Source organism: Ambystoma mexicanum, chromosome 3q, assembly GCF_040938575.1.
Source record: "Ambystoma mexicanum isolate Mex_15411 chromosome 3q, UKY_AmexF1_1, whole genome shotgun sequence".
Classification (NCBI taxonomy): Eukaryota; Metazoa; Chordata; class Amphibia; order Caudata; family Ambystomatidae; genus Ambystoma; species Ambystoma mexicanum.
This window is the reverse complement of record NC_090926.1, coordinates 679,782,250-680,935,682: the sequence shown is the minus strand read 5'-3', so window position 1 is coordinate 680,935,682 and position 1,153,433 is coordinate 679,782,250. Positions and strand designations below refer to the sequence as shown.

Sequence of the window (1,153,433 nt, the reverse complement as noted above, 5' to 3'; positions counted from 1 at the left end):
TGATAATAATCCACATGATGGATTGAACATTTTCAGAAAGGTACATCTAACAAGTGTTGGAAATGACCATTTTCTTTCCAAGATTCGGAATGCATTGAAACAGTCTTTGCGAAAAAAATGAAATTGGAAGAAGAGAAGTATCATATATATATATGCATGTACATATAAAGATCACAATCTTACAAGAATAAAAAGGCTCTTTTGAGAGCCTACATTAAAGAGTACAATAAGGAGTAAAGTTCATACAGCTTCCATTCTCCGTTTTTTGGTCATCTAGTCTGCAGACATATTCTCCCATCTGCGGACATCAAGAGTGAAGAAACACAGCATGTGAGCTCATGGTGTTTGGGGGTGTAATGTGAATGGAAGGTGTAAAAGCCTTGAGTGCGGCTTTAGAAGCCTTGTATTCACGTTCCACTGCATTTTGAATTCTTTGTTTAACAGAAAAGAGAGGTGGAACAGAACATTACTTCTGTCACAATTTTTCCTCTGTTCTATACAAATTCTCCAGTTTTTGAACTGGCATGGATTTTAACAAAGATGGAAATGCTGGAGATTCTTATGGAGTCCACCTTCATTATACATCAATAGAAAGTAGATGGAGGCTATAAGAATGCACATTTATTTTAATATTCTATTTTTAGACTTTGAAAGGTGGTAACAACCACTATAAGGGAGGGACAGGTGGACAAGGGAAGATGTTGAGCACTGTGTATAGAAACTAAGGTAAGGGGAAATTCTTCTCATGGGCCTTAACAGCAGCTTCCAAGGCACTCCAGAATTACTCCCCCTACAGATGAGTGAGTCACAGTACACACACAAGACAGTTGTCCATTGAAGGTAAGGGTCAACTGCCTCCTGTATGGCCTGTGAGGCAGCAGGAGGAATCCTGTGCCCCACTGAGGTGGAATGAGTGGTGGCAGGAGTGGAAGATGTGGATGCAGAAGTTGAGGTACCTCTACACCCTGTGAAAGGAACTGCCTTTCTAAGGGCAGTTGGCTGGAAGGTCCGGTTGTAGCAGTGCATGTTGGTGGGGCTGAAGGAGTATTGTACCTTCTTACTGTGACTGAGTGTGGCTCCACACCCCCACTATGGTGGTAAAAAACCTCCACACTAAAGACTCTCTCTGACCACCTGACATAGTAGGTACCTCCTCCACTGCATCCTCATCCTCCATCTACACCTGCAGCTTACCTTTTGAAGTGCCCCTGTTCCGTTGTCCAAGTCCTCCGGTGGTGGTGGTGGCCCCATAGGTGGAGGGATGGTCATGACTGATGCCATCTTCAATGTCAAACACCAAACTTCAGTTCTCCAAAAATAATCTGCTTTCTCTTGGTCTGCCGGATTGTGATTGACTAAAGGAAATCAGTGCGTTCCCTTGGAGGAACTGTCTGTGGTCCTTCCTCCTATTCACTGACTTTGGAGTCCAAAAAAGGCTTTCAAAAGCTTTAAAAAGTTCAAAGAACAACTAAGAATGCTAGTAGCAGTTGTGGAAGAGTAAAGTTTCAAATTGAGAGTTGGTAGTGTCGGTACAAATTTGATTTTATGATGTCCGCGTGTCACAAGGGCCCAGTCATATCATGATGTTTGCAGCTGTCCGCAACCACGTCGCAGTGTTTGCAAATGTTAGAGCACCCAGTTGATGTCATTCAGAGGCACTGCGATGACCGTGGCAAACGTTGATGTTCGCAAACTAATTAAAAGTAGGTCACGCAGTTGCATACATGTAGGTTGATTGCGACCACCGGCGCAAGTGGTGATGTCACTCGGGCATGCTATCAAGGCTCCAACCGTGCTGTAACATTCGCAAACCAATTGAAAGTGTCTCACTTACACCGCAGACGTGGTGGTCTGATTTCGGGGGTCAGCACTCTGCGTGACTTCATTGTATGTGATGGTGCAGACATGAACAGTTATATATTCCACAGACTACAAATTGACATTTAAAAGAAATATACCAATTAACACATATTTACATTTGTATACTTTGATAGGGGGGCAGAATCAGTGTAGGAAACAAAAATACAGGAATTTGGGGGTTGTCTTTGTCCATGATTGGGTGAATTAGGGATAGAAATCTCATCAAAACATTGATCACTAATATTTTCTACAAATGATTGGGATGATTGATGGGGGAAAAGGTCACGGGTACAGGAAGGGAAATTAAAATCTATATTTTCTTTGACATTTAACATGTGTGGATAGTTGTGTAATTTGATTTGTCAATTGAGTCATCTGTAAACATAATTTCTTTATTTGATTTTCAATGTGATCTAATGTTTTAGCATTGTTTTACTTTGTTGTTCTTCTTCTACATTGTGAAGTAAGAGATATGTAATAGATGGTGTTTAATAGTTTATGTATACGTAACAGATTGTATTGTTTTGTAAAATGTATGAAATAATTTATTATTAGTAAGTTGTTGCTCAGTTGTGTCTTCTTTTAGGAAATATAGCTCTACCCATTCCAGAGTGCCTGCCATTTCTATTAAAATATATAAAGTTGATATTTAGTTATATGATATTTTCACACACTTATAATAATTGCATACTGCATGTTTATACATCAAATGCAAAGGTACTGTTTACTTACTGAAGTTTTGAAATTATGTTTGCCACTGTAAAGAATGTTGCGCTTCAGCGCCTGTCAGGTGGTAAAGTAAATCTTCAATATTTGGTACAACACATAAAATTGGGTTATCATTTTAAAAACAGTATTCAATTTTCCAAAATTATAGTGGATGTAAAACATGTGTATTGATTGTTTGGATTGTTTGTCTATGTCAAATTATTGTGCTTAAAAAAAGAAATTGGCCCCATGTGGTTTTGGGTAATATTGAGGCCCCCTCTGACCAGGTACGTCCATGAATTGAAGCTACTGTTTGCGGATGTCATAGATGTTATGTGGCAGGGGAGAATGGTTCTGCAAAGGTTGTAAAGAAGTTGTGGGTAAATTATGTTGCACTTGTAAAAAAAGTAAGAATTCAGTGAAATATCTTTAGATAAAGGGACATTAGGGTTGCAAGATAAAATTGAAAAAACAAAGAAATTCACTAGTTATGCTAAATTGTGCATCCATAACAATGGCCACTGCCAGACACTGCTAAGACTAACGCCCAGGACATCAAAGATGATGTCAACAATGACATCACATAGAAAACCACTCCTCTGTAATAATCCTGATGGAAAGTGTGTATCACGAGTTCTGGTCATGACTGACCCTGAAGACACAGAAGAGTGGGTAGTGCAGCCAGATCCACCCAAGAGATACCACCGTAGGAGCTTCACACCTTCCCTGTGCTAGCAGTACATTAAGGTGCCAAAAGAAACTCCACTATCGGATGTCGATAAGGGTCAGTGTACATTTTGCGGCACGTTTTGAAGGAGAGAATCTTGCATGGTTCCTGTACAAAGCCTGGGCACCAGGCATTTGTCAACCCCCTGATCCGTTACCATTGGTGGCAAATGGATTAATGTTTTAGGACCAGATTCCGCAACAAGCAATCTGCGTTGGTTGCAATGCCCTCAAACCTGCCGCCGGAACTGCAACGCTACAGGAGGAAGCAGGACCATACTCACCAACCATCATCACCAGCCATGTCATCTGCTGGATCTCTAACATCAACTTCATCTGGTGCATATGATGGGGGTGTCACCTCTGCTGCCAGAGTATAGGACCTTCCATGCCAACACAGTTTTCCAGTAGGGGGTGTTTTCACATGCAGGAAATGCTATATGACAATAGCATTACATGCAACAACTTCAATTGAGGATGCCTGGGTGGAGTTTGGGTTACTTTTCCAGTAGTCATGTTTTGTTTTTTACTCCCTGTTTTAGGTTTGTTTTTAACTGACTGTTAATTTAAAACAAATATATAAATCTTGTTAGAAAAGTTGTCTACTTCCCACCTATCTTTTCTACATCTACTCCCTCGCCCTACTATATCCTCCCAAACCATCAGCAGTTCTTTTCAGAGCCACCATGAAAGTTCAAAAAAATATATAAGCTTGTAGGAAGTGTGTTAAATATTAAGCACCACAGCAATGAGCTAACCCTATTAGTGCCCATCTACCACCCAAGTTAAACACCCTAATGAAACAAGGGTCTCTTAACGCAGGCAGCAGTACTGTTACCGACAGTCTCAGTTCCCCGCCGCAGATTATATTGTAAGGTCAGTCATATATATATATATATATATCAGAAAAGGAGGAAAAAGCGAATCACACTCCCGCAGGCACAGAGAAACAAATGCCAGGTTCAGTAGGGGGTCGGAAGAAACACTGCAGACACAGTGAAACAATTACTGATGTCTTTTAATGTAAATACAGAATAAAAAAAACAGATGCATCGTGCAAAAACAAATGCACGACACAAAGCAGCACACAGAGGACAAAACAGCAGGGCGCCTAAGATAAGCAGCCTGCAAACAACGCGTTTCGCGCTATAATGAACGCTTGATCACGTGTGGGGGAAAGGGTTGGGCAGTGATAAATGCACCACCAACAACAGTCCCTTAACTATGTCAATGGCAACAGCTGCTACAAACACAAGAGGGAACAGGGGCGGCCATGTTGGAAAGGAGTGTGTAAACATGCTGAAACAGAAAAATGAAAGCACAGTGCTTTAGCAAAAGCTTCTGTCAATGATCAGTGGATGTAAAGTAAAACTGACCAAGGTGTAAACATAGTGTGAAACACCACAGTCTCCATATTAGGGAAAAACCCTTATACATATATCAATACCTATATGAGGACCTTGCTAGACATCAATGCACAGTGCATAAAATAGCAGTATGATGACCACATAGCATAGAAGATGTAATAAGCCACACTCAAAATAAATAAACCAACATTGAAAATCACCCCATGTAAATGCACGTTCAACCTCATGAACTAACATGTCATTCCCGACACTTAAGTAGAAAATACAATACGATAACAATAAAACTGGTCAACCAAGATTAGATGTAAAATCAGGTTAACAACAGTAGGACTGGACCTAAATGTTAAAAAATGTCCGCAAGGTAATACAGCCAGCAAGATAATTTGTGCAAACAGCAAAAATAGCAGCTAGATTGTCGGATGTCAATTATACAGTGCAAATAAGCAAATAGAGCAGCAAGGCAACAGTGTGCCTACCCAACCTCAAAAGTAGAGGATGTTATAAAGTGCAAGTGCATCGACCTGATAGACTGTGCAAAAATTGCAGAAAATGGCAGCTAGTTCATCAAAGTGCAAGTGCAAACCATGATGTCAGAGTACCCAAAGCCAAAGGCAAAAAAACAGCATGACAGATCCAGAGCACACAGTCGACTAGACCAGTAAATTCAAAACATTGAGGAATAATAGAACAATGTCAGAAAATGAAGGGAATAACACAAATATATAGAACAAGAAGCTGCATGTAGGCCCCTCAAAAAAACAAGACATAGTTAAGAGAGCTCTCCCCTATTGCAAAATAATCAGCTAAGACAGGTAGGTAATAAAAGAAAAAAGAACAATAATAGTAAGTGTGAGACCAAAATTGGATCAATAAATACCTGCAACAAACCAATGAAAGTGAGGCAGGAATACAGAAAGACAAAAGTGTCGAACCAGAAAAACAAGATAACCCCAACAAAGGAAAAAAGAGCATAAATGGCAGGAGAAAGCAATAATAATAAATACATTTGGGCACAAAATTAGGTACCCAAAAAAGTATACAACTCCTCGTCTACATTATGACCCCTGGGGAATTTTGTGTCAAGATCCAAAATGAATCTGGTTTCAAGTTGTCTCAACCTCAGAATACGATCACCACCCCTCGGATGAGGGGGTACATGTGCCACAGCAAAAAATGTTAGCATATTAGCATCATTGTTATGTTCAGATTTAAAATGTTTAGCCATGGGATATTTTGGATCAGAATTCTTAATGGCTCTCAGATGTATGCCGACATACCAACGCCCACAAGGGCATGAAAGTACATAAACAACGAAGGTGGTGTCACAGTTAATAGAACGACGTATCATCTGCTTGGTTTGTGTGATAGGATGCAGAAAGGATTTCTTGGCAGTGGCATGGGCAAATGCTTTACATTTCATGCACTTAGTGAATCCCGTATGAGAAGCTGGAAGCCATGTATTAGAATGCTGGATCTTGCCCATGGGGGGTAAAAAACTAGACACAAGTTTGTCCCTTAGAGAGGGAGCACTTTTATAAGTCATAGTTGGACGGTTGCCCAAAATGGGCTTCAAGTCATCATCAAGGGTAAGAACATGCCAATGCCTTGCCACAATTTTACGAATGTCATTGGACGAGGTATCAAATGTAATGATGAGTCTAGGATCATCATTTGACACAATTTTGGGACCAGTATCATAAAGCAAGGCATCTCTGGACACGCCACGAGCTCGAAGATATGCCGTTTCAATCGTTCTTTTTTGGTAACCTTGCTTCAAGAAATCCATGGCTGCCTGTGCACAATAATAGTCAAAACAGGGGATGTTGGAGCAATTACGGCGATATCGAATGAATTCCCCATAAGGGATGGATTTTTTACAAGGTGTAGGATGACAACTATTGGCATGGAGTGGTAAGCCAGTATTGGTAGATTTCTTATGTAATGCAGTACTGATACCTGAGTCATCCATCATAACGGTCACATCCAGATAAACAATTTTGGAGCGGCTGTGGCATTCAGTAAAACTGAGATTGACCTAGTTATTGTTGATACTTTTAACAAATGATAGCCAATCTCTTTCGGTGCCCTTCCAAATGATAAAAACATCGTCAATATACCGCCACCAAGAAATAATCTGTGTCGGAAAGCAAGATAGTAATATGTCAGAAAGGAAAGTAGCCACCCACCACCCCATTGTGAGATTAGCATAGGGTGGTGCAAAGGTGTTCCCCATCGCGGTCCCCCTTACATGCCGATAGAAATGGCCTTCAAAAAGAAAAACATTGTTGTGTAGACAGAATGAGAGCATATCCAAAATCATAGTACTGTGTCCAAGGTAGTTTAAGGAGCGAGTGTCCAAAAAGTATTTACATGCAGATATACCAATGGTGTGACTAATAGATGTGCATAAAGAAACTACATCTAAAGTGGCCAAAAGTAAACCTTCCTCCCAGGGTGTGTTGGTAACGTGTTGTAAAAAATCTTTGGTATCCCTCAGGTAGGAAGGTAACACTGTGACAAATTTGACCAGTGTTTCATCAATAAATTGGGCTAGATGTTCCAATAATGAGCCACATAGAGTAACAATGGGCCTTCCTGGGGGATTAATAAGGCATTTGTGCGTTTTAGGGAGGAAATAAATAGTAGGTATAGTATAGCATGTAGGAGTAAGAAATTTAACCAGATCATCCTCCAATAGACCTTCATTCGTCCACCTGGTACACAAAGCAATCAAATCTGTCCTGATTTCTTCAGATGGGTCCTTCAACATTTTGGTGTAACATTGGCGGTCATGTAATTGTCGATTGGCCTCAATGACATATTTAGTTCTATCCTGGATAACAACATTGGAGCCCTTGTCGGCTGGTTTGATGACAATATTAGATAGCAGCTGGAGTTCATTCATGGCCTGGCGTTGAGCAATAGTGAGATTCTGTTTGGTGGTACCAGCCTTATGACGAAGTTTTCTGAGATCATCAATGCAAAAATCATGGAAAGCTTCAATACAGCCGCCGACAGGAAATTGAGGGTTGAATCTGGATTTACTTTTGAGCTTGGTCCGTATATCCCAATTGGGATTGATGTCAAAATCAGAAAAGTCAATATTTAATGGATCATATTTATCATCATCAAGGCATGCCAGATCCATGAGTGATGGAATGTCCGAAATTAAAAGATCGGTGCCACCCATACGAGGTATAGAGTGTTTTATAGGGGCATCAGTGTTGGCAAAGAATTTGTTTAGCTTGATTTTACGCATAAACTTGTCAAAGTCTATGCGTACTTATATATTCACTGAAAAAACTTTATTAAAAGGACGTTATGGTTAAGTTGGACTAATAAAAACCTATGAAATTCAATGAAAAACCTTTGTTAAAGGGACGTAATGGTTACAAGTAAAACCGAAAACCCCCAGAAATTCACCAGTTATGGTAAGCTAGGCAACCATAACTCGCACCACCACCGTACACAGCTAAGACTAACATCCAGGACATCAAAGATGACATCACACATGTGATTGATGACATCACTGATGACATCACATATCGGGCCACTTATTTTTGTTCACTGACATATATAGGCCAGGTGGTTTTGTTCACTGACAGTCAGAATATTAAAATTGAAAAAGGTGCTATATATCTAGACGTTAACCTTGTCATATGTTCTTTAAGTACTTTCCTTAGGGTTTGGTCTCAGCTCATGCTGCACATACATGGGGAAATGAGCAGTCCTAAAACAAATAATTCATTTGTATACTTGAAGATAAACTTTAATGTCTTTAACATTTTCTGATGATGCTGATTCTTTCTTCCTTAGTTTAGTTTCCCTGTATGTGCCTCTGATTTATATGCATTGTGGTTCTTCATATGTATTCTTTGTGCCAGCACAAGTGTTGTAAGTCTTGAATTGTTAGTTAGTTATTACATGTTTAACATTACTGAAAACTCTGGTAAGGTAGCATTTATTATTTTACTATCCAAAATTACAAGATTATAAATAGTATACTTCTATGGTGCATGCTGCAGTCATTGCCTATGTTTATATATGATTAGGTTTCTGTATTAACACCAACACTCCAATGCAATGGTTTTAGATGAGTACATTATTTAATAGATTAAGTAGTTCATGATAGGTTTCCCGATCACCCCTGACATCTCGTTACCAACAATATAAACACAACTCCTTGAAGGGACTTTTCATCAAACTGTATTTTGCATGTGATGTCATCAGTGATGTCATCAATGACATGTGTGATGTCATCTTTGATGTCCTGGGTGTTAGTCTTAGCAGTGCACCGTCGTGGCGTGAGTTATGGTTGCTTAGATTACCATAACTGGCGAATTTCTGGGGGGTTTTGGTTACCATAACGTCCCTTTAACAAAGGTTTTTCATTGAATTTCATAGGTTTTTATTAGTCCAACTTAACCATAACGTCCCTTTAACAAAGTTTTTCAGTGAATTTCATAGGTTTGTATTAGTGCAACTTAACCTTAACGTCCCTTTAACAAAGTTTTTTCATTGAATTTCATAGGTTTTTATTAGTCCAACTTAACCAGAGGCGCAGCTTCACCTCACTGATGATGCCCAACAAAGCTGAAACATGTGTATGGGGTTGCTGTTGGTACTCTTGTTCAGAGGAGAATTGCCTTGCATTTCGGTGCTGGAATGCCCCTGGGCAGGACAAAGACTAATATGCAGGGAAATGTCTTCTCTGTGAAAGGGACAGTGAGCTATAGACTTGGTAGAGTCTCTCCCAAGGGTTACTCATCCAAGAACAGGTCATTGGGCTGTGTTCATGCTGGTAGAGACATTCCCAGACCCCCCACTTGTGTTGCATAAATTAACTTTGGGTCTCACCCTAAGTTAAAAGGGCAATCCAGACCTGGACCCCTTGCTCACTGTTCTTAGAGAGGCACAGCTTCACCTCACTGATGATGCCCAACAAGGCTGAAACACGTGTATGGGGTTGCTGTTGTTACTCTTGTTCAGGGGAGAATTGCCTAGTATTTCAGTGCTGGACTGCACCTGGGCAGGACAAAGACTGATATGCAGGGACATTTCTTCTCTGTGAAAGGGACATTGAGCTAAAAACTTGGTAGAGTCTCTCCCAGGGGTTACTCACCCAAGAACAGGTCATTGGGCTGTGTTCGTGCTGGTAGAGAGATTCCCAGACCCCCCTTGTTTTGCAACTTAACCATAACGTCCCTTTAACAAAGTTTTTCAGTGAATTTCATGGGGTTTTACCAGTGCATACTATTTTCCTACAGCTTACTAATATCATACTTACCCAATATAGCAATATTTGTGTCCAATTTAGAAAGTGTCATCTTAAACCTCTGCCATTTCCCTTCTTCTAGAATCATTTTTAACACTTCTGTAGACCTTTTGCAACTATTTCAACTAGTTTTGCATCCCTAGACGTCTACAATCATCTGACTTCATTGTGGACCTTCCAGACAGTACCACTTGACCACACGCTGGCAGGTGGCATGATGACATGTCTGAGAACCCATCCACACTTCACAATAAGTGCCATGCTTCGCGGGCAGTTCTGAACTGCATTTTCTACTGATCTAGGAACTTTCAACTTCAAAGTTTCCATTGCACAGCTCCAACACCTATTCCTACTCATTATACATTAACAATCTAGTACATAGTACAACCTTTTAGCAAAACTGCTATTTATCTTAAATGTCATCAGCTAATGCCATCCCTCTTCCCCAAGAGCCACCACTACTGCTGTAATCAATGAGCATGAGAAACATTGCCCCCTACCTTAGAAATAACACACGCGCAACATTTTCCCCTGTCCACCTACCCCTCCATATTAGTGTTTGGTGCCTCTTCCCTCATTTTCCTCCCCACCTTTTCGTTCTTAGCGCTCCTGCCAAAAAATAAAATGCATCCAAAAACAATAAAAGAAATGTTCCTTTAGGAAACTCCTTTCACAGTTAAAAAATAAAACTAAAAAAAACATATAGACTCCATCTACTTTATATTTCTCAGTAAAGTACATAGACTCAATAAGATTTTCCAACATTTCCATGTGCATTTTGTGTTATGCTAATGGGAATATTGGGGCGTTCATCCCCCGTTCCAGGGACTGGAACGGTGGATACCGTCCTGGCAGCCCAAGTTATCAGCCCAAGCAAAGCGAGGGTGGATAATGAGGTCTCTGGACCATTATCCCCCCATTCCAACCCCTGTAATGCAGGATGAAGGCCTTTACCACCCTAGGTTCCCAAAACAGTAATCCGGGGTGCTAATAAAAAGGATTTTTCTTCCTACACCGGGAGAGGCGTCCCGTTGTAGGAAGGAAAATCCTTTTCCAAGATGGCCACTATGGAAAGGGAAGGGGGGGCTCCATACAGGGCCCCTCTTCACTTTCCATGGCAGCCTGCAGAAGGCAAAAAGAGAACTCTATGACCATATTACCACAAGCACATTTTTCTTACTTTTCAAATCTATCCCAATTTCGAATACCTTTACCACAAAGCCAGTCCCAGGTGGACATGGCCAATTTAAGCCCATGTTTTGTCCCTCGTGGTCATGGCCAGTAGCCAGATTGTCCGGATCATGACCTTATTCCATGACCCGCACAATCTGGCCACTGCCCATGGCCACAGGCTACACCTCAGTCACCAAAGGTATATCACTATGTTTTTAAACTACATTATGACACTTGTCAAAGAATAAAACACAGGCACATTTGCAAAACCATGCTTTCAGGTCCTTCTCAATGCTCCTTAAACAAGTTTGCTGGAAATCCACCCATGTTTTATTTTTTCAAAAGTGTCAAATGTATGCACATACAATCGTCATATAACCTAGCCCCCACTTGACAAAATCCATTCAGTCTTTACGAAAACATTTGTATCTAGATCTATAATCTTTTTGCAAACCTTTGTGTAGATTTGTCAAATGGCACCACATTTATAAGCCTTTACAATATTTTGGGACCCCCCTCTAATTTTGCCCCTTCTTGACAAAATCCCACCAAACTTCGCAAAAACATTTATATCTAGATCTATTAACAGTTTGCCAAATTAAGTGTAGATTTATCAAATTGCACCTTATTTATAAGCATTTACATTATTTTGGGAGCCCCCCGCTAATTTTGCCCCCTCTTGACAGAATCCCACCAAACTTTGCAAACACTTTTGGGAGCAGGTCAGGAATATAATTGCAAAATTTCACTTGCACTTTCATTAAGTGGTGCCAAAGTTATAAGCCATCCAAAAACTGAATTTCACCAACCCTGTAATGCAGAGGTGTCCCTGAACTTCACAACACTGTTCACGAACATCCGGACTGTGCGTGGACTTTTGCAGCAAAAAAAAACTGTTTCTTTGCTTCTTGCAGCCATATTCCATTCCATCCTCATCACCCCCCACTTCCCCAGAGATTATTTGATAAGTTTGACAAGAGCAATGTTGTGTTTTTTTATATGTTTGTACCGCAATGTCCATGGACACCGGTCGCTGGCCGTGAATCCAAGATGGCGGGCGTTGCCAAAAATCTGACGCACCTCACGCTTCACTCCAACCACTCAGTGAACACGTTGTGTGTCCGCGGACATGACGCAAGCCGATTATCCAATCAGTGTCCTGTCCGCGGAGCGAACACAGAAGTGTGTCCGCGGAGCAGACATAGATATCACAAATGTTTTAGACCTACTTTTTGGTATTTTTAAAAAAAAATACAGGACGGATTTTCACCAAAAGCACGCTTTCGGGACCAATCTGTTGCTCTTACCGCAAATTTGGTGAAACTCCATCCAGCAGGTTTGGGCTGTAGGTGTGACAGAAATTGTTTCTCCATTCAGTCTATGGGAAAAAAAGAAATTTGGTACCCCCCTATAGTTTTGCCCCCCCTTGACCAAACCTCACCAAACTTTGCAAAATAAATTCAGAGTGGCCCATATAATTTTTATACTTTTTTTGCAAAGTTTGGTGAGGATTAGTCCAGGGGGAGCGAAGTTATAAGCCACCCAAAAAGTGCTCTTCCTATGAGATGAGCAACTGAACCATAACTACATGGTTGCCCCTGTTTGTTTTGCTGTTTCCCCAGCCTTTTGCTCTGCACATTATGTGCAGTTTTTCATTATTAAAATAACTTCCTATTCTACCGTGTGAGCTCTATATTTTGGTTCTCTTCCCTTTTCGGATTGTAGGATTTCACTGGGTCCACGGAGATGCGGTCCATCCCCTCTCCTCTGGTTTCTTTATATATATATATATATATATATATATATATATATATATATTCAGTGAAAAAAACTTTGTTAAAGGGACGTTATGGTTAAGTTGCGCTACTAAAAACCTATGAAATTCAGTGAAAAAACTTTGGTAAAGGGACGTTATGGTTCCAAGTAAAACCGAAAAACCCTTGAAATTCGCCAGTTATGGTAAGCTAAGCAACCATAACTCGCACCACCACCGTGCACTGCTAGGACTAACACCCAGGACATCAAAGAAGACATCACAAATGTCATTGATGACATCAAAAAAACCTTTATATTATTTACTTTCTTTATACACACACACTCAAATCATGTTAAACTAACATTTTTTAAATGAAATATATAGACTACATATATTCAAACAAAATTGCATGCAAACACAATCTATGTTTAAACCTTTATAAAAATACTTATACAATTTCATATTTTTTGTTTTTATTTATTTATTTACTTAATTACTTTAAATTAGACATGACATTGAGGCGCTATTACTTAGAACAGTTTACATGCTAAGAACATGCCAATGCCTTGCCACAATTTTACGAATGTCATTGGACGAGGTATTAAATGTAATGATGAGTATAGGATCATCATTTGACACAATTTTGGGACCAGTATCATAAAGCAAGGCATCTCTGGACATGCCAGGAGCTCGAAGATATGCCGTTTCAATCATTCTTTTTTGGTAACCTTGCTTCAAGAAATCCATGGCTGCCTGTGCACAATAATAGTCAAAACAGGGGATGTTGGAGCAATTACGGCGATATCGAATGAATTCCCCATAAGGGATGGATTTTTTACAAGGTGTAGGATGACAACTATTGGCATGGAGTGGTAAGCCAGTATTGGTAGATTTCTTATGTAATGCAGTACTGATACCTGAGTCATCCATCATAACGGTCACATCCAGATAAACAATTTTGGAGCGGCTGTGGCACTCAGTAAAACTGAGATTGACCTAGTTATTGTTGATACTTTTAACAAATGATAGCCAATCCCTTTCGGTGCCCTTCCAAATGATAAAAACATTGTCAATATACCGCCACCAAGAAATAATCTGTGTCGGAAAGCAAGATAGTAATAGGTCAGAAAGGAAAGTAGCCTCCCACCACCCCATTGTGAGATTAGCATAGGGTGGTGCAAAGGTGTTCCCCATCGCGGTCCCCCTTACATGCCGATAGAAATGGCCTTCAAAAAGAAAAACATTGTTGTGTAGACAGAATGAGAGCATATCCAAAATCATAGTACTGTGTCCAAGGTAGTTTAAGGAGCGAGTGTCCAAAAAGTATTTACATGCAGATATACCAATGGTGTGACTAATAGATGTGTATAAAGAAACTACATCTAAAGTGGCCAAAAGTAAACCTTCCTCCCAGGGTGTGTTGGTAACGTGTTGTAAAAAATCTTTAGTATCCCTCAGGTAGGAAGGTAACACTGTGACAAATTTGACCAGTGTTTCATCAATAAATTGGCCTAGATGTTCCAATAATGAGCCACATAGAGTAACAATGGGCCTACCTGGGGGATTAATAAGGCATTTGTGCGTTTTAGGGAGGAAATAAATAGTAGGTATAGTATAGCATGTAGGAGTAAGAAATTTAACCAGATCATCCTCCAATAGACCTTCATTCGTCCACCTGGTACACAAAGCAATCAAATCTGTCCTGATTTCTTCAGATGGGTCCTTCAACATTTTGGTGTAACATTGGCGGTCATGTAATTGTCGATTGGCCTCAATGACATATTTAGTTCTATCCTGGATAACAACATTGGAGCCCTTGTCGGCTGGTTTGATGACAATATTAGATAGCAGCTGGAGTTCATTCATGGCCTGGTGTTGAGCAATAGTGAGATTCTGTTTGGTGGTACCAGCCTTATGACGAAGTTTTCTGAGATCATCAATGCATAAATCATGGAAAGCTTCAATACAGCCGCCGACAGGAAATTGAGGGTTAAATCTGGATTTACTTTTGAGCTTGGTCGGTATATCCCAATTGGGATTGATGTCAAAATCAGAAAAGTCAATATTTAATGGATCATATTTATCGTCATCAAGGCATGCCAGATCCATGAGTGATGGAATGTCCGAAATTAAAAGATTGGTGCCACCCATACGAGGTATAGAGCGTTTTATAGGGGCATCAGTGTTGGCAAATAATTTGTTTAGCTTGATTTTACGCATAAACTTGTCAAAGTCTATGCATACTTATATATTCACTGAAAAAACTTTATTAAAAGGACGTTATGGTTAAGTTGGACTAATAAAAACCTATAAAATTCAATGAAAAACCTTTGTTAAAGGGACGTAATGGTTACAAGTAAAACCGAAAACCCCCAGAAATTCACCAGTTATGGTAAGCTAGGCAACCATAACTCGCACCACCACCGTACACAGCTAAGACTAACATCCAGGACATCAAAGATGACATCACACATGTGATTGATGACATCACTGATGACATCACATATCGGGCCACTTATTTTTGTTCACTGACATATATAGGCCAGGTGGTTTTGTTCACTGACAGTCAGAATATTAAAATTGAAAAAGGTGCTATATATCTAGACGTTAACCTTGTCATATGTTCTTTAAGTACTTTCCTTAGGGTTTGGTCTCAGCTCATGCTGCACATACATGGGGAAATGAGCAGTCCTAAAACACATAATTCATTTGTATACATGAAGATAAACTTTAATGTCTTTAACATTTTCTGATGATGCTGATTCTTTCCTCCTTAGTTTAGTTTCCCTGTATGTGCCTCTGATTTATATGCATTGTGGTTCTTCATATGTATTCTTTGTGCCAGCACAAGTGTTGTAAGTCTTGAATTGTTAGTTAGTTATTACATGTTTAACATTACTGAAAACTCTGGTAAGGTAGCATTTATTATTTTACTATCCAAAATTACAAGATTATAAATAGTATACTTCTATGGTGCATGCTGCAGTCATTGCCTATGTTTATATATGATTAGGTTTCAGTATTAACACCAACACTCCAATGCAATGGTTTTAGATGAGTACATTATTTAATAGATTAAGTAGTTCATGATAGGTTTCCCGATCACCCCTGACATCTCGTTACCAACAATATAAACACAACTCCTTGAAGGGACTTTTCATCAAACTGTATTTTGCATGTGATGTCATCAGTGATGTCATCAATGACATGTGTGATGTCATCTTTGATGTCCTGGGTGTTGGTCTTAGCAGTGCACCGTCGTGGCGTGAGTTATGGTTGCTTAGATTATCATAACTGGCGAATTTCTGGGGGGTTTTGGTTACCATAACGTCCCTTTAACAAAGGTTTTTCATTGAATTTCATAGGTTTTTATTAGTCCAACTTAACCATAACGTCCCTTTAACCAAGTTGTTCAGTTAATTTCATAGGTTTGTATTAGTGCAACTTAACCATAACGTCCCTTTAACAAAGTTTTTTTATTGAATTTCATAGGTTTTTATTAGTCCAACTTAACCAGAGGCGCAGCTTCACCTCACTGATGATGCCCAACAAGGCTGAAACATGTGAATGGGGTTGCTGTTGGTACTCTTGTTCAGAGGAGAATTGCCTTGCATTTCGGTGCTGGAATGCCCCTGGGCAGGACAAAGACTAATATGCAGGGAAATGTCTTCTCTGTGAAAGGGACAGTGAGCTATAGACTTGGTAGAGTCTCTCCCAAGGGTTACTCACCCAAGAACAGGTCATTGGGCTGTGTTCGTGCTGGTAGAGACATTCCCAGACCCCCCACTTGTGTTGCATAAATTAACTTTGGGTCTCACCCTAAGTTAAAAGGGCAATCCAGACCTGGACCCCTTGCTCACTGTTCTGAGAGAGGCACAGCTTCACCTCACTGATGATGCCCAACAAGGCTGAAACATGTGTATGGGGTTGCTGTTGTTACTCTTGTTCAGGGGAGAATTGCCTAGTATTTCAGTGCTGGACTGCACCTGGGCAGGACAAAGACTGATATGCAGGGACATTTCTTCTCTGTGAAAGGGACATTGAGCTAAAAACTTGGTAGAGTCTCTCCCAGGGGTTACTCACCCAAGAACAGGTCATTGGGCTGTATTCGTGCTGGTAGAGAGATTCCCAGACCCCCCTTGTTTTGCAACTTAACCATAACGTCCCTTTAACAAAGTTTTTCAATGAATTTCATGGGGTTTTACCAGTGCATACTATTTTCCTACAGCTTATTAATATCATACTTACCCAATATAGCAATATTTGTGTCCAATTTAGAAAGTGTCACCTTAAACCTCTGCCATTTCCCTTCTTCTAGAATCATTTTTAACACTTCTGTAGACCTTTTGCAACTATTTCAACTAGTTTTGCATCCCTAGACGTCTACAATCATCTGACTTCATTGTGGACCTTCCAGACAGTGCCACTTGACCATACGCTGGCAGGTGGCATGATGACATGTCTGAGAACCCATCCACACTTCACAATAAGTGCCGTGCTTCGCGGGCAGTTCTGAACTGCATTTTCTACTGATCTAGGAACTTTCAACTTCAAAGTTTCCATTGCACAGCTCCAACACCTATTCCTACTCATTATACATTAACAATCTAGTGCACAGTACAACCTTTTAGCAAAACTGCTATTTATCTTAAATGTCATCAGCTAATGCCATCCCTCTTCCCCAAGAGCCACCACTACTGCTGTAATCAATGAGCATGAGAAACATTGCCCCCTACCTTAGAAATAACACACGCGCAACATTTTCCCCTGTCCACCTACCCCTCCATATTAGTGTTTGGTGCCTCTTCCCTCATTTTCCTCCCCACCTTTTCGTTCTTAGCGCTCCTGCCAAAAAATAAAATGCATCCAAAAACAATAAAAGAAATGTTCCTTTAGGAAACACCTTTCACAGTTAAAAAATAAAACTAAAAAAAACATATAGACTCCATCTACTTTATATTTCTCAGTAAAGTACATAGACTCAATAAGATTTTCCAACATTTCCATGTGCATTTTGTGTTATGCTAATGGGAATATTGGGGCGTTCATCCCCCGTTCCAGGGACTGGAACGGTGGATACCGTCCTGGCAGCCCAAGTTATCAGCCCAAGCAAAGCGAGGGTGGATAATGAGGTCTCTGGACCATTATTCCCCCATTCCAACCCCTGTAATGCAGGATGAAGGCCTTTACCACCCTAGGTTCCCAAAACGGTAATCCGGGGTGCTAATAAAAAGGATTTTTCTTCCTACACCGGGAGAGGCGTCCCGTTGTAGGAAGGAAAATCCTTTTCCAAGGTGGCCACCATGGAAAGGGAAGGGAGGGCTCCATACAGGGCCCCTCTTCACTTTCCATGGCAGCCTGCAGAAGGCAAAAAGAGAACTCTATGACCATATTACCACAAGCACACTTTTCTTACTTTTCAAATCTATCCCAATTTCGAATACCTTTACCACAAAGCCAGTCCCAGGTGGACATGGCCAATTTAAGCCCATGTTTTGTCCCTCGTGGTCATGGCCAGTAGCCAGATTGTCCGGATCATGACCTTATTCCATGACCCGCACAATCTGGCCACTGCCCATGGCCACAGGCTACACCTCAGTCACCAAAGGTATATCACTATTTTTTTAAACTACATTATGACACTTGTCAAAGAATAAAACACAGGCACATTTGCAAAACCATGCTTTCAGGTCCTTCTCAATGCTCCTTACACAAGTTTGCTGGAAATCCACCCATGTTTTATTTTTTCAAAAGTTTCAAATGTATGCACATACAATCGTCATATAACCTAGCCCCCACTTGACAAAATCCATTCAGACTTTACAAAAACATTTGTATCTAGATCTATAATCTTTTTGCAAACCTTTGTGTAGATTTGTCAAATGGCACCACATTTATAAGCCTTTACAATATTTTGGGACCCCCCTCTAATTTTGCCCCTTCTTGACAAAATCCCACCAAACTTTGCAAAAACATTTATATCTAGATCTATTAACAGTTTGCCAAATTAAGTGTAGATTTATCAAATTGCACCTTATTTATAAGCATATACATTATTTTGGGAGCCCCCCTCTAATTTCGCCCCCTCTTGACAGAATCCCACCAAACTTTGCAAACACTTTTGGGAGCAGGTCAGGAATATAATTGCAAAATTTCACTTGCACTTTCATTAAGTGGTGCCAAAGTTATAAGCCATCCAAAAACTGCCTTTCACCAACCCTGTAATGCAGAGGTGTCCCTGAACTTCACAACACTGTTCACGAACATCCGGACTGTGCGTGGACTTTTGCAGCAAAAAAAACCTGTTTCATTGCTTCTTGCAGCCATATTCCATTCCATCCTCATCACCCCCCACTTCCCCAGAGATTATTTGATAAGTTTGACAAGAGCAATGTTGTGTTTTTTTATATGTTTTTACCGCAATGTCCATGGACACCGGCCGCTGGCCGTGAATCCAAGATGGCGGGCGTTGCCAAAAATCTGACGCACCTCACGCTTCACTCCAACCACTCAGTGAACACGTTGTGTGTCCGCGGACATGACGCAAGACGATTATCCAATCAGTGTCCCGTCCGCGGAGCGAACACAGAAGTGTGTCCGTGGAGCGGACATAGATATCACAAATGTTTTAGACCTACTTTTTGGTAGTTTTAAAAAAAAATACAGGACGGATTTTCACCAAAAGCACGCTTTCGGGACCAATCTGTTGCTCTTACCGCAAATTTGGTGAAACTCCATCCAGCGGTTTGGGCTGTAGGTGTGACAGAAATTGTTTCTCCATTCAGTCTATGGGAAAAAAAGAAATTTGGTACCCCCCTATAGTTTTGACCCCCCTTGACCAAACCTCACCAAACTTTGCAAAATAAATTCAGAGTGGCCCATATAATTTTTATACTTTTTTTACAAAGTTTGGTGAGGATTAGTCCAGGGGGAGCGAAGTTATAAGCCACCCAAAAAGTGCTCTTCCTATGAGATGAGCAACTGAACCATAACTACATGGTTGCCCATGTTTGTTTTGCTGTTTCCCCACCCTTTTGCTCTGCACATTATGTGCAGTTTTTCAATATTAAAATAACTTCCTATTCTACCGTGTGAGCTCTATATTTTGGTTCTCTTCCCTTTTCGGATTGTAGGATTTCACTGGGTCCACGGAGCGTGCGGTCCATCCCCTCTCCTCTGGTTTCTTTATATATATATATATATATATATATATATATATATTCAGTGAAAAAAACTTTGTTAAAGGGACGTTATATTTAAGTTGCGCTACTAAAAACCTATGAAATTCAGTGAAAAAACTTTGTTAAAGGGACGTTATGGTTCCAAGTAAAACCGAAAAACCCTTGAAATTCGCCAGTTATGGTAAGCTAAGCAACCATAACTCGCGCCACCACCGTGCACTGCTAGGACTAACACCCAGGACATCAAAGATGACATCACAAATGTCATTAATGACATCAAAAAAACCTTTATACTATTTACTTCCTTTATACACACACACTCAAATCATGTTAAACTAACATTTTTTAAATGAAATATATAGACTACATATATTCAAACAAAATTGCATGCAAACACAATCTATGTTTAAACCTTTATAAAAATACTTATACAATTTCATATTTTTTGTTTTTATTTATTTATTTACTTAATTACTTTAAATTAGACATGACATTGAGGCGCTATTACCTAGAACAGTTTACTTACAGAAATAGTGGTATTCACTAATATATTATAAATTTCACAAGACATAGTAAAGATATTTTTTTTTTGCTAAAGTTAGTCATTCAATACAATTTGTTCATTAAGAACACATCATATGTACTGAACTGATGCAATGTATCTTATGTAAATAAATTAGTTCAATGGTTTTACAGAAGGCACTGAGGATTTGAATTAAAAAAATCAATATCTAAATTAAAAACAGTGCTATATACAAACAAAGTTACTAATTTGAAGCTTTTACAATTGCAGTGAAGACCAGTTTCCTGAAAAGAAGCAGCCGAATTCGAAGAAAGAAAAACTAAGAAGTTACCTGTTAATTTAAAAAAAAAGTAAGTAACATATCACCATAATATTTGTATTATTAATCAAATATACTATAACGTTAATATGCGCTATTTCGGTTTCTAAAAATAGAGATTTTGTACCATTTTGTCCAAAAAATTCCATGTCTTAAACAGTGATTTACAGCCAGAATGGCCCACAAATTTCTATTTTTGGACACACAAATTACCCAACTGAACCACTACAATTTTCATATTATAGAACAAACAACTGTTTTAATTGTATACATTAGATTTACTATTTGTACTTTTCCACACCACTAGCTTACTTTTTTTGTCATCTGAACCCCAGTTTAGTAACACATAAATTCAAGAATACCTATCCCTACTAGTTTTGGTTCCCAATGCACAATCACACACCATTACATACATCTTTATCATCTTACTCAAACACTCATGCACACAGCACACATACATTCCAGAACACCCCAACCCATATCTTCTTTATTTTTTTCAACAGACCCCAAAGAATGCCTACCAAAAGGCAAGTCCGTAGAAAGCAACGCAAAAGTAGAGCAAATGAAAATAAAGGTGTCCAACATAAGCATCCATCTCTAGCAGAATTTGTAAAAAAATTGAAACAAAACAGCTAATACAATCATTTAGTGAAACACAAGAAGTTTCAAGTACAACAACTTCGCTTCCTCTATCAAAATGTAAAACAAACCAAAAAACAATTAACAGAAAATCAGCTATCAGTACAGATAAAACTACTTCTTCAAATTTTAATATAGTGCAAAGTAAGCATACCAAGAAAAGTATTTTAGCCAAAATATACCGTCACAAAGTCCTTCAAAATCTTATAAAAACAGGATAGAAATCAGGTTCAAAGCTTAAAACCTATCGTAGGAAATTAATCTTAGAAGCATTGATGGACAGTGCAATTCTTCTCAAAAGAAATGTATTTATTTTACTGTTAAACAAAATGAAACCACTAACAAAACTAATAACTAAATTACAAAAAAGACTTCTCAATAAGCGAAATATCAACAGAAAGAACTTCTTAAGTAGCAGCGGAGGTGAATGGAATCACACTACAAGCACAGAACCATATTTTAATGAAGAAGCGTACAAACAAAAGCAAACGAATACAATTGCCATACATAGCAGTGGTCGAGGTTATGAAAAAGTGAATAATACCATAATGGAACAAGAAGTACTTCTTACAAAAATATGCCCTGAAAACTTAGAATTACCCCTCCATTCAACTGAATCAGAACCTCTAGTGTACAAATGGCCATGCACGTCAATTTGTAACATTCCCAAACAATGTTTCAAATCTTTACGCCAATTCCTCAATAAATATGTAAAAAGCAAAGACAAAATCAAAATTAAATTACTGCAAAATATAGATACCTGTCCAGTGCGCAAGTACACAGGACTACAAGGACATTTATTGGCCTGCATTACAGGACCTACTTGTAAAACCACTTTCCATGATATCAAAAGGATATCAACACATCATTCAATTATAAGAAATCTAGTCTATGAACTGTACTATGCTAAAATTCCTGCTTTAGCACTAGCAAAGTTAAATAACATCCTTCTACATGGTACAGCAAAAGATCTACGTGAAGAAATTCACTATATCCAGAAAAAATATTTTGGAAGTGAAAGCCATTTACAGAATGAAATAGCTTTAAACCAATTAAGCAACAATTCTACACATGGCAACCTTTTGCTAAACACATACAAAAAAGAAATACTAAAATTTAAAAGTACATCAGCTGAAGTACCAAACCATGTATGTGTATGTTGCCGTAGCATTTTTTATAAAAGTAACACAAAAACTGTGGACCTATCATACAAAATAGAAGACAATGAAGATTCTAAATGGTTTGAATTAGCTCTCTACCTTGTAGCAGAAAACAAATATGAAATAACTGAGCCCTTAATACTTTGCAGTTATTGCACTACAAAACTTGACAACAACCAAACTCCTTCACGTTCTATCACAAATAATTTGGAATTATACCCAGTACCAAAACCTCTACAACAACTTAATTTATATGAGAGCATCATCATTCAAACAGTACACCCATTTCAAGCAATAATACGCCTTCAACCAAAAACAACAAAATTACCTCCCTCTGAATTGGTAAAAGGCATTCGTGGAAAAGTAGGTTATTTACCATTAAATCTAAAAGAAAATGTGCATACTCTAGGAGTGCAACGTCCAATGCAGCAATCTTTAATTATATTAGTAAATGGAGTACCTACAAAAGACAAAAAAATATGGCAACAGCTGGTAGATTTATATAAAGTTAAACAAACCTTCCAATATCTTAATGAGAATAATGAATATTACAAAGAAATTAATATTGAAGAAAACTTGAAAGATACAACTGAAATAATTCAAGAAACACAAGAAGCTGGTCAATTTAAGCTACTAGATCCTGCTACAACATCAAATACTTTAGACCATTATACAATTCATCCTTTGCACTGTAATGACACCGTACAAGATGTACTGGAAACTTACCAAATGCGTCAAACAAAAGGATCGCCAATCAGTATATGGGAAAAAAGTATAGAAGCACGTGCTTTTCCTCTACTCTTTCCTACTGGCAAAGAAGGAAGGTATTATGATAGACCTATTCAAATATCAGCTTCAGAATACCGCTCATTACGGATGTATTCTGAAGATCCCAGATTTAGACAAAATGTGGAATACATATTCCACCTACTCTTTGAAAGTGAGCTCGCAACTTTATGTTACAGAGTTGCACACATATTAAAATCAGGATCACACTTTCAAAATATGACAGCTACACAATTAGTAGAGAAAGTGCAACAAAAGGATGAGGTTTTACAATCAAATATTACAAATCTATTAGCAAATATGCGTGGTACTAAAGAGTACTGGTTTCGACGTCATGGAGATGTACGTTGTATGATCAGAAACCTTGGCCCACCCACTTGGTTTGTTACATTAAGTTGTGCAGAATATGCATGGGAAGATTTACATGATTTCCTACGCATATCAAATAAAAACAAAACAAACATAGATATTCTAACACCTGGAGAACTTTGTTCTTTGGATCCTGTTAATGTTTCAAGATATTTTCACCATTGCTTCATAGCTATGCTACATTTTATTTGTAATAAAACTGTTCCTCCCCTTGGAGAAGTGCAACACTTCTTTTAGAGAAAAGAATACCAAGCCAGAGGAGCACCACATATCCACATGCTTTTATGGATTAAAGATGCTCCTAAATTTGGTCAAGACAGTGATGCCACTGTTTTACAGTTTATTGAAAAATATGTCACTTGTGAAATTCCATCAGAAGCCACAAATAGTGATCTTCATGCACAAATTTTACAATTTCAAAGACACAAATGTGTAAAATATTGTCGTCGCAAATACAAAAACAAAGGCAAATACTACACCAAATGCCGATTTGGTTTCCCTAGACCAGTCACAAATACAGGTCAAGTAAACAACCTCATGTCTTCAGTTAGACATAGTGTTAAAGGTAAGTCACCTAAAAATACATATCACATAAAAAGAAAAGAAGAAGAAAAATATATCAATGATTATAATGCAATCATCGCCCACTTATGGAATGCAAACATAGATGTGCAGCACATTGCAGACAATTCTACTGCAGTTGCACGATATATCACATCATACTTAACTAAAGCAGAAAAGACAGAGCTCCAAGACCTCTGGAATGACCTGTCATCAGATAAAACAGTATCTCAGAAATTATACAGCTTGGGCATAAAAATGCTCACCCATAGAGAATGTGGATCTTATGAAGCAGCTGATCGTTTATCTGGTACTAAATTGTATGGTAAATCTGAAAATATAGTATGGCTAAGTCTTGGTCCAGCTTAATCTAGAAAAAGAGTTCTAAAATCAAATGAAGATATAGAAACAATAGCCAAACATGATCCCAACAGCCAAGACATTTATTTATTGGACACATACTACCCAAACAGAAGTAATACTTTGGAAAACATGTGTCTATACCAAATAGCCCAAAACTACACATACAAAAATAATATGAAACCTGATGAAAAAAAAGGTAAATATAGAGTGACAGACTGTGAAGGCAGCTTAGTTAAACTCACTAAACGAAATTTAATTAATCATATCAAATTGTCATTGAAGACTCCTCAACATAAAGAAGTATATTACATGTCCCTGCATGTCCCTGCAACAACTCTTCAAACCATGGAGAAAAGAAGAACAATTACTAGATAACTATGACTCATTTGAGGATGCTTTCAAAGCAAATGAAAGCACTATAACTGATGTAAACTTTACACAGTACAAAACAATGTTGCACAATGAACAGCAACATGAAGAAGAACTCCAAGCCCAACTAGATAAGGATACTCCTGACAGTAGTCAACCTTCTGTAACAGGAAGCCAAGAACCACTGGGAGAACCACTAATAACAAATGAGGCAGAATTAGCTATGATAGAAGTAGAAAACACCATGTGTCAGTATGAAGATAAGGAAGACTTAACTATGCTACAATCAAAACTAAACAATGAGCAAAGTAGCATTTTTCAAGAAGTAACTAAACAAATTGCACATGGTGTAAAACATGAAAATAAAGAATGTTCCTGCCATAATTATAAACCTATAGTACTGTACGTCAGTGGTGAAGCTGGTTCTGGCAAAACATTCCTAATCAAAATCATTAGTAAGTTCCTTCAACAATTGACAAACAACAAACTGTCAGCTGTTGTCACTGCCCCCACAGGCTTAGCTGCCTACAACATAGGTGGTGTTACATTACACCGATTACTACTATTACCAGTAGAACACCAGAACAAATTAGACTATTACAAACTTTCTACAGAAGCGGCAATGGAATTACGCAGAGTATTGAAACAAATGAAAATGCTACTAATAGATGAAGTGAACATGGTCTCCAACCTGATGTTAGCTTTGATTCACCTCAGATTACAAGAAGTAGTCAAAACAGACTATGAAGAGCTCTTTGCAGGAAAACACATTATTGTTTTTGGAGATCTGCTTCAATTAACACCAGTAACAGGTGAGCCTATTTTTAAAACATTAGGGCACAAACTCTGCGTTAAAACTGTTGGCAGCATTGGAAATGTCAACCTTTGGCAACATTTCCAATACAGAGAATTAACAGAAAACATGTGCCAATCTGCAGATCTAACTTATGCCAACATTTTAAAAAGTTTGAGAGTTGGTATACTTTCTAAAGAAGCAGAAGCAACATTGAAAACCCGGCACATTAATGCACTTTATGGCGATAATGCATGTGCTACAGATGTTATGGAACAATTAGCCCACAAAAATGTCAATTGTATGGCCTTAATGCCAACTCTTGCAAGCTGTCTCAAATTCAATGAAATAATGTTAAGTAAAGAAATGCAACCAATAATGGAAATTAGCGCCACAGACAAACTAGATGTACATGGTATGACACTACCCATGTGTGACCAAGCCACAACAAGACTAAATATTTTAGAAAAATCAATCTCAAACACAGCAGGCTTAGAAAATATGTTAAAATTATCCTTAAATTGCAGAGTAATGCTTAAACGTAACCTTGACGTGGACCAAGGACTAGTTAATGGAGCACTGGGTACAGTTGTTGGCTTTCAAACACACCCACGTGACAACAAAATTCAGTTTGTCAATATACTCTTTGACAAACTTTCAGAAGTAAAACGGATAGGACGCTCAACAGCTAGATTCCTTCTCTTCAAAGATATGTATGTACGCAGAGAAAAATTTTCTCTAACTCTTGCATACGCAGTCACAAATTCATAAATCACAAGGTCTTACCCTAGACAAAGCAATGATAGATATTGGTAACACAGTCTTTAAAGAAGGCATGAGCTACGTAGCACTATCACGCTTACGTACACTTGACGGTCTATTTCTAATCAACTTTGATTCAAGTAAAGTAAACGCTGATATTCCTTGCATTTTAGAATATAATAGACTTCGCTCACTATACACTCCCCATCTAAACACATATTCTGTTCCACAAAAACTAAAACGTTGTAAAAGAAAACTAAATCAACCAGAAATGCAACAGGACGTCACTGCAAATCCTCCAAAGAGAGTAAAAGAAACTAATACTTCATCAAGTACCACAAACAAAAAAGTATCAAATAGAGAAAGTAAACCAGGTACTTCTTTAAAGAAGGAAGACAAACTCCAAAAAAAGCAGTTAGATACAGAACTACCTGGACCATTTAAATTCTCAAATATAGTTGGTGTAAGTTGCTATGCAAATGTAGCAATGAATATTCTATTTCAATTACCACCAATTGTTGACAACATTTACTTACACAGTACAGACCCTTTGTGTTTGCAAATGTTAGTACTTGACAGAAATGCAGCAAACAATCCTGACAACACATATAGTGTTTTTGGAATAAGACGACAATTGGACTACTGTGCTGGAATGGTGAAATTCACTATAAACTCACAGGAAGATCCACAAGAATTTCTAATGTACTTACTATTAGTACTGGAAAACAAAAACATACCTATAAATGAAATCTTCCAGATTTCATACATGTGGAAACATACATGCACTCTGTGCAACAATGTGACACAAGAAGAAATTCCCAATGAACGCTTCATATATATATATATACCAAATTGTGAATCTATTCCATTTCAGCAACTTGTACAAAATGCAAACCATGGTAGATTATGCTCTACCTGCAATTCAGATAATCGCTCCACGTTAGTAATACAAACACATAGTAAATACGTAATACTAATGCTTCTACGTTACAATGCAGATGGTACCAAAAACAACTGCAAGCTGACTGGATTCACACATATCACTTGGTAAGAAAACCTTCACAAAAATAAGTATAATCTACCACGCAGGAGCCACAACCAATTCAGGGCACTACACAGCATATATAAAAAAGTAATGTGGATGGTTTGAATGTAATGATAGTACCATTACTCTAAAGCAGAGATTACCAGCAAATCTTACAAACGCTTATTTGATGTTCTTAAAACCAAAATTTGATAAATAAACTGTATTTAAACCTTTAAGTAAATTTGTGTTAAAAAAAATATAAACTGTTAGAATACTCCAAAAGCTATCTAACTGCTCAAAGATTCTACAACAACTAATCAGATAAATGAATACCACTAAATTAGGCCAACACAGTTAGAATACGCCAATTGGTATCTAACTGTCCCAAAATTTAACAATATCCAAATAGATAAATCAAAACCACTAAAATATATTAAAAAAAATAGACAGTTAGAATACGCCAATTGGTATCTAACTGCTCCAAAATTTTATAATATCAAAACAAATGAAGAATCTGTTACTGCTCCAAATAAAATACAACAAGGCAAAGTATAAAGTATTAGCCAGAAACAACAAGTGAACACTGAAAACAAACAAACAAATAAACTGTAACATAACAGAAAAAGGGTTTTTTTTTTTATCCAACATGGATTTTTTTTTCTCCCACAGACCCAATGATTTTAGCAACAAATACAGAAACTGAGCAAATTGCACAGTACTCTGATCTGTACTCTACTAAATATGAGGGTCGAAAAAAAAATAAAAGTATATTGCTTCTAGTATGTAATACTCTATGCCCTGGCAACAACCACCGCAGCATATCACATCAATAGAGTCAAACATTTCAACTATGATCTATGGGAAACTTTTAATGTCCGCGAACAATGTGAGTGTTCTTAGAACACTTTGAACTTGCCAGCGAACAATACAGACACTGTTTTCAGGACACCCCTACGAACATTTCAGAACAGCGTGATAGTTCTTAGAACACTTTCAACTTAACAACGAACAATACGGACAGCGTCCTAAGGACACCCCCTACGAACATTCCAAGACACCGGGAGTGTTCTCAAAAACGTCTTCGGAACACCCCCATTTTGTTTATTTGCGAACATTTCAGGACACCGTGGGTGTTCTTAGAACACATTTAACTTCACAGAGAACAATACGGACAGCGTCCCCAGGACACCCCCTACGAACACTCCCTGGACACCGCGAGTGTTCTTAGAAGCGTCTTCAGAACACCACCATCTTGTTTATTTGCGAACATTTCAGGATACCGCGAGTGTTCTTAGGACACATTCAACTTGACAGAGAACAATATGGACAGCGTCCTCAGGACACCCTCTACGAACATTCCAGGACACCAGGAGTGTTCTTAGGAGCGTCTTCAGAACACCACCATCTTGTTTATTTGCGAACATTTCAGGACACTGCAAGTGTTCTTAGGACACATTCAACTTGACAGAGAACAATACGGACAGCGTCCTCAGGACACCCCCTACGAACACTCCCCAGACACCGCGAGTGTTCTTAGAAGCGTCTTCAGAACACCACCATCTTGTTTATTTGCGAACATTTCAGGACACTGCGAGTGTTCTTAGGACACATTCAACTTGACAGAGAACAATACGGACAGCGTCCTCAGGACACCCCCTACGAACACTCCCCGGACACCGCGAGTGTTCTTAGAAGCGTCTTCAGAACACCCCCATTTTGTTTATTTGGAAACATTTCAGGACACCGCGGGTGTTCTTAGAACACATTCAACTTGACAGAGAACAATACGGACAGCGTCCTCAGGACACCCCCTACGAACACTCCCCAGACACCGCGAGTGTTCTTAGAAGCGTCTTCAGAACACCCCCATTTTGTTTATTTGCGAACATTTCAGGACACCGCGGGTGTTCTTAGAACACATTCAACTTGACAGAGAACAATACGGACAGCGTCCTCAGGACACCCCCTACGAACATTTCAGGACACCGGGAGTGTTCTCAAAAACATCTTCAGAATACCCCCATTTTGTTTATTTGCGAACATTTCAGGACACCGCGGGTGTTCTTAGAACACATTCAACTTGATAGAGAACAATACAGACAGCGTCCTCAGGACACCCCCTACGAACACTCCCCGGACACCGCAAGTGTTCTTAGAACAGTTTCACTTTGCTTGCGAACAAAACGAACACATATTGAGTCCTTAGAACACCCCCCAGTCAGTTTATTTAGAACATTTCAGAACACCCGTGATGTCCGCAAACAAATCGAACACAAAAAGAAAGTCTAACACATAAAAAACACAACTTTCATCCTATCTCATACACTCCCACCCTCCCCAAACACTCCTACACACCAACACACTCTACAAAATACACATTTTGAACAAAGTTTCACCGCGCTGTCCGCGGACGTCCACTAATCCAAGATAGCGGGCGCTACCGAAAAATCTGACGCGCTTCACACTCCACGCCGTCCAATCAGCGAACACGTTGCATGTCCGCGAACATCACGCAAGACGATTGGCCAATCAGGACATTGTCCGCGGAGCGAACAGGGAAGTGTGTCCGCGAACCGAACACAGATATCACTAATTTTTTTGACCTACTTTTTGGTCATTTTAAAAAAAACTACTGGACGGATTGTCACCAAATTTGCAAAAGCACGCTTTCGGGACCAAGCCGCTGCTCCTGGTCCAAATTTGGTGGAAATCCGTCCAGCGGTTTGGGCTGTAGGCGCGAGCAAAACATTTTTCCCATTCAGTCTATGGGAAAAAAAAGTTTTGGGACCCCCCTATAACTTTGCCCCCCCTGGACGAATCCTCACCATACATTGCAAAGAAATTCAGAGTGACCCAAATACTTTTTTTGCAAAGTTTGGTGAGGATCCGTCCGGGGAGAGCAAAGTTATAAGCCACCCAAAAAGTGCTCTTCCTATGGAAACAGCAACTTAACCATAACCATAACTATATATTTATATTAATATATATTTATATTTAATTGTATAACCTTGGCACAATGCATTTGCTAAAGGTATTTAATTTGAAAAAACACACTTACCTTGAGGCGCACTTCGGCAAAACACCCATTGAACTATGCAAGTAGCGACGGTGTTTACTTGAAAAAAATAACCTTTTCCTTGCAGCACACCCTGAAATGCCTTTTCTCTGTTGATGACAGTGACAACATCAACAGATAAACAGACTTCAGTAAATACGACACAGCACAGCGCCACACTGCAAAGTCATATTTTTTTAAATGTTGTTTTACTAAACAACCTCGGCACCATCCAGGTTCTAAAGAAGGTTACTTAGCAAAAAACATAATTACCTTGTGGCACACTTCAGCGCCACGCCATACTTCATCAAACCCAATTTCTCAGTTAATGACATCATCAACAAAGAAACGGACTTCATAGAGTATGGAATGGCAGAAGACCAAACCATAATATCAACAAAACAAATGTTTTTTACGAAACAGTCTTTGCACCATGCTAAGGGTGTTTAATTGAGAAGAAAACACACTTATCTTGTGACACACTCAGCACAATGCCCTAGTTCCTGAAATCCGTTTACTCTGTTAATGACAGTGACATCATAAACAGATTAACGGACTTCAGAAAATACAGCACAGCAGAACACCACATCGCAAGGCCATAATTCTTTTTTTATCGAACTATACACCCTTTAGACCATGCAGATAATTCAGCCCATGTTTCAAGCATCCTGATTAGCTTGCTGCTCCTTCAACAAACGTAATTAAATGCAGTTGCTACACTACTGCCCAATCCTTATCAACAATTGTTCATGTAGATAGAAACATAATAAATGTATTCCACACCATCCTCCTAATATACAAATATACAATCTGACTCAAGAATCACACTTCTCGACACAATACTCATACATCTTTTACTTTCATAAAATAAACATCACCTTTTTGACATTGTAAGCTTTTCCTTAGTCATGTCTTACGAATTGAAAAATCATGCAAAACTGTGAATATTTATCTCTGTGCCCACGGCCACTCTCTGCAAACTAACAACACTACAGTACCTCCTTCATACGACTTACATCCACTCCTGAAACAAATCAAACATTTAACAATCCTAAAAGCAACTTTTCAAACTTATGTACAGCTCACAACTTCGCGAACCGCTCCATAGAAAACACACGATTGAGTAGCAATGCTTTAACATTTTATCCTCTCCGTTAGTTACATCTAACAAATTGTGTAAAATAGTGTGCATTAATCCTGTGCTCATGGCCTTTTTCTCAAAACTGACAACACTAATCTGCCTCCTTTATAGCCCTCACATCCTACCTCAAACAAATCAAACGTTAAGCAAACCTAAAATCCACTTTTACAACTTCTGTACAAATCCCAACTTCAAAAACAGCTACAAAGAGAACACTGAATCGAGAAGTGTTCTTTCACATCACGTGATCACCTTAACCAATCAATACAAAAAGCAATGTAACCATGCCTCTGCCATGAACATGTCTCGCACTTTATATTCCCACACCAAAATTAAATAAAACAGTTCCAGATCTCAATACACAAACACAAAAACCTCAAATCACCTTAATACAACCCCCAACCATTTTTATTAATTTAGAAAGGATTTTTTACGTATTTTATTTTTAATCCTAAATTGACTTGAAATTCTCATCTTCCTCTAACTAACAACCACACTGATTACGGCATCTCAATATATCATAGTTTTTGAGTATTTACTAGTTCTGTTCTTTCCCCCCTGCTTGTGCCAGTTCATGAGCTCGGCAAAACACTTGAAAAAAAGAAAAAAAACTATGCAAGCCCCAAACCTTCACTAATAATCCTTCCTCACTCTGCCCACCTGGTCCCTGGCCTCAAAACTGCCCATTGTACACCCTTTATATCATTTTAGGGAAGTTTTCAATGTCGATTCAGAACTTGATTCTCAACTCCAGTAATGGCCACCTTTCAAAACTGAAAAAGCTTGACAGCACCAATGCATCATGGGAGATATAACTAACCTTTTGGCAACAGGGGCACCCAGCGCTATGCCAAATAAGAAAAGTAAACTGGATGGATTTGTGGCAAAACAAGAAAGAATTTCCTTCGAGTGCTTCATGCCCGACTTCGTTCTTATTTGACGCAAATCTGTCCAGCATTTTGGGCTGTGCATTTAAGCAAAAACTGGAAATTTTCCTTGTGGGAAAATTAATGGAAAAGTGAAAAACCCAGCCTTTTATTGGCCCTTTATATCTTTTAAACAGTAACTTGCGTTTGCACGAAACTTTTCATTCCTTGGGGGCCTGGGGCTAATATAAGAATATCAAATGCTGTGCTGATCTATGTTATGGCTCAAAAGTTATTAACCATAGAATCTTTGCTTTTCCTATCGATGATAGGTTACACCTTAACTAAAGGGTGGCTATTGTCGCCCTATAACATATATATATATTTAGTCAAGGAAAAACGTTATTTGCAGGGACGCTAAAGTGAGAACTTAATGCAACAAAACGCCTGAAATTCAGCTAAAGCCACCTTAACGTCGTGCTATCTGTTGCGCAGCCTATGACTAGAATGATGACATCATTGGTGACATCACTAATGACAGAACTGATGGCATCACTGCAACACTACCAAACCACTAGCCTTTGGCCATGGCTGGTGGGCACGGCCACTCTACATGTTAAAGCACTTGATCCCATTGCTTCATCAATCACAAACTGATTTTGTCCTGTTTTGACAGTGGTACTGTTATATATAAAAGGTTGCAGGCTTTGGTAACTCACAATGTTTTTAGGCAATATGCAGTGAGATTAAATTATTTGCAATTGATCACACACTTTGGTTAAGCAGCGTGCTATAAGCCCCTTGTTTTATGGCCGCTCTCTTGGTGACTGTTGTGATACATCAGACAACCCCAACTAACTGCATTTAAGCAACATGGTAAAGGTAAAAAAATGACCGGTTGCAAGAATAACATACGCCAAGGTACTTTTGCCCCCAATAGCAAAAATCAAAAGCTGGCACCCGTAAATGTACGCACAGTAAGTGAACATACATCCTAAAGTGAAATATACAAATGTAGTTCATATGACCTTCCCCTTAGAAGAAACTGCGCAATACAAAATAGCATTGGACTTAAAAAATAAGTAATGAACATATAATAACCTGAGAGAGGAAATGTTCAAATAAATAGGCTGGCAAAGTATGAAAGTTGCTCAGATTAAACCCAGCAATCTGTCATGAAATATTATCTGGTGAACAAAATCCCAATACGAAACAAGTGTTTGCGGCCTTGTGGGTAAGCACCTGCATTGGGAACATGACAACCTTAGTTAAATCATGGTAGCCAAATACTTGAGCAAGCTTGCCAACCTCAAAAAAATCAAAGGGGTTGCTTCCGCCCTCTGATAAAAAGTTCTGCTGTCCACCCACATGTGTCCTTTACTTGTACCCTGAAAATCAGCAACAATCAAGGGCAAATAAAAGCACCAGTGTCCAGAATTGCAAACTCTATTGCCACATTGTGGACAAATACTCATGACTTACTTGCCCTCTCATTTCCCCTCCTCACCCACATGTCTGGCTTTCAACAATACTCTGCTTTATAAAGATAACTTGAAACGTAGACATACCATATTGTCACTCAAATATATTAATCAGGATCTAATTATGTTAGGCAAAAAGTGGACATTTGGGCATTTTTCTTCAAATCTTGACATGGAAACTACAAACAACAGAATGCAATTCAAAAGCCAAAGAATTGTCTCTAAGTGCAATACTTTCAAGGACTGACATTAGCACACAGCATCTGGAACTGTGGATTGTCTCCTATCCATGCACTAACCGCGACTGACCCTGCTTAGCTTCAAAGCGAGGAAGAGGCCTGTCCCCTCAGGCCATGTTGCTCTAAGTGGTCTTTCAAATTGAGCTCATTTGTTGGGCAACATGGCCTGAGGGTGCCAGTCGCTACCTTGCTTAGAAGCTAAGCAGGGTCAGTCCTGGTTACTCACTGGATTGGAGTCCCAGATGCCTCTTGTCCCGAAGGCCTTGGCCAGTGACTTTTTCACCTCCCCAACGTCACTGTCCCAAAAGTATGCTTTTGCAAATTTGGTGTAAATTCAACCAATAGTTGTTTTTTTAAAATGGCCTAAGAGTAGGTCCAAAGAAATTGGTGATATCGGCGTCCAGTCCGTGGATTCATTTCTTGGTTTGGTGTCCGCAGATACCTCTGGACCAATCAGAGGGCTGCGTGATGTTCGCAGACATCATACATGCCCCTGATTGGTCAATTTAAAATGTGAGGTGCGTGGAAACTTTTCAAATGGACGCCATGTTGAATTCCCAGACTGCGCCCATCATCCGCAAATGAAGCAGTAAAAACATATTAAAAGACACAACATTACACTTGTGAAACTAATGAAACAATCGCTGGGGAAGTGAGGGGTGATGAGGATGGGATGGCATATGGCCATAAAAAGCAAAAAATCAGGTGTTTTTTCTTCTCTGAAGTCCGCAAACATCTCTAATGTTCGGGGACATTGACGGGATGTTCGCGACCTTGACAAAAGGAGATTCATGCATATTTGTGCATTAAAGGGTCAGTGAAAAGCAGTTTTTGGATGGCTTATAACTTTAGCGCCATTCAATGAAACTGCATGATATTTTGCAATATCATTTTAGACCGAAGGTCCAATGCTTCTGCATAGTTTGGTGCTGATTCGCTAACAGGGGGCAAAATTAGAGGGGAGTTCCCAAAATGTTTGAATGGCTTATAAATTAGGTGCCGTTTGATGAATCTGCCTATACGATTGTTAGACCCAACTTTGAATGTGTTTGCAAAGTTTGTTGGGATTCTGTCAAGATTGGCCAGAATCAGAGGGGGGTTCTCAACACTTTTAGATGGCTTATAACTTAGTAGCCATTTGCCAAGACTGCCCATCAGTTTGCAAAATGATTATAGACCCAACTTTCAATGATTTTGCAAAGTTTGAATAGATTTTGTCAAGTGGGGGTAAGTAATCTCAATTATATCACTATTGTTTGTACGCACATTTTGACACTTTTCAAAAAATGAAACATGGCCGGATTTGCAGCAAACTTGTGCGAGGAGCATTGTAAGGATCCAAAAGCATGTTTTTGAGAATGTGTCCATGTTTATTTTTTGAAAAGTTGCATTATATAGGTACACAAAATAGTGATATAACTTTGGTGACTCGGTCCATCTGGCCACTGACCATGGCCTTGAGGGACTGGTAATGTGGTTAAAGTGGGCATGACCACAAGCGTCAGGGATATGTGGTAAGGTTTTTTGGGATCATTTTGAATGGGGAAATAATGTCTACTTGTGGTTACAGCCCGAAGTGCTGAATGCGATTACAGCAAACCTGCGCGATAACCATCAGCAAGGACCGGAAAGCATGGTTTTTCCATAGTGTCAAAATATAAGTACAAAAAATTGTAATATAACTTTGGTGTCTGGGCAGTGGGCCTGGCCCTTGGCAAGTTGAAATGTCTACTCTGATTTGCTTATTGGGACATGGCCAAAGCCCAAGGTTTGAATGGGAGAAAAAGAATCTGCTTGTGGCTATATCCTGAAGTGCTGGACTGGATTGCAGCAAACTTGCATGAGGAGCATCAGCAAGGACATGAAAGTATGATTTTACAAATGTGCCCTGTGTTCTATTTTTTTAAAAGTGTCAAAATGTAAGTACAAAAAAATAGCGATATAATTTTGGTGCATGGGCAGTGGGCCTGGCCCTCGGCAAGGACAAATGTCTACTCTGATTTGCTTATTGGGGCGTGCAGCATGGCCAAAGCCCAAACCCCATGGATTTTGGAGACTGGCCATGGCTGCAAGCCATGAACATGGACCATTGGTCATATTATGAGGATATAGTGGACAGTGTACTAGAATACAGGGTAAGTGTGGTGGATAACAGGGGTGGTTTGGTGGGGCTAGGGTCACGATCGAGCCTCATGCCCCAGACAATTCAACCATGTGTTGCATGGGCTGCTGATAATGACACACATCAGTATGCGTTGCAAATAAATATGTTTTCACTGACTATATATAATGACAGCATCTCACAAAGTCTAAATGGGCAACAAATTATTAACCTAGCAGACCATGTCTTAACATCAGAAGAAATTAAAGTTTTCAACTTAGGTTTAAATTTTTGTCCTCTGGAGGGATATGACTATGTGCAGACAAGACTAGACTTGGATAGTTTTGTACGCAAGTTGCGTTTAAAAATGTTTTTTGTAACTAACACATATCAGAAAAACCCTAAACCAGCATTGGAGGGACAAACAAACATTATCATTGCAGATATGGACACTTTGACCACATTGGCCACTTTACAACTAGAAGTTGTTTCGACCTTGGAAGCAGAGTCTGTAAATTCAGAAATATCTGACTTAGAGACATAGAGGCATTTTCACTAATTGGCCATCAAAAAGCAAATTGAAATGCAAATCCAAGTTCAACCCACTAAGCGCCCAAAACGTCCATATTGAAGCATTCTCCAGTGTGGTCACTGACGATCTCAAACAAGAAAGAAGGAGAAGAAAGAAATATACCAAAAATAACCTATCTTGGAAACAACAGCAGGCACTTTCAAACATATGTAAAATGGATAGATACATAATAAAACCTGCGGACAAAGGTTGTAACATAGTCCTAATGAATAAATCTGACTATGTTAAAGAAGCATATCGCCAGCTTAACAATGTGAGGTGCTATGAAAAACTCACAAAAAATCCCATTAAACAAAATGGAGAGTAAAATTTGGGATTTTCTAACCAAGTGGCAAAGCGCAGGTATCTTGGAGGAAGAAATGGTGAAATTCTTATTCACCAAAAACTCAGTTATTCCCACAGTATACTTCCTCCCGAAAGTCCACAAGAATCCCACTAAACCAACAGGGAGACATATTCTTACATTGTGTGGCTCATTACTTGAAAATATGTCCAGATTTGTGGACGAAATACTTTGCACTTTCGTCACCACGCTACCGTCCTATATAAGAGACACTACAGACTTTTTATGTAAAGTTGATGAATTGCCATGGGAACCGACATATTTATTGGCTACCATGGATGTGGGGTCACTCTACACGTGAATTCAACACGAGGATGGGATAAAGGCTTGTGAAACCTTCCTAAAAACTTGATCTTCAAATTACCTTGAACATTCAGCCATGATTCTTGAGATGGTGAGACTCTGTTTAGAAAACAATGTTTTTCTCTTTAATGATGAGATCTTTCGTCAAACCCAAGGCACCGCAATGGGTACCACGTTTGCGCCATCTTATCCTAATCTCATGATGGGCAGCTGGGAAAAGACAGTGGTATGGGCAGAGAAAAATGATACTCTTACAGAAAAAATAGTACTATGGGTACGCTACATAGACAATCTATTTATCACCTGGAATGGTACAGCACAATCTTGGTGTGAATTTGTGAAACTTCTCAATGTCAACAACTTACGATTCACAGAACAACACAGTGCGAACTCGATTGTATTTCTAGATGTAAACATCAACATTGTGGGACAAAAGATTGGATGTGAACTTCACAGGAAAATTTATGGGTGCTAATATCCCTCTACATGCAAACCGTGCCCATCCAAAAAGTCTCCTGTGGAGTACCCAATATGGCGAGTTTATGCGCATTAGGCGAAATTGGAGTGACATCAATGATTTCGACCTAGCATGCCAAACTACAGCCCATAACTTTTTACAACAACGGTACCCGAAAAAAGTTATCAAGAGATCTTATCTTAAAGTTTGTGATATGAACAGACAAGACCTGCTGACAATGTCAAAATCGAATGCCAACAACAGAGCAGAAGAAAATACTACCAGACTGATGTTAACCTTTGGAAGCCATGCACCCAATGTAAAGAATATTATCAACAAATATTGGAAAGTCTTAAAGGTGGACAAAGATCTGGGCAAATTATTGCCAGAGCGCCCAGATATAACTTTTCATAAGGGCGTGTCCATCAAAGACTTAGTAGTGCAAAGCTATATGGCTTCACATAATATCCACAAAGGCAGAAACTGGCTCTCTGGGGGATCGGATGGTTTTTATAAGTGCAGTAAATGCAAAATTTGTAAATATGCTTTTAATTTTAGTAGTTAAATCCATCCCATCCTCAAGACATCGATGCAAATTAAGGGCAAACTCTCGTGTGAGTCTGAGCTGGTTGTTCATGTCCTGATGTGCACATGCCTCAAATGGTATGTGGGCAGCACAAAATGTAAACTGAAAGTGCGTATTTTGCAACACATAAGGGCCATTGTTAATAAGGACTATTCATATCCCGTGGCAAAACACTTTTCAGAGTTTCACAATGGCAACCCTAAGAGCCTCACATTCTTTGGTGTTTACAAAGTTGGAACTGGCCCAAGAGGGGGCAACAGTGAAAAAATGTTATGACAAGAAGAAACAAAATGTATAATTGATTTTGAAAGTAAATACCCAATGGGTCACAATACTGACGAAGAATTGTACACATTTCTGGGGGTCTAGATGGTCTTGAAAATGCGCATTCCCTCTTTCTTTCTTTCTTTCTTCTTTTGTGCTTGTCTTTGCGTTCCGCCTTTCCTTCCCTGATTTTTTTTATTTTGTTATTTCTTGCTTTTCCCTTTCTTTCCATTCACTCTTCGTTTGATATATTCTGCTGGTAGTTCTTGGCTATCTTTTCATTCTTATTTTTGATTACACACACTGAGATGGAGAACGTTTAGCGACTTATGGCAAAATATGTAATTTAATATGATGTGGTCTATACAATTTGAGATGGAAGAAGAACTGTAAATGTTGTAAGGCCCCCCATAGGACTTCATAATTATGTCAAGAAATGAGCACTTTGTCACTTTCTCATCAATGTGGAAATCTGGACCACACATGGAGAGTGGGTACCATCATGGTAATGACATGTTTTTTAGACTGCACTAGCACTTTATTATTGAATGTGTATACATTGTAGAACTTGTGTTTTTATCTTGGCTATATGATGCACTTGCACTTTATTACATGATGGAGATACACAGGTATATACATAAATAGATGAAAAAATTGCTTACTCTTACATGATACATGATACACTGGTACCAGAACTCTATCGTATTTACTTAACATCTTGATATAAGATAAATGACTAAAGTTTTAATGTAATGTCTTTATATCTATGAACAAAAAGAAAAGCATTATGACATTACTCTATGAGAACTTGGCTTAGACTTGCACTATGTACTAGCACTTTAGTAGGATATGTATAGATAATTGATTTGTATATGTTATTCCCACTTTGGATTAATTAAATACCATTCTGACCTGCTGTTGATGTTAAAATGTCCAAATGCAAAGCACTAAGCTAGCACTAGCATATGGATGTTGTTCCACCAATCTATGGGCGCCGATGAATAATTTAGAGATAAATTAAAAATCAATCATGAAGCCTTACGAAATGTTGCCCCTCAAACATCTTAGAGCAACGTAATAATACAAGTTTGGGGCAAACATTCAATACTATGTGGATATACTTTACAAGATACATGAGTCCTCTCAAAAATGGGCGACAGAATTTTAAACATCAAGCCTAAATTGCCTTTTCACTTTTTACTGTTTGCTAAGTGCATGCATGTGTGTAAATAGGCTCCCAACACAGGGAGGAGTTACTGTGAGCAAGCCACAGGAGTGTGGCGAAACGCGTCAGTCAGCCTCTCTGGCATGAAAATATTTGGGAAACTGTTTTTAAAACTGCATTGTAAAAATAAAGCTTTTTTTACTCTTGAAAGCCTCTTTCAGCAGTTTTTGTTCTGAGTGCTCCACATTCGGTTTTATTTTTCAGAAATTTTTGCCGTGTATTGATGAATCCAATCTCTGTGATGGGAGTGCAGCTCTACAAAAAACAAAGGTCTTGTGCCTCTGTAGTTGGGAAATATATATACATATATATATATATACATACTTATACTTATATATATATATGTATATATATATCCAGTAGTGGCCATGTAGTTATGGTTAAGTTGCTGTTTCCATAGGAAGAGCACTTTTTGGGCGGCTTATAACTTTGCTACCCCTGGACGAATCCTCACCAAATTTGCAAAAAAAAGTATATTGGCCACTCTGAATTTTTTTGCAAAGTTTGGTGAGGATTCGTCTCGGGGGGGCAAAGTTATAGGGGGGTCCCAAAACTTTTTTTTTCCCATAGACTGAATGGGAAAAAAAATGTGCTCGCACCTACAGCCCAAACCACTGGACGGATTTTCACCAAATTTGGACCAGAAGCAGTGGAGTGGTCCCGAAAGCGTGCTTTTGCAAATTTGGTGAAAATCCGTCCAGTAGTTTCTTTTTTAAAAATGACCAAAAAGTAGGTTAAAAAAAATTAGTTATATCTGTGTTCGGTCCGCGGACACACTTCCCTGTTCGCTCCGCAGACAGTGTCCTGATTGGCCAATCGGCTTGCGTGATGTCCGCAGACATGCGACGTGTTCGCTGATTGGACATTGTTAAGCGTGAAGCGTGTCAGATATTCGTTAGCGCCCGCCATCTTGCATTCGCGGACGTCTGCGGACACTGTGGTGAAAGTTTGTTCTAAATGTGTATTTAGTAGAGTGTGCTGGTGTGTAGGAGTGTTTGGGGAGGATGGAAGGGTATGAGATAGGTTAAATGTTGTGCTTTTTTATGTGGTAGACGTTCTTTTTGTGTTTCATTTGTCTGCGGACATCACGGGTGTTCTGAAATGTTCTAAATAAACTGAATGGGGGGATGTTCTGAGGACTCAATATGTGTCCGTTTTGTTCGCAAGTAAGCTGAAACTGTTCTAAGAACACTCGCGGTGTCCTGAAATGTTCACAAATAAACAAAATGAGGGTGTTTTGGGGACGCTGTCCGTATTGTTGTGTGGCAAGTTGAATGTGTTCTAAGAACACTCAGGGAGTCCTGAAATGTTCGCAAATAAACAAAATGGGGCTGTTCTGAGGACGCTGTCCATATTGTTCGTTGTTAAGTTGAAAGTGTTCTAGGAACTCTTGCGTTGTCCTGAAATGTTCGTACATAAATAAAATGGGGGTGTGTTCTAAGAACACATGTGTTGTCTTGAAGTGTTCTAAGAACTCTCGCGGTGTCCTGAAATGTTCGTAGGGGGTGTCCTGAAGACGCTCTAAGAACACTCGGGGTGTCCTGAAATGTTTGCAAATAAACAAAATGGGGGTGTTCTGGGAACGCTGTCCGTATTGTTCTGTGGCAAGTTGAATGTGTTCTAAGAACACTCGGGGTGTCCAGAAATGTTCGCAAATAAACAAAATGGGGGTGTTCTGATGACGCTGTCTGTATTGTTCGTTGTCAAGTTGAAAGTGTTCTAAGAACTCTCGCGTTGTCCTGAAATGTTCGTAGGGGGTGTCCTGAAGACGCTGTCCGTATTGTTCGATGGCAAGTTGAAAGTGTTCTAAGAACTGTCTCGTTGTCCTGAAATGTTCACAGGGGGTGTCCTGAAGATGCTGTCCGTATTGTTCGATGGCAAGTTGAAAGTGTTCTAAGAACACTCGGGGTGTCCTGAAATGTTCGCAAATAAACAAAATGGGGGTGTTCTGAGGACGCTGTCCATATTGTTCGTTGTCAAGTTGAAAGTGTTCTAAGAACTCTCACGTTGTCCTGAAATGTTCGTACATAAACAAAATGGGGGTTTGTTCTACGAACACGCGCGTTGTCCTGAAGTGTTCTAAGAACTCTCGCAGTGTCCTGAAATGTTCGTAGGGGGTGTTCTGAAGATGCTCTAAGAACACTCGCGGTGTCCTGAAATGTTCGCAAATAAACAAAATGGGGGTGTTCTCAGGACACTGTCCGTATTGTTCGTTGTCAAGTTGAAAGTGTTCTAAGAACTCTTGCGTTGTCCTGAAATGTTTGCACATAAATAAAATGGGGGGGTGTTCTAAGAACACACGCATTGTCCTGAAGTGTTCTACGAACTCTCGCGGTGTCCTGAAATGTTCGTAGGGGGTGTCCTGAGGACGCTGTCCGTATTGTTCAATGGCAAGTTGAAAGTCTTCTAAGAACTGTCTCGGTGTCCTGAAATGTTTGTAAATAAACAAAATGGGGGTGTATTCTAAGAACTCTCGTGGTGTCCTGAAATGTTCGCAGGGGGTGTACTGAAGATGCTGCCCGTATTGTTCGATGGCAAGTTGAAAGTGTTCTACGAACACTCGGGGTGTCCTGAAATGTTTGCAAATAAACAAAATGGGGGTGTTCTGAGGACGCTGTCTGTATTGTTCGTTGTCAAGTTGAAAGTTTTCGAAGAACTCTTGCGTTGTCCTGAAATGTTCACACATAAACAAAATGGGGGTGTGTTCTAAGAACACACACGTTGTCCTGAAATGTTCATAGGGGGTGTCCTGAGGACGTTGTTCGTATTGTTCGTTGTCGAGTTGAAAGTGTTCTAAGAACTTTCGCGTTGTCCTGAAATGTTCATAGGGGGTGTTCTGAAGACCCTGTCCGTATTGTTCGCTGGCAAATTGAAAGTGTTCTAAGAACACTGGTAATGTCCGCAGACATTAAAAGTTTCCATAGGCCATAGTTGAAATGTTTTACTCTATGCCCTGGCCACAACCACCGCAGTATATCACATTTATAGTTGCTTATAACTTTGGGTCAAAAACAAATTTATAAGGAACAAAGTTATAAGATACTATGGGTGTCATATGATGTGATGGTTGTGGCCAGGGCATAGAGTGTATAATATACTTACTGTTTGGTTTAGTAACTGAAGTACATGTATTTCTTGTTAATTTCTGTGATAAAAGAAAATAGCATGTTAGTATTAGTATTTTGTAATGACTTTTTACATTGAATAATCAACATTTTTTTTTTGGACCCTCATATTTAGTAGATTACAAACCAGAGTACTGTGCCATTTGCTCAGTTTCTGTGTTCGTTGCTAAAATCAATGGGTCTGTGGGAGAAAAAAAATACATGTTGGATTAAAAAAAAACCTTTTTCTGTTATGCTACAGTTTGTTTGTTTGTTTTCAGTGTTCATTTGTTGTTTTTGGCTAATGCTTTATACATTGGGTTGTTGCATTTTTTTCTGGAGCAGTAACATATTATTTATTTGTTTGGATATTATGAAATTTTGGAGCAGTTAGATACCAGTAGGCGTATTCTAACTGTCTATTTTTGATATATTTTAGTAGTATTGATTTAACTGTTTGGATAGTGTTACATTTTGGGACAAATAGATACCAATTGGCGTATTCTAATTGTCTATTTTGTGCTCTAATGTAGTGGTATTCATTTATGTGATTAATTGTTGTAGAATCTTTGGGAAGTTAGATAGCTTTTGGAATATTCAAACAGTTTATATTTTTTACCACAAGTTTACTTGGGGTTTAAGTACAGTTTAGTTATCAAATTTTGGTTTTAAGAACATTAAATAAGCGTTTGTAAGATTTGCTTTTAATCTCTGCTTTAGAGTAATGGTACTATCATTACATTGAAACCATACACATTTGCAGGGTAATTCATAGAATTTCGCAGAAAAGTGTCGCAAGCGGCTGGCGCAGAGTGTCCGCGTGCGATTGACTGCGCCAGGCACGTGCGCTAAAACCGATTTCCGCGCACAGCGTATTCATGGATTTCATGCTCCCAAACCAGCCGTGGCGCAGAGTATCGCAGCGACCCTGCAGCAGCGCCAGTAACGCCCCCAAGAACGCCCTCGCGCAAGGAAAAGCCATCAAAATCGCTAAATCATCGCAAAGGGCTGCGCTAACCCTGGACCAGTTTACAGGGCAGCCAAACAAGGAACGCAAAGCGGGTAACGTGCATATCAGGGGTACACGTGAAGTCATACACGCGATTAGCCAGGGTACGTGTATAACAGGGGTACGCGGGAAGTTTAACACGCGATTGGCCAGGGTACGTGTATTACAGGGGTACGCGGGAAGTTTAACACGCGATTAGCCAGGGTAAGTGTATTACAGGGGTACGCGGGAAGTTTAACACGCGATTGGCCAGGGTACGTGTATTACAGGGGTACGCGGGAAGTTTAACACGCGATTGGCCAGGGTACGTGTATTACAGGGGTACGCGGGAAGTTTAACACGCGATTGGCCAGGGTACGTGTATTACAGGGGTACGCGTGAAGTTATACACGCGATTGGCCAGGGTACGTGTATTACAGGGGTACGCGGGAAGTTTAACACGCGATTGGCTAGGGTACGTGTATTACAGGGGTACGCGGGAAGTTCAACACGCGATTGGCCAGGGTACGTGTATTACAGGGGTACGCGGGAAGTTTAACACGCGATTAGCCAGGGTAAGTGTATTACAGGGGTACGCGGGAAGTTTAAGGTACGTGTATTACAGGGGTACGCGGGAAGTTCAACACGCGATTGGCCAGGGTACGTGTATTACAGGGGTACGCGGGAAGTTTAACACGCGATTAGCCAGGGTAAGTGTATTACAGGGGTACGCGGGAAGTTTAACACGCGATTGGCCAGGGTACGTGTATTACAGGGGTACGCGGGAAGTTCAACACGCGATTGGCCAGGGTACGTGTATTACAGGGGTACGCGGGAAGTTTAACACGCGATTAGCCAGGGTAAGTGTATTACAGGGGTACGCGGGAAGTTTAACACGCGATTAGCCAGGGTAAGTGTATTACAGGGGTACGCGGGAAGTTTAACACGCGATTAGCCAGGGTACGTGTATTACAGGGGTACGCGGGAAGTTTAACACGCGATTGGCCAGGGTACGTGTATTCCAGGGGTGCGTGGGAATCATCACACGCGATTAGGCTGGGTGGGTCCTCACAGGTGTTCCCTGTACACCCTCCACGGCCCCTGCAGGCAGCCTACAAAACAGGGGACTACCCTGCACACCTGCTCATGTCCCCCTGCACCCCCACCCCCCAGCAGTGCAGGGGCAGCCTCCACCAGGCCCCCACTCATGTCTCCCACCACCCCCACCCTCCCGCCACCAGGGGCAGCCTCCACCAGGCCCCCACCCATGTCTCCCACCACCCCCACCCCCCCCGCCACCAGGGGCACTCTCCACCAAGCCCCCACCCATGTCTCCCACCACCCCCACCAGTGCAGGGGCACCCTCCACCAGGCCCCCACCCATGTCTCCCAACACCCCCACCCACCAGCACTGTGGGGCACGTGGCCAGCAGGCAGTCAGGCAGCAGCAGATGGCAGGTGGGAGCGTGCTCAGGGCTCTGGGGGGCAGTAATTTCGCCTCCTGCCCAGGAGCGTGGTCTCTCGTGTGTGAACACGTGGACAGCCTGATAGGTAGTGAAATCCCACACGTCAGCAAAGGCCCTTAGCGCGTAAACCCGTCAACAGCATATGCGCGCCTATAGTCACCTGCACGTGCAGGAAATTGTTGCGTGACACGTCCCAGTGTCAAAGCGTGTGATTGGTGAAAATGGATGTACACGTAGAAGTGACAAAGCGTGTGATTGGTGAAAATGGATCTACACGCAGAAGTGACAAAGCATGTGAATGGTGAAAATGGATCTACACGCAGAAGTGACAAAGCGTGTGATTGGTGAAAATGGATCTACACGCAGGAGTGACAAAGCGTGTGATTGGTGAACGTACACGCCGCATAAGCGACGCTGTACGTGTGGGCCTGTATATAAGGTACATGTAGAACACCATTTCCTTGTACGTGCTTTTCGTGGAGAGCGAGTGGGTGAAATCTGTACTTCTTGTCGTTTCACACGCGATTTACTTCACGGCGTTTCCAGTTCGTATTCCCTGTTACCTCTGACAGCTTTTTCTCTTTTTTCTCTTTTACTGGTTTACCTGGGCCTGTTCCCTCAAACAGTGTCCCCTTCTACTGTTGTCCAGTCTTCTCAGACAGCGTACACATCTTCTTTTGGCGGGGGTTTAGCCAGCCAAACGCGCTCATTCTTCACGCTCTTTTACCTGGCAGACGGTGAGTCACGCACGTATCCAACTTCTGTGCTTGCCCCGTGTGTAGCCTACCCCTTCAGAGGTCATTCTAGGCTGCGTGTGACACGCATACGTTCATTCTTTTGTTACTGGGTGCCACAGCGTAGTGCAGGTTTTTCTTTCTGCACACGTGGTCTAGGAGGGGTTGCGTGCACGTCATCTCCCTTTTTTGGGCCTCCTGTGCGTTGCGTGACCCGTCATCTTTCCCCAGGGGTTACAATCAGCCGTGCTAGAGCACTAGGGTACAATTACCATCTGGTACCCAACCCCTTTGACCCCCAATTGCCCAGGACAATTGTCTACAGCCACTCCCATATGCACATTAATATCAGTGCCATGGCTGGGAGGCGAGGATTCCGTAAGGGTGGCAAAGGTGGAAGAGCCACAAGTGGTGGCCGTGGTGGATCCGGTAGGGGATGTGGTCGTAACTTGCAGGGTGAGCCTGTCCCCCCATGTGTGGAGGACCAGTCAAGGGCACCCATCATCCCCCCCCCTCCCCCCCTCCCCCCCTCCCGTTGAGGCTGAAGTGGCTGACACCATCCATGCTCAGCCCTTGTTGGACCAGCCCATTGTGGCACCAGACCTGGCTGACTCCATGCCTGACTTCCAGGTCAGCAGGGCTATGACACGTGCGCTGGTGCACGTTGATGCCATCATGCCACGTGGATCTGGGGCAGCAAGGTCATCTGCTGCACCAAGGAGGCAGGGCGGAGTGGCTGCAGGGGCAGCTGCGGCTCCATCCACCCCAGCCCTCACACACCCAGCCAGGACAGTGTCGGTCCTAGTCCATGCTGCTGACATTCCCCCTGACACCATCACACTAGAGCCAATGCCTGCACCAACTCCCATGCTGAGTGTGCAATCCCACACTCCTGATACAGAGTCCACCAGGGCTCCTGCCCCTAGTGTCCAGAGCGGCGCAGGACACTCAGGATCACCACCACCTTCCAAGCGGAAGAGGAAGAGTGCTCGTCCGGCACAGGCTGATGCCCCAGATACGGCTACACAGTCCGGCCCGTCCAGGAAGCCCAGCTTCACGGATGACGAACTGAATGCACTTGTCGAGTATGTGTCCGGACATGACAACGAGATGGTCATTGTTGCAGGATCCAAGACCACACCTGCACAACGCCAGGCACACTGGCAGACCGTTGCGGACATCGTAAGTGCCCTTGGAATCGTGAGGCGCACAGCCAATGATTGCTATAAGCGCTGGAATGACCTAAAGTGCAGGGCAAAGAGTAAGCTGGCCTCAAGTCATGCCGCAACTCTAGTGACTGGAGGTGGGTCTCCAGTAGTAGACATGGAACTCACTCCACATGAGTCAGTCGCTGGGACCTACGTCACGGAGGAACAGATCCAAGGCGTGGGAGATCTGGCTGATTACGAGGCATTGTCCGGTGAGTGCACATGCATGTGTGTGTCATACATGTGCATGGTGTGTGTGTGAGGGCTTCTGTTTGGGTGCCAGGTGAGAGTGTGTGCGCCTCAGTCATATGGGTCAGCCATGTGCTTCATGCAATACTTCCTGCGCAGCTGCATTTGGCCATAGCAGTATCCCTTCTGCCAACAGTAGACATCTAGCACGCCAGTTGCCCTTGAAGTGTCACCTTGACACAACATATTTGCTTATTTTTCACTGTTCATTCAGTCAGTTTGTTTGCATTCCACCACTTTCACTAGGCATGTCGCTGTCCACTAGTCACATGTCTGACATGGGTATGGTAAAGTGGAGTGACTTTGTTACCTGGATATCATTTGTACACACATGTCCCTGTGCTATTTGACCATTTCAGACTGGCAGCTCCAGGTGAAAAATCTGACCTGTTAGAATCAGAAAAGCTATTACATGCGGGAACTGGACTGAATGAATAGGTGCTGCCCTCCTCTCCATCTTCACTCAATAGCAATGGTACATGCCATCTGTGTGATGGCATGTGTGTTTCACCTGCCAATCACAGGCCAATGTGTGATGCCACTGCCAGGCAGCATGCAGAAAATTTGTTCATCTTCCATCTTGGTGTCATCAGTGTGTGCCATTTGCCTGCACTTCATACGCAGTGAGGGTGCATGCATGGGAGGGTTTTAGTCATGTGGGACATGTGTCAATCAAGTACTGGTTCTCTTGCTTCTCAGCCCTCAATGTGTGCCATGGTGCTAATGCCTGTTTCCATTACTTTGTTTTCATGTCTTTGCAGGGGAAGACGCACCTGATACTGCTGGGGTTGTGGAGATGGTGCAGACCCAGGAGGTGTCCCAGGGCCGACCAACCACCAGTGAGGGACGTGGTGTGGTGGTGGGGGAGAACCCACAAGTGCTGCAGGTCGTGCTCTCAAGGGGTGTCTCTGGCTGCACCTCCCCCGAGCTGTACTCAGGTGTTGATTCGGATGAGACCTACGTGCCGTCGCTGGTGAGTGTTCCAGGGAGGGATTCTGTTCTGTCTCACCCACCTGCACCAGGGTCAGTACCCTCCATGGGGATGTCAGTGTTGGCAGCTACGCCTTCGGTGGTTACGGATGCAGGGTCACACTCCGCGACATCTGATCCTGTTCCTGGGCCAGCAGATCAGAGGGGGAATGCAGTCCTGCAGCCTCAGGCAGTGCCGGCACAGCAAGGCGCAGTTCGCCTTGCCCCAGACAGGTGTGGTGCCCGCCGACGTGGTGGCCGTACGCCACCCGGCAATACCGCATGGGAGCAATCCATTTACGGTATGGCTACCCAACAGGCTGCATCATCCGAGATGATGGCTCAGGCCATGGATAGGGTGGCCACTTCCATTGTCCCCCCAGAAAGGCTGATGGAGCGACTAGAGCAGGCAACCGACTCCATCTGCCAGTCACACAGGGAGGACATGTTGGGGTCCAACAGGGACAGGCGGGCGGCACTGGCGACTCTGCAGGAGGCCATCTCCATTGAGTCCCAGGGCCACAGGGAAGCCCTGAGGCAGGAGCTCCTACACCTCAGGACGACTCTTGTTGAGCTTGAGGCTTCAACACACCAAAGGACAGAACAGCAGCTGGAGCGTCTCACCCGTACGCTCTCAGCTGAGATGCAGGCAACGAGGGCGGAGGTCCGGGCATCCCGTGAGTTGTTGCATGGGGACCTCCGCACACTCATCCTCCAGAACCAGACCTACCACACCCGCATGCTTGCAGCCATGGAGGAGCAGACTAGGGCCTTGCGTGGGCTGCCTCCCATAGTGCAACCACCTCCGGATGCAGCTGCACAGGGTGATAATAGCGACAGCAGTGACACTCCCACAATAGGGTAGCCGTGTGGGCCATGAGCCCATGGAGGTGTTTTATCTTCCCAGGATCCACGCAGGTGGGTTCTGGTGTGCATCCTGTCCTCGGACCTCCTGGGTGGCCTCCCCAACCCCCCCGGGCCCATCAATGGCCATTTTTGATTGTTTCTTATTTTTATTTTTATTTTGATTTCTTTTATTCCCAATTTTTTTGGGACGATCTGTTGGCTCCGATCTGTTGGCTCCGATCTGTTGGCTCCGATCTGTTGGCTCCGATCTGTTGGCTCCGATCTGTTGGCTTCCGTGGTTCCTGTGGGCATACGCTGCATTGTGGCTGGGCACATGCAGGCTTGTAATGTATTTGGTTCAGATGCTTGGGTTTGAGTCACACACACCCCTCCTGCTTCCCGTTTCCATGGGCTTGCAAAGGGTGTGCCCAAGTGACAGTGAATTACACAGTGACGTTGGACTCCCATGAGCTGTGTGGCCAGTCTGTAGTCAATACTGTGTATACATTCATAGTGCATATTGCTGTTGTGTTGTACACTGCATGTTGCATTGATGTGTAACTCTTCTTCTGTGTCTACCTCCCAATTTGCAGGTCCCTTCCTCAAGTCCACACAAGGACCTCTAGTCTGGCGATGGGGACCATGTTGGCAGCAGTGCACCTACAACTCTACATGGCGCCAACACTGCACAGTTGGTAGTGGTGGGAGTGCAGGCATTTCCAGGTGGTGAGACTACTAATATGTAAAATTTTTGATGTCATGTTAATGGTACTACGTGCTCAAGTATGTTGTTGGTCCGGCATTGCTGTGAGCATTTCAGGTGTTGCAGGTTTCTAATAGTGCCACTGTACATAGTGAGAGTGATGTCATGTTGTGGGGATTACTTTGTTTACCTGCAATTAGCATGACATGGCACGGTGTGTCGTGTGGCAGTGCTGGGGTTGGGTTGGCTGACATGGCACTGTCCTCTTGTTGCATTTTGCAAGTGGGTATTCATTTTAGCTGCTTCAATGTGTAACTTCACAAAACTGCATTGGTGGTGTCTGTGTGGGTAGGGATGCACACATTGTGACACTTCCAGGTGAACAATCTCAGGCTGACATGGAATTCCCGGTTCATTCTCCACACATTCAGGATCAGTGTCAGGTTGAGTCATCATTGATTGTCAGATGGAATGTGCCAGGGCAGTGTGCACTCCACAGGGGTGTGATTTCTATGTGAAGTAATTAGCCACTAGCTGTGTACGGGCTGCCTCCCCCCGTGCCCTTTCCCCTCCCATGCGCAGCGGCTGTGCATGTGGTTGGGGATGTGGGGCCACCACCATGTCCACGGCCAGGCCCCGGCGTGTTGCAACGTTGTGCAGGACACATGCTGCCACTATGATCCTGCACACTACTGGGGGAGCGTATAACAGCTGCCCGCCAGAACGGTCAAGGGAGCGAAAGCGTGACTTCAGCACTCCGAATGTGCGCTCCACTATGCCCCTGGTTGTAATGTGGGCTGTGTTAAATCTTACCTGGGGTGGCGTGGTGGGGTTCCGAATTGGCGTCATCATGTGGGGGCTGAGAGGGTAGGCACTGTCCCCTGTGGAGGTGGGGATTGGTATCATTGGTGAGGTTGTGACCTTGCTCAGTATCCAACATGCATGCATGTGCAGTGGCATACATACTCACCAAGCAGCCATGTATCGCCATGCCGCCCAGCTTCTAGGTCCCGGCTTAGGGTGGACATTCGGTAAATGAAGCTGTCGTGGGTGGAGCCGGGATAGTTGGCATATACTGAGGTGATGATTCCCTTGGCATTACATGCTACCTGCACGTTGATGGAATGCCAGTGCTTGCGGTTCCTATAGATGTGCTCAGATGCCCTGGGGGGACGTAGAGCCACATGGGTGCAGTCGATGGCACCTAGCACTTTGGGGAATCGTGCCACTGCGTAAAAATCCAGGGCGGCAGCATGCCTTTCTGCAGGTGTTCTGGGCAGGTATATGTGCCTGCGGACTGATGGGCGTGCAGTCATGATGTTCAAGACCTGGTGTAGGCAGCGTGACTGGGTGGCCTGTGACACCCCACCCACTATGGCACTTGTCCGCTGAAATGATCCAGTGGCTAAGAAGTGCAGTACATTGAGGACCTTCTCCAGGGGGCTGAGTGCTTGGGAGCACAGGGTGGGTGATGTGAGGTCATCCTCCCACTCACTCACCAGGTCCAGTATGATGTGTGGTGGAAACCTGTACCTCCCATACACCTGGTCATCAGGCATCCCGAAAAGGCTGGTTCTGGGTGTGAATATTCTGGCCCTGACTATCCTCCTCCTCCTCCTTTGGTAGCCCACTGCCACTGCTGCTAGGAACGGTATGTTCATCCTGGCGTCTGAGCTTGTTATTGTTAAAGTCCGCAATTTATGCTTAGCGCGTGTTCTAGGCGAGCGTGTGACCCGCGCACCCCTGGAATCCTGTTCCCAGTCCAATAGCGTGTGGAAATTCACACGCACCACAGGATACAGCGTGTGACCCGCGCACCCCTGGAATCCAGTTCCCAGTCCAATAGCGTGTGGAAATTCACACGCACCACGGGATACAGCGTGTGACCCGCGCAGCCCTGGAATCCAGTTCCCAGTCCAATAGCGTGTGGAAATTCACACGCACCACGGGATACAGCGTGTGACCCGCGCAGCCCTGGAATCCAGTTCCCAGTCCAATAGCGTGTGGAAATTCACACGCACCATGGGATACAGCGTGTGACCCGCGCACCCCTGGAATCCAGTTCCCAGTCCAATAGCGTGCGGAAATTCACATGCACCACGTGATACAGGTTTGCTGACGTACTTGCGTGTTTAAGTGGCCGCGCACCCATTAAATACACGTACATAGGCCAATCGCGTGTACGCGCACTTTTGTCCAATTACACGCGATGACACTCTGACGTGCAGTATCTCCACGTGTGCCCCGTCATCACGTGCTGAGTGGGGAACACCCGTGCGGGTCACGTCACAGACGCGCTTACGCGCTGAGGGACTCTGGTCCAATAGAATCGCGTATGCGTGCTGACGCGCTTACGCGCTAAGGGCCTTTCCTCGGATTTCACGCTGACGTGCAGGATTTTCACGTGCCAAATCACTCCGTATCAAGCTGGCCACGCGAAAACACACGGAAGCCCACGCTCCTGCCCAGAAGGCCGAGTTACTGCCCCCCAGTGCCCCGAGCAGCCTCCCACGTGCCATCTGCTGCTGCCTGCCTGCCTGCCTGCCTGCTGCCACCGTGCCCTGCCATTTGGTGCCTGCACATCAGCCATCTGCAGGGGTCCAGTTGCTGTGTCCACCCCTGCTGGAACTGAAGACTCCCGACTGGTATTACATCGCTCCACAGCCCAGCCCCAGGACCCAGTTGCCCACCCACACCTGCCTCTGGGGTTGCCATGTCGGGCACTTCCACATCTGGCACCAGTGGCAACCCCAGGCCAGAGGGGCAGAGGGGCACCAGCTTCACTGTCACCGAAGTTGGTGTCCTGGTGGAGCATGTCCTGGGGCAGTATGATGCCCTCTTTGGATCATCCCGCGCCAGCAAGGAAGGACGGCAGAGGATCTGGGCCGACTGTGTGGTTGCCATCAACGCGGAGGGGGTGGCAACCCGCGACGTCCTGAAGATCAAGAAGCGCTGGGAGGACTTGAGGTCCAGGACCCTTGTGAAGGCCCGGCGCCTCGTGGAGGGGGGCCGGGGCCGCATGAGTACCATCCAGATGAGGGTCCTGGAACGCGTACGCCCAGCGCTCCACGCCCAGATCCTTGAGAGGGAGGCCCGTCTGGAGTTGAGCGGTAAGTGTCCATGCATTACTGTGTGAGACAGGGCATGTTGCGGTGTGCTGGTTCTATGATACTTGCCTGTATGTGTGCCATAGGCCATTTATGCATGTATGTGTGCAGGGACATCATGGTAATGCATGTGCGACCAGTGATGTGTGATGCACATGGTTGTTGCATGTGTTGAAATGCCGCATGGGGAGCCCTAATCAGATTATGAACATGAGAGCATGCCAGTCTCTGTACCTGAACATGGGTGGGGGTGAGGGATGGGTGCTGATGCCAGGTACATATATGGTAGCCATGTCTGTGTGCCTGACCTGCGTGTCTGTGACTTGTGCATGCCATGGATGCATGACACATGTGTGTGACAATGCAGAGATTCAGTAAAGCAGCAAAATTACCCTTGTATCCGCTGTGTTTGGTGTGTTTGGGGCCAGATGGATGTGACTGAGGTGAAGTGTGTGCATGTGATGGGCATGAGGCATGATGCATGTGAGTTACATATCATTGAATGTTTCAAGAGTCCATTGGACATGCATGGAAATGTCCATGGCATGCACCATGCCTGTTACTGTGTGTGTTTTGCCTGGACTGACCCATGTGTTGTGGAGGGACATGATGGAAGTGTACTTTGACAGTGGTGCTCATCTGCTATTGCTTCCTGTCTAGGGGACCATTGTACAGTGCCCTGATGCTTGTGTTCTTTGTCTCCCTCTACGCAGCGGCTAGTGAAGAAGAGGGCGGAGACGGCGCTGTGGAGCAAGGCGGCGGGGATGCCCCCACGGCTGCAGCAGAAGGGGTGGGTGAGCCCCCACAGGGGCCTGCTACGGTGGGAGACGGTGAGGAGCCATCCAGGTTGGTGGTTTGCACAGAGGAGGAGGAGGCCGCCACTGGGGCACACATGGGGCCTGGTGGGGGCATCCCTGCTGGTGCAAGTGGTGCAGTCCAGGGCCAGGGGCAGGAGGCAGCACAGGTCACCGTGGAGGGGCCTGTGCATGTCGCTGTCCCTGACCCTGTGAGTGCACCACCATGCACCAGCAGGGATGCCCCGTCCCAGGCCTGTCCGCAGGTAGAGGGGATGTCCATGTCACCTGACTCCCCTCCACCTGCGGACGTGGGAACCCCTGGCCGTGCGGAGAAGGTCCTGATTGGGGTCGCGTTGCGCACGGCTGTGATTCGTGATGCCATGCGTGCTTCCCGGGAGGAGCACGCACGTCATCACGAAGTGCACCGTGCCGACGTGGCCCAATTGGGATCGGCCATGTTCGGGGGTTTCCTGCATGTGTTGGCCAATGTGGCGGCCCTCTCCTCCTCTGTGCAGGCTATCCACCAGTCGTTCTCCTTGCCGTCTTCCAGCCCAGATGCCACCAGGGCCCCCTGTGGACCTGCCCCGACCAATGCAGCCAGCTCGGTGGGGATCCCATCCCTGCCACAGTCGGGAGTCAGAGATCCAGCAGGGGTGGACACCAGAGCAACTGGACCCCAGCAGATGGAGGATGTGACGGCATCATCGGGCAGGGCACGTGCACGACGGCGTCGGTGGTTTCCATCAGCCTGGATGCCGTCGTGCTGGCACAGGCAGTTGCGTCGGAGGCAGCAGCAGGCTCAACGTGGGAGGCATCATGGCTCGGGGCCATCAACATCAGGGGTGCAGGCATCGGCCGGAGGGCAGGAGAACCCTGGAATGGGAGTGGCTTCCGTGTGGGAGAGGTTGTGCCAGCGGATAGGTGCGGAGCGGCAGCGGGCAGAGGAGGAACGGCTCACGATGGTCAGGGCGGAGGACTCCATGCGGAGGGCGCTGAGGCGGGCTGAGTGCCTCGAGGGTCTTCGCAGGGAGTTTGAGCTTGACACTGCGTTATCCCTGCGGGACCTCGGGGCCAGGGAACATGCCCGCCTCCAAGCCATTGACCAGGAGTTCGATGATGCCCTGGCCCATAACAACAACCAGTGAGCCGTCCGAATAGCCCGCTGCCTTTGTATATAGTTGTATAGTTAGGGTTAGGTTTCCTTTGTTTTTTTGATTTTTTTTTGGTTGCGATTGGACAATGCACCACTTTTTTGTATATAGTTCCCTTTTTAGTTAGTAGTCAGTTAGGTTTAATTTGGTAGGGCTCATGGACCCAGGATGATCTTCTTAATTGGCTTATTTTAATTTTTCATAATTTTTTCTTGGACATTCATCTTGTTTTGTTTGATTTGCTTTGTGTTTTTTCTTATTTGCTGTTCAATACATATTATTTTTTTAATCTTCAATGTGTCGTATCATCTCATTGCTTTCAGGCATGTCATGTTGGGTGTTTTGTCATTCACTTGCAGCCATTGTGTGTGACAGACATGTGTTAAATTGCATTATTTACATTGGGGGTGTAACATGTAATTGCCTTTGATATGTGGGTGGGTGTGATAGTTGGTTGGGCCTTTTGGCAGGGGAGGATGGGCATTACGGACATGATTGGGGAATGTTGGGACCCAGGTGCAGGGGGGCATGGATTGGACATGGGTGGGGGCCTGCTGGCAGGTGCCCCACAGTGCTGGGAGGTGGGGGTGGTGGGAGACATGAGTGGGGCCCTGGTGGAGGGTGACCCTGGTGGCTGGGGGGTGGGGGTGGTGGGAGACATGAGTTGGACATGGGTGGGGGCCTACTGGCAGGTGCCCCACAGTGCTGGGGGCTGGGGGTGGTGGGAGACATGAGTGGGGCCCTGGTGGAGGGTGACCCTGGTGGCTGGGGGTGGTGGGAGACATGAGTTGGACATGGGTGGGGGCCTGCTGGCAGGTGCCCCACAGTGCTGGGGGGTGGGGGTGGTGGGAGACATGAGTGGGGCCCTGGTGGAGGGTGACCCTGCACTGCTGGGGTGTGGGGGTGGTGGGAGACATGAGTGGGGCCCTGGTGGAGGGTGACCCTGCACTGCTGGGGTGTGGGGGTGGTGGGTGACATGAGTGGGGGCCTGGTGGAGGGTGCCCCTGGTGGCTGGGGTTTGGGGGTGGTGGGAGACATGAGTTGGACATGGGTGGGGGCCTGCTGGCAGGTGCCCCACAGTGCTGGGGGGTGGGGGTGGTGGGAGACATGAGTTGGACATGGGTGGGGGCCTGCTGGCAGGTGCCCCACAGTGCTGGGGGTGGGGGTGGTGGGAGACATGAGTGGGGCCCTGGTGGAGGGTGACCCTGGTGGCTGGGGGTGGTGGGAGACATGAGTTGGACATGGGTGGGGGCCTACTGGCAGGTGCCCCACAGTGCTGGGGGGTGGGGGTGGTGGGGGACATGAGTTGGACATGGGTGGGGGACTGCTGGCAGGTGCCCCACAGTGCTGGGGGGTGGGGGTGGTGGGAGACATGAGTTGGACATGGGTGGGGGCCTGCTGGCAGGTGCCCCACAGTGCTGGGGGGTGGGGGTGGTGGGAGACATGAGTGGGGCCCTGGTGGAGGGTGACGCTGGTGGCTGGGGGGTGGGGGTGGTGGGAGACATGAGTTGGACATGGGTGGGGGCCTACTGGCAGGTGCCCCACAGTGCTGGGGGGTGGGGGTGGTGGGGGACATGAGTTGGACATGGGTGGGGGACTGCTGGCATGTGCCCCACAGTGCTGGGGGGTGGGGGTGCAAGGGGACATGTGTTGGTGTTCATTAGTTCAAGGAGACATGTGCCTTTGCTGGGGGGCATGCCCATGTTGGGTGGGCTGCCTGCGGGACATGACCAGGGATGCAGGGTAGTCCCCTGTGGTGTGGGCTGCCTGCAGGGGCCGTGGAGGGTGTACAGGTCAAATCACATGTGGGACTCCCCGGCACCCCTGAAATACACGTACCATGCAGAAATCGCGTGTAAAACTTCCCGCGCACCCCTGAAATACACGCGCCCAGGCTATTCGCGTGTGGAACTTCCCGCGCACCCCTGAAATACACGCGCCCAGGCTATTCGCGTGTGGAACTTCCCGCGAACCCCTGAAATACACGCGCCCAGGCTATTCGCGTGTGGAACTTCCCGCGAACCCCTGAAATACACGCGCCCAGGCTATTCGCGTGTGGAACTCCCCGCGCACCCCTGAAATACACGCGCCCAGGCTATTCGCGTGTGGAACTTCCCGCGCACCCCTGAAATACACGCGCCCAGGCTATTCGCGTGTGGAACTTCCCGCGCACCCCTGAAATACACGCGCCCAGGCTATTCGCGTGTGGAACTTCCCGCGAACCCCTGAAATACACGCGCCCAGGCTATTCGCGTGTGGAACTTCCCGCGAACCCCTGAAATACACGCGCCCAGGCTATTTGCGTGTGGAACTTCCCGCGCACCCCTGAAATACACGCGCCCAGGCTATTCGCGTGTGAAACTTCACGCGAACCCCTGAAATACACGTAGCACGCTCCCCCAGGCCCGATCGCGTGAGGAACTTCACGCGAACCCCTGTAATACACGTAGCCCGCTCCCCCAGGCCCGATCGCGTGTGGAACTTCACGCGAACCCCTGTAATACACGTAGCCCGCTCCCCCAGGCCCGATCGCGTGTGGAACTTCACGCGAACCCCTGTAATACACGTAGCCCGCTCCCCCAGGCCCGATCGCGTGTGGAACTTCACGCGAACCCCTGTAATACACGTAGCCCGCTCCCCCAGGCCCGATCGCGTGTGGAACTTCACGCGAACCCCTGAAATACACGTAGCCCGCTCCCCCAGGCCCGATCGCGTGAGGAACTTCCCGCGCACCCCTCAAATTCACGCGCCCAGGCTATTCGCGTGTGAAACTTCACGCGAACCCCTGAAATACACGTAGCACGCTCCCCCAGGCCCGATCGCGTGAGGAACTTCACGCGAACCCCTGTAATACACGTAGCCCGCTCCCCCAGGCCCGATCGCGTGTGGAACTTCACGCGAACCCCTGAAATACACGTAGCCCGCTCCCCCAGGCCCGATCGCGTGTGGAACTTCACGCGAACCCCTGTAATACACGTAGCCCGCTCCCCCAGGCCCGATCGCGTGTGGAACTTCACGCGAACCCCTGTAATACACGTAGCCCGCTCCCCCAGGCCCGATCGCGTGTGGAACTTCACGCGAACCCCTGTAATACACGTAGCCCGCTCCCCCAGGCCCGATCGCGTGTGGAACTTCACGCGAACCCCTGAAATACACGTAGCCCGCTCCCCCAGGCCCGATCGCGTGAGGAACTTCACGCGAACCCCTGAAATACACGTAGCCCGCTCCCCCAGGCCCGATCGCGTGAGGAACTTCACGCGAACCCCTGTGATGCACGTACCCTGCTAATCGCGTGTGACACTTCCCGCGCACCCCGGTATACATGCACACGTATTTTTTGTCAGCGGGTGTCCGTGTTTGTGGGTACCCCTTTGCACGTCATTTTTCCTGGAGGGCCACAGTATGGGACATTCATCATGGCAGTATATAGGTGCTATTTGTTGGCGCACCTTTTGGCGCACATTTCTTACAGCCGCAGAGACGCTACCGCCTCCTTTCTTGTGGCGGTCGTGTTTGTGCCTGTGCGCTGGTTTGAGCGTGCGCTTTTTTCCCCTATTCTATTCCATGAATACGTGTTGTAGGCGAGCGTGTGGGCGTTCCGCGCACTTGTGCCCTGTACTTCCCCCGTGACGCCCACGTTTTGGCAAGTTGTTCCCCATTCCGAGTGTTACGCCCGTGTTCCGCCTACTTTTATTGCGTGCGCCGCGCTATGTGCGAATTTCGCTGTGGCCTGTGCGATTTTTGCTGTGACCTGGCGCACGCTGTTAGATGGCCTGTGCGCCAACGTGCGCCAACGTGCGCCGCGCACTTTTTTATCGCACATCCGCTGGTTTTCTCGCGCACGGCCTTCCATGAATCGACGTGCGCTGCTTTTCGTGCGATTTTCGCACTTGCACTGCGATTTTCGCTATTCCTCTGCGATTCGCACGTTTTTGCCCACTTGCGCCGCGCTAATTATTCCATGAATCGGCCTCTTAGTTTTTATATATGCAGTGTAGTGCCCTGAATTGGTTGTGGCTCCTGCGTGGTAGATTATTCCTATTGTTGTGAAGGTTTTCTTACCAAGTGATATTTGACCATGTGGGAATCCAGTCAGCTTGCAGTTGTTTTTGGTACCATCTGCATTGTAACGTAGAAGCATTAGTATTACATATTTACTATGTGTTTGTATTACTAACGTGGAACGATTATCTGAATTGCAGGTAGAACATAATCTACCATGGTTTGCATTGTGTACAAGTTGCTGAAATGGAATGGATTCACAATTAGGTATTGATATATATACGAAGCGTTCATTGGGGATTTCTTCTTGTGTCACATTGTTGCAGAGAGTGCATGTATGTTTCCACATGTATGAAATCTGGAAGATTTCATTTATAGGTATGTTTTTGTTTTCCAGTACTTGTAGTAAGTAAATTAAAAATTCTTGTGGATCTTGCTGTGAGTTTATAGTGAATTTCACCATTCCAGCACAGTAGTCCAATTGTTGTCTTATTCCATAAACACTATACGTGTCGTCAGGATTGTTTGCTGCATTTCTGTGAAGTACTAACATTTGAAAACACAATGGGTCTGTACTGTGTAAGTACATGTTTTCAACAATTGGTGGTAATTGAAATAGAATATTCATTGCTACATTTGCGTAGCAACTTACACCAACTATATTTGAGAGCTTAAATGGACCAGGTAGTTCTGTATCTGACTGCTTTTTTTGGAGTTTGTCTTCCTTCTTTGAAGAAGTACCTGGTTTACTTTCCCTAATTGATTCTCTTTTGCTTGAGGTACTTGATGAAGTATTACTTTCTTTTACTTTCTTTGGAGGATTTGCAGTGACATCCTGTTGCTTTTCTGTTTGATTTTTTTTTCTTTTATAATGTTTTACTTTTTGTTGAACAGAATATGTGTTTAGATGGGGAGTGTATGGTGAGCGAACTCTATTGTATTCTAAAATGCAAGGAACATCAGCGTTTATTTTACTTGCATCAAAGTTGATTAGAAATAGACCGTCAAGTGTACGTAAGCGTTATAGTGTTACGTAGCTCATGCCTTCTTTAAAGACTGTTACCAATATCTATCATTGCTTTGTCTAGGGTAAGACCTTCTGATTTATGAATCATGACTGCGTATGCAAGAGTTAGAGAAAATTGTTCTCTGCGTACATACATGTCTTTGAAGAGAAGGAATCGAGCAGTTGAGCGTCCTATCCTTTTAACTTCTGAAAGTTTGTCAAAGAGTATATTGACAAACTGAATTTTGTTGTCATGTGGGTATGTTTGAAAGCCAACAACTGTATCCAGTGCTCCATTTACTAGTCATTGGTCCACATCAAGGTTACGTTTAAGCATTACTCTGCAATTTAAGGATAATTTTAATATCTTTTCTAAACCTGCTGTGTTTGAGATTGATTTTTCTAAACTATTTAGTCTTGTTGTGGCTTGATCACACATAGGTAGTGTCATACCATATAAATCTAGTTTGTCTGTGGCGCTAATTTCCATTATTGGTTTCATTTCTTTACTTAACATTATTTCATTGAATTTGAAACAGCTTGCAAGAGTTGGCATTAAGGCCATACAATTGACATTTTTGTGGGCTAATTGTTCCATAACATCTGTAGCACATGCATTATCGCCATAAAATGCATTAATTTGCCGGGCTTTCAGTATTGTTTCTGCTTCTTTAGAGAGTATACCAACTATTTTTTAAGATGTTGGCATAAGTGAGATCTGCAGATTGCCATATGTTTTCTGTTAATTCTCTGTATTGGAAACGTTGCCAAAGGTTGACATTTCCAATGCTGCCAACAGTTTTACGGCAGAGTTTGTGTCCTAATGTTTTAAAAATAGGCTCACCTTTTACTGGTGTCAATTGAAGAAGATCTCCGAAAACAGTAATGTGTTTTCCTGCAAAGAGCTCTTCATAGTTTGTTTTCAGTACTTCTTGTAATCTGAGGTGAATCAAAGCCAACATTAGGTTGGAGACCATGCTCACTTCATCTATTAGTAGCATTTTCATTCGTTTCAATACTCTACGTAGTTCCATTGCAGCTTCTGCAGAAAGTTTGTAATAGTCTAATTTGTTCTGGTGTTCTACTGGCAATAGTAGTAATCGGTGTAAAGTGACACCACCTATGTTGTAGGCAGCTAAATCTGTGGGGCAGTGACAACAGCTGACAGTTTGTTGTTTGTCAATTGTTGAAGGAATTTACTGATGATTTTGATTAGGAATGTTTTGCTAGAACCAGCTTCACCACTGATGTACAGTAGTATAGGTTTATAATTATGGCAGGAACATTCTTTATTTTCATGTTATACACCATATGCAAATTTGTTTTGTTACTTCTTCAAAAATGCTACGTTGTTTGTTGTTTAGTTTTGATTGTAGTATAGTGAAGTCTTCTTTATCTTTATACTGACACATGGTGTTTTCTACTTCTATCATAGCTAATTCTGCCTCATTTATTATTAGTGGTTCTCCCAGTGGTTCTTGGCTTCCTGTTACAGAAGGTTGACTACTGTCAGGAGTGTCTTTATCTAGTTGGGCCTGGAGTTCTTCTTCGTGTTGCTGTTCATTGTGCAACATTGTTTTGCATTGTGTAAAGTTTACATCAGTTATAGTGCTTTCATTTGCTTTGAAAGCATCTTCATATGAGTCATAGTTTTCTAGTATTTCTTCTTCTTTTCTCCATGGTTTAAAGAGTTGTAGCAGGGACATGTAATACATTTCTTTATGTTGAGGAGTCTTCAATGACAATTTGATATGATTAATTAAATTTGGTTTAATGAGTTTAACTAAGCTGCCTTCACAGTTTGTCACTCTGTATTTACCTTTTTTCATCAGGTTTTATATTATTTTTGTATGTGTAGTTTTGGGCTATGTGGTATAGACACATGGTTTCCAAAGTATTACTTCTGTTTGGGTAGTATGTGTCCAATACATTGTTTTTTAAAAATGGCTTGGCTGTTGGGATCATGTTTGGCTTCTGTTTCTATATCTTCGTATGTTTCTAGATTTAGCTGGACCAAGACTTAGCCATACTATATTTTCAGATTTACCATACAATGCAGTACCAGTTAAACGATCAGCTGCTTCATATGATCCACATTCTCTATGGGAGAGCATTTTTATGCACAAGCTGTATAATTTCTTAGACACTGTTTTATCTGATGACAGGTCATTCCAGAGGTCTTGGAGCTCTGTCTTTCCTGCTTTGGTTAAGTAAGCTGTGACATATCGTGCAACTGCAGTAGAATTGTCTGGAATGTACTGCACATCTTTGTTTGCATTCCATAAGTGGGCAATGATTGCATTATAATCATTGATATTTTTTTCTTCTTTTCTTTTTATGTAATATGTATTTTTAGATGACTTACATTTAACACTATGTCTAACTGAAGACATGAGGTTGTTCACTTGACTTGTATTTGTAACTGGTCTAGGGAAACCAAATCGGCATTTGGTGTAGCATTTCCCTTTGTTTTTGTATTTGCGACGACAATATTTGCCACATTTATGTCTTTGAAATTGTAAAATTTGTGCATGAAGATCACTATTTGTGGATTCTGATGGAATTTCACAAGTGACATATTTTTCAATAAACTGTAAAACAGTGGCATCACTGTCTTGACCAAATTTAGGAGCATCTTTAATCCATAAAGGCATGTGGATATGTGGTGCTCCTCTGGCTTGGTATTCTTTTCTCCAAAAGAAGTGTTGCACTTCTCCAAGGGGAGGAACAGTTTTATTACAAATAAAATGTAGCATAGCAATGAAGCGATGGTGAAAATATCTTGAAACATTAACAGGATCCAAAGAACAAAGATCTCCTGGTGTTAGTATATCTATGTTTGTTTTGTTTTTATTTGATATGCGTAGGAAATCATGTAAATCTTCCCATGCATATTCTGCACAACTTAATGTAACAAACCAAGTGGGTGGGTCAAGGTTTCTGATCATACAATGTACATCTCCGTGATGTCGAAACCAGTACTCTTTAGTACCACGCATATTTGCTAATAGATTTGTAATATTTGATTGTAAAACCTCATCCTTTTGTTGCACTTTTTGTAATAATTGTGTAGCTGTCATATTTTGAAAGTGGGATCCTGATTTTAATATGTGTGCAACCCAGTAACATAAAGTTGCTAGTTCACTTTCAAAGAGTAGGTGGAATATGTATTCCACATTTTGTCTAAATCTGGGATCTTCAGAATACATCCGTAATGAGCGGTATTCTGAAGCTGATATTTGAATAGGTCTATCATCATACCTTCCTCCTTTGCCACTAGGAAAGAGTAAAGGAAAAGCATGTGCTTCTATACTTTTTTCCCATATGCTGATTGGTGATCCTTTTCTTTGACGCATTTGGTATGTTTCCAGTGCATCTTCTATGGTGTCATTAGAGTGCAAACGATGAATTGTATAATGGTCTAAAGTATTTGATATTGTAGCAGGATCTAGTAGCTCAAATTGACCAGCTTCTTGTGTTTCTTGAATTATTTCAGTTGTATCTTTCAAGTTTTCTTCTATATTAATTTTTTTGTAATATTCATTTTTCTCTTTAAGATACAGTAAGGCTTGTCTAACTTTATGTAAATCTACCAGCTGTTGTCATATGTTTTTGTTTTTTGTAGGTACTCCATTTACTAAGATAATTAAAGATTGCTGCATTGGACGTTGCACTCCTAGAGCATGCACATTTTCTTTTAGATCTAATGGTAAATAAACTACTTTTCCACGAATGCCTTTTACCAATTCAGAGGGAGGTAATTTTACTGTTTTTGGTTTAAGGCGTATTATTGCTTGAAATGGGTGTACTGTTTGAATTATGATGCTCTCATATAAATTAAGTTGTTGTAGGGGTTTTGGTAGTGGGTATAATTCCCCATTATTTGTGATAGCACGTGAAGGAGTTTGGTTGTTGTCAAGTTTTTTACTGCAGTAACTGCAAAGTATTAAGGGGTCACTTATTTCGTATTTGTTTTCTGCTACACGGTAGAGAGCTAATTCAAACCATTTAGAATCTTCATTGTCTTCTATTTCATATGATAGGTCTACAGTTTTCGTGTTACATTTATAAAAAGTTCTGCGGCAACAGACACATGCATGGTTTGGTACTTTAGCTGATGTACTTTTAAATGTTAGTATTTCTTTTTTGTATGTGTTTAGCAAAAGGTTGCCATGTGTAGAATTGTTGCTAATTTCATTTAAAGCTATTTCATTCTGTAAATGGCTTTCACTTCCAAAATATTTTTTTCTGGATATAGTCAATTTCTTGAAGTAGGTCTTTTGCTGTACCATGTAGAAGAATGTTATTTCAATTTGCTAGTGCTAAAGCAGGACGTTTAGCATAGTACAGTTTATAGACTAGATTTCTTATAGTTGAATGATGTGTTGATATTTTTTTGATATCATGGAAGGTGGTTTTACAAGTAGGTCCTGTAATGCAGGGCAATGAATGTCCTTGTAGTCCTGTGTATTTGCACACTGGACAGGTATCCATATTTTGCAGTAGTTTAATTTTGATTTTGTCTTTGCTTTTTACATATTGATTGAGGAATTGGCGTAAAGACTTGAAAAATTGTTTAGGAATGTTACATATTGACTTGCATGGCCATTTGTACACTAGACGTTCTGATTCAGTTGAATGGAGGGGTAATTCTAAGTTTTCAGGGCATATTTTTGTAAGGAGTACTTCTTGTTCCATAATGGTATTATTAACTTTTTCATAACCTCGACCACTGCTATGTATGGCAATTGTATTTGTTTGTTTTTGTTTGTACGCTTCTTCATTAAAGTATGGTTCTGTGCTTGTAGTGTGACTCCATTCACCTCCGCAGATACTTTTCGTTTATTGAGAAGTCTTTTTTGTAATTTAGTTATTAGTTTTGTTAGTGGTTTCATTTTGTTTAACACTAAAATAAATATCTTTATTTTGAGAAGAATTGCACTATCTATCAACGCTTCTAAAATTAATTTCCTATGATAGGTTTTAAGCATTGAACCTGATTTCTCTCCTGTTTTTATAAGATTTTGAAGGACTTTGTGATGGAACATTTTGGCTAAAATACTTTTCTTGGTATGCTTACTTTGCACTATATTAAAATTTAAAGAAGTCGTTTTATCTGTAGTGATAGCTGATTTTCTGTTAATTGTTTTTTGGTTTTTTGGTTTGTTTTACATTTTGATAGAGAAGGCAACGTTTTTGTACTTGAAACTTCTTGTGTTTCACTAAATGATTGTATTAGCTGTTTTGTTTGAACTTTTTTTACAAATTCTGCTAAAGATGGATGCTTATGTTGGACACTTTTATTTTCCTTTGCTCTACTTCTGCGTTGCTTTCTACGGACTTGACTTTTGGTAGGCATTCTTTAGGGTCTGTTGATAAAAATAAAGAAGGTATGGTTTGGAGTGTTCTGCAATGTATGTGTGCTGTGTGCATCAGTGTTTGAGTAAGATGAAGTATGTAATGGTGTCTGATTGTGCATTGGGGACTACAACTAGTAGGGATGTGTATTCTTCAATTAATATGTTACTAAACTCAGTTTCAGATGACAGAACAAAATAAGCTAGTGGTGTGGAGAAGTACAAATAGTAAATCTAATGTATACAATAAAAACAGTTGTTTGTTCTATAATATGAAAATTCTAGCGATTGAATTGGGTAATTTGTGTGTCCAAAAGTAGGAATTTGTGTGCCATTCTGGCTGTAAATTGCTGTTTAAGACATGGGGATTTTTGGACAGAATGGTGCACAATCTCTATTTTAGGCACAGAAATAGCATGAATTAACTTTACAGTATGTTTGAGTAATAATACAAATATTACGGTGATATTCTACTTACTTTTTTCTAAAATGAGCAGCTTAATTCTTAGTTCTTCTTTGTTCTTGAAATTCGGCTGCTTCTTTTCAGGAGAATGGTCTTCACTGCAATTGTAAAAGGAACAAATTAGTAATTTTGTTTGTATATTGCATTGTTTTTAATTTAGATATTGATTTTTTTAATTGAAATCCTCAGCGCCTTCCTTAAAACCATTAAAACTATCTCAATCACATAAGATACGTCGCACCAGTTCAATACATGATATGTTCTTAATGAACAAATTGTATTGCAATGACTAACTGTAACAAAAGACATATCTTTAGTATGTCTTGTGAAATTCAAAATGTACCACTGAATACCACCATTTCTGTAACTAAGCTGTTCTAGGTAATAGTGCCTTAATGTCATGCTTTAATCAAAGTAATCAAATAAATAAATAAATAAATGTAATTGTATAAGTATTATTTTTTGAGATTGGAACATAGAGTGTGCATGCATGTAATTTTGTTTCAATATATGTAGTCTATACATTTCATTTAAAAAATGTTAGTTTAACATGATTTGATAGTGTGTGTATTAAGAAAGTAAATAGTATAAAGGTTTATAAGTGATAGTTGATTTTAGAAATTTGGAAAAAAGACAGTAGATTAATTTTACAGATTACACAAGCTAAAAGTCAGTTTGAAAATGTGTTCATGTACTGTACAGAAAATATGCATACCTGTAGTTTGTGTTCATGCATATGGATATGCATGGAGCTGTAAGTAGAAATCTTGTCGACTTGTACAGTATTTCTTGTAGATGGTGCTTGCCAATGATATGACACTTGTACTCGAAGAGATTCACAGTACATTTGCAGTGCTGATCTATGATGATGCAGTTAGATGTAGAGGTCTTGAATGTGATTGGCGCATGGTCATGTGATTTCTTAGCTACATCCAATGAGGGAATGGCACAGAGAGTGAAGTGGAAATGGTAGAAGGGCTGTTCATGTTACGATATGTTCGCGGACATGGCGGTAGTTCGGGACATCGGGAGTTACATCCGGGGATTCTTGGGTTCAGAAGTCATGCAAATGAGAATGAGCAGTGAAAGGGATTGGTCAGGAAAGTTTAGTGGGTGTGTTGTGCCAGGAGAGAGTTTCTCAGATACTCTTTTTGCTGAGAGAACAACAGATAGCTATGGCTGTGTGTTTCAGAAAACAGATTGTTTGGATTTTGGGAGATTCGTGGATACATTGGTTGAAGGTGCATGCACAAAGCGGTGGAGTCGCTGTAGATCTTGGATTTCCACATGTGGAAGTACACTGGCCTGGAGTACGTGGAATGAAGTGGTTGGACTTGCTACCTCTCTGTGCTACTTTGGAAACAAAGCAACATCCAGACATAATTTTAATTCATTGTGGAGGGAACAGTTTAGGACATGTGTCTGGAATTTCTTTGCAATTTGCTATGAAAGAAGGATTTGGGAAAGTCATCGACATGTTTCTAATTCTCAAGTAATATTTTCATGGATTGCGCAGAGACAAATGTGGCTTCGTTCTTCTTCATTTGGTCCACAAATGGAAAAAGCAAGTTGCAATGTTAATAAGGATGTTTGTGCATTTCTAAGAGATTTTGGCATGCCCTCTTTTCATAATGAAAATATTATGTTTCGTAGTACATACATTTTTCGCAGAGATGGAGTCCATCTTACTTATGCTGGCAATCAGATTTTTCTGAGAAAGGTACAAAATGCACTACAACCTTTTTTAGACATACAGCATCCAATTTGAAGTAGGTGTTAAGTATTTATAATTTTGACATACAAACACCTCCCAAAGGCTCTTTTCAGAGCCACCACTTCCTCCCAGAGAAAAATGCAATGGTAACAATAGGGTAGCACCCCAATTTTTTTAATGTTTGCAAACTGTCCGCAAACTTTTAAGAAATACAAAGGGCCCTGCTTTATTTATCTTCACTTCTATTTTTTAACTGTGAAAGGCGGCTCTGAAAAGACCCTTATTTTTTTTTGATTTTTGTAATATTATATTTTTTGTTTTTTTTTTAGACATGACAAACTAGGAGAGGAGGGGAAAGGAGGGTAAAGGGGGGGACACCAACCACAAGGATAAGAAAGGGTGAGCTGAGAGAGGGAGATCCAGAGTGGGTTTTATTTGGGTAGTGAGCAGGACTTCTCGTTCTCTGAGACGATACTCTCAAAAGCACTCCGAAGTCGCTCCCCCCTGCAGAGTACTGTGTCACAGTACATACATACAACTGTGACCCTCGAAAGGTAAGGGTCATCAGAATTCTGTATGGCCTATGAGGCAGCTTGAGGAAGACGCTGTCCCACAGAGGTGGTCCTTGTGGTGACAGGATCAGAAACAGAGGATGAAGTAGAGGAAATCAACCTACTACGTTCTTCGCAAGGTACAACCTTGCGAATAGCCCCAGAGTGAAATGACCTCAGGTGTCGCTTCATGGTCGTGGTCCCAAAGCTGTACGAACCGTGCTTCCCGCAACTGAGTATCATTTTGCATTCATTGCAGATAACACGGTTCGCACGAGCCTTAGGACCATTCCCATAAAAGGAAAATAACCGCCACACCCAAGACTCACGTCTAGTGCGGGTAGTAGGGATTTCCTCTACTTCATTCTCGTCATCCTCTTCTTCCTCCTCTGCATTCTCACTCCTGTTCCCCTCTTCAGGCCCTTGGGAAGGTGGTGGTGGTGGAGGGGGTAGTGGTGGTGCTGAAGCAGGTGCGGCACCAGGTGGCAGTTCTGCAGCCATGGATGCCATCTTGATGGTGGAATCAGCAAGTTGCTCGAGAAATAGCTGTGCTCTGAAGAATAGCCAGACACACAATGAGAATAAGCTCTAGGGCGTGGTCTTTTATAGGGGTGCTTGTACGCGGTTCGCGGATATGAGCGCTGTCCGCGGACAGATCGAACACAAAAAAGGGTTCAAAAAGTTTCAAAAGATATGTAGAAACTCAGGATTACTATGTGGGACTTGTGCCATGATGTATTTTTATGGAAAAATATTGTGGATTACTCGAAAATGTACTTTTAAATTGTTCGAGAACATGAACAGTGCCCCGCATTCAGAACACGCGATCAGCATGGGCGCAGTCACATGATCCCTACGCGAACAGGTCCGCGAAGGAAGCTCCTGTCCGCAGGACACCAAATGCACGGACATTGGTTTGCGCATGTGCGTTGCTGTTCTACGGACAGTGTTCGGGTCCTGAATTAATTAAAAGTGCATCACACATCAAACGAACATTTCTGGACATCGCGTATGTTCTAGAACAGTTTAAACTTGCTAGCGAACACTACAGACAGATATAGTGTTCTTTAGGACACTTCCATTTTCGTTTGATTACGAAATTTTCAGGACATCAATTGGGTTCTTAGAACAGTTTGAACTTGCTAGCAAACAGTACGGACAGGTATAGTGTTCTATAGGACACCACCATTTTCTTTTAATTACGAACATTTCAGGACACCGCTTGTGTTCTTAGAACAGTTTCAACTTGCTAGCGAACAGTACGGACAGGTATAGTGTTCTTTAGGACACCTCCATTTTCGTTTAATTACGAACATGTCAGGACACCTCTTGTGTTCTTTGAACAGTTTCAACTTGCTAGCCAACAGTACGGACAGGTATAGTGTTCTTTAGAACACTTCCATTTTCGTTTATTTACGAACATTTCAGGACACCGCTTGTGTTTCTAGCGAACAATACGGACAGGTATAGTGTTCTTCAGGACACCTCCATTTTCGTTTATTTACGAACATTTCAGGACACCAATTAGGTTCTTAGAACAGTTTCAACTTGCTAGCGAACAATACGGACAACTATATTGTTCTTCAGGACACCTCCATTTTCGTTTATTTACAAACATTTCAGAACACCTGCGCTGTCCGCGGACATCTACATTGTTTTAAAAAAAATAAAAAATGGGAAGTAATTACAACACAATATAAAAATGTAACTTTATTTCACATATATTAACAATTTATGACAGAGAAAGTGAGGCAGAAACAGAAACTAAAACAGGAGAATTAGGGGTTTCAACATGATTGATATCAGGTGAAGAAGGGATGGAAGTCTCATCAAAACGTTTTGGATTATGGAGAGGGTTTGGGGATAATTGACTGGGATATGTTGAGGGGGGACAAGTACATGTGGGACAATGGTATGAGGTTTTTGTTTTAAAATGATCCTCAACAAAGGTTTTCAAATTATTAAAATTGCTCAATAATAAATCCATTTTTTCTTTTAAGCTGTCAAGCGTGTTTTCCATAACAGTTTCTTCAGACATATTTTCTATTTTGGTATGCTCTGTACAAAAGGAAATATATATGTTAAATATATATAAAATAATAACACTTAAATGGTTTACATTGTAAAGTGTGTACCATTAGCTTCACTATTTTCTGACATTTCGTCATGTGGGAAGTGCTCCTCTAGCCATTCCAGAGTACTAGACATTTCTGTGAGAAAAAAAAATATATAATATTTTTTTTTTAATCTAATACAGAAAGTTTATAAATATATGAATTGATGTACACTTACTATTTCAGGTAAGATATGTTCTGAGTAGTCTGTAGGTCTGGTCTTGGTCTTAGTTGAGGAGTGTCTGTCAGGTAATTATGTTGGAAGCCTATTTATCTTCTCTTGGTATATTGCATTTTAGAATATATTGTATTTAAATGAATGGTTAGTGTGGTACATATATGGGTTACATGTCTTATGTATTACTACATATAATATGTATGTGTACTACTTTGTGAATTTTTTAAATGTTATCATGTTGTAATATAACAATGAAACATGCCCCCCCACAGACTTTTTAGGTAGTGGTACTGTTGTCCGAATATGTCTGCGCACATCAAAAATGTTTGCGGACATTACATTCAGTAGAAGTGGTTCAGTATGTTCCATATTACATGTACATAAAGTCAAAGTTACTATTTTTTTGTTAAAGGGACATAATGGTTAAGTTGTGCTACTAAAAACCTATGAAATTCAGTGAAAAAAACTTTGTTAAAGGGACATTATGGTTAAGTTGTGCTACTAAAAACCTATGAAATTCGGTGAAAAAAACTTTAATAAAGGGACATTATGGTTAAATTGCACTACTAAAAACCTATGAAATTCAGTTAAAAAACTTTGTTAAAAGGACGTTATGGTTAAGTTGTGCTACTAAAAACCTATGAAATTCAGTGAAAAAAACTTTGTTAAAGGGACATTGTGGTTAAGTTGCGCTACTAAAAACCTATGAAATTCAGTGAAAAAAACGTTGTTAAAGGGACGTTGTGGTTAAGTTGCGCTACTAAAAACCTATGAAATTCAGGGAAAAAACATTGTTAAAGGGACGTTATGGTTAAGTTGCGCTACTAAAAAGCTATGAAATTCAGTGAAAAAACTTTGTTAAAGGGACATTATGGTTCCAAGTAAAACCAAAAAACCCTTGAAATTCACCAGTTATGGTAAGCTAAGCAACCATAACTCGCGCCACCACCGTGCACTGCTAAGACTAACATCCAGGACATCAAAGATGACATCACAAATGTCATTGATGACTTCCTTTTTTATGAAAATATGCCATTCTTTCTGCACGCTACACTTGTTCCTCCCCAGAACACCTCCTGATGCACACTAAAGAGATCACACATGTAAATAATACTGCTTCAAAAATGAAGTCGAGTGTTATGAGAATGTGAAGTTCCTTGAAGGCATTGCATTACAGGAAGTTTAATTGTGTTGGTCTGTGAGCATGCAACCTACTCATTAATGTCAACCCATTTCCATCAAAACAGGGTACAAAGCCCAACCTTTACCGTGAATTTGCATTTAATTTCCTTAAATTTGAAGATGACATGCATGCTGAATTACATTCCTGGTAACCCTGAATTCTGATGACATATATGGCAGGGGCCTGAAATATGAGTAATTTTAGAGGCATGGCGCTGGTGCAAACCAAGTGTCCTGCAAATGGGATTGCTTAAAACGGTATCTAAAAATATGTATTTCAGACTCCAGTGTAATATTACCACACCCTTTACACAGTATCCTCCTGCACCTGCCCCTCTCTTGCAAGCGCACGAGCGATAGGGAGCACAACTCAACAGAGAAGAGTGCGGAAAAGTGAAGTGCTAAGGGGTCATACATTGCTGACCAGAAGAAAACATGTCCACTCTTTCAAGTACTTTTGAATAAATAGGCAGCTCCTGGTGTGAGAGCTTACTTCCCATTCCCCGAGAAATATAGATAGCCTGCTCAGTAATGGGAATCCACCTGGAGATCATTGTGAGCCTGCAATGTTTTCTGTTCCAGGACCAGTGACTCCCTCTGGAAGGACCGAAACTGCCCGATCAGCTTTGCAAAGGTACTGCACTACAATCTAAGATGGCCCACCCATCCCTCACTTAGAGTTGACTGCACAGTGGCAATGAATCGGGCACTGCACTTATTTAAAGTTGCATCGTGAATGCTGTTCCTTCCAGCAGATCACCATACAGGCAATGGACAGTGCAGGTTGGCTGCTTCCTGGCAACTGATATTCAACCATGCAATATCAAATTTAACAATAAAAATAAAAATGAAACTCATTTTTTTATTGAGGTCTGTTTTATGTTCACTCTGCAGATAATCACCCCAAATAAAGTGAAATTGTGGGTACCTCCGCAGCGCTTGCAATGAGTAAGAGGGTCACTTTTCTGATGCTTCTTTCTTCCTCGTTGTTTGCACTGGTTCAAGCTCAACCCCAATTGGAAATTAGGTGGTGCAGAGGGAGACCGCACACTTGCTGTGGCAATACAACAGACTGCACGCGACTGCGCCCAACTCTAACTGTAACAATTATTATGTGTTTTGTACTATGGTTGTGAAGTGGAGGGAGAAAACTAACGATACATTCTCAACAATTGCTTTAAATAGAGTATGTTTTTAAGACAAATAAGAAAATATATTTTTGGATAAATACAAAGATATTGTTGTTGGTTTATTGAAGATAGATAGAAATATAATATACAATTCTAACAGTCATACGGTGGATATCTGATAAGACAAGGACCGTCTAAACAGATTGGATGTACCAAATCTGAAAGTTCTGAGGAGGGATGGTTTGGACAGGCCCAGCGAGCCACATGAGCAGAGTGAGATGAGATATTAATGTATTTATTCATTAAACCCCGAGTTTAGCTAGTAGACCTTGAGTTTAGCTAACCAATTGAAAATGCCCCCAATGGAACTGAACATTTATAATCCAGAGACATATGGTTTCAACCTCTGAGTGGGGGCCTATCAACTTCAAAATTTATATAGTGTTGACTATTCTGAGAAAAAGTTTTTTCAAATGTTTTTTTCTAATGTGTGTATATAACTGTCTTTTGCATTGTATGAAATACTGTGTACATGAACATGGATATTTATTGGTTCTTTTTTGTACATATTGTGCTTGATTTGGAATTTATGTTGAGTTAATAGTGCTTGGTAATTGACAGACCTTGCTTATGAGTAATAATTGAAATAATAAAAAGTCACTTCTGTATAATGCTTAAACAGAAGTACAAAATGGTGATTTTTGTAAAATGTATCCTTATGAAAACTTAGGTGGACACAGAAAACTAGATAGCTTGTGCCATATTTCTGGTATTGAGAAGTTTATTATAAATTAAATTTATATATATGTTTAGTGAACCTGTCAGGACACTTTTTTGTTTTGTGGTTGAGGGTGAGACTGAGACATTAATAGAGCTGGGAGCTCTCTGTAGCCTCCTTCTTTACTGGTTTTCCTAATATTTTCTTGTTCCGAGCAGCGATGACACACTACACATACGTCTTCCTTGAATTGTGCTTAATTGGCCTCTTTCATGCAGCGTATATGTAAAGAGAAAGAGTCTTTCTTGTTATTGCGCCGTGGGCCAGCATGCGATCACGATTCATCCATAGCTCTTCATTTTGGCACTGTAACAGTGCTCTATTAGCTCTACTAGCTGGCTACCAATTACTGATCAGCTAAATTTAAGAATGCACAGGTGCTTCCTGGTTAACTTCTTGAATGCATTTCTGAGGCAAACTCATCGTGGATAGATTCAGAAGGCGATTGCAGCCTGTCTAGTATAAAACGTCTGACCTTCTAGAACAATGCTAAGCACCTCAGAAAACCTGCTTGGCAGGCAAGATTTTAGCTCCAAGAACGTGCTGGTGATGGTGGAAGCAGAGCCACTAGGTTTTTTGCAGCAGCAGTAAGTGCAAATAGCGACCGAGGCACACAGCCCGTAGCAACGCTACAGTTGTGGCACATGAAATCGGAAACCTAATTAAATTGTGGTCTAACTCAAAATATTAGCGGAGGTGAGTTGGGCTAAACAAGAATGGAAGATATTCTATGAAATTGAGGGGCTTGGCAGAGAACTCTACCCATTTGGTCTGTTCTGTGTCTTATTCTTACAATAGTTCATTTAGAATATTTCTTGTGGGAGATTAAAGAGCTTGAAGGAACGCCGCAATTTTGTTGTAAGAAATTGGTAAGTCGTAAAAAACATTGGCCTGACTCCTAATACTGGTTACAGGTGAGCCCTGTAAAACAAGAGTGAAAGGTATTCGATAAAATAGAAAGGTTTGGCAGAAAGCAATGCAAATTTGGGTTGTTTTGTATCTCATCCTTATAACAGAGGAGGTACAATATCTAAGAAGAATCAAGTTACCGCTATATTTTGAACAACAGACCTTGTAACCTACTGACTCAGTACCTCGTGCAGTACAGCACCATGACAGATGGTGAGTTACTCCGCTGAGTAATGACATAAGCTATATTTGGTGGCCATCGTCTTCAATTTTTTTTTAAAAAATTGAGTATAGAAGGAACATGATTTATCTCCAATAGCAGTGTGTGTGTGTAGGGAATAGGAATCTATATGTAGCACTACACACAAATAATTGGAAAGAGAGTTGGAACACCCAAATGAAGACCAGTGTCATGTCAGAAAGGTGAGCACTGAGAGAATCAAGATGTAAAAGAAATTAAGGGAATTAATCTCCTGTGCTGTTTTCAATTAAAATAATTGAAAATACAATTAAGTTGTGACAAGCATGGTTAACATTAATCCAAGCTCAATGTTTTGTCTGTTTCAGGGAGAGACCGTTATTGTTGTGAATAATTAAGGATAGCAAGGAATTGAACCACACTGCCCAGAGTTTTGCTAAGATAATGGCAGAGAGAAAGAAGTTCTTTGATCAATATTGAATTGTATCCCCCTGAAACATTTCCGGCATAGCGAATGCAAACGAGTGAATGAAGTGGAATTAAACATGTTGGGATGAATGGTTTGAAAGTAAAAAGGTTGAGTGAGTGAAAATATTAAAACCTACACAATTGTTCATTTTAGAATTGTTGTCAATGCTGCAGGTTCTCTCCAAGAACAAAAAATTATATGTTTTGTACTATAGTTGTGAAGTGGAGAGAGATAACTAATGATACATTCTCAACAATTGATCAATCAAATTAATTAAATATGTCTGTTTTAAATGGAGTATGTTTTTAAGACAAATAAAACATGTATTTTAGTGGATAAATACAAAGAACTAGTTGTTGGTTTATTGAAGATAGATAGAAATATAATAAAAAATTCTATCCAACAGTCAAACGGTGGATATCTGATAAGAAAAAGGACCGTCCAAACAGATTGGATGTACCAAGGCAGTGGTTCACCATCATGAAGTCCAGGCTGCCTCATCACCCGGGGCCAGAAGATAAGATGCAGGCAACTGTCATGTATGTGTAACATGCAGAGTGTTCTCAAAGATACCACGCCAGTACTTGTGGACTGGCATTCCTTGGCTAGGAGTACCACTTGGATCCCGAAAGGAAAAGCACATGCAGAGGTGGATCAAGGCAAGTGTATGTTCTACGCTGTGCTGGTGACCCTCCAGAGTCAGAGCTCCTTTGTCTACATCACCTGCATCTGCTGTTCCATTTGTTTTCAGATCATTACCTGCACCTGTGATTAATGACACATTCACCAGCTAATGATGGGGCCTGAGGTTCTGCCCGACCAGTTGTGGTTCATGTCTGCTGATGCAAGGGTTCTAGAAGGTATATGTATGATGTGTACCAACTGCTACTAATGCTACTGTGTTTAGTTGTCTTCCTTTGGGGCCTAGAATGATGCCTGCATGCAACATGGTGGCCAATGACCTTATTTCCTTTTTATTTTAGTTTTTGTTGATTTTTTGGCAGTGTCTAATGGTTGAAGGTATTGTTTTTACAATTGAAAATAAATTGAAACAATTAATTTTGTGTTTACTTCTCTTATTATTTTCTCCTTCCTGGTTCCCTCAATCCTTACAGTCCACCCACCACAACCCTCAAACCAAGTGTCATTTTCAGATCCTCATTTGCAGTTTAAATCAGATGAGGCATGGAAATGTAAGTAACTATTTGATTTTTTGTATATAAATGTATTTTTACTTATTTTTTTACTAAATTCCAAGAAAGATCATTTATATTCAAAGAAAATTGGAAAGATAATACTAATGCATTACTGTTAATGTGTTGATCCATTTTGCGGTGTGTGAATCCGTTCAGTGTTTCATTACTGGAGTAGCATTATGAGCTTCACGTGGTCACAATGCACAGAAAAAGCTTTAAAAAAAATCCCTACAAAAACATCAAAATTCCAGAAAAGGTAAACAGAAGTAGGAGGGAAAGATATGAATTATGAAGGGGTTCTGTATTTAGTCTATTTTCCATAACATCTCGGTATACTGTGAAGTACCACGCCACCAAACATGGGGGCTGATTCATGGAATTATTTGCCCCAAAAACGGGGATTTGTGCGCCACTCTGCCTGCAAATCCCTGTTTAACAAATGGGGATTTGCAGGCAGAATGGCGCACAAATCCCCATTTTTGGCGCAAATAATTCCATGAATCAGCCCTATAATCTTTTAAACAAGATCGGCACTTCAATATTCACACTGTATTTAATATAGATAGTTTGTCAAGGGTAGGCAAACATTGTGATTGTAGATGCCATTTCTGTTTGCAGGATTGCCGTGTTCACTTCCTGTCTATGGATTTTAAGAGATATAGAAAAAAATAGAACAATTTCAAAACTCCAAAGGAGGAACAGTGAAAGAGGTAAAGATGTGAACAATTTAGGTGTGCTGTATATATTAACTTTGTTTATAGAAACCTAGAAACTATTTATCATAATATCTAACTACATTTTCCAAATTTACCGTCTTACGACACACACACACACCTTTGGGGAAAATAAAGGTTGGCAATGGTCACCATTTATTATGGATAGTTAGCTTGTTATGAGGCATGCCGCAAGCACAAGTCTAAGAGCAATTTATGTTGCAGAATTGCAGTGTTCACTTGTTTTCAATAGACTGCAAGAGTTAAAAAATGAGTCCCAAAAAACATATTCCAAAAGGGGGAAAGAGTGTGGCAGGTGAAGCCATGAACAGTAAAGATGTGGTGCCTGCAATCTTTTCTAATAAGAAAACATGACTATTTTTCTTATTCCATATTACAATCGTTGAACAGGATAAGCATTTGAATCTAGAGTTCAGATACAATCAAGATATCCCACATGGGGTGGAATTCCAAGAGGTTGCACGTGCATCTAGCAAAGTTGCGGAGCTGATTATGCATATGAAACGTCCGCTCGGGGGCTACAATGTTGGGGAAACTGGCCATCAACTACATAAGTGGATGAATCTACACAGACAAAATATTAGGTGACGAAATAAAGACACGCCCATCAGTGAGCAATTTTTTGAACCAAACTACCCCCTTGATGACTATAAAATAGAAGTGCTAAAAGGTAACTGTAGGATAGAAAATGCTAGAAAAATAAATGAATACAAATGCTTGCAGATTTTCAATACACTTGGAACTGGTTTGAACAGACAACACGGCTTCATGATTCACTTTCACAGATAACAAATTCCCATTATTTGCTCCCATGCAGAACCAGTGGTCAAACCAGATAGATCTGTTTTTACATATAACATTTTTCCATGGCTATTTACAGACCCTTTTGTGACACATTCCCACCTCCAGCTGCTTCTCTGAGGCAACGTTCTGCTGCTGTACTCACTCCTGCCCAAGCCCTCCCAGCTCTTTAAAAGCCCTGCCCCACAAGCTTCCTGGAGGCTAGTGAGTGTTCCTGTTACATGCCAGGCCGTTTTTCTTTTCTTTTCCCACACAGACGTAGTGAAGCACACACTCAATTTGGCAGTATCCTTTTCTCAGCAGCCTTCACAAAGTAAGGATGCGCGAGACAAATGGTTTGCTCTATTTCAGTCTGGCCAGCCTTTTAGAGGTAATACTGAAAAGGCAGGCAACAGCCTGAATGATTCACTAAATACAATTAAGCGACTGGCTGCGTTTCTTATCCCAAGCTTGAACGTAGGTGGGCATGGTGAGCAACAGGCTTAGTCGAGATGGACCTGCAATTTACGATATCTAAAATAGAATGGACTTCAGTAGGTTTACACATGCCATTACTGACACTACCCCACTCCTTCATGCTCTTTGAAAGCAGCCTTTCCGTGTTTCTTTCTATTGCCTGTTTACATGTCATTTTCAGCACCCCACTTAAATCTTTGTGACTGGTGGAATGCTTGTGGGAGCGTCTGAAGTGTAAGGCGCTTTGTGAAGGAAACACACCAGAAGCGGATACAAACAGATACGAAATTCCAGAGGCGAATCCTTGAGGTTTCCTGCTATTCCAAGAGCCTCATTCTTCCTAAGCCTGATGAAGTAATACGAAGATTATGAAAGCCTGCAAATGCATGACTTTGTTAGCCTAACTAAGGTATCATCTTGGAGCATTGCTCATATATAAAATAAATAATAACATATGTATAGACTCCCTCATCACTGTCCTACTTCCATGTCTTTGTCCCTCTTCCTCGTCAGAGTCTCTCCTAGTCATCACAGTCCCTTTTCCTCTTTCTCGGTCCAGTACCTCTTACTTATCCCACTCCCTCTTCCTTGTAACAGTCTGTCATCCTCTTTCTAATTAGTCTCTCTCATTCTTCCTCATCGTAATCCCTCTTCCTCTTTGCACCCCTCTTCCTTGTTACAGCCACTCTTCCTCATCACATTTATCCCAGTCCCTCCTTCTCATCCCAGTCCCTGTTTCCTGTCACAGTCCCCTTGCCTCTTCCTTGTCCCAGTTCTTTCTCATCCCAGTCCCGCTTCCTCATTGCTTTACATCTTCGTTTCTGTGCCTCTTCCTTGTTGCAGTGCCCCTTCCCCTTCCTCATCCCAGTCATGTTTGCTCTTCCTAGACTCTCTTAATCTTTCTTTTTTGGTGAAAATGTAGGATGAGTGGTATGGCTTCCAGTCATGCCTCGGTCAAAATGGCCATGATCATGGCTGCAGGCCACGGATAGTGACCCATGGACCCACAAGGGAAAAGAAAACCATGTCGTAACAACACACGTTGATAACCATTATGATATTAGTTATCAGTTACAATATAAGTTATGATATCAGATGAAAAAAAAGGATTGCATGTGGTTGGCGATATAACCTAACAAAACCATTTAAATTTAGTAAATAGTTTTTCGTTCAAGTGATGTTAGAATTTCAGTTTAACGCAATAAACCTCCTGAAATTTAGCAGAAGTTGAAAGTTAAATCACCATCCCTATAACCTCCCCATTGATATTATGACGGGTAACATCATATATTCACTTATAATATCCCTTATGACTTCATATGTGACCTCACTGGAGTCTAGGGCACACTGATGACATCATAGATGATATTACTGAAAACCTCACATAGGACATCATGTTTGACATCAATCATGACCTCACTGGTACAGCAGATGTCACCTAAAAGCAAGAGAGATGCCAGATGTAAAAAGTATTTTTGCATCTAGACTAGGGTGCATGTGGACAAATGCAAAGTTTACGTGGAGGTCACGTAAAAAAATGCTGTCAATTTAGAACCATGGTATTCTAATACACCTTAGCCAGACAGCATTGAATGCGTGTTTACAATGAAAAGGGACTCTAGTGCCTTTATCACTCTGTCCTTAAATTAGCACCATTTGCTTGGCCCCCAGTCAAGAAGGTTGTACCCTCAAAGTATTCATTCCAGCTTACAAGGTATGCAGAAAGGTGGTCAGTATGGAAGTCGTCACATGTAAAAAAAAAAGACAACCTTGTAGTCTTTCAGAGCATGGTGAAGAACTGAGTAGGAATTGTGGGTAGTATAACTATGACTTTGCAGCAGTCCAGAAAAGGTTAGTACCTTAAATATGAAGGAACAGTTTCCCAAAACGCTTTATTTTTCATCTCACAACAAACTGTCTCTATAATCATGCAATGAGTAGACCCGAATTACGTCAAAAGGTCAAGGTTAAGGCAGGTGGCCTGTAGAGGTCAGACTTGAGGAAATACTGTTACATGTTTCCATGACACACGGTTATCGGGACCAAAGTAGAGAGTGCCCAACGTCGTACTCTTTTTATCTAGTGTATATGATGCTATTGATTCTCAGGAGCATGATCTATTTTCTAATCTCGTTCTGTCTTTATTTACAAAGCCGTGAAAATATTTTTGGGCATTCAAATGAGTTTGCATGAAAAAACGGGAGGGTATGTTACGTCTGTGTTAATGCTGATTTTCCTTTTTTTTGGTTTGGTGTAAATCCGTCCAGTCATTTTTTAAGAGCATTTTGTTTTTGGAGAAGTGGGTGTCGGCAGTCCAAAAAAGTTCATGTATCTCCCATGGTGCAATGAAGAAGTAAGGTTTTTCAGTAGTGAAAAGCAGCCATTTTACTTGGCTCAATGCACGCAATTACTGCGGAAATGCTGCAGGAAGCCAAACAAGCCAAGTGCTCAAAACGGGATTTGAAGGAGTGGTTTCAAATAAGGACAGAGCTGGGGAGAGGGAAGGAGGAGGAACGCAAGTGTAGTTACAGAGTTTGGGGTGAGCTGGAGGGCTCATTTTTTGACAGAATATTTTTTTCCAGTTGCATTAATGCAGCAGAGTTCCCGTGCGACTCCCTTGGTAACGTTGCAAGATGCGATCGTAAACACATGCGTTACGGGAACTTGTGAGTGAAAAGAGGATAGAAGGAGATGGTTAGGGAGGATTTACACAGAGTGATGGAGGCGGGGAGACATAGAAAGAGGAGGGACACATGGAGGGTGGCAATGGGGATGGGGAAGACTTTTAAATTGTATAACATTTTACCATTACTGATGCAATCGGCAATCAGTGCAAATCAATGGAAATATTAGCTTGGTAAAAGAAGGCGACATTGGCCCATTACGAGTATGGCAGTGCGGGAAATGATTGGCTCTCCGCCATACTACAACTATGACCCTGAAGCAGGGGGGTTTACCTCCAGGAACATGCTGGAGGTAAATTCTGCCACAAATCAGCAGAATTACCACAGCAGTAATTCCACCAAAAATGCCCCAATGAACGCTCATAAAATGGGGATGAACGCTACTACTGCACCTTGTAATCTGGCAGTGATTCCTCCCGACCAGGTGACGGTAACAGTAATTCCACTGGGTGGTATTCCTGTGGATTTACCACTGGGATACCGCCCAACTCGTAATGAGCCCCAATTGATTTTACTGTGGTTTGTTAAGGCAGGAATTTTCTGGGGGAAACTACTGCAGAATAAAAGGAGGAGCGGAAATGGGCATGGTCCAATGTTTAGTTGCCCATTCATGTTCAGTTGTGCTGGTGCGAAAGTGCCCACGGCCAATGCGATCTGATGATTTGATAGTGAGGGGAATCTGGGCCTTGGCCAGAGGCCCAGTCGACTACCCAAGAACTACCCTTTCACATCAATTAGGCAAAAAATACCTGTGGCCACTGGCCATGGACTTTGGCCAATGGTATTTTGTGCTTTATTCTTGCAACATGGTCTGTAGAAACAGCTGCAGATGATGGCCACTGAGCATGGGTGAAGGCCAATGTTGGGGGAACTTGTTAACTTTTCATCAGAGGGATATGGGCTGTGGCGTAGACCCTTGGCCCTGGTCTATTTTCCTTATTGATGCAACTGGCCTAAGGTTGTGGCCGGTGGGATCTGGTTAATTATTAGATGGGGAATTAAGGCCACAATCATAGGCCAGGGCCTGTGGGTCTCTGCCTTTTATAATAGTTGATGCAACATGACTGTCCCTGGAGAAGATATAGCATAAAATAAACCTTCAAATTCAGTGAAAAGACCTTAGTTAAGTGAGTTAAGATGATCCAATTTATCGCAACAAAACCCTGGAAATTTGGCAGGTCTGGAAGGTGACGACCATCTTCACTCAGAGCCCCCAACTCCTGTTGCTTGGCCCATGAGCAAATACATGAGATCACAGCTGGGACCAACAATGACCAATAATGTCATCAAAAATGACATCATGGGGAATATCTAGTAGGGGCACTCAAAGTGAAGATTATCGTCACTTACCACAACCTCTGAGTTTCCATGGTTTTGTTGGGATGATTCTGATCGTCATCACTCTGGCTTAAATAAAGATTTTCACTGAACATATATAAATATTTATAAAAAATTTGAAATCTTCCATGGAAAATTTGGAATAACCACAGTAAATTTAGGAGACATTTACCTCGACATGGACAATCTCAGAATCCTTCATGAAGGGCTTCATACTTTTAACATTTATTGCTTTAAATGTATTTTGAATACTTTTTAACCTGGAGTTTTCCCCAAAGGAAAAAAGTATGTTTTTCGGTCCTAATACCTCATAACCATCAGCTTACATTTTTGTGATAATTTTGTTTTTGCATACACATAGATCTCATCAGGGTGGAATCTCATCAGGTTGGATCTGGTGTACTAAACAAATGTGAAGAAAATAGAACTATCGGCAGATCACGCATTTGAAGAATGAATGTACATCCTCTATATAAACTGTCTACACAGTTATATATTTTATGATTTACATGTCATGACAGAGTTCGATGTGAGTTTTTTATGTATAGGAGATGTACATACCACAGATGTACACAACTGACTTTAATGTGAGTGTTCATATGTTCATGAGACATGTAGAAGATGTAAATAGCATACATGTGAGAAATGTAAAACTCCTATACACCTCCTATTCCCAGAAAAACTCACATAAAAGCCAGACCTCAATTTAATGTGAGTTTTTTTTTCATGTATCAGAGGTGTATAGGGCATGTGAATTTTATGTGACTTTAAACCAAATCTTCATACACTACTTATATGACTTACACCAACATGCCAAACATTTCCACACTAATCACTCACACGCCTTACACAGTGCATTCCCTGCCATACTATCTTATGCTGCACACACTTACACCATACATTCTTATGCCTCATGCTCTTATATCACATTCTCTTACGCCATGTGCTCCAACAGCAGATACTCATATGCTACACACTCTTACTGTGCATGGCTCAGCACACACACCCTTATACAACACACTCATGCCATGCGCTCATATGCGATGTGTCTTATGATAAGGGTTTGTACAGCATGTGCCCTTATGCCACATGCTCTTACTCTACACACACCACACACTTTTTTGGCACACACTATTATGCCACATAATCTTAGGGTGCATGCTCTTATGCCATGCACACTCATGCCATACACTCATACAGCATGTGCTTCTACACCAGACACTCTTATGCCATGTGCTCTTACACCTCAAACCCGCTTGTGGCACCCAGTCTTATGGCACCCACTTGCATAGCACCCACTCATATGCCACACTCTTGTGCGATACACTTTTACAGCAAATGCTCTCATGCCAATGGTCATACACCATACACTCATATGTCACACAGTCTTATGTAATGCACTCTTATGACACATGCTTTTATGCCATATGCTCTTACATCACGCACGCACCACCAAACACTCTGAAACCCCACGGTCTTACTTTGAATGCACTTATCCACTTACTCCCATAGTCGTAAAACATCTTACATCTGGTTGCACACATCCACATAGACCTTGCAGCCAAAACACATTCATACACCACTCACACATCACACAGGCCCCTTGTATCGCCCTCACCAGATGCACATGCTGGCACTCAGATACCGATCCCCCTGACAAGCACCTCTTCTGTTGTCACTGCCGTGCTCGCACATGGCCAAAGTTATGTCAGTGTCAAGCACCTCCACCACCAGCAAAGGACCAGCCGCACGCATCAATGATACATACAGCCACTCGTCCCATCCACCACGGGCCACCCTGCAAATTTCTCACCAATGCAGTAAGTGCTATAGGCAGAAGTCCCATGGTAACACATCCATGTCACAACCAGCCACAACACCATATCATACAGCTTGTGTAGCACACCCATAACACCCAAACTGGGAAACACCAGTACACCACGCAACAGCCACTGCACACTCCATGTTGCCACACCACACACCATGTCCATGACACAGAATTGTAACCTGAAAGTACTAGCACTTATGTCTGTCTCATGAATTCACACCCATCACTGATGCCCTGCCTTTCTGAACCCCACAGGCACATCATCCGCAAATGTGGCGGAACAGCTGAGCACATCCACACAGGACTCGACTGCATCCTCCGGCAGATGTCAGAGGCCAAAAACTCCTGCATCCCACCAGCCACCTACCATCCTGGAGACACACGCACCCATGCCACCACCCATCTCAGAGGCACACGCACCCCTGCCACCACCCATCCCAGAGGCACACAAACCCCTGCCACCACCCATCCTAGAGGCACCTGCACCCTAGCCACCACCCGACCAGGAGGCATCTGCACCCCAGCCACCACTCGACCAGGGGGCACCTGCACCCCTTCCTCAAGGGGATCCGCAAGGGGGTCCAGATGACAACAGGCCACAGCTATGAGGAGGCTGAGGGCTTCAGTACTGTGGGCCTAATGAGCCCACAACCCCCACAACCCCCACCTCTAGGCAATGTCAGGGATATTGAGGGGTGCTTGTCCGGAATGGAGGCACGTAAGGAAACCCTGGCTTCAATGGTCCACAACACCTGCATGAGGCCCAGCTCATGCAGGGGGTTCTTCAGGCCAGCTCCAAGAGGTCTGCACGGTCACAGGGTAGATCCACAGGTGCCATTTTGCATTTGGCATGGCGTGTGAGGGAGGGGAACAGTGTGACATCCTCTCTGGTTGAGACAATTTCCATGTTGGTGCAGGCCCTCGTGGACCAAAGGCACATGCCCATGCCACTGGCTCCCTCCATATGTTCCACTGCAGGAAGTTCCTTTCAGAGCATCCCAAGGCGTCGCTCTGAGCGGCTGTCTCGGCCATCAGCAGGCCGCATCCCCGAGCCTAAAAGGGGACAAAAATAGGACACTGATTGGGTTTTCGGAGGGGCAGATCGGGTGGGCTGTGGGGATAGTTTGGGAGGGGGTGTGGGCATAGTTGGGGAGGGAGGTAGGGATAGTTGGGGAGGGGGTGTGGGGATAGTTGGGGTGGGGTTGTGGAAAGGGATAGTTGGGTGGGATTGTAGAGGGAGGTACTGCTTTTTACTAATATAAATAATTGTTTTTGTCACAATATATTTGGTGTTGAAAAAGAAATCATGACTGTACATTGATCTTTCAGTGTGAGTGAATTTATTCATGTACAGTGCTCAGGGCCCAGTGTGCTAGATGCCCTGTGCCTTGTGTGTAATAGGTGCTCAGAAGTAGTGGTGTATGAGGTCTTCACGTGTGACACGTCCATCCATGCCATTGCGGCGCGGTGCAATAGCCAGCTCATCTTCACTGTCGTCCTTAGCCTCTGGTGGGTGCGTGTCCATGTCGGGGGGCAGTGGGACATTGCACATGATGCACATGTTGTGCAACATGGCACAGGTAAGCACAATTTTCCCATCCTTTTCAGGGCTGTACATGAGTGCTCCCCCTGTTCTGCTGAGGCAGTGAAACCGGGCCTCAACAAGCCAAAAGTCTGTTCAATGGTGCAGCGAGTACACACATGGGCACGGTTGTATGCCTGCTCGTGGATGTTGTGGGGTTGCCTGACGGGGGTCATCATCCATGGCATCAGGGGATACCCAGCATCACCTGCACAGGATCAACAGTAAGTGAACATGTAAATTTACTGGTCATATCATGTTAGCATAGGCTGTATAGTGTTCATTTTAGAAGTCAAACATGCACAAGAATAAATGAGATTAGCTAGCATATGTCAATTTTCGGGTACCAGAACGGCACTTTGTCAGAATGCGTGGTGGGTGGTGTTGTGCAGTGGCATTTACATGGGCCATTTACAGACAACATGACCTCTGACCCTTTTTGTGCAACTCACACACATGGAATGGATGGAAATGTCATCAATGTAATTCCAACTATATATCCATGTACGACGGTACATTTTCCATTACTGTGAAATGCATGTGTGATTGCGTGGTTGTGACAGGCAGTGTACCTGTCCAATTTGTGTGCAGCAAGATTTTTTTTTGTAGGTGGGTGCTTCAGTATTCTCTGGCTGTGCATCATGAGTTGTGTTTATGCTTCACTATGTTTGTGCCTGTCATTGTACTATGGTGTAGTGCATTCTGGTACATGTAGTTCTTTAGTTTTTCACTGTACAGGATATATGTGGTTATGTTTGCACTGGGTATTTTTCATACATGGATACACGCCTGTCAAGGACTTGCACTCTGCCATACTACTATTGTTTTGCACCTTGAGTAACACCTACACACTTGCACATTTCATGCACTTCCATTGCTGAGTGGGGTCATCTCCACTTCAATTTTTGAGGTGTACTTGTTTTACAGTTGTTTGTAATAATGTTCATTTCTTTTGTTCTTGTTCTGCCTTCCCCTTTTGCTTCCTTATCCGGCAGCTGTGCGGTTACATGGAAGTTTTGTAATAGTTTCAGGTAATTGCTGTGGGAGTATTGATGGATTCATGCATCCACTGGTCATGGATGGCATACTGGGCCATAATACGACACTGCACATGGCCTAGTAGTTAAACTCACCCAGCAGCCAGGTATGCTGTCAAGCGTGTCGTGCCATGTACCGAGGCAGCGTGGAGTTGCGCAGCACCATGGAGTCGTGTTTTGACCCAGGATATCTTGCACATCAATGGGTGATGAGGTGGCAGGCATCACACACCATCTGCACATTCAGCGAATGAAAGAGCTTCCTGTTGCGGTAAACTGCCTTCACAGCATGCCTGGCCAACAGCTCCACATGTGTCCAGTCCACCGCATCAACGATGTTAGGCATGCCTACAAGGATATGGAAGACATTTTTTGTGGCATTTACCTGTCAGCAGTCCTGGGCTGGCTGATGTGGTCTCGTACATGATACAGCAGTGCATCAATCACCTGGAATAGCACACGGGAGAAACAGGTTTGCAAAATGCAATGCAGCTAACCAACAGTGTGCTGGTATGTTCCTGTGGCCAGAAAGTGTAGCACAGGCCTACCTTCAGCAAGGAGGAGGGTGGTGGCTGTGTGGATATTGATGATGCTGACCAGCTCATCATTGATCAGGTCCACTATTGAGGTGATGGTATCCCTGTCTAGTCGGTAAAGGGTGTGGATCTGACCTGGGTTGAGGTTGAATGGTGTGGCCCTTAAATGAGGGATCGCTGCCTGCTTGCGGGCTGCAACCGGCTGGACATTGGGTTTTGCTGGGCCATGATGGCCCTCCTTCTCCACAAGCGCCTCCACTGCATCCTCCGCCTCACTGCCTCTTCAATTAATAGCTCTGCACGCATGCCCTCCAGCTCCAGTACTGCTACAGCTAATGCTAGCATTGTGCTGTTGGAAGGGGTGTAGGGTGCGGGATTGGTCCTTTTGTGCTGGGTCCCATTGGGTCCAGCTCTGCTGTTTTTGAGCACCTGTGGCATGTTTCCACATGCCAGAATCCATGTGACGCCTGGTATGCAATGCCAGTGTTTCCGGCATCGTTTTCACGTTGTTACGGGCATTTCCATGCCAGTGATTGCGTGCCCATGCACCTCGGAATGTGCACTTAATTACACCATGCCGGTATCTCAGGTACGGCTGCCGCGTGTCTGCACAGATACCGGCAACAGTGTTGCATCGCGACTCGAACTATGCTGGTCCCATAAAAGGTGCTGGTACAGATAAACCGGCACTGCTATTTTCGGACTGGCATATTTGTAATGAGGCCCATTGAGCAAAAGAAAAAACATAAACATCATAAATCTTGCAATTTACTGTAATAATAAATGACAAACAAACTTGTGAAGTGAAGAAAAGTAAAACCAAATTGTCTTTTGTCCAAGAAAAGTGAAATACAATTGTCTTTTGTAAAACAAAGTTAATAATACAATAAAAGAAAAAAAGCATTGTCCTTTCTAAAACCAAATTGACCCTTGTTATTTAGGAACGCGCGATTCAAACAAAAGTAAAACAATATTATCCTTTGTCCCAAAAAGCGAAAACATTGTCCTTTGCTGAACAAAATTGGCCTTTGTTAAAACGCAAGCATGAAAAATGCTGAAAAACAAAAAATAAAATCATAAGAAAAAACACCACAAGCTTTCCTCCAAAAAGGAAAAGAAAAAGGAAAAGAAAAGCGGTCATGATTAGCGAAGAAAACATTTCTTTGCAATACACCGATATTATTGCAGTTGTACAAATTATTGGTAATGTGACTAGAAACTGGTAGAAGATATATTTCATGAACATCAAGTCAATAGGTTAACAACACGTTTTGTCTTGAAAAAGAATTACATCAGTGTATGTTAAAATATTAGACCAAAGGTAAAATGGGTTAGTACTTGCAATTAGAAACGTGTTAGTTCAGAATAAAAAAGCAAATATTAAAAGCCTGCAAGTATTCTAACTTTAAAATTGACTAAGAAAACAATGAACCAAGTTAGTAACTATTTAGCATAACAAACAACTGTTTATACTTTGGGGCTAATTCAGAGTTGGGCGGTCTGGTAAAAAAGTGATGGTATTCGAGGATACCTGCACTTTACCAGACTGCCCGATTACGGGAGTGCCGGTGGGGCACCTGGGTCACTTCCAGCTAAATGCTCTAGGTAAGCCAGGCGCCCTACAAGCCAAAAATGCCCTTTTTACTGCCACTGGCATTGACAGTGGCAGTAATGACGGCAAATCCCCTCATGGAGTCTATGGGACTCTATGGATGGGGATTTACACTGCTTTGCTGGCACCCGTAATCCACCGGACTGGGTGCCGGAAACTGTAACAGCCTTTAACCGTTTCCTGGTGGCTCTAATGCCAGGATACTGGCAAGGTTGTAACAGATTTAACACAAACAACTGGAAATAATAATATACTTCTAATACTCTCAATGTTACTTCTGAGGCTACCTGTTCAGCACCTCATCAATTTAATTCAACATGCCAAACTAAACGTTTTAAATGTATATTAATGTATTAATAACACATAAGTATACTTTTACATACTTCCCATTTTTAGCTATTTGCATAATGATACCCAGAAAAAGTTTGAACACGTACTTATAAGTATTCATATTATAACGTATATATATAAATAACCTTTTATTGGTATTTTACAAAAAGCTATCATACATAAATCAAATACAGTTGGAATTTTTTAAATGTACGTTTAAAAAAAAGTGACTCTTTTTAATGGGTTCCTGTTTGTTAACATTGGAGGTAAGGGATGACTGTAAGGGGCAATGTGGAGACCGTCATAAATATTAAATAACATTTTTCTAAAAGATTAATCATTTATATTTTACAAGACTAAATAAATAAAGCTGGTCCAATTACATCCGAATTAATATATTTATATCAATACATTATTATACATGTACCAAATGTAATAGTATTTTAAAGCATTTCATAAACTTATATAATCATATAAAAGTTGATATTTAATTTTGATATATTTTTATAAATGTATGGATATTTTTCATGTTGTTACCTTAACATTTTCATTTCCAATGTTTGTAGACTTTAGGTTTTTATTGGTTTAACCTTAACTCTTATGTAAACTCCAGTTCTGACAGAGATAAGAAGATGCAAGTTATAGCAACAAAGCCCATGATATTCGGTGGATGACAATCTTAACTCTGATTCCTCCTGTATACATCACCTATAATGTAATATTTGATCTCATTGTTGATCCCTGCTGTGGGATGAGCACCAGGACTCCATGTTAATATTGTCATCACCACCCACATCCACCAAATCACATAGGTTTTGTTGCAATGAATTTGATCATTTTAATCCTGTCTTAACTAATGTTTTTCACTGACGTTCAAGGGCTCAATGGCCATGGCCTTTGGCAATGGGCATTGCCCCCTCGCCAACAGTTAGGATAACATATTGTGGCCCAGTGTCTGTGGCTTTCGGCTGTGCCTCTCTCCAGGTCATGAGATCACCACAACAGCGCCACAGGGATTGCCGCAATGATTATACCCACAGTAATTCAACATTTTCCGAATACAGCAGCAATGTGCAGGCAATCGAAAATGAAAAAGTGTTATCCATCCTGACTGCCTCTCACAATATGCACCCCTCCTCCTTCTCAGCTGTTTGACCGGGCCCTCCTGACCCTCTCCTATTTCTGACTACTTCTTCTATGTTCCTGCGGGAATCCCACCTGAATTCCATGGGGTTCCTGCAGTAAGATGAAAAGGAACTGAGTGAAAACAGGCTTTCGAGTCCTCTCCTTTGTAGCCATCTACATTTGTGGTCCTCTTTCCTTCCCAGCCCTACTGTGATGGACAACCACAACTTTCCATCCGCCAAACATCATTTTGGGAGCTGTTCTTTTTTTGGCTTTCCAAAGGGTTACTGGGGTAATTGACTGCATCAAAGAAAAAATAAATGGCGGTTTCACATTTCTGAAAACTCTCAGTGCTGCAATGCAGTATGGGAGATATATAAAAGATTTTGGGTCAGGTGGCAATCAAAAAAATGAATATCTGTGACGATTTGTGCCCAACTTGTTTTTTATTTGGCGCACATTGGTCCAGTGATTTCAGTGGTATACATCCTCAATGGAAGCACCTTTTTAGTCATGGGAAAGTGAATGGGAGTAGGCATAAAACAGTTTCTTTTACAGAATATATTTTTAACTGTGAGACAAGGCCAGTTGTCTGCCCTTCTCAAGCGGGGATTGTAACCCTTTCGGTAGACAGTGGCCGTTTAGATTAACCCAATTCATGTACCTCTTGTGCGAGCATGCTTTTATACAGACCATTGTTATCTCTTGCCTCTGTTTCAAGATATTTTTGTTTTTCTATTAATTTCAGAGCTCCCACATCAGAAGGAAAGAAAAACCCTCTAGCAGAAGAAAGATCAGAAACATGCCTGGCTGCTAAAGGTATCGGCTGCAGAGAGATAGAAAACTACAGACTGAAATAGAAGCATAAACTCTGCCTCCGAAACACACCAGAGACGTCAGTACGACGCGACGATGGGAGCAAGAAGATGCTTTCATACGCAACAGCACGGAGGCCTCACAGAGCTTTAGAACAGAGCAGGGAAAACTGCACAACAACCCAAAGGACCCGTAGGTCCCTGGGTACCGAGAGTGGAGAACCACCCATTCTACTCTTACTGACTGACTTACCTGAGTACCCCATGGAACGGGGTCCCAAAACATGAACATGGACACAGGCCTTCCTGGGATACCATCTCCGGTATGCAGCGAGCCTGCGCGAAAGATATGGATGGGGCCTACCCCAACTCCTATGACTTTCCACATCACACACACTTCCTGGGTGGGGAAGACAGGGCCAGATTGGCCAGGGAAAGAGAGCAAATCCTGACCAGCAAAGGGGAATGTAAATCGAGGACAGGAAGCAAGATGCATGGGGGTTTTCGGGTGAGGTCAGAGGTGGAGGTGGAAGATGGCCAAGAGACCAGCAGGAGGAAGGAAGGAGTGGTGGGTTGTGGAGGAGATTTGTGGAGCATGCAGACGTTAACTTGGGGAGGCTAACCCTTCAAATGTAGGAGGAGGGGCTAACTTCAGAGACTGTGGGGGAGGGAGCACATACTTGTGTGGGGCATCTAACTTCTTTACATATTCTAATGAGAGTATACTAGTGCAGCTTCAATGTTACAAGCAGTTAACTCTTTCCTTCATGCCTGAAACCACACACTTAAGAACTGCTGTGAAAATGAGCTGTCTCCTCCCCCCACACTTCCAATCGCTCCCTTGACATGCAAGTACTAACTCCCCATCACGATTTCAATTGCATAACAATGTATGCATATGAATGCATGTGCAAACAATCAAATGCTCTACATTAGTCATTTCCAGGCCTTTGTTAAAAGCGCTGCCCAAGCACTGTTTAACGTCTGTGTCCTGTTCTGTCCGACCACCGCTCTGTATGTCAGCCAGGTCCAATCAGGATAGTCCAAAATTTCAGGAGGTCTAAAGCCTGATCTGGCCAATCGTCACTGCCCCACTGGGAGCAGGTGAGATATTGGCTAGGGAGTTAAAGTGGTGCTGTGGTGTGAGCATGCATGTTTTGTGTGCCGAGTGTAAATTAACGTAAGGAGTGATTGTGAAATGGATGAATACTATATGAAAGAAATGTGTTTGAGTAGTATAGTGGGGTGGAAGGAGTAGTGTGGAGGAGGGAGTAGTGGTGTGTAGGAGAGAGAAGTGGTGTGGAGGAGGTAGTAGTAGCATGGAGCAGGGAGTAGTGGTGTCGAGGTGGGAGTAGTAGTGTGTGAGAAGGGAAGGTAACATCAAAGGGTGGAGGTGAGAGACAGGAGGAGTTTGAACATCAACAGGGGTTAGAAGAAACCATATTTGCGAGGCCCTATCCCATCCCCAGTAGAAAACAAACCATTGGAGAGTGTAGGGAGAGTTAGGAAGTCCTGGAGCAAGATTAGAGAGATACAGCATTGAGCCTTTAGGTCATCACCACCAGCTGAAGACAGAATTAAACAGTAAGGATCAACCATCTCTAGCTACCAACCTGGGATTAGGGGCGGGTGGGTTAAGGTGGAGGTTCTACACTGGACGAGAGAGAAAGAGAGAGAGAGAGAGAGAGAGAGAGAGAGAGAGAGAGGGGGGGACGGTCATAGCTACCACAAAACATTCTATGTCCTCAACTCCTCTGGCAGGGTGCTCCGCCAGCAATCGGTTGTTGGGTGAATCTGTGTGTCGCTAAACCCTCAGCTGTCTCTATTTATGCATGGAATAAATGGGTGGGTGTGCTGAATTATTCAAAGTGCACCCCCTAGGTAGGCTATTGGCTAGAATCCGCCTTGATTGGAGGAGAAAACGGTATGTCACCATAATGATGTGGTTTCATGAGGCCAAATCTCCTCCCGTTTGCCTTTTGAACATGAAATATACTTTTCATATAATACATCTTTACATGTGTACAATCTTTACACCAATAACATACATAGATCACATATTTTGTGGAGCAAATATCTTTCCAACCCCAGTAGCGGTAGGATCTTGGATCTGGATTTGACAGACTTTCACACTTTCTGTCCTGGACACAATATCGAATTTGTCCAAAAATTGGTACATATGTGCGCATTGTCTATGGGCATAAGTATGTGAAGTTTCATGCTACTGGCATAAATACATTTCCTGCAAAACCAGAATTTTCACTGTGCCTTCTCTGAACATCGCACAGAGTTCTGGAATCTTTTAAAATGTGCACCCAAAAATCACATTAACAATGCTATTAATTCTATAATTTTGACAAATTTGCACAGTCCTTTAATCAGTCTTTTTAAAAATATGCTTGCTGTGCTTGTGAATCCACAAGTAACTGTCTGTCCCCGCCTCCATTTCCTCCTGGCAGGTCTGAAGCAATCCGCCCCCTTTCTTCTGGGAGAGGCCACTGTTGACACTTCACAATCTGCATATCCTTTCAGCCAAGGGAGGTCCATTGTCTCCTTCTGGTGCAGCAGCCCAAATCTCCTCCTTTGAAATACTCCTCACAGAGGTGTGAGTTCCTGGCCTTGGTGGGAAGCAGGAGGGAGATGCTTTGTGTTGGAGGGAAAGCTGTGGTACTGGTTTGGGTGGCTTTGAGTTCAGCTTAAATTCACTGTCATTTTATCATATTTCTCTTGGTTTAAAACAAAACTTGAAATTTTCACACAAGCAGCTAAAACTCTTATTCCAGCTTCTAAACCATGGAAATTAAATAGTTATAACCTAGGTTCCTCTTAATAACACTCAGTTAATTTCCAGACATTTGATTTCAATTGCACAAGTTTAAACTTCTGATGCAACTATTGAAAGCTGTCATACAGGCAGCCGCTGGTACTGCGTCCATATTTTGACAGATTTTCACAGGCAGGCACACTTTTTACTGTGGATATTTTGATGACAGATTCTGCCTTTCATGACATTGTAGGTTCATAATAATTTCTTAAAGGAGGTGACGGGTAACACACAGCAAGGATATTGGATGTTTTGTGGTGTTTTAGACCGGTATTTTGTATTTTCAGCAACCAAGAAAAAGGGATTTAAGAACAATTTCTGGGTTTTCTTCAGTAAAGCACTGCCTTTCATGCAGTTTCCATTTTTACTTGGTGGGCAGCCCAGTGGCATGTTTCAGCAGTGAGGTCTCCGTTCCACCACTGACATCTTTTTGTGCTTGGTAGAGCTTTGGCGAGCATGGGGTTTTCGCGGCCATTTTGCTGATTCTGGTGCCACCAGCACACAGTGATGCCGCAGGGCAGAGCAGAGTGGGTTAAAACATCCCACAAAGCCCCCCCTCGTGATTGGACTTTTGACCGCCCGTCAAGGGGAAGTCGGGAGATTGAGATGTTCAGTTTTCTTTTCGGTCCAAGTGGAAAACAAATGTCTGCTTCTCCCATCAGTGGTGGATCGACAGGTTCTCCTTGCCGGTTCCAGATGGAAGTGTATGGAGCGATACCCCGGGTCTTTCCTCCTGGTCCCCGAGTGGTCCTCCTTGGGTTTAGGATCCATGGTTTCAGTCTACATAGGTTGACAAAACAGAGCATATTTGTAGACATTTCCCCACCACTATTTATGTAGTGGGGCAGACGCATACATTTGATAGATACCTGATGATCCTAACTGCTTATACTTATTACTAATTATAGTAGATGGAATGGTTTTTACAATCGGAATTTTCTAGGGAGCCGGAATGTCCCCCTCTGGGTTTCCAGATGAATCCTCTAGTTGCTGCAGAGTGTGCCGAGGATGGCAAGACTTCAGCTGGTTGATGTGGACCTCCTTATCTCCCCCTTCTGCCAAACTGCCTTTGGGGATACGGATTTTGTGGGCGACTGGTGAGATTCTGTCTACAATTTCAAAAGGTCCCCGCCATCTAGGAAGAAATTTGCGCTGTTTGGCCTGGATCCTTTGGAAATTGTACAAGTAGACCTGGTCTCTATTTTGTATTCTTTTCTAGTTGTCTTAAGGTCATAGTGGGTCTTCATACTGTCTGCAGATCTTTCTAGATTTCGCTGAGCATAGGCAAAAGCATGTTGAAGGTGTTTTCTCAGATTTCAACATACTCATGAGTTGTGGAGGTGTTTATCAAGGTTTGCTCTTGGGTTCTGTAGAGCAGATGCTGGGGAAGCACCATCCTTTGTCCAGTCATCAGCTCAAACAGTGACATTTTTGTTGCAGAAGAAGGGGTAGATCTGATGGCCATCAGGACAAGAGGTAATCGAATGTCCCAACTTGGCCCAGAATCTGCTATAAACTTTTTTAATATGCTCACAATTGTCTTGTTGTATCTCTCAACTCCACCACTAGAGGCTAGCCGGTAGGCAATGTGTAGTTTCCTTTTGACCCCATGTATCTCCCACATCTTTGTCATCACTTCGCAAGTGAAGTGGCTACCTCGGTCTGACTAAATCCTTTGGGGTAGTCCAAAACGCGAGAATATGTGGTTGATCATCAGGGCAGCTGCTGTTTCTGCTTTGCAGTTTGAGGCCGGGAGACATTCCACCCATTTAGTGAACAAGCATGTCACGGTCAACATGTACTTGTTCCCCCTAGAGGAGCGAATCATGGGCCCGATAAAATCGACTTGTACATCTGACCAAGGCAGTGTCATTGGCCTCTCACTTCATCTCTAAAACTCAGGACATCCTGTCCTCGCTCTCCTCCTTTCACCTCCCTCCCTTCCCGGCTCTTCCTCTGGCCCTTCTGCAGTCACCCCTCCTCCCTCTTTCTCTGCCTTTCCACTTTTCTCTGCTGACGAGGTTTCCAGACAAGTCCGATCTATGAAAGTCTCGTCTAAACAGGTTCACCCCTGTTCCTCCAAAACTATCAAGGACCACATCGACTCCCTAGCTCCTGCCCTGGCTGACTTTTGCAACCACTCCTTCGCCTCTCGAGTCTTCCCTTCCCCCCTCAAGCACTCCCTTGTGCACCCTCTTCTCAAGAAACCCTCTTCCGACCCCTCCTGCCCGGCTAACTATCGCCCTATCTCCATCACTCCCTTCCTGGGCAAGCTCCTGGAGAAACTGGCCATCTCCCAGCTTAACCTCCATGCTGAATCTGTTGGTAGTATTCATGACCATCAATCTGGTTTCAGAGCTGCCAGAAGCACGGAAACTGCTCTCCTGAACATCCGTGAAGACCTGCTCTTGAACCTCGATTCCAACACTCCGTGTGTTCTCATTCTGCTCGATCTCTCCTCTGCCTTTGACACTGTCAACCTTGCCATCCTGCTCAACCGTCTCCGTGAAAACCTGGGTATCACTGGTCAGGCTCTGGCGTGGCTGACCTCTTTCCTTTCAAATCGACCCTCCCAGGTCCAACTGGGGTCCTTCCTCTCCGACATCTTTTTCTCCACCTGTGGTGTCCCCCAGGGATCTAATCTCTCTCCCTGGCTGTTCAACCAGTATCTGGCACTCCTTGCCCACCCCATCGCCGCTCTCTGCCCTAATTTCCAGTGCTATGCGGACGATACCCAGCTCATTTTCAGGCTACCCTCAGCCTCCCCCTCTCCTTCCCTCATCTCTGACTGTCTGTCTGCTATCCAGGAATGGTGTGCCGCCAATGACCTCTGCCTTAATGCCAGTAAGACTGAGATTCTACTCATCGGTACACTCACTCCCTCCTTCCCTGCAGCTCTCTGGCCTGCCTCCCTTGGCCCCCTCCCTGCTCCTACCTGCAATGCAAAAAACCTTGGGGTCATCTTCGACTCCACACTCTCCTTCTCTCCTCATATTTCTGACGTCGCTAAGAAGTCACACTACCAGCTGCACCTCCTCAGAGGTATTCTTCCCTTCCTCTCCTTCCCCCAGAAGCTCACTGTCTCCCGAGCCCTGGTTCTCTCAAAGCTGGATTACTGTAACAGCCTCTATCTTAATCTGCCTGCCTCCACTCTCCGCCCTGTGCAACTCATCCAGAACAGAACTGCGAGACTTGTCCTTGGCCTCAAGCCCAGGGACTGTATCTCTCCAGGACTGAAATCTCTACACTGGCTCCCAGTGGCTGCGAGGATAAAGCTCAAAACCCTCTGCATTGTCCACAAGGCCTTCTGGGGCCTTGGTCCTAAATACCTTCAACTCTCTCTTCCCAAATATCTTCCTTCCCGAGCCCTTCGCTCATCCGCCTCCAACTCCCTCAGGGTCAGCCGCTTCTCGAAGCAACGAGCTGGGGGTAGATCTCTCTCTGCGGCAGGGGCCTCCCTCTGGAACAGCCTTCCTGCCTCCCTGAAACTTGAGGAGAACCATCTCCGGTTCCGGAAGCACCTCAAAACCTTCCTCTTTGCTTCTGCTTTCTCTCTCCCTCTCCCCTGCTGAACAGCTAATATTCTTCACTGAAACTGCACTGATTCTGCAACTGGACCACTCTTAACGGCCTCGGTCCTGGGCCCAGCCACTCTCCACTTGCACTGATGCCCTAGAATCCCCTCTGCACTGCGGGACTGTCTCTGTATCCCTACAGCCCCCCCCCCTTTTCCAGCACTTGTTCTGCACTTACCTTGCACTTGCCACCAGCTGGCCCTATTTATTTATTACTTTACGCCACTTACCTTGTACTGCACTTCCCCCCCTCCCCTTCCCCCTGCACTTTTCCCCCTCCCCCACCCCTGCACTTGCGCGATCTGAATGACACCTGGCCTAGTAGGATCTTTGTTTGTCTCCCCTTGTTTCCTCCCCTCCCTGCCTCGTTGCGCCTTGAAACACCTGTGTATAGGCGCGTTACAAATGCCATATCATATCATATCATATCATCCCCCTCTTTTGGAGACGTGCACCGTGTGTGAGGGATGTTGGCTGAAATTGTGCACACACAAGACACCGCTTCAAGTATTGGTCGAGGTCCTGCCCCATGTGTGGCCAGTATGCTACCTCTCTTAAGATTTCAAGTGTTGTATGAAACCCCCGATGACCGGCTGTGGCCGCATCCTGGGTGTGACTTAGCATCAGGCTTCGGAATGAGGTGGGGACCACCCACTGTTCATGGCCAGCTAGGGATCTCCTTACCAACAAACCATCTTGGATTCAGAGCATTTTGGACATTTCATCAACACTCTGAGGTTCTCTTTCCCTATGTAATTGGTATCCATCAGGGGAAAGTTCTCAGGGTCCTCAATGTGTTGATAAAACTTACCAGTTATTGGATCCTCTTTTTGAGCCGTAATCAAATCAGCATCTCGGGTCTCCTTATTCCATTGTGCAGTTGAGAGTTCATTGTGAGCATTTGTCTGTGACCTAGTGATAGCAGTGACCTGAATTTCCCCCAGCAGAGACTCAATCTCAAGTAGATCCCCTTGGATGACTCCGGCTTTGGCCAGCTGATCAGCTAGGTCATTTCCAGTTTTGTCTGGTCCCTCTACTTTAGAATGACCCTTGATCTTTTTCCAGTAGATGGTCATACCATTCGAGGTGACCAGATCATCAATATTTTGGATTAATTGTCCATGTTTCAATGGTTTGTTATTAGCACATAGCATACCTCTGGTTTTCCAGTTAACCAGGTGCTCCACTAACCCGTTCCATTCATAATCCGAATCTGTGATTATGACCAGTTTGTGGAGTTGGTGTTGGACAGCAGTGAGGATGGCTTGATGCACAGCCATCAACTCTGCCACTTGACTACTTTGGGGACTGATTTTGTACCCAGCGGAGGGTTCTGGGGCCTCATTCACCCATGCATTCCGTACGCCAACCACAAGTTCTTTTTCCCCATTGTTGTCAACATGGTAGGAGCACCCATCCACATAGACAGTGGACATTCCCTCACACTTGTCTTCTTCAAGGACTTTGTGTGGGGAGTTAAGGTATGCCTCCATGTTGTCCTTGATTTTAAGACTTTTGTCCTCGAGACAGTTTTCTCAGGCACAATCATGCAAGTCAGCCAGCCGTTGCGCGAGGGGACTCTTCTTGTTTTGACCATATCTGACCTCTACAGGAAAGCCTTGCATTGACAGAATCCAGGAAGTAATTTGGGAATTACTCACATTTCCGGCCCGGATTATGTCACTTTGGAGATATTGCAGAGGCTGGTGTGGAGTCTCCACTATGATGTGTTCCCCCTGGATAAATAGGTGGTAATTCTTCAATGCCCACACCATTGCCAGGAGTGCCTTCTCACAATCGTTGAATTTTTCCTCCACAGAGGATAAGGTTTCACTCACATAGGAGATTACTTTATTGACCTTTTCATGCTTTTGATATAATACTGCAGTCAAGCATGTATTTGAGAACCCTGTCTCCAAGAAGAACTCCTTGTTTTTGATAGGGTAAGCTAGGCAAGGCGCTTGTGAGAGGCTTCTTTTGAGTTGTCTTACTGCCTCAGCTTGTTCTGGACCCCACTCCCACTTGACCCCCCCTTCAAAAGATGGATCAGGGGTCTTGTGATCTCTGCGTAGTACTCAATGAACTTTCTGCTGTAATTAGTCAGTCCAAGGAGGCTCCTTAGTTCCCACAAAGTTGTAGGGTCTTTTAATTTCTGGAGTGCTTCCACTTTCTTTTCCTGGGGACAAAGACCCTGAGGAGTAATCTCATGCCCCAAGAAATTGACACAGGTTCTACACCACTGTGCCTTTTGAAATGAGAGTTTTGCTCCGGCAGCCCTCAACTGTGTCAGAACATAACGGATCCCTGCTATGTGTTCCTCTCACCCAGGTCGGGCATTGCCTTGTGTAGAAAAATGTTGAATTCATTGCCGGAGTTGATGTATCCGATGGGAGTCCAGGTCCACGTGTACTGCTGCCCCCCGAAGGTAAAGGACAGCTTGTATTGGTCCTCCCTACTGACAGGTACAGTCCAGTACCCATTGGTCAGGTCTATTGCAGTGAATACCTGTGACCCCTGGATCTGGGCCAGACCTTGGTCAATATAGGGAAGAGGCCACCCGGAAGTATGGACCCAGTTGTTGAGCTCCCTTAGGTCGACGCAGAGTTTCCACTGACCGTTTGGCTTCAAAATCCCCATCACCGGATTATTGAAGGTGCTGTGGACTGGAAGAAGTATCCCACGGGACTCAAGGTTCTTAATTATTTCAGTAAGGGACTCTATTGATGCAAGAAACAAGCGATATTGCTTCACAAACACTGGAGCCATGCCAGGGTCCGTGGGAATTGTTGTGTGGATGTCGGTGCGACCACAGTCATATGAGTCCACCGCAAAGAGATCTTGAAAATCTAAGAAAACTTGTTTCAATTTTTGCTTTTACTTCAGAGTCTCACAGGCATCAGCTAGGTTGACTCTCTCTTCAACCATCTGCCTAAAGCCTGGGAAGGCTTCCGGTTTTGCTATCTCAGCGGCCTCCTCCAGCTGGCTGGTGAAGTCCCTGGTCAAAGTGCTGATTTGGACTGGTGGCTTCAGGTGGGGAAGGCAGTCCTCGCGGACCTGGAATATCACCTCATCCCTCCTGAAGTCACATGTCACATCTTCCTTACCATAAGGGAAGGAAGTGTACACCAGGAAACTCCCCCCATGCCGGGTGAAGATCCTGTCTGGTGTTGTGTCATCGTCACTATCACTGTCAAAACAGTCCTTGGGGATTGGTACTAATAGTTAATTACCTAAATCTATGGAAAAATGTTGGTCATCAACCGCCATTCCAATAATGGTGCCTGCAGCCAGAGTGATACTCTTTAAGTCACTGTTATCCACCTCTATTGGAATGGTGTCATGTTCTATGTTGACTAGTGGTGTTGGGTTTACCCCCAACCCTTGATGTTGGAAATGAGCATTGAGATGAATATAGGCGTCAGGGTTTTTCAGTTTCTGTCTTCTTTTAACTTTCACTTCCAGTAAGAATTGTCGGGTCCATTCTGGGATGGTGACTTCCTCTCCAATCTGAAATTCAACTGCATAAGGCAGCAGTTGAGATGACCTAAATGCTTTCTCTGGGTCATCAAAGTCCATGGCATCACCCGCTAATCGGGACCAAGCTTTGAAATTTATTAGGTCCAAACTAATCGCAAAGCGGTTGAGAATGTCACTGCTTAAGTAAAATATGGCAGGGACATCTCGACTGACCCAACAATTATGGACTATGCTCTTGTTGCCTATGGAAATTTTGAGCATACACATGCTAGGCAGGATATGTTTGGAATTGGATATTTCCAGGACCATTTCTCATTTGTCTATTAGTTTAAATGTGGGAATGGCTGAATCTTTTGGGAGTTTGCGGAACATGGCTTCACTGATGAAGCTCTTACCATTGTTCACATACACTCGGGCGAGAACAGAGTCCTTACCTTCATTTAACTGAATAGGGATGAACAATTGCTCTCCAATTTTCTGAATATCAGCCAGGCTTTGAGCTGATTTTTCATCTTTCTGGACTATAGGAGTGGGATTTTCTGATTGTGAATTTGAAAAGACTTTCAGAGTGTTGTTTCCTTCCAGTGTGAAATGCCACCTTAGACTGGAAGGAAGGTTGATTTTCAGAAATAGAGAGGACCCCCCCATCACCAGTTTTTTGTCCTACTGCAATTACTGTCACGTCTGGGATTTGATTGTTCTGGAAGTGAAATTCTACTTGGTCAGATTTTTGTTCAACCATGTGGCATGTGCTATTTAAACTAACATGGTTGACACTATGTTTCAATTTTATTGGTCGGCTAGTCTGTGTCCAGAGGACCTTGTTTACACAATCTATGAGGGGTGAGAGTCTTCGCAGGATGTCATTCCCTAGTAAACAAGGTGTGCCCTCTGGAGTCACAACTATGACCGGGTGCTTCACCTTGTGTCGCCCAATTTTAATGTCCAAATCCGCAGTCCCCTCGATGGGAATTTCCTTCCCGTCAAAGTTCTGAAGTTGTCCAGGAAGAGGGGTGAGAGGAATTTGGTATTTCTCCCCCCTTCCCGAATTCAGTTGGTCAAAGGCCCTTTTTGACAGAAGGGTAGCTTGGGATCCAGTGTCCACCAGTGCCAAAATTGTACATTGCCCCTGTATTTGCACCGGGGCATAAAATCTTCCCTCCTTTTCCTCAAGTGGGCAAAGATATAATGTACATTTTTGGATAACTGGTGGGTTAGTTTCTTGGTTTTGGACACTGACAGGAAGGTGATTTGGGCAGGATTCTGTTTGGAGTCTTGGGAATCTGAAAGAAAAAGGTGACAGCTAGATATGGGGGAGGTTTTGGGTTCCCCTGGTTCTGGGCCAACCCCCCCTTTTTTGGAGGCTGTCACCAAGATGGGTTTGAACCAGGGGATTTTCATGCTGGTGATTCTGGAGTTTGATGATGGGCGGTGCTAACTCAGTCCCCTCATCTACCCAGTCTGGATTTGGATCCTTTGGGACCCATTTTTCTTTCTCTGAAGGAGAAAGAAGATCCTTTTCACAGGATCCTCTGAGGTTCCCTCTCCTTCAAACTGGAAGATTTGTTCCTCCTCCTCAAAATGGGTCTTTTTCGGCTCTTTATTTCTCCTACACCCTCTATGCTCCTTGGGTTGCAGGCTTTCAGGGGCAGGAGATTTTGGTTTCTGTTCCTGGGTTTCCGGGGGCTTTCTACAAGTGGGGAAGGAAGCTTCCTCCAAGGCCTTCCCCTTGTGCCTCCTCCCTGGGAACTGGTGGATTATCGGGGTTCTTCCCCCGTCATTGCTCTGGACAACCAGGTCCTGGATTTGAGGCATTCTGTGCCGTCATGCTCATCTGAGGGTTCTGTTGAGCCCTCAGCATCTGACCCAGATCCTGTGCCATGTTTTGGACCTGGCGCTCTAGTTGGGACACCCGCTCTGGCTGGTATGGGGTCCTCATGTCTCCCCTGGGCTGATCCCAGGAAGGTTAGCTATCCCTTCTCCCAAATTACCCTGGGTTAGGAAAGTTGGGGTACCCCTCCACCCTTGGCATCCCCTCTCCTGGATTGGGCTGTCTGGGCTCAGGAAAGTGGGGAAAGAAGGATGGATTGTTTTGGGGGTTAAAGTTTTGCGGGTACCTTGGGAAGAAATTCTGTCTGGTATTTGGGGGATTACTGCCCTCCTGGGGGAGGTGAGGAGGGAAGTTCCCTGGATTAGCTGCTGTCTGGTTGGATCCCCCCTCCCTTGGGCCAGAGGAGTCCACACATAACCCAGGATGGGTCTATTACCCTTGTAGCGTGGGCTGATGTAGCCAGGAGAGTTAGGGATCCCATTTGTGGGATTACCTCCCTGGCTCCTGTTTGTGATTGGGCCAAGGGCCTTCTGGGTTTGGGGTTGTTTTGATTCTGTGTGGGCAGGTTTTTAGGCCCCCCATCTCTAAATCTAAAATGGGGGCAAACTTCACCTTCGCTACTTTAGCAGCAGCAGGGGTGTTGGTTGTCTTGGGGCTTTGGGATTATTTTTGTTTTCCTCTGGCTTTTGCACCTTATAAATGCATGTGGCTTGTTCAATGACCCAGTCTAGTGATATTTTCTCATGAAAGTCTCTCACTAGCTGGGTCATGATATACGTGGGGAGAGCATAGAAGAAAGTGTTTACAAAATCTTTGCTGTCAGTGCCCACCCTTCTAGTGGTCTGCACAAAGGCACGTTTTAACTCTTGAACAAATTCTTGTGGGGCCTGATCTTCCCCACATTGCAAGTTGTAGGCTGCCTTGCGAGCCTCCTGAGGATTCCTGTGAATAGGAAAGTGTTTCAAGATGGCCGCCCTATAGGTGGACCATCTGGAATGATTCTGATCCTCCAGTCCTGCATAGAAGCTGGAACACTCGGGAGAAAAGGTCCACTTTACATATTGAATACAGCTTTGGCTGTCCTTCAAATGGAAAGTTTCCATCATTTGTTCAAATAGCTCAAGGTGCTCCCAAACCGAATACTTTGCATTCTTATGATAGGGTGTGATGACGCTCCTAATGGCTTTGATTTGTTTTAGGGGATCCTGGAGCAAGGCCCTCTTGACCTTGTTGGCTTTTTTGGTTCGGGTGACCCTGGTCCACTCTTCCTCTGACTGAGAGGCACTGCTACCAGAGGTGCCTGTCTGGTCTTCTAGGCTCTTCCGGATTCTGCGAGCTTGGGAATGGCTGGCAGAATGTGGGGGCCTAGTTTCTTGAGTCCTGTGGCTCTCAGAAGAGTCTTCTGATTCTTCCTTGCTCCCAGGATTGGCTGAGTACCCCCCCCTACTGTCCTAGCTGGGAAGAGGTTTTCAGGATGCCCTTAGTGGGCAACTCTCATGGAGTTCCCCACCAACTTTTACCATCTGGTCTCTGGGATTATATTTTTGAGGATCCATTTCTCTGACCCTCCCCTCATTGGAGTCTCCCTGATCAGAGAAGATGGCCCTAGCACTTGGGAACCCATACACAGATGCCCGCCCATCCATTCCTGGGAGGTGCTGATCTATGCGCCCCATATTCCTCATTGGATTGAAGTCTGCTATCCCCGTGGCCCTTGGCTCATGTGCACCAGTGGACATGGGGGTGACAGAGTCCATGGAGTTGAAGAGATGAAAGTATTTGGTACCAGGGTTCCTGAGGTTATGCTCATGTGTTTCCCTCTCCCAGCGGACCTCATCTCTCTCAGGCCCTACCCCCTGTTGCCATGCATTAACCTGAGCCTTTTGCTCTTCCATCAATGCGTTGCTAGTCTCTATTAGTTGTTCCTGCATAGCTACCTGTCTGTAGAGCCTGTCATTTTTCTGACAGAGCCTCATTGTCTCTCTGTGATTCCTAGGTAATTTTAGAATAGTGGGCCAATCTTTGCTGCTGGAGGGTTACCTCCTGAGCCCTGTCCTTACTGTCCTGATCCTTCTTTGCTAGAGAATCTTCCACCCTCCTGGTGTGCTCGAACAGTTTTCCGTGGTCTTTTTGGAGTTCACCCAGTCCCTGAAGGGCCAGGTGATTTTCTTCCATTTTGGCTTTTAAATAACTGTCCTCCTGGCCTAAGGTGTCCCTTTCCTGAATGAGAGTAGCCCTCTGTGCAGCCAGGTCGTCCCTTTGTCTTTGAAGTGCACCAGCCTTCTGGCGCTCTTCATCAAATTCTGTCTGGGTGTCAAGGTCTTTGAGAATTAATTAATGATTTTCTTCTTTTTCTTGGTCTAGGCGGTTTTGCTCTGCGCAGGACCTATTAAAATGTATTTGCTGTTCCAGCTTTTGTTGGCTCTGTAGTAGAGAGTCCAGACTTTCTCTGCACTCTTTCTGCAGCGCCAGTACTTTGGTATCCTGCTCTACCTTCTCCTGCTGCAGGATATCCATATCTCCTTTTATTTTTATCAGGTACTGCCTGGTTTCATTTTCTGATTCATGGCTCTTTTGTAGCCCTTGCTCTGCAGAGTCCAAATCAGTGTGGGCTTTTTCTAGTGATGGTAGTTGCCTGTTTGCCAGATCTAGGTTTTCGGCATATTTCTCCTGTGTTGCTCCAATATGGAGGTACAGATGTGCCGCTATTTTGGCAATTTTACTTTGCTCTTCTTTTACCTTAGGGGCCATGTACAATTCACTAAGTGCCATGTGTAATGGACCCTGATCCTTTCATATGTCTAAACCTGTGGCAGTGGCCTGTTCTTTAATTTCCTGAAACCACACATTCTGATCCTGTTCTGTCCATTCAACCCTGACAAATAATGTCTGCAGTAGGCGTTCCTTTGCCATATTAATTTCCACTAGGGTTGCCATTCCGGAAATATTAATTTCCTTTCTGACTTACAGAAGTTATTCTATTTTTGCAAACAGACCAAATTCCTTAGAGTGTTCCTATTGAAGGGTGTTTTTCACAGTGTAGCACAGTGTGGTAGCCCAACAGGGTTTATGTACCCCGTCAGTTAGCACACTGTATTAAGCTGTCACAAGTGGCATGTATAATTCAGAAATACCGGCACAAGCCCCCAATCATGTAAGTGATTTCAATCTGGCACTTCACCTAAGTCAACGCCTAGAGTGCTATGTACAACTGAAACCCTTAATTATTTATTTGTGTCTATAAGTTCTTTTATTCTGAAGGATGTACCACTTATATCACACCCCTCTCTTTGAATCCCCCCCGGTCACACTGAACCAGGAATCAGGCTGGTTTGCAAAGTTAAAATATTTATTTAGATATTTCACAATATAATCACACTATTTTTAATGGTTATACAATGTTCACCAATGGGGTGATGTCACACTAAGCAATCTCTTTAATCATAAGGAGTAATAATGAATAAAGATAATGCAGCACAGAAATAATATTTTTGTGGGTTTGTTCAAATCAAATAGCGGTGTGGTTACTATTTCCCCCTGCACATCTCTCAACCCCCCAATATGCAATGTAGAGATATAGGAGGAGAGAAAACAGGTTTCAGGAATGCAGAATTCAAGCAAATATATCAGTCCCAATTTGCTGCCAGCAAAATCAAGAGAGAAACAGAACTAATTGGCAAAGTGTCAAAAATGGTTTTAAAGTTGGCTTCGAATGGAATGGGGAAAACACTGAAAATGGTTTAAATCACAGACATTTTTGAAATACTTGTCAAACTAGAAATTATATCGTGCCTCCTATTGCTATAAATAAATGTATATTGGACTACGCCAAGCTGCTAACAAGCTGCTTATAAACTACATGTGAATAAACTCGCATTGCAAGGTCCTGACCTTAGAAACCATGTAAACTGTCATTTTGGGTCAAGCCGCCATTTTAGGTTTTCTTGCTCTATAAAGTCACCATGTGAGCTAAAATGGTAGCCTATGTTATTCAGAACAGAACTCGATTGTCATGACCTCTGTACAGCTAATGTATAACTTGCCTGCAGGCCACTTGTTAGGGTCATGAGCTGAGACCTTGTCCTTCTGCTGACCTGTGTGCAATGGATTACCTGTATCACCGAAACTGATCTATAATTGAATGAGAACACCTGCTTAACTATATTGTATAAATTAAGTCCTGCATTGTAATGTTAGGCCTAGAGCATACATTATTACCATTTCTTCTTGTTAATGTATAAACCTAAGATGAACTAGATTTGACCTGGCAAGGGACCCTAGAGAAGTAACTTATTTATGGAATGGTTAACCCAAAGGAGGGCTGAACAGCAGGCTTGAAATGTATAAAATCCTGACTGTTTCAATGAATATTTGCACTCACTGAGCACACCGAACCACGCCGGAGTTTGCTGTGTTGTACTGAGGGTCAATAGCTATCTGAATTTTGTTCTGATCTTTTGTAACTGGATTCAGTATAAAATAAAGTACTTTGTATGTTCCTTTGTAACCTGTGTTTGGTGTGTTTCCTTTTTGGTTACCCTGCCTCATATTATTTCCTTGTTTTCACAGTTGGCGCCCAGAATAGGGACCCTCAAGATTGATGCCGGATTATTGAAGGTTGACGCACGCTATCGGACCGGGATCGGACGGTGTGACATAACGGGCCCGACTGAACGAGATGCGACACTTCAACAGCGCTGCACGATCCGTTCCCTGGACGATAGCCGTGTGGTCTGAGACGGCATCTTGACGAGGGTCAATTTTTTGAGGCGGGCAGATTTGCTGAAATCACCATACACAAGGTAAAATTTGTTAGATAAGTCCTTTGTAAACCGATCGGTCCTCCTTAGGTTTGGTCAGGTGAGTCGTTACCCGACTCTTAATTCAACCCTGACAATTTGAATTTGGCGCATTGTATCTGCAGACACAATTATTGACCAGGTAACACCGAGTATTTGAGAAATGCCTGGGAAATTGTCTAGCTGCTTTAGGGCATTATTCTGCAGCGATAGACAATCTTTGGAATTTAGCCGTCCGGCACCACAGGAGGGGTCGCCGGCATGTACTATGTACTGTAAGCATGGCATTGGAAGTGTAGTATTTAATAAAATTTGGCACAGACAAACCAGACATGCCTCCGAACTTCAGTGGCCAGTCAATGGTAGTTTTGAGATCCCTCGTATTGAATATTTAGAGTCAGTCTTGTTAAAAAAGAAGGCCATACTTGCAGCATTTGATATTTTGCAAAATTGGAAAAGAGAAGCGTTGCAGCAGCTTAAAAGTAGGGAAAAACATGTGCGCCGTCATAAAACAAATGCTGAAAAGGCGTTGTTATATGATCAGGACAAACAGTCTGAGTCGGTTAGGAATATGGACAGGGCTTTCTCACTCGGTATTCAGAAAATCTATCCTTCTAAAGATCTTCATGGTTCTGATGAGTTTATTGACACATTGTTAAATGAACGAAGGCCTGGTGCCTCTGCACCACCTCGGTATGTTCCTCTTCCTCCTGCTGTACCTCTTCCTGCTGTTATTCCTGCTCTTCCTGCTCAACCTGTTGTTCCTATTCCTCCGGTTGTTGTTCCTCCACCTGCTCCTCTGCCTCTTCGCATTGCACCAGTAATAGTACCTCCATTGAATTTGCCTGCACCCTCACTCCCAAGTAGTTCTGTACCGCTTGTAGTTGATCAGGGTGCGGGGTCGAGGATTGTTACTCATAATACTGTTCCTACAGAAAAGAAACAGGATTTGTTTGCATGGGCTAAGCATTGTATGGAGAGAGATGATCGAGCTAATGTTCTTGCCACACTTTCTAATATGGATAATTTTCCTGAGAAAAATGTTTTCATTGAAGGTTTAGGGATTCATTTATGTGTAATGTGGGGTAAATTAAATAATGCAGACCTCCCACAAGGGTTGAGGGACCTGAATACTTTAGCGTTTTCAAGAGACACTGTGGAGAAGGTACATGAGCATGTTGAGAGGATATTTGAGTATAGAAAGGAGTTGGAAAGGTTACGGAATGAGGATGACGAAGAAGAAAGTATTTATGTACAGAAACGATTTCTTCCGTGTCGTAAATCGACATCTGAGGAGGCGCGAATTTGTACAAAAGATGCGATTAGATGGATTTCAGACATATCGATAACTCCAGTTGAGGTATATGACACATACAGTCAATATACGCTAGAAATGCAGAGGAAAGTGATACAGGTAATGGTAGAGTACCTGCAGGATGAATGTTTAAAGAGAAAGGTTAGTTGTCCCACAGAGTTATTGAGCATTTATAAGAGAGCTTTTTCACTTGACACTTCTTCAACTGCTTTAGCGCTCGACTTAGCTCTGTTGCTTAGTATGCGTTCGGAGTTGCCTACATCTCAGTTGCCTATGAGAGAGGTTCCTCCGACATTTGTCCCAAAGGTTGAGATTCCTGCTAATGCTGCAGCAGGTACACCTGCTGTGGACATTCCTGCACATTATGTATCGCAGTTTGTTCACGTCCCGTTTTCACGACAGGAAGTGAATACTATTAGACAAACTATTCCTGACATTAGGAAAAATCCGACAGGGTTCTATAAAGAGATAGAGTCCGTTTTACAGTCCTCAGTGTTTACCCTAGGCGATGTTGATTTGCTATTCCCTGTACTCCTGCCTGTAGATTTGTGGAAACAAGTTAGAACTATAGACGATGTACCAGGGTTGGGAGATACATGGGCTAACATAGTTAGGCTTGATGGGGAAAGGCCAGCTGGTGAGAGACCACCTCAGGTGATACTAACTTTGCCTGACAGAATCATTGCAAAACTGAAAACTATAATCCCCGAAAAGAGAATTATTTGGGACAAGCTTACAGCCTGTGTCCAAGGAAAATCTGAGGGTGCTACCGAGTTCTTTAATCGGTTCGAACAGGTATTCTCGGATTTCAGTGGACAAGACTTAGGCACAGAGTCTGTGAAAAGATTATTTGTGGACAAATTTGTACGTGGATTGCTGCCTGACATCCAGTCACAAATTATGTCTTCTGAGAGCGCTTGGCAGGCGAAATCCCAATCAGAAGTACTGCACATGGCTCAGTACTATGAGAACCGTGTCAATAATGAAAAAGATAGAGTCGAGAAGAGAAAAGGTGATTTGAAGACTAAAGTATTGTTACAGCAAATTGTTAGAGGCCCTAGAGGGGGTAGTTCGCAGATTAGAGGTCAGTATGTTCCACAAGGGAATGTGCCCTTGGGTCCTGTGAATATTAACCAGTGTGCCTATTGTCGCCAGGAGGGTCATTGGCGTGCACAATGCCCCGTCCTTCGACAGAGGTCGAATAACACATTTGGAAATATGGGTAGACGATCCAGAGGTCGCCCGGGTGTAGGGGGCCCTGGTAGAGGCCAGTTTTCGCAGGATCCCCAACAACCTTTTTCACAGGATAATCAGACTTCGAGTGTGGATTCTAGAAACATATTTGATCATCCTTCTGCTGCATATCTATCTGAAGAGCTTCCTTTTGATGATATTTTGTTTCATTAGGATTGCCCGAAGCAGGGTTTGGAACCTACACCTATTCCCGTTAATCAGAAAGGTCCCTACGTTGAAATGATAGTGGGAAATAGGAAACATCAATTTTTGATAGACACTGGAGCACAGAAGTGCTCCATTGATCATTCTCAGGTTCCAAACACTCCACTGTCAGGGCAAACCAATGTTTCTGTAGGGTTTTCTGGCACACCAGTTGTTTGTCCGGTTTCTTCACCGGTACCTATTTCTTTGGGTCCCTTTACGGACCACTGTCCATTTCTCTTGACTTCGAATTGTGGAGAGAATTTGCTGGGGTTGAATCTGTTGAAGAAATTAAATGCGGTAATTCATTGTTCTTCTGATGGAGTACATTTGACGATTTCACCACAGCAATGTTCTGTTTCGCAATTCTTGACTAGACCTTTGCCGCCAGAATTCAGTAATGTACCAGAGTGTTTGTGGGCAGTTGATGACAATGATGTCAGTGTTTTGCAGATTGAGCCTGTTAAAATAGTTTTGAAACATGGAATTAAGCTGCCCCGTATTCCACAGTATAAGATCTCAGTTGAAGGCGAGCGAGCTTTGAAGAGCATTGTTTCCGATTTTGTGCATCGTGGGGTGATTGAAGAGATTGCAGGAAGTTTGTGCAATAGTCCGATTTTACCCGTGTACAAAAAAGGTGATAATGCAATTCCATTTCGTTTTATAATTGATTTACGTGCCATTAATAAAGTCGTCGCTCCGCAATTTCCAATTGTGCCTGATGTGACAACAATATTAACCATGATTCCAGCTACGGCTACTCACTTCAGTGTTGTGGACCTAAAGAATGCTTTCTTCAGTATTCCTATACATGAGGATAGTAGATCCTTGTTCGCATTCACCTTAGGGGTACCCTCATTCACGTTTACTCGTGCACCTCAAGGTTATACTGAGAGTCCTAGTATTTATAGTAGGGCTTTGAAAGAGCAGCTTAATACCCTTGGATTGCCCCCTACTTGTACGTTGCTTCAATATGTTGATGATTTGCTTTTAGCCGCTGACTCTGAGAGCTCTTGTAAAGAGGGCACTGTGTTGTTGCTCATCCATCTAGCTAAGCATGGTCACAAAGCTTCGCTCAAAAAGTTTCAATATTGTTGCCAGGAGGTCGCCTATTTAGGCTATCTCCTGTAAAAGGAGGGAAGAAGATTGACACCTGAAAGAATAAAACACATTTCTGGCATGTCTGTCCCAAATACACAAAAGGAAGTTAGAGCCTTGATAGGTATGGCTTCTTACTGTAGGTTATGGATCCCAAACTTCTCACTAGTGATAAAACCGATGTTGGCCTTTAGGAAGAAGGGTATTTGTTCGCCATTGCCATGGAATACGGAGCATCAACATTCATTCGAGTTGCTCAAGACTGCATTATGTTCGCCGCCAGTTTTGGGCACACCGAACTATGAGAAGGCCTTTGTGTTGTTTGTGCATGAATGTGATGGATGTGCTTTGGCTGTATTAACGCAGGAAGATGGAGGGAAGAATAGGCCATGCGGTTACTACTCTTCCGCCCTTGATCCTGTTGCATGCGCTTTGCCAAGATGTTTGCACGCTGTCGCTGCTGCTGCTGCGTCTGTAAAACAGAGTGAGGGAATGGTCCTAGGCCATGATTTAACCCTGATGGTGCCTCACTCTGTAGATATTCTATTGAACAAAACCCAAACGCAACACCTCACTTCCGCACGACTGACAAGATATGAATTAATCTTGTTTGCTCCCCACATTCAAATTAGGAGGTGCTGCGTTCTTAATCCGGCTGAACTCCTACCTTTCCCGCAAAATACTGTTTGCGGTGATGAAGAGTCACATGACGGCCTGTATACTACTGAACAAGATACAAAAGGCAGAGTTGATTTGAGGGACACTCCTTTGGATAACACACAAGGGGAGCTGTTTTGTGATGGCTCCTGCTTCAAACTACTGGATGGTACATCCACAGCTGCTTATGCAGTCACTACATTGAGTACGGTTGTGGAGACCAAGAGAATTACGCATAACTCTGCGCAGGCCGCAGAGATTATAGCATTGACTCGAGCTTGTGAGCTTTCCGAAGTGCTAACAGTAAACATATATACTGATAGCCAGTATGCTTTTGGGGTGGCTCACAACTTTGGGAGACTTTGGTCAGAGAGAGGGTTTTTAACTTCGCATGGCACCCAGATCCAACATGGCTCCCTGATAGTACAATTGCTTTCGGCGCTTGCGCTCCCTAGTCAGTTAGCAATCGTTAAGTGCGCAGCACATCGCAAGATTATAGATGATGTAGGGAAAGGGAATGCTTTCGCTGATCAAATAGCTAGACAAACTGCCTCTGATCTCTTCACGGAGATGTTTCAAGGGAGACTGTAGATGCCTATGCAATGGATGAGGGTGTCGGGTCTGTACGGGATATCCAAACCGATGCCACATTAGAAGAATCCAAGAGGTGGGCTGAGGGCTTGGGGAAACTCGATGATGATGGGTGTTGGGTGGACATGGTTGAAGGGAAATGGTTGCTTCCTAATGCCTATATAGTAATGATGGTTACCATGGCACACGGTCCCACACATGTGTGCGCTCTACAGATCACAAGAATGTTAGAGAAAGTCTGGGTAAATGATAAGATTTCAAAAATTGCCCAGCATTATGTCCAAAATTGCATGATTTGCCCACAACACAATGTGGGAAAGGGGACAGCAACTCCAAGAGGTAGCTTTGGGCCTCCTTCTGTCCCGTTTGAAGTGATTCACTTTGACTTTATTGAAATGGAGCGATGTAACAATCTAAAATATGTCCTTGTGGTCATTTGCGCCTTTAGTAAGTGGGTCGAGGCTTTCCCTGTTAAAGACGCTACAGCCATGACCACTGCAAAGACCATGTTAAAGGAATTCTTCCCACGGTTCGGTTTGCCGAGAGTTATCTGGTCGGATAATGGTCCGCATTTTATCGCTGCTGTAATTCGACAGACATGTACGGCATTGCAAATTGACAAACGATTCCATTCGGCCAGACATGCTCAGAGCGCCGGATTAGTGGAAAGACACAATGGTATCATAAAAAACAAGCTCGCTAAGACGTGTGCCGGCACCAAACTAAAATGGCCGGACGCCTTACCGATCGTGTTACTTTCAATGCGGACAACCCCTCAAACTAAGACTGGGCTCTCTCCCTTTGAGGTGGTAACGGGGAGACCTGCTAATATTTGGGGTTTGCCTAAAAGCTGCGCATTGCGCAATGTAGAAAATGTACTTCTCTCCGACTATTGTAACCAATTGACTAAAAACCTGTTTTCAATTTATCACCAGGTGCGAGAGGCATTGCCGGTGAGGTACGAGGGCCCCGGTCACAGTCTACGAACAGGGGATTGGATCCTCGTTAAATCCTTCGATAGAGCGTCTTGCCTCGCACCACGTTAGAGGGGCCCCTACCAGGTGCTACTGGTCACTCAGACTGTGATGCGGGTAGGAGGACGTCGCCACTGGATCCACGACAGCCACACCAAACGGATCCCACACCCAGTGCCATACGATACAGAAGACGCAGAAACCCCTTTCCGAACCCCTTTCCGACATTGAAACCAACGTACCCGAAATGGCAGACGGTGGAGAGAGAGTATCGGAGGCCGTTCCGGAAGTTGTAAGGCCCGACAAAACGGCCATCTTGCCTCCTTGCTCTCCCACTGCATCGTTTGTGGATCATCCATCTTCTGATCCAACTTCCGTTCACTCGCCACCTCCTGTGGGAAGTGACGACATCCTGTCTGCTGATTCTTTTGCACCGGAAACTGTGAAGTATAATCTCCGCCCAAGGAGATAGGTTTGCAATACGGCTCTTGCTGTACAATTGAAAGAATTTGAGGGCTTGCCTTTTTTTGGCCCAATTGCATAAAGGGTTCTGCTGGCTAAGGGTTGTGGGAAAAGACATTAAGAAGACGCGCGACCGGAGTCGCCAGCAAACAAACAATTGGTGTTTCTCGATTGAAGACGACAATGCCCGCATCCGCTACCGTTCGTACTGAACTTTTGGACAAAAATGTGACTAGGAGACACAATGAGCAGATATGTATGGGGGCCCCGAAAACGTTTTGTTGTCTACTGGTGATAATCACGGGACTTTTAGTAACTGTTGGTTGTGGGTTTTGGTATTTGGAGAGACTGTACCCTTTGAATGATTTCCTACCTGTTGAAAATATAACTGTTGTTCCCACTCCTTCTGTGCAACTACATACCTTGTCACCTAGAGATCTTCTGCATAGACGGAATTATCAAAATAACACTCTACTTCTAATTATGAATGCTACCCCTGCAATCTTTAACAGAACCAATTGTTGGATCTGCTCGCATTTACCGCAACATGGGGATAAGGGGCTAGGTTGGTATATTCACCCTTTACCTTTGACAACTGCTTGTTATGCTTCACTTAGAGCACTGTTCTTTGGCCGATGGAACGATAGCATCTCGGGGAACTTTGATGGCACTAATTTGAATAGTTTTGAGAAACGTGTTCTGACTCCCCTGGGATGCTTGCTTTTCGCAAATAGGAGTAAGCTCAATATTGCTTCTATTAGGCCTTCTGATAGACTGTCTCGTCCTTTCCAATCTTTGATTTCCTTTAAAATGGCTCCGATAGGCAATAAGGATGCCGTGCCTCCTTCTTATATTGTTAACCATAGCCCCGATTCAGTTTCTTTCTGCATACAGAGGAATGGCACCCGGTCAATGGGAGATTTTAAAGGTTGTGCCAACGTTGCAAATTTGACTGTTAAGACAGACCTTTGTATGTAGGCGAACCTATCTATTTTGTTTGCGGTAATGTGGCATTTCCATGGTTGCCTAGGGATTGGCAGGGAACTTGTTATCTAGGAATCCTGTTACCTGGGGTGTTTATAGCAAGTACTGTAGAGGTTTCGAAGGCTCGTCCACGGCGGGACGAGAATGGCGACACTCCAGCACAGGTTTTAGGAGATGTAGCAAAATCATTCCTTCCATTCTTTGGGCAGATAGCGAATTCCGAGGATATCAGGAAACTAGCGAGAGTACTGGAGAGAACCATCAACCGGACCACAGATATACTCTATAATATGACTTTAGAGCAGAAAGCGATCAGATTGGTAGCGCTTCAGAACCGGATGGCATTAGATGTCATTCTGGCTGAACGTGGTGGAGTATGTAAACTAGTGGGGTCCGCTTGCTGTGTTTTCGTACCGGATTCCTCCCCAACTATTTTTAAGGCAATACAGAATCTGCACATTCTTCGTTCAGAAGTGCATGTTCCCGAGGGAAATTGGGATCTTAGCGCTTGGTTCTGAGACTTCTTGCGGTCTTGGGGTTGGAAAGTGCTTTCAGTCTTGTTGATTATTTTGGGAATTCTGCTATTTCTTTGTTGTTGTATCCATTGTCTACCAAGTATATGTTCAATGCTAGGGGGATGTTGCGTTCAGGCGATAGGTACAATAGGACATAAAGTGTATGCCCCGGATAAAACCTCTAAGGAGTATGTACTGAAAGAGATCTTAGTAAAAGATCTAATGGCGATAGATATTTCTGACAGCTATTCAGGGTGTATGGACGATGACACATGAAGTTATTTGCAGGGAGATCAGAAGTAGGTTAGCACTTGGCATAGGCCAAAAGGCGGGTTTGTCAAACTAGAAATTATATCGTGCCTCCTATTGCTATGAATATATGTATATTGGCCTACGCCAAGCTGCTAACAAGCTGCTTATAAACTACATGTGAATAAACTCGCATTGCAAGGTCCTGACCTTAGAAACCATGTAAACTGTCATTTTGGGTCAAGCCGCCATTTTAGGTTTTCTTGCTCTATAAAGTCACCATGTGAGCTAAAATGGTAGCCTATGTTATTCAGAACAGAACTCGATTGTCATGACCTCTGTACAGCTAATGTATAACTTGCCTGCAGGCCACTTGTTAGGGTCATGAGCTGAGACCTTGTCCTTCTGCTGACCTGTGTGCAATGGATTACCTGTATCACCGAAACTGATCTATAATTGAATGAGAAAACCTGCTTAACTATATTGTATAAATTAAGTCCTGCATTGTAATGTTAGGCCTAGAGCATACATTATTACCCTTTCTTCTTGTTAATGTATAAACCTAAGATGAACTAGATTTGACCTGGCAAGGGACCCTAGAGCAGTAACTTATTTATGGAATGGTTAACCCAAAGGAGGGCTGAACAGCAGGCTTGAAATGTATAAAAGCCTGACTGTTTCAATGAATATTTGCACTCACTGAGCACACCAAACCACGCCGGAGTTCGCTGTGTTGTACTGAGGGTCGATAGCTATCTGAATTTTGTTCTGTTCTTTTGTAACTGGATTCAGTATAAAATAAAGTACTTTGTATGTTCCTTTGTAACCTGTGTTTGGTGTGTTTCCTTTTTGGTTACCCTGCCTCATATTATTTCCTTGTTTTCACATACTAATAGGAGCCGCTTTATCTGGTTGTAGAAAAAAACTAGCAATGATTTGAGAGTAATAAGCAATAAGAAAACTTAATTTTGAGGTCGGGTGCAATGAAAAGCTATTTTACACGTTATAGATTTTGCCAAAACAAGAAATTCATGGCAAAATTTTCCATGCATGGTAATCGCGGGAGAACTAAAAGGATTTGGGTTCTTCTGAAAGCTTAGGATGTTAGCTACAAGCATACACTTAAATTACGTTTCTAGCAGGAATATTAAAGAAGTTATGGGCGTTTTTGTCAAGGTTGTTTTTTCAGATAGAGGCAAATTGTAAAACAAAGATGCGCTTTTAAAAGACAACAGGATTTCTTACACTAGGGATCGACTATGAGGAAGTAAACTACACGACAGCACAGCCACCAGCTCAGGACGTCTCTGGATGGTTTTTGCCTGCCGAGACGCTCGCCTTCTTCAGATGAAATATATATCAGCGCAAAGATCGGTTTAACACTACTAGTACAGAAGATAATAGGGATGAGATAGAGAGTTCAGGCAGTTCAAAAATATTCTAACAATGTAGTCTGTATATAAGAGAGGATGGGTTTGGATAGGGATGACTATGGACAGTACATATGCTAGTGACAGTCCTATACTAAGGATATTCACTATATAGGTTTGAACAGAACCGTCAGGGATTCAGGTCATTCAAGATTTCTGGACAGGAATTCTGCTGAGCACACCGGACTGGACAGCAAGGCGCTCTGGTCTGCAATCAGCAAGGCGCTCTGGTCCCCGCATGGTAGGACTGGGCTGGATCTTCAATGGCTCTGGTTCACAGCTATCGGGTCACAGCTATCTGGTCACAGCACGGCTCTATTGGGTTGGGTCTTTGGATTCTGGCAATAATTATTAGCAGAAAAGCAGTTACAGCACAGCCAGGCTGTTCTTTGGTTCCCCTTAGATGTCTGGGTAAATTCTGGTTTCTGGAATTTTAAAGGCCAAGCTGAGAATGGTTCAGCTCTGGAAATGGGCCTTTCTGCTTGCCAAGTTTCTGGAGTCTGGAGCAAGGGAGATGTCAAGTCCTCTGGCAGGGTGCTCTGCCAGCAATCGGTTGGTGGGTGAAGAATCTGTGTGTGTCTAAGCCCTCAGCTGTCTCTATTTATGCATGTAATAAAGGGGTGGGTATGCTGAATTATCCTAAGCGCACCCCCTAGGTAGGCTATTGGCTGGAATCCACCCTCTCCCTTGATTGGAGGAGAAAACAGTGTGTCACCATGATGATGTGGTTTTATGAGGCCAAACCTCCTCCCCTTGCCTTTTGAACATGAAATCTACTTTTGGTATAATACATCTTTACATGTGTACAATCTTTATACCAATAACATACATAGATCACATATTTTGTGAAGCAAATATTCTTCGAAGCCCCGTAGCGGTAGGATCTTGGATCTGGATTTGGCAGACTTTTGCACTTTTTGTCCGGGACACAATATCTAATTTGTCCAAAAATTGGTACATATGTGCGCATTGTCTATGGGCAATAAGAGTGTGAAGTTTCATGCTTCTGACATAAATGCATTTGCTGCAAAACCAGAATTTTCACTGTGCCTTCTCTGAACATCGCACAGAGTTCTGGCATCTTTTAAAATGTGCACTCAAAAATCACATTAACAATGCTATTAATTCTATAATTTTGACAAATTTGCACAGTCCTTTAATCAGTCTTTTTAAAAATATGTTTTCTGTGCTTGTGAATCCACAAGTGACTGACTGTCCCCGCCTCCATTTCCTCCTGGCAGGTCTGAAGCAATCCGCCCCCTTCCTTCTGGAAGAGGCCACTGTTGACACTTCACAATCTGCATATCCTTTCAGCCAAGGAAGGTACATTGCCTCTTTCTGGTGCAGCAGCCCAAATCTCCTCCTTTGATCTACTCCTCATAGAGGTGTGAGTTCCTGGACTTGGTGGGAAACAGGAGGGAGATGCCTTTTGTTGGGGGAAAGCTGTGGAACTGGTTTGGGTGGCGTTGAGTTCAGCTTAAATTCTCTGTCATTTTGTTACATTTCTCTTGGTTTAAAGCAAAACTTGCAATTTTCACACAAGCAGCTAGAACTCTTATTCCAGCTTCTAAACCATGGAAATTAAGTAGTTACAACCTAGGTTCCTCTTAATAACAGGTCACTTAATTTCCAGACATTTGATTTCAATTGCACAAGTTTAAACTTCTGATGCAACTAATGAGAGCTGTCATACAGGCGGCCGCTGGTACTGCGCCCATATTTTGACAGATTTTCACAGGCAGGCACACTTTTTACTGTGGATATTTTGATGACAGATTCCGCTTTCCATGACATTGTAGGTTCATAATGATTTCTTAAAGGAGGTGACGGGTAACACCCAGCAAGGATATTGGATGTTTTGTGGTGTTTTGGACCAGTATTTTGTACTTTCAGCAACCCAGAAAAAGGGATTTAAGAACAATTTCTGGGTTTTCTTCAGTAAAGCACTGCCTTTCATGCAGTTTCCATTTTTACTTGGTGGGTAGCCCAGTGGCATGTTTCAGCAGTGAGGTCTCCGTTCCACCACTTGCACAGGCAAGGTAGATTTGGCAGCCATCTTTTTGTGCTCGGTAGAGCGCAATTTTCTTTTTTGGCGCACATGGGGTTTTCGCTGCCATTTTGCTGATTCTGGTGCCACCAGCACACAGTGATGCCGCAGGGCAGAGCAGAGTGGGTTAAAACATCCCACAGTAGTTGGAGGAGGGGTAGGGACTGAGTTTTGAACACAAAGCTTTTCTGTAACCTCGGCTATCGGGCAGAATAGCCGCGGCTACAGATATCTCAACTGAAACTGCATCACAGAAACAACATGTGTTATAGGGGGAATGGGAGAGGGCCTTTGTGGTGAGTATGCGATCAGGGAGGAGGGGGAGCTGGCAAAGATATGGGAGTCACTTGGTGAGGGACCTGGGAGAGCAGGAAAGTATATTATTTTATGCAGTTTTTCCCGATAGCCGCGGCTATGACAAACAGAAACAAGCAGTATCATTGGTTGTAGCATACGTGTGGGTATAGAGTATCACGTTGGTTATAACCTGGGTTATACTCGTAGCAACAACAATAGGGACATATTAGTGGAGTGCACTCCTGATTGGGTAATTGACATTAATTGAAATTAGTATGTAGTATGAAGGAGGTTCAGAGGTGCAGAGGAGAAAAAGCGACTCTGGCACAAAATGTCACAAGCATGAGCACAGAAAAACAGTGTCCTGGACTAGTGGACACTTGCGTCTCCTGCACACTATATATACACTGATGAGTATCAGTCAAGACTAATTATTATGTAGTTAAGTCAAAAGTTCATTAGATTAATTATTCTTGGTGGTTAGTTTTTAGAACAGATCATTGATCACACTTTGTAGAAAAACAATTTCAAATGTAATATTAGTGTATATGAAGTATTAGATTCATACATTATACATAATGACATCTAAATAACATACAAATTGAGCTTGACGCGTTCGGGATAGAATTCTCTTTATGAGGAGTGGGAAAATTCATCAATTGCATAAACTTCATGTAATGTTAGCTCCACTTCTAATCTACAATACAAGAACAAAAAGGATTTATGAGTGATACGTTTCCATTACCAGTAATATCTTATGCAAGATAGATAGTTGAATAGATTAAATAGTATAACCTTCTAGGAGGCACATTTCTCAAATATTGGTCGATTTTGAAAGCAAGGTCATGTGCGGTATCTGTACGTCACGTCGTTGCTAGATGTTGCAGGGAAGTACTAAAGATTACTTTGCAAGTAATTTGGGCTCCTTTTCTCTCCACAAGGTAATATCACAAATAAGTCAAGATCCCACTTAATAGACAATACTTCAAGTTCAATTGTGGTGTAGTTCCTCTCCCTAGGAAAGAATTTACAACAGACGTACAGAATCGTGTGTTCAATACCATCATATTCCTGGGAGAGGAATTCTCACATTCCAACTTGAGGTGCATCCATATTCAGGATGAATTGTTGCTAAAATTAGCTACTTTCAAGATTGTTTCAGTACAAAACATCTGTTTGAGGGTGGAAAAACAAGCCTGATCCTCTTGGGTCCATTTGAACTTTTGGGACTGAGCATTCTTAAGTTTGTCAGTAAGACAAGTTGTTATAGAGGAATCATTAGGTGTAAACCTTCTATAATAACCTACCAAGCCAAGAAATGCCCTTAAATCTCTTTTCGTTTCAGGTGTCGGTGTTTCTTGTACATATTTGACATTTTCTTTTTGGGGTTGTACAAGACCATTTCCCACAAAAATCCCTAGGTATTTCACTGCTGATCGGGCAAGGTGACACTTCTCAATGTAGTCCCCACAAAATGCCAAAAAACGAATGGAGTACCCGATTCATCTCTCTTTAGAATGTGGCAGGTGCCCCATGGAGACCAAAGGGGAGTACTTGAAATTAGTATAATCCTACTGGAGAGGAGAAAGCATGTTTTTCTTAATCCTATGGGTTCACTGGCACTTGCCAATAGTCTTTTAAATCGATTGTGGAAAGGTAAACAGCAGAACCCAATCGGTCGATTAAGTCATTAATCCGTGGCATGGGATAATTCTCTAATTGTGAAATGGTGTTTACCTTTCAGAAATATATGCAAAATCTCCAAGTGTTATCAGTTTTTGCAACAAGAACTATTGGGGAGACTAGGGACTTTGAGAATGTAAGTACAAGGAAATGTGAGGTATCTAGTTTTTCGTTGAGCTGAGACTCCAATCAGGTATAATGATCGCCTAAGTTAGACAGCGAAAATGGAGTAGAGATAGAGTGTTTGCTGCGGTGTGGGTGGAAAAGAAGGGCTACCCCTGCCCAACCTATGGTAGAACAATACCGATTGGGCATTTAAAATCACTTGGATATGCCTAACTAACATCAGACTATTGTCAACATATGTTTATTTGAAAATTATCGCGGGCCGATTCGGGCTAAAAAGGAATGAAAACTGAATTGGATGCCGAATTGGAGGCGAGATCATGTGATAGATCACATGATGCAAACATGTGAGAAATGTATAAAAACTATGTTCTCAGCAAACACCGGCCTTTGCTGGAGCATTATGGTGGCACCCGCAATAAGCGGAGGACTTTTTCAGGTATAAAAGAGGTAAGCCTTAATAGAACAGGGCGTATGGTTGAATAGGAATTTAACGTGAAGACCAGTAGCAGATTGTGTTGTATTGTTAACACACACCATGTGCATGTATTTTGAGCAGCTTTTCAAGACGTAAAGTGCAAGGAACCTTAGAACTGCAAGGGACGTGGCGGCTAAACGCACTGCATGTACAACCCGCAATAAAATGGTAAGCCTTAATTGAACAGGGCATCTTGTTGGACAGCAATGTATGTGAAGACCAGTAGCAGATTGGGCTGTATTGATAAAACGCATCATGCGCATGTTTTTTTTTAGCAGCTTTTTAAGACAAAAGTATAAGGAAACTTAGAACTGCAAGAGACGCGGCATTCTAACGCGCAGAACGCAGCTACAGGAGTAATCAGCAGAGCAACTTGCTTTCATGAGAACAGTCACAGACTGTTTTACAGTTTGGTAAGCCATGGTCTTTACTAATAGTTGTCTAGTGATGCTATGCAATTAAAGAAAATAGTGCCACACAATTAATTTAACGTATTATTATACAGACAAGCGGACTAGCACTCTGAAAAACTAAGATGTACAGGATCTACTTATAGAAATGTAGTGGATCAGTCAATCAAGCAAACATATAATCAGCACCTTGTTCGATATGATGCACATAGGGCAAGAAGAGAAAGGAACTTGCATATTCTCTTATCGGAATCCTAAAATATTGTGCAAGCAACAACCTTAATAACGTCACATATCGCAATGAATCCCATTTGTAGGCAAACACAATAATGAGGGCTAATTCCTAGGGCTGTCGCAGGCTCCCCTGTATGCTCCACTTCAGATATGTTAAATGCATTTTTTGGAGATAGACATGCAATACCAATAGTAATATTGAATACACAGGAATTTATAGGAACAGAATAAATATTATATACATGTGTATTGATCTCATTCAGGAACTGATATGTTACTAATATCTGTTTTCTTTTGTGTCTTTTTCCTTCTCCCCCTGCCCCCTCTCCCTCTCTCTTAATGATATTGGTGTGTGGGACATATGGTGTATAAATTCTAGAGATGTCTAGATCAGGATTCTTTGGCATATGATTTATGATACAAGGATTTTGGAGCTATATCTATCAGTCACAAGTACTGTGTGGTCACATATATATACTTTTTCTTGCCCTGACGAGGGCCCAGAGGGTCGAAACACGTGTTGGCAAATTGATGAGTGTACACCTTGTTGATATTCATTTGGGAAATTATTTGTTTGTGTACACATCATATGCATTTATTTTTGCTTGATCAATTGGTCTAGTTACGTAGTGATTCCCTTTATGTGGGACTCATAAGGCAAACAATTGTCAATTTGGTTTGTGTAAAAAAACTACCAGAAATCGTTTTGAATGGATATTTGACTGTGTATTGAACAAACTCATGCCAATAACCACTTCTGTGTGTGGTACTTATTCGCAATCTTATCTGCTTCAGTATGGACACATATTTTTCACATATGATTTATGCAAATAAATATAAACTGCTCCAAGGCAAACTAGTGCAAGCGATTTTTGATTTCCAGATCAGGGATGATCTGTATACTTCAGTAGAGTTTCGTGCGGAGTAGGGGAAAGACCAACCTACTTTGGGAATGTATGTCAGATGCTAACATTTTCTCCAACTCCTACATAATGACATGTCTTCTGGCCTCCGCGATCCCATAAGGCTTTAAGTTGACCACCTTCCCGGGGGGATTATGAATGTAATGGAAAATCTCTTTAACTCTTACTGGCTAGTTACCAAATGTATCTGAAAACTGTTCTAGCAGGTCATGAAGATCCTGTTTTTGATTGTGTAACAGATCCAAGGGAATTGGGTTGTTCTTGCTTGGATCTTCCATTAATAGACTGGCCATTACCATTGACTTAGATTGTACTGGGCCTTCTATCCACTCTTTCAAAATATTTATATGATATATTTGTGTTTTTATTCGCCTGGCCAGTTGAGAGACCAAGTAATTACAGGGACCTGTTTGTTCCAATATATTACATGGCCCATGCCATTTAGATAGCATTTTAGGGGTCGATTCATGGAAACAACGTGCGCCGAAAAAAGTAGCGCAAGCAAGCGCAAGCGTGAAAAAACAGGCGCATGTGCACGCGTGTGATTCATGGAAGTCCCTCCGCGTGTTTTCCTCGGGATGTGCGCCAAACCCGTGCATGGCGCACACGTCACTGCAACATCCCAAACGGCGTGCGCGACGCGCATAGTGAAAGCGCACAACCTCGGCGCACACACCAAAAAGGGGACGGAACACGGGGCGTAACGCGCGGAATGGGGAACAACGCGTGAAAATAAGGGCTGAAGTGGGAGAATGGAAGAACAGGCTCCCGCCCTTCCCCTCTCGCGCTTGGCCTAGAGGATCACGGCCTAGACACCCGCCACGAGAGGAGTTTGCCTATCTACCAGACGACCAAATACCCTGGTACAGGAACATACGGATGTGCCCACCTACCTGCCCAGCAGCCCGCCCTGCCCATGCCGACACCTGCGGCATGGATCAACTCGACTAAACCTACACGTCGTTAGAGATGCCATGACGACCTAGCTAACGGTCAGCACACCTGTGCAAACATGCACACCGGACACTCCCACACCAATCCACACGAAGAACATACTCAGTGCTATGACGTAGGCGACAGACATACCCACGGACGTGCATCTTTATTATTTTCCACATAGGCTCTCAAAATGCAGAAACGCAAGACGCATAATGAACTTATCTAAAAAGGCTTGCTCACGCTTCTTCTAAGAACCATGTACCATAATGAAGAAAATAACGGAGACACGATACTGAGGATAGAGCAATATGATACCGTAACCTAAAGCGCTCTGCATCAAATGGTTCCACCTATGCACCAGGCCCAAGTAGGCCGCAAGCAAAAGCTTCCATGAACATTGAATGAGCAAGAGCTCGGTTGCTGACCCTGCAGAATGAGCCCGGCGAAAGCACACCGCCAAGCGCACGATGTTGCAATCTCGCACGCCGCAAGCCGACGCCAAGGTCGCACCTGCAAGATAAACCAGGCACACAGTGGGAAAAACAATATTAATTGTGCTGAATTCTGCCTCAAACACGGTCCCACCTCACTTGACAAAGCCAAACCTGACAGGATGCCAAGCCCAGGAGGAAGGAGACGCCTGAATCCCACGTTTCAAGACACAAGCAGATACAATTAAAAGACTCATTGGACATCTGCAGCAGTGGGAGTAGTCGACCTCCCAACATATGAATAAATCCTCACATTGTTTACACCTACCCATAGTAAAAACATTGTTGCAAATGACAGGTGCACCGCGAGCTGGTAACAGCGATAGTCCCAGACTGGGAGGCTCGCGAGCGGACCAATCAGAACATGGGGCTCTTATCACTGACGCCATTACCATTGACCAATCCTCAGAGGTCTTCATGTAACAATTTTCATGTATCAAATTGAAGGGACAGCCCAAGTATATCACCTGACTAACCCTCAACCACTAACACCGTTCTCTATATGTATGCTATACTAACCCTACCACTCGAGTAACCAATCCAGAGTGGAAATAGGTTTTTTGCTAAACTTTCTAAGGTGACGCAAGTAGCGCGTCATACTAAGGTAAAAAGGGCCTGCGAGCCCCACGATTGTGTGTGTGTCAGGACTGACGCGTACGATCCTTGACCCATCCCTGCCGTTTTGTCTAATAAACAGCAGAGTCACCTTGCTTCTTGCGTGTGTCTCATACTCTATCTCTTTTGGGATATACGGGAGGAGTTGGGGCCTCCCTGCCCGGAGGTCTACGGACGGCTCAGCCGACCCCGGCAGAATTTCCCCCTGACAGGGCGTAACTGGGATGTACTGCTGGGAAGCAGACGGAAAGCCCACACGCACGCGAACCACACGTATTCATGGAATCGAATAGGGCAAAGCCGCGCACGGCCAAAGACACGCACAGGCCTAAACACGTCCGCCACACAAAGGCAGGCGGTAGCGTCCCTGCGCATCACAAAAGCGCCAATATACAGCAAAGATGAATGTCCCATTCTGCTATTGTGCCTGTGCGAGCGGGCTACGTGTATTTCAGGGGTTCGCGTGAAGTTTTTCACGCGATTGGGCCTGTGCGAGTGGGCTATGTGTATTTCAGGGGTTCGCGTGAAGTTTTACACGCGATCGGGCCCGGGGGAGCGGGCTATGTGTATTTCAGGGGTTCGCGTGAAGTTTTTCACGCGATCGGGCCTGGGGGAGCGGGCTATGTGTATTTCAGGGGTTCGTGTGATGTTTTACACGCGATCGGGCCTGGGGGAGCGGGCTACGTGTATTTCAGGGGTTCGCGTGAAGTTTTTCACGCGATCGGGCCTGGGGGAGCGGGCTAACACTCACCGTCTGCCTTGCGTGTAGAAGAACGCGTAGCCAACACCCGCTGTGAAGTAATAGCATGTGAACCCCAACGGCTGGAAAACACACGCACCGCACCCCACGAAAAGCACATACAGAGTAATGTAAAGGCACGTGGGATCTACAAGCCCTGCCAGGGAAACGCCCGTGCGCGAAACGTCACAGACGTGCTTACGCGCTAAGGGCCTTTGGTCCAATGAAATCGCGTATGCGTGCTGACGCGATTACGCGCTAAGGGCCTTTCCTCGAATTACACGCAGACGTGCAAGATTTTCACGTGCCAAATCACTCCGTATCAAGCTGGCCACGCGTAAGCACACGGAAGACCACACTTCTACCCAAAAGGCCGAATTACTGCCCCCCAGAGCCCCGAGCAGCCTCCCACGAGCCATCTGCTGCTGCCTGCCTGCCTGCTGCCACCGTGCCCTGCCATTTGGTGCCTGCACATCAGCCATCTGCAGGGGTCCATTTGCTGTGTCCACCCCTGCTGGAACAGAAGACTCCCGACTGGGATACCATCGCTCCACAGCCCAGCCCCAGGACCCAGTTGCCCACCCACTCCTGTCTCTGGGGTTGCCATGTCGGGCACTGCAACATCTGGCACCACTGGCAACTCCCGGCCAGAGAGGCAGAGGGGCACCAGCTTCACTGCCACCGAAGTTGGTGTCCTGGTGGAGCAAGTCCTGGGGCAGTATGATGCCCTCTTCGGAGGTACGTGCCCCAACAAGGAAGGACGGACTCGGATCTGGACGGACATTGTGACTGCCATCAACACGGAGGGGGTGGCAGTCCGCGACTACCAACATGTCAAGAAGCGCTGGGATGACTGCAGGTCCAGGACCCTCTTGAAGGCCCGGCGCCTCGTGGAGGGGGGCCGGGGCCGCATGAGTACCATCCAGATGAGGGTCCTGGAACGCGTACGCCCAGCGCTCCACGCCCAGATCCTTGAGAGGCAGACCCGTCTGGAGTTGAGCGGTAAGTGGCCAAGCATTGCTGTGTGAGACAGGGCATGTCGCAGTGTGCTGGTTGTCTGATACTTGCCTGTATGTGTGACATAGGCCATGTATGCATGTGTGTGTGCAGGGACGTCATGCATGTGAGACCAGTAATGTGTGAACCACACGGTTGGTGCATGTGTTCAAATGCAACATGGGGTGCCCTATGCGGAATGGCCACATGAGAGCATGCCAGTCTCTGTTCATGGACATGGGTAGGGGTGAGGGATGGGTGCTGATCCCATGTACATGTATGCTGTCCATGTCTGTGTGTCTGACCTGCGTGTCTGTGACTTGTGAATGCCAGGGATGCATGACACATGTCTGTCGCAATGTTCAGGTTTACTGATGCAGCCTAGTCATCCTTGTATCCACTGTGTCTGTGGTGTACGAGGCCAGATGGATGAGACTAGGGTGAAGTGTGTGCATGTGATGGGCATGGCCCATGATGCATGTGAGTTCCAAAACAACATTGTATGTTTCAAGAATCCCTTGGACATGTATGCAAATGTCCATAGCATGCGCCATGCCCGTTACTGCATGTGTTTTACCTGCACTGACCCATGTGTTGCGGAGGGACATGATGGAAGTGATCTTTGACAGTGCCACTCATCTGCTATTGCTTCCTGTCCAGGGGACCATTGTACAGTACCCTGATGCTTGTGTTCTGTGTCTCCCTCTACACAGCGCCAAGTGAGGAAGAGGGCGGAGACGGCGATGTGGAGCAAAGAGGCGGGGATGCCCCCAAGGCTGCAGCGGGTGGGGTGGGTGAGCCCCCACAGGGGCTTGCAACGGCGGAAGACGGTGTGGAGCCATCCAGGTTGGTGGTTTCCACAGAGGAGGAGGAGGCCGCTACTGAGGCGCACATGGGGCCTGGTGGGGGCATCACTGCTGGTGCAAGTGTTGCAGTCCAGGGGAAGCGGCAGGAGGCAGCACAGGTCGCCGTGGAGGGGCCTGTGAATGTCACTGTCCCTGACACTGTGACTGTACCACCATGCACCAGCAGGGATGCCCCATCCCAGGCCCGTCTGCAGGTAGGGGGGATGTCCATGTCATCTGACTCCCCTCCACCTGCGGACGAGGGGACCCCTGGCCGTATGGAGAAGATCCTGATTGGTGTCGCGTTGCGCACAGGTGCAATTCGTGATGAGGTGCGTGCTTCCCAGGAGGAGCATTCACGTCATCACGGAGAGCACCGTGCCGACGTGGCCCAGTTGGGATCGGCCATAGTCGGGGGTTTCCTACATGTGTCGGCCAATCTGGCGACCCTCTCCTCCTCTGTGGAGACTATACACCAGTCGTACTCCATGCCGTCTTCCGGCCCAGATGCCACTAGGGCCCCCTGTGGACCTGCCCCGACCAATGCAGCCAGCTCGGTGGGGATCCCATCCCTGCCACAGTCGGGAGTCGGAGGTCCAGCAGGGGTGGACACACCAGCAACTGGACCCCAGCAGATGGAGGATGTGACGGCATCATCGGGCAGGGCACGTGCACGACGGCGTTGGTGGATTCCATCAGCCTGGATGCCGTCGTGCTGGCACAGGCAGTTGCGTTGGAGGCAGCGGCAGGCTCGACGTGGGAGGCATCATGGCTCGGGCCATCAACATCAGGGGTGCAGGCATCGGCCGGAGGGCAGGAGAACCCTGGAATGGGAGTGGCTTCCGTGTGGGAGCGGTTGGGCCAGCAGATAGGTGCGGAGCGGCAGCGGGCAGAGGAGGAACGGCTCACAATGGTCAGGGTGGAGAACTCCATGCGGAGGGCGCTGAGGTGGGCTGAGTGCCTCGAGGGTCTTCGCAGGGAGTTGGAGCTGGACACTGCTTTATCCCTGCGAGACCTCGGGGCCAGGGAACATGCCCGCCTCCAAGCCATTGAACAGGAGTTTGATGATGCCCTGGCCCATGACAACATCCAGTGAGCCGTTGGACTAGCCCGCTGCCCTTGTAAATAGTTATGTAGTTAGTGTCAGGTTTCCTTTGCTTTTTTCTTGATTTTGGACCTTTTGGACAATGGCCAACATTTTTGTATATAGTTTTTTTATTACGTAGTATTTTTAGATAGGTTTCATTTCTTCAGTTGGGATCATGGACCCTGGATTGTTTATCTGTATATAGTTGACTGTTGGATTATGGTTTTTTTTTTATTTACCCATGGAGCAATGGTTTTTGGTTTTGTTTTTCCCTTGGATGTACTTTTTTGAACTGTGACTTTGGACACCTTTCCTTTGGATTATGATTTGTGGTTTTTCATTATTTTACGGACATGCTGCTTTTTTGTTTTTAATTCCCATTGTCGTTTGTTTATTTTTAATCCCATTTATGTTGCTTTTAATACATTTTTTTCATCAAACTTCAATGTGTAGTATCATATCATTGGTTTCATGCATGTCATGATATGGGTTTTGACATTCACTTACACCCATTGTGTGTATGTGAGGGACATGTGTTAATTTACATACTTGCCATTGGGGTTGTATCATGTAATTGGCAATTCTGCGTGGGTGGATGCAATACTTGGGTGGGTGTTTGGCATGTGGAGGCTGCCCATAAGGGCCAGGGATCTAGATTGTGATGACGTGTTGGCTGGGGGACATGTGTCAGGGCCTGCTGGCAGGTGCCTCGCAATGCTGGGGGGTGGGGGTGCAGGGGGACATGAGTGGGGGCCTGCTGGCAGGTGCCTCGCAATGCTGGGGGGTGGGGGTGCAGGGGGACATGAGTGGGACATGAGTGGGGGCCTGCTGGCAGGTGCCTCGCAATGCTGGGGGGTGGGGGTGCAGGGGGACATGAGTGGGACCTGAGTGGGGGCCTGCTGGCAGGTGCCTCACAATGCTGGGGGTGAGGGTGCAGGGGGACATGCGTGGGACATGTGTGGGGGCCTGGTCGAGGGTGCCCCTGACTGGTGGGGGGTGGGGGTGCTGGGAGACATGTGTGGGGGCCTAGTGGAGGGTGCCCCTGACTGGTGGGGGTGGGGGTGCAGGGAGACAGGAGTGGGGGCCTGATGGAGGGTGCCCCACAGTGCAGGGGGGTGGGGGTGCTGGGAGACATGTGTGGGGACCTGGTGGAGGGTGCCCCTGACTGGTGGGGGTGGGGGTGCAGGGAGACAGGAGTGGGGGCCTGGTGGAGGGTGCCCCTGACTGGTGGGGGTGGGGTGCAGGGAGACAGGATTGGGGGCCTGGAGGAGGGTGCCCTGCACTGCTGATGGGTGGGGGTGCTGGGAGACATGCATTGTTGATCAGTAGTGCAAGGTGGCATGTGGCTTGGCTGGGGGGCATGCCCATGGTGGATGGGCTGCCTGCGGGACATGTGCAGGGGTGCAGGGTAGTCCCCCGTGGTGTGGGCTGCCTGCAGGGGCCATGGAGGTTGTAGAGCGAACACCTGGGAGGACCCACACGGCCAATTCACGTGTAGTACTCCCCGGAACCCCTGAAATACACGTACCCTGCTGAAATTGCGTGTGAAACTTCCCGCGCACCCCTGCAATACACGTACCCTGCTGAATTTGCGTGTGAAACTTCCCGCGCACCCCTGGAATACATGTACCCTGCTGAATTCGCGTGTGAAACTTCCCGCGCACCCCTGAAATACATGTACCCTGCTGGATTTGCGTGTGAAACTTCCCGCGCACCCCAGTAATACACGTACCCCGCTCGCACAGGGCCAATCGCGTGTGAAACTTCCCGCGCACCCCTGAAATACACGTACCCTGCTGAATTCGTGTGTGAAACTTCCCGCGCACCCCAGTAATACACGTACCCCGCTCGCACAGGGCCAATCGCGTGTGAAACTTCCCGCGCACCCCTGAAATACACGTACCCTGCTGAATTTGCGTGTGAAACTTCCCGCGCACCCCAGTGATACACGTACCCCGCTTGCTGTGCTGGTACAGGGTTAGCGCAGCCCTTTGCGCTCGATTGGGGATTTTGATGGCTTTTCCCAGCGCAAGGGGCGTTCTTGGGGGTCTAACTGGCGCTCCTGCAGGGTCGCTGCGCCACTGTGCGCCACGGCTGGTTTTGGTGGCTGGAATCCATGAATACGCTGTGCGCGGAAATGTATTTTAGCACACGCGGCTGGCGCAGGGATTCGCACGCGCACACTGTGCACCAGCCGCGTGCGCCACTTGTGCGCTGAATTCTATGAATTACCCCCTGTTTCTCAGAGCTGGGTAACAAAACAAGAACTTTTTGCCCAATGGAGAATGATCTGGAGGGTTTTCTGTTGTTTTTGAGTTCTTATGAGCTGGTAATGAATTATAGGCTGAATTGTGGTCATTCGCTTTTTCAGACATTGGCCGATCTGTGATAGGGGCGAGAAAGCTTCTTCCCTTTCTTCCCATGTCTCCCTCAACATGACCATCCCGGGGTTCCCAGCCATATAAGAGTTTGAAGGGTGAAAACCCTAGGGAGTATTCGTTTTTTTTCGGATGACGAGAAGGGTCTCAGGGTATCATTACCTCCCAATTCCCCTCATCCACTTCTATCAACTTCCTAAGGACACTTTTTAAGGTTTTATTAAAATGCTTGACCAGACATCAGTCTGAGGGTGATATACTGAGGTTCGGTGTAGTTAATTTGGAGTATCTGCTTTGTTTCAGCCACTACCTTACTCACAAAGGTAGTTCCTTGATCAGTAAGGATCTCCTTAGGGAATCCAACTCGAGAAAAAAAGGTATCCAATGTTTTAATATCTGTTGCAATGTATTAAGGGAAACACCTCTGGCTATCTTGTAGCATACTCCAAAATGACCAGGATATACCAGTTCCATAATTTAGAAGGTTCAAGTGGCCCCACAATATCCATAAGAATGTGTGAAAAGGGAATGTCAATAATGGGTAAAGTTTGGAGTGCGGCTGGAGCTGGTGTTTGGGCACTGGGTTTCTGATGCAGGGTACAGATAAAAACAACGTTTTTCACGTGTGCATATACACCAGGCTCATAAAATCTGTTCACTACCTGTCCCTGTCTATTAGCTGCTCCTAAATGTCTGCCTGCTAGATGTGAATGGGCGCTCTCCAATACCATTCTTTGGTGAGTTTTGGGGACCACAATCTGTGACCTGGGTGAGTCTTCTGAACTAGTATCACCTCTATACAGGAGCCCCTGTTTATTAAAGAATAATGGTCCCTCTTTGTTCCTCCCCTCCTCCGAGACAGTGTGTAGGAAAGCCTCAAGCTGTATGGGGTTATTGTGTTGGGGGAATGCTAGGTCTGGAATAATCTCAGGTTCATTACCCCTGGGTTGGGCTTTAACAACTCAGATGACGTTGTAGGTTCTTCCTCTGCCCCCCCAAATTCCTTCTCACTTTTTCCAGTTTCTTTGGCTCAAGAGTTTCCTCTAATCCTAGGGAACAAGGCTTGCGCCAAGATTTCCTGTGCTATATTTTCTCCCAATTTGACAGGGTAGGTTTTTTTCCCGTTGTTCTGCATTAGAATTTTAACATCACCCCATCAGCAGGTGTGATACACCTGAGGCAGAACACCACTCCTGCAGACAATTAAGAAATCACTAGAGTGGGAGTTGAAGGAACCAAAGAGAGTCGTGCTTCCTACGTTTTTGGCAAAAAGGTATAGAGTTCAGGGAGCACAGGCTAAGCTATCAGTGGCAGCCCATATAGATTCCCTGATGATGCTTAGGAAACAGGAAGCAAGTGGAGGAATGGGATCAACTCTCTGGCTATCCTCACATGTGAGTACTTGTGTGTGCGCTTTGAACAATCCTCCATATGAAATGAACGAGGGGAACACAGTAGCAGGCGAGAGAGTGAAACAGAGAGTCACAAAGCTTCCCTAACCTGTCCACCGCTGCCTCTGCTTCATTGTCCCCAGGCTCTCATCTTCCAGTAATGTTTCCTGAAGAGGGCAGTAAGGACAAGGACCCAGCTTCTACTGGCCCCATGGCCCTGCCCTTATCAAATCTAGAGCTGCATTCTTCCACAGCGGCACCAGGCCCCACCCACCACAAATGGAACTCCTTCCCACAGGCTGCCATTTGCTACGCTGAACACTCTTCAGCCATGAAAGGTCCCCCGGCATGACGTGCCCTTTCTAGGTTAATAGATGAACCATAACTGACAGATCGGCTCCTATAACCCTGTATTCGGTAAAAGAGGGAGTAGACCCAGAGTGCTGCGGTCATGGTACCTGAGGGCAGTAGTAGAAGAAAGACTCTGTATCTTCTGGAACAAGTCAGAGAACCTTATATTTGAGGACTGGGATGAGGGTCTTCAGACGATGTGTTAATGGGCTGGTAGGTCTAGGGCAGAGAAGAGTAAGGTGAGTGGCTCTCCCACAGCCCACCAGTCTTTCCGAGGCTCTTGCCTTTTCCAGAAAATTCATGTGACCTTTGACTTGCAAGAAGATGTGGTCTAGTGGCTAAATTGTGAACTTTGGAACAGGAGACCAGAGTTCTGATCGTGGCTTTCCATGTGATTTATTGATGTCATCTTGAGAAAAACCTTTCATTTTCTTGTCCCTTCCTTCCCGTATCTACCAACATTGTGAGCCTTGAGGGAGTAACAAATAATTTGAACATGTAAAGTGGTCCACATTGCTCCCTTTCAAGGCACAGCTACTTTCAGGAAGGTTTTACTTTGATTGACAGGTCTACCCCTCTAATCCCCCTTGTCCTTTTCCTAATCGGTATCCCCCTCCACCGCCCATCCACCCCCTCCTTTTCCGACCCCTGAAAAAGACACCCCCTGAAAGGCGCTGATGCATTTGCCGGTCTCCCCAGCTTCTCAGCGGACATGGTGTAAATATTCAAACCTTCTGTGGGAAGCCCAGCCCCAGACACCAACAGGGCCCCTGGAGAACAAGCGCCCTGATTCAGCAGAGCTGTGAATATATCCAAAAACAATTATTTGTCTTGTGTTTTGTATTTATGGTGCCAGGACTACTAGAGGGTGAAAGGAGCAGGTTGTTAGGATCTGAGGGTGGGTGCGGGGCTCTCCCTAGCCCACACACTGACATTTCTTTTCACGAACTGGAAAACATGGGGGGTGTTCTTGGCATGTTTCTGGTCTGCTCTCGCTTTCCTTTGATTGGCATCTGCCATTCTGAGAAACTGAGATCCTGCTGCATGGAATGCAAAGAACGTCCCCTTTCTGTCACGGTGGCTGTCAGCAGGTGTTCCAGGGAAACAGCCATGCGACCATCTGTAAAAAGGCAAACTGTAGGCGAGAAATCACAGCCATTAATAATGATAATGTTGTGATATTTAAAAGCGCTTGCATGGAACATATTTACGTACAATGTCACACCTGAAATTGGTACTCTTTAATCCACCTCAGAACGATGAAAGACTGAGTTGGTTTTGCTAGAATTCGAACCTGCGACCTGCAGATCATGCACAGATCGCAGCAGCAAGCGCTCAACCCGTTGAGCTATCTTACCCGCTACCTTCATGTTTTGCGAATGCATCCCGGTTTTGAGTGGATCATCCTGTTTTTGACACCATGTCCCCATGTTCCAAAATGCTTCTTCAAAATAGTCAAGTGTCCCACCTTTTAGAATAGGGTTTGAAGTATGTCCCTAATCTGAGTCCTTCTCTGGAAAAGGGCAAGTGCAGGCCTGGCCACAGCTGCAGGGAAAGCCTAGAGTAAAAAAAGATAAAGTGTAAACATAAGCATCTCTTGTTGGTGGCCGAAGATCCAGTGGCTTTGAAAATCGAGAGAGAGAAACAGACGAGAGTGTGGAGAAAGGATGAGGTGGAATAAAAGGGAGGGCACTCGATAGAAGCATTGAGGTGGCAACAGAAGGGGAGTAAATATATGGGTGCAAAGGCGAAGAAGGTAAAGAAGATGGAGAAAATGCAAGCACCTTCTGTGCCCCAATATTGCTCCAAGTTTGCCGCTATCCGAACACTTCATGAGTATACCCCAAAAGTCCACAGAAAATTACCATGAATCTCCCTATATTAGCCATTGAAGACTAGGTTTCGAAATTGCTGGGAGCTGGGAGTTATTTAGCTTCTGCTTCTACTGTAGGAGAGCCTGGGTAGCTTCAAACTAACAGTTACCGGGACCCACGTTTGGCTTCGCAGGCCCACTGCTGCCTTATAAGCCTGCTTCTGGGACTTCAATCACGAGTGAGAGTGTTAATAAAGAAGAGTTAGGACACATTTCATACATAGGCCCTGATTCATGGAATTATTTGCGTGTAAAACAGGGATTTTCAGGCAGAATGGCACACAAATCCCTGTTTTACACGCAAAGAATTCCATGAATCAGGGCCATAATGATCAAAATGTTAGTGTTTGCACCACATGTGGAAGTTAGATTTGTGTGGGCTGTGCCCTCACTCCTGGTTCCCCAGTGGTAGATCCTGCTTACTGGGTGATGCCTGACACCCAGCTGCTGGTTATAGCTCATGCTCCTTGAACCTTAGTTTCAAACCACTCCCTTCATTCTGGTTTTTCATATATATTTTTCAGTGATGTGCTATAGATGTCCGTTTTCTATGTCTAATGTAGTGACGTTACTAAATTGCTGCGTTTTATGGACCAGAAAATCCGATCATCCTAATGTTTGCTTAGTCGTCTAAATGATTTCTTAAACAGGGGGCCCTTTGGATGCCAACATGTTAGTTTTGTAACACTTTCCAACTCACTTGCTAAATTGCGCACTTGCAAACAGCAATGTCCCTTGTTTAAGAAGTGGCAGGACTGACACTCGCCTCTATGCAGTACACCCATCAAGTAAAAACAGGTGTACTAAATGACAATTATTTTGCCCAGGGAAATGTGACATATTTGGGTCCCCAATACAGAGCACAGCCATATATTATATTTAACATAAACATGCAAAATGTACATGCTGGTCATAGGAAAAGGTGCAGTTTTCATCTGGCATGAATCACAAGTGACTTGTTCTGCATGGTTACATGTGATTTAATCGAATCCAACAACAACGAATGACATTTCAACGAACATAAAACAACTAATACCAAAATAACGAATTTCCCCACCCAAATCCCTCCCTTTTTTAACTTATACTTTTCCCCACGCCCGAAACTACTATTCCCACTCCCAACCGCATTTTTTGTTTTTTCCCAAATTCCGTATATTTGTTGTTTTTGTATTCGTTGGAATGTCATTCTTTGTAATCACTGCATACCATTCTAAATGTATGCAAATGTGGTCAGTGCATATGTAGCAGCTCACCCCTGATTCGCAAAGGCATAGACTCACATGAGCTGTGTTGAAGGTGATGGAGAGATCCAGTAGGAGTAACAAGTATGCTTGCCCATGACTTGGATGCCAACTTTTGATTTTCACTACGGGGCAGAAGCAAAATGTGTTTTTCAGTTAGGGGGCAACAATTCCCTCACCAAGTAAAGTGAGAGAACTGCATCTATCCCCAGGTTGAAACACAATTTACAGCATATTTAATGGCACAAATTGGAAAAATCCAGAGTTTTTACAGGTACACCGAAACATTTAAAAACTCAGCAACAGTCGCCTAATCTGCTAAGCTGTCTTTGCAGCATTCTGCTTTAAGATTCCCTGCATCTCCCACGCCTGTGAACAGCTTTGGCCTGTCCTTCACCTATCCCCAGAGAATGTCAAACTAGAAATTATATCGTGCCTCCTATTGCTATGAATATATGTATATTGGCCTACGCCAAGTTGCTAACAAGCTGCTTATAAACTACATGTGAATAAACTTGCATTGCAAGGTCCTAACCTTAGAAGCCATGTAAACTGTCATTTTGGGTCAAGTCGCCATTTTAGGTTTTCTTGCTCTATAAAGTCACCATGTGAGCTAAAATGGTAGCCTCTGTTATTCAGAACAGAACTCGATTGTCATGACCTCTGTACAGCTAATGTATAACTTGCCTGCAGGCCACTTGTTAGGGTCATGAGCTGAGACCTTGTCCTTCTGCTGACCTGTGTGCAATGGATTACATGTATCACCGAAACTGATCTATAATTGAATGAGAACACCTGCTTAACTATATTGTATAAATTAAGTCCCGCATTGTAATGTTAGTCCTAGAGCATACATTATTACCATTTCTTCTTGTTAATGTATAAACCTAAAATGAACTAGATTTGACCTGGCAAGGGACCCTAGAGCAGTAACCTATTTATGGAATGGTTAACCTGCAGAAAGGCTGGACAACTGTATAAAAGCCTGACTGTTTCAATGAATATTTGCACTCACTGAGCACACCGAACCACGCCGGAGTTCGCTGTGTTGTACTGAGGGTCGATAGCTATCTGAATTTTGTTCTGTTCTTTTGTAACTGGATTCAGTATAAAATAAAGTACTTTGTATGTTCCTTTGTAACCTGTGTTTGGTGTGTTTCCTTTTTGGTTACCTTGCCTCATATTATTTCCTTGTTTTCACAGTTGGCGCCCGGAATAGGGACCCTCAAGATTGATGCCGGATTATTGAAGGTTGACGCACGCTATCGGACCGGGATCGGACGGTGTGACATAACGGGCCCGACTGAACGAGACGCGACACCTCAACAGCGCTGCACGATCCGTTCCCTGGACGATAGCCGTGTGGTCTGAGACGGCATCTTGACGAGGGTCAATTTTTTGAGGCGGGCAGATTTGCCGAAATCACCATACACAAGGTAAAATTCGTTAGGTAAGTCCTTTGTAAACCGATCGGTCCTCTTTAGGTTTGGTCAGGTGAGTCGTTACCCGACTCTTAATTTAACCCTGACAATTTGAATTTGGCGCATTGTATCTGCAGACACAATTATTGACCAGGTAACACCGAGTATTTGAGAAATGCCTTGGAAATTGTCTAGCTGCTTTAGGGCATTATTCCGCAGCCATAGACAATCTTTGGAATTTAGCCGTCCGGCACCACTGGAGGGGTCACCGGCATGTACTATGTACTGTAAGCTTGGCATTGGAAGTGTAGTATTTAATAAAATTTGGCACAGACAAACCAGACATGCCTCCGAACTTCAGTGGCCCTTCAATGGTAGTTTTGAGATCCCTCGTATTGAATATTTAGAGTCAGTCTTGTTAAAAAAGAAGGCCAGACCTGCAGCATTTGATGTTTTGCAAAATTGGAAAAGAGAAGCGTTGCAGCAGCTTAAAAGTAGGGAAAAACATGCGCGCCGTCATAAAACAAATGCTGAAAAGGCGTTGTTATATGATCAGGACAAACAGTCTGAGTCGGTTAGGAATATGGACAGGGCTTTCTCACTCGGTATTCAGAAAATCTATCCTTCTAAAGATCTTCATGTTTCTGATGAGTTTATCGACAAATTGTTAAATGAACGAAGGCCTGGTGCCTCTGCACCACCTCCGTATGTTCCTCTTCCTCCTGCTGTACCTCTTCCTGCTGTTATTCCTGCTCTTCCTGCTCAACCTGTTGTTCCTATTCCTCCGGTTGTTGTTCCTCCACCTGCTCCTCTGCCTCTTCCCATTGCACCAGTAATAGTACCGCCATTGAATTTGCCTGCACCCTCACTCCCAAGTAGTTCTGTACCGCTTGTAGTTGATCAGGGTGCGGGGTCGAGGATTGTTACTCGTAATACTGTTCCTACAGAAAAGAAACAGGATTTGTTTGCATGGGCTAAGCATTGTATGGAGAGAGATGATCGAGCTAATGTTCTTGCCACACTTTCTAATATGGATAATTTTCCTGAGAAAAATGTTTTCATTGAAGGTTTAGGGATTCATTTAAGTGTAATGTGGGGTAAATTAAATAATGCAGACCTCCCACAAGGGTTGAGATACCTGAATACTTTAGCGTTTTCAAGAGACACTGTGGAGAAGGTACATGAGCATGTTGAGATGATATTTGAGTATAGGAAGGAGTTGGAAAGGTTACGGAATGAGGATGAAGAAGAAGAAAGTATGTATGTACAGAAACGATTTCTTCCGTGTCGTAAATCGACATCTGAGGAAGCGCGAATTTGTACAAAAGATGCGATTAGATGGATTTCAGACATATCGATAACTCCAGTTGAGGTATATGACACATACAGTCAATATACACTAGAAATGCAGAGGAAAGTGATACAGGTAATGGTAGAGTACCTGCAGGATGAATGTTTAAAGAGAAAGGTTAGTTGTCCCACAGAGTTATTGAGCATTTATAAGAGAGCTTTTTCACTTGACACTTCTTCAACTGCTTTAGCGCTCGACTTAGCTCTGTTGCTTAGTAAGCGTTCCGAGTTGCCTACATCTCAGTTGCCTATGAGAGAGGTTCCTCCGACATTTGTCCCAAAGGTTGAGATTCCTGCTAATGCTGCAGCAGGTACACCTGCTATGGACATTCCTGCACATTATGTATCGCAGTTTGTTCACGTCCCGTTTTCACGACAGGAAGTGAATACTATTAGACAAACTATTCCTGACATTAGGAAGAATCCGACAGGGTTATATAAAGAGATAGAGTCCGTTTTGCAGTCCTCAGTGTTTACCCTAGGCGACATTGATTTGCTATTCCCTGTACTCCTGCCTGTAGATTTGTGGAAACAAGTTAGAACTATAGACGATGTACCAGGGTTGGGAGATACATGGGCTAACATAGTTAGGCTTGATGGGGAAAGGCCAGCTGGTGAGATACCACCTCAGGTGATACTAACTTTGCCTGACAGAATAATTGCAAAACTGAAAACTATAATCCCCGAAAAGAGAATTATTTGGGACAAGCTTACGGCCTGTGTCCAAGGAAAATCTGAGGGTGCTACCGAGTTCTTTAATCGGTTCGAACAGGTATTCTCGGATTTCAGTGGACAAGACTTAGGCACAGAGTCTGGGAAAAGATTATTTGTGGACAAATTTGTACGTGGATTGCTGCCTGACATCCAGTCACAAATTATGTCTTCTGAGAGCGCTTGGCAGGCGAAATCCCAATCAGAAGTACTGCACATGGCTCAGTACTACGAGAACCGTGTCAATAATGAAAAAGATAGAGTCGAGAAGAGAAAAGGTGATTTGAAGACTAAAGTATTGTTACAGCAAATTGTTAGAGGCCCCAGAGGGGGTAGTTCGCAGATTAGAGGTCAGTATGTTCCACAAGGGAATGTGCCGTTGGGTCCTGTGAATATTAACAAGTGTGCCTATTGTCGCCAGGAGGGTCATTGGCGTGCACAATGCCAACGTCCTTCGACAGAGGTCGAATAACACATTTGGAAATATGGGTAGACGATCCAGAGGTCGCCTGGGTGTAGGGGGCCCTGGTAGAGGCCAGTTTTCGCAGGATCCCCAACAACCTTTTTCACAGGATAATCAGACTTCGAGTGTGGATACTAGAAACATATTTGATCATCCTTCTGCTGCATATCTATCTGAAGAGCTTCCTTTTGATGATATTTTGTTTCGTTAGGATTGCCCGAAGCAGGATTTGGAACCTACACCTATTCCCGTTAATCAGAAAGGTCCCTACGTTGAAATGGTAGTGGGAAATAGGAAACATCAATTTTTGATAAACACTGGAGCACAGAAGTGCTCCATTGATCATTCTCGGGTTCCAAACATTCCACTGTCAGGGCAAACCAATGTTCCTGTAGGGTTTTCTGGCACACCAGTTGTTTGTCCGGTTTCTTCACCGGTACCTATTTCTTTGGGTCCCGTTACGGACCACTGTCCATTTCTCTTGACTTCGAATTGTGGAGAGAATTTGCTGGGGTTGAATCTGTTGAAGGAATTAAATGCGGTAATTCATTGTTCTTCTGATGGAGTGCGTTTGACGATTTCATCACAGCAATGTTCTGTTTCTCAATTCTTGACTAGATCTTTGCCGCCAGAATTCAGTAATGTACCAGAGTGTTTGTGGGCAGTTGATGACAATGATGTCGGTGTTTTGCAGATTTAGCCTGTTAAAATAGTTGTGAAACATGGAATTAAGCTGCCCCGTATTCCACAGTATAAGATCTCAGTTGAAGGCGAGCGAGCTTTGAAGAGCATTGTTTCCGATTTTTTGCATCGTGGGGTGATTGAGGAGATTGCAGGAAGTTTGTGCAATAGTCTGATTTTACCCGTGTACAAAAAAGGTGATAATGCAATTCCATTTCGTTTTATAATTGATTTACGTGCCATTGATAAAGTCGTCGCTCCGCAATTTCCAATTGTGCCTGATGTGACGACAATATTAACCATGATTCCAGCTACGGCTACTCACTTCAGTGTTGTGGACCTAAATAATGCTTTCTTCAGTATTCCTATACATGAGGATAGTAGATACTTGTTCACGTTCACCTTAGGGGGACGCTCATGCACATTTACTCGTGCACCTCAAGGGTATACGGAGAGTCCTAGTATTTATAGTAGGGCTTTGAAAAAGCAGCTTGATACCCTTGGATTGCCCCCTACTTGTACGTTGCTTCAATATGTTGATGATTTGCTTTTAGCCGCAGACTCTGAGAGCTCTTGTAAAGATGGCACTGTGTTGTTGCTCATCCATCTAGCTAAGCATGGTCACAAAGCTTTGCTTAAAAAGTTTCAATATTGTTGCCAGGAGGTCGCCTATTTAGGCTATCTCCTGTCAAAGGAGGGAAGAAGATTGACACCTGAAAGAATAAAACACATTTCTGGCATGTCTGTCCCAAATACACAAAAGGAAGTTAGAGCCTTGATAGATATGGCTTCTTACTGTAGGTTATGGATCCCAAACTTCTCACTAGTGATAAAACCGATGTTGGCCTTGACGAAGAAGGGTATTTCTTCGCCATTGCCATGGAATACGGAGCATCAACATTCATTCGAGTTGCTCAAGACTGCATTATGTTCGGTGCCAGTTTTGGGCACACCGAACTATGAGAAGGCCTTTGTGTTGTTTGTACATGAATGTGATGGATGTGCTTTGGCTGTATTAACGCAGGAACATGGAGGGAAGAATAGGCCATGCGGTTACTACTCTTCCGCCCTTGATCCTGTTGCATGCGCTTTGCCAAGATGTTTGCGCGCTGTCGCTGCTGCTGCGGCGTCTGTAAAACAGAGTGAGGGAATGGTCCTAGGCCATGATTTAACCCTGATGGTGCCTCACTCTGTAGATAGTCTATTGAACAAAACCCAAACGCAACACCTCACTTCCGCACGACTGACAAGATATGAATTCATCTTGTTTGCTCCCCACATTCAAATTAGGAGGTGCTGCGTTCTTAATCCGGCTGAACTCCTCCCTTTCCCGCAAAATACTGTTTGCGGTGACGAAGAGTCACATGACTGCCTGTATACTACTGAACAAGATACAAAAGGCAGAGTTGATTTGAGGGACACTCCTTTGGATAACCCACAAGGGGAGCTGTTTTGTGATGGCTCCTGCATCAAACTACAGGATGGTACATCCACAGCTGCCTATGCAGTCACTACATTGAGTACGGTTGTGGAGACCAAGAGAATTACGCATAACTCTGCGCAGGCCGCAGAGATTATAGCATTGACTCAAGCTTGTGAGCTTTCCGAAGGGCTAACAGTAAATATATATACTGATAGCCAGTATGCCTTTGGGGCGGCTCACAACTTTGGGAGACTTTGGTCAGAGAGAGGGTTTTTAACTTCGCATGGCACCAAGATCCAACATGGCTCCCTGATTGTACAATTGCTTTCAGCGCTTGCGCTCCCTAGTCAGTTAGCAATCATTAAGTGCGCAGCACATCGCAAGATTATAGATGATGTAGGGAAAGAGAATGCTTTCGCTGATCAAATAGCTAGACAAACTGCCTCTGATCTCTTCACAGAGATGTATGTTTCAAGGGAGACTGTAGATGCCTATGCAATGGATGAGGGTGTCGGGTCTGTACGGGATATCCAAGCCGATACCAGATTAGAAGAATCCAAGAGGTGGGCTGAGGGCTTGGGGAAACTCGATGATGATGGGTGTTGGGTGGACATGGTTGAAGGGAAATGGTTGCTTCCTAATGCTTATATAGTAATGATGGTTACCATGGCACACGGTCCTACACATGTGTGCACTCAACAGATCACGAAAATGTTAGAGAAAGTCTGGGTAAATGATAAGATTTCAAAAATTGCCCAGCATTATGTCCAAAATTGCATGATTTGCCTACAACACAATGTGGGAAAGGGGACATCAACTCCAAGAGGTAGCTTTGGGCCTCCTTCTGTCCCGTTTGAAGTGATTCACTTTGACTTTATTGAAATGGAGCGATGTAACAATCTAAAATATGTCCTTGTGGTCATTTGCGCCTTTAGTAAGTTGGTCGAGGCTTTCCCTGTTAAAGACGCTACAGCCATGACCACTGCGAAGACCATGTTAAAGGAATTCTTCCCACGGTTCGGTTTGCCGAGAGTTATCTGGTCGGATAATGGTCCGCATTTTATCGCTGCTGTAATTCTACAGATATGTACGGCATTGCAAATTGACAAACAATTCCATTCGGCCAGACATGCTCAGAGCGCCGGATTAGTGGAAAGACACAATGGTATCCTAAAAAACAAGCTCGCTAAGACGTGTGCTGGCACCAAACTAAAATGGCCGGACGCCTTACCGATCGTGTTACTAGCCATGCGTACAACCCCTCAAACTAAGACTGGGCTCTCTCCATTTGAGGTGGTAATGGGGAGACCTGCCAATATCTGGGGTCTTTCGAAGCCTAGGGCATTGAGGAATGTAGAAAATGTATTGCTTTCAGACTATTGTAGCCAGTTGACTAAAAACCTGTATTTCATTTATCACCAGATACGAAACGCTTTACCCGCGCGATACGAGGGCCCAGGCCACAGTAACAACCTGGAAGTTGGGTTTTGGTCAAATCCTTTGACCGATCTTCCTGCCTTGCACCTCGGTGGCGGGGCCCGTTCCAGGTCCTGCTGGTCACCCAAACAGCGGTGCGTGTCGCAGGCCGGAAGCATTGGATCCACGCGACGCATGTCAAGAAACTTCCTCACCCAGTGCCACACGTTACAGAAGAAACAGAACCCCTCGCTAACGCTGCAACCAATGAGTAGCACTGAGAGTGCTTGAGCCCGTGAGGCTTGGGGAAGCTGCCATTTTGTCTCCGCACTCTCCGAAAATTTTGCTCCCGAAAATTGCTGTTCCAACTTCACTTGCCTCTGATACGTTGCTTCCAACGGGAAGTGACGACATCTTGTTCTCGGATCAAACAATACCAGGCACAGCAAGATACAACTTCCGCCACGAAGATAGACATACGGCACGGTTTTGCTGTGCATCTGATAGACAGACGGAACGGTTCGGCTGTGCATTCAAGGAAGGAAAGGATCATCAAGGGCTTGCTTTTGCCCAAAAAGTTGAGGAAGGGGATTCTGTTGGCTAGGGGTTGTGGAAGGACTAAGAAGCCGCGCGACCGTAGTGTCGCCAGCAACAAACATTGGGGTCGTCGATTGAAAATCTACAATGCCTGCTACCACCACCGCTGCTGCTCGTATTGGACTTATAAATAAGGGAGTGACCAACTCGGACAATGAACAATGTGCCTGGGCCCCGAAAACGTATTGCTGTGTTTTTATGATAATATTTGGTTTTATAATAGTCACTGTCTTAGGCCTTTGGTATTTTGAAGAAACTCATCCTTTAGAGTCTTTGCTGCCGACTGAAATTGTACCCACTGTTCCTACAGCTTTTGTACATTTGCATACTCTGTCACCTAGGGACTCACAGCATAGACAGAAGTATCACAATAATACCTTGTTGCTTATAATGAATGCAACACATGCCATTTTTAATAAGACTAATTGTTGGGTCTGCTGACATTTACCGCAACATGGGGATAAGGGGCTAGGTTGGTATATTCACCCTTTACCTTTGACAACTGCTTGTTATGCTTCACTTAGAGCACTGTTCTTTGGCCGATGGAACGATAGCATCTCGGGGAACTTTGATGGCACTAATTTGAATAGTTTTGAGAAACGTGTTCTGACTCCCCTGGGATGCTCGCTTTTCGCAAATTGGAGTAAGCTCAATATTGCTTCTATTAGGCCTTCTGATAGACTGTCTCGTCCTTTCCAAACTTTGATTACCTTTAAAAAGGCTCCGATAGGCAATAAGGATGCCGTGCCTCCTTCTTATACTGTTAACCATAGCCCCGATTCAGTTTCTTTCTGCATACAGAGGAATGGCACCCGGTCAATGGGAGATTTTAAAGGTTGTGCCAACGTTGCAAATTTGACTGGGGAAGACAGACCTTTGTATGTAGGCGAACCTATCTATTTTGTTTGCGGTAATGTAGCATTTCCATGGTTGCCCAGGGATAGGTAGGGAACTTGTTATCTAGGAATCCTGTTACCTGGGGTGTTTATAGCAAGTACTGTAGAGGTTTCGAAGGCTCGTCCACGGCGGGACGAGAATGGCGACACTCCAGCACAGGTTTTAGGAGATGTAGCAAAATCATTCCTTCCATTCTTTGGGCAGATAGCGAATTCCGAGGATATCAGGAAACTAGCGAGAGTACTGGAGAGAACCATCAACCGGACCACAGATATACTCTATAATATGACTTTAGAGCAGAAAGTGATCAGATTGGTAGCGCTTCAGAACCGGATGGCATTAGATGTCATTCTGGCTGAACGTGGTGGAGTATGTAAACTAGTGGGGTCCACTTGCTGTGTTTTCGTATCGGATTCCTCCCCAACTATTTTTAAGGCAATACAGAATCTGCACATTCTTAGTTCAGAAGTGCATGTTCCCGAGGGAAATTGGGATCTTAGCGCTTGGTTCTGGGACTTCTTGCGGTCTTGGGGTTGGAAAGTGCTTTCAGTCTTGCTGATTATTTTGGGAATTCTGCTATTTCTTTGTGTTGTATCCAATGTCTACCAAGTATATGTTCAATGTTAGGGGGATGTTGCGCTCAGGCGATAGGTACAATAGGACATAAAGTGTATGCCCCGGATAAAACCTCTAAGGAGTATGTACTGAAAGAGATCTTAGTAAAAGATGTAATGGCGATAGATATTTCTGACAGCTATTCAGGGTGTATGGACGATGACACATGGAGTTATTTGCAGGGAGATCAGAAGTAGTTTAGCACTTGGCATAGGCCAAAAGGAGGGTTTGTCAAACTAGAAATTATATTGTGCCTCCTATTGCTATGAATATATGTATATTGGCCTACGCCAAGCTGCTAACAAGCTGCTTATAAACTACATGTGAATAAACTCGCATTGCAAGGTCCTGACCTTAGAAACCATGTAAACTGTCATTTTGGGTCAAGCCGCCATTTTAGGTTTTCTTGCTCTATAAAGTCACCATGTGAGCTAAAATGGTAGCCTATGTTATTCAGAACAGAACTCGATTGTCATGACCTCTGTGCAGCTAATGTATAACTTGCCTGCAGGCCACTTGTTAGGGTCATGAGCTGAGACCTTGTCCTTCTGCTGACCTGTGTGCAATGGATTACCTGTATCACCGAAACTGATCTATAATTCAATGAGAACACCTGCTTAATTATATTGTATAAATTAAGTCCCGCATTGTAATGTTAGGCTTAGAGCATACATTATTACCATTTCTTCTTGTTAATGTATAAACCTAAGATGAACTAGATTTGACCTGGCAAGGGACCGTAGAGCAGTAACTTATTTATGGAATGGTTAACCTGCAGAAAGGCTGGACAACAGGCTGGAGAAATGTATAAAAGCCTGACTGTTTCAATTAATATTTGCACTCACTGAGCACACCGAACCACGCCGGAGTTCGCTGTGTTGTACTGAGGGTCGAAAGCTATCTGAATTTTGTTCTGTTCTTTTGTAACTGGATTCAGTATAAAATAAAGTACTTTGTATGTTCCTTTGTAACCCGTGTTTGGTGTGTTTCCTTTTTGGTTACCCTGCCTCATATTATTTCCTTGTTTTCACAAGAAGGCGTTGGCGACCATGAGTCAGCCTTCCCAATTTGCACTGAGTAGAGCTTGCTAAGTTTTCACGATGCATGCTAACACTACACTAAGCCTGAGCCCAGCAGTTGAGGAGCCAGGAGCCCTGTGCGTCGAGTCATTAGAAGAGCATGCCACCGAATACAGATTGTTTTTTTAATTGGTTTTTGGTTGCAGAATCTCCACAGGGGCAAAATCACACTCCTGCCCTGTTGCTAAAGGAGAACGGGGGCAAGTGCTCCCTCTGCCCCCGTGTATTCAGCAACTATGACTTGGATGAGGCAGTTTTGAGGCTCCATAAACGCTCGGGAGCCAGACTGGCAAGTGTGAATGAGGTTGTATTGTTTAATCTGTGTTGTAGGGCGACTGCTTTCTTGATTTTTCCGATGAGAGGTATGTGGATGATAGAATTGCAATTGAGTAAGTTGCCTGGATCAAGTGTGGGTATCTTCAGTACAGCGAAGATACGCCAGGGTTATGTCTTGGGTGAGAGAGTTGTTGATTATGTGAAGGTGGAGTGATCACTTTCATGATGGAGAAAGGGGGAATGTTGTTCTCATTGGAGAGTGTCCTTGGGGGTTGCAGGTGTGCTGGTTAGATCATCCACCCTAAGTGCCATGAAGGAGGTCCAGCCTGCAACAGCTGGTGTGGGTGTTCTTACTTTGCTGAACCTGCTGCTCTGGACTCTCATCTTGTATATATTCTATGAGTAACGTGTTGATGTCATTCTAATTGTCAGTGAACCGAGACATGTGGGGGTTCTGCCAGTTGGTTGATGTATGAACTGCCTGCTTTGAACAGGGTTTTAATTATGATGTCTCTGCTTGGCTTGAATATTAATGATGGGTTTAGAGGTGCAAAGCAGAGGGGTGCTGGAATGAGGAGTTCTTCCTTTCCTGATATCACCTCTTGTGGAGGTTGGTGTAGTGTGTGTGTTCTTGCATGTTCCATGGTGCAGCGCATGTCTTGATTTGAGGTTTCAGTGCTGCAAGGGTGATGATGTGGCCACTCAGAGTGTGGTTAAGGGCACTAAACCTGGTGTTGGCACAAGTGGTGTGGCAGGAAGTAGATGCCAAAGGAATAAGATATTTCATCAATGCTTCTCATGAGGATATTCCTGAGAGAATGTCATAGTGTTAACCTACGCTGTTGCTGCCTTTGAGGGTTACTTGGGAGGAATATTATGTAATTGCATGGGGATTGTGCCATGGTCAGTCCAGTTCAAATGGAATGGCGGAAGACATTAAATGGCTGACCAGGCTGTCAATGCCACTTGAATGGCGTTACCGATGATTTGTGTTGGCATGATGATGAGCCTTTTGATGATGTCCAGGGAGTTAAAGAGGTCAATAAGCTCTTCTCTGATTGCCTTATTTAAGGTGGTGCTTCAGAGATTGGAGTCACAGTACAAGATGGAGTTGCAGAGGTTGGCAGCTGAAGTTGTCTTGAGATTGTCAACTCGGGTTATCAGGAAGTGACAGGTGAGGAGTTGCATAGAGCAAGTTGAAGAGTTTTCTTTTAGGATGGTTGGTCATGTGATCTGTGGCTGACTGTGAAAACTCTTCCAGACCCAATGGTGGAATAAGACAATGGTATTGGTGGGGATGAGTACATATAGGGTGCTGCATACATTTTCCTTCCCATATCTTTGATTGGGTTAGAAATGTCAAAAACCATTCCAGAGATTGCAGTCTTTAAGCACCAGCCTCTGCAATGCCCTCTCCACATGCATGTCAGTAGTAAATATATAATTATGTATCATGTGCCAGATACATAGTTATGAAGATTGACTTGTTGGGGCAGCACCTGAATTGCCCACTTAGCCCAACAACATGGTGGCCCCCTTTCTGGAATGAGGGACCTGTGTGCTGTGCTAAAAGGTCCCAAATGCGCACAGTGTGCATTCCAAATTTGTGGCCAGCCTTCATGAACCAGTATCTTAGACTTTACCAATTAGTTGTAAATATACATGACTATGACCATTTCCCCAGTGGGAAATGAATAGTGGTGCATTTTAGGCCCAGATTGTACACCAGCTGCTAAACGCAGAGCCCACCAGATGTTGCACAGTATAACAAACTACCAACACTCCCTCTGCAAGGTCACCTTGCAGCGTTTCAATGGTTCTGTATCTGGGCATGCATGAATAGTGCAATCTCTCTTTAGGACTCATTCGAGATGTATCCCTTTCTGATGAAGATGCAAAACCCTTGTTCGCAATGGGAGCAAACATCATGCTTAATGTTCTTACCTGATCCCCACAAAGTAAATTGTATAAAAGCGTGCGAACCCACGAATGGGACCTTTCATATCGGTAACACATCATACAAGGATGGTGATGCAGAATAAGGTTTACACCAAATAATAAGACTAACTGAGGAAGTTTGGCAAAATGTCTCCTCCGACTGTTTTATTATCAATTGTCTAAAACAGGGAGTTACAACAGACATCAACGGACGCTCAACCGTGCTCTCAATCATTTTGCATAAAAAACACACAAGTGCTAAACATTCATCATAAGTTACATCATACTATGTGGCAAACTAAGAAAACCTACATGGGATTGTGATAGGCTCATGTGGAACATCTAAGTATACTTTCTTTAAGGGATCGAGTTGGGATGGGGTCTGTACAGTCATGTGGACAACTTATGCCCACCCCTAGTGCAAGTCATCCTCATCAGTTATTAGATACACGGTACACCATTGGCTCTGAAACTATAAGGCCCTTCATTATATGGCATTCTAAAATTGGTTGGCATGCTCATGCCCTTCTGGAACATGCAGCTCGCTAGCAGCACATAAACTGGTACCCCAGGTGCTAGTTGGAGGACTTAACCGTGTCTCCCTACCCAATTAGCCCTACATCACTCATGCCTTCTGCCATTCAGATTGTCTTGAACCTGGCTTTGCAAAATATAATTGCTCCCGAGAATAAAAGGGAGTATAGTCACATCCTTATCGAAGCTCAGGTCTGAACATCCACTCCTATTTCCATCCTCGACTCACGTGACAGGAGACCGTTTTGCATTTAATTGTCTTGAATTAATAAATTTGGCACTCATGGTGTCCTTTCCTTGCACCTTAACAAGGGCTGATTCAGCTGCTCAAGGATAAATAAGCAGTTCTTGGCTGCTCCATCCTTTCACACCAGGTCAGACCAGTATTCCAGGCCTTTCCTTGATCTTTAGCTGTTTTCTTGCTGCGACACAGCCCTCTAATCCTTCTTTCTTAATGGGTCTGAGCTTACTAAATATGTGACGCCGATGTTCAGAATTCTACATAATGGCGGCAGTGCATGCAGTCGATTCAATACGTATAGCCAGCCTTTATAATTACTTAATCTACTTGCGTTACAGCATCTGTACAGTTATAAAATGGCTTGCATTTTCTGCAGTGTTCTTCACACATGCAATCTTCCGTCCGCATATGAAAGTCTTCCTGATTCTTTACTTCTTCATTGGATTCTATAAGGTCTATGCATCTGCTTCTTCGACCATTCTTCTCAGTGAGTCACGCTCATTTCCTGTGAAGTCACCAGCCTTTTTTCTTCTCATCTTCATATTCCTTTGAGGATCTCCTCCAAGATATTGTCATCTCTGCGAGGGTACATCATATAGGGTCTTCTCAACGGATACCTTGTCTCACAGACTCTTCGTGGAATAGGCACCATCACCGGCATTGTACATGTTGCAATGTCCAGCTTGCACCATATAGGCAGAATGGGGGCGGGACTTCCTGCAGAGACATTCATCTGCTCCTATACACTCCCCCCTCTGGTTGCTCCACTGACAACTCTTTCATCAGTCTCCACATCTTGGTATCCTCTCTTGAAGAAGTGCTTCTTTGGAGTCCAGATCTTCACTACTCCCTTCAGGGATCCCTCTGATTTTACATGCTCATCCAGGTCATGTGACTTCACTGTCCATTCGGGCTACAGTATATCCATCGCTCTCACATACTTCCTGTGATTCCTTGGATACAGAAACTTTGTTCCCTCAGGCGCTAAGATGCTGGCCTCTATATATTTTATGATCTCTTCATCACAACGATCATGATCTTCATTCCTACTGCATCCTTTGCTGTCTTCTTACACTGTGTGATAATTATCCTGATCACACAGAATCCAAACATTATCATCACCAATATTGCTCCCAGGAGTTTGAAGATATTCGCCATCCATTGTGGAACCCTTGAGAAGATAGATGGGAACCAGCTGTCATCTGCAATATCTTCTGTCTCATCTTACATCTTGTCATTCAGCTTCATCAGCAACATTATGGCCTCTGTCAAGGTCCCATGAGAAGGTATGAGCGTGCAACAGGATTCTCCAATTTTGGCACAAACTCCTCCATCCATTGCTGTGATCATATCAAGGACATATCTGTTCTGGAGGATCATCAATCTTATTGCCCTCAGTTCTTCCCTGATAGCATTGAATCCCTGTATGGTGGTGTTGATTGTCTGCAGGAGCTCCCAGCGTGTGCTCTGTAACCACTTCGCATTTGCCATTGTCTGGATTCCTGGCATAAAGATAGTCATTTAAAATGGAAGCAGTGTTGCTGGGCGACAGGAAAAAGTGCAGTGAAGTATGCTGTTTAGCCTGATCACTGTGCATCATTGAGAATTGGGCACTATGAGTGTCTGAGCATGTGCTAACTTGCACAAGATGGTCCACTGATACACAGAGCACCTAGTTAATGCAAGTAATTCTAGGCACTATTTCACTTGAACGCATATCTTTTATAAACCTTTTGGTTAATCTTGTTTTGCTCTGCAGCTCTTAAGCTTCATGCAGCCCCAGCATGACACCATTCCGGGGTTTGCTGCAACTTTTATGTATGTCAATGTGGAATTTGTGAACCTAGCTAGGAAGCAGTGTTAGGAGCAGGTTTGTGCATTTTGGCTGCTCTGGAAATGGCACCCTGGTACTGTTTTTATACATGTTATGTTACTGGGATTTATACCACAGACCTTTGCCATTTTCATTGTGTTTAGGTGCACTGACAGATCTGAAACCGAGGGGGCTGGGTTAGGTTATAGGGAGGAGAAGGTAATGCGAGTTAGCTTTCATCGTGTTTTGGTGGTTCGATGCGTTAATATCCCTGCAGAAATATCGCCATACAAGAATGGTGCCGTATTTTTGTGGTGATATTAACCCATTGAACCTGCGGGGGACTCCCTTGCAACCCCCGTATTATTTTAAAGGGAGCAGGGGACACCCCCGCAACTCCCACTCCCATCTACCCCAAAAATTATCCCCACTAAAAATGTCACGTATGGCCGTTCCCGACAAACATATACATGGCGGTATTATTGGTGGGGATAATATTACCTGATACCGTTTTGGTGCATGCAAAAATAAAGTATCCCGAGTTCTGCATGCAGGTCTCTTTCTAGGTGTTATTTACACGAATCACTAAGGCATTTGACTTCGAAGATGAGCTTCATGTACGCATTAAGGTAGGATGCATTGTCATTATATGTAAGTTGGTTGTTCAGGTGTTGTGCAGTTTAATGTGTGATGAGAGGGTTCTTTAGATTTGTGTGTGCAGTTAGCATAGTTGGTCTGCGTATAGTACGTTTGAGTGTAGGAGTAGAGAATGCTAGTAAGGCAGGTTTCATATCTAGTTGTGCATAGAGCAAATGAGCAGAAATCACACATTAATAGCATTGATTCTTGCCTCTGAGCAATTGCCATCTGGCAAGGGTGTAGGAGCCTTAGCTTTTTTGATTTCTATTAAATAATACAATGATGGATATAATTCTATCTCTGAAAGGGAAATCTGCTAATCAGATTTCTCTTTCATAAACTCCATGCCAAAAGCAGAGTGTGTACTTGTGCCTTTCTGCATCAGTATCATGTTTCACAGCACCTGTGCTACCAGTGGTACAGAGCAAGTTCAGAGGTCACAGGTGCCCTCTGACAGCTTAGTGACATCCAAGTCTCTGCAGCGCATGGGCTGTATTTAAAATATGCGCCCCTGTTCCAAAAACTGCATAACCCTGAAGATCCTGTCCTGGTGGCCGGTTAACTGTAAAACATAGCCATACTGGATTTAGGGTATTGTGGCCAGCACCTTTGAGTTATCCCAGCCACATTAAATTGATATTGCACATGTGTCAGACCCATGGGCCCAGTTCAGCTGTGGGAGGAGTATGTGTATTCCTCCCAGACAAGGACCACCATGCCCACTGACAGGACTGTAGCCTTGGGGATTGATTGTCTTTGTTCCTTAGTAAGGTCAGGTAACACCATTTCCCCAGGGACAGCCACTCCACAGGAAGCTGACCTGGAAACAGAAACCAAGGGGCATACCCATTCACAGAGAGCCAGACCTCACACCAGGGTGCTACATTTCTAACGGCACATGTTCTTAAAAAGAAGGTAAGGGGTGAGGATTAGAGTTGTCAAGGGAGCATCTTTTCAAGGGAAGGATTCTTCCACCATCTTGAATCTCTCTGCCGCTTCTTCTCTTTCCTGTCCCCTCAACTTGCTTTGGAGCAAAGCACTTTTGGTGTGACATCAGAAGGGCAAAGTCCACACATTTCAAGAGCAGGAATTGGTTCCTTATAGCCGGCTAGCTTTAGTCCAATTACCTGGGGACTTTTGCCTATAAAAGAATGGGTCTCCCAGCACTTTTTTGAACCCTCCTTGTTACTTCCCTCCTAAAGAATATTTCCTTGGACCCTGCTGGGAGACCAGTCCTTTCTAAAGTCCTCCAGTTGTGAGGTGAAGGCAGGTGGTCCAAGGTGTCTCAAACATCCTCAGGGACCAATGTGGATGAACTCTGCTGCTGGACCATAAACCTGCCTCTCTGCCAGCCACCCTGTTGCCTAGGATCTCAACATGTTGCAGGTTCCCTAAAGGATGTAACAGCCTCCATCATGTTTGGGAGTCCAAGAAGATGACTGACATTGGCCCTTGAGACCCTGGAGTCAGACTTGCAGCACCTGGAAGCCAGAACAGCCAAGGCACCTGTTGTCGACGATGACCTGCTTTGAGCTGTGATTCTAGTATGCTTGACGCCAATCTATCTGGCAGGACGCTTCAACACTGCCCTTTGGTGCCCATTGTTACACGAACCACCGCCTGCTGTGCAACCCCATTTGCCACCGCACCAACTGAAGCGCTTCATTGCCTCGAATCATGAAGTACAGCTGCCTTGCCTCACTCGAGCCACCATTTGAAACATCTTCTTCATCATCTCTCCTGCGGGTCAATTGACCTGACCCTGGTGTTCCATGAACAGCAACCTCTGAGCCTCCACATCAGATTGACTCGCTTGCACCTCTTGGTACCAGCTCATCCGCGGTTGATCCTTGACTGTAGAACCGACTTTGGTAACCACCTGATCCGCACAGTTTGAGTAGATGCTTTCAGACCGTAGATCCCTTCCATTCGACCCCGACTCAACCTCACCTTGATGCTGGACCATCGCGACTGACGCATCCATGTCTCGAGCTGAAACTGCAGTCGATGCAGAGAAACCTGGTTTGTTGCGCCCCAGAAACACTTGTGTACAGGCACATTATAAATGCCATATCATATCATAAGGCCTTTGCAAAGGTATTATTGACTTGCATCTGCAGCTTTGGGTCCTGGAGAATGGGTTAAGCCATTTTAATCCCTTTTTACAAGCTCAGGACATATCCTTTATAACATTGCGTTCTTTTTTACTGCCTTTTCTCCCCTGTCTCATTTCCCGGATTGCTGCATTTTTCTATGTTTGCATACTCTGTGTTCTTTCCACAGGGGTGGTTTTTAACAGTGTTTTCTAGTTGGCTATTATTATACATGGTGTGTTTTGATTGAAGTATATACTTTTATAGAGCCTTGATTGGACATTCCTTTATTTTGAACTGCTATACTTCACTGGTTGGGTTGCTACTGTACCACATTCACACTCCTCTTGAGAGTCTAGTCTTCCCTCGGCTCACGTGGCCACAAAAGGTAATGGAGGTTTGTTTCTTAACTGTGCCTGTTTTATATTTATGATTGTGTTGGCTCTTGGTTTGTTGATGTGTGAGGGCTGAGTGGGTGTTTTAGCCTCCACTTACCCTTGACCTCCTGCAGGGCAGAAGTCAACTTGTCACATGGTGGTAGCAGTGGGATTTGGAACAGACTGTGCCTACAGCCGCCTCAGCCAAAATAAGACTACACATTTACCGGTAGTTTCACTGCCCAGGCATATTTTTTAAGTGCACAATGGCACTTAATATGAGCTCTGCACACCTTATCAGTAGGTTAACTGCAAGAGGTTTGTCAAGCTATTGGTCTCCTCTGTGACAGTAAGGTGAAGTACACTGACCTACGTAAGAGTAGTTTCCAAGCTTTTGGATGAAGTTAGGGGGCTTGAAGATTCTTTGGAGGCCAGCAGCAGTGTTGAGCCTCTAGCTCAAGATCGCTTTGCTCTGGGGGGCATGGAAGTGTATGGGGAGGGTGACAGTGATGTTGCCTCTTCTTCCTCCCAGAGAGCAGGTAACATAGTCTACCAGAGGCCCCACAGGTACCAGGCCTCAGCTAGGTCTGAAAATTCTGCAAGGTCAAGGGTTTCAATTAAGTCCAGCTTTCACCAACCTGGAGCAGATTTAACCAATAGGGAACTCTTTCTTGAGGAAAAGAGGTGGGCCTTAGAGGTACGGAAGCAGAGGGATGCTGCTGCTCTGGAGAGACAGAAACAGAGGGCTGCTGCTCAAGAGGAACAAAAGCATAGAGCTGATGTGGCGATAGATGAGCAGAACCAGGTGTTCTTTGTGCTCCTGCGCAAGATGGAGCTGGAGCAGCAAAGAGAAGAAAGGAGTTCTTCCAATGGGAAAGGGAGGACCTCCAGTGGTGGCACCTGAGGGAAACCTAGGCGCCATATCCCCAAGGACATAATCCCTCTGTATGAGATGGAGAAGGGCATCATTGATTTGTTTGGGGGACTGGAGTTCACCTTCTGCATGCAGAATGTGGAAGAAGAGTTGTGGGGTGCAGCACTTATGATTCGTCTATCGATGGCTGGTACTGATGTATTAATTCAGTTGGTTCCTCAGGAGAGGCCCATATATAAGAAAATGAAGGCTGCCAACCTCAGAAAGTTCTGCAAGACCTCCGAACAGTACCACAAGAGGTTTAGAGAGCACACCAAGAAAGGAGAATAAACTTTTGAGGCGTTTGCACATCAAACTTTGAAAAATCTGAATGGATGGGTTGTAGGTAAACAAGTTGAAACCATTGAGGACATGTTCAATCTAATTACATGTGAGAACATACTAAAGAATTGTGAAATAGAGTTAAACCAGCATCTAGTGGACAAGAGTATCACAAACCCAAGAGAGCTAGCAGAGGCTGCTGACAGGTATGCCAGCACTTGAGTCCAGAAGAAGATTCAGGCAACTACATCTAAACCAGGCTACAAGGCAATTGATAAAAGTAAACAAAAGGAAGGCACGAGCACAGGCTCCCATCCCCCAGCCAAGAAAGGTGTACAAGTGAATGAAGGGAAATCCATGACACGTGGTTGGTCAGCACCGATGGAAAGAAGGAGTGGGGACACCCCTGACACTGGGGCACACACCTCCACAGCCCCAAGAGGCTGTGTTCTATGTGGTGCCATAGCACATAGGAGAGGAGATCCAGGTTGCAAGGATAGACCCAAGCAGGCTGTAGTTAGGCTACCCTCTCGGGAGGATAGCTCAGGTGCAACATGCTCGACTTGGAAGCAAGACGACACAGAGCCCCACAGGTTCGATCCCTGGGTCCGTGCTTAGAAACCTCTGGGTATTAAGTGTGTTATGAATAACCTATCATATCATATCATATCATACCCTCGTAGAGGAAGAGACAATAGTCAGGGTGGGCATCATAGATGATTAATTCCCACTAGGCCAGGAGTTGACTGAATACACCCTAATATCTCTATGTGGAAAGGTACTGGGTGTGCCTGAGAGGCAATGAACAAAGCAATATTGTTTTATCCGTGTGTTCATAAAAGCCCTAGCACTTTGTGATACTGATGTGAATATCACCGCTGTCTGACGACAGTGGGTGCGCAAGTGCCTGATTCTTCCTGGTCCTTTCAGTAAGTCAGGGGATTTGACGCCCTCACCAGATGCCAACTGGCTATTGTAGAGTTTAGCTGGAGTTGGGTAACCTCTCAGCTGTATGCCGCTGTCAAGGACTCTGTCATCAGGGAATGACAAGTCCAATGCTGAAATAATTGCAACAATCTCTTGATTAATCTCCAGGTAGTAGGTTTTAAAATGTCCTTCCCATTATTACTCATTTCATCAGGGAGTCCAAAGACTGGGTATGCCCTGCCAGTAGTCAAACCAGTGATTTGGTGTTCTCCTGGAAGGCACTTCACTCACATGGCTATTCAGACTTGCCATTGGTCCAATGGACCTGAGAACGTTCATTGGCTTGGATTACAAGGCAAAGTATGGTGGTGATTTGATAGTTGTGGCAAATCTTCCAATCGCTTTTTTGGTATTTTGTTTGGAGTTATTGCTATATACCTCTGTCTTAACACCTTCCTTAATGATCTGTGGGACTTGCAAAATTACTCCGCCCCCCAGTTATTAATTTTGGTATTTCGAGTTTATTTGTTAGTTTCATTATCATCAAATTATGTCATGATTGTCTAGTGAATGATCTAATATAGATATTCAAACAATGTAGACTCTCTACACATAGTGCCCTTTAAGCCTTTGATGTCATCATCTTCAAGACCCATTAATACAGCATAGGAAGCAGTTGAGAAATTTAGCAATATACCTACACCCCTTGATCTTGACGGATAGCTCACTACAAAGTGCTGGAGCAACAACAGGCAGATTAACTGAAATACATTGCAGCAGCAGATGGGAGGTAGACTCAAGAGTGCTGAAGAGATGCACATGTGTTGGCTCATGAGTGCTGCTGCGACACAGAGGCATGGTGAACTCATAAGTGCTGAAACAAAATGGATGTATGATTGATTCAAAAAGGTTGCTGCAACAGAGATGAATATTTGACTCAGTGTTGTGCAAATGATTGGCGGTTGAAGCAGATGTGCTATAGCTCTTAGGTGATTGGTTGACTCAGAAGGGCTACAGTGACCTTTGATGTATGGTTGACACAGGCATGCTATAATTCTTAGGTTGAAGGTTTACTAAGAAGAACTACAGCTAGTTAGATGAATCGTTGACTCAGAAATTGCATAACTTTGAGACGGATGGTTGACTCAGCAGTGCTAAAGCTCTTTGATGCATGGTTGACTCAGATGTATTATAGTGCTTAGGTGTATAGATGACTCAGAAGTGCTGCAGTGACTTAGAGGGATGGTTGACACATACGTGCTATAGCTCTTAGGTAAATGGTCAACTCAGAAGTGCTATAGCAGATGGGTGAAACAAAAGAGATGTGTCTCTTGGATGATGGTTGACTCTGAAGTGATATAGTTCTTGGGTGATTGACTTAGAAGTGTAACACATCTTAAATACATAGTTGACACAGACATGTCAGAGTTACTTAAATGGGTGGTTAACTCAGAAGTGCTACGCAGGGGTTTTCCAACTCTGGCCTCGAGGGCCGGAATACTGACGGGTTTTCAGGATATCCTTCATTAATACTCACAAGGAAAAATGTGCATAGTTTTAGAATCATTTCATGTAAATGTATCTCCTGAATATTAATGAGGAGCATCCTGAAAACCCAGCATGGATCTGGCCGTCGAGGCCTGGAGATGACTCACTGACTTAGATGGATGGTTGATGCAGAGGTGCTATAGGTCTGAGGCGGATAGTATACTCAGAAGGGCTACGTTGACTTAGATAGATGGCTGATGCAGTGGTACTATAACTCTGAGGCAGATGGTATACTCAGAAGTGCTACGGTGACTTAGATGGATGGCTGATGCAGTAGTGCTATAGCTCTGAGGCGGATGGCATATTCAAAAGGGCTACGGTGACTCAGATGGATGGCTGATGCAGTTGTGCTATGGGTATGAGGCAGATGGTATACTCAGAAGGGCAACGGTGACTCAGATGGAAGGCTGATGCAGTGGTGCTATGGGTATGAGGCAGATGGTATACTCAGAAGCACTATGGTGACTTAGATGGATGGCTGATTCAGTGGTGCTATAGCTCTGAGGTGGATGGTTTACTCAGGAGTGCTACGGTGACTTAGATGGATGGCTGATGCAGTGGTGCTATGGGTCTGAGGCGGATGGCATACTCAGAAGGGCTACGGTGACTTAAATGGATGGCTGATGCAGTGGTGCTATGGGTCTGAGGCGGATGGCATACTCAGAAGGGCTACGGTGACTCAGATGGATGGCTGATGCAGTGGTGCTATCGGTCTGAGGCAGATGGTATACTCAGAAGGGCTACGGTGAATTAGATGGATGGCTAATACAGTGGTGCTATAGCTCTGAGGCTGTTGGTTTACTCAGGAGTGCTATAGTGACTTAGATGGATGGCTGATGCAGTGGTGCCATGGGTCTGAGGCGGATGGTATACTCAGAAGGGCTACAGTGACTTAGATGGATGGCTGATGCAGTGGTGCTATGGGTCTGAGGTGGATGGTATACTCAGAAGGGCTACGGTGACTTAGATGGATGGCTGATGCAGTGGTGTTATGGGTCTGAGGTGGATGGTATACTCAGAAGGGCTACGGTGACTTAGATGGATGGCTGATGCAGTGGTGGTATGGGTCTGAGGCAGATGTCATACTCAGAAGAGCTACGGTGACTTAGATGGATGGCTGATGCAGTGGTGCTATGGGTCTGAGGTGGATGGCATACTCAGAAGGGCCAGGATGACTAAGATGGATGGCTGATGCAGTGGTGCTATGGGTCTGAGGCAGATGGCATACTCAGAAGGGCTATGGTGACTTAGAGGGATGGCTGATGCAGTGGTGCTATGGGTCTGAGGCGGATGGTATACCCAGAAGGGCTACAGTGACTTAGATGGATGGCTGATTCAGTGGTGCTATAGCTCTGAGGCGGATGGTATATTAAGAAGGGCTACGGTGACTTAGATGGATGGCTGATGCAGTGGTGCTATAGCTCTGAGGCGGATGGTATACTCAGAAGGGCTACAGTGTCTTAGATGGATGGCTGATGCAGTGGTGCTATAGCTCTGAGGCAGATGGTATATTCAGAAGGGCTATGGTGACTCAGATGGATGGCTGATGCAGTGGTGCTATGGGTCTGAGACGGATGGTATACTCAGAAGGGCTACGGTGTCTTAGATGGATTGCTGATGCAGTGGTGCTATAGCTCTGAGGCGGATGGTTTTCTCAGGAGTGCTACGGTGACTTAGATGGATGGCTGATGCAGTGGTGCTATGGGTCTGAGGCGGATGGCATACTCAGAAGGGCTACGGTGACTTAAATGGATGGCTGATGCAGTGGTGCTATGGGTCTGAGGCGGATGGCATACTCAGAAGGGCTAGGGTGACTCAGATGGATGGCTGATGCAGTGGTGCTATAGCTCTGAGGCAGATGGTATATTCAGAAGGGCTATGGTGACTCAGATGGATGGCTGATGCAGTGGTGCTATGGGTCTGAGACGGATGGTATACTCAGAAGGGCTACGGTGTCTTAGATGGATTGCTGATGCAGTGGTGCTATAGCTCTGAGGTGGATGGTTTACTCAGGAGTGCTACGGTGACTTAGATGGATGGCTGATGCAGTGGTGCTATGGGTCTGAGGCGGATGGCATACTCAGAAGGGCTACGGTGACTTAAATGGATGGCTGATGCAGTGGTGCTATGGGTCTGAGGCGGATGGCATACTCAGAAGGGCTACGGTGACTCAGATGGATGGCTGATGCAGTGGTGCTATCGGTCTGAGGCAGATGGTATACTCAGAAGGGCTACGGTGAATTAGATGGATGGCTAATACAGTGGTGCTATAGCTCTGAGGCTGTTGGTTTACTCAGGAGTGCTATAGTGACTTAGATGGATGGCTGATGCAGTGGTGCCATGGGTCTGAGGCGGATGGTATACTCAGAAGGGCTACAGTGACTTAGGTGGATGGATGATGCAGTGGTGCTATGGGTCTGAGGCAGATGGTATACTCAGAAGGACTACGGTGACTTAGATGGATGGCTGATGCAGTGGTGCTATGGGTCTGAGGTGGATGGTATACTCAGAAGGGCTACGGTGACTTAGATGGATGGCTGATGCAGTGGTGTTATGGGTCTGAGGTGGATGGTATACTCAGAAGGGCTACGGTGACTTAGATGGATGGCTGATGCAGTGGTGGTATGGGTCTGAGGCAGATGTCATACTCAGAAGAGCTACGGTGACTTAGATGGATGGCTGATGCAGTGGTGCTATGGGTCTGAGGTGGATGGCATACTCAGAAGGGCCAGGATGACTAAGATGGATGGCTGATGCAGTGGTGCTATGGGTCTGAGGCAGATGGCATACTCAGAAGGGCTATGGTGACTTAGAGGGATGGCTGATGCAGTGGTGCTATGGGTCTGAGGCGGATGGTATACCCAGAAGGGCTACAGTGACTTAGATGGATGGCTGATTCAGTGGTGCTATAGCTCTGAGGCGGATGGTATATTAAGAAGGGCTACGGTGACTTAGATGGATGGCTGATGCAGTGGTGCTATAGCTCTGAGGCGGATGGTATACTCAGAAGGGCTACAGTGTCTTAGATGGATGGCTGATGCAGTGGTGCTATAGCTCTGAGGCAGATGGTATATTCAGAAGGGCTATGGTGACTCAGATGGATGGCTGATGCAGTGGTGCTATGGGTCTGAGACGGATGGTATACTCAGAAGGGCTACGGTGTCTTAGATGGATTGCTGATGCAGTGGTGCTATAGCTCTGAGGCGGATGGTTTTCTCAGGAGTGCTACGGTGACTTAGATGGATGGCTGATGCAGTGGTGCTATGGGTCTGAGGTGGATGGTATACTCAGAAGGGCTACGGTGACTTAGATGGATGGCTGATGCAGTGGTGCTATGGGTCTGAGGCGGATGGTCTACTCATAAGGGCTACGGTGACTTGGATGGCTGATGCAGTGGTGCCATGGGTCTGAGGTGGATGGTATACTCAGAAGGGCTACGGTGACTTAGATGGATGGCTGATGCAGTGGTGCTATTGGACTGAGGCGGCTGGTATACTCAGAAGGGCTACGGTGACTTAGATGGATTACTGATGCAGTGATTCTATGGGTCTGAGGCGGATGGTATACTCAGAAGGACTACTGTGACTTAGATGGATGGCTGATGCAGTGGTGCTATGGGTCTGGGGGGATGGCATACTCAGAAGGGCTACGGTGACTTAGATGGATGGCTGATGCAGTGGTGCTGTGGATCTAAGGAGGATGGTATATTCAGAAGGGCTACGGTGACTTAGATGGATGGCTGATGCAGTGGTGCTATGGGTGTGAGGCGGATGACATACTCAGAAGGGCTACTGTGACTTAGATGGATGACTGATGCAGTGGAGCTATGGGTCTGAGGCAGATGGCATATTCAGAAGGACTACGGTGACTTAGATGGATGGCTGATGCAGTGGTGCTATGGGTCTGAGGTGGATGGTATACTCAGAAGGGATACAGTGACTTAGATGGATGGCTGATGCATTGGTGCTATAGCTCTGAGGCGGATGGTTTACTCAGGAGTGCTACGGTGACTTAGATGGATGACTGATGCAGTGGTGCTATGGGTCTGAGGCAGATGACATATTCAGAAGGACTACCGTGACTTAGATGGATGGCTGATGCAGTGGTGCTATGTTTCTCAGGCGGATGGTATACTCAGAAGGACTACGGTGACTTAGATAGATGGCTGATGCAGTGGTGCTATGGGTCTGAGGCGGATGGTATACTCAAAAGGGCTACGGTGACTTAGATGGATGGCTGATGCAGTGGTGCTATGGGTCTGAGGCAGATGGTATACTCAGAAGGGCTACGTTGACTTAGATGGATGGCTGATGCAGTGGTGCTATAACTCTGAGGCGGATGGTATACTCAGAAGTGCTATGGTGACTTAGATGGATGGCTGATGCAGTAGTGCTATAGCTCTGAGGCGGATGGCATACTCAGAAGGGCTACAGTGACTCAGATGGATGGCTGATACAGTGGTGCTATGGGTATGAGGCAGATGATATACTCAGAAGGGCTACGGTGACTTAGATGGATGGCTGATTCAGTGGTGCTATAGCTCTGAGGTGGATGGTTAACATTCACAAGGAAAAATGTGCATAGTTTTAGAATCATTTTATGTAAATGTATCTCCTGAATATTAATGAGGAGTATCCTGAAAACCCAGCATGGATCTGGCCGTCGAGGCCTGGAGTTGACTCACTGACGTAGATGGGCTATGGTGACTTAGATGGATGGCTGATGCAGTGGTGCTATGGGTCTGAGGCGGATGGCATACTCAGAAGGGCTACGGTGACTCAGATGGATGGATGATGCAGTGGTGCTATGGGTCTGAGGTGGATGGTTTACTCAGGAGTGCTACGGTGACCTAGATGGATGGCTGATGCAGTGGTGCTGAGGGCTATGGGTCTGAGGCGGATGGTATACTCAGTAGGGCTATAGTGACTTAAATGGATGGCTGATGCAGTGGTGCTATGGGTCTGAGGCGGATGGCATACTCAGAAGGGCTACTGGGACTCAGATGGATGGCTGATGCAGTGGTGCTATCGGTCCGAGGCAGATGGTATACTCATTAGGGCTACATTGAATTAGATGGATGGCTAATGCAGTGGTGCTATGGGTCTGAGGCGGATGGTATACTCAGAAGGGCTACTTTGACTTAGATGGATGGCTGATGCAGTGGTGTTATGGTCTGAGGCGGATGGTATACTCAGAAGGGCTACGGTGACTTAGATGGATGGCTGATGCAGTGGTGCTATGGGTCTGAGGCAGATGGCATACTCAGAAGAGCTATGTTGACTTAGATGGATGGCTGATGCAGTGGTGCTATGGGTCTGAGGCGGATGGCATACTCAGAAGGGCTACATTGAATTAGATGGATGGCTAATGCAGTGGTGCTATGGGTCTGAGGCGAATGGTATACTCAGAAGGGCTACGGTGACTTAGATGGATGGCTGATGCAGTGGTGCTATGGGTCTGAGGCAGATGGCATACTCAGAAGAGCTATGTTGACTTAGATGGATGGCTGATGCAGTGGTGCTATGGGTCTGAGGCGGATGGCATACTCAGAAGGGCCAGGATGACTAAGATGGATGGCTGATGCAGTGGTGCTATGGGTCTGAGGCGGATGGCATACTCAGAAGGGCTATGATGGCTTAGAGGGATGGCTGATACAGTGGTGCTTTGGGTCTGAGGCGGATGGTATACCCGGAAGGGCTACAGTGACTTAGATGGATGGCTGATGCAGTGGTGCTATAGCTCTGAGGCGGATGGTTTGCTCAGGAGTGCTGCAGTGACTTAGATGGATGGCTGATGCATTTGTGCTATGGGTCTGAGGTGGATGGCATACTCAGAAGCGCTACGGTGACTCAGATGGATGGCTGATGCAGTGGTGCTATGGGTCTGAGATGGATGGTATACTCAGAAGGGCTACGGTGACCTGGATGGCTGATGCAGTGGTGCTATGGGTCTGAGATGGATGGTATACTCAGAAGTGCTACGGTGACTTAGATGGATGGCTGATGCAGAGGTGCTATGGCTCTGAGATGGATAGTATACTCAGAAGTGCTACTGTGACTTAGATGGATGGCTGATGCAGTGGTGCTATGGGACTTTAGTGGCTGGTATACTCAGAAGGGCTACGGTGACTTAGATGGATGGCTGATGCAGTGATGCTATGGGTCTGAGGCGGATGGTATACTCAGAAGGTCTACGGTGACTTAGATGGATGACTGATGCAGTGGAGCTATGGGTCTGAGGCGGATGGCATATTCAGAAGGACTACAGTGGCTTAGATGGATGGCTGATGCAGTGGTGCTATGGGTCTGAGGCGGATGGTATACTCAGAAGGGATACGGTGACTTAGATGGATGACTGATGCAGTGGTGCTATGGGTCTGAGGCAGATGACATATTCAGAAGGACTACGGTGACTTAGATGGATGGCTGATGCAGTGGTGCTATGTTTCTCAGGCGGATGGTATACTCAGAAGGGCTACGGTGACTTAGATGGATGGCTGATGCAGTGGTGCTATGGGTCTGAGGTGGATGGTATACTCAGAAGGGCTACGGTGACTTAGATGGATGGCTGATGCAGTGGTGCTATGGTTCTGAGGCGGATGGTATACTCAAAAGGGCAACGGTGACTTAGATGGATGGCTGATGCAGTGGTGCTATGGGTCTGAGGCAGATGGTATACTCAGAAGGGCTACGTTGACTTAGATGGATGGCTGATGCAGTGGTGCTATAACTCTGAGGCGGATGGCATACTCAGAAGGGCTACAGTGACTCAGATGGATGGCTGATGCAGTGGTGCTATGGGTATGAGGCAGATGGTATACTCAGAAGGGCTATGGTGACTTATATGGATGGCTCATTCAGTGGTGCTATAGCTCTAAGGTGGATGGTTAATATTCACAAGGAAAAATGTGCATAGTTTTAGAATCATTTTAGGTAAATGTATCTCCTGAATATTAATGAGGAGTATCCTGAAAACCCAGCATGGATCTGGCCGTCGAGGCCTGGAGTTGACTCACTGACGTAGATGGGCTATGGTGACTTAGATGGATGGCTGATGCAGTGGTGCTATGGGTCTGAGGCGGATAGCATACTCAGAAGGGCTACGGTGACTCAGATGGATGGATGATGCAGTGGTGCTATGGGTTTGAGGTGGATGGTTTACTCAGGAGTGCTACGGTGACTTAGATGGATGGCTGATGCAGTGGTGCTATGGGTCTGAGGCGGATGGTATACTCAGTAGGGCTATAGTGACTTAAATGGATGGCTGATGCAGTGGTGCTATGGGTCTGAGGCGGATGGCATACTCAGAAGGGCTACGGGGACTCAGATGGATGGCTGATGCAGTGGTGCTATCGGTCCGAGGCAGATGGTATACTCATTAGGGCTACATTGAATTAGATGGATGGCTAATGCAGTGGTGCTATGGGTCTGAGGCGGATGGTATACTCAGAAGGGCTACGGTGACTTAGATGGATGGCTGATGCAGTGGTGTGATGGTCTGAGGCGGATGGTATACTCAGAAGGGCTACGGTGACTTAGATGGATGGCTGATGCAGTGGTGCTATGGGTCTGAGGCAGATGGCATACTCAGAAGAGCTATGTTGACCTAGATGGGTGGCTGATGCAGTGGTGCTATGGGTCTGAGGCGGATGGCATACTCAGAAGGACCAGGATGACTTAGATGGATTACTGATGCAGTGGTGCTATGGGTCTGAGGCAGATGGTATACTCAGAAGGGCTACGGTGACTTAGATGGATGGCTGATGCAGAGGTGCTATGGCTCTGAGATGGATGGTATACTCAGAAGGGCTACGGTGACTTAGATGGATGGCTGATGCAGTGGTGCTATGGGACTGAGGTGGCTGGTATACTCAGAAGGGCTACGGTGACTTAGATGGATGGCTGATGCAGTGATGCTATGGGTCTGAGGTGGATGGTATACTCAGAAGGTCTACGGTGACTTAGATGGATGGCTGATGCAGTGGTGCTATGGGTCTGAGGCGGATGGTTTACTCAGGAGTGCTACGGTGACTTAGATGGATGGCTGATGCAGTGGTGCTATGATTCTCAGGCGGATGCTATACTCAGAAGGGCTACGGTGACTTAGATGGATGGCTGATGCTGTGGTGCTATGGGCCTGAGGCGGATGGTATACTCAGAAGGGCTACGGTGACTTAGATAGATGGCTGATGCAGTGGTGCTATTGGTCTGAGGCGGATGGCATACTCACAAGGGCTACGGTGACTCAGATGGATTACTGATGCAGTGATGCTATGGGTCTGAGGCGGATGGTATACTCAGAAGGGCTACGGTGACTTAGATGGAATACTGATGCAGTGGTCCTATGGGTCTGAGGCAGATGGTATACTCAGAAGGACTACTGTGACTTAGATGGATGGCTGATGCAGTGGTGCTATGGGTCTGAGGCGGACAGCATACTCAAAAGGGCTATGGTTACTTAGAGGGATGGCTGATGCAGTGGTGCTATGGGTCTGAGGCGGATGGCATACTCAGAAGGGCTACGGTGACTTAGATGGATGGCTGATGCAGTGGTGCTATGGATCTGAGGAGGATGGTATATTCAGAAGGGCTACGGGGACTTAGACGGATGGCTGATGCAGTGGTGCTATGGGCCTGAGGCGGATGGTATACTCAGAAGGGCTACGGTGACTTAGATGGATGGCTGATGCAGTGGTGCTATGGGTCTGAGGTGGATGGTATACTCAGAAGGGCTACAGTGACTTAGATGGATGGCTGATGCAGAGGTGCTATGGGTCTGAGGCCTATGGTATACTCAGAAGGGCTACGGTGACTTAGATGGATTACTGATGCAGTGGTTCTATGGGTTTGAGGCGGATGGTATACTCAGAAGGGCTACGGTGACTTAGATGGAATACTGATGCAGTGGTGCTATGGGTCTGAGGCAGATGGTATACTCAGAAGGACTACTGTGACTTAGATGGATGGCTGATGCAGTGGTGCTATGGGTCTGAGGCGGATAGCATACTCAGAAGGGCTATGGTTACTTAGAGGGATGGCTGATGCAGTGGTGCTATGGGTCTGAGGCGGATGGCATACTCAGAAGGGCTATGGTGACTTAGATGGATGGCTGATTCAGTGGTGCTATAGCTCTAAGGTGGATGGTTAATATTCACAAGGAAAAATGTGCATAGTTTTAGAATCATTTTAGGTAAATGTATCTCCTGAATATTAATGAGGAGTATCCTGAAAACCCAGCATGGATCTGGCCGTCGAGGCCTGGAGTTGACTCACTGACGTAGATGGGCTATGGTGACTTAGATGGATGGCTGATGCAGTGGTGCTATGGGTCTGAGGCGGATGGCATACTCAGAAGGGCTACGGTGACTCAGATGGATGGATGATGCAGTGGTGCTATGGGTCTGAGGTGGATGGTTTACTCAGGAGTGCTACGGTGACTTAGATGGATGGCTGATGCAGTGGTGCTATGGGTCTGAGGCGGATGGTATACTCAGTAGGGCTATAGTGACTTAAATGGATGGCTGATGCAGTGGTGCTATGGGTCTGAGGCGGATGGCATACTCAGAAGGGCTACGGGGACTCAGATGGATGGCTGATGCAGTGGTGCTATCGGTCCGAGGCAGATGGTATACTCTTTAGGGCTACATTGAATTAGATGGATGGCTAATGCAGTGGTGCTATGGGTCTGAGGCGGATGGTATACTCAGAAGGGCTACGGTGACTTAGATGGATGGCTGATGCAGTGGTGTGATGGTCTGAGGCGGATGGTATACTCAGAAGGGCTACGGTGACTTAGATGGATGGCTGATGCAGTGGTGCTATGGGTCTGAGGCAGATGGCATACTCAGAAGAGCTATGTTGACCTAGATGGATGGCTGATGCAGTGGTGCTATGGGTCTGAGGCGGATGGCATACTCAGAAGGACCAGGATGACTTAGATGGATTACTGATGCAGTGGTGCTATGGGTCTGAGGCGGATGGTTTACTCAGAAGGGCTACGGTGACTTAGATGGATGGCTGATGCAGAGGTGCTATGGCTCTGAGATGGATGGTATACTCAGAAGTGCTACGGTGACTTAGATGGATGGCTGATGCAGTGGTGCTATGGGACTGAGGTGGCTGGTATACTCAGAAGGGCTACGGTGACTTAGATGGATGGCTGATGCAGTGATGCTATGGGTCTGAGGTGGATGGTATACTCAGAAGGTCTACGGTGACTTAGATGGATGGCTGATGCAGTGGTGCTATGGGTCTGAGGCGGATGGTTTACTCAGGAGTGCTACGGTGACTTAGATGGATGGCTGATGCAGTGGTGCTATGATTCTCACGCGGATGCTATACTCAGAAGGGCTACGGTGACTTAGATGGATGGCTGATGCTGTGGTGCTATGGGCCTGAGGCGTATGGCATACTCAGAAGGGCTACGGTGACTTAGATAGATGGCTGATGCAGTGGTGCTATTGGTCTGAGGCGGATGGTATACTCACAAGGGCTACGGTGACTCAGATGGATTACTGATGCAGTGATGCTATGGGTCTGAGGCGGATGGTATACTCAGAAGGGCTACGGTGACTTAGATGGAATACTGATGCAGTGGTCCTATGGGTCTGAGGCAGATGGTATACTCAGAAGGATTACTGTGACTTAGATGGATGGCTGATGCAGGTGTGCTATGGGTCTGAGGCGGACAGCATACTCAAAAGGGCTATGGTTACTTAGAGGGATGGCTGATGCAGTGGTGCTATGGGTCTGAGGCGGATGGCATACTCAGAAGGGCTACGGTGACTTAGATGGATGGCTGATGCAGTGGTGCTATGGATCTGAGGAGGATGGTATATTCAGAAGGGCTACGGTGACTTAGACGGATGGCTGATGCAGTGGTGCTATGGGCCTGAGGCGGATGGTATACTCAGAAGGGCTACGGTGACTTAGATGGATGGCTGATGCAGTGGTGCTATGGGTCTGAGGTGGATGGTATACTCAGAAGGGCTACAGTGACTTAGATGGATGGCTGATGCAGAGGTGCTATGGGTCTGAGGCCTATGGTATACTCAGAAGGGCTACGGTGACTTAGATGGATTACTGATGCAGTGGTTCTATGGGTTTGAGGCGGATAGTATACTCAGAAGGGCTACGGTGACTTAGATGGAATACTGATGCAGTGGTGCTATGGGTCTGAGGCAGATGGTATACTCAGAAGGACTACTGTGACTTAGATGGATGGCTGATGCAGTGGTGCTATGGGTCTGAGGCGGATAGCATACTCAGAAGGGCTATGGTTACTTAGAGGGATGGCTGATGCAGTGGTGCTATGGGTCTGAGGCGGATGGCATACTCAGAAGGGCTACGGTGACTTAGATGGATGACTGATGCAGTGGTACTATGGGTCTGAGGCGGATGGCAGACTCAGAAGGGCTACGGTGACTCAGATGGCTGGCTGATGCAGTGGTGCTATCGGTCCGAGGCAGATGGTATACTCATTAGGGCTACATTGAATTAGATGGATGGCTAATGCAGTGGTGCTATGGGTCTGAGGCGGATGGTATACTCAGAAGGGCTACCGTGACATAGATGGATGACTGATGCAGTGGTGCTATGGGTCTGAGGCGGATGGCATATTCAGAAGGGCTACGGTGAATTAGATGGATGGCTGATGCAGTGGTGCTATGGGTCTGAGGCGGATTATATACTCAGAAGGGCTACGGTGACTTAGATGGATGGCTGATGCATTGGTGCTATAGCTCTGAGGCTGATGGTTTACACAGGAGTGCTACGGTGACTTAGATGGATGGCTGATGCAGTGGGGCTATGATTCTCAGGCGGATGGTATACTCAGAAGGGCTATGGTGACTTAGATGGATGGCTGATGCAGTGGTGCTATGGGTCTGAGGCGGATGGCATACTCAGAAGGGCTACAGTGACTTAGATGGATGGCTGATGCAGTGGTGCTATGGGTCTGAGGTGGATGGTATACTCAGAAGGGCTACGTTGACTTAGATGGATGGCTGATGCAGAGGTGCTATAACTCTGAGGCAGATGATTTACTCAGAAGTGCTACGGTGACTTAAATGGATGGCTGATGCATTAGTGCTATAGCTCTGAGGCGGATGGCATACTCAGAAGGGCTACGGTGACTCAGATGGATGGCTGATGCAGTGGTGCTATGGATCTGAGGAGGATGGTATATTCAGAAGGGCTACGGTGACTTAGACGGATGGCTGATGCAGTGGTTCTATGGGCCTGAGGCGGATGGTATACTCAGAAGGGCTACGGTGACTTAGATGGATGGCTGATGCAGTGGTGCTATGGGTCTGAGGTGGATGGTATACTCAGAAGGGCTACAGTGACTTAGATGGATGGCTGATGCAGAGGTGCTATGGGTCTGAGGCCTATGGTATACTCAGAAGGGCTACGGTGACTTAGATGGATTACTGATGCAGTGGTTCTATGGGTTTGAGGCGGATGGTATACTCAGAAGGGCTACGGTGACTTAGATGGAATACTGATGCAGTGGTACTATGGGTCTGAGGCAGATGGTATAATCAGAAGGACTACTGTGACTTAGATGGATGGCTGATGCAGTGGTGCTATGGGTCTGAGGCGGATAGCATACTCAGAAGGGCTATGGTTACTTAGAGGGATGACTGATGCAGTGGTGCTATGGGTCTGAGGCGGATGGCATACTCAGAAGGGCTACGGTGACTTAGATGGATGACTGATGCAGTGGTACTATGGGTCTGAGGCAGATGGCAGACTCAGAAGGGCTATGGTGACTCAGATGGCTGGCTGATGCAGTGGTGCTATTGGTCCGAGGCAGATGGTATACTCATTAGGGCTACATTGAATTAGATGGATGGCTAATGCAGTGGTGCTATGGGTCTGAGGCGGATGGTATACTCAGAAGGGCTACCGTGACATAGATGGATGACTGATGCAGTGGTGCTATGGGTCTGAGGCGGATGGCATATTCAGAAGGGCTACGGTGAATTAGATGGATGGCTGATGCAGTGGTGCTATGGGTCTGAGGCGGATTATATACTCAGAAGGGCTACGGTGACTTAGATGGATGGCTGATGCATTGGTGCTATAGCTCTGAGGCGGATGGTTTACACAGGAGTGCTACGGTGACTTAGATGGATGGCTGATGCAGTGGGGCTATGATTCTCAGGCGGATGGTATACTCAGAAGGGCTATGGTGACTTAGATGGATGGCTGATGCAGTGGTGCTATGGGTCTGAGGCGGATGGCATACTCAGAAGGGCTACAGTGACTTAGATGGATGGCTGATGCAGTGGTGCTATGGGTCTGAGGTGGATGGTATACTCAGAAGGGCTACGTTGACTTAGATGGATGGCTGATGCAGAGGTGCTATAACTCTGAGGCAGATGATTTACTCAGAAGTGCTACGGTGACTTAAATGGATGGCTGATGCATTAGTGCTATAGCTCTGAGGCGGATGGCATACTCAGAAGGGCTACGGTGACTCAGATGGATGGCTGATGCAGTGGTGCTATGGGTATGAGGCAGATGGTATACTCAGAAGGGCTACAGTGACTTAGATGGATGGCTGATGCAGTGGTGCTATGGGTCTGAGGCGGATGGTATACTCAGAAGGGCTACGGTGACTTAGATGGATGGCTGATGCAGTGGTGCTATGGATCTGAGGAGGATGGCATATTCAGAAGGGCTACGGTGACTTAGACGGATGGCTGATGCAGTGGTTCTATGGGCCTGAGGCGGATGGTATACTCAGAAGGGCTACGGTGACTTAGATGGATGGCTGATGCAGTGGTGCTATGGGTCTGAGGTGGATGGTATACTCAGAAGGGCTACAGTGACTTAGATGGATGGCTGATGCAGAGGTGCTATGGGTCTGAGGCCTATGGTATACTCAGAAGGGCTACGGTGACTTAGATGGATTACTGATGCAGTGGTTCTATGGGTTTGAGGCGGATGGTATACTCAGAAGGGCTACGGTGACTTAGATGGAATACTGATGCAGTGGTACTATGGGTCTGAGGCAGATGGTATAATCAGAAGGACTACTGTGACTTAGATGGATGGCTGATGCAGTGGTGCTATGGGTCTGAGGCGGATAGCATACTCAGAAGGGCTATGGTTACTTAGAGGGATGACTGATGCAGTGGTGCTATGGGTCTGAGGCGGATGGCATACTCAGAAGGGCTACGGTGACTTAGATGGATGACTGATGCAGTGGTACTATGGGTCTGAGGCAGATGGCAGACTCAGAAGGGCTACGGTGACTCAGATGGCTGGCTGATGCAGTGGTGCTATTGGTCCGAGGCAGATGGTATACTCATTAGGGCTACATTGAATTAGATGGATGGCTAATGCAGTGGTGCTATGGGTCTGAGGCGGATGGTATACTCAGAAGGGCTACCGTGACATAGATGGATGACTGATGCAGTGGTGCTATGGGTCTGAGGCGGATGGCATATTCAGAAGGGCTACGGTGAATTAGATGGATGGCTGATGCAGTGGTGCTATGGGTCTGAGGCGGATTATATACTCAGAAGGGCTACGGTGACTTAGATGGATGGCTGATGCATTGGTGCTATAGCTCTGAGGCGGATGGCTTACACAGGAGTGCTACAGTGACTTAGATGGATGGCTGATGCAGTGGGGCTATGATTCTCAGGCGGATGGTATACTCAGAAGGGCTACGGTGACTTAGATGGATGGCTGATGCAGTGGTGCTATGGGCCTGAGGCGGATGGTATACTCAGAGGGCAACAGTGACTTAGATGGATGGCTGATGCAGTGGTGCTATGGGTCTGAGGCGGATGGCATACTCAGAAGGGCTACAGTGACTTAGATGGATGGCTGATGCAGTGGTGCTATGGGTCTGAGGTGGATGGTATACTCAGAAGGGCTACGTTGACTTAGATGGATGGCTGATGCAGAGGTGCTATAACTCTGAGGCAGATGATTTACTCAGAAGTGCTACGGTGACTTAAATGGATGGCTGATGCATTAGTGCTATAGCTCTGAGGCGGATGGCATACTCAGAAGGGCTACGGTGACTCAGATGGATGGCTGATGCAGTGGTGCTATGGGTATGAGGCAGATGGTATTCTCAGAAGGGCTACAGTGACTTAGATGGATGGCTGATGCAGTGGTGCTATGGGTCTGAGGCGGATGGTATACACACAAGGGCTAAGTTGACTTAGATGGATGGCTGATGCAGTGGTGCTATAACTCTGAGGCGGATAGTATATTCAGAAGTGCTATGGTGACTTAGATGGATGGCTGATGCAGTAGTGCTATAGCTCTGAGGCGGATGGCATACTCAGAAGGGCTACAGTGACTCAGATGGATGGCTGATGCAGTGGTTCTATGGGTATGAGGCAGATGGTATACTCAGAAGGGCTACGGTGACTTAGATGGATTGCTGATTCAGTGGTGCTATAGCTCTGAGGTGGTTGGTTAATATTCATAAGGAAAAATTTGCATAGTTTTAGAATCATTTTATGTAAATGTATCTCCTGAATATTAATAAGGAGTATCCTGAAAACCCAGCATGGATCTGGCCGTCGAGGCCTGGAGTTGACTCACTGATTTGGATGGGCTATGGTGACTTAGATGGATGGCTGATGCAGTGGTGCTATGGGTCTGAGGCGGATGGCATACTCAGAAGGGCTACGGTGACTCAGATGGATGGATGATGCAGTGGTGCTATGGGTCTGAGGTGGATGGTTTACTCAGGAGTGCTACGTTGACTTAGATGGATGGCTGATGCAGTGATGCTATGGGTCTGAGGCGGATGGTATACTCAGAAGTGATACGGTGACTAAGATGGATGGCTGATGCATTGGTGCTATAGCTCTGAGGCGGATGGTTTACTCAGGAGTGCTACGGTGACTTAGATGGATGACTGATGCAGTGGTGCTATGGGTCTGAGGCAGATGACATATTCAGAAGGACTACGGTGACTTAGATGGATGGCTGATGCAGTGGTGCTATGTTTCTCAAGCGGATGGTATACTCAGAAGAGCTACGGTGACTTAGATGGATGGCTGATGCAGTGGTGCTATGGGTCTGAGGTGGATGGTATACTCAGAAGGGCTACGGTGACTTAGATGGATGGCTGATGCAGTGGTGCTATGTTTCTCAGGCGGATGGTATACTCAGAAGAGCTACGGTGACTTAGATGGATGGCTGATGCAGTGGTGCTATGGGTCTGAGGTGGATGGTATACTCAGAAGGGCTACGGTGACTTAGATGGATGGCTGATGCAGTGGTGCTATGGGTCTGAGGCGGATGGAATACTCAGAAGGGCTACGGTGACTTAGATGGATGGCTGATGCAGTGGTGCTATGGGTCTGAGGCAGATGGTATACTCAGAAGGGCTACGTTGACTTAGATGGATGGCTGATGCAGTGGTGCTATAACTCTGAGGCGGATGGTATACTCAGAAGTGCTATGGTGACTTAGATGGATGGCTGATGCAGTAGTGCTATAGCTCTGAGGCGGATGGCATACTCAGAAGGGCTATGGTGACTTAGATGGATGGCTGATTCAGTGGTGCTATAGCTCTGAGGTGGATGGTTAATATTCACAAGGAAAAATGTGCATAGTTTTAGAATCATTTTATGTAAATGTATCTCCTGAATATTAATGAGGAGTATCCTGAAAACCCTGCATGGATCTGTCCGTCGAGTCCTGGAGTTGACTCACTGACGTAGATGGGCTATGGTGACTTAGATGGATGGCTGATGCACTGGTGCTATGGGTCTGAGGCGGATGGCATACTCAGAAGCGCTACGGTGACTCAGATGGATGGATGATGCAGTGGTGCTATGGGTCTGAGGTGGATGGTTTACTCAGGAGTGCTACGGTGACTTAGATGGATGGCTGATGCAGTGGTGCTATGGGTCTGAGGCGGATGGTATACTCATTAGTGCTATAGTGACTTAAATGGATGGCTGATGCAGTGGTGCTATGGGTCTGAGGCGGATGGCATACTCAGAAGGGCTACGGGGACTCAGATGGATGGCTGATGCAGTGGTGCTATCGGTCCGTGGCAGATGGTATACTCATTAGGGCTACATTGAATTAGATGGATGGCTAATGCAGTGGTGCTATGGGTCTGAGGCGGATGGTATACTCAGAAGGGCTACGGTGACTTAGATGGATGGCTGATGCAGTGGTGTTATGGTCTGAGGCGGATGGTATACTCAGAAGGGCTATGTTGACTTAGATGGATGGCTGATGCAGTGGTGCTATGGGTCTGAGGCAGATGGCATACTCAGAAGAGCTATGTTGACTTAGATGGATGGCTGATGCAGTGGTGCTATGGGTCTGAGGCGGATGGCATACTCAGAAGGGCCAGGATGACTAAGATGGATGGCTGATGCAGTGGTGCTATGGGTCTGAGGCGGATGGCATACTCAGAAGGGCTATGATGACTTAGAGGGATGGCTGATACAGTGGTGCTTTGGGTCTGAGGCGGATGGTATACCCGGAAGGTCTACAGTGACTTAGATGGATGGCTGATTCAGTGGTGCTATAGCTCTGAGGTGGATGGTATATTCAGAAGGGCTACGGTGACTTTGATGGATGGCTGATGCAGTGGTGCTATAGCTCTGAGGCGGATGGTTTGCTCAGGAGTGCTGCGGTGACTTAGATGGATGGCTGATGCATTTGTGCTATGGGTCTGAGGCGGATGGCATACTCAGAAGCGCTACGGTGACTCAGATGGATGGCTGATGCAGTGGTGCTATGGGTCTGAGATGGATGGTATACTCAGAAGGGCTACGGTGACTTGGATGGCTGATGCAGTGGTGCTGTAGGTCTGCGATGAATGGTATACTCAGAAGTGCTACGGTGACTTAGATGGATGGCTGATGCAGAGGTGCTATGGCTCTGAGATGGATAGTATACTCAGAAGTGCTACGGTGACTTAGATGGATGGCTGATGCAGTGGTGCTATGGGACTGAGGTGGCTGGTATACTCAGAAGGGCTACGGTGACTTCGATGGATGGCTGATGCAGTAATGCTATGGGTCTGAGGCGGATGGTATACTCAGAAGGTCTACGGTGACTTAGATGGATGGCTGATGCAGTGGTGCTATGGGTCTGAGGCGGATAGCATACTCAGAAGGGCTATGGTTACTTAGAGGGATGGCTGATGCAGTGGTGCAATGGGTCTGAGGCGGATGTCATACTAAGAAGGGATACGGTGACTTAGATAGATGGCTGATGCAGTGGTGCTATGGATCTGAGGAGGAGGGTATATTCAGAAGGGCTACGGTGACTTAGATGGATGGCTGATGCAGTGGTGCTATGGGTCTGAGGCGGATGGCATACTCAGAAGGGCTACATTGAATTAGATGGATGGCTAATGCAGTGGTGCTATGGGTCTGAGGCGAATGGTATACTCAGAAGGGCTACGGTGACTTAGATGGATGGCTGATGCAGTGGTGCTATGGGTCTGAGGCAGATGGCATACTTAGAAGAGCTATGTTGACTTAGATGGATGGCTGATGCAGTGGTGCTATGGGTCTGAGGCGGATGGCATACTCAGAAGGGCCAGGATGACTAAGATGGATGGCTGATGCAGTGGTGCTATGGGTCTGAGGCGGATGGCATACTCAGAAGGGCTATGATGACTTAGAGCATGGGTGCACAACATACGGCCCGCGGGCCAGTTGCGGCCCGCCATGCCCTTTTGACCGGCACGCGAGGCACAAAGACTTTCCTAATGGAGGGCGGCCCTCCATTAGGAAAGTCTTTGTTGTCTTCCGGGCCGGTGAAAACACTGGCCCTCATTGGCTCAGCACACACACGCATCACGTCGCTCCTACGAGCCACGTAATGCGTGTGTGCTGCACCAATGGAGGGCCAGCACTACGACTGGCGTGGCCCATAAGGCTTGATGCCGGAAGGCATTTCAGCCCTGGACCACGCCAGCCGTAGTATGATTCCAGCGACTTCCAGCTTACCTGCCTGCCTTCCAGCACGTCTCCGGTAAGTGGTCTGTTTGTGTTTGTGTGTCGGGTTTGTTTTGCTTTATGTTTGTGTGTATGAATGTTTGTGTTTGAATGTATTTTGTGTATATGTTGAGATGCAGGGGTGGGGGGGTGTGTCGGATGTGTATGAATGTTTGTGTTTGAATGTATTTTGAGTGTATGTTGAGATGCGGGGGTGGGGGGTGTGTCGGATGTGTATGAATGTTTGTGTTTGAATGTATTTGAGTGTATGTTGAGATGCGGGGGTGAGGGGGTGTTTCGGATGTGTATGAATGTTTGTGTTTGAATGTATTTTGAGTGTATGTTGAGATGCGGGGGTGGGCGGGTGTGTCGGATGTGTATGAATGTTTTGTTTGAATGTATTTTGAGTGTATGTTGAGATGCGGGGGTGGGGTGGTGTGTCGGATGTGTATGAATGTTTGTGTTTGAATGTATTTTGAGTATGTTGAGATGCGGGGGTGGGGGGTTGTGTCGGATGTGTATGAATGTTTGTATTTGAATGTATTTTGAGTATGTTGAGATGCGGGGGTGGGGGGGTGTGTCGGATGTGTATGAATGTTTGTATTTGAATGTATTTTGTGTGTATGTTGAGATGTGGGGGGGTGTGAATGTTTGTATTTGAATGTATTTTGTGTGTATGTTGAGATGCGGGGGTCGGGGGTTGTCGGATGTGTATGAATGTTTTGATTTGAATGTTTTTTGTGTGCTGAGTTGGGGGGTGGGGTTCGGGTCTGTATGGGTGCTTGTTTGAGAGTTTGCTGATTTGGGGGGGTGGGGGGTTCGGGTCTGTATGGGTGCATGTTTGTGTGTGTGTGCTGAGTTGGGGGGCTGGGGGCTGGGGGCTTCGGGTCTGTATGGGTGCATGCTTGAGTGTGTGTGTGCTGAGTTGGGGGTGGGGGTTTGGAGTTGGGGGGGTTCGGGTCTGTATGGGTGCATGTTTGTGTGTGTGCTGAGTTGGAGGGTGGGGGTTCGGGTCTGTATGGGTGCATGTTTGTGTGTGTGCTGAGTTGGGGGGGTGGGGGGTTCGGGTCTGTATGGGTGCATGCTTGAGTATGTGTGTGTGCTGAGTTGGGGGTGGGGGGTTGGGGTCTGTATGGGTGCATGTTTGTGTGTGTGCTGAGTTGGGGGGTGGGGGTTTGGGTCTGTATGGGTGCTTGTTTGAGAGTTTGCTGAGTTGCGGGGGTGGGGGGTTCGGGTCTGTATGGGTGCAGCATGCTTGAGTGTGTGTGTGTGCTGAGTTGGGGGTGGGGGTTTCGGGTCTGTATGGGTGCATGTTTGTGTGTGTGTTGATTTGGGGGGTGGGGGGTTCGGGTCTGTATGGGTGCATGTTTGTGTGTGTGTTGATTTGGGGGTGGGGGGTTCAGGTCTGTATGGGTGCATGCTTGAGTGTGTGTGTGTGCTGAGTTGGGGGTGGGGGGTTCGGGTCTGTATGGGTGCATGTTTGTGTGTGTGTTGATTTGGGAGGTGGGGGGTTTGGGTCTGTATGGGTGCATGTTTGTGTGTGTGTTGATTTGGGGGGTGGGGGGTTCGGGTCTGTATGGGTGCATGTTTGTGTGTGTGTTGATTTGGGGGGTGGGGGTTCAGGTCTGTATGGGTGCATGCTTGAGTTTGTGTGTGTGCTGAGTTGGGGGTGGGGGGTTCGGGGCTGTATGGGTGCATGTTTGTGTGTGTGTTGATTTGGGGGTTGGGGGGTTCAGGTCTGTATGGGTGCATGCTTGAGTGTGTGTGTGTGCTGAGTTGGGGGTGGGGGTTCAGGTCTGTATGGGTGCATGTTTCTGTGTGTGTTGATTTGGGGGGTGGGGGGTTCGGGTCTGTATAAGTGCATGTTTGTGTGTTGATTTGGGGGGTGGGGGGTTCAGGTCTGTATGGGTGCATGCTTGAGTGTGTTTGGGGCATAGTGTTTGGTTGGGGGTGAGGGGGCCATGGGGCATAGTGTTTGGTTGGGGGTTAGGGGGGTGAGGGGGCCATGGGGCATAGTGTTTGGTTGGGGGTGAGGGGGCCATGGGGCACAGTGTTTGGTTGGCGGTGAGGGACAGGGGGCATAGTGTTTGGTTGGGGGTGAGGGGGCCATGGGGCATAGTGTTTGGTTGGGGGTGAGGGACAGGGGGCATAGTGTTTGCTTGGGGGTGAGGGACAGGGGGCATAGTGTTTGCTTGGGAGGTGAGAGACAGGGGGCATAGTGTTTGCTTGGGGGTGAGGGACAGGGGGCATAGTGTTTGGTTGGAGGTGGGAGCCATGGGGCATAGTGTTTGGTTGGGAGTTAGGGGGGTGAAGGGGCCATGGGGCATAGTGTTTGTTTGGGGTTGGGAGCCATGGGGCATAGTGTTTGGTTGGCGGTGAGGGACAGGGGGCATAGTGTTTGGTTGGGGGTGGGGGCCATGGGGAATAGTGTTTGGTTGGGGGTGAGGGGGCCATGGGGCATAGTGTTTGGTTGGCGGTGAGAGACAGGGTGCATAGTGTTTGCTTGAGGGGTGAGGGACAGGGGGCATAGTGTTTGTTTGGGGTTGGGAGCCATGGGGCATAGTGTTTGGTTGGCGGTGAGGGACAGGGGGCATAGTGTTTGGTTGGGGGTGGGGGCCATGGGGCATAGTGTTTGGTTGGCGGTGAGAGACAGGGGGCATAGTGTTTGCTTGGGGGGTGAGGGACAGGGGGCATAGTGTTTGTTTGGGGTTGGGAGCCATGGGGCATAGTGTTTGGTTGGCGGTGAGGGACAGGGGGCATATTGTTTGGTTGGCGGTGAGAGACAGGGGGCATAGTGTTTGCTTGGGGGTGAGGGGGCCATGGGGCATAGTGTTTGGTTGGCGGTGAGGGACAGGGGGCATAGTGTTTGGTTGGGGGTGGGGGCCATGGGGCATAGTGTTTGGTTGGCGGTGAGAGACAGGGGGCATAGTGTTTGCTTGGGGGTGAGGGGGCCATGGGGCATAGTGTTTGGTTGGCGGTGAGGGACAGGGGGCATAGTGTTTGGTTGGGGGTGAGGGGGCCATGGGGCATAGTGTTTGGTTGGGGGTGAGGGGGCCATGGGGCATAGTGTTTGGTTGGGGGTGAGGGGGCCATGGGGCATAGTGTTTGGTTGGGGGTGAGGGACAGGGGGCATAGTGTTTGCTTGGGGGGTGAGGGACAGGGGGCATAGTGTTTGGTTGGGGGTGGGGGCCATGGGGCATAGTGTTTGGTTGGGGTGGGAGCCATGGGGCATAGTGTTTGGTTGGGGGTGAGGGGCCCATGGGGCATAGTGTTTGGTTGGGGGTGAAGGGGCCATGGGGCATAGTGTTTGGTTGGGGGAGAGGGGGCCATGGGGCATAGTGTTTGGTTGGGGATGGGAGCCATGGGGCATAGTGTTTGGTTGGGGATGGGAGCCATGGGGCATAGTGTTGCACTCCAAGAGTGAACTCAATATTAAAGCTAAAACAGGCACAGTTAGGAGATGTACATCCTTTGCTTTTTTGAGGAAACCTGACTCAACGAAGGCCATACTCCTCTTGGATAACCCAAACAGCAAACTATAGCAGTCCAAAATAACGGAATGTCCAATCAAGGGTCAATAAAATATATATAATTTAATTAAACAGACGATATACAATAACTAAATCGAAATAAATGATAGCAATGGAAAATGTGTAGTACAAAATGTAAGTTTGAAATGCAATAAAAATCGTTACCCCTCAAAAACATATCTTTTTCCATGTGTTTAATACAAATTGGGGGTTGAAAAAGCCTCCTGACATGTCCCGCCTACCGCCCCGTCCACTTTTATTTTTCGGCCCACTATAGCCCTCATGTAAGGTACTTTCAGCCCTCTGTCAAAATCAGTTGTACACCCCTGACTTAGAGGGATGGCTGATACAGTGGTGCTTTGGGTCTGAGGCGGATGGTATACCCGGAAGGGCTACAGTGACTTAGATGGATGGCTGATGCAGTGGTGCTATAGCTCTGAGGTGGATGGTATATTCAGAAGGGCTACGGTGACTTAGATGGATGGCTGATGCAGTGGTGCTATGAGTCTGAGGTGGATGGCATACTCAGAAGCGCTACGGTGACTCAGATGGATGGCTGATGCAGTGGTGCTATGGGTCTGAGATGGATGGTATACTCAGAAGGGCTACGGTGACTTAGATGGATGGCTGATGCAGTGGTGCTATGGGTCTGAGGCGGATGGTATACTCAGAAGGGCTACGGTGACTTAGATGGATTACTGATGCAGTGGTGCTATGGGTCTGAGGCGGATGGTATACTAAGAAGGGCTACGGTGACTTAGATGGAATACTGATGCAGTGGTGCTATGGGTCTGAGGCAGATGGTATACTCAGAAGGACTACTGTGACTTAGATGGATGGCTGATGCAGTGGTGCTATGGGTCTGAGGCGGATAGCATACTCAGAAGGGCTATGGTTACTTAGAGGGATGGCTGATGCAGTGGTGTTATGGGTCTGAGGCGGATGGCATACTCAGAAGGGCTACGGTGACTTAGATAGATGGCTGATGCAGTGGTGCTGTGGATCTGAGGAGGATGGTATATTCAGAAGGGCTACGGTGACTTAGATGGAAGACTGATGCAGTGGTGCTATGGGTCTGAGGCGGATGGCATACTCAGAAGGGCTACCGTGACTTTGATGGATGACTGATGCAGTGGTGCTATGGATCTGAGGCGGATGGCATATTGAGAAGGGCTACGGTGTCTTAGATGGATGGCTGATGCAGTGGTGCTATAGCTCTGAGGCGGATGGTTTTCTCAGGAGTGCTACGGTGACTTAGATGGATGGCTGATGCAGTGGTGCTATGGGTCTGAGGTGGATGGTATACTCAGAAGGGCTACGGTGACTTAGATGGATGGCTGATGCAGTGGTGCTATGGGTCTGAGGCGGATGGTATACTCATAAGGGCTACGGTGACTTGGATGGCTGATGCAAAGGTGCCATGGGTCTGAGGTGGATGGTATACTCAGAAGGGCTACGGTGACTTAGATGGATGGCTGATGCAGTGGTGCTATGGGACTGAGGCGGTTGGTATACTCAGAAGGGCTACGGTGACTTAGATGGATTACTGATGCAGTGATTCTATGGGTCTGAGGCGGATGGTATACTCAGAAGGGCTACGGTGACTTAGATGGAATACTGATGCAGTGGTGCTATGGGTCTGAGGCAGATGGTATACTCAGAAGGACTACTGTGACTTAGATGGATGGCTGATGCAGTGGTGCTATGGGTCTGGGGGATGGTATACTCAGAAGGTCTATGGTTACTTAGAGGGATGGCTGATGCAGTGGTGCTATGAGTCTGAGGCGGATGGCATACTCAGAAGGGCTACGGTGACTTAGATGGATGGCTGATGCAGTGGTGCTGTGGATCTAAGGAGGATGGTATATTCAGAAGGGCTACGGTGACTTAGATGGATGGCTGATGCAGTGGTGCTATGGGTGTGAGGCGGATGACATACTCAGAAGGGCTACTGTGACTTAGATGGATGACTGATGCAGTGGAGCTATGGGTCTGAGGCGGATGGCTTATTCAGAAGGACTACGATGACTTAGATGGATGGCTGATGCAGTGGTGCTATGGGTCTGAGGCGGATGGTATACTCAGAAGGGATACGGTGACTAAGATGGATGGCTGATGCATTGGTGCTATAGCTCTGAGGCGGATGGTTTACTCAGGAGTGCTACAGTGACTTAGATGGATGACTGATGCAGTGGTGCTATGGGTCTGAGGCAGATGACATATTCAGAAGGACTACGGTGACTTAGATGGATGGCTGATGCAGTGGTGCTATGTTTCTCAGGCAGATGGTATACTCAGAAGAGCTACTGTGACTTAGATGGATGGCTGATGCAGTGGTGCTATGGGTCTGAGGTGGATGGTATACTCAGAAGGGCTACGGTGACTTAGATGGATGGCTGATGCAGTGGTGCTATGGGTCTGAGGCGGATGGAATACTCAGAAGGGCTACGGTGACTTAGATGGATGGCTGATGCAGTGGTGCTATGGGTCTGAGGCAGATGGTATACTCAGAAGGGCTATGTTGACTTAGATGGATGGCTGATTCAGTGGTGCTATAACTCTGAGGCGGATGGTATACTCAGAAGTGCTATGGTGACTTAGACGGATGGCTGATGCAGTAGTGCTATAGCTCTGAGGCGGATGGCATATTCAGAAGGGCTACGGTGACTTAGATGGATGGCTGATTCAGTGGTGCTATAGCTCTGAGGTGGATGGTTAATATTCACAAGGAAAAATGTGCATAGTTTTAGAATCATTTTATGTAAATGTATCTCCTGAATATTAATGAGGAGTATCCTGAAAACCCAGCATGGATCTGGCCGTCGAGGCCTGGAGTTGACTCACTGACGTAGATGGGCTATGGTGACTTAGATGGATGGCTGATGCAGTGGTGCTATGGATCTGAGGCGGATGGCATACTCAGAAGGGCTACGGTGACTCAGATGGATGGATGATGCAGTGGTGCTATGGGTCTGAGGTGGATGGTTTACTCAGGAGTGCTACGGTGACTTAGATGGATGGCTGATGCAGTGGTGCTATGGGTCTGAAGCGGATGGTATACTCAGTAGGGCTATAGTGACTTAAATGGATGGCTGATGCAGTGGTGCTATGGGTCTGAGGCGGATGGCATACTCAGAAGGGCTACGGGGACTCAGAGGTGCTATCGGTCCGAGGCAGATGGTATACTCATTAGGGCTACATTGAATTAGATGGATGGCTAATGCAGTGGTGCTATGGGTCTGAGGTGGATGGTTTACTCAGGAGTGCTACGGTGACTTAGATGGATGGCTGATGCAGTGGTGCTATGGGTCTGAGGCGGATGGTATACTCAGAAGGGCTACGGTGACTTAGATGGATGGCTGATGCAGTGGTGTTATGGTCTGAGGCGGATGGTATACTCAGAAGGGCTACGGTGACTTAGATGGATGGCTGATGCAGTGGTGCTATGGGTCTGAGGCAGATGGCATACTCAGAAGAGCTATGTTGACTTAGATGGATGGCTGATGCAGTGGTACTATGGATCTGAGGCGGATGGCATACTCAGAAGGGCCAGGATGACTAAGATGGATGGCTGATGCAGTGGTGCTTTGGGTCTGAGGCGGATGGTATACCCGGAAGGGCTACAGTGACTTAGATGGATGGCTGATGTAGTGGTGCTATAGCTCTGAGGCGGATGGTATATTCAGAAGGGCTACGGTGAGTTTGATGGATGGCTGATGCAGTGGTGCTATAGCTCTGAGGCGGATGGTTTGCTCAGGAGTGCTGCGGTGACTTAGATGGATGGCTGATGCATTTGTGCTATGGGTCTGAGGCGGATGGCATACTCAGAAGCGCTACGGTGACTCAGATGGATGGCTGATGCAGTGGTGCTATGGGTCTGAGATGGATGGTATACTCAGAAGGGCTACGGTGACTTGGATGGCTGATGCAGTGGTGCTATGGGTCTTCGATGGATGGTATACTCAGAAGTGCTACGGTGACTTAGATGGAAGGCTGATGCAGAGGTGCTATGGCTCTGAGATGGATAGTATACTCAGAAGTGCTACGGTGACTTAGATGGATGGCTGATGCAGTGGTGCTATGGGACTGAGGTGACTGGTATACTCAGAAGGGCTACGATGACTTCGATGGATGGCTGATGCAGTGATGCTATGGGTCTGAGGAGGATGGTATACTCAGAAGGGCTATGGTTACTTAGAGGGATGGCTGATGCAGTGGTGCAATGGGTCTGAGGCGGATGGCATACTAAGAAGGGCTACGGTGACTTAGATAGATGGCTGATGCAGTGGTGCTATGGATCTGAGGAGGAGGGTATATTCAGAAGGGCTACGGTGACTTAGATGGATGGCTGATGCAGTGGTGCTATGGGTCTGAGGCGGATGGCATACTCAGAAGGGCTACATTGAATTAGATGGATGGCTAATGCAGTGGTGCTATGGGTCTGAGGCGAATGGTATACTCGGAAGGGCTACGGTGACTTAGATGGATGGCTGATGCAGTGGTGCTATGGGTCTGAGGCAGATGGCATACTCAGAAGAGCTATGTTGACTTAGATGGATGGCTGATGCAGTGGTGCTATGGGTCTGAGGCGGATGGCATACTCAGAAGGGCCAGGATGACTAAGATGGATGGCTGATGCAGTGGTGCTATTTGTCTGAGGCGGATGGCATACTCAGAAGGGCTATGATGACTTAGAGGGATGGCTGATACAGTGGTGCTTTGGGTCTGAGGCGGATGGTATACCCGGAAGGGCTACAGTGACTTAGATGGATGGCTGATGCAGTGGTGCTATAGCTCTGAGGCGGATGGTATATTCAGAAGGGCTACGGTGACTTAGATGGATGGCTGATGCAGTGGTGCTATAGCTCTGAGGGGGATGGTTTTCTCAGGAGTGCTGTGGTGACTTAGATGGATGGCTGATGCATTTGTGCTATGGGTCTGAGGTGGATGGCATACTCAGAAGCGCTACGGTGACTCAGATGGATGGCTGATGCAGTGGTGCTATGGGTCTGAGATGGATGGTATACTCATAAGGGAAACGGTGACCTGGATGGCTGATGCAGTGGTGCTATGGGTCTGAGATGGATGGTATACTCAGAAGTGCTACGGTGACTTAGATGGATGGCTGATGCAGAGGTGCTATGGCTCTGAGATGGATAGTATACTCAGAAGTGCTACGGTGACTTAAATGGATGGCTGATGCAGTGGTGCTATGGGACTGAGGTGGCTGGTATACTCAGAAGGGCTACGGTGACTTAGATGGATGGCTGATGCAGTGATGCTATGGGTCTGAGGCGGATGGTATACTCAGAAGGTCTACGGTGACTTAGATGGATGGCTGATGCAGTGGTGCTATGGGTCTGAGGCGGATAGCATACTCAGAAGGGCTATGGTTACTTAGAGGGATGGCTGATGCAGTGGTGCAATGGGTCTGAGGCGGATGGCATACTAAGAAGGGCTACGGTGACTTAGATGGATGGCTGATGCAGTGGTGCTATGGATCTGAGGAGGAGGGTATATTCAGAAGGGCTACGGTGACTTAGATGGATGGCTGATGCAGTGGTGCTATGGGTCTGAGGCGGATGGTATACTCAGAAGGGCTACGGTGACTTAGATGGATGACAGATGCAGTGGTGCTATGGGTATGAGGCGGATGGCATACTCAGAAGGGCTACGGTGACTTAGATGGATGGCTGATGCAGTGGTGCTATGGGTCTGAGGCGGATGGTATACTCAGAAGGGCTACGGTGACTTAGATGGATGGCTGATGCATTGGTTCTATAGCTCTGAGGCGGATGGTTTACTCAGGAGTGGTACAGTGACTTAGATGGATGGCTGATGCAGTGGTGCTATGATTCTCAGGCGGATGGTATACTCAGAAGGGCTACGGTGACTTAGATGGATGGCTGATGCTGTGGTGCTGTGGGCCTGAGGCGGATGGTATACTCAGAAGGGCTACGGTGACTTAGATGGATGGCTGATGCAGTGGTGCTATGGGTCTGAGGCGGATGGCATACTCAGAAGGGCTACGGTGACTTAGATGGATGACAGATGCAGTGGTGCTATGGGTATGAGGCGGATGGCATACTCAGAAGGGCTACGGTGACTTAGATGGATGGCTGATGCAGTGGTGCTATGGGTCTGAGGCGGATGGTATACTCAGAAGGGCTACGGTGACTTAGATGGATGGCTGATGCATTGGTTCTATAGCTCTGAGGCGGATGGTTTACTCAGGAGTGGTACAGTGACTTAGATGGATGGCTGATGCAGTGGTGCTATGATTCTCAGGCGGATGGTATACTCAGAAGGGCTACGGTGACTTAGATGGATGGCTGATGCAGTGGCGCTATGGACCTGAGGCGGATGGTATACTCAGAAGGGCTAGGGTGACTTAGATGGATGGCTGATGCAGTGGTGCTATCGGTCTAAGGCGGATGGTATACTCAGAAGGGCTACGGTGACTTAGATGGATGGCTGATGCAGAGGTGCTATGGGTCTGAGGCGGATGGTATACTCAGAAGGGCTACGGTGACTTAGATGGATTACTGATGCAGTGGTGCTATGGGTCTGAGGCGGATGGTATACTCAGAAGGGCTACGGTGACTTAGATGGATGGCTACGGTGACTTAGATGGATGGCTGATGCAGAGGTGCTATGGCTCTGAGATGGATGGTATACTCAGAAGTGCTACGGTGACTTAGATGGATGGCTGATGCAGTGGTGCTATGGGACTGAGGTGGCTGGTATACTCAGAAGGGCTACGGTGACTTAGATGGATGGCTGATGCAGTGATGCTATGGGTCTGAGGTGGATGGTATACTCAGAAGGTCTACGGTGACTTAGATGGATGGCTGATGCAGTGGTGCTATGGGTCTGAGGCGGATGGTTTACTCAGGAGTGCTACGGTGACTTAGATGGATGGCTGATGCAGTGGTGCTATGATTCTCAGGCGGATGCTATACTCAGAAGGGCTACGGTGACTTAGATGGATGGCTGATGCTGTGGTGCTGTGGGCCTGAGGCGGATGGTATACTCAGAAGGGCTACGGTGACTTAGATGGATGGCTGATGCAGTGGTGCTATTGGTCTGAGGCAGATGGTATACTCAGAAGGGCTACGGTGACTTAGATGAATTACTGATGCAGTGATGCTATGTGTCTGAGGCGGATGGTATACTCAGAAGGGCTATGGTTACTTAGAGGGATGGCTGATGCAGTGGTGCTATCGGTCTGAGACGGATGGTATACTCAGAAGGGCTACGGTGACTTAGATGGATGGCTGATGCAGAGGTGCTATGGGTCTGAGGCGGATGGTATACTCAGAAGGGCTACGGTGACTTAGATGGATTACTGATGCAGTGGTGCTATGGGTCTGAGGCGGATGGTATACTCAGAAGGGCTACGGTGACTTAGATGGATGGCTGATGCAGTGGTGCTATGTGACTGAGGTGGCTGGTATACTCAGAAGGGCTACGGTGACTTAGATGGATGGCTGATGCAGTGATGCTATGGGTCTGAGGTGGATGGTATACTCAGAAGGTCTACGGTGACTTAGATGGATGGCTGATGCAGTGGTGCTATGGGTCTGAGGCGGATGGTTTACTCAGGAGTGCTACGGTGACTTAGATGGATGGCTGATGCAGTGGTGCTATGGGCCTGAGGCGGATGGTATACTCAGAAGGGCTACGGTGACTTAGATGGATGGCTGATGCAGTGGTGCTATGGGTCTGAGGCGGATGGTGTACTCAGAAGGGCTACGGTGACTTAGATGGATTACTGATGCAGTGGTGCTATGGATCTGAGGAGGAGGGTATATTCAGAAGGGCTACGGTGACTTAGATGGATGGCTGATGCAGTGGTGCTATGGGTCTGAGGCGGATGGCATACTCAGAAGGGCTACGGTGACTTAGATGGATGACAGATGCGGTGGTGCTATGGGTATGAGGCGGATGGCATACTCAGAAGGGCTACGGTGACTTAGATGGATGGCTGATGCAGTGGTGCTATGGGTCTGAGGCGGATGGTATACTCAGAAGGGCTACAGTGACTTAGATGGATGGCTGATGCATTGGTTCTATAGCTCTGAGGCGGATGGTTTACTCAGGAGTGGTACGGTGACTTAGATGGATGGCTGATGCAGTGGTGCTATGATTCTCAGGCGGATGGTATACTCAGAAGGGCTACGGTGACTTAGATGGATGGCTGATGCAGTGGCGCTATGGGGCTGAGGCGGATGGTATACTCAGAAGGGCTAGGGTGACTTAGATGGGTGGCTGATGCAGTGGTGCTATCGGTCTGAGGCGGATGGTATACTCAGAAGGGCTACGGTGACTTAGATGGATGGCTGATGCAGAGGTGCTATGGGTCTGAGGCGGATGGTATACTCAGAAGGGCTACGGTGACTTAGATGGATGACTGATGCAGTGGTGCTATGGGTTTGAGGCGGATGGTATACTCAGAAGGGCTACGGTGACTTAGATGGATGGCTGATGCAGTGGTGCTATGGGACTGAGGTGGCTGGTATACTCAGAAGGGCTACGGTGACTTAGATGGATGGCTGATGCAGTGATGCTATGGGTCTGAGGTGGATGGTATACTCAGAAGGTCTACGGTGACTTAGATGGATGGCTGATGCAGTGGTGCTATGGGTCTGAGGCGGATGGTTTACTCAGGAGTGCTACGGTGACTTAGATGGATGGCTGATGCAGTGGTGCTATGATTCTCAGGCGGATGCTATACTCAGAAGGGCTACGGTGACTTAGATGGATGGCTGATGCTGTGGTGCTATGGGCCTGAGGCGGATAGTATACTCAGAAGGGCTACGGTGACTTAGATGGATGGCTGATGCAGTGATGCTATGGGTCTGAGGTGGATGGTATACTCAGAAGGTCTACGGTGACTTAGATGGATGGCTGATGCAGTGGTGCTATGGGTCTGAGGCGGATGGTTTACTCAGGAGTGCTACGGTGACTTAGATGGATGGCTGATGCAGTGGTGCTATGATTCTCAGGCGGATGCTATACTCAGAAGGGCTACAGTGACTTAGATGGATGGCTGATGTTGTGGTGCTGTGGGCCTGAGGCGGATGGTATACTCAGAAGGGCTACGGTGACTTAGATGGATGGCTGATGCAGTGGTGCTATGGGTCTGAGGCAGATGGTATACTCAGAAGGGCTACGGTGACTTAGATGGATTACTGATGCAGTGATGCTATGTGTCTGAGGCGGATGGTATACTCAGAAGGGGTATGGTTACTTAGAGGGATGGCTGATGCAGTGGTGCTATCGGTCTGAGGCGGATGGTATACTCAGAAGGGCTACGGTGACTTAGATGGATGGCTGATGCAGAGGTGCTATGGGTCTGAGGCGGATGGTATACTCAGAAGGGCTACGGTGACTTAGATGGATTACTGATGCAGTGGTGCTATGGGTCTGAGGCGGATGGTATACTCAGAAGGGCTACGGTGACTTAGATGGATGGCTGATGCAGTGGTGCTATGTGACTGAGGTGGCTGGTATACTCAGAAGGGCTACGGTGACTTAGATGGATGGCTGATGCAGTGATGCTATGGGTCTGAGGTGGATGGTATACTCAGAAGGTCTACGGTGACTTAGATGGATGGCTGATGTTGTGGTGCTGTGGGCCTGAGGCGGATGGTATACTCAGAAGGGCTACGGTGACTTAGATGGATGGCTGATGCAGTGGTGCTATGGGTCTGAGGCAGATGGTATACTCAGAAGGGCTACAGTGACTTAGATGGATGGCTGATGTTGTGGTGCTGTGGGCCTGAGGCGGATGGTATACTCAGAAGGGCTACGGTGACTTAGATGGATGGCTGATGCAGTGGTGCTATGGGTCTGAGGCAGATGGTATACTCAGAAGGGCTACGGTGACTTAGATGGATTACTGATGCAGTGATGCTATGTGTCTGAGGCGGATGGTATACTCAGAAGGGGTATGGTTACTTAGAGGGATGGCTGATGCAGTGGTGCTATCGGTCTGAGGCGGATGGTATACTCAGAAGGGCTACGGTGACTTAGATGGATGGCTGATGCAGAGGTGCTATGGGTCTGAGGCGGATGGTATACTCAGAAGGGCTACGGTGACTTAGATGGATTACTGATGCAGTGGTGCTATGGGTCTGAGGCGGATGGTATACTCAGAAGGGCTACGGTGACTTAGATGGATGGCTGATGCAGTGGTGCTATGTGACTGAGGTGGCTGGTATACTCAGAAGGGCTACGGTGACTTAGATGGATGGCTGATGCAGTGATGCTATGGGTCTGAGGTGGATGGTATACTCAGAAGGTCTACGGTGACTTAGATGGATGGCTGATGCAGTGGTGCTATGGGTCTGAGGCGGATGGTTTACTCAGGAGTGCTACGGTGACTTAGATGGATGGCTGATGCAGTGGTGCTATGATTCTCAGGCGGATGCTATACTCAGAAGGGCTACGGTGACTTAGATGGATGGCTGATGCTGTGGTGCTATGGGCCTAAGGCGGATGGTATACTCAGAAGGGCTACGGTGACTTAGATGGATGGCTGATGCAGTGGTGCTATGGGTCTGAGGCGGATGGTATACTCAGAAGGGCTACGGTGACTTAGATGGATTACTGATGCAGTGGTGCTATGGATCTGAGGAGGAGGGTATATTCAGAAGGGCTACGGTGACTTAGATGGATGGCTGATGCAGTGGTGCTATGGGTCTGAGGCGGATGGCATACTCAGAAGGGCTACGGTGACTTAGATGGATGACAGATGCGGTGGTGCTATGGGTATGAGGCAGATGGTATACTCAGAAGGGCTACGGTGACTTAGATGGATGGCTGATGCAGTGGTGCTATGGGTCTGAGGCGGATGGTATACTCAGAAGGGCTACAGTGACTTAGATGGATGGCTGATGCATTGGTTCTATAGCTCTGAGGCGGATGGTTTACTCAGGAGTGGTACGGTGACTTAGATGGATGGCTGATGCAGTGGTGCTATGATTCTCAGGCGGATGCTATACTCAGAAGGGCTACGGTGACTTAGATGGATGGCTGATGCAGTGGCGCTATGGGGCTGAGGCGGATGGTATACTCAGAAGGGCTAGGGTGACTTAGATGGGTGGCTGATGCAGTGGTGCTATCGGTCTGAGGCGGATGGTATACTCAGAAGGGCTACGGTGACTTAGATGGATGGCTGATGCAGAGGTGCTATGGGTCTGAGGCGGATGGTATACTCAGAAGCGCTACGGTGACTTAGATGGATGACTGATGCAGTGGTGCTATGGGTTTGAGGCGGATGGTATACTCAGAAGGGCTACGGTGACTTAGATGGATGGCTGATGCAGTGGTGCTATGGGACTGAGGTGGCTGGTATACTCAGAAGGGCTACGGTGACTTAGATGGATGGCTGATGCAGTGATGCTATGGGTCTGAGGTGGATGGTATACTCAGAAGTTCTACGGTGACTTAGATGGATGGCTGATGCAGTGGTGCTATGGGTCTGAGGCGGATGGTTTACTCAGGAGTGCTACGGTGACTTAGATGGATGACTGATGCAGTGGTGCTATGATTCTCAGGCGGATGCTATACTCAGAAGGGCTACGGTGACTTAGATGGATGGCTGATTCTGTGGTGCTATGGGCCTGAGGCGGATGGTATACTCAGAAGGGCTACGGTGACTTAGATGGATGGCTGATGCAGTGGTGCTATGGGTCTGAGGCGGATGGTATACTCAGAAGGGCTATGGTGACTTAGATGGATTACTGATGCAGTGATGCTATGTGTCTGAGGCGGATGGTATACTCAGAAGGGCTACGGTGACTTAGATGGAATACTGATGCAGTGGTCCTATGGGTCTGAGGCAGATGGTATACTCAGAAGGACTACTGTGACTTAGATGGATGGCTGATCCAGTGGTGCTATGGGTCTGAGGCGGATAGCATACTCAAAAGGGCTATGGTTACTTAGAGGGATGGCTGATGCAGTGGTGCTATGGGTCTGAGGCGGATGGCATACTCAGAAGGGCTACAGTGACTTAGATGGATGGCTGATGCAGTGGTGCTATGGATCTGAGGAGGATGGTATATTCAGAAGGGCTACGGTGACTTAGATGGATGGCTGATGCAGTGGTGCTATGGGCCTGAGGCGGATGGTATACTCAGAAGGGCTACGGTGACTTAGATGGATGGCTGATGCAGTGGTGCTATGGGCCTGAGGCGGATGGTATACTCAGAAGGGCTACAGTGACTTAGATGGATGGCTGATGCAGAGGGGCTATGGGTCTGAGGCCTATGGTATACTCAGAAGGGCTACGGTGACTTAGATGGATTACTGATGCAGTGGTTCTATGGGTCTGAGGCGGATGGTATACTCAGAAGGGCTACGTTGACTTAGATAGAATACTGATGCAGTGGTGCTATGGGTCTGAGGCAGATGGTATACTCAGAAGGACTACTGTGACTTAGATGGATGGCTGATGCAGTGGTGCTATGGGTCTGAGGTGGATAGCATACTCAGAAGGGCTATGGTTACTTAGAGGGATGGCTGATGCAGTGGTGCTATGGGTCTGAGGCGGATGGCATACTCCGAAGGGCTACGTTGACTTAGATGGATGACTGATGCAGTGGTGCTATGGGTCTGAGGCGGATGGCAGACTCAGAAGGGCTACGGTGACTCAGATGGCTGGCTGATGCAGTGGTGCTATCGGTCTGAGGCAGATGGTATACTCATTAGGGCTACATTGAATTAGATGGATGGCTGATGCAGTGGTGCTATGATTCTCAGGCGGATGCTATACTCAGAAGGGCTACGGTGACTTAGATGGATGGCTGATGCAGTGGCGCTATGGGGCTGAGGCGGATGGTATATTCAGAAGGGCTAGGGTGACTTAGATGGGTGGCTGATGCAGTGGTGCTATCGGTCTGAGGCGGATGGTATACTCAGAAGGGCTACAGTGACTTAGATGGATGGCTGATGCAGAGGGGCTATGGGTCTGAGGCCTATGGTATACTCAGAAGGGCTACGGTGACTTAGATGGATTACTGATGCAGTGGTTCTATGGGTCTGAGGCGGATGGTATACTCAGAAGGGCTACGGTGACTTAGATAGAATACTGATGCAGTGGTGCTATGGGTCTGAGGCAGATGGTATACTCAGAAGGACTACTGTGACTTAGATGGATGGCTGATGCAGTGGTGCTATGGGTCTGAGGCGGATGGCAGACTCAGAAGGGCTACCGTGACTCAGATGGCTGGCTGATGCAGTGGTGCTATCGGTCTGAGGCAGATGGTATACTCATTAGGGCTACATTGAATTAGATGGATGGCTAATGCAGTGGTGCTATGGGTCTGAGGCGGATGGTATACTCAGAAGGGCTACCGTGACTTAGATGGATGACTGATGCAGTGGTGCTATGGGTCTGAGGCGGATGGCATATTCAGAAGGGCTACGGTGAATTAGATGGATGGCTGATGCAGTGGTGCTATGGGTCTGAGGCGGATTGTATACTCAGAAGGACTACGGTGACTTAGATGGATGGCTGATGCATTGGTGCTATAGCTCTGAGGCGGATGGTTTACACAGGAGTGCTACGGTGACTTAGATGGATGGCTGATGCCGTGGGGCTATGATTCTCAGGTGGATGGTATACTCAGAAGGGCTACGGTGACTTAGATGGATGGCTGATGCAGTGGTGCTATGGGTGTGAGGCGGATGACATACTCAGAAGGGCTACTGTGACTTAGATGGATGACTGATGCAGTGGAGCTATGGGTCTGAGGCGGATGGCTTATTCAGAAGGACTACGATGACTTAGATGGATGGCTGATGCAGTGGTGCTATGGGTCTGAGGCGGATGGTATACTCAGAAGGGATACGGTGACTAAGATGGATGGCTGATGCATTGGTGCTATAGCTCTGAGGCGGATGGTTTACTCAGGAGTGCTACAGTGACTTAGATGGATGACTGATGCAGTGGTGCTATGGGTCTGAGGCAGATGACATATTCAGAAGGACTACGGTGACTTAGATGGATGGCTGATGCAGTGGTGCTATGTTTCTCAGGCAGATGGTATACTCAGAAGAGCTACTGTGACTTAGATGGATGGCTGATGCAGTGGTGCTATGGGTCTGAGGTGGATGGTATACTCAGAAGGGCTACGGTGACTTAGATGGATGGCTGATGCAGTGGTGCTATGGGTCTGAGGCGGATGGAATACTCAGAAGGGCTACGGTGACTTAGATGGATGGCTGATGCAGTGGTGCTATGGGTCTGAGGCAGATGGTATACTCAGAAGGGCTATGTTGACTTAGATGGATGGCTGATTCAGTGGTGCTATAACTCTGAGGCGGATGGTATACTCAGAAGTGCTATGGTGACTTAGACGGATGGCTGATGCAGTAGTGCTATAGCTCTGAGGCGGATGGCATATTCAGAAGGGCTACGGTGACTTAGATGGATGGCTGATTCAGTGGTGCTATAGCTCTGAGGTGGATGGTTAATATTCACAAGGAAAAATGTGCATAGTTTTAGAATCATTTTATGTAAATGTATCTCCTGAATATTAATGAGGAGTATCCTGAAAACCCAGCATGGATCTGGCCGTCGAGGCCTGGAGTTGACTCACTGACGTAGATGGGCTATGGTGACTTAGATGGATGGCTGATGCAGTGGTGCTATGGATCTGAGGCGGATGGCATACTCAGAAGGGCTACGGTGACTCAGATGGATGGATGATGCAGTGGTGCTATGGGTCTGAGGTGGATGGTTTACTCAGGAGTGCTACGGTGACTTAGATGGATGGCTGATGCAGTGGTGCTATGGGTCTGAAGCGGATGGTATACTCAGTAGGGCTATAGTGACTTAAATGGATGGCTGATGCAGTGGTGCTATGGGTCTGAGGCGGATGGCATACTCAGAAGGGCTACGGGGACTCAGAGGTGCTATCGGTCCGAGGCAGATGGTATACTCATTAGGGCTACATTGAATTAGATGGATGGCTAATGCAGTGGTGCTATGGGTCTGAGGTGGATGGTTTACTCAGGAGTGCTACGGTGACTTAGATGGATGGCTGATGCAGTGGTGCTATGGGTCTGAGGCGGATGGTATACTCAGAAGGGCTACGGTGACTTAGATGGATGGCTGATGCAGTGGTGTTATGGTCTGAGGCGGATGGTATACTCAGAAGGGCTACGGTGACTTAGATGGATGGCTGATGCAGTGGTGCTATGGGTCTGAGGCAGATGGCATACTCAGAAGAGCTATGTTGACTTAGATGGATGGCTGATGCAGTGGTACTATGGATCTGAGGCGGATGGCATACTCAGAAGGGCCAGGATGACTAAGATGGATGGCTGATGCAGTGGTGCTTTGGGTCTGAGGCGGATGGTATACCCGGAAGGGCTACAGTGACTTAGATGGATGGCTGATGTAGTGGTGCTATAGCTCTGAGGCGGATGGTATATTCAGAAGGGCTACGGTGAGTTTGATGGATGGCTGATGCAGTGGTGCTATAGCTCTGAGGCGGATGGTTTGCTCAGGAGTGCTGCGGTGACTTAGATGGATGGCTGATGCATTTGTGCTATGGGTCTGAGGCGGATGGCATACTCAGAAGCGCTACGGTGACTCAGATGGATGGCTGATGCAGTGGTGCTATGGGTCTGAGATGGATGGTATACTCAGAAGGGCTACGGTGACTTGGATGGCTGATGCAGTGGTGCTATGGGTCTTCGATGGATGGTATACTCAGAAGTGCTACGGTGACTTAGATGGAAGGCTGATGCAGAGGTGCTATGGCTCTGAGATGGATAGTATACTCAGAAGTGCTACGGTGACTTAGATGGATGGCTGATGCAGTGGTGCTATGGGACTGAGGTGACTGGTATACTCAGAAGGGCTACGATGACTTCGATGGATGGCTGATGCAGTGATGCTATGGGTCTGAGGAGGATGGTATACTCAGAAGGGCTATGGTTACTTAGAGGGATGGCTGATGCAGTGGTGCAATGGGTCTGAGGCGGATGGCATACTAAGAAGGGCTACGGTGACTTAGATAGATGGCTGATGCAGTGGTGCTATGGATCTGAGGAGGAGGGTATATTCAGAAGGGCTACGGTGACTTAGATGGATGGCTGATGCAGTGGTGCTATGGGTCTGAGGCGGATGGCATACTCAGAAGGGCTACATTGAATTAGATGGATGGCTAATGCAGTGGTGCTATGGGTCTGAGGCGAATGGTATACTCGGAAGGGCTACGGTGACTTAGATGGATGGCTGATGCAGTGGTGCTATGGGTCTGAGGCAGATGGCATACTCAGAAGAGCTATGTTGACTTAGATGGATGGCTGATGCAGTGGTGCTATGGGTCTGAGGCGGATGGCATACTCAGAAGGGCCAGGATGACTAAGATGGATGGCTGATGCAGTGGTGCTATTTGTCTGAGGCGGATGGCATACTCAGAAGGGCTATGATGACTTAGAGGGATGGCTGATACAGTGGTGCTTTGGGTCTGAGGCGGATGGTATACCCGGAAGGGCTACAGTGACTTAGATGGATGGCTGATGCAGTGGTGCTATAGCTCTGAGGCGGATGGTATATTCAGAAGGGCTACGGTGACTTAGATGGATGGCTGATGCAGTGGTGCTATAGCTCTGAGGGGGATGGTTTTCTCAGGAGTGCTGTGGTGACTTAGATGGATGGCTGATGCATTTGTGCTATGGGTCTGAGGTGGATGGCATACTCAGAAGCGCTACGGTGACTCAGATGGATGGCTGATGCAGTGGTGCTATGGGTCTGAGATGGATGGTATACTCATAAGGGAAACGGTGACCTGGATGGCTGATGCAGTGGTGCTATGGGTCTGAGATGGATGGTATACTCAGAAGTGCTACGGTGACTTAGATGGATGGCTGATGCAGAGGTGCTATGGCTCTGAGATGGATAGTATACTCAGAAGTGCTACGGTGACTTAAATGGATGGCTGATGCAGTGGTGCTATGGGACTGAGGTGGCTGGTATACTCAGAAGGGCTACGGTGACTTAGATGGATGGCTGATGCAGTGATGCTATGGGTCTGAGGCGGATGGTATACTCAGAAGGTCTACGGTGACTTAGATGGATGGCTGATGCAGTGGTGCTATGGGTCTGAGGCGGATAGCATACTCAGAAGGGCTATGGTTACTTAGAGGGATGGCTGATGCAGTGGTGCAATGGGTCTGAGGCGGATGGCATACTAAGAAGGGCTACGGTGACTTAGATGGATGGCTGATGCAGTGGTGCTATGGATCTGAGGAGGAGGGTATATTCAGAAGGGCTACGGTGACTTAGATGGATGGCTGATGCAGTGGTGCTATGGGTCTGAGGCGGATGGTATACTCAGAAGGGCTACGGTGACTTAGATGGATGACAGATGCAGTGGTGCTATGGGTATGAGGCGGATGGCATACTCAGAAGGGCTACGGTGACTTAGATGGATGGCTGATGCAGTGGTGCTATGGGTCTGAGGCGGATGGTATACTCAGAAGGGCTACGGTGACTTAGATGGATGGCTGATGCATTGGTTCTATAGCTCTGAGGCGGATGGTTTACTCAGGAGTGGTACAGTGACTTAGATGGATGGCTGATGCAGTGGTGCTATGATTCTCAGGCGGATGGTATACTCAGAAGGGCTACGGTGACTTAGATGGATGGCTGATGCTGTGGTGCTGTGGGCCTGAGGCGGATGGTATACTCAGAAGGGCTACGGTGACTTAGATGGATGGCTGATGCAGTGGTGCTATGGGTCTGAGGCGGATGGCATACTCAGAAGGGCTACGGTGACTTAGATGGATGACAGATGCAGTGGTGCTATGGGTATGAGGCGGATGGCATACTCAGAAGGGCTACGGTGACTTAGATGGATGGCTGATGCAGTGGTGCTATGGGTCTGAGGCGGATGGTATACTCAGAAGGGCTACGGTGACTTAGATGGATGGCTGATGCATTGGTTCTATAGCTCTGAGGCGGATGGTTTACTCAGGAGTGGTACAGTGACTTAGATGGATGGCTGATGCAGTGGTGCTATGATTCTCAGGCGGATGGTATACTCAGAAGGGCTACGGTGACTTAGATGGATGGCTGATGCAGTGGCGCTATGGACCTGAGGCGGATGGTATACTCAGAAGGGCTAGGGTGACTTAGATGGATGGCTGATGCAGTGGTGCTATCGGTCTAAGGCGGATGGTATACTCAGAAGGGCTACGGTGACTTAGATGGATGGCTGATGCAGAGGTGCTATGGGTCTGAGGCGGATGGTATACTCAGAAGGGCTACGGTGACTTAGATGGATTACTGATGCAGTGGTGCTATGGGTCTGAGGCGGATGGTATACTCAGAAGGGCTACGGTGACTTAGATGGATGGCTACGGTGACTTAGATGGATGGCTGATGCAGAGGTGCTATGGCTCTGAGATGGATGGTATACTCAGAAGTGCTACGGTGACTTAGATGGATGGCTGATGCAGTGGTGCTATGGGACTGAGGTGGCTGGTATACTCAGAAGGGCTACGGTGACTTAGATGGATGGCTGATGCAGTGATGCTATGGGTCTGAGGTGGATGGTATACTCAGAAGGTCTACGGTGACTTAGATGGATGGCTGATGCAGTGGTGCTATGGGTCTGAGGCGGATGGTTTACTCAGGAGTGCTACGGTGACTTAGATGGATGGCTGATGCAGTGGTGCTATGATTCTCAGGCGGATGCTATACTCAGAAGGGCTACGGTGACTTAGATGGATGGCTGATGCTGTGGTGCTGTGGGCCTGAGGCGGATGGTATACTCAGAAGGGCTACGGTGACTTAGATGGATGGCTGATGCAGTGGTGCTATTGGTCTGAGGCAGATGGTATACTCAGAAGGGCTACGGTGACTTAGATGAATTACTGATGCAGTGATGCTATGTGTCTGAGGCGGATGGTATACTCAGAAGGGCTATGGTTACTTAGAGGGATGGCTGATGCAGTGGTGCTATCGGTCTGAGACGGATGGTATACTCAGAAGGGCTACGGTGACTTAGATGGATGGCTGATGCAGAGGTGCTATGGGTCTGAGGCGGATGGTATACTCAGAAGGGCTACGGTGACTTAGATGGATTACTGATGCAGTGGTGCTATGGGTCTGAGGCGGATGGTATACTCAGAAGGGCTACGGTGACTTAGATGGATGGCTGATGCAGTGGTGCTATGTGACTGAGGTGGCTGGTATACTCAGAAGGGCTACGGTGACTTAGATGGATGGCTGATGCAGTGATGCTATGGGTCTGAGGTGGATGGTATACTCAGAAGGTCTACGGTGACTTAGATGGATGGCTGATGCAGTGGTGCTATGGGTCTGAGGCGGATGGTTTACTCAGGAGTGCTACGGTGACTTAGATGGATGGCTGATGCAGTGGTGCTATGGGCCTGAGGCGGATGGTATACTCAGAAGGGCTACGGTGACTTAGATGGATGGCTGATGCAGTGGTGCTATGGGTCTGAGGCGGATGGTGTACTCAGAAGGGCTACGGTGACTTAGATGGATTACTGATGCAGTGGTGCTATGGATCTGAGGAGGAGGGTATATTCAGAAGGGCTACGGTGACTTAGATGGATGGCTGATGCAGTGGTGCTATGGGTCTGAGGCGGATGGCATACTCAGAAGGGCTACGGTGACTTAGATGGATGACAGATGCGGTGGTGCTATGGGTATGAGGCGGATGGCATACTCAGAAGGGCTACGGTGACTTAGATGGATGGCTGATGCAGTGGTGCTATGGGTCTGAGGCGGATGGTATACTCAGAAGGGCTACAGTGACTTAGATGGATGGCTGATGCATTGGTTCTATAGCTCTGAGGCGGATGGTTTACTCAGGAGTGGTACGGTGACTTAGATGGATGGCTGATGCAGTGGTGCTATGATTCTCAGGCGGATGGTATACTCAGAAGGGCTACGGTGACTTAGATGGATGGCTGATGCAGTGGCGCTATGGGGCTGAGGCGGATGGTATACTCAGAAGGGCTAGGGTGACTTAGATGGGTGGCTGATGCAGTGGTGCTATCGGTCTGAGGCGGATGGTATACTCAGAAGGGCTACGGTGACTTAGATGGATGGCTGATGCAGAGGTGCTATGGGTCTGAGGCGGATGGTATACTCAGAAGGGCTACGGTGACTTAGATGGATGACTGATGCAGTGGTGCTATGGGTTTGAGGCGGATGGTATACTCAGAAGGGCTACGGTGACTTAGATGGATGGCTGATGCAGTGGTGCTATGGGACTGAGGTGGCTGGTATACTCAGAAGGGCTACGGTGACTTAGATGGATGGCTGATGCAGTGATGCTATGGGTCTGAGGTGGATGGTATACTCAGAAGGTCTACGGTGACTTAGATGGATGGCTGATGCAGTGGTGCTATGGGTCTGAGGCGGATGGTTTACTCAGGAGTGCTACGGTGACTTAGATGGATGGCTGATGCAGTGGTGCTATGATTCTCAGGCGGATGCTATACTCAGAAGGGCTACGGTGACTTAGATGGATGGCTGATGCTGTGGTGCTATGGGCCTGAGGCGGATAGTATACTCAGAAGGGCTACGGTGACTTAGATGGATGGCTGATGCAGTGATGCTATGGGTCTGAGGTGGATGGTATACTCAGAAGGTCTACGGTGACTTAGATGGATGGCTGATGCAGTGGTGCTATGGGTCTGAGGCGGATGGTTTACTCAGGAGTGCTACGGTGACTTAGATGGATGGCTGATGCAGTGGTGCTATGATTCTCAGGCGGATGCTATACTCAGAAGGGCTACAGTGACTTAGATGGATGGCTGATGTTGTGGTGCTGTGGGCCTGAGGCGGATGGTATACTCAGAAGGGCTACGGTGACTTAGATGGATGGCTGATGCAGTGGTGCTATGGGTCTGAGGCAGATGGTATACTCAGAAGGGCTACGGTGACTTAGATGGATTACTGATGCAGTGATGCTATGTGTCTGAGGCGGATGGTATACTCAGAAGGGGTATGGTTACTTAGAGGGATGGCTGATGCAGTGGTGCTATCGGTCTGAGGCGGATGGTATACTCAGAAGGGCTACGGTGACTTAGATGGATGGCTGATGCAGAGGTGCTATGGGTCTGAGGCGGATGGTATACTCAGAAGGGCTACGGTGACTTAGATGGATTACTGATGCAGTGGTGCTATGGGTCTGAGGCGGATGGTATACTCAGAAGGGCTACGGTGACTTAGATGGATGGCTGATGCAGTGGTGCTATGTGACTGAGGTGGCTGGTATACTCAGAAGGGCTACGGTGACTTAGATGGATGGCTGATGCAGTGATGCTATGGGTCTGAGGTGGATGGTATACTCAGAAGGTCTACGGTGACTTAGATGGATGGCTGATGTTGTGGTGCTGTGGGCCTGAGGCGGATGGTATACTCAGAAGGGCTACGGTGACTTAGATGGATGGCTGATGCAGTGGTGCTATGGGTCTGAGGCAGATGGTATACTCAGAAGGGCTACAGTGACTTAGATGGATGGCTGATGTTGTGGTGCTGTGGGCCTGAGGCGGATGGTATACTCAGAAGGGCTACGGTGACTTAGATGGATGGCTGATGCAGTGGTGCTATGGGTCTGAGGCAGATGGTATACTCAGAAGGGCTACGGTGACTTAGATGGATTACTGATGCAGTGATGCTATGTGTCTGAGGCGGATGGTATACTCAGAAGGGGTATGGTTACTTAGAGGGATGGCTGATGCAGTGGTGCTATCGGTCTGAGGCGGATGGTATACTCAGAAGGGCTACGGTGACTTAGATGGATGGCTGATGCAGAGGTGCTATGGGTCTGAGGCGGATGGTATACTCAGAAGGGCTACGGTGACTTAGATGGATTACTGATGCAGTGGTGCTATGGGTCTGAGGCGGATGGTATACTCAGAAGGGCTACGGTGACTTAGATGGATGGCTGATGCAGTGGTGCTATGTGACTGAGGTGGCTGGTATACTCAGAAGGGCTACGGTGACTTAGATGGATGGCTGATGCAGTGATGCTATGGGTCTGAGGTGGATGGTATACTCAGAAGGTCTACGGTGACTTAGATGGATGGCTGATGCAGTGGTGCTATGGGTCTGAGGCGGATGGTTTACTCAGGAGTGCTACGGTGACTTAGATGGATGGCTGATGCAGTGGTGCTATGATTCTCAGGCGGATGCTATACTCAGAAGGGCTACGGTGACTTAGATGGATGGCTGATGCTGTGGTGCTATGGGCCTAAGGCGGATGGTATACTCAGAAGGGCTACGGTGACTTAGATGGATGGCTGATGCAGTGGTGCTATGGGTCTGAGGCGGATGGTATACTCAGAAGGGCTACGGTGACTTAGATGGATTACTGATGCAGTGGTGCTATGGATCTGAGGAGGAGGGTATATTCAGAAGGGCTACGGTGACTTAGATGGATGGCTGATGCAGTGGTGCTATGGGTCTGAGGCGGATGGCATACTCAGAAGGGCTACGGTGACTTAGATGGATGACAGATGCGGTGGTGCTATGGGTATGAGGCAGATGGTATACTCAGAAGGGCTACGGTGACTTAGATGGATGGCTGATGCAGTGGTGCTATGGGTCTGAGGCGGATGGTATACTCAGAAGGGCTACAGTGACTTAGATGGATGGCTGATGCATTGGTTCTATAGCTCTGAGGCGGATGGTTTACTCAGGAGTGGTACGGTGACTTAGATGGATGGCTGATGCAGTGGTGCTATGATTCTCAGGCGGATGCTATACTCAGAAGGGCTACGGTGACTTAGATGGATGGCTGATGCAGTGGCGCTATGGGGCTGAGGCGGATGGTATACTCAGAAGGGCTAGGGTGACTTAGATGGGTGGCTGATGCAGTGGTGCTATCGGTCTGAGGCGGATGGTATACTCAGAAGGGCTACGGTGACTTAGATGGATGGCTGATGCAGAGGTGCTATGGGTCTGAGGCGGATGGTATACTCAGAAGCGCTACGGTGACTTAGATGGATGACTGATGCAGTGGTGCTATGGGTTTGAGGCGGATGGTATACTCAGAAGGGCTACGGTGACTTAGATGGATGGCTGATGCAGTGGTGCTATGGGACTGAGGTGGCTGGTATACTCAGAAGGGCTACGGTGACTTAGATGGATGGCTGATGCAGTGATGCTATGGGTCTGAGGTGGATGGTATACTCAGAAGTTCTACGGTGACTTAGATGGATGGCTGATGCAGTGGTGCTATGGGTCTGAGGCGGATGGTTTACTCAGGAGTGCTACGGTGACTTAGATGGATGACTGATGCAGTGGTGCTATGATTCTCAGGCGGATGCTATACTCAGAAGGGCTACGGTGACTTAGATGGATGGCTGATTCTGTGGTGCTATGGGCCTGAGGCGGATGGTATACTCAGAAGGGCTACGGTGACTTAGATGGATGGCTGATGCAGTGGTGCTATGGGTCTGAGGCGGATGGTATACTCAGAAGGGCTATGGTGACTTAGATGGATTACTGATGCAGTGATGCTATGTGTCTGAGGCGGATGGTATACTCAGAAGGGCTACGGTGACTTAGATGGAATACTGATGCAGTGGTCCTATGGGTCTGAGGCAGATGGTATACTCAGAAGGACTACTGTGACTTAGATGGATGGCTGATCCAGTGGTGCTATGGGTCTGAGGCGGATAGCATACTCAAAAGGGCTATGGTTACTTAGAGGGATGGCTGATGCAGTGGTGCTATGGGTCTGAGGCGGATGGCATACTCAGAAGGGCTACAGTGACTTAGATGGATGGCTGATGCAGTGGTGCTATGGATCTGAGGAGGATGGTATATTCAGAAGGGCTACGGTGACTTAGATGGATGGCTGATGCAGTGGTGCTATGGGCCTGAGGCGGATGGTATACTCAGAAGGGCTACGGTGACTTAGATGGATGGCTGATGCAGTGGTGCTATGGGCCTGAGGCGGATGGTATACTCAGAAGGGCTACAGTGACTTAGATGGATGGCTGATGCAGAGGGGCTATGGGTCTGAGGCCTATGGTATACTCAGAAGGGCTACGGTGACTTAGATGGATTACTGATGCAGTGGTTCTATGGGTCTGAGGCGGATGGTATACTCAGAAGGGCTACGTTGACTTAGATAGAATACTGATGCAGTGGTGCTATGGGTCTGAGGCAGATGGTATACTCAGAAGGACTACTGTGACTTAGATGGATGGCTGATGCAGTGGTGCTATGGGTCTGAGGTGGATAGCATACTCAGAAGGGCTATGGTTACTTAGAGGGATGGCTGATGCAGTGGTGCTATGGGTCTGAGGCGGATGGCATACTCCGAAGGGCTACGTTGACTTAGATGGATGACTGATGCAGTGGTGCTATGGGTCTGAGGCGGATGGCAGACTCAGAAGGGCTACGGTGACTCAGATGGCTGGCTGATGCAGTGGTGCTATCGGTCTGAGGCAGATGGTATACTCATTAGGGCTACATTGAATTAGATGGATGGCTGATGCAGTGGTGCTATGATTCTCAGGCGGATGCTATACTCAGAAGGGCTACGGTGACTTAGATGGATGGCTGATGCAGTGGCGCTATGGGGCTGAGGCGGATGGTATATTCAGAAGGGCTAGGGTGACTTAGATGGGTGGCTGATGCAGTGGTGCTATCGGTCTGAGGCGGATGGTATACTCAGAAGGGCTACAGTGACTTAGATGGATGGCTGATGCAGAGGGGCTATGGGTCTGAGGCCTATGGTATACTCAGAAGGGCTACGGTGACTTAGATGGATTACTGATGCAGTGGTTCTATGGGTCTGAGGCGGATGGTATACTCAGAAGGGCTACGGTGACTTAGATAGAATACTGATGCAGTGGTGCTATGGGTCTGAGGCAGATGGTATACTCAGAAGGACTACTGTGACTTAGATGGATGGCTGATGCAGTGGTGCTATGGGTCTGAGGCGGATGGCAGACTCAGAAGGGCTACCGTGACTCAGATGGCTGGCTGATGCAGTGGTGCTATCGGTCTGAGGCAGATGGTATACTCATTAGGGCTACATTGAATTAGATGGATGGCTAATGCAGTGGTGCTATGGGTCTGAGGCGGATGGTATACTCAGAAGGGCTACCGTGACTTAGATGGATGACTGATGCAGTGGTGCTATGGGTCTGAGGCGGATGGCATATTCAGAAGGGCTACGGTGAATTAGATGGATGGCTGATGCAGTGGTGCTATGGGTCTGAGGCGGATTGTATACTCAGAAGGACTACGGTGACTTAGATGGATGGCTGATGCATTGGTGCTATAGCTCTGAGGCGGATGGTTTACACAGGAGTGCTACGGTGACTTAGATGGATGGCTGATGCCGTGGGGCTATGATTCTCAGGTGGATGGTATACTCAGAAGGTCTACGGTGACTTAGATGGATGGCTGATGCAGTGGTGCTATGGGTCTGAGGCGGATGGTTTACTCAGGAGTGCTACGGTGACTTAGATGGATGGCTGATGCAGTGGTGCTATGATTCTCAGGCGGATGCTATACTCAGAAGGGCTACGGTGACTTAGATGGATGGCTGATGTTGTGGTGCTGTGGGCCTGAGGCGGATGGTATACTCAGAAGGGCTACGGTGAATTAGATGGATGGCTGATGCAGTGGTGCTATGGGTCTGAGGCAGATGGTATACTCAGAAGGGCTACGGTGACTTAGATGGATTACTGATGCAGTGATGCTATGTGTCTGAGGCGGATGGTATACTCAGAAGGGCTATGGTTACTTAGAGGGATGGCTGATGCAGTGGTGCTATCGGTCTGAGGCGGATGGTATACTCAGAAGGGCTACGGTGACTTAGATGGATGGCTGATGCAGAGGTGCTATGGGTCTGAGGCGGATGGTATACTCAGAAGGGCTACGGTGACTTAGATGGATTACTGATGCAGTGGTGCTATGGGTCTGAGGCGGATGGTATACTCAGAAGGGCTACGGTGACTTAGATGGATGGCTGATGCAGTGGTGCTATGTGACTGAGGTGGCTGGTATACTCAGAAGGGCTACGGTGACTTAGATGGATGGCTGATGCAGTGATGCTATGGGTCTGAGGTGGATGGTATACTCAGAAGGTCTACGGTGACTTAGATGGATGGCTGATGCAGTGGTGCTATGGGTCTGAGGCGGATGGTTTACTCAGGAGTGCTACGGTGACTTAGATGGATGGCTGATGCAGTGGTGCTATGATTCTCAGGCGGATGCTATACTCAGAAGGGCTACGGTGACTTAGATGGATGGCTGATGTTGTGGTGCTATGGGCCTGAGGCGGATGGTATACTCAGAAGGGCTACGGTGACTTAGATGGATGGCTGATGCAGTGGTGCTATGGGTCTGAGGCGGATGGTATACTCAGAAGGGCTACGGTGACTTAGATGGATTACTGATGCAGTGGTGCTATGGATCTGAGGAGGAGGGTATATTCAGAAGGGCTACGGTGACTTAGATGGATGGCTGATGCAGTGGTGCTATGGGTCTGAGGCGGATGGCATACTCAGAAGGGCTACAGTGACTTAGATGGATGACAGATGCGGTGGTGCTATGGGTATGAGGCGGATGGCATACTCAGAAGGGCTACGGTGACTTAGATGGATGGCTGATGCAGTGGTGCTATGGGTCTGAGGCGGATGGTATACTCAGAAGGGCTACAGTGACTTAGATGGATGGCTGATGCATTGGTTCTATAGCTCTGAGGCGGATGGTTTACTCAGGAGTGGTACGGTGACTTAGATGGATGGCTGATGCAGTGGTGCTATGATTCTCAGGCGGATGCTATACTCAGAAGGGCTACGGTGACTTAGATGGATGGCTGATGCAGTGGCGCTATGGGGCTGAGGCGGATGGTATATTCAGAAGGGCTAGGGTGACTTAGATGGGTGGCTGATGCAGTGGTGCTATCGGTCTGAGGCGGATGGTATACTCAGAAGGGCTACAGTGACTTAGATGGATGGCTGATGCAGAGGTGCTATGGGTCTGAGGCGGATGGTATACTCAGAACGGCTACGGTGACTTAGATGGATGACTGATGCAGTGGTGCTATGGGTTTGAGGCGGATGGTATACTCAGAAGGGCTACGGTGACTTAGATGGATGGCTGATGCAGTGGTGCTATGGGACTGAGGTGGCTGGTATACTCAGAAGGGCTACGGTGACTTAGATGGATGGCTGATGCAGTGATGCTATGGGTCTGAGGTGGATGGTATACTCAGAAGGTCTACGGTGACTTAAATGGATGGCTGATGCAGTGGTGCTATGGGTCTGAGGCGGATGGTTTACTCAGGAGTGCTACGGTGACTTAGATGGATGGCTGATGCAGTGGTGCTATGATTCTCAGGCGGATGCTATACTCAGAAGGGCTACGGTGACTTAGATGGATGGCTGATTCTGTGGTGCTATGGGCCTGAGGCGGATGGTATACTCAGAAGGGCTACGGTGACTTAGATGGATGGCTGATGCAGTGGTGCTATGGGTCTGAGGCGGATGGTATACTCAGAAGGGCTACGGTGACTTAGATGGATTACAGATGCAGTGATGCTATGTGTCTGAGGCGGATGGTATACTCAGAAGGGCTACGGTGACTTAGATGGAATACTGATGCAGTGGTCCTATGGGTCTGAGGCAGATGTTATACTCAGAAGGACTACTGTGACTTAGATGGATGGCTGATCCAGTGGTGCTATGGGTCTGAGGCGGATAGCATACTCAAAAGGGCTATGGTTACTTAGAGGGATGGCTGATGCAGTGGTGCTATGGGTCTGAGGCGGATGGCATACTAAGAAGGGCTACAGTGACTTAGATGGATGGCTGATGCAGTGGTGCTATGGATCTGAGGAGGATGGTATATTCAGAAGGGCTACGGTGACTTAGATGGATGGCTGATGCAGTGGTGCTATGAGCCTGAGGCGGATGGTATACTCAGAAGGGCTACGGTGACTTAGATGGATGGCTGATGCAGTGGTGCTATGGGCCTGAGGCGGATGGTATACTCAGAAGGGCTACAGTGACTTAGATGGATGGCTGATGCAGAGGGGCTATGGGTCTGAGGCCTATGGTATACTCAGAAGGGCTACGGTGACTTAGATGGATTACTGATGCAGTGGTTCTATGGGTCTGAGGCGGATGGTATACTCAGAAGGGCTACGGTGACTTAGATAGAATACTGATGCAGTGGTGCTATGGGTCTGAGGCAGATGGTATACTCAGAAGGACTACTGTGACTTAGATGGATGGCTGATGCAGTGGTGCTATGGGTCTGAGGTGGATAGCATACTCAGAAGGGCTATGGTTACTTAGAGGGATGGCTGATGCAGTGGTGCTATGGGTCTGAGGCGGATGGCATACTCCGAAGGGCTACGTTGACTTAGATGGATGACTGATGCAGTGGTGCTATGGGTCTGAGGCGGATGGCAGACTCAGAAGGGCTACGCTGACTCAGATGGCTGGCTGATGCAGTGGTGCTATCGGTCTGAGGCAGATGGTATACTCATTAGGGCTACATTGAATTAGATGGATGGCTAATGCAGTGGTGCTATGGGTCTGAGGCGGATGGTATACTCAGAAGGGCTACCGTGACTTAGATGGATGACTGATGCAGTGGTGCTATGGGTCTGAGGCGGATGGCATATTCAGAAGGGCTACCGTGAATTAGATGGATGGCTGATGCAGTGGTGCTATGGGTCTGAGGCGGATTGTATACTCAGAAGGACTACGGTGACTTAGATGGATGGCTGATGCATTGGTGCTATAGATCTGAGGCGGATGGTTTACACAGGAGTGCTACGGTGACTTAGATGGATGGCTGATGCCGTGGGGCTATGATTCTCAGGCGGATGGTATACTCAGAAGGGCTACGGTGACTTAGATGGATGGCTGATGCAGTGGTGCTATGGGCCTGAGGCGGATGGTGTACTCAGAGGGCTACGGTGACTTAGATGGATGGCTGATGCAGTGGTGCTATGGGTCTGAGGCGGATGGCATACTCAGAAGGGCTACAGTGATTTAGATGGATGGCTGATGCAGTGGTGCTATGGGTCTGAGGCGGATGGTATACTCAGAAGGGCTACGTTGTCTTAGATGGATGGCTGATGCAGTGGTGCTATAACTCTGAGGCAGATGATTTACTCAGAAGTGCTACGGTGACTTAAATGGATGGCTGATGCATTAGTGCTATAGCTCTGAGGCGGATGGCATACTCTGAAGGGCAACGGTGACTCAGATGAATGGCTGATGCAGTGGTGCTATGGGTATGAGGCAGATGGTATACTCAGAAGGGCTACAGTGACTTAGATGGATGGCTGATGCAGTGGTGCTATGGGTCTGAGGCGGATGGTATACTCAGAAGGGCTACGGTGACTTAGATGGATGGCTGATGCAGTGGTGCTATGGGTCTGAGGCAGATGGTATACTCAGAAGGGCTACGTTGACTTAGATAGATGGCTGATGCAGTGGTGCTATAACTCTGAGGCGGATGGTATACTCAGAAGTGCTATGGTGACTTAGATGGATGGCTGATGCAGTAGTGCTATAGCTCTGAGGCGGGTGGCATACTCAGAAGGGCTACAGTGACTCAGATGGATGGCTGATGCAGTGGTTCTATGGGTATTAGGCAGATGGTATACTCAGACGGGCTACGGTGACTTAGATGGATGGCTGATTCAGTGGTGCTATAGCTCTGAGGTGGATGGTTAATATTCACAAGAAAAAATGAGCATAGTTTTAGAATCATTTTATGTAAATGTATCTCCTGAATATTAATGAGGAGTATCCTGAAAACCCAGCATGGATCTGGCCGTCGAGGCCTGGAGTTGACTCACTGACTTAGATGGGCTATGGTGACTTAGATGGATGGCTGATCCAGTGGTGCTATGGGTCTGAGGCGGATGGCATACTCAGAAGGGCTACGGTGACTCAGATGGATGGATGATGCAGTGGTGCTATGGGTCTGAGGTGGATGGTTTACTCAGGTGTGCTACGGTGACTTAGATGGATGGCTGATGCAGTGGTGCTATGGGTCTGTGGCAGATGGTATACTCAGAAGGACTACTGTGACTTAGATGGATGGCTGATCCAGTGGTGCTATGGGTCTGAGGCGGATAGCATACTCAAAAGGGCTATGGTTACTTAGAGGGATGGCTGATGCAGTGGTGCTATGGGTCTGAGGCGGATGGCATACTCAGAAGGGCTACAGTGACTTAGATGGATGGCTGATGCAGTGGTGCTATGGATCTGAGGAGGATGGTATATTCAGAAGGGCTACGGTGACTTAGATGGATGGCTGATGCAGTGGTGCTATGGGCCTGAGGCGGATGGTATACTCAGAAGGGCTACGGTGACTTAGATGGATGGCTGATGCAGTGGTGCTATGGGCCTGAGGCGGATGGTATACTCAGAAGGGCTACAGTGACTTAGATGGATGGCTGATGCAGAGGGGCTATGGGTCTGAGGCCTATGGTATACTCAGAAGGGCTACGGTGACTTAGATGGATTACTGATGCAGTTGTTCTATGGGTCTGAGGCGGATGGTATACTCAGAAGGGCTACGGTGACTTAGATAGAATACTGATGCAGTGGTGCTATGGGTCTGAGGCAGATGGTATACTCAGAAGGACTACTGTGACTTAGATGGATGGCTGATGCAGTGGTGCTATGGGTCTGAGGTGGATAGCATACTCAGAAGGGCTATGGTTACTTAGAGGGATGGCTGATGCAGTGGTGCTATGGGTCTGAGGCGGATGGCATACTCCGAAGGGCTACGTTGACTTAGATGGATGACTGATGCAGTGGTGCTATGGGTCTGAGGCGGATGGCAGACTCAGAAGGGCTACGGTGACTCAGATGGCTGGCTGATGCAGTGGTGCTATCGGTCTGAGGCAGATGGTATACTCATTAGGGCTACATTGAATTAGATGGATGGCTAATGCAGTGGTGCTATGGGTCTGAGGCGGATGGTATACTCAGAAGGGCTACCGTGACTTAGATGGATGACTGATGCAATGGTGCTATGGGTCTGAGGCGGATGGCATATTCAGAAGGGCTACGGTGAATTAGATGGATGGCTGATGCAGTGGTGCTATGGGTCTGAGGCGGATTGTATACTCAGAAGGACTACGGTGACTTAGATGGATGGCTGATGCATTGGTGCTATAGCTCTGAGGCGGATGGTTTACACAGGAGTGCTACGGTGACTTAGATGGATGGCTGATGCCGTGGGGCTATGATTCTCAGGTGGATGGTATACTCAGAAGGTCTACGGTGACTTAGATGGATGGCTGATGCAGTGGTGCTATGGGTCTGAGGCGGATGGTTTACTCAGGAGTGCTACGGTGACTTAGATGGATGGCTGATGCAGTGGTGCTATGATTCTCAGGCGGATGCTATACTCAGAAGGGCTACGGTGACTTAGATGGATGGCTGATGTTGTGGTGCTGTGGGCCTGAGGCGGATGGTATACTCAGAAGGGCTACGGTGACTTAGATGGATGGCTGATGCAGTGGTGCTATGGGTCTGAGGCAGAGGGTATACTCAGAAGGGCTACGGTCACTTAGATGGATTACTGATGCAGTGATGCTATGCGTCTGAGGCGGATGGTATACTCAGAAGGGCTATGGTTACTTAGAGGGATGGCTGATGCAGTGGTGCTATCGGTCTGATGCGGATGGTATACTCAGAAGGGCTACGGTGACTTAGATGGATGGCTGATGCAGAGGTGCTATGGGTCTAAGGCGGATGGTATACTCAAAAGGGCTACGGTGACTTAGATGGATTACTGATGCAGTGGTGCTATGGGTCTGAGGAGGATGGTATACTCAGAAGGGCTACGGTGACTTAGATGGATGGCTGATGCAGTGGTGCTATGTGACTGAGGTGGCTGGTATACTCAGAAGGGCTACGGTGACTTAGATGGATTGCTGATGCAGTGATGCTATGGGTCTGAGGTGGATGGTATACTCAGAAGGTCTACGGTGACTTAGATGGATGGCTGATGCAGTGGTGCTATGGGTCTGAGGCGGATGGTTTACTCAGGAGTGCTACGGTGACTTAGATGGATGGCTGATGCAGTGGTGCTATGATTCTCAGGCGGATGCTATACTCAGAAGGGCTACGGTGACTTAGATGGATGGCTGATGCTGTGGTGCTATGGGCCTGAGGCGGATGGTATACTCAGAAGGGCTACAGTGACTTAGATGGATGGCTGATGCAGTGGTGCTATGGGTCTGAGGCGGATGGTATACTCAGAAGGGCTACGGTGACTTAGATGGATTACTGATGCAGTGGTGCTATGGATCTGAGGAGGAGGGTATATTCAGAAGGGCTACGGTGACTTAGATGGATGGCTGATGCAGTGGTGCTATGGGTCTGAGGCGGATGGCATACTCAGAAGGGCTACGGTGACTTAGATGGATGACAGATGCGGTGGTGCTATGGGTATGAGGCGGATGGCATACTCAGAAGGGCTACGGTGACTTAGATGGATGGCTGATGCAGTGGTGCTATGGGTCTGAGGCGGATGGTATACTCAGAAGGGCTACAGTGACTTAGATGGATGGCTGATGCATTGGTTCTATAGCTCTGAGGCGGATGGTTTACTCAGGAGTGGTACGGTGACTTAGATGGATGGCTGATGCAGTGGTGCTATGATTCTCAGGCGGATGCTATACTCAGAAGGGCTACGGTGACTTAGATGGATGGCTGATGCAGTGGCGCTATGGGGCTGAGGCGGATGGTATACTCAGAAGGGCTAGGGTGACTTAGATGGGTGGCTGATGCAGTGGTGCTATCGGTCTGAGGCGGATGGTATACTCAGAAGGGCTACGGTGACTTAGATGGATGGCTGATGCAGAGGTGCTATGGGTCTGAGGCGGATGGTATACTCAGAAGGGCTACGGTGACTTAGATGGATGACTGATGCAGTGGTGCTATGGGTTTGAGGCGGATGGTATACTCAGAAGGGCTACGGTGACTTAGATGGATGGCTGATGCAGTGGTGCTATGGGACTGAGGTGGCTGGTATACTCAGAAGGGCTACGGTGACTTAGATGGATGGCTGATGCAGTGATGCTATGGGTCTGAGGTGGATGGTATACTCAGAAGGTCTACGGTGACTTAAATGGATGGCTGATGCAGTGGTGCTATGGGTCTGAGGCGGATGGTTTACTCAGGAGTGCTACGGTGACTTAGATGGATGGCTGATGCAGTGGTGCTATGATTCTCAGGCGGATGCTATACTCAGAAGGGCTACGGTGACTTAGATGGATGGCTGATTCTGTGGTGCTATGGGCCTGAGGCGGATGGTATACTCAGAAGGGCTACGGTGACTTAGATGGATGGCTGATGCAGTGGTGCTATGGGTCTGAGGCGGATGGTATACTCAGAAGGGCTACGGTGACTTAGATGGATTACTGATGCAGTGATGCTATGTGTCTGAGGCGGATGGTATACTCAGAAGGGCTACGGTGACTTAGATGGAATACTGATGCAGTGGTCCTATGGGTCTGAGGCAGATGGTATACTCAGAAGGACTACTGTGACTTAGATGGATGGCTGATCCAGTGGTGCTATGGGTCTGAGGCGGATAGCATACTCAAAAGGGCTATGGTTACTTAGAGGGATGGCTGATGCAGTGGTGCTATGGGTCTGAGGCGGATGGCATACTCAGAAGGGCTACAGTGACTTAGATGGATGGCTGATGCAGTGGTGCTATGGATCTGAGGAGGATGGTATATTCAGAAGGGCTACGGTGACTTAGATGGATGGCTGATGCAGTGGTGCTATGGGCCTGAGGCGGATGGTATACTCAGAAGGGCTACGGTGACTTAGATGGATGGCTGATGCAGTGGTGCTATGGGCCTGAGGCGGATGGTATACTCAGAAGGGCCACAGTGACTTAGATGGATGGCTGATGCAGAGGGGCTATGGGTCTGAGGCCTATGGTATACTCAGAAGGGCTACGGTGACTTAGATGGATTACTGATGCAGTGGTTCTATGGGTCTGAGGTGGATGGTATACTCAGAAGGGCTACGGTGACTTAGATAGAATACTGATGCAGTGGTGCTATGGGTCTGAGGCAGATGGTATACTCAGAAGGACTACTGTGACTTAGATGGATGGCTGATGCAGTGGTGCTATGGGTCTGAGGTGGATAGCATACTCAGAAGGGCTATGGTTACTTAGAGGGATGGCTGATGCAGTGGTGCTATGGGTCTGAGGCGGATGGCATACTCCGAAGGGCTACGTTGACTTAGATGGATGACTGATGCAGTGGTGCTATGGGTCTGAGGCGGATGGCAGACTCAGAAGGGCTACGGTGACTCAGATGGCTGGCTAATGCAGTGGTGCTATGGGTCTGAGGCGGATGGTATACTCAGAAGGGCTACCGTGACTTAGATGGATGACTGATGCAGTGGTGCTATGGGTCTGAGGCGGATGGCATATTCAGAAGGGCTACGGTGAATTAGATGGATGGCTGATGCAGTGGTGCTATGGGTCTGAGGCGGATTGTATACTCAGAAGGACTACGGTGACTTAGATGGATGGCTGATGCATTGGTGCTATAGCTCTGAGGCGGATGGTTTACACAGGAGTGCTACGGTGACTTAGATGGATGGCTGATGCCGTGGGGCTATGATTCTCAGGCGGATGGTATACTCAGAAGGGCTACGGTGACTTAGATGGATGGCTGATGCAGTGGTGCTATGGGCCTGAGGCGGATGGTGTACTCAGAGGGCTACGGTGACTTAGATGGATGGCTGATGCAGTGGTGCTATGGGTCTGAGGCGGATGGCATACTCAGAAGGGCTACAGTGACTTAGATGGATGGCTGATGCAGTGGTGCTATGGGTCTGAGGCGGATGGTATACTCAGAAGGGCTACGTTGTCTTAGATGGATGGCTGATGCAGTGGTGCTATAACTCTGAGGCAGATGATTTACTCAGAAGTGCTACGGTGACTTAAATGGATGGCTGATGCATTAGTGCTATAGCTCTGAGGCGGATGGCATACTCTGAAGGGCAACGGTGACTCAGATGGATGGCTGATGCAGTGGTGCTATGGGTATGAGGCAGATGGTATACTCAGAAGGGCTACAGTGACTTAGATGGATGGCTGATGCAGTGGTGCTATGGGTCTGAGGCGGATGGTATACTCAGAAGGGCTACAGTGACTTAGATGGATGGCTGATGCAGTGGTGCTATGGGTCTGAGGCAGATGGTATACTCAGAAGGGCTACGTTGACTTAGATAGATGGCTGATGCAGTGGTGCTATAACTCTGAGGCGGATGGTATACTCAGAAGTGCTATGGTGACTTAGATGGATGGCTGATGCAGTAGTGCTATAGCTCTGAGGCGGGTGGCATACTCAGAAGGGCTACAGTGACTCAGATGGATGGCTGATGCAGTGGTTCTATGGGTATTAGGCAGATGGTATACTCAGAAGGGCTACGGTGACTTAGATGGATGGCTGATTCAGTGGTGCTATAGCTCTGAGGTGGATGGTTAATATTCACAAGAAAAAATTAGCATAGTTTTAGAATCATTTTATGTAAATGTATCTCCTGAATATTAATGAGGAGTATCCTGAAAACCCAGCATGGATCTGGCCGTCGAGGCCTGGAGTTGACTCACTGACTTAGATGGGCTATGGTGACTTAGATGGATGGCTGATCCAGTGGTGCTATGGGTCTGAGGCGGATGGCATGCTCAGAAGGGCTACGGTGACTCAGATGGATGGATGATGCAGTGGTGCTATGGGTCTGAGGTGGATGGTTTACTCAGGTGTGCTACGGTGACTTAGATGGATGGCTGATGCAGTGGTGCTATGGGTCTGAGGCGGATGGTATACTCAGAAGGGCTACGGTGACTCAGATGGATGGCTGATGCAGTGGTGATATCGGTCCGAGGCAGATAGTATACTCATTAGGGCTACAGTGAATTAGATGGATGGCTGATGCAGTGGTGCTATGGGTCTGAGGCGGATGGTGTACTCAGAAGGGCTACGGTAACTTAGATGAATGGCTGATACAGTGGTGCTATGGGTCTGAGGCAGATGGCATACTCAGAAGAGCTATGTTGACTTAGATGGATGGCTGATGCAGTGGTGCTATGGGTCTGAGGCGGATGGCATACTCAGAAGGGCAAGGATGACTAAGATGGATGGCTGATGCAGTGGTGCTATGGGTCTGAGGCGGATGGCATACTCAGAAGGGCTATGATGCCTTAGAGGGATGGCTGATACAGTGGTGCTATGGGTCTGAGGCGGATGGTATACCCAGAAGGGCTACAGTGACTTAGATGGATGGCTGATGCAGTGGTGCTATAGCTCTGAGGCCGATGGTATATTCAGAAGGGCTACGGTGACTTAGATGGATGGCTGATGCAGTTGTGCTATAGCTCTGAGGCGGATGGTTTGCTCAGGAGTGCTGCGGTGACTTAGATGAATGGCTGATGCATTTGTGCTATGGGTCTGAGGCGGATGGCATACTCAGAAGCGCTACGGTGACTCAGATGGATGGCTGATGCAGTGGTGCTATGGGTCTGAGACGGATGGTATACTCAGAAGGGCTACGGTAACTTGGATGGCTGATGACGTGGTGCTATGGGTCTGAGGCGGATGGTATACTCGGAAGGGCCATGGTGACTTAGATGGATGGCTGATGCAGAGGTGCTATGGCTCTGAGATGGATGGTATACTCAGAAGTGCTACGGTGACTTAGATGGATGGCTGATGCAGTGGTGCTATGGGACTGAGGTGGCTGGTATACTCAGAAGGTCTACGGTGACTTAGATGGATGGCTGATGCATTTGTGCTATGGGTCTGAGGCGGATGGCATACTCAGAAGCGCAACGGTGACTCAGATGGATGGCTGATGCAGTGGTGCTATGGGTCTGAGGCAGATGGTATACTCAGAAGGGCTACGTTGACTTAGATGGATGGCTGATGCAGTGGTGCTATAACTCTGAGGCGGATGGTATACTCAGAAGTGCTATGGTGACTTAGATGGATGGCTGATGCAGTAGTGCTATAGCTCTGAGGCGGGTGGCATACTCAGAAGGGCTACAGTGACTCAGATGGATGGCTGATGCAGTGGTTCTATGGGTATTAGGCAGATGGTATACTCACACGGGCTACGGTGACTTAGATGGATGGCTGATTCAGTGGTGCTATAGCTCTGAGGTGGATGGTTAATATTCACAAGAAAAAATGAGCATAGTTTTAGAATCATTTTATGTAAATGTATCTCCTGAATATTAATGAGGAGTATCCTGAAAACCCAGCATGGATCTGGCCGTCGAGGCCTGGAGTTGACTCACTGACTTAGATGGGCTATGGTGACTTAGATGGATGGCTGATCCAGTGGTGCTATGGGTCTGAGGCGGATGGCATACTAAGAAGGGCTACAGTGACTTAGATGGATGGCTGATGCAGTGGTGCTATGGATCTGAGGAGGATGGTATATTCAGAAGGGCTACGGTGACTTAGATGGATGGCTGATGCAGTGGTGCTATGGGCCTGAGGCGGATGGTATACTCAGAAGGGCTACGGTGACTTAGATGGATGGCTGATGCAGTGGTGCTATGGGCCTGAGGCGGATGGTATACTCAGAAGGGCTACAGTGACTTAGATGGATGGCTGATGCAGAGGGGCTATGGGTCTGAGGCCTATGGTATACTCAGAAGGGCTACGGTGACTTAGATGGATTACTGATGCAGTGGTTCTATGGGTCTGAGGCGGATGGTATACTCAGAAGGGCTACGGTGACTTAGATAGAATACTGATGCAGTGGTGCTATGGGTCTGAGGCAGATGGTATACTCAGAAGGACTACTGTGACTTAGATGGATGGCTGATGCAGTGGTGCTATGGGTCTGAGGTGGATAGCATACTCAGAAGGGCTATGGTTACTTAGAGGGATGGCTGATGCAGTGGTGCTATGGGTCTGAGGCGGATGGCATACTCCGAAGGGCTACGTTGACTTAGATGGATGACTGATGCAGTGGTGCTATGGGTCTGAGGCGGATGGCAGACTCAGAAGGGCTACGGTGACTCAGATGGCTGGCTGATGCAGTGGTGCTATCGGTCTGAGGCAGATGGTATACTCATTAGGGCTACATTGAATTAGATGGATGGCTAATGCAGTGGTGCTATGGGTCTGAGGCGGATGGTATACTCAGAAGGGCTACCGTGACTTAGATGGATGACTGATGCAGTGGTGCTATGGGTCTGAGGCGGATGGCATATTCAGAAGGGCTACGGTGAATTAGATGGATGGCTGATGCAGTGGTGCTATGGGTCTGAGGCGGATTGTATACTCAGAAGGACTACGGTGACTTAGATGGATGGCTGATGCATTGGTGCTATAGATCTGAGGCGGATGGTTTACACAGGAGTGCTACGGTGACTTAGATGGATGGCTGATGCCGTGGGGCTATGATTCTCAGGCGGATGGTATACTCAGAAGGGCTACGGTGACTTAGATGGATGGCTGATGCAGTGGTGCTATGGGCCTGAGGCGGATGGTGTACTCAGAGGGCTACGGTGACTTAGATGGATGGCTGATGCAGTGGTGCTATGGGTCTGAGGCGGATGGCATACTCAGAAGGGCTACAGTGACTTAGATGGATGGCTGATGCAGTGGTGCTATGGGTCTGAGGCGGATGGTATACTCAGAAGGGCTACGTTGTCTTAGATGGATGGCTGATGCAGTGGTGCTATAACTCTGAGGCAGATGATTTACTCAGAAGTGCTACGGTGACTTAAATGGATGGCTGATGCATTAGTGCTATAGCTCTGAGGCGGATGGCATACTCTGAAGGGCAACGGTGACTCAGATGAATGGCTGATGCAGTGGTGCTATGGGTATGAGGCAGATGGTATACTCAGAAGGGCTACAGTGACTTAGATGGATGGCTGATGCAGTGGTGCTATGGGTCTGAGGCGGATGGTATACTCAGAAGGGCTACGGTGACTTAGATGGATGGCTGATGCAGTGGTGCTATGGGTCTGAGGCAGATGGTATACTCAGAAGGGCTACGTTGACTTAGATAGATGGCTGATGCAGTGGTGCTATAACTCTGAGGCGGATGGTATACTCAGAAGTGCTATGGTGACTTAGATGGATGGCTGATGCAGTAGTGCTATAGCTCTGAGGCGGGTGGCATACTCAGAAGGGCTACAGTGACTCAGATGGATGGCTGATGCAGTGGTTCTATGGGTATTAGGCAGATGGTATACTCAGACGGGCTACGGTGACTTAGATGGATGGCTGATTCAGTGGTGCTATAGCTCTGAGGTGGATGGTTAATATTCACAAGAAAAAATGAGCATAGTTTTAGAATCATTTTATGTAAATGTATCTCCTGAATATTAATGAGGAGTATCCTGAAAACCCAGCATGGATCTGGCCGTCGAGGCCTGGAGTTGACTCACTGACTTAGATGGGCTATGGTGACTTAGATGGATGGCTGATCCAGTGGTGCTATGGGTCTGAGGCGGATGGCATACTCAGAAGGGCTACGGTGACTCAGATGGATGGATGATGCAGTGGTGCTATGGGTCTGAGGTGGATGGTTTACTCAGGTGTGCTACGGTGACTTAGATGGATGGCTGATGCAGTGGTGCTATGGGTCTGTGGCAGATGGTATACTCAGAAGGACTACTGTGACTTAGATGGATGGCTGATCCAGTGGTGCTATGGGTCTGAGGCGGATAGCATACTCAAAAGGGCTATGGTTACTTAGAGGGATGGCTGATGCAGTGGTGCTATGGGTCTGAGGCGGATGGCATACTCAGAAGGGCTACAGTGACTTAGATGGATGGCTGATGCAGTGGTGCTATGGATCTGAGGAGGATGGTATATTCAGAAGGACTACGGTGACTTAGATGGATGGCTGATGCAGTGGTGCTATGGGCCTGAGGCGGATGGTATACTCAGAAGGGCTACGGTGACTTAGATGGATGGCTGATGCAGTGGTGCTATGGGCCTGAGGCGGATGGTATACTCAGAAGGGCTACAGTGACTTAGATGGATGGCTGATGCAGAGGGGCTATGGGTCTGAGGCCTATGGTATACTCAGAAGGGCTACGGTGACTTAGATGGATTACTGATGCAGTTGTTCTATGGGTCTGAGGCGGATGGTATACTCAGAAGGGCTACGGTGACTTAGATAGAATACTGATGCAGTGGTGCTATGGGTCTGAGGCAGATGGTATACTCAGAAGGACTACTGTGACTTAGATGGATGGCTGATGCAGTGGTGCTATGGGTCTGAGGTGGATAGCATACTCAGAAGGGCTATGGTTACTTAGAGGGATGGCTGATGCAGTGGTGCTATGGGTCTGAGGCGGATGGCATACTCCGAAGGGCTACGTTGACTTAGATGGATGACTGATGCAGTGGTGCTATGGGTCTGAGGCGGATGGCAGACTCAGAAGGGCTACGGTGACTCAGATGGCTGGCTGATGCAGTGGTGCTATCGGTCTGAGGCAGATGGTATACTCATTAGGGCTACATTGAATTAGATGAATGGCTAATGCAGTGGTGCTATGGGTCTGAGGCGGATGGTATACTCAGAAGGGCTACCGTGACTTAGATGGATGACTGATGCAGTGGTGCTATGGGTCTGAGGCGGATGGCATATTCAGAAGGGCTACGGTGAATTAGATGGATGGCTGATGCAGTGGTGCTATGGGTCTGAGGCGGATTGTATACTCAAAAGGACTACGGTGACTTAGATGGATGGCTGATGCATTGGTGCTATAGCTCTGAGGCGGATGGTTTACACAGGAGTGCTACGGTGACTTAGATGGATGGCTGATGCCGTGGGGCTATGATTCTCAGGTGGATGGTATACTCAGAAGGTCTACGGTGACTTAGATGGATGGCTGATGCAGTGGTGCTATGGGTCTGAGGCGGATGGTTTACTCAGGAGTGCTACGGTGACTTAGATGGATGGCTGATGCAGTGGTGCTATGATTCTCAGGCGGATGCTATACTCAGAAGGGCTACGGTGACTTAGATGGATGGCTGATGTTGTGGTGCTGTGGGCCTGAGGCGGATGGTATACTCAGAAGGGCTACGGTGACTTAGATGGATGGCTGATGCAGTGGTGCTATGGGTCTGAGGCAGAGGGTATACTCAGAAGGGCTACGGTCACTTAGATGGATTACTGATGCAGTGATGCTATGTGTCTGAGGCGGATGGTATACTCAGAAGGGCTATGGTTACTTAGAGGGATGGCTGATGCAGTGGTGCTATCGGTCTGATGCGGATGGTATACTCAGAAGGGCTACGGTGACTTAGATGGATGGCTGATGCAGAGGTGCTATGGGTCTAAGGCGGATGGTATACTCAGAAGGGCTACGGTGACTTAGATGGATTACTGATGCAGTGGTGCTATGGGTCTGAGGCGGATGGTATACTCAGAAGGGCTACGGTGACTTAGATGGATGGCTGATGCAGTGGTGCTATGTGACTGAGGTGGCTGGTATACTCAGAAGGGCTACGGTGACTTAGATGGATTGCTGATGCAGTGATGCTATGGGTCTGAGGTGGATGGTATACTCAGAAGTTCTACGGTGACTTAGATGGATGGCTGATGCAGTGGTGCTATGGGTCTGAGGCGGATGGTTTACTCAGGAGTGCTACGGTGACTTAGATGGATGGCTGATGCAGTGGTGCTATGATTCTCAGGCGGATGCTATACTCAGAAGGGCTACGGTGACTTAGATGGATGGCTGATGCTGTGGTGCTATGGGCCTGAGGCGGATGGTATACTCAGAAGGGCTACGGTGACTTAGATGGATGGCTGATGCAGTGGTGCTATGGGTCTGAGGCGGATGGTATACTCAGAAGGGCTACAGTGACTTAGATGGATTACTGATGCAGTGGTGCTATGGATCTGAGGAGGAGGGTATATTCAGAAGGGCTACGGTGACTTAGATGGATGGCTGATGCAGTGGTGCTATGGGTCTGAGGCGGATGGCATACTCAGAAGGGCTACGGTGACTTAGATGGATGACAGATGCGGTGGTGCTATGGGTATGAGGCGGATGGCATACTCAGAAGGGCTACGGTGACTTAGATGGATGGCTGATGCAGTGGTGCTATGGGTCTGAGGCGGATGGTATACTCAGAAGGGCTACAGTGACTTAGATGGATGGCTGATGCATTGGTTCTATAGCTCTGAGGCGGATGGTTTACTCAGGAGTGGTACGGTGACTTAGATGGATGGCTGATGCAGTGGTGCTATGATTCTCAGGCGGATGCTATACTCAGAAGGGCTACGGTGACTTAGATGGATGGCTGATGCAGTGGCGCTATGGGGCTGAGGCGGATGGTATACTCAGAAGGGCTAGGGTGACTTAGATGGGTGGCTGATGCAGTGGTGCTATCGGTCTGAGGCGGATGGTATACTCAGAAGGGCTACGGTGACTTAGATGGATGGCTGATGCAGAGGTGCTATGGGTCTGAGGCGGATGGTATACTCAGAAGGGCTACGGTGACTTAGATGGATGACTGATGCAGTGGTGCTATGGGTTTGAGGCGGATGGTATACTCAGAAGGGCTACGGTGACTTAGATGGATGGCTGATGCAGTGGTGCTATGGGACTGAGGTGGCTGGTATACTCAGAAGGGCTACGGTGACTTAGATGGATGGCTGATGCAGTGATGCTATGGGTCTGAGGTGGATGGTATACTCAGAAGGTCTACGGTGACTTAAATGGATGGCTGATGCAGTGGTGCTATGGGTCTGAGGCGGATGGTTTACTCAGGAGTGCTACGGTGACTTAGATGGATGGCTGATGCAGTGGTGCTATGATTCTCAGGCGGATGCTATACTCAGAAGGGCTACGGTGACTTAGATGGATGGCTGATTCTGTGGTGCTATGGGCCTGAGGCGGATGGTATACTCAGAAGGGCTACGGTGACTTAGATGGATGGCTGATGCAGTGGTGCTATGGGTCTGAGGCGGTTGGTATACTCAGAAGGGCTACGGTGACTTAGATGGATTACTGATGCAGTGATGCTATGTGTCTGAGGCGGATGGTATACTCAGAAGGGCTACGGTGACTTAGATGGAATACTGATGCAGTGGTCCTATGGGTCTGAGGCAGATGGTATACTCAGAAGGACTACTGTGACTTAGATGGATGGCTGATCCAGTGGTGCTATGGGTCTGAGGCGGATAGCATACTCAAAAGGGCTATGGTTACTTAGAGGGATGGCTGATGCAGTGGTGCTATGGGTCTGAGGCGGATGGCATACTCAGAAGGGCTACAGTGACTTAGATGGATGGCTGATGCAGTGGTGCTATGGATCTGAGGAGGATGGTATATTCAGAAGGGCTACGGTGACTTAGATGGATGGCTGATGCAGTGGTGCTATGGGCCTGAGGCGGATGGTATACTCAGAAGGGCTACGGTGACTTAGATGGATGGCTGATGCAGTGGTGCTATGGGCCTGAGGCGGATGGTATACTCAGAAGGGCCACAGTGACTTAGATGGATGGCTGATGCAGAGGGGCTATGGGTCTGAGGCCTATGGTATACTCAGAAGGGCTACGGTGACTTAGATGGATTACTGATGCAGTGGTTCTATGGGTCTGAGGTGGATGGTATACTCAGAAGGGCTACGGTGACTTAGATAGAATACTGATGCAGTGGTGCTATGGGTCTGAGGCAGATGGTATACTCAGAAGGACTACTGTGACTTAGATGGATGGCTGATGCAGTGGTGCTATGGGTCTGAGGTGGATAGCATACTCAGAAGGGCTATGGTTACTTAGAGGGATGGCTGATGCAGTGGTGCTATGGGTCTGAGGCGGATGGCATACTCCGAAGGGCTACGTTGACTTAGATGGATGACTGATGCAGTGGTGCTATGGGTCTGAGGCGGATGGCAGACTCAGAAGGGCTACGGTGACTCAGATGGCTGGCTAATGCAGTGGTGCTATGGGTCTGAGGCGGATGGTATACTCAGAAGGGCTACCGTGACTTAGATGGATGACTGATGCAGGGGTGCTATGGGTCTGAGGCGGATGGCATATTCAGAAGGGCTACGGTGAATTAGATGGATGGCTGATGCAGTGGTGCTATGGGTCTGAGGCGGATTGTATACTCAGAAGGACTACGGTGACTTAGATGGATGGCTGATGCATTGGTGCTATAGCTCTGAGGCGGATGGTTTACACAGGAGTGCTACGGTGACTTAGATGGATGGCTGATGCCGTGGGGCTATGATTCTCAGGCGGATGGTATACTCAGAAGGGCTACGGTGACTTAGATGGATGGCTGATGCAGTGGTGCTATGGGCCTGAGGCGGATGGTGTACTCAGAGGGCTACGGTGACTTAGATGGATGGCTGATGCAGTGGTGCTATGGGTCTGAGGCGGATGGCATACTCAGAAGGGCTACAGTGACTTAGATGGATGGCTGGTGCAGTGGTGCTATGGGTCTGAGGCGGATGGTATACTCAGAAGGGCTACGTTGTCTTAGATGGATGGCTGATGCAGTGGTGCTATAACTCTGAGGCAGATGATTTACTCAGAAGTGCTACGGTGACTTAAATGGATGGCTGATGCATTAGTGCTATAGCTCTGAGGTGGATGGCATACTCTGAAGGGCAACGGTGACTCAGATGGATGGCTGATGCAGTGGTGCTATGGGTATGAGGCAGATGGTATACTCAGAAGGGCTACAGTGACTTAGATGGATGGCTGATGCAGTGGTGCTATGGGTCTGAGGCGGATGGTATACTCAGAAGGGCTACAGTGACTTAGATGGATGGCTGATGCAGTGGTGCTATGGGTCTGAGGCAGATGGTATACTCAGAAGGGCTACGTTGACTTAGATAGATGGCTGATGCAGTGGTGCTATAACTCTGAGGCGGATGGTATACTCAGAAGTGCTATGGTGACTTAGATGGATGGCTGATGCAGTAGTGCTATAGCTCTGAGGCGGGTGGCATACTCAGAAGGGCTACAGTGACTCAGATGGATGGCTGATGCAGTGGTTCTATGGGTATTAGGCAGATGGTATACTCAGAAGGGCTACGGTGACTTAGATGGATGGCTGATTCAGTGGTGCTATAGCTCTGAGGTGGATGGTTAATATTCACAAGAAAAAATTAGCATAGTTTTAGAATCATTTTATGTAAATGTATCTCCTGAATATTAATGAGGAGTATCCTGAAAACCCAGCATGGATCTGGCCGTCGAGGCCTGGAGTTGACTCACTGACTTAGATGGGCTATGGTGACTTAGATGGATGGCTGATCCAGTGGTGCTATGGGTCTGAGGCGGATGGCATACTCAGAAGGGCTACGGTGACTCAGATGGATGGAAGATGCAGTGGTGCTATGGGTCTGAGGTGGATGGTTTACTCAGGTGTGCTACGGTGACTTAGATGGATGGCTGATGCAGTGGTGCTATGGGTCTGAGGCGGATGGTATACTCAGAAGGGCTACGGTGACTCAGATGGATGGCTGATGCAGTGGTGATATCGGTCCGAGGCAGATAGTATACTCATTAGGGCTACAGTGAATTAGATGGATGGCTGATGCAGTGGTGCTATGGGTCTGAGGCGGATGGTGTACTCAGAAGGGCTATGGTAACTTAGATGAATGGCTGATACAGTGGTGCTATGGGTCTGAGGCAGATGGCATACTCAGAAGAGCTATGTTGACTTAGATGGATGGCTGATGCAGTGGTGCTATGGGTCTGAGGCGGATGGCATACTCAGAAGGGCAAGGATGACTAAGATGGATGGCTGATGCAGTGGTGCTATGGGTCTGAGGCGGATGGCATACTCAGAAGGGCTATGATGCCTTAGAGGGATGGCTGATACAGTGGTGCTATGGGTCTGAGGCGGATGGTATACCCAGAAGGGCTACAGTGACTTAGATGGATGGCTGATGCAGTGGTGCTATAGCTCTGAGGCGGATGGTATATTCAGAAGGGCTACGGTGACTTAGATGGATGGCTGATGCAGTTGTGCTATAGCTCTGAGGCGGATGGTTTGCTCAGGAGTGCTGCGGTGACTTAGATGAATGGCTGATGCATTTGTGCTATGGGTCTGAGGCGGATGGCATACTCAGAAGCGCTACGGTGACTCAGATGGATGGCTGATGCAGTGGTGCTATGGGTCTGAGACGGATGGTATACTCAGAAGGGCTACGGTAACTTGGATGGCTGATGACGTGGTGCTATGGGTCTGAGGCGGGTGGTATACTCGGAAGGGCCATGGTGACTTAGATGGATGGCTGATGCAGAGGTGCTATGGCTCTGAGATGGATGGTATACTCAGAAGTGCTACGGTGACTTAGATGGATGGCTGATGCAGTGGTGCTATGGGACTGAGGTGGCTGGTATACTCAGAAGGGCTACGGTGACTTAGATGGATGGTTGATGCAGTGATGCTATGGGTCTGAGGCGGATGGTATACTCAGAAGGTCTACGGTGACTTAGATGGATGGCTGATGCATTTGTGCTATGGGTCTGAGGCGGATGGCATACTCAGAAGCGCAACGGTGACTCAGATGGATGGCTGATGCAGTGGTGCTATGGGTCTGAGGCAGATGGTATACTCAGAAGGGCTACGTTGACTTAGATGGATGGCTGATGCAGTGGTGCTATAACTCTGAGGCGGATGGTATACTCAGAAGTGCTATGGTGACTTAGATGGGTGGCTGATGCAGTAGTGCTATAGCTCTGAGGCGGGTGGCATACTCAGAAGGGCTACAGTGACTCAGATGGATGGCTGATGCAGTGGTTCTATGGGTATTAGGCAGATGGTATACTCACACGGGCTACGGTGACTTAGATGGATGGCTGATTCAGTGGTGCTATAGCTCTGAGGTGGATGGTTAATATTCACAAGAAAAAATGAGCATAGTTTTAGAATCATTTTATGTAAATGTATCTCCTGAATATTAATGAGGAGTATCCTGAAAACCCAGCATGGATCTGGCCGTCGAGGCCTGGAGTTGACTCACTGACTTAGATGGGCTATGGTGACTTAGATGGATGGCTGATCCAGTGGTGCTATGGGTCTGAGGCGGATGGCATACTCAGAAGGGCTACGGTGACTCAGATGGATGGATGATGCAGTGGTGCTATGGGTCTGAGGTGGATGGTTTACTCAGGTGTGCTACGGTGACTTAGATGGATGGCTGATGCAGTGGTGCTATGGGTCTGAGGCAGATGGTATACTCAGAAGGACTACTGTGACTTAGATGGATGGCTGATCCAGCGGTGCTATGGGTCTGAGGCGGATAGCATACTCAAAAGGGCTATGGTTACTTAGAGGGATGGCTGATGCAGTGGTGCTATGGGTCTGAGGCGGATGGCATACTCAGAAGGGCTACAGTGACTTAGATGGATGGCTGATGCAGTGGTGCTATGGATCTGAGGAGGATGGTATATTCAGAAGGGCTACGGTGACTTAGATGGATGGCTGATGCAGTGGTGCTATGGGCCTGAGGCGGATGGTATACTCAGAAGGGCTACGGTGACTTAGATGGATGGCTGATGCAGTGGTGCTATGGGCCTGAGGCGGATGGTATACTCAGAAGGGCTACAGTGACTTAGATGGATGGCTGATGCAGAGGGGCTATGGGTCTGAGGCCTATGGTATACTCAGAAGGGCTACGGTGACTTAGATGGATTACTGATGCAGTTGTTCTATGGGTCTGAGGCGGATGGTATACTCAGAAGGGCTACGGTGACTTAGATAGAATACTGATGCAGTGGTGCTATGGGTCTGAGGCAGATGGTATACTCAGAAGGACTACTGTGACTTAGATGGATGGCTGATGCAGTGGTGCTATGGGTCTGAGGTGGATAGCATACTCAGAAGGGCTATGGTTACTTAGAGGGATGGCTGATGCAGTGGTGCTATGGGTCTGAGGCGGATGGCATACTCCGAAGGGCTACGTTGACTTAGATGGATGACTGATGCAGTGGTGCTATGGGTCTGAGGCGGATGGCAGACTCAGAAGGGCTACGGTGACTCAGATGGCTGGCTGATGCAGTGGTGCTATCGGTCTGAGGCAGATGGTATACTCATTAGGGCTACATTGAATTAGATGGATGGCTAATGCAGTGGTGCTATGGGTCTGAGGCGGATGGTATACTCAGAAGGGCTACCGTGACTTAGATGGATGACTGATGCAGTGGTGCTATGGGTCTGAGGCGGATGGCATATTCAGAAGGGCTACGGTGAATTAGATGGATGGCTGATGCAGTGGTGCTATGGGTCTGAGGCGGATTGTATACTCAGAAGGACTACGGTGACTTAGATGGATGGCTGATGCATTGGTGCTATAGCTCTGAGGCGGATGGTTTACACAGGAGTGCTACGGTGACTTAGATGGATGGCTGATGCCGTGGGGCTATGATTCTCAGGTGGATGGTATACTCAGAAGGTCTACGGTGACTTAGATGGATGGCTGATGCAGTGGTGCTATGGGTCTGAGGCGGATGGTTTACTCAGGAGTGCTACGGTGACTTAGATGGATGGCTGATGCAGTGGTGCTATGATTCTCAGGCGGATGCTATACTCAGAAGGGCTACGGTGACTTAGATGGATGGCTGATGTTGTGGTGCTGTGGGCCTGAGGCGGATGGTATACTCAGAAGGGCTACGGTGACTTAGATGGATGGCTGATGCAGTGGTGCTATGGGTCTGAGGCAGATGGTATACTCAGAAGGGCTACGGTCACTTAGATGGATTACTGATGCAGTGATGCTATGTGTCTGAGGCGGATGGTATACTCAGAAGGGCTATGGTTACTTAGAGGGATGGCTGATGCAGTGCTGCTATCGGTCTGATGCGGATGGTATACTCAGAAGGGCTACGGTGACTTAGATGGATGGCTGATGCAGAGGTGCTATGGGTCTGAGGCGGATGGTATACTCAGAAGGGCTACGGTGACTTAGATGGATTGCTGATGCAGTGGTGCTATGGGTCTGAGGCGGATGGTATACTCAGAAGGGCTACGGTGACTTAGATGGATGGCTGATGCAGTGGTGCTATGTGACTGAGGTGGCTGGTATACTCAGAAGGGCTACGGTGACTTAGATGGATGGCTGATGCAGTGATGCTATGGGTCTGAGGTGGATGGTATACTCAGAAGGTCTACGGTGACTTAGATGGATGGCTGATGCAGTGGTGCTATGGGTCTGAGGCGGATGGTTTACTCAGGAGTGCTACGGTGACTTAGATGGATGTCTGATGCAGTGGTGCTATGATTCTCAGGCGGATGCTATACTCAGAAGGGCTACGGTGACTTAGATGGATGGCTGATGCTGTGGTGCTATGGGCCTGAGGCGGATGGTATACTCAGAAGGGCTACGGTGACTTAGATGGATGGCTGATGCAGTGGTGCTATGGGTCTGAGGCGGATGGTATACTCAGAAGGGCTACGGTGACTTAGATGGATTACTGATGCAGTGGTGCTATGGATCTGAGGAGGAGGGTATATTCAGAAGGGCTACGGTGACTTAGATGGATGGCTGATGCAGTGGTGCTATGGGTCTGAGGCGGATGGCATACTCAGAAGGGCTACGGTGACTTAGATGGATGACAGATGCGGTGGTGCTATGGGTATGAGGCGGATGGCATACTCAGAAGGGCTACGGTGACTTAGATGGATGGCTGATGCAGTGGTGCTATGGGTCTGAGGCGGATGGTATACTCAGAAGGGCTACGTTGACTTAGATGGATGACTGATGCAGTGGTGCTATGGGTCTGAGGCGGATGGCAGACTCAGAAGGGCTACGGTGACTCAGATGGCTGGCTGATGCAGTGGTGCTATCGGTCTGAGGCAGATGGTATACTCATTAGGGCTACATTGAATTAGATGGATGGCTAATGCAGTGGTGCTATGGGTCTGAGGCGGATGGTATACTCAGAAGGGCTACCGTGACTTAGATGGATGACTGATGCAGTGGTGCTATGGGTCTGAGGCAGATGGCATATTCAGAAGGGCTACGGTGAATTAGATGGATGGCTGATGCAGTGGTGCTATGGGTCTGAGGCGGATTGTATACTCAGAAGGACTGCGGTGACTTAGATGGATGGCTGATGCATTGGTGCTATAGCTCTGAGGCGGATGGTTTACACAGGAGTGCTACGGTGACTTAGATGGATGGCTGATGCCGTGGGGCTATGATTCTCAGGTGGATGGTATACTCAGAAGGTCTACGGTGACTTAGATGGATGGCTGATGCAGTGGTGCTATGGGTCTGAGGCGGATGGTTTACTCAGGAGTGCTACGGTGACTTAGATGGATGGCTGATGCAGTGGTGCTATGATTCTCAGGCGGATGCTATACTCAGAAGGGCTACGGTGACTTAGATGGATGGCTGATGTTGTGGTGCTGTGGGCCTGAGGATGATGGTATACTCAGGAGTGCTACGGTGACTTAGATGGATGGCTGATGCAGTGGTGCTATGGGTCTGAGGCGGATGGTTTACTCAGGAGTGCTACGGTGACTTAGATGGATGGCTGATGCAGTGGTGCTATGGGTCTGAGGCAGATGGTATACTCAGAAGGGCTACGGTCACTTAGATGGATTACTGATGCAGTGATGCTATGTGTCTGAGGCGGATGGTATACTCAGAAGGGCTATGGTTACTTAGAGGGATGGCTGATGCAGTGCTGCTATCGGTCTGATGCGGATGGTATACTCAGAAGGGCTACGGTGACTTAGATGGATGGCTGATGCAGAGGTGCTATGGGTCTGAGGCGGATGGTATACTCAGAAGGGCTACGGTGACTTAGATGGATTACTGATGCAGTGGTGCTATGGGTCTGAGGCGGATGGTATACTCAGAAGGGCTACGGTGACTTAGATGGATGGCTGATGCAGTGGTGCTATGTGACTGAGGTGGCTGGTATACTCAGAAGGGCTACGGTGACTTAGATGGATGGCTGATGCAGTGATGCTATGGGTCTGAGGTGGATGGTATACTCAGAAGGTCTACGGTGACTTAGATGGATGGCTGATGCAGTGGTGCTATGGGTCTGAGGCGGATGGTTTACTCAGGAGTGCTACGGTGACTTAGATGGATGGCTGATGCAGTGGTGCTATGATTCTCAGGCGGATGCTATACTCAGAAGGGCTACGGTGACTTAGATGGATGGCTGATGCTGTGGTGCTATGGGCCTGAGGCGGATGGTATACTCAGAAGGGCTACGGTGACTTAGATGGATGGCTGATGCAGTGGTGCTATGGGTCTGAGGCGGATGGTATACTCAGAAGGGCTACGGTGACTTAGATGGATTACTGATGCAGTGGTGCTATGGATCTGAGGAGGAGGGTATATTCAGAAGGGCTACGGTGACTTAGATGGATGGCTGATGCAGTGGTGCTATGGGTCTGAGGCGGATGGCATACTCAGAAGGGCTACGGTGACTTAGATGGATGACAGATGCGGTGGTGCTATGGGTATGAGGCGGATGGCATACTCAGAAGGGCTACGGTGACTTAGATGGATGGCTGATGCAGTGGTGCTATGGGTCTGAGGCGGATGGTATACTCAGAAGGGCTACAGTGACTTAGATGGATGGCTGATGCATTGGTTCTATAGCTCTGAGGCGGATGGTTTACTCAGGAGTGGTACGGTGACTTAGATGGATGGCTGATGCAGTGGTGCTATGATTCTCAGGCGGATGCTATACTCAGAAGGGCTACGGTGACTTAGATGGATGGCTGATGCAGTGGCGCTATGGGGCTGAGGCGGATGGTATACTCAGAAGGGCTAGTGTGACTTAGATGGGTGGCTGATGCAGTGGTGCTATCGGTCTGAGGCGGATGGTATACTCAGAAGGGCTACGGTGACTTAGATGGATGGCTGATGCAGAGGTGCTATGGGTCTGAGGCGGATGGTATACTCAGAAGGGCTACGGTGACTTAGATGGATGACTGTTGCAGTGGTGCTATGGGTTTGAGGCGGATGGTATACTCAGAAGGGCTACGGTGACTTAGATGGATGGCTGATGCAGTGGTGCTATGGGACTGAGGTGGCTGGTATACTCAGAAGGGCTACGGTGACTTAGATGGATGGCTGATGCAGTGATGCTATGGGTCTGAGGTGGATGGTATACTCAGAAGGTCTACGGTGACTTAAATGGATGGCTGATGCAGTGGTGCTATGGGTCTGAGGCGGATGGTTTACTCAGGAGTGCTACGGTGACTTAGATGGATGGCTGATGCAGTGGTGCTATGATTCTCAGGCGGATGCTATACTCAGAAGGGCTACGGTGACTTAGATGGATGGCTGATTCTGTGGTGCTATGGGCCTGAGGCGGATGGTATACTCAGAAGGGCTACGGTGACTTAGATGGATGGCTGATGCAGTGGTGCTATGGGTCTGAGGCGGATGGTATACTCAGAAGGGCTACGGTGACTTAGATGGATTACTGATGCAGTGATGCTATGTGTCTGAGGCGGATGGTATACTCAGAAGGGCTACGGTGACTTAGATGGAATACTGATGCAGTGGTCCTATGGGTCTGAGGCAGATGGTATACTCAGAAGGACTACTGTGACTTAGATGGATGGCTGATCCAGTGGTGCTATGGGTCTGAGGCGGATAGCATACTCAAAAGGGCTATGGTTACTTAGAGGGATGGCTGATGCAGTGGTGCTATGGGTCTGAGGCGGATGGCATACTCAGAAGGGCTACAGTGACTTAGATGGATGGCTGATGCAGTGGTGCTATGGATCTGAGGAGGATGGTATATTCAGAAGGGCTACGGTGACTTAGATGGATGGCTGATGCAGTGGTGCTATGGGCCTGAGGCGGATGGTATACTCAGAAGGGCTACGGTGACTTAGATGGATGGCTGATGCAGTGGTGCTATGGGCCTGAGGCGGATGGTATACTCAGAAGGGCTACAGTGACTTAGATGGATGGCTGATGCAGAGGGGCTATGGGTCTGAGGCCTATGGTATACTCAAAAGGGCTACGGTGACTTAGATGGATTACTGATGCAGTGGTTCTATGGGTCTGAGGCGGATGGTATACTCAGAAGGGCTACGGTGACTTAGATAGAATACTGATGCAGTGGTGCTATGGGTCTGAGGCAGATGGTATACTCAGAAGGACTACTGTGACTTAGATGGATGGCTGATGCAGTGGTGCTATGGGTCTGAGGTGGATAGCATACTCAGAAGGGCTATGGTTACTTAGAGGGATGGCTGATGCAGTGGTGCTATGGGTCTGAGGCGGATGGCATACTCCGAAGGGCTACGTTGACTTAGATGGATGACTGATGCAGTGGTGCTATGGGTCTGAGGCGGATGGCAGACTCAGAAGGGCTACGGTGACTCAGATGGCTGGCTGATGCAGTGGTGCTATCGGTCTGAGGCAGATGGTATACTCATTAGGGCTACATTGAATTAGATGGATGGCTAATGCAGTGGTGCTATGGGTCTGAGGCGGATGGTATACTCAGAAGGGCTACCGTGACTTAGATGGATGACTGATGCAGTGGTGCTATGGGTCTGAGGCGGATGGCATATTCAGAAGGGCTACGGTGAATTAGATGGATGGCTGATGCAGTGGTGCTATGGGTCTGAGGCGGATTGTATACTCAGAAGGACTACGGTGACTTAGATGGATGGCTGATGCATTGGTGCTATAGCTCTGAGGCGGATGGTTTACACAGGAGTGCTACGGTGACTTAGATGGATGGCTGATGCCGTGGGGCTATGATTCTCAGGCGGATGGTATACTCAGAAGGGTTACGGTGACTTAGATGGATGGCTGATGCAGTGGTGCTATGGGCCTGAGGCAGATGGTGTACTCAGAGGGCTACGGTGACTTAGATGGATGGCTGATGCAGTGGTGCTATGGGTCTGAGGCGGATGGCATACTCAGAAGGGCTACAGTGACTTAGATGGATGGCTGATGCAGTGGTGCTATGGGTCTGAGGCGGATGGTATACTCAGAAGGGCTACGTTGTCTTAGATGGATGGCTGATGCAGTGGTGCTATAACTCTGAGGCAGATGATTTACTCAGAAGTGCTACGGTGACTTAAATGGATGGCTGATGCATTAGTGCTATAGCTCTGAGGCGGATGGCATACTCTGAAGGGCAACGGTGACTCAGATGGATGGCTGATGCAGTGGTGCTATGGGTATGAGGCAGATGGTATACTCAGAAGGGCTACAGTGACTTAGATGGATGGCTGATGCAGTGGTGCTATGGGTCTGAGGCGGATGGTATACTCAGAAGGGCTACGGTGACTTAGATGGATGGCTGATGCAGTGGTGCTATGGGTCTGAGGCAGATGGTATACTCAGAAGGGCTACGTTGACTTAGATAGATGGCTGATGCAGTGGTGCTATAACTCTGAGGCGGATGGTATACTCAGAAGTGCTATGGTGACTTAGATGGATGGCTGATCCAGTGGTGCTATGGGTCTGAGGCGGATGGCATACTCAGAAGGGCTACGGTGACTCAGATGGATGGATGATGCAGTGGTGCTATGGGTCTGAGGTGGATGGTTTACTCAGGTGTGCTACGGTGACTTAGATGGATGGCTGATGCAGTGGTGCTATGGGTCTGAGGCGGATGGTATACTCAGAAGGGCTACGGTGACTCAGATGGATGGCTGATGCAGTGGTGATATCGGTCCGAGGCAGATAGTATACTCATTAGGGCTACAGTGAATTAGATGGATGGCTGATGCAGTGGTGCTATGGGTCTGAGGCGGATGGTGTACTCAGAAGGGCTACGGTAACTTAGATGAATGGCTGATACAGTGGTGCTATGGGTCTGAGGCAGATGGCATACTCAGAAGAGCTATGTTGACTTAGATGGATGGCTGATGCAGTGGTGCTATGGGTCTGAGGCGGATGGCATACTCAGAAGGGCAAGGATGACTAAGATGGATGGCTGATACAGTGGTGCTATGGGTCTGAGGCGGATGGTATACCCAGAAGGGCTACAGTGACTTATATGGATGGCTGATGCAGTGGTGCTATAGCTCTGAGGCGGATGGTATATTCAGAAGGGCTACGGTGACTTAGATGGATGGCTGATGCAGTTGTGCTATAGCTCTGAGGCGGATGGTTTGCTCAGGAGTGCTGCGGTGACTTAGATGAATGGCTGATGCATTTGTGCTATGGGTCTGAGGCGGATGGCATACTCAGAAGCGCTACGGTGACTCAGATGGATGGCTGATGCAGTGGTGCTATGGGTCTGAGACGGATGGTATACTCAGAAGGGCTACGGTAACTTGGATGGCTGATGACGTGGTGCTATGGGTCTGAGGCGGATGGTATACTCGGAAGGGCCATGGTGACTTAGATGGATGGCTGATGCAGAGGTGCTATGGCTCTGAGATGGATGGTATACTCAGAAGTGCTACGGTGACTTAGATGGATGGCTGATGCAGTGGTGCTATGGGACTGAGGTGGCTGGTATACTCAGAAGGGCTACGGTGACTTAGATGGATGGTTGATGCAGTGATGCTATGGGTCTGAGGCGGATGGTATACTCAGAAGGTCTACGGTGACTTAGATGGATGGCTGATGCATTTGTGCTATGGGTCTGAGGCGGATGGCATACTCAGAAGCGCTACGGTGACTCAGATGGATGGCTGATGCAGTGGTGCTATGGGTCTGAGGCAGATGGTATACTCAGAAGGGCTACGTTGACTTAGATGGATGGCTGATGCAGTGGTGCTATAACTCTGAGGCGGATGGTATACTCAGAAGTGCTATGGTGACTTACATGGATGGCTGATGCAGTAGTGCTATAGCTCTGAGACGGATGGCATACTCAGAAGGGCTACAGTGACTCAGATGGATGGCTGATGCAGTGGTGGTATGGGTATGAGGCAGATGGTATACTCAGTAGAGATACGGTGACTTAGATGGATGGTTGATTCAGTGGTGCTATAGCTCTGAGGTGGATGGTTAATATTCACAAGGAAAAATGTTCATAGTTTAAGAACCATTTTATGTAAATGTATCTCCTGAATATTAATGAGGAGTATCCTGAAAACCCAGCATGGATCTGGCCGTCGAGGCCTGGAGTTGACTCACTGACTTAGATGGGCCATGGTGACTTAGATGGATGGCTGATGCAGTGGTGCCATGGGTCTGAGGCGGATGGCATACTCAGAAGGGCTACAGTGACTCAGATGGATGGATGATGCAGTGGTGCTATGGGTCTGAGGTGGATGGTTTACTCAGGAGTGCTACGGTGACTTAGATGGATAGCTGATGCAGTGGTGCTATGGGTCTGAGGCGGATTGTATACTCAGTAGGGCTATGGTGACTTAAATGGATGGCTGATGCAGTGGTGCTATGGGTCTGAGGCGGATGGCATACTCAGAAGGGCTACGGTGACTCAGATGGATGGCTGATGCAGTGGTGCTATCGGTCCGAGGCAGATGGTATACTCATTAGGGCTACATTGAATTAGATGGATGGCTAATGCAGTGGTGCTATGGGTCTGAGGCGGATGGTATACTCAGAAGGGCTACGGTGACTTAGATGGATGGCTGATGCAGTGGTGTTATGGTCTGAGGCGGATGATATACTCAGAAGGGCTACGGTGACTTAGATGGATGGCTGATGTAGTGGTGCTATGGGTCTGAGGCAGATGGCATACTCAGAAGAGCTATGTTGACTTAGATGGATGGCTGATGCAGTGGTGCTATGGGTCTGAGGCGGATGGCATACTCAGAAGGGCCAGGATGACTAAGATGGATGGCTGATGCAGTGGTGCTATGGGTCTGAGGCGGATGGCATACTCAGAAGGGCTATGAAGACTTAGATGGATGGCTGATACAGTGGTGCTTTGGGTCTGAGACAGATGGTATACCCGGAAGGGCTACAGGAACTTAGATGGATGGCTGATGCATTGGTGCAATAGCTCTGAGGCGGATGGTATATTCAGAACGGCTACGGTGACTTAGATGGATGGCTGATGCAGTGGTGCTATAGCTCTGAGGCAGATGGTTTGCTCAGGAGTGCTGCAGTGACTTAGATGGATGGCTGATGCATTTGTGCTATGGGTCTGAGGCGGATGGCATACTCAGAAGCGCTAAGGTGACTCAGATGGATGGCTGATGCAGTGGTGCTATGGGTCTGAGATGGATGGTATACTCAGAAGGGCTACGGTGACTTGGATGGCTGATGCAGTGGTGCTATGGGTCTGAGATGGATGGTATACTCAGAAGTGCTATGGTGACTTAGATGGATGGCTGATGCAGAGGTGCTATGGCTCTGAGATGGATAGTATACTCAGAAGTGCTACGGTGACTTAGATGGATGGCTGATGCAGTGGTGCTATGGGACTGAGGTGGCTGGTATACTCAGAAGGGCTATGGTGACTTAGATGGATGGCTGATGCAGTGGTGCTATGGGTCTGAGGCGGATAGCATACTCAGAAGGGCTATGGTTACTTAGAGGGATGGCTGATGCAGTGGTGCAATGGGTCTGAGGCGGATGGCATACTAAGAAGGGCTACAGTGACTTAGATTAATGGCTGATGCAGTGGTGCTATGATTCTCAGGCGGATGCTATACTCAGAAGGGCTACAGTGACTTAGATGGATGGCTGATGCAGTGGTGCTATGGGCCTGAGGCGATTGGTATACTCGGAAGGGCTACGGTGACTTAGATGGATGGCTGATGCAGTGGTGCTATGGATCTGAGGAGGATGGTATATTCAGAAGGGCTACAGTGACTTAGATGGATGGCTGATGCAGTGGTGCTATGGGCCTGAGGCGGATGGTATACTCAGAAGGGCTACGGTGACTTAGATGGATGGCTGATGCAGTGGTGCTATGGGTCTGAGGCGGATGGTATACTCAGAAGGGCTACGGTGACTTAGATGGATGGCTGATGCAGTGGTGCTATGGGTCTGAGGCAGATGGCATACTCAGAAGAGCTATGTTGACTTAGATGGATGGCTGATGCAGTGGTGCTATGGGTCTGAGGCGGATAGCATACTCAGAAGGGCTATGGTTACTTAGATGGATGGCTGATGCAGTGGTGCTATGGGTCTGAGGCAGATGGCATACTCAGAAGAGCTATGTTGACTTAGATGGATGGCTGATGCAGTGGTGCTATGGGTCTGAGGCGGATAGCATACTCAGAAGGGCTATGGTTACTTAGAGGGATGGCTGATGCAGTGGTGCAAAGGGTCTGAGGCGGATGGCATACTAAGAAGGGCTACGGTGACTTAGATGGATGGCTGATGCAGTGGTGCTATGGATCTGAGGAGGAGGGTATATTCAGAAGGGCTACGGTGACTTAGATGGATGGCTGATGCAGTGGTGCTATGGATCTGAGGAGGATGGTATATTCAGAAGGGCTACAGTGACTTAGATGGATGGCTGATGCAGTGGTGCTATGGGCCTGAGGCGGATGGTATACTCAGAAGGGCTACGGTGACTTAGATGGATGGCTGATGCAGTGGTGCTATGGATCTGAGGCGGATGGTATACTCAGAAGGGCTGCGGTGACTTAGATGGATGGCTGATGCAGAGGTGCTATGGGTCTGAGGCGGATGGTATACTCAGAAGGGCTACGGTGACTTAGATGGATTACTGATGCAGTGGTGCTATGGGTCTGAGGCCGATGGTATACTAAGAAGGGCTATGGTGACTTAGATGGAATACTGATGCAGTGGTGCTATTGGTCTGAGGCAGATGGTATACTCAGAAGGACTACTGTGACTTAGATGGATGGCTGATGCAGTGGTGCTATGGGTCTGAGGCGGATAGCATACTCAGAAGGGCTATGGTTACTTAGAGGGATGGCTGATGCAGTGGTGCTATGGGTCTGAGGCGGATGGCATACTCAGAAGGGCTACGGTGACTTAGATGGAAGGCTGATGCAGTGGTGCTATGGGTCTGAGGCGGATGGCATACTCAGAAGGGCTACCGTGACTTAGATGGATGGCTGATGCAGTGGTGCTATGGGTCTGAGGCGGATGGTATACTCAGAAGGGCTACGGTGACTTAGATGGATGGCTGATGCATTGGTGCTATAGCTCTGAGGCGGATGGTTTACTCAGGAGTGCTATGGTGACTTAGATGGATGGCTGATGCAGTGGTGCTATGATTCTCAGGCGGATGGTATACTCAGAAGGGCTACGGTGACTTAGATGGATGGCTGATGCAGTGGTGCTATGGGCCTGAGGCGGATGGTATACTCAGAGGGCTAGGGTGACTTAGAGGGATGGCTGATGCAGTGGTGCTATGGGTCTGAGGCGGATGGCATACTCAGAAGGGCTACAGTGACTTAGATGGATGGCTGATGTAGTGGTGCTATGGGTCTGAGGCGGATGGTATACTCAGAAGGGCTATGTTGACTTAGATGGATGGCTGATGCAGTGGTGCTATAACTCTGAGGAAGATGATATACTCAGAAGTGCTACGGTGACTTAAATGGATGGCTGATGCATTAGTGCTATAGCTCTGAGGCGGATGGCAAACTCTGAAGGGCTACGGTGACTCAGATGTATGGCTGATGCAGTGGTGCTATGGGTATGAGGCAGATGGTATACTCAGAAGGGCTACAGTGACTTAGATGGATGGCTGATGCAGTGGTGCTATGGGTCTGAGGCGGATGGTATACTCAGAAGGGCTACGGTGACTTAGATGGATGGCTGATGCAGTGGTGCAATGGGTCTGAGGCAGATGGTATACTCAGAAGGGCTACGTTGACTTAGATGGATGGCCGATGCAGTGGTGCTATAACTCTGAGGCGGATGGTATACTCAGAAGTGCTATGGTGACTTAGATGGATGGCTGATGCAGTAGTGCTATAGCTCTGAGGCGGATGGCATACTCAGAAGGGCTACAGTGACTCAGATGGATGGCTGATGCAGTGGTTCTATGGGTATGAGGCAGATGGTATACTCAGAAGGGCTACGGTGACTTAGATGCATGGCTGATTCAGTGGTGCTATAGCTCTGAGGTGGATGGTTAATATTCACAAGGAAAAATGTGCATAGTTTTAGAATCATTTTATGTAAATGTATCTCCTGAATATTAATGAGGAGTATCCTGAAAACCCAGCATGGATCTGGCCATCGAGGCCTGGAGTTGACTCACTGACTAAGATGGGCTATGGTAACTTAGATGGATGGCTGATGCAGTGGAGCTATGGGTCTGAGGCGGATGGCATACTCAGAAGGGCTACGGTGACTCAGATGGATGGATGATGCAGTGGTGCTATGGGTCTGAGGTGGATGGTTTACTCGGGAGTGCTACGGTGACTTAGATGGATGGCTGATGCAGTGGTGCTATGGGTCTGAGGCGGATGGTATACTCAGTAGGGCTACAGTGACTTAAATGGATGGCTGATGCAGTGGTGCTATGGGTCTGAGGCGGATGGCATACTCAGAAGGGCTACGGTGACTCAGATGGATGGCTGATGCAGTGGTGCTATCGGTCCGAGGCAGATGGTATACTCATTAGGGCTACAGTGAATTAGATGGATGGCTGATGAAGTGGTGCTATGGGTCTGAGGCGGATGGTATACTCAGAAGGGCTACGGTGACTTAGATGAATGGCTGATGCAGTGGTGCTATGGGTCTGAGGCAGATGGCATACTCAGAAGAGCTATGTTGACTTAGATGGATGGCTGATGCAGTGGTGCTATGGGTCTGAGACGGATGGCATACTCAGAAGGGCAAGGATGACTGATGCAGTGGTGCTATGGGTCTGAGGCGGATGGCATACTCAGAAGGGCTATGATGACTTAGAGGGATGGCTGATACAGTGGTGCTATGGGTCTGTGGCGGATGGTATACCCGGAAGGGCTACAGTGACTTAGATGGATGGCTGATGTAGAGGTGCTATAGATCTGAGGCGGATGGTATATTCAGAAGGGCTATAGTGACTTAGATGGATGGCTGATGCAGTTGTGCTATGGGTCTGAGGCGGATGGTTTGCTCAGGAGTGCTGCGGTGACTTAGATGGATGGCTGATGCATTTGTGCTATGGGTCTGAGGCGGATGGCATACTCAGAAGCGCTACGGTGACTCAGATGGATGACTGATGCAGTGGTGCTATAGGTCTGAGACGGCTGGTATACTCAGAAGGGCTACGGTAACTTGGATGGCTGATGCAGTGGTGCTATGGGTCTGAGGCGGATGGTATACTCAGAAGGGCTATGGTGACTTAGATGGATGGCTGATGCAAAGGTGCTATGGCTCTGAGATGGATGGTATACTCAGAAGTGCTACGGTGACTTAGATGGATGGCTGATGCAGTGGTGCTATGGGACTGAGGTGGCTGGTATACTCAGAAGGGCTACAGTGACTCAGATGGATGGCTGATGCAGTGGTGCTATATGTCTGAGGCAGATGGTATACTCAGAAGGGCTACGTTGACTTAGATGGATGGCTGAAGCAGTGGTGCTATAACTCTGAGGCGGATGGTATACTCAGAAGTGCTATGGTGACTTAGATGGATGGCTGATGCAGTAGTGCTATAGCTCTGATGCGGATGGCATACTCAGAAGGGCTACAGTGACTCAGATGGATGGCTGATGCAGTGGTGCTATGGGTCTGAGGCGGATGGCATATTCAGAAGGGCTACGGTGAATTAGATGGATGGCTGATGCAGTGGTGCTATGGGTCTGAGGCGGATTGTATACTCAGAAGGACTACGGTGACTTAGATGGATGGCTGATGCATTGGTGCTATAGCTCTGAGGCGGATGGTTTACACAGGAGTGCTACGGTGACTTAGATGGATGGCTGATGCCGTGGGGCTATGATTCTCAGGTGGATGGTATACTCAGAAGGTCTACGGTGACTTAGATGGATGGCTGATGCAGTGGTGCTATGGGTCTGAGGCGGATGGTTTACTCAGGAGTGCTACGGTGACTTAGATGGATGGCTGATGCAGTGGTGCTATGATTCTCAGGCGGATGCTATACTCAGAAGGGCTACGGTGACTTAGATGGATGGCTGATGTTGTGGTGCTGTGGGCCTGAGGCGGATGGTATACTCAGAAGGGCTACGGTGACTTAGATGGATGGCTGATGCAGTGGTGCTATGGGTCTGAGGCAGATGGTATACTCAGAAGGGCTACGGTCACTTAGATGGATTACTGATGCAGTGATGCTATGTGTCTGAGGCGGATGGTATACTCAGAAGGGCTATGGTTACTTAGAGGGATGGCTGATGCAGTGCTGCTATCGGTCTGATGCGGATGGTATACTCAGAAGGGCTACGGTGACTTAGATGGATGGCTGATGCAGAGGTGCTATGGGTCTGAGGCGGATGGTATACTCAGAAGGGCTACGGTGACTTAGATGGATTGCTGATGCAGTGGTGCTATGGGTCTGAGGCGGATGGTATACTCAGAAGGGCTACGGTGACTTAGATGGATGGCTGATGCAGTGGTGCTATGTGACTGAGGTGGCTGGTATACTCAGAAGGGCTACGGTGACTTAGATGGATGGCTGATGCAGTGATGCTATGGGTCTGAGGTGGATGGTATACTCAGAAGGTCTACGGTGACTTAGATGGATGGCTGATGCAGTGGTGCTATGGGTCTGAGGCGGATGGTTTACTCAGGAGTGCTACGGTGACTTAGATGGATGTCTGATGCAGTGGTGCTATGATTCTCAGGCGGATGCTATACTCAGAAGGGCTACGGTGACTTAGATGGATGGCTGATGCTGTGGTGCTATGGGCCTGAGGCGGATGGTATACTCAGAAGGGCTACGGTGACTTAGATGGATGGCTGATGCAGTGGTGCTATGGGTCTGAGGCGGATGGTATACTCAGAAGGGCTACGGTGACTTAGATGGATTACTGATGCAGTGGTGCTATGGATCTGAGGAGGAGGGTATATTCAGAAGGGCTACGGTGACTTAGATGGATGGCTGATGCAGTGGTGCTATGGGTCTGAGGCGGATGGCATACTCAGAAGGGCTACGGTGACTTAGATGGATGACAGATGCGGTGGTGCTATGGGTATGAGGCGGATGGCATACTCAGAAGGGCTACGGTGACTTAGATGGATGGCTGATGCAGTGGTGCTATGGGTCTGAGGCGGATGGTATACTCAGAAGGGCTACGTTGACTTAGATGGATGACTGATGCAGTGGTGCTATGGGTCTGAGGCGGATGGCAGACTCAGAAGGGCTACGGTGACTCAGATGGCTGGCTGATGCAGTGGTGCTATCGGTCTGAGGCAGATGGTATACTCATTAGGGCTACATTGAATTAGATGGATGGCTAATGCAGTGGTGCTATGGGTCTGAGGCGGATGGTATACTCAGAAGGGCTACCGTGACTTAGATGGATGACTGATGCAGTGGTGCTATGGGTCTGAGGCGGATGGCATATTCAGAAGGGCTACGGTGAATTAGATGGATGGCTGATGCAGTGGTGCTATGGGTCTGAGGCGGATTGTATACTCAGAAGGACTACGGTGACTTAGATGGATGGCTGATGCATTGGTGCTATAGCTCTGAGGCGGATGGTTTACACAGGAGTGCTACGGTGACTTAGATGGATGGCTGATGCCGTGGGGCTATGATTCTCAGGTGGATGGTATACTCAGAAGGTCTACGGTGACTTAGATGGATGGCTGATGCAGTGGTGCTATGGGTCTGAGGCGGATGGTTTACTCAGGAGTGCTACGGTGACTTAGATGGATGGCTGATGCAGTGGTGCTATGATTCTCAGGCGGATGCTATACTCAGAAGGGCTACAGTGACTTAGATGGATGGCTGATGTTGTGGTGCTGTGGGCCTGAGGATGATGGTATACTCAGGAGTGCTACGGTGACTTAGATGGATGGCTGATGCAGTGGTGCTATGGGTCTGAGGCGGATGGTTTACTCAGGAGTGCTACGGTGACTTAGATGGATGGCTGATGCAGTGGTGCTATGGGTCTGAGGCAGATGGTATACTCAGAAGGGCTACGGTCACTTAGATGGATTACTGATGCAGTGATGCTATGTGTCTGAGGCGGATGGTATACTCAGAAGGGCTATGGTTACTTAGAGGGATGGCTGATGCAGTGCTGCTATCGGTCTGATGCGGATGGTATACTCAGAAGGGCTACGGTGACTTAGATGGATGGCTGATGCAGAGGTGCTATGGGTCTGAGGCGGATGGTATACTCAGAAGGGCTACGGTGACTTAGATGGATTACTGATGCAGTGGTGCTATGGGTCTGAGGCGGATGGTATACTCAGAAGGGCTACGGTGACTTAGATGGATGGCTGATGCAGTGGTGCTATGTGACTGAGGTGGCTGGTATACTCAGAAGGGCTACGGTGACTTAGATGGATGGCTGATGCAGTGATGCTATGGGTCTGAGGTGGATGGTATACTCAGAAGGTCTACGGTGACTTAGATGGATGGCTGATGCAGTGGTGCTATGGGTCTGAGGCGGATGGTTTACTCAGGAGTGCTACGGTGACTTAGATGGATGGCTGATGCAGTGGTGCTATGATTCTCAGGCGGATGCCATACTCAGAAGGGCTACGGTGACTTAGATGGATGGCTGATGCTGTGGTGCTATGGGCCTGAGGCGGATGGTATACTCAGAAGGGCTACGGTGACTTAGATGGATGGCTGATGCAGTGGTGCTATGGGTCTGAGGCGGATGGTATACTCAGAAGGGCTACGGTGACTTAGATGGATTACTGATGCAGTGGTGCTATGGATCTGAGGAGGAGGGTATATTCAGAAGGGCTACGGTGACTTAGATGGATGGCTGATGCAGTGGTGCTATGGGTCTGAGGCGGATGGCATACTCAGAAGGGCTACGGTGACTTAGATGGATGACAGATGCGGTGGTGCTATGGGTATGAGGCGGATGGCATACTCAGAAGGGCTACGGTGACTTAGATGGATGGCTGATGCAGTGGTGCTATGGGTCTGAGGCGGATGGTATACTCAGAAGGGCTACAGTGACTTAGATGGATGGCTGATGCATTGGTTCTATAGCTCTGAGGCGGATGGTTTACTCAGGAGTGGTACGGTGACTTAGATGGATGGCTGATGCAGTGGTGCTATGATTCTCAGGCGGATGCTATACTCAGAAGGGCTACGGTGACTTAGATGGATGGCTGATGCAGTGGCGCTATGGGGCTGAGGCGGATGGTATACTCAGAAGGGCTAGTGTGACTTAGATGGGTGGCTGATGCAGTGGTGCTATCGGTCTGAGGCGGATGGTATACTCAGAAGGGCTACGGTGACTTAGATGGATGGCTGATGCAGAGGTGCTATGGGTCTGAGGCGGATGGTATACTCAGAAGGGCTACGGTGACTTAGATGGATGACTGTTGCAGTGGTGCTATGGGTTTGAGGCGGATGGTATACTCAGAAGGGCTACGGTGACTTAGATGGATGGCTGATGCAGTGGTGCTATGGGACTGAGGTGGCTGGTATACTCAGAAGGGCTACGGTGACTTAGATGGATGGCTGATGCAGTGATGCTATGGGTCTGAGGTGGATGGTATACTCAGAAGGTCTACGGTGACTTAAATGGATGGCTGATGCAGTGGTGCTATGGGTCTGAGGCGGATGGTTTACTCAGGAGTGCTACGGTGACTTAGATGGATGGCTGATGCAGTGGTGCTATGATTCTCAGGCGGATGCTATACTCAGAAGGGCTACGGTGACTTAGATGGATGGCTGATTCTGTGGTGCTATGGGCCTGAGGCGGATGGTATACTCAGAAGGGCTACGGTGACTTAGATGGATGGCTGATGCAGTGGTGCTATGGGTCTGAGGCGGATGGTATACTCAGAAGGGCTACGGTGACTTAGATGGATTACTGATGCAGTGATGCTATGTGTCTGAGGCGGATGGTATACTCAGAAGGGCTACGGTGACTTAGATGGAATACTGATGCAGTGGTCCTATGGGTCTGAGGCAGATGGTATACTCAGAAGGACTACTGTGACTTAGATGGATGGCTGATCCAGTGGTGCTATGGGTCTGAGGCGGATAGCATACTCAAAAGGGCTATGGTTACTTAGAGGGATGGCTGATGCAGTGGTGCTATGGGTCTGAGGCGGATGGCATACTCAGAAGGGCTACAGTGACTTAGATGGATGGCTGATGCAGTGGTGCTATGGATCTGAGGAGGATGGTATATTCAGAAGGGCTACGGTGACTTAGATGGATGGCTGATGCAGTGGTGCTATGGGCCTGAGGCGGATGGTATACTCAGAAGGGCTACGGTGACTTAGATGGATGGCTGATGCAGTGGTGCTATGGGCCTGAGGCGGATGGTATACTCAGAAGGGCTACAGTGACTTAGATGGATGGCTGATGCAGAGGGGCTATGGGTCTGAGGCCTATGGTATACTCAGAAGGGCTACGGTGACTTAGATGGATTACTGATGCAGTGGTTCTATGGGTCTGAGGCGGATGGTATACTCAGAAGGGCTACGGTGACTTAGATAGAATACTGATGCAGTGGTGCTATGGGTCTGAGGCAGATGGTATACTCAGAAGGACTACTGTGACTTAGATGGATGGCTGATGCAGTGGTGCTATGGGTCTGAGGTGGATAGCATACTCAGAAGGGCTATGGTTACTTAGAGGGATGGCTGATGCAGTGGTGCTATGGGTCTGAGGCGGATGGCATACTCCGAAGGGCTACGTTGACTTAGATGGATGACTGATGCAGTGGTGCTATGGGTCTGAGGCGGATGGCAGACTCAGAAGGGCTACGGTGACTCAGATGGCTGGCTGATGCAGTGGTGCTATCGGTCTGAGGCAGATGGTATACTCATTAGGGCTACATTGAATTAGATGGATGGCTAATGCAGTGGTGCTATGGGTCTGAGGCGGATGGTATACTCAGAAGGGCTACCGTGACTTAGATGGATGACTGATGCAGTGGTGCTATGGGTCTGAGGCGGATGGCATATTCAGAAGGGCTACGGTGAATTAGATGGATGGCTGATGCAGTGGTGCTATGGGTCTGAGGCGGATTGTATACTCAGAAGGACTACGGTGACTTAGATGGATGGCTGATGCATTGGTGCTATAGCTCTGAGGCGGATGGTTTACACAGGAGTGCTACGGTGACTTAGATGGATGGCTGATGCCGTGGGGCTATGATTCTCAGGCGGATGGTATACTCAGAAGGGTTACGGTGACTTAGATGGATGGCTGATGCAGTGGTGCTATGGGCCTGAGGCAGATGGTGTACTCAGAGGGCTACGGTGACTTAGATGGATGGCTGATGCAGTGGTGCTATGGGTCTGAGGCGGATGGCATACTCAGAAGGGCTACAGTGACTTAGATGGATGGCTGATGCAGTGGTGCTATGGGTCTGAGGCGGATGGTATACTCAGAAGGGCTACGTTGTCTTAGATGGATGGCTGATGCAGTGGTGCTATAACTCTGAGGCAGATGATTTACTCAGAAGTGCTACGGTGACTTAAATGGATGGCTGATGCATTAGTGCTATAGCTCTGAGGCGGATGGCATACTCTGAAGGGCAACGGTGACTCAGATGGATGGCTGATGCAGTGGTGCTATGGGTATGAGGCAGATGGTATACTCAGAAGGGCTACAGTGACTTAGATGGATGACTGATGCAGTGGTGCTATGGGTCTGAGGCGGATGGTATACTCAGAAGGGCTACGGTGACTTAGATGGATGGCTGATGCAGTGGTGCTATGGGTCTGAGGCAGATGGTATACTCAGAAGGGCTACGTTGACTTAGATAGATGGCTGATGCAGTGGTGCTATAACTCTGAGGCGGATGGTATACTCAGAAGTGCTATGGTGACTTAGATGGATGGCTGATGCAGTAGTGCTATAGCTCTGAGGCGGGTGGCATACTCAGAAGGGCTACAGTGACTCAGATGGATGGCTGATGCAGTGGTTCTATGGGTATTAGGCAGATGGTATACTCAGAAGGGCTACGGTGACTTAGATGGATGGCTGATTCAGTGGTGCTATAGCTCTGAGGTGGATGGTTAATATTCACAAGAAAAAATTAGCATAGTTTTAGAATCATTTTATGTAAATGTATCTCCTGAATATTAATGAGGAGTATCCTGAAAACCCAGCATGGATCTGGCCGTCGAGGCCTGGAGTTGACTCACTGACTTAGATGGGCTATGGTGACTTAGATGGATGGCTGATCCAGTGGTGCTATGGGTCTGAGGCGGATGGCATACTCAGAAGGGCTACGGTGACTCAGATGGATGGATGATGCAGTGGTGCTATGGGTCTGAGGTGGATGGTTTACTCAGGTGTGCTACGGTGACTTAGATGGATGGCTGATGCAGTGGTGCTATGGGTCTGAGGCGGATGGTATACTCAGAAGGGCTACGGTGACTCAGATGGATGGCTGATGCAGTGGTGATATCGGTCCGAGGCAGATAGTATACTCATTAGGGCTACAGTGAATTAGATGGATGGCTGATGCAGTGGTGCTATGGGTCTGAGGCGGATGGTGTACTCAGAAGGGCTACGGTAACTTAGATGAATGGCTGATACAGTGGTGCTATGGGTCTGAGGCAGATGGCATACTCAGAAGAGCTATGTTGACTTAGATGGATGGCTGATGCAGTGGTGCTATGGGTCTGAGGCGGATGGCATACTCAGAAGGGCAAGGATGACTAAGATGGATGGCTGATACAGTGGTGCTATGGGTCTGAGGCGGATGGTATACCCAGAAGGGCTACAGTGACTTATATGGATGGCTGATGCAGTGGTGCTATAGCTCTGAGGCGGATGGTATATTCAGAAGGGCTACGGTGACTTAGATGGATGGCTGATGCAGTTGTGCTATAGCTCTGAGGCGGATGGTTTGCTCAGGAGTGCTGCGGTGACTTAGATGAATGGCTGATGCATTTGTGCTATGGGTCTGAGGCGGATGGCATACTCAGAAGCGCTACGGTGACTCAGATGGATGGCTGATGCAGTGGTGCTATGGGTCTGAGACGGATGGTATACTCAGAAGGGCTACGGTAACTTGGATGGCTGATGACGTGGTGCTATGGGTCTGAGGCGGATGGTATACTCGGAAGGGCCATGGTGACTTAGATGGATGGCTGATGCAGAGGTGCTATGGCTCTGAGATGGATGGTATACTCAGAAGTGCTACGGTGACTTAGATGGATGGCTGATGCAGTGGTGCTATGGGACTGAGGTGGCTGGTATACTCAGAAGGGCTACGGTGACTTAGATGGATGGTTGATGCAGTGATGCTATGGGTCTGAGGCGGATGGTATACTCAGAAGGTCTACGGTGACTTAGATGGATGGCTGATGCATTTGTGCTATGGGTCTGAGGCGGATGGCATACTCAGAAGCGCTACGGTGACTCAGATGGATGGCTGATGCAGTGGTGCTATGGGTCTGAGGCAGATGGTATACTCAGAAGGGCTACGTTGACTTAGATGGATGGCTGATGCAGTGGTGCTATAACTCTGAGGCGGATGGTATACTCAGAAGTGCTATGGTGACTTACATGGATGGCTGATGCAGTAGTGCTATAGCTCTGAGACGGATGGCATACTCAGAAGGGCTACAGTGACTCAGATGGATGGCTGATGCAGTGGTGGTATGGGTATGAGGCAGATGGTATACTCAGTAGAGATACGGTGACTTAGATGGATGGTTGATTCAGTGGTGCTATAGCTCTGAGGTGGATGGTTAATATTCACAAGGAAAAATGTTCATAGTTTAAGAACCATTTTATGTAAATGTATCTCCTGAATATTAATGAGGAGTATCCTGAAAACCCAGCATGGATCTGGCCGTCGAGGCCTGGAGTTGACTCACTGACTTAGATGGGCCATGGTGACTTAGATGGATGGCTGATGCAGTGGTGCCATGGGTCTGAGGCGGATGGCATACTCAGAAGGGCTACAGTGACTCAGATGGATGGATGATGCAGTGGTGCTATGGGTCTGAGGTGGATGGTTTACTCAGGAGTGCTACGGTGACTTAGATGGATAGCTGATGCAGTGGTGCTATGGGTCTGAGGCGGATTGTATACTCAGTAGGGCTATGGTGACTTAAATGGATGGCTGATGCAGTGGTGCTATGGGTCTGAGGCGGATGGCATACTCAGAAGGGCTACGGTGACTCAGATGGATGGCTGATGCAGTGGTGCTATCGGTCCGAGGCAGATGGTATACTCATTAGGGCTACATTGAATTAGATGGATGGCTAATGCAGTGGTGCTATGGGTCTGAGGCGGATGGTATACTCAGAAGGGCTACGGTGACTTAGATGGATGGCTGATGCAGTGGTGTTATGGTCTGAGGCGGATGATATACTCAGAAGGGCTACGGTGACTTAGATGGATGGCTGATGTAGTGGTGCTATGGGTCTGAGGCAGATGGCATACTCAGAAGAGCTATGTTGACTTAGATGGATGGCTGATGCAGTGGTGCTATGGGTCTGAGGCGGATGGCATACTCAGAAGGGCCAGGATGACTAAGATGGATGGCTGATGCAGTGGTGCTATGGGTCTGAGGCGGATGGCATACTCAGAAGGGCTATGAAGACTTAGATGGATGGCTGATACAGTGGTGCTTTGGGTCTGAGACAGATGGTATACCCGGAAGGGCTACAGGAACTTAGATGGATGGCTGATGCATTGGTGCAATAGCTCTGAGGCGGATGGTATATTCAGAACGGCTACGGTGACTTAGATGGATGGCTGATGCAGTGGTGCTATAGCTCTGAGGCAGATGGTTTGCTCAGGAGTGCTGCAGTGACTTAGATGGATGGCTGATGCATTTGTGCTATGGGTCTGAGGCGGATGGCATACTCAGAAGCGCTAAGGTGACTCAGATCGATGGCTGATGCAGTGGTGCTATGGGTCTGAGATGGATGGTATACTCAGAAGGGCTACGGTGACTTGGATGGCTGATGCAGTGGTGCTATGGGTCTGAGATGGATGGTATACTCAGAAGTGCTATGGTGACTTAGATGGATGGCTGATGCAGAGGTGCTATGGCTCTGAGATGGATAGTATACTCAGAAGTGCTACGGTGACTTAGATGGATGGCTGATGCAGTGGTGCTATGGGACTGAGGTGGCTGGTATACTCAGAAGGGCTATGGTGACTTAGATGGATGGCTGATGCAGTGGTGCTATGGGTCTGAGGCGGATAGCATACTCAGAAGGGCTATGGTTACTTAGAGGGATGGCTGATGCAGTGGTGCAATGGGTCTGAGGCGGATGGCATACTAAGAAGGGCTACAGTGACTTAGATTAATGGCTGATGCAGTGGTGCTATGATTCTCAGGCGGATGCTATACTCAGAAGGGCTACAGTGACTTAGATGGATGGCTGATGCAGTGGTGCTATGGGCCTGAGGCGATTGGTATACTCGGAAGGGCTACGGTGACTTAGATGGATGGCTGATGCAGTGGTGCTATGGATCTGAGGAGGATGGTATATTCAGAAGGGCTACAGTGACTTAGATGGATGGCTGATGCAGTGGTGCTATGGGCCTGAGGCGGATGGTATACTCAGAAGGGCTACGGTGACTTAGATGGATGGCTGATGCAGTGGTGCTATGGGTCTGAGGCGGATGGTATACTCAGAAGGGCTACGGTGACTTAGATGGATGGCTGATGCAGTGGTGCTATGGGTCTGAGGCAGATGGCATACTCAGAAGAGCTATGTTGACTTAGATGGATGGCTGATGCAGTGGTGCTATGGGTCTGAGGCGGATAGCATACTCAGAAGGGCTATGGTTACTTAGAGGGATGGCTGATGCAGTGGTGCAAAGGGTCTGAGGCGGATGGCATACTAAGAAGGGCTACGGTGACTTAGATGGATGGCTGATGCAGTGGTGCTATGGATCTGAGGAGGAGGGTATATTCAGAAGGGCTACGGTGACTTAGATGGATGGCTGATGCAGTGGTGCTATGGATCTGAGGAGGATGGTATATTCAGAAGGGCTACAGTGACTTAGATGGATGGCTGATGCAGTGGTGCTATGGGCCTGAGGCGGATGGTATACTCAGAAGGGCTACGGTGACTTAGATGGATGGCTGATGCAGTGGTGCTATGGATCTGAGGCGGATGGTATACTCAGAAGGGCTGCGGTGACTTAGATGGATGGCTGATGCAGAGGTGCTATGGGTCTGAGGCGGATGGTATACTCAGAAGGGCTACGGTGACTTAGATGGATTACTGATGCAGTGGTGCTATGGGTCTGAGGCCGATGGTATACTAAGAAGGGCTATGGTGACTTAGATGGAATACTGATGCAGTGGTGCTATTGGTCTGAGGCAGATGGTATACTCAGAAGGACTACTGTGACTTAGATGGATGGCTGATGCAGTGGTGCTATGGGTCTGAGGCGGATAGCATACTCAGAAGGGCTATGGTTACTTAGAGGGATGGCTGATGCAGTGGTGCTATGGGTCTGAGGCGGATGGCATACTCAGAAGGGCTACGGTGACTTAGATGGAAGGCTGATGCAGTGGTGCTATGGGTCTGAGGCGGATGGCATACTCAGAAGGGCTACCGTGACTTAGATGGATGGCTGATGCAGTGGTGCTATGGGTCTGAGGCGGATGGTATACTCAGAAGGGCTACGGTGACTTAGATGGATGGCTGATGCATTGGTGCTATAGCTCTGAGGCGGATGGTTTACTCAGGAGTGCTATGGTGACTTAGATGGATGGCTGATGCAGTGGTGCTATGATTCTCAGGCGGATGGTATATTCAGAAGGGCTACGGTGACTTAGATGGATGGCTGATGCAGTGGTGCTATGGGCCTGAGGCGGATGGTATACTCAGAGGGCTAGGGTGACTTAGAGGGATGGCTGATGCAGTGGTGCTATGGGTCTGAGGCGGATGGCATACTCAGAAGGGCTACAGTGACTTAGATGGATGGCTGATGTAGTGGTGCTATGGGTCTGAGGCGGATGGTATACTCAGAAGGGCTATGTTGACTTAGATGGATGGCTGATGCAGTGGTGCTATAACTCTGAGGAAGATGATATACTCAGAAGTGCTACGGTGACTTAAATGGATGGCTGATGCATTAGTGCTATAGCTCTGAGGCGGATGGCAAACTCTGAAGGGCTACGGTGACTCAGATGTATGGCTGATGCAGTGGTGCTATGGGTATGAGGCAGATGGTATACTCAGAAGGGCTACAGTGACTTAGATGGATGGCTGATGCAGTGGTGCTATGGGTCTGAGGCGGATGGTATACTCAGAAGGGCTACGGTGACTTAGATGGATGGCTGATGCAGTGGTGCAATGGGTCTGAGGCAGATGGTATACTCAGAAGGGCTACGTTGACTTAGATGGATGGCCGATGCAGTGGTGCTATAACTCTGAGGCGGATGGTATACTCAGAAGTGCTATGGTGACTTAGATGGATGGCTGATGCAGTAGTGCTATAGCTCTGAGGCGGATGGCATACTCAGAAGGGCTACAGTGACTCAGATGGATGGCTGATGCAGTGGTTCTATGGGTATGAGGCAGATGGTATACTCAGAAGGGCTACGGTGACTTAGATGCATGGCTGATTCAGTGGTGCTATAGCTCTGAGGTGGATGGTTAATATTCACAAGGAAAAATGTGCATAGTTTTAGAATCATTTTATGTAAATGTATCTCCTGAATATTAATGAGGAGTATCCTGAAAACCCAGCATGGATCTGGCCATCGAGGCCTGGAGTTGACTCACTGACTAAGATGGGCTATGGTAACTTAGATGGATGGCTGATGCAGTGGAGCTATGGGTCTGAGGCGGATGGCATACTCAGAAGGGCTACGGTGACTCAGATGGATGGATGATGCAGTGGTGCTATGGGTCTGAGGTGGATGGTTTACTCGGGAGTGCTACGGTGACTTAGATGGATGGCTGATGCAGTGGTGCTATGGGTCTGAGGCGGATGGTATACTCAGTAGGGCTACAGTGACTTAAATGGATGGCTGATGCAGTGGTGCTATGGGTCTGAGGCGGATGGCATACTCAGAAGGGCTACGGTGACTCAGATGGATGGCTGATGCAGTGGTGCTATCGGTCCGAGGCAGATGGTATACTCATTAGGGCTACAGTGAATTAGATGGATGGCTGATGAAGTGGTGCTATGGGTCTGAGGCGGATGGTATACTCAGAAGGGCTACGGTGACTTAGATGAATGGCTGATGCAGTGGTGCTATGGGTCTGAGGCAGATGGCATACTCAGAAGAGCTATGTTGACTTAGATGGATGGCTGATGCAGTGGTGCTATGGGTCTGAGACGGATGGCATACTCAGAAGGGCAAGGATGACTGATGCAGTGGTGCTATGGGTCTGAGGCGGATGGCATACTCAGAAGGGCTATGATGACTTAGAGGGATGGCTGATACAGTGGTGCTATGGGTCTGTGGCGGATGGTATACCCGGAAGGGCTACAGTGACTTAGATGGATGGCTGATGTAGAGGTGCTATAGATCTGAGGCGGATGGTATATTCAGAAGGGCTATAGTGACTTAGATGGATGGCTGATGCAGTTGTGCTATGGGTCTGAGGCGGATGGTTTGCTCAGGAGTGCTGCGGTGACTTAGATGGATGGCTGATGCATTTGTGCTATGGGTCTGAGGCGGATGGCATACTCAGAAGCGCTACGGTGACTCAGATGGATGACTGATGCAGTGGTGCTATAGGTCTGAGACGGCTGGTATACTCAGAAGGGCTACGGTAACTTGGATGGCTGATGCAGTGGTGCTATGGGTCTGAGGCGGATGGTATACTCAGAAGGGCTATGGTGACTTAGATGGATGGCTGATGCAAAGGTGCTATGGCTCTGAGATGGATGGTATACTCAGAAGTGCTACGGTGACTTAGATGGATGGCTGATGCAGTGGTGCTATGGGACTGAGGTGGCTGGTATACTCAGAAGGGCTACAGTGACTCAGATGGATGGCTGATGCAGTGGTGCTATATGTCTGAGGCAGATGGTATACTCAGAAGGGCTACGTTGACTTAGATGGATGGCTGAAGCAGTGGTGCTATAACTCTGAGGCGGATGGTATACTCAGAAGTGCTATGGTGACTTAGATGGATGGCTGATGCAGTAGTGCTATAGCTCTGATGCGGATGGCATACTCAGAAGGGCTACAGTGACTCAGATGGATGGCTGATGCAGTGGTGCTATGGGTATGAGGCAGATGGTATACTCAGAAGGGCTACGGTGACTTAGATGGATGGCTGATTCAGTGGTGCTATAGCTCTGAGGTGGATGGTTAATATTCACAAGGAAAAATGTGCATAGTTTTAGAATCATTTTATGTAAATGTATCTCCTGTATATTAATGAGTAGTATCCTGAAAACCCAGCATGGATCTGGCCGTCAAGGCCTGGAGTTGACTCACTGACTTAGATGGGCTATGGTGACTTAGATGGATGGCTGATGCAGTGGTTCTATGGGTCTGAGGCGGATGGCATACTCAGAAGGGCTACGGTGACTCAGATGGATGGATGATGCAGTGGTGCTATGGGTCTGAGGTGGATGGTTTACTCAGGAGTGCTACGGTGACTTACATGGATGGCTGATGCAGTGGTGCTATGGGTCTGAGGTGGATGGTATACTCAGTAGGGCTATGGTGACTTAAATGGATGGCTGATGCAGTGGTGCTATGGGTCTGAGGCGGATGGCATACTCAGAAGGGCTACGGTGACACAGATGGATGGCTGATGCAGTGGTGCTATCGGTCCGAGGCAGATGGTATACTTATTAGGGCTACATTGAATTAGATGGATGGCTAATGCAGTGGTCCTATGGGTCTGAGGCAGATGGTATACTCAGAAGGACTACTGTGACTTAGATGGATGGCTGATGCAGTGGTGCTATGGGTCTGAGGCGGATAGCATACTCAAACGGGCTATGGTTACTTAGAGGGATGGCTGATGCAGTGGTGCTATAACTATGAGGCGGATGGCTTACTCAGAAGGGCTACGGTGACTTAGATGGATGGCTGATGCAGTGGTGCTATGGATCTGAGGAGGATGGTATATTCAGAAGGGCTACGGTGACTTAGATGGATGGCTGATGCCGTGGTGCTATGGGCCTGAGGCGGATGGTATACTCAGAAGGGCTACGGTGACTCAGATGGATGGCTGATGCATTTGTGCTATGGGTCTGAGGCGGATGGCATACTCAGAAGCGCTACGGTGACTCAGATGGATGGCTGATGCAGTGGAGCTATGAGTCTGAGGCAGATGGTATACTGATGCAGTGGTGCTATCGGTCCGAGGCAGATGGTATACTCATTAGGGATACAGTGAATTAGATGGATGGCTGATGAAGTGGTGCTATGGGTCTGAGGCGGATGGTATACTCAGAAGGGCTACGGTGACTTAGATGAATGACTGATGCAGTGGTGCTATGGGTCTGAGGCAGATGGCATACTCAGAAGAGCTATGTTGACTTAGATGGATGGCTGATGCAGTGGTGCTATGGGTCTGAGGCGGATGGCATACTCAGAAGGGCAAGGATGACTAAGATGGATGGATGATGCAGTGGTGCTATGGGTCTGAGGCGGATGGCATACTCAGAAGGGCTACGTTGACTTAGATGGATGACTGATGCAGTGGTGCTATGGGTCTGAGGCGGATGGCAGACTCAGAAGGGCTACGGTGACTCAGATGGCTGGCTGATGCAGTGGTGCTATCGGTCTGAGGCAGATGGTATACTCATTAGGGCTACATTGAATTAGATGGATGGCTAATGCAGTGGTGCTATGGGTCTGAGGCGGATGGTATACTCAGAAGGGCTACCGTGACTTAGATGGATGACTGATGCAGTGGTGCTATGGGTCTGAGGCGGATGGCATATTCAGAAGGGCTACGGTGAATTAGATGGATGGCTGATGCAGTGGTGCTATGGGTCTGAGGCGGATTGTATACTCAGAAGGACTACGGTGACTTAGATGGATGGCTGATGCATTGGTGCTATAGCTCTGAGGCGGATGGTTTACACAGGAGTGCTACGGTGACTTAGATGGATGGCTGATGCCGTGGGGCTATGATTCTCAGGTGGATGGTATACTCAGAAGGTCTACGGTGACTTAGATGGATGGCTGATGCAGTGGTGCTATGGGTCTGAGGCGGATGGTTTACTCAGGAGTGCTACGGTGACTTAGATGGATGGCTGATGCAGTGGTGCTATGATTCTCAGGCGGATGCTATACTCAGAAGGGCTACGGTGACTTAGATGGATGGCTGATGTTGTGGTGCTGTGGGCCTGAGGCGGATGGTATACTCAGAAGGGCTACGGTGACTTAGATGGATGGCTGATGCAGTGGTGCTATGGGTCTGAGGCAGATGGTATACTCAGAAGGGCTACGGTCACTTAGATGGATTACTGATGCAGTGATGCTATGTGTCTGAGGCGGATGGTATACTCAGAAGGGCTATGGTTACTTAGAGGGATGGCTGATGCAGTGCTGCTATCGGTCTGATGCGGATGGTATACTCAGAAGGGCTACGGTGACCTAGATGGATGGCTGATGCAGAGGTGCTATGGGTCTGAGGCGGATGGTATACTCAGAAGGGCTACGGTGACTTAGATGGATTACTGATGCAGTGGTGCTATGGGTCTGAGGCGGATGGTATACTCAGAAGGGCTACGGTGACTTAGATGGATGGCTGATGCAGTGGTGCTATGTGACTGAGGTGGCTGGTATACTCAGAAGGGCTACGGTGACTTAGATGGATGGCTGATGCAGTGATGCTATGGGTCTGAGGTGGATGGTATACTCAGAAGGTCTACGGTGACTTAGATGGATGGCTGATGCAGTGGTGCTATGGGTCTGAGGCGGATGGTTTACTCAGGAGTGCTACGGTGACTTAGATGGATGTCTGATGCAGTGGTGCTATGATTCTCAGGCGGATGCTATACTCAGAAGGGCTACGGTGACTTAGATGGATGGCTGATGCTGTGGTGCTATGGGCCTGAGGCGGATGGTATACTCAGAAGGGCTACGGTGACTTAGATGGATGGCTGATGCAGTGGTGCTATGGGTCTGAGGCGGATGGTATACTCAGAAGGGCTACGGTGACTTAGATGGATTACTGATGCAGTGGTGCTATGGATCTGAGGAGGAGGGTATATTCAGAAGGGCTACGGTGACTTAGATGGATGGCTGATGCAGTGGTGCTATGGGTCTGAGGCGGATGGCATACTCAGAAGGGCTACGGTGACTTAGATGGATGACAGATGCGGTGGTGCTATGGGTATGAGGCGGATGGCATACTCAGAAGGGCTACGGTGACTTAGATGGATGGCTGATGCAGTGGTGCTATGGGTCTGAGGCGGATGGTATACTCAGAAGGGCTACGTTGACTTAGATGGATGACTGATGCAGTGGTGCTATGGGTCTGAGGCGGATGGCAGACTCAGAAGGGCTACGGTGACTCAGATGGCTGGCTGATGCAGTGGTGCTATCGGTCTGAGGCAGATGGTATACTCATTAGGGCTACATTGAATTAGATGGATGGCTAATGCAGTGGTGCTATGGGTCTGAGGCGGATGGTATACTCAGAAGGGCTACCGTGACTTAGATGGATGACTGATGCAGTGGTGCTATGGGTCTGAGGCGGATGGCATATTCAGAAGGGCTACGGTGAATTAGATGGATGGCTGATGCAGTGGTGCTATGGGTCTGAGGCGGATTGTATACTCAGAAGGACTACGGTGACTTAGATGGATGGCTGATGCATTGGTGCTATAGCTCTGAGGCGGATGGTTTACACAGGAGTGCTACGGTGACTTAGATGGATGGCTGATGCCGTGGGGCTATGATTCTCAGGTGGATGGTATACTCAGAAGGTCTACGGTGACTTAGATGGATGGCTGATGCAGTGGTGCTATGGGTCTGAGGCGGATGGTTTACTCAGGAGTGCTACGGTGACTTAGATGGATGGCTGATGCAGTGGTGCTATGATTCTCAGGCGGATGCTATACTCAGAAGGGCTACGGTGACTTAGATGGATGGCTGATGTTGTGGTGCTGTGGGCCTGAGGATGATGGTATACTCAGAAGGGCTACGGTGACTTAGATGGATGGCTGATGCAGTGGTGCTATGGGTCTGAGGCAGATGGTATACTCAGAAGGGCTATGGTTACTTAGAGGGATGGCTGATGCAGTGCTGCTATCGGTCTGATGCGGATGGTATACTCAGAAGGGCTACGGTGACTTAGATGGATGGCTGATGCAGAGGTGCTATGGGTCTGAGGCGGATGGTATACTCAGAAGGGCTACGGTGACTTAGATGGATTACTGATGCAGTGGTGCTATGGGTCTGAGGCGGATGGTATACTCAGAAGGGCTACGGTGACTTAGATGGATGGCTGATGCAGTGGTGCTATGTGACTGAGGTGGCTGGTATACTCAGAAGGGCTACGGTGACTTAGATGGATGGCTGATGCAGTGATGCTATGGGTCTGAGGTGGATGGTATACTCAGAAGGTCTACGGTGACTTAGATGGATGGCTGATGCAGTGGTGCTATGGGTCTGAGGCGGATGGTTTACTCAGGAGTGCTACGGTGACTTAGATGGATGGCTGATGCAGTGGTGCTATGATTCTCAGGCGGATGCTATACTCAGAAGGGCTACGGTGACTTAGATGGATGGCTGATGTTGTGGTGCTGTGGGCCTGAGGATGATGGTATACTCAGAAGGGCTACGGTGACTTAGATGGATGGCTGATGCAGTGGTGCTATGGGTCTGAGGCAGATGGTATACTCAGAAGGGCTATGGTTACTTAGAGGGATGGCTGATGCAGTGCTGCTATCGGTCTGATGCGGATGGTATACTCAGAAGGGCTACGGTGACTTAGATGGATGGCTGATGCAGAGGTGCTATGGGTCTGAGGCGGATGGTATACTCAGAAGGGCTACGGTGACTTAGATGGATTACTGATGCAGTGGTGCTATGGGTCTGAGGCGGATGGTATACTCAGAAGGGCTACGGTGACTTAGATGGATGGCTGATGCAGTGGTGCTATGTGACTGAGGTGGCTGGTATACTCAGAAGGGCTACGGTGACTTAGATGGATGGCTGATGCAGTGATGCTATGGGTCTGAGGTGGATGGTATACTCAGAAGGTCTACGGTGACTTAGATGGATGGCTGATGCAGTGGTGCTATGGGTCTGAGGCGGATGGTTTACTCAGGAGTGCTACAGTGACTTAGATGGATGGCTGATGCAGTGGTGCTATGATTCTCAGGCGGATGCTATACTCAGAAGGGCTACGGTGACTTAGATGGATGGCTGATGCTGTGGTGCTATGGGCCTGAGGCGGATGGTATACTCAGAAGGGCTACGGTGACTTAGATGGATGGCTGATGCAGTGGTGCTATGGGTCTGAGGCGGATGGTATACTCAGAAGGGCTACGGTGACTTAGATGGATTACTGATGCAGTGGTGCTATGGATCTGAGGAGGAGGGTATATTCAGAAGGGCTACGGTGACTTAGATGGATGGCTGATGCAGTGGTGCTATGGGTCTGAGGCGGATGGCATACTCAGAAGGGCTACGGTGACTTAGATGGATGACAGATGCGGTGGTGCTATGGGTATGAGGCGGATGGCATACTCAGAAGGGCTACGGTGACTTAGATGGATGGCTGATGCAGTGGTGCTATGGGTCTGAGGCGGATGGTATACTCAGAAGGGCTACAGTGACTTAGATGGATGGCTGATGCATTGGTTCTATAGCTCTGAGGCGGATGGTTTACTCAGGAGTGGTACGGTGACTTAGATGGATGGCTGATGCAGTGGTGCTATGATTCTCAGGCGGATGCTATACTCAGAAGGGCTACGGTGACTTAGATGGATGGCTGATGCAGTGGCGCTATGGGGCTGAGGCGGATGGTATACTCAGAAGGGCTAGTGTGACTTAGATGGGTGGCTGATGCAGTGGTGCTATCGGTCTGAGGCGGATGGTATACTCAGAAGGGCTACGGTGACTTAGATGGATGGCTGATGCAGAGGTGCTATGGGTCTGAGGCGGATGGTATACTCAGAAGGGCTACGGTGACTTAGATGGATGACTGTTGCAGTGGTGCTATGGGTTTGAGGCGGATGGTATACTCAGAAGGGCTACGGTGACTTAGATGGATGGCTGATGCAGTGGTGCTATGGGACTGAGGTGGCTGGTATACTCAGAAGGGCTACGGTGACTTAGATGGATGGCTGATGCAGTGATGCTATGGGTCTGAGGTGGATGGTATACTCAGAAGGTCTACGGTGACTTAAATGGATGGCTGATGCAGTGGTGCTATGGGTCTGAGGCGGATGGTTTACTCAGGAGTGCTACGGTGACTTAGATGGATGGCTGATGCAGTGGTGCTATGATTCTCAGGCGGATGCTATACTCAGAAGGGCTACAGTGACTTAGATGGATGGCTGATTCTGTGGTGCTATGGGCCTGAGGCGGATGGTATACTCAGAAGGGCTACGGTGACTTAGATGGATGGCTGATGCAGTGGTGCTATGGGTCTGAGGCGGATGGTATACTCAGAAGGGCTACGGTGACTTAGATGGATTACTGATGCAGTGATGCTATGTGTCTGAGGCGGATGGTATACTCAGAAGGGCTACGGTGACTTAGATGGAATACTGATGCAGTGGTCCTATGGGTCTGAGGCAGATGGTATACTCAGAAGGACTACTGTGACTTAGATGGATGGCTGATCCAGTGGTGCTATGGGTCTGAGGCGGATAGCATACTCAAAAGGGCTATGGTTACTTAGAGGGATGGCTGATGCAGTGGTGCTATGGGTCTGAGGCGGATGGCATACTCAGAAGGGCTACAGTGACTTAGATGGATGGCTGATGCAGTGGTGCTATGGATCTGAGGAGGATGGTATATTCAGAAGGGCTACGGTGACTTAGATGGATGGCTGATGCAGTGGTGCTATGGGCCTGAGGCGGATGGTATACTCAGAAGGGCTACGGTGACTTAGATGGATGGCTGATGCAGTGGTGCTATGGGCCTGAGGCGGATGGTATACTCAGAAGGGCTACAGTGACTTAGATGGATGGCTGATGCAGAGGGGCTATGGGTCTGAGGCCTATGGTATACTCAGAAGGGCTACGGTGACTTAGATGGATTACTGATGCAGTGGTTCTATGGGTCTGAGGCGGATGGTATACTCAGAAGGGCTACGGTGACTTAGATAGAATACTGATGCAGTGGTGCTATGGGTCTGAGGCAGATGGTATACTCAGAAGGACTACTGTGACTTAGATGGATGGCTGATGCAGTGGTGCTATGGGTCTGAGGTGGATAGCATACTCAGAAGGGCTATGGTTACTTAGAGGGATGGCTGATGCAGTGGTGCTATGGGTCTGAGGCGGATGGCATACTCCGAAGGGCTACGTTGACTTAGATGGATGACTGATGCAGTGGTGCTATGGGTGTGAGGCGGATGGCAGACTCAGAAGGGCTACGGTGACTCAGGTGGCTGGCTGATGCAGTGGTGCTATCGGTCTGAGGCAGATGGTATACTCATTAGGGCTACATTGAATTAGATGGATGGCTAATGCAGTGGTGCTATGGGTCTGAGGCGGATGGTATACTCAGAAGGGCTACCGTGACTTAGATGGATGACTGATGCAGTGGTGCTATGGGTCTGAGGCGGATGGCATATTCAGAAGGGCTACGGTGAATTAGATGGATGGCTGATGCAGTGGTGCTATGGGTCTGAGGCAGATTGTATACTCAGAAGGACTACGGTGACTTAGATGGATGGCTGATGCATTGGTGCTATAGCTCTGAGGCGGATGGTTTACACAGGAGTGCTACGGTGACTTGGATGGATGGCTGATGCCGTGGGGCTATGATTCTCAGGCGGATGGTATACTCAGAAGGGCTACGGTGACTTAGATGGATGGCTGATGCAGTGGTGCTATGGGCCTGAGGCAGATGGTGTACTCAGAGGGCTACGGTGACTTAGATGGATGGCTGATGCAGTGGTGCTATGGGTCTGAGGCGGATGGCATACTCAGAAGGGCTACAGTGACTTAGATGGATGGCTGATGCAGTGGTGCTATGGGTCTGAGGCGGATGGTATACTCAGAAGGGCTACGTTGTCTTAGATGGATGGCTGATGCAGTGGTGCTATAACTCTGAGGCAGATGATTTACTCAGAAGTGCTACGGTGACTTAAATGGATGGCTGATGCATTAGTGCTATAGCTCTGAGGCGGATGGCATACTCTGAAGGGCAACGGTGACTCAGATGGATGGCTGATGCAGTGGTGCTATGGGTATGAGGCAGATGGTATACTCAGAAGGGCTACAGTGACTTAGATGGATGGCTGATGCAGTGGTGCTATGGGTCTGAGGCGGATGGTATACTCAGAAGGGCTACGGTGACTTAGATGGATGGCTGATGCAGTGGTGCTATGGGTCTGAGGCAGATGGTATACTCAGAAGGGCTACGTTGACTTAGATAGATGGCTGATGCAGTGGTGCTATAACTCTGAGGCGGATGGTATACTCAGAAGTGCTATGGTGACTTAGATGGATGGCTGATGCAGTAGTGCTATAGCTCTGAGGCGGGTGGCATACTCAGAAGGGCTACAGTGACTCAGATGGATGGCTGATGCAGTGGTTCTATGGGTATTAGGCAGATGGTATACTCAGAAGGGCTACGGTGACTTAGATGGATGGCTGATTCAGTGGTGCTATAGCTCTGAGGTGGATGGTTAATATTCACAAGAAAAAATTAGCATAGTTTTAGAATCATTTTATGTAAATGTATCTCCTGAATATTAATGAGGAGTATCCTGAAAACCCAGCATGGATCTGGCCGTCGAGGCCTGGAGTTGACTCACTGACTTAGATGGGCTATGGTGACTTAGATGGATGGCTGATCCAGTGGTGCTATGGGTCTGAGGCGGATGGCATACTCAGAAGGGCTACGGTGACTCAGATGGATGGATGATGCAGTGGTGCTATGGGTCTGAGGTGGATGGTTTACTCAGGTGTGCTACGGTGACTTAGATGGATGGCTGATGAAGTGGTGCTATGGGTCTGAGGCGGATGGTATACTCAGAAGGGCTACGGTGACTCAGATGGATGGCTGATGCAGTGGTGATATCGGTCCGAGGCAGATAGTATACTCATTAGGGCTACAGTGAATTAGATGGATGGCTGATGCAGTGGTGCTATGGGTCTGAGGCGGATGGTGTACTCAGAAGGGCTACGGTAACTTAGATGAATGGCTGATACAGTGGTGCTATGGGTCTGAGGCAGATGGCATACTCAGAAGAGCTATGTTGACTTAGATGGATGGCTGATGCAGTGGTGCTATGGGTCTGAGGCGGATGGCATACTCAGAAGGGCAAGGATGACTAAGATGGATGGCTGATACAGTGGTGCTATGGGTCTGAGGCGGATGGTATACCCAGAAGGGCTACAGTGACTTATATGGATGGCTGATGCAGTGGTGCTATAGCTCTGAGGCGGATGGTATATTCAGAAGGGCTACGGTGACTTAGATGGATGGCTGATGCAGTTGTGCTATAGCTCTGAGGCGGATGGTTTGCTCAGGAGTGCTGCGGTGACTTAGATGAATGGCTGATGCATTTGTGCTATGGGTCTGAGGCGGATGGCATACTCAGAAGCGCTACGGTGACTCAGATGGATGGCTGATGCAGTGGTGCTATGGGTCTGAGACGGATGGTATACTCAGAAGGGCTACGGTAACTTGGATGGCTGATGACGTGGTGCTATGGGTCTGAGGCGGATGGTATACTCGGAAGGGCCATGGTGACTTAGATGGATGGCTGATGCAGAGGTGCTATGGCTCTGAGATGGATGGTATACTCAGAAGTGCTACGGTGAGTTAGATGGATGGCTGATGCAGTGGTGCTATGGGACTGAGGTGGCTGGTATACTCAGAAGGGCTACGGTGACTTAGATGGATGGTTGATGCAGTGATGCTATGGGTCTGAGGCGGATGGTATACTCAGAAGGTCTACGGTGACTTAGATGGATGGCTGATGCATTTGTGCTATGGGTCTGAGGCGGATGGCATACTCAGAAGCGCTACGGTGACTCAGATGGATGGCTGATGCAGTGGTGCTATGGGTCTGAGGCAGATGGTATACTCAGAAGGGCTACGTTGACTTAGATGGATGGCTGATGCAGTGGTGCTATAACTCTGAGGCGGATGGTATACTCAGAAGTGCTATGGTGACTTACATGGATGGCTGATGCAGTAGTGCTATAGCTCTGAGACGGATGGCATACTCAGAAGGGCTACAGTGACTCAGATGGATGGCTGATGCAGTGGTGGTATGGGTATGAGGCAGATGGTATACTCAGTAGAGATACGGTGACTTAGATGGATGGTTGATTCAGTGGTGCTATAGCTCTGAGGTGGATGGTTAATATTCACAAGGAAAAATGTTCATAGTTTAAGAATCATTTTATGTAAATGTATCTCCTGAATATTAATGAGGAGTATCCTGAAAACCCAGCATGGATCTGGCCGTCGAGGCCTGGAGTTGACTCACTGACTTAGATGGGCCATGGTGACTTAGATGGATGGCTGATGCAGTGGTGCCATGGGTCTGAGGCGGATGGCATACTCAGAAGGGCTACAGTGACTCAGATGGATGGATGATGCAGTGGTGCTATGGGTCTGAGGTGGATGGTTTACTCAGGAGTGCTACGGTGACTTAGATGGATAGCTGATGCAGTGGTGCTATGGGTCTGAGGCGGATTGTATACTCAGTAGGGCTATGGTGACTTAAATGGATGGCTGATGCAGTGGTGCTATGGGTCTGAGGCGGATGGCATACTCAGAAGGGCTACGGTGACTCAGATGGATGGCTGATGCAGTGGTGCTATCGGTCCGAGGCAGATGGTATACTCATTAGGGCTACATTGAATTAGATGGATGGCTAATGCAGTGGTGCTATGGGTCTGAGGCGGATGGTATACTCAGAAGGGCTACGGTGACTTAGATGGATGGCTGATGCAGTGGTGTTATGGTCTGAGGCGGATGATATACTCAGAAGGGCTACGGTGACTTAGATGGATGGCTGATGTAGTGGTGCTATGGGTCTGAGGCAGATGGCATACTCAGAAGAGCTATGTTGACTTAGATGGATGGCTGATGCAGTGGTGCTATGGGTCTGAGGCGGATGGCATACTCAGAAGGGCCAGGATGACTAAGATGGATGGCTGATGCAGTGGTGCTATGGGTCTGAGGCGGATGGCATACTCAGAAGGGCTATGAAGACTTAGATGGATGGCTGATACAGTGGTGCTTTGGGTCTGAGACAGATGGTATACCCGGAAGGGCTACAGGAACTTAGATGGATGGCTGATGCATTGGTGCAATAGCTCTGAGGCGGATGGTATATTCAGAACGGCTACGGTGACTTAGATGGATGGCTGATGCAGTGGTGCTATAGCTCTGAGGCAGATGGTTTGCTCAGGAGTGCTGCAGTGACTTAGATGGATGGCTGATGCATTTGTGCTATGGGTCTGAGGCGGATGGCATACTCAGAAGCGCTAAGGTGACTCAGATGGATGGCTGATGCAGTGGTGCTATGGGTCTGAGATGGATGGTATACTCAGAAGGGCTACGGTGACTTGGATGGCTGATGCAGTGGTGCTATGGGTCTGAGATGGATGGTATACTCAGAAGTGCTATGGTGACTTAGATGGATGGCTGATGCAGAGGTGCTATGGCTCTGAGATGGATAGTATACTCAGAAGTGCTACGGTGACTTAGATGGATGGCTGATGCAGTGGTGCTATGGGACTGAGGTGGCTGGTATACTCAGAAGGGCTATGGTGACTTAGATGGATGGCTGATGCAGTGGTGCTATGGGTCTGAGGCGGATAGCATACTCAGAAGGGCTATGGTTACTTAGAGGGGTGGCTGATGCAGTGGTGCAATGGGTCTGAGGCGGATGGCATACTAAGAAGGGCTACAGTGACTTAGATTAATGGCTGATGCAGTGGTGCTATGATTCTCAGGCGGATGCTATACTCAGAAGGGCTACAGTGACTTAGATGGATGGCTGATGCAGTGGTGCTATGGGCCTGAGGCGATTGGTATACTCGGAAGGGCTACGGTGACTTAGATGGATGGCTGATGCAGTGGTGCTATGGATCTGAGGAGGATGGTATATTCAGAAGGGCTACAGTGACTTAGATGGATGGCTGATGCAGTGGTGCTATGGGCCTGAGGCGGATGGTATACTCAGAAGGGCTACGGTGACTTAGATGGATGGCTGATGCAGTGGTGCTATGGGTCTGAGGCGGATGGTATACTCAGAAGGGCTACGGTGACTTAGATGGATGGCTGATGCAGTGGTGCTATGGGTCTGAGGCAGATGGCATACTCAGAAGAGCTATGTTGACTTAGATGGATGGCTGATGCAGTGGTGCTATGGGTCTGAGGCGGATAGCATACTCAGAAGGGCTATGGTTACTTAGAGGGATGGCTGATGCAGTGGTGCAAAGGGTCTGAGGCGGATGGCATACTAAGAAGGGCTACGGTGACTTAGATGGATGGCTGATGCAGTGGTGCTATGGATCTGAGGAGGAGGGTATATTCAGAAGGGCTACGGTGACTTAGATGGATGGCTGATGCAGTGGTGCTATGGATCTGAGGAGGATGGTATATTCAGAAGGGCTACAGTGACTTAGATGGATGGCTGATGCAGTGGTGCTATGGGCCTGAGGCGGATGGTATACTCAGAAGGGCTACGGTGACTTAGATGGATGGCTGATGCAGTGGTGCTATGGATCTGAGGCGGATGGTATACTCAGAAGGGCTGCGGTGACTTAGATGGATGGCTGATGCAGAGGTGCTATGGGTCTGAGGCGGATGGTATACTCAGAAGGGCTACGGTGACTTAGATGGATTACTGATGCAGTGGTGCTATGGGTCTGAGGCCGATGGTATACTAAGAAGGGCTATGGTGACTTAGATGGAATACTGATGCAGTGGTGCTATTGGTCTGAGGCAGATGGTATACTCAGAAGGACTACTGTGACTTAGATGGATGGCTGATGCAGTGGTGCTATGGGTCTGAGGCGGATAGCATACTCAGAAGGGCTATGGTTACTTAGAGGGATGGCTGATGCAGTGGTGCTATGGGTCTGAGGCGGATGGCATACTCAGAAGGGCTACGGTGACTTAGATGGAAGGCTGATGCAGTGGTGCTATGGGTCTGAGGCGGATGGCATACTCAGAAGGGCTACCGTGACTTAGATGGATGGCTGATGCAGTGGTGCTATGGGTCTGAGGCGGATGGTATCCTCAGAAGGGCTACGGTGACTTAGATGGATGGCTGATGCATTGGTGCTATAGCTCTGAGGCGGATGGTTTACTCAGGAGTGCTATGGTGACTTAGATGGATGGCTGATGCAGTGGTGCTATGATTCTCAGGCGGATGGTATACTCAGAAGGGCTACGGTGACTTAGATGGATGGCTGATGCAGTGGTGCTATGGGCCTGAGGCGGATGGTATACTCAGAGGGCTAGGGTGACTTAGAGGGATGGCTGATGCAGTGGTGCTATGGGTCTGAGGCGGATGGCATACTCAGAAGGGCTACAGTGACTTAGATGGATGGCTGATGTAGTGGTGCTATGGGTCTGAGGCGGATGGTATACTCAGAAGGGCTATGTTGACTTAGATGGATGGCTGATGCAGTGGTGCTATAACTCTGAGGCAGATGATATACTCAGAAGTGCTACGGTGACTTAAATGGATGGCTGATGCATTAGTGCTATAGCTCTGAGGCGGATGGCAAACTCTGAAGGGCTACGGTGACTCAGATGTATGGCTGATGCAGTGGTGCTATGGGTATGAGGCAGATGGTATACTCAGAAGGGCTACAGTGACTTAGATGGATGGCTGATGCAGTGGTGCTATGGGTCTGAGGCGGATGGTATACTCAGAAGGGCTACGGTGACTTAGATGGATGGCTGATGCAGTGGTGCAATGGGTCTGAGGCAGATGGTATACTCAGAAGGGCTACGTTGACTTAGATGGATGGCCGATGCAGTGGTGCTATAACTCTGAGGCGGATGGTATACTCAGAAGTGCTATGGTGACTTAGATGGATGGCTGATGCAGTAGTGCTATAGCTCTGAGGCGGATGGCATACTCAGAAGGGCTACAGTGACTCAGATGGATGGCTGATGCAGTGGTTCTATGGGTATGAGGCAGATGGTATACTCAGAAGGGCTACGGTGACATAGATGCATGGCTGATTCAGTGGTGCTATAGCTCTGAGGTGGATGGTTAATATTCACAAGGAAAAATGTGCATAGTTTTAGAATCATTTTATGTAAATGTATCTCCTGAATATTAATGAGGAGTATCCTGAAAACCCAGCATGGATCTGGCCATCGAGGCCTGGAGTTGACTCACTGACTAAGATGGGCTATGGTAACTTAGATGGATGGCTGATGCAGTGGAGCTATGGGTCTGAGGCGGATGGCATACTCAGAAGGGCTACGGTGACTCAGATGGATGGATGATGCAGTGGTGCTATGGGTCTGAGGTGGATGGTTTACTCGGGAGTGCTACGGTGACTTAGATGGATGGCTGATGCAGTGGTGCTATGGGTCTGAGGCGGATGGTATACTCAGTAGGGCTACAGTGACTTAAATGGATGGCTGATGCAGTGGTGCTATGGGTCTGAGGCGGATGGCATACTCAGAAGGGCTACGGTGACTCAGATGGATGGCTGATGCAGTGGTGCTATCGGTCCGAGGCAGATGGTATACTCATTAGGGCTACAGTGAATTAGATGGATGGCTGATGAAGTGGTGCTATGGGTCTGAGGCGGATGGTATACTCAGAAGGGCTACGGTGACTTAGATGAATGGCTGATGCAGTGGTGCTATGGGTCTGAGGCAGATGGCATACTCAGAAGAGCTATGTTGACTTAGATGGATGGCTGATGCAGTGGTGCTATGGGTCTGAGACGGATGGCATACTCAGAAGGGCAAGGATGACTGATGCAGTGGTGCTATGGGTCTGAGGCGGATGGCATACTCAGAAGGGCTATGATGACTTAGAGGGATGGCTGATACAGTGGTGCTATGGGTCTGTGGCGGATGGTATACCCGGAAGGGCTACAGTGACTTAGATGGATGGCTGATGTAGTGGTGCTATAGATCTGAGGCGGATGGTATATTCAGAAGGGCTATAGTGACTTAGATGGATGGCTGATGCAGTTGTGCTATGGGTCTGAGGCGGATGGTTTGCTCAGGAGTGCTGCGGTGACTTAGATGGATGGCTGATGCATTTGTGCTATGGGTCTGAGGCGGATGGCATACTCAGAAGCGCTACGGTGACTCAGATGGATGACTGATGCAGTGGTGCTATAGGTCTGAGACGGCTGGTATACTCAGAAGGGCTACGGTAACTTGGATGGCTGATGCAGTGGTGCTATGGGTCTGAGGCGGATGGTATACTCAGAAGGGCTATGGTGACTTAGATGGATGGCTGATGCAAAGGTGCTATGGCTCTGAGATGGATGGTATACTCAGAAGTGCTACGGTGACTTAGATGGATGGCTGATGCAGTGGTGCTATGGGACTGAGGTGGCTGGTATACTCAGAAGGGCTACAGTGACTCAGATGGATGGCTGATGCAGTGGTGCTATATGTCTGAGGCAGATGGTATACTCAGAAGGGCTACGTTGACTTAGATGGATGGCTGATGCAGTGGTGCTATAACTCTGAGGCGGATGGTATACTCAGAAGTGCTATGGTGACTTAGATGGATGGCTGATGCAGTAGTGCTATAGCTCTGATGCGGATGGCATACTCAGAAGGGCTACAGTGACTCAGATGGATGGCTGATGCAGTGGTGCTATGGGTATGAGGCAGATGGTATACTCAGAAGGGCTACGGTGACTTAGATGGATGGCTGATTCAGTGGTGCTATAGCTCTGAGGTGGATGGTTAATATTCACAAGGAAAAATGTGAATAGTTTTAGAATCATTTTATGTAAATGTATCTCCTGTATATTAATGAGTAGTATCCTGAAAACCCAGCATGGATCTGGCCGTCAAGGCCTGGAGTTGACTCACTGACTTAGATGGGCTATGGTGACTTAGATGGATGGCTGATGCAGTGGTTCTATGGGTCTGAGGCGGATGGCATACTCAGAAGGGCTACGGTGACTCAGATGGATGGATGATGCAGTGGTGCTATGGGTCTGAGGTGGATGGTTTACTCAGGAGTGCTACGGTGACTTACATGGATGGCTGATGCAGTGGTGCTATGGGTCTGAGGTGGATGGTATACTCAGTAGGGCTATGGTGACTTAAATGGATGGCTGATGCAGTGGTGCTATGGGTCTGAGGCGGATGGCATACTCAGAAGGGCTACGGTGACACAGATGGATGGCTGATGCAGTGGTGCTATCGGTCCGAGGCAGATGGTATACTCATTAGGGCTACATTGAATTAGATGGATGGCTAATGCAGTGGTCCTATGGGTCTGAGGCAGATGGTATACTCAGAAGGACTACTGTGACTTAGATGGATGGCTGATGCAGTGGTGCTATGGGTCTGAGGCGGATAGCATACTCAAACGGGCTATGGTTACTTAGAGGGATGGCTGATGCAGTGGTGCTATAACTATGAGGCGGATGGCTTACTCAGAAGGTCTACGGTGACTTAGATGGATGGCTGATGCAGTGGTGCTATGGATCTGAGGAGGATGGTATATTCAGAAGGGCTACGGTGACTTAGATGGATGGCTGATGCCGTGGTGCTATGGGCCTGAGGCGGATGGTATACTCAGAAGGGCTACGGTGACTCAGATGGATGGCTGATGCATTTGTGCTATGGGTCTGAGGCGGATGGCATACTCAGAAGCGCTACGGTGACTCAGATGGATGGCTGATGCAGTGGAGCTATGAGTCTGAGGCAGATGGTATACTGATGCAGTGGTGCTATCGGTCCGAGGCAGATGGTATACTCATTAGGGCTACAGTGAATTAGATGGATGGCTGATGAGGTGGTGCTATGGGTCTGAGGCGGATGGTATACTCAGAAGGGCTACGGTGACTTAGATGAATGGCTGATGCAGTGGTGCTATGGGTCTGAGGCAGATGGCATACTCAGAAGAGCTATGTTGACTTAGATGGATGGCTGATGCAGTGGTGCTATGGGTCTGAGGCGGATGGCATACTCAGAAGGGCAAGGATGACTAAGATGGATGGATGATGCAGTGGTGCTATGGGTCTGAGGCGGATGGCATACTCAGAAGGGCTACGATGACTTAGATGGATGGCTGATGCAGTGGTGCTATGGGCCTGAGGCGGAGGGTATACTCAGAAGGGCTATGGTGACTTAGATGGATGTCTGATGCAGTGGTGCTATGGGTCTGAGGCGGATGGTATACTCAGAAGGGCTATGGTGACTTAGATGGATGGCTGATGCAGAGGTGCTATGGGTCTGAGGCCTATGGTATACTCAGAAGGGCTACGGTGACTTAGATGGAATACTGATGCAGTGGTGCTATGGGTCTGAGGCAGATGGTATACTCAGAAGGACTACTGTGACTTAGATGGATGGCTGATGCAGTGGTGCTATGGGACTGAGGTGGCTGGTATACTCAGAAGGGCTACGGTGACTTAGATGGATGGCTGATGCAGTGATGCTATGGGTCTGAGGCGGATGGTATACTCAGAAGGTCTACGGTGACTTAGATGGATGGCTGATGCATTTGTGCTATGGGTCTGAGGCGGATGGCATACTCAGAAGGGCTACGGTGACTCAGATGGATGGATGATGCAGTGGTGCTATGGGTCTGAGGTGGATGGTTTACTCGGGAGTGCTACGGTGACTTAGATGGATGGCTGATGCAGTGGTGCTATGGGTCTGAGGCGGATGGTATACTCAGTAGGGCTACAGTGACTTAAATGGATGGCTGATGCAGTGGTGCTATGGGTCTGAGGCGGATGGCATACTCAGAAGGGCTACGGTGACTCAGATGGATGGCTGATGCAGTGGTGCTATCGGTCCGAGGCAGATGGTATACTCATTAGGGCTACAGTGAATTAGATGGATTTCTGATGAAGTGGTGCTATGGGTCTGAGGCGGATGGTATACTCAGAAGGGCTACGGTGACTTAGATGAATGGCTGATGCAGTGGTGCTATGGGTCTGAGGCAGATGGCATACTCAGAAGAGCTATGTTGACTTAGATGGATGGCTGATGCAGTGGTGCTATGGGTCTGAGACGGATGGCATACTCAGAAGGGCAAGGATGACTGATGCAGTGGTGCTATGGGTCTGAGGCGGATGGCATACTCAGAAGGGCTATGATGACTTAGAGGGATGGCTGATACAGTGGTGCTATGGGTCTGTGGCGGATGGTATACCCGGAAGGGCTACAGTGACTTAGATGGATGGCTGATGTAGTGGTGCTATAGATCTGAGACGGATGGTATATTCAGAAGGGCTATAGTGACTTAGATGGATGGCTGATGCAGTTGTGCTATGGGTCTGAGGCGGATGGTTTGCTCAGGAGTGCTGCGGTGACTTAGATGGATGGCTGATGCATTTGTGCTATGGGTCTGAGGCGGATGGCATACTCAGAAGCGCTACGGTGACTCAGATGGATGACTGATGCAGTGGTGCTATAGGTCTGAGACGGCTGGTATACTCAGAAGGGCCACGGTAACTTGGATGGCTGATGCAGTGGTGCTATGGGTCTGAGGCGGATGGTATACTCAGAAGGGCTATGGTGACTCAGATGGATGGCTGATGCAGTGGTGCTATATGTCTGAGGCAGATGGTATACTCAGAAGGGCTACGTTGACTTAGATGGATGGCTGATGCAGTGGTGCTATAACTCTGAGGCGGATGGTATACTCAGAAGTGCTATGGTGACTTAGATGGATGGCTGATGCAGTAGTGCTATAGCTCTGAGGCGGATGGCATACTCAGAAGGGCTACAGTGACTCAGATGGATGGCTGATGCAGTGGTGCTATGGGTATGAGGCAGATGGTATACTCAGAAGGGCTACGGTGACTTAGATGGATGGCTGATTCAGTGGTGCTATAGCTCTGAGGTGGATGGTTAATATTCACAAGGAAAAATGTGCATAGTTTTAGAATCATTTTATGTAAATGTATCTCCTGTATATTAATGAGGAGTATCCTGAAAACCCAGCATGGATCTGGCCGTCGAGGCCTGGAGTTGACTCACTGACTTAGATGGGCTATGGTGACTTAGATGGATGGCTGATGCAGTGGTTCTATGGGTCTGAGGCGGATGGCATACTCAGAAGGGCTACGGTGACTCAGATGGATGGATGATGCAGTGGTGCTATGGGTCTGAGGTGGATGGTTTACTCAGGAGTGCTACGGTGACTTACATGGATGACTGATGCAGTGGTGCTATGGGTCTGAGGTGGATGGTATACTCAGTAGGGCTATGGTGACTTAAATGGATGGCTGATGCAGTGGTGCTATGGGTCTGAGGCGGATGGCATACTCAGAAGGGCTACGGTGACACAGATGGATGGCTGATGCAGTGGTGCTATCGGTCCGAGGCAGATGGTATACTCATTAGGGCTACATTGAATTAGATGGATGGCTAATGCAGTGGTCCTATGGGTCTGAGGCAGATGGTATACTCAGAAGGACTACTGTGACTTAGATGGATGGCTGATGCAGTGGTGCTATGGATCTGAGGAGGATGGTATATTCAGAAGGGCTACGGTGACTTAGATGGATGGCTGATGCAGTGGTGCTATGGGCCTGAGGCGGATGGTATACTCAGAAGGGCTACGGTGACTCAGATGGATGGCTGATGCATTTGTGCTATGGGTCTGAGGCGGATGGCATACTCAGAAGCGCTACGGTGACTCAGATGGATGGCTGATGCAGTGGAGCTATGAGTCTGAGGCAGATGGTATACTGATGCAGTGGTGCTATCGGTCCGAGGCAGATGGTATACTCATTAGGGCTACAGTGAATTAGATGGATGGCTGATGAAGTGGTGCTATGGGTCTGAGGCGGATGGTATACTCAGAAGGGCTACGGTGACTTAGATGAATGGCTGATGCAGTGGTGCTATGGGTCTGAGGCAGATGGCATACTCAGAAGAGCTATGTTGACTTAGATGGATGGCTGATGCAGTGGTGCTATGGGTCTGAGGCGGATGGCATACTCAGAAGGGCAAGGATGACTAAGATGGATGGATGATGCAGTGGTGCTATGGGTCTGAGGCGGATGGCATACTCAGAAGGGCTACGATGACTTAGATGGATGGCTGATGCAGTGGTGCTATGGGCCTGAGGCGGAGGGTATACTCAGAAGGGCTATGGTGACTTAGATGGATGGCTGATGCAGTGGTGCTATGGGTCTGAGGCGGATGGTATACTCAGAAGGGCTATGGTGACTTAGATGGATGGCTGATGCAGAGGTGCTATGGGTCTGAGGCCTATGGTATACTCAGAAGGGCTACGGTGACTTAGATGGAATACTGATGCAGTGGTGCTATGGGTCTGAGGCAGATGGTATACTCAGAAGGACTACTGTGACTTAGATGGATGGCTGATGCAGTGGTGCTATGGGACTGAGGTGGCTGGTATACTCAGAAGGGCTACGGTGACTTAGATGGATGGCTGATGCAGTGATGCTATGGGTCTGAGGCGGATGGTATACTCAGAAGGTCTACGGTGACTTAGATGGATGGCTGATGCATTTGTGCTATGGGTCTGAGGCGGATGGCATACTCAGAAGCGCTACGGTGACTCAGATGGATGGCTGATGCAGTGGTGCTATGGGTCTGAGGCAGATGGTATACTCAGAAGGGCTACGTTGACTTAGATGGATGGCTGATGCAGTGGTGCTATAACTCTGAGGCGGATGGTATACTCATTAGGGCTACATTGAATTAGATGGATGGCTAATGCAGTGGTGCTATGGGTCTGAGGCGGATGGTATACTCAGAAGGGCTACGGTGACTTAGATGGATGGCTGATGCAGTGGTGTTATGGTCTGAGGCGGATGGTATACTCAGAAGGGCTACGGTGACTTAGATGGATGGCTGATGCAGTGGTGCTATGGGTCTGAGGCAGATGGCATACTCAGAAGAGCTATGTTGACTTAGATGGATGGCTGATGCAGTGGTGCTATGGGTCTGAGGCGGATGGCATACTCAGAAGGGCCAGGATGACTAAGATGGATGGCTGATGAAGTGGTGCTATGGGTCCGAGGCAGATGGTATACTCATTAGGGCTACATTGAATTAGATGGATGGCTAATGCAGTGGTGCTATGGGTCTGAGGCGGATGGTATACTCAGAAGGGCTACGGTGACTTAGATGGATGGCTGATGCAGTGGTGTTATGGTCTGAGGCGGATGGTATACTCAGAAGGGCTACGGTGACTTAGATGGATGGCTGATGCAGTGGTGCTATGGGTCTGAGGCAGATGGCATACTCAGAAGAGCTATGTTGACTTAGATGGATGGCTGATGCAGTGGTGCTATGGGTCTGAGGCGGATGGCATACTCAGAAGGGCCAGGATGACTAAGATGGATGGCTGATGAAGTGGTGCTATGGGTCTGAGGCGGATGGCATACTCAGAAGGGCTATGATGACTTAGATGGATGGCTGATACAGTGGTGCTTTGGGTCTGAGGCAGATGGTATACCCGGAAGGGCTACAGTGACTTAGATGGATGGCTGATGCATTGGTGCTATAGCTCTGAGGCGGATGGTATATTCAGAACGGCTACGGTGACTTAGATGGATGGCTGATGCATTTGTGCTATGGGTTTGAGGCGGATGGCATACTCAGAAGCGCTACGGTGACTCAGATGGATGGCTGATGCAGTGGTGCTATGGGTCTGAGATGGATGGTATACTCAGAAGGGCTACGGTGACTTAGATGGATGGTTGATGCAGTGATGCTAAGGGTCTGAGGTGGATGGTATACTCAGAAGGTCTACGGTGACTTAGATGGATGGCTGATGCAGTGGTGCTATGGGTCTGAGGCGGATAGCATACTCAGAAGGGCTATGGTTACTTAGAGGGATGGCTGATGCAGTGGTGCAATGGGTCTGAGGCAGATGGCATACTAAGAAGGGCTACGGTGACTTAGATGGATGGCTGATGCAGTGGTGCTATGATTCTCAGGCGGATGCTATACTCAGAAGGGCCACGGTGACTTAGATGGATGGCTGATGCAGTGGTGCTATGGGCCTGAGGCGATTGGTATACTCGGAAGGGCTACGGTGGCTTAGATGGATGGCTGATGCAGTGGTGCTATGGATCTGAGGAGGATGGTATATTCAGAAGGGCTACAGTGACTTAGATGGATGGCTGATGCAGTGGTGCTATGGGCCTGAGGCGGATGGTATACTCAGAAGGGCTACGGTGACTTAGATGGATGGCTGATGCAGTGGTGCTATGGGTCTGAGGCGGATGGCATACTCAGAAGGACTACGGTGACTCAGATGGATGGATGATGCAGTGGTGCTATGGGTCTGAGGTGAATGGTTTACTCAGGAGTGCTACGGTGACTTAGATGGATGGCTGATGCAGTGGTGCTATGGGTCTGAGGCGGATGGTATACTCAGTAGGGCTACGGTGACTTAAATGGATGGCTGATGCAGTGGTGCTATGGGTCTGAGGCGGATGGCATACTCAGAAGGTCTACGGTGACTTAAATGAATGGCTGATGCAGTGGTGCTATGGGTCTGAGGCGGATGGCATACTCAGAAGGGCTACGGTGACTCAGATGGATGGCTGATGCAGTGGTGCTATGGGTCTGAGGCGGATGGTATACTCAGAAGGGCTACGGTGACTTAGATGAATGGCTGATGCAGTGGTGCTATGGGTCTGAGGCAGATGGCATACTCAGAAGAGCTATGTTGACTTAGATGGATGGCTGATGCAGTGGTGCTATGGGTCTGAGGCGGATGGCATACTCAGAAGGGCAAGGATGACTAAGATGGATGGCTGATGCAGTGGTGCTATGGGTCTGAGGCGGATGGCATACTCAGAAGGGCTATGATGACTTAGAGGGATGGCTGATAGAGTGGTGCTATGGGTCTGAGGCGGATGGTATACCCGGAAGGGCTACAGTGACTTAGATGGATGGCTGATGCAGTGGTGCTATAGCTCTGAGGCGGATGGTATATTCAGAAGGGCTACGGTGACTTAGATGGATGGCTGATGCAGTTGTGCTATGGGTCTGAGGCGGATGGTTTGCTCAGGAGTGCTGCGGTGACTTAGATGGATGGCTGATGCATTTGTGCTATGGGTCTGAGGCGGATGGCATACTCAGAAGCGCTACGGTGACTCAGATGGATGGCTGATGCAGTGGTGCTATGGGTATGAGACGGATGGTATACTCAGAAGGGCTACGGTAACTTGGATGGCTGATGCAGTGGTGCTATGGGTCTGAGGCGGATGGTATACTCAGAAGGGCTATGGTGACTTAGATGGATGGCTGATGCAAAGGTGCTATGGCTCTGAGATGGATGGTATACTCAGAAGTGCTACGGTGACTTAGATGGATGGCTGATGCAGTGGTGCTATAGCTCTGAGGCGGATGGTATATTCAGAAGGGCTACGGTGACTTAGATGGATGGCTGATGCAGTGGTGCTATGGGTCTGAGGCAGATGGTATACTCAGAAGGGCTACGTTGACTTAGATGGATGGCTGATGCAGTGGTGCTATAACTCTGAGGCAGATGATATACTCAGAAGTGCTACGGTAACTTAAATGGATGGCTGATGCATTAGTGCTATAGCTCTGAGGCGGATGGCATACTCTGAAGGGCTACGGTGACTCAGATGGATGGCTAATGCAGTGGTGCTATGGGTCTGAGGCGGATGGCATACTCAGAAGGGCCAGGATGACTAAGATGGATGGCTGATGCAGTGGTGCTATGGGTCTGAGATACTCAGAAGGGCTATGATGACTTAGAGGGATGGCTGATACAGTGGTGCTTTGGGTCTGAGGCGGATGGTATACCCGGAAGGGCTACAGTGACTTAGATGGATGGCTGATGCAGTGGTGCTATAGCTCTGAGGCGGATGGTATATTCAGAAGGGCTACGGTGACTTAGATGGATGGCTGAAGCAGTGGTGCTATGGGTCTGAGGCGGATGGTATACTCAGAAGGGCTACGTTGACTTAGATGGATGGCTGATGCAGTGGTGCTATAACTCTGAGGCAGATGATATACTCAGAAGTGCTACGGTAACTTAAATGGATGGCTGATGCATTAGTGCTATAGCTCTGAGGCGGATGGCATACTCAGAAGCGCTACGGTGACTCAGATGGATGGCTGATGCAGTGGTGCTATGGGTCTGAGATGGATGGTATACTCAGAAGGGCTACGGTGACTTAGATGGATGGCTGATGCAGAGGTGCTATGGCTCTGAGATGGATAGTATACTCAGAAGTGCTCCGGTGACTTAGATGGATGGCTGATGCAGTGGTGCTATGGGACTGAGGTGGCTGGTATACTCAGAAGGGCTACGGTGACTTAGATGGATGGTTGATGCAGTGATGCTATGGGTCTGAGGCGGATGGTATACTCAGAAGGTCTACGGTGACTTAAATGGATGGCTGATGCAGTGGTGCTATGGGTCTGAGGCGGATAGCATACTCAGAAGGGCTATGGTTACTTAGAGGGATGGCTGATGCAGTGGTGCAATGGGTCTGAGGCAGATGGCATACTAAGAAGGGCTACGGTGACTTAGATGGATGGCTGATGCAGTGGTGCTATGATTCTCAGGCGGATGCTATACTCAGAAGGGCTACGGTGACTTAGATGGATGGCTGATGCAGTTGTGCTATTGCTCTGAGGCGGATGGTTTGCTCAGGAGTGCTGCGGTGACTTAGATGGATGGCTGATGCATTTGTGCTATGGGGCTGAGGCGGATGGCATACTCAGAAGCGCTACGGTAACTCAGATGGATGGCTGATGCAGTGATGATATGGGTCTGAGACGGATGGTATACTCAGAAGGGCTACGGTAACTTGGATGGCTGAGGCAGTGGTGCTATGGGTCTGAGGCTGATGGTATACTCAGAAGGGCTATGGTGACTTAGATGGATGGCTGATGCACAGGTGCTATGGCTCTGAGATGGATGGTATACTCAGAAGTGCTACGGTGACTTAGATGGATGGCTGATGCATTTGTGCTATGGGTCTGAGGCGGATGGCATACTCAGAAGCGCTACGGTGATTCAGATGGATGTCTGATGCAGTGGTTCTATGGGTATGAGGCAGATGGTATACTCAGAAGGGCTACGGTGACTTAGATGGATGGCTGATTCAGTGGTGCTATAGCTCTGAGGTGGATGGTTAATATTCACAAGGAAAAATGTGCATAGTTTTAGAATCATTTTATGTAAATGTATCTCCTGAATATTAATGAGGAGTATCCTGAAAACCCAGCATGGATCTGGCCATCGAGGCCTGGAGTTGACTCACTGACTTAGATGGGCTATGGTGACTTAGATGGATGGCTGATGCAGTGGTGGTATGGGTCTGAGGCGGATGGCATACTCAGAAGGACTACGGTGACTCAGATGGATGGATGATGCAGTGGTGCTATGGGTCTGAGGTGAATGGTTTACTCAGGAGTGCTACGGTGACTTAGATGGATGGCTGATGCAGTGGTGCTATGGGTCTGAGGCGGATGGTATACTCAGTAGGGCTACGGTGACTTAAATGGATGGCTGATGCAGTGGTGCTATGGGTCTGAGGCGGATGGCATACTCAGAAGGTCTACAGTGACTTAAATGAATGGCTGATGCAGTGGTGCTATGGGTCTGAGGCGGATGGCATACTCAGAAGGGCTACGGTGACTCAGATGGATGGCTGATGCAGTGGTGCTATCGGTCCGAGGCAGATGGTATACTCATTAGGGCTACAGTGAATTAGATGGATGGCTGATGCAGTGGTGCTATGGGTCTGAGGCAGATGGCATACTCAGAAGAGCTATGTTGACTTAGATGGATGGCTGATGCAGTGGTGCTATGGGTCTGAGGCGGATGGCATACTCAGAAGGGCAAGGATGACTAAGATGGATGGCTGATGCAGTGGTGCTATGGGTCTGAGGCGGATGGCATACTCAGAAGGGCTATGATGACTTAGAGGAATGGCTGATAGAGTGGTGCTATGGGTCTGAGGCGGATGGTATACCCGGAAGGGCTACAGTGACTTAGATGGATGGCTGATGCAGTGGTGCTATAGCTCTGAGGCGGATGGTATATTCAGAAGGGCTACGGTGACTTAGATGGATGGCTGATGCAGTTGTGCTATGGCTCTGAGGCGGATGGTTTGCTCAGGAGTGCTGCGGTGACTTAGATGGATGGCTGATGCATTTGTGCTATGGGTCTGAGGCGGATGGCATACTCAGAAGCGCTACGGTGACTCAGATGGATGGCTGATGCAGTGGTGCTATGGGTATGAGACGGATGGTATAATCAGAAGGGCTACGGTAACTTGGATGGCTGATGCAGTGGTGCTATGGGTCTGAGGCGGATGGTATACTCAGAAGGGCTATGGTGACTTAGATGGATGGCTGATGCAAAGGTGCTATGGCTCTGAGATGGATGGTATACTCAGAAGTGCTACGGTGACTTAGATGGATGGCTGATGCAGTGGTGCTATGGGTCTGAGGTGGATGGTATACTCAGTAGGGCTATGGTGACTTAAATAGATGGCTGATGCAGTGGTGCTATGGGTCTGAGGCGAATGGCATACTCAGAAGGGCTACGGTGACACAGATGGATGGCTGATGCAGTGGTGCTATCGGTCCGAGGCAGATGGTATACTCATTAGGGCTACATTGAATTAGATGGATGGCTAATGCAGTGGTGCTATGGGTCTGAGGCGGGTGGTATACTCAGAAGAGCTATGTTGACTTAGATGGATGGCTGATGCAGTGGTGCTATGGGTCTGAGGCGGATGGCATACTCAGAAGGGCCAGGATGACTAAGATGGATGGCTGATGCAGTGGTGCTATGGGTCTGAGGCGGATGGCATACTCAGAAGGGCTATGATGACTTAGAGGGATGGCTGATACAGTGGTGCTTTGGGTCTGAGGCGGATGGTATACCCGGAAGGGCTACAGTGACTTAGATGGATGGCTGATGCAGTGGTGCTATAGCTCTGAGGCGGATGGTATATTCAGAAGGGCTACGGTGACTTAGATGGATGGCTGAAGCAGTGGTGCTATGGGTCTGAGGCGGATGGTATACTCAGAAGGGCTACGTTGACTTAGATGGATGGCTGATGCAGTGGTGCTATAACTCTGAGGCAGATGATATACTCAGAAGTGCTACGGTAACTTAAATGGATGGCTGATGCATTAGTGCTATAGCTCTGAGGCGGATGGCATACTCTGAAGGGCTACGGTGACTCAGATGGATGGCTAATGCAGTGGTTCTATGGGTATGAGGCAGATGGTATACTCAGAAGGGCTACAGTGACTTAGATGGATGGCTGATGCAGTGGTGCTATGGGTCTGAGGCGGATGGTATACTCAGAAGGGCTACGGTGACTTAGATGGATGGCTGATGCAGTGGTGCTATGGGTCTGAGGCAGATGGTATACTCAGAAGGGCTATGTTGACTTAGATGGATGGCTGATGCAGTAGTGCTATAGCTCTGAGGCGGATGGCATACTCAGAAGGGCTACAGTGACTCAGATGGATGGCTGATGCAGTGGTTCTATGGGTATGAGGCAGATGGTATACTCAGAAGGGCTACGGTGACTTAGATGGATGGTGCTATAGCTCTGAGGTGGATGGTTAATATTCACAAGGAAAAATGTGCATAGTTTTAGAATCATTTTATGTAAATGTATCTCCTGAATATTAATGAGGAGTATCCTGAAAACCCAGCATGGATCTGGCCGTCGAGGCCTGGAGTTGACTCACTGACTTAGATGGGCTATGGTGACTTAGATGGATGGCTGATACAGTGGTGCTTTGGGTCTGAGGCAGATGGTATACCCGGAAGGGCTACAGTGACTTAGATGGATGGCTGATGCATTGGTGCTATAGCTCTGAGGCGGATGGTGTATTCAGAACGGCTACGGTGACTTAGATGGATGGCTGATGCATTTGTGCTATGGGTCTGAGGCGGATGGCATACTCAGAAGCGCTACGGTGACTCAGATGGATGGCTGATGCAGTGGTGCTATGGGTCTGAGATGGATGGTATACTCAGAAGGGCTACGGTGACTTGGATGGCTGATGCAGTGGTGCTATGGGTCTGAGATGGATGGTATACTCAGAAGTGCTACGGTGACTTAGATGGATGGCTGATGCAGAGGTGCTATGGCTCTGAGATGGATAGTATACTCAGAAGTGCTCCGGTGACTTAGATGGATGGCTGATGGAGTGGTGCTATGGGACTGAGGTGGCTGGTATACTCAGAAGGGCTACGGTGACTTAGATGGATGGTTGATGCAGTGATGCTATGGGTCTGAGGCGGATGGTATACTCAGAAGGTCTACGGTGACTTAAATGGATGGCTGATGCAGTGGTGCTATGGGTCTGAGGCGGATAGCATACTCAGAAGGGCTATGGTTACTTAGAGGGATGGCTGATGCAGTGGTGCAATGGGTCTGAGGCGGATGGCATACTAAGAAGGGCTACGGTGACTTAGATGGATGGCTGATGCAGTGGTGCTATGATTCTCAGGCGGATGCTATACTCAGAAGGGCTACGGTGACTTAGATGGATGGCTGATGCAGTTGTGCTATGGGGCTGAGGCAGATGGCATACTCAAAAGCGCTACGGTAACTCAGATGGATGGCTGATGCAGTGGTGATATGGGTCTGAGACGGATGGTATAATCAGAAGGGCTACGGTAACTTGGATGGCTGATGCAGTGGTGCTATGGGTCTGAGATGGATGGTTTACTCAGAAGTGCTACGGTGACTTAGATGGATGGCTGATGCATTTGTGCTATGGGTCTGAGGCGGATGGCATACTCAGAAGCGCTACGGAGATTCAGATGGATGGCTGATGCAGTGGTGCTATGGGTCTGAGATGGATGGTATACTCAGAAGGGCTACGGTGACTTGGATGGCTGATGCAGTGGTGCTATGGGTCTGAGATGGATGGTATACTCAGAAGTGCTACGGTGACTTAGATGGATGGCTGATGCAGAGGTGCTATGGCTCTGTGATGGATAGTATACTCAGAAGTGCTACGGTGACTTAGATGGATGGCTGATGCAGTGGTGCTATGGGACTGAGGTGGCTGGTATACTCAGAAGGGCTATGGTGACTTAGATGGATGGTTGATGCAGTGATGCTATGGGTCTGAGGCGGATGGTATACTCAGAAGGTCTACGGTGACTTAAATGGATGGCTGATGCAGTGGTGCTATGGGTCTGAGGCGGATAGCATACTCAGAAGGGCTATGGTTACTTAGATGGATGGCTGATGCAGTGGTGCTATGATTCTCAGGCGGATGCTATACTCAGAAGGGCTACGGTGACTTAGATGGATGGCTGATGCAGTTGTGCTATGGGGCTGAGGCGGATGGCATACTCAGAAGCGCTACGGTAACTCAGATGGATGGCTGATGCAGTGGTGCTATGGGTCTGAGACGGATGGTATACTCAGAAGGGCTACGGTAACTTGGATGGCTGATGCAGTGGTGCTATGGGTCTGAGGCTGATGTATACTCAGAAGGGCTATGGTGACTTAGATGGATGGCTGATGCAAAGGTGCTATGGCTCTGAGATGGATGGTATACTCAGAAGTGCTACGGACTTAGATGGATGGCTGATGCATTTGTGCTATGGGTCTGAGGCGGATGGCATACTCAGAAGCGCTACGGTGACTCAGATGGATGGCTGATGCAGTGGTGCTATGGGTCTGAGATGGATGGTATACTCAGAAGGGCTACGGTGACTTGGATGGCTGATGCAGTGGTGCTATGGGTCTGAGATGGATGGTATACTCAGAAGTGCTACGGTGACTTAGATGGATGGCTGATGCAGAGGTGCTATGGCTCTGAGATGGATAGTATACTCAGAAGTGCTACGGTGACTTAGAGGGATGGCTGATGCAGTGGTGCTATGGGACTGAGGTGGCTGGTATACTCAGAAGGGCTACGGTGACTTAGATGGATGGGTGATGCAGTGATGCTATGGGTCTGAGGCGGATGGTATACTCAGAAGGTCTACGGTGACTTAAATGGATGGCTGATGCAGTGGTGCTATGGGTCTGAGGCGGATAGCATACTCAGAAGGGCTATGGTTACTTAGAGGGATGGCTGATGCAGTGGTGCAATGGGTCTGAGGCGGATGGCATACTAAGAAGGGCTACGGTGACTTAGATGGATGGCTGATGCAGTGGTGCTATGATTCTCAGGCGGATGCTATACTCAGAAGGGCTACGGTGACTTAGATGGATGGCTGATGCAGTGGTGCTATGGCCTGAGGCGGATGGTATACTCAGAAGGGCTACGGTGACTTAGATGGATGGCTGATGAAGTGGTGCTATGGGCCTGAGACGGATGGCATACTCAGAAGGGCTACAGTGACTTAGGTGGATGGCTGATGCAGTGGTGCTATGGGTCTGAGGCGGATGGTATACTCAGAAGGGCTATGTTGACTTAGATGGATGGCTGATGCAGTGGTGCTATAACTCTGAGGCAGATGATATACTCAGAAGTGCTACGGTGACTTAAATGGATGGCTGATGCATTAGTGCTATAGCTCTGAGGCGGATGGCATACTTTGAAGGGCTACGGTGACTCAGATGGATGGCTGATGCAGTGGTGCTATGGGTATGAGTCAGATGGTATACTCAGAAGGGCTACAGTGACTTATATGGATGGCTGATGCAGTGGTGCTATGGGTCTGAGGCGGATGGTATACTCAGAAGGGCTACGGCGACTTAAATGGATGGCTGATGCAGTGGTGCTATGGGTCTGAGGCAGATGGTATACTCAGAAGGGCTACGTTGACTTAGATGGATGGCCGATGCAGTGGTGCTATAACTCTGAGACGGATGGTATACTCAGAAGGGCTATGGTGACTTAGATGGATGGTTGATGCAGTGATGCTATGGGTCTGAGGCGGATGGTATACTCAGAAGGTCTACGGTGACTTAAATGGATGGCTGATGCAGTAGTGCTATAGCTCTGAGGCGGATGGCATACTCAGAAGGGCTACAGTGACTCAGATGGATAGCTGATGCAGTGGTTCTATGGGTATGAGGCAGATGGTATACCCAGAAGGGCTACGGTGACTTAGATGGATGGCTGATTCAGTGGTGCTTTAGCTCTGAGGTGGATGGTTAATATTCACAAGGAAAAATGTGCATAGTTTTAGAATCATTTTATGTAAATGTATCTCCTGAATATTAATGAGGAGTATCCTGAAAACCCAGCATGGGTCTGGCCATCGAGGCCTGGAGTTGACTCACTGACTTAGATGGGCTATGGTGACTTAGATGGATGGCTGATGCAGTGGTGCTATGTGTCTGAGGCGGATGGCATACTCAAAAGGGCTACGGTGACTCAGATGGATGGATGATGCAGTGGTGCTATGGGTCTGAGGTGGATGGTTTACTCAGGAGTGCTACGGTGACTTAGATGGATGGCTGATGCAGTGGTGCTATGGGTCTGAGGCGGATGATATACTCAGTAGGGCTACGGTGACTTAAATGGATGGCTGATGCAGTGGTGCTATGGGTCTGAGGAGGATGGCATACTCAGAAGGGCTACGGTGACTCAGATGGATGGCTGATGCTGTGGTGCTATCGGTCCGAGGCAGATGGTATACTCATTAGGGCTACAGTGAATTAGATGGATGGCTGATGCAGTGGTGCTATGGGTCTGAGGCGGATGGTATACTCAGAAGGGCTACGGTGACTTAGATGAATGGCTGATGCAGTGGTGCTATGGGTCTGAGGCAGATGGCATACTCAGAAGAGCTATGTTGACTTAGATGGATGGCTGATGCAGTGGTGCTATGGGTCTGAGGCGGATGGCATACTCAGAAGGGCAAGGATGACTAAGATGGATGGCTGATGCAGTGGTGCTATGGGTCTGAGGCGGATGGTATACCCGGAAGGGCTACAGTGACTTAGATGGATGGCTGATGCAGTGGTGCTATAGCTCTGAGGCGGATGGTATATTCAGAAGGGCTACAGTGACTTAGATGGATGGCTGATGCAGTGGTGCTATGGGTCTGAGGTGGATGGTATACTCAGTAGGGCTATGGTGACTTAAATAGATGGCTGATGCAGTGGTGCTATGGGTCTGAGGCGAATGGCATACTCAGAAGGGCTACGGTGACACAGATGGATGGCTGATGCAGTGGTGCTATCGGTCCGAGGCAGATGGTATACTCATTAGGGCTACATTGAATTAGATGGATGGCTAATGCAGTGGTGCTATGGGTCTGAGGCGGGTGGTATACTCAGAAGGGCTACGGTGACTTAGATGGATGGCTGATGCAGTGGTGCTATGGGTCTGAGGCAGATGGCATACTCAGAAGAGCTATGTTGACTTAGATGGATGGCTGATGCAGTGGTGCTATGGGTCTGAGGCGGATGGCATACTCAGAAGGGCCAGGATGACTAAGATGGATGGCTGATGCAGTGGTGCTATGGGTCTGAGGCGGATGGCATACTCAGAAGGGCTATGATGACTTAGAGGGATGGCTGATACAGTGGTGCTTTGGGTCTGAGGCGGATGGTATACCCGGAAGGGCTACAGTGACTAAGATGGATGGCTGATGCAGTTGTGCTATGGGGCTGAGGTGGATGGCATACTCAGAAGGGCTATGATGACTTAGCGGGATGGCTGATACAGTGGTGCTTTGGGTCTGAGGCGGATGGTATACCCGGACGGGCTACAGTGACTTAGATGGATGGCTGATGCAGTGGTGCTATGGGTCTGAGGCTGATGTATACTCAGAAGGGCTATGGTGACTTAGATGGATGGCTGATGCAAAGGTGCTATGGCTCTGAGATGGATGGTATACTCAGAAGTGCTACGGTGACTTAGATGGATGGCTGATGCATTTGTGCTATGGGTCTGAGGCGGATGGCATACTCAGAAGCGCTACGGTGACTCAGATGGATGGCTGATGCAGTGGTGCTATGGGTCTGAGATGGATGGTATACTCAGAAGGGCTACGGTGACTTGGATGGCTGATGCAGTGGTGCTATGGGTCTGAGATGGATGGTATACTCAGAAGTGCTACGGTGACTTAGATGGATGGCTGATGCAGAGGTGCTATGGCTCTGAGATGGATAGTATACTCAGAAGTGCTACAGTGACTTAGATGGATGGCTGATGCAGTGGTGCTATGGGACTGAGGTGGCTGGTATACTCAGAAGGGCTACGGTGACTTAGATGGATGGTTGATGCAGTGATGCTATGGGTCTGAGGCTGATGGTATACTCAGAAGGTCTACGGTGACTTAAATGGATGGCTGATGCAGTGGTGCTATGGGTCTGAGGCGGATAGCATACTCAGAAGGGCTATGGTTACTTAGAGGGATGGCTGATGCAGTGGTGCAATGGGTCTGAGGCGGATGGCATACTAAGAAGGGCTACGGTGACTTAGATGGATGGCTGATGCAGTGGTGCTATGATTCTCAGGCGGATGCTATACTCAGAAGGGCTACGGTGACTTAGATGGATGGCTGATGCAGTGGTGCTATAGGCCTGAGGCGGATGGTATACTCAGAAGGGCTACGGTGACTTAGATGGATGGCTGATGAAGTGGTGCTATGGGCCTGAGGCGGATGGTATACTCAGAGGGCTACGGTGACTTAGATGGATGGCTAATGCAGTGGTGCTATGGGTCTGAGGCGGATGGCATACTCAGAAGGGCTACAGTGACTTAGGTGGATGGCTGATGCAGTGGTGCTATGGGTCTGAGGCGGATGGTATACTCAGAAGGGCTATGTTGACTTAGATGGATGGCTGATGCAGTGGTGCTATAACTCTGAGGCAGATGATATACTCAGAAGTGCTACGGTGACTTAAATGGATGGCTGATGCATTAGTGCTATAGCTCTGAGGCGGATGGCATACTCTGAAGGGCTACGGTGACTCAGATGGATGGCTGATGCAGTGGTGCTATGGGTATGAGTCAGATGGTATACTCAGAAGGGCTACAGTGACTTATATGGATGGCTGATGCAGTGGTGCTATGGGTCTGAGGCGGATGGTATACTCAGAAGGGCTACGGCGACTTAAATGGATGGCTGATGCAGTGGTGCTATGGGTCTGAGGCAGATGGTATACTCTGAAGGGCTACGTTGACTTAGATGGATGGCCGATGCAGTGGTGCTATAACTCTGAGGCGGATGGTATACTCAGAAGGGCTATGGTGACTTAGATGGATGGCTGATGCAGTAGTGCTATAGCTCTGATGCGGATGGCATACTCAGAAGGGCTACAGTGACTCAGATGGATGGCTGATGCAGTGGTTCTATGGGTATGAGGCAGATGGTATACCCAGAAGGGCTACGGTGACTTAGATGGATGGCTGATTCAGTGGTGCTTTAGCTCTGAGGTGGATGGTTAATATTCACAAGGAAAAATGTGCATAGTTTTAGAATCATTTTATGTAAATGTATCTCCTGAATATTAATGAGGAGTATCCTGAAAACCCAGCATGGATCTGGCCATCGAGGCCTGGAGTTGACTCACTGACTTAGATGGGCTATGGTGACTTAGATGGATGGCTGATGCAGTGGTGCTATGTGTCTGAGGCGGATGGCATACTCAGAAGTGCTACGGTGACTCAGATGGATGGATGATGCAGTGGTGCTATGGGTCTGAGGTGGATGGTTTACTCAGGAGTGCTACGGTGACTTAGATGGATGGCTGATGCAGTGGTGCTATGGGTCTGAGGCGGATGATATACTCAGTAGGGCTACGGTGACTTAAATGGATGGCTGATGCAGTGGTGCTATGGGTCTGAGGAGGATGGCATACTCAGAAGGGCTACGGTGACTCAGATGGATGGCTGATGCAGTGGTGCTATCGGTCCGAGGCAGATGGTATACTCATTAGGGCTACAGTGAATTAGATGGATGGCTGATGCAGTGGTGCTATGGGTCTGAGGCGGATGGTATACTCAGAAGGGCTACGGTGACTTAGATGAATGGCTGATGCAGTGGTGCTATGGGTCTGAGGCAGATGGCATACTCAGAAGAGCTATGTTGACTTAGATGGATGGCTGATGCAGTGGTGCTATGGGTCTGAGGCGGATGGCATACTCAGAAGGGCAAGGATGACTAAGATGGATGGCTGATGCAGTTGTGCTATGGGTCTGAGGCGGATGGTATACCCGGAAGGGCTACAGTGACTTAGATGGATGGCTGATGCAGTGGTGCTATAGCTCTGAGGCGGATGGTATATTCAGAAGGGCTACAGTGACTTAGATGGATGGCTGATGCAGTTGTGCTATGGCTCTGAGGCGGATGGTTTGCTCAGGAGTGCTGCGGTGACTTAGATGGATGGCTGATGCATTTGTGCTATGGGTCTGAGGCGGATGGCATACTCAGAAGCGCTACGGTGACTCAGATGGATGGCTGATGCAGTGGTGCTATGGGTATGAGACGGATGGTATACTCAGAAGGGCTACGGTAACTTGGATGGCTGATGCAGTGGTGCTATGGGTCTGAGGCGGATGGTATACTCAGAAGGGCTATGGTGACTTAGATGGATGGCTGATGCAAAGGTGCTATGGCTCTGAGATGGATGGTATACTCAGAAGTGCTACGGTGACTTAGATGGATGGCTGATGCAGTGGTGCTATGGGTCTGAGGTGGATGGTATACTCAGTAGGGCTATGGTGACTTAAATAGATGGCTGATGCAGTGGTGCTATGGGTCTGAGGCGAATGGCATACTCAGAAGGGCTACGGTGACACAGATGGATGGGTGATGCAGTGGTGCTATCGGTCCGAGGCAGATGGTATACTCATTAGGGCTACATTGAATTAGATGGATGGCTAATGCAGTGGTGCTATGGGTCTGAGGCGGGTGGTATACTCAGAAGGGCTACGGTGACTTAGATGGATGGCTGATGCAGTGGTGCTATGGGTCTGAGGCAGATGGCATACTCAGAAGAGCTATGTTGACTTAGATGGATGGCTGATGCAGTGGTGCTATGGGTCTGAGGCGGATGGCATACTCAGAAGGGCCAGGATGACTAAGATGGATGGCTGATGCAGTGGTGCTATGGGTCTGAGGCGGATGGCATACTCAGAAGGGCTATGATGACTTAGAGGGATGGCTGATACAGTGGTGCTTTGGGTCTGAGGCGGATGGTATACCCGGAAGGGCTACAGTGACTTAGATGGATGGCTGATGCAGTGGTGCTATAGCTCTGAGGCGGATGGTATATTCAGAAGGGCTCTGGTGACTTAGATGGATGGCTGAAGCAGTGGTGCTATGGGTCTGAGGCGGATGGTATACTCAGAAGGGCTACGTTGACTTAGATGGATGGCTGATGCAGTGGTGCTATAACTCTGAGGCAGATGATATACTCAGAAGTGCTACGGTAACTTAAATGGATGGCTGATGCATTAGTGCTATAGCTCTGAGGCGGATGGCATACTCTGAAGGGCTACGGTGACTCAGATGGATGGCTAATGCAGTGGTGCTATGGGTATGAGGCAGATGGTATACTCAGAAGGGCTACAGTGACTTAGATGGATGGCTGATGCAGTGGTGCTATGGGTCTGAGGCGGATGGTATACTCAGAAGGGCTACGGTGACTTAGATGGATGGCTGATGCAGTGGTGCTATGGGTCTGAGGCAGATGGTATACTCAGAAGGGCTACGTTGACTTAGATGGATGGCTGATGCAGTAGTGCTATAGCTCTGAGGCGGATGGCATACTCAGAAGGGCTACAGTGACTCAGATGGATGGCTGATGCAGTGGTTCTATGGATATGAGGCAGATGGTATACTCAGAAGGGCTACAGTGACTTAGATGGATGGTGCTATAGCTCTGAGGTGGATGGTTAATATTCACAAGGAAAAATGTGCATAGTTTTAGAATCATTTTATGTAAATGTATCTCCTGAATATTAATGAGGAGTATCCTGAAAACCCAGCATGGATCTGGCCGTCGCGGCCTGGAGTTGACTCACTGACTTAGATGGGCTATGGTGACTTAGATGGATGGCTGATACAGTGGTGCTTTGGGTCTGAGGCAGATGGTATACCCGGAAGGGCTACAGTGACTTAGATGGATGGCTGATGCATTGGTGCTATAGCTCTGAGGCGGATGGTGTATTCAGAACGGCTACGGTGACTTAGATGGATGGCTGATGCATTTGTGCTATGGGTCTGAGGCGGATGGCATACTCAGAAGCGCTACGGTGACTCAGATGGATGGCTGATGCAGTGGTGCTATGCGTCTGAGATGGATGGTATACTCAGAAGGGCTACGGTGACTTGGATGGCTGATGCAGTGGTGCTATGGGTCTGAGATGGATGGTATACTCAGAAGTGCTACGGTGACTTAGATGGATGGCTGATGCAGAGGTGCTATTGCTCTGAGATGGATAGTATACTCAGAAGTGCTCCGGTGACTTAGATGGATGGCTGATGCAGTGGTGCTATCGGACTGAGGTGGCTGGTATACTCAGAAGGGCTACGGTGACTTAGATGGATGGTTGATGCAGTGATGCTATGGGTCTGAGGCGGATGGTATACTCAGAAGGTCTACGGTGACTTAAATGGATGGCTGATGCAGTGGTGCTATGGGTCTGAGGCGGATAGCATACTCAGAAGGGCTATGGTTACTTAGAGGGATGGCTGATGCAGTGGTGCAATGGGTCTGAGGCGGATGGCATACTAAGAAGGGCTACGGTGACTTAGATGGATGGCTGATGCATTGGTGCTATGATTCTCAGGCGGATGCTATACTCAGAAGGGCTACGGTGACTTAGATGGATGGCTGATGCAGTTGTGCTATGGCTCTGAGGCGGATGGTTTGCTCAGGAGTGCTGCGGTGACTTAGATGGATGGCTGATGCATTTGTGCTATGGGGCTGAGGCGGATGGCATACTCAAAAGCGCTACGGTAACTCAGATGGATGGCTGATGCAGTGGTGATATGGGTCTGAGACGGATGGTATACTCAGAAGGGCTACGGTAACTTGGATGGCTGATGCAGTGGTGCTATGGGTCTGAGATGGATGGTATACTCAGAAGTGCTACGGTGACTTAGATGGATGGCTGATGCATTTGTGCTATGGGTCTGAGGCGGATGGCATACTCAGAAGCGCTACGGAGATTCAGATGGATGGCTGATGCAGTGGTGCTATGGGTCTGAGATGGATGGTATACTCAGAAGGGCTACGGTGACTTGGATGGCTGATGCAGTGGTGCTATGGGTCTGACATGGATGGTATACTCAGAAGTGCTACGGTGACTTAGATGGATGGCTGATGCAGAGGTGCTATGGCTCTGAGATGGATAGTATACTCAGAAGTGCTACGGTGACTTAGATGGATGGCTGATGCAGTGGTGCTATGGGACTGAGGTGGCTGGTATACTCAGAAGGGCTATGGTGACTTAGATGGATGGTTGATGCAGTGATGCTATGGGTCTGAGGCGGATGGTATACTCAGAAGGTCTACGGTGACTTAAATGGATGGCTGATGCAGTGGTGCTATGGGTCTGAGGCGGATAGCATACTCAGAAGGGCTATGGTTACTTAGATGGATGGCTGATGCAGTGGTGCTATGATTCTCAGGCGGATGATATACTCAGAAGGGCTACGGTGACTTAGATGGATGGCTGATGCAGTTGTGCTATGGGGCTGAGGCGGATGGCATACTCAGAAGCGCTGCGGTAACTCAGATGGATGGCTGATGCAGTGGTGCTATGGGTCTGAGACGGATGGTATACTCAGAAGGGCTACGGTAACTTGGATGGCTGATGCAGTGGTGCTATGGGTCTGAGGCTGATGTATACTCAGAAGGGCTATGGTGACTTAGATGGATGGCTGATGCAAAGGTGCTATGGCTCTGAGATGGATGGTATACTCAGAAGTGCTACGGTGACTTAGATGGATGGCTGATGCATTTGTGCTATGGGTCTGAGGCGGATGGCATACTCAGAAGCGCTGCGGTGACTCAGATGGATGGCTGATGCAGTGGTGCTATGGGTCTGAGATGGATGGTATACTCAGAAGGGCTACGGTGACTTGGATGGCTGATGCAGTGGTGCTATGGGTCTGAGATGGATGGTATACTCAGAAGTGCTACGGTGACTTAGATGGATGGCTGATGCAGAGGTGCTATGGCTCTGAGATGGATAGTATACTCAGAAGTGCTACGCTGACTTAGATGGATGGCTGATGCAGTGGTGCTATGGGACTGAGGTGGCTGGTATACTCAGAAGGGCTACGGTGACTTAGATGGATGGTTGATGCAGTGATGCTATGGGTCTGAGGCGGATGGTATACTCAGAAGTGCTACGGTGACTTAGATGGATGGCTGATGCAGAGGTGCTATGGCTCTGAGATGGATAGTATACTCAGAAGTGCTCCGGTGACTTAGATGGATGGCTGATGTAGTGGTGCTATGGGACTGAGGTGGCTGGTATACTCAGAAGGGCTACGGTGACTTAGATGGATGGTTGATGCAGTGATGCTATGGGTCTGAGGCGGATGGTATACTCAGAAGGTCTACGGTGACTTAAATGGATGGCTGATGCAGTGGTGCTATGGGTCTGAGGCGGATAGCATACTCAGAAGGGCTATGGTTACTTAGAGGGATGGCTGATGCAGTGGTGCAATGGGTCTGAGGCGGATGGCATACTAAGAAGGGCTACGGTGACTTAGATGGATGGCTGATGCAGTGGTGCTATGATTCTCAGGCGGATGCTATACTCAGAAGGGCTACGGTGACTTAGATGGATGGCTGATGCAGTTGTGCTATGGCTCTGAGGCGGATGGTTTGCTCAGGAGTGCTGCGGTGACTTAGATGGATGGCTGATGCATTTGTGCTATGGGGCTGAGGCGGATGGCATACTCAAAAGCGCTACGGTAACTCAGATGGATGGCTGATGCAGTGGTGATATGGGTCTGAGACGGATGGTATACTCAGAAGGGCTACGGTAACTTGGATGGCTGATGCAGTGGTGCTATGGGTCTGAGATGGATGGTATACTCAGAAGTGCTACGGTGACTTAGATGGATGGCTGATGCATTTGTGCTATGGGTCTGAGGCGGATGGCATACTCAGAAGCGCTACGGAGATTCAGATGGATGGCTGATGCAGTGGTGCTATGGGTCTGAGATGGATGGTATACTCAGAAGGGCTACGGTGACTTGGATGGCTGATGCAGTGGTGCTATGGGTCTGAGATGGATGGTATACTCAGAAGTGCTACGGTGACTTAGATGGATGGCTGATGCAGAGGTGCTATGGCTCTGAGATGGATAGTATACTCAGAAGTGCTACGGTGACTTAGATGGATGGCTGATGCAGTGGTGCTATGGGACTGAGGTGGCTGGTATACTCAGAAGGGCTATGGTGACTTAGATGGATGGTTGATGCAGTGATGCTATGGGTCTGAGGCGGATGGTATACTCAGAAGGTCTACGGTGACTTAAATGGATGGCTGATGCAGTGGTGGTATGGGTCTGAGGCGGATAGCATACTCAGAAGGGCTATGGTTACTTAGATGGATGGCTGATGCAGTGGTGCTATAATTCTCAGGCGGATGCTATACTCAGAAGGGCTACGGTGACTTAGATGGATGGCTGATGCAGTTGTGCTATGGGGCTGAGGCGGATGGCATACTCAGAAGCGCTACGGTAACTCAGATGGATGGCTGATGCAGTGGTGCTATGGGTCTGAGACGGATGGTATACTCAGAAGGGCTACGGTAACTTGGATGGCTGATGCAGTGGTGCTATGGGTCTGAGGCTGATGTATACTCAGAAGGGCTATGGTGACTTAGATGGATGGCTGATGCAAAGGTGCTATGGCTCTGAGATGGATGGTATACTCAGAAGTGCTACGGTGACTTAGATGGATGGCTGATGCATTTGTGCTATGGGTCTGAGGCGGATGGCATACTCAGAAGCGCTGCGGTGACTCAGATGGATGGCTGATGCAGTGGTGCTATGGGTCTGAGATGGATGGTATACTCAGAAGTGCTACGGTGACTTAGATGGATGGCTGATGCAGAGGTGCTATGGCTCTGAGATGGATAGTATACTCAGAAGTGCTACGCTGACTTAGATGGATGGCTGATGCAGTGGTGGTATGGGACTGAGGTGGCTGGTATACTCAGAAGGGCTACGGTGACTTAGATGGATGGTTGATGCAGTGATGCTATGGGTCTGAGGCGGATGGTATACTCAGAAGGTCTACGGTGACTTAAATGGATGGCTGATGCAGTGGTGCTATGGGTCTGAGGCGGATAGCATACTCAGAAGGGCTATGGTTACTTAGAGGGATGGCTGATGCAGTGGTGCAATGGGTCTGAGGCGGATGGCATACTAAGAAGGGCTACGGTGACTTAGATGGATGGATGATGCAGTGGTGCTATGATTCTCAGGCGGATGCTATACTCAGAAGGGCTACGGTGACTTAGATGGATGGCTGGTGCAGTGGTGCTATAGGCCTGAGGCGGATGGTATACTCAGAAGGGCTACGGTGACTTAGATGGATGGCTGATGCAGTGGTGCTATGGGCCTGAGGCGGATGGTATACTTAGATGGCTACGGTGACTTAGATGGATGGCTGATGCAGTGGTGCTATGGGTCTGAGGCGGATGGCATACTCAGAAGGGCTACAGTGACTTAGGTGGATGGCTGATGCAGTGGTGCTATGGGTCTGAGGCGGATGGTATACTCAGAAGGGCTATGTTGACTTAGATGGATGGCTGATGCAGTGGTGCTATAACTCTGAGGCAGATGATATACTCAGAAGTGCTACGGTGACTTAAATGGATGGCTGATGCATTAGTGCTATAGCTCTGAGGCGGATGGCATACTCTGAAGGGCTACGGTGACTCAGATGGATGGCTGATGCAGTGGTGCTATGGGTATGAGTCAGATGGTATACTCAGAAGGGCTACAGTGACTTATATGGATGGCTGATGCAGTGGTGCTATGGGTCTGAGGCGGATGGTATACTCAGAAGGGCTACGGCGACTTAAATGGATGGCTGATGCAGTAGTGCTATGGGTCTGAGGCAGATGGTATACTCAGAAGGGCTACGTTGACTTAGATGGATGGCCGATGCAGTGGTGCTATAACTCTGAGGCGGATGGTATACTCAGAAGGGCTATGGTGACTTAGATGGATGGCTGATGCAGTAGTGCTATAGCTCTGAGGCGGATGGCATACTCAGAAGGGCTACAGTGACTCAGATGGATGGCTGATGCAGTGGTTCTATGGGTATGAGGCAGATGGTATACCCAGAAGGGCTACGGTGACTTAGATGGATGGCTGATTCAGTGGTGCTTTAGCTCTGAGGTGGATGGTTAATATTCACAAGGAAAAATGTGCATAGTTTTAGAATCATTTTATGTAAATGTATCTCCTGAATATTAATGAGGAGTATCCTGAAAACCCAGCATGGATCTGGCCATCGAGGCCTGGAGTTGACTCACTGACTTAGATGGGCTATGGTGACTTAGATGGATGGCTGATGCAGTGGTGCTATGTGTCTGAGGCGGATGGCATACTCAGAAGGGCTACGGTGACTCAGATGGATGGATGATGCAGTGGTGCTATGGGTCTGAGGTGGATGGTTTACTCAGGAGTGCTACGGTGACTTAGATGGATGGCTGATGCAGTGGTGCTATGGGTCTGAGGCGGATGATATACTCAGTAGGGCTACGGTGACTTAAATGGATGGCTGATGCAGTGGTGCTATGGGTCTGAGGAGGATGGCATACTCAGAAGGGCTACGGTGACTCAGATGGATGGCTGATGCAGTGGTGCTATCGGTCCGAGGCAGATGGTATACTCATTAGGGCTACAGTGAATTAGATGGATGGCTGATGCAGTGGTGCTATGGGTCTGAGGCGGATGGTATACTCAGAAGGGCTACGGTGACTTAGATGTATGGCTGATGCAGTGGTGCTATGGGTCTGAGGCAGATGGCATACTCAGAAGAGCTATGTTGACTTAGATGGATGGCTGATGCAGTGGTGCTATGGGTCTGAGGCGGATGGCATACTCAGAAGGGCAAGGATGACTAAGATGGATGGCTGATGCAGTGGTGCTATGGGTCTGAGGCGGATGGTATACCCGGAAGGGCTACAGTGACTTAGATGGATGGCTGATGCAGTGGTGCTATAGCTCTGAGGCGGATGGTATATTCAGAAGGGCTACAGTGACTTAGATGGATGGCTGATGCAGTTGTGCTATGGCTCTGAGGCGGATGGTTTGCTCAGGAGTGCTGCGGTGACTTAGATGGATGGCTGATGCATTTGTGCTATGGGTCTGAGGCGGATGGCATACTCAGAAGCGCTACGGTGACTCAGATGGATGGCTGATGCAGTGGTGCTATGGGTATGAGACGGATGGTATACTCAGAAGGGCTACGGTAACTTGGATGGCTGATGCAGTGGTGCTATGGGTCTGAGGCGGATGGTATACTCAGAAGGGCTATGGTGACTTAGATGGATGGCTGATGCAAAGGTGCTATGGCTCTGAGATGGATGGTATAGTCAGAAGTGCTACGGTGACTTAGATGGATGGCTGATGCAGTGGTGCTATGGGTCTGAGGTGGATGGTATACTCAGTAGGGCTATGGTGACTTAAATAGATGGCTGATGCAGTGGTGCTATGGGTCTGAGGCGAATGGCATACTCAGAAGGGCTACGGTGACACAGATGGATGGCTGATGCAGTGGTGCTATCGGTCCGAGGCAGATGGTATACTCATTAGGGCTACATTGAATTAGATGGATGGCTAATTCAGTGGTGCTATGGGTCTGAGGCGGGTGGTATACTCAGAAGGGCTACGGTGACTTAGATGGATGGCTGATGCAGTGGTGCTATGGGTCTGAGGCAGATGGCATACTCAAAAGAGCTATGTTGACTTAGATGGATGGCTGATGCAGTGGTGCTATGGGTCTGAGGCGGATGGCATACTCAGAAGGGCCAGGATGACTAAGATGGATGGCTGATGCAGTGGTGCTATGGGTCTGAGGCGGATGGCATACTCAGAAGGGCTATGATGACTTAGATGGATGGCTGAAGCAGTGGTGCTATGGGTCTGAGGCGGATGGTATACTCAGAAGGGCTACGTTGACTTAGATGGATGGCTGATACAGTGGTGCTTTGGGTCTGAGGCGGATGGTATACCCGGAAGGGCTACAGTGACTTAGATGGATGGCTGATGCAGTGGTGCTATAGCTCTGAGGTGGATGGTATATTCAGAAGGGCTACGGTGACTTAGATGGATGGCTGAAGCAGTGGTGCTATGGGTCTGAGGCGGATGGTATACTCAGAAGGGCTACGTTGACTTAGATGGATGGCTGATGCAGTGGTGCTATAACTCTGAGGCAGATGATATACTCAGAAGTGCTACGGTAACTTAAATGGATGGCTGATGCATTAGTGCTATAGCTCTGAGGCGGATGGCATACTCTGAAGGGCTACGGTGACTCAGATGGATGGCTAATGCAGTGGTGCTATGGGTATGAGGCAGATGGTATACTCAGAAGGGCTACAGTGACTTAGATGGATGGCTGATGCAGTAGTGCTATAGCTCTGAGGCGGATGGCATACTCAGAAGGGCTACAGTGACTCAGATGGATGGCTGATGCAGTGGTTCTATGGGTATGAGGCAGATGGTATACTCAGAAGGGCTACGGTGACTTAGATGGATGGTGGTATAGCTCTGAGGTGGATGGTTAATATTCACAAGGAAACATGTGCATAGTTTTAGAATCATTTTATGTAAATGTATCTCCTGAATATTAATGAGGAGTATCCTGAAAACCCAGCATGGATCTGGCCGTCGAGGCCTGGAGTTGACTCACTGACTTAGATGGGCTATGGTGACTTAGATGGATGGCTGATACAGTGGTGCTTTGGGTCTGAGGCAGATGGTATACCCGGAAGGGCTACAGTGACTTAGATGGATGGCTGATGCATTGGTGCTATAGCTCTGAGGCGGATGGTGTATTCAGAACGGCTACGGTGACTTAGATGGATGGCTGATGCATTTGTGCTATGGGTCTGAGGCGGATGGCATACTCAGAAGCGCTACGGTGACTCAGATGGATGGCTGATGCAGTGGTGCTATGGGTCTGAGATGGATGGTATACTCAGAAGGGCTACGGTGACATGGATTGCTGATGCAGTGGTGCTATGGGTCTGAGATGGATGGTATACTCAGAAGTGCTACGGTGACTTAGATGGATGGCTGATGCAGAGGTGCTATGGCTCTGAGATGGATAGTATACTCAGAAGTGCTCCGGTGACTTAGATGGATGGCTGATGCAGTGGTGCTATGGGACTGAGGTGGCTGGTATACTCAGAAGGGCTACGGTGACTTAGATGGATGGTTGATGCAGTGATGCTATGGGTCTGAGGCGGATGGTATACTCAGAAGGTCTATGGTGACTTAAATGGATGGCTGATGCAGTGGTGCTATGGGTCTGAGGCGGATAGCATACTCAGAAGGGCTATGGTTACTTAGAGGGGTGGCTGATGCAGTGGTGCAATGGGTCTGAGGCGGATGGCATACTAAGAAGGGCTACAGTGACTTAGATGGATGGCTGATGCAGTGGTGCTATGATTCTCAGGCGGATGCTATACTCAGAAGGGCTACGGTGACTTAGATGGACGGCTGATGCAGTTGTGCTATGGCTCTGAGGCGGATGGTTTGCTCAGGAGTGCTGCGGTGACTTAGATGGATGGCTGATGCATTTGTGCTATGGGGCTGAGGCGGATGGCATACTCAAAAGCGCTACGGTAACTCAGATGGATGGCTGATGCAGTGGTGATATGGGTCTGAGACGGATGGTATACTCAGAAGGGCTACGGTAACTTGGATGGCTGATGCAGTGGTGCTATGGGTCTGAGATGGATGGTATACTCAGAAGTGCTACGGTGACTTAGATGGATGGCTGATGCATTTGTGCTATGGGTCTGAGGCGGATGGCATACTCAGAAGCGTTACGGAGATTCAGATGGATGGCTGATGCAGTGGTGCTATGGGTCTGAGATGGATGGTATACTCAGAAGGGCTACGGTGACTTGGATGGCTGATGCAGTGGTGCTATGGGTCTGAGATGGATGGTATACTCAGAAGTGCTACGGTGACTTAGATGGATGACTGATGCAGAGGTGCTATGGCTCTGAGATGGATAGTATACTCAGAAGTGCTACGGTGACTTAGATGGATGGCTGATGCAGTGGTGCTATGGGACTGAGGTGGCTGGTATACTCAGAAGGGCTACGGTGACTTAGATGGATGGTTGATGCAGTGATGCTATGGGTCTGAGGCGGATGGTATACTCAGAAGGTCTACGGTGACTTAAATGGATGGCTGATGCAGTGGTGCTATGGGTCTGAGGCGGATAGCATACTCAGAAGGGCTATGGTTACTTAGAGGGATGGCTGATGCAGTGGTGCAATGGGTCTGAGGCGGATGGCATACTAAGAAGGGCTACGGTGACTTACATGGATGGCTGATGCAGTGGTGCTATGATTCTCAGGCGGATGCTATACTCAGAAGGGCTACGGTGACTTAGATGGATGGCTGATGCAGTTGTGCTATGGCTCTGAGGCGGATGGTTTGCTCAGGAGTGCTGCGGTGACTTAGATGGATGGCTGATGCATTTGTGCTATGGGGCTGAGGCGGATGGCATACTCAAAAGCGCTACGGTAACTCAGATGGATGGCTGATGCAGTAGTGATATGGGTCTGAGACGGATGGTATACTCAGAAGGGCTACGGTAACTTGGATGGCTGATGCAGTGGTGCTATGGGTCTGAGATGGATGGTATACTCAGAAGTGCTACGGTGACTTAGATGGATGGCTGATGCATTTGTGCTATGGGTCTGAGGCGGATGGCATACTCAGAAGCGTTACGGAGATTCAGATGGATGGCTGATGCAGTGGTGCTATGGGTCTGAGATGGATGGTATACTCAGCAGGGCTACGGTGACTTGGATGGCTGATGCAGTGGTGCTATGGGTCTGAGATGGATGGTATACTCAGAAGTGCTACGGTGACTTAGATGGATGGCTGATGCAGAGGTGCTATGGCTCTGAGATGGATAGTATACTCAGAAGTGCTACGGTGACTTAGATGGATGGCTGATGCAGTGGTGCTATGGGACTGAGGTGGCTGGTATACTCAGAAGGGCTATGGTGACTTAGATGGATGGTTGATGCAGTGATGCTATGGGTCTGAGGCGGATGGTATACTCAGAAGGTCTACGGTGACTTAAATGGATGGCTGATGCAGTGGTGCTATGGGTCTGAGGCGGATAGCATACTCAGAAGGGCTATGGTTACTTAGATGGATGGCTGATGCAGTGGTGCTATGATTCTCAGGCGGATGCTATACTCAGAAGGGCTACGGTGACTTAGATGGATGGCTGATGCAGTTGTGCTATGGGGCTGAGGCGGATGGCATACTCAGAAGCGCTACGGTAACTCAGATGGATGGCTGATGCAGTGGTGCTATGGGTCTGAGACGGATGGTATACTCAGAAGGGCTACGGTAACTTGGATGGCTGATGCAGTGGTGCTATGGGTCTGAGGCTGATGTATACTCAGAAGGGCTATGGTGACTTAGATGGATGGCTGATGCAAAGGTGCTATGGCTCTGAGATGGATGGTATACTCAGAAGTGCTACAGTGACTTAGATGGATGGCTGATGCATTTGTGCTATGGTTCTGAGGCGGATGGCATACTCAGAAGCGCTACGGTGACTCAGATGGATGGCTGATGCAGTGGTGCTATGGGTCTGAGATGGATGGTATACTCAGAAGGGCTACGGTGACTTGGATGGCTGATGCAGTGGTGCTATGGGTCTGAGATGGATGGTATACTCAGAAGTGCTACGGTGACTTAGATGGATGGCTGATGCAGAGGTGCTATGGCTCTGAGATGGATAGTATACTCAGAAGTGCTACGGTGACTTAGATGGATGGCTGATGCAGTGGTGCTATGGGACTGAGGTGGCTGGTATACTCAGAAGGGCTACGGTGACTTAGATGGATGGTTGATGCAGTGATGCTATGGGTCTGAGGCGGATGGTATACTCAGAAGGTCTACGGTGACTTAAATGGATGGCTGATGCAGTGGTGCTATGGGTCTGAGGCGGATAGCATACTCAGAAGGGCTATGGTTACTTAGAGGGATGGCTGATGCAGTGGTGCAATGGGTCTGAGGCGGATGGCATACTAAGAAGGGCTACGGTGACTTAGATGGATGGCTGATGCAGTGGTGCTATGATTCTCAGGCGGATGCTATACTCAGAAGGGCTACGGTGACTTAGATGGATGGCTGATGCAGTGGTGCTATAGGCCTGAGGCGGATGGTATACTCAGAAGGGCTACGGTGACTTAGATGGATGGCTGATGCAGTGGTGCTATGGGTCTGAGGCAGATGGTATACTCAGAAGGGCTACGTTGACTTAGATGGATGGCTGATGCAGTAGTGCTATAGCTCTGAGGCGGATGGCATACTCAGAAGGGCTACAGTGACTCAGATGGATGGCTGATGCAGTGGTTCTATGGGTATGAGGCAGATGGTATACTCAGAAGGGCTACGGTGACTTAGATGGATGGTGCTATAGCTCTGAGGTGGATGGTTAATATTCACAAGGAAAAATGTGCATAGTTTTAGAATCATTTTATGTAAATGTATCTCCTGAATATTAATGAGGAGTATCCTGAAAACCCAGCATGGATCTGGCCGTCGAGGCCTGGAGTTGACTCACTGACGTAGATGGCTATGGTGACTTAGATGGATGGCTGATACAGTGGTGCTTTGGGTCTGAGGCAGATGGTATACCCGGAAGGGCTACAGTGACTTAGATGGATGGCTGATGCATTGGTGCTATAGCTCTGAGGCGGATGGTGTATTCAGAACGGCTACGGTGACTTAGATGGATGGCTGATGCATTTGTGCTATGGGTCTGAGGCGGATGGCATACTCAGAAGCGCTACGGTGACTCAGATGGATGGCTGATGCAGTGGTGCTATGGGTCTGAGATGGATGGTATACTCAGAAGGGCTACGGTGACTTGGATGGCTGATGCAGTGGTGCTATGGGTCTGAGATGGATGGTATACTCAGAAGTGCTACGGTGACTTAGATGGATGGCTGATGCAGAGGTGCTATGGCTCTGAGATGGATAGTATACTCAGAAGTGCTCCGGTGACTTAGATGGATGGCTGATGCAGTGGTGCTATGGGACTGAGGTGGCTGGTATACTCAGAAGGGCTACGGTGACTTAGATGGATGGTTGATGCAGTGATGCTATGGGTCTGAGGCGGATGGTATACTCAGAAGGTCTACGGTGACTTAAATGGATGGCTGATGCAGTGGTGCTATGGGTCTGAGGCGGATAGCATACTCAGAAGGGCTATGGTTACTTAGAGGGATGGCTGATGCAGTGGTGCAATGGGTCTGAGGTGGATGGCATACTAAGAAGGGCTACGGTGACTTAGATGGATGGCTGATGCAGTGGTGCTATGATTCTCAGGCGGATGCTATACTCAGAAGGGCTACGGTGACTTAGATGGATGGCTGATGCAGTTGTGCTATGGCTCTGAGGCGGATGGTTTGCTCAGGAGTGCTGCGGTGACTTAGATGGATGGCTGATGCATTTGTGCTATGGGGCTGAGGCGGATGGCATACTCAAAAGCGCTACGGTAACTCAGATGGATGGCTGATGCAGTGGTGATATGGGTCTGAGACGGATGGTATACTCAGAAGGGCTACGGTAACTTGGATGGCTGATGCAGTGGTGCTATGGGTCTGAGATGGATGGTATACTCAGAAGTGCTACGGTGACTTAGATGGATGGCTGATGCATTTGTGCTATGGGTCTGAGGCGGATGGCATACTCAGAAGCGTTACGGAGATTCAGATGGATGGCTGATGCAGTGGTGCTATGGGTCTGAGATGGATGGTATACTCAGAAGGGCTACGGTGACTTGGATGGCTGATGCAGTGGTGCTATGGGTCTGAGATGGATGGTATACTCAGAAGTGCTACGGTGACTTAGATGGATGGCTGATGCAGAGGTGCTATGGCTCTGAGATGGATAGTATACTCAGAAGTGCTACGGTGACTTAGATGGATGGCTGATGCAGTGGTGCTATGGGACTGAGGTGGCTGGTATACTCAGAAGGGCTATGGTGACTTAGATGGATGGTTGATGCAGTGATGCTATGGGTCTGAGGCGGATGGTATACTCAGAAGGTCTACGGTGACTTAAATGGATGGCTGATGCAGTGGTGCTATGGGTCTGAGGCGGATAGCATACTCAGAAGGGCTATGGTTACTTAGATGGATGGCTGATGCAGTGGTGCTATGATTCTCAGGCGGATGCTATACTCAGAAGGGCTACGGTGACTTAGATGGATGGCTGATGCAGTTGTGCTATGGGGCTGAGGCGGATGGCATACTCAGAAGCGCTACGGTAACTCAGATGGATGGCTGATGCAGTGGTGCTATGGGTCTGAGACGGATGGTATACTCAGAAGGGCTACGGTAACTTGGATGGCTGATGCAGTGGTGCTATGGGTCTGAGGCTGATGTATACTCAGAAGGGCTATGGTGACTTAGATGGATGGCTGATGCAAAGGTGCTATGGCTCTGAGATGGATGGTATACTCAGAAGTGCTACAGTGACTTAGATGGATGGCTGATGCATTTGTGCTATGGGTCTGAGGCGGATGGCAAACTCAGAAGCGCTACGGTGACTCAGATGGATGGCTGATGCAGTGGTGCTATGGGTCTGAGATGGATGGTATACTCAGAAGGGCTACGGTGACTTGGATGGCTGATGCAGTGGTGCTATGGGTCTGAGATGGATGGTATACTCAGAAGTGCTACGGTGACTTAGATGGATGGCTGATGCAGAGGTGCTATGGCTCTGAGATGGATAGTATACTCAGAAGTGCTACGGTGACTTAGATGGATGGCTGATGCAGTGGTGCTATGGGACTGAGGTGGCTGGTATACTCAGAAGGGCTACGGTGACTTAGATGGATGGTTGATGCAGTGATGCTATGGGTCTGAGGCGGATGGTATACTCAGAAGGTCTACGGTGACTTAAATGGATGGCTGATGCAGTGGTGCTATGGGTCTGAGGCGGATAGCATACTCAGAAGGGCTATGGTTACTTAGAGGGATGGCTGATGCAGTGGTGCAATGGGTCTGAGGCGGATGGCATACTAAGAAGGGCTACGGTGACTTAGATGGATGGCTGATGCAGTGGTGCTATGATTCTCAGGCGGATGCTATACTCAGAAGGGCTACGGTGACTTAGATGGATGGCTGATGCAGTGGTGCTATAGGCCGAAGGCGGATGGTATACTCAGAAGGGCTACGGTGACTTAGTTGGATGGCTGATGCAGTGGTGCTATGGGCCTGAGGCGGATGGTATACTCAGAGGGCTACGGTGACTTAGATGGATGGCTGATGCAGTGGTGCTATGGGTCTGAGGCGGATGGCATACTCAGAAGGGCTACAGTGACTTAGGTGGATGGCTGATGCAGTGGTGCTATGGGTCTGAGGCGGATGGTATACTCAGAAGGGCTATGTTGACTTAGATGGATGGCTGATGGAGTGGTGCTATAACTCTGAGGCAGATGATATACTCAGAAGTGCTACGGTGACTTAAATGGATGGCTGATGCATTAGTGCTATAGCTCTGAGGCGGATGGCATACTCTGAAGGGCTACGGTGACTCAGATGGATGGCTGATGCAGTGGTGCTATGGGTATGAGTCAGATGGTATACTCAGAAGGGCTACAGTGACTTATATGGATGGCTGATGCAGTGGTGCTATGGGTCTGAGGCGGATGGTATACTCAGAAGGGCTACGGCGACTTAAATGGATGGCTGATGCAGTGGTGCTATGGGTCTGAGGCAGATGGTATACTCAGAAGGGCTACGTTGACTTAGATGGATGGCCGATGCAGTGGTGCTATAACTCTGAGGCGGATGGTATACTCAGAAGAGCTATGGTGACTTAGATGGATGGCTGATGCAGTAGTGCTATAGCTCTGAGGCGGATGGCATACTCAGAAGGGCTACAGTGACTCAGATGGATGGCTGATGCAGTGGTTCTATGGGTATGAGGCAGATGGTATACCCAGAAGGGCTACGGTGACTTAGATGGATGGCTGATTCAGTGGTGCTTTAGCTCTGAGGTGGATGGTTAATATTCACAAGGAAAAATGTGCATAGTTTTAGAATCATTTTATGTAAATGTATCTCCTGAATATTAATGAGGAGTATCCTGAAAACCCAGCATGGATCTGGCCATCGAGGCCTGGAGTTGACTCACTGACTTAGATGGGCTATGGTGACTTAGATGGATGGCTGATGCAGTGGTGAGGCTATGTGTCTGAGGCGGATGGCATACTCAGAAGGGCTACGGTGACTCAGATGGATGGATGATGCAGTGGTGCTATGGGTCTGAGGTGGATGGTTACTCAGGAGTGCTACGGTGACTTAGATGGATGGCTGATGCAGTGGTGCTATGGGTCTGAGGCGGATGATATACTCAGTAGGGCTACGGTGACTTAAATGGATGGCTGATGCAGTGGTGCTATAGGTCTGAGGAGGATGGCATACTCAGAAGGGCTACGGTGACTCAGATGGATGGCTGATGCAGTGGTGCTATCGGTCCGAGGCAGATGGTATACTCATTAGGGCTATAGTGAATTAGATGGATGGCTGATGCAGTGGTGCTATGGGTCTGAGGCGGATGGAATACTCAGAAGGGCTACGGTGACTTAGATGAATGGCTGATGCAGTGGTGCTATGGGTCTGAGGCAGATGGCATACTCAGAAGAGCTATGTTGACTTAGATGGATGGCTGATGCAGTGGTGCTATGGGTCTGAGGCGGATGGCATACTCAGAAGGGCAAGGATGACTAAGATGGATGGCTGATGCAGTGGTGCTATGGGTCTGAGGCGGATGGTATACCCGGAAGGGCTACAGTGACTTAGATGGATGGCTGATGCAGTGGTGCTATAGCTCTGAGGCGGATGGTATATTCAGAAGGGCTACAGTGATTAGATGGATGGCTGATGCAGTTGTGCTATGGCTCTGAGGCGGATGGTTTGCTCAGGAGTGCTGCGGTGACTTAGATGGATGGCTGATGCATTTGTGCTATGGGTCTGAGGCGGATGGCATACTCAGAAGCGCTACGGTGACTCAGATGGATGGCTGATGCAGTGGTGCTATGGGTATGAGACGGATGGTATACTCAGAAGGGCTACGGTAACTTGGATGGCTGATGCAGTGGTGCTATGGGTCTGAGGCGGATGGTATACTCCGAAGGGCTATGGTGACTTAGATGGATGGCTGATGCAAAGGTGCTATGGCTCTGAGATGGATGGTATACTCAGAAGTGCTACGGTGACTTAGATGGATGGCTGATGCAGTGGTGCTATGGGTCTGAGGTGGATGGTATACTCAGTAGGGCTATGGTGACTTAAATAGATGGCTGATGCAGTGGTGCTATGGGTCTGAGGCGAATGGCATACTCAGAAGGGCTACGGTGACACAGATGGATGGCTGATGCAGTGGTGCTATCGGTCCGAGGCAGACGGTATACTCATTAGGGCTACATTGAATTAGATGGATGGCTAATGCAGTGGTGCTATGGGTCTGAGGCGGGTGGTATACTCAGAAGGGCTACGGTGACTTAGATGGATGGCTGATGCAGTGGTGCTATCGGTCTGAGGCAGATGGCATACTCAGAAGAGCTATGTTGACTTAGATGGATGGCTGATGCAGTGGTGCTATGGGTCTGAGGCGGATGGCATACTCAGAAGGGTCAGGATGACTAAGATGGATGGCTGATGCAGTGGTGCTATGGGTCTGAGGCGGATGGCATACTCAGAAGGGCTATGATGACTTAGAGGGATGGCTGATACAGTGGTGCTTTGGGTCTGAGGCGGATGGTATACCCGGAAGGGCTACAGTGACTTAGATGGATGGCTGATGCAGTGGTGCTATAGCTCTGAGGCGGATGGTATATTCAGAAGGGCTACGGTGACTTAGATGGATGGCTGAAGCAGTGGTGCTATGGGTCTGAGGCGGATGGTATACTCAGAAGGGCTACGTTGACTTAGATGGATGGCTGATGCAGTGGTGCTATAACTCTGAGGCAGATGATATACTCAGAAGTGCTACGGTAACTTAAATGGATGGCTGATGCATTAGTGCTATAGCTCTGAGGCGGATGGCATACTCTGAAGGGCTACGGTGACTCAGATGGATGGCTAATGCAGTGGTGCTATGGGTATGAGGCAGATGGTATACTCAGAAGGGCTACGGTAACTTGGATGGCTGATGCAGTGGTGCTATGGGTCTGAGGCTGATGTATACTCAGAAGGGCTATGGTGACTTAGATGGATGGCTGATGCAAAGGTGCTATGGCTCTGAGATGGATGGTATACTCAGAAGTGCTACAGTGACTTAGATGGATGGCTGATGCATTTGTGCTATGGGTCTGAGGCGGATGGCATACTCAGAAGCGCTACGGTGACTCAGATGGATGGCTGATGCAGTGGTGCTATGGGTCTGAGATGGATGGTATACTCAGAAGGGCTACGGTGACTTGGATGGCTGATGCAGTGGTGCTATGGGTCTGAGATGGATGGTATACTCAGAAGTGCTACGGTGACTTAGATGGATGGCTGATGCAGAGGTGCTATGGCTCTGAGATGGATAGTATACTCAGAAGTGCTACGGTGACTTAGATGGATGGCTGATGCAGTGGTGCTATGGGACTGAGGTGGCTGGTATACTCAGAAGGGCTACGGTGACTTAGATGGATGGTTGATGCAGTGATGCTATGGGTCTGAGGCGGATGGTATACTCAGAAGGTCTACGGTGACTTAAATGGATGGCTGATGCAGTGGTGCTATGGGTCTGAGGCGGATAGCATACTCAGAAGGGCTATGGTTACTTAGAGGGATGGCTGATGCAGTGGTGCAATGGGTCTGAGGCGGATGGCATACTAAGAAGGGCTACGGTGACTTAGATGGATGGCTGATGCAGTGGTGCTATGATTCTCAGGCGGATGCTATACTCAGAAGGGCTACAGTGACTTAGATGGATGGCTGATGCAGTGGTGCTATAGGCCTGAGGCGGATGGTATACTCAGAAGGGCTACGGTGACTTAGATGGATGGCTGATGCAGTGGTGCTATGGGTCTGAGGCAGATGGTATACTCAAAAGGGCTACGTTGACTTAGATGGATGGCTGATGCAGTAGTGCTATAGCTCTGAGGCGGATGGCATACTCAGAAGGGCTACAGTGACTCAGATGGATGGCTGATGCAGTGGTTCTATGGGTATGAGGCAGATGGTATACTCAGAAGGGCTACGGTGACTTAGATGGATGGTGCTATAGCTCTGAGGTGGATGGTTAATATTCACAAGGAAAAATGTGCATAGTTTTAGAATCATTTTATGTAAATGTTTCTCCTGAATATTAATGAGGAGTATCCTGAAAACCCAGCATGGATCTGGCCGTCGAGGCCTGGAGTTGACTCACTGACGTAGATGGGCTATGGTGACTTAGATGGATGGCTGATACAGTGGTGCTTTGGGTCTGAGGCAGATGGTATACCCGGAAGGGCTACAGTGACTTAGATGGATGGCTGATGCATTGGTGCTATAGCTCTGAGGCGGATGGTGTATTCAGAACGGCTACGGTGACTTAGATGGATGGCTGATGCATTTGTGCTATGGGTCTGAGGCGGATGGCATACTCAGAAGCGCTACGGTGACTCAGATGGATGGCTGATGCAGTGGTGCTATGGGTCTGAGATGGATGGTATACTCAGAAGGGCTACGGTGACTTGGATGGCTGATGCAGTGGTGCTATGGGTCTGAGATGGATGGTATACTCAGAAGTGCTACGGTGACTTAGATGGATGGCTGATGCAGAGGTGCTATGGCTCTGAGATGGATAGTATACTCAGAAGTGCTCCGGTGACTTAGATGGATGGCTGATGCAGTGGTGCTATGGGACTGAGGTGGCTGGTATACTCAGAAGGGCTACGGTGACTTAGATGGATGGTTGATGCAGTGATGCTATGGGTCTGAGGCGGATGGTATACTCAGAAGGTCTACGGTGACTTAAATGGATGGCTGATGCAGTGGTGCTATGGGTCTGAGGCGGATAGCATACTCAGAAGGGCTATGGTTACTTAGAGGGATGGCTGATGCAGTGGTGCAATGGGTCTGAGGCGGATGGCATACTAAGAAGGGCTACGGTGACTTAGATGGATGGCTGATGCAGTGGTGCTATGATTCTCAGGCGGATGCTATACTCAGAAGGGCTACGGTGACTTAGATGGATGGCTGATGCAGTTGTGCTATGGCTCTGAGGCGGATGGTTTGCTCAGGAGTGCTGCGGTGACTTAGATGGATGGCTGATGCATTTGTGCTATGGGGCTGAGGCGGATGGCATACTCAAAAGCGCTACGGTAACTCAGATGGATGGCTGATGCAGTGGTGATATGGGTCTGAGACGGATGGTATACTCAGAAGGGCTACGGTAACTTGGATGGCTGATGCAGTGGTGCTATGGGTCTGAGATGGATGGTATACTCAGAAGTGCTACGGTGACTTAGATGGATGGCTGATGCATTTGTGCTATGGGTCTGAGGCGGATGGCATACTCAGAAGCGTTACGGAGATTCAGATGGATGGCTGATGCAGTGGTGCTATGGGTCTGAGATGGATGGTATACTCAGAAGGGCTACGGTGACTTGGATGGCTGATGCAGTGGTGCTATGGGTCTGAGATGGATGGTATACTCAGAAGTGCTACGGTGACTTAGATGGATGGCTGATGCAGAGGTGCTATGGCTCTGAGATGGATAGTATACTCAGAAGTGCTACGGTGACTTAGATGGATGGCTGATGCAGTGGTGCTATGGGACTGAGGTGGCTGGTATACTCAGAAGGGCTATGGTGACTTAGATGGATGGTTGATGCAGTGATGCTATGGGTCTGAGGCGGATGGTATACTCAGAAGGTCTACGGTGACTTAAATGGATGGCTGATGCAGTGGTGCTATGGGTCTGAGGCGGATAGCATACTCAGAAGGGCTATGGTTACTTAGATGGATGGCTGATGCAGTGGTGCTATGATTCTCAGGCGGATGCTATACTCAGAAGGGCTACGGTGACTTAGATGGATGGCTGATGCAGTTGTGCTATGGGGCTGAGGCGGATGGCATACTCAGAAGCGCTACGGTAACTCAGCTGGATGGCTGATGCAGTGGTGCTATGGGTCTGAGACGGATGGTATACTCAGAAGGGCTACGGTAACTTGGATGGCTGATGCAGTGGTGCTATGGGTCTGAGGCTGATGTATACTCAGAAGGGCTATGGTGACTTAGATGGATGGCTGATGCAAAGGTGCTATGGCTCTGAGATGGATGGTATACTCAGAAGTGCTACAGTGACTTAGATGGATGGCTGATGCATTTGTGCTATGGGTCTGAGGGGGATGGCAAACTCAGAAGCGCTACGGTGACTCAGATGGATGGCTGATGCAGTGGTGCTATGGGTCTGAGATGGATGGTATACTCAGAAGGGCTACGGTGACTTGGATGGCTGATGCAGTGGTGCTATGGGTCTGAGATGGATGGTATACTCAGAAGTGCTACGGTGACTTAGATGGATGGCTGATGCAGAGGTGCTATGGCTCTGAGATGGATAGTATACTCAGAAGTGCTACGGTGACTTAGATGGATGGCTGATGCAGTGGTGCTATGGGACTGAGGTGGCTGGTATACTCAGAAGGGCTACGGTGACTTAGATGGATGGTTGATGCAGTGATGCTATGGGTCTGAGGCGGATGGTATACTCAGAAGGTCTACGGTGACTTAAATGGATGGCTGATGCAGTGGTGCTATGGGTCTGAGGCGGATAGCATACTCAGAAGGGCTATGGTTACTTAGAGGGATGGCTGATGCAGTGGTGCAATGGGTCTGAGGCGGATGGCATACTAAGAAGGGCTACGGTGACTTAGATGGATGGCTGATGCAGTGGTGCTATGATTCTCAGGCGGATGCTATACTCAGAAGGGCTACGGTGACTTAGATGGATGGCTGATGCAGTGGTGCTATAGGCCGAAGGCGGATGGTATACTCAGAAGGGCTACGGTGACTTAGATGGATGGCTGATGCAGTGGTGCTATGGGCCTGAGGCGGATGGTATACTCAGAGGGCTACGGTGACTTAGATGGATGGCTGATGCAGTGGTGCTATGGGTCTGAGGCGGATGGCATACTCAGAAGGGCTACAGTGACTTAGGTGGATGGCTGATGCAGTGGTGCTATGGGTCTGAGGCGGATGGTATACTCAGAAGGGCTATGTTGACTTAGATGGATGGCTGATGGAGTGGTGCTATAACTCTGAGGCAGATGATATACTCAGAAGTGCTACGGTGACTTAAATGGATGGCTGATGCATTAGTGCTATAGCTCTGAGGCGGATGGCATACTCTGAAGGGCTACGGTGACTCAGATGGATGGATGATTCAGTGGTGCTATGGGTATGAGTCAGATGGTATACTCAGAAGGGCTACAGTGACTTATATGGATGGCTGATGCAGTGGTGCTATGGGTCTGAGGCGGATGGTATACTCAGAAGGGCTACGGCGACTTAAATGGATGGCTGATGCAGTGGTGCTATGGGTCTGAGGCAGATGGTATACTCAGAAGGGCTACGTTGACTTAGATGGATGGCCGATGCAGTGGTGCTATAACTCTGAGGCGGATGGTATACTCAGAAGAGCTATGGTGACTTAGATGGATGGCTGATGCAGTAGTGCTATAGCTCTGAGGCGGATGGCATACTCAGAAGGGCTACAGTGACTCAGATGGATGGCTGATGCAGTGGTTCTATGGGTATGAGGCAGATGGTGTACCCAGAAGGGCTACGGTGACTTAGATGGATGGCTGATTCAGTGGTGCTTTAGCTCTGAGGTGGATGGTTAATATTCACAAGGAAAAATGTGCATAGTTTTAGAATCATTTTATGTAAATGTATCTCCTGAATATTAATGAGGAGTATCCTAAAAACCCAGCATGGATCTGGCCATCGAGGCCTGGAGTTGACTCACTGACTTAGATGGGCTATGGTGACTTAGATGGATGGCTGATGCAGTGGTGAGGCTATGTGTCTGAGGCGGATGGCATACTCAGAAGGGCTACGGTGACTCAGATGGATGGATGATGCAGTGGTGCTATGGGTCTGAGGTGGATGGTTTACTCAGGAGTGCTACGGTGACTTAGATGGATGGCTGATGCAGTGGTGCTATGGGTCTGAGGCGGATGATATACTCAGTAGGGCTACGGTGACTTAAATGGATGGCTGATGCAGTGGTGCTATAGGTCTGAGGAGGATGGCATACTCAGAAGGGCTACGGTGACTCAGATGGATGGCTGATGCAGTGGTGCTATCGGTCCGAGGCAGATGGTATACTCATTAGGGCTACAGTGAATTAGATGGATGGCTGATGCAGTGGTGCTATGGGTCTGAGGCGGATGGAATACTCAGAAGGGCTACGGTGACTTAGATGAATGGCTGATGCAGTGGTGCTATGGGTCTGAGGCAGATGGCATACTAGGAAGAGCTATGTTGACTTAGATGGATGGCTGATGCAGTGGTGCTATGGGTCTGAGGCGGATGGTATACCCGGAAGGGCTACAGTGACTTAGATGGATGGCTGATGCAGTGGTGCTATAGCTCTGAGGCGGATGGTATATTCAGAAGGGCTACAGTGACTTAGATGGATGGCTGATGCAGTTGTGCTATGGCTCTGAGGCGGATGGTTTGCTCAGGAGTGCTGCGGTGACTTAGATGGATGGCTGATGCATTTGTGCTATGGGTCTGAGGCGGATGGCATACTCAGAAGCGCTACGGTGACTCAGATGGATGGCTGATGCAGTGGTGCTATGGGTATGAGACGGATGGTATACTCAGAAGGGCTACGGTAACTTGGATGGCTGATGCAGTGGTGCTATGGGTCTGAGGCGGATGGTATACTCCGAAGGGCTATGGTGACTTAGATGGATGGCTGATGCAAAGGTGCTATGGCTCTGAGATGGATGGTATACTCAGAAGTGCTACGGTGACTTAGATGGATGGCTGATGCAGTGGTGCTATGGGTCTGAGGTGGATGGTATACTCAGTAGGGCTATGGTGACTTAAATAGATGGCTGATGCAGTGGTGCTATGGGTCTGAGGCGAATGGCATACTCAGAAGGGCTATGGTGACACAGATGGATGGCTGATGCAGTGGTGCTATCGGTCCGAGGCAGATGGTATACTCATTAGGGCTACATTGAATTAGATGGATGGCTAATGCAGTGGTGCTATGGGTCTGAGGCGGGTGGTATACTCAGAAGGGCTACGGTGACTTAGATGGATGGCTGATGCAGTGGTGCTATCGGTCTGAGGCAGATGGCATACTCAGAAGAGCTATGTTGACTTAGATGGATGGCTGATGCAGTGGTGCTATGGGTCTGAGGCGGATGGCATACTCAGAAGGGTCAGGATGACTAAGATGGATGGCTGATGCAGTGGTGCTATGGGTCTGAGGCGGATGGCATACTCAGAAGGGCTATGATGACTTAGAGGGATGGCTGATACAGTGGTGCTTTGGGTCTGAGGCGGATGGTATACCCGGAAGGGCTACAGTGACTTAGATGGATGGCTGATGCAGTGGTGCTATAGCTCTGAGGCGGATGGTATATTCAGAAGGGCTACGGTGACTTAGATGGATGGCTGAAGCAGTGGTGCTATGGGTCTGAGGCGGATGGTATACTCAGAAGGGCTACGTTGACTTAGATGGATGGCTGATGCAGTGGTGCTATAACTCTGAGGCAGATGATATACTCAGAAGTGCTACGGTAACTTAAATGGATGGCTGATGCATTAGTGCTATAGCTCTGAGGCGGATGGCATACTCTGAAGGGCTACGGTGACTCAGATGGATGGCTAATGCAGTGGTGCTATGGGTATGAGGCAAATGGTATACTCAGAAGGGCTACAGTGACTTAGATGGATGGCTGATGCAGTGGTGCTATGGGTCTGAGGCGGATGGTATACTCAGAAGGGCTACGGTGACTTAGATGGATGGCTGATGCAGTGGTGCTATGGGTCTGAGGCAGATGGTATACTCAGAAGGGCTACGTTGACTTAGATGGATGGCTGATGCAGTAGTGCTATAGCTCTGAGGCGGATGGCATACTCAGAAGGGCTACAGTGACTCAGATGGATGGCTGATGCAGTGGTTCTATGGGTATGAGGCAGATGGTATACTCAGAAGGGCTACGGTGACTTAGATGGATGGTGCTATAGCTCTGAGGTGGATGGTTAATATTAACAAGGAAAAATGTGCATAGTTTTAGAATCATTTTATGTAAATGTATCTCCTGAATATTAATGAGGAGTATCCTGAAAACCCAGCATGGATCTGGCCGTCGAGGCCTGGAGTTGACTCACTGACTTAGATGGGCTATGGTGACTTAGATGGATGGCTGATACAGTGGTGCTTTGGGTCTGAGGCAGATGGTATACCCGGAAGGGCTACAGTGACTTAGATCGATGGCTGATGCATTGGTGCTATAGCTCTGAGGCGGATGGTGTATTCAGAACGGCTACGGTGACTTAGATGGATGGCTGATGCATTTGTGCTATGGGTCTGAGGCGGATGGCATACTCAGAAGCGCTACGGTGACTCAGATGGATGGCTGATGCAGTGGTGCTATGGGTCTGAGATGGATGGTATACTCAGAAGGGCTACGGTGACTTGGATGGCTGATGCAGTGGTGCTATGGGTCTGAGATGGATGGTATACTCAGAAGTGCTACGGTGACTTAGATGGATGGCTGATGCAGAGGTGCTATGGCTCTGAGATGGATAGTATACTCAGAAGTGCTACGGTGACTTAGATGGATGGCTGATGCAGTGGTGCTATGGGACTGAGGTGGCTGGTATACTCAGAAGGGCTACGGTGACTTAGATGGATGGTTGATGCAGTGATGCTATGGGTCTGAGGCGGATGGTATACTCAGAAGGTCTACGGTGACTTAAATGGATGGCTGATGCAGTGGTGCTATGGGTCTGAGGCGGATAGCATACTCAGAAGGGCTATGGTTACTTAGAGGGATGGCTGATGCAGTGGTGCAATGGGTCTGAGGCGGATGGCATACTAAGAAGGGCTACGGTGACTTAGATGGATGGCTGATGCAGTGGTGCTATGATTCTCAGGCGGATGCTATACTCAGAAGGGCTACGGTGACTTAGATGGATGGCTGATGCAGTTGTGCTATGGCTCTGAGGCGGATGGTTTGCTCAGGAGTGCTGCGGTGACTTAGATGGATGGCTGATGCAGTGGTGATATGGGTCTGAGACGGATGGTATACTCAGAAGGGCTACGGTAACTTGGATGGCTGATGCAGTGGTGCTATGGGTCTGAGATGGATGGTATACTCAGAAGTGCTACGGTGACTTAGATGGATGGCTGATGCATTTGTGCTATGGGTCTGAGGCGGATGGCATACTCAGAAGCGCTACGGAGATTCAGATGGATGGCTGATGCAGTGGTGCTATGGGTCTGAGATGGATGGTATACTCAGAAGGGCTACGGTGACTTGGATGGCTGATGCAGTGGTGCTATGGGTCTGAGATGGATGGTATACTCAGAAGTGCTACGGTGACTTAGATGGATGGCTGATGCAGAGGTGCTATGGCTCTGAGATGGATAGTATACTCAGAAGTGCTACGGTGACTTAGATGGATGGCTGATGCAGTGGTGCTATGGGACTGAGGTGGCTGGTATACTCAGAAGGGCTATGGTGACTTAGATGGATGGTTGATGCAGTGATGCTATGGGTCTGAGGCGGATGGTATACTCAGAAGGTCTACGGTGACTTAAATGGATGGCTGATGCAGTGGTGCTATGGGTCTGAGGCGGATAGCATACTCAGAAGGGCTATGGTTACTTAGATGGATGGCTGATGCAGTGGTGCTATGATTCTCAGGCGGATGCTATACTCAGAAGGGCTACGGTGACTTAGATGGATGGCTGATGCAGTTGTGCTATGGGGCTGAGGCGGATGGCATACTCAGAAGCGCTACGGTAACTCAGATGGATGGCTGATGCAGTGGTGCTATGGGTCTGAGACGGATGGTATACTCAGAAGGGCTACGGTAACTTGGATGGCTGATGCAGTGGTGCTATGGGTCTGAGGCTGATGTATACTCAGAGGGGCTATGGTGACTTAGATGGATGGCTGATGCAAAGGTGCTATGGCTCTGAGATGGATGGTATACTCAGAAGTGCTACGGTGACTTAGATGGATGGCTGATGCATTTGTGCTATGGGTCTGAGGCGGATGGCATACTCAGAAGCGCTACGGTGACTCAGATGGATGGCTGATGCCGTGGTGCTATGGGTCTGAGATGGATGGTATACTCAGAAGGGCTACGGTGACTTGGATGGCTGATGCAGTGGTGCTATGGGTCTGAGATGGATGGTATACTCAGAAGTGCTACGGTGACTTAGATGGATGGCTGATGCAGAGGTGCTATGGCTCTGAGATGGATAGTATACTCAGAAGTGCTACGGTGACTTAGATGGATGGCTGATGCAGTGGTGCTATGGGACTGAGGTGGCTGGTATACTCAGAAGGGCTACGGTGACTTAGATGGATGGTTGATGCAGTGATGCTATGGGTCTGAGGCGGATGGTATACTCAGAAGGTCTACGGTGACTTAAATGGATGGCTGATGCAGTGGTGCTATGGGTCTGAGGCGGACAGCATACTCAGAAGGGCTATGGTTACTTAGAGGGATGGCTGATGCAGTGGTGCAATGGGTCTGAGGCGGATGGCATACTAAGAAGGGCTACGGTGACTTAGATGGATGGCTGATGCAGTGGTGCTATGATTCTCAGGCGGATGCTATACTCAGAAGGGCTACGGTGACTTAGATGGATGGCTGATGCAGTGGTGCTATAGGCCTGAGGCGGATGGTATACTCAGAAGGGCTACGGTGACTTAGATGGATGGCTGATGCAGTGGTGCTATGGGCCTGAGGCGGATGGTATACTCAGAGGGCTACGGTGACTTAGATGGATGGCTGATGCAGTGGTGCTATGGGTCTGAGGCGGATGGCATACTCAGAAGGGCTACAGTGACTTAGGTGGATGGCTGATGCAGTGGTGCTATGGGTCTCAGGCGGATGGTATACTCAGAAGGGCTATGTTGACTTAGATGGATGGCTGATGCAGTGGTGCTATAACTCTGAGGCAGATGATATACTCAGAAGTGCTACGGTGACTTAAATGGATGGCTGATGCATTAGTGCTATAGCTCTGAGGCGGATGGCATACTCTGAAGGGCTACGGTGACTCAGATGGATGGCTGATGCAGTGGTGCTATGGGTATGAGTCAGATGGTATACTCAGAAGGGCTACAGTGACTTATATGGATGGCTGATGCAGTGGTGCTATGGGTCTGAGGCGGATGGTATACTCAGAAGGGCTACGGCGACTTAAATGGATGGCTGATGCAGTGGTGCTATGGGTCTGAGGCAGATGGTATACTCAGAAGGGCTACGTTGACTTAGATGGATGGCCGATGCAGTGGTGCTATAACTCTGAGGTGGATGGTATACTCAGAAGGGCTATGGTGACTTAGATGGATGGCTGATGCAGTAGTGCTATAGCTCTGAGGTGGATGGCATACTCAGAAGGGCTACAGTGACTCAGATGGATGGCTGATGCAGTGGTTCTATGGGTATGAGGCAGATGGTATACCCAGAAGGGCTACGGTGACTTAGATGGATGGCTGATTCAGTGGTGCTTTAGCTCTGAGGTGGATGGTTAATATTCACAAGGAAAAATGTGCATAGTTTTAGTATCATTTTATGTAAATGTATCTCCTGAATATTAATGAGGAGTATCCTGAAAACCCAGCATGGATCTGGCCATCGAGGCCTGGAGTTGACTCACTGACTTAGATGGGCTATGGTGACTTAGATGGATGGCTGATGCAGTGGTGCTATGATTCTCAGGCGGATGCTATACTCAGAAGGGCTACGGTGACTTAGATGGATGGCTGATGCAGTTGTGCTATGGGGCTGAGGCGGATGGCATACTCAGAAGCGCTACGGTAACTCAGATGGATGGCTGATGCAGTGGTGCTATGGGTCTGAGACGGATGGTATACTCAGAAGGGCTACGGTGACTTAAATGGATGGCTGATGCAGTGGTGCTATGGGTCTGAGGAGGATGGCATACTCAGAAGGGCTACGGTGACTCAGATGGATGGCTGATGCAGTGGTGCTATCGGTCCGAGGCAGATGGTATACTCATTAGGGCTACAGTGAATTAGATGGATGGCTGATGCAGTGGTGCTATTGGTCTGAGGCGGATGGTATACTCAGAAGGGCTACGGTGACTTAGATGAATGGCTGATGCAGTGGTGCTATGGGTCTGAGGCAGATGGCATACTCAGAAGAGCTATGTTGACTTAGATGGATGGCTGATGCAGTGGTGCTATGGGTCTGAGGCGGATGGCATACTCAGAAGGGCAAGGATGACTAAGATGGATGGCTGATGCAGTGGTGCTATGGGTCTGAGGCGGATGGTATACCCGGAAGGGCTACAGTGACTTAGATGGATGGCTGATGCAGTGGTGCTATAGCTCTGAGGCGGATGGTATATTCAGAAGGGCTACAGTGACTTAGATGGATGGCTGATGCAGTTGTGCTATGGCTCTGAGGCGGATGGTTTGCTCAGGAGTGCTGCGGTGACTTAGATGGATGGCTGATGCATTTGTGCTATGGGTCTGAGGCGGATGGCATACTCAGAAGCGCTACGGTGAATCAGATGGATGGCTGATGCAGTGGTGCTATGGATCGGAGACGGATGATATACTCAGAAGGGCTACGGTAACTTGGATGGCTGATGCAGTGGTGCTATGGGTCTGAGGCTGATGGTATACTCAGAAGGGCTATGGTGACTTAGATGGATGGCTGATGCAAAGGTGCTATGGCTCTGAGATGGATGGTATACTCAGAAGTGCTACGGTGACTTAGATGGATGGCTGATGCAGTGGTGCTATGGGACTGAGGTGGCTGGTATACTCAGAAGGGCTACGGTGACTTAGATGGATGGCTGATGCAGTGATGCTATGGGTCTGAGGCGGATGGTATACTCAGAAGGTCTACGGTGACTTAGATGCATGGCTGATGCATTTGTGCTATGGGTCTGAGGCGGATGGCATACTCAGAAGTGCTACGGTGACTCAGATGGATGGCTGATGCAGTGGTGCTATGGGTCTGAGGCAGATGGTATACTCAGAAGGGCTGCGTTGACTTAGATGGATGGCTGATGCAGTGGTGCTATAACTCTGAGGCGGATGGTATACTCAGAAGTGCTATGGTGACTTAGATGGATGGCTGACGCAGTAGTGCTATAGCTCTGAGGCGGATGGCATACTCAGAAGGGCTACAGTGACTCAGATGGATGGCTGATGCAGTGGTGCTATAGGTATGAGGCAGATGGTATACTCAGAAGGGCTACGGTGACTTAGATGGATGGCTGATTCAGTGGTGCTATAGCTCTGAGGTGGATGGTTAATATTCACAAGGAAAAATGTGCATAGTTTTAGAATCATTTTATGTAAATGTATCTCCTGAATATTAATGAGGAGTATCCTGAAAACCCAGCATGGATCTGGCCGTCGAGGCCTGGAGTTGACTCACTGACTTAGATGGGCTATGGTGACTTAGATGGATGGCTGATGCAGTGGTGCTATGGGTCTGAGGCGGATGGCATACTCAGAAGGGCTACGGTGACTCAGATGGATGGATGATGCAGTGGTGCTATGGGTTTGAGGTGGATGGTTTACTCAGGAGTGCTACGGTGACTTACATGGATGGCTGATGCATTGGTGCTATGGGTCTGAGGTGGATGGTATACTCAGTAGGGCTATGGTGACTCAAATGGATGGCTGATGCAGTGGTGCTATGGGTCTGAGGCGGATGGCATACTCAGAAGGGCTACGGTGACACAGATGGATGGCTGATGCAGTGGTGCTATCGGTCCGAGGCAGATGGTATACTCATTAGGGCTACATTGAATTAGATAGATGGCTAATGCAGTGGTGCTATGGGTCTGAGGCGGATGGTATACTCAGAAGGGCTACGGTGACTTAGATGGATGGCTGATGCAGTGGTGTTATGGTCTGAGGCGGATGGTATACTCAGAAGGGCTACGGTGATTTAGATGGATGGCTGATGCAGTGGTGCTATGGGTCTGAGGCAGATGGCATACTCAGAAGAGCTATGTTGACTTAGATGGATGGCTGATGCAGTGGTACTATGGGTCTGAGGCGGATGGCATACTCAGAAGGGCCAGGATGACTAAGATGGATGGCTGATGCAGTGGTGCTATGGGTCTGAGGCGGATGGCATACTCAGAAGGGCTATGATGACTTAGAAGGATGGCTGATACAGTGGTGCTTTGGGTCTGAGGCGAATGGTATACCCGGAAGGGCTACAGTGACTTAGATGGATGGCTGATGCAGTGGTGCTATAGCTGTGAGGTGGATGGTATATTCAGAAGGGCTACGGTGACTTAGATGGATGGCTGATGCAGTGGTGCTATAGCTCTGAGGCGGATGGCATACTCTGAAGGGCTACGGTGACTCAGATGGATGGCTGATGCAGTGGTGCTATGGGTATGAGGCAGATGCTATACTCAGAAGGGCTACAGTGACTTAGATGGATGGCTGATGCAGTGGTGCTATGGGTCTGAGGCGGATGGTATACTCAGAAGGGCTACAGTGACTTAGATGGATGGCTGATGCAGTGGTGCTATGGGTCTGAGGCAGATGGTATACTCAGAAGGGCTACGTTGCCTTAGATGGATGGCTGATGCAGTGGTGCTATAACTCTGAGGCGGATGGTATACTCAGAAGTGCTATGGTGACTTAGATGGATGGCTGATGCAGTAGTGCTATAGCTCTGAGGCGGATGGCATACTCAGAAGGGCTACAGTGACTCAGATGGATGGCTGATGCAGTGGTTCTATGGGTATGAGGCAGATGGTATACTCAGAAGGGCTACGGTGACTTAGATGGATGGCTGATTCAGTGGTGCTATAGCTCTGAGGTGGATGGTTAATATTCACATGGAAAAATGAGCATAGTTTTAGAATCATTTTATGTAAATGTATCTCCTGAATATTAATGAGGAGTATCCTGAAAATCCAGCATGGATCTGGCCGTCGAGGCCTGGAGTTGACTCACTGACTTAGATGGGCTATGGTGACTTAGATGGATGGCTGATGCAGTGGTGCTATGGGTCTGAGGCGGATGGCATACTCAGAAGGGCTACGGTGACTCAGATGGATGGATGATGCAGTGGTGCTATGGGTCTGAGGTGGATGGTTTACTCAGGAGTGCTACGGTGACTTAGATGGATGGCTGATGCAGTGGTGCTATGGATCTGAGGAGGAGGGTATATTCAGAAGGGCTACGGTGACTTAGATGGATGGCTGCTGCAGTGGTGCTATGGGTCTGAGGCGGATGGCATATTCAGAAGGGCTACGGTGACTTAGGTGGGTGACAGATGCAGTGGTGCTATGGGTATGAGGCGGATGGCATACTCAGAAGGGCTACAGTGACTTAGATGGATGGCTGATGCAGTGGTGCTATGGGTCTGAGGCGGATGGTATACTCAGAAGGGCTACGGTGACTTAGATGGATGGCTGATGCATTGGTTCTATAGCTCTGAGGCGGATGGTTTACTCAGGAGTGGTACGGTGACTTAGATGGATGGCTGATGCAGTGGTGCTATGATTCTCAGGCTGATGGTATACTCAGAAGGGCTACGGTGACTTAGATGGATGGCTGATGCAGTGGTGCTATGGGCCTGAGGCAGATGGTATACTCAGAAGGGCTAGGGTGACTTAGATGGATGGCTGATGCAGTGGTGCTATCGGTCTGAGGCGGATGGTATACTCAGAAGGGCTACGGTGACTTAGATGGATGGCTGATGCAGAGGTGCTATGGGTCTGAGGCGGATGGTATACTCAGAAGGGCTACGGTGACTTAGATGGATTACTGATGCAGTGGTGCTATGGGTCTGAGACGGATGGTATACTCGGAAGTGCTACGGTGACTTAGATGGATGGCTGATGCAGTGGTGCTATGGGACTGAGGTGGCTGGTATACTCAGAAGGGCTACGGTGACTTAGATGGATGGCTGATGCAGTGATGCTATGGGTCTGAGGTGGATGGTATACTCAGAAGGTCTACGGTGACTTAGATGGATGGCTGATGCAGAGGTGCTATGGCTCTGAGATGGATGGTATACTCAGAAGTGCTACGGTGACTTAGATGGATGGCTGATGCAGTGGTGCTATGGGACTGAGGTGGCTGGTATACTCAGAAGGGCTACGGTGACTTAGATGGATGGCTGATGCAGTGATGCTATGGGTCTGAGGTGGATGGTATACTCAGAAGGTCTACGGTGACTTAGATGGATGGCTGATGCAGTGGTGCTATGGGTCTGAGGCGGATGGTTTACTCAGGAGTGCTACGGTGACTTAGATGGATGGCTGATGCAGTGGTGCTATGATTCTCAGGCGGATGCTATACTCAGAAGGGCTACGGTGACTTAGATGGATGGCTGATGCTGTGGTGCTATGGGCCTGAGGCGGATGGTATACTCAGAAGGGCTACGGTGACTTAGATGGATGGCTGATGCAGTGGTGCTATGGGTCTGAGGCGGATGGTATACTCAGAAGGGCTACGGTGACTTAGATGGATTACTGATGCAGTGATGCTATGGGTATGAGGCGGATGGCATACTCAGAAGGGCTACGGTGACTTAGATGGATGGCTGATGCAGTGGTGCTATGGGTCTGAGGCGGATGGTATACTCAGGAGGGCTACGGTGACTTAGATGGATGGCTGATGCATTGGTTCTATAGCTCTGAGGCGGATGGTTTACTCAGGAGTGGTACAGTGACTTAGATGGATGGCTGATGCAGTGGTGCTATGATTCTCAGGCTGATGGTATACTCAGAAGGGCTACGGTGACTTAGATGGATGGCTGATGCAGTGGTGCTATGGGCCTGAGGCAGATGGTATACTCAGAAGGGCTAGGGTGACTTAGATGGATGGCTGATGCAGTGGTGCTATCGGTCTGAGGCGGATGGTATACTCAGAAGGGCTACGGTGACTTAGATGGATGGCTGATGCAGAGGTGCTATGGGTCTTAGGCGGATGGTATACTCAGAAGGGCTACGGTGACTTAGATGGATTACTGATGCAGTGGTGCTATGGGTCTGAGACGGATGGTATACTCGGAAGTGCTACGGTGACTTAGATGGATGGCTGATGCAGTGGTGCTATGGGACTGAGGTGGCTGGTATACTCAGAAGGGCTACGGTGACTTAGATGGATGGCTGATGCAGTGATGCTATGGGTCTGAGGTGGATGGTATACTCAGAAGGTCTACGGTGACTTAGATGGATGGCTGATGCAGAGGTGCTATGGCTCTGAGATGGATGGTATACTCAGAAGTGCTACGGTGACTTAGATGGATGGCTGATGCAGTGGTGTTATGGGACTGAGGTGGCTGGTATACTCAGAAGGGCTACGGTGACTTAGATGGATGGCTGATGCAGTGATGCTATGGGTCTGAGGTGGATGGTATACTCAGAAGGTCTACGGTGACTTAGATGGATGGCTGATGCAGTGGTGCTATGGGTCTGAGGCGGATGGTTTACTCAGGAGTGCTACGGTGACTTAGATGGATGGCTGATGCAGTGGTGCTATGATTCTCAGGCGGATGCTATACTCAGAAGGGCTACGGTGACTTAGATGGATGGCTGATGCTGTGGTGCTATGGGCCTGAGGCGGATGGTATACTCAGAAGGGCTACGGTGACTTAGATGGATGGCTGATGCAGTGGTGCTATGGGTCTGAGGCGGATGGTATACTCAGAAGGGCTACGGTGACTTAGATGGATTACTGATGCAGTGATGCTATGGGTCTGAGGCGGATGGTATACTCAGAAGGGCTACGGTGACTTAGATGGAATACTGATGCAGTGGTCCTATGGGTCTGAGGCAGATGGTATACTCAGAAGGACTACTGTGACTTTGATGGATGGCTGATGCAGTGGTGCTATGGGTCTGAGGCGGATAGCATACTCAAAAGGGCTATGGTTACTTAGAGGGATGGCTGATGCAGTGGTGCTATGGGTCTGAGGCGGATGGCATACTCAGAAGGGCTACAGTGACTTAGATGGATGGCTGATGCAGTGGTGCTATGGATCTGAGGAGGATGGTAAATTCAGAAGGGCTACGGTGACTTAGATGGATGGCTGATGCAGTGGTGCTATGGGCCTGAGGCGGATGGTATACTCAGAAGGGCTACGGTGACTTAGATGGATGGCTGATGCAGTGGTGCTATGGGTCTGAGGCAGATGGTATACTCAGAAGTGCTATGGTGACTTAGATGGATGGCTGATGCAGAGGTGCTATGGGTCTGAGGCCTATGGTATACTCAGAAGGGCTACGGTGACTTAGATGGATGGCTGATGCAGTGGTGCTATCGGTCTGAGGCGGATGGTATACTCAGAAGGGCTACGGTGACTTAGATGGATGGCTGATGCAGTGGTGCTATGGGTCTGAGGCAGATGGTATACTCAGAAGTGCTATGGTGACTTAGATGGATGGCTGATGCAGAGGTGCTATGGGTCTGAGGCCTATGTATACTCAGAAGGGCTACGGTGACTTAGATGGATTACTGATGCAGTGGTTCTATGGGTTTGAGGCGGATGGTATACTCAGAAGGGCTACGGTGACTTAGATGGATGGCTGATGCAGTGGTGCTATGGGCCTGAGGCGGATGGTATACTCAGAAGGGCTAGGGTGACTTAGATGGATGGCTGATGCAGAGGTGCTATGGGTCTGAGGCGGATGGTATACTCAGAAGGGCTACGGTGACTTAGATGGATTACTGATGCAGTGGTGCTATGGGTCTGAGGCGGATGGTATACTCAGAAGGGCTACGGTGACTTAGATGGATGGCTGATGCAGAGGTGCTATGGCTCTGAGATGGATGGTATACTCAGAAGTGCTACGGTGACTTAGATGGATGGCTGATGCAGTGGTGCTATGGGACTGAGGTGGCTGCTATACTCAGAAGGGCTACGGTGACTTAGATGGATGGCTGATGCTGTGGTGCTATGGGCCTGAGGCGGATGGTATACTCAGAAGGGCTACGGTGACTTAGATGGATGGCTGATGCATTGGTGCTATGGGTCTGAGGCGGATGGTATACTCAGAAGGGCTACGGTGACTTAGATGGATTACTGATGCAGTGATGCTATGGGTCTGAGGCGGATGGTATACTCAGAAGGGCTACGGTGACTTAGATGGAATACTGATGCAGTGGTCCTATGGGTCTGAGGCAGATGGTATACTCAGAAGGACTACTGTGACTTTGATGGATGGCTGATGCAGTGGTGCTATGGGTCTGAGGCGGATAGCATACTCAAAAGGGCTATGGTTACTTAGAGGGATGGCTGATGCAGTGGTGCTATGGGTCTGAGGCGGATGGCATACTCAGAAGGGCTACAGTGACTTAGATGGATGGCTGATGCAGTGGTGCTATGGATCTGAGGAGGATGGTAAATTCAGAAGGGCTACGGTGACTTAGATGGATGGCTGATGCAGTGGTGCTATGGGCCTGAGGCGGATGGTATACTCAGAAGGGCTACGGTGACTTAGATGGATGGCTGATGCAGTGGTGCTATGGGTCTGAGGCGGATGGTATACTCAGAAGGGCTATGGTGACTTAGATGGATGGCTGATGCAGGGGTGCTATGGGTCTGAGGCCTATGGTATACTCAGAAGGGCTACGGTGACTTAGATGGATTACTGATGCAGTGGTTCTATGGGTTTGAGGCGGATGGTATACTCAGAAGGGCTACGGTGACTTAGATGGAATACTGATGCAGTGGTGCTATGGGTCTGAGGCAGATGGTATACTCAGAAGGACTACTGTGACTTAGATGGATGGCTGATGCAGTGGTGCTATGGGTCAGAGGCGGATAGCATACTCAGAAGGGCTATGGTTACTTAGAGGCATGGCTGATGCAGTGGTGCTATGGGTCTGAGGCGGATGGCATACTCAGAAGGGCTACGGTGACTTAGATGGATGACTGATGCAGTGGTGCTATGGGTCTGAGGTGGATGGCAGACTCAGAAGGGCTACGGTGACTCAGATGGCTGGCTGATGCAGTGGTGCTATCGGTCCGAGGCAGATGGTATACTCATTAGGGCTACATTGAATTAGATGGATGGCTAATGCAGTGGTGCTATGGGTCTGAGGCGGATGGTATACTCAGAAGGGCTACCGTGACTTAGATGGATGACTGATGCAGTGGTGCTATGGGTCAGAGGCGGATGGTTTACACAGGAGTGCTACGGTGACTTAGATGGATGGCTGATGCAGTGGTGCTATGATTCTCAGGCGGATGGTATACTCAGAAGGGCTACGGTGACTTAGATGGATGGCTGATGCAGTGGTGCTATGGGCCTGAGGCGGATGGTATACTGAGAGGGCTACGGTGACTTAGATGGATGGCTGATGCAGTGGTGCTATGGGTCTGAGGCGGATGGCATACTCAGGAGGGCTACAGTGACTTAGATGGATGGCTGATGCAGTGGTGCTATGGGTCTGAGGCGGATGGTATACTCAGAAGGGCTACGTTGACTTAGATGGATGGCTGATGCAGTGGTGCTATAACTCTGAGGCAGATGATTTACTCAGAAGTGCTACAGTGACTTAAATGGATGGCTGATGCATTAGTGCTATAGCTCTGAGGCGGATGGCATACTCTGAAGGGCTACGGAGACTCAGATGGATGGCTGATGCAGTGGTTCTATGGGTATGAGGCAGATGGTATACTCAGAAGGGCTACAGTGATTTAGATGGATGGCTGATGCAGTGGTGCTATGGGTCTGAGGCGGATGGTATACTCAGAAAGGCTACAGTGACTTAGATGGATGGCTGATGCAGTGGTGCTATGGGTCTGAGGCAGATGGTATATTCAGAAGGGCTATGTTGACTTAGATGGATGGCTGATGCAGTAGTGCTATAGCTCTGAGGCGGATGGCATACTCAGAAGGGCTACAGTGACTCAGATGGATGGCTGATGCAGTGGTTCTATGGGTAGGAAGGCAGATGGTATACTCAGAAGGGCTACGGTGACTAAGATGGATGGCTGATTCAGTGGTGCTATAGCTCTGAGGTGGATGGTTAATATTCACAAGGAAAAATGAGCATAGTTTTAGAATCATTTTATGTAAATGTATCTCCTGAATATTAATGAGGAGTATCCTGAAAACCCAGCATGGATCTGGCCGTCGAGGCCTGGAGTTGACTCACTGACTTAGATGGGCTATGGTGACTTAGATGGATGGCTGATACAGTGGTGCTATGGGTCTGAGGCGGATGGCATACTCAGAAGGGCTACGGTGACTCAGATGGATGGATGATGCAGTGGTGCTATGGGTCTGAGGTGGATGGTTTACTCAGGAGTGCTACGGTGACTTAGATGGATGGCTGATGCAGTGGTGCTATGGGTCTGAGGCGGATGGTATACTCAGAAGGGCTACGGTGACTCAGATGGATGGCTGATGCAGTGGTGCTATCGGTCCGAGGCAGATAGTATACTCATTAGGGCTACAGTGAATTAGATGGATGGCTGATGCAGTGGTGCTATGGGTCTGAGGCGGATGGTATACTCAGAAGGGCTACGGTGACTTAGATGAATGGCTGATGCAGTGGTGCTATGGGTCTGAGGCAGATGTCATACTCAGAAGAGCTATGTTGACTTAGATGGATGGCTGATGCAGTGGTGCTATGGCTCTGAGGCGGATGGCATACTCAGAAGGGCAAGGATGACTAAGATGGATGGCTGATGCAGTGGTGCTATGGGTCTGAGGCGGATGGTATACCCGGAAGGGCTACAGTGACTTAGATGGATGGCTGATGCAGTGGTGCTATAGCTCTGAGGCGGATGGTATATTCAGAAGGGCTACGGTGACTTAGATGGATGGCTGATGCAGTTGTGCTATAGCTCTGAGGCGGATGGTTTGCTCAGGAGTGCTGCGGTGACTTAGATGGATGGCTGATGCATTTGTGCTATGGGTCTGAGGCGGATGGCATACTCAGAAGCGCTACGGTGACTCAGATGGATGGCTGATGCAGTGGTGCTATGGGTCTGAGACGGATGGTATACTCAGAAGGGCTACGGTAACTTGGATGGCTGATGCAGTGGTGCTATGGGTCTGAGGCGGATGGTATACTCAGAAGGGCTATGGTGACTTAGATGGATGGCTGATGCAGAGGTGCTATGGCTCTGAGATGGATGGTATACTCAGAAGTGCTACTGTGACTTAGATGGATGGCTGATGCAGTGGTGCTATGGGACTGAGGTGGCTGGTATACTCAGAAGGGCTACGGTGACTTAGATGGATGGCTGATGCAGTGATGCTATGGGTCTGAGGCGGATGGTATACTCAGAAGGTCTACGGTGACTTAGATGGATGGCTGATGCATTTGTGCATCTGGGTCTGAGGCGGATGGCATACTCAGAAGCGCTACGGTGACTCAGATGGATGGCTGATGCAGTGGTGCTATGGGTCTGAGCCAGATGGTATACTCAGAAGGGCTATGTTGACTTAGATGGATGGCTGATGCAGTGGTGCTATAACTCTGAGGCGGATGGTATACTCAGAAGTGCTATGGTGACTTAGATGGATGGCTGATGCAGTAGTGCTATAGCTCTGAGACGGATGGCATACTCAGAAGGGCTACAGTGACTCAGATGGATGGCTGATGCAGTGGTGCTATGGGTATGAGGCAGATGGTATACTCAGAAGGGCTACGGTGACTTAGATGGATGGCTGATTCAGTGGTGCTATAGCTCTGAGGTGGATGGTTAATATTCACAAGGAAAAATGTTCATAGTTTTAGAATCATTTTATGTAAATGTATCTCCTGAATATTACTGAGGAGTATCCTGAAAACCCAGCATGTATCTGGCCGTCGAGGCCTGGAGTTGACTCACTGACTTAGATGGGCCATGGTGACTAAGATGGATGGCTGATGCAGTGGTGCTATGGGTCTGAGGCGGATGGTATACCCGGAAGGGGTACAGTGACTTAGATGGATGGCTGATGCAGTGGTGCTATAGCTCTGAGGCGGATGGTATATTCAGAAGGGCTACGGTGACTTAGATGGATGGCTGATGCAGTTGTGCTATAGCTCTGAGGCGGATGGTTTGCTCAGGAGTGCTGCGGTGACTTAGATGGATGGCTGATGCATTTGTGCTATGGGTCTGAGGCGGATGGCATACTCAGAAGCGCTACGGTGACTCAGATGGATGGCTGATGCAGTGGTGCTATGGGTCTGAGACGGATGGTATACTCAGAAGGGCTACGGTAACTTGGATGGCTGATGCAGTGGTGCTATGGGTCTGAGGCGGATGGTATACTCAGAAGGGCTATGGTGACTTAGATGGATGGCTGATGCAGAGGTGCTATGGCTCTGAGATGGATGGTATACTCAGAAGTGCTACTGTGACTTAGATGGATGGCTGATGCAGTGGTGCTATGGGACTGAGGTGGCTGGTATACTCAGAAGGGCTACGGTGACTTAGATGGATGGCTGATGCAGTGATGCTATGGGTCTGAGGCGGATGGTATACTCAGAAGGTCTACGGTGACTTAGATGGATGGCTGATGCATTTGTGCATCTGGGTCTGAGGCGGATGGCATACTCAGAAGCGCTACGGTGACTCAGATGGATGGCTGATGCAGTGGTGCTATGGGTCTGAGGCAGATGGTATACTCAGAAGGGCTACATTGACTTAGATGGATGGCCGATGCAGTGGTGCTATAACTCTGAGGCGGATGGTATACTCAGAAGTGCTATGGTGACTTAGATGGATGGCTGATGCAGTAGTGCTATAGCTCTGAGACGGATGGCATACTCAGAAGGGCTACAGTGACTCAGATGGATGGCTGATGCAGTGGTGCTATGGGTATGAGGCAGATGGTATACTCAGAAGGGCTACGGTGACTTAGATGGATGGCTGATTCAGTGGTGCTATAGCTCTGAGGTGGATGGTTAATATTCACAAGGAAAAATGTTCATAGTTTTAGAATCATTTTATGTAAATGTATCTCCTGAATATTACTGAGGAGTATCCTGAAAACCCAGCATGTATCTGGCCGTCGAGGCCTGGAGTTGACTCACTGACTTAGATGGGCCATGGTGACTTAGATGGATGGCTGATGCAGTGGTGCTATGGCTCTGAGGCGGATGGCATACTCAGAAGGGCTACGGTGACTCAGATGGATGGCTGATGCAGTGGTGCTATCGGTCCGAGGCAGATGGTATACTCATTAGGGCTACATTGAATTAGATGGATGGCTAATGCAGTGGTGCTATGGGTCTGAGGCGGATGGTATACTCAGAAGGGCTACGGTGACTTAGATGGATGGCTGATGCAGTGGTGTTATGGTCTGAGGCGGATGGTATACTCAGAAGGGCTACGGTGACTTAGAGGGATGGCTGATGCAGTGGTGCTATGGGTCTGAGGCGGATGGCATACTCAGAAGGGCCAGGATGACTAAGATGGATGGCTGATTCAGTGGTGCTATGGGTCTGAGGCGGATGGCATACTCAGAAGGGCTATGATGACTTAGATGGATGGCTGATACAGTGGTGCTATGGGTCTGAGATGGATGGTATACTCAGAAGGGCTACGGTGACTTGGATGGCTGATGCAGTGGTGCTATCGGTCTGAGGCGGATGGTATACTCAGAAGTGCTACGGTGACGTAGATGGATGGCGGATGCAGTGGTGCTATGGGACTGAGGTGGCTGGTATACTCAGAAGGGCTACGGTGACTTAGATGGATGGCTGATGCAGTGATGCTATGGGTCTGAGGCGGATGGTATACTCAGAAGGTCTACGGTGACTTAGATGGATGGCTGATGCAATGGTGATATGGGTCTGAGGCGGATAGCATACTCAGAAGGGCTATGGTTACTTAGAGGGATGGCTGATGCAGTGGTGCAATGGGTCTGAGGCGGATGGCATACTAAGAAGGGCTACGGTGACTTAGATGGATGGCTGATGCAGTGGTGCTATGGATCTGAGGAGGAGGGTATATTCAGAAGGGCTATGGTGACTTAGATGGATGGCTGATTCAGTCGTGCTATGGGTCTGAGGCGGATGGCATACTCAGAAGGGCTACGGTGACTTAGATGGATGACTGATGCAGTGGTGCTATGGGTCTGAGGCGGATGGCATACTCAGAAGGGCTACGGTGACTTAGATGGATGGCTGATGCATTGGTGCTATAGCTCTGAGGTGGATGGTTTACTCAGGAGTGCTACGGTGACTTAGATGGATGGCTGATGCAGTGGTGCTATGATTCTCAGGTGGATGCAATATTCAGAAGGGCTACGGTGACTTAGATGAATGGCTGATGCAGTGGTGCTATGGGCCAGAGGCGGATGGTATACTCAGAAGGGCTACGGTGACTTGGATGGCTGATGCAGTGGTGCTATGGGTCTGAGGCGGATGGTATACTCAGAAGGGCTATGGTGACTTAGATGGATGGCTGATGCAGAGGTGCTATGGGACTTAGGTGGCTGGTATACTCAGGAGGCTACGGTGACTTAGATGGATGGCTGATGCAGTGGTGCTATGGGTCTGAGGCGGACGGTATACTCAGAAGTGCTACGGTGACTTAGATGGATGGCTGATGCAGTGGTGCTATGGGACTTAGGTGGCTGGTATACTCAGGAGGGCTACAGTGACTTAGATGGATGGCTGATGCAGTGATGCTATGGGTCTGAGGCGGATGGTATACTCAGAAGGTCTACGGTGACTTAGATGGATGGCTGATGCAGTGGTGCTATGGGTCTGAGGCGGATAGCATACTCAGAAGGGCTATGGTTACTTAGAGGGATGGCTGATGCAGTGGTGCTATGGGTCTGAGGCAGATGGCATACTCAGAAGGGCTACGGTGACTTAAATGGATGACTGATGTTGTGGTGCTATGGGTCTGAGGCGGATGGCATACTCAGAAGGGCTACGGTGACTTAGATGGATGGCTGATGCAGTGGTGCCATGGGTCTGAGGCAGATGGTATACTCAGAAGGGCTACAGTGACTTAGATGGATGGCTGATGCATTGGTGCTATAGCTCTGAGGCGGATGGTGTACTCAGGAGTGCTACGGTGACTTAGATGGATGGCTGATGCAGTGGTGCTATGATTCTCAGGCGGATGGTATACTCAGAAGGGCTACGGTGACTTAGATGGATGGCTGATGCAGTGGTGCTATGGGCCTGAGGCGGATGGTATACTCAGAAGGGCTACGGTGACTTAGATGGATGGCTGATGCAGTGGTGCTATCGGTCTGAGGCGGATGGTATACTCAGAAGGTCTACGGTGACTTAGATGGATGGCTGATGCAGTGGTGATATGGGTCTGAGGCGGATAGCATACTCAGAAGGGCTATGGTTACTTATAGGGATGGCTGATGCAGTGGTGCAATGGGTCTGAGGCGGACGGCATACTAAGAAGGGCTACGGTGACTTAGATGGATGGCTGATGCAGTGGTGCTATGGATCTAAGGAGGAGGGTATATTCAGAAGGGCTATGGTGACTTAGATGGATGGCTGATGCAGTGGTGCTATGGGTCTGAGGCGGATGGCATACTCAGAAGGGCTATGGTGACTTAGATGGATGACTGATGCAGTGGTGCTATGGGTCTGAGGTGGATGGCATACTCAGAAGGGCTATGGTGACTTAGATGGATGGCTGATGCATTGGTGCTATAGCTCTGAGGCGGATGGTTTACTCAGGAGTGCTACGGTGACTTAGATGGATGGCTGATGCAGTGGTGCTATGATTCTCAGGTGGATGCTATACTCAGAAGGGCTACGGTGACTTAGATGAATGGCTGATGCAGTGGTGCTATGGGCCAGAGGCGGATGGTATACTCATAAGGGCTACGGTGACTTAGATGGATGGCTGATGCAGTGGTGCTATGGGTCTGAGGCGGATGGTGTACTCAGAAGGGCTACGGTGACTTATATGGATGGCTGATGCAGAGGGGCTTTGGGTCTGAGGCGGATGGTATACTCAGAAGGGCTACGGTGACTTAGATGGATTACTGATGCAGTGATGCTATGGGTCTGAGGCGGATGGTATACTCAGAAGCGCTACGGTGACTTAGATGGAATATTGATGCAGTGGTCCTATGGGTCTGAGGCAGATGGTATACTCAGAAGGACTACTGTGACTTAGATGGATGGCTGATGCAGTGGTGCTATGTGTCTGAGGCGGATAGCATACTCAAAAGGGCTATGGTTACTTAGAGGGATGGCTGATGCAGTGGTGCTATGGGTCTGAGGCGGATGGCATACTCAGAAGGGCTACAGTGACTTAGATGGATGGCTGATGCAGTGGTGCTATGGATCTGAGGAGGATGGTATATTCAGAAGGGCTACAGTGTCTTAGATGGATGGCTGATGCAGTGGTGCTATGGGCCTGAGGCGGAGGGTATACTCAGAAGGGCTACAGTGACTAGATGGATGGCTGATGCAGTGGTGCTATGGGTCTGAGGCGGATGGTATACTCAGAAGGGCTACGGTGACTTAGATGGATGGCTGATGCAGAGGTGCTATGGGTCTGAGGCGGATGGTATACTCAGAAGGGCTACAGTGACTTAGATGGAATACTGATGCAGTGGTGCTATGGGTCCGAGGCAGATGGTATACTCAGAAGGGCTACGTTGACTTAGATGGATGGCTGATGCAGTGGTGCTATAGCTCTGAGGCGGATGGTATATTCAGAAGGGCTACGGTGACTTAGATGGATGGCTGATGCAGTGGTGCTATAGCTCTGAGGCGGATGGTTTGCTCAGGAGTGCTGCGGTAACTTAGATGGATGGCTGATGCATTTGTGCTATGGGTCTGAGGCGGATGGCATACTCAGAAGCGCTACGGTAACTCAGATGGATGGCTGATGCAGTGGTGCTATGGGTCTGAGGCGGATTGTATACTCAGAAGGGCTACGGTGACTTAGATGGATGGCTGATGCAGAGATGCTATGAGTCTGAGGCGGATGGTATACTCAGAAGGGCTACGGTGACTTAGATGGATTACTGATGCAGTGGTGCTATGGGTCTGAGGCGGATGGCATACTCAGAAGGGCTATGATGACTTAGAGGGATGGCTGATACAGTCGTGCTATGGGTCTGAGGCGGATGGTATACCTGGAAGGGCTACAGTGACTTAGATGGATGGCTGATGCAGTGGTGCTATAGCTCTGAGGCGGATGGTATATTCAGAAGGGCTATGGTGACTTAGATGGATGGCTGATGCAGTGGTGCTATAGCTCTGAGGCGGATGGTTTGCTCAGGAGTGCTGCGGTGACTTAGATGGATGGCTGATGCATTTGTGCTATGGGTCTGAGGTGGATGGCATACTCAGAAGCGCTACGGTAACTCAGATGGATGGCTGATGCAGTGGTGCTATGGGTCTGAGACGGATGGTATACTCAGAAGGGCTACGGTGACTTGGATGGCTGATGCAGTGGTGCTATGGGCCTGAGGCGGATGGTATACTCAGAAGGGCTATGGTGACATAGATGGATGGCTGATGCAGAGGTGCTATGGCTCTGAGATGGATGGTATACTCAGAAGTGCTACGGTGACTTAGATGGATGGCTGATGCAGTGGTGCTATGGGACTTAGGTGGCTGGTATTCTCAGAAGGGCTACGGTGACTTAGATGGATGGCTGATGCAGTGATGCTATGGGTCTGAGGCGGATGGTATACTCAGAACGTCTACGGTGGCTTAGATGGATGGCTGATGCAGTGGTGCTATGGGTCTGAGGCGGATGGCATACTCAGAAGGGCTATGGTTACTTAGAGGGATGGCTGATGCAGTGGTGCTATGGGTCTGAGGCGGATGGCATACTCAGAAGGGCTACGGTGACTTAGATGGATGACTGATGCAGTGGTGCTATGGGTCTGAGGCGGATGGCATACTCAGAAGGGCTACGGTGACTTAGATGGATGGCTGATGCAGTGGTGCTATGGGTCTGAGGCGGATGGTATGCTCAGAAGGGCTACCGTGACTTAGATGGATGGCTGATGCAGTGGTGCTATGGGCCTGAGGCGGATGGTATACTCAGAAGGGCTACGGTGACTTAGATGGATGGCTGATGCAGAGGTGCTATGGCTCTGAGATGGATGGTATACTCAGAAGTGCTACGGTGACTTAGATGGATGGCTGATGCAGTGGTGCTATGGGACTTAGGTGGCTGGTATTCTCAGGAGGGCTACGGTGACTTAGATGGATGGCTGATGCAGTGATGCTATGGGTCTGAGGCAGATGGTATACTCGGAAGGTCTACGGTGACTTAGATGGATGGCTGATGCAGTGGTGCTATGATTCTCAGGTGGATGGCATACTCAGAAGGGCTACGGTGACTTAGATGGATGGCTGATGCAGTGGTGCATAGGTCTGAGGCTGATGGCATACTCAGAAGGGCTACGGTGACGTAGATGGATGGCTGATGCAGTGGTGCTATGATTCTCAGGTGGATGGCATACTCAGAAGGGCTACAGTGACTTAGATGGATGGCTGATGCAGTGGTGCATAGGTCTGAGGCGGATGGCATACTCAGAAGGGCTACGGTGACTTAGATGGATGGCTGATGCAGTGGTGCATAGGTCTGAGGCGGATGGCATACTCAGAAGGGCTATGGTGACTTAGATGGATGGCTGATGCAGTGGTGCTATGTGTCTGAGGTGGATGGCATATTCAGAGGGGCTATGGTGACTTAGATGGATGGTCGATGCAGGCGTGTCTGAGCATATCAGGGATCTTTGCTGTTTGCAACAAGTGAGACGAAAACACACGGATCATTAACTAAAGTGCTAGCGTCCTTTTCATGCGCGCAGGAATAAAGTGTGTTGGGCAGCTGCTCTGAGGTATATATTTGTCTTGCTTAAGCGCTGCTGAACGATATCTATTCGATTTTCCAACCATGTTCATGCAGTTCAGTGTGAACTGGCTACGTTTACATCACCACGCAACATAAACACGCAAGTAACCTGGCATGGCATTAGGATCACGCAACAGGAAAAGCATGAAAGAATGACACTTTTGGCGTGTGTTTGGCCTGTTTTCTGGTCTGTTTTTATATCATTTCATTGAACCACTGCGGCTCTACCTTCAAGCATCTTTTCTGATGTAAAAATGAGTCTTGCAGACGCCAAGAAGAATGCGTTTTATACTTAACTAAATGTGCAGCATATGCACTAGAAAAATCACAGAAACATAGTCAGTGCTTTCTATATATGTGACTACACTTTAGCTATGTAGACCTTGCTATTTATGTGGAAAGATGTGTCATTTATTATATCCCTGTTCCTTTTTATCGGCATCATCTTTACTTTACTTTATTTTCTATAACGAGCCACACGCCCATAGGCCTCAGGGCGCACATAAAAACCAAGACAAATAATCACCAGAACAGAAAGACTCGAAGAACAGCGGCGCGCGCGGATCTAAACAGCCAGAGAGCGTTGCGCACAGATTGTAGACTTTGCTGGATCACTGCGTTAGCAGGCTCCAGCAGAAAACGGGAGACGCGCAGTAGCCGTGAATACGTAACCGCGCTTACAAGTAGCACTGAGCGCTGCAGTGGTCAAGCCCACATGCGCAAAGGCCAGTTCCACAGGGCACTTTTAATTAAAAAAATTCCAGATGCACAAAAGTCCATCCAACAGTCAGGTCTCATCCATATTACCAAATTATTATAATTATGTTTTTTATTGAGCGCTGGACCGGGCTTCGAGAAGCAATGGACCGCTTTACAGGGGTATACAACAATACAGATAGTGGGGGGGGGGATACAGAGGGGCACAGAGGTAGTGAACAGCTGTAGTGAGGGTTAGGGGATAGGGGTGGGCGGCATCTAACAAGTCAGGTGGCGCGAATGGGCGATGTGATGGCCCAGGTGTTGAGGAAGAGACTCTGTGAAGAGATGTGGATGGGGATGAACAGAGAATAGAAGGGTTTGTCCATTTAAACCAACACATATGGGAGCCAGGTGAAATGCCCTCCCCCCCCACCCCCCCACCCCCCGCCCCCGCCCCCGCCCCCGCCCCTAGCCTGCAGTAGAAGTTCATCCATTGAAGAAAAAGAAAAACGGGCAGTTTGGTTCTCTAGCACTGGGCTCGCTGATAGGAAGCTGAAAAATACACTTGGGGGGGGGGGGGGGATAACATCCGTGGTCACATTGGACCTCTGTAAACCTCTGCTCGTGCTTTTGTGTGAAGAAGGGCACATTATGAAATGCCTTTTCATGTTTTTACCCTCTAAGTGAATCAACTCACCGGTATCGACTGCACCAAAACCCTATAGCACACTATCCAACTGAAGGCTGGGCGTATTATTTGTCTCAAACATCACGCCATCATGCCATTAACCATAGCCAACAATCCCTTTTTAAAAATCCCTTTGGGGCCCCCAAAGTAGCCTTTTCTTCCTAAATACCCAATGTCCATACTACAAAATATTTTCTTGCAGGATTCGTAGATCAACTAGAGCAGCGCGCCTTTGGAATTCAGGACTGTTCATGCTAATAGCCAGAAATAGGGGCCGTGTAGAAAGAGAGACGGAGCTTTCGCAGCCGCAGAGCTCCCTCGCTTTTCTCAGTTTAATGCATTAGAAAGTCACCAGCGCCATTTTGTCTTGGAAGTCTGGGATTTGTAGTATTGCATTAAACCGGCAAAATATGACAGTACAAGCCCCAGAATTCCAAGAGAAAACAGGACGGGATTGTGTTTATGCACATTGAACTGGGAAACGAACGTAAGACTTAGGATCTCCCCATTCCATATTTAACTGCGTTTTCAGCTTGTGGTTGGAGGAGAACATATCATAGGATATGCATTTATAACGCGCCTGTACACAAGTGCCATACAGTCGCATAATACATGCTTTTGCTGTTGCCCACAGCGTGAATCTTAGGAGCATATCACAATGTAGTACAGTGTTGCCAATTATCACATACCTGCTAAACAAAAACACTTTGGAAAAACCAAAATAATTGATTTTACTACATAGATGTGGTAATGTCCTGATTTTCACAGCGCCTTGCAGAAACATAGGAATGTCCAAAATACCCCACCCCAGTAAATGATGGAACAGAATGGCCATGAATGGGTTGAGAAGTTCTGATAGATTCTTAAGAGCTTTATAAGCCAATTTCTCTGGTCGATACATAGATTCCCAATCCCATGATCCCTTCTAATTTAAGGAAGATCAAACATTATAAGAACTGATCATATTACTTCCAATGACGCCTGTTAGGCAGAAACCTGTGCAGTTCTCTCTGGGACCACTGCAAAAGATTGAAGACTACAGGTGTTTGGCAGTAAACCCACGTGGTAGCAGTCTGTACCACACAGATTCACTTGGTAGCTGTGGCTGAGCAGTCAGACTTCCCTCAAGAAGAGTTAGGCAGTATACAGAGTATTCACAATAGGTAAAAAGAACACAGTAGAACAAGCAAACACTGACCAGAGCTTGGTGTAAAAGAGATATAATTATTTATTTAAAACCACATCTAATAAAACACACAGGCACTAATATTAAGGAGTTCAAAAACACGGTCACTAAAAGATATACACTCCCTTAAAAGAATATTAGACAAGTCTTAAGTAAAGCCCCACTTATTTTCAGACAGCGGTGAGCGCTTAACGCAGATGGCACTCTAATCATTCGGTTTAAAAGGGAGAGAAAGGCAGAGTATAAATTGAAACAGATCCCAACACTTTCACAAGAACACAGCAAGAGAGGAAGGCAGAATCAAACCGTGAAGTTAGAGTTCAGAAAGCCGGATCCACTTTAAGAGGATCAGAACGAAATGTGTCCAAGGTCACACGGTTGAAAAGTGCACAAAAGTCTCGAAAAGGTTCAGAAAGAGTTGGACCAAAAGAAAGGGACCAGTTAGATGGTCAAGGCGGCCAGCCCAGTCCAGAAAGTTAAGGGATTATTATTACCTTATAGCAATCTTTAGAAAGGGAGTCCTGGCGGACATGGTACCTTAAAGTGGTGCAAATACTCCAGCGGGGGCAGTTGTTCCTGGCAGCGGATGCAAGTCGGTGCTTCATCCGGGGGAAGAGAGGATATCGTCGGTGAGGAAGACAGGAGTCCGTTGCACTGCCAGGGAAGAAAGCAGCCGCGGAGTTCTCAGTTAAAAGGAGTGGTCCCCTTATTCGCGGTCCAGTGGTAAGTGGCTATCCGGTTGCTGGGGTGCTTGGCACGGGCAATTCGACCACAAGACGTCCTGGAATGCAAGGAAAAGAAGGTAAACTGGTTGTGCCCACCAGTCAGGGGAAGAAGACTCTCCAGCCGGGAGATCTTCTCTGTCGTTGGGAAGTGGTGAGTCGGTTCCGCAGGGCTCCACCGGTGGTGTCATCGTAGCAGGTCCGCTCAGCTTCTCCCTCGTCGGATTCTCAGGTCCTGTGGTGACTTCTGAAGTTCCAGTCCCAAAAGCCCTGCTTTTATGCAGCACACCCCCATTCACTCAGCCTAGCTGTCAATCAAATATGCTAAGTGGTGAGCCGGCCGGCTCACCACTTGGGCCAATCACACAAGAGTGTGACTTGAGTTACCAAGGTAACTCAGTCCAGGGTGCCTAAACCCCTTCGCACACCCCCTGTGGTACCCAGACAGAGTGGCAGCACTTTTGGAGGCTTCTGTGGAGAAGCCCGCCAAAAAGTGGAACAAAGGGCTCGACTTGGGTTGGAGTCACAGAAGAGAACACAAACGCCATTTTAGAATCGAGTTCTGGCAAAAAATACCAACCAGCAAATTAATATTAAATAAATAAACCGGCGGTATGTTCGAGGCTATGAGAATTACATAATTAAAGTTGGTAGCCTCGAACAATGGGAAAGTCCCATAGAGATATATTTGCGGTCGAACATAAAAAGTAGTATCCACTGCCACCAGCCAAAACTCGATCAGGGGGGACGGAGACGTGCCCCCTCAACTAACAGACCCCGGGGCCTGCTTTGAGCAGGTGTTAAAGTCGAGGGCGCAAAGGGGCCTCCAAGCCAATAACGGTGACCGTAATGAACGGTCACCGATATTTGCATCTTCCCCATTCCCATTGAGCCCTCTGGGGGCTCATTTGGGAATGGGGAAGAGCCTTGGTGAATGGGGAATTACCGCCCCGCCAACCTTGGAATGGGGCGGTAATTCCGCCATCCACCAAGGCGCTGCCGGTCCGGGTACGGCGTCAACCAAGGCGTTAATAGCGCCATTGGTTAGCGCCGTACTCGGAATGAGGCCCATAGTAAAAACACATGAGACCCTATGGAGTAAAGGACCCCATAGCCCATAAAACACATTAACAGTCAAAGGAACACCGCAAATCATGTCCAAGAGTGGGAGAAAAAGAGTCTCACTCTTGGCAGGAGAAAAAAAAACTCCAGAAATCCAGCAAAGCTGCTGGGGGACTCACTAGGTTAGGAAATTCAGCCTAAACAGAGAATTCTCCCTAACACTCGCCCCCCCAGACTAAGGGACAGGAGGATTTAATCCACTCCTGGATGAATCTCATACCTCTAGTCGATGACATACATCCTAGAGAGACCATCAGCATTTTGGTGGTAACACCCTGACCTGTGCTCAATGGTGAAATCAAACCCTTTCAGGCAGATTGACCATCTCAATAGTTTTGGGTTTTCCCCTTTCATTTGCATTAACCATCTCAAGGGTTGGTGGTCAGTCTGAATGACAAAAGTAGAACCATACAAGTATGGCCTAAACTTCTTCAGAGCCCACACAATAGCAAAACACTCTCATTCAATGGTTGCCCACCTTGTTTCAGGATCCTTCAGTTTTCTACTGATGAAGCAAATGGTGTGCTCCCTACCTTTCCCATCCAGTTGACCGAGGACTGCACCTATTCCTACATTTGAAGCATCTGTTTGCACAATGAAAGTTTGGTGGTAGTCGGGAGCTCTGAGTACTGGGGCTTGGCAAAGAGCCTTTTTCAGGGTTTCAAAGGCCTGATTGCATTCCTCATTCCACCTAACCATTTTAGGGAATTTAGGAGAGGAGATGACATTCAGTGGAGAAGCTATGGACCCATAGTTCTCAATGAAATTCCTGTAATATCCAGTGAGGCTTAAGAAGGCTCTCACCTGGGTCTGAGTAGTAGGTGTTGTCCAATTTTGCACAGCTTCAATCTTACTGGGCAAAGGCCTTATTGCTCCACCTCCTACCTCATGTCCAAGGTAGACCACTTTACTCTGTCCAATCTGGCATTTACTTGCCTTTATGGTCAGATTGCCCTTTCCAAGAGCCTGCAAAACATATCTCAGGTGGTCCACATGTTCTTCCCAGGAATTGCTGAACACTGCTATGTCATCCAAGTATGCCATGCAGAAGTCTTCCATCCCATTCAGAACCTGGTTTACCATCCTTTGAAATGTAGCAGGTACATTTTTCAATCCAAAAGACATAACCTTAAACTGGCATAAGCCAACTGGGGTAGAAAATGCAGTTTTCTCCTTGGCATGGTCTGTCAGGGCTATTTGCCAATAGCCTGACGTCAAGTCAAATGTGCTGAGAACTTGGCTGCACCAAGTCTATCCACCAACTAATCTGTCCTTGGCAAAGGGTGGGCATCAGTCTTAGTGACTGCATTAAGAGCTATGTAATCCACACAGAATCTAGGTTCTTTAGATCCTGCCTTTGGTACTAACACAACTGGGCTAGACCATGGACTAGTAGAGGGCTCTATTACCCCGAGATCAAGCATCTTGCTGACCTCACCTTTGATGTGGGTTCTTACATTCTCTGACATTCGATATCCTCTGCTTTTGACTGGCAGACAGTCACCAGTGAGTATGTCATGCTGTCCCCCAGGGGTAAAGCCTGGTGAAAGTGAGAACAGGGAGGCAAACTGATTTAACATAGATTTGCACTCTTCCTGTTGCTCAGGTGTCAGATTTGAAGAGAGATTTACTCCTTCAATCTTTTTGTCTAAAGGTAAGTCTCTGAGGAGATCAGGAAGAGCTGCACTCTCTTCTTCTTCCTCTGATGATGCTAGAAGCAAAGCTCCTACATCAGGTCTGGAGACATACGCTTTTAGTCTGTTGGTGTGGAAGACTGTTGGAGCCTCCTTGGGATTGCCCAAGTCTACCAGATAGTTGCCCTCTCCAAGTTTACCCACAACCTTGAAGGGTCACATCCATTTGTCTCGAAAGGCCCTCTGCCTTGTTGGAATCATAACGAGAACTAGCTGGTCCTGAGTAAACTCAACCATGTTAGCCTTTTGGTCATGCCAGTGCTTGACCAGTGCTTGTCCAGCTTTCAAGTTATCACTTGCTTCTGCCATCATTTGTGACATTCTCCTTCGGAGACCTATCACATAGTCAGTCACTCTGACTGGCGTGGGGGAAGGAGCACTCTCCAACCCCTCCTTGATCAGGGCCAATGGACCTCTGACCGGATGACCATAAAGAGGTTCAAAGGGAGAATAACCTACTCCCTCCTGAGGGACTTCTCTATAAGCAAAGAGAAGGCATGGCAGTAGAAGGTCCCACTTTCTTTTAAGGGGGTCCTCTAAAGCACCTATCATGCTCTTCATGGTTCTGTTGAACCTTTCAACCAGTCCATTTGTCTGAGGGTGGTATGCGGTTGAGAACTTGTAAGTAACTCCGCAGGTTTTCCACATGGCTTTCATGTAGTGGGACATAAAATTTGACCCCCTGTCAGAGATTACTTCCTTAGGAAACCCAACCCTGGTAAAAATACCAAGGAGGGCCTTAGCCACAGCCACAGCTGTAACAGTCCTCAAAGGAATTGCCTCAGGGTACCTAGTAGCATGGTCTACTACAACAAGTATAAACCTGTTGCCTGAGGAGGTTGGAGGATCAAGGGGACCAACAATTTCAATCCCTACTCTCTCAAATGGGACTCCCACTACAGGGAGAGGCACTAAAGGTGCCACATTCTTGGAGCCAACCTTACCAGAAGTCTGGCAGGTGTGGCAGCTCCTGCAGTACTTATTTACTTCAGCCCCCATCTTTGGCCAATAAAAGTAGAGTTAGAGCCTTTCCTTAGTCTTCTTTAAACTCAAGTGACCAGCCAAAGGAATCTTGTGGGCTAACTGCAAGAACTGTGGTCTGTTCTCTTGGGGTACTACAAGTCGTTTGTTGTCCCCAGGTGCAGACTCCGTTGGTTCACTGTAGAAGAGGCCATCTTCCCAGTGTAACCTATATTTCCCAGGCTCTTGCCGCCTTTCAGCCTGAGCATCTGCCTGGTGGCAAAGACCTTCCAGAGTTGGACATTCTCTCTGTCCCTTATTGAAGTCTGCCCTGTTGGGTCCACCTTCTGCCAGTAAAGACTGCAGCTCAGGATGGTCAACAGGATCCAGATCTCCAATGAGTTCCTGGCCTTCCACTAGCTCTTCTTCAAAGTCTAGTTCAACCACACAGGGTTGTACCTCCCTCTCAGCCTCAGCTGGAGGGGGAGTTACTGGTGTAACTTTGGACAACCTTGGGGAAGTCCTTGTTGGTTGCACTGGAGTGCTGGCTGTGAGGTTCTTTTTAGAAGTTTTAGGTTTCCCTTTTCCTTCTAGTTTCTTAGAGACAGCAGCTGACATCTCCAGTGGAGCAGGAGTGATCTCTTTCTTCATCATCTCCTTGGGAGCACCTCTCATGGTTCTCTCCCTTGCAGGTATGGTGAGCTCCTGTAACCTTTTACTAGGAGGTCTGGGGATATGTGACACTACTCCAAGAGTATTCAAGTCATTACCCAACAGAACCTTTCCTGGCACCTCACTTTGTATGCTGACAGGTATCTTCACGGTCATGTCATTACACTGGATGAGAACTGGTAATTGGGGAAGCATCTGCACAGGCCCTCCAGCTAACTTGGTGAGGTGTTTGGGTGCCTTAGCAACATCCTCAGCCTGAAAAGACAATTTGTCCACCACAGTTATGCTGGCCCCAGTGTCCCTAATGGCAGGAGTCTCCTGACCATTCACCTGGACACTGTCCTTATAATACTCTTTATCATTATCTGGGATAGAATTATAGACATCTAAGTTCTGTTGTTCCCACAAACCCAGAGACACTAAAGAAACACTGGCTGAGACTCCAATGGGTTCATCAGCCAGCAATAGAAAGTTTCCACTTGCCATTTGTACTTCCTCCTCTGGAGCGAAGGCTAAGGATAAGGAGACAGGCTGGACCCCTGAAGGTTTACCCTTACATCTGGGATCTCCTTTCACATGGTCAGTAGAGCCACAAACAAAGCATTTACCAAATGCTTTCTGGAATGGTGGCTTGTTCTGACCTTCTTCTGGTTTTGCACCAGAAGGTACACTAGCCTGATTTGTTTTCCCTTGTGGCTTACCCTTTTGGTTTTGTTTGGGGCCCTCTTTGGAATTGGAATTATTAGAATTCTCTTTGGAGTCCTTTCTTGGCTGTTTTCCCTCATCCTTTTTCTGAGTAGCCCCAGAATCCTTGTGAGTGGCCCTGTTGGCAACCCACAAGTCAGCAGCCTTAGCTAACTTCCTGGAATCCAATTCCTTTGAATCAGCCAAGTGCGGTCTGAGCTCAGGAGAGCAGGCATCATAAATTGACTCCAACATTACAAGATTCTTCATTCCTTCATAAGTGTTAACCCTGTAACCCTTAATCCATCCCTCTAGGTTTTTCAAAATGTCACTCACCCAGGTAGCCCAAGGGGTACCACCATGCTTTTTGAGGGTCCTAAACCTCTTAAGGTACTGGGAAGGGGTCTTCCCAAACCTAGCTATCAAAGCTAGTTTCACACATTCATAATCCTTCTTATCCACCTCCCCCAACTCCATTACCACATCAGTTGCAACAGGGGGAAGCCTAGAGGACAACCAGGGAAGTAACTCATTCCCTGTGATGTCCTGGAGCCCATGATTATACTCAAACATTTTTATCCAATCCAACACATCCAACTTAAGTTCATACATACCCACTAATTCCTTAGGCATCCGGGGTCTTTTGGGACTGGAACTCTTAGAGGAACCAGAGGAGAGAGAAGCATTTTCCACAGACAACTTCTTCATTTCTAGTTCATGATTAAGCTCTATTTCCCTGAGTCTTAACTCAGCTTGCTTCTGCTCAGCCTGGGCATTCATTCTTCTGAACTCTAGCTCTTGGTTTCTATCAGATTGAGCAATAAAACGTTTGTACTCTAATTCAAGCTTCATTTTTTCAAGTTCAAAATAAGCAGGGTTACATGTAGGACCTGGTATAGGCCCAGTAGGTACAGTAGGTAAGGCAGACAGAGGTTCAGAGTGGCTAACTTCATTAGGTTCACTTTCCTCTTCTGACTCATTATCAAGGCTTTGATTCAGATCAATACCATCACTGTTTTCTACATTTGCTGGGGGGAGGTAGATTCCTGTGTACCACCCAGACTTTGGTTTTCTAACAATCTTTCTATAAGTTCCATTTTCTTGCCTTTCTCAGAGAGATTCTTATGTCTACACAATACTTTTAAGCAATCAGCAGTTTTGGCAGACAATGATTCTAGGGTATAACTCTCCATAGCAGACATAGTTAGAAAATTAGCTTTTTAGTGCTATGCTTTGTGGTTAGTTGTCCTAAAGTATTCAAAAAGCACACTAAAGTATATACTCAATACAAATCCCACCACTGCCACCAATGTTAGGCAGAAACCTTTACAGTTCCCTCTGGGACCACTGCAAAAGATTTAAGACTACAGGTGTTTGGCAGTAAACCCACTTGATAGCAGTCTGTACCACACAGATTCACTTGGTAGCTGTGGCTGAGCAGTCAGACTTCCCTCAAGAAGAGTTAGGCAGTATACAGAGTATTCACAATAGGTCAAAAGAACACAGTAGAACAAGCAAACACTGACCAGAGCTTGGTGTAAAAGAGATATAATTATTTATTTAAAACCACATCTAATAAAACACACAGGCACTAATATTAAGCAGTTCAAAAACACGGTCACTAAAAGATATACACTCCCTTAAAAGAATATTAGACAAGTATTAAGTAAAGCCCCACTTATTTTCAGACAGCGGTGAGCGCTTAACGCAGATGGCACTCAAATAATTCGGTTTAAAAGGGAGAGAAAGGCAGAGTATAAATTGAAACAGATCCCAACACTTTCACAAGAACACAGCAAGAGAGGAAGGCAGAATCAAACCGTGAAGTTAGAGTTCAGAAAGCCGGATCCACTTTAAGAGGATCAGAACGAAATGTGTCCAAGGTCACACGGTTGAAAAGTGCACAAAAGTCTCGAAAAGGTTCAGAAAGAGTTGGACCAAAAGAAAGGGACCAGTTAGATGGTCAAGGCGGCCAGCCCAGTCCAGAAGGTTAAGGGATTATTATTACCTTGTAGCAATCTTTAGAAAGGGAGGCCTGGCGGACATGGTACCTTAAAGTGGTGCAAATACTCCAGCGGGGGCAGTTGTTCCTGGCAGCGGATGCAAGTCGGTGCTTCATCCGGGGGAAGAGAGGATATCGTCGGGGAGGAAGACAAGAGTCCTTTGCACTGCCAGGGAAGAAAGCAGCCGCGGAGTTCTCAGTTAAAAGGAGCGGTCCCCTTATTTGCGGTCCAGTGGTAAGTGGCTATCCGGTTGCCGGGGTGCTTGGCACGGGCAATTCGACCACAAGACGTCCTGGGATGCGAGAAAAAGAAGGTAAACTGGTTGTGCCCACCAGTCAGGGGAAGAAGACTCTCCAGCCGGGAGATCATCTCTGTCATCGGGAAGTGGTGAGTCGGTTCTGCAGGGCTCCACCAGTGGTGTCGTCGTAGCAGGTCGGCTCAGCTTCTCCCTCGTCGGATTCTCAGGTCCTGTGGCGACTTCTGAAGTTCCAGTCCCAAAAGCCCTGCTTTTATGCAGCACACCCCCATTCACTCAGCCTAGCTGTCAATCAAACATGCTAAGTGGTGAGCCGGCCGGCTCACCACTTGGGCCAATCACACAAGAGTGCGACTTGAGTTACCAAGGTAACTCAGTCCAGGGTGCCTAAACCCCCTCCCACACCCCCTGTGGTACCCAGACAGAGTGGCACCACTTTTCTGTGGAGAAGCCCGCCAAAAAGTGGAACAAAGGGCTCGACTTGGGTTGGAGTCACAGAAGAGAACACAAACGCCATTTTAGAATCGAGTTCTGGCAAAAAATACCAACCGGCGAATTAATATTAAATGAATAAATCGGCTGTATGTTCGAGGCTATGAGAATTAAATAATTAAAGTTGGTAACCTCGAACAATGGGAAAATCCCATCGAGATATATTTGCGGTTGAATATAAAAAGTAGTATCCACTGCCACCAGCCAAAACTCGATCAGGGGGGACGGAGACGTGCCCCCTCGACTAACAGACCCCGGGGCAATCAAATTGCCCCGACCAGTACATCCACAATATGATGGTTTGTACTGGTTTCTGTTCATAATTTGGGACTAGTAAAGCCAATTGTGACTTTACATGCCCTGGGAGACAGTAGTCAGTCCCAGGGTATGGAGTCTATGGTGGGGTGTCACTATGACACCCCTGTGTCACTGCACGGAGGGTGCGGTGTAAAACACACAGTAAAAACACATGAGACCCTATGGAGTAAAGGACCCCATAGCCCATAAAACACATTAACAGTCAAAGGAACACCATAAACATGTCCAAGAGTGGGAGAAAAAGAGTCTCACTCTTGGCAGGAGAAAAAAACAAACTCCAGAAATCCAGCAAAGCTGCTGGGGGACTCACTAGGTTAGGAAATTCAGCCTAAACAGAGAATTCTCCCTAACAACGCCATATTAAAAGAAATATGAACGGATATGTCCCCGTTGCAAGGAATATGCATTGTAACTCATAGACGGATAAACATATATTTGAATATTCAGGACAGTTTTTAATTCAGTATGTATTGGCTTTGCTTAATAATTGCATGTTGGAATGTACACGTGCAGCCACGAGAAATGACCTACTTACCAAACACAATGCAATGAAATGTGCCCCGATGCACACGATCAATGTAACGTGAAATGACTTACCTTACAAAATGTATCGCTCACTGACATTCTTTGTTAATCACTAATAACTGATTTTGACTAGTGCCAACCTGGGTTCATCCATGTACTCTGTCACTTTGTCTATATGCACACGATAATTGCAACGTGAAATTACTTACCTTACAAAATGTAATATATTCCACCTGTATTCTGACTGTAACCTGTTACACTGTGTATTTGAAATTGTATCATGTAAACTTGCTCCCAGATACCTTTTGGGTGGGGAGCGCTATATAAATAAAACAAACAAACAATTTATTGCAAGTTATGTATATATATTATTCTGTTAAACTGTACATTTTTGTGGAGTATTAATTGTTCTTATTGATTGATTGATAATCTATGTGTAAAACTTTATAAATAAACAAATAAAAAAAAAACAAACAAACAAGCATAAAACAAATAGTGTTCAATAAATCAACCGCTGCGCCACGGTGCCACCCACCCCCATATATAGATTCCTCAGTGGATATTTAAATGAATGGAGCAAGCAATATCTAGTGCAGGACACATATATATATACAGGGCTACTGAGCCAGGCCAGAAACGCAGAAAGGCACAAAGCAATCTCCACTCTCAGGCCTGCCCTGTAAACACAGCGTGAGCGAATGTGCACAGATCGAACTCTTGAGTGCCGATGGAATTATTGTATTTACCTAATATCATTTATTTGCTCCCAGTGTTTGCAATCTCTCTCTCTGCAATCTAGCTTCATTTTTACTCAATATGGTCAGTTTGAAACCAAGGCTCGGGGAATTGGACGAGCTCGATTTCTGGTTTCGGGTACATTATTTGGTGTACACTCACTGTAAACCAAATGGTGTAATGGTCGATACAAACCTTTGTTGTTAAATCATGGTTCGTTTGCCCCTTTGGGTGTTTTGTTTGAGGGTTCTAGTACATGTGTATTGAGATCTACATAAAATAAGAATTTTAGGGATGAAAATGTCAACTTCCTGTATGTGCCAGTAATATCCGTAGGCATCAATTCAGTGTGAGGTAAAAGAAAGAGAATGTAGTCCAAAATCCACAAGAAAACAAATAACTACTTACTTTATCCATAGTAAATTGACTACCAGACAGTCTGACTCCGATTCCCATGCTGGGGCAGCAGGGGCAGCAAGCCAGGCTAGCGGGCACAACGGCATGGTTCCTGGCAGGGCGGCAGGCCAGCAGTGGAACTGTCACAACAACGCACATAGCCAGGTAGGCAGACTGGCTGGCTGGCTGACTAAAATGAGTGCCTGGACATTGACTACTCCCAATGGAAGGCCACTTGTTTCTGGGCTGGGTGCCTGGATTTGCTACATTTATAGCGAATGTGACTGTCTGCGTCGGTCGTGGCTCCAGAGAGTCTAGGTTGGGTCGGGAAAATCAAAACTGCAGTGTGTCATTATTACACCATAGTGTGATTTTTATTCAGCATGAGCATCAGGCTACAGGCAATGCATCAGCACCTCCACCTCCCCAGTTCAGTGATGCCGGCACCCTAACATCAACCTCTAGCCTGGAAGATACCGTCCGTTTTGTCAAATCATCTTTCCCAGGCTGGCAGGCAAGGCAAGGGGGGTGGGGTGCGGTGGAACTGGAAGGAATTGGAAATTGGCCTAAGGGAAGGAGCGCTGCCTGGCCCCCAGCCGGTGTACCACCCAGTAAGGTTGCGTGTGCTCGCTGGACTCGCCAGCATCGCTGCAACACCAAAGAGGAAAGTGTGTGTACCGCACTTAGGACCGCATTGTAATTAATGGCACAGCCAGAAAGTGCGAAGGGGGGTGCATCGGGCACCAGGGTGGATCCAGGAGGGCAAGCGCCCCCTTGCCTCCCCCTGGCTCCACCACTTCCTCCCAGCTTCACCTTGCTTTGTGTACAATTTAAAAGTTTTGCATGTGCAGGCGGCTGCCTACAAGAATTACTGTAGAGTATTTTCATATTTTTTCATGCAAGTGTTTGAAAATTGCAGAGAAAAATGTTTGTAGGATCATGTGTCATAGGAGCATGTGTTGTAGGAGCATGTGTTGTAGGACCATGTGTTGTAGGTGCACGTGTTTTAGCGGTACATGTTGTAAGAGTGCATGTCATAAGAAAGTGTGTTGTAGGACCATGTGTCATCGGAGCATGTTGTAGAGGAGCAGCTGTATACATCTGTAGGAGATCCCGCCCCCCTCCTCCCCTGTATTGGAGACATGAAACCGTGCATTGCCTGACACCAGCTATCGTACCAATACTGCAGCGAGTCTTTGGAAGGAGATAGCCAGTGAGCCAACCCTATCGAATGTACCCCCGAAGTGATGACAACCTGCAGGAAGAACTCCCTGAAGGAATATGAGAAGGAGCTAAGCAAATTAACTGATGATGTCATAAGAAAGTGTGCACGACATCCCGAGAGACTGACGAAAGACAATGCCTGAATCCTAGAGACGAATGAAGAAGTAAAGAATCGAGTAAACTAATCAATGTAGAAAATAAGATTACATGTTAACAAAGTGCTGTGGAAAACAGATGTTCAATGTATGTACAGATGCTGAAATGCAAGGTAGATGAAGTCATAATAGAGGCTTGTTATGAGTAGTAATTAGAGTGCAGGCAAAGCCGCCATTGTATAGAAACTGGACATTGGTATCATGAAATAAATAAACCAGAAACCATGAAGCGGGAATGGGAAAACTGTGTCTCAGCAGAATAGCAAGCTCATAGAGCTGCGTGGTGAGGTTGCCTAGCCTGAAGTCAAGATCCTAGAAATCAGTGTCAGCTATCGACTCTGAAGAAGAACGAATGTGGGGAGGATGAATCTTCTCACGTTAAGGTGCAAGAAAGAACACAAAGGATGCCAAGTTTTAATCCATTTAGAGCATTTCAAAGCTGCAAAATGGACCTGGGGCCAGATTACAGAAACTTTGCACTGGTGCAAGTGCAATGTGTGCGTTGTGTTAGCACTAGGGCAAAGTTTGCCATATTTTCAAAACACTGGGACACATTAAAAAACCATTGCATCTCAACAATTGCAGTTTGGCATATTAAAAGCAGCCAGGCAAAAATTGCTCTAGAGAAAAAAAGATGGATTTTCACTACATTTTTGCACCAGGGCAAAGTTTGCCCTAGTACTAATATGGAATGGTATTAGTACTAGGGCAAGGTTTGCCCTGATGCAAAAATGCATTAAAAAATAATTTTTTTAGCAGTAGGGCAATTTGAGCCCTGGTGCTTTTAATATGCCAAACTGCACTTGTCGGGGTGCAATGGTTTTTTAATGTGTCCACTGGTTTTAAAAATAGGGCAAACTTTGCCCTAGTCCTAATACCCTGCAAACTTTGCTCTTGCACCGGTGCAAAGTTTCTGTAATCCGGCCCCAGATCGTGGTCTCCTGTCACATGAGCAAGGATGGAAACAGAGCTTAAAGGATAGTTCCGGGACTTTTTTTTTATTGTCCCTACGGTTCGGCCATGTTTTTTTAAGCATAAATCGGTAGATCGTAGAAAACTTTCCTATGGACCATACCTGACTTTTCGTCCATTAACGCACTCGAAATCAGCCGCCATTTTCTGATAATCCTCTCACTTGCTGCATCGCCCTGGCTCACCTGCTTTTGCGGCACTAAATCAAATCCCCCGCCCCTGAGCCTGACATCAGCAGACGCGTACCGCCCATTTCCCAATGCCAAAGCACGTTTCATGTCAACAATCGCTGTGCCTCAGCTAATGACGTGTCGCCATGGAAATGGCAGGACGCCTCTTTCCTCAATAAGTATAAACACACTGTTTCACAACACACAGCAGCGGATTTTCGATTCCATTACTCTCTGTGTGTTACTTTGAGTATTCTGTGACTCGTTTCTGTGCTCTGGTCAGCTACCTTCGCCACTTCTAGGCCTTGTGAACACCTGTACCATCTCTGTAAATTATTTTACTTTCTTTACCACACAATGGCTACAATAATGCCGTATATGTACGAGCCCGAGTACACCGAGGAAGAACTACTGGAAAGGCAAGCACGCGAAAACGATGGGGATTCGGACGGCAGTTGGGAGGACCAGTCAACGGATGAAGAGCCTGGACCATGTCGCATGGACGGCGTCTCCACCTGGTGCACGTGCAATCGGTGCGAGCTAATGCCAACTGAGGAGGAGAACTGCTGCTGCCGTGAAAATTCCGGGTGCTTGGCCTACATTTCGGAAGGCGAGCCAAGTCCGCAATGCATCACCGAGCTGCCAGAGTTCAGGGAAGCCTGCCTCTCACGGACCGTGTTGAGGATGATGATGGTGCTTATGCACGAACTTCGCGGCACTGTTCGTCCGCGTAATCCGAGTAACGAGTAAGTATACTCTGGTTTTGATGTCAGTGATGCCACTACTATGTCATGGTCGTCTCCCACATATAAAATTACATCTACATATCATTCGAATGCATGTAAATTGGGTCCATATTGTGCATTTTCTAGATAGAATTTTTTTCAAAGCAGAATGATAAGAAAGTTTTGTCATTTTAATACAGTTTGCATCTTTCATTTTCACAGGTGGTACAGGCTGGTGGCCTATCGTTGCTTCACTTGGTGGCTTCACGGGAGGCTCGGGCACCGCGTTCGGAGAGTAATACCTGCCTGTGCGGTACTTGCCATTAGACAACATTTCCCAAGCGACAGTGGACAATACCGCGGATTTTCCCTGGATGTGCTGCAACCGGAACTTTACAATGTGTAATGTTTATTATTTATGTTCAATTGAAATTAAGATCTAAAATAAAACCCAACATATATTTTAACAATGGTTGTTTTCATTTTTTAAATGAATCTAGTGTGTCTCCATTGAATAGTCTTCCTGTGCCTTGTCTTGTCACACCACATGTCTCCGGCCAGCATCCTCCCTCACGCTGGCCGCCCACCTTCAATCCACATAACCTTTGCACCCATATATTCTCCTGGGAGGGTGAGGTATTTATAAAGTCACCCCCCTGCCTTCCATGTACTAGATACTGCAGCCTGCCTCTTACATGCAGTTAGATGGCCTCTCCTTGGTGAGGCCCTGCGGCAAACGAGTCTTGTCTGCACGACCACCGCCCCAATCCACCCCCCCGCCCTATCAAAGGCAGTTCGCACCGGGGTACTTGTGCTGCCAAGTGGAGCTGTCAGGGAGCGATAAAGGCCAAGAGGTGCCAAAGACCATGTACACTTCAAAGTGGTCTATAGAGCATGGGTTGTTGTTCCCATGTCTACCTCCAGACCCCGTGTCTCCTGCCAAGCATCCCCCCTCACGCTGGACGGCCCCCTGCAATCCGCATAATGCCACGACATATAGACGTCATTCATTCACAAACGCACCCCTGTTTCGAATTCTTTATAACCCACTTCATATTTCTAATGAGCACTTCTTTGCGCTTTGCTAGTCAACCCGTGAAGGTGCTGGTTATCTGCTCTTCGTCTCTGTGAACTTCCGTGACCACTCAGAGGAAACTCCTCAGTTTGCAACAGGTGAACTGCTCCCTGTTGTACGACAAGAAAGTACTCTGATCCCTGCATCTAACTGTTTGTTCGTCAAGGTAAGGCCATGTACCATAATCATTTTGCGTCCAATTTCTTTTTGTTCAAGACAGTACATGCAAGGAACTAGTCACATGTTCTGAGTTTACATTGGTATTCATAGAGAATTGTTGATCTTTACTTTTCAGAACTTTCCACAATGCTGCCTGTTCCATTGGCGGTAGCCCTTCGAAGACCCATAATAAATCTGAAGGTACTATAATGCATGTTTTCCCTAAGACAATAGATCAGATAAGAGAATGGGTCCGATATTGCGGATATCCACCGTCTGAGCTTGAAAGTAGAGTCCTAGAAGTCTTTGCGGACAAGAGGGGTGATCGATACCGCATCTGCAGCAGGCACTTTAGCTCAGACATGTACTCCACATCATTGCTAATAAAGAAGAACACACCGCGAGCGAGGCGAAAATTGCTCTCAACCGCTATTCCCACTCTATTCGTCCACATCCCTCCACTGGTGAGTCAAGTTTACGTATTTATCTCTCGGCCTTGCGGTAGTGTGTAGCATTAGCTAACAATAATTTCCCCATTTATGTATCCACTCAATATGAAGGCGGAAGATTCTCCATCCGTGTCGTTATTGCAGTCATCAGCCCCTTCAAGCGCCTATCGGGTAATCTTACTTGGCTATTCTGCCACTGACTTTTTTTAGGCATGTAAATCAATAGTTTTAATTTATCGTGTAATTATTTTACCTAATGGTACACCCTTGTACTCGTCCTCTAGTCTTTGTTTTCAGTTATAATTATTGTACTGTCTTTCAGGGAGATGCTGAGGAGTCCAACGTATTGACGACAACCGTTGATGTCACTCAGATGCTCAAGGTACGTTTCCGGACAGTTCCATCGATGGAGATCATCAGATCTTGCATTCTTGTAGCGTGATTGTTACACACAATGTTTCTTTCGTTTTTAGCCATTGCTATGTCCTTCTGTCGTCGCCCTCCTATGTGTCTTCTTTTTTCAATATTGTGTTCATTACTAATGAAAGTCCTACGTTTCAGGGAGTCGATGGAGCATTAGTCCAAGAAGAAGGGGGAGCATGCAGTTACGGGTCGGCGCAACAGCTTGCAGAAGTGTGCACCGCAGTTACATCGTCCCTTGATGTTCTTATGCATTTCGAGGTATGGATACTGACAGTTCGATCAAGCGAAATCATATGACGTGATTACATCCGCTATACTTCCATCTTTATTAACGCAAGTACTATGTTTCAGGGAGATGACGGAGCTTCTTCTACAAGGACATCACCCCTAGTAGTTGATGCAGATCTCTGGGTGGTGACACTTCCAACGATCGAGCAAATCGAATCATATTTACATATCCATTATTTATTTTAGACAACTGATCATTTGTGCAGGTCTATTTAGATGAGCCGTTGACGCCTGCACAAAGTTTATGTTCTTTTTAACAAAATAGAAAACCATACTAATGCAATTACTGTGTTTCAGGGAGTTACTGAAGCATCATCTTCAATAATATCATCAATGGAAGTCTATGAGGAGCCCGAGGTATGGATCTTGACAGTTCCATCTAACTAGATCAACAATGCGTGAATAATTGTCGTTTGAATGTTCTACACAAAGCGTTCATTCGTGTTTTGCTATTGAGATGTACGTGGGTATTGGTCCCCAAGTACATTTTGTGTTTTCGATATTATTATACATACTAATGAAAGTTCTATGTTTCAGGGAGTCGATGGAGCGTCAGTGCGTGATGGATGTGCTTATCATGAAAATATAGTCGTTGCAGCGCAAGAGGAAGTGGAGACATGCACACACGAGTCGGAGCAACAGCGTCCTGATGTTGAAGTTCGAGGCAAGAAAGTTTCAAAGAAAAGAAAGCAAAAGAAGGTTAGTGTCCTGGTCACTATATTATGTTGTTTTTCACTGTTAATAGTTCAATACTGTAAGTTGTGTTTAAACTGAACATCCCTTTTCCAATCTGTCCTCTAGTTGCGAGTGGGTGTACGAACTAGATCTACACAGACAGTGAAGCGAATGAGAGATGTTGCTTGTCAAACCTTTTGGCAGGGACTTGAGACTGGAGATGCATCGTGCCAATGGGAAGAATATGAAGTGATTGACAACGGAGCTATACCACATCCAGCCATTGATAGTGAATGTCCTCCTGGTAGTTCGGATGCAGTCGGAGATCAGTTCACAGAATCCACACCCGCAAAAACTAAGACCGCGAGAAAGTTGAAGAAATTGTCTTATTCACCCATCGCCGGAGAAGGAACAGATGTTGCAATGGAAGAGAATGAAGTGGACGACAATGAAACACCATCAATATCACTGAACATAGCGGAAGACGATATCATAGATTCTACCTTTCATGTGAGTGACATGTCCTCAACGTTACAGGCCGAACCAGCTGGGATGCAGAGTGACAGTATAAGGAAAGAGGCCAAATTCATTGTATTCGATAGTTGTTTGATTGATATTATTATTCGGATGAAATGTGGGCATTCAGTTGGTGGGGAAGTATGTGGGGAGCCATTGATTAATGTGACTCATGCAATTCGAGGCACTAACCTTAAAATACATGCCACCTGTACAAAATATCATCCTTTCTCATGGTCTGCACAACCCATGCTGGGGCAACTGCCAGCAGGCAATCTACTTTGTGCAGCGGCTGCACTTTTTAGTGGTTCAAGTTTTAAAAAGTTAGAGTCTTTCTTTCAGTTTGTGGGAATCCATTTCATTGCGAAAACTCAGTTCTACAAATACCAAACCGATTATCTATTTCCAGCCATTAGCGAAGCTTGGAGAATGGAAAAAATGTCTATTGATAGTACATTCGCGGGCAAACGGTTCAGGCTAGCCGGTGATGGACAGTGCGACAGCCCAGGATTTTCAGCCAAGTACTGCACCTACCACTTTCAGGACATGGAAAGTAAGAAAATTGTGAGTTCGGTGGTCGTGCAGGTGTCACAAAGTACATCCTCAGTGGCCATGGAGAAAGTTGGCTTTGTAGCATCATTGCAAGAACTACAATCGCGGGGAATGGTGATCGACCTGATAGCCACGGACAGACACTTTTCAATTGGCAAGACAATGAGAGAAGAGTACAAAAATATAAATCACCAATTTGACGTTTGGCATCTTGCAAAAACAATCAATAAAAAAATGTCTGCTGCAGGTAAAAAAAAAGAAACGCAAGGTATTTCACAGTGGTCCAAGTCAATCAGCAACCATCTTTGGTGGAGCTCAAAAACATGTGGAGGGTCATTGGAAATTCTACTGGAAAAATGGCGGTCAGTAATGCTACACTGTACAAACGTTCACCGTTGGAACACAAACCAACATTTCCACAATTGTGAACATGGCCATTTGTCCACAGAGGAGGCACGGAAGAAGAAGTGGTTGATTCCTTCATCACCCACTCACAAAGCCATTGAAAAGATTGTATTTGATAAAACTATAACAAGAGATTTGAGGGGACTCACGGAATTCTGCCACACAGGAGATTTGGAGGTGTTCCACAATATGTGCCTAAAGTACAGGCCAAAACGATTGCATTTTGGCATGGAGGGCATGATAAATCGGACTCTTCTAGCGGTCTTGGCACATAACCATAATGTTGGACGTCAACAAAGTAGGACGACCGGAACTTTAGGGACGCTTCGCTACAATAAGGCCTTCACTAAAAGAAGTAAACAATGGGTGATCAAACCAGTGTTTGAGGATATGCAATATGAGTTTATTGAGAGACTTATTGTTGACGTCCTAGATAGGCACATAAATGGAGTTGTGAACGAACCTGTGCAGGGGACAACTGCATTGCCACCCAACATTGCCTCTGTTCCATGTCCACCTAAAGAAGAGCTCATTGAGAAATACACATCACGGTTTAAATGATTGTAATTTGATTGTCTGTTCTCTCGAGTCTCCTCATGTCGCAGGCCCATTGAATATGTGTATCTATGTAATGTGTAAATTAAAGTGATTGCTCAGTGTACATGCAATGTGTCTATCCAACCTTGTTCATCTGCGCATTAAATTAAACCAAACAGTATTATAAATCATTTTTCAAAAAATATAGAATGTCTCCGTATTTATGGTTCTCTGGGGCTGCAAAGCACGCAGACAAAATGCAAAAATGGAGTGTAAATTTCAAGTCCTGTGAGATGGCCTTACACTGAATGTAGCTAAATAGGAATGTGCGCTCGTTCAAAGTGAAGGTCAGCTGCTTTGATTTTTTGCTCGGGTGCCGGAATGGCCCACGACTCAGTATAAGGTTGTATTGTTATTTGACCTTGACAGGCCGGGACCATCCCGAAAGACTTCTTTTTGGGGGTGTGGGGCAATAACGTAAGAAACGATAATGAAGCCATTTCATGTTCGTTCATAAGAAGAAATAACATCGGCATAGAAGGAGTGGTATTTCGGGGCTGCCCTGCGCACAGACACAATGGAAAATGCAAATATAATGTAAGGAACTCTTTAGATGAGTTTATACCGCAATTTAATTACTATACAGTAGCTTTAAAGACGGGTTAAGTTGTACTTGTTCGTTCTATGTGGCATATTGTTTTGTACCGCCACTATCTTGAGGAGAACCATCTCCTTTTACGGAAGCACCTCAAAACCTTCCTCTTTGCTTCTGCTTTCTCTCTCCCTCTCCCCTGCTACAACTGGTCCACTGTCTGCGACCTCGGTCCTGGGCCCTTCCACTCTCCACCTGCACTGCCTCCCTGTCAACCCCTGCACTGGGGGACTGTCTCAGTATCCTACAGCCACCCCTTGATGTATAATACCCAGTTGCACTGTCCTAGCTATGAAATAATTTCCCGACCTAATATATAAAATGAATAATTTTAATAAAGATCTGATGGTGAGACTAATTTCATTTTTTATGTTTTTCAAACAGGTACATCATGCATTACTGCATGTGTCACGAGTACCAGACACCGGCGGATGGTTTTTTTAACCGCCAGTTGCTTCTCCGCGTGAACAACGTTACCACCCTGACCATTTTATGGGACGATCGCCAAGTACAAGTATGCCCTTACGCGGTACTAATGGCTAGATGCAACATACAGACCGTTGTGGTGGCCTAGTGCCTCGTTGTTGGAACAGCCATGCGATTATCAGTGCGACCGAAGAGCTTATTTTATCGTAAACCAACACCCTGTGTACTGCACACGAACATCGCTTGCCTCAAGACGAACTATTTTGGATCGAGAGCAAAGAAAAATGCAAATCCCAGAATATTCTCTAAACATTTGATGTCGAATAAATGTACTTTGCCAAATGTACAATCTTGCCGTTTGCTTTTAAACCACAGTTTCATATTCCGAATTGTGGCGCTGTATTGTGAGATGATCTAAGACCCTGTGTACAGCAAAGGAACATCGCGTGCCTCAAAACGAACTTTTTGGAACGTGAGCAAATAAAAATGAAAATCGCTGAATATTCTCAAAACATTTGATGTCAAATAAATGTACTTTACCAAATTTACAATCTTGAAGTTTAATTTAAAAGTACAGTTTCATATTCCCGATTGTGTCGCGCTGTGTTGTGTGAGCTCATCTGTGTTGATTTCCGGGTTCTGTGTGGAGTCTCGTAGAAGACGCCTGGGTGCGTTTGCCTACGCAGCTCAGTCACGTCACGGATAGAGGCGGGGAATATGAATGTTTTGATAAAGTCTGTTTCAGGGGCGGGGGATTTGATTTAGTGCCGCAAAAGCAGGTGAGCCAGGGCGATGCGGCAAGTGAGAGGATTATCAGAAAATGGCGGCTGATTTCGAGTGCGTTAATGGACGAAAAGTCGGGTATGGTCCATAGGAAAGTTTTCTACGATCTACCGATTTATGCTTAAAAACACATGGCCGAACCGTAGGGACAATTAAAAAAAAGTCCCGGAACTATCCTTTAAGCTTGGAGTTCCAGACACGATAGCGAGTGCCCTCACTCCCATGCATTCCCAAAGACGAGAATACTCTACAAGGCCAAGTACAAAGACAATTTAATGGCAGAAGGCATGGTTGATGAGAGATGATCGGCTAATTGGGTGTGAGGTAGCTTCATGTCTTATCTCCCTGCACCTGGGTCTGGGCTTACTTGCTGCTAAATTAACCGAATATTCTGGACATGGCACAAGCATGCCAACCATTTGTATTAGTCGTACAACAAAGGACCGTATAGCTTGTAAGACCAATGAGAAACTGTGTATTTAATCTTTGTAAAATTACATGGTTTAAGAGGTAGGCATAAGTTGTCCACCTGATATCAGACAGCCAATAACAACCCTATCTCCTATATAAATGTATATCTAGATGTTTTCTTTAACCAATCTCGACCCTCGATAGGTTTTTCACTATTGCCACGTAGTATGACGTCACTCTGACGCATATTTGAGTATGAGAATTTTATTTTTTGGGGAGATCATTGAGAGACTGAGCCTACATCCGTTGATGTGCGTTGTAACCTCCCTGTTTTAGATAATTGTTAATGAAACAGTAACTTGCCATCTTCTTGAGTTTGTCCGGTTATTTGGACCCAGAGTTTTTCTGGTGTAATCCCATCCATTGTATATGCATGTTCCATGGGGCCATAAACACACTGGCCCTCATTACGACCCTGGCGGAAAGTAACTGACCTGACCAGCATAGCGTAAATAGCGTTTCCGCCATTGCACGATGGAGTAAAGTGCGGCTAATTCTGACCCATCGGGCACGAGCATTACGCCATGGCGGAAGTGCAAAGTCCGCAATGGCGGAAATGTCCCCAAAACGCCCCTCACCGCCGTCATACGGCACCCTAGGTGCAATTCCGCCACCCATCATAGCGGTCACCGTAATGAGCGGTAATCGCAAAATACGGTGACCGTAAATATACGGAAACGGAAGTAAAAACATGGGCCCGGAACGGGAAACAGCACGCCGTACACCTATAAAATCAGAATCCCAACACAACCATTAAAAATCCGACCCTGAGACACATCCCAACCCGTTAGCCACCCTAGTTAAAACAATCAAAATGGGAAAAGTTGCTAAAAAAGCGTGCGACCGCAAGCGGCAGGCCCACTTCTCCCATGAGGAACTCACCGTGCTCACAGAGACCCTCCAGGAGAATGCTGCCGTCGTCTTCTCGACGCAAATGACCAGGACGGCACTTGCGAACAAGAAGGCCATATGGGCCCTGGTGGCACAGCGGGTAAGTGCGGTGGGGACCGCACCCCGCAACCCACAGCAATGCAGAAAGCGATGGAACGACTTGCGGATACGCGTACGGAGCATACTATCAGCCAACCGTAACATTGCCACAGCTACCGGGGGAGGATCGGAATCACCCATCAAGTTGACCCCCTGGGAAGATATCTGTGCCTCCACCATTGGAATGGAGAGTATAGAGGGAGTCGGAGGGATGGAGAAAGGAGTGCAGACATCCGAAGAATCAGGTAGGTGGGCCAAATAAAACAATGCTAAATCCACAATGTCCAATCATGTGAAGTACCATGTGTCCACATAGTGCAACAGAAACACATGTCCAGGAGAACGTCCACATACATTGGCCTGATAGCGCACTTTAAAACTCACATTAAATACATAAATAATTAAAAATCCTAAAAACACCCTCTACACGTGCAGCATGCACACCCTAACTGCAGGCTGCAAAACAACTGCATCCTCAATCCACACAAAAATGAAACCACCTCCAAGGCCCTGACCCAAATCACCCTCAGGTACCACCCCAATGCATGTGATACATTGCCATTCCAATTTCCACAGACCCATAAATAACGCTCGCCCTCCTTTACTCCACCACAGGGTCCGATTCAAACGACGAGCTTCAGGACACCCCTACCAGCACACCTGCAAAGAGGGCCAAGACCAACGGCCAAAGACCCTCCACCTCAGCTGCACGGATCAAGACACGGCAGCAGCACAAATCAAGTGGCAGCACACAGGAGGGGACTTCAACAGGCACCCCAGCAGCCAGCATGCCCACAACAGCAGCACCACAGGTCCCCCCAATGGATGCCACAGAAGGCACTGCTTCTGGTGGCAGCAGCACCATAGGTGACACTGCATTAATGCCAGCATGCTCCGACACAGAAAACGGTGCTGTCGATGTAGGACCCATCCATGACCTGTCTCAATCCCCCTGTTTGTTTCATCCCGTACACCATGAGGATACCACGCAGGGGCACCCACAAGACGACGACTGGCCATCCCCCACAAGCCCTGTGGCAAGGCAACATGAGGTGATCAGCCCCTCTGTGACACCACCGCAAATGGGCATGGCCCAGCAGAGGCAACAGTCCCTCGACCAGGTGATCGTGCAACAGCAGCAACTGGCCACGCTCCTCAAGGAGCATGCTGATGAATGTGGGGGTTCTAAGGCAGCCATAGAAACATCTACTGAGACACTTAGGGCACAAATGGAGCGAAGTACAGAGACACTAAGGGTACAAATGGAGAGAAGTACAGAGACACTAAGGGTACAAATGGAGAGAAGTACAGAGACACTAAGGGTACAAATGGAGAGAAGCACCGAGAGCCTGAGGGGGGAACTGCATGCGACGTCCAAAGATGTATGTGGTGAACTTGCCGCTGTGCGCCGTGTGCTCACTGAGCTCTCACAAACCCTTAGGGACATGCATGGACGTGAGCAGGCAGAGACATCATCCGTTGCAAGTTCCGTCCAGGGCAGCCCCCAACGTAGATCTGGGAGGAACCTGCGCTCCACAGGCAGGGGTGCCCCTGATACCCGGAGAGGGGGCTTGCAATAGCGTCTGCCCACTGACAATGAGCATCTTTGGACACTGGTGTTCGGGGGGGAGGTAGGAGGGTGGAGGGGGGGTGTTGGGCTTTCTTGGGTGGCGGGTCGATGGGGTGTGTAATATAATTTCACATATGCTATAAACATTTCATAATCATCCAATGAGATGTGTGGACATTGATCTTTGTGTACGAGGCCTTTATAGGCGTACAGTCCACATTGTGCATGTTCCAGACACACACAGTGCCACAAGTCCCGTGTCCATGTATCAGCCACCAGGCGTGAGTGCTAGAAGCATGAATCTATGATATTCTGACGAATTTCACGGGCCTCCTGTGCCTCGCGGACTCCTTGAGGTGCTGCCACATCCCCACCCTCATCATGACCATCTTCAGGTGCTTGCAGTTCTGCGTCAGGGGGCATGGGCACATTTCTACGTACGCACATGTTGTGTAGCATGACACATGCCATGACCATCTTTGCAACCTTCTCATGGCGGTACAGGAGTGCCCCGCCAGACCTGCTGAGGCAGCGGAAACGAGCCTTCAGTAGGCCGAATGCCTGTTCTATGACTACACGGGTACGTGAGTGGGCATGGTTGTAGTCCTCCTCATGCTGGTTCTGTGGGTTCCGGAGTGGTGTAAGGAGCCATCTCTTCAGTGGATACCCGGCATCACCTGTATGTGGACAATAAAGGATGTTTGTGGAATGACATTGCTACGTACGCATCCCCCCCCCTTCCTGCCAGGTCATTGCCGCATCACATACCCCACATTATCATGCATGAAATAAGACTCACCGAGTAGCCAGGATCTGTTCCCTGCGTGTCGCTCCATGTAGCGTGGTATTGTAGAGTTCCTCAAGACCATAGAATCATGGGTTGATCCAGGAAATCGGGCACAACAATGTGTAAAGATCCTGTTGGAGTCACACACCATTTGTACATTAAGAGAATGATATTGTTTCCGGTTGCGGTACTGGACCTCCATGGCATGTGGGACAACCAATTCCACATGGGTGCAGTCGATGGCACCAATGCAACCCGGTATGCCGGCAAGTGCATGGAATCCCACTTTTGTGTTTGTAATCTCCTGCTCCGAGCGTGGTAAAGAGATGTAGTCGTCTGCGTGCTTCAGGAGGGCATCGAGCACTTGCAATAGTGTCCGTGACAACAGTGGCTGTGAAATGCCATGCAACTGTCCGACTGTGTGCTGGTAGGTGCCTGTGGCCAGGAAGTGGAGTACAGACACCACCTTCAGTAGGGGTGGGATGGCGGTTGGGCTATCTATCATGCTGACAAGGTCAGCCTGTGTCATGTTCACAATGGCGGTTATGGTGTCCCGGTCCAAACGGTAGAGGGTGTGGATCTGCTCAGCAGTGAGGTTGAACGGATGAGCTCGGAGGCGTGGGATTGCGGGCTGCCTGCGTGGTGGTAGTGGCTGTGCTGGTGGGCCTTGCTGGCCCTGCCTTGCCCTCCTCCTCCTCCTGCGTCTCCTCTGTGCGGCCGGTTGTTGTAGTAGTTGGTGTTCGTCTTCTTCTTGAAGTTGGAGTACTTGCAGTGCTATCAGGTCCCCCAGGGCCAACATCGCTAGTCCTGCCGGTAGCATTTTGGAGTGGGTGTGGTTGTGGGAGGGGGTTGGGTGTGCAATTTATGTGTTTTCAGGCTGTATAGCCTCCACCTGTGGTGATTCATTCCACCTGTGCCAGCTGCAATCCCCTTTGGGCGAGCACGTCCCGCACACAACGCTGCAATTTGACGCATGGCATCTTGCTATTACAATCATGTATTTAATGCCGATGGCAGTGAAATATTGGTTTATATGTTCATTCTGCTATGGTCCCATTGTTTCACATACTATCTTTGCAGTCGCGAACAAACTTGTGAAGGGTCAGTGGAATGTAGTACTCGATTAACGGTGGACCCTCATGCAGCACTGTACCGAGGTTCACCGACGGGTGGGGCGTCCCATTTGTGAGTGAAGCCAGTTGCCATTTTCACACACTGCCGCACTACATGGATGAATTTGTGATTTCAAGCGGTCACAGATGCCTTTTCGACGTGATGTTGCAAATGAGGAATTCGAAGGACAGCGCTTTCGGTTTTCAGCTAGCGGCGAGGAGACGCCCACAGGTCTGACTGCAAATATAACGTTCTATTGTTTACTGTCCTTGGGACAGGGGCCATGGCGAGAATGCAATGATTGAGATGAATAGTATGGGATGCGTAATAGCGTAGTGGACGATAAGGCAGGACGTTCCCAAATACATGTTACTTCACAACACTAGAATTCCGGGCTGGAGCACAGTGGATTTTGCAGACTGCATTACGCACAGACTCAATGGAAATTTCAAATGTTATGTGAGTAAATAATCAGGCGTTTTTATACCGGGATGAGGGAATGATGTATGGATGCATGGACAGATGATTTAATTGAGAGTTTGCCATGTACATGGCTTTTTGGAATCTATCCCCTTCCCCTGCGCTATGTGATGCAGAGCTGCCATAGTGGGACCATCGTCTATCTGCCCTTGTTGAACCCTCCCTGTCTCGACGCGCCTTCAAACACTTGTGTCTATGCACGTTACTAATCCCATCTAATGGATTCTGTTTTAACAGATGCATGCACACAAACACTCGTTTGTAATAGTGTTTTCACCTCGATTTATATAGTTATGATTCGCAAGTGATTTTTGGGTGGAAATAATCCTTTTGAGTGGGCTAGCATGCATATGGCTGTAGATTTAGTGTGATCATTGAAGTGAGTAATACAAATGAAGTTCTGATGCCCATACTATTCTTTTTCATTTCATTTGGGTGACAGGTATCTCCTCCCCTTTTGCCGCTGCCATCTGTATGCCACTCCTGCAGATGGCTTTTACTCCCGACACCTGCTGCTTCGAGTTAATCAGTAGAGCACCATTACGATCTTATGGGACGATCGCCAATGGGCCACATGCCCTTACGCAGTACTAGTGGCTAGGAGCAACATATCAACCTTTCAGCTGGACTAGTGCCTACCTAATGGGACGGCCCTGCGGTTCTAGGCGCTTCCATGTTGCCTTTTTGAACGTGAATGTAGCCCCTGTGTACCATGAAGGAACAGGGCGTCACACAAGAAGAAGCTGGTCATTTATTGCGGATGCAGCCCACAGTAATGAAAAATATTTTGGAGTTTATGACCTAATAGCTGTATGGGCTTGGTGAATTTGATGTGCATTAAAATTTTATTCTGATATTAACCGTGTAGCGGTATTCTTTGCAAGTAATGTAGCATATTCCTATTTGTGGAGCGATGTATTGTGAGAAGATCTGCATTGGGTTCCGGCTTCTGAGTATAGTTGCGTGGTACTGTACTGGCCGCGTTTGCCTACGAAGCCCAGTAAGGTCAGGGATAGGGGCTGCCATTATGACTGTTTTAATGATGTCATGCTCAGGGGCGGGGGATTAGCTTTTGTGTAACAGATGCCGGTCAGCCAGGTGGATTGGTGGAATGATGTGATTATCAGAAAATGGCTGGTCACAGGTGCCTGTGTTTGCGTGCGTTTCTTGGAGGGAGACTGAGGTCATGTCCATTGGAATAGCTTCTGTATTCGTGCCATCTGTGCCCTGCAGCTCCCATTGGCCCCTCTTGAGATGAGCCTGGCTGCTCAGTCACTCTGCCAACTTGTGTGGTACATGCTTATGCTGATGGTTGGTTTGTTTACTGGCAAGAGTACAGGGCTGGTGCAGTCTCCCTCAGGATACTGCTTTGAATGTTGCCTTACACTGGTGTCAAGCGATGGGGGCCTGTTGTTGTTTTGTCTCATATTTCAGTTCATATTGCTGTACTTGAACCTTCACATGCCTGTGCTGCATCAGTACGGCAATGGTGACATGCCAAATATGGATGGCCACTCACAAGGCACTTGGAGCCCCTACATTCATTTGTTCATTGGCATGCATGGGTGACTTGTACATTTCACTGGTTGCATTGTGTAACTTCATTGCACCTACGAGGAGTTGTGCAATGTGGGCAGGGAGTGGTGTACAGGCACTCAGTAGGGCCATTTACGGTTGGTTCACGATGCCGTAATTCTCACCATGGCGGAATGGTACTTTCCGCCATGCTTGATGGCGTTAAGTAAATGTCCGCTAGGGTCAGAACTCGCGTACCGTTGCGCCATGGTGGAAATTACGGTTTTGCATGGCGCGCGTGCGCGTACTTGGTGCAGTTAGCGTTGGCGTTCACTACGGTGTCGCTAATGTCATCGTACTTTACGGTGACGGGTCATAATCGCACCGAGCGGTATTCGATGGCGGTATTACATTTCCGCCATCGTTTTTCGATTTCCGCCAGGGTCGTAATGAGGGCCACTGTGTCATACAAACATTTATCCTAGGAGCTCATGTTGTAACAGCTTCTGTCATTCCCCAATTTCAACACCATTCAGCCATCATTATTTCTGCCTCAAATGCTGCTCATTGAAAGTTCTAAGACCTACTTCACCATTACCTCCACTAAAGCTCTCACCAACTCTACTTTAAATGCACCTGCGCGCCCAACCGAGAGTAAGGATGACAACAACAGACTAGTAACTACAATCCTCCCCACACTTCAGAGAAATGAAAGACTTAGAGCTCGGACAAAAAACTACAGCATAAACCAAAATCAGAGTCATGCCTCCCGCCTGGCTGATAGCCAATTCCACACTCACACTTCAAGGGAGCATCCAGCTGTTGAAACTGCCATTGTCCAGCCTAATCAGACTAAGATAAATCAATTAACAAAGCCTATGACAAAACTGCTCCAAACCTCTACTAGGACGAAATTTGTCAAGGACAAAATCGATAACACATCTACCATTCTCAAGGAAGCCCTTATTAATGCTAAATCCATCCCAGCGCATGCCCTGGACATAGAAGACTTCATTACCACCAATGACTTAGGACTTAGACTTTATCGCCATAACAGAAACCTGGCTGCATCCTGCAGCAGGACCTTCTCTGGCCCTTGCCCTACCAGACGGCTACTCTATCATTAGAAAGGAAAGAACCACTGTGAAAGGAGGCGGCATTGCCTATATATTCAAAACCAACCTGAACATTCTAGAAATTCCTAATGCTCCATTCCCTTCAGGAGAACTTTTGTCCACCAAAATCTCTACATCCGCCACTGCATCTTTAACATTTCACCTCATCTACAGGCCGCCAGGCCCCATCTCCTCCTTTGATGAGGATATAGCCTCTTTACTAGCCACTGACCTAAAACTTTTAGTCAAAGTCCTCATCCTTGGCGACTTCAACCGAGGACTGAAAGACAGCATGGATACCCAAACCTCAACTTTAGCCAATACCTTTGAAACTCAAGGCTTCACCTTGCGCTCCGCAGATCCAACTCATAAAAAAGGATGCACGTTAGACTGGCTCACTGACCATAACTGCACTACACATATATCCAGCAACAATCCATGCCCCTGGTAGGACCACAACACTATACTATTCTCAGTTAACACTAACACACTAACTGGCTCCTCTACACCTATTGCGCCTGGGACCCAATCTCACAATCAGCGCAACATCACACCAGACAACATACTACCTATGCTCATACCGCTCACCACTCACATTGACAACACTGCTGACCCTTCCTTCCTGGTTGCCACCTATAACCAAACCATGAAGGCAGCAATTGACTCAGGCGGCGGCTCCAGCTTCCCCGTCATTTCAGCCAACTACTGGAACTCCATGCCTACTGAACTAAGGACCGACCCTTCATTACTGTCCATTCGTAAAAAACTAAAAACATGGCTTTTCACTCAGGATAACATGCATCGCCCACCGTACTTGTAGGAATCCTAGGCCTGCTCTTCGGTCTGGCAGTTCTCCACTTGACATCCATTTTCGCTATCCTGATGAGACACCAATACTCTACATCAGAAGTCTACCTCTTCTCTGTAACTGTTTTCTAATTATGTACCGCATTTACTGTAGCTATTGTGTAACTATATTTTAAGACGGTAGTGCATAACCGTGAACTAACGTCTAACTATATTGTACCACTGTTCTGCATAACCAATGTACCAATGTATAAAACTAAGCATCACTTGTAACCATAATCTTAAGCTTAAGCGCCCAGATGCCTGAGGGTTAGGCGCGCTATATAAATGTTAAAATATATAAAAAAGTCTTCATGTTGTAAGAGCGCATGTTGGAGTTTGTCATAAGAGGGTGTGTTTTTAGAGCACTTGTCATAGGAGCACATGTCATAGCACGTGTCATAGGAGCGTGTGGTTGGAGCGTGTGTCATAGGAGCGCGCTTCATATGTTTACATGTGATAGCTGTGCATGTTGTAGAAGGATGAGCATGTTATTCAAAATGTCCATTCATTACATCTGATTAAAACTGATCTCAAAGTGAGCCCTGGCTTTGATGTGAGTTTTCTGATGTAAAGTGTGTAATGTAGGTATATACGCCCCTAGATACAGTCTGTATGCAATGTACATCTTCTAAAAACTGACATCAGTGAGCCCTGATTTTCATGTGAGTTTTCAGGAGGTTTAAACTGTGTAATGTATGAAACTCATACGCATCTTTATACAGTTAGTGCACATTAATAACATCTGAAAAATGACATCAAAGGAAGCCTTGACATTCTTGTGAGTTTTTAGGGTATTTATTAGCGTAATGTTTGAACTGTGAACTCATACACCTGTTTGCACTGTTTGTATTAAATATTTCCATTCATTACATCTCCTGGAAACTGACACCAAAGTGCTTTGATGTGCGGTTTCTGATGTGAAGTGTGTAATGTACATACATACTCCTCTAGATAGAGTTCGTATGGAAGATGCATATTTATCATCTGCAAGCGCTGAAAAATGTAAAAATCTTAAATCGTTAATATCTCAAAATTAGTTGCGGATGCATATGATTGGCATTTTGGTTTATGATATTACAAGTGGTGTTCTTAACAGTTTTTACGTTGTTTGTATTTTTTTATAACAAAAACGTTTTTGTCATTGCGCATGCGTCTTTTATAGATAAATCTTTAAAGGTTATGACCTCAAAATTGGGCAAGTGATGCTCAAGATTTTTTATCAGTGCACCACTTCCTGACGAAATATAGGCACATGTCAAATTGGGAAGATCGAAGAACCCAATTTTAAGATATTTGGTCTGAAAAAACATAACCCCATGTTAACGATCAAAGAATTTTTTTTTTAACTATGAAGCTGTTAATGTACAATTCTGAAATTTTGCATGCACAGGTGACCCCCTCGAAATATTACTGTGGAAAATGTTCAAGGTATTTTCTGAAACTCCATAGAGACTTTTTATTAACCTTAACTATCCTATGTGCTAGTGCAATGGCATAATATATATTAAAGTTTAGGTGAAACCTATCATTCATAGGAAAAGCAAAGATTCTATGGTAAATAATGTTTGAGCCATAGGACGGATCAGCAAAGCATTTCACATTCCTATATTAGGGCCAGGGCCCCAGAACTGGACATTTTCATGCAAATCTGTGTTATGGTTTAAAAGATATAAAGGGTAAAAAAAAAGTGTGTTTTTCAATTTTCCATTCATTTTCCCATGTGGAAAATGTTTGTTCATGCGCCCAGCCCAAACCGCTGGACTAAATTATGCCAAACAATAATAATAATGAATACCTTATATAGCACTACACACCCATATGACTCAGAGCACTGAAATAACTCAATTGATTGACCTGAGAAGGCTGCAAGACTGAGTTAACCCTGCCAGGATTCTTACCTGCCAAATGAGGCTGCGGACAGAAATCGGGGGTGAGTGCTTAGCTCACTGTGCTACCTGACCAGCTTGATAGCATCCGTTTGCCTCCTCCAAATAGGGTTTTTGAGTTCTCTAATTTTCACCTTCTCCTGATTTTATCGTGGAAGAAACACGTTTGGCATGAAGAGGTTAAAGGAAATCCTTTGTTATTTTGTCGCAAATCTGTCCAGTTTTTTATTTTATTTGGCACTAGCAGGAGTACCCGTTCTCCGAATGGGTTCTGTAGACAGACATGATAACACTCTCATTAACTGATTAATTGTAGGAAATGAATGATCCTGTAGGTCGCTGTTCCACCTCTGCCTGGCGTGGTGGAGTTTATTGCATTGCAGTGCGAATATCTTGGAAACCGTTCATCCTTGACCTCGAGTTTTGCTCCTCATGTTGGGACTGGTTGAGAAACAACATTTGTTGTTTCCCTTCCCAGTGAACATGGTTTACGGATTCACCGGCAGGCACCATCTCGCAGACAACCTCTGGAAAAGTAATTGCAACTGATGCAGCAAACATTTTTGTTTCCCTTCCCGGTGAACATGGTTTACAGCATTGTAAAGCCTATTTAGAAACTGCATATTTTGTTTTCCTTCCTGGTGAACATGGTTTACTGCTTTGTCGGCAGGCACCATCTCCCAAAAATCCTATGAAAAAAGTATTTTCACCTGATGCAGCAAAAATGTGGAAACTTCAGGAATGCTACCTGCCTTCACCTTCGCCTCCCATATATTTTATTGTTTCCCTCCCCGGTGAAAATGATTTACGGCTTTGTTGGCAGGCCATAAACCCATTAAAAAAGGCACTTTTGCTGAAATACAAGGAAAGGGGTGGGGTGTCCAAATTTCATGTAGCCAGTAATGTCTGAGGGTCTTAACAGGTCACTATACACAATTTGGAGCAGATTGGTGAAGCGGTGTGGAATTGAACAAGGAACAACGCTTCGCCAAGCCACAGACCCACAAACCCACAAATCCTGCCACAAAGGCACAGACAAATGTTGACTTTTATTTATATAGATAGAGCAAGGTTCACATGTTCACAAACAGTAAGTCATATCTCCCATGATGCATTACAGCAGAGATGCTTGTCAGAAATGAAAACTGCCATTTTCCCCCGAAATTCTATTGCTAATAACGCTTGACTTGCTGGATGGATTTGGTTGAAATGTTCCGAACAAAATGTTTGTCATTCCCCAAGTACCGCTGTCCTCCCCAAACTGGACATTTTGCGAACAATCCCTTTAAAAATAAAAAAGGTTTTTCAGAAAACAAAAACGCATTTTGATTTCACCCTACTCCCATACATTTTCCCATAGAGAAAAGGTGCAGGTTTCAAACAGATGTAGTGTGAAAACCATTGGGCAGATTTGGCCCAAATAAGAAAACATTTGGGAACAAAGCGTCAACTTAATTTCCTTGACTGGTTTGGGGTAAGTCTATCCAATAGTTTTTTAAATATTCAGAGACATGTGGGTGACCCATGCTACTTAAAACCTTTATACATATCAGACTTCATGCATTTCAGCAGAGAGGCTGAGAGAATTTTCAGAAATGAAAAGCCACCATAATTTTTTTGCTCAATGCGAGTGATTTCTGCGATAATACTGGGAGAGGTGACGAAAATGATAGAACTCAAAACCCTATTTGGAGGAGGGAAATGATACTATCAAGCTTTGGAATTAACCCCCCCCAAAAGAGTCTATAGTCTAAATAACAGTGCTTAGATGCCTGGCCTTAGGCGCCATATAAATACTGATACCAATAGCAATAGCAATCACATCAGGCTAGAAGTCGGGAGAGGGAAAGAATAGACAATGTAAAGTTGAGGATTTGGAGGTGGGTTGAAGAGCTAGTTATGGGGAGAAAATGTTCAGTTTATCTGGGTAAGATCGCTAGAATCTCACAAGATTACTGCGGAAACTCTGCACGACACAAAATGTGCGTCACACAAAGGGATGAGTGATAGGGGGACAAGGGAAATGGTTAAGTAGGGAAAAGGCAATTGAGTGGAGTAAGAAGACCTGGCAAAAAGAAGCGAGACACATGTTGAGTGCCTGTGAGGATGTGCAAGAATTTTAATTCTGAGACTTTTTCCCCGTTATCGCAGAAATCAGCGAACTGCTACTCTACCATACTAATTTCTGTTATTGGAAATAATTACTTTGAAATTATTGCAGGAATAAGGATTTAGAAAAAAAGGTTTAATATCTGCAGCACCTACATCTACTGGGCTCGGGCAATAAATGCTTGGTAACAAATTAATGGAGTGACATGGCCAGTGGATATGGCTAGTGGCCCCAAAAGAAAGCTATTGGTGCAACATGTACAGTGGCCACATCTGTAGGCCGTGGCAAGTAGCTTTGGCTAGTGGGCCTGAAACACAACTATTGGTGCAACACGTACGTTGGCCACAGCCAAAGGCCATGGCTAGTGAGAGCGTAAGAAACAATGCAGAATTTTTGGCAATGGCCACAGCGCTACAGCTGTTCAAAAACTGCACTTTTTCTCTATGGGAAACTGAATGGGCTGAAAACTTTGATGTTTTGTTTTCTTAATAACTGTTTTAATGAATTGTTCCCAACATTTCCAGTTTGGGGGCTTGGGAGAGAGGCCCTTGACAGACATTTAGTTTTTACAAATTTCATCCAAATCCATGCAGCAAATCAAAGGTTATTTACCACTCCCAAACTCACTCCTGCAAAGCACCAAGACAAATATAAAGTTTGTAAGAAGCATGGGGCTCCCCCTTTTCTGACGAATATTTAAAAACTACTGGAAGGATTTATCCCAAACCAGTCAAGGAAATTACATCAATCATTTCTTCCCAAGTTGTTTCTTATTTGGTCCAAATCTGGCTGTTCAAAAACTGGACTTTTTTCTATGGGAAACATGGACAGTGGCCAAGGCTGAAGGGCATGGCTACCGGGTCCCAAATAAACTTTAGTTAAGATAGAGTTATGTGATCAGATTTAATGTGAACAGTATTTTGAAACAAAACCTTTTTAAAATTCAGTGAAAAGACCTTAGTTAAAGAGACGTTAAGGTGAAAATGTATCCCAACAAAACCCTTCAATCCCGGCAAAGCTCCGGGATATCTCAGGGGCAACGTGGCTGTCTTGAAAGCAAGACAGCCCATAGCAGAACAGGTTTGAATCCTCAGCTCATGCTTAGGAACTGGTCCAGAGTATTAAGCGTGTTATAAAAGAGTAAATATAATATAATATAATAATTACTTACACCCCTATAGCACAGCGTATGACCACAATAATAAGATCAGAGATGGCATCACTGATGACATCACTAATTACATCATGAATGACATGATTGATTGCATCACACATGAGATCACTCATTATGTATGTTCAAACATTTTTGGGTCCCACTCTTGGTAAGTATGTTATTTCAGTATGCTTAATAACAATAAGAACATGACATAGAAAAATAGACGGGTACATATGTATGATATGCGTATTTGTGTAGCATTCATTTGTAGCATTTATTAAAGGATGAAGTTTAAAATATAAATATGGAATATTTTAGAAATAGCTTTGTTTCATTTAATAGCATACCAATAAAATAATTCATTGCATAGAAAGTAACTGATTGTGGCAAATGTACTTTAGATATTTGTAAGAGAATATGATATGTATATATACAGTAGTAAAGACATTATAATAGGAATAGATAGAAACAGAAACATGTGGAATCCTGATTGTTAGGAACATGCTAAATGAAAAGATTTAAATGTTCTAGTGTGCCTATTATGAAAACAGCATATAAAAGTATTGTTTTCAAAATGAGAAGTGTCAAACTGGGGTGCGCTTAGTGTTCGGTAATGATAGATGATCAGCCGCAGCAGAAGCAACATACGAGGTACCCCTAGACCTCTAAACACAAATACATTAGAGAATGAGTGTATGTTGCAAAGCAGCGCAGCAGACTCCTATGTAAAGATTTCTACAATAGAAAATCAACAGGATTCCCGAATCCACAAAAAGTCCAATGTTCTTCAAAACAATTAAATGGTGTTTTATTGCTTTTCACAGCTGGCACATGTTTCGACCAATCGGTCATCCTCAAGGCAAGCTGGTCAGAATAATCGCTCCTAAGATTGCTAATAGTCCACTCATGTTCATTAGAAGCTGAAAGGAGACCTCTTGTGATGAGGTTCCATCCTCACGAGGGTTCAATAAACCAAACTCTTCAATGAAGTTCTTAATGGATATTAAATGAAGGTCATTTCTTGAATGTGCAGGTGTTAGCTGCAAGTCATTCAAATCCAAAAGTAAAAGGTCCTAATACCCATAAGCATAAATTAAAAGGGCTTGATCCCGTGCATCCCGCTGATATGGAACCCGTGTGAGGATGGAACCTCATCACAAGAGGTCTCCTCTCAGCTTCTATCGAACACGATTGAACTATTAGCAATCTTAGGAGTGCTTTTTCTGACCAGCTTGCCTTGAGGATGACCGATTGGTTGAAACATGTGTCGGCTGTGAACAGCAATAAAACACCATTTACTTGTTTGGAAGAACATTGGACTTTTTGTGGATTTGGGAATCGTGTTGATTTTCTATATGTATATTTTATGTAAAATCGAATAGTCCTAAAGGTTGACCATGTAATTAATGTAATCAGTGCTTTTATAATTCAAGTCATAACTGATGTTATGTCTGATTCATCAGTGATGTCAAATATGATGTAATTAGTGATGTCATCAATGATGTAATCTCTGAAGTCATCATTGTGGTCATACACTGTGTAACAGATGGTGAACAGTTAAGGTGGCTTTGTCTTAATTGTCTGCCAATTTTCAATGGATTTGTTGAGTTACGTTGTCCACGTCACATCTCTTTAACTAAGGTTTTTTCACTGAATATATATATATATATATATATATATATATATATATATATATATATATATATATATATATATATATATATATATATATTGTAGGGTGGCCGCCGCTACTCTATTGTTAAGTTGAGAAACTTGATCCAAGATAAATGCAGAAATTCTATTGCTAAAAGATTTTGACTTGCAGGACAGATTTGGCTGGTATTTTCCAAACATAAAGCCTGTCATCACCCCCCACCCCCTCCAGACTAGAAATGTTCAGAAAGATTCATTAAGAAATGAAAGAGTTATTAAGAAAGCAGAAAATGCTGTTTTCGGCCTACTCCCATTCATTTTCCCATAGAGAAAAGTGCAGTTTTTCGAACAGCCATAGCGTGAAAAACACTTGCCAGATTTGCACCAAATAAGAAACAATTTGGGCACAAAGCATTGACTTAATTTCCTTGACTGGTTTTAGGTAAATCCATCCAGTAGTTTTTAAAATATTCGACAGAGACATGGGGGTGCACCCTGTTCCTTAAAGCTTTTATATATATATCGGCGTTGGTGCTTTACAACAAAGAGGCTGAGAGGATTTTCAGAAATTAAAAGCCATTATTTTTTATTTGCTCGATGTGAGTGATTCCCGCGATATTACCAGGAGAAGCCACAAAAGAAAGAACTAAAAACACTATTTGGGGGATGAAAACGTATGCCATCAAACTTTAGAATGAACTCCCCCATGACGTTAGAGAGTCTAGTAACATTTTTGTCATCAAAAAGAGACTCAAAACTCTTCTGTTTATGTCATTGCTCCTATTATTATTATTATTATTATTATTATTATTATTATTATTATTATTATTATTATTATTAGGAACACTGATTGTTATGAACAGCAGCAGTTGGATGGCCTGGCCGTAGCTGCTATAGAAAATACAAATAGCAATAGCAATAGCAATCACATCAGGCTAGTGGTCAGGAGTGGGAAAGATGACACCATTTGAAGTTAGGTATTTTGGGGGTTGGGTTGGGGAGCCAGTTACAGTTAGAAAAGTTTGATTTATCAGAGGAAGACCATGTGAATCTCACGTGATTACAGCGAAAAAGCTGCAAGACGCGCCCAGAAATAAATGTGCATCACGCGAAGCATTGAGTGATGGGGGAAGTGGGAGAGGGTTGGATAGGGGAAAAAGCAATTGATGGATTGAGGGGACCAGGAAAAAAAGAAGGCGACACATGTTGAGGGGCTGTAAGGACATGGAAGACTTTTGAATTCTGAGTAATGTTTACCGCTATCGTGGGAATTGGCAATCCGCCACTCTACCACAGAAATTTCGGTTATTGGAAATGATTACTGTAAAATTATTGCAGGAATAAGGATTTAGAAAAAAAGGTTTAGCATCTGCAGCTCCTTCATCTACTGGGCAGGGGGCAATGGGAGTTTGGAAACAAATTAATGGGGTGACATGAAAAATTAATTCAAAAACCTAATTCACAGATGTGTTTTATAATGGCAAAAACCCATTGGAAAACGCTCTGTGAATAAGGGCCATTGTGTCTTTATGTAGCACAATTTAGAACCCATTGGTAAATATGTTGATTTTTTTCTGAGACCACTAGCTATGAAAACTTTGTCCTTTTTTGCTGATTCCAAGTATGTCATCAACATCATGGAGGGCCTTATTTTTTACCTGGCCAGAGATTTGTTGGTGACGTTGGATGTTGAGTCCTTGTATTCAATTATACCCCAAGGTGAGGCTGTTTGAGTATGCAAGGATTATTTAAAAAGCAGAATAGAACCACATACTGTGCCCACTGATTTTATATTAGAATTGTTGGAAATATCACTAAAAAAATGTACTTTCGGTTCAAAAGTCAAATTTACATCCACGTCAAGGGTACAGCTATGGGTGCCTCTTTTGCCCCAAATCTGGTGACTCTGTATATGGCCAGGTTGGAAGAGCAGTCCATTCTGAGTGACACTAATCCTTTCTTCCCTGTGATACGCCTGTATAAAAGGTATATTGACAATGTCCTTATCATTTGGGACACCACATATGCGAATATTGAGGATTTTACAAGTGGATTAATGGTTTGAATTCTAACCTTAAGTTCACTCTGGTTAAAAGCAGAAACTAGGGATGGGTAGGTATAAAAAGTCTACAGACCGTAATACCATCTTGCATTATAAAAGTGATCACCCAAAACCACTCAGGGACAATGTGCCCTTTAGAATGTTTCTCCAGATTAGGAGAAACTGTACCTTTTTCAATGATTTCCAAAAGGAGTCCGACTTTGCCCTTGATAGATTCACTGACAGGGGTATCCCAATCATACTCTGAGACAAAGTAAGAAGAGGGTGAGAAATTTGTACTAAAGAAAAATCTTCCAGAATTGTCTGTGTAACATCATTTAGTGAACATAACAATGAGAAACTAGCTTAGGAAAATTGCCATCTACTTCAACTGACTGACTCAGATTTGGAACCTCCTCTTTTTGCCTTTAAGAAAGGCAAAAATCGCAAGCAACATCTGGTATCAGCCGAGAGAATGATGGTGAAACCATCTTCCAATAAAAGATTATTCATGGGGCTTCATGGGGCTTCCCGCAGTGAAGGAGAACTACTCCTGCAGGGGCTGCGTCACCTGTAGGTTTTCAGAGGTCAAAAGAGTTTTAAGATTCAAAATAAGGATTGGTATCTGAATTTAGACAGTACTTGCAAGAGAACAAATGTCATCTATATCATTCAACGTCCATGCCTGAAAATGTATGTAGGGAAAACATCGACACAGGTAAGAACTAAGATTACTGAACATCGGTCTGAAACCATGACAGCCCCCTTAGTTGAACATTATGTACTGAATGGACATAGTGAAAATGACATAAAGTGGTGGGTGATTGGTAGGATTGTTGACACGAACCATCAGAACATAGACCGTATACTAGCAATCAGAGAACAACATTGGTTATATACCCTGGATACACATAGATCAGGACTTAATCAACAATATGAGTGGAGCCAGTTCAGGTTGACATAATATGTTTGTGGCATTATTTGCTCTGTCAGCTATCAGAATGTTTACTGTATAGCAGTAGCATGGATCAACTACTGCCTACATTTTTTGGAAGGGGGCGTGTACACATGTTAACTTCAGTATGGGCTGACAACTGGACCATCTTGCATGGGACCTGTGACAATTAGTTCGCTATTGAACATAATTGTTTCATCCTCCGTGTTGTCATCTCATGTGATCTGTGATGTCATCACTGTGTTCATAGGCTGTGCAACAGGGGCGATGTTAAGGTGGCTTTAGCTGAATTTCAGGGGTTTTGTTGTGTTAAGTTCTCACCTTAACGTCCCTGCAACTAAAGTTTTTTCCTTAAATTTCAAGGGTTTTGTTACAATGTATTGCTCAACTTAACATCCCTGCAACTAACGTTTTTCCTTGAATTTAAAGGTTTTTGTTATTTCATACATAATTAACATTAATAATACAGACAATTTGGCTAAACAAAATAATGTATTATGTCTAGAAAGTAAGATAAAATGCAATTGGGCAACCATATTCCCCTCAAATAAACCTATTGTTACACAAAATGTGTTAGCATACGTACTTAACTTTTTGAAAGTATTTACATGTATATGTACTGTTCATGAATAGTTATTAAAGTGTTACAGTAAGTGTGTAGAAAGACTACACTCAATGGCCCTCATTACGACCCTGGCGGAGATCCATGGTGCAATTTGCACCATGGACCATGGCGCAAAGCTGCCAACACCCCCATGGGGGTTGGCGGACTTACCGCCCCATTCCGACCTTGGCGGGGCGGTAAATCCCCAATCCCCATTTTGCCCTTCCCCATTCCCATTTTTGCCCCATAGGGTATAATGGGAGTGGGGAAGGCGTTAATTACGCCACCGTAAATTACGGTGGCGTAATTAACAACAAGGTCCCGTAGCGCCATGGATTTTTCCGCCCGGAAAAAGCAGGCGGGAAAGGCTCCATGGCGCTACGGGATCTCGTAGTAAGGCGGAAGGGTACGCCATGATTTACGCTGGCGTAAACCCTCTCCGCCAGGGTCGTAATGAGGGCCAATATATTTTAATATAAATATGTACAAGACTACTGCCCATATATATGTAGATATATACATATTTTTTTAAAACAAGGTTTTATAGCCGCGCCAACTAAGAATGCATGCGCGGCTACATGCAGCAACAACTGGGGGTTACCCGCGTGTGTAAAATGAGCCAATAGAGGTCAATATCCAAGTACATGACTACTTATCTTTGCACCTAATATGCCAGTCAATCATATCATGCGCGCCGGCTCTGCGCCTAAACTTGACTTTCATGTTGTCTGACGTAACCTGCGCTTGTGAAATTAGCCAATAAGATGTCCAACTCCTTCAGCATGGCAACCAATCTTTGCGCATGATCCACCAACCAATGAAATCATGCACTGTGGCTCCGTGCCTACACATGACTTTTATGTGTATTAACGAACTATTTCAAAAAAGGTAGCAGGCGCTCCTCTCCAGAAAGAACATGGCATGATAACCTGTTCTGAGATGACAGTTTGCAGCACATGCTTTTTGCTCACTGTACCTTTCACAGATGGGAAATATCCATTTGCATATCAGTCTTTGTCCTGCCCACATGGGCAGTCCGGCACCGAAATGCTATGGCAATTTCTCTCTGAACAAGAGTACCAACAGCAACCCCATACACGTGTTTCAGCCTTGTTGGGCCTCATCAGTGAGGTGAAGCTGTGCCTCTCTGAGCACAGTGAGCAGGGAGTCCATGTCTGGTTGCCCACAGGGAACTCAGGGTGACCAAACCCAAGTTCCTTCGAAATATTTCAAAAAAGGTAGCAGGCGCTCCTCTACAGAAAGAACATGGCATGATAACCTGTTCTGAGATGAGAGTTTGCAGCACATGCTTTTTGCTCACTGTACCTTTCACAGATGGGAAATATCCATTTGCATATCAGTCTTTGTCCCGCCCACATGGGCAGTCCAGCACTGAAATGCTATGGCAATTCCTCTCTGAACAAGAGTACCAACAGCAACCCCATACACGTGTTTCAGCCTTGTTGGGCCTCATCAGTGAGGTGAAGCTGAGCACAGTGAGCAGGGAGTCCACATCTGGTTGCCCCCAGGTAACTCAGGGTCACCAACCCCAAGTTCCTTTGAAATATTTCAAACGAACTATCCAATCAAATGTTGTGATATATTGATGCGGATACTCCCCCACACCGTTTGACAACATCCACGCATACAAAACTGTCCAATAAGATGGCACAGCTGTCTGTAGCCACGAATAATCACCACACCCATAAATTCATATTTATCACTGCTTACTGTACTTGCTAGTGAAGGGGTTTCTCAGTAACTGCAAGCACTTTTGGCACTTCACCCCTTAAATGCATGATCCTTTTTACCCACCTTTCCCCTAATCCTATTTCCCTTTGTACTGTGACTTGTTCAGTTTGTGTATTTTTTGTTTTATTTTTTCTGAAACTGTTTTCATGTTTGCAGCATTGTCTTTTTTGTCTTTACTTTTTGAGGGTTTTACTTTTTTCTTCCTACTTAGACATTCCAACATGTCTGAACATGAGAGCACGAGTGGTGACGATGTCCTTATTTGGGTTGACATGAAATAAACAGCTGACAGTTGACACTTGAAGGAACACTGCTCCAGAAAAGAGGTGGAGGAGGTACTTTGCACCTTCTGTAATAAGATTCTACGCCGTGGGCCTTCAGATGTTCGATCTCAAAGCCTAGGAACATCACTAATGATCAACCAACTAGTGAGAATCCATTGGGATGAGGTGGATGACGAATATCAAAAAGCACACGAACATCACAAAAGAAAAATGCATGGGGCCCATTCCTTGCATAGAAGGTGATCAGCACCACCTGCAGAACCTCCATCCACCAGTGCATCAACAACTCAAACTGGAAATGAAGCCACTACATCAGCAATGGTATCCACTGCACAATCTCCTCTCTTACCGACAACCGAGCTAACCATGATGAAAGTCATGTGTACAAAATGCTTCCAATGAATAGTCAAGGAAGATGCCACATTTAACAAATGGCAGAAGTTAATCGCACACCACCACATTACCTGCCATCGTTAGTTTTTTTTAAGTGGCAATTTTTCCCCCCCTTTTTCTAATAGAAATAAAATACTTAAAATAGATGTTTCTTTTTATTTTAATTCTCTTTGTTATGTTTCATCCTGATGTGTTTTCCTCCCCTATTCCACCCCCTCTTTCCATCCCCCAAAACGGCCCTTTTAGGGGCCACCTTTTACATTACAAGAATAGATCAAATCGAACCAATACTGCAAAAATGTATTACAATATCTATTGTACTTTTTTAATGCAGTTTCAGTACTCAAAATTCCCAATTGTTGTCTATAGCTGCGATTCACAGGGGAAACCGTGTAGCCACGAATAAAGGTACTCCAGTCGTTGCTCACTTTAGCCACACAAGACAAATCCTGTGATTCATTAGCTAATACTGTAGCCACAGCTAGAAATAATATTATTTAAGAAATACAACTGTTTGTATGTGCATATATGCATTACACATATATATTTCTCAAAAGTCTTACCATATACCTTATTACGTGTTTGCCTCTTTCTTCCAAATTACCAACCCTGAAAGAAAATAAGATGTACTTAATATTAATGTTAAAGGCAATTTATACCACGCACTATCACCACCAGAGTGGTCCTGTGATGTTCATCATTACAAAATAAATGCACAATTATTTATGGTTTTCTTTTTCATAGTGATACTAAAAGAATACTGATTGTATTCCAAGTTCACAACCGTTAATAGGTTGTTTTCATTAATCATGCTATAGAGGAAAAAAACTTCTTGTTGGAGAAAAAACCCCTTCTTCTGTTATTTTAAATATTTAACATTTAGATCATTACAAACTGGTTTTTGCATTAGCAATTTCAAAAAACAATTGCTCACAGCATAGATAGTACCTACCCCGATAAAGGCATTTCACTACAAAGCACAGCTGTTACAATACTATACAAACATTACTTTATACTACATGATGACAAATTTACAGATTACTTTATGCAACCTTCACCAGGCAACCAAGACATATAACCTAACTATATCTTCAGACATGCCAGCACTGTGACATTATTTTGAGTATTTTGAGTATTACTCGTTTTAAAGTATAGTCACACTTATATTTCAAATAATAACTAGACAATAACAACTTTTTTGTCTAAACATATTAACACTTGGCAAAAACAAACCTAATAACCTAACAAATGTAATTTCCATACTTCTTATAAAATCTGTGTGCGTCCTTTATTTGGCCACCTACACACATGAGAAGTCCATAATGACATTTCATGTCGTACACATCTTATTTAAAAAGAAAAATGTATAAAACTACAAATTATTATATAAACTTCTGTTGGCACTGATAATTGTATGCAGTGTGGAATACCTTTTTTTACTATATCAAAATTAATTCTAATTTATACAAATTATATCTACATTGCCATTTCATAATTTATTTTATAATTCGTTGTGCATCCTTTTTCTTGCCATCTACACACCTAAGAACATAATGAGAATTTTCTTAAACCTACCATACAAAATAAAAAAACATGCACATCTTAATGACTGAATAGATTATCCGACTTTTCTGAAAACTTCACACTGCACATAGAACATATTTATACATTTAACTAACTAACCTTTTGAGTAAGGTGCTTTAATATTTTTTTATTAGAATACTTTTTTTTAAAGTTGTACGCATACTTATTTGCAGCACCCATACACATAATAAGTAAACACATATATCTAAATTCTTTTCTAAAACTCATTGCTGGTCCCTCGTGGTCATTGCCAGTAGCCAGATTGTCTGGGTCATTGCCTTTAGCCTTTAGTGTATCAATTTTTTGTACCTACATTAAGCCGCTTTTCAAAAATGAAACACAGACACATTTGAAAAACCATGCTTTCAGGACCTTGCCAATGCTCCTTGCATGAGTTTGCTGCAAATCCGCCCATGTTTTATATTTTGAAAAGTGTCAAAATGTACGTACATAAAATAGTCACATAATTTACCCGCAAACATTCAGGGGCCGATTCATGGAACAAACGTGCGCCGAAAAAAGTGGTGCAAGCTGGTGCAAGCAAGCACTAGCGTGAAAAATGAAGCAATTCATGGAAGTGCCTGCACGTGTTTTACCCGCAATGTGTGCCAAACCCGTGCGTGGCGCACACGGGCGCACACGTCATTGCAACATCCCGAACGCCGTGCGCGACACGCACAGGGAAAGCGCACAATGTCTGCGCACACACCAAAAAGGGGGCGGGACACGGGGCGTAACACGCGGAATGGGGAACAACGCATGAAAAAGAAGGTGTAACTGGGGAAGTACTGCAGGGAACTACACGGAACGCCCACACGCACGCAAACAACCCGTATTCATGCATTCGAAAATGGGAAACCCACGCACAGCAAAAGACGCACATAGGCGTCAACGCGTCTGCCATACGAAGGCAGGTGGAAGCGTCCCATGCACAGTATAAAAGTGCGCGCAAACAACAAACACGTATATACAGCTACGATGAATGCCCCATTTGTCGCTGCACTGATCGTGGGACACCGCAGGAGGAGGAGAATAGCCAGGGCCCACATTTTTTCACCCCGGACAAGCCTTTTTGGGATGCCTGACGACCAGGTCTACGGCAGGTATAGGTTTCCACCTCTTATCATCCTAGACCTGGTCAGGGAGTGGGAAGATGACCTTACATCCCCCACCCTCTGCTCCCAAGCATTGAGCCCCTTGGAGAAGGCGCTCAATGTCCTGCATTTTTTGGCCACTGGGTCATTTCAGCGGACTACTGCCATAGTGGGGGGGGTCTCACAGGCCACACAGTCACGCTGCCTACACCAGGTCTTGGCAATCATGACAGCGCGCCCCTCAGTCCGCAGGCACATATACATGCCCAGAACACCCGCAGAAAGGCAGGCCGTTGTCCAGGACTTTTACAGGGTGGCACACTTCCCCAAAGTGCTCGGTGCCATAGATTGCACCCATGTGGCCCTACGTCCACCTAGGGCCACCAAGCACATCTACCAAAACCGCACGCACTGGCATTCCATCAACATGCAGGTGGTATGCAATGCAAAAGGAATCATCACCTCTGTCTATGCAAACAGAATGTCTGCCCTGAGCCGGGCCCTGGAAGCTGGGAAGCATGGTGACACATGGCTCCTAGGTGAGTACAAATGCCCGTGCACATGCATGCATGTCACACACACACAAATACACAAACCCCAATAATCACAACCATGATCACCTCTCCAGGGGACAGTGCCTACCCTCTGAGCAACCACATGATGACGCCAATTCGGAACCCCACCACCCCACCCCAGGTAAGATACAACGCGGCCCATATTGCAACCAGGGCCATAGTGGAGCGCACATTCGGAGTGCTCAAGTCACGCTTCCGCTCCCTTGACAGCTCTGGCGGGCAGCTACTCTATGCACCCCCAGTAGTGTGCAGGATCATTGTGGCAGCATGTGTCCTGCACAATGTTGCAACACGGCAGGGCGTACCGGTGGACATGGTGGTGCCCCCACATGCCCAACCACAGGCACAGGCGCTGCCCATGGGAAGGGATAGGCCACGTGGCGAGGCAGCCCGGACCCAGCTTGTGGCCACATTTTTCACCTAAACTCCCACCCCTGCGGAGTGCACACAGACCTGGCACATACCAGGTGACAATCGATGATGACAAAGAGACAGTCAACTGTCACAACCATGCCACCCTGAGAATGTTGCCATGGAAGTGCCACATTGTGTGCATCCCTAGCTAGTTAAACATAAGCAATCCTGTGTGACCAAAAGGCACACATGCAAGGTGTGAATCACACAGACCTGCAAAACAGGCCATGACCATCACTGGTATGTCACCCAAACCCTCCCAAACCACAACATGACATGGCAAGCAATAGCAAAACACCAACACAGTACCAATAAGGTACACATTGACATGTGAAAAATGTAAAGTGGCATCAGACAATGATGCCTGACATGGAATCAGATGAAATGACTGACCAACAACCTCCCACCCAAAATAAGTCATACCCAAATGCATTCCAACAGTTGTCGTTGTAACATAACAATGAATGCCTGTTTACATGCACATTGTGCATTGCAAAATCAACACTGCAGATTCCATGTGCTGTGTCCATCTCCTGCAACACACTGCTCAGCACACAGCATAGTGACCAGCCATTGTGTGTGATGCACACCCTGAGCATCACATCAAAACGACAAACTACATCAAAAAGCAAATTACGCATGTACGGGATCCACAAATGGTCATAGATCATGTGCTGCAGGGACACAGTGGGCCCCAGAAGGCAAACTGAGTGTACATGTGGACATGGAAGGGTGGTTGTACATGTTGTGGATCATAGTGCGAGTGTGTGTGTCAGTAGGGACATGCACTCAATACATGCATGTGCAATCAAGTGACCATCAGTGTCCTCTACACATCACATGTGAACATTGACCATGTGTACACCCCAGCATGTCAAACTACAACAATACCCTCACACCTTAAAGGTAAACACAACACATGAACAGGCATTGATCAGCAGAATACATCATGTACATAGGATACCACAATTACAATGTCAGGGTGCCCATCACACTGTAGGGCAAGGCAACTGTCTACAACAAAATACCCCCCCTCCCTCACAAATCCCCATGACCCACTGAACAACTGTGCCTGGGTCATGTAGCCTTCATCCTTGAAGTTCACCTGGCCACAGGATCACCCTCCCCCTTTGTCACCATCTTCCACCTTGTGTGTAAAAAGTGTCCAGCACCCTCAGAGGCCACCTTGACTTGCAAAAACACCAAATCAAAGAGAACTCAAAGCAGGCCAACACAGAAGCCAAGCAAAAAGCCTGCAGGCAGCAAAACAAACCAGAAGAGCCTCCAGTAGATGACTTGAAGTAGCAGTACGTCACAAAGCCCAAGTACTACCACAATGATGTAACAACCAAGGTAGCACAGTAAAACAATGTCACAACAGGATGTGTACCATGTGTGGTACATAACATAGAATGATGCACCACGAACTGATGTGTACTGTCACAGCTCACGTGTACAGGTGCGGGTGTGGCATCAACCAACCACCCCCACCGTGGTCTGGGTGCCTGCAAGGTCAAACTCACACAAGCCTCTGAGACCCTGATGGGGAAGGAGGGTCAGGGATATGCAGTCGGGACAGGCATTAGTATACTTGATAACCGGAATGAGGAGCAGGAGAGGGGAGTAGGATTGACACAGGAAAGTAGGGAATGCACAAAACTGTACTACTCACATTACCATATACACAATTAGACCAAACTTGTTTATCATGCACATAGTACCCAATTACTCAAATGGAAGTCAAAGAGAAACTTATCTCTGGGGTGAGTGCTGGCCTCCTGCCTGCACACTCTCCGGTCTGGTAACAGGAGAAGTTCAATGCTGCAAAGAGAGCCACAGTTACTAATCTCTGTGTGCCCATAGCACACAAACACACCACCATATATGCCCCAAAGTAACAAACTACTCTACAAAGAAACAATCTGGTGTGGTGCTTCATACCCATACGTAACATTCCCCCTGTGATGGTTCATACACAGTCAATGCAGTAAGTCAGGCGCCGGTGGGTGCGTGCCAAAAGGAAGACCAATGTGTCACGATTCACACAACATGCAATGTTCCCTGGGTAAGCAGCCAGACGCATATAGCAAGGTACGACTTCAGAACAAGTCGTGTTCCACCATAACCGAAATAAAGTAGGTAGTGCATGTGTCAAATTCTACACTGAAATGAAATGCACTGCACACGAGTCTGTCCCTCGCTGTCTGTCCCTGTGAGCTGCTTCTTTCCATGTCTTGGAATGCTACATGGCTAATACAACTGCCTCAATGGACCATGGTCGACTGGAGGGTATGTGCCACTGCCCCTGCAGGTGCCCCAGACAACTTTCCCATCAACTAGCCATTAGTCCACCAACGCATCTCAGCTGTATTGTGCACTTCAACAACAACATTTGTCCAAGCTCACCGTCAGTGCTGCTACTAAGCATGCACGTGCAACTGGCCTGGTGGAAGGTTGGCTGTGGTGTGGCCCCCCCGTGCTGCTCACCTTGCCTGGAGTCCCTTGAAATACGTCAGCTTTTTTTGGATTTATGAGCGCAATCCCTGTGCCTCTGCTTGCGCACACATGCGCATGTCGGCACCACCAAACGTGTCCAGCTTCCAGACGTCCAATGGGCCATGTCTGCTGGCAAAGGTGGTCTGGAGGCTCATCCCCCTGCAGAACGGGCATGAAACATATGATTAATGCTTTAAAATCACCTGTGTGTGCCTCTTCAGGCATTTCATGACTGGACCATGTCATAGACGTACATCAGAAATCACACCATCAGTGCGTCTTTCACAGGCAAAGTGTGGTACACACTATCTACAGCATGAATTGCAACAAGCACATGTACAGTAAGAAACATACTGCACAATGTTTAGCAAATAATGTACACATGAATCATGAAACCCCCCATCTAGCAAAAGAAGAACACTGGTCAATAACACCCCTATTATCCCCACTAGGGGTGTTATCACAAGTAGGACAGCAGCAGACATGTCACAGATATGACAGTCCAAAGCCCTTGTGTAATAGGCTGTTACACCGAACCATCCTTGCGAGCACATGGATAAGGGAAGCAGGAGTGGCATATGTGAGTCAGGACCCAAGCTGCAAACACATACACAAGACAAGCTTGAAGGGCCCAGCAGGAACAGACAGTGGATGCTTTCAAAAGCCACAAAGCACCACACCATCACATGAAAGCACAATAGACAAGCAACTTTAAACTATATTAACTAATTACACTAACTATGAAAAAAATACATTACCTAATTAAACTAACTATCAAATAGAAACTTAACTAACTAAACTAAAAGAAAAATCAAAAATGGCCACATACGACCCGGGGGGGGGCACAGGAGGGGGGAGGTAGAGGGTGCTGCTCAACACCCACATGCGATGATGTTGAGGAAATAAAAAAACCTCCATGGGCTCAACGCCTGCACAGCCCGACCTATGTGGGAGATACATTGTCGTCCGATTCTGGCTCTTCCTGGAAAGGAGGACGTGACACAAGAGCCTGACCACGCCTAGCCGCAGCCTGCCCCTCGTCAGCAGCAAGTCTGCCGGACGGGTGAGCCTGGTTCTGTGTGGCGATCACACATAGGTCTGCATGCAGAACTCCCTGTGATACACGTGCTTCCTCTTGCAAGGTAGCACGTGTAACACGGAGTTCCTCCTGCAAAGTCTGGCTGGACAACTGATGCACCTCCCGGCAAGCATGTAGCTCAGCCGAGATGGTACGCTCAAGCTGCGCAAACCTCTCCTCTGACCGCTCCCTCCCGGACATCAGAAGGACACCCAGAGTGGATCTGAGGGAAGCATACTCCTCCCTCAGGGCCTCCATGTGTGCCTCTGTGTGAGCAGCAATTGCTTGACGCAGAGACAACATTTCAGCCTGGTGTGCCCTGTCTGAGGCTGCCATGCCCAGCCTGAGCGAGCGGGCTGTGGACCGTGCCGCCTGCTGCTGGAGAAGCACCTGCATAGCAGGGGGGAGCACGGATTGGGCCACACGCTCCATGCTCACAGCGATGTTCTCCATTGTTGCCCCCTGGCATTCCAAATTGGCAGTCATGTCTTGCTCCCACTCAGTATACTGCGGTTGCGTGCGGCGACCGCGTTTCTGGGCTTGACCCCTGCGGGACCCAAGGACCGGGTGTCCTTGTTGTGTTGGCACCGCCCGCGGCTGCACGACCACATGCCCCCGTCGACATGATGTCCCAGGCACATCAGTGACTGGTGTGGAGGGTGACCCTGTGTCCCGATCCACCACAGGCGGAGGTTCCAACACTGTCTGACCCCTCAGTGCAGGTGTCGTGGACAGAGGAGTGCTCACATCAGAATCACTCACCCCTGACATATGGACCTGATGCACATCCAACTCGACATGGACGTCATAGTGGTCATCAGGACTGGACTCATTGCCAGCCAGAGACAAGATGGACTGTAGAACATGTGGGTTTTCGTGGCCTACCACCCCATAACCCCCACTTGTGGCGGGTTGTTATAGTGATAACAACCCTGTGCCTGGCATGACAACACCATCCTCTGGCTTCATTGCGTCATCATCTGAAAAGTAGAGAGAAAAAAGGTCACTACACATGTTAGAAGCACACAACACACACAGACATCACACAGACACCAAACACATCAAGCAGACATGTCACACACAAAAGAGAACATGCCATGCATGCTGGGTCAACTTGACATTGCTTCTGTGATTAGGCATGTAGAATGGTGTCATATAGCTCAGAAGTGGGTCGATGCAGTACAGCAAATTTGTACGTTACTCACTATCTACATGTACAAATATTTCATGATGTGTATCTGAAAATGTGAAGGCAGTGCAAGGTCAACTTCAGGCATCACGTGCAATGTGCATTCAATGGGTAGCATGGCTTCAAACAAACCACCCCTCCCCCCAAGTGCAAATGCAGGGATGCCTTGCATGGTATCAAAAGGATGACCATAGACCTGTGTATTGACAGACAGTGTTGACTAGCATCAACTGCATCATGTGAGTCAAGTGACAACACAGCAAATGATGATGGGACAGTAAGCAGGACACATGATGGAAACTGCGGAGTACACCCATGTGTGAAGAAGACACTACACCAGTTGGACAGAGTCATTGGCCATTAAACAGGCTGAGGCCTGTGACCGACACAGACTGTCCCACCCTAAACATGTGTGCGACGCAGGACTGAGACACAGTGGACATGGGAAGGCTGATGAAATGCCATGCAATGTAGGTCACCCTGGACTCATACTACAATGATCATCCAGTCAAGGACCCATAGGGGCATGCGTGGAATACACATGGAGCATGTATGGGCACTCATGTCCCTGCGGGGCATCTGACCTCTGCACAGTCCAAGTGAGACACCCTGCATCAAATACAAAGGATGTACCACACAGCATATGTCTGGCAGATTGAAGTTAGCATGTACACAGGGCGCATGAACAGGCAAGTCCTCAACGGCAAAATTGAAGCAGACCAGTGCAAAGGTGGAATTGGGGTGCAGAGGGGGGGTGGAGGGGCAAGGGAGCATGCCTACATGGAGTACCCGCATGCATGCAGAGGACACATGCACGTCAGTCATGCTATGACATAGTCCCTGGGCTGAGAGGAAGGTCACCCAGGCTACATGCAGAAGGGCCAGTGAGCTGGAACATGGACCGGAGGGGCATCCTGGTGACCAGCATGTGAGTAGGGTGCAATAGTGGTGATGCGGACAGTCCCCGTCCGCTCCACATGTCCACCAGCCAGCAGAGCAGCCATGCATCAGTGAAGCATTGCATTACTTGCACATCAGAACCATGTACACGTGACATGTAGTGACAGTCATGCACAACACATCACACAAGTAAAACACACATGTCCTCAACAAACACGCAGCAACACTCACTGGACTGGGCATCAAAGTCCGGCATCTCTCCCACTCCTTTGACCGATTTAGGTGGTATGAACTCCGCATGAGTGACTCATGCGGAGTGAGGTCTTCCTCCTCAGATGCAGGCCCACTGCCAGTCATCAGAGTCAAGTTGTAATTTGAGGCACGCTTAGCCTTAGCGCTGCGTTTGAGGTCATTCCAACGCTTTTTGCACTCTTGCGCCGTGCGCACCTCATGGCCGAATGCACTCACATGTTCTGCAACTTGCTTCCAGTGGGTATCACGGTGGGTAGCCGTAGTCTGACAATTAGGCCCCACTAGCATGTCGCGGCTGTGGTCGCGCATGTAGTCCACAAGGTAGTCCAGTTCCTGGTTGCAGAAAGGTTTCTTCCTCAACATGCAGGAGGTCGTGGCTGCGTGTGGGGTCCCAGCCTGTGCTGCAGGTGCAACCTTCCTCCACTTGGATTGTGGCGCAGACCCTGGCTGGCAAATGCCGCCCTGATCAGTATGGCCAGTGGCACCGGTGGATTGAGCCAAGGGAGTGGCATGTGGAGGGACGACCAAAGGCCTGACTTGCATCAGTGGCAGCTGGGTGCCCTCTAATGGACCCTGCACAGCAACATCTGCTGTGGCAGGGTCATTGACCGCGACTGTCCTGGTTGGCAGACTCACAACTGGGGTGTTGTTGGCTGCATCTGCCCCTGCACTTGCCAACACCCGGCGGTTCAGGGCAGCAGATGACATTACTGCCCCAGGGACACGTGTCTCGGTCAGGGCAGCCCTGCGTGCACCTATGGTTTCCCTCCTGCCCTGTTGGAAATCTCCCAAGGACTCTTCAAGTGCCAATGCAGCCTGCACTGGCAGGCCCTGAGCCTGGGTGGTGGTGTCCACAGCTGCACCTGCAGCTACCACTACCCTTGGGACTGTGGCAGTCAATGAAACGGACTGCCGGATCACACGGGCGCCAGTGCCAGATGCAGAAGCTGCATCTCCCAGAACCACAGGGGGTGGTGGCATGACTGCACCGACACATGCCACAATATCGTGCTCAAGTGGCGCACCCCTGCCTCTTCCCCCTCTGCGGCCACCCTGGACACCCTGGAGTCCCCCTACTCCCTGGTCACTCCGGCAATGTCCCTGACCACGCCCACCATGAGGAGGACGCCCAGCTGAGGCGCCCCTCACCTTTGGTGGCCTCCCAACAATGGCACAGATGGAGTAGTGCCGGCACAGATGGAGGAGTGCCAATGGGAGGTGTACACCACAATTGTCCTGGGCAATTGGGGTGAAAGGGGTGGGATGCAAGATGTTAACAGCCCCCCTGCACCTGCAAGGCTGTATGTAACCAGGGTGATGTAGTGACGGGTCACGCAACGCTAAGGCACCCCAAAACTGCAGTAAAACTGTGCACGCAACCCTGCAGCCTACGTGCATGGAATTAACCTCCCGCAGTACGCGGTGGCACCCAGTAACACGAAAAATATGTACGCGTGGGACACGCAGGCTACTATGACCTTGAAAACGGGTGCGATACACAGGGGCACCCGCAGTGGGAAAAATAGCGTGCGCGACTCAGCGTCAGACTAGCGTGATGATGAAAGCACGCATAGCCAATACCCCTGCCAAAAGAAGAGATACGTCCTTGATCCGCTGTGAAGTTGTGATGGCACGCGAAACAACACGAAGTAGCAACACACGTCGGTCTCCACGAAAGGCACGTACAGTGAACGGCTGGCCCGGCTCACCTTTAACCCGTGCTGAGGGAAAAGACCCGCGCGCATCGCATCACTTACGCGCATAGACACTTTCCTCAGATTACACGCATTCACACGCGGACGTGCAGTTTTTTCACGCGCTGAACCACTATGCCCACGTCATGAGGGAAAAACCCACCCGCATAACGTCACAGATGCGCTTACACGCTCAGGGCCTTTCTACGAATTACACGCTGACGTGCAATATTTTCACGTGCCAAATCACTCCGTATCAAGCTGGCCACGCACCAACACATGGAAGACCACGCTCCTGCGCAGAAGGCCATATTCCTGCCCCCCAGAGCCCGAGCACGCTCCCACCTGGCATCTGCTGCTGCCTGCCTGCTGCCCACGTGCCCTGCTATTTGGTGCCTGCACGTCAGCCAGGGGTGCAGTTGCTGTGACCACCCCTGCTGGAACTGAAGACTCCCGACTGGGATACCATCGCTCCACAGCCCAGCCCCAGGACCTAGTTGCCCACCCAAACCTGCCTCTGGGGTTGCCATGTCTACACCATCTGGCACCACTGGCAACACCTAGCCAGAGAGGCAGACGGCCACCAGCTTCAGTGCCAGTGAAGTTGGTGTCCTGGTGGAGCATGTCCTGGGGCAGTATGATGCCCTCTTTGGAAGTTTGCGTGCCGTCAATGAAGGACGGATCTGGATGGACATCGTGACTGCCAGCAACGCGGGGGGTGGTAGTCCGCGACATTCAACACGTCCGGAAGCGCTAGGAGGACTTCAGGTCCAGGACCCTCAACAAGGCCCGGCGCCTCTTGAAGGCAGCGGATGCCAACGGGTGCCGGGGCCACCTGTCCGACCACCAAATGAGGGTCCTGGAACGCATACACCCAGCGCTCCACGTCCAGGTCCTTGAGAGGCAGACCCGTCTGGAGTTGAGCGGTAAGTGTACATGCCTACTGATTGGACGCTGTGCGTGTTGTGGTGTGCCAGGAGTGTGCAGGTTCAACATATGTCTTTGTAGGGCCATGTATGGATGCGTATGTACAGGGATGTGAACCAACCACATGTGATTCCTCTCATGTGTGAGACACATCGATGGTGTATGTGTTGGCAAGCATGCTGGCCAAATGCATGTGTGGGTGCGCACATGTGAAAATTATGTGTATGTACTGTGGCATGTTTGTGCTGTCACACATGGATGGGGATTCCTGCTGCATGTATCTGCACTGTGTACATGTGCATGTGTGTGTGTGTGATAAGTGTGCAATTGTGATGTAACATGGATGCATGTGACACTGACATGTAGGAGGCTGATTGCCAGATGTGACATGGATGGTGACATTATCACTGCAGTGGTGGAGATGTACAGATGCATGTCAGTCTGGTGGCGTGTGTGCATGTGTTGTGCACTCCCTGTGTTTCATGTGACGTCAGACTCACCTTCGGCTGCTCGTGCTGTTGTTTGTGTATGGACGGGGCTGCCTGGTGCAATATCCCTGTTGATTTGCTCATGTGTGTGAGTTGAAATGACATGTGTGTTGGGGAGTGTGATGCCATGTCTGTAGTTTTACACTGCCACTCATGTGCAACTGTCATGTGTGTATCAGTCCATTGTACAGTGCCCTGATGCCTGTGTTCTACCTCTCCCTGTCTGCAGCGTAAACTGATGAAGAGGGCGGAGAGGGTACTATGGAGCAAAGCGGCAGGGATCGCACCACCAGCCGGAGACGCAAGGCCCGGCTCCCCTCCCAGGTTGTCATCTCGTCGGGGAGTGAGGAGGCTGGTGCTGCATCCCAGGCCGCAGCTGCCGAGGGTATGTCCAAGAAGCGGAGGTCGGAGGTGGACTCCTCGGCAGCAGAAGGGGCAGCTGAGACCCCACAGGGTCCGACGGAGGAAGATGGCATGGAGTCATCCAGGTTGATGGGGGGTTTGGTGGAGGAGGTGGCTTTGGAAGGGACACACACGGGGTCTGGAGGTGGGGATTCCACTGGTGCTAGTGGTGCAGTGCAGGGGCAGGGACAGGAGGCAGCACAGGCTGCCGCGGAGGTGCCTGTGTGTAAACCTGTCCCCGATCCTGTGAATGCATCATCCTGCACCAGCAGGGATGCATACGTCCAGACCCGTTTTCAGGGAGGGGATGAGCGCACAACAACTGGCCTTCCTCTGCCTGCGGACGTGGCAATCCAGGACCGGGATGAGCCTGTCCTGTCTGGGATGGCGTTTCGTTAACGGGGCATGCAAGGTGACCTGCAGTGTTTTCGTGAAGACACTGCACGTTATCTCGGATGCCTCGTTGACCGCGTTGACCTATTGGGACGGGTCACCAGGGCTGGATTCCTCTGTATGCTGGACCTTGTTCCGACCCCCTCCTCACCCGAACCCCCTATGCGCCAGTCATCCTCCATGCCATCTTCCCACCCATGTATCACCTGGGTACCCTGTGGAGCTGTCTCTGACCCTGCAGCCAGGCTGGTGGAGGACACATCCCTGCCACAGTCGGGAATCGGACGTCCAGCAGGGGTGGCCACCTCAACAACTGCACCCCAGCCGGAGGAGGACGTGCAGGCAGCAAGAGCCAGGGCACAGGCACAGCAGCAGCAGCAACAAGGTGGGAGCCATGATGGCTCGGGGCCTTCAACATCCGAGGGCAGGCATCGGCCAGAGTGCAAGAGGACCCAGGATTGGAACTGTCTTCCGTGTGGCAGCAGTTGGGCCAGGCCATAGGTGCAGAGCGGCGGCGGGCGGAAGAGGCACGGCTCACAATGGTCACGGCGGAGAACTCCATGCGGAGGGCACTGAGGCGGGCCGAGTGCCTCGAGGCAATTCACAGGGAGTTGGAGGTCAACATGGCATCGTCCCTGCGAACCCTCGGGGCCATGGAAGAGGACCACCTCCAGGACATTGAGCAGGAGTTTGATGATGCACTGGCTCAAGAAATCGGAAAGTGAGCCGTCGGACTAGCCCACCGCCATTGTATATAGTTTTTTGTGTTAGGTTTAATTTTCGTTTCCTTTATTTTGGGGTGTTTGGACTTTGCCTCACACATTTGTATATATTTTTTTATTAGGTTGTTTTTTTCATCGGTTTCTGTTCTTTCGTTGGACTCATGGACCCTTGACAATTGATTGTACATAGTTGGACAATGGATTTATTTGAACTTTTTCTTTGGATTTCACAATGGATTAATGGATTTTACTTTTTACGTTTCCTTTGGATTTGCTTTGGTGGAGGGAGAGTTTGGACTATTTTTCTTTTGGATTTCTTTGGATTGGTTATACTTTTCATGTACTCATCTTTTGGACATACTTTTCATTTCATGTTTGCAATTTTTTTATGCTTTCATTTCATTGCTTTATTTTTCTCCATAATACATTTTGATGTTTTACTTCCATGTGTGTAATTCACTCATTGAGTTCATGCATGTGAAAATGTGGGTTTACACAATCAATGCCAACCAGTGTGTGTGTGTGACGGACATGTGTTGATGTACATAGTTGACATTTGGTTTGTGTCTTGAGATAGGCATGTCAGTGTGGGGTGGATTGGGAAATCATTGCGTCTCAAGACTGGGGTGGCGTGCTGAGGTATTTTGGTGGAGATGTGGGCCATGATTGTGCATCTTTATGTCATGTGGGGGGGACATGAGTCGGGGCCTGCTGGCAGGTGCCCATCAATGCTGGGTGGGTGGGGGTGCTGGGGGACATGAGTCGGGGCCTGCTGGCAGGTGCCCCTCACTGCTGGGGGGTGGGGGTGCTGCGGACATGAGTCGGGGCCTGCTGGCAGTTGCCCATCAATGCTGGGTGGGTGGGGATGCTGGGGCACATGAGTCGGGGCCTGCTGGCAGGTGCCCATCAATGCTGGGTGGGTGGGGGTGCTGGGGGACATGAGTCGGGGCCTGCTGGCAGGTGCCCATCAATGCTGGGTGGGTGGGGGTGCTGGGGGACATGGGTCAGGGCCTGCTGGCAGGTGCCCATCAATGCTGTGTGGGTGGGAGTGCTGGGGGACATGAGTCAAGGCCTGTGGCTCACTGCCGGTTGGGTGGGGGTGCTGGGGGACATGAGTCAGGGCCTGCTGGCAGGTGCCCACCAATGCTGGGATGGTGGGGGTGCTGGGTTGACATGAGTCGGGGGCCTGCTGGTAGGTGCCCATCAATTCTCGGTGGGTGGGGGTGCTGGGGGACATGAGTCGGGGCCTGCTGGCAGGTGCCCATCAATGCTGTGTGGGTGGGGGTGCTGGGGGACATGAGTCAGGGCCTGCAGCTCACTGCTGGGTGGGTGGGGGTGCTGGGGGACATGAGTCGGGGCCTGCTGGCAGGTGCCCGTCAATGCTGGGTGGGTGGGGGTGCTGGGGGACATGAGTCAGGGCCTGCTGGCAGGTGCCCATCAATGCTGGGTGGGTGGGGGTGCTGGGGGACATGAGTCGGGGCCTGCTGGCAGGTGCCCATCAATGCTGGGTGGGTGGGGGTGCTGGGGGACATGAGTCAGGCCTGCTGGCAGGTGCCCCTCACTGCTGGGGGGTGGGGGTGCTAGGGGACATGAGTCGGGGGCTGCTGGCAGGTGCCCATCATTGCTGGGTGAGTGGGAATGCTGGGGGACATGAGTCAGGGTCTGCTGGCAGGTGCCCATCAATGCTGGGTGGGTGGGGGTGCTGGGGGACATGAGTCAGGGCCTGCTGGCAGGTGTCCCTCACTGCTGTGGGGTGGGGGTGCTGGGGGACATGAGTCGGGGCCTGCTGGCAGGTGCCCATCAATGCTGGGTGGGTGGGTGTGCTGGGGGACATGAGTCGGGGCCCGCTGGCAGGTGCCCATCAATGCTGTGTGGGTGGGGGTGCTGGGGGACATGAGTCAGGGCCTGCGGCTCACTGCATCGTGTGTGATTCTCACCACGCAGCGGGGTACGTGTATTCGGAGGGGTGGGTGGGAATTTTACAGGCATTTTCATGGTTGGGGGCTGTATGCTGGTCCACTGGCCTGTGCGCCATGTACGGGATTTGTGCGCTGTACATGGCGCACGGGGAGGGGTTGGGGCGTAACTGGCGCTGCTGCAGGGTCGCTGCACCACTCTGCGCCACGGCTGGTAATGGAAGTTGAAATCCATAAATACGCTGTGCACGGAAATGGATTTTGGCGCACGCGGCTGACGCAGACTGTCGCAAGCGCACACTGTGCGCCAGCCGCGTGCGCCACTTGTGCACTGAATTCTATGAATTATCCCATCAAAGTTTGGACTATAATCTTCCTGAAAACTTTTGTCCACATTCGTCAAACGGCAACTAAGTTATAAGCCATCTAAAATTGTTGAGAGCCCCCCTCTAATTTTGCTGCCTCTTGCCAAAATCCCACCAAACTTAGCCAAAACATTCATATCTTGGTCTAAAATGGTTTTGCAAACTTTTGTGCAGGTTAGTCAAATGGCACCACATTTATAAGCCTTTGAAATATTTTAGGACTTCCTCTAATTTCGTTCCCACTTGACAAAACAGCACCGCACTTTGAATAACCATTCAAATTCCAAATGCCATTTCATTGAGTGGCACCAAAGTGATAAGCCATCCAAAAACTGCTTTCCTTTGACAATGTTTTTTCATTGAATTTCATGGGTTTTTATTAGTGCAACTTAACCATAAAGGGACATTATGGTTAAGTTGCACTAATAAAAAGCTATGAAATTCGATGAATAAACTTTTTTAAAGGGGCGTTATGGTTACAAGTAAAATCAAAAACCCCCATTAATTCGCCAGTTATCGTCAGCTAAGCAACCATAACCCACGCCACCACTGTGCACTGTTCAGACAAACACCCAGTACATGAAAGATGACATCACAAATGTAATTGATGACATCACTGATAACATCACATATCAAAATAATTTTCATGAACAGCACCTACAAGGGGTAGTTTTTATAATGTTGGTAACAATATATCAGGGGTGATGGGGAGATTCAAACTTAAAATGACCCTCTTTCCCCTTTCATCCTATCCTATGCCTCATCAGAAATGTTGGTTTAGGTGCCTCCACTTTTCCTTCCTGCTTCACCCTTATCCCTCCTGTCCTGCACAGACTTTATGTGGGATGCCTGCGTTGGACGCACAATCAGCCAACCTCTATAAAAGCCTCAGCAATGGGAGAACGCTACGTTGGTAATGGCACAGTATTGAAAAACGACTTAAGTTATATTACATGTACATTGCATTGCACTACATACTTTTTAAAATATGTCTTAAGTGCTTTCAGCATTAGTTTTGGAATTCTTGTTTGTCGTCTGTTTTTTCAGGTAAGTAGGTAATACATTTCAATGAATGCTCATGAACTTGGTTTGGACCTTATTTTCTTTTGTCTTGTAACAGTATTGCTCATGCTGTAATTGTTACTTCCTTGTCCAACTCAGCCGCTCCTTGTATGTAAGCTTTCAGGTTGGGAACTCTACCCAATGGTGAGCAGTGGGTAATTTGAATGACATTTTTGTACACCTCTGTAGGATCCCGATGACCAGTTTGTTGTAGAAGCCTGGCCATTACATGCATCCAGGTCTTTGGCCACTCTTCGTCCTCAAACCTGACACCTGCAATCTTTGAGGACCTTAATCTTTCTTATGGGACTCAGGATTAAAATGAGCAAACATCCTGCCTCAAAGCAGCACCTCGACTAATGAGCTAAGATGTTGGTCCCAAATGTTGGCATAGTATGACATTTACTTAATTTGTGTTGCTGTTTTCATTACTGTAGTCTCAACCTGTCCAGTGTGCTTCAGTTTAAAGCTTGAACTCCATTTGTGTCTGTTATCATGGTGTTTAGTAACTGGTACATTCCACTTCGACCACTTTTACGAACGTGCTGTTTCTGCCACCATATTTAAGATGTATCCCACTCCTACCACTATCTTTGAGCGCACAACATTACAGGTGTTTTATAAGTCCTTAAATCTGCAATTTCCATCCTCAAACCTTTACATACAGAAACTAAGACCTTTATCACACTGTAATCAGCCATCAGCCGAAGAACTACACTACTCAGCAATAGGTATAACTCTTGTAGATTTCCTCGTAAAACATAATTCTACTTTGCTACCTTCTGCTTCAGCTGCGTGCAATTATATTGACATCATCCATAGATTTTCCCACCAAAGCAGGTGGCATGACTGTGGATATCTGTCTTATCGACCGATCCAGTCCATATAACAAGTAAATCCCACTGCTGCCACCACAATTGAGATTATTGCTCTTGCCAAGTGCTTCTGAGTGCCTTGCTATTGAGTTCCATCTGCAGGAAACCCGGAAATCAATCTGCAACATTCAAGCTCCAATTCAAGAACTCCTCCACCAGGCTAAAAACCAGCATGTGGTATCTTCATTCAGACAGCCAGCCATACAGTAGCACATTAGCAGTGAAACACGTAGATTTGCAATGCAGCTTCTAGCTGACTTAGAGGCCTTTTATCCTTTATAGAGTGGCAGTGGAAACCATTCACCCTACAGCGATGCAAGCTTGCACATCCTGTCTGTTCATTTACGCAAAATAAGCTTGTTTCACCGTTTGTTGGCCACTAATGAAACGTTAAATGCCCCTTTTCTTTTTATTTAATGCAAGCTGCTGTCTGTGAGACATCTACAAGCCTTTCCCGCTGGGAACAGTCTCGGCCTGTTTTCACCTCTTGCCTGGATGAAGGCACATCAAGACCCCCCTCGCTATTCACCCCGGAGCTGTGAGATGCATTCTCCCTTTAGAAATGCTCTATTTTCGTAACCTCCAAAGCTGCTCATGCAAACCCTGCCAGGTATGTTTGTGTGGGAGCCCTCCGGCCTATTATGAGCTTTGCCTTGAAAACAAAACTGGCAAACAGTAGCAACTGGTTGAGCACTGTTTCCATTTTGGCTGTGCAAAGGCTTCCCTCATTTGGCTCTTTTGAAGCTCACAGAGGCATGAAATCCACAACAGTCTGCTTCCCCGGCTCCCCCCTCCCTATTTCATTCTTGTACTTAAACGCAAAATGCTACAGAGAGGCAGCGCAAATGCAAGGGGCAGGAACCCCTTTCCTGAGCTTTGCAACAAGTATCTCACAGTCCATAGTGCACAATGTCAAATCCCAACTCTGCAGGTACAGGGCGAGAAGTTTGAATGGGGGTTGGGAGGGAGCCTGCTCCTGGTTGGCTGCTTCGCGAAGTCCATTTTAAAGGGTAATTATTCCCCCCTTCCGTCCTCCCACCCCACAAGCTCCATCATCACTCTGCCATTGTGAGAACTAAATAGAGGGATAAGCCCATGCTCCCCCACACGTCTGGTCCCTGCAAAAGGTAAGCATGTCTTGATTGCTATGCAAATATGGACGTATGTGCATGTGTGCAGTCGACGGCACCCTGCTTTACAGCTGAAGTGATGCAACTGCACCTTGCTTCACGAAATTCTGGCGTGTTTGGCAGAACCAATGTTGATGGTTTCTTTGGGATGTGTTTGCAAAGTATGTGCTAGGAGTCATGGCTGGCTTATTCAGTTTCTTGCGTTTGCTAGCGAGCTCATGCAAATCTCATCTATGACGTTCCCGGATTAAGATAGAGGGGCTGGGCAATCATTTGGAATTTGGTAAAAAATGACCTGTTCTAATCGGTCAATTGCAACCGAAATGTATGTTAAAATACTCTGAATTGCTTTTGTAACTGTGCTATTGTATCTTTTCGTCCAAGATGTATTTATTTCAATATCTTGCAATTAACAATTTACAGCTCAAAATGTGCAGAGAGGAAGACTCCAAGAACTCAAAGATCCCAGATCTGACTTCATTGGAAGTATTTGTCTCTGCTTTTTGGGAAAGTGCCTTCGATTTTCCCAAGAGGTATTGGGGGGTTCGGGCGTTTGCTTTACTTTCTTGCCAGAATAACATGTGAGATTCTCTATTGCAAAGGGAAAAAAATGAACAACAATTAGGACGAAAGTCTGCTACGCTTCCGGGATCAGGATGTGCAGCTAATTTGTGAAATCGATATTTTCGCACCTCCAAAACTTGTTTTTATCAGTTATTCCAAGGGCGCTGGATTCCCTGACTCAATCCTTAGTAATTAATTTGGCATTTCAGAATAGCAAGCGAGAGGGGATAATAGGGGCATTCATCTCGCTGGGCCTAATCTGAACCAAATCTTGAAGAAAGGCCTTTTAGGAAGGCAGAAAACCCCATTGGGCCGCCACTTTCAAAAGAGCTGTCACTCCACTGGAATAAATCGACCCTGATTATTTCCAAACTGGGGGTCTTGCACGCAACCTTCCATGGCCTGGCGGTACGCAACAAATCCAGCTGATTTGGGGACGGTCCAATATTTCCTGGTTCCCTCTCATTCCATCGTTGGAAAGAAATTGCGGTAAAAAAAGAATTATCAGAATGAAAGTGAACAACGTGGCACCATATGTGGGCATGAGCAAAAACACATTGTGTGGTTAATATGCACGTTCTATGGGATTTATTTTTTAAAAGAAATATTTTTAAAAAAGCTAAAAATGGTCCTGGAACTTTTCAAAAGTGAATGGATCGTCGTGTTGTACATATTACTGCCTCTGGCCAGAGGAACAGCGAGAGTGGACTCTGGTGCAACTTTCCAGCACATATAAGCAACTGGGAGAAGAGTTCTAAAATGCATAACTTCCGGGTTAGCAAGGAACTTCTGACTAGCGCGCGGGTGATTTATCGTCAGTCGTTGTTTGTTCTGCGAGCTCCCCCTGCTCAATTGAATGTTTGGTTATCTTCCTGAAACTGCAAGAAGTGGCGAGCAGCCCACTATAGATAATATGCACTCAGCGTTACGCTGGAATGAATGCATATTGAGTAGGAACTCGGAAGATACCCTCCCAGTTCAGACTACAACCATTTTAAAATGCGTCACACCAACAGACGGCAACTTCGCCCCGGCCACAAAAACACATGCTGTCAAATAAAAGTACAATAGGCGCTGCTTTATTGTAAGTAAGTGTGGCCAGACATGCCCGTTCTCAAAGCAAACTGGGTTTGTGCACCTGCCACGGGAACCGCACAAAACTGACCTGGCGACCACCCTAATCTCTGTGTAAACCGGTAAACGTGTTAAAACACAGAAAAGCAAGTGCGGAAAAAAGTCACTCCAAAATTACAGGGTAAAGAAAATGCAAGCATCAAAATGCTACCACGAAATGTGTTATATGTTTCCATCTTTTTCCGTGAAAGACAGCAGCTGTTTCCGCGAACCTCACTGGGAAACGTTTGCTGTGGATTTTTTTTACTGAAAGTTTCGTTTCATGCGCCCTTTTTTATTTTCATTATAATTGCAGCTTTTTTTACGTGAAGTTCTTTGGAGGGGGGAAAGTTCGCTCAATAGCCGAATATTTAAAGTGCCTTCCTCTTCAATGAAATACGTTTTATCTTCATCATCCTCAAACAGGGAGTTCTATGGAGGGACGGGGTGACTTTGAATAATTCGGCCGTGCATTGTAAACTGTAATCCGCACAAAAGAGCGGGCTGAGGGGCGGGCGCGAGGGTCGATTTCAATGGACGTGTCGCTGCTTTTTTTTGCAGGGAAGTTCACAGACGTCATGACACAGACTTTTTCCGGCTTCAAAGACAGTTTCGTGTGCGGGCAGAATGATGCTGTCCAAATCTCGGCTACGTCTCATTTCATGGACCGCCACGGCTAGTTTTATTTTCAGCCGAAGGAGCGTAAAACAGTGTCCTTTTTTTATGGGACAAAACTTAAAATTGCGCAGAGAACATCTCTTTTTCAGTGTGCCTCGGGGTTTATGGCCAGGCAATATTTTACACCAGTTAATCAAGGCACTACCGCAGAAGGGACGCGCTGGGAAATGTGCTCAGGGCCGTTTCCCTGCAATGTCGCCCATTTGAAAACAGAGAGGGAATCGCGGCGTGTCTGTTATGAGACAGCGCAGAACGTGTGCTATTTATATCTTTGCAAAAGCATCCGGCTTGACTGAGGCACGGTGTCCGAAAGATGCGTTCACAGTTCCCATTGAAAAAACGACAACACGAGTCTAAGGGCGCTCCAGCGTCTGGAATGGACAGACAATTGGATGCTGGTTTAGCGTTAAACTGAGATGTACCGGGATGCCTCGGAATATAAGTCACTTTAAATGGAAGGGAACTTTAAAAGTCTTCCAAAAACCTCAATGGATTTTTTAATTCGCCCCCGTAGGAAAGAAGGGGAAAACGGAGGCGCGGTGCAAAAATAGAACGTTACACGTTTCAAAGATGAATGAAGCGTGGTGCTCTTTAGGCAAAACTGTTGGGAAAAAAAACCCTCCTCCTCCCACTCCCACCCCCCAACCCCCTTCCTGCACATTGATCTTGAGCAAGGAGGACACTTAAAATATCGAAATAAAGAAAGGTGACCTGCTTAGCACATTCCTCTGTGGTATACAAACTCTAATCCTGTTTACAAATGTATGATGCAGATTAATTTAATTGGTGAAAATGCGTGCGCATGTGTGTGTTGGGGAATTAAAAGGAGGTGTTCGGCACGGGAGACTGATGCTTAAAGTACAGCTGCTGCTTAAGTAGCGCTTGGGGCGGGGGCAGAGAGACGCAGTCTGCTCAGTGAAGGAAAGGCACTGTTCTTTTCAGGTCCCAACAATAGATTCAAAGACGTGTTGATATCCTGTTGCTGACTGTCCGGCTAAGACCCAACGCGCCGGAACGGAAGGAGAATGTGGTTGGCAGAGAGAGACACGGTCTGGTGACATATAAGTAGGTGTGCCTATGTTGAAGATTGGTATCTGAAATGGCCTATTCCCACGCTAACGTTAAGGGAGAGTTAACATGATCCATTTCATCGCAATAAAACCCATGCCATTTGGCAGCCCTAACTCCGAATCCTCCCAGTTGAGGCCACCTATGAACTCATTCTTTACCTCATTGTTCACACCTGCTGCCATCTCATATATGTTCTCGTGGGGTGAGAAACAGGAGTGGGGCACTCAGAGTTCAATAACTTTTTAAGGGCCACTGAACACGACCTTCGCTGTGGTCCCTGTCTACTCAAATGCAAAAAGCCTGTGATCCACTGGCTATGCATTGTGACAACAACCTCCAGCCATGGCCCATTTCTCCCAGTGCCACTGTCCATGATTTAACAATTTGGCTTAAATACCCTGGCCGATTGGCCCAGACCGTGGATGCATATCCGGGTCCGTTCAAATTGTCTTCATGGAGGCTGGCTGCAAACAGCAGTAGGAGCAGTCCTTGCTAATTAAATGTGCTACCATAGAGAGAGGGAGGATTGTATTGACCTGAGATCACTATGCAGTCAACAAATTGAAAGTGTGGACATAATTATCATGTTATATCCTTACGGATTTTGAAGGAAAACCAGAGTGAAGTTCCAGGTTGAAGTAGCCCTGGTATCAAGACTGTGGCCAATGTCTGTTTGACTACATGTCAAGAACATTATTGAAGGACTGTGCTTATTTGCATTGGTGTAGAATGTCTAGTATTAATTAGGTAGGACAGAAACATTGTGTAATGTCATTAATGTGTTGAGAAGATATAAATGTGTTATGATCCCTGAAGAATGTCAAGTATTAATTAGGTAGGAAAGAAACATGTTGGGTTGAGATGTGAGCTTGATCACGTTTATTAAAATTGATACTTTATACTCAAGTGTACCTCTCACTTTGGTTTAGATCAAGACGGAGTAATTTATTAGTTGAATCTTCTATTTTTAGATGGTAGTATCTCCTTCCCTTATATACGCAGTTTAGAAGTTTGGATACTTCGTTAGTGCAGATTTATACTTGTGCATATCTGTTGTTTTATTAAATTGTGATGGTGCATGTATATCATTTTGTATTGTAATAACAATCTTTGTTGTACGTTGAAGGTGGTGTGAGTCAGCACTATAGGATGACTTCTTGCCTTTTTGTTTATATTACATTAACTACTCTAGAAGCAGGCATCGTCACTACACCTGGTTTATGTGGGGTTAACTGATCTAACCAATAAGACACTGGCCATGGCCCATTGCCTCCTGTTTAGCCCCTCCTCCCCAGAGTTTCATTCTTCAGTAGTTTTCCCTGACAATTCCCCACAGAAACACAACCACAATCGTCATAATGTCACAGTGTGTTGCCATCGGAATCAATCCCACGGTAGGTAGTGTTTTCCTATTACTGCAGTTACGAGAAAATGCTTGAACATTGGAAACTCTTACCAATTCCCTCTGCCACTCTCCATGTGCAAACCTCCTCTGTGTTTGGTTCCCCACTGCTCCTCACTGTGTAAATACCACTTGACCTTTTGCTGCTATCCCCTTCATCCGCTTGTTTCCATACACATTTTATTTCCAATTGCATCTTGTGACATTTCTCCATGGTAAAAATGAAAATTATCTGACTGAAAATATGCTCTCCAGTCTTCCCCAGAGTGTTCGTCTAATCCAGGGGACTGCAACCTTTGGCTCTCAATATGTTTCAGACTACAACTCCCATCAGCCTTAACCCCCATAGTTAATGAAGAAGTATCATGGGAGTCCTAGTCCAAAACATCTGGAGAGCCACAGGTTGCAGACACCTGACCTAATCATTTGGTCGTCCTTCAGACTCCCCACCCTAACTCAATGTAAAACCACAAATTCCCCTCCTGCAAACATATTTTGAGCCCTTTTATTTTTTGGTTTCCCATGGAATTACCAAGAGAATTGATCGCAACAAGCAAATACAAAAAAAAGACAAGATTTACATTTCTGAAAGTATCCTATTTCCTGAAAAACCTCAGTGCTGCAAAGCACTATGGAAGATATAAAACATGTTTTTTTTACATATATGTGTGGAAAACAAAATATCAAAATTACACTGTTGACAATTTAAATCATTGAACACATATACATAGCAAAAAACACCACTTAAAAATGCATAAATTACAATTATCTGATATTTATAATACAAAGGTGTGTTGCCAACAAATAAACACAATACTAATTTTACTATATCATTCAGTTATGATGAAAAAATATTTTAGTTGGTTTGTGATATCTATAGAAGTTATTTTTATGATACTTCTAGAGAATGATAACTTGATTCTGAGCTGGTCTGATAATTAAAAGAAATGCAGATATTTCATATTCACCAAATGTGACATAGATTGTTAAGCATTTTTTAGTTGAAAGTAACATACAATACATTTAATATAATTAATAGTACATAATAACATACTGCAACGATTTCTGTCTATAGAATATTATTACTTGTCTAATAATTGATGACCCCACCAGAAACAATCCCACCCCACAATCCGGGAAGGAGAAGCAGGATGCTTTCAATAAGAATATTCTGTTTTATCTTTAAATAATAAATCAATATATGAAAGGTGGTCCCCTAATATTATATGCCAGATGAATACATGCAGATTGTCTCCAGAAAAGGAGATACGGCATGCCGCCTGTTGTCTCACATATGTTTGCAGTCAAAATACAATGTGGACATTATTTTGCAAATCACATCAACAGCATACATATGAGATTTTAATATCTCACAGTGTAAACACAAATGTATATTGCGTGTTTGAATCAAAAAGGTAAAGCAATTCTCTGACTGAAGTTTCAAACAATCCAACTCACTTGATTTTCTCTGAAACCACTGCCAACTATTGTCAACAGAGAAAAATATAAGTTTTGAGGGACTGAAATGGTTACAATTATTTTAAAGGATTGGGTTCAGATATTCTGTTCCTTTTCGGAATGTGGGGACAGCAGTACCTTACTTTCTCACTATTTTCAAATAATCATGTTCACCCTCACAACACCCCAGTTCAATGTATTCATTAATGAATAGATTTCATTGACATTATTGACTATGTCAGACACCAATCACAAATGCTTGTCATTCCACATTTCAATATGGGGTGTATAACACCCCAAAGATTTCAATAAATCAAATGTGAGTGGGCACCTCTGTATGTAAACAATGTTACTGAACTTTCAAAAAATAGTAAGGTAATGTGAATTGGGTGCAAACTCTCGAATAGTGCCTCCAAACAAGGCTACAGTGACAATCATAAGAAAAGAACCAAGGCTAAGTAGCCTGTGGTGCAGGTTACACACCCTACAAATAGTAAATTAGTTAAACACTTCTATGACATCCGTTTAATAAATTATATTAGCAGATGCCAAAAGGCTAATGCATTTCAGACAAAATGGTCCTTCATCAGTGCAAGATCTTGAATACATGCATAACATACAAGTTATAATGGAAATAAACCAACGGCACAGCATTTTAATCAAACATCATAATCATAATAATCATAAATTGTGCGGTTATCACAAGATTTACGATTATGATCTTTCATTCAAATTTGATTCAAATTTGTCATCATTGTTCTATTTCCATCACAACTTGTTGGTTATGCATGTGTTCAGAATCTAGCCCCGATGAAGGAACATTTGGTCCAAAATGCATTGGCTTTTTGGCTTCTGATAACATAATGTATTAAACTGATCACCCTTTGTTTCAGATATATGAATTGTGCAATATCTCATGACTGCTATTTTCAGGGTGTGCAACCCTCACCGCAGGCTTTTTACCATTGGTCCTTTCCTCTATGATTAACACCCCAAAGATCCCAAATTGTTGGAGGAAAGCCCTATTATGGTGAAGTTATCTAGGGTTTAAATTTTAATTATCAATCAAAAAGAATTTATATATATATTCCACCTTTCCAGATTTAGTTTGTATACAGGGTTTCGGTTTCCCAAATTACTTCTTACTGCTATCGGGAACTTAATTATTTCTTGTGCTATTTGTGTGAATACTCATTGCATCACTTTAGTTTGTCTTTCAAACCCCCAGGGCAGCTAGGAATATCAACCGGCTTCAGGCAGCACTACTAGGCAAGCACTCCCTTTCAGTCTGTCCACCTTCTCCCAACATCCATCTCAAGTAACCTTCTCTTAAGGAGTTGTCCATCAGATACTTCCAGTTGGAATCCCAGTTCTGCTTTTCTCCTGCTGGACTGGCTCTCTTACAATTCGGATTTCCCAAAACTACCTTCTTTTTCTATGTGTTTGACTTTAAATACCCATCAAACTCAACCCAGGCAGCACTATTTGATGCAGCATTTTTGGATGTTATAGGGTCACTTCACTGTCTTGTCCTGGGCCGCCGGTTGACCCTCCCATTGCAGTCATTGGACCATTGCATTTCATTTTCTTTGTGATAAGTGGGTGCTTTGACTATGAGTTGGCCCTCGCCTCAGTAATGTAGAATGTAGAATAAGAATATTGGGAATCCAAAGATGTCCTTTATGTCCCTCTCACTGCATGCACAACAGGTATTAAAATATTCAAATTCATGCATAATTCATGCAATTTAATATACTCGTTTTATGTGCATGCCATTTTTGTTTTCCCACTCAATCTAAATCTTCCTTTTTCAAATCGAACAAATTGGTCTGAAGTTATAGTTTAAAATGCAGTTCTTATTGTCAAATAAAATGCATCTATTTTGTTGCAACTTTCAGAGCTGACATTCTGTCTGAATATCATTTCTGAAAGCTCAAACACTTTTATCAGCATAACCATCTGCTTAGATAACATTCTGTTAAATAAAAGTATATTTGTAATAGACTGCTTTAATGAAACAGATCCATTCTCCATAGGCCAGTATTGTATATAATGTAATTCAACCATATAACAATATAATTAGCAAAACAAAAATAAGACCATGACTTTAGTGTATTGGAGACAAAACACCTCACATTTAGATGTATTTCTCCTTGATTTGGGAACAATGACTCTGATCAAAGTGATGGATAATGGATCTGTGCATTTCAGGTTCACAAAAGATCTGACACTTTCACAAACATACAGTGTGAGTTAATCAAATGTCACAGCTTAGGTTTGCAAGATTTTATAGCTACAGGAGATATTTTCTGTCTCATATAAAAGAAATTACCTATTTACAACGTTTTTATTCAGACTATTTATTTACCACTGAAATAATGGATAGTTCTATTAGCAGATATTATGTTCATGTTGTGATAAATGTTCTATGGTAGTATTTTGCCGAACATTAACATTCAAGTTGCACAATTCACCATATTTCCCATAGAACACAGTAGCACACATGCAGACATTCTTTTGTCTGTTTCACATTAATGGTATTTCAGTGTGAAATCATTCTGAATTTGCATTATTTATTGGCTAGCATGTAATCAAATAACACATGACAATGATTTGTAAACAATACTATAATTCTATATCAATTGTATGTCAGGACAAGTCAACATTTTTAGAGTTACCATCAGAAAAGGACTTCTGTTTCAAAATATGTTATTATCTTGAAGAGATAAATGTGACTAAGCGAATGTATGCAAAGTAAATGCAGAAGATGTAAAGACATGCATCTAACATTGTCAACCCTTATTTGCTGGTCCTGCATGATCTTTCAACATCATTTGAAACCATAGTTTAAAGGACAATTAATACTGAGCATTTAAGCGTTGGCTTTCAACATTCCTTCCTGAATTGGTTCACATCACTCCTGATCAATAAAGACCAGCTCATTCAGATGGGCACCAGCAGATCACAAAGATGACCATTCCCATATTGAGCCCCCAATGATCCAATCTCTGACCTCCTTCCTCAATCTCTACATGGAGCCACTTGGAGAACTTCTTGCCAGCCAGGATATGAAGATCCCTCAATGTTATGAGGACACCCAACTTTATTTGAATACCACATCAGTCACTGATGAACACACGCAGAATGCTCCCCCCTCATCCATGATTGAATGACTGCAGTATACTTGAAATGTAAACCAATAAAAATACAATAGCAGTAGCATGAAACAAACAGAAGTGGAGACCTAGCACAAGAACATTGAACTCAATGGCTTCACCTCTACCTCAACAACCATTTGAAACCACTTGGATTGTACATTGATTGTGACATCTTCCAGTCTCACAGCAACATGAAGAATAACACCATGTGATACCAACTCTCCATCATTTGGTAACTCATTCTCTTCTTTCATTACCATCCCCAAAGGACTAGTCATCTCTCACGTTGACAATGGCAATCCCTACATTGCTGTTGTACCTGACACCAACCATCCTGCATGCAGCAGGTCATCTCATCAAATTACTGATGAAGTATAGCCAATGCACGACAACACTAAATAACCCAAGCTGGTTGCCCCTTGTGGCCGGCATCACTGTTAAGGCATTTATCACAATGCAAATTTAGAGTCTCTGGAGGCCGATGCAACACCAGAAGCCTAGACATTCAATGAGTACAAACTGACAACTGCAAACATATAGGACCAGGAAGCAAGCATTTTCCAACTATGCCCAATACTATACAGAAATTTTCTGCTTGGCATCTGATATTCCCCCTCTCTTCAGCAACTCAGAAAATGGCAAAAGAAGTAGAGCTATAATCTGAGTAACCGCTTTACCCCTGACTCTATCCACCTTTCTCTCCCTAACCTGTATTTCTTTTTGTAGTCCCTCTGTTCACTTCTTTCTAACTACACCCTCCATACTGTATCCTTCCAATTGTATCCATATTATTATTTTTTATTTTTTTATTTTATTGAAAATTGTTTCAGGTGATAGTCTTTTTCAATTCATCATTGCAAGTCTACAGTTTAAAACAGACTTAAATAAATAAATAACAACTACAGTTCATGAGACACGGTTGAGAGCATTAATAAACCAATGGCAATGTGATTTAGATTGCAACCATTGCACTAAAGTCATCTGAAGTTTGTTAGAGAATGGAGCGTATGGGTTGTTGAGCTGTTGCCGCAAGCTTTACGTACACTACAAATATATGTATGGCTAGTTTGAGTGCAGCAATGGCCAATAGCCCAGCAGGTGGAGTCCTTCCTATTTAGGTTTGCACTATATAAACCAAAAGCATATTTGCATTCAGACCATTCCTAGAGCTGGAATTTTGTGTGAAATGCTGAGAAGGGAACTATACATTTGTAATTGTCTTTGCATTTACCTGTGCCTTCACTGCCAATGGACCAGAAAATACTGTGTTTTCGTCTTTGCTACAGATGAGACCTAATTACCAGAGCAAGGCAGGCCGCTCCCTCCCTCGTGCTCCTTTTCAGAATCAGGGAAAGGACTTGGTCTGTCATTTTATCCTGTTTGTTTGGCTACTGGACACGCAAACATTTTCCCAGACTTAGTTGTTTTAATAACCCTTTCCTCTGCATTTATTTTGGTCGTTTGATTGTTTGACAGAAATAGCAATTGGGCATCTTCTTTGCCACATCGGCTATTTTTGGGATTGTATTTGATGATTGTCCCTTTTTGGTATATTTCTGTGCATATTTCTCCATGTTTCCCTTTGTGGTTTTTTTTACTTACATTCTTTCTATGTTTAACAAAATTGCTTTTTGATGGATTGTTCCTAAATGTAACGACACACATCTCCATCAAAGTAAGCTTATAGTTCAGCCCAAAGTACTTAAGGGTGAGCTAATCATACTTTTTTGAAGTTTGTGGTCCTCCTTAGGGAGAAGCCCTGACCAGATTATTGTACAAGGTTTCCATTGCATGTATCAAAGTCCTTGGCCACTCTTCCGTCTCTCTCTGTCAGGTAACCTCCTGACAATGTATCTGTCTTTGTGCCTGGCTTTATGTTTCTTTGACCATCTGTGTGCACTTGTTTGTGTTCCTCCATATATGTGTGTGTATGTAACCTAGTTTGCTGAAGGACTATTGAAACTGGGTTCATATGTACAGTTAGGTGGCCTTGTTATAAAATGGGAACCATATGTGCTTATCTGTGGCTTAGTAGAAAGTGGTAATATACATACAATGTTTTGACATTGTGGGGCCTGTGAGAATATGTCCATTACCATTGAGGACAATTGGCTTATACCTGATGTAGGTTTGTGGCAACTGGTGATATATGTTGAAGGACTTCATGCAGAGAGAGCAGTAATGTACTTACTATACTTAGCTCGCTGAGGTTCAGGGTAACACATTGTCCAGGATGGTCTTGTCAGAAAGTTGCACATAATCCACTTAAAACGTGATTGATCGACCCACACCCAGTAGACATAAGAAAGAGAAGAGGGTCACCCGGGGACACTGACTCCATTCTACCTTCTGACTCTGGTTCAGCGGGGTGGACAAGAACTTTCAATTGACTTTTTATGCCTTGGCCCTTCTCTTGTGTTAAAGGAATAATAGACATATTGCACAGTTTTCTGTGATATAGGAAACTACCATTAAACACATCCCTTTTACCACTAATGTCTCCATCATTTAGTTGTGGAAAAAAAATCCCTTCACCCTTGAGAAGTCGCATTTGACTCCTGCCCACCTTTTACCAATGACACTGGCCCATTTCACTTTGAAAGGCATTATTTTGCCAGATTATACTTAAGATTTGATTTCTGGTGGTATGCTCCCTGAAATCCCCCTTACATTGCCTTTAAATAATATCAATATCTGTCCAAAGTTAGTGCCCCAAAGTACTATAATTGTCAACAATTTCCCAAGAAAGGATACTTCTGAAACAGTGTCTTGACAAAACATTTGACTACCAAATGTACGACACATTATCTTTATTGCCTCAGCCTGTTTTTGTATCATTCCTACCATACAGCCCTCATATGGTATTGTCCACTTCAAAAGTTACTAGTATTTTGTGACATCTAAAAAGGCCAGAGGTCGGTTTGTCTGATGCAGTAGCTTCGCCTGTTGTCACCACTAGAGGGAGCTGTTGCCTTAGGATAAATGGAGACAGCGCCAATTCGCATAGCTCGGCCTGTTGTCACCACTAGAGGGTGCTGTAGGCTTAATATTGATAGTTATCCTATAGTGTCAATGAAAGCCTGCACTTTGGCCCCTGTACACAGGCCTGTACACTAGTCTGTAATTTGGTCATATGCAGTGAACCTTATAATAATAGCCAAGTAAGTTAGATGCCGTCTACCTCACCGGTTCAAATGCGCTTGAGAACTATTCAAATGCGCTTGAGAACTATTTAGACATTCATCCTTCCAAAGATGATCACATGTTGGACAGAGGAGTTTCAGTTTTTGGATGTGAGCTGCAGAATTTATATGTATATGAAAACAACATTGTGCAGAAGGTCTTTTGTTACTCCAGTGGTGTACTGGTTTATCTATAAAGCGCTCCTGTCAAATATATGTCATAAACTAATTTAAGGGGCGAGGGGTTGTCTGTAAAGTGTTCAGATACCCGCATCAGCTGTGTGGTTCACACATTCACAAACTGTTAACAGCTTAGCGTGCTGCGATTAGAAATGAATGCACTCACAATCTGAACAAAATGGTTGTTGCTTTTAAAAATACATTTCAGGAATGGGTGTTATAATAATTACAGCTGTGGAAAATAGAGTGCCATAAGAATGGGAGGTTTGATACAGATGGCAGAAATATTCATTATGATTTTGTGTCTGATTGTATACTGTATTTCTATAAAATGTGCTGTTGTCGGCTTTTACCTTCTGAGGCAAGGAGGTTTGGGGTCAAAACACATACCTTCAGGACCGGTTTCTTGCAATATTGTGAGTATTTCATGGGGAATGGCGATTTTGGGAACCTGGGCGATTTGCCAACAACCAGTGGCTGTAAAAGTTCACTATGTAGGGGGCGGAGTGAGCCACAGGTGAGGCCTCTGGAGGCCGGACCCTGTGTGGACAGCTGCAGAGTTGCAGACAGGCCAGAGTGCTTCTGAAGACTTTGAGATGGGAAATAAAGGCTAGGGGTTCCCATGATGAGGCACCTTGGACAAATGATACCTAATTTAGGAGCAGCGGACCATCGTCCTTGACCAGCCTCTTGACATGCATTATCTCAGGTACATCCATTTTTCTCTCTTTGCCTCACTTCCCTTTCCATGGAATTTAGGAGATCTTCAAGACAAGGTGGTAGAAGACATTTCAGCAGTGGCTGAAGTGAATTCAGCAAATGTTTCAGAGCTTGTAGGTTCTCTTAAATCACATGGCTACATGAACATGCTACACTAGCAAGATGCTGTTCCCACTCCAACCCGGAGGATCCCATAGGGGTGGCACAAGGAGGAGTCATTCCTATGGATCATGTCAGAACAGGAATGGAGACTCATATTTTGGATCATTTTACAGGGTAGACATTATCGCTCCTTATCCTTTCTTTATTTCTCTGTCCCAACAAGAGGTATGCCTGTTGTAGCAACCCCGACCTTGTGCACTGCGCTGGACACAGCACACACGAGATAGTGAAACATCTCTGCAAATGGCAGGTATAATGCTTTGGAATGGAATTCCCAGGGCCCCAGAGAAGACACTGAAGTGGGAGTATGCCACCCCCTTTCTTTTTAATTGTGAGTAAAAAGGATTTTTAGTTTAGTAAAATATACTTTAACCTAAAAACGAATACCTTGTTGCAATCCATATATTTTATCACCTAGTATCTGTTAATTAAAATGTGCATTTGTTCATCTCCAGATAAAACAATCATAATATTACAGTTCCTTGCTGTGGTACAACAATTCCTGACATGCCCGTGGAGCTGTATGCCTGGGGATACAGGGCAGTCTTCTCTGAGTCTATTGTTTCCTATATTTTGTTGAGAGTATTTTTACTTGTGTATTTTTTGGGAGTGTACGGAAAATATTTGCTACTCGTCTGTGGGGCTAGGCTTTCCCAAGTTTAAAAAGAGCTGTCTGTTTTTAAAAGGCATTTCAATATTCTGCTACTATAGCGGGCTGATTCATATGTCTATGCTGATGTTTCACTCTTATTCAGGTTTGTTTATTAATTTTTTCTCTGATTGTCATCAATAATGTTCATCTGTCAGTATTTTTGTTTGCTTGTACATTTTTCTGTTTAGCGCCTTGAAGCATATTGTCCATTGACATTGTTTGCACTTTACACATGACAAAAAAAACTAAATTAATTGGCTAGATTAGTTATATGGTACACGTCAAGAGGACATATAGCTTCAAAGTGCTTCAGGTCAACCACATCTATTAGGGAACATTAAAAAACAAGCAGGTTAAACATATTGGTACATATCACACTAATAAACATTACGTTCAATGATTAAGGATGGCAGATATAAATGATTGTACGCCACTGGCGGTAGCCTAACAGTGGGGTTTAGTACAAACAGGGCAATGTCATTACTGAAGGCAAGTTAGATCGTACGGCTGGCCCGCAGTCTTACGTCATGCGCGGTCGAGTAACAATGCGAATGGTGTCAGATGGGGTGGGGCCAGAAGAATGACAAGACAAACGTGTAATGCCCATGGGGCAAGAGGAGAATCAGGTGGAAAGGCCTGCTCATTTAGCCCATTTGAAAGGATCAATGAGTGGCAGCTCCCCCACTCTCAGTCCGGATTTAGAAACTTCTGATCAATGCAATCCATCAACGTGTCCTTCTTCATACTCCGCCTATGTGGTCCTCAGCCTACAGGCATGCATTGGTATTGCAACACCCCCAATAGTGCACAGAAGGGCTTGGTGGGTTTGAGGTTTTAGATCCCATGGAATTGATACCAGAATCTCTGGAAAATATATATTTTTGCAGGTCAAGTCCTAGTGTCAGAGGTGAGGGAGATCCCGTATTCTTTGCCTTTGTGATGGATTTGCCAAAATTGAATTACTAATTTGAAGGATTGTGAGTTTGTTTGCCGAGAATTTGATGATGTCTTGAATAAAATAAATTTAGATCGCATTGTGCCATTAAATGGTCAATTAGCAGTTTTATGGAATTTAATGAAGAAAAATCAGATGATGGAATTGGAATGGAAATCAAGAACATTTAAGCAACAAATGATCATGCAAACAATATCAAAGGTCTGTTGGCGAGAATAAAACCAAATACTAAGCAATTTTCAAACAGATGAGTTGATGGGACACGCTAGAAATGTGGCCTGAATATCCTTCTGACCATGTTTGTAAAAAAGAAGATCCTCTTGAAACTTCGAAACATTTATTTACTAACTGTACTACCCTTAAAGAACTTAGAAGAAATATTTTTAAACGTTTTCTACCTGATGAAAATGTTTTGATGACTGATTAATTTTGGGCTGGATTGTTAGCTGGATGCCAGGCGGCGCTAATAATTGCTATTACTTGTTTTCAAGAGGCATTGATTTTTATGAGTATGGAATCTACGCATTGATATCCCCTACCTAAAATGATAAATGTTGATTTTACTATTTGTTTTACGATACAGTCTACAGGTTGTTGTAAACCATTCACACAAATAAAAATACATTACAAAAATGTATTTCACAGTACGTTGGCAGCATTCAATTTCCAGATTTCATTATTTGTCAATATGTATTGCACTGAGTATCTGGCAGTATTAATTATCCTTAGTATTTGCAGTATTCATTGATCCGGTATTTTGCAGTCTGCACTGAATAGAAACTTAAGCTCTCTTCCCCATGGAAGGACAAGGAGTCTTCAACAACTTTCTGGATGTTGTGTAAACCACCTGCAACATCCTGATTTGCTCCCAGAAAGTCATGTGATAACATTATGACAGGAAGTGGAATTCAGGATTTCAAGCTGCCTACACCCTGAAAGGACAAGGCACACTCAAAAGATTCTTGTAAATTGCAGAAGCCAAATCCGACATGCTGATTGGCTCCCAGGGGAGCACGTGACCATATCTCGACAGTAAGTGGATATACAGTTTGTAGGTATTTTATAGCAGGTTCTGTCATTCCCATCAACCCTGACCACCACCAGAGGGCCCTGCACCAAAAGAAGGCGGCAACAGATTCCCAGCCCTTTTGGAAATCATCTTGGACATTATCATTGGTTCCCAGTGGGTCATGGGACATACCTCCTCCCTCATCCTTTAGTTCCGCTAAGCCAACCAGACCAGATATCTGCAGTCAAGGGCCTGAGCAACCAATAGCAACTATAATGGGGTACATCCTATGTGGGCCTGAAGGGGCCTAGACCTAGGGCTTGTGCCCAACACTGGACATCAAAAGCAAGTGGTGTTCTCCAATGGAGGGAGGATAAAGAAAGAGGCCACATTCTCAGAACAGGGTTGTTTTTTTTCTTCTATAGTTGATTAACCCATACTAGGCTTAGCTTTAATTTTCACCTAAATCTTCATTTAAACATATAAAATTAACCAGTTTATAGGTGGATTTTTTAACATTACCAATCCTCTGACATTCTTAAAGAATCAAACCCTTAAACAAGAACATACTTTAAAAACAGGCAATTTTGCCTTTCATTCATGAAAAAGCACAATAAACTGATCTCTTTAAATCTGATTTTCCTCTGCAGCAAAAACACATTTTAGTCAGCATTAGTTGAGGTAGCTGCTCTAGAAGCTCAAGGGTAGAAGACCCTTGAGTGCTGGAATTGTTTGCAGCCTGGATACATGTATTGTGCCTTTGTTCAGGGTTTCTCTCTGCACAGCTTATTCTGATATGTGTTGCAAAGTTTAGCCACATTTTTCCTGTGGAAAATGAAAACAAGGGTTCGTGGGTTGCTTTTATAAAGATACTGTTGCCAGGAGCTGTCATTCCAATGAGTCCTGGTTCTTCTGAGCCACACTGGATGGTCCTGGGCATTGCAAGTCCCTTTTAATCTCAATGATTCAGTAAAATTAATGGATCTGGTGCCAAAAACAGCACTTTTTAAGGTTGAAAAGCTAACATTTTAAAAGGCATTTTCGGTTTTCAGCACAATGATGCTGTTTCTTTCCTTGGCTCTGTGTTGAATGTGGCAGAGCCCACTGGCATGCGCCTGCAGTGAGAACTCTGTTTTCACCCCCCTCTGACTGTGTGTGGCAGGGTGTGCATCCTTTTTTTATGGTCGTGGCCCAAATGCTGTTTTGAAGATTTTGGCGCATAGGAGTGAGCAAAGTCATTGTGGGCTGTTTTCTTCACTATTTCAGTACAGTGATGTAGTGGGGCACATTGGAATGGGTCAAAATATCCCACAGAAGCCCCCCTCAACTTCAGTTTGACTTCCAGTCGTGGGGAAGTTGGGCGAGTGGGATTTTTCTTTCTTTTTGTGAAAATTCAGGTTTCTTCAGGTGTAGGTTCTTCTTCCATCAGCGAATGATGCAACACGCTCTCCTCACTGTTTCTGGTTGGAATAGGAACGATACCCCTGTCTTCTCTCAGGCTTCTTTTCCTGTGTGGAGCGACACTCTGGATTTCATTGGGTTTTTCCTCCCGGGTCCCCGAGGAGGTCCTCCTTAGTTGTTAGGTATTCTCGGTGCAATCTATAAAATAGAACACAATCCATGCATGCATTCAGTGACAATTTGAAATATTCCTATATTTTTTCTGTAGGCTCCTCTATTTGCCGCGAAGTGTGCCTGGAGTGGCACCTCTTTAGCTGATTGATGTGGACCCACTTTTCTTCTTCTGAGAATTACCCTTGGGATGCGGATTCTGTAGGCGACTGGTGAGATTTTGTCCACAATTTCAAAAGGCCCTCCCCAGATAGGCAAAGAATTGCGCTCTTTGGCTTGGTTCTTTGGAACTTGTACAAGTAGACCCTGTCTCCTACTTGATATTCCTTTTTGGTTGTCTTAAGATCATAGTGGGTCTTCATGCTGTCTGCAGATCTTTCTAGATTCCGCTGAGCATACACAAAAGCATGTTGAAGGTGTTTTCTCAGATTCTCAACATACATGAGTTGTGGAGGCATTTATCAATGTCTGCTCTTGGGTTTTATAGAGCAGATGCTGGGTAGCACCATCCTTCGTCCAGTCATCAGCTCAAATGGAGACAATTTAGTTGCAGAAGAAGGGGTAAATCTGATGACCACCAGGACAAGGGCTAATCGAATATCCCAACTTGGCCCAGAGTCTGCCACAAACTTTTTTAGTATGCTCACAATGGTTTTATTGTACCTCTCAACTCCACCAATATAGGACCCCGGTATGCAATGTATAGTTTCCTTTTTAACCCAAGTATCTCCCACATCTTTGTCATCACCTCGCTGGTGAAGTGACTACCTCGGTCTGACTCAATCCTTTGGGGTAGTCCAAAACATGAGAAGATGTGATTGATCGTCAGGGCAGCTGCTGTTTCTGCCTTGCAATTTGGGGCCGGGAGACATTCCACCCATTTAGTAAAGAAGCATGTTACGGTTAACATATACTTGTTCCCCCTAGAGGAACGAATCACGGGCCCGATGAAATCTACTTGTAAATCTGACCAAGGCAGTGTCACCCCCCTCTTTTGGAGGGGAGCACGGTGTGTGAGTGATGTTGGCTGAAATTGTGCACACACAAGACACCCCTTCAAGTATTGGTCGAGGTCCTGCCACATGTGTGGCCAGTATGCAACCTCTTGCTAGATTTCTAATGTAGTATGAAACCCCCGAGGACCGGCTGTGAACGCATCATGGGCGTGACTTAGCATCAGGCATTCGGAATGAGGTAGGGACCACCCACTGGTCACAACCAGATATGGATCTCCTCACCAACAAACCATCTTGGATTTGTAACGTTTTTGTACATTTCATCAACACTCTGAGGTCCTCTTTTCCAATTCAATTGGTATCCATCAAGGGAAAGTTCTCAGGGTCCTCAATGTGTTGATAAAACTTACCAATGATTGGATCCCCTTTTTGAGCCATGATTAAATCAGCATCTGGGGTCTCCTTACTCCACTGGGCAGTTGAGAGTTCATTGTGAGCATTTGTTTGGGACCTAGTGATAGCAGTGACCTGGATTTCCCCCAACAGGGACTCGATCTCAAGGAGATCCCCTTGGATGGCTCCGATTTTGGTCAGCTGATCAGCTAAGTCATTTCCAGTTTTATCTGGTCCCTCTATTCTGGAATGACCCTTGAGATGGTCATCACACTCAAGATGATCAGATCATCAATATTTTGTATAAGCTTGCCATGTTTGAGTGGTTTGTTGTTAGCACATAGCATGCCTCTGGTTTTCCAATTAACCAGGTGCTCCACAAACCCGTTCCGGACATAATCTGAATCAGTGATTATGACCAGTTTGTGGAGTTGGTGTTGGACAGCAGTGAGGATGGCTTGATGAACTGCCATCAGCTCTGCCACCTGACTACTATGGGGACCGATTTTGTACCCAGAAGTAGTTTCCGGAGCATCATTCACCCAGGCATTCCCAACGCCGGCCACCAGATCATTTTCCCCATTGTTGTCAACATGGTAGGAGCACCCATCCACATAAATAGTGGGCATTCCCTCGCACTTGTCTTCTTCATAGACTTTGTGCAGGGAATTTAGGTACCACTCCGTGTTGTCCTGGGTTTTAAGACTTTCGTCCTCAAGACAGTTTTCTCTGGCACAATCATGCAAGTCAGCCAGACCTTGCGCAAGGGGACTCTTCTTGTTTTGGCCATATCTGACCTCCACAGGAAAACCTTGCATTGACAGAATCCAGGAAGTAATTCTGGAATTACTCGCATTTCCGGCTCAGATTCTGTCACTTTGAAGATATTGCAGAGGCTAGTGTGGAGTCTCCACTATGATGTGTTCCCCCTGGATGAATGGGCAGTAATTCTTCAATGCCCACACCGTTGCCACGAGTGCCTTCTCACAATCGTTGAATTTTTCCTCCACAGAGGATTAAGTATTACTCGCATAGGAGATGACTTTATTGATCTTGTCATGCTTTTGGTATAATACTGCGCTCAAGCTTGTATTTGAGAACCCTGTCTCCAAGAAGAACTCCTTGTTTTTGACAGGGTAAGCTAGACAAGGCGCTTGTGAGAGGCTTCTTTTGAGTTGCTTTACTGCCTCGGCTTGTTCTGGACCACACGCCCACTTGACCCGCCTTCAACAGATGGATCAGGGGTCTTGTGATCTCTGCGTAATCCTCAATGAACTTGCTACTGTAATTAGTCAGTCCAAGGAGGCTCCTTAGCTCATGCAGAGTTGTGGGTCTTTTAGTTTCAGGAGTGCTTGAACTTTCTTTTCCTGGGGACAGAGACCCTCAGGAGTTATCTCATGCCCCACAAAATTGACACGGGCCCTGGACCATTGTGCCTTTTGGAAAGATAGTTTTGCTCTGGCAACCCTCAACTGGGTAAGAACACATTGGATTTCCGCTATGTGTTCCTTCACAGTTGACCTTTTGATCAGACCATCATCTACATAGGCCAACTTACCCCTTACACCCAAGTCGGGCACGGCCTTGTGTAAGAATATGTTAAATTCATTGCCCAAGTTTATGTATCTGAAGGGAGTCCGGGTGCAAGTGTATTGCTGCCCCCCGAAGGTAAAGGCCAGCTTGTATTGGTCCTCCCTACTGACAGGTACAGTCCGGTACCCATTGGTCAGGTCAATGGCAGTGTATACCTTTGACCCCTTATCTGGGCCACCCCCTGGTAAATGTAGGGGAGGGGCCATCAAGATGAATGGGCCCGTTTGTTTAGCTCCCTTAGGTCAGCTCAGAGTCTTCACTGGCCGTTGGGTTTTAAAATCCCCAGCACCGGATTATTAAAGGTGCTGTGGACTGGACGAATTATCCCACGGGACTCAAGGTTTTTGATTATTTCAATGAAGGACTCCATGGATGCATAAGGCAAGCGGTATTGCTTCACAAACACTGGAGTCATACCAGGGTCCGTGGGAATTATTGCTGTATGGATTTCGGTGCGACCACAGTCATATGAGTCCACCGCAAAGAGATCCTGAACATCTAAGAAAACTTTTTGCAACTTTTGCTTTTGCTCCAAAGTCTCACAGGCATCAGCTAGGTTGACTCTCTCTTCAGCCATTTGCCTGAAGCCCGGAAAGACCTCTGGTTTGGCTATCTCAACAGCCTCTACCAGCTGGGTGGAGAAGTCCCTGGTTAAAGTATTGACCTGGACAGAGGATTTCAGGCCGGGAAGGCAGTCCTGTTGGACTTGGAAGATCACCTCATCCCTCCTGAAGTCACAGGTCACCTCTTCCTTACCATAAGTGCACGAAGAGTACACTAGGAAATTCCCCCATGCCGGGTGAAGATCCTATCTGCTGTTGTGTCATTGTCGCTATCACTGTCAAAACAGTCCTTGGGGATTGGTCCCTTCAGTTGATTATCTAAATCTATGGAAAAATGTCGGCCATCAACCACCATTCCAGTAATGGTGCCTGTGCCCAGAGTGATAATCCTAAGGTCGCTGTTATCCACCAATATTGGAATGGTGTTGTGTTCTATCTTGACTAATGGTGTTGGGTTTAACCCCAACCCTTGCTATTGGAGATGGGTGTTGAGGTGAACATATGCATCAGAATTTTGCAGTTTCTGTCCTCTTTTAATCTTTACTTTAAGTGAGAATAGTCGTGTCCGTTCTGGGATGGTGACTTCCTCTCCAATTTGAAGTTCAACTGCATACGGCAGCAATTGAGCTGACCGAAATGCTTTTTCTGAATCATCAAAGTCCCTGGGATTACCCCCTAAGTGGGACCAGGCTTTGTAGTTGATCAGGTCCAAATTAATGGGAAAGCGATTGAGAATGTCACCTCCCACGACCCAACAGTTATGTACTTTGCTTTTGTTGCATATAGAAATTTTGAGCATTTACCTGCTAGACAGGAGATGTTTGGAATTGGGAGTTTCCAGGACCATTTCCAATTTGTCTATCAATTTAAATGTGAGAATGGCTTGATCTTTTGGGAGTTTTCGGAACATGGCTTTGCTGATCTTAATGTTGTTCACGCATACTTGGGTGAGAACAAAGTCCTTCCCCTCCTTCACCTCATTTAACTGAATAGGGATAAATAACTGTTCTCTAATTTTCTGAATGTCAGCTAAACTTTGAGCTGGTTTCTCATCATTTTGGACTATGGAAGTGGGATTTTCTGATTGAGAATTAGTATAGAATTTCAGAGTATTTCCTTCCAGTGTGGAATGCCACTTGAAACTGGAAGGAAGGTTGATTTTCAGAAATAGAGAGGAATTCACATCATCAGTTTGTTGTCCTACTGCAATTACTGTCACGTCTGGAATTTGGTTATTTTGAAAATGGAATCAATATGATCCTGCTTTTGTTCAACCATGTGACATGTGCCATTTAAACTAACATGGTTAATTTTATTGGCCGGTTAGTCTGGGTACAGAGGACCTTGTTCGCGCAGTCTATTAGGGGAGACAACCATTGCAGGATGTCATTCCCTAGTAGAAAGGGTGTGCCCTACGGCGTCATGACTATTACCAGGTGCTTCACCTTGTGTCGCCCAATTTTAATTTCCAAACCCGCAGTCCCCTCGAAAGGAATTTCATTCCCATCGAAGTTATGAAGTTGTCCAGGAAGAGGGGTGAGAGGAATCTGGTATCTCTCCCCCCTTCCTGAATTCAGCTGATCAAAGGCTCTCTTTGACAGAAGAGTGGCTTGGGATCCAGTGTCCACCAGTGCCGAAAATGTACATTGCCCTTGGACTTGGACCGGGGCATAAAATCTTCCCTCCTTCTCCTTAAGGGGGCAAAGATAATGTGCATTTTGGGCCAGTTGGTGGGTTATTTTCTTGAATCTTGATTCTGACACAGGGGTAGTTTGGGCAGGTTTCTGTGTGGGAGCTTGCGGATCTGCAAGAAAAATGTGGAAGTTGGATATTGGGGGAGTTTTGGGCTCCCCTGGTTCTGATTCTGGGCTGCCCCCCTCCCTTTTTGGAGGCAGTCCCCAGAATAGGTTTGGGCAATGTGGTTTTCCAAGCTATCATTCTGGGGTTCAATGGTGGGCAATTTTGACTCAGTCACCACATTCACCCAGTCTTCATTAGAATCTCTCTGGTCCCATTTTTCTTTGGGAGGAGTTCCTCCGTCCCTGAAGGAGAAAATCTTTTTCCCAGAGTCCTCTGAGAACCCCTCTCCTTCAAATTGGAGGACACTAACCTGTCATGATCTCTGCTTCCAAAAGGTCAGGGTTTTCCCAACTCCCTTGGAAGCAGATCCATAACCCAGGTTCCGAGTGCCAACCAGTCCCAATTGGGACCTTTTGGACCCAGTCCTGGCGCCAGTGGCACCAGGCTCATAAATATGCCCAGTCCCAGCGCTGGAAGCGCCGGGCTCATAATGCTTGGGTGGACTTACCTGCAGCAGACCATGCTGCTTACTTGCCTGCCAGTTGAGCCTCTGATCCTCTTCTGTTTGGAACTACTTTTCCTGTTGGGTGGGGCAGGAGCCACTCCCTAGATTCAGAACACTGGAACTCTTCTGGAAAGCAGGAACTCTTTTCTTACCTAGGCGTGGCTGTGGAAGGAGACACCTAAGCACTACAGGAGGCTATTTAAACCACACCCGATGGATGAATCTTGCTTTGCGTTATTCTGCATCCTCTGCAGCAGAACGCTCATCGTGTCTTCTGCATCTGATCCTGGGCCTAAGGAAAAAGGCTTACCATCCTGAATCCAGTCTTCAGCAACACCTATAAAGACAAGAAAGAACAGGTTAGCATTACGGTCTTCAGTGACAGCTCTTCACTTACCTGGTCCATCGGCTGTCACCAACGCCTCGCGCTGCATTCCGGCATCTGAAAGACAAAGGCTTACCTACTCTTCGTGCGCTCCGGAGGTCTTCACACTGCATTCCGGCATCTGAAAGATAAAAGCTTACCACCTCTTCGCACGCTCCGGAGGCCTTCGGCGCTGCATCCCGCATCTGAAAGACAAAACAAGGTGCGTTTAAAGACATTGGGGAACTTTAATACTCACGTGCCATTACTCCTTTCCACATCTAACCCAGTGGGTATTCCGGCACCCTGCAGCCGCTCCGAACTTGTACCTGCAAAATAAAAAGACAGTTAGAGCGCATCGTGAAGCAGGCAACAAGCGCTTACTTACGTGCTTCCAGGCGCTTCTATTCATCATACGGGCTCCATCTTCAACTCACTTCAGCCCGTCATCCGCCATCGCCGGAACCCTGCAAAACAAGAAACATCATTACTAAAGACTTTAAAGACATTAGAATTACTCGAAACTTACCGTTCGTGCAGTAAACGACGGACAGCAGTCCTCTGAAGTCAAGAGGCCTGCTCCCCTTATCCAGTGAAGAAACTGGTTACAGCACCCTGCCCCGAGGCAGATGGAGAGCACGGCGTTCACTTACCTAAGGTGAGAGCGTTAACCTTTGGGGTTCTACAGGAGAAGAGAAAGGGAAGAAGAGGGAGACATTCAATAACCCAGTTCCTTAATCCCATATTTTCTATCTGCAGACATCTTACCCTTCGAGTCAGACATACAGTGCACAGAGGTCCAGCCCAAAGAGCCAGCTGTGTGTTACACATCACCTTTGAAGATACGGTATACGCCCAGTCAAGACCGGCGCCTCTACGGGAATCAGGTGAGCGTTACAGAACGCAAAGCCTACCACAAAACTCCCGTCCAGGCGCTATGGAAACCTCGGATACCGACCAGCTAGCCCAGTTACTTGGGGAACTAAGGGCAGAAGTGCATGCAGCCCGTCAGGAAACGAACGCTCTAAGAAGGGAACTGATTATTTCCAAGGAGCGAACAGATGATCTCGCTAGACAATTGCTACAGTCACAAGCCGGACAGACCCCGTTACCCGCATCTGGGGGAAATCTTCCTTCTACATCCTCTATGAATCCAGTGCAGATCAACCTACCTGGGAATGTACCTCTGGCTCCGCCCAAACGATTTTCTGGTGACCCAAAGAGGTTTGCAGTATTTATCAATCAGTGCCGGTTGCATTTCTTATGCCGGCCAGCAGCCTTTCCAACTGATCAAGCTAAAGTAGCTTTCGTGCTTTCGTACCTTAGTGGCAATGCGGCAGACTGGTCGATCCCTCTAGTAAATCAAGATGATCCGGTCCTCCATGATTTTAAAGCTTTTCAGCTCAGTATTGAAAAACTGTTCGCAAGACATTCACAGGGGCAGGCCTTGGACAATGAGCTTCTTTCGTTGCGACAAGGTAATCAAGACCTTTTGGCTTATATTGCGTCTTTCAACAGACTGATAGTGGAAACTCAATGGCCTGAGGACAAAAGGATTACGCTGTTTTATAGAGGTCTACGTGGAGAGCTCAAAGATGTGTTAGCCCAAGTAGTGAATCCCCCACAAGATTGTTCGGACTATATAGACTTAGTCGTTCAAATAGATCACAGACTGCAGAACAGGAAGGCCGATCGTTCCAAGTTTGATGCTCGAGTATTTTCCAAACCGCCAACTCCTTCCAAAGGAGTAGACTCCGGGGAACCCATGCAAATAGGGGGTCTGAAAGGTCCTCTAACACAAAAGGAGCGGGAAAGGAGAAAACAGTTGCAATTATGCCTCTATTGCGGAAACTCAGGGCACTTTCTTCGAGACTGTCCGGTGAAACCTGCCAAGAAGGCAGTAGGAGCTGCAGTTACCAAAGTTACAAACTCTGAGCAGGGAAACGACCTCGCCCGACAAGAATAGAGGTCCTCTTGCCGAGCGTGAAAACCAGTTCCGTGACCTCGCATTTCGTGATACCTATGGTCCTCATTAGCCCTGATAATCCGGATCGATTACATGCAATTGAAGCTTACGTCGACAGCGGTGCCATCGGCAATTATGTGGATCATGAAATGGTTTTGAGGATGGATCTAACTCTTTGTCCCAAGGCTGTAAAGGACGTCATTACTACGGTGGATGGTACGTAGATAGCCTCCGGGCCAGTAACTCATACCACTCAAGAGGTGACGCTAGTAAGTCAAGATGGACACCATGAGAAGATCGTGTTCGATGTGATCAAGGCCCCTCAGTTTCAGATTATTCTAGGAATACCTTGGTTAGAGAAACACAACCCTCTGATCGATTGGCGAGCAAGAACGGTCCAGTTTCCAGAATGTGTCTCTACTTGTCACCCTCCACCTGGTGTTGCACTGGCAGCAATTTCTTCAGAGACTCCCCAGTTACCTCCCGAATACCTAGAATACCAAGATGTTTTCCGGAAGGATCAGGCTAACTCTCTACCTCCTCATAGGTCTTATGACTGCCAGATAGACCTGATACCTGGATCTACTCCTCCTTGTAGTAGAATTTATGCCCTCACCGAGCCTGAGAACCTTCACCTTCGACAATACCTGGATCAATACCTGGAAAATGGGTTTATTCGTCCTTCCAAGTCCCCTGCTTCTTCAGCTTTGTTCTTCGTTCCAAAAAAGGAAGGAGACCTTAGAACTTGTATAGATTATCACTCCCTGAACCAGATCACCGTTAAGAATAGATATCCGTTACCTTTGATCCCTGAACTCCTGGACCAAGTCAGAAAAGCATGCATATATACAAAGCTGGATCTTAGAGGAGCTTACCACTTGGTACGAGTAAAAGAGGGCAATGAATGGAAGACGGCCTTCCGCACCAAGTATGGGCTATTTGAATATCAGGTCATGCCCTTCGGACTTTGCAATGCCCCGGCCGCCTTTCAATATTTTATGAACGATGTCCTCAGAGAGCTCATAGATATGTGTGTTGTTGTTTACATTGACGACATCCTCGTTTATTCTTCATCGGAATCTGAACATCGGAAACACGTGAAAATGGTCCTCGAAAGATTGCGTCAACACAAACTTTTCGCTAAGTTGGAAAAATGTGTTTTCAACGTGACTGAAGTTGAATTCTTGGGATTCATATTATCACCTGGCGGAGTGCGTATGGATTCAAAGAAGGTCGATGCAGTTCTCAAATGGCCATCACCATCCTCCGTAAAAGGTGTACAAAGCATGTTAGGCTTCGCTAACTTTTACCGCAGGTTTATCCCCGAATTCTCTCGAATAGTCCAGCCCATCACTGCCTTGTTAAAGAAAAACAAACGTTTTGAATGGTCTACCGAGGCGGAACAAGCTTTCCAGGATTTGAAGACTAAATTTATCTCTGCACCAATCTTAAAACACCCTCGCCGCGAACTCCCCTACATCGTGGAAACTGATGCTTCAAGCCTTGCCATGGGGGCAGTTCTATCACAAAAGGACCCGGTAACCAATCAGTTGCATCCCGTGGCATTTTGGTCCCGCAAATTCTCGCCTCCTGAAATCAATTACACGATTACTGACAAGGAACTTCTGGCTATCAAGTCTGCCTTTAAGGCTTGGCGGCATTATCTGCTGGGGGCCCGACACACCGTTACTGTGATTACGGATCACTGAAACCTGCAATATTTGAAAACCGCAAAAGCCCAATCCTCTAGACAACTCCGTTGGGCATTATTCTTTGCCGAGTTTGACTTCATAATTACCTATCGACCTGGTACAAAGAACGGTAAAGCTGAGGCCCTTTCTCGGATGGGAGTGGAAGAACACTTGATAAACCCTAAACCTGTACCAATCATTCCCGAACAAAGAATTCTGGGTGTAATCGCCACAGAATCCATAGAGGAAGTTAAGGATAAAGCCAGGCAACTTGTAACTCCAGCAGACATACAGAATTGGCATCTGCAGGGAAAGGACTTTGCAGTAAAGGACAACTTATTGTATTTCCAAGAACGATTATACCTACCCAGCACAGATTTACAGAAAAAAGTAATCTCTTGTTATCACGATTCTTTAATGGAAGGACATCCCGGTATGGCCAAGACCTGAGAAGAGATCAAGCGCTACTTCTGGTGGCCGTCTTGGAAAAAATATATCAGAGACTTTATAATGTCCTGTGGAGTATGCGCCCAAAACAAGAGTCAAAAGGAAAGACCAGCAGGCCTCTTACGCCCTATTGACATCCCACCTCGCCCTTGGCATACGCTTTCTATGGACTTCATCACTGATCTACCTCCATGCTCCGGATACAATACGATTCTAGTAATCGTGGACTTATTTTCCAAGATGGCGCATTTCATTCCGCTCAAAGGCTTGCCAACAGCAGCAACTCTGGCCCGAGAATTTCTCGAAAACATCATCCGACTGCACGGTTTTCCTTCGGTTCTAATTTCGGATCGAGGTAGTCAATTTATTTCTCATTTTTGGCGAAGAGGCTGTCGGTCGGCTCAAATTGATGTGAGACTATCGACCAGTCACCACCCTCAGACCGACGGACAAACCGAGAGGACCAATCAAACTCTGGAACAGTATTTACGCTGCATGCTGCAACAAACTGAAAAAACTTGGAAAGACATCCTTTGGATAGCCGAATATGCCTACAATAACTCTGTCCATTCGGGAACTGGGAAAACCCCGTTTTTTCTTTTGTACGGCAGTCACCCTCGAACCTCGGAGTTGGATCCCCTCCAAGATCTTGAAACACCAGCAGTAGACTACCTGCATTCTACAATCACCCAAGCCTTTAAGGAAGCTGTTTCTCACCTTCAAAGGGCTAAAGAACAATACAAGAAAGGAGCAGATCAACATCGGAAGGAAGCCCCTCAATATCAAGTAGGGGATCAAGTCTGGTTATTCACCAAATATCTACCTCTAAAAGGGCCATGCACATTCAACCCAAGATACCTTGGTCCCTATTCCATCACTACCATAGTAAACCCAGTAGCGGTCAAGTTGGACTTGCCCCCGCACATGAAGATACATCCGGTCTTCCACGTCTCTCTATTAAAACCCGTGCAACCTCAAACCCGACTAACTAAATCTCCAAAACCTATCCTAGTTGATGGAGAACTCGAGTTTGAAGTCAAAAGCATTCTGGACTCCAAGATCTCCAAATCTAAACTATTTTACCTAATTGACTGGAAAGGCTACGGCCCCCAAGAGAGATCCTGGGAACCTGCTGAATATGTCCACGCTCCTCGCCTAATCAAAAGATTTCACCGAACATTTCCTGACAAGCCAAAACCCCCGGAGAAGCCCGGTTTGGGAGGGGCCTTGAGGGGGGGTACTGTCATGATCTCTGCTTCCAAAAGGTCAGGGTTTTCCCAACTCCCTTGGAAGCAGATCCATAACCCAGGTTCCGAGTGCCAACCAGTCCCAATTGGGACCTTTTGGACCCAGTCCTGGCGCCAGTGGCACCAGGCTCATAAATATGCCCAGTCCCAGCGCTGGAAGCACCGGGCTCATAATGCTTGGGTGGACTTACCTGCAGCAGACCATGCTGCTTACTTGCCTGCCAGTTGAGCCTCTGATCCTCTTCTGTTTGGAACTACTTTTCCTGTTGGGTGGGGCAGGAGCCACTCCCTAGATTCAGAACACTGGAAAGCAGGAACTCTTTTCTTACCTAGGCATGGCTGTGGAAGGAGACACCTAAGCACTACAGGAGGCTATTTAAACCACACCCGATGGATGAATCTTGCTTTGCGTTATTCTGCATCCTCTGCAGCAGAACGCTCATCGTGTCTTCTGCATCTGATCCTGGGCCTAAGGAAAAAGGCTTACCATCCTGAATCCAGTCTTCAGCAACACCTATAAAGACAAGAAAGAACAGGTTAGCATTACGGTCTTCAGTGACAGCTCTTCACTTACCTGGTCCATCGGCTGTCACCAACGCCTCGCGCTGCATTCCGGCATCTGAAAGACAAAGGCTTACCTACTCTTCGTGCGCTCCGGAGGTCTTCACACTGCATTCCGGCATCTGAAAGACAAAAGCTTACCACCTCTTCGCACGCTCCGGAGGCCTTCGGCGCTGCATCCCGCATCTGAAAGACAAAACAAGGTGCGTTTAAAGACATTGGGGAACTTTAATACTCACGTGCCATTACTCCTTTCCACATCTAACCCAGTGGGTATTCCGGCACCCTGCAGCCGCTCCGAACTTGTACCTGCAAAATAAAAAGACAGTTAGAGCGCATCGTGAAGCAGGCAACAAGCGCTTACTTACGTGCTTCCAGGCGCTTCTATTCATCATACGGGCTCCATCTTCAACTCACTTCAGCCCGTCATCCGCCATCGCCGGAACCCTGCAAAACAAGAAACATCATTACTAAAGACTTTAAAGACATTAGAATTACTCGAAACTTACCGTTCGTGCAGTAAACGACGGACAGCAGTCCTCTGAAGTCAAGAGGCCTGCTCCCCTTATCCAGTGAAGAAACTGGTTACAGCACCCTGCCCCGAGGCAGATGGAGAGCACGGCGTTCACTTACCTAAGGTGAGAGCGTTAACCTTTGGGGTTCTACAGGAGAAGAGAAAGGGAAGAAGAGGGAGACATTCAATAACCCAGTTCCTTAATCCCATATTTTCTATCTGCAGACATCTTACCCTTCGAGTCAGACATACAGTGCACAGAGGTCCAGCCCAAAGAGCCAGCTGTGTGTTACACATCACCTTTGAAGATACGGTATACGCCCAGTCAAGACCGGCGCCTCTACGGGAATCAGGTGAGCGTTACATAACCTCCTCCACAAAATGTTTTTTTTTAGGTCCTTTAGTTCTCCTACCCGCCCTCTTGCAGACTTTCGGGGGCAGGAGATTTTGGTTCCGGTTCCTGGGTTTCCAGGTGCTTTTCACAAGTGGGGAAGGAAGCTTCCTCTAAGCCTTTACACCCTCTTTACCCCCGTGCCTCCTCCTTTGGTACCGGTGAGTTGTCAGGGTCTCCCTGTCATTGTTCTGGAGTACCAGACCCTTGGTTGGTGGAGCTCTGAGCCGCCATGTTCATCTGAGGGTTCTGCTGAGCTCTCAACATGTGACACAGATCCTGGGACAAGTTCTGGACCTAGCGCTCCAGTTGAGACACATGCTCTGGCTCGTACGGGGGTCTCTGGCCCATCCTAGGTGGATCACGGGAAGGGTAACTGTCCCTTCTCCCATAGTACTCGGAGTTTGTATAGTTTGGGTAATCCTCCACCCTTGGCCTCCCCTCTCCCAGATTGGGCTGTCTGGGCTCAGGAAAGTGGGCAAAGAAAGGAGGGTTGTTTTGCAGGTTGAGGTTTTGAGGGTACCGGGGAAAGAAACTCAACCCGGCATTTGGGGGATTACTGCCCTCTTGGGGAAAGTCAGCAGGGAAGTTTCCTGTGTTGGTACCTACCTGGTTGGATCCCCCCCTTGGGCTGGTGGAGTCCACACATACCCCAGGATGGGTTTGTTGCCCTTGTATCGGGGGCTAATATAATCATGGGAGTTAGGGGTCCCATTTGTGAGATTACCTCCCTGGCTACCTGTCTGGGATTGCCCCAAGGGTCTTCTGGTTCTTTGGCTGGATGGATTCAATACAGGTATGATTTTAGGCCCCCCCATCTCCAGTTCTAAAATGGGGGCAACCTTCACCTCTGCCACCTTAGCAGCAGCAGCAGGGGTGCTGGCTGGTTTGGGGTTTTTAGTGGTGTTCTTGTTATCTACAGGTTTCTGCACCTCATAAATACGGGTCGCCTGTTCTATGACCCAGTCCAGTGATCTCTTCTCGTGAAAGTCCCTCACCAGCTGAGTCATTATCTATTTGGGTAGTGCATGGAAGAAGGTTTTGATGAACTCCCTTCTATCTGTGCGCACCCTCCTGGTGGTCTGAGCAAAGGCACGTTTGAGTTCCTGCACAAATTCTTGTGGGGCCTGATCTTCCCCACACTGCAGAATTTAGGCTACCTTGCGGGCCTCTTGGGGGTTTCTATGGACAGAGAAGTGTTTTAAGATGGCCGCATTTTAGGTGGACCATCTTGAGTGGTTCTGATCTTCCAGTACCGCAAAGATGAAAAGTGTCCATCATCTGTTCATATCATTCCAGGTGTTCCAAGACTGAATTTCTGGCATTTTTATGATAGGGAGTTATAACACTTCTAATGGCCTTGATCTCCTTAAGGGGATCATTTTGCATAGCTCTCTTCATTTTGTTTACCTTTTTGGTTTTAGTCACCCGAGTCCACTCATCCTCTGACTCAGAGGCACTACTACTGGAGGTGGCTATCCAATCCTCTAGGCACTCCCTGATTCTGGGATCTTGAGAAGGGCTTGCAGAATATGGGGGCCTAGTTTCCCTATTCCTGTGGTGCTCAGAAGAGTCTTCTGACTCTTCCCTGCTCCCAGGACTGGCAGAGTACCCCCTCACCCCCACTACCCTACCTGGGAAGAGGTCTTGAGGATACTCTTTTTGGCCTTTATTTCAAACTGATCTTTTGGAAGGTGGTAGTTTTGTGGATCCAGTTCCCTGACCCTCCCCTCATAAGAGTCTTCCTGATCAGAGATATTAGCCCTAACATTCGGGGATCTGTACAGTGACGCCCGTCAATCCATTTCTGGGATGTGCTGATGTGTCATTCCCATTTTACCAATTCTGTTTAAGTCTACCATCCCCATGGCCCCTGGTTCATATGCGCTAGTGGACATGAAGGTGGCAGAGTTCATGGTACTGAAGGGGTTAGAGTCCCTGAGTACAGGGGTCCTGACGTGATCCTCCGGGGTTGCTCTGTCCCTCTCTACCTTTTCTCTTTCAGCCCCCATTCCCTGAGGATGAGCACAAATCTGAGCCTTTTGTTCTTCTATCAAGCCCTTGCTGGTCTCAATGATTTGTTCTTGCATTGTTACTTGTTGGTGGAGCCTATAATTCCTTTCACAGAGTGCCTCATCGTCTCTCTGTGCTTCCTGCCTAGTCTGGGAGCACTGGGCCAATTTCTGCTGCAGGAAACTCACCTCCTGAGTTTTAGCATCATTGGTCTGGGTGTTTGTTTTCAGAGCATCCTCCACCCATCTGGTGTGCTCTAGTAGCTTCTCATATTCTGTTTTTAATTCATTGAGCTCCTGGAGGGCCAGCTTTCTTCCCTCTAGCTTGGTTTTTAATTGGATTACTTCCTGGCCTGAGGCGTCCCTCTCCTGACACAGGGTGCCCCTCTGTTCAGCCAGGTCATCACTTTGTTTTCTGAACTTATTGGATTTCTGGCGCTCCTCATCAAATCTCTCTTGAGAGTGGAGGTCTTTGATAATTAATGTATTATTTTCCTCTTGCAAGGTTTCTATGTGGTTTTGTAGGGTAACTATCTGTTCTGCGAATGCTTTATTATAATTTAATTGTTGCGCCAGTTTCTGTTGCCTCTGTTGCAGGAATGTCTTTTAGGAGTTCTGTTGACTCTGTTGCAGGGGTGTCTTTCAGGAATCTCACACTTATATAATTCTCTTAAGTCAATGCACACCTTTACCTTTACAGAACTCTTTCTCACCGCTACCAGTGCGGACACCCATTCCGCTGCATCAATTCTTTCTATTATTCCTTGCTCTTCCAGTTTACTGAGTTCCAACTTTACCTCATCCCTCATGGATATCGGAGCACCTCGTAATTTCTGTGCCACTGGTTTGCACCCTTGTTTCAGTACAATGAGATGTGTGAATCCTTTCACACACCCAATCTCATCTCTAAATATTTCAGTTTTGATTTTTCCTTAGTTACTTTCAGGTGATTCAATCAAGAAAACTGATTCTTCTGCATTTGGATTTAGGCGTATTTTAAGTAATCTCTGATGTGTCCAGCTGAGTAGCAGAGATACCCCTTTCTTTGAGAAATATATACGTCCTTCAGCCATCTGTCTTTGAATGCTAATGTTGCCTTGAACCATCCAATTAGGTCAATCTTTGAGCCATCATAAGCCCTTGGCTTAATGTCAACTTCATGTAAATACTCTGGTCCAATTTTTCTCCAAACTACTTCTGGGATGAGTGTGTGTTTTGCTCCTGAGTCTACCATCATAATAATCGGGTTTCCATTTAGTAATATAGTTGTCTTCGGGCTGTCAAACTCTTCATCTCGACCACCTACTGCCGACACATTCTTCTCCTTCATCACTGTCCTCATTTCCAAATGCAATTCATGTTAGTCCCTTAATTTCCGCAGCATCTAGCTAGATGACAGTTCCCATTACAATTTCTGCATATTATCCTTAGAGCAGGGCCGTCTGGGCTGTTGCCCATTGGGATGGACTCTCGCATCTGTAGAATGTTCTCAATGTAGTGCATCCTCTTCCTCGTTGACCACTTTGACCACGTCGAATTTCAGTAACGTGACCTTGATCGTCATTGTTTCTCTGACATCTCTGTTCTCCCAGTTGTACCTGGTCAACCTGGGATCTCTCATACCACTTTTACTTTGCCTTCTCATTTTCTGATTACCTACACTGGCAATTCATTCTTCGTTGGATGCCTAAAGCATATTCATCGACGCCATAGTTTTAACTGTAACTTCCTTTACACTGTTTTCTAAAGTTTTCACACACTTCTCAGTGTGTTCAACTTCTTTGGCCATCCGTAGAACCATCTCTAAAGGTGGGTCATCTTCGGTCCACAGTTTCTCTCGTACCTTGCTACTATTACATTGTAACATACATTTATCTCTCAATCTTTCTTCTAATTGCTGATTGAATTTGCATGTCCTGGCCAGCTTCCTAAGAGCTGTGATGTATTGTTCAACACTTTCTCCTTCCTCCTGTATTCTGTTTCCAAACATAAACATTCTAAAATAGTATTTAGTTTCTTCTCATAGTGCTTTTTCATCTTTAATATTGATTTCTCATATTCATGTCCCAACACTCAGCAACCATCAGATCAGGCAAGCCCTCAATTTTCTCTTGGCCAGCTGGCCCTAAACAAAGTAAAAATAATGATGTTTTTCTTTCAATACTGTAATTCGTGCCACCAACCACATTTCCATAGTGCTCAAATTTCTTTAGCCATCTTTTCCATGGCAATGCAGGTTCACCAACTTTAGGTATAAACATTTCAGGTGGAGGGACACTATGCATGGACATGTCTCCAGCTCCATTGAGATTGGGCATTATGGTGTAATCACAGTGGCAGAGGTGCACCTATAGGCTGTATGCTATGTTTTTTCTTTTATTTAATGTATATATCATACTTGTCTTAACTCATAAGTACTCTCTGGTATTAGCCTTGTATTCTTTGCCTGGTATCTTCTTGTTTACTCTGTGTTCTTATTTTTTTAAACTTTCATGTAAGACAAAAAGTAATTCAGGGACTGGAACGAGGAAGAGTATGATGTCCTTATGTGGATGCCCTTGTCGTGCCTGGCCTGTCAAAATGGCTACACGTTGCGTGAGGAATCCCACATTGTAGGGTCCTTTTTTCTAATGTTTCCCAACGGCCGGAGCGGTGCAGTGGGTTATCCAACAAAATGCTATCCTTTACAGACTGTATGACGTGCAGAGCTTTACTTATTGTCCAGCAGGGATTGTGGCTTGGGGCCTCTCACCTGCGTGGTCCGGAAACCACTGCAGTTCCTTCTTAGTAATCCTCCCTCAACGTCTCACTGTAGAGGATCCTCGTCACCACTTGAAGTATCGGCAGATACTGCATGGAGTGTACACAGACACGGAGGAATGTCGGGAAAGGATTTATTATATTAAGGTAAATTAAGAGGTGCAAAGGGGATATGAATGATGTCTCTGCCTCTCCTTCACTTCTCTCATCTCTGCAACCGTTGTCCGCTCTCTCCGCGTTCTCAAGTGAAATCCCCCATTCCTACATTCTATCGTTCTACACAATACTACAGTACTGTAGCCAGAATGCTCTAAACAGCTTTTTGTATATTTCCTTTTTTTGTTAGACATAAAGCACAAACCAACTGCCAAAATCCTCTTTTAGCTTCAAGGTGCATAGCTTAAAAATTGAATCCTACTTTTAACATTGACCTGCACTATTTTGTCTTCTATAATGACACGAGCTAGATGGTTCAATTGTAAAACTGCTTTTAATGTAATGCCGTATTTTTATTGTTATTTTTATGGTTATTGAATAAAATAGCTTGTGAGTCGCAAAGCCTCCTGCCAAGGCCAGCAGACAGCCAACAGTCAGAACCTGTTGTGCTAAGCCAACACTGTTTGAACAAGAAGCTAGGGAAGCAGTGAGGCACTTGATGAAAACAGAAGACAGAAAGGAAAGAGGATAACAAATGAAAGAAAAGAGGCAAACCATGAACAACAACAGAACTACTACATTAGATTGGAAAAAGAAAAACAATAACTGAATCCAAATTAAATAGATTTACAGAAAGAATAATGGGTAGTGGAAAGGAAACGAAAGAAACAAACATTTAGAAAAAAAAGTTGAGCAAGAAAAGAGTGTAGAAAGGGATAAGAAAAGGTGGAATGTATACAAATTAATAGTCAAAGAAAACTCTTAACAACGAAAAAGGGATGAACGTTGTTCAATGCTAAAAAAGAGATGCAGAACATGGTAAAAATACAATAAAGGGAGTAAGAAGACTCCATAAAAGGTACAAAGTCAGCAAAGTAAAATGACAGCAGGGATATGGCAGTGGGAAGATATCACCGTAAGTAACTAAAGAGGTTGGTGCCAGTTACGACAGAGTTATTTGACCATTTACAGCTTAGCTCTGACATTATATTGTTATTTATTATACATTAGATTCATATATTTATTAAATGGTACATTAAAACACAACATATTCATAAACAAACTGCTGTTTAACTTTTTAATATAAATATTAAAATGTAGCAATGATCCTTGTGAAGAGTGAATATGCAACAATAGTAGGGAACAGAGCATTTTATAAACATTTAAACGGCCAACATGGCCATAACCTGATTAAAGGTGATATAATCCAACATCCTTATACAGGCAAAAGTACTTACTTGTGCTAAGCAGTGACTTGTGATACAAAAATGTGACCTATGCCATTAACTGTCCATGTGGAATTTACTATATGGGTCTTACTTCAAGGAAGGCCACATTGAAGTGGTATTAACACTAATCTAATGTTTGGACAAATAATGAAAAATCACTGTTGGCCATTCATTTACATTTTTCCACCATAATGTAAGCCAAATGAAATTTGTAGTTTTGGAACAAGTGCAAGTACCAAGAAGGGAGGGGCAATATTCAAAGACATTTGTCTCAACATGAAATGTTTTGGATAAATCAATTATGTTCCTTGTCCCCTAAAGGAATCAACCAAGGATGGGACTTGAGCTGTTTTTTATGAGTTTTTTTTAGAATGTATCATTCTTCTATGTCAACATGCAGGAGTGATTTGCATATATTTGTACCCTAAATTGTTTAAATTGATACTGTATACAAGATGTGGAGTTATGACATTGAAAATGTCATCAACCGTGCATATGGGCTATAATGCCAATGAGATTTAGGGGTCAGTTGTTCTTACCATATTATTATCTAAGTGGGGTTATGATCTTTTCTAAATCTGTAGTTTAATAATTGGGCATGTTCTTAATACAAGCTACATTTTATTATAGTAGACCAGCATGAATGTTAATACCACACAAGATTAGGATGAAATTTATTAGAAACATCTAGGCGTAAATGTATGAGCCAGACTTTTAGGTACACACAATGATTGGTGTAATCATGCATACAGTCTACTTACCTAAACTCTTTCAACAGGGTGTGTAGCAACCATCACCATTCTAGTTGTTTCATTGTGAGTCACATGACCTGTGATGCACTTACTGGAACCATATTTAAAGTGAGTGAAATTTAGAGACTGTTTAGCTGTAGAGATTTCTGTCCTGAGCTGATCTGACCACTTTCGCAGTTTAGCTAAGAGATTGTAAATAGTGGCGCTTAGGATCTTTGATTTTTATTCTTAAATACTGAGGAAGAGTTTTAAATTAATCAGTATTTTGTGTATTCACAAATGAAAATATTTGTGGAGCATTTAGAGAGTCTGTGAATTGAGCCATCTCCATAAATGTTCAGTGATTCTGGTTAGGTATGAATTCTTTGGTGTATACATCATGAAGATTGTAAGTGATAGTGGATTGAAATGTAGAATCTACATAGATGTTATGATTGGATTACTTGTGAAGATTCCAACTGGGAGTAAGTGTCAGCAGAAGACCATACATACCATCACAAGTTGATATAGTATGATATTTTGGCTGAAGGGCTTATCAAAATTGTTGAGGTTAGATGAATAGTTTCTATTTAAATGGCTGTGTACAAATATGAGGTTACCTTTGCATTATACTAAGTTCATGTTTTTATAATGTTTCAGTGGAATAATTTTGGGCAGACTTATCTTGTTCACTTGAAAAAGAGTGAATGGCACCCGAAATGCGTCAATGATTAGATTTCATAGTATATTGAAGGCTGTAAAATAGATCTGAAAAATACATGACTATGTGGATTTGATCTACCACATCCAAAGGAGCTGTATCTACATTTTCTTTAAACACAGTATTTATTTGTTGTTGATGGATGGGAACAAATGCAATATCTGTTAATGTATTTTAATTATGTTCCTGTAACTCAAGAAATTTTTGAAAAATGTATTGTTATTCTTACCATGAATTAGTACAAGTTGGTATGAGATTTTATTTTAAACACTCTTTATTAGCATTTTTAAACAACAACTCCAAAAACAAACCCAAAACTCGCCTCCCTCCCCACACCTTTATCCCCCTGGCCTCTCCCTACCCTTCCCTACCCCTCCCTGAACACTTTATTTCCAACAAAGACAATGATTTTCTACTCCCGCCACCCCCTCTATCCTCCCCTGTCCAATGTCCAGAATCGCCTACCCGGCTTCCATTCAGTCCGTTGGTCACATGCAGTCCTACTCCAGCCATGATTCCTTTGTAGGTTAGGCCGGCCTACCACCCATCCCCAAGTTCATATCTTCCCCATTCATCCCGATATTCCCGTCCCTTCCCCTCTGCCCGCACCCCTTCATGGCGGCCGTAGATCATTGTCCTTCGACAGGTCATTTAACAATTGGGACCAGTGGATCGTCACATCCTCTCTTTTCGTCTCAGGCTCCATGTTTTGCAGAACCATTAACTCTGCCAACCCCCACCTCCGCACATCCTTCCGCCATAGATGAATTGCCGGACCTTGTGGGGCTTTGCATGCTATCACCATTCGGCGTTTAGCCAGTATAAGCAAGGACCGGCCCATCATATTCCGTACTTTGTACCTTTTCCCCCCTGGAAACTTACCCTGCAAACAAGTTTCCGGACACCGTTCCAGATTAATCCCCAACAGCTCATTCACTCCTTTGAGAACCTCATCCCAGTACTCTACCACCACCCCACACTCCCATACCATATGCCAAAACCCTGCCTGCGCCGCACCACATCTGGAACACTCATCCGATAGGTCCCTGTTCATTGCCCGGAGTACAACCGGGGTCACATATGACCTATGTAAAATATTAAATTGAACCAGTTGAAAATGGGCATTCCTTGATGTCTTCCGGACCAATTCCCAGACCTGCGCCCATTCTTCCTCCGGTATTTGGCGGCCCATGTCCCTCTCCCATTTCTCCTTAACCTTCAACTCCCCCCCTGAATTTCCCACCTGCAGGGCCTTATAAATCCGTGAAATACGCGCCCTATCCCCCCTCCCGGTCTAACAATACTCGAAGCACTGGACACGAGTCTGGCTCCTGTGGAATACCCACCCATATTTCCGCTAAACTGCGAACCACCGCCCCATATGCTAAGAAAAGCCCCTGTTATAGTCCGAACTTCCAGCACCCTTCCTTACAGGTAAGCAACTTCCCATCTTCAAAAAGGTCCCCCACCTTTTCACATCCCTTCCCCCGAAGCCTCTGTATTCCAATCCTCCTAATGGCCTGGTGAAGCTTCTGATCCACACCCCATGGGAGCCCAGCTTCATAACACCCTCCAATCCTCTTTCCACCCACATATTTCTTCCACGTCTCCCTCACCTCCTCAAACACTACTGTTCTATCCTTATCACCCAGTGGGTGCCAAAGCAGTTCAACCGGCCTGCAGTTCAGTGGCAGATCTCCTATCAATCCTCTGAGGTTCTCCCCCACTGCTGGTCCCATGTCAGCATCGATTGTAATTGTGCCACCACAAAGTATTTCTCTAAGTTCGGGAGGCCCAGCCCACCCTCCTCTCTAGGTCTCCGCAATATGTCTAGGGACACCCTCCGTCTCCCCATATCCCACAGTAGCTCCCTGATCTTGATGTCCAGCATCTTAAAGAAAACTCTTTTGACCACATACGGTATATTGACAAAAAAATACAGCAACCGTGGTAAAATCACCATTTTGCATACTGCCACCCTGCCCATCAGAGAGAAGGGAAGAACCTTCCAAAACTGGACAGAGTCTCCTATCCTAGACAGAGCCCTCCCTGTATTATGTACAAACGTATCCTCCATCTCATGGAATACCCGGATCCCCAGATAATGAAATGACTCAATTTCCCACTGTATGCCCAGCTCCGGTAACTCCCCCAGCGGGCGGTCCCTTAATCCCTATAGCGGAAACAACAACACCGACTTTTCCAAATTAATACGGAAGCCCGACATAAATCGGAAGTTTTGCAAAATCTCCAACAACTCTGGGAGGTACACCTCGGGATCCACCATATATAACAACAAGTCATCCGCATAAAGGGACACTATGGGCCTCATTACACGGATGGCGGTAAGGATTTACCGGTACCGGTATTTTTCCCGTACTGGTAAATCCTTACCGCCTTACTACGAGGTCCCTTTGCGGGTTGGGGAATTTAACGCCTGCTTTTTGCAGGCATTAAAAACCAACCCGCAAAGGGACCCAGGGAGCTAATTACGGTACTGCAATTTGCGGTACCATAATTAGCGCCTTCCCCATTCTCATTATGCCCTATGGGGCAAAAATGGGAATGGGGAAGGGCAATGGTGGAAGGGGGAATTACCGCCCCGCCGACCTTAGAATGGGGCGGTAATTCCCCTTTCCACCAAGGCGGTGCCGGTATTTTACCGGCATGAACCATGGCGCTAATAGCGCCATGGTTCTCCGCCATCCGTGTAAGAGGCCCTATGTGTTTTTGACCCCCCATCTCAATACCAGCCTCTGACATTTCCTGCCTTAGGAACACCGCCAGGGGCTCTAGGGCCAGGGCAAATACACCCTTGCCGCGTCCCCCTCCCCAGCTCGCATGTTGCCGACACCCAGTCGTTCGTCCTCACCATCGCCAGCAGTTTCTTGTAGAGGAGCACCAACCACCTACAGATGTTCTCCCCAAACCCGCACTCCCGCAACACCCGGAACAGCCACCTCCACTCCAGGGAGTCGAAAGCCTTCATAGCGTCAAACGAGGCTATTGACATGTCACGCCTCTGTGATTTCGCTAGGTCCATAATGTGGTGTAGACGAGAGATATTGCCCGATTCGGGTGCTCCCTACTGATCAACCAAGCCAACAGCTAACCAGCCTTATCCCCTTCCCCATGCAATCTAACATCCCGCAGACTATTATCAAAATTCAACAGCTCTACCAGGGTTCTCAGATAAAGCTCCAGCTTCTGCGCCAGTACTTCCCCCACCTCCACCCCCCTGCTGCTTCCCCCTCCAATTCCGCCACCTGGGTCTCTATTTGTTGCAGCGTATCTTGGAGGCGCTTATGCATCCCCACCGTCATGGATAGGCACTTCCCTCTTATAGTCGCCTTAGAGGCTTCCCACAATGCTCCCCTAGAGTCCACCGAGCCCTCGTTCAATTCAAAGTACCCTCTAATCCCTTCTCTAAGTTCGCCAACAAAGGCCCCATCCCGTAGTGCCTCCCTGTGCAGGCGAAACAACCGCCGCAGGGGCTTCTCCTTAGCCCCAAATAAAGTAGCCAACAAGGGGGAGTGGTCCGACAAGACTCGACCCAAGTACGTCACCTCCCCAAAATGTCAGCAATACTCCCTTCCGGTTACAATGTAATCCAAACGTGAATATGAGCCATGCACCCTGGAATAATAGGAAAAGCCCCGCTCCTCCCCGTGCTTCTCCCTCCAGAACTCCACCAGATCCAACTCCTGCATTATCCTGTGAAGTGACCCCGCCATATGCTTCTTAGGCACCCCCTACCCCCGGACCCATCTAACCCTTCATCCAGATGACAATTAAAATCTCCGCCCCATATTATCATTTCCCCCCCATATGCCCCCATCGTGCGAAGCACAGAGGGGGGATTTGTTCCTTATCATCCACATTGCGCGCTCAAACAAATGATCTTGCCCTCCCATGAACCCTGCACTAGTACCGTTCTGCCTACCTCATCCTTTAGTACCGTCTCCACCTTGAATGGTGTCCCCCTCGCCACCCATATGAGCACTCCCCTGGCTTGGGTTGAATATGTTGTACCGATTACTTGCCCTCCCCACATCTTCCCCAGCTTCCCCCTCATTTCTGCACACGCATGCGTCTCCTGTATCACCACCACCTGTATCCTCTGCATATTCAGGAACTCACCCACTCTCCGCCTCTTCTGGTAACTCCCCAGCCCCCGAACATTCCACGTCCCAATTTTCAGATTTTCCAGCCTACTCATCCAGGAACTTGATTTCTTCTCTCAGGTTATCCCTTCCTCTCTTCTAACACCTCTAATACCTATACCCAGATCCGGCCCCATCCACACCCCATATCCTATTGCTGCTGTACCATACCTTTCCTCCACCTCTCGTGACCCACCCCTCCTTTCACATGCCTGTCCCCAACCTGGCGCTCTACCCCACAACTCCCCCGTCCTGATTCCCCTTCCCCCCACCCCCACCCTCCCTTCACTCTCTCACCTCCCCCAACTCTCCCACCCTCCCCACCCTCCCCATATTCCCCCAACTACCGGTCATGGACCAACCCTCCTGGACTCCTTCCCTCTGCTCCCTCCCTCTCCTTAGCTGTAGACCCATTGGCTCACCAAACCCCTCATGCTCCTCATCCCGGGGTTAGTAGCCAATAGCGTTGTTTAAGCGAGGGGGTTCCATCACCCTTCCCACGCCACCCCACCAGTGTCATAACCCCCCCTTCCCACTCCTCCTTCACTCCAGATAATCACTTTTGCAATACCCGCTTATGCTCACCCCCATTACACTTTATTCATGCTCCACAGCATCTGGTGGTACCACCCGCCCAGTTCCCTCCCCCTGAAGATCCTTCTTTTGAGACCCCACCTCCAACCAGACCTACACCTCCCTTGGGGATGTAAAGATCCACGCCTTCCCGCCGGACAATACCTTCAACTTCGCCAGGAAGAACATCATGTATTTGAAATTGAGTTCCCGCAAGCGGCTCCTCACCGCATCAAATGACCTCCTTTGACGTTGCACCTTCAGCGTAAAGTCCGGAAAAATCTGCACCCTCGCACTCCCTATTTCATAGATCCCCACTCTGCGGGCGTCCTGTAGGATGGCATCCCCGTCCCGGAAATTCATAATCTTAGCTACCATCACCCTTGGTGGGGCTCCTGGTGGCGGGGGTCGCCCAGGGACCCTATGGGCCCTTTCTACCGTGAAGAGGTTGGATAGTCCCTTGATCTCCTTCAGGATCAGGTTCTCTACAAATAGCTCCACTCTAGGACCCTCCTCTCTCTCCGGTATTCCGACCAGACGGATGTTACAATGTCTGGAGCGACCCTCCACATCCTCTGCCCTGGCTTCCAACACTCGGGTCGCCCCCACTAGGCCCGCCACCTGATTTTTGAGCTTCTGGATATCATCCTCGACCGTACCGACCCTTTGCTCCACTTCCATAACCCTCTCACATACTTTGCGGAGGTCAGCCCTCACCAAGGAGACATCCACCCCCACCTCGTTGATACTTTTCTTGGAGAGAGGTTCTAGAGGCCTGTAATGCCTCCATAAGAGAGTCCAATATCACTGTGCTCTCCTCCCCATCCAAGGGTCTCTCACCCACTTGCCGGTCCAAGCCACCCTGTCCATGCGCCTTATCCTTCGCTTCAGTATATCTGTCCATCCGCTGCTGACTTTTGCCCATGTTAGACGGGGTTCGTAAGATCTACTCCTCGTGTTCAGGTTCTCCACCACCCTGTGCTTCAAATGCTTATGCGATGAGCTGTCCCCCAGATCAGTCTTGCACGCTGCCTGCCTAACCCTGTGTCCTCTAACAGGCAGCTACCCCAAGCCATGCCCGTCACTACTCGTTTGCCACTCCAACTCCCCCAGCCCTAGGGGGGGGCTCCTCTCCCCAGGAACCAGACAATTCCTCCCCTCAGGTCTGTCACCCCGAAGCCTCTCTCAAACTCCTTTCTCCTCCTCCTGTCTTCCTGGCCCCGGCAGTCTCTGGGGTGGTAGCAGCCCCAACCCCCAACACCTCCACCCAGGTTGCTCCTGCTCGTGTCCTCTATGCTCAGGGCAGGGCCTTCTCCCCCGGGCCACCAGTCGGGAACTCTGCACCGTGTCTGGGCCCAACGTCCACTCCTCCTCCCCTCCACACACCGGGATTCCTCCTTACCTGGTGTTAGCACCTCCGGTGCGGCTCCTCCTGCCAATCTTCCGGCCCCGAGCTGCGTTCTGGTATCGCCGTGGGGAGGGGAAAGGGCGCACTACAATGCCGCCGCAGCTCCGGATCCCAGCGGCAGCACCACCTGCCCGCGCCGTCCTCCAGGGGCGGCCTTCTCCCATCTGCACACGGGGCTCCAGTGCACGCCGCGCTGCCCGGCCTCACTCCTCGCTCCACCTCCGGCTCATCTGCAGCACTCCCCCGTCACACAGGGACGCCAGTCTCTACCCCCAGGGAAGGGGGGCGGTCTGCCCGCCACTCTCTCCCTGCGGCCGCTCCTCACCGCTACCTCTCTTCTCTCACCTGGTTGCGGGACACACCGTCGGGTCAGGTGCTTCTGCTCTTCTTGTTGCCGCACCAGGTCCAGCACTCCCGGGGGACCAACACTGTATCAGGCCCTGCTCAGGACTTCCTGCTCCCACTCTCACCACGTATCATGCGGGCTCTCCGTTTCCCTGACTGTCAATGCCTTACGGGGGCCATCTTGGGCACACTTTTTCCTGCGAGCCGCCGGAGCTTTTCGGCAGCGCTCAAAGCTGCTTTCCTCTCCCTATGACTTCCCAGGATGAACCATTCGGTTCCCGGGCACCTCAGCTGCAATTGCGGTCCAAATTAGCACAACCTCTGGGGGGTTATCTAGCAGGATTTCATCAGGGTTCACACGGTGACACAGGAGCTCACAGGACCTACGTGCTCATCATTTGGCAGTCAGCCACGCCCCCCTGGTATGAGATTTGTTTAAGATTTTTTGTATTGATTTCCATGAAAAGTGCTGCACTTTTCATTGAAATCTAGGTGACTTTCATATTTATGTTTATCTAGATGTGTTCTGGTTGGGAGTCCATTACTGTTTAGAACCTATAGTTTTCGATAAAATTGATTACATTAAATTGATTTTGAATTACTGATTTACTATAGTTAAATCTCAGAATACTTCAGTGCAGCCCACACCCTTTCCCTTTTTTCCATTTTATAAACCTTCTCGAACAAAGGTCAGTCTACAGGTGAAAGGAGGCTTGATGGTCAACATAGGGGGTAGTCACATTTGGTATCATCACTCAAGAGCAGTGGCCTCAAACCTTTTCATGCTGAACCTCCACTGAGAAAAGAAAATATGTTCCACCCTCCCGAAAGCTGGCACTGCAAATATGTTTGAGTATTTCCACATTAAAGCAATCATAAACCTCCTTTTCAAAGCCCTGTGCCTCCCAGGATATCCCTTCAGGGTCTCATAAGGAGACCACCTGACAGTTTGAGCACCACTCCTCAAGAGGTACTTAAAGGTTTGATATGATCGCTGTAGTATAGGAAATGTCAAACTAATAGAGGGCTTGATATAGTCATTCAAAATGAAAAGCAGAGCTTGGTACGACCACTTATAACAGGGTCCACAGTCTGATCCTGTCATGTGGTGGGCACGGACCCCTCTCACCCGTGAGTGGGTGGCATACCAAAGCAATGCCTGAGCCAGACCTACCCAAGAGGTGTTGGGGGACTTCAGAGGCCTCCCTGTAGGGCTGGTGCAGTGTATGCTCATTTCTGCCCCTTTCTATGACCCAAGAGATTAACGCCATGTGTCCTAGCCAGAGCTCTGTTTAATTTTTCAGGTTTCTCCCCTGCAGGGTGGCGACCAGAACACTTGTGCATTGCAACGCAAAGGACTTCCTCTGCCATTGTGCACCAGACACCTCAGATCCATAAATACCTAGAATCAGCACAGTTCAGAAGTAAACATCAAAACATTGACCCCTACCCCAAAAACCCCAACCTAACTGCAGGAGAACAGTGGGACAGCAATAGAGGCGGAACTCTAAAGGGACTATGCACAAACAGGGCAGACCTATAAACACTCCGTAAACTCTGGTAGACCCTCAAAGTATGCAGTAAAGGAGAGACACAAAGTCTGCGGGAGACCACATGGCAAAGATGGATGCTGGTATCGGAGTGGGGCGAAAGGCTAATAAGAAGATTTTCCAGAGAAGACCTTTCACAAAAGGGGAGGAAAAGGGAGGAGTTGGGGATAGATTAGGAAGCTATTGGGCCAGCGAAGCATCTGGCCCAAGTAAATATTAGGAGTGGAGAGAAGCTTCCAAACAGGAAGGGGAGGGCTATATGAAGCGGGTGATCAGGTGACATCAGAGGTGCTGCAAGAAGACCAGGAGACCAGAGAGGAAGGTTTAGCTGGTGGAGGAGGACTTGGAGAAGACTTGTGGCTTGTATGGAGACACTAGAGGTAAGGTGCTAGCCCTGAAGGTGAATGGTACCAATTGGCTGTATGTGTGTTAATTAAAGTCAGAGAGAGAGAGGAGAGGGTGAGGGACTACATCTGGACAGTTAAGGGGAGTGCAGATAGGATGGGTGAGATGGTGGAGCTGGTAGTGGAGCACATATTAGAGAGAGCATGCGATGCAGAAGAGAGAGAAGTGAGTGGCAGGAGGGTGGAGGGGAGAAGAATAATATAATGGTTTGGGGAGTCAAAGACAGGGAAGGGAATGGAGATGGGTGAAATCTGGTTTAGGGAGAAGAGAGTGTCAAACCAATTTGAAAAGCAGTCATCCAGAATTAAGTCACACTAGGGTGTTCACACTAGCCTGCTTGGGTCACTTAGGGGGTCCCTGGGGAGTCATAGAGATACAGCTTCCTTCAGACCCTCCCCTCCCCAGGGTAGGAATAGTCTAGACAGCAGAGGTCCCCTGGCTATAGTGAATCCACACTGTGACAAGACTTTCTAGAGTAGGGAGGCCCAGCTAGGGAGGGGGGAGTTATCTCACGGTTGAGGGAAAGGCACACAGGGGCCACTTCTAGATTATGAGGCCTGAGTTGCTTGTTTCTTGTTCATCTAACATTTTTGGTAATAAAAACTGAAAATGTATATCTTTGGCATGTGACTCATTGAAAAGATTGTCACAACCAATAGAGAGGTATCATTACTCAATATGACACACAACTCTGGTTGTGAGGGCACAACTATTAATGAAATGCTATTATTTTAAATATTAAACAATTGTGCCTCTCTATACACATGTCCCAATGTCTTGTCCTCTGCTCACACTTGCCAATGTGTCTGCACTATCTTCTTAATCCTCTGACTCTGAGTCGAGTATTTGGACACATATACTAACGATGGTTTGGATTTCGTTGTTGTTTTAGTACGTTTTCTCTTGTTTGTGTTTGTACTTTTGCTATGGACACTGATAAGTCAGAGTTCTCATATCCTCTTGCTTCACATTTTTGAGACATCTCGTTAAGTAAACGTTCACATTCTATATCATGCAGCACTATTTTCTTAACTCTTAGTAGCTGGCTGTACGGTGAGCTTTTGATGGTGCTTGGGCGATGAAAGCTTATTTTGTACAAGAGATTATTGTGATCTGTAGGTTTCCTGTACAATGTTGTGGTTGGTCCATCTACAGCAAGGGTGTACAACATAGCTGTGGGCCAGATGCGGCCCTTCACATCATGATTTATCGCCTTTCAACCAGAGGAGTTCAAGAATAAGGTTAAGCCCTTTTCTGGTAATTTCCTCTCCAAACATTAAAGAGCAAACACAGCAACACAGAAATAACAGATGCTGACAACTTCATTCTCGGTTATTTTTATACATCTAAGAGAACACAAGTACCAAACCAAGTGAAACAAAAACATTGCAGGAAATGCTTAATTTGTATGATGAAAAGGCAATTAGGGCTTGAATTTGAGACAAAAGTGGAATGGCAAGTGGGTGGCAACTTGAATGAAAATTGCCAATTTCTTAAGTTTCAGTGGCTTTTTAAAAATGTGAAATTTCATGTTTTTATTTTATTTTTTTATTTTGTGTGTGTTCAAAAAGAACTTTACAAAAGAAGAAGGGCTGAAAAACTGAATTCCGAAGTAGCTAACCAGGGTGGGACCCTGAATCTGTTATCATTTTCATCGTGTGTTCCAAAATGTTTACAGTTGCCAAGAGCCAGGTTTTTCGGTCTCCGCCAATCAATCTGTTCCACCATTTTTCTTCATCCCACCCTCGATCATCCACTATTAAGTGTTTGAGGTAGACCAATCTGAGATTCAAGTTTTTTGGGCATTGCAGAAGCAGGTGTCGGATGGATTCGGTTTTATTCTCACACAAGCGACAAGCGTTAGAGTCGGAAATGCCTCTAATCCTGCGAATTTCGTTTGTGTCCAGTAGATTCATCCTTATCCTTAGGAGAGAATTTCGAGCTCCCCTACTGGGGAATTTTTGTAGGTACCTCATTGGCTCATTGAGTTTGCAGTACAATGGAGGCAGATGATGGAGTAATTTGTTGTTGGAAGCAGACTCTTGTGTTTGAATCCAATCAAGCTCTTTCAATTTTTTAAACACTCTAGTTGGATTTGCACTGAGGTCGGCTTCCGAGCAAGCGACTGACTGGAGTAAGGCCGTGTTTGCTTCTTTCCATGCTGCTAGCATTTTCACCTTTCCCGATTGTAACTCCTAATTTAGCAGACTGTAAATTTCCTCACTCTCGTCCATGATGCATTTTCGATATAGCCTGAGAGCGTTGATGTTTACTGTTGTCTTTAACGACACAAGACTAAGTTCTCTCCGAATTGCAACTATGGACGTAGATTTTGGGAGGGAGAAGACCCCTTTCCAAAACAAACTTTCTAGTTTTGGCCAGATTTTGTTCGGAATCAGAGGCATAGCTTCAGCGCCGTAGGTAATAGAAGGGACGACTTTTTTTCTGTAGAATTCTATCACTGGGATGCATGAGAATTTTCCAAATTTTATGTCGATCGCCTTTCCTTGTGATGTCAGCTTCTTTATTTTGTTTTGGAGGTTTAGCTGCATGGAGGTCTCGTGTTTCGAGCTATCCATCAGAACACCTAGATATTTGTATTCTGTGACTTTCTCGATCTCATTTTCCTCCAGAGACCATTTGAATTTGTCTGCACTTTTTTTCTGGCCGGCCTCCAGGATCATGATTTTAGTTTTCTCTTTATTCATTTTTAGATTGTTTTCAGACGTGTAGCGCAGAAGGTTTGATAACTGTCTCTGGAGGCCGATCTGGGTCTGGTCAAATAAGATAAGGTCATCTGCATGCAGTAGGTGGCTAATTTTTGCAGTGGCCATAGACGGTGGAAAGGCCCTTGACAGATCTTCTGAGTCCCCATAGTCGCATATGTAGGCTAGGAATAACGCTGGGGCAAGAGGGCATCCTTGTTTCACCCCTCGACCCATCTGAATTTCACCTGACAGGTTGCCCATTTGAGACAGGCGGACCCTGAGGGTGGTTTCTGAGTGAAGAGCCTTGATTGGTTGCAGAATCTCCTGGGGACAACGCCACCCTTCTAGTTTTTTCCAAAGGCGGTGTCTATCGACTAGGTCGAAGGCCTGAGAGAGGTCTATAAAAGCCACAAAGATCCTCGGTTTGTCCTCCAGGACCTTACTTTTCAGAGTGCTGATGGTTAGTATGTTTGCCGGTGTGCCCACGTTTCTTTTAAAGCCTGTTTGAAACCTGTCGTTGCAAGGGGCCGATTCTGACCAGGAATGGAATCTTTTCAAGAGCAGGCTCCCAAAGACTTTCCCGATGCAGTCCAAGAGGGCTATAGGGCGGTAGTTTAGTGTATCTGTAATATCGCCTTTCTTGTAAATTGGGACAATGATGGCTTTCGTCCACGAAGGTGGGAGGGATTTCTGGGCGGGCAATGCTAAAAGATGGACCCAATAAGCGAGGACCATTCCTCTGCGTTTTTTTTCAAGTCGATGTTTGAAATTCCATCCGGGCCCGCCGCTCTGGAGTTCTTCAGCTTTTTGATGTGATCTCTGATTTCTGCCTGGTTGTCCAGTTTCAGCCAGTTTTCACTGCTCGATTTCTTTTCAGGTGAGTCTGTGGAATGCAGAGCTTGGAAGAGGAAAGAAAAGTGAATGATCCATTTTTGTTCTGCCATGGCGTTGATAGTCGTGTTGTTATATGAAGGAGCCGATGTTTTTATCAAGGACCAGAATTCTCTCACTTTGTTTCCACCGATGGCCTTTAGCATGGATTCTGCATCCTGCTAGTAAAATTGATGGCGGTGATGTTTCGCCCAGTTTTTGTAAGTTTTTGTTGCCGTCTTTAGTATTTCATTGTTTTGAGGAAGGTTCCCAAGCCGCCTTTTCAACCTGCGTAGTTCACGTCTTTTTGCAACCAGGGTGGCGTCAAATGAATGTCTGGGCGCAATGAAGGTTGGGGCCGACGATTCTGGATTTGCCCTGTATTGGACTAGTAAAGGTACATAGTCCAAAGAGTCTTTTCCATCGGTATTCACCCCCAGCGCATATTTTGCTGACAGGTTTGAGACTGCTTGCGCTGTCAAATTCAAGCGATTTCCCTGGGAATTTGGTTCAACCCCCAAGACGAACGGAGCAGGTGGTTTGAAGTGGTTTTGCGAAGACATGGTGAGCTGGTTGTGGTCGCTGGCTTTTGTTTTGCGAACATCAAAGTCTTTCACCTTTGCCAGGAGATGTCGTGAGGTAAAGATGTAGTCGATGGTAGCGTGGAGGGAGCCTTGATCCCAGGTAGGAAGGCGATGAGCGTTTGGGAACGCTGAATCCAGATTCTCCATTTTTCTTGACGCCATTAGAGCGGACCACAGACTCCCTCTGTTGGCGCCCGGGTCACAGATGGAATTCTATCCAGCTTTGTAGGCCTATCGGAGCATTGAGCGTTCAGGTCACCGCAAATTATAATCGAAGGTACCTGGTGGAATGCTTGGATTTCATCAACTAGATTTTCCATCATGGCTAGGTAGGTGTGTTGGTTTATGGCAGCTGGATTCCAGTAAGTGTTGATGATTGCTGTTTGCGAGATTTTGCAGTTTGATTGATCCTCCCAGTCTAGTATTACTGCCAGGATTGAGAGGTTGGATAGGAGAGTGGCCTTGATCTTCAGGCCAATCCCCTGCCGGCAGGCAATGAGAAGTCCCGATGTCGGGCGTCCCACAAGACCTTTATTGGCAGGGGCCAAGATGGTGTCATAGGCATCCATTGCCGGTGTTTTCCTAAACCATGTCTCTTGTAATCAGATGATGTTGAATGAGGCCAAATTTGCGTCTCACGGCATTGTTAGGTGTAGATGGCCGCGGGTGTTCCATGAGCAGAGGTGGAGGGCAGATGGTTTTTGGTCGACTGTCGGGATGTCCACGGACCCTTTGGGCCGACCTGCGCATTGCTATTTTTTTGTTAGTGTGAGGGCCTTGGGAAGCCAGGCCCACCGTCCCTGTAGTTTTTCTCTCGATTGTTTGTTGCTGACCAAACTTTCTTTTGTCGCTAAGAAGCGATCGCTGTTCCTCTGAGCGATGCGGTTGCCTGGGTCAGGTTCCGCATTGACATTTTGCGTTTTAGCTGAGCTGGTCCCCCGTCGCTCGAGGCTTTTCTTCAGGCCCAGCGGCGTGGGTTTTTTCTGTGTAGTCTCGATGACGGGAACTGAGGGCTTAGAGTGGTGACTTTCAGCTGTTTGATGAGTTCCAATGGGTCTTCTAACTTCGCTCCTATTTTCCTTTTCTCGATTTTTGACCTGGCTTCCCAAATTTCTCCTGACTTCTGAAATTAAAGTTCCTGGTTTTGATTATTCGGGGTGTACCCTAGAGATGCCAGTTCCTCCTTTGCTCAAGCGATTTCCTTTTTTATGCTCGTGGAGGCGATGTAGATGTAAGCTTTTGCTCTATGATTTGAGTGGTAAGGGTCCACTAGTTTTAAGTCTGAGGATTTTATCCCACGTAGGGCTGGGACAAGGCTGAACAGTGTGAGCACTCCTCTTCTATTCAGAATTATGTCATCATCGTTGTCTACATGTTGTTCCAGCATTATGGGAGACACACCTGGATGGTGATTGACCTTTCGATATTGTTCAGTTTGAGAAGTGTAGTGGGGCTTTGAATGTGACCCCCCGTCGTTTGTTTTGCCCCCTGAGTGATGTCTGTTTTGCATCTTGATATGACGATCAGACTCCGGCCACCTTGCCTTCCCGAAAGCGTGCTGGTTGCAGGAGGTCAGCCTTTTGCGCCTTGGTGTGTCGTGGGCCCTCGAGGATGCGAACGACACCACTCGGAAACTAGGGGGGCTGGAGGCCTTCTGTCTTGGCCCCTGGTGGAGTTTTTTCCTACGCTCTTCCAGGGTGCTGAACTTTGGTGAAGGTTCTTCTTCCAATGGGTCTTCAATAATTTCGGGATCGTCCTGGGGGCTGGAGTCCACTGGCGAGGCTGCGACGCAGGACACCCGAACTTTATTTCCTTCCTTGGCGGCCAATGGGACTTGGGGATCGTCAATGTGCTGGGAGATGTTCATCAAGTCCTCCTCTGCCAAAAAGTCCTCCGTTGAACGAGGCGAGGCTTGGTTCACCTTTTGTATAACTGGTGGGTGGACCAAAATTTGAACAGTATTTTCAGCTACCTCGGCTCTTGTGTTTAGGGTTGAGGCCCGCAAAGGAACTTGTTTTTTTTTTGTTTTGGGTCCTCGCCTCTTGATTTAGGAATTTCTGGTCTCGCTGTTGTGAACATCGAGTATGTACCCTCTTCTGTTCTCGCAGGTGTTTTTTGATGTGGAAAAAGGTGCGGGGGATCGTCTGTAATGTCAATAACCTCTTTGGATGCTGGCCTGCTGTCAGCAGCGGGAGTAGACCTTTAAGTAGCAGAGGTGGAAGCTATTGGAGGAAGTTGTACCGGCAGAATGAGAGCGCACACCGCAACATCCGAAGGGTTTTCTAAGGGGTTTGGCACAGAGACTTTTCTCCCTTTTTCCACATCCGATTTTAGGTTCTTCAGTTGTCCATCTAGGGCGGTGATGTAGCCTTCTAGAAATGTTAGTTTTGTATACATCATCGCTTGAATCGAGGTGTGATCTTTTAAGTTCTCATTTATCCCCTCATAAAGTTTGGTGAACGGATTCAAGGCTATGGTAACTGCTGACATGATAGATAGGATATCCCGCTTGTTTTGCGACAGTGATTCCGTTTGAGACGCCAGTAGTTGCGGGCGACTTTTTGGGGCCGGTGTTGATATTTGACTCTCATTTAGAAGCCTTCTTACTACGAGGGTAGATGATAGCTCTAAGGATCCACGTCTGTTTCGTTCAGATTGTATCAATTTGTGTTGAAGATCATCAGACAGTCCTTCCTGAGAAGGTCGGGTTGGCTGCCTTTTGTCTATAATAATTTGGCGTGAGTCTTGGGATGTGTTCCCGGCCAGCTGGACCTTATTGGGCGTGTCCACGTTTTGATCTCGGGGAGTTGGTGGCAGAGTGATTTGTGACCAGCCCAAATTTGGAGTACATGGCGATTCCTTGTTAGTCTGCTTATTTGAGTGAGTTAGAATGTGAATGGGACCTTGTGTGTTCGTTCGGTGGTCAGGGACTGTTTTTCCCAGGCGGGGCATGGAATTCTTCTCACTGTTATTTGGAGGTGTAGTTGGAAACTCTGGACCCCTTTTAATCGGTCCTGAGGGCAAGACTCTGGTTTGCGGGGTGGGAGAGATTGCCTTCAGAGATTTTGCCCACGGAAGCCTAGTTGGAGAAGATTGAGCTTTTGCAGCTTGGAGGCCTCTTGGGTCTTTGGCAGATGCTCTGCCGCCGGGGCCCTTTTTCTTGCTTTTTCCGGTGGTTGACACATTTTTATGGCCTCCAGGATCTCCTCATCAGTGAGGTCCTCTTGTCTACACAGAGGATCCGGTGCAAAGGCTTGGAAGAAGTCTGTTACTAGGCTTGCAACCGAGGGCTTTATAGACTCAGGTTTCCATGGTTTTTTGGCGTTTTGACCACTGGTTTTGATTTTAGAAGACAATAGGCTTGTAGGATTTTTTTTTGTTGCGTTTTTAGTTTTGTAGGTCCTTTTCTTCGTGGAGCGCGGATTTTTCTGTATTCCGGAGACTCCACCTCCTTCCAGCTACATTTTTTTAGATTTGGGGCACCTACAGAGGAAGCAGGGGGCACCTCTGCAAGCGATGCTGGACTGGGATCAAGTGGTTTTTTAATTGGATTTTCCGAGCCCCTCCAGTCAGCTGAGACTGGGGGATAATTTCCTCAAGAAGGGAAAGGTCAAAATTTTCTGAGCCCGTGTGCACTTGTGCCTCGATTTGGAACCGGGAGTTTAAGACGTTGATGGGAGGGCAAGATTCGCCTCTATGTGAGTTGGCTCGCTCGAGACCTCGGCGGATGACGCCGCCCTGACGTCCACAGGCTCCGCCCCCTGGACAACTCGAAGGTGGCGGGCTGCAGTCTGGCCCTTCGCGGGCACCTCCCCCTGCTCATGGGCCTCGGTCCTCCCTCCGGAGGCTTCCCAGGCTCGGAGCTGTGAGGGGGGATTCCGCGGTTGCAGAAGCAAGGGCGGGAGTCGCAGCACCACAGAACCCAGCGGCGGTGAGTGAAGATCTTCTTCGCAAGGTTTTTCCAATTCTGCGAGGCTTCCTCGCGCCAGGAGGGTGGGAGTTTTTGTTGCAGGTGGATCATTGTTTTCCACCCGCCGTTGGCGGTGAAAGAGCAACTGAAGTTAGTGGTTGACTTTGGGTCGTAGCAGGTGTAAACAGATTCAGAGCACCACGAGGTTGCAATTGAGTTTTTAATGCAATTCGGGGTCGTGCGCTTCTAAGCAGGCGCCCCTCCTCGAGCTCCATAGAGTCTGACACAGAGTCTAGTGCAAAATCCGAAGGTGGCGATGTGTCCGGAATGGACGCCATGGCAGCCATGCACAGACTGCCAGAGACTGCACACTCACAGCCACACTCCGCGGCCCACTCTGCGGTATGGAGTAGTTCTTGTAGAGGCAAGGGAGTAATAGCACCTCCCACAGGAACAGTAGAAACCGTAGAGTAACTGCCAGAGACTGCACACTCACAGCCACACTCCGCGGCCCGCTCTGCGGTATGGAGTGGTTCATGTAGAGTCAGGGGAGTAGTAGCACCTCCCACAGGAACAGTAGAAACAGTAGAGTGACTGCCAGAGACTGCACACTCACAGCCACACTCCATTTTCTGGTATTGTAGTTCTGATACAGCATGACACATAGTTTGCATGGAACGTTTGCATGGAACATGGTATTGGATAAGTGAAACAACGTTATTTTTTGAAGCCTCCCAAAATACAACACTAATACAGTTTGGTGAAGAGCACACCTCTCTCTTGGGGGTTATTTAGCCAGCATCCCTGCTCTGTTAATCACAGGCCTTACTTAAGTACTTTCCAATAACAATGATTAGTTTAGGTTTTCATTAGGTTCTTCTGAAATATTATAGGATTTTCTAAAAAAAGAAAGAAATAGAACAACATAGTCAATTAGTACATTTCAGAATGCTCCTTTTCTCTCGCTTCATTTTGACATGTTTCTGGCGCAAAAAGCATGACGGAGCCCCTTTAGGTAGTTTAGCCCATCACAGAAGGCTTGCAGATTACATCTGGCCCTCCAGCAAAACCAGTTGTGCACCCTTAATCTACAGTATGTTTTATTGTGATGTCCAACAAATTCACTGTGTGTCTATTGTGTACTGTCACCAATTGTGTGCGGTTATTGATATTATTCAGCTATTCGCTAAATTAACAAAATTCTTCCTCTGTCTCTGTTCATATGCCAAACACATCATACATTAATCTCCCCCAATATTATACATAGTTGCACCAAATAGGGTGATTTAAAATGTGTTCCGTCTCATATTTGTGCATGAAAGCATTTGCATAACTGGGGCCATGGCCCCCATAGAACTTCCTGACACTGAGAGATCAAACTAGTCCTTAAATCTAAAGAAAGAGTTATCTGCAATGAACTCAAATATGGTCATTAGAAATTCTCTAGAAGCTGTGGTATCTTCTAATTTTATTAACATCCATTCCACAGCTTCTCGTCCTAGATCTTGTGGGATTGATGTGTTTAAGCTGCACACATCTGTTGTAAATAGTTGGTCTTCTGTGTTCACATGTACGCAATGAGTTGTGTCTTTTATGTATGTGGCAGTTTCTGGAATCAAAGGACCAAAATGCATTGGATGTCAACGTTTCCTTGTGTCTTTGGATTAAACAATCTTTTTATGAAAACAAGAATTGGGAAGAATTTTACGTTATTATGTGAAATTATTGTCAAAGAAATGAATGATCATCATGAATATAAGGATTTTCTTTAATGTTTTGTGTGTAAGTCACACAAGATGTTCTTCCAATTCCTTGAGGTGATATACATGGCTCTATATGGCCACTCAGTCGATAGGGCTTGACATGTTCTTCTAGAGGATTGGCAGGGCTCTATATGGCCACTCAGTCGATAGGGCTTGACATGTTCTTCTAGAGGATTGGCAGGGCTTGGTAGGGCATGCAGAGGGCAGGGCTTGATCTGTATTCCACTAAAGGGCAGTAAGGCTTGGCTTGGCTCTTCTAGTCAACCACTAAGATGTGATAAAGTTAGATAGAGTGAGGCCTTATGGATTGATTTGGTCAATTTAGAGTGAGGGAAGTGATTGATACATTTCCTCTAAAGGGACACAAGTTCGGATGCTGGAGCTCAAAGACAGCAGTGCTCAAAATGGGCCTCACCTCTTTGAAGCCAATGGATGCCAAAGAGGGCACATGCCAAACTCCAAATGCCCCTCTCGTGTTGTTAGGATGAGAGTTACATGAGAAATGCAAGTTAGCTATCATTGGAGCATAGCCAGGATAAAAAGACATGAATTATGTGCAATGGAGGTGCAGTGGGAGGTATAGTAGAAAGCTCTGACCAATGGAAATGACGTCAGGGGGATACTAGGCAACTATGTAAAATTGACAATTGAGAGGAACCCTAGGTGTAGTGGTATGGATACTGGGCGGCTCTGTACATGCGAGGGGAGGTGGGGAGAGTGGAAAGGATACTATGCAACGATGTACATTGGAGTTGAAGTGAAGTGAGAGGGATACTGGGCAATTATATGCAAGGGAGGTGAACTGGGAGGGATAGAATGGAAGTGAAATGTGCAGGGTACTATGCATTTCTGTACCAGGGAGATGAAGTGGGAAGGGTACGCCCCACCTATGTAAAATTACAAAAACAATCTATGTAAAATTGAGGTGAAGAGGGAGGGATACGAGGCAGTACTTTACAATGGAGGGGGCATGGTAAGAATACAAGGCAGCACTGTACAATAGAGGTGAAGTGGGGCATACTCAATTATGTATAATGTAGGTGGAGTGGCAGGGAGACTAGGCAACCTTGTACAATGGAAGTGAAGTGGTAGGGATACTAGGCAGGTCTGCACAATGGAGGTGAAGAGGTAGGGATACTAGGCAGCTCTGCACAATGGAGGTGTAGTGGGAGGGATACTAGGCAGTGCTGCACACTGGAGGTGTAGTGGGAGGGATACTAGGCAGTGCTGCACAATGGAGGTGTAGTGGGAGGGATACTAGGCCGCTCTGCACAATGGAGGTGAAGTGGGGGGGGTAGTAGGCAGCACTGCACAATGGTGGTGTAGTGGGAGGGATAGTAGGCAGCACTGCTCAATGGAGGTGAAGTGGGTGGGATACCAGGCAGCTCTGTACAATTAACGTGAGGTGATAGGTATACTAGCCAGGATACTAGCCAGCTCTGAACAATGGAGGTGAAGTGGGTGGGATACTAGGCAGCGCTGCACAATTGAGGTGTAGTGGGAGGGATACTAGGCAGCGCTGCACAATGGAGGTGGGGGAGAGGGTTACTAGGCAGTGCTGCACAATGGAGGTGTAGTGGGAGGGATACTAGGCCGCTCTGCACAATGGAGGTGAAGTGGGGGGGATAGTAGGCAGCACTGCACAATGGAGGTGTAGTGGGAGGGATAGTAGGCAGCACTGCTCAATAGAGGTGAAGTGGGTGGGATACCAGGCAGCTCTGTACAATTAACGTGAGGTGATAGGTATACTAGCCGGGATACTAGCCAGCTCTGAACAATGGAGGTGAAGTGGGAGGGATACTGGGGAGCACTGCACAATGGATGTGAGCTGGTAGTGGTACTAGCCAGCTTTGAACAAAGGAGGTGAAGTGGGAGGGATACTGGGCAGCTCTGCACAATGGACGTGAGATGGTAGTGATACTAGCCAGCTTTGAACAAAGGAGGTGAAGTGGGAGGGATACTGGGCAGCTCTACACAATGGACATGAGGTGGTAGGGATACTGGGCAGCTCTGCCCAATGGAAGTGAAATGGTAGGGCTACAAGGGAGCTGTGCACAATGGAGGTGAAGTGGAAGGGATACTGGGCAGCTCTGCACAATGAATGTGAGATGGTAGTGATACTAGCCAGCTTTGAACAAAGGAGGTGAAGGTGGAGGGATACTGGGCAGCTCTGCACAATGGACGTGAGATGGTAGGGCTACAAGGGAGCTGTGCACAATGGAGGTGAAGTGGGAGGGATACTTGACAGCTCTGCACAATAGATGTGAAGTGGGAAGTATACTAGGCAGCTCTGCACAATGGAGGGGAAGTGGGAGGGATACTAGGCAGCTCTGCACAATGGAGGTAAAGTGGTAGGGATGCAAGGGAGCTGTGCACAATGGAGGTGCAGTGGGAGTAATACTGGGCATCTCTGCACAATGGAAGTGAAGTGGGAGGAATACGAGGCAGCTCTGCACAATGGAGGCCAAATGGGAGGGATACTGGGCAGCTCCGCCCAATGGAAGTAAAGTGGTAGGGATGCAAGGGATCTCTGCCCAAAGGAGGTGGAGTGGGAGGGATACTGGGCCGCTCTGCACAATGGAGGTGAAGTGGGGGGGATAGTAGGCAGCACTGCACAATGGAGGGATAGTAGGCAGCACTGCTCAATGGAGGTGAAGTGGGTGGGATACCAGGCAGCTCTGTACAATTAACGTGAGGTGATAGGTATACTAGCCAGGATACTAGCCAGCTCTGAACAATGGAGGTGAAGTGGGTGGGATACTAGGCAGCGCTGCACAATGGAGGTGTAGTGGGAGGGATACTGGGCAGTGCTGCACAATGGAGGTGTAGTGGGAGGGATACTGGGCAGCGCTGCACAATGGAGGTGTAGTGGGAGGGATACTAGGCAGCTCTGCACAATGGAGGTGAAGTGGGGGGGATAGTAGGCAGCATTGCACAATGGAGGTGTAGTGGGAGGGATAGTAGGCAGCACTGCTCAATGGAGGTGAAGTGGGTGGGATACCAGGCAGCTCTGTACAATTAACTTGAGGTGATAGGTATACTAGCCAGGATACTAGCCAGCTCTGAACAATGGAGGTGAAGTGGGAGGGATACTGGGCAGCACTGCACAATGGATGTGAGCTGGTAGTGGTACTAGCCAGCTTTGAACAAAGGAGGTGAAGTGGGAGGGATACTAGGCAGCTCTGCACAATGGACATGAGGTGGTAGGGATACTGGGCAGCTCTGCCCAATGGAAGTGAAATGGTAGGGCTACAAGGGAGCTGTGCACAATGGAGTTGAAGAGGAAGGGATACTGGGCAGCTCTGCACAATGGATGTGAGATGGTAGTGATACTAGCCAGCTTTGAACAAAGGAGGTGAAGGTGGAGGGATACTGGGCAGCTCTGCACAATGGACGTGAGATGGTAGGGCTACAAGGGAGCTGTGCACAATGGAGGTGAAGTGGGAGGGATACTTGACAGCTCTGCACAATAGATGTGAAGTGGGAGGGATACTAGGCAGCTCTGCACAATGGAGGGGAAGTGGGAGGGATACTAGGCAGCTCTGCACAATGGAGGTAAAGTGGTAGGGATGCAAGGGAGCTGTGCACAATGGAGGTGCAGTGGGAGGAATACTGGGCATCTCTGCACAATGGAAGTGAAGTGGGAGGAATACGAGGCAGCTCTGCACAATGGAGGCCAAATGGGAGGGATACTGGGCAGCTCCGCCCAATGGAAGTAAAGTGGTAGGGATGCAAGGGAGCTGTGCACAATGGAGGTGAAGTGGGTGGGATACTAGGCAGCTCTGTGCAATGGAAGTGAGATAGGGAGGATACTAGGCAGCTACACACAATGGAAGCGAAGTGGGAGGGATTCTAGGAAGCCCTGTACAATGGAGCTGAAGAGTGAGGGATACAAGGCAGCTCTGCACAATGGATGTGAAGTGGTAGTGAGACAAGGGAGCTGTGCACAATGGAGGTGAAGTGGGTGGGATACTAGGCAGCTCTGCACAATGGAGGCCAAATGGGAGGGATACTGGGCAGCTCCGCCCAATGGAAGTAAAGTGGTAGGGATGCAAGGGATCTCTGCCCAAAGGAGGTGGAGTGGGAGGGATAATGGACAGCTCTACACAATGCAGGAAAAGTGGGAGGGATACTAGGCATCTCTGTAAAATGGGAGCAAAGTAGAAGGAATACTATGGGGCTCTGTGCAATGGCGGCAAACTGGAAGAGATTCTCTGCAGTACTGTATAATGGAGGTGAAGAGTGCGAGATACTGTGCATCTCTGCACAATGGAGATGAACTGGGAGCGATAGTAGGCACATTGCATGCAAAGTTCGATGGATAACGTGGCAGGGACACTAGGCAGCACTGTACAATTGAGTTTAAGGGGGATGGATACTAGGTAACTATATACAATTGAGGTGAAGTGGGAGGGATACAGGGGAGCCCCTTTGCTCGTGGTATGGTGTGCCAATTGTAAAGAATTGACTTAGGCCATTTGTGATAATGGGCGTGCATAGTTGCCAACATGACCCATTCCAATCTGTAGGTGTGTATCCAGTACGGTTTCTGAACTACAAGTCCCAGAATTCAAAGAAAAAAACGTACTGGATAAGCACCTCCATATTGGAATGAGTCATGTTGGCAAGTATGGGCGTGGTGGTGAATTGGCAGTTTTTTGCCCATGATTAAAAGCCCTTATTTAAATGTGATATTTCTTTTTTTAGAAAGGCACAACTCGTTGTAATGGTTGAAATATAACCTATTGTCTTGGTAAAAAAGAAAAGATAACATTACATTTTATTTTCTCAAAATTGGTTGGGGATTTCTTCTCCCCCTCTGCCCTACAGCCCTCAGAGACATGTTTTGCAAGCTCATTCGCATTGGTTTATATTACATTTGTTTATTGTGAGAGATTAAAACGTTCCAGTCATTACCAGTTATGTCTGTTGTCCTTGGGGGCAACCCCAAAAACCTCCATATTAAGTGATATTTAGATCGCTATTAAAGAAATCGTTATTGACCTCTTCTCAGCTAATCAAAATGTTTAGAGTGCAGTCAATAACAACTGGTATTGACTGCATTCTGAACATTCTTTTTGCAGGAGGACACAGGGAAACAACCTTGTAATTTGCAGGCAAGACTTTGTTTCAACAAGACACTCCCTCACTGGGAGGACCTTTTTTGCTGCAATATGCTCTTTAATACACGAAAGAGAGAGAGAGAGAGAAAATGCTGTCACTTTCATATAGAGAAATAATTTACTTTTACATGACACCTCGTGCATGCCCATGTTAAACATGTTCCAGTTCAACCAAGTAACAATTAAAATGAATAAGTAGAAGACAACATGTTTATTAAATACTTCAAATTAAACCACATTTAATTTACTAACTCAATTGGCTTATTCACTTTATTCGCTCTTAAAGAAAATTGTTTTACTTCAGACTGAACATTCTGGAATAGGTATTGCTACTGCCACCATGTGCTAATAGCCTTATAGACCTTGGGAGGGGTTATTATCGCTTAGGATAATGACCCTTCACCAACTTACCACCATCAGCAGAACTTGGTGGTGGGTCATTATCCCACTATAACAACCCCTACCATAGTCTGTAAGGCTATAATGGTAGTGCTTGCAACGAGCACCCTACATGGAAAGTCGAGCTTCATAAGGTCACTGTAGGGTGTGTGATGAATCTGATGATGTCATCACTCCTTCCCCAGAGGTAGCCTCTCCTCATGTGGCCAGGGGGCAGCAGCCGTGACCTGATCCTGACCTTTGGAATGGCGATGCGAGGGAGGACCATATGGAGTGGGCTACCTTTAGGGGGGGGTTGAGACATTGTCAGATGAGACATGGTATCCCAATATGCCTTTTAGGGATATCCCCTCCAACCCTCATGCAGTTATGACATATTGTGTAGAAAAGAAGACAGCAAACATGACTGATTGTTTCCTGCATGTTCACGACTCAAGCTACATGTCTGCGACGAGGAAGAGGGATAGAAGGATGAAGATATGCAAAGCACAAAAACCAACAACACGCTCTAGTTGTTGGAAGGAGTGGGCTGTGGCGGGAGCTTTAAATCCCCAACAGCTGTTGAGAATGAGAGAGAAACTGACAGGAGCAGGTGGCTCCCATTGGAAGAAGGAACGGCTTGGCGAGAGTCCAGCTGCAAGGCACATGGAAGAGGGAGGAGCAGACTGGGTGCTGCCCAATGCTAAAGGAATGCTGATACCTTCGAGAAGGCAAAGCAGGAGAATCTAGGCTCTCACGTTGCATGGGAGGTGATGGCGGAACGCTGCCTCAAGATCTCAGAAGCCAGCGAAGAGCAGAGAAAGGATGGGACACTTTTCCGACCTATGGCCGAGGTGCAGCAACCACGGAAGCTTGCAAAGGATGTCGAAGCAGTCTCAACATAAACAGTGAGCCCAGCCGGGGAAGGTGGAACGCTGCCCGCTTCACGGCAGGTACCGTGCACCATTGGAAAGGGCAGAAAGCCCTGAAGAGGTGAAAAATAGTAACAAGTTGTTAAGAGGAGGGTCGCTGACCCATTGGACATTAAAAGCATGGCAAAGGCTGCAGCCTGAACTTCGGTGCAAGTATACAACCTACACCCCAAATTGAGAGACTTGTGAGTCTTTATAGAAAAGTCATGGCAGGATTGTAAATCAGACACTTGTGAACTTTTATGAGAAGCCCTGGCAGGACAGTAAACCAGGCACCTGTGAGTTTTTGGGGAAGAGAAGTCCTGGCAGGAGAGTATACCAAGCATTTGCAAACTTGAGACCAGCACCAAAATTGTGTAAATGAACTATATGTAAGAACCTGGCATGGCAGTATACCAGGTGTTATCTGAGTCTGGGACTCACATCCAATTAGTGGAGCTTTGAAAAGAGAATCCCAAGAAAGAGTCATGCCCTTAGGATTTTGAATTACATTTGTGACACATTTGAAAAAAGAATCCCAAGGAAGATCCATGGCCTTAGGAATTGAACTGCATTGCATGTGAGAAGGACCTGGGGAAGGGAGTGACCTCTATAGGAGTGAATTGCCACACTAAGAGGAAAGGGTTATCCTCTTGGGCTACAAAGAACTTGGTTATTCATTTGGAACCTCTTCGTTTTGGTGGAGAGAAACCTGGGGAAGGAAGCCATTCTCTGGAACTGTCTGTTGGATGTATACCTTTTGGTTGAACTTGGACATTTGTGCACTTTTCAAGCTAAAGACATTCCCCCTAACACATTATAGTTATTTTTAGAATGAGAGGGCTAGGAAAGGATTTCGTTCACAGGACATGTTTGCTTTGGACATCTTGACACAGGACAGTCCCTTAGTTTTGTTTGAGGTAGGGAACTACCTCATAGAGTAGGGGCAGTAAGGCATTTCCCAAACCCCTTTATTGTTTATATAAATGTTTAAAGCCACAAACATGAGTCCCATGTGTTAAGGTCTCATTCCTAGTTCCTCACAGGTCAGAGTGCTGCTTCATACCATCACTCTAAAGCAGTGCAACATGGTTTAGTGCATCTTGCGTTACAACACTAGAAGCCCAGTGCAAATTTTCATGGCCATTTCAGTGCGACTGTTGGGCTTCATATAAAGTGAGATGGCAGCGAGACATGCATTCTTTAGACTTCGATTGCTTGGACATATATTGTCATTTATGCGGGACTGTCGGGCTTGATGTGGCCAATTTAAGCGGACTTCAAGTATTAAGTGGCTTCTGGTCCACACAGATAAAAGTAATTGTTCAAAAGCTTCATGGTTTCTCAGTGCACTCCATCTCTACTGGTAACCCAGTTAACAAATTACTTTTCAGCAGGTTCGGAGAACGACTATTGGCTTCCATCATAAGGTATTCCCGCTCCAAGCATAAACTCTACAAGAGGTCATATAGATGTATCTTTGTTACCTCTGTAAAGTGCTCTGTTGCTTCTTGATGCTATGTCCGTTCTCAATAAATACAATAATAATAATATAATAATAATAATATGTTGTTAACTAAGATCCACACAACAATCATTTTCATACCACTTTGATCTATCACTGATTAGTTCCTAGAGGTTTCTATAAAAATTATAAAAGGCGGAGCATGCACTAACGAATCCATTTATGTACAAACAGTATAACCAAAAGAGTACCTACATCTATTAACCAGAGCCTTAGAAAGAGTCAAAATAACAAAAGACTCACATACTGGCTGGCCTGTGTCAAAAAGTCGGAAATAGTGGCCTTAATCTCTAAGGGCAGGATTTAGACTCTTTGGCACTTTGGAGAGAGCCGGCTGGCAACTCAAGCAAACAAACGTTGCAACCATCTCTGGGGTCTCTGGTGATCGCTAGAACAGGTCCACGGTGGGGCAGCATCTTGGCTTCATGGCACAGTTTGCAACAATGGTTGGCATGGTCTGTATGGCGGGAGTGAAAACAGAGCCCAAAGGACCCTTCATTGTCCATGCGTAGGTTGGCCATGAAGGACATCGTAGCAGGCTGGAAAACTGATCTGGTTCTGCTGTTTATCGTTGAGTCTGAGTGGACCAGGAACATAATTGTGAGTACATAACAAGATCCACTCCTCTTCTCTTGGGCCAGGCCACCACCATCAATAGACGCCATGTTTGGCACAATTTGTTGACAGAACAGCAGCTCACTTACTGCGCTGCAAAGCAGCTACTGCTTTTTTACAGACTATAAGTCCTTGGAAGCACTTCAATACTTTAGCTGGTTTGCCCTTGCCCTGCAAAGCGAATTACAGAGTTTCCTGAAGTCTGTCATGAAGTCTATCCAGGATGGATTGCATTGTGATCACCATTTCACATACTCCATAAACACAGACTGATATGTAGTGGGCTCTGATGAGGAAGACCTGCCACTTGCATAAGAGTTCCATACTCCTTCCCAGACTCATTCCTTCAGGTCGTAAACTGAGTACCCCAAATATGTGTAATTAAAAACCACTGTGCATTTTATAAAATAGCAAATATTATGCCATCATTTGAAGTCTTCGCTGACATCTATGGTTGGTGAAAAGGGATATTTTTTAACGCACTGGTGCAGCGAGTTTCACCTTAGCCGGCTACGGCAAAGGTGATGGCACTGAGGAGCACTTTGGTGTTCCCTCTCTTGGCTGCACCGGCAGTCCGTTGCGGACTAGCAACCTGTTGCTGAGCTCTGGGATAGTATCTCCTGTGAAGCATGGCATTAACAGGCTTCATGCCCCCCAGCAGCCCCGCAGCCCTGCCTGCTCCCCTTCATTTGGCAGGCAAATTCGGACATGTTGTTATGATAGAGGTACTATGCAGCGTTCTTCATAGGGGAAATGGCACTGTTAAACTTTTGCTTTTGTATAGCAAAGGTCTACAGAAACAATTATTGCATCGCTCGTATCCAATGTAATATTATCTCCTCCCTTCATTCCTTATGAGGGTTTTAGTCTTGGACAGGTCTAGATTTTCCTTTGCTCTCTGTATTCAATGTGCGCATTAGCGATCTGCACACCAAAACTGAACGTCCCCCTCTTTTGCGTTTTACTGCAGGGACTCCTTTTCTTGTGTAAATCACTGGCCATATTGCGAAGCTAGACCATTCGCGCAAGGGGAGGGGAGGGAGAGTTATGTGTAATTTCAAGAAGCCCAGGCATTCTTCAGGACTACACTACTATGAGTGAAAAGCAACAGGTTTTTCTGACCTACACAGAAGCCTAATGTGGTCTCTCCAGTGAGGTGGGAGGCTTAGTTTGTCTCCTCTCGCTGGACAGCTGGAATTGGCATGCTAAAATAGCAAACAAGCAGTATAGGTTCATTATACAGTCAGAAAGTTTATCACAGATTGACTTAAATACAAGTTTTCTGAAAATATTGCCTCCCGCTATGTCTTAATCTTCTCTGGGGTGGCCAGTGTTAGTTGCAGGAGCAATGTCAGCTTTGAGGAGCGAATCGGGTGAGACTTGAGCGGTGGCCATTTCTTTCTGGATGGCAATGCATTGGAGTCTGTATCTAGGGGGAAAGTGGCTGGACTCAGGTCAAGGACTAGCGCGTGGGGCAGCTTCTTTATATATTCACTTTGTAGGGAGATTAAGACCCCTCAAGTTGGACTCTAAAGTGGAACGAGGGCCCATTAAATTTGAAAATAGATCATGAACATTGTGCTATTCATCTCGTCTACTGATTGGAAAATAGCCCTAATTGTTGGTTCTATAGTCACATGCAGGTAATTGCTGTGTTGTTTTATGTGTGCTTTGTCTTCTGAGGGGCCACGCATCTGAAGCGCTTTGCGATCACAGGTAAAATGGTGATTGTCTATACAAACATAAGTTAACATTTATCATACTGTTTACATGTATAGCTGGCACCAATTTTCTGTTCGTTGAATGCCATATAGATCTGGTCATTCTCAAATAAGACCCAACGAGTGAACATGCATTGATTGTATCTTTGACATGTCTAACACATGTTTATGTAATGTGCATGGGATTTCACATTATTCATTGTGCATGTGTGAAGCATAGCAGAGCCCTCAACTGTAGACAGCTGCACTTGGGGTGGATGCACTAATACTAGCTCCCGTTCCACCTCTAGCACTGTGCCCCAGTGAATACGGGTGAGTCCCACAAGAAATGTGGTCCAGTTGTCACAAGTCAACTCACGCCTCAACACTCTTCACATTACTGATATTGTAATGTCCATACACTAGTCATCTATGCTGATCAATAAATGATCTCTTGACATTATAATTACTGTTTGCATGCCACATGATGCTGTTTTGTTTTTTCTCTGTTTAGACTACAGTGTACTGAAGCGCTATCCCCCCCACCCTTCAAAGCCATAACAAATGGCAGTAAGCCACTATACAAATATCTAGTAGGAAACATAACATAACTATTGATCGGGCAAAGGAGTTGATGAGTCTACTCTAGTTAAACATTAAATTGATCTATACTCACTCTCATGAGATGGTGAGGCTTGGGGTAATCGGGCATGGCATGATCACCCTACTGGGAATTTATGGTAACTGAGTGGATTGAGGATTGACAAAACCACTCGGGTGCAAATGTCCTCTCACATAATAAAGGCATTCGGGGTAGCGTATGGTGCAATCAGAAGCTTTTGTGGCAGCTGGTGCAGCTGTGGCAGAGACAAGTACATTTCAGTCTGACATGTGGCATTGTTGTACCAGCCTCAATGTCCTTCCAGAGTCATCGACCAGTCTTACACCTCTAAATTTGACAATATTCCAGACCAGACTGCCCTGCTGCAACAAACTGGATGTGGGCAATTGTTCATTTTGGGGGCACTGGGCATAAGCAATGAACTAAACTACAAATATGGCCCAGCATTTCCAGTTTTCTTCCGGTAAATTGACAATGGTGTCCAGAGCAACCCCCAGAGTTCCTCTACTCCCACCTCTTACTTTAGAGAAAGCCTTTCCATTGACCTTTGTGCTAAACCGTAGGGCGGCTTGCAGACCCACAGCCTACTCTTGGTGGCCTCTGTTGGCACACGATAAGATAGTCTGTTTCCCCTGCTGTCAGTCCCCCAGCCACTTCCCCTCCCCCACAGGATCTCAATGTCTCACCCACTATTAAATATTCAAACTAAATTAGATGGGAATCGAAGCGGTTTGACCTGTGTCCCGCAGCGATTCCCTGGCTGAAAGGCATTTAATTATTTAAATATCACAAGCACAAAGCCCACCAGACAACTTTGTACGGGGGAAACAATGAGCCCTGAATGGCAGGGTAGAGAATGTGCGAGGGGGTCCAGCTGCGTTGCTGCGATCTCGCCCTCGTGTCTTTCTGCATTCCGTAAAAAGTGGAGGACAGGGGGGCTGCTCTCACATCATGCGTAGACGTTCAACTCTCTGTGATGGAATGAAGAGGGCTGACCTCTTTGGAGGTTTGTTTAGGGGCTGAACAATGTGTGTCTTGTCTAAACACCACTCGTTACATCCATGCTTCCTGACCAGCCTCGCAATGAATGCCTACAAATAGGCCACTCCAGTATGGGGCAATGGTACCAGCATCCCGTCTACTGTCTACTCTACATACATCCAATATTCTCTGCATATGAGAAGGCTCATTCAGTTTGCCCATTTCCCGGTGATCTGAGCCACCGTACTGCAAAATGGATTAAAAAAAGTGCCCTGCTACTTATTGAATTTGCAAAGTATATCATGCTTCTCGTGTACTTAGGTCTCAACAAAGCAAAGTGAGATACAGTTGAACATTTGCATTTACACAAATATCTCGCTGCTGCTCTTGAGCTAGGTTTGCGCTATAAGCAATAAAATAAAAAAATAAAATCAATCTCTCCCTCCACAAACAGTACTGTGTTACTTTATAAAATGCCAAGCCCAATTCTGGCACAATCCTGTTGTAAAGCGCTCCACTGCTCTTGAGCTAGGTTTGTGGTATAAGCAGTAAAATATCCCAGTTATACTGCAAGGTAGTGCTACACTCATATGCAAATTTCAGCTAGCCTCAGCCAAACACTGTTCTGGCATTGTCATTTAAAATGTCAAGCTTTCTGCTAGAATATACTTAAAATACTGATAATATGAAAACAAAACTTTGAAAGTTTGGCATAAAATCCAGAAACATTGAGGGATTTCTTCCTAGTTGTGGAAAGTTAAATAGCAGCAAAGATTGAAAATCATCTCTCAGTTGTGGTTGTGATTGGATACATAAGGATTGTCCTAGAAGTCTACCTGAGAAAAACTGAAAGTAGCGCAATGTGACCTATCAGGGCTCATGTTAATAACAAATACTTGCAAGTGTGTTTTTGATAGGTTTTACTTTAATAATCATAAGACACACATTGCCAGTGGACGGCATAGCACATGGTTGATGTGTTCCTTTCACATGTGTTTTAAGTAGTTACTTTAAACGGATTTGTACATTTGCTAGCATGTTTATTAAGTAATGTTTGTTAAACTTGTAATGCTTAGTGATTTTAATGTGCTTTCATTTACTTCGTTTTCTTTAGAAGACTTTTTCGAGTGTGCAAATAAGGTGTTTAGAAATTAAACAGGGATGTTGGGCAACTGAGTAGTGTTATATGTGCATAATATCGTTGTCGTGGTTTTGTTATACTTACATAGAATGTATCTGTTTTGGTTCATTGTATGGGTATTGTTTGTGAATTTACATTTGTGTTATTGCATCGTCCTTCTTTCAGAATTATGTTGCAGACTATGCATTGACGCGGGATTCTTTTTGTCCAGTGAATGATAGAGCATTTGTTTGCTTGCAATGATTTCATTCACTACTTGCATGGTTCTGTGTGACTTGTTTTGAGATGTATTTGTAAAAGGTGTTTTTCATTTTGCCTTCTATGCTGTACTTTCTAGTTATGGGGACTCATAACCTGCTTATTAGCGTTTTATTTTTGTATTTTCCCGTCATTTCATGGACAGTTCGTTTTTTTTTTTTTGCATAGTCACTCGGATGGACTAAATATATTTATATGCAGCAAGATAATTGTTTTAAGTGTTTTATTTTTTATTAATAGGTATGTTTCACTGTATGCGTTTTTCTGTCTGCCTGATTTTCCTATTTTTTTTAGTGCAGTGTTCCTGGGTAGATGTACTTTCTGCTTTTGATATCACAACATTGCATCCATAGCTTTCTTAGAAAACTGGGCTTTATGTAATTACATTATAATAGACTTGAAACCACACATGGAATATAGTTTTGATTCTTTAGCTATGTAATCTTCCCATTTTACTTTGTGATACATGATGTAGATGATTAATCTCAGAGGAATGGTTCAAATTGTTGAAGGTTATGCTTATGGATCAAAAAACACTTCTCGAGATAGCAGTCTACTCTTATTGTAATTGGTTATTTTTTATTTTTTGTAATTGTAATTGTTTATTTATAACACGCTTAATACCCAGACGTTTCTGATCGTGGACCTGGGGATCGAACCTGTGTTGCTCCACGTCGTCTTGGCGAGCGCATGGTCACTGAGCTATCCTCGCGAGATTCCTTAGTGCAGCCAACCAATTTATTTGAGGTGAAACGAAAAATAATAATTTTTGAGGACTTTGATTTTACTTTAAATGTTAGTTTTGGAGTACTTTTTCCTTGCTAGATTTTGTAATGTTAATGATGATTGTGTGTATGTCAATTTTTATATGCTTAGTCTGAGGCTTATCTTTTTGAAAATGTCCTTCATGTGATATGTCTATCACATGAAGGACATTTGCAAAATAGTGCATTTTTAAAGTTGATTTATTTTTAATTGTGTTGGAGTAATCTTTATAACTGTACGCAAATCCTTTAGCAGCATCATGAAGGGTGTGCTCACCTCTCTTCGTGGTGAAAGTGTGGGGGAAGGGGATGTCTTGGAAATCGTTTTTGTATCTGGTTTGCCAGAAGATTTCTTGTATTAAGGTGTTGTCATGTTGATAATTCTGTTTTCTAAATACATAAAAGTTGCTTAACTAATGTGTTTTTGACTTGTAATAGTTTTTTATTTTTTATTTGACAACGTTTACCTAAAGGAAAAAGCAAGGGTGTTATTTTTTAGATGTTTTATGGTGCATGAGGGCCATGTAAAATAAGCGAGTTTGTGTACCCTTTTACATTATGTTTAATGTATTCCAATGACTGGTTGCATATAATGCATCTGAAATGCGGTTACACATTGTTAGGCTTGCATGGGGTGTGAGAGAATGCTAGAGCAGTGGCTACATGGATTCCTTATAATTAAGTAACAAGTGCTGTGAAATTGCGGTTTGCTTATTGATGCCTTGTGAAACTGATGAATGTGTGTTATAGTGTGTTTTACTTGCAGTATAAGATTGTTTTTTTTAATGATTGGTTGATTTATTTTGTGAGTTGCAGATTTTTGATTGTATGTATGCTTGTGTGCAGTTACAGGGGACCTTTGAGGGAGTGTTTATTTTCTTATGCACAGTTTGTTAGAGACGTGCAGGCGTAGGCCTGTATATTTGTAAAGATGACAAAACAACAAAGAGATCAGGAGTGGATTAACTTCTGTCACAGTCTACCTTTCATTGTTAGTGTTGTTGGCCAATGTGTCCACAACACAAGATGTTCATATGCCTAAACTGCTCTATGTATTGCAATTATCACACATGAATGTTCAACAACAATTTTCCATGTTGCTCTAAATACAGCATGAATAAAAGCACTTACTAACATCATAGTGTGACACAACACAAACAAGATAAACACACGTGTGTGGGTTGTGACTCAAAAGTACAATATTCCATCATTGCTATATGCTTAAACTAAAGGATCAAATAGATGTCACAATCTAAACTGAGCATAACGTTGCACGTGGACTGGTTTCTATGTATTGTAGCATGTCCTCAACCTCACAGCTTAAAATATACAAGAACAACAAAGATCAAAACAAAAACACAGTTGGCACAACAATGATTCGGCCTCTTGAAAGATGACATCTTGTCAGTTTCAAGTGCAACTAGAGCTGACTGTCATCAGGCCAGAATGTTTTTGCATTAATAATTTCTTTAATCAATTCCATGTTAGTTATTGTGTTGTATCTTGGCACAGAATAAGCAAAATATGAAAACCGAGATTATCTTAAATTCTCTCTTGGGTAATTTTTATACATTAAATGGCCTGTTTCTTTCAAAGGAAAAAGGAGGATTATGTTTCAGCGCAATACAGTACCTGTCAGGGTATTTGAATATACACTGCTTTTTTTATTGGTCGATTTCGCCACATCAGTCACTGATCTCGGTGATGGTTTTGCCCCAATCTGTCTTTGATATTGAATGCACAGAGCCCTTCATGACACTGTTTATTATTTTAACACTAGGTCTTCCTTGACATTCCGCAGAGGAGGGCATACCCCCTCCTTCATGTGCTGGCCCTGGCCAAAGGCACCCTTCGAGTGGGAGGAAAGTACACACGCACATGGGCATTCAGGGGTCCTGGCACTCTCTGCAGCATTGCTAGCAGTGGGGTTGATGCCTATCTGGTGTGCCCATGAGAAATTGGGACCAGTTCAAACCTTTTGTGAGCCAAATCAACTGGTTGGGGCCTCGTCTTGGGTCACCCCTCAATCCACTGAGCTCCATGATTCGATCTGCTCACCTCTGCCACACTTTAATGTGTTAATTAATTTGTACCTTTTACATCTGCAGCATGTCTTGGCCATGCATTGTATTTAGCTTTCTGGTTTTCATTGGCCCGCTTCTTCGTTTTGTTTTAAAACATTTTTTAGATGTCATTATTTTATTAATGTTTTTAGTATTGCACTTATAACATCAAAAAAAAGGAAGTTTTCATTTATTTATACAATTTACACTTGCATCATTTATGAAGTCCAGATTTTCGGATTTACAAACATAAACAATAGACTGCTAGACTGCGGTAGACTTTTCAAAGAACCCCCCTCACTCCACTGAATTGCTCAAAAGTAGTGTTTGGATCAAACTTCTTTCCCCTTGCTCACTTCCCCTCCAGCAGCGGTTGCTACCTTACAAAATAATGTATATCATAATTGCTTGATGGCTTTGATACACAAGAGAAATATGCTTTGCATTGGTGCAGGTGGAAATCAAACCCAGCTCTTGTTAACGAAGGTGAACACTCTTCTAGTTTCACAACAAGCAGTGTAATGCTTAAACCTGGAGAAGCATGCATGGACTTCAACCTATCACCATACATAACAATCTACAACCCACTCACCTGCAATATTACAATCACTATCCAGCACTCCATGTTACACTACATTATATATTGTACATTCCCCATGTGCACCATTCCTGCCAGCAACACATTCAGCACTTTTCATGTACATTATGCTTAATTACAACATGGCGGAGGTTGTGGCAAACACTTTCTGTCTCGTGTCTCTTGCTATCCTGCCCCCCTCAACCTCACACTTGAGAATTCTTTCACCTCTCTGGCTCCGACTGCTCAATCACACCTGACGTTAAGCTGCTCCCCTACCACTGACTTGGGCAATTGCCCCTTAATGTGACCCTACAGTGTGTGATTGTTTAAGAGGCACCAAAGACTTTGCCCCTTCCCTGGCCCCACACTTGATTCACCCTTCTCTCCACCTCTCGCAGTTCTTATAGCAGAGCAGCGCATTCACACCTAACTTTAAACCACTTGCCTGCCATGGACTTGGTAATGGCACCTTAACAGGAAGCCATAGACTTTTCCCCTCCCTTCTGGTGCCTTTACTTGGGTCCCTATGAAATCCATCATTATCATTGCCGCACCCACTTTCATCTTTCTCTTACCCCAAATAAAATGGAGGTAGCTCTGATAGACAATTGTCTCCCTGATGTGTATTGGGCAACAGCTTCCAACCCCTCCTGTGGTCTTGAGTGGAGCTGGTGGAGGAAGTGAACGCAAGACATCAAAATATGCATTTAATGTATGTTCAATGCAATATTAAAAATTGCATACTGTGTGTACCACAGCATTTTTCTTTCTCTGAACAGGGCATAAGTACAATATTTTATAACATGAACAATGAAACACTAACATGTGTAAAGCACAGACTCTTTAATGATGGCGATCTGAACTCTCAGACACACAGCTCCTGTTCCAACAGAAGGTGAGATTAGAATGGTTAGTCCAGACACAGATTTATGGTCGCTGAACATCAGAATATACCACTAATCCGAGTCATAACATCACAGCATTCACAAACTGAAAGCGCGTACCTGAAATAACCAAAACCATACCGAATAATTATGGGAGAGAGGTTTGCCACTGTTGTAATCATGCATTTACAATGGCTCCCATCAGCCCCAACCAGCATGGTCAGTGGTTAGGACCCCAACATGACTTGCCATGAGATATGCTTACTGTTCAGTCCATACATCAAGTACAGGCCATGCACACAATATCGACTATATACCTCTTCAGCAGAGGATAATCAAATAGTGATTAATAACTGTATGCCCCGCAACATGGCATGCATACTGTTCAAATATGTGTTCACTTTTGAGCAGTATGAACAGTTCGTTGTGTAAGAGAGTAAACTTTAATGGATTGGACAAGGTGTGCCATCCTCTTCTTCTAAGGGTCACCATTCTTTGCACAAGTAAGGTTATCATGGGGCACCAAGTTTCATATTAATACAATTAATACATTCTTGTGGATGCAAAGGCAGAACCTGTTGGTCCTACTTCTGCTAACTGGGCACTCTCCTTCCTAGTCCCCAATCACCCTTATTGCTCTGTTTCCCAACCACCACTCCTACACTTGAAGCCCCACACTAGAGGACGTTGTCAATAGACTTGCATAATAGCCTGGCACTTAAGGGGTAAAGTGCATTTAGATATTGGTGACTTCCCCATTGCACCACAAAACCACGTGTTAATGTGGTTTGGCATCCGTGCACAAATATCTTATGCAAGGACCTGCCCAAAAACCTCCAAATGCCATCCAGGAATACTGCTTAGTTGGTGGGCTTGTGGATGGGCTTTCAGTACACCTTAAGCTATACCCAGATCAACTTAATCAGATTTAGGTCAGGAGATTCTGGGGGAGCCCAAACCCAAGGGAACCCATATTCTGCTATAAAGGTAGGTTCAGAGGAGTGCTAAGGGTCATTGTGCTGCCCGATTCACAAAGTTGAGGTGTCCTTTGGGTACTTCTCGCTTACATATGACAACATTCCCTTTATAACTATGATCTCTTTAAAGGAGGTGTTATGTACAAAGGGAGGCTTTCACATAACCAGTAGTTTAAAGGTAAAGAACCTTTTATTTGCAAGTTGATGACATAAGACGACCCCCAGCAGGAGGAGTACAATCTTCCCACTAAGGCCCTGCTTCTTCCTTGGCTCTCCTTGGAACCCTGCTACATAAGATGCAGTTCTATGTTCTATAGTATCTAAGTGACAATAGACATAGTGAAGGAAATATTATACACTCATGGTTTAACAGGTAAACATTGGAAACACTGCACATCCTAACACCTCTCCTCCTTAAACATAACAAGTAACTGTGTGGGTGAGGACCCACTAAAATTGAAACCTGTAAAACACATATTGAACAACTGAAATTGAAACCTGTAAAATAAATATTATACACTCGTGGTTTAACAGGTAAAACATTGGATGCGCTGCAAGTCCTGGCACAAATCAAGAGCATAGATATATGACATCTAGTGGTTGATTAGGTAGAGTCACAAGAAAGTCCCTGTCTCCAACTAACTGAAGACAAATTAACATTGAAACGGAAAAGCCACCCTTTCCTTATTCCAAATAGCTCCTCCTTTGACCAACACTGACGAACCCAAGTCTTTCACAACTTGCTTGGGTTCAGAAAACAACGAGGCTCCTTTACGAACTTTGGTGGGGAGCTTGACTTTAATCCAATCACCCTCTTTGACCTTGAGTTCCCTACAACAATTCTTCTGATCATACCTCTCCTTGGATCTAACTCCAGCTTCAAAAATTCTCCTTTTTACACTCTCTAGATCCACATCCACCATTTTTGATTTGCCCATCCAACCTGGACATAAATGAGTATTTGGTTTTCTTCCTCTCAAGATCTCAAATGGACTCACGCCTGTGACACTATGGGTAGTTAGCCTATACTGGAACGTGCGTTCCATCACTGTTCTCACCCAATCTCCTCCAGTAGCCACCGCTATCCTGATAGCCTCCATCAGAGTCCTATTAAATCGTTCCACACACCCATTACTCTGGGGATGATATAAAGAAGTATTCACCTGCTCAATCCCATGATTCTCTAAAAATTCCTTAAACTCTCTGGAAACAAGTTGGGTCCCATTGTCAGACAAACACTTTCTTGGAAACCCTTCTCTCCAAAACAGTTGTTCCAAAAATCTGATTATACTACTACTGGATATGTCCTTGAGTACACATACCTCCGGCCATTTTGATAATAAATCTATGACTACTAATAGGTAGCTATCTCTGCCACCACCAATATTAAATGGACCGAGGAGATCCAACGCAATTTCGTCCCAAGGGACACGCGGGGACTCCCTCACTACCATGGGAACTTTTTGCACTTTCAAGCCTTTGTTTCCCTCAATACATTCCACACAGTCTTTGACTTGTTCCTCTATGTCCTTGTCGATACCAGGCCACCAAAATTCAGACCTCACAAGTCCCTTCGTCCTGGCCAGACCTAAATGCCCAACATGGGCCAACTCCAAGACAGACTTCCTCATACCGACTGGCACAACCATCTGGTGACCCTTGTATAAATAACCATCCTGAATCCATAGCTCCTCCCTCACTTTGGCAAAACCATTCATCTCGCCCCTGTGGCTCTTAATTTTACCTTCTGCAACCAGAGCAAGTACTCCTTGATATACAACATCCTCCGTGCAAGACACATCCCACTCACTTTTCTTTAATGTTTCATGCACCTGGAATATTTCTGCACTCTCCTCTGAACTTGTAAAGTCACTATCGTCAGAAATTTCCCTCTGGACAGATCTAGACAAGGCGTCTGCAACCACATTAACCTCCCCCTTTACGTGGAGCATGGTATACTGTAACCCTTGCAATGCCGTGACCCATTTCATAATGCGTCTTGACACTCCCTCCAAACCACCTTTTGTAAAAATTCCAACCAAGGGTTTATGGTCAGTGCAAATGGTGAAACTCCTCCCCCACAAGAATCTTTTAAATTTCTCGACACCCCAAACGCATGCTAGAGCCTCCTTCTCAATAACTGAATATCTAGATTCTGGGCCCTTCAAAGACCTGGACGCAAAAGCCACAGTCTGCAAACCTGTCTGATCCTCCTGCATCAGAACAGCCCCAACACCATAATCACTGGCATCAACAAAAAGCAATGTGGGTTTACTTTCCTCAAATATTTTCAAAATGGGAGCATTGACAATAGCCTCTTTTATCATCAAAAATTCTTTCTTGCACCGGTCACACCATTTAAAAACGACTCCCTTGCGAGTGAGAAATCTCATATTCCTCGACATTTCTGCTAACCCCTTGACAAATTTGCCGTAAAACTCCACCAGTCCCAAAAATGATAGTATGTCCCCTTTAGACTTAGGCTCCTCCATTCTTTTTATGGCCTCAATAGCCTCCTCCTTGGGTCTAACCCCTTCCCCAGTGATCTCATGACCCAGGTACACCACTTTGTTGGCTTTAAAAGTACATTTTTCCAAGGCAACGGTGAGGCCTGCCTCCTTCAAAATATCCAAAACTCTTTTCAAACGAACATCATGCTCCTTCTCATCGCTCCCACATACAAGAACATCATCCTGATAACACATCACCCCTTTTTCACCCCCAAGTAATTTATGCATAATACTCTGAAACACACTTGCGGCTGAGACCAAACCAAATGGCATGCGAACACACCTGAACAATCCAATCGGGGTGATGAAGGCGGTGAGATCCCTGGAATTAGGGTGCAATTCAACCTGATGGTAGGCCGATTTAAGATCTAGTATGGAGAACACTTTTGACCCAGCTACTCCCACCATCAGATCATCTATTCGGGGAAGGGGAAACCTGTCTGCCACAACCATGCTGTTTAGATGTCTAAGATCTATACAGAGCCTCAAAGACCCATTGCCTTTTCTGACTACAACTATAGGACTGACCCATTCAGATGCTTCTATCTTTTCAATGACACCATCTCTTTCCATTCTCTTGAGTTCTTCCTCTACATCTCCTCTAAGAGCAAGAGGAATAGTTCGCAGTTTTGCAATCTTAGGGACAGCTCCTTTCTTTAGGCGAATTACATGTACAAAGCCCTTGAGACACCCCAATTTCCCAGATAACGTGGTTTGTATCTCTGTGGGCTCTCCTCCCACAACAGACATTACCTGCTCGGGATGACTTGCCTCAAGCCTTATCTTCAATTCAGCTTGATCACTCCATGACAACAATTCACCCCCTCTGTTGGTAACATACACACAACCTTTGGCCTTCCTGTCCTTAAACTGTAATTCAGCATCAAAGCAACCTATAATATCTATGGGAACATCTCCATAAGCATTTGCTTTAACAGTATTTTCCCACAGAGTACAACTATCGAATTTGTTCCTCCACACTTTTTCCAAGGCAAGGTGTGTATTGGGTCCAATTCCAGCTCCCACAGACCACGGAGCCTCCAGGGGTTTTCCTCTGGCGCTAGCAATGTCCCTCCGGTGGATGCCACACACTGGATGTCAGGCCGTCAATAATCCACTGAAAAAGGCCCTCCCTCAGGCAAGTCAGGCTGGCTCCGCTCCACAGCCAGCACACTAGATCTGTAGAAAAGGCGCTGGGGGTCGTCCTCCGGGTCCCAATCCCATCCTCGTCGCCAAATGTTATGTACAAAGGGAGGCTTTCACATAACCAGTAGTTTAAAGGTAAAGAACCTTTTATTTGCAAGTTGATGACATAAGACGACCCCCAGCAGGAGGAGTACAATCTTCCCACTAAGGCCCTGCTTCTTCCTTGGCTCTCCTTGGAACCCTGCTACATAAGATGCAGTTCTATGTTCTATAGTATCTAAGTGACAATAGACATAGTGAAGGAAATATTATACACTCATGGTTTAACAGGTAAACATTGGAAACACTGCACATCCTAACAGGAGGCTTTGTCCATTAGCTCTCATAATCGTTTAGATACCTTCAGACCTTCTTAGAAATGTCAACTCAGACATGAACGTTGTTTGAAAAGTATCCTTTCCTCCATTATCCCATGCTGCTGAATATTTCCAGGGCAACTGTAGTCTCGTAGATGGAAAGTACATCAAATCTTTCATAATATTCCCTCAGAACGTCACATGGGCCTATGGTATTTCCTGTGAAGCATGAACAAAGTATGGTAATAACGAAAGAAATGCACACTGTCTTGGGTGTGGTGAGGAAGAGTGGGATGAGGAATAATGAGGTGAGGAAGAGTGGTTTAGTGGGATGGGGATAGAGTGGGGTCAGGAGGAATGGGATGAGTGGTGGAGTGGGGTAAGGTGCAGTGGAGTCCAAAAGAGTGGGTAAGGTAGAATGCGTGAGAGTGGTACATTAGAGTTGGTGAATGGGGTGAGGTAGAGTGGGGTAAATAAGACTGCGGTGAGGTAGTCAGTGAGTGGTGTATTGTAGAGTGGGGTTAGGCAGACTAAGGTGAGGTAGAGCGGGTGAGTGGGGTGAGTTAGAGGGGGTGAGTTAGTGTAGGGTAAGGAAGAGTCTGGTGAGGTAGTGTGGGCGATTTGGTGATGTAGAGTTGTGCCAGGAAGTGTAGGGTAAGGTAGAGAGGGTTTATGGAGAGAACGATGAGAGGGCATGGAGTTAGGAATAGTGGGGTGATGAAGAGTGGGTCAAGTATTGTGAGCTGAGGTAGAGTGTAATGGGTGGGGCGAGGTAGAGTGTGGTCAGGAAGAGTGGGATTAGAAAGAGTATGAAGTTCTCCAAGTTCAGCAAAGAGCCAGGAAAGCATGATAGCTGACACATGTGCTATCATGCTTTCCTGGCTCTTTGCTGACACATATGCTGAGATCAATCCTGTGGTCATGCAATTAGATTAGCTTTACAAAACCTTGATCTCATTGTCTTGCAGCTCATCTATGATCTTGCACAGGTTCCTGAAGTGAAGGTTGAAAAAGGTAATGTTAACGTAGAGAACTATAGTCTGGGTTTACCCATACACTTTCATCAAGCAAATGTGGGATACTTTGTATCAAAGGTAGGGGTGCATAGATTTTTAGAAGGGGTAGGTGCTACTTCGTAAATTATAAATGTGTTTCCAGGCATATGTAGGTTCGTTTTCATGAGTGCAGAAAAGGGTGACTGGCCTGTATCCAGGCCTGTATAATGCTAGAAAAGCCAGAAAATGAGACAAAGGTATAAGAAGATGCAGGCGCTGCATAACACTTGTTTTGATGCTTGATGATCCCCTTCATGGGTGTGCCTAGCCACTTGTGAGATAATAAATGCCAGGTCACATGAGGGAAATCCTGAGAGGACAAGCCATTGCTGTATTTCTGTAACTGCATAGACTGTGCATTAAAGCTCCCTGAGTTTGGTGCTCATCTCCAGGCTGATGCAGCTACTCACCCTCGGGATCACATGTTTAGGCAGTGCAGAGAAAGCAGATGTGCAGGTAGCACATACATCTGGTGCAGGCCCTCTCCAGAATGGGATAGAATGATAGGAGGCAGGGTACCATGTTAAATAGAGTTATACATCCATGGCGTTTAATCACAATTACAGATGTTCAGCCCAGCGGCCCACCCATATAAAAAAGATGAAGACATCTTGCAAGTGACCAAAGTCGGCAGCGGGCTCTCTGCAGGAGGTTAACATCTCCATATTCAAGGGGTACCTTTACCTCATTGCTGGCACACAAAAGGGCGTGCGTGGGCCGCCTGTTTCTGTTTAGCACACTGTGGAAAAAGAGGAGTGGCATAGTTACTTTCTCTTTAGGCATAGACGTAACTGGAAACACATAGATCGAGCAGAGGTCACTCAATTAGAACAGTGCAAATGGGACACGGCATGATCTTGTCGACGCTTCAGTTCCCGGGGACAGGTAATGTATGTAGCTTAACGTTAGGCTAGTACCTCATTCCTGTGTGAACACCACATGAGGATACATGAATATCCATCTGTCACTTTGAAGTGACTAGAACACCTTTTGCCCCCCTGCCTAGCCCCATATTGCATAGCTCCCAAGGAACTCAAGGATCCTTCTGTTGCAAACAAATACCTAAATGATGGAAACAATGTAGATTCTTTTTTAACGCTACTATTAGACTGCCCCACTCAGTATACTCGTTCACCCCCCTGCTCGCTCTGTTTTAAGTCTGGATCCACCATGTTCAAGACATGGGAGTACCTCTCAGCTGTATATGAAGCTGTTGTTTAGCAATCCAACTAAAGTCTTGGTTTGTGTGCTCATATCTTAATAAATATTTCAAAATGGGGTTATCCTGCACTTTGTTTTTAATACATGATTGCCGTATCAAAATGTGCTGTCTAACCCGCCTTTGTGTTTTAGCTACATATAAAAGAAATTAGATGGCCATTGGATTGCATATATTGCATCAATACAGGTGCAATTCCTATGTGCATTCATGCTCCACTTAAATAGAGTTTTAATCAGAATCTGTCATGGCCTTTATCAGTGGGTATGCTACACACTTGTCACAACTATAGTGTCCTCCCACAGGTGGCAGAATGATGGAGCCCTCTGACATGAAGAAAGAAGCACATGGCAGATTCGTGTTCAATCATTATACGCATGTGCTTGATGTATGAGCTCATTGTCGATGTTGGACTAGGGGAGCAGGCTCTGTGTGATAGACATTCTGTGACATAAAAGGTGTGTATTTGTATAAGTGTTTCATTGACTTAAGGTGCAAACTTGTGTTCATAGTTGCCCCAGGGGCTGTGAAATGGTGTATACTTCAACAAGACGTGTCAAGAAATAGTGTGTTCTAACTCGTGGCGGCGTAAATTGGAGAGCGCGAAGGCAGGCTGAGCGATCATGACGCTAATGTACCTCTAGATTAGATGTTGCTGTGGCCATTAAAGGTGCATGGTCACACAATGGTGTGTCATTGATCAGGCGTTGTTTTGCTGGCACTGAGTGTGAATCATGATGCATATATTTTAATGTGTGAGTACATTTTTCTGTGTAATTGTTTTGGCCATGTTTAGGATTGCTTTTTATGTGCTAGAAACGTGTATGTGTACGTGTGGTTGTGTGTTGTCGATTTATTATTTGTTCCACTGTGCGTTTTTGGTCCTCCTGTATGATTTTATCGTGTGTCTCCATTCAAGCCGTATTGGTGCATTGTTTTGTTTTTTTATTTGTTGTGCAGGCTGTGCAAAGTTGGTGAATCCTGGATATAGGTCCAGCGCTTTCTGTTGCGCATGGGAATTGGAATGGCAGAATATAATGGCTGTAAAATCCACTAGCTTTGTGCTACTAAATATGCTAATATAATTGCTGTGAGGAGCCAGGAATGAGATGCGGACACAGAAAACTCATGTTTTTGGTTAACAATTTTATTAAATAATGAAGGTGTTGGAAAATGCCATACTATCCCTAATCTAGGAGGTGTTTCCCTACCTCAACCAAAACTAGGGGTCTGTCTTGTATCAAGATGTCTAAAGGAAAAATGTATTTCGTCCAAAATCCTTTCCTAGCCCTGACTTTCTAAAAAGTAACTCTAAAGCTTTGGCCTTGAAAGTGCACAACATGCTCAAATCCAAAAAAAAGGTATACATCCAACAAAACTCTCACTTGGTTGATATTCACTGTTTTAGGGAATGAAGCCCTTCCCCAGTTTTTGCTCTTCCAAAACAAAAGTTCAAAAATAATAATCACGTTCTTTGTAAAACAAGAAGGTAGCTTCCTCCACTTGGTGTCGCAATTCACTCGCGGGGAAATTACTTCCTTCCCAAGGTTTCTTTCTACCTTCAATGTCATTCACAATACTAAGGACATGTGTCTTCCTTTGGGATTCGCTCTTTACAATGCTACAGCTTGGGTGCGGGTTTCAGACTTGCAGAACACCTGGTATACTCCCCTGCCAGGTTCTTTTCCACATTCAATGTAGTTCATAATGCTAAGGGAGTGAGTTTTCCTTGGGATTTCCTTATGCAGTTCATTCCACACACTTGGGCTTGCCTGGTATACTCTCCTGCCAGGTCTTTTATGCAATGCACTTCACACAATTGGCTTTGCGTGGTATATTCTCCTGCCAGGACTTTCTTATGCAGTTCACTTATGCAGTTCACTTCACACACTCGATTTTGCCTGATATATTCGCCTGCCAGGACTTTCTTACATGTAGTTTCTTTACACAACGTATGCCCGGTACTTTTAACTTTTTCATTCACTTCAATACACAAAATACCTCTGGTTTTCCCTTCTCGATCTTCCCTAAGTTCGTAACTGTGGGTCCCAGACCCGAGTCCCACTGTCTGGGGCTTCCGTTACTGTGTCTGACAGTGCTTTCATTTCTCAACTGTTTCCCTTGGCTCAGCAGTTCTTTTAATGTCATCTCTCTGCATTCCCGACTCCGAATCGGGTGCTTCTCTCGCGGCTCTCTGACCCGGTAGACTCCTCGGTCAGCGTCCCGGCTCCCTTTGCTGTCAGGAAGCATGGCTTGCTGCTTTGCCACAGCCACCGCAGAGCTTCCCTGAGCATGTTGCCCACTGGGCTGCCTTCCTGCTCTGTCTTGCCGTCCCGTCTTCTGCACTGCCGCCGTTAGCCACACTGCCGTTCTCGTGCCGTCCTCCAACTGCACCAGGATGAAGAAGAAGGCAAACTCCCCTCTTCTCTTCCAAGCATGGTTTTAAACCATTTCAGGTGAATCAAATTCTTCCAGCTACTATACTGCTGGTGTTGGGTCTCATTGGAAGTAATCATCATTGCTCCTTGCGTCTTCCAAATCTGAGTTTGTGTAACTTTGTTCATTATCTGATATAGAAGATTACTGTCAGTAGACTTGGCAAGTTGGGGAAGGGGATTGTGGCAATGTGCCATCAAGGCATGAGGAATGGAGGGAATATCTCTAAAAGGGAAAGGGGGATAGCATGTCTCCCCAAATGATGTCATGTCATCCCCTGAAGGTCAGCTACCCTATGTGGTCCATGCTCAAATAGCCACCCCCAGTCAGGATCAGGTAGCGGCTGCTGCCCCCTGGCCACATGAGGAGAGGCTGTCTCAGGGAAAGGAGTGATGACATCATCAGATTCATCACATAGACTATTTCAGTTTTTGGAATGCTGAACGTGATAGTGTCTGACATACTCGCCCGAAATGTGAGTGAAAATTACCATGCTTATATCAAAGGCACTGACCTTCTACATCAAACAGAGGCTGTCTTGGAGTGTTTGGTTTAGCAGTACCACATTGGCTTTTCATGTTTGATCACCCTTAAGCATGAGACTAAGGTACAGTAGTGACTTTCAAGAGCAACAAAGGTGTGTGGGATGTCAACAAATGACGTGTGTCTTCATGCATGGATTGTCTCACATCTGACACTGTAATACCTGAAGAAACTACCCCTCATGTTTTCTGTGGAAACAATATTCCTTTAACTGACCATGGCAACTCTAGTTTTAATATATTGAATGTTTTGTCGGTTGTGTGCAGTAAACACTTATTTTGTGTTAGGTTAACATGGAATCCACTTTATATTGCATAATTTATGCTAAGTGCCTTGTGCATTGAAACATACTCCAAATATATATTATTTTAGAGTGTTCCTCTGTATCCTTTTTGCCTTTTTTAATGTTAGGGATGGGTGATGCTTGGAGCAAGAGGGGTTGCGTGTGTGGTGCTTAAGAAGATATTGTGCATTTCAGCGTATCCTAATTCCTTTCGACCCTCCAACATTTCTGAGCATGTGTTTTATGTTGGGTGGGCTGGTTGTATTGCGGATATGTGTGCATGTCGGGTGGTGTATACTCAATTGTATTTTGCGCCCTGTCCCTTCTGCAGGTGTATGGAAATATCAGTGTGATTTAATATCTCAAGTTTGGCTGATCCAGTTTTCAAACGGTTTGTGGCATGTGCGCAGAATTTATGAAAATTAAAATGAGAGAGAGAGAGAGAGAGAGAGAGAGAGAGAGAGAGAGAGAGAGAGAGAGAGAGAGAGAGAGAGAGAGAGAGAGACCGCATGGACAAAATGCAGGCGTTTAGAAAAAAGGTCATGAACTGCCTTTATCAAATAGGAGTCCAGACCTAAGTCTAGCAGGAGGTGCCGGAACGTTTTGCAATTTCTCATATTGACTGCAGATCTCAAATCCATAGAGTCCATAAAGGAGCTTGGAGCTAGAAGACTGCAGGCCTGACCAATAGTGCAAGTGCCTGCTCAAACAAAGGCCACATTCGGGAATTCGAGGTATTCTCCAGCACACAATACTGAAGTTGGACACACCCATGAATAGGTTTTTGGCCAATAAACAGCGGTGTCAGCATGAATCGGGAACTATTTCTGAAGCAACAACAGTATTTCATGTCTGGGTCAATACTATGCAGAGCTTGTTCTTGATCTATCTATGATGTGTGTATATTGGGTGTTTTACAAATTGCAGTACCCCAAAAGAGGCATTTATTGCATCACAAATCACGTGCCTTATTGCCCCAGATTTAACTGATTGTATCCCCTTTTTTTGGCTAATACCGCACAGCTTTGCTCGACTTTCCACCTGCAGTAAATGGCATATGCCTTTCACTAGAAAGAATAAAATGAGCATTTGAGCTCCAGCATTCCTCCCCATTGCCCATCACTAGCAGGGCCCGTATGTAAATACGCTGGTCTCGCGCTCTCTCTCTCTCCCCCGCCCTAACCAAACAGGACATACCATTGTGCTTGCACTTCTGTATTTATTTGAATCATTTCTCAGCATTTTTTAGGTTTTTCCTCAACATGTATTTCATTGTACTACAGGTTCCAAGGGACGAATAACTTACTTCTGGCTAAAATGTACCAACAGCCAGTCTGCCACCGAAGCTGATGCACTGTGCAGTTTGGTGTGGTGTGGCAATTGAACAGAATGAGGTGGCATATGACACAATATACAATATGCTATTGTATATTGTGAAGTGATTCACGTGCTGTGCTGTCCACATGGTGAGAGCAGTAATCGCTGCTAAGGGTGTCACGGTATTGGTTTTATGGCGGTACGATAACCTTCTTGCCAGATGACGGTATATCATGGTTATCGCGGTATAGCAGGGGGAGTTAACTAATCTTAACAAATATTTTATTAAAGGTCATAAATTGTCAGATTCATCATCACAAACAAAATCAGGCACCAGGGCCAGAATAGGGCTTATCAACATACTTTCCACTGAAATGCCACCCCTGGCTTCCACCAAGCACAAACACATGTTTGGAGAGGAGGTGGGGCGGTGGGGGAGGGCCCAGCTGTGACTGGCAAAACAAACTTAATAGCTTTTCTTAAGTGGTAATTTAGGCTTTTAGCGCCCCCACTGGCTACTGGTGAAGATGAACATGTTGCCATCTTGATAATCTGCATGCCACAAGGCAATGGAGTAATATGTATTTGTGTGCATACACACGCATGCATACACACACGCACTCTTTCTCTCGTTCCGTTACAGCCTTTAGTTTACTTGCGGGCCAAAAGGTGTTCAGTAATCACGGACATGTTACCCTTTGGTCTGGAAGCAGGCAATACCCGCAGAGCTGAGTGAATTTTGAAGTGTGGCTTATTATATGTAAATTCAATGATATAAGCAGGGAAATCCCCCATTGATATAAGTTTTCGAAAACATTATCCATTATAAATATATAAACACCAACGCCGCCAACCCAAAGTAAAACCTTTTCCTGCTTGACACTGTATTTATTCTTCCCATTGCTAACATATTGATTTTGTGTCAGGCACGTGTGGTTTATGGAATGGCATTAAAAACTGCTCCAACTGAAACTACTTGTACCAAAAAAAAAAATAACTTTTTTTTTTACATTGCCTTTTTGTATTCCAAGCTCTTTAACTATCCCATTATGTCAATGCTTTTTAGTTAACCTACACATAGGCAGGCAAGATTTTCCATCTATAGAAAGGTAGCATTTTGAAACTTGTTTCTGCACATATTTAGCTGATCCTCCAGGAATCTAAGGCGGCTGCAGATTTAGTCTTTCATGGCGCTCACTCATTGATCGCCTTGAATGAAAGAGTGACAAGTAGAAGTGTTAAAAATGCACATTTTGAGCAATGAACTTGCTGCTCAGTCACAGGTCATCGCTTTGAAAATCAGCCTTGACCAGCATTTTTTTGGAACCACATGGCATGGGCATCTAGCCCCTCTCTGAGACAAAAAGTTTTTTCTGATAACGCTCTATACCATTAAAGGGAGAAAAGTCACTAATGTGAGGTCTGAAAGCCCATGTCATTGTGTTTCTATTGTAAAAATGTCTTAGCCAACACACACTCATGGAAAGGTTGCATATTGATCTAATCACTATAGCTTGTTTACCATCTGCCTGGTGTATTATGAAGGTCTGATGTCAGAGTCACCACTGACCATGTAATCCTTAAGGGACAGCGTTCAGTGGGCACTGTTGATTTCTTTCTTGATTCTTTCAATACATTTACCTTCTTAAAGATAGTGGCAAACTTTGAAAATGGCAAAGTTAAAGTACATATCTGCCCAAATATGGCCTAGGCCACCACCTCACCACAGCCCCATCATTACCGTTTCCCCCAGGTCTAAGCGCATTAGGACCCTTGTGATGCGAGTTGAGACTGAGGAATGCTTTCATGGGTGGTGTCACAAATTGAGAATAGACCTGAGAAATATCTCACCCCCATTGCTCTGGATACTTCAAATTGAATGTAGAATCGGTCCTGCCTGCTTGAGTCCAGTGCCATATGCAGAAGACAGGTGAAGGATCAAGTGAAGCAACAGCTCTAGTGCCAATGTGGAAATCTACACAGAGGACAGTGGGGGGGGGGTGGGAGTTTATTTACTAGCAGAAAGCACTGATAGGCCCAGTGTTCATGCAATCTACAGAGCTAATGATTTTTGTGGACATGCATAATCAGAAGGGCATCCAGTTCATTCCCCCCTTTGAATTATGGGATGTGTAGTTCTACATCTTTCAAATTGGTGGGAAAACTTCAAATCCCAGAATGGTAAACTAAAACAGAACTGGATGGCTATCCGATCCATGACCATAAGAAACTTAAGTTCCTTGAATCTAAACATTGGGGAAAGTGATTCGAGATGCATGACTTCACTGGCCGTCCTTTTTTAAAAATGTGCACAGCCCAAGCAAGATCTGTTCCAATGTGTGTTTGCTCAGTGCAGTAGGGGCTTAACTTACTGAACTAATGGCACATGATGCCGGGCCGGGCTGAATCGATACATTTCTGCTTCTGTTGGCCGAGTGGTTGCTAAGCAACGTGCTCCTGTCTCCACTGTTTTGCAAGTCACTGAAAGTATTATTACATTTGTTGACTAGATACGAACAAAAGGAAAATAAAATGTTCACTTTTAGTTCAGGCCCTCAGCTCACCCTTGTGATGTCCCTGTGGTCTTGCTAATTGCAAATTGAAAATCGGGACAATCACCATAGAATATCTGACCTGTAGCATGGAGCATCATGACTCTGTGAAAACGTGTAAAATCTGTATGTTGCCTTTCAAATAAATGATGCCTGAAACAAAATAACTTTGTTTTAGTTTTCCCATGATATTCAGGTCTAGTGGAGTATATGAACTGGAGTCTGTGGTATGCTTAAAGAGCCAGTCAGTCAGCTCATCATTACCAGCTTTGCATGGCGAACTCAAAGGTTCAGGCACTGGGCAGCTTTCAACACAATTTGCGCAAAGTCGGCTGATCTTTGACCCGACTCTACTGATCACAGAGAAAGAGGAGTCGCAGCAGCAATGCTGCCTTTACTAATGTGGCCTCACTTTCCCTATGATCTTGTCTGCCAAACAAGGCCCCCTTGGCAGATGCCACATCCCACAGTGCAAGACCAAGACTGTGCAGCACTTGCTTACTGCAGCCTCTCCAAATCAGATTGAAAAGCACACTTAACGGTATATCGGTATAAACAATGTGACGGTTATTATTGTTCATTATTGTTCAATTAATTTGTTCAAGGTATCTATAACGGTATACTGGTATACCGTTACATCCCTAATCGCCGCCCCTTGTAGCCAGTAGGGACCGAAAGCAGGTTGTCTTAGTCTTGAAGGGTCTGCCGTCCTGAAGGAGGGATCAGTTCGGCTGAGAGCACCAGTGCCTTACACCCGCCCCTCTTTCTAACTGTCAGTATCATGTAAGCACCTCTTACCCAGACAGGCATTGGAGTTTGGCAACCACGCAGCTGGCGGGCTGGGGCCAGTCCCTACACATATGGGTAAAGTGTGCTAATTTCAGGACAAGTTCCTAAAGGGTCTGTCACCAGAAATATAGTTTTTGCATTGCCACTTTTATTGCAGAGGTAGGAATGAAAAATGAAATGCGGTTGAAAACACTCCTGTCTGCTTTGTGCATGTGTCATGGCCCATGACAGGATAGGCCAGAAGCAGGGGAAGGTCCCACAGTAAGGGATGGTCTTTGGGGTGCATGCCACGCACCCCTGGCATGCCCGGCGAATAGACACTTCCCATTTGGACAAACCTGCATCATCAAAAGGCATTTGGTTTGCACACTATTTTTTTTTTTATTATTAAATAGCCTTATGGCAAAATACATTTGTTTTCCAGAATATGGTGCAAAATGGCACACACAAGTAGTCAAATCTTTTCGTGATTTGCACCAATTTCTATTGTAGCCATCAGTCACCCAGGTCATATCTCAGCTGAATGTGTAGCTTTATGAAACCACAGCCAACAGAACATAATTGAAGGTTGTGTTTATAATCAGAGGGGCAAAGCCACTATAAGGCACCACTTCTTCTTAATTGATTCATAATATTGTCTCATTTGTTTACTCAACGCGCGCAGTTATCAAAGTACCTCAAGCCCGCTTCACAGATCACTGCTATTGGCCATTGTGCCCAGTTGGAACATTGTGGCCGATTTCTTTTTCTCTTTTATTGTGTATTGGTTTACAGTAAACAGTAAACCATGTTAAACAATATATATATATATCAATTAATATAACTATAAATGTATATTGCAGCACATACAGGTCATACACAATCCTAAAAATGCATTTACCTTGAGATGTGCTCTTCAAGTAAGACATGTATTTGCTTCTTCTATCCTGCTACTGCTGACATCAGAGATATATGTTCTCCACTCAAAATGCCTAACCAAAATTGCTCAGTTGGAAGGTGAGAGTAATTGTGCACATACTTCCAAAACAACCCTCTTTCTTAATTCTGTCATCTTTCACATTCAGTAAATGTACGTTTCCAGGTTTCCACAATCTCTATTGTTTTACACAGCATACAACCTCCGTATTCTCATTTAATTCCTCTAATTGGGCCCTGTACATCCAATATGCCTACTAAATTCAACCGAAAACATAACCATGTCATCCTATATACCTTAAGAGGAAATTCACTAAACAGTTCGACAGACACTCCACATATTAATTGTTGCATATTCTTTGCAGTTTCTGTATTGCTGCACTCATTTATTTTAACATCAGTCCAAATCATATTCATTTTTTAACACAGTTCAGATTCTCAATTAAACTCTGCTTATTAGATCCTGTATCTGCCAATATTTGTTCTCACTGTTCCACAAAATTCAAACAACATGATTTCAGTTCTAAAATCCTCCTCGGATCACTGTACGTCTTTGCCTGTAAAAGGATAACATAGATTTTTTTTTCCCGTAAAACCAAACATTTTAAAACAGGTAGACCTAATTCATTGTGTATCATCACAATCGGCACCACAGGAATAAGGCATGGGTTACCGTTGCAGAGTATACCCTTTGTTCTTTCTTATAAAACCCACATTTGTAAGTGTGTAACCTCTAGGCCAATGGTAGCATACACCATCTACAAAGTTTATTCTGTATCTGCACTGCCAATACAATGGCTTTGGTCCATAGGGGGTCAAACCAGCGTTCTTCACTATGTATGCCAAAAATTGAAATGCTGAGAGATAAAAACATTTAACTTGATTGATGACTTCCACTCTAATTTCCAATTAAATTTATTTTCTTGGATTAATTTATTTATAGGGCTCATTAACCTTGAGGAAGTGAGAAGCACATTAGATAAACATATGGAGATATAATTCTGGCACGTCATTTCACCAAAATGCCAGGGGTAGCGGAAGTGACATCACATGACCCTTGACCTCTGATAACATCACAGGAAACAATGTCATTTGATTCCACCCCGAAGAGACATCACAGGAAGTGATGGAACACAACCTTTTACCCCGTGACAAAACAGGAAGTAGCATCACATAGCATTTTTCCTAAGTACACTATGAAAAATATGGTTATAATATCCATGTAACATGATATATATTTCATACAAGAATGGATCATCATATGTGTCAGCAGAAAAAAACATCCTATAACTGCAACTTGCGAAAAACAAAATACATAGTCCAAAATGGATGCTTATTCTACTCTAAATGCTTTTTGGAGGGTTTTGTCTGCATTGTGAATTTGAGGTGTTTAAGAACAGACTAAATCAGTGACTAAACCTTTAATGAGTCTATCAATCATTATATAGAATTCCAGAAAGACAAATTCATTGTTGTTCCTATTCTTTCTTATTTAGTTTCACTGCTCACAATGTTATACTTAAGGAACCCCCTGTTTTTTTTTAAAGAAACCTGAACAATAAAAGCTAGCCACTTCAGAAACAAAGATCTACATGGCATTGGCCACAGCCCAGAGGCTTCAATTTGTAAAAAATTAATACAAACTTTTTAAAAACATTTTTTTTTGTTAGGGGTAGCAACGGAGGCCACAGGGGTAGCAAGGGAGAGAGACGTCAGGGGTCGCAAGTGTGACCCCTGGCGGCCCCTAACTGATGTCCCTGGTATAATCTTGCAAATCAATGTTACTACATAAGCTAGACATCTGATATCTAAGTCCTCTAGTTCTGGAGGAACTGTTGTAGTATTATTTAAAGCCATAGTCATGTCAGATTTGTATAAATTGCATGGACAAGGAGGTAATACGCATCCTTGACTAAGACCCTCGAAGGTCTGAATTTCCTTAGTCACTGCTCCTTTTCCATTCAATCTGACGAGTTTCATCATATTCCTATGAAGAAGAATGATCAATTTCAATAGGCCTCTAGGAATGCCCCAGCTTGACAGTTTATTCTATAAGATCTCTCTATAAACCTTATCAAAAGCAGCAGTCAAATCAATTCATGCTGCATGGACGGCTACGTTATTTCCCTCCTCCCCCAGGTATTTCCCTCTATTAAATTTAAAATAAAACAATTTTACGTTATGCCTATCTGTTTCCCAAATCCTGTCTGGATTTTAGTGAGTCTCCCTGTATGAACTGCCCATTTATTTAGTTTATCTAAAACAGTTTAGCAAACACCTTGCTCACAAAATCTAAGAGGGCTATGGGTCTATAACTGGACCATTACACACCTTTCCCACTTCTTACTTATGGGTACAAGTTTTGATTTGTGCCAGGATTCAGGAAATTCGGTTGTGCTGGTCACATAACGCTCCCACAGGCTTAAACACTGCTCACACCACCTCTTTTCCATCATAATTCTCTGATGACCTATGACAAAATTCGGTCTTGCTGCACTGTTGACAAGTCTCTCTTGCCGTCAAACATATTCTCCACCGCTCAGCACGCTTTCTTGGAGCACGGTCAACCCTCATTACCCAAAAAAACGGAAGATCATGGGAATCGACTCGCAACCATGAGTCAACCCAAATAACACCAGATCACGGGAAGCCACTAAAAAAGAGAAAAACAGCCAAAAAAGGCTAGACCATGCCATGTCAAAGATTCAGCAGACACAAGAGAAAACAACAATAGAGGGTATCCAGAAGGGAACCACAGCTGACCCTTACCGCAACACACTGCAGAACATCAGCAGAATGCACAGCCACGACCACCACAGGAATAAGAACCACCACGAGAACAAGACTAAAATCACTCTACCTTACACCATACCTGGCAACAACCGGATCAACAGAACAGAGGCCTGTACACAACAGCAGAATAACAGGACAACATATGAAAAAGACAGAAACACCTGGAAGAATGAAAAGCTACACCCTTAGTCAATACATCACCAAACACCAAGAAAACCACCAACACCATCCTGATTCATAAGAGGAGCCTGAAATGGCCATGAACCCGATTTGAAATCTAACCGACCTATTCAACAACGAAACAACAAAAACAGAACAGTCTGAACAACCCAAAGATGATAAGGAGACCCACCAGCAAAACCACCCAAAGATGCAAACCAGAACAAATCAATATACTACAAAGAGAAAACTACACTGCAACCATATCAATGTCAGATCCATGTCCAAACAAGCAACAGAAATCTATGACCTACTCTGCGACGGGGGAATTGACATCCTATTCATCACAGAAACTTGGCTAGATGGAAACTACAAAGTCATACTGCACAGCTGCCTACCTGACACATTCAAATGAAAGCAGACAAACAGAAAAGAAAAAGAGGGGGAGGGCTCGTAGTAGCCTCCAGGGGTGGACTGGCCTATAGGGAACTCTGGAGATTTCCCAGTGGGCCTCTGCACCCTGGGCCTCTTTTGTGTGGTATTTTCAAATGTTCTCTTAGGAAAAGCATTGGGTTTGCTGAAAATGTGTCATATGGGGCCACTTTGAACATTATTTCCAGGGCCTCTTTTGGTCCCCTGTAATTATTTACAGGGCCTCTTTTAGTTCCCAGTCCACCCCTGGTAGCCTCCAAAGAACACCTACAAATCAAAATATCGGAGCCTTTAAACATCCAGAACTGCAAATCCCTCATCTTCCACCTTACCACGGGACCACAATAAAATCTCACATTCATACTCGTCTACAGGCCTCTGACCTTCGACGCAACCTTTACAGATACCTTCATAGAAGCCGTCACTAATCTAGCAATCAAACATGACCATGTGTTCATTTTCAGGGACTTCGACATATGGTTCGAAGTAGAGAACCCCAATTCGCAAAAAACATTATCCAATCAACTTGAGACCATGAACCTTTGATAGATGGCAAAAGGAGTGACACACACAGCACGACACACCTTGGGAGCAATCTTTGCCAAAAGAAACCTGACCACGACAGCACCACCCATTCAAATACTATGGAGTGACCACCTCATCAATTTGTGATCCAAATACCATCAAACCCATCCAAAAATCCACTAAGATACTCACCAATTTGGAAAAGAAACTGGAAAATCATCCGGAACAGTACCTAGAAGAATAACTCGAAGCGGCAAAGCCAACAGCAATGCCATTGTATGCGCAGACATAGGCCCTCATTACAAGTCAGGCGGTGGACCATGGTGATATCAGCACCATGGTCCATGCCGGATTCCACCATGGTGGATGGCGGAATTACCGCCCCATTCCAAGGTGAGTGGGGCGGTAATTCCCCATTCACCATTTGCCCTTCCCCATTCCCATTTTTGCCCCATAGGGCATAATGGGGATGGGGAAGGCGCTAATTACGGCACCGTAAATTACGGTGCCGTAAATAGCACCAAGGTCGCTTAGCGCCTTGGACTTTAACGCCTGCAAAAAGCAGGCGTTAAAGTGTGAATCAGGCGTTAAGGGTTAACGGCGCCGACGCCGCCGTTAAACCCTTAACGCCTGACTTGTAATGAGGGGCATAGATGGAAACGCAAACCTCATACAGAAATTGATCACTGAAACAATAGATACCATCTGCCTAGAAAAACGCATCACCCCATCACGAAAGAAAGCAGTGGCTAGATTCTACACCCCTCACCTAAAAGCCATGAAAATAACTAACTGTTAACTAGAGTATGATTGGAGGAAAAGCTACAACTAAGACAAAAGAGTAAAATACTGAAAACAAATTAGAGCATACAAATTTGAAATTCTCAAAGCAAAAAAGAAGCACTATGATGACCGGATCAGGAAAGCCACCAATATTCAAAGAGAGTTATTCAACATCATAAATGAGAGGAGAAACCCACCCCGATGCAACATCTCACCAGTTCCCTCCCAAAAACAATGCGACGATCGTGCAGATTACTTCAAGAACTAAATCACCAACATTCATTGAGTCATACCAAGCAGACCAATCGACCAAGCAATCCAACAGTGACCACCAACACCTGGACCACAAAGCAAAATGTGCTGCTCCCAACAGATGTAAAAATAAAACTACTAAGCCTGGTTGAAAACAGTAACAAGGCAGGTTTCCCAATGGACCCCTGCCTTGCGGACATCTATAAATCCATCCTCACACAGGACACTCCATCGGAATACTACCTAAACCTCTTCAATCAATCACTTACGACAGGGAGAGTACCAAAAGCATACAAAACAGCCTACATCAAACCTCTGCTTAAGGACACAATGGGCAACCTAGAATACCTCATAAACTAAAGACCTATCTCAAACATCCCATACCCAGCAAAACTATTAGAAACCTACGTCTCTGAACAACTACTGGAGCACATTGAAAAAACCTACTACTGGACCAGGTGCAAGTAGGCTTCAGACCACTGAGAGGAACAGAGAAGCTCTAGTCTCCATATGAGAGGATCTAATGAATGCATACTCCAACACCAATTCAGCACTGATATTACTGGATCTCTTGGGTGACTTTGACACAGTCAACCACAGCATCCTAATAAAAAGACTTGAAAGACAGCTTCACCTCACTGATGAGGCCCAACAAGGCTGAAACACGTGCATGGGGTTGCTGTTGGTTCTCTTGTTCAGAGAGGAATTGTCATAACATTTCGGTTCTGGACTGCCCATGTGGCTGGGACAAAGACTGATATGCAAATGGATATTTCCCATCTGTGAAAGGTACAGTGAGCAAAAAGCAGATGGCTACGAACTATCAAAGTGGTTAATAACCACTGAACAGGTAATCATGCCGTATTCTTTCCAGAGAGGGGTGCCTGCTACCTTTTTGCATTTTTGGAAGGAACTCGGGGTTGGTCACCCTAAGTTACCTGGGGGCAACCAGACGTGGACTCCCTGCTCATTGTGCTCAGAGAGGCACAGCTTCACCTCACTGATGAGGCTCAACAAGGCTGAAACACGTGTATGGGGTTGCTGTTGGTACTCTTGTTCAGAGAGGAATTGCCATAGCATTTTGGTGCTGAACTGCCCATGTGGGCGGGAAAAATACTGATATGCAAATGGTATTTCCCATCTGTGAAAGGTACAGTGAGCAAAAAGCAGATGGCTGTGAACTCTCAAAGTGGTTAATAACCACTGAACAGGTTATCATGCCGTGTTCTTTCGAGAGAGGGGTGCCTGCTACCTTTTTGCATTTTTGGAAGGAACTCGGGGTTGGTCACCATAAATTACCTGGGGGCAACCAGACGTGGACTCCCTGCTCACTGTGCTCATAGAGGCACAGCTTCACCTCACTGCTGAGGCCCAACAAGGCTGAAACACGTGTATGGGGTTGCTGTTGGTACTCTTGTTCAGAGAGGAATTGCCATAGCATTTCGGTGCTGGACTGCCCATGTGGGCCGGACAAAGATTGATATGCAAATGGATATTTCCCATCTGTGAAAGGTACAGTGAGCAAAAAGCAGATGGCTGCAAACTCTCAAAGTGGTTAATAACCACTGAACAGGTAATCATGCCGTGTTCTTTCGAGAGAGGGGCGCCTGCTACCATTTTTGCATAAAAAGACTTGAAGGTATAGGACTCATTGACACAGCGCTTCTCTGGATCAAATCCTTCCTCTCGGAAAAAACAGAAACAGTTTGGTTAAAAGCTTTCACAGCCACACCACAGGACACCACCTGCAGAGTACCCCAGGGCTCTTTGTTATCGCCACTGCTCTTCAATACCTACATGACACCGTTAATCAACCTCATCAAAAAACAAAGACTAACATGCTACAACTACGCAGATGATACACAAATCATCTTCAAATACAGCGACATACAAGAAGAGAATGTGCCCCTAATACAGTGGCTCAAGGAGCTCTACCAATGGATGAACATCAACAAACCCATGATTAACCCAGACCAAACTGAAATCATGATTACACCTGAAGATAGAGGAAACAATGAGCGGATCCCGTGACCCATAGAACTGGGAAACCCACCAACACCATCTGCAAAACCTTCGAATCATCATGGACAATAAATGAACACTAGAACCCCAAGTTGACATGATAACCCAGAACTGCTTTTTCCACCTACAAACGGGTAAAACATTTCTCCCATTCCTTTCATTCACGCACAAAACACTGGCCATCATATCCCTCATAATGTCGAGGATATATCATGCAAACAGCATATACCTAGGAATACCAGACTACCTACTAAAGAAACTGCAACAAATACAAAATGTAGCAGTCAGACTTCTTCTTAAACTCAACAGAAGAGATCACATCACACCAGCACTTAGGATGTTACGCTGGCTCCCGGTAAAAAAAAAGCAATGTGTATATAACGCACAGAGCGATACACAGCCAGGGAGCAAAATTAATTCAAAAGAAACTCTCCATCTATAAACCCACCAGAACCCTAAAATCCTGCAACCACATCTGCCTAGAACCCAAACATTATGCACAAAAAAACTGGGTAGATCAGCCTTCTCATGCTTAGCCGCAAAACTATGCAACCCACTTCCCAAGGAAATCCGCAATATGGAAGACCACACAAAATTTAGAAAACGTCTTAAAACCCTGCTCTTCAAATCCAAACACAATGAAAGCGACTGAACAGTGCCAGCACACCCCATTACAGACCAAGTACTGAAAAAGAGAAGTATCCCAAAGAAATAACAGAGGAATGAGGGATCAGACTGGAACGAGAGACCCAAACAGAGACGCCCTCTCCCAGCCCCCAAAGAGGAACTACTAAGGAACAGGAGAAGCTGGCAGCCCTGTTACGATTAGGCCAGAGAAGAAAGTTCAAGGGAATCCGGGGTGCGGGGGGATTCAGGAAAGCGAGAACCCCAGCCCAGGCACCCCCTCTCCCACTAAGAACCATCAAATAAACAGGGGTAAGGCACCTAACCCTCCCCAATAAACAATAGATAATAGAAAACGCCTGAAGGATATTGAGGAAGACAATTAAACATTCCCTGGGGATCCCACTCCGTCCAGTGAACGCACGACCCAACCAGATATAGGGCCTGTACAATGATATCAGACAGCTGAACGAAGCCCAGAGATGCTTAAGAATCATGACTGCTGAGGTGATGAGGTAAAACCCAGAAAGTGTAACTAGGGGTGAGCCAAACATCATAAATACAATGGGTGACGAAGAGAGATAAACCTTATCGGCAGGAAATCTGACGCACTTAGATGGATTTCAGGGGAATCCCAATGCACTGGGAAGGATATGGGGGACAGGGAGTCTTGCGCAATTAGATGGATCTCAGGGGTAGGAAATGTGATCCACTGAAATGGAGCTTAAGATAGGGGGAAGTGAGGCACATTCAGATGGATTCCCGGGTTGGGAGGCGTGATGCACCTGGACGGACCCTGATGGATGGGAAGTGCAGTGTGCTTGGGTGAATTTGGGTGTGTGAAATGTGACACATTTGGATGGAGTTTTAAGGTGGGAGGGGATATGGATCACTTGAATGGGTTTCAAGGACCTTCATCAACAATCGTTACTAACAAACTCACTACTCTCCATACACCTTGCAAACTGTGAACTTGACACTACCATACCTCTACTACACTGCAACCTGCATCTACTTCACAACACCACAACAACAAAACAAAGCGCACGTAACCTCGTGCAATAGTACATGGCGGCCAACTTCCAGAAATCGCACCGATGCTCACTGAACAGTGTCTCTAAAATGTAGCTGCCAACATCACATCACAGTCCTCTCACTCATTTTCCGCTCAATCCTACTAAACACCCACCCTTCCTCCTTGCATTACAGATCTGCATGAGCGCCTGGAGACCACACAAGTGGCATCCGCGTACGATATACATTTTTTTACCATTAACATCATAGCCAAATGCACACACTCAATCTAGCCTTCACACAACTTCTCACACCGTGGACTTTGGTCACCCAAGGGCAGTTCCACCACAAACGCATTGAGGCCATGCAAATGGGATAAAGGCACTATACAAATGACTACTACTACTAACACTACTAAACCAATTCTTTTAATGGTTTTAAATAATTCACATAAAATAATCTCTCACAGTTTGGGATTACCCTTGAAGGCCAAGTTACTTAAACCATCCAGGTCTGCTGCTTTGGCGTTTTAAAGTTTGAATCCTTTCTTCAATAGCCTCTATTTCAAAACCTCCATCCCATTTGGGTAGAGTGTCAATATTCACTATGGGACACTCATCTTCCTTGTCACCATATATTTGTTTCAACAAGTGATATCCAGCCAGTTTCCTCAGTGGGATGAGTTTGGGTGTGTATTTGAAGACTTTGGTTCTGATTAGTGAACTGCCAGAAGTCGCCTATCCATTTTGTTCTAAGAAATGCTAACATTCTGTAATCATCCCATATCTTTTGCTTGCTCTTATACCGCGTTATCTAATTCTTATATTTTCGCTTTAATATATTCCTGCAGACTCTGGAATTCCTCCTCATTCTTAAACATACCATTATCCAGACGTCTTAAATCCCTCCATACATCTATTTTTACCTCTTTATTTCTATGTCAAAGAGATGACGTTGTTTATTACCCATGTTTCACACTCTTATCCGGGAGGGAAGAACATTATTTTAGGGTAGTGTCAAGCACATTAGTATATTTCATTGAAACATTGCCTTCAGTTGTTTATTCACAGGTATATTGTATCTATCAACATTTACAGGATGCTTCATTATTTTATTCCTTTCTTTATTAGTATTTGAAAAATGTAAACTTGATATGAAAATAGGTCGCTTTACACTCAATGCCATAATGGGAGCTAGGCAACAGTGATTACTTATTTTGGTATCTTCAAAAAACAGTGATGTAGAGCAATTAAATAGGTCAACGGAGCAGCCTACATAAGCAATTGTGGACTCAGCCCTCCCTCATGTTCAGGTGGGCTAACTTGGTGCACCTCCCTTAACATTACTACTCACACCATTCTTATGTTCCCAAAATGCACTTTAATATGCAAAACAGCCACAACCTCATTAGATGTATTGGTGCAACTCCAATTATCATTGGAATTCTTTCTAATCAACACAAGCATAAATTGTGTTGAGCAATCAGTTTTATGTACAAATGCATAAAGCATGCATTTTTCAAACCATTTGGAAAGGGTTCAAAAGAATGCATCACTTTACAATATTTAATAACTGTTGCCTATGCTTAGGTCAAGCACAGGGTTCCCACAGGTGGGGACTAAAATGATGTTCAGACGCAAACACTACTTTCCCACCCCGGCCCCACATTTTGGAAGTTGTGGCCACCCAAAAGGAGCGAGCATAATGAGGTTGAATGTAAGTTAAAAGGATGAAGAGTGAATCCAAATATGCAAACATAAAGAAATCTGTGAAAGGGTACCCAAAGTTATAGAAGGATGAATAAGAAAAGAAACGTGTGCAAAACGTACACACTGTTTCACAGCTGTAAAGAAGAAACGGTCTGTGGTGTCCCATCAAGATATGCGTTCAGCCATCTTTACAGAAGCTGTCATGTGGCTTTGATGACATTCACCTGCACGCTCAGCACTACCAGGAGAACCAACTGCAAAGTATGCCACAGAAGTCATAACAGTTACATTATTAAGAAAGCTTTACATTAATTAGATTTTAAATACAAAGTTGGACTTTTACTGTGAAACAGTGCCTCAAACGACAGAAGGAAATCTAAATCTATAAATCACAAATCTCAAACTGTTCCCATTGCCCCACTTTGAGAATGCACAGCCAAAAGTTCCAAGAACCTTCTCCAACTGTCTTTACTCCAGTGAGGTGTTTATGCCCAGGCCAACTTTACAAATTCCACTTGTGATGTTGCCACCTTTACATGGCGTTCCATTCAAAGAGATTTGAGGTGCATGAGCTGCAGCAGGTGGTTACTTGCCTTTTTTACATGTTACCCCCTGCTAACACCAGAGCTGTAACAATGAGGAGGTTGTGTTATTTGTATTCCACATTTGTATAAGATGTGTCAGTACCATTTGCATATATTTCATATGTAAACCTTGACATTTGACAAGATCGCATGTAGAAATGTAGTTATGTTGCCTGAAACAATCACATTACGGACCAGTCCAGATGTTTTTCATAGTATTACAACAGGTAACTCGTGAGAAAGCAGATATTACCATTGAAACCAAACTTTCTTGTTCCACCTTTCCCTCACCTATGTCCAGTTGAGGGACAGCTTACATTCTGATCACTTCCTTTAAAAGATTGTTCTCTGATCTAACCGAAAGTAGGCAATTGTCCTCTTGTGCACTTAACTGTAGAGCACACTGCCTTCTCCAATGCTCGGCACAGAGAGCCGAAAACACTCTTTCAACTAACATGCCTTCGAAGACAACAGGCTTGAATATGATAAAGTGGAAGCAATACCTTTATAATCCCTGTAACCTTAAAAACATCTTTATGTTGTTATGGAGCCAAAATGGGGGACAAAAATGGGGTGAAGGGGCGTAGTTTGGCCAAGGTGGACAAAGTCTATTGAAGGGGCCAAATCTGGTGAAGGTGCAGAGTCTGAGAGAGATGGAGTAAAGTTGGGGAGGTAGTGCATGCACTTAGTTGGTCATAGGGTGGCAGGAAGCCTAAATACGCCACTGGCAGCCCAAAGTAATCATCTCTCCATCAAGCTCAGCCAACATACCTTCCTGGAACCTCCTTGCATCGCAAGCAAGTCACTCACACTCCTCATTCTACAACGACCTCACACCCTTCCATCGACTCCCAGACCACAATATAACACACATCCCTTCCTTCCCCATTCCTCACCACTCACATATTGACCTCTCTTTACTTTCGCCCGCCACCCTTCCCAAGTTTAAAACCTGACAACCCCCTGATCCTCACAACACCTTTCATTACTTTGTCAACTTTCTTGGCTCACTTTACAAAAGATAACCATGCCTCATCACGCCCCCCCTTTCCTATCCTTACCCAATCTCCCACACATATCAGTAATCTTGTGCTCTTTCCTTTCATTGACATGTCTCAAAAACCTCATCTTCACCTCATCTTCACTGTTCTCACATCTTCAACATCAACCTCAGACGCTCTCCCCATTTCTAGCCATGAGGCACAAATCTTTGTATTTTCCTTCCTCCCCTCATCATCTCAAAGGGACTCACCCCTGTCACTGCATTGGGAGACATCCTGAGTGCACACATTCGCTCCTTCACTGCCTCCATCTTTCTTATGCCACACAGACGGGCCAGTCTTATCGCATCCATAATGCTCCTATTTACTCTTTATACTGCTCCATTACTCTCTGGGTGGTAAAGCGCCACCCTCTTGTGTGCAATTCCACACCTATTGAAGTACTATCTCATAACATTTCCCACAAATTGCCTCCCGTTATCAGTAAGAATAATCCTTGGGTACCCTTCCCTCTTGAAAATGTCATTCAAAAACAAAACCACCACAATCGCACTAGCTTCCCTCGCTATTTTAAATTCTACGTACCTTGACAAGAACGTCCAACATGACCACAATACATTTCCCATGGCCGGATCCAGCATCCACAGGACACAAAAAGTCCTCATGTGAGGGGTCACAAATGTAAGGAGGAAAGCTTTGTGAATGTTTTTCAAATTATGCCATTTTATCAACTCAAAAGGTTGGATAAACTCCTTACTATCCCTACCCTGATGAGGATTTCCCTGCCTAAAATAAATTAAACAAAACACTCTAACTAAAGGTTTCTGTCCCTCACACTTGTTCATACAACAATTCAACAAGGTAATATATGGCCGCCCCAAAAGCAACAAATACAATAGTTAATCTCACAAATGATAGTTGTCTCTCCTTATAATCTAGATGAAATTCCCTTCCACAGATTCAAGCCTGATTCCTTTCAACAGTTCCAGAAGAGTAAGGAACACCTGTCTTGTAGCAAGGTTCCAATGAGGTTCTTTTGATTTCAATTTAGAAACAAAAAGTTCCAACACTTCAGGATTGTTCAAAAAGCTTCTTTCTCTTCCACTTGTGATAATAAGAGAACAACCTTCTTCGCATGAATCCAGAACATTTCCTGAGTTCATTAAAATTAATATAAATTGTCTTTGTCAGGATTATTCTGCAAACACATATTTGTTTAGAGATGATTATACACTTCTGCCGCAGTTTATACAACACTTGCTTCAGCAATTAATGTTTGTCAGGATGATTCAGCAATATTTCACCAAAAGATATCAATGGTTCTACCACGTTATGGGAAATATCCACAAGTTTCTTCCTTAGCATTATAGGTACTACAACTCTACCCCAAAAGATATAACAATACTCCTTCAACACTTACTCCTTCAACACTTAACTCATCTCTCACCTTCCAATATGCTCTTCATCTCCCTTCAATCTCCATTTTCGCACCCATCCTTCCTCCACTCCTTGTAGTTCACATAAAATCTCAGCATCCACCCTCACTGCTTATTGTCATTCAGAACTACTAATAACACCATTGTGTGTCACAAACACTTGATCTGTTAACTCCTCCTTACAACCTAAATAAGATGGGGTCTGCCAAGACATGTTCTCATCCTGGAATCACTTGTATTTCAAAGGCATGGCTCTGCATCCTTGCCACCCAACTGGCAACACGCCTTGACACTTCACCTAAACCTTTAGGTTTTAATACTGCTTTTAGAGGTGTAAGATCCATTCTCAAAACAAATGTGGCACCCCAGACAAAGTTTCAAAATCTTTCCAAAGCCCAATGAGATGCTCCAGCTTCCTTCTCCAGCACTGAATAGTGTTTTTCCTGTCCACGCAAAAGGCATGTGCAATCATGTTATCCTCATCATCTCTAACAATCTGCGTCCGCACCACACCAATCCCTACATCATTTGCATCCACCATTATCACTGAGTTCCTTCCCATATCAAATTGTTTCAAAACCTTTACCATATCAATCTCCTTTTTTATTGCTCAAAATTATTTTTCACAATTGTTGTTCCATACGAACTCCTCTGCTTTCCTCAAACAATTCCTAATTTCACACACATTGGGCCTCATTACGAGTTGGGCAGTATTCTGGCAGTAAATCCGCTGGAATACCGCCCAACAGAATTACTGTTACAACCACTTGGTCTGGCAAAATTACCACCAGACTACAAGTGGCAGAGTTTATACCCATTTTTTGGAGTCCATTGGACTCTATGGGGCATTTTCTGGCAGAATTACTGCTGCCGGAATTACTGTTGTGATCATTCTGCGATTTTGCCTATTTCTGGTTGAAAATGGGAGGATTTACCTCAAGCATAATGCTGGATGAAAATCCCCCATTCCAGGCCTATACTGGTAGTATGGCAGAGTGGGAAAAGTGACAGTAATTCTGTCACAGACAATTCTTTTCCACACCACCATACTCGTAATGAGGCCCTATCGTTCCCAGAAATTAGGACAATTCCTCTTTTGTTTGTGGAACTACAATCTTACTAATGCTATCAACCATATCTTTGTAGGCTACACCCCATCTTTGGTAATCTCATGCCATAAATATTCCACAGATTTCTTCCAGAATACACATTTTTCTCTCCTCATCGTCATACCCCTCTCCATTAATATGTCCAACACCCTTACTAGTATCTTCTCATGCTCCTCCAAAGTCTCTCCACAAATCAAAATGTCATCCCGAAAACAGTAAATCCCTTTTCTTTTTCGCTATAAAACAATTTATACTTTTTGGAATACGGAAGACGCTGAGACCAAACCAACTTGCATTCTACAAAACTGGAATATGCCCTCATGTGACACAAAGGCAGTTTGTTTTCAGGATTGCGGTTCCATCTCTACCTGATGGTATGCAGAAGCTAGATCTAATTTAGTAAAGATTTAGGCAGGGAAATCCTCATCAGGGTAGGGATAGTAAGGAGTTTATCCAACCTTTTGAGTTGATAAAATGGCATAATTTGAAAAACATTCACAAAGCTTTCCTCCTTACATTTGTGACCCCTCACATGAGGACTTTTTGTGTCCTGTGGATGCTGGATCCGGCCATGGGAAATGTATTGTGGTCATGTTGGACGTTCTTGTCAAGGTGGGTCGAATTTAAAATAGCGAGGGAAGCTAGTGCGATTGTGGTGGTTTTGTTTTTGAATGACATTTTTAAGAGGGAAGGGTACCAAGGATTATTCTTACTGATAACGGGAGTCAATTTGTGGGAAATGTTATGAGATAGTACTTCAATAGGTGTGGAATTGCACACAAGAGGGTGGCGCTTTACCACCCAGAGAGTAATGGAGCAGTATAAAGAGTAAATAGGAGCATTATGGATGCGATAAGACTGGCCCGTCTGTGTGGCATAAGAAAGATGGAGGCAGTGAAGGAGCGAAAGTGTGCACTCAGGATGTCTCCCAATGCAGTGACAGGCATGAGTCCCTTTGAGATGATGAGGGGAGGAAGGAAAATACAAAGATTTGTGCCTCATGGCTAGAAATGGGGAGAGCGTCTGAGGTTGATGTTGAAGATGTGAGATCTTGACAAGATCGCATGTAGAAATGTAGTTATGTTGCCTGAAACAATCACATTACGGACCAGTCCAGATGTTTTTCATAGTATTACAACAGGTAACTCGTGAGAAAGCAGATATTACCATTGAAACCAAACTTTCTTGTTCCACCTTTCCCTCACCTATGTCCAGTTGAGGGACAGCTTACGTTCTGATCACTTCCTTTAAAAGATTGTTCTCTGATCTAACCGTAAGTAGGCAATTGTCCTCTTGTGCACTTAACTGTAGAGCACACTGCCTTCTCCAATGCTCGGCACAGAGAGCCGAAAACACTCTTTCAACTAACATGCCTTCGAAGACAACAGGCTTGAATATGATAAAGTGGAAGCAATACCTTTAAATTCCTGTAACCTTAAAAACATCTTTATGTTGTTATGGAGCCAAAATGGGGGACAAAAATGGGGAGAAGGGGCGTAGTTTGGCCAAGGTGGACAAAGTCTATTGAAGGGGCCAAATCTGGTGAAGGTGCAGAGTCTGAGAGAGATGGAGTAAAGTTGGGGAGGTAGTGCATGCACTTAGTTGGTCATAGGGTGGCAGGAAGCCTAAATACGCCACTGGCAGCCCAAAGTAATCATCTCTCCATCAAGCTCAGCCAACATACCTTCCTGGAACCTCCTTGCATCGCAAGCAAGTCACTAACACTCCTCATTCTACAACGACCTCACACCCTTCCATCGACTCCCAGACCACAATATAACACACATCCCTTCCTTCCCCATTCCTCACCACTCACATATTGACCTCTCTTTACTTTCGCCCGCCACCCTTCCTAAGTTTAAAACCTGACAACCCCCTGATCCTCACAACACCTTTCATTACTTTGTCAACTTTCTTGGCTCACTATACAAAAGATAACCATGCCTTATCACGCCCCCCCTTTCCTATCCTTACCCAATCTCCCACACATATCAGTAACCTTGTGCTCTTTCCTTTCATTGACATGTCTCAAAAACCTCATCTTCACCTCATCTTCACTGTTCTCACATCTTCAACATCAACCTCAGACGCTCTCCCCATTTCTAGCCATGAGGCAAAAATCTTTGTATTTTCCTTCCTCCCCTCATCATCTCAAAGGGACTCACCCCTGTCACTGCATTGGGAGACATCCTGAGTGCACACATTCGCTCCTTCACTGCCTCCATCTTTCTTATGCCACACAGACGGGCCAGTCTTATCGCATCCATAATGCTCCTATTTACTCTTTATACTGCTCCATTACTCTATGGGTGGTAAAGCGCCACCCTCTTGTGTGCAATTCCACACCTATTGAAGTACTATCTCATAACATTTCCCACAAATTGACTCCCGTTATCAGTAAGAATAATCCTTGGGTACCCTTCCCTCTTGAAAATGTCATTCAAAAGCAAAACCACCACAATCGCACTAGCTTCCCTCGCTATTTTAAATTCTACGTACCTTGACAAGAACGTCCAACATGACCCCAATACATTTCCCATGGCCGGATCCAGCATCCACAGGACACAAAAAGTCCTCATGTGAGGGGTCACAAATGTAAGGAGGAAAGCTTTGTGAATGTTTTTCAAATTATGCCATTTTATCAACTCAAAAGGATGGATAAACTCCTTACTATCCCTACCCTGATGAGGATTTCCCTGCCTAAAATAAATTAAACAAAACACTCTAACTAAAGGTTTCTGTCCCTCACACTTGTACATACAACAATTCAACAAGGTAATATATGGCCGCCCCAAAAGCAACAAATACAATAGTTAATCTCACAAATGATAGTTGTCTCTCCTTATAATCTAGATGAAATTGCCTTCCACAGATTCAAGCCTGATTCTTTTCAACAGTTCCAAAAGAATAAGGAGCACCTGTCTTGTAGCAAGGTTCCAATGCAGTTCTTTTGATTTCAATTTAGAAACAAAAAGTTCCAACACTTCAGGATTGTTCAAAAAGCTTCTTTCTCTTCCACTTGTGATAATAAGAGAACAACCTTCTTCGCATGAATCCAGAACATTTCCTGAGTTCATTAAAATTAATATAAATTGTCTTTGTCAGGATTATTCTGCAAACACATATTTGTTTAGAGATGATTATACACTTCTGCCGCAGTTTATACAACACTTGCTTCAGCAATTAATGTTTGTCAGGATGATTCAGCAATATTTCACCACAAGATATCAATGGTTCTACCACTTTATGGGAAATATCCACAAGTTTCCTCCTTAACATTATAGGTACTACAACTCTACCCCAAAAGATATAACAATACTCCTTCAACACTTACTCCTTCAACACTTAACTCATCTCTCACCTTCCAATATGCTCTTCATCTCCCTTCAATCTCCATTTTCGCACCCATCCTTCCTCCACTCCTTGTAGTTCACATAAAATCTCAGCATCCACCCTCACTGCTTATTGTCATTCAGAACTACTAATAACACCATTGTGTGTCACAAACACTTGATCTGTTAACTCCTCCTTACAACCTAAATAAGATGTGGTCTGCCAAGACATGTTCTCATCCTGGAATCACTTGTATTTCAAAGACATGGCTCTGCATCCTTGTCACCCAACTGGCAACACGCCTTGACACTTCACCTAAACCTTTAGGTTTGAATACTGCTTTTAGAGGTGTAAGATCCATTCTCAAAACAAATGTGGCACCCCAGACAAAGTTTCAAAATCTTTCCAAAGCCCAATGAGATGCTCCAGCTTCCTTCTCCAGCACTGAATAGTGTTTTTCCTGTCCACGCAAAAGGCATGTGCAATCATGTTATCCTCATCATCTCTAACAATCTGCGTCCGCACCACACCAATCCCTAAATCACTTGCATCCACCATTATCACTGAGTTCCTTCCCATATCAAATTGTTTCAAAACCTTTACCATATCAATCTCCTTTTTTATTGCTCAAAATTATTTTTCACAATTGTTGTTCCATACGAACTCCTCTGCTTTCCTCAAACAATTCCTAATTTCACACACATTGGGCCTCATTACGAGTTGGGCAGTATTCTGGCAGTAAATCCGCTGGAATACCGCCCAACAGAATTACTGTTACAACCACTTGGTCTGGCAGAATTACCACCAGACTACAAGTGGCAGAGTTTATACCCATTTTTTGGAGACAATTGGACTCTATGGGGCATTTTCTGGCAGAATTACTGCTGCCGGAATTACTGCTGTGGTCATTCTGCGATTTTGCCTATTTCTGGTGGAAAATGGGAGGATTTACCTCCAGCATAATGCTGGATGAAAATCCCCCATTCCAGGCCTATACTCGTAGTATGGCAGAGTGGGAAAAGTGGCAGTAATTCTGTCACAGACAATTCTTTTCCACACCACCATACTCGTAATGAGGCCCTATCGTTCCCAGAAATTAGGACAATTCCTCTTTTGTTTGTGGAACTACAATCTTACTAATGCGATCAACCATATCTTTTTAGGCTACACCCCATCTTTGGTAATCTCATGCCCTAAATATTCCACAGATTTGTTCCAGAATACACATTTTTCTCTCCTCATCGTCATACCCCTCTCCATTAACATGTCCAACACCCTTACTAGTATCTTCTCATGCTCCACCAAAGTCTCTCCACAAATCAAAATGTCATCCCGAAAACAGTAAATCCCTTTTCTTTTTCGCCATAAAACAATTTATACTTTTTGGAATACGGAAGACGCTGAGACCAAACCAACTTGCATTCTACGAAACTGGAATATGCCCTCATGTGACACAAAGGCAGTTTGTTTTCAGGATTGCGGTTCCATCTCTACCTGATGGTATGCAGAAGCTAGATCTAATTTAGTAAAGATCTTCCTTTTCCAATCATGGACAACATCTCTGACATCTGTGGTAAGAGATGTCTCTCAACAACAACACAAATGTTCAATTGCCTGAGATCCGCACCAAGACGCACTGTGTTTTTGACAACTACTAAAGGCGATACCCCCTCTACACTACTTGCCTTTTCTATTATTCCCATGTTACAGTTTATTCAATTCCCCCTTCACACCATCTCACATCACCAATGGAATAGGTTGCAATTTAGCCACAATAGGAACGCTACATCCTTCAAAACAATTTGACTTTATCCCTTTAAATCTTCCTACACCTTGCACAAATACTGATACATCTCTTAAAATACTGTACATCCTGACATGGAGAACCTGGTTACTTGAATTGCGATGTACTCGTATGAACAACTTCTTCTGCTCACGACATTCTAGTAACGTTGCTCCCTTTTTTAGTCACAGACACCTTCCCTGCCATCAAAGACACATTCCTGTCAACCACAGTACCACTCCCACAAGCGGCCTTAGCATAATGCAGAAATCCCCTTTTCCATTGGGACCAATACATCTTTGTTGAGCCATGTGATGCCATGAAAATAGCAGGTCCTGGTACACTTTGTATGGCCGTTGTTGTGTTGAGAGCACAAATCTTCTGAATTCGCACAGATAGTCCTTGTGCTGCACGCACAAACATAAACACTGTTCTTACTGAGCCACTTAAAAACAGACAGGACTGGAGTTACTCTATTTGCGAGCTCCACACTGGTGATCAATGACATTAAACACACTTCCCTCCAAGAACGTGCTTTCCTCAATTAACGACCACGAGAAGCTCTATATCCCTTATGCTGCTCCTTGCGGAGACTTTGGTAATCCACTCTCAGAGTGGAACGCTCCTCACGTTGCCGGGAAACGTGTTTCATGAAGCTATGTTGTCTGATTCACTGTCCTTGAAGCATGGGAGCATCGTACAAGTCAACACACCTCGCATTGCGTTTGCATCTGCCACACTGCCACCGCACTAATGTTGCTTAATTTTCGATTCTCAAATTATGGGAGCCTGAGGACACCCACGGCGCTGCTGCACAGTGTCAGGGAGGTTCATCAGGAAGGTTGACTACCCCTCTTACGTTAACGGGATGTGCAACACGGGCATGGCAATCTTGCCGAAACACTGCAGGTACTGATGACTTTCAACGAAACCCCTTGCGCGATGCAGCCCCCTCTGACCAGGGACATTGGTGGGGATGTCGTTCACAGGAGTTCCACGTCGCACATGACACCTTACATCAAATGTGTACAGACAACAAAATGCACAGCATGTGGTTACTGCTGGGGGCTACCACAATTTGAAGCTCATCACCAATTTAATAAGATGCCTGACAGCGCATCTTGCGGTATTAGCTGTAAGTTGGTCAAACGCAGCCCCCAGCAATCCTCTCTCCCTCATCAAACACAGCCGACGAACATTCCTGAAACCTCTTTGCCTCACAAGTCACTCACACTCCACATTCCACAACAACCTCATACCCTTCCATTGACTCCCAGACCACCATATAACAGTTGTCGAAACCACATGCCAAGCACCATTAGGATTCTGTGTTTGCAAAGACAGTCAAAGAAGCATTTTGATCACGAGTGAGTTCACTAGCATAATTTCCTAAATGACCTCTATAATCGAGATCACTTTATTATGGGATGCTGTACAGAAAGGCTTTGGTTTCTCTTCTAGAATGATATTGTTGAAATAATGTGGCACGCAGTGTATAGATAGGTAAGAGCTTTATTTGAGGCCCCCGGAGGGTGAACAGCTGAACGGGAACTGAACAGAGAGCGCTCGGAGATGGAACGCAACATCACGACCATCCGGAGAATCTCGTGAGCGTATTACATATAACATCTCCCTTCCAAGGCAGGAAAGAAGGGGGGAAAGGAAAAGGAGAAACGAAGGGGTCGGGGCTGGCCAGGTGAGGGGGAAAGGACAGGAAAGGGGAAAGACAAAACTGAGGCATGCTAGAGGAATAACTTGTTAACAGGGGAGTGTTAATAGTAAACATAGTCTTTGTTGAGGTTTTGAATGGTTTTGCGGTTTCTTTTGGACATTCTTCCCACAGGGGCTCTTTCGTGGTCGGGATGAAGTCTATCATTGCCCACCAGGTCACGGAAGGATTTTCCCAGGGAATGAGAAGAGTGTTCTTATGGTCTGTCAAGTCTTTTGTCCTAAGACGTGCTGGGTTTGTAGTTGTCCTTTATTATTTTCACAAGGTCATCTCCCGACCATCTTTTCCCATCATCCAGGGTGACAGACTTTCCATGGCAATTCACGACTCTCTGTGGAGGTCTAAAGATGGATTCACCCTTGAGTGTTTTCTTTGGTTCCTTGACGCAAACCCAATCTCCTTCTCGAATCACCATCTCTTTTACTCCATGTCTGGAGTCGTATTGTATTTTGTATTTTGCTTGCTTTTCTTTCACCGTCTTCTGAAGTAGGTCCGTGTTCACCTTTGCTTCTCCCGTGCTCGAGATCATCCACGCCGGCCTGAATCGGCTGGTTGCAACCCTAGGGTGAAGGGCTCTATGTTTGTGGTGGTATGTGGGGTTGTTCTGTATGCATACAAAGCCTCTTTGAGGGTTTCTTTCCATGGGATGTTGTTTGCTGTGGATAGTTGAACCACACTCTTCACAAGCCTATTCATGCGCTCCACAAGTCCATTAGAAATCGGGTGGTACAGAGATGTAGTTATGTGGTTGATGGATCTGTTCTTGAGGAAATCACTAAATTCCATAGCCATGAATTGAGACCCGTTGTCTGAGATCAATTCTTTGGGGTCTCCCTCCCTGTTGAAGATCTCTGTCAAGAAGTCTGCAACTTTCTTCGACGTTATGTTGTCCTCGGCTATTCCCCATTCCGTCCATTTTGAGGTGTAATCGACGAGCACTATGATATTTGTTCTGACTGCTTCGAGGTTTTCAAATGGACCCATGATGTCTATTGCCAGTTTAGACCACACGTTTCTAGGAGGTTGTATGGGCTGTAGGGGGGTCTTCCTTTAAGATCTTGGATTTGTCACTCATGGCACACGTGGAGCAATTTTTGACAAGTTCTTCTGCTTCTTTCCACATTTTTGGCCACCAATAGCTGTTCCTTAACTTGTTCTTAGTCAAGCTCCTTCCTAGGTGACCTTCATGTGCCAGCTCAAGTATTCTTTTCCTGAGTTGAATGGGTGGGATCACTCGGTCGCCTCTAAAAATGTGCTCTTCGTCCATAGATATTTCATCCTTGAAAGGACTGAAACTTGCTAAAGCTTCTCCAGATTCCTCCCAGTCATTGGTTATTGCCTTCCTGATTTCTTCCTGTTCTGCATCCGTGCTGGCGCTACTTTTCCATTCATCTCTCGAGATGGCGGGGTTTATGACGGCTATGATATCCCCATCTGAAGATGCAGTCTCAGCGTCATGGTTGGTCGACAGTCTGGAAAGGCAATCGGCTACTTGGTTTTGTGGACCAGGAGTATAGCATAACTGGAGGTTGTACTGCATGATGTCGAGGAACCAACGTCTGATTCTCGGTGAGATAAGGTGAGGGGTTTTAGACTGAAGTAGATTTACTAGAGGTTTATGATCTGTTTTCAGTAGAATGGGTAGACCCCAAATTAGATTTCTGAAGTGTTGGAGACTCCATCTCACGCCCAGAGCCTCTCTCTCAATAGTGGAATAATTTCGTTCTGCTCCCCTTAGCACTCTCGATGAAAAAGCGATTGTTACATAGCTCCCATTTTGTTGTTGTTCCAGGACTCCACCAAGCCCAGTTTTGCTTGCATCTACAGATATAATCATCTTGGCCTTACAGTCGAACATTCCCAAGGCTGGGGATCGATTAATGTGGGATTTGACTTCTTCAAATTTGTTTCTGCATTCAGTAGACCACATAAATTTGACAGCCTTCTTCAGAAGGCTTCTCATGCTTTTGGTCTTGTCAGCGTAGTTACTTATAAACTTGGAGTAGTACTCCGTCATTCTGAGGAAACTCCTAAATTGGTCTTTGTTCTCAGGCTCTGCGATGTTCAATATGGTGTCCATGAGTTTCCTTTTGGGGCTGATGCCGCTGGCATCTATGGAATGACCAAGGTAAGAAACTTGGTTGCATTTTATGTTGCATTTCTCCAATTTCAGTGTGAGACCACTTCTCTATATCACCTGCAAGACACCCATAAGTTTTGCGTTGTGTTCTTCTTCTGTGCTGGCTGAGATGAGAATATCGTCCTGGAAACAGTGTACACTGTCAAGCGCACCAAATAGATGTGACATTAGCCTCTGGAATACTGCTGCGGCAGAAGCAAATCCGAAAGGCATTCTGTTGAACATAAACGCCCCTAGAGGTGTGACGAAGGATGTAAAGTTCTTTGAGGTTTCCTCTAAAGCAAGCTGGTGGTAGGCTGAATAGAGGTCCAGAGTGCTGAAATACTTTGCAGGTTTCATGGTCGATAGGAGCTCAGATATATTAGGAAGAGGGTGTCTGTCAACCCATATGTTTTTGTTCAGATCTCTCAGGTCGACGCACATCCTAATGGAATTGCCGGGCTTCTTCATTAAAACAATTGGGGTGAGCCATTCTGAGCTCCAATTGGCTGTATGATGTTCTCATCACAGAGGCGCGCTAGTTCCCTTTTTAGCGCTTCTTTTGTTCCAAAGGGCACTCCGCGAACTCGATGGGATATGGGGATGGCGCCCCTCTTGAGGACGATCCTGTGTTGGAAACCTTCAAGAAGTCTGATCTTGTTACAAAATACCTTGGGGAATTGTTTCGCTAGAGTGGACTTGATGTCATCATCGGTCTTAAGCACACTCAGCACAAGAACTTCTTCCCCAGGGTGTATTCTCACCTCAAGGGCAGCTTGTTCTTCCCAGCCCACGACAGAGGAGCCATTCTTGGCTACGAATAGTTTCCAATATGATTCCCTATCATGGAACTTGAGTTTCACCCACACATACCCCATGATGTCGATAGGGGTCTTTCCATAACCCTCACATAAGTGCTGCGCAGGTCGTGCATGTTGCCAGACAGTACACCCAAAAAGGTCTCACGATCCACCATGGTATAGGGGGAGCCGGTGCCTACCATTACGGGTAATGATATGCCGTTGATTTGCATGCTGACCCCGGGACCCTTGCACTGTTGCAGAGATGTGACAGTGAGTATTTGTATTGATGAATGCGATTGATTTACGGACAACATGTCATCGTGTCCCTGATCACTTTTGACAACTCTCATGGAGGCTGATCTGCTGAACGGTCGCCTGATGAAATTGTTATGTCTAGTTGACTTTCCTCGTGGGTTCTTGCAGACTTTAGCAAAATGTCCCAGTTGGCCACATTTGTAGCATTCAACTGCTATCGCGGGGCATTCTTTGTCGGGATTGCCTTGCTTGTACCAACCACATCTCTAGCAGCGCATTGGGTTCCTGGAGCTGTACTCAGATGGCCTCCCCCTGTTTGAGGTGAATCTCGAACTTCGTGATGTTGGAGCCTTTCTCACTACCGCTACCACGGACTTGTTAGGCTTGAGGTCGGGACTGACGGACCTTATCTCCACACTGGTCGCATGATCCAGTCTTTCTTTCATGCATCGATCGCCAAATTCCATGCTCCTTGCTATCTCTGTGGCTTGATCCAGAGTGGGATTTTTGGTCTGCCAAAGTCTCTGTTGGATACGTGGATCAGCCACATTCAACACAAGTTGGTCTCTCAAATATTCATCGCTGACGCCTGTGAAACTGCAGGTCAACATAAGCGCCCTAAGAGACGCTATGTATGAGTCGATCGATTCGCCCTTGAGCTGTCTCCTGGAAAAGAACCTGTATCTTTCCAGGACAACGTTAGTCTTGTTGCTGAAATGATTGGTGAGTTTGGCTAATGCAACGTCAAACTTGCGGTTGCCATCTCTTCCCACATTGTCAGGTTCGGGAAGTCTTCTGAATAACCTCAGTGCTTCTGCCCCTATGCAGTTCAAGAGGGTCGCCTCTTTAAGATCATCATTGAATTTACTGCCTCCAATGGCCCTGAGGTAGACATGGAAGCCATCGATCCATTGTTCCCATGGACAAGTTGGACTTCCGGGGCATGGGAGAAACTTGGTGGGAGGCGGAACGCCCTGCATGTTGGGTGCGGTTGTGTGCCTGGTTCTCAGTGCTCAGGGCGCCACCCACAGTACACCAAGGCGTTGATGGTAAGGTAGGCATCGAAGAAAAGAGAAAGAAAAATGGGCACCTGTGAGAAAGTGGCTCGATAGTTGCTCAGGACTTAGTTGACTTTGGTGCCACGGTTTGGAAGTGGGGGGGGGGAATGAAAGCACACAGAGGTGGAGGGCCGCTGCTGGTGGTGCAAGGCGACTGCAGAAGGAGTGATGCGATGTGTGGAAACTGTTCACAAAACCAACAGATTGGCCGTTGTTGTTGTGGTAACTGTGATGTGTGGCAGCTGTTCAAAGAGTAAAATGATTCTGCAATTGTTGATGTGCTAATCGGCTGCTAAAGAGCTGCAGTTCGGTTATTGTTGGCAGCTCACGCAGAATAGCAGTGGTTGTTGGTAGCTGAGCTGATACAAAGTTGCAGTTACTGTTGGCAGCCGATTATTGTTGGCAGCTTATCACCTTTACTGTCTCCGAGAGTGGAGGAGCGTTCCGATAGTCGGGGAATGCAGCATTAGCGTGATTACAAGCGGTGAAGGAGTTGCGTACTTTGGTTACCGTGGCAACACACACTTCAACGTTGTGAGTAGTCCCAGGGAGAGTGTGCAGGCACTCAAGATGGCCGCACACAGGCCCACGCAGTAGGGTCCCTTTTTCTAATTGTCGTTGGAGGGCGATTTGTAAGACGCACTCAGCGCCGGCAGCCTCCTCAATCATGCAGCCACGCAAACTCAGAAAACATGCTCAAACCCAGTTCTCCTCATCGTGGGTGTGCGTGTGCGGGCCGTTCACTGCTGCCATTCCCAAAGTCGTCGTCGCTGGATGGGGGGGGGACCACTGCGGGTGCTAGCGGCAGGAGTCCATGGCAGCGAACGGAGGCGGCTACGCTCGCTGATAAGGTGGCAAGAATCGCTCCCAGGGGCCTCGCCGGTACGGCTCGTCACCAAATGAAATAATGTAGCACGCCGTGTATAGATAGGTAAGAGCTTTATTTGAGGCCCCCGGAGGTTGAACAGCTGAACGGGAACTGAACAGAGAGCGCTCGGAGATGGAACTCAACATCACGAGCATTCGGAGAATCTCGTGAGCGTATTACATATGACAATGGTACAGCTAAAACATTATGATGGGTGGCCTAATCTTTTTGTATTGCCGGAATTTAAATAGAAGATGGAAATGAGAAACTGGGCCTCATTCCGAATTTGGAGGTAACCGTGCCACTATTTGCGGCATGGCTGCCTTCAAAATCGTTCCGACTCCGCCCTGGTGAATGGAGTAATTACTGGTCCATTCCAAGGTTGGAGGGACCGGTAATTCCCCATTCACCAGGGCCCTTCCCCATTCCCATTGAGCCCCCATAGGGCTCAATGGGAATGGGGAAGGCGCTAATAATGGTACCGTAAATTACGGTACCGTTATTAGCACTAAAGTCCCTTTGCGGTCCCGTCCTTAACGCCTGCTACAAGTAGGTGTTAAGGAAGGACCCGCAAAGGGAACTCGTAGTAGGGTGGTAAGGGTTTAACGGCACCGGTCTCATTACCGGTGACCGTTAACCCTTACCGCCCTACTCGGAATGAGGCCCACTGTGTTTCCTTAAGCTACATGATTGTTTTTAGGTAAAATAGTTTTTTTTTGCTATATGCACTAGTTTAGTTAAATGAAATGTTGGGAAGTGCTAAGAATTTAGAAACTACAAAGTTAGTATTTATTCAGTACAACCATCAGTGCCCCTAAGAGAAGATAGACCAGCAATTTCACTGAGAAGCATGTTGATGATATAAAGCCATTAGTACAAATCAGTAACAGCAATTTAAGATTTGGAGGTGTAGTTGTAAAGTAAAAAAAATGTGTATTAGTGAACAAAATGAATACACAAAACATGTAAAGTAAATGTGCCTCAATTTAGTTAAATAGCAGGATTATCTTGATAAATTAGGCATTTTAATTGCAAAATCGGTTGAACAGGAACGTGAGCTTGCATCACGTTTAAAGTGAAAGTGAATCGTTTCTATCTTCACACGTAAAAGCGTGTTCCATGTCTTAGCTTTCAGTTTGGTCCACTCCATAGGTTGTTACTGTCACGTTGATGAAGCCGTGAGAAAAGAAGAGTGTCTTGTTGAAAGAAATCTTTCTGGGAATTTGAAGTGTTGAAAGCAAAGAAATGCTTGAGGTTGTTTCCCTGTCTGCTTCTGAAGTCAGTAGTTATTGACTGCATTCTGGGAATTCATATTGGCTGACAGGAAGTCATCACTCGGCTCCATGTTATCATTTTTGATATTTCACACTTCTTGCCTTGCACTGGGCATATGACAGCCAAAACGATATTTACATGGAAAGTGGCCCTCACGATTACAATTAACCCTGCCAACTTGCTCGCTTGTCGTTCATGGTTTAACTTCAATTGTGAACTTTGCTTACCATGCGTGCATGTTAAACAGTGTTTACAATTTCAAATCAACACTGCCCCAACATGCTTGCATGTGGGGCAGCATTCAATTGTAGTTGTACATGCTGCCTGCCCAGCGTGCACAATGGATCCCTGTGGGATCCACCTGCTTCATGCTGGTAAATAAAGCTGGAAGACTCCACAGGGATCCCCAGCATTTGCCCCGGCAAGAAAATCCATACTTGCACAAATGTTCGAGCGTTTGTATGGTGGAGAGGAGGGAAGGTGGCAGAACCGCAATTTGTGTTCCACCCCTCCTATCTGCCATGCAAATGATTGGAAATGGGGCATGACGTTAATGAAAGGCATTAAATTCCAGGCTTTTACACCTTCCATTAACGTTACATCCCATTATATCATGAGCGCCAACGTGTTCTGGAAAAGTGCGTAAATGTAACGCAGATCTGCCCGTATTTCTGTGTTACATTTACAATATCGTCAACATGGTTGAAATATGTATGGATTTTGAAAACAAGGCCCAAAGTGTCACAAATGTACACCACCTAAAACTAACCGCCACGTAAACTGATGCAAAGCATTATGGTGATGCTTTTAATAGCTGCGCCATTATCGTTGTGCACAAGCGTCATCAAACTCGCAGCTGAATGTAATTTTAATAAATCTCCTTCTCCCGTGATGCTTTTCAGTCATAGCAGTTTATCACGGAACTGCCAAAGTGACTCAGGCATGGCTTTCGAATTACAAACAGGACACCAACACCTTATTTTATTTATTTATTTATGTATTTATAATGCGCCAGCACCTTAGTGATAATAACGAGTTATGACGTCCCTGCAGCCAGCAGGAGGCCTTACCATCATGACCTCTGACACCTGTACTCCTAGAAGCTGGTCCTTGAGAATGGGTACATTATAGGTTGAATTCAAATAAACAGTCTATGTGCTTATATTTGTACCATACTAGAAAATCGCGAACACGCTGTGTCTAAAATGATATCCAGTCCTAACCATCTTCTGAGATAAGGAATAGGGTTTATATGTTTGCAATTAGACCAGTCATAGATCTGACATGAGATCAGGAACAGAGTGTGTGGGTCTGAATTTACGCCCAGGCATGGCCTTGCTAGCTGAGGAGGAACAGAATGTGTTTGTCTTTATTGCCACCCAATTATGGCTCACTTTGGACATGTTAAACAGAGTGCGTGTAGCCGATTTTACACACCGTCCCGTTCTGCTCGGATATCAAAACGGAGCGTCTGACCCTAGTTACGCTCACTTGCCATGCTGCGAGATCAGAAACCCGATGGGGCTCATGTTCGAGCACCCCATAGTTTTACGGTGGGGCCCTGTTACGTTTAAACCATACTGTGATCTTGTCCCCGCGGCGCCACCAAATTTTGGTGATTTGCACTCCGGGGTGCAAATATAAAGGGAAAAAGGCAGCATACAAGAGTGTTCGCTCCTTTTGCCCTTAACATTTGCACCCACAGTGCAAAGTGTGTAAATGCCAAGCACTGTTTACTTTTGATTGTGAGTGCTGCTTGCCATGCACAATAACACAGGGTCTTCATTTAAAAGTATGCTGCGCGCTATCACATCTGGTATGTGAATCCGAACATGGCATTATAGCTTTATTATGTCCTGGGTAGTGACGTTGTACTCCCCAATTGGCCAATCTCTGGGGTATATGACCCGGGGTGGCTCTGAAAATCCATATAGCCTGGAAATTGGTCAAGGAGGGAAGCCTCGCCATTCCCCCGGTGTCGCTGTGTTGGCAGCATGGCTCGCAGTGTGGTGCGGTGCTCCCTCTCATTGTGGCATGGAGTGCCCTGTCGACAGTAAACCGCTCTCTTCCTCGCCTGGGCCGCACCTGACCAACGTGGTATGGGAACCTAAATCACCAGCCCTCCTCCCCTCACTCCTTGCCTTCTTATGGTGGGGGGAGGACCCCTGGGAACTCTTTTCTCCTCCTCACCCAGGGTACACCAGACAGAACTTGTTAGAGTAGGGGGGGGGGCAACAATCCAACCCCTTGATGACTGCAGTCTTCAGTAGGCCGCACGTGGCAAGCGCGACCCGGCTGATGTTAAGGCCTGGCCAATTCCTAGCAACCACTCCATGCAGATTGCCTTTTATTTTTTAAGGGACATAATAGCTGTATAGCTCTAGCCAGGGGGCCGTACCAGGAGTTACGGGCCCCGAGGGTGTGCCATGGCCACATGGCTCTTAGCGCGCCCCTACCATGTTGAGATGGAGGACTGCGCTAACATCCAAGCTGCCAGTGCCGCATGGCTCTCACTCTCTTCACAGGAGCATTGCCCTGACAGCCATGCAGCCATGGAAAGTTTCTGTAATGCTGGTTCTGGCAGCAGGCAATGTGATGTCACAACTCAACTATTATTAAGCTTCATAGACCATGTCCATACCGGGAGTTATGGGCCCGAACTTTCAATAAACGCACCCATTTGAGATTGATACTTTAACTTAGTATTCAGTGTCCAGAACTCCCAGTCTGGCCCTGGGGCTAGGTCTATAAAGCTTAATTATAGTTGAGTTGGGACATCACAGTTGAATGCTTATTTGGTGCTCTGCAGGTGTATAGTTCATCACAGCAGGAATCCATCTTCTGTTCACCATGGATTGTAAACTACAAAGCCAGCTGCAGGGCTGGGTATAGTACAGGCACTCTTCAAATAAGGAATTCTCACACTTGGTCAATTGTGCAAACGATTCTTGTTTTTTTGCTTTTCACGATTTTCTCTTGAGATTATGGGTATTGTATGCAAGCTCTCATTGCTTTCACTCTCACAGCCTCCTTGCCCACAGAGTGTGAAAAGTGCCAGCTTCATGATAGCCCTCTGGCTCTGCCCATCCTTCCTCTCTGCACGCCACACCCTTCCCATGTGCGCGTCATCACTACATGACCTCCCTTCCTAGGAACATATGTGTTGTAGGTATGAATGTTGGTCTCCATACAGTACATAGTCTTGGTAATTCTTTGGTACATGCCCACCCCTCTGCGACCTTCTAAAGGGAAATTTCTATTTATGATCCAGGAGACCAAAGCCTTGACTTGCCCCATTTCCAGTGCTGGAATGCCCTTCGAAATTAGGTCTTTCTGTTGACCTTTGTCCTGGGAAGTAATTTGCTGCTTTATCGTAGCTATAGTTCAGGCTCTTGTCGTAAATGGCTTTCCTATCCCAATTTCACTTCTTTCTTCCATCTTTTTGTGGTATATAGGTGCACCTGGTGGTAGTGTGCCTCTATGTCCTCGTGGTTCAATCCTATTTTCACCCAGCCACCTACGCGAAATGGCGATGATGTCATATATCTCTTTTCTTTTTCAGGGTTGCTCCTGAACTCATTCCGTTTCAATGTATAAATGTACATGGGGTTTCGTTTCATTGAGGATCCGCACTCCTGTTGTTCTGGCCCTTTCCCCACTCATCCAGCGGACGCTGTGTTTGGAGTGTTTGGATGGGCTGCAATGGCATTGCAGAATGCTAGCTTGTATTCTATATGGACCAACAGGGCAGCTTGCTATGAATTTGTAAATGTGCACCGCTTGGTCATTGCCTTGGGATGATAGAAGGAGGACACTTTTTGTGTTTGATTCCTTGATGCGTCAGTTATTCTTGCAAATCATTGGACACAAACTAGACTCTGTTATCAGTCACCATGTGGGATGTTTATCCTCCCGGCAGAACACTTCTTTAAAGAAAGAAATGGCTTTGGTCGTGGTTACGTTACCCTTGAATTATTTATTTTTCTGTCGTTCTGGAGGCATAGTCAGCAAGTACTGTGCAAACCACTGATTGTGTTGCATGTACTCCATCAGACCGTCCGTGCGCCATCTTTTGCCATACTTCGCCTTCCCTTTCGACATTTTGCAGTGGTAGTGTTCCGCTGGACAAGCATATGTCACTTTCATGGCAGACTTGCTGGTGTTCATTTGTCTGGTCTATGTGCTGGTCCTTGCCAGGCCACCAGCACTGTTCCCTAGGTCTTCTTTTTGTTAGTGTCTTTCCCAAGTGTGCCTCATGAACTAGCCTTATTAGAGCTGCGCTTTGTTAAGTATTTCAATCAGGCGATACACCATGGTCTCAGCCTAGTATGCAGCGCACAGCTGAAATGCTTATTTTATTATGTCTATAGGTTCAATATTTTGAGTGATGTACCGCTCATATCACGCCCCTTATGCAAATACCCCGGGTCACAATGGACCAGGAATCCGGCTGGTTGGTAAAGGTAATATTCATTTATTTATTTAAAATTGAAATCAAACTTATACTTTTGAATACGGAGCAGCAATCATGTGGTGACAATAACAGATAGTAAGGTAGGTAATGCACTTAAATTCACTCTTTAGCAACACAAAATAGAAAACACCAGAGAAAAGAACACTTTTGGCTTGTTTGGAAAGATAGCACTTAAGTTAGGATTTCCCCCTGCAATATTCCTCAACCCGCAAATAAAAAATTCTAAAGAAATGTAAGGAAGCAGCAGGTAATCAGGAATATGGAATAATAAACAGAATTCGAATAGAACCTTCCCTCCCTAAACAAGAGAGAAAAATGGATTTGAAATCTTACACTTTAAAATGACATTTCGTAAATGGCTGTGTAAAACAATGAATATGTGCAAAAATTCTTAAATCAATATAAATCTCTTTGGGAGCAACCTTGGAAAGATGCTAACAATCATGAGATATATTTTGAGCAAAAGTAAAGACTTTGGGCCTGATCACAACTTGGCCATTACCGCCGGCGGTATTACCTAATACTAGCTATAGAGCCGGATCACGAGTTCGGCGGTAAAGTAATTCCCCATTCCCCATTGAGCCCATTCGGGAATGCCCCATTCCCCATTTGGCTCAATGGGGATTTTTCGCGCTCTTACCACCGGCAGATTTCCTGCCGGCGTTAATAGCGCAAATTTTCGGTGGATTTCCCCCCAGCTCAGAGCTTGGGCGAAATCTGCCGAAGCCCTGATTCGGCAGACCCTTAAATCCGGCGGAATTAGCGCTACCGCCGGATTTAAGGGTTACCGCCGAAGTCGTGATCAGGCCCTTTGAATCTGAATTAAAGTTTGGAAATAATTTAAAATCAAAATCACACATGTAAAACTTTGCAAGATTTCGGATTCCCGCCTAAAATTAACCAAACAGTTTTATAAAAAATGAGGAGATAGACTGATTTGGAGTGCGGTTTCTGGGTTGGGATGTAGCTATAGGCCTTAGGTGCAATCCAGAGTTCAAATGAGGTCTCTATCTATTAAACTGATGGAGATATGCAATGTTGAATGAGAAGCGTTTTTAGAAAAATCAGGTAGTGAAAACAGTAAAAGAAACTCAGTTTGGACAAGAAAATATTTACTATAGTTTTACTCTAGACTAGAGAATTCTGGCTAGAATACCAAGGAGGGACAAAGTAAACCCTGGAGTTGATTCATGACTTCAACACAAAATCCCCAGTGCTCGCCCTGGCAGAACCAGTCGGATCACTAGAAGTAGGATTGAGAGTTTTAGGATTTGCACAAGAGAAAAATGACTAAAGAAATGGTGCTTAGCAAGATAAATCTAAGACAGGATTGCAATAAAAATTCTGACAAGGTTATAATTGATCAAGGTAAGAATAGAATGGTTTAGAGATTGGGATGAGGCAAGGTAAGGTATGCTATGGTTCACTATGATTCCTATTAATACTTACAGTCCACTTTAATTTAGGATTTTGGACCGTCAAGGGTTCTGGTCATCACACGGATCAGGTCTAACCAAGGACAGCTCGGCAAATCGAGAGGAACAGGATCAGGGGGGCGGTTCTGGTCAACGAAGTGCACTGGTTACTGGAGACAGGAGATCAGTGGGATGGCGAGTTTGCAGCAGGCATTCATTTAGTAGTAGTAGCAAGCCAGTGTGGATCAGGATGCTTCCCTTGGGTTTTGGGGATTTTTCGAATTTGAGGCCTAGCTGAAAAAGGATTCAGCAATGCATAGGCCTTGGCTTTGCAATGAAATAAGGAATCATTATCAAACAGGATGAAGAAATCAGGAACAGGACGCCACACAGGGAATCAGGAAGAAAGTCAGGAATCAGTGTGTGTCTGTGTGTTGTCAGGTTCCCTTATTTATCATGCCAAATGACATCACTAAAGTATATGGCATGGGCAGGCTTACTGTCCACACCCATAATGCTAGGATTGTGCAAGAGCATAGTTTCAGCCTTGCTCTTCGCTGATTGGATCACAGAAAAGGATGTCATGTTTATGGTGTTACTTTTAAAATGTCTAGAAACCTCCCCTAGCTCCTAGAACCAAACTCTTATTTTACTAAAATACATATTTATGCAGTTATAACCTCTGAGAAAATCAGATACACGGGTTACATATTTTGTGGGTCACATTTCAATCCAGACCCCAAGTCTGCGGGACCTGGTTTTGCCTTTCTGCTACATTTTGGCAATTTTAACCATTAAGGGGTCGATTCATGGAATTAATGTGCGCCGAAAATTCCTGCGCAGAGGTGCCAAAACATGCGATTCGCAGTAAAAGTGCGAAAATCGCAGTGCAAGTGTGTAAATCGCAGGGAAACCAGTGCACATCGATTCATGGAAGTCCGTGCGCGAGAAAAACATTGGATGTGCGCTGAAAAAGTGCGCTGCGCACGCCAGCGCACAGGTCATCCAACAGCGTGCGCCACAGCCACTGCGAAATCGCACATGGCATGGCGCACATCACAAAAGTAGGCGGAACACGGGGCGTAACACTCGGAATGGGGAACAACGCGTGAAAATATGGGCGTCACGGGGGAAGTACAGGAGGCAAGTGCGCAGAACGCCCACACGCTCGCCTACAACCCGTATTCATGGAATCGAATAGGGCAAACCAGCGCACGGTCAAAGACGCGCACAGGGCCAAACAAGTACGCCACAAGAAAGCAGGCGGTAGCGTCCCTGCGCCTGAAATAAATGTGCGCCAAAATGTGCGCCAACAAAAAGCACCCATATACAGCCATGATGAATGGTCCATACAGTGGCCCTCTGGGACAAATGAGGTGCAAAGGGGTACCAACAAACACGGACACCCGCTGTGTGAAAAATATCGTGTGCGTGTGTTTCGGGATGCGCGGGAAGTTCCACACGCGATTGGCCTGGGTACGTGTACTTCGGGTTGCGCGGGAAGTTCCACACGCGATTGGGCTGGGTACGCGTGTTTCGGGAAGCGCGGGAAGCTCCACACGCGATTGGCCTGGGTACGTGTACTTCGGGGTGCGCAGGAAGTTCCACACGCGATTGGCCTGGGTACGTGTGTTTCGGGATGCGCGGGAATTTCCACACGCGATTGGCCTGGGTACGTGTGTATCGGGATGTGCGGGAAGTTCCACACGCGATTGGCCTGGGTACGTGTACTTCGGGGTGCGTGGGAAGTTCCACACGCCATTGGCCTGGGTACGTGTGTTTCGGGATGCGCGGGAGGTTCACAGGCGATTGGCCTGGGTACGTGTACTTCGGGGTGCGCGGGAAGTTCCACACGCGATTGGCCTGGGTATGTGTGTTTCAGGGTGCGCGGGATTTGGCCTTGTGGGTCCTCCCAGGTGTTCCCTCTACACCCTCCACGGCCCCTTCAGGCAGCCCACGCCACAGGGGACTACCCTGCACCCCTGCTCATGTCCCACAGGCAACCCATCCACCATGGCCATGCCCCCCAGCCAACCCACATGTCACCTTGCACTACTGATCACCAACACATGTCTCCCAGCACCCCCACCCCCCAGCACTGTGGGTCACCCCCCACCAGGCCCCCACTCATGTCAAACTCATGTCTCCCAGCACCCCCACCCCCCAGCACTGTGGGGCACCCTCCACCAGGCCCCCACTCATGTCCAACTCATGTCCCCCATCACCCCACCCCCCAGCATCCAGGGGCACCCTCCACCAGACCCCCACTCATGTCTCCCAGCACCCCCACCCCCCAGCAGTGCAGGGGCACCCTCCACCAGGTCCCCACTCATGTCTCCCACGACCCCCAACCCCCATCACTATGGTGCACCCTCCACCAGGCCCCCACTCATGTGCGCCAAAATGTGCGCCAACAAAAAGCACCCATATACAGCCATGATGAATGGTCCATACAGTGGCCCTCTGGGACAAATGAGGGGTACCGACAAACATGGAAACAACCTGTGTGAAAAAAAGCGTGTGCGTGTGTTTCGGGATGCGCGGGATGTTCCACACGCGATTGGCCTGGGTACGTGTACTTCGGGGTGCACGGGAAGTTCCACACGCGATTGGCCTGGGTACGTGTGTTTCGGGATGCGCGCCAAGTTCCACATGCGATTGGCCTGGGTACGTGTACTTCGGGGTGCGCAGGAAGTTCCACATGCGATTGGCCTGGGTACGTGTGTTTCGGGATGCGCGGGAAGTTCCACACGCGATTGGCCTGGGTACGTGTACTTCGGGGTGCGCGGGAAGTTTCACACGCGATTGACCTGGGTACGTGTGTTTCGGGATGCACGGGAGGTTCCACACGCGATTGGCCTGGGTACGTGTGTATCGGGATGCGCGGGAAGTTCCACACGTGATTGGCCTGGGTACGTGTACTTCGGGGTGTGTGGGAAGTTCCACACGCGATTGGCCTGGGTACGTGTACTTCAGGGTGATCGGGAAGTTGCACACGCGTTTGGCCTGGGTACGTGTGTTTCGGGATGCGCGGGAGGTTCCACACGCGATTGGCCTGGGTACGTGTGTTTTGGGATGCGGCGGGAAGTTCCACACGCGATTGGCCTGGGTACGTGTACTTCGGGGTGCGCGAGAAGTTCCACATGCGATTGGCCTGGGTACGTGTACTTCGGGGTGCTCGGGAAGTCCCACACGCGATTTCAGCAGGGTACGTGTATTCCGAGGTGCGCGGGAAGTTTCACACGCAATTTCAGCAGGGTACGTGTATTTCGGTGGTGCCGGGGAGTGCTACACGTGATTTGGGCATGTGGGTCCTCCCAGGTGTTCCCTCTACACCCTCCACGGCCCCTGCAGGCAGCCCACACCACAGGGGACTACCCTGCACCCCTGCTCATGTCCCACAGGCAACCCATCCACCATGGCCATGCCCCCCAGCCAACTCATGTCTCCCAGCACCCCCACCCCCCAGCACTGTGGGGCACCCTCCACCAGGCCCCCACTCATGTCTCCCAGCACCCCCACCCCCCAGCAGTGCAGGGGCACCCTCCACCAGGCCCCCACTCATGTCTCCCACCACCCCCACCCCCCATCACTGTGGTGCACCCTCCACCAGGCCCCCACTCATGTCTCCCAGCACCCCCAGCAGTGCAGGGGCACCCTCCACCAGGCCCCCACTCATGTCCAACTCATGTCTCCCATTACCCCCACCCCCCAGCAGAGCAGGGCACCCTCCACCAGGCCCCCACTCATGTCTCCCATCACCCCCACCCCCCAGCAGTGTAGGGCACCCTCCACCAGGCCCCCACTCATGTCTCCCATCACCCCCACCCCCCAGCTGTGCAGGGGCACCCTCCACCAGGCCCCCACTCATGACTACCACCACCCCCACCCCCCAGCAGTGCAGGGCACCCTCTACCAGGCCCCCACTCATGTCCAACTCATGTCTCCCTGCACCCCCACCCCCCAGCATCCAGGGGCAGCCTCCACCAGGCCCCCACACATGTCTCCCATCACCCCCACCCCCCATCAGTGCAGGGGCAGCCTCCACCAGGCCCCCACTCATGTCTCCCAGCACCCCCACCCCCCAGCAGTGCAGGGGCACCCTCCACCAGGCCAACACACATGTCCCCCTGCACCCCCACCCCACAGCATCCAGGGGCAGCCTCCACCAGGCCCCCACTCATGTCTCCCATCACCCCCACCCCCCAGCAGTGCAGGGGCACCCTCCACCAGGCCCCCACTCATGTCCCCCAGCCAACATGTCACCACAATGTAGATCCCTGGCCCTTATGGTCAGCCTCCAAATGCCAAACACCCACCTGAGTATTGCATCCACCCACTTAGAAATGGCAAAAACATGATAGAACCCCAATTGCAAGTTTGGAAATGAACACATGTCCCTCACATACACCCAATGGGTGTCAGTGAATGTCAAAACCCATATCATGATATGCATGAAACCAATGAGATGATACTACACATTGAAGTTTGAAGAAAAAATATGTATTAAAAGCAACATAAATTGAATCAAAAATAAACAAACAATAATGGAAATTAAAAAAAAAACAAACAGCAGGTCCGTGAAATAATGCAAAACCACAAATCATAATGCAAAGGAAAGGTGTCCAAAGTCACAGTCCACAAAAGTAAATCCAATGGAAAATTAAAATCGAAAACCATTGCTCCATGGGGAAATCGTAAAAAAAATTGAAAATCCAAAAGTCAACTATATACAGATAAACAATCCAGGGTCCATGATCCCAACCGAAGAAATGAAACCTATCTAATAACACTACCTAAAAAAAAAAAAATATATACAAAAATATGGCCCATTGTCCAAAAGGTCCAAAAAAAATGCAAAACCAAAGGAAACCTAACACTAACTACAGAACTATTTAAAAGGGCAGCGGGCTAGTCCGACGGCTCACTTCGGGATGTTCCGGGCCAGGGCATCATCAAACTCCTGCTCAATGTCCCGGAGGCGGTCCTCCTCCATGGCCCCGAGGGTCCGCAGGGCCATCCACATGTTCACCCCAAACTCCCTGCGGATTGCCTCGAGGCACTCGGCCCGCCTCAGGGCCCTCCGCATGGAGTTCTCCGCCCTGACCATCGTGAGCCGTGCCTCTTCTGCCCGCTGCCGCTCCATATCTATGGCGTGGCCCAACCGCTGCCACACGGAAGACACTTCCCGTCCTGGGTCCTCCTGCCCTCTGGCCGATGCCTGCTCCTCCGATGTCAAAGGCCCCGAGCCATCATGGCTCCCACCACCTTGCTGCTGCTGCTGCGCCTCTGCGCATGCACTGCCTCCTGCTGCCTGCACATCCTCCACTGGCTGGGGTGCAGTCGTTGATGTGGCCACCCCTGCTGGACACCCGACTCCCGACTGTGGCAGGGATGCCTCCTCCACCAGCCTGGCCACAACGTCAGAGGCAGCTCCACAGGGCACCCAGGTGACTGATGGGTGGGAAGATGGCACGGAGGACGACTGGCGCATAGGGGGTTCAGTTGAGGAGGGAGTCGTAGCAAGCCCCATCAAACGGAGGAATCCGGCCTGGGTGACCTGTCCCAGTAGGCCGACGCGGTCAACGAGCCATTCGAGATGACGTGCAGTCTCCTCATGAAAAGACTGCAGGTCACCTCGCATGGCCCGTTGACGCAATGCCACACCAGTCAGGACAGGCTCAACCCGGACCCGGATAGCCACGTCCGCAGGCAGAGGAAGGCCAGTTGTCGTGAGCTCATCCCCTGCCTGAAAACGGGTCTGGACGTAGGCATCCTTGCTGGTGCAAGATGATGCAGTGACAGGATCAGGCACAGGATTGCACACAGGCACCTCCACGGCGACCTGTGCTGCCTCCTGTCCCTGGTCCTGCACTGCACCACTAGCACCAGTGGAATCCTCACCTCCAGACCCCGTCTCTGTTGCTTGCACGGCCTCCTCCTCCACCAAACCCCCCACCAACCTGGATGACTCCGTGCCATCTTCCCCCATTGGGCCCTGTGGGGTCCCAGCTGCCCCTTCTGCTGCCGAGGAGTCCAACTCCGACCTCCGCCTCTTGAACCTCCCCCCGGCAGCTGCGGCCTGGGACGCGGCACCGGACTCCTCACTCCCCGACGAGATCACAACCTGGGAGGGGAGCCGGGCCTTGCGTCTCCGACTGGCGGTGCGATCCCCGCCGCTGTGCTCCACAGCACCTTCTCCGCCCTCTTCATCAGTTGACGCTGCAGACAGGGAGAAATAAAACACAGGCATCAGGGCACTGTACAATGGACACATACACACATGACAGTTGCACATGAGTGGCATTGGCAAACCTCAGACATTGGCATCCCAATCGCCAACACACATGTCATTTCAACTTGCACACATGAGCCATACCACAGCCACATCGCAACTGCCAGCACCATCCATACACATACAACAGCATGAGCAGGCAAAGGTGAGCCAGACATCACATGCAACACAGGGAGTGCACTACACATGCACGCACACCACCACACTTGCATGCATGTGTACACCTCAGCCAACTGTCGCAGTGTTCAGATGGGCATCCATGTCACATCTGCAAATCAGGCTTCCACATCCTGCTGTCACATGCATCCATGTTGCGTCACTGTTGCACCCTTGTCAAATACACACACATACACATGTGCACAGTGCTGATACATGCAGCAGAAAACTACATACATGTGTGACATCACGAACATGCCTACTTACATACACATTCATCCAAACATGTGTGCCCACACAACTGCATTTGGCATGCAAGCCTAGACACACAAGCACCATCCATGTCTCACACATGACAGCCCTCACATGTGTTAGCCTCACGGCCCTGTACACCCCCACCCATACTCGGCCCCATACAAACATATGTGCAACCGGCACACTACTGGCACATCACCACACGCACAGCTTACAATCATGATGCATGTACACTTACCGCTCGACTCCAGACCAGTCTGCCTCTCAAGGACCTGGACGTGGAGCGCTGGGGATATGCGTTCCAGGACCATCATCTGATCTTCCGACAAGTGGCCCCGGCTCCCCTTAGCATCCGCTGCCTTCAAGAGGCGCCGGGCCTTGTTCAGGGTCCTGGACCTGAAGTCCTCCCAGCGCTTCTTGACATATTGGAAGTCGCGGACTGCCACCCCCTCCGCGTTGATGGCAGTCACGATGTCCGTCCAGATCCGAGTCCGTCCTTCCTTGTCGGCGCGCACACTTCCGAAGAGGGCATCATACTGCCCCAGGACTTGCTCCACCAGGACACCAACTTCCCTGGCACTGCAACTGGTGCCCCTCTGCCTCTCTGGCCGGGGGTTGTCAGTGGTGCCAGATGTTGCAGTGCCCGACATGACAACCCCAGAGACAGGAGTGGGTGGGCAACTGGGTCCTGGGGCTGGGCTGTGGAGCGATGGAATCCCAGTCGGGAGTCTTTGGTTCCAGCAGGGGTGGTCACAGCAACAGCACCCCTGGCTGATGTGCAGGCAGCACATGGCAGGGCACGTGGGCAGCAGGCAGTCAGGCAGCAGCAGATGGCAGGTGGGAGCGTGCTCGGGGTTCTGGGGGGCAGTAATTCGGCCTTCTGGGCAGGAGCGTGGTCTTCCGTGTGCTTACGCGTGGCCAGCTTGATACGGAGTGATTTTGCACGTGAAAATCCTGCACGTCTGCGTGTAAATCGAGGAAAGGCCCTTAGCAGCGCGTATGCACGTCAGCACGCATATGCGATTTCATTGGACCAAAGGCCCTTAGCGCGTAAGCGCGTCTGTGACATGACGCGCGCGGGTGTTTCCCTCATAACACGTGATGACAGAGCACATGTGGATTTCCACCAATCGCGTGTGAAACTTCCTGCGCACCCCAGAAATACACGTACCCAGGCCAATCTCGTGTACGCTCACTTCCCTCCGATTACACGCGATGACACACGGACATGCAGTTTTACCACGTTTGCTCTGTCATCACGTGTTATGAGGGAAACACCCGCGCGCGTCACGTCACAGACGCGCTTACGCGCTAAGGGCCTTTGGTCCAATGAAATCGCATATGCGTGCTGACGTGCATACGCGCTAAGGGCCTTTCCTCGATTTACACGCAGACGTGCAGGATTTTCACGTGCAAAATCACTCCGTATCAAACTGGCCACGCGTAAGCACACGGAAGACCACGCTCCTGCCCAGAAGGCCGAATTACTGCCCCCCAGAGCCCCGAGCATGCTCCCACCTGCCATCTGCTGCTGCCTGACTGCCTGCTGCCCACGTGCCCTGCCATTTGCTGCCTGCACATCAGCCTGGGGTGCTGTTGCTGTGACCACCCCTGCTGGAACCAAAGACTCCTGACTGGGATTCCATCGCTCCACAGCCAAGCCCCAGGACCCAGTTGCCCACCCACTCCTGCCTCTGGGGTTGTCATGTCAGGCACTGCAACATCTGGCACCACTGACAACCCCTGGCCAGAGAGGCAGAGGGGCACCAGCTTCAGTGCCAGGGAAGTTGGTGTCCTGGTGGAGCAAGTCCTGGGGCAGTATGATGACCTCTTCGGAAGTGTGCGCGCCGACAAGGAAGGACGGACTCGGATCTGGACGGACATCGTGACTGCCATCAATGCGGAGGGGGTGGCAGTCCGCGACTTCCAACATGTCAAGAAGCGCTGGGAGGACTTCAGGTCCAGGACCCTGAACAAGGCCCGGCGCCTCTTGAAGGCAGCGGATGCTAAGGGGCGCCGGGGCCACTTGTCGGAAGATCAGATGATGGTCCTGGAACGCATATCCCCAGCGCTCCACGTCCAGGTCCTTGAGAGGCAGACCTGTCTGGAGTCGAGCGGTAAGTGTACATGTATCATGATTGTAAGCTGTGCGTGTGGTGATGTGCCAGTAGTGTGCCGGTTGAACATCTGTTTGTATGGGGCCGAGTATGGGTGGGGGTGTACAGGGCCATGAGGCTAACACATACGAGGGCTGTCATGTGTAAGACATGGATGGTGCTTGTGTGTGTAGGCTTGCATAGCAAATGCAGTTGTGTGGGCACACATGTTTGGATGAATGTGTATGTAAGTAGGCATGTTCGTGATGTCACGCATGTATGTTGTTTTCAGCTGCATGTATCCGCACTGTGTACATGTGCATGTGTGTGTATTTGACAAGGGTGCAACAGTGATGCAACATGGATGCATGTGACAGCGGGATGTGGAAGCCTGATTGGCAGATGTGACATGGATGCCCATCGGAACACTGCGACAGTTGGCTGAGGTGTACACATGCATGCAAGTGTGGTGGTGTGCCTGCATGTGTAGTGCACTCCCTGTGTTGCATGTGATGTCTGGCTCACCTTTGCCTGCTCATGCTGTTGTATGTGTATGGATGGTGCTGGCAGTTGCGATGTGGCTGTGGTATGGCTCATGTGTGCAAGTTGAAATGACATGTGTATTGCCAATTGTGATGCCATGTCTGAGGTTTGCCAATGCCACTCATGTGCAACTGTCATGTGTGTATGTGTTCATTGTACAGTGCCCTGATGCCTGTGTTTTATTTCTCCCTGTCTGCAGCGTCAACTGATGAAGAGGGCGGATAAGGTGCTGTGGAGCACAGCGGCGGGGATCGCACCGCCAGCCGGAGACGCAAGGCCCGGCTCCCCTCCCAGGTTGTGATCTCGTCGGGGAGTGAGGAGTCCTGTGCCGCGTCCCAGGCCGCAGCTGCTGGGGGGAGTTCCAAGAGGCGGAGGTCGTAGTTGGACTCCTCGGCAGCAGAAGGGGCAGCTGGGACCCCACAGGGCCCAACGGGGGAAGATGGCATGGAGTCATCCAGGTTGGTGGGGGGTTTGGTGGAGGAGGAGGCCGTGCAAGCAACAGAGACGGGGTCTAGAGGTGGGGATTCCACTGGTGCTAGTCGTGCAGTGCAGCACCAGGGACAGGAGGCAGCACAGGTCGCCGCAGAGGTGCCTGTGTGCAATCCTGTCCCTGATCCTGTCACTGCATCATCTTGCACCAGCAGGGATGCCTACGTCCAGACCCGTTTTCAGGCAGGGGATGAGCTCATGACAACTGGCCTTCCTCTGCCTGCGGACGTGGCTATCCGGGTCCGGGTTGAGCCTGTCCTGACTGGTGTGGCGTTGCGTCAATGGACCATGAGAGGTGACCTGCAGTCTTTTCATGAGGAGACTGCATGTCATCTCGAATGGCTCGTTGACCGTGTCGGCCTACTGGGACAGGTCACCCAGGCCGGATTCCTCCGTTTGATGGGGCTTGCTACGACCCCCTCCTCAACTGAACCCCCTATGCGCCAGTCGTCCTCCGTGCCATCTTCCCACCCATCAGTCACCTGGGTGCACTGTGGAGCTGCCTCTGACGGTGCGGCCAGGCTGGTGGAGGAGGCATCCCTGCCACAGTCGGGAGTCGGACGTCCAGCAGGGGTGGCCACATCAACGACTGCACCCCAGCCAGCGCAGGATGTGCAGTCAGCAGGAGGCAGTGCACGGGCAGAGGCGCAGCAGCAGCAGCAACGTGGTGGGAGCCATGATGGCTCGGGGCCTTCGACATCGGAGGGGCAGGCATCGGCCGGAGGGCAGGAGGGCCCAGGACGGGAAGTGTCTTCCGTGTGGCAGCGGTTGGGCCACGCCATAGATGCGGAGCGGCAGCGGGCGGAAGAGGCACGGCTCACAATGGTCAGGGCGGAGAACTCCATGCGGAGGGCCCTGAGGCGGGCCGAGTGCCTCGAGGCAATCCGCAGGGAGTTTGGGGTGAACATGTGGACGGCCCTGCGGACCCTCGGGGCCATGGAGGAGGACCGCCTCCGGGACATTGAGCAGGAGTTCGATGATGCCCTGGCCCGGAACATCCCAGAATGAGCCGTCGGACTAGCCCGCTGCCCTTGTAACTAGTTCTGTAGTTAGTGTTAGGTTTCCTTTGGTTTTGCATTTTTTTTTGGACCTTTTGGACAATGGGCCACATTTTTGTATATATTTTTTTTTTTTAGATAGTGTTATTAGATAGGTTTCATTTCTTCGGTTGGGATCATGGACCCTGGATTGTTTATCTGTATATAGTTGACTTTTGGATTTTCAATTTTTTTTATGATTTCCCCATGGAGCAATGGTTTTCGATTTTAATTTTCTATTGGATTTACTTTTGTGGACTGTGACTTTGGACACCTTTCCTTTGCATTATGATTTGTGGTTTTGCATTATTTCACGGACCTGCTGTTTTTTTTTTTTAAATTTCCATTATTGTTTGTTTATTTTCGATTCAATTTATGTTGCTTTTAATACATATTTTTTCTTCAAACTTCAATGTGTAGTATCATCTCATTGGTTTCATGCATATCATGATATGGGTTTTGACATTCACTGACACCCATTGGGTGTATGTGAGGGACATGTGTTCATTTCCAAACTTGCAATTGGGGTTCTATCATGTTTTTGCCATTTCTAAGTGGGTGAATGCAAAACTCAGGTGGGTGTTTGGCATTGGAGGCTGACCATAAGGGCCAGGGATCTACATTGTGGTGACATGTTGGCTGGGGGACATGAGTGGGGGGCTGGTGGAGGGTGCCCCTGCACTGCTGGGGGGTGGGGGTGATGGGAGACATGAGTGGGGGCCTGGTGGAGGGTGCCCCTGGATTCTGGGGGGTGGGGTGATGGTAGACATGAGAGGGGGCCTGGTGGAGGGTGCCCCTGGATGCTGGGGGGTGGGGGTGGTGGTAGACATGAGTGGGGGCCTGGTGGAAGGTGCCCCTGGATGATGGGGTGTGGGGGTGCAGGGGGACATGAGTTGGACATGAGTGGAGGCCTGGTGGAGGCTGCCCCTGGTGGCTGGGGGGTGGGGGTGGTGGTAGACATGAGTGGGGGCCTGGTGGAGGCTGCCGCTGCACTGCTGGGGGGTGGGGGTGGTGGTAGACATGAGTGGGGGCCTGGTGGAGGCTGCCCCTGCACTGCTGGGGGGTGGGGGTGGTAGTAGACATGGTGGGGGCCTGGTGGAGGCTACCCCTGCACTGCTGGGGGGTGGTAGACATGAGTGAGGGCCTGGTGGAGGGTGCCCCTGGATGCTGGGGGGTGGGGGTGGTGGGAGACATGAGTGGGGGCCTGGTGGAGGGTGCCCCTGGTGGCTGGGGGGTGAGGGTGGTGGTAGACATGAGTGGGGGCCTGGTGGAGGGTGCCCCTGGATGCTGGGGGGTGGGGGTGCAGGGGGACATGAGTTGGACATGAGGAGTGGGGGGCTGGTGGAGGCTGCCCCTGCACTGCTGTGGGGTGGGGGTGATGGTAGACATGAGTGGGGGCCTGGTGGAGGGTGCCCCTGGATGCTGGGGGGTGGGGGTGGTGGTAGACATGAGTGGGGGCCTGGTGGAGGCTGCCCCGGCACTGATGGGGGGTGGGGGTGGTGGTAGACATGAGTGGGGGCCTGGTGGAGGCTGCCCCTGCACTGCCTGGGGGGTGGGGGTGGTAGTAGACATGAGTGGGGGCCTGGTGGAGGCTGCCCCTGCACCGTTGGGGGGTGGGGGGTGGTAGGCATGAGTGGGGGCCTGGTGGAGGGTGCCCCTGGATGCTGGGGGGTGGGGGTGGTGGGAGACATGAGTGGGGGCCTGGTGGAGGGTGCTCCTGGTGGCTGGGGGTGGGGGTGGTGGTAGACATGAGTGGGGGCCTGGTGGAGGCTGCCCCTGCACTGCTGGGGGGTGGGGGGGTGGTAGACATGAGTGGGGGCCTAGTGGAGGCTGCCCCTGCACTCCTGGGGGGTGGGGTGGTAGTAGACATGAGTGGGGGCCTGGTGGAGGCTGCCCCTGCACTGCTGGGGGGTGGGGGTGGTGGTAGACATGAGTGGGGGGCTGGTGGAGGGTGCCCCTGGATGCTGGGGGGTGGAGTGGTGGTAGACATGAGTGGGGGCCTGGTGGAGGCTGCCCCTGCACTGCTGGGGGGTGGGGGTGGTGGGGGACATGTGTGGGGGCCTGGTGGAGGCTGCCCCTGCACTGCTGGGGGGTGGTGGGGTGGTAGACATGAGTGGGGGCCTAGTGGAGGTTGCCCCTGCACTCCTGGGGGGTGGGGTGGTAGTAGACATGAGTGGGGGCCTGGTGGAGGCTGCCCCTGCACTGCTGGGGGGTGGGGGTGGTGGTAGACATGAGTGGGGGCCTGGTGGAGGGTGCCCCTGGATGCTGGGGGGTGGGGTGGTGGTAGACATGAGTGGGGGCCTGGTGGAGGCTGCCCCTGCACTGCTGGGGGGTGGGGGTGGTGGGAGACATGAGTGGGGGCCTGGTGGAGGGTGCCCCTGGTGGCTGGGGGGTGGGGGTGCAGGGGGACATGTGTGGGGGCCTGGTGGAGGCTGCCCCTGCACTTCTGGGGGGTGGGGGTGCAGGGGGACATGTGTGGGGGCCTGGTGGAGGGTGCCCCTGGATGCTGGGGGGTGTGGGTGGTGGTATCCATGAGTGGGGGCCTGGTGGAGGGTGCCCCTGGATGCTGGGGGGTGGGGGTGGTGGGAGACATGAGTGGGGGCCTGGTGGAGGGTGCCCCTGGTGGCTGGGGGTGGTGGTAGACATGAGTGGGGGCCTGGTGGAGGCTGCCCCTGCACTGCTGGGGGGTGGGGGTGGTGGTAGACATGAGTGGGGGCTTGGTGGAGTCTGCCCCTGCACTGCTGGGGGGTGGGGGGTGGTAGACATGAGTGGGGGCCTGGTGGAGGCTGCCCCTGGATGCTGGGGGGTGGGGGTGGTGGGAGACATGAGTGGGGGCCTGGTGGAGGGTGCCCCTGGTGGCTGGGGGGTGGGGGTGGTGGTAGACATGAGTGGGGGCCTGGTGGAGGCTGCCCCTGCACTGCTGGGGGGTGGGGGTGGTGGGAGACATGAGTGGGGGCCTAGTGGAGGGTGCCCCTGGTGGCTGGGGGGTGGGGGTGCAGGGGGACATGTGTGGGGGCCTGGTGGAGGGTGCCCCTGGATGCTGGGGGGTGGGGGTGGTGGGAGACATGAGTGGGGGCCTGGTGGAGGGTGCCCCTGGTGGCTGGGGGTGCAGGGGGACATGCGTTGGTGGGCAGTAGTGCAAGGTGACATGTGGGTTGGCTGGGGGGCATGGCCATGGTGGATGGGGTGCCTGCGGGAAATGTGCAGGGTAGGCCCCTGTGGTGTGGGCCACCTGCAGGGGCCGTGGAGGGTGTAGAGGGAACACCTGGGAGGACCCACACGTGCAATTCACGTGTGGTGCTCCCCGCACACCCCTGGAATACACCTGCCCTGATGGAATCGCGTGTGTTACTTCCCGCATACCCCTGAAATACACGTACCCTGCTGCTTTTGCGTGTGATACTTCCCGCGCACCCCTGGAATACACGTACCCTGCTGTTTTTGCGTGCGATACTTCCCGCGCACCCCTGGAATACACGTGCCCTGATGGAATCGCGTGTGTTACTTCCCACGTACCCCTGATGTACACGTACCCAGGACAATCGCGTGTGGAACTTCCCGCGAACCACTGAAATACACGTTCCGCACTTGGCGTTTGCTGTTTGGCAGCCCTGTGAACTGGTCCAGGGTTAGCGCAGCCCTTTGCGATGATTTGGGGATTTTGAAGGCTTTTCCTTGCGCAAGGGCGTTCTTGGGGGCGTAACTGGCGCTTCTGCAGGGTCGCTGCGCCACTCTGCGCCACGGCTGGTTTCGGAGGCTAAAATCCATGAATTCGGTGTGCGATGAAAAGGATTTTTTCGCACGCGGCTGGCGCAGTGTATCGCACAGGGACACTGTGCGCCAGCCGCGTGCGCCATTTTTGTGCAAATTTCTATGAATTACCCTGTAAATATTTGCCCTAAAATTTCCCACCTTGGTACACAGATGCGCATTTACCCCTGGAATGTGTATACAAAATATTATGTTTGCAATATCAATACTTTCCCCACAATATGTCATTCTTTACAACTTCTGTTCCTTATGCAGTACTGAGTTCTACCAAGTCTTCACAGAACAAGCATTAAATTAGATTTAAAACTACCAACTTACATATTTTCCTCATGCTTGCTGCAAAGTTAAATGTCTTGAAAGTTCAGTTACAAAATAGGCTTTTTAAAATCAAAAAATAGTCTATTGTCACTTATCAGTTTTTTTTCTTTTTCCCCAAATGTAAGCCAATTCCTTTGAAGCAGCATGAGGGGCCTCTCTCTTGACTCAAGTTTACTGTCCCTCCCACTTGAAAGGTGAGAGTTATAGCCTGCTATTGTCTCAGCCTGGAGCAAAGGCGAATGTCTGATGATGACTTGGCAAGTACCATTGTCCTGGGTATTCAAAGCCTCCAACCTAGCAATTAGCCTTTCCTGTGCCAATAGTTTAGCAACTTATCCTGGGTTTAGCTTTTATTTTCTCATTTTAAATCTGCCTGAAACCTATGGCATCAAAACAGTTTATAGGAGTACTTTTACCAGGAACAAATATTTTTACATTTCTAAATGAGCATGCCTTTACACAACAATGTACTTTTAAATAGGCAATTTTGCTCTTCATTCAGGAAAAAGCACATTTAACTTATTTCTTTAAATTCGGTTTTCATCTGCACCAAATATAGACTTTGTACAGCTCTAGTTCTTTCCTTGAGTGCTGGAGTTGTTTGCAGCATGGATGCATGTATCAGGCATCTCTTTAGAGTCTTTCTCATACAGCTGATGTTTTAGATACACTTGCAAAGTTTTAGCCGCGTTTCCCATGTGAAATGAAAACACAGCCCCTGGTTGTCTTTCCAAAGATACTTTTGACAGGAGCTGTCATTCAAATGAGGCCCGGTTCCTCTGAGACACAATGGATGATCCTGGGCACTGCAGGGCCGTTTTAATCCCAGTGGTTCATGAGAAATGGTATTTAGCACCAAAGAGGACTTTGAAGGTTGAAAAAGTGACATTTTAAAGAGGCATTTTGGGTTTTCAGCACAATGATGCTGCCTTTTTCACTTCACTCCATGTTAAATGTTGCAGAGCACACTGGCACATTCCTGCAGAGAGTATTCTGTTCCACCCCACCTGAAATGTGGGTGGCAGGGTAGTGCATCCATTTTCTGGTTGTTACAAATACGCAATTTCAAGATCCTGGCACGCACAGGAGTCAGCGCAGCCATTTTGTGCTTTTTCTTGCACCAATGCAGTAAACTGATGTAGCATAGCACAGCTGAGTGATCAAAATATCCCACAGATCCCCCCCCCCCGACTTTGTCTGGACTTCCAGTTGTAGGGGAGTCGGGCAAGTGGGATTTTTCTTTTCTTGAAAAAGCAGGTTCAGTCGGGTATGAGTCCGTCTTCCATCAGCGAATGATGCAACACGATCTCCTCCCTGCCTCTGTTTGGAATGTGGAACGATACCCCCAGCCTTCTCTCAGGTTTTCTTTTCTGGTGTGGAGCGACACTCCGTATTTCCTTGGGTTTCTCCTTTTGAGTCCCTGAGGAGGGCCTCCTTGGTTATGGTATAATCAGTGCAAATCTATAAAATAAAATAGAACACAAACCGGTTACGACAATTTTCCCACTTACTGTCCTCCAATTGGGATTTCAGCAGGGGATATAAATGCATTCAGTGAACATTGAAATTTTCTATGCTTCAGAAGTATCCCCCACTGGGTTTTCTGTAGGCTCCTCTATTTGGTGCAAAGTGTGCCTTGGGTGGCAACCCTTGGGGATGTGGATTCTGTAGGTGGCTGTCACGATCCATGCCCCTGACCCCCTCAGGTATAACAGCACTCTGGCAGCAGTGGGGCTAAAGCCCTTCACACTGGCCCCAAGGGCCTTAAAACTCCATCAGAAACATACCTATAGTCAGTCCTGGCGCCTTTGGAGGCCTATTACACAGCTCAGGTATTTAGAACCAAGCCATGCGGTCCAGTGTTTTGGGTGTGGCTGGGCCTGGAACTACTTTACCTGGGCTATTTAAACCACATCCAACAAGCAGAACATGCTTTGCGTTATTCTGCACTCCTGCAACGTAGCGCTCACTGTGTCAAGCTCCTGCTCATTTGCTTCTCCGGTGGCACGATCCTGAAGCTCTAGATCCGGATTCCATTAATAACCTGGAAGTACAAGAACAGCATTAGTGAGCAAGAACACTTACCTGTGAAGTAACCAGCCTTGAATCCATCCTGCGCTTCGCTTACCTCGCCCATCTCTGGAGTTCGCCGCAACCTGCAAAGGTAAAGAAATAAGGACAGCATTAATAACAATTCTTACCAGGGCAAGCAGCGAGTCCTGGCAGCACCCTGCACTTCTCTTACCTCACCCCTCTCTGGGTTTCACCGCAACCTGCAAGGGAGAAGGAACAAGGTCAGCATTAACAAAGCACTTACCTGGGCAAGCAGCGCTTCGATCGCTCATCACTCCGGAACATCACTGCAACCTGTACAAAGAAGAGAAGAGAACACGAGTTAGCAATTAACACCAATAAACAGCGCAGCGCTCCGCACATCAATAACTCACTGTGGTCTTCGTCATCGGCGCAGCAAATCCGAGATCACAACCATCACTGTGAAAACAAAAAGAGACATTGTTAGGGAACAGCGTAGTGGAGCAAGATGCCGCGAAGACGGAGAAAACAGAGGGAAAGAAAAGGACAGAATAAAGACGGAAAAGACATTGTAACTCACCTGGAAGACAGCAAGCAGAGTCGGAGTCACAGCCGGTCTGGACCCGACATAAGGGCACACGGACGAGTGAAGCAACTAGGTCCACGGAACGCCTGCACCAACCATGTTCCCCTGTGCAGAGATGCAGGACGGAGAGTTCAACGCACAAAAACCTAAGGTGAGCAATAACCCCAAGGGAGGGGATTAGGACCAGAGGGAGGTGGGGGTCCAACCATCACAGAACCAGTATCTTAACCCTCTATTCTCCTGTTATAGGCGCTACCCAACGTCTGGCACATAACCAAGCAGAGAGGGGTCCGGGATAGCGCTTAGACCTCCATCCAGTATTGTGTGGCACCCCCATGGATACCAGGTGAGCATAACACGACTGGTGAGATTTTGTCCACCATTTCAAAAGGTCCCCATCAGCTAGGCAACAATTTGCGCTGTTTGGTTTGGTTCCTTTGGAAATTGTAAAGGTATACCCTGTCTCCTACTTGGTATTCCTTTTTGGCTGTCTTAAGATCAAAGTGGGTCTTAATGCTGTCTGCAGATCTTTCTAGATTCTGCTGAGCATACGCAAATGCATGTTGAAGGTGTTTTCTCAGATTCTCAACATACTCATGAGTTGTGGAGGCATTTATCAATGTCTGCTCTTGGGTTCTATAGAGCAGATGCTGGGGTAGCACCATCCTTCGTCCAGTCATCAACTCAAATGGAGAAAAATTAGATGCAGAAGAAGGGGTAGATCTGATGGCCATCAGGACAAGTGGTAATTGGATGTCCCAACTTGGCCCAGAGTCTGCCACAAACGTTTTTAGTATGCTCACAATGGTGTTATTGTACCTCTCAACTCCACTACTAGAGGACACCAGTATGCAATGTGAAGTTTCCTTTTTACCCCAAATATCTCCCACATGTTTGTCATCACTTTGCTGATGAAGTGACTACCTCGGTCTGACTCAATCCTTTGGGGTAGTCCAAAACGCGAGAAGATGTGATTGATCATCAGGGCAGCTGCTGTTTCTGCCTTGCAATTTGAGGCCGGTTAACATGTACTTGTTCCCCCTAGAGGAGTGAATCACAGGCCCAATAAAATCTACTTGTAAATCTGACCAAGGCAGTGTCATCCCCTTCTTTTGAAGGGGAGCTCGGTGTGTGAGTGTGAGGTCTTGCCCCATGTGTGGCCATATGCAACCTCTCGCAAGATTTCTAATGTAGTATGAAACCCCCGATGACCGGCTGTGGCTGCATCATGGCTGTGACTTAGCATCAGGATTCGGAATAAGGTAGGGACCACCCACTGTTCACAGCCAGATATGGATCTCTTCACCAACAAACCGTCTTGGATTCAGAACATTTTTGGAAATTTCATCAATACTCTGAGGTCCTCTTTCCCAATGCAATCGGTATCCGTCAGGGGAAATTTCTCAGGGTCCTCAATGTGTTGAAAAAAACTTACCAATGATTGGATCCCCTTTTTGTGCTGTGATTAAATCAGCATCTGGGGTCTCCTTACTCCACTGGGCAGTTGAGAGTTCATTGTGAGCATTTGTCTGGGACCTAGTGATAGCAGTGACCTGGATTTCCCCCAACAAGGAATCGATCTCAAGGACATCCCCTTGGATGGCTATGGTGTTGTCCAGTTGATCAGCTAGGTCATTTCTAGTTTTGTATGGTTCCTCTATTCTGGAATGACCCTTGATCTTTTTCCAGTAGATGGTCATCCCATTAGAGGTGACCAGATCATCAATATTTTGTATTAGCTTGCCATGTTTGAGTGGTTTATTGTTAGCATATAGCATGCCTCTGGTTTTCCAATTAACCAGGTGCTCCACGAACCCGTTCCGGACATAATCTGAATCTGTGATTATGACCAGTTTGTGGAGTTGGTGTTGGACAGAAGTGAGGATGGCTTGATGAACTGCCATCAGCTCTGCCCCCTGACTACTATGGGGACCGATTTTGTACCCAGCGAAGGGTTCCAGGGCATCATTCACCCAGGCATTCCCAACGCCGGCCACCAGTTCCTTTTCCCCGTTGTTTTCAACATGGTAGGAGCACCCATCCACATAAACAGGGGCATTCCCTGGCACTTGTCTTCTTCATAGACTTTGTGTGGGGAATTCAGGTACGCCTCAATGTTGTCCTTGGTTTTAAGACTTTCGTCCTCGAGACAGGTTTCTCTGGCACGATCATGCAAGTCAGCTAGACCTTGCGCAAGGGGATTCTTCTTGTTTTAGCCGTATCTGGACCTCCACAGGAAAGCCTTGCATTGACAGAATCCAGGAAGTAATTCTGGAATTACTCACATTTCCTGCCCGGATTCTGTCACTTTGGAGATATTGCAAAGGCTGGTGTGGAGTCACCCTGGATGAACGGGCGGTAATTTTTCAATGCCCACACCGTTGCCAGGAGTGCCTTCTCACAACCATTGAATTTTTCCTCCACAGAGGATTAAGTCTTACTTGCATACGAGATGACTTTATTGACCTTGTTATGCTTTTGATATAATACTGCAGTCAAGCATGTATTTGAGAACCCTGTCTTCAAGAAGAACTCCTTGTTTTTGACAGGGTAAGCTAGACAAGGCGCTTGTGAGAGGCTTCTTCTGAGTTGCTTTATTGCCTCAGCTTGTTCTGGACCCCACTCCCACTTGACTCCCCCCTTCAACAGATGGATCATGGGTCTTGTGATCTCTATGTAATCCTCAATGAACTTCCTATTGTAATTAGTCAGTCCAAGGAGGCTCCTTATCTCACGCAGAGTTGTGGGGTCTTTCCATTTCAGGAGTGCTTCCACTTTCTTTTCCTGGGGACAGAGACCCTCAGGAGTTATCTCATACCCCACGAAATTGACATGGGTCCTGCACCACTGTGCTTTTTGGAAGGATAGTTTTGCTCCGGCAACCCTCAACTGGGTAAGAACATATCGGATTTCTGCTATGTGTTCCTTCACAGTTGAGCTTTTGATCAGAACATCATCTACGTAGGCCAGGTTACCCCTTACACCCAAGTCGGGCATGGCCTTGTGTAAGAATATGTTAAATTCATTGCCGGAGTTGATGTATCCGAAGGGAGTCTGGGTGCAAGTATATTCCTGCCCCCCGAACGTAAAGGCCAGCTTGTGTTGGTCATCCCTACTGACAGGTACGGTCCAGTACCCATTGGTCAGGTCAATGGCAGTGTATACCTTTGACCCTGGATCTGGGCCAGCTCCTGGTCAATGTAGGGGAGGGGCCATTGGGACATGTGGACACATTTGTTTAGCTCCCTTAGGTCAGCACAGAGACTCCACTGGCCATTGGGTTTTAAAATCACCGGATTATTAATGTTGCTGTGGACTGGACGAATTATCCCATTGATTATTTCTGTGAGGGTCTCCATGGATGCGAGAGGCAAGCGGTATTGCTTCACAAACACTGGAGTCATACCAGGGTCCATGGGAATTGTTGTTATGTGGATTTCAGTGCGACCACAGTCATATGAGTCCTCCTTAAAGAGATTCTGAAAATCTAAGAAAACTAGTTTCAACTTTTGATTTTTCTCCAGAGTCTCACAGGCATCAGCTAGGTTGACTCTCTCTTCAACCATTTGCCTGAAGCCTGGATAGACCTCTGGTTTGGCTATTTCAGCGGCCTCCTCCAGCTGGGTGGAGAGGTCCCTGGTTAAATTATTGACCTGGACAGAGGGTACCAGGCAGGGTAGGCAGTCCTTATGGACCTGGAAGATCACCTCATCCCTCCTGAAGTCACAGGTCACCTCTTCCTTACCATAAGGGCAGGAATAGTACACTGGGAAATTCCCCCCTTGCCGGTAAAAGGTCCTGTCCAGTGTTATGTCTTTGTCGCTATCACTGTAAAAACAGTCATTGGGGATTGGTCCTGTCAGTTCATAAATCTATGGAAAAATATCGGTCATCAACCACCATTCCAATAATGGTGCCTGCACCCAGAGTGATACTCCTAAGGTCACTGTTATCCATCAATATTGGAATGCTGTTGTGTTCTACATTGACTAATGGTGTTGGGTTTAACCCCAACCCTTGCTGTTGGAGATGGGCGTTGAGGTGAACATATGCATCAGGATTTTGCAGTTTCTGTCCTCTTTTAATTTCTAATTCAAGTGGGAATAGTCGTGTCCGTCCTGAGATGGGACTTCCTCTCCAATTTGAACTTCAACTGCATACGACAGCAATTGGGCGGACCAAAATGCTTTTTCTGACTCATCAAAGTCCATGGGATTACCCCCTAATAGGGACCAGGCTTTGTAGTTTATCAGGTCCAAATTAATGGCAAAGCGATTGAGAATGTCACTGCCTAAATAGAATGCAGCAGGGACATCTCGTACGACCCAACAATTATGTACTATGCTTTTGTTGACTATAGAAATTTTGAGCATACACATGCTAGGCAGGAGATGTTTGGAATTGGCAGTTTCCAGGTCCATTTCCCGTTTATCGATCAATTTAAATGTCGGAATGGCTGGATCTTTTGGGAGGTTTCGGAACATGGCTTCGCTGATGAAGCTCTTACCGTTGTTCACGCACACTCGGGCGAGAATAGATTCCTTCCCCTCATTTAACTGAATAGGGATGAATAACTGTTCTCTAATTATCTGAATGTCAGCTAAACTTTGAGCTGGTTTCTCATCATTTTGGACTATGGAATTGGGATTTTCTGATTTTGAATTAGTATAGAATTTCAGAGTATTTCCTTCCACTGTGGAATGCCACTTGAAACTGGAAGGAAGGTTGATTTTCAGACATATGGGCCTCATCACAAGTTGGGCGGTAACACCGGCGCTGTTAGCGCCAGCGTTATTAGCCCTACCGCCAAACCCAGCGGCGCTATTAGGAAATCCCCATTCCCCACTAAGCCCATTCGGGAATGCCCCATTCCACATTGGGCTCAATGGGGAAATTTTGCGCTCTTACCGGCGGCGGATTTCCCGCCGCCGTAAGAGCGCGAAATTTCAGTGGATTTCCCATCAGCCGAAGTCGTGATTGGCAAACCCTTAAATGCGGCGGTAATAGCGCTACCACCACATTTAAGGCTTAGCCCCAAACTCGTGATAAGGCCCATAGGGAGGAATTCCCATCACCAGTTTGTTATCCTACAGCAATTACCGCCACGTCAGGGATTTTGTGGTTTTGAAAATGGAACTCAATATGTTCCTGTTTTTGTTCAACCATGTGCCATTTAAACTAAAATGGTTGACACTATGTTTTAATTTTATTGGCCAGTTAGTCTGGGTCCAGAGAACCTTGTTCACGCAGTCTATTAGGGGGGACAACCTTCGCAGGTTGTCATTCCCCAGTAGACAGGGTGTGCCCTCTGGCATCACGACTATGACGGGGTGTTTCACCTTGTGTTGCCCAACTTTAATTTCCACATCCGCAGTCCCCTCGACAGGAATTTCATTCCCATCAAAGTTCTGAAGTTGTCCAGGAAGAGGGGTGAGAGGGATTTGGTATCTCTCCCTCCTTCCTGAATTCAACTGATCAAAGGCCCTCTGACAGAAGAGTCGCTTGGGATCCATTGTCCACCAGTGCCGACACTATACACTACCCTTGTATATGGACCGGGGCATAAAATCTTCCCTCCTTCTCCTCAAGTGGGCAAAGATAATGTGCATTTTGGGCCAGTTGGTTTGTCAATTTCCTGATTCTTGACTCCGACACAGGGGAAGTTTGGGCATGATTCTGTGTGGGATCTTGGGGATCTGCAAGAAAAATGTGACAGTTGGATAATGAGGGAGTTTTGGGCTCCCCTGGTTCTGATTTTGGGCCACCCCCCACCCCCTTTTTGGAGGCTGTCACCAGAATAGGTTTGGGCAGTGTGGTTTAATAGATTATCATTCTGGGGTTCAATGATGGCCAATTCTAACTCAGTCCCCACATTCCCCCAGTCTTCTTTCGGATCTCTTGGGACCCATTTTTCTTTGGGAGGAGTTCCCCCGTCCCTGAAGGAGAAGATTTTTTTTCCAGAATCCTCTGAGCACCCCTTTCCTTCAAAATGGAAGGACACTAACATCCTCCACAAAATGGGCCTTTTTGGGTTCTTTATTTCTCCTACCCGCCCTCTGTTCCTTGGTTTGCTGACTCTCGGGGGCAGGGGATTTTGGTTCCAGTTCCTGGGTGTCCAGGGGCTTTTCTCGGGTGGGGAAGGAAGCTTCCTCTAAGGCTTTACACCTCCCTTCCCCCGTGCCTCCTCCTCTGGAACCGGTGAGTTGTTGGGGTGCTCTCCCCGTCATTGTTCTAGAGTACCAGTCCCTTGGTTTGTGGGGTTCTGAGTCGCCATGTTCATGTGAGGGTTCCGCTGAGCCCTCGACATGCGACCCAGATCCTGGGACAGGTTCTGGTCCTGGCACTCCAGTTGAGACACCGGTTCCGGCTGGTACGGGGGTCTCTGATCCATCCTAGGTGAATCACGGAAAGGGTAACTGCCCCTTCGCCCATAGTACCCTGGGTTTGGAAAATTGGGGTAACCCTCCACCCTTAGCCTCCCCTCTCCTGGATTGGGCTGTCTGGGCTCTGGAAAGTGGGGAAAGAAAGGAGGGTTGTTCTGTAGGTTGATGTTTTGAGGGTATTGGGGAAAGAAACTCAACCCAGCATTTGGGGGATTACTGCCCTCCTGGGGAAAGTTAGGAGGGACGTTTCCTGGTGTGGTTCCTACCTGGTTGGATTCCCCCCCTTTGGCTGGGGGAGTCCACACATACCCCAGGATGGGTTTGTTACCCTTGTATCGGGGGCTGATGTAATCAGGGGAATTAGAGGTCCCATTTGTGGGATTACCTCCCTGACTACCACCTTTCTGGGATTGGCCCGAGGGCCTTCTCGTTCTTTGATGGGATGGATTTTGTATAGGTATATTTTTAGGCCCCCCCATCTCAAGATCTAAAATGGGGGCAACCTTCACCTCTCCTACCTTAGCAGCAGCAGGGGTGTTGGCTGGTTTGGGTTTTTTATTTGTGTTCTTGTTATCTACAGGTTTTTGTACCTCATAAATACGGGTCGCCTGTTCTATGACACAGTACAGTGATCTCTTCTCTTGAAAGTCCCTCTCCAGCTGGGTTATTATATATTTGGGGAGTGCATCGAAGAAGGTGGTAATGAACTCTCTACTATCTCTGCCCACCCTCCTGGTGGTCTGCGCAAAGGCACATTGGAGCTCCTGCACAAATTCTTGTGGGGCCTGATCTTCCCCACACTGCAGATTGTAGACCGCCTTGCGGGCCTCTTGGGAGTTTCTATGTGCAGAGAAATGTTTTAAGATGGCCACCCTGTAGGTGGACCATCTTGAGTGGTTCTGATCCTCCATTCCCGCAAAGAAACTGGAGTATTCAGGTGAGAATGTCCACTTCACATACTGTATGCAATTCTGACTGTCCTTCAGATGAAAAATGTCCATCATCTGTTCATATAATTCTAGGTTTTCCCAGACAGAATAATTTGCATTTTTATGGTATGGAGTTATTACACTCCTAATGGCCTTGATCTGCTTAAGGGGATATTTTTGCATAGCTCTCTTAATTTGGTTTGCCTTTTTGGTTTAGTCACCCGAGTCCACTCATCCTCAGACTTAGAGGCACTGCTACTGGAGGTGGCTTTGTGATCCTCTAGGCACTCCCTAATTCTGCGAGCTTGAGAAGGGCTTGCAGAATGTTGGGCCTAGTTTCCCTATTCCTGTGGTGCTCAGAAGAGTCTCCTGACTCTCCTCTGCTCCCAGGATTGGCACAGTACCCACCTCCACACCGCCCTAACTGGGTAGAGGTCTTCAAGATACTCTTTTTGGGCTTTATTTCCTGGAATTCCCCACCAAATATCACAAACTTATATCTTTTGGAAGGTGGTATTTTTGTGGATCCAGTTCCCTGACTCTCCCCTCATAGGAGTCTTTCTGGTCAGAGATATTAGCCCTAAAATGTAGGGATCTGTACAGAGATGCCCGTCCATCAATTTCTGGGGGGCACTGGTCTGTCAGTCCCATTTTACGAGCTCCATTGGATTCTACCATCCCCATGACTCCTGGTTAATATGAGCCAGTAGGCATGAAGGTAGCAGAGTTCATGGTATTGAAGGGGTTTTAGTCCCTGAGTACAGGGGTCCTTGTGTAATGATCAGGGGTTGCTCTGTCCCTCTCTACCTTTTCTTTTTCAGCCCATATTTCCTGGTGATGAGCCAAAATCTGAGCCTTTTCTTCCTCTATCAAGACCTCACTGGTCTCAATGATTCACTCTTGCATTGCCACTTGTTGGTGGAGCCCATCATTCATTTTCACAGAGAGGCCCATTGTCTCTCTGCGCTTCATGCATGGTCTGGGAATACTGGGCCAATTTCTACTGCAGGAGACTCAGCCCCTGAGTCTTAGCATCTTTGGTCTGTGCGTTCCCTTCCAGAGCATCCTCCACCAGTCTGGTGTACTCTAGTAGCTTCCCATATTTTGTCTTTAATTCATTGAGCTCCTGGCGGGCCAGCTTTCTTCCTTCTAGCTCGGTTATTAATTGACTTACTTCCTGGCCTAAGGTGTCTCTCTCCTGGTTTAGGGTGCCCCTCTGTTCAGCCAAGTTGTCCCTTTGTTTTATTTTTAAAGTATGGGATTTCTGGCGCTCCTGATCAAATTCCTCTTGAGAGTGGAGGTCTTTCACAATTAATTTATTATTTTCCTCTTTCAATTTGTCTATCTGGTCTTGTAGGATAACCATCTGCTCTGCGCAGGCTCTATTAAACTGTAATTGTTGCGCCAGCTTGTGTTGACTCTGTTGCAGAGAGTAAACCCTTTCCTTACACTCCTCTTTCACTGCCTGCAATTGGATGTCTTGCTCCGCATTCTCTTTCTGTAGGAGAGCCAGATCGTCTTTTAATTTTGTGACATACTGTCTGGATTCTGCCTCTAATTCTTGGCTCTTCTGTAGCCTTTGTTCTTCAGAGTCTAGATCATTCTGGATTCTCTCTAGTGATTCAATTTGATTCTGTTCCAGAACTATGTTTTCAGCGTGCTTTTCCTGCATCACTCCTACGTGGAGGTATAAGTAGGCAGAAATTATGGCAATTTTATTTTGCTCCTCTTTAACTTTTGGGGCCATGTACAATTCACTGAGAACTTGGTGTAATGGGCCCTTGTCCTGCCATGTATGCAGGTTCATGGCAGTGACCTATTCTGTGATTTCCTGCAGCCAGACATGTTCATTCTGTTCTAGCCACTCACCCCTGACAACATATTTGTGCAGGAGGTGCTCCCTAGCCATGCTGATTCCTACAGGAACAGCTATTTTGGAAATATCAATTTCTTTATCAATTATTTCGGGGTTGATTTACTTTTACTTTTACAGTCCGGCCTGGTCTTGGAGTATTTGTTTTGGGAGGCGCTTGTACAGTGTAGCACAGTACACCAACCAAGCAAAGTGTCTCCACCCTGCAGGTTAGTCCGCAGTGCTAGACTAAGTGGTAATTCAAACTCAAAATCCTGGACGAGCCCCCAAATCTGTCAAGTATTTGAATCAGGTGATACACCCTGGTCTCAGCCTAGTATGCAGCGCACAGTTGAAATGCTTATTTTATTATGTCTACAGGTTCAGTATATTGAGTGATATACCGCTCATATCACACCCCTTATGCAAATTCCCCGGGTCACAATGGACCAGGAATCAGGCTAGTTGGTAAAGGTAATGTTTATTTATTTATTTAAAATTGAAATCAAACTTATACTTTTGAATAGGGAGCAGCAATCACCAATGTGGTGACAATAACAGATAGTAAGGTAGGTAATGCACTTAAATTCACTCTTTAGCAACATAAAATAGAAAACACCAGAGAAAAGAACACTTTTGGCTTGTTTGGAAAGATAGCACTTAGGTTTTCCCTGCAATATTCCTCAACCCTCAAATAAATTTGAATACAACCTTCCCTCCCCCAAACAAGAGAGAAAAATGGATTTGAAATCTTACACTTTAAAATGACATTTCGGAAATGGCTGTGTAAAACAATGAATGTGTGAAAAATTCTTAAATCAATACAAATCTCTATGGGAGCAACCTTGGAAATATGCTAACAATCATGAGCAATAGTTTGAGCAGAAGTAAACACTTTGAATCTGAATGGAAGTTTGGAAATAATGTAAAATAAAAATCACACAAATTTCAGATTCCTGCCTAAAATTAACCAAACGGTTTTTAGAAAAATGGGTGAAATACACTGTTTCTGGGTTGGGGTGTAGCTGTAGGTCTTAGGTATAATCCAGAGTTGAAATGAGGTCTCTATCTAATAAACTGATGGATATATGAAATGTTGAATGGGAGGCGTTTTTAGAAAAATCGGGTAGTGAAAACAGTAAAAGAAACTCAGTTTGGACAAGAAAATATTTACAATAGTTTTACTCTAGACTAGAGCATTCTGGCTAGAATACCAAGGAGGGACAAAGTAATCTCTGGAGTTGATTCATAACTTCAACACCAAATCCCCAGTGCCTGCCCCAGCAGAACCAGTCGGAGCACTCGAAGTAGGATTGAGAGTTTTAGGATTTGCAAAAGAGAAAAATGACTAAAGAAATGGCGCTTAGCAAGATAAATCTAAGACAGGATTGCAATAAAGATTCTGACAAGGTTACAATTGATTAAGGTAAGAATAGAATGATTTAGAGATTGGGATGAGGGAAGGCAAGTTATGCTATGGTTCACTATGATTCCTATTAATACTTACAGTCCACTTTAATTTAGGTTTTTGGACCGTTAAGGGTTGTGGTCATCACACGGATCAGGTCTAACCAAGGACAGCTGGGCAAATCAGGCAGAACAGGATCAGGTGGGCTGTTCTGGTCAACGGACTGCACTGGTTACTGGAGACAGGAGATCAGTGGGATGGCGATTTTGCAGAAGGCATGCATTTAGTAGTAGTAGCAAGCCAGACTGGATCAGGATGCTTCCTTTGGGTTTTTGGGATTTTTAGAATTTGAGGTCTAGCTGAAAAAGGATTCAGCAATGCATAGGCCTTGGCTTTCCAATGAAGTCAGGATAAAACAGGATGAAGAAATCAGGAAAAGGATGCCATGCAGGAAATCAGGAAGAAAGTCAGGAATCAGTGTGTATCTGTGTTTTGTCAGCGTCCCTTATTTATCATGCCAAATGATATCACTAAAGTATATGGCAGGGGCTGGCTTACTGTTGGCAGGCTTACTGTCCACACCCATAATGCTAGGATTGGGCAAGAGAGTAGTTTCCGCCTTGCTCTTCACTGATTGGATCACAGAAAAGGATGATATGTTTATGGTGTTACTTTTACAATGTCTAGAAACCTCCCCTAGCTCCTAGAACCAAAATCTTATTTTACCACAAAAACATATCTATGCAGTTATAACCTCTGAGAAAATCAGATCCACAGGTTACATATTTTGTGGGTCACATTTCAATCCTAACCTCAAGTCTGTGGGACCTGGTTTTGCCTTTCTGCTACATTTTGGCAATTTTAACCATGAAATATTTGGCCCAAAATTTCCCAACTTGGTACACAGATGCGCGTTTACCCACGGGATGTGTGTACAAAATATTATGTTTGCACGATCGATACTTTCCCCGCAATCTGACATTCTTTACAACTTCTGTTCCTTATGCCGTGCTGAGTTCTTCCAAGTCTTCATAGAACAACAATAAAATTAGATTTAAAACTACCAACTTTCATATTTTTCCTCATTCTTGCTGCAAAGTTAAATGTCTTGAAAGTTCAGTTACAAAATAGGCTTTTTAAAACCAAAAGGAAGTCTATTGTCACTTATCAGTTTTTTTTCCTTTTCCCCATCTGTAAGCAAATGTCAATTCCTTTGAAGCAGCATGAGGGGCTTCTCTCTTGACTGAAGTTTACTGCCCCTCCCACTTGAGAGGTGAGAGTCTTAGCCTACTATTGTCTCAGCCTGGAGCAAAGACGAATGTCTGATGACGACTTGGGAAGTACCATTGCCCTGGGTGTTCAAAGCTTCCAAGATAGCAATTAGCCTTTCCGGTGGCAGCAGTGTATGAGGTGTCACCCTTTCTCAGGGCTAGCACTGGCAGACCAGTTTTTTGTTATATTTTAGCAACTTATCCTAGGTTTAGCTTTCATTTTCTCATTTTAAATCTTGCCTGCAACCTATGGAATCAAAACAGCTTATAGGAGTACTTTTACCAGCAAGAAATATTTTTACATTCTGAATGAGCATGCCTTTACACAACAATGCACTTTTAAATAGGCGATTTTGTTCTTCATTCAGGAAAAAGCACATTTAACTTATTTCTTTAAATTTGGTTTTCATCTGCAGCAAATATACACTTTGTACAGCTCTAGTTCTTTCCTTGAGTGCTGGAGTTGTTTGCAGCATGGATACATGTATCAGGCATCTGTTTAGAGTATTTCTCTTACAACTGATTCTTTAGATACACTTGCAAGGTTTTCGCCACGTTTCCCGTGTAAAATGAAAACACAGCCCCTGGTTGCCTTTCCAAAGATACTTTTGACAGGCGCTGTCATTCAAATGAGGCTGACACCTCTGAGACACAATGGATGATCCTGGGCATTGCAGGGCCTTTGTAATCACAGTGGTTCACAATAAATGATGGATTTAGCGCCAAACAGCACTTTAAAGGTTGAAAAAGTGACATTTTAAAGAGGCATTTTGGGTTTTCAGCACAATAATGCTGCCTCTTTCACTTAACTCCATGTTAAATGTTGCAGAGCACACTGCCACATTCCTTCAGTGAGTAATCTGTTCCACCCCACCTGAAATGTGGGTGGCAGGGTAGTGCATACATTTTCTGGTTGTTACAAACATGCAATTTTGAGATCTTGGTGCGCACAGGAGTCAGCACTGCCATTTTGTGCTGTTTCTTGCACCAAAGCAGTAATCTGATGTAGCATAGCACAGCTGAGTGGGTCAAAATATCCCACATCATGCTGACACTGGTGTTACCCATTTGTTTGTTGTCTATATTGTATTTCCATGTGTGTACAGTTCGCTGGCCACGTTGCAGAAAGGTTCCATGCTCTGTGATGTGTTTCTTTTAGCTGGCTCCCGATTGTTGAGAAAACCAATGAAAGATTTTAGGGTGTTGTGCTTTTCCATTTGCATTGCCCATACTTCTTGAGTGGTTCCCCCCTTGCATCTGCTTAGGCACATTGAGAATGTGTGCAAAGGTGCTTTTACCTTTTGCGCTAGGGTATACTGTCATTGTTATTATTATTCGTATTATTAGGCTTTTTTATGCTGGTCCAGCTCACCACTGTAACAGTCTCAACGCGTGCAATCCTTGTCTAAATTAAGGTGCATTAAGTCCCTCCCAAGGACAGCAGGACCTTTGTCTGCTTAGGGTGCATTGACCAGAAGATGGTTAAAATAAGAAAAGAGATGTGTATGAGTAAAAGCTGGTTCAGAGTATGGAAAGTGTGTAAGCAGGTGATCAATAGGTGGAGATTTCTGTATTGTAAATGTATATGCAAAGTCTAGGTGCTGTGACGAACCTGGACAATTCGGTCCTTCCCCCCAGAGGCGACCCAGCCCCTTGGAGGCTAGGCATGTGAGCCTGCTAAGCAAGTCCCTCCCTATTGGTATGGGCAAGTGTGACCTGACTGGGAGTGAGTCCCCTCTTGGGGACAAGGACTCCCATTCCAAAGTCGGAACTCCCAGTCAAAACACACTTTCTGCCTATATGGGTGTGGGAAAGACTTTGGTATCTCCTGTTATTACTCTAAATAGCAAAGGCCCTTCCTCACTCTATTGGCTTTGGGTAATGCTGAATGTTACTTGAATTCCATGATCAATGAAGATTAATAACATTATTGTTATCCTGATGATGTGCACAAGAGCAGAATGGACTATGAATGCATGAGAGACTCCTTCGTAGGGAGGACATTTAATGTCTATTCACAGACGAGCATCTGTAGCAACAATGTCCTGGAAGGTTTGCACTACATTGACCCATTAAACAGAATGTCGCCAAAACCAAGGTGCATTTGTGCAGAAACAGCAAAATGGTTACGCTGTCTCCTGTGAGCACCATAGACTTAAAACTGCATTTTGCAGCAACAACAAAAAAATGCCTACACCTTTTGGCCAAGCATACATTGGGCAGGATGGAACAACGGGACACAGTGAGGGAGCGTGCCAGTTTGTTCTGACATATACAGATGGAATAAAGTGAAAAGGCAGCACTGCTTTGCTGAAAGCTAAAAATCCCTATTAAAAAGGAAACTTGTTCACCTTTTAAAAAATGCTGCTCTGATGCTATTTCCATCTGTTTTTCCTTAAACTACTCTGATTAATAAGGCCCTGCCATGCCCAGTATATCTCATTGTGCTTGAGTAAAACCAGGCATGATTTCTGAATGACAGGCCCTGCCAAATCAACTCTGAGAAAAATCAACAAAGAGCTTCACTTTTCCCACACAGGAAAACATGTTAATTTTCTTTACAATGTATCAAAGATCAGTAGTTCAAAAAAAACTCCAGCTACCTGAGCCATGTCAATTTCAATACATCTGTGCTTCCAACAAAACTCCTGCATACAAGGAAACACCTATAGCTGCAAGACAGTGTGGGAATCCAGAGGGAGATGCAAAATTAAATTTAAAAAGAAATACCAGCTTTTCACCACACATGTAAAATGGGCTTTGCAAACTCCAGGAGAAAGGCCCGTTTTAAAAGTGAACTGTAGAATGAAAGCTTTCCATTATCTCGCAATGGGAAGGGGTTTGTTGCTGGGGAAAATACACACATGGGTTTGTTTATTCAACTGGATTGTTTAACTCAGGACCAAAATATAAGAAACTTAAATGGTTAACCTATATTGGCTGGATTTTGTAAGTTCCAAAAGAAAAATAGGTTTGTGCTTGGGGGGGGGGGGGTTGCTACCAAACAGGAGGGCCTCTCTCGGCAGATACTAACACCCCAGTGATAATTATTAGGTTGGACAGAATCTAGTCTAGGCTGACCCCACAAACAATGGGATTTACAGGACAAGGAAGTGTGAAGTGGAGGGGCAATAAACCTTCAATCCAGATGGGAAACCGCCACTTTGCTATGGAGGAAATGACAGTTGGTGGCAGCTGAAGAAAGAAAAAAATGGCCCAGTGACAGACAAAGGACTGCCATTTGCTTCCAAATACTATTTATGAATAAAAAGGTAAAGACTGTTATCTCTGCAGCAAGACTTTGTAAAAATTTAAAAATGTTGCAGTTTAAAAGTGATTTTTTTGGGCTTTCATTTAAGACATGGTAGAATTCACTGACCCTTTAGGAATGGAAATGGCAAATAATCGGGGATTACAAGGAAAGTATGCATGATGCCAATGCAAATTTGTATACTTACATCCCTTATGTTAATCCATACATGTGTATAAAGTTTAGGAATTTTAGGCCGAATTGTTCATACTCAAAATTACCAAAAAGTCTTGGAAGGGCGAAACAATGTCTCACAGATTACAGAGTTGGAGTGCTATGCTCTACACAAAATATGTAACCTGCATATATAATTTGCTAAGAGATTTCAAATGTATAAATGTCCCGTTTGGGTCAAAATCGGATTTTGGCTAAAATAACTCTGGGAGGTTTGTGAACATTGTAAGCTCACACCATTAATCTGTCCTCCTGCTTTGAAATCCAACCAGTTGAGAGCGAGGTGGAGACTAGCACCCCTGACCAATCCCATGAGTTAGAGGTGTGCTTAGCTAAGCCTGCCCAGCAATATACTTTGATGATGTCACGATGCATTATAAATAAGGGTCCCTTACCAGACTCTACACAGACGCTCTTCCTGATTTTCCTGCGTTGGCGTTCCGTTCCTGTTCTAGTCATCCTGCTGAGACCAGATCCAAACTACCAGGCTAAAGCATTGCTGACCCTACTCCAGGGCCCACTGCAGAACCCAAGCAGTGCTGATCCTATTCCCAGCAAGGCCATTGATCCAGAATCAACCCACTAATCTCCCAGTAAAAAGGGGAAAGCTATGGTATTCTTTGGGAAGCATCCTGAACCAGCCTGGCTTGCTGCCCACTAACTGCTTGCCCACTAACTGCGTCCAGAGGTACCTGTGCCATCCTGTGACCAGGATTCCCATCCGGTGACCCAACCTGCCCAGCTGTCTTTTGCCCAGCTGTCCTTTGCTATGCGTGCTGCTGTGTAGTGACCAGAACCATTGACGGTCCAAAATCCCAAAACTAATAGTGGACTGTAAGTATAATCCCTACCTAATAGAAATCCATAATCTGCTTTGTCTTGCATTTTTCCTTATCCCAATATCTAAGCCATCCTATCCTTATCCTGGTAACTTGTTAAAACTGTCAGAATTCTCTTTGTTCGTGCCCTTGATCTCCAAGCATTAGCGCCACTTTTCTCTTCATTCCTGTCTTGCATAGATCATAAATCATAAGCGATATTTTGATTAAATAATTTAATTTTCCCTCAAGCAAAGGGGTACACTGCATGAAGAGGTACAACTGCAGTATAACTTTTATATTGACGGGTGGTGTTCCTCTTTTCTTAGCCATTAAATCTAGTTTCAGAAAAGTTGCCTTTCACTTTTGAAAACCGATTTCACCTTTTCACTGCTATATTTTCCTAAAAACGAACCTCACTCTATCTTTCAAATCTCTCTCAATTCACCAGCTAGGGACCTATTATCACCTCTATGTTGTACTTGTGATATATACCTATCCCCCAGCCCAGAAACTGTACTCCAAATCAGAGTATTTTACCAGTTTTTATTAAAAACCGTTTGGGTGCATTTACGCGGAAATCGAAAGGAAATGCAACTTTTACACGTGTCATTTTGCTGCAATCAATTTTAATCTTTCCACTCAGTTTTAAATTGTATGCTCTTGGTAATCCATTGCTGTGATTGGTAGCGTCTATGCATTGTTGCGTTAGTGAGAATTTGTATTTACCTTAAAGTTTTAACCGCACATTAATTAATTATTTGTCCATTTCCGATTGTCATTTCGTAACATTGCAAGGGGCTTAAAATCCGTTTTCCACTTTTATTTGGTGAGGGAAGGTCGGATTTGGATTCCGTTTTATGTATCTTATTCCTGATTACCTGCTGTGTCTTTCTATCCATTGAGAATGCATTATTTGTGGGTTGAGGAAACATTGCAGGGGGAAATCCTAACTTGGGTGCTATCTTTTCTTAAATCAAAAAGTGCTCCTATTCCCTGGTGTTTTGTACATGATCCACTAGCAGGTTAAACCATGTGTATTGCATACATCCTCATTGTAATTATCACCCCATTGGTGATTGCTGTCCCATATGAAAAATGGTATGGTTTCTTTTGAATTTTAAAATAAATAAATAAATATTGCATTTTACCAACCTGCCTGGTTCATGGTCCTTTGTGACCTGGGTATTTGAAAAGGGGGTGTGATACGAGTAGTGTACCATCTCAAATTGAATCTGCATAAAATAAGGAGAAAAGCATCTCAGTCGTGCGTTGCATGCTAGGCCGAGACCAAGGTGTGTATCGCCTGATTGAAATCCTTAACAAATGTGGGGGCTCATCCGGGATTGAGTTTGGTTGCCACCTGTGACAGTCTAAGACAGCAGACTAACCTGCAAGGTTGTGATACTTTGTGGTTGGAATACTTAGTTAGACTGTACAAACTACCCCCACAAACAAATACTCTAAGTACCAGACCTGTGTCTAGAAAACTAAAATGAAAATTAACCCCAAAATAGACAGAAAAGCAATAGAATACAGGTTACCCTTACATAAATAAATAAATTAATAAAGAACGAACATGTCCAAAATTACTGTAGTAGAAATCAATATGGCTAGGGAGCACCTTCTGCACAAGCTATTTGTCAGAGGAGAGTGGCCAGAACGGGATGAAAAAGTCTACAAGAAATAACACAACAGGTCACCGCCATGAACCTGGACACGTGGTAGGACGGTGGCCTGTTACACCAAGCTCTGATTGAATTATACATGTCCCCAAAAATTAAAGAGGAGCAAATCAAAATTGCCAGAATCACGGCCTACATGTATCTCCACATGGGAGTGATGCGGCAAAGGCATGAGGAAAACACAACTCTTGTGCAAAATCAAGTTGAACTATTAAATAAAATCCAGACTGATCTGAATTTAGCAGAGCAAAAATTACAGAAGAGCCAAGAGTTGGAGGTAGAATCTGGAAATTATGTCGTAAAATTAAAAGAGGATTTGGCTCTCCAACCGCAAAATATCATTGCTCAAGAGACAGAATTAGAAGCATTGAAAGAGGAGTGTAGGGAAAAGGTTGACTCTCTAAAACAGGGTCAACAGAAGTTAAATCAACAAATAAATTATAATAGAATCTGCGCAGAGCAGATAGTTACCTTACAAGATCAGCTAGAGAAATTGAAAGAGGAACATAATAAATTAATGAGAGACCTCCACTCCCAAGCAGAATTTGATCAAGAGCACCAGAAATCCAATACCATCAAGAAACAAAGGGACAAACTGGCTGAATAGAGGGGCACCCAAAATCAGGAGAAAGACGCCCTGGGCCAGGAAATAAGCAAGTTAAAATCAGAGTTAAAAGGAAGTGAGTTAGCCCTCCAAAAACTAAATCAACTCAAAACAGAGTATGGGAATCTACTGGAGCACACCAGATGGGTAAAAAGTGCTCTGGAAGAAAACACCCAAACCAAACATCCACAAACTCACGAGGTGAGTCTCCTTCAACAGAAATGGTCTCATTATTTTCAAACCATACAGGAAGCGCAGAGAGAAAATGGGGCCCTCTGTGAAAAGAATGATGGGCTCCACAAACAAGTGACAGCGCAAGAGCGGGTCATAGAGGCCAGTAAAGCCTTGATAGCTGAGCAAAAGGCTAAGATCTTTGCTTTTTATCAAGAAGTAGGGGCTGAGAAGGAGAAACTAGCAAGGTTGGAGAAAGACAGTGCTAGTTGTAATCCTAACTGGAGGGGCCCTGAACAGGTACACAGGGACAGGGCAACCCCTGATCATATCATAAGGACCTCTGTACTAAGGGACTCTAACCCATTTAACACTTTGTACACTGCCGGTTCACATGAGCCAGAAACCATGAGGCCATTAGAATTTAATAGACCAAGCATGATGGAACTGACAGGTCAGCACCCCCCAGAAAGACATGGATGGGCGTCCTTGTATATATACCCAAATATTAAGGCTGATGTCTCTGACAAGGAAAACTTCTATGAGGGGAGAGTCAGGGAATTAGCTCTACAGAAATACTACTTTCCAAGGGACCAGTTGGTTTAATTTGATGAAAAACCAAATGGAATGAGGCCCAAAAAGAGCATCCTGAATACCTCTACCCAATTAGGGCAGTGGGGAGGATACTCTACCAACCGTGGGAGCAGGGAGGAGTGAGAAGACTACTCTCCTGAGAACCACAGGAATAGGCTCTTCTCAAGCTTCTCAAGCTCACAGAATCAGGGAGTGCCTAGATGATCATGATGGGGCCTCAAGTAGTAGCGCCTTTGAGTCTGAGGGTGAGTGGACTCGGGGGACTAAGCCAAAGAAGGTAAATAAACTCAAGAGAGTTGTGACAAAAGACCCCATTAAGCAGATTAAGGCCATTAGGAGTGTCACAACCCCATATCATAAAAATGCAAAATATTCTGTTTGGGAACACTTGGAACTCCATGAGCAGGTGATGGACACTTTTCATCTGAAAGACAACCAGAACTGCATAGAGTATGTAAAATGGACCTTCTCCTCTGATTACCCCAGCTTCTTTGCTGTACTGGAGGACCAGAACCATTCAAGATGGTCCACCTACAGGGTGGCCTACTTGAAACACTTTTCTGCCCACAGAAACCCCCAAGAGGCTCGCAAAGTGGCCTACAACCTGCAGTGCAGGGAAATCAGGCCCCAAGAGAATTTGCGCAGGAGCTCAAATGCGCCTTCGCACGAACCACTAGGAGGGTGCGCACCGATAGCAGGGAGATTGTAACCACCTTCTTTCATGCACTCCCCAAGTATATCATGATCCAGCTGGTGAGGGATTTCCATGACAAAAGATCTCTGGACTGGGGTCCAAAAACCTGCAGAAAATAAAAAATCTGGCCAAGAACCCCAAACCAGCCAAGACCCCTGAGCGCCAGGTCCAGAACAAGGATCTGGGTCGCATGTTGAGGGCTCAACAGAACATATGAACATGGTGGCTCAGAACCCCACAAACCAAGGGTCTGGTACCCCAGAACAATGATGGGGCGAGAACCCTGACAACTCACCGGTTCCAGACAAGGAGGCACAGGGGAAGGGAGGTGTAAAGCCCTAGAGGACGCTTCCTTCCTTACTCATAAAAAGCCCATGGACACCAAGGAATCAGAACAAAAATCTCCTGCCCCTGAAAATCTGCAACCCAAGGAACAGAGGGTGGGTAGGAGAAATAAAGAACTCAAAAAGGCCCATTTTTTGGAGGAAGTTGGTGTCCTCCAATTTGAAGGGGAAGAATCCTTAGAGGATTCTGGGGAAAAGATCTTCTCCTTCAGGGACGGGAGAACTCCTCTGAAAGAAAAATGGGTCCAAGAGATCTATATGAAGACTGGGTGGGTGTGGGGACTGAGTCAGAATCGCCCATCCTTTAACCCCAGAATGAGCATCCGGGAAACCCAATAGTAACAGAAGGATCCCAAACCTCACAAACCAATTCTGTTGACTGCTTCCAAAAAGGGATTGAGGGGTGTGCAGCCCAGAATCAGAAAAAGGGGAGCCAGAAACTCCCCAAATCTCAGAATGTACAATTTTTCTTACAGATCCCCGAACTCCAACACAGAATAATGCCTAAACTACCCCTGTGTTGCAGTAAAAAATAAGTAAATTGACCACCCAGCTTGCCCAAAATGCACATTACCTTTGCCCATTGGAGGAGAAAAAGGGTAGATTGTATGCCTTGGACCAAGAGCAAGGGCAATGTACATTTTCGGCGCTGATGGACACTGGATCCGAAGCCACTCGTCTGTCAAAAAGGGCCTTTGAGCAGCTAAATTCAGGAAGGGGGAGAGATACCAGATCCCTCTCATCCCTCTTCCTGGACAACTCCAGAACTTCGATGGGAATGAGACTCCTGTTGAGGGGACTGCAGATTTGGAAATAAAAATTGGGCGGCACAAAGTGAAACACCCGGTCATAGTCATGAATCCAGAGGGCACACCCTGTCTACTAGGGAATGACATCCTGAGCAGGTTGTCCCCCCTACTAGACTGTGTGAACAAGGTCCTCTGGACTCAAACCAACAAGCCAATAAAATTGAAGCAGAGTGTCAACCATGTTACTTTAAATGGCACATGCCACGTGGTTGAACAAAAACCTGGTCATATTGAGTTTCATTTCCAGAACAATCAAATACCTGACGTGACAGTAATTGCTGTAGGACAACAAACTGATGATGGGAACTCCTCTCCATTCCTAAAAATCAAACTTCCTTCCAGTTTCAAGTGGCATTCCACATTGGAAGGAAATACTTTGAAATTCTATACCAATTCACAATCTGAAAATCCCAATTCCATTGTCAAAAGTGATGAGAAACCAGCTAAATGTTTAGCTGATATTCAGAAAATTAGAGAACAGTTATTCATCTCTATTCAGTTAAATGAGGGGAAGGAGTCTGTTCTCGCCCGAGTGAGCGTGAACAACGGTAAGAGCTTCATCAGTGAAGCCATGTTCTGAAAGCTCCCAAAACATCCAGCCACTCCCACATTTAAATTGATCAATAAATGGGAAATGGGAATGGAAACTCCCAATTCCAAACATCTCCTGCCTAGCAGGTGTATGCTCATAATTTCTATAGGAAACAACAGCATAATGCATAATTGTTGGTTCGTGCGAGATGTCCCTACTGCATTCTATTTAGGCATTGACATTCTCAACCGTTTTGCCATTAATTTGGACCTGATAAATTACAAAGCCTGGTCCTGACTAGGGGGTAATTCCATGGAATTTGATGATTCAGAAAAAGCATTTTGGTCAGCCCAATTGCTGCCGTATGCAGCTGAAGTTCAAATTGGAGAGGAGGTCATCATCCCAGGACGGACCCGACTATTCGCACGTGAATTAAAAATTAAAAGAGGACAGAAACTGCAAAACCCTGATGCATATATACACCTGTATGCCCATGTCCAACAGCAGGGGTTGGGGTTAAAGCCAACCGCATTAGACAATGTAGAACACAACACCATTCTAATATTGATGGATAACAGCGACCTTAAGAGTATCACTCTGGGCATAGGCACCAGTATTGGAATGGCAGTTAATGACCAACATTTTTCCATGGATTTAGGCAATGAACTGATAGGACCAATCCACAATGACTGTCTTGACAGTGATAGTGACAATGACATACCACCAGACAGGATCTTCACCCGGCAAGGGGGTATTTCCTGGTGTACTCTTCCTGCCCTTACGGTGAGGAAGAGGTGACCTGTGACATCAGGCAGGATGAGCTGATATTTCAGGTCCACAATGACTGCCTCTCCTACTTGAAACCCTCTGTCCAGGTCCATACTCTAACAAGGGACCTCTCCACCCAGCTGGAGGAGGCCGCTGAAATATCAAAACCGGAAGTCTTTCCAGGCTTCAGGCATATACTTATTTCAACTATATGCCTGAAGCCTGGAAAGACTCCAGGTCTTGCGAGTCAACCTAGCTGATGCCTGTGAGACTCCGGAGCAAAAGCAAAAGTTGAAACAGGTGTTCTTAGATTTTCAAGATCTCTTTGCGGTGGACTCATATGACTGTGGTCGCACCAAAATCCATACTACAACAATTCCCACTGACCCTGGAATGACTCCAGTGTTTGTGAAGCAATACCGCTTGCCTCTTGCACCATGGAGTCCCTGACAGAAATAATCAAAAACTTTGAGTTCCGTGGGATAATTCGTCCTGTCCACATCACCTTTAATAATCCGGTGCTGGGGATTTTAAAATCGAATGGCAAGTGGAGACTGTGCTGACCAGAGGGAGCTGAATAAACGGATCGACATGTCCCGATGGCTTCTCCCCTACATTGACCTACATTGGCCCAGATCCAGGGGTCACAGGTATACACTGCCATTGACCTGACCAATAGGTACTGGACAGTGCCTGTCAGTATGGAGGACCAATACAAGCTGGCCTTTACCTTCGGGCAGCAGCACTACACCTGGACCAGGACTCCCTTTGGATACATCACCTCCGGCAACAAATTCAACATCTTCTTACATAAGGCCATGACACAGTTGAGGGTTGCTGGAGCAAAACTATCCTTCCAAAAGGCGCAGTGTTGCAGAACCCATGTCAACTTCTTGGGACATGAAATAACTCCTGAGGGTTTCTGTGCCCAGGAGAAGAAAGTGGAAGCACTCCTAAAACTTAAAGACCACACAACTCTGCGGGAGCTAAGAAGCATCCTTGGACTAACTAATTACAGTAGGAAGTTCATTGAGGACTACGCAGAGGTCACAAGACCCCTGATACATCTGTTGAAGGGGGGGTCAAGTGGGAGTGGGGACCAGAACAAGCTGAGGCAGTAAAGCAACTCAAAAGGTAGCGCCTTGTCTAGCTTACCCTGTCAAAAAATAAGGAGTTCTTCTTGAAGACAGGGTTCTCGAATACATGCTTAACAGCAGTATTATATCAAAAGCATGACAAGGTCAATAAAGTCATCTCCTATGCAAGCAAGACTTTATTCTCTGTGGAGGAAAAATTCAACGATTGTGAGAAGGCACTCCTGGCAATGGTGTGGGCATTGAAAAATGACTTCCTGTTCATCCAGGGGGAACACATCATAGTGGAGACTCCACACCAGCCTTTGCAATACTTCCAAAGTGACAGAATCCGGGCCGGAAATGTGAGTAATTCCAGAATTACTTCTTGGATTCTGTCAATGCAAGGCTTTCCTGTCGAGGTCAGATATGGTCAAAACAAGAAGAGTCCCCTCACGCAAGGTCTGGCTGACTTAGCTGATTGTGCCAGAGAAAACTGTCTCTTGGACAAATGTTTTAAAAACAAGGACAACATGGAGGCGTACCTGAATTCTCCGCACAAAGTCTATGAAGAAGACAAGTGCAAGGGAATGCCCACAGTTTATGTGGATGGGTACTCCTACCATGTTGACAGGAACGGGGAACAGGAACTCGTGGCCGGCATTGGGAATGCCTGGGTGAATGATGACCCGGAACCCTCCGCTATGTACAAAATCTGTCCCCGCAGTAGTCAGGTGGGGGAGTTGATGGTAGTTCATCAAGCCATCCTAACGTCTGTCAAACACCAACTCCACAAACTGATCATAATCACCGATTCAGATTATGTCTGGAACGGGTTCGTGGAGAACCTGGTTAATCGGAAAACCAGAGTCATGCTATGTGCTAATAACAAACCGTTTAAACATAGCAAACTAATCCAAAATATTGATGATCTGGTCACCTCTAGTGGGATGACCATCTATTAGAAGAAGATCAAGGGTCATTCCAGGATAGAGGGGCCAGACAAAACTGGAAATGACCTGGCTGATCAGCTGGCCAAAACCGGAGCCATCCAGACAAATCTCCTCGAGATCGAGTCCCTGTCGGGTGAAACCCAGATCACTGCTATTACTAGGTCCCAGATAAATGCTCACAATGAACTCTCAACTGCCCAGTGGAGTAAGGAGACCCCAGATGCTGATTTAATCATGGCACAAAAAGGGATCTGATTATTGGTAAATGTTATCAACACATTGAGGACCCTGAGAACTTTTCCCTGACAGATAATGATTATATTGTGAAAGAGGACCTCAGAGTGTTGATGAAATGTCTAAAAATGTTCCAAATCCAACACGGTTTGTTGGTAAGAAGATGCATATCTGGCTGTGACCAGTGTGTGGTCCCTTCCTCATTCCGAAGCCTGATGCCAAGTCACACCCATGACACGGCCACAGACGGACATCAGGGGTTTCACACTACTTTAGAAATCTTGTGAGAGGTTGCATACTGGTCACACATGGGGCAGGACCTTGACCAATATACTTAAAGGGGTGTCTTATATATGCACAATTTCAGCCAACATCACTCACACACCGAGCTCCCCTCCCGAAGAGGGGGATGACACTGCCTTAGTCAGATATACAAGTAGATTTCATCGGGCCCGTGATTCGCTGCTCTAGGGGGAACAAGTACATGTTAACTGTAACATGCTTGTTTACCAAATGGGTGGAATGTCTCCCGGCCCCAAATTGCAAGACAGAAACAGCAGCTGCCCTGATGATCAATCACATCTTCTCGCATTTTGGCCTACCCCAAGGGATTGAGTCAGACCGAGGTAGTCACTTCACCAGCGAAGTGATGAAAAAGATGTGGGAGATACTTGGGATAAAAAGGAAACTTCACATTGCATACCGGTGTCCTCTAGTGGTGGAGTTGAGAGGTACAATAAAACCATTGTGAGCATTCTAAAAACGTTTGTGGCAGACTCTGGGCCAAGTTGGGACATCCGATTACCGCTTGTCCAAATGGCCATCAGATCTACACCTTCTTCTGCAACCAAGATGTCTCCATTTGAGCTGATGACTGGATGAAGGATGGTGTTACCTCAGCATTTTCTCTATAGAACACAGGAGCAGACACTGATAAACGCCTTCACAACTCATGAGTATGTTGAAAATCTAAGAAAACACCTTCAACATGCTTTTGCGCACACTCAGCGGAATCGACAAAGATCTGCAGAGGGTATGAAGACTCAATATGATCTAGAAACAACCAAAAAGGAATACCAAGTAGGAGACAGGGTCTACTTGTACAATTTCCAAAGGAACCAGACCAAAGAGCACACATTTTTTTCCCAGCTGTTGAGGACCTTTTGAAATTATAGATAAAATCTCACCTGTCGCCTACAGAATCTGCATCCCCAAATGCGAATTGACAGAATGGGTCCATATTAATCAGCTAACAAGTTGTCACCCCAGGCACACTTTGCAGCAAATTGAGGAGCCAAGAGAGAATCAAATAGAGGAGACATCTGAAGCATAAGAATAACAAAAAGAAGAATCAGAAGGGAGCGAGGGATTTATGAATGTAATTATGTAACAGGGAGTATTTTTCTTCACTATCCATTGTCGTTATTGAATGCATGCGTGTCCCACTGCTGTCAACCCTATTGGAAGGCAGTTAGTGGGAAGATGAAGTAACCAGTTCTGATTTATTTAATAGATTTGTGCTGGGTGTGCCTATTCCAAGACCAAGGAGGACCTCCCCGGCGACCTGGAAGGGAGAAATCAAAGAAAATCTGGGAGTATTGCTCAACACCATAAAGGAGGATCCAAGAGAAAGCTTGGGGTCATTCCACACTCCAACGAGAGAGAGTGAGAGGATCAGGACGTTCCACTCTCTGATGGGAGAGGGACACCCGACTGATGAAGCCCACCTTGCCCGACTCTCCCTCGACAAGGATCTAAGAAAATTTGGGGGGGGAATCTGTGGGCTACATTGACCCACTGAACAGAATGTCGCCAAAACCAAGCTGCATTTGCGCAGAAACAGCAAAATGGTTGACTGGCTCCTGTGTGCACCATGGCCTTGAAACTGCATCTTGCAGCAAGAAAAATGCCTACAACGTCTTGCCAAGCATACATTGGTCAGGATGGAACAAGGGGACACACTGAGGGAGCGTGCCAGTGTGTTCTGACATATACAGATGGAATAAAGTGAAAGCAGCACTGCTTTGCTGAAAGCCCAAACTCCCTATTAAAAAGGAAACTTTTTTCACCTTTAAAAAAATGCTGCTCTGATGCTATTTCCATCTGTTTTTCCTTAAACCACTCTGATTAATAAGGCCCTGCCAAGTCCAGTATATCTCATTGTGCTTCAGCAAAACCAGGCATGATTTCTGAATGACAGGCCCTGCCAAATCAACTCTGAGAAAAATCAACAATGAGCTGTTCATTTTCTTTACAATGTATCAAAGCTCAGTAGTTCAGAGAACCTCCAGCTACCTGAGCCATGTCAATTTCAATACATATGTGCTTCCAACAAAACTCCTGCATACAAGGAAACAACTATAGCTGCAAAACAGTGTGGGAATCCAAAGGGAGATGCAAAATCGAATTTAGTAAGAAATGTCATCTTTTCACCACACATGTAAAATGGGCTTTGCAAACTCCAGAAGAAAGGCTCTGCCATTTGCTTCCAAAGACTATTTATGAAGATAAATGGAAAAGACTGTTATCTCTGCAGCAAGACCTTGTAAAATTGTAAAAATGTTGCAGTTTAAAAGTGATTTTTTTGGGCTTTCATTTAAGACATGGTAGAATTCACTGACCTTTTGGGAATGGAAACCGCAAAGAATCTGGGATTACAAGGAAAGTATACATGATGCCTATGCACAATTTTATAATTACATCTCTTATGTTAATCCACACATGTGTATAAAGTTTTGGAATTTTAGGCTGAATCGTTAATACTCAAAATTACCAAAAAGTCTTAGAAGGGCGAAACAATGTCTCATGGATTGCAGAGTTGGAGTGCTATGCTCTACACAAAATGTATAACCTGTGTATATAATTTGCTAAGAGATTTCAAATGTATAAATGTTCCGTTTGTGGCAAAATTGGATTTTGGCTAAAATAACTGTGGGAGGTTTTTTGAACATTGTAAACTCATACCATGAATCTGCCCTCCTGCTTTGAAATCCAACCAGTTGAGAGCGAGGTGGAGACTATTACCCCTGACCAATCCCATCAATTAGAGGTGTGCTTAACTAAGGCTGTCCAGCAATATACTTTGATGTCACGATGCATTATAAATAAGGGTCCCTGACCAGACTCTACATAGATGCTCTTCCGGATTTTCCTGCGCCGCTGTTCCGTTCCTGTTCTATTCATCCTGCTGAGATCCCAACTACAAGGCAAAAACATTGTTAGCCCTACTCCAGGGCCCACTGCAGAACCCAAGCAGTGCTGATCCTATTCCCAGCAAGGCCATTGATCCAGAATCAACCCACTAATCTCCAATTAAAAAGGGGAAAGCTGTGGTATTCTTTGGGAAGCATCCTGAACCAGCCTGGCTTGCTGCCCACTAACTGCTTGCCCACTAACTGCATCCAGAGGTACCTGTGCCATCCTGTGACCGGAATTCCCATCCAGTGACTTGACCTGTCCAGCTGTCTTTTGCCCAGCTGTCCTTTGCCAGGTGTGCTGTCGTGTAGTGACCAGAACCATTGATGGTCCAAAATCCCAAAGCTAAAAGTGGACTGTAAGTATAATCCCTACCCCATAGAAATCTATAGTCTGCTTTGTCTTGCATTTGTCCTTATCCCAATATCTAAGCCATCCTATCCTTATCCTGGTAACTTATTAAAACTGTCAGAATTCTCTGTGTTCCTGCTCTTGATCTCCAAGTGTTCGAGCCACTTTTCTCTTCATTCCTGTCTTGCATAGATCATAAATCATTAGCGATATTTTGATGAAATAAATTAATTTTCTCTCAAGAAAAGGGGTACACTGTGTGAAGGGTTATAACTGCAGAGTAACTTTTATATTCACGGGTGGCGTTCCTTTTTTCTTAGCCATTAAATCTAGTTTCAAAAAGGTTGCCTTTCACTTTTGAAAACCGATTTCTCTTTTTCACTGCTATATTTTCCTAAAAATGAACCTCACTCTATCTTCCAAATCTCTCTCAATTCACCAGGTAGAGACCTATTCTCACCTCTATGTTGTAGCTGTGATACATACCTATCCCCCAGCCCAGAAACTCCACTCCAAATCAGAGTATTTCACCCATTTTATTAACACGGAAATCGAAAGGAAATGCAACTTTTACACGTGTCATTTTGCTGCAATCCATTTGAAACTTTCCACTCAGTTTTAAATGGTATGCTCTTGGTAATACATTGCTTGTGACTGTTAGCGTCTATGCATTGTTGCTTTAGTGAGAAATTGTATTTACCTTAAAGTTTTAACCGCACATTAATTAATTATTTGCCCATTTCCAAGTGTCATTTCATAACATTGCAAGGGGTTTTCCACTCTTATTTGGTGAGGGAAAGTCGGATTTGGATTCTGTTTCCTGCGTCTTATTCTTGATTACCTGCTGTGTCTTTCAATCCATTCAGATGTTTTATTTGTGGGTTGAGGCAACATTGCAGGGGGAAATCCTAACTTGGGTGATATGTTTTCCTAAATCAAAAAGTGTTCCTACTCCCTGGTTTTTTCTACATGTTCCACTAGAAGGTTAAACCATGTGTATTACATAAATCTTCATTGTAATTATCACCTCATTGGTGATGGCTGCCCCATATTACAAAATGGTATGGTTACTTTTGAATTTTAAAATAAATAAATAAATAAATAAATATTGTATTTTACCAACCAGCCTGGTTCATGGTTCATTGTCACCCAGGGTATTTGAAAAGGGGGTGTGATACGAGTGTACCATCTCAAATTGAATCTGCATAAAATAAGGAGAAATTCATCACAGTCGTGCGCTACATACTAGGCCGAGACCAAGGTGTGTGTCGCCTGATTGAAATCCTTAACAAATGGCAAATCCACGCCAAGCCGCAGAACCAGCAGTGGCATGAGAGAAGTGGGACCAGCTTGCTGCAGGCTAAACAGCGGCCATGCTGACCAGAACTAGAGTCGCCGGTCAGGAGAAGAACGGAGATGGGAAGACACTTGTCTTATCTGGTGGCACGACCACTGGAGAGCAGTGGTGGGCCTTGCAGCGGCAACTGATGCTGAGACCAGAGGAAGGAAAGGAGCCCAGGTCCCCGGGAGGATAGCTCAGTGGCAACGTGCTCGCCTTGGAAGCAAGACGACATGGAGCAACGTAGGTTCAATCCCAGGGTCCGCGCTTAGAAACCTCTGGGTATTAAGCGCATTATAAATAACATCATATCATATCAGATCACACAGCAAGGGCCTTTTCTGCTGAGCCAAGTACAGACCAGGAAGTGGATGCTCACAAAGTGTGGATCCCACTGAGAGCTATGAACTTTGGTTTCCAAGATTGCCAAAACCGACAAAGGTGTGATAGCCTGTGAGAATAGAATGGGCAGAATGGGCACCAACCCAGGTAAAAAGGAGTGAAAGTCATGCGAACACTGTATATCCAGGCTGGTCAAGCTGCCAACAGTACGAGAGCTTGAGAGAAAAGAACGGGCCTATGTCTCATGTAAAAAAGAGTGAAAGAGATGCAAATGCTGTATCAAGGCTAGTGAAGCTGCCAGCAGTACGAGAGCCTAAGAGAACCAAATGGGCAAACACCCTATGTAAAACGGAGTGAAAGCAATATGTGTGCTTTATGCTAAGGCTGCGAAAGCCAACAAAGATACGAGGAACTGATATAGGTGGACAGGCATACTCTCACAATCCTCCTTTGGTGAAGTAGTGTCCTCACCTGATGAGTCTGGAGATGCCTCTGGTTCTTTCCCCTTCTTCTTTTTCTTATCTCTGGCAGTCTGTCTGCCGGTGAAAAGATAGGGTCTGCCCCCGTTGGGGGCCACCGTGCTTTATCAGGCAGCAACACAAGCAAGGTGGACTTCTGGGAGACAGCCCTCACAGGGGAAAAAGCCTTTAAGGCAAAAAGAAACCTGATGCTGCAATCCTTCGTAGATGGTGACTGGGGCTTCCTTAATAGGAGGCTGACAGATAACTTCAGGGGAAGGAAAACAAAACACGCTGCCTCAGTGCATAAAGCAACAGGAGAAAAATCAGCAGGAGCTGGAGCGGAAATCAGAGGGCAGAGCAAGGCAGGCAGGATGCAAGTAGTGAGGAGAAACTCAGGAGGAGAAGGAACCAAGCAAGGAAAGCACCGAAAAAAGAACAAGCATCTCACCCGTAACGCAGATGGAAGGGTTGCAATGCAGGGAGCTGCTGTTCGGTGACTGCAACATGCAGGAGGCAGCCAACTTGGAAATCAACTAGACTGCTATTTGGGGTTTCAAAAGGTTGGAGTTACTGGGGTCGGGATTCCCTGTCCCCTGCGCACCTCCGATTAGTAGTTTGGGTTCAGCCTGCAGCCTGGCTCATGGTTTTCTGGGGACCAACTCCGAGGTTCCCAAGTAATTAGATGCTTGTTAGGATGACAAACCTTTCATTGGTTGTAGGTGCTGACTGGATTCGATGGTCCAAATTCTGGCAGTTCTGCCTTCTGTTTGATGTTAAGTCATGGTCCAGTCTTTGAATTTTGAGTGCATGTGTTTTTTTATTATTATTGGTATACCTTAACCAAAAGAGTCAGTGTGGCAATTTGTGCCAAATGGTCAACATTGGTGAGTGCAAACAGCCGACGCGCGTGTCAACCGAAGTCTTTCTCAAGGCTGTAATTGGTGAAGTGAGTGATGGGACATGTGAGAGAGTGGTACATGGCGCAGTGACATTGTTTGAGAAATTGGTGCGGCACAGTCGATCAAAGATAAGATTTTGGTTCATCAAAAAATAACATGTTATTTCCAGGTTTGCATCAAGTGCATGTAATCATTATGACAATATACAATCAGTAGTAGATTGGTTGCAATTTAAGTGGTGACGGTGAGTAGTGGTGATTAGAAAGTACATTCAGCATGACATTCATTATTAGAATTACAGGTATTGAGATCATTAGCAGCATGAATTATGAGTTCAATTAAGAGAGACAATGTACCAAGGGAGAGGGTCGGGTGGAGAGAAGGGGAGACAAAGGAAGATTGTTAGTGCCAGTTGTGGCCATGCTTGATGCTGGGGTAAAGAGGGGTGGAGAAAGCAATTTAGCAGAAGGGGGTGGTAAGGCTTACCAGAGTTGAAGTGGTAGCAGATTCTTGGTAGAGTTGGTAGCTGGTCCCCCCAGGTCCGGGTGCCAGGTTGAGGCTGTTTAGCCTGGTCTGTGAAGAGTCAGAGGAACTCAATTAGTTGTGTTGCTAGATAGGTCAGTTGTGACATTCTTGCACGTGTGGTCATGGGTGACCAGGTGGGTCTATTAGTGGTGGAGTTCGCGGACATTAGCTTGGAATTGTGCCTCTGTAGAGGAGGTTTATATTGACTGACCGAGGGTGGCATAGTTGCAACCAGCCGGGTGTATTGGGCATGGTGCGCCCCAGGACCGGAGTTGGCCCAGTTATTTAGGCGGGGCGCATTGTGCCTGGTAATTGATTGGTCCAATTTGGTGAGGACGAGTACTGCAAGGGTGCGTGGTGCGGAGGGGTTGGTTATGTGCTCTGCAGGTTACCATGCAGAGCAGCGGGGCCTGTATTAAATAATAGCGAAATGCTGCATTTGTGCAAGGCCGGTGGCCGTGATGATTAGGCTGGGTGGAGGATATTGGGCTCTATGGTGGTTGTGGCCGTTAATGGGCCCGTGGTTGGCCGCAAGCGCCTGTGGGCATGTGCGCAGTGGCCGTTTGCCCCCAGGACGGGGGAGTTTTTTGGTCCGTGACAGATTTGGGCAAAGCCTGGTAGTTGATTTCACGTTGTGAATTTAATGTGAATTTAATGGAACAGTCCCTAACACTAGCCGCCACCGCCTCCAACACTCCAGCGGCGCGGCATGACAGTATGACCCCTCCTCAATCTCGGGCTGTCGGGTTTCCAGGGATGTCAGTGATGGAACTGTTGAATCAAAAGAGGAGCATGGATGGAATGCAAAGGCTCCCATGATCGTTCCACATCAGAAAACCCATTCCAATGTATAAGGTATTGTAATAATATCTGGAATTAACGATCCAAGAGACTTTATACTCCTCCAGATCTGGTTCCTTTATATCCAACATCGGTTTCTTCCTTCTATAGAATTCATCTGGAAGATAGGGTTTGAGCAAGTGTTCAACGGGAAATCATATCGTGCCTCCTTCTGATATATATTGGCCTAAGCCTAGTCGCTCTGCGAAGAAAACCGTGTTGCAAAGTTCAAATTTTAGATCAACTTTGCCGCCATGTTAGAATCATCCGCCATTTTGATTTCTGTTTGCATGTCAATTCTCTGTTCTAAAATGGTGGACTGTGTTTAAACTTGCAACCGAGCCTTCCCAAACTTTGAGCCCTCGTTAATGGTTAGACTGTCCGAGGGCCGACTGTCTAGGCAAGGTAATGCGACCTTGCACCAAGTTTGACTTGTTGTCGCAGGATTGTCTGCACTAACAAGCTTCATCCACGAATATACATCGAGGACAATGTTATGTAAATATTGAGTGTGGACACTGGCAGAAATACATTGTGAAGGGATATGTACTAAGGCTCACTGCTAAATCCAGGAATACACTTTGCCATTGTAACTTGTTGTAAACACAAACCTATGTAATCCATGTGCATATTATTGTATGAGCTATGTGTGAACTCGGCACAAACCTGTAGAGGGGCTGGACAATATTGCGGGATATGTATTAATAATGTGAATGTTTAGGTGTCAAGTACCTCTCCCTCCTCACTCTGACAGGCTGGTCTTCATTGCAGGGTGTCGAGAGCCATATAGCTATCTGTATCAGATCTGTGTTTCTTTGTAACTGCGCAGTATTAAAGATCTGTGAATCTTTATAGCCCGTGTTTGGTGTATTTCCTTTTGTGGTACTCAGCCTTGATATTTCTTTGCTTTTACACAAGGAAGAATGGAAAACAGGATGTTACTGAACATAAGGTCCTTAATCAGTAACATTTCATGAAAAGGATGGGATGTAGAGTAACGCTTACACCAAATAATCAGACTGACTCAGGAAGTTGGCAAAGTCTCACTCGACTGTTTTTATATCAATTGTCTAATACAGGGAGTTACAATGAACATCAACAGACTCTCGGTTGTGCTCTCAGTGCAAATCACTTAAAAACAGTCTTTTGTACAACAAATTCATCATAACTGATGTCATACTATGTGGCAAATAAGACAAACCTAAAGGGGATTGTGGTTGGCTCAAGGGGAATATCTAAGTATGCCTTCGATAGGTACTGGGATTGTGATAGGACATCTACTGTCAGGTGGACTATTTAAGCCTGCCTCTAGTTAAAGTCATCCTCAACACTTAATAAGTACACAGAATACAACTACTGGTGTCAAGTATGGTTCAGTTTCAGGCTTCCAACATACAGGCAGTCGGGGGGCGGGACTTCCTGAAGAGGCATTCAGCTGCTCCACTACATAACCGACTTAGACTGTTAGGTAACTGTAATATGAATGCTACAGGATTAACCCTGGGTAGGAATTTAAATGGTCCGATATATCAAGGGGAAAATTTGGACAGCCAGATCCATTTTATAGACAACCATACTTCGGATGCACTCTCCTATTTAGGACAACTTCTCCATCCTCTGACCGCAAAGGTATTGTTTCTTCTTTTACTTCTTTCTAGATTGTAATAAGTATCCTTGTGAGCTCGGGTGAGATTTTCTAGCAAAGAGTCGACTGAAGGCAACATAGAGGGCAGAAAAGTAGATGCAGGATGATGCTTGGGATGGTAGCCTCATGTACAAATAAAGGACTCATGCCTATAGCAATGTGTATAGTGTTATGGTACGTGAATTCGACCATGGGCAGTAAGTTGTACCAATAATCTTGCTCCTTGTTGGTAAAACACCTTATGTATTGCTCTAAGGTTTTGTTTAGTCTCTCTGTCTGCCTGTTACTCTGGGGATGATAACCAGATGACAAAGCCCTGTGGATACCCAGAATACTGCAAAGTGTAGACCAAAACAACAAAGTGAATTGGGTACCTCTGTCAGATACCACAGTCTGGGGAAGTGTGCGCAACCTGAAGACATAACAGAGAAAAACTGAGGCCGTTTGAAGAGCAGTGGGAACTCCAGAAATGGGAGAGAACTGCACCAGTTTACTAAAAGAATGGACTGTAACCTTTGTAGCTGTACAACCACGATAGGGGGGCAAGTCAACAATAAAGTCGGTAGAGACGTGTTGCCAGGGCCCCAGTGGAGGTGGTTCTTGTTGAAGGAGGCCCGAGGGTCTAGCCATAGAATATTTACTCTGAGCACATGTGGAGCAGAAAAGTATGTAATCCGTACATTCTTCTTGAGGGTGGACCACCAGAATGTTCAAGATATCAGATCAAGCATAGCCGTCACACCCTTGTATCTGGCTGTCTTGAGGTCATGGCACCTTGAGGTCATAGCACCAGGATATAACCATATTCCTCAACTTTGGAGTCAGCACAAACAAACGTTTGCCGAAAAACAAAAGACCATCATCCCTTTTCAGGGGAATCAGCAAATCCTCGAGAGGTGAACTCAGGCTGTTCTTTGACCATTCTTGACATTCCGTAGAAAGGTGTTAACCTCATAAACACATCTCTTTCCAAGCTGCAAGGGTTCCTTACTTTGGGTGTTTCAGAAGCATCCCCCAAACTTCTGGAAAGACTGTCTACTAATATGTTCTTATTCCCCTATGAGATATGTGATGTAGAAATCGAACAGGGAAAAATAGTAAGCCCATCTGGCATGTCAAGAATTGTAGCATTCTATCTGTTGGAGTACCCAAAGGTTAAAGTAATCTGTTCGAACCTCAAAAGGGTGTTTAGCTCCCTGAAGAAGATGATGCCTTACCACACAAGTCTGTTGGATAGCCAAAAGCTTCTTCTCCATCAGAGAGTAGTTTATTTCACTGCTGGTGAGCGTACGGGAATAGTGCGCAACAGGATGCTCCTCTTGGTCGGCACCCATCTGTAATAACACAGCTCCTATAGCACTGGCTGATGCATCTGTCTCAACAATGAACTGGCATATTTGGTGAGGTTGAAGAAGAAACAGAGAGGAGCAGAAGGACTATTTCATCTGCCGGAGGGCCTGATCCACTTCGGAATGCCATTGAAAGCTGAAATCCTATTTAAGAAGTACAGTGATTGGCAAGACGATTTCAAAGAAATATCTAATACATTTCTGATAGAAATTAGAATTTGGCCAATCCAAGAAAGCGTTGAATGTCCTTGACAGACTGAGGTATCAGCCATTGCATGATCACACATATTTTTGGGGGTCCATTTGGCTTCCTTCATTAGAGAGGATAGACTCCAGGTAGGGAACGGAAAACTCCTCGAAGACACATTTTTCAGGTTTGGCCAGAAGCTTGTGTTGACGCAGATGGCGTAAAACCTCTGTTACATGCTGAAAGTGGGCTGCCGTGGAAGAGGAGAAAACCAGAATGTCATCCAAGTAGACTATGACAGTACAGAAGAGGATGTCAGCAAAGATCTTATCCATAAACCGTTGGAAGACCGCCGGTGCATTCACCAACCCAAAGGACATCACCTGGTAGTCGAAGTGTCCCAAGGGTGTTCTGAAGGCGGTCTTCCACTCATCTCCCATATGAATGCACAGCAGGTGGTAAGCACCAGGCAAGTCCAGCTTGGTGAAAACTGTCACTCCTTCAATCGCCTCCAGAATGTCTGGAATAAGGGCCATTGGGTAGCGAACTCAAATGGCATTGATCCCTAGATAATCTATACATGGTCTCAGTTCTTTCGAATCTTTCTTCAGAATGAAGTATAGAGAGGCCTCGGCTGCAGACTTGGATTCTCTTATAAGTCAATTCAGAAGGTTGTTGGTGAGATACTCCTTAAGGCTTCTTTCTCTAGAGAGCCAATGAAAACATCCTACCAAAGAGAACCGATGCATTAGCATCAAGTTGATAGCACAATCTTCTTGTTGATGCAGTGGTAACTCTTTGGGAGACTTGTCCTCAAACACGTCCCTGAATGACTCATATCTGGTCAGAATACACAGGATCATGGACATAGACAGTCTTACCGGCACAGCTTCCTCTGAGGTCTCTTTACTTTTAGGAGTACAGTTGGAAGAGCAGAATTCTGACTGGAACAATATGGTGTTCCTAGACCAATCAATCAGGGGATTGTGTCTGCATAACCATGGTATGCCAAAAATGATGGGAAAATGTGCTGTATGGATAAGATCGAAGGCTAGGGTCTCCTTGTGACAAAACATGGTCATTTGTAAAGGATAGGTGTCCTGCATTATGGGGCCTGATGTCAGGTGAGAACCATCAATCCTTTTAACAAGCATGTGTGCTGTCTTATTCTTTCTAGGTACGAGTCTCTCCTCAGCCCAAGCAATATCCATAAAGTTCCCTGCTGCCCCGCAGTCCAGGAGGGCAAGCACTTCGAACCGAGCTCTCTGGGGGATCTGTAGGAAGACTCTGAATACCATCAGCCGATTATCACCCAGCTCCAGAGTCTTATTGGTGGTGTAGCAGGGACTGTTGTACCTACCCTGAACCATGGTCCCTGTTAGGCCCAGGGGGTGTTTCTTTCCCTGTCAGCGTGGAGGCACTTCTGGGCAGTTAGAAAGAAGGCGAGTTCTTGAGCTGCAGTACATACAGAGTGCTAGGTCTCTTCTTCTCTTGCATTCAGTCGTAGACAAAGGACCACGAGCGGTTCCAATTTGCATAGGTTCTTCAGAGGAAATGTTTTCAGTTATGATCGGTGATATGTGGTTAAATTTAGAAAATCTTTTTAAGAACAGAGGTAAGCTGCTTGATCGGCATCCCACCACAATACAATCGGTATTATCCACACTACACCAGTCATCAATATGAATTCTTCGGAGGACCCAAAAATCTGAGTGTCTAACACAATTCGGGGCAACTTTTAGGTTAAGCCAAGCCAGGATTTTATTCTTTAGGGCCTCCCTTGTTTCAAGCTGAGTTGGTTTCCCGACATTGGTTATTATAAAGTTTCTTGTATCCAGAACAAAGCTACTTAATGTTGTGTCAATCATTTTGCAATTAATGTTTCTTTGACGCATGGATCCAAATGGGATGTGTTAGCCAAAGTTTCCACCGGCCTGATCAGCTATAAAATACCTTTTGATGGAATTTCAGGCCCGGGACTGATGGTAGAGGCTACTTCTTTCTTCTGAACTGGCCGTCCCCGTCCGTGACAACAATAGGCTCTGTTTGGGTTCCTTGGTGATGATCAGTATGGCCGGGAGGCCTTCCTGTCCTAATGGCCTCGCTTGTTAAAGGTTTCTGCAGGTTAGGCAGCAAAGACTCCGATAAGCCTTTGACAAAGACTCTGTTGCCCGTATCAAAGGCAGTAGAGAGATAAAGTAAGATGACGACGCAGGGGGTATTGGAGTCAAGTTTGGAGAGCAGGTCTTCATGGATGTTCAGGAGAGCAGTTTCTGTGCTTCTGGCAGCTCTAAAGCCAGACTCATGGTCATGGTGAAGTTAGCAGCTTTATTAACCTAGCTTTTAGCAGCGGGGAGGTTTAACACAGTTGAGTCACTGTGTCAGCAATTACAAGGGATATGGGGAATAAGGCTCTGCAAGCAGCATATAACTCTATACAGGGGATTATTCTGGCCCAAGTTCCATCAGAGGAGCACTGGGGTGCGCGCGTGTCCTCCGCCTCACAGCCTGTGCTCTGAATGCTACGGCATGGGTCGCTCCGCTCGCGTGAGTTCCGTGATCTTGTGAGGCCGGATATCCACACTGTCTGTTTTTCCCTTCTTCTAAGCCCATTCCATTCGCTGGGTAGGGGAGGCCTGTGCATTATCCCCACTCCCTACATTCCATGTGGCCTCCACCAGAGGGGCTGTTTTGGAGTAGTCCATTCCATGGTGGAAGAACGGATAAGTCATAATGTAAAACAAACACTTATACATTTAATAAATAATGTTTGCACCTTGGTATGTGTGTCATTTATTTATCTTACATTGCGTCTGGGGGTGAGCAGCATAACCCTCTTAGCCAGGCACTAATTAGGCCAGGGGTTGTACTAGTTTCGCCCTGGTTTTAACTTTGCATTCTGGGACTTGTAGTGAAGGATTTCCCAATTATAAAATCAGGACTACAAATCCCAGGAAGCAAAGCTACAACCAGGGTTGGAGTAGCATCTCCAAAATGGAATGGGGCATGTTGGCATGTACGCAGTCTGCGCATTCAAATGTGTTCCAAATGGGCGCCTTCCCGGTCGTGGTGCTCCTTATTATTAAGGGAATAGCACGGGCCTAGCTTGGTATAAGAGATGCCCTTATGTCCTGGTCTGGAGGCCCCTCAGATAATGCTTTGAGTGGGCAGCCTCGTACTGCCGACCCCTGGGTGGGCGGGCGGGCTGCACAGCAGAGCGCATACGGGATCAGAGCACACCATGGATGCATTGGAGACAGGGATATCAGAGTGATTCCTGGCAGGAGGCCGCCTCTACAGAAAGGTAGGAGGATTGTGAGGACACGGACTCATAGATTGTTTAGGGCACTCTCTGAGGACTTGCCCTTGTGGGTAATAACTTCGATAGTAAGGGGTTGGCGCGGAGGACAGACTTAAGGGTAAAGAAGCTGTGTTGCGTGTGCACTAGTTCTGAGGCAATTGCGCATGCGCAGTTTCCAGTATTGAGAGGCACTTGGTGTTTACATTAGAAACGAAACCAGATTGACCCCCATATAGGAAGCGCGAACTCACACAGAGCTGTAGTGGAATATAAAAAACAGAGCCCCCAATCTCCCAACGAGAAAAAAAATCTTGCGTTGCGTGTCTGCGGATTCAAAAAGCACTATCTAATTATAAACCAAAAGAAACAGTTTTACAAAGGTAGCGGGCGCCCCTCTCTCGCAAGAACAGACATGATAACCTGTTCAGTGGTTATTAACCACTTGAGAGTTCGCAGCCACTGCTTTTACTCACTGTGCCTTTCACAGATGGGTAATATCCATTTGCATATCAGTCTTTGTCCTGCCCAGGGGCAGTCCAGCACCGAAATACAATGGCAATTCCAATCTGAACGAGAGTACCACCAGCAACCCCATACACGTGTTTCACCCTTGTTGGGGATCATCAGTGAGGTGAAGCTGATGCCTCTCTAAGCACAGTGAGAGGGAGACCACGTCTGGTTGCCCCCAGGAGACCTAGGGTTACCAATCCCAGGTTCCTTAAACATTTTTACAAAGGTTATCATGTCTGTTCTTGCGAGAGAGGGGCGCCCGCTACCTTTGTAAAACTATTATTTAAGGAACCTGGGATTGGTAACCCTAGGTCTCCTGGGGGCAACCAGACGTGGTCTCCCTCTCACTGTGCTTAGAGAGGCATCAGCTTCACCTCACTGATGATCCCCAACAAGGGTGAAACACGTGTATGGGGTTGCTGGTGGTACTCTCGTTCAGATTGGAATTGCCATTGTATTTCGGTGCTGGACTGCCCCTGGGCAGGACAAAGACTGATATGCAAATGGATATTTCCCATCTGTGAAAGGCACAGTGAGTAAAAGCAGTGGCTGCGAACTCTCAAGTGGTTAATAACCACTGAACAGGTTATCATGTCTGTTCTTGCGAGAGAGGGGCGCCCGCTACCTTTGTAAAACTATTATTTAAGGAACCTGGGATTGGTAACCCTAGGTCTCCTGGGGGCAACCAGACGTGGTCTCCCTCTCACTGTGCTTAGAGAGGCATCAGCTTCACCTCACTGATGATCCCCAACAAGGGTGAAACACGTGTATGGGGTTGCTGGTGGTACTCTCGTTCAGATTGGAATTGCCATTGTATTTCGGTGCTGGACTGCCCCTGGGCAGGACAAAGACTGATATGCAAATGGATATTTCCCATCTGTGAAAGGCACAGTGAGTAAAAGCAGTGGCTGCGAACTCTCAAGTGGTTAATAACCACTGAACAGGTTATCATGTCTGTTCTTGCGAGAGAGGGGCGCCCGCTACCTTTGTAAAACTATTATTTAAGGAACCTGGGATTGGTAACCCTAGGTCTCCTGGGGGCAACCAGACGTGGTCTCCCTCTCACTGTGCTTAGAGAGGCATCAGCTTCACCTCACTGATGATCCCCAACAAGGGTGAAACACGTGTATGGGGTTGCTGGTGGTACTCTCGTTCAGATTGGAATTGCCATTGTATTTCGGTGCTGGACTGCCCCTGGGCAGGACAAAGACTGATATGCAAATGGATATTTCCCATCTGTGAAAGGCACAGTGAGTAAAAGCAGTGGCTGCGAACTCTCAAGTGGTTAATAACCACTGAACAGGTTATCATGTCTGTTCTTGCGAGAGAGGGGCGCCCGCTACCTTTGTAAAACTATTATTTAAGGAACCTGGGATTGGTAACCCTAGGTCTCCTGGGGGCAACCAGACGTGGTCTCCCTCTCACTGTGCTTAGAGAGGCATCAGCTTCACCTCACTGATGATCCCCAACAAGGGTGAAACACGTGTATGGGGTTGCTGGTGGTACTCTCGTTCAGATTGGAATTGCCATTGTATTTCGGTGCTGGACTGCCCCTGGGCAGGACAAAGACTGATATGCAAATGGATATTTCCCATCTGTGAAAGGCACAGTGAGTAAAAGCAGTGGCTGCGAACTCTCAAGTGGTTAATAACCACTGAACAGGTTATCATGTCTGTTCTTGCGAGAGAGGGGCGCCCGCTACCTTTGTAAAACTATTATTTAAGGAACCTGGGATTGGTAACCCTAGGTCTCCTGGGGGCAACCAGACGTGGTCTCCCTCTCACTGTGCTTAGAGAGGCATCAGCTTCACCTCACTGATGATCCCCAACAAGGGTGAAACACGTGTATGGGGTTGCTGGTGGTACTCTCGTTCAGATTGGAATTGCCATTGTATTTCGGTGCTGGACTGCCCCTGGGCAGGACAAAGACTGATATGCAAATGGATATTTCCCATCTGTGAAAGGCACAGTGAGTAAAAGCAGTGGCTGCGAACTCTCAAGTGGTTAATAACCACTGAACAGGTTATCATGTCTGTTCTTGCGAGAGAGGGGCGCCCGCTACCTTTGTAAAACTATTATTTAAGGAACCTGGGATTGGTAACCCTAGGTCTCCTGGGGGCAACCAGACGTGGTCTCCCTCTCACTGTGCTTAGAGAGGCATCAGCTTCACCTCACTGATGATCCCCAACAAGGGTGAAACACGTGTATGGGGTTGCTGGTGGTACTCTCGTTCAGATTGGAATTGCCATTGTATTTCGGTGCTGGACTGCCCCTGGGCAGGACAAAGACTGATATGCAAATGGATATTTCCCATCTGTGAAAGGCACAGTGAGTAAAAGCAGTGGCTGCGAACTCTCAAGTGGTTAATAACCACTGAACAGGTTATCATGTCTGTTCTTGCGAGAGAGGGGCGCCCGCTACCTTTGTAAAACTATTATTTAAGGAACCTGGGATTGGTAACCCTAGGTCTCCTGGGGGCAACCAGACGTGGTCTCCCTCTCACTGTGCTTAGAGAGGCATCAGCTTCACCTCACTGATGATCCCCAACAAGGGTGAAACACGTGTATGGGGTTGCTGGTGGTACTCTCGTTCAGATTGGAATTGCCATTGTATTTCGGTGCTGGACTGCCCCTGGGCAGGACAAAGACTGATATGCAAATGGATATTTCCCATCTGTGAAAGGCACAGTGAGTAAAAGCAGTGGCTGCGAACTCTCAAGTGGTTAATAACCACTGAACAGGTTATCATGTCTGTTCTTGCGAGAGAGGGGCGCCCGCTACCTTTGTAAAACTATTATTTAAGGAACCTGGGATTGGTAACCCTAGGTCTCCTGGGGGCAACCAGACGTGGTCTCCCTCTCACTGTGCTTAGAGAGGCATCAGCTTCACCTCACTGATGATCCCCAACAAGGGTGAAACACGTGTATGGGGTTGCTGGTGGTACTCTCGTTCAGATTGGAATTGCCATTGTATTTCGGTGCTGGACTGCCCCTGGGCAGGACAAAGACTGATATGCAAATGGATATTTCCCATCTGTGAAAGGCACAGTGAGTAAAAGCAGTGGCTGCGAACTCTCAAGTGGTTAATAACCACTGAACAGGTTATCATGTCTGTTCTTGCGAGAGAGGGGCGCCCGCTACCTTTGTAAAACTATTATTTAAGGAACCTGGGATTGGTAACCCTAGGTCTCCTGGGGGCAACCAGACGTGGTCTCCCTCTCACTGTGCTTAGAGAGGCATCAGCTTCACCTCACTGATGATCCCCAACAAGGGTGAAACACGTGTATGGGGTTGCTGGTGGTACTCTCGTTCAGATTGGAATTGCCATTGTATTTCGGTGCTGGACTGCCCCTGGGCAGGACAAAGACTGATATGCAAATGGATATTTCCCATCTGTGAAAGGCACAGTGAGTAAAAGCAGTGGCTGCGAACTCTCAAGTGGTTAATAACCACTGAACAGGTTATCATGTCTGTTCTTGCGAGAGAGGGGCGCCCGCTACCTTTGTAAAACTATTATTTAAGGAACCTGGGATTGGTAACCCTAGGTCTCCTGGGGGCAACCAGACGTGGTCTCCCTCTCACTGTGCTTAGAGAGGCATCAGCTTCACCTCACTGATGATCCCCAACAAGGGTGAAACACGTGTATGGGGTTGCTGGTGGTACTCTCGTTCAGATTGGAATTGCCATTGTATTTCGGTGCTGGACTGCCCCTGGGCAGGACAAAGACTGATATGCAAATGGATATTTCCCATCTGTGAAAGGCACAGTGAGTAAAAGCAGTGGCTGCGAACTCTCAAGTGGTTAATAACCACTGAACAGGTTATCATGTCTGTTCTTGCGAGAGAGGGGCGCCCGCTACCTTTGTAAAACTATTATTTAAGGAACCTGGGATTGGTAACCCTAGGTCTCCTGGGGGCAACCAGACGTGGTCTCCCTCTCACTGTGCTTAGAGAGGCATCAGCTTCACCTCACTGATGATCCCCAACAAGGGTGAAACACGTGTATGGGGTTGCTGGTGGTACTCTCGTTCAGATTGGAATTGCCATTGTATTTCGGTGCTGGACTGCCCCTGGGCAGGACAAAGACTGATATGCAAATGGATATTTCCCATCTGTGAAAGGCACAGTGAGTAAAAGCAGTGGCTGCGAACTCTCAAGTGGTTAATAACCACTGAACAGGTTATCATGTCTGTTCTTGCGAGAGAGGGGCGCCCGCTACCTTTGTAAAACTATTATTTAAGGAACCTGGGATTGGTAACCCTAGGTCTCCTGGGGGCAACCAGACGTGGTCTCCCTCTCACTGTGCTTAGAGAGGCATCAGCTTCACCTCACTGATGATCCCCAACAAGGGTGAAACACGTGTATGGGGTTGCTGGTGGTACTCTCGTTCAGATTGGAATTGCCATTGTATTTCGGTGCTGGACTGCCCCTGGGCAGGACAAAGACTGATATGCAAATGGATATTTCCCATCTGTGAAAGGCACAGTGAGTAAAAGCAGTGGCTGCGAACTCTCAAGTGGTTAATAACCACTGAACAGGTTATCATGTCTGTTCTTGCGAGAGAGGGGCGCCCGCTACCTTTGTAAAACTATTATTTAAGGAACCTGGGATTGGTAACCCTAGGTCTCCTGGGGGCAACCAGACGTGGTCTCCCTCTCACTGTGCTTAGAGAGGCATCAGCTTCACCTCACTGATGATCCCCAACAAGGGTGAAACACGTGTATGGGGTTGCTGGTGGTACTCTCGTTCAGATTGGAATTGCCATTGTATTTCGGTGCTGGACTGCCCCTGGGCAGGACAAAGACTGATATGCAAATGGATATTTCCCATCTGTGAAAGGCACAGTGAGTAAAAGCAGTGGCTGCGAACTCTCAAGTGGTTAATAACCACTGAACAGGTTATCATGTCTGTTCTTGCGAGAGAGGGGCGCCCGCTACCTTTGTAAAACCAAAAGAAACAGCACTGTCGTTTTGTATAAAAACCTCCCACAAAGTTCCGTAATAATGCTCTTGTTTGCAATTTTGTAAAGTACGATGCAGCGGTGCCCCAGCGTAAAGCCGCGTGCTGTTCGGGCTGCCGGATTGTACAGGTTACATTTAAGCAAGCAGTTGGGGGAGCTCTGGTCTGTCGTTCGTGGATCCGCAAAAAGTCTCGCCTGTTACCTGAGCCGCCTCTTTGTGGCCGGGGCTTGGCTCCCCAGCTGCAGTGGAACACGCTGGGGCCCCCAGCGGAGGATGTTATCAGGGAGGTGTGGCGCGAGGTGTCGAAAATGACACATTTGCCTTCTCCAGAGCGAGCTCCTCACCCCGGGTCACTTTCATCCTCGCGGCGAGCAAACGGCCCTTTAATGGCACCAGCATGTGCTGAAGTGGCCCACTTCCCTTATCTGCCATCGACCCCCAGGGAGAGCTTCACGCGCGCTGCGGGCAGGCGGCGCTGTGCAAACAGCCCCCGCCCCCCGCCCCCCTCGGCGTCTATATACAGAGGGGACGCGGGCGGCTGTGTGGTCTCCACCTCAATGCCCCTGTATATTTGGGGGTGCGTGGCATTAACTCTCATTAAGTGGCAGTCTTATAGGGAGCGGGACCTTGAACTGTAACGCTCATCGACCCCCTGACTCTTATATAAATGGGGCGGGGGGCGGGGGGGTGCTTCAGCTCGTCTCAAGACATATTTTGTGGACTGGGAGTTTAAATGTCATCAGTAGCCCCTGTGAATGTACAAAAAGGGGAACCGGCCGGAAGCTTTATCTCTCAACAACCCCATCCCCAAATTATAGAAACTGGAGTTCGGTCGTTGACTCTAATCAGTTCTCCTCCGACCGCCCCCCCTACCCCTCATTAAAGGGGCCGGGGCTTTAGCTCTCATCAGGGCCCGAAGGGAGGGGGGTTAACTCTTCTAAATAAATACAGGCGGTATATGTATGGATTGCGGCATTGGGGGTTTAACGCTCAGCGGTGCCCCGCTCCATCTAGCATATATATATATATATATATATGGAAGGGGGGTACTGTTTTTTGGGGGGACGCAGGGCTGTTTAGTTTTTTACTCTCCTCCTGTATATTTATAGCGAGAAGGCCAGGGGCTTTAACTCTCATCACACCCCCCTCGACCCCCACACCGCCCACTTGAATTTATACGGGGCTTGGTGTGGCCTTATCTTTCAACAGTGCGCCTGCGCATTTCTTCAGAAGAGGGGGTTTTAACGTCATCAATGCCCTCGGTTTTATGGGGGGGGGGGAATTCGCACCGCAGTAGCGAGTGCACGTATGCACAGGAGCCAAAAACAACCACATCCACCTAAAGGCGAAATGACCCAAGCACGACTGCCCTGGACCCCTCTGGCCTGACGTTATACAAAGCATGGGGGCCAACATACATGAACCGATCGCCTGTTGGCAGTGTAGACTTGTGCTATCACTGTTCGGTTTCACATATGTACTTGCCCAAAATCGCCCTGAAGCACACGGAAACCGACATGCCAGGCACTACATAAAACAACTAAAGGGCAAGACGGTCAAATAACGTGTACATATGTTCTAAACCGCCCAGTTTATAGCCACGAATCGGGGAAGTCGGAGGGTGTATGCGCGCGTCGCTCAATAGTGTACTTATTTCTGACGCTTTTTGAAATTTGACATGCAATAAAGTAGATTTTCCTACAGTGTCATTTCTTTTTTTAAAACGCGAAAACACCCCCTCGCGTGTTTTCCTGTCATTTCAGCTTTCGAAACTGAATACAGGCGTTGTTACAGCGGGGCCCGCCCGCAAAATGAAACGCGTAACATGGACTCATGCAAAGATTTGCGTGTTTCTGCAAAACTATAAAATGTTAACTTCGAAAAAGGGGAGGGGCGACTTAAGGTGAAGCGTGTAACGTGTCAAAAAAATGTTATGGAAGTGGGAGCCCCGCTCCGCCCCATCCATCCCTGGGAGTGCATTCTTTGCAGGAGGTGAGTGGTTTGCAACTCCATTCTTGAAATACCGCAGCAGCCTTGGAAGTCTGAGAGCATTTTTCTTTTTAAAACAAATTGTCAATTTCAACGGCAGGCAATTCCGATGTTAATTTAAAGAGAATATAGTCAACTGCACGGAGAATGGTGTTCAGGTGAAAGCTGTGCCCGTGAAGGGGGCCTTTCCGTGGCCCTAATGTGACATGCCCTGCGCAGGATGGCACGGGACATGGGGGATGCAGGAACCGAAATGGGGTTTGCGCCCGCTGCGGGGCTGCTGGCACTGCCCTGCGCGGCAATTGACCCAGCAAGCTGCTTGTTTGGGGGATTGCAATTGGGGTGCAATTGGGGTGCAGCAGTTTAGCCTCTGTGTTGGCATTTTCGAGCAGGATGCCAGAAGGAGAGGGAAGCTGGGAAAAGCGACAGGTGTGGGGAACTGGTTGAATTAGCCTCGATACGAAGTGGGGACTGCGGTCGTGCAAGTGTCCCACTTCCGGCGCGCGGTTGGCAAGCTCGAGAACCGATTAAACGGGCCCTCGGCCCCTTCACATCAACACTTTATTCAAGCCCTCCCTCGAGGACGGGGCCAGAAAGGTGGGTAGGAGGGGGGATCGTCTCGCCCATGATTACCATCACGACGGGGCTGTGTGAAGGGCAGGTGTGCGGAAAGCTGCGGTTCACACAGGACACACCTGGGGGGGGGGGGTGGAAACATATAAGAAGGGCGGGGGGAGTGGCCGGGGCTGGCATGCCGCGGGTTAAATGGGGGCGTGTGTGCTTGTTGTGGTGCAGAGTAACCATTTCTTTTTGTATAGCGGTTCAAGTCGGAAACATCTGGTTTCTATGCGCTGTACTAATCGCTATTCGCCCACTTGGCAAGGTATCCACCCCGGCTGGGTGAAGTGCGGCGAGGGCCACATGCGATGCTGTAGGTTGCACATATGTCTGAATGCACGTGCGCTTTTAATTCAGTGCCTGCTTGTAGTTTGTCTGCCCGGTTGTGTGCATAGGTGTGTGCACTTCCCAGTTTGCGCCTCGAAGTTGCTGTATGGGCGCAGGCGCCTTCACTTGTGCCGCGTGGCCCATGTGCCTGTGTGGTGCTGACCCTCGGGTATGTGTCTGCTGAAATCGATGTGTGAACTTGTATTTTTGACAGCAGAAGTTCCATGTGTGTGGAAGTGCCTCCCAGTGACTCCTCGGGGGGTTGGGGGGGAGGGCGTTCGGGTGTGCCTATGTCTGTGGTGCACCGCACCTCTCGCAACGAAACCGGAATGTAATGGAAAGTGGTCTTGTATAGCGCACCGAGGCCATTGCCATGTCCTCGGTGCGCGTAAAATTGCCAAAGTTATGCTACGCAAGCCCACTTTGTCTGGCATGACCATGCATCGAACGGGCAAGGCCGGTGTGCGACCACCCTGCACTGATACAATGACACCCTCCGATAATAACTCCCACGGCAGTGCCAACTAGCCGCAACCTGTAGCACACCTGGGCTTCTTAGGCACGGACGCATCCTCCTATCGCTTGGTGGAAGCAAGGGCGGACTGGCCTATAGTGAACTTTGGTCATTTCCCAGTAGGCATCCGCACCCTGGGCCTCGTGTGTGTGATGACCAGTTTTATTTCCAAATGTTCTCCCAGGAAAAGGGTTGGGCTTGCTGAACATGTGCGCCATGGGACCACTTCGAACATTATTTCCGGGGCCTCTTTTGGTTCCCAGTCCAGCCTGGGGGGGAGGTGGGGGGGGGGGTGAGTAGGAGCCCCGAAGTGCCAGAGCGGGCAGCTCTTCCCATGGGTAGGGTAGGGGTGGACGAGACAGCCCTGAAGACCCAGAGCAGTGTGGTGTGGGCAGAGGCTTGGAGCTTGGGGGGACAGCATATACGCAGCCGCCTCACTCACGCCGGCCTGGTTTTCCTGGTTCCTTTTCCCAATGGAGCCCGCCATGCCTTTACCGCCCACACCCAGGAGAAGGCGTCGAGGGCTTGTGTTCGGGGTCTCAAGTGCTGCTTCCTGTGCACCCCCACATTTCCCCCAGAGGTTCAGCCAAGAGGGAGGACCTAGTGGAGGGTGTTGGTCTGCTAGAGGGGGTGTGGGCCACGCACTAGGCCCATTAGTGAAGTCGGTTTCTCTGACGTCTTCATTGCATTTTTTAGGTGACAGGATGAAGGGGGGGAGGGGGTTTGCTCAGGTTCCGTGCCCGAATAATCAGAATAGGGTTTCAGTATTTCCAACGCACAATAATGCGATTCGGTGTTTTTAGTGATAACATAAAATGTGTGGGGAAATCAGTTTCCGGATTTATGTTAATAAAGGTCGACACGAAAATAATCGACAGTCAGATGGCATGGGAGGGGGCGGGGGTGTCTCCAGGCCGACTCCAGGCTATCCTCCTGCACCGAGCAGGCCAGACGTGCGAGCCTCATATCTCGTCCTGGTCCGGCAGCAAGAGTCGCCCTGGGGGCTATAACTGGCAATAATAGCCCGGGCTAGAAGCGGCTTTAGATCCAATATTGAAAGTATATGCCGGGGTGATCAGGCGCAAGGGCACATCTGCGCAAGAGAAGCGGTCTTGGAGCACGGATTCCTTACACTCAAAAAATGATTATTCGGCAAAATGACTACACATCCGTTTAAGAAAAGCAGAATTAGATACAATCGAAAAAAGGTGGTCTAAGGGTCTTCTTTTAGCAACGAAGTTAAACCGGGACATTCCGTGGAAATAGGCGCAGCACCTGCCGCAGGAAGGTGGCTCCCACCAAGCATTTATGCGTAAACGGTAAACCGCTCTGAAGTTCTACTGAAAGTGTGGGCGCGCTTTGCCCCGCGGGGAACCGAGTTCTGCCGCCTTCCCTGCTGAGTGATCCGGTCCTTCAAGCGACAGAAGAAAAACGAACGAATGCCGCACTCGCGGCCTTTCTTCGCTCGGTGCTTTCTGCCTCTGTCCGCCCCTTTTCACGTGCCTCTTCCCAGCGCCCTACCTCCGGCCTTACCGCCAACAAAACACGCAGTAAAGAGCAGGGCTGAAACTTTACATGTCGTTGTTGGCGCATCATAAAACACGCTTCACACGTGCAGAAGGGTAAATCCTCTTGTGCATGAACCTGGAATCCGTTTCAGGGGGGTTAACTGACACTCAAACGCGTATTTGTACGGGTATCTGTTTTGTGGCGGTGTGTGAAACGGTTTCTCCGCTTCTTCCGTTTAGGGCGTATTCTTACGTCGGGGTTTATCTTTTCGCCAATGGAACCCACATTCGTTTTGGACACGTCTCCGCCACAGCTCGGATTGTGCGTGTAGGTTTTCCCAGGCCAGGACGAACTGCCCCCACAAATCCGCGAATCTGATAAAAGCTCTTCTTTGGTGAAGGTCTCCCTGCCCCCAACTCGGAGTATTCCTCTGTGTCCGGAGCCCTCTAAAGAAACGGAAGAGAGATTTACGTCGGAACAAAAAAAAACGCAGCAGAAAAGCCCCGTCTCCCCTAAAAGCAGCCGGTGCTCCGCGCCCTGGTAACCCCAGTCAAGCCCCTGACAGTGGGGGGTCCCGCGGAGAGAGGGCGGTGGGAAACAAGGGGGAGACCCCCGCCCCATCTGCTTTACTGGGACACATATAGCGGACCGACGCTCCAATCGTTAATTGAGAGGAACCTGTCTACTTTTAAAACCGTCGCAAACATCGAATAAACAAGGGTGTGACGGAAAGGGGGGGTGAGGGGGAGAAAAGTAACGGACCCCTGAGAGAGAAGGGGGAGGGGGCTAGGGTGGAGCTTGCACGAGAAGGGGGTGACATTCCTGAGAGCAAGAAAGAGAGAGAGAGAGAGAGACAGGCACATTGGGGCGCTTGCCTGAGAAAGGAGTGAACTTCCTGAGAGAGATGGCAGAGAAAGTGAAGTGGCGAGAGAGAGAGAGAGCGCTTGCACGAGAAGTGAGAGGAATTCCGTAAGAGAGGTGTTGCATGAGAAGTGAGTGGAACACCCGAGAGAGAGTGGCCGGTGGAGAGTGAGCGGTTGCACGAGAAATTAGTGCAACTCACAAGATAGAGGGCAGAGAGAGAATGCTTGCACAAGGACTGAGACAACTCCAGAGAGAGCAGCACGGGGGAGAGAGCACTTGCATGAGAAGGTAATGCAACTTCACAGCGCGAGAGAGAGAGCTTGCACAAAAAAGAGTGGAACTCATGGAAGAGAGAGAAAGAGAACAAGAAGAGAGTGGAGCTCCTCAGACAATGTCCAGCCAACCACCGCCCTATCTCTACTACATCCTTCCTTGGGAAGCCTCTGGGGAAGTTGGTCTTGCCCCTACTGACCCACCGGACAGAGCTCGCTGGTTGTCTATCTGTATTCCGGGCATTCGGAGGCATGGAAGCTGCTCTCCTGAACACCCGTGAAGACATGCTCGCAAATCTTGACTCTAGCTTTCCTGCAGTTCTCATCCTCCTTGACCTCTCTTTCGGCTTTGATACGGTCAACCATTCTATCCTCATAAAGCAGCTCCGAGATAGTCTTGGTATCCCAGACCGGGCACTGGATTGGTTGACCTTCTTCCTCGCTGACCGCCCTTCCCAGGTGCTCCTGGGCTCCTTCGCCTCCTCCACCACTCTCTCTACATATGGGTTTCACACAGAGCTCTATCCTCCCGCCTTGGATTTTCAACAGCTCTTGCTCACCTGATATATGCCTTCTCTCCTCATTTCCAGTGTTACGCAGATGACGCACAACTCTTCTTCAAGCTCCCCTCTTCCACCTCCTCTATCATCCCTGACTGCCTGTCTGCTATTCATTCTTGGTGCACCTCCAATGATCTCTGTTTTATTGCCAGCAAGACCACAATCCTTCCTATCGGGACACCAGTTCCCCATTTCCGTCCTGCACTCTGGCTGCCCTTTAAGGGCTCACTTCCATCTCCTTCCATGGAGGCCATAAAACTTGGGGTCATCTTTGACTCCTCTCTCTCCTTTACTCCCCACATCTTGGACCTTGCCAAGAAGGCCCACATTCAACTTCACCTCCTTAGAGGCATTCCCCCTTTCCTCACCTTCCCCCAGAAGCTTAATGTCTCTAGAGCTCTGGTCCTATCCAGGCTAGATTACTGCAACAGCCTCTTCCTCAACCTGCATCTTTCTTCACTCCACCCTCTTAAAATAATCCAGAATAGGGTTGGAAGACTTATCCTTGGCCTCAAGCCCTGGGACCGTATCTCTCCAGCTCTAAAATCTCTCCAGCTCTAAAATCTCTCCACTGTCTCCCGGTTGCTGGGCCCTGGGACCATGCTACCTGAAACTCTCTCTTACTAAATACTCTCCTTCCAGATCCCTTTGATCTTCTGGCTTCAACTCTCTGCTGATCAAACTCTTTTCCAAGCAGAGAACTGGGGCAGATTTCTCACCTTACATGACTCCCTCATCAGGAACAGTCCCCACCCCCTCTCTCTCTCTGTCTTGAACCGGACCACCTCAAGTTCGGCAAACAACTCAAGACCTTTCTTTTCTCCTCCTCCTGCCCTCTCCCTCTCCTGTGGTAATCATCCCCTCTGTCATTGATATTGGTGGCCTGGCCCCTCATGAGTGCAATTGATATGATATGATATGGCATTTATAACGCGCCTATACACAATTGGGTCCTGGCCTTCTGCCCAATCACCCCCAGCACCTCCCACCCCTGTACTGCCCTCTGTTATTTTAGCCTCTGCCCCACACTTATCTGTAGGGCAGTAGACCTCCCTCGCTTGGGATGTCGCTGCACATGCACTTACTCGTTGTCTCTCCAATGGGCACCTATGGCACTTCCTACGCTAGGGGACCCTAATTGCACTTACCCTCACACCCTATACTACCTCACACTGGACACCATAACCTGTCACAGCAGACGCTATACAAATGCAAGATAGCATACCTCTCTCTCATCCCTTCCAGGCTTGGACTGGCCCATAGGGCAATGCCCAAAAACCAAAACACAAAAGGCTAGGATGGGCTAGTTTTTTTGGGTCAAAGTGGGGCACTTTTTGGGGCCACGTGGGACAGTCTGACAAGTTACTTCAACATGCGGCTAGTAGTTTGGACCAGTGTTACTGAATAAATATTCTTCAAAATTCAAATTTTGCATCACGTTGTATCAAAAACCTCCCTCTGGAGTACCACTCAAACAGTCTGTCACAAAAGGAATGAATTGCCATTTGCAACTGTGGGCCACTTTTTCATTTGTGCCAGAGACAAAGTCACACCCCAGTCTGACAATGATCCCTTCCCTCTATCTCCATGATCTTCTGCATGTGGGGTCTCCTTCCATCCACCCCACTCTCCTCATATCTAAACGTTCTCTTTCCCATTCCCTTCTCCCCTCTGTCATCTTCCCTCTCCACCCCTCTCACCTTTTCCCCATCTCCTGGCCTCTATTCCTTCCTCTTCTCCCTTGCCACCCCAAAAACTGCCTCTATCAACTTTTTCTCCATTTCCCCAATGTTCTGTCCATCTCTCTCGCTCACTCCTTGCCCCTTTCCATCCATTCTCCCACTCCCTCTATAAACACTCCTCTTCTCCTTCTCCCTACCCTTCATCCCTCCCTTCCTTTCACTCTGTCTGCCCATCGTATCTCCCTCCCTTTCATTGTGTTTTCTCTTCTTTCTCTCTATCCCTTGTCTCTCCATCCCTTTCACGTTTTCCCCCTTCTTTCTTTCTGCACCACGCCTCTTCCTCCCCTTCACGTTTTCCCCTTCTTTCTTTCTGCCCACGCCTCTCCCTCCCTTTCACTGTTTCTCCCCTTCTTTCTCTCTGCCCCTCATATGTCCCTCCCTTTCACTGTTCTCCCCTTCTTTCTCTCTTCCCCTCGTCCCCTCTCCCTTTCACTGTTTCTCCCCTTCTTTCACTCTATCACTCGCACCCTCCTGTCACTGATTCCCCCTTCTTTCTCTCTGCCCCTCGTTTCTCCTTCCCTTGTTTCTCCCCTTCTTTCTCTCTGCCCCTCATATGTCACTCCCTTTCACGGATTCTCCCCTTCTTTCTCTTTCTCCCCTTCTTTCTCTGTGCCGTTTGTCTCTCCCTCCCTTTCAATGTTTCTCCCCTTCTTTCACTCTATCCCTCGCACCCTCCTGTCACTGTTCCCCCTTCTTTCTCCCTACCCCTCGTCTCCCCCTTTCACTGTTTCTCGCCTTCTTTCTTTCTACCCCTGTCTCCCCCTCCCTTTCTCTGTGTGTCCCCTTCTTTCTCTCTACCCCTTGTCTCTGCTTCCCTTTCATTGCTTCTCCTCTTCTTTCTCTCGACCCCTCATCTCTCCCTCACTTTCACAGTTTCTACCCTTCTTTCTCTGGTTCTATGCTTCTTTCTCTGTGCCCCTTGTCTCTCCCTCCCTATCACTGTGGCTCCTGTTCTTTCTCTAGACCCCTTGTTTCTATCTCCCTTTCATGGCTTTCCCCTTCTTCCTCTCTGCCTCTCGTCTCTTCCTCCCTTTCATTGTTTCTCCCCTTCCTTCTCTCTGCCCCTCATATCTCCCTCCCTTTTGCTGTTTCTCCATGTCTTTGTCCCTGCCCCTCGTCTCCCTCAATTTCACTGTTTCTCCCCTTCTTCCTCTGTTTCTCCCCCTCCTTCTCTCTGTCCATCATCTCTGCCTCCCTTTCACTGTTTCTCCCCTTCTTTCTCTGCTTCTCCCCTTCTTTCTCTCTGCCCCTCATCACTCCCTCACTTTCTCCCCTTTGTTGTCTGTTTCTCCCCTTCTTTCTCTCTGCCCGACCCATCTTCCCTTTCGCTGTTCCTCCCCTTCTCTCTGCATCTCCCCTTCTTTCTCTCGGTCCTTTGTTTCTTCCTCCCTTTCACTGTTTCCCCCCTTCTTTCCCTTGGCCTTGTTCCCACTCATTTCATTGTTTCTCTCCTTTTCTCTCTCTACCCCTCGTATCCCACTCACTTTCACTGCTTCTCCCCTTCTTTCACTGTTTCTCCTCTTCTTTTTCTGTTTCTTTCCATCTTTCTCTCTGTCCCTCATCTATCCCTCCCTTTCACTGTTTCTCCCCTTCTTTCTCTGCTTCTCCCCTTCTTTCCCTCTGGCCGTCATTTCTCCTTCCCTTTTACTGTTTCTCCCCTTCTTTCTCTTGCCCTCGCCCCCCCTTTCACTTTTTCTTCCTTTTTCTCTCTCTGCCCTTCATATCCCTTTCAGTGTTTCTCCATTCTTTCTCTTGCCCTTGTCCCCTACATTTAACTGTTTCTTCCCTTCTTTCTCTCCACCCCTCATACCCCTCTCACTTTCAAAAATTCTCCCCTTCTTTCTCTCTACCCCTCATCTCTCCCACCCTTTCACTGTTTCTCCTCTTCTTTCTCTCTGCCTTTCACTGTTTCTCCCCTTCATTCTCTTGCCATCCCCCCTCCCTTTCACTATATGACCCCTTCTTTCTCTCTACTCTTTGTCTCTCCCTCCCTTTCACTGTTCTCCCCTTTGTTTTCTCAACCTCTCCCTCCTTCCCACTCTTTCTCGCCTTCTTTTCTTCCCCTCGTCCCCCCTCCCTTTCACTGGTTCTCCCCTTCTTTCACTCTATCCCTCGCTCCCTCCCGTCAATCTTTCCCTCTTCTTTCTCTCTGCCCCTCGTCTCTCCTTCCCTTTCCTTGTTTCTCCATTTCTTTCTCTCTGCCCCTCATGTCCCTGCCTTTCACTGTTCTCCCCTTCTTTCTCTCTGCCCGTCGCCTCTCCCTCCCTTTCACTGTTCTCCCCTTCTTTCTCTTGCCATCCCTCTCCCTTTCACTATATGACCCCTTCTTTCTCTCTACTCTTTGTCTCTCCCTCCCTTTCACTGTTCTCCCCTTTGTTTTCTCAACCTCTCCCTCCTTCCCACTCTTTCTCGCCTTCTTTTCTTCCCCTCGTCCCCCCTCCCTTTCACTGTTTCTCCCCTTCTTTCACTCTATCCCTCGCTCCCTCCCGTCAATCTTTCCCTCTTCTTTCTCTCTGCCCCTCATCTCTCCTTCCCTTTCCTTGTTTCTCCATTTCTTTCTCTCTGCCCCTCGTATGTCCCTGCCTTTCACTGTTCTCCCCTTCTTTCTCTCTGCCCCTCGCCTCTCCCTCCCTTTCACTGTTCTCCCCTTCTTTCTATTGCCATCACCCCCATCCCTTTCACTATTTATCTCCTTATTTCTCTCTACTGCTTCTCTCTCCCTGCCTTTCACTGTTTCTCCTCTTAGTTTAGCAAGGAAACTGCTGTTTTCACACGTGGAGAAATTTGCAAATCGCGGTAAATTCGCGAGTGCGTTTTTCGCGATTGCGGCAAAAGTGTATGGAATAGGAATGCGGTTCTAGGTTCGTTGAAGAGCCAAGATTCTAAGCTTTCAGGGGAAAGTTAAACCAAGTTCTTAGCACAAACGGTTACGGAGTTATGAACGATTTTGTGAAGGTTGTTTTTCGGATTTTAAATTTTAAAAGTTCAAAGCGACAGGTTACAGCTTTTAGGCAGTTCTACTTAGATTAAAATAGATTGAATTATATTATTTTAACTAAGAGATTGGTTCTGCACAGTTCTGCTGGGTACTCACAATATATTTAGAAATAGAATGGGCCTCGCCACGGATCTGGTCAGGTTTTAGACTGGACTCCGGTCTGGTCTCGGCACTTCACAGTGATCTGGGTCAGCTCTCTGGTTCTGCTAACAGCGGTCTGGGTCAGCTCTGCTCTGCTGGTCTAGCCTCTCTGGATTCTGGAGATTGATGGATTTGAAGTCTGGATCTCTGGATGTTGTATGGTCCGGCAGCATGCTCCGCAGCAAATGGAATTGAATGTCCCTATCTGTCCTGACTGTCTGCTTTTATGTGTTTTGAAAATGGGTGGAAAGGCTAGCTTCCTAGGCCCTTCCCCTCTCCACTTGTCATTGGCCACTTCCTCCTCTTCCCTTGATTGGGGGAATGAAATGAAGTGTCATCATGATGAGGTCTGTTTATGGTACAGAGAACCCACCCCTGTCAAATTACACACAATCTATATTTTGACCCAAAAGACATATTTGCACAGGTACACATTTGTTTAAAATTACATGCACCCATCACATATCACAGGAGGTATACCCTGTCCAAATCTGCTCTTCCTGAGAGCTTGCATTGAGAAATGGCAACATATTTCACTTTTTGGTCAGGTTACCAATATCAGATTCTTACTCAAATTTACCCAAATGTGTGCAAGGCAGGCAGGCATTGATTGATGGAGTATCAGACTTTTAACATGCATACATTTTAAGTAATACCCTCTTAACTGCTAGCTTGCCCCCAGATCATGCCACCGGTTCTAAAAACCTCTTAAAATGTGGGCAGAGAAATCACAAGAATTATGGTATCATTTAAATAATTATGACAAGTCCGTACTATGAGTTATTCATCTTTTTCTAAAACCATATTCTGACTCCAAAGGGGTGTGGTTTCCCCCCAGCACAAGGTTGAATTTCTGGTTTTTCCAGTTCTGCCAAGCCAGCTTGCTCTCACAGGCAGTGCTCCTCCCCTTTTCTTCCAGGAGGAAGCCACTTTTACGGCCCCCACCAATAAAACATTTGCCTGAGTCAGGACAGGGCTTTGTTCAATTTCCTGCAGAGCCCAGGTAATTCAATCAGAGAAGTGTCAGATCCCTTTTGGTGGGAACAGCAAAAGGCAGCTGGCCTGGGAACACAGCTGTAGTGCAAGTCTCATCTCCTGTCGGGGGGTAGCTGGTGGGCAGAATTCAGTTCCTTAAGCCAGGCCCCAGCTAATGTCACTTTTAGTTACCCAGTTTTCTGCATTCAAATAAAACTAACCATTTTTACATATGCAGCTAGAATTCTGATTCTAAGTTTAAAACTATGACATTTAAACAATTGCAACCTATGTGACACTCAAAAGTAGGTCACTCATTTCTTTTAAACATTTAGATTTTTAGTGTCTTTCAGTCCAAATGTACTTAAACTGCTGAAATCCACAGCTCAGCCAGTCTTGTATAAACCTTCAAGTCACTTCAGAATATAACTTTACATTGGATCCACCTCTCAGTAAGTCTTTCTTTGGCCTGCTTTGGGTTCATTTATTCAGTTTTACACAAAAAGAGAAAAAAGTCTGGTGTTGTTTTAAAACGCCGGCTTTCTGATAGTGGTGAGTACTGGTAATGCACCCATTTTTGGGATTTAAGAAAATGAATTCCCCACAATTCTAGGTTGCTTTTGGCAATCAGCATTGCCAATCCCAATGGTTTCAGGCTACTGTGTGGGTAGTCCAATGGTGGTTTTAGGCAGTGCCCTTCTGTGCCCATAACATCGGCAAAATGGGTGGCGGCCTATTCTTCATGCACTTCCCTGGGCATTTTCTGGGAAGCTCTGGCCATCATGATGTTTTCAATGCCAGTACTGCACAGTTTTTGAGGTAGGGCTCGGATGCATGGGTAAAAACATCCCACAATACCTCTCTCTCTCCCTGTCACTGTTTCCCCCTTCTTTCTCTATGCCACTCATCCCTCCCTCCCTTTCCTTGTTTCTCCTCTTCTTTCTCCCTAGCCCTCATCTCTCCCTCACTTTTAATGTTTCTCCCCTTCTTTTTCTGTTTCTCTCCTTCTCTCTCTATGCCCCTTGTCTCTCCCTCCCTATCACTGTGTCTCCCTTGCTTTCTCTCTACCTCTCGTCTCCCCTTCCCTTTCATGTTTTCCCCTTCTTTCACTCTGCCCCTTTATTCTCCCTCTCTTTTCCTTTTTCTCTCCTTCTTTCTCTATACCCCTTTTGTTTCCCTCCCTTTCACGGTTTCTCCTCTTCTTTCTCTCTGCCCTTCGTCTATCCCTCACTTCCTCTCCTTTGTTGTCTGTTTCCCCCCTTCTTTCTCTCTGCCCCAATCCGTCTTCCCTTTCGCTGTTTCTCCCCTTCTCTCTGCATCTCCCCTTCTTTCTCTCGGTCCTTTGTTTCTCCCTCCCTTTCACTGTTTCTCCCCTGCTTTCCCTTGGCCTCGTTCCCACTCCATTTCATTGTTTCTCTCCTTTTCTCTCTCTACACCTCGTATCCTGCTCACTTTGACTGCTTCTCCCCTTCTCTTTCTGTTGCTTTCCATCTTTCTCTGTGCCCCTCATCTCTCCTTCCCTTTCACTGTTTCTCCCCTTCTTTTCTTGCCCTTGTCCCCCTCCCTTTCACTGTTTCTCCCCTCCTTTCTCTTCGTCTCTCTCTCCCATCCTTTCACTGTTCCCCCCTCCGTTCTCTCTGAGCCTCGTCTCTTCGCCCCTTTCGCTGTTTCTCCCCTTATTTCTCTTGCCTAACCGCTCTACATTTCACTGTTTCTCCCCTTCTTTCTCTGTACTGCTCGTATCTCCCTCCCTTTCACGGGTTTCTCCTTCTTTCTCTCTGCCCTCGTTTCTTTGTCTGTTTCACTGTTCCTCCCCTCATTTCTCTTGCCCTTGCCCCTCTACATTTCAGTGTTCTCCCCTTCTTTCGCTGTACCCCATCTTTCCCTTACTTTCACTGTTTCTCTCCTTCTTTCTCTGATTCTCCCCTTCTTTCTCTCTGCCCCTCGCCTCTCCCTCCCGTTCACTGTTTGTCCTCCACTTTTCTTGCCCTCGACCCCCCTCACTCCCACTGTTTCTCCCCTTCTTTTTCTCGATTCCTCTCTCCGACCCTTTCACTGTTTCCCCTTCTTTCTCTCTACCCCGCATTTCTCCCTCACGTTCACTGTTTCTCCCCTTTTTTCTCTGTGACTGTCTCTCCCTCCCTTTCACTGTTTCTCCCCTTCTTTCCCTCTGCCCTCATTTCTCCCCTTTCACTGTTTCTCCCCTTCTTTTTCTCTATTTTTCTCTCCCTCTTTCACTGTTTCCCCCTTCTTTCTCTCTACCCCGCATTTCTCCCTCCCTTTCACTGTGTCTCCCGTTCTTTCTTTTTGACTCTCTCCCTCCCTTTCACTGTTTCTCTTCTTCTTTCCCTCTGCCCCTCGTCTCTCCCTCTTTCACTGTTTCTCCCATTCATTTGCCCCGCCCCCTCCCTTTCACTGTTTCTCCCCTTCTTTCGCTGTACCCCTCGTATGTCCCTCCCTTTCACTCTTCTCCCCTTCTTTCTCTCTACCCCTCGTCTCTCCCTCCCTTTCACTGTTTCTCCCCTTCTTTCTCTTGCCATCGTCCCCATCCCTTTCACTATTTCTCTCCTTATTTCTCTCTCTTCCTCCTCTCTCCCTGCCTTTCACTGTTTCTCCACTTAGTTCTCTGTTTCTTACTTTCTTTCTCTGTGCCCCGCGTCCGTCCGTCCGTCCGTCCCTCCCTCCTTTTCACTGTTTCTCACATTCTTTCTCTCTGCCTCCCCCTCATTCCCACTATTTCTCCCCTTCTTTTCTTGCCCTTGCCCCTCCCTTTCACTGTTCTCCCTTTCTATCTCTCTATACCTCTCTCCCTCCGTCACTGTATAACCCTTCTTTCTCTATGCCGCTCGTCCCTCCCTCCTTGCCTCCCTTTCCTTGTTTCTCCTCTTCTTTCTCCCTAGCCCTCATCTCTCCCTCACTTTCAATGTTTCTCCCCTTCTTGTTCTGTTTCTCCCCTTCTCTCTCTATGCCCCTTGTCTCTCCCTCCCTATCACTGTCTCCCTTTCTTTCTCTCTACCTCTCGTACCCCCTTCCCTTTCATGTTCTCCCCTTCTTTCACTCTGCCCATTTATTCTCCCTCTCTTTTCCTTTTTCTCTCCTTCTTTCTCTATACCCCTTTTGTTTCCCTCCCTTTCATGGTTTCTCCCCTTCTTTCTCTCTGCCCTTCGTCTATCCCTCACTTTCTCTCCTTTGTTGTCTGTTTACCCCCTTCTTTCTCTCTGCCCCAATCCGTCTTCCCTTTTGCTGTTTCTCCCCTTCTCTCTGCATCTCCCCTTCTTTCTCTCGGTCCTTTGTTTCTCCCTCCCTTTCACTGTTTCTCCTCTTCTTTCCCTTGGCCTCGTTCCCACTCCATTTCATTGTTTCTCTCCTTTTCTCTCTCTACACCTCGTATCCCGCTCACTTTCACTGCATCTCTCCTTCTTTTTCTGTTTCCTTCCATCTTTCTCTGTGCCCCTCATCTCTCCTTCCCTTTCACTTTTTCTACCCTTCTTTTCATTCCCTTGTCCCCCTCCCTTTCACTGTTTCTCCCCTTCTTTCTCTTTGTCCCTCTCTCCCATCCTTTCACTGTTCCCCCCTCCGTTCTCTCTGAGCCTCGTCTCTTCACCCCTTTCGCTGTTTCTCCCCTTATTTCTCTTGCCCTAACCACTCTACATTTCACTGTTTCTCCCCTTCTTTCTCTGTACTGCTCTTATCTCCCTCCCTTTCACGGGTTTCTCCTTCTTTCTCTCTGCCCTCGTTTCTTTGTCTGTTTCACTGTTCCTCCTCTCATTTCTCTTGCCCGTGCCCCTCTACATTTCAGTGTTCTCCCCTTCTTTCTCTCTACCCCTGATATTCCCCTCCCTTTCACTGTTTCTCCCCTTCTTTCGCTGTACCCCATCTTTCCCTTTCACTATTTCTCTCCTTCTTTCTCTGCTTCTCCGCTTCTTTCTCTCTGCCCTTCGCCTCTCCCTCCCGTTCACTGTTTCTCCTCCACTTTTCTTGCCCTCGACCCCCTCACTTTCACTGTTTCTCCCCTTCTTTTTCTCTATTCCTCTCTCTGACCATTTCACTGTTTCCCCCCTTCTTTCTCTCTACCCCGCATTTCTCCCTCACGTTCACTGTTTCTCCCCTTTTTTCTCTGTGACTGTCTCTCCCTCCCGTTCACTGTTTCTCCCCTTCTTTTTCTCTATTTTTCTCTCCCTCTTTCACTGCTTCCCCCTTCATTCTCTTTACCCCTCATTCTCCCTCCCTTTCACTCTGTCTCCTGTTCTTTCTCTGTGACTGTCTCTCCCTCCCTTTCACTGTTTCTCTTCTTCTTTCCCTCTGCCCCTCCTCTCTCCCTCTTTCACTGTTTCTCCCATTCCTTTTCTTGCCCCGTCCCCCTCCCTATCACTGTTTCTTCCCTTCTTTCGCTGTACCCCTCATATTTTCACTGTTCTTTCTTTCTCTGCTTCTCCCCTTCTTTCTCTCTGCCCCTTGTCCCTCCCTCCCACTGTTTCTCCCCCACTTTTCTTGCCCTCGTCCCCTCCCTTTCACTATTTCACCCCATCTTTGTCTCTATTCCTCTCTCCCTCCCATTCACTGTTCCCCCCTTCTTTCTCTCTGCCCCTTGTCTCTCCCCCATTTCACTGTTTCCCCCTTTTTTCTCTCTACACTTCCTCTCACCCTCACTTTCAGAGTCTCCCCTTCATTTTCTGTTTCTCCCCTTCTTTCTCTGCGCCCCGTTTCTCCCTCCATTTCACTGTTTCTCCCTTTCTTTCTCTCTCCCCCTCGCCTCTCCCTCCCTTGCACTGTTTCTCCCCTTCTTTCACTCTGACCTTGTCTCTCCCTCCCTTGCACTGTTTCTCCCCTTCTTTCACTCTGACCTTGTCTCTCCCTCCCTTTCACTGCTTCCCCATCTTTCTCTCTCCCCATCGTCTCTCCCTCGCCTTTTCCTCTTCTTTCTCAGTTTCACCCCTTGTTTCTTGCTGTCCCACTTTTTCTCCCCTTGTTTCTCACTCCCTTTCGTTTTTCCCCTTCTTTCTCTCTGCCCCTCGTCTCTCCCTCACCTTTTCCTCTTCTTTCTCTGTTTCACCCTCCCTTTCACTGTTCCTCCAATTTTTTCTCTCTACCACTCTTCTCTAACTCCCTTGCACTGTTTCTGCCCTTCGTTCACTCTGAACTTGCCCCTCCCTCCCATTCACTGCGCCCCCTTCTTTCTCTCTACCCTTCGTCTCCCCTTCACTATTTCTCGCCTCCTCTCTCGACTTCTCTCACCCCCTTCCATGCGTTCCTGTTGCAACGTCCTCTCCAACCATCCATCCATTGCTCCCCATCACCCACATTCCTCTTCCTACTTCCCTCCCACACTTTCTCTCCTCTCCCCCCTCTTTCCCATCTTCATCCCCGCGTTCCTTTCGCTTTTCCCGTCTTTCTCTCCCTCCTTCCATTTCTTTCCCACTCCCCCTTTGCATTCCTCCCTTCCTCCCTTCTCCCCACCCTCCCAGTGTTCGTCCCTCCTCCCCCTCACTGCCCGGAACTGGGATGCCTGTGGTGCCACCCCTGCCCCTTGCCCGTTCCCCAGTGTCTGCTCATTCCTCTACATGGCCGTCACCCCTTCCCCCTGACCTCACCCAGGCAGGGGCTGAGCCCGTCACTCGCGCCCTGGGCTGAGCGGAGGACATACGCGCGCTCACAGCGCACCGAGCTTCCTTCTGAGGAGAGCACACACTCTGCACTGCACACACTCATCTCGCGCAGAGAGAGGACGCACGCACGCACACTCACGCCGGGCACCCCGAGTGGGCACAGAGGGACGCAGACACACACACACACACTCACGCTGGGCTCTCTGCCTGCCCGGGAGGTAGGGGGTACCCCCGAGCCCCTTTATAGCCGAGGAGGAGCTCTACCCCACCTGCAGCTCATCGCCGGCCCCAGGGATTCTATTTTTCACGAGTTTCTGGCGGAAACCGCAATTCAGCGACAGCCTTCAAGGAACACTAAGGTAGGTAACGAGCGTGTGTGTGTGTGGGGGGCGGCATGGGAGGGGGACTGGTGAACTTATGCCCCCAGAAACCTTGTGCTTGTTTACCGCAGATTGGTGACTTTTCCCGTGCTTGTTCGCGGTAATTGTCTCTGCATCGTCACATGTTGAGAAGAGCAAACTCTCAAGGCATGCCGCGTGTGTGTTTGCGTGCGGTGGTGTTGGGAGCGGGGGTGCTCTTGGGATCAAGGGCATCGCCAGGCAGTGATATCACAGCGCCAGTCTCGTATTGGGGAAGAAACACGTGTCCTAAGAATAACCCCTATTTCTTTTGGCTGGGGTGGGGTCACGGGTGGGGGAAAACAGAATAGGACGTGTGGCAGTCTGGATTTGTTTAAGAATAGATTTTAAATGGCAGAGTAAACACGCACATGACACATTGGGGGACGTAAGACTCAGTGAGACTTTTTGGTGGGTAGGGGCGGGGGTTCCCACATGGTGTGCACCCTGTGGTATGTGGTTTGTGTCCCTCGAGCAGCACGTCATTTTGTTGTGTCATTTTGGCACACGGACATTGGAACCCCCGGCATTTGTGTCCCACCAAGAACAACACGTTTGGTGTAGAAGGATGCATTGATGGGTGACAATAGTCCCTTAGTAGCGGCAACGTTGAAAAAACAGTGGAGGGGAGGCGCGTGTGGGTTGGGGGGAAGGGTGCGCGCGCGCGAGAAAATGCCACCTTCATTGGGTTGGCGGGGTTCATAAGGTGGCAGCCAAAGACCTGGATATAGGAACGGGAGGACCGCCATCCAAAAGTAGCTTTAGGGTGAGAGGGAGAGTTCGGGGGGGGGGGGGCGGCTCTCTCACCTGTTAACAGGGACGTGGTACATCTTTCAAGCGGTGGCGTGCCGGGATTAAACCTTATCGGGTGGGTGACACCTGGTAACGGAGCCGTGGGAAACGCTGTCCTTCGCGCCGCCAGAATTCAACTTCCTGGGGGATTCGAGTTTCCCTCGGTCTCTTGAAAGCAAGGGGCCCGAGTTCTAATCCCGGCGTCTCCACTTCACCAATTCATTTGATCTTCCTGTGCGCTGGGTCCCTAAACTGGGAGGACTCCGAATCTGGCGGAGGACCAGCCTTAGGCGCTATATAAAAAGCGGGCACTTGCGTGTTGCTGGGGTTCCCGTGGCAGGTTCCCGTGGCACCCGGTGGACGCTTAGCCCTCGAGTCAGGTGTGCGTTATTATTGTTGGCCGGCGAGTGGTGAGTTTGAAGGAGAATTTGCAGCCTTGCCACATTTGCGCACGTGCTTTCCCCTGCATCCCGCATCTGCCGCGGGTACCTGCTTCCGTGAGTACATTTGCCTTGGTTCTGGGTGAAACCCCTGACTAAAGGCTTGAGGGGGCTGTGCTTGGGCGTCTGCAGCGGTGAGGAGTTTTACCTCTTGTGCACAGTGCTTCTCCATAATAATATGTATGGTGTTGCCCCGCATACCCACGGCTTTGCCACCACCAGAGCATGCCAATCATGCTGCGTAGCCCCACACAGGGCAAGACACCACTGTGACTTTTACACTTCTGCGGTGGGTGTTTGTCTTTGGCTTTTGATATTAATATGCGCTTTCGCGTGGCGTACTGGTAGTTAAATACGGGGCGTTACGTAATGAAAATTTGCATACCCGCCTTACATGTCTTTTTTATTATTCTTGGGATAAATCCGTTAATAACTGGCATCTGGCGTAGGGTGATGCGCAGATAATATGCATTTTTTTAACAGCCCCTTGACGCTTACGCTCCTCCCAAATGCAGTACTCACCCTATAAGAGAGGTGGGCAGCTGTTAAGTACTCTCTCACTTATAGGCTTAGTCTTTAAGTGACACAACGTTTGGACAATTTCATCAGAAAATTTGACATGCTCCATTGAGGCTAAATAGTGGGGGTTCATTCGGAGGCAACATTCTCTAATCAATTAATTAATATTTTATGACGCGCTCAAGCATTGCCCCTGAGCTATCCGACAAAGGAAAAACCCTAACAGAGGTTGCAAACAGGCTAACTTAAGGCCTGGAATGTGTGTGTTTGTACAGGACATTTTATGTTTTCCCCATTCCTTTTCTCACACTAACTTTCAAGCGAGTTAATCATTTGGTGATGTATATAGTTCTTCCTACAGTTTCTAAGTGCGATAATAATCAGTGTCCCTATCATTCCCTGCTTGTGGCACTCGCTGTATTCTCGTTGGTTTGCCTGAAAGCCTGAGTCGCGCGATCAGGGGATCGGATCCATGTCATATGGCATTTAAACGGCTTGGAATCCCAGTGCTCTTCCGTGTCTGCTCCCTCGAGAAGGGAGTGCATGTGTAATGGGACAGCACGCATCCATAGTAATGCAAGCATTTGGCCCTGCCTCACTCCCTCCCTGTGTTATGCAATGGTATTTGGCTTTCACTTTGTGGAGGTCACCAGTGTGCCTGCAAACTCCTTCCCGTCTTTCCCTCCCTCTCACGTCACCCTTGCCCACCCTACTCTCCACAGCAGCCAAACCTCGGGTTATCCCGGGCGGGGGTACACTATGCCTAGGCCCTAGGGCACTGATGTGGCACTACTACTGCGGTGGTGACGCAGAGCAGTTCAAAAGCATAATACTGTAACCCGACACATCACTATCCTGTTCCCAAGGCCCTCGTGCTGCACTTCAACTATTCCCCTCGGCTTCCGTATGTATGGTAATGCGATATCTGGATGTATTGTATGGTAATGTGATATTTGGATGTATTGTATGGTAATGCGATATTGTGATATTTGGATGTATTGGATGGTAATGCGATATCTGGATGTATTGTATGGTAATGTGATATTTGGATGTATTGGATGGTAATGCGATATTTAGATGTATTGTATGGTAATGCGATATCTGGATGTATTGTATGGTAATGCAATATTTAGATGTATTGTATGGTAATGCGATATCTGGATGTATTGTATGGTAATGTGCTATGTTGGCAGCCTTTACTCACAATTCTGTGTTTTTCGGTTTCCCCCAGGTAGGTTTTCCAGAGGACACGGCATCGCCATGCTCTGGAAGGTCTGGGAAGCGCTGGTGGTTCTGGGGGCCGTATCTTGGATGGCCGAGGGGGTCCGTGGTGGCTACGGTATGAGCATGTTCTCGGTCCAGACGGCGCAGCCCGACCCATGCTATGACGAGAATGGCAACCCAAGGCGCTGCATCCCAGACTTCGTCAACTCGGCCTTCGGCAAGGAGGTGAGAGTGTCCAGCGTCTGCGGCCGACCTCCAGCCAGATTCTGCGTGGTGACCGAAAAGGGGGACGAGCGGTCCAGGAACTGTCACCTCTGCAATGCCACCGATCCCCGCAAGGCCCACCCGGCCTCCTTCTTGACTGACCTCAACAACCCCCACAACTTGACATGCTGGCAGTCAGACAACTACGTCCAGTACCCACAAAATGTCACCTTGACCTTATCCTTGGGCAAGAAGTTTGAGGTGACCTACGTCAGCCTCCAGTTCTGCTCCCCTAGGCCCGAATCCATGGCCATCTTCAAGTCTATGGACTATGGGAAGTCTTGGGTGCCCTTCCAGTTCTACTCGACACAGTGCCGCAAGATGTTCAACAAACCCAACAAGGCGGCCATCACCAAGCAGAACGAGCAGGAGGCCATCTGCACGGACTCTCACACGGACATGCACCCGCTGTCTGGGGGCCTCATTGCCTTCAGCACTCTTGACGGGCGGCCCACCGCTCATGACTTTGACAACTCCCCCGTTTTGCAGGACTGGGTGACGGCCACCGACATCAAGGTGGTCTTCAGCCGCCTTCACACTTTTGGGGACGAGAACGAGGATGACTCCTCGTTGGCCAGGGACTCCTACTTCTATGCTGTTTCGGACTTACAGGTGGGCGGGCGCTGTAAGTGCAATGGCCATGCCTCAAGGTGCGTGAGGGACCGGGATGACAACCTTGTGTGCGAGTGCAAGCACAACACAGCAGGGCCAGAGTGCGACCGCTGCAAGCCCTTCCACTACGACCGACCCTGGCAGAGAGCTACCGCTAGAGAGGCCAACGAGTGCGTGGGTGAGTACTGACTTCATGAGAGTGCGGGGGAATCCCAGACAATGTTGTTATGAGTTGGGTCAAGGCATGTTTACAATGAAGCAAATCTACAATGGACAAAGGTGTGGGTGAAGGCAACCTCTTGGAGTGTTTGGGGGACTACATGAGCATGGGATCAGAATGTGAGTGCCCACTTCATTAGTGTGTGTGGCTCAGCAGCGCGCCATTGGGATAATGCTGAGTTCAGACTCTGCAAGAATCCGTGAGTACATACTCTCAGGCTGGGGTGAAAACAGACTCACCAAGTGTGTGCTGGGGAGAGGCCGGCATCAGGTTCTGCGTAAAAAAGACATGATTCAGAGGGTGAATGGGGACAGATCAACCGAGGGTGTACACGATTGTCTAATTGTGTGAGATTCATCAAATGTGGGCATGCGTTCAGATTGGACGATACTCTTTGTGACCATAGACCCCTTCAAGAGCGCAGCTGATTACAGGTGCATGGAGGCAGTGTGTGAGCTCAGACTAATTGAGGGTGTGGCTATCCCCGGAGATACGGGCGTATCACCCACTTTTACTCCCTAGAAATAGGCAAATACTCCAAACCAAGGCACATTGGGAGTAAAAAAACTTACAACCCAAATAGGAAACAGCGGGTAGGAGCCCATCTCCCTGCTTTCACACCCACAGCTCCAGAGACACTGCACAGATAGAGCCTCCTCCTTTCACCCAGAGAGCTGCAGAGACACTGCACAGATCAGTGTTGCACATAGAGCCCCCTCCTTTCAACCACACAGCTCCAGAAACACTGCACAGATCATTGTTGCATGCGGAGCCCCCTCCATTCACCCACACAGCTCCAGAGACACGCTCAGGACAGTATTGCACATGGAGCGCCCTCCTTTCACCCACACAGCTCTAGAGACACGCTCAGGACAGTATTGCACATAGAGCCCCCTCCTTTGCACATAGAGCCGCCTCCTTTCACCCACACAGCTCCAGGGCCACGCGCAGGACAGTAATGCACATAGAGCCCCCTCCTTTGCACATAGAGCCCCCTCCTTTCACCCACACAGCTCCAGAGACACGCTCAGGACAGTATTGCACATAGAGCCCCCTCCTTTCACCCACACAGCTCCAGAGACACGGTCAGGGCAGTATTGCACATAGAGCCCCCTCCTTTCACCCACACAGCTCCAGAGCCACGCGCAGGACAGTATTGCACATAGAGCCCCCTCCTTTGCACATAGAGCCCCCTCCTTTCACCAACACAGCTCCAGAGACACGCTCAGGACAGTATTGCACATAGAGCCTCCTCCTTTCACCCACACAGCTCCAGAGCCACGCTCAGGACAGTATTGCACATAGAGCCTCCTCCTTTCACCCACACAGCTCCAGAGACACGCTCAGGACAGTATTGCACATAGAGCCCCCTCATTTCACCCACACAGCTCCAGATGGAGCCACAGGAGGAACCTCTGTTATTATTGCTGCCTTTGTCATGTATTGCGCACGAATAACAAGCCTTCATTACAAAGACATTTCCAATTCGGATGTTTGAATTCACTTAAAAATACTCCACATGCGAATGGGGTTTACATGTTTATCACCTAAAACATTTCACTCCACAATTAAAGACATAGGTAGTAAAACGCTTCCTGTTCCAAATCTTTTCTGGAGCACCGTGTGTGGTTGAGTATTTGTGGAGCAAGTGTGAGGGTTCATACAGAGCGAATGAGAGTAAAAGGGGCGTGGGACAGCGGCACTGGGTCGAGCGTTGGTCCCGCGCTTAGAGGCCAGAGTCCGGCATGAAGCACGTTATGAAAAGAGCCAGCAAGTAATGGCTGCTTCTGGGTCACAGTGTAACATCATGTAACGTCCTGTGTTAGGCGTGTGTTCTGCGCCCGTTGCCACTACAGTCGTCCACTAGCACTGAAACATATCAGAGTGGGCATTGGTAGCCAGATATGGTGTAGGTGTGATTTGAGAGTAGCCAACTAGCTGTGAGTGTGAGTGCCGGATGATGCGAGGGACGCGTAGGGCCCGAGCTACAAACGCGCTTTGCAATGGTGCATTCCGAATGAAACATCTTTTGTAAATCAGGGCCTTGGTGTGGTCGGGAGCAAAACGGAGTCATTCATGATGTGTTTGGTTATAATTTATTTATTTATTTTAATGTGTTATAGTTTAAAACTTTCCACATTATGCATATCAGTATACATAAAGCCTTAATAAAATAAGTTTACTCTAAAACAATACAAAGCATTTAGATTATAAAACACTTATTGATTAAAAATAAATGTTCACATCCTAATTGAATTATGTGTTTGGATACAGAACCCCTGTGGATATGGGTTACTTTATACTCATCAAGGGTGTGGGTCTCTGAGGGCATGAGAAGCTCGAATCTCATTGAAAGGGTTTGCGACTAGGGGCCTAATTCAAAGAACGTTATCCAGTGGGGTTTTGCCTTTATAAAACGCTTCTGTGAATTAGGTCCTTAGGCTCATGAATGTGGGGGTGATTTCTGACTGAAAAAGAGTGTGTGTGGGTTCAGAGTAATTAAGTTGTGATAGTTGTGTCAATGTGTTTAAGGTGTGAGTGAGTGCAGTTTCATAGAGGTTCTGGGTGAGTACAGACGTTTGTGAGTGTGGACAAATGCAAAGCTCATGGGGGTGACTATGCATTGATTGTGGGTGTAAGTGAATAGAAATTCATTTCAAGTGTGGGTGAGTGCAGACTCATCAAGGCCGGCTGCGGGTCAACGGACTCGAAGGTAAAGGGATGCATGGATAGCAACTTATCGAATCCCTGTAGGGACAAGCTCAGCCTTTCATCCTTCCGAGGTCGATAAATGAACACCACACACCGTGGGTAATAATAAGCAGCGCTCAGATACCATGTGTTCATAGCGCTTTATAAATGCTAAATTATTATTATTATTTTATTATTGAGGGGTTGGGAGGAGGGCGAATGCAGCCACAAACAGGGAGTGTGTGAGTATAGAGTGTGTGTGCTTGTGTGAGTATAAGAGAGTGTGTGTGTCAGGAGGGGCTTATCAAGGGTAGAGGCAAGTCAGATTTCTAGGGCATGTGGGTGTCTACGAATTCATTGAGTTTGAAGAAGAGTCAATGCATGTTTACTGTACTTGTGCTTAGGGTTGGATGAAATAGTCGGAAATTGTTCCATGGAAAAATTGACACGTTCTGGCAAAATGTGCTCATTCTGACAATTTGGTGTGTGGAGCAAAATTGGCCGTTGGCCTTTCAGGGTTGGACATTGCCGTTTTTCTGAAATGTTATGTTTTTTAAGGGCCCCAAAATATATTGGCAAAAAAGAAATGTGTGGTAAAAAAACAAAATTTCGGATGTTTTCTCACCTGAAATTACAGTTCATTAATACAATTTCATTCGTAGGGGCCGCAAAACATTTTGGGCCCCAAAAAACACATTTTGGGAACAAAGCAACATTTCAGAAAAAGTGGCGGAACAGGCAACAAAAATACCTTGATTACAAAACGGAATTGGAGGCGAATTTCACCAATTTCATTTCACCAGCAGTAATTTCGCCCGCTCCTACTTGTGAGTATAGTTTCATAAACGGTAGGCGTTCCCTAGGACCTGGCGGCCCCCACGGTTTTACGTTGAAATATCGAATTTAAAATAATGAGTTCGAATTTCGAAAACGCCTTTTTGCTTTTTTGCACATTTTAAAATAAATGCAGGGGGAGACCCCCACATTCCCCATTTCCTATTTTATTTCCTTACTCCACCCTCCATCTATTCTTTGCTTAAAAAAGTGCAAACAAATCTAAAAATTTGATTTAAAAAAATCGAGGTGTTTGGCCTTTTGTAATTTGTTTTGATGGGGGATTACCGATCCAACCTGCCCTCCATTCGCTGCATCTGAAAGGTGTGACCTTTCAGTGGCCTCATTCCCGTGAGACTGTACTGGTGGCGGAAAAGTGGGTCCCTCATTTGTCCACTGATCTAGCTTAAAAGTTGATGCTGCACTTCAGACAAACTTCCCCTACTGTTCTCAGGGAGGGGATTGAGTCCCCTCTTAGGCCAGTTCAGGCCTGTGGAGCAGAGCACCCCCGCAGAGTCTCATGATGGGCTGGGCTGCATTTACTTGCCATCATCCCATGGCTCCATCTTTTGAGCTGCATATATAATCTACACTTTTGGCATCTCAAAGTCAAAAGCCCACCCAGCCCACCGCTGACTGCACAATATTTACTTGTATCCAAGAAAACAAAACAAAACTTCAAGTAATTCAAGAAACTGACACATAACACACATCATCGCTGCTCTGCCTCCTCGACTACCCTTGTGGCTCCTCGCCCTCCCTGTGCTTCATCTCGCCTCGCTCTTTCTCTCTTCTTGCTCCACTTGCATGGAATTCTCTTCCCCCGGACATCCGAGAAGCAGTCCACGTAGATTTGTTCAAAACCAAACTAAAAGCCTACCTCCTCGCCTCTGAATGACCCTCTTAACCTAGCTCTCATCTGCCTGCTATCTGCCATTTTCCCCTCACCGCTAGCCTGCCTCTGTCTCTCACTTCCTCTGCCTTCGCTCCAGCACCTCACCCAGCATGGCCACGTCCCGAGCACAGCTGGCCGTTCCGCCTACCTGCACTTACAAATGTCCAATGTTTGTTGTCCTTTATCTATGTATGTCCACTTATGTATTGTCCCCCGTAAATGTTCCATTTACTCCCCTCCATACCTGGTCAGAATGTCCCTCAAATTCACCCCATTGTAATTAGTTCAGTGCTTCCCATCAAATCTAAGTGCTTATCTAGTGTATGTGCTTTTGTGATAACAAGAGCTTTGTCGCTCCTGTGTATAAATAAATAAACAAGTTAATAAGCTGCTCATAGCGATCTATTTCATTGGCATGATGCCTTGTTGTTTGACTGGTGTGGAACGGCAGATTTGGTCTATCATGAATTACAGCAAGGTGAACACTTGTGCAAATAAATAAATAGATAAATAAATAAATAAATAAATAAATAAATAAATAAATAAATAAAAGAGTGGCTGGAGGAAATGTCTCTCTCACACAGGGTCCTTTGGAGGGCCCTGTTAAGTCTTGAAAATCCTAGAGGACTTTACAGCGACCACAAGCTGTGCATTGCCCAGTTAGTCCTGGCTATGAAGATCCCATGCCTTAGTATTGTGAATTTGTAGCTCCACATTTATAAAGGAAAAGTAAAACTACAAGTACATTACAGGAATTCAAAATGACATGAGCTAAATGGCAGAATGGGAAGCACGTCGCTTGCGGGCCCAGCACATTTGTATAAGAAACAGCCGTGTATGATCAGGGCGTGACTGACTGTAGGTGAGAAACGTTTGTCCCTTTATTGGATTTTTCAGAAATCAGCATTGCCCCATCAGCAGAGGAGAACACATGCTACTGCCAATCAGGTGAATTTATCCCCAAAATCCAGGTATATCCCCACTTACCAAAATTGTCCAGCATTATCTTGCTGTGACCTCATGTCCTCTGACATCACTTCCTGTTGTGCTGCGCATTGCGTATGCTAATCAGTCCATCAAAATATGTGTTTAGGTGTTTCTCTCTGCGTTGAGTGTCAAATTAATGAGGAAATCGAAGGAAGCGTCTCTTCAAATAGGCTTCCTTGGCTACGACTATCCAGTCGCCACCTTTAGCGTCACTGAGAGGGGCAAAAAACTATGGGCATGACATAGGGTCGGTTGCAAAACTGGATGGGTACGCATCTGCCTCTTCGGGATCAGGGGTCTGAGTATAAAGTCAATGAGTTAGCATGCAGGAGATTAAATCATCCATATGGGTGAGTGTGTATGAGTACAGTGGCAATGAGGGTTTGCCGGTGGATGAGTTTAAAGTTAGGAGGACGTTCATGCTCAAGGGCAATGTGCCTGGGTGAGTACATGGCCCAGTGAGTGCACATGGAAGCACAGATGGCTTAGCCGATGTCTGCCTGGGGAGAACTTTAAGAGAGAAGCTGCTTTAGCATCAATTATAATGTAAGTAATGCAGGACTGTTAACAGATGACGGGCCAAGAGCTGTGCAGAGTGCATCGTATGCCACCACAAGCCCTGAAGCGCAGTGTACAGTAATTAAGCGGTGGGCATTTCATGCAGAATATGCAACACGAAGGGTAGCATTGCTACACTGTAATTTAGAAGTGGGAAAACCGTACTGACTACTGTACCCCAGCAGTGGTCACAGTCTACTAAATAGGTGTACCCTTTGTTCAGAAGTGGGCAAATTGTACTGCATGGGTTTATGGTACTTTGGCAGTGTGCATATTGTACTTAAGAGGCCTGGAAGAGCCAGGGAATGCATGGGTAGGGCCGATCCTGGGATGCTGGCATGTCTCTTAGGGCCATACACGAGGCAAGCCTGAGAATTGTCGGTGTAAAACGGGGGTGGGTCCTGTGATGGGGCCTGACGGGCAAGCAAATGGGTATGGGTACGAAAAGGAACTAAAGTGGTTGGGGGGCAACAAATCGGGCTAAAGCGGTATGAAACTGAGCTAAAATGGACTGGGGCAAGAAAAGGGGCTAAAAGGGACTGGGGGAAATGGGCTTGAGGGACTAGGTGAGCAGATAATGATAATGCCAGTGTGTGGGTGGGGAGCGGAGTTACGGACAATGCTGGTGTGGCGGGGGGCTGGGCAGGGAAAAGGGGATGGTGGCACTTGAGTAGTGGTGAAGCGCTCATGTTTTGGGGATAGGGAGGGGAGCTTGTCAGGGGCAGGAGGATGGTGGCGTTTGGGGGGGCGGAGGGGTCGGCAACAGTACCAGTGTTTTTTTTAATAGGGAGGCAAAGTGCGGGGCCTTGGAGATGGCAAGGGGAGTGGGAGCCAGGTAAGGTGCACCTACCACCTCTTTGTGCTACGTCACTTGCCTTCAAATCTGCCACCAGCCACTGCAGTCACAGTCCAGGAAGTGCCCCTGTCCTTCCTGTCCCAGCCAATCAAAGGGTGGCTGGGGTGGGACAGGAAATCAGACAGCCGAACCAGGAGTCAGGCTGCCGTAACGGAAATCGGGCAAGCGAGCACCTGTCAGAAGTGCCTTTCTCTTACTGAATGTTTCATTCCATGGGGTTTGGCGGGCAGCCAGCGGGGCTTTTCCGGCACCTATTTTGGGTAGGCACTGATCCAAAAGGAGGGTGAGGCCACAGTCTTAACCTTGACCCGTGCGGCCCCAGCCCCGCTGGGCTCATCCAGCTCTAATGCTACACTTAGAAGTGGTCACAATCAGTTTTATTGTGTTTAAACTGTGGGCATTTCTACGGAATGGGGATACTAGTGTGTGTGTGTGTGTGTGTGTGTGTGTGTGTGTACAGTTTTAAAACTCGTTAAAGCCTTACACAAATGCATCAATCACCTCCATGTAAGACAGTATAAAGCAGACTATTTCATTTAAACATTTTAGAGTCCTTACAGAGAACAAAATCATCACGGAAATACAACATTTTAAATTAAAAATTACTTTTAAAAGCCATTTTTATGCCACAGTAGATGTAATTTAACCTTATTACCAGCTCTCCCAAAAAGTCTAATTTCAAGTCTCATTGCAAATCTCCTCTACTCCACTAGCTATATCATCACTAAGAATTGCAACAATGGCGTACTCAATTGATAGGAAATTTTCGAGCAACACATATTCCAGATTACCTGTCCCTTACTACTTCCATAGCGTTCAATGAACTTCTTAAAACATACTAGGCGTTGTACCATCAAGGCCTCACAGTGCAAACGTAAATGCGGCAGTGATTCACCCGTTTTTAAACAGTACCTACAGCTTTCCCGATAACCTTTTTTCCATTTCACCCAATTTACCCTGGTCGGCAGGATATCAAATCTAAATCTCATCAATGAATATCCCACCTTCCAGAAGGGTATTTGCAGAGGTACTGCGCACCAATGCCCAATTTGTTGTAGTCTGTGGGAATAGTCTGCATTTTCTGTATCATCCCAATGGATGACACGTCCTAAACACATCGGCATGCCATAGTGTCTGTTTGTAAATTTCAGGGGCTAAATGTATTAGTTCACCATCCAGATCCCCATCTACCAATGTCTGAACAATTCCAGTAAAACGTTTGTTTTTTAAGGAGCCCCCCCTTTACTTTATATTCCACATTTTTTTTTGGGGGGGGGGGTGCTTTAAATTTGTATCATAATAGAACTCTCTTCCATACAATATGGGCTTCTAGATATAGGAGACCCAATTCATATCTTATTATGCTAATGGTTAAGGCCTGAGGGAGCCCAAGGACTTTCTTCCATGTGAAACATTCTAGGTGACAGAAGTCTTTTTGCATCAGAGTATGATAGATCTCAGCCCTGTAGGTCAGCACTGATACAATTTTCTATTTATAGAATTTCAAAAGAGGGATTATTGAAAATGTACCAAACGTATGATTAACATTTCTCATCTTCACAACAGCTTTTGTTGCCTTGATATAAAATCTTTCCATTAACGCCTTCCTGCATGGGGTATTAAGAATATCAAAACCCAAATACTTCATGCTGTTCACCTCTAGCAGTTGTTCCACTCCTAACCATACTGATTTCATCTTCTCATGTTTACCTGCTGTTGGGGTTATTAAGTATATTTTACGGGGGTTTATGATTACATTATTCTCTATACAGTATATGGATAGGCTGTTTAGAAGTCTTTGGATTCCCACCTTGGTGCCGTCTAGCAAAATGATGTAATCTGCATATGTCACCCAAAACATTATTGCGCCCAAGACTTTAGGGGCAGTAAGAGAAGTCTGTTCAAGACATTTTCCCAAATCCACCACATAGGCATTTAAAAGAAATGGCACAAGAATACAGCCTTGGCGGAGACCATTATTGGGCTCAGTCTTATCGGACAGCAATCCTTCCTGGTTCAATTTAGTCCTAATTGCTGAGTGGTCGTGTAGATGGATAATTGGTGACAGCAATCCATTTGGAAGGCCCCCGTCTGCAAGTTTCTTCCATAGCTTATCCTTATCTGCCCGGTCGAAAGCCAGAGACAGATCGGCCGATGCTACATATACCTCTTTATGCACTCCCTCCCAAACGCTGGACATAATTCAGCACCCAGCCTGCCAGACTTGTGCCTACCTCTGGATGGAATACCAGTTGGTTAGGTTTAAGGATTTCATTTGACTTAGCCCACTCTTCTAAGGAGGAGAGTAGTATTGCCCCAAATATTTCGGAGTCTGCATCTAGAAGAGCCACAGGCCTATAATTCTCTGGCACATCTCTGTCTCCTTTCTTAAAGATAGGCACTATGTGTGCTTCCCTCCAAGATTCAGGAGTACACCTTTCTTGTATTATTGACTTAAAATATTTATCCAGGATAGTTGACCACAACTCTGGTACAGCCCTCATAACTTTATTACAGAGGCCATTTGGACCTAGTGCCCTAGAGTTGCTTCTATGGCATATGATAAGCTCAATGTAATCTACAGACGGCAGCAAGGCCCAATTTACAGATTTCAGGCTCTCCCAGTTTACAGAGGTGTCTGCTGGCTTGTTATGTAGCAGTGAAAGGTGTGTAGCCCAAACCTGCTCAGGAATAGGATTAGATTGGACCTCAATTTGGAAACTCTTTTTTTGTTTTATTCGTTTACAATAATTTCCATCTCTTTTAGTTAAGAGGCATGCAAGCATACTTTCACTATCTCTTTTATAGATCCTAGATTTAATACCTTTCAATCTATTCGTATAACTCTGTTTTAAATTCTTCATCCTTCTTTTAAGTTCAGTAGATCTCATATTTTGCCAGATTGTCCTTCTGACCTCTTTCTTATACTCCCTTTTAATTTGTTTGATGATGAGATTATAGTTTGGCCGTCTTTTAAACAAGTTAGGCTTCCTGAGACTCAGAGCCGTTTCTATGAAAATTGGGTGTTGGTTCACTGAGCATATGTAGGTGTTAACATCTCCATGTAAATCTCAAATTCCTTTTTCAAGTTTCCTATTAAATTCATCTATGTCCCTCTCAGCCCAAATTAGCATATTCTTACCACCAGAGACAGCAACCATACACATATTCTTCCAGGGTTCTGCCAAGTGAGGTAAAGAAAAGACTGCTGACAATCTCACATGTTCACTTGAGAAACCATTTCCCACTTTGTAGCTGTTTCCACCCGAGCTCGGTTCGTCCGACACAAAAACAAAATCAATCAAAGAGGCCTTATTCCCACTACTCCATTTATTTGGAAAAATCCCCCCTCGTTCTTTGTCCCCACCCAGCATATTCAAGTTCCAGCCCTCAAAGAAGACACACCATCTCAGCCCCTTTGGGTCTTGTACAGTCTTCTCTTTGTAGCATAACAAATAGTCACCATATTTCAGAGAGTCATGGCAATTTACTTTAAAATCCTCTGCAATTACTATGAGAACCATAGGTTGGGCCTCTTTCCACCACATCAGGATCTCATCAATATGCTCGGCCAACTCCCAAAAATATACTATATTTAATTGTAGCCATTGTGTACAGGAATGATATTCTGCACAATAGCGGTGGCATGTTTGGTACATATTGTTATCTAGCGGTAGGTTTATTGACTTAATGGCCCATTTGTAGCATGCGTATTGCACCAAATTGCCAATTAGTATGTATGCTCACCAGTGTCTTCTTTACACTGGGCAACCTCTTTTATAACGTTTAAGGGGTTTCATGACTTATTTGCACTCTGGCTCCTTTACACCCATTTGTACATGAATGCCATTTAGTTTAGCAACGTATATATGTGGCAAATGTGCTTACATCAGGCATTCTGCCCACACTAAAGGAGGTTTAAACTATTCCAATTTCATCAACTCCATATCTGCTGCAGCTCGCATGTGTGAATTCACCCATGTGGAGAGGCCATGTATGTATGGCTCTTGCAGAGTAATGTTTACTTCCTTCTAACACATTCCGTTTTTCCCATTGTGGTTCCGCACTTTACACTTTTTACACAGTCAGTCATTGGGTGTGTTAATTCTAGTAGTTGGCTGGCATTACAAGATTTTAAACCAGTGATTTGCAGCAGGTGCTGTCTGTGATTCATACAGAACCACGTAGGTCCCTCAACCCAGTGCCACAGATGTGTGTACAGAAAGAATATATATTTATTACAGAATAGGAAAATTAATATCAGTACACAATCACAGATCACACCACCTCACTCTGTGGCCCAAATGCTTTTCTTTTCTACTCATTTTATTTTTACAACTTCAAAACACTAGTTGGTTCAGGCTAGCACAGATCACAAACTCTTTAGCCAGAGAACATGTACAGTCCAAACACTTTGCCTGTGGTTCACTTTTAATAGCATCTTCCGCCTGGAAACATGACAAGATCAGAAGCTTGACACTCTACTTTATATGAAGTTTAATTTAAATAATCTGCAACACTTTTCATTGCAAAAACAATTTCACACAGACAGCACTTTCTTTTTACTCTCACAGCGCACTTGGAAATTCTAGCAGTTTTGTTTAACTTAATCACATGTACAAATAATTTAACTGGTTCTGCGCTCTTAGTAATGCTGGCAGTCTTATAGCACAACAAACCAGTCAGAACAAACACTTAAAATCTAAACTGGAAACCCTGTTTCTTTTACCACTATGCAAGGCAACATCTCCCTTCTATCAGGAGCCACTTTTTCACTTTCAGTAGAAGGTGTGCTTTTAAATCAGTGACTCCACTCTGTTTAACTTTGGGAAGACACTGTTCTGTCCCAGCACACAAGCACTCAGACATTCAGTTGATCATGTGGCTCCCTCTGCTTTAAGGCAGGGTTTGGTGGACTGGGAAGTGGTAGGGGATTTCGTTTGTAATGCACCCCTCCCTTTATGGAATTTTGGGGATGGCAAATATAAATAGGAGTACCCAATTTATTTACAGACAATATGCTTATCCAGACTGGTGCAATATTGTTAATTTCAACAAAATCACCCTGTGTAATTTGGCTATTTGGGAATTAATGCAATTATTGTTTAGTAAAAATCCTAAGAATCTAGCTTGTGTGCCCACCCAGTCAATAATGGGAATACTATGGAATAAAACAGATCTCACAAGGCTGGGTTTTGTTGGACAAGAGTACTTACACAAATATCTTTGGGTTTGCATTAAGGGAAAAGGACATCAAGCCTCAGGTCATATTTCAGGTACAGGACAGGGAAAATCAGAATCAAATGTCAGTCATGGATATGCTTCAGGCTCAATCCCCCTATTTTACCTCTCCATGGTCATAGGCCTCAGCCTCTTTCCCCTCTCCTGATTGTATCCAGCAACCACATCAACAGTTCCAACCAAGGTTATTTCATGCAGTCTCCTTATAATACCCAAACCACACCCCAAAAATGTCTAAATTATGAGATGTCAGTTTATTGACTTTTGGCAGGGATTGGACAACTATTTTCCATCCCCTTACCCAAGGCCAAACCATTTCTCTTTGATTGACCTGTTCAGTTGCCAAGGCCAAATTCGGAATGTTCAGGTCATGAACTTTTTTACCCATTTCAATTTTTCACTTAAAACTCGTAACATGGCAAATATCTTTTATTTTACAGTTATTAATAACAGTATTCTATATGCCTGAAATGGTCTGCCCATGCCAGACCTATTGAAATGAGTCCCGTGATTGCACAAGGTTGCAGGTTCGAAGGAGGGTTTAACTTGATTTATTCAAAAATTATAACAGTTATCCACCCGAAATGTTTTATACGGGTAACTAATTTAATAAGCTATTATCTCTCAAAATCTCTGCTTCATGAGATTTTCTGGGAAGTCATAACCACATTGCAGGTTGTAACTCTTATTACCAACGTCAAATTGTTTATCAGGGTTAGATCAACATATAGGCCTTTTCCTCAGCTGTTTAATGATATTTGAACCATTATTGTGCAACCTATGGTTCCTATGAAAATCAACAAAATATGATTGTCCAACTCATCATCCTGGGATCAGCCTCGAACCTAAACAAATTGGACATCAACTACTCCAGCTTCACCATAGACGGCAACCCTATCAAGGTAGCTAACAAAGTGAAAACACTTGGCATCTACCTCGATTCCACCCTCTCCTTCCATAAAAAGGTCAGCTCCATGGCATCCATCACAGCCTACTCTTGCAAGCTAATACGCTCAGCCAAACCCTTCCTCTCCACCCAAAGCTGCATTACTCTAGCCAGAGCTCTCATACTATCAAAACTGGACTATTGTAACTCCCTCTATGTAGGCGCTAACAAACAGATTACCAATAAAATCCAGATCCTTCAGAACAATGCCCTCAGAGCAGCGCTTATCTTCCCTGAAAGAGAACACATCTCGAATACCAGAAGAACACATAACTGGCTCACTACTTCGGACAAAATCCTGCTTAAGGTAGCCTCCCTTACCCACAAATGCCTTAACAACGCAGCTCCCCGCTATCTAACAGACAGAATAACCAGATACACGCCCAACAGACACACTAGAAACAGCAATGCTAACCTGCTCGCTGTTCCCAGATTCAAGAGAGCGAAAATGGGCAGCAATAGCTTCCAGGTGAAAGCAGCCCAACACTGGAACACACTACCACCCTCCGTCAGAGCACCACAAACCTACCACCAATTTAGGCGTAACTATATACAATGGCTTAAGAACAAAGACCAATAACCGACACCCGGTAACTACTAAAAAAATCTCTTAACCTGGAACTCTGTCGTAATTCTACTCTGTCTCTATGCACCCACTCACTGTGGATGACAATGTATATAATAATGTAATGTGTAAAATAATGTAAATAATGTACTGAACTGTAACTAAGCTGAGAATATACCTGTAATGCTTGCGCCCTCATACCTTCTGGTCCTGGCGCGCCATATTAATAAATAAACAAACAAACAAACAAACAAACATCTAAACTAATGGCATTCTCTAAACATATATGCATATTTTGACTTCAATTGCACATTAGGTTTAGTTTCCCCACTCCACATGAGATCCGGACATCTGTTGTCTTTGTTGGTTTTGGCTGCAATTAATCCATTAGCTTTCTGAGAGCAGGCATGCCCCACCATAAATTCCTTTTTGGCCACTGCAGTGGGTTCAAAAGATGTTTAGATATATAGAAGATCAGGAGAAGGTCACTGTTTGAGTGTTATGAACAGAACCTGATGCCATTTCTCCTGAACAGAAACTGATGCCTTACTTTTTACAATTTCTTTTTACACAGGAGGCCTTTTTAATACTTGACCTCCAACCATATGCAGATGTCTCTTGCACCATGCCACCAATGTTCATCTTTAAATTATACTTTATATTAAACTGGCACAGGCACTGGAGCTTCACTGATAAACAGTTCCCTTCAATCCCAAATCCATGCTCTCTCCTTTTATCCAAGGAAACAGTGTTTTCCTGTTTTGCAGTTTGAAAATGAATTGGTGGTCCTTCAACCAGCCAAGCAAAGTTATGCTTCCACCTTTCTGAGACAGTAACTCTGCATTTTTAGGCCCATTTAATTTTATTTCTCTGGAGCAGCATTTTGATGTGACAGTTGGGAATTAAATTGTGCCCCTTTCAGTCTGATAGTCATCTCTGTGTGTTGTCAATGCCCTGCATTTTAGGCCCAAATTATCCAAATACAGTTTTCTTTTTGTCTGGGGGCTGCCTTTGAATGGCATATCACCTTGTTTATACAATCTTATTCCCGCTTCCTCCGCCCCATTGTAGCTTCCCAGTTTGTTAGGTTTGTAGTTCCCTATCCCCCCTTTCTTGTAATGATTTTCCTTTCTTCTTTCACACAGACTACAGTCTGCTTATCCCGATTGGGGGCACAATACACCATTTGCTCAGACAATGTACCAGTGGCTTAAAACTAGTGGTGATTGGTACACTATAGAAGCATTATGAAGTAACATAACATAAGGAGAGATATAGTCTGCTGAATGGGAATACTGTATATTACCAGTGGACACATTTTAATGAGTTGATGCACTGTACTTTATAAGTGGGCATATTATATATATGAACTGAATGTGGACCTATTTCATGGTGGTGGCCATATTAAATGACCTTAGCAATGGGTACATTGCATTGAATAGGCTTACTGAGCTGCATTATTATTTAGTGTCTAAAAATGTAATAACGCGCTCTTTATTCTCAATGAGGAAACAAGACACTGTACAAAAACTGAAACTTAGATGCAATGATAAAAAATGGGAAGGACAATGTAATTCATTTATTAAACAACACAAACTATATAAATCATTGCAGAAAGGGAAAAACTATAAAGATAAGATACAAAAGCTCCCCAGCACTGAACATTATAAGTGACTGTACTGTATTGCATGGGTCTGTGCTACTTAAGCAGTAGGTATATTGTACTGAACGGAAATGCATTTTAACAGTGGCCATATCTTATTAAATGGATGTGCTATACTTCAGCAGTTGTGTTATTGCAGCAAATGGGTGCCCTGCACTTTAGCAGTGGGCATAGTATACGAAATTAGCATGTATTGCACCTAACTAGTGGGCATATTGTACTAAATTGAGATGTATACTTATTCATCTGTGGCCATTGTATACTCAATATATGTACTATACTGAGGCATAATCTGTACTCAAAGGGTTGCCAACAAAAGGTACCTAGGCCAAGCAATAGCACAAGTGGCAATTAACAATAGTAGCAGAAGGCTATCAAAACTTTAAGCAGTGGTAAAACGCGTAATAAAAAATATTAAAGCAGTGTTAAAGAATTATTAGCAGTCCACAGCACGGATACCGCAACAGTTTACAACTATTCAGGCTTATACTTTGCTCAAAAATGAATCTGCACTGGTAACTGGGCAAGGTGGAGATGGATCAGTGTGATAGGGGTGATAGGTCAACATTTGGGATAAGCAAAATGAATAAACTGTTAAGAAAATCAAAATGTTCTTTAAAACAAGAAATGTTGCTTACATAATATATTGGAACTGAAAAATTAGGCACAATTTAAAATAGATTAAGAAAAAAAGAAAATGGCATAAGAAAAGTGTGCTTTCGACTCCTAAATCCGATGAATACGTTTCCTCAATTGGCTGTGTGATTTTAAGAACAGGATACACTGCGCTGCGTAGGCACGCGCCTCATAAGAACACGTCCTACTACACTAATCAGGAATACTGTACATAAGACAAGGGAACAAGTACATAAAAGCATTATGTATTTGCACAGGTCAAATACTGTGCTGCATAGGTGTGCAGTAGAGCAGGGCTAGGCACTGAAACAGGGAATACACTGCGATTTAGTACAGTGTGTACTGTACTGCATGCATAAACTGTACTTCTTTAATTTTCTTTTAGTTTGGTGGGTGTACTGCACTAAATGCCTATGTGCACCTTTCTTTAGTAGAGGGGACCCACATGTCTGAGCATGCTGTATTTTAACAGAGATTCGTTTGACTGGATTGGGTACACTCTTGTAATTGTGAATGTGCCTTTTAAGAGGTGGTGTGCTGTTCGGAATGCGCGTGCTGTAGTTCGACAATAGGCAGAGTCTACTCAACAAATATGTATTCCTTGTCCTACATTACACTGAAATGGTTTACTGCACATTAGTAGTGGACATACTTAGAAGATAAATTGTATTTTAGTAAAGTGAGTCATGCACTTATTCTCTAGGGGAAAACTTTACTGAACAGACACCCTGTCGCTTGCTGGCATGCATGGCGTATTTGTGTAGAGGGCTTTGTTGTGTGTGTACTAAGCTGAGCAGAAAAGGGAGCTAAAGGGCACTCCCAATCTAGATGGGAGCACTCCCACAGAAACACGACAACCACAAATGGCATTCTATTTTGCCTGCTCAAATGTCGGTTTTCTGGCAAATCCTTTAAGCGTCGGATTAGTGAAATATGACCCTTGCAGGTAGAGAACAAGTTCAGCATTTTTCAGTCCAGCTAAAGTTTTAAAGTGTTTGGATTGGTAAAACCCACCCATCGCTAATGAAACAATTTAACCAGGAGGATAGCTCAGGGGCCACGCTTTTTTCTTGGAAGCAAGACAATGCATTGTCTCGGGAGGATAGCTCAGGAGCAACGTGCTCGCCTTGGTAGCAAAACGACACAGAGCAACACAGGCTCGATCCCTGGGACCACGCTTAAAAACCTCTCGGTATTAAGCACGTTATAAATAACATATCATATCATAGCAGCACAGGTTTGAATCCAAGGCTGACACTTAGAAACTGGTCCCCAGTATTAAGCGTGCTATAATAGGACAATTACAACCCTTACGCACGTTTTATTCCATGAGAATTTATCAGAGGAGTATAGTGCCATCCGGACATGAGCAAGGTACACAACACGAATGAAACTAAACTTCACAGGATGTTGAATAATTATTCAGAATTCAAAAGGGAGGTCTGAGGCAAACACATGCTGACCCCTTCCAATCTGGATTCCGGTCCAAACGCTCCACTGAGACTGCTTTCATCTATGTTGCTAAGGCTCTTAGCACTGTACACTCTCACCTCGCCTCCATTCTTATCCTTCCAGACATTTCCATGGCATTTGACACAGTGGGCTATTCCTCCCTACTTCCAACTCCCTGCCTTCTTGGCTTCAAGGACACCGTCCTCGACTGCATGTCCTCCAATCTCTCTGACCGCTCTATCATCTCATGGGATTCCAGCCCCCCTTCTCAAAACAATACCCCCTCCAGTGTGGGTTCCTTAAGGATCAGTCCTAGGCTCACTTCTCGTCACCCAATACATCTCAACTCTTGGAAACTTCATCTCTTCCTAGGACTTTAACTATCACCTCTTTGCTGACGATACTCATATCGCCTTCTCATGCCCCTCCTTCCCTCCTGCAATCTCTGAACGAATAACCAAATAACCAAATGCCTAATTGCCATCCATGACTGGAAGGCTCTATGCGCCTCAATGCCTCAAAGACAGATGTCCTCTGTAGGGTTCTAGTTGACAGTGACCTGAAACTCTTCCAGTACATCACGGCCACGGCCACTGTCACCGCCAGCCTGACTCAATCTCATAAACATTAGCAAGCTCTCCTATCACCACACTGGATCTCCATACAAAATGGCTCTTTACATTCCTGCTACTCATCCATAGATCCATTCATGGCCATGCCATGCCCTCAACTAACTAACTCTAATCATCTAACGTTTCACTATTTCTCAAACCATCCTTTCCTTGTCTCTGTACAACCTATCAGCCCTCTTTGCCCCCATTGCCTCTTCCCATTAATGTTCCTTTTCTCTACTTTCCCCACCCCAGTGGAATGCTCCCCCCTCAGCCATCAAAGCCATCTCTTCTGCGCTACTTCTCAAAATGAGGCTCAAAACTCTACTTTCTAGAAATGGAGGGAGGCCCCGAACCTTGCCACCCACCTATCCAAACTAACCGCCAGACCCATTGCTCCCGCATTCTAATATTAGAACAACTCTATGCTATTTGTAAACGTGTAAAAATTGCCTTTAAGATGTCAATGATAACAAATATGTCATGTCCTCCAATCCCTGTCCCTAGTATATATTTCCACTCTCAACCCTTTACCACTTATCATACATATGTCAACCAGACAATCTCATATATAAAGGCAGTTTCTTTTAGGACTGTCTCTGCTTTCTGTGGTATCAGGCGAAAAAGTCGATAAAAAAATGCCAAACATATATACTGCACATTCGGCAGTTAAGAAAGTGCTGAATCACATTATACCGAAGAAGGGGCGCAGGGGTGGCAGGGGTGACCCCCGCTTCCATTAGATGGATGGGAAGTGGGAAAGAAAGCGCAATATATTGCGTTGATTGAAATGCGACTTTAAGAGTTGCGGCGCTCAAACCGGATGAAAGAGAGCAGGTTGGCCGACCTGTAATAAATGAGGTAAACGATGTAGGGAGGAGGGCAGGGCTGCGGGCATCGTAAAATATATGTATTGCCATGTTTGGATGTCTGACCATTGTACTAAGTGTTTCTTAGTCGGTATTTTCGGCGGGCAAGAGATCACATCGATCCCTTTCTGTTACTGCCTGCTCTGTGCTCTGTAAGTAATTTCTTATTGAAATAACACACTGTTCTTAAATAAGTGCAAACTACAAATGCCAATACTCTTCGATTGAGAGCATTCTCCATGATGTGAACCAGTCCATTTGCAAGAATCATTTTTTCCCCACTAAAACATATGTTTTCTGCTACATTTTTGAATGTTGGATTTGTGAAATGGGATCCATACTTAAGCAATACACCCTGACAGGCGTGGACATTATCAGGTCAGGTAATTTGCTCAGGTTTTAAAGTTGGCCCCGGGCATTACCAGGCCTGGTAATCCCTTCAATTGGAGGGGTGTATTGCTATTAGTACCTTTTCGGGTGCTAATAGTTGTTTTTTTAAGTTGAGAAATGGTCTGGTTGCATTATCTTAACTTAAGAAATCTACAAAACAAATTGGACGCTATTGACAAGGGAGAAGGGAACTACAGATGGGCCCTCGTTATGAGTTTGGCAGTAGTTCGGTGGTATTTCTGTCGAACTACTACCAACATCAATTACCGTTACCAGCACTTGGTCCCGTGGGTTTACCATGGGATTACAAGTGGCATGGCAGTGTAAATCCCCATTTTCGCAGTCCATAGGACGCCATGAGGTTTCTGGCGGAACTACTGCCGGGAGTAGTTCTGTCATGATAGATCTGCCAAAAACTGGTGGCAGGGTGGCAGATTCACCTCCAGCCATATACTGGTAGGTAAATCCTGCCCCCCACCCCAATCTCGTAGTTCGGCAGTACAGGAATGCAGTGGAGTTGTGGCGGTAATGGAATTCCTGCTGCATTCCCACCAATTTTCCCCCACCGCCGAGCTCGTAATGAGGACCATAGTCCCTTTTCCCTTTCCGTGGTGGCCATTGCTGCAACAGGAGGAGTTCTGGAGAGGGAAGAGCAAGCTGCAAGCAAGTAGGGCCGGAGGTATCTAGGGCGGTGGAAATTGGGGGTTAGGATGAAGAAAGGGGGATGTGGGAGCACTTACAAGCATCCCAGCATGGAAGATAGCATTCTCCCGATTCTGAGGAGTCTCGGAACATGTGCCCCTATTTTGAGCTTCTCATTGGCTGAACCCCAATGCCAGGGAGCTAATACACTTTAAAACATTCCATGCACTTTTGGGATACTGCACTTTATTAGTGTGTGATATATGTTAAGCTATATGTTAATGCCCTTTAATGGAGGGAATACTGCACACTGTTAAATGCACTTTATCAATATTTAGGGTATATTCCTGCAGTGCATACTTAGTAGAATGCATACTTCAATGTACTAGTAATTAATCTATATAGCAGTATTGTTCACACTGCACTTTATCAGTCACAATCCATATTTTACATTGTGGGCATACAGTTGTATTGCAGATGACCTAGTAGTCCTGTAGTCATGTTGTGTTGTACTTCACAAATGGGCACGTGTCCAGATACAGTACAATCTAAAGCCAGGGTTCAGTGGGGTCCTTTAGAATACAGACAATTGAGGTCATTACGACCTTGGAGGTAGCCATGCTGCTATTTGCGGCATGGCTACCCCCATTCCGGGTACCGGGTACCGTGTTCCTGGAATGGGGAAATACCGGGCCATTCCGACCTTGGAGGGCCCGGTATTTCCCCATTCCAGGAACCCATCCCCATTCCCATTCGAGCCCCCATAGGGATCAATGGGAATGGAGAGCATGCTAACAACAGGCCCGTTAATGACGGCAGAACCAGGCGTCCTTAGCGGGTCCCGCGAGCAAACCTTGTAATGTGGCGGTAGGGGGTTAACGGGGCCCCGTTAACCCCCTACCGCCAAGGTCGTAATGACCTCCAATGTATATTTTTCAGCCTCTCTTGTGAAATGAATGTCATGTGTTTCTATAGGACATCGTGCCCGTTTCCTGCTGTTACCCAATTGAATATTTCTTATTTTATCGACCTCAGATGGATAATGAGCAGAGTCAGCCCTCCTGGGATTTGAACTGTGTCCTCGAGGGGCAGAGAGATCTCTGAAGCAAGCAAGATCTTAACTTGCTGAGCTTTCTGAGTAATGCATTTAAATTGTTTTGTGAAACTCACAAATATATAATAGTATCCAGTCAAGAGAAGAGCAGCATACAACACATGAATATGCCTGTGACCGATGAACCGCTGACCCTTCAAACATTGCAATCTATTGCGAGCAAATCCATGCCCTCGGTCCACGTGCCTGCTGCGAGAACAGTGCTTATCGGGAGAGACACTAAGCAATGTGAAGGAGAGACCTCCAAGAGGCAGAGCACTGCTGTACCATGACATTTACATGACACCATAAGCTGATTTATAGCAGCAATTCAGCCATTGCCACTGCGAAGAATGCTTAGAAATAACACTGGCATGCCCTACATGGCACACAGGTTGATGTTACTTCTTATAGAGCTAGCTCAAAGAGACCCCAGGTGGGTGTTGATTGGGTAGGGAAGGGCAGGTACTGGGCGGAAATGGCAATAGGGATTAACACAGCTAAGGGCAGTCGGTGCGTGGGTAAATAACCAAACGTGGTGGGTCCCTCCTCACATTGCATCTGTACTACAATGCAAGAGTTTACAGGTGTTTCTAAAACGTCACCTGATATCTTAAATTAAAAAATGGAGCAAACTGATTTCGCCCTATTTTTTTCCTGTTCAAATAACGACGCACAGAACAAACCAAATGTGGGCATCTTTTTAACAAGACAACTCTGCCCTTTGAAATGAGTATAGTGCAAAATTCAGTTAGCTCCGATGTGGGTCTTTTCTTTTACAATCTGGTCCAATTGTAGAACAAAAGCTCCATTCCTTGCCCTATCATAAACCTTAATTCAGAATGTGTGTCTTTGCGATGCATTGGGGGTCTGTCGCTTTCATTTCTTCCCTGGCGTTTTCCCCTCTTTATGAGCAGTTTGCACAGGTCCTGATACCTGTTGCAGGGAGCCCGGGCACTTTCCCTGCTGCCCCGCTGTCCTTATGTAACCTTTACTTAAAACGAAATCATCAAAATGTGCTGCCATGCCGGCCACATGGGGCATTCAGCAGTCGTAGGTAGCCATGGCACTAAGGAAGGAGGACTGTCTCTCCACCGATTCAGTGTCATGTAGGGGATTCCTTTTAATTGGCCCTCGAAAGTGGGACTATCCCAAGTTATATTCATTGCACATGCAAGATGTAATCTATAAACCCAGTTAGGGGTGGGCACCATCGGTCAGGCAATGACCCGGGGTTCGGTTCACAGGCATTGGCTCAACATCCGCTTTATAACATGTGATGGCATTGTCTCAGCTATTGCTTCCGAACATGTAATGGTATTAGCTTAGCACCTGAACCAGAACATGCGATTGTATTGTCTCTGCAGCTTCTTCAAAACATGTGATGGCATTGCCTCAGCACCTGCTTCAGAACATGTGATGGCATTGCCTCAGCACCTGCTTCAGAACATGTGATGGCATTGCCTCAGCACCCGCTTCAGAACATGTGATGGCATTGGCTCAGCACCCGCTTCTGAACATGTGATGGCATTGCCTCAGCACCCGCTTCAGAACATGTGATGGCGTTGCCTCAGCACCTGCCTCTGAACATGTGATGGCGTTGGCTCAGCACCCGCTTCAGAACATGTGATGGCGTTGGCTCAGCACCCGCTTCAGAACATGTGATGGCGTTGGCTCAGCACCCGCTTCAGAACATGTGATGGCGTTGGCTCAGCACCCGCTTCAGAACATGTGATGGCGTTGCCTCAGCACCCGATTCAGAACATGTGATGGCGTTGGCTCAGCACCCGCTTCTGAACATGTGATGGCGTTGCCTCAGCACCCGCTTCTGAACATGTGATGGCGTTGCCTCAGCACCCGCTTCTGAACATGTGATGGCGTTGCCTCAGCACCCGCTTCTGAACATGTGATGGCGTTGCCTCAGCACCCGCTTCTGAACATGTGATGGCGTTGGCTCAGCACCCGCTTCTGAACATGTGATGGCATTGGCTCAGCACCCGCTTCTGAACATGTGATGGCGTTGGCTCAGCACCCGCTTCTGAACATGTGATGGCATTGGCTCAGCACCCGCTTCTGAACATGTGATGGCGTTGGCTCAGCACCCGCTTCTGAACATGTGATGGCATTGGCTCAGCACCCGCTTCTGAACATGTGATGGCGTTGGCTCAGCACCCGCTTCAGAACATGTGATGGCATTGGCTCAGCACCCGCTTCTGAACATGTGATGGCATTGGCTCAGCACCCGCTTCAGAACATGTGATGGCATTGGCTCAGCACCCGCTTCTGAACATGTGATGGCGTTGGCTCAGCACCCGCTTCTGAACATGTGATGGCATTGGCTCAGCACCCGCTTCAGAACATGTGATGGCGTTGGCTCAGCACCCGCTTCTGAACATGTGATGGCATTGCCTCAGCACCCGCTTCAGAACATGTGATGGCGTTGGCTCAGCACCCGCTTCTGAACATGTGATGGCATTGCCTCAGCACCCGCTTCTGAACATGTGATGGCATTGCCTCAGCACCCGCTTCAGAACATGTGATGGCGTTGCCTCAGCACCCGCTTCTGAACATGTGATGGCGTTGCCTCAGCACCCGCTTCAGAACATGTGATGGCGTTGGCTCAGCACCTGCTTCTGAACATGTGATGGCGTTGGCTCAGCACCTGCTTCTGAACATGTGATGGCGTTGGCTCAGCACCTGCTTCTGAACATGTGATGGCATTGGCTCAGCACCTGCTTCTGAACATGTGATGGCGTTGGCTCAGCACCTGCTTCTGAACATGTGATGGCATTGGCTCAGCACCCGCTTCTGAACATGTGATGGCATTGGCTCAGCACCCGCTTCTGAACATGTGATGGCATTGCCTCAGCACCTGCTTCTGAATTTCTCTGGTTCACTATTTGTTTTGTAGTACATTATGTTTGTAAATGTGTCTTTATTTATTAGGCAGTGGGACAATTAATTATGAAAAACACAGGCTTTTCTTGAAAAGGGAAACAAAAACAGTGTACGGGGTCCACTAAAAGCAGATTCAAAGGTCCAGAGGACTGAAGACACATGCCTTCTTCCAGGCATTCCACTATTTTTAAAACACATTTTATTTGACAAAAAATGTCTCATAATAATGAAATAAATATAGTTGGGGGAAACGAAACACTTTAAAAAAAACTAAATAAACGTTTACAGTAAGCATTCCTTTTTACATTGGATGGAATGTAATGCTTACTGGAGCAGAAGATGAATGATTCATACATAAAGGAAGGAATTACAGGTGTGCGAGTTGGCAGGGCTTACAATGTTTTGTATAAACTTCAGAATGTAAACCTATGCCCTCCAGACTGAAGGCGTTACACGATCCTGCCTTTACACATATAGTGGCATAGCTATTATCAAAGGTTGGCCTAAATATAAAAGAGGAAGGGCTACATCAAGGGCAGGGAAAAAATGGAAGGAGGGCCAGGAGACAAACACATCAGGCATCCATGTGGTGATGCAGCAAACACGTGGAAAGCAGTGCTGCATTTCTGGGGGTGTTTGCCAGGGCGCAGCCAAGGCATTTCGTTTTTAGCCCTCAAACTTATTGTCTCAGACTCAGTTTGATGACGATGGAGTGTTTTGGCAACTTTATTATTTTATCACACAACGTGCAACAACAGTGTACACGGCACGCGCATCTCTGCACCCTGGGCTGGGTCAATGTAATGCATGGACCCGATGGCCCACACTAACGCGGCAGGGCTAGTTACCCATTTTCATGAATAACAGTGAGTTGGAAGGTGACAATGCTGGGCGCCCGTGATGGTCATGCCCGCGCACTGCTCCAGTCAGTCTGCCAGTAACTGGAAGCAATGCCACAGCAGGGTGGATTCACTGCAATAGGACAGCCAGCAGTACCGACACTGCGTAAATGCCACGGGAATGGCTATTGCCAAGGAGGAGCTCCTGTCCTGAGTGCCCACCTACACAATAAGATCTTTCTGCAGTGTTTGACAGGAAAGTTCATCTGTTTGGTAATGATTTTGCCTGCATTTGCCCATCTATTTACCATAGAGGGTAACGCCTTTGAAGCAAGATGACGCGGAGCAACACAGGTTTGATCCCCGCCTCTGCGCTTAGAAACCTCTGGGTATCAAGCGCATTATAAATAACTAATTCTAATTGTAGGCGGAAATGCTGTTTGCTCCGAGTTCTGTGGCTAGACGTCATTAGGTTCCACTTGCCACCTAACGACGCATTTCAAGACCCAACTAGTATGTTATGATATTTTGTGTTATGTTGATTGGTATTTATAAATTACATATCTGTCATAGTCAGTGCATCCCTCAAGCCCCATGAGCCAGTGTGAGGAGAGCTTTAACACCAAACATGTTGACACTGTGTGGGAACAGCCATGGTTGGTGGCAACAGTGCCAGGGAGCAGCCTGCCTATTTGTCACTAGCGTAGAAAAAATGTGGGCCCTGCCACTTATTTCTTTAGCAACTTAGCACTGGCGGTAAGACTTCTATGAGTTAAGACTGCAAACACAACCCACGCTCAAACTCAAGCGTTACCGCAGAATCCTTTCAAAAGCATTCAGAGCGCCCATATCTGTAATCCAGCATTCTCTATTAGGCAACCCATCCAAGCATTTACTCAATAAAACGTGATTCACATCTCCAGCTCTGCACATAAAACACACATCTCGTATGCCTTACTGTAGCCCACGCACAACTTGCACATAAATAGGCTCCTATCTCGGCTGTGACAAACTAATATTATAGCAATAAAATAAACATGATCTCTTTATGCAATCCATCATGACATCCTCTTATTAAAAGTCTACGTTTGCAATGAAATGCACATTCCATGGTAAAACAACCACAGTCAAACACAAATAAGCATGGGTCAGTCGACTTCTTTCAGACTTGTGATCAAATGCATGCAATGCTTTTTCTACTCAGTAACCAAGATAGCACTCACTGAAACTACACATCAAAGCCTGCTGCAGAGCCTTACTGTTTAACTAAAACACAATCCTAAATTGACATATGAGCATGCAGAAACAAGCACGGTCCCTATAACAATCTGCACAGCATGTACACAATTACTTAAACAAACAATGAAGATCTACTTCTTCATTTAAGCCATAGTGCCGCAGCATTACATCTTGAAAAATCCAGAAGGCGATAAATCCCAGGATTTAACACATGAGGCCAGGCTGGCGAATCATGCTTTAGTTTTCAAAAAGTGAATGATGTAAAAAGACATACGAGTTCACTTGTTTGGATTGGTAAACACTTTACAATGGTGTTAACAGGAAATAACATTTTGGAAGATGTGTTTCCATCAAGCAACACCAGATGTTTCTGTTAAGCACTGCAACATGGAACCCCAACCAACTCACAATGATCCGCTGGCATTCCTTGCTCAGAAGAGGTCTACCTGTGAACTGAAGCTGAGTTCTGCACCAAGTTAGCGTGTCAAACCTTACACGCAGATGAGGGAAAGGTTTGCAATTTTAATACTTTGGCACCTGCACCTTTCCACCTCAGGCGAGGCCATATTGTTCCCTATGTTATCTGGCAGTTTGGCATTCTGCTCAGAGCAGGTGCTAACTCCAGTGTTTAGAAAGAGGTAAATTCTATTCCCCGGCCTATCTTCCTGGATTTTCTGCTCCCAGTGCATGTGTCACACTTTGCACACACACACACACACACGAGGGCAAGGTTTCCAATTTGAGTCTTTTGGTACCTGCACCTTTACATATGATGAGGCCATGTCGCATTGTTCCTGTATTTACTGGCAGCTTGGCATTCTGCTCAGAGCAGGTGCTTACCTCAGTGTTTGGAAAGAGTTCAATTCTTTTCCCCGGCCTCCCTTGCTGGATCTTTTCTCCTTTCCTATATTTTGATTTAAGGCTGTAAATCAGACTCAAGTGGTATTTCCCATTGGCATTTCGAGTCTCAAATGTGTATACATTTTATATGCTGTTGGTAAATGACATAATCCATCACGATAAATTATACAACTTTTGTGACGAACTCGATACAATAAAGCATTAAATGTGAAATTGAAAGTTAAAAAAACGTAAATGTTGTTACAGTTCTTGTACGGATGTCAGGCCTTGCCCTTGTCTTCACGGTCGAGCTTTCTTTAGTCTGCACTTTATTAAAGTCCCTTTGCCAGGATGCCTGCCGAATTCTCCTTCGTCTATCAAGCACCCACTTTGGGCCCGAATCATGGAATTATCTGTGTGCAAAATAGGGTACTTGTGTGCGAAATCGCGTGCAAGTCCCCGTTCGTCGATTCATGGAAAACAATGCGCAAGGCTTACCCGGGACTTGTGATGAATCTGTGCCGGTCCACCACGTCACTGCGACTCAACGAATGCCTTGCTCAAGACTCCAAGAGGAGGGTGGGCAGGGCCTGTGCAGCCACCTAAAAAGTGGGCGGAGCACATGGAATGAGGAAGAACAAGTGAAAGTGTGGGAATTAAGAGGAACGTTCCACCGTCAATCGCACCACCCATACGCGTGCAACACAAACGTATTCATGGAATTGAACAGAGAACGCCACTTCGTGAAAAAGCATGAGCAAATCCTGAAACACTTACGCCACACGATAGCAGGCGTAAACATCAACGCGCACACTAACAAATGCATAAAAAGCATGCGCGCACAACAAACGCACGAATACAGCCACGATGAATGCACCATTTGTTGCAGCAATCATCCAGGGACATCGCAGGAGGAGGAGGATGGCCAGGGCTTGGATCTGCCACCCACGGACCAGTGTTTTTGGGATGCCTGATGACCAGGTCTGTGGCAGGTATAGGTTCCCACCCCCCATATCAGCCTAGACCTGGTCAGGGAGTGGGAAGATGACCTCACATCACCACCACGTGCTCCCAAGCACTGAGCCCCTTGCAAAAGGTGCTAATTGCTCTGAATTTTTTGGTCCCTGGGTCATGCCAGCGGACCACCGCCATAGTAGGTGGCATCTCCCATGCCACGCTGTCCCCGTGCTTACACCAGGTGTTGGCAAACATAACTGCATGTGCTTCTATGCGCTGGCATATCTATATGCACAAAACACTGGTAGAAAGGCAAGCAGTGGGCCAGGATTTGTATGGAGTGGCGCACTTTCCAAAAGTGCTAGGTGCCATTGGTTGCACCCATGTAGCCCTACGTCCACCTAGCACAGCAGAGCACATCTACCACAAGCATAAACATTGGCACTCTATCAATGTTCAGGTTGTGAGTGATGGCAAGGGCATCATTACTGAAGCGTATGCCAACCATCCTAATAGCACACATGTTAGTTACATCTTCAGGATGTCCCCGCTACACCGGGCACTGGATGCTGGGAAGCATGGCAACACATGGCTTATTGTTGAAGAAAGAATGGCCATGCACATGAATGCATGTTGCTCACAGACCAATATAGACTGCCAACAAAAGACAATGACAACGATTCTCACATCTAGATGGGACAGTGCCTATCCTCTGAGCACATACATAATGACGCCCATACGCAACCCCAAACACCTGCCGAGGTAAGGTACAACACTTCCCATATTGCGACTCGGGTCATAGTGAAGCGCACATTCAGACTGCTCAAGGCACGTTTCCGCTCCCTTGACCACTCTGGTGGTGTGTTGCTATATGCACCAGCAGTAGTCTGCGTAATCATTGTGGCAGCATGTATCCTGCACAATATTGCAACACAGCGAGCCATCCCTGTGCTCATGGTGGTGGCACACCATCCACAGGCACACTGCTTGCATATGGCTGGGCAAAGGGCAATTGGAGAGGCTGCACGTACCCAGATTGTGCAATCTTTTTTCACCTGAAATCCTTCCCTTGTGGAGTGTGCACAATCCCGACAAATGCCAAGTGCCATTCAGTGATGACAATGGGCCATCCACTGTGCCCACAAAAACACCCTGAGAAATGCAAATGTGTGTGCATCCCTTACAACTAAAAAGACATTCCATTTTGTGTTTCCAAAAGAAACACATTGAAGAGGGCTTCTTCTTGAGCGGAACCTCCAGCCGCAGCCACACCATGATGAAGCGTCTCTGAACTTCCCCTTGAAGAATTTGGCACAAAACCCTGTTTGCCTGCATCAACGATATTTATAACAGGCACTCAAATCTTCGAACAACCTTTTGAGCCCGTGAGTGGAGGTCAAAGACTCCCACTGGAGACTGCAACACTGTGATTCCAGACAGTACTTACGTATCGCTTACTGACACTAAGAGACGGTGTGGCCTGGATCGATTCTCTTGTACTGTTAACAAGCTTACACGGACATTATCTCCCTGAATTGTCCATTAAAAAAGATTGAACAAGACTTCACACTTTTACGACAGTCTGACAGCTACTATTTCAACTTGGGCTGGGAGTGTCTCTCGCCCCAACCACAACACATTTTCCCCTGAAGAAGTTCCTACTATCAACCTATAGGACTATGGGAACGAAACATGTTGGGCTTTGGACAGATACTAATGTGAAGTATTTTCATTTGGATTAGTATTCCATAGATGCACTTTAGGTACCCCTTGACTAAGGCATCAAAATTAGAGACAACCAACAAAGAAGGTCTCTACTTATACACCTTGTGTGGTTTCTTTGTTTTGTTGTATTTTGTCTGATTGAAGCTGTATATTAGACTCATTTCAAAAGTACACAACTGCTTATACATTTTTATGTACAATTGGAGCCTGATATGATCTATGTACCTTGCCCTTTTGTCGGGGGAGGAAATTCTCCCGGGGTCGGCTAGGCCGTCCGCGGACCTCCGGGCAGGGAGGCACCAACTCCTCCCGTGTATCCCAAAAAATGAGTATGAGGCACACGCAAGAAGCAAGGTGATTCTGCTGTTTATCAAACAAAATGGCAGGGATGGGTCAAGGATCGTACGCGTCCGTCCTGACACTCTCTCTCAATCGAGGGGCTTGCAGGCCCTTTTTACCTTAGTATGACGCACTACTTGCGTCACCTGGGAAAGTTAGCAAAAAACCTATCGCCACTCTGGATTGGTTCCTCGAGTGGTAGGGTTAGTATAGCATACGTATAGAGAGCGTTGTTAGTGGTTGAGGGTCAGTCAGGTGGTATACTTGGGTTGTCCCTTCAATTTGATACATGAAAATTGTTACATGAAGACCCCTGAGGATTGGCTAATGTTAATGGAGTCAGTGATAAGAGCCCCATGTTCTGATTGGTCCATTCGCGAGCCCCCCAGTCTGGGACCATCGCTGCTCCCAGCTCGCAGTGCACCTGTCATTTGCAACAATGTATCACTATGGGTATGTGCAGACAATGTGAGGATTTGTTCATATGCTGGAAGGCAGACTACTCCCACCGCCGCAGATGTCCATTGAGTCGCTTAATTGTATCTGCCTGTGTCTTGAAACGTGGGATACAGGCACCTCCCTCCTCCTGGGCCTGGCACCCTGTCAGGTTCGGCTTGGTCACGTGAGGTGAGTCCGTGGTTGAGGCAGAATTCTGCACATTTAATATTGCATTTTCCACTGTGTGCCTGGCTTAATTTGCAGGTGTGACCTTGGCGTCGGCTTGCGGCATTCGAGTTTGCAACATTGTGCCCTTGACCGTCTGCTCGCCCCAGGCTCATTCTGCAGGGCCAGCAACTGTACTCTTGCTCATTCAATGTTCATGGAAGCTCTTGCTTGCGGCCTACTTGGGCCTGGTGCATAGGTAGAGACGTTTGATGCACGGCGCTTTAGGTTATGGTATGATATTGCTTTATCCCCAGTATCATGTCTTCGTTATGCTTCTTATTGCAATGCATGGGTTTAGAAGAAGCGTGAGCAAGCATTTTAGATGAGTTCATTGTGCGTCTTGCGTTTCTGCATTTTGAAAAACCTATGTGAAAAATAATAAAGATGTGCGTCAGTGGATGTGTCCGTCACCTACGTCATAGCACTGAATATGTTCTTCGTGTGGATTGGTGTGGGAGTGTCCAGTCTGCATGTTGGCACGGGTGTGCTGACCGTTGGCTAGGTCGTCATGGCATCTCTAACGATGTGTTAATTTACTGTTGAATGGTTCAGTCGAGTTCATCCATGCCACAGGCGTCGGCATGGGCAGAGCAGGCTGGTGGGCAGGCTGGTGGGCACATCCGTATGTTCCTGTACCATGGTATCTGGTCATCTGGTAGGTGGGCAAACTCCTCTCGTGGCGGGTGTCTGGGCCGTGATCCTCTAGGCCAGGGGTGTGAGGGGATTGGTGGGAGCCTTTTGTTCCATTCTCCCTCTTCATTCCCCCCTCTGGTCGACTTGTCGACCACAAACATATCCTTTTCCTTATCTCCTCTCACTCTCCATATTTTAGTTACTCCTCCCAAGTGTCCATAGTGGTTGACATGGTCTTCAAATGACCAATACATATATACACAAGTTCCTCCAGGTGTGCAGTATACCCATTTCCCTATGTAGCTCCTTGGGTTTCTTGGGTTTTCGAGCTTCACAGATGGTGGGTCCAGGTGGTTGGTGAGGATCTGTTTGCACAATTTTTCTCTCTCTTTTATTATTGTGCCTGTGTGCTGGCCATCATCTGCCGGCATCAAGGGGTGCATACCAACCATTTCGATCATTTCATCTGTGTTGTGTGCCTTCCGGGCCTTCCAAAATCTAATTATGATCAGTGCAGCTCCAGCCAGTATTATGCATTCAAATATAATCTTCAGTCCGTCCGACAGCCAAGATGGCATCCATGACCATAATAGTGAAAACCAGCTGTCATCCTTCTTCACTCCTTTATTTTCATCCATCATTTTGGAGTGCATCTGGGCCAGTTGTGATACTGCTTCTGTCAGTGTACCATTGTCAGCATCGTTAGCAGGAATGAATGTGCAGCATGATTGTCCTATCTTCACGCAAACTCCTCCTTCCATTGCTGTGAGGAGGTCCAGTACATATCTGTTCTGTAGTGCCACCATCCTCACTGCTCGCAGTTCCTCTTTTATTGCGTTGAATCCATTTACTGTAGAATTAATTGTCATCATTAGTTCCCATCGAGTTATCTGGAGCCATTTTGCGTTTGCGTAAGCTTGTAGTCCCGGATGTATTATTGAGGAGAAGAACATTGCTGCTCTGCTGAATAGTCTGTGTTCTGGTGGGATTGAAGTGAGTGCTGTTTCCGACCTTCCCCATAGGTAATTTCCTTTCAGAGGTTCTCCTTGTCTTTTCTTTCTATTCAGGACAGTGTTGTTGCTGTTGTTTTGGTTCTCTGGCCCCTTCTGAGGTTGCACAGATCTCCTCTTCCTCTTGTTTCCTTCATCCATTTTAGAGAAGTTTGCCACGTTCACATGTTTCTGGGGCACCACTAGTGATGGTACATTAACGTGTACCATTGTGCAAACACCATTCCACAGAGGGGGCAGTGTGTGGTATGCCTTGTCTCCGCAGGCCCAGTAATGGTCCATTAATACTGCGCTTCCTGCTCCCCCCTGAGGTAACTCCATCACGCTTGCACAGTTGGTGTTGTATCCCACGTCCACTTCTCCTCTATGTTGGTAGCATACTTTAGGTGCAGACAACAGCAGTATTGTTATTGGGTCTTCATCCTTCTCTATCCACGTTAGCATGGGTACGTACTTTACCCAAGTCATCCAACATCTGTCATTGTGCTCAGCAATAGTTGTAATATTTTCTCTTGTTACCATGTTGCTGCCAACCACTCCTGTGTCCCATTTGTTGTCCAGGTACACCTTCCCTGTTATTGTTATCAGTGGTCTTTCCCAACATCCTTGTTTACCAGGAACTTCAGTGGCGTACCAATCACATGGTAGGTATTGTAGTTTTACTTTCTTTGTTTCTCCTTTTTCAGGGCCACTTGTTATGTATCTGAATGCATCAGCATGCAAACTGGTTTTGTGGTAACTCAAATAAGTCTTGAGGAAGTTGTTTTCGTATGGATATGTGTCTCGTGTTTTCCATACCAGGTGCACCACCGTCCCTTGAAATCTCCCTCTCGTTTGGAACAGTGCCAAGTATACTATACATCGTGCTGTCTTTTCCTCTATGTCTGTGGCAACGAAAGTTCGAGAAGCGCTCATGGCGTATGGGATCAATGAGCAGACGTAGCAGCTGTCTTCTGTTGTCTGCTTACCTATTTGGGTCATGTGTTGGTACCACATGTTGTTTGAGACGTGTGCTGAATCTTGTATGTAGTTGTCAATACCTTTATTATCTGAGTATGTGCTGCGTTTAACTCTATTTCCCTTGTGTGGAATTTTGCTAGTACCACCTGACGTAACACCTATTGCAGCCATGGGTGGGGCTATATTACGTTTGGGTGCAGCCAAAATATTGATAGCATAACTTTTCTGCCATACAGAGGCAGCCAAAAACCCGGTGATCATCAAAATCCCTATCATCTTTATTACAGATGCTAGTCTCACCGGCATATTGCTCTTACCTTGCTGCAGTCCGGCAGCTTATTCTTGCGACGTTAAAGTTGCCCGCCTGAAAATTCTCAATATGCTTGTTATTAGTGTTAGTTGTTGTTTTCAAGCTCTCCCTATCAAGTAGTCGTTCAGTGCCCAGGCGAAGAGCTGTTCCCACGCCAATCTAAGCGATCTATCTCTTAGGGCAGGCAAGTGTTGGTGAAGATGGGGCATTGATTGTTCTATGGCCAAGAGAAATGCTGTGTAGTAGACACGTACCCTCCTTTTTTTCAGGTATTTTGGCCTTTTTATGTGATAGACAAATTGGTGTGATAGCTCTTCAGGGTAGTTATCGTCTGAGGGTAGCATCTACTCCTGGGCAATGAACTTTGTTAGTTATCTGTTTTCTTAGCAATACAATAATACGCGGTACCTGCATGTGCGAGAAAGAAAAAAGAGAACATTCAAGTGTTTACATGTGTATATGTGCAAGACAGTGTCCTTCAGTTGGGTTATTACTGCAGTGGGTAGGGGGTCGATGGGCAGAGAGTTTGGGGCTCAACTGGCGGAAGTCTCTTTACTCTTTGATCGTGTGACCATGGGGTGGGCGCTATGGGAATTACCCCTTTCTATTTCAGTAGTTGTCTCTGGGGAATCTGGGGGGTGGCAGGGTATGGAGACACTTAGGTCGTCAGCTGTGGTAGAAGTTTCTTCTTCCGTGGGTGACGCTGTTGCTGTTCTTCCAATGGCCCTGTCGGTGACGCTAGGGCGGGTCTGGAGTTTACAGATCTTTACGTCGTGTAGGTGATTCCAAGCACGTTTGTCCTGCAACTTTACTGCTCTCGTAGATACCTCCTCTACCAGGTGGGGGCCAGTGACGCGTGGGCTCTTCCACTTTCTATTGAAATTGCGGAGTAGCACGTGGCACCTTTAGCAATTTTGCACAGTTTTTCCTTTTCCAGCTCTTTATCCGCGTCTTCTTGTTGACCACTCTTAGACCCGCCCCGCGTGCGCTCAAGCTGTTGAGACACAAACACTACACTAGTAATCAAAGAAGACACATATTGGTACATTTCATCACCAAGAATAGTTGCAGTATTTTCATAATCTGTGAATGCTCTTGATGTTGGCGTAAGGGGAAGGCGCATTTGACGTCCGGTCACCACTTCGTGAGGAGTGAGGTGGTGGTCGGAGCCTGGTCTATTCCTCAGCTCAAATAGAGCTAGCGGAAGGCAATACAACCAACTCTTCTTTGTTGTTTGCTGTATCTTTGCAATTGCCTCCTTCAGTAGGCCATTCAGGCGTTCGCATATACCGTTGGCCTGCGGGTGATATGCATATGCAAATTTATGCTTGATGTTCAGTAAGGATGTGATGTGCTGGAACATTTCATTAGCGAAATGCGGGCCATTATCCGACCGCAGTACCTCGCACACTCCCCACCTGGGAAAAACCTCCCTCACTAGAAATTTAGCTGCTCCAAATGCATCTGGGTGTGAGCAGGGTCCTGCCTCAATCCACCTGGAGAATGGGCATACTACTACAATCATATACCTATTTCCTTGACATACGTTGATCATATCAACATAGTCAATATGGATGTGCAGGAAGGGTCCCTCTGGCCGGGGTATAGTACCTTTGATCACTTTCAGCGTGTGACCGGCCGTGAACTGTTGGCATGTGAGACAATTGCTGATAAAATTTGTCACATGGGAATTTAACTCGGGACAGAATCAATCTTCCCTAATTCGTGCTGCAATAACTTCCTTGCCTGTGTGGGCTGTGTGGTGGAGTTGGCTCAGGGCGGTGTTCAATAGTGCCAATGGCATTACCATCTTTCCAGTGTTACCCTGGCGCCATAGTGCGTCAGTTGGTGACATTGTACATCCTCTTTTTACCCATATTTCTTTTTCTGCCATTGGTGCAGCCGCTTGTAGCTCCATTATCTGTGTGGCTGGGAGATGGGTGTACCCTTCTCTTATCAACATCTCTTTAGCTATCCCCCTCCCTCTCCCTCTCTCTGACTCTGGGGGGTTCCATATCTCACCAAAATATGCAGCATACTTCGCATGTGCGTCTGCTGCTGCATTTCCTTTTGAGATATGATCTTCTCCATTAGTGTGTGCGGTACATTTGACCAAAGCTAATTCTTGGGGGTCATTTATTAATTCAATTAGTTCAGCTAATAAGGGAACATGTTGCACAGGGGTGCCGTCAGCTCTCCTAAACCCTCTTCTCCTCCATTTGGACAATAGACGTGACATATGCGCTGTCAGAATATATAGTCACTCTTTTGTCAAAGCTTTCCTTCAATGCCAAGATCAGTGCAACCAATTCTGCTGCTTGAGCAGAGTAATGCTGTGGTAATTGTACGCATTTCACTGCCACACACACCGGTTCCTCTGTCATTTTTACCACTGCTGCCCCAGTTCTCCTTATCCCATCACTTTGGTCTATTGTTGATGACCCATCAATGAACAAGAGCTCTCCTCCATCTAGTGCGTTCTCTTCAACTTTTCTAGTACATGAGTACATTTCGGTAGTCTGCGTACAATCATGTGCATAGTCTCCTTCCTCAATTACCTCTGCTATAAACCTTGCGGGGTTAACTGTGCTGCATCTAACAATTGATAATTCTGGTCTAGATAAGATGATCTCATAACCTGACGCCCTCTGCGTGGTTAGTGTGGACTTAGGCTTGTTCAATATTGCAAATAGTGCATGTTCCACAAATAGTGTGGTTGGGCACCCCATTGTGATTGATGATGCTTTCTCTACCGCAAAGGCAGCTGCGGCGAGGCCTTGTTCGCAAGGGAAATGTCCTAACATCACAGGATCCAAGTGACCACTGTAAAACGCTACTGGTTTGTAACCCATGCTTGTTTTTTGAGCCAACACTGCTTTCATTACTGCTGAGTCGCAATGTGAAAATATAAAGAATTGTCGTTCATAATCTGGGGTGGCCAGTACCGGAGCAGTTGATATTGCATCTTTCAGTTCATCAAAGGCCTCTTTCATTTCCATTGTCCACCCCAATATTTTCTCCCCTTTGTTAGCTTCTTTTAAGGCCTCAAGTAGGGGTCCTATGTATGAACTGTAATCAAATACCCATGCTCTACAGTAGTTGCACAGTCCCAGGAACTGCTGCAGTTCCCTCACTGTTTGGGGCAACGGCGTTTTTGATATGGCCTGTGCTCTTTGTGGTGCAATCTTTCTTCCGTACTGGGATATGAGCTGACCAATGTATAGTACCTGTTCCTGACAGTACTGTAACTTTTCTTTGTCTACCTTGTAACACTTTTCAGCCAATATTGTCAGCATCTTCAATGAGTCCTCTCTACATCTTTTTTCGCTTGTGCTGCAAATTATTATGTCATCAACATACTGTAACACTGTGCTTTCCACTTCAATGTTACCCAGGTCCATCTGTATTACTCTGTTGAAAATTGAGGGTGACTCGCAGTACCCTTGTGGCAACCTGGTGTGTTTCCATTTTGTGTTTCTGTACGTGAAGCTTGTTAGATCTTGTGAGTCTGGATGCAGGGGTATTGAGAAAAAGGCATTTTTGAGGTCAATCACTGTAAATCGTGATGCCTCTGCTGGAATGCCACACAATATTGTGGCCGGGTTTGCCGCTATGGGGTATTCTGCTTCCACTATGTTGTTCAAGGGCCTGAGGTCCTGGATGAAGCGCCAAGACCCTCCTTTAGCTTTGCGCACTGGGTATGCAGCTGTGTTACATGGTGATTCTGATGGTACCAATATGCCATTATTTATAAGGGCCGTTATTGTTTCATATATGCCCTCATCTGCCCCTTTTTCGATAGTGGGTACTGCTTCACTCTGGGGAGTATTGCACCTTTTTTCAATTTTGTTCTTACTCCCCCTATACTTTTTATGCACCCCACGTCATAGGGACTAGTAGTCCATAATGATGTTGGTACCTTTGCCATATCCCCCTCAAAGAAGGGAACTGGGGTGGATGTGGGTGCTTCAAGTGCCATTGCAATTTTCTGTGCCACTTGTTTGTATGTCACTCTTAGCCATATTTCTACACTCATCATAAATACCATTTCACCTTCTTCCTTTTCTTCTGAGAAGAGCTCCTCGTCTGACACCTGGGTGAGCCTACATCCCTCTGCTAGGGCTATCACTGCCCTCCATGCTCTTCCTTCTCTGTCTTGGGCATGTACTGCGATGTAATCAGCAGTTGCTATAATGCTCTCTATGTTCACTGAAATCACCTTTCCTTCTTGTTCATTGGCTGGTGTTTCTGGTCTAAACAAATAGGCTGCTGGCCTCCTCCAGATCTTTCCTTCTATCCCTGGCATCCATGCAAATGCCATGTCTGTCCCGTACTGGAACAGTTCACCATCTACTGGCTCAGCCCTAACCACTGTCCGTCCACAGTATGCTTGCATAATTTGTCGTGCAGTGAGCATGTTTATTCCTGGAGTGGAGCAAATTATGCCATCCTCCGTAAAGGAGATCGTCATATTCAGTCTGCTCATTATGTCTCTCCCCAGTATGTTTACTGGTGAGGCCCTAGAATATAAAAGCGGGACTGACATGTCACAATCCCCTATTGATAAGGGTATGTTATCAGTAAAGGGAACCAACCCCCTAGCCCCAGAGAATCCTTGGGTGTTCATGGCTTCATCTGACATCTTAAATCTACCTTCCCTTATGCAAGACCGGGTCGCCCCGGTGTCAACAAGGAATGATAATTTTTGGCACCTATCGTTACCTCTATGCGTGGTTCCTCCGCACTATTAGGTGTTAATGACAGGATGGGACACACCAAGGCCGTCTGTGGGCTGTCCTGTTGTGGGTATAATGATTGACCACTTCCTGTGTAAGGGTTGTGTCCCAGGACCGTCACCCTTCCCAGTTGTGTTTGCTGCAGTTGTATATTGGTAGAGGTTATGTTATGGTCTTGAATTTGGGCTGGTTGCTGTACTTGCTGTACCTGGGGTTGCTGTGTTATCGCTACCTGTTGTTGTGGCAGTGAATATGTCAGTGGCTGTTGTTGTGTTACTAGTTGTTGCTGCCCATTTCCCTGTTGCAATGCCTGCTGTTGCTGGATGCCCTGCCGTCCCTGTGTAGGCCCTTGTTGTCCCTGTTCTCCCCATGAGGGTGTGCCTGGTCTCACTCTACACGTGCTGATATGTGCCCTACTAATCCACAAATCCAACACACCGGTGGTTCCCTGTTCTGCCATGGAAAGCTTCCTGAGTTGTCCTGGTATACTGGTTGCCCGGTGGGGTAGAAATTTCTAAATCCTCCCCCTTGCTGTTGTGTGTTATATCCGTATCCCCTCCCCTTCATCATTCCTCCCCTTCCCCTGTTGTAATTATAATATCCAGCTCCTGGCGTTAAGTATCCTCCTCCCATGTTAGTCGTGTATGGTTGGAGTGGCAGCAGCTGTTGTGTTACAATCTGTGATGATTGTATTTGGGAGGGATCTTGTGCAGCCACTACTTGTGTGGGGTTTTGGGTCATTGTTGCAGGTGTAGTTATTAGTGCACCTTCCACTGTGTATTTAGTAAGTTTTTTCTGTACCAATTTAGCCTCTTCCGCTTTTCTATCCTCTTCTTTTTGTTTCATCTTTTCTTGCCATGTCCTACAATGATGTACTATCGTCAGTTGTATTTCTGGCCATGCTTTTGCTTCCATCCCCACCACCTTCTTCAGTTGTTTCTGAACTGCTTCTGGGAGCCCTTGTATTAGTATATGATAGAATATTGCTGGTGTTTTGTCCCATTGTTCTCTAGTTTCCATACGCCACTTCTCTTGAATTTCCTGGATATAATCAACAGGATCTTCGTTCTCACGCATCTTGCGTGAGGTAATTGCCCCTATGTCTGTTGTGTCTGGGTACTGTACCCTCAGCGCTTGCCATAATGCAAGCCTGCAGTTTGCAAATGGTGCCCCATCGTGTGATGTGTTTGTTATTGTGACTCCAGGGAAGCCTGCTCTCTCCCAGATGTCATCTGCTCCATCCCCCAATATTGATATTAGAAGGCCCTTTACATCCCCCACTGCCAGTTTCTGTCCTGCGGTATGTTTTTCCATTTCATATATCCATTTTCCCGCACCTCCACTTAATGATGGGAGCCTGAACTTTATATTTTCCTTGTCTGCATGCTTCCACGGGACGTATTGTGGTCTAACCCCTCCCCTCTCCAGAAGCGGCATTAAGTTGTGTCCTGTTTGACCCCCTGGGTTCCACTAAATCGAGTCTGTGCACCCCTCTTCTTCTTCCGTTTCCTCTACATCATCAATTGGGTCCATATTACCCCTGCTCGTAACTGTTTCTCCTCCATCTCTTCCCCTTCTCTTATCACTTCCTTTATTTAATGTGGGCGGGTGTATTTGTTCTCCCTGCCTGCGTCCAGGGAGGTCTCTAAGCCTGCCTGCATAGGGTGTCAGTTCGTGGGGGAAGGGTGCGAGTTTAGGTGGGCATGTTGCACGTAATGAGCGTGAGGTAGTGGAGCATGTTGGACGGGATGGTGAGGGTGTAGCTGCACGTGCCTGCCTTTCCTCCATTCCTTGCTTTTCCTCCTTACTTCCCTCCAGTCCTTCCTGTCTCCTGCAGATCCATGGTGATTCTCTATTTGTCCGGGTGATGTATAATTTATCTAAACTTTCCCTTTCATTGTTTCTTCCTTCCTTCTCCATTCCCTCTCCTTCCTCACTGCAAAAGTCATTCAGGAATTGCAACCCCCAATCTGTCTTTTTCCCCTTAATCGTTACTGTTTCTAAGTCTGTTAGATCCGTTCCTCCCTTTTCTCCTTTACCAATTGCTCCCCTTTGTGCTGACGTTGTTGCTACTTCTGTGTCTCTATATATATATCTCCTTACTTCACTCTCCCCTCTCCTATCTTCTCTTTCCCCTTCATTTTTCTCCGCTGTTTCTCTACCAATTCCCTCTCTTTTCTTTTTCAATTCCTCTACTACTTCACTATTCATCTTTTCTATTATCCTTTCTTCTTTCTTCCTTTCCCATCTCACTCTTTCCCGCTCTAATATACCCTCTATCATCCTCCCTTCTTCGTATTTCCTTGTCGTTTCTGATAGTAATCTCCTCTTCCATATTTCCATTTCCTTTTCTTTCTCTTCTTCCTCTCTTTTCTTGTCACGCAGTGCTGCTCTGGATACCCTTTCTGCTACTGCCTTCACCCTTTCTGCTTCTCTCTTTTGCTCCTCAGTTCGTTCCCTCATTTTTTCCAACTCGTTCTTGCTTTCTTTCCTTTCCTGTGCTCTCTCTCTTTCCTCTCTCTCTCGAGCTGCTTGATCAGTGCATTCTGCTCATCCCTTAATTCTGCTAATCGTTCCTCCAAAATCTCTTCCTTTTCCCTTAACAGCTCTCCCCCCTTTCTTTTCCCCTCTTCCCCTTTCATTTCACTCTTCCTGGTATTATCCTCGTCCATTTTCCTTACTGCCTCCTTCTCTTCTCCTGTTAAAGAACCTCGTAATTTTAATAGTACCTGCGCAGCTACCCACTCATCAAGCCCTATTTCTGCGACCTGCTCTTCATCAGTCCTCCCCTCCCCTGCGGGCATCTTCGTACAAGCTGATCCCGTCGTACTAGTCTGCTCCCCTCCCGTGTGGCCACCTGTAGCTGTATATGGTGGCGGGCTGTATGCCGGGTTCGAGTACCCCTCAGCCGCCCTTAATTGTACTATTTCTCGTAGTTCTGTTAAAGGATATAACCCCCCTTCCTCCTTTTTCACTACCTTCGCTAGGGGCATATCGTTGCTCTGTTCCTTTTTTTATTTCCTTTTCGTTTAGGTTGTTACTCCTTTCTCCTCCCTCTCATCCGTTCCCCGTGTTCTGTGCGCCTTCACTCTCTTTTTCCCCATTCTCTCCTTCCTCCTTAATCTTCTCCTCTTCCTCTTCCGTTGCTTCCCCCATAATGAACATTCCGTTTGGTCCTGGTCGGGACCCTTGAAACATCCTCCACAAGTTAAACACCTCCATGTGGAGGTACACCAGTATCAGCTTCTTCCCCTTGTATGTGTTATGCAGATGGGTTAACAGTGAATGTTGGGTATATGGATCGAAACTGCCATTAGGCGGCCATGGTGTCGTCATTTTGTTGTCCGTCCCCTGTGTCCATTCTATGCTATATTTGATCAGTTTCTCCCTATGGGGTGACAGTGTTTTACATATGTGCTGTAGCGGGGTAGTGAGGGTGTTCCCCCACCCTCCCGATCCTGTCCCGTATGACATAGTATCACTTCACTTACTATCCCACCCCTAGTTGGCAGCGGTTATCTTGCTAACAGTGTACACTATACAATATTAGATCTTTTACCTGGCCCCGTAATTTTGGGGACTTGCAATTGTTCGCTAAGGAAAAATAGAAAAATATAGCATTTGCATTTGTATACTCTTTTTTCTTTCTTTTCTTCCTTTACCAAACACCTTTACGGCCCCCTGCGGCCGAGGCACACGTAGCCCCCTGCGGCTGCGTGCCCCGTGTGACGTTCTTATACAGCCGTCCCACTTTCTTTTACCCCTCCTCCTCTTTCTTCACTTGCCGTGGTCGGCGTTCTCCGTGCGCAGCGACGTCCCCCTTTTCACCCTTCCCCGATCAACTCGTTACCATTTATCTCCGTCTCCACTCCCTTACCATAATTCTCTTCCCCACCACTCTCCGAAAGAAAAATGCCTTGTGTTTGAGATATCCTATGAAAGCCCTACTGGTGACGTCACCGATCTCTTCAAAAACTACTGGTAAGTTCTTTACATGTTTTTAAAAGTACGAAGTACGCTTGCAATCTACCCCCGTTAACCCCACAGCTGTCTTCCTGTCACGCCTGGAACAAGGTAATCAACAATATAATCGGACTGCGCACACTGCGTCGCCTCGCGTGTGATACACCCCTCGACAGGAGGGCTTAACCAGCCAATTATCTTCCGTATTAGGCAACCAGCTAGCTACCGCCTACAGGGAAACATCATCTATCTATCGAGCTTCCTGCTCGATCAATAGGGATCCTCATCTACTCATTGATCAATAATCACCAAATCGTAGGAAGCCGCTCACACACACACCCTTACACGTGGTCGCGACCTGGGCCAATCAGTGTCTACGAGCGGCCGCACGTGATGTTTTCGTGCTCCGCCCCCTCCTCTTCTGTAACGTAGCGGACTGCTCTCGCACCTGTCCAGCTACCATTCACTTCACCGTCAACACTAATTTATCAAACCTTCGCCGCGCACCTGTGTAACACCTCCCGTCTCCCCTATTCTATTCCTCCCCCCTCCCTCACAATTTCACATTGCTTGTTGTGCGTGGCATACTCACCAAGTTCTCTTGATGCGGGGCCGCTCGACTGCGTGCACCCCTCCAAGCGGCTCGCCACCTCCCCTCGTCTGGACCACGTCTGGACACTCGCCAACCGCGGGCGGGATACTTCTCAACCGGCTCCCGAAGGCCAATATCCGGATTGCGCTGTCCGGTCTTCTCGCAGTTCCGCGATGGTCCTGTAGTCCTCAAAAGGGGGCAGCGGCAGAGGGGGCCGCGCCGCCGGGCCTCCTCGCAACCAGAGTACTCGGAAAAATATAAAATAAAAGCAGACCTTAAACATATCTCAGCGGTGCCTCCAACTTGTCGGGGGGGAAATTCTCCCGGGGTCGGCTGGCCCGTCCGCGGACCTCTGGGCAGGGAGGCCCCAACTCCTCCCGTGTATCCCAAAACATGAGTATGAGGCACACGCAAGAAGCAAGGTGATTCTGCTGTTTATTAAACAAAACGGCAGGGATGGGTCAAGGATCGTACGCGTCCGTCCTGACACTCTCTCTCAATCGAGGGGCTCGCAGGCCCTTTTTACCTTAGTATGACGCGCTACTTGCGTCACCTGGGAAAGTTAGCAAAAAACCTATCGCCACTCTGGATTGGTTCCTCGAGTGGTAGGGTTAGTATAGCATACGTATAGAGAGCGTTGTTAGTGGTTGAGGGTCAGTCAGGTGGTATACTTGGGTTGTCCCTTCAATTTGATACATGAAAATTGTTACATGAAGACCCCTGAGGATTGGCTAATGTTAATGGCGTCAGTGATAAGACCCCATGTTCTGATTGGTCCATTTGCCAGCCCCCCAGTCTGGGACCATCGCTGTTCCCAGCTCGCGGTGCACCTGTCATTTGCAACAATGTATCACTATGGGTATGTGCTGACAATGTGAGGATTTGTTCATATGCTGGAAGGCAGACTACTCCCACCGCCGCAGATGTCCATTGAGTCGCTTAATTGTATCTGCCTGTGTCTTGAAACGTGGGATCCAGGCACCTCCCTCCTCCTGAGCCTGGCACCCTGTCAGGTTCGGCTTGGTCACGTGAGGTGAGACCGTGGTTGAGGCAGAATTCTGCACATTTAATATTGCATTTTCCACTGTGTGCCTGGCTTAATTTGCAGGTGTGACCTTGGCGTCGGCTTGCGGCATGCGAGTTTGCAACATTGTGCCCTTGACTGTCTGCTCTCGCCGGGCTCATTCTGCAGGGTCAGCAACTGTACTCTTGCTCATTCAATGTTCATGGAAGCTCTTGCTTGCGGCCTACTTGGGCCTGGTGCATAGGTAGAGACTTTGATGCACGGCGCTTTAGGTTATGGTATGATATTGCTTTATCCCCAGTATCATGTCTTCGTTATACTTCTTATTGCAATGCATGGGTTTAGAAGAAGCGTGAGCAAGCATTTTAGATGAGTTCATTGTGCGTCTTGCGTTTCTGCATTTTGAAAAACCTATGTGAAAAATAATAAAGATGCGCGTCAGTGGATGTGTCCGTCACCTACGTCATAGCACTGAATATGTTCTTCGTGTGGATTGGTGTGGGAGTGTCCAGTGTGCATGTTGGCACGGGTGTGCTGACCGTTGGCTAGGTCGTCATGGCATCTCTAACGATGTGTTAATTTACTGTTGAATGGTTCAGTCGAGTTCATCCATGCCGCAGGCGTCGGCATGGGCAGGGCAGGCTGGTGGGCACATCCGTATGTTCCTGTACCAGGGTATCTGGTAATTTGGTAGGTGGGCAAACTCCTCTCGTGGCGGGTGTCTGGGCCGTGATCCTCTAGGCCAGGGGTGTGAGGGGATTGGTGGGAGCCTTTTGTTCCATTCTCCCACTTCACTTTTGTAGCCATTTGGCAAACAGCACTTAGCACTTAGCACGTTGTGTTGTAAGCACTAGTCACTTTGTCAACGCGTATGTTAGATTTTACATGTTAGTTTTACATAGTTGGTTTTAATGCTTGAATGTTTTTTATTAAAATGTCATTATTAACTGTATTTTCCACTGAAGTCAGGTTGTATTTTCCTTAGACTTCGATTTCGCACTGTCCCCAAATTTTCTTTTAGTTTGATTTCTCCAGTGATCTAGTAAAACGCATGCTCACACCTACCTCAGGAGCGGGAGCCCCAATTTTGCTTTTGATATAAAATGTCAGGTTTGCTCCTCTGAAACCTGCAGTTATACCTGATTTCCCTCTATTTTCTGTGGGTGTTGCTATATGCACCAGCAGTAGTGTGCGTGATCATTGTGGCAGCATGCATCCTGCACAATATTGCAACACAGCGAGCCATCCCGGTGGACATGGTGGTGGCGCACCATCCACATCCACAGGCACACTGCTTGCATATGGCTGGGCAAAGGGCAATTGGAGAGGCTGCACGTACCCAGCTTGTGCAATCTTTTTTCACCTAAAATCCTTCCCTTGTGGAGTGTACACAATCCCGACAAATCCCAAGTGCCATTCAGTGATGACAATGGGCCATCCACTGTGCCCTCAAAAGCACCCTGAGAAATGCAAATGTGTGTGCATCCCTTGCAACAAAAAAAACATTCCAATTTGTGTTTCCGAAAGAAACACATTGAAGAGGGAGGACACAACTACCACCATGCCAACCGTTGAATGAAATCTCCCCTTTGGAATCAAAAACATACCACATGACTAATTAAGATACCTGTCAAATGTGTAAGCCGCGATAAATCCCGAAGCTCATCAAACATCATGCCTGAGCTGCAAGCCATACATGGCCTCCAAAAGTAACATGTCCACAAAATACAAGAAACACAATGGCATATAGCTGCACACATGTCCTAGAATATGCATGATCTGCACAAACATGTCTCTATTGTGGGGTGGGGTGTTGAAAAGCAGTGCAATAACAATCCACATGTGACAGAATCTGGCAATATGAACACAATAAACCCCATCCCAAAATAACAAATGACAAAGAAGTAATTGACAATTGTGACAAAGAGGGAGACACACCAGAATGGCCACATCCAGAATTGCAGCAACTAATGTAGCCATTCCATAAGGATCAAGATAAATGCACATCTTGCCTGGGCATGCATGCAACAACAAAAACATGAATCCCAGGAACCAGCCATCCTTCCCTGACGGAAGGATCTGCAGACAATGAAAAAAATGAAACACAGCGCATCCAACGCATCCATGCACCCAAAATGTCAAGACCCATGTGCCCCCTCAGTGACATACAACACGTGTAAACAACAACTCACAAGACAACCATCTATGTGTGTCCCAGCACACATGCAGCAACACCTGCACACTACATACAATTCAAAATCACAAAACACACATACTGAGAAACAACAACCCCCACACTGCCTGAACCACTGAATGAAATGTAGCAAATGTGCATGTCATATATCCCCATTCCCAAGCCGATGGCACAAACATAACACACATCAGTCAACACGCTGCATGAAAATGAGAAGACATCAGATATGCTGATAATTGAGCCCCCAAAAAAGCAGGGACATTTCTGGAAGACAAGCAATGACATGACAAGCCACTACCAGCGTTGTATTGGGACAGTGCAGTGAACACAGTTGTGGGAGCACATGATGCAAAGAACAAGAGGGCCAGTACACAAATACTTGCCTCTTGCACTCCAGGCAAGACAATGCTTGAGGCAGCATTTCACAGAGGCTGATGTCAGACTGGAAGGCTTGCCACTGAGGCGACTTCCATGGAAGACATAATCAGACACGGGAAAGCAATGTGATACTGGACGCAGAGGTAGGATGCAATGGAAAGGTGCAAGGTCAATTCAGATTTCAATGTGACAGCATATAATAGGTACAATTGTGCATTCAATTGAATGCATCTGTACCATGCACCCAGCTACAGTCAACTTGAAGCTGCAAACACCATGGTGCAGCATGCATGGGACATGCATGTGAAAACACCAACACCGCATAATGTAGTGTGCCGGTTCACAACATAGCATCCCGAAAATATGCATCATTGGTTACATGGTTGTGGATCATAACTTGGGGTGCACACCATAATTGCGGAACCCTGAGCAAGAGAGGCCAAATGTGCCATTGAACCATTACCCCACAAACATTGCAAGGGATGTGAAGTGTCACTCAGTACACATGTGCAAAGTGCAATGACAAAAACACCAGCACAAACCATCAACACCGGTCACAGGCCACAAACAGCTGGCCCTGCCACCCACTCCCAACCACCCAAGAAAGGTCCACACAGTTGGAACTCGCACAATTTGGTATCTGAAACCTGTGGCCCCAACAATACATAGAAACAACACCATGCCCAGACCTGTGACCAGAACCACACCATGTGAAATATGCACCCATTAAGTTGTACCGCTGCCCTACAAGAATTGTCAATCCCAAGTGATCACACACAGTGCAAGAGTTTCAGCCAAACACCCACCTGCCTTGCATACAACTCAACCCACCGGGAGCACATCCCCCTAAATGCAATGACATGCATAGTAACAGAAAGAACCTGCACATCCATGACAACATGACAACACATGAATGGAGCATGACAATATGCTGAGACCACCCACTGCAGAAGGACCACAGGGTGCAAGAGGGTGACAGGACATAGATTGTGATATGCCCATGATTGCAGTGTAGCACAACAGAAAGAGTGACAGTGAGAGGGAAGGCCAAGTTAAAAACACATCAAGGAGTGCACAGCCTGTATTGGAGATGGCCAATGACATGCAGTACACCACAGTAGGTGCAGGCATAGCTGAGTTGATTGAGGGAGGAAACAGTGACATGAGTACCACTTAAAAAACCATCCTGGCATGGTAGCATGCAAAGCACATATATTGTAAACTACCACATGCAGCAAACTCATGCTGAACATGCATGACAGTGCTCATGCGTATCTGCTTACTGAGCCAGCATGATGTGACTCCTGCATCCCCTTCACCGGGAACTGTGCCTCCAAATGAGTGACAGGAGGGCCAGTGCCTGGCGGAGGGCATGGGGAGCATGGACATCAAAGGATACAGGGTGTCTCCCCCGTCAGCAGTCACTGCCTCATTACAGATTACTGAAACAACATGGGATAAAACATTACAATAGCCATAAGTACCATTCACACAGCACACATGTGTCAGGATAAACTGAAACCATAGTTACCTGCATGGCCATCCTGAGCACCACCATGCAAACATGCAAGTTGAACTCACTCTGCATGCCTGCATGTCCACCACTGCAAACACCATGGCCTTGAGAGGGCAACTGCACAACTCAAGTTAAAAACAAAACACCAAAAAATAAAAATTAAACCAGGAAAGGGCAACTAAAAAATAACATGCCAATATCCGGGCCTGGGGTCTACAAAAGGGGCAAAAATAAATATAAAATAAACATGTCCATCATGGGCAGGGGGGGCGTCCACCCAGGAGGGTAAAGGGGCAGGGTGCATGTCTGTGTCCACCCAACAAAAAAAAGAAAAGAAAATTCCCCTATATGGGCTCACAGACCGCATGGCTATGGTGGACTGGGTGGCATGTCTGTACTGGCACCCCCATCCTCTGCAGGTGGAAGTGGTGCTGGAGGCTGACCACTCAGTGCCCTGGCCTGGTCCTCAGTGGCAGCCACCATGCATGACACTGATGAATGCACCAGCAGATTGAGGGCTGTGAGGTCACAATGCACAACCTCACGGGTTGCACGGATTTCCTCCGAGATTGTCTGCCTCAATGCTAACACCTCCTGGTGGAACAGTCTTCTGGTGGCTGCATGTTCCTCACGGATTGCAGCCCTGTGGGTCAACATCTCATGCCTCAAGGCATACCTGTGTGCCCAACCCTCTGCAAGCAGGGATGCCTGCAGAGACTGCCGATCTGCCTGTCGGCCACTGATTTTGGCCTCCATGCGCAAGCTGTGGGAGCGGCATGTGGACCACATGACCTGCAGCTGTTGCTCCACCTGTGTTGATTGGGGGATCATGGAAGCGGCCACCCTATCCATGCCCTCAACCAGACTATCAAAGGCAGCACCCTGTCGGTGTGCGGAATGCAACATCTTCTGCTCCCACTCTGTATGCCCAGCCTACACATGTCGCCCACGTGTGTGGGGTCCACGCCTGCCTGATGCAATAGAGCATGGCCCTTGCTGTGATGCTCCTGTGCTTAGCTGCAGGTCTGCAACACTCCATTGGACATGTGTCCCAGGACCAGAAACCAATACATGGGAGGATGGTGACACACCTGGCCATTGTTTGTGGATATTTCATATGTATTAGTCGGTTTACTTATGTCATGGGCACACATTCAGTTAGTGTGCTTTGATGCCACTTGCCATTGTATTCACTTTTCACATGTGTATGGGGTGGGCTGGTTAAGGTCTTGAAAGGTGTATCAGCAGATGTTCCAGTCCTGGGTGGATCACCAGTGCTTCCTGTTTGCGGTGGACCTATTGGTGTTCCACTTCATGGTGCTGGCAGACCACGGAGGTTCAGGTAAGCTGCAGACATGCAGTGCACTGGCATTGTGGAAGACTGTCAGGGGGCTACCTGGTGGGGTGTCACAGGTGAGGAGGGCTGGGGGTGGTGTCCAGACTGGAGGGTGCTTCCTGGGGGGTCACAGTTGAGGGGTCTGGGGGTAGTGTCCAGTCTGGAGGGAGCTGGGGGTGGTGTCCAGATTGGAGGGGGCTGCCTAGGGGGTGTCACAGGTGAGGGAGGCTGGGGGGTGCTTTCCAGACTGGAGGGGGCTGGGGGATGGTGTCCAGACTGGAGGGGGCTTCCAGGGGAGGGTGTCCAGACTGGAGGGGGCTGCCTGAGAGGTGTCACAGGTGAAGGGGGCTGAGAGGTGGTGTCCGGTCTGGAGGACAGTGGCTGGGGGGGGGTTACAGGTTAGGTTGTTGGAGGAAGCTGTCCAGACTGGAAGGGGCCGGGGGTGGTATCCAGACTGGAGGGGGATGCCTGGGGGGTGTCCAGACTGGAGGGGGCTGCCTGGGTGGGGCTCACAGATGAGGGAGGCTTGGTTGTGGTGTCCAGACTGGAAGGGGCTGCCTGGTGTTGGTGTCACATGTGAGGTGGGCTGGGGGGTGGTGTCCAGTCTGGAGGGAGCTGGGGGATAGTGTCCAGACTGGAGGGGGCTGCCTGGGGGGTGTCCAGACTGGAGGGGGCTGCCTGCCAGGGTTTCACAGGTGAGAGGGCTGGGGGTGGTGTCGAGACTGAAGGGCGCTGGGGGTGGTGTCCAGACTGGAGAGAGCTGCCTGGGGGGGTGTCCAGACTGGAGGGGGCTGCCTGGGGGGTGTCACAGGCCAGAGGGCTGCAAGGTGTTGTCCAGACTGGAGGGGGCTGGGTGTGCTGTCTAGACTGTAGGGGGCTACGTGTGGGGGTGTTACAGGTGAGGGGGGCCTGCGTTTTTGCTGGGGTGCAGCCTGGGCTTGCGAGGTGAGGCACACAATTTACCCGGGGTACAGCTTGGGCTTGCGAGGGAGGGCCGCATTTTCGCTGGGGTGCAGCCTGGGCTTGCGAGGTGAGGTGTGCTATTTTGCTGGGGTGCAGTCTGGCTTTGTGAGGGAGGGCCTGCGTTTTCGCAGTGGTGCAGTCTGGGCTTCCGAGGGAGGGCCCACATTTTCGCACTGGTGTGCAGTGTGGCTTTGCGAGGAAGGGCCTGTGTTTTCACAGGGGTGCAGTATAGGCTTGCGAGAGAGGGCACGCATTTTCGCTGGGGTGCAGCCTAGGCTTATGAGGTGAGGCGTGAGATTTAGCTTGGGTGCAGTCTGGCTTTGCGAGGTTAGGCATGCGATTTAGCTGGGTGCAGCCTGGCATTGAGTTGTGAGGTGCGCTATTTAGCTGGGGTGAAGCATGGGCTTGTGAGGGAGGGCCTGCGTTTTTGCAGGGGAGCAGCCTGGGCTTGAGGGGTAGGTGGCACGCCTTCTCACAGGGGTACTGGATGGTGGTTCAGGGGTGGACGCAGAGGCTTCCCCCTGGTTTGGCTTTTAGCTTGCTTTTTGGTATGCGAGGGGGGGTGTTTTGGCCGTACCTCGCACAACACCGGCCCCACTTGCGCGATGGCTAGTAATGCGCCTTTGAATCCATGAATACGCAGGGAGCACAATTTTTTTTTCTGCGCCATGGCTCACACAGGGTCCTTTTTGCCGCGCAGCACTTGCGCCATTTCTGCACCCGATTCCATTAATTGGGCCCTTTATCTCTTTCAGGTCACTTTCCTAGGATACCTGTCGATTTCTGCCTCCTGTATCCAGCATGTCCCCCACGTACATCATTCAGGTCACTTTCCCAGGATACCTGTAGAATTCTGTCTTCTGTATCCAGCATAGTCACTTTCCCAGAATGCTTTCATAATTATGCCTCTGGTATCTAGAATGTATGGTGGTTCTTTCAAGTCACTTTCCCAAGATGCCTGCAGAGTTCTGCTTCCTTCATCTGGCATGCATTGTAGTTCCTTCAGGTCCGTTTCCATTGATGCATGCAGAACTCTGCCTAATGTATCCAGCATGCAATGTGGATCTTTTACGTCACATTCCCAGGATGCCTGCCACTCCTGGATCCAGCCCGCACTGTAGCTCTTTCAGGTCACTTTCCCAGTATACCTGCAACATTCTGCCTCCAGTATCCAGCATGCACTGTAGTTAGTTTAGTCCCTGTCCAAGGATGACTGCAACATTCTGGCTCCTGTATTCAGCATGTGCCATAGTTATTTCATGTCATTTTCCTAAAATATCTGCGGAATTCTGCCTCCTGTATCCAGCATGCAGTTTAGTTCGTTCAGGTCACATTCCCAGGATACCTGCAACATTTTGGCTCCTGTATACAGCATGCACCATAGTTCTTTCAGGTCAATTTACAGAATGCCTGCAGAATGCTGCATCCTGTATTTAAAATGCAGTGTAGTTCTTTCAGATCTGTTTCCAGCATGCAGTGCAGTTATTTCAGATCCCTTTCCCAAGAGGCCTGCAGATTCTGCCTCCTGTATCCAGCATGCACTGTATTTTTTCTCAAGTCACTTTCCCAGGCTGCCTGAAAATGTCTGGCTCCTGTATCCAGCATGCACCATAATACTTTCAAATCCCTTTCCAATGGTGCATGCAGAGTTCTGCCTCCTTTATCCAGCATGCAGTGTAGTTCCTTCAGGTCACTTCGGAAGGATGACAACATAATTCTTTCCCCTGTATCCAGCATGCACTTTAGTTATTTTAGGTCCCTTTCCCAGGATGCTGGCACATTTCAGTCTCCTGTTTCCAGCATGCAGTGTAATTATTTCAGGTCCCTTTCTCAGGATGCCCACAGAATCCTGCCTCCTGTATCCACCATGCATTATAGTTCTTTCAGGTCCCTTTCCAATGATGCATGCATAATTCTGCATCCTGTATACAGCAGCCAGTGTAGCTCTTTCAGGTCACTTTCCAAGGATACCTGCAGAGTTCTGCCTGTAGTTACTTTAGGGCCCTTTCTCAGGATACCTACAGAAGTCTGCCTGCTGTATCCAGCATTCAGTGAAGTTCTTTCAGGTGCCTTTCTGAGGATACCTGCGTAATTCTGCCTGTAGTTTTTTTAGAGCCCTTTTTCAGGATACCTACAGATGTCTGCCTCCTGTATCCAGCATGCAGTGAAGTTCTTTCAGATCACTTTCTCAGGATGCCTACATAATTTTGCCTCCTGTAGCCATCATGAAGTGTAATTCTTTCAGGTCGCTTTCCGAAGATACCGGAAAAGTTCTGCCTGTAGTTATTTTAGGGCCCTTTCTCAGAATACCTACAGAAGTCTGCCTCCTGTATCCAGCATGCAGTGAAGTTCTTTCAGGTCACTTTCTGAGGACACCTGCTGAATTCTGACTGTAGTTATTTTAGGGCCCTTTCTCAGAATACCTACAGAAGTCTGCCTCCTGTATCGAGCATGCAGTGAAGTTCTTTGAGGTCACTTTCTGAGGACACCTGCAGAGTTCTGCCTGTAGTTATTTTAGGTCCCTTTCTCGGGATACCTACAAATGTCTGCCTCCTGTATCCAGCATGCAGTGAAGTTCTTTCAGGTCACTTTCTGAGGACACCTGCAGAATTCTACCTATAGTTATTTTAGGGCCCTTTCTCAGAATACCTACAGAAGTCTGCCTCCTGTATCCAGCATGCAGTGAAGTTCTTTCAGGTCACTTTCTGAGGACATTTGCAGAATTCTGCCTGTAGTTATTTTAGGGCCCTTTCTCAGAATACCTACAGAGGTCTGCCTCCTGTATCCAGCATGCAGTAAAGATCTTTCAGATCACTTTCTCAGGATGCCTACAGGATTTTACCTCCTGCATCCAGCATGCACTGTAGTGTTTTCAGGTCACCTTTCCAGGCGGCCTGCAGAATTCTGCACTGTGTATTAAGCAGGCAGTGTAGTTTTTCCAAGTCCTTTTGTCACGACACGTGCAGAATCCTGTCTCCAGTATCCAGCATGCACCATAGTTATTTCAGGTCACTTTCCCAGGATGTCTGCAGAATTCTGCCTTCTGCATCCATCGTGTACTGTACTTCTTTCAGGTCCCTTTCCAATTATGCCTGCAGAATCTTACCTCCTGAATCCAGCATGCACTGTAATTTTCTCAGCTTCCTTTCCAGGTTTCCTGCAGAATTGTGCCTCCTTTATCCATTGTGCACTGCCATTCTTTCAGGTCACTCTCCCAGGATGCTTGAGGAGTTCAAACTACTGTATTCAGCAAGCAATGGATATCTCAACATCTCATTCGCAGATGCTCAGGAGTTCAGACTCCTGCAGGCAGCATGCAGAATCTCATCAGTGTGGCTTTCTCACACTGCTATAGGACCACCGACTCTACGTACCACCCTGCAGTAGTCCATGTCTGCATGGCTTTCTCAGTGAGTTGTTGGAATTCACACTATGAGTCCCAGGTTGCAGGAATGATATAGTCAGTACGTCTCCCTCTGTTTGTTCGAGGGACTTGCATTCAGAGTTCCAGCATGCCTTGCGTCTCACCAAACAGGCGTTCCTAGTACACTTCATGACTCCACATTCTATGTCCCAACACACAGCATTCGTCCTTTTTGGTGATTTCAGGGCACCCAGGTCTGATGTTGGAGTCTTGCTAGCGTCCTCTCTGTGCACTGAGCTCTGATCCTTCCCCTCACCCTGATCAGGAGTGTACTTCTGCAGAATGGAACGCTCGCTCGCGGCTCGCGCTTGTGCCTCTTGCTCCTCCTCATCAGCGTCACTATGTGGATGACTCAATCCAACAGCATCATCTGTCCCAATTGCCACATGTCTCTCGCTTACACGCTGCTCGCCACACCTCTCTCTGTTGCTCTGGCAACTTTGACTCTAGCAGGGATTCCACCAGAGGCGTTGCGGCGGAGGGAGGAGTGGGCTGAGGGGGCTATAGGCCTGGGTCATTTGGTTGTAGCCCCGAATAGAAGCCCAGGAGCTACAACGAAAAGGCTAGCTAGCTCAGAGTCACGACCGTCTGAACATTAGCATAGCCCTGGACCTATTCCTGACCTAGCAACACCCCTGGATTCCCCCCTGGTCCTCACCACTACTCACTAGATCTGTGTCCAACCTCTTGGGGACCCCCGTGTCTTGGTCTCCTGCTATCCTCCCTTCACTGCCAGGACAGCGTATCTCAGGCAACCCCTCGTCGTAGCATTGGTGCTTCTGGAGAGATGCCACAGCAGGCAAAGCTTCTCATGAAACAACACCTTCAACCTTTTCTTTGCCGGGGATTGGCACCACAGTGCCACTGGCTGGATCGCCTGACAGTAGTCAAGGAAAGTAGACTCCACGCATGTCCTTTGTCCATTTCTTCATGACAATTTATTATAGCTGGAAATAATGTTTTTTGCCTAATTCAGAAGATGTAGTGACAGCTGCTAAGCTCGATCCTAGGTTTACATTTCCACCATGGCCAGGGAACTGTGGCCCTCCATGGCAGTTCCGCAGTGTGATGAAATAGTTCAGTGTGATGCTTTCACGCATGGACTGACCTACAGTGAACTGAGAGATGGTCAGGCTGATACCGTAAAAATGTCAGCTTGGCCGACAAAGAGTGAGTCCGATGCCAAATTAGCCCGATGCTTTACTGCCAGTGCCTCAGCCCTACCTGCGATTTGGAGGTGCTGGCCAATTGGCAGACCTCTTGGTTTCATAACCTTACTATATTGGATCAGATCACCTGGCCTGTTCTGATTATTCAGTGCTGGAAACAGCTGGCTGCTCCCAGGTTCATTGTAGCAAAACGGAACACTATTCTAAGTGAATGCAATGGAAACGTTTGATAAACTGCAGCAGGGGTCGAAATTGCTCCTGGGTGTCAGGGTTTGCCTTTGACCAGGAGTTGCTCATCGTGGCCCAGGAGAGATCAAACCCAGCCTCGTGAATGAAGTGCCGGAAAGATCGCCGAACTTACCTTTTCCCCAAATTGTGGCAGGAGCCAAAAAATGCACATTTCTTGAAGCCCTCTTTCTATTATTGCTATGTCTTGTGCTCTGTCCGAACTGTTTCCTGCATCTCTCGCCATGCTGCAGTGCATGTCTTCACCTTTTACATTCTCTTTACATTGCGTACCCTTTTATTTCCTTTGCATTTCTTTTCCATCAGCTCTTCAATCTTCCCCTCTCTGTTCCGCTATTTCATAACTCTGCCACAACATCAGTTACTGCCGCTTTACTGCCACATCTGTTACTGCATTAATATATGTTACTGCCGCTTTACTGCCACATCTGTTACTGCATTCATATCTGTAACAGTCGCTTTACTGCCACAGCATTTTCCTCTGCTGCCACTTCTTTTTCTGTGATAGGACCTTGCTCACACTCTTTCTCTTTGCTGCACAATGAAGTGCTTATGCATAGTGCGCAACAAATCTGCCTTCCAAGTGAGTTGCAGATGATGCAGAGCAACATAGGTTCGATGCCCGGGTCCACACTTTAAAACCTCTGGGTATTAAGCGCGTTATACATAGCCAATTACATTGTTGCAACTATAACTTTGTTTCCATGTGACCTTTCATACCCTTACATGTCTTCTAGAGGTTTACAATTGCACCTTTTAGACAAGTTCCTAGACGCCTAGTTAATGTCAGGTCGGTACATTTGCATGGCGGCAGTTGGAGCCAAAGGTAGCGCATCGGAGCTGTTGCTGGTAGCGCATCGGAGCTGTTGCTGTCAAGCTAACCACGCTTTTCTAGAGCTTACCCTGGAGAGACATATCTCCCAGCAATTTCGAACTCTGCCGCAGGAGGGATCCTTGAGGTCAAGTAATGAGCCGTGATGTGCCCCTGCATTATTCTGCTGTATAATCTAATGAAGTGATTACGGCATTAGCCTTCTATGCCATACATATTCAAATGGTAGCTAACTATCCTGCTGTTGTTGTGACGATAATGTACCTGCTGTAACCGCACTGTAATCTTCAAAAACTGCGCCTAGATACCGTTGGGTTAGGAGCGCTACATAAATGCACAAATAAATAAATAAATGCTATGATAGCTCAGCTAGTGATACCACGTTATAAAAAGAAAGCGCTTCTTTCAATGTCCCCCATTAATAAAAAAAAAAGTGACTGATGGAGAAATAACAAACCCAGTGGAAGTCTTTCATGCTGGGAAGCTTCTGGTGGGAGTGGAGCTGGTTTTGGGTTCCAGCCTGTTTTTTTTTTTTATGTTCACGTCCCTGCACATCTGCCAGCCACACATTCTGTTCTGTGTGCTTCTTGCAATTTTGTTATGTTTTGTGTCATTTGTAGAGCACGCATATGCCATTGGTACGGCCCCACATCAGGCATGCTGGCCATACCAGCTTGGATTTCTACGGGCTTTTGTAGATCCTTATTTCTACATTGTAAAATAAATGACAATGAGTAAAGCAGTGCAGAATAGAGCTTATTCCGCACATGCATACTTTGCAAGTAGTTATTAGCGTAGTGCTGCAAGCCGAATACCCTAACATATCAGCAGTTATGATGTGGGTGGCTGCGGTGTAGTGTCAGGTGGCTATGTCAGTTGCTAGTGCATGGAGCCTGTACAGCCAGGTTGTACCAGAACCCAGAGTAAGGCTAAGTATTTGGAATGCGAAGTCTCTGTTGACAGAAAGGAGGCCCTGCTGAACTGGCTTCAAATGATAGGGCTTGTGATTGCACTCGGGCATTGCATTACCTGCCAGCTCGTTATAGGAATCACCGAAACACCGGTCAACCACATGACACTTCCACACTTACTGCTCTTCATTCCAACTTGGCATCTTCATGCCACTCTCCACGGCTGACCAAGAAAGGGTGCAGGACAGGCCTTAACATCAGTATTGGCTGCCCGTCTGCCCGCCCCACCTTTTACCTCTTCTTCCTTTGAACACCTTGCTGCAAATCATCTCGTGCCCAAACCCTCTCACTGTTCTCCTCATCTATCAACCATCTGGTGCTCCTAAATCCTTCTCCTCTGACCTCATCCTTGCCCATAACCTATTCCCAACAGTGGCCTCCACTGTCCTGATGTGGCGCTGTAATCTCCCGCCCCTCTACAATACTCAGCATCCCATCTTTGGTTCATTGATCTATGACCATTGCCAGGTTGCCCCCCACAATCAAACCATGCACTAATCTAGCAACTCTCTTGAACTTCTCTTCCTTTCTCATACACTCAACCATTTCCTCTGCTCCCTCCATCCATCCACACCTCTGACTACAAGGATTCCCTTCTATTCTTTCTGGGGCAGTTCATCCTCCTATCTCTTCTCTCCCTGGCCCCCGCCACCCAATTATCAAATGAAAATTTAAATCAAACTCCATGGTTCTGTATCGAGCCAAAGCTCCTTTGGAAACCACTACTATCCTGCTTTCTCTCTCATCCCATCTTGACCATTTGCCCCCACGCCTGGGACAGCCCTCTGATCTGTCTCCACCTGTGATGCTGACCTAAGTCTCACTCTTCTGCTCTGCTGTCCACCTGTGGAATGTAATCCTACATCTCTCAACTGCCCTATACTCGGCATAATCTTACCACTATAGTAACCTAATCCCCTTCCTCCCCTCCCATCCCTGAAAACTCTGCTGCTCTCCCTGATGGTAGATAATGACTCCCCCTGACCCTCTCCATCTATTGTTCCCCCTCTGCCAATGTTTGCTACCCTCATTTGTCTTCCCCTGATCCCCGTGCTGCCTATGACACTGTTGACCACTCCTATATTGTTCTTATCATCTCTAACATTGGCATCCACAATGCTGCCATAGACTACATAGCCTCCTATTTATCTGAGTGGCATTTTGGCATCTCACAGTACCGGCCACTCTGCTCCCCCTCTATCCAAGTGGCCATTAACCAATGGTCTATGCTTGGCCATATATCTTTTGTCAATGACACTCAACGCTCCTTTTTTTTCTGTCACTTCTTTCATCCTTCTGTCCTGCTGAACAGTGTCTCAGCACCATCTGCCACTGCAAAGCGTCAAGGTGCTTCCTGCTCAGCCCTTTAAGAGTGAAGTCCCCTACCACCCAGTTCCCAATGCCCGACCACCCTTAACCTCCCTGCTATCCTTTCCTACTGCTCTCCACACACCAACTTCCAAGTCACACAAGCTGAGTTCTTCTTTGACAGTGAATGGAAGTGCCAGCAATTTGTTCCATCCTCTACAACACCAGCCTGCGTAAATCTGAAAATGTACAAAATTTGCCCTCACATACCACTCTAGTAAAACCTTGATCTACACACTCTGGTCCTCACGCACCTGGACCAATGATCTAGCCTCCCAAGTCTTTCTCTCTACTCTGCCTTCTGCCTCCATAACATTCTTAACTCACTCCCTCTACAACCTCCCATGCTTCTCTGTACATCAGACTTGATGCAGGCTGGCTCTATTTGGGTCCATCCTCCTAGCACTCCACCTGGCATTAAAATACATTAATTGGAAGGCACGATTTTTCTGGCCAGGTCTAACTTCCTCTACACCCCCCTTGCACCCTGCAATCTCAAGCCCATCCCAATATGACAGCACCCAACATCACTTTGCTGTTTCCTGCTATTGCGCCTTCACCCGTCGCGTGCCCACCCACTAGAACTCCCGGAAGTCAAAGATATAGCCACTCCCCCAGCCTTCACAACTGCCCTCAAAACACAACTACCCAATGAGGGAGCATTGGAAGCCTATAGGGGACTCCTCTCTCCTCCCAAGCATAACTACGCCCTCTGCATTACACGCCTTCAAATCACACTGCGCAATGCAAATGATATCAGTACCTGTATACAATGCACACAATGGCTGTTGCTGGTCTGTGGTATCCAATCACTGTTCCCATGGGACCCTTCACCCTCTGCCACCGGTTCATTAACCTACTCAAATTCAACTTCCTCGTTCCCCTCATGCTACATGCAATTGCTCCCCACACTGACTGCTACTCTTCTTTCGCAGAGATTTCCTGATCAAAGTGTTCACACTCTTGCTCAATAAGTACAAATAATAAAAATAAAAACATGCAACATATGACATAGGCTAACAATGCATTAAAGGGCACACGAAAGAAGAGAAGGGCATAGCGAGGCACAGAATGCGGCCCGACATTAAACAAACATTATATAGCCTGACCTCACATAGTAGATTCCAAAAAGGTATAAAGGGCATAATACACACAGCCAGGCATTAGCAGGCTTAGCAAGGCACGAGGGGCACAACAAAGTAAAGTACAGCTGGACCCAACACAAAAGGCATCAATAACGATGTAGTGGTATGATGAAGTATGCCATGAAAGCCATCAGATCATCAAAAGGCATGGCAAGACATATGTAGAAAGGGATCATAGCATTGCTTGCATAGGATCAAAATCCTATGCGTTCAAAACACTAACCTTGACACACAAATATCTTCACCGGATGGCCCCTGCTTATTTGACAAACAAATTTGCCATACCACATCGTGCAAGGCCTACAAGAACACCCCACCTGCACCTCCTCGCAACCCCAAAATTCAAGCTCCAAAAAGCGGGCTGAAGTAGAATCTCCACGATTGCCAGCAAGCAATGGAACACCCTTCCGGTCAAATTAAGAGCACAAGAATCCTTTTGGATATTCCGTAGACAACTCAAAACATACCTCTTCACTCCAGGCGTGGCCAACTAAAGCGCCTCAACCACGCATGCTGAACACATCAAACTCCCACTATTCATTCTTGCCATCCCACATGTAACTATGTGAACATTGTATCTATAACAATGCATTTGAACTGTATTTACTATGCCCTGTGACCATTGTATTTACTGTGCCCTGTGTCCATTGTATTCTTGTAACCTGAGTAACAAATTTAACCTTTGCCTGTAAGAAAGTGCCCAGATGCCTTAGGGCTTGGCGCGCTATATAAGCAACAAAATAAATAAATAAATTCCACAGAATGCCAAGCAGGCTATAATGTAGATTTAGTGCCAGTGAGCATAGACTTGATGTAACCCTGCAGTAGACTATGATCTTGTATTCATTTGTTACTGAGTTCCCACACAACAGGGTTGAGTCATTATTCCTGGCAGTAAGTGTCCCTTGGTCATCTGGTTGGCTCTGGTTGTGGGTTGCAAGACGCAGACCCATCCAAGCCTGTGTGACCTAAAAGGAAGCAGGAGAATGCCCTTGCCAGTGTCTGTACCCCAGCTGGGGCTCTGAGAGGGTGATTCTGGTGAGCTCATTGGCTCTGTGATGGGTAATCTGTCAGACTCCCTACCTCAGCTGGTCATGCTAGGATGAATAGGCAAGAAAGGCTGTACGATGCAACCTGGCCCTCAGCTGCTTTCAGCACAAGTCATCTTGGGTATGCAACCCCAGAGAAAATAAACCCACGAGTGAAGGTTGGCTCATGGGTGCAGAATGATTCCATATGATTCTTTTAGAAGGGGGCAAATGAATTGGGTGAGGGTGTGTAGGAGGAGCAGGGGCCAGGGAAAGAACACAACTTCAGTGGAAGAGATCTTTCAAGCGGCACACCGGAGATATTGAACGCACAAACAAGGGTATCTCTACATATTATTCCCACCAAATATATCGCTGTACATATATGATCGTTTGTCTCGCCATAGGTGATATTTTTGGGGGGGGGGGGTAATTTGTGGGAGCGGGGGTTGCGGGGGTGTCCTCCGCACATTTAAAAATAATGCGGGTGTTGCAGGGGTGTCCCCCGCAGGGTCCATGGCTCAATATCGCCGCAACAATATGGCGTTATTTTTGTATCCCAATATTTTTGCAGGGATATTAACACATGGAACCCAAACAAGGGATGTTGTATAAGCACAGATATTGTGTGACTGTTGTAGGAAAGGGGGAAGTTAAATGGGTCAGGGAGTGGGGAGCAGTGGGCACAGACAGGTTAGAGAACAGGGCTTTTGGGGCTAGACTGGGAAAGACTTCAGTGACAGTAGGTGGGAAGAACGATGAGGTGGGTATGGGTAGGAACTGGTCTTGAACATACATGTTGTGAAGGTACATTTATGTTTATATTATGTATTTATTCATTTATCACGCACCACAGCCCGCAGGCATCAGGGCACGTGAAAAGACACATATTTAACATACTGGGGAAGGAAATTAATCAGATCGGTATCTGCCAATTAAACAATAACGTTTTTAGACGTTTGTGGAAGGTTAACAAGTGCTCTTACTTCCGCAAATCTACTGGTAATTTATTCCAGGCCAGAACTGCCTGGGCCGGGAAGGAACGGCCATTTCCTCTTGCACGCTTGGTTCTTGGATAACTCAAGTGCATTTTATTGCTTAGCTGAGTAGTTTGTGCTGATTGGTGATGGGCAAAGCACTCACGTAAGAATTGGCCTGCCCGTACAGATATTTGTGGGTCAATGTATTGACCTTAAAAGAAATTCTAGCTGCAGCCGGCGGCCAGTGCAGATTCCTTCTGTGTATGGAAATATGTTCTTTCCTAGACATATTGTTAATGACGCAAACCGCCTCATTCTGCAGGTCTGACGTTTTTGGATACAATGTTTGCTGGCACCACTCCATAATGCACTGCAGTAATCAATCCGAGGCATTACGATTGCTCCTACTAAAGTCTCACAATGTTTGTTGTAGACGTATGGCCTGACTGATCATAGCAGTCTTTAGTGGTATTGAGATTTTGCACTTGGGCATTGGCCCCAAGAGTTGGGGAAAGGAATGGGGGATGTACATTGTGAATATTGGCAAGGTATGTGCAATGTGTTGCATAGTCATTGTTCGGTGTATGGTGTACATTGCACGGTATGAACATTCTGTGTTGTGATATGTGTTTTTGTGGTATCAGTTTTATTGAGTGTTCTGCAGCCTGTGATTTTTGCATTGCAGCATGTATATTATGTATATGTTGGTTATCTGGTGTGTGTAGTGTGTTGCCGTATGTGTCTTGTGCTTTGTTTAGTGTTGTGTTTGATGTGGTGTGGCATGAACGTTATATTATGTGTGCTGTGTGATGTTTGTTTGTGTTGTGCTTTGGGTCGTGGCGTGTTGTGTAGTACTGTGTATGCGGTGTTATCTGTGTGTTATGTGTTGTGCATTGTGGTGGGTGGTTGAGTGGGTGGCTGGTGTATTGGCATGTTGCTGTGCCTTGCTCTAGGGTAGGTCGGAGCAAGTAAGACAGGGGCGAGGGAAAGAGAGAGAGGAGTGGAGGGGTATCCTAGATGAGCGAAGGAGGTGCCTGCTTTGGCGTCACAGTCATTGGGTGCATGATGTCGTTTTGGCTTCTTCTGTGATTCTGATGAAGTGATTTTACTGAATAGGATCAGAAGTTTTGCTTCTCGACTCGCATTATAGCTGCTGTCTTCTAGTCACGCCCTTGCTCTGTCGGTCTTCGTTGGTCCCTTAGGGAATTTTGACAGTAAACAAGAAACATAGAAAAAATAGCCAAAACGTGTTTTCTTAGCTCAAAAAACTACATCATTGTTAACAACGCTCAGCAGTGGTTGGCATCCTAATGTACTCAAAACGTTGATATATTTTGCACTTGGTTTGCACACCCGTCCCACAAAGGCTCATTGTCCATGACTTACACCTACCACTGCTCTCCGCACTGCCCTCTGTTCCCCTGCCTTTTCTTTTCGCCTAGCCTAAACCTCTTTACCTGCCATGCAGCTGCGCCACCACCCTAAATGGACATCCCGCTGCACTTGCCTCCTCCCTACTTTCTTGGCCGCCACTGAAGTAAAAGGGCTTCCTCTCCCAGTGCCCTAGCCTTTCCCTCTCTTTTCGGTGGCCATGTTGGTTTGGGTAAAATATGTTTTTTATGAACAAGTGCCCATACAAGGGTCTGTTCATACAAGAGTTCTTTTTCCTCCAATTACCATTAACTGGTGCAAATGTCCATCATGGCTGCAGCACCAGGTCATACAGCCTAGTGACAAGCCGCCCCTCTCTGTGATCGCCCGTGTTTAGCTTGCGCTATTACATTGGGTGGCAGGTCATTATCAGCCAATAAAGATGGGTACCAAGGCCATTATCATCAAAAATTAAAAACATTGACAAGTATATTGGAACATATTTGTCACCTGGGAAGGAGACACATGGTTTATGTGTGCATTACATTACATACTTTATTATTTGACCCATTTATATTTACATGCAAACTTAAAGGTGTCTCTAGAAATGCTTTTGCCAAAACACTTCTGAGACATTTGGAATTTCCTTTCGGTAGCGATGCTTACATTGCTTCTTAGGTCATCTGTGCCATTAGGGGAAGTACACCAGTCATATACGACCCAACCTTGAACCCGAACCTGAGAGCCCGCCCTGAAATGCTGGACGCCGTTCCCTCTACACGGGAACACACGCACTGGTAGACGTGCCTTGTCCCAGCGTCGTCAGTCACGTGGTTACGAAACGTCAGCAAGCATTTCTATTCATGGCTCTTTGTTTTCCTCAGTGAGTGCCTCAAAGTGACAGGGGCCTGCCCAGACTTGGGTCCAAAGCTTGCTGTTCCTCGGCACACAGGCCTTACCACAGAGACGCAATGAGGGCGAGCATGTCTCGGGCTGCTTGCATTCCCCTGGAGGAGGGATTTGGCTCAGCAGTTACAGACAGCTGCTTCCTCTAGCCACGGGGTCAGCAGTCATTTGCATTTGGTTGTTCCACTTCTTGAATGGCACAGACATGTTAAAAGGGATTTATGAATACACCAGGCCATCACTTATCACTGTTAAAATAAGCTCACCAGCTACCAGACGGCTTGATACTGATTAAGAACTAAATAACGGACTCCATGAATCTGTGTGTGTCTTTTAGTTTTGGCTATTAGGTGACACCAAAGGGCCACATATAAGCCTAAAGTATTGCATTAGAGTGCGGCTAGGGAAACATGGCACAAGAGGAAGGACACAAAGCATGTAAGTATTGTTTGTTTTTTTACCCGCAGCTTCACTGACCACGGCCATGCGAATCCCTATGGCCATTCCCACCCACTTCCGGCTCCTCCCCACACATATCCTCCTAGGATCTCTTTCCACTAGCTTTATCAAGCCTTACCATCTAACTTTGTGATTGAAGTGCCTGCCTTTGTTTTTTTTAAAGCAGTCTTCTGAGAGTTAATTTCTTATTTGGAGCTGTAAAGGCACCACTGCTGTAATAAAAATGTCTTAACCAGGTCTGCCTTTAGCCACTCGATTTATAAGCACCAGGCGTTTCTTTCATTGAAGTCTGGTAAAAACAAACAGTGGCAAAGCCAACAGTTTTGGCGTGTGCATTTTGCAGCTTTTACCATTGATGGCCAGTTAATGCATTTGCCATGCACGCACACAATCTAAAACCGTTGGCATTGCCAATGCTTGTTTTCTTATTTTTTTGCTTACAGACTAGCAACCTTTTAAGCATACGTGTGCTCGCTAGCTGCCGCAGTACGACCTCAATTAAGTGTCAAATACTCACCAAATGACTTAGAAATATGTAAAATTGAGTTGGGGCAGTTATTCAACAAAGGACTGATCTCGCCTGATTCCATGAAGGAAATTATGAAGGTTCATCGCTATACACTGCCTAAGTGCATGATACTGCCTTGAGAAAGCATTTTCACCCGAAACACTGGGAAAGTGTCAGCTGTCATTTTATTTTTTATTTACACTTATTACCATTGAAATTCTTTAGAAATGGTAAAAAGTTCTTATTCCTGTTTTCTAGAGACGTCATCAAGAATGTATTTTTATCTCATTGGGAGTTTGCGCAGCCACAATATTTCCATTTTACGTCATTGCTGTGTAAAAACCAATAGGAAACATAACTCAGTGCTGTTAGATCTGCAGAAAAAGGGTGCCAAACTCACCATGTGAACACTGTGCCGCTGGAAGTCCTGCCAAACCAGCCTCTGTGCACTTGTTGGGTTTGAATAATAATTGGACCTGCTCTTTTTCACGGTAACAGTCACATGCAGGCTGGAGGAGGGTTCCAGAGGCCAGCGTTTGTTAAGCCCAACCAAAAATCTTAACAAACTCTGAGTGCTGCAAAACAACGCACTCGGAGCAGTCTGGGGCTTGAGGCGCTCCGACCACATCTCCCACATCAGACAGGAGGCTCATTGACTTCCCATCACAGCCTGCATTGATTTCAAACTCCTAGCCATCACCCATAGCTGCCTACACAACACTGCCCCCCAATCTCACAAAACGTATCACTAAGAAACACAACTTGCGCAATCTCCGTTCCTCCACCATGCCCTGAGCATTCCCAGATTTACTAGACAAAGAGCCGGGGGCTCCTGCTTCACCACCATTGCTCCCACACTTTGGAACGGCCTGCCTCGGAGCATCACAGATGAACCTGCCTACGTTATCTTCCGCAAGAAAGCAAAAACCGTATTATTCTTCAAATATCTGTAATGCACGGCCTTACCTACCATGTATCTGACTTTTGACCTCCAACACAATGTAACCACCATATTGCTATCCTACCTGTAACTCTATGTTCTTCTAATCTTGTACTTTAGCGCAGTGATACTGCTGGGTCTGGGCGCTACCAACAAATACAAAAAATAAATAAAGGCATGCCCCGGTGCCGTTACAGGACCGGTGTAGCCAGCAGAACATGTATTATTGCTATTAGCACCTCCAGGCAAACCCTTGAGGTGCTAATTAATAGCAATAAAAAAACTTTTAAAAATGTCCACACTGCTTCGGTCGCAGCAGCGGCTGAGGAGAGTCAGGGTTGCCGTGGTAATGGAAGGCGGGCTCCACTTGGAGCCCCTCTTCCATTTCCATCGTACTGAAGCAGGAAGCCGCGCGCCCTAGGTGGAGGAGCTCCCGAGGTAAGGTGTGCTAGATTGAGGGAGTTACTGGTTTGGTGTGGAGGGGATGAATTGGGGGGCAGGTGGCAGGGGAGGAGAGAAAACGGCAGCGCCAGGGGAGGGTGGGTGTGCAGAGCACTCGGGAGTCTCCAAGCCCAGACTTGAATCAGTAGATTCAGCCCGAGTTTGGAGCAAACTGAATGACTCCCGCACTCCCAGACTGTGCTAATAACAATTAGCATCCTGGAATGAACGTTGGAATCCTGCGAGCCAATCAGGATCCGTGGTTTTTGGGCAATGTTTACTAGTATAGTCATGGATTAATTTTCCTTTCAGGATTCCATGTGCCACAATGGGTGCTATCGCTGTCTGCTTTCCCTGCCACCATGTCTGCTCTCCCTATACTGCGCCTCACTTACCTGTCGTCCCCTTTCACAGTGTTGGCCGTGCCTGCATGGCTTTATCGTCGGCCAACAACAATCCTTATGTTCTCTGCACTCCTCACTATGAAAGGCTCCTGCAGCATGAACACAGAAAAGGGACTAACACCCTCAGACCACCAAACGTCCATTGCTTAGCGGCTATTACTAAATGGTTTTCTTCATTATCTTTCTTTTTTGCACTTCAGCCTGGAACGTGGACCTGATGCCTGGTGCTGATAGTAATATTGCTTAATAATAGTATTACTAATAATAATAGTAAGAACTGTAATGATAATAATGAGACTCGCTTATATAACGCAACCAGAATCTGGACTGTCGTTCATACCCTAACGCTTCTCATTTGATCATACTCGGATTAATGAAAGGATGAGTTGACTTGTGCAGATGTCAAGCATGTGACTTGATGACACATCTCAGCAGTGGGTAATCTCTCTACACTGAGCTAGCTTTTCCACTAAAGCATGCATTCTGAATGTGGCGGATGGGGGAGAAAAGTGAGACACTGGAGCCTGCAGCCAACCCTCACACTGTCTGCGGAGATCCGCGCAGAGCGACTTAGTTTCTGAGGACTGTCATTGTAGTTGCCATTTTACATTCTTAGATCCATGGATGTGGTGACTTCCGGATCCGTCTCCATCCTCTGCCATACCTCTCAAGCTTTTGAGCCCCATGGGTGGGTAAAAACGGATGGTTTTGTTTGTGGCAGGTGCGAGCCCATTCAACTGTATAGAAGAGTTAAGGGGCTTAGCCAGTGAATGACATGATTCCTTTGCGGGTGACATCCGCCAAAAGCGGTTGAGTTGAGAGGTATGCTCTAACTGTGCAGCGAGGCATGGGTCAGGCATGGAGTGATGTGGGTCAGGGATGTCATTTGGGGGTCGCCGGGGGTCGCAGCCACTACCCACTGTCTCTATTGTGACCCCAGTATTTATTTTTTAAACGGGAGCTCTGGAGTGCCAAAACACAAACATTTGATGCCAAAGGGTGAATACCTTTTACTGGTGTTTCAGGGCACTCCACCATTTAATTTGTGTTTCAGTGCATCTTCTTAAAATGAGGGCATGTGACCAGTGTAGGATCCCTCCCAGCAGTGGTTTTAAGATCACCCTACCTCAAACTAAGGGAGTTTGAGGTGTGGCGGGACCTATGTTACTATGGTAATACTGACCAATACCTACCAATGGGGGATCCATCGCATGTTCAGAAATGTCAAAATGTATGTATTTTATGACTGTATTCATCTGTTCTGACATGTATATAGGACTCACATGCATGCATTTATTCTGTAACTGAGCTAGCCACAAGTAACAGCGCTGCAATGCTCTTGGGCTGTATGTGCGCTATACAAATGTAAATAAAATAAATAAATAAATATGTTAGAAGGTGGGTGGTCTATGGTTATTACTCTGTTTGCATCTGGTCAGAGTGCTCTTGTGAGTCAAGTGCATTATGGGGCATGTATGCATGCTGTGGGATTACTTATGAGAGAGACAGTGTGAATGGAGGTGCCTGTATTCCTGTGCAGCTTCTGAACCTTGGGGGGCACAATGCATCATTGTAAACCTATCCCTGTTGGGTGAAGTACAAAGAGAAACATTGAGCTTTCAGGAACATGGAGTCTTTAGCGCCTCTCTGTAATGGAGGAGGTGCAAAGCATTTTTCTGCAATAAAGTAATGTGGGGGCATCTCTGCTGATTGAGGCACCACATGTTGTGAGGCATATGGTTTTTTGGGAGAATGGTAAATGGGTGACAAAGAATGCACTCCAGGATATATTTTCCAGAAGTAGCCTCTGCTCTGGGTGCAACAAATTGCATTCTCAGGCATGTGAATTTGTAAAAGGAGATCTGTGCTAAACGAGGCAGAATCCTGGAACAAGGACTTTTGTTGACACCCTATTATGGATCGGGTCATAGTGCATTTGTGAAAATCTAGTCCTGTGAGAGCTTTGCCCAAAGTATGTCAGTGTACATTTCTGACATTCTGGAATATGTTTTTCTCTGAATGGCCTCTTTACTTAGTGAGACAATGTGTATTCTGGGATAACATCCCCACTGCGTGAGGGAGAGTGTGTTTGGGTCATGTGGTCCTTTGCGGATGCACGTCTGTGCTAAGCGTAAGAGTGAGTGCATTCTGAGAGATGCACACTTGTAAGAGCCCTTCAATGGAAGAGGCAGAGTGCATTCTAATATGTTTATTCCTGTGAAGCCATCTATCCGACTAAGGAAAGTGTGTTTCAGAACATCTTATGCTGAAGCGCTCTACTATTCCGTGATGAGCTAAGTGCTTTCTGGGACATGCTCCAGGTATGAACCTCTCCACTGAGTTAGGTAGAGTGCAAGCTAGGACATGTAGTCTTTTGGAAGGTCTATACTGTGACAGGGTACATTTTGTGATAAGTAACTCTCTGGAGTGACTGCCCTCAATGAATTAGAGTGCATATGGGGTCCGAGAGGGGCGTCTATATGAAGGATGCAGAGAGCATGCCGTTTTGTACGGATTTCAATGCTGATTACAAAACTCTGTCTTTTTGACCTGTAGTTTTGTGTGTTGCTGGTGGGGGGACTCGATAGTGAGGGGGTAGAGTACCTTCCGCTGACATGAAGTACTGATGAGGGCTTTGTAAGGAGCTAGTCAAACTTCTATAGGAGACGCATAAAATTGTGGGTATATTTAATTTGACTACATATTCCATAGTGCTTTCTGGTACTTGTAGTGCCGTGGGAAAAACTGTACTGATTGGGGCACAGTTCATTTATACCAGGCTACTGGGGGGGGGGGGTTCTGTACTGTGATAGACTGAGTGCATTCAGCAACATGTGGTCCTGTAGGTGAAAGTGCATTACAAGATGTGAAGCATGTGGGAGTATCTATACCAGGGCTCTACAATCTTTGGCTCTCCAGATATTTTGGACTGCAACTCCCACCAGCCTTAGCCAATTTAATCAATGATGAAGGATTATGGAAGTTGTAGTCCAATACATCTGGAGAGCCGCAAGTTGCTGATCTATACAAACTGTAGGAGAGTATATCCTGGAACATATAACTTTTTTGGGTCGTCTGTGGTAAGTGAGGAATAGAACATTCTGGGTCATGATATTGTGTGTGCATCTGAAGTAACTACAAGAGTGCATTGTGGGATATGTTGTTCTATAGGGCTACTGCATTGGGTGCTTTGAGAGGCAGGTATTTCCGTGGCAGCATATCTAATGAGTGAGAAAGAGTGCATTTAGGAACATGTTATTTTGTTATTTATGATTTCTGATAGGGATTTATAACGCACCAGAAACACACTACATTACATAAAGGCACGACAAAGAACACTACACAGCCAGTACCACTCCATGGTGGCACGATGAGCCCATGGCATCGTTCTAGCAAAATAGCCAGACTTTGATGGCTTTCTAAAATTACAAAAAGCTGTCCATCTTGTGGTTACTCAGCAGCATGGCATTACGCGATATTGCACTGAGTAAGGCAGACTGTAACCATGAAGGGCTGTATTATTAAAGGTACGTGGATTCTGGCGTGTGGCGGGAGTACATACACAATTGATGACAAAATATGAGTTCCTAAAAATGTATGTGGCTAGAATATAAGATTGTACATATTGTTTGTATTGAATTATTTACCAAACAAACAATACATGGGTTTTATTTTACGTGGGAGCTATTTTTAGCATATGAGTGCTATACGTAGGCATATAAGGCTGGATCAGGACATACACACACTGATTTATATAACTGCACCTGGCATAGTACGTAGATATATCAGGTGTCAGTAGCCAAATCATTGCAGAATTTGGACACATAAGGTAGCACCTGGCATATGATGGCAGTGCCAGGGCATGTAAGGTTGCTGATGTGCACTGGATGATTGTATGAGGGCACATGAGTTTGCAAGCGGAATTACATACAGCCATTATGCAATTATGATACCAATTGCCCATGTTTCAGGATTTACCCTCCCTTCTTAGGGCATTCAACATTCCTGCACCAGGAATGTTCAAGGGGTTGTATTGGGAGGTGGGTTGCATTCCCCTGATGCAGCTAGCAGGGAGGCAGGGTGTTGTGGAAGGTGAAACCTCTGTTTTAGTCATGATTATGATTATTGCCCCCAGGATATGAACCCCTGTCCCAAAGCAATGAGTCGGGTTGAACCCCTGGTCTATATTCTGGCTCCTCCTCACCTAGGTCCACACACCCTCATCCCCACCTAATCCGAGACTGCTTGATTTGCCCCAGCCCCTGTTTTCTAACATGAATGCTTGTATATCCCATCCTTTGCTGCCACATTGCCCGCCCTCTCCGTTGCCCGTTGTTAGCACCCCACTGCTTTGTATTCAGTCCTATTCTGGATTAGTTGAAGAGGGCGGAGAGAGGAAAGAGGCAGTTTGTGGAAGAGGCTGTTGCAGTAATCCAGCCTGGAGAGGACCTGTGCTCAAGAGATATTGAGTTTCTGGGGGAAGGTGAGAGAAGGGAGAATGCCTCTGAAGAGGTGAAGCTGAAAGTGGCCATTTTTTGCAAGGTCAGTGATATGAGGAGAGAAGGAGAGAGACGAGTCGAAGATGACACCCAGTTTTTTTGCCTCACGCTAGGGTGAGGGGAGGCGGCCCATGGAGGGCAGCCAGGGAGTAGGAGGGAAGGATGGTGCAGGAGTCCCAATGAGAAGGATCTCAGTTTTACTGGTGTTAAGGCAGAGATCATTAGCAGCACGCCATGCCTATGTAGCAGTCAGATAGTCGGGAATGAGAGAGGAAGGATAGTGGGAAGAAGATTTATCTCTTTAATGGCATCACTGCATTTCTCTGTTATCACACAGGTATCCCTTTAATGGCATTGGTGTATTATTTTACTATCATCAATATACCCAAGTAGTATCATCAATGCAGCCTTCAAATGTCACCCATTTAGCTCCGTAATACCATCAATGTGCTTCCCTAATATCATCAGTGTATCACGCTAATGTCATCAATATGTCAAAACTGTCCACGCCCCCCTAAAATGAACCCTCCAAAGTGCTTAGCTCAGCTCTGGAGAGGGCGGGGCTGAGGCAGACGTCGGAGTACTTCCATCCTTGGTTCTTTGTTGAGTGTGTCGGAAGGAGGTGTCAGCTGACACCATTTGAGGCTGGGTTTTTCTGAGGCATGGGAATCTACCCGCTGCGACAGAGCCTGCACACACTGCGGAGTGCCAGCCAACAGTGGATTTAGGATGTTTTTGGACAGACTGGAACCTCCGAAAGAGAACAAGGCTAAACAGTATCAGTCACACAGTCTGATGTGGGCCAGGCATGGGCCTAACGTGGATCAGGCTCATCCCAATCCATCAAAGCCGTTTTTCAGAGGTATTCGTCCGCCAAGAAATCTGCCCATTCCTGGAATTGGATTTGGACTAATGTTAAATTGTTGGCAGTTTGATCTGGAGCCCTGAAATCTACTTTGAACTTGCCACCTTAACCAACTTGTGTGATCTTGGGAAAATCCCTTTATTTCCTTTCTCCTCAGTACCCTAGAAAAACTCCCAGAAAAAAAACCTAAACAAAAGTTTTAATCACAAAAGAAATATCCACCAATTACCTTTCCCTTAAGGAATTTACATCCTATTGTTTGCAGTGCGCAGTTGCATCACCATCAATTTACCTCCCATTGCTCTCACGTTTCCCCACATTCACTGAAGCATTCTTTCTTTACACAAAGCTATTTGGGAATGCAATCACTGCTTACGAACCCCAGTTCTGCACCATTATAACCGGTGTAATCGGCATCCGGAGCACTGGCCACCGCCAACTTCCTTGACCGTAAAGGGCCATGCAATGCCAGCACATACTTGGCACTACCCGCTCGCTTGAACTAGAGCACCCAGCTGTTTCAATTTTTCTCCTGTCTCTCCATACCCCACACACCCCACCCCCTCAGCCCCCACCTTTGGTCTATCGTATTTCTGGCTATCGCAAACAGGGCTAGTTTGCAATTTCTGGCCCCTTATTTCTCACGCCTCCCCCCTTCCTCACAATATGGATCTGGTTATTGTACAAGATGGAAACATGATTGCTGGAGACTGTTCAAATGAAACCTTGCACTTCAAAGCAGGGAGAGGCGACCATCTCGCCTGGCAGTAAGGAGGAGTGGAGGTGGGAGTATGGGGGGTGGGGGTGGAGGCGGGGGCATATTATTATTATTTTTATATTGGAAGCAGACTGTTTGAAGGTGTTGTCCATTATGGCAATGCGGGTGGTGTGGACGTGCTGTGGACATGCTGTGCTGTTACTGAGCACAGCCCTGCAAGGCCACTTTTAGATTATCGTGCCCACCTTTAGTTGGCCATATGTGCAGCATTGTGTCAAGTTTGGCAAGCAACATCTGGCGTAGCATATCTAATCTAATATTTCTGGCTGTCAAATCTGGAGTATTGTGCTCAGTCCTGCAAGTCAGATCTGGAGTACTGCATCCAGATTTGGAAGTCACATTTGGAGTATTGTGTCCAGTTCTGAAAGTCACTTCTGAAATACTGTATCCAGTTCTGGGGGTACAGCCGGAGTAGTATGTACAGCCCTGGTGGGTCTAACTATGAAGGATTCATGTGTCCAGTTGCGAATGTCTCTTCTGCAGTATTGCATGCTATTCTTGGAATGTAGATATTATGCTAAATTCCGGGTGCCTAATCTGGAATGCTGTGTCCAGTTCTGGGGGTACAGCTGGAGTTTACAGCCCTGGTAGGTCCATCTATGGAGTATTCATCTGTGTCCAGTTGTGAATGTCTTTTCTGAATTACCGTATGCTATTCTGGGAATGTACACTATGTTTAATTCTGGCTTCCTATTCTGTATTATTTGTGCTATTCTGGAGGGGACATCTGGAGTACTATGTGTGGCCATGGTGTATCGATGTGTACTGGACTCATTTGAAGTACTGTGTGCAGATCTGCAGGCCTCTCTGCATACTAACTGGGGACGCTGTGGGGAGGAGATTGTGGGATCACATCTGGGTTTCTGAATGCTTCATCTGGGGTATTGTGTTCCGTTTTGTGGGGTTTCTGTATTACTATGTGCTATTCTGGTCAAATCTAGAATATTAGCAAATCTGAAAAAATGTCCAAAGAGCAAATTATGTTTACCACTAAAGTATATCAAATTCTATTCACCATGATACATAAAATTCAAAAAAGTCATTAACTGGTTTGCTAATTACAGTAATACTCTGGTCCAAAGTACAGAGTCTCCTTGCTTCTTTCTGTAATTCTAGAATATTGTCATTGGTTAAGGGGTCACCATCTGGAGTCTTGTGTCCAGTAGTTGTGGGAGACCTTTCTTGATTTCTGTGTGTATTGCTGGTGTCATAGCTTGAATAGGGTGATCAGTTATGGATATTTCTTCAAGGGTATTGTGTCCAGTCCTGCAAGCCTCTCCGCATACTATATGGGGATGCAGGTTCTTGGGGCACAACATTTGGGTGTCTGAACGCCTCCTCCGGGGTATTGTGTCTGGCTCTAGAGGGTTTTTCTGGACTACTGTGTTCTGTTCTGGGAGGGTGTACGCGGGTGACTTAATAGCGTAATCAGTCATGGATGCATCATCTGGAGTATTGTGTCCGGTTCTGGTAGCCTCATGACTGGAACACTAATGAAAGACTGCAGACAGTCTGGAAGTGGGTCTTCAATATGATGCACAGCTCAGAAATGTAGACGCGTGTGGGACAAAATATTAAACATGTTCACGTTTTACAAAGGGGCAAGAACAGCGTAAGAAACCACACTTCTCAGTGGAGACCCTACTGGAGTGATTATGGAACACATTTTGCACGGAAAGGGCAGTGAATGGTCATCCTCCAATAATATATATTGTAGGGAAAGAAGAGACATACTGACACTACCACCTGGACCCTCCATAGTCTGCCCATTGCCATGCCTACTCTTATCAAAACGACCCTGCATGGTCTCCAAGCTTAAGTCTTTGCTTTCTTGTCTAATTGCACCCTTGTGTCTGTCCAGGGGTTCTTGCTGGTTTCATCCCTGATAATACTACATGCAGATTGCTCTGTGTACTGGCTGTCTTTAAAGGAAATAGCTAAAGAGGGGGTGAGGGCAGCAGAAGGAAAGAAACTGTACCAAAAAGAGGAAACCAAGAGAGAAAAAATGATGATTTCTGTAAACATGGTGGAATATTACAATATATATGGAGAGAACTCTGCGCAAATTATAGAAGTTGGACCTGTAGGGTCAGATCTGCTGTGTGTTGCCTATTTTAGTTATAAAATATGAGCGCAGAGCAGTTCTCTAGGCAAGAGTAGGTCAACACAATTAGTGAAAACAAGAACAATGGTTTGGTATCTGTTAATTATGCCGGGAATCGCATTAGATGGAGTGTACCCAAATTAGCTATGGTCAGTGACATAGCGTCCAACGAATTTGTGTACAAAAAGAGAAAACTAAACAAGATAAAAATAATGAAACAATTAATTGAAAGAAACATGTGCAAATAGCATCACAGAGAAGAAAAAAATGCGTATGGGAAGGAAAGAACAAACTTTAAGAAATGTATGGAAAAGAAAACAAAGAATACAGATCAAAAACAAAAATGAATGGGAAAAACAATAAACAAAAATAGAAAGGACTGTGAGAGGGAATCTGGGAAAGAAAGACAATTCAAATTGAACATAGATAAATGGGTGAGGTGAGTGAGGAAAGTACATCACAAGAAGAGAAATTAAGTAAAATTGTTAAGAAATCAAAAATGAAAAAAAAAAAAGTGACATGAACATAAATAAAATGAATAAATACTGATGCCATTAGACACAAAATACATTTACATGGGCAAAGTGGGTCAGGCGTAGTTAGGAGGGTCACAAAGAATCGCACGTGCGCCATGTGCAATTTTCTCTGGCCATATTTTACACCTGCAAGTATAACTGATTCATAAGAAAACAGCAGATCACCTGCCGCAAGTCCCTGGACATCAACATGGGAAGAGGAAACCAGAAATAAAAAGCCATGTACACCCCCCCCCCAACTGGGGGGGGCGTACATGGCCGGCAACGTCCCGCCAGCCTGAGCCAAGGCAGGCCTGAGCAAAGCAAGGACCTCGGCAAGGGCTGCAGGCCGTTACCAGCCTGTATGCCCCCTGGCTGGGCATGATTGCTATTTGTATCCTGGGGTTTGCCAGCGTGCATATAGTATTGTTTTTCGTCGGAGTTGGGACCTGAGCTATTCCGTGAACCCATTTTTCCGAGGGAAAAAAAAAAAAACACAAAAACGCTGCTATCAGAAAAGGGACCTAGTCCCTTTTCCATGTCCATGTCGGCGGTCACGGCGGGAGGAACGCCGGCACCGGAGCACACATTTCCAGTCCAACAGGTAAGTGGGGGGATTGAAGAGGTAGGGGAAAGGGTGCTAATGTCATTGAGGGGAAGAAGGGGTATTGTACCTGTGCACTGTATTCTCTCCTACTCTTCCAGCCACCTGATTGGCTGAGCGCCCTTCCCCGGGTGCAAATCATTTTAAAGTATTGTTAAACTTTGGGGTAAATTATCTACTTTCAGGTAAAACAATGAAAATAAGTAAAGTTCCTTTGTACTTGTCTTTATTTATACTGGATTGTTACAATACAAATTGCTAAAGGAGCAAGTGCTGTGCAATTTCTGTAAATCGGTTGCTCTATGTACCTAGATTTGTACCTCATGTGTACCTCATGTGTTCCTCATTTGAAATTGCATGGTATGATAGGTTATTTATAACGCTCTTAATACCCAGAAGTTTCAAAGCGCAGACCCGGGCATTGGACCTGTGGTGCTCCGTGTTGTCTTGCTTCCAAGGCAAGCACGTTACCCCTGAGCTATCCGCCCGAGACCAATATGCGAAATGGGTGTTACTCCTCTTCTACCCAGCATACTTGGGGACTGAACATCAGGGTGCACCCGAACCCCAATTTCTTTAAAAGTGGTATATGGGTAGTGGGGCTGATGGGTATGTGATAGACACTGGAAGCAAGTGGGAAGGGCATTACCTTTGCCCTCAAAGCTGACTTGGAATATTTCACCTCAGGCAGGCGCATGAACTCAGAGGGCGAATTAAATGCTAGCATTACAGTTGTGCCAACCATATCTGTGTCTGTCCTCTGTCACATACTCAGAGGCAAAGATAGCTCTTCTTGGCAAGGGGGCGAGGCGCCTCCAAAGACCTTCGGGTGGAGTTTGTGGTGGTGGCCCCCATCCGGACATTATGAAGGAGCCTTGGCCTTGTGATCTGTACAGTCTTAAACCAAATAAACAGGTATTAAGGTACTGTCCATTGCCTTTCTCAACCTGCCTACATGTTCTTCCAAGGGTCCCCTAATAGTCTCTCCTTCTAATTGTTTATCTATCAGTTTGTGCTGTGTTCCTGTGTCGCCTTGTTGTCCAGTACTTGTTGTTTTATATCGGGCGTTAAGCTATATACAATGCTATATAAAGCCCAGCACACACATGCCTTTGCTACAATATTATGAAAACCACACACCTCAGTATACTGCTTCATAATAAATCCCTCCGGTGCATCGTGGCACCAGTAGGATATGTTGCCACGTAGCATCTAAGCTTTGGACATGTGGCACTGCACATATTGCTCAATTCTGAAATTGCTTATTTAACCTCCACCTTGTCTTTGTGTTACAATTCGGCTTTGCAGCACTGGGTTCTGTTTGCATGTTTAAAGCTACTCTGTCTCTTAGAGAATTGTTGGATTACATTATAGCAGTGCCCCAAGCTGAAGACGTCCCTGTTATAAGTGTGGGTTACATAGTAGCATGGCCACAAGCTGAAGACTTCCCTGTCATAAGTGTGGGTTACACAGTAGCATGGCCACAAGCTGAAGACTTCCCTGTCATAAGTGTGGGTTACACAGTAGCATGGCCACAAGCTGAAGACTTCCCTGTCATAAGTGTGGGTTACACAGTAGCATGGCCACAAGATGAAGACTTCCCTGTCATAAGTGTGGGTTACACAGTAGCATTGCAACAAGCTGAAGACTTCCCTGTCATAAATGTGGGTTACACAGAAGCATGGCCACAAGCTGAAGACTTCCCTGTCATAAGTGTGGGTTACACAGTAGCATGGCCACAAGCTGAAGACTTCCCTGTCATAAGTGTGGGTTACACAGTAGCATGGCCACAAGCTGAAGACTTCCCTGTCATAAGTGTGGGTTACACAGTAGCATGGCCACAAGCTGAAGACTTCCCAGTCATAAGTGTGGGTTACACAGTAGCATGGCCACAAGCTGAAGACTTCCCTGTCATAAGTGTGGGTTACACAGTAGCATGGCCACAAGCTGAAGACTTCCCTGTCATAAGTGTGGGTTACACAGTAGCATGGCCACAAGCTGAAGACTTCCCAGTCATAAGTGTGGGTTACACAGTAGCATGGCCACAAGCTGAAGACTTCCCTGTCATAAGTGTGGGTTACACAGTAGCATGGCCACAAGCTGAAGACTTCCCTGTCATAAGTGTGGGTTACACAGTAGCATGGCCACAAGCTGAAGACTTCCCTGTCATAAGTGTGGGTTACACAGTAGCATGGCCACAAGCTGAAGACTTCCCTGTCATAAGTGTGGGTTACACAGTAGCATGGCCACAAGCTGAAGACTTCCCTGTCATGAGTGCGGGGCTACGTTGTAGCAGGGACACAAGACTGCCCTGGCATTCTGTAAGGGAAACAGATAAGTGGGTGGTTACATTGTAACCTGTCCACCAGTTTAAATAAATCATTATTTTTTAAACATTATTTGTGGTCCTTGCAAGAACTATTTTCAGGTCAGTGTACTCGAGCTTTTTGACACGAGAACACAGGAGCCAAAGTACTCCTACGATTAGGTAAATACCTGGTGGCAGTGACGAAAGAAATATAGGGGTCCCCATAATGTAAGATGGAATCCCTATATACATATATACTACTCTACCACAATACTCACAGACAGACAGACAGACAGACAGGCAAAGGGCTCACAGAGATAGAAAGTGGAGATTCCTTGACCTAGAAAAAGAACGTATAAAGCTGCAGGTGGTCGATTACCTACGAATGCCTCTTTTCTGAACTCCGGAACTATTATTTGTGCCCCGGAAGCCTTCGCTTTCAGTTTGCTCCAGTTATAAACATTAGAGCCGCAGGGTCTCTGGACAACCTAGTGTTCAGTGTTTTTGAATACCAAGTTAGCAAAAGGGATTTCAAGTGCGCTTCTTAATCCAGCGCCTTGTGGGCTCCACTCCCAGTGAATTTAGGATGTGAATATGTTTCCGCAGCCTCATAAGGGAGTACTAGTGCGTGTCCGTGCACAGTGGCCGCAATCCCTAAATCACGGCAGGTCGGCTGTCCCACGCACAGGCGCCAACATGATGCCTGGATCGCCACTGAGCAAGGAGGCAGATACACTGACACTCCTTAGCAGGCAGGTCCAATATGACTCTCAAAGTAGCAGGCCTACCGAAAAACGACCTGGATACATTCAAGGCTAGTTCCAGGCTCTGCAGGCTTCTCCCATATATGCAGGGCAGCGCAGTCAGTAGTTCCCAGGAAGACGTGCCCTGTTCCCTATGATCAGTGGGAGGGAGGGAGAGAGGGAGAGAGGGAGAGAGGGAGAGAGGGGGAGAGGGGGAGAGGGGGAGAGGGGGAGGGAGAGGGAGAGGGAGAGGGAGACTGACTAGGTGGAATGCAGACCTAATGCCACATGGGTGCATTCAAAACGACTTAAGGCTAAAGCGGGCTTAGTTACATGCCAAGTGGCCCCTGACACGTATCTGACCCCACCCTGAAAATGGCAATATTTCAGAGGCACGGGTCTGCCAGTCAACTTTCCAATTTCCAAATAGGTTGCTCCTTCCTGAGTAGGGGCATGAACTGGTAGGCATTCCAGATCCCGACGCAAGCCAAGGGCCTGTCTACCGCCTTCTCTACCAACCAAAGCCTGACACGTGGAGAGTGAAAGGCAGCTGGGTCTCGATGCCCTTTGTGCCAAGCCCTGGGGTGAAGGATCTTCGTCCCTCCCTATAGGCCCATTCCAAGCCGGGCGCGGAGGACCGGGCCCTGGCATTGTGTAGATAAACTCCAAATGGCACTGCAGCGGCCTTCGTTGTTGGACTTTTATAGGAAGGCTAAGTGTTTGTACTTAAATAAACCCTCCCATGCCTGCATTTTATAAGCTTTTCCCAATGCTGTGTTGTTCTAGCACAGTTTTACAGGCTAACTTGTATACTCAAAGCCTTAATGGCCTCTCCATGGGTGACCTCAGCGGAGCCGCCACACTCATTGCAGGCATGCCTGCAGCCTCAAGGAAGGGAAGCTGAGGCCGGGCTCAATGTTCTGTGGCTACAACATCAAGGAAGAGCAGTGTGTTGGTACAGGACGTTGAAGTTGGTATCATGTATATGCAAAAGAGAGGAAATGCCGAAGAGGGAAGAAAACGGTGAACTTGTGAGTTCTTCTAGAGAACTGGGGACATCACCATTGCCACCAGTGGCCAACTGTCAAGTCTCACGCGATGGTCGGAGGGAGACGCGACCTGTGAGTGAGAGACTCCTCTTATGGACAATGGACTACATCATCTCTACCTCTCGCCTTCAGGCCAGGGGTCTGCAACTGGTGGCTCCCCGGCTCTTTCAGCACTACAGCTCCCGTGATCTCTCACCATTGATTATGCTAGCTAGGGTTGATGGGAATTGTAAGCCAAGATATCTGGCAAGCCTCAGGTTGCAAGTGCCTTTATGGAGACTTTTCGATTGGTTAAAGAAATGCGGAGATTCAGCATTGATGCTGAGTGGCGTGTGGCTCGGGGGCAGCCTAGTCCCAGCTCCATGATAAGCAGTGATGGACTGGCCTGCGAGAGGCCCCTGCACTGTGGGCCTCTTTTTGTGGGTGCCCTAGTTTTCTGCTCCTCCTAGCTGCTTTCTCATGAACCACATTCACTTTGTGCCATCTTTCCTCACCGTCCACATACTTTTGAAGTGTGTTATTCCTTACTATCACCAAATGTTGTCTCTGTTGTTTGTTTAGTTACTACTGAATCTCAAGATAGTGACAGATGTGCATTTAAATGTACTATTTGGTCTCATTTTTCCAAACCGTCTTGTGGGAGAACCAATCAAACACTACTTGGAGGGTTCGGCTTGCTCGCTTGTTATAATATGGGGCCACTTTGAAAAACCTTTCCAGTGCCACCTCCGGTTCCCAGTCCTCCTCTGATAATAACTTCCCAGCACAGATTGTAATTGGTTATTTATAACGTGCTTAATACCCAGAGATTTTTAAACGCAGACCCGGGGATCAAACCTGTGTTGGTCTTTGCCCCTGAGCTATCCTCCCAAGACCTATGGTTCTGCAGAGACCAAACTACAGCAAAGGTATCTTCTGCTCAGGCCGTGTTGAAAAGGTCGAACAATATGAAGCTGAGTGAGGACGCCCCTCCTAGAACATAAACGGGCAATGGTCTCTTGCCCCTATGACTAACAGAAATGGGTGCGCTCCATTCATAGGAACAGAGAGGAAAATCGGGATGAAAATAATGGAATGACTTCTTCTATACTACGTACAAATGGTGGGAGCAATATTCCTGAAAGGATTCAAGCGAGAGCTTGGAAACTCTTCTGAGATCCTGGTACTTGCAGGCCCCATCCCTGCAATACCACTCAGGCATATTTAAGTGAAAGGCCTGTTCAGGATTCACCCAGACTTTACTTAATCCTAGTATGAATTGTAGAGTTTCCAAGGGTCAAGAAAACAGCATCAGCAATATGCCCTCCATGGCCCCATGGGATGACATTTTAAAAGGCCAAGCAGCTGCACTGATACGTCCCTGGACCTGGAAGTGAGCATTGCTTGTGGCAATATCCAACAGCTGTGGTCACAATCACCCTCCCTCTAGTGCCCACTGGCATGACCTGTAGCAATGCCCAAGACACAGTGAGCCTACCTGCAGTTTGCACCATCCAAAACCTGTGGTCATGCCGAAAGGGCACTATGCCTGTGTATATCTTTCAGTATTGCCATTGTCCCTGGCATAGGATCTTACATGTAAAGCCCAATGGGAATGGCTTAAGAGCATAACCAGTGCGCATGGTGTATGTGTCACCGGTTTTACCCTGCAGCCATGCCCAGCACTGTGGCATTAATGCAGTGTTCACAGGCCATGATGATCATATTGAAGACCATGTCATCACTTTCCACATCTGCCGAATTGCATGAGGTTTTATTTTCTGTTAAAATTGGGTCATCTTAACTCTGTCCTATCTGACGTTTTCTCACTGAATTGCAAAGGGTTTGTTGTGCTACATCTTCTCCAACACCAAATGACCATGGCCTTTGGCTCCAGAAACTGTCCACTCTGCAACAATTACAATTAAAACCATGGCTTGTTGGCCATGGTCGATGGAGAAGTCGGCTACGGACCTCACCAGTAAGTAACAAGATCCCGTTGGCTTGGCCATGGTCCTTTTTTGGACCGGGATAGCCATTTCGTTATCAAATTTTGTAAAAACTACTGAGCGGATTTAAACCAAACCAAACCATTTGGGGCCAATCCATCCAGAGGCTTTGAGGTGTGCATGTTCAAACAAACTAGCATTTTCTCTTTAGGGGAAAATTAATTGGAGTAGGCTAAAACAGCATTTATTCCCTGCTTAATACATTTTTCAAAAGTTTAACAAATGTGCTAAAAACAATATGGAGTTTCTGTGTCATCCAAATCCCTCCTGCAAGTCAAATTATTAGCAATCGAATTTTAGGAACAGTCCTTACAAATAGTTTTTTATCTTAACTATAGGGAAGCAATCCCCTCCATATAGTTGATGTGAAATCTACATAGACTTTTCCTAAAATTCTATGGCTAATCATTTTGTCTCAATTAAATGATTTGGATGAAAGTTTCCAAAACGAAAGTTTGTCCAGAGCCACTTCAAACTGGATTCCACTGTGGCACACCATTTTCCATTGCATGAAAAAAACACTACAGGAATTCACACCAAACCAAAAAAAGAATATTCAAATGCACCTTGTTTCTTAATTGGTGCAAATCTGTCCAGCGACTTTCACTATGTGTGTGTTTAAAGAAAGTTATTGTTCCCTATTGGCCAATGAATAGGATTAGGCCAAAAAAACAGCTTTTTATAATGCTTAATGGCTTTTGAACCGTTAGACGAATTTGGAATTTGCTCCACAATTCCCAAGTCAGATGAGCCTGTTCCAGGCCTTTGATATGGAACATTTCAGCCAAATACATCCAGCAAGTTAAAAGTTATTAGCAATACAATTTTGCTAATAACTTTAAGTTACAGGGCAGCGAATGCCACCGTATAATATATTGTATCAACATAATACATAATGAACAATACCGTGAAGTATAGGAACGTGAAACACTCTCAATTGGGGCTAAAATGCAACAATTGTTTATTATAATTAATATTTTGTATTAACATAAATAGGAAATACTTTTGACACTCATTTTTCATTTATTTAGAGTGCATAATTCATGATGTATCTTTTCCTGAAGAAGGGCTAAATCATCCCAAAACGTATAGAAGAGAAAAGGGATGCTTTCAACATATTTGGCAAACTTTTGAAGTGTTTTCTGCTAATTCAGTCTATTTAGATTTTTGAAAACATTATATCAATTGAATGTGAATTGTATACAAGACAACTCACTTTAACATAAATATACTGGGCTGTTATTGAGCGCAAAAACAATATATAATGTAAAAATGATTTTTATAAAAATTACAAAACCTTTTTATATATAGGATATTTCTATTTGCAAACACTATAAATGTTAATTGGTTTGGTTTTTGTACAATATGAAAGGAAACAAGTGGCATTTGACTTAGACTTTAAGTTTTGAATTCACAACGATCCTCCAAATATGTAGTTAAACTAGACTTGGGATGGTTATTCCAATATCTTTCAGGAAGATTTATTGGCATAGCTTCCTGATATGTGCTCCTGGATCAGACACGTAAGAACTCCCCGTAACTTAACAATATAACAATCCGAGCTCTCTGTATTTTCTAGCTAGGGATCTTTTGCTGTTCTGAGCAAATTATCAATTCTAAATCCTGGACTGGTTTACTACTCTGGATCCCTGAGAGGTGCAAATGTATCTAAAAGATTGTAGAAAGAAAGTAGATTTCAATAGGCATCCCAGCATATCTTGAATGGCCAATTGAAATGCTTTTCAGGGGACCCGCCGACTAAGACATCAGCACTTTAGTTGCACCCTTCAATTTAGTTCTATTTATCATGGGATTTGAATCTGGTTTTAAATCATGGCTGATGACAATAGGGCTAATTTTACAAACAGTGGTAATTGCATGTGGGAACGGCTGACTTTAGCACTTGTATGCGGTTGGGATCCCTGCATGCAATTCTTCACTTTTACAAAGCCGAGTGGAAAATGAAAAAGTAAAATCAGCCAAAATCACATTTACTGAGTCATCTTACCCTCCATATTTTAAGCAATATCTGCAAATTAAACTTTTCAGACTGCATTTACAATGGATTCCTATGGAATCCGCCAGTTTTTAGCAAGTGGTAAATGCAGGCGGATTTCATAGGAATCCATTTGTTTAATGCCAGCATGAGCATACATTCTTGCGTTAAAGCATGTAGTATTTGAAGGTGTAGAAGGAATGCATGGCAGAAACATTATTTCTGCTTCCTCTCCGCCTTTAAATTAAATAAATATCTCCCAAAGTAAGTGTAAAAATGAGGCGCCAATAATGTAGGTTTTTCTTTTACGCCTCACTTTTACACTTTTGGGATTTTTAAAATGAAACCCAGTGTCATTTAATCATTGCCAGTGTTATTTGGGATGGGATTAATAGGTGGAATTAGAAAAAGCAGATTTTGTTTTATAATAAGTGGAGGAGGATGATATTTAACTTGTTTTCTCATTATAATGAATGTAGAGCTAGTGTTATAATAAGGGAGGAGGATAGCAGCATTTAACCCCAGTGCTATTTATCACATAATTTAGAGCTAGCATTATAATAAGGGAGGAGGATAGCAGCATTTAACCCCGGTGCTATTTATCACATAATTTAGAGCTAGCCTTATAATAAGGGAAGAGGATGGTAGCAATTAACTCCTGTTTTATTTATCACATAATTTAGAGCTAGCATTATAATAAGGGAGGAGGATGGTAGCAATTAACTCCTGTGTTATTTATCACATAATTTAGAGATAGCATTATAATAAGGGAGGAGGATAGCAGCATTTAACCCCAGTGATATTTATCACATAATTTAGAGCTAGCCTTATAATAAGGGAAGAGGATGGTAGCAATTAACTCCTGTGTTATTTATCACATAATTTAGAGCTAGCCTTTTAATAAGGGAAGAGGATGGTAGCAATTAACTCCTGTGTTATTTATCACATAATTTAGAGCTAGCAGTATAATAAGGGAGGCGATGGTAACTTTTAACTTCAGTTCTATACACCAGATAATTTAGATCTAGGGTTATAATAAGGAAGGAGTATGGTAGCATTTAACCCAGTGCTATTCATCACATCATTTAGAACTAGCTTTATAATTAGGGAGGATGATCGCAGCAATTAACACTTGTGTTATTTATCACGTAATTTAGATCTAGCATTATAATAAGGGAGGCGATGGTAGCATTTAACTTCAGTGCTATTTACCACCTAATTTAGAGCTAGGGTTATATTAAGGAAGGAGGATGGTAGCATTTACCCCAGTGCTATTCAGCACATCATTTAGAACTAGCTTTATAATAAGGGAGGATGATCGTAGCAATTAACACTTGTGTTATTCATCACGTAATTTAGAGCTAGCATTATAATAAGGGAGGCGATGGTAGCATTTAACTTCAGTGCTATTTACCACCTAATTTAGAGCTAGGGTTATAATAAGGAAGGAGGATGGTAGCATTTAACTCCAGTGCTATTCAGCACATCATTTAGAACTAGCTTTATAATAAGGGAGGATGATCGTAGCAATTAACACTTGTGTTATTCATCACGTAATTTAGAGCTAGCATTATAATAAGGGAGGCAATGGTAGCATTTAACTTCAGTGCTATTTACCACCTAATTTAGAGCTAGGGTTATAATAAGGAAGGAGGATGGTAGCATTTAACTCCAGTGCTATCTGCCACATAATTTAGAGCTAGCGTTATAATAAGGAAGGAGGATGGTAGCATTTAACTCCAGTGCTATCTGCCACATAATGTAGAGCTTGTGTTATAGCCAAACGTTAAAGATCATTTAACAATTAATTATTTTGGATGATTTCTAAGTAGTTTTATAGAAGATGAAGTGGTGTTTAGAACCACTGCTATTTTTATTTTGGTTTAGAAGATTTCTTAAATACGTGTTTGGTATTGAGGATATTTGTAGACGGCAGGAGGAAGAGTGGTGGTGCTAAGGGCGGAATTTGAGCTGTTTTTTACAGTTTCACCCATGGCTACGCCCTGCCCAATCAGAGAGCTGCGTACGCAGGCTGAATCTACCAGTAACAGCCCATGTTACCTGCTCACCAGAGTCCTTTTTTGGGGCGCCCTCTTCTCTCCTACGACTGCCTTCCTGTCGTAGTGTCTCCCCACTCTGATGGCCATACTTGAGCAGCGTGCTTGGGCTCCATGAGTAGGTGGATGGGATTGCCGATGGTCCCACATCAGACTGCATATCCTGCAGAAATAAATCCCCTCTTCGGTGTCTGCCCTTAGCATTTCTTTGCTCCGTCATCTAGTCTGTCAGTGTGTGTCTCTACTCCCTTCGCCAACGGGTGGGTAGCCCCGTGCTCATAGTCCAACTCTACCACTAGCTGTTTGTCTCTCTGGGTGTGCAAGCGTGGAGTTGTATGTCCACAAGGCAGGCATGTTCCTGCAACCCAGAACCAATTTATTTGGGGTACATTCCACTCCACAAGCTGCCCCCCCACCCCTTAGCATGTCCTTACTTCTGTTTGTCTCCTGTCTTTTTTGCTCTAATCCGCTGCCCCACACCCGCTAATGGCTGCTGCAGGTTGAAGCCCTGGTAATGGCCCTTCTCCCACATTGACAGCTTTCACTTTGGTTGGGTCTCTTAATGTAGGGTAGCTGGGCGTTACCAGCCCAGTCCTCGCAAGGTGGCAGCCATTAGTGCCCAAATAAAAGGGAGGAGTGATATTATTTACATCAGGTAACATAACAGCCGGGGTATCCAGCGAGGATGCAATTAACATATGTAAATAGTGTCAACGTGAATGAATGCAAACATTCCAGTAGCATTGCCGGAATATTGCAACAGTGCCAGTGTAACAAGCGCTAGGGCAAAAATGGCCCACTGCAGGAAGGTACGCGGATCCCAATATAGCATTTGTAGTGCTTTTTTGCACCTGGGCAGTTTATCCCATAGTCGTCGTTTTTGCCCGTAGCTCAAAAATCAATCGAAAAAATATTCATTTTTGTGCTAGGCCAAAGCTTGCCCTAATGCTAATTACTGGTGCACAGTTTCTGTTCTATGGCCCCTGCTGCGGAATCTGCAATGACAGCATTAGCTACACAACGCCATGCCATGTTAGACGTCCCTCCACATGTGGAGTGCTCGCCTTCTGCAGCCCCTCGGCTTTAACCCCTTCTCAGCACCCTGAGGCATCAGCGCACAATGGGCGTTAGCGCACCCACCAGTGACTCCATTGCTCTTGGGGGACAGGCCCAGGGAAGGCTCCAAGGCAGTGCACAGGAGTGGGCGAGGGGGCAGCGTGGAGAAGGACAGCTTTACAGGAGGCCACAATGGTATATAATGAACCCGGCGGAAGTGTTGGATGGCGGTTGGCCTGCTGGGGCTCTGCCTGGGGTCCAGCTGAGTTGCTCCATTCCTGAGCTAATTGTCCTTTTTGTCCCGGATCTCTGCCATTTCCGGCTATGCGTTGTCTTCTTCCCATCACTCATGACATCCCCTTTTATCCCATTATAGTACACGAGCGTCCTTTAGGATCTATTTTTTTTTTGCGGTTTCTTCTTGTCCAATACTCCCACACCAGCCGTTTTCTCTGGATTTGGGGTTTTACATGAATCAACAGCAGTCGGCGAGTGTAGGGGTTGGTTGACAGGACTCAAGAGTGCGGGGGTGCAGCCCAAACCCCATTGTGTGATTGAATGGAGGCGAGCCAGCCTAAGACTTCCCGGGAAAGGCCTCTGAAAGGATAATCGAGCTGGAGCTGAGGAAAGTCACGTGTCGGGCTGGTGGCTCTGAAAAGCGAGTCAGCCATGCCAGCCTTCAGGTGAGTAAGCCTGCCACGTGACTATTTCTGTGCCATCAATGTTGGCCTTTCAGGGGCACCAGCCTTATAGACATCTTCCTATTTCCCTATAGTCCGGTCCCATGGGGTAAGAAATAAGCCAGAGTGCATGATTCCAGGAGGCTCGATCAGTGGTTATGTGTCGAGCTATTCATGCATGCTATGTTATACACTGTGCTATGTCATCGTGGTTGTTACTGTGCTCTTCTCTCTGGTCATGCAACAGTCTTCGGGTTTTATGCCATTCTATGCTATTACAGGTGGCTGTGCTGTCTCGGTTATGTTCATTATGACGTGGCATGCTCTGTTATGGTACACTATGTTTTGTTAAGCTATGCTACGTTGCTGTGCTATGTTATGCTATGCCGTAGAGCTATGCTATGTGGCTATGCCATGGTACTAAGCTATGCTATTCGGTTTAGTGCAGTCAGGTGCTATTCTGTGTCATTGTCTTTGCTGGGAGAACAGCTGACACGTGTTGCCTCTTAGCACTAACACAGCCTGTGGACTTCGTCTGTGTGTGTGCTATAGGTGTTAAGTAAAGAGGAACACTTAAAGATGGTCCAATATATCCGTGTACATCTACAATCAATGCTCCACACTCTGCACTGGGCTCAAAACAATAAATAATTGGAGGTGCGTTCATATTTTGCAGAAATCTGTGAGAGTGACGGAGCATAGCGAGGGATCCCAAATCACACAAGAGCGGCTCGGCGGGGAGGGAGTCTCCCCTTAAGTGAACATTGGTTGAATAATGGGTTAAAATATACAGCACACTTTCTGTGAAAGATTGGGTATCCACTTTGTGGGGTAACGCATGAAAAAATGTAATGGAAACAACAAGTCACGAACAGTGCACAGGAGCATTTCCCAGTGCATTTTCATGATGCCTTTCCTCACAATATATACTAGTGAAAAAAGAATGTCACGCTGGCTGCGCCCATACATTTCCATGATGTCTTGTCCCAATATATGCCAGTATCCCCAAATAACACACTGATCTTTGCTTTGCCATTAATAACTATATAAAACAACACGTTCAAGCTGGCTCTGGCAGCTTGGACTCCTCTGTACCTCCCGGTATTCTCTTCTCGCCCACCACCCCCGCACACCTCACCTTTTTCCCCACCGCTCGTAATCTGGGCATAATCTTTTCCTTTCAACACTCATTGCCAACACTGCCGGAACCTGCCACCGTTACCTTTACAATGTTCGTTGTTCTCATCCTTTTCTGTTCTGTCATTTTAGGCTATTAAACTTCTTCTCTCCTCTCTTGTTTTCTCGCGCCTCGACTACTCCTCTGGTTTTGCTGCATCGCAGCTCACATCTCTTCGCTCTGCCTATAACAGCCTCCCACCTACCTCCATTTTCTTCTACCTTCCCATTCCTTTATTTCTTCTCTTCTCTGTTGTGCATCATTGACCTTTGAATCCCACCTTCTCTTTCACTTTCTTTGCATAGTCTTTATGGGTACTCATTTCCTTGCCCCTCTGATCTGTCCTCTCTTTTCTCTTTTTATTCTCCTCTATGTTCCTATACTTCTGAATCTCAGTACCTCCACTCTGTACCCAGGCTCCCCTCTGCTGCATCACGCTTTCGCTCTTTTGCCCTTCTAGCTCCAAAACACTGGAACACTTGACCTCTTATTTTTCGCTCTTCCACCTCTTTTCATATTTTCAGTATGACAATTCAGTATTACCCGCCTTAAAACTGACTTCCTATCTCTACTTCCTGACCCCTAACTTCCCCATCCTCAGAGTTCATTTGCCTGATGCTCTATATTTTATTGTGTCAAGCGCTTTGGCGAAAGTGCTCAATAAATACAAAAATGCCAGTATCCCCATGTGAGAACATACTCTAGTTGGCTTTGCCATTAAATATGCCATGCCACAATAATACAGCATGTCCAAACTGGCTGCACCAACATAGACCAGTCTAGACACATGCTACCACTCATCATGTTTGCTTTATCATAGATGCACAGTAAAACATGTCATGCCACAGTAAGAAATGGCTAGACTGATTACACCAAAATGTCATTCATACAAGTAGTAACACTTATCATGCTTGCTTTATCATAGATAGCCAGCAGAAAAGGTGGCACCTTCCCTCTCCCTTCCCCTTGCCAAAATCAGTGCCCCGGCCAAGCAAACACAAGTGCATGTCCACACAATCAGACAAGGTGCAAACAAAGCATTCACTAGCTCATTCAAACAAGCAACAATACACCATACACTCACTCATTACATATGCATACATAAACACAACATACATTAGACTTTAACATTAATCCAACCTAATGCTCTGGCCCAAATGCTCCTTACCGCCATTCAAGAATATTTAAGTGGGATATTTGAAGTGAGCTCCTATGGAGGACTGCAATACCGCCCCTCTCTTACCAGCGTGATGAATAGATTGTATCAGGAAGTTTTCTGGTACCAGATTGTGAAAGAGGGCCTGCGAGGTATCTGAGACCACGTTTCAGTAATCAGGAGTAGGTATAAGTCATGTTCCTCAATGAACTCTGCCACTTCTGTCACAGGGGCGCATGTAGATCTAGCATTGATTAGTGCTGCCTTAAACCTATTTTATATATACTAACAGGTGTTTCCTTAATAGGTCGAAAAATGCCTAAATCTCTGGTTCTATTTAATATCCTTAGAGTGAAGTCACCATGGTTGTTATCCAGCGCCCTTAATGTAAGTCCTTCATACGTGTAGCCCCTCATGATTATTAATGGAACCACTCAGTGCTGATACAGTGTCAAATGAAAAAAGGACCCACCTGGTAGGCAGTATGCAAGTTAGGCGCGTGCAGTCATGACCTCGGACCGACAGTGGCTCGTGCCGACTGCCGTCCAGGCCGTAAACAGGCCTAAACAGGCTTTGTGGGCCAGTTAAAGCCTGTGCCGCCACCCAGTGCTGTCACACGGGTGCACGCTGCAGGTTTTGCGGGGATATGGAGTTTCAACTCATAAAGAAAGTGCTATGTGCTTCGTGCAATTGGATGGAGAAGCTTACAGGCCGTCTGCTAAGAATGAGCATAATATGTAGGCATTGAAGACAATTTCGCTCTCTAATTTAAAAAAAAGAAACCTATTTTAGCTACATCACATTTGTCAATCTATCACATAACATAAAAGCCCCCAATGCTTTAAAAAGGTTTACAACTCAAACCTACTTGATAAAACCACTGCTCTGTCTCAGAGGACAGAAAAGCCAAGCAATAGACTGATGATCTTGTTTGCAGCCAGCCGGCATACTGTACATACAACTCCCTCAGGTTCTGTTTCCAAATAAACAGTTATCTGTAAAGAAATCCTTTTCTGACGCGTGATCTAAGCAATTCAATCAGTAAATCACCTTCATTCTGTAAATAAATGGTCCAGGCCCGGTCTACTTAATAGCTTTGCTTAAGTGCTTATTTAGTGTTTCAGATCCCATGATGTCTGCCTGACCCGTGAAAATCTGTAGATATTAACCCCCTGAAAGTACTCACATATTCCTTAAGGAGGCACTGGTCTTCTTAAACTAAAGGCTGTGACAATTTAAATGTGCTTATGCTTGCCGAAGACGGATGCCAAGGTGTTAACTTATCCCTGACATATTCAGCCGCCTGGAAATCACCCAGGAGTGCACCTGTCACGAATGGGAGTAGTACAAATAGCACCAATGTAAACTACAAGGTGCTTTGCATAAAATCAAAGAGCATTTGGGGAACATAAGAATGAACACAAATGTTTATATATATCATCTATCCATGTCAGGGATCCAGCCTGCAACTCTTGATTACTTACATGCATGCGTTATTGTCCATTAGTCGCTTACATTCCTTTTTACAGCCATGCTTCGGCGATTGCTGTCATTTAGTTTGTTTTCCCTCCATTTTATGTCTGTGCTTCCACTTGATGTTTGCTGCCATTGCATATGTTCACATTCCGTTGTATATCCGTGACACCATTTAGCGGTTAATTTGTTTCAATTCCATTTATGGTCATGATTTCATTCAGAGTTTGTAGTTATTTGCTTTATCCATGTTGCATTTTGTATGTGCCTTCAGGAGGCAGCTGTCCTCTGTGGTGCCATTAAGTTGCTATCATTTCTACCTGTTCACCATTTCATGTGTGTCGTGCTATGTTAAAGCTCTGAGATGGATTGGTTTGCATTGCATTTTATGTCTGTGTTGCCATTTGAAGGTTTTCCTTATTTTTCTTGTTTGTAATGTCACAGAGGTTGCTGACCATTTGAATCGTTAATGTTGCATTTTATGCTACGGGACCGCAATGTATGCCTCTGACATTATTTTGACGTTGCTGCCATTTGATTTGCTAACATTTCATGATCTACGTATGATGTCATTTGGAGACTGTTGCCATTTGCCATATCTATGCTGTCTATGACAGCCGAATGATTAACTCATGATTTCAACCCAGTTCTTATGCACTTAATTCTTATTACCAAAGTCTTGGCTGAACTAACAGTGATGGGGTTACCATCTGTACAACAGTCTATTGTCCTACCGAATCCTTCATTTACTTAAGGTTGTGGACTAGAGCACCCCCCCACCCCTCCTTTACTCCCTTAGTGCAAGGTGACTTCCGTGGGCAGGTAACAGCCACTCACAGTCTCTGTGATTGTTCCATGTCCTATGCAGTGCCTTTTTGGTTCCATGTTCCCTTGAATGTTGTAGGTGATGTCAAGGTGTTGGTGTCATCAGGGTTTCACCTCCAGGGGTGTGCTACGAGGTGTCAGCCCCCCTCGTGCCTCAACTTTTCCAATGGGGGCCACGTAACAGACACTTCAAATATAGTTGGCCTGCAGGATATTTCACATTTTCACCTCCTGCTATTCGGAACTGTAACCTCTCAGGATAGGGCTGGGCTAGAGAGCACCTCCCCAGGCTTCTTAATTGAGGCATACCCATGGGTTACTCATGGCCCATGATCTGGCCGCTCTCCACCAGCCCGGGGGCGATTTTTCTGATCCAAGTCTTAAAGGGTTTTACCCCCTTTTCTCTCCCTTTACTTGTACCTCTTCTCTTCTTTTTCTGGTCTACACCTCTCTCCACTGGTTGTCTGCCCTCCCCCTCCTCTGCTCCTTCCCCTCCACTCTCCTCCCTCTCCTCTTTGATGTTCCTTCCTTCTCCTCCCATTCCTCTCTCGTTAGATGTTTCTTTTCCTCTCTCCTTTGAAATTTCTCTTCTTCCTTCTTCTCTCTCTCTCTTTCTCTCCCATGCTTCACTATGAACACAGCCACCTCTGCCTTTTTCTCTGCTTCCCACTCTAGCTCTCTCTGGACTCTCCAACAGTCTTCCTATTTCAATTCTCACATCATGGCTGGCCCTCCTTTTGTACTCTACCCAGGATTTCTATCCGGCTTCTGAATGGGAGACGTGCGGTAGATGTTTGCTAATCAGAAGTGGGCCATTTGACTGGGGTGGATCTGAGAAAATTACAACTGTATGCTAACTTGTGCTGCGGATTGTGTCGTGGCTCTGGGAAATGAGGGGATGAAAGGGCTGTCCACCATCTTGGGGTCAGGCGGTCCGTCCTTCATGGCTGCACTGCCCCAACGGGCGATATCAGTGTAGCGTGCTTCTAAATTCCCCATCTTAGTGATTTCTTACCTCACTCAAATGACTGCAATCTCTCCTGTCTCAGTGGGGGGGGTTGATTTGCTGTGCATCCCATTAGCTAAGGTTGCACCCCTTTCTTCCACTGGCATTTGCAGACATTGACAAGTGGTTCATGGAGCCCCGTGACCCCGGGCTCACGAGTGGCATTTGCTATGCTTCACAGGTTTCCCCTCCCTGCCTGTATGTCATATTTTATGGACCGTGGACAGGGTCTAGGGCATTAACGAGGGTAGGGTTGGGATTGAGGACCTTGGGGATCCGCCATGTCCCGCCTCTAAGCCTGTATCGTGGACCGGATTGTGGTGCCCGGCAACTAGGATCTCACAGCAACCCGGCCCTTGCCTCTCAAAGGTGACCCTGCCACATCCATTTATTTCATTCCTGTAGAATTGTCTGTGATTTCATTTATTTGGTTTAAATACTGTCATGCACCTGAGAGGTGATCTAGAGATGTCTATAATTTGGGTTGTTTACTTTCTGTTTTCGGATAAAAATCTACTTGAAAGGCTGCAGTCAGGTGATTTGTTTTATGTTCTTTTATTTGCAAGTTGTGTTTTCGCTGTTTGTTTATGTTTCATTTAATTATTTAATTTTTAAGATGTCATTTAAACGATGCCAGGATTTGATAGTTTTCATTCCAAGATGCCATTAAAAGGTTGATGCTGTGTGGTTTGGTCGTTGCCTTCACTTTTTTAGTTTACATTGCATTTTCTGCCTATGATTGATGCCCCTTATTAGTTGGTACAATTTGGCCAATTTTTATGCAGCCTGTGCTTCTCTCATGACATGAGCCGAAGACCTGCTCCACGCCTTGACTTTGCTTTTACTGTCGTTTAAATTAAGTTCATGTTCTTTCATTGAAAGGAACCATGGGGAAATTAAAGCCCAGGCCTAGGGAAAGTTGCCCTCAGAGACAGAGTCATATGTAGCCAGTACCCAAGCAGAGTCCCAAAGACCTACATGACCTTCTACACGAGGAAGGTGAGATGAAACCCAAGAGTCATTTTTTAGACTTTGGGTGTGCTCCGGAGCACTGTACTTCAAACCCTCTGTTGTCTTTGTGCTGCTGTTTCCTTCACTGGAACTAAAAGAGGGGCCCAGACCATAGTCCCTGTTTTGATTCCCTGAGCTAAGCAGATGGGACACGCCCGTAGTGAATGTCGATGTTTCTTCTAACTGAATGTGACTCCTCCCAAACCTTTCCTCCAAAACGCATCTTTCCTGAGATACTGGCCCGAGCAGGTGACCAATCGATTGGCCTGAATGCAGCATACATACATGCTTCCCAAGATATCCTTTCTGGAACCTGGATGTTGAGGAACCCCATGGGTCCATCCACAGGCTAAGTGAAAGCTATTGCTGAAAGGAGGACCTCCTCCACGGGATCAAATGTATTATCTAGAGCTGCTCTAGGATCCAGAGAATTCACAGGTGGGGAGCCAACTGAGGCAAGTGGCTGCACCATCATTGGTAGAGCCATATCCACAGGGGGTGCGGATGCTATCAGCCCTGGAGATTGCACAAAGAGGGGGCGGGGTCCAAGCCAAACAATGTATCTATTTGGGCAGCAGAGCTTAAGGCATCACCAACAAGGGGGGTGGGGAGTGGAGTCCATTGGGTGACTAGGCTCCCTTATGGAAAAGGGAGGAAACTCATTTATCAGGTTCAGAAAATATCCCTTAATGCCAAAATTCCAGGAGTGAATAACACCTAGATAAAGAATCTTTCTCACTGGAGACGGAGGATGGGTTTGATATCCATGGGGAGCGTACAGCCTTTATTTACAGAAACTCGTTGTCTTTGTGCACCATGCGAGAGGGCGTTTGAGTGAACGCGGAAGGTGTGATAATCATACAGGTGTTATGAGGGTGAGATGTGAAGAAGGACTGGGAAGTTGAGGTAAAATGAGGCCTGGATCAGTTCTAGACCAAATGCTTCTGGTCTCGATGGATTTGAGCACAACCTGAATGGGTTCACCATCTGATGTGCCCATGTGCAAAGGCGGCAGTAGTTCCTCCCCACCATTAGGGTGCGAGGTGGCATACTCTGCGTTCACCTGAAGAAACTCTGCCCTCTCACCCATCTTCCACACAATGCTAATGTGTGTCACAAATGGGAACAAGGGAGGCATGAGGCGTTGAGGCGTTGAGATGTGGATAAAATGTTCCAAGGAGCCTTTACTACCCTTTCTGTAAAGAGCAAGGGGAACCTCGAGTGTTGGCCTGGTGGAACGCCAAAGGTCCTCTGGAGCAAGGCTCCCAAAATGAACCACTGGTGAAGAGGTTTCATAGAATAATTCACTGGGGAAGAACCCATGAATTGCCCATTGAACTAGACCATGATAACGCCTAGGTGCAGTCAGTAGTAAATCTGATACTGCACCCTCGGACTGGGGTCTGGTAAGGTGAACAGTACAAGAATCCTAAGTGTCCCTCCTGGGGCTGATAAGACACAGTAATATGTCAATGGGAATGGGTCCTACAAAGAAAACTGGACTTAGAGTCCCCACTTCTTGTCCCTGAGGACTCTGACAGGTCCCTCTTCTCCCAGTCATGGAGTTGGCCACCCAATGAATGAAATGACAACGCGTCACACAGGAGAAAATTCAACCCTGCATGGCGCAAAACACGCCAGAGTGCGTGGGGATCAGTCGATGCTACTTGATGCTGGCACAAGCTGCAAACAGAAAGTCCCAACCTTCATGGCTCGGAGGGAGGCAAAAGGCCCCCCAACACGCTACAGAAGGAAAGCCGTTGTAAAAATTAGGGGGAAAAGGGCTAGTGGGGACAAGAAAGACTAATATCTGCAATAATGTTAATACACAGGGAGAAAAGGTCTGCTGTGATATCGCATACGTGCATGCAAACAACGCCTACATGTGCTTGATTCTGTGATGTCAATTTGGAGGTTGCCACTGCAGAATAGGATCAGGTCACATCCCTATGAGCTGGGTGTCCCATACGTGTCGTGGAAAGGGGACAATGCACAGGAGTAAAAGGTTTCCTATCACAGTGAGGGCGCTGACCGGATGCCTGCCCGATGTGCCTTACCCATTTGCATTGAATCTTTGACTGACGGTTGTCGGGAAAGACGCACACGGAGTAGCTCGGAGATGCTCACTCTGCTTCGCTAGAGGTTGGGGGTCAACTTCTTCTGGTGATGCCTTTACATGCACCCCGTTTTGGAGGGACGAATAGACTGCAGCCTTTGCTACTCATATCTATCTGACTAGAATCTCTGCTCCTTGGAAACACGCTAGATCAGTCCCTGTGTTTGGAACGCGCATTACTTGCTATGCGACCCGTGTGATCCTCAACCTCTGTGCACCCACTCCAGAGATGAAGCGTGCTTTTGGGGCACCCCCTTGAAGTGCTGTCATCTAGGAAACTGATCCTGTGATTCCTCTCTTTGTGTGTGAGTAGGGGTGTGGAAACCCACACCTGCACATTATTTTGTCGGGGTGTCTCTTAGTAGCACTTTGAGGGAGAACTTGCCACAGCTTAGCTGTTGACTTTAGTGTGGCCTTGAATCAGCGACTTGGACTCCTTTTGGCTGAGACAGTGTCAAGCTAGTTCACAATGAGTCCTGTTGGATCTGCAGGGTGGAATCCCAGATCACACAGAAAGCCCTCTTGTGCATCACAAACCTCCTCCTCCTCCGTGACTGATTTAGGAGCAGCACAACTTTTTGACATGGACCATCTCTGTCTATATACATCAGTGGTCACTGTCTTTTTTTCTTCGGAGATCAGCGTAACACTGCAGACAGACGGTCCATGCACTGCCCCACTGTTTGTGTGTGTGGTGGACCCACAGCTTGTGGTGTCCCAGTATCTCTCTGAAGCTCCATTAAAGCTCCCAGCCTGTGTACGGGAATGTCTCACTTTTACATTGCCTGTTTCACGGGTCAGGCTCTGAGGCCCTAGAGCGCATGCTCGCCTCTGCATCAGATAAAACCAGGACGGCTTTATGATGCAATGACCACATTGAATATGCACTGTGGCAAGGGTTCTTAGTCTCCAATTGAGTGGACTCTTCTGGTTTTGATTTTGAGAATTTGTAACGCGCACCAGAACAGATTCAGCCATATTCGGGCGCAGATGACAACTATTAAAATGAAACAATCGTGGTGCATGAGTTTCTAAATAGAAAAGTTTTCAGCTTTTTTCTGAACAAGATCAGCGATTCGCAAGCTCTGATCTCCAGGGGGAGTTGATTCTAAATTTTGGGGCCAAACACTCATAATCTATCTCCACTGGAGACCAGATTGGACCGAGGAGCACACTCTTCTGAGGCCTTTTATTGTGCAGTTTCCAGGGGTTGAAGGGTCAATGGATTTTCATGGAACGCAGGGATAGGATGGGACGGGAAACTCCTGTGCTTTGTATTGGACACCCAGGTGTGTCAAAATTTTAAGAAGGGTTGTAGCTATTCCCGTTCATTGATTTTGTGTATATCGTTAGCTTGATTAGGGTCTACCTTTGCACTACTTTCCTGTAAATGAAAGGCTGTTTTTAAAAAAAATAATAAACTGCATCAATTTATATCAGTTGATATGATGATGGGTTATTTATGCACGGACCCGGGGATCGAACCAGTGTTGCTCCATGTCGTCTTGCTTCCAAGGCAAGCACGTCGCCCCTGAGCTATCCTCCCGATAGCAATTACATTTTAGACTCCAATCTAAGGCAGAGCTACGGCCTCTTACAGAGCAGAACCCCACTACCAAAATGTGAGCCAGGTGTTTTTGTAGATGGCCTGCTTGACTTTAGGCGTCTCGGGAAATTAAGAAGGTTCACATTTAAAAGTCACCAAACTCATTGGGTGTCACAGGCCAAACTTCTGGTGTCACCTTTTTGGTGCACACTGTTTTTGACCTTTTAACTGGGATTCGTTTTTATGAAGCCATGGGACACAAATACTGTCCAACTGCTTGGCTGGATATCACTGTGTGATGTCATTGCAAGAAGGTCCCGACGAGCAGCCCACTACGCCCAGTCGATGTGGAGGTGAACATATTCATGGGAATTCTGCTCACACACTGCCAGGAATGCCACACTACTCACACACTTCTAGGAATGCCAAACTACTCACACACTGCCAAGAATTCCAAACTACTCACACACAGCCAGGAATGCCAAACTACTCACACACTGCCAGGAATGCCACACTACTCACACACTTCTTGGAATGCCAAACTACTCACACACTGCCAAGAATTCCAAACTACTCACACACAGCCAGGAATGCCAAACTACGCACACACTGCCAGGAATGCCACACTACTCACACACTTCTAGGAATGCCAAGCTACTCACACACTGCCAAGAATTCCAAACTACTCACACACAGCCAGGAATGCCAAATTACTCACACTCTGCCAGGAATGCCACACTACTCACACACTTCTAGGAATGCCAAGCTACTCACACACTGCCAAGAATTCCAAACTACTCACACACAGCCAGGAATGCCAAACTACGCACACACTGCCAGGAATGCCACACTACTCACACACTTCTAGGAATGCCAAACTACTCACACACTGCCAAGAATTCCAAACTACTCACACACTGCCAGGAATGCCAAAAAACAGCCACGCCCTTTCTCGCTAATCCAGGGGAGACCTCGCAGCAGGATTCCTTACACTCGGCCAAATCTTTAGCTGAAAAAGTATAGTAAAGAGATATGTGGACCAAAAAAAAAACACCATTGTATTTGTAGCCGTTGACACTGTTCACACATCTATACCCTGGCATGCATATGTGCCTCGTCAAGGAACTTGTAGTGGCTTAAAAAATAAACTCAACCTGCTTGCGAGAAACTATTATGAGGATAAGGTTATCTATTAATAATAAAGGTTCTGTTGTGATGGTACCGCATTTAAAAGACCAAACACAAAACATTGGTGGTCATTAAGACCTTGGAGGTAACCATGCTGCAATTTGTGGCATGGTTACCCCTTTACTGGGTACTGGGTCCGGGTTCCTTAAATGAGAAATTACCAGGCCATTCCAACCTTGGAGGACCCAGTAATTCCTCATTCAAGGAACCCGGACCCGGTACATCCCCATTCCCATTTGAGGCCCCATAGGGCTCAATGGGAATGGGGAGGGAGCTAACAACAGTCCCGTTGATAACGGGCCCGTTGTTAGCTCCCTGGGCTGCTAGCAGGACCCGCTAAGGGCGCCTGGTTTTACCAGGCGCCCTTTGCGGGTCCCCCGAGCAGACTCGTAATGGGGCGGTAAGGGGTTGGCGGCTCCGGCACCATTACCGGCGCTGTTAACCCCTTACCGGCAAGGTCGTAATGACCCCCATTGTGTTCAGCCGTTTTTGTGTTGGCTTTTAAATGCCTCAATATGACATCCTGCCTCCAACCCCAATATGATCCCTTCCCCACTCTTTCCCGCTGGTTTTTATGCTGAAAGGGGGGTGTCACCCCCAAACCCCTCTTTTCCCCACCACACCCCCTTCCCAGAACAACACACACCAAACACGCCCACATACGCTCACAAAAAAAAACTCACACACACGCACACAGACACCACCTGACAGCCCCTCTGCACTGAGCGGTCATTCTAAATGAATCTTTTCTTTTCTCAATCTAGTGAAAACTATGGACCATAATAAACAGAGGTAAATGTAAAATAGTGCTGTAGTGTTGTTAAGATGGTCTGGAAAGTCACAAATTACACAGAAGTTCTACAGTCAGTTCAAAACGGAAGTAGATAAAGTGCAAAGCAAAACCCAGCTTTATTATCATGAATAAAAAGCAGGGGCAACGTTCGGACCCTCCCTTAATTCGTGGTAACCTTGGCTGTGGTTGCCAACTCCTGCCGGACTTTTGCATGGACCTGTATTTGTATGGTTTCAGCATTTTGAGTTTTCGTGAAGCCTTGAGGCCTTTAGTTTATTTAAAAGCTTATTGTGGCTTCTGTTTTGGAAAAGATGGCTACCCATTATTGTTGTGTTTCTGTATTAGTGAGCTATAGTTGCGTGTCATTCACGTTGCATTCAGCTTATACATTGCTTATGTTAGTATTCTTCATGTCTAATGGATGCTATGTTAATATTCCTCATTTATAAGTACATATGTTACCGAATGTATGTGTTCTTCATGTTGAGTGCACATTAGCTTTGTCCCCAATGCATGCACATGCATTGTCACAACGTTAGCTTGGTTGCTCGTGCCATTTTCAGCGTAGATCATATCCATCACCTGCTGTACCTGCCTGGGATAAGGGTGGTACAGTTGTCTTAGTGAGTAAAGCTTCTCACCTTTACTACATTGGACCGGGGATGGGCATAAACTATGTATGTCGTATGTATCTGCATCTCAACGGTGTCTTCAAAACAATCCTACCAAACGCAGGCCACTTCTTCTAGGGAAAGAAGCAGCCTAGAAAAGGTTATTAATGTGGATAGTAACTGATCACATTGACTTAATCCCTAAAATTGATAAATAGCTGAAATCTCTGCTCGAGACAACCAGAGTCCCACAGGAGGGTGCTATGGCATATCAGTGGGAAAGCTCTACAAAGCAAAGTGAGCAGAATTTAGACGTCTCATTCGGAGATCTGGAGCCTCGAGTTGACTCTAGAAACTATGTGTAAAAATTCTGAGGTAGTTCTGGAAAACATATCCATTTGCCGGAGTGAAAAACAGCATTGGGTGAGAGGGAGTAAAAGGTTGAGGGATGCAAGGAAGATTGGGGAGGGGCATTTATCAATAATCAGAATGCTTGGAGCAAAATGCCTAGTAAGAAAGAATAGAGGGAAGTGCAGTAACCGATGCCTAGGTGACCAAGCCCAAAAATGTCACAGCAGGGGGGTACTCCACATAGTTGCTTGTGGTTCATGTCACAGCAGGACGCTGTACTCCACATAAGTGCTCATGGTGCATGTCACGGCAGGGGGCTGTACTCCACATAAGTGCCTGTGGCTCATGAAATGCAGTGTTTTTGAAGAAATGAGCAGAGCAGGAGTGCAAGTGAGCAAATAGGCTAGCTAGTCAAGGGGCCTTTTATAATTATAATTATTATTATGACTGTATTTATTGAGTGTGGACCTAGCTTTGAGAAGCAACGGAGTACTTTACAGAGGTATACAACAATACAGATACATAACAGAGCACTTTACAGAGAAATATCACAGTACAGATGCATGACTGAGCGCTTTTCAGAGGTAACAGAACAAAAAAAAATATATAGCGGGCAGTAGGATACAGAGGGGCCCAGAGGAGGGGTACAGCAGTACCAGGTGGTGGGGTGGAGAGGAATGGGAGGCATCTAGCGAGTCAGGTAGTGCAAGGGGGGAACGTGATGGCCTAGTTGCTGAGGAGGAGAGACTCCTTGAAGAGGTATGTCTTGAGTTCTTTTCTGAATTGTAGGAGCGTGGGAGTGAGTCTGATGCTGACGGGGAGGAGGTTCCAAAGTCTTGGGGCATAGGCAGAGAAGGCTTATTTTCTGGTCCTTTCCTTTTTACAGATGCAGATTTCGAGTCTGCATGTGTCCTGGTTTATGGTGGTGCGCTGTCTGCCTTAGATGCTGAGTTTCTCTGCGAGGTAGCTGGGTGTTTTGAGGGCGACTGCCTTATAGATGATGCAGCAAGGCTTGAAGGTGATTTGTGCATGCAGTGGGATCCGGTGTGAGAGATTAGACCATCTGTACAGTGGGTGTGCAATCACCTGCCATTTTTGAAATTTTAAATGAAATTGAATGATGGTAGATCAACCTACAGAAAATGAGTGGGGCACACATTTTCCTATCCTCACTGCATGACATACAGATAGATCTGAGTACTCTGGGTGGACACAGCCTACGGGTACTGTCCCCCCTGTCACATTTAGTTGGAATATGACAGCCAGGAGTACATCAAGGCATCTCAGAAGGGGGAAGGCAAAACCTTCCTCCTGCCATGGCCAGCCTAATTAACTAACAAAGGCAACAGGGATCCGCCCTTTCCTTTATTAGCTGCTGGTGGCAGCCTTGCATACTAATCAGAGTTTATTCAAATAGGCGAACGGGAGGCCCGGTCGCAGGATTAAAAAAAGGCAGGAAAGCTCCAACAACCTTTTTATATGCACATTCAACCTGATGCCAGCTCCCGCCTCTCAGTATCAAGGGCAGTGACCTGCCATGTCTGGAACTATGTACTTACAGTAGTCATCCCGGCAGGGGGACCCCACTTAGAAGGTACGAGTATGTGGTTTGGCAGACACCAAAAGTCTGGTCCCGCTGCAGCTTCAAGGAAGACCTGCCGCTTTACACATGAACCACTGACAGCTCAATTAACCAGAGAGACCCTTTGATCCACAACAGACAGGAAGATGGGTGGGACTTAATATTACATGTTTTCACCCCTCTTTTGGCAGACCATCTGAAGACTTTGCAAGGAGTAACAAGAAAACTAATTTGGACCCTGGCTGAAGGTACAGTCTGTTTTACGGATTCCACCAGTGAAGGAAGGCCAGAATTTCCAAAGAGGGAAGCAAGATCTCTCCCCTAAACATCTACCAGGGAACAGATGGAGATAGAGAACTCAGAGGACCCTCCAGCGGCTCCAGAACTGTTACCCAGCCCGCACACAGGGTGCCCTGCTAGGCTCTGCAACCAGGTTTTCCAGGTGGGAAGTGCCAGAGAGTCTCTGAACCAAACCAAGGACAAGGTTGTTGCCTGCAACACTCCCCTTAGCTTTGGGCCATCCGCCTTAAAGGACAACACAAGCCCAGTGACGAAGCTAGGAGGTGTACATTGACAAGCATCAACCAGCGTCCGCCTTAAAGGAAATCCTTGAGCCAATCAAGCCCCTGGAGCTGCAAACTGACTGCACCGCTGACTATTGTCATGCCGCAGTTGCTAACGTCGTCCGAGATGCCTCAGACAGTGCTTCAGACCCGCCAACCAGCACTGAGACAACAATTCCTGACCCTGAGCCGCCATGTAGGCCAGCCTGCAGCCATCCACCAAGCCTTGCTCGCTGAACTGCCTGCCGCCTGATACCCTCAGCTGTGTCCCGTCTTGTACTCTGTCGCAGAAGCTGCAAAGCGCCCTAAAACCGACTTGACCCTGTCGAGCACCAAGAACCTCTGCAAGCACAAGGTACATTGTGGTTCTGTCCCCCCGGTCCTTTGCTGAAGATCTCTAGTGACATTTTATGACCCATTGCTCCCTTTGTGCTGATACCAAGTATCCTTGAACTATTGCAATGAATTACTTTACCGACTACCCTCATGTCAGTATCCAGAGTTCAACCCCTTTCCTTCTTGAAACTGTCTGTGCTGTGAATTCCCTTACAGGGTGGGTTGTATTTTGTAGTGTGCTAGAATTATAATGATAAAGTAGATATTTGTATATGACCTTGACTGCACAGTTCTTTTATCATTGGGTAATATTTGTATTTTTACTGTGTTGCAACTAACCAACGATCCACGAACTTGCGGAGATTAGCGTGCCTTTACATCCACGTTATTAAAATTGGACAATGAGGTTTATAATTTGCTTGTGTTTCCAGTCTTTTTCGGATCCCTTCTGGTGTACTAGAGGTGTGGGGCTGATAGATGATTTAGAAAACGATATTCATCCCTGGACCACTGGTGCCCCGGAAAGGTGATTCGTCACAATGATGATCGATGAGGGCCTGAGTGATGTGGTTGTATCTGTGTAGACCCTTGATGAGGCGTGTGGCCACATGTAGAACACTTCTCAGAGGCCCAAGGGAGGACAGCGGGAGACCTTCGAAGAGTGCATTGCCCCCATTCAGGCATGATTTCCACAGAACGGGAAGCTGATACCAAGCTGTCAGAGTTTTCTTAGCTGGGCCTGAGCAAGAGATTGCAAAATCCACCTGTCTCAAAATCGGAGATGAGGGACCGGGCATTAAAATAGTGTCATTCGTTCAGACCAAAGGCGTGAGTAAGTTGCCAGGCCTGGAGCTTCTTGTGGAAGCTCTTGATAGCGCACTGGTTGCAAGTATTGGAAGACGCCAAAAAGTACGATATATTAAGAGAAGACTATTCAACTCATAGTCTCAGAAAAAGGGAACCCTGCTCAAGAAAAATTCCAAATGTGAAACTATTATACGTTATGATTAACTTCTAATGTAGGACACCGAGTTAACCTGTCCTTTGAAATTATCAGCCTTGCACAAAATGCACTTATTACACTCTTCTCTACCCAGGAGCCTAGCGCTGTAATTGTGAACATGCCACTTGATCAAACTAGATGGAAAGTACTGTACAAGACATGGCATATTCGAAAGTAAGACATTGTCCAACAGGCCTGATAATATGCCAATCTGAATACATTCTCGCAACCAGAATAGCAGAGAAAATGATGTTACTGACGCTGGAGTAAATGGAAACCAGAGTGTGTGCAACATTACTTGTAGATCAGAGGAGCAGGAAAGAAGCCAATTTACTTATCTTTACTCTACATAGCCTAATCCTTTTACCTGGATGGGGTGGTATCATGCATCATTCTTCTTTTAAAACATGAATGACAAGGGACTATATGTAATATGTAAATGAAACCCCAACTGAGCTGTAAAACTGGCTCCTGTCGAAAGCCATTTCAGAGTATATCTTTGTCAACCGGCAGCAAATGTTAAAAAGTAACAAGATTACATTGATTCCTGGAAGCCTGACATTGTTCAGCTTGAGCTACATTCTGCCAGAAAAGGCCACACTGCACCACTGCACTACACAAATGCATATGTGCTGTGTTGTAATCTGAAGCCACCTGACCTTCTTTTAAAGAGCACAGTCTAGGAGTTAAGTACCGCCTATCAAAAGGCAAACCAGGTGTTCTTATAAACCTTTTGTTTTACGTTAGATTAAGAGTTGTGTGGGTTGGGCATCAGAGATCGTAGAACAGATCACCTGTGGGCCTTCCTAGGTATCCCTGGGGTTTACAGAACAGCCTCCCGGTCTGACCCCAACTGTCATCTGACATGTGACAAACTCACCCTCAGACCTTCTCCTGGCTGTCAAGAGGCACTGACTTGTCTGGACATCTCCTGTTTGTCCTGCAGTCTAGCTCACCCTGGCTGTGGTAAATGGAATACCCACTGTCATGCAACCTGGCGACCTGTTAAAGCGGAGCAGAATCTTTCAGAAGCTCCCTCAGGCCCTAAGGATGATGCTTACTCATGTGTAAAACACCCCTCGCCCAGCCGCTCCGCGTTCCTCATAAAGAGCTGAGTCCAGTGTCTGCATCTCCACAGAGATGCTCCCTCAGGCAGAGCACAAAGCATATCTCCATCTATGACCGACTGAGGACCTAGGAATCATAACTCCATGGCTGGAGGCTCGAAGGCGAGCCGGGTGCTCAGTTGGCTCAGCTGGCATTACCTACTGATATATACCTGCATTCCGAGCTCCCCTCTGCCACCCCACACCACCTACTTGCATGCCCCAGGAGCCAGAGCTACTCACTAGCCACTACCAAACATCCGCCATCTATCGGGCATGCACCCAACTGTCCTCGAAATGGAAGGCAAGCGCCACTGAAGCAGCCATCTTCCATTGACATCCTGGCAATGTCAGTTGCCGATTGTTTTCCTAGGAAAACATGGGCCGCACCACTGCACATCCTTCATTCTCAGAAGACAGGACCTTAGCACAGCCGTGCTGGGGGGCCAGGCGCCATTGTGCCAGCTTTGGTGGGCCATGCCTCGCTGCACTCTGGAATATTAACTCCGGAGGAAGACCATTGCCACCCAGCATGTCCCAGCAATTGCAGTATTACTGGGAAAGTATTTTTTTGTTTTTTGAAAGTAATCCTCATCTTGCTCAAAATCCTCCCGGCTGTGGGTCATTCAGCTTCTTCTCACCAGAGCTCTTTGCATCCAATCGTCCTAAAATGAAAGGGGCTTGTCCGTCTTCTGCCATTGAGTGCCTTGGCACTGTGTGCGCTCCCTGCGAAGCGTGAATTGTCACTTTGTGAACACCCGCTGATCAGTTTATCGACACTGTGTGCACTCCCTCTGAAGAGTGCATTGGCAATGTGTGCACTACATAGAACGAGTACGTTGATAATGTGTGCACTCCCTGAGATGAGTGCACTGGCACTGTGTACACACTCGCTGATGAGGGCAGGGGTACTGTGTGCACTCCCTGTGTTGAGTGCATTGGCTCTATTTGTGCTCCCTATGATGAGTGCATTGGCCCGCTGTGTGCTCCCTGCGATGAGTGTTTTGGCACTGTGTGCATTCCCTGTGATGAGTGCATCGTCACTTTGTGCATACCCTGTGATAAGTGCATCAACACAGTGGCACTCCCTGGGATTCATGCACTGGCACTGTGTGTACTGCACTCCCTGGGATTCATGCACTGGCACTGTGTACACTCCCTATCATGAGGACACAGTAGAACACTTTGAATCGCTGAACCTGGAAACGATGCCTTGCATTCCTCCATGGTGGGAGGTGTCACTCTGCGAAGGCCAGAAGCCCCACTATAGCAGCGTGAGACTTTTTCAAGCTCTATAAACTTTATTGAAAATCAGGTGGTGTTTTTTTTCCTCCCCCATAAAGCACTGTGAGGCCTCATTAAAAGTGCTCGGGGTGAGTAATACTGACTGGCGATGGAAGGTGACACATGGCTAATCAATGGTCGGTGCCACGCAGCGAATCACAGCGCCAGCAGAGCCTGTGGCCCGCGGCCAGCAAGGCACGCCCACTCTTCACAGAGACTGACCACTGACAGATACGAGCCCAGCCTCTGGACACCGAGGACACATCATCAAAAACTTCCCAGTCAGGGGCGCTTTGAGCGGAAAACTACTTTAACCAGGTCCAAAGAGAGTTTTTTGTTGGACTTTCTTCCAGCAGTGAACAATGTTTAAGTTCTCCGCACTCCCGGGCATTAGTTTACTTGGGGGAGAGCGTCTGTCCACACTTGAGTCCCCAGGCAAGTGGCTCTATGCACAGGTGCAAAAGCCGGCCAACCCTGACCACTCAGAAATCCCAAATGCAGTGCTATCTCTATGCACAGATGCAGAAACCGGCTAACCCTGGGAATGCAGAAATCCTGAGTGCAATGCTATCTCCATGCACAGATGCAGAAACCGGCTAACCCTGGGAATGCAGAAATCCTGAGTGCAACGCTATCTCCATGCACAGATGCAGAAACCGGCTAACCCTGGGAATGCAGAAATCCTGAGTGCAACGCTATCTCCATGCACAGATGCAGAAACCGGCTAACCCTGGGAATGCAGAAATCCTGAGTGCAACGCTATCTCCATGCACAGATGCAGAAACCGGCTAACCCTGGGAATGCAGAAATCCTGAGTGCAACGTTATCTCCATGCACAGATGCAGAAACCGGCTAACCCTGGGAATGCAGAAATCCTGAGTGCAACGCTGTCTCTATGCACAGATGCAGAAACCGGCTAACCCTGGGAATGCAAAAATCCTGAGTGCAACGCTATCCCGGCTAACCCTGGGAATCCAAAAATCCTGAGTGCAACGCTATCTCTATGCACAGATGCAGTAGGCAGCTTACCCAGGGGTACTCAAAGGCCCTCCGTGCAACACTATGAGTACGGTTTAGCCTTAAAGGCGGTCAGTCATAATCAAACAGATGGTAGATTTGCCCCATTTCCTCCAAGGCCAAGCACATTAACTAGATGCTTGTACCTGAAACCTGTCCTAAAGCTGAGCATGATTACCCACAGGGAAGAGTATGGCTGTTTCTATTACCCTCTCCCATGCAGCAAAGATTAGGACAGTTTCCACAAATTCCACTTCACTCTTAACTACCCTCTCGTTAGGCTCGAAGGATGGTCAGGACAGTTTCAACTACTGTATCAGGGCATGGAAAAGTAGGACTGTTACCACTACCCTCTGATGGGTGAGGAAAAATAGGACCGTTTCCACTACCCTCTGATGGGTGAGGAAAAATAGGACTGTTGCCACTACTCTCTGATGGGTGAGGAAAAATAGGACAGTTTCCACTACCCTCTTCACTACCCTTTCCCTGGAAGGGAAATTAGGGCAGTTTGCACTACCGTCTCTACCCTTTCACATACAGACAATTCTCTTCACTACTCTCTCTCCTTGCCACTTCCCTTGTGCCTATCATGCCAAGCTTTGGTCACATTATTATTATTATTATTATTATTATTATTATTATTATTATTATTATTATTATATAAACCAGGTGTGAAAAGAATGGGGTGCATGGCTAGTGTGAAGCAACTCGGGAATGGGGAGAATTCTATTGCCACCCAGACTGAGTCACAGCACGAGATTCATATAGAAACAAGTTACGTGATTGTACTTTTATTTTCTCCACCATATATGTGCACATACAAGTACAGAAATACAAAATGATATGAGTCTACAATAGCTCACTGAGTTTTACATTTTGTTTGAACATTTTAAGTAAATTCAACAAAAGAAACAGCATGATAAGGTAACCAGCTTCTGATCTATATTTGACACAAACTTGCAGATTGTTATTTATAATGTCAAGAAGTACAATTGAAATTGTAGAAAAATAAACAAGCTTATGTTAATAAACAGACTTGCAAATAAGCTTGCAATCGTCATCTGGTAACACTTTATTTTCTAAGACCTCTTCCAATCAAATGGCCTGCATGAAAAAAAGTACAGGCAACGGGGTAAGCAAGAGAGTGAGAAGGTAAACCTGCAGTGAGGTAAAATGATCTGTCCAGGATCACACTATCAGCTTGTGGCAAAGCCAAGATCTGAGCTTGACACTCTGGTTGCACAGTCTCAGGTTTGGCTACCTAATCAACTCTCATGATTAATGCGTTTTGCTCTCCATTGAGGGTGGTTTTCACATATTTCGCTCGATGGATAGAGGTCTAGACCTGCACTACCCTGATGCTATGTTATTTTCTTTTTATAAACGCTGCAGTCTGGTGCAGAAAATTTGGTAGCAGAGGATGAGTTAACATCAACAAAATGTGTATACTCAAATGTATTCATTTCAGCGAGGAAAGGTTGCGTCTGCCTTGAAGGGATTTGGTTCTGTGATCTGGCATATCAACACAGATCTCTGCAACTATTGTTCAACACGCTGAGTGGTCTTCTGAATCACAAACGTATCAATATGTTTTTCATCTTTGTTTATTGTACTTAATATATTCCAAAAGAAAGGTGAAAACACTGCACAAGTGTGCAATAGCATACAGACTGCACAGAACCCATATGTGCATGTGCTGTAGTGAACACAGAACACAATACAGGCAGATACACATGTCTCTGTTTTTTGCTTCGATGGGCAGTACAAACTGTGGGCATATCCACACGGGAAGGGTGCCCTACCTTGCACCGACATTCAAGGTGTGGAAATGAGTTTTCTCTAAACTGTGGGATTTGTTTTCCTCACACAGGTGCAGCGATAGCGCTAAACATGTCACACTTTTCACACTTTTCCACAGCCTACCTGCACTGTGTTTGTGGTTATTGCACAAACCCTCTTTTTCCTGCTTCTGTGCATGTAGTAAAAATCTGACAACACCACTGCCATCGCCTTCCCTGCAGCCCATTTTGGCAGGATAATCACAATTTAATGATGTTCAAGTCGAAGGTCACTGTGCTTTAAAAACGTGAATTTACACTTGCAAAACATCAATCGTTACAATACAAATAATTCGCATGCAGGAAAGAAACCCAACTGACCACCATGGAGGCACATTTCCCACCAATGCCCTCATTTCCACACCTTGAATGTCGGTGCAAGGTAGGGCACCCTTCCCGTGTGGATATGACCACAGTTTGTACTGCCCATCGAAGCAAAAAACAGAGACATGTGTATCTGCCTGTATTGTGTTCTGTGTTCACTACAGCACATGCACATTTGGGTTCTGTGCAGTCTGTATGCTATTGCACACTTGTGCAGTGTTTCCACCTTTCTTTTGGAAGATATTAAGTACAATAAACAAAGATAAAAAGCATATTGATACGTTTGTGATTCAGAAGACCACTCAGCGTGTTGAACAATAGTTGCAGAGATCTGTGTTGATATGCCAGATCACAGAACCAAATCCCTTTAAGGCAGACGCAACCTTTCCTCGCTGAAATGAATACATTTGAGTATACACATTTTGGTGATATTAACTCATCCTCTGCTACCAAATTTGCTGCACCAGACTGCAGTGTTTATAAAAAGAAAATAACATAGAATCAGGGTAGTGCGGGTCTAGACCTCTATCCATCGAGCGAAATATGTGAAAACCACCCTCAAAGGAGAGCAAAAAGCATTAATCATGAGAGTTGATTAGGTAGCCAAACCTGAGACTGTGCAACCAGAGTGTCAAGCTCAGATCTTGGCTTTGCCACAAGCTGATAGTGTGATCCTGGACAGATCATCTTACCTCACTGCATAGTACTGTTCTCTCTTCTGTGAAAAGGTTTACCTTCTCACTCTCTTGCTTACCCCGTTGCCTGTACTTTTTTTCATGCATGGCATTTGATTGAAAGAGGTCTTAGAAAATAAAGTGTTACCAGATGACGATTGCAAGCTTATTTGCAAGTCTGTTTATTAACATAAACTTGTTTATTTTTCTACAATTTCAATTGTACTTCTTGACATTATAAATAACAATCTGCAAGTTTGTGTCAAATATAGATCAGAAGCCGGTTACCTTATCATGCTGTTTCTTTTGTTGAATTTACTTAAAATGTTCAAACAAAATGTAAAACTCGGTGAGCTATTTTAGACTCATATCATTTTGTATTTCTGTACTTGTATGTGCACATATATGGTGGAGAAAATAAAAGTACAATCACGTAACTTGGTTCTGTAAGAATGATTTAGAAAAAATAATGTCATGTTGGTTTATTGTGTGATCTGTGTACTTTCCATGTCAAGTGTGAACAACAGAGTATTATTGTAGTTCATAAAATGAAACATTCCCAAATAATTACGCTTTGTCACACAAGAAGAATTGGAAAGAATGTGGCAAAGTGTGCGAATTACAGACTGCGCTCATATTCTAACTTCAACACTTAACCGAAGTGTGTTATCCTGGGCAACACATTTAATCTCATAGTGCCTAACGTGTTCACATTGGCAATTTCAAAATGGTCAGTACCTAAAAGTAATTTAATTCTCAGGGCACACTGTTGACTGGCTATAATGCTGCTTCATATATAATAGTTTCCATTGATATATTGCACACCACAAAGTAATGTGTTTATTTGCTCCCTCATGGCAACCCCACTTGAAAACCATGATGCCTTCTAATTTCAGTCTCTGTTTGGATGTGGGTACCTTCCTGGTAGATTCTATTCCGTACCCTCAATCCATGCTATGGTATGTGTGCCAATCTGTCCCCTGTACCCGTGCGTGAGCACTCGGGCTGCTCTGTGAGGCTACAAATCTGAGTTCTGGCCTTACACTGGGATCCATGCACCTTGTTCTTCTGGCTTCTGATCTGCGTCCTGCATCCATGCTACAGCCCAGATAATGTCTTCGTGGCTGCTATTGTTTAAATCTGTTGTGTGCCTAGGATAGAGCACAGGTTCCCATGTGGACAGCTAAGGTTGCCCTTGTGATGCTACTTGCTTGTCTATTACTCTGATTCCAGCCCTGATGAAGGTTGATAGGAAACTTCAAAGGGTTTTCATAACGATAAGGGGTGTATGGGCAACCATGGATTCTTGGATCCCTTCACGTATTTGGTTCAGGGTTGGGGGGGAGGGGCTGCTAGTGCCCTGGCCAGTCTCAAAACTCCTTAAATCCCTAAAAATGGTCTTGGAAAAGAAGGGTTGGCCTGGCAGTTTGGTCCCCAAGTTGACTATGCCTGTTCTACTGTTACTCCAGCGTAGTTGCTGTCAAGCGGGTGGCCAGTGGCGCCATTCCCTATGATGGCAACGGCTAGGTATACCCTCATGGAGCACAGCTCTACATATACCAACATGCCACGCTGCTCTTGGGAATTGCGCATCCTACTCCGAATTGTTTGGTTTCTGGGACTTGTAAGGCTCGATTTGCAATTGGAAATCCAAGACCTTGAATGGAAAGATAGAAAACCGGGACTGGAAAAGCACCTTCCAAATGGAATGGGGCGTGTCGGCATACACGTGGATAGTTTAAAGTCCCCTTAGGGCACCTTGGGTCGCCAGAGGTAGAGGTTCCCAGAGGACAGTAAAGGCTCCTGATGGGAACAAGGAGAGCAAACCCTTCCCCTCCCAGACTGAGGGGGAGAGGGAATCCACCCACCCCTCAACCCTCTGTGGGATGATCTCTGGTGGGGGCAGGGGGAGGCATGAACGTCTCTGCACGGTGTAGCAGCATGACATAGAAAGGTAAGGTAATCAACTTGCACATCTTTTGCAGCAGTAGACGGGTACAGTACTAGTTATGTCATTGTGGTGAATAGTACTGGTAAACCGACTACTGCACAGAATCAATTTCAATCATCTAAATGAAGTGGTTGAAACATTTTTTTTTTTTTAAAGCGAGGCTAGCCCAGGGGCAACGCACTCTCCTTGGAAGCAAGACGTCAAAGAGCAACACAGGTTCGATCCCCGGGTCTGCGCTTAGAAACCTTTGCGTACTAGGCGCGTTACAAATAACCAATCATAATCATACATGCGATATATATCGGAAGTACTACCTCAGTTCTAGCTGAAATGGCAATAAAGCCATAAGTGAGCAGAGACCCGCCATAGCGGTGCTTCAAAGTCTGCCACCCTCAAAATGAGGACCACTGAGAATAGAAAAATAGGTTGTAAGTAGAAATGTTTGAACGATTGAATTGGATTCCTAATTGGTCGCTGGACTTCTTTAAATTAAAAGAGGAGTTTGCGAATAAATTCAGGACATGGGAATGGATTGCCCATTTTTCTCGTTTGGAGTGAGATATCAGAGTTACTGCTTGTTGTGTTATTCATTGTTGTCCGCACATCACTATCTATTAAAATGCCCTGCAGTGCCAGTTCGTAGATTTGATCTTTTGTTAAGATTGCATCATTTTCCAACTATGACCACGTGGGATCCCCGATTGGGTATACCTAGGGATTTACGTATCTGTCGCCTCTGTTTAAAGCCAGAGATGATGGAGACAGCTCTGCGTATCTCAACCTCCTGTGAAAATATGAAATCGACATATTGAAAATGGTTGACACCATTTGTTTACAGTGTACAGGGAATATGCTCGGAGGCTTTCTGGAAATACCGTATCAATTCGTGCAATGTCTCTTTGATGAATGCTTAGTGCAATGCATGGATTGTGGCGGTTGCAAAATTTGATGAGGGAATAGTTATTTGAAAATGATAAGAAATGTATGTTTGGTTTACTGTCTGCGGTTTTATATATTTTTCTAACACTATAATTTTATTTTTCTTTATGTGATTTTTTGTGATATGTGAAATAGTTCTCTGAACTAGAACACGCATTATATTTTAAAATAATAATAGGGGAATGCATCCACAGTATAAACGTCCTTAATGACTGTATACTGAATCCATCAACTGGTGGGAGTCTTACAGCAAACTGAGTTTCAGATTACGGGGTACACATAGGATGACCAGACATCCTGGTTTTCCCGGGAGAGTCCTGGGAAATCGCCCTCTGTCCCGGGGTCCCGGGAGTTTTTTTATATTATAAACTCCATCCCGGGATTGGAAGGGTGGGTGGCTACTGTCTTGGTTTTTGCCAGGACCCGATGTCGAAATCCAGAAATATGGCCCGGCGTGACGCTTCCTGTGCATGAAAGGGGGTGTGTAAAGCTTTATAAGCCCCATTTCCTCCCGCTTCCCCTCCCCCGCTGCTCTTCTCCAATAGGAGGAGTGTGCCTGTGAGCACCCCCACCCACCTCACGCAACAGGCCAGCGACATAGAAGTAGGACTACAATTTTGTTTGTTTACTTTAGTGCTACGTCTATGTCTATGGCCTGTCCCGTTTTTTTGTGTTTTTTTAATCTGGTCATCCTAGGACTAGATACACAGGACGCTTCTCCCATCTGTTCCATGAGAAAGCTTCACCATGACGGCATTAGCTGCAAGCTCCACCCTCCTCTCCAAGAGCAGTAACCTGCGTTGGGCTGAGCCGAGATGGTGGCTGCAGGTGGTATTGGAAGGAATCTTTAAACTTATCATAACAGAGTTGCTACTGGAACGTACCCTTTGCATGCTGTTATGTTTCTGGCCCTGTACGTTTAGAATTTGTGGGAACAATTTTAAGCAGTGACCGCTGGAAGAATGGTGTCAGCTTCGACTTGACTTCATTTAAACGGGTCTAACAAGGGATCTGTCCAAACTCAGTATCTGCTTGCCATCTGGCAAGCGGAATGAGCCATGTTGTGGCTGAACAATCTCAAGAAATAGTGGCAATTTCCTGGAACCCCACTGAAGTCGCTTTTGTCTGGCGAAGTGTGCATAACTTTATTGCATATCAAGTGGCAAGGCGGGACACAATACAAAGAGACATGGAGGTGTTGGCTGCTATTCCAGTAATGAACAAGGAAGGGGTCAATGCAAATCCTCATTGCATGATTTACATTCCCACACTGTTTCCTCAACACTTGCAGAGCGGAGTCTCGGGAAGAAAACAGGTAGGGATATGGCCTGGTTCATACAGAAATCTGAAACCACAATCGAGAGGGAGGATGGAAGGGACGAAACACATACGGCTCTGAAGAAGAGAGTCTGTGCTCACTCGTTCTACATACAGCCGTGATTGGCCACGAGGAACACCACCATGTGGGTCAGAAATGTTTAGTGGCAGGAAGACATTGATGATTCACCAAAGTGACTCCAACAATGTTCAGAGCCCACTGAGGGTGAGGTGCCCTCACTGAATGAAACACGGAGAAGCCTGGCACAGTATCTGCTGACATGGGAAAAGATGGAGACTTACCCAGAGGTTTCCTATAGACCCCCCATGAATTGTCACCTCAGTGTGTGTGAACCCGCCCCAGCCCCCCAGCCTCATCAGTTCTGATTCCCCATGTAATACTCTGTGCTTGTTTTGCCTGTCTACTATACAATCCCTGCTGTACCACTATGGATTGCCAGCGGGCAGACACGGGTGTTGTGCTGGGCATTCCCTACTGCCTTAAGTCAAGGGTCCCTTCTCCCCCCAACCTACTGGCATGCAAACACGGTCTACAAGAGCATCTCAGGAGTCCTCTAAATCCACAGTGTAGGCTCAGGAACCGTGTTTGCACAACCCTGCCTCCATTCTGAAAGTGGCCAGTTCCCATGTTGTTCTTGGACAATCCGAGGGCAACATGGCTCGTTCCCAAAGAAAGAGTCACATGTATGCCTGGGACTTTCATTGGTCAATCCAGCCCTTCGCTGTCAAGTTGTGCTGCAGCTTTAGCAGTGGGGCCCAGTTTAGGGGCAGAGTGGGCAAGGGCTCTGTTTTCTCTGCTAAGTTATCCCTGGCCCCTGTGAGCTATTCAGCAATTACAGAAAGCTCTAGACAGGTGTGTGAATTCCCAGGTGCTGCTTACACCACATTCTCCGCCATGACGAACTCAATTGAGACAACAGCATAGTTTAAATACAATTATTTTACAGAGGCGAATAATTTCAGCAGCGTACACACCACCTGTATAAACGAATATCCGAAAATCACTCTTAACAAGATTTAAACTCGTTTTGCCGCCTGCTTCTGAAAGTTCCCAATGTTTAATAGATAAAGGAAATAAAGCACTGGCTATTAGAGCGATTCGACCAGGTTCACACAGCTGGGTCAGATGGAAAAGACAGGATTAGAAAAATGTACCCCGGCTTCACAGAGTACTTGACAGTTTAACTAACCGGATTTCCTCCCATCCAAAGGTGGACCGGCTACCTAGACTGCTGAAATGCCACCACTTTACCAAAACTGTCCATGGTCTGGTTCTACTTCCTCTAAACAACTACCCCGGCCCCTCCATCCAAAGGTGGACCGGCTGCCTAAACTGCTCAAATGCCTCCAATTTACCAAAGCTGGGAGAACTAGTTCAAATCCGGTTAGGTGTGTTCATATTCTAGTTCTACTTCCTCCTAACAACTAAACCCCACGCCCGCCCATCCAAGGGCTGATCCGAAGCCTAGCCTAATGAAATGTCCCCACTTAACCAAAATTGTTCATGTTCGAGTCCTACTTCCTCATAACAACTAAACCTTACTCCCTCCCGCCCAAAGCTTGATTTGCTGAGTAAACTGCTCAAATGCCTCCAATTTGCCGAAACTATTCATGCCCTGGTCCTACTATTTCCTAAAAACTAAACCCCACTCCTCCCCATCCAAAGGCTGATCCACTGCCTAGACTAATAAAATGTCCCCACTTTAATGTTAATGTTAATTGTTAAAGGTTTTTAAATAGCGCACCAATACCACTTGTGCGGTCTCCAGGCACTCAGTCAGATCTGTAATGCAAGGCTGTAGGGTGGGTGGTTAGTGGAGTTGAGCAGGAGAAGAGCAAGAGATCTGTGTTGTGCTGTTGGCAGCTTCAGTTCGGAAATACTGTTCACTGAGAATAAATGTGATTTTCGGAAGTTGTCCACTGTGTGCTGTTGTGCACGGTTATGTGTGGTTTGTTTTGTTGTTGTGGTTTTGTGAAGTATGTGTGATTGCGGTGCTGTACAGATTTGGTTGTGTCAAGTCTGGAGCTTGAGAGGTGCACGCAGAGGGTGAGTTTATTAGTACTGGTTGCTGAGAGTCCTGGTAATCCATCTAGGTGTTCCACATCTCCCACTCTAGGAATCCATCCAGCTGCACTCTGCCCCCTCTGAAAAAACACCAAGTGCACCACTCCCCCCACCACAGGAATCGATCCAAGGGTATCATACCTCCCACACCCCCTTAAAAATCTATCAAGTGCTTCACACCTCCCACCCCCGAAGTTAAACCAGCCGCGTCACAACTCCCACCTCTGAAATCCCTCTAGGTGTGTCATACCTCCCCTTCCAAGAGTCAATCCGAGTGTGTCGCACCTTCTCCGCTCCCCTGAAAATCAATCTGAGTGCTTCATATTTTTTGCCCCCAAAGCCACCTAAGCTTGTCAGATTTCCCAGCCCTAACATCCATCCAAGTGCATCACAATTCCCACTCCCGAAATCTCTATGTGCGTAACATTTCCTACCCATGAAATTCATCTAACTGCATCACCTGTGGCAGTCGTGATCTTTGTCTCCCTCCGAGTTGCCCTTTCTGGGTTTGCCTTGATTGTCAACTCAGTGGTCCTAATTCCTAAGCTTCTCCGGGATTCATTATGCTGTCTGATATTTTATTTTTGTATTTTCTATTTCAGTACAGGCCCTATTTCTAACTAGACAATATGTTCACTGGTCTAAGGGGGATCCGCAGGGAATGGTTGGTCATTTTCTTTTCACCCTATAGCGTGTTATCTGTTATTTATTGGGGAGGGTCTGATAAATTACTCACGTTCACTTGTTGGTCCTCAATGGGGGTATGCCTAGGCCGAGAGTTTCTCTTCCCTGAATTTCCTTCCGCCGGGTTTTCCTTGAGCCTCCTTCTATGGCCTAATCATATTGGAACTGCCAGCTTTTCCTGTTTCTTATTAGTTCCTCTTTGGGGAACACGGGAGGGGCCGCCGTCTCTATTTAAGGTCTCTTCTCTGTCCTATCCCTCCTTCCTCTATTGTTTTTGGATTCCTTTTACATTTGCAGTGCTTGGCCGGTTACGAGGTGTGTGTGCACTGTTCAGTCAGTGTCATTGTGTTCCGAGTTAAAGGGCTAGGTTTTAAGGATTTTTCTGAATTTTGTATGGTCCTCCATATTTCGTATTTCCCAAGGAAGGGAGTTCCAAAGTTTCACGGCTAAGCAGGAGAATGCTGATCCTCCCAGTTTCTTCTTGTGTATTGTTTGGGTTATAGGTGGATGTCGTGCAGGATTTCAGGGTTCTGGTTCGTTTGTAGATGGAGTGTTTCTTGATTTGCTGCGTAAACTGCACAAATGCCTCCAATTTACCTAAACTATTCATGCTCTAGTCCTACTTCCTCTTAACAACTAAATATGCCCCCATCCAAAGGCTGATCTGCTGCCTGAACTGCAAAAATAGTTCCAATTTACCAAAACTGTTCATATTCGTTTTCTGCTTCCTTTTATCAACTAAATATGCCCCCTTCCAAAGGCTGATCCGCTGCCTGAACTGATCAATTGGTTCCAATTTACCAAAACCGTTCATGTTATTTTATTACTTCCTCCTTTGAGAATAACAACAGCATAACATCTAAAACGTGTTCACAGCACAACAAGTTCACCATAAAGGGGTGATCCAGTGAATGGTCAGATAGTAAGTGTTAACACCCAACAACAAGTCATCACAAAAAGGGATATTCTGGAATCCTTATATATTTTATTTAAGTTTTATTGGTTTCATGCCTACATATCGAAAAGCACAAATCAACATACACCATTCAGCCTCCTTCTGACTTCAGCCTATTAAAAAACGAAAAAAGGAATTTTCACATATAAAAGTCCAAGTAAAAGGAAAAAACAAAATCCAACTTTCCGTTACGACACAGAAGGAGAATCCCCCCAAAGCAAATAGGGAGAAAGAAGAGAGCAGCTGGCAAAACCCTATCTTTCATCCAATTCCCTGGGTAGGTTTCCCCTTAAGAGCCAAGAGTAAGTCCACAAATTTCAGCATTCCCAGTACCAGGCATTCTCTCAGTAATATCCAGTCCCACCATTCTGTGGCAGGTAAGGATCTTATTTCATTCATGTGTGCCCCCAGGTACAGGGTTCTAAGTTCATTAAGCACACAACATTCAGTGACCTCATGGAAGAGAGATTCCAACTGCTCTCTGTTCTCGCAGTATCTGCAAATGACACTTTCCAATCCTATTTGATGTCTCTTTAGTTGTACCTCCCACGTGGGCATCATGTTTAAATGGCATCTGAGAAGGTGGTCTCTATCGAAGGCTGAGGGGAATTTCTGAAGGTATACGGGCAGAAAATTCAGACCTTTCTTCTCCTTCCACCAATTATAGGTTGGGGTTTCTCGCCTCACTAGTTAGAATCCAGTCCAAAATTCCCTTCGCTTTAAGGGGGTTTATCATCAACAATTCGATATCTACTTCATGGTGGCATAACACCATGGCTATCATGAGAACCCACTCATTAAAGATTTGATCATTTAACAGGCCCTGGGTTCTCAATATGGAAAATGGGAGTGCCCCATCAGTTACCATACATTTATGATGTAATGGAACCGATTTCCATAATATTATGGAAGCCATCGAGGGCAGACGCAATTCATGCCGGATATCTATCGGGAGGGAATTTGGTAGTCTTAGTATTCTATGCCAAAAATACCCTTCCATGAATGCCCATACCTTCCATTCTAGATTAAGGAGCTTCTCTGCCCCATAGGTTAGGACTTGAATTACCTTCTGCCTATAGCAAGTAATAACCGCGAGACGCGAAAAGGCCCATAGCGCTTTTGGATGGCTATACCTTGGTTGGTTAAGTTTATCTCTCAAGTGGCTAAAATGGCCTCTTTTTTATATTTATATTTATGACCACTCCAAGGTAGATGATTGAATCCACAATTTCTAGGGGGTGCTCTTCCACTTTCCACGTAAAGGGAATCCTTTTTTTTTTTATTCGCTGATGTCATGATTGTGATTTTTGAACATTAATTTTCATGCCATTGGTCTTCAGATATTCGTTAAATGCAGTGATTCTGCGCTGAACGCCTAAAGCTGTTTGATCTAAAAATACTTTATCGTCAACATATAATAGCCATGGGAGTTCACTGTTATTCAACTTTGGTGGAAATGCTCGAATGTTCTTCTGTGAAATCCCTAATTCAGACAGATATAGACTAGACAGTAACGGGGCCAAAGCACAACCGTGTTTGAGCCCACAAAAAGTCCTAATCTTTCTTGACATTTTCCCATCTGTTCCTAATCTCATCTGAAAAGTTCCTATATAGAGAGCTTGAACAGCTGGGACACTGGGACATTTCCACTGTTTCAGTTTTTCAGTTTTTCAGTTTTTCCCACAAACGGTTTTGGTCGACTCCATCAAAGCCCTAAAGCAGATCTAAAAAGGCCATATAAATTGAAGATTTTCCCCCAAATTGCTCTATGTTGATATATGATGAACAAATTTAAAGATGCCCCCACGCCCCAAATCCAGCCTGTCGGAGATCAAGGATTTCTTTTTTTGTTGCCCAAGCGGTTAAATCATGAAGGACCACAGATGCGAAAAGTTTGCCCAGGGAGTCCAGGAGAGCAGCCCTATCGCCCTTCTTAAATATCAGGACGACCCAGTCCTCTCTCCACGAGTCTGGGAACTGCCTATTTATCATAACTTGGCTGAACAGAGTCACCGTCAGCTCCACCCAACTTTCAGCGTTTGCCTTCAAAACAAAGTTAGATATGCCGTACTGGCCCCTCCTCTTGAGATGCACTAAGGTTCCCTATCATTGATCTTGCCTCCAGCCCTTTCTCTCTAGGGTGCCCTTACTGGGATTCAGATCTTTCCCTCTAGCAAAAAGTGATGTATAATGATTCACCCAACTCTCCTCGGTAACCCACCCCATCATAAGAGATTTCCTGAAATGTCCACCATTGTTGATGAGCTCCCACAAGTGTCTAGTGTTCTTCCCGCAGACTGCTAAAAGCATCTTTTCAGCATCCTTCTGCAATCTTAATGCCTTAGATGCTTTGACCCAGTTTTTATGAAGATGTCTGCATTTCCTTATTCGCTCTTTCTTGTCAGGGCCATTCTCCCGCCCTATCCTCTTTACCTCTATCCTACAATCCCTACGGGCTTTCACTAATTCAATGTCATAGGCATGTCTCGGGGTTTGAGTAGTATTCCCTCCTCTATCATATTTTTGTTTGTAATCACTTAGTATCCACTCATATTCAACCATCTTGTGGTCCTTGATGACGCCTTGGGCCAGCCGAGTAGATAGGTAGGAAATTGCTGTAATAGGGATCTTCAATCTATTTTCCCCCAACTTAAGTATACCGGGAGCATTTGTTTATGTTCATATCTTAGGGATGGCGCATGAAGGCAGATTGACAAAATACTGTGATCGCTGTGCGGCAAAATCATAACTTCACACCTTTTCACCTTTTCCCCCACATTAGCCGACACGAAGCAATAGTCCAAGCAGGCCGTCTTGGCTCCATTGCTCCAAGTGGCTACCCCCGGGCGATCGCCCTCCATTTGCCCATTTAGCATCCACAATTCTCATAGCCTAGATTTGTATAATCAATTTCTTGCCAACCCCTCCAATTCTGTTAGCAACAGTGGAAGCTCCTCCTTAGTTAACAGATGGAAGTTATAGTCCCCACATATTATTATCTCTGGATTAACCCAATCTGTTAAGGCTTTGACCACCTTGGCCATAATTTCCTCAACAAGCTCACCCACTCGAAGTTTGTTGACGCCACTGTAGCCATTTATCAAAAGAAGGTTAAGTTCCCCCTTAGAATGCAGCCTTCCTACTGATAGTATTTGGACAAAGGGATTTGGGGTCGAATGATTTCAGACTACAGAACCCTGGTCCACTTTGATTAACGTCAGTAGGCCAGAGAAAGGACGCCCTAAAGTTCACTTTTAAGTGGGATTTAGGAAAGTTTTAAAACCATCACAAACTGGTTTGTCCCTGAGTCAATTCTCCTGGAGACAGAGAACATCATAACCACCCAGCATTTTCCCTTCCTCCGTAAACAAAAACTTAAAACCCCTGGTGTTCCAAGACCCAACATTCAGGGTTTCTCCTAGACCGTTTCCATTATTCTATTTCGTAGATGGATTAGCCAGCGCACCGGCTAGCCAGGTCCAGTCCGATGAGTCCTCCTAAGTTTGGGCGGGGTGTTCTTGGTTGATATTGGGGACTTTTTTTAACATACGATTCTCAACCGTGAATTTCCTCCGGTGCATTGTATTCCTCAGTTTAAACGAGTTTGAAGGTGATGGCAAGGCCCCTTATTTTTGGTCTCTTACCACCAAATGTGGCCCTTTTGTGGACCTGTTTGAGAGGCTGTCGCTCTTCTCTGTGGTCACTAATGTCATAGCCTAGTGGTAGCAACATTTTACAGTGCTCCAAGAAGGCATCCTTAATCAATTGAGATTCTAAGTGCAGAATAACTCGGTCACCATGTTCCTCCGATACAAATTCCACAACTTGAATGTAATTTGTTGTTATATATCTTAACATAGGGATGCACTAGAGAAGCTTCATCAAAATCCCTCTATTCAGTAGCAGGGCTTTGCGGCCGGGAAGGATTCTTTCCAAATAGACTTTAGAGACCCCCTCAGTCCTGCGTACAATATTCAAAGTATCTTCCTGCTGTGATTCCCTCTGTTGTCTATAATTCTTATTAGTTAGGGGCATCTTAACCTCAGGAACAATGTCGTTGACAGGGTCAGATCTTCCTTTCACATCTTGTGCTAAACGTTTGGCTTCCAAAGATTTAAAGGGCGACACATTACATCTTAGATGTCCTTGCCAGGGTCATCGCTGTACCTGCTCTCTTAGCTCCTGGCTTCCTTGTTATGAGGGCTTCTTGTTTCTCAATTTCCCTCCAGTCATATTCACTCAAATCGTTCCATCTATCGTACTCCTCGTTCTCCATAATCTCAATGAGATCACTTAGGCAGGTATTCGACTGGAAGGAGGTCTCCCCCACCATGGCATTTGTACTTTGATCAGACTTGCTTAAAGCGATTGCACTGAGGAGTGTTAGTTCTTTAGGCATCACTAATTCGATACGCTGTCTTTTGGTGGTTTGGGTATCTTCCCTATATGGCGGAACTTGAATGCTCTAGAACCATTCATTGTTCTTTTGGAGCTAGTTTCAGATTTTTCGATTTTATTTCTTGCAAAACGTTGCTCTTTCTTTTGCGACCAGGCTCTTCCGCCTCCATCAAGCTAGATGGCTTGAATATGTCAAAAGAGTTCATATTGACTAGCTTAGGTTCAGCTCTTTTGGTGACATCAGCTGCGGCTATTATAGCCTCCTTGGATTTGTTAAGCGTCTTCAACGCGTTGACCCAGGACATCTCCAAACATTCAATGTTGGGAACCGAGTCAGGCCGCTGGGTCACTTTCCGGTGAGATTTCATCCACTTACCATCTTTGATGATGGCCTCCATTAGGGCTGTTTTATCTGCGGTCTCCCTGCTAGCCAAATCACACAGCCTTAGCTGCCACTGGTTTGAGGTTTCAGCCTCAATATCAAGTCTTTTTTCCAATGTTTTCATAAAGTTATCTAAATTTGTCCATTTTGAACGCAGCGTGCCAATCAAGCTCCGTAACAGAGGCCAAACTCAGCATGTTTCCTGCCAAGAGGTCTTTGCTCTGGGCAGGCAGCATGGGAGAGACCGGCCTTCCCAGCCTGCCATCCATCTTAACTCCCCTTGGGACCTCTAGGGTGACCCGTTCTGGGACCCTCCAGAAGCCCCTTGTTCTCCTCTCCATTGATAACATTATCACTCGGATCCGCCAAGACCGTCACCCGGGTGCTCTCTGATTGAGAGGATATAAAATTCCCTTTTCTGACATCAGGCAAACCTGTTCTAAGCTCCAGAGGCTTAGGCAGAGCCACTGGTGGTTTCATTTTCCGTGAACGGCGCCGGACCTGTGTGAGTGTTTGGCGTTCTTGATCTAGACATGGGTAGCGATGGCCCAAGGTTACCATGTATAACAGGGGCTGCATGCAGTCTCACCTGAAGTCTTGTCCGTGCACTTGACTGGGTACTGGAGTGCAAAGGCATCTTCCGCAGGTTGGGCGCAATGCGAGGAGCAGTAAGAGCTCACACCCGCGAACACCCCTTAGCACCACTTTGCTCTGCTTCACGGAGGGTGGTGTTTATAAGTGAATGATGACAAACGTAGCGCGTAGCACGTCGGGCTCCTTTCCTCTCACAGTTCAAGGCACAGCGTCGAATGTCAACAGCAAACACCCCTTAGCACCATTTTACTCGGCTTTTTTGCAGAGGGTGATGTTCATAAGGGGATGATGACAAACACAGTGCGTAGCACGTCGGGCTCCTTTCCTCTCGCAGTTAATGGCACAGTGTCGAATGTCAGCAACAGCAAACACCCCTTAGCACCAGTTCGCTCTGCTTCGCAGAGGGTGATGTTTATAAGGGGATGATGACAAACATAGTGCGTAGCATGTCAGGCTCCTTTCCTTTCGCAGATAAAGGCACAGTGTCCAATGTCAGCAACAGCAAACACCCCTTAGCACCACTTGCTTATTCCTTATGAACACCTGGGATATTGACACCAGCCAATAAAAATGCTAGGAATCCAGAATGTATTTACCAATCAAAGCCTGCGTTCTATTCTGATTGCCAGTGCCTCCTTTGAGGACTTCCACTTTCTCTCATGCATCTGGCTGTAACAACTCACCTCCCAAAGACTCCACTCCCAAAGACACCACACCACCTAACCCCAAACTCCTCTTACCTCCTCTCCACAATAGGCAAAGCAGCCACTTCTCAGTTGCTCTCCACTTTGCCTGCCATGATGGAAGAAAGAGGGGCTCTGGCTGGAGCCGATTAGGCATTCCCAGGGCAGCCATTTTAACTTTAGTTGTTTTTTTGTGTGGAAGCACTAGTCGTGCGCGCAGCCCAACCTGTTTTTCTACACAAAACAATTACCATTTGCACCTTTTTGCTCGGACCAATTAATTTGGGTAGCAGTGCGTTCCCACCCGGTGTGATCTACGGAACACAGCTTTGTTACTTAATACTTGTTTGTTGATGACGCAGGGATGGATTATGACACCTGTGTGGTTACTTTCCACTAAATGTCACCTCAAAAGGCCCAAACAATTGTTTACTATTTGTAAGTGCTTCCTTCATTGGTTCATTCCTGCATCTGTATCCAGCAGTCTGTACTATCATACTAGTTGTCAAAGCCCTTTCTGTCAACCCTTAGTAGGCATTTTACATTTACGCACCAATTGCATCTATAAAAACAAAACGATTCCAATACTTTGGTGATTAAAAATGCGTAAAAAGTGTCAGCATAACTGGGCAGCCAAAAAGAAAGATTTGGGGTGAAAAATTATGGTAAAGGGCTGAACAAGCAGGAGGTGGTCGAGAAAAAAATAAAAAAAAATTTTTTATTGCATAGTAACATTGATCCCTTTCTTTACTATTATTCAAAATATTATTGAGATTATTTGATATGAGTCACCTCTAACTTTGACAACTACATCATACTTACGAGCCCTTTGGAGCGAAGTTTGATCTCATTTTTTGGAATGCAGGGGAGGACTGGCAACATTTGGCCTGGGGGACATGTTTACTTTTCTGGCCCATAGTGCAATGGGCCAAACCCAAGGGTGCTGTTACACCAACCTACAGAACAAGTAAAGTCTATACCAACTTCTCCCCTTCCCACTCCCATGTATTTACAGTAGATTTTATTGACATTACTTTCCTTTCATGAAACATATTTTTCAGTTTTGTTTGTGGTTTCTTAGAGACCCGGACCCCTGGATGTTCTCCAACTTACCAAACATTGTAAAATAATTTCACCAAGAAAATATAATTGGTGAAATGGGAAAGCTGGGATTTGAGCTCACTTTTCATTGTTTTGCAGTTTGTAATTTGACAGAAGGGCACATCCCAACCCTACCTAACTCAACCCATCTTTAGTTTTAGAACAATGTGGACACAGCTCTGATACCGCTACTCTTCACCTCCTGGATGACCTCTACAGCAACACAAACAAAGAACACCCAGCCCTACTTGTAGTCCTCGAATTTGTGCAACCTTAAACCCATCAACCACACCATTCTCCTAGACATCCTAGCCCACAGGATGAATCTTTCTAACACCGGACTCGACTGGTTCGCCTCCGTTCTCAATGACAGGACACACTTTGTCTCTGTGCCCCCTTATCGATCAGGCCCTGCCCCTGTCATGTATGGGGTCGCAAAAGGCTACTTCCTATCTCCACTCCTCTTCAACCTATCTGTTGAATCCATTGAACAGACCCTTCACAAACTCAATGTTCATATCCACCAACACACAGATGACACACAAATATACTTCCAAATGTCATCCCCTTCAAAACTCCAAACCCTCAAAACTTGTCTTTCCACCATCACCAACTGGATGGTCAACACATTTCTCAAACTCAACCCTTCCAAAACAGAATACATCCTCAGCTGCACCTCTCTCTCCAAGGCACAAACCTGACCTCACCCCCTGGATCTGAGAACTCCCCGTGGCAAATATCCCTCTCCGCACCTGTTAAATCCCTTGCACCCCATTCTCAATATCACCCTGTTTCTTACAATTAACTTTCAGACCTCCATTCCTGTTTTACTCCATCAAGCAACTACTGATCAATCCCTTTCCATTACCTTTCACACACCTCATTCTCTTGCCCACATTGTCCAGTCACCAATTGCTTGCCACTCATGCCCTTTAATGGCCCATCACACCAAGCCCATTGCTTGCTCTTTGCCACCTTCTGTTGACCTGGCTTACAGTCAGCCAGTAGACCATCTTGATTGGCCGGTCAGCCACTGCCAGGCACAACAATGTGCAGTGGTCATGGCCTTGCTGATACTTGTAGTTTTGGGGTCTGCACTTGGACAATGCAGAGCAAAAGTCAGTGATGGTATGTGACTTTTTTTGTGCTGCCAAGTTGCACTTTTTTTTGGAAAGTCAGCTGCATATTTCAACTCACGGAAGCACAGAGAACTGCAGGGAGAATACACCTTGGACCTGGTGATGGAGAGGGAGCAAGAGCGGCCTATTATGTTTATGTACGTTTTCAAATAAGGACAAATGTGTGTGTGTTTTACTTTCTGCAACTGGGGTAATGTCTTTGAGTGTATTTGTGGCAGTGGAAAGTATAGCTGTAAGGGTGTATCTCTGTTCACGTGACTTTGTGTCTATATATCCCAATCTGGTGTTGATTTGGTTTTGTGTCTTTTGTTGGTCACATAAAGACGAGTATTGTTGATAAGACAATGGAAAACGAACACAGATTCAGGGGGTCAGTCAGAGTTGGCTGGTAGCAGTAAAATTGTCAGTGTTTGGCATATACCATTATTTTACCATCCACCCAATTAAAGTTCGATGAAATAGCATTGGTAGTTTCATGGGAATATCAGCGGTGGTATTTTAGGCAGACTTTTTGCAGAAAAGCCCCACATTTTTACCTCCACCTTTAAGGTGGAGGTAAAACATCCAAACAGGCCCCAAATTCTTAAAATCTTTCTTTTATTATTATTTTTTATTTTATGCACTGGTGCTTCCCTTCAATAAAATGAAACACGTTTTTACAAAGAGCCATGCTGAGGGGGTAAAAAGGTGGGCTTCTCTGATTGCCTCCTCTTACCACCTTGCCCATATGATGCATAAAAGGGCCAGAATTGATCCTTTGCGCAAAATGAAAATCAACAGTAGTGATATGAGCCACTAATGTACATACTCCATTCCTGCCTTCACATTGATGCTGAAAATGGCAGATTCTTTTTTTTACTTGTTTACATCACTGCCATTGGAGGTTTTATTTCTGAAATAGTACTGGAGGTATTCCAGAAATACCACCTCTGCTGGTAGCAAACCTTGAGTAGAGTATAGCTGGCAACTTTCTTCAGCGGTATTAAAAATTCTGCCCAACTCTGAATGACCCCTCTCGTTTGTAGTCTTCTAATAATGAATGCCGGAATATGGCATTTTTCTATGTGTGTTTTTCAACTGTGTCCATTTCTAAAAAACACTATAAAAGTAACTCAGGGTGTTATTAACCCCTTTTTGTATGAACACTCTGCTGGTCAAGACATTCACCAGAACAATGAGGAAGTAGTCATACAGGATCAAACCGAGGACAAACTCTAATAAGATATGGACCCTTTCTTTGTTGGGAAGTAGGCGTCGTGATAAGCTGCTGTGGATTGTAACAGACCAGTGGTGTATGGGGAGCATGCGTGCCCACATTACAATCCAGGGTCGCAGAATCTGTTATTTAACTACATACATTGCCAGTGGGTTGTAGGAACATGTGCCTGTGGCCTAGACTCCTCCCCCTATCACTCACAGCAGATGCCCATGTGTGGCGGCCACCCAGGCACAGCCACGGTATGGCTGAAATCAAGACGAGTGCCATGACCCAGTTAAGCAGAATCTACGCAGGCTTTACAGCTCTCGGTTCCTTTGTGGCAGGCTAGATTCTGAACGATTTCATCTTTTTCAGTGATGTGTTTTACATTTTGGAGCTCTGGCCCATGGGGCATCAGCCCAGTCAGCCTGGGGGGCAATTGCCCCTTTGCCCCCCTTGCTAGTTCGCCCTTGTTAAAATGTCTAAATCATACAGCCCGCAGAGCAGAATCAGAGTCCTGCACAAACCCATCAAAGCAATACTCAAAAATAAAAACACCTCTGTACTAATCGCCTACGTAAAATGTGGAACAGGTCAAGAAATGAATAGCCAAGAGAATAAAAAGCAGGTCTGTGATTGTTGGACATTTTTGGGAGACCCCATGTTTAAAGTGAACGCTGCATTTGGATCATGAGAGCATGCTGAGTATTTGAGCGACATCTCTGAAGCTAAAAAGTAGGCCTACCCCAATGAGAACGAGCTCGGCCGCCACAGCCACTGCTTCTGCCTCAATTCTTGGGTGGGGGGGTTCCATCTATTTGTGGCTGATGAGGGTTGTGTGGTGTGCAGATGTGAGGGGGGAATCTTTACTTTCAATTGAAAACACATAAGAAAACAGACACAGAGGGTGGTGCTGTGCATGGCAGCCATCCGAGAATTTGATGACGTCTTCGGAGCAAACACTTGGAAATGGAAATGTTGATGTTTTCAAAGTTCTCTGAAAATAGATCTTGGAGTCCATACAGTAACATTTTGAAAATTATAATTTCTTTTGATGGTGTGATCAGGCTTTTCCTCGCAATGATCTTGCAGTCCCTCATTTGAGCCAACTTTGACTTGACCCGGAAAAACATGGGTCAAACCCGTTCTTCCGAAATAGTAAAAGGCCTTGTTCGTTTTGGTGATCAGATGAAATTATTGTACAATTAGGAGGGAGATGAGATGTGAGTAGGCACACATAGCTTGCAAGTGTTATTTGGGTACTTTGCATTGAACGCCCATGGCCATACCAATCCCTACGCGATTCCTGTCATAGGGATTGGCAACCTTTGTGCTGTGTAGGGCCTGTCTGTTATTTCTAAGCAGTCTGAAACGTAATGGCTTACTCGCGGCTGTAAATTAACCCCTAGTGTAAAAGAACCGTCTTAACCAAGGGTTCTACGTGTTTTTTAATACTTTCTTTTGAAAGGCTGCAATCTGGCTGGCCGGAATTCAACTAGTTCTTTTTTGTTATGCCGCCCTCAGCTACCTTCCTACCTCATGCCCCACCTACACATACCCTCCCCGCACCCTTTCATACCCTACGCCCACATGTACATGTATAAGTATGTGTAATCGGTCGGTTCGTCCAAGAGCGCATCGCCAAACTGTAGACTTTCAGTCACTTGATTTATAAGCAATATGTGTGTCCTTGCATATGATCCCTGGTTGAAAGGTGGATGCAACGGAACGTGCCAAAGAAAGGCCCTGTAAATGAGTAAGGGGCAAAGTTGCATTCATTTACTATCTGGTAGCATATAACAAGGCAGAATTACTGTTATGTTTTCTATTAAAGGATAATTAAAAGGGCGATTCCACATCATTTCATTGGGACACCACCTATCCAAGCTTTGTTTTCTTTACAAAAGTCATTGCTTCCTGGTACTTTAGTCCAAGTAAAACCATCAAAGACTACAACTCCCAGAATGCATTGATTTGGTAAATGAAAGCCGCTGGCTTGAGAGTAGGTACTGCGGTAACATGGCAACACTATGATGTTAACCGGGGACCACAAAAAAGACAGAGTGGAAAGAAAAACGCAATACTTTTGGCCCAGACGTTGTAAAATTGGAGAGTAGTGGGTGAGAGCAGATTAAGGTTAAATGATTCAGTGGGTTGTACTTATTGAAATTAACCACCATTATTTGGTGTTGCAGGTGCCCGGGTACAATATCCAGTATGTTTGTGTGATTGTATTATTTGCTTTTATGTGATGGGGCCCCCTCCCAGGACATGTGCAGGGCCCCCCACACTGTGGGGGCTGCGGGGGTCCCTGCTGCGCCAGTGGTCATGTGAAGAGAAAGGTTATAAGAGCCCCAGGGTGGGCAGGGAAGCTGTCCAAGCTCTGAATAGCCAGGTGAATGCTGTTCCACAAAGATGCCGTAAAGACAGAAAACGAACAACCTCCCGCCCCCATGCCCATGCAGGTCTGTCAGAACCGAGGTGTGGACCACAGCAACTAGCTGGAGGACCACAAATGATGGGAGAGGGGTTTAGCAAGTCAATGTAGCTTCAATAAAAAAGGCTCCAGAGCCACGCAGTGCATCCTGGATCCTACAAGGGTCACTGAATTGAATTATTTGTATGAGTGGGGGCTTGAGGGGCTTGGTAAGCAGAGGTTTATATCATCTATCAGGCTCCCATGCCAGCACCTTCTGTATGAGTTGTGGGAGTGGAATCAGGTAGCTTGGAAGCCCCAAGTATGAGGCATTCCTATAACCTAGGCGCAAAAAGCAAGGGCCAAGGCCACACACATTAAAATAAGAGGACGCATAGCCCAAGGACGAAAATGAAGTACTTTTTAAGAGTTTTCGTGCAAATAAAATCCTGATCAGTTCCAAACCCCTGATTGCAGACCACGTAGACCGACTGGGGTGGCGTGCCCATCTCAAAGGGTGAAAACTGGGGTCACCAGAAACCATTGTCTCTACCCACCACCATCTCCTCCATCTTAATGCATTCAACTTCAGCCAGTGCTTGGCCATCTAGTTGTCCACTGCTCGAAAACACTTAATGAGAGTGGAAAGGTTGGTGGGGTTCGCGGGAACCCCACTCTACTTTAAGATCAAGTGCCACAGGGTAAATAATGAGTGTACACAAAAGGTATTTGAATTTGAAAATTATATTTCAGAAAAAATGCCCTATAAGAGACACGTGTTTCGGCGGATACATCGCCTTTTTCAATCAGGGCTAAGATAGTTTACACAAACAGGTCATAAAACATATTAGTAAGTACAAGACGGTTCGGTGAAATAATAAGCAGTTGAAAAAACAATGTAAAATCAATATTGCAAAAATGAGTGCACAGAGAGACAAGGAAGGGGGAAAAGGGGAGGATTGTTAGGGACGGTAGAGATATCAACAAAGGGGAAAGAAAAGATGAACATCATAATGTTAATTGCAATGTGTGTACAAGTTCAGCTAATTAGAAGCAGATTTTTTGAGGAGAATACAGTTGTCTTATTCATCACACTCGACATCTTACCCGAATTGGTGCAAGCTATAAGTCAAATCATTGGTTGTTTGGAGGTTGTCATGGGATAAATCCCACCTGTAGGGAAATGTACACATATTACTACGTGGTTTCTTTATGGGTTGCTTATTACAGAGAGTCCATTGGTTGCGGGTGCTGGGTAACATAGGAGTTTACAGACTAATAATTCCGTGATTCGGAATTGGGAGTGAAAATAGCACTTTATCTGTGTTACAAAGACCGTCAGGTTACGGGTTGTGGCAAATGGAGCCAATCTCAGGATTGTGAGACATTTGTTTGTTTTATTACAACATATAGTGGTAATTAATGGGCGGTATGCCAGTGTAGGGGAAAGCAGTCTAGTAAGATCTTGAGAATAATGCAAAAACCGTACATTTGTGGGTTTTAGCTATTACTAATTACATCCTCGTATTGTGATTCACATTCGTGAATGAAGAAAAACATGCGAGTGTGAGCAAGAAATTCGGGAGGCTATAAGCAAGGTTTACGCGAATTAGGTGCGCTCGTGATTTGCGCGAGTTAGGTGCGCTCGTGGATTAGGGGGCTTAGAGCTTAACTCGGAAGAGGTGGTCTTTGTCACAAGCGTCGGCGTCTGAACGCGAGCATAGATGCCGCGCTTCAAAGTAGTGTTATGTTGCAGTCGTCACCATGACGACTGTAGTCCTTTTTCCTTTTCATGGAGTCATGCGAGGGCAGGGCGCCATGTTTGACGTTCTGAGTCGGACATTGGGTCGCTTATATCATTTAAACTTGGCAGTATAAGGTTGCCTTAGCAACAATGTAAGTATTATTCAAAATACTCACATTTTGTTAAAAAACCCGGGGGAGAGAAAGATCAAACTACCATGTTCGTAACTTGGAGATTCATATGGTATATGTAAACAACAACTATTGGTGAGAATAATTAAGGGGAAGTCTCCTTTGAGTAAGGGCTTGCCTATAGTAAAGGAAAAATATGTGTCAAAGTAAATAGATATGCATTGTATGTATATTCACAGATATCTTGAATTCAGACGTCTGATAGATGGGGTGTCACTGGTATCATTATCAAACCTTCAATATTTACGTTCATACATGTCGCTTCCGACAATATTTTGAAAGGTAAAGTAAATATACAAAAGAGAGAGAGCGGGATCTCAATGATTCAGAGGAAAACTCCCAAATCGGTTTCTGTGTTCAAGCCTACTCTTGTGGTTCTGAAGTGACATATAGTACGGGCTTCTTGTCGTCTTAGTGCAAGTTCTTGGTTGCCTCCTCTTCTTCCTGGGATAATTTTTCTAAGACCAATAAATTTGATGTCATTTTTATTGTCCATTTGATGGTTCGCCTGCCAGTGTACTGCAAGTGGTAATGAGGAATCTTGGCTTCCTATCGATGAGAGATGCTCTCTTATCCTTATCCTCAGTTCTCGTATAGTACTGCCCACATATATCTTGTGGCAAGTGCAGATGATTGCGTAAACCACAAATTTCTACTTGCAGTTAATGTTATCTTTAATCATGGTCGAGGTACCAAAGTTATCTGTGAATTAAGTAGTTGGACAGTGGGCATATTTACACATTGTGCAAATCCCACATTTTCTGAAACCAAAAGACGTTGTTTGTAGCCAAGTGTGTTGCTGTGGTTGATCTACTTCTGGCAGCATTGAAGGGCTGATAGTTGACTTAAGCGTTCTGGCCCTCCGATAGATGATTGTTGGGCGGACGTCAATGTATTTCTGGATATGATCATCCAATTTCAGGAGATGCCAGTTCTTAAGTAATATTGTTCGCAGTGTACCATTATTTGCACAGTAAGTAGTGATGAATTTAACTGTTTCTGGTCTTTTCTCTGAGGATCGGTTTGTGGATATAAGAGTCAAGTCCCTTGTTATCAAATGAGCTTTATCAAATGCTGCTTTGATAAATCTGGTTTTGTATCCTCGTGCTTTAAATCTGGTGTGCAAAGTTTGGCATTCTTGTTCAAAGGTTGTCGAATCAGTGCAATTGCGACGTGCTCGGATAAATTCTCCTTTGGGAATGTTATTTTTCACAGGATCAAAATGGCAGCTTGTTGCGTACAGGGTTGAATTCACCTCTGTCTGTTTCCGATATGTTTTAGTTAGCAGGTTATTGTCTTGAACATAGATAGTAAGATCTAGGAAATTAATGTGTGTTCTGCTGTGGGTGCCGGTGAACACTATTCCCAAAGAATTGCAGTTTGCTCTTCTCATGAATTCATTCAGACCATCTGATGTTCCTTTCCATATTAATAGCACGTCATCTAAATAGCGTGTTCACATGATCACATTTTCATTGTATGCTATGTCAGTATAGATGTATGTGTCTTCGAACATTCCCATGAATAGGTTGGCGATGGCTGGAGCGAATTTCACTCCCATCGCTACCTCTTTTTTGTCGATAGTACTGACCATTAAAGAGAAAAATGTTGTTAGTCAAAGTTAAAGACAGCATCTCTTTTAGCATTTCAACAAAGTGATAGTGGGAGGCGGATAGGTTTCTGAAGGTATATTGTAGTGTTTGCATTGCTGCCTCAATGCAAACAATTGAGGCAGCAATTGTTTGTCAGTACTATCGACAAAAAAGAGGTGTAGCGATGGGGGTGAAATTCGCTCCAGCCATCGCCAACCTATTCATGGGAATGTTCGAAGACACATACATCTATACTGACATAGCATACAATGAAAATGTGATCATGTGGACACGCTATATAGATGACGTGCTATTAATATGGAAAGGAACATCAGATGGTCTGAATGAATTCATGAAAAGAGCAAACTACAATGCATATCTATTTACTATGACACATATATTTCCTTTACTATAGGCAAGCCCTTACTCAAAGGAGACTTCCCCTTAATTATTCTCGCCAATAGTTGTTGTTTACATATACCATATGAATCTCCAAGTTACGAACACGGTAGTTTGATCTTTCTCTCCCCCGGGTTTTTTAACAAAATGTGAGTATTTTGAATAATGCTTACATTGTTACTAAGGCAACCTTATACTGCCAAGTTTAAATGATATAAGCGACCCAATGTCCGACTCAGAACGTCAAACATGGCGCCCTGGCCTCGCATGACTCCATGAAAAGGAAAAAGGACTACAGTCGTCATGGTGACGACTGCAACATAACACTTCTTTGAAGCGCGGCGTCTGTGCTCGCATTCAGACGCCGACGCTTGTGACGAAGACCACCTCTTGCGAGGTAAGCCCTAAGCCCCCTAATCCACGAGCGCACTTAACTTGTGCAAATCACGAGCGCACCTAATTCGCGTAAACCTTGCTTATAGCCTCCCGAATTTCTTGCTCACACTCGCATGTTTTTCTTCATTCACGAATGTGAATCACAATACGAGGATGTAATTAGTAATAGCTAAAACCCACAAATGTACGGTTTTTGCATTATTCTCAAGATCTTACTAGACTGCTTTCCCCTACACTGGCATACCGCCCATTAATTACCACTATATGTTGTAATAAAACAAACAAATGTCTCACGATCCTGAGATTGGCTCCATTTGCCACAACCCGTAACCCGACGGTTTTTGTAACACAGATAAAGCGCTGTTTTCACTCCCAGTCCGAATCACGGAATTATTAGTCTGTAAACTCCTATGTTACCCAGCACCCGCAACCAATGGACTCTCTGTAATAAGCAACCCATAAAGAAACCACGTAGTAATATGTGTACATTTCCCTACAGGCGGGATTTATCCCATGACAACCTCCAAACAACCAATGATTTGACTTATAGCTTGCACCAATTCGGGTAAGATGTCGAGTGTGATGAATAAGACAACTGTATTCTCCTCAAAAAATCTGCTTCTAATTAGCTGAACTTGTACACACATTGCAATTAACATTATGATGTTCATCTTTTCTTTCCCCTTTGTTGATATCTCTACCGTCCCTAACAATCCTCCCCTTTTCCCCCTTCCTTGTCTCTCTGTGCACTCATTTTTGCAATATTGATTTTACATTGTTTTTTCAACTGCTTATTATTTCACCGAACCGTCTTGTACTTACTAATATGTTTTATGTCCTGTTTGTGTAAACTATCTTAGCCCTGATTGAAGAAGGCGATATATCCGCCGAAACACGTGTCTCTTATAGGGCATTTTTTCTGAAATATAATTTTCAAATTCAAATACCTTTTGTGTACACTCATTATTTACCCTGTGGCACTTGATCTTAAAGTAGAGTGGGGTTCCCGTGAACCCCACCAACCTTTCTGTTTTACCGTAGTAGGGGGTTGTTACTCCGTCACTCTACCGATCAGCGGCCATTTTTCGAAGAGCGCAGGACACAGATGGTTGGTATCACCAAAAATCCCCAATCTACTGTATCACTTAATGAGAGTGGACTTGGACAAACCTGGATCTGGGTGTTGTGATGCACTCGCGATTCCACAAGCCTCTGGCATCTGCATGCCTGGTACCTATCTATGCACTGTAATTTGGGTTTGGAATGTCCCAGCTCTGTAGTGAGTTGTTCACAATACTAACATTGGTGTGTTGTAATATTGAAGCAGTGACTGTCACTAGTAAGGGAGTTTATGGTGTTGGGTTATTTGCTGCACACAGGATGTAGCTGTTTTGTGGGCGGCGTTCATGATCAGCCAGATAATGTCATTAATTTTGATTGTAGGGGAGGGATAATTTATTTCTTCAGTCATAATTTACAATACACATCTTATGTTATGTGATATTTGCCACAAGCAATATCTGGCATTTGAAATGCCTCTCTGTACTTATGGCTCAGTCAGTGTAATGAGCGGGTATTACAGAGTGGAGATCCTGTGAGAGTAGGCCCTGTCTGGCAAGGATTTCAGATCACCAAAATGCCAGGGGTAGCGTAAGTGACCTCACACACCTGATAACATCACACGAAGTGACAACACATGAAACGAGACTCTGATAACATCACCTGATCTTTAACACTGCTGGCAACACAGGAAGTTATGTTGCAGATGTGAAAAACCTTAAATGAGTTTTTGATTAATATAGTAGCAAACCATTACTAAAGCAGACACAATGGTATTTCATTTAATAACCATTAAATGCCTCATGCATTTAATCGAATGCCGGTTAATGCCACATGTGCATAATATAGACAGTACATATGAGAGACAGCCTAACATGTGCAGGTGGTGGCAGCAGATTCCAAGTGCAACCTCACATTTCCCAGTACCTATCTTATTTTTCCCCCATTTTCTGTTATTTGCTGCACATCACAAGTGGTGTCATAGCCTCATGTGTTTGTTATGTTCACCACATGGTACGGCCTCATATGTGCAACTCCTGCCATCATAGGACAAATGCAGCCTCAAAGGCCCAAGTAATTCCATCTAATGCCAGTGACTACTTCATGAAACAGGTACAGGCATCATATGCAAGGCACAGTCTCACATGTCCAGGTATTGCGTCTGCGACAATGTTACTCTGCTGATGTTCGGATGGTGCGGGTTGTACTGACCATGTGGGCAGGGCAAGGGCAGCTGCTAAGTGATGCTACTCCTAGAGGTGGTGTGGGGGAGGAGCGCCTGCCCACCCCAACCTTCCTTAGTTGCATGGCAGGGACTTGTCATTGTGCACCCTATAGAGGCTCTGGCTCTTTATGAGGGCTATGAGTAAGGAGGGTTCTGGGAGTCTCTCTCTACCAGCCTATAACCCCGGGTTTGAGTCTCAACCAGAGTCTTTAGCTCACCATCCCTTTCACAGAAGAGAACTGTCCACTACATATCAGTCTTTGTCCCGCCCACATGGGCACTCCAGCACTGAAATGCCTGGCAATTCTCTTCTGAACAAGAGTACCAACAGCAACCCCAGACACGTGTTTCGGGGTGGCTGGGCCTTTTCATGGGGGCTCCCAGATATTCAAGCCAAATACTGGGCAGCCAGGAGACGACTGATCAGCTGGAGCATTTCACCATGTCATGCAGTTAGGAATGATTACATCTGTAACGTACCGGACTGAAGTTTGTGAGTCCTTCACGCACAGTAACATGCTCACGAGCGCAGAAACTCACAAACCAGGAAGACTTCAAAGCCCACAGCACTTCTCCATGCAGCTGACAATAAGCATGCGTCCACATCCAGTCTAATAGGGGGTTGGCCCCAGATGTCAGTGCGGCCCATGAACCTGTGAGTGGGAGCAGCAGAGACAACACGGTCAGAAAATTGGGAATTCAAATAAACCAATCACATTAGCTAATGTGGGGTTAACACCCGATCCGGGACCCGAGCCCCTCTTCCCTTTCCATGGCAGCTGTTGGGAGCAGAGCGGAAGGTGCACTCGCCGTTGCAACTGAAATAAGGTAAGTTGGTGGGAGAGGGGGTTTAAAAAAAAAAAAAATGCTGAAAATGTGTAATATGGGGCCTCTTTAAATATTATTTCCAGGGCCTCTTTTGGTTCCCAGGCTACCCCAGCACTACGTTTGTTGTAAAAAAAAAAGTTCTAAATACTTGTGTTGCCCCAAAAATGAAACAGTGGACAAAGCAGTATGAGGTGGGCCCAGTAGCCTTTGATGCTGTCCACCATTGCTGCTTAAAGGAAAATTAATCAATTAGCAGATTCATTTTCTATAACTAGAAACAAAATGCAGAGGAATAGAGAAATTGTGTAAGATGGAGTCCTGTGATTCACATTGTTCTGAATGTTTCTGTTGGTGAATGATTTTACTGATATTTTATTAACTCTAGCAAATATGTTCATATCAGGATCCATGTCGTTTGTTTTATTTTTTATTGTGGAATATTGGTTAAATAAACCTGCTACAAATGTATTAATAAATAACGTTTGTAAAATATCTCAAATATGTACATAAAAAATGCACACAAAAAGATTTATACCATTACAGGACAATAAATCTGATTAAATTAAATTAATTGCTGGATACGTATTACCAACAATCTTTATAAAATGTTAAAACAAAATAAAGTTACAAAAAATGTTTTTTAAAAAAGTCTTTGCTTCATATGTTTTTACTGCATGGGTCTTCCCCGCTCAGTGAAACCTTTTCCCTCGCAGCCAGTTCCCACTGATCCTTTCCCTCGAAAAGAACTGCCCCCTTTTCAACCCCATCCCCTGTTTCAACCACTCACGAAGTGGGGTCCACCCCTTTCACCTGCCCGTCCTTACGGCCACCTCCCCCACACTTACCTTGATATCCAGCCCCGGAAAGACCTTATCTTCCTCCACACGGGATGTATAATGTAATTGGCTCCACCCACTCTAAACGCCCCCTTCCATGCTAACTACCCTCCCACTAACCCACCCTGGAGTGGACACATACCCTCCAGAACTTCCACCGGAGGTGCATTTCATTTCCGCGCATCAAGTGCCGCGCAGACACGCGGTAAAGACCCAGCGTGGCAAAGACATGTGTAGAGACTCTAGTGTTAGCCTCGCTGCGGTCACGCGCACTCTCGGGTCATAGCATGGAACGAGAGTCGCGTGACCACAGGAGGCGGTTGAGTCGAGAAAAAACGGATCTGTGAGCTGGGTTTGTGAAGAGCTCCGGCGGGCTCCGTAATAAAAAGACTTACCCCAATAACGTGTTGCCGTGACTTCTTCAGGTGGCGACGAGGAAGGGCACACGGAGCTCGCCGTGGAGTTGGCTGCGGCCCCATAAAGCTGCTAGAAAAGACGCGTCATCCGCGGTGCGGACGGCAGGCCCTGCAACAGGCAGAGCGGCCTGTGTGGGGGCGGGAGAGGGACTGTCTCTGTGGCGCCGGGGAGCGTGGCGCTGCAGGGGGACAGTCTCCCCACCTCTGCTCCGTACGGCTGCCGAAGTGAAAGCAGCTCTTTCTGGTTGGGGGGCGTGGCGCTGCAGGAGGACAGTTTCCACCTCAGCAACGAGAGGCTGAAAACGGAAAAGCAGCTCTTCCTGGTTGGTGCCGCCACCCTGCTCATTGGACAATAAGGTGAGGAGCAGGGAGAGGGAGGGCCGGGCACAACCAGAGGGGGAGGCTCATTTAAAGGGAGGACAGAGATCACGTGAAACTGTGGCTGTGAAGAAGTGTCTCCCAGAGGAAAATTGGGACAAATACAAGGGTGAGGGAGCCTCACACCAGACAGTGTTGTTGGGGGAGAAAAATATTGATAGTGAATCAGCACAAAAGAAGAAAAACTGTGCAATTAACACAGAAAGACTGAAAAGCAATAAGAGGAACATATAAAGTACACTGGTGCCCTTGTGAAATTGGGTTTAATTGGACCATCAAGAAAATGGCTGCAGCAAGCATGTCACCACCGCCACCGTTTCTGGCAGAACCTGGTGCTCCACCTATAAGATGGGACAGGTGGAAGAAGCTATTTGATACTTACCTAATTGCCATTGGAGGGGATAAATTCGCATCCGCAAGAAAAGAAGCGATTTTGCTTCACAACTTGGGGACTGAAGGCAGAAGTGTTTATGATGGTTTGCCTGATCCTCCCCAGCAGGGTCAAGGGGAGGTGGACCAATATTCCAATGGCGGAAAGAAAGTTGGAAGCTCACTTTGAAGCCAAGAAAAATATAACGTTTGAAAGGCATAAGTTCTTCCAAAGAATACAAGATCCACAGGAACCAGTGGAAAACTTTATTGCAGCCTTGAGGTCCCTTAGCCATACATGCGAATTTGGACTGCTCACAGATTCTCTAATAAGAGACCAATTGGTACGTTGCACGAATAACGTAAAGATACAAGAGAGGCTATTGTCCAAGGATGCATCACTGGAAGCAGCCATAGCAACGGCTAGAAGTATGGAACAGACCCATAAATATATGACTACTATGAAGGGAGAAAAATCGGAAGGAGAAGTGGCTGCGGTGAGAGGATTCCGCAAGGGGGTCCCGAACAAGGAAGTGAGGTGCTATAAGTGTGGGAGTAACCGCCACATTTCAACAAGCATGTTCTGTCCAGCCAGGAACATCTCCTGCTTAAAATGCAAGAAAATGGGTCATTTTGCAAGAGTTTGCCGCAAATCTGGGGTGGTGCAGAACATTGAGGCAGGAGGAAGGATGCCAGAACAAGAAGAGGATCAGGAAATGGGCAGGAGCAGTCAGGCGAAGCATGTGCTGGAAGTGTCAGAAGTATCTAACAAAAGTGGTGCACCAACGGATGTGTTCATGATCAATGGGAGAGTAGTAACAATGAAGGTGGACAGTTGTTCACCGTGGACTTTGATGTCGAAGGCAACATTTTTGGGCTGCATGCAGGGAGATGTAAAACAGTTGAGGGAGCACAATATTGAACCCTATGCATATGGGAACGTGAGAATTGAAATTGTAGGGATGTTCCAGGCTTCCATAAAATACAAAGGGAGAAGCTGTGAATCTGAGATATATGTTACGCAAGAAGGTTCGTCGCTCCTAGGTTGGGGCGAACAGTGGAAATTAGGAATCAGAATCCAAGCGAATGCGGAAAGACCTATTGACGTGGCCGAGCTGAAGGATAAGTGGGAGAAGGAATATCCCAAAGTGTTCCAGGATAAATTGGGAATGTTGAAGGGATTTGAGCACCAAATTCAACTAAAGGCAGGAGCTAGCCCAATAGTGCACAAGGTGAGGCCAGTGCCTCATGAATTAAATGAAAAACTAAAAGTAGAAGTGGAATCGCTACTTCAAAGTGGAATAATTGAGAAGAGTGAGAGCTCTGAATGGCTGTCGCCGGTGGTAGTGGCAGCAAAGGCAAATGGAGACATCAGACTATGTGTAGACCTGCGAGATCTTAACAGGAATATTTTAATAGATAGACATCCCCTGCCGATAATTGGTGACAAGTTATCTGTGTTGAACAATGCCAAAGTGTTTTCAGTCATTGATCTGTCTCAGGCATACCATCAAGTTCCGCTGAAGGAGGATTGCCAACATTTGACGGCATTCATTACAGTATTTGGAACATTTAAATATTGCAGGATGCCGTTTGGACTCGCCTCGGCGGCAGCCGTGTTCCAAAGGGTGATGGAGACAGTGTTGAGCGGAGTAAAGAACATTATTGTGTTCCAGGATGATGTTCTGATATATGCAAGTTCCCCTGAAGAACATGATGGGGTGTTGAGACAGGTGTTAGGTAGATTGGGTGAGGCAGGGTTAACGGTAAAAAGGAGCAAGTGTAAGATTGCGGTGCACAAGGTAGAATATCTAGGACACGAGATAGATGAACAAGGGGTGAGGCCTAAGAGGAATTTGGTGGAGGCAGTGAAGGTTGCACCTGTGCCAGAGAATAAAGAACAAGTGAAGTCATTTTTAGGATTGGCCGAATATTATCACAAATTCGTGAAAGATTTTGCCAAAGTGTCCATTCCCATAAGAATGTTGCTCAAGAAAGGTGCAAAATTCGAATGGACAGCAGAATGTGATGTGGCTTTTGAGTGTATCAAACGAGCAGTTTGTGAAGCACCATCTATAGGTAGATTTGATCCCAAAGATAAGATTGTTTTGGTGGTTGATGCGAGCATGTTGGGGCTGGGAGCAACATTGGTGCAGTATGACAGAAAAAAAAATACAGAGAGAGTTATTGCGTTTGCGTCTAGGACGCTGAGAGGTGCGGAGAGTAACTATTCTGTTATAGAAAGGGAGACTTTGGCCATGTTCTGGGCAGTAAGCCATTTTAAGTACTTCTTGTGGGGAAGAAAGTTCATGGTTAGGTCCGACCACAAGCCTATGGTTCAGCTTTTTGAGAGTGGAAGATGGGCGTTGGGATCACCAAGGATTAGTAGATGGGGGTTGGGACTCCAAAACTATAACTTTGAAGTGAGCTATCTGCCTGGAAAAAAAAATGTAGTGGCAGATTGTCTGTCAAGATTGCCAGTGAACTGTAAGATTGCAGAAGGTGGAGAAATAGAGGAAGAATCAGTAGTGGCAGAATTACAGAGTGCCATTAGTAAGGAAGAGTGGACACAAGAAGAAAGTACAGATGAGGACCTCAAACTAGTAAAGGTGTGGACAGTGAGGGGGTGGCCGGCTAAAAGAGACTTGGATAGTAAATTCAATACATAGTGGGAGGTAAAGGATGAATTAAATTTGTGTGAAAACAGATTAAGGAGAGGGAAGTGTATTGTTCCTCCACAATCACTCAGGTCGGTGTTGGTTAGGCTGGCCCATCAGGGACATCCTGGAGAGGCTGCCATGAAAAGGAAGTTGAGGCAGAATTATTGGTGGCCGGGAATCGATAGGAGTGCAGAAAGGTGTGTCAAGGAGTGCATGACTTGCCAAACTAGTGACAAGTGTAGGGTGGTAAGAGAAGCTCCGTTAATACCTAATATAATACCAGACCAACCTTGGAGCAAGTTGGCGGTGGACATTATGGGTCCAGTATCAGGTCTGGGAGAAGGCTTGAAGTTTTTATTTGTGGTGGTAGACTTTCATTCCAAATGGTTTGAATGGGAAGCAGTGAAAGAGGTAACAGCTAAGGAATTGATTAGTTTCTTGGAGAGAGTTTTCCTTAAAGAAGGGGTACCGGTTGAGATTGTGTCTGACAATGGGGTACAATTTGTGTCTGTGGCCATGAAAAAATTTCTGGCAGGCTATAGCATAAAACACACGAGGACGGCGTTGTATAATCCCAAGGCGAATGGTCTTGTTGAAAGAGTCAACAGGTACATAAAAGGGGGCTTGCAGATGGCCATGAAATCAGGACAGCCATGGAGGGAGGTGTTGAGGATGTTAACATGGAATTACGTTACTACGCCTCACTCTGTGACAGGGGTATCACCATTTGTGTCTATGAAAGGTAGAGAACCTGGGACAAGGCTTTGCCCAGGATGGCTAGGTATGGCCAAAGTGGTTAATGTTGATCGTGAGCATATAATGAGACTCATTACTTTGGGTCAAGAGAGAAATAAGAAATTGTTTGACGACAGGATGAAGGTGAAGGAACGACAATGGAAGGTTGGGGAAATGGTATATGTAAAAAATCCCAGGTTGGTGAACAAATGTGTGGAAAGTAAATTTCTGGGACCGAAAAAGATATGTGCAGTAAAAAGTAACGTTGTCATATTGGAAGGAGGAGAGGTTTGGTCAAAGGGAAGGTTGGCAAGAGTGGGGAATGGTAAAGAGAATGAAGGGGATAAACAAGTGAAGGAAAAGGAAATTTATGTGAACAAAATGTATGTGAACAAAAATATGGAACTGGAAGAAGAGATGAAAGGAAGGCTGGTAAATGAAAAAAAGGATGGCACTGGTGTGAGAACTAATGAAGAAGGTTCGCATAGGTCTAGATCAAAGCCGGTGTGGATGAAAGATTATGAAACTTGATACACAAATACAAATTGCATGTTATATCTCGTTACAGGTAATTTAGAAATTAACGATGTTAAACATTAGCACATATTAATATGTACTGTTCTGTTACAATTGATTATGTTTTCTCCCTACTTATATCTTCATCGTATATTTTGTTTGGTTGTTTTCCCTAAGGGGGAAGATGTGTAGAGACTCTAGTGTTAGCCTCGCTGCGGTCACGCGCACTCTCGGGTCATAGCATGGAACGAGAGTCGCGTGACCACAGGAGGCGGTTGAGTCGAGAAAAAACGGATCTGTGAGCTGGGTTTGTGAAGAGCTCCGGCGGGCTCCGTAATAAAAAGACTTACCCCAATAACGTGTTGCCGTGACTTCTTCAACATGCCACTGTTCATATAATTTGTGTCTTGTTGCTAACCCAGCAACAAGAAAATTTAAATGCAAAGAAGGCACTGTGACTGCTCTTGCTTCTGACTTTTCAGTGGTTATGATTACTGTCAGTCACTTAAGGCAGATGTAGTACCATCTTACTGCAATCACTTCTTTTCAATGGATCAGCTTTCCTTAATCTTCTATGGTACACTAGTACTTCTCACATGACTTTGGGAAAATCACAGTTGAAGTACCGTCATGCTGGAAAACCTCAACAACCCTAATATTTTGTACACATTGCTGGTTAATGTGGTCTTCCCATATGGTGTGCACATGATGGACGGGATACGGATTCCTGTGCAGGGTTCTCACTGTGACCGTCCATACAATCCATGCATTGCAAAGGGACGTGGAATGTCCGAGGCTGTGCCGACAGCGGGTGCATCTGGGATCCCCAGAGTGTGTTCGGTGTACACATTGCAGATGAAGGTTGCATGCAGCCCTGTCTATGGCCAGTGCATGTATGTATGAATGGGATTTACCCCGTGCATGACTAGCTAGAAATTCATGGAATGCTGAACAAAAATGGGGATGATGAAAACCGAGAGCGATAGGAAGGTCAGGGGAGGGGAGAAAGGAGAGTAGGGGCAGAAGTGCTCTCAAGCTGGAACCGGCATCTAGATGTTCCGTTGAGCACCTCCATGAAGTGCAGGAGAGAAGTGGCCAATCTGCCGTTTGTTGCTTTGTTGTTGCAGGGCCCTGTTGAGAAGCCGGGCGGTTTTTGCTTCTGTCTTTGCATCCATTGCATCTGTTAAACTCTAGTCTGGTGAGTTCATGGCTTTGGTGCTTCTTGCGCTTCCAAAGATGGTGACTTTTTCAGCCAGGCACCATGGTGCTTTGTCATAGCCTTGTATGAGATGCAGGCTACTTGCAAGGCATGGAGGGGTAACCAATGTGGTTTTTTTTAATAGGCTGGGGGCTAGTTCGTATTTCTTGAGTTACGTCATGGGACGGGGTGCAGCTTTCAGTGGGGCCAGATCGCAGGTGGTGACCGCAGCAGTGCGAGCGTGCTAGGAGAAGGCTTGAATGAGTGTGTCATCTCCATAACGTGTGCAATGTTTGCATTGCAGGTGGATGTAGGATGCTGTGGGGTGTACATGCAGTGGTTGGGGCCTGAACCCTGACCCCGTGTAAACAAATGTTGAGTGTTGGGAAGAGGATTGCACACATATACTGTTAATCCTTCGCACTACTTCGTCACAGATTGCCAATCAGAAGTGTGGGTCTATACCCCAACTAAAAGAGTGTGCAAAGAAAATAACAAGGTAGGGAAATAGCTCAGTGGGTTAATGTACGATCGGAAGAGCTCTCTGTGCGGGTCACAGTTGGGTCAGATCACAGCAAGACTGACTCAGCCTTTCATCTTCTCAATGTCACATAACAAGTGCCATTGCGATGACTAATAGTAACACCTGTTATTAAAGTGTTTGGATAGCGCGGGTCATGAGCTCCAAGGAAAACAAATTATTATTAATATTATAATGCAGAGTCACACCAACCCAAGAGAGTCAACATTTCAAAGCTCGCAGAGCTGTCCAACACAAATCCACACTGTTCTAAGAAAACATCCGTTGTGGCCAGCCTGGGATGTGTGTAATCGACCCACTGCTCATTTTGGGTTTGGAACAGGCCCTTTCTGGAAGGATTGAAAGCATGCGGAGCGAAAACAGAGAGGAGCCACCCTTGGCTCTCGCTGTGCGCCTGTGAAACCACATGGGTACTTTCTCTCTGGACCCATTTCGACGGAAGCGGAAAGGCGGGTACCTTTGAAAAGCCGGTGCGATTGTGGAAGAGACGGAGCGCATGTCAGGAACAGCCTGGCCGACACTTCACCCGCCTGGCATCAGACTGAGTCTGGTTTAGAAGCCCCGATTGCTGACGGACAGGAGGATTGCCCTGACACACACCAAAGAATTCGAGCTCAACCAGGAGAAAAAGCGTCAGAGCTCCTGGGACGGCAGAGAAAAATCAACAGCGCATTCCTCTGGAATTAGAAAGCACATGCTTTCCCAACAGGGTATTAGCACATCACATGCACACGCACACCTTGAGCATTAAGGTGTCAGCCCCAAACAAACAAGCGCTGCAGAGCACGGGGAGTAGCGGCCGCGCTCGTGGCTGAAACGTGTTGGCGATGTCAATCAGGTCTCTCTTTGAAGGTCTCTTCAAGAAGGGCAAGGATGGAATGGGCAAAGAGTTACCATTTGGGATGCTTTGCCGCAGGAGTGGGCCACTGGGCCCGCAACAGCAGACAGCACTCATTTTCTGCTCCATAATTCATCAAGCCGTCAGAGGATAAATTAGCGGGCAGGGGTTCTCTATAACTAACTCTTCATAGAGTTCATTCTCCCACTATTAGTGGAGTCTGTGTTGAGGCCTATAGCACAGTACAGCCAAGCCCCACGAGTCTGACCACCCACATTTGGAGATGCTCTCTGTCAGCTTTATACTTTTCGGGTATGCTTTAGGTGCCTCAACAAAATGACAATCAATATTTCCAAAGTAACAACAGCTTTGCCCCTCAACCCCCATCCCAAGCTTGGTCGCAACTGTGACACTTCATGCACTTGAACTAGGAAAAACGGCTGCAGGCCTAGTATTCTAGTTCATTTCTTTAGATCATTCGTAATCTTCAAGGCTGAAGAATGATTACTGTATCCCCTTGTTGCCTCCCGCCTTGTTGCGCTTTGAAGCACTTCACCTGTGTATAAGCGCTCTATAAATAAACAATAAATAAATAAAAATACTCCTGCTATTTAGCCACATCAGACTGGTTTCGCAACAGGGTGGCCAGGGAAATCGAATAAGCTCATGACTTAGCTCAAGAAGGAAGGCTGATGTTGGCTATTTTGATTTCAAAAGATCTTCAGACAGAGTTTCACACTCAGAAGACTCGACATGAACATACTGTAAATAGCGACCGGCGTGGGCCCAATGGTGACAGGCTGGAGTGAGACCCGCTAAGTGACCGGGTGCAAAGGCTCATTCCCCTGGCATGCGGCCACGGTGACAAGTGGGGTGCCAAAGAGATCCTCACTGGGGTCCACCCCAGCCAATGTGCTGTGGGTGACATTGCATTGCAGAGGGTCTGCAAGGGAAGCCACAGTATGTCTGACTGCTGGTGACACTGAATGGAGAACGGATTATGGCACTTGCATAGAACTTTTTTTTTTTTTCATTTTTATTTTCAGGTTTCTGTAGAGCAGAAACAAGGCGCAAAGACATCAGAGCAGTGTACAATAAAACACACACAATATGCAGTACATACATAAAAACGATAAAAACATCAAATAAAAACAATAAAATGATCAAACAATAAAATGTTTCATGCGTCAATAATAAAATCCGAAAGAGTCAGATCTAAAAGTCACTAAAACATCTAAAAAGTCTATAATAAAACCCCTGGGAACCATGTGCAGTGTGTACTATACATGAGGGTGTGCAGTAGGGCATGGACATGGGATTCAGCATCGCCAGTGTATAGATCACCTAGTGCAGCTTCGTCTTGTCTGTTTTGTTTTGTTCCAGGGGCATGCTGTGTCATGTTGTGTCATGTTATGCCCACATCTGAGAGGGCTTGTCTTATGTCATGGAGCCTGTATACGGCATCCAACACTACTGGAGTGGTCTTAAAGCACCTGAGCTTGACCAAAAAGACGGAGCATTATGTCCCCACCAGTTGAGTCAGACCGTGATCTGTGGAGGAAAAGCAGAAGCAGGGATTCAGAAAAGGGAGCGGCAAAAGAGGGAAAAACAGGCAGATGGAAAGGCAGAACGGGCATGAGGGTAGTCTATGTAATGTGGCTATGCTGGGGCCTCATATGTAGTATTGTTTCCGGTTCTCACACCCAGACGTGAAGTGCTCTGGTGGGTTCTGGATGTGACCAATAAACCTCCGGGGGAGCAATAGTTCCGGGATGAATATCGGTTTCTAAAGCATCAATCGGCCCCACACCTCTAGTGCAGCATAAAGGGATCCAGACAGATTGGAAACACAAGTAAATTATAAACCTCCTTCTCCAATTTTGGTAAGGTAGATGGAACAGCAGGTTTATCTCCAAAAGGTCGTGAATCATTGGTTAGTTGCAATATGGCGAAAATACAGTTATTACCCAATGATAAAAGGGACTAAAAGGGATAAAAGGGATAAAAGTCAAGGTTGTATACAAATACCTACTTTAGTATTATCACAACAGACAGTTCTAGCAACACTACGAAATACAACCCACCCTGTAAAGGAATGCAGAGGACAGACAGTTTCAAAGAAGGAAAAGGGATGCACTCTGGATACTGACAGGAGGCCAGTCCGTAAAGTAAATAATCACAAGTCAAGGATACTTTGTTTCATCACTAAGGGAGAAATGGGTCCAAAACTGTCTCTACAGGCCTTCGGAGAAGGACCTGGGGGACAGAATCACAATGTACCTTGTGCTGTCGAATTTCTTTGTGCTCAACAGGGTCGAGTCGGTTTCAGACCGCTTTACAGCTTCTGCAACAGAGTTCAAGATAGGAGACAGCTGCCGGTAACTGGCGGCAGGCAGTTCCACGAGCGAGGCTGGACAGACGGCTGCAGGCTGGCCTACAAGGCAGCTCAGGGTCAGGAATCATTGTCTCAGTGCTGGTCGGCTATTTTGAAGCTCTGGTCGGTGGTTCTGAAGTACTGGTCAAGGCATCTCTGAAGTCTTTAAGCGACTGCAGCATTGCAGTCAGTTGCAGCTTGAGGGACTCCACTGGCTCGAAAATGCCCGTTAAGGTGGACATTAGTAGATGCTCGTCGAAGCACTACTCCTAGCTTCTTCACTGGGCTTGTGACCTTTAAGGCAGATGGCCCCAACCTGAGGAGTGTGTTGCAAGCAGCTGCCTTGTCCTTGGTTTGGCTCAGACTCTCGGGCACTTCCCACCTAGGAAGCTTGGTACAGAGCCTAGCGGGGAATGCTGTGTGCTGGCTGTGTACCGGCTTTGCAGCTGCTAGAGGGTCCTTTAGATTCGGTATCTCCCTCTGTTCCGTGGGAGATGTTTAGGGGACAGATCTTGTTTCCCTCTTGGAGATCCTGGACTTCCTTCACTGGCTGAAGACTGTACCTTCAGCAAGGGTCCAATGCTGAGTTGTTCTTGTTCCTCCTTGTGAAGTCTTCAGATGATCTGCCTAAAAAGAGGCTTGGCCCTCTTTTAAAGCCAAATGGACCGCATGGATGGATGTAGGCTAAGCCTACCTTAATGAACCAATCCTGGATCCGACTAACAATATTCTGTATGTGTAAGGTCATAACCAGAGTTCTTTGCAACAGAAAAGGTAAAGGGGTGAAAACATATAATACAAAGTCCCACCCACCTTCCTGTCTGTTGTGGATCAATGGTTGCCTATGGTTAATGGAGCTCTCTGTGGTTCCTGATTAAAGCGTCAGGTGTCTCTTGAAGCTACGCGAGACCAGACTTTCTGGGACTGTCAAACTACATGCTCGTACCTTCTGAATGGGGTCCCCCTGCGTGGATGACTACTGTAAACACGCAGTCCCAAACATGACATTTCACTGTCAATCGATACTGAGGGAGGGAGGGAGCTGGCACCAGGTTGACACAGTTTCATATGAAAGGTTGTTGGCATTTCCTGTCTGCTTTGTTAGCCTGTGTACCCAGGCCCCATGTTGTCCTGTCTGAATTACTTTCTGATTAGTATGTGAATTGCTGCCACCAGCTACAAGGCCCAACAAATGGACAGGGCGGATCCATGGGGCCTTTATTAAGCTGGCCATGGCAGGGGGAAGGTTTGGCCATCCCCTTCTGGAGATGCACTGTGTGCTCCTCCTGTCAGATCCCAACTAAATATTACAGAGGGGGCTGCGCCTGTAGGCTGGGTCCACCCAAAGTACACAGTTCTATGAGTATTTCATGGGGTGATCATAGGGAAATGTGTGTTGATTAGCCCCACACAGTTTCCAGAGGTTGATCTGCAATCATTCGATTTCATTTAAAATATCAAAAAAGCCCACATTAGCACCCACCCACCGTGTGGATGGTCAAATTCCTCACACCGGAGGATGCACCTGGAGAATTTAGTGCAGTATTTATGAGCACGCTCTCTCAAAACCGGACAATAAACATTTAAATCATGGTGGTGCTCAAAGGACACCAATTCCAAATCCCACCGCATGCTAGAGGATAGGGGTAAGGGTCAGAGAGGTGGCTGAAGCATTGGCAAAGAGTGGGCATGGGAGTACCTCCCAATGAAGGGAAAAGGGGGAGGAATAAAATGGGCACCTGAGAACCAAAAGAGTCAAGGAAATTAGCATTGGAGGCAGGCTCCTAGATTTACTTGGAGCATTTCTGGAGGCCACATCTCCAGAAGGCTAATGATGAGCAAAAACATCTCGGAGCAAGGATGCCTCGATGTATGTGTGTGTTTAATGGTAATTTATAACACACTACATTGCATATTCATGAAACAGCTTAGAGCACTAGGAGATAGCAAGGTCTGGCATCCAAATCTTATGGAAGGAGGTGCCAGGACAGAAATCGGCATCATCTGAAAGAGAGGGGAGTTATGAAGGAGACATTTGCCCTTTTCTCAGTTATAGATCTCCCCTGCCACCCTGAGTGAGCGCTCTAACGCGAGACACGAGTTTCAATATATTTGTCCAGAAGTTGCCAGGACAGGGGACACAAATAAGCCACCCACCGGAGTTCACATTATTACTCCGACAAGGGCGCTGGAAGGTTTAAATAGTCCAGGGGTCTCTATACTTTTTAAGGGAGATGGGGGGCCTCTGGGAGAGACTCTTAAATTGTCCTGGTCAATAACTACAGAGGGAGATACAACAGAAACATTGGAATAGGTGGGTGTAAATACAAGGCAGGAGAGTTGGCAGGGAGATACCAGACAGATATGGGACAAGTACATGAGTGTGGATACAGGTGAGAAGAGGGGGAGGAGGCATGACCGCAACATTACAATAGCCTCTAGAGGAGAGACAGCCAAGACATGTCTGAGGGATTTCTATAGCCCCCGGTGATGGAGTTATATGGCAGGTACATTTAAATAAGGGGCTTAAATAGGATTTAGATGAGGAGAGATAGGACAGAGACATTTCAGTAACACACATGTGTAATGGATGAAAGTATAGATAGGGGAGCTCTGACAGCACCTTTCAATAGCCCTGTGGTTGTAATACATTACAAGAGAGACTGGGTACTCTGTAGGGGGAAACTGGGAAGGGCTGGCAGTGTTTTAGAGGTAGATGTAGGTTACAGGGGGTATTTCGAGGCAGGGCACTGATTTTTTCTGTTATAAAATACAGCTGTGAACCAGACACAATACCAGGGTTGGTGGGTTTCCTGTGATCTGACTGCTGATTATTCAGCTCACATATTCTGCAGTGCAGAATAGTAAGCAATAAAAATCACAGATTATTTCAACATAAAAAAAACGGATGGTTGGTTTGGGGAGGAGGATATTGAGTCAACAAATGCAGAGGGTGGGGTTGATGGGGTGATGCTGGAGGTATCCCCCACCTTTTATGGTAGAAATTAGGCAAAACATCTTAAGTGAAAGAATGGATGGTAAAAAGACATGGGACCGGTTGGTGGCCTTGCCTGGCAGGGTTGGACGGCAAGCAGGGCATATGGTGAATGGAGAGGTTCGCTGGAACTCGTTGGTGGCACAATGTTAACAATCTCTGCCAAATTGCCAGAATTGAAGCCGAGGGCATCGGTTCTCAGCCACCTCCAATAGGCAATCAGAAATCAATGTTGAAACATTATTGACTCTGAAAATTAATTGCATACAATCAACGTATATTTCAAGAATCTGTCACGTTCTCCAGGTTGGATGGTAGGCGTTGCATGTAAGCACTAAAAGAAAACGTGTGGATAACAAGGATCCCTGTGGGACTCCACATGCGCTGTGGGCCATGGTGGATGCAGGTTGCCAATACGTACTAGAGTAGTCTAGTCCATCAAGAAAGGTGTGTCCAATGTGAGTGCACTGTCCATGATGCCCAACAGATGGTTGCGTCTATCAGTGAGAATAGTGCATACTGCCACGACACCGGCTGTAGTAAGGCAGGAAGGCTTAGGAAGCACATTGGCTGTTTTCTTGGAAATCCACTGGGTTTCATTACAGTCAAGAAGTTTTGCTTCATTCCTGCTACCAGTATGAAGTCTACCCTGTCTGCCATGAAATAAGTTGTTAGATGCACAGTGGGCATGGAGTTATTTTATGGCCAGTTGTTCTGGAATCTCTTCTAAGAAGGGTATCTTGGTGGTCCATCTGAAATTGGCTAAATTAGCAAGGCCTCAGTAAGTTTCAGTAGTTATGTGATAAGCTCAGCAATACCTTTGCACAGAATTGATCTTCCAGTGGTAGTGAAAACATGTTCAATGGTCTTAACAACATTTTAAGAGGTCAGAGGAGGGGCATCAAGGATCCGTTTGTGGCAGTGAAAGCTTAGGGAGTGCAGAGGTTCCGGAGAGGGGATATCCCGGTCCTTATCTGCCAGTCAGGCCACCATCCCCATATTTCTAACCCATTCCAACACCAAGATGGAGGGAGTGTTGTATGCAGGCTAGTTCCATTCAAGTCTATGGTTGGTTGTTCCAGTGGAAAAGTAAATGTGAAATCAGTGTGTTCCAGCACCACAAAGGTGACCGGCGAGGGTTGGCTCTCAGCTTCTCTTGTTTCATGCTTTGTTTCCTTAGGGAAATATTAAGGGTCAGATTCTAGAAAAGGGGATACGTGCCCAGATGTTAAGTCTTAGATTTGTAGAAGTGGATTCAGGGTGCATGATTATTCAAACGTTGCAATATGTGAACCTGTTTGATCATTAGAAGTTATCAAAAGGAGGGCAATGCAAGCATTGATAAATGCTGGAACTGCTCCATGAAAAGAAAAGCTGAGCTCTTCGAAAGGTGACATGAAATGTATAGCAGCCAGTCTCAGAGAAATGCTGAGACTGTCAATGAAAAGTAAAGCAGCCAGTCTCTGAGAAATGCTGAGACTGTCAATGAAAAGTAAAGCAGCCAGTCTCTGAGAAATGCTGAGACTGTCAATGAAAAGTAAAGCAGCCAGTCTCAGAGAAATGCTGAGACTGTCAATGAAAAGTAAAGCAGCCAGTCTCTGAGAAATGCTGAGACTGTCAATGAAAAGTAAAGCAGCCAGTCTCAGAGAAATGCTGAGACTGTCAATGAAAAGTAAAGCAGCCAGTCTCTGAGAAATGCTGAGACTGTCAATGAAAAGTATAGCAGTTAGTCTCTGAGAAATGCTGAGACTGTCAATGAAAAGTATAGCAGTTAGTCTCTGAGAAATGTGAGACAGTCAATCAAAAGTATAGCAGCCATTCTGAGAAATTCCAAGACTGTGAATGAAAAGTATAGCAGCCATTCTGAGAAATTCCAAGACTGTGAATGAAAAGTATAGCAGCCATTCTGAGAAATCCTGAGACCGCCAATGAAAAGTATAGCAGCCATTCTGAGAAATTCCGAGACTGTCAATGAAAAGTAAAGCAGACAGTCTCTGAGAAATGCTGAGACTGTCAATGAAACGTAAAGCAGCCAGGGCGGGGGCACAGGCCAGCAGGGAACATAGTTCCACTACTTCTTTTCTTGCACTGTCGCCATGATGTCTTGCCCTTACGCCCTAGCCTCGACCACTCTCTCTCCCGAACCCTCCCGACCCTATCTGGCCTAACCCGTATATGCATTTCTGTAACCTTGCATAAATTGCGCCCTGATGCCTCCGGGCCTGCGGGTTTGCGCGTTATAAATAAAATGAATACAAATTCAAACCCAAATGGTGAGTTCTCAGCACGGTGCATATTTTGATCGCACGGGTTGTGCGCCTTATGTTTAGGCCAGAGTCTGGCGCCGCATATCCCCCTCCAACCCCCACAAACCCTATGTTTTGCGCTGCTGAAGACCCCCCCCCCACCACCCCCACGCCCCCCAAGGCGTGCCCCAAGATCCTCTCCTCCATTGTTCGGCTGCAAACAAATTGAAAACATGACAGTTTCAAAGCCCGGCGAGGCATCCATGCATTTTATAAACCCGTCGTCCAGGTGGAGCGCAGCTTTCCCGGACCCCCCGTCGTATTTCCTTTGGACGAGCCCTCACGTTGATCATAATTCCTTCGGACACGATGTTTTGAATACCTGTCAGGACATTTTGTTATTTAATGCAAGAGAGAGGGAGGCATGCAGGCGGGGGTTGCACAATCTCTTTGATAAGAGCTCTTTAGAGGCAGCCAACATGCCTCCGACATCATCTCGTGCAGACGTTTCTCGGGTTCTGATTAGTTCCTACAAACATTTTCAGACACCACGGCCCTTTTGTTCATTTCAAATCCTCGCAGATGGGCCCGTTCTGCTCAGTGATGTTCCGTCCTCAATCGCCTTGGCTCTGCCATCTTTGATCGCATTTTCCCTGCGTTGGGGGGTAAGTGGGCTGTGTGGGAGAGTAGCAGAGGTAGCGGTGAGTGGATTGGTCTGCAGGGAAATGTCAGGTATTCCCTTGAGCCCCGTACCTCTAAAGTCCGGTCAGAGTAGGCCAGTCTGCCCAGTTTCTTGTTCTATTTATTACAGTGCTTAGAGGTTGGAGGAATCTGCCATGAAGCGCTATATAAGAAGGAACACCGTATTATTATCATTTAGTTTGAACGTATCTAAAGTGGACTGGACTATGGGGAAATGAAAGGGTTTCCTAGGCCCTTACCTCATGAAAGAGCTGTAGGGCTGAGCAAGAGTCAGTCACTTGTGACACACCATTCTAACAGGGGACAGACTCTGGAGTAGCCAGTGCTTTAAATGGGGTGAGAAATTGAAGGGGGTCCTTATTTGGGGGTGTGGCTTGCGTGATAGGCGTGGCCTAATAATTGATGGGTGCGGCCTAAAGATGAACACGTAAAAATGGTCTGGCCTACATTACTAAGTACATATCCCAACACAGACTGCTTGCTACATGCCTTAAAGTCTAACAAATCAAAGCTCAAGGTCATTATTTATTTATTGGACCCTTAACTGGGGTGGACAAGATGTGTGCCTACTGTCCAGACCCATCTTTAAGATTAATTCAGAATTTTGTTTATTTGTACTTGCAGTTATATCTGTACACTTAGTAGCATAATTGGACACTTACTAGCATGATTGGAAAGAAAAATAGGTTTCAGAGGGGCTATTTGGATATCCCCAGCGCAATAATGATTTCAAACGCACTGAGATGGCAGCAATCACTTATCAAGTCCCTTTTCATGCATGAGCAAAGCAGCTGAACATGAGTGCTATATCGTTTTATAACACAATGCACAGTACAATTTTCACTTCAACTTATATTTATTCTAAACCAAGCTGCTTGCCACAATTTCTCGGTGCTCGTTGGCAAAGCCAAATCAGTGAGTCCGTGTTGGAGATAATGAGTGCAACACTGGGGACAACTTGCAGACAGTCAAAAAAGGGCACAGCTTAGTGTTGATGGTGAAATGGGGGCAGAGAACTGCACTGAGAGGCAAATCGGGGCACAACCTGACATGGGGGTAAAAATGGGGGCAGACCAAGTCATTGAGGGCAATAGGGCAACAGAACTTGTCACGAGAGGTGAGTGGGTCAGAACTGGTCCATGAGTGCCAAATGAGAACAGAGCTGGCACTGAGGAGCTAATTGGGCAGACCTGGGAACTTGGGGGCAAATGGAGGTAGTATTTGTGCTGAAGGCAATGGGCACAGAACCTGGCACTGAGGGGCAAATGTGGCAAAGCTGGTACAGAGGGGCAAAAGGTGGCAGATTTCACTACTGAGGGCAAAATGGAGGTAGATCTCAGCACACAGGGCAACATGGGCGAATAACCCAGCACAGAGAGCCAAAAGGGGCCAGGACGCGGCACAAAGAGCCAAATGAGGTGCACTTCGGTATTGAGAGCAACACAGGGGCTGTAATGTGCACTAAGGGCCAGATGGGGGCAAACTGTGCACGGAGGGCTACATCTTGGCATAACTGGGCACTAGGAGGCAAGTGGATGTGGAACACTTAGAAGACTTGCAGGCTACAGCCCATGGGCATCTAAAGGCACAGCTTGCTGTTGTGCTCCGAGACCCCCAACCGGCCCATAGAGTCGGGGTTTGCTCAGAAGCACTTTAAAACAAGATAGCAGCACCTGTGAGATGGATGGGGGTGCAGATATATACCTCAACACCAATCAATAAGGAAAACTCAACGGTTTGGCAAAGGGAGTCCGTTTAATGACAAGTACAAAAAACGGGGAGTCTCATGAATATCAGCGGATGCGTGATCTTCCTTCTCGCTTCACAACTCCACAACTCGCTTAAATTTGGCATGCATTTCTGTTGGTTAGGAAAAGGTAACTTTAATATAGGTACTGTATCTGTATATGGTAACAGAGTAAGGGGATTGGGTAAATACAGTCAGGTGGGACATCTAAGCCCTACCTTCAAAATGGCTACTGTAGACGTCAATAAAAGTATGGCGTTCCATTAGTTCTACTAACTATAGGATCCTAGATTACTTGGTCCACTATGATTGGGTTGGCATCAACCTCACTCATACTTTTCCACTTCACTTAGCAGCACGCAGAATGGTCGGCCAAGTGCTGGTGCCCCTTAGCTGCCCCGACCTTCCTCCAATTATTATTACAATCAATCATAACTTTAGTGCCCATGTGTCAATTATTTCACTGTAGTTGGCCTCAAAACTCCATCTTCTGTCTGGAAAAGTTCTGATATCTTCGCCTGGCTTGCTGCCAGGCGTAGGCGTGAAAGTCTCATTTCTGCTCGCTCGACTGGTCACGTGCTTCAGGCACCGTGAATTTGCCTCTTCTTCACATAATATGTGTATTTGATTTTCGTTTCACCCACCACCTGCCTTTGTCTTCTTATCTTGACCTTCCAGAGGCAGGATATTCTGTTCTTAGCTTCAATTAATTGTAGCTACTGTTCGTCTATTCCATTGATACAACCTTGGTCTTCCTGGCACGGTCTGCCTCTGCTGAGTTTCGTTTCTGCCGCTTATTCTAGATTTTGCTAAATATGAAGCTCTTCTCGTGTGGCCTCAGGTAACCCTTGGATTTATTCTGATTTTCGTGCAAAGTGGAAATACACTTTTATAATGTGCTTCGTTGAGGTAGATATGTATAGGTGGCGCATGCCGCGGTCTATCTTCTACTAAGCATAGCAAGCCGCACGATTTTCTTAGCTTTCTTATGGTTCCAAGCATATGTACATGCGTAAACTGGTCGACTATCTTCAGCATGCTCGTGGCTTAAGCTTCTGCATTTGACATCGTCCTTTCACTTTGGGCTTATGATGTCCTTTATTCATGGCGTTTCGTCTCTTTATATCATTATCTGGTCGTCATTTCTTCTACATGTGAGTCAGTTTTAGGTTCTTGTAAGGTCACCATTCGTTTGCCATTAAGACCTTTTTAGTTTCTTCAGGGACTGTACTCAGACGATCTTCGTTTAGTTTCATTTGTTGATATGGTTTTCTTAATGGATACCTTACTGTCCATGGTTTCCTTGGTATTGGTACTTCAATAGGTGCTGTTCTTCTGATAGGTACTGGACAGAGCCCTACTGCGGCTCTCTGCTGGTTTATTTGCTCATCATACGTCACATATTTTGGTGTGAACGTTCCTGGTACTTTAAATGGACGGTTGGAGTGCGGGCTGTAGTTGGGACCTCCTGTACACTGTTGATGGTGAATTGGGGGCAGATAGCTGCACCGAGGGGCAAATCAGGCAGAACTTGGCAATAGGGGCAGAACAAGGCATTGAGGGTCAAACTGGACAGAGCTCGAACTGAGGGTATTAGGGCAACCGAATTTGCCACTGAGTGGTCCCGCTTTATTTTGAGTGCACCCCGATTAACAAAACACAAAAGGAACAACGTTTTTGCAAGCAGTTTTTAACAGCCACAGGCAGACTCGGACTGGCCTGTAGGGCAATAAGCCCATGTGCAAACCAAAAACACAAAATTCTGGTGCTGGCCCATTTTTTTGTCCAATTTGGGCCAGTTTGACGAGTTAATTCACTCTTTGGCAAGTAGTTTTGACCAGTGTTGCTGAATAAATATTCTTTAAATTTGCATCACACTTTGTCCAAAACTCTCCATTGGTACACAGAAAGGAGACGCATCTCTGCTGCTCACCTATGCAAATTGCCAAGCAGGGAGGGAAAGGACAAGGGTGATGAAAGATCAGAAAAGGATACCCCTTTCTCTCTCAAATAACCATTGGGCACTTTTTCATTGCTGCCCGAGACCATTTTACAGGGGACTGTGCAATGCGGGGGGAGGGCGCCAAGGCGCCCGAATGAAGGCAAACAAGTTTTGCGAATCGGGAAAAAAGATGAAGGAAAGAAATAAAGAAAGCGAGGGAAGAGAAAAACAGATGTGCTGTTGCAGTTTCAGCTGGTCAAGGCAAACACACTGAAGTGAGAAGTTTGCCTCGACCAGATGAAACCAACAACAAGTAAGAGCAACAGTGAGGCAGCAGTCAATTACTGTGGATGCATGGCTTCTCCTTCTCGTCAGGGCGTTGTTCGTTCTTGGTGGTCGCCGGTGGCTTCAGGAGCTTGGAGTCCGGTGTGCAGGACAGGTAAACAAATCCAAAATGGTACAAGTCGTGCACCCTTTTATCAGGGCTGGCCTGGGACTCTATCTTCCTTTGGTGACCCCTTGGAAGGGGTCACCAGAGGAAGTTACCGTTTTGAAATGTGGCATTTCCTGCAGGCAGAGGTGACTTACAGAAATGCCAGCCAGCCAAATAGTTTGTGCGACGATGTGACTGGCTGGCACTTCTGTCAGTCACTGCTGTTGCCTGACTCCATCATGGTGGCGGCCGGCGGGCTCATCTCTCGTCGCTGCTGCGGACGTGACAGGATGATAACCCGCCGTGATGTAGTGGGACCGGAGGGCCCCGGCTCAGTCTCACTTTTTGGAGACTGCCGGGGCCCGTCCCCGTCCCATTTAAAGCACTGGGAGTAGCTCATTAGCCCATTCGAAGGCAGCCGCTTCTCATTTCAGTGATTCTACTCCAGCCCATGCCTGCCTTCCAGAGACGCCAGACTGTCATGTGAATGACTCTACCCCAGCCCTTCTTCCATTTCAAAATCATAGGGCCGCGTCAGTTTCGCTCCCCATGTTCACATGACTCTGTCTGCTTCCAGAGCAGAAGAGGTCAATTTTAAATATGTTATGAACTTGGGAAATTCCGAAGGGCAATCGCATTCTTCACCTTTCAGGCCCTTAATTAAATGATAAACCAGGCAAGGTGATGGGACATCTGAGGCCTGCTGCACAGTGACCCACTTCTCACCCCGGAATTACATGTAACATCCCATTTTGTAAGAACCTGCTTTAAACATGTTACACACAATGAAGACATCCTGTCAGGGAGTGCATATCTTTCTACACTTCCTCCAGGCATCATCGCTGCCAAACCCGCTGTTGTGGGCGGAAGTTGCAAATCAACAATGCTCCATCTAGAGGTTGGGAAATTCTGAAAAGTAGGAAAGACAAGCATTGTCAAAGCCAACGGGTTTGTGGAAGTATGACATAACAGGTGTATTTGTGGAGCACAACACGTTCACCCCCAGAGGGGCATCCTGGTACTATTGACCGATAACAGATCTCTGCTGTTACCCAACTTAATGGTACTCATTTTATCGACCTCCGAAGGATGAAGGGCTGAGTGGACCTGCTGGGATTTGATCCTGTGACCATGTGGTCTAACACAGGCCCCTGTAGTGGATGCACTAGTCCACTGAACCACAGACCCGGCATTATATATGGGGTAGGCATTTTCTAGGCATTAATATAATGGTACGATGTGGTCCTAAAATAGCAACGGGTGAAAAAGGGAGTGAATACCTGGGCATTTGATGGCAGTACCTGGCAAAATCCCATCTCATGCCACAAGCCAAAACTGTTGGCTTTGTCAATGCATGTTTTTGAAAGGACTTCACTGCATGGTAGCGATCTAAATTAGGTGACTGAAGGCACACTTCCTTAAGACATTTTTATTACACCAGTTGCCATTTACAGCTGCAATTAAGCCATTGACCTTCTGCAGACTGCTTAGAAATAACCCTAGCAGGCTAATGGTTGGTTTTAATGCTTGATAGAGCAAGCTAAAAGAAATCCCAGGAGAATGTGTTTCGGGCAGGATGAGGCAGGCAGTTGCTGGGAATTGCCATAGGGATTAATATGGCCAACGGCAGTCAATAGATGGGTAAATAACCAAACAACACTCACACGCTGTGTGCACATCCTCAAATGCCATCTCCCTCCTTTCTGTACTCCACGGCATTCGTTTCTACCTATAGGTGATGCTTTAGCGCCACCTGATAGCCCAAACCATACATCAGCTCCAATAGCAAGAATGAGCCTGGGAATCAGCAATAAAGCTCTTTTTGGGAGCCATTCACAACATGGCCGTACTGGGCCAGAATATAGGCCTAGGAGTATGAAAAAGGAGTGGCCCACACTCACAAATCACTATTTCTCTATTTTTGCAACAAAATGTTTCAGTAGTACGTGAGGCATCTTGGGGGGCGGGGGGTGGGTGTTGTAGTAACAATGAATTTTAGTGCACACTGGGCCAGTAACACTACCATTTGCATCAAGTCGTTGAACTAGCCCACAAAACTATCCCCCCCTGGCCTGTCATGTCGGCTCTTCAGGTCATGCCATATTCGCCAATCTGAGCCGGATTCATAAATGCCGATGCATCCAACCCGCAGAAATGCTCTCGGTAACTGGCCACGTGTAGCGTCATTATATCTGCAGCCATGAACTACCATTGTAGACCAGGAGGAGGTGCACTTCTTTGTGTGCTTGAGTCCGCTTTCCTTAGGCTCCAAGGAGAGGGGGGAATTTCTGTAAGTGAAGGCGAAAATGAGCAACCATGTAGCTTTTCGGCTGTTTTCAAGGAATGGATGTATGTACGCTGGGATTTTCTGAAGAGCAAACCCAGCTGAGGCGCAAGAGAGACTTGTGTAATCAAGGGTGAGGGTATAGGCGAGGGGAGTAGGAGATGCCACCAGGTAAGGTTCTAAGTGGGCGGGGCCTAGGGAAGATCATCCCAAGTCCTGCAATCAGAAACAGCTGACTAGCTGATCTTTAAAGAGCAGAGACCTCGATTCCTTCTTGAATTGCACGAGGGTGGGCCCCGTTTTGATGCACATTGATACGGGATGCCATAGTACGGGTCCCAGGAATGGAAAGGCTTGTTTTCTTGTTTCCCCCAACTTGCATTTCTTATTTTTCAGTCTAGCGAGGCCACGGTTTCTTGTGCTACCTTGGCCTCTGGAGATGAGCAATGTTGCAGTTAGGATCGTGCAAGCCTTATGTGTCATTGCCCTGTGGGTGATGCATGCTATCTTTAAGGTGATGAGGGCTTGGAGTAGAAGCCATGCAGATCTCAGAGGTTGGGCGAGATGTGGTCACAGTTCATCATACTTTTGAAGTGATGGGGTGCAGCCCAGTGGATGGACTTCAGTGTAGCATGAGAGGTTGCGATGCATCTGTGGAGGGGGCTGATGTCATCCACGTGGGGTATGACCAAGGCCTGTATGATAGGTCTGAAGTTTGAGGTTGAGAATTAGATTTTGCCAGACTCCATGCCATTCTCTCAGTTCCCATTGGACATTTGACATTTTAGACTGGGAGCCTGGGATCCTACTTTCAAATTTAAACATGGAGATTCAAAGGTTCTTCTGTGAATCCGACTGATCCGACATGGTAATGTTTGCGATATTCCCATGGCTGCTGCTGCTTTTTAGCTCCTTTGTAAGCCAAGATACACAAAAGTGTGGGACATTGCTTACCAAAATTAGAAAACATGAAAATTCGGCCCAAAATACCATCTTCAGATTTGTTTCACATCAAAGCTCTTCTGTCTTCCCAGCTGGCAAGGCACAGTCCCCTGAGTGTCCACACGCAAAATGAAAGCACCCAGTGACCATCCATTACTCAGTTCAGTGATTGGCCCTATTCATGAATTGATCATTGATGATTTTGCTACTTTATGAAATCAGCAGATGCACAAGCTTCACTCTAGCATAGTACAGAACCCTTTCTTATGGCCTTGAGTGATGCCTGGATATCTACCCCAATTCTTGTGTTGAGAAAAAGTCTGCACCACCCCAATAGCAAGGCGTCACTTCCAATTCTCAGGGTGCATACTCAGAGCAAAGTGGGGTCAACATATATATGTGAAAGCATGAAATAAGGCGTGACAATAAAAAAACAGATCTCAACTCCTACTTACTTTTACTCTGTAATTATTGCCTAATGAAGTATCTCACAATTTTTCAAATCGAGAATAGTTTTATAGTGCATAAAAAAGTCTGACGGCCCCTCTACCGAGAACGAACATGGCTGAATAATCTGTTCTATGAGAAGGTGCCCACTTGGGAGGGTCTACAACCACGTTTTAGCTCACTGTACCTTTCACAGAGGAGAAATATCCATTTGCCTATCAGTGTGGTACCATCTACAAGGACATCCCAGCACCGAAATGCCAGGCAATTCTCCTTTGAACAAGAGTACCAACATCAACCCTAGACACGTGTTTCAGTCTGGTTGGACCTCATCAGTAGGCTGGAGCTGTGCCTCTCTAAGCACAGTGGACATGGGGTCCACAACTGGATTACACTGGGTAATTTAGTATGAAACCCGAAGTTCCTAAAAAAATCATAAAAAGGTCTGGGAGCCCATCTAGCGAGAACGAACATGGCCAAATAACCTGTTGAATGGGAAGGTGCCCAGTCAAGAGGGTCTACAACCATGTTTGAGCTCACTGTACCTTTAACAGAGGAGAAGTACTAATTTGCATATCAGTCTGGTCCCACCCACTTAGGCAGTCCAGCACAGAAATTCTAGGCAATTCTCCTCGGAACAAGAGTACCAACAGCAACCAAAGACACGTGTTTCGGCCCAGTCGTGCCTCATAAGTGAGGTGAGGCAGTGCTTTGCTAAGCACAGCGAGCAAGTGGTCAACGTCTGGATTACCCTGGGTAACTTACAGCTAACCCCCAGGTTCCTACAAGTTCATCCACACTCTTGTTTAGTTTTATAGTGCAACAGGAATTTATCATCATAATTGGAGCCGAGGGCTCCAATATCAAACAATCTTGGCTGCGTGGAGATTCAAAAATGGGAAAGCCTTCCACTGTATTTATGTATTTATTATTCTTTTGTAACACGCAACATGTATGAAGTGACCTCGGAAATGTGATTTCCTGAATTTGCTGGTGAAAAGAGACCTCTTCTCTGACAATCTGCTCAACACACTGCATTGCAGCAGTCCTTTATCAAGTGATTTTACTCAGAGTCTAGGCCAAACTGTGGGTATGATTCCAAGCAGGAACTCGCACTAATGTCATAATATTGTGTTTCATGAAACACAACTGTTTCACCCAGCAACAATGATCGCTCAAAGATGTTAAAAAATCACAGGTCTGATTCCCCCTGCGTGGCACTCGTCGTGCAATGTAGTTTGCAGGCTTCCTGAGTAATGACGCTAGAGAGGTGACTAACACCAAACACTCAACATTGCAGTGATCAAAAGAGATGAAGTGAGTCAGAGAGTTGAAAGCATCTTACCGGAAGGCAATGAGCTTGCACAAAGGAAGTCCAAACAATGTAAAAGTCGCCCGGTCAGTACATTACTTGATCAGGATTGTTTCCTTGGTCCAGATAAAATGCAATCATGAAAAAAAACAGGATTGAATGACGTGACACAGTGGCAGACTTGAATGGCATTTAAGCAGTTTGCAGGCGTCAGATTTTCATCCATCTCGAATAAAGTAAGTGAGGGCGTAACTGAGGCCAATTGTTAATAAATAACAGGCCGACAGGTGGATATCAGTCTCTATGGAGCCATGCAGCCACTGACCTCCAATTAATTTGGACAGTCCGGTATTAAGTAAAAACAGTAACATAAAGGAACTTAAAGAGCCCAACATTGGGTAGAGCACACAGACTGATATTATTCACCAGAAGCAATTGTTAATGTGCCCTTTTTGTAAGTATCTAAATTCATCTGTTTTTCGAACTGATGCACATAGCATCCGACATGTGTCGCACCCTTTCCTTCAAGGAGGGAGATGAAGCAAGAATTCTTAGGATCACCCTTCCACCACCTCCTCTTCCATTATCCCTCATTTGGGATATCAGAGTATGCATATGCGAACGCAGTCTCCCACCTTTCCTTCCTTAACAACGAACGCCTAGCAAAACCTTCGAACAACATCAAATTCTAAGGCAGCGCTACATTAAATGAACCAGTTCACCCTGGTGCGGTGCAGTCAATGTAGCGCAGTCGAAATGCTTAGACACCCAACGGTTGGCCAACAACAAACAACCTCAATGAAGCGCAAAGTGGAAAAAAAGTGGGATAAAACATTCACTGCAATAAAAATGAACGTCACTCCTTGTGATGACCTGCAAACCACTCTTTGCCTTCACTAACTGAATCCCAGATCCAAGGCAATGATTGGAGGATGTGGGTCTGCACTTTTTCGATCGTCATTACCTACCATTAACTTCCAAAAATAATTTTAAACTGTCCATTGTGATTTACTTTTTTACATTACAAGTTGATTAAGCGAAAAATCTCATTTTTATGTGTGCAGAAATCTATTATTCGAAGAAAGGTCTTCTCAAAATGTCCACTAAAGTGAGAAAAGAGTTGATGTCACTATAGAGAAATATGTTGCTGACCATGGCACTAGATTCAAAGTCTTGTTTTAGAATATATTCTATTGAAACTATCCAAAATATATGTTTTTAAAAGTGTGCACTACATTTCTGATCTTAGGTGTCAGTAGGACCAACATGGGCGTTGTAGTAAAAAAAAAAAAAAAGAGTTGGTCAGCTTTGTGAGTCGGAGGCAAACAACAAGCACAGTTCAGTCGGAAACCCTTGCACATGTTGCCTGAGCCTTGGCAATAGGGCATGATTTTGCATGATGAATGACAACAAAGGGGCCACGAGATCCTCCTCACAATTCTGTCTCTGCGCTCCCCGATGGCTAAGGGGGCGAAAACATCAACTCCACACAGAAATCTTCCCTGTGAGACTCGAGCCTCCCCCTGAGGGCCGAAGGCTCCTCAGGGAACCCTGCCATAAAATAGGTTATCATATATAGGAGTCCATCCACAAATCCTTCTTGGGCTGAGAAGCGGTAGTGCATCTTATCGCCTTTGCCAACAAAAAGATGTGCCATGTTCACAAAGTTCATCTGACCTTGCACATCTGCATGCCCTTCTAACTCCTTAGCACAATTTGTGCAAATGAGGGGCATTTCTGCGCATTTAAATGCACACCCTGAATTCACAGACGCGACAGATTGGACAGGCATTACAATGTGCAGAAAACAAGCTCATTCCTCTGTGGCCGAGTTAAACAGGCGCAGGGGGTGTGCAATGCGTGACCGGGCCTTTTCTGACCCCAGCATTGTTATTTGGAAGCGGGGCGGCACGGACCTCTGCTCTCCCAAAGGCATTTCTATCCCTCAAACACTGATAGGCCTTGGAAGAGCCTATCATTGCAATAGGTGCTGCGAGCCTCTAACACAGCTGCTGATATAGGGCAGGGGGCTGCCCAGACTATGATCAGCGCTGGCGTCCAGCCTTCTAGAAATTCTCAGGTCACTTTTGTGGATAAGAGGAGCTGCCCATTTCTCAAAGTCACGAAGTAAAAAGCCGTCTGGGCACTTTTTCTATTTTTTTTTCATCTTTATTAATTTCAGAAAAGTATATGTAAAATAACAATAAAAAAGTAAATACAAACATCAATATTTACAAATCTTATCATATACATATGTTGAATTTCAAATATATCCCCAAACAATATTTAACTAAATTTAAAAATAAAACTAATTGTCATTGGGGCAGTAAAACACAGTATAAATATTAACATATCTTCACCAAAACGTTATCCACTAGTCCAAACATATAGACAAGACGAGAAAAAAATGAAAAAAAGAACATTTCTATATGCGTGACTTTTTTGGGGACTTTTCCCCATTATTTGTTTTAACATGTGTCTTTTACAGAAAGAATGAATAGCGCACTGAAGCTGTGGGTGTAAATCATCTGAGTTATATTAGAGGGGGCAAAGAGTGATGGCCTTGCCAACGCCTAAACAGGAGTATATATACACACCCACCGTTACCTCCTGCTCACACTTATATCCATTTAAGTCATTATTCTAACAGAGGCTAACGCCAAAATAAGTTTCTAGATGTAAGGCTGCTTCTAGGTTTATGAGAAAATATCTGGGATTTTATAAGAGGAGGCTAACAAAGAACATACACCCTGGAGCTGCAGAACGCCCCAAAACATTGAGGCGCTCGGTAAGACTTCTGCCGGTTTCCCAGTTCCGTGTTTTTTGCTGTCTGTCAGAGAATTGACAGGCTATCTGACTCCGCCCCTTCCCCCATGAGCTGTCAGTCACCGGGCCAATGTACTGAACCTCTGCAATGCAGGTGGCACTTCCGGCATGGCTTCTCATGGCTGACATTTTGGGACTGCACCACTCTGGCTTGGTGCCCACCAGCAAGCTTCAGGCCCCTTGGCGACGTAGCTGAGCCCAGCGGTGGATTCTCTGCGTTGCCAAAAGACGTGTGGTACACCCACGAGAGGTTGCCATTCCCAGAAGCCAGGAAGCCTTTTATCGCTATAGAAACCCCCCAGGAGCCAAGGCTGTGACGCCGCGGCTCGCTCGCCATTCGCCTCACATCTCTTTCTCTCTCTGCTGCCGCCTTTCTAGAACACTCTTTGACCCTCGTGCTGAAGTCCAAGGTGTCAGCACTCCAGCTGCGCGGAAGTCGTCTGGTTAAACGCAAGTTTAAATGACAAGCATATGCTCAAGCAGCACCTTATGCACGAGCAAATAATGTGATCCACAGGTAGACTGCATCCATTTGACAGTTGAACTTCCTAATACACATATTTATAATATAACCATATAAGAACCTTTAACATATGAATATTTCGCGAAATATATACTGTCCGCGGTACGGTCGCCGTCCTGCCAAAGTTTGCTGGCACAGTGCCACCGCTCATTAGCATTTTCCATATCCCGGATTCAAGAGGGATTCACCCCCCTCTTGGTTACTTGTCACATGCTTTCAGAGGACTGTATGGTGCACACGTGAAGAGTCCACCGTATTAATGTTACAGTTACCAAGCACGTGAGAGAGAAGCCATTCGCTGTAGTGTGTGGCAGAAAGTAAAACTCCTCGCAATTGTTCATACAGCCCTTATTAGTAAGAGGACTTTCCCCTGCGGGACGCAAGAAGCAGGCGATGATATGTACAGTTTCACTGAGGAAAGCTCTCTTCTAAGGTACAGACACCTCACAATAGAGTGTCTGAAATCGACTACTTACGCTGTACCTGTCCTGGTGCAGAGCCCTACAAGCAGCGCATACTCATACGTAAACATACAAGATCGAGTCATTTCATGCATGCATGCATATCCTGACACACACATCACAGCACAGCATGTTAACAGTGAAAGAAGGGTCATTTTAACTGGGCCTAGCCCGACATCTGAAGTGCAAGTTATGACTTGTAAATTGTGCTTTTCCAGACATAAACATTTCAAGATTACTCATTTCAATAGAACATATGATGGCATAAGTACTTGCAAGAGTGAGACCTAGGAACTGGAGCATTTAATGTGGTACTAATAACTCCTTTTATTGCAATGCTTAGAAGCAAGAGGAATCACTTGAGAAGCAGTATATAAAAACCTGAACTTATTATTATCACTATTTACCTGGCATCCGAGGTAGCAACTGTGTGGTCTCTCAGGGTTTTGTCACTCACTTCAAAAATGTGCGGTGGGCGTGGTCCTCTCCGGTAATAGCAACATCAGTGTTGTGTATTCTTTATTTTGCTCTGCCCAGTGATTGTTCGCGTCCCATGGCACACGAAGCAATGCACGCCTTCATCATTACAGTGGGATGGGGGCATTTACATGGCATACTGAAATTCCCATCTGAAGAGCATATTGCTGTTTGCATAAGTGGAGGCTTCCAAGTGCATAAAAGGTTTCACCACTACAATATCCTGATTTATCTTGATAACATGGTAGTACAAAACAGACTTATTTACAATGTAAAATCATTTCATCCGCCTGTAAAACCAGTAATTTGACTATACATTTGATTTTTATTGGCGTCAATATTGTGCTCACATTATACTTATCAAATAATGACTATGGGGATGTAATGTTATCACACATGTGTAACAAAGGAGTGAGTTTAATGACATCTCAGAACGAGCCTTAGCTAGTTTGAGATGCCCAGGAAGTCCTGGCGTTTAGGTTCCCAACAATTGTTTTCTGGTAGTTGTAGTCGTATGCTTTAAAGTTCAGGGAAACCTACACATTTTGAAACAGTGCAAACAAAATAACCTGGGCCCACAGCCCAGTTCCATAAGAGCAGTGATTTTGTTAAATGTGTGTCAGCAAAAAAAACTCATATCTGGTTTAATAAGCGTTATCTATTCATAAAATGACATGGCACTACAAATGTTTCTGTATGTTTTGAATCTCTTCTGCTGCAAAGGGCTAATAGACTGAGCTCTGGTCTTGAAGTCATACATACATTAAATTATATGTTTATAAAATTATATGTTTATAAATAAACCAAGCAAGCCCTCGACTACATTTATATAATTTTTAAATTATTCTTTTTATTTTAATCTCCAAAGGTTATCGTTAGGTTATCGTGTCATTTTCACCCACAATACAAACTCAATTGAGGAACTTCAAACCATCATTTTATCAAGTAAATATTAAGAAGTGGACACTTCTATTCCTCAACACGTTTCGGTCTCTATGCGCACCATCTTTAGGAAGAAGTAAAGTTACAAGTTAAATGAAAAGTATCTTAATCATTTCATATTCGGATAATATGTTTGTAAGGATGTGGAAGGAGGAGATTGACACACAGGTGGCATGAATACTGGCAGTGACTTTTAGTAAACAGTAAAGGTTGGAGAAAAACCTTCCTGACCCTAACACTAAAAGGTGTTTCCCTGTCTCGATATAATATTCTAAGGAGTTTATCAGGATAGTCCAAAATATCTGATCTTCTTCAGTCTCAAAGTTCTGTTTCAACTGGCAAAAACAAAGTTCCAAACGATGTGACAAATAAACTCCAAAAAGGAAGGACAATCTTACTCCCAGGTTGTCGTGCCCTCTGAATGTTCAATGAAGGTCCTTTCCTCTATCCTTCTCCTTGGTTTCACAGCTAACCTGGTACACTCTACTGCCAGATGCTGTGCATATGAAGATTGCTTTGGATCTCTCCTTATCCCAGACTTTCCTTAATTGTGGTCTTCTTGCTTGACTACTGCTACTACTACTGCTTTGGTATATGAAGATTGCTTAGGCTCCCTCTTCATGTGGATGTGAGTCACATACTCACCTTGTCTGCTTGTCTGACTACTACTACTCCTCCATTAGTCACAGTCAACCTGGTATACTCTCCTGACATGTGCTGTGGGCATGGAGAATGCTTTGGCTCTCTCTTCATGTGGGTAAATTGCAGACTTGCCTTATCGTCTTGCTTTACTTCTACAACTTCTACTCCTCCTGTGGTCACAGCCAACCTGGAATACTCTCCTGCCAGGTGGCATGAGTATGAAGATGGCTTTGGCTCTCTGATCATGTGGGTGCAAGCCCAGACTTACATTGTCTTTAATTATGTTCTTCTTGCTTTACTTCTACTACTACTACTTTGTTAGTCACAGCCAACCTGGGGTATTATCCTACCAACTTTGACTATGATGAGTGGCATGGAGGCCTTGATTAGGTATATGGGTGCGGGTCACAGACTTGCTTGCATGTGCCTTCCCTCCTTCTAGCCATCCCACCAACTGTCCCAGATTCCCCAACCTCTCTGCAGAGCTGGCCAGTGCTTCTCTCTTGTTTGCGTGTGCTCCGGGCTTCCACAGCTTCCCTTTGCTGCTACCACAGCTTGCGGCCGCTCTGTGCTGACATCTAAGCGGCATGCCTCGGCTTCCCCATGCACTTCAGGCCTCCTGACCAGATGGGAGCTCTGGCTTCTGCCTCTTGCAGCTGTTCATCTGCAACAGAGCGTCTACATATGCTTTTGTCAGCGGGTAAGCTCCCTGCTCATGGTACCATCGGCGTCTCATCTTCTCTACAGATGCCAGCGTTCAAATCTCCCACTCCCCCTGGGATGGTCTCTCTCTGTTCCCAGTCCTTCTTCCCTTTTTGATGTGAGCAACAGTATTAGCCATTCTATGGCATCTAGTTGGCTCACTTTGGTTCTGCCACTTGGATCTGTGCCTTTTCCTCATCTCAGCAGTGGGGTATTCACTCCTCACTAGGTAGCTGTTGCTCTTCTTCATCCCAGTGGTGAGGTCTTCACTACTCACTAGGTAACTGTTGCTCTTCTTCATCCCAGTGGTGAAGTCTTCACTCCTCACTAGGTTGTTGTTACTCCTCCTCGTCCCAGTAGTTCTTGGGAAAGGGACATTGGGCCTCATTACGACCCAGGCGGTAAGTTACCGCCTGGGCCGTGACTTTACCACCATGGCGTAAACTACGTTTACGCCATGGTGTTTGGCGGACTTACCGCCCCATTCCGACCTTGGCGGGGCGGTAAGTCCCCAATCCCCATTTACCCTTCCCCATTCCCATTTTTGCCCCATAGGGCATAATGGGAGTGGGGAAGGCGTTAAGTACGCCACCGTAAATTACGGTGGCGTAATTAACTCCATGGTCCCTTAGCGCCATGGATTTTAACACCCGCCAAAAGCGGGTGTTAAAACCTCCATGGCGCTAAGGGACCTCGTAATTGGCGGTAAGGGGTTGGCGCAGCTAACGCTGGCGTAAACCCCTTACCGCCAGGGTCGTAATGAGGCCCATTGTCTATTCTGCATACATACATGGTAGTGTGTGGGGTTATATCTTGTGCAGGATAACAGAGTGAGGGAGGTCGGGGTGTAGGGGAATTATACTGTGTATTTCCCAAGGTGTCGTCTCTTGTCCCCGATGGGGTTTCCTTCCCCATGAGATCCACTGTCTGAGTACCACTATTGGGACTATTGGATAGCGGCTTTAGCTCCTTGGCCTCATGGGAAGGGGCTTCCCCCTTAGAAGATAGTGACGACATCCTGGGCTTCGTCACAGTGCACAGTAGGTTGTTTTTAAGTTCATGGCTTACCCTCTTTATGCTCAAACAATGCTGCAGAGTTCGTTCTGCTCACATCATTGCAGTACAGAGTTCTCAGAAAGCATTTGTGCGACCGGGTTATAGTCCTTCATGAATGTCTAATATACAGTAAGGTTTATCCTAATTTTAAGCCACTGTTGGTTCACCATTGTTAATATCAAGTGCACAAGCCGGCTATCAATGTTTTCTGTCGAGTCCTTTTTCAGCATTACATGCTTTCTTTTCTCGTTGTTATCATGTTGGCTCCAATGCCCAACCACAACCGTCTTTGTTGCATATGTTAGATTTATATGATTCCTAAAGCATGCATTCACCCCCATTCGCTGATATCTTATGAAGTCCTTTCTCAGTGCTTCTCTTCTCTCTTTACTACTTGTTAATTCATCCATACTAACTTCCAACCATGGTTACCTTTCTTTGTTTAAATATATGAACATGGCAATTGTGAATATCTGTTTTGTTCTCCATATTAATATGATGTTATCTTATTAGATCTTGTGACATAATCGATAATGTAAAAATCCAAACACTTTCTAAGAAAACCACTCAAATTTATTGTGGCAGATACCAAATAGGATTTTCTAGTAATAAAAATGTAAAATTAAATGTAACAATGCAGATTAGCACCCGGGGAAGGGTGCTCAGCCAATCAGGTGGCCACACAGTGTAGCACCTGCATTTTCCAACCACCCAAGGCCCATCCCCAGTTACCGCCATCTTTATTGTGGGGAGTCCCTTTTCTATTTTCTATGGTGGAGGCCACCTTGTTTTTTAAACATTTTTCCATGGGAGATTGGGCTTGTGCAACACGCACAGAGCCCGTCTCCCATGAAAAAAATAAATACAACTTTTCAGACCCTTGTCGGGGTGCATTCCTAGGCTTGGTCTGCAGGCCGGTAGCGAACATGTATGGCCCCTGCGGGGGGTGATAGCTATATTATTCTCCTCATTCATTCCATACGGTGTAACCAATTCTAAGTAATCAATCCAGAACGCTTCTGTGTGAAGTAGTAGATTTTGTATATCTCCACCTCTCTTAGGAATCTTCACAATCTCTATGATCTGGAATTTCATCTGTCTCATCTGATGTTTTGCTCCACTAAAATGTCACAGTACAGTGGATTTCTGGTTGTTCATCCCTATATTGGACTAATGTGTGTGCCACCAATCTTTCGCTCACCTCATAGTTTGCCATACATAGCATTTTTCACATGGACAGTTGATCGTGTATATTACACATTTACTATCACAGGTTGCAAAATCTTGCAAATTCATCTTCTTTTCTTTGAACCATCGAAGTTAATAAGTGCTTTTGTGACATTGTTACTACAATTACTGTATTGTAAATAATGATAGTTTTCTTTTTTCTTCGGAAATAATGTTAGTCATGAATTAGAATTTTTCTTTGTGGAAACTAACACTTATCTAAAATTTGGGTGATTTGTGTATGAAAAGGTTGGAGAATCCTTTAGCAATGTATGTAATTTGGGATCTGACTGCAAATTCAGTCAATATTTAAATATTATTCATTTACATTTCTTACATTGTGTTGAACATTTGGACACGTGTAACAAATTCACTTTTTTTCGATGTTCTCCCGTAGTATATTTTCCTTAGAATATGGACTATTTTGGTTCGTGTTTGTGCGATTTCATCCTCATGATAACCATTTTTTTCCAAAAAAGATTGCTCATTTCCTCAAGTTGTTTTGCACATGTTGCAGGATGACTCGCAACTCTTTTTACCCTGATTGTTTGACTAACTGGAAGCCCACTTATAGTGGATGGAGGATGGAATCTCACCCCATACAGCAAGTTATTTCGATCTGTGCTCTTCCCGCAAAGCCTAGTCATTTTGTGTGTACATGTGCCTGACCGTCCGCATCCAGGAATTGCAATCCTGGTGTTCCCACCATCCATGTTATGTTATGTTATGTTATGTTATAGGAACTTTTAAATCGCACAGTCACCATTGGGTATCATGGAGCTAGAGGGAGAGGAAGCCCAAAACAAGCACTCCAATTACAACAGGCAAGTCTTAACAGCCTTCCTGAAAGCCAGATGGTTGGAGATTTTTTTCATAGCGGTCGTGAGTTCATTCCAAAGTACAGCCGCCACTGCAGAGAAAGCGCAGCCTCCAATCCGTGCCCGACAAAAGGAGGGCACGCATAAACAATCGGAAGAAGCCGAACGTAAGTTGCGCGTGGGCGAGTAGCGGGTGAACTTAACTCTGAGGAATTCTGCCCCCTGGTTGTGAAGAGCCCGGTGAACAATGCACAGAGCCTTCAAATCAATGCAACGCGCCACAGGGAGCCAGTGAAGAGAGCGAAGCACTGGAGAAATATGAGCACCATAAGGCGAGCCAGTAGCCACCCGGACAGCAAGATTCTGGAGGCGTTGAAGCCGTTGAATCAACCCTTTCGGCTGTGCCAGATAGAGGGAATTACAGTAGTCCAGCCGGGATAGCACCATGGCTGCCTCCACCGGGGGATGAAGAGGAGCATGTGAATTGTATTCATGGATCTATTGTATTCAAACATTCAAAAAAGTATTGCGGTCCTATTGTATCTGCTCTGAATCCCCAAAATATTTCTTTGAGATCACACTGGATGTTTTAGGATTTTCTTTTTCAAGTGTATGCTTAATGAAATCAAGCATAACAGAAGCTTTAGTGGTGCACATATGTGTTTCGTCTATTTGTAAAAATAAATCCTGTGACTAAATAGCATGCAGAGCTTGTTTGGTTTATGTGTCAGCAGAGAATATAATCTTCACACATTTTAGCGCCATGTATCATAATAATAGTAGAAGTGATCATTCATATAATACACACCACAAGCTGCATTGGCTCTTAGCTTTCTCTTGGCACCGTCACTTGCTAGACATGTTTCTCTTTCTACAGAAAAGTGAAATGAAGTATGTTCTCTTTATCGCTAAAATTGGCACAATTAGACAATGCATAAGTGCATATAAAGCATATAAAGCATTAGCAATCTCCCCTCTCATAGCCCACCCATGAACTGAAATCAACCCCCCCCCCTCATTCGAAAGTCTCTCACCACATCTCTTACCACGCAAAAGCCAGCCCCTTACTCTGACAGCGTCCTACCTTCGGGCATCTTAAAAAAAGATCACAGTACACAACCTCACCGCTCTCTAACAGGTCAGGGTACTCTAACTCAGTCAGGGCATCTTCCCAAGCTGGCTAAAAACAGGACTGCTCTGCCTGATCTTTAAAAACGTGTTCTGGTAGCAGAGGACTTCACCAACTACCAGCGAATCACCAGTTTCGGATTTATCTGTAAAATCATTGAGAAGGTAGTAGCTAATGAACTCAGTGAGAAGATCAGCCACCATGGCCTTCTCCGGGATTATCATTTTGGGTTCAGTTCCAAATGCAGCATAGAAACAGCTACCATCCAGGTCATTGACAATGCTCTCCAGATAGTGTACAAAATGGGCTCTTGCCTCCTTGTATTTCTATTTGTATTTTGTTTATTTATATAGCGTCATTCTAGATCTTGCCCCCGCCCATTACACTCTGATCAGCCTCTTTGCACAAAAAGTGGGCTTCTCAAGCAAACTCATCAGGCAGACCCCACGCTGTTCTCAGGGGCACCTTCATATCTCACCGCCATCCGGTTATCTGCAGCGTTCCACAGGCCTGAGTACTCTTCACTCTTCACAGTGATTTTCAACCTGCACATGGAACTACTGGGTGCACTCCTCGACGATCCAAACATCTCCCTACACGAACACACCGAATATCCATCTGCACTTCAGAGTGAACTGCTCCCACAATATCGTTTGCCTATAGAAATGCCTAGCCACCATTCAAATGCGGATGATAATGGCGTATCTATAGCACAACTCAACCAAAAGGGAATTTGCTCTCCTTGGTCACTCATCCAAGTAGGAAATCATCGAAGGATGGCTCAATGACATGAACTTAGATGGATTCACTCCCCAAAGTGTCACCTCAGCCAAATCGCTCTGGTTCATCATAGACAGTAACATCTCCTTCCCGGAGGATAGCACCGCAAGACTAAACCCTTTATCCTGCCACACAATTCAGACCATGGTACAGGCCCCTTTGAATCCGAAACGCCCTCCTCGCTGGGCTGCTGGCCATAAACCTGGCCCTCTCAAGGTGGTCCATCACGCTTCGGCATGCCTCACAACAGGTTCCGAGAAATCTGACCACATCACTCCCTTTTTACATGAACTGCACTGGCTGCCTATTCCCATCAGGATTCTGTTAAAAAATACCTGCATCACATACGAGGCAACCACCTCGACAAATGCCAGCCTGCCTTGCTGCCAGATGGACCCCCTCAGGCAGGAAAGGCTCCTCCGGGAGCCAGACCATCTCAAGGCTTGAAATAAAACTGGCATGCTGGAAGAAGACCAGGAAACAGTCCTTCTCCTGCTATGCCACAGCATACTGGAATGCCATCACATGGGTGATCACGACCACTCATCCCTCACGCAGTTCAGAAAATAACTTATTACCCCTGCTTTTTAAGGAATTCCAAGGTGTTACTTAGGATCCACTATCCCTGGATTACCACCGCTCCGGGGTTTGTCTTGCAAATTAACCCCTCTTGTACTTGCTAATGCATGTAAAGCGCTCCGTCGATCCAAAACTAGGTTTGAGCTATTTAAAAACCAAATGCAAAATGAAAATAGTACAATGTTTGGAAATCGAGGGGCTTGCCTGTGACATGTCTATGCCACAATTCCAGCAGCACAATGTCTATTACTACCCTTCTCCCCAAGTCCTCCCCTCTCCCCGGGATATACGCTGTAATCATGCGGTCTCCACCTCTTACACACAGGATATTGGGGTGGCATGGATCTTAGGCATGGGGGACGCATGTCACCTGCCACAAATGACTTTCTATTTTCTTCCCTCTCTCCCATTATCCAGGACTTATGGTGGCCACCTGTTGCTGCCACCTGTGCCTGCTGGGGGGCTCGGGAAAGCACCATGAGGAGTTAAGATTGCTAGCCGCCCTGTTTGCCATCTCCACTACAGCTCCACCCTACCTACTCATCAGGTAGAAGGCCACGAGCCAGCTCAAGCGTACTCATTTCATCAGTCTCCAAAGAAGGAGGACCTTTGCCGGCTCATCTAGTGTAGAACCTGCAGCTGGTGCACAGATCTCTGCAGCAGGTGCTCTGACCAAGAGAGGTGCCTCACAATGTATGAAACAAAGCTCTATTGTGTAAAAAATAAATAAAGCTTGACGCCTGAGAAATGTAATTTCTGGAGTGGAGGTACAGTGAAAAGCGATCGATTCATGGCTTTGAATTATTCATAACCATTGTCATTCCCATATCATCATTGTTTAGCCTGTCTGTGGCAGTACAGAAAGTGGCCAACCGCGTGCATATCAGTCGGGATAGGAGCCGCCGGGTTCAAAGTGCTAGGACGCGTCCCATCTGCGCAGGAACACGAGCACTGCCTTGTCACAACAAGAGCAATTCGCAATATGCTCACAGAGCTTAAGGGTCTTCACATGTTCGAGATTTCCTTTGAAATAAGTATCGCAGCCCCGCCCCCGCCCGTCCCAAGCAGCAGGAAAACTGAAGCCCGCGCCAAACGCATGGCGCAGAGGCTTATCGCAGCTGCAGGATCTTATCGCGCCATCAGACGCGCGCGCCTCCAGAGGCCGCCGCTGAGCCCGTGCTCGCGGCTGCAATGGGATTAGCACGCACTGAAGTGAGGGGCTGCAGAGGTTTGCGAGCAAAGTCTGGACCAACCATTCGGTCCTATACAGATGTTAACAATCCGGGGTCTTCATTTCTGTTAACCAGTAATTCTTTATTTTAGTGTTTTTTAAATAACCTCCGCTTCACGGAGAGATTAGGCACCTTCAGTGCACATTCAGGAGGTTGAGGGAAGCAAGAAGAGGGTTCTAGAATAGTTTGTCCTTCTTAACACACGGTGGTAACCTGCCGCTGATACCGGCGGGCTGTCGCCGTCCTCGTAACACCATATCTGCAACCTGGCTGCGGATTTGGGAAGTGCGTATTCCCCACGAGAATGGGTTCAGGCACCGTTGTAAACAGTGCCAGTGCTTCCGTCAGAACTATGCCGTCCGGTGCCAGTATGGTGCGACCGGCACCCTTATTTCCGGACCACCACACTTAGAATAAGGCCTGTTTGCACCGGTCCCTAGGGCAATAAGTATATGGTCCTAAAAGCAGGCCTCACGGGTCAGTGTGGGTAAGTTTTCTGTGGCGATGTGGGCCACTTTAATAACTCAGGCCTTGTTATGAGTTAGGCAGGTTTTGTAGCAGAAATACAGACAGAGAGAATTGCCACTCCTGCCACCAGTGTTCCCAAAAAACCTCCTAATCACAAGTTTACCTCTTTCTCTGTGGTAAGCGCAGTGGGATTGATAGAATACTGCCGCCAGTATTTCCCGCAATGCAACTTGCTGCATTTAAAAAAAAAAAAGAAAATAATTCTATCCATTTTTACCCCCCAATTGGAGGTTGAAATGTATAATGTACAGCTATAGTTAGTACATTTGTAATGCACAGAAGGGTCAATTCTTACCCTTTTATGCATTCCCTCAGAAAGGGTGCGAAAGGGGGCAATCTCATATGTTCACTTTCTCCGCCCATTCCCATCACCTCAACACAGAAGTTGTTTTCCTTGTATTTAAGAAAAGTGCTTACACTTCCCTTCTATAAGGGAAACAAAATGTAAACTAATATTTAGGGACCAGTTACAATGTTTACCTCCACCTCTGGGGTGGAGGTAAAAAGGTGTACATTTTGAGATGAAAATCCAACTAACTTGTAACGGGAGGTATTTACCACCAGCTGTATGTACTCTTACCTTGTAATGAGGACAGTGGTAAAACTGGCAGTATTTGTCAAATACCACCTATTTTATCATTACCTACTAAATCGTAATCAGGATTAGCCCTCTTACAGTTTCTAGATTGAAACAATGTTAAGACCCAATCAATCTGCTTTGTCTGAAAAAGTGTGGCCCAGATACTATTCAGACAATCTGCTGTAAAAAGTCACAAATTATTATTGTGAATGTGGGCCATCTGTATTTTGGTGACTGGACTATTTTTTTGTAGCAGTCTGACCACGATTGAGACATGTAGAGGGTGCACTAGATAATATGATAGGTTATTTATAACACGCTTAATACCCGGAGGTTTCTAAGTGTGGAACCAAAGATGGAACCTGTGTTGCTCCATGTGGTCTTGCTTCCAAGGTGAGCACGTTGCCCCTGAGCTATCCTCCCAAAACAAAAAGCAATTTATGTAAGCCTAAGGTGAGATGGTTCACAGGGCAATACTTCCGTGTTGAGAAGTCAACATAGGCGGATGAAGGAATATCTCTCTCCCATAAACATAACATGGGGTAACAGACTGGGTGGAGAACTACAGGAAGACGCATGGGAATGTGCTTTGAGTAACATTAGACAGTTCTCAAGGGATCCAAAAATATGGCTGATGCAGGACAAAAAAAACATTTTCAAAACATATTGGACCCCAGTGAAGCTTTTCGAAGCCAGCCACAAAGACATTGATCAATTCTGGTACTGTTGGTGCTGAGACGTGGGACGGCCACATATGCTCTCGTCATATTGGAAAGGGATAGACTCCTGGGCTAGAGATGGGGAAAGGGTTGAGCAGGTAATTGGGAATACTGGGATCCACAAACCAATACAGATCTGAGTACGGTGTAACTCCTCTGGTTCTCTGGCTTCCTCTGCCCCGCCCCCCTCTAAGCCTCCAATTTATTTACCCCTTATAACACCTCCCCAACCCCATACCTACCCATTTTAAACCTTGCCCCATTACCTTATATATATTTAATTAATATTTTTGTAGTTTTTCAGTATTATGTACTTCGGTGAAATGTACCACTCTGTTTGGCTTTCGCTAAAATGACTGGATACAAATCTGTCCTGATAGTACAGTTGTAAAACACAGTGTTAGGGGTGGAGAGGATGAAAGGCAGGATTGCCACACATATGTGGATATTGGCGTCCATAGTTTTGGGGAATACCAGGCTTACACCTCGAATCCGCGAGTGAACACTGGATCGCATTGATATCTCGAGCTGCTGGAGAATTTTTTTAGCTTTCACCCAGGTGTATTTTGGTCATTTCTGGAACCGTCTAATTGGAGATTCTTGACTTAGAACTGGTCCTGAAGTTGGAAATTGCCACATATGTGTGTTCTCGTATTTATTTCTGCTATCCCATTACCACCTTTGATTTATTCAAGATGATTTGATGAAATTCTATCTCCATGGGTTGACAAGGAGTCTCTGTGTTGTTGAACATTACATTGATCAACTTCAGGACTGTGGAAAACATACCTTTTGGTGGCTTGATACTGACTGCTTGAATAGTGGACTTTTTCAGCCTTTCAAGTCTACCTGTGAACATTGTTTTTGGTACCATGAAGAAGGTCCAACACTTAGAGTCTATGGGACCGAAACATGTAGGTTTCTGACAATACATTTTTTGTATTGTTTCAAAGTGGTATGGTTCATCTTATCATAAATGGTCTGAATTTACTACACAGGAATATTAATATTCACTATATTCAGCCGGCTTTAGGGTCATTTATATATTTCCACGATGTCCTTTGTTTCTGCATTTTTTCTACTTGGAGTTACTTTTAAAGTATTACATATGTATGAGATTTTATGTGTTATCAAAAGTGATATGTATATGTATTGTTGGATTAGCATTGTTTAATTAAATAAAGCTTTGCGCTCTGTGCGCATGTACATTTTAAGGCCCATTTCCACTTTTGGTTTTCCTTTTTTTCTTTATTATTGCATATAAAACTAAACCATTATATCTAAATTCCTGTCATATGAAGTGATTTAACTTATGAAAAGGCATCTGGCTGAAAGATAATTAGTTTATTGCAGCTTCTTTAGGGCTGGGAGGATAGCTCAAGGGCAACACGTTTGGCTTAAGCAAGACACACAGGTTCGAATCCCAGGCTCGTGCTTAGAGACTGGTTTCCAGTATTAAGTGCGTTGTGAAAGAACAATTATTATTACCGAGTACCTTCTGGAGTGATAAAGCCTCGTAATTAAGAGGTTCGGACACTTAATTTCTAAAAAATATGGTATCCCAACACACACCCCTAAGTTTAAATGAATAGCAGTTTTTTTGTAATAAAATGGTGAAGGTTAGCTGTGGTTTGTTATTAATTGTATTGCAATCATGTGTAGAACACTGTAATATAGAAATATTGCAATGTTAAAAATACCCAAATGGGGGAACATGCCTTCCTATGTAAAAGCCAAAACTGATGGCAGAGGCTGGCACAGACATGCTCTGGCCCAGGTACCATGCTCTGTAGGTCTGTCTTTCTGCCAGTGGAATAAAGTCAGCTGCACTTAATGCCAGCCTTATTTAGTGGCAGAATCATGCCGTCCTCTTGCCTTTCGCCAGAGTGCTCTGCCAGAAGCGTGCTTTCAATGGTTCCCTTCCATTGGGATGACACCCTGAGCCTGCTGTCCTTTCTCGCCCCTGCCCAAGCGCATCCTCCGTGCGTGCTCTTCCACCCACTGCTGGCCTAGCTCCCGGCTCACTTTTACCCACTGCTTCCCTTGCCAATTCCTGCGCTTCCGCAAAGCCTCCCCTGGCATGCGGTTTCACCACAGCAGAGGTTAGAGCCTCTGGCATTTCTCTCATTCCGGCATAAAAAACAATGGCAGGGTGTCCCCAGCATTAATGTGCTGCCAGCGTACTCGCCCGAAACAATGCCCGCAATGTAGCATTGGCAGCTTCTCTGCCAGTGGCCCAGTACTGGAGTAAATCTAAACTAACACCTGCAAAAGTAAATCTGTGCAAAATAAGAAAGGTGGAGTGGGAGTTCCGTGATGCTGTGCAAAATGTGCAACCAAATAAATAACGCTGCCCAAAATGGATTCTGTGATCCGGCCCTCAAGAATATGGAGGAAGAGAATTCCGTAAAGGGCTACGGAAAGGAGAAGCACAAGCTGAAATGGCCCCACTCTTTTTTTAGCTTAAAGCAAAAAATGTTAGGGCTGACGAGAGCTGTGCCAGGGAAGTATTCTACCTGGGAACGCTGGAACGAGGCAAGCCTGCGATTGTGATTTATTTGGGGTTGGAGTAGAGAAGATATTTGCCTTTGGAACCATGGTGGATCTTCACCCATGACTACCATTTGCAGCAGACGTAATGAGCAGGTGAAACTGACTGTACCTGGTCATTTCAAAAACAACACAAGCCAACGGAAAGCGAAATCGGAAGTCAAGAGAGAGTTAATGTTGGGCTACCACAACAGGAGAGATGCTTCTATGTAATTCCATCGCCAGTGTACTTTTTTGAGGAGTTTTTTGATGCCGATTTTTGGCAGAAAAAAACTCAAATTTGGGGGGTTTCTACCTATTCCCCACACCCCATTTGCCCTACTCCTACCTCTAGTATCAGTTACCCACCCCTTTACCCGGTGATATTTTTCGAAGAGTTTTTTCAGCCAAAAACGGAAGCAAAAAACTCAGCGGAAAAAAAACGTGCCAATGAATGATCTTCGTACTGTAGTGACATGTTCGCATATTTCGCATCCAGCAACCAGCAGGTGTGCAGCCAAATTCAAGACAGATTTACAGGGTAAAAAGTAGAGGCACGAAGAACAAGAAGAAACTCGCGACTAACTATCCGCAAGTTGGGGTATCACCAGAGCCTGGACTATGGAGCGAAAGCCAGAAATAGGGCGATATTATTCTGTTAGCTGCCCCATCGCTTCTGCTTCTGAATGGGTTCAGGCGAAAGGAACATTTGCCCTATAAATACCTCGCCCCGTATCTTCTGCATGAGAAGGGAAAAAAATGTAATAAAAAGTGTTATTTACGCGTTGGTCACATTTCCACTTAAGATTCCAGAGGCGAAGAATGTGAGAACTCCGTTTGTTTCCAAGCTCATAACGACCGATTAAATAAAACAATGTTTTCAAACATGCAGTGGACGGTGCCAGCGTGTGACCAACAGAAAACACATGTCCTCCGGCAACGCCTTCTGTGATGAATTCCCAGAAAGATGTGGCAAATGAAAGTAATCCCTGCAGTAAAACGAGATCGGTGGAAGGAGGGTGAAGGGCCACTATGCTCTGATAATTGGCGAGTCGGTGAGTTCGTCCAGAAGAGCCTGGTGCATTGTCCACAGCTTCCTGTAGAATTCAGCTAGCCAAGTGCTCTTGCAATGTGCCTTTTCTTCCACCAGGGGGCGAACAGTTGACTCAATGTCACTGGGAGAGTGTCAAGTGCAATTTCTTCTACAGCCTCCAAATGGCATGCATTTGGTCACGCAGTACATGGGCGTATCAGAGTGTGGGGGTCTGACCACGAGGGGTCATTTTCAGGTGCACAAGTAAGGCTGGGGTGCAGTGGGTCTCAGGACAAGTTTACAGGTGCACTTTATTGCATGATGGCCTACGGCCATTGAAATGAAGAGTCATCTTCCTTTTTATCTTTGAAGTTGCAGAGCAACCACTTTGAAGGGTTTTTGGTGTATTGCTTGCATATGGATGATCAAACTCTTTCAGTGCTACCAGATGTCAAGAACATGTAAAAGAACCATGGAGGGCTGGAATAGACTGCACCGATGAGGGACTGTCAGTGCTCTCCAGAGCCAGGGTCTAGCTTGGCTCCAAACAATCCATCAACTCTGTTCTTGATCTAAGGTCAAATCCAGAACGTGAAGCATTGCAGTTTGATAGTGGGTAGCGAGGCCAAGCAGGCAGGTTAACGCCTGACGCTTGAGTGGTCATGAGGAACAATCAGACACTCTAAAGATGCAGCAACAACAAAGTATAATTTTAGCCCAAAAAAATGCACAAATGTACTTCAGCAGGAAGGAAGGTTGGCCACAAGTCAGAGCTCGACTGGTGTAACTGGTAGATCATTGAATTGATATGGAGTGTATTACATTTGGCAAGTGTTCACAAAAGGCACACTTTCCTACCATGGACGGTCATCTGGTTCAGGGGCAGTGGCTATTCAGGTGCCTGCGTGGCAAATTGAGATCCGCCTCCAGAGCGTGGACCGCGAGGGAACAGAACCATCAAAGTTCCAGCACAATATAAACAAGAAATCTCATCAGCGTTACCGCCCTACGTTGACTGGGTTATTACAGTGCCTCAAGGCTCACTTTCCCAAATGCAGGAGCTTGCATCTTGTGCACACGCACAATGTGGGACAATACATTTCCTGCTATATTCCTAAAACCACAGGTCACGTCTACATCTAGGAATAAAGGTGGAACAAAGGAGATAAAGTAGACACTGGTCCCAGAAGAGGAGCTCTTACAGATGAGAACAGGCCTCGTAGGCAGAGAACGAAATCAAGTATTCTTAAAAGGCAGGAGCATGGTGGACCACTCTGGTCCCGTAGGGACCCCTTAGTCATCTTGGCTTCCAGTTTATAGAGGGTGCAGAGTGGATTCATGCAGGTTCCCTAGCCTTATCAGAACATCGGTGGCTGGGTTTGGCAATCGGGATGGACAACGCGAGGTCACTCCAACAGAGAGAAAAGACTGAATCTCTGGGCGTGACGGGTTCTTATTAACAGCAGTTGCTGGTTCTTTAGGTTGTCCCTGCTCCACATTACATCTTGCCAACAGGTTTGGAGTCTTCAGGATTATAAGCAGCGACGGCATGCTGCTCAGCAAGGATATGTAGTTCTAGCTAGGTACAAGAGCGGGTATCCCATAGCTGGCAAGCTAGGTACAAGAGCGGGTTTCCCAGAGCTGCCAAGCTAGGTACAAGAGCGTGTATCCAAAAGCTGGCAAGCTAGGTACAAGAGCAGGTTTCCCAGAGCTGGCAAGCTAGGTACAAGATCGGTTATCCCAGAGCTGGCAAGCTAGGTACAAGAGCGTGTATCCCAAAGCTGGCAAGCTAGGTACAAGAGCATGTATCCCAAAGTTGGCAAGCTAGGTACAAGAGCGTGCATCCCAAAGCTGGCAAGCTAGGTACAAGAGCAGATATCCCAGAGCTGGCAAGCTAGGTACAAGAGTGTGTATCCCAAAGCTGGCAAGCCAGGTACAAGAGCGGATATCCCAGAGCTGGCAAGCTAGGTACAAGAGCATATATCCCAAAGCTGGCAAGCTAGGCACAAGAGCGGATATCCCAGAGCTGGCAAGCTAGGCACAAGAGCGGGTATCCCAGAGCTGGCAAGCTTGGTACAAGAGTGTGTATCCCAAAGCTGGCAAGCTAGGCACAAGAGCGGATATCCCAGAGCTGGCAAGCTAGGCACAAGAGCGGGTATCTCAGAGCTGGCAAGCTTGGTACAAGAGCGGGTATCCCAAATCTGGCAAACTAGGTACAAGAGCGTGTATCCCAAAGCTGGCAAGTTAGGTACAAGAGCGGGTATCCCAGAGATGGCAAGCTAGGTACAAGAGCGTGTATCCCAGAGCTGGCAAGCTAGGTACAAGAGTGGATATCCCAGAGCTGGCAAGCTAGACACAAGAGCGGATATCCCAGAGCTGGCAAGCTAGGCACAAGAGCGGGTATCTCAGAGCTGGCAAGCTTGGTACGAGAGCGGGTATCCCAAATCTGGCAAGCTAGGTACAAGAGCGGGTATCCCAGAGCTGGCAAGCTTTGTACAAGAGCGTGTATCCCAGAGCTGGCAAACTAGGTACAAGAGCGTGTATCCCAGAGCTGGCAAGCTAGGTACAAGAGTGGATATCCCAGAGCTGGCAAGCTAGGTACAAGAGTGTGTATCCCAAAGCTGGAAAGCTTGTTTCAAGAGCTGGTATCCCAGACCTGGCAAGCTTTGTACAAGAGCGTGTATCCCAAATCTGGCAAGTTAGGTACAAGAGCGGGTATCCCAGAGATGGCAAGCTAGGTACAAGAGCGTGTATCCCAGAGCTGGCAAGCTAGGTACAAGAGCGTGTATCCCAAATCTGGCAAACTAGGTACAAGAGCGTGTATCCCAAAGCTGCCATCTTGGTACAAGAGCGGATATCCCAAAGCTTGCAAGCTAGGTACAAGAGTGTGTATCCCAAAGCTGGAAAGCTTGTTTCAAGAGCGGGTATCCGAGATCTGGCAAACTAGGTACAAGAGCGTGTATCCCAAAGCTGGCAACTTGGTACAAGAGCGGATATCCCAAAACTGGCAAGCTAGGTACAAGAGTGTGCATCCCAAAGCTGGAAAGCTTGGTTCAAGAGCTGGTATCCCAGAGCTGGCAAGCTAGGTACAAGAGAGGTTTTCCTAGAGCTGGCAAACTAGGTACAAGAGTGTATATCCCAGAGCTGGCAAGCTAGGTACAAGTGCGTGTATCCCAAAGCTGGCAACCTTGGTACAAGAGCTGGTATTCCAGAGCTGGCAAAACAGGTACAAGAGCGGTTTTCCCAGAGCTGGCAAGCTAGGTACAAGAGCGGTTTTCCCAGAGCTGGCAAGCTAGGTACAAGAGCGTATATCCCAAAGCTGGCAAGTTAGGTACAAGATCGGTTATCCCAGAGCTGGCAAGCTAGGTACAAGAGCGTGTATCCCAAAGCTGGAAAGCTAGGTACAAGAGCATGTATCCCAAAGTTGGCAAGCTAGGTACAAGAGCGTGCATCCCAAAGCTGGCAAGCTAGGTACAAGAGCAGATATCCCAGAGCTGGCAAGCTAGGTACAAGAGTGTGTATCCCAAAGCTGGCAAGCCAGGTACAAGAGCGGATATCCCAGAGCTGGCAAGCTAGGTACAAGAGCATATATCCCAAAGCTGGCAAGCTAGGCACAAGAGCGGATATCCCAGAGCTGGCAAGCTAGGCACAAGAGCGGGTATCCCAGAGCTGGCAAGCTTGGTACAAGAGTGTGTATCCCAAAGCTGGCAAGCTAGGCACAAGAGCGGATATCCCAGAGCTGGCAAGCTAGGCACAAGAGCGGGTATCTCAGAGCTGGCAAGCTTGGTACAAGAGCGGGTATCCCAAATCTGGCAAACTAGGTACAAGAGCGTGTATCCCAAAGCTGGCAAGTTAGGTACAAGAGCGGGTATCCCAGAGATGGCAAGCTAGGTACAAGAGCGTGTATCCCAGAGCTGGCAAGCTAGGTACAAGAGTGGATATCCCAGAGCTGGCAAGCTAGGCACAAGAGCGTGTATCCCAAATCTGGCAAACTAGGTACAAGAGCGTGTATCCCAAAGCTGCCATCTTGGTACAAGAGCGGATATCCCAAAGCTTGCAAGCTAGGTACAAGAGTGTGTATCCCAAAGCTGGAAAGCTTGTTTCAAGAGCGGGTATCCGAGATCTGGCAAACTAGGTACAAGAGCGTGTATCCCAAAGCTGGCAACTTGGTACAAGAGCGGATATCCCAAAACTGGCAAGCTAGGTACAAGAGTGTGCATCCCAAAGCTGGAAAGCTTGGTTCAAGAGCTGGTATCCCAGAGCTGGCAAGCTAGGTACAAGAGAGGTTTTCCTAGAGCTGGCAAACTAGGTACAAGAGTGTATATCCCAGAGCTGGCAAGCTAGGTACAAGTGCGTGTATCCCAAAGCTGGCAACCTTGGTACAAGAGCTGGTATTCCAGAGCTGGCAAAACAGGTACAAGAGCGGTTTTCCCAGAGCTGGCAAGCTAGGTACAAGAGCGGTTTTCCCAGAGCTGGCAAGCTAGGTACAAGAGCGTATATCCCAAAGCTGGCAAGCTAGGTACAAGATCGGTTATCCCAGAGCTGGCAAGCTAGGTACAAGAGCGTGTATCCCAAAGCTGGCAAGCTAGGTACAAGAGCATGTATCCCAAAGTTGGCAAGCTAGGTACAAGAGCGTGCATCCCAAAGCTGGCAAGCTAGGTACAAGAGCAGATATCCCAGAGCTGGCAAGCTAGGTACAAGAGTGTGTATCCCAAAGCTGGCAAGCCAGGTACAAGAGCGGATATCCCAGAGCTGGCAAGCTAGGTACAAGAGCATATATCCCAAAGCTGGCAAGCTAGGCACAAGAGCGGATATCCCAGAGCTGGCAAGCTAGGCACAAGAGCGGGTATCCCAGAGCTGGCAAGCTTGGTACAAGAGTGTGTATCCCAAAGCTGGCAAGCTAGGCACAAGAGCGGATATCCCAGAGCTGGCAAGCTAGGCACAAGAGCGGGTATCTCAGAGCTGGCAAGCTTGGTACAAGAGCGGGTATCCCAAATCTGGCAAACTAGGTACAAGAGCGTGTATCCCAAAGCTGGCAAGTTAGGTACAAGAGCGGGTATCCCAGAGATGGCAAGCTAGGTACAAGAGCGTGTATCCCAGAGCTGGCAAGCTAGGTACAAGAGTGGATATCCCAGAGCTGGCAAGCTAGGCACAAGAGCGGATATCCCAGAGCTGGCAAGCTAGGCACAAGAGCGGGTATCTCAGAGCTGGCAAGCTTGGTACAAGAGCGGGTATCCCAAATCTGGCAAGCTAGGTACAAGAGCGGGTATCCCAGAGCTGGCAAGCTTTGTACAAGAGCGTGTATCCCAGAGCTGGCAAACTAGGTACAAGAGCGTGTATCCCAGAGCTGGCAAGCTAGGTACAAGAGTGGATATCCCAGAGCTGGCAAGCTAGGTACAAGAGTGTGTATCCCAAAGCTGGAAAGCTTGTTTCAAGAGCTGGTATCCCAGACCTGGCAAGCTTTGTACAAGAGCGTGTATCCCAAATCTGGCAAGTTAGGTACAAGAGCGGGTATCCCAGAGATGGCAAGCTAGGTACAAGAGCGTGTATCCCAGAGCTGGCAAGCTAGGTACAAGAGCGTGTATCCCAAATCTGGCAAACTAGGTACAAGAGCGTGTATCCCAAAGCTGCCATCTTGGTACAAGAGCGGATATCCCAAAGCTTGCAAGCTAGGTACAAGAGTGTGTATCCCAAAGCTGGAAAGCTTGTTTCAAGAGCGGGTATCCGAGATCTGGCAAACTAGGTACAAGAGCGTGTATCCCAAAGCTGGCAACTTGGTACAAGAGCGGATATCCCAAAACTGGCAAGCTAGGTACAAGAGTGTGCATCCCAAAGCTGGAAAGCTTGGTTCAAGAGCTGGTATCCCAGAGCTGGCAAGCTAGGTACAAGAGAGGTTTTCCTAGAGCTGGCAAACTAGGTACAAGAGTGTATATCCCAGAGCTGGCAAGCTAGGTACAAGTGCGTGTATCCCAAAGCTGGCAACCTTGGTACAAGAGCTGGTATTCCAGAGCTGGCAAAACAGGTACAAGAGCGGTTTTCCCAGAGCTGGCAAGCTAGGTACAAGAGCGGTTTTCCCAGAGCTGGCAAGCTAGGTACAAGAGCGTATATCCCAAAGCTGGCAAGCTAGGTACAAGTGCATGTATCCCAGAGCTGGCAAGCTAGTTACAAGAGCGTGTAGCCCAAATATGGCTAGCTATGTACAAGAACGGGTATACCAGAGCTGGCAAGCTTTGTACAAGAGCGGGTATCCCAAATCTGGCAAGCTAGGTGCAAGAGCGTGTATCCCAAAGCTGGCAAGCTAGGTACAAGTGCGTGTATCCCAGAGCTGGCAAGCTAGTTACAAGAGCGTGTAGCCCAAATATGGCTAGCTATGTACAAGAACGGGTATACCAGAGCTGGCAAGCTTTGTACAAGAGCGGGTATCCCAAATCTGGCAAGCTAGGTGCAAGAGCGTGTATCCCAAAGCTAGCAAGCTAGGTACAAGTGCGTGTATCCCAGAGCTGGCAAGCTAGGTACAAGAGCGTGTTTCCCAAAGCTGGCAAGCTAGGTACAAGAGCGTGTATCCCAGGGCTGACAAGCTTTGTACAAGAGCGTGTATCCCAGGGCTGACAAGCTTTGTACAAGAGCGTGTATCCCAAATCTGGCAAGCTAGGTACAAGAGAGGGTATCCCAGACCTGGCAAGCTTTGTACAAGAGCGTGTATCCCAAATCTGGCAAGTTAGGTACAAGAGCGTGTATCCCAGAGCTGGCAAGCTTTGTACAAGAGCGTGTATCCCAAATCTGGCAAGCTAGGTACATGAGTGGGTATCCCAGAGCTGGCAAGCTTTGTACAAGAGCGTGTATCCCAGAGCTGGCAAGCTTTGTACAAGAGCGTGTATCCCAAAGCTGGCAAGCTAGGTACAAGAGTGGGTATCCCAGACCTGGCAAGCTTTGTACAAGACCGTGTATCCCAAATCTGGCAAGCTAGGTACAAGTGCGTGTATCCCAGAGCTGGCAAGCTAGGTACAAGAGCGTGTTTTCCAAAGCTGGTAAGCTAGGTACAAGAGCGGGTATCCCAGAGCTGGCAAGCTTTGTACAAGAGTGTGTATCCCAGAGCTGGCAAACTTTGTACAAGAGCGTGTATCCCAAAGCTGGCAAGCTAGGTACAAGAGCTGGTATCCCAGAGCTGGCAAGCTTTGTACAAGAGCGTGTATCCCAGAGCTGGCAAGTTTTGTACAAGAGTGTGTATCCCAAAGCTGGAAAGCTAGGTACAAGAGCGGGTATCCCAGACCTGGCAAGCTTTGTACAAGAGCATGTATCCCAGACCTGGCAAGCTAGGTACAAGAGCTGGTATCCCAGACCTGGCAAGCTTTGTACAAGAGCATGTATCCCAGACCTGGCAAGCTTTGTACAAGAGCGGGTATCCCAGAGCTGTAAAGCTTTGTACAAGAGCGTGTATCCCAAATCTGGCAAGCTAGGTACAAGAGCGGGTATCCCAGAACTGGCAAGCTTTGTACAAGAGCGGGTATCCCAAAGCTCGCAAGCTGGGTACAAGAGCGGATATTATTATATTTTTACAGAAATGTAAGACTGATCATCCCCACATAACAGAAATGATAGTAATACATGAAGTAGAAGGGATGGACCCTTAATAAAGGATGCAAAAATCAAAACGCGTCGAGACATTTTCCTATAATCATCCTTTCGTAACAATGTGATATTTAATACACCGTGATTGAACTTAACATAACCTTTCTAGTGAATTTGTTTGATGGTATACATACATTTTACAATAATTGTTACCACTCCTGTAAAATGTGAATAATTTTATTTCTTGAATGTTGTTTGAGCTGTCAAAACTATGACACATGACAAGTGAACTGGTAATTTAATGAATTGATGATTAAACATTTAACATATTGAGAGTAAAATAAAAAGAATTAAGAGTTAATTTGCATATACTGTTCAGGCCAAGGAACAGGCCCATTGCCTCATGCACCAGAAATACTTGATTTTTTAAAATACATATAGATATCACAATGAGTACACCTGACACATTTAAATATGAATACACCTAACTGTGGCCATCATATGCAGAGATATAGTCTCCTGTGCACAGCCTCACACATCTGGTAAAAGCCATTGTATGATACATTCAGTCACTGTATGCTAATGTGCAGCCCCAGCCACCCCATATGCAGGTTATAAGTGGGGTGCTCGAGGTAAACATGACCCCTGCATGGAGAACGCCGTCTCTCCACTTTAAGGTCATTGCCTTCCCAGTGACCCCCTGTAAGATGGGAATGATAATTAGGCAGGGAAACAGAGGGTTGCTTCCAGATACCAAATGTATTGTTGAGAGGCAGATGCATATGTCATACATAACATCTGACCTTGCCCCACACCATTACTCCAAGGTGAGAAATGTTACTAAATGAGACAGCCGTTTCCGCGCTTATCCCACGCAGGTACAACAGGATTTGGGGGCAATGTGAGCTGGAAATGGCAAAAGCATTCATTTATTCATTTTAACGTTGTAACAGCAATAGAGCATGCACTATGCACAAAGAAAATATGCATTCCAAATGAAGAACATGTACAATAGTTAATATATGCATTTAGAAATTAATAAAGTTCACGTAGCATCCCCAGACATGAAGACCACTAACATTATTAACATGACCAATGTATAAGGTGAATGCAACCTGCACAATATGCAAATGTATCTCGCTAACATAGACACAAGAGTGTAGTGAAGCAGCCTTCTTAGAAATAGAAGCCACAGCATGTCACAGAATGAGCACAGGCCTCAAAGCCTCAGAAAAACTCAAAAGGCTGAATCCACATAAATACATATCCGTGTAGAGCGCAGACAGTAGCTGGCAATTATTGCCAAAGTTAAAGTGAACTAGAAGAGGACTGGAATGGCGAAACAAAGACATAAGATAGCAGTTCCCAAGATGCAAGCAGTATACTTCCAGATTAATTAAAGTTTAAGAAGAGCACAAACAGCCTTTGATGGTCAGCTGCAGTACAACAGAAAGCCAAAAGACCCCATGAAGAATAATTCAAGAGTGGCCCCAGTGGCAACAAAAAAATGACAGACACATTACTATTAGCTAAAACCTCAGTAAATAGGAGGTGAATGTATTCCAAACACAGTCCCATCACACATGACCCATAATTGGAGAACACTTGCCATTGATTAGATGCAAACACAGACAGGACACCTGCCTTACTTCCTAAATGTACACGTAGACATGAGATGGAACACAAGGCCAAGTACAAAGGGATTGCCCGGTCTCATGGCCTGAGAATGAGGGATGGTAACTTGTAATTGAAGTAAGAATATTCAATGGGCTTCTCTTCCCCTACTCTATGTCTGGCCCATATTCTGATGACCTTCCAAGTGTCCAAGGTTAGTAAGCAATGTTTCAACCTATCAAAAACCTTAGAGACATGCGACCCATTCAAGTAGTATGCCAACCAACACCTTCACGTGAAGATGATATAATTTAACCTTTATCAATATAGGGGTGGTTCGGGGTAGAGCCATCAAATATTTGTAACACAATGAACTCTTTACCTTGTATGGAATCTAAATGTAGTCAGACTCACTGAACTATCCCTGTTCCCTGTAGGTTTTGTGAACTGAGATTATGTCAGGACGTCATTCATGACAAGTTGGCAGTACTTCAGCAATTGTTTTTTATAAGTATGTCGAGAGCAGCGGACTTTAATTTTTGTATGCTGTCCCAGCTTTGTTTGGATGTGAATAAAGTTGGGTTTTGCTGTAAACCTTGTCTACTCCATCTTTGAGTCTAGTTCGGATTGACTCTGGTTCCTCTGGGCTTACCTGGGACTTGTGAGGTCACCTTAACATATTGGTCTGACACAAGAACTTAGACATAGGCGTGGGCCTTCTAGGACCTGAAGAATTAAGATGTGCCTGCCAGAATCTTTTCCGTGCCTTGAATGTGTCTCAATAACCCCAGGTGCAGTCTTTAGCACCTTGTTCGTCAGGCATCTAGACCTTCTCCTCCCTCCCTCGGGGTACTACTATTGGATGGAATGGTAGGTGCCACCTCCATTATTGTGAGTTCCTCTTCCCATAGGTTCAGGCCAACAGGACATAGTCCCTTTTGTCTACTGTCAAGCGCCGCCCCTGTGTAAGCTGTGTTCTGTCAGCCGAGTTAGACCGGGAAGTAGGAGGTGGTCCTGGTGGCTATTGTGTTCTATTCTGTGTTCCTTCTGGGGAGACCCTCTGAGATCCCCAGAGGAAAAAAAACCATTTTACTCTTCTGGAGTATATCGTTTGGAGGAGGAAACATTTTACTCTTCTGGAGTATATCGTTTGGAGGAGGACCCCTTGCTCTTCCCTGTACACTCTGGTTCCTCCACAGTTTGTTGAGAGATATATTGAGAGATAGCTACTGACTGTGTTGGAGACTCGGCTCCAGTAGCTTCATTTCTCATCATACAGCAGATGCCTCCGCCAAGTCAGGCCCCTCCAATACCCCTGCCATTGCAATCCCTCCCAAATGATAACAGCATGGCTCAGTGCCCCACAAGAGGACACATCCTCCTTCACCTCTATCCTCCTGCACCCCAATGTGCGTCCCTCACACTTACATAGTCCTATGACTTGGAAGAAGAAGGGCTGGAGTGTGGGAGACAAAACCTCATGCTGAACCCCCATACTCAATCATTCCTACCTCCTGCCCAAAGCGGTAAGCACAAAGGGCAGAAAAGTAGCCAGGACATGCAGAGGGGCTGTCCAGCTGCTGCATGCATTCAAATGCAGGAAGAGGTCAAGCACTAGTCCTTCTGCATGCAATTTTAACCTACCCAGAGCCATGGGGTAGGGACGAGGGATAGTAGCACTACTGCTCCATGCCCCTAGCAGCAGCCCACTCTTCATACTACCCTCTCCCACTCTAGCAGGTGTTTGCTGAGCCTGCCACGATTGGTGACATTTTGGGATATGGGTTGTAAAGGAGCAGTTTGGGTCCGAAGGGAAATCGAATCCAGCTTAGCAGAAGGTACTATTTTGCAGAAACACAACCAATGTTTGATAGTATTTAGCAACTGTCACTGACTTTACCAACATGACCCTTTATTCTTTTTAACTCTTCCACAATGAACTCCACTCTCGAAAGTTCACTGCACTTTTTCAGCAAGACCAAAAAGCAAACCATGGGCCTCATTGCGAGGCAGGCGCTCACGGAACGAAGGGGGCCGATACGGGACCGGGCCCCCTTGATTCCGTCAGGCCGATTGCAAGGTTCCTATCGCGGGACCCGGATCGGACACCTGGTAAAACCAGGCATCCTTTCCGGGTCCCATGAGGGTAAGAAGGAGGTAACAACGGGACACTCATAATGTGCCTGTTGTTACCTCCATCCCCATTCCGATTGAGCCCTATAGGGGCTCAAATGGGAATGGGGAATGGTTCCTGCAAGGAGGACTTACCGGGTCCTCCTATGTCAGAATGACCCGGTAAGTCCCCACTGCAGGAATCCAGAAAAGGAGTCCGGTTTGGAGGCAGCCATGGAGCTAGCAGGTTTGGAGGCAGCTCCATGGCTGCCTCCAAACTCGTAATGAGGCCCCATGTGTTTGATTTGATGTTTTAAGCAAAATAGTTCACACATTGCTCATAGACCATAGGTTAATCAGGATTAACACGCCATTTCCTCAGGGTTCTTATTTATTGTCTACCAACTGCCATTTGCAACCAACTAACATGCTCTGGTCTTTTCCCCACAGCTTGCAATTGCAACCTCCACGCACGGCGCTGCCGCTTCAACATGGAACTCTTCAAGCTGTCGGGGCGCAAGAGCGGTGGCGTGTGCCTGAACTGCCGCCACAACACGGCAGGCCGGCACTGCCACTACTGCAAAGAGGGCTATTACCGTGACATGACTAAGCCCATCAGTCATCGAAAAGCATGCAAAGGTAGGCCCAGCATGAGTGAGTGTCACACAAGACAATGCACTCCCGTCACACTCCAATGGGCATGTTGTTCAGATCTTGCAGGGTGATGATGTTTTGCTACCTATTTGTACATTGCCTATGTCACCCTAAGGTTGTGTCACCATTAGCTGTGAGGACATTTATATTGTATACACTTCTACTTACTACTGGTGTAACCTGTTTGTAGGCCTCCACCATACCATTAGAAGTGGACTGGCCCGTTGGGAGTGAGAGATCTACCAATAAGCACAGACATATTTACAACTAGGCACAGGCCTAAGGCAGATTGCCATAGGAGCAGCATTTTATTGAAGTTTATTTTTAATTTACTAGTTGTCATTTTTTAAATATAAAGCCAATTTTGTTTCTTCGAGTCTGGCTGATCCACAACACTGTGAGTAATTTTGAGCTGTCATTTTACTCTGACAGCTAAAGTCTTTGATGCCCAAACCTGTATATATGCTTGATATATGCATTAACTTTATTGTAAGGATGACTTTTGTTTAATAAAATTAGGAAGCGTGTGCCAACCCCACAGTGCATTAGGTATTTAGTAATTCGGCCATATGACTCTCACAGACATATGAAAGATATAAAGCTCTTTGGTCATTCATATCTTCACAAAAAGTTCTTTAATATGTAAAACAGCCAAAACCTCTCTGGTTTTATAGCCGCCACTTCAGATTATTTTAGAGTTCATTCTAATCAATACACACATACACTGTGTTAAGCAATTTCTTTTATATTCAAATTCACGACATGTAATTTTTAAACTCATGCAAAAATAAGTGTTTTCCCTTCAGAAAAGTAAAGGTTAAAAATGATGCATCATTTTCTAATTATTATTTTTATTTATTTATACCACGCCATAGCCCGCGGGCATCAGGGTGCAAAACAGACAACAGAAAAACTAGAAGCTAGAGGGGAATGTTTGGTAGAAGTGAGAGCTAGTTTATTCGGAGAGAGTTATTTTCAGATTTTTACGGAAAGTAGAGTAAATTGCCTCTGCTCGTAAGGATATAGGAAGTTTATTACAATTTGTTGCTGCTTTAGTGGAGAAAGATCTACCTTTCCCACAAGCTCTTCTAGCATGCGGAATAACCAGGAGGTTATTTCACAAAATTAAACACATGCATATGCTTAAGTCAAGCACAGAGTTCCCTCAGGTGGTTCTAAAAGGATGTTCAGAAGCAAGCACTCATTTCCCTCCAAGGCCCCACATTTCAGAGGTCTGTGGCCGCCCTAAAGGTGCAAGCATGAAATAGATCATAGAGAAGTTAAAATGGTGAAGACTAAATCTGAATGCACAAGTACATCAAGAAACCTGTGAGATGAAACCCAGTGCCATAGAAGGGTGAGAACAGAAATTGTGTGCCAAAGGTGCACACTGTTTCACAGCTGTAGAGGTGTCCCCTAAAGATATCCATTCAGCCATCTTCAGCCATCTTTGCAGAAGCTGCTCAGTGCTACGCAGGCAAATGGCATCCCTACTGAGTTAATCATGTGTCTTTGACATTCTGCTGCACGCTCAGTAGTCACACAATGTATAACTGTGATGCTTAGAATTAATCTTTACACTAATTACATTTTAAATACAAGGAATTACTTTTACTGTGAAATAGCACTCCAGACGACAGCAGGACATCTATATCTATACCCACACATCTCAAAATGTTCGTATGCATTGTACAGCCCAGCCAACTCTACGGAGTAAACAAACATTTTAAATGACCTTAAACGCAAACTGGCAAGACCCATAGCCTAAACCGCAGCCACAAAGGTAATATTGTGCTGGATCCATTGCTCAATTTTCCTCTTGGAGTGTTGGGTATAGACTGAGCAGGCAAGGCCCACCCATAATATGTAAATGTACACTCGGCTGTGCTGTGTGGGCATTTATAGATGCTAATGCCACTGTGGTGGGCCCAACTACATCAGCGTCAGTCCTCACTTTTTAGACAATCCTGGCTCACCTCTGCACCCTTATCCAGTACTCTACAGTGAGAACGCACAGCCAAAGATTCCAAGAACCTTCTCCAACTGTCTTTACTCTACAGAGGTGTTTATGCCCAGGCAGAGTTTACAGATTTCACTTGTGATTTTGTCATATTTTCAGGGCGTTCCAGCCCAAGGCATTGGAGGTACATCAGCTTTACTTACCTTAATATCATTTTGCCCCCTTAACATCAGAGCTGTAACCATGAGAAGGGGTCATTTTTTCTAAGATGTGCCTGTCCCACTTGCATATGTGCCTGTACCACTTGCATATAGTTCATATGTAAACTTTACTACTTGGCAAGACCGCATGTAGAAATGTAGTTGTGTTGCATTAATGTTACAGGCCAGCCTAAATGCTTCTCATAGAGTGACAGCAGGCAATTTGTGAGAGAAACCAGATATTAGCATTGAAACCCAAATTCCTCATTCCAACCTTCTCTCACTTGTGTCCATTTGGCAGACCGCTTATGTTCTTATCGCTTCCTCTAAAACATTTTTTTGACTAAACCGAAAGCAAACAATTAGCTGTAACAATTACCTCTAGTGCACTCAACTGCAGAACACACAGCCTTCTCCAAATCTTGGGCAGCAGCGATTTGAAAACACTCTTTCAACTAACATAAAATAGAAGATGCAGGGTTGAATTAATAAATAGGATGCAATAACATTCTAATTCCTGCAACCTTAAAAACGTCCTTGTAATGTCATGGAGCCATAATGGGGACAAAATGGGGTTGAAGGGGCGTAGTTTGGACAACTCGGACAGAGCTTGTTGAAGGGGCGGAATGTGGTGAAGGTGCAAAGTCTGGGAGAGGTGGAGTAAATTTGGGGAGGGGCACATGCACTTTTTGGGCTTACGGCAGAAGAAAACCTGCATACGCCACAGCCAGTAACCCATTGCCTCTGTATGGCCAGGCCCTACAGAGGCAGTCATGTATTGGCTCGACATAAATTGAACTCCTTACTGTGATAGTTTCTACCATAGGCAGACTGGACCATAGTATATTTAAGAGATTTCCTGACAGGTTGGTACTACTGGTAGACCTGTAGGGTTGTGGCGGATTCAATCTTAATTGCCCATAAGTCAGTGGGCCTCATTACGAGGTCATCGGTAACCCGCCGTTGCTACCAACGGGTTGCCACCGACCTCGTAACACTGATTCCACCACCTGATATCCCGGTGCCACCAGGGATATTACAAGTCCCGGAGGTCCGGGATGTCAGGTGCCAGGAACTGTAAATACTCATTACCGCTCTTTCTTAAACATGGAGCCTCATTGTGGTTTCCCAGTATGGTAAACATGCTGGTGAAATTACTGGTTATTTCGGCACCAGCATTTTTACTGTACTGGGGAAACACAATTTGCCAGTGGGGGCACAGATTTACCTCCAGCCCGGAGCTGCTGGTAAATCTAGCCCCCACCGTCATATACAATTCTGCAATTACCTCCATGGAGTTCTATAGGACTCCTTGGAATGGGGATTTCCCACCGTTGCCGGCATCTGGAATATCCCGGTAATACTGGGATATCAGGCACCAGTAACGGTAGAATCAGTTTGCCGGTATCCCACCGGAACTACCGGCGGGATACCAGCAAACTCCTAATGAGGCCCATGGTCTTTGACAACCACCTCAATGTTTTTTTCACAAACTCCACACAGGGCTAGGTTTACCACTCCTAACCTTCCCTCTGCAAAAAGAATAATCAATTATGAAAAACACTTGCGAAATCTCCAGCAAGGTGTCATTGAGATTCATGAGAACGAAGTGGATGTTGCACAAAACTTTGCCTAAAAAAGTCTTGAGCACACCTGAAACAAATCAATGCATGAGTAATTTATGTTCTGCCTATGTCCTCCGGTTGTCACTACACGAGCTAATGGTAAGTCATGCTACCTTAAAATGCTACATCCAGTGGCGGCCCACCAGTATGTGCGGTGGGGTGCTGGTTCCCCGCCTGAGTGGTAGGCCGCCTCTCCACCCGTGTGGCAGGCAGCACAGTACCGTGTGTGCTTTCTTTGCGCAGGGGTATGTGCTATCTGCTCATCCCGTGGCAAGCATTTTTGTTTTTGCTTGTTACAGAGCCCTTTCGGTTCCACAACAAATGTAGCACATTATAATGGAAGGTGGCGTGGCGGCGGAAGATTGGCCCACCACCTCTCATTATTGTGCTAGCAGCATAGACATGCCGACTGACAGGAGAGGCCTCTGCTCATGTCAGTCAGCGTGTTTACATTGTAGAGAGGAGGGGAGGGCCATCCAGTCCTTCCCATGGCTGGACGGGCACATGTAGAGGGTGCATGCAAGTAAGCTAAGTGTTCTTTTAATGTAATGAGTATGTAGGCATGTATGGATTGTATGCATGTATGCTGGCATTTTTTTTAGGAATGCTTGCATGCAAGGAGATGTATGATTGATGTGTGAATGTACAGGCGAAAGTGTTTGTGTATGTGTCATCCCCCACCCTTAAATTTAGTGGTGGGGCAGCTGGCGGCATGGCATTCTTTTTTTCTTTACCCTTGATGCACAGTACCATGTCATGGTTAAAGCAAGAATGGTAAATGAAGTGTTGTTACGTGGCTAGACAGGACAACATTGAATGTAGGCCCATCTATCCACCTAACCACAGCACTTAGGTTTGCTTTGCCCTTGATTCACAGTTACTGTGCATCAAGGGTAAAGCAAACATAATTGTTATTTCTTGGATAGACTATCCTACATTGTGTGTAGGACAAACTAGCCACATAATAACACTTATCTTTGTTTTACCCGTGATGCATAGCAGCATTTATCTTTCAGTGCAGAGGCGCTGAGTACACGAGTGCTCCGGGGTCCGGGCACCTACCAGGAAACGCTATTTTAATGAAAGTCCCTATTCGTAGAAAGGGACGTTTTGTTGGACCGCCGCTCCTCCCGGGAAACCCCAAAGTCGGCGCCCCTGCCTCAGTGGGTTCGCGGGTGTCCTTTTGAGTTGTTTAGACTTTTTACCGAGCCATGTGCATCCTCCTGTGCTTTTCCTGGCTTTCAATTACCTCTGGCGGCGTGGAGGGGTCGCGTGGGTGGGGAGGAGAAGGAAAGGGGGCAGGGAGGGGAGCTCCATAGGAGTTCAGTACACGTGTCGCATTAGGAATCAAGAACAAACAAACAAGCAGCAGAGAAAAGACCTTTTAAGCAGAGGAAGAAAGACCAAGGTGTGAGGGGGATGTTATGCGTAAGGCAGATCAGAAGCAGGATTGCCGATCAGCTGCCCTCTCCCCCTCCCATCGCAGGTGTGCATACCTGCAGACACTGGGCTGGATTTGCCGGCTTTAGTTTGTGGCCAAAAAAGGTCACCCCTTTGTAAAACACAAGGGCACTGATACGTTTGCACCGGGCTTTAGGGAACAAAACCAGAAATGCACACGGGAACATTTAATCCTGGGACAAATAGCCTGACACCTTGGGAAAGAAAGCAGAGGGGAGGGGCTGGCATTCCAAAGGCACCCACGCAGGCGTGAGAGACGAGGCTCGCATATACGGGCCTCTCTTCAGAGACTGGAAATGGACTATGTTCACCCGGTCAAGGGATTGTCTGAGTTTCGGGGCTCTGTTGTTGCGGACCCATGAGCAAAAGGTGTATTGTGTTGTCCAGGCAGGAGTCCAAGCTTGGCTTACGATTAGAATGCAGTCTGTGAGAGAGCATCCTGGCACTTACTAGGGTGACCAGATTTCAAAAGTAAAAAACCGGGACAGGGCAACTAACAGAAAGGAAGGACTAGCTCTTGAAAATGGCTGTCAAGGCCCTAGCGGCACTTCAGTAGCCGTTGGAGGAAAATGATATTTAAGTGTTACTGGTGGAATAAATACATATTATAAGTAATTTATCACAAACTACCACTATCTCAATTAATAAAATGCAGCATGTTTTCTGTGTGAGATTGTGCATTTGTGCCTGCCAGCTATGAAGACCTACTACCAAAAACTGGGACCACTGTGTTTCCATTGGAAAAATAATCTTGAGAAAGGGGGACAGAGAACCCAATCCTGGAACAGTCCTGGCAAAACCGGAACGTCTGGTCACCCTACACTTAGCCGGTATAATATCCAGGGTAAAGTGCAATGGGTCTCCCAGACCTGAGCACGGTGTGGGTTCACTGCTGGTCAACATGACATTTTTTGTATCATAGAGAACTGTCCGGTAGGAGTTTGAAAGCCAAGGCTGGACAATACAATAACGGATTGTCTCGCATTCAAGCCCAGGTCGAAATGTGTGGGAGCCCATTTCAACATGATGGTTGGGGGCTCCCCTTGCTTAGAGCAGAAAACAGTCTGAGGCACCCATGGCCTGCATACATTGTAATGGAGACAATTAAATACAGCCAGGGGTTAAAAGCCACCGATTATCACAAAATGGCCAGCCAGCAGGTAGCTGAAACACTAAATGTTCACTGAAAAGCTATACATCATTCTTTGTCAGCACATGGCTGATGTTGAGGAACCAGTATTAAAAGGCAATGGGGTGATAACACTTCTGTATAACCCAAGGGATGTGATGACCTGAAGGGCTTAAGCAAATGCAGCTTGTAGGGCGCGCATGGCAAATAGCACATTATAAACCCCTGCTGAACAAAAGTAATATAGAAATTATACATTGGCCTGTTATAGCACTGCTTACTGCCAACATGGGGGCATTTGCAGGTGCCCCCCACCTGTGGCTCGATGCCACTTTCAACTCATTAGGGGGCTCATTAGGAGTTTGCCGGTAATTCCGGCGGGATGCCAGCAAACGGTAATACTGTCACCGGCACCTGATTTGCCGGAATTACTGACATACTACAGGTGCCGGCAATGGTATGTTGATCCTCATTCCATGAAGTCCATAAGACTCCATGGGGGCATTGCCGGTATCACCAACAGCGGTAACACTGGTGCTGGTAATACCGGCTGTTTTCTGGCAGTGGGGTGCCTGAGTTACATCCATCTCTTGGCTGGAGGTAAATAAGGTCACCCCACCAGCAAACTTGTAGTTTGCTGGTTCAGAAACGTGTCAGTAAATGGAATTACCAGCACGTTAATTCTGGATCAGCAAATTTATAATGAGCCTGAGTCTATCCCAGGAAAGTCGGGTAAATATACACAAATGTTGTCATGAAAGAAGCATGTACTGACATCAAGATGCACCAGTTATCAGTAGCCTCCCAATGCAGTGCGTTCCTCTACAGCTACGCCCCGAGAGTTGGGCGCTGTCATTTTAACAGGTACACTCTTCAAGCAAATCATTCAGAGCAAAAAAAACACTACTCTCGCAAATCTCAGACATGTGGGACTCTTTATGTTATATTGACAGCATCGGCAGCTAAAGTCAGCTAAGGAGCAAACAGAATGTTCACCATTCAGCAAGTCACAATGCAAGGCACACATAAAAGGCGGGGATAATGGCACATGAATGGGATGGAAGTATTTTCATTCAGATTCGCATCTACCACTATTCCGCAATATGTCCTCACACTATCATATATCCTCAAACTTTCATTTACCAATCCTCACATTAATTTCCATTCATCCACCCATCCTGCACACCCTCTCCACTGCTCCTACTTTCCCTCTGCCTTGAGCTCTCTGCCTCCTCAGACTCCAACATACTAGCAGCCCTCTACTCTGACACCCTGACCAAAGTAATGAATGTGGTAGCCCCAATGACCTTGCGTAAAGCCAAACCCATCACCCATATCAATGCGTGGTTCTCACCAGACCTCCATGCCTTAGGCACAAACAAATGACAACCGAAGCCAATTGGAAAAAAACACCAGACAAAACAAATAAACTGGCCTTTCACAATATTGCAAAGAAATACAAAACATGCCATCATTTCAGCTAAATCATTAGCATACAGTACCAGAATTGCAAACGCCCCCTCCAACACACAAGACATATTCTGCATTGTTAGAGAACTTGAAACCCCAGCCCCCCTCCCTCCTTCCACCATCAGCAAAGACAAGCTATGGTGTACCAGCATCCAATTACTCTGAAGCAAAACCACATCAAGGCTAAACCACCTGCTACAAGTACCGCCTCACCACCCCACACTAGTCCACCCACCACTCTATTCCACTTCAGAGAAATTTCAGTCAAAGAAACCACAAACATCATCCGGAAGTTGAAACTGTCAAGATGCAAAGGTGACACTTGCCCAGCATCTATTGTCGAAGATTGCATAGACATCTTAGCCCATTCATCACCCACTTCATCAATACTTCTTTTTCGGCAAACTGTGTCCCTTCCAGCCTGAAAGAATCTTGGGTGCTCCTACTACTCAAAAAACCTCATCCAGACCTTTCAGTGGCAAACAACTACTGGCTAATCACCATGGTACTGTTCCTGTTAAAGATATTGGCCCGGGCAGCCTACAATCAAATACAAGTCTTCCTCGAATCAAATCAAATATTAGGGAAACGCCAATCTGGATTTCGATCCGGCCATATAACTGAATCAGTCTTACTAGACTTGAAAAATCAATTGGACTATTTCAGAGATGAAGGCAAGGTAGCATTACTCCTTCTCCTTGACCTATCGGTCGCTTACGACTTGGTGGACCACAGAAGTTTATGCCACCACCTCACTTCAGCAGCCAACTTCTCTGAAGACGTCATGACCTGGGTTACCTCATTCCTCAAAGGTAGATCTTCAAGAGTCTTCTCAGACTTGGCAAACGCCCCCCCGAACCCATACCATGCAGAGTCCCGCAAGGGTCATGTGTCTCTCCCACCTTTATAGTTCATCTTCACCAAACCTCTGTTCAACCTCCTTGATGAACTTGGCATAGTCTACACCAATTACGCTGATGACACACAAATCCTTCTACCATTGTCCGGGTCACATGAAAATGATTCTACGCTGATCAATTAAATCTACCTCACCATCCAGCCTTGGATGGCCATGAACAACGTCTGTTTAAATGATGACAAGACGGAAATTCTGGTAGTAATTTAGCCCATGATACTAAATAAAACGACCCCCATCTTACTCATCATTCCTGATAGATAGCATCAAAATCCCTGTTTTGGACTCTGTGAAAACACTGGGAGTGCACTTCAATGCTATTTGCCATGGAGCACACACTTTGGTTAAGCACTGTGCTCCAAACCCTTTGTTTTATGGCCGGTCTCTTGGGAGAGTCTGCACTGGGAACATGACAACCTGAGTAAAATCCTGGTACCCAAATACTTAAGCAAGCTTGCCTACCTCAAAAAACCCCATGTGTTGAGTCCACGCTCTGAAAGAAAGTCACCCACATTTGTTGTTTACTTGTGCCTTGAAAATCAGGCCCAATCAGGGGAGAATAACTGCACCAGTGTCCAGGATTACAAACTCTCTCACCACATGGCAAGTAAAAACTCATGACTTACTTGCCCTCGCATCATTTCCCCTCCTCACCCTCATGTCTGCCTTTCAAAAATACTCTGATTTATACGGATAACTTGAAAAGCACACATACCATAGTGTCACTCAAATATATAAATCCTTTTTGAACTATGTTAGGCAAAATGTGTTCAATTGTGCCATTACCCTTTGCCCCCTCTTGACTGGCAGACTACAAATACCAGAATGCAATTCAGACAATGACAAAAAATTGGTCTCTGAGTGCAATACTTTCAAGGACTGACAGTAGCACAGTTTTAAAAATAAAGTGGATGCCATGTATTTCTTAGTGTGTTATGAGATATTTAAAATGAAGAAAACACACAGTGCCAGACTTTGGACTGTCTCCCATCCATGCAGTAACCGGGGCCAACCCTGCTTAGGTTCAAAATGAGGAAGGGGCCGCCCCCATCATGCAATGTTGCTTTAAGTGGTCTTGTCACTTAGCTTAATTTCTTAGGCACTATGGCCTGAGGGGGCTGGCCTTTTCTGTGCTTTGAAGCTAAGCAGGATTGGTCCTGGTTACTGCTTAGATGGGAGACCCTGGTCAGCAGTGCTTTTTCACCCCCGATGTCACTATAGCTATAAAAATATCTATTTTTTATTATGTTTAAAAGATTGCAGGCACATCACAGGGGATCCGGGGGGCACAATAGACATCACAGGGGAACGGGGGGGACAACAGACATCACAGGGGACCAGGGATGGGGTGGGGGCACAAGACCAACCATGGAAAAACAAGGGTTAGAGGGGCACAGCATGATCCGGTAACGAACCAGGAACAAACAGGGGCTTTGGAAGGTGGGCCTTGGGGAGGGGGGCCGGCGTTCACCTGCCGGCATTTGGATTGGCCATAATCAGAAAGAGGGCCAATCTCGCTATGGCAGGCGGGGGACACAAATGTGAGGATGTTACAGGCCATCATCTGAGGCTGTTCCAGGTGTAGGCATTGTGGAAGAAGTGCCCACCTTTTTATCCCTTGAATGGCCCTCAAGCCACCATGCCATTAAGTAGATCCTCCCACATTCTTCCCGCTCTTTTTTGAGCTTGCTTAATGAAGATTTGAAAAGCACAGGGAGATGGGTTTCTTTCATGGAGTTATTGCAAGAATTAGACTCCTAACATGGAAGCACTTACTAACAAAGAAAAATAGAAGGAACTCCTGTTAGGTGAACACCTGATGCTCAAATGCAATCCTTCTCTAAATATTGTAACACTGTTCTCATCTGAGGCTGTTCCTGGTATGGGCATTGTGGAAGAAGTGCAAGTCTGTTTATCCCTTGAATGGCCCTCAAGGCACCAACCCATTAAGTAGCTCCTCCTACATGTGTTTCCGCTCTTTTCTGAGCTTGCTTAGTGAAGGTTTTGAAAGATGGTTTTCTGTTGTGGAGATACTGCAACAATTGCTCACCTAACATGAAAGCACTTACTAAGCAAAGAAAAATAGAAAGAACTAATGTTAGGTGAATACCTGATGCTCAAATGCAACCGATCTCTAAATATTATAACATATACTCCCAGAGTTGTTGTTTACTTCACAGAACTTCAACCTCAAAAGGGAAGCACTTACAAAATTATAAAACACAGGTGCCAACCTTGAAGCTGCATTCCTGTGAGGTTTTAATACATCTGAACTTCAAAACTGCAATGTTCAGCCAGCGGGTTTGCATCACTGTTCTCATCTGAGGCTGTTCCTGGTATGGGTATCATGGAAGAAGTGCCCACCTTTTTATCCCTTGAATGGCCCTCAAGGCACCAAACCATTAAGCAGCTCCTCCCACATTTTCTCCGCTCTTTTCTGAGCTTGTCAAATGAAGATTTTGAAAGCATAGAGAGATGGTTTACTGTCATGGAGTTATTGCAACAATTGCTCACCAATTGCAAGCCAAATGCTTTCCAAACTCAAAAAACCCAATGGGTTGCGTCCGCCCTGGGAAGAAAAGTTATGCTATCCAACCACATGTGTCCTTTACTTGTGCACTGAAAAACAGCCACAATTAGGGGAAAATAACTGCAGCAGTGTCCAGGATTTCAAACTTTCTTGCCACATCGTGGAAAAATACTCATGACTTACTTGCCCTCTAATCATTTCCCCTCCTCACCCCCATGTCTGGCTTTCAACAATACTCTGCTTTATAAAGATAACTTGAAAATTACACCTACCATAGTAACACTCAAATATATAAATCATTATAGAACTATATTAGGCAGAAAATGTACAATTGTGGCATTACCCCCCCCATATTGACTGCGAGACTACAAATCCCAGAATTCAACAAAAGACACAAAAAACGGTCTCTGAGTGCAAAACCTTCAAGGACTGAAAGTAGCATGGTTTAAAAAGAATAATGCAGATGCTTTGTGTAATGAGATATTTAAAACTAGGAAAACACATGGCATTCAGGACTGTGAACTGTCTCCCATGCATGCAGTTACTGGGACCAACCATGCTTAGCTTCAAAGCGAGGAAGGATCTGGCCCCCTCGGTCCATGCCGCTTTAGGTGGTTTTTTAAGGTGGGCTCATTTATTAGGCAACATGACATTAAGGGGGCTGACCCCTTCCTTGCTTTGAAGCTAAGCAGGGTTTGTCCCGGTTAATGCATGGATGGGAAAACCACTGTCATTGTAGAAATATCTATGTTTTATTGACTGAGAGACTACAAATACAAGAATGCAATTCAGCGAAAGACAGAACATGGTCTCTTGAGTGCAAAACATTCAAAGACTGACAGGAGCACGCTTTACAAAAAAAAAAAATTGGATGCCCATTTGGTCGCCCATCCATGCCAATAACCTGCTTAGCTTCAAATCAGGACCGACCCTGCTTAGCTTCAAAGCGAGGAAGTATCTGGCCCCCTCGGGCCATGCTGCTTCAAATGGTTTTTAAGGTGGACTCATTTATTAGGCAACATGACCTTAAGGGGGCTGACCCATTCCCCACTGTGCAGCTAAGCAGGGTCTGTCCTGGTTACTGCATGGATGGGAGACCTGGATGGCAATCATGTCATTAGACATGGCCTTTGATGTTTTCACTCCCGACGTCACTATAGCTGTAAAAATATATTTATTTTAAAGGGTAACCCTGGGTACTGAACTACACATCCCCTCAGTATCCGTAGTCCTTTACAGCCGCGAATATTGGATAAAGGGCATAAAAAAATGTTTTCCTGCCTAGCAGGCCCTCATCAAGTGCCCCTCACATCTGTGCCAGCGACCCCCAGGCCCCAGATGGCCTCCTCACCTCCCCTGCCCTCTCCATTTCACCCCGCAACACCCCCACAATACACGCTGTTTCTGTGATACAGTTTTCTTTGAGATGTTGAATATTCGTGGTTATAGCCGAGGCTACAGAAAGCTTTGTGTTGCAAACTCAGTTCCTAGACCCCCTCCAACTCCTGCAAATAGCTTTTTTCATGCGTTTAATTTTCCCATACCGAAAGAAAAACAAGATGGCAGCTTTTTCATTTCTGAAAACCATAATCCTGCAATGCACCATGGGAGATATAACTATCAATTGCCAGGGTGCAATCCATAGGAATTCAAGCATCTCTGCACAGATCAGAATCAGGTGAGGGTGGAGATAGGTTTACATTTGCAGTCAAGGGAAATACACAGAGCACATTTCCCGCTCTGTGTCCCACGGCCTATGGAAAAACCTGGCTAAAAAGGCACAGGTGGGTCCAAATACTCTCCAAGTTTATGGCGGTGACTCTTTGAACATCCACTCTATTTTGCAACGGCATGCAAATGATTCAGTAATCAGCTTCCATATGTCCTCCAATACTTCCTGGTCCGTCTTCTTCTTCCTCATCACAGTCCTTACAAAATGAAGCGTGTTGCTTCCGAACGCACCCCCCATCACAATAGGGGCATTTGTCAGTAAAGCAGTGTGATGCATACTGTAGTGAAAAGTGTGATGAACTTAAGTCCTTGGAGCCTGAGCAGGAAGGAGCATTTCATGCAGGTGATATCGTATCGCTCACCTGATCCCCAGGCATCACTTTACAACTGAAGCCTCCGGCTATTGTTTTCCGGGTAATGATTCTTTTGAGGATTCAAGATCTGCTTGGGAGAACAATAGCAACTCACAGGTGCTGCTTAGGCCGCTGACACCGAAGCTCACCGGCCGGCCCACGTGGAACCGCAAACCTACGAATGTGCCAACCACTTATGCGGTAACAAAGCTGGCCCTTGATTAAGATCACCCTCAATGAATCACCCACTACGCTCCCAGACCTAAGCATGCATGGACAGTGGTCATCAATGGCATTTGCACTGGTTGCAGCAGGAGTGATAGCCATGATTGCATGGACATTATGGGGGAGGGGAATACAGTTGAATAGAATGTGATAGTAAACAAGGACTGGCCAGGCCCATGCGATTGTCTCAACCCTCCCTATTAGACGATTTTTAAGAATGTTCTTTTAAAAATTCGGGCAATAGAAAAGAGAAAGGGTAGAACGACCACGATGAAAAGGTGGAGGAAAAAGAATTCAGTTACCGAAAACAAATTGTCAGAAGTCTTCTTTTTTTCTTTAAAATCGTCAAATAAGAAGTATTTTATTTTTGTCACACGAGGGTAGCCTGGGCTCATAGAGTATATGGGCTTTTCCTTTTGTGCTTCACTTGTATCCCCAACAGCCTTGTTAAATGCCTTTCAAACCTTTTATGTGAAAAGATATTTTCCTATGCCACTCTATGCCCCTGTGTCGCTCTGCCTTCCACGCGGTGCCACACCGAGATGCCTACATCTCAGTCATTTTTTCTCAAAATCCAGACTCCTCTACGGTTTCTTCGTTTAATGAGTTTCAATACGTCTATCTTATTGCACTAGTCACATGACACGGGTTTAAATCAATGAGTCTCTGGCCATGGGAGGTTTTGTTTAAATCATGCACCATTTTGGTTGTCTGGCCCCGAGTCGCCTGCGTGGCGTCATTATCCTTTGAAAGGCCTGGCCTCCAGAACTGTACATCAGAATCCAGTGTCTGCCTCTCAAAGAATGTTACTCTGTACTTTTTTTAATTTTTTTTTCATTGTGAATTGGTTTCATTAATTCATCATTTATATTGTGCTTCAAACCAGAGACCAGTCTATAAGCGCAGGAGCGGAATTCAAACTGGGGTTGCTGTGCGTTGTCCTGCTTCCAAGACAAATGTGTTAGCCCTGATCTATCCTCCTGGTTTAGTTAATAAACCTTACACACATATGAAAACACATTTATCAGAACATTAAAAAATAGGGGGAAAACACAGATTATTTTAGCACGATTTCAAACAGGGACATGCAATTAATGTTATATAAAAAATCTTCAATATTGAAATCATTGTCCTTAAAAATCATCAATGCAAAGCGAATAGCAGCCAGCGCAAGAGAAGTTGGTACACCAGGCAGAATGCTTGACCAAAAAGCGTTAGGTGATGTTCCATTAAAACTATACACAAAGGAGCCAAAGTAGGTTTCTTGTAAAAGCACCAAAAAAGGACATTGTTAGAAAATGTGAGGCAAGGTTTCAATCTCTGGTTTCTTCCATATTTTAGGGTCATCAAAATGAACCTCTGAACCCTAAATCAGTGTAGGAGTAAATTCTAATTTATAATAGTTTACTATAAACAGGAGAGAAACGCAACCATCTTTTTTTATTGATTCGTGCCATTCATGATGTAAATGCAATTGTTTTTTCCCTAAGTCTTTGAAAATGCGGGTTCACAGATGGACTTCCGAATATTGGAAACTCCAGGTATAAAAAAAACTGGTCAGCTATCTCAAGGTTCTTCTTATTCAAGCCCCCTGGCATTTCCCATTGTTTTAAATTGTTTCCTTTTTAGCAAAAATAATGATCTTAGATTGTCCTTCATGCATTTCCAGATCATTGGCTTTCATGTATTTAGTTACCACATCCAATGTTTGCTGGACACCAATTGGGGTATGGTAAAAAAAAGATCAGATCATCCATATGTAAAAACCATTTGATCTGGTCCGTTCCCATTTTGGGTGGAAATGCCCCCAACAGAATGCATAGAATCATCCAAATCGGATATGTGGAATTTAAACAACACAGGGGCCAAAACACAGTCCCGTCTTAGGCCCTTATATGCTGGAACCCTTCCTGACTTAGACCCCCTTTTGTATAGACATATATGAAGCCATTCCTTTGTGTGAAGATCTCTCATCGGACTCAATATGGAGGACATTAGCCCCCAACTTTCCAATTTTGCCCACAGCCTGAATGTATTTTTCTCGTCAGATGCCGCTATTAGATATATAAAAGTGGCATACAGCATCTTCTGGATGTAAATTCCCACTGCAAATTGGAAGAGGATGGTGTTGCGCTGTTGCATTTTTAAAGTCAGTGCCTTTGGGACATTCATGAATGGCCTCAATTGTATTACCATGATCCATCTTCACTGACGCATAAAGTACATCATCTGGCTTGTATTCACAGTTGAATAGAACACAAGACAACTCCTGGGCTTCAGTGGTGTAAATTGCATCAGGAGAATTATGTCCTTCATGGATTTCTTTTATTGTGCCACTTTGTGTGGACTTAGTCACCATGTGTAACCTTTTTTGCTCGATAGTCTAAAAGGGGCTATCAACTGTTTTGGTTTTGATTTCCTCCAGGGTTCATTATGATTTTAATATCCTGAATCGATAGATCATGAATGCCATTGATAGACTCATCAGAGTAGGTCGAAAAATCCAATAGATCATTAACCTCGTGTTGGCTATAAATGCGTTCAGATGGTGGTTTAGGAATTTAACCATAGGACCATCAGGCTTCGATACTTGTGAGTGTGAGGCTTCCTTTGTACCCTCAGAGAAATTATTTCAGTTTTTCCTCTTTTTTTCTTTCTTTCTTATTTTTAGGCTTGAGTTTTGGTACAAGTCGTTGCTATGCTAGTTGGAGATTGCGTAGAGGCATTGTTGACTGGCTCCAAATCTTGTTATGTAAATTCCTCAGGAATGTCTGCGATCCAGAGTCTGCAATAGCTGGGACATTTTTCAGATTTTGTTGTTGGTGTTCTTTTGACCTCATTTCCCTTTAGATTGATTGCATATGGGTATAGTCACAGGTGTTAAAGTATCAGCAATCATTGGTTCTGTGGATACGGAAATTGGAACAGCCTCATTGTGTATAAGTGGCTGTGGAGAGGCTTCGCTCATTATTTCCTGTTCAATTTCTACATCCGCCTCATTATACAACGTCCTGGCTGAGAACGTAACGCCCTTTGCTGTTCGGAAATCTTCTATGAAGCGTACTTCGGAATTTATCACATTCCTCATAGGTTTATGCATCTTCAGGTCAGTACTGATTTTTTTGTATAATTTTACAAAATAATTCAGAACAGAACTTAAATCATGAATAGAGGCTTGGCCGAATCCAGTAGGTTGATACAATATAGTCCATATTATGTCATGCCTGATTTAGAATGGGCGTCGGTTCATAAGAGAAAGTCATAAAGCCTGATGGGGGCGTCGTGTGACGTATTGTACGCAGTAACTCCACTGATAAGAGGTGAAACAATAATATCAGGGAAGTAGGATTTGGGCTCATAAGACCGGTTTCCTTCTGCAGAGGATTGCATTGGTTGAGATGCATACCCTTCAAGGCTTTCTTCTCTTGGGGGAATATGTTCCCCCAGAGTAGCCGCGTTTCTTATGGTATCTTTCGCAGTCCGTCTTGACTCAGTATGAGTGTCTGGGTCAGAACTGGAATGCTGTTTCCAGAAGAAGGCAGTGATGTTCCCCTTGTCTTTGGCTTTGTCCTTAGCCTTATTTGTCAATGTTATTAGGGAATTCTGTCACATCAGTGCCCGTCGCCGTAGTGTGTCTCCTTAGGGCATTACCAGGCCCATTGTTTATATCCAATTTTAGACCAACTTCGCTCCTTAGTGCAAACATTATTAATTAGTAACAGGTGCAAGTAAGCATAAAGAGGTGTGGAATAAAACGTTGCTCATACTTCGCATGTCAACAAAAAAGCAAAAAAGGAGTGATAGTGTGTGATATGACCTTTATAGAATCAAACCAAGAGTCTCTACGTGTTTTAATTGAAGTAGCTAATGCAGACTGCAGCTGACTGCACTCACTGCCGCACTCCCACACGTTTTAAGTAGGTGTGTGTCAGTGTGTAACAGCGTTCCAGGGGAAACAAGAAAAGCACACGATAAGGGCTGTGCAGCTAACTGCACTCACCACTGCACTCCTGCACCATGCTTCATTCTGGGAGCAGTTTTTGAAGTAGGCGTGTCAGTTTGTAACAGCGACCCAGGAAAACAAGAAAAGCACAGAATCAGGGCTGTGCAGCTAACTGCACTCACCGCTGCACTCATGCACCATGCTCCATGCTCAGAGCAGTTTTTGAAGTAGGCATGTCAGTTTGTAACAGCGTCCCAGGGAAACAAGAAAATCACACGATCAGGGCTGTGCAGCTAACTGCACTCACTGCCGCAGTCCTGCACCATGTTCCATGCTGGGAGCTGTTTTTGAAGTAGGCGTGTCAGTTTGCAACCGCGTCCCGGGGAAACAAGAAAAGCACACAATCAGGTCTGTGCAGCTGATTGCACTCACCATAGTATGCTGCAATAACTAATACTATAGATCTCATATTTAGAACTGTACATCATACTTCAGGCTCCAGAAAATACCCCCAAAAAAACACAATATGTCATAACTTTAGATGTGGCCTCCAGAACTGGACAGCATAATCCAGTTTCAGCCTCCCAAACTGGACCTGTTAATTTGTATGTGGCCTCCAAAAGTAGGCAGCCGCTAATATGAGAGATGCCATATCTAGAACAGGAAATCATACTCCAGCAAGGCCTCTAGAAAAATGACACAATGACTCAGCGCCTAGATGCCTACGGGTTAAGTGCGCTATACAAATCAAAATAAATAAATATAATTCCCTGGATGTGACCTCCGGAACTGCGCAAGATATTGTAGCTGAAGGCTCTTTCTGAAGTGACGGCCTATTGGAGGAAACTCCATACATCAACACAGCTCGGTCCTGCTGCAAGCGTGTCCAGGCTTTGCACAGACTGCAGACACTTCCCCCTGCTTCTCGGCCCACGAGTGGCCAGCAGGACAGACAGACCATGAACCCATCTGCTGCCTATTTGCGCTGCTCTGCCTTCTCGCTCCCCAGAGATCCCAGCCAATGTGTTCAGCGTTACCTAATCCTACATACATGTTGTAATTTCACATTTACAAAGGCACGGCGGCCCCCAGGCAAGCAGCAACCACAACAAAAGGGCTATGTCGCAACAAAGAATGAAACATTTCCCCTGTCAAATCCCCTTATAGGTTTCCAATAGGAAATGAGTGCCGGAAAGCTCAAAACCCTTTAGAGAAACCTAAAGAAAGAGAATCCCACAGCGCAGGCGGGGGGCCTGGACATATGCACTGTGATGGTCTGCCGGAGCAGGAATTGAGAACCTGGGTCTCTGCTGTCAGTTGACTGACAGGGCTGGGGTCAATGGGAGAGTGCGCCTTATGTGGGCTTCCCTCTGTGGATATGTGCATATTTCCGTACTCGGCTTGTGCAGACCTCTAAGGTTGCCCCTTGCCATGCTGAATTCTTGGACCTAGAAACAGACCCACACGCAGAGCTAAGGGTCGGCAAACATCAACGCAACACCAAAGCTATCTTGAGTTTCCCTAACTCCCCACTAACCGCACTCACTCCGTTCCCTTTCACAACCGCCAGAGCGCCATAGAGACCATGAAAAGGGCAGCAGTGCACAGTATAAATTCCAATAACATAACAGAACTTGCAGTTTTCCTAATTTAAAGAAAAGACTACATGTTCCAGAATTCAAAGGAAAAAGACAGGACTGTATGGCCTTTCCACGCATGTCAATCGCAAACTTGAAGCTGCTGCTTCTGCCGTGTACCTTTGTCAATGGTTGAGTGCTATCTGTATCACCTAAGGGATGTAGCCTGTTTCCACACAGAGCGGGGTCCTTTTCTTTAGAGGGTGCTGGATGGGCGGGGCGTTGTTTCCGTTCCAGTCAGAAGAGCTGACTTTTGATTTCCCCCTGAGGTGCTGATGGGCAGCTTTTTAGGAAGTCCCAATGAAAATGTAGGGACTTTTAGGGCAGTTGCTTTTCCCGGGAGGTGCCCGGGCTCCGGAGCACCTGCGTACTCTGCGCTCCTGGTTCGAGTCCATGAGCTCTCTCTAAAACTGCCAGAATTAACTTTTTATCACAACTCAAAGCCTTCCTTTTTTCATCCAGGTGGGCTGGCTCATTGATATGCATGACAAAGGTGACTGAATGTCATGTGTGTCTCTGGCATTATGCTTTAGCATTTGGGGACTGGACAATTCCTCGTCAGATGCATGTGACAGTGATCGATATCATGTGGAATGTAAACGTTTTGTGTATATATCCCACAATGCACTATGCTGAGCTACTGAAAGACCTGAAACCACAAGCTTCAATTTTAACCATCCCTTATAATTTTTTATTTGTGCTTCCAGTTTATTACAACTTGAAGGTTCTATGTGATTTCAGAGACAACTTTTTCAGAGAGGTATTTTTCAGAGAATCAATAACAGAAACAAACATCTATTTGGGGGGTTCCCCCCTAAGATCCCTGTTTAGCTATGTGTTTAACCCCATCTCAAACCCCTCCCCACCCGTTTTAACCCTTTATCCCACACCATATATATATTTAGGAAAGGAGAGTCTTCTCCTCGCTATCTTGCTTAAGTGGTTCCAAAAAAGGTTCTAAAACAATGGTTATTGCGATACAGTTTTCGCTTTTATTTATGCTAGTAATGGGTTGTTCTACATGCATTTGGCATGCATCTAGTACATTTGGGGCAATTGTGTCCCCTGATTGCCAGAACCTTTTTTGGAACCACTTAAGCAAGATAGCCAGGAGAACATGCTCCCTTCCTACTCAACAATTGGGGTGCTGCCTAAACCCCTAAAGCTCCTGTGATCTTGCGACTTATGAATCCTACTAGTATGCTAAAGAGACAATAGAGCTTAGCACGGTTGCTTCCACACCTAGAGCCAACCAAGATTCTATCATATATATATTTATTTTAAATGTCGATGTTTTTTTCTCTGTTATTCTCTGTTTTCTTTACTCTGAAATCACTGGAAACCCAACTTGAACACATACAAAATTCTTTCAAAGTACAATTCATTTATATTTAAGATATACCATTAATCAAATATGTTAATCACGGTCATGACACATTCATTGCAATTTAATTTCCGTCCATAAAAATGATCAAGTAGAAATTAAGATTTAATAAGATATAAGATCCTCCTCAATTCACATACACCCGTTTGTCCACTGCCTTCTGAATTAACACTGACATGTTTACCAAACCTATTATGAGTGACGTCTTTTGTGCAGTTAACCTATCCCAGAACCAACCCATATCCAAATCCTCACCTTTTGTTACAAACCTCTTACATGTCATTGTCCTCATGCTCAGTGTGGCTGAATAACTGATTAACCAACCCATAATTGTAATGCTGGATGCCGTCCTCATGCTCAGTGTGGCTGAATAACTGATTAACCAACCCTTATATTGTAATGCTGGATGCCGTCCTAATGCTCAGTGTGGCTGAATAACTGATTAACCAACCCTTATATTGTAATGCTGGATGCCGTCCTCATGCTCAGTGTGGCTGAATAACTGATTAACCAACCCTTATATTGTAATGCTGGATGCCGTCCTAATGCTCAGTGTGGCTGAATAACTGATTAACCAACCCTTATATTGTAATGCTGGATGCCGTCCTCATGCTCAGTGTGGCTGAATAACTGATTAACCAACCCATAATTGTAATGCTGGATGCCGTCCTCATGCTCAGTGTGGCTGAATAACTGATTAACCAACCCTTATATTGTAATGCTGGATGCCGTGCCTCCAGAAAATACATTTCGCAAGAAGCGCAGTGTCGATCTACTGGAAGATGCGGTTACGAATCTGCACGGTTCCACCTTTCTGATGCTGTGTAGATAACATGCATTCAACATCTCCATCTCCACAATACCATTGTTCTGGGCAAATGGGGGGCCTAATGCAATAATGTGTGCCTCTTGAGCTTTCTGTTGCATTGCTGTAAGACCCCACGCAGCCACAAACTACATCCCCCAAGGTGCAAGGTGCTGAGCAACTGGAAGACCTGGAATTGGAATCTGCACATTTTCAACCTTCATCCATACCAACCAGTCCTTATGTGCTTGCTCGAAGGTGCACTTTTTGAGTTATTTTATGGTCTGTGTTTGAAATCTGTATGCTTCAGCCTTCAATGTGGTGTGGGGCCGAATAGCAAGAAGGCAAGTGACACATCTGCCAAAATACACTGTTTTGAGGAAATGAAAAACGAACGAGACATAGGGCCCCCCGATTCATGGAACCTTTTGCACAGTTCAAAGTGACTTTGCACTGCCGGCACAAACCCTGATTCATGGAACCATGAAAAGTCTATTTTTGAAGTGCAAAGTCAGTGCAAAGTCACCTTTCAGCAGTGCAAAGTCACTTTGAACCGTGCAAGAAATTCCATGAATCGGGCCCATAATACACGCTTTAACATTTTTCCAGAGCCAGGTTCAGAATGCAGTCCCTCGCCATCAGGTCTGGAGGTGGGCCTCCCTGCTTCGAGATGGATGGCCTAGTGCTCGGATACTGCAGGATGTGCAACTAGAATCTGCGCTGTCGCGCCTTCCTGATGCTGCCAGAGTGCACCTTGCTGAGCTAATGGGGACATTAAACCTTCACAATCATAATGCAGTGATTCTAGATCGAATCTAAATCTCCCAATGTCAATTTCTTGAGCTATTCGAATTTAAAAAATGTCATTTCAAATTATTTATAAACGCGATCCCAACGAAACCAATCGTATCTAGGCGCAGGTGTATCGTACAGTGACCAAGTCTCCCGTCTATGGAAATAATAACAATTCAGAAGTATCACAAAGTAACCAAAACATCCGTTTTCCAATTAGCAGAAAAGCTAGGTCTTCAGGACCTTCCGAAATGCGATGAGATTTTTTTGTTCTCGAATATCTCTTGGGAGACCGTTCCAAATTTTTGGACCATAAACTCCAAACCTTCGGTCCCCTTGAGATAAGTATCTTGGTCCTGGCACTTGCAGCAACATCTTATGCCAAGAGCGTAACTGACGGCCTGGAGTGTACATCTTGATTTTTTCCATCAGATACCCAGGTGCTGGCTGATTCACACATCTAAAGATAACGCAAAGAATGTTGACGTCTATGCGCTCCCTCACGGCCAGCCAAAGTAGTGACCGTTTTAAGTTAGAAATGGGGGATGATTTTACCACCCTGAACACGAGTCTCACTGACACATTTTGGGCTACTTGCAGTCTCCAGATTTCGGTAGATGGAATTCCTGTCAGGAAGGCATTCATTACCATAGTCCAATCGTGAGTTGATGACGGTTGCCCAATCTTTGTCTGCTATAAACGGCAGGATAATGGCACAAGTGGGCACATTTGTAAGAGGCAAATTCTGCCTCCTTCTGTGGCCAACTATTGCTGTCTAGTCTAGAGTTACCAGGTGATGCCAGGGACATGACTTTGGGATATTTTGCTAAGTCTCTGGGGCATAACAAAAGGTGCTAAAGACTGGCGCCAAACCTTTGCCCCTGTCTTAACACTGTTCTCTATACCCCGGGGTATTTTCCGGGTTTGTGGAGGCGGAATTTGGGCAAGGAACTGAAATACTGTTTCCACTCTTTTTCCTCTTGCACCCTAAAAACCACTTGGTTTTTCTAACGCATGGTATTTTAATGCTGGCATAAAACCAATGGATTTCAATCGCAGAAGGATTCCATAGATATCCATTGTATCTGCCATGTACAAATGGCAGGCAACATTTACACTATTGCATTATGAAGTGCAAAAATGTGTCACTTAAAATGTGTGTACTCTTTTTCTGCACTTCCAGGTGCAGATGAGGCAAAATGCAGACAGGGGACATTTTTACACTTAAGTGCAAACATTGCGTGTCCCCTCTGTGCCTTTGCATATATTTTGTAATGGCCTTCTTCATTTCTCATCTATTCTTCTTCTTCTTTTACGCTTCCTTACATACTTGCTTTTGAATCTGGATACATTTATTTGGGGTAACTATGTTTTTGGGGGCCTAAGATTAGGTGTTTTAGGGGAAGGAGGGCTTGCAGCTGCTTGGCAGTCCACATGGCCACACCACTTTTATACAGGATATTCCTGAAAAGCTGATAGGGCTGGGGAGGTGGCAGTCACACCTGATGAGATCTCGGTTGACCCCACAGCAGTTTGCATCAAACCTGCTGAGGGGGGCTTTGGACTTCAAGTCCTTCCAAACATTGGCCTTTTTGCTAAGGTAGACATCAAGTGGCTGCACTACGCGTTTCAAAGGGTAGCGCAGCCTTGCCGATTCAAGTACAGCTCCCAGCTCAGAAGTCCTGCCACTGTCCCTTTAGAATGCAGCAATGCTGCAGTAAAGTGCTGATACGGTCCCAGCAACGTTGCAGTAAAGTGCTGGCACTGTCCCATTAGAATGCAGCAACGCTGCAGTAAAGTGCTGGTACGGTCCCAGCAACGCTGCAGTAAAGTGCTGGAACGGTCCAATTAGAATGCAGCAACGCTGCAGTAAAGTGCTGGAACGGTCCCATTAGAATGCAGCAACGCTGCAGTAAAGTGCTGCAGCTGCAACGGTCCCGTTAGAATGCAGCAACGCTGCAGTAAAGTGCTGATACGGTCACAGCAACACTGCAGTAAAGTGCTGGCACTGTCCCATTAGAATGCAGCAACGCTGCAGTAAAGTGCTGATACGGTCCCAGCAACGCTGCAGTAAAGTGCTGGCACTGTCCCATTAGAACGCAGCAACGCTGCAGTAAAGTGCTGGAACGGTCCCAGCAACGCTGCAGTAAAGTGCTGGAACGGTCCAATTAGAATGCAGCAACGCTGCAGTAAAGTGCTGCAACAGTCCCATTAGGATGCAGCAACGCTGCAGTACAGGGAAGTGCTGGTACGGTAAAGTGTGTTGGTGATGCTGAGAAGCGCATCGAGCGTCTCACACTTGCCACTGGTGCAGATTCTACTTACTTAGATGGGTGAAGGGGTAATTCAGAGCATCCCATTCCCAATGGGTTATTGCAGTCTCTTCTGATGCTACCATCACATGGCTGCACGCCCTAGCAAGCACACGACAAGCAATAGTTTAAACAAGTGTCTACAAACAACACATCTTCATTCACAACGCAAAAGAGTGTCTTTGTAAAGCTAAAAATAAAAGGTCAGACCTATTGGCTTTGTCAATGCTTGTGTGTGGCGCTGAAGCGTGGCATGGCGAGATGCTCGCTTCCAAATTGGCAAGGCATGTCCTGGCACTCTCAGAAACAGATAGCATTACTTCTTGGCAGCAACGCAGGTGCTTTGTTGAGCCGTCGAGTCACGCTCTTTCTTTCACATGTGTATATGTTCTTTGTAGATTGTAAATCAGTGTGTTCATAAAATTGGGCCAAGGGAGAGAAACACTAAAATGCACAACATTCTCAAACACGTATTATCTGCTTGACATTATTCTTAAAGCAGGTACTGCTAAGTAAATGGCCTGATTTGTAAATGTAGCTGTGTGCAGAGGTGGGTGATTCAGCCGGATAGCTGCACTAGATAAACGTGGAGATGTTACTACAGGAAGGCCAGGGTCACGCTCTCCCCAGAAACCATCTGCAAACATGCACATGCAGTAGGGAGTGGGCAAGCCTGCATCCGGCTTTCGGGGTGGGGCACTGAACTCTGGGTGTTTACTCTGCCCTGGGCGCTGCCAGGAGAGCCTGAGGTGGTGTGAGGCTCATGCCAGTGCCTGGTGAGGTTAGGAGAGCGCCTATGTTGCTTCCTTGCTGCCGGTCCTGGAAGTAGGGAGTATGCAAGCCTGCATCCGGTTTTCAAGGGGGCACTCCACTCTTTGGGGGTGATTCATGGAATGAACTGTGTGGGAAAAAGGGGACTAGTGCGTGAAATCGCACGCAAATCCCCTTTGTCGATTCATGGAATTGAATGCGCGGTACTTGAGCGAGACTCTGTGCAGGTCGTGGGCGCGGCCTGCGTAGGGGGTGGATACTTGGTCGGAACCCGGAAAATGGGGAAGAACTTGCTCAAACGTGGGCGTCCCGAGGGATGGCCTTCAGGCTGTCACTCGCACACCCACAAACAGCGCATTCATGGATCTGACTCTGCCTCCTCCCACCTGCGAAAAATCCACGCACAGCCCTCGAACTCTATGGCAGCCGAAAGCAGGCAGAGTACTCGCCCGCTGGATGCGCATATATGGAAGTGTGTTTGCAAGTAGGATTGAGGGGTGAGTGTGAGCAGACGGGTTCCGATCGTACTTTGGGGGGTGCGCACACAGCGTAGCAGGGTGCAGGAACAGTTTAGAGCAGTGGTCTTCAAACTTTTTTGGCCAGGGCCCCCCTGAGCAAAATTTGGGCAGGTCGGGACCCCCCAGAAATGCCAAATGGACAGTATACATTGCGCGCCGTCACCTGCTCCCATCAAAGTCGCTGGGCTCCCTCATCCCACTCCTACCCAGTCGCTGGTCTCTCCCCACCCCATCACACACCCAGGGCTCTCCCCACTCTGCTCCCATCACTAACCCATGGTTCCCGCCCATTGTGCTCCCACCATAGTCCCTCGGTTCCCCCATCCCGTTCCCAACACAGTCTGAGGGCCAGTGGCGGCTGGTGAATCTTTTTTAAGTGGAGGGGCATTAAGGGGAGGTTCGGGGGGGTTTCCCCCTGTGAATTTTTTTTTAAATAATAGGTTAAAATGTTGCATTGTAGAGCATACTTTTAACAAAAAATGGGTAAAAAGCCAAACAGTTTGCAATTGTTGCTGGGAGTCCAGGGGGCAGGCATTGATATTTTATTTCTATCGCGCTCGTACACAAGTGTTTCAGAGCGTGACAAGGCAAGGGAGGGGAACAGAGGAGAATAAAACAGCGATCTTACTAGGCCCAGTGACATTGAGAACGCGCAAGTGTGAGGGGAAAAGTGCATGGAAGGGGGGAGAAGTGGAAAGTGCGAAGCAGAGGAGAAACAGATAAATAACAATAAATAAATAATAAAGGCAACAAACAGTGGTAGTGCAGCCAGCAATTTGCAAGTGCTACGTTTAAGGCAGCAGACAGGGTAGGTCTGATAAGTGCAGGAAGAAAGATGGTTCTCCTCAAGTTTTAGAGTGGCAGGGCGCTGTTCCAGAGGGAGGCCCCAGCCGAAGACGGAGATCTACCCCCAGCTCATTTCTTTGATAAACGACTGACCCTGAGGGAGTTGGAGGTAGAGGAGTGAAGAGCTCGAGAGGGGAGGTATTTGCGGAGGAATAGCTGAAGGTATTTTGGACCGAGGCCCCAGAAAGCCTTGTGGACAAGGCAGAGGGTTTTGAATGATAGATGTCCGGTAAAAAGATACCATCCCTGTCCCCTGGGCCCCACTGGTCCTAACACAATGAACATGATTATGTGTATATGCAAGGCGCTGCACATTCATACAGCAATCACTCTATCATTCACATGAGCATCCATCACCATACACTCACTCATAACGCATCCATACACATGTTTAAATAAAAACAATGAACATAAACGTACCTTCTGCATTGGCCTGTGTGTGGGTGCTGCTCCAGCTGCTCTGTCCGTATGTGCGAGGAGGCGCAGGAGCTCCCCCTCGGACATACAGACATGCAGTGCCCCAGCCAGCATTTCCAATGAGCTATGCAATGCTGGCGAAGCAAAACGCCCCAAGCACTTGCATGGCTCAGTGAGCATGTGCGGCTGGGGAACTAAACTGAACTGTCAAAGGGAAACAATGTTTCCCTTTGACAGTTCAGCCAGCCCAGGAGCACTCCATTAGCTGGATAAAGCAGCTGAGGGAGTGCTCACTGTTTCACTGGGCTGGCTCCTTAGCTCCTCCATAATGGGTGAGGGGCCACTATGCAGTTAGTAATGTTGACCATTGTTGCTGAATATATCACAATTTACTTACATTTTAACACAAAGCACCCCTTTGGGTACTATTGAAACAGTGGGCTTCATAACTACTCTGGCGGTAGCTGTGCCGGTAAAACCGGCACGGCTGCCACTGGAGTTGCATCCGGGTCTGGCACCCGCGAATGGGCAATTACTAGGTCATGCCGAGTTAGGCGGACATGATAATTGCCCTTTCGAAGGTGCCGGTAGATCCCCATTCCCATTTGAGCCCCATATGGCTCAAATGGGAAGGGGGAGCTCGGATGCACCGGCACCATTAATAACGGTGCTGGTGCATCCGACGAGCTGAGGTCAGACCTGGCGGGGGCTGTCAAGCACCCACGAGCACAACTCTTACTATGGCGGAACGGTAGCAACGGTGCCGGTAGCTTACCAGCACCGTCGTTACTGGTCCGCCATAGTAGTAATGAGGCCCAGTCTGTGACTAAAGGAATGAATATCCATTTACAACTGTGGGCCACTTTTTCATTGTTGCCTGAGACAGTTTCATGCTTCAGCCCGCCCATGTGGGCCACCCCTGCCCATTTCTTCCAATCTAAAAAAAAAAAAAAAAAAAAAAAAAATCTTTTTTCATGCTGAGCTCTCAGGGCCCCCCTGGGATGCACCCGCGGACCCCTAGGGGGTCGCGACCCACAGTTTGAATACCACTGGTTTAGAGGGTTCGCACAAAGGTTTTCACGAGTAACGATAAATGCTGCGCCTTTTGTTGGGTGCAGGTGACAGTTACGGGGGACCCTGCGCAGGGTCCCCAAGGCGCAGGCCTTCTTGCGGTGGACGCCAGGCACTGATTTCAGGGAGCATGTACTTGTGTCTGAAGTGCGCGCATGTGGCAGTTTCTGGCTGTTTTATCTCTGCATGTGGGCGTGTCGGGGGCGTTCCAGCCGCGAGTTGCCCATAGGGGTTCCATGAATATGAATCGCTTGCAGATTTTTATCTAAGCGGCGGCTCACACAGTTGAATTCTCAGCACACAGGACTTGCAGTAAAAATGTGCACGATTCTATAACTCGGGCCCTGTATGTTTACTCTGCCCTGGGCACCGCCAGGAGAGCCTGAGGTGGCGTGAGGCTCATGCCAGTGCATGGTGAGGTTAGGAGAGCGCCTATGTTGCTTCTTTCCTGCTTGGACTGGAAACAGACCCATGTCTAAGTGTATCATCGCTTCTCAGAAGGGGAACCAAATCACAGTGTTCAACCCCATTGAATCACGCCGACTTTGAATTATTTGTTTGAAAATCCAAGGAATTCCCTGCAGGGGGTCTGATATATCAAGGAGCTTTTCCCATTCTGTGTCTGTGACAACCTTTCATTTACCCCTGTCAGGAACGTCATTTCACCAAAATGCCAAGGATAGCGGAAGTGACATCACATGACCCTTGACCGCTGATGACATCACAGAAAGTTATGTAATTTGACCCACCCTGAAGTGACATCATGGGAAGCGATGGAAAACAACCGTCAACCCCTTGACAAAACGGAAGTGGCATCACATAGCATTGTTTCTAAGTACACTATGAACAATATGGCTACAATATCACTGTAACGTGCTATGCATTTCATACAAGAATGGATCACCATATGTAATAGAAGGAAAAAAAAGTGTGCCTGAAATAAACCTTTAATGAGTCTAGAAATTATTGTATGGAATTCCAGGACGGCAAATAGCTAAAATAGCCACATGGCATTGCCCACAGCGGTAGCAAGGGAGACCACAGGGGTAGCAAGGGAACACTCAGGGGTCGCAAGGGAGACCCCCGAACACCCCTAAATGACGCCTCTGAACCCAGCCCCAGGTTCTAAATTCAACAGGGGAACACACCGTTGCTAATAAAAAAATAAAATCTTCGAAAAAGACTTCATTTGAAATGTAGTCCTGGATATGACACAAAACCAGGGGAGGATTGTGCCCGAAAAAGACAGAGCGGCACCGTGGCCACGTATGCCTTGCTATCGCGCTGTTCCACCCCCAGGATGGCTGCTAGCCCAGCAATCTTTAAGACCCGCTTCCTCCTGAGCCAGGGCCCCCCTCTGCCACACTTTAACAGCACTCTAGAGACCAGCCTAAGCGACACTTCTGTGCAGAAAGATCCCCAGCCTCGGATCTATCCAAAGGCGGCTTCTTCTTCTCAATTATCGGAGGCGTGGGCGGACCCACGCAGGCGCTTGGAGTATATAGGTCTTTTGGTTTACAGACACCTTACAGTTAGGGTGAGTATTCAGTGGAAAGAGGAGAGAGGGAACACTATCCGTTACTTGCTTAAAAGGGTTTCATGCTTGAATCACTATCACAAACCTAGTTCACATAAAAATTCTGGTAGTCATTCTTATGCTCCCAACATGCTGTTTGCTTTTATGCAAATCGACAGGATTCAGTCCCTCCTGTAGGTGGCCAGGTATACTTTGAATTTTACTGTCATGGGTGTATTAGATGAAAAAAAGAAATACAAACAAGCAGGCCCACGCATCATATATATAATTCTGCAAGATATTTGTTCATTGGGCACTGAGCAGGCACAACATTCTGCAGCTCACAAACCCAATGAGGTTCTCTTCATATCGTAGAAGGAAACATGATCGTCACAAACAAGAAGAAGGACCACCTTGGATTGTAATGGAGTGACAGATGCCACATCTATTTTATTTGCATATGCAAATCCTGAAGCCGTCTGAATGAGTATGTGATACATGAAAACAAACACTTTAAAAATCGGATGAGTGTTGGGAACATTAAAATGAGCAGCAAGCCCAGTGGGAATGATGTGCTTGGTGATTCAACATACACATCTTTTATCACAGACATATTTATCAAAACTAAACAACTCTTGTCTTTCTTATGTTCCAAAATATTTAGTTGATATTAAGCAGCCATGAACCTTCGTTGGTGCTATTTGTCCCCGTTCCGTACATATCTAGAATTGCGTATTTCGACAGAGTATACTATGAGTGTATCAGACTGTTCATGTTCGGATGATAACATTGTATCAGAAATGTGTTTATTATAGGTTTTGATAATTCGCTTTGCTCAGTAAAAGTATGACATTCCTATTATGGCTACACTATATACTGGAAGTGACCATTAGAAATAGGTATTGTACATTTTTAAAAAGGATTTCATTTACTATGTAGGTACAATTGAATCAATTCCCTTTTTAACATCATCTTTTGATGAAAATACATTTTTTCTCTGAAAATGTAATTCCTTCTTGTAACGGGTCCCACTCAGATTAAAACCAACAATCGGTTTTAATAATTAGCAATATATAGAAAATAAAAACAAGTGTAGACCCTTTGGCCTGCAGCTCTGCAGATTCTATCCACGCCCCTAAACTCTGTCCATACAAGCAACGAGCCCTCGTTATTATGGCAACATTCCTGCAGGTCACACACAATGGCAATGCATGCCACCAAACGCCAGGCCCAACACCACCTAAGGCATGCCCCTGCTGCTGCTGCTCCCATTCTGCGTTTAACCATGAACAAACAGAACAGCGCCCCCTCCTGAAAGATATCTGTGATATTTCTCTGGTCACTGTCCAGACATCAACGGCTGGGGTGGCTCTAGGAAACATGAGCCTGATAACACGATTCGGCTCACAAAGAGAGTGAGACAGCCAAAGTGAAAGAGAGAAAGAGAGGCACTGCTAGACTAGTGGATGACACACCAGGTATAGATTGCTGTCATTGATAATTTAGCTGGTGGATAACTCAGTGGGTAATGTGCTCCTTGCAGAGATGTCAAAGCATGTATTACAAGTCGTAATTCAAATGCCAATGCATGTAAACAGGCAACATCGGGTGATAGGTTTCAGTGTTGCGGTTGTGCAGAATTGTGTACCCCTTGGCTTTTCGAGCCTTCTAGTTAATGGCTGCAGAACTCTTCGATGGAATACAATGTCACGTGACAGTGTATGTTCATCACGTGTTATCGTATATCTCTGTAGGTCCTAGCGTGCCTCCTCGAAGGCACCAGCAGCTGTCACTGGCTTCTCAACTATTTGTTTAAATGAAAAACAGAAACGAAATCCCAGAGCTTATCTAGTGCTGATTTAATCAAGCGCTCGCATTCTTCGCAGTTGGCCAGGAGGGAAAACAGGAAGCACGCGCCTGCGTTCTGACAGTTCTCCCTTTCTGGGATGCAGGCGGGTGATCCGAAGGCTTCGTCACCAGTTAAGACCAATTAGATCTGGCCTGGCCAGTGTGCAGGAATCACACCATTGCCAAAGCCTCTTGTGAGCAGAATGGTGGCAGAGCGTTCACAGGCCCATGGCTTTAACATGGGCTGTGGTATGTGTTTGGTAAGGTGGTTTCTTGGGATAACATAAAGCCCACATTTTATATAGTGCTTAACGGTGATGTTCAGTCTGTTTCTAATTGCTACCAGCTTTGGCACAGAGAACTGAGGCACACAGGGGTTTTCCTAAAATAGCCACATGTGCCTATTTGTGGAAAGCTGTGATTAAAATGCATGGCTTTTAAACACTACATTATAGTTTATTTAACCTTTTGAGAATCCTTGGGCTCAAATTATTCATTTTCTTAAGGCAATTGTTGTTGGATGCACTGGTTGAATTTACAAGGCTAGCCATTTTAGGCTGGATTAAGGCTAAAATGTGTTTAGACTTGTTCATACTTTTTGTTCCTGATTGTGATTAAATACTAGTCTGCAGTACCTGTATCACGTGTCTGTGATTGAGCTGCCCCTGCCCAGTGTCTTGGTGTAATTGAGAGACTTACAAATATCTCCTACGCTCAGAGGGTAACTGGTCTCATATTACACCCCAGTGGAATAGGCTGGTCTTGATGGTAATAATATAAAAATAATACATTTCTTTTAAAATTGTTTTCTTAAGCTGTAAAGTCTTGGCATTTGGCTGCTGCGACCTTATGGTAGTAATTATGAATGCAGGTGGGAACTGATTGGCTTTAAATACCTTGGATGAAGGTACTCGTAGCGTGAAACAGTTTGATTGGTCACTCTTTCAAGAAATGTTGTCACTGAAATGACATGAACTGTTCAGAGAAGCATTGCACAGCTCTTGGTGTGCCTTTGGATCTGCGATACTGCACACTGGAAGGAAGGTATTTTAGTTACGTGTAATGAGTTCTCAGGGACCTTCCTCCATCTACTGATGAGAGCTGACTATGGTGGATACGGGCTATGTTTGCATTAGATGTATACTGTCAGTCAGAGGCGATTTAATGCTTGCATTGTGTGAAGAGCCTCTTGTTTCTATACATGCTATTTGCACCGGACATGATTCAGAAGGCGCCTGGAGCTGCTCCTTCTAACACTGTTGACAAAACAAAGCCTTTATCTAGATGTCGAGATAGCCAGAGGATCATAAGAGGAGATTATGCTGTCTGCCGTTCCGTAGAGCCCAGACCAAACCTTGTTGATGCTTGCAACCTTCCCCTGTAAGGGCTGCCAATCCCGGCACGCCTGTACCTCCTCTGGAGAAGAAGCGCTATGTCGCGGCACACCCATGGTGTGCCACTCTCTGGCAGCCTCGGCAAGAGGCGGGCCTCCCAACATCCCATCTGTGCCACAGCCTCACCTGCAGAGCATCAACCCTAACACCTTGACTAGGGCAGGGAGAACTTGTCTCACCCTGGCTGTTGCCTTCAGTTTGGAATTGAGAGGGACAGCCACTTAGACCCTGCCTGTGTGTCCTAAACACATTTCATCTGAGGGTGCAGTGCCAAATAGTGCCTTGTATCATCTTAAAGCACCTAGAACCTCTTTCCCCTGACTGGGGAGCTATGACATGCCCAATTTGAACATCACTCTTGAGGTTCTACAGCCAAATTGTGTGTGCCCTGATAAAACCCTTTAATCACGTAAAACAATCCATGTGATGTGTCCCTTCTAAGCATCCTTTTGGTGCCATCTACTAAGTTGTCCTAAAAAAAACGGTGAGACCACACAGCCGACCTCCGGCTTATCCTTCGACTCTCTCTCAGGCAGTGATCAAAGTGCGCGGCAACGCTCGGGAGCAGTGTTCCACTACTTTTATTTTTTTCTGTTTACCATTCCTCTTCTTTTTACAACCATGTTCACCATTCTATACAGAGGATTCATCCATTCATGTCCTTGTGTGAGTGTACAGTTGCAATAGGAGCCTTAGTTACGAGTCACTTAGACTATTGCAAGGCCCCGGCCGTGTCACCGTGTCACATGTTGCACTATGCTTCCGCCTACCCTCTCCCTTGCCGAGTCCATAGTTACACCACTTTTTTTGGTACACCTCTGCCACTACTCTCCGGTGTAGATCTTGTAGGCCTCGGGGGGTCAACTGCAAGATCTCAAGGCCTTGATACTTTGTTCAATTATGTTGAGTCTTAGGGAATCTGTTGTTTTAGAGAAACGGCTTTCCCTCAGGCAATATCTTTTGTGGCTTAATAGTTTAGAAGGTTTCTGTTACATGGGTATTTTTTGCGGCTTGTGTGCCCGATTCATGCAATATTTGCCCGGTTCAAAGTGAATTTGCACTGCTAAAAAGTGACTTTGCACTGCCGACACAAACCCTGATTCATGGAAGCATGCAAAGTGTATTTTTGCTTTGCAAAATCCAGGCAAAGTCATTTTGTACTGCAAAAATGACTATGCGCTGACTTTGCCAGGACTTTGCACAGCAGACTATCATCGTCTCAGAATTTCAAGGGCTCTGAGCAACTGTTTGTTTTTTCCTCATGTTCTCACCCTCCTTGAGCGCTTTGAAACACTTGCCTGTGTATAGGCGCTATATAAATAAAAAATACAATACAATACAAAAATACCCTTTTCACGGTTCCATGAATCAGGGTTTTTGTCGGCAGTGTAAAGTCACATTTCAGCAGTGCAAATTCGCCCTGAACTGGGCAAATATGCCATGAATCGGGCCCTTTGTCTTTTGCTGGAAAGGTTAGGGAGTGCAAGGGGTTTGTTCTTTTTTGGAAGGTTGTTTCTGGCAGCTGTGCTGCAGCCATTTGTGGTCAAGGGTTATGTTATGTTATGTGCTGTGATGTTACTAGGATGTATACTCTGCACCGCTGCCATCTGCATGGTCAGGAGTCAAGGGATTTTTGGGATACTTGTCATTTTTTGTCAGTGGGCCTCATTACCAGGTAGGAGGTAGACACGTGCTACTAGCACCATGGCTACCCCCTTACCGCATTCCGGGTCCGGGTTCCCGAAATAGGGACTTACCGGGTCATTCCAACCTTGGAGGACCCGGTAAGTCCCCATTCCGGGAACCATTCCCCATTCCCATTCCCATAGGGCTCAATGGGAATGGGGATGAAGCTAATAACGGTACCGTTATTAGCTCTGAGTCCCTTAACGGGTCCCATCCATAACGCCTGGTAAAACTAGGCGTTAAGGAAGGGACCCGCTAAGGGACCTCGGAATAGGGTGGTAAGGGATTACCGGCACCGGTGTCCTTACTGGTAATCCCTTACCACCTACCTCGTAATGAGGCCCAGTGTCTCATCTTCTGCAGGTGAGCTCCGGGAAGGGGGGAGTACTTCCTTTTTGATGGGGGAGTATTCATTTTTGAGCTTCATCAGGCTTTTATAATGGATGAGATGTTGCTGAAGGGTTCGCTTTAAGACTGAAAACAACAATGTGCTGCCGGGCATCATAGGCCAGATTACAGAAACGCTGCACCGGTGCAAGTGCAAAGTTGCTTACTATTTGCACCAGGGCACGCCCAAGTGCAAAAAAACATTGTGGCCAAATAGAAAACCTTTGCACCAAGGCAAGTACAATTTTGCATGATATAAACACCTTCAGTCCACAGACCCAATCACCCTTGGCCATCCAACGCCCCCACACCACTTACGGGCCTCCACTCACCTGCCTGCCGTCCTCTCCAGTCGCATCAGTGCCGCAAATCGAGGTGGTAGAGATAGCAAAACGACTATTGTCCTGTTACAATTCCTCCCATCCACCATTTTGTTCTGTAGTTGTTTTGAAGGAAATCGGCTCACTTGATATGTGCAAAAAGGGTCTTTTAAAAAACGCAGTATTAGCAGCCGGGACAAAAGCACCCGGGTGCTAATGGCATTAATTGAGGTTTCACTCGAGCCTACCAGGGATCAGGCTGGCGGCCCGATATACAAGCCCGTATTCCAAAACCACACATAGCGCTAATTATGTATGGGATAAAGCACTCCTACGTACATTAAAAGTCACAGAGTGGTTCTATGACCGAAAATAGAGGAAAATGGCTGAAGGCAAAGTTCCCTTATGAGGTCACAGAACTCAAAAGTCACATGCAAAATTGTGACGAAAAAAACTCTGCAATATGTAGCTTATAGTATGGTGCAAACATATTTTTAAGCGGTTTCATATATTGCATTTAAAAGAGGTTTTGCGCTTTTAAAGAAGTGATTGCATGCAGATTGAATCCTGCTCTCCTGTGTTAAAATCCAGCAGTCAACTACATAAACTACGATAAAGCGTTCCTCCTAAATGAAGGCCTGTGACGTGTCACATTAAGGTATTGAAAAGCTAGTCACAGCTTTAATTACTTTGGAATTCTGCTCTATGCTGACTAAAGCAGAAGGCATTGTGATGTTATCACTCCGCTCTAATAGGTTTGTTTTGGTGATCAAATTATAATTACAGAAGTGATGTCATTTTCGTATTTCAGGTTAGTAGTGATGTCACTACTGTAGTAAAGACATGATTTAAGGCTTCTATGTTATGTTATTTGGCATTTATATAGCGCTCGATATATCATTGGTATGATCTCAAAGCGCTTGTGGGTTGAACGCCCTGAGGGACCGTAGTCCAGGTCAGTCGAGAGAGTAGGGTGTCATAGGGTGCTTGAGTGCACTCAATATGTGAGCAGCTGGTGCGATTGCCTGATGGTAGCTGCATCCTAACATTAGGTGTGGTGTTATTCTAAAGCGAGATTGCATACTGCTATGAATTATTATTTAATAGTATGCCAGCAAAGGTAGCACACAGTTCAAACCAGAGGGTAATAATGAAGATGTACGGAAACTGAAAATATAAAAGCAATACTGGCAGAACACCTAATAAAAATAAACATGAAATAAAGTCAGTATGAAGAACTAAATGAACTTTAAAACTTTAACATTGAAGGATGACATCACAGAAAAAATGCAAGGAGAAACATCTTAAACATGGTATACAAATGTAAATGAAAGGGAAAAACATAATACAGACCCTACTGCCGAATCAAATCACTCGTCTATAATTCCAAAAAAAACAAACACAGATTTGAAAAAACAAACAAAATAACCCTCTCTTCTAAAGGCTACTCTAACTCCACCCACTTACTCTGCCTGCTCACTTCAAGCGGACTCCAGTAAGCAGGACCCTGGTGCGAAAAGGCCATTGTCATGCTAGGACTGTCTTTGCAGCACCAGTTCATGGAGAACTTCAGCACAGGGTTCCTGTGCCCTAAAGGAAGGTGTCATCCTTCCTTAGGGGAATGAAATGGGCATCTTCCTGGGTAGGGTACCAGATGGTTGCTGTGGTAAACCAGGCCAGACAGTTAAAAATACACCCAGCCCTGTCATATGTGAATCTCTTCACCAAGTCCACAGTACTATGAGACCCAAATGCTGTAGCTATGTAATTGTGTAACCTTAGCAGCCACCATCTCAAAACTGGACATGGCTTATATGTTCAGTTTACTGTGCCACTAGATAGCTGGGGCACAATAATTATGTTGTGAACTAGTGGTGCAGATGATTACAAAGCCACCTCAGCCTGCTGGATGCACATGTGGCCTTTGTCCCTGCCTTGCTGCCCCTTAAGGACATTGGCTGGAGATGTCAGACACGTTCCCAGCAGAGGCACATAAGCGCACTATGATTTTGGCATGGAGCATTATGAAAGGGGGGTATGATTGGCAAGCCTCCCTTTCAGAAACAGAATTAGCCACATCATTTTATTTCTGAAAATCAAAAATGTTCAGGCTATTCCACCCTCGCCATATGGAATTCTGTCACAATCCCATTTGGGGAGTGGTAATATAGTGATCTGGCCAAAGGAATGGTTGCACGTCGAGGTTGTGAAGGAAAGGTAAGTGCCGAGTCTGACAGGACTTGTGAGGGGTATACTTCATTTGTGGGTGGAACCCCAGGAACTCAATGCTTGATTTTCATTTTGCTGCCAATCCGCCGACTGAGGACTCCTTGGTTTGGATTGTCTCACATGCCAATCATCTCTGTGGGCATCAGCTCTTTGCACCATGTCAGTTCCACTCACTTTTTAGTGTTGGCTAGAAAATGGTGCTGTGAGGGCTTTTTTATAAGCAAAAATGTTTGGCACGGGAAGTGAAGAGCGGAGAAAGATGGGATGTAAGCAAGTAAAGGGCTCTTGTACAGTGCCCATTTTTGGTGTCGCCATCATAGCTCAATAACGCTCATGTGGATCAGCTAGGCTGGCACCAGCTGACTCTGGGGGTGTGCGTCTATAGTGTAAGGTGGCTGGATATTTTCAAGGGGAGCAGACAAAAGTGATGGGGGAACAATAGTAAATGTTGGATACCCTCTGAGAGTGAGGTAGTCTGCGCTTGCTGTTCAAGTGAGTAGGCGGTTTGTCGGATGTTAACAGTTGTGCCATCTACTAAGATGTTGATACAAGTTCTATTGCATTTTGGTTGTACGGCGTCTGACATAAGTGAACCTGGATGCCAATAGGTTGGTCACTTGGAAGCATAGTGTTTCCAGTCATTTCTGTAGTTAAAAGGCACCCATCATGGGAGGAAATTGAGGTGAGTAGGTGCATATATTGTTGAGGTTCTGGTGCTTCTCTTGTGCTGATGTTAGTTCAAAAGCCATTTTTTAGCTGTTTTCTGAAGGTTAGGTGGTGGTCTTCCTAATGGAGGTGCTTGGGTAGGGAGTTAACTAGTTTGCTTGCTATGCAAACGGGATGAATGTGGGTCACACAGCCTGTGGGTGTTGTTTGGCTTTTTACCCACCCATTAACCACCCATTGTCATGCTATTCTCTGTGGCCATTCCCACCCACTACATGGCCTTCTGTGCCCAAGGCAGACACCCTTGGATCTCCTTGAGCTAGCTCTGTGCTTTTATGTGGATGCCATTGTTGTTTCTAAACAGCAATCGGAAATTAAACCAGATCCTGATGCTGTGTAATTTTACTATGCGTTTGTACTGCATCCAATCACCACTCTAGTAGTTTCAAAGTGTCATACCCTTTACCGGGGCTTATTGTGCCCTTGCACTGTGAGGCCAGCTTTAGTCTGCTGGGAAGAATAGAAATAGCAATAGAAATATCAAGAGTAAGGGCGGGAAATTAGGAAATAAGTTGCAAGAAGGGAGTTAGGTAGGGCTAGAGATGTATAAGTATGAATGTGGGTTAATCCATTATATGTGGACTATCTTCTAGAGAAAGGGAACACAAAAAGTGTAACATTTAGCTGTTTTCAGACTGTTACTGCTTTCAAAATCCCTGATGAGAATTAGAAAGCTCTTGAATCTTTTTAATTCCTTTTGTAGAGTCACATTGGCTAAGCTGATGATCAGATCTATGGCAAAAAAGCCATGATGGAGAAAATGCCATCTAGAGGTTGATGGTCACTGACTACCTGGGGATACGTTTCAATAAACAAGGCTCATGGGAAACACAATGAAGGAAGTCTCTAACTGCACATTTTGGCACTAAGAATATATCCCTGATTTTGGAGGTATCTAAATCCCAAGCAGTCCAAGCATTGCTCTATGGGCCAGAAATATGGGGATGTATTGAGGTGAAAAACGTGCATTTGTTTTTATTTTTTTTTTATCCTGATTTTGCCATTGAACACCTCCACAATTTTGAGTGTCATTGACTTAGTCACTAGTACAAGACCAGTTTTGGCTGTGGGGCAGTCCATCCATTTCTAAATGTAATGTAATATAAAGAAGAGTTGGTGGATTTGTTGAGTCAAGGGGGTGAGTCAAGGGGGGGGGGGGCGTCTACACTCCCTTGGCTATCCCATGCTCTAAAACCTAGATCTATGCGATATGTGGACACGTCCCAACCGCATAGGCCGGTCTATGAAACTGCACGTCAAGAATGAGGTCCTACAATATCACTCCGAGACTAAGAGTGAGAGCTGGACGAGGAGTTCTTTAACTAAATCAACATCGAGTTCTGAGGGATATTTCGATATCGACGTGTATTCCTCAGATTTAGACTAGGAATGTTACCCGTGGCATTGTATACGAAACATTGGTCCATGGACTCCTCGCGCTTCTGTTCATATCGTCTAGGAGTTGAAGAAACCGTGTTCCATGTTCTTTGAACCTGGCCTTTATATAATGATTTAAGAAAGTTTCATTTGAAACCGATGCTAGGGGTTTTAACCGTCACATCTTTGAAGGAAGTTGAGCTTGCTTGTAAAATGGCTGCTCACCCCTCTGTAGTATCTTCTGTTGCACGTATTTTACGCCACACTTGGTGCCAGAAAATCTCAAATGATTATGACGTTGATCTAACAGGCTATTGTTAGATTGATTATATGTTTCAATGTACGTTTTAATGTGCACATTGTTGCTGACTATGACTGTATGGTTGTTTTGTAGACTTTTATGATTGTATTTCTAATTATTATATGGAAGGCGCATGTTCTTTGATGGGATACGTGGAATTATGCTGTGTATGGTATGTATACTATTGTGTGTTGCGTTTAGGGCTTGAGCCAAATAAAGTTATTCAAGGGGATTCTAGGGCATTTGTGGAGATCGGTGTTATGTGTGTGAGGGGCTCGGGAGTGGGAATAAAAATGTTTTAACCACGTGCGACTTCCGCCACTTGCATTATAAGCAATGTGTGTGTCCTTGCTTCAGTTCCTTTCACTGAATTCATGTTAAAAACAAATGGCAAAGTCAGCCATCTTGTCTCAGACATTCGATAGGCACTTTCAAAGCATTGGCATAATATGCCTATGTTCTAAGACCATTCGCCAACTGTTGCCGTATTATGTCCAGGTGGTTACTTTATGGCAGTGCGTGGAAGATGCCTAGCCCATTTCTACACAAAAGCCAAAATGGTTGCCTTGGCCAATTCGTGTTTTAATTAATACAGCCGGGGCAACCCAGCCATCATTGTCTTACTAGATCCAATCTACACTGGGTTCCTTCCTTTCATTCTTGATTTTGACTCAAACAGTTTGGCCACCACAAATTTACCATTTCAGAATTTCTCACCTCCTGAGACTTCCCGTTTGTCTTCTTCAGGTCCTTTCTATGGCTCCCAATTCATAAAGAAAATGTACATTGTTTGCTGTGAAAAAAACTGTCAAAGATGTTACAGTAGGAATTCACAACGGGACATCAAAATGTGCCTGTGGTATATGTGCACAGCCTGTTGCCCTGTTCTGCTTGGTTCTATATTACACAAGACCAGGCGTGCAAGGTGATCGAGTGTGCTGCCCTCTCATGTATGCACAAATGAGATCCACTCACAGATGTGATCAAATGCCCTCTAGTTACCTGTGGCTTTCAAAAGCAGTAGCAAGAACTGCTGCTTTCCCAAATACATTCCAACCCTCTCGTTATGTATTATTCAGTGTTATATAATACACCAGTATGCCTTCCTAAGCTACTTCCCGGTGCAAGGATCCTATTGGTTGGATCTACCTCCTAGTGTCTCTAGTAGATTGCGATGGGCATGTGATCCACGGGTTAGATTTGCAGCAAAATTCAGCTTGCTGTGCCCGGTCACTTTAGCAGCAGGAGAAGGGTCAGTTATTTTAAGAGCTGTTAGATAAGGGTCCAGGCCCATTCCATGGTAGGGGGTGAGTTCCTGTGGTAGCAGGGTCAGTTTAAAAGGTCCTTCTTGAATGCGTTGTTTTTAAGGGTGGGGTGGACAAGGTCAGGCGAGTTTATTTACTTTCTGTAATTTAGTGTGAGAACTTTTTCGATCTTTCATTCATTCTAAATTACAATGGCCCCAGCCTTCGACCCTTGTAGGCACGGTGCGCAGTGCACACACCCAGTACTCAACTGTTCATGCGGGCTGTCTGCGCATCGGTGGGATTCCTCTTGCCCTTGCCATAAGCTCATGCCTCCTTTGTGTCAGGTGACCTATACAGGTATTACATTGGGCATATCTGAGTAGTGCATGATTTGCTGTGGTGATGCCCATTTCCCACTGCCTAATTCCCTAAGCTCCTATACCTGCCCTCCAGCTCCCTTCGCCTGTCACTTTTCTATGCCACCTGTCTCCCCTTCCAACTCCACCTTCGGTATGTCTTGTACTCTTACTCCCTGATAATCTCTCACACTCTACGTTTTTAAGTGTGTTTCTCTGATTCTGACACGGTAAGACGCTTGTCAGCTGTTCAGTTCTATAGAGACATGCATGTTTTGTCTTGAGGTTTTTGGAGGGTGACTGCTTGTTTTGGTTCCCTTCTCTTTGATGTGTAAGTGGTTGTGGTTCTGTGCAGATTGGGGCATTGCTTTGTCCGATAGTTTCAGATCTTTCAAAACAAGGCATTGTTCGCTGTGAGGCTTTCCCAATGCTTCTCAAAGTCTCTGGGTTCTGTTCGTCATTTGTCAAAATAGAATACATTGCAGTGGTAGTGTTTGCTGCTTAGCTCTGTCTTTCTGTGATGGTCCATCTGTTTTTGTGGTCAGGTTGCCTCTGGGTGTGTACATAATTGTATTGACACACCATAGACTTTACCAATCACACAACAATATTCTACAAAACATTTCACAGATTTAAAATATTTAAAATATAATAAATGCTAATATCATAAACATTATAAATTTCAAAAAAATATTCAGATCATAGCATACATTATTTTCAAACTTTGCCAAGTCATACTTCGTGTACAGACTTTTATGCATGTCATACACCACTTGTAAGGGTATGAGGAATTTTTCGTGGGAGACCAGCATGTGGGCCTCAGCGCCATGAATTAATTTGTTGTTTTACAAGAAGTGTCGCATGGATACGGAAATAAAACGGAGAAACCAATTCCTCTACTCCGTTATGCAAAAATAGAAATTGTATATTACATATAGTCAAATGCGCCACACAGTGTATGTTTGACTCAATAAAGTTATTTATTGATCAATTTTCAAAACGTTGCCCTTTTGGATGACACGTGTTTCAGCTTCTTGGCGCCTTTATCAAATCAGGGCTGTTAATTCAAGCTTCCAATTGTAGTCATTTTTAATCATAGTCGGATGTCTACCCAATGCAGAATTGAAACCATTAGTATCGCATTGCCCATATGATTCCTCAATGACAGTAACACGAGTATGGGATTTTTCCCATATGACCACAACAAATTGAGAGTACAGTGTATATAGTAGTATCAAATCATATTAGTCATCACATTATACATCCAACGTCCAGGGCATGATTGGCCCAACCATAGAAAAGACACGAAAAAACCATTGAGAAACCACAGTGATTGTACCAATATATGTTATAGTTGAAGTCACAGTTGGCCCAAATGAAGAGAAAACATAGGGAGTGTGTGCAGGACAGAAATGGTTGAATACATTTTTTAAAAAAACATTTAAAGAAAACTAATTTAGAAAACAAATTTGAAAAAAGAAAAACACATACCATGTCATCAGTTGCACAGAGTTGTTGGGAAGAGACCAAAACACAATGAAAGTGAGTGTAAGGCCATAAAAAACACGGACCTTCATGAAAGTACTGAATTATTTATATTTCAGTAAATACATTGCAAAACGTCTATTGCCAAAAAATCTTGAGTGAAACCACGCACTCTTACCCAAATCCGTACGTGAGTTCATTTATGGGTTAAATCCCTCCTGTTAATTAAAGCAAAATGATATGATAAGTACCTTTTAGTTTTCTTGCTTGTCAGATTAACTGCATGTTTAACTAGTGCAGTTTCACTTGTTAGTTATAATTCTGCATGTTTCCAAAATGTGGTATATTTAGTGACATATGTGTTGATGGGGCATCTCTGTGGTAGTACAGATTCATAAATGGTGGGTCTGCCACCTTGTTAAATCGCACTGCTAATGGTGCTGTGCGTTTTCACGATGCCCTATGTTTCATAATAAATGTGTCACTGGAAAAGTGTCTCCATGAGGGCATATTTATATATGGTTAGTCTGCTGCCTGGCTGGTTAGCATTGTCCATACTGATTACAATCTCAAAGTTGCTCTGTTTATAATCATGCGTAATGGTTTTACGCTAAATGGTTTTACAATAATATGCGGCTCCGAGTGCCACACAAGCTTGTATCTTGCCTTAAGTATGTTCATGATGCTCCGGCTCGTCAGTGTGTGTGATTGCGAACGAGCGGCTTCACTGTTTTATGAAAATGTTTGCCGTGTGTTTCCATAGTAACTTACGGTAGTCCTACTTTAGTGTTTACTATGTCCGCCATGTTATGGGCTCAACTAGGTATTGTGCAATACCTTGTACGTCATTTCGAAGGTACGGCAGTTGCCGTTAGTCAAAATCTTGCTATGTTATGTTCTTTGTCTTACTTGGCACACGATAAGGCAAGTCGAGAGCACAAGAGGAGCACAGAATAAATTGAAGTTATAAAAAAGGAAATAACGGACGCAAAGGCATTGGAAATAACTAAGGAAAATAATTATCAGAAAATGTTCGAAATACTAAAAGATTACCAAGATGAAATGAGAAATGAGAAATGAGAAAACCTTTATCTCTAGGCACAATATGCCGTGTAAGAAACCCCAGACGCGACAATCACAGCCACAAAAGCATAGATCTAACATAATGGAACCCTGGTAAAGAATGTATCTTCAACATTCCATTGACCTGAGAAGATAAAATACAATGGGAATCTGGCCCAGGTCCTCTCCATACTGAAAGCCAACATAAAATGCGTAATTGTGCATCAACCCTTCTTACGCCAAACTCTAAGCAATATTGTACATCTGAAGTGGATATTGGAGCTCCTACCATGCCCTTGAAAATATATTTTAATTTCCAACCAAGCCTGTATAAGCTTACAGAGCAGCTGACACAATTTGACTACCAACCACCTTATTGAAGAAAAGTCATGCCTTTGACTCTCTGCTTAGCACGCTATTATCATGGTTGACATAATTACACAAGGAGCTGTTTCTGGAAAACCTTATCCCTATATAGGTATAAGACCTGACCACTTCAAGTGATGTACTGCCCATATAAAATATAGTCTCAAATGGTCCATGATTTCCAGTTTTCATGATCTACATTTTTCCAGTATTAATTTCAAGATGATTAGTAATACAAAAAAAGGTCCAATGTTGCTAAACGTTTTTTCAAAGAAATTTCTGTATGGAGTATGATTATAGTGCTCTAAGCATGGGGAAAACTCAGCCAGCGCTCACTATCGTAGGCACGTCCTCCTGGAATGGCCCTACTTGAGCCACAACCCTATCAATAAAAGAAATAGAAAGGGCAGGGCTAAGAAGCATTTCTGGGGAATGTCATCGGTCAATTCTTCTTCCTTACCAAAACTACTCTTGCTGAACTATTAGAGTAGAGCTAACATATAGCCATCACCACATCCACAGATATTCCAATATCCCCTCATCTTTGCCAGAAACTACAATGATTAGTACAGTTACAAGCTGCTCTTTAACCTACAATGGCTACACAATGGGAGACTGTTTAGGAATCTAGTTGACCTTATCCTTTTCTAAAACTAACCTGAACACTAGAAACTAGCTGTTTCTCCTCTATTACCATTTCTTGCTCCATGAGCAATATTTTCCCAAAGACTTTCCAAGGCAGCCCAGAAGCGAAAGAGGGTGGTAATTTGAAAGAACCCTGCATCTCCTTTTTTGAATAATGGGACAATAATAACTTTTGTCCAGGAGCTGGGGAACTTTCCTGGTCCAAGAATTACATAGAATATTTCCAATGTACACCTAAAAATTGTATAGAAATTCCATCTGGTCTTGTGGCCTTCAATAGTTTTTGTTATGGTAAAACAGACTCAACTTCCCGACTTGTTAGTACAACTGGCAATGGATCGTTAGAGGAATCATACTGAAAATGAACTTCTAGTCCAGAATCTCCTTCTGAAACTATAACTTGAAAAGAGTTCATACTATTCAGAGTTTTCTATAGCATTCATTAAGTAAATTTAGCTGGGGTATCTAAAGACGTCCTACCATTTAAAAAACATAATACTTGCTGATTTTAAAAAGTAATTACAATTTTAGCTTAACCTGTGGCTCGTTTCTTTGGTTGCAAAATAGACGCCGGGATACCCAAGATAACAAATGGAATCTTTCTGAAGTCAATGGGCCTCATTACAAGTTTACTGGTCCGGGAACTACGGTACCGGTAAGCATGCCGGTACTGTAGTTCCCGGACAGGCAAACTACGAGTTCTGTTCGTGGGTGCCTTCGCAGCCGCCAGGTCTGACCTGGCGGCTGCGAAGGCACCCACGAGCAGAGCACGTCCGATGCACCGGCACCATTCGCGAATGGTGCCAGTGCATTCGCCTTCCCCATTCGCCTATTGGGCTCAAATGGGAATGGGCATGAATATTTTTTGGTGCCCTGGAATGGGCAATTACTGGATCCACCGGGGTTATAATACCCCGGTTATTGCCCATTCCAGGGAACTGGAAAAATGACGACTCCGGCAGCAGCCGTACCTGTATTACAGGCACGGCTGCCGCCAGAGTCGTAGTAAGGCCCAATGTGCTTAACGCTTACTTTAAGAAAATGTAAAATCACCAACAATAAGTCTGATCTCAGACAATATACAGGACGTTCGTTGAAAATGACGTTTTATATAGATACATTCAAGTTGTAATTACAGCAAATTCCCCTGTTGACTCAATATTCGTGGTGTGAATATCAACTAGATGCAGTTTAGCGTGGCCAGTAATATTCATTAGCTGTTGCACATTTGAATCTTCAACGTCTTGGTCTTTCAAAAAAACATTGTAGCCTTTTTGACTCTATATAAGTAGTCTGCCAACATGTCTGTCTTTGGTTGGCTTTTTTGCAGGTTTGACGAAAGTAGAATATCCTAATGTATATACATGTAAGCAGGCCGATGTTTCCTGAAAAGAGTTTACATGAAAACCTCCAACAAATGTCTGCCAATCTACATCATCTAGAGTTCAGACATGCTATATTCCAAAATAATAATGTATGCAACATGGTTCGCAAGTATTTGCCGAAACAGGCCGTGCAGATCCTGGAGAATTACGTTAATCTACTTCATCCAGAGTCTCTACCGGTCCATCCTCAAAATCAATAAACAGAATTTCCTCCTCAGAGTGCGTTGCAGCACTTTGTCCTAACATCTGGATTTTATCCAGTGCAATGTGTCTGGAAGTGCATATTCACTGTTATTGCATGTTTTATTCCTCCGACTTTTTAATTTTACTGTCATCAATAATTCTGTCTGTATGCTCCTCAGTGTGTTTTTGGGGTGCCATTTTCCAATTGTGCCTATGATTAATGTTTGCTGTTTTTTGTTTAATTTCTATTGTGCTTGGTGTGTTTTAGAGGGTGTTGATCCTTATCTGATGCTTTTGCTTGTTGTTTAGTTCATTTAGCATGAGTTCCAAGCCTTCGGCTCCCACGTTATTGGCAGAGCACTGGCTTCCGGCAACGAGCTTGCTCGGCTGCCCAAACTGCTTCAGTCATGGCAGGGATCTCAAAAGGGCTGCACGGGCTGCAAGTGTACAAGGATTTGCACTTTCATGGCCGTGAATCATGGAAAGGGCGTGGAGCGCAACGTCGGGGAGCGTGTTGGTGTTGCCTTTCAGCACCTCGGAGAGAGACAAGTACCGATAACCTCTGTCCGAGCTTCCAACTCTGTATGCACGTGCATTGCGTAATTTCCGCGCTGTGCGTAAGACGTGTTTGCGTATTACACATCTAAGCAGCTGTACGTGCACTCATTTTGGATATTTTTGCAAACAAGGCAACGATATCGGCCGCAAAATGCAGGCCTTTTTCCAGCTAAGCTAGATTCACGGCACGACGTTGCAGTTGATCTAGCAGTGAAAAGCTGACATGTAAAGTCACACAAAAAAAGTTATCTGCGCGTGCATGTGCGCAGACCACAAAGGGGAAAAACTCCTGCTGCAGGTGCACTGTTCTCAAAATCGAATATACCCGCGCGCAGCGCACGCCAGGCCCACAGAGTCACTACTTTAGAACAGTGCGCGTGCAGAGTTTGAGTAGGGTGTGTGCTGCTAGGGCACCGGCTTCACAAAGGCATGAATAATTTCCCCTGAGTAAAGGTGCTCGCCACGGGTCTTCAGGAACCTTCTTCCAGCATGTCTCTGCCCAAAATAGAAATGTCCGGGATTACCACGAGCACCGCTATTTATTGTTTACAAACTGAGGTGCAAATGTAAAGATAGCCCTCGCCTGGATGTGTCACCGCATATGTGTATGTACTGATTGCGCATGGGCGGGGGTTGGCCCTAAACCCCTTACCCCCACATGCTAGCTAGCTAGCTATTTATTTATTTATTTATGCATTTATACAAGCACGTGGGCATCTAGGCGCTAATTAAGTCAATGCCTACTAAAGTGTTGGGAGCGCGTAAAATACTTGAACAATCACGGTAGAGCCGGCTGCGGGTCCCTTGCACCCCAAGTCAGACCGAGACTTCCACAATGGGCGATTAAAGTCTACTTTGAGAACTCACGTATAGCAGAAGGGGTGGTCTGGGGACACAGCGATGATAAGGGGCTATATTTACAGACTGCTCAAGGCATTAATATGTGATATGTCCTACAGGGACCCATGAACTCCCCATGATGTTGGTACTGGCACTAGGCCTGCTATTGGTTTTATATGACAGCACACTTCAGCGTGTCTGCTAAATTTTTAATGGAGCGTGTCTGCATTATTCTGCGTGTCTGCTTTAGTGCCTAAAGCGCTTCTATACTTGTAACGGACAATGCTGCAACTTCTCAGCAGAGCTGCTATACTTTTCAGGGATTGTGTAGCACCTCTTAGCAAGGTTACTATAAAATATTGATAACAAGTATTGATATGTCTCAGCAGGGCTGCTCTACTACAATGGGTGGTTCTTACACCTCTTGTGAGGACTCAAACATATTTAAAGCCATAGCACAGGTGCTTCACAGCAGGCTGTTGAGCTTTTAATGAACAGCACCTGTATTTTTCATCAGGAAGCAGTTATTGTCATGCGTCAGCACATCTCACATTTTCAACTTTGTACATAACTACCCAATTTGTAAATCAGACTGGGTGACTTCACCCGTAACATAATATAAGGCCCCCTTGCCCTTCCAACTTTGGTGGTGTGCCATCATGTCAGACTCAATATTTCCCCTGGACAATTAACTTCCAGAGAAGTGCCTAACTAAAGCTCAGCACATACCCGAAGGTTAACCCAGAGACCTAAATGGCACCTCCGTGCTTGCCATACACTGACCCTGCCCATGTTGCTCATTTGCCACCTTCCCCTCTAACTCTATGCTGCACCATGGCACCAAGCATGCCAGGTGGACAATTTGCAATGTCTCATCTCTTGATGTTATTAATAGCCTAATGGTTATTTTAAAGCCTCTGTCGTTGGTGGACTGGGCTTGTTCTGATGATATTTCCTTCTGTGATTCATGCTAAAAGTAATGTGTTCAGTCATAACCATTGCTACACATCCATCCTTAAAACCTTGCACCCCACAGGACAGGGTATGGGCAGGGTGCAGTGCTCTCTCTGGCTACTACATGCCCTTCACCTTGACTGCAGGCCTATCACATTTCCCCAAAGAGGAAAGCACCAAGTACTTGCTAGGGACTAATAAACAAGAGCCCAGCGGAGGATGAGTATGGGTGAAATAGGGTAGGTCTGTGCTGTGAGCCCAGGCCCGCTTGCCTTGGTCCCTGTCCTAAACCCGCTTCCGTGGTCAAGAGCTTGGGCATAAAAATCATGGCCTTCGGATCCAGGTCAGCCCAAGTTTCGGCAACCTGCCAAGCTGGTTTTGCTAAACTTAAGGTCCTAAAAAAAGTTCTTCCTTTCCTTCCAGCTCATTCCAGATCAAAAACGGTCATGGCCTGCATCATGGGTTCCATTGATTATTGCAATGGAATCTATCTTGGTCAGCCTGAATTTCTTCAACCTTTGCAGATACTTCAGAACTCGGCTGCCCGCCTTGCTATGAGTTCTTCCAGAATGGGACCCTCTCGGGAGCTTCTTCATCAACTTGATTGGCTCTGTGTTAAAATTCGGATTCAGTTGAACGTTCTCTGCCTCATGCATCGAGCTATCCACAATTGTGGGGCAGAGTTCCTCCAATCTAAACTGATGTCATACAACCCCAGTAGAACTCTCAGTTTGTCCAATCTGTCTCTGCTGTGCATCCCCCGAGTCCTTCGCTCCTGGGTTGGTGGCTGTTCTTTCTCTGTGCTTGGTCCTACCCTATGGAATGCCCTCCCGGATGAAATTCGTAACTTCCCCCGTTTTCTTTCCTTCCGTAAACATTTGAAAAAGTTTCTACTTTAGTTCTCTTTTAACGTCCCTTGGCTATTGCTTGCTCAACGCCAGTAGAACTATCTGTTTATCCAATCCTCTCTGCTGCGTATCCCCCCCGAGTCCTTCGCACTCTGGTTGGTGGCCGTTCTTTCGCTGTGCTTGGTCTTACCCTATGGAGTGCCCTCCCGGTTGAAATTGGTAACATCCTTCCTTTCGTAAACATTTGAAAACGTTTCTACTTTAGTTCTCTTTTAACGTCCCTTGCCTCTTCCTTGCTCAGCGCCTTGATGCCTTTTCTGGTCTTGTCCGCGCTTTATTAAGTTCAAATACAGTACAATACAATACAAAGCCCAGGCGAACAGAAGCCCACCATGCAGATGGTGGAATTCCTCAAACAGGCTTATCAATATGAAGGATCATTGCGGCTCAGAAAATCGCACTGCCTCGAAAGTGCAAGAAATCGAATATATCGAATATATCGAATATATCACAGATTGTCCTTCAAGAGCTCCACTAGAGAACTATGACAGCAAAACCATTCTTGAATTAGAGAGTGTAGTTGCAAGCATTCATGATTTAACCGAACAAAGATAAGGAGTGTACAACCTTGATTAGTGGCCAACCAACTGGAAGAAGACAACATACTAAAGTTGGTAATTGACTTTGTAACCAAAAGGTTGGCAGCAGAAAGGGTTAATTCCCATGGAGTACAGCCATTGTGCAAGGTGTCCCTTCAACTGCGAAAAGCAGTTCTAAATGCAATCACAGCTCATTGCAGCCCATCCAGCAAAGTCACTGGCGTGTCTCCATTCCTAATGACAGGGAGAACAGCTAGGGCAATGGTAACACTTACATGGATTCTTGAGAAGCCACACCTCGAGTTGCCCACACAATCGGACATTGGTGATATCATATGATTGGTTATTTATAACGCGCTTAATACCCAGAGGTTTCTAAGTGTGGACCCATGGGTCGAACCTGTGGTGCTCCGTGTCGTCTTGCTTCGAAGGTGAGCACGTTGCCCCTGAGCTATCCTCCCGAGACGATTAGCAAAAGTTTGGGGACACCACACGAAGAGCAAATAAGGATATGACAATACGAAGACGGCAATGTAAGCCCATTTCTAATAGGCAACTGAATAAAGATAGACTTGCCCACTAGTACAAAGAAACACAAACCCAAGACAGTGCCTGTACACAGACACAGGGCATCCTTGGCATTACCATAACTACAGAGGGAGGAAGAAATTGAAGGTGGAAAGAGTAACCCTCAAGGACAGGAACTCGGACCATGAAACCATCAAGACAGAGCAGCCTACACTAGACAAAACAGCATTTAGGGACCTCAACACGCAGATCAGCCAGCGCATAGCACAATGAAAGCCAAAACACAAAAGCCCGGGAATTTCTGAACCGGCCACCGGGGAGGCCACTGAAGAGATAGACTCACAGCAAAAGAAGCAGAGCGCAGGAGCTCAGAAAAAAGCAAATGGATTCTAAGCAGGAAAAGAGACTATACATTTGATGGAAACCAGCAGTCATCACTGGGGCACCTTCCTCCCCAGGAAGTGATGGGGAATTTAGGCCTGAAGAAGACAGAGCTGTGCCCTGGAAAAATGTAGCCTGCTGTAGCACCGAATCCTTGCATGCTGTTTGAGGGGGCACCACCAGAACTCCTTCTGGCACCCATAAGCAGCCCCAGGAGACTCGCAGCAAACGAGAAGGAGCGAGTGATTGATGTATAAGCCCTCTGCAGCATTTAGAGAAATCAGATGACCTCCCCTCAAACCGAAAAGCCCAAGCCTCACATCTGTAAACCGACACTGTGCAAATGAGTGTATATGGCTTGCAGTTTACAGACGTATTACTGTTTGGTTTAGAGTTTAGATGAAGAAAATGAGTAGAGCCCACTGTTTACATTACTTGCTAAGAAGGGTGTCATACTTGTATGGCCATCACAGACATATTTTGAATATAGAATTCTCTGGTCATAATTCCATAAATGCATTTTGATGGCATACAAATCGCCAAATCGCCAGCAAACTGCATTGGTGCTATTTGACCCCCTTCCCTTACTCATAAGTGATTTAGTTACAGAATGGTGGTGATTTAGTCAGCAATTGAATTGTATATATGCCCAGAGAGATGCATTTACAATGTGTGGACTGGATTCAAACAGTACCATCGAAGGCCAGGCTTAGTGACCCTCATTGTCCTCATTGTGACTGCATGATTCCAGCAAGTGCCCCCTCACCCCATCCCCATTTGAGTTGGCTCCTTGGGGAGAACGGGCGCTGCTCAACCTGCACTGGGGCTCCGCCCATCAGCCCAGCCCGCGTCACTCTGACCACTTCCCCTCTTTCCCCGCGGCACAAATGTTGACAATTCCAAGCACTGCCAGGAAGGGAGGTGATGTAGTGATGATGTGTGCATGCTCGAGGTTGGAGTTGGAGAATCATCACTTTATTTATTTTATTTTATTGTGCATTTATAACGTGCTTAATACCAGTGAGTGGTTTCTAAGTCCGGGATCGGGATTCAAACCTGTGTTGCACTGCGTTGTCTTGCTTCCAAGACAAACGTGTTGCCCCTGAGCTATCCTTCCTCCCCTTTACAATGCAGGGTAGGTCATAGGGCGCGAGCGTTGCGGCACAGGGATTTACCTGTGTGCACTCATTACCTTTTACGAGGAAGATTTGTACAGAGAAATCAATGAAGACCCATTGCTGCACAAACCTCGGTGTGCACACTTTTTATTACACATGTGAGCCACAGCTGAGTTCCTTTCTCTCTGACACGCAACACAACAATCAGGAAACACGCAAACTGCACAGCGCACACTCTGCCCAAAACTGTGCACTGTCCTCCCAGCGGAAGCAGGGCTTTGCCAAAAAATCACTTAAGTTGCAGATGTCGGAGGTTCCTGGAGAGGCCAGTGATTGCGAGGCAGTGTCCCTACCCCTGAGACTGTTAACATGCAGAAGGAAGGAAGAAAAACATTCAGTGTTAGCAGGCGCACAACACGGCCACTTCCCTGCAGCCTTTATCAAGAGGTTGCACTCCAGAATGAAGACATACTCGGAGCGCACACATTTCACTGAGAGACATGCACTTTAGCATTGGGCATTCAAAGCAAAAGACTGGTAACTCTGGGGTGTGGTGGAATGCTAAAGCTTACATCTAGTTTCTGTTTCTGCATTTACTGTGGGGAGAAATTCCTCAGTCGTTTATTTTTCTCCTGCACTTCTTGCTTCTTGACCACTCTACTTTGCTCAGTTATTCTCACCCTAGGGCTCCCTTATCTACCCCAACCTGGTGTCCAAGGCCTAACCAATCGCGCTGCAAACCACCATATGAAAGGTTTTGCTTCCTTTTTCTTTTTCTGTCAAAGCACTGAAAGGCCTTGCCTGTTCACCCAAGGACAACCCGTACAGGGACATCTGGATCAGGTCACTGATACTTTGTGGGTAAAGCAAAACAAAAGAGGTGATGGCTAACCTCTGGCATTGCTCTGGGCAACCTTCCAGACCATCGTTCTCTGCCTGCCAAGCAATTTCAAAAGGGGAAATACCATGTGCAAATCAGGCTTGGTCCCACCCCCAAAGGGACAACTTAGTCCAAACTGCTTAGTCACATCCCTTCTGCACAAGACCACAAACATCCCCAAAAATGTTTCAGCCTTGCTGGGCCTCATCACTGAGGAGTAGCTTGGATCTCTAGGCCCAGCAGGCTAGGGACCCACGTCTGGGCATGTCCGTTCCACTCAGGGTGACTAGAGCAAAACAAAAGTGGTGATGGCTGGAAGGTTTAGAATTAATTTTAACCTTTGGCGTCGCTCTGTACAACCCTCCAGACCATCGTTCTTCACCTGCAAAGCCATTAAAAAAGTGGAAAGACCATATGAAAATCAGGCATGGTCCCACCTTAAAAGGGGCAGCACACACCGAACTGCTTGGACACATCCCTTCTGCACAAGACCACAAGCATCCCAAACATATTTCGTTCTCATCAGTGAGGAGTAGCTTGGGTCTCTAGGTCCAGCCGGCATGGGACCCAGCAGTAAATTCAAACTCTTTCAAAGACTGTGACAAAATGACTTTACATCATACATATTAAGGATATTGAGAGTGGAGGGCCTGCCAAATAGGTGGGACAGTGAAGTCTTAAAATTGGAACAGGCCATGTCGATTTACCTATTTAAGTAAGAACACTCTACAACAGGTCCACACATGAACCAATGGTGGGAGGCAAGGTGGGTGAAGGGGCGAACGCTAGAGGTAGAGCAGTGTGAAAAGGCATCGGAGAGCCCAAGTAGGGCTTGAAAGAGGAGCTGAATAATGAGAAATTGAGTTTGCCAAGTTGGGGACTACCCTAAGCATTGATTTGAAGATAAGAAGGAATCTTAAGACGGAAGAATTGCTTCTTAACAGCCTCTACCATATGCAGGCTTTTGAATAGATTTAAAAACATTGCAACAAATATGGGAAAATCCAAAATAAACACAGTTTATTGGTTTCTAAGGTGATTGGATGGATCTAAAAATGCAACTGTTTACTTTGGCAAGACCCTTTGCTTGATATTGGTGAGCCTCTGCAGCATTTCATTGGGCCTCATTACATGGATGCCGGTGAACCATGGCGCTATTAGCGCCATGGTTCATGCCGGTAAAATACCGGCACCGCCTTGGTGGAAAGGGGAGTTACCGCCCTATTCCAAGGTTGGCGGGGTGGTAATTCCCCCTTCCACCATTGCCCTTCCCCATTCTTGCCCCATAGGGCTCTATGGGAATGGGTGAAGGCGCTAATTACGGTACCGCAAATTGCGGTACCATAATTAGCTCCCTGGTCCCTTTGCAGGTTGGTTTTTAACACCTGCAAAAAGCAGGCGTTAAATTCCCCAACCCACAAAGGGACCTCGTAGTAAGGCGGTAAGGATTTACCGGTACCGGTAAAATACCAGTACCGGTAAACCCTTACTGCCATCCGTGTAATGAGGCCCATAATCTAATTCAACAGCATATGATAGAGGTGCAAGCCTTTTCAACTACCAAAGCATAGGTGCAAGCAGTTGTCAAGAACCTTCCATAGTAGCTATTACCTGAATGTAAGAACTGCACACCGAATCCCAACCTGACACACAGGGCCTCATTACGAGGTGGGCGGAATGGGTTTAACGGCACCAGTAATGGTGCCGGTGCCGTTAAACCCACTCCGCCTTATTACGAGGTTCCCTCGCGGGACCTGGAAAGGACATCTGGTAAAACCAGACGTCCATTCTGGGTCCCGCGAGGGGACCAGGGAGCTAACAACGGGCACGTTATTATTGGGCCCGTTGTTAGCCCCCTCCCCATTCCCATTGAGCCCTATAGGGCTCAATGGGAATGGGGATCAATTTTTACTGGGCCCATGGAATGGGCAATCACTGGGTCTGCCAAGGTTGGCATGACCCGGTAATTGCCCATTCCATGGGCCCGGTAAAATTTCATTACCAGCGGTAGCCGGATACCGCCAGCCTCGTAATGAGGCCCACTGTGTTGGTAATTCAGAGGTAGATCTGCCCAAGGACCGCCACATAGAACTCCATTGGGATTTATGCTGGATTTATTTCCGCCAGATTTACCACACAGTATATCCACCGATTGTGGGAGGTAAAGTGGCAGATTTACCTCCAGCTAGTTGCTCCTGCCACTTTACCTGCAAATGTATAATTCAGTGGTAATAACATTACTGCCAAAAAAGTGGCGCTATTGGAATAGCCACCACTTTTTTCCTGCACAAACTCATAATATATTATGTATAAAATTCGGTATTGTCCCATTTAAGAATTTTACAAACATCATGTAACATAACATCTCTCTCCATCTGATGTGGAAGGTGTCTTGTAGCAGTCAATCGTGAAACACATTCATTTGTGTGTTCACAGGTATTAAAGGCATTGGGCCTCATTCCGAGGTTGGTGCTAGTCATGGCGCTATTAGCGCCATGACTATCACCATTACCGGTACCGTGTCCGCCCTGATTCAATGGGGACTTACCGGTCTAGTCCGACCTTGCGGGACCGGTAAATCCCCATTGAAAATGTCAATCCACATTCCCATTTGAGCCCCTATAGGGCTCAATGGGAATGGGGAGGGTGCTAATAACGGTACCGTAAGTTACGGTACCGTTATTAGCTCTGAAGTCCCTTTGCGGGTCCCATCCTTAACGCCTGCTAAAACCAGGCGTTAAGGGAAGGACCCGCAAAGGGACCTCGGAATAGGGCGCAAAGGGATTACCGGCACCGGTGTCCTTACAGGTGCCCGGTATCCCTTTGCGCCTGGGTCGTAATGACCCCCTTTCTGTTTCTGTGTCTAAAGCTTTCGGAATGACTTGTTGACCACATCAAAATCTTTCTTGCTGCTGGGAAAGGGATCTTGTCTAGGAGTTCACTTTGGAGCCAATTCTTTTGGGTTTTCACATATTTTCATGCAACCCTTCCTGAGCTTTTAGATTGTTTTTTTTATAGAGTTTCCAAGTGTACCTTCCTTCCAAATAACCATTTCTCTTGCTGCTGGGAAAGGGATCTTGTCTAGGAGTTCATTTTGGAGCAAATTCTTTTGGGTTTTCACAGATTTTTCATGTAACCCTTCCTGAGTTGTTTAGATTGTTGGTAAAGAATTTTGAAGTGTACCTTCCTCCCAAATAACCCGTTCTCTTGCTGCTGCTAAAGGAGCATTGTCTGTGAGTCAGTTCTGGTGCAAATACATCTAGGCCGCAATCCGTTTTCTCCACTTTGGCTCTGTTAGCTTTCGTGCTCCACTCCCATTTCCAGCATACTTTGAAATCCAACCACACAAAGCATTCACTTCCCAGTAATTCAGTGCAATATACAGCAGCCATTCTTCACTCCTTCCCACAGGCTCCCTACGTGCGCGCATATATATATATATATATATATATATATATATATATATATATATATATATATATATGTGCCCTAGTAATTCATACATGTTGGTAATCGAAGACACTTCTGCACAAAGCGTGCCAGGGGACCACTCCGGTGGTGATAGTGAGCGGTACAAATGTCCTTTAACATTAACATTAACAAAGAGCAGGGTGCTCAGTGAACAGAGTTATTTTCCCAAAGTAATCTGGGTTCATCCTCTGGCCACCTAGACAAGTGGGTGGAATACATGCACGTCATTCCCAGAAGAGCTCAGCAATAACTAAATTGGGGCCCAGTCTCCACAATGCCCAATCAATCCTCAAAGATTTGCTATCATGGCCCCTATGACTGTTTGGGCACCAGCGGGACCCTATGCACCGCAGGTCTCCCTGGTGTGGGTGTTCTAAGCATCAAGCTGTTATTTCTACTGTAAAGCATGGCTGAGTGCGTGTCCGGCGCATGGTTTTCGGGGTGCTGGTGAATACTTTGCTGGGATGCATCCTCAAGAAGTACCTTTCTGACTCTTGCCTTCAGCATTATGATGCAGTCTTACTGTGATGTGAAGCATTGTATGATTCCATTTGTAGGTTCTATGATGGAGGTTTGATCCCCAGGTCACTGAGAGTCCTCATTGATCAATGAGTCCTCATTGGTCAATGAGGTCCTCATTACGACTACGCTTGAGTCGTTTATTTAACGGCACCCGGCAATGGAGATGTACGGGAGCATTCCAGCCTAAGAGGGTGAATAAAATCTCCGAAACTATTCCCCCATGAACTGCCCCCTCTCGGCAAACCACTTTTATGCCCCTCTGTGACTGGTTCCCAGACCGAGCAGCTTATCCACTACTCATTGTAGAGTTAGGGTTAGCACCCTTTTTTTCTATCCCTCTTAGACCACCGCAACCTAGGGCGAGACCACCCTGCAGGGTTAGGGTGTTCTTCTGGCCAGGGTAATACTAGGGAACACAATAGTAGTGCTTGCAAATGAATGAGTCACAATAATTACCCCATTCCTGCTCCTGATTTGTGTGATACTGTAATAGAATTTAACAGGAAGGTCTACACCCCCAGATGAGGCGTTCTTTCTATAGAAATTCAACCCCTTGAGTGTTTTAAGATACTCCCCATTCCCATTTGAGCCATATGGGGCTCAATTGGAATGGGGAGGTCGGATGCACCGGCACCATTCCTGAAAGGTGGCGGTGCATCCAACATGGTGTACTCGTGGGTGCCGGGCCACCCACCAGGTCAGACCTGGCGGGCGAAAAGGCACTTGCGAGCAGATCTCGTATTTTGCCGGTCCGGTAACAACGGTGCCTTTAGTTTACCAGCAACGTTGTTACTAGATCGACAAACTTGTAATGAGGCCCACTGTGTTTGATTCTCCCCTAGCTCTTCCAGGTTGTGACGATAACTAATGGCATTGTTTTTATTCCTTTTCAGTGTAAGGTACTCAGTCCGAGAAACGTCTGCCTACACATAAGAATCACCTGCGATCTGCTTCTCCAAGTCATCATCTTTTCATCAGATAGTTCTCCAGTACTGTGCCTTAGTAGCCCCTTCATAGTTCTTCTCAGACATTAAAACTCCCGACATAGCTGTTTTAGATGGCCTTAGCATCGACAGCCCCAGATACTTGATCATGGTGGAATATGGCAGTCATTTAATTTCCCTCTTTATATCAGGCTACCATGCTTCAAAGAAAAGCTCAAGCACATCTTGTGCCCATCAGACAACCCCCACCACCAAACCCCGGAAGCACTGATTAACAAAATACAAAGATCGGCCTATAGCTCACCAAACAATTCTCAACACCAGCAGGCAAAGCAGCCGCCCCATCTTCCTGCTCTGATCATCTCACCTGCTGTTGCTCCTGCATTTCCCGTCCTCCTGTACCCACTGTTTCCTATGACAGACACAGGTCTGGGCGTCCCAGGTCTGGCCCAATTACACACATACTCAGACAAGCCTCGGGGCCAGGAGACCCGATGCGGTGGTATCGGGTAAAGTATCAGTGCAAGTACCCTACTTGAGTGTCCGTAAATGTGTGCTGCTAACCAGGAAGCTAACCTTCTTGTACCTTGAATGTTAATAGCGTGGTACCCATTCCACTTCCTTTCCTCCTGCCTTACCCTCTGGCTCCACGTTTATGCTCTATGGTGCCCTACGTCAGTTTAATGCATGTTGGTGCATTATGTAGGGTCAATATAAATAAGAATGACTGAGAAGAGTCAGGCGGTGTTTGTGATACAGCATCTGGCAAGCGTAAGTGGCAAAGATTGCACAAGGCCATTGGTCTGTCAGAGTCTCTAGAGTCAGTCCATTATTATACACTGTATTCTGAGTTTTGTCTTGGAATCATTGGAAGTTCAAATTGACATTGCATTTCTGCACTTCCTGCGTTGGCCTGAATTTTGGGGTGCAATCCCCTCATAATGTGCTCGATGGTGTTCAGATGATTTGGGGGAACTTATCTCTTCTAATGCAAAGGACAGTGGATGGTTTAAACCCCTGTAACAAGGAAAATGTTAGGTAGAGGCCAACTGGGTTAGTAGAAAGCTCTAAGAGCAAGAAACACTCACACAGAAACATATTGTTGCGCATGCAGTGGTAGAAGCGCGCCAGAACAAAGTAGTGGATCTGTGAGTCCGGGGAGGGGTGGGGTAGGCGGGAGGCAGCCAGTTGCAACACATGTTTCTAGGGGTTGTGGATGGCCCAGGCTGACAGCCAAATGGGTAGAACCGGCAAATGAAGGAGGCCCTCTGTATTGTTTTTCACTACATTCTCTCAGATGGGCAGTCAGTTGGAACATTTACACATGGCCCTGTAAAATCATACCGCTTTGCTCGCTAATTGTAACTCTCCTGGAACCTGTACTTAACACCTACCTGGAGAGCGGCTGCTTCAACAAGCACCTGCACTACAAAAATGTGTCATGAACAGAATTCGGCAATTTATTACAAAGCCTGAATCCCAAGACTAAAATGTGTTTATCTCCTCTGGTCTGTCAGAGTCCAATTGAGGAACTGTCTTTGGTCCTGGAGTATGTCACAGGAGTGCATTGCAGTAGTCTGGATGTTCACTAGGACTCTTACTATAACTGCACATGTGTCCAGTAGCATGAGGAGGCAAATCCCATGTACCCCCCTGATGTGGAATGTCCTGGACCTGTATCAACCGTAACATCCAAGCATTTAACCTGAGATAACTTGACAGGTTTTGAAGAAATCAGTGGGGGAAGGGGTGCTGTGAGAGATCATTTCTTAGTAAATGCAGAACCGCCTCCAGCTTCCTATAGTTAAGGTGATGCCAGACAGAGTTTATCCAGGCTGAGGTGTCATTGTGAATGTGCGGTGAAACAGATTTCAGTTTAGCTGTAACTACTGTAGTGCGGTAAAATTAAGAGGTATGTTTTAACGTCAACAAGAACCATGCCGGAATGTTGAAAACGGTTGTAAAAAGTAGTGAACTGTTGTGAACAGTTAATAAAAGTAGCGGTATTCCACTTCTAACAGCTCCCGCTCACTTCGACCACTGTGTGCATGTTTGCAGAGTGATGAGCGGGATTGTGTGAAATCGTTTCTTTTGTTTCCCTGAAAATTGCCACAAGAAAACACAAATACATCTCCAGGGTAGTGGGAATTCCTGCACGGACCCAGGGGGAATTTCCCCATGATCTTTCCAACTTTTCAGAGTTCCTCAGTGACCCATGCCATTGACCGCTACGAAACAACATTAGCCTTGAATCTACAAAGAGTACGCATGAAAAATAACTTTCCAATATGCACGATCCTTCGCTTTCGTAGCTCCTTTTTAAATAGTCTCTTAGAACGCAGTTTTTTTTATTCTAATTTTTTTTTACTTTGTAATGCCAGCAGTCACAATTGTAATGTCGATGTCCACAAATTGTTTAATTGAAACTGTCCATTACGATAATCCAAATAATGTTTCCGTTTTTAATAAACGCAATGTTTTTCATGCAAATTGTTTTACAGATGGGATGTATACACCAGAATCACAAGATTAATAATGCTGTGCACGCTTTTACCCATTTTGAAAGGCACATTTACATTTTCTTTTTGCTACTTTTTTTTGCAACAATGTTTCAATGTTTATGCAGCAGAAAAACCTGTTTTGGGGTGCAGATATCTTTTGCTTCTTACACATTAAGGCAATATTTCGTTTTTACTTTAAATTAAAGCATGTTATTTTTCCGCACCTTTTTTGCCATCAAATGAAGTCAATGGAAGTAGTACATTTTCATAGGCACTTTGTGTTTCTATTTCTTTCGACCACCTTCCTCCACTCAGGGGCTAGTTAAATATCACTTGGCTGAAAAATAAAAACTCTGGCTTAATGATATGGGATTAGGCCAAGCCATTACTGGGTCTAAGAATTGCCTTTGCGCTACCTTTGCAAACGGATGAGAATTGAAATATTACCATTTTTTATGTTTCTCTGTATTGAGTTAATCAATTGTGTGTCTCTTTGCAATTTGTATTTATTTGTTCACTTGAGCAATTTTAATCGAAATGCTGCATGCAGGTTCCAGAACAGGCATGAATGATATGATATGGCATTTATATCGCGCCTATACACAAGTGTTTCAAGGCGCGACGAGGCAAGGGAGGGGGAACAGAGGGAAGACAGAGCCAACGATCTTACTAGGCCAGGTGACATTGAGATTGTGCAAGTGCAGGGGAGGAGGGAAGGGGAAAAGTGAACAGGTGGAAAGGGGGAGGGGCAGTGCAGTACATAGGATAAACAGTAAAATAAATAAAAACAATAAATAAGAAGTGCGGCCAGCTGGTGGCAAGTGCAAGGGTAAGTGCAGACATCAGGTGTCAAGTGCTGGCATGGGGCTGTAGAGATACAGAAACAGCCCCCGAGTGCAGGGGCTTCCAAGGGGGCAGTGGAGGTGTGCAACTGGTGGGGAGGGGACCTGGGCTCGAGAACAAAGGGTAGCCAGGTGACCAGTGCAGTTTCAGTTTCAGCCAGGAGTTTAGCAGGGGAGAAGAGCAGAGAAAGCAGAAGCAAAGAGGAAGGTCTTGAGGTGCTTCCGGAACCGGAGATGGTTCCCCTCAAGTTACAGAGAGGCAGGGAGGCTGTTCCAGAGGGTGGTCCCAGCCGAAGAAAGAGATTTACCACCAACTCGTTTCTTGGAGAAGCGACTGACCCTGAGGGAGTTGGAGGCGGATGAGCGAAGAGATCAAGAAGGAAGATATTTAGGAAGAGAGTGTTTAGTGCATTGAGGCCCCAGGCCCTAGAAGGCCTTGTGGACAATGCAGAGGGTTTTGAACTTAATCCTCGCAGCCAATGGGAGCCAGTGGAGAGATTACAGTCCTGGAAAGATATGATCCCTGGACTTGAGGCCAAGGACAAGTCTTGCAGTCTTGTTTTGGATGAGGTGTAGAGGGCGGACAGTAGAGGCAGGCAGATTTAGAAAGAGGCTGTTGCAGTATTCCAGCCTAGAGAGAACCAGAGCTCTGGAGACAGTGAGCTTCCGGGGGAAGGAAGAATACCTCTGAGAAGGTCCAGCTGGTAGTGTGACTTCTTACAGACGTCAGAGATGTGAGTAGAGAAGGAGAGTGTGGAGTCGAATAAGATAGTAACAGGATTATCCTAACCAACAGCAACAGTGGGGGTGTAGAGAGATGGAAACTAACAATACAGTGCATTGGAACACACAATGGGCCTCAGTACAAGCTTGCCGGTGTGGTAACAACGGTACCGGTAAGCTTGCCGGTACCGTTGTTACTGGACAGGCACACTATGAGTTCTGCTTGCGGGTGCCTTCCTGCCCGCCAAGTCTGACCTGGCGGGCATTCCGGCACCCGCGAGCAGACCTCGACGGATGCACCGGCACCATTTACAAATTGTGCCGGTGCATCCAGCCTCCCCATTCCCATTTGAGTCCAATTGGACTCAAATGGGAATGGGGAGTAATAAATACCACCACCCGGCAATGGGCAATTACCGGGTCCATCAGTGCTGGAATGCCCCAGTAACTGCCCATTGCCAGGTGCTGGTAAATTTATGACTCCGTATTTACCGGTCCTAAAATGTAGCCAGAAAATATTGAGATATCCAGGCAATATTTGCCGGTCAATTGAACTCCCAAACCCCACCATGAACTCACGGTGGAATTAGGAGGCTGTGGGAATCCCTCTGAACCTGAGGTAGCTATAGATGGTACATTCTACCTGGTACGGGCCGGTGTATTCTAGAAATAGAAAAGAGAACATGTTTGTAGTACAAAACCCACTAGTTGAAATGGCAAAAGGAAATATTTCTATTGTGGACCGGTCTCTCAAAAGAAATTGAAAACAGTTTTCTAGTTCTAGCATGACACCCACCAGCACTAGTCCATTGGTGTGAGTTGTTGGGTTACAGATGTAGGTTGGAGCACCCCGTGTACGGAAGAGGTAATACTTAAGGAAAGTTTGGAAGGTGTTTAAAGGATAAAGATGGTTTTAGGTCAAAGGATAAGTGGCTCCAGAAAAATGGAAAAAGGACTCAGTGGTGATGGCAGGCTTCGGTGCATGGGGAGAAAAAGAGCTTGTTGTGGGGCACCAGTAAGTAATATGTCATGGCTTTGTGGAGCTGGGGTTGGCGGTGGGGGGTGGGGGCTACATAGTGGTGCTTTTGGATCTAAAAAAAAGTCCTGTGGGTGGCTTCCTTACCAGCCTCTTTATTACCTTTGCTGCCAGTGCCTGGAACTCAATTTGCATAAGGAAGAGAGCAGGATAGCAATCTATAAGACATGTTGGCCAACTAAAGTTACATGTGGTAAATTACATTTTGTCAATTGGCAGTCAGAGTGTGATGTCAGAATCCTCAGAGCCAATAGTGGTCCTGACCTTCTGGGCCATATTCACCAGTGTGGCCCTGGATACTGAAGAGTAGCAGGATTCCAGTCGCTCCAATCCCCACTTAACTCAGAGTCACCTGCTCTCCTCCGGTCGCCTCCTCCTCATCTCCAGCGACCGTCCTCATTGCCCAGCTCTATTTCGACGGGACAGAAAATGACAACAGAGGATCTTAGTTGCACAGTTGCTGAGCTTCATTTGCTCGGCAGCCATGTTGTAGTTTTTTTTGCTTAAAATAAATCAGGGGCACAAGCATTTGCTAATAGTCCTACTGCCCTTTCTCACAGGGTTAATGCAGACAGTTATGCGTCTTGATTAATTGCCATACTTCAGTCAGGTCCATTAAACGAGCTTCTGAGTACATAACAGCCTTTATTGCCCATGGTTACAGGTATTAACGCTTAATTGGTGTTCTGATATTGATATTGAATAATTTGCTCCAGAGTGCAAGAGGAGAATTAAAATTTGACAAAAAACGCTTGTGCACTCATTTTCACTTACTCCCAAATATCTTTGCACTGTGAATCCTCGGTTACATCACACACGTGTGTTCACCTCCACGCCTCACATCCAACGCTTAGAATATTTGGGTGTAAACTAGTGTGATAGTCGGGGCATTTGATTTACTTTAAATTATTTAGGTGTTTCAGGTTTTGCCCCAGATGTACGTGTACTGCCATTTTAGCTTAAGTTGTACAGCGTGCTGCTGCCTTTTTAACTAAATAAAAATTGATTGTGCTCAAACAAAAATGTCTAAGACAAGGTTGAAGTCTTGTGAATGCATACACATGTACACTTTGGTTCGGTCTGATCGCCTTCCCCATTCATGTACCCACTTCACACACTATTAACCCCTAGCATACCCTGGCAACGCCCCCTTCTGCTTCTGTTGGGGTATTTTGCCTGCTTATTGTACGTAACTGTAACTGTGCATATCATGCTAGTAAACTTAGGCCAGTAGAGAAGTCGTACATCGTTTCGTGAATCAATCGTAAGTTAGTTTGCGAACTCAGAGCACCGCACTCAAGAGTAAGCTACTACTTTTCCCAGGTGTAAGTCCAACTAACTCCTGGGAAAAGCTTTGTGTACAAGCCCTTTGGTGACGACAAGGTCACACAACTCTTCGTTGATGTAATTGACAAAGCATATCCAGTTATCGATCAGTGAGGCCTGTGTTACCCTGGACTTGGCACCCATGCAGCTAAGCGGCATGCAGAAACGTGACGCAGTCTCTAAATACAGCGCTTTCCTTCCGCACTCTGACACCTGTCTCTGCTTCTACCTGTCCAGGCCGCGTTGGTTTCTGTCCTATGCAAAGAGTCTCCTTCAAGATGGTTGATGTTTGTTGTGCTTGATTATTCCTGGTTGCTGTTTTTTCTCTTACCCTTCTGTTGTCTGTTCCCCCCGCAGCATGTGATTGTCACCCCGTGGGTGCGGCTGGCAAAACCTGTAATCAGACCACGGGCCAATGCCCCTGTAAAGATGGCGTGACTGGCATCACTTGCAATCGATGTGCCAAGGGCTACCAGCAAAGCCGATCGCCCATTGCCCCCTGCATAAGTATGTGGACCAATCTTCTTGAAATTTGTTGCATGGTGCAAATTAACCCTAAATCATCACCCGCTAATCACCTAACGCATTCAGCACTTACTAATCCTATATGCTGCATGACTTAACCCTAACGTGTATAACTAATACTCATGGTGACATGCTTTCACACAGCGCTTGCTAACAAACGTGCGGCTTATTTCGTTTATTTTATTCGAATTTGTATTCAACGCTGCCCTATCCAGAGGGTCTCAGAGCGCATTACAAGGTTCAAAAGGTGAAAAGGTGGGAGGTGAAACAGAAGTTACAAAACAGGATAGGATAGGCTAGGAAGGTTAGGATAGGCAAGTGGTAGCAAGGGAGGCGGAGGGGCAGGATTATGTGTGGGGTATGTTTTTGGGCTGTTTCTGGAAGTGGTGATGGAGAGTGCCTTTCCGGAGGTGCAGAGGTGGGGTGTTCCAGGCTCTAGGTGCCCACTGGGTAAATGCTTGTTTTAGGGTGCATGTTAGTTGGTCGAGTGGAATGTGTAGAAGATGCTGGTTCGCTTTTTTGGTGTTTGTGTGGGTGATGGGTTTTAGTTTGTCATGTAGGTAAGATGGGGTTTTGAGGTGCATGGCTTTAAATGCAATGCAGTGTCCCTTGAAAGCAATTCTCTGGGGCATGGGGGCCAGTGGGGCTGGGCAAGAGCTGGGGTGATGTGTGAGTGTTTTTGCAGGTGGAGGATGAGTTTGGCTGCTGCGTTTTTTATGGCTTGAGGAGTCTATTGAGGAAACATTCCCGTAGTGCAGCTTGAACAAAACCAGTGCTTGGACTGTGTTCGGAAGACGGCAGTCAGAAGGATGTGTCCTGTCTTGAGTAAGAGGTGTAGCTGTAGGCTGCATGTTTTGGTAACAACAGCTATGTGGAGTTTGAAGGAAAGGTGGGGTCGATGGTGTAGCCAAGGGATTTAATAGGTGTGGTGTGGCATATGTGTGGTTTGTCCGTGGCAAGTTCTTTGATCCACAGGGTGAGATGGGTTTGAGCGTAGGGGCGCAGATGAGGTGGTATTCTGTTTGGAAAGTTTCAGCTTAAGGAAGTGGGTGGCAATGCAGGTGGTGATGGCGGAGAGACAGCTTTTGAGAGTGTGGAGTTGTGAAGGGGATGGGATTTGGAAGTATATTTGAACATCTTAAATTTAAACCAGCAGATCGCATACACAGCTCTTCCTTGTGTGCATTAGTACACTGGGCTACCTTAACAGGTGCATTTATGAAAGCATAAAGTAGCTCATCATAGCATTCATAATAGAGTTAATTTAAAAGAAGGGCTGTCTATTTCTACTCTTTTATGTTAGGTGGCTTATATAATGCGTAGCACTCCGTGAAGGTAGTTTCAAAGTACTAGAGTACTAACAGTGGGGGAGTTAAGGGTAGAGGAAACCGAGGACAATGGAGCAGGGCAAGCTATATTAAGCCGTGGCTTGGAGCTCCTTAAAAAAATGTATAGGATGCAAGGAATGGGGTATTTTAGGAGTGACAAAAGTTTGAGTTGCCAGTCAGGCCAAATGAATAGCCTCTTTGTGACCAGGGAGGGCTCAGAGCATGTGCAGACCAGAGCTCAGCCCAAAGTGCAAGGGATGCACTGTGGGAAAGATGCATTGGAGACGGGTGTGGAGAATAGACGGAGGGTTAACGACACCCTGATGCCCATTTGTGCAGGGCCAGCATCCTTGTGAAACAGGTGATCATAGAGGCAGACCGTCTATTTTAAAGTAGATCCCACAGCAGGTCCTTGTGAGAGAACTGAGAGACAGAGCCACGCTTGGTGACTGGGCCCCGAATCACCCATGCAGAGGAGCACGTAACAGGTGTGCGAGTGTGTGTGTGTTTGTGTGTAAAGAAGAGAAGAACCCGGGCAGAACGGAGCTATATTTTATGTGTCGGGTTCCTTAAATAGCGATTACCACTTTACAGCTGGGTAAGAAGGTCGGAGGACACAGTAGGCGTAGGTTGCAGCAGAAAAGGAGGCAGTCCAATACTTTTTAAGTTGGTTCTTTTTTTCTATAGCACCTGGATGTATCCAGAAGTAGATTAAGTGGTATCGAAGTAGATGAGGAGGGACGGGGTGAGAGGCCCCTTTAGTGTCATCATGAAACAGCCAGAATTAGAGAAACAGCTCCATCTGTGTCAAAAATATAATGGGTGATGGCAAACAGACACTTCATACCAAAAAACTTCCATCTACCATTTCTGTACACCTGCTAGGCCACCCAGGACCAACACGGTGGGCTGTCTCATAGCTAAAATTAAAAGACATTAGTATCCAGCGAGGGGGGGTCTGGATGCCTCCCAGTCAATGAGGAGGGTTGGAATGGAGTCCTTACCACACAGAGAAAGACCCCACTCCGAGCCTCCTCAGAGCAAGAGGCCGCCATCTTCCCCCGCAGGGAACGAAGGTAAGTGTGCTCCCCGTGTCCCCTGCCTCTTTCCCCCACACCGCATCCTCTTTTCCAAATATCCGTTCCCCCCCAACCCCACTTACCTGCGCTGCTCTGTCCCTCCCTAGTGCCGGGAACAGTTCTGTTCCCAGTGCAACTCCACCACGTGATTAGCCACCATGGAAAGGGAGAAGGGGCTCTGTGTAGTCCCTTCTTCCTGTTCCCTGGCACCCATTATCTTTGTTAACTTTTTTTAAAGCTTTTTTTAATGACCGCCATTGAAAAGGCTCTAGGTGCCAGGTATAGCTTCAGGAAGAAACCATATGATTTGTCCTGGGGCAGGTTGTTAGGCTAGGTAGATGCCCTTTCAGTGTGTGATGCCAAATGGCAATTGGAAACATGACAATTCACAGAACACCGTAAGCCTGAGAGAAGCATAGAGCCACTTTGAACTTTTCCCTGAAGTTCATGCCTAATTAAGTTAACAAGATTAACATGCAAATGACCCTCAAATTAAAATATACATATATACTCGAAAATTGCTAAATAGAATTACCCTGTCATCGACTGCAACCACATAGGATTCATATGGAAGAGTACACACAACTGGCCCCATGGCTGTTCATAATAAACCTCCGGCCACATGTGTCTATCCTGTCCCCTTCTGTCGGAGTACGTTAAACACAAATGCTGCACTTTGAGGACTAATCGGGTAGAACCATACTTCACTCATATGGTCAACGCCTAGTTGCAATTCATTTTGCCATGCTTGTTGTACAAAATTAAAATTACCCAACTCCCCTGTTGATGCCATAGCACCCGCAGCAATCAGATCTATATTTTCTAACAGCATGAGACAATGTTCTTGACCATCACCTTTGGCCAAGCCATTTGGTAGCCTCGTCTATGATGGGCCAGAACTATCCCATCACATAGAGCTCTATATGTTGGCCTCATTATGAGTTTGGCAGTATTCCGGTGGTAAATTCGCTGAAATACATCCAAACTCAATTACCATTACTGCCACTTCTTCCCGTGTAGTTACCATGGAATTCCAAGTGGCGGTAGGAGGTGTAACACCGCACTTTTTTGAGTCCATAGGATTCCATGGGGATTTCTGGTGGATTTTCCGTGCAGTAACTCTGCCGGTTTTTGGAGTTAAAGTGGAGAATTCACCCCCAGCAACAAGCTGGAGGTGAAACCGCCACTTTTCCTCTGAATATCGGTGGCAGGAAACCTGCCAAAAACGATTATTTGGTGGTGCAGGAAAAGAGATGGTAAAGAAATTATTGCCCCTTTTTTCCAGCACTGCTGAACTAGTAATGAGGCCCATGTCTTGCATACAAATTTATTGTGTGAACGTAGAGCAGGGACAGTTAATCAACTGGTCTACTGATGCTTTAGCCAGAGCACCCACACACTCATTTTCACTGACAAAGGATTTACACACATTTTCTGTTGCTATGTCCACACACCCTAAACAAATTACAAACCATAAGGACCATAATTACCCGACCAGCCAAAGCAAGGCCCTTGCATCCCAAAGGAGAAACCGATTTTTTAGCCATTTTACCCTCACATCTAAATCCTAAATCTGCCCAAATCAATATATATGTTCAATACTACAAACATTTTAATGGTAGGGTGAGTGTTGGGAAAAATTCAAGTTGCACCAAGCCCAATGTATATTATGTACTCGGTGATTCAAGCATGCTAACCTATAATCAGAGACATGACATGTTTGACAAACAAACATATCTGTGATTATTCTTATGTCCCCACAATGCTCTTTGATTTTACGCAAATCGGGCTAAAACCCTCACTAATATTAATTGTCCCCTTCCACTGTCTCCCTGGGGCATTTAAAAAGAGTACAATATGAGTGTACCAAACTACCCATCTTGGAATAATAACATCCTATCAGAAAATAATGTATATGGTTATTCTAGGTTTTGATAAGTTTAACTTTCTTATTATGACTATATTCATACTGTCATCATTAGAAATTATTATTGGACAATGAGACTTTCACCCACATAGAAAAACACTGAGAAATAGAGAGTGCAAGACAGAGAGAGAAAGAAAGAAAGAAAGAAAGAAAGAAAGAAAGAAAGAAAGAAAGAAAGAAAGAAAGAAAGAAAGAAAGAAAGAAAGAAAGAAAGAAATCAATAATGAGCACAGAGAGAGCACTAGATTGGCGTGTGGTACACCAGACAAAGGTAGTAAATATAGATAACAAATATGGCATATATAAATACTGCAAATATATCGCAAATATACATAAAACATATATGTAAATGTATAGTGCTTGGTCCCAGATTTGCCATTTTCTGACACTGACCATCAAGTGAAACCATTACTCATCTTAGTTGCAAACAATGAAGCAACCTTTTAAGGCTTCCAAGAGATTTCGTTCCCATATTAAAAAATAAATACATCGGGCCCTGCCAGAGATAGCACAATTGGGGCCTGTATGTCAAACACTCCAACAGCTACATAACTTCCTAAGCCACACTGTGTCCGTTTCCTGCTACCCGAAAGGCTCTAAAATACTATACTTTTTAATAGTGTACTATTCTTCAGCAGGACCTAGACAAATGTGCAATCTTTGTAAATAGCTCACGGGCAACGCGCTTGTCTTGGAAGCAAGACAATGCAGAGCGACATAGGTGCGAATCCCTGTTCTGCGCTTAGAGACGGGTCTCCGGTAATTAGCGCGTTACAAAGCATTATTTAATGAATTTAAGTTCCATCACCCAGCTTCAGATAAGGCAAGCTCAGTGGTTCAATTACATACATTTAGTTCAGCCAAAATATTACGTGCAGATGCAGAGTACAAACCCAATTTTTATACCGTGAACATTTACTTGGCTATACCCGCTTATCTCACTCACCTTTCTTTGCCAGGATGGGCTCTTATATCAGACCCGCAACCTGCGGCTTGTCGATAAATACCAGGAGCAGGTGCTCGGACCAAGGAGCTATTCTTTCAATTATAAAATTATCCCAAAGCTTGTAGGTAATCATAAGTCCTTTGCTCTTTACACTCATCCGCTCTATACACTCATCCGCTCTACACATTAATCTGCTCTGTGCACTCCTGCGCTCTATGTACTCCCCCGCTCTTACGCACTCATCTGCTCTACACGCTCATTGGCTCAATACAGTCATCCGCTCTACACACTCGTCCGTTCTAAACACACTTGTCTGCTCTATGCATTCATCCGCTCTAAGCACCCTTCCGTTCTACACTCTACACATTCTTCTGCTCTACACTCATCCGCACTACACACCCAACCGCAATACATCTTCATCAGTTCTACACACTCATCCACTCTACACACTTATCTGCCCTATACACTCATCTGCTCTGTGCACTCCTGCTCTCTATGTACTCCTCCGCTCTTACGCACTCATCCGCTCTACATGCTCATTCGCTCAATACTGTCGTCTGCTCTACACACTCGTCCGTTCTAAACACACTCGTCCGCTCTATGCATTCATCTGCTCTAAGCACCCTTACGTTCTACGCTCTACGCATTCGTCCGCTCTACACTCATCAGCACTACACACCCATCCGCACTACATCTTCATCAGTTCTACACACTCATCAGCTCTACACACTCATCTGATCTACAAACTCATTCGATCTACACACTCATCTGCTCAATGCATTCATCTGCTCAGCGCACTCATCCGTTCCACGCGCTTAATCCATTCTACCAATTTCATCCACTCCATTCACTTCGTTCATTTATCATGCATTAACGGTCCAGGCTATGTCACTTGGCATTCGTACTGGATCTGTTCTGTGCTCTCTATCTGTTTCATGCACTATATCCGTCTCATGTAATTCAATCGTCTATTCTGTACTTTCCATTTATGCCACGCACTCATACATTCCATGCCATCTGTCTGTGTACTCATCAGTCTCCTGCATTCATCTTTCCATCCTCTTCTCTTTATTCATTTCGTCCATTTTCTTTATTTTGATCATTGCAATCGTTACATCCATTTCATCAATTTAGACTGCATTACTGTTTTCATACGATTTATTCTTTTTATCCTCTTCCCTGCTTTGATCTACTTTACTCATTCTATTTTGTTTGTCCTTTTAGTTTACATTAGCAGTTATTAGCTGTCGATTTCTCGCTTGGATCTGGATGTTGCATTGTTATTTGTCTTATTGTTATTCAAGATTTATTAGTTTTTTGAGTTGGTGTCATTGAGATTTTGTTATTCAGTATGAGTTAGTTTGAGTACGGGTTGGTTTTAGGGGAAGAGCCAAGTTTTCAGTAGTTTGCGGAAAGACATTAGATCTTCAGTTAGGCGGATGTGGGATGGGAGTGCATACCACAGCGTGGGGGCCAAGGCTGAGAATGATGATCCGCCTAACCTGACTGAGTTTGTTTTAGGTATGACTAGGAGGCCGGCTGTGCTTGATCTTAGAGTACGTGGAGGGTGATAGGGTTTTAGCTTGTCTTGAAGATATTGAGGTCCGGTTTTATGCAGTGCTCGGTGAGAAATGCATAAGGTTTTGAAGGTCACCCTTCGGGCCACCGGAAGCCAGTGCAGAGATTTGAGGGCTGGGGAGATGTGGTCTCTAGGGCCGAGCGCTAGTAGCAGTTTGGCTGCAGCGTTTTGTGCCCTTTGTAGTTTATTCAGTTGGTAAGCGTGGACTCCGAGGTATAGGGCGTTAGCGTAGTCTAGCCTTGATATAACAATTGATTGGACTGCGGAGAGTCTATTGGGAAAGGAGAGGTATGGAAAGATGCACCTAAGAGTTTTAAGGTGGTAGTGGCAGGACTTTGAGATGTTGTTGACTTGGCGCGAGAGTGTTAGGTCAGAGTTAAGGGTGCATCCAAGGTTTTTTACTGAATTAGAGGGAGTCGGTGAGTTGCCCATGGCAGGTGGCCAGCTTGGCGGGTGTGGAAGAAGTTCGGAATCGCCACATACCATGATGTTTCTGATCATCCAGGGCTCTATGTCGAGGAGGCAGGAAGCGAGGTCAGGTTGGCAGTTGGGTTTTGAGTTCAGGAGCTTCAGAATTCGTTGAGTGTCATCGGCATAGTTGTAACACAGGATGTTGTGTGAGCGAATTATTGGTGGGAGGGTGATCAAGTGAACAGGAGGGCAGATAGGCATGCTCCTTGTGGAACTCCTGTGTTGACTGGTCGGGATTGGGAGGAATAGTTGGAGAGTAGCGTTATTTAGTACCTATCTTTGAGGAATGAAGCTATCCATTTGAGAGCGGTTCCACAAATTCCTAGGCAGTGGAGGCGGTCAAGGAGGATTGAGTGATTGATTGTGTCGAAGGCGACAAATAGGTCGAGAAGGATTAGTGTGGCGCATCCCGTGAAGTCTGCCATGATTTTAAGGTCATCCCAGAATGAGGTTAGCGTGGTTTCTGTTCCGTGTCGGGCTCTGAGACCTGATTGTGCAGGGTCTAGGAGATTGTTGGCTTCGACAAAGGCGTTTAGTTGGGAGTAGGCATTTCGGTCAATGAGTTTGGCAAGGAACCTGGTGTTTGAGATGGGGCGGTAGTTTTTGGGTTCGAGAGGGTCGAGGGAAGGTTTTTTTATTAGAGGTTTGACATGAACCATTTTAAATGCGTCTGGAAAAAAGATATGGCCTACACACTGCTCCATATTTGTGACAATGCCTTGAACGGTACATGCTAGGTCTCCAGCCAGGACTGCAATGCTGCTGGAAACCAACACGTCACTACTTGCGGTAGGAACCGTAGAGTGAAGATAGCAGTGGCAAGGTATTCTGCTGCAGGAAGCGCCTAGCTCTGGTTCATGAAATGGGCTTCTGTGTGCATGGCATAGAATGTGAAAAGTAAAGAGCCTTTTCAATAGTATCGACCTCTACATTTAGTGAGCTATGAAATAACGGCTCAAGATATAATATGAGTGCAATAACTTGGAAGCTGTAACGAATGGTTATCATATGATTACTAGGATATAATGAACATTTACCAATTGGCATTTTGATGTTGGTGACTGGAGAGGCAGCAGGGGTCATTGAATTGTCTAATATCTTTATTGATTTTTTGATATATAATGGCATATTTATCAATGCGGCCAGTCTACACATTTGCATTTGATTGACATTTAAGTTGAAAAACACAATATAACTAAGAGACTGCTGCATTATCTAAGTGTCTCATTTCTGGCGAGCACTAGGTCTGTTGATGCAGTCTGAACTCTCTGAGGGCAAGTGCTGTGTTCAGTTGTAAGCATAATTCATTTTCATTTCTCGTGATGACATCACGGTTTGTAACAAGTGGGTCCAGAAATGAATTCGGAATAAATCTGCTGTGAAATCTGCAGGCTGTGCAAGTAGATTCTTGGCACACCTGCTTTCAGAGGTTGGTCCTGGACTATTGAGCAGATCCGTGGGATCTGCCCTTGATACACTGACAATTTATGGGAGGGTTTCTGCAAGATCCACTTGTGGCCTATGGGTTTTGGGGCAATAAAGATCAGTGGAACAAATCAGAGAAGTGAACGAGCAGAGAAGTTCTGCTAGTTAATTAAACATTCAAACTGTACACAATACACACCGATTCACAGAAATTAAAAATAGTCCTTCACACCACACAAAATTTCGTAGAAGACGCTGGAGCCATTTTAAATCTCTAACAGGAATATCCTTCTGTTCTAATGTGCAATTGAATCTTATAAAGCAGTAGACTGGAGCGGGGTTCTGCAACCTTTTCCCCTCCAGATGTCATGTTCTACAGCTCCCATCAGCCCCAGCCAGCATAGTCAGTGATGAGTGGTCGTGGGAGCCATAGCCCAAAACATCTGGAGATCCACCGGTTTCAGAACCCTGGACTAGAGGATCAAAGATGATGCCAGAAAGCATGCAGAGTCTTGAACTCGGCTCAGGCAAAACCAGGGACAGGCCAGGCAAATGTGCAGATATACTTGTTCACCTAGGGCGCCTGCACACACTGGGGAAGGTGATGATTAAATGCACTGCTGCATGACCGCCAATCTCATGAAGCATCAGGACCATGATGCACGCTGAGTTCCTACCTATTTGTTGGCCGCTTGGAACCACATGGAGGAGAGATGCCAAAGGTCTGATGTTGCCAAATAATAGGGATTTGAAAAGTATAATCCTACCGACTTGAAAGATGTTGCATTTTAATGAAGTGCTGCAGCGCTGATGCTGCACATAGGAGAGGGTTTAGACTGGGAGGCAAAAGCATGCAGGAGATCTGGAATGACACCTGTGTTTGCAGTGCTTACTGAAACTCACACAGTATCTTCATGAACTCTTCCCTATGTGCCAAATAATGTTAGATTTGCTTTAGAATTGATTGCCCTACCCCCACTAAAAGAGCCACACTCTAAACTTCTGCTCGACCCACTGGGGCCCGAATAATGGGTTTGAGAAGCCTTTCCACAGTGGCCACATTCACACCCCAAACTCTTTCTGCACTCATGCAAAAACTGCACAACCGAGGTTTGTGAACTAGTGCAGTTTGGCCCTTTTAAGCCACACCTGTGCTATCCTTAATGATTAGTGATTTGGCTCCAGGCCGGTTTCATGGAATTTTTAGCACTGCTGAAAAGTGACTTCGTACTGCGGACACAAACACTGACTCATGGAACTGTGCAAAGTTTCTTTTTGCAGTGCAAAGTCAGTGCGAAGTTAGTACAAAGTAATTTCTGCAGTACAAAATGACTGCACTGGAAAAATATATTTTGGACAGTTCCATGAATCAGGTTTGTGTCGGCCGTGCAAAGTCACTTTTCAGCAGTGCAAAGGCACTTTGAACCATGCAAAACATTCCATGAATAGGGCCCCTAGGCTTCAAGATGTAGCATGCAAGACCTGTGGTCGGTCCCGAGTAGCTTTATGTCCAATGCTCTCTGAAGTGATGCAAGGAGAGTTTCCAGGGCATACTGCAGCACAAAATATGACTTTATTCATCCACCTGCTGCTGAAAATAACACTTCTCTTGTCTTTTTTATCTTATTTCTCCTGCCTTTTACATCAACATTCACAGAGATTCCAGTAGCTCCGCCAACAACAGCAGCCACCAGTGCCGAAGAGCCAGCAGGTAAGCACTCTTTACCTTGAATGAAATATAACCCCTTTTATAAGTAAACTGGGCAGTTTAAGCAGATCAAAATATCACTAGGGACAGTGCATTGCTACCTGGGACACTTTCCAGCCACGAAACTGAACATGGCTGGGAGAGATCTCAAAATCCCAGCTGTGGGAAGACCACTGGTCAACTCAGGGTTATCCTGCTGCCATGCCCAGATGACTAGATCGCATTCTCCTCTTCATTATAATTCTGATTCTTCACTAAGGTCCCTTTTGCAGATAAAATGAGAGCAACATATGAACAACATAAGTGACGGTCCGATAGACAGAAATGCATAGCCTGTGTATGTCTAGCATGCGTACATTATGCGTTTGTATTTAATACTGTCATTAATCATTACATAGCAAACTCTCGTGCAAACATTGTATGTAGACCTGCATGAGGCTAAAGGCAAAGTAAGAGATTAGCATCCCCATAACTAAACAGGTTCTGAGTGAACACAAAACAGAGATCTTGCTCTTCATATAACAGGATCTTGCATCCTTCCCTGTTGAGTGGCCAGACTCTCTTGATCCATCACCAAAACCAGCCAAGAATGCATGCAATGTGGAAATCGTGCCTGAAATTGAGCTCACTTTCCTGACGCAATTAGATTCGGTGGAAAGAACACACTCTGCACTCACACTACTAATAGGTAACCTTCCCCTTCTATACCTCTCTTGCAAAAAGCACCATAGTGCAGGCTGGGGTTTAATCATACTTAAACTAATGCAATGTCTTGAAAACAGGGTTTCCAAAAATATCTATATTTAAATTCTAAAGAGTACAAAATCATGCTGGTGGATTTGGCCTGAAACAATATGACCACATAAGAAGGCATTGATTTCTCTAGACGGGCCTCTTCACAAAGAAATATCATATTTCACATAGTTGCGCCTTGTCCCTACTTACATAAAAAAGCCAGAAGTCTTCAAATCAAAACCACCAACTCCTTCACTCTCACCAAAATACAAAAGATATGAGAGAAACCCTCCCCACTTGCAGTGTCTCCCTGCCCACCCAATAGGGGAAAAATGGCTATCTCAAGTTCCAGGGAGATCTAAAAGTCTCACCTGTTCCGGGTAGCTTACAGTCTGGAACCTCCCCCAACATTTGTTGCACCTGTGTCCCTTTCCCTGTGCAATCAAACAACTAAGACCAGCCCCTTCCTTGATGGTGAAGGATGCTATTGTGGACCTTTCCATCCATGGCTGATGTACCCCAGTGAGGACTATCCCCGAAGACAGAGGCTTGCCTCTTGATTTTCAATTCTCAGGCTGTAGCCCAGTATCATTCTCCTCCCTAGCATTCCAGAGTCCACCTTCCTCCTTCTCTGAGGCCAGGGCACAGCGGTGTCGGGTACATGTATAAATAAACCCCCATTGGTCCTTTCATCGGCTGGGAAATTATTCACTGGATCATCCCCAGCATTGGACTACAACAATACAATCCCACTCCATGTTCCTTACAGTGGTCTCTACCCCGCGGGCACCTCCCCTCACCTCCCTTCCTCCCGATATTGCAGAGGTCTCACTGCCCTCCAGTCCTTCACCAGAGACTGAGGCCTTCCGGCTGCTGTGGCACCCTTGCTCACCACTCGACCAGCTGCTGACCACGCCAGCAGGTCATCTGGCCACAGTGTGTGGGATGCATACATATATAGTCATACATAAAATAGATGAAGTAAGTGCTTCACAGCTCTGTGGGAAAAGTCAGCCAGCTGGAATGAGATCCGTGTGCCTGCCCCCACAATGTCTTCAGATCTTAAGCTTCTAAAAGAAGAAAGCCGATTGGCTCTGAGCAACAGTGTTAATGTTTGCTTCCATTCATTATCATCAAATCGAACAAAGCAGATCCAAAGTAATAAAGGACCTGAAATGTCATCGTTGATTATTGCTGAAATAGTCTCATCCGTACCCAATAACTCTGGCTGCAAAAGATTGTGTTTATTCACATAGTCCCAATCGTATTTCTGGCAGCGACCAGACTGTCTTGGACCAAGAGTAGAGAGTACCCCTTTTAATCATTAGCTGCACCAAGTAATATGAGCAGTGGGCCTCTATGATCCCTCAAATCAGTGAATTCTTAATGTGGGTTAGAGGGTCATTTCAAAAAGAAAAGCTGGTTTGGAAAGCAGAACCAGAAATAGGCAAAATAGCAAACAATAACAATGTGTTATTTATATGGCGCTTACGCACGCGCGCTGTTCATAAAACATATTTACGTACATCATCATCAGCCCAGCCCAAGTTGGTACTCATTTATCGCCTTCGGAAGAATGAAAGGCTGCGTTGGTATTGCTAGGATTCAAACCTGCAATCTGCAAATCACACATAGATCGCAGCAGCAAGCACTCAACCCACTGTGCTATCTTACCAGCCATATACCTGCATATCTTGTTATGCAAGTGTAGAAGGTTTGGGGCAGGGTTTGGGACAGATGCCAGCTGTACATCACTTTACATGAGTTTGATCTGTACACATCAGAAGAAGCTAGCTTCCATGTCCCACACCTTTCTCCAAATCTCTCCTATTTCACCATTTGTTTTATGTTCCCATGGCACCATACATGGCACCATACATTGATATATGTTATCCTCCACAGCCTCTTCTGTTCAAGGATGTATAGATGAATGTGAGCAAATGTTTAATTACTTCCTTGCGTATGAGTATTTCAAAGTATTTTAGTTGCCTAGACCCCCCCCCCATTTTTAATGGACTATCCAATGTCAAAGTTTCCCAGACCATAACATTTAAAATGTCTTTTCCTGTGCTTCATAATTAAGAGTATTTCCATTGTTGCATGACTCCAACTTGTGCATCGCCCACTGTTCCCAACAGTCCTGCACCTAGAGTTTGCATCCTTTGATGTACATCCTGGATTAGCTCTATGTCCACAAATGGAGATGGCAATGAGAAAAACTGATATTTCCTGACAATCTGATCCCATAAAGTGAAGGGGGCCAAAGTCATGAGAGCGGGAATCAGCCTGGACGAGTAACACACCTGCTGCAGAGAATTCTCTTTCTGCAATGATGATTTACCCTCAACTTATTTCAACCTGACCGCAAATTGTGGTCTGTTGACATTCCCAATAGTTACCTACTGCTCGGCAAAGAAGAGAGGCATCACAATCAAGCCATGCCCGACATTGATTCATCTTGGATATTGTATATGATACAATGTGGGTGTGAACTGGTAAAGACTGGCTTAGGTATAGGAACCACGTGTATTGAATATTATGGGTATTTATATGGCAAATTCCTAGCTCTGAGAGCAACAGAGCAGTTCCCAATCTAGGGGAACACATCAGAGATTGTGAGTACTGCATGGGTGCATGCTGAAGGGTGATAGGGTTTTAGTACGGGAGGCAAGGCGGTCCAGGAAAGGGCGGACCACTACACGTGGAACAGTGGCGAGCTGGTCACAAGTGAAGAGGGAGGCGCTCTTTAAAGAAGTGGTTGTTGAGCTACTTTTGGAATTACAAGAGGGGCATCGTTAGACTGGCATGAGGGAGGAAGGTGCTCTATGGCCTCAGAGTCTAGACCGCCCACGGGTTTGGATGAAAAGGTTGGCACTGCTGCACTAATCTCTGGCACAGCACTTCTATTTAAACTTTTACTGTGAGAGGTTTAGGGTATTACTTCTCAGTACGGGGGACACAGCTAGCCAATCGACAACACTTACCGGCCCAAGCGCACCAACAAACGGTCATACCCTAACACAACCCATTATCACTGCTGCACAGTGCCTGTGTTATGTTCTGTGGTTCAAACGGTGAGGCTGCTCCTCAGAAATTTACAAATAACTCCATGCATGTTTTGATATATGTTTCATTATGGAATAAGGTCACTGCAGAGAAATGCTGTCACCTTATATTAAAAATCCCCACTGCACCATCCAGTTGAAATAATTGTTCCTTTCAGATTGACTAGCTGTGGTGTAAGCACTCTTTGCCTAATGTATGGGTAAAAACATAGATATTGCTGAACCATGGCTAAACTGCTTTTGTCTACCAGACAGAAGTGAGGAAATGCACGGGAAGATGGCCCTCATTACGACCCTGGCGGAAAGTAACTGACCGGACCGCCATAGCGTAAATAGCGTTTCCGCCATTGCATGACGGAGTAAAGTGCGGCTAATTCTGACCCATCGGGCACGAGCACTACGCCATGGCGGAAGTGCAAAGTCCGCGATGGCGGAAATGTCCCCAAAACGCCCCTCACCGCCGTCGTACGGCGCCCTAGGTGCAATTCCGCCACCCATCATAGCGGTCACCGTAATGAGCGGTAATCGCAAAATACGGTGACCGTAAATATACGGAAACGGAAGTAAAAACATGGTCCCGGAACGGGAAACAGCACGCCGTACACCTATAAAATCAGAATCCCAACACAATCATCAAAAATCCTACCCTGAGACACATCCCAACCCGTTAGCCACCCTAGGGAAAACAATTAAAATGGGAAAAGTTGCGAAAAAAGCGTGCGACCGCAAGCGGCAGGTCCACTTCTCCCATGAGGAACTCACCGTGCTCACAGAGACCCTCCAGGAGAATGCTGCCGTCGTCTTCTCGACGCAAATGACCAGGACGGCACTTGCGAACAAGAAGGCCATATGGGCCCTGGTGGCACAGCGGGTAAGTGCGGTGGGGACCGCACCCCGCAACCCACAGCAATGCAGAAAGCGATGGGACGACTTGCGGATACGCGTACGGAGCATACTATCTGCCAACCGTAACATTGCCACAGCTACCGGGGGAGGATCGGAATCACCCATCAAGTTGACCCCCTGGGAAGAAATCTGTGCCTCCACCATTGGAATGGAGAGTATAGAGGGAGTCGGAGGGATGGAGAAAGGAGTGCAGACATCCGAAGAATCAGGTAGGTGGGCCAAATAAAACAATGCTAAATCCACAATGTCCAATCATGTGAAGTACCATGTGTCCACATAGTGCAACAGAAACACATGTCCAGGAGAACGTCCACATACATTGGCCTGATAGCGCACTTTAAAAGTCACATTAAATACATAAATAATTAAAAATCCTAAAAACACCCTCTACACGTGCAGCATGCACACCCTAACTGCAGGCTGCAAAACAACTGCATCCTCAATCCACACAAAAATGAAACCACCTCCAAGGCCCTGACCCAAATCACCCTCAGGTACCACCCCAATGCATGTGATACATTGCCATTCCAATTTCCACAGACCCATAAATAACACTCGCCCTCGTTTACTCCACCACAGGGTCCGATTCCAACGACGAGCTCCAGGACACCCCTACCAGCACACCTGCAAAGAGGGCCAAGACCAACGGCCAAAGACCCTCCACCTCAGCTGCACGGATCAAGACACGGCAGCAGCACAAATCAAGTGGCAGCACACAGGAGGGGACTTCAACAGGCACCCCAGCAGCCAGCATGCCCACAACAGCAGCACCACAGGTCCCCCCAATGGATGCCACAGAAGGCACTGCTTCTGGTGGCAGCAGCACCATAGGTGACACTGCATTAATGGCAGCATGCTCCGACACAGAAAATGGTGATGTCGATGTAGGATCCATCCATGACCTGTCTATATCCCCCTGTTTGTTTCATCCCGTACACCATGAGGATACCACGCAGGGGCACCCACAAGACGACGACTGGCCATCCCCCACAAGCCCTGTGGCAAGGCAACATGAGGTGATCAGCCCCTCTGTGACACCACCGCAAATGGCCATGGCCCAGCAGAGGCAACAGTCCCTCGACCAGGTGATCGTGCAACAGCCGCAACTGGCCACGCTCCTGGGGTACTAAGGCAGCCATAGAAACATCAACTGAGACACTTAGGTCAGAAATGGAGAGAAGCACAGAGACACTAAGGGCACAAATGGAGAGAAGCACCGAGAGCCTGAGGGTACAAATGGAGAGAAGCACCGAGAGCCTGAGGGGGGAACTGCATGCGACGTCCAAAGACGTATGTGCTGAACTTGCCGCTGTGCGCCGTGTGCTCACTAAGCTCTCACAAACCCTTAGGGACATGCATGGACGTGAGCAGGCAGAGACATCATCCGTTGCAAGTTCCGTCCAGGGCAGCCCCCAACGTAGATCGGGGAGGAACCTGCGCTCCACAGGCAGGGGTGCCCCTGATACCCGGAGAGGGGGCATGCAATAGCGTCTGCCCACTGACAATGAGTTTCTTTGGACACTGGTGTTCGGGGGGGAGGTAGGAGGGTGGAGGGGGTGTGTTGGGCTTTCTTGGGTGGCGGGTCGATGGGGTGTGTAACATAATTTCACATATGCTATAAACAATTCACAATCATCCAATGAGATGTGTGGACATTGATCTTTGTGTACGAGGCCTTTATAGGCGTACAGTCCATATTGTGCATGTTCCAGACACACAAAGTGCCACAAGTCCCGTGTCCATGTATCAGCCACCAGGCGTGAGTGCTAGAAGCATGAATCTATTAGAATCTGACGAATTTCACGGCCCTCCTGTGCCTCGCGGACTCCTTGAGGTGCTGCCACATCCCCACCCTCATCATGACCATCTTCAGGTGCTTGCAGTCCTGCGTCAGGGGGCATGGGCACATTTCTACGTACGCACATGTTGTGTAGCATGACACATGCCATGACCATCTTTGCAACCTTCTCATGGCGGTACAGGAGTGCCCCGCCAGACCTGCTGAGGCAGCGGAAACGAGTCTTCAGTAGGCCGAATGCCTGTTCTATGACTACACGGGTACGTGAGTGGGCATGGTTGTAGTCCTCCTCATGCTGGTTCTGTGGGTTCCGGAGTGGTGTAAGGAGCCATCTCTTCAGTGGATACCCGGCATCACCTGTATGTGGACAATAAAGGATGTTTGTGGAATGACATAGCTACGTACGCATCCCCCCCCCCTCCTGCCAGGTCATTGCCGCATCACATACCCCACATTATCATGCATGAAATGAGACTCACCGAGTAGCCAGGATCTGTTCCCTGCGTGTCGCTCCATGTAGCGTGGTATTGTAGAGTTCCTCAAGACCATAGAATCATGGGTTGATCCAGGAAATCGGGCACAACAATGTGTAATGATCCTGTTGGAGTCACACACCATTTGTACATTAAGAGAATGATATTGTTTTCGGTTGCGGTACTGGGCCTCCATGGCATGTGGCACAACCAATTCCACATGGGTGCAGTCGATGGCACCAATGCAACCCGGTATGCCGGCAAGTGCATGGAATCCCACTTTCGTGTTCGTAATTTCCTGCTCCGAGCGTGGTAGAGAGATGTAGTCGTCTGCGTGCTTACGGAGGGCATCGAGCACTTGCGATAGTGTCCGTGACAACAGTGGCTGTGAAATGCCATGCAACTGTCCGACTGTGTGCTGGTAGGTGCCTGTGGCCAGGAAGTGTAGTACAGACACCACCTTCAGTAGGGGTGGGATGGCGGTTGGGCTATCTATCATGCTGGCAAGGTCAGCGTGTGTCATGTCCACAATGGCGGTTATGGTGTCCCGGTCCAAACGGTAGAGGGTGTGGATCTGCTCATCAGTGAGGTTGAACGGATGAGCTCGGAGGCGTGGGATTGCGGGCTGCCTGCGTGGTGGTAGTGGCTGTGCTGGTGGCCCTTGCTGGCCCTGCCTTGCCCTCCTCCTCCTCCTCCGTCTCCTCTGTGCGGCCGGTTGTTGTAGTTGGTGTTCGTCTTCTTCTTGAAGTTGGAGTACTTGCAGTGCTATCAGGTCCCCCAGGGCCAACATCGCTAGTCCTGCCGGTAGCATTTTGGAGTGGGTGTGGTTGTGGGAGGGGGTTGGGTGTGCAATTTATGTGTTTTCAGGCTGTATAGACTCCACCTGTGGTGATTCATTCCACCTGTGCAAGCTGCAATCCCCTTTGGGCGAGCACGTCCCGCACACAACGCTGCAATTCGACGCATGGCATCTTGCTATTACAATCATGTATTTAATCCCGATGGCAGTGGAATATTTGTTCATATGTTCATTCTGCTATGGTCCCATTGTTTCACATACAATCTTTGCAGTCGCGAACAAACTTGTGAAGGGTCAGTGGAATGTAGTACTCGATTAATGGTGGACCCTCATGCAGCACTGTACCGAGGTTCACCGACGGGCGGGGCGTCCCATTTGTGAGTGAAGCCAGTTGCCATTTTCACACACTGCCGCACTACATGGATGAATTTGTGATTTCAAGCGGTCACAGATGCCTTATCGACGTGATGTTGCAAATGAGGAATTCGAAGGACAGCGCTTTCGGTTTTCAGCTAGCGGCGAGGAGACGCCCTCAGGTCTGACTGCAAATATAACGTTCTATTGTTTAATGTCCTTGGGACAGGGGACATGGCGAGAATGCAATGATTGATATGAATAGTATGGGATGCGCAATAGCGTAGTGGACGATAAGGCAGGACGTTCCCAAATACATGTTACTTCACAACACTAGAATTCCGGGCTGGAGCACAGTGGATTTTGCAGACTGCATTACGCACAGACTCAATGGAAATTTCACATGTTATGTGAGTAAATAATCAGGCGTTTTCATACGGGGATGAGGGTATGATGTATGGATGCATGGACAGATGATTTAATTGAGAGTTTACCATGTACATGGCTTTTTGGAATCTATCCCCTTCCCCTGCGCTATGTGATGCAGAGCTGCCATAGTGGGACCATCGTCTATCTGCCCTTGTTGAACCCTCCCTGTCTCGACGCGCCTTCAAACACTTGTGTCTATGCATGTTAATAATCCCATCTAATGGATTCTGTCTTAACAGACGCATGCACACAAACACTCGTTTGTAATAGTGTTTTCACCTCGATTTATATGGTTATGATTCGCAAGTGAATTTTGGGTGGGAATAATCCTTTTGAGTGGGCTAACATGCATATGGCTGTAGATTTAGTGTGATCATTGAAGTGAGTAATTCAAATTAAGTTCTGATGCCCATACCATTCTTTTTCATTTCATTTGGGTGACAGGTATCTCCTCCCCTTTTGCCGCTGCCATCTGTATGCCACTCCTGCAGATGGCTTTTACTCCCGACACCTGCTGCTTCGTGTTAATTAGTGGAGCACCATTACGATTTTATGGGACGATCGCCAATGGGCCACATGCCCTTACGCAGTACTAGTGGCTAGGAGCAACATATCGACCTTTCAGCTGGACTAGTGCCTACCTAATGGGACGGCCCTGCGGTTCTAGGCGCTTCCATGTTGCCTTTTTGAACGTGTATGTAGCCCCTGTGTACCATGAAGGAACAGGGCGTCACACAAGCAGAAGCTGGTCATTTATTGCGGATGCAGCCCACAATACTGAAATGTATTTTGGAGTTCATGACCTAATGGCTGTATGGGCTTGGTGATTTTGTAGTGCATTAAATTTCTATTCTGAAATTAACCGTGTAGCGTTATTCTTTGCAAGTAATGTAGCATATTCCTATTTGTGGATCGATGTATTGTGAGTAGATCTGCATTGGGTTCCGGCTTCTGGTTATAGGTGCGTGGTACTGTACTGTGCGCGTTTGCCTACGAAGCCCAGTGAGGTCAGGGATAGGGGCTGCCATTATGACTGTTTTAATGATGTCATGCTCAGGGGCGGGGGATTAGCTTTTGTGTAACAGATGCCGGTCAGCCAGGTGGATTGGTGGAATGATGTGATTATCAGAATATGGCTGGTCACAGGTGCCTGTGTTTGCGTGCGTTTCTTGGAGGGAGACTGAGGTCATGTCCATTGGAATAGCTTCTGTATTCGTGCCATCTGTGCCCTGCAGCTCCCATTGGCCCCTCTTGAGATGGGCCTGGCTGCTCAGTCACTCTGCCAACTTGTGTGGTACATGCTTATGCTGATGGTTGGTTTGTTTACTGGCAAGAGTACAGGGCTGGTGCAGTCTCCCTCAGGTTACTGCTCTGAATGTTGCCTTACACTGGTGTCAAGCGATGGGGGCCTGTTGTTGTTTTGTCTCATGTTTCAGTTCATATTGCTGTACTTGACCCTTCACGTGCCTGTGCTGCATCAGTACGGCAATGGTGACATGGCAAATATGGATGGCCACTCACAAGGCACTTGGAGCCCCTACATTCATTTGTTCGTTGGCATGCATGGGTGACGTGTACATTTCACTGGTTGCATTGTGTGACTTCATTGCACCTACGAGGAGTTGTGCAATGTGGCCAGGGAGTGGTGTACAGGCACTCAGTAGGGCCATTTACGGTTGGTTCGCGTTGCCGTTCTTCTCACCATGGCGGAATGGTACTTTCCGCCATGCTTGATGGCGTTAGGTACATGTCCGCTAGGGTCAGAATTTGCGTACCGTTGCGCCATGGTGGTAATTACGGTTTCGCATGGCGTGCGTGCGCGTACTTGGTGCAGTTAGCGTTGGCGTTCACTACGGTGTCGCTAATGGCATCGTACTTTACGGTGACGGGTCATAATCGCACCGAGCGCTATTCGATGGCAGTATTGCATTTCCGCCATCGTTTTTCGATTTCCGCCAGGGTCGTAATGAGGGCCCATGTCTAACAGGTATTAGCATAATTGACCTAAACACATTTGACCTAAAACATTTGATCGAATTTATTTGACCTTTTTTTTGGTCAAATGTAATTAAATATATATATGATGGTGGGTAAGGGTATAGATTAGGTTGAGGGGAATTGGAGGGCTGCGGGGGATTTCCCCCCAACTTTTAGGGCCTCATTACACGGAAGGCGGTAAGGGTTAACGGTCACCGGTAAGGGTACCGGTGACCGTTAACCCTTACCGCCTTACTACGAGGTCCCTTTGAGGGACCCGACCTTAACGGCTGGTGTAGACCAGCCGTAAAAGTTGGGACCCGCAAAAGGATCTTGCTGCTAATTACGGTACCGCAATTTGCGGTACTGTAATTAGCTCCTTCCCCATTCCCATTATAACCTATGGTGCAAAAATCGGAATGGGGAAGGGCCATGGAGAAAGGGGGAATTACCGCCTCGCCAACCTTGGAATGGGGTGGTAATCCCCCTTTCCTCCATGGTGGTACCGGTATGGTACCGGCGGCAACCATGGTGCTAAAAGCACCATGGTTTACCGCCTACCGTGTAATGAGGCCCTTAGACTGAAAAAAAGGTCAAATTAATTTGATCAAATGTGATTAGGTCAAATGTTTTAGGTGAAATAGACCCAAACCGTCTAACAAAGTCTTTGGGTTAAAATTCCACCAAGCTACTCATAGAATTTCACACCTCCCAATTTCACCTTCGAGCGGCAGCTCTGACATGCGTGAATGACAGCTCACTGAAGTGCAGAATTTTGCTACATTCCTTTGAACAGCACCTTTCCTGTTAGAGACATGTGTGTTGTTTGGCTTTATTCGATGATGTGCCCCATCTTACTATAGTGGATGCTTAATAGTGTTGACTCGTGGTTGGAGATACACCCTGTATCTCAGAAGTGGTTTCGGTTTTATTACAGTGTCAGACCACTATAACCCTGAGCCCTTAACAGTGATATACCCAAGGTTGACCCTCAGGAGACTCTCTAGCCCCCCACTCACCCTAGTTCTGTCCAGTCTTTCCTGTGGGCAGAAGCTCACCTTGGCCGCAAGAGCCCTCGGATCCTGAGAAAAGAATCCATCTTGTAGCAGCTTCTTCAGGGAGGTTGGACATGCTAACTCTCCTCTCACCAAAGCCTTTCCCTGTTGACTACCCATCCTTGTTGCTAGCTGCTGAGAGACGCTTGGTAGTAATTTGGGGAACAGTATTTCTCACCCTGACTGTAAAGCCATGAGACCCTGGACATGAACGCTGTCTTTGTGGTGAAGTAAGCCTGCGGCCGGGTGACGATTGGTGCCATCCCAGAAAACCTAGAAGCATTTCATGTGCAGCAAATCCGTTGCGTTTTTTAGGAGCTGCAAATAACATAACCTTATGTGGCTTGAGCCATAAGGTCTAGAGTCTTAGGAACTGCTCCTGTCCTGAGGTGACCCTTATGGCGTTCTGAATAGCCTGTGTGTGGTCTCCATTTAGCACATCACTTTTATCCCTCTTATCCAAGTTCTTAATCTATCTTCACTTTTGACCCTCTTATCCAAGTTCTTACTCTATCTTCACTTGTGGCCCCCTTATCCAAGGTCTCACTCTATCTTCACTTTTGACCCTCTTATCCAAGGTCTCACTCTATCTTCACTTTTGACCCTCTTATCCAAGTTCTCACTCTATCTTCACTTTTGACCCTCTTATCCAAGGTCTCACTCTATCTTCACTTTTGGCCCCCTAATCCAAGCTCTCACTCTATCTTCACTTTTGGCCCCCTTATCCAAGGTCTCACTCTATCTTCACTTTTGGCCCCCTTATCCAAGGTCTCACTCTATCTGCACAAAGTCCCACCCAATTCCTAATATTGGTGAACTTAATTGGACAGGGTGCAGAAACCAGTTCTTCATTATGGTTCCAGTGCAAAGGGCTATACATTTAGAGTAAAGCGAGCTGATATCGTTAGCTCTGGGGGTCTTCTGAGGTTTGATGGAACGGTTGCTGTCAATGTTGGCATGGAGATCTAGGGAACAGTTAGTGAGCTGGGGCATGGATCCTTCTATTTTCCTGGCTGACGCTCATTTCGGGAGACATGTTGGAGTTGACTGCATAGTTAATTTTGGTGGAGTTGGGCTTCAAGTATGTGGTGGACGTCCAGTATTTATTTATTTATTTATTTACTTATTGGGTTTTTATAATGTGCCTATGCACACGTGTTTCAAGGCGCAACAAGGGGGGAACAGTGATGGCAAAAGAAAAACGGTTCTGCTCGGCCTTGTGACATTCAGATTGTGCAAGTGCAGTAAACAGGCACATTGTTTAAGTAATGGGCAGGAGATGAGGCTGTGACGGTTTTTAGCCAATAGGATTTTCAGATACTGTGTTCTTGGTGCTGTAATGTATGTTGATTCTAAGGTTAGTCATTATGCCCCCTACAGGGGAGAGCATGCTCCCTGGCTGGGTAAGTCCATATGTGACTGGTAGCAGTTGGAATCAAGCATGCCCTCATTGGCAAATTGGCACCGGTTTCGGAAGGAGGATATGAGCCCAACTGGCACATTGCTTCTATGCCCATTGTGATCAATGGCCTTATGGGTGATGGTGATGAATATTGCAGATAGGCCAGGTAATATTTTGTCCAAAAATTCTGGTTTTTATGAATCCCTTATAACAGTGCGGGGGACTTGAATGTATGAAGGAGGCCATTTTTACTAGTCATGTTGTACTTTCAAACACACTTATCCCCAATTCCTTCACTTTAGATTTGAATGTGACGTTTGATAACTTTGCTGTATGTTTTGATTGGGAAATATATTAAGGGCCTCATTACACGGACGGCGGTAAGGGTTAACGGTCACCGTTAATGGCAACGGTGACCGTTAACCCTTACCGCCGTACTACGAGGTCCCTTAGCGGGTTGGTGCTCTAACGCATGCTTTTTGCAGGCGTTAAAAACCAACCCGCTAAGGGACCTCGGAGCTAATTACGGCACCGCAAAATTGCGGTGCCGTAATTAGCGCCTTCCCCATTCCCATAGAGCCCTATGGGGCAGAAATGGGAATGGGGAAGGGCAATGGCGGAAGGGGGATTTACCGCCCCACCGACCTTGGGATGGGGCGGTAAATCCCCTTACCGCCAAGGCGGTGCCGGTAATTTACCGGCATGGTCCAGGGTGCTAATAGCACCCTGGATCACCGCCTTCCGTGTAATGAGGCCCTAAGTCTTAGATTTGGTGTAGAAATCTGACACTCCAGGAATTTAATGAAATGTCCCTTTAGACAGAGCCTTCCTAGAGAATTACACCTGGGAGAGTAACGTTAGTCCGGAAATCGATCTGCTGCATGTCGAGGTCACAGCTTTCTTGGATTCTTCTGTCTTTTTGTGCTAGGAGCTCTACAACATTGGTCTGCAACATTTGGCTCTCCGGATATTTTGGACTGCAAATCCCATCTGCCTTAGATAGCATGGCCCATTGTGATGGATCATTTGAGCAAAAGTCCACAACATCATAAGTACTTCAGGTTGCAGACCCCTGCTCTACAAGAAGAGGAAATATGATTAGGGAATTGGGACACCCTGCTCTAGTGCTCTAATGCCAATGTGAATAGTAACAGCTTTTGATTGAGTGGCATTTGTTCTGATTCTGATTTTGGGGGCTATTGACCCTAGACTGAACAGATTTACACAGTAATAATAATATTATTGATAACAAATGATTATTAGTATTAATAATAATGCCCACCTTCTAAGCTCTGTAATAACAGCCGTTATTATTTCCCCATTTTAAACGGTGCTTGGGGAAGGTAAGGATAGCATCGCAGAGCACAGAACATGCCCTATCGACAGCAGACTGGCCTAGGCTGTACAAATGGGGGTGATTGATGGTGTCCCAATTGTAATCGTTTATTTATAGAGCGCTTATATACAGGTGAAGTGCTTCAAAGCGCGGAAGGAAGGAAGGAATTCAAGGAAGTCTGGAGGTCAAAGCACCCGATTGCCCACCAATGGTTCGAGTTTTAGCTCGGCAACCTGGGCTCTGTGCAGCACACATGGAATCTGCTCCTTTCCGATTGCTTGTCAATTTCCCAATCTGGCCAATCAGTAGTTGAGCTGCGGGTGGTAGTTCAGCAGAGTAGGGAATGAGGAATAACCATCAGAGAGTGACAGTCTTCCTCATTGGGCCGGGATTGGCTCTAAAGGGTGGAGGGTCAAGACCGAAGCACTGCTGGTGCCACACACAGCATTCACAGATTCGATAATTCAGATGCTCTCTTTATCCCCCAATGCGCATTTGCATAAACAAGGGGTGTTTCTGAGCATTTAAAAACGCATCCTGAATACACAAACGGGATGTGCTTTTAAATGGACAAAAAGGAAGGTCCTCCCCGTGCGCCTTTTGAAACAGTCGCAGGAGGTAAATCAAATCATGTGAGTTTTTTTTTTACCCTGTTATGATATGTTTTTGATGTGTGACAACCGCAGCCGTCGCACTAGAATTTCCATCCCCTAACCTGTGGATGGACATTTTTTTGTCTCCAGTTATTTCGCTAGGGCGGGCACTTTAACGACCCCTGTCGCTAGAATGCTCTCCAAACAACCACGTGGTTGCTGGGATCCTGGACTAATATGTGCAGGGGGGCTGGGTAGCGCTTCTGTGCGCCACTGTCCAGCCCCTTCTGAAGTGCTGAGGTCACTTTTGAGAATATGGTCACCCAAGCATTTCAATAGGTGGCGCAAATGAAACCAGCGCATTCTCCGCGCTCCTTGCATTTGCAGCACCTTATGAGAATCTGTCCCATAGTCCGTGAACAGACGAGATGAATACTAAAGGGAGTATTGGATTTCGGAAAGGGACAGCAGACTCACAAACTACCCCCACTACCACGGCTCACCACAGACTTAAAATCAATGCAATCTCGATCTTCTGTGACCGTCCCGAAAGTGCACGTTGCTAGGAAACGATTGCATGGTTACACGCACATGCAAACGGGCCCTTACTTACACATGCAGGAGCAATGCCCCATGGTGTGGCACGTCCACTCACGATGTACCTCTGAGCGTGCCTTCTCTGTGGATCTATCAGAGGAAAGTGTGTCGAGTGTGGTGCATGCCATGAGGAAGAAGGGATAGATAGAGGCGGGCACCCCACGGGTTTCTTAATGCTCAGAAACCTTATTCGAAGTATTATAATGTTAGTAAGGGGAGCTACCGGACTGTATAACGATTCTTAATGCTCAGAAACCTTATTCGAAGTATTATAATGTTAGTAAGGGGAGCTACCGGACTGTATAACGATCCTTTGACACCAGGATCCACTTCATACAGAAGCCCAACAAAAAGCTGGACGGGCTCACCTAGCTAGGTCTGGTGCTCTCACAATGCTCACATCCAGCTTATAGTTATTTCAATGGCAGTTCCTTAGGTTTATTAATTTTCCATTTATCATACAACCATTTTTTATAGTAAAAAAAAAACCTGAGGATGCACTTAAATACTTCGTCAAGGTACCTTTTAAATAGTACATTATTACAGTTATTATTAATGTATGTATATTAATAATAATAATACAAAATAAAATCGAATAGAATGACACATTCCCCTTTGTTCCTATGTTTCTCCTCTCCGCTTCTCCTACTTTTTGATTATTGTGGGTTCATATTTTAAGGCTTTTAGCAGTCATGAGAAATAATGTTTACAATGGTGGCCGCCTTCCGAAGTGACCTTCAACACCTGCCGACGACATTTGTTCACAGTTATCCAGAGCAGCTCTGGTCTCTGCTTAGCCCTCTCATAGAGCTTGTTCAGACTGATATTGAGAGGGGGAGAGGAGCGACTTAGTGGCAGGGATTATTGTTTCCCAATATTGCTTAGTGTGGTTTTCTCAAAAGCACAATTAAAACTCTCAGTGACAGACGAGCACTTTTCTGCTTTCACCCTGTAACGAGCCCGTGTGGTTAAGGGTAGAGAGTGTTGCTGTAATTGCACACCCAAAGGCCACACGAGCATCTTCATTGCTACTTTTACGCAATTTGCTGATGATGACTGTACGTCTAACATTCCTCAGAAACTCAGCTGGTCCCTCAAAATGGCGGCTGAAGTCCTCTGCATACCTTGGGCAAATCAATGGAAACATAGTATAAACTATAGTACCTCAATTGTCACGCATTGCAAGTAGCTATGCATTTACTACAGATACATATAACATTATTGACGCGCCAACGCAAGAGGTCAAGTAGCTGTGTATTCACTACAGATATCATTACTGATGCACCAATGCAAGACCTCAAGTGGCTATGCATTCACTACAGATACATATATAATTACTGAATCGCCAACGCAAGGGCTCAAGTAGCTATGCATTCACTACAGATACATATATAATTACTGAAGTGCCAACGCAAGGGCTCAAGTAGCTATGCATTCACTACAGATACATATATAATTACTGAAGCGCCAACGCAAGGGCTCAAGTAGCTATGCATTCACTACAGACACATATATAATTACTGAAGCGCCAACGCAAGAGCTCAAGTAGCTATGCATTCACTTCAGATACCTACATAATTACGGAAGCGCCAACGCAAGAGCTCAAGTAGCTATGCATTCACTACAGATACATATATAATTACTGAAGCACCAATGCAAGAGCTCAAGTAGCTATGCATTCACTACAGATACATATATAATTACTGAAGTGCCAACACAAGGGCTCAACTAGCTATGTATTCACTACAGATACATATATAATTACTGAAGCGCCAACGCAAGGGCTCAAGTAGCTATGCATTCACTATAGATACATATATAATTACTGAAGCGCCAACGCAAGGGCTCAAGTAGCTATGCATTCACTACAGACACATATATAATTACTGAAGTGCCAACGCAAGAGCTCAAGTAGCTATGCATTCACTTCAGATACCTGTATAATTACTGAAGCGCCAACGCAAGAGCTCAAGTAGCTATGCATTCACTACAGATACATATATAATTACTGAAGCGCATTCACTTCAGATACATATATCTTTACTGTAGTTTCAACACAAGGCCTCAAGTAACTATGCATTCAATACACACATTTACACCTTTCAAAAACACTCAGAAGAAGCTTGCTGATTGAGAATATTAGTTAGAAACATATATTGAGTTTTGATTTATGGTGGAAAGGCCTAGAAAGTCCAATAAAACTCAGCATTCAACCTTCACTAATTAGAAGGGCGAAAGATTATTTTGCAATTTGCTGACACACAGTCAGGAAATACCAAGTTTGGAAAAAGTTCCTTCTCTAATCTCATGCTAAGCAAGATTGAACATATGACAAGGATCTAGATGGATAAGAGAAGGACAAGGGGTGTTTTTGATCAAATGTTAACGAACAGCAAACAGGTCACTGGAAATGTCAAGTGCCCGATATGGTAATATAACACACTATTATGTAGAGACAGTTTTACCAAATAAAATGGGCAAAAAATAAACACAGTAGAGCAACCACATTAGTGTCCAGTGAACAAATCTAAGACTCGCCATTTGCCACTTGAGACTACTTTTAATTGACCATTAAACATATGAGGTAATTTAAGATTTAGTAATGATTACATTTAATGAGCCCCAAAAACAGTAGCTAGAGGGGGCATAAGATCAGCTTGAGAGCGAAGAACAACCTTAGAAGAAGGAGGACGGGGTGCTGCGGCACAGCCAGGCAGACCGGCAGAGCAGAGAAGAAGCTGGTGATATCTGAAGCGAGAAGAGATCCAGAAGGTCTGATGATGGGAGAAGCCCAGCAGATAGGAAACTCTGAAGACAATGCCAGCGGGTAGGATCAAGCCAAGCCAAGATGGAAACAAATTCTTTTCAATACTCTTTATTGAGCACACACGTGCTGTTCAACTTTTATTCATAATTAACATTATTGAAAGAGGTGCAATGAAAGGCATTCAAGGAAGCATTTTGAGAATGTCCGGTGAGATCCAAGGAACCATTTGAAAGTTCCTCGTGAGATACAGAGGAGCATTTGAGCAGTTCTACTTAGCTCTTTCTATTTTTGTGTACACAATAGCCTACGTGTGGACCTAGAAGGAGCAATGTCCCACCTTTTAGTTTCAAATCCCAAAACGTACGTCATAGGCACACCGAGAGAAGCCTACATTTCATTTCTGATTGAGACCAAAACACTAAGCATTATTCAGGTCCGCCTGACGTGTCCAGAGTGCAGACAATACATGACAGCACATTTTTGTTCAGCACCACAATTTTAAGTATTCCAAATACAATCGGACAAAAATGTTTTCGAAGAGTACAATTCAATCCATAATCCATGTCTTTTTCCTGTCTCGTTGGTGTTTCTTGAAATATGTAGGGACAGCTAGCTATTGGGTGATTTGATTACATTTTTCTGATTGTCTGCTTGTAAAATGATAAACTATAAAAATAAATGTGATCTTTATGCGTGAAAAAGTGTGTGATTCAGTAGATAGCAATTAAGATGTATTTCAATTTAAGATAAGTTGAAGCATTCGTTTGCAAGTGAACAGGCCGCATCAAAGGGTTTTCACCCACTGTTTGCGCTTGTTGATTGTCTTTCACTGTCTGCGGCGGTTGTCAGTCGTCTATTCCAAATACTTCTATTAAATATTGTATCCTAAACGTCCTTTGCTGCGCGGTGGTGCCCGCTTCCATAGGTTTACATAAAATGACAACCATTGAACAGTATGTTATTATGAAGGGGGAATTCATGAGTGGTGCATATATTTGATCTGTGTTTTGGTTTATGTTGATTGAGATGTTAATCAGAACGTGAAGATTGATTGTTTTTTTAAAATAAATACCTTTTATAATATACCAACTCGGTATTCTTGCAACTCATTCAAAGCAGAGGCCGGTGCTTCAGGTCAAATGAACATATTTGTTGTCAATAATATAAACATGCTGAATATCTTGGGATAGACCCTTTCCTCCCAGCATTAGAAGGAAAGCCTGAAGAGAACCCTGGTATAAAATGTATAGGAAGTAGAGACGCACAACAGACTCACAGAATCACGGCGGTCTGTGTATATTTTTATTGACAGCTGGATGAGCACAATTTTATATTTGGACTGGATATGACTTTTCTCTGACCACAGCTCCCAGATATGACAAGCAAAGAAATTGATAAGTAGAAAGCGCTTATGGTTTTTGACAAAGATTGTGTAATCTTTGTTCTGATGGAGAGTTACTCTCCATCAGGGCAGGAGGTTGTGATCACCAGAAGTGGAATTTGCGTCATTTGGGGCCCACTCAGTGATCATCGGAAGAGGTAGCATCTGTGATGGTGTCCTTTTTGTCAGGATGCACCCGCTAAAGGTCGGGTATCGTTGACAGTGCACTTTCTGTAAGCATAAGCCAGTCTTTGGGTATCCGCAAGCTCTGGACCTTTTGATGTGAATAATGTATGATATGAAGCATGATCGTGTGTCTACTCTCAACCATCCCAAGTCTCTGAACTGCAAATTGAAAATATCACGGCTCCATCTTGCCTGTCGCAGGATCATAGGTGCCAGGTGTTGCTGGCCCACTTCTTTCCCTGATGGACTAGTGGATGGCTGTGGAGTCAAAAATGTATCTCTGGTTCTGTGCAGTCACTATTTGTGTGACCTTTCAGCAGCAACACTCCTTTACTCCATCTGCACAGTTGGCGTGTTCAATTCACCCCCAAAATATAACTGCGTATTTGCAGCTCCTTTACCGCATCAAAGTGGCAGGCTGCCCTACCCATTCCCCAAGCAACCCTCTCCTGCTCTTAATGACAGAGTGTCCTCTTTTTGAGCACTCCTTTCTCTTTTCCGCAGGACACCTGTCAGTGTGATTCTGTCCGCCATCTTGTGTTCCTCCGCCGAGCTTTCCTCTTTGGTGATCCAGCATTGCTCTTGCTACTTTCAAGCTTGGTTTGACCTATGGGATAGGGGTACAATTTCTGATAGGCCAGAGTGGGCCACTTCAGTGAGGTATTGGGGGTCAGTTTGATGTGTCATTGTACTGTACAGATGAGAGATTTGACGACTGTAATCTGTGTTTCAAAATATACAATTTGCCACATGTGTCACAAAATGTGTCTCTTGCAGTACACAGTTTGTCCTGAAAAGTCACATTTTTTTTATTATTTATTGTACGTGGTTTATTACAAACCTTGTACACCATAAAAAACATTACATTAATCATATAAATCCTATAACAAATTCAACACCTTAGAACACATGTAAATTAATCAATAACATATTGAAATATAATTTTCCCACATATTCCATTTCCTGAAACCCCATTAAAACAATGTATTTAATAATCTTCACTTCCTTTCCTTTAAAAATTGCACAACACTAATTAAAAGAGAAATAGGAGTACGTTGCAAAATATATTGCCATAAACCTTCGCACATTTAATGACACAATTTCATGCACAAATCGACTGAAAAATTACTCCCTATTTCCTGCAAGGCTGGACATAAAATCATATGATGTTTTAATGTTTCAAAAGCCACATATTGCACTTTCCCTTTTCCCTCTAGCAAATAAAGCATCCCCAGTTTGTATCAAATTTAACCAAACTCTCATGAAGGTTTCTCTGAAGCGACTATCCGGACATTGTTTCAAGTTCATAAGTGATCCCCTTTTTTTTGACTCAACACTTATTTCTTTATATGACTTGTACCCGCTCCACTCATCACAAGTCAGGATCCAATCTTGGTCCAGGATTTTCCTTTTCACTTGAACCGGATTAGTCAGCAAGGCCTCAAGAGTTACCTCATATTTTTCCATAATGTATCTACAATACAACGTGTTTGGTTCACTTACAAACCATTTCCGTTATAATAGCATATCTTCAGTTGCACCAAAGAGACCAGTGAGTTCAGGCCCAGTTCAAAACGGAGCATGGTTATAGGCACACAAGTTCGTAAAGACAATCCTTTCCTCCAAATCAGTCCCTCCAACTTTCCCAACTCCGATTTCTCATACATTCAAGTTATTTCTAAATCATATAGTAATGAACGGACGACTTTACATGTGAAGGACTGCACCAAGGGCTGCATGGTAAAACGACAGTGTTTTCTCCCGATGTAATACATTTGGCACGCAAACTGTCTACCTTTGGCCCACAGTGCTGTCTTCCTAAAGTGCGCTCGTTTATGCTTCCTTCCCTTATAACACAGGAGGCTAGATTTATTCGGATTCACCAGCAGGCTATTTACTTTTACATATTCTTCAAAACGGGTCAGGAGTCTCTGTAGGCCTATTGGTGTCTTGTCTATAAGCAAAAGGTCATCCGCTTAAGCCACCCAAAAACAACGTTCCCCATTTACTTTCGGGGGTTCAAATGATGCTTCCTCCAAAAACTCACCCAAGTTCCTGCGGTATAAGTTGACGAGGCACGGGCCCAATACGCACCCCTACCTCAAACCACGTTTTGTTTTTATGGGATTAGAAACCTCTCCATTTAAGTTTAGCCTCACCCGTGCCACAGTATCACCGTGTTATTGAATCAGGATGTCCAAAATATGTTTGGGGAGGCCCCACCTCTGAAGCTTTCCCCGGAGCCTTGCTCTATCCACTTTATCAAACGCAAGGGTCAGGTCAACACTCGCCACATATATAGGGTCCTTCCCCTCAATGCTAGCCTGGTCAATTAAGGATTGGATAAGCAAGCCACTGGCATTCATTCCAGTGGCCCTCTGAGGCCAGTTTGGAACTTAGATGATCGTCCTGTGGCAATATTCCAATCATCAATACTTTTTAGGATACATCTAGCAAAAATGTTGCTCTCTACAAAGTGATCGGTCGTTAGCTTGAGGGCTCAAGACAACTCCCCTTCTTATAAAATTTGAACTATTATGAATGTATGTCATGAGGATGGGAGAGTTGTATTGCTTAGAAATGCGATGTGCAACATCAGGACCCATACTTCAGGATCTTGTTTGAATACCAGGTTGCACAGACCATTAGGACCTGGGGCACAAGGATTCGACCCAGATTTGATAATTGTGCATAAGTAATGAGTAGAAATATCAACATCCCAAAGATCATTACAAACAATACTAAACGTTTCGGAATTCACTTTTTTATATAACTGTGGAGTATTTAATCCAGGCCTCTTCAGGGACGGATTTATCATCTCTGAACCAACCTTCCGTTTCTTTTATTAATGATGTTCCAAACGTTTTTACTAGTTTTCTGCAGGACTGTCTCTAACATCTATTCCACATCTCTTTGTAAAATAGATACCTATGACTTTTACCCCGTTTTGATGGGCTTACTTTTCTTTTCGAATCAGAACATTTTAGACATAATTGTCTAATTTTTCTGCACATTTAATTTTTCCTTGACTGAACCTCCCTTTCATAAGTATGGGGCGGTTTGAACGGAGACAGGTTTCACGATTCACAGTGGAGTGGAGACCTTGGCCATTATAAAAATAGGAAAACTCTCTACTCCCAAATCTTTACGTTTTTTGGGCAGTCTAGTAGAGTTCCAGAAGTCCCCAATAAGCCTATTCATATTCTCAGACTTTTCAAGTTCCAGCTGATTCTGTTCTTTTTATGATTTAGGCTATATTTGTACAGGTTGTCATTTTAAGTAAATGTATCTTCATATTAAGGTTTAAAACCACTACATCATGATCACTTCATGAATTTTTGACCCCTTCAAACAGATTTAGTTCAAATAGCAAACCTTCTGAAACTACTATATAGTCTATCCATGAAGATAGCTAATTTCGATGCCAGATAAACTTTGGAGGAAAATCTCCCGAATCCTGACGATTGAGAATTTGGAGGCCCCAGCCTTGCCAAAACCCCCTCCATTGTGTTCCATGTTCAATTTGGAGTAATACATATTTGCTTGTAAAATCCAAGTCTTTATCCAGAACCGTAGAGAGAGGCAAACAATGAGAATTAAAATCCCCACCATTATGATTTCGGAGTCTGAGAATTCTACCTTTTAAGCTTCTAGAATCTTCTCTAAAGTCCCCAAAATAAGCGCTATTTCACAGTGGGTAGGGTGCCAATACACATTAACAAAATGTACATGTTTCCATAGTGAGTTAAATTCTAAGTCAACCCCTAGCACGCCCTTGAAGGTACTTGTGATCAAGCTCCCCATTACAGCCACACCATGCTTGATGCTAATACTTAAACCCCCTAAGGGACATTCTGGACGCACCCTGTTGGAAGGTAAGATGAGCATCCTAGAGACATACAATTGAATAAGCATTTAGGGTTTCCATCAAGCTCATGTCATGAGTCAACTTACCAAAGCCCCTAACATTCCATATTGCCAAGGTCAGCTTTTAATGCGATCGCTTCTATGTCTAGTTCCCCACTGGCAACAGAATTTGTGCCCCCCTTGCTACCTAATGTCACCAACTGGCTGTTCGCCATAGGGTAGAGATGACAGCGGGCCAGTCAACTTTGTTTGTATCGACTCTAGGTAAGTGATTGACTCCTCGAACTCATCAGCCCTACCCGGAGGCGTATGAACTCTTTTCCCATTATTATTCATAGTTCCCATCTCTCCTGCCACTGTGGAATAAATGGCAACAACGTTAAAGCCCAAATTTCAGACAAGACCCTTTCAAACACTAGTTTTTAATTCAAATGGATTATATAACAGTTAGTATCCTTTTTGGCTGGAAATTCAACCCTCTCTATATCCACGGCAGACGGGGCTGTTAAGTTTGAAATTTTACCAAAAATCTAACGAGCATTACTTCTGTTCAAACACGGGGTATACCCTTGACCCAAAGTATGTGTGAACGTGAGTTGGTACCCTTTCATCGTACTTTGGACAGTCTCCTGCTTCATAACGGGATAGTTACCCGGAATAATACAATTAATTTTTACCCCATCCAAACAGTCCGAACTTTTGGCATTTCTAAGAATGCTAAAAGACATATTAGTAACCCGGCGAGAGACAATCTGAATGCAACAAGCATTCTGATTGGCTCTCGCCAGGTCCCTACCCCGCCGGGAATCCCTCAGTCGGGATTACACGGCCTTTTTCCCCGGTGGGGGGGGCGTGTCAGCCACTCAGCCAATGAGGAGGCTCAAAGCAGAGCCATCCCCGCTCTGAGCCTCCCCGCGGCTTAGAGGCTGCCTTCGCCCTCCGCCGGGGACTCGGGTAAGTCTTTTTTTGATTTTTTCTTTTAAATCCCTTCCCTCCCTCGCTCCCACCCGCCCCCCCAACTTACCTTCTTGGTCCTACGTCCCCGGCGGGGGACGAGGGAAGCCTCCAGCCGTGTGGAGACTCGGAGCGGGGCCATCCCCGCTCCGCGCCTCCACATGGCTGGAGGCTTCCCTCGTCCCCAGCCGGGGACGCAGGTACGTTTTTTTTATTTTTTCCCATCCCACTCCCGCCCTCCCAACCCCACGTACCTTATTTTTGATCCTTTTTCAGGAGCGGATGCGCTGGGAACACTCGTGTTCCCAGCGCGTCCGCTCCCGATGACCTGCCATGGAAAGGGAAAACGGACTCCGTTTTCCCTTTCCATGGTGGTGGCCATTTTCTTTTTTTTTTTTTCTCCCGAAACGCTGCAGCGTTTTGGGACAAAAAAAAAGCTTTTGGTGCCCCGGTCATGTAAATTTTGCGGGCCGAGGTACTAATAGCAATAGAACCCTCGCGTCGGGGGCATTACCGACTCTGGTAATGCCCGGGGCCTTCAGTAAGGCCCTCGCTTCGCTCGGGTTCTATTGCTTAATTATTGCCACTATTTTCCGATTTCTCACTTGGCATAAAGGATTTTTCTCTGTGCAGTTACTACGTTCTTGTGTATCTTACTGACCAAGTAGATGACAATTATTAAGCTCCTCCAGAGGTGGCCTATACATACGTTTTGATAGATTGCTCGAATTCACACCCACACTAGAACTCTGCCCATAGTTCAGTCCATTCTATAGGTTAGAATTCGCTCTAGAACAACTAATAACCAGAGTTATGTCAGGTCGCCCTTTTACCAGAAGGGAATCATTTGGATAACCCATCAGTTTGCCTTAGAACTTCCATCCTTAATTCAGCATTTTCACTATACGTTTGAAAGCCCACGTTATTTCTTAAATGTGTTACAGCAATGCAGTCCTTTTGGCCCGCATTAACCTGCATTCCCCTAGGGAACATAGCTGCAAAATGAAACCTTAGTGAGGCTGAGGTAGCCCCATTCATCTGACAGACACTGGCCTGCGTCCCTTTGGCAATCTGGGGGCAACCTTACGCCTTGGGTGCTAAGTGTTTCCATCCTAGACTAACACCCATATTCTCAATATTTCCTGGATCAGCCCTCTGTTTAATTTTATGAGACTAGTCTATCTGCTTGTGCGAACCATCTAGACCCAGGAGCTCTAATCCTGTTTGCGTTGCCATACATGCACTGAATCGATCTTTGCCATCCTTCTCTAATTCATAAAGAGTAGCTTAATCTGTTGTAAAAGTATGGTTTTGCGCGTCAGCCAGAAGTAAGGGGTCTGTTTGCACTGCACAGGAAACACCTCCCATGATGTTATTGTCCAAGGCTTATTGGCACCCTTTGGTGACCTGCAGTGCCTACATTCTTGCTCACTATCCCCTCAATCAATGGTGATAGATGTCCACTAGCCGGGCTAGGTTGAGACCCATTCTTCCTGCCCTTCAATGATTCCATTATGGTGAATTTGTTTAAAAGTGTTCGAGTGGAAGCATTTTTTCTCTTTATCATTCTTAGTTTTCTTTATCAGTGCAGATGAGCCCCCAGCAGCGTTTGCCATCGTTATCTTTGCCTTCTTGGAATCCATGTTGAGGGACTCCCAAGTTCGTTTGGTCAAGACTCTGGCACTTAGCCGTAACCGATGGACAAGGTTCATTATTAATGACTAGATTGTTAACTTCATTCTGAACCACAGTCGTTGCTGCTTCTTCGTCAGAATCAGTTAAAATCAGAATGGGGGGGGGAGTTTATGTTTTCTTTGGTAGGCCTCATCGTTATTTTATCTACATGACCCTGATGATTAACATCTAAAGGATGGTGAAAAGTGGACAATTCTTCAATGTCTACGTTAATATTTTCCAGCAGGATAGTATGCGCCCTCACCTCAACCCATATGTTGTTGTAAAGGGTGACGAAATAATTCAAAACCATGTTCAATGCAGACAAGTTTGGTGAGTTAAGGCAAATAAGTTCATCTACCTCTTTTGTGCGATTTGAAGTGTATAAGTTCTATATAAGTAAACAATAAATAAATAAGGCATGGTGGATATTATTAACCCCATTAAAGCTATAATCTTTTAGAGAATTAGTCATAAAGTCATCCTCCACCCCATTTATTTTCTATCAGATCGTAAGTTCTGTTGGCGAACCTTTTAAGGAAGGGCCACAAGTGTGTTGTATTAGTGTTACCCTGACACCGTGCCTCTTGAGGAAATACAGAATCTACATGCTCAATTAAACTAAGATCGTTGAATTCATTCATGTGTGTACGAACCAAGGTGGCAGTCGTTTTAACACCGGCTAACTTATTCACGGTGTTTGAATCAGAAACTTTAAAAAAGTCACTGGTGGTCTGCCCAGCAATCAGGCATGCAGCTGAATGTGGAGATGAGCTATAGCCCTGAAACCGTTTCAGAGACTTTGTGCTTCCCAGACCCGTTTTGCGCGGCCCGCCAGTGCGCAGACTCTACTCATCTCGTATAACCACACCATTTAGCGAACCAATGCGTGCAAGGATGCTCGTCCCCCAAGTTATTCATCAATACTGCAACCATTTGGGCTTCCTTACAAGAAGGCCCCACAGTGGCCAAACCATGTTCGAAACAATGAGAAACTTCACATGACCATACCAGGGCATCTTCATTATTTGCAAAAATAACGGGGTACCTCCCATCTGGCTTCTCAGGCCCATTCACAAAGTCGTGGTTCGGTCAGGGGCTTCCAACACTCACTGATGTCCTTCAAATGTCCTTGATATGGTGGTTTCAGATGGAAATCACAGCTCAAAGGGTAGCTAGCACAACAGTCACCGAGTGTACCAGCATGTACCACCACCTCCTTCCCTAATAAAAGGGATAAAATGCCACTATTCCAAACCACGGCTCAAAGGGGACTAGACCCAACAGTCACTGAGGTTGCTTTTGTCAAAGGACTCCCACACTCACAGCCTCAGTGTGCTTTTACTTCTAGTAGGTGTATGACACATCAGTAAATAAAGTACAAAGCAAAGTACTTAAGGAAAGTTCACTGTACCAAATTGGCAATCCTTCAGAAGAGGACCATTCCTCCCAGTGAATCCCGCAGCCCGGAAGTGATGTTTTATACTGGTAGGCATCTCCTTCACGGTACTCCGTTCATTTGGCCTGGAATTAAACGGCCAGTATTATCCAAGCCGATTCACAGCACAGGAGACTTCTCAAGCGCAGGCAGAACCACAGACACCACAGACCACTTTTTTTATACCAGTCCAGCACCGGTCACCTTTTCGTCATCGACACACTGGGTGAAGCTGTAGATGTGTGTGGTGCCCACTCTTCTGTGGGTCATGAATTGGAATCATGACTGTTGCACCTTCACACACCACACATATGACCTGCCACGTGGCCATTCCCCATTTTAACATTTAACACACCTTTGACGTGCACCTTCACACCGCTGTGAAAGCTCTTCAAAAGAGACTTCGGGGTGCTTAAATTATATTGCCATATATTCAGTGATCGAAGTGAGCGGGAATGGTCGGGAGCGGTGTTCCACTACTTTTATTTGTTTCTGTTTACCATTCCTCTACTTTTTACGATATTCGCCATTCTATACAGAGGATTTGTCCATTCATGTCATTCATGTCCGTACATGTCCTTGTGCAAGTATAAAGTTGCAATAGGAGCCTTAGTTACTAGTCACTCAGACTATTGGAAAGCCCCGGCCGCAACACCTTATCACATGTTGCACTATGCTTCCACCGGTTCCATGTCATTTCATTGCGGGATGAAACAACGATGGGTTTTTCTCTGTGGATATTTCAATGAGAAAACTCGTTTTTATTTTTTTTTTATTTTTGGTGTGTGCCCCCCAACCCATCCCCATACTCTTTAATTATTTAACTATTCCCGAACACCCACACCCCATCCATATATTTTTTTAATGCCCCTACAAAATTCGATGAATTTTCACATCGAAATAACAACGGAGAAAAACCCAGCGTCCTTTCATCCGATGATGAAAGGACATTGTACCACTTCCACCTTCCCTCTCCCCTGCCAATACCACAGTTTCATTACATTTTTGGGACACTTACCACTGAATATACCTGTATAGCATCCTCTGCTGGAAATCAATAGCTCCTGCTCCGTTGGTCCCAGCCACTCGGTTTGACAAAGGTGGCGACTCTGTGGCAACTCTGTATTAGGATAGTCTCTACATGCCTTCATGAAGAAGGCAGTGTTCACCATCCTTGGCTTTCTTAAAAGTGTGAGAGGATTTCTTCCAATTCTTAATTCCTTGCTCACAGCTTTACAAAGGTTTCTAACTAACACTGCTGTTGAGCTGCTTCACCATTCTTGTATTCCGAGAACCACAGGCTTCTGGTATTTGGAAATGCAGATACACGAAAACAGAAGCATTTCAGGTCGGTGTGCATAATGGCCTTGAAACTTAGGTGCGACTTTTGAAGTTAACGCCATGTCCTACAAGTAGCCAACACGGATTCTTGAAAATGGCTTGGCCAGATCTTGTGCCTCTTTGCTTCGTTTTCTTCTTGCAACCTTGCTACCGCATGTTGAAGTACTGGCACCTTGTTTATGTGTTCCATGTTTATGTGTAGGGGAAGGAGGTTCCATGGTTTAGCAGCTGCAAGATGGCCGCTCTGGTCACTGCTCTTATGCAGTTTAGGTAGTCAAGGAGCAGACCAAGAATTCAAGCCAGTAGAGCGAAGGTACCATCTGAGCGAAAACTAATGCTGGCCAGTGAGGATAGCTTTTTAGAGATACAATTGGAGTGATACTTTCTTGAGATAGCAGCATTATGGCAAACTAAAAGGGATCCATGAGGGGTTATGGAGAAAAATTGGGGTGTTTGCAGGCACCTGTCAGGATCCAAAAGTAACACTCAGTTCAGATCAGCAAACCTTGAGTAACTTTAAAATACCAAATAACATCAACTCAGTACAGAACGGCCCAAGAACATAGTTAGACTAGCCCTTAGAATTAATGGATCCTAGTGTCATTTTTAAAGTGGTCAGTGCCATTAATAGTGCCTTGAATACATTAGTTCACCAGCTGGCACTATATAAAAGACATGTACATTCACAGATGCACGTTGGCGGATGCTGTTCCTTAGGATGCTCGATAGGAGGCGTCCATTGTTGCCAATAAATGCATTTCCTTTGCCAACACAGAGGTATCGAGTTGGGCACAGTCAAGGAAATCCACACACCCGACATGTCTGTTATTTGCCATCTCATAGACCGAACATTCTGCGTGAACGCCACGCTCTTCTGTGAATTTGTCAAGAAAAACATTGCCAACCCAATGCCTTCAAAACGCGCATACTACCTATGTCTCTGTTAGTGTTGTGATGTGACATCGTAGTTGCGTGCGGAATCATGTTGAGGCAGGCCCGTATCACACAGTTACGATTTGTGTGTGGTGCCTCATTTCACAGTCTCAGTTAGTCCCTTACACAGGGGACTAATAACCACATATCTCCAGCCACTTGTTAATTAAGATTATGGAAGGTTGAAGTAACATCATGACTGACTACGCCACCTTGCCCTGACATGATCGCTCATTGCCTGAGATAATGAGGTCTGATCCCTGCTCACCAACGAGTGCTTCTCAAATGATGAAAGTCCTGTGAGAACCAGCTATTTCACTCTAGAGAATAGTGGAGCTTGGGAAGTCCCATCAGTTGTTATGTGTAAGAGCCAACCACCTGGAAGGAGCCCTCAACCAATGGAAATAAAAGATGCACAAGCGGCCCTATATCGCCCCATGGTCAGAGGAAAGCACCAGCACATCAGAGGAATCTGTGTGGCCACTAAAGAGGATTCCTGCCTCATACTCAGAAATGTGAAGTGTTAAGTCAAAAGAGTGGGCGCTATCTCAAACAGAATCACTTTGCAAAAATAAGCAAAGCAGCCACACTCATTCGCACGTCCCATGCCTCGACATAGGCCTTAAGGATCCATCAAGCATGACTACGATTTAGATGATTGACGGAACTGCAACATAATCGAACATGGATGAAGATGACATGCAAGAGCTGATTTTCATCTCCACCATCTACACTACAAAATCATGTAAACGTTGACAAGCTAGATGCAAGATACAGATACAATCAGCCTACATATATGTTTATCGACAGAGCGACATTGGTAAACATAATGGCTTTTCCACTGCTTGCAGTGCCCAAGGTAAAAGTATTCACCTACAGAGTCTGAGCACCACTCTCGCTACCAGGGGCCTTCATCACAAAGGTCAATCATGACCAATAAAAGGTGACAGAAAAGTTCAACATCACTGCTGAGGCGAAGGACACTCTGCCGAGTTACAGCCGGGACGATTCTCTGGGACTTGTTCATTTTACTTATAGGATTTATTAGGAATATATTTAAGTGCTATAGTCCGAATAAAATGACCTCTTCCACGCCACTGGCTGTCAGAATAACGTGCAATTGCTTTCACATATAGACTCATCAGTCAAGCCAGTGGCACTGCACCAGAGGACAACCCAGTTCCACCTTTGTAAGAAAGAAGAGCAGGAACTGGCAGAGCTGCAGGCAGAAGGTCTCATCAAGGGTCTACACAGATACAACCACATCATCCCGGCCCTCATTGACCTTCACTGGCTCCCACTGCACGCATGAATCACCTTCAAGTCTTGCTACATCACCTACAAGGCAGTCACCCTCAAGTCATCCAGCTGCCTTGCGGAGAAACTCAGCATCACCTGTTGGCAGCACACAACCAGAAGCCAGGACATGTGTAGACTTGAAATGTCCCGCTGCAAAACGGAAAGGACCAGAAAACAAGCCTTCTCTGCCTAAACCCCAAGACTATGGACCCTCCTCCCCATCAGAATCTGACTCGACCCCATGTTCCTACAATTCAGAAAAGAACTCCAGAACCACCTCTTCAAGGAATTGCTCCATCTCAACACCTAGGCCCTCACATCACCCCTGCACCACCTGACCCACTGGATAATGTCCGCCCCTCTCCCTCGCCACGCTATACAGCTGTACCCCTCTGTATCCTACCGCCTGCTGTTTATCTGTTTTGTTTTTACCTCTGAAAAGCGGTCTGTTATGCATCTGGACTGTTGTATACCTCTGCAAAGCACTCCTTTGTGTATATGTATTGTTGTATACTTCTGTAAAGCGCTCTGTTGCTTCTCAAAGCTAGGTCTTTGCTCAAAAAGAAGGCACAGTCATAACGGTCAGAGGTCCCACACCAGGGGTATCCCCAAGAATGGTGGCCCGAGGCAAGCAGTTCGGGCAGGACTGGCCCTTTTGGGGTGGGACCCAGCCTGATTTGCATATGGTCTTTCCCCTTTTGCAATGGCTTGACAGGCAAGAAACGATGGCCCGGAGGGTTGCCCAGACCAATGCTAGAGATTAGGATTAATTCTAAACCTTCCAGCCATCACCTCTTTTGTTTTCCTTAGTCATCCCGAGTGGCATGGGTTTGCCCAGACATGGGTCCCGAATCTGCCTGGACTAGAGACACAAGCTACTCCACACTGATGAGGCCCAAGTAGGCTGAAACATGTCTGGGGATGCTTGTGGTCTCGTGCAGAAGGGATGCGAGCAAGCAGTTTGGGATGGACTGACCCTTTTGCAGTGATACCAAGCCTGATTTGCATATGGTCTTTCCCCTTTTGTAATGGTTTGGCAGGCGAAGAACAATGGTCTGGAGTGTTGCCCAGAGCAATGCCAGAGGTCAAAATTATCTGTAAGCCTTCCAGAAGTCACCTTTTTTGTTTTGATCAATTTCCTTAAAAGCAAAAACCCTCCATAGTTCAAGCATACCTTACAACAGTGTCATACAATGTTAACTCATCTAATGGCCTTCTCTCCTCATCACACACACTGCACATCCTTCCCCAGACTGCCAATACTTTTCTGACCAGAAAGTTCTTGGATCAAATGTTCTCCCATGTCAGCTGGTGAAAAAAGACTGTGGACGCTATATATGCTTCCTAGCCATTGCCACCGTCGCCCCCTATCATGCAGGTACCCAGAAAAGTGCAATATTGGCTCTTTCAAATTTTTGCAAAATTCACAAAACCCTTTCAAAGTCCCGTCATAGGACTTTTGCGTCTTGATATCAAGTGTGGGAGTGCCGGGCACCAAGCCCCCACAATGCTTCTGGCATTCGTTAATCAGCCCTTCTGCCATTGGATGTCATTGTCTGAAGGCCTGCATTTTTAAATGAAGCAGATAATTTGCTGTGTTATTGTCCACCCCTGGCACATGTTTATCACATTTGCTCCCAAGCAACTCAGCACTAACTCTTTCATCAGTCTCTGCACCATTTTGCATGAGGCCCTCTGAATGGTGATTGCCTGTACAGAGTTCGGCGAAGAGTTCAGTCTGCCCCAGAACTCTGTTGTGTTTATACCGTGTGAGAGGAGCTGCAACAACTTGAAAATTGAAATTCTGTCTCTTTAAATCTAGAGACTGCTTTTAAAAACCGTGCCTGAGCGCGGAGCGCGCCGGAGAGTTCGGTGAAGAGTTCAGTCTGCCCCAGTCCGCCGCGGGACGCCTCACAGCCTACACATGTACCGTGTAGCTGCAGCAGCAGGAGCGGCTGGGGCAGCAAACTCAAATTTTCAAGGCCCGCAGACCCGTCATAAATCATTGCTACATCATCGCAAGCAAGTGAATGGCGACTCATTAGAGATAAGTTTGTCAGCCTCATGCGATAAACCACGCGACAATGTTATGATGTCTTGCCTGACTGTGAGCATTTTTGTTCCTTCGTTTAATCTGACTTTACGAGTACTTGGGGATGCGTATTTAAAACAAAATAAGGATGAAAAATTTAGAATGGTGCCGTGCTCCGTCACTGCCCCCAATTTGCATCATATCAGTGAGCCGAATGCGCCCAATGTCACGCTGATTCCTTCTCCCTCTGTGTATATTGACACCAGCAATTTTGTAGTGGAATCTCCATTCGAAATTACAGACTCTGATCTAATGCTGATGAATCTGATATCTGAAGTAAACACCCTAATCGAGTCGTCAGGTCAAGACACAGACCTCAGTAAACTGCACGACACGCGTGTTTCTCGAGGCCAAAATGAAAAGCAAGATAAACATCAATCAGCGACCAGGAATTAAGCACTAAGCCTGGCAGTGGCTTCTGGAGAGTGCAAATCGAAAATATTCTGAATTAGCAAAGCAATGTAAACTTAAAGAGATGTAATATAAAAAAGTTATTGCATAGTATCCCAATGCTTCGCTCAATGAGATCAGGTGATGTAGCATTGGTGGAATACATGTCTGAAGATCGTTCTGACTGGGTCACATTACATCTTAAATCAAAGTCAGTTGTGAACACTATGATAGACGCAAAAGATGACCTGACGTTCTTCGGCTTCGATCTTCTAGTTGTAGAGGCCGACATTATGGAACAAGATCAATCTCCCAAATGCACAGCGCCCAAAATATTTAATGAACAAAGAAGAGAGTGTCTATGGAACCCACTCACATGAAAGCAACCTTCATTCGCTAACGTCACTCACGCAAAGAGGCAAACAAGCATTAGCAGATTGCTGACGATAAGGATTGCCTTTACTTGTTGACGTCATGGAATACAAGAGGCTTTGCACATTTGTTTCACGATTATTGGCAGTTATCAAATGAAAATGCCATAATTTGCCTTTAAGAAACATCGGTTTGTGATATCCCTGTTTGTGACGGCTATACAGTCTTGCTGAAAAAGTTGTTTGGACGTCCTTTTTCCAGGTTGATCACGTTGATCAAAAACAGCTGTAACTGGAAAGTGGTATCATCTAAAAATCCAAATATGTTCGTGCTAGCCACCACCCTACTATCGACAAGTTTGGGTTCCTGCAAACAACAACTGCGTCTCATAATTAACGTATATTGGAACCCATCCATGATTTCACAAGTAAAATTCATCTCAGCGGTAACTGCCTTGATTGATGATTGCCTGTTATTTCCTGATGATCCAGAAATAAGAATATGTGGTGACCTAAATTACTCTTGGTTTAGTAGCACAAAGGAAAGGCAAAAAAACAAGAGCTCAAATGGTGGAGCCCAGATGATGGACAGAGGCGAACACTGGTCTAATGAACTAGCATTAAGAGCTTGCTCGATGTTGAATGGCTGCACCAGAGGAGATATTCCACCAGCGCCGACATAGCACTGAGGAGATAGCTCAAAAACCCTTCACTATGTGTGGGCATCAAGAAATTTGCTGGCTAAAACTACACATTTCTCTGTGATAAAAACGATCTAAATTGACCAGGATGCTTTGTTCCTTTCTTGACGGGGACCTCCAAAATCGCCTCATGGAAGACACTTTGAAAATCTTACTATAAATAATCGTGCAAACAGAGTGCACATTAATGCTACCCAGTTAAGTAAAATAACAACTGCCTTTGTCCATGCTAGTGGCGAATTTGCAAATGTCAACTACAACCCACTGTTGCATCAATTCGCTCTGAGAACGAAGACCTATAATGGAGACGCTATAAAATAAAAACATCCCTTCAGCCTTGCTGTTAGCGAGGCAAAGAAAGCATAACGAGAAGATCTACGACTCTTGAAAAGATCCCAAATTGGCAATGTCAGTGCCTTGATGAAAAATCAGCGTCTCCACTACCGCAATTGGTTAAAATCCTTTAATATCATGCGGGATCAAGAACAAGCAGAGACTATGCTCCAACTAATTACTCAAAAAGATAGCAGACACATCTGGGAAATTATTAATACTGGCTTCCTAAAATACGATTACCCTATGTCAAATGGAGTGAACGGCGCTAAATGGGTCAAGCATTTCACTGTGGTATTTGATGATCCTGGAGGTTCCTCTGTTTCACTGCATTCTGTCATCACAGCAAGTTGGAACGTCGCTGAATCACAAGAGGACATTGAACGGGCCATCCACAATTTAAAGAACTCGAGAGCGGCTGGCCCTGATGGGATCTCGAATGTGATGCTCAAAGTTAATTGCCCTTTATGGGCAAGTTGCATCACAGTTCTTTTTCAAAGAATCTCCATCAAGAAGGCTCTGCCTGAGTCTTCGGTGAGTGCTGTCGTGGTGCCCATATTCAAGAGGGGCAATCGGGACGATCCTTCCAACTATCGCCTGATTGTCCTTCTTGATACCATAGAAAAGGTGTTCGCATCGTTTCTTCAGAAACACCTTACGTGCTGTGCTGAAGAGGCTGGAGTGCTCGATGAATGTCAAACCGGGTTTACAAAAGGTGTTGGCATGGAGTTAAATCTGCTCCTTTTGAATATCACCAAATTGAAACAGCAAAAAAAGCTCTTTGTCACTTTCATAGATCTGTGACAGGCCTTTGACTGTATAAATAGGCAATTACTATGGTCAAAACTGGAAACTTGGTGCTGTCCTAGCGACCTGCTACAACCGCTAATAGACCTACACACAAACACATCAATTTGTGTTCGTTTGAATGCACAAGGTGATTTATCTGAGGAAATCAGGACAAAGAGAGGGGTTAAGCCAGGCTGCCCACTAGCAGCTCTCTGTTCAAATTGTTCATTTCTGACCTGCGACTCGCCCTAAATAAGCCAAGGACCTTTCCTCCCACAATAAATGGTCATAAAGTAAGCTGGGTCATCTATGCCGACGACATCGTGCTTTTAGATACGACCCAAATTGCTCTTCAAAGATTGCTCACGGCTCTGCAAAGATATTGCAAGACAAATGACTTATTAATCAACACCATGAAATCGAAGACAATGACATTCGGCACATCTAACAACAAGCGCAACAACAAATTTGTTTGGCGACTAAATAACAAACCTTTGGAGTCGACTAGCAGTATTCGCTATTTAGGAATACTGTTGAACACTTCAATCCGCGAGTGGGAGTGGACACAAGATCTTTCTGCTCGCATGACGATGTTTGCCATAGAAGGGGCTAAATTGCATTCCTCTTATGGCAAATTCACTCTGAATCCAGTCCTGACTTTTTATCTCCAAAAAGTGGTTCCAGCGATCTCATTTGGTAGTGAAGGACGTTGGAATATCTCTTATGAAATCTGGTCTAAATTGGAAGGAACATTTTGGCGTAAGGTATTGGGATTACCTTCAAATATCCCAATATCAGCCATTCACTATGAGTTATGCATAGAGTCGCTATATGGTAGTATCTTGTGGAAAGCCATATCTGCCCTCGTAGAATCCGACTCACAGCAGGTGCAAGACCTTATAAAATACTAAATATAAAATCAAATCATCCAACTACGGACCTGTTGAACACCTGGGAAGCAAAATTGCTACTGATAATGAAAGAGGCTGGAGTATCGTTGGATCTGCTATTGTTAACATCACAAATTGCACACAAAAAATGTGCCAATATACTTGGATTTTGAACGATGAGGCTCGAAAAAAGCTAGCTTTGATGCATGTTCTGGACTTGAAATGCATACTCTTGATGTAACTCCAAGATATCTAAGCAATTTTCCTTCACCCTACCATCAAGACATGTTTCTAAGACTACGTCTTAATCTTTATAAGACAAAAGAGATGCTAATGTTAAAGCGGGATCCGTTGACTTTAAACAATCAATGTCGCTTTTGCAAGCAATTAATAAAATCAATCAAACATCTAATGATCGAATGTACTGAGATTTCCTCCCAGCGGTCGCTACTTTGAACTTTGCTCCACAAAATGACAACATAGAGGAGTGGTGGAGTGACCTGAAGGCAGGCATCAACACTCGTCTGACTTGTGCCGTAATTAATTTAATGGATGCTTTACTGCCAATCGTATAATCAGTTGCGACCATACGATGTCTTATGATGCTACAGGATGTTCTTTTTCGTTTTTCTATTGTGGATGGTAATGTAACGTTTGTCTTTCTTTTGTACCAAACTAATGTTACTTAAAAAAAATAAAAAAAATAAAAAGATTGCCTGTACCACTGGCATACTATCAGACCAAAATACTGTGCTTCTGTCCCTCAGTTCTGCAATCCATATTGTCGACACCAGTGCAATGGGAAAAAAGTTGTAAACATGTAGCGTTCCTTAGCAAACCCTGCTTGACCCACTATTCTGACCATGCACCATTTTTTGCCCAATCTTGTGCCAAAACCCACACTGACTGTCACATCCAAACACAAACCTATTTTCCAATTAGAGGTTATTGAAGATTTTCACACTAATGTTGATGTTTATCTTTCAAGCCACTCATGGCCCCTGAGATTGATCTAAAAAAGATAATCCTCAGGGCGAAGTCCCACTAACAACTGCAGCTGTTGCATCGTCTCCTTCTGCCTGCAAAGACAGGGCTATTGCTTCTCTAAAAGCCTGCACCTTCTCCTTTGGCAGCCTACAAGCACCTGCTGCTAGTCCAACTCAATGCCGAATAAGGTCAATCTTGTTGTAGGCCCCTCCATCTTCCCATGGTCCAGCGGGCGGGCTGGCTGGAGAACAGAAAATCGTCCCAAGAAATGCAACATTTGCTGGGAACATTTTTCTGCCTTAGAAACCCATTGCATATGAACATGACACTGAACAGCTCATCAGCATGCATTGTCTCATAACAGTACTGCCCACCAAACTGGAAACCGAGCAGGCGATAATCATCCCAATGGGCCTGGATTTGACTAAAAACCGAGACAATATTGGAATTTGCCATTAATACATCCGTCCAAATCCTCCTCAAACATTGTACTGTCTGGTCAAATTAAACATATCTCACCGTACCGGCATATGTTGCATCATGCAACGATGACGCCTTGGGAAAGAACAGGTTATGAATTAAACGAAGTTGGCTTAAGCTCAATGGAGAGCAAATGAAATCCTGTAATGGTGAGAGGGGGAATGGCCCAGCCGCCGTCTCCAGGGAAGCTCCTTCCCAATTTGACTTGCTACTACACCCGAATGACCTAGTGCCACTGCCTGATTGTGTTGCACCCCTGTTGACCCAACCTAAGCGGCTGGTATACAAACACGTCCTTAAAACCCATATCAAAGAACTGTGCATCCTTCACTGCAGGATACACATAGCCACTACACTAACTCTACACAATTGTCAGGTGTAGACATTGAGACCTCCTCTGCCTCCATTGCCCCAACCCTTTTGTCCCAATTCTCTGAAATTGTCAGATTTCGTACTCTATTTACGGTCTTCGCGTACAACGTTTATTCAATACCAGGTTTTTTTTGCTGAGTTTTTTGCTGCTGATCTTTAGCCGAAAAACCTAATTGAAAAATATGGGGGGCGGGGAGTGGGAAAAGGGATATAAGGGGTAGGGGGTGTGGTAAATAGTCCATTACAAAAGTGTAAAGGGGGATGGGGGAACCCCACCCCTGCCCCCCCCAAATAAAAGAAAAACACAAAATTAGATGAGTTTTTTCCAGCCAAACATCGGTGGCAAAAACCTCTCTGAAAAAACCCTAGCGATTGAATGGCATAGAACCGATCTTTGTCTATTGCCTCTTTATGCCAGTGCGCTTCTGGATGGGATCCCAACTCACAGAATAAACACACATGCCGAAACGTACATGTTACTACAGGTCTACAGCAAGCTTTTTCATTAAATGGCCAACAGGTCCCTCGCTTATCACCTCTCGGACACCCACTCTGAAATGACTGGTTACTCCTCACAAACGTCTGCCCTGCAGACCTGACCATAGCTTGTTTGATAGCAGTATTGTTCAACCAAATGTCCACTGCATTTTTTCCCCCAATACAGCTCAGGATTGCCAGCCTTTGCACCCAAAAATTCCTCGCCATACCCTACTCAGGCACGAGGCAGATGGTCTCTGTAAGTGGACAAAATCAGTTGTTGATACACCACGATCTTTTGGGCTAACTCCAAACACTTCTACAACATCAGTGACATACATACCGGACAACCCAATTGTCCTTCCCACTGGTAAGTCGTAGTCCTCTGATCACTTCCTACTCTCTTTTGGTTCCTTCTCTGACTGAACAGTCACAATTTTTTCGAACAACAAAAACAAGTCTATGTACTATACTTTCCATATCCTTGGTGCAGCATGTCAAGTGAGCAACCACCGACCCCCTCCACCGTATGGCGACAGGCGCTGTCCTCTTCTGGCCCGCCTGCTCCATGCCCTCTTTTGGCCCACCTTCTTCTGCTTTTTTTGGAGACCCTTGTCACTACTCTTCTCCTGTGCTACCACGTTCCTGAGGCACGGAGCAATGCCCCCCCATGGTCACTACTTCTATACCCTTACGCTATCCTGCTGCCTGGTTCTTATTCGACTCCCCCGCTGTTCCCCGGGGGCCCCGCAGCTGTCACTCCACTCCCTCAGCAGGATCTGGGCCACCCTCTTGGGAAGTAAATTGCCAAGGCAAGGTCCCTTCCCCAACTATTTGGGGCACATTCCATGCCATACCTCCTCCTGGCCACATGTAGTGCAAACTGTCCCCCCAGGTGGTGGGGGTCACATCACTTTTGGTATGACCGCTCTGGCACCTGGAGCAAGCATCTCACTCACTACCGTGGTACCCACTGATGGGGCCTGAGAACTCCCCTTGCGACATCCCACCACCCTTCTCAGACACCACTCCTGACTAGCGCATTGGTGCCTCTGACACTAGATGCACTGCAGCAGTCATCACAGCACTAGGCATTGCAACAGTTGCTGCATCACTATCTTTCTGCACCATTCCTCAGCCCCATTTGCCGTTGCACTAGCCACCCTTTTCACAGGTGCCACGTTCTCCACTACCCCTTCCTTCCGTACTGTCTTTCTCTTCTTTGCTATTGGTGGAAATCCCATTATCCTAGACCTTGTCCCCTCCTTCTCTGGAACACACCTCACTAGTCACCAAGTCTGGACCCTCTCCATCTTTCCTTTTCATCTTTGTACCACAATGCTTTGCTCTACCAAAATTGCCTTATATATATCAATCCACCCCCAAAACTTCTAAACTTCATCTTCTTTCACCTCTACCCCACCCGCTCTCCCTCTGGAAAAAAGGGGAGGAATACTGCTTCCCTACTGAAGCGGTTCAGATGTTAATGTGTCCCAGAGATTGCTGTGCAGCCACCTGCGCACTCTTATCCCTTCTGGTCCGCTACCACGGGGTGCTCTGCACTCTACCAGCACTGCCTCACAACTGGGCCTCCAACCTACCTGCACCTATTGCAAGGGCATGGGTTACCATCGGCTGATCTGCACAAGCCACACCCCTGCTAACATTCCAGCAAGGCTGCATGAGAACGGCTGGTTCGTAAGACAAGAAGGCACGACCGCCCCAGGAACAGCAATCCAATATGACTCTCTGTGACTCCGGGAGCCGAGCAGGTCGGAAGAGGCTGCAATGAGGACAAAGAGGATGAGTTCTTGCCGCATTTCCTTTTAAATCTCTGTGACGAATTGACTTAATACGAGGATAAGTAGAGGCTAAAACGCCCACTCAGCCCTCCAACTTCTACAAGCCAAGAGTCAACACAATCATAAAGGTAAAACAGGCACAGTCCAGAGATATACCTCCTTCGCAATTTTGTGGTAGCATGTGCCGCGGGTAGTCTATACCCTCAGAGGGGTGTAAATGTCATTCAGTAGCAAACCAAAAAGTGAAGTATTACAGTCCAAAATAAAGGAATGCCCAATCAAGGTTCTATAAAAATACATGTACTTTAATTAAACACACCATGTACAACAACTAACTAGAAAAACACTATGCAAAACCCAGTCCTGAGGAAAGAACACAGAATTAGCAAAGATAGTAGATGCAGCACTCAAGGGTAATGAATTGGGTCTGAAAGACAAGCAAAAGCAACAATGTTCTTGAAAAAGGATATGCACTTGCGAGCAAAAAGTGTTCACATTTACCTAACCAGTCTCTAGGGTCCAAAATGGACCATGGGGGTAGTTAGCAGTCAATAGTACCTTCTTTGCCATTTTTGTTGGTTCAACTGTATCAAACCAGGCTTATGTACACTGATCACTGTGTCGGCTTGGGTCAAGAATTCAGGAGTCGCGATGGCCCAGTGGTAAGCTGGCATCAAGTTGGGGTCGAAGAAAAGGTGGCTGCGGTCTTGAATAGTCTACTCGCACTGTGCTGATCGGGTGGATCCTAGTTTCAGTCGGTGGTTGCAGTTCGATGGCAGTGAACTGGTACCAGGATGCGCAGGCGAGTGGTTTCTATGTGGAGGCTCAGAGGCTGCTTTTCAGGCAACGACAGGGTCAGGTCAATCGATTTACAGGAGTGGCGATGAAGAGGCTGGTGTTTCAGATGGTGGCTCGAGCAAGGCAGGGCAGAGGTAATTTGTGGTTCGAGCCAAGGCAACGACTTGCTTTTGCTTGCGCAGTGCGGCAGCAAACAGAATCTAATAGCAGTTCAGAGAATAATGGACACTGAAGGGCAGCGTCGAAAGGTCCTGCTAGATTACTCAGCGTCGAGCGCGCTTGAGTTACAGCTCAGAGTGGGTCGTCGTTGACAACAAGAGCCTTGACTTTTCTGGTTTCCAGGTGCTGTGAGCCCCACTCCAGGGTCTCAAGGGAGGCTGGCACACAGCTCCAGGGTTTCTCCAACACAGTGAGGTCCTGGGTACCGCTGTGGCTGGCACAGAGGCAGTCTTATGGTCCATCAGCAGAGTTGATCCCAAATGGTCCCTGGGGATGGTTAGAGTACAGAGTGGGTCTCTGCCTTGAAACACCTGCATTCACCTCAGAACTGGAGGACTTTAGAAAGGACTGGTCTCAGGGGGCATGGCTAGGCACGCCATCGAGAAGATGGCCGGTTGAGTGCCTCTGAATCGAGAGGGCGGAGAAGGCCGAAAACAGCCCCCTCCTGGCATCCACATCCTAACATAAATGGCAGAATGTTGTGCCCAACCTCGGCCGCTGCACCCCGCTGAAGTCTGCAGCTCTGGAGGTGCCGGTATTTTATAGTATGAGCTTGGGCCCCGGAGCTGTGGAACCTGATGTGCAATGGCATCCCCGTACTGGTCCGGATCGTGATGGGAGAGCTGTGTCCATCCTGCGACTCTGACTGCTGATCCTCATCAGAGTCACCCTCAGCCCACTGAGGCGGGCCGGGGAGTGCGTGGATGGCAGAGGGGAGGCCCCATGGAGGTGGTGAGTTACTCGCTGTCAGGGTGAGTGACGTGGATCTGCGGGTGCTGCTGCTGTGGGGAGGGAGAGTGAGGGCGCCCCCCCGGACTGCTTTCTCATACGGCGGAGTCTCTCCGAGCCTGTTATCATGCTGGCCGGATGGCGCTGATCCCCTTCGTACAGCGGAAAAATAGCAGAAGCAGAGCGGCAGTGTGAGGGAGGTTGGCGGCCTCGGGATGAATGGGCTCCTGTGGCCTCCCCACACTATGGAAGCAGACCTGCAGCTTGCGGGCTCCCCAATATGGTCACGCCTTGGCGCTGGCCTGGCCTGAGGTCTAGCAAGCAAGTTAATGGGGGAATGAAGCACACAAGGCCCTGCAGCTCCCCCAGCACCACACTGTTTGTGAAACTGTGAAAACAAGGAAATAATATGAGGCAGGGTAACCAAAAAGGAAACACACCAAACACAGGTTACAAAGGAACATACAAAGTACTTTATTTTATACTGAATCCAGTTACAAAAGAACAGAACAAAATTCAGATAGCTATCGACCCTCAGCACAACACAGCGAACTCCGGCGTGGTTCGGTGTGCTCAGTGAGTGCAAATATTCATTGAAACAGTCAGGCTTTTATACATTTCTCCAGCCTGTTGTCCAGCCTTTCTTCAGGTTAACCATTCCATAAATAAGTTACTGCTCTAGGGTCCCTTGCCAGGTCAAATCTAGTTCATCTTAGGTTTATACATTAACAAGATGAAATGGTAATAATGTATGCTCTAGGCCTAACATTACAATGCGGGACTTAATTTATACAATATAGTTAAGCAGGTGTTCTCATTCAATTATAGATCAGTTTCGGTGATACAGGTAATCCATTGCACACAGGTCAGCAGAAGGACAAGGTCTCAGCTCATGACCCTAACAAGTGGCCTGCAGGCAAGTTATACATTAGCTGTACAGAGGTCATGACAATCGAGTTCTGGTCTGAATAACATAGGCTACCATTTTAGCTCACATGGTGACTTTATAGAGCAAGAAAACCTAAAATGGCGGCTTGACCCAAAATGACAGTTTACATGGTTTCTAAGGTCAGGACCTTGCAATGCGAGTTTATTCACATGTAGTTTATAAGCAGCTTGTTAGCAGCTTGTCGTAGGCCAATATACATATATTCATAGCAATAGGAGGCACGATATAATTTCTAGTTTGACAAAACGGTGTTGAATTTTCCCTGTAGGGGCCACAGAAGAGGGCTTAAAGTGCCAATTTAGAGGAAAGACTGCCGCATCATACACTTACTGTTCCTGTACCCAGTCTTGGGGGCTGGCTTCCCTTGTCTGCTGAAGTGATTCCTGGGACTCGACTGCAACTACTCCGGCAGCCTTGGTGGGAGCTTGCATGGACTGACCATTGGCATCGAGGCCTTTACTTTGGCTATAAGCTGGCCGGCTCTGCACCCGCTCACTGTGTGTCCACTTGGTCCGGCACCTCCTTGCTGACAGTCCATAGTTCTCCTGGGAGCGGCGAGCTGAGTTAATCAGTTGGTCTCAGCCACCCAATGTTCTACTGTCCTTGCCATGGCTAAAGTCCTGAAATCCACCAAACAGGGGGACATCTCAACAATGCTACAGGTGGCGGACAGGAACAAGCATACAGAGGTGGTAATAGCCCATGTACATGGATCAACTCTCTCCCGGCCATTTTTACGCAAATGTCCACAGAATCTGCCCTGCAGGATCTGCTGGCCAAAATCCTCAAGGAGATCCACAAAAGTACAGAGGGGCTCTGCCACAAAATCCTGGTACTGGATCGAAGAGTCTCTGAAGCGGAACTCAGGGTGGCGGAGGTGGAGGACACTCTGTGAGCAATCCTACGTGGTGGGGGAATGTTCCAACCGACTGGAGACTCTAGCGGCGCGCTGCACAGCCTTGGAGGACAAGCAGGAGGATGGGGAGAATCGCTCCTGCAGGAACAAAATCAGCATTCGGGGCATCTCTGCAGCAGTACGGGACGAGGAATTACCGACTGGCTGATCTGTTTCACTTCATTCTCAAACTGCAGGTGGAACAGGACATCGAACTCGACAGAAAGCACTGCACCAGAAACCACAATATCTGTGACAAGGACAGGCCGGCAGATGTTCTATCCCGGGTTCATTTCTTCCAACTTAAGGAGCGCATAATGGCAGCAGCCAGACCTAGGTCCACACTATGTTTCTTTTCCGGTATCAGGTAATATTATCCCCACCAAAAATATTGCTGTATATATGGTCGTCGGAAACAGCCATAGACGATATTTTTAGTGGGGATAATATTTGGGGGTTTTGGGAGCAGAGGTTGCGGGGGTGTCCCCTGCTCCCTTTAAAATAGTATGGGGGTTGCAGGGGTTTCCCCCGCAGGTTCCATGCCTTAATATCGCCGCAAAAATATGGCGATATTTTTGTATGGCGATATTTTTGCGGGGATATTAACACATGGAACCTCTTTTCCTGTATCAAGACCTAGCTGCAATGAGCCTGGTGAAACAAAAAGTGCTGTGCCCACTATCTGAGTGGCTGTGCATAAAGGAAGTGCCATACCAGCGGGGCTTCCCCACTGCCCTCCACTTTACCAACCAGGGGAGACATTGGGTAGTGCACTCCCTGTCGGAGGCTGAGGGTCTATTGAATCCAGAGGGGCCTGGGAGGAGTCCCGAAGGAAGGGGGGGTCCCTGAGGCGTGTGCGGAGCCAACATCCTCACAGAAATGGCGCAAGGTGGGAAGAGGGAAGCATCTGAAGGGTCCGGTTAGGTTAGGAAGACCTGAAGGTGGAAACAGCCCGTCTGGGCTTTGGTCATGTCTGTGGAATCCCTGGGGGTGGGGGTTGGTTAGTCGCCTGCAGGGTGCAAACTGTTTTGAACCAGAAACGGATGAGGGAGCTGGGGCTTAGGGGCAGGAGAGGCCAGGGATGATTCCTAGGAAAGCAAGAGTCCTTTTCCGCCCCTCCAAGTCAGACCCTTGACGAATATTCCAAATGTTTGGAAGATGCTCATGTTTGAGCTGGTTTGGGGAAAGCGTGTGTGCGGGGTGGGGGTTACGGTTTAAAATGTTGTTTGTGAGTCAGACATTGGGGCATTGCTGTGGGAACAGTTCAGGAGTCAGGAAAGAGAGGTGGAAATCTAATTCTGTAGTACTATGCTGGCTGAGGTAGCAAATGTCTGGTGGGAAGACACTAAGGTGATGGGCACGTGGAATGTTCAGGGTCTGAATTCCCCAGTCAAAAGAAAGTCTGTTTTGGGTAGGCTGAGGGACTTCTCCCTTTCTATTGTGTTCCTGCAGAAGAACCACCTGCTTGCCGAAGATGAAAAGTGCATGAAAAGCAGGGAGTTCCCACACCAGTATTTTGCCTTGGGACGAGAGAAAAAGTGAGGGGTGGCCATTTTGGTGGGGGAGCACATTCCGATTACGAATGTCAAGGTCCTTTGGGGCCCACAGGGGTGATACCTATATGTCAAAGGTATGCTCTAGGATTGCATGTTCACCTTAGTATCCTTGTACGCTGCCAACGTTGGCCAAGATAGATTTTTGGAAAACTTTCTACTCAAAATAGTGCCAATCGCTGAGGGACAGATCCTCCTTGGCGGGATTTCAATTTGGTTCCCAACCCCTTAGTGGATGAGTCTCTCGCACCCACTAGGTTAGACTTCAAACACCCCCCAGCATCATGCCTTTTTCCCTGGAAATTGGGCTTGGTGGATACATGGAGACTGGCTCACGGGGATGATAGGGACTTCTCTTTTTATTCACATGTCCACGGGGGATTTTCGTGGTTGGACCTCATACTAATTCCCAGCACGCTATACCCATGTGTCTGAGATGCAGAGATAGGGATTACGGCCATTGTCTGATCATGCCCCCCCCTCTGGTGACCCTAGCAATATTGGACAGGCCTGAGAAGCCCAGGCACCCTTGGAAACTGTATGACCCGGTGCTGACTGGGGAGATCGCGGAGGTAATCTCCAACTACTTTATGGAAAACGAAAACTCAGGACCCTCGCCAGACATGGGCCCTCATTCCGAGTTTGGTGGTAGTCATGGCGCTATTTGTACCATGACTGCCACCAATAACAGTACCGTGTCCGGATTGGTGCAATGGGGACTTTCCGGTCTAGTCCGACCTTGGCGGGACCGGTAAATCCCCATTCACCAAACCATTCCCCATTCCCATTTGAGCCCGCATAGGGCTCAATGGGAATGGGGAGGGCGCAAATAACGGGCTCGCGAATGTCAAGCCCGTTTTTTGCGCCCTGGTCCCTTAACGGGTCCCATCCATTACACCAGGTCAAACCAGGTGTTAAAGGAGGGACCCGCTAAGGGGCCTTGTGGTAGGACGGTAAGGGATTACCGGCACCGGTCTCCTTACCGGTGCCCAGTATCCCTTACCGCCAACCTCGGAATGAGGGCCATGGTGTGGGATGCTACGAAAGCGGTGGTAAGGGGCAAACTCATTAGTAGGACAGCAGCATACACCAGAGCGAGGAAGTAAATCCGCGAGGGGCTAGAAAAAGAAGTTGCCCAGGCTGAGCAGGAACACAAGAAATGGGAGCCCCACAGAGCAATGCGGGCCCTGAGAGTGGCGTGGAAACATCTGGAAGTACAGCTGGCAGACAGAACAGCCCAGGCAATACTGAAAACCAGGCGGTTTTACTACACCAAGGGGAATCGGGCTAATCGCATACTGGTAGCCAAGCTGCGCAAACTTAAGACCCGGAACTCGGTCCAGGCTCTGCTTGACAAACAAGGGGTGTTACAGCGGGGTGAGCCTGCCAAAATGGTATCTTTTGAACACACTTTTCTGCAGTGTTCAAGGGGGCGCTCCCACTGGTGTAGGCCCAAGCCCAATACTTGAGGTATGCTCGCCTACCTCGCCTTTCACTAGTGGACCTGGCGGCCCTTTAGACGCCTATATCATCGAGGGAGGTGGAATGGGCAATAAAGACACTAAAAAATAAAACCCTGGGTCCCGATGGCTCTGGCCCCCCTCTATAAGAGGTTTCGTAGCATACTGGTCTCCCCACTGGTGAGATTGTTTAACTCCTTCATGACCTCCAAAAGGGTTACCCTGTCTATGGGAGCCTCAACAACCATCTTGCTCTCTAAACCGGGTAAGGACCCGGCACTTTGCGATTAATATCACCCTATTGCACTCACTAATGTGGATTCAAAGCTTTTCTCTAAAATCTGGCCCAACGAATGATGAGGGTTCTGCCCGGGCTCATAGATAGCGACCAGACAGGGTTCATTACAGGTCGGGGTGCACAGGAAAACGTGAGACTACACTCGGTTTACTAGAGGTGGGGAAGCAGTCTGGCTTAGACCTGGGGATTATCACGCTTGACACCCATAAAGCCTTTGGTAATCTGGCCTGGGGTTACTTGAGTAGGGTCCTGGGGAGTTTTGGGTTTGGGCCTGGGTTCATCTGCTGGGTCATGGCGATCTATCAACATCAATCCACTCATCTCCGAGTCAACGGGGCATTGTCAGCTAGACTGGCCATCACCAGAGGCACGAGGCGGGTTTGCCCGCTATCCCCATTAATTTTTGCCTTATGCATTGAACCGTTCGCCAACCGTATCAGAATTTACGAGAAAGTCCAGGGCATGAGGGCAGGTGGTACAGATTATAAGGTGCCCCTCTGCGTGGACGATGCCCTGCTCGCTTTGAGCAACTCTGCCTCTTCCCATGCGATGGTATTGGATGAGTTGGACGGGTTCGGCCGGACCTCTGGCTTTCAGCTAAATTATAGCAAGTCACATGGGCTGGATGTGTCCCTTAAACCCCTTGGAGAGTGAGGCTAAAGGGGCTCTAGCCCCAATACAGTGGACCCGGGAATCTATCCCATACCTGTGGGTTTGCATCCTGAGCAACCCCTCAGAGGTCTGTCATACTAACTTTCCCCTGCTGTTTCTGGAACTGTTCAGGGATTTTGGCAGGTGGGGGTGCCAAGAAATCTCCTGGTTTGGCCACATTGCAGCAGTAAAAATGAATCTTATCCCTCGTGTACTTTACCTGAGTTCAGCACTGGCAATCAGAGTTCCGGACTCAGACTTTCAAACACTTCATGGGAAGATTCTCTAAATCATTTGGGGGAACAAACATGCCAGAATATCCAGAAGGGTCTTGCTAAAGCCAGCAAGAGTCAGAGGGTTGGGCGTCCCGGATTTGTTTCAATATAACCTTTGCAGCACAGCCCACCTTGTTGCCGAAGAGGAAATCAAATGAACAGGCCCAGTCAGCAGTCAAACTTTCCCAGTTACCTTACGTAGATGGGAAACACCTGGGGCAGGAATGGGGCTTCTCCTTGCTTTCAATGACCAAAGGCATGCTCTACTACATGTGGAGGGCTCCCCGTGGATGGGGAATTTCGAGGGGTTTGGGGACCCTCACACTAATGTTGAATAATCCGAGCTTCCAGCTGGGTTGCGAGCCTGAACGCTTTGGTAAATGGATGGAGGGTGGCTTGGTAAGCCTGCAGCAGATTTACAAAGGCAACAGGCCAATGACTTTCGAAGAATGCAAACGTACTTCAGATACACACTGCTGAGTCACTGGGCCTCTCACCTGACACTACAGGAGGGTGCCATGTGGTTGGCGGATCTCAAAGCTATACAAGCTTTTGGACACAGGAGATCCTGTCAAGCGCTTGCTATACATGGCCAAATGGGAAGGGGATTTGGGGGGCCCCATCGAGGACGAGGAATGGTTGAGAATATGGCGGATGCTCAAGTCCTCCCAGTGTGTCACAGACAGGGAATGTTCCTATAGGTTTTGCTACAGTTGGTATCTCACCCTGGAAAGGCTGCACCATATGAACAGTGACTACCTAGTGACATGTTGGCGGGATGGCTCCCTCTTTCACATTGTGTGGACATGTGCCAAGGTGGGCCTTTACTGGAAGGAGGTGGTGGCTAGAATAAAAGGAATCATGGGGTTGACCCACCCTATGGACCTGTGTGTGGTGATACTGGGGGATACGGGAGGTGAAGTGTTTCTCTTACTGGTCCAATGGCCACTCTGGTTGGGCACCTCCTGCTGGCAGCGAAGCTGGTCAACGCCCCTACATGGAAGTCGATTGAGGGCCCGGTGGTTCAAATGTGATGGTTGAGGATATGAGACATTCTGGTGGCAGACAAAATCACGGCACTGTGCGAGGGCCGGTACACCAAGTATGTCTCGGTGTGGTCCCCTTTCATTGACTTTACCGAGAGATGCCCTGCAATGGCTGCAAGGCCCCCATTGCTGCAACATTTTTCTGCTGTATGACCCCACTTTGTATCTGGAAGAAAAGAGAGTGTGGCCAGAGTCCTGGGGTGGGGGGTGGGGCAACCAGACTCAAGCGAATTCAACACCTGTCTGTACTTCATTGTTCTCCAGCGTATAATCCTGAAAGTGGTCACATTGTACTGTACCTGTAGATATGCTTGTTTCTGTACTCACAACATGTTCATTTAATTAAATGTTTTTTGGAGAAAAAAAAGAAAGGACTGCTCTCTCAGCGGGGTCCATTGAAATCTTGTCAAGTGGTGCTCCAAATATGCTTCAAGATGATTCCCAAGATTCAAAGAAGTGGTGGGAGACCACTCCCTTCTTTTATGTACAAATGTCCCCCGGTGATTGCACTAAATCTATAGGGATCCAGTCCCTGCTCTTGAAGTTCATGGACTTTGCCCTTGTGTTGTCACACCCAATTTGCTTTGCTCCAGAGGAAGTGGAGGAGACAGGAAAGAGAAAGGGAGGCAAGGAAAATCAAGATGGCAACACCCTCCCAAAACTGTACAGGCCCCTCTCCATCTCACCCTAACTCCATCCCCTCCCCTCTCAATAGGACCAAATGCCTTTATTAATGCAGAGCCCTGGTGTGAGGCCTGGCTCTCTGTGAATGGGTGTGCCTCTTGATTTCTGTTCCCAGGCCATCATCCTGTGGAGTGGCTGTCCTGGGGGAAAGGGTGTTACCTGCCCTTACAAAGGAACAAAGAGAGGCAATTTCCAAGGCTAGTCATGTCAGTGGACAGAGGTGGGCCTTATCAGGGAGGAAAACACATAATCCTTCCACAACTAAACTGGGCCCACAGGGCTAGCACATGTGCAAAATCAATTTAGTGTGGCTGGGATAATTCTGAAAGATACAGGCCACCATACCCTAACTTATGTAGTTTTTTGGAACAGGATGCATATTTTAAATACATTCCTTGCAATACAGATACTTGGGTGTCACTGCAGTTGTCACAAGGGCACCTGTGGATAAGAACCTGTTCAGCGCTACGGGTGGAGCAAGTGCTGCAAATCAGGATACTGATGCAGCAAGGCACAAGTACACACTACGCTTTTGGAATTTAGCTTATGAAAGGGGAATTTGATTAGAAGATTTCCCTTTCAGGAGTGGAACGACCCACATCATTTTATTATTTAATAAAAATCAAAAAAGCCAGAGTTTTCACACCCTTGCCAGATGGAAATTCATCACAAGCTCCCATTCACGCTGTGCCACAGCCTGCTCCGCTAAACCAGACTTTCGCCACTGTGCAGCGGTGCATGATGACATCCGGCTGCACCCTACCAGATGCACATCACCAGCTAGCCCACTCATAAGCACACAATTCTGTCACCCTGGCATGCTCCCCAGGCTTGCAAAGGTTCTGACTAGCACAGGGCAGACTGACAGCAGCTAGGGGACTACACCTTAGCACTCCAGTTGCTCAAACATGTATATCCAAATGTAAAAATATGTTTTTAAAAAATTGCAAATCAATAAATCCACAATAAAAAATATACAATCAAAAATATGTATTTGTGTGAACAGTTAATTTTCCAACAATGCATTTTCCAACAATGCATTTTCCTTTCCAATTCATTTTTTAGCACTGAGGGAAGAGAATATCAACAGAATAAGAGCACGTGGGTGTATAACGCGTTTCAAGACATTTTCACTCTATGTTTTAGGAACATTTTCCCACGCTTCCGCATCAGTATTTATTAATTTAAGAAACAAATATTATTGCGCAAAATCAGGCCAAAGGGGGAACAGATTGCTTTAAGAATTTAAAATAAAAGTCTCAGTACAGCAACAGTCACATTGGTCGGACCATTGAAGAAAAACATGTTTTTAAGAAAAGTATTTATTTTTGTTTTTTATTGCTTATAGATTATACCTAGCTTGAAAGCGGCCGAGCCCTTTAGAACTGGTGAGGGCCGGCACTGGGTTTGGCATTTTATACAGTATCACAGTACTGTTAGTAGAGGAGGGCTGCTTTTTCATTCATCTAGCAAATACTGTTCAAAATTGTCTCTATAATCAAACTAAAGACAAACTGAGAAACAATAGTGCGGTCTCCCCACTGCCCACTGTGCACATGGTGTGTTTAAGGTACCCAGGAAGATGGTAATCCAGATCGCTCAGAAACCAGGAAGTCTTTCACTTACACGCCCCTGCTGGTGGTGCTCGGGCACAGGCCTCCTTAGGGGCATCATTGCCGCTGAGTACCAATATGTCCGTTTCATCAACTCATGTCATGTGCCCGTCAGCATCCTTGAAAGTAAATGAGTGTTTGTTATGGAGGCCCAAATACTGTTTGTCGGTTTATGGCAATCCCAATGTTGCAAGATAGGGGAACCAGGGCATAGGGAGTTAAAGTGAATTGCACAGGATCACACAGCGCTGAAGTGAGGGCTAGTAGCCAAGTTTCCTGCACCCACAACTGATGGTTCAGCCATTATATCCCCTTAGCCTTTGTATTGCAATTGCTGCCACAGTGTTTCCCTACACTGGAAGGAATTCGCTTCCACCCACTTGAGCGAACACACACACACACACATTCTTTCAGTGCCAAACAATGCAACTTTAGGGAGTTTGGAATATGGACGACCACCAAGCTCTGAGGCACAAAGCGCAGCTCATTAGCATGAATGCTCATTGTGCCCATTATTCTCCTGTTGCAGGTGGGCTCTGCCTGGCCCTTTGCTTGAATGTTAAATGGGGGAGCAAAGGTCACACGGTGGGGCATAGGGGACAGCCACCGAGACAAGCTCACTTCGAAAGTGCACACCGGTCCATCTTGGAGGCTTCCGCTTGGGTGCACTTTTAAAAATATAAAACCATGTAGAACTTTTAAAGTGCTTTTAGAGATTGGAGGATCAAGAAGCGCTTCCACGGGGAGTGGTGAGAAATAGCCAGTGTGGACCAATATTGATTATTTATATAGTGCACACCCCAATCTGATTAGTTTCCTGGTGCTCCAGTAAAAGATGTAATCATTAGCAGTGCAGTGGGTCCCTTATATTGACATCGGCCGGACCCAATTCTGAGTTGGCACTACGGGTTACATACACATCCATGCCAAAGGCCCTCTGCAGAGTACTACCTAAAAATCACGAAGTCCACCCTTCTGACTGTGGAGCCCCAAGGCCTAGATGTTGGTAGTGGGACCCAGGCAGGAGTGGTGTTCTACCCAGCATCGGTGCTTTAAATGAGCCAGTCCCACCCGGCCCTCAGTACCTACACATCTTATTTTTGAGCATTTGAGTACCTGCAGTTCTCAGCACATGAAAGACAGTACTAGTACTCGACTATGTCGTGAGGTGAATATAACCTAAGCTTTTCATTTCACTTTATTTGAAACTTAAAGACTAAGCTTCTGCAGCCTTTGCTGGGGAAAGCAGCGCCCCCGCCCTCCTCTGTCCACCACCTGCAGTCCCCATATTGTCTCCTTCAGGGCCCACCCTGCAAAAGGGGAGGCAAGCATGCATCTACAGCGTGCTCAGCGCAGTAGGCACCGAACACTGTTTCACTAAGTGTGCTTCACCTGTTACCATTGGTGTTATTAGCAGGGCCTCTTCTAATATGTAAATGTTTAAGTAATTGGAGTTGTGATGGAAGGTTTTTCGACTGAAAACTCCCACAGAGCTCCAGTTACCTACCGAATTTCTTGTTAGGCAATGAAATCGAGCAAGAACAAAACGCCCCTCTAAAGCTTTGTTTACAGCTATGATATTTGCTGGTTTAATATGAAAAAAGAAAGTCTCATTTTATGTGATTTTCAAACTTCCTTAACACAATGCATAACAACAAACTGGAAGTTTGTGTGAAAGGATCCCAGATTCACTGCTTTACCAAAGTGTGTGATCCTTGGCACATAACTTATTCTCACTGGGCATTACCTGCAAACAGGGTGCGCCTAAAAGGGACCTGTGCTGAAGGTGCTGCGCCGAAATGCCCAGCGTCAACCTCGCTGTGGCGGCATGTCTGCTTCAGCCAGTGTCAAGCTCGCTGCGGCAGCATGTCCGCTTCAGCCAGTGTCAAGCTCGCTGCGGCAGCATGTCCGCTTCAGCCGGTGTCAAGCTCGCTGCGGCATGTCCGCTTCAGCCGGTGTCAAGCTCGCTGCGGCATGTCCGCTTCAGCCAGTGTCAAGCTCGCTGTGGCAGCATGTCCGCTTCAGCCAGTGTCAAGCTCGCTGCGGCATGTCCGCTTCAGCCAGTATCAAGCTCGCTGCGGCAGCATGTCGGCTTCAGCCAGTGTCAAGCTCGCTGCGGCAGCATGTCCGCTTCAGCCGGTGTCAAGCTCGCTGCGGCATGTCCGCTTCAGCCAGTGTCAAGCTCGCTGCGGCATGTCCGCTTCAGCCAGTGTCAAGCTTGCTGCGGCAGCATGTCCACTTCAGCCAGTGTCAAGCTCGCTGCGGCAGCATGTCCGCTTCAGCCGGTGTCAAGCTCGCTGCGGCAGCATGTCCGCTTCAGCCGGTGTCAAGCTCGCTGCGGCAGCATGTCCGCTTCAGCCAGTGTCAAGCTCGCTGCGGCATGTCCGCTTCAGCCAGTATCAAGCTCGCTGCGGCAGCATGTCGGCTTCAGCCAGTGTCAAGCTCGCTGCGGCAGCATGTCCGCTTCAGCCGGTGTAAAGCTCGCTGCGGCATGTCCGCTTCAGCCAGTGTCAAGCTCGCTGCGGCATGTCCGCTTCAGCCAGTGTCAAGCTTGCTGCGGCAGCATGTCCACTTCAGCCAGTGTCAAGCTCGCTGCGGCAGCATGTCCGCTTCAGCCGGTGTCAAGCTCGCTGCGGCAGCATGTCCGCTTCAGCCGGTGTCAAGCTCGCTGCGGCAGCATGTCCGCTTCAGCCAGTGTCAAGCTCGCTGCGGCATGTCCGCTTCATATCTTGCTGAGTATCTGCACTTCTTTTTTTTCCATTTAAAGCACTGTCCAAGATTAAAGATTTGGAAACGCTCCTGTTGCCTTGTTTCCCCTTTCCATACATCACCACTAAGTAAGTGCCTACATTTGGGAGCACTTTTAAGAGCAAGGGAACTGAGATGGAACTTGTGGGCTTTTAACTACTATACACTCTATGAGCGCATTACTACAGCTCCATCAAAAGCCCAATTCTCAAGGAACACTAATAAAACTGAGGGAAAAAAGTACAAATTAAAAATACGGCCTTGCCTCGCAATGACGCAAACATATGTTAATAACACATGATTCGAAGCTATTAATTTGGATTATTTGAAATAATGTGAACAAGTTCCGTCTCTTCCAAGAGATAGAGAGATGACGCGTGGAAATATCCTTTAATATCACCATTTGGCGTTTTTGCTGGATGGCTGCAGACCGCTTGAGCGGGAAATATGGTGAATTGTTTACATCAGTGCAGCACGCAGCACGCTGGGCTCGTGAGGCCTCGCTGAAGCAGCTAGGACAGAGCAGGCCGCAGCCTGCCGCCTGGGCACACCCCCCAACCGCTGCAGGCAGAAGACCCCCCATCACCCATCCTAATCTAATTACATGCTTTATTTACGCCAATTTGTTTCCCAATCAATCTTGCTCAAGCAGAATAAAGCGCAGCCAGCGAAGTCTCTTTCGCACCTCCTTGTTCCGGGCCTTGGGGTTAATGGCCGACATCCCGCGTGTATCGCCAGCGCGCTGGCTCCCGCCTCAGGGGGGGCAGCGGCCTCGCGTACTCCGCGCGGCCTGGGCACTGTGCCATGCCGTGGCACGGCGCCAGCACAATCCGAACTGGCAGAGACGACAAACAAAATATCATTTTCTGTCAACGTGGGCAATAAAACGGCGGCAATGGCGCAAGGGGGGAGCGCTCTGCGGCCAACAATCGTGGCACCACCTGCATCAATACACCCCCACCCGCCCCAGTCCCACACAGGTTTTGCATGTGGCATCGAGGTGGCACGCGGCACCCTGTAAAACAGATCATTAAATAAATATAATAAATCCTGCCACTCGGAACCCAGGAGCTTTGCTCAGTTGACTTAGTGCAATAACGTGTGTAGTCTGTGTACGAGTCTTGCAGCGTACTTTCATGCGAGTGACACGGCATGATATGACAGGTTATTTATGTGTCGTCTTGCTTCCAAGGCGAGCAGGTTGCCCCCTGAGCTATCCTTCCGAGACAACCTCCCGAGTATTTCATCTTGTCCACATTCCCAATTCCTCAATATTATAATCAGTCCCTCAAATTAAAAGAGTTGACGGGGTCGAAGAAACATCGCATTTCTACAGCGTAGTGCACAGTCTCCTGTGACCTGTCAGTGTTGTTGTATCATCGTTGTTTAGAAGAGACATCAGGTTTTCAAGTCCTACTGCAGCAGAGTCTGAGGGCTCGGGTGGGTTAAGCTGTGTAGTCAGCCGACATTCTCCCCTCTAGTTTTCAGTACCATCATTCTGAGATGGGTGGAAAGACTAGAGGGGAGAAAGATCTCCTGCTTCCAAGCTGTGAAAGCTGCTAAGAATCTCTCGTGGGGGCAGCGAGTGCCACAGTATGCCTGCCCGCATACCTTAAAAGACGGCCACTTTTCTAATTTACGAAAGTGTCCTTCAGCGTTCAGTAAAATAGAAAAGTGGTGCTGCCGTCTGGGAAATGCCTTAACTAACAACGGGAAATGTGTGCATTGAGCTGCCGTATTTAACTCCTGCTGTTTGGCATGCAGAAGCAGGGCTGTGCTAGTAGAATCCCCTTGCAGTCCCTGCCTGGCCTTCCTGATGGCTACCAGGGAATTTCTCAGGCCCATCAGACACATGCAAAAGCCGAGGGCTTCATGTCCCAACACGACAGAATGTGGTGTGTTTAAGAAATGTGATGTTCCTCCTTGAAACAACACATTTGTATTTTTACACAGACCTCTTAATCAAGCTCAAAATGTGCTATTTCAGCTTGGATTATCCTGCAAAGAATGTTCTGGTAGTTAGTTATGGCAATGTTTGAAAATGGGTCTGTTTAGAGACTGGCCGAAAGAAAACTGGAGAACCTCTGATATGCCTGCGCCATAGAAAGGATGGTGGGCCAGTACAGAGTTAGTGCACCTGACATATGACACATGACAGACAGACTCTGCTCCAATCCTTGCAGATTATCAGAGGTGCTGCACATTGGAATATATTCCACTTTCCAAAGAATGAATAAAACGTAACATTATAAAACAGAGCCTTACACAGCCTCCAAACGACCCTCACATTGAACACACCATGACATAGCAGCAAAACGGCAGCACACGCGCCTCAACAGACCTTCTCACTACCAATTTACAAATCAATGTCCCCAAACAACACACCTGGTGTCAGTTTACCCTCATACTGACCATATGGATTTAAGACACACATTGAAAACCTTGCCATGCCATACAATATAGCCCAAGAGCACCCTATCACAGCCATAACAGGCCTTTTCTTAGCCAGCAGAGTCTCATAGCCTCACTCAACCAGCCATCGATCTTCTGAAAGGCCTCACGATCAAGATGCCCCTCACATAGAACTGCACACCAATAGAACCTTATAACCCAGTCCATCCTTAAATTACCCAGTGAATACCTTACACTACCACAGCAAAAAATCAAAACAACTAAGTGTATCATCTACCTAGATTGACTCTTAAAATCAACCCCCAGTGCTTAGCATTCATTTTCTATGATTAACCTAGAACGAAACATCTGATGGCCTTATCAGACCTCCACAAAAAACTCAACAGACCCACCAACAATCTTCTCTCCCACTTCTGGCTGTCCCAGAATACCAACTTTAGTCACAATTACACATCTTATTGTGATAAAGGGCACGCCTACCCACACTTGTAATTTCCATTTCTTAATTGTGACTTCTCACACATGCGCTGGTCACTGCCTTACATCGAGATCTCCTGCTGAAAAACACCTGCTATGGCACACAGACCTTCCTAGTCTCCAAGTTTAGCCCGGAGACTCCAGGATTTTCTACAGTCCCAGGAACACCTCCCACACCTCCATGTGATTGGCTACAAACATACTGCTAGTGGCCAATCACATGGAGGTGTAGGCGGAAACACATTTTGTCAGCAAATCCCACCAATTTGACATCCCGACCGATGTCATAGTCCCCATCCACACAACAGAGTAGTGTTCCACTTTTTTTTAAACATGTGCGCGGGGCAGGTGTTCAGAGTCTTGCATGGGAAGCGCGTGGCTTCAAATTAATCAAGTTTGGGGTTTTTGTTTTTCAAATTAAGGCAGGTCTGATGGCACAGAGGAAATACTGTGACATTAGGTGAGTGATGGAGTATGGCAAAGGAACACGTGGAGTGTGTGTGTCTCAAGGTGTTGGTAGGTAGACCTCAGGAGATATGGGGATGCCCACTGGTGGTACCCTTTAAGCTTGCTGATGCTCCAACAAAGTCAAACAGGTTTAGAAGATTATTTGGTTCTCCCGTTGGTAGTGAGGCAGAACACTCAGGCTCTGTTCTGTAAAAAGCAGATTGGCGGGCTCAGGTTACAGAAGTGGACATACATGTAAATTCAATATTAAAGACAGCCTTGGGATGGAAGGATAAGTCCTTAAAGTATAATTGTTGAATACCCGCTCTTAAGGTAAACACACAATACAGATTTATGACTATGTACTCGACAATCAAATCGACATCAAGTGTATAACTGAAACTTGATTATAGTACTATAGTGGCCAGAATATTGACTTGACACTCCTGGAGGTTATAGGGTTTATGGTCAGAACTGTGAAACTGGTACTGGATGGGGTGTTGCCCTTTTGGCAAAACAGGAACTTTACCTCTTCCAATACCCAGTTGCTTGTGAAGTGTGTCAAATAATACTTCTTAAAATTATCCCTTCCTCTAATAACTGTGTCAACATTGTTCTTACTTCGTTAGTTTCCAACTTACTCTACCAGAAAAGGCAGCGCAGGAAAGACATGCATTACAAAAAGTTATGAGTAGAAATTTAAATAAAGTCCTGCCGGTGGATCTGGGAGATTGTATGCAGATTATGACCCTGGCCATGCTTTAGCTGCTTGTTTGGAAGAATATTTGACTGAACTACTGGACCGGGTGGCCCCAATGTAGCGAAAGACAATCCGAAAAAGATCAAACAATCAGACTTGGTTCACATCAGCCCTTACTGCACTAAAACAGGAGAAGAGACGAGCAGAGCGAATTTGGGAAAACAATACAACTGAGCAAAATAAGATGACATAGACATCTTTAGAAAAGATCTATATGAGGCCAAGAAGCACTATTTTGATACTCAAATTGAGAAGTCTGGGAATACTACAAAAAACTGGGGAAACCCCATTCACAAGCGCAATTATTTGTGCCCACGAAGGAGGACTGTACTGAGGTCTAAAAGGCTTTTTATACAAAAATTAAATTAGCCCGCGCTAAAATCACTAGCGGCATGGGTCTTGATATTCAGCCTAACGTACCAAAGCCCTTGAGAAATGCATCCTAAGTGTATGTCTATTTATGTATTTGAAATGGAGAATGTTCTTAAAAAGATGCACGCACAACCAGTTATTTTGAATAATTTTAAACTATTTGCTCCATTTCTCTCACATTTTACTAATGAGACTTTTAGCCACAACACCATTCCAGACATTGTTAAAAGTGTTGTAGTTACCCCTCAACTAAAATGCCTGGCCAAGATCCAAAAGTATTTAATAACTTGAGACCCATAACTAATGTTCCTTTTTATTTATTGTTATTTGAATATAGTATCATACAGTGGCAAATACCAACTTTAAATACTAATCACAATCAAAGTTAATAAAATCCAATAAAAACAGAATCACAGAGAAAACCCAAAAGATAAAATACGGCAACATGGTTTGTTAAACATCACAGTCACCAACTAATACCCACAGCAAAGAAGAACTGAAACATCAAGTGCTCAGGACAGCAGTACTAAAATGGCCGCTATTTTCCTCCACAAAATGGTGAAGTAAATGATGCTAGCCTCTTGGTTTCCACGCATAAACATATCCCACAATTGTACAGTAGAGTGTGGTCCCATCAGGCCAGCGGCTAGTAAAGACTTCCTCCTGAAGATTCCTAGTGAAATCACAAGAGAACAGAAGAGGAGTGACAGACTCCAGTTTGGGTTTCCGCACACAACCGGCAATGCCTATTGTTCCTCTGCATCTTAAGCCAAACCGCCACTATCTCCAGTGTCCTCACAGTGTGACATTTTAGTTTAAGGTAGTCCCATACCAGATTATTGCCCACAAAATGATGTAGGTAGGCTGGCTTTTCTTCCTGTTCATGCACATATTCGAAAAAAGCAGGAGCGTTATTTTTCGTTGCTAAATCGATGGTTAAATGTTCACGGCTATTACGTTGCAGGATAGTGTTCATAGTTTTTTAAAAAACATTGAGCAATGCCTCTATCGTGTGCTCCGGCTCTAATGCCAGACATTTCTTTGCAATGATGCTAAGTCTCACATGGTAGCTAGATGACATCAAGCGTGCTTGTGTTGTGAGAACTTCCTGCATTATCTTCTTCAAGGTGTTTACTGGGGAATTTGATATCTTCCAAAAAGTGGAAAGATAGCAAAGGTGAGCTTTAATATGGATAAGGACCACATCCAGTTCAAGGTAAACCATTTCAACCGAAGTCTGAGGGGGGGAGGGAGAGTCACAGCAACCTCTTAAGTAAAGTACCTTCCATTTTGGGCATCTCCAATAGTTTAGGCGAAATTCAACTTTCAGCACCAAATAGGATGATGGGCAAGATCTTAAGTTGGTACAGGCACAGTAACACCTTGATAGAAAATCCTCACCCTTATGTGCGAAGGACCTAATACCACCTGCTATCAAAGAAGATCTTAACCTAATCTGGCCCAGGTGCCGATCTCCACTTAGCTTACTGTCTAAGTAGATATCCAAGTACAAGTATTTGTACTCTGTAACAACTTCAACTGGGACCCCCTCCATCTCCCATCAAATGGATTTAACCCTTTAGTGTTCTGGACTGAATACCATGATTTTAGTTTTGGAGATATTCACAATAAGTGAATTGATGTTGGAGTAGGCTTTCAAAAGGAACACGGATGACTGCAGGCCCCCAGGTTTGAGGTCCATCAAAACAAGATTGTCTGCATACCCCATCCACTGCAGGGAGGTAGTGCCCACCTTGAGAGGAATAGATATGGTATTCAGAATAGCTCCTCCCAGGTCGGACAGATATACATTAAACTATATTGGGGCTAAAATACAGCCTTGTGTAATACTGTTCTGGTTGGGAATCTAGTTGTCCTTCCAAGCTGATTTAAATGGGCCTTCACCCTGGTACAATCATGCAAGTGGATAATCATTTTCAAAAGACCAGGGGAGATGTTCCAACTGTGTAATTTGGTCCAAAGCCTGCAACAGTGTCAAATGCAGCACTGAAGTCGATAAAGGCCGTGGATACAGGGACATTCTGTATCATCCATGCCTGTTGGATGGTGGTGAACAAGGCTAAACAGTTGTCAGTAGTGTCAGAGCCCTTACGAAACTGGTTGGTTTAAAGGAATAATGTTGTTTAGCTCTGCCACTCCTCTAGCTCACTTAGCAAAACATGTGCAAAGATCTGAGCTTAGGCATTTAACATGGCCAGTAGATGATAATTACGAGGGTCATCATGGCTACCTCTCTTTGGTACCGGGACAATTATGCTAAGAGGATGGTATAGTTTGTGTGACACTAACACACCAGAACAACCAGTGTAAAGTGTTGGCCCAGAGTGCAGGATACGTCTTGATAGCTAAATTGTAAATCCCATCAGGGCCAGGGGCTCTCGAAGACTTACTGGCGGTGATGATACGGCTAATGTCATTCAGAATTTTCAGGAGTATACAGTTTGCAACATTCCCATCCATTGTGAAATCCGACACCCGTTTATTTCCAAACACCTGCTCAACATGGGCTACCCAGGAGGCTTCAGGGTCTCCATTAATAGCTCTAGTGGAGCTAACCCTGCTGGTTATGATACTCTGAAACAGGCCAACATTATTCATTAAGGACGAATGGTCTAAAGCACGCCATCGGGAGCACTCCACTTGGAACCTATGGCGTTCTAGCCAGTACTGATACTTGCTTTTTCTCCCTTTTACCCTATGGGCATGTTCTATCGGGTTTAGTATCAATCTGGCCAGACTTCGAAGCTCACTTCGTAGTGCTCTCTTTTTGTCTCTGATGTCTTTGTCAAATGCATATCGATGTGTTTTACGTAGGCCAGTCCCCGCCCTATTACAAACAGTGTGCTCAGTTGTGGAGCAAGACTTAATAATTCCCATACACACCTCAAATTGAGTCATACACTTTTTGGCATCCCGACAGTTCAATGTTAGTGGCAAAAATAGCACTAGGAAATGCGGTTAGATTAACGTGTGCCACCTGCGAGGCCTTCACAATATTCGCATTGCTCCATGTTATCCGGTTTAATGTAGAGTTAACGTTCAAACAACCGGTGGTTACAGGACCAGAATGAACCGCCTGCAAATACAGACAGCCCCCGAGAGGATAATGGTCACTCTTGTGTTGCTGGCAGACACACAAATCAGCAATCAAGAAGTAGAGTTTGCAGTGGAAATGTAATCCAGAACACTACTCCCTTTCGGCCCCCACAAGTGAATTGAGATGGATTATCTGAGGGGTAGGCCGCATTAGCCATTGAGAAGCCTGCCAAGTAGAGCAGAGTAGCCCAACTAATTCCTCGTTTACAGGTCCCAAAGGGACCACCACCTTTAACGATGGAAGACAGGTAGTCCATGCCCTGCTCACTTTGCCAGCCAATCTTAAGAATCTTCACATTGAAATCCCCACAAATCAAAACTCTAGTATCCCTTGAAGAATTGCCAACATTTGCCTCCACTTCCCCGATTATTGCAGCATGGCTGCTTTTATACGGAGAGTCGTAAACATTGATAATGAGGATATCCCTGGCGACACAAGCAAAGGAGTCCTCCGGGAAAAGCACCTTGCCAGCAAACACATTCTCACAAAAGGAAGGAACCTTTATCAGTCAATGGGGATTCTTCACCCCCAACGCAAGGCCCCCCTTCGGGCGACCCTTAGGCCCCTGAATGACAAGGGAATTAAGTATGGTCCATCCATCCATCACTAATGGAAGCTTGAGCCAAGCCTCCTGAAGAGCTATAACACTAAATCTGTCGATATGTTCCAGCAGGCCATCATGCTCAAACAAATGGGAATGGCCCTGCGTGTTCCAGGCTAAAAGCAAACAAGGGGACTGGCTTTTGCTGTTAGGATCCCCGAGACCCATGTTGCTCTACCAATTTGATGAGCCATGCCCAGTGAAACTCATCCCCGTCAAGCCCATGCCCGGGATTAGGACCCCCAGAGTTGGAACATTCACATAGCTCAGTGGCAACCACTGGGTGTGCAGTGACAGAATTATACTGGAGAGCAGACAATACCAAATCTCGCCCTCTTCCACTTTCAACACCACGGCAGAACCTTTTAGATGTGGCCCCCTTTCACAGGTCTAACTCAATAACAACACATTCATAGCCCAGTTTAAGCAAGCACGCGAGTGGCCCATAGTGTATGAAAGTGTATCCTCAATTAAAAAATTGACTATAGATGTAGTTTTAGGTGCGTTTTCGCACATATCAACAATGCTAATTTAAGTCGAAGAGGAACGATAGTATGTAATAGATCCAATGGACGTGATCGGTTTGAGAAGGAATTTTTGCCATCCCCAAAAATACTCCAACATTTTCAGAGCATTGTTTGTAGCAACGTGAGCAAGCCTCATCGAGCCAGAGCGTATTAAATCAGCAACATGTCCCTGATCGGTCTGGACCGTAACGTTATTCATAGGTCGGCCCGTCACTTCCAGGTTGGCATCCCCGTGCTCGCTACACTGTGTCTCAAGATTATAGGTTGGGTCTTCAGCTGGCTCTGTAGTGGTTTTATTTCATTTATACCCCTTCTTAATAGAGGGGAAGTGACCTATGTCTACCTTGGCGAGTAATAGCCCTGATGGTTTTTTGGTGGCAGTTTACATTCACCGGATCAGTCGAGCTCAAATTTTCAACCTCCGATTGAACAATTGTCGCACAGTTCGATAGAAGGAGTCCCTTATAGGGGCCTGACTGCTTTGACACTAAAAGCACCTGTCAAGAGGACTGGGGAGCTGCACTTTGTTGGACAGGCCTCGATAGAATCGATCTCGCTCTCTTCCTCATACATTAGCGCTTGTTTCACGGCCCTCCTTTTCTAACGTTTCTACCAAACAGTAGAGTCAAGTTCGGCCCCGTGAGACTTTGCACAGGGAGGTGGTTGATCAAAATCCTGTTGGTAGATAGGCGAGTTTGTTAAAGCGGTGATGTTCTCATTTATATCATCCAGGGAACCAGCAAAGGCTAGCATGTAATTGGTCAAACTGTTCAAGGAATCTTTCGCTTTCAGCAAAGGAGGTGCTCCAATTGTACAGTTCAGCAACAATGTTATCACTGTTAGAAATTAGTTGTGCTAGTAAGGACTCCAATCTAGAAAACATTTCAGCTGAGGAGCTGCTAGCATCGTCCTCTAGTTCAGCGTTACATGTGAGACAGCGCCAGTCTCAAACGTTATGATTGGCGCTGTCTCAATCCAAGAGTGAGAGAATGTAAACCTGCTCTCTGATTCAATAATCAGACCCCTCTCCTCCCAGGAACCAGTCCATGGTGTCACACTAGGGTGCTGGTTGTCCATCACAGTTAAACTGCTTGGGGGTCCCATAGATGGCGCTGCACCCTCCACCACTTCATCTATAGTGTCTCAGTCTATCAGCACAGGACTAAGTATAGGGCACCAATGATTGTTCCAGAAGTTGGTAAGCTAATAGGATCCATCATAAGGTCAGGACAGCATTCAACATTGGGGGTTATCAATGCCCTTACGACAGACTCTAGACCCCAGACAGAGGACAGATGCAGTGAGCTCATCCACAAGATCAGAACAAAGGTCAACTACAGTAGTGGTGTCCTGAACCAAACATTTACTTGTCACGTAAAAATCAGTTATTTTCATGTCTAACTTGGCGCTCACAGTTGCATCCCCAAGTCTGACAGTACATTGTGGGCGAGCTTTAGATGAACTCCTGAACTCCTCAGGTTTTTTCGGTTAACAGTGTGCACAATTTCCTCTGCAACTATGTGCTCTTCAGCACAAATAGTGCGTGCGATCGGAGTTGAGCAATTTGAGATTATCTCATTACCGTGTGAACTCCCTATGTCCTTGCGACACCACTGCAAGCCGCTTAACCACCCGAGTTATGGTTGCCGTGGGCGCCCGGCGTTTCGGCGTGGTTACGGTAAGAACGGGGGTTAGAGGAGTAGGAAAGCAGCACAGCTCACAGCACAGCTCTGGGCAGCTCCACTCCCCACGTCCGCTGCACTTAACCCTCAACCTCGCTTGTATGAAAGATGTAAAAAGATGTAATAGAACACTCAGGAATCTATGTTCAAGTGCTCAATGTCCAAATCTCTTATGTTGTCGCTTACCGGGAGTCTGGTGGAATCATATGACAATGCACAACGTATGTATACCGCGTTCTCTCCCGCCTCTGACAGACCACGAGAGACCACTTTCCTTCCCACTTGCTTTCCGAACCACGCTCCACGCTGGAATGGAGTTTATATGGGCAGAGGAGAATCAAGGAGGTAGCAGACTCCTCCTTCATGACAGCAAAGGAAAAGATACTCTGGCAGAACCACGAGAGACCACTTTCCTTCCCACTTGCTTCCAACATACCTCGGCGAGATCAATGTGAGTACCATGTATTTAGCTTGCCCCACTGTCAAGCGTGTGAGATGGGTTGCTCCTTACCTGTTCGGGCGGTAACAACCTGGAACAAACTTCCAGTTGAATCACACAACTAAGACAACTTGCTCATCTCCCGAAAATGTCTTAAAACCACCTTATTTAATTGAAAGGTTTTGTTGCCTATGTCCTGTTGTGCTGTGTTTATAGTGTTTTTGCGCGCAGTGACTCCCGCGGGCTATGGCACCTAAGAAATAAAGAAATGAATGTGCACAATTATGATTTAGAAAATGACTGCTAAAAAAAGATATTGGAATTGACAAGCTACAATCAAAAACAGAAGTAGAAAAAGTGTGTACAGTAAAAAGTACTTGAATGTCTCACTCCTTCATTCTCCTTGTTCAGTAGTGATTGAGACTGTCTTCTCCAGGAATTTTCTAGCCAATGAAAAGTCCCTAATTAGTCTCTAGCCAATCTGAAGGCCAGGCATCCTAAGGGGTCTCTAGGTATAAGTCCTGGATTCTTTCTGAATGGGGTGGCTTGGCATTGTATCAGAGGCTAAGTGACTACATATTGGCACCAAATTAAGACGCCAGATGTTCAGTCAGCGGAACCCCAGACCATTGATATGATTCTGCAGCTCATCAGTCAATGGGTAAATAATGGTGTGCATTAGAAGAGCACTGACCGGATTCAGCATACTTTTTTGTGGGCCTCCTCGGGACAGAAATGCTTTTCAAACTTTAAGACCGAAATGATGAAGGTAACCGGGAAGCACTTCTCCAAATGTTCACCAGTTGGGTAGCCTCCAGACCACAGACTCGCATTCACTACAAGGGCTGTGTCCAGATGTGACTGCATTTTGCAAGCTCATGATTAAGGCAATGGCTAGGGCGAGTGAAGCTCTCCTCAAGGTGCCACAAGCAGACGCTCGGTCGCAATAAACGTGGAAAGATGGACACACCATAGGAAGGGTTCTGCACTAAGGGAAGGGTTGTAGGCTCTCCACTGTTGAGGAAACTGTCACAGGGCAACACCTGAAGGTGGAGCCCAGAGACGTTTCAGAAACAGGAGGTGTCTCCGAGGCCTGGCAGCAGCCCTCAGTAAGAGGAACTTGACTGAACTCTACGAGAGGACAGCAGTGACTTCTCCCCATGGACAAGAGTGGCCTGATGGCCCTGCATTTAGGTTAAGGATGCAAACAGGACAACACATGGAGATGGATCATTGCCCCTTCTGGTGAAGCACAGAGGAGCACCTCCTTCAAATCAGCAAGATCTGGCACTCTCCGTTCGCGGAGTCGCACTTACTTTTAGTGCAAAGGGTTCGATGTTCATTTATCGACATGCATTTTTTCAATAGGTTTTGGCCGAATTTTCTTCCCTGAAAAACCCATTGAAATGTTCTTTTTTCTTTTTGAGGGTCCCCCACAGCCTCCTATTAATCTAAAATTATTCCCGACCCCCCCAAAAAACATCGAAAAAATGCATGTCGATGAATGCACGTCGCACCAGTGCGAAGGATCAGGGCCAGTATCTAATCACCAACCCTACTGTGAGCAGAAAAATATAATATATATTACATGAGGATTTTCCACTAGCATCACAAAGTCATGGCAGTCACGCCTTCATCAGAGTTTCCAAGCACAAGTGCAAACAGTTCTATCTTCGCAGAAGAGGTTTCCATCATCCTGCGACACCAGTGTCAAACAACTCTCATCACCCCAACAATGGATGGTTTCCAGTTGCCTGAGCAGCTGCAAGAGTGGCCTGAATTACTACTCCAACTCTTGCCAAATTTCGACCTTTTGGTCAGGTGGAAACTGCAGAGACTAGCATTGGACAGTTACATTATAATGGCCCAATCTAGTCATATAAACCCTTTATGAAGCAACAATGGAAACATGCACGTCAAGCATTTGTTTTCCCCAATGGGGTTTTCCTTTCCTGGAAGTCATATGCCCTGACCTCTCTTATAAAACATATACCGTTTTGTTTGCTTTTCTGCCACACTCCATTGGAAAATATGTGACAAAAAGTGAGCCCCCTTCAGGACAAGATATATTGGATATATATATATATATATATATATATATGTGCTGAACAATATATAAACATGCAGTATCCGCGTTCAGTTCTATCCAAAAAAGAATACAAGTGCTGCAAATTCCATTTCAGCATTGTGTAAAAGTCACACAAAGATGAACACAATGTGGGGCAACACCGTTGAGGTGAAATCTGGTCTCCAAGTCAGCAAGTTGTTGTTTCTCTTCGGCATATAAACCAGTCGGCTCCGGTCTCAATCCAAAAGTTGTTCCAAAAGCCTCCCTCATGCTTTCTGGCATCAACCTATCAGGTCTGTGTTCTGGGCAGTCCAACGGGGCAAGGCCTTGGCAGCCATGGCCAATTGGGATGTTGCACTCAGTCGTCAGCATCTACAGAACGAGCACTCTTTCATAGTCCTCTTAGAAACCCCAACCCTCACTGTTGGCAGCCCACCTCGCTCCACTGGCCGTTCCCAGGTAGGGGCCTTGCACAAGGAATATTGTATCCTTGAGAGACTGAGAGACTAAGAAAAGGCTGGCTGTCTACAAAGGCTTCTGGGTAGGAGGATAGGGAAACACAGTCAAGTCACCCACTATCCTTGAGCACACTTGCTGGACTGCCCTATTGTTTGTAATGAAGTCTTCCTCCTCTTCTGCGACGTGTATTGCTATTTCAGAAGTTGTATCTATTCACTTATTTTAATTCTTGTTGCATATGCCCTTTCTCTGGTGCTCTGCCCGTGTTTCAGTCACCCTTCCGCTGTCCAGGCGGCAGGGCTATGGCGACACCCTCCATCTTGGCTTCGCAGGACGCATCCACCCGTTCCATCTAGTGCAGAGTGCAGCTCTTCGAATGTTAAACACCCCTCTTCTGTGGCCCCCCGCACTAGCTGCCTGTGAAGTCTTGTGTTTTTTTTTTATTTAAATCCCAGCATTTTACACATGGTTGAAATTCTGGTCTTGGCCCGTACTTTCTTCTGCCTCAGTTCCCTGCTTAACATCCTGGGTGCAACAATAGTTCCAAACGCAGCCACTTCCTGGATATTCCCAGAGCCCGACTCCCCAGAAAGGAGGGAGAGCCTCCTCTGTGAAGCAGTCATGGAATGCCCCCCCCCTTGCATCGCTCCATAAGTAATCAGGCCACTAGTGCCAAGAAATGTCTTTTAGTGTATAGGCGCTTCAGAGATGCAAGAAGCATAACATAGCATACAACCAGCACCTGGCATATACAGCCCGACGTGCTATACTTCAGCCCTCCTTAAATATCCCTGGGCTGCTAATTCCTTCCACCTGTGACTCAGATCTGTCCTCCAAACTCACGCTGCAGCATTAGGACCCCTGCGCCCCAGCCAAGAGAAGATTCAGTTCATAGTTTGTGCGTGACATGTAACAAACATACAATGTTCCCTGTAGGCCCAAAAACGTCTCCCACCACAATCAAGAACTTCCGAGACGATGGAATTTGACAATTGAGGCATGCGGAAAATGTAGTCACATCACAGCCCTCAACCCTGGGTTGTTCATCGCATCTGTTGGGTTCACAGCCAACATCGATCGTGTCCTAGTGCAGACACAGAGCTGGCAGAAGCCTGCATGTCTAGGAGGCTTGCAGGAAAGAAAAACACCTCTCGGCTTGGCCCAGGGAGGACAGCCAATGCCACGAAGCACGGAAAGGCCAGAGCCATGCTGGAATCCCATAACATCAGACTGCAGCGGCCCTGCTTCCTCTCTTTGATAGGAATGTGCTTCTTTTGAGGGAAGTTAGAGGCCAGTTCCTTGGGCAATTGATCCGGAGGTAGCGATTCTTTTCTCATAGGTTCATCATTAGAGCACCCCTGAGTTAACTAAATAGTAAAAACCCATCACAAAAGTGATAACGAAGAGGATTAGCCCTTTAGAAGAATTGGAATATTGTATTGTTGGTCATAAGGGACGATTATCTGCTAGGAAAAGCAGAAGCATAAGTGAGAAGGCAAATCTGGGGCCTGCTCTCATTGCCCCATGAAGTTCAGAGGTTTAGCTTTGCCAAGACTCAGTGGCACTTTGTGTGACCCCGGTATCAAACGCTTGGAACAGGGGATCAAAGTAAGAGATCCGACCACTGCCACCCAATTAATGCTACCTTGAAAGAGGTGTAAGGCTTTAGATAGGAGCACCAGAGTCTCACGAGGCTTGATAGGGCCATGCAAGAGCATTGCAGTAAGACTGTCAGGCCTTTCAATGTCCTTCAATGACGTTTGGTTGGCCCTTGAAGGAGGTGTAGGCTTTAGATTTCAGTACCAGAGTCTAACCAGGCTGCATGTAGCCTTGCAGGAACATGGCAGACCAAGATTTGATAATGTATGATGTGTTTTTTCAGTAAGACAATCAAGCCTTTCAATGTCCTTCAATGACGTTTGGTGGACCCTTGAATGAGGTGTAAGGCTTTAGTTATGAGCACCAGAGTCTAAAGGGGCTCATTGGACCTTGCAGGAGCATGGCAGACCAGGACTCGATGATGAATGATGCGTCTTTGCAGTAAGACAGACTGGTCTTTCAATGTCCTTTAAGGACGTTTGGTGGGCCCTTGAAGGAGGTGTAAGGCTTTAGATATCAGTACCACAGTCTAAGCAGGCTCCATGGAGCCTTGCAGGAACCTGGCAGACCAAGATCCAATGACGTACGATGTGCCTTTGCAGTAAGACTGACTGGTCCTTCAACGTCCTTCATCGATGTTTAGTGGGCCCTTGAAGGAGGTGTAAGGCTTTAGTAATGAGCACCAGAGTTTAGCCAGGCTCATTGGACCTTGCAGGAGCATGGCAGACCAGGACTCGATGATGTATGATGCGTCTTTCCAGTAAGACAGACTGGTCTTTCAGCGTCCTTTAACGACGTTTGGTGGGGCCTTGCAGTATTTCCCCAGAGAAAACCCAGGTTTTCACATTTGTGCAAGCGGAATATTGTTAGATTACGGAAGATCAAAGCACATAAACTAGATTCTTGCAGGCTGGCCAGGATTTACACGTTCTGTTGCAGAGACTTGTGGTTCTTGAAGGTTCTGGACATAGAGGAAAGCTTTCAGTTGGTCCACAACATGTGGAACAAGTAGCTAACGTGTCCTGCTGGATTTTAAAATGGGCAGTTGGCATGCCCAAGATGAATTATTTGATAACAGTCTGAAAACACTTGCATATTCTGCGATTTTAGTTCTTCCCTGCTCGCTTCAGGATTTCAGCTGGATTCTACATCTTGTGAGATTCTCGCTGGCCCCTATTGGCTGGGTGGTTTGTTTGGTCTTCGCCACCTTCTCAGGAAATCTCTGACGAAAGGTGTATCTGTAACTAGGGCTGCTGTCAGGCAATTATTAGAGTGTAGTAACAGCTTCTTCCAGAAATCCCTTTGGCTCCTTTCTATATACACCGCCTTGCTCCATAAACAAGAATACCCACGTCTGCTCACTTAAGCTTAAACAGCCCAATCAAATTAGAGACCCGCCCCTCAATCGTCCCACACTCTCAACAGTGCCCACATACTAATGACGTTTGCATTTTCTTCAGTCTATTCCACCAATCATTTTTTGGGTACTGCTTGTCACTGGGAGTAAAACCTCTCATTTTCTAGCGTTCATTTGTGTGCATGAGGCATGGTTATACATCACTTGACTCTGTAACATGTTTGAGGTTAGATGCGTTTTTTAGGCGAGGAAGCAAAGTTTGTCAACAAGAACGAGCAATGTAGTGCTTTGTACTAGTTGACAAATTTAATTTGTTCAGTTGAAATGTGACAAACGCATAACCGTGTGGATAGACCCGCTCTGTGCAACGTGTCGAGTGAAAGAATGAAGCATTGAAAAGGAGAAAAGATCCTTCTCTCCCACTGAAGATAAGATATTCTAAAAGTTCTTTCTGAAATAAACTAAATACATTTCAAATAACTGAAGTGTTTGGCCTGCTCTCTTGAGCAGCCCAGGTTGAGTGAGAGGTGCATTCTCATTAGATCGAGATGCTTGCTGATCAGTTTACAGAGGCAAAGCATCGCAAACCTAAATGAGAGGATTCTTTCTAAATGTATCTATAATCGAGCTGAAACAACATCTTTGTGTCTACGTACACCTGCCAAATGGGTTGACGTCAGCTTCAGATTTCTGAATTGCTTGGATAAAGACGTGTTCCACCTGGAGGAGCTTAATAGTCTCATCCCTAGATCAGGAATTCTGGATACACACGTGGCAGGATCCAGGCCCATCCAGGTTGCCTTCGTTTTAAAAAAAAAATCTTTATTGTGTTTTGATTCTCAAATGTAGTAAAACAAGTAAAAAAAGAAAAAAAAAAGAAATAGTCTCATCCCTAGATCAGGAATTCTGGATACACGCCCGGCAGGTTCCGGGCCCATCCAGGTTTCCTTATGATGCTGCCCAAAGGACATTGTGTTTATCAATCTGCGACTAGGTTTCATAATATTCCTCCCTCATCTGAGGCTGGATTCCATTCATTCCAGTCCTCCTCAGCAGGACACTGTGCATGCACTGAATTTGGCGTTAACACGAGAAAGTTGTCGGCATATAAGAGCGATGTCGCTGGGAAGTATTCAATTGCAGAGACATCATTGGGAGACAGCCAAGATGTTCTCATTCATATCATTGAAACGTGATCCGAAAACAAGAAAAAGCCAGTAGGCAACATGCTTGATGACTCTCATTACTTTAAGCAGTCAACGCAATTTCCCAGCATCCCCGCCCCTAAACCGGGATCATTGTTTTTACATATTGATTGGATTTGCTGACTTATCAATCTGAAGGTTGAATGGAAAGGCCAGTATGCTAGCTGGCTCTTCCAGGTGCGGAATTTCCTGCAATCGACTGACCTTTGTTAGGTCTGTGCAGTAGTGTAATGGGTGTGCGGCAATAGTTCTTTTCACCATGGCCCCGTGCATTAGGTGTAAGATAGTGGTATATCACTGTGTCATAGTACGATGATGTTTGAGCGGACCTTACAATGGGTATAAGGTGGTAGACTCTTTGAGATTGGATAGCTCTTGGCACTTGGTGTAAAACAAAGTGCCCTTGGAAAAACATCCGATGATTTTTGATTACTCCTTGGAATATGTGCAAGGCGGTACATCCACGCACCAAAGGCCATTGACATTTGATGATCTTTGATGATCCTTGCATCACTACACATAGAAATCCGTCCCCCAGCCAGATACTGGTGATATTTAATGAACCGTTGCAATAGGTTTAATGCAGTAGGTATTGTTACCCAGGCCTGATGTTATTGGATGAGTCCTTGCTGTAGTTCTTGTTCATGTTTTAAACAGTCATAAAATAGGCCACTGTTGCCAGTCGGTAATCCAAATGCACTTCAATAGAGGCCACTCCCCCAAGTCTACTTAAAACTCAATCAACTCAATCAAGTAAAGAAATGTGACTTTCAAAATCAAAATGACTCATGTTGTTACTTTCAACACATAGAGCCTCATCTCGAGTTGGGCGGAATCCCGGCTGTAGTACCAACTGTAATATCGTTAGCGCCTCACGGGTTGGGCGCTAACGTTAAATCCCCATTCCCCATTGGGTCCTTTGGATCCGATGGGGCATTTTCGGTGCTAATACTGCCGGCGGTAATATCGCCGAAAAAAGGGCGTTAAATGGGATTTTCACCTCCAGAAAAAAGCTGGAGGTAAAGCAGCCCATTTAGCGCCCAACTCGTGATAGGGCCAGCCCTTAAATGCAGCAGTAATACGTCTGCCGCCACATTTAAGGGCTCCAGCCCAACTCGTGATGAGGCCCATAATGTTTGTCTTTCACTATGCAAAATAACTTAAAGCAAAAAGCTTTTGAGTAAATAAACATAAATTACTCTTTTCCTCAAAATACAGCAAATTACAAAGTTCAGTTCACTCAATTTCCTCAGGTATTTCCCAGCATAACGAGGGGAATTTTCTCCAATTATCAAACAGAAAACAATGCATTCACAGGAGTGAGTCTTTTGGTGTAACCAGTAACTCCCGCCAGAACCTTGCCAACGCGTTTCGGATTATTCTCCATCCATCCTCAGGGCTTGTTTGCTGTTCTTCATTGTATGTTTTATACCGTCACAACAGCTATGAATTCTTTGGTGCACATAACAATATCTAACGGATGTAATCAAAATCGGTTATGTATAAGACAAAACAGATCAAACGAACACAGCTAAAGAGCAGCGGGGTTAGGGTGGTGGAGGAAAGACAGCTAGATGGGGGAATGCCAAGGGGCCTTTATTGACGGGCGTTATTACAGCACTGATGACTGAGGGGGTCAGAATGGGAAGAGAATGCAAGCCCCTTTTAAGATATTGAGTGGGGTTTTCCTGGGGTCTGAAGCACTAGGTTTAGCAAAATGGAGTTCCGTGTCTGCTCTTCCTCTACATCCTATTGGACCGGCTTTCCTTTTGCTTTAAACATATACATTTTTGTCAATGGAAAAAAGAGAATGGAGTGGAGGAACAGTTGTATCCTTAATTCGATGTGGTTCTGTCCATTATTTGACAGTCATTGAGGTGATGAGCATTCAGGCGCCTTTTCCCCTGGTCTGGCTCGGGCACTGCACTTGGCATCCTGATGTTTTAGCTTCTCAATAGGAGCAGTCTGTTTACGTCGCTTGCTTTTTCCATGGGAATGATGCAGGCCGCAGTGATAAGGTGGGGCTGAGCGCTGACCTTCTGCTGCACCTAATGATGGACCGGTCATTCATAGGCTTGCAGTGTGTGTCAGGATTGTGCCAAATCCCGGCAGGTTCCTGAGCCAGGGGAGTGTCTCATTCTGCAAGACGCCCCCGGCTCATGGTTCAAACGGTGTCATTTAGATTCATTGACTTGTACTAGGAGGAGTTCAGTCCTGAACTTGTATCTCTCTGATGAGTGCATGTGGTCTTTGAGTTTTTGCCTAGGAAACATTGCTGGAGTTCTGTCTGAGGTTTTGCGCGAGGGCCTTCCTGATTTCTCTGACATTTTGAGGGTTGGGTTCCTTCTCAGCTGGCAGGACGGTGCTTTCTCTTCGTGCATATCAATTGGTCCTCCCACCTTGCTCGCCCTGCTTTCTGGGGTTTCCGTTGAGTAAAACATCTCTTCTCATGTAAGGAAGGTCTTTAGGTCAGCCATTATTTTTCTCTGATAGCCACCAGTTGAGTTAGTCCTGCTGCCTCTGTAATTCCACTGTGTAGGCCAAATGTCCATGATTCTCGGGGTGTTCATTTTGGTTTGTATGCCCTGTCCAATTATTGCCTATTCCTGGAGATCGCCTGGAGTGCATTATGAAGTAAGACTGACTCTACCCATCCTCCCCAAGCCCTTGAGCCTTCAATTTCTCTCCTATTTTCATTCATCATCATCAGCATTATTTGTTTCTTCCTGTCAAAGAATTTGGAGCGGATGTCTGAAGCCTCACATTCTACTACCGCTCCTCCTGGCGTCTTCATTCTCCTAACTGTGGTTTGGTTTGTCCCTGGATCTAACAGAAAATGTTAACCTGTTAGTCAGATTGGTTGCGTCCCTTTAAGTCCCTCCTGTTCTCTCCTTAACTTCCCTATCACTCGACCTTGCATCCTACTATTGAGGTGGCTGGATGTGGCTTTTCTCTGTTAGGCACTGTGTGCGCCCTGAGTCCTCAGGAGATCTGACGCGTTACTAAGAATTAAAATAAATAAATAAATAAAATAAATGCACGTCTAGTAACTAAACACTACTGTTCGTCTCATATTAGCAATTATGCCAATTGCAGGAGCCTAATGTGTTTAGGGAAGGCAAGTGGTATAAGCATGCATGGAGTCTGTAAATAGTGGACAACTCCTGAAGTGGCAAAAAAACCACCCCGAAAATCTGCAAGTGCACGAGATAGGTAAGCTATAAATATCCTACTGATATCATTACACTAAATACAAGAGGACAGGTGAAATTAATTACCTAAAAGCAAGGAAGTCAATTCCAATATACCCCAGAAGAGTACTACAAACTGCTCCATCTGGATCTTCTCCACTTCAAGATGCAATCAAATTACACAATGAATATGTCTCCACCCTAACAGCCTGTGTCCCGCAAGCTGTCGCAAGTTTAAACATGGACTTGAATAAAGATTACAGTCAGGGGAGTTGCTAGGTCTGGAAAAGACCCGGGGCTGTGCTGATGTCAGAACTTTTGGGACTGGGGGCTAGCTAGTCTTTTGGCTGTAGCTCCTGAGATTCTATCCGGGGCTACAACCAAAAGATCAGGGGCTATAGCCCCCTTAGCCCCCCCCTAGCAACGCCCCTGATTACAGTGATGCCAATAAAAAAATGAAATCTGAGAGTGGTATATCTAAATAAGGGTCAGGAGACAAGTGCTGGGTGAAGATAAATATTGACAACGTTTACCCGGTTAGTCATAAAAGACCTTTCTAAGAAGGGTTGCATGCAGAGCTGTCCTGAAGGTCAGAAGATTGTCCTTAATTTGTGCTCAATAGCACCGGGGATCTTCCTCCACAATGTTGTGTTTTGAGGGGAATCAACTACAATATGAAAGAGGAATATTTGATGATTCTGAGGGAGAAGGATTTGGGCGTTGGGTGATACGAAATGCTTTCAAAGTGATTCTGTAGTCACAGGAATGCCGGTGGAGGGATTCTCGCTCCAGAGGTACGAGGTTTATGATGCAATGTTATGGAAAGCACAGAGATGGAAGGGAGGAGATGCTGTTCATTTGCTTTGTGGTCAACTGCTTCAGCAAAAGTAGGATAGGTCTGACAGGGGCCAGTATGTATGGCCCAGCTCCATCACCGCTGCCACTGTTGGGGGGGGGGGACAGAATGAGGCTTCATGGGGAAGGACGTACTCTGGTGAGTTAAGTGGAACCCTCACTATGAATTGCTTCTGCTCACTTGGCAGTGCAGTACAGTGCAGCTGTGTTCTTGTAACAGCCAAGGTATGCATGGCCTGGGGGCTCTCAGATCCCTTCCTGCCCATTCGGAGTAGTGCCATGTGGCTATGTTTTACAACACATGCCACCCGCGTTCCCTGGAGCAGGCAGTATGCATGCATCTTTTCCCCCTGTAGTTCCACCCCTTTTGGATTGTGTTCCTTGTGTCGCCAGTTACCGTCTTTTGGCATCGCCCCTCTGGTGTATGCCTACGCGGAGTCCCCTGCCGTAGCCAATGGCAGGCCTCGTTGATCTTGCATTGGCTCCACTCACAGTGCATTGGCAGTGGTTGCAGTGTTTGCAATGCTCGCGAGGGCCTTGAGCTCTTGGTCTATTTCTCGGTCATCTACACGGATCTGACCATTAGCTTTACAGCGTTGTGGGATCTGGTGGGTATTTCTGAGTTGTGGCAGGAGAGAGGAGTCCATACCACTGAAAGCCACATTAGCAAGGCCATGTGCATACTCAGGTGTCGGCGTATTGCACGATGCTGCCCCGTGTCAATATTTGCAATAGGCTTAGCGCAGTAGTTCATTTTGATAAAGCCGAGTTACATTTAATGGATGCATGCAGTAGGTAATAGCACCAAAAAATGGGAGCAAAGGGGAGGTTTTTACCTGCAGCAAAAAGCTGGAGGTAAACCTCCCACTTTCCACCCAAACTTGGGATTGGGCGGAGCAGTAATGCAGCGGTAATAGCATTACCGCCACGTTTTTACCACGCCACCCAACCCCTGATGAGTGTGTTCAATGCGCCCTTAAGTAGACTGCAAGGCAGGTGATTCATACTTTCATTGACTCTTTCAATGAAGGCAAAGCAGTAAAGCCTTGCACCAGAGCCCGATGACGTTTGATAGGTCTTCACAGTGAGGTGTAATGGAAATGGTCAATTTCCCAGAGTTTGCTGATGTTCATGGGTCCTTGAAGCAGGGTTCAAGGCCGTAGAAGCTACTGCCATGCCAAGCTGTCTTTGTAGAAAGGCTTAAGGCAGTAGAGATGATGTTTCATGGGCTCTTGCGGCACAATACTTGAAAATGTTACATTTGCAGCACCAAAAGAAGGATGACTGGGGACTTTTAGAGGCCAGTGTGGGCTAGCTGCCCTGTGATGCACCCCAGATGGATATGTGTCCCATCAAGCAGAGTTCCCACACTCCTCTCCTAGGTAATTCAGGGGTGCTACAGGTGTTCAGTTCAATGAAGAAAATGTATGTCCCCAAAGAGTACTGCCAGTGAAGTGGGACTTTTCTACGGGCCCCATTGTTGTCCAAAGAAGAAAGGCCAAGAAAACCCTGGTATTAGGAAAACAGTGGGGCAGGAGTCATGCAGAACATTTCCCGGACCATTTAGGACCTGTTCCTTAGTCCATGGGAAGGGGTGGGAGGAGAGAACAAGTTGTGTGCACTAAATCCAGTATTGGCCGTTAACTGGAGCCAAAACCAAATCCCCCTTTTAGAAGCAAAGGAAATTACAGCTGCTAAAAGGGAACACCTGTGCTTGACATGCAAACACTCACAGGCATGAGTTCCCATTAACCGCGATCAGTACATTTAGAACACTGGCTCCGGAACTCCATTACTCACCTGCCAGACCAGAATAAAGTACTGGTACTTCACCTCGAAGGAAGGTTTCCTATCAAAGAGTGAACCATCAGACAGCAATGAAGCTATTTCCATCAATGAGAGTATGAGGAATAGTCTCTACGACAGTGTATTCCTGAGCTGAGAAGAAATGGAAAAGTCCATGTTGGATAATGTTATAAAAATTATGAAGTCACACAATTACCTGGCTTGTCTAAATATAGGCGCTTGGTGCGCAATTCTATTATTAGGACAGTCAACGTCTTGGTAATATTTGAGCGCACCCTGGGGGCAGCATTGGTCCTGAAGAAAGCAGAGGAATAACGCTACACCGCTGAAACTGGTTGACCATTCTGTGTTACATAATCTCCAGACTAGTAGAGATATGTAGCTATTTTAATAGTTTCTTCACTAGATCTTCACATATGAGTGACAGGAGTTTAGAATATATTATTTTTTGATCCCCGCTCTTTTAACCAGCACCCCTCATTGAGTTCTCTATCCACCTTTAGATAGACGGCGCACCAGCAAAACCTAGAGTGAGCTTTCCCCAGTAGGATACAACTTAGTTCTTCTATGAGGGACAGGCAGAAACAATGGGTAGTGATTCTCCTGTTGTTATGTTTTGGGACCTAAATAAAGACACGGTTTTAATAATCTCGGGCCATGAGACCCAGGACAAGAGCTGATCCCAATCGTGAAATACATGAAAAACCTGAAGCAAAGGGATAGAAATGCATGTGCACGTAGGGAGAAGGTAGAAGCACTAGATAAGAACCAATCACGAGCAACAAACCAAGTAGGGAAGCAGGCACACAAAGCAAATCCCTCATCGCTCCAATCAACCTGGCCACATAACTATAAAAGGATGCCGAAATCTACAACCTGTGTGGGTGTAAGGACAACGGCACAGAGGCAGAGTAGTGCGAGCGTGCCTGAAGAAGTGGTGTTGGGAAGTCAGAGCCCTTGTTGACAAGGTGTAAAATACCAAGTGGAGACAGGCGGAGACATGCGTCAGTAGCTGTGCAGATCAAGGCAGAGAGTTAGGCCAGGGATTCATAGAAACATACCACAGAAAGCCAGCGTGGGCCTTTAGTAGTGGCAACTACAAAGTCATCAGCCCAAGCTGCACCATCTTACATATCATTGAGACCTGAGTAGAAGGCTAATTATTTATGCTCAGAATTAGCCTGGTGGGGAATATACCTACGTGCAAAGAAGAAACAATCCTTGGGAAGTTGGGTATGCTCAAGGTATTGCCATCGTTCTTACATCAGAAATACCCCTATCAAAAGAGGGGTACACAGCAGATCTTGCCCAAGGTAACTCAGAAAAAAAGACCCCAAAGAGGGGTGCAATACAGGTCGTGCCCAGATAGTAGATCCAATGCCACATCATCATACAGGGTACGCTGACTAGCCAAGACGAAGGCACAGCTCAAGCTAACGGCTAAGACCACATTAGCGTCACGGATCAAGGCAACTGCCAGGGCAAAGCATGGTGGGGCATTATAAACCTCCCTAAGATTGTGGGTGACTCATGAAAATGGGGTTCTATGTGTTATTACCGCATTTTAAAAACCAAATACAAAAAATAAATATTTTCATAGCCGTGTCAGCTTTAAAATGCAGCAATATACACTCTCTGCACCCCCCTAGGTCCCCCGCCCCTGACAAGGTGATCCCCAACCCTCTCCCGCAGGTCATATTCTTAATTGGGGGGATTAAGCCCCCCTCCCCCCCCACGACTGCTCTTCTGGATCCTGTCAGTGCCTGCGCGCACTTGTATGCGTCGCAGGGGCTGACAGTTTGATTTAGAAAGACTGCTCTGTGCGGTCACAGAGCGGTCTTTCTAAATCAATATTTTTGTTGATTCTTTTATTTAAAAAAAAAAGGTCTTTTGACCTAGAATGAAAAATGTTCGTAGTCACAGAAAGTGAAAGACCTTGCACCAGAGTCCACTGGCATTCAATCAGCCCGTGCAGTAGGTCTAAGGTAGTAGTACATCCTTGTTTATTTTCCAAGCATAGAGCGAGTGCAGGGCGGCATAAGGCGGACGATCTAGGAAAAAGAGACTGATGGCCTTCAAAGGCTGCTTGCGACAGCTTAAAGGCAGCAGATCAAAGTGGTAACATTTCATGACGTTCCATTCAATGTAGTGGTAGATGCTTGCATCAGGTGGCTAAGGATCCAGGAGTCCCAGATGTAGTAGAGTCCACTTAGCCAATGGATGTTCATTAGGCCCTTGTGGATAGATGTAATGTTTATTTCAATGGCTGGCATCAGCAAAGGAAGATACTTGCCAGGAGCTCAGCAGTGGACTTCAATTAGAAAGAGTCGTTGTGGGCTTTCTGCAAGTCTAGGTAATTGATATATTTATAGATTGCAGTCTTGTCAGACAAAAGCCAGATACAGCAAGTTCCATTCAGTGATATCTCTTGTGGTTGTGGGAGAAGAAAGGAGCAAGGGAGAACACTTGAGCACAGCCAGAGGCTTTAACAACACTGTTAGTGGCTATACCAAGAACATATTACATGTGCTGCATGAAAACAGTGGTAGAGAGTCATTGCCCGCCGTTCAGCTAATTTACTTAATTTAAAGGGGAGTATCTCTCGGCCATCTCTTAACCTCATGTACCCTTGCTTGTGTGACCTCGACAGGGACAACATTGAGGCTCTTCAAAAGATATGCATGAGATCAGAAGGTCTTTGACATTGGTCAAATCTCAGAAAGTAATGATTCAGTGCTGGCAGCAATGAGTGCCTGTCGCCTCCCAAGACCTCCTGCTAGTTATGCCTCCCTGGGCTTCCTCCCCAGCCTCTCTTGCCATCTCACGCCTCTTCATATTTCTGACTATCTAACATCTGGCACTTGTATCGAATGGACATGGAAGCATTGCTGTGGGGCGAGAGATGAAATGGAAGAACAGATAGAGCGTAACTATAATTGTGTTGCTCTCAATTGTGTTCTGGGTGGTGCTGGGCCAATGTAAACTAAACCCAGAATTGGAGGCAAAAAAAGGTCTCGAAAATGTGGACTGCATTGGGAAGAGTGGAAGATGGCCCCAAGATTCAGTTTATTTGTCATCACCCAAATGGAATGTAAAGGAGTAGGAATGCCCATGTGGACTGTAAGCATTTTGGAGAATCTCATTTGAAAGGGTCACGCCAAGTTTCCTTGTTAAATGTTTGTTGAATGGAAGGTAAAAGCAAGTCTTATCCAATATTTCCATTATGTCCTGGATTTTCAGATCCACGTTATGGAATGGAGGTCATTTTCCCCCCTCTAGTGATAGCCGCCTACAGCCCCCCGCCCCCTCTAGACCCTCTAGATGCACCATATTGTTTTGGACAGTGAGAGAGGGGGCAAACCAACTTTAAAAAAGGGAGCTCCAGGTTTGCTTCTTGCACATGCCAGGGTTGCCTCATGCCAGCCCAGTACATTGGATTCTAATCAAGGGAGGTAAAGGGCTTGGCCTCTAACATGCTCACTTGAGGTTAAAACACTGACAAGACCACGCTGTGCAACGTATTAGACTGAGGGGAGGGTTCGTCCACGGTGAGACCCCTATAAAGCCTAAAATAGATTGTAGACTCTACAGTACTGATCTCACTTAATTATACCTGTGCTGATGCAATGGCAACAATATGAGGGCTATGCCAGTGCAAGGTAACTAAGGACATTGCATCAACCACTGGGAGGGTAGCTCAGGGGCATTGTGCTCGCCTTGGAAGCAAGAGGACATGGAGCAACACAGGTTCGATCCCGGGTCCGCGCTTAGAAACTTCTGGGTATTAAGAGCGTTATAAATAACCTAACAATCAAAACCTGGTGTTGTCTCACCCAATCTTATCAATACTCACCGTAGTGCCGAGATGTTTAATCCAATGGGGATTTCACAGACATAGCTTGGGTTTCATCTTCTTAAAATTGAAACCGCGCTACCCACCTGGAAAAATAGACTAGATACACCCAACGAAATGCCAACACACAGGCAGTATTCACCACAAGTATTATTTGCCCATAACCCTTCCTGATGTGAGAAGAGATGTTGTGATGAGGAGGAACGCCATTGCAAACCAGGAATTCTTTTGTGTCTGACTGAAACCTAGTTTAGTTTATTATTTGCAGAGCGCACCTAACCCTGAGGTATCTGGGCACTTGAGCATAAGTGATTCGTTAACAGTGCATACACGCAGAAGATGACAGGAGGCTTGATGCCCAGGTTACAGAATGGTCACCGAGCCAATATTAGGAATAAATGCGAGGAAGCTACCGCAGCTGAGGAGCAGTACTCACTAATGAGAGTCAGCACCGTAACAATAGGACAATAAGTAGGTAATCTAAAGGTTCAGGAATACTGGACTCACAAGGCCAGAAATAACAGTAGTGAGTTCAACAGGCCCAGCCGTAGGGGTGGTTGTTAGGAGCAGCGGATTCAGTAGTGGTGGGTGCGGTGGAGGTTAAGTTAAGTTAATGTTGCTGGGTTTAGATTATTAACCCATCCAGTTTCTTGAGATTGAGGCTTGTGAGAGACAAGAGGGTAGAACTCTGCCACATTGCCCCCTACAGATGCTTCCACCGAAGGGCAAAATTCAGAGCAGGTCACTAATTACAGCACCTGAGCATGTTAGATTGAGGGTTGAGGCATCTCTTAGCCTGCCAATCAACACACTAAGTAAGGTGGCATGGGTGCTGAAGTCCTTAAACTTCAAGCAGACCTTTCGGTGAGCAAATGTTCTTGTCTCCCGTAACCCTTGGCATGTAGCTTATTGGAATGGGAGGAGGTTTTTCCCCGACTGCCCTCTTTTCCTCGGTTGCCAGTTCGCAGATCCCCTGTTGTTGATCGTGGGGTACATCATATCTGTTTGAAAGGAAGAGACAGAGAGGGGCTAGAGACTGAGCAAGGGGGAGGAAGAGAGATAGAGAGGGAGAGAGAGTGTGTGAGAAAGAAAGGGATTGACAGTGGCAATGCGAGTTAGTGAAATGGGACCTGGCTGCTTGAGGCCAGTGTGGGGGATGTGGATGGCAGGCGGTCGCCCAAGGCCTACCTATTATCACATCAACACTAATCGAACCATGACTAAGCTTGCCTCTTAAATCCTATCACACGCTCCCACATCAGCAGCTAACCAGAACCAACACGCTATAGCCTCAGTGTGGATAACATAATCCAAAGTTTCTCCGCCAAACCCACAGACAGCAGATTGGTACAAAAGAACCGGCTACTTCCAGCCTGTAGCCATCAATACCACAGGTATTGTTGCTGCTCCCATTATCCCACTAATGACCCAAAATCCCTTTTTCTTACAGTACCATGGGCAGCGAGGCAACCAAAATTAGTAGCAGAGGGTTCTATACAGGACCACTTACATTACACTGCATAAGATATAGGAGAAAATAAGTGTTTCTTGCTGACATCTGTGTAAACCCTGCAGGCCACAGCATCACACCCCGGCTCAGTCTCAATCTACCCTGCAGCCCACAGCGTCACACCCCAGCTCAGTCTCAGTCTACCCTGCAGGCCACAGCGTCACACCCCAGCTCAAGCTCAGTCTACCCTGCAGATCACAGAGTCACACCCCAGCTCAGTCTCAGTCTACCCTGCATGGTAACAGCGTCACACCCCAGCTCAGTCTCAGTCTACCCTGCAGGTCACAGAGTCACACCCCAGCTCAGTCTCAGTCTACCCTGCAGGCCACAGCGTCACACCCCAGCTCAAGCTCAGTCTACCCTGCAGATCACAGAGTCACACCCCAGCTCAGTCTCAGTCTACCCTGCATGGTAACAGCGTCACACCCCAGCTCAGTCTCAGTCTACGCTGCAGCCCACAGCGTCACACCCCAGCTCAGTCTCAGTCTACCCTGCAGGTCACAGAGTCACACCCCAGCTCAGTCTCAGTCTACCCTGCAGGCCACAGCGTCACACCCCAGCTCAAGCTCAGTCTACCCTGCAGATCACAGAGTCACACCCCAGCTCAGTCTCAGTCTACCCTGCATGGTAACAGCGTCACACCCCAGCTCAGTCTCAGTCTACGCTGCAGGTCACAATGTCACACCCCAGCTCAGTCTCAGTCTACCCTGCAGGTCACAGTGTCACACCCCAGCTCAGTCTCAGTCTACCCTGCAGGTCACAGAGTCACACCCCAGCTCAGTCTCAGTCTACCCTGCAGGTCACAGCGTCACACCCCAGCTCAGTCTCAGTCTACCCTGCAGGTCACAGCGTCACACCCCAGCTCAGTCTCAGTCTACCCTGCAGGTCACAGAGTCACACCCCAGCTCAGTCTCAGTCTACCCTGCAGGTCACAGCGTCACACCCCAGCTCAGTCTCAGTCTACCCTGCAGGTCACAGCGTCACACCCCAGCTCAGTCTCAGTCTACTCTGCAGGTCACAGCGTCACAGCCCAGCTGAGTCTCATTCTACCCTGCAGGTCACAGCGTCACACCCCAGCTCAGTCTCAGTCTACCCTGCAGGTCACACCCCAGCTCAGTCTCAGTCTAACCTGCAGGCCACAGCGTCACACCCTAGCTGAGTCTCACTCTACGCTGCAGGTCACAGCATCACACCCCAGCTCAGTCTCAGTCTACTCAACAGGTCACAGCATCACACCCCGGCGCAGTCTCAGTCTACCCTGCCAGTCACAGCGTCACACCCCAGCTCAGTCTCAGTCTACCCTGCAGGTCACAGAGTCACACCCCAGCTCAGTCTCAGTCTACCCTGCAGGTAACAGCGTCACACCCCAGCTCAGTCTCAGTCTACGCTGCAGGCCACAGCGTCACACCCCAGCTGAGTCTCACTCTACGCTGCAGGTCACAGCATCACACCCCAGCTCAGTCTCAGTCTACTCTGCAGGTCACAGCGTCACAGCCCAGCTGAGTCTCATTCTACCCTGCAGGTCACAGCGTCACACCCCAGCTCAGTCTCAGTCTACCCTGCAGGTCACAGAGTCACACCCCAGCTCAGTCTCAGTCTACCCTGCAGGTCACAGCGTCACACCCCAGCTCAGTCTCAGTCTACCCTGCAGGTCACAGCGTCACACCCCAGCTCATTCTCAGTCTACCCTGCAGATCACAGAGTCACACCCCAGCCTCAGTCTACCCTGCATGGTAACAGCGTCACACCCCAGCTCAGTCTCAGTCTACGCTGCAGGTCACAGTGTCACACCCCAGCTCAGTCTCAGTCTACCCTGCAGGTCACAGTGTCACACCCCAGCTCAGTCTCAGTCTACCCTGCAGGTCACAGAGTCACACCCCAGCTCAGTCTCAGTCTACCCTGCAGGTCACAGCGTCACACCCCAGCTCAGTCTCAGTCTAACCTGCAGGCCACAGCGTCACAGCCCAGCTGAGTCTCACTCTACGCTGCAGGTCACAGCATCACGCCCCAGCTCAGTCTCAGTCTACTCTGCAGGTCACAGCGTCACAGCCCAGCTGAGTCTCATTCTACCCTGCAGGTCACAGCGTCACACCCCAGCTCAGTCTCAGTCTACCCTGCAGGTCACAGGGTCACACCCCAGCTCAGTCTCAGTCTACCCTGCAGGTCACACCCCAGCTCAGTCTCAGTCTAACCTGCAGGCCACAGCGTCACACCCCAGCTGAGTCTCACTCTACGCTGCAGGTCACAGCATCACACCCCAGCTCAGTCTCAGTCTACTCTGCAGGTCACAGCATCACACCCCGGCTCAGTCTCAGTCTACCCTGCCAGTCACAGCGTCACACCCCAGCTCAGTCTCAGTCTACCCTGCAGGTCACAGAGTCACACCCCAGCTCAGTCTCAGTCTACCCTGCAGGTAACAGCGTCACACCCCAGCTCAGTCTCAGTCTACGCTGCAGGCCACAGCGTCACACCCCAGCTGAGTCTCACTCTACGCTGCAGGTCACAGCATCACACCCCAGCTCAGTCTCAGTCTACTCTGCAGGTCACAGCGTCACAGCCCAGCTGAGTCTCATTCTACCCTGCAGGTCACAGCGTCACACCCCAGCTCAGTCTCAGTCTACCCTGCAGGTCACAGAGTCACACCCCAGCTCAGTCTCAGTCTACCCTGCAGGTCACAGCGTCACACCCCAGCTCAGTCTCAGTCTACCCTGCAGGTCACACCCCAGCTCAGTCTCAGTCTAACCTGCAGGCCACAGCGTCACACCCCAGCTGAGTCTCACTCTACGCTGCAGGTCACAGCATCACACCCCAGCTCAGTCTCAGTCTACTCTGCAGGTCACAGCGTCACAGCCCAGCTGAGTCTCATTCTACCCTGCAGGTCACAGCGTCACACCCCCGCTCAGTCTCAGTCTACCCTGCAGGTCACAGAGTCACACCCCTGCTCAGTCTCAGTCTACCCTGCAGGTCACAGCGTCACACCCCAGCTAAGTCTCAGTCTAACCTGCAGGTCACAGCATCACACCCCTGCTCCGTCTCAGTCTACGCTGCAGGTCACAGCGTCACACCCCAGCTCAGTCTCAGTCTAACCTGCAGGTCACAGCATCACACCCCTGCTCCGTCTCAGTCTACCCTACAGTTCACAGCGTCACACCCCAGCTCAGTCTCAGTCTACCCTGCAGGTCACAGCATCACACCCCAGCTCAGTCTCAGTCTTCCCTGCAGGACACTGCGTCACACCCCAGCTCAGTCTACCCTGCGGGCCACAGCGTCACACCCCAGCTCAGTCTCAGTCTACCCTGCAGGTCACAGTATCACACCCCAGCTCAGTCTCAGTCTATGCTGCAGGTCACAGCGTCACACCCCAGCTCAGTCTCAGTCTACCCTGCAGGTCACAGCATCACACCCCAGCTCAGTCTCAGTCTTCCCTGCAGGACACAGCATCACACCCCAGCTCAGTCTACCCTGCAGGCCACAGCATCACACCCCAGCTCAGTCTCAGTCTACCCTGCAGGTCACAGTATCACACACCAGCTCAGTCTTCCCTGCAGGACACAGTGTCACACCCCAGCTCAGTCTCAGTCTACGCTGCACCGTCACAGCATCACAACCCAGCTCAGTCTCAGTCTACCCTGCAGGTCACAGTGTCAGACCCCAGCTCAATCTACCCTGCAGGCCAAAGCGTCACACCCCAGCTCAGTCTCAGTCTACCCTGCAGGTCACAGCGTTACGCCCCAGCTCAGTCACAGTCTACCCTGCAGGTCACAGAGTCACACCCCAGCTCAGTCTCAGTCTACCCTGCAGGTCACAGCATCACACCCCAGCTCAGTCTCAGTCTACCCTGCAGGCCACAGCGTCACACCCCAGCTCAAGCTCAGTCTACCCTGCAGATCACAGAGTCACACCCCAGCTCAGTCTCAGTCTACCCTGCAGGTCACAGAGTCACACCCCAGCTCAGTCTCAGTCTACCTTGCAGGTCACAGCGTCACACCCCAGCTCAGTCTCAGTCTACCCTGCAGGTCACAGCATCACACCCCAGCTCAAGCTCAGTCTACCCTGCAGATCACAGAGTCACACCCCAGCTCAGTCTCAGTCTACCCTGCATGGTAACAGCGTCACGCCCCAGCTCAGTCTCAGTCTACGCTGCAGGTCACAGTGTCACACCCCAGCTCAGTCTCAGTCTACCCTGCAGGTCAAAGTGTCACACCCCAGCTCAGTCTCAGTCTACCCTGCAGGTCACAGAGTCACACCCCAGCTCAGTCTCAGTCTACCCTGCAGGTCACAGCGTCACACCCCAGCTCAGTCTCAGTCTACCCTGCAGGTCACAGCGTCACACCCCAGCTCAGTCTCAGTCTACCCTGCAGGTCACAGAGTCACACCCCAGCTCAGTCTCAGTCTACCCTGCAGGTCACAGCGTCACACCCCAGCTCAGTCTCAGTCTACCCTGCAGGTCACAGCGTCACACCCCAGCTCAGTCTCAGTCTACTCTGCAGGTCACAGCGTCACAGCCCAGCTGAGTCTCATTCTACCCTGCAGGTCACAGCGTCACACCCCAGCTCAGTCTCAGTCTACCCTGCAGGTCACACCCCAGCTCAGTCTCAGTCTAACCTGCAGGCCACAGCGTCACACCCTAGCTGAGTCTCACTCTCCGCTGCAGGTCACAGCATCACACCCCAGCTCAGTCTCAGTCTACTCTGCAGGTCACAGCATCACACCCCGGCGCAGTCTCAGTCTACCCTGCCAGTCACAGCGTCACACCCCAGCTCAGTCTCAGTCTACCCTGCAGGTCACAGAGTCACACCCCAGCTCAGTCTCAGTCTACCCTGCAGGTAACAGCGTCACACCCCAGCTCAGTCTCAGTCTACGCTGCAGGCCACAACGTCACACCCCAGCTGAGTCTCACTCTACGCTGCAGGTCACAGCATCACACCCCAGCTCAGTCTCAGTCTACTCTGCAGGTCACAGCGTCACAGCCCAGCTGAGTCTCATTCTACCCTGCAGGTCACAGCGTCACACCCCAGCTCAGTCTCAGTCTACCCTGCAGGTCACAGAGTCACACCCCAGCTCAGTCTCAGTCTACCCTGCAGGTCACAGCGTCACACCCCAGCTCAGTCTCAGTCTACCCTGCAGGTCACAGCGTCACACCCCAGCTCATTCTCAGTCTACCCTGCAGATCACAGAGTCACACCCCAGCCTCAGTCTACCCTGCATGGTAACAGCGTCACACCCCAGCTCATTCTCAGTCTACCCTGCAGATCACAGAGTCACACCCCAGCCTCAGTCTACCCTGCATGGTAACAGCGTCACACCCCAGCTCAGTCTCAGTCTACGCTGCAGGTCACAGTGTCACACCCCAGCTCAGTCTCAGTCTACCCTGCAGGTCACAGAGTCACACCCCAGCTCAGTCTCAGTCTACCCTGCAGGTCACAGCGTCACACCCCAGCTCAGTCTCAGTCTAACCTGCAGGCCACAGCGTCACAGCCCAGCTGAGTCTCACTCTACGCTGCAGGTCACAGCATCACGCCCCAGCTCAGTCTCAGTCTACTCTGCAGGTCACAGCGTCACAGCCCAGCTGAGTCTCATTCTACCCTGCAGGTCACAGCGTCACACCCCAGCTCAGTCTCAGTCTACCCTGCAGGTCACAGGGTCACACCCCAGCTCAGTCTCAGTCTACCCTGCAGGTCACACCCCAGCTCAGTCTCAGTCTAACCTGCAGGCCACAGCGTCACACCCCAGCTGAGTCTCACTCTACGCTGCAGGTCACAGCATCACACCCCAGCTCAGTCTCAGTCTACGCTGCAGGTCACAGCGTCACACCCCAGCTCAGTCTCAGTCTAACCTGCAGGCCACAGCGTCACAGCCCAGCTGAGTCTCACTCTACGCTGCAGGTCACAGCATCACGCCCCAGCTCAGTCTCAGTCTACTCTGCAGGTCACAGCGTCACAGCCCAGCTGAGTCTCATTCTACCCTGCAGGTCACAGCGTCACACCCCAGCTCAGTCTCAGTCTACCCTGCAGGTCACAGGGTCACACCCCAGCTCAGTCTCAGTCTACCCTGCAGGTCACACCCCAGCTCAGTCTCAGTCTAACCTGCAGGCCACAGCGTCACACCCCAGCTGAGTCTCACTCTACGCTGCAGGTCACAGCATCACACCCCGGCTCAGTCTCAGTCTACCCTGCCAGTCACAGCGTCACACCCCAGCTCAGTCTCAGTCTACCCTGCAGGTCACAGAGTCACACCCCAGCTCAGTCTCAGTCTACCCTGCAGGTAACAGAGTCACACCCCAGCTCAGTCTCAGTCTACCCTGCAGGTAACAGCGTCACACCCCAGCTCAGTCTCAGTCTACGCTGCAGGCCACAGCGTCACACCCCAGCTGAGTCTCACTCTACGCTGCAGGTCACAGCATCACACCCCAGCTCAGTCTCAGTCTACTCTGCAGGTCACAGCGTCACAGCCCAGCTGAGTCTCATTCTACCCTGCCGGTCACAGCGTCACACCCCAGCTCAGTCTCAGTCTACCCTGCAGGTCACAGAGTCACACCCCAGCTCAGTCTCAGTCTACCCTGCAGGTCACAGCGTCACACCCCAGCTCAGTCTCAGTCTACCCTGCAGGTCACACCCCAGCTCAGTCTCAGTCTAACCTGCAGGCCACAGCGTCACACCCCAGCTGAGTCTCACTCTACGCTGCAGGTCACAGCATCACACCCCAGCTCAGTCTCAGTCTACTCTGCAGGTCACAGCGTCACAGCCCAGCTGAGACTCATTCTACCCTGCAGGTCACAGCGTCACACCCCCGCTCAGTCTCAGTCTACCCTGCAGGTCACAGAGTCACACCCCTGCTCAGTCTCAGTCTACCCTGCAGGTCACAGCGTCACACCCCAGCTAAGTCTCAGTCTAACCTGCAGGTCACAGCATCACACCCCTGCTCCGTCTCAGTCTACGCTGCAGGTCACAGCGTCACACCCCAGCTCAGTCTCAGTCTAACCTGCAGGTCACAGCATCACACCCCTGCTCCGTCTCAGTCTACCCTACAGTTCACAGCGTCACACCCCAGCTCAGTCTCAGTCTACCCTGCAGGTCACAGCATCACACCCCAGCTCAGTCTCAGTCTTCCCTGCAGGACACTGCGTCACACCCCAGCTCAGTCTACCCTGCGGGCCACAGCGTCACACCCCAGCTCAGTCTCAGTCTACCCTGCAGGTCACAGTATCACACCCCAGCTCAGTCTCAGTCTATGCTGCAGGTCACAGCGTCACACCCCAGCTCAGTCTCAGTCTACCCTGCAGGTCACAGCATCACACCCCAGCTCAGTCTCAGTCTTCCCTGCAGGACACAGCGTCACACCCCAGCTCAGTCTCAGTCTACCCTGCAGGTCACAGTATCACACACCAGCTCAGTCTTCCCTGCAGGACACAGCGTCACACCCCAGCTCAGTCTCAGTCTACGCTGCACCGTCACAGCATCACAACCCAGCTCAGTCTCAGTCTACCCTGCAGGTCACAGTGTCAGACCCCAGCTCAATCTACCCTGCAGGCCAAAGCGTCACACCCCAGCTCAGTCTCAGTCTACCCTGCAGGTCACAGCGTTACGCCCCAGCTCAGTCACAGTCTACCCTGCAGGTCACAGAGTCACACCCCAGCTCAGTCTCAGTCTACCCTGCAGGTCACAGCATCACACCCCAGCTCAGTCTCAGTCTACCCTGCAGGCCACAGCGTCACACCCCAGCTCAAGCTCAGTCTACCCTGCAGATCACAGAGTCACACCCCAGCTCAGTCTCAGTCTACCCTGCAGGTAACAGCGTCACACCCCAGCTCAGTCTCAGTCTACGCTGCAGGTCACAGTGTCACACCCCAGCTCAGTCTCAGTCTACCCTGCAGGTCACACCCTAGCTCAGTCTCAGTCTACCCTGCAGGTCACATCATCACAGCCCAGCTCAGTCTCAGTCGACCCTGAAGGTCACAGCGTCACACCCCAGCTGAGTCTCAGTCTACCCTGCAGGTCACAGAGTCACACCCCAGCTCAGTCTCAGTCTACCCTGCAGGTCACAGCATCACACCCCAGCTCAGTCTCAGTCTACCCTGCAGGTAACAGCGTCACACCCCAGCTCAGTCTCAGTCTACGCTGCAGGTCACAGTGTCACACCCCAGCTCAGTCTCAGTCTACCCTGCAGGTCACACCCCAGCTCAGTCTCAGTCTACCCTGCAGGTCACAGCATCACACCCCAGCTCAGTCTCAGTCAAACCTGCAGGTCACAGCGTCACACCCCAGCTCAGTCTCAATCTACCCTGCAGGCCACAGCGTCACACCCCAGCTCAGTATAAATCTACCCTGCAGGTCACGGAGTCACACCCCAGCTCAGTCTCAGTCTACCCTGCAGGTCACAGCGTCACACCCCAGCTCAGTCTCAGTCTACCCTGCAGGTCACAGCGTCACACCCCAGGTCAGTCTCATTCTACCCTACAGGCCACAGCGTCACAACCCAGCTCAGTCTCAGTCTACCCTGCAGGTCACAGTGTCACACCCCGGCTCTGTCTCATTCTACTCTGCAGGCCACGGAGTCACTCCCCAGCTCAGTCTCAGTCTACCCTTCAGGTCACAGAGTCACACCCCAGCTCAGTCTCATTCTACCCTGCAGGCCACAGCGTCACACCCCAGCTCAGTCTCATTCTACCCTGCAGGCCACAGCGTCACACCCCAGCTCAAGCTCAGTCTACCCTGCAGGTCACAGCGCCACACCCCAGCTTAGTCTCAGTCTACCCTGCAGGTCACAGCGTCACACCCCAGCTCAGTCTCAGTCTACGCTGCAGGTCACAGCGTCACACCCCAGCTCAGTCTCAGTCTCAGTCTACCCTGCAGGCCACAGCGTCACACCCCAGCTCAGTCTCAGTCTACGCTGCAGGTCACAGCGTCACACCCCAGCTCAGTCTCAGTCTACCCTGCAGGTCACAGCGCCACACCCCAGCTTAGTCTCAGTCTACCCTGCAGGTCACAGCGTCACACCCCAGCTCAGTCTCAGTCTACGCTGCAGGTCACAGCGTCACACCCCAGCTCAGTCTCAGTCTCAGTCTACCCTGCAGGCCACAGCGTCACACCCCAGCTCAGTCTCAGTCTACCCTGCAGGTCACAGAGTCACACCCCGGCTCTGTCTCAGTCTACGCTGCAGGTCACAACGTTACACCCGAGCTCAGTCTACCCTGCAGGCCACAGCGTCACACCCCGGCTCAGTCTCAGTCTACCCTGCAGGCCACAGCGTCACACCCCAGCTCAGTCTCATTCTACCCTGCAGGCCACAGCGTCACACCCCAGCTCAAGCTCAGTCTACCCTGCAGGTCACAGCGCCACACCCCAGCTTAGTCTCAGTCTACCCTGCAGGTCACAGCGTCACACCCCAGCTCAGTCTCAGTCTACGCTGCAGGCCACAGCGTCACACCCCAGCTCAGTCTCAGTCTACGCTGCAGGTCACAGCGTCACACCCCAGCTCAGTCTCAGTCTACGCTGCAGGTCACAGCGTCACACCCCAGCTCATTCTCAGTCTTGAGGGCTTCCGAGGTTGATAAAAATGATTATCTTTGATTAAGGGGAATAGTAATAGCTGTGCTTTATGGTGCTATACACTGGAAAATGCTGAGCTAGCAAGCACTCCAAAAAACAAAATGGCATTTGTTAGGGGGCAGGACAAAGGGTACATTTTGTATTGATTTCTGTGAGGTGTGGGGAGGTAAAGGGGCATGGGAGGTAACTATGGGAGGCCTGCCCCCATGAGAAATGCCTCAAAACACGTGTTGAAACGGCCCCCGTAGTGAGAGTTCCAGTTTCCAGGTTTCCCCATTGAATCACTCTTTCCCTTCCCACAATTCTGCCTTATGGGGTTTGCATATTACTTTTGCTCGTGTGGTCATTTAATCCAGGATTGAATCGATAGCCAAAAGGTTAGGCTAATCGGCTTTGGTGCCCCCACACCCGAAATGCTGGGCCTTTGCAGAAGAGAGGCTGCTCACCTTCAGAGTTGTCATGAGCAGTACCAAAGACAGATGATAAGCTGTATTTGTTATCAGCAGCTCCTTTCTTATGCATAAATGGTTAGGCAATTGTGCCTGTCATAGGACATTGCCAACAAAAAGACCATGCACAGCTCCAGTTACCTACCAAATCTTTGCTTAAATACAATAAAGTGAGTAACAAAATAACACAATCAAGCCTTTTTTTAAAGATAAGCTTATTTTTGTGTCTATCTACTAAAAATACATAAAAAGACTTAGCTTTATGTGTATAGCAAAATGTTCTCAACATCATGCATACCAGCAAGTTGGATGTTTTTTGACAAACAATCTCTATACACAGGGAGCCTTAATACTCAATTTCATTGCTGAATGTACGGTGGTGTAAATCAGGACATTCTTTAGGCTCATATTATTTTGTGTTTTAGGACTTGTAGTTTACCATTTAGGCTATTGAAAATAAAGCTGTAATGATATTCTTTTCTTTTTTGGCTTTGCGTGTTTCTGTAAGGATTTGTATACTGTCAGGTTCCTTTACTATGTGATGTGTGTATTTTACAATTAAACTCTATAAGACAATATTGTTGCAGTGCTTAAAATCCAGAATTTAAGTATTGCTACAAAGTAGAGTGCATTAAGTCATGTGGGCAAGTGCCTAGATTGTAGAGTCGGTTAATATCCAAACTTCACTACTTAACCAAAGTATGTGGTCCTCGGCAAATTATCTCACTGTGATTTAACTGCTAAATCGAAATCCTTGGAAGTGATTAAGTTCACACTATTTGAATTAAACTTATTTACAGTGGGGCCGATTTAATGATGATAAGGACAAAATGGTGTCGCTTTGTAGCTCTCTGTCAGAGGCCCCTGGAGCCATCATTTAAAATTGCATTATTGTTGTACTGGCCCTCCCTCAATCCCATATCAGTTCAGGTGACCGGCAGGTATCTAGATTCACCAGCCAGTCAGTGTGCCAGAAACGAACAGCAGAAGAAGCAACATGAATTTCCTCCCACTGTTGCTGCCAGTCACTGGAGCTGCCTGTGCTGTCCAGAGTACTAGTGAGTGAATCTCTATGCTACGCCCTGTTATGCTATGCATTGAGTCTTGTATTGCACACCTTTTGTCATGTCCAGATTCTCTGAGCTTCAAGATCTGCAGGTGGTGGAGTAGGGAACCAACAAAGGAGCAGGGCAAGATTGCTTTGTTGCAGAGTAGATGTGTGCTGATCTGAAAACATAGGGCTCTCTGTGGTGTGTACATTTTAGGCATCTTGTGATTTGTGTCTGTCAGAGTGGATTTTAAGGAGTGTGTAGAGTTGCACTGGTAGATCTGTGGTGGGTTAGTGTGGTGTTTAGGGAAATGTGTGGTCACGTGTTTTCGGGCGGTGTATGTGGCATTATGTATGTCACCTGTATAGTTTCAGTGCTGGAGTTGTGTGTTCACTTGTGATGTTGGTTAAGGTGGGAGGTAGAATGATTTTTAGGTGGTTATTGTTACCATACCTTGCCCAACGGACCACTTAGGAACAAACGGCCGCACCTTTTTCAGTGTGCAAACATCACAGCTGCTCGCATTCGTTTGTTTATATCCATGCAACACCTTTTTTCTCCAGATTGCGTGCGCTGCTATGTCTTACATGGGGATGTTGGGCTGCGCGGGGCTGTGTCAGGTGACACTATGCCATGGCACAAATCCAAAGCCCACAGGTTCTAGGTGGCTGCCCGGGTCCTCTCTTCTACCAGCCCAATAGCACTTCAAAGTAACTGATCCTATAGCGCCACGCAGGCTCCCATAGATTATGCAACAAAATAGCTAGACAGGCCCCACGAACATGCAACTGACAAAGCCAACCACAAACCACATCGCACAGTGGTCGAACTGTACGAAATGAAGTAGTGGAACTATGTTCCCTGCTGGCCTGCCCCATCGCCATACCTCCTGCCAGGCACAATACAAACCCCAAAACACAGGCACCTGCTGTTTAAGGGAACGTTCAGTGTATTGCACTGAAAGCGCAAGTTTCAACTTCTTCCTACACTGTTATTTGAAAATGAAACCATTCTGTAACGGTTTCTTTGTAAATAAAAAGTATAGGAACAGTTAAAAGTACCAATCCACTTCGACCATTGACATCACAACCACAGCATTGCCCTGCTGGCAGGTACGATTAGAAATCTGCATTTTGCTTTAAAATCCTATACTTTTGCGCAATGCCACTGGCACAGTGTGCTTTAAACTGCAGACAACAGTTCCCACAAGCATTCCTTGCGGAGAACATGAAGGGGACCCATACAAGCTGGTTGGCTACGCCCACACAAGGTCTGCGAAGGTAGCCCTGCCCCCCACCATTTGAAATGTTAGTTCTGCCACTCCCCAGACACACATTTTGTTCAAGTTGCACCCATGCTCCTGGAACACTGCTAAAACGTCTCAGAATAAACAGATTGCATGCAGAAACCAGCTTAAACTCCAGCCTCAGTGGTCAACATTCAAAGCGGTCATCTCTGCCCTCAACAAAAATGGATGGATTAGGGCCCGATTCATGGAACCTTTTTGTGCTGTGCAAACTTACTTTGCACTGGTTGAAAGCGACTTTGCACTGCAGACAAACACCCTAATTCACAGAGTGGTGCAAAGTGTATTTTTGCAGTGCAAAGTTACTTTGCACACTTTTGCAGCAGTGGAAAGTCACTTTGCCCTCCAAAAATACACTTTGCACGGCTCTGTGAATCAGGGTGTTTGTTGGCAGTGCAAATTCACTTTGCACCACGCTAAAACTTCCACGAATCGGGCCCCAAATATGTGAGCCTAGCGCAGAACGTCTGAGGTAGCTTTCCCCTCTTGGAGAGGAAGGGGCAGTGCCAGGGGCGTTATCATTGAATGAAGTGAAGGTGACAGAGACCCCTGCTGAACACAAAGTTTCCCTGCACCGACCAATGAGTTGCCTGGCTAAAGCCCCGCTTGGCAAACGAGGGATCATGACGGTACTCATTGCTGTGCTTCTGTGTAGGGGTTCCATGTGTTAAAATCACGGCAAAAATGGCCATGGACACAAATTATTGCAGCAAAAAGGTTGTGGTTTTGCCGCCGCAATCCCTGTAAAGGGTGCGGGTGACACCCCCACAACTCCCAGACCCATTATGCCATTTAATGGGAGCGGGTGACACCTCTGCAACCCCCGCTCCCTTTAAATGGTGTAATGTGGTACACCTTTAACGGGTCAAACCACTGCATTTTTGCCACAATTTTTTGTACAGGTGACATTTCTGCTGCGATTTTATCACTGCACACCCTGTGTAGGCAGTGCTGTACAGCATGGCCAAGCTCACAGATTCCTGGTGCTTTCTTGGTGTCAGCTTGGTCGCACTGGGTCATAAAATTGTCTCAGGCACCAATGAAAAAGTGGTCTACAATTGCAAATGGCTATTCATTCCTTTTGTGACACTGTTTGAACAGTACCCAAGGTTTTTTTTTTTTTTTTTTAAATAAAACGTGACGCAAAGGTTTGCATTTTAAAGAATATTTATTCAGCAACACTGATCTAAACTACTCCACATTGCCTAAAAAGTGTCCCACTTTGACCAAATAAACTGGCGCACAGCAGCATTTTTGGTTCGGCCATGGGCCTATTGCCCTATAGGTCAGTCCGAGTCTGGGTGTCAGCATGGCGGAGTGTGGCGTTTACTGGTGAATTGTAATTGGGTGATTAGAGCCAGTCGCAGGCCACAATTTGTCTGGCATGCGACTGGCAATGGCGGAGCTGTAGAGGCACTGGTATGTTGGACCACTGCTCCATTTCACCCTCACCTGAGGTGGTGACCCTTCTGCTTGGTTCCAAGTACTGCGATCTGGGACCACAGCGCCGTAGAGGCCCAAACCAGTAACCTACTCGAGGGGACGAAGCACACTTGAGTACTCACTCTGGGAATTTGCTGTCAGGTTGTGTCGCAGCTGTGGCGCCCATTAGAAAAATGAAACGTTCCTAGCGGGGGACTTTTTATTTGCACACTCTGGCGGAGTGGACACCAAAAGCAAGCAAGCTAATGCTTCATGGATTGCTAATTTCCTGCCTGACCCCCTTTGTGTCAGGCTGACCCCAACCCGAATCCCCAGCAATGAATGCCAAGGCCTGGGTTGGGGGCTGACAATGAAGCCTCTATCAGCTTTTCAAGCCGGTCTCCCCTCAGCATGGTAACAACAGAGGGGACCGCGGCGTGGGCCTCCGAGAAGACTTGGGTGGCACAATAAGCGGGGGTCCCTTGAGATGGGGTGGGGGTGGCCCACAAACAGCCAAAGGATTCATCTGGACTTGGGGGGGGGGGGATGGGGTGCCCTTTGTGAAACTGGCTTCTTTAGAAAAGGCAAACTTTTCAGGCGGCCCAAACAGACATTAGGCCATGGCGGGACACAATCGGGCCGAGGCAGATGGATATCACAGGCAGCATGCTGGCCAGTCGGAACGTACAAATGGCGCAGTTCAGCCTCCGCCCGGGTTATCAAAAAAAGATATAAAATGTAAACAGTGGAGAAAAAATGCTAATTCGTTTCTGTTATCCTTTTCTTTTGCCCACACCCCAACACCCCTCTCACAGACTGTGACATGTACTGCAAGGCGTCCAAGGGGAAACTGAAGATCAACATGAAGAAATACTGCCGGAAAGATTATGGTGAGTACTGCGCAGGTGCATGTGTCTGGACGCTGATTGGGCAATAGGAAATGGTGCATTTCTAAGCAGGCAGGCGCCTCTTAAAGCACAGCGCAGCTGGGACAGGAAGTCGCAGGCCTCACACATTGTTTTCATGACGATTTGTTGGCTGCTTGTGCAGCGCACACTTTTATTTCCATTAAAAGCTCTGCAAGAAAATAAAGAGGGAAGGATTCGACATGATGTCATTCATGTTTTGCAATAGCGTGTGTGTATGCCAGTAAGCAGGCGTGAAGCATGGAGTTACACAGGACAGAGATGACTTGGACAAGATGTATTGTCATGCAATTTCCTATAAAGCACACAGTCTGCTCTAAAACGGCATTAAAGCGCTACAGCTCGTCCCGACTTTGCAGAATTAGAGCAGCTTTGCACTACTTCCTACTGTACCGCTTGGACGTTCTACGTGGGGTGCGGTTCTAAAAACTCGCGCTTGTGCATGCGTGTGCCTCCTGCAACCAGATTACTCTTCAGTGGTGCAAGCTTCCTCCATGCACACACTGAACAGCTATAGCACAAGCAGCAGCAAACGTCCTTCACGCACATAACGCATTCAACACAGCTAGGCAACAGTAGTGAATACACACATTGAACAGGCGATGAAAGGGCAACAGGCATTTTAAAAACTCTCGGATGCGCAGAGAAGGTATGGCTAGACCTGAAGGAGCCAGAGGTGTCATGGGCAGAGCCGAGCCTGGGGGTCTGGCCTGGCTCTTAGGGCCCAACACAAGCTGAGCCCACGTAATGGCTGTGCTAAATGAGGGGGCAGAGAGGGTGGGTGGGGGGCTGTGTCAGGGTCAAAAAAGGGGCTATGGGGAAGGAAAGGGATTGGGGCAATATAAGAGGCTAAGGAGGTTTGGGTGTAACAAAAGGGACGGGCGAGGAAAGTGGCTAAAGGGAGCAAGAAAAGGGGATAAACAGCACTGCGGGCAACCCAGTTGGCTAAAGGGGGCTGGAGCAACAAGGGACAAGATCTGGGGCAGATGGGGCAAGAACAGGTGCTAGGGGCAACACAAAAGGGCTTAACGGGATTGGTGGGCAACAATTGCCTAAAGTGCTTGAGGGCTACAAAAGGGGAATGAACAGAGGCTAAAGGGTGATGGGGCAACAAAAGTGTCTGAGGCAACACAATGGGGCTGAAGAGGGCAAGAACAGGGATAAGTGGGGACAAGAGCAGGGACTAGGGGCAACAAAATGGGTTAAATGGTACTCAAGGTCAAGAAAGGGGCAGAACGGGTCTGGGTCAGCTACAAGGCTTAAGGGACACCAAGCAATATGGGGCAGTTAAAAGGGTTAAGGAGAAACAAAAGGGGCTAAATGGGACTGGGGTCAAGCAAATGGGCAAAACAGGCTTGGGGCAGCTGAAAGGGTTAAGGGGCAAGAAAGAAAGGGGGCTAAATGGGACGGGGAGGTCAAGAAAAGGGGCAAAACGGGCCTGGGGGCAGCAAAAAAAGTTAAGGGGCAACAGAAGTGGCTAAATGGGACAGGGGATCACGAAAATAGGTAGCATGTGTTGGGGCAAGAAAGGGAGGAGAAACAAAGGGGATAACTTATTTATTTATATGTTTACATTTTTATACCGTACAATATAAGCCTGGGTGCAAACAACATCTCAAGATCACGCTAAGAGACTCACAACACATCTTTGCAGGGTCTTGTGATTTTGCATGGAGGATGTAGGTACCCCTCCCTCGACCCCCTTTACCTGTAGTGCTTGGAAACAGCCTGAGTGCTACACAAGCAACCTACGAACCCCCTTCACGCCCTCCCTCCCGGCGTCCCTTCCTCCTTCATTCATTCTATCCGGCTCTCCACTCCCACACACACAGCGCCTCAACGCTGCTGCAGAGCAGACAGAGCACTCTTCAAATAATTAATGTAACATAAGGATGATGTGGCAGTCGTGCCGGGAACAGTGGGCAAGGGAAAGGTGAAGAAGTGGCAGGAGAGCCCCACAAGGAAAGGAGAAGTGAGAGCAAAGAGAAGAAGTGAGAGGGACTGTGAGGCTATTTTTCAGCGTCCAGTAGGTGGGCGACTCCACGAAGGTTTGCTTATTCTCTGGATAGTGGCCAAGTCAAAGCTCCTCTGGGAAGGTACTGGGAAGGCACGGTCAACAACACACTGGAAAAAAACAAGGGCTGCCCATACATCTTCGTTAAGACAGAACATTGAATGAATCCCAACTATAGGATTAAAGGAGGCTCCACAGGAAAGGAAGGCAGCGGGGGTGCACCATTTGGGCAAAAGCCAAGGCAATAGTCAGAGTGTTGACTAAGACCAACCCCCAGTTTAAGTCGCTGAGGCAGTTATATGGAGCAGGTGCCCTTGGCTGCCAGTACACACAAACCCTCATTGAGGACCCGGGGGCATCTGGTCAAGTGCCCCCTTCCACACCCCACTCGATCCCACCAATGGGTTCCACAGAAACACAGGTATGTTGCCACCTCGTTTCTGGGCAGAAACCGGCTCTAGTTGTACTCTCCTTGCCCTGGCTTCTGTGAGCCCAAAGGAAAACATCTGCTTGGCGTTGAGTTCCTCCTCATCGTGTGCAGGCACAGAATCTGCTCAGGGAGCGTATTGCTCGGTGTCAAGGCCAGGTGGCAGTAGCCTTCCATAAGGAGCTACGTGCCGTGCCTAGCTCCGGCGGGTACAGCAGCTTAGATCAGACTGTGCAGAAAACCAAGGCACACTGGCATCATCATCATCTATAACAAAGAACTCAAAGTCTTTCCAATACTGCCCCATTCTCATGGCTATCAATGTATCACAGTAGTTGGGGAGCATTCCTGCCCACATCCTTATAATGAGTACCCCAGTAAGAGAGTAATAAGCCAGGGATGCCATGGGAAGCCATCAATAGATAGGACGTAACTTGGGAAACCACCCACCAAGCATTATGGGGGTACATCTTGGCCTCTATGACCTTACATCCTGTGTGAGTGTGCCAGCGTGTCTGCATTGGTTGGTAGTACCAGTCTTCACGTCCCTAGCATGCCATGGTAGTAAGGTGGTGGACGAGGCTTCCCCAGGATAGGATACCCACCCCCCCCCCATGGCGGGAAATGATGACTAGATTGCAAGGGGGTACGGGTTGTCTAACACAGGGGTCTGCAACATTTGGCTCCCCAAAAGATTTAGACTACAGCTCCCATCAGCCCCAACCAGCACAGTTAATGGTGAGGGGTAGTGTAAGTCCTAATCCAAAACAACTGGAGAGCCACACCTTTCAGACCTGTGATCTGGCCAGACAAACAGTGGCTCTTGATGTATTTTGATGAGAACGGGGAAAGCTTGCAAAAGAAGGAGATTATTCAACTCTTATTTGAAATGTCGTTGCTTCTCCTGTAGTCTCGCGCTGATTGCCGCTTTGGGTTACATCGATAACCAGGAGTACGTGTAATGATCGCACTGCACATCAACCTAGCATTGATAGTCCCCTGGACTCAGGGTGGAGAGTCAGTGAGAAAGAGGTATGTTTCATGTACCTCTGGTGCATCGTGTGTCCTAAGAGGCGCCAACGCTACACATGTTGCACAGTGTGCACCCATACATGCACCCACAATTGCATGTTTTTGCAAATGCTCAAAAACATATCGCGGGGCACCAGCTAAAGGCACTTCCTCCTAACACACAGGCATCTGTACACAGAGGCATTGCTGGAGGGGGTTTGGGGTTTAGGGAGCTATAGCCCCAGGTCTTTTGGCTGTAGCCCCGGATAGAATCTCAGGGTCTACAACAAAAGTTCCTGTGCTTTGTGCATAATCATGCGGAGGCCAATCATTTTACACTTACAATTTAATTTACACTCCAATTATAAAAACAGTGTGTAAAATGATGATTATGCACTGTCTAGTTTACATCCTTTCAACATTGCAGTCAATGGGGTACATTACTATAAATGGTCAGTGGCAGCAGAGTCTTTGGTCTAGGGTGAGTGATTGTCATTACACCAATCGCAGGTGTTATAGCCTCTCAAATCTTCAAGACTACATCCAAAACCTGACTCTCTAGGAAGTGCAAGCGCTGCTCAAAAACAAACAAAAGTTACATTTGCAATTGAAAGAGAAACTCAGCAAAACCTGTCCCTGTGATGATACAGATAGGTATTTAACTTTATATAGTGCTTCATACATGGTTTGTCCAACATCTAGGCACTGTGATTATTATACCTCAGTCGATACTCACTTTACCGACCTCTGAAGGATGTTAGCCAATAAGAAAGCTCAGCCAGTTGAGTGCTCGTTGCCCCGATCTGTGTGTGATCTGTAGGTTGCAGGTTCAAATCCCGGCAAGGCCAACTCAGCCTTTCATCCTTTTGAGGTCAACTTCAGTTTGGTGATAGTTGTGCTAAATATGTTCTATGTACAGAACTTTGCCAAACGCACTATATAAATAACCATTTGACCATGAGATTCCGTATAGAATTTAGCATGGAGTCCTTGCGCCTCTGCACTGTTGTATAATAAGATTGGCATGCTATTAGGTAGCAATAGCTCCAGGAAATTAGGACTTTCATTAAACCTCAAAAGTCAATTCTGCTATCGAACCTCAAAACACACAATACAATTCATGTTTGCTTTATTAGGAAATTGACTAGATTTTTGTTTTTTCAACATTTCAATATATACAGGAGAGGTCAAATGGCCAGACCTTAGAGAAATAGGGAAAGCTTTGTTCTGTCATGATGCAGAAAGCTGCTGCCTAGTAATGATTTCCATACAGTTTTTGCACATGTCTGCAGGATGTCGCATATATTTTACTCTCTTGCAAAGGAGAAAAGTCATTTTTACTCTCTTGAAATCACATTACTCTCAAAGTTTAAAAATAGGGAGTAAAATACTCCCACCTCAAAATCTTATCTGGAGCACTTCACCTCCCACACCTTCATGTGATTGGAAACTAGCAGCATGTTTTTAGCCAATCACATTGAGGTGTGGGTGGATAGAAAGCCCATCGAGCAAATCCTGGCCTTTTCTGGCATCATACCGTTGTGTTTGCTTTTGTTTTAGCCATGTGGGCACTACTATCGGCAGGGCAAGTGGGCATGGTCTTAGGTGGATATGGGCGGGGCCATCCAGTGACGTGGATCTCCGGGTTATTCTTTTTTATATGCGGGCAGGTCTGTCTCTGAGCCACACAGAGATGGTAGAGGAAGAGTGAATGCCCCGCCTCACAAAGAGAGGCTGGAGAGAGTGCATGCAGTGATACAAATTCAGCTTTTTGCTGGGCTCTCTATCCACACTCTGCACGAGGGACTGGGCACTGCATACCCTTTACTGGAAACCCCCTTTGAACCCTAAAGTGCATCAAACGAATGGGGAGAGCACCTGCTCTGAATGAACAGCAAACAATGGCCTTATGCACAGTGTGCTATAGGGGACACGAGTATGCAGGCATAGTGTGATATAGGTAGTAATAGTGCACTAGGCATAGTGTAATATAGGTGGCACAGGTTCACTAGGCACAGTGTGTCAGAGGCGACACAAGACCCCTCGGCCTAGTGTGCTATAGGTGACATGAGTGCACTATTCATAGTGTGGTATAGAAGCCACGAATGAACTAGGTACAGTGTGGTATTGGTGACACAAGTGCACTAGGCATAGTGTGGTATGGGTGACATGAGTGCACTAGACACAGTCTTTTATAGGTGACACGAGTGCACTATGCATAGTGTGGTATAGATGCCACGAATGAACTAGGTACAGTGTGGTGTCTGTGGCACGAGTGCACTGGGCATAGTGTGGTATGGGTGACATGAGTGCACTAGACACAGTCTTTTATAGGAGACACGAGTGAGTGCACTATGCATAGTGTGGTATAGGTGCCACAAATTAACTAGGTACAGTGTGGTGTCGGTGGCACGGGTGCACTAGGCAAAGTGTGGTATAGGTGACACGAGTGCAGTAGACACAGTCTGTTATAGGTGATACGAATGCACTAGGCGTAGTGTAGTATAAGTGGCACGAGTGCACTAGGCGCAGTGTGCCATAGGTGACACATGTGCACTCGGCATAGTGTGTTATAGGTGACATGTTTTCACTAGGCACAGTGGGTCATGGGTGACACAATTGGCATATAGAGCTATAGGTGACACGGGTGCACTAGATGCAGTGTGTTATAGGATAGGTGGCACAGGTGCACTATGCATAGAGTGGAATAGGTGTTTTATAGGAGACATGAGTGCACTGGGCACTGTGTTTTATAGGTGACAAGAGTACACTAGGCATAGTATATTGAGGGGACACAAGCTCGATAGGCACAGTGCCATGAAGCTGACACACTCGTCAGTGTGCTAGGCTTTGGGACGTGGAGGCACCACGAAGCACAGCTTTTGTTTGGTCTCTGAGTTTGGTTAATTTCAGTCACAATATGTTTCCAGCCTCTACTTTTACAAGTAGCATTTTCGGTTTAACGTCAGTGAGTTTCCCAAAACAGCTCTGCGCACAGTGCTATGAGATACCTGCCACCGCTTCAGGTTACACAAACTCCCAGACTCGCCTGATCCATGCTCCAAGATTGGTCTGCTTGCCCAGGGGTGTCTCCAGCGTTCAGCTATGACAGGAGCGTTCACCAATGACAGGAGGAGTTTCCTCAGTCTTCATCTTGTTCAATAGGTTCGCTAATTACATCAAGCCGCCTTGCCATGGCCCCTCGAGCTGTCATTCAATGGGGTGGAATCTAAGCACCGCTCGGTCCCTGCATTGCTTCTAGTCCCAATGCAGTGCACATATCCTTTATCTTTGCCGTCGGCAAAAGACAGGAACCCCTAGCCTCTGACACATAAAGGCACGAGAGCCTCCTAGGGCTAATGGCAAATAGTAGGGGCAGTATGACCGAGGTCCTGGTTGTGGGTACTTTGTCCCCCCTTCTTTTTTGGACCTCGCAATTCTTGCCATCGAGCCTCGGCCCTCTTCCTCTTCCGGTTCAATCGGTCCGCAACCTCAGTGTTAAGATCTCTGCCTCTTTGTCCCTTGACAACCAGGTGGCTAGTGTTTGTAGTGCCGGGCACTTTAAACTATGCATTTCGCGGAAAGCCTTGTCTTTTATTCCTGCTGAATGCCAGGCTCCGATAGTGGCAGCTTTGGTCCTCAGCACTCTCGACTATTGCAACTCTCTTTATTTGGCCCAGCCTCGCTATCTCATCCAAAGGCTTCAACTACTGCAAAATGCTGCCGTTCGTTCCATATTTCGTCCTCCCTTCGGATCCCACATTTCCCCTCTGCTCAAGAAACTACACTGGCTTCCTGTGGCCAGCCGGATCTTGTTCAAATCACTCTGTCTGGTGCACCGTGCCTTCTATGGCGTGGGTGCTGAGTATCTCCAAGCAAAGTTTGTTCATTACACTCCTTCCCGTTTGCTGCGCTCTCAGTCTGCGTATCTTCTCATTGTTCCTCGCTATCGGTTGTCACGTATGGGAGGCCGTGCCTTTTCAGTGGCGGCTGCCACAGCCTGGAATAAGTTGCCTACTGCTCTCCGTGCAACTGAAGACCATCTTACCTTCCGTCGGCTGCTGAAAACCTCTTTGTTCTAGGCTGCCACTTTCTTATGTGGTTGGTGGCCGTTTCTGATTGTATTCCTCTTCTGTAACTAGCGCCAAGATGCCTTTGGGTGTACGTGTGCTCTATTAAGTTTAAATAACATAACATAACATAACATGGTCCAATGAGATCAAAGTCCCATTGTTGTAACAGAGGATTAATGGAGCCTGCTAACAACGTTCACTTCCATTTTTGACTATGCTGCCCTTGGCTCCGTCTTGGCAGTCACAGAATACACATTCTGCAAGTTGAGCTGGTGTGCAACGGGTAGAGATGCTCCAGTAAATAAGGCTCTCCCGCATCCAATCGTACATTGTGTGCTAACTTACAAGTCTTCATATTTGCACTGGAAACCACTCCCAGTTACTACATCACTTTAGAGGCACTCCCCAGCCCCTCCTTCCTTTTACAGAACCATGGTCCACCGAACAGGACAAATATGCACCCATGATATCACACAACATTCTTCCCCCCACGGCACCCCTCCCTCATGTGTCTGTGGCATCTATGTCACACTTTCCAACCCTCTTATCTTTCCTTTACTCATTTTCTTTCCTTCAGCAGGCTAAAGTCTGGGTACCCCTGGAGGCGGCACAGTGTGCCACTCCAGGGACAAACCTAGGTGCTCTGAAACGATTGCGGTGGTGATGTGCTGCACTATGAAAGCCTATTAGCATAACATAATTTATCCATGAATCCACCTTGCTGCATGGTGCCCGATCACGTCATAACAGTGTCATTGTGACAAATCAACTTCCGGGCCACCAGTAGTCATGGGGTAAATCTTCTTTTATGGCAATTTGCCAAAATAAAGTGATTTGATTGAATATCAGTTTCTAAACCATCAATCAGCCCACACCTCTAGTACACCAGAAGGCACCCAAACAGATTGGAATAACAAGCATAGTATAAGCCTCCTTGTCCAATTTTGGTAATATGGACAGAACGGTAGGCTTATCTCTGAAAGGTTGTGGATCGTTGGTTATTTACAACACAGTAAAAATACAATTATTACCCAATGATAAAAGGCACTGCCCAGTCAGGGTTGTATCAGAAATGTCTACTTTAGTTATATATCGACAACCTGTAAAGGAATGCAGAGGACAGACCGTTTCAAAGAAGGAAAAGGGATGTACTCTGGATACTGACAGTAGGGTAGTTGGAATGTACAGTTAATAACTACAAAAATGTAAGGTTACTTGGCTTCAGCATCAAGGGATCATTGGGTCTTAAAATGTCTCTAGGGGTCTTCTGGGAAGGACCAGGAGGACAAAATCACAATGTACCTTGTGCTGTAGGTGTTGTTGGTGCTCAAAAGTGTCGATTTGACTTCAGGGCGCTTTGCAGGCTTCTGGGACAGAGTTCAAGATGGGAGTCAGCTACAGGTATCAGGTGACAAGGCGATTCAGCGAGCAAAGCTGGATGAACAGCTGCAGGCTGGCCTACACGGCGACTCAGGGTCAGGAACCATTGTCTCAGTGCTGATTGGTGGTTCTGAAGCGAGACATATTGGATGTCTTTAAGTGACTGCGGCTTGACAACGGTCAACATGTTTGTGGATTAGCCCCACACACTTTCCTGAGGTGTGTCTACCATCATTCCATTTAATTAAAAATTTCAAAAAAGCCCAGGCGAGCGCACACCCACCGTGCAGATGGTCGAATTCCTCACAGTCATAGTCAGAGGTGAGAATACAAGACGCTGGACAGGACCAAGTTTCGAGGATTAAACATCTCACGTATCGCATCACGCAATAATTAAAAGAAGAATTGCCTAGGTCGGGGGAAGCAATAGACCGAAGAAAAAAAACAACGAAGAAGGAAACATGGGACTACAACCCACCATCCCACCAGCAATACGTGCTTTAAATCATTGACCATTAAATGGCACAGAATGCCCAATAACCCTCTTACTGCCTAGGATTACAAGTCAACAACAGAAATTGTGATGACGTTTCATTAAAAAACTGTGCGTAGGTTTGGCAACTGATGTTATTCTTGTTTATGGGGAGGGATCTGCGTTGGGGTGCACTTTGGCGGCTGTGCTAGTGGCATTAAAGAGCATTAGATGGTCCCTGGCAAGAATACATGCCCTGGCCATCAGGTTTTCTCAACAAGATAGGACATTCAGAGAAGAAATGTGCGTGTCACCTATCAGGTCACAGAATGGCCTTGGACGTCCCCGGCCAGCCTTTCAGAGGAATCTAGCCGACCGGGATAGGGAGCAAGTCCACCCCAGGTTTCCTGGCTTTTGGGACCACTGCCAGGAAATTCCCAACTCCAAAGGACAGGGCACTGTTTCCTCTCCTGTCCACTCGCAGCCGTCAAAACTGAAGCTAGAAATGCCTATGGTGGGACGGAGGTCTGTGGGGTGACATCATTTTCTGCCTTCACTCTTCCTGGAAAAATCTTTCCTTTGCTTTTTTCTTTTTTCCTTGTGGCCCTTTTGTTGAAAGATGTCTTGGCAGGGACGGGCAGAATGTCAAAATATGTTTTCATAAGCAGATGTGTTGAAGCATTCCACGTGGAAACCCGAACTGGCCGTTCTTAAAGGAATGGCTGGAAAAAACCTAGCGAATACGGATTTCGGCTTTTCGTAATCCTGGGGAGTGGGTGTGTGCGACTTGGGCCATTTTGTACTGGGCGACGAAAGTCAAATGCCATGTTTTACGGGGACCTCCCAAGTTTGGGGGGCTCGGTGCCGGATCGCTCGCAGGGCGCATTGTTAGTGTCAGTCACACCTTGGGATTTTTAGTCCGAAGCTAACATATGGATGAAGTCAGAGCGGAAAGTTGCTTGAGCCTGTTTCCCCATCAACAGCAAATACACCTTTTTGCGTCCCACATGTGAGGTCATTGTTAAAAAAGAAAGATCCCCCACCTCCAATGGACGATCTCATCTGCACTGACTAGGAAGGGATGGGGAGAAAAAGAATTACAATGGCGGTGGATGCTAGTTCACAATCTGTTATACATTTGCTGGACATTAAACATATCACAAAGGGTGAATTTGCACAGGTTTATGGTCCGTGGGCTCCATCGCCACTGCACGGCTTTAAACTGTGTGCACAAAAAAAAGTGGGGTCCAAAGTGCTAGGCAGTGCTTAAAAGGGAAAGGTACTCACCAGTCCAAAGGCAAAATCCCACCTGTGAAAGGAGCAGAGTGCCCGCCGTCAGCTGCTCTCATGGCAGGCTAAAATCTGCCTCAAGGTGCCAAGACTTGATAGCTTTCCTAACCCACGAAATCATCTGTTCCACTGCACTGGGGGGTACATTCTCCCACAGAGGGGGGTCTCAGATCAGGACGGTTCAGCCAATCAACCATGTGGATCTGAAGTAGGGAATGAGAGTAGCTTCTGATGAGCTCAAGGATCTTTTTTGGCCGATGAGGATGAGGTTTGTCCTTCAAATATCAGTGATCCCTAATTATGCACGGTCTTATCAACAATGGTGCATCATTTCAATTGGCCACGTGGCTTGACTGGCAGCCAAGGATGAGCTTCCAGAGTCAGTTTCATGATTTGCACACTTGGGGCAGGCAGCTGCATTCGGAAGCACCTGAATATTATTAAGGGGAGAGATGTTTATTCCAGCATGCATTATATTGTATAAGTCCAGCTTGGCTGGCAGTAGGGTCTGCAAAACCATCTGGTAATCTTGGCTTCCAACCAATACCATCACGTGTTTAAGCCTGTTTAGAGAAAAAAACACATTGATAACGAAGCAAGTCTGTGGGATCATAGTAAAGGCCCCTGTCTGGCCTCGAACATCCCTTGCTCCTGCACCCCCCGAATGCGGAGGTCGGTGGCCTGCCCTCCACCCCCCCTCTACCCCACCTGGACACACTGAGTCCCGGATGATCACGAAAGTTCACTCCCCTCCCCAGGTAAGCCCATTTGGGCGGCATCTTGAACAGCTTTGTGTTTATTTGCTGAGAGTTTCCATCCACTGGCAGAGGATCGCCTGGAGAAGCCGGGCACTGCTTTTGCCCCTGCCTGCTTTCTTCACTGAGAGCGCGTGTGGCCCATGTTTATGTGTTTGTTGCTTTTTACTACTTGAAGATGGCTGCCCTCATCATCGGCACTGGAATGCCTCCAAGGGTTGCCATGTAGCCCTGATCATGCCAGGTGATCGGCTCTCTTTGTTAGCATCTGGTTCTACTGAGAGCTGGCAGGTGAGGGCCGGTCCCCCAGGATGATGGCCCATACAAAGGGCACTGTCTGGAGCTGGAGGGAGCCCATCTCCATGCCACAGCTCCAGCGACTTGTCCCCAGGCCACGCTCCTCAAAGAGCAAACTGGCAGTGACCCACAATTGATCATGAAAAATCCGCTTTTGCATTGCACTGGTAAGCACCCGGTTGCTCATTCCTGAACTATATCCCTCCCCTGGACCGTCTGCCCTTGGTTGCTTGCTTGAATCATGCCTTCCTTCCACTCTAGGTTGAATGCAAACTGTAATTTCTCACCACTTGATATATATCTGCTGTGCTTCAAACTCGCACAGTGATCGCCTTCTGCTGCTCTTTAGTGCCTAGCTCAACATTTGAATTTAGGTGTGCTTTTAAATCTGTGCATTCTCCATTGTGTGCTGCATTTTAGTGCTTGATTAGAACTTCGAATTTAGGTGTGCTTTTAAATCTGTGCATTCTCCATTGTGTGCTGCATTTCAGTGCTTTATTACAAATTTGAATTTAGGTGTGCCTTTACATCTGTGCATTGATTATAAAGCTGTGGACCATGAGTCGAGCCAACTTCAGAAATTTGGGGCTGGTTGGCAGTTTTAAAAGCGATGTGTTGCCTGGAGGTTACACACAGATTGTTACAGTTGCTCCATTAACATATTGCGCTCTCGACCCCAACCTTCCTCTGAGACTGAATATCTATTAGTCTTCCTTTGGCCCAATAAATCATCTTTCACTGCAATGCAGAGGCTATTTAGTTTAACAAGGAAATGCTAATCATTGGGAGGTGTGAGCCGGTGCAGTGAAGTCTTTGGCTTTGTTATGGGGAGGGCGTGCATCCCTATGTCCTCTGCCACTCAACGCTTGTTTCTGATGCTTGTTAATGTTCTCTGGGGTTTATCGCTTCTGACAGTGGCCGAAGTAGTGGAACTATGTTCCCTGCTGGACTGCCCAGTTCCCCGCAAACCCCATTGCCACACCCTCTCCCACGCACAATACAAACCCCCGCACAAATGCCCCTGCTGTTTAAAGGAACCGTCAGTGCAGTGCACTGAAGTGCAAGTTTCAACTGCTTCCTACACTTTTATTTTAAAACAAAACGATTCTGGAACGGTGTGTTTTTAAGATAAAAGGATAAGAACAGTAAACCTAATTACAAAATGTAGAGGAGCACCGCTCCCGCCCACTTCAGCCACTGGCTTCTGAGCAGGGTCAGCTTTTATGTTCTCTCTTTGCAGGCTTGAGCCCTCTGTAACGTCTGTGAGGGAGGCTTCTTTCTCATCTGCCATCAGTAAGGTCACTGAGCTAAGATAGGGCTGTGAGCGGGTCCCCTTCCCTAGTACAAAGAGCTCAGTTCCTGTGAGGAATTCGACCATCCGCATGGTGGGAAAGCGCTCGCCTGGGCTTTTGAAATGTTTAATTAAATGGAATGATGGTAGACCAACCTCAGGAAAATGTGTTGGGCTAATCCACACACATTTTCCTACACTCACACCACAAGCGCATAGATCTGGTTACTCTGGGTGGACACAGCCTACAGGCACAGTCTGTCTTGTCATATTTAGTTGGAATGTGACAGTTAGGAGTACACAGTGTCATCTCCAGGAAGGGGGAGGACCAAGCTTGCCTCGGCCATGACCAGACTGATTAACTTAGAAAGGCTCCATGGATCTGCCTTGCTCTTGTGTTAGGCTCTGCAGCTGGTGGCAGTGATTAACATACAAATAGAGGGTACTTCAAACAGGCCCAAATGGGGCCTGGGTGCAGAGGTTAACAAAGGGGACAGAAAACCCAACCACCTTTTATATGTAACTGTGTAAACCTGAAGCCACTTCCTGACCTCAGTATCCATGACAGTGAGCTATCATGTATGGGACTGCTGTTTACAGTAGGCCACCACACTAGGGGGGACCCCATTCATAAGGTACGAAAGTGTAGTTTGCAGGATCCAGAGAGACTGATCTCGCCATAGCTTCAAGGGATACCTTCCACTATAATGATAACGTAGTGTTATTTATATAGCGCCTTAATCCAAACCGCTTTACAGAGCACATATTTACATACAATATCACCCAACCGAAATGGGTACTCATTTATCAACCTCAGAAGGATGAAAGGCTGAGTTGGCCTTGCCGGGATTCGAACCTGTGACCTGCAGATCACGCACAGATCGCAGCAGCGAGCGCTCAACCTGCTGAGCTATCTTACCGGCTAACAGGGACCACATAAAGAAGACCATTAATCAGAGAGACTCTTTGAACACAACAGACAGGAAGATTGGTGGGACTTAGTATCACTTAGTATCACAGGGGAGTGTGGGCAAAAATCTTTCTGTTCCAAGAAGGTTTCCACCATTTTAATTCTGGGGCACACCTTGTTCCTGTTTTCACCCCTTTACCTTTCCTTTTGCAAAGCACTCTGGTTATGACCTCACACATACAGAATATTGTTGGTAGGGACCCCAGGATTGGTTCACTAAGGTATGCTTTGCCTACACCAGTCACTGAAGCCAATTTGGCTTTGAAAGAGGGCTGGAGCCCCTCTTTTGGCAGATCATCTGAAGACTTCACAAGAAGTAAGAAAGATGAACTCATCCTTGGACCCTGGCTGAAGGTACAGTCTGCCTTACAGCTTCTGCCTGTGAATGAAGGCCAGCACATCCAAAGAGGGAAGCAAGATCCCTCCTCTAAACATCTCCCAGGGAACTGAAGGAGATACAGAATTCAGAGGACCCTCTAGCCGCTCCAGAACCCATACCCAGCCAGCTAGATACTGCAGCAAGCTTCTTGGATAGGAAGTGCCAGAAAGTCTCTTAACCTACACCCAAGGACAAGGCAGCTGCCTGCAACACACTCCACAGCTGTGGGCTGTCCGCTTTAAAGGACGACACAAGACCATTGAAGAAGCTGTGAGAAGTGCCTCGAAGAGCATCGACTGAAGTCTGCCTTAAAGGACATATTGAAGACATTTTCACGCCAGTCAAGTTCCTCGATCTGCAACCGATGGCAACGCTGACTGTTGTAAAGCCACCGTAACTTCAAGAAATCCGAGACATCTCGACTAGTACTTCAAAACTGCTGATTAGCCCTGAGACAACCACTCCTGACCCTGACTGTGTATGCCAGCCTGCACCCATTCGTCCAGCTCCGTTCGACGAACCAGCTTGCCGCCTGATACTAGCAGCTGACTCCCGCCTCAGACCCTATCACAGAAGCCTGCAAAGGGAAATGAAGCCGACTCGACCCTGTTGAGCAACAAAAACATCTACAGCACAAGGTACATTGTGGTTCTGTCCCCTTGATCCTTCTGTAGAGAGATTTTAAGACCCAATGCTCCCTTTGTGCTGAAGACAAGAAACCATAAACTGTTGTGGTTATTAACCATACCAACTACTCTCCTGTCAGTACTCAGAGAGAATCCCTTTTCTTTCTTTGAAACTGTCTCTCCTCTGCATTCCTTTACAGGGTGGGCTGTTTTCCATAGTGTTGCTAGAACTGTGGCATACATAAATTAGATTTCTTTGATACAACCTTGACTGGACAGTCCCTTTGATCATTGGGTAATAATTGTATTTTCGCTGTGTTGCAACTAACGAACAATCCACAACCTTTTGAAGATGAGCCTGGCGGTCCAGCCACATTACCAAAATTGTACAAGGAGGTTTATAATTTGCTTGTTATTACAATCTGCTTGTATCCCTTCTGGTGTATTAGAGGTGTGGGGCTGATTGATGGTTTAGAAACCGATATTCACTCCTGGACCACTGGTACCCCAGAAGTTGATTTGTCACATTGGTGGCAGGCAGACGGATCTAGTTGGAGCCTTGCGCACCGCTCCCAACGATAAAAGTACTGTTGCAGGCAACATTTAGACACTGCTAAGTATTTGTTAATAATCATGGATCTTGATCTTAACATAGAGACTGTGCAAGGCATGAGCAAGGATGCCCTGTGCGTCCTATGTCAAAAGAGGGAACTTCCCCACTTCACCAGTATTCATAAACCTGAGTTGCTAACCATTGACAGCATGAGAAGTGCCTTTACAAGAAGAGACACCATAGTAGAAACATCAGAACAAGGGGTAAAACATAGCTGCAATATGTCCATAGATGGTCCCCTAGACCCCTCTCAACCACCCATAGTGGTGCGAGTACTCTCTACCCTCAGTCCATCAACACAAGTAGTCCTAATGCCACTTACGGCCCTCTGCCTCCTAGTATTCCCATATCTGACCCCAAACCCAGGCAACTTCCATACGGTCAAGAGCCCACTCTGGCTTCATATGTGTCTGATAACCTCTCTGAGCATAGGGTCCCCAGCATAAGCAGCACACTGGGATGCTATGTAAGGCAGTTATTTTAGAAGAACACCATTTGTCATTTTCATACCATCTGGGCACTGTCAGTGGTCTCTGTGGTCGGGAACTAGCTCTTCTTTCAGGTGGGGTTTGTGTAGTGTATATCGTATTCAAATATATGGCACAGCCTGTACCGGCTTTGGCCCTACACACTATCTGATGATAGTGCTGGGGTAAGTTAGTGCATATCTTCATTACCTTTTGTGGGCCGGTGGGTGGTCTTAATGGAATTTCCCCTTGAAGTCAATTGTTTTGTTGCTGCATATAGCACACGGTGGTCAGGCACGGAACCTCTGTAATTCCTGGTGTCAGTGTTGGCGTGTGTTTGGTCAGGTCTTTGCCTTCTGCGATTCCTAGGAACAGTGCGGGTGGAACTTTGCTCCTGAGTGTAACATCTCTTGGGTATTTGAAGGCACGTGGTGACCACGCATTGCCCTTCAATTCCTGCATGGCACAGAAGAGAGGTTTTGTTAAGGCGTGACTTGGTGGTGTATGAACTGTCTGCATGTGTTGACTCCATGGAGGTTTCTGTGCCTAAGAGCTTATCTTGTTAACTTATTTAGTAGACAGCGATCTGGCCCCGGGTCTTCAGGGCGACTCCTGGGTACCAGAGTTGGTGGCAGTTTGTCCATCCCTGCGATAAACTTTTGGGAGGTGGAGGGAGGGTGAGAAGAATAGAATGTACTAATGGAACGGGTCTAGGAACGGAAGCAGTAGCAATGAGGGCAGCGATGAATGGAGAAGGGTGAGTAATGTGAGTGAGACACAGGAAGCAATGGAATAAAGTGAGAGTGGTGGCGGTGGAAGGGGGGAGACTATTGGCAGTTATGTGGGATTTGTACTGAGCGTGACTGTCATTCACACAACCTCATGCCACTGGCGCTGTGCGAGGAGTTAAGGAGCTTGTATAGTCATGAAGGAGAGACTGGCACTATGCAAGGTGAGGGGGGTAGGGTCGGGTGATGCAGTGGCATAGAGACGAAAGCAGCAGTTGCACAAATGTGAAGTGTGCAGGGTCCTGGGTGGATGGAGGGGGGGGGGGGTCGGTATGTTAGCAGACGGATTTGGTGGAGCATGGGTGTGAATGGGACAATGTGGCTTTGATGAAGCATTGGATTGTGAGCGGCCTGGGTATGACAGAGGCTGTACGGCTAATAGAGATGGTGGTTATGCAGGTAGGGTTGTTCATTGTTGGTTGTCTACTGACGAAACTAGAGAACGCATGGGGAGACACTGAGAAATCTCATGGTGTGAAGTGTAAACGCGAATCTATAGCCGGGCATGTGCCTAAGGGCAGGGGGGTGGCCTGAGGTGCCCAAGGGATGTGTATTATGTTGGAGCTGTGTGGTGTGGTGTGGCAGGTGCATGTGGCACGTTGATCTGAGGGGAGATACATTTTGTCATTGTCAAGGCGGGATGGGTCTGCTGCTGTGAAGTGCCTCTCTGTGTTTCGGATTTGTGTACGATGATGCGGTGCAGTCACTGATGTAGATAGTGGTTTTGAGGATAAAAGTGTGATATATTAAAGGGCTGCGCGTCGTCGTAAGTGTGGCAGTGGGAGTGTGGTGTGTTTGGTTGTGAGGGGTTTGGCGGTGCTGAAGTAGGATTTTTAGTGATGTGCTCTAGGGTGTTCTACAGGAGTGTGACAGTGTGTTGATGTGTGGGTGAGTTGAAATGACAAGTAGGTGGGTGAATGAACGGGGAACGAAGTTGGATTGTGTTGTGTTGTATGTATGCACATAGGAGCGCATGCATAAATGAAGACTAATGCTGCCTTCAGTTCGCCTGACCGGATTGTGGTTAAACTGTGTCTGCGAAACGTGTTGTGTGTGGCTCAGAAGGTGCAGAGGAGATTTGGGGAAGTTGTGAACGGGGGACCAGAGCCGTGTGACATGTTGCTGTCGGGGGGGATTCTGCCGGGGTCGGCCGGGCCGTCCGCAGACCTCCGGGCAGGGAGGCCCCAACTCCTCCCGTGTATATCTCGGATCGAGACAGAGTATGAGGCACACACAAGGAGCAAGGCAACTTCTGCCGTTTATTATGCAAACGGCAGGGATGGGTCAAGGAGCGTACGCGTTCGTCCTGACACACACACAATAGTGGGGCTCGCAGGCCCTTTTTACTACATTATGACGCGCTACTTGCGTCATTCCAAAAAGTTACCAAAAGAACCTATCGCCACTCTTGATTGGTTGCTCGAGTGGTGGGGTTAGTATAGTACGCATATAGAGAATGATATTAGTGGTTAAGATGTAGTCAGGTGGTATATCTGGGTTGTCCCTACAATTAGATACATAAGAATTGTTACATGAAGACCCCTGAGGATTGGCTAACGTTACTGACGTCTGAGATAAGAACCTCATGTTCTGATTGGTGCATCCGTGAGCTCCCCAGCCTGGGACCACCGTTGTTCCCAGCACACGGTGCACCTGTGGTTGCAACAGTGTTTCAATATGGGTACGTGCAGGCAATGTGAGGATTTATTCATAGGTGGGAGACTGACCGTTCCCACTGTAGCAGGTGTCCATTGAGCCTTTCAAGTGTGTCGGCCTGCGTCTCGTAGCGAGGTACCCAGACGCCTTTTCTCTCCTGGGTTTTGGCATCTCGTCAGGTTCGGCTTGGTCACGTGGGGAGGGACCGTGTTTGAGGCATAATTCTGCACAATTAATATTGTTTTTCCACTGTATGTCTGGTTTAATTTGCAGATATGATTTTAACATTGGTACGTGGAGTGCGAGGTTGCAACATCGTGCCTTTGAAGATTTGTTTCTTGACTGTGGGTTTGCAACATTACGACCTTGGCTGGTTGCTCCACTGGGTTCTTTCTGCAGGCTCAGCAACCTGACTTTTGCTTTGTTAATGTCCACGGGAACTCTTGCTTGAGGCCTACTTGGGCCTGGTGCACGAGTAATCCATTTAGTGCATGGATGCTTTAGGTTATAGTGGCATACAGTTTCATGGCCAGTATCGTGTTTCCATTATATCTCTCATGATGGTAACGGGTTTCAAGAGAAGCGTGAGCAAGCGTTATAAATGAGCTCATGGTGCGTCTTGCGTTTCTGCATTCTGAAAGCCTATGTAAAAATAATAAAGATGCACGTCCGTGAATAAGCCTGTCGCCTACGTCAGAGCACTGAGTATGTTCTTCGTGTAGATTGGTGTGGAAATGTTCAGCGTGTATAATAGTTCAGCGGTGCTTCCCGTTATCTAGGTCGTCATGGCATCTCTAACGATGTGTAGATTTCAGTCTAGTTGGTCCGTGCCGCAGGTGTCGGCATGGCCAGTGCGGGCTGTTGGGCAGGCAGATGGACACATCCGTATGTTTCTGTACCAGGGTATTTGGTCATCTGGTAAATGGGCAAACTCTTCTCGTGGCGGGTGTCTGGGCCGCGACCCTCTAGGCCAAGCGCGAGAGGTGAAGGACGGGAGTCTGGTTTTCCATTCTCCCACTTCAGTCCCCCCTCTGGTCGACTTGTCGACCACAAACATATCCTTCTCGTTATCTCCTCTTACTCTCCATATCTTGGTTATCCCTCCGAGATGTCCATAATGGTTTACGTGATCTTCAAATGACCAATACATGTATTCGCATGTTCCTCCAGGAGTACAGTACACCCATCTTCCTATGTAGCTCCTAGGGTTCCTTGGGTTCTCGATCTTCACTGATGGTGGGTCTAGATGATTGGCGATGATTTGGGTGCGCAACTTCTCCCTTTCGTGTATTATCACACCTGTGTGCTGGCCGTCATCCGCTGGCATCAAGGGGTGCATTCCCACCATTTCCAGCAACTCATCAGTTGAGCGCGCCTTCCGGGCTTTCCAAAATCTAATTATTATCAGTGCAGCTCCAGCCAAAATAGCACATCCCACTATTATTTTCAGTCCATCTGACAGCCAAGATGGCATCCATGACCATAATAGTGAAAACCAGCTTTTATCCTTGTTTACGCCGTTACTTTCGTCCATCATTTTGGAGTGCATCTGGGCCAATTGTGAAACTGCTTCTGTTAGTGTACCATTGTCGGCATCGTTGGCAGGTATGAACGTGCAGCATGATTGTCCTATCTTTGCACAAACTCCTCCTTCCATTGCTGTGAGAAGGTCCAATACATATCTGTTCTGTAGTGCTACCATCCTTACAGCTCGCAGCTCCTCTTTAATTGCGTTAAACCCATTTACTGTCGAATTTATGGTCATCATTAGTTCCCATCTGGTTATTTGCAGCCATTTTGCGTTTGCGTATGCCTGCAGTCCCGGATGTATTATTGAGGAGAAGAACATTGCTGCTCTGCTGAATAGTCTGTGTTCTGGCGGTATTGATGTTAGTTCCGTTTCCGACCTTCCCCACAGATAATTTCCTGTTAATGGCTCTCCTTGTCTTTTTCTCCTGTTTAGGACAGTATCATTGCTGTTGGTCCTGTTTTCTTGCTCCTTCTGGAGTGGTGCAGATCTCTTTCTTCTCCTGTCTCCTTCATCCATTTTCGGAAATTTCGCCACATCGACATGCTTCTTAGGTACCACTAGTGATGGTACATTGACGTGTACCATTGTGCACACACCACTCCACAGGGGAGGCAGTGTATGATATGCCTTTTCTCCGCAGGCCCAATAATGGTCCATTATTACTGCTGTTCCCGCTCCCCCCTCAGGTAACTCCATCACACTTGCACAATTGGTGTTATATCCCACGTCCACCTCTCCTTTATGCTGGTAACATACTTTGGGCGCAGTCAATGGTAATATAGTTATCGGGTCTTCATCTTCTTCTACCCACGTGAGCATTGGTACATACTTGATCCATGTCGTCCAATATCGATGATTGTGTGTCTCGATGGTTGAGATAGTTTCTTTTGTTACCATGTTGCTGCCAACCACTCCTATCTCCCAGCTGGTACCCAGGAACACCTTTCCTGTTATCGTCAGTAATGGCCTCTCCCAGCATCCTTGTTTACCCGGAACTTCCGTGGCGTACCAATCACATGGTAGATACTGCAGTGTTACCTTCTTTGTTTCTCCTTTTTCAGGGCCACTTGTTATGTATCTGAATGCTTCAGCATGTAAACTGGTCTTGTGATAACTCAGATAGGTCTTGAGGAAGTTGTTTTCATATGGGTATGAGTCTCGTGTTTTCCATGTCATGTGCACTACTGTTCCTTGGAATCTTCCTTTCGTTTGGAACAGGGCCAAATATATTATGCACTGTGCTGTTTTTTCATCTATTTCTGTGGCAACAAATGTTCGTGAAGCGCTCATGGCGTATGGTATTAATGAGCAAACGTAACAGCTATCCTCAGTTGTCTGCTTACCAATGCGGGTCATGTGCTGGTACCATATGTTGTTTGTGACGTGTGCTGAATCTTGTACATAATTATCAATACCTTTATTGTCTGAGTATGTGCTGCGTTTAACTTTATTTCGCTTTTGTTCATTGTTACTGTTACCACCTGACGTAACACCTGTTGCAGCAGGGAGGTGGGGTACATTAGGTTTGGGTGCAGCAAAAAAACTCATAGCATAGCTGTACTGCCATACAGAGGCAGCCAAAACTCCGGTGATCATAAAAATCCCTATTATTTTTATTACATATGCTAACCTCACCGACATTTTTGCTCTTACCTTGCTGCAGTCCTGGCAGCGTATTCTTGCGACGTTAAAGTTGCCCGCCTAAAAATTCTCAAAAAGTGCTTGTTATTAAATGTTAGTTTTGTTTCATTAAGCTCTCCCTATCAAATAGTCATTCAGTGCCCAGGTGAAGAGTTGCTCCCACGCTACTCTAAGTGATCGGTCTCTCAAGACCGGCAAGTATGGGCGGAGGTGGGGCATGTAATTTTCTATGGCCAGGAGGAAGGCCGTGTAGTATACACGTACCCTTTTCTTTTTTAAGTATGTTGGCCTTTTTATTTCGTATACAAATTGGTGTGACAATTCTTCTGGGTAACTATCGTCTGGCAGCACCATCTACGCCTGCACACTGAATTTGTTAGATAACTTTTCTTAACAATACAATATTACGCAGCTCCTGTATGTGCGAGAGAAAAAGAGAACATTCACGTGTTTACATGTGTATTGGTGCAAGCGAAGTCCTTAGTTTTTATTACAATTGTATTTAGTAGTCAATGGGGGGGGGGTTTGCTCAGATGGCGGGAGCAGTTTTACTCTTTGAACGTGTGACCATGGGGTGGGCAGTGTGGGGATCACCCCCTTCTTCGTCCGTTATTCTCTCCGAGGGAACAATTGGGTCGATGTCTGTGGTTGTGTTTTCTTCCGCTGCCGGGGATGTTGTTGGCGTTTTTCCAATGGACCTGTCGTTGGCGCTGGGGCGGGTCTGCAGTTTGTAAATTTTTACATCATGCAGGTGGTTCCACGCACGCTTATCCTTTAGTTTTACTGCTCTTGTTGATACGTCCTCTACTAAATGGGGGCCAGTGAACCTCTGCTGGTTCCACTTTCTATTAAAATTTCGAAGTAGTACGTGGTCACCTTTGGCAAGTTGGCACAAGTTCTCCTTTCCCAATTCTGTATTTTCGTCTATTTCTTGGTTGCTGGTGGACCCGCCCCGTGTGCGCTCGAGCTGTTGAGACACAAACACAACGCTAGTAATCAAAGAAGACACATATTGATACATTTCATCACCTAACACATTCGCAGAACTTTCTTGGTCGGTGAATGCCCTTGACGTTGGTGTTAGGGGAAGGCGCATTTGGCGTCCAGTAACCACCTCGTGTGGGGTGAGGTGGTGGTCGGACCCTGGCCTGTTTCTAAGTTCGAACAGTGCTAACGGAAGGCAATACAACCAACTTTTCTTTGTTGTTTGCTGTATTTTAGCAATTGCCTCCTTCAATAGGCCATTCAGGCGTTCACATACACCATTGGCCTGTGGGTGGTACGCACATGCAAATTTGTGTTTAATGTTCAGTAGGGATGTGATATGCTGGAACATTTCATTTGCGAAATGGGGTCCGTTGTCTGATCTTAACACCTCGCACACTCCCCACCTGGGGAATACCTCCCTTACTATAAATTTGGCTGCTCTAAACGCATCAGGGTGTGAACAGGGCCCTGCTTCGATCCACCTAGAAAATGGGCATACTACTACTATCATGTATCTATTGCCTTGACAAATGTTGATCATATCAACATAGTCAATGTGGAGGTGCCGAAAAGGTCCTTCTGGTCGGGGTATGGTACCTCTTATCACCTTTAAAGTATGACCGGCCGTGAACTGTTGACACGTAAGGCAATTGCTGATAAAATTTGACACATGGGATGTTAGCTCGGGACAGAACCAATCTTCTCTAATTCGTGCTGCTATTATTTCTTTGCCTGTATGGGCAGGGTGATGTAATTGGTTCAAGGCGGTATTTAACAATGCCAATGGTATTACAACTTTCCCAGTGCCACCCTGGCGCCATAGTGCGTCGGTTGGTGACATTGTGCATCCTCTTTTCACCCATACTTCTTTTTCGGCCATTGGTGCAGCCGCTTGTAACTCCATAATCTGGGTGGCTGGGAGATGGGTGTACCCTTCTTTTATTAACATCTCCCTCGCTATTCCCCTCCCTCTCCCTCTCTGTGAGTCTGTGGGGTTCCATATCTCACCAAAATATGCAGCATATTTTGCATGTGCGTCTGCTGCTGCATTTCCTTTTGATATATAGTCTTCTCCATTGGTGTGTGCTGTGCATTTTACTAGGGCTAGTTCTTGGGGATCGTTTATTACTTCAATTAGTTCAGCCAACAAGAGGGCATGTTGTACTGGAGTGCCGTCAGCTCTCCTAAACCCTCTTCTTCTCCACTTTGATAGCCCTGAGTGGACAGTGGATGTAACATATGCACTGTCGGAATATATAGTAACTTTTTTATCAAAACTTTCCTTTAGTGCCAATATGAGTGCAACCAGTTCCGCCGCTTGAGCAGAGTAATGCTGTGGTAATTGTACACACTTAATAGCCACACACACTGGCGCTTCCATCATTTGTACTACTGCTGCCCCAGTCCTCCTTATCCCGTCTCCTTGATCAATAGTTGATGACCCATCAATAAACAAAAGCTCACCTCCCTCTAGTGCGTTTTCTTCAACTTTCCTAGTACATGAGTACATCTCAGTTACTTGGGTGCAGTCGTGGGCGTAATCTCCCTCTTCAATTACTTCTGCTAGGAACCTTGCAGGGTTAACCGTGCTACATCTAACAATTGCCAGTTCAGCTTTGGACAAAATAATCTCATAACCTGTTGCCCTCTGTGTCGTCAGTGTGGACTTAGGTTTATTCAATATCGCAAATAGTGCATGTTCTACAAATAGTGTAGTTGGACACCCCATAGTTATTGATGATGCTTTTTCTACTGCAAATGCAGCTGCAGCAAGACCTTGTTCGCAAGAGAATTGTCCTAACATTATTGGATCTAAGTGACCGCTGTAAAATGCTACTGGTTTATAGCCCATGCTAGTCTTTTGGGCCAATACTGCTTTCATTACTGCTGAGTCGCAATGTGAAAATATAAAAAATCGTCGCTCATAGTCTGGGGATGCTAGTACTGGAGCAGTTGATATTGCTTCTTTTAATTCATCAAATGCCTCCTTCATTTCCATAGTCCATCCCAACTTTTTCTCCCCTTTATTTGCTTCCTTCAAACCCTCAAGCAGGGGTCCTATGTAAGAGCTGTAATCAAATACCCATGCTCTACAGTAGTTGCACAGTCCCAGAAATTGCTGCAGTTCTCTTACAGTCTGTGGCACGGGAGTGCCTGATATTGCCTGTGCTCTTTGTGGTGCAATCCTTCTTCCATATTGTGATATCAGTTGGCCAATGTAAAGTACCTGTTCCTGACAGTATTGTATCTTTTCCATGTCTACCTTGTACCCCTTTTCAGCCAATATCGTCAACATTTTTAATGAGTCCTCTCTACATTTATCTTCATTTGTACTGCAAATTATTATGTCATCCACATACTGTAACACTGTGCTTTCCAACTCAACGTTACCCAAATCCATCTGTATTACCCTATTGAAAATTGAAGGTGATTCACAATATCCCTGTGGTAATCTGGTATGTTTCCACTTCCTATTTCGGTAAGTGAAGCTTGTCAAGTCTTGTGAGTCTGGGTGTAATGGTATTGAGAAAAAAGCATTTTTAAGGTCAATCACTGTAAACCGTGATGCTTCTGCTGGAATGCCACACAAAATTGTGGCCGGGTTTGCTGTTACTGGATACTCTGCTTCTACTATGTTGTTCAACGGTCTGAGGTCCTGTATGAACCGCCAAGACCCTCCTTTAGCCTTGCGCACCGGGTACACAGCTGTGTTGCATGGGGATTCTGAGGGGACCAATATGCCATTGTTTATAAGGGCTGTTATGGTTTCGTATATGCCCTCATCTGCCTCTCTTGACAATGGGTATTGTTTCACTCTTGGTAGTATGGCACCCTTTTTTAATTTTATCCTTACACCCCCTATGCTTTTAATGCATCCTACATCATAAGGGCTAATAGTCCATAATGATTTTGGCACCTTTGACATATCTTCTTTAAAAAATGGGACTGGTGTGCCAGCGGGTGCCTCAAGTGCCATTGCAATTTTCTGTGCCACTTGTTTGTGAGCCACTGTTAGCCACATTTCTACACTCATCATGAACACCATTTCATTTTCCTCCTTTTCTTCTGAAAACAACTCTTCATCTGACACCTGGGTCAGCCTACATCCTTCTGCTAGTGCTATCACCGCCCTCCATGCTCTCCCTTCTTTATCTTGGGCGTGCACAGCAACATAATCAGCTGTTGCAATAATGCTCTCAATGTCCACTGCAAGGACCTTCCCTTCCAGTTCATTAGCTGGTGTTTCTGGTCGGAATAGATAGGCTGCTGGTCTCCTCCATATTTTCCCTCCTATCCCTGGCATCCATGCAAATGCCATGTCTGTTCCGTACTGGAATAGCTCGCCGTCTACCGGCTCCGCCCTGATCGCTATCTGTCCACAGTATGCTTGCAAAATCTGTCGTGCTGCAAGCATGTTAATCCCTGGAGTAGAGCAAATTATGCCATCCTCTGTAAAGGAGATCGTCATATTTAATCTGTTCATTATGTCCCTCCCCAGTATGTTTACTGGTGAGGCACTATAATACAAAAGTGGTACTGACAGATCGTAATCTCCAATAGATAGCGGAACGTTATCAGTAAATGGAACCAACCCTTTAGCCCCAGAAAACCCTTGTGTGTTCATGGCTTCGCCTGACATCTTAAACTTACCTTCCCTTATGCAAGACCGGGTTGCCCCGGTGTCAACAAGGAATGATAATTTTTTGTCACCTATCGTTACCTCTATGCGTGGCTCCTCCGCACTATTAGGTGTTACTGACAGGATGGGACACACCAAGGCCGTCTGTGGGCTGTCCTATTGGGGGTACAATGACTGGCCATTCCCTGTGTAAGGGTTGTGCCCCAACACCGTCACCCCACCCAATTGCGTTCGTTCAGGTTGTGGTGGTGGTTGTATTAACGCTGCACCAGTTACTTGTGGCAGGTATTGTTTTATTTGTTGTTGTGGTAGGGAATAGTGTTGGTCACTCCCTTGTGGTGACATCTGCTGTGGTTGTATGCCCTGCTGTTCTTGTGATGTCCTATGTTGTGCTTGTTCGTTCCATGCTGGTGTTCCTGGCCTGACCCTGCATGTACGTGACATGTGTCCTAATAGTCCGCAGCTCCAACACACGGGTGGTTCCCTGTTTTGCCATGGGAAGTTCCCTGTGTTGTCCTGGTATACTGGTTGCCCTGTCTGGTAGTTATTTCTGAGTCCCCCAGCCTGTTGTTGGGTATTATATCCGTATCCTCTTCCCCTCATAAACCCTCCTCTCCCTCTATTATAATTATAATACCCAGCTCCTTGCATTGGGTACCCTCCTCCCATGTTCTGTGCGTGTGATTGCAGAGGCAGCACTTGCTCTATTACCTCTTGTGGAGGCGCTATTTGAGCTGGATTTTGTGCAGCCACTACTTGCGTTGGGCTTTGGGCCATTGGTGTTGGCGCAGTTATTAGTGCCCCTTCCATGGTATATTTAGTAAGTTTTTTCTGTACTAATTTGGCCTCTTCTGTTTTCCTGTCCTCTTCCTTTTGTTTCATTTTTCCTTGCCATGTTCTACAGTGATGTACTATAGTCAGTTGTATTTCCGGCCATGGTTTTGCTTCCATCCCCACTACTTTCTTTAATTGTCTCTGAACTCCTTCTGGGAGCCCTTGTACTAGTATATGATAAAATATGGCTGGTGTTTTGTCCCATTGTTCTCTAGTTTCCATGCGCCACTTCTCTTGAATATCCTGGATATAATCAACAGGATCCTCGTTCTCACCCATCTTACGGGAAGTAATGGCTCCTATGTCTGATGTGTCTGGGTACTGCACTCTTAGTGCCTGCCATAGCGCATGTCTGCAGTTTGCAAATGGTGCCCCATCATGCGATGTGTTTGTTATTGTTACCCCATGGAATCCCGCTCTTTTCCAAATGTCATCCGCTCTATCCCCTAATATTGATATTAACAGGCCCTTAACATCTCCCACTGCTAGTTTCTGTCCTGCGGTGTGTTTTTCCATTTCATATATCCATTTACCCGCACCTCCACTTAATGATGGGAGCCTACATTTTATGTTTTCCTTATCCGTATGTTTCCAAGGTACATATTGTGGTCTAACCCCTCCTCTCTCCAGCAGTGGCATTACATTCTGTCTTGTGTCATCCTTTATGCTCCATGATGTTAACTCTTCACACCCCTCCTCTTCCCCCATTCCTTTTACTACTTCAAATCCTTCCTTACTACCTCTTCTCCTACCTCCCTCTTCTTCCTTTCCCCTTTTTTCATCCTTTCCTGTGTTCAATATTGGCACGTCTGTTTGCCTGTCTTGCCTGCGACTAGGGAGGTCCCTAAGCCGACATGCATAAGGTGTAACTTCGTCCATGAAGGGTGCGAGCTTTATTCTGTGCAGAGAGCGTGCAGTTGTTGAACATGTGGGGTGTGGCGTTAGAGAGCGTGATGGTGATGTGGGTGGCGTGTGTTGGTTGGTGAGCGTCGGTGGCGTGTGTTCGTTAGTTTGTGTTTCTCCCATTCTTTTCACTTCCTCCTTACTTCTCTCCAGCTCCTCCCATCTTCTACTCACCCATGGCGAATCTATGTTTGTTCTAGTGAGGTATAGCTTATCTAAGCTTTCCCTTTCACTCTTCCTTCCATCCTCACTACAAAAATCATTCATAAATTGCGCCCCCCACTCTGCCTTTTTTCCTTTTATTGTTACAGTTTTTAAGTCTATTAGGTCTCCCTCTTCCTTTCCGTTGTTACCACCTGTTCCCCTTAGTGCTGACGTTGTTGCTACCTCTCTATTTTTATATACTTCTCCCCATCTTTCACTCTCCCTCTTACTCTCTTCTCTCTCCCCTTCACTCCTCTCCTCCATCTCCCTACTATTTTCCTCTCTTTTCCTTTTTAATTCCTCCATTACTTCGTTGCTCATCTGTTCCAATATCCTTTCATCCTCTCTCCTCCTTTCCCATTTCACCCTTTCTCTTTCTACTATACTCTCTATTACCTTCCCCTCTTCATATTTTTTAGCTGTCTCTGATATTATCCTCCTCCTCCATATTTCCATTTCTTTTTCATTTTCTTCTTCTTCCTTCTTCTTCTCCCTCATCACTACTCTTGATACCCTTTCTGCTGCTGCTTTTACCCTTACAGCTTCCCTCTTTCTCTCCTCACTTTGCTCCCTTAATTTTTCCAATTCGTCCTTACCTTCTTTCCTTTTCCTCACTCTCTCTCTTTCCTCCCCCTCAAGTTGTTTTATCAGTTCATTCTGCTCATCCCTTAGTTTAGCTAATCTTTCCTCCAAAATCTCTTCCTTCTGCCGTAGCAGCTCCTCTCCCCTCATTTCACTCTCTCTTTCACTATCCTCGTTTGTTCTCTTTACCGCCTCCCTTTCCTCTCCAGTTAGTGATCCTCGTAATTTCAACAATATCTGTGCAGCTACCCACTCATCGTTTCCTATCTCTACAGTCTGCTCTTCTCTCCTCCCGTCCCCCATTGGTATCTTTCCATGAGCCACATATGGTGGAGGGCTGTATGCCGGGTTTGAGTATCCTTCAGCCGCCCTTAACTGTCCTTTTATTTCTCCTAATTCTCTTAAAGGGTACAACCCTCCCCCCTCTGTTTTCACTCCCGGTGTTAAGGGTATCTCATTGCTCGGTTCCTGTTTTATGTCAGCTAATTTATCAACCTTTCCTCCACCCAGTTTTTCATTCCCCATATTCTTTGTTCCTTCACTCTCCTTTTCCCCATCCGTTCCTTCTTTCTTAATCTCCTTTTCTTCCGGTGTTTCCCCCATAGTGAACATTCCATTTGGTCCTGGTCTAGACCCCTGGAACATCCTCCATAAGTTAAACACCTCCACATGGTTTGCCAACTTCTTCCCCTTGTATGTATTGTGCAGATGGTTTAATAGTGAATGTTGGGCATATGGGTCAAAGCTACCATTAGGCGGCCATGGTGTCAACATTTTGTTGTCCGTCCCCTGGGTCCACTCTATGCTGTACTTAATTAACTTCTCCCTATGTGGTGGCAGTGTGGTGCATATATGTTGTAGTGGGGTAGTGAGGGTATTCCCCCACCCTCCCAACCCTCTCCCGTATGACATACTAGCGCACCCTTTCTTACCCTTCCCCTTGCTACCAGTTTGCAACATACAACCTTTTATTGCTTACCTTGCCCCGCAAGTGTGGGGACTTACGACAATCCTTTGACAAATTATGCAATGATAATAATCACAAAAAAAAAAAAAAAAAATTATAAAACAAATATATTTATGATGTTATATTATATTCCTTCCCCTACGGCCCCCTGCGGCCGAAGCGCACGCAGCCCCCTGCAGCTGCGTACCCCTTACGACGATCTTACACAGTCGTCCTTTTTCCCCGTTCTCCTCCCACCTTTACACTTGCCGTGGCCGGCGTTCTCCGTGCGCAGCCACGCCCCCTTCCCCTTCTCCTCTTTGATCCACTCGTTTATCGTTTATCTCCGTGTCCGCTCCTTTATCATGTTTCTCTTCCCCACCAATGTCAAACCCAAAGCTTCTTGTGTTCACGATATCTTACTAAATCCCTACTGGTGACGTCACCTATTTCTTCGAACTACTGGTATATTCGTGTTATGTTCTTTAAATTCAAAATACACTTGCAATCTACCCCGCTAACCCTACAGCTGTCTTCCTGTCTCTCCTGGAACAAGGTAATCTCATCAATACTATAACCGGACTGCGCACGCTGCGTCGCCTCGCGTGTGATACGCCCCTCAACAGGAGGGCTTAACCAGCCAATTATCTTCCGTTTTGGGCAACTACGTAACTAGCCACCGCCCACAGGGAAACGTCATCTACCTATCGAGTTTCTTGCTCGAACAATAGGGAACCTCATCTACCTATCGAGTTTCTTGCTCGAACAATAGGGAACCTCATCTACTCATTGAATGATAAATGTCAAATCGTAGGAAACCACACACACCCACCCTCACACGTAGTCGCGATTTAGGCCAATCAGTGTCTTTCGAGCGGCTGCACGTGATGTTTTCGTGCCCCGCCCCCCTCTTTCGCGTAACGTTAGCTTTTTGTTGCGAGCGTCTGCACGTGTTGTTCTCGTGCCCTGCCCCCCTCTTTCGCGTAACGTTAGCCGCCTTCTCTCGCACTCAATTCACTACCATTCATTCCATTATCATCACTCAATTAAACCTTCACCCCACCTTTTTACAATACCTCCCTCCTCCCTTATTTACTTCCGCCCCCTCCCTCACAATTTCGCATTGCTTGTTGTGCGTGTCATGCTCACCAAGTTCCCTCGATGCAGGGCCGCTCGACTGCGTGCACCCCTCCAAGCGGCTCGCCACCTCCCCTCGTCTGGACCACGTCTGGACACTCGCCGACCGCGGGCGGGATACTTCTCAACCGGCTCCCGAGGGCCAATATCCGGATTGCGCTGTCCGGTCCTCTCGCAGCTCCGCGATGGTCCTGTAGTCCTCAGAAGGGGGCAACGGCAGAGGGGGCCGCGCCGCCGGGCCTCCCCGCAACGGGAGTCCCTGGAAAAATAAAAAATAAAAGTCGATCTTAAACAGATCTCAGCAGTGCCTCCAACTTGTCGGGGGGGATTCTGCCGGGGTCGGCCGGGCCGTCCGCAGACCTCCGGGCAGGGAGGCCCCAACTCCTCCCGTGTATATCTCGGATCGAGACAGAGTATGAGGCACACACAAGGAGCAAGGCAACTTCTGCCGTTTATTATGCAAACGGCAGGGATGGGTCAAGGAGCGTACGCGTTCGTCCTGACACACACACAATAGTGGGGCTCGCAGGCCCTTTTTACTACATTATGACGCGCTACTTGCGTCATTCCAAAAAGTTACCAAAAGAACCTATCGCCACTCTTGATTGGTTGCTCGAGTGGTGGGGTTAGTATAGTACGCATATAGAGAATGATATTAGTGGTTAAGATGTAGTCAGGTGGTATATCTGGGTTGTCCCTACAATTAGATACATAAGAATTGTTACATGAAGACCCCTGAGGATTGGCTAACGTTACTGACGTCTGAGATAAGAACCTCATGTTCTGATTGGTGCATCCGTGAGCTCCCCAGCCTGGGACCACCGTTGTTCCCAGCACACGGTGCACCTGTGGTTGCAACAGTGTTTCAATATGGGTACGTGCAGGCAATGTGAGGATTTATTCATAGGTGGGAGACTGACCGTTCCCACTGTAGCAGGTGTCCATTGAGCCTTTCAAGTGTGTCGGCCTGCGTCTCGTAGCGAGGTACCCAGACGCCTTTTCTCTCCTGGGTTTTGGCATCTCGTCAGGTTCGGCTTGGTCACGTGGGGAGGGACCGTGTTTGAGGCATAATTCTGCACAATTAATATTGTTTTTCCACTGTATGTCTGGTTTAATTTGCAGATATGATTTTAACATTGGTACGTGGAGTGCGAGGTTGCAACATCGTGCCTTTGAAGATTTGTTTCTTGACTGTGGGTTTGCAACATTACGACCTTGGCTGGTTGCTCCACTGGGTTCTTTCTGCAGGCTCAGCAACCTGACTTTTGCTTTGTTAATGTCCACGGGAACTCTTGCTTGAGGCCTACTTGGGCCTGGTGCACGAGTAATCCATTTAGTGCATGGATGCTTTAGGTTATAGTGGCATACAGTTTCATGGCCAGTATCGTGTTTCCATTATATCTCTCATGATGGTAACGGGTTTCAAGAGAAGCGTGAGCAAGCGTTATAAATGAGCTCATGGTGCGTCTTGCGTTTCTGCATTCTGAAAGCCTATGTAAAAATAATAAAGATGCACGTCCGTGAATAAGCCTGTCGCCTACGTCAGAGCACTGAGTATGTTCTTCGTGTAGATTGGTGTGGAAATGTTCAGCGTGTATAATAGTTCAGCGGTGCTTCCCGTTATCTAGGTCGTCATGGCATCTCTAACGATGTGTAGATTTCAGTCTAGTTGGTCCGTGCCGCAGGTGTCGGCATGGCCAGTGCGGGCTGTTGGGCAGGCAGATGGACACATCCGTATGTTTCTGTACCAGGGTATTTGGTCATCTGGTAAATGGGCAAACTCTTCTCGTGGCGGGTGTCTGGGCCGCGACCCTCTAGGCCAAGCGCGAGAGGTGAAGGACGGGAGTCTGGTTTTCCATTCTCCCACTTCATTGCGTTGAGAGAGTATGTAGAGCGGAAGGCAGACTGGGGGTGCGGATATGGTGTGTGGTGTTGAGGCGCATGTGCAGGTGTAGGATGCGTGTCATAAGAAGAGTGGATATGGGTGGGCAACGCCTAGGTGGATCTGTAGATGAAGATATGAAGCATGCATGGATTGGTTGGGGGTGTCTTGCATTGTGGCTTTGTAGCATTTTCTTATGTGGTTTGTAGATTTATGGTAACCTGTCACTGGGATCGGTGTGGGTCAGGTTGTGGTGTTCAAGCGATGTGGTGTATAATATAGGGATATGTGATTGTGGGAGTCATTATGTTGCTGCTGGTAAGTGCTATTAGGTGTGTAGAAGTGGAGATTGCTGTGTAGCATCTTCTGTTTGACCAAACAGTCAAGGGGCCATGGGAGAGATAGGCTGCCATTGCTGATGTAGTTCCCAAGAGGCTTGGATGAGGCTGTGACTGGGACGTGGGGAATATGCTGAGTTGTGGAAAGATAGGCTGTGCTACGAGGACTGTGGCGATGGGATGTTTGGAGCTTTCTAATTATTTATTATTTTATTCCGTGTAATTTATTTAGTATATTACCTGATTTTAATGTTTTTTTGAAAGGCAACGTTAGCTGGGTTTTAAGAGGAGAACGAGTTCCATAAACCATTCTTGGGACTGAGAACCAGAACCTCTGTACACATTTGTAAAGCATCCTCCATCCTCATAATACCTGACCTCTCGGCCACCTTCGATACAGTCGGCCACTCATTTCTCCTCTGGGCTCTTGCCAACCTTAACATGCAGGGAATCATTTTTGAATGGTCTTCCTCGTATCTCTCTCAATGGTTTGCCTGAGTATCATGAAATGCTGGCATCTCTGATCCAACCTATCTCCCTGCCTTTGTCCCACAATGCGCCATCCTTGACCCCCTATTAGTCACCCTTTACACCTCCTCTCTTGGTCAACCCCTCTGTCTTTTGGATTCTGCTACCATCTCTCCGGCGATGGTTGCGCACGTTTGTCTATATCACTCCTGACATTCTGGTTCCATAGCTGACCGTCTTCTGCCTCTCGATTGCTCCTTGCTGTCTTATGCTGACCCACTCGACATATGACGTAATCTATGTTCCGCCTCCATCTCATTTCCTCTTGTCTTACTCCTCTTCTTCCTCAAAGCACACAATCTTACGGTTGTTTTTGACAGTGACGTTAACCTACTCCACTTTATCAAGTCTACCGCATCGGTAGCCAGGATTCAACTGCTGACCATTAGAAGAATCAGTTCCCTCCTTACATCCAACTCCACTAAAGCCTTAATTCTGACCTTGTTAATTAGTCACTTTGACTACTGTACCAGTCTCCTTCTTTGCCTCTCAAACACTACCGCAACAAATACAAGATGGTCGTACACAGCAAAGCGGCACACTACCTCCAACAATTTCAGCCCACCACCAATCGCACACAGATACATCAAGTCACTCTCCAAAACACCAGCCACACCATTCACTCACCCTTCCACCTCAGCATGCAGTTGCCTCATGGACTACTTCAACTCGAAAACACATCAGAAAATCCCTCCCTCTGTGCTCCCACGCTTACCGCCCTACTGCCAAACCTGTCAACACACAAGACACATCCCATCCATCCCATCGACCATGTCACCTTCATCATCCTCACAGCAGAGATAAACTCTGAACACTTCCTGGACGATGCCTAACCACCCCAAGCCACATTCCAACTGCATCACCACCCTGGCTCCACATTGGCTCAACATCAACTCCGGTCTCACACAACGTACAACTGTCTTCACACTCAAAACCGGACAAATCTCCCCTCTTCAAGAACCCATCCCTCAACCCTACGCTCCCTGGCAACTATATCCTGCCATATCTTGCCAGAATCATTGAACGCTTCATCATGAGCCAACTCCAACATCACATCACCACAAGCAACCTCCTCTACCCCTTTCAATCTGGCTTTCGACCCAGGCGCAGCACTGATATTGCTACACTTCAAATCCCCGATGACCTCCACATCACAGACAAAGGACACACAGCCCTCCTCCTATGTCTGGAGCTTTATGTAGCCTTCAACACCATTTACCACACAATTCTCCATAACATCCTATCCTATAGGACGAAACTCCCAGTTACTGGTCTCGACTGGTTCACCTCTTTTCTAACCGACAGGACACACTTACCCTGATCGATCTGATTCCTGCCCAGGTCAAGTATGGGGTTCCCAAGGTTCCACCCTGTTTCCACCCTTCCTCAACCAATAAGATGCATCCCTTGTTCAGACCCTTAGCAAACACAATGTCCCTTTCCACCAATACACAGCCAACACAGAAATCTCATCCCCCTAACAACTCCAAACCATCAAAAGCTATCCTTCCAACAACACAACCTCAATGGCCACCCACCTCCTCAAACTCAACCCCTCCAAAACAGAATATACCCAACCTCACAGCTTTTATCAAAGAACTTGCCACAGACAACCCACACATATCCCTCTCCACACCTGTCAAATCCCTATGCTTTATGATCAACCCCCACCTTACCTTCAAACACCACATAGCTGCCATCACCAAAACATGCAGCCTACCTCTACACCTCATACGCAAAATAAAACACATCCATGCCCTCACAGTTTCCACACAAAGCTTCCATACTGGACTACCAGAAAGCTCTCTTCACTGCACTCCACAACAACACCCTCGCGACCCAGCAAGCCATACAGAACGCTGTGGCGAGACTCATCCTGCACCTACACAAAAACTCACACATCACCCCAGCTCTACTGGCTCTCAGTGGAGTAACTTTGCTGAAAAAGTTGGAGGGGGGGCATGACATCTAAAGAAAACTTGCCCCAGCCAAATGAATGGGGACAAACTGGTGTGCCATGAAAATTGGGGGGGACAAACACCCCTGTCCCCCCCTAAAATTACGCCCATGCTGGCTCCCCATGCCTCAGAGAATCACTTTCAAAGGACACTATATTTTAAACAAAATCATCCACTTCAAAAGCCTGTCCTACCACCACAACAAACTGAAACCCGTCACTCACACAAACACCGGACAAGATAGCCAGCCGCTCCTAAGCATCCGACTCTGCAAACTCAGATGCACACAACATTGAGTATTCAACCATTGGGCACCCAGAGCCTTGAATCTCCTACCACTCCACATCTGCACCAAACCCTCCATCACCACATGCATATCGCAATATAAGCATTTGCTTCAATGACGTTCATAGCATCTGCGAAGGTGCAACAGACAGAAGGAATGTTTAATTAGTACAATAAAGGACACAAGTGCTTTGAGGGAGTTTTGGTTATACACTCTTGCCAGCTAACATTGAGAAATGATTACGCTTGGGGTGGAAAGGTGTCTAATTCATGCTTGACAGGCACGTTCTGTCCTAGAGGTGGGTTCCGGTGTCCCGGCACTTCCCTTAGCAAGTCTCAATGCAAGGAACTCATCACAAGGCTTTCTCGACCCCGGGATGCGCAGTGTGCACCCAAGTAGATCCCTGGAGCCTGTGACTCACAGGCCGGAGGGCTCGCTCCGGACCATCTGGAGGCCACGTCATGACCGGGACACGCCGTTCCTGGGGATCGCAGCTGCTATAGCGCTGGTAGGACAGAAGAAGGAGAAGGAACCCTAGGAATAGCCAGCATTCCTTGCTCCGGCGGATTGTCCTGCCGGGAATTCAGGAGAGATCCAGAGCAGCTGTGGCCTCCAAAAGACCTGCTTGGGTTAGCGGAGAGTCAATCGCATGTTAGAAGATCCCCAGGTATACAGAAAGGGACACAGCGTCTTTGCTGACCTCCCTATCCTGCCAACCTCATTTCAACATGCCTCACTTCCTCGTCTCACCCAAGACCAGCCTCACTCTCATTTCCCACCCTTTGAAGAACCTGGATGCTTCTTAGCTGTCTCCCCCGGGGTTCATACACTCCTATCTCAGATCCCGAGCACAAGTTATGCCACCTCTGCACTGTTCCAAGCTGACTTATCAGGAGCTGGATTAACATGTGACTGACTCTGGCCCAGCCCTACAAGCCTTTCAAAGGGTCTATCCTGTCAGAGGACTCACCCAGGTTCTCTACAGGCAGCTCCACCATGGAGCATTTAGTGGATGCTTGCCTACAAAGATGCTCACAGGAAAGCTAACAGTTGGTTCTCTGTTAATTCATAACCACATAACCCCCATCCTCATGTACTTCCTTCTGTGTTTGTCTCACACTCCTCAATGTTACCTGTCTTGTATTGGGTTCACTGTAACCACGAACCACCGACAGGCTGTCCTATGGTTTCCCCATTTTTCTTGTCATGTAACTAAGTAAGTCTTGCTTGTGACAGCGCCACGATGCCCAAGGGCTGCTTTGTGCGTTTTATAAATGTAAAAAATAAATAAATTATTAGTGGTGGGACACAAAACATGTCATAAATGGGCGTTGCAGTCCTTAAGAAAGTTAGCGGCCCCATTCATAAAAGCCAATGTGGCTTTTCAGTAGGGAAGGAAGAAAGGAGAGACTCCAGTGCCTGATGCCTACAGATTGTCTGTCATAATCACTAGGTGTTAGTCCCGGATTTCACATTTTCTCCATTTGATCACTAGCTGAAGGCGGGTCAGAAGGTTGAAGGAAAGATTCCCTGTCCAATGAAACCTCAGGGATCCATATGCCTGATCGCCGAATGGCCGCGGACATAGACGGTCAGAGCTCAGATTGTGTTTTTTGTACGTAACCACGTAGAATGCTGTACACAAGTTACAACCTTTATTTTTTAGGTACAGACGTAAACATACATTTCTGTTCCTCGTGGTGCATTTACAAGCCTTGTCACTTCTTGAATCGCGATGGAATGCGCGAACGTGGATAACTGCCTTTCTTAAAAATCTTTTCGAAACTCCTTCTGTCAGTTTCCAGGTGAAACGCTGCTCTGAAAACAGACTGCCCCCCATCTCCCACCAAGAGGCCTGCCTCTATGGCTGAGGCAGTTGGCTGCGTGTTTTCCCCCAGCCACGCTGCTTTCCAGTAGCACCGGCATGGGGGTGAATGACCCCATTCCTCCAGTAGGTCCTTTCTCAGCATTTTCACGTCCTCGTTAACGCCCACGGGCCAACGTCAACAGCCATGAAGGGCCCTGGCATGCCCGCCACTGCCCGAGCTGCCGTGCCAGCTCTCGCCATTCGATACCTTGATACCCTGATGGCTGTCAGGCCACGAGCCGGCTAGGGTTGCCTTATAATTGCTGGCAATTTGCGCACGACAAGAGCAGATAATCGCTCTGGAAGTTTCTGGCATGGGGCTGGGCCACAGGTTTCAGGGTTTCCTGCCTCTTGTGTTCCACTGAGCTACTTACGGGCAGGGAGAGAATGTTAATAGCCACCGAATGTGTTCTGGCTGCCGGAGCCTGTGCGGGAGTATTTGTCCCCCCCACCCCCCTCTCCCGCTCAGTTGCATGCGACTGCCAGGGCACATTGCCAGGTGACTTTAATAATCATACTGTTTTTAATATGCCAATTTTGCTTCCTGGAGCTGTTAGTAACAGGTGTTACTATATCCAAAACGAATGTCGCAGCTTATTGCATCAATGTTGGTATGAGGGACATTCTTGCAGGCGCATTCCTGTGGCAGGGCCTCCAACCCCCTCCACAGCCCCGAAGCTACAGTGGCAGTTCTGTACTGATATAGGCATGAAGTGTCGGCTGATGCCATCTATGTGTTTGGCTATCCAACTATAGAAAGAATTGCAGGTCCCAGTCTTCCCCGCAAGGGCCATCCAAGAAGCTTCCGAGACAAACTGAAAAATGCGGGTGTAGCTTGCACAGGCAGGTCACGTGCAATACAGCCCCCGGCAGTGGTCGGATGGGCAGGAGCGGTGGTCCTCTATTTGAAAAAGAACCCGTTCCGGAATGGTTTTGTTTTAAAATAAAAGTGTAGGAATAAGTTGAAACTTGCACTGAACTGCACAGAACGTCCCCTCAAACAGCAGGGGTTTGCATTGCATGTGGGAGAGAGCGTGGCGATGGGGTTTGTGTACAGAGGGGGCAGGCGAGCAGGGAGCATGGTTCCACTACTTCTTTTCGTACAGTTCGCCCACTGGCCCGCGGACGGTGCAAGAGCCCAGTATTACACGCAAACAGGGGTGTTGCTAGGTCTGTAAAAGATCCGGCCCTATGCTAATTTTGGGACTGTCAGGTCTGGGGGCTAGCTAACCTTTTTGGTTGTAACCCCGGAGCTTCTATCCGGGGGTACAACCAAAAGACTGGGGGCTATAGCTCCCAAAGCCCCCCCTAGCAATGCCTCTGCACACAAAGCGAGAGCAGCAGTGCAGAGACAGCATCTGGCCTAGGGGAAGGAGAGAGCAGCAGTGCAGAGACAGCATGTGGCCTAGGGGAAGGAGAGAGCAGCAGTGCAGAGACAGCATCTGGCCTAGGGGAAGGAGAGAGCAGCAGTGCAGAGGCAGCATCTGGCCTAGGGGAAGGAAAGAGCAGCACTGCAGAGACACAGCCTGGGGAAAGGAGAGAGCAGCAGTGCAGAAACAGCATCTGTCCTAGGGGAAGGAGAGAGCAGCAGTGCAGAGACAGCATGTGGCCTAGGTGAAGGAGAGAGCAGCAGTGCAGAGACAGCATGTGGCCTAGGGGAAGGAGAGAGCAGCAGTGCAGAAGCAGCATCTGGCCTAGAGGAAAGAGAGAGCAGCAGTGCAGAGGCAGCATGTGGCCTAGGGGAAGGAGAGAGCAGCAGTGCAGAGGCAGCATCTGGCCTAGGGGAAGGAAAGAGCAGCACTGCAGAGACACAGCCTGGGGAAAGGAGAGAGCAGCAGTGCAGAGACAGCATCTGGCCTAGGGGAAGGAGAGAGCAGCAGTGCAGAGACAGCATCTGGCCTAGGGGAAGGAGAGAGCAGCAGTACAGAGACAGCATGTGGCCTAGGGGAAGGAGAGAGCAGCCGTGCAGGGACAGCATCTGGCCTAGAGGAAGGAGAGAGCAGCAGTGCAGAGACAGCATGTGGCCTAGGGGAAGGAGAGAGCAGCAGTGCAGAGGCAGCATCTGGCTTAGGGGAAGGAGAGAGCAGCAATGCAGAGGCAGCATCTGGTCTAGGGAAAGGAGAGAGCAGCAGTGCAGAGGCAGCATCTGGCCTAGGGGAAGGAGAGAGCAGCAGTGCAGACGCAGCATCTGGCCTAGGGGAAGGAAAGAGCAGCACTGCAGAGACACAGCCTGGGGAAAGGAGAGAGCAGCAGTGCAGAGACAGAATCTGGCCTAGGGAAAGGAGAGAGCAGCAGTGCAGAGGCAGCATCTGGCCTAGGGAAAGGAGAGAGCAGCAGTGCAGAGACAGCATCTGGCCTAGGGGAAGGAGAGAGCAGCAGTGCAGAGACAGCATCTGACCTAGGGGGAAGGAGAGAGCAGCCGTGCAGAGGCAGCATGTGGCCTAGGGGAAGGAGAGCAGCAGTGCAGAGGCAGCATCTGGCCTAGGGAAAGGAGAGAGCAGCAGTGCAGAGACAGCATCTGGCCTAGGGGAAGGAGAGAGCAGCAGTGCAGAGACAGCATCTGACCTAGGGGAAGGAGAGAGCAGCCGTGCAGAGGCAGCATGTGGCCTAGGGGAAGGAGAGCAGCAGTGCAGAGGCAGCATCTGGCCTAGGGGAAGGAGAGAACAGCTGTGCAGAGGCAGCATGTGGCCTAGGGGAAGGAGAGAGCAGCAGTGCAGAGGCAGCATCTGGCCTAGGGGAAGGAGAGAGCAGCAGTGCAGAGACAGCATGTGGCCTAGGGGAAGGAGAGAGCAGCAGTGCAGAGACAGCATCTGGGCTAGGGAAAGAAGAGAGCAGCAGTTCAGACAGCATCTGGCCTAGGGAAAGAAGAGAGCAGCAGTGCAGACAGCATCTGGCCTAGGGGAAGGAGAGATCAGCAGTGCAGAGACAGCATCTGGCCTGGGGAAAGGAGAGAGCAGCAGTGCAGAGACAGCATCTCGCCTGGGGAAACGAGAGAGCAGCCGTGCAGAGACAGCATCTGGCCTAGGGGAAGGAGAATCGCGTCAGCTTCTGTCGGAATGGGCACAAGGGTCGTCGTGGAATGAAGTCCCTGGCACTGGGTGTGGCTAAGACCTCCTCCTCACAGCATGCAAGCGGAAAAGAGGCAACACTGAAGGAGAGCAGCAGTGCAGAGGCAGAATCTGGCCTAGGGGAAGGAGAGAGCAGCCATGGAGAGGCAGCATGTGGCCTAGGGGAAGGAGAGAGCAGCAGTGCAGAGGTAGCATCTGGCCTAGGGGAAGGAGAGAGCAGCAGTGCAGAAGCAGCATGTGGCCTGGGGGAAGGAAAGAGCAGCACTGCAGAGACACAGCCTGGGGAAAGGAGAGAGCAGCAGTGCAGAGACAGCATCTGGACTAGGGGAAGGAGAGAGCAGCAGTGCAGAGACAGCATGTGGCCTAGGGAAAGAAGAGAGCAGCAGTTCAGACAGCATCTGGCTTAGGGGAAGGAGAGAGCAGCAGTGCAGAGACAGCATCTGGCCTGGGGAAACGAGAGAGCAGCCGTGCAGAGACAGCATCTGGCCTAGGGGAAGGAGAATAGCGTCAGCTTCTGTCGGAATGGGCACAAGGGTCGTCGTGGAATGAAGTCCCTGGCACTGGGTGTGGCTAAGACCTCCTCCTCACAGCATGCAAGCGGAAAAGAGGCAACACTGAAGGAGAGCAGCAGTGCAGAGGCAGAATCTGGCCTAGGGGAAGGAGAGAGCAGCCGTGCAGAGGCAGCATGTGGCCTAGGGGAAGGAAAGAGCAGCACTGCAGGGACACAGCCTGGGGAAAGTAGAGAGCAGCAGTGCAGAGACAGCATCTGGACTAGGGGAAGGAGAGAGCAGCAGTGCAGAGACAGCATGTGGCCTAGGGAAAGAAGAGAGCAGCAGTTCAGACAGCATCTGGCCTAGGGGAAGGAGAGAGCAGCAGTGCAGAGACAGCATCTGGCCTGGGGAAAGGAGTGAGCAGCAGTGCAGACACAGCATCTGGCCTAGGGGAAGGAGCGATCAGCAGTGCAGAGGCAGCATCTGGCCTGGGCAAAGGAGAGAGCAGCAGTGCAGAGACAGCACCTGGCCTAGGGGAAGGAGAGAGCAGCAGTGCAGAGACAGCATCTGGCCTAGGGAAAGAAGAGAGCAGCAGTGCAGACAGCATCTGGCCTAGGGGAAGGAGAGAGCAGCAGTGCAGAGACAGCAGCTGGCCTGGGGAAAGGAGAGAGCAGCAGTGCAGAGACAGCATCTGGCCTGGGGAAACGAGAGAGCAGCCGTGCAGAGACAGCATCTGGCCTAGGGGAAGGAGAATCGCGTCAGCTTCTGTCGGAATGGGCACAAGGGTCGTCGTGGAATGAAGTCCCTGGCACTGGGTGTGGCTAAGACCTCCTCCTCACAGCATGCAAGCAGAAAAGAGGCAACATTGTTTAAAGAAAGAAAGCGAGTCATGCTGGAGACCAGACCATGCACAGGCCTGCCTGTGTGCAGAAACCTACACCACTGCGGCTTTTCTGAACTCTGGGGGTTCCATTCTGGGCTTTTTGGGATTAGTAAAATCCCATTCGGACTGCAGTTGTGGGTGAGATGGCAAATTAAAGTCAAGGCTGTAATCTCAAAGATTTGTTTCCAGATTTTCCTGTGGTTTTGCTAAAACTCCAAAGCAGAGTCTGCATGTGTTTCACATAACAATGATTTGAAAGACTGTATGCGCCACCTCATCACTGTTGTTCATGTATATACAAAATACAGCCTGGCCTGTGAGTGAAAACCTTGTTTTCAGGCCTTTCCAATGCACTGCGGGCAGCAATTTAAAAGGACACAAATAGCATTAATAATGATTTGACAAGCATTTGCATAGCGCAGCGTTTGCCCGAGGGAATCTTGGCACTAACCTAGCAAGGTGACGGAACACCAAATAAAAAAGAAGTGTCTTCAGAGCTTCACGGAAAACAAGATGGTTGGTTGTAGCTCTGATGGAACACCGTAGGGCATTCCAGAAGCCAGCCGTTGCTACGGAAAAGGCGCAACCACTAATGCAGCAGTATTTCACCACAAGGACGAGCAGACAGGCATCGGTGGAACATAAGGCCCATCTAGGGACGTAGGGACGGAATTTAGCCTGTAGGTATTCTGCACACTATCCATAAAGGGCACGGTGAACCAAACATACAGACTTAAAATGGATGCGCTTGATCACAGGGAGCCAGTGGAGTTGAGTCAAAATCGGAGAGATAGGGCCGCATCGAGGAGAGTCTGTGGCTATCCGTGCAGCAGAGTTTTGAAGAACCTGAAGACGCTGTAGGTATAGGCAGGTTGAGCCAGGAAAAGAGAGTTGCAATAGTCAATAGAGGAGAAGACAAGAGCAGACACCACAGGTGCATGAAGGTGCGCAGGAGTGAAAGGCAGAATCCGACGAAGGAGTTTGAGTCGAAAATTACCCTGTTGTCAAACAACACTGACCTGGGGTTCTATAGACAGGGAGGAAGAGAGGAGTTTCACTCTGAGGTCTTTAACAATAGTGACAGGTTTCGGAAAGGAACCAAGAGAAGGGGCCAGACATCAGGTGTCCAAAGAGAGGAAGCTGTGGGAGGGCCTACTACCAGCACCTCGGTCTTGTCCCCTTTCAACTTGAGCCAGTTGTTCTGCATCCATTCTCCGACAGCCTGAAGGCATGCCCAGAACCTGGCCGCCGACTCTGGGATGGACAGGTCAAGGCGGACCAGGATCTGCGTGTCGTCTGCATACGAATAGCAGAGGAAGCTGTGAAAGACTATCAATTTGGTCAGCGGTTGAATGTAGACATTGAAAAAGACCGGGGTGATAGCAGACCCTTGAGGGACACACCACAAGAAAGGTCATCCGCCACAGAGAGAAAAAGGGGAAGTGAGGGAGCTTGACGGCGATCCGTTAGAAAAGAGGTGAACCAGGCTAGGACAGGGCCAGAGAGACTGGCTCTGGCTAGGTGACCCAGCAGGATTCCATGAACCATGGTGTAAAATAATGTTAAAGTACGGCACACACTATTTTGCAGGAGTGACTGTCACTAAAATAAAGTCCACTGGAAAAGAGTTTTGCACATGCCTTTTTCTGTGGCTTTGAACAGTTCCGAAGCCCTGCTTTGCAATATTAATATTGGAACTACCTGAATGAAAGGCAGGTACCTTTTCAAGGTATGTCTGTTGTAGCTGAATAGAATGTGGAAGGTATGCAAGAGAGCCTGGAGAATGGAACATGGAAGGTAGGCAAGGGAGCCTGGAGAATAGAATGTGGAAGGTAGGCAAGGGAGCCTGGAGAATGGAACGTGGAAGGTAGGCAAGGGAGCCTGGAGAATGGAACGTGGAAGGTCGGCAAGGGAGCCTGGAGAATGGAACGGGAAAGGTAGGCAAGGGAGCCTGGAGAATGGAACGTGGAAGGTAGGCAAGGGAGCCTGGAGAATGGAACGTGGAAGGTCGGCAAGGGAGCCTGGAGAATGGAACGTGAAAGGTAGGCAAGGGAGCCTGGAGAATGGAACGTGGAAGGTAGGCAAGGGAGCCTGGAGAATGGAACGTGGAAGGCAGGCAAGGGAGCCTGGAGAATGGAACGTGGAAGGTAGGCAAGGGAGCCTGGAGAATGGAACGTGGAAGGTAGGCAAGGGAGCCTGGAGAATGGAACGTGGAAGGTAGGCAAGGGAGCCTGGAGAATAGAATGTGGAAGGTAGGCAAGGGAGCCTGGAGAATGGAACGTGGAAGGTAGGCAAGGGAGCCTGGAGAATGGAACGTGGAAGGTAAGGCTGGGGACAGCTGTAAGCCAGTTAATATGAGACATTAAAAGAAGTAAGACCTAATCCATGTCTCAGCGTCATCATTAATGTTATGGAAGATATGCATGAAATCCGGACCACAACAAAGTCCCACAATGACTAATTGTCAAAAGGTCACTATAGGGCAGGTGTTAGATGAAACTATTCTGCAGCTGCTGCATGTGACTTCATGTCTACTTGAGCCACTCTTTTTAGTTTTGAATATCAAGTGGTGCTCAAGTGCCATATATACACCAAAGATATTGCAATGGAGTACAGATTGGAGGGAAATTACATCTGAGGTACACACAGCTGGTGGGGTTTATTGGGTTATTTACCCACCCACTGATTGCCCACGGCGATGCTAATCCCTTTGGCCATTCCCACCCACTTCCTGCCCCTTTGCACCAAAACATCCATCCCATTTGACATAGCTCTATCAAGCAGTAACATCAACCATTGTCATATAAATCCCACAAAGTGTTATTTCTTAGCAGCCTTCTGAGTGTTTATGGTTTAACTGTGTGTTTATGGTTTAATGGCAACTGTAAATGTGATACTGCTGTAATGTAAATGCCTTAACTAGGTGTGCCTTCATCCACTTAATTTATACTCACTAGAGACCTGTTAAAAACAAACAAGAATTGGCAAAAGCAACAGTTTTAGTGCATAATATTAAATCGTTATTTGCTAGGCTCTGCTATCATATGCCTGTGTACTCGCACCATTTTACAGTTGTTGCTATCTGATGTCCAGGTAATGCCATTATGGCAGTGCGTGGCAAATACCTATCCGATCCCTACACAAAAGCTTTGTCAATGCTTGTTGTTCTGCTGACGGACAAACACAAAGGGCTGCTTAAAATACATGGTTGGTGTGTTCAGTGGGGAACTCCTCTAGCGATAGCGTTTGACTGAATGACATAACAGTATCACTCATGTGGGAACCCACCCCCCCACCCCCCCCGTGAAATCCCTGTTATGATGAAGTGTCAGATAGTAGCCATATGGTGATGGGAAATTTGCCCGATTTCCCCCATTTGGACTGTGAATAATGACAACTCTGGAAATTGGGGAACTACCGGAATGACGGTACCCATTCCCACCTGTCATACTGCAAGTGCGGAGCAGGGCTTCGTCCAGTTTTGGGATTGCCATCATACTAGAATCTAGAATAGAGTCTATTGGTGACCATCAAATGCTGAAGAGGGACTATTGACTGCCTTCTTGCTAATGCTAGAATAAGTTCATTCTAGCAACAGATGCTTCTTTACCTTAAAATGCCCTTTTGACCCCCGAAATGTTGGTGTACTACATTAGACAATAAGTGGTGTCTTGCAGCAAAGCCTTTAAGTGCCAGGCTGTTATAGCACCTCCACCAGTGTTGGGCAGGCACCGTTCTCCTTTGTGCAAAGACATTCCATGCAGGGAAATCATAATCATATATTGTTTACGGTAAGAGTTTATCATTTGCTGGCTGTTGAATATGGCCTGGCTTTGCATGACCCAGCCATATCCGAACACTGCCTTTGCTTTGGAGAAAGGCCTGTTGTCTGGGGCCTTGACCCGCAAGTTAGGATTGGGAGCACTTGGTGCCTTACCAGGTTGCCTATCATTCTGTCTTACACACCATTGCCCTTCTTGTGACTCAGGGGGAGTGGCACACCACACATGACTTGAGCCACTGATTTCTACAGCTTTATGAACAGATGGTATGTTGAGGAGACCCTTAGAAGCTCATGGACAGCCCATGCACTGTGACTCTTTCTCTGTGCATCACTTAGTAACTGTTAACTAAAGTGTTGAAGACTTCCTTCAAGCCCTCCTAGCTGGGTAAGTGAACCTCTGGCTTTTCCCCTCACTTTCTCGCTGTGTCGACTGGCACAACGAGGGAGGAACAGAATACCCGGAAAACCAGGCTGGAATCACAAGAGGTTTTTAATTTGAGCTGTCAAAGAAAAGAAGGGAAAAATTACTAGGATGTTTACATCGCATAGGACAACTCTCTGCCAAGGCCTGTGATGGGGCAGGTACCCTCTGGGCTTCTGTATCTGAAACCGGGCTGGTGCATTTCCCTGAATAGTGTAGGGGTTCTTTCCCAACCAGTGGATCTTACAGATTGAGTATGGATTCCCAGAGCTTGAGTGTCAGGGTTCGAGGAAAGCCTACCAATGGGTAGACATCGGGGGACAGGCACCGACCAACTTATTAGGAAGATACAGACGCATTGCGTGAGAGACGGCGGACAGGTGCACCTAATAGAGGCAGAGTCCCCTACGTACCGACAAGACCAAGATTGTCTTGAGTAAATACATCACGGGAACCTATGAAGTAACATCAGTCTCCCGCAGACGCAGAAGCTATTGAATGAACACACCTTCTGAATTATGCATCCGCTAAGGAGACTGACTTTTTCCATCACTGCCTTATCAAGATTCTTTTCCTAAAATGTCCTGAAGAAACATGAGTTACATACAGATCAAAATACAAGAAATATTGAACCGGGGGAAAGTATTAATTACGTGTTATCAAACAACTTGCTGTTCTGTCCTGAAGACGGCCTGTACCAACAAAACCAACGGCACTGTGAGGGTGACCTGTATGAGTTTATATGGCCGAAACATATGTCGACTTAATAATAGGAAAATGCCCCTGCCTGTTTTTCCTATATCTCTACATATATTAATAAGTGAAAGGTTATGTTGTTGAATGTACAACACTAAATATACCTTGTACTTTTGCCATCGAGTGAGAGTGAGAGGCTGCAGATGAGTACCAAATAAAATAAGAAAGAGCAACCTCTGTAGATTGTTGACACATTAACAAATGCAAGTGCGATCAAGATTCCTAACCCCAGACTTACTAGTACTTCAAAACAGGATTGTAAACTGTTCTTCCCCTGTCTTTATCTTTTAGACAACTATTTTGCTGATTTGATTCTTATTTTGTATTTACTTTGAAAGTTGAGTTTTGGATTACAGGACCCATTTGTGTCCTTTTTTAAGTTGTGCAGAAGATATACTGAAATTACTGAAAATTAAAGAATATGTTATTTTAACCCTTAAAAGTTGTGGCCTTCACCTATCTGAAAGTGAACCAGATTGGCATGGATTATACCTCCTTAGAACCTGGCCTGTACCCAACTGCCTGAAGAAGGGGTCAGATAGATTTGGGGAAGGACCAAGCCCGATTTGCATATGGTCTTTCCCCTTTCTGTATCGACTTGGCAGGCGAAGAATATTATTATGAGGGCTGCCCACAGCAATACCAGAGGTTCAGATTAATTCAAAACCTTCCAGCCTTTTGTTTCTCTGAAGTATGCCCAGACGTGGGTCCAATGCCTGCTGTACTCAGAGATGCAAGCTACTCCTCATTGATGACGCCCAATGAAGACAAAAACTACCCAGGGTTGCTTGTGGTCTCATCCAGAAGGGATGTGACCAAGCAGTTTGGGCTGGACTGCCCCTTTTGTGAAGGAAGCAAGCATGATTTGCATATGGGCTTCCCTTTTCTGCAATGGCTTGGCAGGTGAAGAACGATGGTCTGGAGGGTTGCTCAGAGCAAAGCCAAGGGTTCAGATTAATTCTAAACCTTCCAGCCTTCACCTCTTTTGTTTTGCAATTGACACCAGGTTAAACCAACCCTATGTAAATCCCTCAAATAGGAGGTTGTTCATATGTGTATTGACATTAGACTCATCCAGCTTCTTCTCCGAGGGGTATACACGCATTTCGCCGAACGAAATTTCATCGTGGGACATTTCATCGCCAAAACACACATCGCCAAAAACCCTTTTTTAAAAAAAAATAATTTTGGGGGTTGTTTTGTAGGGGTTGGGGTATGATTAGTAGTGGGGCGTCTGGGGGAGGGGGAACCCCCCATAAATAAAAAAATAAATAAATAAAACATGATTTTTGGCGATGAGTGATCTGGCGATGAAATGTCCCACAATTAAATTTCGTTCGGCGAAATAACGTAGAACCCTCCCAGGGAAACCCATTTGAAGATATAGGAAATCCAGGAACCAACATCTTGTTCCTCCTAGATATGCTACTAAAAATAAACAATATATACAGGGCTCAATAGCTTGTAGCTCCCAGTCATGACCCCCAGACAACCTGTAGCTCTAAAGTATGCTTCCAGCCGGGAGGATAGCTCAGGGGTAACATGCTCACTTTGGAAGCAAGACAACGTGGTGCAACACAGGCTCGATCCCAGGGTCCACGCTTAGAATGAGCGTATTATAAATAACCAATTACAAAATTACCATGAATCAAGGACATACAGAAACCTACTCTTCTAGTAGGAATGCTAGCCCATACATAGCTGGCATTAAGGTGACTAACCTTCTGTTCCATTCCCGGTTTCAGAAATCATGCTTCAATACAGGTACAAAATATCAGGGTGCAACAACCCTGTGTTTCCCTTGTATACCACAGAGAAGTATAAGGGAGTTAAGGGTCTCAGGTTGCCCCCTAATAAACAGCGTAGTAGATACAGACCAACAGCAAATGCAGTCATGCTACCGTGCAGGTATACACATGATAGCTCCAAGCAACCCATTCATCTGGAGCGCATTACAATTGTGACAGGATGCTAGCATGACTGCCACTCACCACGTCTGCAACGTAATATGGGTTAAAGGATGTTATTACATCGTGTGTAAAGAAAAATCTTAAGATATCAGGATGCCAGTAAACACAATGGACAAAGCGATCATAATGGGGGTTCCAAGTAGCCAGGTGCAATGCGAGGGAAGGGTTACTGAGTCTCAAAAAGGGGGTCAACGGAAAATAGTGTTTCCCCTTTTGCTCAAAAGCGGGGGGGGGCATCTGTATGGAGGTGCCCAATGTATTAAAGTTCCAAAAGTCAGGTGCAAAACAACAGTTCCCAGTCTTTACGGTGGACAAAACCAAAGAAGTGTCTGTAATGGTTTCCTGCCTCAAAGAGATCACCTCTCCTTTTCCCCTCTGCCTGGGTTTTGGGATTCGGATCTAGCTAGGAAGCAATAAAGCACTGTGCATTTTGTTGAGGGTATTGTGTACGGTAAGGGGGGTTACAATATATGGCATGACATGCTCCGGCCATGGGGGTAGGATGTGGTGCTGGAGCGCAAGCAACCTAGGTGGCACCTAGGTATTGGCTGAAGGCAAAGGGCCTGAGTTCATTCTTGAACTGCAAGAGCACTGGGGTGGTCCAGATTACCAATGGCATGGTGTGTCATGAAGGCAGAGGCAGAGCAAGAGAATGCCTGGTTCCCGCTTTATTTTCTTGCATGCCAGTTTCTTCTGAAGCCTAGCGTGGGCCTCTCTCCTGGACGAGCACAAAGCACTACATAATTTTGCATCTGGCAAGAACCTGACCATCAAGCATTCATTATTGCAGAAAAACTGGAGTACCAGCACACAAGTACTTTGCTGAGCCTAACATTTCTGTGAGTAGTAGGTCCCAGCCACATGCAAAGCCATATGACACCCACAGTAAAGTTATGCAATTTCACAATTTTGATTGGGTACTACACTTGCAGGGGTCCACTTGGGTAAACTGATTTCCCTAAATATTGGACATTTGTTGGTGTCCTTTTTGGCCTTAAGATAATACCTGAATTATTGTGTGAGATATTGACCACAATGCCTTACCTGGCAGGCTGTACGATGTGGGAATAGCACAACACCTAACTTAAGGGACCCAAGCAGAATGATGACCTTTCTGTATCACCCTGCACAGAACCACCAGGGAAGTCATTGCTGTTACTAGGAACCCGGGCTAGCCTCAAAGCAGCTAAGGGCCTTTTTCTTGAGGGGAAACATAGGCTGTGTAGTGTGTGCAACCCTTTTGTCGTCTCAAAGAAAAATACATGCAAGTTGCTTCAGGAGGTGCTCCTCTATCCTTTCAATAATGTTCAATGATGGACAGAAGGTGGAGCGGTTGTGAAGGAGGAAAAGGAGGCAAGGGTGCACGTTGACACCTAGAAAAGAAGGCAAGTGGGAGCTGTCTTAAAAACAATGAAAAAGCGCAAGGGCACTAGCAGGCTCAAGCTTGCTCATAACGCAGTCTAAGACCATTAAGTAAATCCTGCAATCTGTGAAACCTGATTGGCTGCACTCCACTCCCTGAGTGCCAATGTTCGTTATTTGATGATACATATTCAGCAAAAATATTGTAAGCCTATTCGGGGTAAATATGGGTTACACAGTGCAGACAAGAGGCACTGGGGCATCTTAGGCCACTGGATGAGATGCAAGATTGTGTGGGTGTGAGGACCATGTGGACGGGGAGTGTGCACTCACCTGGGCTTTTTAAATATTTTGTAAGAAATAGAATGATGGGAGATCTTCCTTAGAAAATGTGATGGGCTAATCCACACACATTTTCTTATGCTCGCAGCACAACAAACACATAGTCAAGTCTACTCTGGGGGGACACAGCCTACAGGCACAGTCCTCGCTATCACATTTAACTGGAATGTGACAGCCACGGGTACATCAAAGCATCTCAGGAATGGGGAAGGCAACACCTTTCTACTGCCATGGCCAGCCCAATTAAATATCAACGGCTCCATGGATAAGCCCTGTTCAATTGTCAAAGTTCTGTGTGGTGGCAGCGCATACTGATGAGAATTAAACCAAAGTGGGCCTGCGAAGAGACCTGGTCACAGAACTAACACAAAGGGACAGGAAACTAACACCTCTTTGATATACAATGTGTCAACTTGAGGCTCGCTCCCACCCCTATGTATGAAGGACAGTGAATGTCATGTCTGGAACAACTGTTTACAGTAGGCAACCCCTGCAGGGAACCCCCTTTCAGAGGGAAAAAGTATGCGATTTGATGGAGACAGAAGTCTGTTTTTGCCACAAACTTCAAGGGAGATCTGCACTTTGATCAACAGTTACAGAGAGCTCAATTAACCATAGAGACACTTTGATCAACAACAGACAGGAAGATGTGTGGGACTTAGTAATCCATGTTGTCACCCCTTACCTTTCCTGTTGCAAAGCACTATAGTTATGACCTCACGCATAACAGAAGATTGTTGGTGGGGATCCAGGATTGGTTCATTAAGGTAGGCTTAGCCTGCACCACTCGCTGGGGCCCATTTGGCTTTAATAGAGGGCTGAGCCCCTCTTTTGGCAGATCATCCAATGACTTTGAAAGGAGTAATAAGAAGGACTCATTTGGACCCTGGCTGAAGTACAATCTGCCTTACAGCTTCCGCCAGTGCAGGAAGGCCAGAATTTCCAAGAGGGAAGCAAGATCCCTCCCTAAACATCTCCCAGGGAACAGAGGGAGATACCGGACTCATAGGACTCGTCCAGCATCTCCAGAATTGGTATCCAGCCAGCACACAGCATGCCCTGCTAGGTTCTGACAGCAAGCATCATAGGTGGGAAATGCCAGAGAGTCTATGAACAAAGGTCAAGGATGTTGCCTGCAAACACTCTCCCCAGCTTTGGGAGATCGTCCTTAATGGATGACACGAGCCCTGTGAAGAAGCTAGGTACAGTGCCTCTACAAGCATCAACCAGCGTCCATCTTTTAAGGACATTTTGGAGGTAGTCGAGCCCTCGATCTGCGACCTGCTGCACCACTGAGTGTTGTCATTCTGCAGTCACTGAAGCCATCAGAGATGCCTCGACCAGCGATCGAGATCGGCCAACCAGCTCAGAGACAACAATTCTTGACCCTCAGCCGCTGTGTAGGCCAGCCTGGAGCCGTCTGTCCGGCCTCGCTTGCTGAACTGCCCGTCGCCCGATACCTGCAGCTGTCTCCTATCTAGAACTCTGTTGCAGGAGCTGCAAAGCATCCTGGACCGACACAATGCTGTCGAGCATGAAGATCTTCTCAAGCACCAGGTGCATTGTGGTTCTGTCCCCCTGGTCCTTCTCCGAAGGCCCCTAGTGACATTTACGACCCCTTGCTTCCTTAGCGCTGAAACCAAATAACCTTGAACAGTTAATACTGATTGCTTTACCAACTACCCTCCTGTCAGGATCCAGAGTGAATCCCTTTCCTTCGTGAAACTGTCTGTCCTCTGTGTCCCTTTGCAGGGTGAGTTGTATTGTGTAGTGTGCTAGAACCGTCTGTTGAACAATAATAAAGTAGATATTTTTATACAACCTTGACTGGACGGTCCCTTTTATCATTGGATAATAATTGTATTTTTGCTGTGTTGCAACTAACCAACGATCCACGACCTTGCAGAGATAAGCCTGCCGTTCCATCCATGTTACCAAAATTGGACAAGGAGGTCTTATAATTCACTTGTATTCCAATCTGTTCGGATCCCTTCTGGAGTACTACAGGTGTGGGGTTGATTGACAGTTTAGAAACCGATATTCATCCTTGGATCACTGGTGCCCCAGAAGTTGATTTGTCACAGTAGGACAGGTAACAAGCCTTTGGTTGCCAGACCAAAGAAACAACGGATAGCTTTTTGTGCTGGTGATTAAGGAGGAACTAAATGAGAAGAGTAGAACGTTTTATTGCATTTCCATGATCACAAATTATTTTCAGCCTAGAGAAGTGCGAGGGATTTTTTCAAACTTTCAGAATGATTGCTATACCTCCAGCTACTTTGCGTAGATTATGGAGGTGAGGTGAAGTATGGTTCGATTTATTCTGCCTGATATGTTTATTCTGTCCTATGGTGATTTCCCTAACGTTAGTATTGACAGTCACTTTCAAGACATGATTGTATACAATGCTTTGTGTGCTCAAGTTTACATTAGTCTGCCTACATTAGTCTGCCTTGGACCCCTTAAGTATTGTACTGTTTTAACAATGCACTTTGCTGTTTAATTATTATTTTTTTTAATGGTATGTGATTGTTTTGTATTGTTCTATGTCTTGAGGTGAACAAATACTCATGCCCAGCCCAGAACTCAAAGTTATAAAAAATACCGAAAAATCTCCAGGCACCAGATAATTACATTTGGGATCTACTTTCCATTACCATCAAGAATAGCTAAATTGTAAAGGTTTTGTAAGTGTTCCGCCAACAACTTCATATAGAAGGCCTTCCGGTAATATTGGCTTGGTAGTATTTTGCTTTCATCTTCCGTAGCGGCAAATAAACTAACTATTAAAACAACCTCGACCATTCCTGATATTATGTCACATTTATAGACACGAAGCTCACAGAATATAACATCAGATGTCAGCTATATGGAAAAAGAGAAGTGCACATATAATGTAAGTGGGGTTATTAAAAGAGTTGTAAAGACACAGACCAAATGATGCTGTGCTGACCTGACCGTGATTGGTGGTTCCTTGTGCACAACTCTCTGACCAAACTAAAGACAGAGCAGTGTCAGACTGACATAGGCAGCGCCTAGAGAAGCCATGACAAGAGAGAGGTCTGTTAAGAGATAAGAAATGGAAGGTAGACCACAAAGGTAATTATCCAGTGCCTGAGGAATTCTGAGTGTTTTCTTGGTTCAATACAAACTAAATTTATAAATAAAATATCAAAGAAGAATTGGCATGAGCCATTGCCCCTTTCTTCCCCAAACCCTTTAGCATACAGAAGCTTCATGGCAGGCCCCGCTAGCCTGGTCCTCGCAAGCATGCTGCTAAACAGACAGGGGGAGGCAAAGGATCCCAGACACAAAGCTGCCATCCTCCAGAAGAAGTCTAGGCCTCCAGTCACCCCCCACCCACCTCCCAAGTGTGCTGCCACCCCAAACACACAGCAATAGACAAGGTCACAGGCACCCTATGAGCTCACCCACTGCTCCCAGGTAGTGCTGGTCTGAAGTTTCCGGTGGGCCTCTTTTGTGAGTATACCCTAGTGTTCGGCTCTGTTACCCTCTCCCATGCATCCTGCCCCCTTCTATCTATCTCTCCTCATCGTCCACATACCTATGAAGTAAATATTTTTTATTAAAATCATATGTCCGTTTTTTCTTAAATTTAACAATTTTGTAATCCCTATACGTGCTTTAAAAGTTAATTCTTTGACCCATTTGTCCAAATTGTCTCGAGATAGATCTGCCCCCTGCCCTCCAAACCCTACTTAGAGGGGTTGGGCTTGCTCGCCCAGAGTAATATGGGGCCACTTTGAGAAACATTTCCAGGGCCACTTTTTGATCCCAGTCCATCCATGCTCCTGAGAAATGCAGAGTTATGTGGCACAATAATTGGTTATTCATTTGAGAAAGCTGGCCCTGCAGAAACCAACAGAGGCTCAACCAGCATGCACTCAGAGACATATTAGCATACAATTACAAGACCAAAGAAAACCTTGGACCAATGAAAGAGTTCCTTTCATATGTGAACTTGCTGCATATTGATCTGATTGGTCCTATTGGATATCTGACCAGACCGCTATCGGGAACCATGTCCAAGAACAATCCAAATTTTCCCTCAGGCATGGCATGGTGTAGGCCTATGGAATGGAGAGAAAGAGAGGAGGTCTTCCACTCACATGCTAATTTACAGTTAGTGAGGATGTGTGTATGCTGTTCCATGTCGGCAGCCTAGTTCCCTTTCCCTCACTGACCTTTTCATTTGTGTTCTCTTCCAGCTGTCCAGATCCACATCCTCAAAGCTGACAAGGCTGGTGAGTGGTGGAAGTTCACCGTCAACATCATTTCCGTCTACAAGCAAGGGACGAATCGGATCCGCCGCGGAGACCAAATCCTCTGGATCCGCTCTAAGGACATTGCCTGCAAGTGCCCCAAGCTGAAACCCATGAAGAAGTACTTGCTCCTGGGCAACGACGAGGACTCTCCAGACCAGAACGGGATTGTGGCAGACAAGACCAGCCTGGTGATACAGTGGCGGGATACGTGGGCCCGGCGGCTGAGAAAATTCCAGCAGCGGGAAAAGAAAGGGAAGTGCAAGAAGGCTTAAAAGGATGTGTTTCTGAAAAGGAGCGGGAGAACCAGACTGTGCATGCTGCTTTGTGTAGAATCTAAAGCAGATAGGATTCGAGTTAGGGACTTTGTGAAGGAAGTTGGACCTCACTTTGCGGTTCGTTTGTTTCTGGGGGGGGGGGGTGGTGGGTGGGATGGGTTTGGGGGGAGGGAGGGCACTTCTATGGGACTGCCAAGTTTGCACCTAATATTAGAAAAATCTCACACATGCGTTACAAACAGCGAGACGTACGATGAACTCTGATGGAACGACATGCCAGTGGGAACTCCGAAGCCAGGCACGTACGCCTCTACCCATCAATGGCTGGTTTCTTTGCCAAGAGCGGTCACCAGCTGTGAAAGAGAACCCCGAACTCTTATGAGGTGGCGCTGTATGTCAGAAGACTGCTAGGTCTGAAAAACCTAGAGACGGGATAAGCTTAATCTGTACAAAACAAGAACGCTAACATGCTAAGTATGACCAATTTAGACTAACATTTCTTTTTTGTATTACTTGTTTTTTCTTGCCCTGTATTTGCAGAATTATGATCTTGCTAGGTACTGCAGACGTGCAATTAAAATTGCATCTGCACATTGTCCTCTTTTCCATTGTATCAAATGTGTTACTGAAAAGTGAGGTAGTGGGGGGGGGGCATGATCCTCTGTCCTTATCTGCTGTCCATAAAAATCAGTGTCAGTTTCAAGCACACCTTATATTAGTCAACTGACTTCCTATGCTCCCCTAAGCGTTTTCGTCAGTTTTGTTCTTTCCAGGCTGCCAAAATATGCACTACCGACTTATATCAGGGTATTTGCAGTGCTAGATTGAGTGGGTGAAGGGGCAAGTTGCCTTGGTTTCGAGGATAATGGCCACATTGTTTCGGTAGTTCCCTTTCTTAGCCCCTGTCTAATCCTTTCTCTATCACGTCATCAGAAAAACTCTTGAAGCCCATAACCAAACCCAATATGTTTTGGAGGACTGCTGGGTGAAAGCGGCAAACATTGCCTTGTAATTCTGCCTGAGACCGCGGGTTATATAACTGGCAAGGAGTTCTACAATCTGAGGTGTGATAGAAGAGTGTGTGATGCTCAATATTTGGGGCTTTGAATACCTTGCCTAGTAATCCTGGGGTCATGAGCGAGTATGCTGTCTGGTATACCCTGTCTGGTTAATCAGCAAAAGCACTGCCTTGTATTCTCTACTGGGGAAGGAGGGCTTGAGTGAATGCAATTCCTGGTTCTTCCGGCCCATGGACGCCCTTCGTGAGGAAATAAGTGATAGTGCTGCAGGTATGCCATTCCTGGAAGCACGAGTGGCAGCACTATCTGGTGCTCCTTGCATGAGGCCATGATTGATGACAATGCCCGACATCGGCTACGAGTGGCCGTCCTACCTGAGCCCATGGGTGGCAATCGGCTGCTCTGAACCAGGAGTGATCTCGGACTTGGGACAATGGCTGACTGCCTGGATGGTTTTATAAGTGATGGGCATGCTTGGGTATCCCTGCTTTGGACCATCAGTGATGGCACTGCCTTGGGTTCCCTAGAGCAGAACATGGATGAAGATACTGTTTTGGGCCATGAATGGGAATCCCTGTCTGACAGCAAAAGTGATGGCTGGTACTGGGACTCTCTGACTGGGACTTCCACCTTGGGACCATCTGTAATCCCACCGCCTGGCCTTCCCTGCCTGGGAGAGTGAGTGGCAACAATGCCTCGAATCTCATGCATGAGGCAGTGAGTGTTATCCCTGCCTATGTGGCACTGCCCCATCTGGTACCATCGCTAATGACCGAGACCCATACTTCCATATCTGAACCCATGGGGAGTGCAATCTCTCCCTTGGTCTATGAACAAGAGCCCTGCCTTGATCTTCATGCTGTGGCCAAGAGTAACAGCCTTTCCAGATGCCCCCAGCCTTGCACCATGAATTACAGCCCTGCCAGAGACCTCCTGGGTGGGACCATGAGTGATGACCATATCTACAACTCCACACCTGGTGCCAGGAGTGATATCCTCCCTGGGAAACACTTCCTGATGCCAGCCCTTCCTGGTACTCCCTGCCAGGGCTCTAAAAGATAGTGTTCCAACCGAGTGCCAGGAGTGATATCCTCACTGGGAAACACTTCCTGATGCCAGCCCTTCCTGGTACTCCCTGCCAGGGCTCTGAAAGACAGTCTTCCAACCTAGTACCAGGAGTGATATGCTCACTGGGAAACACTTCCTGATGCCAGCCCTTCCTGGTACTCCCTGCTAAGGCTCTGAAAGACAGTCTTCCAACCTGGTACCAGGAGATATATCCTCACTGGGAAACACTTCCTGATGGCAGCCCTTCCTGGTACTCCCCGCCAGGGCTCTGAAAGACAGTGTTCCAACCTGGTACCAGGAGTGATATCCTCACTGGGAAACACTTCCTGATGCCAGCCCTTCCTGGTACTCCCTGCCAGGGCTCTGAAAAACAGTCTTCCAACCTAGTACCAGGAGTGATATCCTCACTGGGAAACACTTCCTGATGCCAGCCCTTCCTGGTACTCCCTGCCAGGGCTCTGGAAAACAGTCTTCCAACCTAGTACCAGGAGTGATATCCTCACTGGGAAACACTTCCTGATGCCAGCCCTTCCTGGTACTCCCTGCCAGGGCTCTGAAAGACAGTCTTCCAACCTAGTACCAGGAGTGAGATGCTCACTGGGAAACTCTTCCTGATGCCAGCCCTTCCTGGTACTCCCTGCCAGGGCTCTGAAAGACAGTCTTCCAAGAGTCTACCGGCCTGGAAGTTAGGATATTTCAGCATTGCTTATCTTGTACTCGAGGAGATTTCTTTGTCCAGGAAGCCAACCAAACTTTCTCTTTGTTAAAATACGTGTTCGACTTGTAGAGTAGTTACTTTTAACTGTAAAGACACAAAACCAAATGTCCGATGGCTCGGCTGCGTCCATTTGACAGTGTCCTCTCTCCAGCTACCCAATAATGCCGCAGGTCACCCTAAAAGCAGAGAGTAGATACTATGTGCGAATGAAGATGCTACCATGCGTGATAAGTGTCCCCCTGCAGACAGACACCTTTGAGGCCGCAGAAAGACTGCACTAGTGCAGGATATGTAGCAATAGGCCATATCAGTTATTCAAAGACAGGCGTGGGTAGTCCAAGCCACTTTGCCATAAAGGCCACCGAGAGACGCAAGCTCGATTATTCACTGGCCAATTCCTCCTGCTTGGGGGTATGTGGCATACAGAAAGTCTCTAGCAAGAGCAAGCACAGCCAAACCCGTGTGCTCTGCATGCAGGACTTGGCCTCTTACAGGCCGCGCCAACGGACTTTCCTCAGACTTGCCCGTTTTGGCAAAAGTGAACTACCTTTCCATTCAGCCCTGGCTTGCTCGCCCTGGGACAGCAGCCCACGATGGCCAGCTTGCTGCTGCCCGAACTGGACTGTGCAAGTGTGCAAGTGTAAAGTTTATCGTGTAATGGTATCAGAAAGGAGGTGCCAGGTGCCTGTTGAAGCTTTCGCTCCTGGGGGAATGTGCCTTATGACCTCCTTTCTGAGGCTATACCTCATGTTTCCATCTAGAGGGGTCCTCCTCGGAGAGCGACTCACCTAAAGGGAGATCATAAGGTTCCCTAATAGTCCACTGCAGCTGTAACGTCAGCTAATCTCGAGCAGAGTAAATCATACATCAGACTGGTATGCCCAAGAGGCAATGGTCTGGCAGGAAATCTCCAAATGTACTGCACAGAGCCTCTGATGCACGCCAGCTGAGAGGTGGGATATTGTGAAGTCCTCATAAGGGTGAGGGCTGGAAAGGACTTCAAGGAGTCTCTTGTGCACAGCAGCTGAGTGGTGGCGTGATGGTCCTGTCAAGTCCTCATGCATGTGAGGGGTAGAGTGCACTGCAGGGAGTCTCTGATGCGCACCAGCTGAGTGGTGGAATTATGGTCCTGTCAAGTCCTCATGCATGTGAGGGGTAGGGTGTACTGGAGGGAGTCTCTGATGGGCACCAGCTGAGTGGTGGACTGATGGTCCTGCCTGTGAAGTCCTCATGCATGTGAGGGGTGGAGTGTACTGCAGGGAGTCTCTGATGCACACCAGCTGAGTGGTGGACTGATGGTCCTGCCTGTGAAGTTCTCATGCATGTGAGGGGTGGAGTGTACTGCAGGGAGTCTCTGATGCACACCAGCTGAGAGGTGAAATGCTGATCCTGTGAAGTCCTCATGCATGTGAGGGGTGGAGTGTACTGCAGGGAGTCTCTGATGCACACCAGCTGAGTGGTGGACTGATGGTCCTGCCTGTGAAGTCCTCATGCATGTGAGGGGTGGAGTGTACTGCAGGGAGTCTCTGATGCACACCAGCTGAGAGGTGAAATGCTGATCCTGTGAAGTCCTCATGCATGTGAGGGGTGGAGTGTACTGCAGGGAGTCTCTGATGCACACCAGCTGAGTGGTGGACTGATGGTCCTGCCTGTGAAGTCCTCATGCATGTGAGGGGTGGAGTGTACTGCAGGGAGTCTCTGATGCACACCAGCTGAGAGGTGAAATGCTGATCCTGTGAAGTCCTCATGCATGTGAGGGCTGGAGTGTACTGCAGCAAGTCTCTGATGCGCACCAGATGAGAGGTGAAATGCTGGTCCTGTGAAGTCCTCACATGGGTGAGTGGTGGAGTGTACTGCAGCAAGTCTATGATGCACACCAGCTGAGAAGCGGAGTGATGGTCCTGTCAAGTCCTCATGCATGTGAGGGGTGGAGTGTACTGCAGCGAGTCTCTGGTGTGCACCAGATGAGAGGTGAAATGCTGGGCCTTTGAGGTCTTCACATGGATGAGGGGTGGAGTGTACTGCAGGGAGCCTCTGATGCGCACCAGCTGAGTGCTGGAGTTATGGTCCTGTGAAGTCCTTACATGGTTGAGTGCTGGAGTGTACTGCAGCGAGTCTCTGATGCGCACCAGCTGAGTGGTGGAGTGATGGTCCCGTCAAGTCCTCATGCATGTGAGGGGTAGAGTGCACTGCAGGGAGTCTCTGATGTGCACCAGTTGAGTGGTGGACTAATGGTTCTGTCAAGTCCTCATGCATGTGAGGGGTGGAGTGTACTGCAGCGAGTCTCTGACGCGCACCAGATGAGAGGTGAAATGCTGGGCCTGTGAGGTCCTCACATGGGTGAGAGGTGGAGTGTACGGCAGAGAGTCTCTGATGCGCACCAGCTGAGTGGTGGAGTTATGGTCCTGTGAGGTCCTTACATGGTTGAGTGGTGGAGTGTACTGCAGCGAGTTTTGATGCGCACCAGCTGATTGGCGGATTGGTGTTCCTGTAAAGTCATCATATGGGTGAACGGTTGAGTGGTAGATTCTTCTCATGAACAGGCCCAACAGGAGTGCCCAGTCTAAGCCGCATGGCCTCCTCCAGGCAAGCACTAGAGTTGTAGTGTTCCATGATGGTTACCCACTATCCTTATGCTCCCGTAGTGGGTATTTTTTGATTGTACTTGAAAGCAAAGATCCAAAATACTTATACATGACGACACTCACAGCTGGCTCATACTCTCCAGATCTTGGGAGGAAAAAAACTTCCCAACTCTCGCGCTGCTAGGAAATTTGCAAAGACGTTATTTTTAATGGCATTTTCCAGAGGTTTGCTTGGCGTGCACCGAGTTCCTGTATTTACGTAATGACATCAGCTGTCATAAAGCCCCGAATCGGGCTGGACGGCCGTAAAACAGGCAGGTGCCCACTTAGAAGGAGGAAGTCCAGAACCGTCGGCCGGATGTTCAGGTCATGATCTGAAACGTCCGGATATTGACGATGTCAATCTAGTTGCATTACCCAGCTTCCACACAACCGGCGGACAGAACGTTCCGAGTGGTACGCAACACCCTATAAAACGCTGCGATTCTTGGAGACTGCAGCCATAGGAAACAGGGAGGGCTTGCGCAAAGGGCAGGTGGCAAGGCCTTTTGGAATACACTGGATGCAGCTAAGCAGACGTTGGCCCTCATTATGAGTATGCTGGTGCAGAATTAACGTGCAGGTAATTCCGTTTACTGGTATGTTTCCGTACTGGCGTACTCCAAGATCTGGAGGTAATTCCTCCACCACACCAGCAAAAATTACCCACATTACCAGTGCTGGTAATACCAGCAATTCCCCCCATGGAGTCCGAATGAGGAGTAACTGCACTTATCAGCACTTGTAATTCCAGAAGACCAAGTGTTGGTAATGGTAATACCATTTGGTGGTATCCCGCTGGATTTACCGGCGGGATACCACCAAACATGTAATGAGGCCAAAATTGTCTGTCTACCCAAGAGACCACAAACAAGCTGAGCCGTCATACCACAATGTGCCTGCATAGGCCTAAATAGTGACTGAGCTTCCAGGCATTGCAAAAGTGGGTGGCTGCACCCCGCGAATCAACCCCCGAAAGGTGGGTGGCTGACTTAGCCCAACTGGGATTCAAACACGAGAGCAGCAGGTGCCACAAGATCTCTGCAGCCGGCACTGAACCCAATCAGCTACCAGACCTCATGTAGCCCCTGCCTCTGAGGTTACACACCAAACTCACACAATCACCTGCCCCCGTCCTTACCCTCAAAGTACCAACTGCTAATCAATTTAGATTTAAAGCAAAAGGAACAACTAGGGAAAAGTCAGACTGATATTTAGCAATGTACACGAGTTGACAGCCCAAATCTCGAGGTATTTTCCGAACATTATTTGTGTACTCATCGTAATCTGAGGCACCAGATGAGTACAGCAGAGTCATTGGCATTGCTTCCCCATACATTCATATTGTAATTGACGGCATCTTGTTACAACCCAAAAGTAAAAACGGGATCTCCGCTAGCAAAGTTCCACCTCCAGCAAGATTCAAGATACTAAGTTACATGTGCCTTATTCTTATCCTTTATGCATACATTTGCAGTAATAAATAAAAGTGCATAAGGCGGCAGAAAGTCACTGGAAGTGCTACACTCCAGCCAGACCGCAGATATCAGGGTGTTCAAATGAACACAAATAGCATCATTGTCTGTTTGGCGGTATTTTGGCAAAAATACTGCCAAATACAGTCACTGTCAACCTCACTCGGGCAGGCAGATTTACCACCAGACTGGAAGCGGTAGCATAACAATGTTAATCTCCATTTTTGGCATCCATAGGTCTCTATTGGGGATATGGGAATTTACCACGTGTGGTAATCCCACCCGTGATAAAGGTTCCACCTTCTGATCTTAGAGCATTGTGCTGGAGGGAAATCTTCCACTCTAAGGTTTTGTGGTAAAAAAAATGGTGGTAAATCCATTTGTGCCAAAAAAATGACTAGTGGAATTATTTACCGCCCCGGCACATTTAATGAGAAAGTCCTTTATCTCATAGAGGCAGCGACCAGGCGCCCTTGAGCTGCAAGCAGCTTCCGGTTTCATGCAGCATAGCTTTTCAAAAGGATTGCGAATAACATATAGTTTGTGAAAATGCCGCCATGATTTAAACAATGGAACGATGATCACTTTATCACCGACATGATTCGCCCCAGTCCTACACCAAGGACAGCAGCTTTGCTGCGCGAGGAAAGTGCACCATCTTAGTTTATTCCACTAAAACGTACAGATTGTCGAAACTAGGGCCCTGATTCTCAGAGCCTTTTCCAAGGGTGTTTTGCCATTATACAACTGTTCTGTGAATTAGGCCGTATGGCTTGTGCTCTTTAAGCCAAATGCCTTTAAAATAAGAGGAAAGGGGGGTTATAGGACTTTCAGAATGAGCACCAAATCTTAAGCACCGGGAAGTAACCGGGCATCTTTCAGGAACTGGCCACTTCACTTGCTACTCTCACAGGTGTGTCCCCATTATGGCCGCCTGTGCAAGCCAGATAGACTCCCTTCAGGCTTCACACTGGAGCTTCCGGCAGCTGAACGTGTCTAGTGCCACGTACACACTGCCCACACCACGCTCCCGCACGAACCCTGGCGTTAAGAGTTCAACCTGCCATCTTTCAAAGCATGACGAGCCCTAGTCTTCTTCCCACTGGTCTGCTTTCGTCTACCAGAAGTCACGTGTATCCGTGCTAAATGAACAGGAAGTGAGGAATAAGTAAACAAAAAAGGTTCTACGTGAAGGTCAAGTGAATGGAAGTCTGACCTTTGGGCCTGGTGACCTTTCGCGGGCCTTGCTTAGTGTCCCCTGGTTGCCAACATGGAGATGTAGCTTTGAAGCCCTGCCCCTCAGCTCTGACTGCTGCCTCGGGAGAAATCATGTCCGCTCCAGACCGGGAGACATGTTGTCTCTTTTTAGAGGAAGGGTCAGAGTGCACTGGGCCAAGGATGGACATAACCGCACTGGTGTACAGCTGGAGCACAAGGCCTGGCCTAGATGATCCAGACGCCTCATCATGGCGGGCTAGACCTGCAACAAACATCTGCATTCTAAGGGCCTATCACTGGTCTCACTAATGAAACTCCACAGATAAATGCTTGCTACATGAGTTGTATTCAAAAGTTAGTACGTTTTACAAGTTGGTCCTGTACATGTGACAGATCATCTCTATTTGTAGGATTTAGAGATGAACAGTGCATATGTGAGCAGTTATGGTGGCGCTGGAGTCCTGTGTGCTTTAGTTGTTGCTTTTAGTCTGGGGTTCCGTTCTCTTGTCTGTGTGACGGAAGGTAACACATGGACTGTTAGGAACAGTGCCATAAACTATGCCCAGCGGCACTTTACACAAGAATTACTGAGAGATTACAGGCAATTTAGGACTCTCACAGCGAATAATATTATGACTCTATATAACGTACTACCTTGAAAAAGCCCTAAGGGCGAAACTTCGGGCCATGGCGTTGGCACATTAAGCTGAACTGTCAAAACAATACAGTCACTGATTTACTAACTCACCATAATCTCGAAGTCATACAAATAGAGATATTACGTCACATGTACGGGACCAACTTGTAAAAAATACTCTTGAATACAACTCATGTACTAAGCATTTATCTGTGGAGTTTCGTTAATGACACCAGTCAGAAGCGCTTACAATGGGGATACTTGCTGCAATATTATATTCTAAGGCCGAGGTTGTAGGCTTTACCCCGGATGAGCCACTCTCTGAATTGCCAGCAAGAGAAAAACACTTACAACAAGACGTAAATTAGGCGGCGCAGCAAACACAACTCTACAACCATACAGTACTCTACAACAACACACATTTAGCAGTAAATGTGAACACTAAATCAAAGCCAGGCCTCAAACGTATCAGGGAAGCTGTGTCCCTCTAAAATACAGTGATGTGGCATGCCTGGAATCAGGGCTTAAAGTAAAAGTGAGCTCAGACAAAGTTGGATCCCAAAAGGTACAGCTACCAGACCATACTTATTCTCACTCTGGAAATACATGGAACCAGGCCAGGCCGGTATGAACCAAAGCTAAAACTGCCAATTGATCAGGCCAGGACACATGGGTGAAGATGAACCTATCATATCAGGACGTCCACTGGATAAAAAAAGTATAAAACTATACATAACAAATGAGGGAAAACTTAACCTCAAAGAGACAGCATCCAGATATAGCTGACCCTGAAAAAATGAAATGACCAGATTAGGTGTGGGTTCAAATGAAATGACCAGATTAGGTGTGGGTTCAAATGAAATGACCAGATTAGTTGTGGGTTCAAATTAAATGACCAGATTAGGTGTGGGTTCAAATTAAATGACCAGATAGGTGTGGGTTCAAATGAAATTACCAGATTAGGTGTGGGTTCAAATCAAATGACCGGATTAGGTGTGGGTTCAAATGAAATGAACAGATTAGGTGTGGTTTGAAACTAAAAGGAAGCATCCTGAATAACAGGAAACACAAAAGAGACGAGCACATGCCCAGGCTCAAACTAGGAATGGCGGAAACCAGGTCAGGCCAGTCTGATCCTGGAAGCGAGTTATCAAATCCGTCCAGGCAGGATCTAGAACAACAACTATTAGAACAAAACAAAGATACATGTGTCTAAAAGCTCCCAAATCTGGGAAATGCTGAATTTCAAAGAAGCAATGCTGGTATAAACCAGAAATTGAAAACAAACACCACCGAACTTATTAAAACAGGGCTGAGACTAAAATACAGAGCAATTACACAATTGTGCTAAGAAGAGGTCCCACCTACCAGATCAGGACAAGGGAAAACTGGGAAGAGCTCAGCTCAGAAAGCAATCTATATCCGAACCTAGAGGAGGCACCTTCAAGGAAATGCTGATGCCAAACCTGTAAGTAATGCCTGTCCCACATCCAAGAGGTGTGCCGTAGCAGGACAGTCTCAAAGAGCAGCCGAAAACCTATGACCAGCGTAACAGCCACATGAATATAAACATCATCTCAGGTTTACTATAGGTGACCACTTACAACCATACATCAAGACGCAGGCAACTCCCTTAAGAAGTGTGGGAACAATCATTAAAAGACAAGGAGGGACCTGCCCTAACCATCATGAACTTGGTGAAATTAGACCAAAAAGACCAAAAAAAAAAAAAAGAAAAAGAGGTATGAGGAGTCCGGTTTTATTTCTCTTTCGAATATCTGTTTTTTTCCATTCTTCGCGCTGAGTGAGGGGAAGGTCAAGGGAGGGGTGTGCAACTCCAATATCTTGTCACAAGAACACCTGTGGGATTGTCACAGATTCCATGCATCACCGACAAGGTGGTGGCACTGCTCACTGCTGGCAGGTTAAGGTGAGGCAGATCTGCTTGGGCAAGAAGAAAGAGGACAATACATGCTTCACCTATCAGGTGAGCACCAATGCGATGATAGGTGGATAAGTGCAACAAGGTACACTCGGATTGGTTGAGATGCGCAACATACCCTGGGCTACCAGGGATACATTCATCTCTCAACGAATGTATAAAGAGGCAGGCGGTAATCAGACTGACGCAGAAAGTTCATTTGGTCTGAGGTGACCATACATTCAGACGGTGCGAAACTCCAGTACACGAAGCATTCATGTTTTATCCTCAATTGTATGCAGATTCCAAAAAATGTAATCAGTGATAAAAAACAACGCAGTTACATAGACATATAAGAAGGTAATAATGCAAAATACAATTGTTTCCTGACCAGTTAGTACAAAGATTACTTTATGCCGCAGAAATAAAATCTGAATGTATTGAATGACTGGTATGTTTTTACTGAAACACATTATAGAAAATTGGGCAGGACCCATCCTCGGCCTGAAACCTAGCTGCCCTCCAAGCGAAAAACAGGGCTATGCTGCCGCTCCCGCAGCAGCAAGGTTAGGTGATGCATGAAGGGGACAGGATTGGCCGATTACTGCAACGCCTATCAGGTCACAGGAAAAGTCGGGTTGAGGGGGCTCAGCCGGGTCTCCCCCCACTATATATGCAGCAAAATCAACCTGTCAAAAAAAGAAGAATTCAACCAATTCTCCTACGACCAAATAGATTCGATGTAATCAGCCTAAACTGCTGGGGAACCATTATAGAAAGACATGGGGAGAAAGTACTTAAGCACAATGCGTCAATCGCACTAGGATGACGTCTACAAAATCTCACTTGTTCGCAGTCGTGCTCATGGTCATCTGGAAGATTGGGCCTTTCGACAGTATCCCTCTCGCCACAAGACTCAATAGGCCCAGCAGCTTGCAACCGCCATCTCATTCACTGGTGGCCTCGAGCATGGCAAGCCTCATTTGGCACTGATGACGTGACCGGTGTCTCTCTGGAGGGGGCCACATCACCTATTTGGTAAAATTGTATTCAGCACGAACTTTGCTTCCAGAAACAGTGGAGTGTGGTACAAGAGACATATAGCACACAAAAAAAACCCAATCTAAATTCATTGGGCCTCATTACAGGCCCGGCGGTAGCCGTGCCGGTAAAACCGGCAGGCTGCTGCCCAGAGTTGTGATTTATTCTGGCACCCGGCTTCACGGAAACACCGAGGGATTATGACCCCGGTGTTCCTGGAACTCAGGCGCTGGAAAAATGTTAATCCCCTTTCCCATTGAGTCCCATAGGACTCAATGGGAATGGGGATGACGGAGGCACCGGCAAAGTTAATAACAGTGCCAGTGCTTCCCGGAAAGTCTGCGGGCGGGGGCCGTCCCACCGGCCAGGTCAGACCTGGCGGGCGGAATGGCAGCCGCCCGCAGACTCAGAGTGTGCCGGTCCAGTAGGCTTACCAGTACCGTTTTTACCAGACCGGCATGCTCGTAATGAGGCCCATTGATTCAGAAATTGCTTGAACAAGTTGTCTTTTGACGCACACAGACATTTTAATGAAGAGCAAGCCAGTTCATAAAACGTGAATAAGGATTTCAAGACAGTACTAGTATTCTCTGAAAATGCCCAATGGCCGGGGCTGACTACAGGGCCCCGACAGAACAACATAGGCCAGTATTTTGGACCTGTGTGGTCAATCAAATTCAAGCAATGTTACTGGCCTGATGTGTGCAAAGTGCATATTCTACCAGGCAAAAGTGCACCTTTTGCAAAGCATTGGCTCAAGGTACTGCTAAAAAAAAAGCCTGATGTGATAAATTTGCGATTTGTGAATGTGGACCCATATTTTTTGTATGCTGGGATCATTTGCACCCCTATCTGACTGCATGCTCATGTAAAGGTTTCTATTTTCAGTTTTTCAAAAGCGCAATTGATCGTGTACAGGTGCAACTACAAGATCCCCCTTTAGTGGCACCAATGACTAAAATGCAACTCACTTATTTGTAGCATTGCTGCTAACATGCCCCATTGGCTCCCATCATAATGGGGGCTCGCCCATTGCCATGATACGTGTCCCTTCAACTCCACAGTAATCAGGGTTTGCTAGGCCCAGAAACGTCCTTCCTTAGGAAAATGTCTCACTCATGGTCACCCTCAACATCCCCATAGACTTCAGTGGGGCCTCAATCTTGACATCAACCCCGAAACTTGATTGCCTCCGCCCACTGCAGCAAAGTCTCACACATGGCGCAGCTTGCGTCGCCTGGCCTTACTGATAAACCGGAAAAAGGCCGACTCTCTCAAAGTGAAAAAGGTACAATTCTCTTCAATCTCACTCTGATAAATTGACATTATTTCTGTGAAAAACGTCACCTTCTGGTCTCAAACCCTCAACTTCCATTTGTTCGGTCAAAGGAACCATACACTTTATTATGCACGCCAAGACCTGGAGACGCCCCTTTCACCTCTGGATTTCCCTCCCCACTGGCCGGCTCACACCGATGACGTATGCTGACATACTGACCTCTAAAAACATGTAGTTTCACCCTGTTGTTTTGTACCACTTTGTTATTGTTCTTTTGTGCAACGTTCCTTTGCAATGCATACTAATATATTATGGTTATTATATATGAATATATTTAATGACATGTGAAAAGTTGTGGATTTTCTTATTTTTGTTTTTGTTTCCCCATTGCGAAGGTTGTATAATTAGAAGGCTGTAATTAAACGAAAAGGATTGAGTTAACTGTTCAGCACCAGGTAGAGCTAAATTCACAGACCACTTGAATAAACTCTTGTAAACTATACTCGCTACGTTTGTCTCTCGTTATTTGAAGGATCTCTCCAAGACATTAATGGGCGCTCTCAAATCATGAGCCGCGCATGAGCATTTGGGCACAACAATCTAGGTTTCTACTCTCAAAAGAACTCATAAAAGTGCACGCCATATATCTGACACTGTTTACTGTGCAATTGTTCCCTTTATGTTTATGTTTATTGAAGTTATATAGCACTTTAAGCCGAAGCGCTTTATAATATAACAACAGGTACAAGAGTAAGAGAAGCATTTTACAACATGGGTCAAGTCATTAGAACAACACTTTAAACAATTTACAAGGAGGAGGGGGAGAGTGGGGGAAGATTAAGGGGGTTCCAGAGTTTGTATTGTGGTCTGGGAGTGGGAGGGAGGGGAAGAGGGAAGGGGTAGTGGTCTGGTGACCTTAAGGTTCAAGTGGTATCAGTGGAAAATATGTGGTCCAGAGGGAGGGGAAGGATGGGGGGGGAGTTAGAAGGGGAGAAGGGTAGGGAAGGGGAGTCAGGGGGGTTGGGGGAGTGAAGAAGAAGGGCTTTTAGGGAGGAGCGGAAGGATGAGTAGGTGGGGGAGGAGCAGATGGGGAGGGGGAGGGAGTTCCAATTTTGGGGAGCCAAGAGTTGGAAGGAGCGGAAGCGCGAGGATGCACATGCGAATAGTCCTTCGGTTCCTAAGAGGCAGCTTCTCTGACCCGCCAGATCCTACCCTAGTTTACCACTGTGGCCCCCAGGCCGAGGCTGCTCCACGCCACCTGGATAGGTCACATCCATGGATCTGTCTCAGTGTATTTCCGCAGCCATCAGCCTGGGACTAGTCTATAGGGCATTAGGACAAGCCCAACAGGTCACTTAGGTCTGGGTCTGTGGACCAATGTGGGTCAGTTTGATGACATAATGCTCTGTGCAGCTGAGAGTTTTGACCCATGTCATTCGGCCAGTATGCTTTAAAATGCAGAGTTTGCTGCAATTATTCCCAACAATACATCCCCCCAAGTACCAAACAAATTGGTTGTTGTGACTAGCAATGGTGAATGACACTTTGCGAGTGTGCTTGCATTTTTAGTTTGTCCCAGTACAAGCCTGCTGACCACACAATGCAAAGAATCCAAACAAGTCAAGGAGGTTTCTCGAGGTGTTGCCCCTGCCTCTCTACGGCTCTTGGTTCTCAGTGTGGCACTTGAGGGTCTCCTCTTCCAGTTGGGTAGCCTCCGCTGCTCCTCCTTTTGCTCTTCCACAGCTCGTTGCTAGGTCCCTGAGTAACACATTGATGTAAATGCGAATCAAAATGAGTTGTTGAACAATTCAAGATATACTTGACCACTTTCTATGCAGTATTGCCCTTCAGTCCCACATTGTTATTTCAACGTTCATAAAACGCCTAAAATGGTTTGGTCCTGTTGCTGCATGGATTCAACCATGTTCTCACCCTCTGAAGCGCTGCTTTCTTAACGGGCTGGCCTGCCTTGCTGGTTTACCACAAATACTTCTCAGCGTTCCTGCTGGCTGCATCCTTTAAAAGAATGATTTGTTACCCTCATCATTTCTGCCACCTCCCCTCATTAACACACTCGCCCCTCCCCAACCCCGCCTGATCGGTTCCAGGTGGCAATCAAAGTCAGAAAGCTGATGAGGTTTCCATTTAAACACCCAACACAGACTGGTACCTAGTAAAGGACGCAACACAAGGGACTGCATTACGAGTGTGTCAGAATTAACAGAGGCAATTCCTCCATTATCTGTTACCGTTACCACCACAATACTGCCTCATAACGAGAAATAAAACCTCCAGATTCGAGCGTGATGTCATTCCCCAGTATATCATCCCACAGAAATCCATTGAGGTTTAGTGGAACTACCACCAGTAGTAATTCTACTACTAGTGGTAATACCACTGGTTTTCTGGAGTAAAATAAGTTACTTGCCTGTAACTCCTGTTCTCCAGCATTGGTATGATATGATATATGGCATTTATAACGCGCCTATACACAAGTGTTTCAAGGCGCGATGAGGCAAGGGAGGGGGAACAGAGGGAAGACAGACAACAATCCTACTAGGCCAGGTGACATTCAGCTTGCGCAAGTGCATGGGAAGGTGGGAAAGGGGAGACTGTGGGGGCAAAGAGGAGGTGACAGTGCAGTACATGGGATAAAAGAATAAATAACAACAAGTAGAAGTACGGCCAGCAGGTGGCAAGGGTAAGTGCAGACAACATGTGTTAAGTGCTGGTAGTGGGACTGTAGGGATACAGAAAACAGTCCCCAAGTGCGGGGGCTGCCAGGAGGGCAGGGCAGGTATGCGACTGGCGGTGGAGGGGACCTGGGCCCGAGATCAGAGGGTGGCCAGGTAACCAGTGCAGTTTCGGTTTCAGCCAGGAAGTCAGCAGGGGAGAGGAGGATAAAAAGCAGAAGCAAAGAGAAAGGTTTTGAGAGAGAGGATTCTCCTCAAGTTTCAGGGAGGCAGGGAGGCTGTTCCAGAGGGAGGCCCCAGCCAAAGAAAGAGATCTACCACCAACTCATTGCTTGGAGAAGCGACTGACCCTGAGTGAGTTGGAGGCGGATGAGCGAACAGCTTGAGAAGGAAGATATTTAGGAAGAGAGAGTTGAAGGTATTGAGGCCACAGGCCCCAGAAGGCCTTGTGGACAATGCAGAGGGTTTTGAACTTAATCTTCGCAGCTACTGGGAGCCAGTGTCGAGATTTCAGTCCTGGAGAGATAGTATCCCTAGTATCCCAAGTCTCGCAGTCCTGTTCTGGATGAGTTGGAGAGGACGGAGAGTAGAAGCATGAAGATTTAGAAAGAGGCTGTTGCAATAGTCCAGCCTAGAGAGAACCAGAGCTCTGGAGACAGTGAACTTCTGGGGTAAGGAGAGGAGAGGAAGGATACCTCTGAGGAGGTGCAGCTGGTAGTGTGACTTCTTAGAGACGTCAGAGATGTGAGGAGAGAAGGAGAGTGTGGAGTCGAAGATGACACAGAGGTTTTTAGCCTCACAGGTGGGAGCAGAAAGAGGGCCAAGGGAGGCCAGCCAGAGAGTGACAGGAAAGGAGGGAGCGAGTGTGCCGATGAGGAGAATCTCGGTCTTACTGGCATTAAGGCAGAAATCATTGGCGGGACACCACTCCTGGATGGCGGACAGACAGTCAGAGATGAGAGAGGGAGAAGAGGTGGCTGAGGGTAGACTGAAAATGAGCTAAGTGTCATCTGCATAGCACTGGAAGCTGGGGCAGAGCACGGCAACGCAGTGGGCAAGATGTACCAGGTATTGGTTGAACAGCCAGGGAGAGAGGTTAGACCCCTGGGGAACACCACAGGTAGAGATAGAGATAGAGGAGAGGAAGTTGAACCTGGGTATCTTTCATAGATTCCCATGCTGTAAGAATATTCCCCGTTGTTACGCTGGGAATCCTTGATATCATTAAGCAGTTTCATAGAAGTAAGAAATTACATTTGCCTTAGTGTCATCTTAGAGTAGTTTTGGATCTCCCCTATGGCTTTCAATAGCTAGAGGTTGTACATTTCCTTTGATACCTTGGGCAGTGCTGACTGAGGGAATGTGCATCTGGTCAGGGAGGGTGTAGAACATTGTAAGCAGTACTATTGCAGATGGATCAGGGACCCTAAGACTTATGAGTTATAAGAGACCACTGGTGGCAGTGGAGAGAAAGTATCCTCCCCTCTCCTAGTGGTGTGTTATGCACTTCCAAGAATTAAAAAACGGTAAAAGCATGGCCCACTGGAGCCAGAGGTTTTAGTTTCCCTGTAAAGTGTCTCTTCTTGGACTGAGCCACAGAGTGACTCAGTTTGGGGTGAAAGGGCACCTCGTCTTGAAGGACCGGAAAGGTTTCAAAAGAAAATTGGATAAAGTAACCCTGTCATTGTTCATTTCCTAGCTAAACTAGTGACTGTAAAGATCTTACTTGCAGGGTGCAGGGCTAATGCATCCGTTGCATTCTATTGTCATTGGTAGAAGTGTTTGTGTTTAGGCCTGGGTCTGGATTAGCCCACAGTCATTATGAGTGGAGCTCACTGAATAGAGGGTCGAGAGGGGACCAGTGGCAAATGTGGTGCTTACAGGTGTATGGATGGGCCCTTAATCACCTTAACGAAGCAAGCCCACCCACCACTTAAGGACGAGTGCACGTTTGTACGTAAAGCAAACTTATTGCACAATCGTCTGGGCAGGAGCTAGATGACTCTGTCAAGTCAAACTTATCCAAGTCTGATCAAACTACATAAATTGATACATTTTTACAACAGTTAAAAAACTCTGATGTATTTTATTACAATCCACCCCTCCATATATGATTGGTCAAAACCTATACAAAGAAATCCCATCTCTCTCCAATTCCTCCATTCCCATTAGTCATCGATATCTTAATTACCATCTTAAATTCATATTCTTAGCACACCCCTTTTTAGGATTTGTCAATGGTAGGTCATGACATCATCACACAATTAAACATTCACATACAAACATAATTCATTACAAGTTCCAGCTGGCTTCGAAACTTTCAACCTAAATGTAAGCTGCACATGGTTTGCACAGATACTTCAAACGAGTTGAGAGAGAGCAGAATAAACAGTTTCCCTCTGAACTGTCGATAACCATCTCACCCACCCCTACTTTGGCATCACTGGAAAATCCTAATCTAACAAATATCATTTCAGCATGCATGGCACATTCTGAAATAAAATCAATATCCCTGCATGTTGATCACTTCTGGCCTCAAGCATCACTTCACCCCATGTTTATTGTTGGTCAAAACAAATTACTGAAACCCTCTGTCAAGTTACCATGCCCTTAAAAGAGATTACATCTGCTTTTGTGATACTACCAGGCCATCAAAACCATGGACAGTTTCTTAGCTGAGCTGACCATTGGCTAAGGTCATATTTACTTATTTACCCATCCTCTGGCCTCTGAAGACTCAGCAAAACGAGTTTCTCAAAGTCACTTAAAATTCACCTCGCAAAACCCTGACTGCTGCATTTTAATCTTTTTTTAAAAGCCCACTAAATGTACATTTATAAATGCTCTGTGTATGTATCTCAGTGTGCATGCAAGTTTAAAAGCTGTCATGTTTTCTTCACAGTGGGTTCTCTATGACCAGTCCCCTTCCTTGCATGCACATTATGAAAACTCATTGTTGCCCAGTTTCTACGCACATCATAGCACATCATGTCTGGATCATGTTTTACATTTCATTTAACGGTTTTGGCATTCATCTTTCTGCATGCTCTTGCAAAGCTACTATGCATCAACTTGAACACAAAGTAACACATTCCATTCATATTTAACTTCACTGGATATATAACAAATGTGCAACCTTGTGCTAACTTTGCCTCATCCCCAGTCACAAATATGGTGCACGCAGCATGAACCCCTCTTCATCCTTGGGACTTTTCCTGACGACGCCAACATTCCCCCTTCAGTTAATACTTTAACTAATTAATCATATTCCTGTTCTTTAAAACCATCTTCTCTGGGATCAACCCTACAATCATCTCTCATATTGGTCCCAAAATGGGCACTCCTCCACTGAACAACTCCATTTTGCCACCCTACCAATTCCGTAATCTACCCACTGTTGCAGACAATCATCCCAACTTGGTGGAGGATACAAAACAGCTTCAGTCTGAATACCCATGTGAGATAAACTGGCAGTGGTTCTGGCTTTGGACAGTCTAACAGTCATCATGGCAACTGCTTTCAGTACCTGGGCAGAATAACATTGTAAGAGCATTTGACAGCAACAAATGATAATAAGCTGCTGAGATGTAATTGGACTGGTCAGCTGCAAAAGTCTCTCTTTCCTGTGCTCAGACAGAGTCATTGGTATGTCCATGTGTGGGGATACATCGAACGCAAGGAGCACAGGGGACAAAGGGAGCACGGATGTGGGTTTGGGCATCGAACGGACCAAGACCAAATGTTCCTTTACATTCAAAGACCAAATGTCCCTCCAGAATGACAAGGACCGGCACATGCAATGTGATGAAACTGCACACACCTCGCCAGGCTGGAGGCAACTGCCTATAGGCATACAAACCGCATGTCCAAAAAATGTCCAAAGAACAGCTGAGCTGTGCCCCTGGCCAAGTCAGCGATGCGAAGCATCCAGCTGCAGTTCCCATTTGCCCTTAAAGCACAGAGAAAAATGGGTGTCTGTATCTTAACAGATTTGTGTGGCTTCTTGAGCCATGTCAGAAGTTATAAATAGTTTTGCCACACATTCTCACATTCTTGATTCTTTGCCCTTAAAGCACAGAGAAAAATGGGTCTCTTTATCTTTGAGGAATTCACCCATTCGCACAGGGAGAGTGCGCTCGCCTGGACGTGTTGATATTTTTATTTATTCAAAAGAATGAATGATGGGAGATCAACCTCCGGAAAATATGTGGGGTCATTTCTGCACATATTTTCGATGCTCACTGCACAGCTGAAAACTAGTCATGTACTCTTGGCAGACACAGCTTACCGGCGCTACCCTCCCCAGTCATGTGTAGCTGATACCTGACAGCTGTGGGTACAACAAAAGCCTCTGGCCGTGGGCCACCTGATTAGCATTTCAAGGCCCCATGGATTAGCATCTCAATTGTTACACCTTGCTGGTGGCGGCGAATACTGAAGAATGTTAATTAGCAGGCCTCAGGGAAGGCCTGGGTGCAGGAAGTAACAATGGAGACCAGAAACCAACACCTCTTTGTAATGCAATGTGTCAACTTGGTATTAACACCCCTCTTTGTTATGAAAGGGCAGTGAATGTCCTGTCTGTAACCACTCCTTTCCGAGCAGGGAAGAATGTGAATTGTAGGATGCAAAGGTTTGCCTGCAACCCCCTACTTCAAAGGAGGCCCATGTTGTGACCAAGCACTGCATAGGGCTAAGTTAATTAGGGAGACACTTTGATGTACAGCAGACAGGAAGATGGGTGGGAGTTAGAAGTATATGTTATCATCCTTCCCATGTCTGTTGCCAAGCGCTCTGATTCTGACCTGAAGCATCACTGAAGATCGTTGGTGGGGACCCAGGATTAGTTCATTAAGGTAGGTTTAGCCAGCACCAATCACTGGGGCCCGTTTGGCTTTAAAAGAGGGCTGGACCCCTCACTGATCAGATGATCTGAATACTTTGCAAGAAGTAAGAAGGACTCATTTGGTTTACCGAGCTGAAGGTACAGTCTACTTTACATCTTCCACCATTGAAGGAACAGCAGGAGTTCCCAGAGTGAAGCAATATCCCTCCCCTAAACATCTCCCAGGGAACAGAGGGAGATACCGGACCCAGAGGACCCGTCCAGCAGCTCCAGAACCGGTACCCAGACAGCACACAGCATGCCCTGCTAGATTATGACAGCAAGCTTCCTAGGTAGGAAGTGCTGGAGAGTCTCTGGACAAAGGACAAGGCCGTTGCCTGCCATCACTCTCCTGAGCTTTGGGCCATCCGCCTTGAAAGGACACGAGCCCTGTGAAGAAGCTAAGAGGAGTGCAACACAAGCATCATCCAGCATCCATCTTATTAAGGACAATTTCGAGACAGTCGAGTCCTCGAACCGCATCCGGCTGCACCACTGACTGTTGTCACGCCGCAGTTACCAGAGCCATCTGAGATGCCTCGACCAGGATTCCAGATCCGCCAACCAGCACAGAGATAACGATTCTTGGCCCAAACCACCATGCCGGACAGCCTACAGACGTTCGTCCAGCCTCGCTTTCTGAACTGCCTGCCACTTGGTATCCGCAGCTGTCTCCTGCCACTAACTCTGTCTTACGGGCTGCAAAAAGCCCTGGAACCGCTTTGATGCTATTGAGCACCAAGAACTTCCACAGCACCAGATACATTGTGGTTCTGCTCCTCTGGTCCTTCTCTGGAGGCCCTATAGACAGTTACAACCCTTTGCCCCTTTGGTGGTAGAACCAAAGAATCTTGAACTATAAGACTGATTACTTTACCAACTACCCTCCTGTCAGTATCCAGAGTGCATCCCTTTCCTTTGTGAAACTGTCTGTCCTCTGTGTTCCTTTACAGTGTGGACTGTAATTGTAGTGTCCTAATCTGTCTGTTGTAGTAATAATAAAATAGGTATTTGTATACAACCTTGACTGCACAGTCCCTCATATCATTGGGTAATAACTGTATTTTTGCTGTGTTGCAACTAATCAACGATCCACAACCTTGCAGAGATAAGCCTGCCGTTCCGTCACCATTACCAAAATTGGACAAGGAGGACTTATAATTTACTTGTATTACAATCTTGTAGGGTCCCTTCTGGTGTACTAGAGGTGTGGGGTTGATTGATGGTTTAGAAACCGATATTCATCCCTGGACCACTGGTGCCCTGGAAGTTGATTCGTCACATTGGTGGCAATCGGTCGGATTAATTGGAGCCTTGTGCACAGCTTAGTCACCCGACGATAAAAGTACTGTTGCAGGCAACGTTTAGTCACTGTTAGGTAATAGTAATAGTCATGGAGCTTGACATGGAGACTATAAAAGGCATGACCAATAATGTCCTGCATGTCTTATGTCAAGAGAGGGGACTTCCCCACACCAGTAAGGTTAATAAACCTGAGTTGCTGACCAGCCTTCAAGCTTGGGTAGAAGCGAGGGCGGTTGGGGAGAAGACCCCAGGGGACGGGCTAAAGCCTGTGTACCCGAACTTACAAAACCTTCCGGAGGGGTTAAATAACGAGGACGACCGCCTGAGCAGTCTCTCTCACCAATCATCCCACCGGGGGGCAAGTGTAGTTTCTCAACACTCGAGAAAGTCAGTGAGGACAGGGGCTAGTGCGGCATCCTGCAGGTCCGAGGCCTCAGCACAGTCTAAAAGTGGCCCAGTAATTGTTCTGGCTGTTAATGAGGTAGCTGCTAGAAAGCTCCTGCTTGAAAAGAGGAGACGAGCGCTAGAGGAACAGAAACAGCGTGACAAGGTCAGCATAGAGCTGAGCAAGCTGGCGCTTGAAGAGCAAAAAAAAGCCAACAGATACACCTCTAGCAAAAACAGCAGTACTGGCTTAAACCAGAGTGCCCGGGATAAGACCCAACGGCACATCCCCAAAGATTTAGTATAGGCCTATGAGGTGGGGAAGGATATTTTTGACTAGTTTGAAGCGCATTCCAGCTGCAGGAGGTGGATGAGGTACTGTGGGGTGCAGCCCTGATGAGTCGCTTACCGACACCAGGGACTGATGCAATTCTTCAGTTAACTCCTGAGGAAAGGCCTGTTTATGAGAGCATGAAGGCAGCCCTCTTCAGGAATTTCTGTAAAACCCCAGAACAACATCTAAAGAGCCTCAGAGAGCTCAGAAAGAAAAGTGGGTAGGCATTTGAAGTGTTCACACGCTTGTCGTTGAAATATATGAACGAGTGGGTGACTGGTAACAAAGTTGACACATTTAAAGTGGTGTACAATTTGATTGCCTGTGAGCATGTGTTGACAAATTGTGTGGTTGACCTACCCCAGCGTCTAGTGGACAAAACTATAACAGGCCCTAGGGAGCTTGCAAAGGCTGTCGACAGGTTTGTGAGTACTCGAGTCCAGAAAAAGGCTCAGGACATCCAAACCGGAAGAGAAATCTGTGGACCCAAAAGTAAACAAGGATGGGAAGGACACCACTCTCCCTTGATTACCACATGGACACTAACAACCCACAGGCCCCCTATTCCGACCTGGAAACCAGAAGCGAGACGCTGCTAGACAACGCATTCAATGAGCAAATCAGGCAAGGCACAATAGACTACTGGCAAACTAACACAGACAGCGTCCAACATATACGCACAGCATGGGAGGCTTACAAGGTCGTAATGAGGGGAGAAATGATTGCTGCCACTGGGGGAGCCCAGAGACACACTACTGCCCTGCTCGCACGTACCGAAACAGAGCTGAAAGTCCTGGAGGCAACGCCATCCCCTGACCCGGCCCATATGCACAAAATAATAGAGCTTAAACAATCTTGCCTAACACATTGGGAGATGCTGGGGAAACTGAGCTACGCGAGTTACACCACGAGAAACCACGCCTTGGGGGATAAACCTGGGAAACTGCTTGCGTGGTTATACAAGCGCGAGACCCCCAGATCACCTATCTGCCAAATCAAGAGCATAGACGGCTCCAACGCCCACACTCAAGCTGGGATTAACCTAGCGTTCAAAGAATACTATCAGGCCCTATACTCAGACCCTACTCCTCCCACTGACACGGACATTGAAGATGCCCTCGACATCATTGAGTTGCCTCACTTGGAAGAACATGTGGCGGAGTCACTGGATGGCCCCATCACCCCAGATGAGGTCGCGGCAACCATCAGGTCACTACCCTCAGGCGAGACACCAGGGCCTGACGGGCTTCCCGGGGAATTTTATAAGACCTACGAAGACATACTAGCACCACTACTATCCCAGGTATACAATGAGGCGTACGAGGAGGGCCGCCTCCCCGACTCCATGCGCGAGGCCACCATCATCCCCCTGCTAAAACCCAACAAAGACAGCACTAACTGCGGCTCATACAGGCCCTTGTCCATGCTAAATGTGGACTATAAAATACTAACGGCACTAATGGCAAGGAGACTACAGGCCGTCATCCCGCACCTGATCCACTTAGATCAAACCGGGTACGTGCAAGGTCGATCCATTACGGAAAACCTGCGCAAACTGCATCACATCATATATAGCACTGAGGGCGGGCCGGATAGATGCGCGGTGGCGTCCTTGGACGCCTCCAAAGCTTTTGACTCGGTCCGGTGGAAATGGCTCCATGCCACACTGGCCAAGATGGGATTCGGCCCAGCTTTCTTAAAGTGGGTCAAACTCACCAACACAGACCCCACGGCCAGGGTGCAAACCAATCACACATTCTCTGACAAATGGAACCTCTCCAGAGGGACCCGACAGGGTTGCCCCTTTTCCCCCTTACTCTACATTTTAGCCATCGAGCCAGTCGCAGCATACCTCAGGCAGGAGTACGGTGACGGGGGCATAACAATAAACGGGGTGACCCACCTAGTTTCCATGTACGCAGACGACATGCTCCTCTATCTTAAAGACCCCGAACACATACTACCCTACATACTGGAGACATTGAGGGGGATTCAAAGATGCACAGGGATCCAAATCAACCACGACAAGTCTTGCCTGTACCCTCTAGCCGCCCTGAGCAACACCAAGGTAGAACACCTCCCCTCACTAACACTCAAATGGGAGCCCACCTCATTTAAATACCTAGGCATCAAGATCCATCGCGACCCCAGAATTGAACATGCACTGAACACTGAGAACGCCAAAGTTGGCTTGATTAAATCGATGGACTTCTGGAGCAAATTGCCCCTTTCGGTGGCCAGCAGAGCGGGACTCCTCAAAATGGTAGCATTGCCGAGACTACTGTACTTCTTCACCAATGTCCCATACAACATCCCCCGGCAATACTTCAATGAGCTAAACAAACTCTTCAGAAAATTTCTATGGCACGAAGGAAGACACAGAGTCGCCCTAGATATAACGCAAAGACCGTACGACAAAGGAGGCCTCAAAATACCCAATTTCGAACTCTATTATCTAGCAGGCCAGCTGAAACACGTGATCCAATGGATGGCCGATGACCCCACCTCGGACACACGCCTATTACGACCCTCAGACCCCCAGACACTGCTAAGGGACTTACTCTGGATCAAGCCAGATGCAAAACAACAAAATCCATACCTAATCACGCTAGGCACCAGGATCTGGAGAAGAGCCTGCATGTTCGCCAAAGTGGCCGTTCCCTTCTCCCCCCAGATCCCGATAGCCGCCAGTATGTCGACCAGGCCAGAAGACCAGAAGGTGATCAGGAACTTATGGGAACCCCTTGGCATCGCCACCCTGGGAGACCTACTAGACGATCATGGCATCCTACCGTTTATGGAACTGCAAGAGACTGCAGGACTGCCACCAGGCCGATTTCTCCTGCATGGAGCGACAGTGAAAATCCTCATGAAACGTTGGCCCGAGATAGATACCCTCAATACTGGGCACGAGGCTATTGAGAACCTGCTGAGCACGGCAGAAGGCGGTCACAAAACCTCGCGGCTCTATGAGATCATGCTCAACAGTGCCTCGCAGGACGAGCTTAAAAGCAAGGCAAAATGGGAACTAGAACTCGGCACTTCGTTCGGAGACAAAGAGTGGGAGACCATAACATATTACCACAAAAAGGTATCCAGGAACGCCCGCTTCCACTCATTCAGTTCCACATCATCCATAGGGCTTACCTCACCCCGGACGTCATCTCCAGATTCAGTAGCACGGGCGCCGTGCCTTGCCCCAAATGCCGTGAACTCTCAGCCGGAATGTCTCACATGTTCTGGGGTTGCCCGGCCATATACGCCTTCTGGACCCTAATCAATGAAAAAGCAGCCAAAGCAAACATTATACTGGACGTGCAATCACCCAAGGCGTGCATTTTGGGCTCATACCCTAGGAGCAAGAAGAACAGGCCCCTGAACAGGCTTAAGGACCTAATGTCCATTTTGGCTAAAAGACGCATCGCGATGGCCTGGAAGAGCCCGTAGCCCCCAGCATCACGACTTGGTGGGCGGACCTACAAAGATGGTCCGCAGCCGAAACACGGGCATGGGAACTGGCGCAGCGACAACAAAGCACAGGCACCTCTGATGACCTATTACAATGGGTGGCCCTCACTACGACACTGTTCTATAGCATTGAAGACAGCCCCTCCGGAGAGGACTCGGACAGCCAGCATTGAACCCCGTCGTGTTTGAACTGCAGCCCACCTATGTGGTTTTGGTCTAAGGGGGAGGGAGGGAGGGAAAAGGGGAGTTAATATAATCATATAATTGCTTTGAAAATGACACTGTGTTGTATTGTTTCATCGGAAAATAAAAATAAATTAAAAAAAACAAAGGTCCAACCCAATCCTATTCAAAGTCCGGTCCCTGAAAGAGCAAAGGCAAACCCCCAAACCATAGTTCAGCAGTGCACACTGAAAAGAAGAGCAAGGGCACACCTAACACTGCGACACATGCGTTCTCACAACCCAAAGGTTGTTTTGTTTGTAAGGAGCTGGGCCATAGGAAAGGGGATCCTGCTTGCAAGGCCTTACCCAAGCAAGCCCTACTGAATGGTGGACTCATGGAGGAGGCCATCACTAGTGTGGGCCTCTCAAAGGACTATTTCCCACTAGGCCAGGGAGGGGCCTGAATGCGGATTGGTTACACCGAGTGGGAACGGTACCGGATCCCCAGAAGAGACCCCAGTTCCCAATGATACTCAACTCTATCTAGAGCATGTGTACATTAATGGACACAAAACTCCTGCGGTCCGAGACACCACGGCAAGCGTCACCTCTGTCACACGGTTGTGGGTACAGCCAAGCCAGTATATTAATGGGCCTGAGTTGTGCGTAAGTGGATTTGATGGTAAGAGTAAGCGTCCCTTGGCGATACTAGAGTTCAGCTAGCGAGGTGTAATGACCCAGCACCGTATATTATTGAAAGACTCCATCCCTGTCCCATGTCTGTTCGGTAATGATCTTCCTGATCCTGAAATTGTTGCAGTGGCTACATGATTGAGGGCTAAAGAGAACACCAGATTGAATGCTCTGAAAGCCTCAGGGCCTGGAGTGCTTCCAGAGGGCTTGTTGGACGGATCAGCATGGCCGGTAGCCCCTAGTCCAGTTCCACAGACTGCTGAGTCGCCTACTCCTGTGGAGGGGGGCTAGTAGCCATGGAAGACCCTACTTTGGTAGCAGGGGACCCCGTGATTTCAGAGTTGCTTGGCGCAGCACAGGAACCTGAGGTGGAGGACCAGGTGGGCGCAGATCCGAAGGGTCTGCCCAAATGGAATGAGTTTGCATCAGCTGGGGGCCCAGATCAGACTGACTTGTACAGTGCCCAGAAAGAGTTTCCCACAGGTGGGTCTCCGGAAGCAGGCGGAGGAGCATGCTAAGGGCGAGGCCCCTGGACTGTGTACTGAAAGGATGGACTCCTGTACAGTGAGCCAAAAGGATTCTGAGGGCGAGGACACCAGAAGGTTGGTGGTTCCCCAATGCCACAGAAAGTTCCCTTTGGATTTATTGATGTTTTAGAAACAGATATTCATCCCTGGACCACTGGTGCCCCGGAAGTTGATTTGTCACAGTATCTTAACAGATTTCTGTGGCTCTTTGAGCCATGTCAGATGCTATGGTTTTGCCACGCATTTCCACATTCTTGATTCAGCTGCGTCAACCCTTCTGCAGAGAATCCCCTAATTCCTCCAGCTCTGCAACTCTTCAACCCTTGCTCCCATGGGCTTTTGGTAAAAATAGCCCTTTTTAAACTCAATTGGACTCTTTGGGTACACCAAATATTCTTCTACTCTTTACGATCTGTAGCTGAACATTCGTCATCAGCAGGTAAAATGGTTGCTGTGACTGATTGCCCTTTGAACTGCCCTTGGATGCTGCACAAAGCTAGATGCACTAGACACAGTGCGTCTGCTAACTGTACCTCATTTGGGATAAATGCCCTCGGGAGACCAGAAGCCTGGGGGTTGAGAGAACAGATTGACTATGGGGCCTTAATATAGGTAGCGTGTCACAAAGGTGGATGGGAAACAGAATAACTCTGCACTCCAATAATCAGACTAACTCAGGAAGATGGAAAAGTATTTTTACTGTTTTAATATCAATTATCTAAAACAGAGAGTTACAACGGACATCAATGAATGTCGCACAGAATTCTCTCAAAGCATTTAATAAAAAACAATGTTTTTATAGCAAAAACTCATCATATGTGATGTCAAACTACGTGGCAAATAAGAAAAACCTACGGGGGATTGTGGTTGGCTCAAGGGGAACATCTAAGCATACATTCTATAAGGGGTGTGGTTGTGTCTCTACAGTCAGGTGGACAACTCATGCCCACCCCTAGTGCAAGTCATCTTCAAGAGTTATTAGAAACATGGCACTTCACTGGCTCTCAAACTATAAGGCCCTTAGTTATATGGCCCTCTACAATTGGTTGGCAAGCTCATGTCCTTCTGCAACATTCTATTCACTTAGCAGCATGTGCGCTCAGACACAGGTGCCAGGGGGTAGACTGAACTGTACCTCCCCACCCAATTAGCCCATCATCTCTCATCACCCATGCCTTCTGCCATGCAGCATGTCTTTGAACTTGGCCTTGCAATGTATTCTTGTTTCTGGTAATAAAAGGGAGTATGGGCACACCCTTATCAAAGTTCTGGACTGCGTGCCCAACTCTATTCCCATCCTTGGCTCACGTGACAGGAAACCGCAATTTGGCCCGTTTTTATAGCATTTAATTTTCTTGAATTATTAAGCTTGACATTCATGGTGTTATTTCTTTGCACCTTAACGAGGGCCAATTCAGCTTCTCATGTTCACTGCTCCTTGAGGATAGATAACCAGTTCTTGGCTGCCTTCTGTCTTGACACCAGGCCAGACAGCCCTTCTCACTTCTTCCATGTTCCCACCTAATTCTTTGCTGCGACACAGTCTTCAGCCCTTCTCTTCAGGGTCTGAACTTACTAAAATTGTGACACCGATATCCAGCATATATCCATATATCCATATGATAGCAGCTTCGCCTGCAGTCTATTCACTATGTATAGCCAGCTTCTAGGATTGCTTAGTCTACATGCATGGCTGCATTTGTACAATTATGAAACATCTTATATTTTCTTCAGTGCTTTTCACACGTACAATCTTTGTTTTGCACATGAAAGTTTACTTGATTCTTTACTACATCATCAACTTCTAAAAAGTCCATACATTCTCTTCTTCAGCCAGTCATCTCTGTGCATCATGTTCTTTTCTTGTGACGTCACTAACTTCTTTCTCGCTTTTTCATATTTCTTCGGGGATCTCCTCCAAGAGATTATCATCTCTTCTGGGATATATCTGATAGGGTTTTCTTAGTGGATATCTTTTCTCAAAGACTCAACGCGGAATAGTCACAACTGCTGGCGTCAAACATAGCACAATTTCAGGCTTCCATCATATAGGCAGGAGAGGGGCGGGACTTCCTGAAGAGGCATTCGGCTGATCCTGTGCACTCTCCCCTCTGGTTGATTCATCAACCATACCTTCATCGGTCTCCACATCTTGATTTCTTATCTTAAAGAAGTGCTTCTTCGGGGTCCAAATCTTCATCACTCCTTTTAGGGATCCTGCTGATTTTACATGTTCATCAACACTCCAAGTCATGTAATTGCACTGTCCATTCGGATTACAATAGACCCATTGTCCCACATACTTCTTGTGGTCTTTGGATACAGGAACGTGGTTCCCTGAGGTGCTACGATGCTGGCCTCTACGTATTTTTTGATATCTTCATCTGTCAACTCCTTGGGTCTCACTCCTGATTCGACATCAATCATGATCTTCATTCTCACCTCCTTCTTTGCTGTTTTCTTGCATTGTGCAATTATTATCTCTATCACACAGTTTCCAAACATCACCATCACCAATATTGCTCCAAGAAACTTGAAGATGTTCGCCATCCACTGTGAGACCCATGAGAAGATGGACACGAACCATCCATCATCTGTGATATCTTCTGTCTCATCTCCCATCTGGTTGTGCAAGTCTGTCAGTAACGTTATGGCCTCTGTCAAGGTCCCATTCTCATCATCTTAAGAAGGTATGAACGTGCAACATGATGGCCCAATTTTGGTACAAACACCTCCATCTATCACTGTGATCATGTCAAGGAGATATCTGTTCTTTAGGGTCATGAATCTCACGGCTCTAAAATCTTCTCTGATAGTATTGAATCCCTTTATGGTGGTGTTGATGGTCTGCAGAAGTTCCCATATGGTAATCTGCAGCCATTTGGCATTGGCCATCGTCTGGATCCCAGGCATAAGGATAACTGTGAATATTGAGGCAATCTTGCTGAACAACCTGTGCTCATATGGGATAGCATCAAAGAATTATATTGATTTTGCTGAGAAATAATTCTCCCTCCTTGTTCGATTGAGACATTTGAGCGATCTTCTCCTTAAATGGGCATCTGCTTTTGGAAATTCATCAATGTTCAGGTCACTCTGAAGAATCGCTAGCGCTGGAACATGGATGAGCACCAAGGAACATGTCCCTCCCTAGTTCTTAGGCAACGTCATGTAGGCTCTGGACCCACAAGACCCATGCTGATCCATCAGGACGGCTGTCCCTTCCTTCATACCTGGTACATCAAAAATTCGGCCACACTGGTGATTCTCACCAACTTTCCTCGTACCATTATTTCTGAAACATAAGGATGCATCCTTCAGGGGTAATATCTGTAATGGTCCTCCTTTGTCAATTACCCATGTCAACAATATTGTAATCTTTGGCTGTTGATCATTGCATTCTTTATCTGCATTTTCCAAAACTGCTCCTCACTGTCTGGTTAATGCTGCTGCTTTGCACACAACCAGTCCATCAACCCATCCTTTGTGAGTGAGCACGGTTCCTTTAATGTGTAGTTGACCTCTTTCCCAACATTCTCATCCTTGCATTGCAGAATCTTGTTTTCTTCAATCTTGATTCCAGCTCCATTCATTGCAAGCTCTTGATATTTTATTATTTGAGGCCTTGTTTCTGGCTTCTCTTTTTTCTTTAAATCTTGCACATAATTGTCTTGTTCTTGAGATTTCGCTGTATTCATCCACACCATGGATGTTGTTCTGCCTTGGTACTGTCCTATTGTCATGCACAGTGCGAGATGTGTCAGGCGATGAGCTTTCTTCATGATACTCTGTGGCTATGAATATTTTGGAGGTTTCCAAAGCATAAGGTATGAGGGAACACATGTAGCAACTCCCCTTAGATGTTCTCTCTCCCACCTTTTTCATGTGCTATGATATATTTTATTTTTATTGTGCTCATACATAAGTGTTTCAGAGCGCGACGAGGCAAGGGAGAGGAACAAGGGAGGACAAAACAATGATCTTACTTGGCCCAGTGACATTGAGAACGCACAAGTGCAGGGGATACGGAAGGGGGAAAGTGCAAGGGGGAGGGGAGAAGTGGAAAGTGCTGAGCAGGGATAAAAAAAACAACATGTTGTAGTGCAGCCAGCAAGGGGGCAAGTGCAAGGTTCAAGGCACAGACAAGGGGTGTTTGATAAGTGCAGTTAAGGGGATTGTAGGGTTACAGATACAACCAAAGTGCAAGGGTTGCCAGAAGGCGGTGGCGGTGTGTGGCTGGGGGGGCAGCGACCTAGGGCCGAAATCAGAGGGTAACCAGGTGCACCGTGCCCAAGCGGACAGATCAGCAGGGGAGAGGAAGAGTGAAAGCAAAAGCAAAGAGGAAGGTCTTGAGGTGCTTCCGGAAACAGAGATGGTTTCAGAGTGGCAGGGAGGCCACAGCCAAGGAAAGGGATTTACCCCCAACTCGTTACTTGGAGAAACAACTGATCGTTAGGGAGGTGGAGGTGGAGGAGCGAAGAGCTCGAGTGGGAAGGTATTTACAGAGGGAATGTTGAAGATATTTTGGATCCAGACCCCAGAAAGCCTTGTGGACAATGCAAAGGGTCTTGAATGTAATCCTTGCAGCCACTGGGAGCCAATGAAGAGATTTCAGGGCTGGAAAGATTTGATACCAGGGCTTGAGGCCAAGGACAATTTTCACAGTCCTGTTCTGGATGGGTTGCAGAGGGCGGAGAGTAGAGGCATGCAGATTTAGAAAGAGGCTGTTGCAGTAGTCTAGCCTAGAGAGAGCCAGAGCTCTAGAGACAGTAAGCTTCTAGGGGAAGGAGAGGAAAGGAAGAATACTTCCGAGTAGGTGAAGTTGGTAGTTTGACTTCTTAGAGACATCAGAGATGTGTGGGTAAAAGGAAAGTGTGGAGTCGAAGATGACCCCAAGGTTCTTAGCCTCAAAGGTGGGAGCTGGAAGAGGGCAAAGGGAGGCCGGCCAGAGAGTGAATGGAAAGGAGAGGACAGGTGTGCCAATTAGGAGAATCTCTGTCTTACTGGCATTAAGGCAGAGATCATTGTCAGCACACCACTCCTGGATAGCAGACAGACAGTCTGAGATGATAGAAGCAGATGAGGTAGCAGAGGGAAGCCTGAAAATGAGCTGAGTGTCATACGCATACACTGAAAGTTAGAGCACAGAGAAGCAATGCGGTGGGAAAGGGGTGCCAGGTATTGGTTGAACAACCAGTGAGAGAGGTTAGACCCCTGGGGAACACCACAGGTAGAGAGTGAGATAGAGGAAAGGAAGGACCCAAGTCGGACCTGGGAGGGTCGATCAGAGAGGAAAGAGGTCAGCCAAGCCAGGGCCTGATCAGTGATACCCAGGTTATCACAGAGACAGTTGAGCAGGATGGCATGGTTGACCGTGTCGAAGGCAGAAGAGAAATTGAGTATGATGAGGACAGAAAGGATGTTCGAGTCAAGGTTGGAGAGCAGGTCTTCATGGATGTTCAAGAGAGCAGTTTCCGTGCTTCTGGCAGCTCTAAAGCCAGACTGATGGTCATTGAGACAACCAACAGAATCAGTATGAAGATTAAGCTGGGAGATGGTCAGCTTTTCCAGGAGTTTGCCCAAAAAAGGAGTGATGGAGATCGGGCGATAGTTAGCCAGTCAAGAAGGGTCGGCTGTGGGTTTCTTGAGAAGAGGATGTACAAGAGAGAGTTTCAGAGGGGAGGGGAAGGCTCCAGAGGTGAAGGAGAGGTTGTAGAAGTCGGCCAGAGCAGGAGCAAGGGTGTCAATGTGGTCCTTGATTGTTTTAGACAAACAGGGAAGAACATATTTTGACGAGGCTTTCATAGATCAGACTTGTCTAGAAACCTTGTCAGGGGAGAACAGAGGAAAGGAAGAGATAGAGGGAGGGGGGGTGGCTGCAGGAGGGCCAGAGTTAGCAGGGGGAGAGGAGGAGAGGATGAGAGGGTGGACAGGATATGTTAGGGAGAATTCTCATCTATGGCTGATTTCCCTCACCTAATGAGTCCCCCAGCAGCTTTACTGGACTTCTGGAGTTTTTTTTTCTCCACTTGGTAAGAGTGAGAGCTTTTTCCCCACTCTTACCTGTGTTTTGCTATGTGTTTCTACCTGTTTTTGTGATTGTGGACTCTGAAGTACACCACTACAGTAGCCCCCTTCCTTTTGTGTGTCACACAGCACCTTCAGGGCCGTGGCACAGGGTTGCCTTTGAGACTTCCCTCAACTCCATTTCTGAGGCAACTACCATTCCCCAGAAAAGGGTAAAGTTACCATTAACTTTACTTAGTCAATCTACCACAGATCCAGTACACCCAATCTTCCATGGAGTACTGGAAAGGGTTAACGTGTATCCCTTTTTATCTGTACCTCCTAGAGCATTGTTTCGTTCTTATAACATTTAGACTTGGCTGGTGGCATTGGTATCTAGCCTTACTTTTCTACCGCGATTATATAGGATAAACGTGGTACTGTTCTTGGCTATTATATTAGCCTCGAACATAAACCCGCTTGACCAAATCGTCTTTCTTTTGGCTCCGGTTGGGTTTATTGGCAATTTATTTTGTTAAAGTCCTTCTTGTGTCTTATTTTGCGCAGCAAACTAGGTTTGCCTTCTTTGTTCCCTGTCTTTTGGCGGGCTTCTGCTCAGAAGCCCCCCTCAAGGCGCCTGGGTGTCTAGGTGGGCTGAATGTGAGGGAGGGGTGTAGTCATCCCCTGCACAGGGTATCCTAGGAAACCCAAGTCACACTTTGTCATGATTGGCCAGGGTAGTTGTCCGGGCTGGACAACCCCCCTGCCGGGTGATTGACAGCCAGGCTGTGTGAATGGGGGGTTTTCGCATAAAAGGCAGGACTCTTGGGCTAGAGGTCAGAGAGTCGCCACTGGAACTACAAGGAACCGAAGAGAAGCGGAGAGAACGACGGCTGCTGCAACTACCCCATCCCGTTGAAGCTCTGCTGCAGTCCTGAGCTATCTTCCCTTCAACAACTCAGAGAAGATCCAGTCCGGAGTCTTCTTCCCTTGAGCTTGGTGGGGATAACCAGCTCATCTTCCACAGCCAGAGGACCCTCTTCCTTGGTTGAAATCGCTGCACGGTGCTGTAGTGGTCCGGATAGACACCTGAAGAGCCTCTCCTGTTTTTAAGGAGTGCACCTTATATTCCTCATCGCTTCTGCCGGCTTCATCCCTGTGTGGTGCAGACCCCCTTCAGACGTGTCCTTCACAACGAAGCTCCAGGAATCGTGTGTCTGCGGGAAACCAACAGGAACAACTGCCAGGGCACCAGCTGTACCATTGGAACAAGGTACTGTGTTCTACTTGAGGAAACTGGGTGAATCCCTTTTCTTCATTTCCAAGGCTTGCCCTTGTCTTCCCTCCTTCTTATAACTTTTGCTTCCGAACATTGACAATATCGAAGTACTTCTTTATACGTTGAATCGTGAACTGTCTGACTGTGTGATCTTCGGCAACAGGCCCCAGTGTCTTTCGACCCTGGCTCCGGCCCGTTGACTTTTGAACTCCTGTCTCTGAGTGTTTCTTGATACTGTCTGCCTAACCAAAATATTGCCTGTGATTTTTGCCTCCAACTCCCTCTGGGTATCTCAGGTGCTAAGTGTGTTTTTGCCCCGGTAGCATTTCATGTCACAGATACGCGTTTATTTAGTAGACCGAACTGTCAAAAAGTGATCGTAATCGTATTCGCGGTAACGTGTTTTGTTCATAACACGGGTTCATTAAAACACAGGCTACTTACCTTGAGACTTACTGCACAAAGTGAATTGGTTAGTTGTGGTATATTTAACGTGTGGTTTTTGTTTGAGTTTAATATAAGTGTTGTCTTTATAACGAATGGTTTAAAAATAAATGTACTTATATTTTTTTACCTGAAACCTTGAGTCAGTGTTTGCTTGAGTCACAGTAATTGTGGTCCCTTTGTGTAATCTCTGCTACTGCTCATATACTTTTGAGATAAGCCTGGCTGCTCCGCCACTGCTACCACTCTGACATAGTAGTACAAGCTTGTACCAAAGGTAAAACTTGTATTGCCACCTGTAGTCTTAATTGTGTGTAGTGGTCCCTAAGGGCACTGCACAGGATTCTGCCTAACAGGATGTCTTGGGTTTTTGAGATGAAATGAGAGGCAAGGGCCGTGCAGAGGGACTGGGAGGCAACAGGAGAGGTAGAGACAGCAGCAGTCTTGGCCAGCCACTTGCAGATTCTAAAGAGTTTGGCTGAATTGTTAGATGCCGCAGAGATGCAGGCTTGGATGTGGGCTCTCCTCTTAGTTTGGAGAAGGAGCCGGTATTGCCTTTGGAGCAGGCGGCAGGCCAGTTTGTCAGAGGATGTACAATAAGCATGCCATTTCCTCTCAGCCAACATACACGTGCATTTAAGGGTAGCTAGGTCAGAGTCTTACCAAGAGATGCACTTGGCTTTGGGCTTCAAGCGGATTCTCATGACAGGGGCATGAACATCAAGAGTATCAGAGATAGAAGAGTAGAGCATGGAAAGGGCTGGCTCAGGGTGTGAGTCAGCCAGAGGTGGAGGAGGGGGGAGAGAAAGTTGTGGCAAAAGCTTCAACTGAGACACGTTTCATGGCTCAGATGACCAAGAAGATAGGTGGCAGTGTTGGAATTGGCATGGCCTGGGGGGTGAAGAGGGAAAGATGGGAGGAACGCAGGAGTGATCACTACTGGAGAGAGGAGTGGTCAGTGGGATGGAGAGGGTGAGGTCAGAGGAGATCAAAACATCCAGCGTGTGCGCTGCAGAGTGGGTCGGGTCAGAGGGGAGAATAGAAAGGGATAGAGAATCGCAGAGGCCATGAAAGAGTCCAGAGGAGGAACAGGGAGCATCCATGTGGATATTAAGGTCAGCAAGAAGGAGGAGTTGAGTGGTTGAGGCAAGGAGGGAGGAGGAGACTTCTGCCCACCCAGCGAGGAGAAACAGAAAGCGCAATGGGTGAGGTAGAGAGAGGTGGGGACAAGCAGAGAGGGAGGGTCAGGATAGGACCAGCGGGAGAGAGTAGCACAATGCAGTCACTGGGCCAACCAAATTCAAAAGAAAAGAAAAAGCACGCAATACAACCACAAGGGCCCAACTAAATTCAAAACACAGCTATATTCAAAACACAGCTAAATTCAAAACACAGCTAAATTCGAATTGGTAAGCATGGGAGACAAGGTGAGATGGAGAGAAGGAGGGGAAGTCAGGAGGGTAGAAATGTGTCCAATTGGAGGGAACTAATCCATTGTTATGGAGGTGAGAAAGTCGTAGTAGTCCGGGGTCCTCTGAAGAGTGTGTGAGCAACATCCCGAATGCTGAAGTGAGGGGGGCAGGAAATCCCCAAACAGCGTACTGGCAGCGGACAGGGAGCAGACAGGGGCATAGGGGTGAGCCTTGAGTGGGGGCCGGCGTTCGCCCGCCAGCTCCCGTGATTGGTGGGGGTGGAAGGACCAGTGGCCAATCCCAGCAGATATGGTGATAAGGGCCAGGCACTCCGGAGCCTGGAAAATTCTACGGCCATGATGGAACGTCCCAGCAAGGATCACAGAAGTGGGGCCCAGCTTTTGCAATGCACATGTGCTTTCAGTGTAAGCACCACAGGAAACATCCACAACACAAAAAGAGCGGCAATGAAATTAGCCCCAGAGCGTAGAGAGCTCCAATCACCCCTTGTGCACAGCAAACACAGCATCTGTTTTAGATAGTAAAGCCAGGCAGGGCTTACCTTGTGCCTGGTGCTCGCTCCGTAGTCCGTGCCTCGTGGGAGAAGCAGCTGCAGTGTCCCACAGAGGATGGCGCTGATGGAATGGGCAGGGAGGAAAGCCTGAGGGGCCTAGGAGTGGGCCTTGAGTGGGGTCAACATTCGCCTGCCGGCTCCCATGATTGGTGGGGGGAAAGATAAGTCTTTATCCCTTCATTATCTCCCTCTGTATTTCTCTTGTGTCACCCAAATGTATGCTTGGTTGTGTAATACTCATGTAGGAAATCAAAATCAGCTCTCCCAGCGGGGGGAATCACAGGGGTCTCTGCCTCAGTGGAAATAAACAAATTAGAAGTAGTTCCCGTAGTGGGAAAGATCAAAGGGATATCTGTATTATTTGGATCAATGAAATAGAGAGCGTGAACCAGGAGAAACAGAAAGACACAAATTATAGTTGCACATATGTATATCATGAACCAACATATTAACCCCCACAATTTGTGGCATTCTGGAATTGGTTGGGCTTGCTCAATCCCTAAAATCGTACTACTTTCAACATTCCACATTTCTACTGTGATCATTTAAGGAAAATAAACACGTTTTACTCCTGTAATTGCACTGTCTCCTGGTATTGCAGTATATACTCAATGATTACGATTAACAACCTCCTAATCACAAGGGCCATTTTTAGCATCCTGTAACAAAAGGGCGAACATCAAAGTCTCTTCTTACAAGAACAGGATAAGCTTGAAGGATAAACACAAAAATAGCTATTGCTATCAGTCAACACCATGGAATTCGAATACTTCGAACAAATATGCACCAAGAAATTAGTCTGGATACTGTGCTCTTTTCCAGTTTTTAAAAAGGAACTGTTACTTAGGCATAACTTGAAACATCAACAAATCTCTAAAGTTCAATTTTCTAAAGATTCCTAAAACTCTCAGCTTGAGTTTGCACTCCTGCTATAATACCTATAAGGAGTGTCTGATCGAGTTTCTGCATTATTCAGCTGATTGATCTATCGTCCTTCTCCTTCATCATCGATCGAGTCTACACATGCTGAAATTATTCTTCTTGTCTTGCTTCTGGATCGCCAACAGTAGGAGGGGGAGAAAGAGTTTGAGGGGCGGTCTCGCAGGTGCACAATTTCACATCGTTCAAGTGAAGTCAAACTCATCTGCCTTGGACTTATACTGCTGAGGGGGGGTTATATTTTCAAAAGTAAAGGGCAATTGAAACATGGCTCGTGCTACTTTCGGGTGACATTTCTCATCAGAACAGTGTCACCAATAAACAATGTGGGTGCCAATACAAGTTCAGGAGATTTGGTTGCTGGATGGTTTTCATCTGTGTTCTGAGACCGACCCCCTCTGGTGCTTGAGTTGATCTGAAACGAAAGAGATGCTAGAGGTCATACATGTCAAATAATTGTGCAGCTCATCATGCTAACAGTTTCGCTGTACTCTGGGCATCACTTCTACTCATCGATGGAGGTGTAAGAGGCGTTCTCATTCACTAGTTCATGCGGGGAGAGGTGGTGGTCCGAACCAGGCTTATTCCTTAGGGCATATAAAGCTAAGGGTAGGCAATGTAGCCATCCCTTCTTCAAAGTTAGCTGGATTTTGCCAATCCTTTCTTTAAGAAGACTGTTGAGTCTCTCACATAGTCCGTTTGCTTGCGGGTGATAAGCGGAAGAAAACTTGTGTTTAATACTCAGTAATAGTCTTATCTGTTTGAACACTTCATTAACAAAATGTGACCCATTATCGGATCTCAGCACTTCACACTCACCCAATTTTGGAAAGACTTCACGTACTAAGAACCTTGCTGCGCAAGTGGCAACAGGGGGTGTACACAGACCTGCATCAATCCACCTAGAGAAGGGACACACCACCATTATCAGACACCGGTATCCATTACACACCTGCAGCATGTCAATATAATCAGTCTGTAAATGCTGAAAAGGACCATTCAGTCAAGGTATCACTCCTCTAATCATTCTCAGTGTATACCCAGCAGTAAACCTTTGACACACAATGTTACATATGTGGGGTAGTGCAGCTGTTCAAGTGCTACATTTAACAATGCTACTGGCATCACCGGCTTTCCAGTGCTACCCTGTCACCATAATGCTTCTGTGGGCGATAAAGAACACCCCCTTCTTTTCCATAGCTCATGCTCTTCCTGCGGTGCACTGCCTTGGATCTCCATTAATTGGGTTTTTGGAAAATGATTAAACCCTTCTTGTACTACCATAGTTGTAACGACTTTCTCTTTAACATTTGGATGATCAAAACCTGAAATATCTTGTGAATATGCAACCCTTTTGACCTCTGCATCTGCGGCTTCATTGCCGCAAGAAACAAAATCTGTTTGCTTACTGTCAGCGGCGCAATTAACGACTGCCATGGCTACTGGGAGGTGTAGTGCTATCCACTCGCAGGTAGCCCCTCCTTTTCCAAGGGGCCAACCCTGCGTGTATGGTTGACATCACATAGGTGGACTCACTGTACGCGTCACTTCCTGCCCTTCATGTTTCTCGAGCGCGACAATGAGCGCTACTAGTTCTGCCACTTGCAGTAAAAAGTGAGAAGAGAGTCTAGCACTTGCTACTATTTCAAAGTCGCCATTTGCTCTATGTCTCACTACAGCCACGCCAGAATGCCTTTGTCCACTATTCTGATCAATTTTCAAAGAACCATCAATAAAGAGAATTTCGCCTCCTGGCAAAGCGTTTGCTTTTACGCAAGGTATATCATCATACAATTAAACATCATTTGCAAAGTCATGCACATGATCGCTGTCAGCTATTGGCTCAGCTACAAATGTGGCAGGATTCACTATTTAACACCTGACAATTTTGAAACGTTGGGTTCGAAATCATTACTTCATAGGCTGAGACTCTCTGAGATGTCAGTGTACCTTTGGGTTTCTCTAAAATAGCAAACAAAGCATGCTCCACGAATAGAGTCATAGAGTAGCCTATAACAATACTTGTAAACTTCTCAATTGCAAACGCGATGGCTGCCAATGACTGTTCGCAAGGAAAACGTCCTTTCATAACTGGGTCTAAAATCCCACTGTAATGCACTAGATGCTTGTACCCCAATGTAGGCCTCTGTGTAAGCACTGCTGTCATGACTCTCCCAAAACAGGAAAAACTCCTCAGCATAATTGGGAATTCCTAAAACAGGGGCTGTACAAATGGCTTTCTTCAATTCTTCAAATTCTTCCTCCATCTCCTCAGTCCATTCTATTTTAACCTTATTCACGTGTGCTTTCTTTAAAGCCTGCAAAAGAGGTCTTGTGTACGAACTGTAGTCAAAGACCCAGGCTCTAACATAATTGCATAGTCCCAAAAATTGTTGCATCTGTTTTACTGTGTGCAGTTTTGCAGTTTTGATAATTGCCTCAGCTCTTTCAGATGTCACCTTTTTTCCCTCATATGAAATCAACTGTCCTATGTACAGCACCTCTTCTTGACAATATTGTAGCTTCTCCTTGTCTACCTTATATCCTTTGTCTTCTAAGATAGTCATCAACTGAATTGAGTCCTGCCTGCACTCATCTTCTGTAGTGCTACAAATTAAAATGTCATCTACGTATTGTATCACTGCACTTTTCAAATCGAAATTGCCTAGGTCCATCTGGAGGACCCTGTTAAAGATTGATGGCGACTCACAGTATGCCTGGGGCAAACAAGTGTATTTTAGATAAGTTTGGAAAAACGTAAATGCAGTCAAGTCTTGTGAGTCCTTGTGCAACAGGTTTGAGAAAAACACATTTTTCAACTTGATCACTGTGAAATATCGTGCTTCTACCGGGATACTGCATAATATCGTCCCCGGGTTAGGAACTAGAGGAAACTCTGCTTCTACAATCTGGTTAATTCTACTAAGTCTTGTCTTGTATGAATCTCCACAACCCTCCCTTTGATTTCTTGATAGGATACACCGCGGTATTACACAATAATTCTGATGGCACCAGAATACTTTCTTTCATTAGTGCTGAAATAGTCTGGAATATACCCTCATCAGCCTCTCAAGACATAGGGTACTGTCTTGCTCGAGGTAAAATTGCTCCTGGTTCCAACTTTATTTTAACTTCCCCTATTCCCTTTAATAATCCTACATCATAAGGGCCTGTAGTCTTTTTTAAAAAATGCTGGTTGATGCCGTATTATTGCCATTCGTTGTGGGGTTTCCCTTTTCTCTATTCTAATCCAATATGTAATGCTCATAAAGGGCACTACTTCATCATCTGTTGGGTCTTCTCTTCTTCTCTAAACATATCATCATCAGTAATGTCAGTCAGTCTGTATCCCTCTGCGAGAGCTATTACTGTCCTGCATGGTCTACCCTCGTCATCCATTCCTTCAAGCACCACCATTTCCCTTCGTGCTATGGTTGCTTCTAACTCTAGAGGCATAGTCTGCCCCCCTCTTCGTCCATAGGTATCTGTGGGCTGAACGCCAATTCATCAGGTATCCTCACCGTCTTCCCCACTAACCCAGGTAACCATGTAAGTAGAATGCTCACCCCATAAAGGAAAACCTCTGGCTCTACTGGAATGCCTCACAGAGCCATTTTCTCTGTGAACGCCAGTATGAATTTGCCCACATATAAGTAGTGTATTCCGGGAGTGGAATACACTATTCCTTCGTCAGTGAATTAAATCTTCATGTTAAGTTTTGAGTCATCTCTTCCCATAATGTTAACTGGTGTCTGTCGTGAATGCAACAATGGAACAGACATGTCACATTCTCCTATAGAGACTGGTAATTCATCAGTAAAAGGAACTTTACTCGTAGCTCCAGAGAACCCTTGAGAATTCATGGCAATTCCCAACATTGGATATTTTCCCTGTCGTATACATGAACAAGTAGCTCCAGTGTCTACTAGAAAAGAAAAAGATTTGCCTCCTAAAGTCGCATCAACCCTTGGTTCCTCTTGGGGGTCTGGTGTCACTGATAGTACTTAACACATCAAGTCGCCCTGTGGGCTGTCCTATTGTGGGTACATGCATACCCTCGTACCTGTGAAAGGATTCCCTCTTAACACAGTGGCACCTCCAATTCTAGGTGTCAGTAATTGTCCTGTGTTTGCATACTGCTGTGTCTGTGCTTGTGGTGGATTCCTTTGCACTTGCTCTGGTTGCTGTGTCTGTTGCATTCGAGGATCTTGTGCTGATACACTGTATAACCTTGGACAAACCCTTCCCTTGTTTGTGTACTATATGGTGGAGGATAAGCTGTTGCCCCTCTTGAGAATTGGTCATTCTGTACCTAACCTTGGCTCCCACATGCACGTGCAATGTGTCCTGTCATCCCACAAGTTCAACATACAGGAGGAGGCCGCCTGACTAATCCATCTTGATTGAATCCTTGCACATTCCGATTCTCATTCTGCACATTTTGAAAGCCACCTTGATTGTTTTGGAATCCACCCCTTCCTCTATATCCCATACCTCTGCCTCGTGGCATGAACCCATTTCCTCCTTGGACCATATGGTGCTGATTATTCACCTGTGATGCACCCACTGCTTGCTACATTCCCAGTCCTCATCTGCTGGTCAATACCGCCCCTTCTATGGTAATTTTCAACAGCTTCTTCTAATCTAATTTGGCTTCCTCTATTTTCCTAGCATCACATTTCCTTTTTTTTCTCCTGCAACAGCCGACAGTGATGCACTATCATCAACTGTATTTCAGCCCGTGGCTTTGCTTCCATTGCCACTTGTTTCTTCAGTTGCCTCTGTACTGGCTCGGGTAATCCCTGACATAAAAGGTGGTAAAATACTGCCACCGTTCCCATGCTTCCCGCGTTTCAAGTTGCCAATGCTCTTGAATATCCTTAATGTAAGCAAGAGGGTCTCCATCTTCCTTCATCTTAAGTGTTATAATTGCACCCATATCTGATGTGCCGAGATACTGCACCCTGAGAGCCCTCCAAACATCTGCTCTACATTTATTAAATGGCGCTCCGTTGTGCGCTGTATTTTGTGCTGAAACACTGGAATAGCCTACTCTCCTCCATATGTCATCAGCTCTTTCCCCAAGAATAGCTGCGAAGAGACCTTAAATGTCTCCTATTGCCAGCGTATTTCCTCCTGTCATTTTTTAAAACTCATATATCCATTTCCCAGTACCCGACGTCAAACTTGGGAGCTTGCACCTTAAATTATTGTTATCCCTCTACGGCCATGGAACATATTGTGGTCTCGTTCCCCCTTTTTCAAATAAGGGAAACTGCGTAAACACTAACCTGCAGTCGGCTCCCATCATCTGCCTATTCATGGTAGAGAAAATCATCCCTGTCTGTCTCCTTGGGGGTAGTGATCTTAACCTGCACACATATGATGGTGATTCTCCTTTTCCGCTACACGATCATCCTCTGGGATGCTATGGATATTCTATGGGATCTGGCGGCTATCCTTAGGTTGCTCTAGATCTGACCATCTTAATTCCTTGTGCATCTGCAGGCTTCCCTCTGAGGCATACGTGCCCCCCCCCTCCTTCATCCCCAAGGAGGATTCTCTTTCCTCATCTGACACATCTAGTCCCCAACTAGTGTGACTCATCTCCTTCACCCTTATCTAAGTCCAGTCTGCTTAAGGATAAGGTTGCGTGCTCAAGGCTAAATGGATTTTTTCTTCACTTCGTAATTGATCTCCCTTCCCTCAGCTTCAAGGTTTGCTACCTTCCTTTAACTCTTGATAGGCTTTCTGATACTGCTTATATCAAAGTTTTCTTCTTCTAATGCTACTCTAGATATCCCTGATGTTACTCCCTTTAATGGAAGAAACTCTTCTATTCTGTCCCATCGTATTGCTGGGCTTGGCTGTACTTATTCCTTTCGGACAAGGCTAATGTCAAAGTCCTGCTTTCTCCTGCTTCGTTCTAACTCTTTATCTAATTCTCTTCGTTTACTCGTTTCCCTTCTAATTCTTTCCTATTCTTGTCTTTGCTTTTCTCACCTCACTTCTGCTCTTCTTTCCTCCTCTTTTCATCATCTCTGTATCCCTTTGTCTCCTAATTTCTGTGCTTCCTCCTATCTTCCTTTCTTTTCCATCCCTATCTTCCATTGCTCTCTGTCTATTGTCATACTTTCTTTGTTCCTCTGCCGTTCCTGTTTTATCTCTTTCTCCTCCTGATACATCTGTTCTCATTGTTCCTTGCTCTTTCTTTTGTGCTCATCTTCATTCAATCTTTGCTCTCGTTCCTTATCCCTTCTACCTTGTTCATCCTTATCGTCTCTTTGCCTTACCTCCTCGATGATTTGCCCATCTAGTTTAAGTAATATCTGTCCTCTGTTCGTTCTGCACGAGCGTTACCTCGTCAGCTTTGTCATTTTCCCATTTCCATCTCTTAATCTCTCTTTCTATTTCGGTCGATATGTTCGACCGCTCACTCTCCTCTTCTTTATTTTTGTATGATCTTAAAGATCTCCTCTTTTCTTTTACTTTCCTCTAGACTCTCATCAATGCTATAAGCGGGCAGTTCGTATATCGGATTACTATACCCGTCACTGCTTTCCGTTCCTTTAAAGGATACAATCCTACTTCTTCCATACTAGCGCCTTTTACTTCAGGCGAGGTAGGCGTAGCTGAGGGCTCAACACCTTCCTCCTTACACTGATTAAGTATCCACTCCTCAGGTGGTAGATCTTCCTTTTCTTCCTGGTACATTTTCCAGAACTCTAGAATAGCTAACCTTTTCTCAAATGTGTTCCCCTTGTACGCAGCATGCAAGTAAGTGGTCATGTGGTGTAATGCAGCTTTTGACAATGATCCCCCTTGTGGCCACAGCATAAACATCTTATCTGCCTTTTACCCATTCCGCACCATACTGTTTGAGCTTGGGCATGTGCTTTGGCAATGTCTTACATAGATGAATCAGAGGAGTGTCGTCCATTTTGACGAGTCTCAATTGACTGTCAATACTTACCAGGTTTTATAAAATACTTTCAGCATTTTTCATATTCCTAAAACAACAAATATGAGCGAGCTCCAACAATCGCCGCTCAAGCCTCTGTCTATCTTTGGATTGGTACCAACCACTTCCCTAGATAGTCCCATTCCTTTACAACATATATCACTTTTCAACACCTTAACTGAACACCAAATACAGACAGACATACTAGTCGACTTTGCAAAAAAAGTACCAGGCGCCCCTCTCTCGAAAGAACATGACATGATAACCTGTTCTGTGGATTCTACCCACTGTGAGAGTCCACAGCCATCACTTTTAGCTCACTGTACTTTTCACAAAGCAGGAATATCCATTTGCATATCAGTCTTTATCCTGCCCACAAGGGCAATCCAGCACCGAAATGCCAGGCAAACATCCTTTGAACAAGAGTACCAAGAGCAACCCCATATACGTGTTTCAGCCTTGTTGGACCTCATCAGTGAGGTGGAGCTGTGCCTCTCTGAGCACAGTGAGCAAGGGGTCCACATCTGGGATCCCCCAGGTAACTTAGGGTGATCAACCCCAAGTTCCTTACAAAAATGCAAAAAAGGTAGCAGGTGCCCCTTTCCTGAAAGCACATGGCATGATAACATGTTCTGTGGTTTTTACCCAATGTGAGAGTCCACAGCCATCGCTTTTAGCTCACTGTACTTTTCACAAAAGAGGAATAACCATTTGTATATCAATATTTGTCCTGCCCACAAGGGCAGTCCAGCACCGAAATGCTGGGCAAACCTCCTTTGAACAAGAGCGAATTTACACATTTATTAAAAAATACTCAGTGATCACCTTTTTCTCCTCGCCCCTAATCAATATCCTGTCACAGGATTTAGCTCGTCTCCTTATGTAAACCTGTTTACACGTCGCCTAGAGACTCTGGGCCTCATCACGACCTCGGCGGTAACCCTTAAATCCGGCGGTAGCGCTATTACCGTCGGATTTAAGGGTCCGCCGAATCAGGGCCTCGGCGGATTTCGCCCCAGCTGTGAGCTGGTGCGAAATCCGCAGACAATTCGCGCTATTACCGTCGGATTTAAGGGTCCGCCGAATCAGGGCCTCGGCGGATTTCGCCCCAGCTGTGAGCTGGTGCGAAATCCGCAGACAATTCGCGCTATTACCGCCGGCGGGAAATCCGCCGGCGGTAAGAGCGCGAAAATTCCCCATTGAGCCCAATGGGGAATGGGGCATTCCCGAATGGGCTCAATGGGGAATGGGGACTTCCAAGTCCGCCCAACTCTAGCTAATAGCGTTACCGTTACCGCCCAAGTCGTGATGAGGCCCTCTGACTGGAGTCTGAGAAGACCTCTTCTAGACCCGTTGGGCCAGGCTTCTCAGTGCTTTTTATCTCTATCTTCATACAATATTTCCTGTTCCTTTTAAACTACCACAATCCTGTTCCCTTAATTTGCCATTCCCCTCAATCTACTCACCATTCGGTCGTTTGACTCAAGGCCGTCCGTATCATCTCCTCCTCCAACCAGCCACTTTTGCCTTCCGTCCGCAAAGCACTTGTGGAAACCAGGTAGGGATATTGTCAAAGAGGGACCCTGCTCACTGTCTCGGCATTCTTGCAAGTTTTCTATTCGGCAGCTCTCCACAGGAAACCCTGCAATCTTCCACCTAAATGACGGAGGATGTCCGATCATCAAAAAATCTGAAGTTAAAAGGTCAATGGGTCTGAAACATCCTACCATTGCTACCATGGGGCCTTAATTTAGGTAGCGTGTTATGCAGGTGGATGGGAAACAGAATAACTCTGTTCTCCAATAATCAAACCAACTCAGGAAGATGGCAAAGTTTTTTTACTGTTTTAATATCAATTAACTAAAACAGGGAGTTACAACAGACATCAATGGACGTCGCACAGCATTCTCTCAAAACATTTCATAAAAAACAAACGTTTTATAGCAAAATGTCATCATACGTAGCGTCACACTATGTGGCAAATAAGGAAAACCTACGGGGAATTGTAGTTTGCTCAAGGGGAACATCTTAGTATCCTTCCTATAAGGGGTCGTGTTGTGGTTGGGTCTCTACAGTCAGGTGGACAACTCATGCCCACCCCTAGTGCAAGTCGTCTTTAACAGTTATTAGAAACACAGCACTCCATTGGCTCTCAGACTATAAGGCCCTTTGTTATATGGCCCTCTACAATTGGTTGGCATGCCCGTGTTCTTCTGGAACATCTGATTCACTTAGCAGCATGTGAGCTCAGACACAGGTGCCACGGGGTAGACTAGACGGTACCTCCCATCCAATTAGCCCACCATCTCTCATCACTCATTCCTTCTGCCATACAGACTGTCTTTGAACTTGGCCTTGCAATGTATTCTCGTCTCTGGGAATATAAGGGAGTATGGGCACACGCTTATCAAAGTTCTGGACTGTGTGCCCAGCTCTATTCCCATCCTTAGCTCACGTGACAGGAAACCGCAATTCGGGCCATTTTTATAGCATTTAATTGTCTTGAATTAATAAACTTGGCCCTCATGGTTTTCTTTCTTTGCACCTTAACAAGGGATTATTCAGCTTCTTACGTTCACTGTTCCTTGAGGATAGATAACCATTTCTTGGCTGCCTTCATTCTTGACACCAGGCCAGACAGTCCTCACTTCGTCCATGCTCCCACCTAATTCTTTGCTGCAACACAGTCTTCAGCCCTTCTTTTCATGGTCTGAACTTACTAAAATTGTGACACTGATGTCCAGCTTCTATATAATGGCGGCTTCGCCTGCAGTCTATTCACTACGTATAGCCAGCTTCTATAATTGCTTAGTCTACTTTGTTGCTGCATCTGTACACTTATTAAACGGCTTCTATTTTCTTCAGTGCTTTTCACACGTGCAATCTTTTTTTCGCACATGAAAGTTTACTTGATTCTTTACTACGTCATCAACTTTTATAAGGTCCATACATTTCAACTTCTACAAGATCCATACATTCACTTCTTCAGCCAGTCATTTCTGTGTGTCATGTTCATTTCTTGTGATACCACCAACTTCTCTTTCTCTCTTTTTCACATTCCTTTGGGGATTTCCTCCAAGAGATTATCATCTCTTCTGGGATACATCTGATAGGGTTTTCTTACTGGATATCTTTTCTCGAAGATTCAACGCGGAATAGTCACAACTGCGGCACAATTTCAGGATTTCAGCATATAGGTAGTAGGGGGTGGGACTTCCTGCCAAGGCATTCGGCTGCTCCTCTACAAGATGTAGCAACATCCTACAGATCTCTCTCTCCCAACCCTCATCATGTGGCTCTACCATACATTGTTCAGCTGCGGAACCATGTGCATTTACTATTGTGTCTATATCTCCATCATCCTCATTATTCATGAAATCAACATTTCTTCTTGATCCTAACAATATGTTCTCAAATTTCATGAGACTTAATACATTTCAACTATTCACATCCACATTGCTTGCCATCCCTGAACATGATGACAAAAGAAACAAAAAGGAATAATACACAATCTTAATACATATTATACATTCAAAAATTCTCTTCTCCTTTTAAAAACAAGGACATTTTAAATCCTGGATCTCTAACTGCAGCCCCCTTTTCCACCAGCATGAACTGTGAATCCGTAGTGCATACTTAACTTTGAGCCTGCTTATGGGCCGGTGGAAAGGTATCGGTATCTCTTCGTATATCGCAGTTGTGCACCCAGCTCTGGTTGCCCTCCACCTTCACAGCAGTCAGAGTCGTGTAAATCACCCAATACGGCCCATGCAAACACCGGTCATTCCAGCGGTGTACAAAAGTCTGTATGTATATCCAGTCTGCCTAGAGTGGTGGTTGCTTGTGCTGATCATCTGCTTCCTTGCCGCTTTCTCCTGTAAACTCTTGGTGAGAAGACACAACCTATGAAGATATAATCTTGACACTATTGGTTTAAGCCCTAAAGTACTCCCTAGTCTCCTCACCTAGGACCTCTGCAGTCTTATCTGAATCTGGTGCAGTGCATGCAGGTGAGAGCATTGTGTGTAATATATGCCCTGTCACAATCCCAGTAGGGCTGACAAATAAAATAGCACAAGGGGAAGGAAATGCAGCCACAATGTCTTTAGTTCATTACATATCTTAGCAAGACGGGCCTTAAGGAACCCATATAACTTTTCCATGCTACTACTGTTGGCCTGTGGGTTGTGTACCAAGCCCAAACTGTGCTTCATTCCCAAACGAAGTCATTTCTATGAATAAAGCATTAAAAAAGTGTGTCTATTGTTGGATATCAAGACCTCACAAATTCCCAATTGTGGAAATACCTCTCTCACTTTGATTGGCTGCCCTTGCCTTCTTCAAGCCAATCCATTGCCGGCAGGCAATAAGCCGGCCCATCCCCAAAGGCACACCCACTAAGGCTGGTGCCTGTCTTAGCCTGTCACAGCCATGCACGCCATCCACCATGCGCCGGAAATGCTACGCAGCTCGCCTCAACCTGCTCTCAAGGTAAACTCACCTGCATTTGACTCTCAAAGACTTGCATAAATTGCCAAACACATCAGACTACGTGAGATACGTTCTACCTTGCACACTTGCCAAATTTGAATGCTCTAACCCATGCCAGCAATATCTCTGCATATACGATCTGTTTGTTTATCCCTTTGCCTAAATGACACTGCCATACTAAGCTGCGCATACAGAGTCATGGCGTAATCCTAATGAACTTCGCATACATATGATTGCACCCAAACCTGCCTATGATCCTGTAATTCTACCACTTATCTGTGCATTCATCTTGCTCAGTAAATACCTGTACCAGCACTGTATTACCTATGCATACTGCCACGTTACTGTTGATACAATGTCTCACCCAGCTGTATACTAGCCATCTGCATTACAGTTGCACTGAATCTAGGCATACCCAGTTTAGCCATATTTTTGAATTTCGAATCTAGATATACCTTGCTTGCATTCGCTCTTAGGGTCTCAACAACCACTTTGACTGTGTTGTGCCTCATGGTCGCTAACGGACCACTCTGATTGTGCTGTGCCTTATGGTCACTTACGGACTACTCTGATTGTGCTGTGCCTTATGGTCGCTAACGGACCACTCTGATGGTGTTTTGCCTTATGGTCGCTAACGGACCACTCTGATTGTGTTGTGCCTTATGGTCGCTTACGGACTACTCTGATTGTGCTGTGCCTTATGGTCGCTAACGGACCACTCTGATTGTGTTGTGCCTTATGGTCGCTAACGGACCACTCTGATTGTGTTGTGCCCTGTGGTTATTAACAGACCATGCACTTTAGGTCACACTGTGATTCTTGAATATCATGCCCCATATTACTAGGTGAACCTCTGGGCGACAAATAGCCACCCGTTATCTACATTGCGTTACCCTGGCCAGACATCCTAGCGAAGTAAGGGAAGTTAATGGTAGCAGTTAATCACACCAACTACCATGTGCAGAAACCTGACCTCCCTGAGCTTTATAACCATAATCATGGCCTTTGCTACCTACAGCACTAGCCCCCCCACAGACAGAAACTTGAGACTGAGGGCAAGACTACCTTGTATATACAAACCCAAAAGAAACAGTACCAACCATACTGTTAGATCCCCAACTATACAGACGCACTTGGACAAGCAAACGCAAGCCACGACACCCTTAACTCCGACCCCAAACCCCACTCATTCTCATAAAAAGAAACGCCCGAGTCAAAACAAGCACACAGATAAATCTGCAAGCTACCCCACCCCTAAGAATACCATAGCTCTTACTGGATCCCTAATCAATGCCAGATCCATGGTAGCCCATGCAATCGAAATTGCTGACATACTAAACAACAGCAGCATTGACCTCCTTGCCGTAACAGAAACATGGCTTCACGAGGCAGCAGGACCCTCCCTGATGTTAGCTGTACCTGACAATTACCAGATCCATAGAGTAGACAGACCGAATGCTAAAGGCGGTGGCCTAGCCATCATCGCTAAAACTACTCTGCCTATCAGACTCACCACCTCACCCCCATGTGCTTCCTGCGAAGTACTCTCAGCAAAAGTGCAACTCTCCAATAACCACATGCTAACTATTCACCTGATCTATAGGCCCCCAGGCCCTTTGGGAACCTTTGAAGATGACCTTACCACACTCATAGCGAACAATACCCAAAACCATTCGCAAACATTTCTGCTGGGCGTCTTCAACATCGGCTTCAATGAGCTAGACAACAAAAATGCCCTCTCTATAACAGCTATTCTAAATGACCACGGCCTTACCCAAAAAGTCCTCTCCCCTACACATGCTAAAGGCAGAATCCTTGACTGGGTATCTGAACTTAGCTGCAACATAGTCATTACTGACATCACCCCTCAACCATGGACCGACCACTATCTAATAAACTTCACTGCCACACTTGACCTCCTCAGCCCTAAAATTATCAAAACGATACCACCACTTCCCACCAGAAGTAAAAAAGACATTACTACAGAAAAACTCATCCCCCTCCTCCTGCCTACTATCAATGGCCTGAAGGACAATACTGACCCAGACACCTTAGTAGACACCTTTAATAAAGCTATGTCTCATGCTCTAGATACAACTGCACCCCCAAAACTACGCAAAGCTAAACAAGAAGCCCACCTTAATGCTTGGTTCACCCCCCAGCTTAAAGACCTTAGAAAGCAGAAACGAAAACTCCAAACTATCTGGCGTAACGCGCCTACCGACGACAACAAAGCTAATTTAACCCAATTCACTAAACATTACGAGTCAGAAATCATCAATACTAAAAGAAATGTATTCAACAACAGAATTAGCAATGCCAAATCCAATACCAAGGAACTCTTTGCCATCCTCCGGGAAATGGAATCTCCCATCCAATCTACTGACACGGTCCGCAAGGACAAGACATGGTGCACTAATATACAGAATGCCCTATCAAATAAAATCTCTACCCTCCAACTTAAAATAACTAATAAAAAGTACGCCCTCTCTCCTGCTGATCAACAAGCACCTCTAGTGACTGAACCTAACACTATCCCCCCTTTTAGCTTCAAACCTATCTCCATTATCGACACTGAAAAGGTTATCCTCTCACTGAAGCCTTCCAACTGTAAGGGCGACAGTTGCCCAGCTCAAATAATAAAGGACGCAGCTAGAGATTTAGCCCCATTTATCTCGAAACTCATTAACTCCTCCTTCAATCTAATACAGTGCCAGACAACCTAAAAGAATCCTGGGTCCTCCCCCTTCTTAAAAAACAAACCCTCGATTCATCCATCCCGACTAACTATAGGCCTATCACCACTGTACCTTTTCAACTAAAAATTATCGATAGAGTAGCCTATCTCCAAATTCAAGATTACTTAGAAGCTAACCATCTACTAGGCTTGCGCCAATCGGGCTTCCGCCCCCTCCATGGCACTGAAACAGCCTTGATAGATCTTAAAACTAAAATGGAGGAATTTAAGGATTGTGGGAAAACAGCGCTGCTGCTCCAAATGGACTTGTCAGCAGCTTTTGATCTGGTGGATCATGCAGTCTTATGCAACCACCTCAAGATTGCTGCCAATTTCACAGGAGAAGCTATAGCATGGGTCCAATCCTTTCTAGCCAACCGGACCATGAGAGTGTTTTCCACTTCCACTTGTGCCGATCCCATCCAAATTACATGTGGAGTCCCACAGGGCTCTTGTGTCTCACCCACCATGTACAACATTTTCACCAAGCCATTGGTCGACAAGTTGGACAGACTGGGTGTCACCTACACAAACTACGCAGATGACACCCAGATCCTCATACCCCTTTCGGGCAACTATGGTATGGACCTGGCCTTGGTGAATAAAATTTACATCCTCATTCAGGCATGGATGGCCACCATGGCCTCTGCCTGAACGACGATAAAACTGAAATCCTACTCCTCGGATCAGACCATAACCTATCTAAACTCACCCCGGACTATGCCTCATTCAACATCAGCTCAGCTCTCACCCTCAAAAAGCAAAAAGCAAGTGAACTCCCTCGCCTCCACAACCACTTACACATGTAAACTTATCCGTGCTGCCAGACCCTATCCTGTCCAGTGCCAACTGCCTTACCCTGGCCAATGCCCTTGTCATGTCTAGACTGGACTATTGCAATGCCTTATATTCAGGTGCAAATAAGTCGGTCATTGACAAACTCCAAAGATTACAAAATAATGCTCTTAGAGCAGCCTTGAACATTCCACGCAGAGAGCATATCTCCAAACACCGGACCAACGCCCACTGGCTAAAGATAAAGGACAGAATCCTCCTTAAAACCATCTCTCTCACAGCCAAATGCCTCAACAATCAAGTACCCCCCTACCTAGCTGAAAGAATCAACTGGAGACCTTCTAACCGACTGACAAGATCTGCCAACACCTTCTTACTTGAAGTCTCTAGATTCAAACGCACTACGGCGGGTGGTTTTAGCTTCCCAGTTAGACCTGCACAATCATGGAACACTCTCCCACCTGACCTTAGACGCCCTCTACCCTACACTAGATTTAGATCTAATGCTCCCAAATGGCTGCTCAACAACGATTTGTAACGATATTCACCCTTATCTAGCTGATCACGCTTTACACTTGTTAAGACAATATTCTACTGTGTTTACCTATCTTGATCCTATATGTACTGCTTCTTCACCTGTATCATTTGTTGTAAGATAGTACTGTTTTGTAACAGCCTGTGTCAGGCACTGTAACTAAGTTTCGAATCTACATGTATTGTTGCGCCCAGCTGCCCACGGGCTTGGAGCGCATGACCAAATAAATAAACAAACAAACAAACAAACCTGACATTTTGCTGGAGACTTAGCATCAGGGTGTATGCAGGGACCAACCTCAAGCCTCTGGGAGAATGGACAAACAATCCCAATAAGATATTGGTAATTATTATATCTCGTGAGCATATCAATAAAGTCTATGCGGCGCTCCCTAAATGGTCCAGAGGGCCTCGGCAAAACTCCCTTTACTGACCTCATGGTGGTTCCAGGATTGAATTCCTTACAACTATAGAGTTCCCTAAAAATCTACTTACCTGTCCCTGGAGGTTTTGTAAAAAGCATTCCACTTGGAGCTCTGCTGCAATCATTCATCTAGAAGTGTGCAACAGGGAATTTAGTTGCTCTAGAGCCAAAAGAAGCAGCTCTACATACATTACTAACTTCCCCCTCAGCTCCTGTCTCCAAAGCAAATCTGTGGCTGAGAGGGCACATCCTCACTTTTCCCCAAAGCTCTTGTTCCTCTTTAGGTGCTTTCCCTTGCAGCTCTATAATTTGAGGCACCAGGACTCCAGTATATGGGGCTAGCAACTGTATCTACTGGGACACAGGTTCCATTTTCTGGGAATCTGTCAATGGTGAACATGCAGCCTCTTTTACCACCCTGTCTGCAGCATAATTTCCAAGTGCTATGAAATTAGTATGATTGATGTGCGCAACACACTTTACTAGGCCAACCTTTGTGGACAAGGTTAACACTTCAATTAGTCTGGATAGGAGCACAGCATCTCCACTTTGATAACTTGAATGTAAAGTGGAGGGGACATACGCAGAGTCAGAATAAATAGTGACTGCCTTCCCCTTACTAATTGTTAGCACCTCTATAGGTGCCACCAGTTCCGCTGCTTGCATGAAGTGATGCAAAGGCAACTGTTTCATCAGTCTGACCGGGTATCCCCCATCCACAAGGCCCACAACGGCTGCACCCATATGCCTTTAAACAGTGTCATGATTAATTATTGAAGACCAGTTGACAAAAAGTTCCTCACCTCCCTCCAAGGCATCGTCCTCTATTCCTCTTCTCCCTCATAAATTGCACAATCATAAACAATGTCATCAGGCTTCACTGGCCCAGCTTTAAATGTCACAGGATTGACTAGGTGATACCGCACAGGATGTATCTATGCATTTGATAGAAGGGCTTTGTATCCCGAAACTCTTTGGGTCGTTAAAGCCAACTTGGACTTTTCCAGGATTGCAAATATTGCATGCTCCACGTACAATGTCACCGGGAAACACATGGTAATGGTTGAAGACATTTGAACTGCAAAACCTGCTGTCATTAAAGCATGCTTAAAAGCAAGCTATCCCTGCATCACTGGGTCTAGGAGTCCACGATAATATGGTAAAGGTTTGTGGCTTAGTGATGTTTGCTGGGTCAGGAACGCTGTCATCCCCTGCCTGTTTGGATGAGAAAACAAATAAAACAGTGTCTTGTAGTTTGGGGTAACCAAGACCAGAGCATTGCTGATCGTGGCCTGGCGTTCCCAGGTCACCCTTTCTTCAGACCATTCTATCGGACCCTTCTCCTTCTGGGCTTCCTTAAGTCCCAGCAGTAAGGGCCTCACGTAACTAGAGTAGTCAAAGATCCATGACCTACAATAGTTACAGAGCCCCGCAAACTGCTGCATTTGTTTGACCGTGACTGGCTGAAGCGTATTCTGAACTTTGGAGGCTCTCTCTGGCATTACCTTCCTTCCTGCAGGTGATATCACTTGCCCCAAATATACTACCTCTGTCTGCCAGTACTGCAATTTTTCTTTGTCCACTTTATACCCCTTCTCCGCAAGCAGGATGAGGAGCATTATTGAATCTCCTTAACACTGCTCTTCTGAAGTGCTACAGACTAGTAAATCATCCACGTACTAGATTACTGTACTGGACATTTGTAAATTCCCCAAATCCATTGGAACCACCATGTTAAAAACACTCTGAGATTCACAGTACCCCTGGGGCAACCTTGTGAGCTTGGATCTCTGACCATAATACGTAAACGCCGTGAGGTACTATGAAACAGATATTACAGAGAATGGTGTCAGGATTTGGTACCACTGGAAATTCCACCTCAACAATATTATTGAGGGGCGGCAAATCCTGGATCATACTCCGATTGGACCTGTTTGCTTTCTACATAGGGTAGATGGCTGTGTTACGACATGGGGACACAGGCGGTTGTATTATGTCTTGCTTTAACAACGCCTTAATGGACTCATAAATCCCTTTGTCTGCCTCTCTAGACATGGGATAATGTTTAACCCATGGTAATATCACACCAGGTTTCAACTGCTCCAACACTCTTTAACAGCCCCACATCATGATGATTGCTGGTCGATAAATGGTCCAGCACATTTTCCAAATACTCCTTCCAATTTGGCGATGTATTTCTAATGATGACCATGGTCTGTGGTACTTCCCTTTGCTCTCTCGCTATCTGGCAAGGCACCCCGATCTCTAAAAACATCTCTCCTGTGTCTGGGGTGTCTTCGAACAATTGCTTGTCGGACACGTCCCTTAGCGATAAAGTCGTATCGATGGACAGAACTGTGCGCCACTCTCTGCCTTCCTCATCAGTGCCAGAGAGAACCACTGTTCTTCTTAATAACTATTGCCTCTAGGAGTATCACAAGAATGGTGCCTGGGGTTACCTCCTGCAGCACAACAGGCCGAAATAAAAACTCAATCTGTACCCGCCATGTCTGACCTCTAATTCCTGGGACCCAACTCAATAAAACCATTATCCCATAAAGAAATAAAGTTTAATGTACAGGCACCCCTCTTATCACACTGTCACTACAGTATGCATGCAAACATGCTACCTCTCTTACCGGATGCAAACCTGGAATTGAGCATACTATACCTTCATCTGTGAAAGCAATCAACATTGAATGTTTGCTCCATATATCTCTGGCCAAGAGATTTGCTAGGCTATCTGTACAATGCAACAAAGGTGCAGATACATTTTGTGCATCCACCTGGATATGTATATCTTCAGTATAGTGCACCAACAGAATAGCCCCAGAGAATCCCGGTGTGTCCATTGTTTAACCCGACAAGGGGAAATTGAACCCGACAAGGGGAACGCACCTTCCTTAATACAAGATTTCACGGCCCCCGTATCAACCACGAATGAAAACATTTGATCATCTACCTGCACACCTATCCAGGGATCCTCTTCTGGATCGGTGGGAACGGACATGCCTCAACACATCAGAGATCCCTGTGGGCTGCCCTACTCATGGTACATATTAGCACCGGGTACCAGAAAAGGACTCCCCCAAAAACACCTGCTCCAGTGTAATGAGTAACCATTCCTTGGGGTAAATGTTTTTTCTCCCATGTCTGTACCAGTGCCTGACATGGTCAGTGGGATCCCATAGGTCTGTGCAGCACCAGTCACTGGGTTCTGTTCAGCCCGTGCCTGCTGTGATTACACAGAGCCTGGGCATGTGGCAGGGTTAGGGATTGCATTTGCTGAGCTCCCACATTACTATACTGTGACCTGTCTCAACAATCACAGTATACGACCAACATTGAACCCCATACAACTTTCCATAGTTATTTCCCAATGGCCTGTTAAACTGGGGCAGCATTCCTCTGAACCCGCCAAATGACCCACTTCCCCATGGAGATCCTCCACTACCCCTTGGAAACCCTCTCATTTGCCTGGGACTGGAGGCATACCCGTCCATCCAATCCTGTCTCATACCCGATTCACCATGTCCCTGTTGCCCCAATTGTCCCTACTGCCCCTCCATGGAGCTGGTAATACTGCCCCTGCCCAACGATTTTCACTAGCTTGGCTTCTGCCTTTTGTGCCTGCTCTATACTTTCCTTTTCCTTCTCTTGTCTCCTTTTACAAAAATGCACCTGAATTTCAAAACAACTTTTGGCCTCTATCCCTACTACTTTATTTAAATCGTGTTGCACTTCCTTCGGAAGTCCCATCTTTGGCATGTGGATAAAAATCACCACATCCTTGTCCCATGCTTGTCCCATCTCTGCCCTCCAAATCTCCTGAAATAACTGGATGTGTGCAGCAGGATCATCATCCAACCTCATAGTTTTAGCTAAAATAGAATGTATATCCAGCGTATCAAGATACAAAATCTGCAGGGCCCTCCATACCTGCACCCTGCAATTATTAAAAACTGTACCATCATGAGCATTTGAATCCAACTGGATACCTCACTCTCCTCCAAAGCTCCTTCTGGCCACTCCCCCATTAGAGCCATGAATATGCTTTTCATGTCCCCTATGGCAGTGTGTTTCTCTAATGCATAAATCCACTTCACCACCGCTGCAGTGAGTGAAGAGAGTTTCTTCATCAAAGCAATGGAAACTGAGTTACACCCACTATTACTGGGGCTTCCCCATCTCTCCTCCACTACTTACTATGGCCATGCGAGTACCACGGCATGTCCTAAGACCCCATGGTGTACTTTACTTGTCACTGCTACTGGAGCGAGAAGTAGGACTGCTACATGCTGCTCTCCCTGCACAACATCAGATTCCCATTCCTCTTCATCTCCTACTCCTGTTATTACTTCCCTGGCATTGCTCCAGGCATGGAAGCATACTTAGCACTACCATAGGGTGCTGGCTCCCGTTCTCCCTGCTTGAACCTTGTACCCATGGCAATATTTCTGTTCTCCAGGTCCACAGTGACCTCTTTGATAATAGATGTATCCACCCTAACATGAACTTGCCCATGCCTCCACCTTTCTTCCTCAAAGTCCTTTGCCTTTCTATTCACTTCTTCCCACTTTTCATTTCTCTGCCACCATAACAGCGCTACCCCTTCCTATGCTAGCTGCAGCGCTTCTTCCAATTTTTCCCGCTCCTGTGTCTCTACTGCCATTCCCAACCTATCCTCTATCCTAGCGGTAAACGGCATAACCTCCTCTTTCTCCCTCATTCTCAACCCTTCATCTACTCTTATAGCTGCCGGCCTGACTCTTTCTCATTCGTCCACCCTTAATCTTTCTGCTAATCTAGCAGTCGGGGGAGTTATTACCTTTCTGCTCGCCAGTATCGACCTTTCTTCAGCCCTAACCATAAAGGAGTTACCCTTCCACTTTCCTTGCTATCCCACTTCCTAGAAATTGTAGCAGATGGAGGTATTACCTGCATCCGTGGCGCAACCACTCGAGTGGACGCTGGGGACAATGGAAGTTGAAACTCAGGATCTGTATACCCCTATGAAGGAGATAAAGGGGCAGTGCTGAAGGAATTCTGGCACCCTACTTTTTCTGCCCCTCTTCTGAGATTTTAACATTATGGCCCTCCCGCCTTTTTGTACATCCTCCATAGCTCTAAAATGTTTAACTGCTTCTCATATTTTGAGCCCTTGTGCTTTGTAGTTAAAAAAGTATGCACGTTTTCCAATTCCCCTTGCCATAGGTCCCCTCACTAAGCCAAGAATTTTGCATTTTAACCTTATTTTCCCAGAACCATTACCAATGGTATTTTAGAATCTTCACATTATACACAGGAAGTACCTGACACAAATGACTCAGCACAGTCTCCATTCTCCAACCAAATTTACCCCAAAATATTTCCCCCAAAAACAACACCAAAGCCAAACCTGCATCACAAAATCTTCACTAAAGAAACCGCCTTTTTTACCCCTTCATGGTCTCTTAGTCTTCACTTCACTTTACTCGCTCACACCACAATCACCTCACTTGGCTATTCACTTTAATCCTACTTCTCACTCTTACACAAAAGACAGCGGGCCTCATTACAACCCAGGCGGTAAGTTCCCTACTTTACCACCATGGTGTAAACTCTGTTTACACCATGGTGGTTTGCGGATTTACCGCCCCATTCCAAGGTGAGTGGGGCGGTAAATCCCCATTCCCCATTTACCCTTCCCCATTCCCATTTTTGCCCCAGAGGGCATAATGGGAGTGGGGAAGGCGCTAATTACGGCACCGTAAATTACGGTGTCGTAATTAGCACCAAGGCGGGTTAGCGCCTTGCATTTTAACGCCTGCTAAAAGCAGGCGTTAAAATGGTAATCAGGCGTTAAGGGTTAACACAATACAAAGGACTTACAAAATAAAACAGTTCACTCACTCCTTCAAAACATTCACCCTTTCATTCCCCATAACCTCAGCGAACGCCACACACACACTCCGATTCTACCCTTACCAAACCTCTTAAATCAAAGAAACAGCCCCTTTTCCCCCCATTTCCCATCTTGCTTTATCCCCCAAAAGTGCACTCATGTGAGCCCGAACCGCTCCGATGTGGTACTCCGTCAATTCGTCCTGCAAAGCTGGACCATGGAACCACGCCTCCAGGGAACAGACAGGCCTTTAACCAATATGGCGCCCGCATACCACTGTTTCATCTGTCACGGAAGCCTTGTCCCCGCAGACAGGCACCACAGCAGGGTTGTGCAGACTGGAGACCCCCAACATCTTGGAAAGCCTGCGGTCCCTTATTCAATCACCAAATTTATGGATGTGCCCCTAATAACCTTAACCAAACAGGGCCACCACTTAAGGAACAAGTGCACTTTTATAAGTAAAGCAAATTTATTGCACAATTGTCCGGGAGGAGCTAGATGACCCTGTCGAGTCAAACTAACCCAAGTCTCATAAAACCAGTTGACACATTATATACATTTTTGCAACAGTAAAAAACACTCCCATATATTTGATTACAATCCACCCCATACATGATTGGTCTAAACCTACACAAAGAAATCCCATCTTTCTCCAATTCCTCCGCTCCCATTGGTCATCGATATCTTAACTACCATCTTCAGGTCATATTCTTAGCACACCCCTTTTAAGGATGTGTCCGTGGTAGATCATACACCTTATGCAAGGTAAACTCACAATTTTTTGTAAGGGGTTCAATTTCTCAAGAAAGGGAGTGGGATATCAATATAAACTAAGGGGGAGAAAAAGATTACCCGTCTCTATACTGGCACGGAACGGATTGGTTGCGCTTTTACAACAAGACGTGGCACCTAATCATATTTCAAACGTGTCTCATCAAACAAACAGACCACATTTATGTTAGAACCAAACAAATACGAAAATGTTTTCTCAAAAATATATTTAATTTATTCAAACAAATCTATAAAACGCATCAAAGTAATATGCACAAAATGTTTTAAGCCAAAAAATAGAATACAGTCATGAATAACTGCACAAGGTCAATTAAAAATCTATAATTCAGACAGGGGTCATTTCTATTGATTGCATCTGCTTTTGCGATACTACGAGACCATAAAAATCATAGCCATTTCTTAACTGAGTTTACCATTGGCTAAGGTCGTAGTTACTTATTTACCCATTCTCTGGCCTCTGAAAACTCTACAAAACCTGTTTCTCAAAGTCACTTGAAATTCACCTTGTGAAACCCTGACTGCCGCATTTTAATCAATTTAAAAAAAAGCTCACTACATGTAAATATATAAATGCCCTGTGTATGTATCTCAGTGTGCATGCGTGTTTAATAACTGTCATGTTTTGGCATTTATCTTTCTACGCGCATGCAAAGCTAATATGTATCCGCTTGAACACAAAATAACTCTTAAAGTAACACATCCCATTCACATTTAACTACACTGGATACATATACAAAATTGCAACCTCACTCTAACTTTGCTGCATCCCCAGTCACAAATATGGCATGCGCAACATGAACTCCTCTTGGGACTTTTCCTGACCACCCCAACACAGGGGACCAGGCGGGACCAATGACAGAATTGCCACTTGATTCACCAAGCACCAGGGGCCACTGCCAGAGTCAGAATGGAGGCACAGGAACGAAGAATCTTACTTCTATGCCGGTCTGAGTCAGTGCAACCTCAATATGAGGTGTACGCCATAGGGCCAACCCTTTCTACTAGATGCTACCAGCAGTGTAAACTGCAGGATTAAAGTTGCACGGTAGAGGCAGACTGCAGCTACAATGGCAGGACCCAGGTCAGGGTTGTTTGGAGATTTTAATGAATCAGTCAAGATGATGTGCAGAGGGCATTTAACAGGCCATCATGTACTGGGGTGGATAAAAAGAGTTAGCCATCAACCACTAAGACTGAGCTACTCTCAGAAGCAATATCTGTGGCAAGTGAAGAAAATTACTTTCTTCTGTCTCCTAGGTGTGGGTAATTATCATAGCAGTACTCAAGACTAAGAAGGCACATTCTACTTTCACCCCATCTTCTTACAGTAAACATCCTGTCTCAGGTGGGCAGTTTTGTAATGGAAGAGGCATTGAGGCAAGACACTAGGTGCACAGCACTCATTGTATGCACTGGAAATGCAGAGACAGCACAGAATGTGGACGCTAGAGTCCACTCCCTGGACCATCCTGCCTGAGTCTGTAAAACCCACTGAGACTTGATGTGTTTGAACACACCTAGGTGGGGGGAACTATTGCCTCCCGAGGTGCATCCCCTCAGAAAGATAACAGATCCCAGACATGGAGCAGAATTCCACCTGATAGGGCAACATACTTCTCCAAAGCGTGGGGGAATGCTGAGGGAGCCGTCAGTCAATATCACCGAACATGGCCGAGATGTGCCATGAACACAGCAGTTCCCAGCCAGGCCGCCCGGGGCAGAAAGGAGATATAAGGGGTAATACTATTGAAGGGTGTTGCTCAGGACACTTTCAATAATGTCTCACTTTAGTCGTTTTTCATTGCAGTCACTTGCCGGACAAAGGTTGCTATTGGAACCACCTAGTAGTAATGTGACGTGGTTGGGATTTAGAATACAAGCGAACAAACAATTCCAGTTAAATAATGAAGTTTGCATGCAAACCAATTTATTGAAAATGAAAACCAGCTCTCCATTATTGAGAGAAAGTGCATGGCCACCACATGGTTCTTTATACAAGTGCTGGAAATGGAAATTATTTAGTGTGGGATCCCACCAGTACGGGAGTCGGGGAGGGGGGTACGTGTGGGGAATCGGGGGTGTCTGTGGAGTTTCTTCTCACCATAAACGTTTGTCTCTCAGAAGCTTAATCATCAACACTTCCTATAATGTTTCTGGCTAAGTATAAAAGGTACAATGTTTGACCTTAAAAAACTGTATTTAAGTATTTCCTGCATAGTGCAGTCTTGACAGATGACTTTCCAAGCATCCTGATGAGACATTCAAGTGGTGCTGTGGTGGGTAAATGTCCACTGCTCCTCATGACCCGGGTTCGAATCCTGGCTTCGGGAGACCCACGCTATTTAACCAATCCCACGTTGCAAATGAATTGTTCTGGATCCAGGGAGTCATATTTTGCTGGATCTCGGATCTGGGGAAATCCGGCTCAAAGTCCAGCATTGGTCCTTTCCTTACATTATGTAACAGTGCATCATAACGTGCTACCACTTCAAGCTTTTGAGACTCTGCACTTACCCGTTGGATATTACAATTTAAAATGGCGTTGAATGACTCCTGAAGGATAGGTTCACCATTGTTCCACATGAGCGACTGATGAATCCGCTGATTCCTTTTCCCTACAGTAGAAGGTAGCGCTTGAGATCAAACTGCATGGGGGATCCACTAGCTGTCAACTTAATACTAGTGTGGGTCTATAAGAAACCAACCTGCGAGGCTGGGTAGAGGATGAACATGCATTAACAGAGCGCCCAAAACCCTATTCCCAGTGATTTGCAAACACTTGCAACAGTTTGCAAGAGGCGTAGGGGAGCAGAAAACAATACACTTAAGAATTCCAAGAGCCGAAGGTTCAAACCAAGGTTTTCATGAAAATATTTTACTTTTCGTAAGTAATCATCATATCGAGAAAAGGAGAACTCGAGAATAGACAGCAAAAATAGACTCAAGCACAGACAGCAAAAATAGACTCAAGCGAAGACAACAAAAATAGACTCAAGCACAGACAGAAAAAATAGATTCAAGCATAGACAGCAAAGACAGCAAAAATAGACTCAAGCATAGACACGAATACACAATGATCTTTGTCTGAATGCCAGCAAGACGGAGATCCTCCTCATCGGCACACCTTCACCATCCTTTCCCCTCACTCTCTGGCCGGCCTCCCTTGGCCCTCCTCCTACCCCCACTTGCGAGGCTAAGAACCTTGGGGTCATCTTTGACTCCACCCTTTCCTTCTCCGCCCACATCTCTGAGGTCTCTAAAAAGTAAAATTTCCGACTGCACCTCCTCAGAGGTACTCTGCCTTTCCTCTGCTTCCCCCAGAAGCTCATGGTATCTCAAGCTCTGGTTCTCTCAAGCTTGGACTATTGTAACAGCCTCTTTCTAAATCTACCTGCCTCTACTCTCCGCCCTCTGCAACTAATCCAGAACAGGACTGCGAGACTTGTCCTTGGTCTCAAACCCTGGGATCGTATCTCTCCAGCTCTGAAATCTCTCCACTGGCTCCCAGTGGATTCAAGGATTAAAATCAAAACCCTCGGCATTGTCCACAAGGCTTTCTCGGGCCTGGGTCCAAAATACCTTTAGCTATCCCTCCGCAAATACCTCCCCTCTTGAGCTCTTTGCTCCTCTACCTCCAGCTCACTCAGGGTCAGTCGTTTTTCTAAGAAACGAGCTGGGGGTAGATGTCTGTCTTCGGCTGGGGCCTCCCACTGGAACAGCCTCCCTGCCACTCTAAAACTTGAGGAGAACATCTCCGGTTCCGGAAGCACTTCAAGACCATCCTCTTTTCTTCTGCCTTCGCTCCCCCTCCCCCTGCTGATCTGTTCTCTCTTGGCACCGTGCACCTGGCCACCCTCTGTCTTTTGGGCCCAGGTACCTGCTCATCCTGCCACCCCCCGCACTGCCTCCGGGCCACCCCTTGCACTTGGGTCTGTATCTGTACCCATACAGCCCCCCCTTTTACTTCCTGCACTTATCAGACCTACCCTCTCTGCTGCCTTAAACCTAGCACTTGCAAATTGCTGGCTGCATTACCACGGTTTGTTGCCTTTATTATTTATTTGTTATCACCTCTCCCCCCTTCCATGCACTTTTCCCCTCACCCCTCTCCCATGCACTTGCGCGTTCTCAATGTCACTGGGCCTAGTAAGATCGCTGTTTTGCTCTCCCCTGATCCCCTCCCTTGCCTTGTCGCGCTCTGAAACATTTGTGTACGAGCGCAATAGAAATAAAATATCAATCAATCAATATCAATCAAATTAAGGGCCTAAGAAAATAGGATACATCATTCACACGTGTTTATTTAAAAGAAAAGAAAAGGGGGAATGGCTAGAAAATGATCTGTCAGATCACCAGAGTCTCTCACTGGGCCAGGCTCCTGGCACGGGGAGGGTTGGTTGGGAAGAAGTCAGACAGGCTAGCCTCAAGCAAAGATTGCTTGCAGGCTTTGCTCCGGGATGCCAGGTGGCACCCGCTGGCATTCCGTCAGATAACAGTTGACGAAGTCTCTCTTAAGGTGCTACAAAAAAGAAAACGCACTCATCAACAGTGTAGATCCGGAAAGTCCTTCAATTGCAGGTACACCATGTGCAGACTTGAATCCTGAAGTGTGTTGGCATGCAGTGGATGATATCTCAGTGCATAGAATGTCAGCACATTCCTGCTGTGGCCAGATAGGCGCATGGCTGCCAGCCACATCTCTCGGTTTAGAGTATTCTCGGCTGGTCCTTGGCCATAAGAAAGGCGGGGGCGCGTGGCTGGAAGCCATTGCTCGTCAGCATCCACGCGCTTTCTGGCAGGCACCCAGGCTTACAGCACAGAGTCTCGTTCCTCACCAAACTATAGTCAAGACAGCACGTTGTGTATATAATCAGCGATCTCTATGAGATTCTGGTTGCGATGAAGACCCGAGAGGAAACAGCCTGTTTAAAAGGAACATGCAAACGCTTAACCATCATTTCAAACTATTCCACTGACTATGTCATGATTAAAAGCCACAAAGATCGCAGTAGGGTGCTTATCACGGGATAATTGCCCACCCCCTAATTATAGCTCCGTGTATTTTTCTTTCTGAACTTTCCATGTTTTCCCTTTCGAGAAACTTGGTTTTCTTTTTCCTGGAAATGTTTTGCCATTGCTCTTCTATTTAATTCCCAAATATGTTGAAGGAAATGGATTCAGGAAAGTGTGGGGAATTTGACCATCCCCACAGTGGGTGTGCGTTCGCCTGTTTCTTAAATGACATTAAACGATAGTAGATCAACCTATGGAAAATGTGTGGGGTTAATCCACACACATTTTCCTATGCTCACCACATGACATACACATAGACCCATGTACTCTGGGTGGACACAAGCTACAATCGCAGCCCCTCCCGCCCCCCATCATATTTAGCTGGGATATGACAGGAGTAATACATGATGCATCTCAAGAAGGGGGAGGGTCAAATGTTCCCCCAGAAATGGCCAGCCTAATTAACTAACAAAGGCTCCATGGAGCCACCGTCCTTTTGTTGGGCCCTGCAGTCGATGGCAGCGAGTCACATCCTAATCAGAGACTAATTCAAACAGGTCCACATGGGGCCTGGCTGCAGAGGTTAACAAAGGAGACAGGAAACCTCAACAACCTTTCATATGCAACTGTGTCAACCTGAAGCCAGCTCCCACCCTCAGTATCAATTGACGTTGAACTGTCATGTCTGGGACTGAGTGTTCACAGTAGTTCACCCCAAAGGGGGACACAATTTATAAGGACAAGTATGTGGTTTGCAGGAGCCACAAAGTCTGGTCTCACTGCAGCTTCAAGGGAGACCTGCCACTTTAATCAGGAACCACAGAGAGAACCATTAAACAGAGAGATCTTTGATCAACAACAGACAGTAAAATGGGTGGGACTTAGTATCACATGTTTTCACCCCTTTACCTTTTCTGTTGCAAAGCACTCTGGTTATGACCTCACACATACAGGAGATCATTCATGGGGACCAAGGATTGCTTCATTAAGGTAGGCATCGCCTACACCAATCCTTGTGGTCCATTTGCTTTAAAAGAGCCCTGCCTCTTTTGGCAGATCATCTGAACACTTTGCAAAGAGTAGCAAGAAGAACTCATCATTAAACCCTGGCTGAAGGTACAGTCAGCCTTATATCTTCCACCGGAGAAGGAAGGCCAGGACCTCCAAGAGGGAAGCAAAATCCCTCCCCTAAACATTTCCCAGGGAACAGACGGAGATACTGAATCCAGAGGACCCTCCAGCAGCTCCAGAACCGGTACCCAGCCAGCACACAGCGTGCCCTGCTAGGCTCTGCAGCAAGCTTCCAAGGTGGGAAGTGCCAGAAAGTGTCGAGCCTGAAACAAACTCCTCAGCTTTGGGCCGTCCACCTTAAAGAACGACACAAGCTCAGTGAAGAAACTAGGAAAAGTGCATCACTGAGCATCTACCAACAGTTGCTTTAAAGGACATGTTTGAGCCAGTCGAGTCCCCAGAGCTGCAGTCGACTGCAACACTGATTGTTATGTCGCAGGCGCTTAAAGACATCCGAGATGTCTCGACCAGTGCTTCAGAACCACTGACCAGCCCTGAGATGATTCCTGACCCCAAGCCGATATGTAGGCCAGCCTGCAGCCATCCATCCAGCTTCACCCGCCCAACTGTTTGCCGCCTAATACACAGAGGCCCAGAGAGGATTGTCTAACAATTGGGGCCTGAAGCTAATGTATAGGCCCACTGCAGGGACATTAACATCTGTAAATGCCCACACAGCACTGCTGAGTGGGCATGTGCAGATTTTGGGTGGGCCTTGCCCACTCAGGCCCTACCCCGTCTATGCCTTTGCTGATATCGGCAGCTGACTCCCATCTTGAACTCTACCACAGAAGCCTCCAAAGCGCATTGAAGCTGACTCGACCCTGTCGAGCTTCAAGAGCAGCTACAGCACAAGGTACATTGTGGTTCTGTCCCCCTGGTTATTCACAGTAGGCCCTTTGAGACATTTTAAGAACCATTGCTCCCTTTGTGCTGAAGCCAAATATCCTTGAACTATTGCGATAATTTACTATACCAAATAGCCTCCTGTCCGTATCCAGAGTGCATCCCTTTTCCTTCTTGGAAACTGTCTGTCCTCTGCATTCCTTTACAGGGTGGGTTGTATTTCATAGTGTTGCTAGAACTGTCTGTTGTGATAATACTAAAGTAGATATTTGTATACAACCTTGACTGGACAGTCCCTTTTATCATTGAGTAAGAAACCGATATTCATCCCTGGACCACTCGTGCCCCTGAAGTTGATTTGTCACAGAAAGACACTTCCCATTTTTGTGGCGATATCACGGAACGGGTGGTGAAGACAGCTGTTGACTGCCTCTTTTTAGGTAGTTACTGAAGTCAGAATTTTTAGGGTGAGGTAATTACTGGTAGAGTATCATTGCATTCTACGCTGATTGCTATCCGTTGGTCCTTTATTTGGAACAGAAATGGACTCTGCTACTACGGCTCAACCATTCCCATGTTTGTATGCGGTCCACAAGGGTCCCAATCCCTGCATTCCCATTGGTACATTCCACCGAATTAGCGGCATCATTCAGTTTCACAACTTAGATTCCAACTAAAATTCGTTGTCAGTGTAGCTGATCTTAATTTCACCCTTAAACTGAGAAGCTTGGTTTACCTTAAATTCAACTGATTCAAGGATTTAGTTACTGATACTAACATTTGATCAGCCAAACATGGTATAATGCTTTCTTCCTACGACCTTATGTCTTTTCCAAAAAGTCCTTCTCTAATCTAAATAACTTGCATTTCTCCTATAACAAAATACAGTAACTAATAACCTCGTCTCCTGCGGTATTTCTCTACTTAAGGGCATATAGACTGGCCGAAAACATTGACTTAGTCCTATATAAATTACGATTACATTATGAACTGCTATGCAGCCCTCCAAGTCTTCATTCAGGCCAACATCTGCTGCTGGACTGCAAGTTCCAATGGAAAGCACACCCACATGCAGGACTGTCCTTTACACAAACACTGCTTAAAAATGGCCCAAATCCCAAGACTTGGGATTTCTGGGGGTTGTCGTTTTGTTTAGGTTCTCAGACACTTGCTATTTTTTTTAAAAGCAAGCAAAGTAAAACAAAATAACGTGCACATCTTTTATTTTTTTGTTTAAAATTGTATTGTTTTAGGAAAAAAAAGATGTTCAAGTAACAAGCAGGATCATACAAAGATGGCCTAAACAATATTCAGCTGTTCGCCAGTTTACCAGCAAGTAGCTTAAGCCCATAGCTGGGAACGAAGTACTTTAGAGTTGCTGCTTAAATACATTGGTGGCTAGAAGCCATTATAGTATATGTAATGGTTGATACCCAGAAGCGAGCTTAACGAAGGGTGGGTGGGTAGAGGGATATGAGATCTAACAGAAGGTATAGAGTTGTTCCTTTTCTCCATGACAGAAACTATGGTCCTAGCCTGTCCACTTTTTAGATTCATTTAATGTGTTTTTTTAATCTCAATAACATGTAGAACATTAAGGCATTCGAAGTGCATTATACACCAAGGTAATGCTAATTCGTAATATAGCAGCATCAATGGGTAAGGTATTCCCCTTCTTTGCTTGGTCATCCGTCGGTCGCCACCTTTGGATATGACAAACATTTGGATCAGGTGATCCAGGTCCCATTTCAATTTTATCAAAGGGCAAGACAAACTTTTACAAATCGTTTTTTTGATATTTTAGAAAGATGTAATCAATTTGGATACAAAGGTCCAACATCTTCCCACTGCTAGATAGTTTATTAAGGGGTCTTTAATATATCTTTATTGGGTAAACCTATTAAAAAAAAAAACTAGTGGGGTTTCCTCATGATCTGGATCAAGTCTTCCTACTGGAGGAGGGCTGCAATAACACCTTTTTTTTATTTCAGGACACAAGACAGCGCTCCAAACATGTTATGCAAAGTACTTTACTTGACATTATTTGTCCATCCCCAGCCTAAAGAAAACTGAGATATTGTGCTGTATTTTTGATAATCCTAGTTGGAATTTTCACCAGCAAGGCCTAAAACAGTCTGTGGGAAATATCGGGGGAGGGCAGGGGGATTTTAATTGTTACCAGGCATCAACCAGGGAGAACTCGATTTTTCCAGTTGCTCAAAATCTGATAATAGGTCTCCAAGCAGAACCGGGACAGTGTGATGGTCTAACTTCACTGGTGAACAACATGTACAAGATGAGGTACCCACAATTGTGCGTAATAAATATAGTGCATGTTAGGTTATCTTGCATTTGTAGAGCGCCTAACCCCATAGGTAATGGCGTCAAAGTGCTTTTTGCCTGTCAGAGAGGCAAAGAAGGATTATGATAGATGATTCAGTGGTGGGAGGGAGAAGCAAAGTCGGGTAAATAGTTGGGATGAGGGCGAGGGATAGATAAGATGAACAGGAAGGCATGAGAAGGAAAAGGTGGAGGAGATATGTGTAAAATTGGACCACATTTATGGTGGGACTCAACTGTATTCTCTGGGCCGCAGCGCCAAGAAGAGGAATAGCTGGAGAGGAGGTGTTTGCTGCACCAGGGGCCGCGTGTGGAATGCACTCAGAGCATGGTGAGCCTGAACATGTTGGATCTGTGCCCAAGAGAACACAGAACTACATGTCACGGGGGACACCCGTGAGCATTTAGATCAACAAACGCACAGGGATGGATTTGTCTTTTTTTCCGATTTCAATTGCATTTAACACACCTCCTTATTTGTATTTGTATTTATTTATTTGTATAGCGCACCAGGCCCAGGGGCAACCAGGCGCATCACTTAGTTACAACATAGGAAAAACAGACAGAACCATAATTACAAAGTTTACAAGTATAATACAGAATTTACAGGTATAATAATAGCAATGAGAGGACAAGCAGATTATATATGCATGTACAAATTGAGCAGAGAACCCAGAGCTAAATGTCCTGGGCGGCCAGCCAGGTTTTCGTAAGGTGTTTGAATCTCAGGAATGAGGGTTCTGCTTTAAGCTCATTAGGAAGCGTGTTCCAGAGCTTAGCTGCCAAGATCGGGAAGCTAATTCCACCTGATCTTTGGCGATTGAAACGTGGAACCTCAAGGCGGTTTAAATGAGCCATTCTGCGGGGTCTAATGGAGTTGTGGAGGGCAAATCGGTTGGCCAGGTAGCAGGGCGCTTGGTTATGAAGGCATGTGTGGGTAAGAGCCAGGGTTTTCAGGGAGATATGGTGTGGGACTGAGAGCCAGGGAATATTGCGTCTGGTGTCGGATATGTGTTGGCGCCTGGGAATGTTAAGGGCAGCTCTAATCGCATTGTTTTGGACAATTTGCAACTTGTTTAGGTTGCAGCAATTGGTGCCTAGGTACAGTGCATTGCAGTAATCAATCTTGGATAATACAAGAGTTCTGCCCAGGGTGACACAATTGGTTGCGGAGAGGAAAGGGCGACAGGCTGTAATAAGCTTACAGGTATATGCCGCTGCGGAAGAGACTGAGTTAGTTTGTCTGGTCAGGGATAGGGTCGAGTCAATGTAGATCCCTAGGGTTTTTGTGTCCTCGGCGGTTGGGATAATATTCCCATCGATGATGAAGGACTTGAACGCAGGGTCGAGTTTGGTAAGTTTTTGTGGCGAACCAAGAATAAGGAGCTCAGTCTTTTTATCATTAAGACAGAGTCCGTGTTGAGCCATCCACGCCTGAATGACCTGGTAGATTACATTGATAGCGAGGGAGTCAGCTTCTAAGACTGATTGATTGGAATGCATTAATCTGACAAGACCTCTGCCAGGCAATGTTCAAGGACCCTAAAGTATACCCTGGCACCATAAATAACACTAGCAATTGGGTGATAGGATGCCTAAGCTCTGGGGTCTTTGACATGTGCTCGCAGAAGGAAAGGGAGCTATTGTCTCCTGTGGCTTCAAACATACATTATAGAGACTGTTTAAGGGGAAAATAGCAGGTTAATGCAAACGTTTATAAAAATTAAAAGGAAAAGCTGCCTCGACAGGCAGAATTATTTTTAGATAGTTCTTGATAGGCCCCAAGGCTGAGCATTTTATACCAGTGTGCCTTTTCTTTTTATCCAGCCTAATGCTTCCATCCATGAAAGTCCTGGAAGCTCTTGACAAATGGTCAACATTCTAGTATCTTAATTACCCCTAATAGCAGAGAATGGTGTAGCTCACAAGGATGCTTGCAGTGTTTTAGATTGCCTCTACACTGCCCCCACACGGTTTTAAGGCGTCTGTACATACTATGTCCTCCAAGTCTGAATCACGATTGCCACAACCAGACCAGGTTCCCATCACACCCACTGACACGGACTACACACTGAGCATAGAAAGAGCACAGGTTTTGACAGTTGGCCTCTGAATTGCAAGCACCACTGAGCCCATGGTCGGCCTTAATCACACGCCTTTCTCTTCACCTTGGCCTCTGCCTTCTCCTGACTGTTCTCTGGCTCAACTCGTTCTGCTGCATCCCTGACTTTGTGGTATCGAAGTTTTCACAGCATTCGTTTTCTGTTTCTTATGTTGTCTTCTTATTGTTACAGTAGATATGTGCACGTGACAAATCTACAGATGGAAATTCCCTGTATGACAAAGAAATGCAACGTGCTGAAAACGTATAAATCATGAGAAATGTGTAAATCAAGAATTCCTGAGAGAGACACATGTGAAAAAACTGCAAAGCAAGAATACGTGCACATCAAGAATTTCAGCAAGTAAAAGAGGGATCTTTGAAAAATCTTTGGGAGCGGGTTTCTCACTTCCATAAAGGGATATGAAAACAGATTCGAGAACTCCTGCCCAGTGCTTTGGAGGGCCCTGCAGCCTGCAAATGTATAAATAGCCAGTGGGATGCAAGCAACTGCTTCTTTGAAATTAAATCATATAGAAATCATCCCAAAGTTTCTCTATTGATTGTGACCCCGCTGTGTATGTAATGCACACCACTAATCCCTCGTTCATGGGCTAACATATGGATATTCAGACATCTCACTACTTCTCGTCTCCCCGCTAGGCCAATGCATCAATGAAGAATTTTAGAATCTTTCATTCGAATTTCACAAAATTTGTTTTAAGACAGGGAAAGCCATTGCACAAATCTGACATGAAATCAGCCAGATACTTCCAATCCCCCCCTCGCTGTTTATTGCTGCATTTTTCCTCCACTGTCACAGAGGCAGTGGGTCTGGGTGGGGCATCCCGCGAGTTAGAGCATTATTTCCATTTTTGCAGGGTTCAGTTTAAAGTTGTTTGTTGTCATCCAATTGTAGATGTCTGTGAGGCAGTTATTTTGTTCCTGGCTTTTGTTGGTTTTCACAATCAGTTGTGTGTCATCTGCGTAGTTGTAGGCGGTAAGCCTGTGGGTTCGAATGATTTTCATCAGTGGGGTAAGTAACTCATATGGTGGCAAAAGTAAAGACAGACACAAGTGATCACAGTTCAAGGATGTTTATTAAACTGAATGAATGGGTTGGAATAACACCTAATCGAAACCTAAATCTAAGATGCGAGCAAGCTACGACCATGAAATATTAATAGAACAGTCCCAGTAGCATCTTGCCAAATAAAAGGGCCTATACTAAAAAACCTATTGCCAATCCTTACAACTAAATACAGAAAGAGTGTGGGATAAGGTTCTTGATAAAGAAAGAAGTGTTCACAAATAATATGGCAGGATATAGTAGCCAGGGGTCTCCCTTGCCCACCTTTTTTTGCAGGGGACAAGGTGGGATTCTGGAGCACCGCACACACTCAAGCCTTCCCAGCAAAAGCTATCAGTTCCGCTCTAGGTATCAGAACCTTCAGTGGTGAAGTCTCTTTCCTCAGAGGATCTTGTGTGTACAAAAATAACCAAACAAAAGTTCCTTCTGACGATTACACTTGGAGGATGATTCTTCACCCCTGGGTCTCCCTCTTCTGGGCTGAGACCTTCCTTTGGTTGTCAGCCTCCCGCTGCCGGGTTCACTATGGCTTGTATTTCAAAACAATGTTCTCTGTCACATTCACAAATCTTAATGTCTTTTTAAACAGCTCACTGTGAACCTTCCTTTCTGGGGTTCACTCTTGTCAATACAAAATGATCATTGAGGCATCAGGCTTCGCCCCTTCTTATCAGTATCCATCTTTCGGGTTAACTCTTGCCAATCTTTTCTCTTACCATGTGGGATTCATTACCCTTAGCTTTCTTTTACTTGTTGGTCAAAGACTTTCAACTGTACAGCGGATTTTGCTAGAACTCTTAATGACCACTTTGACACTATTCTCATGGCCTTCACAAGGCCTTCTGGAACTGGTAGTTTCAACAAAGATGGGGAACCAAATAAGAGTATCTCGTCGAACACCCATGGGGTCTCAGGCCCGTTTCAGCTGGCTTTCCCCTTACAACCTTCACAGTTCTTTTAAATCTTCTTTAGATTGCAACTTTCATTCAACACAGTTCGGTTTCAGTTGGTTCTCCCCATCGACTGGTTGTGATGAACTGCTTGCTTTTCCTTGTATCAGGAGTCAAGGACGGTACCACGGTAGCAAGCACCTTCTGGTTTCCTGCTCATCAGCGTAGGCGCACTCAGTGTACCGTTGACATCTGCTGCAGTACACATTAGCCATTGTTTGTGGTCTTACGATTTCTTCTCCAGAGGATTCACGGGTCTGTGTCGAAAAGGGCAAGGTTGCTTCTCTCCCTGTCACCCTCTCCGTTCTCGCCACCTTTCTCCTCCTCTTGAACTGTTGCCCTGGGATAGCTTTCTCATTGTGTTGTTTGCCTTGCTCGTCATGTGCTCTTGTGCTCCACATTTTATCCCTGTGGGGAAGGGAAAGGACCATCAGGTGTGAGTGATTTTGGTCAATTGCCTGACTTTGCCTGACCTTCGTGTTGAGACATGTGAGGTAACAGGCCCCAACGTTAGTCTGTTGTCCTTCGCGGTGTGCGTGTAGGAAAAGGGGGGGATAGAGAGGTTGAATGGTGTCTGATGTAGTAGGGTAGGGAAGAGGGGTTAATAGAAGGGGAATACTGCATCTCACCCATTGGTTTTCCTGTTACACTCCACAAGGACGCCATATCCAGTTGATCCTCCCGCACTGGTTCACCGCCAAGACCTGGATCCAATAGCGATGGCCGTGTACTGGCCACCTTGATGACAGATTGTGAACACAACCAATTAGTGAATGATTCCTATATGTTCAATTGAACATATAGGAATCATTCACTAATTGGTTGTGTTCACAATATTTTTTGGGTGTGCAGGGGACGGGAGAAATCCACAAGTGTGTGGTTATCTGTTGTCTATAGTATAGTTTATACAACCTAGTGTCAGGGTTGGTTTTCTCCCCGCCACCCCACTGCTAAATGTATACTTTATCAATTTTTAAGGAATAAGAGGAGTGCACTGTGATAAATTGGCTAGAGATTACACCTTGATGACAGATGCCCGGGGACTAGATTGGGAGACACCTTCAGGTTTCTCACAGTGGGCACATGTAGATGTTGAAAAGCAGAGGAGATGCTGGATCCCTGTGGGACTCTGCAGGATATATTTTTGGTGTTTGAGGTGAACTATCGTAGAAGGTTCTTTTGGTTCGGTTTGTTAGGATTGAGGTAAGCCACTTTAGTGTGGATACCTGTATGCCACATTGCAGCAGTCTTTTTATTAGTGTTGCGTGGCTGATTGTGTCAAATGCCACTGATATGTCCAGTAGTATACAGACCGATTGGGCGTTATCATCTGCTATTATTTTCAGGTCGTCCCATATCGATAGGAGTGCCGATTCTGGTTCTCTCATTGGTCTGAAGCCAATCTGTGACCGGTCGAGTATTCCTTTTGTTTTGACGTATTTAAGTAGGATCTTGTACACATGGTTCTCCAGGATGTTTTCTGGGTAGGGCAGGTTGGATATCGGTCTGTAGTTGCTCGGGTCTTCTGAGCTTTCCGATTCCTTTTTTATCAGTGGGTTGATGTATGTTAATTTGAAGGCTGACGGTGCTATGCCTGTTTTGAGTGATAGAGTCATTAGGTTCCAGAAGTGTGTCACCGGGGTTCGGTGGTAGAGGATTGCTTTAAAGATGTCATGGGGCCGGGTGTCACTTGGGGATTCTGCAAGGTTGGTGTCCTTGATCAGTCTGGCAAAGGTCTCTTCTGTGATTGGTTCTAGGCAGGTGAGTTTTGCTATAGTCTGTGTTTTGTCCGGTGTCTGTGGTCCGGCAGTTGTGGTTGTATTTGCCCATGCTGTGTTGATGGTCTCTGGAATGTATCTATTTTTGATCTCAGGTGGGTGGTGATGTTGTTACAAAGTGCTAGTGTTGGGCTGATGGATTTCTTGCAGGATTTTTTTTTTATCTCTGATGATTTTGAAAACTTCTTTCTGTGGATTGTTTGCAGATTCTAATCTTGCAGCGTAAATATATTTATTTGCTTTCAAATGAGAACTATACACTTGGCCTCTGCCTTTTCGTTCTGAAACGTGTTCAGTACCCTAGTGGTTTATAGGACAGAGGGAAGGCAAATGGATGATCCCTTAGTCATGGAATCAGAGGAGTCTGTCATCCTCTAGGAAAAGCAAGACAGAATGTCTGAGCAAAAGCACATGAAGGGAATAAACATCTTATGCAAATTGATCTAATCAGCAGCCTAGAAGCGATGGAAGGGTTAAGTAAATCTCTTGGAATCAATACAAAACTCCATCAAGCTCAGCCAGTCAGCTTGTACATTCATTCGTCTTCCCTTAGACTTATTGTGTGGACAACACCGATTTCAAATCGCCCAGTAAAATGTAGGGAACCAAATCTCCAATAGCTGTCCATTTGTTGTCCAATACCTTTAAAAACAGTATGTTTCACATTCACCTGCTGGTCCTTTGTTGGGAGAGATCAGTTAAGAGCAGAGGTACTCCTCCATGCCCACACACTCCCAAACGTCTTCCTCCTTTTGTCTCAAGTCAAGGTTCCAAATCTCTCACTATGATATAATCTAGAAATTAATCAAACAGTCATCACTCCTACAGATGTACACCTTTAGGTGTTGTGCTTTCCGTATTTCATATATATATATATATATATATATATATATATATATATATGCACTATCTTTTCAGTGAAAAAAACCTTGGTTAAAGACTTTAAGGTGAATTTAATGCAACTAACACCCTGTAATTCAGCAGCCATGTCAAGAAAAGCCACTTTAACTATGCACTCCCTGTTACACAGCGTATTACCTCAATTAACTATCTTCTGTTACATAAAATAAAATATATGTACATATTTACAAAGTACATTTTATTCTGCTCTTGCTGATAGTTCACAATGTGTGGTCCATACTAAAATTAGTACAGTAAAAAAATAGTATCTAAACATTTATTTATTTCCTTTGAAAGGTCGTATGTTAGATTGGAATAAAAACTCAATTAATTTGCAAAATAAATAACTGAAAATAATACAAATCCAATGACATGTCAAAAATTCTATCTTCAATTATATATTACCCATATTTAGAATTCTTATATTCTACACTATCAAAATAAATAAGGGCATGCACTTTGTTTTACATGTTTTTTCTTTACACTTCTCATTTAGAAAACAAAGTTTACATCATATTTTTAAAATAAGTAAAATAGAAAATGTAAATGTTTACATTTAGTATTTTCATAGCAATCAGGACTACTTATGTTACTAATTCTATCTATTGCTACTTTCATTTTATTTACTACTATAAGTACATATGTTTTCTCACAAATACCTGAAGTATATTTGCCACAATCCGGTACATTCAGTGCAATGAAGTATTGTAATTGCTTACTATTAAATGGAATTTAAGGTATTTCTATAATCTTACATATTTGTATTTTAAATTCCCTAACTTAATAACTTAATAAATAGTAGAAATTAATCCTCCACATGTACCTATATCATACATGTGTACCCGTGTATTGTGCTATGTCATGTTCTTCTTATTATTAAGTATATTAAATAACAAATGTACAGAAATAGTGAAACAAAAATATTTCAACATACATAACGAGTGAGGTCATGTCTGATGTCATTATTGATGTCATATGTGATGTCTTAATTGTGGTGATACGCTGCGCAACAGGGGGCACATAGTTAAGGTGGCTTTTCTTGAAATGGCTGCTACATTTGAGCTGTTTTGTTGAATTAAATCTTCACCTTGATGTCTGTTTATCCAAGGTTTTTGGGGAAAGGTTTATGTACAAGGGTTTCACCTTAACTATAGGTAGTGGAGAAAAATTGATTTTATTGATGTCTCGGTGGACAAGTGAGGAGGAAAACAACGTGTTTTACCCTACACGTACTTCGTCAAGTTATATATACAAATTCAGTGGGGAAAAACCTTGGTTAATAGAGAGTTAAGGTGATAAGATTTAATGCAACAAAACCCCTGAAATTCAGCAATCGCCTTTCAAGCAAGTCTACCTTAACTATGCGCCCCCTATTGCAGAGTGTATGACCACAATGACTTCACTGGTGACATCACTAATTACATCATACATGACATGAGGGATGAGATCAATAATTACGTCAAATGTGATATTAATGATTAAATAAATTAGAATACTTTTTGACCCCTTGATACATATTTTACATATTTTATTTTATTACACATAACAATAAAAACATGACATGGAACAATACACTGATACAGAAGTATGATATGATTACGTGTGATACATTCATTTGTAATACTTATCAAATTATAAACTTTCAGATAGAAATATGTAACATTATACAAACCGATAGAATTGTATGTATTAGTAAACAATTACAAAACTTCATTGCAGGGAAAGTGCCTGATTCTGGTCAATCTATTTCAGGTATTTCAAACATAAGTATATCTATATACTGTTGCTGTATAGTGTTCATTACAAATAAACAATAAATAAATAGTTTCTTCTGAGCCGACTAGCCATGGCTTTTGCCATAGTTTCTTTGTGGCCCATGTGAAAATCCAGAGGGTATTTCACTGCCTAAACCACAGGGATCCCTTACTCAGGTGGCCAGGGCACAGCTATCGCCTTTGGATCCAGGTCATGGGGGTGGACAAGTGCGGGAGGATCACCTGGATGAGGGGTCCTCGTGGGGGAGGAAAGCCTGATGGCGAGACATGGTATCCCCCTTTCCAAATACCCCTGTCCCAATCTATTTTATAGGATATCCCCACTTCCCAGATCCCCCCTTTCCTACACTAACACTGAGCCAAGGAAGAGGTTGTCTGAGGCTAAAAGGAGAACCACCCATGCAAAATACTGGAAATGTTCCACTAATAAGATCAGGCAGGGGCAGGCACTTGATCTTAATTACATACACCTGGTACCTATTCGCTCTCCCCAAATGGTTAAATTGGTGGAACACTGAGACACGCTCTGAGCAAGGTGATGCACAAGAAGGAGTAGTTCTTCCAGGGCGACGGCAAACCAGGTGGAGCGGGGCAACAGGCCGAGGGATGGAATTGAGGTACGCAGAAACCTTGGACACCCCAGCGAGAGATTGTTACCTCCAAAGGGCCTTGAAGGTTGTGCAAGGAAGCCCAGCCAGAGAGAAGAGACAAATCTCTTTTGTGTTTCAAGGATACCAGCCACCCTGTCGCGGGAAGGCAGAGTTGGGGAGGTGTAGATGCAGTTGTGGTATCAGACTTGGCTTCAGTATCAAAGTCGCGAAAGATGAAAAGGAATTAACACAGCCAGTGAGTTGATGAGAGCAATGAAAGTCTGGTCTGTGTTAAATGAAAATTGACGGCAACAGTATCCGACGAATGAAGGTTGCGTGTGTGCCGATAAGACGTGAGAGAAAGCAAAACATTGTAAAGAACTATAAATTAAAGATACAAGGTAACAGAGTGGTCTGGCTAAAGAAGATTGCTGTGAAATGTCTGATGCCGTAGAAGCGATGGGAAGAGAAAGAAACTGAGATACAAGAGTTGAACTGTTGTTAGGCTTGATCCCAGCAGAGGGAAACCTGGATGTGAGAGCTGTCTTTGAACTATTAGGTTTGATCGCGCCAGAGGCAAAACTGGATGTGAGAGATGTCTTTGAACTTCAAAATAAGTACTGTGCTCAAAACTGCACTTACCAAGAGGCCTTGGTGTAGGAGAGAAAAAGTGACATTTCAGGTTGAAGTGGTCATTCCGAGGTAAGAGCAAAAGCCTCGCAGTTTTGAAAGTCTTTCGACAGCGGAAGTAAAGTTAAAGGAGGCTTCAGCCCGACGGAGGGGAGCCTATGAAGGTGTGATAGAAGCTTGGGGAAGAGAACCCCTACAAATTGTGAATAAAAGGTTTGAGCCCGGTGGAAAGAAACCTGTACTGAATTGTGGTAACCAGAAGAAAGCAAACTTGTGTTGAACTATACTACAAGACTTGCCCTGGAAGGCCAAGTGGGCCCTGGTCCACAAAACAAACTGGATCCTTGTGTCCAAAGCCAGAGTGTGTCGCAAGGTCCAAGTGTGCCACCTTACCCCGTGCTACAAAACGTGGGGAAGGGAGTTTACTCAGCCTTACTGACATTTCATTTGAACACTGATTTTTCTTTTTACATTGCACATTCCGTTTACACATGTATTGTATTAGAATGAGGGCAGGCATTAGGGTTATTAGTATAGGCCATTTTATTTTCACTAAGGACTGACTTAGGACTGTATTTTCTTTTTGTTTGATGGTCGAGAATACTCCCATCTTAGTTATAGGGAAAGATAGGAGCTTTCCAACCATCAATACAGGTTTTGAAACTTGCAGCTCTTGTGTCAGTGTCTGCATGTGATACCATGCCTCCCTCACACCTACTAGCCATGGTTCTACGTGATTTCATCGCCGCACTTTTCATCGAAGGGTTTTTTGCCGCAATTTTTTTTTCTCGAAAAAACATCAATTTTTTTTTTACATCCCGAACACCCAAACCCATTTTTTTAAAAAAATGTACCCCCCCCAAAAAATTAGATGTTTTTTTTTATGGAAAAAAAATCGCGGCAAAAAACCCTGCGATGAAAGGTGCGGTGATGAATGACGGTATACCCTAGCCATGACCTTCAGCCATAGCTATTGCCCATGGCCTTTGGCCATGGCCACTGTACATGTTGCACCAATAGGTTTCCTTTGGCCCACTAGCCATAGCCACTGTAAATGCTGCACCAATAGGTTTCTTCACAACTCACTAGCCATGGCCTTTGGTCATGGACAGGAGCCACACTGCAGCAATAGGTTTCATTGGGGCCCACTAGCCTTTGGCCGAGGCGTCTCTACATGTTGCACCAATAGGTTTATTTGCAGACCACTAGCCATGACCTTCGGCACAAAGAACCATTGCCTGCTGCGTAGGAGAAGCGATCACTGCGGGTGTAAACATACTTTTTTATTTCACTGACCCCTATTCCTGCGGGATTCCCCTGATAATGGCAACAAACTACCCAAGCATGCAGGATTCTACCGGTATTCCCCAATAATGCTTAAAAAATTCTAAACTCTTCCCTGCTCTCACAGGTACTCACCAAGTGCCCCCTCCTCTTTCCATGGTCCGCACACTTTCCTCAATTGCTTTTTTTCCTCCCTAGCCATTACCTCCTATCACTGTTTGGTTCGTGTGATGCATTTTCTTCTCCAAGGTAGACTTGATTGAAATGCGAGTGGTGAATTTCAGGCGTTTTGTTGCATTAAATCTTATCACCTTAAATCTATCTTAACAAATGGAATTTCATTGAATTTCAAGGGTTGCTATAAATTTGTTTCCTCAAGTCCCACTAGCCATGGCCGCCTGCTGTGGCCACTGTATATGTTGTACCAATAGTTTTCTTTTGGCCCTTCAGCCATGGGCAGTGGCCACAGCGGAACATGTTGCATACTTTCTTGAGGTCTCACTAGGGGTGCCCTTCCGCAACAATATCTTTCTTTTGGGCCTACTAGCCACTGGCCATGCCACACCATTATTTATTTATTTATTTTATTTATTTGAATTTTTAAAGCGCTCACGCAGCCCGCGGGCATCGATGCGCTATTACAGGAATTCTTAGTTTTTTTTTAGTTGCGTAGCTGTTTTTGTCTTAGTTGCGTACTTATAACGACCTTAAATACCCAGAGTTTTCTAAGTGCGGACCCGGGGATCGAACCTGGATTGCTTCGTGTTGTCTTGCTTCCAAGGCGAGCTCGTTGCCGCTGAGCTATCCTCCAGGGACAATTAGTTACCAAATACCCATTGCCCCCTACCCAGTAAATGTAGGCAATGTAGATGTTAAATTTTTTTTAACTCTGCAGCACGACATCTTCTTCTTCCACGAAGGCGGACCCTGTAGAAGGACAAAAGACAAGGTTAGACATACGAACCTGCAGTTTAAGGTCACACTTGCAAAATTCTTCACGCTTGTCCTTAAAAGCACACTTACCCGCTGCCGGACCGCCGCGGGATCGTCCGCTCTTCATCTGGAGTCACCCCGGGCTCTGTTGCTCTGCTGGACCGCAATCACACCTATTTGGGGAGAAAGAAAGGCATTGTTACAGAGCTGACAACAGACTGAGAATGAGACAATACCAATACTTCAAGACAAACAGAAAACAGAAAGACACTTACCAGAAAGGTGTGGAATCATCGAAGCTGGACTGGACACCACGTATAAAGGACCAGTGAAGGAACTCGGTCCTCATTCTACATGCGCCCCTGCCAGAAGTAGCAGAACAGAGAGTTCACCCTTAATAATCTACAGGTGAGCCTTAATGGGATGATGCATGCTCACCACGCTATGGGAGGAAGGGTTTGAGAGGGAATTCACTTGCAGGCCAGTAAACTTACGTCCTCTCATTCCTACGCAGGAGCAGGGTTCCAATTCATCACAGCAGCCCACAGCCTATTTGCAGCGGGAGGAAGCAGATCGGGGGGTCCTACTTCCTGGGAGGGCTGCAACCGTGCCCCAACGTCCCCACAGAGACCAGGTGAGCGTAACAGCATCCCCCTTCTTTCTTCAATGTCCCCTCACTCCACTCAATAGCTTTTTCCCTCCCTATACCTCTCCAATTACCCCCATCGCTCATCACTTTGTGTGATGCACATTTTCTGCTGAGCACGTCTTGCGGCATTGCCTCTGTAATCTCATGAGATTCACGTGACCTTCCTATGATAATCTTAAATGGTCTACCCATAACTTGCTCCCCAACCCACCTCCAAATCCCCAACTTCATTTGGTGTCTTCTTTCCCACTCCCAACCACTAGCCTGATGGGATGGCTCTTGTGATTGGTATTTATATAGTGCCTATGGGCAGGCCATCTAAGCACTGTCATTTAAAACAATCAGTGTTCCCCTAGGAGTGACTACATAAACAGAAGAGTTTTGAGTCTCTTTCTGATGTCGAGAATCTTATTAGGCTCGATAAGGTCGTGCAGGAGTTCATTTCAAAGTTTGGTCCAAATCTGCCCAGCGGTTTTCGCACTACGAATGTTCAAAACGTCACTTTTTCTCTGTGGGGAAAATGAATGGAAGTAGGCTGAAAACTGCATTTTTATGTTTTCTTAATAACTTTTCAATTTTTTTACTAATTGTTCCCAAAATGTCCAGTTTGGGGTAGTGGGAGTTTAACAAACCTTCGGTTTAGAAAATGTCATCCAAACCCATACAGCAAGTTATTAGCCTCTCTGATGCAATTCACCAAGACCGATATAAAGGTTTTAAGACACAGCGGGTGCCCCGTTCTCGATCAAATATTGTAAAAACTACTGGATGGATCTACCCCAAACTAGTCAAGGAAATTCTTTCAACGCTTTGTGGCCAAATTGTTTATTTGGTCCAAATCTGCCAATCCATTTTTACACTACGGCTGTTCAAAAACTACACTTTTTCTCTATGCAAAACAAATGGTAGTATGCTGAAAACAGCGTTTTTATGTTTTATTAATAACTTTTAATTTTAGAACAAATTGTTCACAATTTTCCAGTTTAGTGGAGCTCTTGACAAACTGCATGGAAAATGTAATCTAAATCCATCTAACAAGTCAAAAGTTATTAGCTCAGCCTCTCTGCTATAATAAGCACCAAGTCCGATATAAAGGGTTTCAATACACAGGGGGCACCCGCTTCTCTGTCAAATAGTTTAGAAACTTCTGTATGGATTTACCCCAAACCAGTCAAGGAAAGGTCAATGCTTTGTGCCCAAGTTGTTTCTTATTTGGCCCAAATCTGCCCAGTAGTTTTCATGCTATGGCAGTTCAAAAACAGATGGAATTTGACCAGGTACGAAACAAGTTGGGAATGAAGCATTGGCTCGATTTCTGCTAGGTATCTGGGGTAATTTCTTCCAGAAGAAAAACCAGTGTCACCCACCCTTGAACCCAATGACACTTTTCCAGATGTCAAATGTTTGCCCCTTGAAAATCCCAGCAAAATTATGTAAAGGGTCTGGTGGTCAAAGGGCCTGTAACCATATATGTCTGCAGAACATGCAATAAGGAGGAAAAAAGGTTCAATGAATGACATTGGAAGGGGCTGGTGAACACCGCGGTTCGCAACAAGCATTACAATTGACAGCCACAAGTAAGGTAGCCTCAACTAACAAAGTCGTAAGACATTCTGCTAGGCAATGACGCTCAAATGCAGAATTTGTAGTTGCTTTGCCTGAGCCCCAATCACAAGATATCAATCAGCTAGATGAAAGATCCAGTAATACCCAAGGTTTGATCTACGAAGTGTGACTTTGAATGTCAGCCAAACAGAGTTCTCTCTTCATATTCTGGAATGTCAGCAGTTTTAGAGCAAGTAGCTGTTTTGACTGTTGAGGGAATTAGGACTATGTTTCAGTCACTACCTATAGTTTATGTGCCTCAGGACTTGGTCTGTTCATGCTTGAATTGTTGAAATGAATAAGGACCATCAACATTTAGACTGAATATTGTAGCTAATCTTATTATCGAACTGTAAATTGTGAGGTAGGCTCTTTCCCACCTGCCTTTTTTAATGACTTACTAGCCAATGCCCTAACATGTGACACCGTCTTTGGCATCGATATGGTCATGTCCTAAATATTTGTATTTGGTTTCTGTGGTTATGGTCGCTTTGGTCAATGCGAGTTTCTTTGAGAAGTTGGTTTCTTGCAGAAACATAATCGCTGTACATGAAGGACCTAATGTCCTTATTGCTCTTGATCCTATTGGTGTTCTGCTGTTAGGGCTAATCATCCAACCGTGTATGGGTTCCCGTCAATGCTCATGACTTATGCTAACCTTTGTGTTCCTGCACCCGTCTTTTCTTACTTCAGTTCTGCAGAATGAATTAAATGGATTCTGGTTTCCTCTGTATATGGAACCTTGAGGCCACAAGCAATATCAGTGCCTTGCTGTATTTGCTGCAGCACATACACTTATGAGTAGCAAATAGAAATGCCATGCAGACCTCATTCAATCCGATTGGGGCATGCAACTATCAGTGTCTACAGGTGTTGCCAATTTCCCTCCTTATATACTGCCACGGGACACATTTCATTGTGTCGCAGAGATTTCGGCTCTACCACACTTCTGACTTTCTCAGTATTCCCGTCTCCTGTATGCTGATCTTGCATGTCCAAGGGTTTCTCATCTCCTGCAGTTCATTACCCCACTTATCCTACTGCTCCACATTTCAAGTCCTAGAATAATTATGTTGTAGGTCTTTGGTTTTCGCCTACATCTTTTAGCCGCAAGAACAGACCAGTAAAAAGTCCTTGGGCCCGTTGCTAGAATCTATGAACCATCCAGACATAACCGGCGCCAAGGTATGATAATCCTTCCTCAATGCATACTGCTCGTTGAAAGCAAACAATTGGCCCTGTTCTCTGCATATGATGTTCTTGAAGTCGGTTGAATGGTCCATCATGTTGAGCGTTTGCTCTTGATTAAAGAAAAGGAGTGTATACTTTAGAAAGTGGGTTGGTTAAAGTAGTTAAGGACTGTTCGTCATTTGTGACATTATTGTGACCATTTTCTCCCCTTTGGGTGCCTGCCCTGCCCACCACAGGTGCACTATGCCAAATTCCTTGAGGGAGTCCACCTTGATTTGCTACACCTCATGCAGTTGTTTGATCATCACACCTAGCTATCTGGCGTAAATTATATTATTAACCTGTACAGAGGTGAGCATAGTTTAATTTGTGTAGCCGTCCAATTACCTCAATTATTCAAGTGACCAACAACATCATATATTGACAGCTCACCTCCCTGTATTCTGAGAAAGTCTTTAAGTATTGGAATAATTAAATACTATCCATGCTAAGCAAGCCATTGATCATTGCAGGCAAAGTAGTATCCACCCAAGCAAGCCTAGACTAAGGTCAAAGAAGTCCTGACGTCCGAGGAGGGTAGCTTGTCAAGGTAGGTGCTGAGAACCCAATACTCAGGATAAGTTTCCCTTTAAGTTGCAAAGCATCCCAAGTGTGAGGTATAAATCTCACCAATGACCATTTATTTTGACTGCCAACAGAGGCCTTGCTAGGGGGGGCTGAGGAGGCTATAGCCCCGGGTCGTTTTGTTGTAGCCCCGGATAGAAGCTCAGGGGCTACAACCAAAAGGCTAGCTAGCCCAGAGTCCTGACAGTCCCGACATTAACATAGCCTCGGATATTTTCCAGACCTAGCAGCAACCCTGAGAAGTCAGGGCATCAGGGGAAGGAAACTGAAAGAATGAGCGGAGCGGAGCTTCAGATTGAAGGGGGTAGGGCAGACAATAAAGGGACCTGAAATTGGTCAGGTAAGGTGGAACGCTCCTGGATACATTAAACTACAAGGAAGCATTTTAAGAAATACTGATGCTTCATGAAGAGCCAGTCCGTGCGAAGGCAGTGTTTAGAGGTAGGAGAAAATAGGGGTATGCTGTTGGGAAAGTGAGTTGCAAAGAAAGAGGGGACAAATATTCAGAAGGTTTAACCTGCCTGCTATGGTAGTAAAGGTAATTTAGCACAAGGCCGTGGAGAATCCCACAGTTATGATTCCTGAGGGCTAGGGTGGGGAAATCATGAAAAATGGTGAGCATAGAGGGAGGAGACGTGGGGTACCCTTAGCTGGGAGGTAGATTACTTAGCTATCGGAATAGTTGAGCATTAGGCAAGCAAGTTCCATCTAGTGGTGAATGGCAGAGAGAAAGTTGGGAAAACGAAAGGATAGTTCAGAGGTGGAAGAAGGAATGGAGAAATAGATTTGTGTGTAGATGACACAGGTGATAAGAGAACCCAAACAAATTGTTTAGCATACTGAAAGAGGAGGTGCTGAGTGTGAAGCTAAGTGGAGAAGGAAAAGACAAAGGTAGAGTGCTGCTGAAAGTGGCTGGTTTGCAGCCTGCAACAAATGTGATTATGAGAGACCTGCGCATGTGAAATCTACCCCAACGCTGCCCATGTTATGAAATTACATTGAATCCAAACAAGAAATTCAATGTAACCACACTGTTAGGAAAGATTTCCATTTCATGTGTAATTTTCCCTTCAGTTGTGTACCCCCCCCAAATGTGTGCTTTGTTTAAACACCATAGTCTGCTTTAACAGAGGAGCACAGCCTTCTGCTGCACTCCCCTGGGCTTTTTTCACTCACTTCTTATGGGGAAACTTACATGCCCTTAAAGATAATCAGTACTGGGAGACTTTGTTTCCCTTAGTCCTTGTCAATGTTGCAACCTTTCTGCAACATGTAACAAGTGCACAAAGTACCTTACAGTACAGTGCACTTGGGTCTGCTAGTAATTTCAAAAGACCCTAGATACACTCGAAGGATTTTTTTTGGCGAAGTGCGGGTGTGTCTCGGACAGAGCTGGTGGCAGCTTATCTTTTCATATATTTTATCCCTTTCCTGCCAGATAAACTGCGTTTACCGCGTTTGGCACGATGAGGTGGCCTGGCCCCAAAATGGCAAGGCCATGAGGATCTTTGGCCATCTTGCCCCTTCACCTTCCCCAGGTCGAGCTTTCGTCGGCTTCTGCATCAGTTGTGTGTGTGCTTACAGGATGTGGGCTGGACTATCAGATCCAATACACATCCTGGGTGCCAGAGAAACTGGTGTGCTGTGAATGCTTGAGACAACCATGGTCCGTGATTGGTCCTCATATGGTATTCCTGTCTGAGCGCAGATCTCCCATTGGGTCCTCTTCGTTTTGGCGTGAAGGAGATTTTGGATAAGAGAAGGGTCGAAATACCCATACCAGGTCAATCTCTGGAGTTCTCACTGAACGAAAGATAGGATCCAAATCTCCTTAAACTAAGAAGTCGAGTCGAGGAACCGCTGGTGACCCGCTGGATGTTTTGGCACCCTGAGTCCGCTGTTGTCCCGCTGGACCCCTCTGCATCTTGTCATCCTAGAAGGTCTGCAAAGACGCTTTGACCCATTGGAATAGTGGGACCAACTATTCTCGGCACCTTCATCAAACCCTGCAAGTAAGCCTTCTTGGAAGTGTCCCTAGGCCAACAAGTTGGCTGACCAGCTTACGCAGGACCTTTGCCCTGATACCAACGCCGTTTCAAGGAGACACTCAAAACTTGGTACTTTGCTGGCTCTTTGTTGACAGCACTTTCACACCAAATTTCGTACACTTGGAGTTCCCAGGTCTGAGTAAAGTGAGTGCGCCCAAACCGTAGTATATTCGGTTACCGTGTTGCCCAGCTATGGTGACGAACTTTGCACCTGAAGCCTGCTGCAGTGAAACTTGCCTGATCCATCCACCAGGAGCGGAGAAATCGCCACTGTCCTGTTTGGGAATCAACGATGTAGCTTTGTTGCTGAAAGTCGCAGAGCCACCAAATTGATGCACTTGAACCTGCAACCAAAGTGGACTCAGCTGCCAACGTTTGGTCTAGAGTGCGCTGGGGATCAGTGAATAATTGCAACCCTAACGGTGGCCCCTAGCGCCTCCAACCCTTTTTACACACGAGTGGCCCAAGAGGGCCCCTCTCCTTTCCACTGCTAGTACGAACTAGCAAACTATTCCAGAACTCTCAAACCTGCTCTGCCCTGTTGGGGAGACCCTCCACGAATAGTGGGAGCTTATTCTGCATCACCTCACCCACATTCCTGAGCTGCTACAGACCCCTGAAGAGACCCTGTTTTGCCCATCTGCATTACTGCGTGCACCAGCCGTGCAAGTACATTTGAGCAATAGGCTCCACTGTTCTTAGGGATTGGACTGTCTTTCAGTTAGGATTGTGTTTGATGCAGAAGGGACTAAAGACTATCGGCACTGCCTGTTTCCTTCCCCTTTTAGGTTACGGTTCCATTTCGTGCATTAACCCTTTAGACCCTACTGGTCTTGTATATATGTATTTAGATAGGATTGTATTGATCTAAAAGTATTACTGTGATTGTTATTGTGTGGTGAACGTTCAAAGGCCTTGAAATAAATGTATTTGTATTTTTAATATATATACACCTGGCTGGGAGTGATTTGTAAGTGTCCTTTACTCTGTGTACTCATTGAGGTCCTTCGGTCACCCTTACCCCTCCTGAGACCTAGTCTTGACCGCCGCCAATGCTACCTTGATTGGTCTGGCTTGTCCAGAAGGTAACCTGTTCCAGGAAATTAGGCTAGCCTTATGAACCTCTGCCCACCAGGTCAGAGTTCAGAAATCCGTCTTAACACACACCAATCTTCTCTTAATTGTTGTCTTCTGTGTCCTCAAGGCACAGCATGACCTTGTGTAAAGGTGGCTCAAAGTAATGCTTACTACTGTAGCAAAAGTCAACTGTACATGGACAGCCTAACTAAAACATGATTATCCAAGAAGAGCCGTCAGTAGCGAAAAAGCCATGTGTTTCAACGGGCCCAAAATGCAGTTTGGGTAGGCCTGCTACAGGTTCAAGGTTCCTGAGATAGGCGAGTGAGTTTCAGCTAGGACCCACTTCACCTCTGGAAAAGGTTGTTCAGTGTGCTAGAAGCAAAGCCTCAGCATACCATGTGAATGCTTGAGACACATGCACGACGCTACCCACCACAGGCCTCAAGGAGAGGTCAGCCGCACACCTGAACTTAAGCTTGTGATTGACCATTTGCCAAAGACTGATTGACGCTGGGGAGAGACCTGGAATGATTATTTAACTAAGGAACCATATTCTTACTATTAATGAGAACCATGAAGCGGACAAATCGACTTAAATAACATACTTCCGAAGGGGATCCAGGAAAAACCTTGATCCTAAGGTCCCTTGGCTGGTGGATAGTCTTGTTACGAATACTGAAATCATCTACACTAGGTGGATTGCTCCAAACCCTAGGAAATCACTAACATGCGAAGGACCTTTATATCTACAGAGATGCATCCTGACCAGAGACTGGCTATTCATCCAGAGTGTAGGAATTGTTCGCTAAGGCAACCATTGTAGAAGGGGAAGAATAAGCAGGGAACACCCCGTCTCTCACAAAAGCTCTCTTTCATTTATTTCCTGTCACAGTTTTTTGACGATAAACACTGTGAAAGGCAATATCCTTCAATCTTGGAGTTTACCAATGTCTTCATGACTCCTTCCATCAATGTCAAATGAGATCAACCTGGTGGTGATGCTGTACTGTAGGTGCCATCAGCAGGGTCATTCCAGCAGTGGAAGTGATTGGGGCACAGGGCCCAAATTGTGAGGACTTAGGTGTCCATACATTTCTGGTGATTATGGTTAGCCTTATTAATAGCCCTCTCTCTACTTTGTTATGTGGGAGTGAATCAAAGATCCTTGAATCTATACACCTTTGTCATGATTCTGATTATACAGGTTTGGCCCTTTTCATCTCCGAGTCAAAGTCGGAGGCAGAAAATATATTGCATCTGGCATGGGGAAGAGAGGATGTAGAAAAATACATCAGTCACCTACAGGGAAGTGGAGAGTCTTTTTATTTTGTAAAGTATCACTTCACTTTGGAAAGAATTTACGGAGCGCAAGGCCCAAACTGAGAAGAGAAATAGTCAGCTACGAAACACTTACATACGTCCCTGGAATCCAGCTGCACCTCATCCATTAGACCAAACGATTTCTGGGGTTGACAGTGTTCCTGTGCAGAGGGGAAGAGACCTACCAGTTTGGGTGGGACTGCGTTAAATCCTGCCAGGAACAAGACCAATTAGCATATAGTTGGTCCTCTTCTAGAATGGCATAGACAGATCAAAAAACGATGGAATTAAAGATTCTCAGGGGACTTCAAAGGGATTATGCTCAGTCGTTTCAATGCATCACCTTTTGGTCTTTATATTGAACTGGGAGCTGCCAGCAAGTTTCTCAAGTTGCAAGGGACAGAATTCTACCAACTGCAATGAGCGGGCTTGCCTTAAACGTGTTCCTAGTCATCACGTCAAACTTCACAAGAGCAACCCGAGAATAACTACACTGTATTCTTCATCTGGAAAATGATCTTGAGTTGATCACTCAAGTCCACTAAGTGCGCGGCATCCTACAAGAAGACCAACGCGTTCCCCTTTCTTTGTTTCTACAGCAATGGTCTGAACGATCTGACTGAATCACATGACCTATGGTGTCTGCAGTGTGCAGGCTTTACGCGAAACTCAAACCATACCAGATATATGTAGGAATACTTCCACATTGGATTAATAAAATAAATATAAAAAACGAAAGAGCAATAGTGCGCGATAATTACCAGCAACTGGACAGTTGGAATTCCTGAAGTGTGGGTGGGACAAGGAAAAATAAAAAAGATTTCTGACAAAACGTAGAAATCGCACAATTCAGGTCCCAATATCCTATCTACTACTTCGGACAGTGGAAAAGGCATTGCAAGGAAAAGCTTTTGGTGAAGTTTGAGAGTTCTCTCTCAGGCACAAGAGGTGGTGGAAGAAGGTGCAACTGGGCACATAGTATTCTCAAATTAAAATATTTCCTAACGAGGATCCCTCCTGCCAAGTGGGACGCATTCTCCGACTTCCCTCCACTCTTCCCGGAAGTGACCCACAGAGACAGTTAAGCATCTACGTGCACCTTTTTTTTTCATTTGCAATAACGGTTGGGGAACACGTGATTGACTTAGCATTTTGAGTGCAACAAAACAATGACTGAAACCACACAATTAAGATCCCTTGTTCCTTAGTAATAGATTGCACTGATTGGGGTAATTAGTGAGGAAAATAAAGCAATATAGCATCACTGCATTTGAGGATAAACCTGCAAAAATTGTCAACGCAAACGAGGCGAGTGATTTCCATGAACTAGGAAGCGAACAGATTTGACCTGCAGGACAGGCAGCAGAAGGCAAACCCCCTCACAAAGCCGCATTTTATTACAAGGGGTTATCCGGTTCAACAAAGACCCATTTGAATGCTAATCATGGTCTGCAAGCCGGACACCCAAGACGCTATTCTGGAGGTCACTGCTTCAAAGTCGAAGCAAACGAAAGGGAAAGGGGACAATATTATAATACAAGTACAGCTGCGTGTTGAGAGCTTTGCGATTCAAAGGCATTTTGACTTGGCTATACAGCACGTTTGGCCGATTTAGTAAAAATGCTACGTTTTGCACATCTCTTTAGTCGATTTTAAAACTAGAAACATTAAGTGAAAAAAAACCTGCTAAACAAATACTATGGACACATATCAGAAGGTTGCAATAAATGCAGGGACAAAAATTAAAATGATATGTGGGTAGCTACCACCTGCACGAATACATTCCACAGGGACCTAAAGAGAGCGAAGCAGTACAAGCGGCTGCTTCTCTGTAGGGCTAGTGGGGCACAAGGAAAATGACCCAGAAACCGGACACGTTCTTATAGGATGTGTGACAGCTTCTCAAATCTATTACTGGGGCCCAGGCAGTGACATCACATCACCAAAATGAGAGGGGTATTGGAAAGTGATGTCATGTAACCATTGACCCTGATGACTTTATAGGAAGTGACATTACTGAATAAATTACAAATGTGTACGAAAAGGTAAGTTTACTAAGTCATCCATTAAACAAGGCAAGAGTGAGTCATTTTGTGCAATGTGCTAAAAGGTCACTTTTGATGGCTTACGTTTTACACTAAGGAAATAATGCAGAAGGATGCATTTGCCCAGGAATACATAGTTTGGTTAAGCCTGGAATGCAGGTTTGCTTCCCCGCTCTACACTTTGAAATACAGCCTGCCGAATACAACACCATCCATTCTACCTTAAGTGACTGCTTTCTGCTTAAGTGTCTTTCAAAAGCTAGCACCAAAGTACTTTTCTTCGGCCTGCATCCGCCGGCAGGCGGAAACGCCGGCCACGACGAAGGCCATATTAAGGCCTGTTGGGTGCCCATGACCTCCATTCCACTTGCCTGCAGCAAGGGTAGAGGGCAGGAGCCCCTCGCACCCCCCCCCCGAAGCCAGAATCCAGCTCCAGGAGTGCGGGCACACGGAGCAAGGCCTGCCTGACCTTGCCCCAACGGAGCGCCTGACCCCGCAATTCCGGGCGCATCGCGGCGCCACAACGAGGCCGCACCTTCACTTTTCTTCGGCCTGCATCCGCCGGCAGGCGGAAACGCCGGCCACGACGAAGGCCATACTAAGGCCTGTTGGGTGCCCATGACCTCCCTTCCACTTGCCTGCAGCAAGGGTAGAGGGCAGGAGCCCCTCGCACCCCCCGCCCCGAAAACAGAATCAAGCTCCAGGAGTGCGGGCACACGGAGCAAGGCCTGCCTGACCTTGTCCCAACGGAGCGCCTGACCCCGCAATTCCGGGCGCATCGCGGCGCCACAACGAGGCCGCATCTTCACTTTTCTTCGGCCTGCATCCGCCGGCAGGCGGAAACGCCGGCCACGACGAAGGCCATACTAAGGCCTGTTGGGTGCCTGTTTGGAGCCATAGGAGCCAGGAACTTTGCCCTTTCCGCTCCAGGTAAGCCAACGCTGCCACCCCGCACGGTTGCACATGTATGTGCTGTCCATGCCCAGCACCTCACCTCCCAAATCACCTCGTTGTCACCCTTGTCACTCGCCCACAGCTACAACTACTATGGACCACGTCCTGTACTCCCACGACTGAACCTCGTGCATCCCTTACGTGCACCTCTCCTTAGACCTTTATTTACATCCCCATTATTTACAAGTATATCCTGTATGGCCTATCCAATGCCACCCTGTCTCTAGATTCCTCTACTTTGCCGAGTAAACCGTGGTGCACTGTTGCTTAGCCGCCTAACTGCACCATTTTCGAATCTAGATGTCCTGTACTGTGCCTACTCACTTGATTTGCACTGCTGCTAGCTGTCCAATTGTGCCATTTCGCATCTAGCTATTCTTGTACTGTGCTTACTGACCTGTTTTGCACTGATGCTAGCCGCCTAACTGCGCCACTTTTGAATCTAGATGTCCCTGTATTGTGCCTATTCACTTGATTTGCACTGCTGTTAGCTGTCCAATTGTGCCATTTCGCATCTAGTTATTCTTGTACTGTGCTTACTGACCTGTTTTGCACTGATGCTAGCCACCTAACGGCGCCATTTTTGAATCTAGATGTCCATGTACTATGCCTACTCACCTGATTTGCACTGCTGTTAGCTGTCCAATTGTGCCATTTCGCATCTAGTTATTCTTGTACCGTGCTTACTGACCGTTTTGCACTGATGCTAGCCGCCTAACTGCGCTATCTTCGAATCCAGATGTCCCTGTACTGTGCCTACTTACCTGACTTGCACTGTTGCTAGCTGCCTAATTGTGCCATTTCGCATATAGATGCCCCTGGACTGACCTCATCACGGTCCAGAACCTGGACTTCCTAGCTATTACCGAAACCTGGTTACATGAAGCCTCTGGTCCTCTCCTCGCTCTATCCCTACCCAAGGGTTATACCATCATTAGAAACGACCGCCACTCCAACTTGTCGAAAGGTGGTGGAGTCGCCTTTATTCACAGCAACAAAATCGTTATGAGAGCTGCTCCCCTCATACAATTTAGTTCTGCAGAATCTCTCTCAGTGAAACTATCACTCTCTCCTACCAATACAGCAACACTCCACCTTATATACAGACCTCCAGGCCCATTAGGTTCATTCCCAGATGAGGTTGCATCCACCCTGTCGACTAACACCAAGCCCAACTCTCAGATACTGCTACTAGGAGACCTTAACCTAGGTCTCTCAGATCCCAAGGACCACATGGCTACTGAAGTAGACACCACCCTCTCCAACCTAGGCTTCCAGCAGCGTATTCGTGATCCCACACACATCAAAGGAAGAACGCTCGACTGGCTAGCCGACCTTAACTGTAACACCAATGTCACTTCTAATGATGCATGCGCCTGGTCGGACCATCATGTTATTACCTTCCTCCTTCCAGCCACCAACCCCCAACCCATACCTACCATAGCCCCCGCTATACCTACCAGAAACAAAAAAGATATCACCAGGGAGAAACTGCTTCCTCTTATCCTCCCTTGCTTGAACACCTTTGCTGCACAGCAGAAGGATAAGGACCCCACTGTCCTAGTAGACATTTATAACAGCCTAATGACCAATGCCATTGAGAGCTTAGCTCCTTTAAAAATCTGTAAAGCTAAACAACAGTCCCACTTGAACACTTGGTTCACCCCGCAGCTCAACGCGATGCGTAAAGAAAAGCGCAAAGCTGAAGCCCTTTGGAAAAGCCATCCTAGTGCTGCTAACAAAGCCTCCCTTCTAATCACCTCTCTTAATTACAAGGAGGCCATATTACAAGCCAAAAAGGAGACATACAACACACGAATATGCCAGGCAGAATCGAACACCAGGGAATTATTCAAAATCCTTAAAGAGCTAGAATCTCCCTCCCCTGCACCGGACACGTGCACTAAGGACAGCACCTGGTGCAACAACATACAAAATGCCCTTCTTAACAAAATATCCACCTTACAAGCCAAAATCAACGCCAAACAAAACACCCTCCACACCCCTTCATTTAGCAATACCAGGCCACCCAAAATAACAACCCTCGACTCCCCGGTGCCGTTTAGCTTCTCACCACTCACCGTTCTGGAGGTTGAAAAAATCATCCGCAATCTAAAACCCTCAAATTGCCAAGGGGACTCCTGTCCAGCCCCAATCATTAAGGAGTCGGCTCATGACCTCGCTCCTTTTATAACCTCTTTCATCAATGCCTCCTTTCAATTGGGAGTGGTCCCCAATAACCTAAAGGATGCTTGGGTTATCCCTCTCCTAAAAAAACCCACCTTAGACCCGGAGGTTCCAACTAATTATAGACCCATCACAACGGTCCCTTTTCTGCTAAAGATCTTAGATAGAGCAGCCTATCTTCAGATACAGAACTATCTGGAATCAAACAACCTACTAGGCATGAGACAATCTGGCTTCAGACCGAAGCATGGTACGGAGACAGCCCTCCTTGATCTCAAGACCCAAATCGAGGATATCAAAGACAAAGGTAAACTAGCCATGCTACTATTACTAGACTTATCTGCTGCCTTTGATCTGGTTAATCACCAAATCCTCTGTCACCACCTGAAAACTGCAGCTCACTTCTCTGACATGGCCACAAACTGGATTCAATCCTTCCTGGCAAACAGACAGATGAGGGTATTCTCACCCACCTCTGCGGCTGACCCTGCACCAGTCCCGTGCGGAGTCCCCCAAGGATCGTGCGTCTCCCCCACCCTTTATAATGTATTCACTAAACCCTTATTCGATGTGCTTGATTACCTGGGTGTTACCTACACAAATTATGCGGATGACACCCTGATACTCATCCCCATCACGGGTGATTACACTTTAGACTCAAAAGCCTTGAACGATGTCTACCATGTCATTCAAACTTGGATGGCCCAACATGAGCTCTGTCTCAATGATGACAAGACAGAGCTCCTCATCCTAGGTACTCAGCAAAGACTAAACAAACTGAACCCTATGTTTAGTTCCTTTAACATTGATGGAAACATAACTAAAGTTTCTAAAGACACAAAAACACTTGGAATCTACCTTGACTCCACCCTCTCCCTTCACAGACAAACCAATGCAGTTGCGGCCGCCGCCGCCTATACCTGCAAGTTGATCACAGCCTGTCGTCCTCTCCTCTCCTCGCATAACTGCACTACCCTGGCTAGGACCCTGGTCATGTCTAAACTTGACTATTGCAATGCATTGTACCAGGGCACTAACCAGTGTAACCTTGACAAGCTCCAAATTATACAAAATAACGCCATCAGGGCAGCCCTCAATATCCCCAGATCTGCACACATCTCGGATACCAGGAAGAACCTTCACTGGTTGTCAGTCACCCAAAGGATCTCACTAAAATCGCTTGCCCTTACCTACAAATGCCTGAACAATCTGGCCCCCACGTATCTCTCCTCACGATTCACGATGTACACTCCAGTCCGATCACTTAGATCTACCCTGAATCAGAGCCTAACGATACCCAGATACAAGCTCCAAACAGCCGGTGGGTCTAGCTTCCCAGTCCTGGCAGCCAAACTGTGGAATACTGTCCCCTTGACTATCAGAAACCTCCCCTCCTTCAACCTTTTCAAACACAAAGCCAAATGTTGGCTCGCCTCCTCCAATGCCTAAGATTCTTACTAAAACGTGCTGCAATAACATCAGTAAGGATGCATTACTTGACTTTCCATGTACCACCTACACATGTCTATTTCTATGCCTTACTTATTGTTGATATATCATCATTGTATGCAACGTATGTAACCATTGCCTTAAGAAATGCGCCCGGTAGCCTCCGGGCCTGGTCTGCGCTATACAAATAAAATAAATATAAATACAAATATAAATACGTGGTAAATCAACTTGACAAAAGTAGCATCTTTATAGAAAATTCTTAAGCAAAATCAGATCAATTTCCTCTGAAAGGCCAAAAGTGCACAACAGATAATGCCCACGTAAAACGTCATTACAAGGCAGTGCAAAAAAGAAGCTGAAATAAAAATCAATTTTAGATATTGTCCAATACAAGAAAGGAAAACATGTGTTTGTGTTAACAAACTGCACTGATTTATCAGAAGTAACTAATTGAGAAGTTAAATACTTTCACACATCATTGAACAATTAAATCAGTTTTGTGTGTGCTGACACAATAGATACTATGTATACACAAAACAGGAAAACCCAAAGTGATCACTATTCCGTGATCGTCTACCTTGGTTTTGGGGGAATAAGGCTCTAACTACAAAAAGGTAGACAGTATGTATGAACAGTTGGACCTCAAAAACACTTAGTTCACATTAATTCAAAATTTTATTTAAGATACTTCATAAAAATCTCATTAAGGAGATCACATTACAAAATGTTAAAATACTCATAAAACAAACAATTGGAAAAGCGACTACCAAACCTTTCTTCAATTCAAAGAGATTAGATTTTGAATGCATCCACAGAATTGAAAAAACAACATTTGCGAACAATTATGAATATACTTCTAAATGTTGTGGCGACGCTAGATTGGTGTCATCTACAAACACTAAGTTAATTAATACTTAGGGGAAAATTCACTCAACATGTTTCTGTCCTCTAGGTAGTTCTGCAACATTCATCAGGAGGAGTCACTAAACATCAAATTCCAATGGGACAGTAGTCAGATGTCTTCTTCTGTTGAAGTGTTAGTCACAGGTTACGAGGTACAACTGTTGAGAAAAACCATAAAATGAGGAAGAGCTTTATATGCTCCTATTTCTCAAGACAAATTTAAGTTGTCATAGCTATAAACGGTATATCAATTACCAATTCTAGCTGGTGCAGTGGGTCTTTCTTGGTTCCTACTCCTGAACTGGATATATCTTCAGAATAAAGATTGACTTTCAATGTCAATCCATATGAACCTGCAAATTAATTTCATAAGGACTATCAGATCATGTCATGTGAATGTGTCATAAAAGGGTTATCGACTCTTCTTTATTCTTTATCACCCAAAATTTTTGGGCATCTGCTATTTAGAAAGTGCATTCTATTTATTTCTAGTTTGGGATTCTAAATCGGGCATCACATTTCAAAAGATTTTGATTCCTTAAGTGATAAATCTTACCTGTATGTTATGTTGTTATTTTCTTATATTGGGGCTTGGTGCCGAAGCTATGAGAGTTGCATAATTTTTCTGGAGGCTCTAGGGCGAACCTGTGGTCGACGTGCCTCAAAAAACTCGTCTCAGACGTAGGCTACAATACATACTATAACATCTAAGACAATGATGGTAACATGTTAGTGGGTTGAGGGGCTCCTGCAGAGAAGTGTGAGAGCTTTACATTTTATTAGTTGAGACCTGGTGCTTCAACTTTTTTAGGACTATTAGATAAGGTTCAGTAATTATTTTAAAAAAAACAATTTGCATATGGTTGCCACTTAGACGACCTCTCAGCCATGCTCTGTTCTAGATCTCCTTCCAAACATTTAGACGTGAGCAGCAGCCCACAATCATGTGCTTTCATGCTGGTTGTCGCTTTTTGGCTTCTGTAACTTTTATGCAATATTTAAGTTTACATTTCCATTTATAAATGCAGAATTAAAAGTAGCAGATGTATTGTGTCATGTGGGCCTAGAGGCCATTGCCGGTGAAGTATTTCACACTTGACATGAATTATCTAGAAGTCTCTAGAGAGATAATTTAAATCTAGCAGTGCTTTAAGTTTCACTAATTGATCCCATGGCATTTCTCATTTGTATTTACTTATTCATATTCGACTTGTAAGGTGCTAAATCGTGTATACAATCAATTCATAGCACAGCCTAACACTTATCCAGCACTGGCAATGCTGTCAAATTCGGTTTGCATTTAGGGACTTTCAGTTTAGCTTTCTCCTTAAGTATGGGCCAGAAAATAATGAAGTGCAATGCTGTGATGTAGACTAAAAGCAAAAACAGCCACCTGGTTCCTAATACTACTACCAGCCAGCTCTTTCCGAATACTACTACCAGCCAGCTCTTTCCTAATACTACTACCAGACAGCTCTTTCCTAATTCTACTACCAGCCACCTATTTCCTAATAGTACTACCAGCCAGCTCTTTCCTAATACTACTACCAGCCAGCTCTTTCCTAATACTACTAACAGCCAGCTCGTTCCTAATACTACTACCAGCCACCTATTTCCTAATACTACTACCAGCCAGCTCTTTCCTGATACTACGACCTACTTATTTACCTTGGTGGTTGGGAAGGCGAGATCTATTCCCCCCACACAATGTCAGGCAGGAGTGATTCCTGCTTCTTTTCTTATTCAACTAGAAGTGCAGAACTAGGGGTACCAGAATTTCAAGAAAAAATAAGCTGGACTGGATGGAATTCTCCCAGCAGACATCTGACACCTTGATTTGTATTTCAAATTTGATGTCATATTGAGGGGCACAGTTTTCTTTCAGCAGTTTGATAACCTAACTATCCCCAATCTGAGGTGAGACAGGTCTATGGTATACTTCTTGCTCCCATCCATTTTGGCATTTTCAAGTTTTGCGTTTCCATTAAAAATGCAGGTCTACAAGAGAAAAAGTAAAAGAGGCACTGCTGGATGTTCTGATGACAATGCCATGTGACAACTAAATATGCGTAGGCTCTCCCGTGAGGGGCATGATTTATAGGAGTTTTTCGAACCGCCCACCTGGATCCTGGGAGAAAGGCAGGCATCGATTGGTGCAAGGTGTCAGGTGAGCGCTGCAGCCAATGGGAAGTGGAGAAAGGAACTGAACCACCAGTCCGACAGTATACAATCAAAGAGCAGGAAAGGGAGAGAGGAGGTTGCTTGCTGGAGGTCGCAGGAGGAGTTGGAGGTGGACCGAGAGACCAGGCAGAGGTCAGACGGAAGAGAGGAGTGGTGGAGAGTTGGTGGGAGAGGTTAGCTAAGGTGAGGTATTTGTTAAAGATGTACCAGCTGTGTGCAGTGCAGTATTGCAGAACATTTGGAAAAGGGTGTATAGAAGGTGTGAGAGAGAGATAGTTTTGAAGATAGGGGAGTGGCATGGTAGTAGTTCGTTTGAGAGGGAATGAGTGCTAAGAGAGAGAGAGGTCAGAGAGGGGGTAGGATTGGGGTGCGAGGAGAGGGTTGTAGGAGGGAAGAAGGAAGTGGGGAGGGGGTGAGAGGAGTGATGAGTGTAGTAAAGGTGTAGTAAAAGGTTGATTCGATTACCATATCCCTGAGTTTGGATACGAGAGAATAGTAGTCACGTGGATAGGATAGCAGTGTGAAGAAGAGCAGGAGTAGTGTGGAGGGAGTGGTACATGTAGAATGTTTAGAGTAACATTATAGGGTGCAGACAAGGATTTGAAATGTGGTAGTCAACAGAGGGAAGTGTGGAGAAGGTGGAGTAGTAGTAGCAGGGAGAGTAGTAGTACTGAGATTAGCAGTAGTGAGAGTAATAGTACTGTGGAGAACAGAGTAGTAGTATGGGGAGAGGAGTGGAGAGGGGATAGTGTAGGAAAGAAAAAAGTGACATCAGAGGGTGGAGGTAAGTGGAAGGAGCGAGAGAAACATCACAGAAACAGAGAAGAAATACATGCAGAGGAGAGTAGGTGGGGAGTAGGAGGGAGGAGAGAAGGGAGAAAGGAGAGTAGTAAGGAGAAAGAGGGACTGGATGATCTTAGAGGGGTGGCTAAATACTGTGACAGTGTGGTCAGAATGGGGCCCACGAAAAGATGGCCAAAGAAAACTGGTTCCAAAAACATCAGGGACAGGAAAGCTGATCACTGATATGCCAGCTGTTCACAGAGAGAAGCAGATTCCGGTCCATAGGAGTTCACCAACAAGTGGATGAACGGATCAATCCACACCATCTTGGAAGTTCCAACGCAAAGGCTGTAAAGGAATCGGTCCTTCCAGAAACGGTACAGTCCAGTCTTGTTGCTGCATGTGGGGGTGTCAAGACAGGATTGGGCTTCCTCTCCATGAAGACTGAATTCCAACAGGCTAAATACAATGATTGGAAGAATGAAGTAGAAGTTTTGCCAGGAGAAGATCCAGACCTGCCTCACGACATCCAGGAACAGACCTCGGAGATAAGATTTACCGATCTGGAGGGCATCCAATACTTAAGATCAGAAGAAAGGGGGCAAAGAAGATCAAGGCCAGGTTCTGCAAGAAGGGTGTAGAGGGTGAAGTACCCTGCAGAGAACACAAATAGGCTGGGATCGACAGACCTGTTATTGCCAGAGATCAAGGTGAGACCTGAGAGAAGTGGAGAAACAAGGGCAGAGCCAAAAGAGGTCCAATACCCACCATTGCCACGAGGCCCCACAACTGTAAAACGGTTGATAATCCTAAGCAGAAGGTGGGACACATATCCATGCAACACCAGAAGAGAAGGCTAAAACTCTTCCTCAGGCAGGTCATGTTGTGGGGGGGAAGGAGGCCATAGAGCCCCCCCGCCCTGGTTTATGGGGTATATTGGGGAAGAGGCAGCCTAAAGATGCCTGCTCCCAGTGGTAGTCCAAGGAATATCTACCAACAGCCTTGTTGTACCCAGGGACCAGGAAGATGGCCATCAGCCAGAGATAATATCTCCAGAAGAATTACATCCAGGGCTACTGCCGCAAAGCACTAGAGTCCCCAAAAACCCTATCTTATACACCCGGGAAAAGGTAGACATTAAGGTGCTAGAACATTGGTTCATAGTTCCCATTCTGGTTGTGGCTGGCCTACCCAAAGAAGTACTTGTAGGGGCAGACTTCACTCTTTTTGGCCACTGTCTGAGAAAGATACAGAAGCGGGAGGGGAGAAAACAGTAAAACATCCAAAGCCAGTTAGAAGACGGGGGCTTGAGAAACAGGGTGCAGGTATACAACAGGGCCAGGGTCATGACTGTGTTAAAGGGGAGAGGGACCCTTCCTAACCTGGGGCAGGAGGCACGCTAAAACAAAAGCAACACCTAGCCCTGCAACAGCTATGTGAAGTGGCAGTTGGGGGAGGGTCCATGACCCTGAAAACCCTCTGTGTGAACTAGCTGTTTTTAATGGCGCCAATCGTGACACACGTCCTCACATAATGTCTCACAAAACAGTTGCGGGGTATAGATCCCTTTTTTTAATTTCAGAAGCAGAACTGTGGGAGCAGCCTAGAAGGCCAGGATGGGATTTGAACAAAGGGAGAACTAGGAAAATGACCACCCAGGCTGTTAGACCAGAAACGTAACCGTATAGTCGGATGATATGTATAGTATGTTGGCCTGAAACCAATCACAGCATGCGACAAACATCGCAATCAAAGAATCGTCAATGTAACCAAAGGGCGTCTATTTTGTATAATGCCGGCCATTTGCTTTTTTCTTTTCTGTCAAAACGCTTTGAAAATATATTCTATGCTTCGAACTAACACACAGTGCAAGGCCACGGCCAGCATGCTGAAATACTAACACAGACAGGAATGTCAAACTGTGCAGAAATACATTGTTTTTCTCTCTCAGTAAGTCCTTGAAGGCGAGCAGAAGCCGCATCTAATCAGCAGACCAGGTGCCGGGTTGTCTTGCAAACGCTGTAGTAAAAGGCAGTTAAAACATGAATTATATTCTTCTAGTGGTGCTCGTTCGCGCAGAATGGTATTTTCTGCTTTAGAACTATCTGACCCTTAGCTCATGACCCAAGTCATATAGATAACGTAGTAAGGAATGTTTCCCTGCTAAGAACACAATATCCTTGCTGAGCCAGAAGCTCTATGTTCCCCACAACAGAAAGCTGCCTCTGCTGCCTTTGCTAGAATAACTATGTTAAGACTGAATGAAGACTTGTGATAACGTGTCATAATTGTCAATCACTGAACCCTAGCCTATACGACATGTATGTGGGCGGATCGAATTGCCTTCGTAAAGATTATTTATAATGCATCTCGCAGTGTTTGGGAACACACGTCGTGAGGCGTTGAGACCCAGTCGGCCGACTGAGAATACTTTGAAATAAACCAGACTTGTTCGGAAAATGAACCTTGTGTCTGACATGTCACTTTGGTATATGGTTATTGTGCCTTAGTTTCCATATGCAGTCTTTATGGCCTAGCAAATATGGCACCCGAACAGGGACCCTCCCACTAATGCTCCATTGTATACGTTGAAGAAGGCAAAAACGAGTCGAGGACGAAGCCGTCGAACCGGGATAGGTGTTCGGGGCACCCCTGTAGGAGTGATGAGAGACTCCTCCGCAGATCTGTACACAGCCGATCCCTGATCGACGAGCAGCGCCCAGAGAGCATTGAGGTGAGGGCCCTGGAACAAGGCAGATTGAGCCAGACACAGAGTCACAACGATTCTTGGTTGCGTCTGTACACGGGTGAATTGGGTCCTGAGTGAGGAATTGGTTGATCAGGTGAGTCGTGCCCCGATTCTTAAACGTCCTGATATTGGTTGAGTGTTGCTCGTGCAAGATCAAATGCCCAGGGTAAGGAAAGGGTAAGAATTAACCATGCCTGGGAAATTGTCTTCCTATCAAGTGAGTTTTTTTCACTGCCGTAGACAAAACTGGCCAGGTCACGCCACCCGAAGGGTCGCCGGCATATGTAATGTACATAAAATATAGTATAGGCTGGCAATATTGTTTAATGAGATTTGGCATAGGCAGACCAGACGTGTATCAGACCTTCAGTGGCCTAATAATGGGAGGTTTAAATTAGCACATATAGAACACCTAGAATCAGTATTGCTACGCAAGAGGGCCCGACCAGCAGCATTCGACGTTGTAAGACACTGGAGGAAGGAAGCTAATCTCTGATTGAGAAGTAGGGAGAAACACGCGCGCAGACATAAAACGAATGTAGAGAAAACGCTATAGCATGATCAACATCAGCAGACAGAAGTCATTAAATGAGCGAAGAAATAAACATCAAAGTACTGCCCAAGTTGCATCTCCTCCTTATGTACCTCCCATTCCCGTTATTGCATGCATTCTAACAATACCTGTTGTTCACCAAGGCCTCTATAATCAGATATGGAACTTTGCACAGCAACTTCATTGCCATCATCAATATACGTTTTGGCCCATTCTTTCAGTTCTTCTTTCCTTTCTTTACTAATTCCCGTTATTCCATCTCCTGTAGTAAGCAGTTCCTCTCCCCCTGTGCCTGTGACATCATTTACTCCACCACCGCCAGAGCACGAGTGAGCCGGTTTAGCAGGCAGTTCTACAGAGATGGGGCCTGCGCAAGGAAGCATTAGACAGACTTGTAGTACGATTAGTAAAGAAAGGAAAGAAGAACTGAAAGAATGGGCCAAAAAGTATATTGATGATGGCAATGAAGTTGCTGTGCAAAGTTACATATCTGATCATAGAGGCCTTGGTGAACAGCAGGTATTGTTAGAATGCATGGGGAATTACCTTGTGAAAATGTGGAGTGATTTGACCGATAGAGTGGTACAGCAAGAGTTGCGCGATTTGGTTGTTCTTTAGAATTTGCGAGATAATGCAACGAAAGTACAATAACACGTAGGACCAATATTTGTCTTTAAGCGAGAACTTGATTGTTTGCATAAAGAGCTATTGAAAAAAGCTAAACTGCATATGTTGTATGTCCAGCAACGGTTTTTGCCACCGTTGAAACCTGTTAGTGAAGAAATGCGGATTTGTACGCGAGATGCCATTAGATGGATTACGGATGCTGCCATTTTCCCAATTGAAGTGCATGATACGTTTAGTCAGTATACACCAGAAATGCAGAGAAAGATATTACAGGTTACGGTAGAGCACCTACAAGATGAATGTATGAAGAATAAGATATGTTGTCCTGCTGATGTAATGACAATTTATAAAAGAGCATTTTCGCCTGAATCTGGAACGACTGTTTTTTCACTTGATTTAGCTTTGTTGCTTAACAGACGAACGAATGTAGAATCTCCCAGTTTGCAATTACCCATGAGAGAGGTGCCTCCCACATTCGTCCCGAAAGTAGAAGTTGCTGCTTCTGGAGGAACTCCAGATGATAGAATCTCATTATATCGCACAGTTTGTACATGTCCCTTTTTTTTCGAGGCAAGAGGTCAATACTATAAAGCAGACGATCCCTGATATTAGGAAAAACCTGTCAGGATTTTATAAGGAAATTGAATCCATTTTGAATTCATCTGTTTTTACATTGAGTGACATTGATTTATTGTTTCCAGTGAGTCTTCCTGTAGACATATGGAAACAGGTTAGAAATATAAATGACGCGCCGATGTTAGACGATAAATGGGAGAATTTGACTAGAATTGATAGTGAGAGAAAGGCTGGAGAAAAGCCACCGTAGGTAATGTTGGCTTTACCATCGCGAATAGTAGAAAAATTGAAAACTTTGGTACCCGAAAAGAGAATAGTTTAGGATAAATTGACTGCTTGTTTGCAGGGCAAAGAGGAAGGAGCGACAGATTATTTTAATCGATTCGAGGAAGTATTTGCAGATTTGAGTGGACAAGATCTAAGTACTGAACCCGGGAAGAGATTGTTTGTTGATACGTTTGTGCGAGGGTTGCTACCGAAAATTCAAAGTTTAATAATGACATCTGAAAGTGCATGGCAAGCAAAAACATAAAGTGAAGTATTACATATGGACCAGTATTATGAGAACAGAGTAAATTCAGAAAAGGATAAGGAACTGAGGGACAAAGGGAATTTGAAACCAAGAGTACTGTTACAGCAAGTAGCAAACAATAATAGAGGTGGTGGGAACGCACCGTCCAGAGTCCAATTTGCATTAACGTCCAATATGCAAGGGGGTCCAATAGGGATTAATCACAGTGCCTGCATATACAGAATACAAATAGGACTTTACCGAGAAGACAGAATAGAGGTCGTCCGGGAATACAAGGACAAAATAGAAACCAAAGACCGCCACAATTTCAGGATAACCAGGGTAATCAGAATCAGAATCAGAACCAACAGCGAAACAATACAAATGGTGGGAATATTTTTGACAATCAGTCCAATGCATATTATTCTGGCGACTTTACATCTGACGATGTACTGTTCTATTAGGACAGCCCGAGACAGGGGTGGTAACCAATATCTATTCCCGTAGACCAGATAGGGCCCTACGTAGAAATGAAGGTTGGGAATAGGGAGCATATTTTTTTAGTGGACACAGGTGCACAAAAATGTTCAATTGACCATCAGCGGGTTCCAGATATACCACTGTCAGGGCATAATAATGTCTCAGTCGGGTTCTCAGGTACACCAGTAATTAGTCCAGTGTCACAACCAGTACCTATAACACTAGGTCCATTCACAGAGTCCTGGCCATTTCTTTTGACAGAAAATTGTGGCGAAAATTTGTTGGGATAAAATTTGTTGAAGAAATTGAATGCGGACATTTATTGTTCTCCTGATGGAGTGTATTTGACAATTTCACTACAAAAGACTCCTGTATCACAGTTTATATCTAAGCCACTACCAACTGAATTAAGTAAAGTACCGGCTTGTATATGGGCAGGGAACAACAATGATGTTGGTTGTTTGAAAGTAGAGCCAGAGAAGGAATTACCTTACCGCGTATTCCGCAATATAAAATTTCGGCTGAGGGAGAAAAAGTGTTGAAATGTATTGTATCAGATTTGATTAAAAGAAACATAATTGAAGAAATTTCTGGTAGTACTTGCAATAGTCTGATTCTTCCGGTTTACAAGAAAGGAGGTAATGATATACCTTACCGTTTTATAATTGATTTACGCAGAGTAAATAAAGTGGTTTATCCTCAATTTCCATTAGTCCTGGATGTGACTACAATTTTGACTATGATTCCAGCTTCTGCTTCATATTTTAGTGTTATAGATTTGAAGAATGCGCTTTTTAGTATACCAGTGCAACCAGATAGCAGATATTTATTTGCTTTTACTCTAGGAGGCCGTTCATTTACATTCACACGAATTCCGCAGGGTTACACTGAAAGTCCAAGTATTTACAGTAGAGCTTTGAAGGAACAATTAGATATGCTAGAGCTACCGACAGGCTGCATATTATTACAATACATAGACGATTTGTTGATAGCAGCAGACACAGAAGAAATTTGTAAAGAAAATCCAGTTACATTATTGACACATTTAGCAGCACATGGACACAAAGCATCGTTGAAAAAATTCCAGTATTGTCGAAAGGAAGTAGTCTACTTGGGCTACCTCCTTTCGAAGGAGGGAAGAAGATTGATACCAGCAAGAATAGAAAGCAACTCTGATATGCCTATTCCAAATACGCAGAAGGAAGTCAGTGCTTTCATTGGCGTGGCTTTGTAGGCAGTGGATCGCACATTTTTCAATGATTGTGAAACCAATAGTGGCATTGACAAGGAAATATGTTACCTTACCTTTGCCATGGAACATGGAATGTCAAGAAGCATTTGACCTGCTTAAAGCTGCATTATATTCAGCTCCAGTTTTGGGCACGCCAAATTACAACAAGAGTTTTACGTTATTTGTGCATGAAAATAATGGATGTGCTTTGGCTGTTTTGACTCAGGAACAAGGAGGGAGAAATAGACCATGCGGTTACTTCTCTTCCACGTTGGATCCTGTTGCATGTGCTTTGTCGTGCTGTTTGCGAGCTGTTGCTGCAGCCGCTGCGTCAGTAAAACAAACCAAGGGAATGGTCTTAGGTCACGCTTTAACCGTAATGGTACCTCACTCAGTGGACATTCTTTTAAATAGATCACAGGCGCAACACCTTACATCAGCCAGATTAACAAGGTATGAAATAGTTCTATTTGCACCACATATCCAAATTAAAAGCTGTTGCACTTTAAATCTGGCCGAGTTAATGCCCCCTCCAAATGAGAAAGGGGGTGAAAAACAATTCCCCCATGATTGCTTAATGGTTACTGAACAAGAGACAAAAGGAAGAATTGACCTAACTGACACCCCACAGAACGAGCCAGATGGAGAACTGTTTTGTGACGGTTCCTGTTTTAAATTACCAGATGGCACATCAACTGCTTCTTATGCCATCACTACACTGAAAAGCGTTATAGAGAACAAAAGAATCCCATATAACTCAGCACAAGCTGCAGAAATAATAGCGTTGACAAGAGCATGTGAAATCTTTGGAAATCTCAATGTAAACATATATACTGACAGTCAGTATGCCTTTGGGGTGGTACACAATTTTGGTCAATTATGGGCTAAAAGGGGTTTCCTGACATCACACGGTACCAAAATCCAACATGGCACTTTGATAGTGAAACTATTGTCAGCACTTGCACTTCCCAAGCGATTAGCAATAATGAAATGTGAAGCACATAAAAAAGTAACATGTAATGTTGGAAAGGGAAACGTATTTGCAGACAAAATTGCAAAACAAACTGCCGCTGATTTACACACAAAAATGTATGTTGAAAAAGTAGAAGTACCACCCTGCATGATAGAAAATGGAATTGCCACAGTTAAGGAAATGCAAGCAGAAGCTACTGTAGATGAAATAAAAAAAACTGGTCTGAGGGTCCAGCAGAATTAGATTCTGAAGGTTGCTGGGTGGACAAACAAAATAACAGATGGATGTTGCCAAATGCCCATGTAATGGCAATGGTCACTATGACCCACAGTCCAACACACATATGTGCTAGAAAAATAATTCAACATCTGGATTCTGTATGGCAGAATTCACACATTAGAAAAACTGCTGAAAGATTGGTTCAAAATTGCATGACTTGTTTACAACATAACATTGGAAAGGGAACAGTGACACAAGTAGGTAGTTTTGGTCCACTGTCTATGCCGTTTGAAGTCATCCATTTTGATTTCATAGGAATGGCGAGATGCCAAAACTATAAGTATGTTCATGTGGTGGTCTGCGCCTTTAGCAAATGGGTAGAGGCCTATCCCCTGAAAGATTGTACAGCTATGTCCACAGCTAAAGCCATGCTAAAGGAATACTTTCCCCGTTTTGGTCTACCCCGTGTCATATGGTCAGATAACGGCCCGCATTTTATTGCAGCCGTGATAATGCAAATCTGTGCAGGTCTCCAGATTGATAAATGATTCCATTTGGCCAGACACCTGATGAGTGCTGGTTTGGTAGAACGTCAGAACGGTATTTTGAAAAATAAGATTAGTAAAGTATGTGCGGGCAGCAATTTGAAATGGCCCAATGCATTACCACTAGCTTTACTATGTATGAGAACAACTGTACAGGCAAGGACTGGTCTCGCCCCTTACGAAATTGTGATGGGGAGACCAGCGAATGTTTCGATTGCCCCTCGGCCTAAACAGCTGAGGGATATAGAGTACCCATTACTTATTGATTACTGTAGACAGTTGACTCAAAACGTGCGTTTGATTCATCAGCAGGTGCAGGAGGCACTTCCTGTCAGATACACCAGCCCAGGACATTGTCTGCAGCCTGGGGACTGGACGTTGATCAAGAATTTTGAAAGAAAATCTTCACTTGCACCGCGTTGGTTGGGACCCTTCCAGGTGCTACTGGCTAGGCAGAATGCAGTCCGAGTGAATGGACGAAAGCATTGGATCCACGCAACACACACGAAAAGAGTTCAGTTTCCTTTGCCACATGAGAAAGAGCTTCATGATCCTGACATCTAAAGAAAGACAGCTGCACTTGATCACAAAGATATCATCACCAGTTCTCTGTCAGAAGTGCTTCCTAAGCCTGAGAAAGGGCCTGGGGAGATTGCAACAAAGATCAAAAGGCCAAAGGTGCCTCAACTTTGTCTGACTGCTGCCTCATCGTTACTAATTGCATCGCAAGCTGGCACTAATCAGCTTTTGTTTCACCTTTGTTGCTAGCTCACGGATGACGCTGGGAACGGAGGCCTACGGAAAAGGAGTTTATGAGCTGGATCAAATTGAAAGCTCCGACACGCGGTTTCCCGTTGTTACCATTGAAAAGTGAAGGACCAATGCAACCTGGCCCGGACAAGCGGGGGCATATGGTACTGACACAATCAAATTGATACTTGCTCCTGCCTTTTTGGAGCTCTGTGCAAATTTACATCAGCTTGCTGTCATCAATAAGCAGGCTAGCCTGGACTGGCCTGAACGTTTGTTGTTAACGTGTGTTACTGTGGAGAACTTTGCCCGACGGACATTGAAAAACCCTCCTTCCCTCAACCACTTCCCATTGAAAAACCTTTCCTGAGATAAACATCACAGACAATGCCTATATTCGCTCCTGCTCCCTCCTGCACCGATGCTGTTGATGAGATAGAGATTAAGCCTACTGCAAGAAAGACTTGGTTTAGAAAGAATAATATGCTTTTGATTATGATACCGCTTTGCATTTTTATTATACTAGTCCCAATATTCTGGTATCTAGAAACTGTGCATCCTTTGAACTCTCTTTTGACTGCTACCAATGCTCCTATGAGCACCCCAGTAAATGTGCCTCTCTTATACTCTCCCCTCACAAGCAGTGAAACATAGAAAAGGGTATGACAATAATACATTGCTATTAATTATGAATATGACCCATGCTATCTTGAATAGGTCCAATTGTTGGATCTATTCCCATTTACCCCAGCACGGGGAAAGAGGAATGGGTTGGTATGTCCATCCTTTGCCACTTAATACCGCCTGTTATGCATCATTAAGAGCGCTATTTTTCAGACAATGGAATGATACTGTTACTGGTCAGTTCGATGAAGAACCATAAATGTATTTTAAAGATTGGTATTGGAACCATTGGGTTGTTACGTATTTACAAGTAGAAGCAAAATAAACCCGGTAACAACAAGTCCAGTAGATAGGTTCTCTAGGCCTTATAAGTCCCTAATCACTTTTAAAATGGCTCCGGTAGGAAATAACGATGCTATGCCTCCATCTTATACTATTAATCATAGTCCTCGTTATGTCCCATTTTGCTTACGGAAAAAGGGTTTCCACCCGGTGGGAACCTTTACTAGATGCATGAACATTGCTGTGCTTGAACAAGTAGAAAAACCATTATATATAGCAGGTTCTGTCTATTTTATATGTGGAGATCCGGCCTACCCATGGTTACCTAGAACTTGGAAAGGGACCTGTTATTTAGGTATACTTTTGCCTGGTGTATTTCTTTCCAAAGCTTCTGAGATAGAAAAACTATCTACATCTCAGCCACGTCGAGATGATACTGCAGGACATATCGTAGGGGATATAGCAAAATCATTTATACCATTTTGGGGACAAGCAATAAATTCATGGAATATAAGGAAACTGTCTAGGGTGTTAGAAAAAACAATAAATGGAACTACAGATATACTCTATAATATGACGTTGGAACAAAAAGCAATCAGATTAATTGCACTTCAAAATAGAATGGTCCTTGATATAATTTTAGCTGATCGAGGAGGAGTATGTAAATTGGTGGGGTCAGCGTGCTGTGTATTCGTAAGTGACCCCCCACGATATTTGAAGCAATTAAAAAATTGCATGTCCTAAGTTCTGAAATTCATGTTCCCACAGGTGGTTGGAATCTCAATATAAGTTCATGGTTTTGGGAACTGCTGCAATCATGGGGATGGAAACTAATTGCAATTTTGGTTATGATATTTGGAATCTTCATGTTCTGCTGTTGTTGCATAAAACGCCTGCCAGTCCTCTGCTCCCAAATGACAAATGAGTGTGTACATGCAATTAAAACGAAACCTCCTTGCATATTAAGTGAAGGTGCACAACACGAAAATGAAATAATTAAAGAATGTATGGCAATCAATATTTCTGATGACGATTACAGCAGTATGGGTAGTTCGGAATTAGATACATGGTCCGATGAAGACGCAATGTATTGATGATGCTATTGGCTTGCAGGCAAAAGGAGGATTTGTTAGACCAGAAACGTAACCCTATAGTCGGATGATATGTATAGTATGTTGGCCTGAAACCAATCGCATCATGTGACAAACATCACGATCAAAGAATGGTCAATGTAACCAAAGGGCGTCCATTTTGTATACCACCAGCCATTTGCTTTTTTCTTTTCTGTCAAAACGCTTTGCAAATATATTCTATGCTTTGAACTCACACACAGTGCGAGGCCACGGCCTGCATGCTGAAATACTAACACAGACAGGAATGTCAAACTGTGCAGAAATACATTGTTTTTCTCTCTCACTAAGTCCTTGAAGGCGAGCAGAAGCCGCATCTAATCAGCAGACCAGGTGCCGGGTTGTCTTGCAAACGCTGTAGTAAAAGGCAGTTAAAACATGAATTATATTCTTCTAGTGGTGCTCCTTCGCAGAGAATGGTATTTTCTGCTTTAGAACTATCTGACCCTAGCTCATGACCCAAGTCATACAGATAACGTAATAAGAACACAATATCCTTGCTGAGCTAGAAGCTCCATGTTCCCCATAACAGAAAGCTGTCTCTGATGCCTTTGTTAGAATAACTATGTTTAGACTGAATGAAGATTTGTCATAACGTATCATAATTGCCAATCACTGAACCCTAGCCTATACGACATGTATGTGGGCGGATCGAATTGTCTTCGTAAAGATTATGTATAATGTATATATATTGCTGCTGCAGTGCTGTTCGCTCTCTCTCGCATCTCACAGTGTTTGGACACACACGTCGTGAGGCGTTGAGAGCCAGTCGGCCGACTGAGAATACTTTGAAATAAACCAGACTTGTTTGGAAAACGAACCTTGTGTCTGACGTGTCACTTTGGTATATGGTTATTGTGCCTTAGTTTCCAAAAGCGGTCTTTATGGCCTAGCAAGGCGATCCACGAGACTTCACTAAAACGTATCTGCAACCAGCACCTCAGAAGAGCACATGACTCACCCCAACTACAGAAAAATGAAGTTCTCGAAACACAGCACGACTACAAAATAGCATGGAAACAAGCAGCGACTGTTGTTGAAACAGCGTTGGAAAAGGGGGAGGGCTTAGAGGGGTTTTTAAAGCCTCCTACCTAGGACCTAGGGGAAAGGCAGGCACTGATTAGTGCATGGTGTTAGGTGAGTGCTGCAGCCAATGGGAGGGGAGAAAGGCACTAAACTACCAGCCCCAAATTATTAAAACAGGCAGCAGAAAAGGAAGTGTGTCGGTTGTTTGGGTGAGGTTGCTGGAAGTGTACCGAGAGACCAGGAGGAGGATGGATTGAAGAGAGGGGTGTTGGAGAGTTGGCGGCAGAACTTAGCTAAGGTGAGGTCATTGTGAGAGAGAGTAGTAACAGATGTGTAGTGTAGCGTATTGTAGAAAGTGGCAAAGGTTGTGAATAAGTGCGTGTCAGAGAGAAAGAGATGATATGATAGGTTATTTATAATGCGCTTAATACCCAGAGGTTTCTAAACGAGAACCCGGGGATCGGACCTGTGGTGCTCCCTGTTGTCTTGCTTCCAAGGCGAGCACCTTGCCCCTGAGCTATCCTCCCGAGACAAAATAGGAGATAGTATAGCAGATAGTGTAGGAGATAGTAGTGGCCTAGTAGTAGTTAGTGTGAAAGGGAGTCAGTATTAGGAGTGAGGCTAGTAGAGAGGGGTGCAGAAAAGAAATAGGGATAGTTTGAGAAGAGTGAGTGTAGTAGGAATGTGAGGGTGGCACCATATCCCTGAGTTTGGAGATGAGCGAGTGTAGTAGTGTGAAGAGCAATAATAGTGTGGAAGGAGTGTTAGTAGGCTGTTCGAAGTAACATCAAAGGGTGCAGTTGAGGACTAGAAGTGTGCAAGTCAACTGTGGGGTGCATTTAAGGCCCTAACAGAAATCCCAGTCACCTGAAAAACTGCATTAAACATTGCCACAAAAAACGGCTGTGCTTTACTTTCCCTGGCACATGTGTGGCAAGCATTTGAAAACTGCAACCCAAAGAATGGCTCTGCTTTTGCTTCTCTTTCATCTGCATAACAAGACATTATGCACTGCATTGAAGAACAGCCCTGGGTTTACTTTATTCCATCTGAATGCCAAATAGTTATGCACTACATCAAAAAAAACGGCTTTGTTTGACTTTTAATTCACATATGGCGTAAGGATTTCAACATTGCAACTTGACATGGCTTTTGTTTTCTTTTTCATGTGAACAGCAGCACTCTAAACATTGCAACTGAAAAACGGCTTGGCTTTTTCTTCTATTCAGTGTCCAATTAAAGAATACTGTGCAGGGTGCCTACCCCTCCATGTCCATGGACCAACAGTAAATGCAAACCCACTCAAAAGGACAAATTAAAAGAAAATCCCATGACCGACAGAACCACATTTCAAACAATAGATGAAATACGGCTTGCACACTTGTGAAGGAAAATAAGAAATATTACACTTAAAAGCCAACGTGAAATGATAGCTTTTGCTTGCTGAGAAATGTCAGTGAATATGTGTGGGTGGGGGGTTGGCTATGCAATGCATATTATGTTTGTCCCCACATATAATGTGGGAAGAGGCTCAGAATACCAGTAACGTTTTTTGGCTCAGGAAGGAAACATCTCAATTGAAAGCCTTGCCTGCCACTGGAAGTCGCACCTATAAGTGAACCATTCTGCAATGACATGTAGTGTGGCTAGAGCTTGACCAAAAAGTGTGAGTTCCTCAAGCACCCACTCCCAATGACAAACTGACAAACTTCAAAGGGTGTAATAAAAGTATTTTGTTGCAAGCTGCGCCAGGGGGAGACATTTGGCTGTGGGAGATGAAGCACCACCCTCCCATATGTGAGAGATCCTCAAAATTGACATTAAAGGATTGATTCATTTTAGGCATTTTTTACCAGCACTCAGAATAAGAAATAATTTTATTTTATGACATTTTTCCATGTGATTTCCAGGGGGTTCTCAAGAGACTACGTGCATGTTCCTATGACTTTGTGGACTGAAATGGCCAGTAAAGACTTGTTTTTGGCTGATTTATAAATGGGACAAATATGAACATTGGTGGAAAGATGGAAAATGAGAGTAGGAACATGCTTAATCATTTGCAGAGTTCTAACTGTTATGCATTTCATGAAAAGGACAAAAAGGTGGCAAGGGGCCATGCTACCTCACACAGAATTGGCAACAGAGGGAATGAGCAGAAGGCAGAGTAATAGTAGCAGCAGTGAGAGTAGTAGTAATGAGAGTAGCAGTAGTGAGAGTATTAGTGTGGAAAGGAAAGAGTAGGAGTAGTATGGAGAAAGGAGAGCATTAGAGGGGAGAGTGGTAGGGAAGAAGGTTGTAACATCGGAGTGTGGAGTAGGTGGAAGGAGAGAAAAACAGAGGAGGAGAAAGATGTGGGCAGGAGAGTGTGGGCGTAGATTGGGGAGGAGAGTGGGGAGAGTAGTAAGGTATAGAAGGACTGGAAGATGTTATGGTACATGCATACACAACCCTCTTAGAACTAACCAACAACAGTGTAGGGTAAGTTAGGGAGTCCCTGAGCACCATCAGTACAAAGGCAAGGCAGTAGCGGTTACCAGTCAGTAGCAATAACTGGGTGTTACGGATGCCTGGGCAAAAGGAATCCCACGGACAGGGAGAGAGAGACGGGCAGCCCTACAGACACTTCCCAGATGCCTTTTCCAGCCAGTGCAAATCTTAAACCATCCGTCAGTTTTGTGCTCAACAATCTAAGCTCTGAGAAACAGCCCATACCTTACGTTGTCTTGATGCCTTGAAAATAAAAATCCTTACACTTCAGCGTGA

At 46.5% G+C, this 1,153,433-nt stretch overlaps 1 protein-coding gene across 4 annotated transcripts; it reads left to right on the top strand.

Annotated features, from left to right (window-relative positions):
- Positions 1–404,650: 404,650 nt before the first annotated feature.
- On the top strand, positions 404,651–1,037,472 carry NTN1 (netrin 1). Of its 4 annotated transcripts, none has more exons than XM_069654579.1 (7): positions 404,651–404,857; positions 612,396–613,442; positions 807,662–807,850; positions 872,903–873,052; positions 883,483–883,536; positions 981,822–981,896; positions 1,037,012–1,037,472. In XM_069654579.1, exons 2-7 carry the CDS (start codon positions 612,425–612,427, stop codon positions 1,037,338–1,037,340), a joined length of 1,815 nt encoding a protein of 604 aa, XP_069510680.1. In that variant the 5' UTR covers positions 404,651–404,857; positions 612,396–612,424; the 3' UTR covers positions 1,037,341–1,037,472. The 4 variants fall into 4 exon arrangements, with proteins under 4 accessions (XP_069510680.1, XP_069510682.1, XP_069510681.1 ...); XM_069654580.1 differs by lacking the exon at positions 404,651–404,857 and adding an exon at positions 608,733–609,374 and having other exon boundaries at positions 612,400–613,442; XM_069654578.1 differs by lacking the exon at positions 404,651–404,857 and adding an exon at positions 608,734–609,378 and having other exon boundaries at positions 612,400–613,442.
- Positions 1,037,473–1,153,433: the final 115,961 nt, after the last annotated feature.

Excerpts from the sequence above, each read along its gene's own strand:
- NTN1 (XM_069654579.1), top strand. The coding sequence starts at position 612,425 with ATGCTCTGGAAGGTCTGGGAAGCGCTGGTGGTTCTGGGGGCCGTATCT. Across the intron at positions 883,537-981,821 it reads CAGTGCCGAAGAGCCAGCAG|ACTGTGACATGTACTGCAAG; the intron begins GTAAGCACTCTT and ends CCCCTCTCACAG. Across the intron at positions 981,897-1,037,011 it reads ATACTGCCGGAAAGATTATG|CTGTCCAGATCCACATCCTC; the intron begins GTGAGTACTGCG and ends GTTCTCTTCCAG.